This window comes from Neofelis nebulosa, chromosome 10 (genome assembly GCF_028018385.1).
Source record: "Neofelis nebulosa isolate mNeoNeb1 chromosome 10, mNeoNeb1.pri, whole genome shotgun sequence".
NCBI classification, from domain to species: Eukaryota; Metazoa; Chordata; class Mammalia; order Carnivora; family Felidae; genus Neofelis; species Neofelis nebulosa.
This window is the reverse complement of record NC_080791.1, coordinates 65,992,612-67,009,052: the sequence shown is the minus strand read 5'-3', so window position 1 is coordinate 67,009,052 and position 1,016,441 is coordinate 65,992,612. Positions and strand designations below refer to the sequence as shown.

Genomic DNA, 1,016,441 nt, shown 5'->3' with positions numbered 1-1,016,441 from the left:
GCTGGAGATGGGCAGTGGGCAGAAAAGTACCCTTACAGTTAATAGCTGTTTCCTTCTTTCTGAAATGGGTTTCTAAAAAGGAGGGAGACGACCCTGAGCAATTTGCAAATTAGTGTGAATTAGAGCTGGGACCTAGACCCACAGCATATGCACTTGGGGCCAGAAATGACGCTGTTGTGACAGGAAGCAGAGGGAGAGGGGAGAGCTGAGGAGTAGGACTGCATTGAGTCTTGGGGTGGCTAGAGACCTTGGGCTCAAAGCCCCTCAGTCATTCCTGTCTGCATAGTGCAGGAGGGTCAGTGAGTGAGTATTTGAACCTTGGGCCAGCAGCATATGAGCACAGAACACTCTCTCTTTCAGTAGGCAGGAGGGTGACACTCCCCGGGACATGCCCATGTGCTCATAGGCACATGGTCTCTGTAGTTAACTTGAAGTTTAGCAATTAGCAGTCCCCTTCCCCATCTAAGAATGGCCTGTTGTCTCTGCCTTTCCTCTAGGACTCTGCACAAGATTATTCTAGGCTATTTCTCCAGTTTACCACTAGCTCATTCCCATGTCTGTGTGTCTTTCATACTCTCCAAAATTCCACCATCAGCCATTACACCATTCTTGCGAGACTGTGCAGCTGGACTTGTACAATGGAAGTCACAGCCTCAGACAGCCTTGCTCATTCAACCCATTGTCTGAACTCCCCAAATCATCTGCCTTCAACTCCCTTCATATTTTACGTTATAACTTGAAATTCAGATGTCAAATTCTAGCATGACTATGGCCCTCTAGAATTGGGAGGGGGGAGAAGGTGGTGGGCAGAGTAGAGCTCACAGATGAGGCTGTGATTTCCATCTCCCAGATATGCAACCCCATTGCAGAGCACACACATACACACACACACACGTTCCCCTTAGGTCATACTCATTCCCAAGATCCCTCCTGGCTGAAGCTTCTAGCATTCCTCCAACCCAGGTTGTCCTCTTCCTGATCCCTGTTAGTTCAGAACTGCCTGCCCAACCATTCAGTGAGTGATAGGGTTAAAGACTGAGCCAGGAGCAAGAGTATATAGCTGTCCTATCCCTCAGTATCTGCTTCCCAGTTGAGTATTAGACTCCCGACTGTACCATCAACACCCAATCCATCCTCAGCTCAGTGGGTTCTACCAGGGACATCTGGAGAAATGGGAACAGCTTAAATTGTATCAGAGGGAAGCATAGGGATTTTTCCAGTTCCTGAATTCCTGTTATTTGAATGAGCCTAACTCTGATCTCACTAAGGATAATAACACCTCTGGCTGAGGGAGGATGACTCTGCATAAGAATTTGATTTGGAAAATCAATATTTTAAAAATTGTGATGGCTGCACAACATTGTGAACATAACTAATGCCACTGAATTGTACATGTAAAATGTGCATGTAAAATTGTACACGTTAAAATGGCAAGTATTATGTTCTATATGTTTTACTACAATAAAAAAAATTGTTGAAAGAACAAAAAATATCAAAAATTGAATTTTTAAAAACCTGTTACTTCACAGCTCCACTGTTTCTTTGCATCATTAAGTGCGAACAGGGAAAATGGCTCTTTATCAGCTATCCAAGTATCCATAAACCTTCAGGAAAAGTGGTTTAAAAGATGGTCTGAGGGACCAAAGAAAGAAGAGTCATGTTCCATGCTGAAAGGACCCAGGAAAAAAAAGGAAGGGCAGTTCCCAGAAAAAAAAAGAGGAAAGAGTACCCAAAGGTTACTCATGACACAGAAGTTCCTCCCAGGAATCTTCAGAAATCTTGGAGAGAAGGCTGGATAAGCCCCAAACAGCTCAAGGAGGACAGAAGTTCCCATCGCTCACGATTTTTCTAAATACTGAGCCTTTGAGAAAGAGAAGTAAACCACTTGCATGTCACTAGTATCTATTATCTGTCAACTGTTCCCAAAAGGTAAGCCCCAGTCACTGGTCCATCTGCATATTTCATGTCTACATCACATTCCAGATAATCCCCATTTAAGCCAATCAATTCCCATGACCTATGGCAAAGCTCAAATCCTTTCTAAATAAACATAGCCAAAGCTTGTGGCTTACCAATAATTTAGTATTCTCAAATTAATTGGAATTAGGTTCAGCTGAGGGTAAGGGTAACAGATTCCTAAACTAACAATGAGATAAATAAAAGTTTCTTTCTTTCACTAAATAGCTCAGAGTTGGGAATTATGGACACTTCACGAATCCTTGGACTTCTTCCAGCCACCACCCTACCATCCCTCAAGTGTGGCCCTCATCCTTGTGGGAATTAACCATCCCCCTTCCTTTGCTAAGAGCCTATAGCTATATCTTCAGCCGTTACATACATGTCTCATGGAGCAATAAATGAGGAAGGATCATATGGTAATTCTATTTTTAGTTTTTGATCAACCTTCATACTGTTTTCCATAGTGGTGCATCATTTTGCATTCCCACAACAGTGCGCAAGGGTTTTAACTTCTCCACATCCCCACCAACCCTTGTTGTCTTTTGTTTTCTTGAGACTAGCCATCCTGACATGTGTAAGTTGATATTGTGATTTTGATTTGTATTTCCCTGATGATTAGTGATGTTGAACATCTTCATACACCTGTTGATCTTTGACAACAATGCTACAATTAACTTGATTACAAGAGACCTAAACATTCTCTTCTTTGGAGAAATGTCTATTCAAGTCTTTAGCCCTTTTTAAAATCAGGTTATTAGGGTTTTGTGGGGTTTTGGGTTTTTTTTTTTTTTTTTTTTTTTTTGCTATTGAGTTGTATTGCCATATGATCCAACAATCTCACTTCTGCATATTTATCCAAAATAATTGAAATCAGGATCTCAAGAGATATTGGCACTCCCATGTTTATTGCAGCAGTATTCATAATAGCCAACATGTGGGTAAAACCTAAATGCCCATTGATGAATGAATGGATAAAGAAGATGTGAAATATATATAGCATGGAATGTTATTCAGCCTTTAAAATGAAGGAAATTCTGCAATATGTGGCAAAATGAATGAATCTTAGGGAATTATGCTAAGTAAAATAAGCCAGTCACAGAAGGACAAATGCTTCATAATTCCACTTATAAGAGTTATCTAAAATAGTCAAACGCATAGAAGCAAAGAATATAATGGTGGTTGCCAGGGGCTGGGGGAGGAGGAAATGGGAAGTTGCTAATCAACATGTATAAAATTTCAGTTATGCATGATAGAAGAACTCTAGAGATCTTGCTGTTCAACATGATGCCTATAGATAACAATACTGTGGTGTAGACTTAAAAATCTGTTAAGACAGTAGATCTCATGTTGAATGTTCTGAATGGAAGGAAGGAAGAAGGAAGGAAGGAAGGAAGGAAGGAAGGAAGGAAGGAAGGAAGGAAGGAAGGAAGGAAGGAAAGAAGGAAATGGAAGGAATGAAAACTAAAAGTCAGAGGGTATGTAGCAAATATCTTTTAATGAAGCCACCATACCACACTTCCACTTATCCCCCATTGACCACACTGAGCAACCCTGTAGCATCACTGACCAATGACATTGGTATTTCTTTTCTCATATATGACTCTGCCAAGGCATAGCCTTCCTTTCCAAATACAACTGCCATTGATTTTCATGCTTAACTTGATTATAACAGGCTTAAAGCCTCACATCAAAGAAAGCAGAGAAAAATATCAACACAGCGCAGTTAGATATCCTCACCACCTCAGAACTTCTCCAGATCAATCTCCGTGCACCATGACATTTGCATAGTTGTAGGAGTCACTCCAAGATCCAAGACCTCTGAGTTAAGTGAGATCCTTTTGGCAATTTGGGGGGAATCAAAGGAGTTATTTTTCTCTCATGCTATGAGGGCAGGATTCTACCTGATTAAAGTCTTCACTACCCTTCCTTATCAAGAATTGATGTCAGCAGTTACCATGCTGGTGTTTCATGCTCCCACTCCATTAGTGTGGTGTCAGAAGAATGTCTTTACACAGAGAAATGCAGGAAATATAAGCCCAAGGTTACCAGAATTATGTTATGCTTCACTTCCTCTTCCTTGGGAAGCCAGTGTTAACATGGCGTGCTTTAAAAGTTCTTCAGGCAGTCACCTATGAAATACCTGTTGAGCATCTGGCAGGTGTCAGGCACTGGGTTTTAGAGAAACAATGGTGATCAGAACACAGCCCTTGCCTTCATGGAGGTTATCGCTAAGAAGCAAGACAGGACATTGATCAAATGACCACATGAAAGCACGACTTACATGCTTATACTATCTGTGAAGGAACAGTACAAGAGTTATATCAGAGCATAACAAGAAAACCTGACCTTCTTCCAGGTATGAGGAAGGAGAAGTTTCCAGACATTGGAAACAGCATGTGCAAAGGCCCTAGAGAATTTAGGGGAACAATACCTAAGCCATTTCCCCTCCACTTTATTTCTGTCCTGTATTCATGATTGCACATTCTAAATTTACACAGTAAAAACTCAATTTCCAATGTCCATAAATTCCTTAGTTTACTAAGGGAAGTACCACATGACCTGGGTAAATAAAACCAGATTTAGTGTTCTAGGGTGATGTTTTGTTTAATCAACTTTCCTAACCCCTGTCACTTTTCCAGTATTTATTAAATTTATAACAAACCTGTTATAAAATTCCTCATGCTCACCCTCCCCAACTCTTTGTGTTTTCTGAATAATTCCAGTACTGCCTCTCTCAAACATTCCTTCCATGTGAGTATATCCTGAAAGTCAGTGGAGAAGAATGTCCTCCCTATGCTGTTTTGTAAGCATATTCATTTCTTCCACCAAATTTGTAGAGGGGCTCACTGGTGTTAGACCCTGTGCAGGCACTCCAACCAGGTACGCACCCTACTCCTTCCTCATGGGCTCAAAACTTAATACTCATCCTCCCTGAGTCTGCCCTCCTGATTCTGCTCCACAAAGCAAGTGGAATTAGATCTGGGTGATTCATGGTCCTGGGCTATGGTCTTTATTTACCCTTTCTGCCTCCTAGTAGAGCCACCCCACCCTGCATGGAATCAGATCTATCTAATCTCTATCCATCCCAACATTTCAGGCCTAAATGCATGGCCAGATTCCATTCCCACCAGGGACCTCTGAAGTAGGACAATGAAATCACAGTCTCTGTCCTTACCTGTTGTGCCTTCCTCACACACCTCCCTTCAGGGGTCCACCATTTAAACCTCATCCTCGTCCTCTATCTCCAGAGCTGGTTGCTGAGAGCCAGGGTCCCAGGGGGCTTCCCCAGAGCCATCAACAGAATAACACTGTGTTGGTAATGTCCTAGCAGCAAACGGATGGTATATTCATATCGAGATAATTGATATAACAGATAATTTAAAGAAGGGCAATTTATGAAGATATGAGGTGTATGTAGATATGAGGATTTGTACAACATTCAAGGACTCATAACATCAAGGTGTTATCTTCCCGGGCCTGAAAGGGCAAGTTGAAAGAGCAGCAGCACTATTTACATGGCAGGCTTCCAATAAAGCCAGACTCTTGGTGATCTTAATTGTCTCATTACAAGGTCAACTTCTTTAGTCCTGCCAGTCCTCTTCCTCACAGCCTTATCTATGTATGCAGACCCCTCACTAAGCCCCTATGTAGGGGTTACTCTTCAGCATAGGGTTTCCTGTCTCTAACCTGGCCTGAAGGCCTTCCTATGAACCTGATGGCTGCAGACACCTGGCTGAGCCCACCTGCCCCTGTAGGCTCCGCTCTGAAATCACGGATCTGGAAACAGTGCTGAGTTACCACTTTGGCCCTCTGACCTCTCTTGCATTTTTGTTAGCTGGTGACTGGTACTTGATCAGGCTAACACTGAAGTCATGGCCAGTTCTTATGGCAACTCTTTAGACCCTCCTTTTCCAGACAAACATAGTTTGGTTCAGCTGCCCGGTTCAGTTACTTAGGCAACTGTGCCCAATCCGTTTCCAGGGTTTTCCACCATTGGGAGGAGGGAGGGAAGATCTTTCCACCATCCCTTCCCTGTCCTCTGTGGGCCACTGTTGCAGAGAACACAAAGGAAGATGGCTTGATACTCCCACAGAAATTTCAGTGAACTTGCCATGCTTTTACCCCCTTTCCATTATAGCCCATCCCTCTGAGGTGGGGCCAGGATGATGTGAGCCACATTCATAGGCTGGACCCTTTCCCATGGGTTCCTACATCCTTCTGCCAACAGACTGCTGCCTGCCCCCCTCCCTACAACTGCTCCAGACATACCCAGATGCATCTGAATCTGGCAGTCCTGGTTCTCAGGACACCAGGCTGTCCCACCAGAACCATGGCTCTGTTACAGTTTGGTTAAGTGACAGGTTTGTCCAAGCAGTGACTCCGCAGATTTTCTGATATCCTCCTTTCTGTTCAGCTGTCAGTGCTGAAGTCATGCAGCCCGATTTGTTCAATGTTTTCTGTCTGGTGCTTGGGATTTCAGGAATTTGCGTGTCCTTCTTATACCCCTTAGGACTGATCATTGAGTTTTTAAAGAGAAAAAAAATGTGAATGTACAATAATGTTTACCAAGATCATATATGAATATAGTAAATATTCATGATAGAAAATTAAGTCATAAAAGGAGGGTGCAGAGCAGGATTTCAACTATGTGAAAAATAAAACAAATGAAATAAAAGAAGCAAAAATGTGGACATATAAAGAAAGTAGTAAGAAGACTTTTTTAAAATACAACTCTAGGTCCTGGGGGGAAAATCTTCTCCACTCAGAGTCCCTACTCTGACCATCCATCAGGCTGCACACAGCCACCTCTCTGCCACAGACCTCTGGATGTGCTCTGATCAGTAGAAAAGACACTATGACCAGGAATTTTGTTTTATCCAAAGTAAGGAAAAGCTGTATGTAGAAGTTGGAGAGTTTGGGGTGCTCTGGAATAAAAGGTATGTGAAGAAGAGAGAATGTGAACCAGGAGAGAAGAGTCTAAACAGAGAAGAGAACCCCAAATCTTGGCAACAGGGCAACGCCAGACTGCAAAGACAATGAAAAATTCCCTATGGGAGGGAGGGGAAGGCATATTACATTTAATGTTGTTTCTGATTGTCTTCTGTGCTGTAATACCCCTTCACAATCTCCCCACATCTTCAGTGAAAATGTTTTATAACAATAATCTCATAATATTGATATTTGGGAGTATAAAAGAATAGAGATCATAGCAAACTGTCATGCAAACCAACACAGGAACTGATATAAGACAAGTCCTCCTGTATCAGACAAGATAGGCTAGGCTGTAGCAAACATATATAAAACAAACAAATAAACAAACCATGTAGAAAACCCAGTAGCTAAACACATCAAAGCTAGGCTTCTTGCTTATATCACAAGCCAGTGCAGGCCAGGTAGCTCTCCTGCATGGCTTTCCTCCAAACAATGACTCAGAGATTCAGGCAGGTTCAATCCTACATTTCCACCATTAGGAGTCTCTCACTACTTGATGTGTGGGAGAAGGGAGGTGGTGTGGCCAGAAACACTACTAAAGCAGTACCTAGAAGAAAAAATATACCTTTACATTTTTATATTAAAAAATAAGAAAGGTTGAAAACCAATGATCTAAGATTCCAACTCAAAAGCTAGAAAAAGAACAGCAAATTAAACCCCCACAAAAAGGAGAACAGAGACAAAAAGATAGGAGCAGAAATCATTTTTTTTAAATACACACAACAGTAAATCAACAGTCAAAATCTTAATCTTTAACAGATTAATATAATTAATAACCCCCTAGCAAAAAAAAAAAATCTAGAGGGGGGGAAAAAGAGGCAAAGAGAGAATACAGATACCAAAATCAAATATTTAAAATGGGATATCATGGGGCATCTGTGTGGCTCAGTTGGTTAAGCATCCAACTTTGGATCAGGTCATGATCTCACTGTTTCGTGGGTTCAAGCCCCGCATCAGGCTCTCTACTGTCAGCACAGAGCCTGCTTCAGATCCTCTGCCCCTACTCTGTCCCCCCCCCCCACTCACACTCCTTTGCTCACTCTCTCTCTCAAAAATAAATAAACATTAAAAACATTTAAAAAATTAGCAGTAAAATGGGATATCACTATGGATCTTATATACATTAATAGGATAATGAGAGGATATAATAAACAACTTACGTAAACAAATTGGCACTCTATGTGCCCACATTTATGCCAATAAATTGGAAGATTAAAGTGAAATATACAGGTTCCCTAGAATACAATTTACCAAAAGAAGTAATTTTAAAATACTAAAACCAATATCAAAGAAAATGAATCTGAAATTAAAACTCTTCCCACAGAGAAAACTACAGCCCAAAATAGCTTCACAAAAATTTAAAGTACAAATAATGCTGATCTAAATAAGTGCATCCAGAGAATAGAGGAAGAGAAACAACCAAACTCATTTTTATAAAGCTTGCAAAACTTGATACCTTGATATTGGAAAGACATTAAGAAGAGAAAATTACTGACCAACACTGCAAGCTGGGAAATTTAGAGGAGTCCATGGTGGGGCGCCTGGGTGACTCAGTCAGCTAAGCATCCGACTTCGGCTCAGGTCATGATCTCATGGTTTGTGAGTCTGAGCCCCAAGTTGGGCTCTGTGCTGACAGCTTGGAGCCTGGAGCCTGCTTCAGATTCTGTCTCTCTCTCTCTCTCTCTCTCTCTCTCTCTCTCTCTCTCTGCCCTTCTCCTGCTCCCACTCTATGCCCCCTCTCTCTCAAAAAAATAAATAAACATTAAAAATTTTTTTTAGAGGAGTCCCTGGTGAGCCCATATGGTGAGCAGTAACGATCTCCGCCAAAGTATACTCTTCTGGTCATTAAACACTTGTTTGTTCCCTCTTCCCACAAGAAAACGCCTTCAACTGATCCTCAAGGAAGACAATACAAAGTCCAATCTACCATTGCATTGGTGAAATCCCTGAAATCCCAACCACCGGACAGAAAACATTTAACAAATCGGGCTGCATGACTTCGGCACTGACAGCTGAACAGAAAGGAGGATATTCAGAAAATCTGCGGAGTCACTGCTTGGACAAACCTGTCACTTAACCAAACTGTAACAGAGCCATGGTTCTGGTGGGACAGCCTGGTGTCCTGAGAACCAGGACTGCCAGATTCAGATGCATCTGGGTATGTCTGGAGCAGTTGTAGGGAGGGGGGGCAGGCAGCAGTCTGTTGGCAGAAGGATGTAGGAACTTATGCGAAAGGGTCCAGCCTGTGAATGTGGTTCAATCTATCATTGTATTGCATAGTCCTCTCCATCAAGAACAGATAAAACTTCTCTTAGACTTGAAGACCTGTGAACTAAACAAGCAAGTTGTCCATCTCATGCCCATGCCAACCTACAAATGTGCAAAGTGGATCAGGCAAAAGATAACTTCAGTAAACAAATAAGCACACCCCTTCAGAAAGGCAAGACTGAGAGACCCCCCATAGTCACCATTCCACAGATACACTGGTATTACAATGTTGAAATACCAATGCTTCGACATCAGGGTTGCCTAGCCTGGAGCAGCGACTCTCTCACCATTATTATCCTTTGTGATCCTCTGCATCATCCTCTGGAGGGCTTCTTTCTGGACCCTTATTCTCCTTGGCTACATATAAAGAGGGAGCTGGGGAGACTGCTCTTCCTAGGGGCAATGCAACTTCCTGCCAGAGGTTGTTTTATGGCTTAACTAACGAACTTAGGCTTTTTACACAAGCTTGTGGTTTCTTTGACAATACGGTTTCCTCAAAACATTGGTAAACTCTAATCTATTGGCACCCAGACTGTTTCATTTGCCAGTATTCCTATTCAGTGTTCTTTTGTAAGACAGTCTTCGAATTTTCTTGTAAGATACAGTCTTACAATTGCTTTTGTAAGACATAATCTTCTGCCTCCTTGCCCCCATGCTGTCTCTTTCAATGTGATAGTGGTTTCCTTGAAGCTGACTGGAACAAAGGAACACACATTTAATCAGATATTTTCCATGATTCACTATAATCAACTGAAACATCTTGAGTGTTTGTCACGCAGTGTTTTAAATTTTCATCTCTTACTGTTTAGGAGCTAAAAGCAGTCAGCTTTTCTAAGTCTGCTGGCCTCAGTATTCCAGGGTTTTGTCTATACCATTTAATTTCTACTGACAAAACAACCAAATATATTCTTTTTTAAATTTTATTCTTTTAATCTATTTTCAAGTTAGTTAACATATAGTGCACTCTTGGCTTCAGTAGAACCCAGTGATTCATCTCTTACATATGATACGCAGTGCTCATCCCTCCTTAATGCCCATCATCCATTTAACCTACCCTCCCCCCAAGCACCCCCTTCCAAAAACCCTCAGTTTGTTCTCTGTATTTAAGAGTCTTTTATGGTTTGTCTCCCTCTCTGTTTTTATCTTATTTTTCCTCCTCTTCCCCTATGTTCATCTGTTGGGTTTCTCAAACTCCACATACAAGTGAAATCATATGGTGTCTGTCTTTCTCTGATTGGCTCATTTCAGCTAGCATAATACCCTCCAGTTCATCCACGTTGTTGCAAATGGCAAGATTTCATTCTTTTTCATCACCAAGTAGTATTCCATTGTATGTATATACCACATCTTCCTAATCCATTCATCAGTTGATGGATATTTGAGCTCTCTGTATAATTTGGCTATTGTTTATAGCACTGCTATAAACATTGGGGTTCATGTGCCCCTTTGAATCAGCATTTTTTGGATACTTTGGATAAATTCCTAGTAGTGCAATTGCTGGGTTGTAGGGTAGCTCTATTTTTAATTTTTTGAAGAACCTCCACCATACTGTTTTCCAGAGTGGCTGCACCAGTTTGCATTCCTACCAACAGTGCAAAAGGGGTCCCCTTTCTCCACATCCTCGCCAACATCTGTTGTTTGCTGAGTTGTTAATATTAGCCATTCTGACAGGTGTAAGGTGGTATCTCATTGTCGTTTTGATATGTATTTCCCTGATGATGAGTGATGTTGAGCATCTTTTCATGTGTTTGTTTGTTTGTCATCTGGATGTCTTCTTTGGAAAAGTGTCTATTCATGTCTTCTTCCCATTTCTTCACTGGATTATTTGGTTTTTGGGTGTTGAGTTTGGTAAGTTCTCTATAGCTTTTGGATACTAACCCTTTATCCGATGTCATTTGCAAATATCTTCTCCCATTCCATCAGTTGCCTTTTAGTTTTGTTAATTGTTTCCTTTGCTGTACAGAAGCTTTTTATCTTTATGAGGTCCCAGTAGTTCATTTTTGTTTTTATTTCCCTTGCCTCCACTTGACGTGGAGACACGTCAAGTAAGAAGTTGCTGCAGCTGAGGTCAAAGAGGTTGCTGCCTGTTTTCTCCTCTAGGATTTTGATGGTTTCCTGTCCCACACTTAGGTCTTTCATCCATTTTGAATTCATTTTTGTGTATGGTATAAGAAAGTGGTCCAGTTTATTTCGGCTGCATGTTGCTGTCCAGTTCTCCCAGCACCATTTGCTAAAGAGACTGTCTTTTTTCCATTGAATACTCCTTCCTGCTTTGTCAAAGCTTATTTGGCCATACACTTGTGGTTCCATTTCTGGGTTCTCTATTCTATTACATTGATCTATGTGTCTGCTTTTGTGCCAATACCATACTGTCTTGATGATTACAGTTTTGTAATACAGGTTAAAGTCCAGAATTGTGATGCCTCCAGCTTTGATTTTCTTTTTCAACATTACTTTGGCTATTCAGGGTCTTTTGTGGTTCCATGCAAATTTTAGGATTGTTTGTTCTAGTTCTGTGAAGAATGCTGGTGTTATTTTGATAAGGATTTCATTGAATGTGTAGACTGTTTTGGGTAGTATTGACACTTTAACAATATTTCTTCTTCCAATCCATGAGAATGGAATGTTGTTTTTCCATTTCTTTGTGTCTTCGATTTCTTTCACAAGCTTTCTATAGTTTTCAGTGTACAGATCTTTTACCTCTTTGGGTAGGTTATTCCTAGGTATTTTATGGGTTTTGGTGCAATTGTAAATGAATAGATTACTTGATATCTCTTTCTGTTGCTTCATTATTGGTGTATAGAAATGCAACCAATTTCTGTACATTGATTTTATATCCTGTGATTTTGCTGAATTCATGTATGAGTTCTAGAAGGTTTTTGGTGGAGTCTTTCAGGTTTTCCATGTAGAGTATCATGTCATCTGAGAAAAGTAAGAGTTTGTCTTCTTTGCCAATTTGGATGTCTTTTATTTCATTTTGTCCATTTCATTTTGTTTATTTCATTTTGCTGAAGCTAGGACTTCCAATACTATGGCGAACAACAGTGGTGAGAGTGAATATCTCTTTTGTGTTCCTGATCTTAAGGGAAAAGTTCTCAGTTTTTCCCCATTGAGAATGATATTAGCTGTGGGCCTTTCATATATGGCTTTTATGATGCTAAGGTATGTTTCTTCTATCCCGACTTCTTTGAGGGTTTTTATTAAGAAAGGATGTTGTATTATGTCAAATGTTTTTTCTGCATCAATTGACAGGAACATATGGTTCTTTTCCTTCTATTAATGTGGTGTACCACATTGATTGATTTGCAAATATTGACCAGCTCTGCAGCCCAGGAATGAATCCCACTTGATCATGGTGAATAATTTTTTAATGACTGTTGAATTCGATTTGCTAGTATCTTGAGAATTTTTGCATCATGTTCATCAGGAATATTGGCCTGTAATTCTCCTTTTTCGTGGGATCTTTGTCTGGTTTTGGAATCAAGGTAATTCTGCCTTAATATAATTGATTTGGAATCTTTCCTTCCATTTCTCTTTTTGGAACAGTTTGAGAAGAATAGGTATTAACTCTGCTTTAAATGTCTGGTAGACATTCCATTTCTTTGCTCGTTATGGGTCTGTTCAAATTTTCTATTTTTTCCCGTTTGAGTTTTGGTAGTGTGTGAGTGTCTAGGAATTTGTCCATTTCTTCCAGATTGTCCAGTTTGTTGGCATATGATATTTTCATAGTATTCTCTAATAATTGTTTGTATTTCTGTGGTGTTGGTTGTGATCTCTCCTCTTTCATTTGTGATTTTATCTATTTGGGTCCTCTCTCTTTTCTCTTTGAGAAGTCTGGCTAGAGGGTTATCAATTTTGTAAACCAGCTCTTAGATTCACTGATTTGTTCTACTGTTGTTGTTGTGGGTTTTTTTCTTTTTTTGGATTCTATATTGTTTATTTCTGCTCTAATCTTTATTATTTCTATTCTTCTGTTGGCTTTTCTTCACTGCTGCCTTTCTATTTCCTTTAAGTGTGAGGTTAGGTTGTATATTTGGGACCTTTCTTGCTTCTTAAGATAGGCCTGAATTGCAATGTATTTTCCTGTTAGTACTGCCTTTCCTGCATCCCAAAGGGTTTGGACTATCATGGTTTCATTTTCATTTGCTTCCATATATTTTTTAATATCTTCTTTAATTTCCTGATTAACCCATTCATTCTTTAGTAGGATGTTCTTTAGCCTCCATGTATTTGGGAGCTTTCCAAATTTTTTCTTGTATTTGATTTCAAGTTTCATAGTGTTGTGATTCTGAAAATATGCATGGTATGATCTCAATCCTTTTATATTTGTTATTCTAAAAGAAAAAAAAAGGAGAGAGTGGTGAGACACAGAGAAGAGAAGAACAAATAGGAAAAACTGGCAGACAGATAGACAAACAGACTAACAGACAAAAACAACAGTGCCTGAGACCCGTGGCTGTGCTGGTTTGGAGGAGAGGCCATCTGGTTCATTCACTGTCAATCTCACTCCTGTAGATAAGCAGTTGCCAGGGGCACAGGGCAGGGTTTGTTGTAAGCGGGTCCCGCCTCCACTAGGGACCACGGTTCTGTTCCCTGAAACCCCACCTTGTTCGTGTTGGAGGGGGAAAATCGCAACACCTCAATCTCTCCTCCCCCAACCAGTGTCTCAAACCACTGTTAGGCAGCCCTCACAGAGTAGCACGGCAGGCTGGCTTGGACTGCTCCACAGTCTCTGGCGCCTCCTAGGCACTGGGCTGAGATTCAAAACCCAATATCTTAAAGGATCCCACACCCTGGGGACCTGGTTCTGGAAAAGGGACACTCCGCCCAGGTGATAAAAGGCCTTGAGCTGGCACCTGCAGGGTCTTTTGTCCTTGGGGTGGGGCAATACACCTTCTTCCTACAGTACTCAAGGGAGGAGAGTGTTCTCTCCCAGTGCATCCCTGAGATTGCTACATCCACCCTAAGGCTGGCTCCCCTACCCACCAGGTGCTGTGTACCCAGAAGCAGCTCTGGTCAGAGAAAGTCACGCACTTTTGAAAACCTGGAGTTTCAGCACCTAAGGCTGTTTGCAAGATAGAAACTGGCACTCTCCATATTTCTCATTCCCCAGTCCATTGTCAGGAGAGGTTTTCCTCTTGTGCTAACTCAATACCGCAATCTCACAGCCCCTCTTTCTCTCCCTTTTGTCTCTCCACAGAAGGGGTTCCTTCCCTCTATGCCTACACCTTTTTATCTCCCCCAACTGGCATACACACACCTTGATCCTACCAAGCTGTCTCCCTCCACCCGTGGAGATCCTTGTGCCACTCCGCACATTGATTTCCTGAGTGTTCCAAGTGATCTGACCTCAATATAGCTGTGTTTGAGAGACACGAGAAATCCCAGGCCCCCTATTTCTCTGCCATCTTAACTCCCCCTAGCCTCCTATCATATTTTTTGGAAGCATTTGTGAAGTATTGAGGTTAACTCTTCTTTAAACATTTGGTAGAATTTAACATTGAAGCCACCTGTTCTGTTTTTCTTTGAGGAAAGTTTTTATTACTAATCCAATCTATTTGTTTGAGGTCTGTTATAGTTTTCTATTTCTTCTTGAGTCAGTTCCCATGTTTTATGTCTTTCTAGAAATCTGTTCATTTCATCTAGGCTATTTAATTTTTTGGCATATCAGTGTTCATAGCATTCCCTTATATTCCTTTTTATTTTGGTAAGATCAGTAGTTATGTCTTCTCTTTTATTCCTGACTTTAGTAATTTGAGTCTTCTCTTTTTTTTTTCTTGGTCATTCCAGGTAAAGGTTTGTCAATGTAATTGATCTTTAAAAACAACAACAGCAACAACAACAACAACAAATACAGAGAACAAGCTGAGGGCTGCTGAAGGGGAAGTGGGTAGGGGATGGATTAAGTGGATGGTGGGCATTAAGGAGGGCACCTTTTTTTAAAAAAATATAATTTATTGTCAAGTTGGCTAATGTACAGTGTATACAGTGTGCTCTTGGTTTTGGGGGTAGATTCCCATGATTCATCACTTACATATAACAAACACCCAGTGCTGATAGGAGGGCGCTTTTTGGTATGAGCACTGGGTGTGATATGCCAAGTGATGAATCACTGGGTTCTACTCCCGAAACAAGGCTACACTGCATGTTAACTAACTTGAATTTAAGTGAAAAAATAAAAATAAAAATAAGAAAAAAACCTTCTAGTTCTGTTGATTTTCTCTATTGTTTTTCTGTTTGTATTTTATTTATTTCTGACCCAATCTTTATTATTTCCTTCCTTCTGCTTGCTTTGGGTTTAGCTTGTTCTTCTTTTTCTAGTTCCTAAAGATGAAAGTTTAGGTTATTGATTTGACATCTTTTTTTCTCTTTCAATACAGGTGTTTACAGCTATAAATTTCCCTTGCACTGCTTTATTATATCCCATAAGCTTTAGTATATTATGTTTTCATTTTGATTCACCTCAAAGTATTTTCTTTTTTTTAAATTTATTTATTTATTATTTTTTAAAATTTTTTAATATATGAAATTTACTGTCAAATTGGTTTCCATACAACACCCAGTGCTCATCCCAAAAGGTGCCCTCCTCAATACCCATCACCCACCCTGCCCTCCCTCCCACCCCCCATCAACCCTCAGTTTGTTCTCAGTTTTTAACACTCTCTTATGCTTTGGCTCTCTCCCACTCTAACCTCTTTTTTTTTTTTTCCCTTCCCCTCCCCCATGGGTTTCTGTTACGTTTCTCAGGATCCACATAAGAGTGAAACCATATGGTATCTGTCTTTCTCTGTATGGCTTATTTCACTTAGCATCACACTCTCCAGTTCCATCCACGTTGCTACAAAAGGCCATATTTCATTTTTTCTCATTGCCACGTAGTATTCCATTGTGTATATGAACCACAATTTCTTTATCCATTCATCAGTTGATGGACATTTAGGCTCTTTCCATAATTTGGCTATTGTTGAGAGTGCTGCTATAAACATTGGGGTACACGTGCCCCTATGCATCAGTACTCCTGTATCCCTTGGATAAATTCCTAGCAGTGCTATTGCTGGGTCATAGGGTAGGTCTATTTTTAATTTTCTGAGGAACCTCCACACTGCTTTCCAGAGCGGCTGCACCAATTTGCATTCCCACCAACAGTGCAAGAGGGTTCCTGTTTCTCCACATCCTCGCCAGCATCTATAGTCTCCTGATTTGTTCATTTTGGCCACTCTGACTGGCGTGAGGTGGTATCTGAGTGTGGTTTTGATTTGTATTTCCCTGATGAGGAGCGACGTTGAACATCTTTTCATGTGCCTGTTGGCCATCCGGATGTCTTCTTTAGAGAAGTGTCTATTCATGTTTTCTGCCCATTTCTTCACTGGGTTATTTGTTTTTCGGGTGTGGAGTTTGATGAGCTCTTTATAGATTTTGGATACTAGCCCTTTGTCCGATGTGTCATTTGCAAATATCTTTTCCCATTCCGTTGGTTGCCTTTTAGTTTTGTTGGTTGTTTCCTTTGCTGTGCAGAAGCTTTTTATCTTCATAAGGTCCCAGTAATTCACTTTTGCTTTTAATTCCCTTGCCTTTGGGGATGTGCCGAGTAAGAGATTGCTACGGCTGAGGTCAGAGAGGTCTTTTCCTGCTTTCTCCTCTAAGGTTTTGATGGTTTCCTGTCTCACATTCAGGTCCTTTATCCATTTTGAGTTTATTTTTGTGAATGGTGTGAGAAAGTGGTCTAGTTTCAACCTTCTGCATGTTGCTGTCCAGTTCTCCCAGCATCATTTGTTAAAGAGACTGTCTTGTATGGAAACCAATTTGACAGTAAATTTCATATATTAAAAAATAAAAAATAAATAAATAAATAAATAAATAAATAAATAAAATACAAAAAAAAAAAGAGACTGTCTTTTTTCCATTGGATGTTCTTTCCTGCTTTGTCAAAAATGAGTTGGCCGTACGTTTGTGGGTCTAGTTCTGGGGTTTCTATTCGATTCCATTGGTCTATGTGTCTGTTTTTATGCCAATACCATGCTGTCTTGATGATTACAGCTTTGTAGTAGAGGCTAAAGTCTGGGATTGTGATGCCTCCTGCTTTGGTCTTCTTCTTCAAAATTACTTTGGCTATTCGGGTCCTTTTGTGGTTCCATATGAATTTTAGGATTGCTTGTTCTAGTTTCGAGAAGAATGCTGGTGCAATTTTGATTGGGATTGCATTGAATGTGTAGATAGCTTTGGGTAGTATTGACATTTTGACAATATTTATTCTTCCAATCCATGAGCAGGGAATGTCTTTCCATTTCTTTATATCTTCTTCAATTACCTTCATAAGCTTTCTATAGTTTTCAGCATAAAGATCTTTTACATCTTTGGTTAGATTTATTCCTAGGTATTTTATGCTTCTTGGTGCAATTGTGAATGGGATCAGTTTCTTTATTTGTCTTTCTGTTGCTTCATTGTTAGTGTATAAGAATGCAACTGATTTCTGTACATTGATTTTGTATCCTGCAACTTTGCTGAATTCATGTATCAGTTCTAGCAGACTTTTGGTGGAGTCTATCAGATTTTCCATGTATAATATCATGTCATCTGCAAAAAGCGAAAGCTTGACTTCATCTTTGCCAATTGTGATGCCTTTGATTTCCTTTTGTTGTCTGATTGCTGATGCTAGAACTTCCAGCACTATATTAAACAACAGCAGTGAGAGTGGGCATCCCTGTCGTGTTCCTGATCTCAGGGGAAAAGCTCTCAGTTTTTCCCCGTTGAGGATGATGTTAGCTGTGGGCTTTTCATAAATGGCTTTTATGATCTTTAAGTATGTTCCTTCTATCCCGACTTTCTCAAGGGTTTTTACTAAGAAAGGGTGCTGGATTTTGTCAAAGGCCTTTTCTGCATCGATTGACAGGATCATATGGTTCTTCTCTTTTTTTTTGTTAATGTGATGTATCACGTTGATCGATTTGCGAATGTTGAACCAGCCCTGCATGCCAGGAATGAATCCCACTTGATCATGGTGAATAATTCTTTTTATATGCTGTTGAATTCGATTTGCTAGTATCTTATTGAGAATTTTTGCATCCATATTCATCAGAGATATTGGCCTGTAGTTCTCTTTTTTTACTGGGTCTCTGTCTGGTTTAGGAATCAAAGTAATACTGGCTTCATAGAATGAGTCTGGAAGTTTTCCTTCCCTTTCTATTTCTTGGAATAGCTTGAGAAGGATAGGTATTATCTCTGCTTTAAACATCTGGTAGAACTCCCCTGGGAAGCCATCTGGTCCTGGACTCTTATTTGTTGGGAGATTTTTGATAACCGATTCAATTTCTTCGCTGGCTATGGGTCTGTTCAAGCTTTCTATTTCCTCCTGATTGAGTTTTGGAAGAGTGTGGGTGTTTAGGAATTTGTCCATTTTTTCCAGGTTGTCCAATTTGTTGGCATATAATTTTCCATAGTATTCCCTGATAATTGTTTGTATCTCTGAGGGATTGGTTGTAATAATTCCATTTTCGTTCATGATTTTATCTATTTGGGTCCTCTCCCTTTTCTTTTTGAGAAGCCTGGCTAGAGGTTTGTCAATTTGGTTTATTTTTTCAAAAAACCAACTCTTGGTTTCGTTGATCTGCTCTACAGTTTTTTTAGATTCTATATTGTTTATTTCTGCTCTGATCTTTATTATTTCTCTTCTTCTGCTGGGTTTAGGCTGCCTTTGCTGTTCTGCTTCTATTTCCTTTAGGTGTGCTGTTAGATTTTGTATTTGGGATTTTTCTTGTTTCTTGAGATAGGCCTGGATTGCAATGTATTTTCCTCTCAGGACTGCCTTCGCTGCGTCCCAAAGCGTTTGGATTGTTGTATTTTCATTTTCGTTTGTTTCCATATATTTTTTAATTTCTTCTCTAATTGCCTGGTTGACCCACTCATTCGTTAGTAGGGTGTTCTTTAACCTCCATGCTTTTGGAGGTTTTCCAGACTTTTTCCTGTGGTTGATTTCAAGCTTCATAGCATTGTGGTCTGAAAGTATGCATGGTATAATTTCAATTCTTGTAAACTTATGAAGGGCTGTTTTGTGACCCAGTATATGATCTATCTTGGAGAATGTTCCATGTGGACACGAGAAGAAAGTATATTCTGTTGCTTTGGGATGCAGAGTTCTAAATATATCTGTCAAGTCCATCTGATCCAATGTATCATTCAGGGCCCTTGTTTCTTTATTGACCGTGTGTCTAGATGATCTATCCATTTCTGTAAGTGGAGTGTTAAAGTCCCCTGAAATTACCACATTCTTATCAATAAGGTTGCTTATGTTTATGAGTAACTGTTTTATATATCTGGGGGCTCCGGTATTTGGCGCATAGACATTTATAATTGTTAGCTCTTCCTGATGGATAGACCCTGTAATTATTATATAATGCCCTTCTTCATCTCTTGTTACAGCCTTTAATTTAAAGTCTAGTTTGTCTGATATAAGTATGGCTACTCCAGCTTTCTTTTGGCTTCCAGTAGCATGATAAATAGTTCTCCATCCCCTCACTCTCAATCTAAAGGTGTCCTCAGATCTAAAATGAGTCTCTTGTAGACAGCAAATAGATGGGTCTTGTTTTTTTATCCATTCTGATACCCTATGTCTTTTGGTTGGCGCATTTAATCCATTTACATTCAGTGTTATTATAGAAAGATACGGGTTTAGAGTCATTGTGATGTCTGTATGTTTTATGCTTGTAGTGATGTCTCTGGTACTTTGTCTCACAGGATCCCCCTTAGGATCTCTTGTAGGGCTGGTTTCGTGGTGACAAATTCCTTCAGTTTTTGTTTGTTTGGGAAGACCTTTATCTCTCCTTCTATTCTAAATGACAGACTTGCTGGATAAAGGATTCTCGGCTGCATATTTTTTCTGTTTAGCACACTGAAGATATCGTGCCAAGCCTTTCTGGCCTGCCAAGTTTCAAAGGAGAGATCAGTCACGAGTCTTATAGGTCTCCCTTTATATGTGAGGGCACGTTTATCCCTTGCTGCTTTCAGAATTTTCTCTTTATCCTTGTATTTTGCCAGTTTCACTATGCTATGTCGTGCAGAAGATTGATTCAAGTTACGTCTGAAGGGAGTTCTCTGTGCCTCTTGGATTTCAATGCCTTTTTCCTTCCCCAGTTCAGGGAAGTTCTCAGCTATAATTTCTTCAAGTACCCCTTCAGCACCTTTCCCTCTCTCTTCCTCCTCTGGGATACCAATTATGTGTATATTATTTCTTTTTAGTGTATCACTTAGTTCTCTAATTTTCCCCTCATACTCCTGGATTTTTTTATCTCTCTTTCAGCTTCCTCTTTCTCCATAACTTTATCTTCTAGTTCACCTATTCTCTCCTCTGCCTCTTCAATCCGAGCCGTCGTGGTTTCCATTTTGTTTTGCATTTCGTTTAAAGCGTTTTTCAGCTCCTCGTGACTGTTCCTTAGTCCCTTGATCTCTGTGGCAAGAGATTCTCTGCTGTCCTGTATACTGTTTTCAAGCCCAGCGATTAATTTTATGACTATTATTCTAAATTCACTTTCTGTTATATTATTTAAATCCTTTTTGATCAGTTCATTAGCTGTTGTTATTTCCTGGAGATTCTTCTGAGGAGAATTCTTCTGTTTGGTCATTTTGGATAGTCCCTGGAGTGGTGAGGACCTGCAGGGCACTTCCCCCGTGCTGTGGTGTATAACTGGAGTTGGTGGGTGGGGCCGCAGTCCGACCTGATGTCTGCCCCCAGCCCACCGCTGGGGCCACAGTCAGACTGGTGTGTGCCTTCTCTTCCCCTCTCCTAGGGGCGGGATTCACTGTGGGGTGGCGTGGCCCGTCTGGGCTACCTGCACCCTGCCAGGCTTGTGGTGCTGGGGATCTGGCGTATTAGCTGGGGTGGGTAGGCAAGGTGCAGGGGGGCAGGAGGGGCAGGCTTAGCTTGCTTCTCCTTAGGTGATCCACTTCAGGAGGGGCCCTGTGGCAGTGGGAGGGAGTCAGATCCGCTGCCGGAGGTTTGGCTCCGCAGAAGCACAGAGTTGGGTGTTTGCGCGGAGCGAGCAAGTTCCCTGGCAGGAACTGGTTCCCTTTGGGATTTGAGCTGGGGGATGGGCGGGGGAGATGGCGCTGGCAAGCGCCTTTGTTCCCCGCCAAGCTGAGCTCTGCTGTCCGGGGGCTCAGCAGCTCTCCCTCCCTTTGTCCTCCAGCCTTCCCGCTTTCTGAGCAGAGCTGTTAACTTATGACCTCCCAGACGCTAAGTCGCGCTTGCTGTCGGAACACAGTCCGTCCGGCCCCTCCACTTTTGCCAGCCAGACTCGGGGGCTCTGCTTGGCCGGCGAGCCGCCCCTCCGCCCCGGCTCCCTCCCGCCAGTCCGTGGAGCGCGCACCGCCTCGCCGCCCTTCCTACCCTCTTCCGTGGGCCTCTCGTCTGCGCTTGGCTCTGGAGACTCCGTTCTGCTAATCCTCTGGCAGTTTTCTGGGTTCTTTAGGCAGGTGTAGGTGGAATCTAAGTGATCAGCAGGACGCGCGGTGAGCCCAGCGTCCTCCTACGCCGCCATCTTCCGGAACTCAGTATTTTCTAATTTCCCTTGTGAATTCTTCTTTGGCCCATTCAGAAGAAATATGTTTCATTTCCACATGTTTGTGAATTTCCTTCTGTTACTTATTTCTAATCTCATTCTATTGTGGTCACAGAACTACATTATTTTAAACCTTTTAAATTTTGAAACTTGTTTTGGGTTTGACATATGGTCCATTATAGAGAATGTTCCATGAACACTTGAAAAGAAAATATATTCTGTTGTTGAGTGGAAGGTTTTATTGCTGTCTATCAGGTCTAGTTTGTTTATATTGTTGTTTAAGTCTCTATATTCTTCTTGATCTTGTAAGTCCACCTAGTTCTTCTATCCATTATTGAAAGTGGGGTATTGAAGTCTTCAACTCTTATTGTAGAACTGTCTCTTTATCTCTCAATTCTGTTAGTTTTTGTTTTGTATATTTTGGGGCTCTGTTTTTAGATGCACATATGTTTAAAATTTTTACATCTGCTTGATGGATTGATTCTTTTGTAATTAAAAAAAGACTTAAGCTATTCTTCTTTGTCTCTAGTAACAATTTTTGTCTTAAAGGTTTTTGTTTTTTTCTGGTATTAGTATAGTCATTCCAATTTTTTTTTCTTAGCTACTATATGCATGGTATATATTTTTCCATCCTTTTGCTTTCAACCTATTTCTGTCTTTAAATCTAATATACATGTCTCATAGATGGTATATAGTGTATCATGGGCGTTTATTTGTTTGCTTGCTTGCTTGCTTTTTACCCATTCTGTCAGTCTCTGGCCAATTTTATTCTGAGCTCATCTTTTTCTTGTGACACCTTGTCAGTTGCAACCAATAGTAGCCAATGTGCACTACTAATGTTCTGTTATTCCACTTCTCCTCCTACAGATGTCATATAAGTAAACATCAGTTCTGCCCACAAAGTTAGATCAATTGATAAAGTCTCAGCACCACAGAACATGCATTGAGACATTTCCAGTCTCCAACATTAGTTTTCCTCTCAGCATGCCACCAGACCATTAAGCTGTTAGAGCAGTGCCCTACTTCAAGATAGCAATTTGCATATTTGTACAGATCTTCCTCAACTTATAATGGGGCTATGTACCAATAAACCCATTATAGGTTGAAAACATCAACAGTCAAAAATGCTTGCACTACACCTAACCTACTGAACATCATAGCTTAGCCTATCCTACCTTCAGTGTGCTCAGAACACTTACATTAGCATACAGTTGGACAAAATCATCTAATGCAAAGCCTATTTTATAATTAAGTATTGCATATCTCATATAGTTTATTCAGCACTATACTGAAAGTGAAAAACAGAATGGTTGTATAGGTGCAGAATGGTTATAAGTGTATCAGTTGTTTACCCTCCTGATTTCATGGCTGACTGGGAGCTACAGTTCATTGCCACTGCCCAGCATCACAAGAGAGTACTATACAATGTATTGCTACACTGGGAAAAGATCAAAATTCAAAGCGTGGTATCACTTTTGCACCATCATAAAGTCAAAAAATTGTAAGTCGAACCATTGTAAGACAGGAATCCCTGGTATAATATTTATATCAGTCAAGAGTATGAAAATGATATAGTATGATAATAAATAAACTCAAAAATCTAACTGGTCTAACCTAGCAAGGCTTATTTCTCACTCATGTTACCATCCAATGCAGGTCAGGTAACTGTCCACATGGCTGTCTCTAAGCAGCAGCATACCACTTACGTGTAGCTATTTTGCCATCTCTGAGTTCTTCACTTTCTGAAAGCATAGACAGGAGAGACAGAGAGTGGCTGATAGCGCACGGGGGTTATTGCCAGGCTCTAAAATAGCACATATCACTTTGGCTCACACCTAATGGGCCAGATATACTCACATTTAACTGCATGTGACTCAACTGCAACAGAGATGAAAATCTTCAGAAACACATTAATATTTGATGATCACTAGTAGTCTCCACCATACCCCTATTCCCTAAATATATCAGAATTTCACCTTTGAAAGAGGAGAAGGGTGGTCAGGGTCCACTAGTTTATAAATACAAGCCATCCAGAACTGGAAGAGGTATCATGGTTAAGTGGTATGGGCTCCAGAGTCAGGCTGTCTGTGTTCAAATCTTAAGTCTACTATTTAATAATTATGTCAACTAAGACACCAAATTAACCTCTATAGGCTTTAGTTTGCTTGTCTGTAAAGTGGGGATTAAATCGTACCTACCTTTTAGATGCGTTGTCAAGGTGAAATGAGCCAATCTCTGTAAAACAGAGAAAATACCTTGCACATAGTAAGTATGTAATAGATGTTACCTATTATTAGTTAAAAAGCTGGAAAATAGTGAGACAGGAAATAAAACCATACAGTGAATGTTATTGCTGTAAATATTTTCCTCTGCGTGCCTGATTGGAAATGTGTTTGTCTGGGGGCTCCAAGCAGTGACAGGAAAGTAAGTGGCCAGACAGATGAGGCGCTAATGGGCTTATTTATATGAGATGAACAGGCGTCTGATAATGGCATTAGCTCTTACAAGTGCAGTGGTCCAACCTTAAGAATGCTCCCTGAGAACTTAAAGAGGAGAGGCTTAATTGGAGTGCAGTTTAAATCTCATCACAACCCTACACAAAGAACAAAGTCGCCGGCACAGTGGCAAGAAGCTTGGACTTGACTTTGACTGCTTCTGATATTCCAAACAATATGGCTCTGCCAAGCTCAGGATGAAGGATCAAGAGGAGCCCAGCAAGTGTGAATCTATCAGCTTTCACTCTGAGGGGGCTGAGCAGGCTCTTGTTCCTGCTACAGTTAAGAGATGAATTTGCAAGGAGCCCAGAGAAATAAAGTACTCATCTGAGCTGAGTGTGGTCAATCCAGTTTTTGAATTCAGGGTCTTTATCTGAGAGGTGATAGGGCACAGTGGCTAAAAGCACAGATTCTGGAGTCAAACTGTGTTCAAACCCCAACTCTGACCCTGAATTAACTGTGTGAATCTAAGCTAGTCATTAACTCCTCCAAACCTACCAGTTTTTATCCATTAGCTGGGATTTATATTACTGTGTTTGTTGTCCTCTATTTGCCCTTCCATATCCACTTTTCCTCTCTCCGTGCACACCCTGATTTATGTCCCAGGATACTGGCCTATAAGAATGGAATCAAGGGACTCCATTGCTCTCTGGCATCTGGTTGTGTCCAAGAATTTAGCACATGGGACGAGAGTGAAATCTTGGTATTTATTTCCCTAGATCCCACTCTGCTGGGTTGCTGCAGGTTGGTTGTGACCCTCTCCCAAAGACCACAGCTACTTTTCATTATAGCTTTTTTCCACAGGTTCCTAAAACCACTACCCTCCTTTTTCCTTTTCAGGCCTGGCATAGTAACGGTTCCCCATTATCACTAGCTCCAACATACTCTAACATCCCTTGTTTCTTTCCCTAAACTCTTCCCACTTAATCCCCTCATTAAGTGCTCTTCAATTACCCACTTTTGAGTGCCAGGACCTTGACTAATACAACTACATGCTTACAGTAGATACACCTTTGGGTGGCTAACTGGTTCACAGTGACTCCTTTTCTCTGAGAACCATCCTTATATAAAGGTGGCCATCCCTGTACTACATGTCCCTTCAACCTGATTGGTTCAAGGATAGATACCTGACCCAAGGTAGGCCAATCAGATTCTCCCTCATAGAAATGTGATATTTGGAACAAAGAGAAGCCAGTAGGACTGCACCAGGTTTATCTCCAAATCCACCTTGTAAACAGTCTACAAAAGCAGGCAAGAGTGGCTTCCTATATTTCCAAGTTTTGATTATTCAACCCTTCCTCCTGTTCCATGAGATACCCTATTATCCTTTCAATACATTTCTTCTTCTTTAACTAGCCAGAGTTGGTTTCTGCTGCTTACATTCCAAAGAATGTCAATGAATACAGTACCTCATAGAATTTTATGAGATAATATATACAGGGTAGTTAGCACAATGTTTGATGTGCTATGGTAAGCTCCCAATAATTTGTAGCATTTATTGTTTATAACAGTGGAACTAATAAGAGAATGAGAAGACAAGCCACAAACTGGGAGAAAATATTCACAAAGACACATCTGAAAAGAACTGTTATCCAAATTATACAAAGAACTCTTAAAATTCAACAATAAGAAAATTAACCCAATTAAAGGATTAAAAGTCCAATACAACAGGAGACTTAACTCCAAAATGGAAGGGTCCATATGGGGTCATATTATGTACTCCCACTGCAGTAAAGTTAGAGGGGAACTCTTCATGGGCTCCTATATATAAAATAAAATCTATACTCCCTTCACAGGAAACCAAAGGGCCTTCTCATTCCTGTGAACCTGTAGAAGACCTCAAACTTCTTATGATGGTTGTACATTTTTCATTCTCCTTTCCCCAATTTATACTAACAATTCCTCCTTACAGTGGGCCATTCAAGAGGATCACCACAGACATTTTAATTACAAAGCAGAAAACCCATCTATTCCTGCTGTCTGTTCCCATTCCCATCTGAGGATGCTTCAAGCCTGATATCTAAAAATCTTCTCACTGGCAGCACTGGCAGACACTGGGTTTGTAATTTGCTCTAACCATTAACCTGTATTTTTCTTGTGTCTATAAAAGTACCTCTTATTAATTACCTAATTGCTTACTAAGCAGAACAGAGTCTATATGATGGCTAAACACCACCTGTTACACAGTTATGGCCTCAATAACTCTCAAAATAAGATTATATTATTAAATACTAAAATAACTCAAATGCATAAAGCAGTTCTACAAAATAGAATGGCATTAAATGTTTTAACTGTTGCACAAGGTGGAACTTGTGCTCTCAAAAACAGTGCTGTGTGTGCATTCCAGATTACCACAAAAATATTTTTGGATTTCTAGCTGACATGAATATTCAAATTGGCACTTTTAAACAATCCCTCTCTTTCCTTTAATGATTGGTTAAACATCTAGACTGGAGGATTTCAATCACCTATTAAGGGTCTCTCTGTTGGACTTCTCATAGTTCTAGCCATGCTAATCCTAATATGTTGCCTTTTTCAATGTCTCTCTGCTTGGTGCTGAGACTCCATCACCATGGCAGATGATCCTTACCCACAGAGGTACCACCTTACCATCCATATTGGATTCAGCTGCTTCTGCCTTTTGTAATTCCCCTGTATGTTCCCTGACTGACCAATGTTGACCATTAGGTAGGTACATCACACCCCTACTCAGCGGGAAGAAGCTACAGAGATGAGATCTTCCACCTTCAACAACCTTAAAGATTTAAGGGTCAACATTGTTCAGGGGGGATATGATGAGGGACCTTATGACAAGCTGATGGTCAAGCACAAGCTAGCACACTGCACCTCCCCCCCCCCCCAGGTGGGATATGTGTGGTATTCCTCAGGCACTCCTAGCTGTTCACAGACAAAGGAAAGGGAAAGAAAACCAAAGGTTAAACTGATAGAGTCTTCATCAGTTTACAAATATTTCATCAATAGCCTAATCTCCAGAAACTCCCTACTGTCTTAATGATAATGTTTTGCTAAAGAGGAAAACATCCTTAGCTTCACAATAGCTAGGTCTCCAGTAATCAGTGAGTCTTCTTTAGCATATGGAAATCCCTTTAAGAAATTTGACTTTATCTCCCCCAACTCTACTGTATATAACCACTCTTCACAACCCCAGTGCAGCTCTTTCTGCCTATGGGTCCTGTCCCATTGTTTAATAAAATCACCTTTTTGCACCTAAATGAATAAATAAATAAATAGTAAAAGACAATAACAAATACCTCACCAAATACAGATGGCAAAAAGCATATAAAAAATGTTCAACATCACATTTCATTAGGGAATTATAAATTAAAACAATGAGATACCACTACACATCTATTAGAATGGCCAAAACCCAAACACTGACAACAGTAAATGCTGACAACGATGTGGAGCAACTGGAACTCTCATTCATTGCTGGTGAGAATGCAAAATGGTACCGCCACTTTGGAAGACAGTTTGCAGTTTTTTACAAAATTAAACATGCTTGTATTATACAATCCAGTAGTTGTGGGTATTTTCCCACATGAGTTGAAAACATATGTCTACACAAAAACCTACACAAAAACCTGAACATTTATAGCAGCTTTGTTCATAATTGCCAAAACTAGAAAGCAACGAAGGTCTCCTTCAGAAGGTGGACATAGAAATAAACTGTGGCAAACCCAGAGAATGGAATATTATTCAACTCTAAAAAGAAATGAGCTATTGAGCCGTAAAAAGCCATGAAGGAAAAAAATGCATATTTTTTCAAATGCATATTATTAAATGAAGATGCCAGTCTAAAAAAGCTATATATATACTATATGATTCCAACTACCTGACATTCTGGAAAAGACAAAAATGTGGAGACAAAAAGATTAGTGGTTGCCAAGGGGTGGGAAGAGGGAGGTATGGACAGTCAGAACATAGAGGAATTTTAGGGCAGTGAAGCTACTCTGCATGATATTATAATGCTGAATACATGTCATTTATACATTTGTCAAAACCCATAGAAAGAACAACATCAAGAGTGAACCCTAAACTATGGACTTTGGGTGATGAGGATGTGTCAGTGTAGGTTCATCAATTGTAACAAATGAACCACTCTGCTGGTGGTGGGGTGGGGGGGGGGTTGATAGGGGAAGAAATGGGGGTGGGGGGAGGAGGTATAAGAATTCTCTATGGTTTCCACTCATTTTGCTGTGAACCTAAAACTTCTCTAAAAAATGAAGTTTACTAATTTTTTTTAAGCGGAAAAAAGGTGGAGCTAATAATTCCCTCACATATTTTGTGAAAATTAATGAATCCATGTGGTCTCTACTAAACTCTGATGAGCTCCCATAGGACTCAGTTCTGGAGAGTTAATCTAGGCAAATCTCAATTAGTTCTAATGTCCTACAAGAGAGATAATATTAACAATGCCACAAGATGTCCACTGACTGATGAATGGATAAAGAAGATGTGGTGTGTGTGTGTACACACACACACACACACACACACACACACCAGAATACTACTCGGCAATCAAAAAGAATGAAATGTTGCCATTTGCAACAACGTGAATGCAGCTAGAGTGTATTATGCTAAGCAAAATAAGGCAGGCAGAGATAGACAAGTATCAAATTATTTCACTCATCTGTGGAATTTAAGAAACACAACAGATGAACATAGGGGAAGAGAAGGAAAAATAAAAACAGAGAGGAAAGCAAACTCTAAGAGACTCTTAAATACAGAGAACAAACTGAGGGTTGCTAGGGGGTAGGTGGATGGGGGGATGGGCTACATGGGTGATGGGCATTAAGGAGAGCACTTGTTGGGATGAGCACTGGGTGCTATATGTAAGTGATGAATCACAGGGTTGCACTCCTAAAACCAATACTACACTGTATGTTAACTAACTTGAATTTTAAAAAATAAATACAAAAAAAAAAAAACAATGCCACAGACTGACACAGTCCAGCAGTGGACATGTTATTTGGTCTGTTTGAGTTTCCTCATTTGTAAACTGTTCTCTCCCTCTCCCAAAGGAGTCTTGTGAGATGGTCAATCAATCAAGTCCTGGGGAGGCAAATGATTAAGTGGGCCAAAGAGAACACTCCAGCTCCTACACACAGGGAAAATGAGACACCTAAACAACGACCAATTAGAGTTTTTCTGTGAAATTAGTTGAATTACTAGGAGTTGTCTCTCTTCTTTTAAGATCACAAACTTAAGGATAATTAAATCCTGAAGTCTCTGAGATTGTTTCAACATATGGGAACAGTGTGCTAGAAAAGAACTCCAACATAGAAGGAAGCCATCCCAAAAGATAGAGGAAAATAGAGAAATGGATTCCTGGCAAATGTGGGGGTTCCTTGATCTGGCTATGCCTGAAGCTAAAACCTGGAGTTTTCCTTTATGAAAGCCAATACATTCTCTTTTTGCCTATGCTGATTAGAGATGGATACCTGTTATTTGCAGCTGAGACAGTCCTATCATTATATAAACCTTTCTTCTAAAAATGTTAGATACTTTCAGAATTATTTCCTTTGTCTTAAAAAATTAAAAATATGGGGTGCCTGGGTGGCTCAGTCAGTTGAGCGTCTGACTTCGGCTCAGGTCATGATTTCATGGTTCATGAGTTTGAGCTCTACATCGGGCTCTTTGCTATTGGCACAGAGCCCACTCAAATCCCAATCTCCTTCTCTCTCTGCCCCTCCCCTGCTTGCACTCTATCTCTCTCAAAATAAATAAATAAACTTTAAATAAATAAATAAATAAATAATAAAAACACAATTATTTCCTTTGTCTTAATAAAAGCCCTGGGAAATAATGGGTACAGAAATTTTTCTTTTCATTTTTCTGGGGGGAAAAAACTAATATGTTAAGAAATATTTTCAAATTTACATAGCAAATATTTACAAATCTACATGGTTCCAAGTGTAGAATACCAGTCCCACTAGGGCCACATTATGACCTTTCATGAGTTCCAGACACTTTTGTCTTCATGACAACTTCTTCCATAAAATGATATTTGAAATTGCATTTTATGAATGCACTGGTATAACACAATCCAGACTGGCTTCATTTTTATATATTATTTTTATTTTTTTGTTCTTTTTTTTTAAGATTTTATTTTTAAGTAATCTCTACACCAATGTGGGGCTCAAACTCACAACCCTGAGAGCAAGAGTCCCATGCTCCACCAACTGAGCCAGCCAGGCACGCTTTTTTTGTTCTTTTTAAAAGAAACCAAAACATTTGGCCCTAATGAGCCAAATGGGTAAGACGACCCTAAGCCTTGTTTGCAAAAGAAAATAGAAAGAAGTATGAGATAATATATGTGAATATACTAGGTACTCTGTTGACCATAAGTCACTGAACAAATGTAAGAACTATTAATTATAAAAGGGTGCTCTCAGGAGGGTAATGCAAATGTGTAGCCCACATATATGATCATGAAATGGTTAAACACCAAAACCCCAAGTGGCTACAAATAGGAGAGGCTTAATGGTAAGAGACCGAAGGATGGGGAATCAATGGCTTTTGACAGTAAGGAGCCTTTTGCAAGTCACTGGGCTCTGTCACTGGGCCCTGTGTTCATGGCATGAACCAGCATGAGGCACTGCCGAGGAGAAGCAACCTTGGGCACAGAGGAAAGCTGACATACACTCAGTTGAGTCTAGTCCTGCTCTTCAACTGGACAAGGCTGGCAGAACTCATGAAGAGACATGTGGGCCAGGGAGTAGTTTTGGGACAAGGCTGAAAGAGAGTTTTTACCCAGGTGGCCATAGGCAGGGTGGACCCAAAAGCATAGATCAAATGTCAAGTGCAAAAAGGTAAAGTGAGGTCAAAGACAAAGAAATGACAGGTCAGGAACAGGAGGGATCAGGAACACTATGTGGTGGGGCGCCTGGGTGGCTCAGTTGGTTAACCACCCGACTTCAGCTCAAGTCAAGCTCCGTGTAGGGCTCTGTGCTGACAGCTTGGAGCCTGGAGCCTGCTTTGGATTCTGTGTCTCCTTCTTTCTCTGCCCCTCCCCAATTTACAATCTGTCTCTCTCTCTCTCTCAAAATAAATAAACATTAAAAAAATTAAAAAAAAAAAAAAGAACACACTGTGTGGAGCTGTCAGAAGAGGATCACACAAAAAGCCATGAACTAGAAGGCATGTTTTAGGGGCCTGTTATAATGTGCTGACCCCATGGCCCAAAGGCAGTCCCTGGTATCTGTAAGATTTTGTGCAGAGTCAGACATACTGGATGAAATTAAACCCTCTCAAAAACGTAGTCACTGAAGATTTATTCCTTTACTGTAAACTTTGAACAACTCTTGTTGGAGAGACTGGGAATTCTCCACTGTTGATATTAAGACCCCACTTTAAGGAAGTAAATCGGTTCAATGTAGAAATGTAGTATTCAGACAGCTTGAGGTACAGAAGAGGATTAAGAAATAAAACCAGGCTAGGGGCACCTGAGTGGCTAAGTCTTTTAAGCGTCTGACTCTTGATCCCAGCTCAGGTCATGATCTCATGGTTCATGAGTTTGAGCCCCCAAGTCAGGCTCTGCACTGTCAGCATGGTGCCTGCTTGGCTCTCTCCCTCTCTCTCTGCCCCTCTCCTGCTCTCTCTCTCTCTCTCAAAAATAAATAAACTGGAAGGAAGGAAGGAAGGAAGGAAGGAAGGAAGGAAGGAAGGAAGGAAGGAAGAAAGAAGAAAGAAAGAAAGAAAGCCAGACTAAGATAAGACAACAAATGAAGAGGATGCCAACCAAAGCAGGACACAGATGATGTCCTCTGCCACACCTGGCTGGAGTTGTCACAGTCCCCTAGCAAAAAGTGAATTGCATCAAGAAACGAACAACATTTTATCTTCATTTGTGGTTACTTGTATAAGTGCATTTGCTTCAGTCTGCTTGTATAGTTTTCATCCCCCACTGTGAGCTCAGCCATTCTAGACTAGACTTTGAGTTCTCATTGCCTTTATAGAGTTCTGAGAGCAAGATGTCTCTTATGGTAATAGGAGACACCTGTCTTTATGGAAAGACACCTTGGACAAGTAGGTTCCAACAGTCACTGCTTAGATCCTAGTGCCCAAATTGAGAAGATGAGGTAACCACTCTCCCCCTCACCTCCTTTGAAACTACAGAACAAGCCAGAACATTAAAGAACAAGGCCTCAACAGGCCTAGTACTATGCGGGTGTGCCACATATTACATAAGCACATGGATTAATTAAGAAGCAAGGTCTGAACTGGGTCAGACATGAAGGGGCCCAAGAAACAACAAGTACTCAGATAACTGAGAACATGACACAAGAACTTGCCAGGCAGCTGTGCTGTTAAGTCAATAAGAACGTGTTGCTGGGAGATGCCCAGTCTCTGCAATATGACTGAGACTTTTGTCATGCTGCCTCTTGCTGCTTTTTGCTGCATTGCTGAAGGAATGACCTTCACAGCACAGGCCTTCGGGCACGGTGAGAGGGGAGGTGGAAGTCCTCACACGGGGCGGAGATTGGGAAGCCATGATGGGCAGTGCCCTCCGAGGTAGCCAAGGCTCCTTCAGTTCACCTTCACGGACAGCCTGGCCTGGGTTGAGAGCAGCGGGGGAGGATGTCAAGGTTTCAAAAACGTGGCCCACTCCAGCCTTCCCTGGTTCTGTAAAAATTCTGTAGGAGCGCTGGGTCCCTTCTAGAGCTTCAATAACTCATAAAGTCAATGCGCTCAGGTGCCCGGCTTCTCTCTTTGCCTCCTTCAAACAAGTAAAATTTTATCTCTCCCTCTCTCCCTCGCTCTCTCGCTCTCTCTTTTTTAAATAAGTGTGTTTCTATTTTTATTTTTGTTTTTCTTCAAACCAAAAACTTCAATAACCACTAGAAACACAAAGAAGAGGAAATTGTGATATAGTCACTTCCTAGACTACAGCTCAAACTCCTGGAAAGAGTCTGTGTCTTAACATCTGCCCTGAGCTGCAGACCACAGATCTCAGTTTTAAATTGGAGGCAGGGACGCCTGGTGGCTCACTTGGTTAAGCGCCCAACTCGTGCTCTCTGCTCAGGTCATGATCTCACAGGTCCTGAGTTCCAGCTCCGTAACAGGCTCTGTGCTGATGGCAGGGATCCTGCTCGGGATTCTGTCTCTCCTTCTCTCTGCCCCTCCCCCACTTGTGCAAGTGCACGTGTGTGGGTGTGTGCGCTCTCTCTCTCTCTCTCAAAATAAATAAACTTTAAAAATAAAAACAAAATAAATAAATTGGAAGCAGAATGGGCTTCTTTTAACCATTCTGTTTAAAAAGAGCTACATCCATACAGAGAAAGACAGATACCATATGGTTTCACTCTTATGTGGATCCTGAGAAGCTTAACAGAAACCCATGGGGGAGGGGAAGGAGGAAAAAAAAAAAGAGGTTAGAGTGGGAGAGAGCCAAAGCATAAGAGACTGTTAAAAACTGAGAACAAACTGAGGGTTGATGGGGGGTGGGAGGGAGGGCAGGGTGGGTGATGGGTATTGAGGAGGGCACCTTTTGGGATGAGCACTGGGTGTTGTATGGAAACCAATTTGACAGTAAATTCCATATATTAAAAAAAAAATAAAGAAACTAAAAAAAATAAAAAATAAAAAAAATAAAAAGAGCTACAGAGGAGCATCCTGCATGCAACACTCCGGGACTCTTCTACAGAAAAGAGAGCTAGGAATCCGTACCAGGTGCAAACAACACATCTTCTGCTACCTCTGACAGACTCAGAGCCTTCCAGTCATTCTCAACACCACTCCTCGCCATTGCACTTGATGGAGCTGACTGACCACGTGGAAAATTACCCCAAAAAAATCTGTGAAAGAAACTTGCAAGGAAAGTTACAGAACATCACAGTGGAAAACTCCTGTTTAGCAGGGCAGAGGACCAGAGCAAAATCTTTGCAGAGCCATGCCACTGAGCTTCCCCCACCTCCATCTTCACCTTTACTCTTCCATCTTGGCTCACTGACCCTTTATAATTGCTGGCATCATGTAATACACTGGCCTACAATGAGGAAGGGAAACAAAATTTCAAGAGACACAGTTAGAGGTACCTGTTCTGCCTACCTCCCTGTCTCTTGGAACTGTCCCTGCTCCTAGTCCCTTCAGTCTAGCTGGTCATTCATTCATTTATTGCATAGATATTTATTGACCACTTACTATATCCCAAGAGTGTGGTAAGTGGAGATACAAAAAATGAGCAAAACAGACAGGCCCAACCTTACAGAGTTAACTTTTTAGTAGGGAGAGTTAGGTGATATGCAAGTAAATAAATAAATGAAGAACATAATTTGGGGTAAAAATGCTTGCTATGAATTTTTAAAACACAAAATGATGTGATGTTCTAGAGAGTGATTTGGAGAAGGGCTGCCTACTCTAGATAAAATAGACTAGGAAAACCTCTCTGAAGAGTTAAATATGAGCTTACACATGAGTCAGGAAGAGTTTTGGCCACAGTGAAAATTGTGGACAAAAGAAAGAACAGGTGTAAAGGTCCTGGGGTAGAAATGGGAGAGCAACAGAAAAGCCAATGTGGCTGAAGCCTGTATAAGAAAGGAGGGTGGTAAAGAGAGTTTGCAGAAGAACAGAGGCTTTGGTAAGAAGACTGAGTTTTACTTTATTTTTTTAATTTATTTTTTTAATTTACATCCAAGTTAGTTAGCATATAGTGCAACAATGATTTCAGGAGTAGATTCCTTAATGCTCCTTACCCATTTAGCTCATTCCCCCTCCACAACCCCTCCAGTAACCTTATGTTTGCTCTCCATATTTAAGAGTCTGTAATGTTTTGTCCCCTTCCCTGTTTTTATATTATTTTTGCTTCCCTTCCCTTATGTTCATCTTTTCTGTGTCTTAAAGTCCTCATATGCGTGAAGTCATATGATATTTGTCTTTCTCTAACTAATTTCGCTTAGCATAATACCCTCTAGTTCTATCCACGTAGTTGCAAATGGCAAAATTTCGTTCTTTTTGATTGCTGAGTAATACTCCATTGTGTGTGTGTGTGTGTGTGTGTGTGTGTGTGTGTGTGTATCACATCTTCTTTATCCATTCATCCATCAGTGGACATTTGGGCTCTTTCCATACTTTGGCTATTGTTGGGGTGCATGTGTCCCTTCAAAACAGCATACCTGTATCCCTTGGATAAATACCTAGTAGTAAAATTGCTGGGTCATAGGGTAGTTCTATTTTTAATTTTTTGAGGAACATCCATACTATTTTCCAAAGTGGCTACACCAGCTTGCATTCCCACCAACAATGCAAAAGAGATCCTCTCTCTCTGCATCCTTGCCAACATCTGTTGTTGCCTGAGTTGTTAACGTTAGCCATTCTGATAGGTGTAAAGTGGTATCTCATTGTGGTTTTGATTTGTATTTCCCTGATGATGAGTGATGTTGAGCATTTTTCATGTGTTGGTTGACCATCTGGATGTGTTCTTTGGAGAAGTATCTATTCATGTCTTTTGCCCATTTCATCACTGGATTATTTGTTTTTTGGGTGTTGAGTTTGATAAGTTCTTTATAGATTTTGGATACTAACCCTTTATCTGATATGTTGTTTGCAAATATCTTCTCCCATTCCGTCAGTTGTCTTTTAGTTTTGCTGATTGTTTCCTTCACCGTGCAGAAGTTTTTTATCTTGAGGTCCCAATAGTTCATTTTTGCTTTTGTTTCCCTTGCCTCTGGAGATGTGTAGAGTAAGAAGTTGCTGTGGCCAAGATCAAAGAGATTTTTGCCTGCTTTCTCCTCAAGAATTTTGATGGCTTCCTGTCTTACCTTTAGGTCTTTCGTCCATTTTGAGTTTATTTTTGTGTACGGCGTAAGAAAGTGGTCCAGGTTCATTCTTCTGCATGTTGCTGTCCAGTTTTCCCAGCACCACTTGCTGAAGAGACTCTCTTTATCCCATTGGATATTCTTTCCTGCTTCATCTAAGACTATTTGTGAGTCCATTTCTGGGTTCTCTATTATGTTCCATTGATCTGAGTGTCTGTTTTTGTGCCAGTACCATACTGTATTGATGATTACAGCTTTGTAATATAGCTTGAAGTCTGGGATTGTGATGCCTCCTGCTTTGGTTTTCTTTTTCAAGATTGCTTTTGCTACTTGGGGTCTTTTCTGGTTCCATACAAATTTTAAGATTATTTGTTCTAGCTCTATGAAGAATGTTGGTGTTATTTTGATAGGGATTGCATTAAATATGTATCTTGCTTTGGGTAATATCGGCATTATAACAATATTTGTTCTTCCTATCCAGGAGCATGGAATCTTTTTCCATTTTTTTGTGTCTTCTTCAATTTCTTTCATAAGCTTTCTATATTTTTCAGTGTATAGATTTTTCACCTCTTTGGTTAGATTTATTCCTAGGTATTTTATGGGGTTTTGTGCAACTGTAAATGGGATTGATTCTTTGATTTCTCTTTCTGTTGCTTCATTGTTGGTGTATAGGAATGCAACCAATTTCTGTGCATTGATTTTATATCCTGCAACTTTGCTGAATTCATGAATCAATTCTAGAAGTTTTTTGGTAGAATCTTTTGGGTTTTCCATATAGAGTATCATGTCATCTGCGAAGAGTGAGAATTTGACTTCCTCCTGGACAATCTGGATGCCTTTTATTTCTTCGTGCTGTCTGATTGCAGAAGCTAAGACTTCCAATACTATGTTGAATAACAGTGGTGAGAGTGGACATCCCTGTCTTGTTCCTGACCTTAGGGGGAAAGCTCTCAGTTTTTCCCCATTGAGGATGATATTAGCATTGGGTGTTTCATACATGGCTTTTATGATCTCAAGGTATGATCCTTATGTCCCTACTTTCTTAGGGGTTTTTATCAAGAAAGGATGCTGTATTTTGTCAAATGCTTTCTCTATATCTATTGAGAGGATCATATGGTTCTTGTCCTTTCTTTTATTGATGTGATGAATCACATTGATTATTTTGCGGATATTGAACCAGCCCTGCGTCCCAGGTATAAATCCCACTTGGTTGTGGTGAATAATTTTTTTAATGTATTATTGGATCCGGTTGGCCAATATATTGTTGAGGATTTTTGCATCCATGTCCATCAGGGAAATTGGTCTATAGTTCTCCTTTTTAGTGTGGTCTCTGTCTGGTTTTGGAATCAAGGTAATGCTGGCTTCATAGAAAGAGTTTGGAAGTTTTCCTTCCATTTCTATTTTTTGGAACAGTTTCAAGAGAATAGGTGTTAACTCTTACTTAAATGTTGGGTAGAATTCCCCTGGAAAGCGATTTGGCCCTGGAATCTTGCTTTTTAGGAGATTTTTTATTACTAATTTGATTTTTTACTGGTTATGGGCCTGTTCAAATTTTCTATTTCTTCCTGTTTCAGTTTTGGTAGTGTATATGTTTCTAGGAATTTGTCCATTTCTTCCAGATTGCCCATTTTATTGGTCATAATATTGGTCAAATATTGCTTATAATATTCTCTTATTATTGCTTTTATTTCTGCTGTGTTGGTTGTGATCTTTCCTCTTTCATTCCTGATTTTATTTATTTGGGTCCTTTCCTTTTTCTTTCTGATCAAACTGGCTTGTGGTTTATCAATTTTGTTAATTCTTTCAAAGAACCAGCTTCTGGTTTCATTGATCTGTTCTACTGGTTTTTTGGGGGAGGGTTTCAATAGCATTAATTTCTGCTCTAATCTTTATTATTTCCTGTCTTCTGCTAGTTTGGGGTTTTATTTGTTATTCTTTAAGGTGTAAGCTCTTTAAGGTGTAAGGTTAGGTTGTGTATCTGAGATCTTTTTTCCTTCTTTAGGAAGGCCTGGATTGCTATATACTTTCCTCTTATGACCGCCTTTCCTGCATCCCAGAGATTTGGGGTTGTGGTGTTATCATTTTCATTGGCTTCCATGAACTTTTTAATTTCCTCTTTAACTTCTTGGTTAGCCCATTCATTCTTGTGTAGGATGTTCTTTAGTCTCCAAGTATTTGTTACCTTTCCGCATTTTTTCTTGTGGTTGATTTTGAGTTTTATAGCATTGTGGTCTGAAAATATGCACAGTGTAATCTCAATCTTTTTGTACTTGTTGAGGGCTGATTTGTGTCCCAGTATATGGCCTATTCTGGAGAATGTTCCATTTGCACTGGAGAAGAATGTATATTCTGCTGCTTTAGGATGAAATGTTCTGAATATATCTGCTAAGTCCATCTGGTCCAGTGTGTCATTCAAAGCCATTGCTTTCTTGTTGATTTTTTGATTAGATGATCTATCCATTGTTGTAAGTGGGGTGTTGAAGTCCCCTACTGTTATGGTATTACTATCAATGAGTTTCTTTATGTTTGTGATTAATTGATTTATATATTTGGGTGCTTTCACATTTGGCGCATAAATGTTTACAATTGTTAGGTCTTCTTGGTGGATAGACCCCGTAATTATGATATAATGCCTTTCTGCATCTCTTGATACAGTCTTTATTTTAAAGTCTAGATTTTCTGATATAAGTATGGCTACTCTGGCTTTCTTTTGTTGACCATTAGCATGATAGATGGTTCTCCACCCGCTTACTTTCAATCTGAAGCTGTCTTTAGGTCTAAAGTGGATCTCTTGTAAACAGCATATAGATGGATCTTATTTTCTTATCCATTCTGTTACCTAATGTCTTTTGACTGGAGCATTGAGTCCATTGACCTTTAGAGTGAGTACTGAAAGATATGAATTTATTGCCATTATGTTTCTTGTAGAGTTGGAGTTTCCAGTAGTGTTCTCTGGTCCTTTCTAGTCTTTGTTGCTTTTGGTCTTTATTTATTTGTTTATTTTTCCCATCTTTTCTCCCCTCAGTGAGTTCCCCTTAAAATTTCTTGCAGCGCTGGTTTAGTGGTCACTAACTCCTTTAATTTTTGTTTGTCTGGGAAACTTTTTATCTCTCCTTCTATTTTGAATGACCGCCTGCTGGATAAAGAATTCTTGGCTACATATTTTTCTGATTCAGCACATTGAGTATATCCTGCCACTCTTTTCTGGCCTGCCAAGTTTCTGTGGATAGGTCTGTCTTCTCTTGTAGGTTAAGGGTTTTTTTTTCCCTTGCTGCTTTCATGATTCTCTCCTTGCCTGAATATTTTGTGAATTTGACTATGATATGCCTTGTTGATGGTCAGGTTTTGTTGAATCTAATGGGAGTCCTCTGTGCTTCCTGAATTTTGATGTCTGTGTCTTTCCCCAGGTTAGGAAAATTTTCCACTATGATTTGCTCACATAACCCTGTAGCCCTATTTCTCTCTCTTCTTCTTCTGGGACCCCTATGATTCTGATGTTGTTCCTTTTTAATGAGTCACTGATTTCTCTAATTCTTAAATCATGCTCTTTGCCTTAATCTCCCTCTTTTTTTCTGCTTCATTATTCTCCATAAGTTTGTCCTCTATATCACTGATTCTCTGTTCTGCCTCATCCATCCTTGCCGCCATGGCCTCCATTTGAGATTGCAGCTCAGCTATAACATTTTTTCATTTCATCCTGGCTAGCTTTTACATCTTTTATCTCTGCAGAAAGGATTCTAATCTATTTTTGACTCCAGCTAGTATTCTTATTATCATGATTCTAAATTCTGGTTCAGACATCTTGCTTGTATCTGTGTTGCTTAAGTCCCTGGCTGTTGTTTCTTCCTGCTCTTTCTTTTGGGGTGTATTCCTTTGTTTTGTCATTTTGAAGGGAGAAAAGGAATTAATGAGGTAAAAAAATAAAATTAAAAAATATTAAAATCAAAAAATTAAAAACAAACACACACACACAAAAATGAATAAATGATGCTAGATCCTAGGTGTGTTTTTGTCTGGGTGTTGAATGGGGCTTGATAGATTAGAGAAAAAAAGGGAAAGAAAAAATAAGGAAATTGTTTGAAAATTTGAAAAAATGAATACACCAAAGTAGACTAAAATGAAATAATGGAAGTAAAATAGAATTTGAAAAAATTTACACAAAAGTAAAAAATACTGTAGAAAAAATTAAAGAAAAATGTTTTTAATAAAAATTGAAAACAAAAATGATTTTTTTCTCTTTCTGTATTCAAGAAAAAGAAATTAAAAATAGAAAAAAGAAAAAAAGAGAGAGAGAAAATTGAATAGATGGGCCAGTGAACAGACTGTAATATGACTGAAATTACTTCGTTTTCCCCTAGAAGTCAAACTATGAAGTACTTTATAGTCCATAAACTAAGTAGGCTGTGAGACTTGTGTTCCTGAAGAGCAAGGTTGGCCCAGGTGGGCGGGGCTCAGTGTAACGGCTCCATTCTCCACTAGATGGCACTGCTTAGCTTACTGGGGTGGATTGTTGTGGTGCTTGTAGGTGCATATGCACATGCACAGGAGTGGTGAAAATGGCGTCAGCCAGCTACTCAGTGTCTAGTATCTGGACTCTGTTTTCCCCAATCAGCAATTGTGCACCTGTCCTTTGTCTTCGGCTTCTGTCCACTCCCCACTTTTACACAGCCCATGACCAAGTCCCATGCAGCACCTCCCTCCTGAGTTTCATCTCAGATGTGGCTGTTTTCCCCAGCCCCTTACTTCTGAGGGACTGTGGCTTTGACCTGTTCTGCCCCTCTGCAGGAGGGTCTCGCTGAGCAATGGCCAGGTGCCAGCCATACCTAGTAACATTTGTGGGACCGTGCTACTGCTGATGCCCAGAGACTGTGGCCAGGTGCCAGCCCACCCTAGAAAAAGTTTGCGAGATAGTGTAGCAGCAGGGTTTCAGGGATTTTGGAAAATCACAACACAATCTGGCACCAGGCTTCACCTCCAGCACCCTTGTTCCAGCATCAGTGAATATGGTTGTTCTCTTGGGTCCACTGGGGTCTTTGCCTTTGGGGAGCCCTCACAGCTTCTACCACATGTCCTCCCAGCAGGGGAACTGCCTCTCTCCATGTGACCTGAAGACCCTGGACTTCACACTGCTCCTGGAGATTTGCCCTTCCCACCAGAGCACTGTCAGGTATCAAGCTGCAGAGTTTCAGACTCTATGCTCCCGTTTATAGTCTTAATGGAATTTAAACCCTCTCCTTTCTCCTTTCTCCCTTTTTAGTTCAGTCCCTGCAGCTGTTTCCACTTTTCCACTTTCTCTCCAGCTGCTTTTTGGGGAGGTGCTCTTCCCATATTCGCCACCCACCCCTCCCCCCCTGCCCCGACTCCATCCTCTCTGCACACAAAAGCGCTCCCTGCCCTCCGCGGCTTCTCTCTCCCCCAGTTCACCTCTCCATGCCATGTACCTACTGAATTCTATGGTTCAGGTTGTGCAGATTGCCGTGTTAACCCTCATATCAGTTTTCTAGGTGTGCAGGATGGTTTAGTGTTGGTCTGGCTGTATCTCATGGATGTGAGACACACAAAAAATTTCCATGAAGTTCCGCCATCTTGGCTCCTAAAAGCGATTGAGTTTTAACTTTAAAGGCAACAGGAAATCACTGGAGAATTTTAAAAAAGGGAATGGCATAACCCAATATACATTTTTAATACAAATACTCATATTTTATTTGCTAATCTACACATATTTCTAAATTAAGAAGATGCTCACAAGAAAGGTTAGGGTTACTCACTCTAATCCATTAGTAAGTCTGGGTTTGACTGAACTTTTAAATTACTTTTGATAATTCGTGCATCCTGGCTCTTAGACTTCACTGAGATAAAAGAACCTATTTTCTTTTTTTATTTAGAACGATGGTAGACTTAGCCCCAGTCTAGAGTTTCTCCCAGTGAGACAAACATTTTAGAGGATTCCTTAATTCTCATAAGGAAAATACATGCTAACCATATCCTCCTGTCACCAAACTTTAAATAATCATAGTGTTGAGCAATATTTGTGATTAGGTCAGGGGTCAATAAAGATCTAGATAGTAAATATTTCAGACTTTGAGGCTATATGCTCTCTGTCAACCTCTTAACTCTGCCATTGTAGTGTGAAAGCAGCCATAAGCAATACATAAACAATTGCTTATAGTTGTATTTTGATACAACTTTATTTATAAACACTGAAATTTGAATTTAATATGATTTTCATGTGACAAGAAATATTCTTCTTCTTTTATTTTTTTTTTCCAAAATGTAAACACCATTCTTGGCTTATGGTTAATATAACAACAGGTAGCAGGCCAGATTTAGCCAGGGGGCTGTGGTTTCCTGACTTCTGTTTTAAGTGAATTGGTAGATGCCTGGTGAATTGGTAGGTTGGTAAATGCCTGCTAGACATTTTTAATGGGATTATTTTGGTTATAGTGTGGAAAGTGGATCATGGGATATGTGGAGTAATGGTGAAGCAGGGAAGTCAATCAGGAGGTGACTGGCATAGTCTAAGCAAGACCTGATGGTAGCCTGATATGGTAAATGGGAACAGAGAAGGACAGAATAGAGAGAAGCATGATTTTGGGTTTGGTCTTGAACAACTGCATATATAGGCATGTCATTTATTTTGATGTCAAAAACTAGGAAGGAAGAAGTTCAGGGGAAAATCAAGAGTTCTGGTTTATCTGTGTTAAGTTTGAGATGTTTTTCAGGTATCCAAATGGAGATACCCAGTAAGTGGGAATTCAGGGAAAATATCAAGGCTGGATATGTGGGGGTCATAGGCATTTAGGAGGTAGTTAAAGCCCCAGCACTAATTCAGATCAACTGTGGTGTATAGATAGAGAAGATAAGAGGCCCAAGAAAGGAGCCCACAGGAATTTCCACGATTAGCAAAAGAGGGTGAAGAAAGGAGCCTACAGGAACTTCCAGAATTAGCCAACAGATGAAATGGACAAATCAGAAGAATGGGTTACCATAAAGGTCAAAGAAGCAAGTTGCTGAAGAAGGCCATGATCGAGTATGAAAAGAGACAGTATTGTGAGGAGTGATATAACTTTAGATTTGGTGACATGAAAATAATGTATGTCCTTGACAAGAAGAGCTTCAAAGAACTGATGGAGAGGAAATTAGAATGGTGACTGGGACTTCCAATTAAGCATGGAGGTTTAAGCACAGGTGTACCTCCATTCCCTCCCAGCACTCATTAAAGTCAAGGTGATGAAATACAAAAGAATGAGACCACAAGAACAATGAGAATGACATAAAGGTGACAGAGGTCAAGAGAAGTTAATAAATGCTTGGAAGAGGTGAGAAGCTGGATAATGGTAACTAACTTAGCAAAGCAGAGAACGCTGGAAACAAAGATCCTGCAAAAGGAAGGAAGGTGCCAATAAGAGGCAAGCTGGTTCCAATCACTGAAGTCCAGAAAGGCTCGTGGCTTTGAGCCAAGGTAAGAAATGGGGTTGAAAACAGGAGGATAGATAGAAAGTATTTATAAGGAAGTGTTGACTCCTCCAGAGCTCCTCTCTATTCTTGCACTGCCAGGGAACTATCCTGGTGGGAAATAAATGGAAATAGTCTCTGCAGAAATTAATCCAGAGAGACTTCAAAATAAGACATACCTGGGCGCCTGGGTGGCTCAGTCAGTTAAGTGTTCAGCTCTCAATTTCAGCTCAGTTCATGATCTCATGGTTTCATGAGTTGGAGCCCCACTTTGGGCTCTGTGCTGGCAGTGCAGAATCTGCTTGGGATTCTCTCTCTCTCCCTCTCTCTCCCTCTCTCTTCGTGCCCTTCCCCCACTCGTGCTCTCACTCATTTTCTCTCTCTTTCTCTCTGTCTCTCAAAATACATCAATAAACTTAAAAAAAAAAAAAGAATAAGAGATACCTAGCACAGGGGATGTAGGGGTGAGGCACTATACTGAAAGCAGGGAAAGTAAGTAAAATTTACATACTAAGTGGTGAGACTCCTATCACCCTCCCCAGCTCACCAGCCAGCCGAGCTCATAGCTCTCTCTCTCTCTCTCTCTCTGTAGCCAGCTAAGCAGCTGTGGGCTACACCCACTCCAGGCTGGTAGTCAGGTTGGCTGTGTGCAAGCAGAAGAAGCTGGTCAAGATGAGAGAAGAAATCAGCAGAGATGAAAGATGTCCCTGGGAAATGCAGACAGTTTTGAGTTTCAGCCTCAGGCCGGGACCAGGCAGTTCTTACTATCCCAGGCTGTGAGATCCCCCAGTGTATCCTCCCAACAAACACCTTTACTGGAACAACTTGAGTAGCTCTGTCCTCCACCTTGTAGCCAGATGATCCCCAACCAGGGCAAGAGGCAACCTATGAAAGGCTGATCTTCCCCACCCTGTGCAAGCCCCATTTGCAGTCTTCCTATAATAGTCTAACTATTATGCAGAGATGGCCCACTAAGCTCCAGGTGCCCTTCACTCAGGGACTTATGGCCAGGAACCGCCCAACGCAGGTCTAGAGATTCTGGGAGGGCAAGCAGTGTTTCCACTTCATAAAAGGCCAAGTTCGTAAACAATATTTGTGTAATCACCACATTTTACAGACAACGAAGGTAAAGCACGGGGGAGTTAAACAATTTGCCTGAAGTCCTAGAGTTTAATTATTGAAAGAAGTGCTTGGGGACAAAACGTAGTCTCCTGACCTTCAGGCCCTGACTCTTTGTACTGCCCCACTTCTTTCCCTCTCATCATGCTCAAAGACTACTTTGACAGGTGGATTTTCCTTACTTCCATGACACTCCTAAAACCAAATCCCTAAAACATGAAACTTCAGGTTCACCGTTGTGTAGTAGACAACATGCTGCATGCGGAGTCCAGTGATGTGGGTTCTAGTCTCACCCCTGCCTCTTATTCTGTGCTATCACTTAGGCAGGTCTCTGAACATATTTCTTCATGTGTAAAATGTGGAGAGAGTGGCAGTCCTAGGAGCAGAGGAAAGAATGCAAATCCGAAGGGCCTGAGAGGATAGCCTGAATATGCCTCTGACACTCGAGATTTCTGTCAGGGTTCCCAATTCACTTAAACATTGATGCGAATTTTGGATTCTGTTTCTATACGTCTTTTTTTAAACATAAATATGGGTGGGAGTGGTGTTCCCCATAAATAATTCACATCAAATTGATGTTTCAGGAAGATAGTCCATATCTTCATGGCATAGCATTACTTATTCCAATTTGAAAAGTCCAGGATAAGAATGCTAAGAGAATCGTCAGCTCTTAAAATTCTTTAAAATGTTGTGAACTTCAACAAGTGCAATCTCCATTCTGCCACCGTGGGAGCCAACATCCCCAAACCATCCATTCCTAGAACAGAAGTCAAGCCTTGATGCTATTAAGCTCCTTCAACACCGGAGCTGTGGCCAGGAAGCTGTACTGCCTTCTTAGAAGCTGTGAGACCAGAGCAGACACAGGTGTTAAATGGAAGCTGGCCCCATATTCCTTCAGACTGATCTGTACCCAAGCGACGACCACAATCTAATATTGGTGACAGCCATTACCATGACTGTCATACCCAGGAGCCTTGTTTTGAGCTTCTCATACTTCAAGGCTTTGTCCAGGGTGTGCAGCTGGGGTGGAAGAGCTGTAGAGGTGGGGGAAGGGAATGCAGAGTCCCCCTGGACTGCAATGCCCAGGGCATGACAGACAGCCAACAATCTCCTTTCCTGGAGGCTCCAGCAGAAGTCATAGTATTTAACATTTTCAGACTCCCCAACAATGCTGACCCTACCCCACATGGTGGGCCCCTTGGGAATTCTTAAACAGAGGTATGCATATGTCCGTGTGTGCGCGCATGCGCGCGCGCGTCTGTTGGGAGGGAGTTCAGCCTGGGTTACTTTCCCAAACACTGGTGTCAAAGCTTCCTGACTGCCCAAAGGGATGGACCAGAACTCTCTCTCACCTCCATGCCCTTACAAATGCTGTTTCCTTTACTCGAAATTACCATCTTCCTGCCTCCCCATGCTGCATCTGCAAAAGTGCTGTTTGCTCTGGGGTAGTGTCCTCAAGAGCCTCACCTCCAGGCAGAATTGGACACTCCCTCCCAAGCCCCTCCCTGTTGAAGCATAAGTCACCTAACAAGTCATCTGCTTTCTTGCCCATCCCCTCCACTCTCTCTAGACTGAGCTTTCTATATGTGCCTGACACAGTTCTGATTCTAGAAGATCTCCCCTGCATGGCCCTTGTGAAGGAAGGAACACACATGTCAAAGAGGGAAGCAGCAGCAATGACTCAGGCCAGAGACACGGAAGGCCAAGCTGTATGGTTCCACCACCAATTTTCCAAGGCCTCACAGGTGCTTCCCTCAAGCCACAGAATACTAGGCCTTAGAGAAACCCCCTTCTTGCCACCCAAAATTGCCTTTTCCCACTGCAGTTATCCTCTGGAGCCCCAGCAGGAAACCCCTGGGAGCTGAACTGTCTTCTCTCTTCTCAGGCCCCAGGGGAGGGAGAGCCTGGGTTTCTGGGCCTCTGTAATTAGGCCCCAGGGATGCTGAAGGAGCTCGCACATTCCTGCTGGCTAAGCATGTTGTCCTAGGAGAGGCAGCTAGCTTCTCTCCCTGACAGGGCAGGTCTCTGGCAGAAAGCCCAGGGCCAAAGCTGGGGCACAGATCTCATTCCCCCTTCACTCTGCTTCCTGCTCTTTCTGTCCCTATCCTATGTCAGTGTTTCTGCCAAAGTCCCTTTCTGTAACCCTAACTGTCCTTGTCTCTGCCTCCATCCTTCTCTTCCCCGGGCTGTTACAGGGCTCGCTCCTTGATCCCCATGCCTCCCCACCCCTGAATGTCCTGTTAGTAAGCACCACAGAGTGTTCTAGAGTACAGTGACCTGCAGGCATCCTCAGTGGCCAAGGGCCCTTGAGGATGTAGCAGCAGGGGCTGGCTAGAACTCCCAGTTTCCAGCCAGGCTGCACGTCCCACTAGTGAACTGTTAACTTGATTCCAGCCAACAGACATTATCAAGGCCCACTCAGGGCCCAGCCCTGTTCTAGGTCCTGGAGGGACACACATAGCCCAGCCCAGCCCCTGAGGAGAGACAGGCCTAAGAAACCCCAGTTACAATCTGTTGACTAGACAGAGAAGACACCTAATGAGTGGGAAGGGCATAGGAAGCAAGGGAAGGGAGCAAGGAAGAAATCAGGGTTGACACCCCATCCCAGGATCAGGACTCTGAAGGCTGGTTGCCAACAGGGGGGCAAATGAAGGGAGCCAGGGAGATTATGCAGGTTCACTATTCCCATGCGAAAATGCCATTTTCCTGGCTCAGTTTGCAAATGGTAGGCCCAGGAGAGTCCCCCAAGTCCCAGGGAGGAGGGGGGAGGGCAAAAAGCTATGCAACAGTTCCATCCTGAAGCACCAATTCCTGATTTCAGCCAACCCCCCGGGAGCAAAACCAAAAGACTATGCATTGTGACAAGGAGGAGGAAAAAGAGAACAGGGAAAGGATTCAGGGTTGCAGAGGGTGAGAGATGGGCAGGAAGCAAAAGGCAGAGTTGGCTGTGGGTTTCTGTGAACGCAGTCTCAGCTACAGGTATGCAGGTGCTAAGCATCACACAGGCCCAGAAAGAGGCTTGCTCAGCCCTGCCCATGGGGGATGCTGCTTACCTGGCCAGCCTGCTCTGTGTACCATGGGAATGGCTGCAATGGACTTCCGATCCGGAGTCAAATTAGCTCCCTACAATGGCATCCAAAGGGGCTCCCACCCTGGACTTTCCTCAGGCAGTCACTTCACACACACCTTTTTATAGACCTCAAAAACATAGAATTTGGTTATTCATAACCTCTGGCTCTTATTACCACATTTTTTAAATCAACGTGTGACCTTCATTCATTATTTTATTTGATGTCATGCTGAATGATGGCTGAAACCTTATTTTAAAGTCAAATTCAAGTGACGGAAAGTCAAATAATACATTTGTATATTATGGATGAGGGTTGTACTCAGAAAGTTAAAATATATTAGCTCCTTCAGGGACTGGGGGTACTTCTGGTTGCATGTAAAACAAACAGAAACTAAGAACATCTCAGTAAAGCTAAAGGTCATGGCTTCTTTAATTATGTGGGAACTCAGAAACCCACAGGGCATCCCTTTCCAGAAGTCGTGCATCCTCAGGATCCCTCATACTAAACATCCATCTCTAGAACAGCAGCCAAGCTATGCCCAGCCAGCCAAATCCAGCCCTGTTTTGTAAGGCCTGTGAGCTAAGAGTGGTTTTTACATTTTAAGTTGTTAGGAAAAAAGCAATAACAAAAGAACTATATTTTCTGACACTTACAAATTACATGAGTTCAAATTCCAGCATCTATGAATAAAATTGTATCAGAATACAACCACATTCATTCATTTGTGTTTTCCATGGCCCTTGTCACACTACAGTGCAGAGTTAAGTAGTTGCAATAGAGAGAGACAACCTGAAAGCCTAAAATGTTTCTTCTCTGGCCCTTTACAGAAAGATGTGCCAATACTCCTGCAGACCGAAGTCCAGGAAAGAAATTTACGACCCCTGTGTCTGAATGTTCTCACTTCTCTCCCCCTCTCCTCCCTCCCCTCCTCATTTCCCCTCTCCCTCTCCCTCTCCTTCCTCCTACAACTGGGTGGGCCCAGAGAAGTGGATGCTATCCATTTCCTTTATGTAAGATCTTCCGCCTTTCTTACTCCAGCCTCATGAGTAAGCTCTGGGGACAGGCATAGGAACCTTCCCAAGGCCAGAGCTTTCTTGTGGGTATGCCTCCAATGGGCCACACCTATGCAGCAATGTGGGCTGGTCACTCCTGTGGAAGAACCTCACCTACATCTCCTTGGAAGGTGGCCCTCTCAAGCGGGCCCCCTCAGGCAGCAAGGACAATAATCTTCCCCCAGCAGCCAGCTGTGCTGCTTCCCATTGTGGACAAAGGCGTGTGTGTCCTGTGTGCCCAGGGAGCGCAGAGCACGGGCCACGAGGGGTTAAGCAGGGCAAGGAGAGCAGGAGGGGGCTCCTGGTGGACACAGCATCAGATGGCAGACCTGAATGGCTCCCTTCGTGCACATGTACAGAACCATTTAATCTATTGTCCAAATCAGTACATTTTCTTCTTTTCAGATCAACTTTAATAGAGTAAAATGTACCCATTTTAAATGTATGGTACTATGAGTGACTGATCTACCAGTGTAGCTACTGCTACAACCAAGACAGAAAGCCTTGCCATTACCCCCCAAAGTTACTATGTACCCTTTTGTAGTCACCCCCCACCCTTACTCCCACTTCTGTCCCAGACAACTACTCATCTGCTTTCCATAACTACAAATTAGTTGTGTCTGTTCTAGAATTTCAAATAAATGAAATCAATCACACAGCATGTACTCTTTGGGTCTGGCTTCTTTCACTCAGGATAATGTTTTTCAGATTCATCCATGTTATATGTCAACACCAAACTGATGTCCTTTTTTTTTCTTCTTTTTTTTTTTTTGAGTGAAAGATGCTATGAATAGTCATGTCAGGTCATAAGTGGGTGTAAGTCAGAACCTTCAGGACAAATCAGGACAATGGTCGCTCTATGCATGTGGGCAGTTTGTATCTTTTGGAGAAGCTGGGCTTTTTTAGTCAAGTTAAGCTGACTGCAGGGCGACTGTTCTAAAAATCCATGTGTATTCCGCAGATTAAAGCTTCATCATTATTTCAGTATAGTCAAATCAAAAAGGTCTAATGGATGTTAAATCCAGTGCCTTATCACAAGAGACTTCAGCACTGCTGGTGTCGATGGAAAAAAAGACAAAGCTTATATTCTTTGCATATATGATCTCCAACTACTATAAATGTTTGAGTGGTCATAAAGTTTTCTTTTTTAATTTTCATCACCAACTTGTACAAACAAAATTTCTTGTCAATGATGATTATCAAGAATTTGAAGAAATCATTAAAAATCTTGACCAAAAGTTTATTGTTGCCATTTCAGCATGAAATTGGATATAAAAACGTACATTAATGAAATCAAGTTCATGTTTAACAATAAAATGTTTGAAATGATATTATTTAGACTTTTATACAAATTTAATATTAATATTTTCCTTTACTTTGTATCTTAGTATAATTATACAACATGAAGAAATGTTATAACTTCACTAAGCCCCACATACGTGTCCCCAAGTCCCCTTCAGTTTACCCCAGTATGCCATACACATACTCTTATTTTCTATGTGTGCTGTGACAGGGAAAGATTTGGCAGCACAACCAACCCCTGACTAGGGGAGAAGCAGTGGCCTGGGCCGGAAGCCTGTTGTTTTGCTGAAGAAGTCTCTCCTGCCCTCTAGTGATGATCTTTGTGGCTGGGTCTCCACAGGAAAACAGTGATGTAAGGGGTTATTAAATATATCAGTTTTACATTTGCAAAAATATCTTCCCTATTATGTAGGCGTTATGCCTGCTCTGGGTCCTGGCAGGTGAAAGCCTTCGTGGGCGTTCCCCTGTTGCTCCATGGGGCCTGGAGAGGTCAAGACTGTGGCTCATATGCCATGATTCCGCCACTCCCTTCTGCCTTCATCTTCTCCACTACCATAGCATGGGGAAAATCTCTACCATCCCTGGCCAGAAGACCCCACTTACCATCACCTAAAACCACCCGCATCTGAACCCCTTCTCCAACCCCCAGATGCAAAGACCACAGGAAAAGAGAGGGATGAAAGCACCTGTTCTGTCCAGCCATCGCACATCAACGAGCAAGCTCCAGGCCTCAGGTATCCAGGGGATTCGCAGCCCGCCCCACCCTGCCTGGCACATTGAGGGAAAAGGGGCCAGTTCCACTATAAACACTTCCTGTACACCCACCCGATCACCTAGGTGGAGACCTAGCCTTTTATCAACTAGCAGCAGCGGGTACCAAGAGACCACCAAGAGAAAACACAAAATCATCATCCGTCAACTGATAAAGTACCAGTTTTAAAATATCAATGTATAGTTACATAAAAGTTATATGAAATTAGAACATATAAAAGTTGAGGCTAACTTATGCGGGCAGCAAAAACTTTGGTGGGTTTTTTTTTTTTGCATGTTTTTATTTTATTTTTGAGAGAAAGAGAGAGCATCCATGCAGGGGAGGGGCAGAGAGAGAAGGAGACAGAGGATCTGAAGCGGCTCTGTGCTGACAGCAAAAAGCCCGGATGTGGGGCTCGCACTCACGAACTGGGAACTCACAAATCCCGAAATCATGCTCAACAGACTGAGCCACCCAGGCGCTCCTAGCAGAAACTTTGTTGAGGACAATGGAGTTCATCCGAAATGAGAACTACCATTTACTCCTGAGGTAATTTCAGTTATGTTCTGAGTACAAATCCAGCAAAGTACAAATTCTATATAACACATATTGGTATTCAGTTCTATCCCATCTTCATCTTTGGAGCTATCTCTAGCCTCTCATCCATTTAGAGACCTCTGAAGGCCAGAGGCCCTGACTCCTTGTCTGGACCCCATTTTACCAGGCTGAGACCCAGGAGTCCGTTTTGGGAAGAATTGTCAGAAGGTTGTCATGATGGCGAAGTGATAATTTCATGACTGCTGTGAAGGGTATCAGAAGGACATAGGATTTCTCTCCCAGCCTTTGCTTCTAAGTGGGACCTTGAGAAGCACACACCTCCTACCCGAGTGCACCTGCCATGAGATTAAGTCCAAGTTTAGGTGTCTAATAATTCCCTTTGCCCTAGACTTTGTGACAGGACTTACCTTGGGCTGCAGAAGTTGATGGTAATCAACCCAACCTCTTCCTAGTCACAGAGACAGTTGGCACAAGGCAGGTACAGTGGTGTCCAGGTGGGCAGGCTCTGGGCATGCCTCACTTGAAGCCATAAAGCAGCTCTCCGGAGCCCCCCAGGCAGCCAGTATCTGATCAGCCAGGGCCCCACTAGACCTTGCACAGGATGGCAGTGATCAGCAGATGGGTCCCACTGAGTCACCTTGGGACTGAATTCTGATGATCTCTTGAGGAATCTTCCCATCACATTGTTCTTTCTGAACACAAATTTTATCACAGGCTCTATATTGGATAGGACTTTTTTGCCAATGATTAAACACACACACACACACACACACACACACACACACACCTTTCTGAAGTCTCAGGGATGGCTAACTTCAGGCAAAGCATTTTATGGGGCTCAAATGATGACATTTTCCAGTCTACCTCTGCCTCTACTCTGTTCTCCTCCTTGCTGACTTCAATCTCAGATTTCACATCTAAGGGAGAATGACTACAAGCAACTTCAGGCCTTCATCTTCCTGGGTAAAAGGCCGGTGAGAAAAGAAGCGTCTTCCCCAAAATTCCTGCTCCATTCCTGGAATTCACTCTGCTAGACAGCTCTTGAGCCATGCACCAATCCCTGAACTGAGTTCTGTAGTCGAATGATTGAACAGAGCACATGCTCAGTATGTCCAGACTGTGTCCCCCTCCCCCTAAAGTCTGGCTCCCAAGGCAGCAGCAAACTCAAGTCCTCATTCCTGAGTCAAGACAACCTGCCCATGACCACTTCCATGGGTCAAAACCTCATTTCTACAGAATTCTTTGTCCTCCTATCTTTCCTTCTCTTCCCCGGGCTATCCACTGAGAGGCCTACCCCACTGAGCCTCTCCAGGTCAGCTGGTTCTCATAACCTACTTCTCTGTGCCCCCTCCACCACCCCCAAGTTTAGGCCTGAACTTAGGGACTGGGAGTTCCAAAACACTTGGGTCTTTTAGCAGCAGGCATCCAGAATTCCCAGGAAATTTGGGGGAAAACAGAGCTTCTCCATACTCAGGTGCCCTGAGTATGCCCCTGCCAGCCTGCCTGGCACAGAAGACCAGCCACAGCTCCAGGTGTGGTACGTGAAGGACTGGGAAGTCAGAACAAAGTAAGACCAGTTCAGGAAGCATCAAGCTCCCTCCTGGATGGCTCAGACTGTGAAGGGTTTCAAACGCCATGCTGAGGAGCTGAGACTTTATCCAACAGTCCTAGCAGATGGAGAATAGTCAAAAGGCTTATTGAATGGATAAATGGATAGATGGACAAACAAGTAACCTGGACCCAGAGATGTAAAGTGACTTGCCCTACATCACACAGCAAACAAGTAGGAGTAGCAAGACCAAACTCCAGGCCTCCCTTTGCCTGTCCTAGGGCCCACACTGCCTCCACCCCAACCGGACTTTTGGGGAACCTGAAGATTATCAGCCATTAGTTTTATTTCTGGACTTGGGATCCTGAGCTTTGAGAGAAAGCAGGTGTCTAGGGATTAGAAACCTAAACACAGTTGGTGAGAACCAGCAACCAGGAAGCTTCAGGAAGATGCAAGCTGGCACCTGATGCTGAGGCTAGAGAATCTGAGTGAGTGAATTCTCTGGGAGTGAAGTAGAGGAAGGATGGAGAACTGGCCCAAAGCCCAGCTGCATTTTGTTCTGGGTGAGTCCAGCCAGACTCTGAGAATAGTGCATGCTGAGGAAACCCAGACTTCACCACCCCTTATGGAGGTGCAACTTCTGAGGAAGCTTCAGGAGACATGGGGGCAGGCACTTCTCCTGCTGAGCCTGGCCTTTTGCACCAGGCACAGAGCTCTGCCCAAGCTGTTGTTCACAGAGGCCAGGGACAGGGATTGAAGATGGAGGGGAAGAGCCTTCTGCCCCTGGTTTACCAGACCCTGAAACTAAGGCAAGATAAATCAGGATTTCAAAGGTGAAAAAAGGTCCAGAATTTCCATATGTGCAAGAACTTTGCATCTGGCTCACCATGGTATTCCCCAGTGCCTGGAATAGAGCCTGGAACATATAATAGATGCTCAATAAATATTTGGTGAATAAATCATGGACTCAGTAAGGTTTGGGGGAAGCAAATTTGCACTCTGCTTATGTCCACAATCCCCTCTCTACTGTGCCCCCACCAGGTAATAAAAATTCCGGCAGGAATCAAGTCTACAGCATTTACAGTGGTTAAGTGAGAACTTACCCTCCTCAGAGTGGTAGCCCACCCCAAGTAGAACACATCACCTTAGCTCTGCCAAACATGTTTGATGAATACAAAAGGTACTAGACTGGAAATCAGGAAATTTAAGTCCCAGGGACAGCACAGACTCTATCAGTGACAGATGTGAAAAACCACTTTCAGAACATTTTCACATTCAATCACCCTATTATTATCCCCATTTTATAGATGTGACCGCACAGCCAAAAAGTGGCAGCGCAAGGCCGCGGGCGTTCTTCTCAGCCCGTGTACTGGCTTCGCGACCACAGGCAGCTTTGTTTGCCTTCTGGGGTCTGTTTCCCATCTGCGGTGCTGCGGTCTCTAAACACAGTCCCGGACCTCCTGGGGTGGAGGCGCCCCCTGCTGTCCCTTGAGCCACGGTGCCCAGTGCCGCAGTGCCCGCTCCGCTCTCCACCGCCTCCTCCCGAGCTCCGCGCGCCGCCTGGAGGAGCCTCTGTGCCCTCGCTACGGGCCGGTCCAGCTTGAACGTGCCACAGTGCTGGGTGTCGGGGACTGCTCGGGCCCTGGCAAGGCTGAGGCCACCATCTGGTCTGGATGTTTCTGTCAACTTCCCCTAGAACGGAGAGTGGAAGAGCCAGACCAGGAAGGCAGGAAGGAAAGAAAAGGGAGAGCAGACGGCAAGGAAGAGACACCCAACCCTCACATGTCCCCTCCCCTCAGCCTCAGTCGGTCAGGGAGCCCTAGGCCTTGACAGGGCCCCTTTGAATATCGACTGTCACAAAGCCCCATTTCTGGGCATAGTTACTTAGCTTCCACAATGGGCTATGTGGGACCAGCTGTGCAGGCTCAGGAGCCCCACAGATGAGCAAGACCCAAGCCTGTCCCCCAAGAACTCACAATCTCATGGATTGAAGGCATGAGGAATAGGAGGAGTAGACAGACAGGGTCACCTTCCATCCAGCCTGAAACGTGCCCTGAAGAGGCAAGTCCATTCGACTGGAGGCATAGAGGAGATGATGTCTCCACTTGAGAGTTTAGGGAAGAAGGGGAGCCTGGCGTTGCCACTGCCAGGATATGCCAGAGGCAGGGCTGTTTTAACCCCAGGAAAGAACACATACAAGGTATGGGGACACAGTTACCATGAGGAAACCTGCCATCTCCTTTAGCTCTGAGGTCCCCCTTTAAGATCACAGCCTCGGGGCGCCTGGGTGGCGCAGTCGGTTAAGCGGCCGACTTCAGCCAGGTCACGATCTCGCGTCTGTGAGTTCGAGCCCCGCGTCGAGCTCTGTGCTGACAGCTCGGAGCCTGGAGCCTGTTTCCAATTCTGTGTCTCCCTCTCTCTCTGCCCCTCCCCCGTTCATGCTCTGTGTCTCTCTGTCCCAAAAATAAATAAAAAACATTGAAAAAAAAATTTTAAAAAAAAAAAAAAAAAAAAAAAGATCACAGCCTCCAGCCCTACATCTTACTTCCCTGTCTCTACCTAGCTTCCTCTCGAGTCTCCGGATTGCCTTCTCACAGTTCTCCAGGTGCAGGTCATCCATACATACTCTGGCCTCCTGACTTCTGGTCCCCTCTTCCCTAATCCCCAGACCCTTTGCCAGTGAGGAGTGAGGACCACAGGAGGGTCATTTACAAAGGTTTGGCCCCACTACAGAGTCATGATCTCCATCTACCAGGGAACCTTCCTGAAGACCCTCATTCAACCCAGGGGTCTCTCCACTTTTCTAGCCAATAAGTTGCCCTTCTCTTCTCCCCTCAAAACCCCAAAGCAACCTTTGCCAGCCTCAGTATTTTCAGAATAGCCTCTCCATCTACTCTACTGACCCAGTCGTCATTCCGCTGACACTCCCTCAATTTCTCTTCCTCCAAATCTGTACCTCTCTCATCTCCCATTCTTTCCTCCTGACTCCCCCTCTCCAGTCTTACCTATGTCCTGTCCACACTTCACCCAGCTTTCTGATATAGATGGACAGATGATAGATAGATAGATAGACTCATATGGACATGTGTGTGTGTGTGTGTGTGTGTGTGTGTGTATCCTATTGGTTCTATTTTCTCTCTAGAACCTATTCTATTCTATTTCCCTAATAGAACCCTTCTTTCCAGTTCATCCACAGAGACATAGCCCAGGCTTCTTTCTGGGGGAATTCAAATAAGTTTGAGATCATTGTGGAAGTCCTGACAATGCCGTGGCCCTCTTCTCAGGAATCAAGGATCCAACTTGAGCATCACCCGGCTGGACTGTCCTGTTCTTGCAATCCTTCCAGGAATAGATTGGCTCATGACCCAACACTGAGGAGGTCCCTTGTACTGATGAGACAAGATTATGAGAAAATGGGTTTAATTTAAAGAAAATGTTGATAAGCGTAACAAACATTCACTCTGCAGATTACATATCAATGTTAAAGAGTCACCAAAACCTCTATTCTCATCAGATTTAGTCACTCATTCACTCACTCAACAAATATTTATTAAATCTCTACACATTCCAGACACTATTTTAGGCTTTGGGAATGCAGTAGTGAGAAAAAAAAAAAAAAAAAAAAAAATTCAAGCAATAGAAACAGACAAGAAACAGATATAATATTTTATAGAATGGTAAAGAACTAAGAAGCTAAGAAGAAAAATTAAGCATGGCAAGGGGATGGATAGTGGAGAAGCAAAGAAGTGAGGTGTCTTATTTATGTAGAATGCCTGGAGAAAGTCTTTTTGTTAGGGTAGCATTTGAACAGATGGCTGAAGGAAGTGAGAGAGTGAGCCACTCAGGTCTTTGAGAGAAGAGGTTTCAAGCAGAGGGAGCAGCAAATGAGAAGACCTTGAAGCCTGATGTGCCAGCATGTTTGAACAGTAAGAAGGCCAGTATGGCTGCAGTAAAGTGAACAATAGAGAGTATAGGAGAAGTAGTGAGAGACCAAATCAGAAGCCTTTTACTATTTTACTGTGAGAAAGATGAAGAAGCCTGGACTCTGTCCAGGGTTGATGTATCGGCTCCATAAAACTCATAAGAGGTGGAGAATAAAGGAAAGGGGGTGGGTGGTTTTACCATCCAGAACTTCTGTGCCAGCATCTCCTGGACACCTTTGTGACTGAATTCTCAACAGCCATTGCTTTACCTCCGGTTACATTGTCTTACCTCAGAGATGGGACAGGGTTTAACCACAGGGAAAATCACCTGCCAATTGGAGAAGTGTAGTGAGGGAGAAGGACCACCAGGTGGCCGCACTTTGACTACCATCTTTACAAGTTTATGTTTATGCTTTCAACATTGCTTCCACTAACTTTCTTCATTATCATCTTAGCTTTTGTGTCAACATTCCACCTTGAAGACTGTCTCCTAGCAAATGTGCTCATGGATACAGCTGCTCCCCTTCTCCTTACCCACTAGAGTGTTCATCCCCACCCTGCACTTCCTCCTTGATTACTGAGTATCACAGACTTGTGGCTTGAAGAAGTACCTTCCAGGGTCAGGGAACACAGAAACTTCTCTGTTCCTTCCTCACTTTCTGTTCCCACCATCAGTATTCTACAGCTGTGGCCAACCCTATCACCCCCTACACGCTACTTCATTCCATTATGAAGTGGAGAGTCAGAAAATAAAGATATGAGAAGGGACAAGAAACAGAGAGAAGGGGAGAAATAAATCAAAGAAATTAGGAGCAAGAGCATCAGGGTAGAGTTAAGGCACTTCACTCCTGAAGAGGTAGCTCAGGAACCTCTGCATGTGGGGAGTAGGGAAAGGACTTTGCTTTCCCAAATGTGCTCTCTATTCTTTTTTAAACTTATTTATTTTGAGAGAAAGAGTGAGCGTGAGTGGGTAAGGAGAAGGGAAAGGAATAGACAGAATCCTAAGCAGGCTCTGCACTGTCAGCATGGAGCCCAACATGGGGCTCGATCTCACAAACCATGAGAACATGACCTGAGCTGAAATCAGGAGTTGGAAGCTTAACCGACTGAGCCATCCAGGTGCCCCACAAATGTGTCCTCTAAAGTTAAGAATGATGGCATCAGGCACCTCTACTGGAGAGTCTCTGAGGTCCAGGCATAGTCTTCTAACCCAGAGGGCTCAGCCATAGGGATAGACCAGAGCCCCAGGCAATAAACATTCCTCCTGGAAGCCAGAGTAGAACACCATGTCCTTCTGTCTCACAGAAATGACATTCTCTCCTCCCTTTCCAATTCTTTCCTTTCTGACTTCAATATCAGACATGTCCGAGGCCCCCCTTCCCCACCCCCCATCCACGTTGTGTGAATCTATGCATGGGTTTCTCAGGGGTGAAGAATTGCAGTGACTCAGCCTGACCACCTGCATCCATTTCCCAGCTCTTTTGCCTGTGGTGCATCCTCGGGATGTCCTCCACACCACAAAGCAAGATGTGCAATCTCTGCCTTTGCTGAATCCAAATTCAAGAGAATGTTTCCATGATTTGTTATGTTTTGAGAGGGCTTACATAAAAAGTAGTTGTTTCCAGGGCAAAGCAAAAAATAGTCAATGGAATTTAGAACAATCCTAGGAAAGCCTGGTCCCAGTGGAGAAGAGAAAATTCTCCTGCCACAATTGAATCCTTATTCTTGCATAGTCCTGGCCCTGCAGGAACCCAAGATCTCTCACTTCTATTAGAAGGGTGTTTTGGGACCCCCACCCCTGACCTCTTTCCTCAAGACAGCATGAAAGATATTAGCTCTGATGCAAAGCTCCCAGGGAAACAGATGATGTCTTGTCTATTTTCTGTGTGCTGACATGTCCGATCTATTTAACTCCTGCCCAAACCTCTTCTCTGAGTGAAGTCTCATTTATCCAACTACCTACTTGACCCACTTGGATGTCTAATGGAGATCTTAACATGCCCAAGTCTGAACTCTGGATTTCCTCCCCCAAACTCTGAAGCTTCTCTCCTTGCTGTCTCCATCTCTCCCAGTTAATGGCACCACTATTCACCCAGTTTCTGAAACCAGATACATGGGAGCCATATGTGGAGTCTCCCTCACCTAACACATATGATCTTCTTGTTCTACATCTGAAATGTGTCTTCCATGCCATGACATCGGATCAAGCAACCATCACCTCTCAGCTCAAAGACTGCAGTTGTTTGTACTTAGTCTCTTGCATCCATGTGGCTGGCCCCTTTGCAATCATTTTCCACATAGCAGTTAGAATAATTTATATTAAAATTTTATATTTTAATGTATATAATTTATATTTTATATTCATATTTTGTAATTATATATATATATAATTTTATATAAAAATATAAACCAGATCACACCAATCCTTGTTTAAGCCATTCCCTTTCCACCTTGCTCATCGTGGCCAAAAAGTTGTGCATGAATATGTCTCCTGCCTGCCTCCCTGATCTCATTTCATGCCACTTTCTCATTTGCTGCACTACTTAAGCCACACTGCCTTTCCATTCCTGAAACACATTTTCTTTCCCACCTCAGGGCCCTAACATTTTTTATTTCCTGCTGCCTGTGCATTTTTATCCCTCTACTGTATCCTTCAGATCTCAGCTTAAAGGTCACTTCCTCAGAAAGCCTGTCCCCAACATCCTTTCTAAATAGGTCTTCCCTCTAGTTCCTTGGTATTCTCTTTGGCTGTCCCATTTATTTCCTATATAACATTTCACCAATTAGCAGTTAATTATATGTTTACGTGCTTATCATCAGTCTCCCCCACTTTTGTCTATCATCCCCACAATAATGAGCCCAGGCCTAAAGGAAGACACACCAGCGTCTCAAGCTGAGAAGTGGTGGGGAGACAGAGGTGGACACGAAGATTCTTGAGAGAAGAAACCATGGATTGTTTATTGCTGTGTTCTCATTGCCTAGCACAGAATCTGGCAGAAGCACTTATTGAACGACTGGATGAATGGATTGTTGGGCGGGTAGGTAGGTAGGTGAATGAGGGAATTTCAGCCTTGGGCAAAAGCTATAGAAACCATGTTTAAGGAAGGGGAGGTGATTAGACAGAACAGACTCTGCACCTACAGGAAACTTAAATAGACCCAAGTTCAAAGATGTAAACAATGTCATTTCAGTACATGGATTAAGAAAAAGGCTAGGAAAGTACACACAACCTTGCATGTACTCAGGTGATACCTGCATGAATCAAGGCAAAAAGAATTAAAATCAAAAGAATAAAGAATATAGTCTGCTTTTCTCCTTCACCTTGGGCAGAGCTGCTTGTATTAAGGTTAATCCTATTGGTTGTAGGATGATCCATGATACTCTGGGACATTTACATGACAGTCTTGATTCTTGGTGCACTAGGAGATCTGTCTCTTAGGGGAAGACCTGTTGTCCATTGACTCCCAACAACCACTGCAACCAACAGAAGAGACACAAATGGAAAGGAGAGAAGACTCCAGTGCAGGATCCAGAGGGAGAGGAAGCATACCAAGTGTCACTAGAATGGGCACACAGGAGAAGTATGCAGGGCCGGTGGGAGGAACAAGAGAAAAGAGAGAGAACCTCCTCATTAACACTGAGCTAGGGATTCCAACCCAGCTGCAAAATGGGCAGGTGTAAAGTTCAGAGGGCATTTCTGCTTTGCATTATTATTAAAGAAAGCCTGTCCAGTAGGCAGAAATGTCAGAGATGGGAGGCAATGTAGAACCAGGTACAGCTGCATCATGGTGTGCAGAGTTCCATTCATCAGTGGTTGGAGGAATGGACAGCAAGTTCAAAGTTTGTAACTGGGTATAGAGCCCCAGACATTTTTGGCTCAGGAAAGTATAACCAAGTGAACTAGGAAGAAGGGATCAAGGTGGGAGCCCAGTCTATGGATATACCAACACAGTAAGGCTGGAAGAGCCCAACCAGGGGCCAAGCCTGGTGTTTTCCGGACCAAGTCTACTGATAGGAAAATGATTTCAAGCTCCAGAGAATGAGGACTGAGGCAATCATCAATATTGGCTTAGGCTCTGGGATGAACTCAGGCCTGGAAATGGTAATATCAATCGTTGCAACCATGATGTAGTAGAGAGACCGAAGCAGGAACAGCAAAGTGTATGCAAAACTGACAGCATCCTTAAGAACCTTAGCATTGCTTCCCATACCAAGAGGTAGAATGAAAGAAAGATGTCATTGCCAGGAAGTTTGAAGGATGACCAGGAGACACCAAATTTCCTTCCCCTTGGAGTCCTTTAGGAGGAGCTAGCTTTCTGGCTTGACATGAGGACTCTCCTCTGAAGCCTCAGGAAAAGGCTTCTCCACCAAAGGCCATTTTGTAACTCTCTGATTCTCTAGTTTGAGCCAGGACTCAGGAGGAAGAGGCATCTCATTCTTGCCTTGCCCTGGCCTTTCCTACATTCTGTCTTAAGAAGTAGTCTCCAGGTAAAGAAGATAAGAGTAAGGAACCATCCTTCCCCCAGGATCCTCATACCCCTGTGTGAGGTCACCCTATCAGGAACCTATGACACACACCTTCTGGGTCACAACAAGCCACACCACTGGTATTTGGCTCCCAGCTCCCTCCAAAGTCCGCCAACAAAATTCTCTCTAATCAACACTGTTCACTCTGCTGTTGTTCCCGAGGGGAAACTGCATAGGGAGAGTGTATTTCACAATTGCTGGCTTCACGTCAGGACCAAAGGAACAGTGTGTAGTGGAAAGAGCACTGGGCTGGGAGTTAGGAGCTCTGGGTCCAGCCCTGTTTCTGAAACTAACAGGCAAGCTTTGATTTCCCTGCCCTGTCTCCCTCACAGAGGTAGAGTTGGGGTCAAAGGGGAAACTATTTGTGATTTGCATCTTACTGTAAATACTTTGACATGAAAAAGAGCCTTGGGCATGGGATCTCAGGGTAGACTCCCCTTAGCAACATTTACAAATGTAACTCTGATCCCTAGCCATAGCTGATTTTACCAAGAATGAGCCTGTCACCACCAGGGTCAATTAAAACTTTTTCCCAAGGAATTTGAAACTGGGGAAGGAAGAGAGATCAAGAGAGCAAGAGGCTCATGGGAACTCAGAAACTATGGGGAAATCGTGTTTTCTTGCCATACAGTCTGGAGAGCAGAGAAACCCAGTCTACAATGAAAGAGGAGAATGAAACAAATATGCAAGATGGCAGACATGAGGTAAAAGGAGGGCCCGTGGACATTTTGTTGTGGGTTCCAGGTGTCTCTGAAACCTGGCTGTATCTTTTCTTAAACTGGCTTTTAAAAATGGGTTCCTCTCTGATCCCAAGCCTCCTGACAGCTTCAAAGAGGTGAGTGCTGATGGAGGCTGTTATCAGATCTGCTCATCAGTCAGCTTGTTTGGTCAGGGCTCTCCACCACTGGTCTGTGCTCCAGCAGACTAGAGACAGGCTCGGGTTCACATCTGCATCTCACCCCCACTGCACCACCCAGCCCATTTCATTGGCCACAGTAGGTGCTCGGTCAACTTTTGTCGGGTTGAGACAGATAGAATCCAAAAACACCCATTCCTGCACGAGGCGTGTTCCTCAGGACTGGTCCAGGCAGCTCTCCCTCCCTGTACAAGGTTGTCTTTGGTGCCGGCCTCATGGCCAGCCCACAATGAATCCATGACCTGCCCAAGCCCTTCCGGCCCTGCAATCTGTGACCCTGCGTGAGCCCAGGACTCAACCCCTGATGTATCCAGCCCACAACTTCCCAAGTTTTATTTTCATTAACCCAACTGGAAAATTGGACTTCATTCAGGATTGTGCTGAAAACCAGATGCTGGAGCTGGGCTCTGGTTTCCTAGATAAACACATTGCAATAATATGCATCTACCCGTGAAATGCTCTCTGTGGCGGCACGTGGCAGCTCTCCAGAAGAAAGAAAAACAGTGTCAAAGCTACATTTGAAGCTTCTCACTCCCCTTCATGGCCTAGCCAAGTTTTTTGCTGGCCCCATTGCAGGCCAGCTCCCTCTCTGCTGGCTCCCCTCGCCCTCTCCCCATCTCTGGCCAGGATCTTAGCTTCTAGAAAGAATTTCAAGCCTTCCCCAATTCCCCCATCTGGAAGGATGCCCTTCCTCTGAGCTCCCACCATGTCTCTCATGTCAACCCCAGTCCTAGTAATAAAAAGATAGTGCTATGATTGTTTGGCTTGCCTGGTTCCTCCAGAATAGCTTGGAAGTTCCTTGAGGTGAGGAATGGAGCCTTGTTCTCTCTGCCCAAGAGCTGGCAAAGATAGTTGTTAATGTCGCTGAATGGATGTGGAGGCGGTGTAGGTTTCTGGAATGCTGTTGGGGTCTGCTTCTCTTAGCCTGGTGTTTTCAGTCATCCAATGTTCATTGAGCTTTTTACTTTGAAGAAGACTCTGTGCTTAGCGCAGAGTAGGAGGGATTGTGGCACACCCCTGCCTTCAAGGAGCCCACCAGATGGTAAGGAGACGAACCCAGGAGATATAGTAACAGCATGAGGTTTTCTTTCCCCATCATCCGCTTCTTACCTACACATAACCCCACCATCTTCTGTAGGGAAGTTTTGTGTCTAGGTAGTCATAGTAAAGTGACAGAAACTGTTAGCATAAAAACCCCAGGCTATGGAAGACAATCAATATTAGAAAGAAGATTACTTGTCTTATGGATGCTGCTATCTGATGATTTTGAAAGACATTAAAACCTGAAGATCCCAGGGTATGATTCCAAAAGTTCTAGAATGGAGGGTAGACCCTGGGAGGAGGCTAAGAAGTAGAATATCTAAGGCTATTTCTGTATGGACCCATGAATTATTTGAAGAAAAAATTAATAAATCTTTTGCTATGTCCTCTGGACTTTACAGGTGTACATGAACCCCTGACAGTAAGAAGTATGTCTGATGGTAGATTGTAACCACCTCATATCTACCCATGTGTTATAGGAATAGTCCAAAAGTTACGAGATACTTTCAATCTGAAATAACTGGGAATGTACAAGGGCCTTTGGGAGGAAGGGAGGACTTTTTAGGGGAGCCATGCCCTCGTTTAGGAATATGTGTAGTCTGACATTTGGGTTCAAGCCCCCCCGTTGTCCTCTTTGCTGATACTCTTGGCCTTCTGGAACTCAACTTCTCAAGGTGGGCTGTAAACATCCTATCACATTGCGATTTGGGGAAGGCCGTGTGGGAGGATGAGCACATGAATTCGAAGAGCTGCCAGAGGAATCGCAATTACAACCCCAGCTGTTGTTGTTGTCAGGGACACTTCCCTTTGACCAACTCACATAACTGCAGTTCCGCTCCAGACTACATGGTGCTTCTGTGTTCTGAGGACAGTCAGATCCCAGAGAAGCATTCAGCCGCTGCCCCCTCTCCTGACCCTCAGGTACAGATGGGTATGACAGCAGGGTGACCAGGACAGAGGTCAGATCTTCCAAGAGAATAGGGAAGGCAGGGCAGATTTCCCAGTAACCTCACAGACTGAAATAAAAGCAAGAAAATACCAAAACAGGCTTGATTTAGACAATAAAATGTAATCCACATAAAGTCAAATTAGGTCCTTCACATTTTTCTATTGGAAGAGAATTAAATCCTTAAATTAAAAAGGCTGAAGTTACGTTTAGGAAATCAATAATTATGGTGGCAGTTGTGAAGGCCACTTTTATTTATAAATGACAGGCAACGACACCATTTTTAGTGTATGTCAGACTTTTGTGTGACTGCTTTCTTAGGAACCACAGAATTTCTTTTTGTTCTAAACAAATAACAATTCCTGTAGAGGACCTCAGTTCATGAGGCGCTGAGACTCCTGGAAGCAGGGAGCTGGGTGACCCACTCTGAAGGAGGGGATCAGTAGTGCATCAGAGCATCCACTAAGCCACTTAAATTTTAACATCTTTGAGTTGTGTGTGTAGATCCTTTATTTTTTAATATATTTTTTAAAGTTTATTTATTTATTTTGAGAGAGAGAGAGAGAGAGAGAGAGAGAGCATACACAAGCAGGGGAGGGGTAGAGAGAGAAGGAGCAAGAGAAAATCCCAAGCAGGCTCTGCTGTCAGAACAGAGCCCAGTGTGGGGTTTGAACCCACGAACTGTGGGATCATGACCTGAGCCAGAATCAAGAGTCAGACACTCAACAGACTGAGCCACCCAGGTACACCAAGAAATACTTTCTTTTTTTAAAGTAGGCTCCGTGCCCAGCGTGGAGCCCAACATGGGACTTGAACCCATAACCCCGAGATCAAGACCTACGCTTAGACCAGGAGTTGGATGCTTAACCAACTGAGCCATCCAGGTGCCCCAATCCTTTATTTTATATGTGAATTTTCTAATAACAACTTAGCCTTTTTAATAGACTTATTGTTGCCATATATACCTTGTGAATCTTAATATTTTGTTATATATATTTGTTACATATTTACTGCAAATCTTTCCTCTCACCCTATTTTTTTTCTTATCGCTTCCTCAGTCTATGCTTTACTGTTTGTCTGTCTGGCACCTGTTGGTTTTTCTCTAAAGGAGACAGACTGTAAGACAAACTCAGAGACTAGAGGGGGGAAATCCAAAGAAAAAGAATCAGAGACTCGGACAGGGAGAGCGAGGGGCTTAGAAGTGGCTAGGGACTGGGAAGAGTAGAAAGACAAGACCTAGAGAGAGGGAGACAGAATTTCAGAGAGCTTCTTTTGTGTTTGTAACTCATTGATGATGCTTTAGTTTGCACAAAAGTATTGGGTAGTCAAATCTGCCTCTTCCAGACTTCTAGATTTTTGTCTTACTTAAAATGCCCTTTCCCCTACAAGATTAAAAAATACTCTCATATATTTTATTCTAAAATGTTTTTAGTTTGTTCTTTACTATTATATCCATTTGAGCTTTATTTTTGTATATGTGTGGAATAAGAATCTGGCTTAATTCTTTTCCAAATGGATATCGAATAATGCCATTTTATAATGCATGCTTATTCCCTTCTCTTTACCCTCTCATGTGAAATACCATATTCATCATATACTAAACTCCCACATAGAGATGACTCTGTTTCTGGACTCTATTCTGTTCCACTGAATTGTATATTCCTGTGCCCAAACCACAATGTTTTGTTGGTGGTGGTGGTGGTCTTTTTTCATAGACTTTTTTTTAACATTTTTTTATTGAGACAGAGAGACAGAGTATGAGTGGGGGAGGAGCAGAGAGAGGGAAACACAGAATCTGAAGCAAGCTTCAGACTCTGAGCTGTCAGCATCAAGCCCAGTGCAGGGCTTGAACCCACAAACCATGAGGTCATGATCTGAGCTGAAGTTGGATGCTTAACTGACTGAGCCACCTAGGCACCTCCAAACCACAATGTTTTAATCGCTGTAGCTTTATAGTATATTTTGATATTTGATAGAGCAAATTTTTCACCACTGTTCTTTTTCAAAATGTTCTTGGCTAGGTTTATGTCCTTTCTCTTCCAGATGAACTCAAGAATCAGCGGTCAAGTTCCATAAAAAGTTCAAAACACATCAAATAATGTGTTTCTAAGTGTTCCTCTCTATCTGATTACTGATGTGTTTCTCCTCAACCCCACCTCCACCTCCTGGAAGCAGTTCATATGGTCATCAGCAAGACACAAAATTTTAATTAAATTGTTAAAACTCCTACATTCTAAATAAAAGTAGAAACTTGTAAAAATCAATTATCCTAGACTATTCCTGGGGTCAGAAGTAGGAAGACCAGAATCCACTTTATTAGATTTAACAAACTTATTTTAAAAATAGAAAGAATGAGGGGCGCCTGGGTGGCTCAGTCGGTTAGGTGTCCAACTTTGGGTCAGGTCATGATCTCATAATTGGTAGGTTCAAGCCCCACCATAGGGCTCTCTGCTGTAAGTGCAGAGACCACTTCAGATCTTCTGCCCCCCACCCCCATCCCTCCCCTGCTTATGCACCCATGTGTTCTCTCTCTCTCTCTCTCAAAAATAAACATTTTTTAAAAATAAAAATAATGAAACAATCCTAAAGGGTATTGGTCAGTACAGTCAAAAAGTGTGAACATGAAAGGAAGCAGAGACAGTATCTACAATATGAGGATGGACAAAAGATGTAACATATGCTACCTGTGCCTCCAATTCTACCCCCTCAGCCCTATTAATTTTGGTGCCCACCAGACTTATTTTAACTGGCATACCTGTGTCTCTTGACTTGAAGACTTTTTCTGGCTGCTAGAGTTAATTCTGTCTACATATGCAGTGGGATGGATATGTTGGCAAATTAACTATTCAACCCAACCCTGTGGTCAGGATCGTCACTCAACCAATGACTTATGAAAGTTGGTGGGTAAAGAGCCCAGATCTCTTACCCTAGGGTAAGTTAATACTGAGGTGCATATTGTATGCTGTCTCTCTGCATCCCCAGTGAAGGTTAAATTCCAGTTTCCCATCATTGTAACTTGTTTGGTAACACACCTGTATTGACTTCCTTCTCTTCTCTGTTTCATCTCCCTATTCTGCTACCAGAATTGTTTCTTGGAACCACCTCCCAAATAAACTACTAGCACTCAAATCCTCTTTCAGGGTCTGCTTTTGGAGGCACCCACAGGAGAGTCAGCTCCATAACCTATCCAGCTTCAGTGGCAGGTCTTCCTCCATCCTGGACAGGAGAGGATCAGATCTGTTGCCATCAAACCCCACCATCATAAATCAGCTTCCCCTTATCCTGACTCCAAGCTCACCAAGCAACCTTCTGATTATAACCTGGCTGATGGTTTTTCTACAGAAAAAGAGGGACTACTGACTAGAAGCAAATGTTCAGTCCCCAAGGAGTTCTATATTCTCATTGCCAATGAACACCTGGCAAATAGTTTACAAAGTGAGCTGTTGCAAGCTTAGACAGTGAAACCTTATTTTGAGTGTAATAGAGCCACTCTCAGTATTGACAAAATGGCATTTTCAAGCCTGTAGGCTGGGAACCAGACTCTGGGCCAAGGTGACTTTCCCAGGTAAATGCAGCTTTATGAGGAGCCTAATGAAAGCCAACCAGCCTCTCCTGCCATCACCTAACCTGGCCACATACTTTCCTACAGGCTTCAGTGGCAATGTTCTACTTCTACTAAGTGAAGCAATAGATGAAATCAAACTTTTTCAAAGCTTACTGTTCACTCTTAGCAGAGAAATCTCCGTACATCATCAACTTTTTCCCCCAGGGTGTTCGTAATTCTAAGACCTCCATTTCCAGTTAGACTTCTCTCTTCTACATGAGTCATTCTAGATTTCTGATTATGGGCATGATAATCATAATTCTGGGTTTTCTGAGACAGCCCAGGTTTCAAATATTTAAGCACTAGCCTTAAGATATTTAAAAATCCTTGAAATTCTAAGGTTTCAGTGTCTAACTAACCTCTCCCATATTGCATTAACACTGGGAACTAGCCCAAAACAATTTTTGTAAGATGATGTGTTCTTGGTGTTGATTTGGATCTGAAAGTCCTGTTACAAAAGATTCCTAAGCGATGACACACAAACACATGCCTGAGCTGTTTCTAGCTCAATCACTCAGACTGTTATATTTAGCCAAAGGAATCCTTTATTCAGGACAACTTGATATTCCTTTTTATACATTGTCTTGTGTATTTTAAATAATAAAACCACTTGATTGAAGTCCCCTTACAACGAAGTAAATTTTCTTAAGAAAGAAAGGAGAAAAATAACAAGAAAAAGACAAGTCAGTATTCAGAAAACACCAGTGGCCCAGTGGCCCCATTGAGATGAGATTCTGGTGGTTGTTGTGGAGCTGTCCACCAGGGAGGTGCTGACAACATCCTAGTATTGGACAGGGGCTGGCTGCCCTCCTCAAGAGTTGTGAAAAAAAAAACCCTCCACACCCCTACCACCATCCCATCCCCAAAGAAATATAAAGGACTATGAGAAGGTAGGTAAACAGGCCAATGTCTTCTGGTTGGAGTAGGGAAGACAATAATCAGTTGCCAGAGTCTTCTGAATCTTCTCCACATGAATCCACACATACCTGCCTAAGACACCTTTCCTTTGATTGTAAACATTCGGTGCAGTAGCTGCTATGGATGTCTCCAGGGGATCTTTCAGTCTCTACAGATACTAACTATGGTAGACTTAATACAAAAACAGGACTAGCTGCTACAGGGGGGCTACACCCTAAAATTCCCCTTCTTTCTCCATTGTCCACTCCAAGAATAAGGACCTGAAGCCCTACCACTTCTCCTTACTTGTATAGCTTGGAGAAAAGGATTGATTGTCATTGAAGAGACAATTAATTGTCTTGTATGTATGTGTGTGACAGGCTGGCTGACTCTGAACAAGTCACTCTTCTTCTCTAGGCTTGGTTTCATCATGTGTAAGAGGAAGAAATGCCAGGGAATCAGAGCCCTTCTCCTGTCTCCCTGTCCTTGGCCATCTTCCCTCAGTTATATGTCTCCCTACCAGGCTATTCACAGCCTTTTTGCAAAAGGTTTCTGCCACTCAGGTTCTCCAGCACTAAGGACCCTGATGTTAACTCTGGGAATAAGAGCCTGGGGTGTGACCACTGTGGGTACTGTCTGAAACAATATTGTGGGTAAAGCCTGACACCCTTTGTTTTGGAGTATAAATTGGGGGTGGGAGGGAGTGGCAAGAGCAAGGAAACTCCAAATGTTGGGGAAAGCTTAAATCATTGTCTTCTTCTGTTTTTTTAAAGATAAGACTTTATTTTTATAAAAATGATACATATTATAAAGAATTTGCACAATGCTGAAGAGCACAAAAAGATATTTAAAAATCTTTAAAATCCCACCACTTCAAAATAGTCATGCCCAGCACAAGTGAACATCATTGCAGATGGTTCTCTCTTTGTATATACAGAGAGGATAGGTAGTCAGGTAACTAATAAGGGAGAGTGGATGAAAGGATGGGTGGATGGACAGATGGATTGATGGATGAATATAAAGAAATAGTTGATTAAAAAGGGATCACACTTCATATACTATTTAATAAAAGGAGGGACACCTGACTGGCTCAGCCAGTAGAGCACATGACTCTTGATCTCAGGTCATGAGTTAGAATCACATGTTGGATGTAGTGATTACTTAAAAAATAAAAATTAGGGGCACCTGGGTGGCTCAGTCGGTTGAGCGGTCGACTTCGTCTCAGGTCATGATCTCGCGGTCCGTGAGTTCAAGCCCTGCGTTGGGCTCTGTGCTGACAGCTCAGAGCCTGGAGCCTGTTTCGGATTCTGTGTCTCCCTCTCTCTGACCCTCCCCCGTTCATGCTCTGTCTCTCTCTGTTTCAAAAATAAATAAACATTAACAAAAAATTAAAAATAAAAATTAATGAGGTGCCTGGGTGGCTCAGTCGGTTAAGTGTCCAACTCTCGGTTTTGGCTCAGGCCATGATCTCGAGGTTCGTGATCGAGGTTCCTGGGATACAGCCCCACATAGGGCTCTGTGCTGACAGTGTGGAGTCTGCTTGGGATTTTCTCGCTCCCTCTCTCTCTGCTCCTCTCTCTTTCTCTCTTTCTCAAAATAAATAAGTAAACACTTTTAAAAAGGTATAAAATTTAGTTTTCCTTGAATGTAACAAAAGACAATGAACCAAAGAAAAGCTAATGGATTTCCTTGATTTCCTTTATTCTCCACAAGAGATGTTATTTCTGAAAGATACCTCTAAGGCTAAGAAAATATATTATAAAAAAATATTAAGAGACTGGAATCACTATGGTTTTTTTAAAACATTCTTCAACTTAAGTATCTATCAATTGACTGGCTGCTATGAAAGATAAGGAAATTAACACCCTTACACTTCCTCCCATTTCCCCTCCCCCACTTCCCGAATATTATGAGTAATATTTTTTTTCTATTTTTGTCTCTTAACATGAGTCATTGTCAGTGCATATAATCAGTATTAACTAGTGCATGTAAAGGAGAAATGTGATGACCTGGACATCTATTACAGACACCAAAGAATAACAAAAAAAGAGAAAAACTTAAAATTTTGTTTGGCTACAGAAACATAATAATTTCAACCATTTGTGTGAACCACTAATCTTGTATGCCTAATTACTATACATCACAAGAGTAATTTTATGTGATTATCTTCAAATGTCAGGTTTTTAAAATAATAATAATATTAAGTCAATGAACAAAGCAGATTATCTCTAAGGCTTTTGCAGCACTGTGACTTTTTCCCAGAGCTCAGAGGACACTTGTCCTGTCTCTAAGCAGAGTCAGACTTGACAGTAACAATAATTTCTAACATTGCTCAGCACTTACCACCAGGCAGGGCATAAGTACTTTATATATATTGGTTCATTTAATCCCCCAATATATCAGTGAGAGACATGCTATCTCCTTTATTTAAAAAGTGAGGAAACTGAGGCAGAGTGGTTCAGTAATGCTCAGGATTCCACAACTAGTGAGCAGGGAGCCTAGATTCAAATGATTTTTTTTTAGTAAACAGTGGAGCTGGAATTTGAGCATTACACATTTCCCCAAATGGTAGCTCACTGGCTGTGTGGCCTTCGGCTAATCACTCCTCCTCTCTGGGCCAGAATGCCTTCTATAAACTAAAGACTAATAAGGATTTCCCTGCCTGTTACCCAAGGATTCACTGGGGATCAAGTGAACAGTGCCTGGAAAAGAGCTTTATTAAGCAGCAATACCGCCTTCTTCTCCTCCTGAACTCAGTATGGCATGCAGCCGGTGGCCTTGGTCAGGACTCAGGCAGGAATCAGCCTCTGCTGATGAGAAAAACATTACCACGAGGCCACAAAAACAAAACAGTCCTCCTGCCAGAGGGCAGTTAGATGGGATAGGCAGGGAGTTCCGATGGCCATGAACGCTTTACTAAGTTCATGCTCATGATGAATTTGAGCAAGACACTACTTGTTCTTTGGGTTCATTGTCAGACTACTATTTGACAGAAGTCATTGCATGGAGAGAATGACAAGAGTGCCACTGGTTACTGTCTCTACTCCCTCAGGCCAGCTCTTTTCTCTCGGGCTATGGAGTAGACATTCTTGACCTGGCCAAGCTATCAATCTGCCTCTCCAGCTGTGATGCCTGAAAGGTGAGGGTCAGAGAAAGGCCCTTTCAAAACATCAGGTAGCATGAAGTAGGAGGCCACCAGGCCAGCATTCTGAGCCATGGAACTCCTAGGACAGGAAAGCTGACTTCTGGCCCAGACTCAAAACTGTGATATTGGGCAAGTCCCTTTTCCCCTCAGGGGTTTTGTTTTCTCATCTTTAATGTAAGGCTTCCTGGATGTACTCCCAAGGCTCTTCTAACTCTGCCCTTGTACTGGCTATTTTGGGGAGAGGTGCAGTACGGATATGACTGTGATTTATCTGGGAGATTTCCAGAGAGAGGAATCAAGCAAGAATCTAGAGACCACAAACTAAGATAAAGTGCAGTTAAAAACTCTGGCTTTCAGTGTAAAGTTATAAAACCACAGCATTTGGTTTGTAGGGCAAAGAGGAAAAGAGAGTACAGCCAAGAGGAGCATCTGGGGACAGGGGTTTTTAACCAATGGTCACTGTGATCTTCTATTTTATATTATATGCAAGGCACAAGAGACACAGAGGGAAAGAGAAGCTCCAGAAGCTCCTAAGATGAATAAGATATGGTGTCTGCCCTCATAGGAATTGTAATCTAGGGTAAGAAACAGCTATAGACTGAGCCAAGAGAGGAAGGAAGGGGGTTTGGAGCCACACTTAAATCCTGTGCTAGGTATGGCATGGTCAAAGGCAGAGGTCCTCCCTGGTCAGAGGAGGTGGGGAGGGTAGCAAAGCTGGCTAGGTACAAGGGATACTCTTGAAAACCATCCCAGAGTCTTGGCAAAGAGGAGAGAACTCCGAAGCTCTGGGAATCAGATGTCACTGACATCAGTGTCAGTGAGGTGTCTCAGTTTCACACCTCAGTGAAGCCCTGTTTCTCTAAAGGAGGGCCGTTTCTTAAGGAGCCAAAAAGGAGCCACACTTCCCCTCCCAACTGCCCACCTCTGGCATCAAGGCCTCATAACCTCTCAGAAGAAGCCAAGATTCCCAAACCTGTTCCCAGACTTGTCACTTACCTCATTTCCCACAGGGGTTCTCTCTGAGAGCCAGATCAGGGTCCCACCTCTCAGGGAACCTGCAGGATTAGGAAAGAGGCTGGATTTTCCCACTAGATTATCAGGAACAAGGCTGTTTCTGTCTTGTTGGCTTTCCATGCTCTGCTGTGGGTCTAACATGTAGCCCAGACAGATAGGAATGGAGAACAACTCATCTGGGACTTGCCCCCAGTCCTGGAATGTTGACTACAGTGCTGTGGGTCCATTCATGCAGGCCCCCCTCTGGGGCAAACCTGAAAGGGCTCTGTGATCCAGGACTTTGTAAAGGTTACAAAAGGATCATTTGAAAGACCTGTACCCATCCTATGTTATCAACCATGTATTGCTGTTTATTTTATACATTTAAAATACATGTATACATATTACACATATATATTAGACAACTTACATTTACATAATGTAATACATATTACACTATATCTAATGTGTGTGTGTATGTGTGTGTGCGTGTATGTGTACGTGTGTGTGTGTGTTTATACTGAAGTACAGTAGTCACCCCCATTGGAGGTTCAAGATTAACTATAGATCCCTCCTCACCAGTACTGGATCCAGGTGGAATTTCTGTCCTGGTCTTCTTGCCATGACCTGACAAAATGTTACCTCTCACTCACCTGTCCACTTGCTGATCCACATCCCACACAGACTCACACTAAACCTCACTAGATTAGACACTTCCTTCTATCAGATTCCACTTACTGATTATGATTCCCATATTTCTTTTTTTATTTTCTTTTTTAGTTGTGGTAAAAAAAAAACCCACATAACATAAAATTTACCATCTTAACCATTTTCAGGGTAATTTCATTGGTATAAAGCATATTTCACATTGCTGTTCCCATATCTCCTTTTGTCATTACCTGGAATTCAGTCTTGAAGTGACAGGCCTCACTCATTGTAACTGCATTGCTTCCAGGGATTGACACCTATTTGTAGAGACTGCAGTGTGTGTAGAGCTGAAATGTAGGAAGCACATACTTCACCTTAAATGCACTCTGCCAACAGCTGTTATAAGTTATCTGCACATTTTGCTGATTCCATGGACAAAAGCAGGCCAGTCCCTGCAGCCTTAGGCCAGGCTGTGGCATGAGCTTTCTTCCAGAGAACCCAGTCTCACAAAGGGACCAGATCTACAGCTGGAATTGAGTCTTCCAGTCAGATAGGGGGACAAGAGGACTCTGTCTTTAAGAATGGAAGGTGCCGGGGTGCCTGGGTGGCTCAGTCGGTTAAGCGTCCAACTTTGGCTCAGGTCACGACCTCTCGGTATGTGAGCTCGAGCCCCGCGTCGGGCTCTGTGCTGACAGCTCAGAGCCTGGAGCCTGTTTCAGATTCTGTGTCTCCCTCTCTCTCTGACCCTCCCCCGTTCATGCTCTGTCTCTCTCTGTCTCAAAAATAAATAAACGTTAAAAATTTTTTTTTTTTTAAAAAGAATGGAAGGTGCCTGCCTATGCGGTCCCTGCTTTGATTTTTGGAGAAAGCACCTGGAGGAAGCAAGTTATGTAATGTGAGTTTCTTATTCTGTAAAATGGGAATAACATCCATTTTATAGATTATTTCAGTGCTTCAAAATTATGATGTACATGAACTATTTACTGTGAAATTAGACATAACAAGTGCTTAATAAGAGGAAGAACAGTATTTGTTATTATTATTGAACCCCAAATTCCCTCAAGCCCTAGAAGGCTAAAAGCCTAAGTGAAGATGCTTTAACAGCAATAGCTCTTTTTTTTTTAATTCAAGTTAGTTAACATACTATATATTATTGGTTTCGGGAGTAAAACCTAATGATTTATCACTTATATATAACACCCAGTATTCATCCCAACAAGTGCCCTCCTTAATGCCCATCATCCATTTAGCACATCCCCACCAGCAACGCTCAGTTTGTTCTCTGTATTTAAGAGTCTCTTAGGGTTTGCCTCCCTCTCTGCCTTTTATTTTCCCTCCCTTCCCCTAGGTTCATCTGTTGTGTTTCTTAAATTCCACATATGAGTGAAACCACATGATATTTGTCTTTCCCTGCTTGACTTATTTTACTTATTTCATAATACACTCTAGTTCTATCCACTTTGCTGCAAATGGCAAGATTTCATTCTTTTTGATCTCCAAGTAGTATTCCAGTGTGTGTGTGTGTGTGTGTGTGTGTGTGTATACCACATCTTTATCCATTCATCAGTTGATGGACATTTGGGCTCTTTCCATATTTTGGCTATTGTTGATAATGCTGCTATAGAAATTGAGGTGCATGTGCCCCTTCAAATCAGCATTTTTGTGTCCTTTGGATAAATACCTAGTAGTGCAATTATTGGGTCGTAGGGTAGTTTTATTTTTAATTTTTTGAGGAACCTCCATACTGCTTTCCAGAGTGCCTGCACCAGTTTGCATTCCCACCAACAGTGCAAGAGAGTTCCTCTTTCTCCACATCCTGCCAATATCCATTGTTTCTTGAGTTATTCATTTTAGCCATTCTGACTGGTGTGAGGTGGTATCTCATTGTGGTTTTGATTTGTATTTCCCTGATGGTGAGTGATGTTGAGCATCTTTCCATGTGTCTGTTAGCCATCTGGATGTCTTCTTTTAACAGCAATAGTTCTTATTTCACCAGTTCACTGCTCCCCCTGGATAACTTAGGCCCTCACACTTATGGAATGTGCCCCAGGGGGTATCTTTGCTCACCTATCTCTGACACCCCTTATTCCACAGGGCTCTAGTTTCTTATGCTACTCCTCACACCCAGCACCACGACTGGTGTATTGGGCTCCTTACAGTGTCACACCAGCTCTCTACATGGTAAGCAAAGGTGTTCTAAAGGAATGTGGCTGGTACGCCAATTTTACATCTTACATTCTTTGTAAAATGGCTTCAATGTTTATGTAGAACTCCCTGTTAATCACAAGACAGGCCTGAGTGAGTCTCTTAGGACTGGGTCTAGGTGATAAACACCAAATTGTGTTCATATTTCCTGCCCCCTCCTCCCCTGGGTTGAGTGCTGTCCTGAGAGCACTCATGCACAAGAGCCAAATCTGTCCCAGAGCAAGGGACACAACCAGGCCAAGCACAGATCTATCATCATTATCATACTGTGCTTTGATATCCAAAACACAACGTCCCTAGCACCTGCCCTGTATTAGTTATTTATTGTTGCATAATGAGTTATTCCAAACTTACTAGTTTAAAACAATAAACTCTTATTATGGAATCAGGAATTTGGGAGAGGCTTAGCAAGGTGGTCCTAGCTCAGGGTCTTTTGTGAGATTGCAGTCAAGGTGTCAGCCAGGGCTATAGTCATTGAGGCTTGATCAGGACTAGAGCATCAAGCTTACTCACAGGGCTATCAGCAGGAGGCTTTTGTTCCTTGTCACATGGATGTCTCCAGAGATTTCATGACAGGCCTTCCATGGAGTGAATTACCAAAAGAGAAAGTAACCAAGACCGATACCACAATTGTTTATAACCCAATCTTGGAAGTGACATACTGCTATTTCTGCCACATTCTATTGATCATACAGATCTGCACTGGTAGCAGGTGGAAGAAGACTACTCAAGGGTATGAATACCAGGAGATGGGTATCACCAGGACCATTCTGGAAGCTGGTTACCACACACCCTCTGCCTGCTCCTGCTCCAGCTCTACAATCTTGCCTGAGGATAGCCTCTCTTTCTTCATGGTCAAAGAGGGTAGTTTAGGGACCCCAAACATGAGCTAAGCAGTGACAAGGTAGCACTGGGATCCAGGGATATATTTGCAAAGAATAGGAACTAGAAAAAGAGAGAGCAGGATGGAGGAGGACAGAAGTAAATCAAGGAGTACAGAGTCTTGAGGGAAAAAAAGGAAAGGAGGTCTTCCAATATTGTGGGACAGGACAACTGGGAATAGACAGGACAACTGGATCTTCAATGAGGTAAGATTGATAGAAATAAGTGGTTTAAAACAACAGAGGTTTATTTCCCCCTTTGCTATCTGTCCATGACTGGAGGCTGTGCTCCACATCTCCTTACTTGGGAACTCAGGCCAATAGATCAGCCATCTTCTTGAACATTGCCTAAACCACTGGCAAAAAGAGAGCTCTGAAGGGTCTTGTATTGGCAAGGAGATGCTCTGAACCAGAAGTGATGCATGTCCCTTCTATTTGCAGCCCATTGGCCATAAATGGTCACTTCAGCTCCAGCCAGCTACAATGATGCCTGGAAGTACAACCTCACCATGTGCTTAGAATAGAGAAGAACTGGAAATAGTTGGTAAATGGCACTCATTCTTCAGGGTCTAAGGGCAGAGCAAACTTTTCAAAGAGAAAGGCAGGGAAGGCCTGAGAGTAGATCCTAGGGCCTAACCTGGAATATGGTAAAATGAGTCTTTTCCAAAGCTGTGTTCCAACAGACTCTCTGCCAGTTACTCCATCACCCCTGGGCTCAGCTCATCCTTTGCTGCCTCACACAGCAATCCAGAGGGGCAAGTGTCTCTTGAGTCCTCTGTGTTAGGCCCAGGTAATTCCCTGGCCTTCCCTTTACACTGCACTCAGCCCTTTGATCCAGGGGGAAGATGCCTACACACCAGGTTACACACCCACCAAATTTCATGCTCCAAAGCATGGTCACACCCCTGGGATCTCTGGAGACAGCACCCCATGCGCTTCCTAGAGATGAGTATACCTAGCCCTAGCCTCACTACCTAACAATGGCTTCTGGCAGACAGATCTAGAACAAGCTCCCATCAGACCTGAGAGGTCCCTGGAGAAGTGAGATCCTTTCCTGCCTAGGCCTCACTTCTCTGCCTTTTGACTAGAAACTCAAGTTCTCACCCACACTAGCCAGCCCTGCCCACCCAACACAGGCAAAAGTCCCACCTCTCCAGCAGGCCTTTCACAAAGGGACCTGGGGGTGGCCATAGCTTACTACCCTGACAGACTCCATATGACTTCCTCATGCTTGTTTGTTTGTTTTTACATTCTCACTTCCAAAAACATCTTAGGTTAGAGCTGATTTAGTCATTGGCCAGGCTTAAGGACTCCATTCATTCACTGACAGATTAGGAAACATCCATGGCACTCTACTCCAGCCTCTTACCCTCTCCCTTAAGCCATTCCTAATCAGCATATCAGAATAGAGGTTCCTGTTTGGCTTAGTCGGTAGAGCATGTGAGCATGTGACCCTTGATCTCCAGGTCATGAGTTTAAGCCCCACATTGGGTGTAGAGATTTTAAATAGGTAAACTTTTTTTAAAAAATTGAAAAGAAAAAAGAATAAAGAAGCAGCTTAAGTAACATATACAGAATATTTACTAGGTTAAGCATTAGGCCAAATGCTTCGTATACATTATTATCTCACAATAACCTAACAAGTATATCTGTTATTTTCCCATTTTAAAGATGAGGAACGCTGGCTCAGAGAAGTCACATTACTTGCCCAAGATCACACAGGTAGTAAGTGACATACCCAGGATTCAAACCAAATCTGCCAGACAATAGATGCAATACTCTTAACCACTAGGTGAGGTTAAATAGTGACAAACAACATACTTACAAAAGTGCCTCCCCATGGCTTTGGCCTTGGATGGCATCAGGGGCGATTGGCAAGAAAAGTATCAGTCTGAGCCAGACAATTCACTGCATAGCTCAGGTCTCACCATCTGTTGTCATTCACAGCTGACAGCTGAACAGAAAGGCTGGACATACAAATTGTCTCAGGTGACAGGAAAGGACAGGGAAACAGCATAGAGAACAAGGGGGTGTAGAGATGTAAGTCATAGACACCTCCTGAGCCACATCTGTCTCTAGGGACAGTGAACACTGAACCTGTGGAAGTGAGTCCCTTTCTCCACGCCTCTGGCTGCAGGAAAACATGACAAAGGCAGACATGGTGGCCAGAGGGCAGGCGAGGGCAGCAGAGAGCTGGCAGCAGGAGCTCAGGAGAGAGCTTTGAGTGCAGCTGGGAGAGACCTCCTGGAGGAAGTGGGAGGGGCCCATGGAGAACCACCATCTGCCAAGGAAATCCCCTCCTCTAGGTTCACACAGAGGGCAGCTCAGGTTGAAACTCAGATGTTAGGGGAGCGCACTGGGAAGTCAGCCTGAAGGAGAAGGGGAAGCAGAAAGATGCCAGAGACAACAGCAATGAGAGTCAAGAAAGAGGGCCCAGAACATGCTAGAGGTCGCCAGAGTCCTAGAGTAGCTCTAAATGTGAGACAACCCTGTTCTCACCAGCCAGGAGAGCAGAGAGGAATTTAGACAAAACAGCAAAGAAGAAAGGCTGCCTGGTTCATTTTGTGAGGTCATCATAACCCTAATAACAAAACCTGTCAAAAACAGCATATACCCAAAAAGAAACAACGGTGCCTCACTTTTATTTTCTTTTAAGTTTTTTTTTGTTTATGTAATTGGAGAGAGAGAGAGAGAGAGAGAGAGAGACCATGTGCAAGCAAGCAGGGGAAGAGAAGAAGAGAGAGGGAGAGAGAGAACCCCAAGCAGGCTATCCCTGTCAGCACAGAGCCCAACTCAGGGCTCAAACTCGCAAACTGAGAGATCATGACCTGAGCCGAAACCAAGAGTCTGACACTTAACTGACTGAGCCACCCAGGAGCCCCTTTATTGTTATTATGTAAGAAAATGGAAACAACTATGTATCAATAGGAAATTGTTCAATAAATTGTGGTATCTCCTCAATGGCATATTATGCACTTGTAAAAAATGGTGAGGAAGATTTTTATGTACTGAGTGGAATGAATTCCAAGGTATGATGTTAAGTGAAAATGCAAGTACATAAGACTACACATAGTTTACAGCCAAGTGTGTGTATATATTTTTTTAACAGGAAAAATTATACTTATGTATTTACCAATCTATGTGTAAAATATCTATGAATAAATGCACAACAAACTGGCAACATTTATTGTATCTGTACACCCTTTTCTGTGATTTGAGTTTTAAGCCAAGTAAATATATTATTTGTTTATAAATACGTTTAATCTTAAGAAAGAAGAGTTGAGGGGGGAGGGGGCAGTGTGGAGACAAAATAAAAAAAAAGGAAGAGCTGGAAAAAATGTTTGCAAGAAGAGTTTTGAAGGTTCTTTGTTTTGCTAGAGAGAATATATACTTATTTTTTTAATCTCTATTTACTTTGAGAGAGACAGAGACATAGCAGGAGCGGGGGGGGGGGGGGGGGGGTGCAGAAAGAGAGGGAGACACAGAATCAGAAGCAGGTTCCAGGCTCCGAACTGCCAGCACAGAGCCCCAGGCAAGGCTTGAACTCACTACCCATGAGGTCATGACCTGAGCCCAAGTCAGAGGCTTAACCTACTGAGCCACCCAGGCGCCCTAGAAAATATATTTAAACTACTATTGTTTAACATCACAAAACTATGGTAATGGCAAAAGTGCTGACAAACATGCAAATTAGTAACTTAAGACATGATAAAGGAAACATCAGAAATTAATGGGGAGCATTTCTGCCCTCTTCCCCCACCCCACCGAATGCCGCTCCAGCAGCAAGGCACTGGTTCAGAGCTCCTGGCTCCTGCTAAGCTAGCGCCGCTGTTGTCTCTCCAGCCTCTGTCACAATCATCTACTTGGACCTCATCAGCCATGATGAGATGTTCTCCAACATCTACAAGATCCAGGAGATCACTGACGGGCAGTGCCTTGGGGTGTAGGACAGAGAGTAACTTTGATGAATCACTCATTGGTGGAAATGCCTCCACCAAAGGCCCCCAGGGCGAAGGTACTCAAAGCACAGTAATAATTGGTTTCGGTATCAACCATGAATATTATCACTTGCAGGAATTGGCTTCACAAAAGAAGCCTGCAAGAAGTACATCAAATAATCTTTGTCTAAAATGAGTCAGGTAGTTTTCCTCCTCTTTTTAAAATGATCTTATAAAAATTATTAGTATTATTTCATTCTAAATATATGATAGGATTCACTCAATTAAGCATTAAGTTGTTTATAAGATTCTTATTTTTTTTTAATCTATAGGATCTATAATGATACCTCCTCTTTCATTCCTAATGCTGTCAATTTGTATCTGTCTCATTAATCTGGTTAGAAGTTTATCAATTTCACTGATCTTTTCAAATAACAAGCTTTCAATTTTATTTACTATTATTTTTCTGTGCTCTATTTCATTAGTTTCTGCAATGAATAATTCTCAGTTATTTCCTTCTATTTGTTTTGTGAGCAATTTGCTCTTTTTCTAGTTTTTTTTTTTATGATGGAAGCTTAGATCATTGATTTTTAAACCTTTATCCTCTAATATCAACATTTAAAGCTAAAGTGTGTTTGAAAGCACTGCTTCAGTTACATATACCAATTTTAATTTGTTTTGTTTTCATTATCATTCAATTCAAAATATCTTATATTTTATATATATCTTACATTTATATATAAATATTTTATATTTCCTTTCTTTGACCTGTGGATTATTTAGAAGAGTGTCATTTAATTTCCAAATATTTGTGGATTTCCAGCTACCTTTTTGTTATTGATTTTTAATTTAATTCATTTTTAGAGAATGTACTGTCTGTGATTTCAGGTCTTTTAAATTTATTGAGGCTCATTTTATGACCCATGATGTGTTCTAACTTTGGAATTATATATATGATATACAATTCCACATGCACTTGCAAAGAATGTGTGTCTGTCATTATGGGATATTAATGTTTTATAAATGTCCAGTAAGACAAATATGTAGATAGTATTCAAGTTTTATCTTTTTTGTTTGTTTGTTTACTTATTTATTTTGACAAAGAGAGAGAGAGAGAGTGGGGTTAGGGCAGAGAGAGAGGGAGAGAGACAGAATCCCATGCAGACTCCACGCTAGCAATGCAGAACCTGACGTGGGGCTCGGACCCTCAAACCATGAGCTCATGACCTGAACCAAGACCAAGACTCAGAAGCTTAACCCACTGAGCCACCCAGGTGTCCCTCGAGTTTTCTTTATTCTTAGTAATTATCTATTATATGAACTACTGGGAATGGAGCGTTGATATCTCCAACTGTAATTACGTATTTGCCCATTTCTCCTTTCATTTTGTCAGTTTTTATGTCATATATTTTGAAGCTCTCTTATTGGGTATATACATATTTAGAGTTACATGTTCTTGATAAAATGACAATTTCATCACTAGGAAATGTCCCTTGTTATCCATAGTAATAGTTCTTGGCCTGAAGGCTACTTTGATATTTATATAGCCACTCCAGTTTTCTTATGATAAGTGTTTGCAAGGTATATCTTCTTCTATTTTTGACTGGAGTATCTGAACCATCAGTGATTAATTCTATGTGGATGGATTTAAGTTTATCATCTTGTTATTTGTTCTCTACTTGTCCCATTTGTTCTTTTTTTGTCCCCTTTTTTGTTTCTTTTCCTGACATTTTTTTGATTACTTGATAGCTTTTTCAGTATTCCATTTTATCTCTACTTACTTAGAGTTTCTAAGCTACACTTATTTGGGGGGGTTATTTGGTTTTTGCCTTTTTATTTCTCTGGTTTTAAGTGGTTGCTTAACATTTTATGTATATATATTTATCCTATCATGGTCTACCTTTAAATAATATACTGCTTCATGGATAACATCTGTCTTACAATAATAGTATGCTTCTATTTCCCCATCCCATCACTTGTGTAATTGTGGTGACATATTTTATTTCTACATACGTTATAAGCACCATGAAACATGATTATCATTTTTAAGCGGTGAATTATCTTTTAATAAAATGTTAAAATGAGGTAAAATTATTTTATAAATATTCATATATTTGCCATTTTCTCTGCTTTCTTTTGTGTAGTGAAGCATCCAACTCTTGATATTGGCTCAGGTCATGAGTTGTGAGATCAAGCCCCATCAGGTTCTGTGCTGGGTGTGGAACCTGCTTGAGATTATCTCTCTCCCTCTTCCTCTGCCCCTCCCCCACACGTGTGTACTCTCGCTGGCTCAAAAAAAAAAGTTTATTTTTTAAAATAGCTTTCTTTCTGAGTCTTCCTGATTCTTTTTGCCTTTCCCACTTTTAGCTGTTCTCTTTTTAGTTTTTGTGGGTTTTTTTTTTTTACTCTACCTTATCAATTTTTATTTCTCTGCTTGAAATTTTCCAAAGTGCAGGGCCCTGTCTTTAAGTGGCACACAGGTTACTCAGTTTCAAGCATTCATGTTCAAATAGGCTAAAGTGCCCTGTCCCATTAGGCCTTACCCTAAAGCCCTTTGTTCCCATCATTCTTTGGAGTAGGAAAATTCCTTTCAGTTTTAGCAGCTGCTCTCAAAATGACCTTTTGTGCCTTGTATCATGTCTGATGTTCTCTCATAATTGTTCGAGTCCATCAGATGCCCTGTTGCTTCCCTCTGCTCTCTCTTACACAGACGCCCAAACACATTGTTGGTGGTGGTGCTTGTATTCTGTCACGTAGTTTTGTTGTAAATGTTGTCCTTAGGTCTTTAATTTTGTTAGCTAGTTGCTCTGTCTGTTTTCATATGATAATTCAAGATTCAAATCTATGCTGCCCCACTCCTGCCATCTTCCTAGAATTCCAACATGAATCATTCTTTAAATCAGAGGAAAGGTGGGAAACATTAGATATTCTGAAGTATCTTTTACATTCCTTTTGGAATTTAACCACACCAATAGGAACTTGGACAAAATAAATTGATTGACACAGGAAGTACACTATGTAGCATTTTGTATACTTCTTTTTTATAAAGTTATTTATTATGTTTCATACATAATCTTCACAGTGATCTTTTTAATGGTTTCAGAATATTCCATTGAGTAGAGGTACCAAAATTTACTCAGCCTGTCCTTTATCATTGGTCATGTGAATTGTTTCCATTTTTCTGCTGTCTCAGATGATGTTGTCATAAATACCTTTGTGCACTTAGTTTTCTGTTTTTGTTGAATTATTTCCTTATGATGGAATCCCAAGAGTAGGATTACTGGGTCAAGGGTAGGAACATCTCCCTGGGTCTGGCAATCTATAATCTGAAAATGTGTTTTGAGAATTATTTTTCTTATAATAGGGGAAAGGTTAAGACTCAGTTGTTGATAGTAAGGATCACATGAGGGAAATAGGAATATTTACTAAGGATCATTGCTATTTTAGCTTTTCTCCCAGCTATCAGTCTTTCCTGTTCATTTTTCTCAACTTCTATTTTTCATTCATTTAACCAACATACGTTGATGGCCTACCATGTGTCAGACACTGTGATTTCCCTCCCCCACACGAGGGTGAACCCCACAAGTATGTGTGGTGTTCTGCTCAAGGACTGATCCAATACATATGATACAAAAGGGCCCAATCTAAATGTGCATGCCCTAGATTCTCTGTGAGCATAAAGAATGCTTTGGGCTGTCCTCATTTGACCCCTCCAGACATATCTGAGACTGTTCAAAGGACCCTAGAATATTGGGCCTGGAGAGATCTGCTATCAGCAATCCACAGGCAGGCTTAGCCCTATTCTAGGGTGGACTTGAATAGAAAAGGGAGGACCTAAGCAATCTCAATGCACTGGTATAGCTGCCCAGAAATAATCTTATTTTTGTCACCCCAAAACTGGTAAGCTAGAAATAACACCCATGGTCTCCTAATTTCAACCTGTCAGCTATGTTGATTCTTCCATATACCTAACTTTCAACCTCAGTCCCCCTGTCTTTCCATGGCTTCCTGAAAACTAAGCGCTGCCCTGAGCCCAAGTCCTCTTGCCTTGGGTTCTTGTTATGGTTACAAGTCCTTGTCTGCCCTGTCCAGCACCCTCCTACAATGGGACCAGACCTTTTCTACAATTCTCAGTCACTGGCTGAGTTTATGTGTTCAATGGCCTGCATATTGAAAACCAAGATTCTGTCTCTGCTTCATGCTCTACAGCTGCACCCTAACACTGAATGGAGCCCTGCAATCACAAGCCTTGCCCCAACCTGACTAGAATTCACCACATCTTTATAGCCCCTGCCAGGACCATTTAACTCCTGGGGCCCATCCCATCTAGTCCATGTTGCTGAGGAGCTTGCATAACTCGTGTTCAAGCTTGCTGAGTTAATAATCATCTTTCCAACCACAATGTTTTACAGGTGAGGAATCAAGTGCCGGAGAGTAAAAGTGACTTTGCAAACCGAAATAGCAAGTTTGTGTCAGATGTAGCCCTAAAGCTCAAAGTTTCTCATTCCTAAAAGGAAACCAGTGGGTGGAATACCAGAGAAGAAATTCAGGAGTAGATTCGAAAACAGGAGTCCAATTATAAGTCCTGAGTCCCCCTGGAGTGGGGAAAAAGAGAAGGCCCCAGGATTTGAGAATAAGATAGGTTCCAGTTTTCAAGACAGGAGCATAAAGTCAGGAGGTATGAGCAGCAAAGTTACATTATGTGGAGAACGAGACCATCAGGTTGGATCTATTAAATGCCTCTTGCATCTCCAGAATGTCCCAGGGACCTGGAACACGGCTGGGCCTATGCATGCAGGCTAGGGGGTCACATATATAGGTCAAGGGAAAAGAAAGAGTAGAAAACTGAGGAAGGACATAGAGGCCAGAAACCAGGTTGGGCCTGACACATGTAGATGCTCAGGTAGCTCACATGTCAGCTGGGACCTCTCTGCATCATGAGGGTAAGGCAACATTTGCTCCAAATGCACATCACCATGCCCTATGGAAATTCTAAGCTTTCTCTAAGATTTTTGTTTCTGTTTTTGTTTTTTTGTTTGTTTGTTTTTTTAATTTACATCCAAATTCGTTAGCATATAGTGCAACAATGATTTCAGGAATAGATTCCTTAATGCCCCTTAACCACTTAGCCCCTCCCCACTCCCACAACCCCTCCAGTAATCCTCAGTTTGTTCTTCATATTTATGAGTCTCTTCTGTTTTGTCCCTCTCCCTGTTTTTTTTTATTATTTTTGTTTCCCTTCCCTTATGTTCATCTGTTTTGTCTCTTAAAGTCCTCACATGAGTGAAGTCATATGATTTTTGTCTTTCTCTGACTAATTTCACTTAGCACATCACCCTCCAGTTCCATCCACGTAGTTGCAAATGGCAAGATTTCATTCTTTTCGATTGCCAAGTGATACTCCATATATATATATATATATATATATATATATATACACACACACACACACACACACACACCACATATTCTTTATCCATTCATCCATCGATGGACATTTGGGCTCTTTCCATACTTTGGCTATTGTTGATAGTGTTGCTATAAACATGGGGGTGCATGTGTCCCTTCGAAACAGCACACTTCTATCCTGTGGATAAATGCCTAGTAGTACAATTGCTGGGTTGTAGGGTAGTTCTATTTTTAGTTTTTTGAGGGATAGGATTTTTGTAAATGCACATGACACAGATATTCTTACATCCTGGTCTCTCAGAGGTAATGTTCTTTGAAGACAATCTTTGTTCAGCTCCATATCAATTCAACCACAAAATTTAGCCTTTTCATGGAAAAAGATTTTTAAACACACCATGTATGAGATTACTAAACTTTGCTGAAAATGTTGGGGGTGTCACAGGGAAGGAGTCCCAGCACTCACTATACAACAGACAGCCTAGAAATCCTCATAATACATTCTTGCTATTGCCAGTCTTTGTTAGCCAGCCCCTTATGATGGTTTCCTCTATTGGCCCAACACTACACTTTACTGTACCCATCCTCACCTACTCTTCTGGTTCCTCTGTTTTCCTTCTCCCTTCTCTATCTTCTGTTCTTTCCTCTCCCCTACCATGTCTCCAAAGTCAGAAACAAATTCCTTTCCTCATCTCAACACAGAAAGCCTGGAGCAGGAGGTGAGGTGGGGGCACATTCTTATACCCCTACTGCTTCTTTACCAAACTCTTTTTTCAAACAAACATACTTCCCTCCTATAGAGGAATTCTAGTACCAGATATTAAAGTAATTCAAAACGTTTTCCACCTGAATAGCCATGTGTAAACAAAAGTATGCAGAATTATTCTGATGCATAGTTCATGCCAGACCAAGCACTATAATTGTCCTATTCAAAATGGACTGAAAAGACGGTTTAGAACATCCTGTCTGATTCAGAAGGGTGCCCTTGGCCATGAAGGCTCAGTTGAATCTGAAAAATCCTGGGAAAACTGAGTTTATCTATGCCTCTTGAAGGTATTTTATAAACTGCTGCTACAGAAAAGATGTTCAATTTAGTTGCAAAAATTGTGCAGTGGATGTTTCATATGGTCAAACCAGGTGACCAGGTGATCAATGAAGCTTCAACATATGTGACTTGTTCTAGTTACTACCTAGGAGGTATAAAACAACAACCAATTTATTATTCTCAAGGATTATATGGGTCAGGAATTCAGAAACAGCATAGTAAGCACAGTTTGTATCTGTCCCACAATGTCTGGAACCTCAGCTGAGAAGTCTGAAAGACTGAGGGTTACTCAATGGCTGAGTACTGGAAATATCTTAAGTCCCTTCCACTCATGTATTTAATGCTGGAACATCTACATGTGGTCTCCCCACCACCTGGGCTTTCTCATAGTATGGTGGTTAGGTTCTGTGGTAAGAGGCCTCTAAGATGTCCCTGATCCCTACCTCTTGGTATTCACAGTCTTATGTAATCTTATCCCCTTGAGTAACTAGGTTTTAACCAATAAAACATGGTAACATTGAGTGGATATTTCTTCTTTTTTTTAGTTTATTTATCTATTTTGAGAGAGAGAGAGAGAGAATCAGTGGGGAAGGGGCAGAGAGAGGGGGGTGAGATAAGGATCCAGAAGCAGGCTCTGGGCTGACATCAGAGAGTCCAATGAGGGACTCGAACTCATGAACCGTGAGATCATGACCTGAGCTGAAGTCAGACACTTAACTGACTGAGCCACCCAGGTGCCCCTGAGGGGATATTTCTTTCATGATTAGCTTATGAATATTGTGACTTCCGTCTTATTAACAGACTTTCTCTCTTTTGCTGGCTTTGACGAAGCAAGCTGCTGTGTTGGAGAGACCTCCATGACAAGAAATTGAAGGTTACCCTGGCCAACAGCCAAGAAGGAAGAGATCCCAGCTCTGGTCAAAACCTTGATTGTAGCCTATGAGAGATCCTGCAGCAGAGGAGCAAACCAAGCCATGGTCAAATTCCTAACTCAGAGAAACTGAGATAGCATATGTGTGTTGTTGTATATTGGTAAGTTTTGGGGTGATTTGTTATATAGCAATAGGTATCTACTATAGGTTCCAAAAGCATGCATTCCATAAGAACCATGCAGAAAATGTGTCATTTTTTATGACCTACGTTCTGTTACATAGCATTACTTACCCCAAACTCACAAACCTGCCCAGACTCAGGGAGATGGAGCATAGATCCCATCTCTCCAAAGAAGGTATGTCAAAGTATCATCATAGAACAACATGTGGGAGGACAGATGGTGGTGTGGCCATCTTTGGAAAATACAGTCTGCCACATGGCTTTTTGGCCTTGTGCCATAGCATAGCCTGATCTGATCATGTGTAAATTTTAAGAAAGATTTATATTGTTTTGCTATTTTGAAATTAAGGTTTTTTTAATGCTCCTCCTGAAATGTCTCTTCTGCTTTTAAGAAATGCTCAAATAATATCTCAGTATGTCACAAGATAAATAGGAATTGGCCTTCCTACAACCAGGGAGACTTCAGAACCATAATTTCCAAGAATGTGACTGACTATCTGAAGCACAAGATTCCTCCACTTAAGAATGACTCCTCATGAATTACGACATTGCCCCGGCTACATGTTCTGAAACATTCCAGCATTGCCCACACTCCATGCAGGTTGAACAGAAACAGAACAATGAGCGAGGAGGATGTGGTGGGAAGAACAGATGGACACTCAAGCCAGGCTGGGCTCCAGTGATGATTCCAGCATGCCTTAGACTCTTAGAATTTCTGAGAGAGAAGACATCTCAGAGACTGATCAATTCAACTTATACTAGCAATGACAGTAGCTACATTTAGTAAAACCCAGCTACAGCAGCAAGCCCTTTACAGATGAATGAAGTAGACGTCAGTATCCTGATGTAACTCAATACTACGTCAGACCGCCAGTTTGTAAACTCAGGTTTCTACTTTAATGCCCCAATTATTTTAGCTTGAGTCTTCAAAAAAATCTAGGTTTTTACCAAGTTCCCCTGGGGCATACCTACACAGCCCACCTGTTTCTTATGTACTTTTTTTTTTTTTAATATTTATTTATTTGGGGGAAAGCACAAGTGGCAGAGGGGCAGAGAGCGGAGGACAGACGATCTGAAGCAGGGTCTGCGCTGACAGGCTGACAGCAGCAAGCCAGATGTGGGGCTTGACCTCACAAACCGCAAGATCATGACCTGAGTAGAAGTCGGATGCTCAACAGACTGAGTCACCCAGATGCTCCATTTCTTCTGTACTTTCTACCTTAGCCAGGTGCCTGGTTCTAGATGCAGGACTTGTAGGTCTGAAATCTGCTTCCCTTAGGGCATGACATTCCTAAGGCTACTGCTCAGCCCCAGCATGAACTGTGCAGACCCTTTCCCCATTTTCCCATTGTGATACCACAGATTGGGAGAGATGAGAAAAGGATTACAACAGAGAGAAACTTAAAACCCAGTATTACTGTTCCAATTTCCCAGGCCCTGGGTTTGACTTTTACACTCCCTTCTGCTGCTGCCGTGGGGCAAGGGCCAGCCTGCCTCCCACAGTGGGAATACTCTTGATTTCCCAAATAGGTCCAGATAAAGGAGGTTGTTATTTCCCCACACTTCAATCTAAGGCCCATCTCCTTTGTCCTTATTTCCTGCTTTAGGATTGATCTTTTTCCAAGACACCAGACAACTGAAGGGTCCATTTCAGAGAAGACTCCAACTCTGAAACAATATCAGAGCGAGCATTCTGGCCATAGAACACCATGCATATGATACTGCACCCCAGCCAAGCCTGAGCCCCATAAAGCCCAGCTAAGATCCCTTTCACATTCTCTCTTCTGACATGAGTTTATGACCAGGTAATAGTCTTCCAGGCATCTTCACTGTCTCAGGTCTGTGACTGACTAGTTGAAAAATGGCTCATCCATTTTCTAAAAGCAATAATAAATAGACAGGTGGCAGTCTAAATCCATACTTAGGAAATAAACACTGCTCAAAAAGAAACCATGTGGAGAGATTAAGGCTGCCTAATATAATGACATTTAAAAATTTTTTATTTTATTTTATTTATTTGAGAGAGAGTGGGCACGAGACAGGGAGAGGGGCAGAAGGAGAGAGAGAGAGAGAGAGAGAGAGAGAGAGAGAGAGAGAGAGAGAGAGAAATACCAAGCAGGCTCCATGCTCAGCATGAAGCCCAATGCAGGGCTCGATCAGTGACCCTGGGATTATGACCTGAGCCGAAATGAAGAGTCATATGCTCAGTAGACTGAGCTACACAGGGGTCCCAATAATGACAAAATTTTATACAATTTTGACAGCCATTTTAGTTTCTTGGAGCCACAGAATATCAAATCCACCCATTTCAGAGTAAGAATCTTGATCCACATTTGCGAAAGACCCATAGGAAGCTTTTTCCTAGATAGTTCGTTTTAGAGGCATGACCCTCCTTGTGAATTGTAAATGACAGTTCTTTTGCACTCCCTACGTATCAAGAAATCAAAAAATCTTCAGGTTCGATCTCAGCTAAGTTCACCTTCTTGTGCCCACTTTATGGGCAGAGGAAACTGAGGTTCCATGAAATCCAATAATTTGTCTGAATTGCACAATTAGAAAGTGGGAAAGCTGAAATTTGGAACACTAACAGCACCAAGTACTCTGGTTCTTGCCACTATAGCAGGCCACACTTGGTCTCAAAGGAAATGTTACGTATCACAAAAACATGCTGTGTGAAGACCAGCCAAGCGTGCAACAAATTGGTCCCATTCAGTTTGGGATTACAAGCAGTACAAACAATAGAGCAGCCTTCAAAATGAACTTCCGTTTCCAGGATGAAAAGGAAACATGGGGACACAAGCTCTTAGGAGACACCTGCAGTGAGCAAGGACCCATGCCAAAGAAAGGGCATAAAGAAGAGCCTGAAAATAGAGGACTCCAAGGAGGACACTATATCCAACTTTTCATCCCACAAATTTTTGTCAAATGTGTCCTTTGTGCCTGGCTTTATATAAGCTAAGCAACAGGCATAGAACAAGGAAAAGTCAGAGTTCCTGCCCATTTTTAGGCATCCTGATCTGGCAGAAAAGGCAAGCAAGTAAATACTGAGCTTGTATTCCTCTGATTCAAATGAAAGCTTCATCCCGATTAAAATATCCATGGCAACCCTGAGAGCATTTGCACCCAAGGACAGCTGGGGTCTGAAATTGTCATTTTCTTTCCCTACCTGGAGTAGAATCCCTGGGCCAGCCCTGGCTGGGCACCCAGCAGGATCCTTCCAGACCTCTGGAGCAGCTCATCACCCTCGTAATCATTTTACCCTGGAGTGTTTTGGCCTTTTGAGGTACAATGTGTGACTACGACTATTGTCAACAGGCAATGACACAAAGCAACTGTCATTTTTGGCAAAGGCCAGCTGAGCAAAAGCTTAACTCAGAAGCCTGTTATGGTTTTTGTGAAAACAGATTACATCAGTGCTTACCCAGGGGTCTCCCAGCCAGGCTAACGAGTGTTTTCTTTCGTGAGTGTGTGTGTGTCAGCCGTGCTCCTGCCTCGTGGGCATGCAGGAACTCCACATAGAGTGAAATGGCACAAAATCTCCATATCTCAGAGCTTTGTCATGTTGTCCAGCAGAGCCCTTGGAAAACCTGCTTGGCAGGGAAGCAGACATTCTGAGAAGTCTCTGCATGCCAAGTCCTGTGCTGCGTTCAGGGAGATAGATGCAGGAGGTTAGCCAAGGTCATGGGCTCCCAGGGAAAGAAACATCCACTGAGTGACTGACTGCCATGAGCCAGATGCTGGGCCAGAGATTTCACTTACTTTACTCATTGAATGGGAACCTGTGTGCCCTCAGCCCCATGTCATTACCCCACCTTGAGGCCACCACTTGGCAAATCCACTCACTACAGCAATGGTGAGTAGTACAGATTTTACCCCAGATTCCAATGGGGACAGAAAAGGAACATTTACATTGCGGACCACTAATAAATCCGAGTCTGACACTTCCGTCATCTTCTCCCTCCTCTCCCTCCTCCATCTCTCTGACTCTCCTGAGGCAGAGTTCCTCTCCCCTTTCTCTCCTTCTCTCTCCCTCTCCATACACAGCTTCTTAATCCCCTCCACACCTTTCCCTGTCACTTGCCTAACCCCACACAAAAAGCCTAATAGACAGACACAAAAGACAAGAATGTCCTAATATTCCTCAAACAGGACCCTTGTGGGTCTCACTTTGTCTCATTCATTCATTTAACAAACAGTTACCAAGTGCCCAGCACTGTTTTCACTGCTAACAGTGAACATAATAGACAAAAATGTTTGCCTTCATGTAGCTTCCATAATCCTATCAGGACCCATTTTTACATCTAAGAAAACTGAGGTTCAAGGTCAAATGATCCCACAGAGTCAGACACATGGAGTCCAAGGCCAAAATTTAGGCCATAAAAAGTAACTAGCAAGATCTATGCAGCATTTCAAAGGTCCAGCCAGCACCCTAAGGTTTGTAGTGAGATTGGGTGCCTAGAACTTGGAGAACTAGCTGTGGAAGTCGTGCCTCAAAATGAGCCCTTGGAAACAAGTGGGTCTGGGTTCAAGCACCAGCTCAGCTATTTACTGACACTAGTTACTTAACTCTTTAAGTCTCCTTTTTCTCGTTTGTAAAATGGGGATAAAATTTGAACTTACCTTATAGACTGTGATATAAATATAAAGATATGTAGATAGACATATAGATATATAGGAATATAGGTAAGAGATATACACACTCATGAAACCCTCACAACAACCCTATGTTGTGCTAGATAACATATATATTTGGTGTCTAGCACATAATAATCCCTATAAATATCAATTATTATTTACTTATTCATTTTTTTGCTATTATTATTAGGCAGAAAAATTGGACTACTTGGTAGTAGAAACTCATAACTTATCAGCCTAGTATCCCTCTTTTTCTTCTGGGAACAGACTTTCTCACAATCAGCTCCTCACCCATTATCAACCTCCTAACCAACCAACTCTATCCATGACATCTTCATGGAAGCCACCGTGTTAGTACAATATGACCCTCGTCTCCCAAAGATTGAACCCAACTGCACTAATCAGAATTTTTCTCCCAGGAAGTTTGCATCTGAAACAGGAAAGAGATATCAATCTCCAGGTAGCTAAAGCTGCTAATGCTAGCGGCCATGTTTTCAGCCACATGAACTGAGGAGCAGAGAAGACCAGTCTACAATAAGAACAAAGAATGAAATTGATGTGCAGAGAGAAGCAGAAATGGGATATGGAAAGCTAAGCCATCATTTGAGTGCCTGGTTCTACTTCATTCATCAGGGCCAACTGCAGTTTTGTCTTTGACTTCCAGGAGGAAACTCTATAAGTAAATTCCTTGTTTTTCCCCACACTGCTCTGATTTGGGATTTTATTCCTTGCAATTATTAAGAGTCCTAACTACATACAGGTCTAATCCAGCAAACTTGGCCTTGATACATGGGGTACACAGGCCTCTAAGGGCTCCTCTCTAAGGACATCCCTTAATAGTCAGGATTAATTATTCCCAGTCAGTTTAATAACCCTCTTCTTTTCCTGTTGATTTATTGGCATGAGGAGGTCAGCATGTGGTAGTCTTTACTTCCAGATTAATGGTACCATTGAGGTGTTCCATGGCAGAAACAGTCTTCCCTTGTGAAATAAGACTTCTAGACTACCAGAGCCTAAAATAGTAGAGATGGGAAACAAAAATTTTGCTAGTGGACAACTAAAAGGAACTGTAAGAGGAACCACTCCCATCTCCACCCCTTGATGCCTAGATCCATTAAAAACTATTAGCAAAATAGCAACATATATTGGTCACTGATTTAAAGCACATATTATATCCTGGAAGACTTTGCCCCAGATCTACAAAGTGTTTCCACCCAGCTGGTACCATAACTAAGTCTAAAAGGTTTTTACTATTACTAAAGGTCATACCACCACTTTCTCAGGTGAGTTGCTTCAAGGTGATGGGCAACATTACAAGACCAGCAAATTTCATGAGTATGAGCCCATTACCACACTTCAGTTTCAGTGCATTCCCTGATCAGAAGCAATGTTCTGTGAAATACCATGTGAATAAAACATTCTGTAAGTCTCAGGATGGTGGTTCTGGTAGAAACATGGTGAATAGGGAAGGTAAATTTGTATTCAGAATAAGTGTTTATTTCTTTGAGAAAAAGTTCTGTCCCTTCCATGATGGACATGATCCTTTGTAATCAACCTTCCACCAGGTGGCTTTCTAGTGCTCCCAGAGAATGGTGCCATATTGAATGCTCAGTGTTGGTCTCTGCTGTTGGCAGGCTGCACATTCAGCAGTGATGATTGGAAGTACATGTTGCTAAGCCCATTAATAAATAACCTCCATGGAGCATTTCATTTGGTTTCCACTGGACTAAGATAGGGCTGGCTGAGAAAAGAGATTAAAAGATGTCCACAGACAGGTCACCTCATCCATCTGTGTATTTATACCCTCTTCTGATGAGATTTCTGTTTGGTGAGCGTTCACATGGGACACAATATCTTAACACTCTGATCATATTAGAGATTTCTACTCACAGACCTTCTTATCCCAATTTTTCAGCCATGACCCTTCTCAGTCTTGACTACCCAGCAAAACTATTAGCCACTACCTACGTGTCAAAACAGATCCAGACTCTGCCAACTGGGAGGATTTTTCTCCTCTCTTACCCTTCAAAGCCACCCATGTTGGCAGGCCTGCAGTTCTATAACCATCTACTTTGGGGTAGCACCAGCATACTATACAGACCCATCTTTAAGCCAGGCCTGAAATTTTTCCTCCTCAGCCAACTTGTTATAGGGAACTCCCCAGGAGAACACAGATTCAGGTTAAGAGGGAAAAGGCAATGTGGTGGGAGCATGGACTGTGGGAACATGTGCCATTTACTTCTGTAACTTATTTGCACCTTCTGGACTTGCTTGAGCCTGATCTCATATATACCACTTCCATTTAATGATGAAACAACATATTTCATTCCAGCAAATGACCAATTTTATGGCTTGGAGGATTAGACAACATCCAGTTCATGATGGGCAACTTATGTTGCATAGTAACTTGGTGACTCATGGTCAATCATTCAGTTTCTACTAAGGCCCAACCTTAGGAGAAAACCTTAGTAAACCTTCTACTAAAGTTTCTACAACTTAGAAACTGTTTCTTCAAAGAGTACTTGTCTACAGAGGAGAGTAAAGCTTTGCCTCCAAATCCTAAGTGTCTGGGCTGTGATTCACCTACAGGAGCCTGCTAAAGTTGCCACACAGAGTCCCTATCTGCCAGAGGCACTTCAAGTATCATTGAATATGCTTCATTATACAGACCAAGTGGTAGAGCTCTTTGTATGGCATCCTGGACCAGATGCAGAGCCTTCTCTTATTTGGTGCTCATTCAAAACTGGCAGTCTCTTAGGTTTCTCAACAAGTTAGTGAGAGTTACATGCCCAAATGAGTTGTATGTTGCCTCAAAAACCTAAAGAAGCCCAATCAGTATGGTATCTCTCGCTCAGTGGTGGGAAGGGCCAGATGCAACAACTTTTTCTTCACTTTGGAAGAGATCTCTCACTAGGCCCCAGACCACTGGGCCTCTAGAAATTTTACAAAGGTGGCAAGCCCCTGAATTCTTGTAGAATCTATTTCCCAACTTCTGTATGCATCTATCTTTCTAATGTATCTAGCATAGCTGTTGCTTCCTGCTTATCAGGAAGCATGATATCATCAGCATGATATCATCAATCTACTAAACCAGGGTGATTCAAAATGGAAGGGCAATTAAGGTCCCTTGGAACAAGATAATGTCATAGGCCTGAAGAGTTGATACACACCTGAGGTAGGATAGTGAAGGTATATTGCTGCCCCTACCAATTGAAAGCAATCTGCTTCTGGCAGTTTTACTAACAAATACGGTGGGAGTGGGGGAAGATTCAGATCAACAGCTGCATGCCAGGTGTGTTGAACTGTTCCAACAATAAAATTACATCTGTAACCACCACCTGATTTGATTTACAATAATTCATGCTTCAAGATGAATCTATCACAAGGTAGGTATTATTTTACAATTTACAGATGAAAAGGCAAACCACAAAAAAAGTTCACACACTATGAAGGGTAAGACTCTGGATTTGAATCCAGCATCCATTATGCTTTATCATTGTCCTACCACAGCCTTTATACCATGATTTTTCCCATTTGGACCTTTGATCTAAGTCATGTAAAGATTTATCAAACCCTCCAGAAACAAGAGAATGAGTTATCAGAAAAGATATACTGTTCCCAGAAGATACAAAGGAAGTGTCTAATAAATATTGATTATATAAACCTTGTCCTTATCAAGCTTTATTTGTATCTCCCTGTAGTAGGTAATACAGATAAATAAATGGGAGCTTACAACATAGTGTGAATAAGTGCAATGATAAGAACGGGTCTTGTAAGAACACATAGGAAGTACCTTAACCCAAGTATGGGAGTCAAGGAAATTTTTCTCAGAGGAAGTGATACTTGAACTGAGATGTATAGGATCAGTAGGAGTTAGGCAGACGAAGTAGGGCAGGGCAAAGGGTGGGGGCAAGGAATAGAAACTAGTACAGGAAACAGCAAGTGCCAAAGCCTTGAAATGACAAACAGCACAGTGGATTCATTCAGCAAGTCTGGACCGCAGAGTGTGAGGAAGGTAAGGACAAGAGATGAGGCTGGAAGACTACACATGGGCCAGATCACGAATGAACTTAAGGAGTTTGTATTTTACCTTGAAGATAATAGAGTCATTGAAGAGATTTAAGCAGGGGATACCATGACAGTTACGCACTTTAGAAATATTACTAAAGCTACAGAGTGAAGGCTGGAAAATGGAAAGCTACTGCAGTAGTTGAGATTAAAGACAATGGCCCAAACTCGGGTTGTGACAAAGGGAATGCCAGAAGTGGATAGGCTGGAGACACAACTGATCGGCTGTTTGACAGATGTGAAAGGCCACTGGATATGGAGCGTTATGTCAAAAAAAATTTCAACTGAGTTTCAGCTGTGGTAACCATACAGCATATGGTGATAACTAGAGCTGAGGAAGAATGTAGAGTTAGAAGAGGAAGACAGGATATTAATGGTGAAATCCTGACAAGGAATTCAATAGAAAATGGGGGGGGGGGGTGGGAGAATAAGAAATCCACGTCCACTGAAAGTCTGTGTCAACTCTTCTGTGTCTCATAGTTAAATAATTAATCGTAGACAACAAGTTGTATGCAACTTTTAGAACATCTGAAGGAGAAGATTAGACTGTATCAATGAAAGACTTTTTTCTGCTATTTCAGAATGCAAAAGGCCGACTGGGAGAGGTAGTTTAGATGCTGAAAGATTGACATTTCTCAGTAGTCTAGTAGTCAATGAAGATAGGAAATGTGAAATCAGCAGCATTGTCTTGACTTTTCCAGGCTATGTGGAGATGTCACTCCTCATGCCCCACTTGAACAGGCTCTGGAAGGATTTTTGTGATAGAAAACTAACATATATTTGTATATGAACCTTCATGGACTGGAGAGGAAATTTTGAAAGAGTGGCACAGCACTCTGAGAATTGTGATTCTTCTGGAGGGTAGCAGAGATGGAGCAGATTGGAGATGGGTGACGTTATAGGCTTCTATTATTTAAATACAGTTTTGACACATGTAACAATAGTGTCGACCCTGGGAATAACAACAATGACAAAACAAAAACAAAAAGCTGTGATTTCCACCTTCAATAGCCAAGCAATCTTGAAAAAGAAAAGCAAACCTAGAGGTATCACAACTCCAGATTGCAAGTTATATTACAAAGTGGTGGTAATTAAAACAGTATGGTAGTGGCATAAAAATAGACAGATCAATGGAATAGAACACAAAACCTAGATATAAACCCACAATTATATCGTCAGTTAATCTTCAACAAAGGAGGAATGATTATACAATGGGAAAAAGACAGACTCTTCAACAAATGGTTTTGGGGAAAACTATACAACTACATGCATAAAGAATGAAATTGGACCAGGACATCTGGGTGGCTCAGTTGGTTAAGTGTCTGACGTCAGCTCAGGTCATGATCTCCACGGCTCACATGTTCAAGCCCTGCATCAGGCTCTGTGTTGACAGCTCAGAGCCTGCAGCCTGCTTTGGATTCTGTATCTGCCTTTCCCCTGCTCTCTCTCTCTCTCTCTCTCTCAAAAATAAACATTAAAAAAAAATTTTTTAAAGAATGAAATTGGACCACTTTCTAACACACAAAAATAAACTCAAAATGGATTAAAAACCTAAATGTAAGACCTAAAACCATAAAAATCCTTGAAGAGAGCACAGGCAGTAATTTCTCTGACATTTCTAGATACGTCTCCTGAGGCAAGGGAAATAAAAGCAAAAATAAACTATTAGGACTTCATCAAAATAAAAAGTCTCTCACAGTGAAAGAAACAACAAAACTAAAAGGCAACCTGTAGAATCGGAGAAGATATTTACAAATGTTATATCTGGTAAAGGGTTAGTACCCAAAATATATAAAGAATTTATACAGCTTAACACCAAAAAAGTCCCAAATAGTCCAATTAAGAAATGGACAGAACTGGGGCGCCTGGGTGGCTCAGTCGGTTGGGCGTCCAACTTCAGCTCAGGTCATGATCTCGCGGTCCGTGAGTTGGAGCCCCGCATCAGGCTCTGGGCTGATGGTTCAGAGCCTGGAGCCTGCTTCCAACTCTGTGTCTCCCTCTCTCTCTGCCCCTCCCCTGTTCATGCTCTGTCTCTCTCTGTCTCAAAAATAAACGTTAAAAAAATTAAAAAAAAAAAAAAGAAATGGACAGAAGACATGAATAGACATATTTCCAAAGAAGACATACAAATGGCCAACATACACATGAAAAAATGCTCAACATCACTTATCAGGGAAATACAAATCAAAATCACAATGGGCTATCACCTCACACCTATCAGAATGACTAATGTGTTATCAAGGATGTGAGAAAAAAGGAACCTTCATGGACTGTTGATGGGAATGCAAACTGGTGCAACCACTGTGAAAAACAGTACGGAGTTTCCTCAAAAAGTTAAGAATAGAACTATTCTGGGGCACCTGGGTGGCTCCGTTGGTTAAGCGTCCGACTTCGGGTCAGGTCACGATCTCGTGGTCCGTTAGTTCGAGCCCCGCGTCGGGCTCTGTGCTGACTACTCGGAGCCTGAAGCCTGTTTGAGATTCTGTGTCTCCCTCTCTCTCTTACCCTCCCCCGTTCATGCTCTGTCTCTCTCTGTCTCAAAAATAAATAAACGTTAAAAAAAATTAAAAAAAAAAATAGAACTATTCTACTATTCAGTATTTGCACTACTGGGTATTTACCCAAAAAATACAAAAACACTAATTCAAAAGGATACATGTACCCCTTTGTTTATTGCACCATTAACAATAGCCAAACTATGGAAGCAGCCCAAGTGTCCATTAATAGATGAATGGATAAAGAAGATGTGATATATAGATACAGATATAGATATAGATGATATAGATATAGATATAGATATAGATATAGATATAGATATATAGATGTATGAAGAATGCTATTCAGCCCTTAAAAGGAATGAAATCTTGCCATTTACATGGACATGGATGGAGCTAGAGAGTATAATGCTGAGTAAAATAAGTCAGTCAGAGAAAGACAAATACCATATGATTTCACTCATGTGGAATTTAAGAAACAAAACAAATGAGCAAAGGAAAAAGAGAGAGAGAGAAACCAAGAAACAGACTCTTAATTATAGAGAACAAACTGATGGTCACCAGAGGAGAGCTTGTGGGGGGATGGGTGAAAGAGGTGATTAAAGAGTACACTTATCATGATGAAATTAATTAAACAATTAATTTTTAACAAACAGTGATTTTAACCATTGGTTTTCAAATTTAGCTACACATTGGAATCACCCAGGGAGTTTAAAAAATTACTGAAACAGGGGCACCTGGGTGGCTCAGTCGGCTGAGTGTCTGACTTCGGTTCAGGTCATGATCTCATGGTTCATGAATTTGAGCTCTGCATCAGGCTCTGTGCTGACAGCTCAGAGCCTGAGGCCTGATTTGGATTCTGGGTCTCCCTCTCTTTCTGCCCCTCCTCTGCTCATGCTCTGTTTGTCTCTGTCTCTCAAAAAATGAATAAAAATGTTTAAAAAATAGAATAAAAAAAGAAATGAAAATCTACCTTAGGGACTTCTGGGAACTTCGCATTAACCCAAACTGTATTTCAAGGCCATCTCAGGTTGTAATGAGGTCTTGGAATTTGTGTGCATTGCTTTCAAGATTCTATGGTAGAAGACAAGGGAGAAGGTAGTTAAGATTGTTATTGGGTGAGCCAACCTACAATGTCTACAAAACATGAATGTACTACTTTCGTATTTTTTAATGTAAATATAGTAGTATAAAGACTGTAAGGAAATAACATACCTGGGAGAAATTTCATCATAACCTGACCTGTCTACCACACTATTTTACACTCATAGAAGTCCATCCAAACCCCAAACCTCTCTGCTGCTTTTTCTGAGGCTATGTTAATTAGTTAATACAGCAACCTTTTCAAACCCAAAGTTCTATTCCAGTAGAAAAGAAGCAATCATTAGGCTAAGCCTGGTGAGTGGAATGACCACAAAATTCTCCCCAAAGTCCTGGCCTTCTTTTGCTTGATAGTCTCCAAAATAAAGTTAATTTCTCTGCTGACCTGATGTTCACATTAAACTGTTTGTTGCCAAGGGTTTGAATTACTGCAAATATGTCCCTTGGGTTTATCCCAGTTGAATTAATAATCAGAGCCCCCACCACGATCTCTTGTTTGGCAGTTACTCTCATTCCAACCTCCCTCCTGAATTTAAAACTCATGATTTCCAACTGCCTGCTGGATAAGAACATCTCAATGTCCCACGAGCAAATCAACCTTGGTATGTCACCATGATCTCATGATGTTCCCCCCAAACTGCTGCATTCCCCATCTCAGTGATTAGTCAAGTCCAGTGATCAAGTTGTTCAAACTACAGATCTCAGAACTATGCTCATATCTTCTCTTTTCTTTATCTCTTATTTCCATACATGCTTTCCAATCTTTCTCTTCTCTAATTCACACCCAACTCACCTTCTATCTGGATTATAAACCAAATGTCATTCAAATCATTCCAATGTCCTGAGGGTAGCAAATATTGTGACTTCAAGAAATGGAAACAGGGGCGCCTGGGTGGCGCAGTCGGTTAAGCGTCCGACTTCAGCCAGGTCACGATCTCGCGGTCTGGTCCGTGAGTTCGAGCCCCGCGTCAGGCTCTGGGCTGATGGCTCGGAGCCTGGAGCCTGTTTCCGATTCTGTGTCTCCCTCTCTCTCTGCCCCTCCCCCGTTCATGCTCTGTCTCTCTCTGTCCCAAAAATAAAAATTAAAAAAAACGTTGAAAAAAAAAAAAAAGAAATGGAAACAAAAGCCAGTAGGGTTGAAGAATAAACGCAAGGAGAGTGTCAGATGAGGTCAGAAAGGCAGGCTGGGTCCGAATCCTGTATAAGTTATATTCAAGAGTAAGACATGCTAATATATATAATTGTGATGGAAAGCCGTTGTAGGGCTTGCTAATGAAAGTGTACCAACTCAATACACTCTGTCATTCGCTCTTCACACTGGCCTCAAACCACTTTGGTAAAACGTACATCAAATTACACTGAAAACCCATTGTAACCATAATCCCAGTCTGATCATGAGAAAAACATCAGGCAAATTCCAATAGGGGGCATCCTACAGTTTTCTTGACCGTACTCCTCAAAACTGTTGAGGTTATTAAGAAGAGGAAAATCTGAGAAATTGTCGTAGCCTAGAGAAGCCTAAGGAAACGTTGATTGAATGTAATGTGAGATCCTGGAACAGAAGACGGGCACTAAGCAAAAACTAAAGAAATTTGATAAACTAGGAACTTTAATTAATAATAAGGTATCAGTATGGGATGCCTGGGTGGCTCAGTTCGTTGAGCATCCGACTTCAGCTCAGGTCATGATCTCATGGCTCAAGAGTTCGAGTCCTGTGTCAAGCTCTGTGCTGACAGCTCAGAGTCTGGAGCCTGCTCCAGATTCTGTGTCTCCCTCTCTTTCTGCCCCTCCCCTGCTCACACTCTGTCTCTCTCAAAAAAAAAATAAACATAAGAAATTTTTTTTTAATTTTTTAAAAATAATAATAATGTATCAGTATAGATTAGTTCATTGTAATAAATATATCATGCTAGGGAGCCTGGCTGGCTCAGTAATTAGAGCATGCAATTTTTGATCTCAGGGTTTTGAGTTCTAGTTTCAGGCTGGGTTATAGACTACTTAAAAAAATAAATTAGGGGCGCCTGGGTGGCTCAGTCTATTACGTGTCTGATTCTTGATTTCAGCTGAGGTCATGATCACACGGTTCGTGAGATCAAGCGCCATGTCAGGCTCTGCACTCACAGCACAGAGCCTGCTTAGAATTCTCTCTCCCTCTCTCTCTGTCTCTCTTCTGCTGGCGCCTTCTCTCTCCCTCTCTCTCAAAATAAATAAATAAACATTTAAAAAATGTTTAAAAATATTTTTAAAAAATATGCATACACACATATTATGCTAAGTGTAAGATGTTAATAATAAGGGAAACTATGTGGATCTATGCAGGAACTCTCTGTAGTATCTGCTCAGTTTTTCTGTGCACCTAAAATGTTCTAAGAAATAAAGTATGTTAATTTAAAAGGAAAAAACTCTATAGTAATTCCTTAGTTCCTAAAGGACAAAGGCTAAATCCAGAAGCACAACACGTGCTTAGGGCATTTTTCCAAGCCAATTTTTCGTATTCCTTCGCACACACACCCAAATTACACCATAGCTACAATGAACATTTAACTTTTCCACTGACATCCCAGGCCCTTCTGTGCCTCTGAGTCTTTGCACATGCTGTTCACTCTGCCTGGAATGCCATACTCTGCCGATCTCAGCTTAGCTAACTCTTCAGTGATTCGACTCAAGTGTTTCCCCTAATTCTTCCAATTCATTTGTCCTGTGACATTCCATAGCTCTTGAAACATGACACATTCTCTGCCACAACAAACTCTAGAAGAACAAGCTGTCCAGATCAACCATCTCTCCTTTACCATCATGGTCTAAGCAGCTCCCCAGGCCATCTCCACCGTTTACATTTTCCAAGGCGGACCAAAGCACAGTATGAACCCTCCCATGCCCACAACCGCAGGAGATCCATATCAAGCTCTCAGGGTGGTCCTGTTGACTTCCTTTCCTTCCATGCGAAGTGACTGGAGAAGCATTCAGTTCTGTTACACAGATTAGGTGGAAATCAAACTGCATAACTTTTCCAAAGAAATCCTCTTTACAAACATCCTCTCTTTTCCATGCATTTTATACCTTTGACGTAGGTGAGCAACCCAATGAATTCTGTTATCAGTTTCAGGTATTCTTCTTCAGATATTCTTCTTTGAATATCTATAGGTTGATTTGTCTTGGGACTTGCTTTGCTCTTCTGACCTCTAGCATATAGTGCTGGATATGCCTACAGGCTTCAACATTCCTTCCCACATCCTTCTTTCTGCCTTCCCATGCTCAGAGGCTAGAAAGTTAAAACAACAGTTCCCCTGCAGCCAGGATACTAAGTTCAATTAAGAGTCCTCCAATGAGACTAAGAAGACATAAATAGGATGGAGAGCATCACCCCACTGCCATTTTGTCTTGGCAATCAAGGTCATGAGCACCTGAGTATAGAAAGCTAGAGGGGCAGCTGATCTCAGCTTTTCAGTGGCTGCTTGCCACTTTCCTGGGTATTAAGAGGCAGCTGTGATGCTCATGGCAGAGTTGACAGAAGAGGCATCAGCTCTGTGATCCCAGCTCACAGCCACAGCCGTCCATTCTTGAACACATTAGTTCTGATGGTAGTCCCTAACTCTAGCTACACCAGCTCTTCCAATGATTTGGAAAGCACCTAACTCCCTACGCTAAATCCTTGCATGCTTAAAATATCTAGACTAGTGTCTGTATCTATATTAGTCTGCTCAGGCTACTGTAACAAAATACCACAAATGGGTGGCTTAAAAACAGAAACATTTGCTCACAATTCTGGATGCTGGAAGTCCAAAATCAAGGTGTTGGCAGGGTTAGTGTCTCCTGAAACCTCTCTCCTTGGCCTGCAGGTGGCCAATATCTTGCTGCCCCTTCACATGCTCACCCCTGTCTGCATATACACCCGTGATGTCTCTCTTTGTCCCCTAATTTCCTCTTATTATAAGGAAACCAGTCAGATTTTATTGGGGCTCACCCTATCATCCTCATTTTAACTTAACTGTCTCTTCAAAGACCCTCTCTCCAAACAGTCTCATTCTGAGGTAGTGACTGTGTCTAGAGTTTTGATATGTGAATTTGGGGGGATACACAATTTAGTCTATAACGCTATCCTTCCCTGAAACCTGACTAATATAGATAGATAGATAGATAGATAGATATAGATATAGGTATCTCAATGTGTCTGTCTATACTTCCAATTTAACATCCTTTAACAAACAAATGAACAAATAAACATGGCAGGGCTTCACAGTAAAAGTTCATCATTAAGTCACTTTCTTCTCTTTGTAAATATTACTAAATTTCCTTTCCAACCTCTCTACCTTCTGGCCATTTTTTATTCTGCAGTTCTTAAAGAAGGCAGAAGAGACCTTCTTTATTAGCTACCTGTTGCTACTTACCAATATTACCACAAATTTAACTGCTTAATACAATACATACTTATTATCTCATAGTTTCTATGGTTCAAAAAACCAGACATGACTTAACTGGACCCTCTGCTCAGGGCTTCAAAAAGCTGCAATTAAGCATCAGTCAGGGCTCTGTTCTCATCTGAGGCTAGCCTAGAGAACAATCTACTCCAAACTCACTCAGAATTCAGTTGGCAGAATTCAGTTCCTTGTGGCTGTAGGATTCCAGGCTTCAGTTTCACGCTGCCTGTCAGCCAGTGGCCACCTTAGCTCTTAAAGGCTGTTCACAGGTTCTTGGCACACGGAGTGTGGCCAACATGGCCATTTGCTTCCTCAAAGCCAAGAGAGCAGTTAGCAAGATGGTACGAGAACCATATGCAACATAATCAATAGTCACGTACATTCCACGATTTTTGCTGTATTCTCTTGGTTAGAAAGAAGTCACAGGCTACACCCATGCTCAGAAAAAGGGGATTACACAAAGGTGGGAATGCCAGAAGCAAAGTTCATAGAGGTCACCTTAAGAGCCTGCCACAATTCATTTCTGCTTTCTTCCCTCTGTTAGGGTCTCTGTGATTAGGGACCGGAGCCTATCCAACAACCACAAATATAGGGAAGGGGCATGGGGCCCTCAATCAGAGCAAGTACCTCTTTTAGCATACACTCCTGCACAGGAGCTGTCTGAAGGCAGAGAGCCCATCTGTCTTGGCTGTCCTAGGTCTAAGAGTGGCAGAAGAATTCAGGCTGTGATGAGACCCTGAGCTGCCTGAACGTCTCCTGGTTGCTATTCCAATCTCAAAGGAACCCCCACACAGACAGTTACAGTTCTTTGCATTTCAACAAGGCCCCAGAGGACCCAGCATGCTCCTCTGAAGCAGCCCTTAATACCTTAATACATAGGACCTCGTTCCTCTGAAGGGCCAGGGCCTTGCCCATTTTTCTTTTTAAGTCTTCACAGTTCTGACCCAAGGTCAGGCATATGGTAGGTGCTCAATATACTTTAGGAAGAATGGATTAACTCCACAATTTAAAAACAAATGACTGTGAAATCGGAACCTAAAGAACTTGGAGAATTTGTTAAACTACTAAGAAAATGGAGTGAGAGCCATATAACAGAGTTCTATTACTCAGCTATAGAAAGGTGGCCAGAATAGATTAATGAAAATGAAGTTTCATGTGATTATGTTTTTTAAAGAAAAAAAATAATATGTATTAATAATGATAATAACTGGCACAATGATTATTGTCCATGATAGTCTACATTTTATTTTTCTATCGTGTGTGACATTTTTCTATTTTGATTTAAGACAATTAAAAGGATTATATAGGACCCTAGGAAGCCAAATGTCTCCTCAATTAATCATGCCTCTTTTCTCTGTTTTTTTTCCCCCTGTTTTTATATGGTTATTATGCTGATAATTCAGGGAATTCCATTTAATTCAACAAACATTTGTGGAGGGCCTACCACGCGTAAGGTATTAGACATTAGACAGAGTGTCTCACGATCCAGTGATGGATAAGAGCGGGAAGGTGAGTGGTGTAACAGTGTTGTGACATGACTTTGCAGCTGCTTGAATAGCCATATACACAGCAGGTTGATAAATAACTGGTTGTCCACCAGCAGGAAGTTTCCCATGCAAAGTCACAGTTACTCTTCATATACCCTGCCCTCGTCAACATTTTTATCTATGACTTCAGTGAAGAAGATAAGCACAAAATTCAGAGTAATAGCTAAGAGCTAAAAGGAGCATGATGCAAAATAATCTGAACAGCGTGAAGTTCAACAAGAATCATTGCTAAGTTTTGTATTTAGTTTCAAAACACCAACAGCACAAATTCATGGGGATTCTTGTCTTGGCGGTAATTCATGTAAAAAAAAAAAAAACTGGGTTTTTTATTGACCACGGATTCATTATGAGGCATTAATGGAATGTGGCTGATAAAAACAGAGGCCAGGGCAATTCTTGACCACAGTCATAAATCTAGTGTGCAGATAAGAGGCTGACAGGTCAATCCTGTTCTAGTCAGATCACACTGGAGTCTATTTTCACTTGTAGGCACTCATTTCACTGTTGGAACAAGGCATCCTTAACCCATTTTTGTGAAGAAGTATTTTCTCACATTCTTGTTCCATCCTGGGTTCTCACACCCCCCAAAAGCAGTGTGCTAAAATGGGATAATGAGGTCTACTCTTGTGACGTAGCAAGGTTACAAAGCACTGATGTCACATGAACCAGGTTTCTTACACAGATTTCAGTCATGCCAGCTTTGTGTTGACTTATTCGTTTATTGCAGCCTCCTCTCCGTAGGGACTCAGGCCTAAATCTGGGGATGATGAAATGACCAGAAATCTGACTTACAACCACAATGTGTGCTCCAAATGACTCCTCCCTCCTACTATAGTCACAACACAACCTTTGTCCTTGAACCAGCTGCCCTGCCTAGATTCTTATTCTTCCTGTAAAGACCCTAAGGCACGAACCTTGCCAAACTCCTATGAGTCTAAATCCACCATTTAGTTTGAAAACTGAGATCCCTGCTACTCTCTATAAATGTCTCCCCTCCCTTACCAGCAATCCCTCCCAACTCTGGCTTCCCATGTTCTCCAGGCCTGAGAATTGGGAGTGTGCAAAAGTGTAAGGAGGTAAGTAGGAAAAGGAGGAGAGAAAGAAGTAAAAAGATTAACCCTGACCCCAAAGATGGGTCTTTTTTGCTATTGCTCCAACAAATCATGGTTCTTTCTTTTCTTTTCTCTTTGTCCCAAAACCCTCTTCAGTGCACATACCTGCCCAGGGGCTGAGGGAATCCCAGGCTTACAGAACTTACTCCCTCCAAAAGAGTTGATCCTATAACTAGAACCAGTCCAGCAGGGCCACCTCCCAGTCCAGGCAAGATGCCAAGGATCTGCTGAGCCAGAACTTCTTCTTCCTTATCCTCAACAAAGGCCTGAGAAACTATGGTCTGTCCAACTAATGCCCTTGGGCTAAAGGTGTGCGTATCACATCTATAAGTCAGACTTTGTGTTCAACACTGTGAATGCTTTATCTCATTTAATATCTGTGGTAAAAAAAAAAAAAAAAACTATGCTGTGATGTCTTGGTTAACATATCTTCCAACTGCAAGAACAGAAAGCTCTACTCAAAATGGCATCAAGTGATGGGGATTATTGGTTTACACACTAGAAACAAGAGAAGTGGAACAGGCTTCAGGGTGGGTTGATTTAGGAGTTCAGCAACTTCTTCCAGTAGTCCTGTTTAGCATGTCTCCACTCCAGGAGCTTCTTGGTGGCTCAGTTGGTTAAATGTCTGACTCTTGGTTGGCTCAAGTCATGATTTCACAGTTCCTGGGTTCCAGCCCCACATCAGGCTCTGTGCTGACAGTGTAGAGCCTGCTTGGGATTCTCTCTCTTTACCCCTCCCCTGCTCTCTCTCTCTCTCTCTCAAAATAAATAAATAAATTTAAAACAACAATAACAAAAATATCTTTCCACTCTACCAGCCGCAATAAGAGCTTCCATTTAGGGCTGGCCCCTGTTGCAGTCTCAGAGTGGCTTTCTGTTGCTACTGGAACCACATATATCCCCCATTCTTATCTAGCAGGAGACAGGGAACGTTATTTCTTTTTCTCCTGGAAGTAACCAGTAAACTTTGGCAAGCTCATTGCCTGAATTAGGCCACACTCACCATTACAGCTGCAAAATGAAAGTGTACTAGGCCTGAGACTTCAATAATGGAGTAGTCTGTTGGGCAGAGATGTGAATACCCTAACAAAAGTCATGGTAGTTACCAAGAGAAGCAGAACAGATACTGGAGAAGTAACCCCAAGGCTCTCATAGGTACACACTACATCAGTTTTGCTAAGAAGAAACTGAACCTCAGAGAACCTATGGAACTTTGTAAGTAAGGGAGCCAAGATTCTCACCCATCCCTGTCTGGCCCAACACCAGGATACCTTGAGGGATGAAACTAATGAAAAACTGGAATAGTCATCCTTCACCTTCAGCCTTAAGCATATAGGTGGGAAAGGGGAGCAGGGGCTTCATGAGACTGTAAGGACCTCAGCCACTGTGTTGGCATCCAGGAGTCACTGAATCAACCTACCCCACAAATATGAGGCAGCTTTGAATGTGGGGACATCAGCTGGTACTATGCCTATCTTATCAAACGTCTATAAACTGAAGACAGATTGCAAATCTATTGCCCATGATGAAAAGTTCTAGAGCACTGCCTTCCAAGTCCATTCTGGGTTAAATCCATTTAACCTGGTTAAACGAGGCTGTGGTCTAGCCTGGAAACCCTGCCACAATGCATAACATTGCTCCTCCTGCAAATATCTTCCAAGTTCCAAAGGACAGATTTGCAAATAGACTTCTGGAGCACAGCCCCAACCACTGCTGGGAACTGCCTTTCTTTGACTTGTTTATTCGGGAAAGCTGTTCTGGACTTTCACCCAGCAGCTGCCTGGCAGGAGGTGACCTGGATTTGGCCAACAGAGGGTGGGGCCAGCAGGAGGGTAAAGCTGATAGCTACTGCTCAGTGCTAACTGGACACCAACCTGTACCCTGGGAAGGGAGAAGGGCAGAGCATTCATAGGCCATAGTACAGCTGGTCTCTGACAGGGACTTTATGTAAGGAGTGCAAGTCTCCCCTTCCAACCCCACTTCCACTTGGTGGAAGAAGGAAAGACAAGGTCGCATGCACTCATGTGGCTTGAAAGCCTTTTACAAGTTTTGAGGGTCAGTGAGCATAAATTTTCCTTTAAGCAGCTGATGTTTCTCCTTCCTGTTGAAGTCTCTCACAAGGCAGCATCAGGTTTGAGGATCGTGGCCTGCAGCGGCTGCACTAACCTTAAAGAGTTCTGTGGTCTCTTTTGAGTGATTTTTCTGTTCCTGGTCCTGGCAAACTTATCCATTTTCTGACAATATTTAGAGTCTGATGTAAGTGTGAACTAGATAATGACCTTTAAAGTCATAGCATGTTGTTCTCTTTAAAGCTTTACTTTCTTCCTCAGAGCATCTGCAAAGTCCTCTGACCCCTCTGCATGGTCTCTTGGTGATTTCCCCAAGTTTCTGTCCACTTGTTGGGGTGGGGACTAGTGGATGATGGGCAGAACCTTCATGTGTCTTGGGCCATGAGGAGTTTCTGAGCCAGTTGAAACCATTCCTTATGCTTCAGAAGCTCTTGCAGCCCATTCTGAGATGCATAATACTGACTGGCTCATCTCAGGCCTATCTTTGTCTCTGGATATTTTTGGATCTTTCCCCAAAACACATACAAGAGCATACAACGAGCTGCCCCATGAGTAGTTACTAGAACTTGGCTAACATTTCAAGCTTGACATGACTAAAGCAATACCATATCTGCAGCTTAACTTTAGGTGACTCACCAGAAGAACTATTTTAAACAAAATGTGTAGAGACTGAGATTACATTTGTTCTAGGAAAAACAGACTGAAGGGACAAAGAGCTAATATAGTGTTTTGAAATGCTCTTTTTAAGTTCATAGAAGCCCTGCTGTATTTTCTTGACAGCATGCTAGTCACCAAACACAACAGGAGGGGCAAAGATGGTATCTAAAACACTCAAACTGGGGCACCTGGGTGGCTCAGTCAGTTGGTTGGGTGTCTGACTTCAGTTCAGGTCATGATCTCACAGCTGGTGAGTTCGAGCCCCGTGTCAGGCTCTGTGCTGACAGCTTGGAGCCTGGAGCCTGCTTCGAATTCTGTGTGTGTGTCTTTCTCTCTGCCCTCCTCCACTCTTGCTCTGTCTCTCTCTGTCTCAAAAATAAATAAACATTAAAAAAAATTATAAAACACTCAAACCACCACATCCTGACACCATCCAGCAGGAGTGTATGTTCATCAGAGAACAGGTTTGCTGAAATAGCAATGGTCTTGTTCATCTGGTCACGAGGGAGCCTCATAAACACCCTTGCAAAATAACATCTGTCAGGATAAGGGTCCAGTAGCCTCATGAAGGAAAGAGTTCACCAGGCATCTGTCCTACCTTATGGTTGTCTTCAGTTCTCCTGGCAATTACTATACCCTCTTCCCCACTCCAAAGTGTAGAACCAGACTAGGGTTTCTGGCCCTGACACTTGGGCTGGACCAGGTTTCTAGGGGAAGCAAGGGTTCAATAGGTACACAGGACAAAAGGCTCCTATGCTACTCAAATCAAGCACACAGGTAAGCACCAAACTCATTATTCTCCTGAGAAGTTGATTCCTTCCTGAAAAAACATCTGTGCCCTGAACACTATCAAGATAATCTCCAGGGGCACTACTGGCTCAGTTGGTTAAGCATCCCATTCTTGATTTTGGCTCAGGTCATGATCTCAGGGTTCCTGAGATCAAGCCCTGCATCAGGCTCTGTGCTGGTAGTGAGGAGCCTGCTTGGGATACTCTCTCTCCCTCTCTCTCTCTGCCCCTTCCCACATGTGTGTGTGCTCTCTCTCAAAATAAATAAAATAAACATTTTTTTAAAAAGATAATCTCCAGAAGACAAATACTGTATACTACCATATGATCTTACGCATATGTGAATCCTAAAAAAAGAAAAAGAAAAAATTGAACTCGTAGAAACAGAGAGTAGAATGGTAGTAGCCAGGGGCTGTGGGGAGGCTGAGAAAATGATAGGTGTTAGTCAAAGGGTATAAACTTCCAGTTATAAGATGAATAACTCTGGAGATTGAATGTACAGCCATGAGGACTATAGTCACCAATACTGTGTTATATACTTGAAACTTGCCCAAACAGTAAACCTGAAGAACACTCACCACACACGCAGACCCGAGAGGTAACTAGGTGAGGTGATGGATGTGTTCATTAACTTAACTGTGGTTATCATGTCACAATATAACACATGTTCAATCATCACACTGTATACTTTAAATATATATAATTTTATTTGTCAATTATGCCTCAATAAATAAATAAAGCTGGGGGGAAGGAAGAAAAAAAAAGAACACCTAAAAAAGAGAGAATCTCCAGGAGGGGAGGAGAAGTTGAAATCACTACTTTGACCTGGTCCTCTGGAGTTTTCCTTTCTGCTTTGGGTCTCCACTTCACGTTCCATTACCATCAGTACATGAGCCCCCTCAGGGAGATTCTACTATCTCTTTAGTAGTACGCAAGTCCCTTCCCTGAACTCTGATTTATACAGCTGAGACAGACCAGAACTTTTCCAAAGGCTTTACCAGATTCTAAGAGAGAACAACAGGGACGTAAACAAGAAAATATGTGAAGCATAAACACTCAGGCTTGTGCAAAACATTAATAGTGGTAATGCTTTAGGAAATGAGACACGGAAGGAGGAATTTTGTACATTCTAACCTTCTTGTTTGATTTTTTCCACAAGAATTTTATTTAATTTGTGAGTACTACACATACATTTTGAAGCTTATATGGTATTAGTTTGGGTCCTACCATAGCATCCTAGTTGCTATGGGTAGTTGCTCTACCCACTGACTTTTCACCTTATTAACTCTGAGACTCTTTCTTCTGTTCCTTTCTACCCCCACCCATTCCTTCTCAACAGGACTCACAGACCTACTGGAAAGAACAATGGATGATAAGTTTGATCATTTATTCAATGAACGTGCTACCACATGCCAACTATCATTCCAGACACTGAGCAATAGGCAATCACATACTTTCCATGCCTATTAGTAACACTCAGATGTCTTTTCTCTTTGATAGGCGAAAGATCAAGCGTCATTTCCTTCCATCTACGAAGTCCCGGATCTTACTTTTTTTTTTTTTTAAGAGGAAGAATAGGCACTTAGAATTATACAAAAACACACTTAATAGATTCATTAATCTCTGCCAATAAAAAGCTCTTGGTCAAACGAATTCTTAGAAGACAATGGAAAGGAACTCATTTACATACAAATGGATCTTCCTGGAGAATGCAGAGGAAAATCCCACTTTCTGATTTGGAGCAGCAACAACTACTAATATAGTCAAGACATCTCTGTGCTCTGGGTGCCTCTACTAAGATGACTAAGGACCCTTATCAGGCCCATCTAAGCATATGACTACTAACTCTTCCCATGCTCTTCACTGTGCTTTTCCCTCTGTTGATCTAACCTGAGCTCAAGAAGTCTCACCTGGAAGTGAATCAAATCGGGCTACCTTCATTTTCGTAGGGGGCCCTCTTCCTTAACCTGCTTCTGTTTCCTCAAGAAAACATTTGGAGACATTACAAAGGAACATCATCCCAAGGTTTACAGCCACCTCTGCTGAGGAAACTACTTCCCAACAGGTATTTCTGAGGAATACTACTCACTGGCACACCCCTGGGAGAACAGCCTGTGCTTGAGGAATTTGCCTTCAGTCTTGACTTCTAGGACTTCATGAGCCTGTGAAGAAAGGACTTCCAAACCTAAATGTCATTGGCCAAGAGCCCTGTATGAACTCCCTTGGAAGGTTGTCTGGGGTCAGTCAGGGAATCTGCCCTTCCCTCCTGCCCCCTACCTAGCTTATACCAAAGGATAGGCAGACAGGAATTAATGGCCAAAAAGAAGGAAGCCATGTGTGTGGCCCAACAATCCATCCTAGGAAGTGACAGACCAGATGGTATCCAACTACATAAACATATATTCTGAAATCCCCCAAATTCTTCAAGGCTTTTTGCTAAAATAAACCAATGCATAACCATGCTAGAATCATTTCAAGAATTTATTTCTAAGGAAGCAGCAGGTGGCAGCAAAGTTTCACATTTTTTACCCTTTGGGCTGGAATGAAAACAAAGTGTCATGGAATAGTCTCCTCATCTCTGAGTCAGCCAGCTGGCCCAGAAACTGGCACACTGCCATCTTGTAATGTGGAGAATATAGAGTCTTCTCGAGTGGACTCTGTGCATTTCGACAAAAAAACCCAAAAAAAGTCCCCCGCCCCCCACCCTCAAGCCAGATGCCTGCTTGGTTCTGTAGGTCAGATAGGATAGTGACGGACACAGAGTGGCCAGATCACAGAGGCAGAAGCTGTGGCTGTGAGTCTCATGTTCTCTTGCCCAATGTCAAGGAGTTGCTCACAGTTGGTGGGGAGGCCGCAGAGAAACCCAAGTATGATTAAGTGGAAATAGCCCTAAGAATTGTCTATTCACCTCACAGCATTTTCACCATCTCTTACAATATAAAACATGGGGTGAAACGTGTGGGTAGAGAAAGATAGGAGATTCAAGGAGTTTTCAAATCTGGTCTCTGGTGCACCTAGAGATTTAAGGACCTTACCACCTCACAGCCACTGTAGCTCTGGGCTCAGGAGCAGGCAGTGCCAAGATCACTGTCTGGTTTGGCCTCAAATGTCTTCCTTGCCTCAGTTTTGTGCTTGGCTCCTAACTTCAAATTGTGGCTGGAAAGTTTCCATTGCCACAGCACAGCACTAGAGTTTGGAACCCAAATTTTTGCTGAACTGTTTTGCAGAGTAAATCCAGCTTTGTCTTTAAGAAGTAACAGGCCAGTTTATTTCATCCCCCAATGGTGCTTTGTGCTCTCTCAGCCCCACTTTAGATTGAGCTGCTTAAATTCCATCCAGGGGGAAACTTTTTTATCATTTAAAGGAGAGATGGAGGAGGGTGGAGATGTGGCTGAAGGATTTTGTGGAGTCACTATTTTTAAAGTTACAAAACTTGTTACAGAAAAAAAAAGACAAAATTCAAGACCTTGTTCCAAGATCCTAAACAGACTTTTTTTAAAAAAATTATTTTGTTTATTTTGAGGGGGGGGGGGGGCAGTGGGAGAGGCAGAGAGAGAATCCCAAGCAGGCTCCACGCTGTCAGCACAGAACCCAATGCAGGGCTTGAACACACGAACTGTGAGATCATGATCTGAACCAAAATCAAGAGTCGGACACTCAGCCGACTGAGCAACCCAGGCGCCCCTCCTAGACAGATTTTACAAACAGATATATTTATGGGTTTTCTTTTTGGAAGTGCAATTGACAGAAAAGTGAGTAGCTTTGGCTTTTTGTAAGTTACATAATTACATCTGCAGCATTAGCAGCTCCTGGTGATCAAAGAGAACATTCCTGAAAGGTGTAGTAGAGGTAGGACAAGTTCATTTATTTACATAACATGGGGCTTCAGCCCCAAGCACGTAATTTTCTTCTTTCCTGCAGAAAATGTTATCTTGTTCTGAGGATTTAAGGACATACTTCACAGCTCTCTGCACTGAAAGGGTCCTTCAAAATTATCTACCAAGGAAAACATTCTATAATTCCTTTGAATGTAATAAACAATATCTTTTGGGGCAACTTGCAGCAAATGTTCCAGAATTCCTATCAACATTTAATTCCCTCTCTGCATGTATGTTCTACACTCCCCAAATATGATGTTAAATCATTTAATGCAGAGAATTGACAGCACCAGGAAAATATTTGGATAACTGTCTGGAGTTGCCATTATTGGCTTTAATTATGACCTACTGGCTCTTGGGTCCTGCAGCAGCCAGAAAATGAGATCTGTATGCCAAAATATTCATTAGAATTCCCTTTTCAGTCATTGTTCAGAAAGAAAAGTTTCCTTCTGGCTCCCATCTTCATGCTTTTAAGTAAAGTCATTAATATGCCAGATTTTTTAAAGGATTGGTCAGAAAACAAGATTATGTGCATACCTTGTATTTTGCATTAAAAAACATCTTGAAAAGGTCAAACATCCCTTTGCTCTCATTCTATTACCCTGAAGAAAGAATTGTTTTTGCAGCCTTGAAGTTAGCTGGTACTCTCCACCCAGGCCTCCTCCTCCAAGCTCTCTTGAAAAGACATAATCCTATAAGCTTTGTAACCGGATGCACTAGTGAAGCAAAGCTTGACCCTCCAGAGCAACTGATCAGAGAAGATAGTTTAATTCCTTCTGCTCTTCACTGCTCCTTTCTCACTGAGTATAAGATCTTAGAATGTTGTGTAAGGGAGGAAACTGAGATGTCATTGATTTCATCTCCTCATTTTAAAGATGATTATTAATCCAAGGTGAAGTGGTACAACCATTGTTTCAGCTTTGGGTTGTAGCATGGGGAAAGAGCAGGTGTTTTTTTTTTTTTTTTTTTTTTTTTTAATCAGAGCATCCTTGGTTGTTACTATTAAAAACAGCTGCCATTTAATGAGCATTTACTACACTGCCAGGCACGGAGTTGAAGCTGTCATATACGTTGTCCTCACAACAAGCCTATAAGGTAAGTAAATATTATTATCCCCACTTTATAGCTAATGAAATGGAGACTCAGGTTAAGGGATTTGCCCAAAATTACAGGGCTAGGTGGAGGAAGAATCCATGTACAAACTCAAGGCTGCCTGACTTCAAAGCCTATGTCCTTTATTCTTCCCCCATGCTGCCTGCTGAATGAAACAAGGCCAGAGTACAAATCAGTTTGGGCTCTCACATCACTTTAATTTTTCAAATAATGGGGTGAGGAAAGAGTCCTCCACAGTGATAAAGTAGAGAAGAATGCCTATAGTCAGGCGGTCCCCAGTTACCAGAATTTGCAAAGATATCAACAAGAACCATATAGATGCAACTATTTCCCATTATCTACTTGTCATGTTTAACAGAACAGTTTACTCTGAAAGCTTTGAAAGACTTCCCAGCTTTTAATAAAAGTTGGATGATTCAGTGTTGACAATTTTTCTCTCATTTAATAGAAAATTGGTGGGGGAAATTCAGAATGAATGCTTATTTTGGGAAAAAAAATTATTTGGAGGATTGTTTTTTATGCTCCAGGTCATACAGAGCTGGGAGAGCAGATGTGGTATGAATTACGGAAGTTTATCTGATGATTGTCTACAGTGGCACAGATGATGGAGTTATTGCCTGGAAACGCTTGAGTTTTCCACTGAAACATGGGCTGGGAAAGAAACTTTGATGTTTTAGGAAAACTAATAAAGTTAAGATAAAGTTGGAAAGTCATGTGTTAGACTAAGGAACATGAGATGGAGACATTCAGGGGAAACGTCCACATTTGTTAACCTAGGTGCCAGTGAAAACTTCATGTAAGCTGAAACTTTACTTTCTCCCAATGAGACAAATCATTTACCTGGATTAGTTATAAGTAACCTGCCTCTTCCCTGCTCCCACAGCTCCTTCTCTCTGAAAATGAAGTCATTTAAAACCCTCTGTAGGTAGGTACATGCCTGCTCAGGAAGTCTTAAAGGAGCATCACTTCCATGTTGGGATTGTTTCAGTGTCCAATTTGCTCATTCACTGCTACCCTCCTAATCCAAGTCAACATCATGTCTCATCTGGACCACTGCGACAGCAGTATATCCAGTGCCTGGAACAGGGCCCACAACAGAGTAGGAGCTTAAAAAAAGATTGCTGATTGATTGATTGATTGATTGAATGACATCCTGCTTGCCTTTAATCAGTGACCCAGTGCTGGTTCCTTGACCCTTGTTGTATGCCTATCTCCAGGACTAAAGCCCTGCCCTGTTCTCGCTGATCCCTCTGACAATAGTTAGAGCTGCCGTAACAAAAATGCCATAAATTGGGTGGCTTAAACAATTGACATTTTCTCTCGCAGTCCTGGAGGCTATAAGTCCAAGATCAAGGTGTAAACTAGTTTGGTTTCTTCTGAGGCCTTCCTCTTGGCTTGCAGATGGCTGCCTTCTCACTGTGCCCTCACATGGTCATCCTTCAGTCTACTTGTTGTCTGTGTCCTAATCTCCTTTTTGTATAAGGACACCAGTCATACTCGATTAAGGCCCACACACAAGACCTCATTTTTCTTTAATTATCTCTTTAAAGGCCTTATCTCCAAATTACAGTCACATCCTAAGGTTCTGAAGGGTAAGACTACAACATATGCATTTGGGGAGGGGAAACACAATCCAGCCTATGACAAGCTGTCACAAGCATTGTCCTCTCTCTGTCTTCTATAGTTGGACATCCCTGAGGCCTGCCTATCTTCTGTTCTTATAATGCCTATTGCTGTGTTCTCTGCCATTCATGATGCCTTGTTACTTCCTACTGTTTCTCCTTGATGCCAGTTCCTTATAGCAAAACCATCTGTTGTCTGTTACCTCGTCCTGGGCTGGCCTTCTTCCCGTCACCTGCAGCTGGTGTTCTTGCCAAACACCTGTGCCTGCTGGCTGCAGTTAACCCTTCTATTTCTGGCTGTGTTACTGGATACAACCCTAAATCTAAAACTAACAACTAAAAAACTAAATAAGCAAACTAACTATTGGTATCAGTCTGTTATAATCACTGGGGTACATTTTTGAAATAGCTTAAGAGCGATAATGTCTGGGCTGAATAAAGTTAAGTGGTCTCACAAAGATAAAATTTTACTCAAAATCACACAATGGCATTATGCCCCACAGAGAACCTAGTTCAACTGGTTTGGGATGGGGCCTGATGAAGTTTCGGGGTGATGGTGGGGTTTGGAGCCAATGGCCAAGAAAGAATTATTGAAGTCATCTTTGGTGCAAAAAGGTGATTTTATTAAAGCACGGGGGGATGGGACCCATGGCAAGAAAGAGCTGCACTGGGGTTGTGAAGAGTGACTGGTTACATACTAAGGAGTTAGGGGAGGTAAAGTCAAGAAGATGTTTCTTTTTTTTTTTTTTTTTTTTTTTTTTTTTCAACGTTTTTTATTTATTTTTGGGACAGAGAGAGACAGAGCATGAATGGGGGAGGGGCAGAGAGAGAGGGAGACACAGAATCGGAAACAGGCTCCAGGCTCCGAGCCATCAGCCCAGAGCCTGACGCGGGGCTCGAACTCACGGACCGCGAGATCGTGACCTGGCTGAAATCGGACGCTTAACCGACTGCGCCACCCAGGCGCCCCAAGAAGATGTTTCTTAAAGGAATTTCCATATGCTAAAGAGAATTTACAGATTACTGGAGGCCTAGCTATTGTTAAACTAAGGTTGCTTTTCCCTCTAGCAGAGCATTAACATTAAGACAGTAGGGATGGGGCACCTGGGTGGCTCAGTTGGTTAAGCATCAGACTTTGGCTCAGGTCACGATATCACAGTTTGTGGGTTTGAACCCTGCATAGGACTCTGTGCTGACAGCACAGAGCTGGAGACTGCTTCGGATTCTGTCTCTCCCTCTCTCTCTGCCCACCCCCCTGCTCATGCTTTGTCTCTCTCACTCTCAAAAATAAATAATAAACAAACAAACAGAAAAGACAGTAGAGAGTTCCTGGACTTTAGGCTATCGATAAGATTGCCCTTTTTTTTTTGTAATCGTATCAGTTTAACCATTTGTTTTCCGTCCTTTCCTTTGTTCTTGGGCAGCCAGGAGCCCCTGAGAATATTATACATATCCTACCTTGGTGGTGGGGGTGGGCAAGGTGGGGGGTTGCTAGCTTGTGCTTGGCCCTCAGCTTGCCTTCTAGTCCCTCATCAGGGCTTGGGGCCAGTATTTTTTTTTTTTAACCTCTTCCAAGTGATTTTATTTTATTTTATTTCAATTTATTTTTAAATATTTTATTTTTAAGTAATTTCTACACCCAAAATGGGGTTCAAACTCACAACCCTGAGACCAAGAGTCACCAACTCTCCACCAACTGAGCCAGCCAGGCACCCCTCCTCCAGGTGATTTTAACGGGCAGAAGAGGTTAAAGATCACTGCTTTAACTGGAGAAACAAACCCATCCAATTCAGACAAAAACTAGAGCACAAGAGTGAAAGTAAGCTGGGAGATCCTGTCCCACGTGTGACTTGAGAATATAATGCACTGAGTCTTTCAGTGTCCGGTCCCACCCAAATACAGAGGTGGGTGACTCACCCTATATCTCCAGCACCCATTTGGTGTAAAGTGCCCACCCTTTGGTCTAAGAAGTTGGGGGTGACTTCATAATGTCTTCTACCACACAGAGCAACCAAGATGGGGCTCAACAATGACCATGGGCACAGGCAAGCATCACTTCTGCTGGGCCACCTGAGTGTGGCTGATGATGAAAGATACTTCTCCCCCCATACCCCCACCTGCACCTGCCCTGCAGTGGTAAAAAAAAAAAAACAAAAGAAAAAACAAAAAACAAAACACAAAAAAAACCAACCAACCAAACAAAAACACAGCTAATGAGGCTCTTCAGCGCAGCAACAGTGGGACTCACTCAAAAGGCGGATGAGCTCCAGGCATTGATCAGCCTCCACAGGCTTCCTGTGGCTGACTGGCGGCAGTCTCTGGAGGGTGCTGTCCTCTTCATGGTGGGGCTTTTCCCCAGGCCTCCCTCCAGCCTCCTAGGTACCAGCCCTCCCCCAGGCCAGAGGATGCTTGGGTGAAAGGGCTTAGTCTGGCACTCTCTCTAGACTGTTTCCAATATGTCCTTAGGGCAAAACCCAATCCCTCAGGCTTCTGGGCCTTCCTTTTGATTCTCAAGGGCTTTTTCTTCTCTCAACAAAACCTGGTTCTCTGCAAATTAAAGGCTTTGGCTTTCAAAACTATTGTTCATGATGTGGGCTTCAAGAGGCTATTTTAAAAGTCAGAAAACTGAACATTGACTGTTTTATTCTGACTGTTTCTTTCTCTTTGCATTCCGGTTGTACCAATCCTAATTCTCTTCCAGGCAATGCCTCTGATTTACTAGGGAAAAGGTCAAGTGGAAAAAGTGTGGCAAAGAAAAGCACAAAGATTAACAGTTCAAGATACTCTGTCTCTGTAAGAAATACTACAACATTGACCACTCCAGGGCCCCACCCGACCCTGACAAGTGAGCAGGCCAGGATGTTCTGGCTGAGTTTACACAAGCACGGGGAAATGGAGAATCAAGATTTATCTTGATAATAAAAGTTCTTTTTTTTTTTTAATTTTTAAATGTGTATTTATTTTTGAGAGAGAGACAGAGCGTGAGTGGGGGAGGGGAAGAGAGAGGGAGACGAAGAATCTGAAGCAGGCTCCAGGCTCTGAGATGTCAGCACAGAGACCAACCCAGGGCTTGAACTCACAAGCCATGAGATCATCTGAGCCAAAGTCAGATGCTTAACCGACTGAACCACCCAGGCACCCCTTAATAATAAAAGTTCTAAAAAAAAATAATAATAATAATAATAATAAAAGTTCTAAATGTGAATTATGAAAACATGGTTTTCTTCAACAAGTCGATGGCATGAAAACAAAAGGGAGAGGGGTTGCTCAAGATTAAAAGAAACTTTAGAGATACAACATTCTTATTTGGAGTCTGTTTTGAAATAACCACTGTCAAAAGACATTTTTGAGGCAATAAGGCAAATTTGATTATGGAATGGGTATGAGATGATACCACAAAATTACTGTTAATGTTAAGTGCGACAATAGCATTTGGTTATGTAAGAAAGATTTTTTTCTTAAACAGATGTATATAGAAGTGTGTGTGTGGGTGAAATGATATAGTGTCTGGACAGTAGACAGGAGAGTAAAGAAGGAAGGATGGAAGGAAGGAAAAGAAAACCAGGTTCTTTGGCAAGAAACAAAAAACAAAACAAAATTGGGATAGATGAATTAAGCATGGCAAATTCTTGATAAGTGTTAGTTTATATGTTTATTTTATTTTAAAGAGATAGAAAAAGAGAGAGAGAGTGTGTGCAAGCTGGAGAGAGTGGCAGAGGGAGACAGAAAGAATCTTAAGCAGGTTTCATGCTCAGTGCAAAGCCTGATGCACAGCTTGATCCCACAAACCTGGGATCACGACCCAAGTCAAAATCAAGAATCAGACGTTCAACCGACGAGCACTTAGGAGCCCCAATTTTTATTTTATTTTTAAGTAAACTCTACACCCAGTGTGGGGTTTGAACTCACCACCCCAAGATCAAGAGTTGTATGCTCCACTAACCCAACCATCCAGGTGCCCCTGATAAGTATTAGATTTTGACAATAGGCATATGGAAGTTCATGTTATTATCTCTATTTTTTGTGTATGCTTGAAAAATTGCATAATAATTTTTTTAATTGTAAAACTAATACAGGGAGAGATGGACTGAGCAATAGAAGAGAATAAAAGGACCAGAAGCAAATTCAAGTATTTAGTGTTTAAGAATTTAGGGAGTGGGGGGATTGGTTAAATAGGTGATGGGGATTAAGAAGTGCACTTGTGATGAGCACAGGATGATGTGTGGAATTGTCAAACCATTATATTATACACCTGAAACTAATAGAACACTGTGTTAACTAACTGGAATTAAAATGAAAACTACAAAAAAAAATTTATTATATTACTGATTTGCAGGCAGATGAACTCTCTTCAAATAAAATCTGACATAGAGCCCCAACATATAAAACAAAAAAAGAATAGGACTGCTCCATCTGAAGCTGCAGTAGGAATCTGGCTCTTTTGCTTCCTCTTTGTCTCCCCAGGAATCTACAGAAATAACTCAGGAAAATCCTGTGGCTCTATAGAACACAGCTTGAAAACCTCTGTAGTATATGATAAAGGAAACCTCTCAAATCCTGCAGAAAATGCGTACTACTTAGTATATGTACTAGGCAACTGGCCAACGATTTGGGAGAAAAGAAATCGAGTTAAATCCCTACCTCACATCATACACCAAAATAAATTCCAGTTGCATAAAAATATTAAAAATACAAAATGAAATTACAAAAGTGTTAGAAGAGAGGCATATGGGTGGCTCAGTCGGTTGGGCACCCTACTCTTGATTTCGGTTCAGGTCCATGATCCCGGCGTCACGGGCGGGATCAAGCCCTGTGTTAAGGTCTACACTCAGCATGGAGCCTGCTTAAGATTCTTTCTCTCTCCCTCTGCCCCTTTCCCTGATTTGCGCCACATGCTCTATCTAAAATAAAATAGGTGTGACTGGGTGGTTCTGTCAGTTAAGTGACCAGCTTCAGCTCAGGTCATGATCCTGTAGTCCCTGGGTTCGAGCCCCACATCGGGCTCTGTACTGACAGCTTAGAGCCTGGACCCTGCTTTAGATTCTGTGTCTCCCTCTCTCTCTGCCGCTCCCCCGTTCACACTCTGTCTCTCTCAAAAATAAATAAACATTTAAAAAATTTTTTTAATTAAATTAAAATAATTAAAAATAAAAGAAAGCTCATGATCTCTCTAAAAAAATAAAAATAAATACATTTTTAAAAAGTGTTAAAAGAAAAATAGGCAAATATTCTAAAATACACAGAAAGACCCTAAGGAAACCAAGAAAGACAGAAATTATAGGGGTGTCTTGGTATCTCAGTCACTTAAGCATCTGACTTCTGTTTAGGTCATGATTTCATGGATTTGACCCCCATGTTGGGCTATGTGCTGACAGCTCAGAGCCTGGAGCCTGCTTGAGATTCTTTGTCTCCCTCTCTCTCTGCCCCTTCCCCACTTGTGCTCTCTCTCTCTCAAAAGTAAATAAACATTTTTTAAAAGACAGAAATTATAGGGGCGCCTGGGTGGCTCAGTCGGTTGAGCGCCGACTTCGGCTCAGGTCACGATCTCGCGGTCCGTGAGTTCGAGCCCCGCATCGGGCCCCTGTGCTGACAGCTCAGAGCCCGGAGCCTGTTTCGGATTCTGTGTCTCCCTCTCTCTGACCCTCCCCCATTCATGCTCTGTCTCTCTCTGTGTCAAAAATAAATAAACGTTAAAAAAAAAAATTTAAAAAAAAAAATAATAATAAAAGACAGAAATTATAAAAGGAAAGATTGGTAACTTTGATTACATAAATATCTGTAAGTTTTGTATGGCAAAAAAAAGCACACTCCACAAAAAGGAAAAAAAGGAATGTGCGAACATGATGGACTTTAATATTCTTAATCATTAGGTAGTATTTCAAGTCAACAGGAAAAAACAAACACTCCAACAGAATAAAAGGATCAAGAATATATATATATATATATATATATATATATATATATATATATATACAGGGGTGCCTGGATGGCTCAGTCGGTCGAGCGTCCGACTTCAGCTCAGGTCATGGTCTCGCAGTTCGTGAGTTCTAGTCCCGTGTCAAGCTCTGTGCTAACAGCTCAGAGCCTGGAGCCTGCTTCGGATTCTACGTCTCCCTCTCTCTATCTCTCTCTCCCCCTCCCCTGCTCATGCTCTGTCTCTCTCTGTCTCTCAAAAATAAATAAATGTTAAAAAAAATTTTTTTAAGTATATATACATATATATATGGAGAAAGAGAGAGGGAATATAAATCATCATAAAGATATGTTAAAGAGGGTTCCTATGAAGGAAATGGAAAGGGGTATGGATATTAAAGGAGAAAAAATTAAATAATTAAAATAAAACAAGAGAGAAGCCCAGAATAGACTGGTAATGACAGTTTGCTAAAAATTGAGGAATATGTTTAATTCAGCTTCCTGCACTTGAGTTCAATTTGTATATAAATGTATATGTATTATATATATAAATGTCCAAAAGGGTATATACTAAGATATTAATAGTAGCTATCTCTAGGAGTGGTATGAAAGGTGAATCTTTTTTCTTCACTGAATAAATATCGTATAATAAGGAAAAGGCATTTTTTTTTTTTATGTTTCAAAAACTCATCTTAATACTCAGAAGTACTTTCCTGCTATTGGATAAATGCACAATAATCTACTAAATTCAGCCACCTGTGTGATCACAGTCATTTTATTGTTTTTCCAGAATGTTCCAAAATAGCTCTGGAATAAGATCAGTGGGACCACCAGATAGCTATCTAGCCTCACCCTTCGTCCCATGCAAATGGAGATCAAGCCTCCAACCCAGCTTTGGCAGAAACCTCCATAGGACCCAGGATAACAAGGCCTTCTCCTTGGCTGAGGAAAGGAGGGGCAGCCTTCAACTTACAGCAGTCAGCTTACAACAGTCTCTGAAAAGCTGCCTTGGGCAACAATTGCCAAAGACAAAAGGTTCCACCTCAAGAGTGGAAACTCTATTTGTAGCTTTGTAGACACAGGTGTTCTTACAGGCGACTAAAGACCTACAGAGTGGGACTGTGTTTGGCCAGGAATAGCTCAGAAGGCCTTCCCCTCAGAAGCCAGCTCTTGAGGCCTTCAGGGTATGTTCTAACTATATTTGGCAATGAAAACCAAAGAGGTCAGTGGCTTAGCTCAGGGGGGGAAAGCTATTCCTGATTTATATCCCCTGCTTCAAACTAGGACCAAGAATTTTAAAACTCACTTCATTTATTTATTTTGCACTCACTGAGCATACCACTAAAGACGTTTTCCCTTCCAGTCCTACCAGCCTCACGTAAATCTTCCAGAACCACAGGTGTAAATCACCTACCCAAGCCATCTTCATATTAGAGGACATTTGGGGACACCTGGCCCGAAAATCCAAATGTTAAAATTATCCCACTTACTCTCCATGTATTTGTAGCATTAAAATAGACTATAGCACTTGGGTGCAAATTCAGACTCTAGCACTTACTACTCACTGTGTGACCGTGGCTAAATTCCTTTGTGTCTCTGAGGTTTAATTCTCTTATCTACAAGTAGAGATAATAACATCTATTTTAGAAAGCTGCTCTAAGAATTAAATGAGATAGGGGTGCCTGGGTAGCTCAGTCGGTTAAGCATCCAACTTTGGCTCAGGTCACAATCTCATGGTTTGTGAGTTTGAGCTCTGCATCGGGCTGTCTGCAGTCAGCAAAGAGCCCACTTTGGATCCTCTGTACCCCTCTTTCTCTGTCCCTTCACTGCTCGTGCTCTCTCTCTCTCTCTAAAATAAATAAACCTTTAAAAAAATCTTTAAAAAAAAGACTTAAATGAGATCAGGTGTACAAAGTGGCTAGGAGAATATATGATACAAAGCGGGTGCTAAGAAAAGAATCCGTTTCTATCCTCCCCCATAACTCCCTTCCACTCCTGTTCAGCCAAGGTGTTTGGCTTCTCAAGAAATTGCCCAGTATCCTTCGTCTGATTACAAGTGGATGGTACCATTCCCACAGCCAGCAACAGTAGCTAAAGATAAAAGTTGTGACTACTCAGCTGAGGACATGTCGAATCAGCTCACAAATGACTCATCACTGTTGATAAATGATGTGTTCTTGGCATTAGGAGGCCTTATCCTGACAAGCTTCAACACCTTATGAAAAAAATCCAGAAGGTAGGTTGAATGGCTCACAGAGAAGGTCCCAGGGGTTGATGGTGACCTTCAGTCAATTCTGAACTTGCACCACACTGGTCATAGGAGGGTCTTCTGTCTGTTCAGACACATCTCCAGTCACAAAGTTTTCAGTAGGGAAGGACTCCAGCCGAGCAGCTGCCTTGTTCGTCTCTGAGCTGAACCATCTCCTTCATTGCCTTGGATTCCCTTAAGGGAGTCATAAGACTCCTTGGGCTAAAGGCTAGATGCTCATTCCCTGCTCAGAACAGCCCTAAGCTAGTGTCCAACCTGCCTTTGGCAGCTTTGTCTCCTGCCTGAAGTCCTGCCAGGGTGAGGTTTGGCTGGAGGGTTCTGTGGCTGTAGGACAAACCTTGGTTCAAGGAAAAGGGTATTTAATCCTGAGCCACTGTCTGTGAGGCCGAAGTGTTTGCTATTCTCTGCAGCTTCTATAGCCCCTTCAGACCACCCAGAACCACTCACTGACACAGAAATTCCATGGCTGGAATTTTTAGTCACTCCTTCATTCATACATGCCCTGTACCTTTTACAATGACTGGCACAGAGTTCTCTCTGAATTTTTATTAAAAGAACCTTGATGACAAGGATGGTCAGTTGCTGCATTTGTAACCTTCTCAATTTTGACGAACCTCACAAAATTAAGATAAAATAGGACAATGAACTGTATGAATACTGACACTATTAATATGGACCCCAGACCTAGGACTGATCTCTTTTGCTACTGTATATACAGGTTTTTTTCTGAAAGTAACTATCCCTGGCCCCCAGGGTAGCAGGTGTGGGGGATGGGCTAAATGGGTGATGGGCATTAAGGCAGGCACTTGCTGTGATGAGCACTGGGTGTTATATGTAAGTGATGAAACACTAAATTCTACTCCTGAAACCAACATTACACTGTATGTTAACTAACTGGAATTTAAATAAAAAATTGAAACAACAAACCAAAAAAAGAAAAAAAAAAAACAGGAAGAAGAAGAAAAAGGCAAAAAAAAAAAAAAAAAAAAAAAAAAAGAAGAAGAAAAAAAGAAAAGGGTGCAAAAGGTCCAGGAAAAGGCAGGCTGCTGGAAACACTTCCATTCTCCAAACTCAGATTTTTCTCCACCAGTAAGGTTTCTGAGATCACCTACAAACATCAACATTTCAGCCATGCTTTGAAGTGGAAAGGCTAGGGACACTTGCTAAAAAGGACAAGCAGTTGATCTCCATCCTGGGTTCCCAGCACGTCGGATGAGACAAATGGGGCAGGGAACTCAAAATCAGGGGTGCTTCCTCTTATCCTCCCCTTCTGTCCTGTTCCCAGGTCCTCTGACCTTCTAGTCACTCACTAAGGCTTAGTGTCCACCTTCTATCACCGGAACGCGGGTCAACCTTCTAAGATGATAAAGCTAGGCGGAGGAAGGAAGGAGGGAGCAAAAGGCAGCCTGGAGAGAAGTGGAGAAAAAAAATGAAAAAACTTGGGGAGGAGGAAGGAAGAGGAGAGCGGCAAGAGAAGGCGGAACAATGAAGGTCTCAGGCCGTCAGAGGCGCACGATTCCGGCGGCACGTCCGTCCCGCCCGCCTCCGGCCAGCAGCTGCACGCTGCGCAGCGTGTGGGCGCTGAGTCACGGTCCCAGAACAGGGAGCCGCCGTGCAGGTCTGGGGGGGGGGGGGGGGCCGGCCCTGGTTGGCATCTGCAAACTGTTTTTTTCTTTCCTCTCTCATTAGGGCTGTGTGCTGACTCCCACGTAGGAGGACTTATTAAACCGCACGTACCGCCTGACGGCCCTCGGGTCGTACCCCGGCTGCCGGCTGGGGGCGCCACAGCCTCGCTGATGAGCCCGCCGGCTGGCTGGGGCACCAGGCCGGCAGAAGATTGGAGTTACTGGCGTGGCTGCCGGATTCCCGGAGCAGTGCGAACATTTTGCTGGAGTAGCTTCTAACTTTTACACCGCGGCAGCCCGGGACAACTCCTCACTTAGAAGACCTCGGAGACCACCCTAACTCTCCGAGGTGCGTTTTCTTTTTCGCACGGGGTTCCGCGAGAAACTCCATAAAATCTGGGACTCTGTTACGCAACGCAGAGTCGAGTCTCCCCTCTGCGCTAGGGCTCATCCTACCCAACCCGGCCCGGCCGCCACGCGAGGCTGCGACTTGAGGAGCCTTCGCGAAGCCCGGACCCGCTCGCAGGACAGGCGCTCTGCGCGCAGCACAAGAAGAGCAGCGCACGGGACAGCTCCGCCCGCGCGCGGACACGGCCGGCTCGCGCTGGAGCAGCCGTGCCACCTTCCCACTCTAGGCGGCTCCCGGACGCGCCAGGACCAGGGGAAACGTCTCTCCCAAGACTCGTCAGCCGAGAATTAATCAGCATCGAGATAGTTTATTGATTTGCTATTTCGCATATCACCCATTTTATGTAATAGATATACAGAGACACGGTGCTTCCTTCTTCCACAAGAGGTAATCAGTCTTGCACGCACACGCTCTCACACATTCCACGCAGCAATGTTCCATCTCGCTCAGACATTCACGTATTAAAATAAGTGGGGAGGGGGGCAATGCAATTGCTTTAAAATGCCCTTAATACAATATATAACGTACAAAAATATCTCTATATTTGAAGTTACAAAAAAAATCTTGACAGCAACGAACTTAAATATTGATAGTTACCTCTATATATATAACACGCATTGCACTTTTCCTCGCTAGGTTTTGGAAAGTTCAAGTAATAGTGAGGCTTGCGCCCCGGTGGGGTGACAGTCCCCCGTGAGAAATCAGTTTGTGGGTAGGCACGGCAGGGACTCAGACCCCTGCCCCTGGCCTGGGTGGAGCGGGGGGGGGGGGGGGGTCTCAAGCATCTGTATCTCAATTTTTCTCCTCTCCGTAAGTCTGGCAGACACTCCCTCGCATTCTTCTGCCCCCACGGGGCACCTGGGCCCGATTGGGAGGAAGGGAACGGTGCCTCCGAGGAGAAGGGGCTCTTGCAGAGCCAGGGCTCGCCGCTGGACGGTGCCTACCGGACTCCTGGTCTCTGCAGGGCTGTCTCAGCCCGGTCTCCGTCGGCTGAGGAGCTCGGTTCTGGGAAACCCTCAGCCCCCAGGGGAAGCCAGCGGGATGCATACGCGCGCCTGTTCGCTGCTGCCACAGGCGCCTAAATCTTAAGGAGGGTGTCGAGCACCTGATGCACCCGGGAGGAGGCCGGAACCGCGCGTGCCTGTGGCTCCAGGGACAGAGTCCAGTTGGGGCCAGTCTCGGGCAGGGAGCGCCGGCGCCGGCGGCCGTAGCCCTGGGGGCTAATCTTGCTCCTGGGGGCGACGCCGTCCTTGTCCTTGTCCGTGAACTGGTAGATTTGGTGCGCCAGTTTCTGCACCGTGCACGTTCCGAAGCGGCAGCCGAAGCTCCGCAGGCCCTGGAAGTTGTTCATGCTCTGGCGGTAGCGCTTGACTCGGACGCGGGCGGCGTCCGCACTGCTGGGGAAGGGAAGGAAGGTAACATGAGACCCCCATCAAGCAGGGCTTTGGCCTCAGCCACCAGGAATCCGAGCCATTCAAGGACCAGAGGGAACGGGAAACTGCTACCGCGGTCTGAACTGCCAGACAGCCCTGAAGATCCCCAGGGCCAGGGTAGTGGAGGAGAGTTCCCCCTTGCCCACCCCGCTTCGGCGCAGGGCATAGTTACCTGGCCTGGGGGTTGTGAGTGGCGACCTTCACGTCCTGGGGCCGAATGAGAGTCTGGGTTGGCCCGGCCTTCACGTAAGTGAGCCCTGTGGGGTAGCTGCTGGACACCCGAAGTTCCCTCTTGCCACGACTTAGAGCCCACTTATTCCATCTAGAAAACACAAATAGACTCGATTCGCGTGCGTCCAGGCGAGGTCCCGGTCCAGACGGGCTCCCGTTCACTTCTAACCCCTCGGGACCGACAGCCAGTTTCCCTTGTCTCCCAGGTACAAGGACTGAGGAGGGAGCTGCTTGCGACTCACTTCTTTCGGAACTCTGACGCCACGTCGAGCCGAGCAGTGTCCGCGCCCAAGAAGGCCAGGGAGCCCAGGTACATGAGGGCGACGGGAACCAGCTTCATGCCGGCGGCGATGTGCAAACCCTGGAAGGAGAGAGGGGCCGAGCGTGAGCACTCCGCCTGTAGCACGGCCCGGGCGGGGCACGGAGGACGTGTGGGGGCCCCCCGCTCGGGCAGGCTCAGCCCGCGCTCTGCCTGGCTCAGACGCTTATCTCGCCCGGGCGCAGAGAGGCGCCAGCTGCATTTGCACCCGCCGGGCGGGTGACGGGCCCCTCAGAGGAGGCCTTTACCCAGCGCCAGGCTCCCAGAGGTTCCCTGCCCAACTTCTCGTTATTTGGCTGGCGGAGTAGAAGGGAGTGGGTCTCTGCAGTTCCAGCTGTGTGCACGGCTGGACCCAGGATATAGGACGCAACCCGCGAAGGACCTTCCAAAATGGGTTGTACCCCTCACCCAGCACTCCCAGTTTCCAGCAGTCTAAAGTCCCTCCCCCCACTACCCGCCCTCCCACCCCCCCACCCCCGCTAACCCGCCCCGCCTGTGGCGCCTACCTGCTGAGGGGGTGATCTGCCAAGGTCTGGGAGATGAAAGTCTGAGACGTTGCTCTGGCACTGGCAAAACCCCACCGTCCAAGCCGCGGTGAGAAACCAGAGGTGGCAAGGCTCGAGCTGTTCCGGCTAGTGTCACCAAGAAACCACTGAGTGTCCGGCTCCGGTGCCTCAGCTTTATAAGAGCAGAGGGGGCGGGGCTTGGGCTGCCCTCGCGCCCTCCCATTCTTCCCTCGGGCGCGCGCGGGCCTCTGCATTCGGGCGCGCGCATTGCAGCCCGAGGATGTGGGATTGCGGTGAGGGTCCCTCATGCCCAGAGGGCTCAGAGATGAGCTCCAGAGATTGGTTCAGGAACTACCACAAGCCTAAATCTTCAGAACATAAACCAGGGAGAAGTAGGGCCGGTACAACCTCTTGGGGTCCTTACTCAGGACCTATGCAACCCAGACTGTGAGGCCTACTGGCACGGAACTGCAGCAGTCAGCGGGAGGTACCACGCGTATGGCCCGAACCCCGGACCTCGGGAGCGGTGGCCTCGAGTGGACCGCGCCCCCTGCCGGCTCGGCGCCTGACCTGACCGCGACCCCAGACTCCTGCAGAGCCGCAGGGGCAGGACACAGAGCAGAGACTGGAGGAGTGGGGCTCGCCAGCACCCCCCGAGAGGATGAGACTCCAAGGTTCTGGGATGGGCTAGAAAGATTTCGCAATAAGGGCAAGGCACGGGAAGGCTGATTTGAGAATTGGGATTTGGAGGAGGGGAATTATCTGAAGCTTCAGAATTTAGTTGCCTATTTGGAAATATGGGAATAACTAAAATTAGGACGGACGACACCGTTTCGTTTCCTTCCCCTTGTAATCCAATTATTCCTTACAAGGGTACAACCTGAGGGTTTGTCTGGCTACCTTCGGAGACTTCATTCACCCATTGTAAACGTGTGGATTTACAGCCTGGAAGCACACTAATGCTTCACCTATGTTAATCGCTTTAGAGTTTACAAAACAGTCACATCCTGATCTTTGATCCAGACACCCACCCTTGAGTTAAGCGAGTTAACATTACTGTTCTCATTTCCCAAGGAGAAAATTGAAGTTCAGAGAGAGGAGGTATTTGACCAAAGTCACACCGAAGGTAGGGAGCAATAAAGTCCTAACTCGGCCAGGGAAGCAAACACCGCAGACTGGGGCGCGGCATGGATATTTCTAGGCTGGGGTCATCATGCCGTCAGGGGGGAGAGGAGAATCCTAGCCCCCGCCCAAGGATTTATGCCTGTTCATGATGAGTCACCCCCAAGCACGTTTGTCACCCGTTTGTGTTCTTCCCTCACCTCTTCTTGACTTCATTTTCTTCTTTTCTGAGGGCCAAACTGGAAGGGAACTCAGCCCCGTGGGGCTCCCTTGTTCTTGGATTCCGGCTTCTGGTGTCCTATCACCACCCACTGCCCCACTCGCAAGTCCTGAAGCCGGGTGCCTAGACCAAGAGGCTGTGGTCCCGGGACCATTGGGACTCTGCCGACCAGCTTCCAGTCCCCACCCCGTGGCTGTGTAAACGTGGGCAAATTAAGTTTCTCCATCTATGACATGTCTTCTGCAGATTTCTTCGCTTCCTACCTGCTCTGCCAAATTGGTCCTGAGACCCAATGCAAAGAAGACTGGGTGCTAGGTGGCAGGGAATGGCCTGGTCTGGACCACATACTGCTGGTTCAGCGGCCTTTTCATTCTCAGGACTGAACCATGGACATTTTACCCCGGGAAGGAATGGCTGTCGCCGATGTTATTTATTCTGAGGACTCTTCCCCCAAGGGAATCACCTGAATGGACCGGAGTTCCAGCTGAGGGTTGGGGGGCAGATTCCTGACTCTGGCTGTGGCACTGACTCTCGCAAGGGCTGGGGTCAGAGGGGTGCAGCGCAGCATAATGGCTGGGTTCCAGCCGCCTGGAGGGCTGCAGGGCTGTCACTGCAGCAGGCGGCTCTTCCGTTGGTACCTCAGACAGTGGATATTACTGCGCGCCTGCTGTTTCCAGGAGCCTCCCCCAGCCAAACTATTCTGCTTCTCTCCCACTTCCCATCTCTTCTTCAGGCTCTCCGCACCAACCTTGTCCAAGACAGGCTGGCTGTCAGTTTTGTCTGAGGATGCGAGTTACTTGTAGCCAGCTTCCAGTTGGGTCCGCGCCAAGACAGGTTTTACTTTCATTTCCCTGGCGCGCGAGTCTCGACTTCTGTAAAGGTCAAGGACAGCTGGGCGCCGGCCCACAGCCAGGGTAGGTCCCGTGGTCTGGACTCGTTCCTTCCAGTTCCCACCAGCCCTGGGCGGTCGGTCTGCAGAGGACTCTGTGCTGTCCCTCGTTGCCTCCTCTCTGTGTCTTTTTGGAGAGCCTATGATTCCGTGGGAGTGGGTGGAGAGTGGGGGGGGGGGGGGATTGGCTTTAGTTTCTCTGCAGGATCGCGAAGCGTGCTCTAGATGCAAACTTCGCTTTGAGCTACGGGCTGCTTCAACAAGCAAAGCAAACCCTGGAGGGGAGACTGGGCTCCGCTCCGCCTGGCTCCAGTGGCTACACCAGCGACTTAGCAGCGATACCAGGAATTCCCACCTGAGAGAGCCTTGGCACAATTCTTATCAGCCCAGGTGACCCTTGGCGCTCTAGCGCTTAGAGATCTGACGCTTGAAAACCCCCGCCAATCATTTCCCCCCCATTTTTTTAAGTACTGAATTGGCAGCTCGGGATCTTGCTAGAACACCGTATCTTCGAAAGTGTGTGCGTGTCTGCGCGCGCGCGCGTTTGCGTAAGCGAGCGACAAGAGCCCGAGCGTTCCGTTGGGGGGTCATAGGGTATACGTTGTAAAAATATATAAAATTATACAAAATTTGCCAAATGTTGGCATCTTTTTCTCCTATGCTACTTTGGTTCGCTTAATCATCTCTGAAGAAACACACACACACACACACACACGCACACACACGAATGTGTTTTCAGTTACACGGTGGGATCTAGAAGAAAACCTCACAGGAGTTCTGCTTCTGGTAATTTGTTAACGTGAAGTTTCAAACAAGCTGCAGTGATTGGATTCATATTGAGTAGAAGGAAGGAAGGGAAGGAAGAAACATCTTTAAAATCTCACTGTCAAGAAAAGAGAAAGACAAAAAAAGAAAGAAATTCTAGTAAATGATGGCCCACTTTTTTTGTGCCCAAGAATTCTTAAAGGGTCAGATTGTAAATAAACCCCAAAGCAGGGTAATAAATGTATGCATCCTGAAATCATACGTAAAGACACACAAATATGCTGAATGTTTGTTATACTGGTGTCTCAATTGGTGTCTTCTTTACATTCCAACTGAATTATTTTTAGGCCCTCAATCCAAGCCTTATTGTTAGTGATGTTTGGAGTTTAAAAAAACTGTGGTGGTTTCTCAGCTAATATATGGACACATTCCCTAAAGCCAGTTTGACCACACTCAGCTCATGCAGAAAAACAATGAGAAGCAATATATTATATTAATGATAGTAAGAAGAATAAAACTGAGGAGCTCAGTGCATTGCATAATTATCTCAGATGCCTCTTTTTTTCAAACAGGAAAGTTCATAATGCATGTATTATTCATGTTTCAAAACCATGCTGCTAAGCTAAGGGCTTGTTTACAAAGCCCACTTGAAAACAAGGTTTAAGAAACTTCCTGGAAGTTTCTAAACACAAAGTGGTTTAGAGAAAGGACACAATCAGTTTTACAGATTTGATCACTCACAGGGAAAAGTAAAGCAGGATTCAAAACTTGGCACTTCTTTGGAATCTCTGACCTGTCCGAGGAGCTAATAAAATATAGATCCTTTCCAGAAAAATGCACATGTAAATAAACCAATTTAAGTATAAAATAGGCATACAATTTGCTGCCTCATTTTTGTGCAGAAACAATCAGTCCTGGGGCACCTGGTTGGCTTAGTTGGTAGAGCATACAACTCTTGATCTCAGAGTGGGGAGTTTGAGCCCCATATTGGGTTGTAGAGTTTACTAAACCAATTGTATATATATAAATCAGTCCTTGGGGCACCTGGGTGGCTTAGCCGGTTAGGTGTCCAACTCTTGATTTCAGCTCAGGTCATGGTCCCATTGTTAGACTGAGCCCTGCGTTGGGCTCTGTGCTGGCAGTGAGGAGCCTCCTTGAGATTCTGTTTTTCCCCCTCTCTCTGCCCCTCTCCCTTGCTCATGTGGGTGTTCTCTCTCTCTCTCTCAAAATAAATAAACAAACTTTAAAAATATAGTAAAAAATCAGTCCTTTATGTGACAAGCCTCCTTGAAGCTTAAAGAATATAAGTTGCTATAGACAGATGAAAGAGAATACAGAAAAGATCGTAAACATATAGAAGCTTGTTATACTAACAGCTATAACATAATAAGATGAAATGACTTCAAGAGAAATTTATTACTGATGACCCGATGATTGGTATTAATAAATGGATTATAAAAGAGATGATTAGACCATTTGGGTGTCATCTGTAGCCAAAAGTGTTAACAGGAGCAACCATTATGCTGCCTGCCTCCAGGTGGGGATCCTATGCTATCAGATTAGAACCACTTTAATGAAGCAATTCTTATGCATGGGGCTATGTGATTTGAAAGTGCATTTATTCCTTTAACAACTATTTACTGAACACATATTACATGCATAGCTCTGTGCTGAATGTTGGGCATACAGTAATGATTAATGCAAACATCTTGTCCTCAATGAGCTTACAGGATGGTGGGTAGCCAGATGTAAATACATCTTCAAAAGAATAAATACATGATTATAAACTATGGTAAGTGTTCTGAAGGAAATGCAAAACTAGGGGGATCATGTTCCAAATGGAGGAAACAGCATATACAAAGCCTTAGAGGTGAGAAAGCACTTGGTATATTAGAGAGAGGCTGGTATGGTTGAAACATGTTGAGTGAGGAAGAAGAGTGGCATGAAATAAGATCAAAGAGGTCATCAGGATTAGAGTAAGTAGGACCCTTTGGGACATGATGAAGATTTTGTACTTTATTCATGATGATGTGGGAATCTATCGACAGGTGTAAAGTTGAGAGAGACATGATCTGATATACATTTATTTAAAAGATCATTTTGGCTATTTAATGTGGCCTGGATGAAGGAAGAGCAAGAAGGGAAACAGTGGCAGTGATGGTACTCTGGAGAGACTGGTGAGGGCGTAGTCCACCCATAATCTCTATTAATTTACCCCTACACAGACATACACACACATGCACACATTCCACTCTAAGCTTCACCAATAGGGCCGGCTTTGTGGACATGCACCATGTTCTGTCACACAGGGTCCCACAGTTGGTTTAATGCTCTGTCACTGTTTTGAGATTCTTAATAATTTTTTAACAGAGGATCCTACGTTTTCATTTTATATTGGGCTCTACAAATGATGTAGCCAGTCCTACTCATCAAAAAAACATGCAAGCTAAGTAAAAGCAGCTTGCAAATTCTCACAGCACCTACTTACACTATAGCTGCTAATGTCAGGGGTACTTAATATGTGTCAGGATTCAACTATTCATATAATCAACATGTGTGAAAGCAACTACTGGACAATTTCCATCAGCCATCAGTGAAGCCTCCTTCCTGTACCCCAAACATACACCCAAGGCAGAAACAGTGTGTTTGCTATACAATTTAATTTGAAGATAAGGTTCATTGCCTGCTTACCATCCTTAAGTTTTTTATCTACATGGAAGATCTAGAACCACCAATGAAGCAGGGACATCAGTTAGGAAGTCATAGCAATAGTTAAGGTGGAAGGTGGTAGTGGCTCAGATAGTGGGGTGACAATGGGGGTCAAGAGGAGTATACATATTTGGGAAGTGGGATCAATAGGACTGAGTGATGAATGCGGGGCTGAGAGAGGGGCATGTGTCGAAGGTAACAATCATTAAGATTTTTACCTAGGCATCTGAAAGGATGGGGATATGGCAATGGATCAGGCAATTTTCTAAATCGTGTCCTTTGCTACTGTAAAGACCATTTTAAAAAGTCCCAGCCCTGCTTGTGGACATTTGGTTAAGTCTAACTCTCATATTGCCTCTCTGAACTGTAGCGGCTAACCACAGGAAGCACTTGAAATGACTGTACAGATCAACCACTCACTCCGCAACAGCCAACTGTAGGAGCAGAGGGCTGATAATTCTTGCTCACTAGTAACTGGCTGCATTTTTGTCTTCTAAAACATAGATGAAAGGCATATGCTATGTTGCATATTCTTCTTCCCCTCCTGCTCCTGCCTGCCTTCAGTAAAACAAATCTGGGTTTTACTCCCTCACTCTTTGGTGAAAGGTGATGGTGGTTATCTCAAGGGGATGGTCTGGCCTTCAGCCAACCTCAGTAATCAGGTGCCTTGTTAGGGCTTATCAGTTTCAGCAGATTGGCAGTTGTTGGCTGAGAAGCAAAGCACAGCTCCAGTGTATGCTAAATATGTTCACATGTGTATATAAACACATGGTGCCTTTATACATATACCTGGGATATGTCAAAATCCCTATGCTACAAAACACCCATTTGCAAATGGAATGGCAGCCCCCTATGACTCAGCAGATGGAATATGCCTAACAGCACACAATGTTTAATTCTAGGCTGTGAAAACAACTAAGCTTCAATTAAAAAAAAAAAAAAGTAAGTTAAAATTATTCATTTATTTAAACAAATTTTTTAATGTTTATTTATTTTTGAGAGAGACAGTCTGAGCAGGGGAGGGGCAGAGAGAGAGAGAGGGAGACAGAATCTGAAGCAGGCTCCAGGCTCTCAGCTGGCAGCAAAGAGCCCTACGTGAGGCTTGAACTCCCAAACTGTGAGATCATGATCTGAGCCAAAGTCAGCCACTTAACCAACTGAATCACCCAGGAGCCCCTAAAAAGTTAAAATAATTTAAACCCACACTTGTTAATAAAATAAAGCTCAACATATTTAAAAAGTAAAATGGGACTCCTATGTCATGCTATATACACAAATTAATACAAAATGGCCTAAATACAAGAGCTAAAACTATGAAACTCTTAGAAGAAAACAGGAGCAAATTTTTATGACCTTGGATTTGGCAATGGATTTTTAGATATGACACCAAAAGCCCAAAAAACAAAAGAAAAAATAGATACATTATATTTTATATAGTATATACATACAATGGAATACTATTCAGCCATAACAAAATGAAGTACTGATACATGCTATGGAATGGATGAAGCTTGAAAACATTATACTAAATGAAAGAACCCACAAAAGATCACATATTGTATGATTCCATTTACATCAAATATCCATAATAGGTAAATCCATAGAGAGCAAGCAAATGGTGGTTACCAGAGGCTGGGGGAGGAGAAATGGGAGTGGCTGCTTACTGAGTATGATAGAAATTATTTTGGAACTAGATAGAAGTGGTAGTTATACAACATTGTGAATCTACTGAATACCACTGAATTGTACTTTGAAAGGGTTAATTTTATGTTATATGAATTTCACATTATTATTTAAAGTTTTATTTAAGTAATCTTTATACCCAACATGGGGCTGGAACTCAACACTGTAAGATCAAGAGTTGTATGCTTTTCTGAGCCAGCCAGGCACCCCTTTGCCTTAATTTAAAGACACATAAAATGGGGAAGGAACATGACAGTTGCCTTAAAAATCTGAAAGTCTAACTAAAAGATAGATTTTTATTTCTGGGTAGTTCCAGAGAGAATAGGGGAAGTTACAGAACAACTGTAACATAATGAGTAAGACCTTTCTAATAGGGCTTTTAAACAGTGGAATGCGCGGCCTCCCAAGGAAGTAAGGTTACTTCTTACTGAAAGTGATCAAGTTGGATGATGAGCTCTTCAGGGAAGTTATAGAGAGGATTCTTACATGAGGTGTGACTGAGGCTTTTTTGGTTTAATTATTTTCAAGTTCAATCTGTTATCTTCTTTCCACCCCTGTAACTAGACTGATTAAGTTTGACCACAAGCAATTTGCATACAAATTCCTAGAGTTAAGGTATTCCTTCCTGGGAATTTTAGTTTTAGTGTAGCCCAACCCTCTCAATTTTTGGATGAAGAAAGTATGGCACAGAAAGAGGAAATGATCGATTATACTTTCAGAAATGGAAACTCCAACTCTCTGGACTCTGAGTTCAGAGTTCAAGCTATAGCAACTTCCTGTTGGTAGTTGAGGGGAAATTGTACATTCACTCTTTAAATATATTTGTTAAGCACCAACTGTATACCAGACAGATGTAAATGGTATGGGTCAAGTCCTCAATTAGTAAAGAGTAGCGATAAGCAACCACGAAGATGATCACATTTGCAAACCATGGAGATTCCCAAAACTTCAGCCTACCCCCTGTAACTTATCCGACTACTAAAACTTCCTCAGATACTAACAAATGACAACACAAACTCATCTGGGTGTTTCACCAGCCAAATTTGAAATGATCAATACTAGCAGCCAAAAAGAAAGCGACCTAGAGAATCTCTAGTGAGACCCACTAATTCTTTGTATTGCGTGCTTGAGTGGGTTATGTTGGAAGCCACCACCTGCTCCTGCTACAAGAGCCCTGGGACCGCGGCAAGGGCAGAAAACCTAGGCGGGAGGGGCTCCCTTGGGAGAGACAAAGCCTCCTCCCTCACACTCTATTGGACCCGGCCAGTTCAGGAGGATCCAGGGGATGCCGCGTTCTTTGGTGGAATCCAGCCACCCCCACCGGGCACTCCGGGGGAAGCCCAGGCCAACCGCCCCCAGCCCACCCAGCACTGAAGCACGAGGCGCCTCAAGATTGCGCAAAAGCCTCTCCCTCCCCCGCCTGCTCGGTGGCATGTTCCTAAAATTCCCATCTGCACAACATAAACAGGAAACGTGCAGCAAAAGCCCTGGCAGTGCAAATTCCGTGCTGCAGTCGAGGGCGGGAAAATCTCGTCTTTGGTAGGGGAGTAGTGGGGGGAGGGGAAGAGCCAAACTTTTCAGGAGACCCCTCAACGATCCTTGTCTCTTCTTCCCAGATCCAGAAAGAAAGAATAGAGAAGGCGGAAGGAAAGGACTCCCCGCTTAGGAAAAAAAGGGGAGGGGGCGGGGGGCGGGTGGGCCACGAAAGGGCAACCAGGCTTCCAAGTGAACCACCAGGAGCGGCTGCGGTGGCGGGAATACGTCCAGCAGCCCACTCTACTAAGCCAGCAGTCCGAGCGACCCGGGGAGCTGCGGGGTGGGCTCACCCTTGGCCACGGGTCCTGGAGTCTGCGCGGGTGGGGGCGGGGGAGGAGCAGGCGCTCGGCTTAGCGCAGGCGCACAGCGCGCCTTGGTTGTCAAACATGGCTGAAGTGCCGCCGCTGCCGCTACTGCTGCTGCAGGGAAAATGCTGAGCCCTCCTGGGCCCGGTGGGCGGCGGCGGCAAGGGCGGCGACGGGCACCTGCTTCCCGGGCGCTGCGGCGGCGGCCATGGCCCGGCTGGCCGACTACTTCATCGTAGTAGGCTACGACCACGAGAAGCCAGGTAAGGGTGTGGGGCGGGCGCCGCCCCCGGGCCTCCCCGCCCCCGTCCCCCCCCCCACTCCCCGGCTGCTGTCCAGTGGGCTCTGCGGGGCTGGGCGTCGCAGCAGGGAGGCGGGGAGGGCCGGGCCGGCCGCGGCGGAGCGGGAGGTCGGTGTCCGGCCTTCGTGGCTGGGCTGAGCCTCACGGTGGGCGTGAGGGACCGGCACGAGGGGAGGGGGAGGGGAGAAGAAGGGGAAGAGGCCGCGTCCGCGGGGGCCCAGGGAGGCCCAGCTGGGCCAGCTGGGGGCGAGTCCGGGTGTTGCGACCCTCGCTTCGGAGGAGGCCGGGTACCAGGGGCAGCGCCCTGGTGCCCGCGGGATTGGGCCAGGATCTCAGGGCTAGGAGGGCAGGAGCCAACTGTGTTAAGTTCCTCGGGGATAAACTTCTGCCCTGCATCCTGAGTGAGTAACGAGTGACGCAGGGGGCTGTCCTCTCCAAAAGGAAATGCTGAGAGAGTCCAGTGCTACCTCACCCCTTCCTTGTCGGAGGCCTGTCTAGTCACCGCCCCAGTGAACCCATGGTACTGGGGAACGGGGTCCTTGCAGTTTTAAACGTTTCTAGGAAATGCTCCCTGTTCTTTCAGGACAAGATATGGTAGTCATTTCAGAGTGTCTGAGGACTATCTTTTAAGTAAGGACAGTCATCCAACCGCTGAAGGTCTTAATGTGTGACTAAAAAACCTTTTTTTGGATTAAAAAGGTTTTTTTGAGTATAATTGACACACAGTGTTTAATGCATGTTCTAATCTTCTAATTCATCGCAAAATTTTCTTCATAAGGAACAGTTTGGCAAATGCATTGTATTTTAATTTCATCATTGGACTTCTGCAACTTAAGAAAATTCAGGGTTCATGCACGTTTATTTTTGTATTTGCATTTCTTTGTATTCTGTAGCTAAGCATAATGTAATAAATTGAACTAGAAAGCACATGTATTTCAGGTTAATTCCAGTTGCACATTTGCAAGGAATTTCATACAGCAGCTGGTAGTCCCTACATCTTTCAGAGGAGATGCTGAGATTGTGTTTTGCTGATGGTTACAGTCATCTGTAGCGTCAGAATGTCATTGTGCTACCCATTCTCTGTCAACTCCTCCTTTCACTATTACTCTTCTAATTTCCTTCAGTGGGAAATTTTTATTTAAAAACATTTTTTTTTTTTTTTTTTAATGTTTACTCGTATTTGAGAGAGAGAAAGAGCGTGAGCAGGGGCGGGGCAAAGAGAGAGGGAGACACAGAATCCAAAGCAGGCTCCAGGCTCTGAGCTTTCAACACAGACCCCAATGCAGGGTTCAGACTCACAAGCCTCAAGAGCATGACCTGAGCAGAAGTTGTCGCTTAACCGACTGAGCCACCCAGGTGCCCCAGTGGGAAACTTACATTTTTTAATCTGTCACTACTCATGACCTAATGGAGGTCAATTGTTAAGAGAAGGGGTTGGGCTGTATTTAAAGTATCTTCTGGCTCCAACATTTTCTTATTTCCTAGTAATTTTGCATTCTGCAGTCTCTTACCAACAATATGGAGAATCACAGTTTATTTATTTTTTTTAATATTTATTTTTGAGAGAGAGCACGCAAGTCGGTAGGGACAAAGAGAGGGGGACAGAGGATCCGAAGCAAGCTCCACACTAACAGCAGAGAGTCCGATGTGGGACTCAAAGTTACAAACCCTGAGATCATGACCTGAGCCAAAGTGGGTGGCTTCTCGGCTGAGCCACCCAGGTGCCCCAAAATCACAGTTTATTTTTAACATTATTTCATTTTTAGCAACATTGTTTTTTCTCACTTAAGAAAATTGAAACAATCACAAACTTGCAGAAACTTGCAAATAAGGTAGGAAGAACTTTTTTCCCTGAACCATTTGAGAGGAAGCTGCTGACCTGATGCCTTGTCATTCCAGAATGCTTTAGTGTGCATGTTTTTACAAAAAAGGATATTCTCCTTTAATCACAATACAATTATCAAAATCAGGAAATTTATGTTGATATAGTACTCCATCTAGTTTTAAGCATTGTTGATAGTGCTATTAATCTTTCTACTGGCAAAAGGATCCCATTCAGAATTATTTGTTGCTTTTATTAGTCATGTCTCTTTATTCTTCAGTCTGGAACAATTCCTTCATCTTCTCTTGCTTTTCATAACCTTGACACTTAGGAAGATTACAGGGCAGTTATTTTGTAGAATGCCCCTCAGTTTGGGGTTATCTGTTCTCCAGTGATTAGATACATACAGATTATGTACTTTGTGTAGAAATATCACAAAAAGTGATGCTCATTGCAGCCTATCAGGTGGTACACAATTTCAGTTTATCCCATTATTGATGATTTTCACTTTGATTACTTGATATAAGCAATCCCTGCCAGGCTTCTTCGATATAAAGTTAATATGTAATTGTTAATAAATCATTTTGTGAGGAGTACTTTGAAGCTCTGTAAATATCTTGTTCCTCATCAAGCTTTTCTTTTTAAATGTTTATTTATTTTTGAGAGACAGAGAGAGAGAGCTGGGGAGGGGCAGAGAGAGGGGGAGATACAGAATCCAAAGCAGGCTGCAGGCTCTGAGCTGTTAGCACAGAGCCCCACATGGGGCTTAAACTGCAAGATCATGACCTGAGCTGAAGTCAGATGTCAGACTCTTAAACTGACTGAGCCACCCAGGAACCCCTGTATGATTTTTTTTTTTTTTTTTTTTTTTTTTTTTTTTAGTGGATTATATTCTGTTACTATTTATTTTGATGTTTAGATTGTTTCTTATTTGGCCAATGAGAGCCCATTCAGTCTGGCTTCTGTGTCTTTATGACATATCCCCCTCATTCTTTGAGCATGTGTTTACTTTTTGGCATGAGAAAGTTTATCCTATACTATATCTGCCTTAGTCCTGCAATTGGCCATTTCTCTAGGGTCCCTGAATCCTTTTAGTGGAGAATGATTTTTTTTTTTTAAGTTTGTTTGTTTTTGAGGGAGAGAGAGAGTGGGGGAGGGGCAGAGAGAGAGAGAGGAAAAGAAAGAATCCCAAGCAAGCTCCACACTGTCAGTGCAGAGCTGGATGCCAGGCTTGATCTTATGACTATGAGACCATGACCTGGAGCCTAAGAGTCAGACACTCAACCGACTGAGCAACCCAGGCGCCCTAAGAATGATGTTTTGAATTGTTTTCAATGTTTATTTATTTTTGAGAGAGAGAGAGAGAGAAAGAAACAGACAGACAGACAAAGCATGAGTTGGGAAGGGTCAGAGAGAGAGGGAGACACAGAATCTGAAGCAGGCTCCAGGCTCCAGGCTCTGAGCTGTCAGTGCAGAGCCTGACGTGGGGCTTGAACTCACAAACTGTGAGATCATGACCTGAGCTGAAGTTGGATGCTTAACTGACTGAGCCACCCAGGGGCCCCTGAGAATGACATTTTGAAGCTAAGATCTCAGTGCTAGTATTTTTATTGCTGTTCGGTTGTTAGTGCTCTCAGACCCTCTTAATGGATGAAGTTGGGGAATACATAGATGTATGTACGCAAACACATTTACATATATTTTTATTTATCTGTATATAGTGAAAATGATGAGTTTACACTAATACCTCCAATTTCAGTATGACACTCCAGGGTCCATTCTAGTTTTTTTTTTTTTTTTTTTTTTTCATATTTGTAATACTCTTCTTTGATAGTGAGAAATCTGGTTTCCATTATCCTTAATATATTTATTCAATCCTCCTGTATTTGACCAATCTTTCATATTTTCTACCTCCTCCTCCTCTCCTGGATGCCTTTCTTTCTCTGCTGATCCTTCCTTCTATCCCTCTCACTCCACTACCCTTCTCAGGATCTAACAGCCTATACCAGGATATTCTGATAAAGGGACACTTTCCTCAACCTACTCTGACTCCCCATATCAGCTTCCCCATTGTTTGTGGATATATTTCTCACTCCACTTAGGCTCTGATACCCCACACTGGGCTACTTTCATGTGAATACATCCTCTTCACTCTGTTCACCCTAGTGCCCCATGCCAGGTTGCCCTTCTGCATTGACACCCTTCTTCCAATACTTGAGCTGAGAACATTTTTGAACGACCCTTCCCACATGGACTCCTTCCTTGGTTCACTTGGGCTCTGACAACCCGCACCCCACCCAGGGCTGTCATGACTACTCACCATCCCACAGCAGAGAAAAGGAAGATTATTTTTTATTTTTTGTTTTTTTTTTAAGTAAACTCTCCGCCACATGTGGGGCTGGAACTCACAACCTCGAGGTCAAGAGTCTCATGCTTTATAGGCTGAACCAGCCAGGCACCCTAGGGAAGATTATTTTTTTAATTAACAGAATCCAGAAGCTTTTATAAACTATAGAATTTGGATAGTAAAATGTATGACTTTATTATAATTTCTTTACTTGGGATAATTTTTCTTTAGTCATGTTTATCAAAGTGTAATTTACATATAATAAAATCACTTTTTTAACTGAACAGTTTAAAGAGTTTTGACAGGTGTATACATAAATGTAGCCACTACCACAATCACAGTACAGATATCGAACATTTCTGTCCCTACAGAAAATTCTCTCTGCCCCTGTGCTGTCAGTTCCCTCCCTAGCCTCTGGCAATCATTGGGTTTGTTTTCTGTCCTTTTTTGTCTTTTCTTAGAATAACATCTAAATGGAATTATATAGTGTTTAAAAAAATTTTTTTTAAGGTTTATTTTTGAGAGAGAGAGAGAGCGCTATCATGAGTGGGGAAGGGGCAGAGAGAGAGGGAGACACAGAATCTGAAGCAGGCTCCAGGCTCTGAGCCCACTGTGGGGCTTGAACTTGTTGAACCCTGAGATCATGACCTGAGGCGAAGTTGGTGTTTAACTTACTGAGCCACCCAGGAGCCCCTGGAATTATATAGTGTTTTTAATGTCTGACTTTTTTTCACTTAAAAAAAACATGTTTGAGATTTATCCATTTTGTATGTATTGTCAGTTGCTCCTTTTTATTGCTGAATATGATAGAATTTATTCATTCACCATTTGGCGGACATTTGAGTTTCCAGTTTTTGGCTATTATGAACAAAGTTATTCTGAATGTTTGCATACATTTCTTTTGGATATGGTTTCATTTCTTTTGGATAAATACATGGGAGAAGAATTGCTGGGTCATATAGTAAGTGTCTGTTTAACTTTGTGTGAAACTGCCAAACTATTTTCCAAATTGGCTGTGCCATTTTGCATTCTTTCCAGAAATATATAGAAGTTCCAGCTGATCTTTTATTTTATTTATTTTTACTTTCTAAAATTGAAACTTTTTTTAGCGATTCTAGTGGATATGTAATCATATTTCATTGTGGTTTCAATTTGCATTTTCCTGGTGACTAATGATGTTAATCACCTTTTCATGTGCTTACTGTATTTGAATATTTTTTTGTAAAGTTTCAGATCAAATTTTTGTTCTTTTCTATTGAATTGTTTGGCTTATTTTAAAGGTTTTTTGTCTGTTTGTTTTTCACTTTCCAATACAAGTCCTTATCAGGTGTTTTGTAAATAGTTTCTTTCAATCTGTGGTTTGCCTTTTCATTTTTTTACAGTGTCTTTTGAAGAGCAGATGTTTTAGTTTGGGATCACTTTGAAGACATTTGAACACTCTTATGTCTTGAGTGGTATCCTTTGAATAGTCCTTTTTATGTGAAGCCCTCTGTTGAAACTTATTGGAAGAAAATCCACTAAATCTGTGTACTTGTTTGAATTGTAAGTGAAAAACAAACCTAGTTCATTCTGTAAATCTTTATTATGAAGTTTTCTTTGGGAATTACTATGATTTTATTACCTGTCTCTAAAAGCTAATCAGATTATGATAATATGGTACTGAAATATTGTATACTTAATACCACAGTTTTCCTGCATTTAATCCGTGCCCTCTATATATGTTCCTAAAGTTACTTTTCATTTAGTAACACTTTTTTTTAGTAATACTTCTTAGTTAAATTTTTTCATATATCTGCATTAAAATTGGGTTGGAAGACAACCTTGTCTTTTGAAAAATTGCTTTTACAAACTGTTAAAAATAATTAATGCAATTTGAATTGTATCCAAAACAATGGTAGCAGACACATAGTAGATGTTTGGTAATGATGTACTGAATGAACACACAATTGCTGAAAATATGGAAAATACAAAAAGCTATAAAGAAAGAGTGTGGTTATAAAAGAGTAACAGGAAGGGAGTGCTTGGGTGGTGCAGTTGGGTAAGTATCTGATTCTTGATTTTGGCTCAGGGCATGATCTCACAGTTGTGACATTCCAGGCCTGCATCAGGTTCCGAGTTGAGCATGGAGTCTGCTTAAGATTCTATCTCTCTGGCCCCCTGCCCCTCTCTCTCCCCACCCACATGCTCTCTCTCAAAATAATAAAAAATAAATGAATTTTTAAAAGGGTAACAGGAGGAATTTTTATGTTGGTAGAACTATTTTGTTTCTTGGGGTTTTTTTCTTTCCTTTTTTTTTTTTTTTAATTTAAATTATAGTTAGCATACAGTGCAATATTAGTTTTAGGAGTAGAATTCCATGGTTTTTATCACTTATATATAGTACCCAATGCTCATCACAAGTGCCCTCCTTAGTACCCATCATTCATCTAGCCCATCTCCTACCCACCTCCCTCTGTCAACCTATGGTTTGTTCTCTATCATTGAGAGTCTCTTATGGTTTGTTTCCCTTTCTTTTCCCTACCCCATATGTTCATCTGTTTTGTTTCTTATATTCCACATATGAGTGAAGTCATACAGTATTTGTCTTTCTCTGAATGACTTCTATCACTTAACATAATACATTCTAGCTCCATCCACGTCATTGTAAGTGGCAAGATTTCATTCTTCTTGGTTGCTGAGTAATGTTCCATTATATATATGTATATGTATATATATGTACATATACATCACATCTTTATCCATTCATCAATTGATGGACATTTGGGCTCTCTCCATAGTTTGGCTATTGTCCATGCAATAGAACTATTTTGTATCTTGACTAGGTGGTGGATACATGAACCTACATATATGATAAATCATATGGAAGTGAAACACACACACACACCAATGTGAATAAATATAGTAAAACTGGAGACTCTGAATAAGAAATTGGATTGTATTAGTGTCAGTTTGCTGGTGTTGATATTGTTCTATGATTTTATAGGGTGTTACCATTGGGAGAAACTGGGTAAGGAGAAATGGGGTTTCTGTGTTATTTATTATTACAACTATCTCAAAATTAAAAAAAAAATAATTCAAAAAAGTTATAAAATAAAGCTATTTTATTTAATAAAATAAAGTTATAAAATAAAGTAGATACAAATATACTCATAGTATTCTTACTTTTTCCTTAATGTTGATGACATAAGGAAAGATTATTCTATAAAATTCCAGGAAAACATCTTCAGTAGATGTTGTTATTATATCTTATGGGTATATCAATTTGACTTCATCATTTCACTTTATTATTGGATATTTAATATGTTTCCAGTTTTGTGCTCTTATAATATACTGTCATGCTAAGGAGAATATAACTTGAAAACCACTGATTTTTATGACAGATTGATTTTGATAATTTGAAATTAAGACTTTATTTTCCTGACTTTGCATATGACTCTGGCACAATATTTAGGAAATTAGGAAATACCATGTTTCTAACAGGTGAGCTTATTTAACCAAGACTGTTTATTTTTCTTATTGTTTCTTCTACTTTACTGAAATTTGTCCAAGAAAAATTGATAATGACCACATGGGTTAAATCCCTTAATGACTTTTTTTGTTGTTTACTTTTCTTTTTAAGTTAATTTTTTTTTTTTTTTTTTAAGTAGGCTTCATACCCAACATGGAACTTGAACTCATGACCCTGAGATTAAGAGTTGCTTGCTATACTGACTGAACCAGCTGGGCACTCCTCTTTTTGTTTGCTTTTGCTGTCCATTAATACATTTAGAATTTAACCGATTTATCTAGATATATTTAACCTGGAGTCAAGTATCATAATTATTTGAGGTTCTTGTATTCTTTCATATCAACTCACCTAAGTATATTAGCAAAAGATTTGAAATACTTCTTAGGTGTTTCATCAGTTTTATTTAGGCAGTATAAGTGAGATAAGCTAAGAGGTAAACTTATGCACAATACCTGTCCATATAGGTTGAGACACTTTAAAAACTGATTATTGGTTATTATGGAACTATTGTAATTCATAGTCAGCCTGGGTTCCTTCCCCCATTCCCCATTCTTTCTTTCATCCTTTCTTTCTTTTCTTTCACAAGCTGGGGAGAGGGGAAAGAGAGAATTCCATGCTCAGTGCAGGGCCTGATCCCATGACCCTGGGATCATGACCTGAGCCAAAATCAAGAGACAAGTTATGTAAGATGAATAAGCATTGCCATGGGGATAAGAGGGTAAAGGAGATTATAGCCAGGGAGAGAAAAATGTAAATATGTGACTGTCTTGTTCCAGGAGTGGAGAAAAGTATAGTGTAGATGGGAATTGACGTGAGCTTTGCTGGAGTGGGTTCAGATAAAATTATGAAAAGTTCTGTATAGGCTATGGAATTTAGCCTTGACTCTGTAGACAGTGGGGTCTGTTGAAAAATGGGGGTCTTGAAAAACAAGAAACAATATAGAAATAGGACTCAAATGGCAATGGACTAGAGGAAGAAAGACCAGTGTGAGAAAACTCAGGAACTTTTACAGGGAATGGAAAGGAAGGTATGGAGTCCAGAGAAATTTGAAAGCTCAAATTAGCGAAATTTAGTAGTGAAATGGATGTGAGGGGTAAAGGAGAAAGAGTAGTTGAGGGTAACAAAGTCTCTAGCTAGTTAATTGGGCAGGTAATGATGCTATGAATGCAAATAGGGAATTCAGGAGAAGAAATAAATTTGGATGCAGGAAAGAAATACTGAGCTTAGTTTTGGATATGTTAAATTAAAGGTGCTTGGGGCGCCTGGGTGGCGCAGTCGGTTAAGCGTCCGACTTCAGCCAGGTCACGATCTCGCGGTCCGTGAGTTCGAGCCCCGCGTCAGGCTCTGGGCTGATGGCTCAGAGCCTGGAGCCTGTTTCCGCTTCTGTGCCTCCCTCTCTCTCTGCCCCTCCCCCGTTCATGCTCTGTCTCTCTCTGTCCCAAAAATAAATAAAAAACGTTGAAAAAAAAAATTTAGAGGTGCTTGCCTATAATCAAGGTAGAGATGTCATTTAGGTGTTGTTAGATATATGGATCAGGATGTAAGAAGATAAGTGAAAATTTGGCAATTACCAATAACCAACTGATTGTCAGATATAACAACAAAAAAAATGAGGTTGTTGAGGAAATGTGTATAGGGTGAAAAAATAAGTAGCCTAAGAAATGAACCCAGAGAAAATTCAATATTTAAGAAGTAGATGGAGCAGTAATAATTAGGAGTGGTCAGAGGTATTGCAAGAGAACCAAGATTGTGTGATATCATGGAAACCTTGGGTGTAGAGAATTTTGAGGAGGAGGAAATGATGAATAAATATCAAAAGCTCTGAAGATGTAATGTATAATGAGGACTATCAGTAGTGTCTTAGTCCATTTGAGCTGCTGTTACAACTGTAACACTCATTGCTGTCTCATTGACTGAGTGGCTTAAACAACAAACATTTATTTCTCACAGTTCTGGAGGCTGTGAATTCCAAAATCAAAGCCCAAGCTGATTCAGGGTCTTGTGAGGCCTGGCTTCCTGGTTCATGGCTAGTGGTCTTCTCATCATGTCTTTGCATGGTGGAAGGGACAAGAGAAGTCTCTGGAGCTTCTTTTATAAGGGCACTCATCTCATTCATGAGGACAGAGCCCTCATGGCCTAGTCACCTCCAAATATCATCACTTTGGCTCCACCTTCAAATGCTATCACATTGGGAGTTAGGTCTCAACATATGAGTTTTGGGGTGACACAAATAGTCTTACTATAGGCTCATGGACTTGATAATAAGGACAAATAGGCTCATGGATTTGGTAATATGGATAGTGACTTTAGAACATTACAGTAGAGTTGTGGGGGGCCAAAGCCAGTTTGATAAATGCACGTCCTAAGTCGTGTGCTGTATAAGCCTCACCGAATCCAATTTATTTTCTCTTTAGAGCTCATGATGGTGTGAACTTCCCATAGCTGTGGGAAGTGAAAGAGGAGTCAGAAGTGATGTAAAATTCCAAACATGAAACTCTGGGATACTTGTGATGTCATGACTTAAATAGGTGGTTGAAAATATTTTTCTGTTAAAATTTGTCTTTGTGGGGCGCCTGGGTGGCGCAGTCGGTTAAGCGTCCGACTTCAGCCAGGTCACGATCTCGCGGTCCGTGAGTTCGAGCCCCGCGTCAGGCTCTGGGCTGATGGCTCGGAGCCTGGAGCCTGCTTCCAATTCTGTGTCTCCCTCTCTCTCTGCCCCTCCCCCGTTCATGCTCTGTCTCTCTCTGTCCCAAAAATAAATAAAAAACGTTGAAAAAAAAAAATAAAATTTGTCTTTGTGGACTTGGAAGATGGTGGGTTTTACTTCATAGCCATCCAAATCGAGACTTCAGAAAAGGGGACAAGTAGAGGCTGGACACAGAGACTTGACAGTCATTAGGATAGAGCTATGGCCATGTAGATAAGGACTTAAACCCTAGAAAGAACCTGGGTCCTAATGATTTATAGTGAGATTGTCATAACTGCCCTCTGAATTTTTATTTTTTACATGAAAGATTATAACCTCATATGGTTAAACCATTATAAATTAGAGTTTTCTGTGTAGGAAATCAAGAGTCATGAAAAGTGAGTCATAGAAAGTGAGGGAATATTTCTCAGTGTCAGGTATGGCAGAACGATCAGTGACACGTGGAGTTAATCAAGATCTTTCCATTTCATAAAATGTTAGAGTTATAAGTTAACTGTACAGATTGTTTAATTCAGTCCACTTTGTGGATATGAAACCAATGCACTGGGGTGCTTGGGTGGCTCAGTCTGTTAAGCATCCAACTCTTGATCTCAGTTCAGGTCTAGATATTGGGGTTGTAAGTTTAAGCCCCGTGTTGGGTTCCATGTTGGGTTTCATGCTGGATGTGGAGTCTACTTTCTTCTTTTCAGAAAGAAACTGATGCACCTGGTTGCACCACCCACCCACCTCCTCTTGTGAATGGTTACACCACTGTTGGGTGGCAAATACTGGGCTAGAAGTTACCTAAGCCTGTACTCCTGTATACCATGCTCTGATTTGAGAATTTATTCAAGGATAGTCTTACCCCAGAATTGTTACAGCTGGAATCTTGTGTTGTAAACCAAATTGCAAAACTTAAAGCAGGAGAAAGGATAGTAAGTTGAAACAGGAGATTAAGACCATTTGTTTGAGTCATCTGATTTTGAGAGGTAAGAATATCTGGTTGGAGGGCTGCCTGGATGGTTCAGTCAGAGGAGCATATTAATATCTCTTGATATTGGTGTTGTGAGTTTGAGCCCCACATTGGGTGTAGAGATTACTTAAAAAAAAAAAAAAAGAGTATCTGGTTGGAAAACTTTGAACACTTTATCTTAAGGATAAAGGCTTTATTATTGTTACTGTTTTGCAGGATGTCATTTTTTTTATCTGAGTTGTCTGGTTGATTAGTGCTTAGTTAGATATGTTTGAATTAAATTGCAGAAATAGGTCCAATGAGAGTTTAAAAAAATGTATAGGACAGATTTGAACGTAAATGAAGGCAGAACAATGAGTAGAAATGGATGGAGTTAGAGCAATTGATGCTGGAGAGGGTGGGTGGATAAGTATGGGAAGAAAGTTCCTTAGGACTTGGGGTCTCAAACACATTCTGTGTACAGAATACAAGTGTATCAGTGGGCTCTGACTCCTCCCTTCTAAAGAGTGTGTATTTTGGAAAATAAAATTGCCATTTGATTAGTCTTGGAGATATTTTATAATGGTGTACATAAAAACATGTCACTGATCACCTGTGGGGATTTTGTGGGAGGTGACAAGTACCATAGGCATTTGATAGAACCAGAAATATACAGGTAAACTTAGCATTAGTGGATAGGGAAATACAGTTTTGGGTATTGGGAAAAGATAGTGGTAAAGTGTGTTGAGAAAGGTTTCAGGGTAAGCTTTTAAATTTTAGATACAACTATCAAAATAATGAATTCCTAAGAAACCTAACCTCTCAAAATAATTTTTTGAGCAACAATTTTATTTTCCAGTTGTAGGTTAATTTATGTTATATATTATGTGCCTGACATGATGATCATCTTCATTAAAAACTGTTATAAAAATGAAGACACTGACTAAGTTACTGTGTTGGTAGTAGACTAGTGTTTATTTATTTTAAATATTTATTTATTTTGAGAGAAAGAGAGTGGGAACTGGGGAGGGCAGAGAGACAAGGAGAGAGAGAATCCCAAGTAGGCTCCTTGCTGTCAGCGCAGAGCCCAGTGTGGAGCTCGATGCCATGAACTGTGAGATCATGACCTGAACTGAAATCAAGAATCGGATGCTTAACTGACTGAACCACCCAGGCGCCCCTAGTATTTCTTAATTTTAAAACATTGGTATTGTCAAAACTGAGATCATTAGGTATTACAAGATTTAATGCCCAGTTACTTAATTATTGCTGAACTTGAGTAATGACTTGGGTTATGAAATTATTTACAAAGTAAAGGCTGTTCATTTAAAATTCTCATTTCTGTAATCTACCTTTTAAAGGAAAAGATAACTTATAGTTTCATAATTATTTAACTTTTTCTTATACTTATGTCTTCATTTTAGAATTTTTCATTAGAGCTTTTACTTATTTTTATTTTTTAGTTATATCTGTGTTTCATTGTTTACTGAAAAAATGAATGAAAGTTTTGCCTATGGAAATATTTCATACAACTGCTGCTTAAGTTTAAATGAATTTGAGACAGGCTAGGTTTAAAACAAAATTTATGTACAGTTTTACAGATATCGATTATTCTAGAGTATAGGAACAAAAAGAAAAAAAAAAGCTTGTATTTTAAGGGGACCTTCACATTATTATAGGAAAATACCAGAGAAATAATCTTTACTTTTCAAGATGTTTTAACAATACTACAGTGTATTGTATGATAGCTACAGTTTAGCTCTCTAGCACTTATGAGCTCTCCAGCACTGCCATAACACATCTTGCAAATTTGGTGGCTTATAAAAACACTTATTTTCTCACAGTTCTGGAGACTGTAAGTCTGAAATCAAGGTGTTGGGAGGGCACTGCTCCCTCTGAATACTCTAAGGAAGGATCCTTCCTTCTTTTAGTTTCTGGTGGCTCTAGGCTTCCTTGGTTTGTGACAGCAATCACTGATCTCTGCCTCATTTTTACATGGCTTTCTTTTGTGTCTCTGTGTCCAAATCTCCTCCTTTCTCTTATGAAGACAATAATCATTGGATTTAGGGGACACCCTAAATCTAGGATGATTTCATCTTGAGATCCTTAGCTAATTACGTCAACAAAGACCCTATTTCCAAATAAGGTCACATTCTGGAGTTCTGGTGGAATTTTGGGGGTGACACTATTCAACTTACTATAAACATAGTGGCTCATGAAGTTTTTATAATGCTTGCTGTTTGTACGTATTAGGAAATTTATCTGGACAGGATAGTACAAAATACAAGACTTAATTAAAAAATAATTTTGTAATAATTTTGTAATAGGTTGTACTTTCAAAAGGCAAATATATTTAAAAAAAACCATTCTCATAACATTACAAGTTAAAACAACACTCAGTGTAAATATTTGGGTGAATAATATACTATGGAAAAGTCAGAATTCCTTGGAATACACACACACACACACACACACACACACACACACACACACAGTTTTGCACATAGTTTTTAAAAAGGTTTAGATCTATGTGTGTTCTTTTTTAAAAGTTTTTTAAAAGTTTATTTATTTATTTTGAGAGAGACAGCGTGAGTGGGGGAGGGGGAGAGAGAGAGAATCCCAAGCAGGCTCCACACTGCCAGTGCAAATCCCAATGCAGGGCTTGAAATGATAAAGCTGTGAGATCATGACCTGAGCTGAAACCAAGAGTCAGATGCTTCACTGACTGAGCCACCCAGGTGCTCCTAGATCTATGTATGTTCTTTGTTGTAAATTTTACTTGTGCTGGGGTGTCTGGCGGGCTCAGTTGGTAGAGCATGTGACTCTTGATCTCAGGGTACTTAGTTCAAGCCTCACGGTGGGCATGGAGGCTACTTTAATTTTTTTTTTTTTTTTTTTTTTTTTTTTTTTTTACTTGTGCCACCGGTTCTCTCCGTATTGTTGTGTTGGGAAAGCCAATCGATATTTTCTTTAGATGTGTCACACAGCTTACATTTATTTAGGCATTTTCTTTATAGGAGAGACTATCAGATTGGATCTTCAGTTCATTTAAAAATACTGAGCATTTTCATGTATATTATCTCACGGACTCTTGATAGAAATACAGTGAGTTACCCTGTGGGGTCTATCAAAGTTAAATAATTTGCTCACTTTCATACTGATTTTAAATTGAATTAAGTGGGATTAAATGGTACTCAGATGATTTTCTAACTTTAAATCAAAACTTTTCTTAATAAATACATTGTAGGGACTGGGGAGTGGAGAAGATTGAGGGAGAAGAATAGGGAGGGTTTTTTAGGTTAGGGGACAGTAGTAGTAGCAGATGTACTGAAGTGATAAACAATGAGTAGATTCTCAATTTGGCTGAAATATTAGGACTGGAAGAGAACTGATAAGTTATAATATTGGGACTTGAACAGAGAACTTGTAAGTAATAAATGAAGATTATATTAGAGTAGTAGGACTTTTTCCCCCCAACTGTTTTCATAGGCCAGTTACTTTTCATTGCATTTTTTTCTCGTTCTTCTGCACTTTATCTCTTGAGTTGAAATTCTTGATACTTTGGAAAACAATATTTAAAAACCTGTTACATAAGAATGTTCAAAAGTATTTCTATAGGAGAACTTGCTTTCATAAGAAGCAGAGTAATTGCCTTTGATTTTAAACTGGTGGTCTGCTCTCCTTTCTTTACAATCTGTGCATCTTGTTTTACTCCTCTTGACTTTTCCTACTTGGGAGATCTAGTTTCTGACTGATCTTTTTCTGCTTGGCTCTTAAATTCTTTTTTTGTCCAGATGATTAGAAATTCTGCTCATCTATTTTTCTACCCAGTTTTGACTTATACTGTCATGGTTCTAGTATATCAGCACCTTGCTGCTTTCACTTACCTGTCTATTGCTAAAATTGTTTTATATTTTATTTATTGTAGTAATACATTCTCGTTATAAACATTTCAAACATTGCAGAGGTTGCTGAATCTTGGCTGTAGTACCCATCTCATCAGATCTTGTCACAGTTAGATTCTAGGTACTTTTACAGAAATTTTCTAGTTCTTTTTTATTTACTATTATTTTTTAATTGAAGTATAGTTAAAATACAGTGTTATGTCAGTTTCAGTTGTACAATATAATGATTCAACAATTCTCTACATTAGTGCTCATCACGATAAGTATACTCTTAATCCTTTTTGTCTAGTTCACCAGTCTGGCCCCCTCACCTCCCCTCTGGCAACCACCACTTTGTTAACCTGCATTTAAGAGTCCATTCTTTGTCTCTTTTTTTCCTTTGTTCATTTGTTTTATTTCTGAAATTATATATATGAGTGAAATCATATGGTATTCATCTTTCTCTGAGTAACTTGCTTAGCATTATACTCTCTAATTCCATCTATATTTTTGTAAATGACAGATCTTATTCTTTTTTATGGCTAAGTAATATTCCATTATATATATATATATATATATATATATATATATATATATATACACACACACACACACACACACACATATATATATATATACATTTTTTTTTTTTAATAGAATCCCAGTCTTCCAATGTTGGCAATGGAAGGAAAGCCACCACATGGGACAGGTTGACTTGACCTCAGAGCTCCCCACCTCTTCTGTTTCTCTAGTGTTTTTATAGAATGCTGCTTTTTTCTTAACATTCTGGCCTAAATAACTCTCTCCCTGCCCAGTCATTTCCCTTTTATTTGTTGAGATACAGCTGAAATAAGACTTTTTTTTTTTTTTAAGATTTTTTTTTTTTTTTTTGAGGAGGTGTGACTGGCTGGCTCAGTTGGTAAAATGTGCCACTCTAGTGGCACTCTTATGGCCACTCTGGTGGCACACTGTACCGAGTGAGCCAACCAGACAACCCTGAAATAAGACTTTTCTAAAGGCTGAAAACAAAACAAGGATAATGAAGCTAGAGAGTAACTTTCAAGTCAGTCATCTGGTTTGCAAGGTATAGTTTAGGCCTGTTTGATCTGTGGTCTCTGAAAGAGATACTGTCCTAGCTAGCTTATGGCCTCCTGTCATATGATGGAGGTCATTTTTCCTGTCAACATGTTTCCTTAAGTCTAGGCCTTCGATGGGGGTCAAACAGTCCATTCCTGTTAGATCTATCTAAGGTACACTTTCCTGGTTCTAGTTTCCTGTCCAGGGATCTGTCTCTTCTGGATGATTATACCAAGACTGTGTTTCAGGAGATATTTCATTCCTTAACCATGGTCCTTAAACTATGGGATAAGCTGGACTGCTATATTAGAATTCAGATAGGAAAAGAAGAATGTACCACATACAGAAATGTGGGAAGAGGACATCTTTTTGTACCTGTTTTCCACCCATGGTCTCAGCATTGACAAAACTTTGATGTTACCTGGAAACACGGTCATAATATTCATGTACAAATCAAAGTGCAGCTAAACAAGCGTCACATTCTCAGTTACTTTTAAAAGAAAAATAAATTCTGTAGAACTATGTGTTCATATTTGTTTTTAATTAATGCTTTGTAATCTTTCCTGTTTGATTTTAATCTGAACAAATAATGATACCATTTTCATTACTCAGTAAGCATGAATGTTAGTTGAAGCAGTTTTTAAAAAACAATAGTTTGAGTCTCCAAACATCTAAATCCTGGGCTGATTTAATTTGTACATTCAAATTGAAATAGTGTTTTCTGAAAGCTGTCCTACCACTTTTGTTTTTGACCAAAAAAATTTTTTTTTGTACATTTACCTACCACTGGATTTGACTTAGATCCTATAGAGAGTGCTATCTACCTTTTTGATTTATTTTCAGCCCTTCAAGGCATCATTGTAGATTAACGCGAAGGCCCTCAGGAAAATGACATATTCCTGGGAATTGACCACATAGTCCTCATCCTGGTCCAGGTCCTCCATCACCTTTGCAGTGTTGGCATCCTACAGCTTTGGGCCAGTGGTGAGCTCTTTCTGGATTGGCTCCTTTGGCTCCTTCTTGGTCAGGGTGTTCTTGTCACCTTCCCTCCCTGAGTACTTATGGAAGATGGCCACGAGGAGACCAAAGCCCTGATCAGGTGACATGCCATGGCTGGGCGCTGGGCTCAGAACAGGTGGTTAGGAGAGCATTGAGGGACTGTTGAGGGACCTCTTACCACTTTTTTTTTACTCTTTTGTAGAATGAGTCTAGTTTTTCTACTAATGATTAAACAATAACTAGTTACCAAAGCATCCGATTAAAATATCAAACTAAAACAGCATAACTGGTGTTTTATGCACATGTTATGGCTCACTAGAGATTATGTATTTTTAATGGACAATTTTGGAGAAATGGTATGGTGAAATCACCATTTTGCCAAGATGCCATCCTACTGGGTGTGAAGTGATGTACTGCTGACATTTTAACATGTTTTTCTGGAAGTTTTTGTGTGCATTTATAGGTATCATTTTATTTTCCAGTGTGATTTCTTTTGTTTTTTTTTAATGTTTGTTTATTTATTTTGAGAAAGAGAGAGAGGGAGAGGTAGAATTCCAAGCAGGCTCCATGCTGTCATCATAGAGCCTGACATAGGGCTCGATGTCATGAACTGTGAGATCATGACCTGAGCTGAAATCAAGAGTTGGATGTTTAACCAACTGAGCCACCCAGGTACTCCATCTTTTTTTCCTTTAATTGAAGTATAATTGACATACAGTATCTTACTAGTTTCAGATATAGTGATTTGATATTTTTATACATTATGAAATGATCCCCACTGTAAGTCTAGATATAGACACTGCTCACTCTCTCTGTCAAAATAAATGAACAAACATTACAGTATTATTGACTATGTTCCCTATGGTATATGTTATCATTTTTATTTTACTTGTTACAAAAGAAGTTTGTAGCATCTATTTTCTTATGCAATCCGTATTTTTATTTTTTATTTTTATTTTTATTTTTAATTTTTTTTTTCAATGTTTTTTATTTATTTTTGGGACAGAGAGAGACAGAGCATGAACGGGGGAGGGGCAGAGAGAGAGGGAGACACAGAATCGGAAACAGGCTCCAGGCTCTGAGCCATCAGCCCAGAGCCTGACGCGGGGCTCGAACTCACGGACCGCGAGATCGTGACCTGGCTGAAGTCGGACGCTTAACCGACTGCGCCACCCAGGCGCCCTGCAATCCGTATTTTTAAAACTTAACTGCTTATTACTGGCAGCTTTCCATATTCTAGTTTGTCTGATATAAGTATGGCTACTCCAGCTTTCTTTTGGCTTCCAGTAGCATGATAAATAGTTCTCCATCCCCTCACTCTCAATCTAAAGGTGTCCTCAGATCTCAAATGAGTCTCTTGTAGACAGCAAATAGATGGGTCTTGTTTTTTTATCCATTCTGATACCCTATGTCTTTTAGTTGGCGCATTTAATCCATTTACATTCAGTGTTATTATAGAAAGATACGGGTTTAGAGTCATTGTGATGTCTGTATGTTTTATGCTTGTAGTGATGTCTCTGGTACTTTGTCTCACAGGATCCCCCTTAGGATCTCTTGTAGGGCTGGTTTCGTGGTGACAAATTCCTTCAGTTTTTGTTTGTTTGGGAAGACCTTTATCTCTCCTTCTATTCTAAATGACAGACTTGCTGGATAAAGGATTCTCGGCTGCATATTTTTTCTGTTTAGCGCACTGAAGATATCGTGCCAAGCCTTTCTGGCCTGCCAAGTTTCAAAGGAGAGATCAGTCACGAGTCTTATAGGTCTCCCTTTATATGTGAGGGCACGTTTATCCCTTGCTGCTTTCAGAATTTTCTCTTTATCCTTGTATTTTGCCAGTTTCACTATGATATGTCGTGCAGAAGATCGATTCAAGTTACGTCTGAAGGGAGTTCTCTGTGCCTCTTGGATTTCAATGCCTTTTTCCTTCCCCAGTTCAGGGAAGTTCTCAGCTATAATTTCTTCAAGTACCCCTTCAGCACCTTTCCCTCTCTCTTCCTCCTCTGGGATACCAATTATGCGTATATTATTTCTTTTTAGTGTATCACTTAGTTCTCTAATTTTCCCCTCATACTCCTGGATTTTTTTATCTCTCTTTCTTTCAGCTTCCTCTTTCTCCATAACTTTATCTTCTAGTTCACCTATTCTCTCCTCTGCCTCTTCAATCCGAGCCGTCGTGGTTTCCATTTTGTTTTGCATTTCGTTTAAAGCGTTTTTCAGCTCCTCGTGACTGTTCCTCAGTCCCTTGATCTCTGTAGCAAGAGATTCTCTGCTGTCCTGTATACTGTTTTCAAGCCCAGCGATTAATTTTATGACTATTATTCTAAATTCACTTTCTGTTATATTATTTAAGTCCTTTTTGATCAGCTCATTGGCTGTTGTTATTTCCTGGAGATTCTTCTGAGGGGAATTCTTCCGTTTGGTCATTTTGGATAGTCCCTGGAGCAGTGAGGACCTGCAGGGCACTTCCCCCGTTCCATATTCTAAATATATATTATATGATAGCACTAATTTTTATTAGCTAAAAATTCTGTTTATTATTTTAACATATAATTTATTGTCCATACAGTCATTTTACCAATTAATCTCTTATGATTAGACATTTTGGTTATTTGTAAATTTTTGCTGTTAAAAATAGTTGCCTGTGAAGAATCCTCCTAGCTAAATCTTTGCATTCATCTTTAATTTCTTGGGATAAAAAAGAGGCCAGTAAAGTTTAGTAGTTAAAAGCAAGGGATTGAGCCAGATGATCTGAGTTTGATTCCTGGTTGATTCCTCTTAGTAGTTCTGGCCTTAGACAAGCTATGTAATTTTTCTGCGTGTGAGTTTCTGTATCTATAAAATGGTATAATAATAAATAGTATCACCTCATAGAGTTGTTTTGAAGATTAAATGAGTCAGGTGCCTGGGTGGCTCAGTCAGCTAAGCATCTGACTTCGGCTCAGGTCATGATCTAACAGTTCATGAGTTTGAGCCCCATGTCGGTCTCTGTGCTGACAGCTCAGAGCCTGGAGTCTGCTTCAGATTCTGTCTGTGTCTCCCTCTCTCTCTGCCCTTCCCCTGCTCATGCTCTGTCTCTCTCAAAAATAAATAAAAATTAAAAAAAAAGATTTTATGAGTTAATTTCTACAAATTATTTAAACAGTGTCTGGCACACAGTGTTAAGTTTTAATTTCTAACAGTAGAATTGCTAGGTCAAAGGATAGGTATATTTATGTTTATACTTATAAGTATATTTATGTGTTAATTTTCTCCTCAGCATCCTTTCCTGTGGGAAGCTGTTGTCTGTTTCCTGTAGTCCCAGAGAAAATGCTAGTCCTAGTTACTCCCACCCCCTATCTTAAACTGGGCTAAATAGAGCCATCTCTGGGTCTTTTCTTCTGGAAGAAACAAGGAAATCTCTTTCTACAAGGATAACTAAGGTTGGAGACCGTGACCAAGTTGGGGGTGCCAATGTGTTTTTTCCCTCCTGTGTTTAGAGAGTCTGGCTGAATATTGAACAGAGTCAAAGATAGCCAAAACATGAGGGAGAGAGTGCGAACTTTGAAAACATCATTTAAACTTCTGGTTCCAGCCATTCTTGAAAGCCAAAAGAACATTAAAAAAATAGTTTTGAGGTGTATTGTTCAATTCTCTTCCAGAAGGATTGTGTTAATTTTTACTCTCATTTCCTTCAGGTGGATTTTAATTAGAAAAAAATCACTTAATAAGATTCATTGCTTAAGCAACAACAGAGGAAACTGCAAAGTCTCATGAAGGTGAGAAAGCTAAGGAACTGGAGCAGGGATATGAGACCTTATACCTAATTCAAATTATGTCTCTGCAGTGTTACAAGTTGTTACTTGTCTTTGGCCTTTATCATGTCCTAAACATATTTAAAACCAGTGATCTGAGTTCTGAAAATTACAAGGTCTTCCCTTGAGGGCAATATCCTATGAACAGAAAAATCTTTAAAACTGGAAAAAAGTCCTTTCAGCAGAGATACTTCTATTATTTTAGCAGACTACTATCTAATGGATGGTGAATAATTATTTACTTAGTATTTATCAAGTAGACAGAGTTGTAGAACTTTCTTTTTTGGTGATTTCCCTAATAGACTGAGTTTGGAGAAAGAATTTTTATCTTCCTTGGAAAGGCTCATTTTCCATTGGTGAGACCCTTCTGTAGATAACTTCTTTTCCCTTGAGCCTTTGTTTGTAGCTCTTTTATATATTTTATTAATTTATAAGGTCAGTACCATGATTTGAAGAAAACAACTTGTTTGGGAACTTGACATCTCAAGGTATTTTCTCCTTTAAGCAAATATTCTGTCATTATATTTTATGTAAAATATAAGACATGAAAACTTGAAATTGAAGATTTTTTTTATGTTTTGAGAGACTGAGTGTGCACATTCTTACAGCAGGGGTATGTACCCAACAAGTGGCTCAATCTCACCATGAGATCATGACCTGAGTTGAAATCAGGAGTGGGATGTTTAACAGACTGAATCACCCAGGCGCCTCAAAGATTCTTGTTTAAAGAAAATGACTAGTTTTGGGACAAGTTTTTAAGTGAAAAATATCTGTTTATAGTTAAGGACATCTGCTTGTAGGTAAAAATACGTGCTTTGTTTTTTCCAGATTAAGCTAAGTCTAGTTACATTTAGAGAAAGAAATCAAGTATCAGAACAAGCTTGGAAAATAATAGTATGAAAATTAATTTGCAATGGAAAGTGGCAGTTGGGACTGGAGTGAATTTTACAAATGCTTTATATAATTGTCCCACGCGGTTGTATGGAATTTGAAAAGAATGTTACTTGTTTTTCTTTTGAGACAGATGTTTTACCAAATAATTTTAGCCTGAGTAAACCAAGATCCACACAGGATTAGATTAATAATATCATTTAAAAAAAAAAAATTTTTTTAACGTTTATTTATTTTTGAGACAGAGAGAGACAGAGCATGAACGGGGGAGGGGCAGAGAGAGAGGGAGATACAGAATCGGAAGCAGGCTCCAGGCTCTGAGCCATCAGCCCAGAGCCCGACGCGGGGCTCGAACTCACGGACCGCGAGATCGTGACCTGAGCCGAAGTCGGACACTTAACTGACTGCGCCACCCAGGCGCCCCAATATCATTTTTTTTAAAGGAGGAAAGAAATGAGAGGGAACAACAATAAAGATTGATTTAGGATGGTGAAAAACTGAAGGTTTTTGAAAATACAAGTTAACTACATTACCCTTCTACCTCCCCCAAATTTTCTTTTACTGCTATTGTTAAGATTGTGTGTTTGAAGAATGTGATTGTAGAAGAATGAAGGATATTTGAAAACACTATAGCATTTGATAAAGTCACCACAATATGTTTCAGGAGATTATAGGATAATATTCTCTGGCCTTTTTAAATTTTTTGAAAGATGGGATGCGCAGTTTCTATTAATATGACTGCCACTTATCAAATACCATATGTCAAACTTTATCTGGTTTTGTTAATTTCTCTTAACTATATAAGGTAGATGAAGTTACCGAGATTTGGAGACATTAAGTAATTTGCTCAGGGTTACATAGCTGGAACTTGAGGCATCAGTATCTGAATCCTGGTGTGTGTGTTTGTTTGAGTTCAAGGCTCTTGTTCATACACAGTGAACAAATCCTCTGTTGAAATTGGGGTATCCCCAGGTAAATACATTATTTAGTTATTTGTTTATTTGAAAAGTCTTTATTGGCTATTATGTGCCAGGCATCACACTGCAACAAAAAACAAGCCAGATACTGAAGGTTCCCTTTTACAGGTTCTATTAATAGGAGTAGAGAATTTAGGAAAAAGCTAGACTCTTCTTTAGAAAAAGATTAGCAGCCTTTCATAAGTGAAGTGCCAAATGGATTTAAGCCATTCAGTCAAGTGTCAATAATTGAGTGATTGGTTGGTATTCGGGGAGGGGGATATTGACTTTGTTCTTAAGGAATTTATAATTTTGTTAAGCTTGATCAGTCTCATTAGCAAAGAAATGGAAAATTCTTCCTTTAAAAGACTTATATCCTTATCAGTATGAAAACTAAATTTGTAATCATTGGGTAGTTTTGGACAGCCACAAGGCATCAAGAGGATACTAGCAAGGGTATATAGATGGGGACTAGGAGGTGGAACTGCCTACAGAAAAAAAAATCCACCTAAATGTCTTCTAGGACTTGGAAATTCAGTATTGTCAAATGAACATACCTGGCTCTTCCAAACTTTTTCACCTTGGTCATTCACCCAAGTCAGAAACTTGCTACACTTTTTCTTTTCTCCCTCATTTTCACTTGAAAGTGTTTAATTTTTCTTCTTAAATTTTTCTTATATTCTTTCTGTCTGTTCCTATAGTCAATGCCTTTCTTTTCCTGGAAGGGAAAATGGAAGGGTCTTTTTCCATTAGTATAAAGAGCACTCTGTTTGGACATAGGTTTGGCTGCCTATAGTAGAGACCTAACATAAATGTCTTCAACAATATAGAAATTTATTTCTCTTTCACATAAAGGTCTGGGTCTAGACAGTTTTGGGTTTGTATAGGCTGCTTTCAGCTTTATTTATTTATTTTTTTTACTTTTTATGCTGATTATTTTGCTGACTTGTCTATCTCTCTATGAGCTCTTTTAAGATAGGAATTGTATCCTACTCATTTTTTAAAAATTCCTAGTCCCTAGTAAAGTACCTGGCACCTAAAAGATCCCTAGTAAATATGTGTGAAATGAATTTTGAATGAACAATTTACTTATGTGGGATGGCAACCTAAATGCTATCCTTTTCTGCTCCCTCCATGTCTTTAAATAGGTACTTTACCTAAAAAGAGAATTTTTAGTATAAATAGATCAGGTCTTTATACAACCGCTAAATCATTTATGCTCAGCTTTTTTTTCTGATAGGCTAAGTTTAATTTTTCTGAAGTACTTTGATTATTAGAGTTAGAGATAAGGGAGACTGAGTCACTGTACAAATTATCGATGGGGGGAGGGGTAAATTATGGCTGCTGGCCATCCCTTCCTCATTATAAGGACTACTCTGGAGCCACGAAGAGAGGAGTGTGGCAACAGAACTGTTTTGGAATCTGTTGACTGTTATGATCTTCAAGCTGTCTGCTATTTACAAACGTCCCTTAGTAGGCTTTACCTAAGATGGAAGCACAGTTATATAAGCACCTTGAATTATCTTGTAGTTATTATTTTTTATATTAATTTCATAAATTAATATAAAGACTTATTTGGGCATCTTTTCTCACATAGTGCTTGAGTTATATTTTTATTTATTTTTTAATGTTTATTTGTGTTAGAGAGAGGGAGATAGAGTGTGAGTGCGGGAGGGGCAGAGGGAGAGGAAGACACGGAATCTGAAGCAGGCTCCAGACTCTGAGCTGTCTGCACAGAGCCTGATGTAGGGCTCAAGCTTACAAACCACGAGATCATGACCTGAGCCGAAGTCTGACGCTTAACCGACTGAGCCACCCAGGTGCCTCAGAGTTATATTATTTTTTAATGTTAACTACGTTTTTGCTTTTTAGGGATAACAGAGTGTTCAAGTATTCCCTTACATATCCTATAAGAATTTTTGAATATGTTGAATGTGTTCCAGATACTTTAATTTCAGCCAGGATAAGTTTTCCATTTGATATGGCATATTCCTCTTTTTTACGTAGTAAAGGTAGTTTAACAAAATGAAAGAGAAAAATAGTATCAACTCAATAGGTGCAGAAAAACAGATTTGACAAAACTCAACATCCATTTATGATAAAAACTCTCAACAAAGTGTGTATAGAGAAGTGTACCTCAACATACTAAAGCCCACATATGACAAACTCAGAGCTAACATCATACTCAGTGGTGACAAACTGAAGGCTTGGGGTGCCTGACTGGCTCAGTTGGTAAAGCATGTGACTGTTGATCTTGGGTTGGGAGTGTAAGCCCCATTTTGGGAACAGAGCTTATATTTTGAAAGGGACCCTGAGGGGAGCTTGGCTGTCTCAGTCAGTAGAACATGCAACTCTTGATCTTGAGATTGCAAGTTTGAGCCCCACATTGGGTGTAGAGATTACTTAAAAATAAAATCTTAAAAAACAAACAAACCCTGAAAGCTTTTTCTCTAAGATCAGGAACAAGACGGGAATGCCAGTTTTATTCAGCACATTATTGGAAGTCCTAGCCATAGCAATAAAGCAAGAAAAAGAAATAAAAGGCATTGACATTAGAAAGTAAGAAGTAAACCTGTCAGTATTTGCAGATGACATGATATCCATTTATAAAAAATCCTAAACTCTCCACCAAAAAAAGTGTTAGAACTAATAAACGAATTCAGTAAAGTTGCAAGATACAAAATCAGTATACAGAAGTCTATTGCTTTTCTCTATACTAATAACAAACTATCAAAAAGAAATAAGAAAGCAATCCCATTTACAATTGCATCAAAAAGAATAAAATACCTAGGAGTAAATTTAACCAAGGAGGTAAAACATCTGTATACTGAAAACTATGACACTGATGAAAGAAAATGGAAAAGACACAAATAAATGGAAAGACATTTTGTGCCCATGGTTTGGAAGAGTTAGTATTGTTAAAACTGTCCATACTATCCAAAGCAATCTATAGATTCAATGCAATCTTTATCAAAATTTCCTTGGCATTTTTCACAGAACTAGAACAAATAATTCTAAAATTTGTTCAGAACCATAAAAGATCCCAAATAGCCAAAGCTGTCTTGAGAAGGAAGAACAAAGCTGGAGGTATCACACTTCTTGATTTCAAACTCTACTACAAAGCTATAGTAATCAAACAGTATGATATTGGCTTTACAATAATGTCACACAGGGGCGCCTGGGTGGCTCAGTCGGTTAAGTGTCCAACTTTGGCTCAGGTTATGATCTTGTGGTTCATGAGTTCAAACCCTGCATTGGGCTCTGTGCTGACAGCTCAGAGCGTGGAGCCTACTTCAGATTCTGTGTCTCCCTCTGTGTCTGCACCCCCACCTTCAAAAATAAATAAAAATTGAAAAAATTTTTAAAAATAGACACAGATCAGTGGAACAGAATTGAGAACCCAGAAATAAGCCCACACATACATGGACAATTAATTATGACAAGGGAGAGATGCTTGGGTACCTCAGTCAGTTGAGCATCTGACTCCTGATCTTGGCTCAGGTTGTGATCTCATGGTTTGTGAGTTTGAGCCCCATGTGACGTTCCGCTTTGGGCTCTGCACTGACAGTGTGGGATTCTCTCTCTCGCCCTCTTTCTCTCTCCCCTTCCCCTGCTCTCGCACATGCACTCTCAAAATAAACAAACTTAAAAAAAATTTATGACAAGGGAGCCAAAAACATACAATGGAAGGAGGACAGTTTCTTCAATAAAATGTGTTGGAAAACTAGTCAACTGAATGCAAAAGAATGAAACTAAACCATTATCTTACACCATACATAAAAATTAACTCAGAATGGATTAAAGACTTGAATGTAAGACCTGAAATCATAAAATTCCTTGAAGAAAACATAGGCGGCAGTCTCGACATAAGTTTTAGTGATATGTTGTGGATCTGATGCCAAAGGCAAGGGTAAGGAAAGCAAAAATAAACAAATGGTACTACATCAAACCAAAAAGCTTCTGTGTATTAAAGGAAACCATCAAAATGAGAGGACATCCCAATGAATGGGAGAAGTTATTTGCAAATCATATATCTGCAAAGAGCTTAGTATCCAAAATATGTAAAGAACTCCTACAACTCCCTGGTTGGCTCAGTCAGTGGAGCATATGACTCTTGATCTCAGGGTCATAAATTTGAGCTCCACATTGGGTGCAGAGATTGCTTTAAAAAAAAAAAAAAAAGAACTCATACAACTCAACAATAAAAAACAAATCTGATTAGAGAAGGTCAGTGGAAGAATGCCTGGGTGGCTCAGTTGGTTAAGTGTCCGACTCTTGATCTTGGCTCAGGTCTTGGTCTTGGAGTCATGGGTTCAGGCCTCGTGTTGGGCTCTGTGCTGGGCATGAAGCCTATTTAAAAAAAAAAAAAATGGGGGCAGAGGATCTGAATTGATGTGTTTCCAAAGAAGACATATAGATAGCCAGTAGGCACATGAAAAGATGTTTAATGTCACTAATTACTAGGGAAATGCAAATCAAAGCCACAATGAGATATCACCTCTCACCTGTTAGAATGGCTATTGTGAAAAAGTTAAGAGATAAGTGATAGAGAGGATATGGAAAAAGAGAGCCTGTGTACACTGTTGGGAAACAGTGTGGAAGTTCCTCAAAAAGTTAATTATAAATACATCAGGGGCACCTGGGTGGCTTAGTTGGTTGAGCATCCAACTCTTGATTTTGGTTCAGGTCATGATCCTGGGGTCATGGTATCGAGCCCTGTGTCATGCTCTGTGCTAAGCATGAAGCCTGCTTGAGATTCTCTCTCTTTCTTCCTCTGCCCTCTCCCTCACTCATGTGCTTTATCTCTAAAAAAATAATAAAAAATAAAATTTATAAAAATAACCAACTTGTTTGAGTACTAGCTTCATATCTTTTGGGGATAAAAATGTGGAATCATTAAAATTACTATAAAATATGAATGATATATGTGCTTATTACCTTTTGTCCATACCTAAATGTTGATTTCTTATGGTGGTATTTTTTGTTTAAAGGAGGATTACAGAAGAGTCTTATATGTTTTATTATTGGCCTTTAACAGATGTAGACAGAAGGTATCTATAAAGTGATAGGAGATTTTAAGATCCTAAATGTTTATTGTGTATAATTTTTGCAGCAGGAAAGTAGTAACCCTTCTTTAGGATTAATTAAATGTTGTATTGAACAATGAGAAGATGTTGATCAATTTTAAAGAATGTCATCGCTTTTTATGTGATTTTTCTGACTTACATGGTCATAAAATTAGTTTACACATAACTTCCCAGGGAAACCTTTGTCCTAAGATAAAGATCTGAGACCTCTGGTGTCAGAGGTCTTCACAGAATATTTTGAGAAAGCATCAACAGTTCATTTTGCACTGGTGAATTCAGTAGCCAAGAACTCAGAAGAAAACAACAAAACCAAGGGCAACTTGGTTAAAAGTTATCATGGTTTTTACTTTAGTTTTCAGTATGTGTGTGTGTTGTGTATGCTGATAAATGTATGTATTTATATTTTAGTTGAGTGACAGGTTAGCTGTCTTTTGGAAATTATGTCTCATAAAAGAATTTATACTTACATAGAAAGTATGATCAACATCACTACTGTCTTTTCTGTTCTATCAAGAGGCAGCTCCCAAGAGGCTTACACTCTGTTTTATAAATACAAGGCAGTATGTGAAAAGATAACTAACATAAAATTGCCAGGTGAGTGCTACAGCAGGAAGACTGAGGGTTCAGAAGGCTGAGGGTGACAAGAAAGGGTAGTGGAAATAATTGATTTTAAATTGAACATTGAGGGTGGGGCGCCTGGCTGGCTCAGGTGTTGGAACATGCAACTCGATCTTGGGGTGGTATGTTTGAGCCCCACGTTAGGTGTAGAGATTACTTAAATAAAGAAACTTAATTTTAAGTAATCTCTGCACCCAATGTGGGGCTTGAACTCATGACCCCCTGAGATCAAGAGTCTCATGCTCTTCTGACTGAGCCAGCCAGGGGCCCCCAAAATAAAATCTTAAATAAAAACTTGAAACTTGAGGGATTAGATATATATTTTTTCTCTACATATGATTATGAAAAATTTCAAAGCTGTGAAGTTGAAGGAAGTTTACAGTGAACACTGCATGCATACTATCTATTTTGTACAATTTACATTTTACTATATTTTATTACATATTAATCCATCTGTTTAATTCCTCTGTCATCCATTTATTCATCTGCTTTTGGATGCATTTCAAAGTAAATTGTTGATATCATTATGCTTAATTATTAAACTTAGCATGCATATTATCAACATTCTAAAATGAAATATTCTTTTTTTTTTTCTTTTGATGTAAAATTTACATATAATGAGATACACAAATCTTAAGTTTACGTTTCTGGGAATTTTATGCACTGCATAACCCAGCCTCTTATCAAGATATAGTAGGGGCACAGTCAGTAAGCGTCTGACTTCAGCTCAGGTCATGATCTCATGGTTCAAGGGTTTGAGCCCTGTGTTGGGCTCTGCACTGACAGGTTGGAGCCTGGAGCCTTGTTCAGATTCTGTGTCTCCCTCTCTCTCTGCCTCTCCCCAACTCACGTTCCCTTTCTCTCTCTCTCTCAAAAATAAATAAACATTAAGAAAAAGATACAGTATAGTACCATTACCTCAAAATGTTCCTTTATGCCTGTTCCCAGTCCATTCTTGCCCCTAACCTCCTAGAGGTAATCACTGTCACTGTTCTTTTTTTTCACCATAGATTAATTTTTCCATTCTAGAACTTGATGTAAATGGAATCATACAGCATGTATACTCTTTTATGTAAGTCTTCTTTCACTCAGCATGGTTTTTAAAATTTATTTTTATTTTTAAAGTTTATTTTTGAAAGAAAGAGAGAGAGCGTGAGACCATAAGCGGGGGAGGGGCATAGAGAGAGGGAGACACAGAATCCGAAGCAGGCTCCAGGCTCTGAGCTGTCCGCACAGAGCCCAGTGCAGGGCTTTGACTCTTGGACTGTGAGATCATGATCTGAGCCAGTCAGAGGCTTAACTGACTGAGCCACCCAGGCGCCCCTCACTCAGCATGTTTTTGAGATGCATCCACATTGTTATATCTATCAAAAGTTTCTTCCTTTTTTTTTTTTTTAAGTTTATTTATTTTTGAGAAAGAGCACATGCTTGTGAGCACGCAAGCAGGGGAGGGGCAGAGAAAGAAGCAGGTGCCCCTCTTCTGTTTTTTTTTTTTTTTTTTAATTTTTTTTTTTTTAACGTTTATTTATTTTTGAGACAGAGAGACAGAGCATGAACGGGGGAGGGGCAGAGAGAGAGGGAGACACAGAACTGGAAGCAGGCTCCAGGCTCTGAGCCATCAGCCCAGAGCCTGACGCGGGGCTCGAACTCACGGTCAGTGAGATCGTGACCTGAGCTGAAGTCGGACGCTCAACCGACTGAGCCACCCAGGTGCCCCCCCCCCTTTTTTTTTTTTTAATTTTTTTTCAACGTTTTTTATTTATTTTTGGGACAGAGAGAGACAGAGCATGAACGGGGGAGGGGCAGAGAGAGAGGGAGACACAGAATCTGAAACAGGCTTCAGGCTCCGAGCCATCAGCCCAGAGCCTGACACGGGGCTTGAACTCACGGACCGCGAGATCGTGACCTGGCTGAAGTAGGACGCTTAACCGACTGCGCCCCCCAGGCGCCCCCCCCTCCTTTTTTTTTTTTTAATGTTTATTTATTTTTGAGACAGACAGAGCATGAACGGGGGAGGGGCAGAGAGAGAAGGTGTTTTTTTTTTTAACTGTTAGTAATACATAGCAGTATATCCCTTCTTTTGATGGATACCTGGACTATTTAGTTTTTGGCCATAATGAATAAAACTGCTATGAATACTCTTATGAGTCTTTTTGTGAAAATATATGTTCATTTCTCTTGGGTAAATATTTAGCAGTTGAATTTTTGGGTCATAGGTGGGCATGTGTTTCATTTTATAAGAAAGTGCCCCAACCTGGTTGGCTCAGTTGATTAAGCGTCTGACTCTTGATTTTGGCTCAGGTTATGATCTCACATTTCATGAGATTGAGCCCCATGCAGGGCTCTGCACTGACTATGCAAAGCCTGCTTGGGATTTTCTCTCTCCCTCTCTTTCTGCCCCTCCCCTGCTTGCTCTCTCGCTCTCTCTCTCAAAAAATAAAAAATAAACTAAACTAAAAAATAAAATAAAATTTTGATATAATTTTTAAGGTTGATCTAACCAATTTCCTTGCTATCAAACAGAACCCAACTATCCAAATCAGAGGAGAATGATAAATACTTATTAAAATAACTATGAGTTATTCCTAGAAAGTATATAACTAGTTTAATATATGAAGTTTATCTAATATGATCCAGGCATTAGTATGGTTAAAAACACAGTAAATGGTAATGAGATCACTTGTCTTTGGATTTGGCATTTTTTGTTATTAAAAGTCCTGAATAGGAGCTACTGTGTATTTGTTCTCTTTGTGTTTCTTGTTATTTTAGTAAGTCTGCAAATTGATTCCAGATATGATAACCTTAGAATAAAAGAAATAATTTATTATTTTATAAAATGGGTTTCTTTTGTTGTCAACTTTAAAAGTTGTTATGTTTTGGAATATTTTTTAAAATGTTGATCCTTTAGATAAGGCATATCTCATATTGATGTAACATTTTTACCCTGTTATAGAAAAATCATTTCATTAAGATCAAAGGTATTTTCAGAGTATTTGGTATTATATGCAAATTGTACGAAGGGTGAGAGATTCCCTAGAGTTAAGGCATTTTGTGGCTACAGTGGTCTAGTAAATTTAAAAAAACACTGTTTACCAGATTTTTACATCCAGTAATAAGATTTATTTCTTCCTTCTTAGTTATGGTCTAAGGACAAGATTTTTATGTTGAGTGAAAGAAAAGAAGTGCATGCAGATTAATAGTATTAGCTAACATTTATTTAGCGCTTGCTATATACACAAAACACGTTACAAACATCTCATTTAATCCTCATAGCCTTACTCTATTTCCATTTTACAGATGGGAATTGGAGGCTGTAGGTAACCAGTCTAGAGTTATGCATCTTAGAGTAGAGGACCTGGGATTCAATCCCAAGCATTCTTTCTATAGTCCATCCTCTTTTAACACCTGAACTGTACAGTTTCATTTCAGTAAAATAAATTAAAATTTCCTCATTTGAATTTAAATAAGATTGGTTGCAAGGAAAAGAGTTACTCAAGCTAGTTTAGTCAAAAGAGAGGTTATTATAAAGGGTACAGAAACGATCTAGAAATCCAAAGGCTTAGTTCATAAGAGCTAGCAATAACTCTCAAATGCAGGCATGTAGCTTGTCTGTTGCTCATTTCTACAGGACTTCTCTGTTCAACTCCCCTTTTTTTTCCCTGTTGGTCAGTTCCTTTGCTCCCTAAGGTTTCCTGTTCCTTTTCTAATTTCCTCTACCTGTCCTATTGCCCCTCTATGACTCTGCCGGCCTGTCTGCTTTGTTTATCCCATTTCTTGGGATAAATCATATTGGCCTTTCTCACCTTTTTGAGGCAGACCACATAAGTGAATGGGCTGTCCTCTGGGTACCTATTCTATCCAGTCATTTCTGAATAGAGGTAAAGTCACATGATCCCAAACCTGGTCATTGACCCTCAACATGGCCATGACATTTTCACTGAGAAGTGGAGTATGAGTCAGCAGGTATCTTAAGATTTACTGATTAGACCTAGTTTAGGTGATTTATCAAAGAAAAGGATGGTCATGTGAAATTTTTTACTCGATGAAAATTTTCTTTTTTCATTTCAGTTTTATTAAATATTTATTTTTGTAATAGAGAGAGAGAGAGAGAGAGAGAGAGAGAGAGAGAGAGAAAGAAAAAACGTGAGTGAGGGAGGGGCAGAGAGACAGGGAGACACAGAATCCGAAGCAGGCTCCAGGCTCTGAGCTGTCAGCACAGAGTCTGATGTGGGGGCTTGAACCAACAGACTACGAGGTCAAAACCTGAGCTGAAGTCGGATGCCCGATCAACTGAGCCACCCAGGTGTCCCTAAATAAATATTTTCTAAGGTGCATTCCACAAAACAGTTCTAGGCAATGGCCTATGAAGAGTGGTAACTTTGGCTAAATATATATGGAAAATTCTGCTTAATGTATTTACTTCTTGGAGATTCACAGTGTGGATTAGCATATTAAAAATTCTTAGAATACCTGCAATATGGAAATTTGATGATGTCTTTTTAATATAACATTTCCCACACATATTTGGTCACAGAACTGTTAATGTATGATAGTTACCTCACTGAGCAGTGCTTTGGGAAGCTCTGCATTAGAGTAACGTAAGAGTTTTTGTTTATTTTGTTTTGTGTGTGTGTGTGTGTGTGTGTGTGTGTGTGTGTGTTTAGGGATTAGTGTTATAGAATACTATTGGTAATTCTACTTGGCAGTCATTGACAGTAGAGGATGGTTGCTAAAAACATGGGCTTTGGCTTACATAGACAGGATTTTAATTTCAGCACTATCATTATATGTGATTTTGTATAAGAACTTAATCTTTATGGGCCTCAGTTTGTTAATCTGTGGTATTTCCTGTTGGGTGCTTAGTGCAGTGTCTGACATGGTAAATACTTTATAAGTTGTGACATGTAAAACTACCTGTGTTTCTACTAGAAAATGTTTGGGTGCACCAGTTAGGGAATCATTCTTCTATAGTAGGAAATTATCTTATATCCGAATAGTTTTATCTAGCATAATTCATGTGTTAGACTTCATTTTAGATAAATATGGAATATATGTGGGTTCAAAAGAGAATCTCAATTCAGAGAAAAGATATTGTTGGGAGAGAGGCTATTAAATCTTCCACACCTGGGAGTAGAAAATATTGGGGTGGGTTAAGGGGGGAGGGTTACTGTTTAATATCAGCTCTATAGAAGTGTGAAGGTGTAGGGGGTGACAGTATGGTAGGAGATCATGGCCTACATATATACCACTGATACCAATCTGTTGTCCAATTAATTGTGGCAAAATGGAGGGGACTCATGACACAAAGTTTCATGGCTTCACACAAAGATCATGGCTTATAAACTAGCCTGATCCAAGAGCTGTACAGTAGTTCTTTCTTACAAAGTGGTGAATTAACTCAATGTAATCCTCTTCCTTACAGAATTTGACTATGAGGTAGCAAAGAAAGCAGTAAGCAGAAGCTTAGGACATTAGAAACACTGTAGTAGAGAAAGTAGTTATAGTGGAGAGTAAAACATAACCACTGTCATAGTAGAGGCAGAATCAGAATGACAACGTTTAGAGTTCTTATTGGATACTAGTCTTACTTTATGCTGACTAGTGTTTCAGTTTTCAGTGAAGCCTAATTGTGGAGACTTTTCTTGTGCTTCCGTACTACGTCACATATTCTTGCACTAAACTTGCATTTGTGAAGTAACTTAAGTGAACTTGCATATAGTTTTGGCAATTGGAAAGAGCCCATCTTGCTTACTACTACCAGCTACATCCTTTAAAGCACAATAATTCACTTAGTTGATGTAAATGGGATTAATTGATTAGCTGGGTGGGAGTAACAGGGACTTTGCCTGTGGCATTACTGACCAGGGAAGGTAATAGAGGTTGTGCTTCCCTTTTTTGACATAGTTGCCCCAGTATTAGAGTGAAGAAACCTGGGTTAATGGCTCTGCCACCTATTAGCTGTGTATGATCTTTTTTTTTTTTTAATGTTTATTTATTTTTGAGAGAGAGTGAGTGAGAGCACACAAGCTGGAGAGGGGCAGAGAGAGAGGGAGACTGAGGATCTGAAGCAGGCTCCATGCTGTCAGCACCTGATGTGGCCCATCACAGCCTGATGTGGGGCTTGAGCTCACAAACCGCAAGATCATGACCTGAGCCGAAATTGGATGCTTAACTGACTAAGCCATCCAGGGGCCCCTAACTATGTATGATCTTACATAACACTCTTAATTTCATGGGCCAGAGTTTTCTTTCTACAATTTGAATTAGTCAAATTGTTTTTCCCCCCAGAAAAGAAGCTTTTTAGCAAAAAGCATTGTTCACAGCATTTAGAAATGGTTAGAGATAGCAATAGATATGAAAAATGAGAGGAAATAGTATCAATCTGAACATTAAAATATTGGTGCAGCTTAACTAGTAAAGTCTAATAGTATTCAACATTATTCTACTCTTTTATTTGTGAAAAAGGAATGATGGGGGGGTAATATATCTTCATAAGTGCGACATTAACTTGTCTACTTTTGTTACAGTGTGTTTGTTTTTGCTTTTTATTATATTTCAAATATTTATAACCATTTCCTCTAAGAATTTGACAAACAGATTTGCTTTTAATGAAGTGCTTTCCTAAGCTTTTTATCCAGAATCAACCTGATAAGTGGGGCAAAAGACCAAATGCTTTTTTTTTGTTTGAGAATCTTGATTTTAAAGTTTGCCAAACTAAATTATACTATGATTCACCATTAGTAATATTAGGTCAGGAGTCTTTCTTACCTCTTATGAGAAAAAGTGCCCTTTAGCAAAAACAATTGAAGACTACCCCCAAAGTAGTCATTGTACTCTTAATATTGATAGATTAATATTTAAGTATTGGTAGATGCTGTAATTTAGAGATTCTTTGTTATAATTTTCTGTTTCTCCATAGAATTGGGAACATAGCCAGGAACAAAAAGAAGCTTTGTAAAAAGAAGTATATATTTTTTGACAGTTTGCCTTCTTTATGCTTCTATGTATAATTTATAGAATCAGAAAACATTTGTTGCAAAGGTGTATAATCCAGTCTCTTATGGCAGGCCTCTATTCCTAAACATAGAGGTGTAGTCTGGATTTGTGTTAAGAAATGGGAAATTCTAGGGGTGCCTGGGTGGCTCAGTAAGTTAAGCGTCCCAGTCTTTTGTGTGGTGTTCAATTTTGCCTCCCATAGAACTTTTGGGATCTTATATATATATTCCTATTTTTTGAAGCTTCACTTCTTTAAATTGTTTTAATGATCATTTATTTTTGAAAGAGCATGAGTGAGGGAGAGAGGTAGAGAGAAAGGGAGACACAGAATCCGAAGTAGGGTCCAGACTCTGAGCTGTTAGCACAGAGTCCAACACGGGGCTCGAACTCATAAGCCATGAGATCATGACCTGAGCTGAGGTTGGACGCTTAACTGACTGAGCCACCCACATGCCCAAAAACTTCATGTCTTGTAGTGGGTCTTTTTGTATTCATTATTATAGATGTTCAGTAGCTCTTCCAAATTGGTAACTTGTGAATTTAAGTCCTTCCATTCTCCACTGTTTCTGTTCTCTTTTTGGAGTCCCAATTTTCATCTCTTTGGTTTTTGTTTTCTTTTTTGCTGTTCTGTTTCTTCCCTTTTTCTTCCATCTCCTTTTCATTTATACTGTCATTAAAAATATTTCAACAGCTTTTTTTGTTGCTGAATACTCCTTTTCATAACATTTTCTTCTTGGTTTTTTTTAATGGTTGCAATATCTTCTCATGTCTCTAAAGGTATTACTGACTTTATTTATTTATTTATTTAAATGTTTATTTTATTTTCGAGAGAGAGAGAGAGCATGAGCAGGGTAGGGGCAGAGAGAGAGGGAGACAGAGACTCTATCAGTGCAGAGCCTGATGTGGGGGCTCCATGCCATGATCTGTGATAGCATGATCTGAACTGAAATCAAGAGTCAGATTCTTAACTGACTGAGCCGCCCAGGCACCCCAAGATAGTACTGATTTGAAAAAATGTTTTTGTTTTCTTGAATATGTCTTTTTCTTCTAAGCCTCTATGCCCTCCCTCCCCCTCCCCTTGCTTTGATCTTCCATGTTAGAGGCTTTCCTTAGCTTTCTCCTAATCTTGTACTCATTGTGAGGTTTTGGACTATTGGCTTCACTGTTGGGTGATCATGCTGGGATTGGGTTTGATAACCTCCCCAGTTTTTTTTTTTAATTTTTAAAAAATATTTTATTTATTTTTGATAGAGAGAGACAGAGCACAAGTTGGGGAGGGGCAGAGGGAGAAGGAGACACAGAATCCAAAGCAGCCTCCAGGCTCCGAGCTGTCAGCACAGAGCCTGACGCGGGGCTCGAACTCACAAATTGCGAGCAAGATCATGACCTGAACCGAAGTTGGATGTTCAACGGACTGAGCTACCCAGCGCCCTGTGTTTTTTTTTTTTTTTTTTTTAAACCTTTTATTTGTCAGATTTTCCAGAGTAGGATCTTTCCATTTCCTGCCTGGGAAGTATAGATTTGGTTGCCAGAATTTGGTGAGCCAGGTAGGGGAATATTTGAGATTGCAGAATTCACTATGTAAACTTTTATAAAATAAATATTCCCATAGGTGAGTTTCTGTCTTTTAAATCTTTTCCTGATGGTAAATCTCCACTCTTCTGCTGGGATGGAATAAGGACAGTCACCCATGTACATAGAGACTATTTGGGGATCTACCAGTTTCTTAACTATGCTTTTAAATAGTTCTACTCACATTTCACTTCTAGAAGTATTTGGTACTGCCAACTACAGAGCTTGTTGGGGGTTTTGAAGTATAAATCAGGTAGCTTCTTGTCATCCCTTGTGATGGCATAAGATTTAATGTTCTGAGGTGAGCTAATTCAGCTAAATTTATCTGGCTGCTTTTTAACTTTTATTTATTTTTTAGTAGGCTCCATCCCCAAGATGCTTGAACTCAGGCCCCTGAGATTGAGAGTTGCATGCTCTACAGATAAGCCAGCCAGGTGCCCCCTGCTTTTCAACTTTTCAGCTTGCATTTTATCCTCTCTTGTTTTTTCCTTTTCTTTGTGGTTGCATTGCTAATTATTGTTTCTTTGCTAGCATCTCTCCTTTATTTTAAAACCTCTGAAACACCAGAAAAAAACTTCTAGTAATTTTATTTGCTTATTGACTAATACCCAGTCAGGTTTCTGCAAAATCATTTTAAATTTTCAGAATTTCCTGGATGTTAATTATTTTGCAAGATTTTGTTTGTGTTTTTACAATGAGATGTCAACTCTTAAAAAAGTGTTTTCAGATTAAGATAACATTTCTGACAAAAAGAATACAACTGAAAAATATGTACATGTGTCTGCTTTATTGGCTAGGGCTTATTCTGTTTTTCTTCCTTTTCCATTATAGTCATAAAAAATGATATGCTGTGAATCTTTCCTCTGTAAGCTCTCAGCTCTACTTGTTGGCTAAGACAGATATTAAACCAGAAGAGAAGGGGGTTCTGGTAAAAATAGTAAGAGAAAATGTAGCAATAATCATAAATGTGAGACTTTTTTTTTTCATGTGGCAAATATTTATTGAATACCTATTATGTGCCAGTAATGCATAAAATGAATGTGGTCCCTGCTCTTACGGAGTTGATAGTCAGTTGGAGAGACATTAAAAAAAAGTCTTAAATGACTGTTATCCACAATGTCAAACTATGTTAATGTTTACAAATACTCCAAAACAGTGTGCATCTCAATTTTAATGTGCATATGAATCTACTGGAGATTTGTTACAAATGTAGATTGTGATTCAGTAAGTCTGAGTTGAGGCCTGAGATACTGCATTTCTTTCTTAAAAAAATATCCTTTTTAAGGTTTGAGTTACATGTGATAAAATTCACACATTTTAGGTATATATGTTAACAACTTTTGACATATCTATCTCTATCTCTATCTCTATCTCTATCTCTGTCTCTGTCTCTGTCTCTGTCTCTATCTATCCTATTGTTACAACCACCCTAAAGACAGCAGTTTTAACAAGTTCCAGGTAATGCAAATACTGCTGGTTTGAGGGACCACACTTTTGAGTGTCAAGGTTATAATCATCAATTCAGACTTTAATCACTGAAACTGAGATAGCTCAATATCAACAAGAAGTTTTGGGTTGATTTTTATTTTAAAACTGGTCATGACTATATATACATTTTTAAATTGTTTTGAATTGAAAACGAAGTGTCATGAATTAAAAAGATACCAAAAACTGACCTGTTCTTGCCTCCTGGCTACAGTTTCCCTTTGGACAACCATTTCTTGCATATCCCTCCTTAGATATTCTGTACATATAGAAGTAATTATATATTTAAATTCTCCACTTACCTCCTCCTTTTTTTTTTTTTTAAATTTTTTTTTTTTTCAACGTTTTTTATTTATTTTTGGGACAGAGAGAGACATAGCATGAACGGGGGAGGGGCAGAGAGAGAGGGAGACACAGAACCGGAAACAGGCTCCAGGCTCCGAGCCATCAGCCCAGAGCCTGACGCGGGGCTCGAACTCACAGACCGCGAGATCGTGACCTGGCTGAAGTCGGACGCTTAACCGACTGCGCCACCCAGGCGCCCCTACCTCCTCCTTTTTTACACACATGGCTGCTGTTCTAAAGACCTGTTTCTCTGATGCTTTCATTTCATTTCATTTCATTTCATTTCATTTCATTTGGGGGTGGGTGGGTGGAGAAAGAGTGAAAGAGAGGATTCCAAACAGGCTCTGTACTGTTAGCATGGAGCCCGATGCGGTGCTCTATCTCACTACTGTGAGATCATGACATGAGCCCAAATCAAAAGTTGGATGCTTAACTGTCTGAGCCACCAAAGTGCCCCTGATGCTTTTTATTTTTAAAATTAGATTTTATCTTTTATTTGTAATTTAAAAAAAAAATGAAGTGAAATTTATATAGCATAAAATGCATAGATCATCAGCATGCAATTTGAGCTTTAACAAATGAATACACTCTTGTAATGTAAATCCCAATCAAGACCTGATGCTTAACTTGGACAGGCTTGTGTCATGCTTATTTTGATGTTTCTAATTCTGTGATCATGATAGGATTTAATAAAGCATTAATGAACCACTGCTTTATTGGATATAGGACTCATAGATGCTTTGAGATATCAACTACTTTAAAAGAAACTTTATTTTTTAGAGACGTTTTAGGTTCATAGCAAAATTAAAGGGAAAGTACAGAGTTCCCATACACCCTCTACTCCCACATGCATAGCCTCCCCCACTATCAACATCTTGCACCAGAGCAGGACATTTGTTACAGTTGATGAACCTAAATTCACACATCATAATCACTCAAAGTCCATACAAAATATAGAATAGTTTCACTGTCCTAAAAATCCTCTGTGTTCTATGTATTCATCTCTCCCTTTTTTCCTAACCCCTGGCAAACAATGATCTTTTTACGGTCTCCATAGTTCTACCTTTTCCAGAATGTCATATAGTTGATATCATGCCATATGTGGCCTTTTTCAAATCGGTGTCTTTCACTTAGTAATATGTATTTAGGGTCCCTGTATGTCTCCATGGCTTGATAGCTCATTTCTTTTTAACTATGAATAATATTTCATTGTCTGCATGTTTATTAATCAAGTCACCTACAAGGACATCTTGGTTGCTTCCAAATTTTGGCAATTATGAATCAAGCCACTCTAAACATCCATGTGCAGGTTTTTGTGTGGACATACGTTTTCAACTCCTTTGAGTAAATTCCATGGAGCACAATTGCTGGATTGTATAGGAAGATTGTGTTTAGTTTTGTGAGAAACTACCGAAGTGTCTTCCAAAGTGGCTGTACCATTTTGCATTCCCTCCATCAATGAGTGAGAGTTCTTGTTTCATATTCTTAGCTACATTTGATGTTGTCAGTGTTTTGGATTTGGGCCATTCTAATAGATGTATAGTAGTATCTTATTGCTTTAATTTGCACTTTTCTAATGAAATATGGTGTTGAACATGCTTATTGCTGCATCTGCATATCATCTTTGGTGAGGTATCTCTTCAAGTCTTTTGCCCATTTAAAAATTATTGGGTTGTCCATTTTCTTATTGTTGAGTTTTAAGAGTTCTTTGTGTATCTATCTATATCTATATATATGTATACACACACACACACACACACACACACACACATATATATATATATTTAAGTTTATTTATTTTGGAGGGGGAGAGCACAAGCAGGGGAGGGGCAGGAAGAGAGGGAGAGAGAGGATCCCAAGCAGGCTCCACGCTGTCAGCTCAGAGCCTGATGCTGGGGCTCGATTCCATGAACTGAGCTCGATTCCAGAGCCTGAGGATAGGGCTCCCATCTTCCATGTGAGATCATGACCTGAGCTGAAACCAAGAATTGGACACTTAGCCAACTCAGCCATCCAGGCTGCCTTTGCATATTTTGGGTAACAGTCATTTATCAGATATATTGCTTATGGATATTTATTTCCCAGTCTGTGGCTTGTCTTCTCATTCTCTTGAATTAACTCACTTTTTAGAAGGGGATTCTGAAAAAGATTGAAGGGTAACGAAAGTTCTGATACAGAGAATGGTTTATAATTTTGTGATTAAAATTTTTTTTAATGTTTATTTTTTGAGAGAGAGAGAGAGAGAGAGACAGAGCACGAGCAGGGGAAGGGCAGAGAGAGTGAGGGAGACCCAGAATCCAAAGCAGGCTCCAGGCTCTGAGCTGTCAGCACAGAGCCTGACACAGTGCTCCAACCCACAAACTGTGAGATCATGTCCTGAGCCAAAATCAGATGCTTAGCCAACTGAGCCACCCAGGCAGCCCTATAATTTTATGATTTAAGATAGATCTCTAGGGACACCTGGCTGATTCAGTTGGTTTAGCATCTGACTCAATTTCCCCGTAGGTCATGATCCCAGGTCTTGGGATTGAGCCCCGTGTTGGGCTCCACACTGGGCTTGGAGCCTGCTTGGAATTCTCTCTTTCTCCTTTTGTTCCTCTCCTCCGTTCTCTCTCTCTCTCTCGCTCTCTCTCTCTCTCTCTCTCTCTAAAACAAAACCAAAAACAAAAACAAAAGAGTCTTCAGATAAAAAATTTGGAAGTACTACTTACACATTCAGAATCACTTAAGATTTTTATTAATTTTGTGAAATACATATCAGTTGCATTAACCTGTATATTATTTTAAAAAGAAAAACACTTTAGTTACTCTCCATTGTCAACTTTTTTTTTTTTTTTTAAGATTTTAATCTCTATATTCAACATGGGGCTCAAACTCACAACCTTAAGATCAAGAGTAGCATGCTTTATTGGCTGAGCCAGCCAGGCATCCCCCACTCTGTTGTCTACTTAATAAAATTCTTTCATTATCTTTCTTGAACACATTTCCAATTTTTATTGTTATTGTTTTCCTTTATAGATGATATATAATACATCAGCCAAACTGAACCATTCTGTATTTCCCACAGGGCCTTTCTTCTGTCTTTCTCCTCTCTATTCAAAAATCTTCTATCCTTTAATTCAAGTACTGCCTTTTCATGATACCTTAAGGAAGACTTTGAATCTAACCTAAGAGTATGGTACAAAATATGCAAAACTTAGTATCTAATGATGTTTGTTGTAGCATTATTTATAGTAGCCAAGTAGTGGAGACCACCATGATGTTTAGCAACAGTGGAACAATTATAATGAAAAATGATGTATAGTAGGGCCATATAGAAACATAGAGAGATGATTATGGTATAGTTGGGGGTAAAAAGCCAAATACCAAAATCATGCATGCAAAGTAATTACAGTTCTGAAACAAAAAACAAATGAAAATAGATGAAATGAGGAAGTACACCAAAATAAGTTTTATTAGAGTGGAAGAATGACATGTGCATTTTTTTCTCATTTTATAAATTTTATGTAATACATGTAAAATTAAATAATAATAAATTTTTATGGTAAATATTTGTGCATTTTATTTTACTGTTTAAACGTTTGGTCAAAGCACTGTTAGGAAAACCCCAAAATGAAGCACATAAAGTGTTGAATATTGGGTAACTGCATTGTAAGGGTTTGCAGTGTTTTATAGTTAGCTATAAAAGTTATATCTTTTAGTGATCAGGAGAGCTAGGAGACATCTGAATGTGATGTTTGGATATGGCAGAATTGGTGAAATTTTAATCTTCTAGTTTCTGGCTCTTTGAAGAAAAAAACATTCTTAAAAAATCATGGGGTATTGCCTGTGAGAAGAAAAGAAGGTAAAATAAGATGAAAGTGCATCTTTTTTTTTTCCTTTTTCTTTTTTTAAGTAGGCTCCATGTCCAATGTGGGGCCCAAAGTCACGACCCTGAGATCAAGAGTTGCAGGCTACCAAATGAGCCAGTCAGGTGCCCCAAGATGCGAGGGCTGATGAATGAAGATATTGAAAGGACATAGGAAAGGGAAGGGCAGCCATATAAATAGAGGTGACTATAAAAGAGAGACACCAGAGTGTAAAAATAGTGTGGAGAAGGCCAAAGCTTGGAATGAAGCTTGTGACAAATGCTTAAGTCCATAAAAAGCTTTTAAAATTATTTTAATAGCAATAACAACAAAGAAAGAATAGTCCTGCTGTTTGGACTGTAGTGTTATGTTAGTAAATTGTCAGAGAAAGCAGAGCATTTCTGTTCCCATTTGGCTTTGATCTTTTATTTAAAGGAGAATTATCTCTATTTTTATTTTTATTTGAATATAGTTGACATACAATGTTACATTAGTTTCAGATGTACAATGTAGTGATTCAACACGTTTATAGTTATGCTGTGCCCACCACAAGTGTAGCTACCATCTGTCACCATACAATGCTATTACAGTCCAAGTGAGTATATTCCCTAAACCGTACCTTTTATTTTCATGACCTGTTAATTCCATTACTGGAAGCCTCTACCTCTTTCTCCTCTTCACTCATTTTGCCCATAACCCCACCTGCTTTTCCTCTGGCAATCATCGGTTTGAAGGAGAATTATTTTTATTTTATTTTTTTGTAATTTTTAAAATGTATTTATTTTGAGAGCGGGAGTGAGAGCAGAGAGGGGCAGAGAGAGAGGGAGAGAGAGAGAATTCCAAGCAGACTCTGTACTGTCAGCACAAAGCCCAATTCAGGGCTTGAACCTACAAACCACAAGATCATGACCTGAGCTGAAATCAAGAGTCAGACGCTTAACTGACTGAGCCACCCTGGCACCCTGAAGGAGAATTATTTTTATAATAAAGAGGATAAAAGGGCTATTGTTCTTTTATAGTTACTTATCAAATATATTTATTATGTAAGATTTCCATGTTTATTGTAAATTTATTAAAAAAATTTTTGGGGGATACCATTAGTTTATTATAAAAGAGAGACATGAGAATTATTTACATGATGAAAGATTTCACAACTTCACTGGAATGGTCAGCTTCACTTCATGCCATTTCAATAATGATTTATTTCAGTCTACATACCTTCCAAGAATGTCACCATCTGTAAATAAGAAATAATCCTTGTCATCTAGAACTACTTTGGTGCCTCCGTATTCTGGGAGAAGAACTTTATCTCCAGCTTTCACACTGACTGGTTGATCTCTCCACCCTTTCCTTTAGAGCCTGATCCAACAGCTACTACTGTTGCTTGCAAAACTTTTCCTTGAGATTTTTCTGGAAGCATAATGCCTCCTTTGGTTACAGTTTCAGCTGCACTCCTTTCAACTAAAACTCTGTCAAAGAGGGGAAGAAACTTCCTAAACGCTTGTCCTGCCATGACTCTGGCCGCTGTAGTTCCTACTCTGCTCTGGAGTTGCCGCGGCTGCAGTGAGACCCGCAGTCCGACCCCCGGGCCACGTGAACGTGGGAAAAGCTCCATGTTTATTGTAAATTTAAAAGACAGACTTGTATGGGAAGAAACACACCACCCATATTTATGCCACTCAGGTATAACTATTACTGATATTTTCTTGTGCACCCTCCCAGAATTCTTTTGAGCATAATGTATATATGTATGCAGCATATTTTTTATAAAAAAGGGATGAAACTGCTATTCAGTAGTTTCTTCTTTTTCTCAGAAGTTAATTTCCTCAGAATATGTTCTAAAGTTTTCCATGTTGGTAAATGGAGACTGCACCATCTTTTAAAAAGCATTTATTAAATTACAGCATGTATGCACGAGAGTATGCAAACTGCACAGCTCAGTAAATAATCTTCAAAATAAATATACTCATATAAACACTACTCAATTTAAGAATTAGACCATTATTAGTACCCTAGAAGCCCTAATTATGCTCTTTTCCAATCATTAACCCTTCCTCCTCTCCAGAGATACACTGTTCTGATTTCTAATTCCATAGATTACTCTAGCCTGTGTTTGTACTTCATATGAATATGAATATAGTAAATATGAATATGGTAAATATTCTTTTGTTTCTTCTGTCACTCAGCATTATATTTTGAGGTTCATCTATGTTGTATGCAGTTGTGGTTTTTTATTGTTGTGTAGTATTCCAGTTTATGAACAAACCACAATGCATTTATCCATTCTACTATTGATAGACTTTGAGTTATTTGTAGTTTATTCTGTTTACCACTATACATACATAGTGCACATAGTTTTGTGCCTGGCAGATAACAGGCATTCAATAAGTGTTTATTGAATTTAAGAATGAAATGTCTCACATTTCTTTATGATTACTACTGAATGTTCTCCAAGTTATAAAATGTTAGTAATATACTTTTATCTTCTTCCTGCTAGTGCAAAGACCTTGGAATACTTTAACACCATTTATCCCTCCTGACTTGTATGCTGCTACTATAGTGTAGTTTTGTTTAAAATTTAAATCCTGTAGGGGTGCCTGGGTGGCTCAGTCGGTTGAGTATCTGACTCTTGATTTTGGCTCAGGTCACAGTCCCAGGGTTGTGGGATTGAGCCCTGCATCAGGCTCTGCTCTGAGCTTGGGGAATGCTTTAGATTCTTTCTCTCTCTCCCTCTACCCCCTTCCCTCCCCACTCCAAAATAAAATAAAATTTTAAAAGATTAAAAAAAGATTTAAGCCATATAGAACAGTCAGTATTCATTTAGGTTTACTTACAATTTATTCTTTCTGTTACTCCTTTTTTTCCCCCCTTCCTGCTTCTCCAAAGACTTCATCTGGCATAAATTTTCTTCTGCTTGAAGCAAACTTTATTTGTAATAGTGCCAAAGTAGGAGCAAGCCAGATGTCTTTAATCAGATGAATGTATAAACAAATTGAGGTATATCCATGTATACAGTCGAATACTACTCAGCAATAAAAAGGAACAAACTATTTTTATTATTTTTATTAAAAATTTTTTTCAAAACTTTACTTTCGGGGGGGGGGAGAGAACGAGTGGGGGAGGAGCAGAGAGAGAGAGAGAGAGAGAGAGAGAGAGAGAATCCCAAACAGGCTCTGCAATGTCAGCACAGAGCCCAGTGTGGGGCTTGATCTCATGAAACATGAGATCATGACTTAGTGATGAGCCGAAGTTAAAAGTCAGACACTTAACCAACTGAGCCACCCAGGTGCCCCACAAACATTTTATTTTATTTTATTTTATTTTATTTTATTTTATTTTATTTTATTTTATTTTATCTTATTTTATTTTATTTTTTAACTTCTATTTGTTTTTAATGTTTATTATTATTTTTTTTTAATTTTTTTTTTAACATTTATTTATTTTTGAGATAGAGAGCATGAACGGGGGAGGGTCAGAGAGAGAGAGGATGACACAGAATCCGAAACAGGCTCCAGACTCTGAGCTGTCAGCACAGAGCCCGACGCGGGGCTTGAACTCACAAACCGCGAGATCATGACCTGAGCCGAAGTCGGACGCTTAACCGACTGAGCCACCCAGGTGCCCCTTAATGTTTATTATTGAGAGAGAGAGAGAGAGAATGCATGCATGCATGAGTAGGGGAGGGGGAGAAAGAGAGGGAGACTGAGGATCTGAAGTGGGCTCTGTGCTGACAGTAGAGAGCCCGAAGCAGCGCTCAAACCCAAGAACCATGAGATCATGACCTGAGCTGAAGTTGGATGCTTAACCGACTGAGCCTCTTAGTTGCCCCCAAAAGGAACAAACTATTGTTATACACAATCACATAAAAGAGTCTCAAAATAATTATACTGAGTTTTCTTTGTGGGAATTTTTTTTTTTAATGTTTTTATTTATTTTTGAGACAGAGACAGAGCATGAGCAGCGGAGGGGCAGAGAGAGCGGGAGACACAGAATCTGAAGCAGGCTCCAGGCTCCTAGCGGTCCGCACAGAGCCCGACACGGGGCTCGAACTCACGGAGTGTGAGATCATGACCTGAACTGAAGTTGGATGCTTAACCAACTGAGCCACCCAGGCGCCCCTCTTTGTGGGAATTCTAAGAATGCTCTGTTCTTGTTTGAAAGTGTTTATTTCACATTATGCTTGAAAGATATTTTTTCAGGGAATAGAATTCTATTAGTTATTATCATTCAGCAGTTTGAGGATGTGTTTCTGTTGTGTTTTGGTTTCTATTATTTTTATTGAAGGTAGCAGACAGTCTGATTTTTTTTCCATGAAGGTAATCTGTTTCCTTCCTCTAGTTGCTTTAAGCATTTTTTCCCTTTGTTTTTGTCTTTGAACGTAGTATGATTTTCTTTGTACTTATTTGCTTGAATTTCATTGGGCTTCTTGTATCTCTATCATGATGATTAAAATCATTTTTTAAGAATTTTAAGCCATTATCACTTTGCGTGTTCTTCTGTCCCATTTTCTTCCTCCTTTTGGAATTTTTGATTTTCCCACTATACCCTCCTCTGTCTCTTGCACCCTTCCTTTTGTTTTTGTTATATTTTATCCTTTTGTCTCTTTGTGTTTTATTCTGCATATTTTCTTTTGATCTATATTCTGAGCTGCTGTTAATCCCACCCATGGAATTCTTAATTTTGGTTAATTGTATGCTCCAATATTAGATTATTTATTTGGTTCTTTGATGATTTTGTCACTTATGCCTTTTATTTCCTTGAACACATTTAGCATGTTTTTTTTCAGGTTTATTGAGATACAATTGATGTAAAATAAACTGCACATCTTTAAAATGTGCAGTGTGATGAGTTTTGATATGTATGATCATCACCACAATCAACATAATCATTACTCCTGTAAGTTTCTTCATGTGTCTTTATAATTCTTGCCTCCTATTGCTTTCACCCCTGCTATTCCCTGTCCCTAAGTAACCACTGATCTGCTTTCTGTTGCTACAAATTACTTGTATTTTTGGAAATGTACAGTATGTACTTTTTGGGGAACTTCTTTCACTTTGAATAATTATTTTGAGATTCATCCATGTGGCTGTGTGTATTAAATAGTTTCTTTTTATTGCTGAGTAGTATCCTGTTGTATGTATATATCTAAGTTTGTTGATCCATTTATCTATTGAAGGACATTTCGGTTGTTTCTGGTTTTTGGCTATTACAATAAATAAAGGTGCTAAGGAACATTCTTATATAGGTCTATGCATGGACATAAGGCATGGATATTTTTTAGTCTGTTTCTGATAACTGTATTTTCTGGATCCCTGTCAGGGAATCTATTGTTGCTTTAAAAAAAGATCTTTCTGGATCTTTCTCAGATCTTTCTGAGCCTGGGTGGCTCAATTGGTTAAGCATCTGACTTCGGCTTAGGTCATAATCTCATGGTTTGTGAGTCTGAGCCCCACATCGGTCTCTGTTTTGACAGTTCAGAGACTAGAGTCTGCTTCGGATTCTGTCTCCTTGTCTCTTTGCCCTTTCCCCGCTCCCTGCTCGCACTGTCTCTCTCTCTCTCTCAAAAATAAAAAATAAACATCAAAAAAACAACTAAAACTCTTTCCTTTTATGCCTAGTCATATTTGATTTATATTGGATGTTATGAATAGAAGAGTTATAGAGATAACTTGAGGTTTAAGTGTAAACATTTATGGTTGCTTCTAGCAGGCGACTAGAGACACTAGTGATTCTGTATCACCTTAATTCAGTTTTAAGTACTGAGATGATTACAGGATGATACAAGAGAAACTGCATAAGTCTGCCAGTTGATTTTTCAGCAGAAACTTTTCAGGCCAGAAGGGAGTGGCATGATATATTCAGAGTGCTGAAAGGGAAAAAACCTACAAGCAAGAACACTCTGCTCAGCAAGATTATCCTTCAGAATAGAAGGAGAGATAAAGAATTTCCCAAACAAAAGTTAAAGAAATTTATCATCACTAAATCAGCCTTTCAGGAAATGTTAAAGGGAATTCTTTAAGTGTAAAGAAAAGGCCATAAGAAGGAAGAAAATTACAAAAGGAAAAAATGTCACAGGTAAAAGCAATTGTATTAAAGGTAGTAAATTAATTACTTATAAAGCCAGTATGGTGGTTAAAACACAAAAGTAGTAAAATCAGTTATGTCCACAAAAATTACCCAAGGGATACACAAAATAAAAAGATGTAAAATATGACATCATCTACATAAAACATTGGAGAAGAGAGTAATAATTTAGTGCTTTTAGGATGTGTTCAAATGTAAGTGACAGTCAACTAAATAGAGACCACTGTGCACTTAAGATGTTATATACTAATCAAGTGGTAACCAAAATCAAAAACTTGTAATGCATACACAAAAAATAAAGAGAATGGAAGGGCGCTTGGCTGGCTTAGTTAGTGGAGCATGACTCTTGATCTCAGGGTTGTGAGTTTGGAGTCACAAGTTCAAGCCCTACTTTGGGGAGAGTTTAATTAAAAAAAAAAAGAGAGAGAGAGAGAGAGAATGGAATCCAAGCATAACACTAGAGAAAGCCATAAAACCACAAGGTGAGAGAGCAAGAGAAGAAGAAAGGAATACGGAAGAACTACAAAAACAACCAAAGAACAACTAATAAAATGGTAGTAAGTACATACCTATAAATAATTACTTTAAATGTAAATGGATTAGTGTTACACTCAAAAGACATAGGGTGACAAAATGGATAAAAAAACAAGACCCATCTAGATGTTGCCTACAAGAGACTAATTTCAGACTGAAAGACACATACAGAATGAAAGTAAAGGGATGGAAAAACATATACCATGCAAATGGAAGTGGGGGGGAAAAAAGGCCAGGGTAACAGTGCTTATCAGACAAAATAGGCTTCCTTCCTTCCTGCCTTCCTGCCTTCCTTCCTTCCTTCCTTTTAAATGTTTGTTTTTGAGAGGGGAGAGCTTGAGTGGGAGAGGTGCAGAGAGAGGGACAGAGGATCTGAAGCAGACTCCATGCTGACAGCAGATAGCCTGATGCAGAGCTTGAACTCATGAACTGTCAGATGCTGAACCCACTGAACCCCTTTATTTATTTGGTTTTAATTTAAATCCCAGTTAGTTAATGTATAGTGTAGTAATTGTTTCAGGAATGGAATTTAGTGATTTATCACTTACATAAAACACCCAGTGCTCATCCCAACTTAATTCCTGTCACTCACTTAGCCCATCCCCCCCCCAACTCCCCTCCAGCAACTTTCAGTTTGTTCTGATTTAAGAGCCTCTTATGGTTTGCCTCCCTCTCTGTTTTTATTTTATTTTTCCTTCCCTCCCTCTATGCTCATCTGTTTTGTTTCTTAAATTCCACATATGAGTGAAACCATATTATTTGTGTTTCTTTCACTGACTTACTTTGTTTAGTATAATACACTCTAGTTTCATCTACATTGTTGCAAATGGCAAGATTTCATTTTTTGATTGCCAGGTAATATTCAGTGTGTGTGTGTGTGTGTGTGTGTGTGTGTGTGTATACACACCCCACATCTTCTTTATCCATTCATCAGTCAGTGGACATTTGGGCTCTTTCCATACTTTGGCTGTTGTCAATAGTGCTGCTATAAACATTGGGGTGCACGTTCCCCTTCGAATCAGCATTTTTGTATCATTTGGATAAATACCTAAAAGTGTAATTGCTGGGTCGTAGGGCCATGCTGCTTTTAATTTTTTGAGGAACCTTCATATTTTCCAGAGTGGCTGCACCAGTTTGCATTCCTACCAACAGTGCAAAAGTGTTCCCTTTTCTCTGTATCCTCACCAACATCTGTTGTTTCCTGAGTTGTTAATTTTAGTCATTCTGACAGGTGTGAGGTGATATCTCATTGTGGTTTTGATTTATATTTCCCTGATGATGGGTAGTCAGACAAAATAGACTTTAAAACAAAGACTGTAGCAAGAGACAAAGACACTACATAATGATAAAAGGACCAATCAAACAAGAGGATATAGTAATTGTAAATATCTATGCACTCAACATAGGAGCACCTGAATTCATAAAGCAGTATTAAATAGGCATAAGGGAAGAAATTGACAGTAATGCAGTGATAGAGGGGAGCTTAACAGCTCACTTACATCAATGGATAGATCATCCAGACAGAAAATTAATGAAAACAGTGGCTTTGAATGACACATTTGACCAATAGACCTAACATATCTATATATACAGAACATTCTATGTCCAAACAGCAAAATCCACATTCTTTTCAAGTGCATGTGCAACATTCTTCAGGATAGATCACATGTTAGGCCACAAAACAAATCTCAGTAAATTTAAGAAGATTGAAATTATGTCAGGCATCTTTTTGACAACAATAGCATGAAATTAGAAATCAATTAAAAGAAAATCGTAAAAAAAACATGTATAGGTCAAATAATATGCTGCTAAACAGCAAATGGGTCAACAAAGAAGTCAAAGAGGAAATTAAAAATACATGGAGACAAATGAAAATGAAAACAAATGGTTCAAAATCTTTGGGATGCAGCAAAAGCAGTTCTAAAATGTGTTTATAGTGATATAGGCCTACCTCAAGAAAAAGAAAAAATCTCTAACAACCTAAAGGAGCTAGAAAAAAGAACAAACAGAGCTCAAAAATAGTAGAGGGAAGGAAATAATAAAGATTAGAGTGGAAATAAATAAATAGATAGATAGATAGATAAATAAAAAGAAAAGCTCAATGACACCAATCTTGTCTTTGAGACAAGTTGGTAAACCTTTGGTCAGACTCATGAAGAAAAAAAGATAAATAAAATCAGAATTGAAGGTGGAGAAATGACAATTGACACCACAGAAATACAAAGAATTATGAGAGTATTATGAAAAGTTATGTGTCAACAAATTGGACAACCTAGAATAAATGGATAAATTCCTAGCATACAATTGTCTAAAACGGAATCAGGAAGAGGGAGAAAATCTGAACAGATTGATTACTAGTAATGAAATTGAATCAGTAATAAAAGAACTTCCAACAGAGGAAAGTCCAGGATCAGATTGCTTTACAGGCAAACTCTACCAAACATTTAAAGATGACTTAATACCTGTTCTCCTCAACGTGTTCCAAAAAATAGAAGAGAAAGGAAAACTTCCCAATTCATTCTATGAGGCCAGCATTACCCTAATAGCAAAACTGGTCAAAGACACTACAAAAAAAGGCCAATATTTCTGATGAACACAGATGCAAAAATGCTCAAAAAATTATTAACAAACCAAATTCATGGATACATTTAAAAATTCATTCATGATCAAGTGGAATTTATTCCAGAGGTACAATGGGTGGTTCAGTATTCACGAATTAATCCAATATTTCACATTAACAAGAGGAAAAACCATACGCTTATTTCAATAGATGCAGAAAAAGCATTTGACAAAATACAGTATTTGTTCATGATAACAGCTTACAACAAAGTGGGTTTTAGAGGGAACATATCTCAAGGGTGAAAAACTGAAAGCTTCTAGTCTAAGATCAGGGACAAGACAAGGATGACCTCTCACCACTTTTATTCAGCCTAGTACTGGAAGTCGTGACTGCAGCAATTAGACAAGAAAAAGAAAGAAAACACATCCAGACTGGTAAGGAAGAAGTAAAACTCATTATTTGCAGATGACATGATACTTAATGTAGAAAACCCTAAAGACTTCATGAAAAAACTATTAGAACTGATAAATGAATTAAGTAAAGTTGTGGATACAAGATTAATACAAGATATTTGTTGCATCTCTATACACTAATAAATAATGAAAGAGAAATTAAAACACTCCCACTTACAGTTGCACCATAAATAGTAAAATACATAGGAATATATTTAATTAAGGAGGTGAAAGACCTATACTCTGAAACCTGTAAGACATTGATGAACAAAATTGAAGATAACACAAAGTAATAGAAAGATATACCATCTTCTTGGGTTCAGATAATATTCTTAAAATACTTATACTACCCAAAGCAACCTACAGATTCAGTGCAATCCCTATCAAAATGCCAATAGCATTTTTCACATAATGAGAACAAATAATACTAAAATTTGCATGGAACTATGAAAGACATCAAATATACAAAACAGTCTTGAGAATGAAGAACAAAACTGGAGGTATCATTCCAGATTTCAAGTTATACTACAAAGCTATAGTAATTAAAACAGTATGGTACTGGTGCAAAAATAGAAACATAGATCATTGGAACAGGATAGAGAGCTCAGAAGTAAACCCATACATGTATGGTAAATTAATCTATGATAAATGAGGTAGGACTATACAATGGGGAAAAGATAGTCTCTTCAATAAATGGCATTGGGAAAACTGGACAGCTACACGCAAAAGAATCAAACTGGACCACTTTCTTACACCTTACATAAAAATAAACTCAAAATGGATTAAAGACCTAAATGTGAGACCTGAAACTATAAAACTCCAAAAAGAAAACATAAGCAATATTCTTTTGGACATTGGCCTTAGCAACATATTTATGGATCTGTCTCCTCAGGCAAGACAAACAAAAGTGACAATATGCTATTGGATTACACCAAAATAAAAAGCTTTTGTATAGCAAAGGAAACTATCAACAAAACAAAAAGGCAAGGTAGTGAATGGAGGGAGATATTTGCAAATAATATATCCAATAAAGTTTAGTATCAAAAAAATACACAAAAATTTATACAACTCAACACCAAAAAAACAAAAAATCCAATTAAAAAATGGGCAGAGGACCTCAATAGACATTTTTTTAAAAAGAAGACATACAGATGATCAACAGACACATGAAAAGATGCTCAATATCATTAATCATCAGGGAAATGCAAATCAAAACCACAATGAAATATCACCTCATACCAGTCAGAATGGCTGGTATCAAAAGGACAAGAAATAACAGATGTTGAAGATATGGAGAAAAGGGAATCGTTGTGCACTGTTGGTGGGTGCTAACATTTGAGAAAAAGTATGGAGGTCTTTCAAAAAGTTAGAAATACCACACAACAAGGATGTCCACTGTCACCACTGTTAATTCATCATAGCACTGGAAGTCCTAGCCTCAGCAGTCAGACAACACAAAGAAATAAAAAGCATCCACATTGGCCAGGAGGAAGTCAAACTTTCACTCTTCACAGATGACATGATACTCTGTGTGGAAACCCCAAAAGATTCTACCAGAAAACTGCTAGAACTGATCCATGAATTCAGCAAAGTTGCAGTATAAAATCAATGCACAGAAATTGGTTGCATTTTTATACACCAATAATGAAGCAGCAAAAAGAGAAATCAAGGAGTTGATCCTATTGACAATTGCATCAAAACCAATAAAATACCTAGGAATAAACCTAACCAAAGAGGTGTAAAATCTGTACACTGAAAACTATAGAAAGTTTATGAAAGAAATTGAAGATACAAAAAAATAGAAATATAATCCATGCTCATGGATTGGAAGAACAAATATCGTTAAAATGTTGATACTACCCAAAGCAATCATACATATTCAATGCAATTCCAATCAAAATAACAACAGCATTCTTCACAGAGGTAGAACAAACAATCCTAAAATTTGTATGGAACCACAAAAGACCTCAAATAGTCAAAGCAATCCTGAAAAAGAAAACCAAAGCTGGAGGCATCAAAAGTCCAGACTTCAAAATGTGTTATAAAGCTATAATCATCAAGACAGTATGGTATTGGCACAAAAACAGACACTCAGATCAGTGGAACAGAATAGAGAACCCCGAAATGGACCCACAAACATATGGCCAACTAGTCTTTGACAAAGCAGGAAAGAATATCCAATGGAATATAGACAGTCTCTTCAGCAAATGGTGTTAGGAAAACTGGACAGCAACATGCAGAAGAATGAACCTGGGCCAGTTTCTTACACCATACACAAAAATAAACTCAAAATGGATGAAATATTTAAGCATAAGACAGGAAGCCATCAAAATCGTCAAGGAGAAAGCAGGCAAAAACCTCTTTGACCTTGGTCGCAGCAACTTCCTACTCAACATGTCTCTGGAGTCAAGGGAAACAAAAGCAAAAATGAACTCTTGGGACCTCATCAAGATAAAAAACTTCTGCATGGTGAAGGAAACAATCAGCAAAACTAAAAAGCAACCGATGGAATGGGAGAAGATCATAATCCAGTGAAGAAATGGGCAAAAGACATGAATAGGCACTTTTCTAAAGAAGACATCCAGATAGCCAACAGACACATGAAAAAATTCTCAACATCACTCATCATCAGGGAAATACAAGTCAAAACCACAATGAGATGGCACCTCACAGCAGTCAAATGGCTAAAATTAACAACTCAGGTAATGACAGATGTTGGCGAGGATGTGGAGAAAGAGGAACCCTCTTGCACTGTTGGTGGGAATGCAAACTGGTACAGCCACTCTGGAAAACAGTATGGAGGTTCCTCAAAAACTTAAAAATGGAACTACTCTACAACCCAGCAATTGTACTACTAGGTATTTATCCAGGGGAAACAGGTGTGCTGTTTTGAAGGGGCACATGCACCCCAATGTTTATAGCAATGCTGTCAACAATAGCCAAAGTACAGAAAGATCCCAAATGTCCATCGATGGATGAATGGATAAAGAAGATGTGATATATATAGAATGGAGTATTACTTGACAATGAAAAATAATGAAACCATACCATTTACAACAATGTGGATGGAACTAGAGTATATAATGCTAAGTGAAATTAGTCTGTCAGAGAAAGACAAATATGATATGACTTAACTCATGTGGAATTTAAGATACAAAACAGGTGAACATAAGGGAGGGGAAGCAAAAATAATATAAAAACAGGGAGGAGGTCAAAACACAAGAGGCTCTTAAATACAGAGAACAAACTAAGGGTTGCTGGAGGGATTGTGGGTGGGGAGATGGGCTAAATGGGTAAGGGGCATTAAGGAAGATACTTGTGGGATGAGTGCTGGGTGTTAATATGTAGGATGAATCACTGGATTTTACTCCTGAAATCATTACTGCACTATGTGCTAACTAACTTGGATGTAAATTAAAAAAAATAATAATAATAAAAAAATAGAAATACCATAGAGGGGTGCCTAGCTGGCCCAGTAGGTGGAGAGTGTGACTCTTGATCTTGGGGTTTTGATTTCGAGCTCTGCATTGGGTATAGAGGTTACTTTAAAATAAAATCTTAAAAAATATACCATATGGGGGCGTCTGGGTGGCTTAGTTAAGCATCCAACTTCAAGTCAGGTCATGATCTCACAGTTTGTGGGTTTGAACCCTGTGGTGAGCTCTGTGCTGACAGCTTAGAGCCTGGAGCCTGCTTTGGATTCTGTGTCTCCCTCTCTCTCTCCCCGCCCCCCATGCTCTGTCTGTCTGTCTGTCTCTCTCTCAAAAATAAATAAACATTAAAAAAATTTTTTTTTAAATAACAGATCTTCTTGGGGGGGGCCTGGGTGACTCAGTCCATTGAGCATCTGACTCTTGATTTTGGGTCAGGCCATGATCTCACCATTTCTGAGTTTGAGCCCCACATTGGGCTCTGCACTAACAGTGCAGATCCTGCTTAGAATTCTCTCTCTCCTTTCTCTCTGCGCCTCCCCTCCTCGAGAAAGTCAAGATAGAAGGAACATACTTAAATATGCCAACAAACATATGCCAACAAAGAGGACAACCTGGAAGAAGTGGACAAATTCCTAAGCACCCACACACTTCCAAAACTCAATCAGGAGGAAATAGAAAGCTTGAACAGACCCATAACCAGCGAAGAAATTGAATCGGTTATCAAAAATCTCCCAACAAATAAGAGTCCAGGACCAGATGGCTTCCCAGGGGAGTTCTACCAGACGTTTAAAGCAGAGATAATACCTATCCTTCTTAGGCTGTTCCAAAAAATAGAAAGGGAAGGAAAACTTCCAGACTCATTCTATGAAGCCAGCATTACTTTGATTCCCAAACCAGACAGAGACCCAGCGAAAAAACAGAACGACAGGCCAATATCCCTGATGAATATGGATGCAGAAATTCTCAGTAAGATACTAGCAAATCAAATTCAACAGCATATAAAAAGAATTATTCACCATGATCAAGTGGGATTCATTCCTGGGCTGCAGGGCTGGTTCAACATTTGCAAATCAGTCGATGTGATACATCACATTAATGAAAGAAAAGAACCATATGATCCTGCCAATTGATGCAGAAAAAGCATTTGACAAAATTCAGCATTCTTTCTTAATAAAAACCCTCGAGAAAGTTGGGATAGAAGGAACATACTTAAACATCATAAAGGCCATTTATGAGAAGCCCACAGCTAATATCATCCTCAATGGGGAAAAATTGAGAGCTTTCTCCCTGAGATCAGGAAGACGACAGGGATGTCCACTCTCACCGCTGTTGTTTAACATAGTGTTGGAAGTACTGGCACCAGCAATCAAACAACAAAAGGAAATCAAAGGCATCACAATTGGCAAAGATGAAGTCAAGCTTTCACTTTTTCCAGATGACATGATATTATACATGGAAAATCTGATAGATTCCACCAAAAGTCTGCTAGAACTGATACATGAATTCAGCAAAGTTGCAGGATACAAAATTAATGTACAGAAATCAGTTGCATTCTAATACACTAATAATGAAGCAACAGAAAGACAAATAAAGAAACTGATCCCATTCACAATTGCACCAAGAAGCATAAAATACCTAGGAATAAACGTAACCAAAGATGTAAAAGATCTGTATGCTGATTACTATAGAAAGCTTATGAAGGAAATTGAAGAAGATATAAAGAAATGGAAAAACATTCCGTGCTCATGGATTGTAAGAATGAATATTGTTAAAATATCAATACTACCCAAAGCAATCTACACGTTCAATGCATTCCCAATGAAAATTGCACCAGCATTCTTCTTGAAGCTAGAACAAGCAATCCTAAAATTTGTATGGAACCACAAAAGACCCTGAATAGCCAAAGTAATTTTGAAGAAGAAGACCAAAGCCAGAGGCATCACAATCCCAGACTTTAGCCTCTACTTCAAAGTTGTAATCATCAAGACAGCATGGTATTGGCACAAAAACAGACACATAGACCAATGGAATAGAATAGAAACCCCAGAATTAGATCCACAAAAGTGTGGCCAACTAATCTTTGACAAAGTAGGAAAGAATATCCAATGGAAAAAAGTGTCTTTAACAAATGGTACTGGGAGGACTGGACAGCAACATGCAGAAGAATGAAACTAGACCACTTTCTTACATCATTCACAAATATAAACTCAAAGTGGATAAAGGACCTGAATGTGAGACAGGAAACCATCAAAACCCTATAGGAGAAAGCAGGAAAAAACCACTCTGACCTCAGCCGCAGCAATTTCTTACTCAACACATCCCCAAAGGCACGGGAATTAAAAGCAAAAATGAATTATTGGGACCTCATGAAGATAAAAAGTTTCTGCACTGCCAAGGAAACAATCAACAAAACTAAAAGGCAACCAACGGAATGGGAAAAGATATTTGCAAATGACATACCAGACAAAGGGCTAGTATCCAAAATCTATAAAGAACTCACCAAACTCCACATCCGAAAAACAAATAATCCAGTGAAGAAATGGGCAGAAAACACGAATAGACACTTCTCTAAAGAAGACATCCAGATGGCCAACAGGCACATGAAAAGATGCTGAACGTCACTCCTCATCAGGGAAATACAAATCAAAACCACACTCAGATACCACCTCACATTAATTAGAGTGGCCAAAATGAACAAATCAGGAGACTATAGCTGCTGGTGAGGATGTGAAGAAACGGAACCCTCTTGCACTGTTGGTGGGAATGCAAACTGGTGCAGCCGCTCTGGAAAACAGTGTGGAGATTCCTCAAAAAATTAAAAATAGATCTACCCTACGACCCAGCAATAGCACTGCTAGGAATTTACCCAAGGGATACAGGAGTGCTGATACATAGGGGCACTTGTACCCCAAAGTTTATAGCAGCACTTTCAACAATAGCCAAAGTATGGAAAGAGCCTAAATGTCCATCAACTGACGAATGGATAAAGAAATTGTGGTTTATATACACAATGGAATACTACTTGGCAATGAGAAAGAATGAAATATGGCCTTTTGTAGCAATGTGGATGGAACTGGAGAGTGTTATGCTAAGTGAAATAAGTTATACAGAGAAAGACAGATGCCATATGTTTTCATTCCTATGTGGATCCTGAGAAACTTAACAGAAGACCATGGTGGGGAAGGGAAGGGGAAGGGGGAAAAAAAAAGGTTAGAGAGAGAGGGAGCCAAAACATAAGAGACTTTTAAAAACTGAGAACAAACTGAGGGTTGATGGGGGGGATGGGAGGGAAGGGAGGTGGGTGAGTGGTATTGAGGAGGGCACCTGTTGGGATGAGCACTGGGTGTTGTATGGAAACCAATTTGACAATAAATTTCATATTTAAAAAAAACAGACAAAATTAAAAGTTGTAATTTTGTTAATAGTTTGGTTTATGTACTGCTTAAAAATGCGTGTGAGCTGTACACACAAAATATGTTTTGTTTCTTAAATATTGGCTCATACTATCATGCTGTTTTGTAAGTTTTACCCCCATTTACTATGTTCTGGATATCTTTCTGTACTAATAAATAAAGGTATATGTTATTTTGAATAGTTATATACTGTTACTTGAAAAAATGGATTGTGCTTATTATGACTGGACTGTGATATGTGACTGTATTATAATTCACTTAACCCATTACCCATTTCAGATATCCAAACGATACAGAAGTCATTTAAATTTTTTTCAGTATTACCCAGCAGTGTTGTAGTAAATAGGCTTATGTATCTCACCTGACTACTTATTTCTGTTGAATAAAATTTTTGGAATGAAAATCTTGTTTTAAAAACATGCACATTTAAAAAATTTCTGAAACATATTACTAATTGACCTCTAAATTTGATCAATTTACTCTTCTACCAGTAAGGTATATGAGTACTGTTTTTTGTTTTTGTTTTAAATCCCATTATCAGCTCTTGGTATTATCAGTTTAACTTTTGCCTATCTGATAGATAATAAATGGCATCATATTTTAATTTACTACAACTGCTACAAATGTTTGAGACTAGAATGATGCAATGTTCCTGGGTACTAGTAAAAATAGTTTCCCTTGGGATAGTTTGAAGAAAACTGCACAGAATGTTATTTTAAGAACTTCCATGCCAGAATGGATGAATTGAAGATTGCTGTTAATAGAATTAAAGAAATGAAAGCAAACAAAAAGAAAAGCAAAAAACAGCTCCCTCTCACTTTTTAAAAAAACTGATGTCATCATTATCATCTTGTTCTCCTGTAGAGATAATAAAGGAAATAAATATAGAACAATTATTAGGAAATAAACTTCTATTTTTAATAGCACAAATACAGCCTCCACAACTAGTTTTTAGAGACAGAGAGTACTCTTTGTCTAGGATTTAGATGTTTACTATTTTTTAAAGAACATTCTTATACCACTTAGACAACTGCTTTCTTGATAGGAAATTGAGTTTTCAAAATGCTGTGTCTGTTTAAAAGATCCTTTTCATGTTTCTGGTAGAATTTAATGTTCCATTCAAGTCTTTTTAATGAAAGTAGGAATGTTTTTATTTCTGTTAATTGAAATAGTTAAATATTTTCGATAATATTCTCAAGTTGTATTTTAAGACATACTTCTGATGTGGGTCAGATTAGAAGATTGCCAGTGATTTGTTTTTGTTTTTGTTTTTTATTTATATAACTTAAGTAATTCTGAGTAACACAGATTCTCAGGGACAGTAAAAGAAATATTTTATGTTCTCTTTATTTTTAATAAAATTTTTGCATGAACATTTATTTGTCAAGTCAGTCTCCTCACACCTTCCTACTCCCGGTATGGTAAACTGAGATGTCAAATAAACCATTAAAAAAGAAACAGTATTTGAGGTGTGTGACTATTTAAGACTATTTTTGGCTTTTACTTAATAAGATTAATAAAAATTATTAAGCACTCTCAGTATTTTTGTTGCATTGGCTACTGGGCATCCTGGTAAATCGTGCAGACATAGTCTTTATTTTCATAGATTTATAGTCTTATAGGGGTCTCAGAGAATAAAAAAGCAAAAGAAAACAAAAACACCATACTTAGAATTCATGACAGGTGTTATAAAGGGGAAAATAGTGGAACATGAGAGAATAATGAGGAGACCAACTTTTGACAAGATGGTCAGGATAAGCACTCTGAAGCAGTGACATAGAAACAAACATGTAAAGGATTAGAAGGAGTCAGCCGTGAGAATAGCTAGGTGTCTTAGTTCAGGCCACTTTAATAAAGTTCCACAGGCTGGATGGCTTATAAACAACAGAAATTTATGTCTCACTGTTTTGGGGGCAGTAAGTCTGAGATTAGGAAGTCAGCATTGTTGGGTTCTGGTGTGAGGCCTTCTTCTAAGTTGCAGATTGCCATCTTCTTGTTGTATCCTTACATGGTGCAAACAGGGCAAGAGAGCTTTCTGGCAACTTCTTTATAAGGACATTAATCCCATTTGTGAGTACTCTACCTTCATGACCTTCTGAAAACCCTGGCTCCTATCTATCCCTACCTCCAATGCTATCACATTGTGGGTTAGGATTTCAACGTATGAATTTGTGGGGGAATCATTCAGTCCACTGTACTAGGGGATGGACAGGGTAGGAGAATTAAGGCAGTTTGAGGAAACAGTCTATAAAAAGAACTTTAGGTATAAAACATCTTGGCATGTTCAAGGAATTGAAAAGAGGGACTCTATAGTTGAAATATAATGGGTGAAGTTGAGACTAGACTGGGTTTTATGAGGTTGTGGAAGTAGGGGCCTGATCACACACATCTTGTAAGCTTAGTAAGTAATTTATTTTTTATTCATAGTGCAAGGGATTTTTATTCAAAGTGCAATGAGTAGGCAGTTAGCAACAGTGACATGATCCAATTTTTTAAAATGTTTATTCATTTATTTTGAGAGAGAGCATGTGCACGTGCGTTAGTGGGGGAGGGACAGGGAGAGAGTGGGAGAGAGAATCCCAAGCAGCCTCTGCACTGTCAGCGCAGAGCCCGATGTGGAGCTGGGTCCCATGAACTGTGAGATCATGACCTGAGCATAAACCAAGAGTCAGACTGTTAACCCACTGGGCCACCCAGGCACCCTGAGATGATCCAATTTTTGTCTGTTGTGTGAATAATGTATGGGGAGAGGGGAAATAGTAATCTAGGTAAGAAATGATGATGTCTTGAGTAGAGGCAATAAAGATTGGATGGATTCAAGATATATTTAGGAGACAGAGATGACAGGACATATTGAGGAACTGAACATGGGACAGAGAGGAAACATAATTGATGTCCATATTTCTAACTTGTTAGGTTTTACAGTCAGTAAGTAAAGCAGTGTGTGCCTACCATGTTACTTTTTATTTGTATTCTTGGTTTCATAAAATGAATAAGACTTTCAAATACACAATTTAGGAGAGGTGTTTTAGTCCATTTGGTTTCCTATAACAAAAATACCATAGACTGGGAAGCTTATAAATGGCAGTCATTTGTTTCTTATCATTATGAAGGCTAGAAAGTTCAAAATCAAGGTGCTGGCAGATTCAATGTCTGATGAGGACTTGTTTCCTTGTTTATAGACAGCCATCTTCTTGCTGTGTGCTCACAAGTCAGAAGGGCCAAAGGAGCTCTCTGTGGTCTCTTTTATAAGGGCAGTAACTGTTCATGAGTACTCCATCCCCATGACCTAATCACCTCTCAAAGGTTCACCTCCTAATACCAATCACATTGGGGGTTAGGATTTGAACCTATAAATTTTGTGAAGTACGAACATTCAGTCTGTAGGAAAATGTATAGAGACTTATGGCTGGAATGTAGAGAACTGATAAAACATCCATGAAAATATGGCATAAATTAATAAAAATGCTTTATTCTAAAGTTTATTTTGAGAGAGCACATGCACACACGCAAGTTGGGGAGGGTCAGAGAGCGAGGGGGACAGAAGATCCGAAGTGGGCTCCACACTGACAGTAGAGCCCAGTGTGGGGTTCGAACTCACGAACCCATGAAATCATGACCTGAGCCAAAGTCAGATGCTTAACTGACAGAGCCATCCAGGCACCCTCAAAATGATCTACTTACAAGGTTAATGAAACACATTTGTTGCTTAAAAGACATTGTTTATCCTAGGTACTTATTAAGTATTTGTTGAATTAATGAATATATTTCCAGACATTCCCAATGCTCTTTATTCTTTCTGAAAATCTGAGTTTCCCTTTAGTATCATTTTTCGTCAGCCCAAAGAAATTCTTTTAGCATTTTGTGTGCAGGTCTGCTGGCCCTAAGGCTTTGTTCCTTTTGTTTTTGTTGTTACCCTTCCCCCCCCCCCCGAATCTTTTTTTTTTTTTTCCTTTCTGTCCAGATTCCATAATTTTATTGGTCTATTTTCAAGGGCACTGAATTTTTTTACTCATTCATCTTCATTTGCTGTTAAGCCCATCCATTGAATTTTAAATTTTAGATATTTTATTTTTCAGGCTAAGATTTCTATTTGGTTATTTTTAAAGTTTCCATTGCTCTATTAAGGTTTCTTTTTATTTGTTATGTTTTTATATTTTTCTGTATCATTGAGCAGAGTCCTAATACTTGCTTGAAACTCTTTATCTACTAATTTTAACATATGAGCAATATGTACTTAGTCCTCCTTTCTGGATTTTTTTTTGTCTGTTAAAGAATTTTGGATTGCATCCTGGACATTGTGAATATGAAGTTGTGGGGTCTCTGAATTCTGTTATATTCCTTCAAAAAGTATTGATACATGTGTTTAGCAGGCAATTAATTAACCTGATTGGACTCAAATTCTAAGCTCTGTCTCTTGGGTGGTAGTCTTAATTCAGTTCTTTTATCCTTAGTTAGGCTTCTTACAGTTTACTCCTTGCATATGTGCTTCAGAAGTGAGCCAGAAAATTGTAGAGTTTGTACCTGGATTTTATGTTTTTCCTTCTCTAGCTGTCTTCTTTCTGAGATTCCTCTTTTCAACATCTGTGGTCTCCCTGAACTCTGTGTTCTAGTTCTTGAAGACAATGAGGTTGTGAGGTTTTTATATGAAGTTTTAGGTACCCCCTGTGGTGCTAACTGGACCTGCCCTTAGGAAAAAGCTCTAAATGAGAAATTCACCCAATACTACTCTCTTCCAGCTGTTGACTTGCCTCCAGTATTTGCCTTCTTTTGGTCACTCTTCAGTGTCTTTAGGTAGTTGACTTTTGTATTTTGTTTACAATTTATGGTTATTTGTGTGAGGATTGATCTGGTAGGTGCTTACCTAGCTGTACCAGAAGCTGAACTTTGCCTTGTTCCTTTTTGTATTGGGAAAGTCCTTTCAGTATTAAGTTCCCTACTGTAGATATCAGGTTTTGGACATATCATGTGCTAATTAATTAGTTAAGTCATTGCCATTTTGAATATTGTTTTTATAAATTTCCTGATTCAAAGAGAAAAGTCACACTTCCTGATCTTAAAATGGAAATCTTAAAATTCTAATGGAGAAGATAATCAGGTAAACAGAAAATAAGTGAAAGGAGACATGATAGAGGCATAAACAGGATACTAGGAAGAGCACAGAGAAAGGGAACCCTAACATGATCCGGTAGTGAGGAGAGGAGACACAGAAGACTTTTTAGAGGATAGGATTTCTGTGTTGTATCTATAAGAAATCAGGGTGTTCTAGTTGAAAAATGGAATAAGTGACTTCCTAGGAAGAAGAAAGAGCATAGGTAAATATGTGGGGGCCTAAAATGAATAACTTTTAGAAGAATTGCAGGTGGTTTTGGTATGGCCTCAGTTATGGAGTAATATAAGGATGTGGGAAAATACAAAGCCAGTGAGATTGGGCTGGAGCCAGATCTTGAAGGGCCTTGAATGTCATGCCAAGGACTTTGGACTTTATAGGTAGTGGGAGGCCATTGACATGTTTTAAATGTGGATGTGACATCATCAAATTTACATGTTTTATAATGATTATTTTGGCATTTGTGCACAGAAGGGGGAAAATTGGGGGTATGGATACAACTTAAGGCAAGAAATTATGAAAGCTAAGAGAGTGGTAGTAAAGAGGAGGGAATGAATTCAAGTGAGAACTTAGGAGAAGAAACAGTGGGTTTTGGTAACAGATGTGTTGTGTGTGTTGTGTTAAAGGATAAGGAGAAGTCTGGAATGATTACCAGTTATCTTTACTCTTAGAGAATATTATAAAATACGGTAACATCTCTCTTGGCTCAGTTTTTTCCCCTTATAAATATTATCAGGAAGCAGTGATATATGTTGGCCTCTGGTAGAGGCATCACTGTTTCTGACTTGTAGCAGTGAGCATTTTGTTGTTTTACAGTGATGTTACCTTCAGAGTTATAAATAGAAGAAACCATATAAACTTGTCAGTAGTTGTTTCATTTGCTTGTTATTTTAAGTATATAATCACGAATTTTACTAATTTTTTCTCATATGTATTAATAACTTATTGTTAGTTGTTTTTTTAATTAAAAGGTTTTTAAAATATTTATTTTGAGAGAGAAAGTGCTGAGCAGGGTAAAGGCAGAGAGAGAGAGAGTGAGAAAGAGAGAGAGTGAGAAAGAGAGAATCCCAAGCAGGCTCCGTGCTGTCAGCACAGACCCTGATGTGGGGCTCGATCTTACGAACTTTGAGATCATGACTTGAGCTGATATCAAGAGTCTGACGCTCAACCGACTGAGCCATGCAGTGCCCCTTGTTTTTTTTTTTTGTAAAGAAAACATTTAGGAAATAGAAGAATATAAAGCGAAAAGTCTCTTTTACCATGCCCACTCTCATTCCTGTTTTCTTAAACTGAAATGTCTTTTAGTTTAGTTTTGTTTTTGTTTTGTTGGTGGACACATAATGGAGGAATGAATATATTGAATAAATTTAGATAGCATCGATTGGTTCTCCAATATGGAAAATGGGCAATTTAGTAAACTTAATAACTAACTTCTTCCTTTACTTCCTGATATGTTTGCTATGTTAATATTCTTAATCTAATTTATTTACATAATGTTATTAAACTTCAGTTTTTTGAATTATCAAAAGTATAGTGTCTGCTGATTACTTACTATGGAAGAATCTAAGAAATTAGAGTAAGTTGTACCTATCTTTAACTCCTGAACTATCTGTTGTGACTTTTAGACTACTCATTTAGACATTAGTTTGCTTACAAATTTAAATGTTAGCTTTTTCCTAAGATAAATTTTATTTCTTATCTCTTAGCTTTCTACTTTTTAATCCTTTAAAAAGTTCTTATTTTGGGGTGCCTGGGTGGTTCAGTCAGTTAAGTGGCCAACTTTGGCTCAGGTCATGATCTCATGGTTCATGGGTTCAAGTCCTGCTGTCGGGCTCTGTGCTGACAGCTCAGAGCTTGGAGCCTGCTTTGGATTCTGTGTCTCCCTCTCTCTCTGCTCCTCCCGCACTTGCTTTCTGTTTCTGTCTCTCAAAAATAAATAAACATTAAAAAAATTTTTTTAGGTTCTTATTTTGAGCCTATTTTTCCACATTCCTTAAGTTGTATAACTCTAATCAGACACTATGTAATAAGGATTAGAACAATCTATAATGGGAAGATTTCTCAGTTCCATTAGAAGAAATAGGAGGGGAGGATGGGAGAATCATGATTATGGTCTTCATACAGCTTTTTATATATTAAGGAAGGAATAGACTTATTCTTTGTAATTAGAGGTGACATCAACTGGTGAGAATACTTGGAGAAGATTTTGACTCATTGTAATGAAAAACAAAGTTTTAAGATAATTTGGATATTTTCAACAATAGAATGAAATCTCTCAACCCCTTTTAACATCTTTTTTCCCTTTTCTAGTTAGAATTCCATAGCTATTTATTGTAACTTTTGTTCTTATCTACCCTCAGTTGCCTTATTCTCCTTTTTGTCTCAATCGAATACTCCCAGCATTGAATGAACCTAACAATTCTTTGGTTCTCTTATGTTTTAAAACAGCCAAATACTGCTGGAGACTACACCAACTGTTGGACTTTTCTCCCTTAAAAATTTGGAATAAGATATTATGGAAGTACAGAAAAGGAACACTTAGTCTTGGGACACAAGTGTCAGGAAACATTTCTAAAGAGATGACACTTGAAGTTAATCTTGTAAAATATGTAAGAACTAGGGGCACCTGGGTGGCTCAGTTGGTTGAGTGTCCAACTTCGGCGCAGGTCATGATCTCGCAGTTTGTGAGTTCAAGTCCTGCATTGGGCTCTGTGCTGACAGCTCAGAGCCTGGAGCCTGCTTTGGATTCTGTGTCTCCCTCTCTCTGCCCCTCCCCTGCTCATGCTCTGTCTCTCCCTGTCTCTCAAAGATGAATAAATGTTAAAAAAAAAAAAAAAAAAGAATTAACTTGATGATGTGAGAAAAGGAGATAGAATTGAAGAGGCATTTCTGGCAGAAGGGATAATATATTCAAAGGCAGATAGATGAATTTGAATGGACCTACTCATTTGGGGTGCTATACATAGGTTGTTGAAACTAGAGTGCTCGTAAGGAAGGGTATGGATGAGAGTTAAGTGAGATTCAGATCATTAGGAATTTGATCGTTATCCTGACTGTGATGAGAAGTCAGTTAACTGGACAAATTCTGGCAGGATTGAGGAAAATAATTTGGAATGAAGTCAGGGAGAACAGCTAAGAAGTTATTACAGTAGTCCATGCAAGAAACAAGGAGGACCCAAAACAAAACCATTGTAGTAGGCATGGGAGAATATTGAATTTCAAAATCCTAAGAGGTACATGGTTTTGTTACTGATGCAGTTAACAATGATGCCTTCTTTTTTATTGCAGGCCAGATGATACATAAAGAGATTCCTACAAGACGGTATTTACCTTAGTTTGGAATCTACTTTTCAGTAAGGCAGGTGCAGGGAACTGCATTATTAATAGGTCAAAACTCAGTATGTCTCTTGGAAAATATATTTTTAAAATGATAGTGAGAAATGTGACTTTCAGAGTGAGAGTATTTAATAGTCTTCCTGACCAGTATAGTCTTTGTCTATTGGCTACTTTGTTTCTAGACATGATTTAAGTTCTACCCTTCAGATACACTTTGATTTGGAACTGAACCAAGCTGAGATAGAGGTAGGAGTGGGTTTGAATTTTGTTGGCATGGATTGTGAGATAGAATGGTTCCGAGCTAACAGTTTGTGTAGTAGCTTTATAATTAAGTGGGTGGCTTTCTATTTCTGCAGCAGCTTCCTTGTTTGCCAGCTTCCTCCAGTGATGGTGACAGCTTTCCTGATTGTGGCTGAGGTAGAATAGTTCTGTAGGCTAGGAGTTGTTTCTGGGAGCTCATTCACTCTAGATAGAACCTGCCTTTCCATTTTTCCAGTGATTTTGTTCTCCATATGATTCATGTATTAAATCCCTTTTTGCTTAAACTACTTAGAATGGGATTCTGATCCTTGACCAATACAGTAATTGGTACCAAAAATGTTACAGGCAACAGATCCTCAAGAAATATGGGGTGACGGGGGAGGATCATTTGTAATTACTCCTTGGTGCGTAGTGGTAAAAATTACTTGTTTTCACCAGCAGTCACCTGAATGAAGGCAGAGCTTTGGTGGACTGAGTGGTGATGTATTCTAGGAGACAAAGAAATATAAAGATTTTGGGAGGATTGGCTATTTTTAACTCCTCTACAGACTTTAAAGCAGTGGTTCTCAACCTATGGTGATTTTGCCCTCCAGGGACTATTTAGCAATGTGTGGAGACATTTTGGATTATTACAACTGGGGGAGGAGGGTGCTGTTGGTATTTAGTGGGTGGAGACTAGGGATGCTGCTGTCCAGGACTTCCTCCTCTCCACCAAAGCAACAAAGTTATCTGGCCCACACTGTCAATAGTGCTGAGCTCAAGAAACTCTGATTTAAGGCAAATGGCATGGGTGGCAGAGTTTTAAAGTCTTGGCTGAAGTTATGGTTAGAGAACAAAAGAGTTTTGTGATTGGCTTAAAAGAACCTTTTACATCTTATGACTCCAGGGCTGTCAGAGCCAAAATCAGGTGGAGGGTCTGATCCAACAGGCTGTTGAACTTACAGTATAGGTAGAATCCACAGCTTAATCAGGCTTCTTAGGTGTAAATTGGGGGCATTGTTTGGGATAGAGTGAGATTCCAAGAATTGGAATGGTGACACTTTGAGTATTTGGATTGACTTCAGGTTTTTTGTTTTGTTTTGTTTAGGTATTCTTAATCTGTAATATTTACTGAGCCTCCCTTGCCAGCAGAAGCAACCTCTCTTTCCTTGACTATACCTTGTAGAGCCAAGGCTGTTCTCATTCCTATCCCAACCATCTCACAGTCTCTGGACCTATTGCTAGAGTCAGATCCCAGAAAGTCCAAGGGGCCAATTTCAAACTTAAAGACAAATTTTATGCATCAAAAGAATTGCCAATATTTTACTCATTTATATTAGCAAAAACCTAGGAAATAGATGTAAATTTGGATTTTGAGGGTGCTAGACGAGGAAAGGAGGAATGTAATTTTAGTTTGAGTTGAATTTATTAATGTAGGTTCACTTAATGAGAGATTTCAGATTTGGTGATTGCTCAGGCAGCGAGGACTGATTCTAATTGCTTGTTTGGCTGACTAAAACCTTGATTCAGTAGCAACCTACACTGAATAGAGTTGAGATGCCAGAGTTGGGGAATCAGGAATGTGGGGTGAATTTATTATGTTTAGCTGGCTTCCTTAATCTCTAATTTTGTCCCCCAAGGTGGATATTGTCTACTATCTTTAAGAAATTAAAGTGATGAAGGGAATGTCACATCCTTAGAAAGTGCTATAGTGGCTATTTTGTCTAGCCTTGGTATGAACATGAGAGATGCTGTTATAAGATGGGCCCTCTGAATTCAGTGGGATCCTGGAATGGCAGAGGCAAGTGACAACTTAACCATCATAGGCAAGGTGGGCATGGTTATCATTGTAGACAAATTGATCAAGGAGTCCCTAAGACTGCCATGTAGAGGTGGCTCACTGAAGTACCTTCCATTGAGGCAGAACTTTTCTTTTTTTGGGGTGGGGGGAGTGATATCACAAGTAGGTATAGTTAATTTTCTTCATAGCTTTCCCTAAAAAAAGAGACTTTTGGCCATTTATAACTGTGGACCAGGAAGGGGAGAATACTCAAACCTTTCAGGGGTTATTGGAACCTGAGCTAAAGCTAATTCCTAGTGATTCAGGATACCACCCTGTCTCACCAGGCAGAGTGGGAGCTTTATGGAAATCAGAAATGGAATGAAGCTTTGGTGTGAAACTATTTCATAGTAGGCCTGGTGAGTCTTATGAATTCATCCTGTGGTTATATCTTGTTTCTTAGTACATATCTGGAATAAATGTGTTTGACAGCTGGGAGGATTCCCAAATTGGCTTCCATGTCTACGGGTTAAGAGCCTACCCATTGTAGGAAGAGCCAACTTTAACCCCCTGGAGCTCTCTCTTTCTACCAAGATAATAAGCCAAAAGCAGTCTCACATCCCGAATTACAGAGATTGTGCCACATTAAAGACTTGAAAGATTCAGGAGTGGAAAGGTTCAGGCTGCATTTAATACTTGTTTTGCCTGTGTGGAAGACAGATCCTGGAGAATGATGGTGTGTGATCATAACCTGCTTCCACCACTCTAGTGGTATTTGGTTCTCCATATGTGATCTGTTTATTAGAAACAGACCCTGACACCTGGTGATTAAGTATTGCTCTGTCAAAGGCCTTTCATCATATACATGCGCACACACAGTCTTTTTCTCTCTCATAACAGAAAATATTAGAAATAGCCAACAATGTAGTACAGTGTCACCATATTACCTCCATGGTTACATCAGCTTTTTAGCTCTGTGCCATAGTTTAATGTATAGGGATTTTGTTCATCTCACAATCTCAGAGTATGTTCCACTGGTACTATACAGTGATAATATCATGCTATTTGACAATACTCTGTGATAGAAAACCAGCAGACACCCTAGATCCTTTGTAAAGGACCCAGATGATGGGTATATGAAATACATAGAAATTTTTAGGATCTGACACCTTCATGAAGTTTCTGAGATTATAGTGTTTTGGGATATGTTGAGATGTCCCTTCTGAAAAAGAAGAAAAGCTACTACATCTTATATTCCCTGATACCAAAAGGATTGCAGTAACTGGTGGGTCTCTTTGGATTTGGAGTCAGAATGTACTACATATAAGTATACTGTTATAACCCCTTTATTGAGTAATTTGTAAAGCTGTCGTTTGGTTTCTATATGGAGCTTGTTGTAAGCTCTGAAAGGAGAATCACAGTAAGGGCCCTTTGATTTTGGAGCTAAGCTACATCTCCTTTGGCAAGCAAATATTCTACTTTGGAAAAAAACTTGCTGTTATTTCTGACAGGGAACGAATATCCAAATACTGGTTATCAGTGACATGAACTACATATATGCAGGGCATGTCTAGCAAGCAGCATTCCATCATCAAAAGAAGTGGTATATCTAGGATTGGGCAAGATGCGGGTACTGAAAGCACATGTATGTCACACAAGCAAAAGGCTCTTTATGTACTGCAACCTCTCATAACCCTACACCCATGGTTTCATCCCTGGGGAGTTCCCCATATGCCTGGTTGACAGATGGTTCTGTATAATGTGTTGGCACTTTGTCTGACTGACTCATGGGCAGACTGGTAGAAACTACCAGTTGCTTCCTATTTTTTTCTCTTTCTTCAGAAACAAAACTGTGTTTTTTCATTTTCATTTTTATTTTTTTTTAGCAGTATAATTACTTAACTAAGTATAATAACTAAGACTCCCTTTTGGTTGGGCATGACTATGCGGCTAGGGTTTAGCCAGTGATAATATAAGTGATATTATTCTTCTAGGAATTCTCCTTAATCTGTGCCTTTCTTTCTTCTCAATTTCTACTTGAAGCATGGATGTGTTACTTGGAGCTCTAACAGACATACTAAACTATGGCAGTGAAGGGCAAACCCTGTAGACGGTAGAGTGGTGAACCAAAAGAAGCTGGATTCCTGAGATCATAGATCTGTCAGTCCTGGATTCCTACTTCTAGAGTTGGTTTTTTTTTTTTTTTTTTAATGTTTATTTATTTATTTTGAGGGAGAGAGTGCGAGCAGAGGAGGGGCAGAGAGAGAGGGAGAGAGAGAATCTGAAGCAGGCTCTGAGCTGTCAGCACAGAGCCCAATGCAGGGCTTGATCTCACAACCACAAGATCGTGACCTGAGCTGAAATCAAGTGTCGGATGCTTAACTGACTGAGCCACCCAGGTGCCCCTTTTAGAGTTCTTTTATATGAAATGAAGGAGGCCTCTATCTTATTTAAATCGCTGATATTGTATTTTTTCTGTCATGTGCTAGTGAACCTAATTGTAACTGAGACACTGAATGCCTTGATGGATAAGGTGCCGCTCTTTGAGACAGGGAATGGAGGAGAAGATACAGGTTTTACAGAAAAGATAGAAAATCCCATTTGGGTCTTGATTAATTTGCTCTGCCTGTAGAAGTGCTCAGTAAGGAGTATAGATGGATGACACTGGGAGCTTGAGAAAGGTGCTCTTTTATTGTAGGAGAAGGCAGTGTTTGTTTTCAGGAGAGTCTCAAGCAAAACAACCTGCAGTAAAGTATATTGTATCCAGTCTTAGAATTTGGTTTTTGTTTTGCAGGATGGGAAGTCTGATTTTTAAGAAGAGTTGAGCAGAAAATATAAGGCTTGAATTATCTATGCTGTAGTTCTGCTCAAAGGTGAGCTTTGAGTTGGAAGTTAAGAGATGCAAAAGAATATGGATTTGTGAAGGGGAGACCATTGTAGGTGAGGGACATGTTTAATATATTTGGGAAGAAGATATCTGGTATCTGTATTTGTTGAAAGGCCTGGTTGATTTTTAAGGCACAGGTGGCTAGAGATAATTTAAAACATGGAGATTTTTCTGCCTTCTCTTTTGTTGACTTAGGGTCAGGGAAGCCATTGATAGGGACATGTTGAAAGAGTTGTAATCAGAAAGGTGTATCCTGCTTGGTTGCATTGTGCAACAAATAGGAATATCTATTTTGAGAATGATGAACACGGTGACCTTTGCTGTTGCTCGATCAGTAACTTTTCTCCCTAGTTTAAAAATGTTCTATTTAAAAATTCTTATACTAAAACTAAGTACCTGTCATATAGTAATCTTGTTTTCAATAGGAGGGAAATTTAAAAAGCACAAAGTGATACAGCAAGTCATAGTAGAGAAGAATTTTGTTAAATTTGCTATTCTCTTTTCATTCTAGAAGGGTTAATATGTTTTAGATTCTGCTAACTAATATGTGTTGTTAAGCTGTTTCTAAGAAATTTGGAATTCTCATGTGGGAGTATTTTTTTCTGCTGTACTATGAACAGAGGCTAAATATTCTGTATATAATGGTAATACATTTCTAAAATACTTTGAAAGGCACAGATATACAATTATACTGCAGAATTTTTTTTAAAAGTTGCTTCTTTTTCTCTTCCCCCTATTTCCCTCTATAGAAGAAAGAAGTTCTTTCTTCTTCTACCTCTCTTTCATTTGCCAGGTTGCTATTTTTTCAGTATTACGAAATAAGCATGTCTTTGTAATCTTGAGTTTGGTTTAAGATAACTTTAACCAGTGCAGAACGGTCTTTTATTCTATATCATACAAAATAACAATAGGCAGTAGCCTGGAGTTCTTTGCCAGAAGACAAATTATTGAGGTTTAGTTTAAATTCATATAGTTGAAATGAGTATAGTTTTCCTAGGAAGGTAATCTATCTGGAAGAGACTTTTTTGTCTACAAGCATGGTTTTATGCCCTCTAGTGGTAACATGTGTGTATTTCACATTTTCTGATATTTGTTCATCATGTATAGAATTTTAGAGCCAGAAGAGACCTAAGATCATTTTTTGGTGGTAGACCAAGGTTCAGAGAAATTAGAGAGTTTGCTTAAGGTTGCTAGGTAGAGATAAAGCTAAGACAGGCCTGAGATCTCTTGATAATCTTTTTTTTTTTTTTTTTTTTAACAAAACTTACTGGTGTAATCTGTGAGGACTTTCTAAGATTATTTATTGTGGGAAGATATTTATATTTTGGGTTTTTTCCTGTTTATTCATATTACTGTTGATATCTTTAATGTACTAGTGTTTTGAGATAAGAGTGTTTTGGACTTAAAAGAGTGACTGACACAGAAAGGAAATGGAAAACATATTTACCTTTGAGAAGACACAGTAGTTGAAGGATTACTTGTGGGACATGGTTGAACTTATATTTATCTTGTTACATTTAGTACAGAAAATATTAATGATTGTGTCTCTGGGCTAACCCTGGGATAGGCTAGTTCTTTCAGTAGGGAACAGGAGAGAGCCAGTGCCCTAGAACTGCATAGATTTACTAGGGTCATATACTAGGCTCAACATCTATGTTCTGTGTTGAAAGAAGAATTGGTTCTGGCAGTTCCCATTCATCCACCCTGTCAGGCAAGCAGTAAGCTTCAAGGACAGAGAAATTTTAAGTGATCTGAACGTTTGTTAGAAGAAGGCTACAGAGTGGATGATAGTGCCCTGAGAAGAGGTTTGGAGCCAGTTGATATCAGGACACCAGCCATTGATTGAGAAGCATTTGAGTATTAGATTTAGGATGACTGGGATTCACATTTGTGGTCTGCCACTCATTTATACAGTGTGACTTTGGAAATACTACCTGAAATGTAAGTTTATTTCGTTATGTGTAAAGTGGAGATTAGTATTTTGATTTCATAGGTAGTTAGGATTAAACGCCTCATGTATAGTAACTGCACTTAAATGTTAGTTGGATCTGGATCTGAGGGTGACTGACCTGAGCAAAAACAAAACCACTGTTCTAGGGAGACTGGGATTTTGAACAACTATTTCCACATAAGAAAGAACTTCCTAATAATGTGGGAAGTAGTGATTTTGTTTTCACTTAGAGATGTTTAGAGGATTAACAACTATTCGGGATTATTATAGAAAGTATTCAAACATTGAATTGTTATAATTTAATTTAATCATATGATTTATGAAACTCATAAGGAAAATGACAGTTTACTAGGGGCACATGGGTGGCTCAGTCGGTTAAGGGTCCAACTTCGGCTCAGGTCACAATCTCATGGTTCATGGGTTCGAGCCCTGCATGGGGCTCTGTGCTGACAGCTCAGAGCCTGGAGCCTACTTCAGATTCTGTGTCTCCCTCTCTCTCTGCCCCTCCCCTGCTCTGTCTCTCAAAAATGAATAAAATGTTAAAAAAATTAAAAAAAAAGAAAATGACAGTTTACTGCATGTACTTATATTTTTACTCTATTATTCTTTCAGCCTGATGCCTCAGTATTGCTTCTTTTAGCCCTTCCTTTCTCTTTGAATAACTTCCTTTAGCTGGTATTTAAGGTTAAGTCTGCTAGTGCCAAACTGTTTTAGTTTTTTTTTATGTGAAAACATCAGGATTTTCCCTTCATTCCTGAAGGATAGTTTTGCTGGAAATTGAATTCATAGTTGACAGTTTTTTCTTTCAGCTCTTGAAAAGTATTATGCCACTTCCTTCTGACCTCCATGATTTCTGGTGAAAAATTTGCTGTCATTCTTTTATTGTTATTGGTGTTATTCTAGTGGCAATGTAGTCTTTCTCTCCTGGCTTCTTTTAAGAACTTTTTCTTTTTAGTTTCCAGAAATTTAATTATGAGGTGTCTTGGTGCAAATTTCTTTTGAGTTTATCCTGTTTGAGGTTCACTCATCTCCTTGAATTTTTTGTTGGCTTTGCCAGATTTGGGCATGTTTCAGCCATTATTATCTCTGAATACACTTTCAGTTCCACCCTCTCTTCTCTTTCCAACACTCCAGTGTTGTGAACACTAAATATTTTGTTATGGTCCCATGGGTCCTCTGAGACTCTGTTCTTTATGTTTTAGTTTATTTTCTCTAGTTCAGATTGGGTAAAGTCTACTGATTTATCCTAAATTTCAATAATTCTAACCTGTACAATATCTAGTGTACTATTGACCCCATCCCCATCCATTGAGATTTTTATTTTGGTTATTTAGGGTTTTTTTTTTTTTGAAGATTATTTATTTATTTTGGTGGGGTATTTTATTTTTTGGTTTTAGAATTTCCTTTTGATTTATGACTTCTCTTTCTTTGCTGATATTTTCTAATTTTTCATATTCCAAGAGAATTTGTGATTGATTGTTGATGAATTTTTTGACAGTGCTTTAAAATAGATATTAGATATTCTAGTGTCTGATTCATGTCTGTGTTGACATCAGTTGATTGTCTTTTGTCATTCAGGTTTTGATTTTCCTGGTTCCTTATATGATGGGTGATTTTTTAAAATTATATCCTGGACATTTTGGCCATTTAATTAGTCATTCTATTTGGATTTAGCACATGGAACATAGTCTAATTTTGTGAGTTGTTATTCTAGTGGCAGTTTAATTTTCAGAGCTTTTGCAGTGTTATTTTGGGCTTTTTGGTTTATGTGGTTCTCCATACTGGTTCATACTGGTGCTGCCTGCCATGGCAAAAGTGTTTCACAGGCTAGGATGTTTGATGTTTCTTGGTTGGGGAGATTAATCTCCCCACAGGGCCTAAAATGTTGAGTTGATTTTTTTTTCTTCTTTCAGTATCTTAAAGATGTGATTCTACTGTCTTCTGACTTGCATTGTTTATAAGAAGTCTGCTGTCATTCTTATTTTTGTTACTCTGTATAGAATGTGTCTTTTTTATTTGGTTTTTAAGATTTTTGCTTTATATCTTTTTAAAGTAATTTAACTTTAAAGTAATTTGACATGCCTTGGGATAATTTTATTTATTATTATTATTATTATTATTATTGTATTTGGAGTTTGTTGAGCTTTGATCACTGGATTTATAGTTTTCATCAAATTTAGAAAAATAAAATTTCATCAAATTAGGCTGTTATTACCTCAGATCTTTTTCATTTCCTTTCCCCTTTGGGGACTCCTGTTACATGCATATTAGGCCAATGAAAGTTATTCCACAGCTCATTGATGCTCTGTTCATATTTTTTTTTCAGTCTGTCTCTGTGTTTCATTTTGGAGAGTTTCTATTGCTGTAACTTGTTCACTGATCTATTTTTTCTGTAGTGTCTAATTTATTAATTTTATCCAGGGTATTCTTCATATCTATTCCTAAAAATATGCATCATAGTCATAATAACTTTGAATGTCCTTTTCTACTAATTTCATCTGTGTTGATTTGAAGTTTGTTTTGGTTGATTTTTCTTTTCATTATGGCTCGTATTTTTCTGCTTCTTTTCATGCCTGGTGGTCTTTGGCTAGATGTTAGACATTGTGAATTTTACTCTGTTGAGTGGTGAATATTTTTATGTTCTTGTACATAATCTTGAATTTTTCTGAGATGTAATTAAATTACTTGGAAATGGCTGATCGTTTTAAGTCTTGTTTTTCATTTAAAAAAAAATTTTTTTTTTAACATTTATTTATTTTTGAGACAGAGAGAGACAGAGCATGAACGGGGGAGGGGCAGAGAGAGAGGGAGACACAGAATTGGAAGCAGGCTCCAGGCTCTGAGCCATCAGCCCAGAGCCCGACGCAGGGCTCAAACTCACGGACCGACTCCCCCCCCCCCCCCCCCCCCCCCAACCCTTGGCTGTTGAGAACACACATTGTTCCTGCCTTTTGTGAGCTCTGGAGAATCACTGTCTCTGTTCCTTTTATGTGGGTTGTTCCCTGGCCTCAGGTGGTACTAATCAAGTATTTAGGGGAAGACTCAGGGAGGTCCTCTGTGGATCTCTGGACTTCTCTCTTCCTAGTAGTCTCTCTTCTCCTTGGTACTGTGCCCTGTGAACTCCAACCTTCTTGTCTTTTCTTGGCTTTCAACTCTCTATTGCTTCAGCTCAGGGAGACCACTGGACTCTGCTTGGATTCCTCCTTCCTGCAGTCTGGAAATGCTCACTAAGGAATAAGGTATAGCAATTGTCGGGTCCACTTAATTTGTTTACTTTCTCTCAGGGTTCAGTGTCCTTTACTGCCTGATGTCAGTGTCTAAAAACCATTGTTTCACATATTTTTGTCTGGTTTTTAGTTGTTGCAGGTTGGTGGGTTAATTCAGTCTTTGTTATTCACATTTTGGATGATGTGGAAATCCCTAAATCAGTGATTTAGACAATTTTATTATGTAGCCAGTGGGAGAATCATTTAATGATTTTGATCAAGAGGGTTAGCATGATGACCTTTGACTTTGCAGAGCCTATTTCCATACTGCCAGATGCATGAACATGTTGGAGTGAAGAGAAACAGGAATCAGGGAGGTGATGAGGCTGCTGCTGTCATCCAGATGAAAGATGGTGAGAGTGTGAACTCCTTGGGTGATTGTGAGTGATGCTGGTGAGAGGGCACATTTGGTAGGTATTTGGAGATACAGACTTGAGAAGACTTTCTTTTAAAAATAGTGCTTTGCACCCATATAGTTTGTACAGTATTTCAGACTGCCTGTAGTTCTTTATTCATTGCTATTAGAGAAGACATTTTATTCAGTAAGAAGATGCAATCTCAAGAGCTTTACAAAATGCAAATCATATGTTTAGTTTTTTCTATCTTTGATTTTTATTTTTTTAAAATTTACACCCAAGTTAGTTGGCATATAGTGCAATAATGATTTCAGGAATAGAATCCAGTGATTCATCTCCTACATATAACACCCAATGCTCATCCCAACAAGTGTCCTCCCTAATGCCCCTTGCCCATTTAGCCCACCGCCACTCACAACCCCTCCAGCAGTCCTCAGTTTGTTCTCTATATTTAAGAATCTCTTATGTTTTGTCCCCCCTCCCTGTTTTTATTTATTTAAAAAAAATTTTTTTAATGTTTATTTCTGAGACAGAGAGAGACAGCATGAGTGGGGGAGGGGCAGAGAGAGGGAGACACAGAATGCGAAGCAGGCTCCAGGCTCTGAGCTGTCAGCACAGCGCCCGATGCGGGGCTCGAACTCACAAACTGTGAGATCATGACCTGAGCCAAAGTTGGTCGCTCAACTGACTGAGCCACCCGGGCGCCCTGCCCTCCCTGTTTTTATATTATTTTTGCTTCCCTTCCCTCATGTTCATTTGTTTTGTATCTTAAATTCCACATATGAGTGAAATCATATGATATTTGTCTTTCTCTGACTAACTCTTCTATTTTTCTTAATCTTGACATTTATTCTCTAAATCATTGAATTTATACATTATCAATGAATTTTGAGTTTAATGGAGACTGAGGTTGTGTGGCTATTGTTGATTTATTATTTTTAGTGGTATACTTTGTTCTCTATGTATTCTGTTCAGTTTTAAATGCATTCTTTTTCACTTCTGTAAAAGCCCCAGGGCTCTTGGCTAAGTTTAACTCTGGAAAAAAAATAGTTTGTGTGTTCTAAATAAACCTATTGAATAATAGGAGATTATTCTGGAAAAATCAGAAAATCACATTACATTCCTACCTAAATTTTTGAATAACCACAAAAGGCTTGTTTCAGTTGAAATAAACAGACTTCTTTGATTAAATACTAAATGGATCAAATATGAAAGCTTTTTGTGGAATGATTTCCTGCATGCTTTCATTTCAGTTAATGAACAGTATTCCTTTTCCTTATCCTTTGAAAATTGGTCTTTACTGACACAACTAGATCTACTTATTTTGATGAGTTTCAATTTTCTAGTTGATTATTTTAGCATTATAACACAAGTCTTCTGGTGAATAAGTAAATAATATTTAACAATTTTCATTTGCTAAAAAGCGTATTTTGTAATTCAGGGATGGGAAGTTTGAGACCTACAAGTTGAATATGACCCTCATATTAATTTTACCTATTAACAGGTAAATTAAGTTTCTGTTGGTTAGCTTCTACCCTATTAAAGATGAGTAAGTCAATTATATATACTTGGAAGGTCAGAATTTCTGATTTTCTGGCATTGTGCTTTTGCTTTTGTCATTTACCCTGAGATGATATTCTCAGTGAAGGAGAGAATAGGTGGTGGCACAATGCTGAAGTTCCAGGCAGATTGTTTTGGGATAGAATGCATTACAACTGTTACCAATGTCAGTAATGTGTATATAGCATGTTTTGACTGAGATGTTTTCCAAGTAGAAATTTTGACTCCAGTTGGTAGATTAAAACCTACTCCATAGGTAGATTAATCAGACCTATGCCAATATTAATGAAGTTTTTTGGAAAATATTTTCTGAAGAAACTTCTTGAACAATTTTTTAGTATAACACAAATAATTTCCATTTTTCAATTTTTGGTGTTTTTTTTACTGAGATTGTTTTTATTGAGAATTTGTTAATACCCATTAAATTAAGTTAAGATAGTCACATTTTATGATATGTATATATATGATTTGATAGTTATATTTTATGATATGACATAATATATCCTAACTAAAATACAAAAACAAAAAAAGTGATATACAGTGGGTAATAGAGGTAGGATGTAGAAAGTGAATGTGCTGTGCTGACTAAAGAAATTTCACAGAGATGAAGCTTGAGTCTGAAATACCTTTGTACAGATACGTGCTAGTATCAAACATTGTTTTAAAAAAATATTTATGTATTTTGGGGCACCTGGATGGCTCAGTTGGTTAAGTATCTGACTTTTGATTTTGGCTCAGGTCATGATCTTGTGGTTTGTGAGTCTGAGCCCCACATCGGGCTCTGCACTGATGGTGCAGAACCTGCTTGGGATTCTCTTTCCCTCTCTTTCTCACCCTCCCCCCTCTCCCACAAATAAATAAATAAGCTTAAAAATTTAAAAAAAAGATTTACATGTTTTATTCAAAAGTAACTTCAATAAATCAAGAGTCCTGCGGTCACCAGAAGACCAATACGAAGCTTCACTGTTAGTGGTCCAGTTATCAAGAGCAGCCATTCTCTACAATGTATCAGTTAGATAAGCCCAATCTCAAATATTATATTCAGCTTGGAGTACTACTCAGACAAACTGGCACATACTCATTTTGTTATAATCATCATGGTTATCATCATCATCAACAACATTTACATATAGCGTTTACCATCTGCCAAACACTTGTTGACATACATTACATATTTATTAATTTCTTTTTTTTTTTTTTTCACAAGAACTCTAAGACATAGGTAATAGTATCACTTTTTAATGATGGGGAAAAAATGAAGCACGGAGAGGTAATGTGATTTTCCCAGGGCCGCATAGCAAGTAAATATAGGATGCAGGTAGTGTAGATCCTGAGTCCGTGTTCTTTTCTTTTTTTTTTTTTTTTTAAAGTTTTTTTATTTTGAGAGAGAGAGAGAGAGAGAGAGAGAGAGAGAGAATATGAGCATGTGTGAGACAGGGAGGGGCAGAGGGAGAGGGAGATAGAGAATCTTAAGCAGGCTCCATGCCCAGCATGGAACCCAACGTGGGGTTTGATCGCATGACCCTGGGATCATGACCTGAGCTGAAATCAAGAGTTAGATGCTTAACTGACTAAGCCATCCAGGTGCCCCCTGAATCCATGTTCTTAACCATGTAAAATAATATCAAATTGGGATCCATGGGATAAATTGGAAATATTTAGAGTTGATAAGATTGGGCCAATGGAGAGAGGCATAGAGAAGGAGGCAGAGGACAAGATTTTTGTTAGCTCTATTCAAAGATTTGAAAGACTGTCAAGTAGAAATGGGACTGAATTTATCCTGTATCCCAAGAATGTTGACTGTGACCAACAGGTAGCTATTCTAGCAAAACAGATTTTTTCTCAAGTTTTCTTTCATGTCAGCAAATCAAATACCTGTTAATATAATGAAGTATTTATTACCAAATGTTTCAGTTTTCTAGGGGTGCTATAACAAAGTATTACAAATTAGAGGTACCTTAAAACAACAGAAATTTATTCTTTTACTGTTCTTGAGAGGAGAAGACTGAAATGAAGGTGTAGGCAAGGTTGGTGGTTGCCTGCAATCCTTGGCATTCTTTGACTAACACCTGCAACTCTTTAGTCTCTGCTTGTGTCTTCACATGGTGTTTTCCCTGTGTGTTTATCTATGTCTCCGTTTATTATTACCGGGACACTTGTCATTGGATTAGGGCCTACCCTAATCCAGTATGACCTCATCTTAACTAATTATATCGTCTAAGACTGTATTTCCAAATAAGGTTTCATCCTCAGGTTTCAGGTAGACATGAATCTTTGGGATACAGTATTTAACCTAGTAAACCTAAAAACTCAATACATTTCCTGTCTTCTGGGGGTTTAGAAAGAGTTTTATTTTATTTTATTTATTTATTTTTTTTGGCATTTCAAAATATTATTTATTTATTTATTTATTTATTTATTTATTTATTTTAATATGTGAAATTTATTGTCAAATTGGTTTCCATACAACACCCAGTGCTCATCCCAAAAGATGCCCTCTTTAATGCCCATCACCTACCCTCCCTTCTCTCCCAGCCCCCATCAACCCTCAGTTTGTTCTCAGTTTTTAAGAGTCTCTTATGCTTTGGCTCTCTCCCACTCTAACCTCTTTTTTTTTTTTTTCCTTCCCCTCCCACATGGGTTTCTGTTAGGTTTCTCAGGATCCACATAAGAGTGAAAACATATGGTATCTGTCTTTCTCTGTATGGCTTATTTCACTTAGCATCACACTCTCCAGTTCCATCCACATTGCTACAAAGGACCATATTTCATTCTTAGAAAGAGTTTTAAATTATTCAAATTCATCTAAAGATATATATTTTGTGTTGAAAAACCAAAAGTTACATATAGAGAGAACCAGAAGAGAGAGAAAAATAACTATTCTTAGATTTAAACAGACACAATTATCTTCTCAGTTTTAATTCACGTATTATATTTAGTGTCATTTTTGAAATAAAAGAATGTGATAGATTGATTATGATAATATAAATAGCATAATTAAATATTTTATATCTCAGTTTCTCAGAAAGATCTTCTGCTATGATAATCATCCAAAGATAAGATAGGCTGCCTTGAGATATTGCATATTTGTGTCACAATACCTATACAAACACAGACTAGAAGGGCAAATAGAGAAATATAGTGGAAATATAGAGAAAACTATTACAGGAGAAATGTATACACTATAGAAGAGTTATGCTAGGACTCTTTCATCCTTCCATAGATTATTATAGATTCCATTGAGTATAAGCAAAAAAATTTTTTTTAATTGTCAACTTAGCTAACATACAGTGTAGTCTTGGCTTCAGGAGTAGATTCTGGTGATTCATCACTTACATACAACATCCAGTGCTCATCCCAACAAGTGCCCTCCTCAGTGCTCATTACCCATTTTCCCCATTCCCTAAACTTCCACCACCATCACTGCTCAACTTGTTCTCTATATTTAAGAATCTCTTATGATTTACCTCCCTCTCTGATTGTATCTTATTTTTCCTTCCCTTCTCCTATGGTCTTCCATTAAGTTTCTCAAATTCCACATATGAGTGGAATCATATGATATCTGTCTTTCTCTGACTGACTTATTTCACTTAGTGTAATACCCTCCAATTCCATCATCCACGTTGCTGGAAATGGCAAGATTTCATTCTTTTTCATTGCAGAGTAGTATTCCATTGTGTGTGTGTGTGTGTGTGTGTGTGTGTGTGTGTGTGTGTGTACATATATATGTACATGTCTGCCTTTGGAGACAGGTCAAGAAGAAGTTGCTGTGGCTGAGGTTGAAGAGGTTGCTGCCTGTTTCTCCTTTAGGATTTTGATGGTTTCCTGTCTCACATTTAGGTCTTTTATCCCTTTTGAATTTATTTTTATGTATGGTATAAGACAGTGGTCCAGTTTCATTCTTCTGCATGTTGCTGTCCAGTTCTCCCAGCACCATTTGCTAAAGAGACCCTTTTTTTCCGTTGGATACTCTTTCTTGCTTTGTTGAAGATTATTTGGCAATATTTTTGTGGGTCCATTTTTGGGTTCTCTATTCGATTCCATTGGTCTATGTGTCTGTTTTTGTGCCAATACCATACTGTCTTGGTGATTACAGCCTTGTAATACAGGCTAAAGTCTGGGATGGTATGCCTCCAGCTTTGGTTTTCTTTTTCAAGATAACTTTGGCTATTTGGAGTCTTTTGTGGTTCCATACAAATTTTAGGATTGTCCTAGCCCTATGAAGAATGTTGGTGCTAGTTTGATTGGGATTTCATTGAATGTGTAGACTGCTTTGGGTGTATTGACATTTTAACAATATTTGTTCTTCCAATCCATGAATATGGGATGTGTTTCCATTTCTTTGTGTCTTCTTCAAATTTCTTTCATAAGCTTTCTATAGTTTTCAGTGTCTAGATTTTTCACCTCTTTGGTTGGATTTATTCCTAGGTATTTTATGGTTCTTGGTACAGTTGTAAATGGGATCGATTCCTTGATATCTCTTTCTGTTGTTTCATTATTGGTGTATAGGAACACAACCAATTTCTGTACATTGATTTTATATCCTGCGACTTTGCTGAATTCATGTGTCAATTCTAGCAGGTTTTTGGTGGAGTCTGTCAGGTTTTCCGTGTAGAGTATCATGTCATCTGCAAAGAGTGAGGGTTTGACTTCTTTGCCAGTTTGGGTGTCTTTTATTTCATTTTGTTGTCTGATTGCTGAGGCCAGGGCTTCCAACACTATGCCAAACAACAGTGGTGAGAGGGGACGTCTCTGTTGTGTTCCTGATCTCAGGTGGAAAGCTCTCAGTTTTTCCCCATTAAGGATGATATTAACTGTGGTCCTTTCATGGGTGGCTTTTATGATGTTAAGGTATGTTCCTTCTATGCAGACTTTCTTGAGGGTTTTTATTAAGAAATATACTGTATTTTGTCAAATGCTTTTTCTGCATCTATTGACAGGAGCATATAGTTCTTCTCCTTTCTTCAATTAATGCAGTGTATCACATTGATTGATTGTGAATATTCAACCAGCTCGGTAGCCCAGGAATGATCATGGTGAATAATTCTTTTAATATACTGTTGAATTCGATTTGCTAGTATCTTGTTGAGAATTTTTGCATCCATGTTCATCAGGGATATTGGCCTGTAATTCTTTTTAGTGGGGCTTTTGTCTGGTTTGGGAATCAAGGTAATGCTGGCTTCATAGAATGATTCTGGAAGCTTTTCTTCTGTTTCTACTTTTTGGAACAGCTTGAGAAGAATAGGTATTAACTTTGCTTTAAATGTCTGGTAGAATTCCCCTAGGAAGCCATCTAGCCCAGGACTCCTATTTGTTGGGAGATTTTTGATAACTGATTCAGTTTCTTCTCTGGTTATGGATCTGTTCAAATTTTCTGTTTCTTCTCTTTCAAATTTTGGTAGTGTGTGATGTCTCTAGGAATTTGTCCATTTCTTCTAGGTTGTCCATTTTGTTGGCATATAATTTTTCATAGTATTCTCTAATAATTGTTTGTATTTCCATGGTATTGGTTGTGATCTCTTCTTTTTTCATTTGTGATTTTATCAATTGGGTCCTCTCTCTTTCCTTTTTGAGAAGTCTGGCTAGGGGTTTATCAATTTGTTTATTCTTTCAAAAAACCAGCTCTTACATTCATTGATCTGTTCTACTGTTTGTTTGTTTGTTTGTTTTGGATTCTATATTGTTTAATTCTGCTGTAATCTTTATTTTTTCTCTTCTTCTACTGGCTTTGGGCTTTCTTTGCTACTGCCTTTATAATTCTTTTAGGTGTGAGGTTAAGTTGTGTATTTGGGACCTTTCTTGCTTCTTGTGATAGGCCTGAATTGCAATGTATTTTCCTCTTAGGACTGCTTTTGCTGTATCCCAAAGGATTTGGACTGTCGTGGTTTCATTTTCATTTGCTTCCGTATATTTTTTAAATTTTTTTAAATTTCCTGGTTGACCCATTCATTCTTTAGCAGGATGTTCTTTAACCTCCATGTATTTGGGGGCTTTCCAAATGTTTTCTTGTGTTTGATTTCAAGTTTAATAGCGTTGTGATCTGAAAATATGCATGGTATGATCTCAATCCTTTTATATTTGTTGAGGGCTGTTTTGTGACCCAGTATATAATCTGTTTTGGAGAATGTTCCATCTGTACTCCAGAAGAATGTATATTTTGCTTTAGGATGAAAAGTTCTGAATATAGCTGTTAGGTCCATCTGGTCCAAAGTGTTATTCAGAACTGTTGTTTCCTTGTTGATTTTCTGACTGTGCTGGTGAGGAGGAGAGGCCATCTGGTTCACTCAGTGTCAGTCCTCCTCTAATAGATAAGCAGTTGCCAGGCACAGTGGAGTGGGGTTTGGTGTAAGTGGGTCCCACCTTCACTGGGGGCCGCTGTCCTGTTCTCTGAAGCCCTACCATGTTGGTGATGGGCAGAAAAAAGGCCACACCCCAATATCTCCTCCCCTGACCAGTGTCTCAAACCATGGTGTTCAAGCAGCCCTCACAGAGTAGCGGGTATGGTAGGCTTGTCCTGCCCCATAGTCTCCCGTGCCTCCAGGCACTTGGCTGGGATTCAAACCCCAATGCCTTAAAGTATCCTGCTCCAGGCGACCCAGTTCAGGGGTAGCTCCACTCTGCCCAGCTGACAACGGGCCTCTGGCTGGCACCTGCAAGGTCTTTTGTCCTTGAGGTGGGGGGCAATAAGCTCTCTTCCCATAGTACTCAGGGAAGGGACTGTTGTCTCTCAGTGTGCCCTGAGATGCCTACCATCTCCCTCCCCCCAAGTAGGCACACATGGCAGTGGCTCCATTCTGGAGAAAGTCACGCACTTTTGAAATCTCTGAGCTTTAGCTCTAAGGCTGTTTGCAAAATAGCAACTGGCACTCTCTGTATTTCTCGTTCCCCAGTTTGTGGTCCAGAGATGTTTTCCTCTTGTGCTAACTCAATAGTGCAATTTCACAGCTCCTCTGTCTTTCTCTCCCTTTTGTCTCTCCCTTCCAAAGGGAAGGTTCCCTCCCTTCCCTGCCTTGCAGTTTTATCTGCCCCACTTCACATACACACACCTTGATCCTGCCAAGCTGTCTCCATCTATCTGTGGAGATTTTTCTGTCACTCTGCAGACTAATTTCCTGGGTGTTCTAAGTCCCCAACTCAATATAGCGATGTTTGAGGGATGAGGGAAATCCCAGTCTCCCTGCTTCTCCACCATCTTAACTCCTCCCTCTAGGCAGAATTTAAAGAAGATATAGTTCTCCCGATTGTCTTAACTCTGATAACAGAAGGATATAAACACCATGGCGATAAAAATAAAATTTTCATCACTCTAAAAAGGTCTCTAGTATGCTTTTCATTCAAATCAACCCTTGATACCCATTCCTAGCCCTGCGCAAGCACTGATCTCCTTTCTATCACTATAGATTAGTCTTCTGCAATTTCATAGGAATGGAATCCTGTGATATATAGTTATTTGTGTTTGCTTATTTTTTAATTTTTCATGGTTATTTATTTATTTTGAGAGCGAGTGTGCAAGCAGGGAGGGACAGAGAGTGACAGGGACAGAGAATCCTAAGCAGGCTCTGCTCTGTCAGCACAGAGCCCAGTGTGGGGCTCCAACTCATGAATTGTGAGTTCATGACCTGAGCTGAAATGAAGAGTCAGATGCTTAACTGACTGAGCCACCCAGGTACTTCTGTGTTTGCTTCTTTTGCTCAGAATAATAGAGATTTGTCCATGCTCTTGCATATATCAGCAATTTTTTTCCCATTTAGTGCTGAATAATATTCCATTGTGTGGATATACTATAGTTTATTATTCATTTACCTGTTAATGACCCTAAATATTCATGGTTTTTGATGCTATGGCATATGGTATTTTTATTTTAATTTTTATTCCTAGCATATAGAAATATAATCAATATTTTATACTACTACTTTTTGACATCTTGCTAAACTCATTTATTCTAGTGCCTTTTTAAAAAATTTCTGAGGATTCTTTATGAGTTGTTTACAAATAAAGATAGTATTCTACTTTCATTGCACTACTTAGAACTTCAGTACAATATTGAATAGCAGCCATGGAAATGGACATCCTTTTTTTGAATTTTAGTAGGTAAACATCGAGGCTTTAATCATTAAGTATGATGTTAGCCATAGGCTTTTTATAAATATTATTTATCATAGAAGAAGTTGTATTTGTGCTTCACTGAGTTTTTTTTTAATCATGAATGCATATTATATCTTATCCAGTCCTTTTCTGCATTTATTGAGACAGTTATAAAGCTTTCCTTTTATTGTCTGTTAATATGATTTGTTTATTTATTTTAATGATAGTACCACATTTTCTTGATTTCTATAGCTTTTTTATGTCTTTGAGCCAGGAAGTATAAGTCCTCTTCTGCTCAATTTGATTCCACTCCCTGCAGCTTCTTCAGTGTGGGGCCTAGATTACTCCAGCAATTTTAGTCTTTGTTGCAGAAGTATTGTCCTTGCTCTTCCATCTTCAGCTGCTCTTTTCAAATTGGCCATTCAGCTTGTGAGCTATGTTGGGTTTCTCTTGTTTTCGTGTCTGCTGTTCTTAAACCGTTATTGTTGCTTCCTTCTGACTTCTGCACAGATGCTGATACTTTGCAGACTTTGCGGATGTTAGTAGTTTTCCTCCAAATGCACTATTTTTGGAGACACCTTTTCACCTAGTTTTGTTATAAATGTTGTCCATGAGATTGGGTTGTGCTATCTTTTTTTTTTTTTTTAATTGTGATTAAAAACATAACATAAAATTTACCATCCAAAATATTTTTAAGTGTATGGTACGGTAGTGTTAACTACTATATGTATACTATAGCACATTATTTTGCAGCATATCCCTAGAACTTTTTCATCTTGCCAAACTGAATCTCTTTACCAACTGAACAACAACTCTCCTTATCACGCCTGCCCCCAGCCCCTGGCCACTACCTTTTACTTTCTGTTTCTAAGAGCTTGACTACTATACATACGGCATTATAAATGGTATCATGCAGTATTTGTGGTTTTGTAACTGACTTATATTACTTAGACTAATGTCCTCAAAGCTCATCCATGTTGTAGCATATGACAAGATTTCCTTCTTTTTTAAGGCTGAATAATATTCCATTGCATGTATATACCACATTTTCTGTATCCATTCATCTATTAATGGTTATTTTGGTTGCTTCCACCTCTTGGCAATTGTGAATAATGCTGCAGTGAACATGGATGTGCAAATATCTCTTTGAGATCCTGTATTCAATTCTTTTGAATGCATACCTGGGTGTAGGATTTCTGAATCATATGGTAGTTCTATTTTGTTTGTTTGTTTGTTTGTTTTTGTGGAACTTCCATAAGGGCTGTACAATTTTGCGTTCTAGCCAACAATGCCCAAGGGTTCCATTTTCTCTGCATCCTCACTAACGCTTTTTATGTTCTGGAATTTTGATAGTGGCCGTCCTAATTTGTGTGAAGTGATATCTCATTGTGGTTTGGTTTTGCATTTTTCCAATGATTAGTGATGTTGAGCATCTTTTTGTATGGTGTTGGCCATTTGTATCTCTTTTTTGCAGAAATGTCTTTTTTTTATTGGGTTATTTGGTTTTTGTTATTGTTGTTAAGCTGTAAGAATTCTTTATCTATTTCAGACATTAACCCTTTAACGTGTGCAGATATTTTCTCCCATTCTGCAGGATGCATTTCCTTGTGTTGATTGCTTCCCTTGTTGCACAGGAGTTTTTAGTTTTGACGACTGTTTTTGCTTTTGTTGTCTGTGCTTTTGATGTCATATCTGAGATATCATTGCCAAATTCAATGTCATGAAGCTTTTCCTCTATGCTTTCTTCTTAGGAGTTTTATAGTTTCAGGTCGTAAAGTAGGTCTTTAATCCATTTTGAGTTAAGTTTTGTATATAGCATAAAATAAGGGTCCATCTTCATTCTATCACAGGTGGATATTTCAGTTTTCCCAGTAGCATTTGCTGAAGAGCCTATTCTTTCCACCTTAGCAGCTTTGTTAAAGATCTTTAAAAAAAATTTTTTTTTAACGTTTATCTTTATTTTTGAGACAGAGACAGAGCATGAGCGGGGAAGAGGCAGAGAGAGAGGGAGACACAGACTCTGAAGCAGGCTACAGGCTCTGAGCTGTCAGCACAGAGCCTGACGTGGGTGTCGAACTCATCAACAGCGAGATCATGGCCTGAGTTGAAGTTGGACGCCCAACCGACTGAGCCAGCCAGGCGCCCCAGAGATCATTTGATTTATACATGAGGGCTCTCTATTCTGTTTCATTGGTCTTTATATCTGTTTTCATGCCAGTTCAGTTGTACTATTTTTATGCTGCCTGTTATAATTAATTAATCATTGAGGAATAATTGATATATAACATTATATTAGTTTTAGATGTACAACATAATGATTCAATATTTATATTCATTTTTTTTTGAAGAGAATCTTTTTTTTAAGTTTATTTATTTATTTTGAGAGAGACAGAGACAGTGTGAGTTGGGGAGGGACAGAGAGGGAGGGAAACAGAGAATCCCAATGCACACTTACAGTGCAGAGCCTGACGCAGAGCTCAAACTCCCGAAACTGTGAGATTATGACGTGAGCCAAAACCAAGAGTCAGATGCTTAATCGACTGAGCCACCCAGATGCCCCAGTATTTACATTCATTGTGACATGATCACCACAATAAGTCTATTTCTTGTGAGAATTTTTAAGATTAACTGTCTAAGCAACTTTCAAATATTTAATATAGTATTATTAACTGTAGTCACCATGCTGTACATTACATCTTCATGACTTATTTATTTTATAACTGGAAGTTTGTATTTTTTGACCCCCTTTACCCATTCCTCCCTTTCACCCCCCAGCCTCTGGCAAATAATCCAATCTGTGTATCTATGAGCTTGGTTTATTTTTTAAAATTCTAAACATAATTAAGGTCACATGGTACTTGTTTTTCTCTGACTTATTTTACTTATAATACCCTCAAGGTCTATCCATCTTATTGCAAATGGCAAGATTTCTTTATTTTTATGGCTGAGTAATATTCCATCACACACACACACACACACACACACACACACACACGCGCACACACACACCATTTTCTTTATCCATTTATCTGCTGGTGGACACTCAGGTTGTTTCCATATCTTGTCCATTGTAAATAATGTTGCAGTGAACTTGGGGGTGCATATATCTTTTTGAGTTAGTGTTTTTGTTTTTCAGATAAATGCCCTGAAATGGGATTGCTGGGTCATAGGGTAGTTCTATTTTTAATTTTTTGAGGAAACTCCATACTGTTTTCTATAGTGGCTGCACCAGTTTACATTTCCACCAACAGTACACAACATTTCTCTTTTCTCTGTATCCTTGCCGTTTCTTGTTATTTTTGTCTTTTTGATGATAGCCATTCTGACAAGTGTGATATGATTCTTGTTATAGTTTTGATTTGCATTTTCCTGATGATTAGTGATGTTGAGCACCTTTTCATGTACCTGTTGGCCATCTGTATGTCTTTGCAAAAATGTCTGTTCCAATCCTCTGCCCATTTTTAAATCAGATTGTTTTATTTTCTTTTGAGTTGCATGATTTTTTATATATTTTAGATATTAACCCCTCACCAAACATATGATTTGGAAATATTTTCTCCCTTTTTCATTTTCTTGATGGTTTCCTTTGCTGTGCAGAAGCTTTTTAGCTTGATGTAGTCCCAGTTGTTTATTTTTGTTGCCTTTGATTTTGGTGTCAAATCTAAAACAAGTCATTACCAAGACTGATGTCAAGGAGCTTTCTGTCTGTATTTTTCTTCCAGGAGTTTAATGTTTTTTAGGTAATATGTTTAAAGCTTCAATCCATTTTGAGTGGATTTTTACGTATAGTGTAAGATGTGGCCCAGTTTCGTTGTTTTTGCATGTAGCTGTCCAATTTTCCCAGCATGATTTATTGAAGAGAGTGTCCTTTTCCCTTGGTATATTCTTGGCTCCTTTGTTGGAAATTAATTGACCATGTATGCATAGGTTTATTTTGGGGTTCTTTATTCTGTTCTGTTTCATTGATCTATATGTCTGTTTTTATGCCAATACCATTTTGTTTTGATTACTATAGCTTTGTAATATAGTTTGAAATCAGGGAGTGTGATGCCTCCAGCTTTGTTCTTTATAATGATTACTTTGCCTATTTGAGGTCTTTTGTGGTTTCATACAAATTTTAGGATTGTTTGTTCTATTTCTGTGGAAAATGCCATTGGAATTTTGATAGGGATTGCATTGAATCTGTGGATTACTTTGGGTAGTATGCACATTACAACAGTATTAATTCTTCCAATTAGTATGGACTGTATTTCTATTTATTTGTGTCTTCTTTAACTTCTTTCATCAATGTCTTGTACTTTTCAGTATACAGGTCTTTTATCCCCCTGATTAAATTTATCCTTAGATGTTTTATTCTTTTTGATGTAATTATAAATGGCATTATTTCCCTCATTTCTCTTTCCAGTGTTTTTTTTTAATTAGCGTATAGAAATGCAGTTTATTTTTATGTATTATTTTTGCATCCTGTAACTTTACTGAATTTGATTAGTTCTTTATTTTGAGAGAAAGAGAGAGCGAGCATGTGTACAGGAGTGAGTGGGGAAGGGGCAGAGGGAAAGGGAGAGAATCTTAAGCAGGCTTCATGCCCAGCACTGATCCTGGCGCAGGGATCAATCTTACGACAGTGAGTTCATGACCTGAGCCAAAAATCAAGAGTTGGAAGCATAACCTACTGAGCCATTCAAGTGTCCCTGAATTTGTTGATTAGTTCTAACATTTTTTGGTGGACTCTTTAGAATTTTCTATATATAACATCATGTCATTTGCAAATAGTAAGTTTTACTTCTTCTTTACCAATTTTGATGCTTGCTCTTTTTTTTTTTTTTTTTTTTTGCCTAATTTCTCTGGCTAGGACTTCCAATACTATGTTGAGTGAAAGTGGCAAGAGTGGGCATCTTTGTCTTGTTTGTGATCTTGGAAGAAAGCTTTCAGCTTTTCACTGTTGAGTATGCTGTTAGCTGTGGGATTGTCATATATGGCCTTTATTATGTTGAGGTACATTCCCTCTATACCCACGTTGTTGATTTTTATCAACATTTTTATCATAAATGGTTGTTGAAAGGACCTTATTCAATGTGTACTATAAAGTTTGTACCCTTTTACCAATATCTCCCTATTTTCCCCTACCCCCCAGTATAATGCTAAGTGAAAAAGCCAGACAGAGAAAGACAAATACCCTTCATTATTAGTAGATATAAAGAAACTTTTGTCTTTGAATGTAAATAATAATAAATTTACTTTGCAATGTATTAGCCAGTCAGAGAGTCCATACTTAAATTACCATAGTTTTTCATGAATATCTTTGCAGTATTAAGTGGACTAATTATAAAGTTTGCTAGGTGTATAAATCATCAAAAAAAAAAAGTTATTGTGAGAAGTCTTTATGCATGCATCCTGCACTTTTAGACAATTTTGAATTGCTTTTTAAGCCATGAAGGAATGTCCATTTTTAAGATTGTTCTTTTGGATACTCCCTTACTTATTTTTTAAATTTGGATTCTTGAAAGCTTGTATTTCTCATCTTTGGACTTAAGCTGCTAGTATATCAAAAAAGAAGTAAGAAATATCTCTGTTCCAAAATTTGGAATTTTTCAGGTTGGAACTTTTTAGTCTGTCTCTGATTTCATTAGACTCATGACCTGATTTCTAAACAATACCATTTTCTTTCCTAATCTTTACTCAAATGTCATTATACTGTGCCTATGTCTGCCCTTTTATTTGCATTTCAGAAACCTCAAGTCCTAAATATTCTCACAGCAAGTTTTATCCTTTTCTCCTTAGCACCTAACACAAGGCCTGGCATAGTGTTATTGTTGAATAAATGAATTTCTGTAATAGTCTACTTGCCAGCTTTTCTGGATTTGGCCTCTCACCATTCTGTGTGGTTTTCCAGACCAGAAAAATTGGTAGCTTGTCCACAGGTATTATCACTACTTTCTGTGCAAATTACTCTGTTGTTTTTTTTTTTTAAATAGGTGTCATTCTTAGAAGATTCTTCCTTTATGTTGACTCAAAGATAAGTCCTTTGAATTATATCTTTGGCTCTATTCTATTCTATTCTATTCTATTCTATTTTCTTTCATGTAATAGCTCTTCAGATATTTGGAGCACAATATTCTCATATGTGCACCTACTTTTCTTTTTAAGTTTTCTTACTAACTCCTTTAATGTAATTGTTTCTAGACCTTTTACCAGTTTGAAAGAAGTTGATCTATCGTGGTGTTTCTTACAGTGTATTCTAGTTTGGATTCTTTGTGACAAGTAATGCAGGTGTATTCTAGCCTAAGAGGGAAGGAGATTGTAAAAATACCTCAGAAGTTTGGTGACAGTCATTACAGTGCTGCCATAATTTACTACAGGTAGAACTTAGCTGTACAGCCTTTCTCTGTGGCATCTCTGCTTCTTTCTACATTTGTGTATACTCAATTTGTTTCTTCTACTGGCAAGTCTGACTAGAGTTTCTGTTTTTCTGTAACTTTAGTCTTTTTTTAATTTATTTAAAAATTTTTAAAATTTTTCTCTTGAGAAAGAGAGAGAGAGAAAGAGACACAGAGTATGAGTGGGGGGAGGGGCAGAGAAAGAGAGGGAGACACAGAATCCAAAGCAGGCTGCAGGCTTTGGAGCTCAAACTCACAAGCTGTGAGATCATGATTTGAGCCGAAGTCGGATGCTTAAGTGACTAAGCCATCCAGGGGCCCCTGTAACTTTAGTTTTACACATGACCCCTGTGGTTTCCTGACCTTTCTCTAGATCATAGTAAGTCTTGGTACTTTTTTTTTTTGACTGCTTTAGTCTCTCATTTTTTTCTATTCAAAATTCCCTAGCAGAAGAATTTGATTTGTCTGGTATACTTTTTATGGCCAGGTTATTCTGGTCATAAGTTGCTTGCCAGTTTATAGATGCCCTTGCCCACTTACTAGTCCTATTCATTTATTCAACAAGTATTTTATTAATTCTCTAACAGATACCAGGAATTATCCTAAGTACTTAGGATACATCGGTAAACAGAGCAAGCCAAAAACCATTGTTTTCATTTTAGAGAGATGATACAGACAAGTAACAGTAGGTAAAAACAAATAAAGAATTTAGTAATTTTCTGGCTGGTGAGAGGAGTGGCAGGATTGTATGCTCTTGAATGTGACTGCTGCCCTTCCTTGAACAGTGAGTGATTCCATTTTTTATAGAAAAGGATGTGAGCAGATGGATATCATAAAACAAGTGTAGTGTAGATAATCTCTGATCAGTTTTGATAAACATATCATAGGAAATGATTTAGTGAATTATATATTAGAGTAGCATCTCTCAAAGTTCAAAGCCTGTATTAAACCAAACAATATATACTTTGTACATCTATAAGCACACACAGAAGGCACTCAACTAATTTTTGTCAATTGTTACAACGAATATCAAACATCCTGTTTTGTCTAGAGCAGTGTATTACATTTTTCCACTTAACTGATCCCTACTGAAACAATAGTTTGGCAGATTTGGTTCTTCCTTATAGCTACTGGCAATGTCACACCTAGAGTATTCTAGTTAGCAATCCCAGAGAATACTGGTGGGCCCCTCTGGAGTCATGGCCAAAGCTAGGAGAGTCGCTTTGTTAGGGGGGTGATGGATGGTTGGATTATCCTGGGTCATTTGCAAATCCTGTGGCTGAGCTGGGTAGCCTGAAAGCTCTACCAGGACAAGTGGGTTACCAAATATAAGGAGGAGAAAAGTATTCCTGACCACACCAGTATTTCCTCACACTTCCTAAATTTGTTTTGGGCAGTTTGTGTAGCATATATACTTTTTTCAAAGAAACACATTTCCAAATGTGCTGGTGCCCCCCTTTTAATATAGTAACTACATTTATCATCATCATCATCATCATAATTCTTCTTCTTCTTCTTCTTCTTCTTCTTCTTCTTCTTCTTCTTCTTCTTCTTCTTCTTCTTCTTCTTCTTCTTCTTCTTCTTCTTCTTCTTAGAGAGAGAGCAAGAGAGAGAGAGGTTATGCATGTGAGCAGGGGAAGGGCAGAGGGAGAGAGAATCCTAAGCAGGCTCCACACCTAGCGTGAACCTGATGTGGGGCTCGATCTCACGACTGTGGGGTCATGACCTGAGCTGAAATAAAGAATTGGACACTTACCTGGCTGAGCCATCCAGGTGCCCCTAGTCATCATAATTCTTAATTTTATGATAGAGTAGGAGAGTAGGGACTGGGAAGAAAACATGAAGGCACTAATTAATAACTTCCCCCTCCTTTGCCAGTTTAGCAGTGGACAATGCAGTGGACAGTCACAATTTTGTCTGCCATTTAATACGTGGTGCAAATAAGAGCTGCTTCCACAACGACTCTGATTGATACGGCATACTTCACTTCTGGACATAAGGATCAATCCACAGTGGACATCTACTCTAGAACAGTCTTCCCTCACTATGGCTTATTCCTCAGTGTAAAATGCCATCTTCTCAGCATTCTTAAATATAATTAGTATTGCCTAAAAGAATAAGTGTCAGATAAAATACATAAATTAGAAAAGGAGTCTAAATATTCAGACTAAATGCTTAAAAATCAAGAAGCAAGATTCAGAAAATGTTTATTTACTTTTGGTATAGTACTTTCATAAGTTCCTCAAAAGCTGGTCGTTGCAGCAATTTATATATGTGATATTTGGAGACCAAATTATCGTAGCTCTTTCCACATTTTATTTATAGTGAAATCTTATTTTACCATTTTCTTTTAAAATTTTTAAAAATGTTTATTCATTTTTGAGAGAGAGAGCGTGTGCATGCCCATGCACGGGGGAGGGGCAGAGAGAAAGAAAGAGTGAGAGAGAGAGAGAGATAGAGGGACACACAGAATCCGAAGCAGGCTCCAAGCTCTGAGCTGTCAGCACAGAGCCCAGTCCACAAACCTTGAGATCATGACCTGAGCCGAAGTCAGATGCTTAACCGACTGAGCCACCCAGGGGCCCCTATTTTACCATTTTTATTGTCATTTTCTAACCTAATTTCCAGTTCAAATAACATTACCATATAACTGAAAGTCATTGCACTCACAAGTCGTATTTCTGTGTGCATTTAGAAATGTTATATCAGTATTTCAAACTGAGCTTTCATGTTATATCATGCATATAATTTTAAAATCAGTAAATAGGGGCCCCTGGGTGGCTCAGTTGGTTGCGCATCTGACTTGGGATCAGGTCACGATCCTTCGGCCTGTGAGTTTGAGCCCCCGCATCGGACTCTGTGCTGACAGCTCAGAGCCTGGAGCCTGCTTCCCATTCTGTGTCTCCCTCTCTCTCTCTCTGCCCCTCCCCCACTCACTCTCTGTCTCTTTCCCTCAAAAATAAACATTAAAAAAAAAATAAAATCAGTAAATAATGTTGCTTTTGGAGAACTTTTGAAAGTTATGCTGCTGCCAAAGAAGAACTTTTTATCTGTTTATTTTTTATTAAAAATTTTTTTTAATGTTTATTTTTGAGAGACAGAGAGATGAAGCATGAGTGGGGGAGGGGCAGAGAGAGAGGGAGACACAGAATCCGAAGCAGGCTCCGGGCTTTAAGCTGTCAGCACAGAGCCTGATGCGGGGCTTGAATTCATAAGCCATGAGATCATGACCTGAGCTGAAGTTGGATGCTTAACTGACTGAGCCACCCAGGTATCCCCAAAGAAGAACTTTTAATCTCTCAAATTGGCAGTAATTAAAACAAATTTTTAAAATAACAATTGTTGCTAAGAATGTAGTGAAAATGCCAGTCTTATTCCTAAAGAATTTACAGAATGGAGGCACCTGAGAGGCTTAGTTGGTTGGGCATCCAACTCTTGATTTCGGCTCAGGTCGTGATCCCAGGGTTGTGGGACTGAGCCCTGTGTTGGGCTCTGTGCTGAGTGTAGAGCCTGCTTAAGATTCTCTCTCTCTCTGCCTGTGCCCCTTTCCCCTATTTGTGCTCTCTCACTCTCTCTTAAATAAAAAAAATAAAATTAAGTTAAAAAAAAGAATTTACTGAGTGTAAAAAGACTGTTGAATATCTTTCTGGTGGGCCCTATGACTTTGTGTTAGTTTGAAAATTTTTCATTCTCTTTGACCCAGTAGTTGTATATCTAAGAATTTTTCTGGGGAAAAGGGAGATGAAGGTAAAGTTTTATATAGAAAACTGCTTTTTATAGCATTATTTATAATAACAGGGAAGTAGCAAATATGTTTAACATCAAAGGCTCATTGTAAAATATCAAGTAATAAATGAATAGATAAAGCTAGGTTTTAGTAAGATCCCAATTCTGTAGAAAAATATACACGTGTCTAAAATAATCTGAGATAAAATAGTCTAAAATATTAACAGTAATTGTTTCCACCTGTGGGATTATGGGTACTTTCTCTATATTTTTATGTACTTAAAAATTTTTCTGCAGTTACCATTTTTTATTTCTATAATTAGTAAAAATTAGAATGATAAAATATTTCTTGAGCCTAATGTACATTAGCTATCACTCTCAGAACTGAATAAACAGTGTATGGACACCTTGTTAAATATGATTAGATATATAACATGCATTTATTTCTCTTTGAAAAGACAGGGAGATATGAGCTTAAAACAGTTGTCAATATTGACAAATTTATTAAAATAAACATTTAGCTCAGTATGAACTGAGTGCCAGGCATTCAATGTACTCTATGCTTGGGGATACAAAGATGGTGCTGAAAGAAAGAAAAAGCTTGCTCTCCTTTCTTCTAGAAAGTTTTCCATAGTGGTCTCTGCTACAGTGAGTTAGGTTCCCTTCTGCCCTCGTACTTACCACACTATACTCATTATCAGTTTATTTGCCTGTTTCTCCTATTAATTATGAGTGTCTTGAGGATAGGGACCATGTCTTTTTCATATGTGTATCTCCAGGACTTAACAATTTGGTGAATTAGGTCTGCTTGCGATGTCAGAAGTGGTCATGTTTGAGGTGGATTTTGAAAAAATGAGTGCTTGTGATAAACCACTTTTAATTTAATTTACCTTTCATGAAATCCTTCATTCCCCTATAATGATGGATATATGAGGAGTTACTGTACTGCAGCAGTTGTTTATTTAATTGAGAATGTTTTCATTTTGCCTTTTTCAAATGTGACCTCATTTTTAGAACACAGTACTAAGCTGTTCAGTTAAATGAATTTAACTTTTATTTATCTCTTAAAGATAAAAAATTTGGCCATGGAGCTATTGAACTCTCTGGGTGAGGGCCAAGGGGAAACTTGAGTTCACTGGGAGAGGGTGAGAGATGATAGTAGATAATTGTTTTAAAAAATAACAAATTGAATCAGGTATTAAAGGCTCCCTTAAGTTAGGTGTATAAATAATCAGAATGTTGCTTTTACTTCAAAGTGAACTGGGACCACATGTAAAATATGCAAGCACCTGAAGATCTTTAAAAAGTAGAGCAAAAAGCAACTTAGATCTAATGTGTACTTTCTATCCCTAAGTTACTCACAGATTATATCTCTAGTGTTGAATTATAAGTTGATCCATTATTTAGAATCATAGGATAATTGTGTAACCACAATGATCTTATAGGCGGGTGGTTTTCAACATAATTTTGCCTCCTCCCCCCAAGACATTTGGCAATGTCTCGAGATGTTTTTGGTTGTAATGACTTGGTGGTGATGGTGGTGATAGTGATTTGAGACTAAGGATGCTGGTAAACTAAATATCCTACAGTACACAGGACAGGCCTTCCCTGCCCCCAACACACAACAAAGGATTATCCGGCCCAAAATGTCAATAGTGGTGATGTTGAGAAACCCTGCTTAGACATTTGTAAGTTCTCAGCCCGCTCAAAAAATCTATATTTTACCTGTAATAGTGTTTATATTTATATATCCCATAACTGAAACTTAGTGCTAACAGTACCATTTCATTTGTTACTTAAGATTACTTGGTCTCCCTAGAGGAGTTTTTTTGTGTTTTTGTTTTTGTTTTTGTTTTAGAGATACTATTAAGATTGCTTTCCTTACTGGGAACAGGGATAGTTCTCCCATAGTATAGTAGAGGCTCTACTAGATTCCAATATCTCTGTTTATTTTTCTTAGCTTTTCATATATGTCACTCTTTTGAGAATCTATAGGATAGGGATTGCTTGTTATTTCAGTATTATGTTTAGAAGGTAAATACTTTTATACCCTGTAAAACTTGAGAACATTTAATATATCGATTTATTCAACAAGTATTCATTTAGAAATAAGGATTAATATAATGAGTATTAAGATTTTTTTGGTACCATATAGCTAATTCACTTTGATTTTATTAATAGGGTCAGGAGCAGGTCTGGGGAAAATAATCCAAAGATTTCCGCAGAAGGACTGGGATGATACTCCTTTTCCACAGGGAATTGAATTGGTAAGTTGGTGTTGCTTTATTGTACTTTTATGATACTTTTCTTTTTATGTTACATTTATGGTATATTTATGTTATAGTTACTGTTAAATAATTTGGTGATTTAACTGTAACATATTACTAGAAATAATCCCCTTGCCCTCAAGTCCAGTAACTTTTGAATATATTGATTCTGAAATACCTGTTTTGCTCTTCTTTTCCCATGTAAGCTTCTCTCTAATATTAAAGATGAAATTAATGATCTTTATGTACATGGAAGCTGAGAAATTACTCTGCTTCTTTAGTCAAAATTTTAGCCTAGTAGCTTCAGTGATAGTGTGGCACTAAACAAATACTTATTATATTTTTGTCTGAAAAATTTCAGGTTATTGTTTTGGTGAAAACTAAACAAAAACAGAACTCCCCACACCCCCACACCCCAAAGATTGGTTTAATGATCACCAGTCATGTTTAGTTTGCTCTTGAAATCACAAATCTGAATTCTTTTTAGCTACACAGTCTGCAGATTGCTTTATAGTAGTGCAATTCAACATCTTTATTTTTGTCAGCTATTTTATAGGGATTTAATAATTGAGCATAATTTTGATGGCCAGGACATTCTATCTGATGATGTATCTATGGTGGTAAATGAGGGACTAGAAAGATGACCACTAAAGTATTTGGCAATATGGCTATAAAGTTTTGTTGTCAGACATAGTGGAGTGTGGGTGTATGTGCAGGTGTGTGTATGTATATATCTATATTGTGTGATTGAATACATATACATACACACATATGAGAAGTGTTCTTTTTTTAAAAATGTTTTATTTATTTATTTTTATTTATTTTTGAGAGAGAGAGAGAGAGAACATGAGCAGGGGAGGAGCAGAAAGCAAGGGAGACACAGCATGTGAAGCAGGCTCCGGGCACTGAACTGTTAGCACAGAGCCCGACACAGGGCTCGAACCCACGTGTCATCAGATCATGTCGTGAGCCAAAGTTGGATGCTTAACTGACTGAGCCACCCAGGTGCCCCAAGAAGTATTCTTTAAAGTAGTTCTTGTTGAGAGAACATTTGGTATGATTTGATAGTGAAGAGTGAAGGCTCTGGAGGAGACTACCTAGGTTGAAATCCCCAGGTGTATGGTGTGACTTTAGACGAGTTACTTCATTTCTTTGAGCAGCAGCATCTTCATCTATAAAATGAGGATAATGCAATACTAATCTCCTAGGGTGTTGTAAAGATAAAATGGGAAAAATATACAAAATGCTGAGAACAATGGCTTCCATAAAGTAAGTGGAAGTAGCTTACTTAGTAAATGAAGTAGCTTATTGATATTGACGGTGATGATTGTTGTTGTCGTCATTGTTAATGTTTGTTTGCCATCTTACAGCATCTCCTCTTCCTCCCCCAACTCCCTCAGCAGAATTGTTCATTTTCTTACTATCATGGGTCAGAAATATCCATTAGGAATAAAACTGATGTTGAAAATTGTGCATTTTCTCATTCTAGCTAATGGCTGTCCATTTCTGTTTATAGAGGATAAAAGATACATTGCTGAGTGTTTAATTTTGATTTTTACAGCTATACAAAGAGGGCTGCAGGTTCTGTAGACACACAGAAAGGGCAAGTCTTGAAGTTTTGTATTGAAAAAATGGGTAAAGAATGTGAGGATCTAAGGAAAAGTAACTTTTTGGGGAGGCCCTTGTATTCCTTTCTCTTCTCCTCCACATGCCTACAAATACTTGTAACTGGCCTTATGGTGTGAATAACCAGGTATTTGCACTATTAAAACCTTTAAGCTCTGCTTCAGCATTCCTTTTAGTGGTGACTGAAACTGGAAAATTTTAGTGCTAGGGACCATCGAGAACTCTTTTGGGAGTTCTTACCATTCCTCACATCAAAGTGTGGACGGATATAAACTATATCAGTTATGTCAGTTTGACAGTGTGAACAGTAAACCACCATCATAAGTTTCAAGAACAACAGACATTATTGGAGCTATTACCTATGACTGGGACGGGATTGTTTTTGTGTTCTGAAAGCCAGGGAAATGGATACTGTGATGTTTCTGATGTTTTTCCAGTAGTGAGGGAGAGACACATACTGAGTTCATTACCTAGTAAATGGTATTTTCCCTTTGTGTGACAGACACTCCCATGTTCAAGTGCTACCAGTGTATCTCTAATAATAAGTAGAATCATGCGCTGCTGACTGGTGAAGTAGAGGTGCTAAGAGTTAGATCTTTTCCTTACCTAACAGTTTCCCAGATGACGTCTTGGCTGATTCTTAGCAAAGCATTTCAAGATTTTTTTTTTGATGGGTTAATAGTTAAAGAATATTTGATCTGTTGAATTACACTGGAAATTTTTTTTCCTTTTTAATTTTTTCATCATTGATAGCAATTCCAATACTCTAATGTCTATTGTGCTTTGTCAGGTACAAAATAAATTTGTTTACCTAACATCTATTAAAGCCCATTTTAAAAACAGAATTGTTAACTTAAATTTTTCTTGTCCTTTTATTATTTATTGCTTTTTGCTATGCTTGATGTATTAGAGACATTCTGCATCTAAATAGCAATAACTTCAATAACTGTGAAATACTGTGTAATCTAATGTAACTCCTGTAGCATCAAGACCACATATAGGCCTGATAAAATTTTTTCCAATTGAAAATGATCTGGCTCAGTCCCTAAGTGGTTAGTTGATTTCAGGGTGATAGTGACCCTTTTCCAAAAATGTTAGCCCTTCCAAAGTAATGGAACAACTTTTAGCATGTAACATTAATGTTAATATCTACAGTTGTATAGGATTGATAGACTATGATTAACTCACATAAATTGGATGATTGATGGTAGTATATCTAATTTAAATATAAGTAAACTGAGGATTAGGAAGTTTAAACAGTTTCCCTAGGCTCTAACAGCTAAAATGCAGCAGAGCTAGGCTTTAAGTCCATTACCACATGAAATACTGACTCAGTCTCGGCCAAAATCTGAGAATATTCTGAGAGTGACGCTTTAGACTGTGGTTAGCATTTGTATTTTAGTGTAAATGCAGGATCTGAAAACAGGGTTCTATAATTTTGAAGAACTGAGGTTCAGAAATGTTAAAAGAATGCTGTGTTGGATAGAAACCAACTTTACATATTTATTTTGCTGGAGGACAAGTCTGGGTTCAGAGCACAACATTATACTGAAATTATTTTCTATTGCTACCTCTCCTCTCCAGACAGCATATATTTGTTGTATATAAATCTAAATGACAAATTATTGTGTTTACCTGAAGACTAAACTTTTTGACTGTGGGAAAGGATTTTAGATATCCATTCACTAATAAGTCAAAACCTAAATTTAATTTAGAGGATGCTGAATTTGTTCTTTCTGTTTTTATGTAAAGAATTTGCCCTTTCCCCCCCCTTTTCTTCTATTGAGAAATGCTGGACTCTAATTTGAATGGATTTTAAAAATAAAAATATGAAAATAAGCTAAACCAAACATAATGACTGCTTTTCCAATTCTGGGATATTTTTATCTTTTTCTTGTGCTTTTTAGGCATACATGGAAACCACAGACAGTCATATAAATAAAATTTCAGTTAATTTTAGTGACAGTATTTCAAAGAAAATTTAAGAATTGTTTTGCAGAGGCATTCTATGGCCAACGATCTATTTCTGATTATGGGAACAAATGTTTTTATTGGCTAGGGTTTGGACATCAGCAAAATAGTATTGTTTTGGCACTACATCTTTTTAAAGATGCCCTGTCTCAGAAGTGAATCCTTTTGTACTATTATTCACAAAATTTGTCATATTCTTTACTAGGGAATGCCTGCACCAAGGCATTTGTAGAGCTATCTAATTAAAAAAAATTTTTTTTAATGTTTATTTATTTTTGAGAGTGAGACAGAGAGACAAAGCCCGAGCTGGGAAGAGGCAGAGAGAGAGGGAGGCACAGAATCTGAAGTAGGCTCCAGGCTCCGAGCTGTCAGCACAGAGCCTGACATGGGGCTCAAACCCATGAACTGTGAGATCATGACCCAAGCCGAAGTTGGATGCTTAACCAACTGAGCCACCCAGGTACCTGAGCTATCTAATTTTTTTAGAAGAATAAAGTACTGTGATAGAAAAATGTGGCTTGAGTAAAAGAGTAATAGATATTTAGTTAGAATTTTAAGTTTCATATTGGTAAAAACAAATTAGTTCAGTTATTAAAATATAGACTAGTGATTTCACTACCTTCAATATGAATCTAGTTTTCTGTAATTGTAAGTATAGATTGGAGAGAAGAGGATTGTTGTGTATGCAACAATCTGCAGTTTTAACATAGGAGAATTAACCTTAGTATAGGATGCTATTTGTGGTCAGAGAAGTAGATATAAGTACTATGTAATGCTTTAATTCTTTAAGCTGTTTAGAATGCACTGAACACAACATACAGGATAGTAGTTGTCCATTTGACCTAGATATAAATACTGTGTAGTCAGGGAACTGAGTGTAGAAAGGATAGAAGAGAGTATTCTCCCTCCTTTGTAGAGGAGTATGCATGAAAGGAGAATGAGAAAGGTAGTGTACATGTTGGATGATGGAATCAGGGCTCACAAATATTTTATTTTATTTTATTTAGTCCTTTTTAAGTAATCTCTGCACCCAACATGGGGTTTGAACTGATGACCCTGAGATCAAGAGTCGCATGCTCCACCGACTGAGCTAGACAGGTACTCCAGGGCTCATGAAGATTTTAAAGCGCTGGAATTATAGGCTATTAGCTAAGAAGATGAAATCTGGGACAATAGGAAAAAAATGTAGGTTTCTGCATGTAAGTATAAAAAGCCAGCTGTATAATTATTTAGAATAAAGAAGAGCAGGATGATTTTCCAGCCAGAGAGATTTGAGAAATACACAAAGACAGCTTAAAAAAAAAAAAAAAAAAAAAAATATATATATATATATATATATATATATATATATATATATATATATAATTGTAAACGATACTTATGAAATATACTATGGGTAGTGTCCCAAGCCACTGTGCTGACATAGAGCGCTTGGTGATGAATTCAGTTGAAAGGTGGTATCCAGAATATGTGGAAGGATTTTTGATTTTGTGTAGAGTTGATGCTGAAAACATAAAAATACTGCTGTGAAGTATAAAGACATGGCTTTTTAAAAAGTTTTATTTATTTTGAGAGATAGTGTGGGTTCGGCTTTTGGCTTTGTCTAGCAAAGCTGAGGACAGCAGAAAGGATTACTCAAGACTTCATGCAAGTCAAGAGAGGTGAGAAGGAGGCTAAGGGAAGTCTCCCAAGCTGCTCTCAAACTTCGGTATTTATTAAGTATACATTCAGGGAAACATTGCACAATACATCAGTGGGCTACATGCCAGTAAGAACATATAGTAAGTGTGCAGAAAAGGCATTGCCAAGACTACAAAAGAGCAGTGCAGAAAGCAGGGTGGAGAACAAGATAAGATATTCCATAGATAACATAACATGGTCTAAGGGATTCATGAGCACAGGCAGGACCCAACCTGTGTATACACATTAACTAGATACTGCCTCGCTGTTTTCAGCAAAGCCAGAAAGCAGAGTTCTGCTTTCAATGCGTTCCATATAACCTTCTAACCCAGGACATAGCTATTTGATTTCCCACAAGAGAGAGCAAGTGCAAGTTGGGGAGGGGCAGAGAGGGAGAGAGAGAATCCCAAGTGGGCTCTGCGCAGCCAGCGCATCTGCTGATGCGGGGCTCGTCCCACCAATTGCAATATCATGACCCAGGCTGAAATCAAGAGGCACATGCTTAACCAACTGAGCCAGCCAGGCACCTCTGAAGATATATATGGCTTTTAAAACATGCTAAGGACTACAAACAGGACTTTTAAAGTTAGTTCATGACAAAGCAAGTAGATATAAATGGAAGTTAAGCTGGTTAAGTGGTGGTTTGAACTCACATTTTGTTTCCTATTCCCAGACAGTTGTCTCTTTGAAGTAATAAAACCATATTTCAGGTTGGAACATGATGTAGTGTAGAGCATGCATCTGCTGTTAGATTCTCTCAACATCTCTGAAACAGAGGATATTCAGTCTTAATGTTATTCTCACATTCCTCCATGCTCACTTAAGTGGTTTGTTATCCCATAATAGTACTAGACTTTCATTTACTTATAATTCTCTTTATTTTACTAATGTATTGGTAATCTCAGTTATGGTAAAGAATCTTTCACTGACCCAGTCTGTATGGTCTGCTATTAGAGTACTACTCTCAGAACCACCATAGGACAAAGTTTTCTTGCCATGCTCAGGTTCTCCCATACTTGATGCTTTGAGGCCATAGAGAACTTCCTGAGGAAGATGTGGATCTACACAGGCCTAACCTACTACAAATTCACATTGTTTGCAAATAGCCTGGACCTCATTACTACAAGGAATACTGCTACTCATCTGTCATGTATTGTTGTATCACCCTGTGGGTTACTCTACTCTTCTTAACTTCCAGTTCCTTTTTCTACTCTTCTGTTTCCATTGATCTCAAGTATGGTTAGTACTAACAAAAAAAAACTTTACTTCATCTCTTTTGGCTTTTATCCTGTTTCTTCTTCATCATAAAATGTTTGAAATGATTCTCCTTCATTTGCTGTCTCCATTTTTCTAAGAGACGTGTGGTGCAGTGGAAATAATATAGTATCAAGAATTTTAAAACCTTGAGCAAAGTGAATTTACCCTTTCTGATAATAATATTTTTCCTACAGGGATGTTATCAGGTGGTTGTCTATTAATACTTCAATAAACTATAATATGACATATTATGATTATTATAATATTATGATTTCTTACCATCCACTCTCAACTCATATACCAGTCTTACCCACATCTCAAGGATTTATTCTGAAGTATAGTGTATGTCTTCTCCATTCTGAAATCACAATTGAAGTTTTTAACATTTTCTTAATTCACGAATATATTTCTTAATTCATGAATATATTCCTTAATCCATACTAGTTGTTATGATAGATAAACCTTGAGATTTTAGTGGATAGCATGGTAGAATTTTTTTCTCTTCTTACTTGCATAAAGTCTAATTAATGGCAGTGGACTAGATGGGAGTGTGGGATATCTTCAGAGTGTGGTTCTCAGGGTCATCTTGGGTATCACCATTCAGTTGACAGAGTAGTAAGAGAAAGCATGGAAGATAGTAAGGCTGGATTTTATGGGATAGGCCTGGGAGGCAGTATATATCACTTCATTCTACTTAACGGAAGTCAGTTATATGGCCCCAGTTAACTATAATGGGAGTTTGGCAAATAAAGCCTAGATGTATGCCAAGGGGAAAAGTGAAACAGATTTAGTGAACAACTAGCTTTTCTCTGCCATAGCATTCTTGCTGAATTCGAACATCTTTTCCCTTATCTGAATTCTCTGTGACCATTTTATTTTGGACATCACTAATTCAGTGTTTGTGGTATAATAAAAAGTAAATATTTAGTCTTTGTCTCAGTTCCTGGCACAGAGCTCCTGAAATCCTTGGAATTTATTGCCTTTGTATGCTAATGAGATAGCTGATTGGTTTAGTGGACCCTAGATTGCTTCAGGAAGGGGCTGGTCTATGAGAGGAACCAACCTTGTAATTAGAGGGTTGGAAATTTCAGCCCCACTGGGGAGAGGAGAGAGGCTGGAGACTGAGTTCAATAACCAACAGCCAATGATTTAATTAATCAGTCACGCCTACCTAATGAAAGTTACTATAAAAACACCTAAACCAAAGGGTTCAGAGATCTTCTGAATTGGTGAACACATTGATGTGGTGGGAAGGTAGTGTGTTTAGAGAAGGTATGGAGGCTTTGTTGGTCCCCCTTCTCCATACTTTGCCTTGTATTCTTCTTCTGTTTGGTTGTTCCTGAGTTGTATCCTTTATAATAAACTGGTAAACATAAGTAAAATGATTTTCCTGAGTTCTGTTTTTCTAGCAAATTCTCGAACCTCAGGCGGGTGGTAGTGTAAGCCCCTGCATTCAGAAGTGTGGTTAAGATTAGACACCAGTTTACAACTAGTGTCTGAAGTGAGGACAGTCTTCTGAAGCTGAGCCCTGAGCCCTTGACTGACCTGTGGGGTCTGTACTAACTCTGGGTAGTGTCAGAATTGAATTGAATTGTTGGACACCTAGTTGGTGTTGGAAAGATAAAAACATACCTTTGGTGTCAGAGAAAATGCAACATAGTCTTCGTCGTGCTAGTTTGATGAACAAACCCGTAGGTTTGAGATAAATATACCTCACATTTACATATATATAATATCATGTATATATATCTCATGTATATATATTTATATATCACATTTTCTTTATTCATCCGTTGATCATTGATGGATACTTAGGCTGCTTCCATATTTTGGCTACTGTAAATAATAATGCAGTGAACACAGGGGTACATATAACTTTTTGAATTGGTGTTTTTGTTTTCTTTGGATACAACCCAGAAGTAGAATTTCTAGATTATATGATAGTTCTAGTTTTAATATTTTGAGGAACCTCCATACTGTTTTCCACAAATGCTACACCAGTTTACATTCCCACCACAGTGCACAAGGGTTCCCATTTCTCCACACCCTCCCCAAGGTTGTTTTTTTTTTTTTTTGTCTTTTTCATAATAGCTAATCTGATAGGTGTGGGGTGATATTTCATTGTGGTTTTGCATTTCCCTGATGATCAGTGATGTTGACCATCTTTTCATGGGTCTGTTGCCAATCTGTATATCTCCTTTGAAAAAATGTTCAAGTACTCTGTCATTTTTTGGTATTAAGTTGTGTAAGTTCTTTAAGTATTTTGGATATTAACTTCTAATCAGATATATGATTTGCAAATATTCTCCCATTCAGTAGGTTCCCTCTTAGTTTTGTTGATGGTTTTCTTCACTGTGCAAAGCTTTTTAGTTTGATGTAATCCTATTTGTTTATTTCAGCAATGTTGCTCTTACCTGAGAAGACAGGTCCCTCCAAAACATTGCTAGGACTGATGTCAAAGAGTTTACCACCTATGTTTTCTTCAAGGAGTTTTATGGTTTCAGATCCTACGTTCAAATCTAATTCATTTTGTACATAGTACAAGTACATAGTATATGAAAGTGGTCATATTGTACATAGTATAAGTAAAGAAAGTGGTCCAGTTTCATTCTTGTGCTGTCCAGTTTTCCCAACTTCATTTGTTGAAGAGACTGTCTTTTCTCCATTGTGTATTTTTGCCTCCTTTGTCATAGATTAATTGACCATATAAGCATGGGTTTATTTATTTCTGGGCTCTCTATTCTGTTCCATTGGTCTATGAGTCTCTTTTCTTGCTAGTACCATACTGCTTTGATTACTGTTTCCCCTTCCTTCCTTCCTTCCTTCCTTCCTTCCTTCCTTCCTTCCTTCCTTCCTTCCTTCCTTCCTTCCTTCCTTCTGTGTTTTATTTTCTCTGGGAAGTGGTGGTATTACTATTCTGTCAGTCTTCTGTACTTGAATCCTAGTCATACCTCACGCCAAACAAAAATATTAACCTGAAATGGATTATAGACTAAATATAAGCTGAAACTGTAAAAGTTTTTTTGTTTGTTTTTATTTGTTTTTTACTTTGAAAGAGAGAGAGGGCAAGCTGGGGAGGGGCAGAGAGAGAGAAACCCAAACAGGCTCCACACTGCCAGTGTGGGGCCTGATGCAGGGCTTGAACTCACGAACTGTGAGATCATGACCTGAGATCATGACCAGATCTAGAGTTGGATGCTTAACCTACTGAGCCACCCAGGCACCCTGAAACTATAAAGGTTTTAAAAAGAAAATTTAAGAGAACATCTTTGCAACTTTTAGTTTAAGGAAAGACTTTAGATAGAACACCAAAAGCATGACTGGAGTACCTGAAAACCTTTGAAAAAGAATGTATCAGTATGCAAAAAAGGTAGATCTTCAAATAGCAAGAATTCCAATTTTGTTTCATAAATTTTATTTGGAACTACAGAACCTGGTTGCTACTTGAGCCTTCTATTTTTTCTATTTACCTGTAGTGAAGAGGAGGACCCTGAAAGAAATAAGGGGACATGCAGCAATTCACCTAGAAACTCAGAGTTTTCCCAGGTGTTATCTATGCTTCTAAGCCAGGTTTTCTTCTTCAAGTCAGAATTTTGGGTATATTCAAATATGTGGGGTGACTTTGACAATAGAAGTTTTATTATAAAAATAGAAGTTTTAATTGCTATGGATGGTAACCAAATTTAGATATAAAACTTCAGATATACAAACATTATTATATGTGAAAGATTTTATGGTATGGAAGAAAGAGTACAGAACTCTGGGGATTTATTTGTGTTAGTATTATATACCTATATACATGTGTATATATATATATATATATGTGACATGTATATGTATATGTATATATACATATACATGTATATATATATGTGACATATATATGTATATATATACATATATATATATATGTATATATATACATACATACATACATATATGTGACAATAGCTATTTAGAGAGAGCATCCATTTCCTAGGTCATATAATCTATTTTCAAAGGTATTTAAGGAATGGTAATTTGGTATTATCCATCTCCCCAACCCTCAGCTCTGGGTCTAATTAAGTTCTTCTATGATCCAGACATCTTACTTATCATATAAAATATGTTCAGATATTTTTTGCTTGAGTTTCTCTTGTGCTTTGAGTATTCCTGTGGAACTTTCGGTTATGGATATTACTGTGCATGGTCATCTCTTTATAATTATAGTTACAAATGTGCCACTTTTAAAAAGTGAAGTATTTGGTGGCCTCTAGTGGTACTCATGTGTCTATAAAAAATCACTAATACCACCAATATACAAAATTTTAGGGAGAAAGAATTAATAAGGTGACAAAACACATATAAGTAGATTTATCTAGGAAAAGTTTTTGATCTTTGAGAACTAAAATCGTATTAATCACTTATAAATCTATCAGTGATGTGACTGTCTCTACTAATTTATAGCAAATTTTATCATTACTAGACTTGCTTTACTTTTCACATATGCCTTGAAATTATATACATGTATCTTATTTGGAAGTATTTCTATGTAGCTTGTACTTTGGTCAGCAATAACGTACTATTTAGATTGTACTGAGATGTGTCCATGAAGGGGGATGGTAAGAATGATTCTGACATCTTCTTAAATAATAGGATCATTATTTCATAAATTAATCATAAAGATGATCAATCCTTAAAGTCTATTTCTTTAAATAGCAAATTCTGGCTGACTTAAAAATATTTCAAGTTCAGCCCAGAATTATCCAGATATCCAGAATCTGAAATATATGTAGGAATTTAGATCATTTCAGAATTTGGGAAAATTTATATAAATTCAAGATTTGGAAAGGTATAGAGAAAACTGACAGTTTTAGGTAGGTTAGCTTTTTTAAGTGCTGAAATTAATCTGTATTCATGCTAAAAATAAGATGATGAAATCCAGAGATTTAATAACTTGCCCAAGGTCATAAAGCTCCTAACTGTTGGTTGAGATAATACTAAAATCCTGGTTCTTTGACTCTCTACTAAAACTTTTTGAAAACTGAAATAAAATATTCTTTGCGTTGGTTGGAAGAAACTGATTTTTTTGTTTTTGTTTTTGTTTTGTTTTTTTAATGAAGAAGTTAACAGGATAAGCCTTATTCTAATTAGGAAGGATTACCTGGCATTAGAAAGACATGAAAAGTGTTTTAACATTGAAATCAGAATAGTCTAATGTTACAACAAATCTGTGTTAAGGAGTTAGCAGTTTTTATTTCCTCTAAAGATAGACTCGTATTTTTAAGAAATGCCTATAGTACATGTGAATTTGGAAATAACTTTGATTATGTGAAATCTAATGAAAAAGTTGGATTCCACTACTGGGCGCATAACTGACTGAAAGATTTCATTAGTGTATAGTAATATTTTCAGTACTTTCCTCAAATTCAGTGGTATGTACTTTGGAAAGAGAAACAAACGGATATAAAACTTGTATGAGATGTGCTATCAATTTGTGAATTGTAATTTCTTAATGAATGAATTTTTTAATGTTTTTATTTATTTTTGAGACAGAGAGAGACAGAGCATGAGCAGGGGAGGGTCAGAGAGAGAGGGAGACACAGAATCCGAAGCAGGCTTCAGGCTCTGAGCTGGCAGCACAGAGCCCGACGCGGGGCTTGAACTCATAGACTGTGAGATCATGACCTGAGCTGATGTCAGACGCCTAACCGACTGAGCCACCGAGGCACCCCTGAATTAATTGTAATTTCTATTGTTTGAGGCACACTGGGCTCTTTCCTGGGCAGAGACAGCTTTTCCTGAGACTTCTCAGTACTGATACATAAGATAAAGTAGAGTCCTAGATTCTGGTTTTAAATGTTTTACTTCCTTACAGGCCAGAGGAGTAGAGGATGAGACATGTTCTGAATTGAAAAGAGGCACAGGAAGGTCCCTGTTCATAAGTAATATTTTGCACTCATTCCATCAACCAGAGATTCTTTTAGGCTAAATATGGCCTCTTTAAAATTTCTGGAAGATGCTTTTTAATTTTACATTGTATATTTGCTTATATTAATATCGTTCTGCCAAGGTAGAATGTGTAATTTTATTTCACAGAACAACTTGTTGCCTAATGGTGACAGTGACTACTTTAAATAGAATGATGTGATGCTGCTAGTCCTAAAAGTGAAGAACCATTTTCTAAACATGAAAAAAGAATAAAAGGTGGAGTTCAGAAACTAATACCTTAAATATAGGTTCTAGGTGATTTTTTCCTCAAGTTTTTACTTACATTCTCGTTGTTAGCGTACAGTGTAACATTAGTTTCAAGTGTAGAATCAAGTGATGTATCACTTAAATCTAACACCCAGTGTTCCTCACAACAAATGCCTGCCATAGTACCTGTCACCCATTTAACCCATCCCCCTGGCCACCTCCCCTCCAGCAACCCTCAGTTTGTTCTCTATAGTTAAGAGTCTGGGTTTTGATTTGCCTTTCCACCTCCCATGTTCATTTGTTTTGTTTCTTAAATTCCACATGAGTGAAATCATGTGGTATTTGTTTTTCTCTGACTTATTTTGCTTAGCATAATACTCTTTAGCTCCATCCACATAAGTGTAAATGGCAAGATTTCATTCTTTTTGATGGCTGAGTAATATTCCATTGTCTATATATACCACATCTTCCTTAGCCATTCATCAATCAGTGGACATTTGGGCTCTTTCCATAATTTGGATATTGTTGATAGTGCTGCTATAAACATTGGGATGCATGTATCCAATGTACTGATCCCTTTGAATCAGTATTTTTGTATCCTTTGGGTAAATACCTAGTATTACAATTGCTGGATTGTAAAGTAGTTCTATTTTTAACTTTTTGAGGAACCTCCATACTATTTTCCAGAGCGACTGTACTAGTTTGCATTCCCACCAACAGTGTAAGAGTGTTCCCCTTTATCCACATCCTGGCCAACACCTGTTGTTTCCTATATTTGTTTGTTTGTTTGTTTGTTTTTTAAGATTTTATTTTTAAGTAATCTCCACACCCAGCATGAGGCTCGAACTTACAACTCCGAGATCAAGAGTCATGTGTTCCACTGACTGAGCCAGCTCGGCAACCCAATCTGTATTGTCAATTTTAATCATTCTGACAGGTTCAAGGTTGATATCTCATTGTATTTTTGATTTGTATTTCCTTGATGATGAGTAATGTTGAGCATCTTTTCATGTGTCTGTTGGCCATCTGTATGTCTTCTTTGGAAAAATGTCTATTCATGTCTTCTGCCCATTTTTTAACTGTATTATTTTTGGGGGGAGGTGTTGAGTTTTAGAAGTTCTTTATAGACTTTGGATACTAACCCTTTCTTTATCAGATATGTCATTTGCAAACATCTTTTCCCATTCTGAAGGTTGCCTTTTAGTTTTGTTGATTGTTTCCTTTGCTGTGCAGAAGCTTTTTATCTTGATAAAGTCCCAATAATTTATTTTTGCTTTTGGTTCCCTTGCCTCGGGAGACGTGACTAGTAAGAAGTTGCTCTAGATAAGGTTAGAGAGGTTGCTGCCTTTATTCTCCTCTAGAATTTTGATGGTTTCCTGTTTCACACTTAGGTCTTTCATCCATTTTGAATTTATTCTTGTGTATGGTATAAGAAGGTGTTCCAATTTTATTCTTCTGCATGTTGCTGTCCAATTTTCCCAGTACCATTTGTTGAAAAGTCTTTTTTCTATTGGATACTCTTCCTGGCTTGTCGAAGATTAGTGACCTTGTAGTTGTGGGTCCATTTCTGGGATTTCTATTCTGTTCCATTGGTTTATGTGTCCATTGTGCCAGTACCATACTGTCTTGATGACTGCAGCTTTGTAGTAAAGCTTGAAGTTCAGAATCATGATGCCTCCAGCTTTGCTTTTCTTTTTCAGGATTGCTTTGGCTATTCAGGGTCTTCTGTGGCTCAGTCCAAATTTTAGGAATGTTTGTTAATAGTTCTGTGAATAATGCTGGTGTTATTTTGATAGGGATTGCATTAAGTTTGTAGATTATTTGGGGTAGTATAGACATTTTAACAATGTTTGCTCTTCCAATCCATAAGCATAGAATGTTTTTCCATTTCTTTTTGTCATCTTCACTATCCTTCATAAGTTTTCTATAGTTTTCAGAATATAAATCTTTTACCTCTTTAGTTAAGTTTATTCCTAGGTATCTTATGGTTTTGGTGCAATTGTAAGTGGGATAGATTCCTTGTTTCTCTTTCTGCTGCTTCATTATTGGTGTATAGAAATGCAACAGACTTCTGTACATTAATTCTGTAACTTCACTGAATTTGTGTATCAGTTCTAGTAACACTGGTGATTTTTTTAAAAAAAAGATCATTAAAGAGCAGTCTTATGAATTCTTAGGAAAAATATTTTTGAGTAGTTTGCACATTTCTCTAGAATTCTGCTTTAAAATGTATAGATATTTTGAAAATGTGGTTACAATTGGATTCCATTTCACTCATTTATTTATTGAGCACTTACTAGGTGTCACGCCTTGAGATGAGTGTTGAAAATACAGCAGTGAACCAGATAAAATCCTTGTCTTTTTATAAATTAAGTCTCTAGTGGGGAGAAACTGGCATTAACCATAATGAATAGGTAAATCATAAAATATGTGAGAGGTGATAAGCACTATTAAAAAATAAAAAGGCAGTGACAGGAAGAGTGATAGCTCCTTAGTTTGTAAATAATCAAGGCAACCTGTTGCTGAAATAGTCTAGCAAAAGCAAATAAGCCAGGTTAAATGCTTTTAGAATTTAGATATTACCAAGGAAATTTTAACTGTATACTTTTAACCTTACCAAATTATTAAAGAAAATATCTTTAATATGAAATAGTGATGGACTTTAGTTTGTTGGCTTTAAGTAGCCAAGAATTATTCAGACATGTGAGTTGTACATGATCATGATTATAATTTTCTGTGATCAAATAGGTTATACACTTAATGTGCAACCTATTTGTTTTGTTTTTAAATTATTTTTTTCAAGTTTATTCATTTATTATTTCTAAGAGAGAGAGAGCACAAGTGGGGTAGGGATAGAGAGAGAGAGAGACAGACAGACAGACAGACAGACAGAATCCGAAGCAGGCTTCAGGCTCTGAGCTGCCAGCACAGAGCCCGACATGGGGCTCGAACTCACGAACTGTGAGATCATGACCTGAGCTGAAGTGGGACGCCTAACCAACTGAGCCACCCAGGTGCCCCAATGTACAACCTATTTGTATATGATACAAAATTTTCTAAAATATTTGTATTTACTACAAGTGCAACGAAAAGGGTAAAGAGATAATCACACATTTACAATTTATTATTAAAGCAAGGTAAGTACAAATATAAAAATTCTGTTTTTCTGAATTAACTGAGCAGTTGTTTAACTGATATGGGACTTTTCATTTTGGGACTTGTAAGGAAGAAAAATGATTCTATGTACTTTTGATACCATACCAGGAAATTTACCGCTACTTATTATTTGTTAATATACATAATACAGCACATAAGTATTTATTCTTTTAATACAATTCATAGACTTGGTCATTTTTTTAGATTAATATAATTATCTAGTGTATATAATATATATTTGTGTGTGTGTGTATGTGTGTATATATATATAGATAGATAGATGGTTAATTTGTCCTTTGATACCACTAATGTTTAGTGATTCCCTTTCCCTTCTTTCTTTTTTTCCTGCTTGGTAAACATTTGCAGAAAGAGACTGACTGGTAGGTTATGAGGCTGCCTCTGGTTATTGGTAGACATTTCTCTACAAGTTCTTCCTATTAGAGTGTGACCTCATTTAAAATCTGGGATAATGATGAAAATATTATGGAATCCTTAAAGTTTTCCTCATCAAATTCCAGTTTTTGTTTTCCTCATCAAATTCCAATTCCAAACTCCATTTTGATGGTTAAATCAGTTTGTATATAGAACTCTTGCCAGGTGGTCATAAGGCTTTAGCTTATATTGAATACTTCCGGTGATTTATTTGTAAGTAATTTCTTAGTGCCTGTTTTGTGCTGAATAATTTGTTAGGTGCTGGGAATACAATAGTAAATAAGACAGATGTGGCCTGTGCCTTCATGTTCAGACTAGTAGCATTTTTATAGTGATGGTGAACTTCCTCTTGTATATATATTCAGCTTAATCATCTTATACGTATCTTCTTAAAGGGTCTTGTTCTTTTCCATAAATTTATAGCATTAACCTGACCTATTCAGGTTAATATTCCAGTTTTTGTCACTGGACTTGGAAATACTGTGTTTTTTCTTTCTCAAAAGTCTGTTCATTAAATTTGTGTTAAATACATATTCACATTTCTTTTTTGAAAATTGGAGGTTCTAAAATGTTTGGATGTGTTATAAAATTACAAATACGGTAGGACTCAGGACACCTGGCTGGCTCAGTTGGTGGAACATGTGACTCTTGATCTTGGGGTTATAGGTTCAAGCTGCAAGTTGGGTGTAGAGATTATTTAAAGACAAACAAGAAAAGAACAAATACTATAGGATTTTTATTCTAATAAATTGGATCTTCTTACACTCATAAGGGCAGAATGTTGAATCTTATCATCCTATTCATTACATTATACTGTGAGTGAGACTTAAGACACATAATCTAGTTGACATGACTAAAATGGGAATCTTCTTCCATGTAATCCTGAATGTTATATTGTGTCAGTGTAAGCTTAGGATCTTAAGTTGCCTTCTGCTTTTCAAAAAAAAAAAAAAAAATTCCAATTCTGGTATATCTTTGGACAATATTTTTTACTAGCTTTGCAATAGATCATATTGAGATTTCAGAATGGAAATGGAGTGGTATTTAATTGACAGGGTTTAGTTGGATGACCAATTGAATATGGAATGCACTAAGTGCCAAAACTCATCTCACAGATTCAAATTTGGGTGATTGGGAGAACAGAAGTACCTTGACAAGATAGTGCAAAAGAAGAAATAATTTCAGGTCTGTCCAGTTTGACTGCAAATGAATTTAGGTATTGTAACACCTAGAGACAATGTGATAGAGTGATTAAGAGCATGGACTCTAGAATTTGACTGCTTGAGTTTTAATTCTGGCTTCACATAGTAATTCTGTGACCTTAAGCAAATTACTTAAAGACTGTGCCTTTTTCCCATCATTCTAATTGGAATAAAAATAGTATTTACCTCATAGGATCATTATGAGGTTCAAATGAATTAATATACATAAAGTGCTTAGAACAGTGTGTGGTTCATAGTAATCATTATGTGTTAAGCTGTTACTACTGTTGTCATTATTAGGGTATGTTTTCCAAAATAATACTGTGATTTTGGGATAAAAGTTAGTGATATAAAAAGGATTTATTTCTCTTGGAGCAATCCCAGGAGACTTAATTCTCCTTCCTTTCCTTTTCTCTCACATTTGTAGAACCAAGGTATAGAAAATTGTGCAGTTTTAATTATTAAATCATGTTAGTCTTATTATGTACTTTAGGGAAGTGGGAGTTGGAAAAAGTGTTTGAAAATGTTTTGTCACTGTAATTACAATTCCTTTTGATTCTCTTAAAAGGCCATATTGAAGATGTTTATTTCCTGCTTTTTCACTTTCATCTGGACACTATGTATTAGCTCAGTTAAATCCAAAGCTTGGATATCAGATTTCATTTTTTCTGCTAGACCCTACTCCGTGACATTAGCTTTGTCCTTCAATGAACTTATCTGCTTTTTTAGACTATCCTGCACTGTTTTTGCTAACCTGTTTTCATACACTTCCTAGTATTTTCAGGGAACCTACAGGAAGCAATTCGCTCTCTCAGAGGAACTTAAACTAGCCTAAAGACTTATCTGGAAAAGCTGTTTTTCAGAAATTACAGATGAAAGGGACAGTCTAAGGAAAGTTATCAGATTGGAGGAAGACTGGCAAGTAAACAGGACTGTCCCTGGTTATTCTTGGATCTGTGGAATTCATATAGTTTGGATTTCCTTCTCTCTGATTTCCCTCTACCCATCACCTTAAAATTTTTTTTTTTAACGTTTATTTATTTTTGAGACAGAGAGAGACAGAGCATGAACAGGGGAGGGTCAGAGAGAGAGAGAGAGAGAGACAGAATCTGAAACAGGCTCCAGGCTCTGAGCAGTCAGCACAGAGCCCAACGCTGGGCTCGAACTCACGGACCGTGAGATCGTGACCTGAGCCGAAATCGGATGCTTAACTGACTGAGCCACCCAGGCGCCCCTACCCATCACCTTTAAATAAGCTATGCCTACCCATTTCTGATAAATGTTTAATGAGCCTGTCTGTTTAATTGCATGCCAGATAAATGTGTACAAATATGGAATGTGCCTAGCAATTTGATACTGATAATTCATGTATCAAAACTTGTGACTGATTTATTTATTTAATTCTTAAAGAGTTTATTTAAGGACATTTAAAAAATAATATTGTTCTTAGCTGCATTCTAGTATCCTTGACCAGAAGAGAAAGCAATGCCATTTTAGTTAATGCTCTGTCTAGTTGCAAGGAAGAAATTTGCTCAGATAGCTTAAACCCTAAGTTCTTATTTCAGGCAACTATGCTTTGAGTGTTCAGCATTTGGGTGTGTCTTTTCACTCTTGGCTGTATGTGTCTTTGTGAATTATATTCTTCCACTGCTCCCAAGGACAGAAGTTTAATTTAGTTCCATTAGTTATCATCAGCATTTATTAGACTTAGATTCAATCTCAAATAACAGAAAACCCAAACAGTAGTGGCTTAAATGAGGTGGAGATGTATTTTTCTACCCTATAAAATAAAATAAGTTTAGAGGAAGATGGTTTGGTGCTAGTATAGCAATTTTGTGATTTTATTAAAGACCCAGGCTTTCATTTTTTATTTCTCCCTTTATGGGATGTTACCCTTATCTTCATGTTCTTACTCTAGGCAGAAAGAAGGGAAAAGGGGGAAAAGGATTAAAAATGTGGCTGAGTCTTCCTCCTCCTAAGAGGAGCTTTCCCAGAAGTGTGCTCAGTGATTTCTACTTACATCTCCTTGGCCAGAACTAGTATGTAACCATACCTAACTACAAGAGAGGCAGAAAATTTTAGTGGGTTCACTTATTTGTTTGTTTGTTTGTTTTTAAGCTGAGCATATTGCCATTCCCAATAAAATTTCCTAATAGGGGAGAAAGAAAAAATAGATATTGAGTGGGCAGCTAGTCATCTCTGCCGTATCCTCCAATATAGAGTCCTTATAGGGCATCCTTCAGCAGACACCCTAGACTAATTATTTGTGGCCAGGAAATTAAAATTGGTTTCTCTTGAAGTTCTTGGCTTTGCAAGTCATAAAGAACTGCTTTGGGTTTTGTTTTTTTGTTTTTTAAGTAAATTCTCTCCCCAACGTGGGGCTCAAACTCAGGACCCCAACATCAAGAGTTGTATGCTCTACAATTGAGCCAGCCAGGTGCCCTGGCTTTAGTTTGTTTTTTAAAGAAGGGGTGATATAACTGGCAAGCACTATGAGGCTTCATTAGGAATAGAGTTATTTAGTTTGTTGAAAGAATGCATAACTCTAGATATATCCATGTATGTGGCAGTCAGAAAAAAAGATTTCAAACTGTTGTTTTAAAGTAACCTGATCTCATTTCTAATTAAGAATCTTTGATCTTTCCAAATATGCTGATGTCTTTCATTATATGTTCTATTAGAAATATATTTCTTAATTTCAAGGCCAGTTCACTAGTGTTTATTTTTAGTAGCTTTGCATATTTAGCCATTATTTGCTCTCTCCTCTCCCCACCTCAAAGTATTTTAAGAGAAGCCCATTGTTTTTGCTCATCCTTATGTCCCCACTGCCAAGTATATATGAGGTGGTAAATAAATATTTGGTGAATAAATAACTGACTGAAGGAACAAGAATGGTGGCATTCTGTTTCACACTTTGAATACTCCCAGACTGGGAATCTGGTATTTTAGGAATTCACCTTTTCAACTTTTATACTGCTCTAGAGAGGCAACATAATAGACTAGAAGTAGTATGACTTTGGAGTAATTAGCACAACAAACTTTTTGATCCACTACTTGTGTGTCAGGTACTGTTTTAAATACTGGAGTAGGAAAACAAATAAGTGTGTTCCCTTATCTCTAGGAAAGAGGGAGACAAGCTTATAAATAGTTTAATTATTGAACTACTGTGATATATGCTGTATGTATACACTAGGTTCTAAAGATAGATCCTAGTGGGTTAACCTAGGTTGGAACAGTGAGTTTGAAGAGAGCAGGATTTGATCCAAGAAAACTTTGCAGAGAAGATGGTAGCTATGTTGGCAAGAATTAGCCAGAGGAAGGTGAATGGGGATTGTGTTCTGGATAGAGAATAGCTGCTTGTGCAGGGGAACAGATATGAGAGGATACAAGGCACGTAGGGAGTGGCAGGAGGTATAGGAACCAACTAATAGAGAACTTAGATTTTATCCAGAATAACACTAAAGATGTTTTCAAAATGGCTTTTTTTTCTCTCTAATAAAAAGGGAAGTATATTCTTATCTTTTAGAAGATCTCAGAAATACAGGAAGGTATACAAAGAATATGATTACTTGTATTCTCTTCAACTAGAGATATAACTACTCTTAAAATTTTGGTATATATACTGCCATAATTCCTCAGTGTCTCTCCCTTCTGTCTTCCCTCCTTTTCCCTTTTCCTTCTTTTCTGTTTCTTCTTTTCTCTTTTCCCCTTCTCTGGCCAGATCTTATTGGCCCATATGGCAAGTAAGTGAAGGACTCACTGAAAAAATAGGTTAAGGTATAGAAAGAGGCACAGTTTTGTCTTGGAGTCATTTTCTGAAATAAATGTTATAAATGAGGCATAGATTTGGGGATGGAGAGTTTGAATTTGGTTATTAGGTATGTTTTTACAAAAATTTCATACACACCTATAGCACTTAGTATGTGTCCAGTTCTGTTTTAAGAACTTTCAAACATTACATATTTAAATCTCATGACAACCTTACAAAGTAAGTATTACTATTTCCATTTTATAGATGAGGAAGTTGAGGCATACAGAGGTCACACAATTTGTTCAAGGTTTACATTAGCTGTAACTGTAAATTTAAATTATGGTGGTCTGGCTCCGGCATTCATGCTTTTTCCACTGTACTTTCAGGTTGAGGCTGAAATGTGTATGAAACAGTCAAGTAAGTATATTCAGCAGACATGTGGTTATGCATTTGAAGTCCAGGGATGGGTCAGGACTGGGGATATAATTTGGGGAATGTCACATAGGAGGATATTAAAGTCATGAGAGTTAATTTTTCCAATGTCTTCAGTCATGTATTCTGTGATGGTAGTGAGTGTGCCTTGTTTTCTGGTTGCTTTTCTCTGGGCATCTCTATTTTGGCCCTATTCCTTTTAAAATTGTGCCTTACATAACTAGATGTTGAGGTTGTAATGCAGAGCTATGACTGTGTTTCCCCCTTTTGGGATACATGCTACTTCTATTAATGCTTTGGTTGCATTATTGCCTTTTTTTTCCTTTTCCTTATACCAACTATTCTACCTTGCCCCAACATGCATATTGACTTTGTGATCACAATCCCACACCTTCTGCTCCCCTTGGGTTTTATTTACAGAAAAGCTTACCAAGATAACCTTCCCCATAATATACTTAAACAACTGATTTTTTTTTAAACCAAAATGAGAACCTTATATGGTACCTAAATTTCATAATTCTATTCTACCCAGCCATTTTACTTTTCCTTGTCATTAGGGAAGGAGTCAAAGAGCAAAGGAAATTTCTAGAAAAAGCAAAAATACGTATAATCTTTCCCCAGTGTTCCTACTTCTGAATGTTCTTGGACGGTGGATGTGTATCACAGAATTAACTTATGTATATCTAAGAGTGCCATGTATTAAAAAGGGAAAGTCAAAACAGAGGATGTGAGGTCATTTAAATCAGTTTTGCTTATAAGCAGCAGTTAATTAGATCAGACAAAAAAATTTGGGGGGGCTTTAAAAAAGTTGTTTATATTTAGAATAGGAGTGTAGGAGTTTGCTTATGTATGGTTGGTGGTTTGCAGTTACCTCAAGAACCTGCATTTATATGTTAATAAAATTTAGATAGGCTATATCTAAAAATATTTAGATGAATATAAGGAAATACTGTTGTTTTGCAAGAAGGAATTTTTTTAATGTTAAAAAAGCCTACTTTCCAATCACCAAAAGGTTTGGGTTTTTTTTTTTTTTTTAAGCTTTGATGATTTGAAAGGTCAACTCAATATAGAAATAGATATTATCTAGCCAACTCTGGTATTCAGTTACTTTCCGTAAAGTAAATGATCTGATAGCATGACAAGTTGGGTCTTATTAAAGATATAAACAGTTTAAAGTGCTTGGCAATTTTCCCTATTTGTAACTGTTGCTGTAATGTGAAAACACTGGCAGGACTAGAAAAATAAAATTATGAAGACATTTAAAAAGTTACTCTATTTTAAGATAAGATGGAGTTGAAAATTGTCAGAAATACAAAGGGTATTTGACCTTTTAAAATCTCTATCACAATTCTAATGAAGTAGAAATAAAATGAAATTTTAACAAAAGGACATACAGAATTTCTAGATTATAGAGATACATATAATTTTTGGCTTTGCCCCAAAGTTTCATTTTATATCTTCCTTTGAAAAATTCAAATGTATGGGGACAATATATCTTTTAGCATGATATTGCAGCTTATGTTGAACCAAGAACACTTTATACACTGTCAAACTCTGTAAGTTTATTTCAACTTTGTTTAATGTATCTGTCATCAGAACATGGCAATGGTGTTACAAAACTTCATGATTCTAGAAATGACTTTTACATTTTCGAACAGTTGAATATTCCATTTTGAGAGAAAATAAATTGTGGATTAAGTGTGACCAATGTATAAAACAATTCTCTTAGTGATAGTGAAACAATTACTGAGTTATAACTATTAGCAAAAATAAAGTTGACTGGCATTTATTTTCCATGTGACCAACATTGTAGCTATCTGTAAGTCTGGAGGGGCACCTGGGTGGTTTAGTCGGTTGAGCATCTGACTTCATCTCAGGTCATGATCTCCCAGTTTGTGAGTTTGAGCCCCGCGTCCGGCTCTGTGCTGACAGCTCAGAGCCTGGAGCCTGCTTCAGATTCTGTGTCTACCTCTCTCTCTGCCCGCCCCCCCCTCAAAAATAAACGTTAAAAAAAATTTTTTTAAAGTAAGTCTGGATAAAGTTTAACACCAAATGTAGCTCTATAGAGAAAGAACATTCAGTTATTCACAGAGCTTTCTATAATAAAATAGAATTTAGAATTTTGTGATTTTGTTGGAGTCAGAACCTGGATAACTTCCATTCTTTTTGACTTAAATCAGCTTCTGGGTTTATTACTAAATGTTATAATAGGCTACATTGTAGACATATGGGTGAATTAGAAATAGATTGTTCAGTTTGGGACTGAAACCAAGCCTTGAATTATTTTAACTGTTGATTAGATTAAGGTTATCTGCTATTTCTAGGGCTTTTAGACTAGCTGCCTGCTAAAAGGAAACATAAATTCACTTTGGAGGAAGGTAACACCATGCAGAGTCTCAAATTATTTCAACCTTTTTGTTTAACATACGATATCGAGCATTAAGTTGAAAGTAATCAGACATTCAAGGGGACAAGACAGTGTGACAAAAAACTAAGATACAATAGACAACAGAGACAGACTTACATACAAGGGATTCAAATAATGCTGTCAGTCAAAACTGTGCTTAATGTTTAAAGAAAATAAAAGATTTAGCATTTTGTCAGAGTGTTTGAAACTAATAAAAGAACTAAATCAAATTCAAGAACTGAAAAAATACAATAGCTGAAATAAGCAATGAGAAGATTGACTTAATACCAAGCTAAGCATTGCTGAAGAGAGAATTAATAAACTGGAAGATAGGTCAGCAACTGTCTTTCAAACTATTGCATGGTCAGGAAAAAAAGATGAAAAGTACAGAAATGAGTAGATAAAATGAACCAATGTATAAAATATCTTAAGGAATCTCCAAACACTAGCACAACTAATAACTGAATTCTGGGAAGTTATAAAATATAAGATCAATATACAAAAATTGTTTTTGTGTTTATTAGCACTGGACTATTGGAATTCAAATTCATATGGAAATGTGAAGGAATAGAATAGGAAAACAACTTTGACAAGTATGAGCAAAGTTGGAAGACAAACTAATTGACTTGAAGGCATGTTATTAAGCTACTGTGATCAAAATGGTTTTTAAAAAATGCTTATTTATTTTGAGGGAGGGCAAGCGGGGAGGGGCAGAGAGAGGAGAGAGAGAATACTAAGCAGGCTCTGTGCTGACAATGTGGGGCTCAGTCTCATGAACCATGAGATCATGACCTGAGCTGAAATCAAGAGTTGCCAAAATAGTTTAATATTGGAGTCATGATAGATACTGGAACAATATTAATTCCATCAGTAGAACAAAAGAGAGAATCCAAACATAGATATGCATACACATATACACACATACATATACACAACTGATTTTTTAGCAGAATTAAATAATTCAGTGGAAAAAAGGATAATCTTTTCAACAAATGATGCTGAAACAATTACATAACTGTATTAACAAATTAACTTCTTTTCACATCTCCAGAACTCCAAATGCATCATTTACATAAAATGTAAAACTAAAACTTTTATTTTGCTGATCAGTCTGTTAATTTTATTAATTTTATTGGTCTTTTCAATGAGTTTGTTCTTCTGCTTTGATTTCTTATTGGTGGAAGCTGAAGTCAGTGACTTGAGACTTTTATTCTCTTCTAATAAAAGATGTTTAGTACTATAAATGAATCCCCAAGTATTGCCTTCACTGCATCCCACAAACTTTAATAAATTATGTTTCATTTTTATTTAGTTCAAATTATTTTTTAACTTCCTTTTTAAATTATTGTTTGACCCATGGGTTATTTAGAATGTGTTTCTTACTATTTTGGGACTTAGTTGATAATCTCTCTTTTATTGGTTTTTAATTTAATTCCATTGTGGTCAGAGAATGTGGTTTGTGTGACTCAAATAATTTTCAATTTAGTGAATGCCTTTTTCATGGCCCAGAATATGGTCTGTCTTGGCTTCTACTATTTATGTTTGAGGTTCTTAAATCTTTATTCTCGGTAATTGCAAAAATTTCCCATCCAGTCTTACTTCTATTATCATTGCTTACATTTCACTGTTGTTAGAGTTATCATTTTTTTTTAAATGGGAAGCTTTTTTTTTTTTAAATGTTTGTTTATTTTTGAGAGAGAGAGATAGAGCATGAGTGGGGGAGGGGCAGAGAGAGGGAGACACAAGCTGAAGCAGGCTCCAGGCTCTGAGCTTTTAGCACAGAGCCTGATGTAACATTTGAACTCACAAACCATGAGATCACCACCTGAGGTGAAGTCAGACACATAACCGACTGAGCCACCTAGGCGCCCCTAGAGTTATAATTCTTAAACACCAATCTGTTTGTTTTTCCAAAAGCTCTGGTGATATCCCATTATCTACAGAATGAAATTTGTTCTCTTTATTGGGGGGAGACAAGGTCTTTCATTATCAGACCACAAGTTATTCTAAGAAAGCCTTATCTAGTACTGTCACCCTTTTCTGCCCCTTTTCAAACATTCTGTATTCCAATTCATGTTAAACCAATTTTCTTTTCCAATAATGCTTTATGGAGGGCATTTCCTACATCTATACGTTTAATCAAGCTATTCCTTTCCCCTGTAATTCCCTTACTCTTCCCTTCTTAATTTATATTTAACGTTCATGCTAATTCTGCTCACCTATGGTATTTTCTCTGCTTTTTTCAGCCAGAATCTACTATGTCTTTGGTTCATTGTTTATGTATATCTTAATGGGTGCCATATTTATGTATTTACTCAGTGTTTCTTCGGATCTCAATAGTGAGGAAATTAAGACAGTATTTAAAGGTTTTAAAAAAATTAATAAAATAATATCCTTAATTCTGCACATCTATAAAATGATATGTTCCTATGGTTTAGTAAAGGTGATATGTAGTAGTTAATGTTGATGATTAGTTGGAAAATAAAATTATGAATGATGTAGATATCATACCCATAGTGACAGAAATAGGTGGATCTAAATATGAAGAGGAGGAGGAGTTGAGGTTACCTCCAAAGTTAGAAATTCCTTCTGTGGTAGCCAAAGCTGTTTCAATCTATAATTTCATATTATTTTCAAAACTTAGTTTAAGTTATCATAAAGCAATAGAATGAACATCCTTCAAATAATATTTCTTCTAAACAACCTAAAAATTTCTCCTTGCAATAAAATGATGTACATTTATGTTTCAAGTTAAAATAAAAATGCAGAGGTATTTATCATTTATTATGATTCCTTTCTTTCACTAATTTGTTTGATGAGCTAATTACCTGCTGTATACTTTATGATCTATAAAGAATTGTGTGAATGGGAGTTGTTCTTATAGCCAAGAAAATAAGCTCTGTGCAGTAATAACATTTGAATAGGCTTTACTCTTTTCAAAGCTCTTTCAGGTGTGCTGTTTCTTGGGAGGAAAGGAATCCTAGTGAAAGGAATCAGTGGGTATATAGAATCTTGTCGTCTTTCTTTCTAGTCAGTGGAAGGATGCAGAGGAGACAGCTAGGTGAGCAAAGGTGTGCCAGGGGTTTTCTTGTCACCATTACAGTACCTCTTTAGAACTGGATTATTTGGACTAGATTGTAGACATTTTAGGAGGTATTAAGTATGTGGTGTGTATGCACAGCTGAATATAGACATTTTCAAATATTATTGAATCTTTTGAAGGTGAGATCAAGTGTAATTTGATGATAATGTATAAATGTGTTCTCCTCCAAGGAAGATAGATGCATGTCAACCTTTAACATAGAAAGTTGGGAGGAACACTTTAGTTATCTAGGAGTCTTACAAGAAATGCTGACTAGTATTTCTATAATGATTTCACTCCAATTCCAGAAGGTATAAGTCATATGTGATTATGAATTTAATACATTAGGTAATTACTCCAGTTCTGTCTTTATCCTTATTTGGTTATTTAACTTCCCAGTCATGCCTGTTCTTGTTTTTACTTAGTAGTTGACCTTTTTACACAAACTTGGGGGCGGGGGAGAAACATCAATAACGAAATCCCTCCATTTCATACCTGCAATATTTATAAATGTTTTTTTGAAGTGTTTGTTAAGTCTGATCTGTTTTACTCAGGTGCAAAATGTGGGACATTTGTGTTAAAGTAGAATTAAAAGAGATGATCAGTTATTTTTAAGGTGAAGCATTTGCAGTTACACTGCTTAGAAAACAGGTTTTTTATTTTTATTTTTTTTAAATTTTTTTTTCAACGTTTTTTATTTATTTTTGGGACAGAGAGAGACAGAGCATGAACGGGGGAGGTGCAGAGAGAGGGAGACACAGAATCGGAAACAGGCTCCAGGCTCCGAGCCATCAGCCCAGAGCCTGACGCGGGGCTCGAACTCACAGACCGCGAGATCGTGACCTGGCTGAAGTCGGACGCTTAACCGACTGCGCCACCCAGGCGCCCCGAAAACAGGTTTTTTAGTCTGGATAGTTTCATTCAATAAAATATATTTACTATTTAAATTTTTTTCATGTTTATTTATTTTTGAGAGAGAGACAGAGTGTGAGCAGGGGAGGAGCAGAGAGAGGGATACACAGAATCGGAAGCAGGCTCCAGGCTCTGAGCTGAGCTGTCAGCACAGAGCCCGACAGTGGGCTCAAACTCACGGAGTGTGAGATCATGACCTGAGATGGAGTCAGATGCTTAAACTGACGGAGCCACCCCAATATATTTACTATTTAAACGAAACAAATCACTGTAGCTAAAACTTAAATTTATTTTTTGAAACATTTTAAGCCATGTCAGTCAATTTAAAATAAATGTAAATGTTAAGTTATTAAATTTACATTAAAATATCCCCTCTTCCATCACTAATGTTCTTCTCGAGAAGTAACTAATTTTTGTCTGTCGATCTTAATATTATATGCTGATATTTCTTTAGAGCATGAGAATAGTGTTGTGCCCTGCACTGTCTGAATTCTGTTTCATGGACTCCATGAACATAATAAAATGGTGCTTAATTTAGACAACTATGTTTTGGGATAGTTTATCATACAGCAAGAGTAACTGAAAGATAAGTGGAACTTGAATATGCTAAAGAAAAAGGCACTTGTAGTAATGCCATTGCTGGGTCATAGGGTAGATCTGTTTTTAATTTTTTGAGGAACCTCCATACTGTTTTCCAGAGTGGCTGTACCAGTTTGCATTCCCACCAACAGTGCAAGAGGGTTCCTGTTTCTCCACATCCTCTCCAGCATCTATAGTCCCCTGATTTGTTCATTTTAGCCACTCTGACTGGCGTGAGGTGGTATCTCAGTCTGGTTTTGATTTGTATTTCCCTGATGAAGGGTGACCTTGAGCATCTTTTCATGTGCCTGTTGGCCATCAAGGCATTTGTACTGTGTTTGCAAAAGTCTTGAGATAGGATGTTAAATTGTCTGAAGCTTAGTATTTATTTTGGATTTGGAGGGATGTTCATAACAGAAGAGAAAGCTGCAAAGATAGTAGGAGCCAATTGTTTGTGGCTTTTAACACTTCATTAATGGGTTTAAACTTTTTTGTATGTGCAATGGGAACATAAAGATTTTTTGAGTATAGAAGATCATAGAAAATGACCATGGAACTTTCTTTCTTACGTTGTTCCAAAATCTTGGAATGTGTCTTGAGTTCATTTATGCTTATATGTTTACTCAGCAAACATTTGTCACACTTCTACTTTTGGCCAGGATCATAGTTTCGATTTTTTTAATATTAAGGCTTATTTATTTGTTTTTATGAAATTATATAGAGTCAGAACAAGGATCTAGTAAGAAAGCTAGCCATAATGTTTTTTATATCTATAAGTAGGGCACTAAAAATTTTCATGGCTATGTGTATACAATAAATAGTTACAGTGATAATTCAGGACATGATTATGGTAGAAAGGACTTGAAGGTTAAATCAAGATCAGAAAATATTTAGTGGGGATACACATTTCTATGGATTTGTTAAAACTCACTTGTTGATATCTAGGAAAAAGCCTGCTGGAATTTGATGGGGATTGCACTGAATCTGTAGATCAATTTAGGAAGAATTGATATATATATTTTTTAATTTAATGTTTGTTTATTTTTGAGAGAGAGAGACAGATAGAGACAGAGACAGAGCATGAGCAGGAGAGGGGCAGAGAGAAAGGGAGACACAGAATTGAAGCAGGCTCCAGGCTCTGAGCTGTCAGCACAGAGTCTGATGTGGGGCTCGAACTCATGAACCACGAGATCATGACCTCAGCTGAAGTCAGATGCTTAACCGACTGAGCCACCCAAGCGCCCCTTAGGGAGAATTGATATCTTAACAATATTGATCAACCAATCTATGAACCCATAATTTCTCTCCATTTATTTAGCTGTTCTGTAGTTTCCTTCATCAGTGATTTGTAGTTATCCTGCAACCTTGCTAAAGTCATCTATGAGTTTATGTTCAGTTTTTGAGTACTTTTATTTTTGATTATATTTATTTAGAAAATATTCTTAAACTTTCACATCATAATAACACATTTGCAGTTGTGCTATCTCAGTCAATATGGCCTTAAAATTTTTTTTATCAAAATATTTTGTGCACAAACTAAGAAAATGTTTTGCTTCTTCTTTGTTTTTATCTATCTTATATTTGTTTATTACTTATCATTTTCTGTAAGTTTGGATTCCAAAAGATTTTGTCAGTATCTTTTATTGCAGATTGTTTCACATGGGATTCCATCATGAGGGTCAGCAAATTTCCAACTGTTATGCCTTTCTTTGATCTCTTTTTACAGGCAAAAATTCATATACAGTTGACCCTTTAACTGGGTGCCCACATATTTCCTTTCCTATGTAGTCAAAAATCTGTGTATGACTTGGTTCCCCAAAAACTTAACTACTAATAGCCTGCTGTTGACTGGAAGCCTTGCCAATAACATAAACAGCCGATTAACACATATTTTCTATGTTATATGTATTAGAAACTATATTCTTACAATAAAGTAAGCTAGAGAAAAAATGTTATTAAGAAACTCACAAGGAAGAGAAAATACACTTAAAGTGCTGTACTGTGTTTCTCAAATACAAAAATCCACATATAAGCAGACTTGTGCAGTTCAAACCCTTGTTGTTCAAGGGTCAGCTGTTAATTTCTTCGTTTTCTCAATACTTAAGCACAGTCCGTGGCTCTCTGTTTAATAAATAGCTATTGATTCCTTTGAGAAGAGAGAAATTGCTTGTAGATAACACAAAACCATTTTCTCAAGGCTTATTACCACCAAGGAAATAATAGCAAAGGAGCAAGAAATAGTTGTACATGGGAAACACAACTCTGAGCTTGTGGTCAGCTTGTTTGGATATTATCTGCATTGGTCCAGGTGGAGGGAAATTCCTGTGTTGATAGCTGAATTAAACTAGATAAGAAAACAATAAAAAATAAACCTATTAATATAAAATAATTAGAAAATATAGTTTGAAAGAAAACACAGCTATTTCCCCTATCTGTTTAAAACTGATGAAAGGTTTACAACTCTGTAAATTTACTACCTCTTATTTTGTTGAGCATTTTTTCCTATAAATTGTGTTTAAAACAGACAAAATATATTATTTCTCATTTTCAATCCAAACAACAGTAGGGTTGTTTTTTTTTTTTTTTTTTTAATTTGAAGCTCAGTAACTATACTTTCATCTAATCCCACAGTCCTCAAAGTCTTTAACCAATGATATACCACTATAGATTCTTTATCTGGCTCTCTGTTTTTGGTATTAGAACATGTTGTAAGATGGGTTGGGATTCAGATAGCTTGATATTTTTGTGGTGATCCTTTCCCAAATGTAACTTTTCCTTTTAATTTTCAGGAGGTTTGAATCAATTTTTTGAATGGAAGAGGGGTTGTGGTTAATGATACAAGTATCTGTGTAAACTCTTTGGACTTTATAAAATATTAGTTCTCTCATTAATTTATTCAGGAATTATTTGATTGCCAAATTTGTGTGCAGTATTGCTTCTTCCATATTCTGATAGATGCTTTAATCAAATAGTAAATTAGAGGGGCACCTGGGTGGCTTAACCAGTTGAGCATCTGACTTTTGGTTTCGGCTCAGGTGATGACTTCACAGTTTGTGGGTTCGAACCCCGCATTGGCCTATGCACTGTGCACTGACAGCATTGAGCTTGCTTGGAATTCTCCCTCTCTTCTCTCTCTCTCTCTCTCTCTCTTTTTGCCTCTCCCCTGATGCGTGCCCACTCTCTCAAAAATTTGTTAAATTTTTTTTAATGTTTATTTATTTTAAGAAAGAGAGAGATACATAGTGGGGAGGGTCAGAGAGAGAGAGAGAGACACAATTTGAAGCAGGCTTCAGGCTCTAAGCTGTCAGCACACAGCCTGACCGGGGGCTTGAACTCAGGAACTGCGAGATTATGACCCAAGCCAAAGTTGGATGCTTAACCTACTGAGCCACCTAGGCGCCCCCATAAGTAAATAAACATTAAAAAAATTTTTTTTAAAGTAAATTAGAAAGTCCATTACAGGTATATTCTCAAAAGTTTAAATAATCCTTTGGTGGGCTTATTAAAACTGTGCTCCAGTATGACAATGAAAAGATGTGCTATATTCTTTTTTCATTTCCAAGTTTTAGATAAAATTTCTTAGCACTGCATACTGTGGTAGACGTTGTAAACCAAATTAAAAGACAAAAATGTTGGTATCCTTAACCAATGAGCACCTAGAAATGAATAATAAAACCCAACAACAGAAAAATAGAATACAGGGGCGCCTGGGTGGCGCAGTCGGTTAAGCGTCCGACTTCAGCCAGGTCACGATCTCGCGGTCCGTGAGTTCGAGCCCCGCGTCAGGCTCTGGGCCGATGGCTCGGAGCCTGGAGCCTGTTTCCGATTCTGTGTCTCCCTCTCTCTCTGCCCCTCCCCCGTTCATGCTCTGTCTCTCTCTGTCCCAAAAATAAATAAAAAATGTTGAAAAAAAAAAAAATTTTAGAAAAATAGAATACAAACTGTCTTTGCTGAAAAAGAAATTTACTTTGCCAGCAACCATGAGAAGCTACCTCTAATCTCAGTCATTTTTTTATTTTATTTTTTTAATTTTTTTTATTTTTAATTTTTTTAATTTTTTTTTTCAATATATGAAATTTATTGTCAAATTGGTTCCCATACAACACCCAGTGCTCATCCCAAAAGGTGCCCTCCTCAATACCCATCACCCACCCTCCCCTCCCTCCCACCCCCCATCAACCCTCAGTTTGTTCTCAGTTTTTAAGAGTCTCTTATGCTTTGGCTCTCTCCCACTCTAACCTCTTTTTTTTTTTCCTTCCCCTCCCCCATGGGTTTCTGTTAAGTTTCTCAGGATCCACGTAAGAGTGAAAACATATGGTATCTAGCTTTCTCTCTATGACTTATTTCACTTAGCATCACACTCTCCAGTTCCATCCACATTGCTACAAAGGGCCATATTTCGTTCTTTCTCATTGCCATGTAGTACTCCATTGTATGTATAAACCACAATTTCTTTATCCATTCGTCAGTTGATGGACATTTAGGCTCTTTCCATAATTTGGCTATTGATGAGAGTGCTGCTATAAACATTGGGGTACAAGTGCCCCTATGCATCAGTACTCCTGTATCCCTTGGGTAAATTCCTAGGAGTGCTATTGCTAGGTCATAGGGTAGGTCTATTTCTAATTTTTTGAGGAACCTCCACACTGTTTTCCAGAGTGGCTGCACCAATTTGCATTCCCACCAACAGTGCAAGAGGGTTCCCGTTTCTCCACATCCTCTCCAGCATCTATAGTCTCCTGATTTGTTCATTTTGGCCACTCTGACTCTCAGTCATAATTTTAAAAGGCAAATTAAAATAACAGTGAATGAAGAGTTTGGCAGTCAGATTGGCCAAATTATAAAAGGTCTGTAAGTTGGTAACTGTGTAGGCATATTACACATTAATGATCAGGTTTTAATTTGTTCCAACAAGCATGTTCTTTGTATTTCTTAAAAGAGCACAATACAGAAAACCTTCTCAGTAGGTGTGTGGTTAGGTATATAGACCAAGTTTCAGATTTATGGAAAAGAATTAGGTAGATTTGTCTGGAAAGCTGTTCATGATACCATTAAGTGAGAAAAAGGAGATGTGGATAGATAACAAATTTTTATTTGAAAAACTGTCACATGTATATCTTTATAGCTACGTCTGAAGAAATGTAGGAATATTTGTTTATTCTAGTGGCATAAAATATTTTACTTGTTTTTCAAGTAGGAGTAGGTGATTTTGATTGTATTTTTTAAAGAATGTTCTTCATATAAGTACACAAATTGAAATAATCACATTCTTCGGGAGATACCCTGTTGTGGCATTTTATAAAACTACCCAGTTAATAGGGAAAGCCTTCAGTTTTTCCTATTGATATTAAAGAGGGAGAAAGCAGAACAAGTATTAGTAATATGTAATACTCCAAAGTGTCTGTCATAAATGAACTACTAAGAGTGGGGGAATGAATATTTTTATTCAAATAAATTACAAGTATTTGTGAGCTGGGCCTCATGTCTTCTTCTCTTTTCGTGTGTGTGTGTGTGTGTGTGTGTGTGTGTGTGTGTGTGTTTTGGTTGGTGTCTATGGTACCCATGACAATAACCTGTCAAGCCCTTTGAAAACTCCTGTGACACATCTCTGACTCCCCAGAGTGACCAGCACAGGTTGCATACGTGGTAGACACACAAGAACAGATGGATCGAAAACAATCCTCTTGCAGACTTTAAAAAAATAAGAAAATCTCAAAAGTCAAACCAGGAAAAAACCCATCATGTCTTACTTCTTATTCCTATTTCTTTTCCTCAGTACTCTTCCTCCCTGCCTTTCTCTTTCAGAGGTAACCATTCTTGGATTCCATTTTATAGTATTTTGTGACACTCTAATCCCAATGAATTCTTTGCTTTCAGTAGGGAAACTGACGGGGAGGGGAGGGTTTCCTCCAGTTGAGTCAGGTTTTTGGAATGGTGAGACTAGGGAGGGAGGGATAAAGCCAAAGTCATGAGCTACTTACGTGGTGACTCATGAAGGAATCAAGGTTTGAGGAGCTGCTGGCAAAGGAGAAGAAAGGTGTAGACAAGGTGTGTGTGTGTGTGTGTGTGTGTGTGTGTGTGTGTGTGTGCATGTGCGTGCGTGCACGTGCACCACAGCTGCAAAGGTATATACCTTACCGGCTATGCACCCAAGGTTACATATTAATGTAATTTAATATGTGACACATAAGGCTACTCAGTTCTCGTAATATGCTGCTCTAAGAGATACTTGCAAGTAGAATGCAGTATGTAGGTGGAAGGGTCAACCTATATGAATGTCCTTGTTCAGATTTCCATGTCTCCATCTTCACTTCCAATGTAAATGTACTTGTTACTGTTTGGAAAATAATATAATTAAATTTGCTAAAATTATGTGTAAACTGATAGTATCCAATAACTCTGTGAGAGTTATGAGGAAAACCAAGTGCCTTCTAACAAAGATTTTTGATCTAATTTCACTCCTTAACTGTTTGGTTGTTTGGCCTATTTTTAGGATCTTGTTTGTATTCTGAATGATTGAGGGTGTTGAACAAATGAGATGTTGGAAAATTCTTATGATTCAGCTTTGAAGCAGATTTTCAGGACCTGCTTTAAGTTCTTGCTGTACACTCTAAAATACATAAGAAATATACAGTTTATTCTACAGTGTTCAAGTAAATGCATGGTGTGTACCAGCGTAAATTCTTATATCGATGTTGGTTGGTTTTGTTTCTAAAAAACATCAGGGTTTTTTGACTGGCTCAGTCAGTAGAGCATGTGACTCTTGATCTCGGGGTCATGAGTTCAAGCCCCACATTGGACATAGAGAATACTTAAAAAAAAGTACTATTGGGGCACCTGGCTGGCTCAGTCAGTGGAGCATGTGACTCTTCATCTTGGAGAGATGTGGGTGATCAACTACTGGATAGTCATCTTTAAAACTGGCTTGTGAGAATACCAGCCCTGAGTATCTCTGCTTTGAAGTTGTGGCTTAAAGCTCCTTTTTACCATGTGAAAAAAATCTTTCCCTATCTAAATAATGTTAAGACTTTATATGTAAATGTCTCGGGGAGAAATTAGGAACATTCCCAAATTCATATTAAATTCTTTCTTAGCAACAGAATTGGATTGAAAGACAGAATATTCTGTTGGAAAAGGAGAGATGGGAGAGGTTCAAGGAAGGAAGCAGGCTAGATGGGATGAATGAAGCAAACCAGTCTTACTTGAAAGTTTTGTCTATTATCTAAGTGTATTTTAACCATTACCTCTCTGTGCATATTTTCTCTTCTGAATGTCAATTCCATTTCTTTAGAGAATAATCTCCAGTTATTGAATGTTGGTGATGTGGAAATGTTGGGATTTGGAGCAAATGGTCAAGAAAGAATTCTTGAGATGTCTTCAGTGCAAAAGGGTGGTTTTATTAAAGCTTGGGGACAGGACTCAAGGGCTGAAAGAGCTGCATTGGGTTGTGAGGGTTGGCCGAATTTATACTTTCAAGTAGAGATGGGGTTAGGGATAGCCTAAGTCTCTAAGGAATTTTGGAGGCAAGGTTTCCAGGACCTTGAGGGGGCTAGCTATTGTTCGGAAAACGTCATTTATTACTGTTTAATGAAATCTTAGTTATGAGATCCTTCAGATGTATATCAGTGGGCCATATACTCAGAGAATGATTGCTAACATGTATCTTGGGAGGTAGAGATAATGGAAGTTTCCAAAGAAATTTGTACGTATTAAAAGAAACTGACAGTGTCCTAGAGGTCGGGGTAATGTTAAGCTAAGATTGCCTTCACCCTTAGCAAATTATTAACATCAAGGCAGTTGAGTTCCTAGAGGAAGATCACTCTGCCTATCTCAAGGACTTGTCAGTGGACTCCAAGTTCTAAGGAAATTTAAGTTGTCTCTTTTGCCTTTGTTTTTCACATCAGTTGGCAATCATCACTAATAGGCAAATGCAAATTGAAACCACAGTGAGACAATGTCACACTGACTAGGGTGAGTACTGTTAAAAAAAAACCTGTAAAATAACAAGTGATAGCAAGATGTAGAGAATTTGGAACCCTTGTGCACTGTTGATGGGAATGTAAAATGGTGCAGCTGCTGTATAGTGGTTCCTGAAAAAATTAAAAATAGAAATATCATATGACCGAGCAGATCCCCTTCTGGATATGTATTCAGAAGAATTGAAAGCAGAGTCTCAAAGAGATATTTGTACATCTGTGTTCAAAGCAGCATTATTCATAATAGCTAAAATGTGGAAGCAACCCAAGTGTTCATTCCCTGATGAATGGATAAAGAAAATGTGGCACATGTATACAATGGAATATTGGCCTTAAGAGAGAAGGAAATCCTGTCCCATGATATAACATGGATGAACCTTGAGGTTCACATACATGAAATCTTTGAAGTAGTCAAACTTTTAGAAACAAAAAGTAGATTGGTGTTTGCCAAGAGCTGTAGGGGAGGGTAATGGTGAGAAGTTGTTCAGTGGGTATAGAGTTTCATCCATGCAGGATAATACAGTTCTAGAGAACTGTTGCACATCAATGTGAATGTAGTTAACATTATTGAACTGTACATTTAAAAATAATTACAATAGTAAACTTTATGTGTTTTTACCATGGTCAAAAATAAAAAACTATTGATACTGAGGCCTAACTGCTGAGATACTCCAGTGTATATGGTTTACAATGCGTGCCTGGCACAGAAAAGTTTTAGAAGCCTCCTGGATGATTCCACCGCTTAGTCAGGTTTAGAACCACTGAAATAAGGATAAAAACATAAGGGATTGTAAGACAAACTACTAGGTAGTTAATATCTACTAGGTAGATAATATCATATGTTATAAAAAATTTTATTCTAGGACATTAAATATTCTTTGGTTCACATACTATAAATTCTGATTTACTAAGCAATCATTTATTAATTCAGCCGTTGGAGTTGAAATCAGAGAACCCTTTTAATAGTATATTGAAGAGATTTGTGAAAACAAATGAATCAAATTGTCTTATGAATGGTTTTCACCAATGTCTATAAGATACTAGCACATCACTTGGTTAACAATTTTTAAATCTACTTTTATCTTTGCAATGGCATACATACAGTTAAATATTTATTTAACCTAAACTTTTGCTTTATTTGAAGGATTAAGTGCAGTTTAACTAGAATTGTGGTTATTATTTATACCTCCCAACATTGTTTTTCCTGTACATATATACAAATTTTCATTTTCTGGGTTTTGAAAAAGTTAATTTTGTCTTCAGTTTGTTACTGATACTTGTTAGTATGTACACATGAATCATAAATGGTAGATGTATTTGATGCAAAAGGCAAAGAGGAACAGAGAATACTGAGACCATCTTTTTTTCTATAGGGTTTCAGAAAACGGGAGACTCAGACAACGATGGCAGATTTATTTAGTAAAATATAATAATAATACAACTAACATTTTAATTTTCTAAGTCTAGAATTTCTGCCTTAAGTAAATGAGAATACTTAAAAATAAAATTATTTCTTTGAAAACATTTTCCAGTCCTGAGCATTGCAAAATATCTACTGGCAGGATATTAACTTGGAACAGCAGACTGTTCTTTTTTTAGTAGCCTTTTTCCTGCAGATGTGACTTTAACAGAGGAAGATGTGTTGTTTTTGTTTTCTGTTTTTTTTGGGGGGAGGGGTTTGTGGTGCTCTAGCAGGTAATCAGAAGTAGAAGTGAAGGCAGTAGTCATTTGTTAAATGAACTCTAGTCAATTTAGGTATACTGTGTGTACAACTGTTTAAAGATTGGTGATTTCTAGTGTTCTTATAAAATTGTTTTTTGAAACTCCTTGGGGTAAATTTTAGAAATAAATTTTAACTAATTTTATACTATGATCTCTGATTTTGGAGGTGGGGGAAGGGCAGATATGCTTAGTTTCTGTTCTAAAATGGGAGGTGAAAAATTGGTGACAACATTTCTTATATTCGATTATCACATGACATTAGAAAAATCGGATGTATGGTGCAATCAGATACTTATTACAGAATTTAAAAAATATTTTGTTAATACTTTCCCCTTACCCATTTTAGAATATATATACTTTCTGGTCACATTTTAAATTTTATACTTAGGCATAATTTTCTTTAGGCTAAATTAGGTAATATTTCTTTGAAATATTTTATAAAGATTAATATCCTACTGAACAGGAATTTGACCTAGACTTACCTACATATGTGTATATGCTTCCAATTCTGATCCTGACACTTGACTTTTTGCATTTTTCCTTTGTTGTACTTCAGTCCCTGTCGTAATCTGGAATGCAAAAAGAACTTCCGGGAAGGACATAGTATTACTTAAAAAATGTACAAATAGGAATAGAGTCATTAGTCAGTGACTAAGGATAGCTGAATTCTATTTTGCTGATGTTTAAAGTGTCTAATGTCCTGTCTTTCAGTGAGACCAACATTTGGTATTCAATATCAGGGATTGTGGGTGAGGTAAAAGGAAAGGTGAATTCTAATAATGAATCAAGGCAGGAACTGAAGGAGGCTTTGTTTGTTTCTTTAACTTGTTTTGTAATAAGATCAGTTGTTTCAGTGCATAACCAAGTTTTAGTGACATGAGGAATTGCACGTTGCTTGTGAGATGTAGAATGACATAGGAACTGCCAAAATTCTTTTCATTTATCATGAATTCCAGAAACAGAACTTTTGACCAGAAGTATCACATTCCTTTTTTTTTTTCAACTAAACATTTTTCATTCTTTAGGGAATAAAGCATTCCAGCTTTACTCGAAATCCCAAATGGAATCATATTGCATGATTGTAATCAGAAAAAAAAATTTTGTAAATAGCACCCAAGAGAGACTCTCAAAGCTGCTTTACCAACTTTAAGTACAACTTTGTGTCTCTAAACAGTCTATACCTAATCTTTTCTCTTTTCTCTCCTCCCAATAATCACACCTAATTTGTATTGGAACTTTAATGAAAGTTCACAAACTTTCAGTCTAATTGGGAAAGAGAATGTCAGTGGGTTAACATGGAAGAAGGTGAAGTATACTACGGGCTTTGCTTGTGATTTTATTTTATTTTTTAATATTAAGCTGAAAAGCCAAATAGGACCTGGCTTTAATACATACCTTTTGTTTTGCTACTTACTTCATGTATGTCAATACTGTGTTGAAGAGAAAAATCACTAAACTGGGTTTTTGACAAGGTTGAACTATTTAACTCTGTTCTGGGCACTTTACTTAATTTCTCTGAGATTTAGTTTCCTATCTCTTAATTTCCTTCGTGTCTTCCTTCCTGCCTTCCTCCCTTCCTTCCTTCTTTTTCCTTTTCTTTCTTGATTCAACAACTCTGTATGTTATGAGCCCTCCTTTTCTTTCTAATAGAATTTCTCTCCTCTAATGGAAAAGAGAAAGGCTGGATGATGTTTTCTATATTCCCAAGCCTCTTAAGATCTAAGTTGGGAAAAAGGAACAGTTAAGAAACAAATAAATAGATAAGTGCCATTGGTAACTTATAATGTCTCTAGCTACAACAGGAGCTCAGATTTAAGTAGATTAAAACTTGAAATGTGATGAAAGGGTGAGTAAGTGTTTTATCCGCTAGGAAGAAAAGGATGGGGGGAGGGTGTTAGTGAACGGATCAAGGCAGAGTTTGAAGAAAGGTGGAGACATCCTATAAGAGACTGACCCCCCCTGATGCAAAGACTCAGGTAGGTAGAGGTGGGGGAAAAATGAAAATGAAAATTTCATAGATTTATGAAGCCAAATAATGGATGAAGGCTGCATAGAAATGTGTATTTGAATTAGAAGAGGCACTAAGAAGCCATTGCAGAATCTTGAACAGGAAAGTAACATGATAAAAAGCAGTGTTTTAAAAAATTACTCTATCAGCAGTGCTTCATTGGAATGTTTAGAAGAGAATAGCACAGTTTTCCCTGATGCATAAATTCTGTCCTGGCATTGGAATTTGGCCATCAATTCTTAAACAGTTAACATTTTTCTACTGTATTTAATTATTTTACCTGGTATGTGAAAATCAACTTTATATGTATTTTTACTTTCTGTTTCAGAGCAGCATCTCAGTATTATCTTAAAAAACAAACAAACAAACAAACTTAACAGAAGGGCACCGGGCTGGCTCAGTTGGTAGATAATGAGACTCTTGATCTCAGGGTCGTGAGTTTGAGCCCATGTTAGGTATAGCAATTACTACAAACAACAGTAATAACAATAAGAAAAAAAAAAACCTTAATGGACAAAAAAACCTTAATTCAAATTTGAATTAAAATTCAATGACATTTGGTGCTATAAATCTAAATACCTCAACCAAAGTGATGTTCAGATGAGCAGATAGATATTTTATGTGCACAGTTGTGTCATAACTGGATTTTCTTCATGATCACCAGCAGGTTTCTTTTGACATTTGGAAAATTGGAAGATCCATCCTGACTGTAAAAACATTTAAATGTGAAAGATATATCTTAGAATTGAGACTATATGATGTTTTCATAATATGTCTCTAGGAGATTTGGAGGCTCAATTAGTATTATATACTAATAATTGAAGCAATAAAATAGGGAGTATTGTAGGGTTTAATTATCCAGAATTAGCAGGAGACAAAAAGAATAGTTACCGATAATAGAAAATCAGATATGTGTACTATGAATGAATAGTAAGTTAGAATTTAGTATACTTCTATGTGTATATATGAACGGCTTTGGACCTCAGATTTTAATTTCTAAAGTGGGGGGTGGGGGTTGGTAAATCCTGTCCTATCTTGTGGGGTTGGTTGTGAGGAACAAACTGAAAGACACTGTGTTTTAAATTTGCTTAAAGAATTATATAAACTCTTAACATGCTGCCCAAATGTATTTATTATCATTATTACCACTATTATTTCTAAAAATACACAGCAGTATATTACAGTTCTTTATTAAAAAGGTGATTTTATAAAAAGATTAGAACTTGCGGTACTTGGGATAGGAATATTCATTTCTGGTATGATTTGAATGTATTAGTATTTCAGAAAAAAAGAATCTAAAAGAATGTTATATTTATTTGCCCACTGAAGCCAGGAATTTCTGTAACAGTGGTGAAGTCATCTATATCATAATTAAAAGAATAATATAAAACACACACAAAGATATATATATGTAAATAGTTTATACAAACTCAAGTGTGCAGATGAACTTCTTTCCCATCTCTCTAGTCAGGGACCAGTGAAATTCCTTGGGGCCTGGTAAAACAAATGAACAAAATGTGCCTGTCCTTTAGGTGTCTTTTTATATATATAGCTCAGGGCAAAAGCGTTCCACAGAATAAAGCAACCTCTGCTGAAGGTTGTAGACATTGTTTCTATAGGAGGAAACAAACTTCCATGTAGAGAACAAGTAGACATAACAAACAAGAGAGTAAATACAACAAGAACTGGTAGGTAATAGAAAAACCTCAAAAAGACTATAAAACAAGTTTGTTTAAAATGATTAGAGGTTTGGGGCGCCTGGGTGGCTCAGTCGGTTAAGCGTCCGACTTCGGCTCAGGTCACGATCTCACGGTCCGTGAGTTCGAGCCCCGCATCGGGCTGTGGGCTGATGGCTCAGAGCCTGGAGCCTGCTTCCGATTCTCTGTCTCCTTCTCTCTCTGCCCCTCCCCCATTCATGCTCAGTCTCTCTCTGTCTCAAAAATAAACATTAAAAAAAATATTAATAAAAAATAAAATGATTAGAGGTTAAAAGAGGAATAGGAACCATAATGGAAAACTTGTGCATTATGAAAGAGGAACAGGAAGGTTTGAAACAGAACAAATAATGCTTAGAAATGAAAAAAAAAACAAAACAGCAGTGCTTGATTAAATACTTATTATTTACCAAGCATGTTCTAAGTACTTTACATGCATTATTTTACTTAATTTTTTCAACAATCCTTTGGGAAATTGCTATTTTTATTCGTATTTAAAATTTGAAGAAACTGAGCTCAGGGAAGTTAAAAGTCACATAGCTTGTAAATGTGGGTGCCAGAATTTGAACTGGTTGAATTCCCTTGACAACATTGATGAAGAAAGAATAGAAGTAGACACTAATAATGTTAGTAATATAAAGGGTACATGTTGAGATTTAAAAATTATAATAGCAATTTTTAGCAGGTTTATTCTAAAAATATGAAAAATTTTAATAAAATGTATAATTTCTAGTTTTCTAGAAAAATGTAAATTACCAAAGTTGACTAAAGCAAATAGAAAACCTAAAAAGAAATCTAGCCATTAAAAATTGATTCCATTTTTTAAAAGTGCACATAAGAGAAACACCAGTCTCAGTTATTTCATTTGTGAATTTTACCAGAATTTGTATTAGTAGGCTACCTGTGTCTTATATGAGATGTTCCAGAAATGAAAAGTTGAATAATTTTCCTGAGTAGCACTCATCACATCTCTAACATGTCTCACTGGCCCACTAGAAAGTAACCTTTATGAGGGCAAGGATCATGCCTTGCTTGTGTGTCTACTGCATCTTTAGCATTCAGTAAACTACCTGTCATTTGGTAGGTCTCAGTAAATGCATGACTGAAAAGTAATATATTAAATATTGTTTTAACAATATTTATAAATCTTTAACATAATTCCTATAGAAAAGTTGTATATGAAACAAGTTTATGTTTTTATATTTTATGATTTATTCTTTATAAAATTTATCTTATGAGGTTTTAACAAAAATACATAAGAGTTTTAAAGTATATCATTTTAGATGCATTAAATAACTTAATGGGGGGAATCTTTTCATGATGTATGCATATATCAAATCATCATCTTGTATACTTCAGTATCTTACAATTTTATTAGTCAAATATATCTCAATAAAGCTGGTGAAAATGCCAGCCAAAAATTTTAAAAAAGCATATCGTTAAAATGTGTTTATTATTAGAGAATGATGTTTGTGAGATATAACAATTCTTCAATACTTTAAAAAATGATTTAATGAAAGAAATCCCCTTTTTTGTTCTCCATCATAAGTATAAAATTTTATTTTTGATATATTTTTCCCTATTTGTCCTTCATCCTGTTTTCAGCATACTTAGTAAGGTTTTGTCTTAACAGGAATATTTTCATATATTCTTTTCTTTCATGCATTTTATTATTTAAAGAGGTATGTCAGATTTAAATGATTTGATTTCCCTCCTCTTACCTCTTCTTTTTATTCCTTTTGCTTGTATATTCTACTTCTTGCACCCTATTTTCTCCAAAGATATGTTTGCCAAATGACTTATTAAAGATGAATAAATCTTTAAAAATTTTCTTAAATATTTATTTATTTTTGAGAGAGACAGAGCGTGAGAAGGGGAGGGGCAGAGAGAGAGGGAGACACAGAACCTGAAGCAGGCTCCAGGCTCTGAGCTGTCAGCACAGAGCCCGACGTGGGGCTTGAATTCACAAACTGTGAGATCATGACCTGAGCTGAAGTCGGATGCTCAACTGACTGAGCCACCCAGGCACCCCAATAAATCTTATTAAAGATTTATCTGATGATAAATACCAGATTTACTCTCAGGTTTTTTGCTTTTCTTTCATGAGTTTAAATAAAGGAAAAGCCAGATATACTTTAGAAATCAAGGATTCAATCTTGCCATGTATGGAATGTGACATTTTTGTTCATGGCTAGTGTCATTCTTTTGTTCTTTGAAATCAGAGATTTTTCATCTTTCTGCGATTCAGAGTAACTTTTGATGTCATTTAAATTCAAATGTGAGAATTAAATAAAACTTATAACTGGTTTCTTAAGCGAATAGGAGTTTTTGCGCTTGATAGATTTTTTTTTTTTTTAATTTTTTTTTTCAACGTTTTTTATTTATTTTTGGGACAGAGAGAGACAGAGCATGAACGGGGGAGGGGCAGAGAGAGAGGGAGACACAGAATCGGAAACAGGCTCCAGGCTCCGAGCCATCAGCCCAGAGCCTGACGCGGGGCTCGAACTCACGGACCGCGAGATCGTGACCTGGCTGAAGTCGGACGCTTAACCGACTGCGCCACCCAGGCGCCCCTAGATTTTTTTTAATAGTGAAAAGAAAACATCTGTAACAGCACTTAAGTTAAATTTTTGTTCTTAATTTATTTGTATTTAAAATGTAACCACAGTTAGTTACTTCCAAGGGGAAATCTTAGTGAAGTTAAGAGTTACTGGCACTACACCAAAATTGCACGTTAAATAAATATGTGTGGGTGGTTCGTTTCTGGTACTTTATAGTTTTAGAAAAGAAATACTTTCTCAGATTTGAGTTATTGCACAGTTTTACTGAAGCCCATATCATATATTTTTGTTGTTGTTAAATAGATTTAAAATATTTATTTTCTTTTTATATTCTCCAAAATTCACTGAAAAGTGGTTTATTCTGAAAAAGGTCTGTGATTAAGTATTTATTTTTTTGTTTTGTTTTGAATTAATTTTTTAATTTGAGTATAGTTGGCATACAATGTTACATTAGTTTCAGGTACACAACATAGTAAATCAGTTTTTCTGTACCTTACCACAGCGTGTATTCTTGTCTGTTACTTCACATTTGTTTCTAACACATATAGGAAATCATCTCCACCCTTTAGATTAAAAACTAATTATTAAGTAATGTTTCCTACTTGGAAAAGTATCTTCTTTTATCTTAGAATTTAAGTTCTTGGGATAACCATAAAGTGTTTCCGTGAAATCTTCTGAAATTGTATTATAGTATATTAAAATGAGTTATGAAGTTTAATTCATTTTATGCCAGGATAACATAACTTTAAAACTTTCTTATTAGATCATTGAAAACATAAGGTGATGGGGGCATCTGGGTAGCTCAGTTGGTTAAGTGTCTGACTTTAGCTCAGGTCATGATCTCGAGTTCGTGAGTTCGGGCCCACATCAGGGTCCGTGCTGACAGTGCAGAGCCTGCTTGGGATTTTCTCTCTCTGTCTCTCTCTCTCTCTCCCCCTCCTTTCCCCACTCTCTCTTTCTCTTTCTCTCAAAATAAACAAAAAAAAAAAAACCATAAAGTGGACAGTAATTAAGTTGGTTTCATGTGCTTGTGTATGTATTTATACTTATAAAATGTGGATTTCACATGGTTAGCTGCTATTTAGTATTAAGCTGCTATTTAGTGTATTGCTTAATTTGTATTTATATTTATATTTCATATAAAGTAAGTGTTAAAGTTACACCCACTCACAACTATCATAACAAATTATTATGTGTACACATATTTTCCTGGATGGAATTAAACATTTCAACAAGATCATTAATTTTCCCAATTAGACTTTTTTTGTTGTTGTTAAGTACTTAATTAGAAGCTGTTAAGTTTTTAAAGGATCTCTAGTGGAGGTCAAAGGAAATGTATGTGTTAGAGGATCCATTTTTGTTTCTAGTTAGTTGAGATCTTAATATGATGGAGGTTGGTTTTTGTGATATTAGATTTTTTGATTTTTGGACTTGTGTCCATTGGTATTATAAAATGGTTTAAAACTTTGAGACCATGTAATTAGATTGTGTGTATTACTAATTTTATTAGTAATTAAATAATTAGTAATTAGATTGGTATATTACTAATTTTATTAAATTTTGCTGTGTTTCATTTTTTTGTGTGTAGAAATTTATCTCAGATGTTGAAGTCATGACATTTTCGTTAAAGCCAAAGGTATATTTTTTCTCTGTAACTTCCATGTAATGTCAAAACAAGAGTCGCAAAGAACAGTTTATATATTGTAATTAGTATGGCTTCTAAACACAGAAAAATTGGTGGATTGTAAGTGTTAAATTGATTCTGAATTACTAGTTAATACCCCTTGATTAGTATTAACTGTCCCTGTACTTTGGTAATTTATTAATAATGAAAGACTGCTTTAGAGTAGTGGAAAACTCAAGAGTTACAGAATTTTCTTTTTGCTGTCTCTACGTTCATGTATTTTTGTAGCCTCAGAAAAGGCAGTGAGAAATGTTTTATTTTTCCTCAAACATATAAAATACATCTGGAAGAATAAATTCACATCTGGTTCATGGATTTCCTCCATGGAGATGATCCAAATTCAGTGTCAAGATTAGAGTTTGTACTCATGGGTTTGCAGAATCTTGTACGGAATTTGAAATATTTTGTTTGGAAGTATTTGGGGAAACAATTGATTCAGATGTTTGTGTTAAGTTCTAATTTTAGATATATTTCTCCCTTATTAAAAGTACAAATGTTTTGTGATTCGTAATATCAAGGCACTTGTAAACACTTTACATTTAACAAGATTATTTTGTAGGACCATTCTCAAACATTGTTTCATGAAAGAGAGATCAATTAATTTGTTAAAATTATCAGGTCATGATCACTGGTGACCCTAACTGTTATTAGAAACGTACTTCTTGTACATAGCATAGTGTAGCCTCAATTATACTGTCACACTTCATTGACTCTATTTAAAATAGAAGTAGCAACAACCATTTTTAAATTACTCTAAATGTCTGCCTAAATGCAATCTATACGTTTGAAATATAATGGTGTATGTACTCAGTTCTTCCTTCAGTCTTCCCTCAATGGCTAACGAATGTATTTGTGTCTGAATGGAGTCCCTGGAGTAGCATAAAGTAGAAGCATTTGTGGGCTCAATCCAAGAAGCATGTGAACTAAAAATAATATTGTCAAACATTTATGAATTATTTGTCTTATGCATTGAGGCTGCCAAACCAGGCTGCTAGTCATGTGAATTGAACTTGATAACACTAGAACAAATGGATGTTACTCATTAAAGAGGATGTTTGATTTTTTCAAGGATTCTTTTTCACCCTTTAACATGTGATATATTTTCCATATAATAACATAATAAAATGTAGATAAATCTATACCTGTTTGCTTTTCTATATGTTTTTTAACTTCGGACTTTCTGTGGAATAGAAAAATGTGTTTTGCATATGTGTCTAATTTAGTGATTTCTAAACAATATGGGAAGAATTTTTGTGTTTCAGCACATTTTCCAGTGCATCATCAAATTGTAGGTATTATTAGAGTCTTGTAAGGAGCCGGTCCTTGAGAGCTTCTACTTTCCTCTTTTACTTCTATTTTCAATTTTTCTCCCACTTTAGTCATTGGCACATAAAATTTTGTTCTTGGCAAATGAGAATTAAGATGGAAACATTAATTTTTTATCATATTTATACAATTTTTACTGTTAGAAAATCTGTTTGCTGTATTGGTACATACAGTCACCTTAAAAAGTGATCTAATACCATTTCCTTTTGCAACCTTCTGTTCTGTAGTCCCTATTTTTTGTTTTGTGGGTCTATGAATATTATCTTACAGTTACCACAGAGAACTCTGAATGAATACTTCTTTGGTACATTGGCTCTTTTTCTATGTGTATGCATGTACGTGTGTGTGTGTGTATACATATCTATGTATGAGTGTGTATATCTATGTGTGCGTATATATATGTGTGTGTGTATATATGTGTGTGTGTGTGTACTTGTATATCTGTGTGTGTGTGTGTACACACACACACACACACACACACACACATACTTTAAAAGTATTTTAAAAGTTATTTCTTGAGGGTCTATATAGCAGGCAGTGTTCAGGGCACTAATTTTAAGCTGTCTGATTTACCTTTCTTCCCTTTCAGAAAGTGGAACTCCTTCTTAGCCTCTGTCATTCGTAATTTACAGCTCAGTTTATTCTATTCTTTCTCAATTCCATATCCTTTCTAATAATCTTCTCTTTATTTTACTTTGAATTTTATGGTTTTATTTTGTACCATTGATGGTTGTATTTTGAACTCAGACATCAGAAATAATGGTGTTATTGTAAAGGATGTACTTTAATAACTTTTAACATCTGCATACATCCGTGAAGCCATTACCACAGTCAAGATTATGAACATATCTATCACCTTTAAAAGCTTTTTCATGCCCCTTGTTAATTATTCCTTCTCATCTCCAGACAACCACTAATTTGCTTTCTGTCACTGTACATTTGTAGTGGTTGAATGGTGGCTTCCCACCACCACTTGGAACTTGTGAATATGACCTTATTTGGAAGATGTAATTAAGGGTCTGGAGATGACCTCATCCTGGTTTAGGGTGGGCCCCAAATCCAATGACAAATGTCCTTGTAAGAGAAAGAAGACAGGGAGGAGAAGGTGATTAATGGAAGTTGAAATTGTAGTGATGCACAGGCCAAGGACTGTCAAGTGTTGCTGGCAGCCACCAAAAGCTAGGGAAGAGACATAAAATAGATTCTTCCTCAGAAGCTACTGAAGGAACCAACCCTACCAACACCTTGATTTTGGACTTCTGGCCTTCAGAACCCAGACAGAATAAATTTCTGTTGTCTTAAGCCACCAAGTTTATGATAATTTGTTTTTAATTCCTAGAATTTTATAGAGAGTTTATGGCATGTAGTCTTTCTTATCTGGATTCTTCGACTCTGTATATTTATTTTGAGATCCATCTTTGTTATTGCATGTATTAAAATTTAACTTTTTATTGCTGAGTAATATTCCAATGTATATATCACAGTTTGTTTATCTTTCACTTGTTGATGAACATTTGGTTATTTCCAGTTTCTTGCTATTATAAATACAGTTGCTATGAACAGTTGTGTCAAGTCTTTGTGTGGACATATGATTTCATTTTTCTTGGATAAATTCCTAGAAGTTGAATGATTGAGTATATTTAACTTTTTAAATAAACTGCCAAGGTTTTTTTGAAAGCATTGTACATTCCTTCAAGTAGCATATAAAGGTTCCAGTTCCCCTATATGTTGGCCAACTCTTGGTAGAGTCAGTCTTTTTAATTTTAGCTATTGGACTATTATACGGTGGCATTTCATTATGGTTTTAATTTTCATTTCCCTAATGAAGTGTAATATTGAGCAATTTTTCATGTGGTCATTTTCCATCTGCTTATGTTATTTGTGAAGCTATGTGGTCAAATCTTCATCCCATTAAAAAAGATTTTTTTCTTATTGAACTTAAAGATTAAAAAAAGCCATCTGGATAAAAATTCCTTTAAGCAGGTATATGATTTATAAATATTTTTCCTCCTCTGTGACATGTCTTTTAATTCCTTTATAAGTATCTTTTCAAAGAGCATAAATTTTTAATTTTTTTTTTCAACTTTTTAAATTTATTTTTGGGACAGAGACAGAGCATGAACGGGGGAGGGGCAGAGAGAGAGGGAGACACAGAATCGGAAACAGGCTCCAAGCCATCAGCCCAGAGCCTGACGCGGGGCTCGAACTCACGGACCGCGAGATCGTGACCTGGCTGAAGTCGGACGCTTAACTGACTGCGCCACCCAGGCGCCCCAAAGAGCATAAATTTTTAAATCTAATTTATCAATTTTTATTAACTATTTTTTTGCATGTTGTATCTCAGAGATTGTTGTCTAATCAATGTAAAAAAAATGTTTTCTTATTTTTTTAATTTCAACAGGTTTACTGAGGTGTTGTTTATGTAGAATAAACTATACATATTAAAAAAAAACATTTGAAAACCACCATGAAATCACCACAGCGAAGATAACAAATGTATTCATCATCCATGATAATTTCCTATTGCTCATTTGTAATCTCTCTGTCGAATTTTTCCCTATCCATCCCCTTCTGCCAGGCATTCACTTTGCTTTCTGTCACTGTGGATTAGATTGCAATTACTAGAGTTTTATATAAATTAGAATTCTATTATGTACTCTCTTCTGTCTGGCTTATTTCAGTTGGCACAATTATTTTGAAGTTCATCTGTGTTTTATCATGTATCAGTAATCCATTCCCCCTTTTTTTCCTTCTGAATAACATTCCATTGTATAGATATACTACTATATGTTTAGTTAGTTACCTGTTGGTGGATCTTTGGGTTATTTCCAGTTTTGGGCTATTACAAATAAAGCTGCTATGGACATTTATGATATGTATTCTTTGGACATATGCTTTCTTTACTCTTGAATAAAAATTCAGTAATGGAATGGCTGGATTGGATGGTAGGTGTATGTTTAATTTTCTAAACAAATGTCTAAGCCTTTTTTCCTAAGTGGTTATATCATTTTACATTTTCACCATCAGTGTATGTGAAATTTAGTTCCTTTGCATTCTCATCAATAGTTAGCATGGTCCATCTTTTTAATTTTAGCCATCCTAACAGATAAGTAGTGGGATAAAATGATTTTAATTGCATTTGTTTAATGACTAATGATGTTGAACATATTTTCATGTTGTTATTTGCCGTCTGGATGTCTTCTTTGGTGAAGTGTATATTCACAAATTTTGAAATATTGTAATTGAGTTGTTTTCCTGTTTTTGAATTTAAGTGGTCTTTTATATAATGAATACAAATCCTTTATCATATGATTTGCAAAAAAAATTTAATGCTGTGTATTTTCATTTTCCTAATGATAGGCATTCTATTTTTGAAGAGTAGAGTTTTTAAGTTTTAATAATGTCCATTTCATGAAACCTTTTTCTTTTATGGATTCTTTTTTGTTTTATCTAAGAATCATTGCCTAATCCAAAGTAGTGACCAAGATTTTTCTCTTATTTCTTCCAAGAATTTTTTATAGTTAGATTTTTTTAAATGAAGTCTGTGACCCATTTTTAGTTGATTTTTGCATTTAGTGAAAGGTACAGAGCGAAGTTCACTTTTTTGCCTATGGAAATCCAGTTGTTCCAGACTGTTGAAAAGACTATTTTTTTTGCTCCAGTGAATTTGCCTTTGCACTTCTGTTAGAAAAATCAATTGTCTATATATTTGTGGATCTGTGTCTGCACTCTCTATTCTGTTCCATGATCTATTTCTCTGTCTTGATGTCAGTAGTACCCTATTTTGAATATTGTTTTTTATAATGGATCTTGAAATCTGGACTTTGCCCCCCCCCCCCCATTTTTTTTCAGAGTCGTTTTGGCTATTCTAAGTCCTTTGCATTTCCACATAAATTTTCTTTTTTTTTTTTTTTTTTTAAATTACAACTTTTTCAACGTTTTATTTATTTTTGGGACAGAGAGAGACAGAGCATGAACGGGGGAAGGGCAGAGAGAGAGGGAGACACAGAATCGGAAACAGGCTCCAGGCTCCGAGCCATCAGCCCAGAGCCCGACGCGGGGCTCGAACTCACGGACCGCGAGATCGTGAACTGGCTGAAGTCGGACGCTTAACCGACTGCGCCACCCAGGCGCCCCTCCACATAAATTTTCTAATCTGCTTTTCAGTTTTTAAAAATAAAACCTGCTGGAATTATTTTTTATTTTATTTTTTTAATTGAAGTATAATTAAAATACAATGTTACATAAGTTTTAGGTGTATAATATAATGATTCAACAGTTCTATACATTCTGTACATTACTGATCACTATAGCTATACTCTTTTTTTTTAATGTTTTAATGTTTACTTATTTTTGAGAGAGAGAGAAAGAAACAAAGTATGAACAGGGGAGGGGCAGAGAGAGAGGGAGACACAGAATCTGAAGCAGGCTCCAGCACAGAGCCTGACATGGGGCCATGAGATCATGACGTTAGCCCAAGTGTGAAGCTTAACTACTGAGCCTCCCAGGTGCCCCTTTATAGGTATACCCTTACTCCCTTTATTTCGCTCATCTCCTCACCTACCTCCTCGGGCAGTCAACGGTTTGTTTTTTGTATTTAAGAGTCTGGTTTTTGTTGTAGTTTGTCTTTTTACTTTGTTCACTTGTATTGTTTCTTAAATTTCACATAGGAGTGAAATCATATGGTATTTTTAATTTAATTTTTTTATTTTTTAAATTTTATATCCAAATTAGTTAGCATATAGTGCAACAATGATTTCAGGAGTAGATTCCTTAATGCCTCTTACCCATTTAGCCCATCCCCCCTCCCACACCCCCTCCAATAACCCTCAGTTTGTTTTCCATACTTATGAGTCTCTTCTGTTTTGTCCCTCTCCCCGTTTTTATATTATTTTTGTTTTTCTTCCCTTATGTTCATCTCTTTTGTCTCTTAAAGTTCTCATATGAGTGAAGTCATATGATTTTTGTCTTTCTCTGACTAATTTCACTTAGCATAACACCCTCCAATTCCATCCACGTAGTTGCAAATGGCAAGATTTCATTCTTTTTGATTGCTGAGTAATACTCCATTATATATTGTGAGTGATACTCCATTGTGCATTGCTGAGTAATACTCCATGTGTCCATTGTGTGACACATCTTTATCCATTCATCCAACGATGGACATTTGGGCTCTTTCCATACTTTGGCTATTGTTGAAAGTGCTGCTATAAACATGGGGGTGCATGTGTCCCTTCGAAACAGCACACCTGTATCCTGTGGATAAATGCCTAGTAGTGCAGTTGGTGCGTTGTAGGGTAGTTTTATTTTCAGTTTTTTGAGGAACCTCCATACTGTTTTCCAGAGTGGCTGCACCAGCTTGCATTGCCACCAACAATGCAAAAGAGATCCTCTTTCTCCGCATCCTCGCCAACATCTGTTGTTGCCTGAGTTGTTAATGTTAGCCATTCTGACAGGTGTAAGGTGGTATCTCATTGTGGTTTTGATTTGTATTTCCCTGATGATGAGTGATGTTGAGCATTGTTTCATGTGTTGGTTGGCCATCTGGGTGTCTTCCTTGGAGAAGCTCTTCCAACCTTTTTTTTTTTTTTTTTTTTTTTTATTTTTTTTAACGTTTTATTTATTTTTGAGACAGGGAGAGACAGAGCATGAACAGGGGAGGGTCAGAGAGAGGGAGACACAGAATCTGAAACAGGCTCCAGGCTCTGAGCTGTCAGCACAGAGCCCGACACGGGGCTCGAACTCACGGACCGCGAGATCATGACCTGAGCCGAAGTCGGCCGCTTAACCAACTGAGCCACCCAGGTGCCCCTCTTCCAACCTTTTAAAGGTCACTTTCTGTTAGGTTAATTTGGTAGATTTCATCATATTTTGTTTTTTATCCTTCTTTTTTCATGTTTTCATCATATTTTCAAGCTAGACTGCTTTTCCTCAAAGCTAGGCCCATGTATCAGGCACTTTTTTTTTTTTTTTTTTGTAAATAAGGTTTTTTCGAAACTCATGCCCATTTGTTATTGTATAGTCTATGGCTGCTTTTAGTATACAAAGGAAAAGTTGTGATAGAGATTATATGGCCCACAAATCTAAAGTATTTGTCATCTGTTCCTTTAAAGAAAAAATGTGCTGACCTGTGACCTAGATGATCATGTAGTCCACTAGTAAAGATCATTTTCTTTCTAACCTGGCATCTTTTATTTCCTTTTCTTGCCTGATTGCACTGGTTAGATCTTCTAGTATAATAATGAATAGAAGTGGTGACAACAGATGTCCTGTCTTGTTGCTGATTTTAAGGTGACAATATTGAATCTTTCATAATTATGTATGATATTAGTTATAGAATATGCTCCTGAAAACTGGATGTATATGTTGTTTTCCAGTCACCCATTCTTGATTTTTTGTATTACTGGGTGATGACTGGTTAGTAGAGGTTGGGTCATGTGCCTTCCCGTGGCTGCAGTGGAGACTGAGAGAAAGTATTTGGCATTTTCAGCTTGTGTTAGTGGTCTGGCCTCATAAGTTGGTTATTCCCTTAAATATAAGAAGGAAGTTCAGATTTTTTGCAGGCTAAAAGAATATCAAATGCCTACTGCTTCCATCATTCAGAAGGTATTTATCATGTAGTGATACCATGTTCGTGTTGTACAAAGACTAGCACAACCCATTTTCTTCAATAAGATTGTAGCAGTATGATGATTCTTCATGAAGGAACTGAAAGTTGGAGATATAAATTCCTTGTATAAAATGTTTCTTTCTGTCATCATGTTTTAGTGGCTCGTTATCAAGATGCCAAAAGTTGCTGAGTTCTAGTAAAGGGGCTACTTATTCCCTAAGTTTGTTTTGAAATTTTCCAAATTTGTGGCTTTAATTATGCCATTTTTTTCACTTCTCTCTCCTAAGACCATCTTTCATAGGCCAATCTCAAATTCTCCACCCATATCAATCCTGGGACACAGTGTTTTCTTTGTTCTTTTGAATGCCAACAGCATTTACTTATTTCCAATCATCCACAAAATCCTCCAGTAAATAGAGGCAGAGGAAATACTTATCATGAGGCCAGCATTATCCTGATCTTAAAACTAGGCCAAGATGTTACAGGAAAAGAAAACAACAGCCAATATCTATAGAAAAGATAGATAATAAATATCCTTAACAAAATATTAGCAATTTGAATCTAGTAATACATAAAATGGATCATGTACTATGACTAAATGGGCTTTATCCCAGGAATGCAATGATTGTTTAACACTCAACAAAAGAAAAACTGGTCAGAGATGACTTCTGAAATGGTGGCATGAGATGTTCCACAGATCCTCTTCCTAGCAAAACTAGTGTAATTGGTAACAGTTAAAACAAATAAATAAAATTCAGCCAGCCATTTAAAGTCTCTGGAAATGGTTCTAAGGACATATGGCAAATGAAGACACATTTAAGAAAATCTACTAGTTGGGATGAACATGGGTGTTATATGGAAACCAATGTGACAGTAAATTTCATATTAAAAAAATTAAATTAAATTAAAAAGGTGAATAGAAAATGAAAAAAAAAAAAAAAAAAGAAAATCTACTAAATCTTAGTTAAGAAACTTGCAAGTCCGTGACATTTGAGTCATGACCTGCCCTTTTCAGTTTCCCAACAGCCTTGCCCCAGAGGGTTCAGACAAGCATATGGGGCTCCTTCCCCCAGTATACCCCCTTAGCTCCCAGTCTAGGACAATGTTTTTTTCCCCAGATGGGGCAAGCTACTAGCATTTCTTGTCCCCTTTCCTTTGTACATCCATGTTGGAGAAGCTCTATTCCAGGCAAGACCAAGTAAGAGGGCTAGGAGTCTCTTCCTCTACCCAGACCCTCTGCTTCCTCCCCCCAACAGGAGGAAGGAAGCACTTTTCCAGGGACAGTTGGCTGAGAATTCTAGGTCTTCAGTCGCCCTTAGCTGAGCTCATTAGTTGAAGGGAGGTTTCCCACTGGGAGCGGCAAGATGAGAGGACTAGGAGTGACTGTACCTAACCAGCACCCTACTCAAAGCAAGGGTGTCACCCTGAGAGAGGCTGGATTCTGTTTAGACCTCTAGCTCTAGAGTAGTGATACAAAGTTTTGCTTGAGGGTGGGGAGGAGGCAGGCCATAAGAGCAGAGAGCTCTGAAGCTCTCCTCAAAGGAACTGCCTTATTGAAACCAAGTGTGGGAGAGTTCAGACCTAAAGGTATGCTTACAGACTGTGATAGGCAGTTAAGAGAAGGCTGATGGTTCCTTGAGCACAACAAGATAAGTTTTAGACCAGCTAGAAGTTTACCAGATAAAACCAGGGAAAGAGACAGTTAAGACTAGCCCTCTTGGGCTTGGAACAAAACTCAAAATATTGGCTTGAAAGACCACCCTCTACAAAGAGGACTGGATTTAACTGAATAAGACTGTAGAGCAATTTATGCCCAGCAGCACTGTTGAAAACCACAGTGCAATGAGCTGGCAGTTAGGGGAAGCTAACAGTTGGGTGTGATACCAACAGAAGCAGACAACACAGAAATGGGGGGAAAAAGACAAGGAAAGAGCCCTGTCCAAACTACTGTCATCTCAGAGTATCTTTGTGCATGCCCCAGGCTGTGCCCTCTAAGGAATATCATCAGAGGCTTCACACTGTGAGGGAGACAGACTTCACTAAAATGGTCCAGCTAAGTCATTAAAGAAATTTAAAAAAGCAAACTACAATAATCCACAGATGGATGAGAGAGCACTATCCAGAGTTAATAAAGATATTATCTAAAATGTACAGTTTTTTTTTTTTAATTTTTTTTTCAACGTTTTTTATTTATTTTTGGGACAGAGAGAGACAGAGCATGAACGGGGGAGGGGCAGAGAGAGAGGGAGACACAGAATCGGAAACAGGCTCCAGGCTCTGAGCCATCAGCCCAGAGCCTGACACGGGGCTCGAACTCACGGACTGCGAGATCGTGACCTGGCTGAAGTCGGACGCTTAACCGACTGCGCCACCCAGGCGCCCCTAAAATGTACAGTTTTAAACCAAAAATTATGGGACAGGCAAATAAGCAGGAAAGTGTGACCTGTACACAGGGAGGAAAAAAGCAGGCAATGGAAACTGCCTGTGTAGGTGTTTAGATGACAGACTTAAGTGACAAATATGTCAAAGCAACTATTATAAATAAGTTCAAAGGACAAAGGGAAATCATGCTTTAAGAAGTAAATGAAGATAACCATGTCTCATCAAATAGAAATTATCTGTAAAGAAACATATTTGGAAAATAAAATAATTGCTGAGAGAAGTTTTAATTTAAAGGTCTTAAAAAAATGAAGATGAGCTTTTTTCTTCCAAGTTTTAATTTAAATTCTAGTTAGTTAATAACATACAGTATAGTATTGATTTCAGGAGTAGAATTTAACGATTCATCACTTACATATAATACCCAGTGCTCATTATAACAAGTGCCCTCCTTCATACCCATTACCCATTTAGCCCATCCCCCACCTACTGCCTTCTGTCAACCCTCAGTTCTCTATTAAGAGTCTTCTATGATTTACTTCTGTGTCTCTCTTTTTTTCTTTTTCCCTTCCTATATGTTTATGTTTTTTTGTTTCCTAAATTCCACATATGAGTGAAATCATACGATATTTGTCTTTCTGTGACTTATTTTGCTTAGCATAATACACTGTAGTTCCTTCTATGTCATTGCAAATGGCAAGATTTCATTCTTTTTAATGGCTGAGTAATATTCCATTGTATATATATCCCACATCTTCTGTATCCATTCATCAGTCATTGGACACTTGAGCTCTTTCCATAGTTTGGCTATTGTTAATAATACTGCTATAAACATTGGAGTACATGTACCCCTTCAAATCAGTATTTTTGTATCCTTTGGATAAACCCAGTAGTGTAATTGCTGGGTTGTAGGATAGTTCTATTTTTAACTTTTTGAGGAACCTCTGTACTGTTTTCTAGAGTAGCTGCACCAGTTTGCATTCCCACTGACAGTACAAGAGGGCTCCATTTCTCCACATCCTCACCAACATCTGTTGCTTCCAGCATTGTTGATTTTAGCCATTCTGGCAGGTATGAAGTGGGCTATATATCATGTTTATGCATTTGGTATTTTTAAGGTGAGCATTCTCCCCAAATTGATTTGAATATTCAACCCAGTCTTACTTAAATATTTAAATGATAGCAGGTGGTGTGTGTGTGTTTGTGTGTGTGTGTGCGTGTGCGCATGTGTGTTTTGTAAAGGACCTTACAAGCTAAAGGCTAATTCTAAAATTCATTTGGAAATGCAGTGGATACTAGATTAGCCAATCCATTTGTGAAGAAGAAGAAGAAGAAGAAGAAGAAGAAGAAGAAGAAGAAGAAGAAGAAGAAGAAAGAAGAAAGAAAGAAGAAGAAGAAAGAAGAAAGAAGAAGAAGAAGAAGAAGTTGTAGAACCTACCCAACTTAACTGTAATAAAAAGGTACATTAATCAACAAATGTGATATCAGCACGAAGATTGACATCAATAGAACCAGAAAAGAGAATCAGAAAGTATATCTCCAAAGAGTCCACTGACTTTTGATAAAGCTACTTAGGCAATTCTTTGGGGGGAAAAGATAATCTTTTTGACAAATTGTGCTGGAACAGCCAGAAATTCATAGGACAAAAAGGAATCACAACCAGTATCTCATATGTAAAAATTAAGTTGAAAAGGATCATTTGAGCTAAAGATATAAAACTTCTAGAGGATGGCATGGGATAAATTCTTTGAGATTATGGTTTAGGCAAAGATGTCTTAGAGTACAAGAAGCAGAAACCATAAGAGAAAAAGTTGATAAATAATACTTCATTACAGTTAAACACTTCTGCTCCTCAAGATGCTAATAATATGAAACCACAAGGCACAGTTTAGCAGAAGATATTTGCAAATACATACATGATTAAGGAACTTTTATCCAGAATATAAAGAATTCTTACAACTCAGAAATACCAATCTAACTAGAAAATGGGCAATGACTTGTACCAACACTTCAGGAAATAAGGTGTACGAATGATCAGTGTGTTCAAAGTACTTGGTCATTAGAGATTTACATATTAAGACTATAGTGAGATATCTTTCCACATACAATAGAATGTCTAAAATTGAAAATACACGTAAGTACAAATGTCCCTGGACATGTGGAGTAGCTGAAACTCTCATACATTCTTATTGGTAGTGTAAAATGGTACAATCACTTTGAATAATTGTCAGTATTTTAAGCGTGTATTTTTGTCAACAGGTTATGGGTAAAAAAAAATGGTACATTTATACAACAGAGTTAATACATTTTAGAATAATGATGAATCTCAAAAATCTTATACTCAGTGGAAGAACACAAAGCTACAAGCCAAAGACTGTATGATTCTGTCTACACGAAATTCTTTAAAAGGCAAAGTTGTGGAGACAGAAATCATATCAGTGGTTTCTAGGGCTATGGGCAAGAGAGACATTCAACTGCAAAGAGTACAAAGAAACATCTTACATGACTCTTTACTTAGCAATATTCATATAACTATATACTTGAAATTATTATGTTTTAATGCATGTACATTATACCTAAATAACGCTATTTTTAAAAGAGAAGTGTAATTGATACCCAAAACAACATGAGTGAATCTCAAGGTCATTATTCAGAATGATAGTAATGAGATGTAAAGGACTATATTCTGTATGGTTTTATATGAAATTCTCAATAAAATGGAAACTATAGTGACACTAAGTAGATTAGTGGTTGTCAGGGGCCAGGGATGGGTAGAAGAACTGACTGCAACAAGGCAGGAGGGAATTTTTTGAAGTGATTGGCATGTCTGATATTAATTGAGGAGATTGCTTCATGGGTATATAAAAATTTCAGAACTCATCAGTATATATGTATACTTCAAATGAGTACATTTTGTTTATGGAATTATATTTCATTAAAACCAACTTTTAAAAAACTTGGGATTCAGTGAAAGCTGTGCTTAGAGGAAAATTTGAGTAAAAATTTTACCTTTAAATAATTATGTAATAAGCTGAAAGACTTAAAATTAAGGATTCAGGTTTTTTACCTGAAAACATAAAATGACAATCAAATTAAATCAAAGGTGTATATATAGAAGGAAGTAATTAATAAAGATAAGAATAGAAGTCAATAAAATAGAAAATTGACAAAGGTAAGAAAAAATAACCACAAAAAATTGAAGTTGTTTCCAAGACTAATAGAACACACACATACACAAAAATTGTTGGTATTAGGAATGAAAGAGCGTATATCACCATATATTTTGATATTCAGGAGAAAACAAAGGAATGTTATGAACAACTTTCTGCCCATAAATTTGACAAGTTACATGTAATAAACAAATTTTAAAAATACAGCTTACAAAAATATAAACTGAAAGAGAAATCTGATTAGTCCAGTATCTATTATAGACATTGAATTCATTATCAAAACCCTTCCCACAGGGAAATCTTCACATCCAGATGATGTCAGTGATGAATTCTTTCATACACATAGAAGAAGTAATACTAATTTTACACAAACTGTTTCAGAAAATGGGGGAGGAGGATGAGGTAAAAATTCCCAAGTTACTCTTTTAGGTTAGCATAACTCTCACACCTAAACTAGATGAGGATCAGGGCACCTGGATGGCTCAGTCAGTTAAGCGTCCAATTCTTGATTTCAGCTCAGGTCACGATCTCACAGTTCATGAGTTCATGCGCTGCATTGCTGTGTCAGCTCGAAGCTGTTTGGGATTCTGTCTCCCTCTCTCCGCACCTACCCCACTCATGCTCGCATGCTCTCTTTCTCTTTCTCTCTCTCAAAATAAATCATAAAAAAAAAAAAAAACTAGATGAGGATGATAAAAGAAAACTAGGCGTGCCTGGCTGGGTCAGTTGGAGGGACATGTGACTCTTGATCTCAGGGTTGTGAGCCTGAGCCACATGTTGGGTATAGTGATTACTTAAAAAAAAAAATTAAAATTAAAATTAAAAAAAAACATGGGCCACTATGTTATGAATGCAGATATACAAATCCTTACCCAAATAGTTGTACATGAAATCTGTAGCAATATATGAAAAGTTTAATACATCATGATTCATCATAATCAAGTGGAGATTTAGCTATGAATGCAAGATTCAAATGCACGATTGGTTTAAATTTTATTGTGTTTTATATAAACACAATAAAAGACAAAGCAACTACATACATGGTTGTTTCAATAAAGGCAGGAAAAGAATTGAAATAATTGAACACCCATTTATAATAAAAAATTTTTATTATAAAAAAAAATTGGGTAAACTTTCCCCAATCTGATAAAAATGGTCTTGAAAAAACCTAGAGCTAACATTCCACTTAATGGAATAATACTGAAACAATTTTCCCCTAAGACTGGGAACGTAACAAATATACCCACTCTCACCACTTACGTTCAGCATTGCTGTGTTGTTCAATAAGGTGAGGCAGATAAAGACACAATGGTTAGAAAGGGAGAAGTAAACCATCTTTATTTGCAAATGATGTGTTTATGTAGAAACTTGTAAGTAATCTACAAAACAACTACTAGAACTAGTACAATTAGTAAGGTCTCAGTATACATGACTAGTATTATAAATTTTCTTTCTGTAGTCTGGTGGCCTTACGTGGAGATGGCATTAAGTAAATCTCAAATTTAATAGTTTGAAAACACACGAAATGCTTTTTGGATTAATTTAAGAAAAAAACACACAAGACCTCTAATTGGAAACTCCAAAACATTGTTGCAATAAACTAAAGAAGATAAAATAAAGGAATAGGTAAGTCATATTCATGGATTGGATTCATAGAATTGTCACTGTTTTTCCTATAATAATCTATTGTTTGAATATGATCCTAAACATAATGCCTACAGAATTTTTTGGTAATAGTTATCAAAATGATCCTATAATTTATATAGAAATTCAAAGGACTTAGAACAACCGAAAAGTCTCGAAGGAGAAAAACGATGACACACTTACATTCTGCAATTTCAGGATTTATTATAAAGCTGTAGTACTCAAGACAGCGTTGCATTAGCATAAAATTTGCAAATACTGTAGGTTAGTGGAACAGAGTAAAACTCCAGAAAAAAAGCCCACACTTGAAAGATCAGTTGATTTTGAGGTGACAAAGCAATGCAGATAGGGAAAGGAATATCTTTTTTAACAAATGAGGCTAGATTGCCAGAAACAATAATTAATTTTAGATGGATTCTAGATTTAAATTTGAAAGTTAGAATTATAAAGGTTTTTGTAAGATGTTTAGAAGAATATCTTCACCACCTTGGAGTAGGCAAATAAGTAGGATAGAGCAAGCAATACTTACAAAAGAGCAAACTGATAAATTAGACTTCTTTAAAGTTAAATGATTTTCCTCATCAACAGCCACTGTTAAGAAAATAAAAAGGCAAATGACAGATTAGGCCAAAATTATTTACAATATATTTACAAAATGTATATCTGACAAAGGATGTGTACCTGAAATGTCAAAACAATGGTCTACATCTCTTTTATAAAAAGAATGTCACTTCTGAGTTTAGGTTTTAAAAAGACTGCAGCTTCCATCTTGGGTGTGCTTTTTCATTCTACCTCTCTTTTACATAACTGGGTCTGGGGGAAGCCAACTGCCATATCATGAGGACCATCAGACAACCTATGGGGAGGCCCTTCTGGGAAGAAACCGAGGCCTGTCATAAGCTATGTGAGTGAACTTGGAAGCAGATCAACCTGGCTGATGTAGATTCACTACAGGGTTGGGAGAGACTGAGCCAGAGCTACCCAGCTGCTAAGCCCTTGGATTTCGGACCCAAAGAAACTGTGATATAATAAATGTTTGTTGTTTGAAGCTGGACTTTGGGGTCAAAAGTTACACAAATAATGCATCCGGCAAAAATGAAGCAAATGGAATAGTTGTACCTGCTAATGGGAACAACCCATAAACCACTTTAAAAACCAGCAGGGACTACTAAGGGTAAACGTATGCATACTCTATGACCCAACAATTTTACTCCTTCATATATACGCAACTGAAATGTGTGCACTTTACATCAAAAGACATATACTATAAAAATATTTTGCCAGCAGTTATAGATGCTGAGATGAGTTTAGTCTTTTATTTTACGAAAATAGAACCAATAACACTTGCCTGCTGTAGTTGATGTCACATTTGAGAGAAACAGGACTCTTTGGTGACTCCTAGGTTTTTGGACCTGGGTACATGGTTGAAGGGAAAAATCAATCATTTTGTTTGGGCCACACTGAAATTGCCTAGTAGACTTGCAAGTGCAGATGTTAAATAGATAATTGAATTTATGAGTGTGGTAGTAGATATATGTATTTCAGAATCTTCACTGTATATATAAGTATAATCTTCAAGTCTTGGAGCTAGATGATTTCATCTTGGGAGTATTCCTACAGATGATTAGAGGGCTTTGAACTTATCCAGTTCTAGTGAACTTTAACATTTAGAGTTTTGGTAGAAAAGGCCGAGATGGAACTGACAGATATGCAGAAGCCCAGGTAGTGTGGTATTAAGCAAAACTGGAGAAGTGGTAAATCCTGTTAAATATTGCTGAGAGAGAAATTAAAGATGGGAGAGTCAGATATATTGGACTTTGCATGCTGTTCATATTTGGGCAAGTTACATTCTGTAATTCTTAATTTCTTTACCAGAAAAATTTGTAAGGATTTCTTTTTTTTTTAAGTTTTTATTTATTTAAGTAATCTTTGCACACCATGTGGTGCTTGAACTTACAACCTTGAGGCCAAGAGTTGCATGTGCTTCTGACTGAGCTAGCCAGGTGCCCCGTGAGGATTTCTTTTTCACTAATTTCTTCTTTCATGGGTTTAGGAGATTTTTTAGTTTCTTTATTTTGATTTGTGGTCTCAGCCTTAATGAACAGGCACTTGTCTGGAAAGTAATACCATTTCACAGCCTGATGTTTAATCATTTAATGTAGAACGAAATTGGATTAGAATAGTGGTTCCTAGAGGGAGCTAGAGGGACCTAGGGTCCTAGAGGGTGACTGAATGCTGTAAATGTGTTGGTTTATTTCTTTTTTCTTTATTCTATAGTCTTCTTTTATTTAGATGTCCCATTTTGCCCCAGTTTCTATTGCTGCTGCCTATAATATAGTCCAGAAAAAAATAGTCATAAATTCTGCATTTTGGAAAGCAAGTTGCTTTGCACTTTATAAATTAATTTTTTCTCTGAAGCATTGATCCACATTGACAGGTGATGAAGTAGTTTAGCATGACTGTCAGCAATGCACAACTGAGCTGCCTTTCAACTCTAGTGCAAAGGCAATACTTTGAAAGGACTTATGTCCCAGACCACCCACAGTTCCATTATTTGTATTTGGATAATGACTTTCCCTTACGTATCATAAAGCTTGTGAGAAATACTATTTTATTATTATTTTGAAATGCCTTGTGGAGAAGAGGGCAAGTAATTTAGGTATAAATAACTAATTGCTGATGACATTTCCAAGATTACCCTCTTGATAAAGGATATAATTAAGACATTTTGCTAATTCCATTGCTGTTTTTTTTTAATGTTTATATTTTATTTATTTTGAGAGAGCATGTGCAAGCACTTAAACATGGGGGTGGGGCAGAGGGAGAGGAAGAGAGAGAATCCCAAGCAGGCTCCACATTGCAGCACGGAGACCCATCTGGGGCTAGATCCCACCAACCATGAGATCATGACCTGAGCTGAAATCAAGAGCCGGGTGCTTAACCAAATGAGCCACCCAGGTGCCACTCCATTGTTCTCTTAACAGAACCTTGACTTATAAGGTTATTCAAAATAAATAGTTGAAAATATGTATTTCCAGGGGAAAATATTTATTATATACTAAATCTTACATATTAAAAGGCAAAATTTTACTCACTTGGTATTTTTTATTACTATGTAAGTAATTTTGGTTTTAAACCTTTGGTTACAGACTTATCTTACACAGTGATAAATTAGCTGGCATATTTAGAAGATACAATTTTCTGGTTTTTAAAACCTATGGCGTCTATTTAGCCAAATTCTTAAAAATAGAGACAGATTGGTCTATGAAAGTCCCCCTTGTTGTTCAATCAGTATGACATAGTTTATATGTAACTATTAGATGGTAGGGCATTCTGTGGCTCCTGGTTCAGTTTACTTTTGAAATAGTTCACTATTAATGTAGTTTGGACTTCCAGGTTTTGGTCTGGCATTTAAAGAACTTGGAAGTCACCAATCCATCCTAACAGGTAAAAAGCTGAACACATTGAAAAATCAACGACTCTTATTTGGTCCGTAGTTCTTCACAGGGCAAACTGCTGCCCCCCAAATTGCAGAGACTGAAAGGTCCATCCAGTACAGAAAGTCACAACTTACCAGAGCAGCAACTTCCACAGGAATGGTGTCAGGGAGGGAAATGTGAGCTGTTCATTGGTGAATTGCCAGAGGCTCAATACAGGTAATTCCGAGAGATAAAAAGTCTAGCAGGACATCCTTCACATTTTTGTGAGTTTTACCTCTTGCATCTCTACTAAGTTCTCACAATGAATATTAGAGAAAAATCCTCTGTGGTTCTCACAAGGGAAAAGAAAAAGGAACCATTTTGGAATATGCCAGGGCATTCTGTTCTTAACAAGGTCTGCTCTCAGGAGAATCTGTTTAAGAACCTAAATGACTGGGGTTTTATCAGAGCCTAACTGACCTGAGGGAAGGATATTACCCAACCCCAATTGACACTAGCTTTTCACATGGAAGAGGGAAATACCCAACTGTGCAGCCCACTCTAGCCGTCTTGTGCCACAGGGGGTGGGGAGCTGAGAAATACTTGTGAAGTTCACAGTCTGGGGCATGGGCTTAGTAGACTGAGACCTATTCATAGGGCTATACAATGCTTCTCCTCCCTTCCTCCCACCTCACCAACACATTACTAAAGCCTGTCTACAGCAGTTCTTTTTATCTAGTACACTGTGACTGCCTATAACAAAAAATTACAAGACATACTAAAGTGCGAAAAAACACAGAAGAGATGAAACAAACAACAGAATCAGATTCACATATTATAGGGTTGTTGGAATTATCAGACCTGGAATTTAAAACCATATTCTAGGGGCTCTAATAGGTAAAGTAGCATGTAAGAACAGATGGGCAATGTAAACAGAGAGAAATTTTAAGAAAGAATAAAAAAGTGCTACAGATAAAAAGTGCTAACAAAAATGAAGAATGCCTTTGATGAGCTTATTAGCAGACTGGACAAGGCTCAGGAAATCTCTTGAGCTTGAGAATATCTCAGTAGAAAACTCTAAAACTGAAAAGCAAAGAGAAAAAAAAATACTGGAAAACAAAAACAGAACAGAATATCCAAGGACTGTGAGGCAACTACAAAAGGTATAATGTACATGTAAGAAATGCCAGAAGAAGAAATAGAGAAAGGAACAAAAGAAATATTTGAAACAACAGTGACAGAGAATATCTCTAAATTAATGTCAGACACCACAGATCCAGGAAGCTCAGAGAACACAAAAGCAGAATAAATGACAAAAACTCTACCTAGGCATATCATTTTCAAACTGCAAAAACTTAAAAAAAAAAAAAAAACCCTGAAAGAAACCAGAGGGGAAAAAAGCCTTACCTGTAGAGGAGCAAAGATAAGAATTAACGTCTGACTTCTCCTCAGAAACCGTGCAAGCAAGAAGAGAGCTCAATGAAATATTCAAAGTATTAAGAGAAAAAAGCCCACAAGTATAGAATCCTGTGAAATTATCCTTCAAAAGTGAAGTAGAAACAGCCTTTCTTAGGCAAAGAAAAATTGAGGGAATTTGTTGCCAGTAGACCTGCCTTGCAAGAAACATTAGAAGAAGTTCTTTAGAGAGAAGGAAAATTATAAAGGTCAGAAACTCAAATCTACATAAAGAAAAGAAGAGCATTGGGGGAGGAATAAGTGAAAGCAAAATAAAAACGTTTATTTTTCTTATTCTTTTTTTTTTTAAGTTTATTTTGAGAGAGAGAGAGAGAGAGAGTGCGTGCACGAGCAGGGAAGGGGCAGAGAGAGGGAGAAAGAGAATTCCAAGCAGGCTCCATGCCATCAGTGCAGAGCCGGATATGGGGCTAGATCCTACCAACCATGAGATCATGACCTGAGCCGAAATCGAGTCAGATGTTTAACCGATTGAACCACTCAGCTGCTCCTATTTTTCTTTTTCTCAGTTGATCTAACTAATAGCCGTTTATTCAGAGTAATAATAGCAACACTGTATTTAACTATGTATGCTGTGTGTGTGTGCTTATATGTGCTTATGCAGAATCTGAATGCCAGCAATAATACAAGTGATGGAAGGAAGAATTAGGATTATTTTGTAGTCGTAAAATACTTGCAGTACCTGTGATGCAATAGAGTGTTGTTTGAAAGTAGACTGGATTAAGGGTGCCTGTCTGGCTCAGTCAGTAGTGCATGCACCTATTGATCTTGGGGTTGTGAGTTTAAGCCCCACATTGGGTGTGGAGATTACATTAAAAAAGTAAAATCTTAAAAACAAAACAAAAAAAGAAAATAGACTGGATTAGTTGTAAGTGCATATTGCAAACTCTAGGGGAACCACTAAAATTTTTATTTTTTTTATTTTGAGAGAGAGAGAGAGAGAGAGAGAGAGAGAGAGAGAGAGAGAGAGAGGTGTGCACAAGCAGGAGAGGGGTAGAGAGAGAGGGAGAGAAAGAGAATCCCAAGCAGGCTCTGCGCTTGGGAATCAAGCGAAAATTGCGAAATCAAGATTTGGATGGATGCTTAACTGACTGAGCCACCCAGAAGCCCCTAAAATTTTTTTTTAAGTATAACTGGTAATTTCTTACTAGATATGTCTTCTGAGGCAAGGGAAACAAAGCAAAAGTAAACTATTGGTACTACATCAAAATAAAAAAATCTTTGCACAGTGAAGGAAACAATCAACAAAACTAGAAGGCAACTACAGAATGGGAGAAGATATTTGCAAATGACATATCAGATAAAGGGTTAGTATCTAAAATATATAACTTCCATAACTCAACACCTAAAAACAAATAATCCAATTAAAAAATGGACAGAAAACATAAATAGACATTTTTCCAAAGAAGACATCCAGATGGCCAACAGACACATGAAAAGATGCTCAACATCACTCATAATCAGGGAAATGCAAATCAAAAGTACAATGAGCTATCACCTCATACCAGTCAGAATAGCTAAAATTAACAACACAAAAAAACAAGTATTGGCAAGGATGGAGAGAAAAGGGAACCCTCTTGCACTGATGTTGATAAAGCCAACTGGTGCAGCCACTATGGAAAACAGTATGGGGGTTTCTCGAAAAGTTAAAAATAGAACAACCCTACAATTCAGCAATTGTACTACTAGGTATTTATCCAAAGGATACAAAAATAATCTGATATTTGTATGAGCATTATCAACACTAGCCAGCTATGCAAAGAGGCCAAATGTCCATCAACAGATTAATGGATAAAGATGTATATATATAATGGATTATTATCAGCCATAAAAAAGAATGAAATTTTCCCATTTACACTGATGTCGATGGAGCTAGAGAGTATTATGCTAAGCGAAATAAGTCAGAGAAAGACAAATACCATATGATTTCACTCGTGTAATTTAAGAAACAAAACGAACATAGTGGGGAGAAAAGAGAGAAAACCAAGAAACAGACTCTCAACTATAGAGAACAAACTGATGGTTACCAGAGGGGAGGTAGATGGGGGAGATGGGTTAAATAGGTGATGAGTATTAAGGAGGGCATTTGTTGTGATGAGCACTGGGTGTTGTATGTAAGTGTTGAATCACTAAATTCTACACCTGAAACTAATATTACACTACATGTTAACTGGAATTTAAATAAAAACTTGGAAAGAATTTTAAAAAGTGTAACTAATAGGCTAAGAAAGAGAAAATAGAATAACATGCTCAGTTTAAAACCACTAAAAGCAGAAAAAAAGAGTGGAAGATAAAAATAGAAACAAAGAAAAAGGGCAACAAATAGAAAACTGTAACATATGGTAGATAGTAATCCAACTATACCAATAATTAAACAGCAGCGGTCTAAATGCACCAATTAGAAGACACATACTGTCAGAGTGGATCAAAAAGCAATACCCAATGATACGTTGTCTACAAGAAGCTCACTTTAAATATAAAGATATAGAGATTAAAAACAAATTGATGGAGAAAGATATACTATGCTAATACTAATCAAGAGAAAGTAGAAATAGTTGTATTAATTTCAGGCAGGTAAAACTTCAGAGTAAGGAAAGTCATCCAGGGTAAGAAGGGGCATTATGTAGTGATAAAGGTGTCAGTTTTCCAAGAAGGCATAGTGACCCCTAATGTGTATGCATCTAAAGACATAGTGTTAAAATATGTGAGGCAAAAATGGATAGATCTATAAGGAGAAATAGATGAATCCACTATTATGGTTGGAGACTTCAACATCCCTGTATCAGAAATGTTCATTCAGATCCAGTAGGCAGAAAACTAATAAGGACATAGGTTAGTTAACACTGTTAGTCAACTCAGTGTAATGGACATCTATACACTACTTCATCTAGCAACAGCAGAATGCATGTTCTTTTCAAGATATGCTCACCAAGATAGACCACATTCTAGGCCTCATAGCATACCTTAACAAACTTAGAAGTATGGAGATCACACAGTCTGTTCTCAGGCCACAATGGAATTAAGCTAGAAATCAATAATAGTTTGAAAATCCCAATGTACTTGGGAGATTCAACAGCAGTTCTAAATAACACATGATTTAAAAAGAAATCTCAAGAAAATTTTAAAATATTTTGAACTATTTAAAGTAACTTAAGAAATGACAAGTTGACATGATAACATTTTCTTTTTTTTTCAGACATGTACTTCTTACCATAGCACATACTGTTTTCCCTCTCTCTGAGATTTTACCTGGCTCTGTTCAAAATATCACAAGTTAGCATTTATTGACTACTCACAAGTATTTGGGGTGATTTTTTGTTTAGAAAAAAATACTGAAAAATTGTTTTTCAAATGATTAAACAGTTCTAATTTGTTAAGAGAATAGAAGTTATACATCCATTATTTATTGGTCTTAAAAATAACACTAGAAGAATATAGCATGTTAATTATATGTAGTACGACTACATATGTGAAAGTTAGATTCTAAAGTTAGTATAAAAGACAAAAATCTTGTGTTGCCAAAATGATCTTTTAAAATTTGATAAATATGTACAGTTCAGAGGTAATATAAAACTAAGTCTTGCATCTAAAGCACCTGGTTCTTTCCGTGTGGGAAGAAATTGATTTTTTTCCAGCTGAGCACTGGATGAAGTCCTTAGTGTATTTTTGGTTTGTGTTGATTGACAGTTATGAACTGTGGCTTAATTACTTGAATCATACACAATACAAATTTTTTTTTCCCTAAAAGGCCTTCCTGAATTGAATTCAGCTATGTGGAAAACAGGTTTTGTTTCTCATTTTATGCATATTCTAGGGTATAATATCACTGAGTGGAATATTAGGTAGAATTTTCCACACTGCATTCATGCTATATTTTCTCTTTCTCTCTCTGTATCTCTGTCTGTCTCTGTTTCTTTTACACACACACACACACACACACACACACACACGTTGGCTAAGCTCATTTCGTTTAGCTTTTTTTTTTTTAAACTCCTTTAATTCTTGAATTTAAATGCATGTGTATGTGCCATCCACTTATTCTAATCTTAAATTGTTACTTGCTTCTAACTCATACCCTCTTTCATACCTGTTGCAGAAATTATGACTTTGGTACAAATAGAAAGCTAAATTGACAGAATTAATTTTCTAGTCCTAGTACATTAGAGAAAGCAGATCTGTGATAAATAATAGAGTTAGCACTGCTGATGAGTTATAATATACCTCTTTCTTATGTTTGTGTGAGAAAGTTAGGTTCTGTTTTAGGGTAGGCCACACTTTTTCACTTATAGTGTACTTCAGCTAATCACAACTGTACATAGTTTACAAAAATGGCAACTTAGGCCCTGTACTCATGAATATCTACTTTTTAGAATAAGACATTTTGGGGCGCCTGGGTGGCTCAGTCGGTTAAGCGGCCGACTTCGGCTCAGGTCATGATCTCGCGGTCCATGAGTTCGAGCCCCGCGTCGGGCTCTGTGCTGACAGCTCAGAGCCTGGAGCCTGTTTCAGATTCTGTGTGTCTCCCTCTCTCTCTGCCCCTCCCCTGTTCATGCTCTGTCTCTCTCTGTCTCAAAAATAAATAAACGTTAGGGGCGCCTGGGTGGCGCAGTCGGTTGAGCGTCCGACTTCAGCCAGGTCACGATCTCGCGGTCCGTGAGTTCGAGCCCCGCGTCAGGCTCTGGGCTGATGGCTCGGAGCCTGGAGCCTGTTTCCGACTCTGTGTCTCCCTCTCTCTCTGCCCCTCCCCCGTTCATGCTCTTTCTCTCTCTCTGTCCCAAAAATAAAAAAAAAAAAAAGAAAAGAAAAAAAAAAATAAATAAACGTTAAAAAAAAAAATTTTAGAATAAGACATTTTAAAACTAAATATAGCAATGAAAATTATCTCTTTTCTAGGAGTAAATAAAATCACTTAGTATACATTATCTCTGAGGGAAAAAGTAGGATATTGGCTATAATTTTGTTATAAAAAATTATGGGTAGTTATAGGCTCCTAGACTCTTATGGTTCTCTTGAGACTTATTATTTTAATTTTTTTGTTTCTTGAAATTACTAACTTTGTTGCTTTACTTTCCTTAGATATTTTCTTCAGATCATGTTTGTTGTAATTTTTCCACTATAGTTGAGTGTGTATTTGGTAGTCTTAAAGTTTTTTATTTTAAATTTCTTTCAAATAGTTAAGGGTGATTACATTTTACAGTACACATAAATTGAATTAAACTTTTTAAAGAGAAGTTTATTTATTTTGAGAGAGGAGAGAGAAAGAGAGAGAGGGAGGGAGGGAGAGAGAGAGGGAGGGCATGTGCATGCATTCATATGAGGAGGGGAGGATCAGAGAGAGAGGGAGAGAAAATCCCAAGCAGACTCTGCGCTGTCAGTGCAGAGCTTGACACGGGTCTTGATCCCACAAACTATGAGATCATCACCTGAGCTGAAATCATGAGTCGGATGCTTAACCAACTGAGCCACCCAGGTACCCCTAAATTGAATTAAACTTTTACTTTAGCGTTTCAAATTAGGCTAATACCCTCTGGACTTCTTCCAAGAGAAACATGGAAGCAAAACCCAAAAACTCCCTAGAAATCTATTGGGAATTGAAACTTCAACAAAATTGACATTTTTCTTGTTTTTTAGATCATTTCATGCTTCATTAAATGTATCTCCTTCTGCAACAAACCACAAAAATATGCACTGGTTCACCTATAAAGTATAGAATTATCCTGAAATGAAAGCAACTGTTGAATGTTTTACGTTTCCATAGTGCTAATACTTTCTGGAGGGAGAAATTGTGAGATAAAGGCCCTCTACCTTCCGCATCCCCAAGGTTATCTGTGTTGCAAACATAAAATAATAATTTTTTGCTTTTTTTGTATACTGGGCATTATTCCTATGTGCTTAACTTATTTGGAAACATTCATTTCAGTTCAAGTCTTTATGGAGCATTATCTCTATGTATAGATTATGCTAAGCAATATGGATATTTTCTGTTGACATATAACTGTTGGGGTGACAATCATGCTTATAAGAAATTGAGTACAGAATATGACATGTAGTATAGTAAATGATACAGAGAAGCTAAAATAATTAGGGAAGACTTCATCTATCCACAGGAGGGTAGTAACCAAGTAGAGAACTGGCACTTCTTGAAAGCCCTGGACAGGGGCGCCTGGGTGGCTTGGTCGGTTAAGCGTCCGACTTCGGCTCAGGTCACGATCTCGCGGTCCGTGAGCTCGAGCCCCGCGTCGGGCTCTGTGCTGACAGCACAGAGCCTGGAGCCTGTTTCGGATTCTGTGTCTCCCTCTCTCTCTGCCCCTCCCCTGTTCATGCTCTGTCTCTCTCTGTCTCAAAAATAAATAAACGTTAAAAAAAAAAAAAAAAAAAAGAAAGCCCTGGACATGTTTATAGATAAGTGTTATGTCTGATCTGGAAATTTCTTCCTTTCTTAGCTCCTTAAGGATCTATTGTTTGTGCCACTCATTTGGCACCACGTGCATGTTACTTTTCATTGTGTTTAGCTTTTAACACTTACCTGTCTAGTTCCACACTAGATTATATTCACTTCCTGGAAAGTAAAGATAGTGCTATACTTCATTATACTTAATTGTAGCATATCTTGCATATAGTAGGTACTCAGTGATATTTCATAGTTATATCATCTCTAGAAGGGATGTTGATGAATTTCCAGTACTTATTTCTCAGATACAACATTCTTGCATTTTCCTGCGGGAGAACAGCAATACCATAAAAGTTAGGTTTCTTCATAGAAGCTCCTTTTTCATAGCTTCCAGAGCTGGAAATTCAAGAAGGGGGGAGAAAAAAAGCAGGTGAATGATTTAGCATATCTGCCTAATATTTGAGACTTAGGAAACAGGAAGTTGTCTGTGGGTTATAATTATATCAAGTTCTGATAGTTTGTTTATTTTTGTGTGTGTGTGTGTGTGTGTTTATTCTTCATAGAAATTTGTATCTATTAGGTGGACGTGGTCCCTTCTACTTGAATCAGTGTTTGAATGAGACCTGTCACTTCTTCTTTCACCAATTTATATATCTAATTGTGGCAAAATATATATAACATAAAACTTATAATTTTATCCATTTTTAAGTATACTGTTCAGTGGCATTTAAATATATTCACACTGCTGTGCAGTCACTGTTACCATCCATTTCTACAACTTTGTCATCATCTCTTACAGAAACTCTGTACTCATTAAATAATAACTCCTCATTCCTCTGCTTCCCCCAGCCCTTGGTAACCACTATCCTACTTTTTGTCTCTATGAATTTTATTTTTCTAGATATTGCATGTAAGTGAAATCATATAATATTTGTCCTTTGTATCTGGCTTATTTCACTTAACATAGTGTCTTCAAACTTCATCCATGTTATAGCATGTATCAGATTTTCATTCTTTTTGAAGGCTAAGCAATATTCCATTATATGTATATACTACATTTTATTTATCTGTTCATGCATTGATAGACATTTTGGTTGGCTTTATTTTTAGATTGTGAATAATACTGCCATGAACATTGGTGTACTAAGTTTTTATTTGAGTGTTCATGTATTTCACATTTCTCCCTACCTCTTTTCTAGTTAATACAATTCTTTTGAGATGATGTCTTTAAATAACTCAAAATGCCATTAGTTGGATCTTGATCTGGCCTGTGGACCTGGATCTCTTTAAAAGGTGACTTTATTCTATTAAAATGTATTGATTCTTTAAAATTTAACTAAGAAAACAGTCTTATTTCTCTTACTTCCAGGTTTTTTGAGTGTCTGACTGCCCTCTGTATACATAATACTTGCTTGCAAGACATAAAGTACTCTGGGCACCCATGGAGACAATAGAATTAATTTAATTAAAGTAAATCAGAAATACGTTTATAGAGGACGTGAGATTGAACTAAGGCTTGAAAGATTTGTAGTACCTTGATGAACAGTTGGAGGATGAGACCAGGCATTTAAAGAAGGAACGTTTTGAAAGATACAGAATCAGGGAAGTCCCAGATATGTTTGGAAGCAGTGAGAGTTTTATTAGCACATGGGTTGTTTAGAAATAAAGAAGGAATAAGGAGCAATGAAGGAATGAGGAATAAGAAAGTCTGAGTATTGAACAACAGAATTTGGTTTCTTTTATTCAGAAATAAATCTAGGATCTAGGGACCTAGAGATCCCTTTGGGATCTAGGATGAGTAGTTAGGTCTGTGAGATAAAGAGTGACTAAAGACTAGCAGATACTATGAAGTGGCTTTTATAGTTTTGGGGAAAGTAATAGATTGTGAGAAGATGAGAATGTGGGGGCTGGGAAGAGGAAAAGGTCAGAATTTGATATTTTAGCAGTGGAATAATTACATTTTATAATGAGTCTTAGCATTAGACCTTGCCAGTTGAGTAATTGAGAAAGAGAAGGGGCAGAAAGTGATTTGAGCATATTAATTCATTAATTGAATAAGCATTTAATTTACTCTGTCTCAGGTAGTGTTCTAGGCTCTGATGATTAATAGATTAGTAAATTACAATTTTACTTTTAAGGGCCTTAATCTTATAAGTAGATGTTTTTTTCCTGTAAATTTTCTGTAGCTTAATTTCTTAAAAGATTTGTGGGTAAAATTTTCAGATGAACAGGAAATAGACCAGTTAGTTCATTATTTTTCAAGAGAAGCTATTATAATGATTTTGATGGAGTGTGGATTAAAATTTAACTGGGGGAAAGACATTAAAAATTGGTTAAGTTGGTGTGCCTGGGTAGCTCAGTTGGTTAAGTGTTTGACTCTTGATTTCGGCTTAGGTCATGATCTCATGGTTTGTGAGATTGAGCCCTGCATTGAGCTCTGTGCTGACAGTGTGGAACCTCCTTGGGATTCTCTCTCTTCCTCTCTCTATGCCATTCTACTACTCATGCTTTCTCTCTCTCTCAAAATAAATAAACATTCAAAAAAATACAAAAATTTGTTAGGTACTTAACATATACAAAATCATGGGGCCATTTAATTTCACTGTTTATTTTATTATAAATATTTTTTAATGTTTATTTTTGAGAGAGAGAGAGACAACATGAGTGGGGGAGGGGCAAAGAGAGAGGTGGACACAGAATCTGAAGCAGGCTTTAGGCTCTGAGCTGTCAAGCACAGAACCCGACACGGGGTTCAAGCTCACAACCTATGAGATCAGGACCTGAGTCGAAGTCAGACACTTAACTGACTGAGCCACCCAGGCACCTCTTTACTTTCACTCTTTAAGAAAATCAAATATTTCAAGTTCTCAGAGTTCTGGAATTATTTATTTACATATGTTTTTTCAATGAAGTATAATAAATCATACATATTTAAGATACAGTTTGAGTGATATATGTGTACTCCCACAAAATCTTTAACACAATCAAGAAAATGAATGTATATGTATCATTTACCAAGTTACCTTTCTCTTTCCCTCTTTTACATTCCTAGACCTTCTGTCACTATAGATCATTTTGCATTTTCCAGAATATTTAATATAAATAGAATCATGCAACATTTTTGATTTAGCTTCTTTCACTCAACATTATTGAGATTCATATTCGTTGTTGCATATATCAATAAATTATGTCTTTTTATTGCTGAGTAATAGTATTTCATTGTATGTGTGTACCACAGTTTTATCCATTCGCCTGTTAATGAACATTTGGTTGTTTCCAGTTGTTGGCTGTTATGAATAAAGCTGTGAAAGAGAATTCATGTAAAGTCTTTATGTTTACACATGATTTCATTTCTCTTGGGTAAATTCCTAAAAGCTAAATGACTGGATCATATGTTAGGTATATGTTTACGTTTTTAAGAAAACTGCTAAACTGTTTTCCAAACACATTTTATCAATTTGCATTCTTACAAGCAGTGCATAAGACTTCCTAGTTCTTCTTGGTAGATTTCAATCTTTTTAATTTTAGCCATTCTATAAGTGTGTATTGGTATTTATTGTGGTTATTTGTCATCTGAAATTTGTTCTTTGGTAAAATGTCTATTCAAATGTTTACCTATTTTTAAAATTGAGTTGTTTCCTTATTGAATTATAAGAGAAGTTTTTTATATGCTCTCTATACGTGTATATGTTTTGCAAATATTTTCCCAATCTGTAGTTTATGTTTTCATTTTTAGGACAATGTCTTTTGAAGTGCAGAAGTTTTTTGTTTTGGTGAAATCTGCTTTATAAATTTTCTCTCTTTTTTTGGCATCATATCTAAGCTTTGCCTAACCTGAGATCGACGAAGATTTTCTTTTATGTTTTCTTCTAGTAGTTATTGTATTGTATTGTATTGTATTGTATTGTATTGTATTGTATTGTATTGTATTTTAGAGAGAGAGCATGAGCTGGGAAGAGGGGCAGAGGGAGGGAAAAGATCTTAAGCAGTCTCTATGCTCAGTGCAGAGCCTGATAGAGGACTTAATCCCATGATGCTGGGATCATGACCTGAGCTGAAATCAAGAGTCTGATGCTAAACCCACTGAGCCACCCAGGCACCCCTCTTCTAGTAGTTTTATATAGTATCCTTTCCATTTAGTTCTACAACTCATTTTAAGTTAATTTTTATATTTTGTACAAGTTATGGTTCAAAGATTATTTTTGTGGGCAGGGATGTCTAATTGTTCCAGTGCCATTTTGGAGAAAATATTCTTTTTTCTGTAGAATTGCCTTTGTAAAAATCAAGTTTTTATATATGTATGCACCTATTTTTGGACATTGTCCATTCTGTTCCATTGATATTTATCATCCTTTCTTAATTACTGTAGCTTCCTTTATATTAGGTCATGAAACCTAGTACTATGAGGTTTTTAGCCTTTTTCTTCTTTTCAGAATTATTTTGACTATTCTACTTTCTTTGCATTTCCACATAAACTTTAGAGTCAGGTTGTAGATTTGTATAAAAAACAATCCTACACTTGATCTTAGCCAAAAGGCCGAGAAACAATTGTATAAAAAACAATCCTACTACAATTGACTGGGCTTGTGTTCAATTTATATATCAGTTTGGAGAGAAGTAACATATTAACTAAATTAAATTTCCCGATCTGTTAGCATGGTAGCTCTTTATTTTTTTTTATTTTATTAAAAAAAATTTTTTTTTAATCTTTATTTTTGAGAGAGAGAGAGAGAGAAACAGAGCATGAACAGGGGAGGAACAGAGAGAGAAGGAGACACAGAATCCGAAGCAGGCTCCAGGCTCTGAGCTGCCAGTGCAGAGCCCAATGCGGGGCCCAAACCCATGAACTGTGAGATCATGACCTGAGCTGAAGTCGGACGCTTAACTGACTGAGCCACCCAGGCGCCCCGTTGTTTTTTTTTTTTTTTTTAATTTTAATTCCAATGTAGTTGTATTAATTTCAGATGTACAATATAGTGATGGAACAATTCCAATGTGTTACTCTGTGCTCATCAGGATAAGTATACTTTTAGGGGCATATGGGTGGCTCAGTTGGTTTAGCATCTGACTTTGTCTCAGGTCATGATCTCATGGTTTGTGGATTCAAGCCCTGCATCTGGCTCTCTGCTGTCAGCACAGAACTCACTTCAGATCCTCTGTCCCCCTCTCTTTCTGCCCCTCCCCCTCTCATGCACATGCTCTCTCTCTCTCTCTTTTAAAAATCAAGATTAAAAAAAAAAGATAAGTGTACTTTTAATCCCTTTCAACTGTTTTACTCATGCCCCCCCCCCCAACCTCCCCTCTGGTAACCATCTGTTTTCTATAGTAAGTGTTTGTTTTCTTGTTTGTTTCTTTTTTTCCCCTTTGTTCATTTGTTTTGTTTCTTAAATCATACAAGTTGTGTGAAGTCATGTGGTATTTTTCTTTCTCTGACTAGCTTATTTCTTTCTCTGACTGGTTTAGTATTATACTCTCTAGATCCATCCATGTTGTTGCAAATGGCAAGATTTCATTTTGGGGGGCTGGATAATACTCTGTTGTGTACATATGTGTGTGTGTATGTGTACATAGATATATATGTGTGTGTGTGTGTGTGTGTGTGTGTACACGTCCTCTTTGTCTTATTCATTCATTATTGAAAAACACTTGGGCTGCTTCCATAATTTGGCTCTGGTAAATAATGCTGCAGTAAACATAGGAGTACATATATCTCTTGGAATTAGAGTTTGTCGAGAGATTTTTTTATTTCTTTCATTATTGTTTTGTAGTTTTTTACATATAGATCCTGTATATATTTTGTTGAATTTATTTCTAAGTAGTTCATGTTTTCTGATGCACTTGTAAATGGTACTTAAAAATATCGCTCTTGTGTTTTATTCCCTTGCTAAACTCACTAGTTCTAGTAGCTTTTGTAGATTATTTTAGACTTGTTCATAAATAGTTATGTCACAAGCAGAGAAGAAAATTTTGTTTTTTCCCTTCTAATCTGTGTGCCTCTCTCCTTATCTTGTTGCACTTGTTGCACATCCACTACAGTGTTAAGTAGTAGTGGTGATGACAAGTATCCTTATCTGCTCCATATATGAGGGCAAAAACCAGTGTTTCACCATTATATATGATATTAGCTTTAAGTTTGGGCCTGATAACCTTTTTCAGGCTGGGCAATTTTCTTCTATTCCTAGTTTGCTGCAAGTTTTAAATCATAAATGGATGTCACAATTTGTCAAGTGCTTTTTCTTCTATCAAGTCGATCATATGGAGATTTTTTTCAGTCTCTTGATACGGTGAATTGCACCGATCAATTTGCAAATATTGAATTAGCCTTAAATTACCAGGATCAACTTCACTTAGATGTATTCTTTTTGCATATCACTGGATACAATTTGCTAACATTTTGGGGGGATTTTTCATTTGTATTCACGAGGGATATTCGTCCAAGGGATATTTGTAGTTTTCCTGTTATGACTTTGTCTGGTTTTGGTCTCAGTGTAGCACTTGTCTCAAAAAGTAGGTTTGGAAATCTTTCTTTTCTATTTTCAAGAAATTTTTATGGAGAATTAATATTGTATCTTATTGAAATGTTTAACTGGATTGCCAGTGAACCAATAAGGCCCAGGCCATTTTTGGTTGTTGGAAGATTAGAAGTTCAGAGACATAGGACTATTCAAGAAACCTATTTCTTTTGTGTCTTTTTAAGATTTTACCTTTTTCATGTGAGTTGTTGAGTTTATGAGCATGAAGTTTTTTTGAAGTACTCCTTTATTATAATATTAATGTTGGATCTGTGGTAATTTTTTTTTAATTCCTGTTATAATTTGTGTCTTTTTTTCTTTGGTCAGTTTGGCTAGAGTTTTATAAATTTTTTTGAGCTTTTCAGAGAACCAGCTTTCGGTTTCATGGATTTTTCTCCATTGTCTTTCTATATCCTGTTTTAAAAAAATCCCTCTGATCTTTATTATTTGTCTTCTTCTGCTTATGATCTATACTCTTGGATATTTGAGGGCAATTCTCTGCAAATCTCTGGAGTTTTATCTCAGAACATTTCTCTCTTCTGTGATACTCTGCTCTGCAAACTCTAGCTTCTTAGTCTTTCTGGATATCTGCCGTGTCTTTTCAGTTTAGACACTACAGCCTGGAAGCTCAGTGTGGGTAACTGGGGCAATCATAGGGGTCCCCTCATCTCTCATAGATCATTGTACTTTATTAACTGATGTCTAGTGTTTTGAAAACTGTTAAGTCATATATTTTGTCCAGTTTTTTTTTTAAATTGGTTTTGGCAGGAGATTAAGTCTAGTTCCCTGTTACTGCATCTTGGCCCATCATTTACTTTTCAATTTTTATCTTATCTAAATGGGAAAGTCTTGAAGAGAAGACAGCTTTTGTACCCTACATAGTATGTAGTACAGGACCTTGTACTCCATAAGTGCTTTTGCAAATTTGACTTATTGCTTGAGTTTACTTGAACTGGATGGAAGAGGGAGATAAAGCAGAAGAGTAAAGGCACCATCTGACTGCATTTTCCCTGCTTGTCAAGTGAACTCACTCTGGAGCCCTGATAGTAGAATTTCTATATTCCACTCCCATCTGTTAACTCTAGTGCTTATAGTTGGGTTACTAGAACTACCCCTAAAACCTCGTCAGACATCATCTGATCCAACTGGCCCCCTTAACCTTAGTTTTCACAAGAATTGTAATTTGATAGACTAGTAGGATGTTGAGAAGGGGAGAAATCTATAGGAAAATCATAGACTAAAAAATAATCTCAAGGAGTCTTTTCTGGATGCTGACTCCAGATATTCAGTTTCACTATTAATCTGAAGATTGATTTTTCTCATGTTCTCAATTTTTCAGCAGTTATTGTTTCTTCAACCATTCTTTCAGTCCCTTTGCAGCCTCTCAATCCACCTTATATGTCTTTTAACCCTAGTTTCAGGGGCATCTGGGTGGCTCAGTTGGTTAAACGTCCAACTCTTGATCTCAGCTCAAGTCATGATCTGATGGTTTGGGGTTTTAAGCATCACATCGGGCTCTATGCTGACAGTGTGGAGCCTGCTTGGGATTCTCTCTCTCTCTCTCTCTCTCTCTCTCTCTCTCTCTCTGCCTCTCTGCCTCTACCCCACTTGCTTAAATAAATAAACTTAAAAAATTTTAGCTGTAGTTTCAATTAAAATTTTTTTCTGACTCTGCTGAGTTCTCAGTGAATGCATCAGGACTATCTTCTAATTCAAGACGTCTGCCTTCAGTCTATCTAGAGAAAAGTCTGTTTCATCTATTGATTTTTTATATCAATGACAGAATTTTTTATTTTCACATTTTCTTTTTTCTAATGTTTATTTTTATTTTTGAGGGAGAGAGAGAAAGTGAGAGAGAGAGATTGAGGATCAGAAGCAAGATCATGACCTAAGCTAAAGTTGGACACTTAACCAACTGAGCCATCCAGGCATCCATATTTTTACGTTTTCTAATTGGGTTCTTTTCATACCTACATTTTCCCCCTTTATTTTGTTTTCATTATTTCTTGTTCATTTTAACCTGAAGTTTTGCCCTCATGTATCCCTGTGAAAATTCTGTATGAATTTACTTTTAATGTTTTAAATATTTATTTCCTTAAAATTATTTTCATATTGAATAAATTCATGTAGTGATTATTGATTTTTCTGACTGTAATTTTTAGCATTAGATTTCTCCATATGATTCTGAATATTGGTGTGCTGGCTCATTTTGGGTGGGAGTTATTTTTCTGCTGTTGTTTTTCTCTCCCCTTCTTTCCAGTGTGCTCATACCTGTTTCTAGGTATTCAGTTAATTTTCAGTTAAACCCTCCTTGTCCTCAATCTAGAACTAAGTCTTATTCCAGAATTTCATTTATTTTGTTATAAGTTATATTGGAGATAAGATAGAAACATTTGGTACTTTGCTTCAGTTTCTGGTAACATGTTAATAGATTATGCCAGCACCCTCTCCCTTAGACATTTTCCTAAAAGGCCTATGGCTTCGGTTAAGTGTCCAACTTCGGCTCAGATATGATCTTACGGTACGTGGGTTCGAGCCCTGTGTTGGGCTCTGTGCTGACAGCTCAGAGCCTGGAGCCTGCTTTGGATTCTGTGTCTCCCTTTGTCTCTGCCCTTCCCTATTCGTACTCTGTCTCTCTCTCAAAAATAAATAAACATTGACAAAAAATTTTTTTAATGAAGTAAAATAAAAGCCCTCACTGGAGGTTGGTGTGTGTGTGTGTGTGTGTGTGTGTGTGTGTTTCCTAGCCTTCTTTCTTGAACTAGCTCGATTCTGGAGGGCAAGGGCTGGTATGGTACTGAACACTGCCACTCCTTTTTAAGGTCTGTAATCAAAGGCCTGAGCTTTTAGCCAGCTTTACTTTTTATTAACCATTTCTGTTTTATTACTGGCTGCTAGAATTTTTTTAAAATTATTTTTTAATGTTTATTTACTTTTGAGAGAGAGAGAGAGAGAGGCAGAGGGAGAGGGAGACACAGAATCCAAAGCAGGCTCCTCCAGGCTCTGAGCTGTCAGTACAGAGCCCAAGGTGGGGCTCAAACTCACAAACCGCGAGATCATGACCTGAGCCAAAGTTGGAAGCTTAACTGACTTAACCACCCAGGCACCCCAGGCTGCTAGAAAATTTTTTAAGTTTATGTATTTATTTTGAGAAAGAGAGAGCATACGTGGGAGGGGTGGCGAGAGAGGGAGAGAGAGAAAATCCCAAGGAGTCTGCACTGTCAGCATGGAGCCTGACACAAGGCTCGAACTCATGAACCATGAAATCATGATCTGACCCAAAATCAAGAGTCAAACGCTCAACCTACTGAGCCACCCAGGCGCCCTGGCTGCTAGAAATTTTTATCTTGTTTTTGAACCTATGTGTTTTGTGTTATCTTTTCATATATTTTATGTATCCTGGCCATGTTTTTGGTGTGCAATTAGTGATCAAAGTTTACCATTATGCTATTCTGATTTGAAGTCACATTTCCCGGTTAGGAGATTTCAGAATAAATATACCTGGCTTAACTCTTCTAGATTCTCAGTGAATAAGAAAAGACAAGAAAAACTCAGGATTATAAATCAAATGTTATTCTTCTTTTGGTCCTCTGCAATAGATAATACAGAAGTGGTTTCTTTATAGAGCATTGGTTACTTGTATTACTTAGTTTCATTCTAAATTCTGTGAGTTACTTCTCCACGAATTTCTGCTGCCCAAGTCTTCTAAACACTGTCATACAAAGAGACATCGTTAGCTTAGAAGCTTGAGATCCTGGAACTTATCTGGATTAATTTGGGAACATTATTTAACCTTTCCATATTTGCTTCTTCCCTTATGAAACAAGTATAATTAATATCTGCTTCCCCTATCTCATGGGATAGTTGTGAACATTATAAAAGATGATAGAGTTCAATTCAACAAGGTTTTACTTAGCACCTGTTTGGAGAAAGACATATAGTTAGGTTCTAAGGAAATTGAATAAAACACAGTCCTGTGGCTATTTATAATACAGTGGGACATACAGCTTGTTTTATAACCAGTTATAATACAGCATAGTCTGTGATAAATGCTTAAATACAGATATTAAACAACAATTTAAGAGGACCTAAAGAAAGATGCAACTTAGGCTTCAGGAAGTGAGCAAAAACTTTACTGAGGACTGATCTTTGATTTAAAGCCATCGGGCTTTAAAAATGCCAAGGTGCTATGTAAACATGACAGTGCTATTATTTTATATGCCAAATATTTTTCCATGAGCTAATCTGATTGGAGACCACTAAGCCATTTCTTCTTTATCTTTTTTGTTCGTTACGTAGGTTTGCCCTTGCTATTAAATCTTCATTCTTATTTGTCATGACGGTTGGGATGAGGCATACTCTTGTGGTATTACAGCCTATCTTTCTCTCTTCTGTGAATACTGATTTAGATGATGCTTTTTCAAAAGAACAATTTTCTCTTTATAGGTTTTATTTTTTTGATAATGTAATAATTGAAAAGAAAATTTTCCCTCCAGGCTGCTTTTTCAGAGATTGTTACCTCTGAAGTTCCAAGGAAACACTATTTGCTATTATCCAGATACATTTAGACTCAGCTTTTGCAGTAGAACATTTTGTTCTATTTGCTATAATTTTTTAAGGGACAAAGATAAACAGCTTAAATAGATAACCATCTCTGGTTGCTGCTTCTAACAATAATATTTAGCAGCTAGTGAATATTCTGTAAGTGCCTTTCTCAGAAAGGCTGCATTAAGTAAACAAGCAGTAAATATTGTTGGTGACTGATAGATGATAGAATTCAAAGCTAGCCAACCACTCATATCAGGCTAAAACATTGTTTTTCTGTTTTGGTAAATAGTACTCATCTTGTTTAGACAGGTCTTATCAAAAACAGTGTTAGCATTTCATACCAAACATATTTTTATAAAGCTCATGAGAACTAAAACTAACAAATTTTGAATTGCTTCAGTCATATTTCATTAGCTTCTTTAGATGTATGTTTTGGTTTATTTCCAAATCACAAGTTATACTGTATCCTGTGTTTTGAAGAATGATAGCTCTTGTGCAGTGTTCCAGTCAGTCACCATTTACAGTAAAGTTTGGTTTGTTTTTGTCATGGAAATCTCAGCCATGGATTGAATTGATACTTGGGAACATACTTTTATTTGGTCCTTGGCTGCCAAAAGATTTCATTACAGGTGTTTTGTGAGGTTTATGTAACTAATATTTGGTGGCTTCTGTATTAGATACCGCTGTAATTTGAAGTGTCATTCCTTTGAAAAGCTTTTAAGAGATGTAACTATTTCTAGCCCTCTTGACTCAGTCCTCTTGACTAAGGAGACAGTTATTATATACATATTTTGGTTTAGGTGTTGTCTTGAATTACTTTATGTTTAAGTAGCAGTGCATCATCAGAATCACCAGAAACACTAGCAAGTAAACTCCCACATGGATTTTATCTTTTTTATTATATTTTCATTGCTTGGCACAAAGTTGTTGTTCAGTAAACTAGTTGAATTAATTACCATCCTCTTCAGAGTCACCATCACTCCTCCTATTGCTTATAGTAATTACTGATATATAGGACCTGAATCCTATCCCCCAACAATGGTTTTTTCTTCCCTCTTTTATCCTACTTTTTAGGTCTCAGGTAAAAGGTTTACTCTCTTCCAGTCATCAGTGACCTTCCCCTTTTACAATGATAGCAATAGCAGTAATAATGAAAATGATATTTATTGCTAGTATGTCTGAGTACCAGCTTGTGACAGGCCAGTGGTTCTATAATAGGGTTTATTAATCATTTTCTATCTCCAGGTACTATGCTGAATAATCCACATGCATTATATCACTTAATCTTATCAGCAAAATAATAAGTTATTTTATGCTCAAGAAAAACTGAGGTTCAGAGAAATTCACCAAAACCATAACCTAAATTAGGGCCAGACTCAGGATTCATTTCCTTTCTATCTGGTGCCAAAGGCCATGAGATTATCAAGTTCAGCTTTCTTTATGAATCTATTTTTCACTATGTCTGATAAATTGCCATCTAGCTTCTGGTTTAATACGTCTAGTAAGTGTTTCTTATTCTCTAGGAGATAATTAATTTCATTGTTTGACAGCTGTAATTATTAAAGTGTTTTTCATAATATTAAAGAAATATGATGTTTGTAATTTAAACTTATTATGTCAGTAAACTTTTCTAGAGACATCTAAGATAGAATGAGTCTATTCTTACTAACATTGGCTATATTTAGCAAATTGTATTTAAAACATGTAGAAGGGTGCCTGACTGGCGCATTTAGAAAAGCATGTGACTCTTGATCTTGGAGTGGTAAATTCAAGCCCCACATTGGGTATAGAGATTACCTAAATAAATAGAAATTTAAATATATATGTATGTATGTGTGTGTGTGTGTGTGTGTGTGTGTGTGTATGTATAAATATAGGTAAGCAGGAAATCTCTTTTAGTGTGTGTATGTGATAAAAGATTCTAGAGAGCTTTTAGACATATTTAAAACTTTCTGTGTCCTTCATCTAGTTTATACTTACATCCATATCTAAGAAACAGAGATAGGTAATGGAATTCAGAGCAAATGTTTTTTAATTAGCCTAAATGAAATCATTAAAACACTAATTAAAAGTAGGTAAAACGGATTGTAATGTAAGGAATGTATAGCTGTCATAACTTTTAAGTGATAGTAAAATGCAGAAAGAAGTGTTGCAAAATAAGTCACATGAGAGTTTGACAAAATTTGAAGAACGTTTTCTTTCTAATTTTTGTTTTTCTATTTGTCTTCCTTAGTTAGTCTAACCAGTTTGTTTCTACTGTTTTTAGTCCCTCTCTAGTTTGTCAGTTACACAGGTAGCTGTGTTTTTGTTAGCCCTTCATTTCTTACACATGGGCCTTTCTAAGAAGACTAGCAATCTAGACATCATTTCAACATCCATGTTTTTTATATTTACTATGTGTCATATAGAGTGCTAATAAGCATTGGGCAAGGCATAGTTTAAGGCGGGGTTTTGTCCTCAGTTTTTTTTTTCATTCAAAACAGAAAAAATTAAAACATCAAAATAGAGAATAGTGAACTGTTCATTCATTCAGCTACAACCACCATTACCACTAGGCCATTCTTTTTTCAGCTATAAGCCTTATCCACTCACCAGCCTCACACTTTTCCAGCTAGATTATTTTGAAAAAACCACAGATAATTATATTAATTGGACCATATGAAATTGTATATATCCATCCAATTTCAACCTACAAAATGATTGCATATGGTTCAACTTAGTTATCATTTCATTCATAAATATTTCAGTGAGTATTTCTAAAAAATAAGACCTCTTTTTGTTTATTAACACAACTTCAGTATCATTCTCATACCCAAAAAAAATAACAATAAATCCTTAATATCACCAAATATCCGGGGCGCCTGGGTGGCTCAGTTGGTTAAGCGTCTGACTTCGGCTCAGGTCATGATCTCGCGGTCCGTGAGTTCAAGCCCCATGGCAGGCTCTGTGCTGATGGCTCAGAGCCTGAAGCCTGTTTCAGATTCTGTGTCTCCCTCTCTCTCTGACCCTCCCCTGTTCATGCTGTCTCTCCCTGTCTCAAAAATAAATAAACATTAAAAAAAATTAAAAAAAATATCACCAAATATCCAACAATCTTCATATTTCTTCATTTGTTTACGTATGGGTATTGCTCTTTCATTGTCTTTTGGTTTGCTTGAATTTGCATCCAGACAGGGTCCACATGTTGCTTTTAATTGTTGGTTTCTTCTTCCTTGCAAGTCATTTGTTAAAGACAGTGCTGTCTCTTAATTTCAACTTAGTAAGGAATTTAATAATTTTAATTAAAAATTAAAATAATTAAAAATTAAAATAATCTTAATGATCTTGTTTCAGTTTCATTAGGAATATAGGAAACCTATAAATATAACTCAGTGTATGTAAAAGCCTACTTTTTTTTTATGTAACTTTTATTGGGCAGTACTGAGCATGGTAGACACTGTTCAAACCCACTTTCATATTCACAACAGCCCTATGACAATGGGACTATTGTTGACCTCACTTTACAATACCTGCAATTGCTCAGACCCCAAACCTAAATCTCATTTTAGGTTCTCATCTTTCCCTCACATAAAACATTCATCCTATTAACTGCACCTTTAAAATAATTCATTAATTTTTCACCATCCCCAACACCATGAGCACAATCCTAGCTGCCATCATCTTTCTCTTAAATAATTACAGTAGCCTGGAAAAGGTAATATTTATGTTCATGGTGGAAAATTCAAAAAGGATAAAAAGTGAAATGTCTTTTCTACTCTGACCCTCCAGAGACAGTTTCTTGGGTTTTATTTCAGAGATAATTCTATTAATGTCCAGCTATACATGTTTACCCATTGGAGCAAATGCTTTCAGCACCCTGCCCATTTTTCCTCAGCACCTTGCAATTCTTTGTACATTGTCTCAACATCTGATTGCCAGCACCTATGATTTTTAGCTTGAGGGCTTTGTCCCTTGGAGCCGGCTCTGCCCCTGAACATGGGCAGGCTAGAAGTTATGGGATATTCGTGCCTGCTACTTCAGGAGTATCCTTCAACTGATGACTTACAGAAATTGAGAGAAAAGCCTCTGGCTCCCTTACCCTTTGAGTGAGCTAACTCTGATGCATGCACTGCACTGACTGTCTCTCAGAATTCCTAGGCATGGCTGAGCTCCACTTGCCCACAGCTGTAGCCTTCTCATTAATGTACACCATGGCTGCCTTCTCTCCCCTACTCCTCTACCACAGTTTCTTAGGATTATCTCCCAAATAAACTACTTGCACTGAAATTCTTATTCAGGGTCTGCTTTTAGAGAAACTATAACATAAATTATGAAACGCTCAACAACCGCCTTTTTTTAATTCTAAGTAATCAGAGACCTCCAGAAAAAAAAAAAATCCTATTTACTTGGCCCTAAACACTCCAATTTGGCCAAGTTTATTTTTTTACTTCTCATAGGAAGCTTCTGGGATTAGTAGAATTTTGTCTGTTATTCTTTGAAAAAATTTTATTGTTTAAGTTATTGTACGATTAAATTGACCTTTTTGTTTGTTTAGTGTAGAGCTTTATATATTTTAACACATGTTTAGATCCGAGTAACCACCACCACCATCAGGATACAGGGCAGTTTTATCACTCCAACAAACTTCCTCATGCTGTCCCTTTGTTGTCACACTCCTACCACTTATAACCCTTGACAACCACTGTTATGTTTTCCATTATTATGGCTTTATCTTTTTGAGAATGACTTATAAATGGAATCATACGGTTTATAACCTTTGGGTCCTCAGTTCTTTCAATTAGCATAAAATATTTGAGACTCATCTAAGTTGTTGCCTTATCAGCAGCTTGTTCCTTTTTATTACTTAGTATTACATTATATGGATATACTGTATTTTGTTTATTCACCTGTAGAAGGGCAGGTTTGGGGCTGTTTCTGGTTTGGGGCTGTTATGAACAATGTGCTATGAACATTCATGTACAGGTTTTTGTGTGGACACGTTTCCATTTCGCTTGCGTATATACTGGTAGTGGAATTCCTGGGTCATATGGTAGCTCTATGTTTCATCTTGTACTGAACTGCCAGACTGTTTTTCAAAAGATAACTGCATCATTTTACATTCCCACCAGCAAATGTATGAGGGTTCCAATTTCTCCATATCCAGATCAACAGTTTTATCAGTCTTTTTGATTATACCCATCCCTAATGGGTATGAAGTGTTATCTTGTGTATTTTATTTGCATTTCCCTAATGACTAATGATGTTGCGCATCTCCTCATGTGTTCTGGCCATTCTTTGAAGAAATATCTACTAAAATGTTTGCCCATTGCCTAATGAGATTGTTTTTTACTTTTGTGTTTTCAGAGTTCTTTATATATTCTTGAGACTTGGCTTTTTGTTTTTTTTAAACTGAATTTTCTTAGATTCAAAGTTTTAAAGTTTGATGTAGTCTGATTTACTAATTTTTTAAATGGATTTTGCTTTTGGAACTCTTCATCTAACCCTAGGTCATAAAGATTTTCTCTTACATTTTCTTCTATAAGTTTCATGGTTTTGTGTTTCATATTTAGATCTATGATCCGTTTGGAGTTAATCTTTGTGTAAGATAAAGAGTTTAGTTTGAGGTTAATTTTTCTTTTTGCATGCATACAGATGACCTCTTGTTCCAACATCACTTGTTGAAAAAAGTCTAGTCTTAGTTGAATTGCTTTTGCACCTTAGGCCATATTTGTATGAGTCTAATTTTGGACTGTCTATTCTGTTTCATTGCCTTCACTAGTATTTTTATTTATATTTCTTAGCCGGTATGATACTGTCTTTATTATAGTAGCATTACAGTAAGTCATAAAATTTAGTAGTGTGATTCCTTCAACTTAATTTTCTTTTGTAAAAATTCTTTTAGCTATTCTGGTACTTTTGTCCTACCATATAATGTTTAAGAATGAATTTACCTATATCTCAAAAAAAGAAAAAAAAAGCCTTGCATGGATTTTGATATTGCATTAAATCTATACATCATTTTAGTGAAAATTGACATCTTTAATATGTTGAATCTTCTGACACTGTGTGTCCCTCTATGTATTTAAGTACTCTTTGGTTTTTTTCATCCTTGCTATGATTTGTTAGATTTATACCTAACTATTTCCATTTTGTAGGAGCTATTATAAGTGAAACTTAACTTTTTTTATTTCATATTATGTGTTTCTAGTATATAGAAATTTAAGTGATTTTTGTTTGTTGACCTTGTAACCTGAAATTTTATTCATATTAGTTCTATAAGTGTTTTTTTGTAGATTCCCTGGGATTTTCTACATAGACGTTCTTGCATCTGCAAATTGGTACAGTTTTACTCCTTCTTTTCTAGTTTATATATATTTTTAAAAATTTTTTTAAACATTTATTTATTTTTGAGAGAGCATGAGCGGAGGAGGGGCAGAGAGAGAGGGAGACACAGAACCCAAAGCAGGCTCCAGGCTCTGAGCTGTCAGCACAGAGCCCAATGTAAGGCTCGAACCCACGAACTGTGAGATCATGACCTGAACCAAAGTCGGATGCTTAACTGACTGAGCCACGCAGGCACCTCTCTAGTCTATATATCTTTTCTTGTCAGAACAGTGAATGTAGATATCATTGTGTTGTTCCTATTCATAGGTGGAAAGTATTCCATCTTTCACCATTTACTATGATAGGTACAGGTTAATTACACATACCCTTTATCAGGTTAAAGAAGTACGCTTCTATTACTAGGTTGCTGAGAATTTTCATCCTGATGGGTGTTGAAATTTTGATAAATACTTTTTCTGTTCTATTGATGTTATGTTGTGATTTTTCTTATATGATAGATAATATTGATTTTTTTTGAATATTGAATCAGCCTTAAGTTGCCTAGATAAACTACACTTGTTTACGTTTATTATTCTTACACTTGTTTGCATTTATTATTCTTTTTAATATACTGCAGGATTCCATTTGCTAATATTTTGTTGAGCTTTTTTGTGTGTACTTTATTTTGAAGCCAGTTTTTTAGTATAGTCAGCTTAATATACACTATGCAATTTTATTTTATGAAAGATTTCACCTTGGGCAATTTTTCCCTGTTCAGACCTGCTAATAAGTAAGTCATTTTTCCTTGGAGGCAGGTGATATCTGCTTTTTCCTTTTGTTTTGTTAAACTTTTCCCTTAAAAATAATATGTCTGGCACCTTGCATTTCTTTTTGTTCTTTAGATGAGGTTGTGTTAGAGGCAGGCCCTTGAATTCTGTTTTCTTTAAGTAGAAAACTGGTAATTCTCAAGTTTATCTTCTTCCTTGGACTGTTATGAATCACTTGAAAGGACAAGAATGCAAATGAATATTTCACACATGGTGTAATTTCTGAAGTTTAAATTTCATGTAATATCAACCACATTACGTGTAAGCCTTTTGAAGGAGTCCGTTGAAATCAAGATTCCACCGGGTCTTTGTTTTTGAGATCATGATGATGGAATTATAAGTGGAAAAGCCCCAAATGAGAGCATTACTTCCATTTGTTATCCAGGAAATTAGTAAAATTCCAATGTTTATAAACAATGTTTATAAACTGTAAAGGAAGAGGAATTGAAACAGAACTCACCTTATTTCCTCTATTTAAACACTAGATTTTGAATTTTTTTCTTTTCTTTTTTTTTAATGTTTTTTTTTTTTTAATTTATTTTTGAGATAGAGACAAAGCATGAGCAGGGGAGGGGCAGAGAGAGAGGGAGACACAGAATCCGAAGCAGGTTCCAGGCCCTGAGCTGTCAGCACAGAGCCTGACATGGGGCTCGAACTCACAAACTGCAAGACCATGACCTGAGCCAAAGTCGGACGCTTAACTGACTGAGCCACCCAGGCACCTCGAGTTTGAATTTTTTCTAAAAAAAACCCAAGGAATTCTTACTTGTTAATTTTCTTTTTCAGTGAAAGGTGTATCTATTACTGTTTTCATGGGGCATTATACCTGAGTGTTTCTGACTCTTAAAGGCAGTGAGTTACCAGAAGTAAGCAGATTTGTTGAGCCTAAAAGGTTTTGAGATATCAATTTTCAGTACTGACAAGAATATTATTTCCCATAAAATATATATGAAACAAAAAATATATATGAATGATCTTTTCTTAGAAGTATTGATAAAATTTCAACTTTAGTAACTATAGTCTTAATCAGTCCTACTTTAGAGGTTAGATAAATGCTTATGTTAAAAAGCAAAAGTAAATATTTGTATGTGGTGAAATATTAGCAGTGAATCTGGGTAAGGATGGATGGGTTTGACTGCACTATTTGAATTAAACCTGAATATTTATATATACACATACATGTGTATATAAATGGTGCAACAATATTAGGAAGGAAGCATATAAACTATAGTAGTCTCTCCAGCAACGTGCTCCCCCTCCAACCCCCCTGCCCTTCAATGGGATTCTGTCCTGCAATTTCAGTTACCTGTGGTCCTTTGTAGTCTGGAAGCAGATGATCCTCCTTCTGACAGATCATTAGTCAATAGAAGCCTAATTCTACATCACAGTGCCTTCATCATTCACCTCACTTCATTTTATCACATAGGCATTTTATCATATCACATCATCACAAGAAGAGTGACTACAGTATAATAAGATGTTTTGAGAGACACTACATTCATATAACACTTATTACAGTATATTGTTATAATTGTTTTACTGTTAATTATTGTTAATCTCTTACTGTGCCTAATTTATAAATTACACTTTATCATAGGCATGTACTATAGGAAAAAACATAGTATACCTAGGGTTTGGTAATATCTGTGGTTTCAGGCATCGCCTGAGTCTTGGAAAATGTGCCCTGTGGATAAGGGGATACTTCTGTATTAATAATGAGTAACGGCTGGAGGTGAAGGGTAGACTGTCCATCTCACTGGGTAGGCAGCAAGAATTTGAACTTTTTTTCTCCAAACATTTGTATTATTTGGATTTTTAACAGCAAAAACAAATTCATTAAGTATTTATTTTAAAAATTTAAAAGTAAGGGTGCCTGGGTGGCTCAGTCGGTTAAGCGTCCGACTTTGGCTCAGGTCATGATCTCATGGTTCATGGGTTTGAGCCCTGTGTCAGGCTCTGTGCTGACGTGTCAGAGCCTGAAGCCTGCTTCAGATTCTGTGTCTCCCTCTCTCTTTGCCCCTCCCACATGCGTGCTCTGTCTCTCTCTCAAAAATAAACATTTTAAAAAAAAGATCATATCATTTTTCTTTTTTAGTTTGTTTTATTTTCTTATGTAAAGGTGTTAAAATGATGAAATACATCAGTTGCTTTTCAAATGTAAACAAATCTCGTATTCCTGGGATAAATTCCTCTTGGTCATGATATATTATTAGCCTTTTACTACACTGTTGAATTCAGTTTGCTAAAAAACATTTTAAAAAGAATTTTTGAGGGGCGCCCGGGTGGCTCAGTTGGTTGAACGTCCAACTTCAGCTCAGGTCATGATCTCCTCATTCAGGAATTTGAGATCCGCATCAGGCTCTGTGCTGATGGCTCAGAGCCTGGAGCCTGCTTCAGAACCTGTGTCTCCTCTCTCTCTGTCCCTCCCCCACTCATTCTCTGTTTCGCTCTCTCAAAAATAAACATGAAAAAAAATTTAAGAAAGAATTTTTGCAACTGTGTTTATGTGTTCAATATCCTTGCCAGGTTTTGGTATTGGTAATACTAGCTTCACAGAATGAAGTTGGGAAGTATTCAGTCCTTTTTAATTTTTGGAAGATTTTGTGTAGAATTCTTATTATTGATTCCTTAAATGTTTAGTAGAATTCAGCAGTAAAATCATTTTGGACTGTAGTTTTCTTCAGGGAAAGATTTTTACCTATAATTTTAATTTCTTTGTTAAATTATAGAGCTGTTTATTTGTTTCTTCATGAGTGAGCTCAGGTAGTTTGTGTTATTTGGAGGACTTGTCTATTTCATGTCATGGTCAAGTTTATTTGCAAAAAGTTATTCATAATATTTCCTTATAATCCTTTTGATATCTATAATCTCCAGTGACATTATCTCTCTCATTCCCGATATTGGCAATTTGTGCCTTCTCTTTTTTCATGATAAATCTGACTAGAAGTTTATCAAGTTTTTTGATCATTATCTTTTTCTATTATGTTTATTGTCTATTTCATTGATTTTTGTTTTGATCCCTATTATTTCCTTTTTTCTGTTTACTTTGAATTCAGTTTTCTCTTTTTTATCTAGTTAAGTAGATGCTAAGGTCATTGAGACCTCTTTTATTTTCCATTTTAAGTGTTTACTGCTAGAACTTTCCCCTTAAGTCCTGCTTTAGTAGCATCCTACAAATTCTGAAAGGTTGTCTTTTCATTCTCATTTAGTTCCAAATACCTTCTGATTTCCCTTTTGATTCTTCTTCAACCCATGAGTTGTTTAGAAATGTGTCATTTAGTTTCCATGTATTGTAGATTTTCCAGAGGTCTGTTTTTGATTTCTAATTTAATTCCTGTGTGCTATGAGAAGATACTTTTTATGATTTGAATCCTTTTAAATTTATTGCAACTTCTTTTATGGCCCAGGATATGCTCTATTTTGGCAAATGTTCCAAGTATGCTTGAAAAGAATGTGTATTCTGCTGCTGTTGTATGGAGTGTTCTATAAACATCAGTTAGGTCAAGTTGGCTGATGGTATTATTCAATTCTCCTACATTATTAATATTTTTTTGTCAATTATTGAGAGGGATATTTTGAAATCTTTGACTAGAGGAAATTTATCTTATTTATTTGCTTGTTTACTTAGTTTTTGCAGTTCTGCTAGATTTGTTTCATGTATTTTGAAGATTTTTATCAGGGGTACGAACATTTAGGAATTTATGTCCCTATGTAAAAGGCCTTTTTTGTTTGTGTTAATATTCTTTGCAATCTACATTGACATTAATGTAGCTACTCCAGCTTTCTTTTGGTTAATGTTGACGTAAAATATGTTTTCTCAATCCTTTTTCTTTTAACTTCTTTGGAACATTGTAATTAAAGTGTTTTTTTATAGGTAGCTTGCAGTTGAGTATTGCTTTTTTATCCACACTTGATATCTCTGCCATTTAATGTAATTATTAAATATTTTGTCTTGAGTATATTATTACTTGTTTTCTATTTCATTGATCTTCCATCTTTATTTTCAGCTTTGTTTTAGTTTGATTATTTTTCTTGGTCATTGCATTTTATTTATTTTGTTGGATTATTAGTTTTAACTCTTTGTTTTGTCATTTTTGGGGGCTTATATATCTTTAGCTTATGGTGTGTTTAACTTAACACACTCTACCTTCAAGTGTCACTATGCCACTTTTCCTGTAATGTGTGAACCATACTGTATTACTGTACTCTTCCATTTTCCTCTCCTGACTTGAGCAATTGTTGACATCCATGTTACTTTTTTTAAAAAAAATATTTCATTTATTTATTTACTTTTTAAAAGTTTATTTATTTTAAGAGAGAGAGTGTGTGCGAGCAGAGGAGGTGCAGAGAGAGAGAGAGAGAGAGAGAGAGAGAGAGAGAGAAAAAGAGACTCCCAAGCAGGCTCCATGTTGTCAGTGCAGAGCCTGACACGGCACTCACAAAGCTGCAAGATCATGACCCAAGCTGAAATCAAGAGTTGGACAACCACCCAACTGAACCACCCAAGCACCCCTCCTTTTTAAAACAATGTTTGTTTATTTATTTATTTTGAGAGAGAGAGAGAGAGAGAGAGAGAGAGAGCGAGCACACAGGAGAGTGAGCAAGGAGGGGAAGGGCAGAGAAAGAGGGAGAGAGAGAATCCCAAGCAGGCTGTCTGCAGTCAGCTTAGAGCCCTACATGGAGCTCGATCACATGAACCACAAGATCATGACCTGAGCCCAAATCAAGAGTTGTATGTATAACTGGCTGAGCTATCCAGTGCTCACCACCCGCCCCCCCATTTTACTTTTATGTATGCTTTAAACTCCATGCTGCAGTGTTATTTTGTTATATAGTCAATTATCTTTAAAAGACATTTAAATAATACAAAAAATCTTTTGTATTTACCCATATACTTACTACTTCTGGTGTTGTTCATTGTTTTGTACAGATCCATATTTTCATCTGGTATTATTTTTGGCCATTATTTCTTCAGATGATTTTTTTCTGTTCCCCCTTTTCACTTCCTTGATTCTTATTACTCATATGGTAGGCTGCTTCAGGTTGTCCTAGAGCTCACTGTTGCTCATTTCATTTTGGAGGGTTCTTCTCTCTCTCTGTATTTCTTTTCTTTACCTTTTTCTTTCTCTTTTTTCTTAGTAATCTCCATACCCAACATGGGGCTTGAACTCATGACCCTGAGATCATAAGTTGCATGCTCTTACAACTGAGACAGCCAGGCACCCCCTCTATTTCATTTTAGAAAATTTTTATTGGTATGAATTCAAGTTTACTAATCTTTTTTCTGTAACATTTAATATGTTGTAAATCCCATCCAGTGTATTTTTTATCTCATACATTGTAGTTTTCCTTTTAGATGTTTGACTTGAGTGTTTTAGATTTTCCATGCCTCCATTTAATTTTTTCAACATATGAGAATCAGTTATAACAACTCTCTCTGTGTCTTTTCTGCTCATTCTAATATCTCTGTCAGTTCCAGATCAGTATTGTTTGATTATTCTCATTAGGGTTTGTGTTTCCCTATCTCTTTGGTTACCTGTTAATGGTTTTTTTTCTTAAGTTTATTTATTTATTTTGAGAGAGAGAGAGAGAGAGAGAGAGAGAGAGAGAGAGAGAGAGAGAGCAACCAGGGGAGGGGCAGAGAGAGAGAAAGAAACCCAAGTAGGCTGTGTACTGTCAGCACAGAGCCTGATGCAAGGCTTGAACTCACCAACAGTGAGATCATGACCTAAGCCGAAAATAAGAGTAAGACACTTAACCAACTGAGCCCCCCAGGTGCCTCTTACCTGTTAATGTTTAGTAGGATGCCTGACATCATGAATTTTATCTTGTTGGGTGGTAGATATTTTGTATTCCTATAAATCTTTTTGAGGTTCTGAGATGCAGTTACTTGTAAACAGTTTGATCTTTTTGGGTCTTGCTTTTATGATTTGTTATGTGGGTTCTGAGCAGATCGAGTTTAGGACTAATTACATCCACTGCTGAGGCAAGACCTTTCTGTGTACTGTATCCAAGCTTTGGAGAAGTATGAATTTTTCCAGTCTGGATAATGGGAGTGGGTATTTCTCCCAGCCATGCCTAAGCAATGGGCACTGTTTTTTCTAAACTTTGCAGATGGCTCTTCTGCCAGCCTCAGGTGGTTTCTTCACACACATGCACTGATCACTACCTTGCTGAATTCTTGAGAGGAACCCTCTGCAGATCTCCCACATTGTTTCTCTGTGTAGCTCCATCCTCTCTGGTTTTCTTCGAGGAGTTTCTGCTCTGCCTCCTCATATGCAGAGTCCTCTCAACTCTGCATTCATTTCCTCCTCCCTACACCATAGCCTATAAACTCTCTCAAGGCAGAGAACAGGGCCAGTAGTGGAGCTCACATTGTTTCCTCCTTTCAGGGATCTTTGTCCTTCATTGCCTTATATCTAGTATCTTGCAAACCATTATTTCATACATTTTGTGCAGCTTTTTATGGTATTTTTAGGGTAAATCTTGGCACAGAGTGAAAGTCATCTCTCTGTATCAATTTTATATTGAATTACCTTACTGTATTCTCTTATTGTTATAGTAGTTTTTTTAGTTGATCCTCTTCAATTTTCCAGGTTATACAATCATGTCATTGGGAGATAATTTTTCCTTCCAATTTTTTTATCTTTAATTTCTGTCTTCGGTGTGAGTGTTTCAGCTAATGTGTCCAGTAAATGATATCAATGATAATGGAACTCAGTAAATAATTTATTTAAAAAATTTTTTTTAACATTTATTTATTTTTGAGAGAAAGAAACAGAGTGGGAGTGGGAGAGAGGCAGAGAGAGAGGGAGACACAGAATTGGAAGCAGGCTTCAGGCTCTGAGCTGTCAGCACAGAGCCCGATGTTGGGCTCGAACTCATGAGCAGTGAGATCATGACCTGACCTGAAGTTGGATGCTTAATTGACTGAACCACCCAGGCGACCCTCAATATATAATTTATTTAAGAATGGGTGTTATGGGGGTTCTTGGGTAGCTCAGTCGTTAGGCATCAACTCTTGCTTTCGGCTCAGGTCATGGTATGAAGGTTCCTGAGATCGAGCCCCATGTCAGGCTCCATGCTAACAGTGCTGGGCTGCTTGGGATTCTTTCCTCCTCCCTCTCTCTCTGCCCATCCTCCACCCATGTGCTTATGCACTCCCTCTCTCTCTCTTTCAAAATAAATAAACTTTTTTAAAATTAATTAATTTTTTAATTTTTTATGTTTATTTTTTTATTTTTGAGAGAGAGAGAGACAGAGCCTGAGCAGGGGAGGAGCAGAGAGGGAGACACAGAATCCGAAGCAGGCTTCATGTTCTGAGTTATCAGCACAGAGCCCGACATGGGGCTCACCAACCATGAGGTCATGACCTGAGCTGAAGTCAGGCGCTAAACTGACTGAGCCACCTAGGTGCCGCAAAATAAATAAACTTAAAAAGAATGGATGTTATATTGAATTATGTCTTAGTTTTTATTTGTTTATGTTTTTTAATGACAGCTCAGAGCCTGATATAGGGCTTGATCTCATGAACCATGAGATCATGACCTGAGCTGAAATCAAGAGTCTGACACTTAACTGAATGAACTGTCCAGGTGCCCCTGTCCTACTTTTTAAATTATGCGGTTGATTTTATTACTTTTCTGATTATATCTATTGATGTGATTAATTATATTAATAGATTCTGTTACTATTTTGATTTTTAACCTATTGTAGAATACATAAACCTGTTTTTTTTTTAAATCTTTCTCATTGTTTTTCCTTTAGGATCTTTTATCTTTCATTTACTTAAATTTTGTAATCATGTGCTAAAGTTGATGGATTTTAAGAAACATTGACTAATTATGCTAGGCATATGGAAATGTAATTCTCTCCTAAGGTTCTGGGCCTTTTTGTGGGGGGGAGGGCTGTAATGGCTTTTTGGTTTGGGTTTTTTTTTTTTTTTTTTAATGTTTATTTATTTTGAGAGAGAGAGGGAGAGGAAGAATCCCAAGCAGGGTCCATGCTGTCAGCACAGAGTCCAATGAGGGGCTTGATCCCACTAACCAACAGGACACCATGACCTGAGCTGAAAGCTTAACTGACTGAGCCACCCAGGCTCCCCTTGGGTTTTTTTGTAAATTTTTCCTTTGGATGTAATCTTTTTTATTTTCCTATTACCTAAAAATTAGAACTTCTCCAGTGATCTAATTTCCTTTTCTTTCCTTTTCCATTTGTTTGTCCCTTTTGGATACCTACTGGGACAATGTTCTAGTTTCTTTATTTTAAAATTTTATTATATTCCTCTAGCTTTGTAAATGTTCTCTGATATATAAATTCCTATTCTTAATATTTTTATCTCTTCTTCATTCTCCTCTGTTTGAAATTTTCTGCATCTCTTTGCACTGTCTTTATGGCCACTGAGTTCCCTTTGTTTGTTTTTGTCTTCCGTATTTGGTGACATTCATACATACCTGATACCTCCCATTCGTTATCTTTTCCAGGAAATTGTAAACCAGTTTACTAGCTTCCAAATTCTTGTCAACATTTTAAACGTGTTGTCTCCTTTCACCTTACTTTGCTGTTTTTTTTTTTTAATTACAATTTTAGAGGATTTTCAGGGAGTGTTAGAAGTAAACACATTTATTTAATCTGCCATGCTTAACCAGAAGTCATTAATAACATTTCTTTTGTGCTCTTCATCTTGGAATTGTTTTAAATTGGTAAATCATACAGTTGTAGTTTTTCAAAACTTGAAAGTTAGAAGCTATTCCAAGTGTTCATTTTCTCTTTGGTGTTTGCTTCTTGAAATTTTTGTATATAAAGACTTATGTGTAGGTATTTTTATGAGACTGACATGACAAAATATTTAAAACTTGAGAGGTTAGGTTAGCTCATCGTGTGGCTTCGACAACACATTAAGACTATAAATAGGATCTTTTTTCTAATTACTTATTGCTGGTATCAAAGAAAACTATTGATTTTTATGTGTTCTTATATCTCCCTATGTAACTAAACTCTTGTTAATTCCAACAATGTGTAGTCAATTTTCTTGGATTCTCCAAGAAGACAATCATATTTTTTTACACATAGTAAGAAATTTTATTATACTTGTGAGGACAGTGTAATGTTGTGTAGTAGTAATAAAATATCTGAATGTAAATTTCTACTAAAAACTATTTAAGTGACCTATTTTAAATTAAGCTTCATTTAAAGCAAAGCAAATTGTTTTGGATTGTCTTTTTTTTAATTAATTATTTTTTAAATTTACATCCAAGTTAGTTACATATGGTACAATAGTGATTTTAGGAGTAGATTACTTAATGTCCCTTACCCATTTACCCCATCCCCCCTCCCATAACCCCTCCAGCAACCCTCAGTTTGTTCTCTTGTATTTAAGAGTCTCTTATGTTTTGTTCCCCTCCCTGTTTTTATATTATTTTTGCTTCCCTTCCCTTATGTTCATCTGTTTTGTCTCTTGTATGTTGTAAAATTTGTATGAGCATGATCTGTGTGAAATGATGAGGGTCAGGTGTTTATAGTCAAAACATATAGTCAAAAACAAGCTGTTGCAAATACAGTCATATATGTATGAAAATATTATTTGTCAACTTACATAGTGTTTTCATTGATAGTATCACCCTAAATAGATGTGTTTCCTTAGTGACTTGAAAAAGGAGGGCAAAATATAGGCCAGTTGGTTATGACAGTCAATTCTAAACAGTTTAGATTTTGCACCTGTGATAGCATTTTTTTTTTTCTGTTTGCCAATAAAGACACTGGGGAGAGAAAAATCCTGATTTTATCCTGTTTGTTCAATGCTTATCATTTTGCTTACTGTCTTTTAGTGACTGTTCTGTTTCCAGCTGTCTAAACATTTTCTCACATGCCTGTCAGAAATGTGACTTGAGCTCAGGTTCAAGATTTTTGTGTCCACTCCCTCATTGCTTATTACTTCCTCAGCATACTTTTAGTAAGATTTGAAGTAGGTGAACCAGCTAGTATTATTATATTTTAATTCAAATCCTATGAGGAATACTTCTCATTAAATAACAGGATCATCTCTTATACCCCAAATTCTGTTATTGCTTAATCTTATGATACAGTGGAATTTGGAAAGTAGACATTTTTTTTTTTTAAGTTTATTCATTTTTGAGAGACAGAGAGAGACAGTGCAAACAGGAGTGGGGCAGAGAGGGAGGGAGACACAGAATCCAAAGCAGGCTGCAGGCTCTGAGCTGTCAGCACAGAGCCCAACACGGGGCTGGAACTCACGAACCGTGAGATCATGACCTGAGCAGAAGTAGTTTAACTAACTGAGCCACCCAGGTGCCCCAGAAAGTAGACATTTTAACTGGAGGTTAAATTTCCTTTGAATTTAAAATCCTTTGAAAATTGAAACCTCCAAAAACCTTTAACATTCTTGAAATTTTAAATCCTTTGAAAAAACATTTCTATAAACTCAGTTGTGTGAGCTCTTGCTTATTTTCTGAATATTTGTATATTCATTTTGTTCAAGAATACAGCATCAAAATTTCCTATCAAGTATTATTCTACTCATATTTTTAAATGCATAACATAAAATAATTCCTTTATTGCTGTAATTATATATGTGAAATAGGAGATCTCAGATATAACCAGTGTCTATCTTGACAGCATCTTTGTGCAAAATTTAGTAAAAAATATCTGACCAGGCCTGCCATGACTTACCATTACTATCTTAATTGTGGTCACATTAAGTTAGTTTTGAAGAAGTACTTATTGAATCTGAAAACTGATCCTTGGAATTTCCCAGAAGTTTTATCATTAATACCTTTTTTTCTTATCAGAATTTAACAGAATGCCCTTTATAATGTAAACAATGAGGCCATTTAAGCAACTAAGGAGGTCTTATTACCCAAGCTTTCGTATGCTCCTTCTGGATGTTTTATATTTATTACTTCTGTTAGAAGAAGAAATTTTCTTACAGATTTTATGTTTTAAAGGGACACCAGTTAAGTTTTTAAATTAAAGTTTACACAGAAAACTGTGTCTCAGTGAGCTATAAATTTTAGATTTGGATGAAGGTCTTGGGAAATGTTAAGGGTAACTTTTCTCCAAAGAACCTTCTATAATATTTCACCTTCGAGAGATCAGATTAATCAAAATAGTACTATGGACATTTTGGGTTATTCTATAGTATTTTCATTATATTCTGTGTTTATATAAAGTACTTGAGAAAAGTGGGTATGTTAAGAGTTGCTTCTAGTTTTAAGCAGCAAATATTTGTTCATTTAAGTAATAGACCTGCTTGCTTATGAAAGTTATTTGTGAACTGTGCTCTATGACTGGTACCTTTGAATTGAAAAGTCAGTATATTTGATAGAGTTAGAAATAACATAAAGAGATTATGCTTAATCCTCACTGGAAACCTATAATTTCATTTAAGTTTTGTGAAAATATGTAGTCATTCTGTAGTGAATAGCTTTTAATGTCATTTACCAAGCCTAATGAGCAGCTAATGATAATGAATTACAGACCTCTAAGATAATGGTTCTATTTGTTATTAATTCACAGAACATATTCACTTTGTGTCAGAAGAGTTGTTTGTTGAGCAAGTGGAATTGATAATTCAGGCAGTATCCTGATATTATTTTATCACCCAGGGTCAGACATTTCTTTCTTGACTGTGAAACTCACTTTAGAAAATGATGTACCTAGGGGCACCTGGGTGGCTCAGCTGATTAAGTGTCCAACTTGGGCTCAGGTCATGATCTCACAGATCATGGGTTCAAGCCCCACATCGGGCTGTCTGCAGTCAGTGCAGAGCCTGCTTTGGATCCTCTGCCTCCCTCTCTCTCTGCCCCTCCCAGCTTGCTCTCTCTCTCTCTCTCAAAAATGAACATTAAAAAAAAAAAAAGAGAACATGATGTACCTAATTCTGAAAAGAAGTTTGATGAGAAAGAAGATTTTGAAAGACACCTCTGAGTTTTGTTGTAACCTGAGAAAACTACCTAGTTCCACCAAGGAGTATACTTTTCTGCTATCCAAATAGCTTCAGCCAAGGTTAGTTACATGTTAATACCCATTTCACTATAATAGGAGGTTTCACACTTTTGGGCCTCACACTTTATACTCTTATAGATTATTGAGTATCCCCAAAGAGTTTTATTTATGTAGTTTTTATCTATTCATTTATGTATTAGAAATTATAACTAGAGGAGCACCGGGGTGGCACAGTTGATTAAGCATCCAACTCTTTGTCTCAGCTTAGGTCATGGTCTCACCATTGTGAGATCTCAAGCCCAGCATCAGGTTCTGTGCTAACATTTTGGAGCCTGCTTGGGATTCTCTCTCTCTGCTCCTCCCCAGGTGTCTCTCTCTCTCTCTCTCTCTCTCTCTCTCTCTCTCTCTCTCTCTCTTTCAAAATAAAGAAACATTAGTTTCTGGGCACCTGGGTGTCTCAGTTGGTTAAGCGTCCAACCTTGGCTCAGGTCATGATTTCACAGTTCATGAGTTCAAGCCCCACATCAGGCTCTGACAGCTCAGAGCCTGGAACCTGCTTCAGATTCTGTGTCTCCCTCTGTCTCTGCCCCTCCCCTGATCATGCTCTGTCTCTCTCTGTCTCAGTAATAAATAACACTTAAAAAATTAAAAAAAACATTTTTTTCTCCCTCTCTAAAATAAAAAATAAAATAATTCAAAACAATAAAATAAAATATACAAAGAAATCTTAAAAAGTCAACAATAAGAAAATGAACAACTCAAAAAATAGGCAAAAGATCTGAACAGATACCTCACTAAAGATACACAGGAAAAAAAAAACATATGAAAAGAAATTCAACGTCCTGTGTCACTAAAGAATTACAAATTAAAAAACAATGAGATATTACTACCAATCTATCATAATGGTTAAAATCCAAAATACTAATAATGCCAAATGCTAACAAGGATGTAGAGCAACAGAACTCTCATTCATTGCTGGTAGGAATGCCAAATGGACAACCACTCTGGAAGATGGTATGATACTTTCTTACAAAACTAAGCATATTCTTAGCATAAAATCCAGCAATTGTGCTCCTTGGTATTTACCCAAAGGAGTTAAAAGTATATGTTCACACAAAAACTTACACATGAATGTTTATTGCAGCTTTATTCATAACTGCCAAAATTTGAAAGCAACCAAGATGTCCTTCAGTAGGTGAATGGATAAATAAACTGTGGGATATCCAAGACAATAGAATATTCTTTAGTGCTAAAAAGAAATGAACTATTAAACCTTGAAAAGGCATGTAGGAACCTTAAATGTGTATTACTAAGTGAAAGACCACTTTCCAAAAGGGCTACAATATGGTATGATTCCAACTACATGGCATTCCGATAAATGCAAAACTATGGAGGCAGCAAAAAAGATTAATGTTTACCTGAAACTGAAGGCATTGTAGACATGAATAGGCAGAATACAGAGGATTTTAAGGACACTGAGCCTGTATAATACTGCATGAAAATGTATGTATAATTCTATAATACTATATAATACTATATACATATGATACTGTATAATACTATATTGGTGGATACATGCTATTATACTTTTGTCAAAACCTACAGAATGTATAACACCAAGAGTGAATGCTAATGTACATTGTGGACTTTGGGTGATAATGATGTGTCAATCAATAAAGGTTCATCAATTTAACAAATGCACCACGGTGGTTGGGGATATTGATAGTGTGAGAGGCTGGTTTTGGGAACAGGGAATATATAGGAATTCTTAGTACCTTCTGCTCAATTTTGCTGTGAATCTAAAACTGCTTTAAAAATTAAAGTCCATTTTCAAAAATCTGAAAAAGTATATACGTTGATTAGCAGTATTATTCAAGAGATGGAACAAAAACAGAAATGAGCTCACCAATATACCAGCTTTCTGTGCCAGATTACCTTCTGTTATTCTGCTTAATAAGTGTAATCTTGAGCAATTTATTTAACCTCTCAGTGCCTCAGTTTCCTCATCTGTAAAAGGTAGACTATTAGTACCTACCTGCTAGTTTTCTTGAGAAGTCTACATGAGTTAACACATGCAATGTGCTCAGAATAGCCCTTGCCATATAATTCAGTGAAGTAAACATTACTTCTTGTGAATTTAACCCACTTGGATCTAACCTGTTTCTGTCATCATATCTACAACAGTTTCTTTCTCCTCTGTATCAATTTCTTCCAAAACCTGCCCCTCCTTTTTTTTTTTTTTTTTTTTAATGTTTAGGTATTTTTCTGACAGAGAGGAGAGAGAGAGAGAGAGAGACAGAGTGTGAGCAGGGAGGGGCAGAAAAAGGGGGAGACACAGAATTGAAGCAGGCTCCAGGCTCCAAGCTCCAAGCTCCAAGCTGTCAGCAGAGCCTGATGTGGGGCTCGAACTCAGACTGCAAGATCATGACCTGAGCTGAAGTCAGAGTCTCAACCGAATGAGCCACCCAGGCTCCCCCCACCCCTTTTTTTAATGTTGCCTCTCCTTACATTGCCCCATTGCCTCCCTGACTGAGTCTAAAGAGACATCAAAAAAAGAGATCTGGATAGTTTCTTACATTTGGACAGAGACAGTCATCGTGTTCAGAGCTTCTCTACCAAAGGAAAAATTCTACCAGACTCATTTCCATAAGCAGATGTCATAGGAATAGCATGACAGACTTAAAAACACACTAATAAGCAAATAAGTGAAAACATTTTCTTTACATTTTTATTTCAAAATAGTAATTAATCCAACAAATATTTACTGAGTACTTGATAGCATTTATTCTATGAAGACTTCTCTTTAACTTCCCAGGATATCCAGAACCCTCCAGACCCAAGAATCGTGAAGTTCCTCTACTGTGTTCCAAAGCCATTTTATACATTTTAAAAATAATAATTAATAAATTAATTATCTCTTCTTATCTATTTCCCTAGAACTTATCATCTACTCTACCAATTTGGTACAGAAAAGTTGGCTTGTAATTTTCTTTATGTGTATATTTCTCTTCATCAATCCATCTATCCAAATTCCATGACCATATGTCTTAAGCTTTCTTGTGGCCATCAAAAGGATATCATATTCCAGAACAGCAGCCCTCAAAGTGTGTTACACAGAATCATAGAGTTCCAGAGGTCAAAACTGTTTTCATAATAATAATACTAATAATTAGTGGTTTCTTTCACTTTGTTGACATTTACATTGATGGTGCAAAAGTAATGGTGGGTAAAACTGCTGGCACCTTAATAGAAATGAATGCAGCAAGCCCCAAACTATACTTGTAGTCATTGTATTCTTCATAGCTGCACATTTGCAGTTTTTTCTAAAAAAAAAAAAAAGCGAGTTTCAGTTTAAAATGCCCTTGATGAACAATAAATATTTTAATTATTTATTATTATTATTTTTTTAATATATGAAATTTATTGTCAAATTGGTTTCCATACAACACCCAGTGCTCATCCCAAAAGGTGCCCTCCTCAATACCCATCACCCACCCTCCCCTCCCTCCCACCCCCCATCAACCCTCAGTTTGTTCTCAGTTTTTAAGAGTCTCTTATGCTTTGGCTCTCTCCCACTCTAACCTCTCTTTCTTTTTCTTTTTTTTTCCTTCCCCTCCCCCATGGGTTTCTATTAAGTTTCTCAGGATCCACATACGAGTGAAACATATGGTATCTGTCTTTCTCTGTATGACTTATTTCCCTTAGCATAACACTCTCCAGTTCCATCCACGTTGCTACAAAGGGCCATATTTCATTCTTTCTCATTGCCATGTAGTACTCCATTGTGTATATAAACCACAATTTTTTTATCCATTCATCAGTTGAGGGACATTTAGGCTCTTTCCATAATTTGGCTATTGTTGAGAGTGCTGCTATAAACATTGGGGTACAAGTGCCCCTATGTATCAGCACTCCTGAATCCCTTGGGTAAATTCCTAGCAGTGCTATTGCTGGGTCATAGGGTAGGTCTATTTTCAACTTTTTGAGGAACCTGCACACTGTTTTCCAGAGCGGCTGCACCAGTTTGCATTCCCACCAATAGTGCAAGAGGGTTCCCGTTTCTCCACATCCTCTCCAGCATCTATCGTCTCCTGATTTGTTCATTTTAGCCACTCTGACCGGCGTGAGGTGATATCTGAGTGTGGTTTTGATTTGTATTTCCCTGAAGAGGAACAACGTTGAGCATCTTTTTGTGTGCCTATTGGCCATCTGGATGTCTTCTTTAGAGAAGTGTCTATTCATGTTTTCTGCCCATTTCTTCATTGGATTATTTGTTTTTCGGGTGTGGAGTTTGGTGAGCTCTTTATAGATTTTGGATACTAGCCCTTTGTTGGATATGTCATTTGCAAATATCGTTTCCCATTCCGTTGGTTGCCTTTTAGTTTTGTTGATTGTTTCCTTTGCTGTGCAGAAGCTTTTTATCTTCATGAGGTCCCAATAGTTCATTTTTGCTTTTAATTCCCTTGCCTTTGGGGATGTGTCAAGGAAGAAATTGCTGCGGCTGAGGTCAGAGAGGTTTTTTTTCCTGCTTTCTCCTCTAGGGTTTTGATGGTTTCCTGTCTCACATTCAGGTCCTTTATACATTTTGAGTTTGTTTTTGTGAATGGTGTGAGAAAGTGGTCTAGTTTCAACCTTCTGCATGTTGCTGTCCAGTTCTCCCAGCACCATTTGTTAAAGAGACTGTCTTTTTTCCATTGGATATTCTTTCCTGCTTTGTCAAAGATTAGTTGGCCATATTTTTGTGGGTCTAGTTCTGGGGTTTCTGTTCTATTCCATTGGTCTGTTTGTCTGTTTTTGTGCCAATACCATGCTGTCTTGATGATGACAGCTTTGTAGTAGAGGCTAAAGTGTGGGATTGTGATGCCTCCGGCTTTGGTCTTCTTCTTCAAAATTACTTTGGCTATTCGGGGCCTTTTGTGGTTCCATATGAATTTTAGGACTGCCTGTTCTAGCTTCGAGAAGAATGCTGGTGCAATTTTGATTGGGATTGCATTGAATATGTAGGTAGCTTTGGGTAGTATTGACATTTTGACAATATTTATTCTTCCAACCCATGAGTATGGAATCTTTTTCCATTTCTTTATATCTTCTTCAATTTCCTTCATAAGCTTTCTATAGTTTTCAGCAGACAGATCTTTTACATCTTTGGTTACGTTTATTCCTAGGTATTTTATGCTTCTTGGTGCAGTTGTGAATGGGATCAGTTTCTTTATTTGCCTTTCTGTTGCTTCATTATTGGTGTATAAAAATGCAACTGATTTCTGTACATTAATTTTGTATCCTGCAATTTTGCTGAATTCATGTATTAGTTCTAGCAGACTTTTGGTGGAGTCTATCGGATTTTCCATGTATAATATCATGTCATCTGGAAAAAGTGAAAGCTTGACTTCATCTGTGCCAATTTTGATGCCTTTGATTGCCTTTTGTTGTCTGATTGCTGATGCTAGAACTTCCAACACTATGCTAAACAACAGCGGTGAGAGTGGACATCCCTGTTGTCTTCCTGATCTCAGGGAAAAAGGTCTCAGTTTTTCCCCATTGAGGATGATGTTAGCTGTGGGCTTTTCATAAATGGCTTTTATGATGTTTAAGTATATTCCTTTTATCCCGACTTTCTCGAGGGTTTTTATTAAGAAAGGATGCTGAATTTTGTCAAATGCTTTTTCTGCATCGATTGACAGGATCATATGATTCTTATCTTTTCTTTTATTAATGTGATGTATCACATTGATTGATTTGCGAATGTTGAACCAGCCCTGCATCCCAGGAATGAATCCCACTTGATCATGGTGAATAATTCTTTTTATATGCTGTTGAATTCGATTTGCTAGTATCTTATTGAGAATTTCTGCATCCATCTTCATCAGGGATATTGGCCTGTAGTTCTCTTTTTATACTGGGTCTCTGTCTGGTTTAGGAATCAAAGTAATGCTGGCTTCATAGAATGAGTCTGGAAGTTTTCCTTCCCTTTCTATTTTTTGGAACAGCTTGAGAAGGATAGGTATTATTTCTGCTTTAAATGTCTGGTAGAATTCCCCTGCAAGCCATCTGGCCCTGGACTCTTATTTGTTGGGAGATTTTTGATAACTGATTCAATTTCTTCGCTGGTTATGGGTCTGTTTAAGTTTTCTGTTTCTTCCTGTTTGAGTTTTGGAAGTGTGTGGGTGTTTAGGAATTTGTCCATTTCTTCCGGGTTGTCCGGTTTGTTGGCATATAATGTTTCATAGTATTCCCTGATAATTGCTTGTATTTCTGAGGGATTGGTTGTAATAATTCCATTTTCATTCATGATTTTGTCTGTTTGGGTCATCTCCCTTTTCTTTTTGAGAAGCCTGGCTAGAGGTTTATCAATTTTGTTTATTTTTTTCAAAAAACCAACTCTTGGTTTCAGTGATCTGCTCTACACTTTTTTTAGATTCTATATTGTTTATTTCTGCTTTGATCTTTATTATTTCTCATCTTCTGCTGGGTTTGGCCTGTCTTTGCTGTTCTGCTTCTGTTTCCTTTAGGTGTGCTGTTAGATTTTGTATTTGGGATTTTTCTTGTTTCTTGAGATAGGCCTGGATTGCAGTGTATTTTCCTCTCAGGACTGCCTTCGCTGCGTCCCAAAGCGTTTGGATTGTTGTATTTTCATTTTCGTTTGTTTCCATATATTTTTAAATTTCTTCTCTAATTGCCTGGTTGACCCATTCATTCTTTAGTAGGGTGTTCTTTAACCTCCTTGCTTTTGGAGGTTTTCCAGACTTTTTCCTGTGGTTGATTTCAAGCTTCATAGCATTGTGGTCTGAAAGTATGCATGGTGTGATCTCAATTCTTGTATACTTATGAAGGGCTATTTTGTGACCCAGTATGTGATCTGTCTTGAAGAATGTTCCATGTGCACTCGAGAAGAAAGTATATTCTGTTGCTTTGGGATGCAGAGTTCTAAATATATCTGTCAAGTCCATCTGATCCAATGTATCATTCAGGGCCCTTGTTTCTTTATTGACCGTGTGTCTAGATGATCTATCCATTGTTGTAAGTGGAGTATTAAAGTCCCCTGCTTTACCACATTCTTATCAATAAGGTTGCTTATGTTTGTGAGTAATTGTTTTATATATTTGGGGGCTCCTGTATTTGGTGCATAGACATTTTTATAATTGTTAGCTCTTCCTGATGGATAGACCCTGTGATTATTATATAATGCCCTTCTTCATCTCTTGTTACAGCCTTTAATTTAAAGTCTAGTTTGTCTGATATAAGTATGGCTACTCCAGCTCTCTTTTGACTTCCAGTAGCATGATAGATAGTTCTCCATTCCCTCACTTTCAATCTGAAGGTGTCCTCAGGTCTAAAATGAGTCTCTTGTAGACAGCAAATAGATGGGTCTTGTTTTTTTATCCATTCTGATACCCTATGTCTTTTGGTTGGCGCATTTAGTCCATTTACATTCAGTGTTATTATAGAAAGATATGGGTTTAGAGTTATTGTGATGTCTGTAGGTTTCATGCTTGTAGCGATGTCTCTGGGACTTTGTCTCACAGGATCCCCCTTAGGATCTCTTTTAGGGCTGGTTTAGTGGTGACGAATTCCTTCAGTTTTTGTTTGTTTGGGATGACCTTTATCTCTCCTTCTATTCTAAATGACAGACTTGCTGGATAAAGGATTCTCGGCTGCATATTTTTTTCTGTTCATCACATTGAAGATCTCCTGTCATTCCTTTCTGGCCTGCCAAGTTTCAGTAGAGAGATCCATCACGAGGGTTATCAGTCTCCCTTTATATGTTAGAGCATGTTTATCCCTAGCTGCTTTCAGAATTTTCTCTTTATCCTTTTATTTTGCCAGTTTCGCTATGATGTGTCGTGCACAAGATTGATTCAAGTTATGTCTGAGGGGAGTTCTCTGTGCCTCTTGGATTTCAATGCCTTTTTCCTTCCCCAGATCAGGGAAGTTCTCAGCTATGATTTCTTTTCGTACACCTTCAACCCCTTTCCCTCTTTCTTCCTCCCCTGGAATTCCAATTATGCGTATATTATTGCACTTCATCACATCACTTAGTTCTCTAATTCTCCCCTCATACTCCTGGATTTTTTTATCTCTTTTTCTCAGCTTCTTCTTTTTCCATAATTTTATCTTCTAATTCACCTATTCTCTCCTCTGCATCTTCAATCCGAGCGGTGGTCGCCTCCATTTTATTTTGTAGCTCATTTATAGCATTTTTTAGCTCCTCCTGGCTGTTTTTTAGTCCCTTGATCTCTGTAGTAATAGATTCTCTGCTGTCCTCTATACTTTTTTCAAGCCCAGCGATTAATTTTATGACTATTATTTTAAATTCATTTTCTGTTATATTGCTTAAATCATTTTTGATTAGTTGGTTAGCTGTTGCTACTTCCTGGAGTTTCTTTTGAGGAGAATTCTTCCGTTTCGTCATTTTGGATAGTCCCTGGAGTGGCGTGGAACTGCATGGCTCTTCCCCTGTGCTGTATAGAGTAACATGCGTTGGTGGGCGGAGCCACAGTCAGACCTGATGTCTGCCCCCAGCCCACCACTGGGGCCACAGTCATACTGGTGTGTACCTTCTCTTCCCCTCTCCCAGGGGCAGGACTCACTGTGGAGTGGTGTGGCCCCTGTCCGGGCTACTTGCACACTGCCAGGCTTGTGGTGCTGCTTTGATGGGAACCTGCGTATTAGCCGGGGTGGGTCAGCAAGGTGCACAGGGGTGGGAGGGGCAGACTCAGGTCGCTTTGCCTTTGGTGGCCTGCTTCGGGAGGGGCCCTGTGGCACCAGGCGGGAGGTCAGAGGGATGGATCCACAGAAGCACAGCATTGGGTGTTTGCCGTGCAAGCACGTTCCATGAGGGGAAGTGGTTCCCTTTGGGATTTTGGCTGCGGGATGGGTGAGGGAGATGACGCTGGCCAGTGCCTTTGTTCCCTGCCAAGCTGAGCTCTGTCCTCCGGGTCTCAACCCCTCTCCCTCCCATTGTCTTCTAGCCCTCCCACTCTCCGAGCAGAGCTGTTGACTTATAACATTCCAGATGTTAAGTCCCTCTGGCTGTCAGAACACACTCCACAGGCTGCTCCACTTTTGCAAACCAGACTCGGGGGCTCTGCCTTGCCGGGTGGGCTGCCCCTTCACTGCCCCAGCTCCCTCCCGCCAGTCCGTGTAGCACGCACGGCCTCTCTCCCCTTCCTGCCCTCTTCCATGGGCTTCTTGTCTACTCTTGGCTCCAGAGAATCCATTCTGCTAATCTTCTGGTGGTTTTCTAGGTTATTTAGGCAGATATGAGTGGAATCTAAGTGATCAGCAGGACACGGTGAGACCAGCGTCGTCCTACACTGCCATCTTCCCCCAGACCTTTCTTTATTATCTTTTAATGTCCATGGGATCTGTAGTACTGTTGCCTCTTTAATTTCCGATGTTAGTAATTTGTAACTTTTTTTTTCTTAGTTAGCTGGCTAGAGGGTTGTTGATTTTAATGATTTTTTTTTCAAAAAACCAGCTATGTTTTGTTGATTTTCTCTATTGAATTTTGTTTTCAATTTAATTGATTTCTACTCTAATCTATTATTTCTTTTCACCTGCTTACTTTGAATTTAATTTGCTCTTCTTTTTATAGTTTCCTAAGATAGAAGCTTAGATTATTGATTTTAGATCTTTCTTCTTTTGTAATATATACATACAATGCTATAAATTTTCCTCTAAGCACTGCTTTTGCTGAATCTCGAAAAATGTTGATAAGATGTATTTTCATTTTCATTGATTTAAAAATATTTTTTAATTTCTTTTGAGATTTTGTCTTTGACCCGTGTGTTATTTAGAAGTGTGTTGTTTAATCTTCAAATTTTGGGGGAATTTTTCAGCTATCTTTCTGTTACGAGTTCAGTTCTGTTGTGGTCTAAGAGCATACATTGTATGATTTCTATTCTTTTAAATACATGTAAATATATAGCCTATAATGTGGCTTATCTTGATGAATAAGATATCTTTTTCATTGAATTGAATTGAAAACTCTTAGATTGATGAAGGAATTTTGAAATAATTCTGTTTCCTACCAGCAATAGATACTTAGCTCTTTATCTTCAACTCATTTCATGATTTGTTCTGAAGTGGGAAAGTTTTTCATTTATGTGATTTGTTCCTACATATGCTAATCTATGTCTCAGAATGAGGGGCATCTGTGGAAAATCTAGGCTGTCCTCATAAAATGCATATGTACATTAGATAAAGTGTTCTACGTTATAAATCTACTTTTAAAAATATAGTGGCTGAGATAACATATCACATTAGCTGGAAACTTTTTTACAATGGGGTGATATGTAACATTTCAGAAAGATTTATAAATAATAAATTTTCATTATGCTTTTAAAATGTGACAATTTTTTTCTATTCCCTTTAGTTTTGTCAACCTGGTGGGTGGCAGCTGTCCAGAGAGAGGAAGCAGCCAACATTTTTTGTGGTGGTCCTGACAGATATTGACTCAGATCGACATTACTGCTCATGCCTAACCTTCTATGAGGCAGAAATCAATCTACAGGTACAACCACTCTTCTAGGCAAACTACAAAGGAACAACATTTAAGAATATTTTTTTTAATGCCATATTTGTTTTTGTTAAACTGTGAGTTTAAGTTCTTTGGGCTACTTTAAAAAGACTGAGGTACTAAACTGTTGGAGAAGAGAGAAAGAAAGTATACTTTGTTTTCTTTTATTTTTTTAATCATTTTTTTAAATGTTTATTTTTGAAAGACAGAGACACAGAGTGTGAGCATGGGAGGGGCAAAGAGAGGGAGACACAGGATCTGAAGCAGGCTCTAGGCTCTGAGCTGTCAGCACAGAGCCCTATGCAGGGCTTGAACTCACGAACTGTGAGATATGACCTGAGCTGATGTCAGATGCTTAACTGACTGAGCCACCCAGGCTCCCCTTAATTGTTTTCTTTTAAAATATTGATCAGAATCTGAATATTTCTAATAATAGCATATTCATTAATTGGTATATTAAGAAGATTTATATCCCCTCATGTAGAAGGTGTGATTTTTTTCTCTCCTTTTCCTGAGCAATCTTTCACAGAATGTAAAGCATTTAATCATAATGTTCATAAATCACCTATCACAATGCTTGATATTATTTTTTAAACACCCAAGTAAATGTCAACTCATTATTGTTAATGGCGGGAGTATCAACATGACTGAAATTCATAGGCTAGACCATTGAAACAAGAAATACTAGGTTTCTCAAAGAGTATTTGTTGGGGTTCTTAGTTTCAGACAACTGGATCTACTTTCTCTATGCATAAAAGGATTTATGACAATGAATTGCAGAGGTTATGTAATTTCATGGGTGAGGAATAAACAGGGAACCAACTTTGGATACTAGGAATTGCCTGGTTTGAGTCTATTTTAGTAGATACTTTTTCTCCCATTGACCACTTGTCACTTACAATGTTGGGTACTAGACAATATAACCTTTATATGTTACCCTAAAAATCTAATGTCATGTACAACTTGTTTCACGATCTTACACCGGTGACTTCTGCTTTAATTCTCATATGTGTTGTTTCCTTGTGGACGTCAAGTTGCATACAGATCCCACCCCCCTGCAAAGGAATCAGAAAAACTCTTTGTTGTTGTTATGTGTTTGTTTATTTTGATTTCAAAGCTCTATAGTACAAGAAGGAAACTATAAAAGGGTTCAGAGGATATTGACTGAGCCAGTGAGCATTATCTGCAGTACTTTCTGCTACATGCAGGTGAATGAGTATCACTGCCATGGAAAAGGACTGGCTTTTCTAAAATGGCCTCACAAAAGAGCATTTGTCGTTTGGGTTACTTTAATTAAACCCTAATATCTGACTTTTCTAGATGCAGAAATCTGATTTTGCAGTACAAGAGGAGATAAATCACCTTTCCTGACACAGAGTCACATTATCCACATTCATTAGACTGATGTATTAAAACCAGCTTGCAAGTTTATTAAGTTACAGTGATAAATTAAAAGATTACATAGAACAAAATATGCACCACATATTATCAATACATTCTTTCTTTGTTGTCAGATCATTGTGGGAAGCCATATCAAAATCTGAAGCATTTTGGCGTGGAATCAAACTAAGGAATACTTTATGCTAAATATTTAAAAAAAATTTTTTTTAATGTTTATTTATTTTTGAGAGAGAGACAGAGTGTGAGCAGGGAAGGAGCAGAAAAAGAGGGAGACACAGAATCTGAAGCAGGCTCCAGACTCTGAGCTGTCAGCACAGAGCCCGATGCGGGGCTCGAACTCACAAACCATGAGATCATATCCTGAGCTGAAGTAGGACGCTTATCGACTGAGCCACCTGGGCACCCCATGTCAAATATTTAATGCTTGCTAGACTAACATAACCCATTGTTTCTATTTGAAATTAGCCCATTGTTTCTATGTTGTCAATGGGGACAGAAATCTTAGAAGTTGATGACAATAGCCATTTCTGTTTTGGATAGTGTTTGAGTGGATGTTGCCGACAGATAACTAATCAAATTCCCATTTTTGATCATTTCAGTTTAAAAGTATTCTCCAGCCAAGAGCCTACCTATGTCTTTTAGGTGACCTTTCATTTTTATGTTTATCTTCGGAATTTAAGTTGGTTCTGAAAATGCAGTAGCAGTATTTTCTTTTATTTCCGTATTCTTGACAGTACCTCTTTACAACTCCCTAGAATTGTCCAATGAAACTGATTATTTAAGTCTTCCTCCTTGCTCCTTCATTACGAACCCTTCTTGCCCCAAAATAACTGACAGAAAAGTAATACATTAAGACAGTGTAGGGGGGTCCTGCACTGTCTATGGTGACATAGCAAGGTCCTGAAATCAGTTCCTCCCGCAGACACACCAAATCTACAGCTACATGGAGTGATTCCCTCTGAAAGAAATCTAGAAATGAGTTTAGCAACTCACATTTTACAAACAAGAAAATACCCACACTGAAATAAGTAGGAAAATCTGAGACAAACTCTCACCATAAACCCTACCCCTGGCATAGCAACATGAGATTGGGAAGGAATTTACAACTACTAGCATTTTCCTGAGTCATAAAGGATTTGGACCCAATATCTAGCCTCAACTTTAAAGACTTGCACTGAGGGATGGACACCCAAAACACCTAACTTTGAAAAATAATGGGTCTTATGTCCCTGAGACCCATCAACTATAGCAAACAAAGAAAGAGTTCTTAACAGGTTCATAAGAATTCACTGTGTCTGTGCCCCTACAACTCATCATGGAAAGAACAGGGAGAAATGCCCACCTCTTGGTCTTTCCTTGAAAGAGTCCTGTTTGCATACTTTAAAAGCTGCCTTAGGGTCAGGTCTCTAATTTAGCATATTTCTGGGGGCCGTACTGGAGACAAGGAAGCTAGCAGGTACCATCTCTGTGTTGTCTCTCTGGCCCACTTTACTTTACCAGTTTCTCTCTGGAAAGAACTTATGCACATATCTGGCACTTCAGATTTGCAGTTGTTGCCCAAGGAATGCACCCTTTTAATCTCCTGGCTCTGGTGGTCAGCAGAGCTTAAAGCTGTCAACTCCTACAGGACTGTAGCAAAGAAAGAAAGTTCTTAACTGGCCATCTCCACCCAGGAGTCAGTGAGAAGGAGCAGAGAGAAACACCCATCTCCAAGTCTTTCAGTGAAAGAGGTATATTTGCATACATTAAGGTTGCTTCCTGAGAGTCTGGCCTTCAGTCAGTCTGAATCTAGTTGCTGAGATCCTTCTCTTTGGGACAATGAAAGGTCTTGGCACACCCTCAACTACAGGAAGCACTAAGAATAAGGTAGGCTGTTTGTGGACAATTACAAAGATTTGAGAGACAGCCAAGAACTACGGCAAGATTAAATGATAAGATTCATCCTCCTACAAGAGGCCACTTCTTCAAGACTAGGAGAGGTGGCTGTTTAATTGAATACCTAGAAACTAACAAAGAGAGTCAAGAAAGTGGAGAGACAGAAGAATATGTTCCAAACTAAAGAACAAGATAAAACTCAGAAAAAGGAGAAATGGAGATAAGAGACTTATCTGATCAAGAGTTCAAAATAATGATCATAAAAGATGCTCACTTAGCTCAGGAGAAGAATGAATGAACAAGGGTAGAATTTTAAACAAAACTTAAGAAAGAACCAATAAAAGTCAGAGCTGAAGCATATAATAACTGCATTGAAATGTACCATAATGGGATTTAACAGCAGACTAGATGAAGGAGAAAAAGGGATCAGTGAACTTGAGGCCAGGGCAGTGGAAATCACCCAATCAAAAAAGCAAAAATGAAAAAAGAATGAAAAAGAGTAAACATAGCTTTAAGGATTTAAATTTTTTTTTTTTTAATGTTTTTTATTTATTTTTGGGACAGAGAGAGACAGAGCATGAACGGGGGAGGGGCAGAGAGAGAGGGAGACACAGAATCGGAAACAGGCTCCAGGCTCCGAGCCATCAGCCCAGAGCCTGACGCGGGGCTCGAACTCACGGACCGCGAGATCGTGACCTGGCTGAAGTCGGACGCTTAACCGACTGCGCCACCCAGGCGCCCCAACTTTAAGGATTTAAATGACACATTAAGTAGGCCGATGTTCGTGATTTAGGTATTCCAGAAGGAGAAGAGAGAGAGAAAGAGGAAGAAAACTTATTTGAAGAAGTAATGGCTAAAACCTTTCCTAACATAGGGAAGGAAACAGACACACAGATCCTTAAAGCCCATAGAGTTCTAATAAAGATGAACTCAAAGAGACTAGCACCAAGATACATTATAATTGAAGTGTCAAGAGGTGAGGACAAGAGAAAAGCAACTTGTTCATAAAAGGGAACCCCCATACTTATGAGCAGATTTCTCAGCAGAAACTTTGTGGGATACTAGGGAGTGTCAAGATACAGTCAATCTAACATATTCCACCTGACAAAAATGTCCTTCAGAATTGAAAGAGAAATAAACAGTTTTCCATACAAGCAAAAGCTAAAGGAGTTCATCACCACTAGACTGGCTTTATAAGAAATGTTAAAAAGAGTTATTTAAGCCTAAATGAAAGGGTACTAATTAGTAACAGGAAAACATATTAAAGTATAAATCTTACTTGTAAAAAATATCTAATGTTGTAAAAGATGGTGGGTTAATCACTTATAAAGCTTAGTATGAAGGGACCAAAAGACAAAAGTAGTAAAAATAACTGTAACTACAAAAATTTGTTAATGAATACACACGATCAAAAAGATATAAATTATGACATCAAAAACCTAGATTAGGTGAGGGAGATGTAAAATGTAGAGCATAGAATATATTCTAATGTAAACTGTTATCAACTTAAAATAGACTGTTATAAATTGTTTTATGTAAACCTCATGGTAACCACAAGCAAAAACCTATAGTAGATACACTAAAAATGAAGATAAAGGAATCTAAGCATACCACTACAGAAAACATCAAATCACAAAGGAAGAGAGTAAGAGAGGAAGATATTATAAAATATCCATAAAATAAGGAACAAAATGGCATTAGTAAATATAAACTGATCACTAATTTTTTTTTAATTTTTTTTTTTAACGTTTTTATTTATTTTTGAGACAGAGAAAGACAGAGCATGAACGGGGGAGGGTCAGAGAGAGGGAGACACAGAATCTGAAACAGGCTCCAGGCTCTGAGCTGTCAGCACAGAGCCCGACGCGGGGCTCGAACTCACAGACCGTGAGATCATGACCCAAGCCGAAGTCGGACTCTTAACCGACTGAGCCACCCAGGCGCCCCTAAACTGATCACTAATTACTTTAAATGTAGACAGATTAAATTCTCCAATCCAGAGACTTAGAGTGGCTAAAAGGATTTAAAAAATAAGACCCAACTAAATGCCACCCACCAGAGACTTTAGCTTTAAGGATAGACACAGACTGAAAGTGAAGGGGTAGAAGAAAATATCTCCTGCAAATGGAAACCAAAGGAAAGCTACAGTAGCTATACTTGTCAGACAAAATAGACTTTAATCTAAAAACTCTCATAATAGACAAAGAAGGTCATTATATAATGATAAAGTAGTCAACTCATCAAGAGGATATAACAATTGTAAATATTTATATACCCAACATCAGAGCAGCTAAGTAAATATAATATTTGCTTATGTTCTTTACGGATCTACCTTTTTTGCCCTCCAGTATAGGATGCAGTTCACAATCACATACAGCTTTTAATTATCATTTCTCTTTGTTTCTTTTTATCTGGAATAGTTGATCACCCTTTCTTTGCCTTATGACATTGACATTTTTGAATAGTGCAGGTCCCATGGCCTCTTTTAATTGGCTGTCCATTATTGTGTGTTTTTTCTGATGTCTCTCATCTTTAGATTCAGGTTATACATCAGCAGTTGGATTACTGCCAACAATTGAAATACTGTGTGTTCCTTATATTGGTTTCCATTGGTGTCCATGTTAATTTTGGTAACTTGGTCAGGTGATTGTCAGATATTTCCATTGTCTAGTTGTTGTCTTTTGTCTTGCAACTAAAATGCCATCTGTGGGAAGATACTTTGAGACTATGCAAATATTCTATTACTCATTAATCATGCCCACCCCTAGATTTAGCATTAGTGATAATTCTTGCCTGTTCCAATTTTTATTTTGATGGCTGCAAAATGATTATTTCTTACCCCACACACCCTCTACCTTTACCAGTTGGTAGTTGGCATTTTGCACTGAACAAGAGCTTTTTTGTCTTGCCTATCTGAGCTAGAGACTCACTTACTCCACTTTCTTTTTCCTTCAATACTATTTAATTAATGGTTTTCATTGTCTTATTGCACAAATTGTCATAGATTTGTACCCTTCAGGTTGGTTCCTGTATTCTTTTGATAAGGCCCCAGCATTTTTTAAGGCATTTTTTTTTAACTTTTTATCATAACAAGCTGATCCAGGCTCATCATATTCTTCCCTGCCCTTGACCTTGAAATCAGCCATTTTCCCAAGGATCCCTGGCTAATTTGAGTAGAGAATAACATTAAAAATCAAGATGTAGGTTCTTATGTATTTGGAATCAGTGTTTAAAAAGTTTTTTTTCTTTTTAAGTTCAGATATTTTTTCATTTTCCATTTTAAGTGAACGAAATATTATAATTTATTTAGTTTTATAATCAACTTACAGAAGGTTAGATTCTGCTTCTTACGAGTTTTCCCAAGATTCTGAAAATGAAAATAAGTTGTAAGAGTACTGGCTCCTATAGAATTACACTTAGGTAGTTAGGTATTAGCCAGAATTGTATGACAGCTTTTCTGTGCTCACCAAAGAAAGTTAATGTTTTTTGGAATTGGTCTAAAAAAACGGCACGGACAATGAGGTAGGATTTTTAAAAATAATATTAAAACTCAGATGATGTTACTTTTAGGTCATCATTAATGTTTTTCCCATTTTTTGTGTGAAGTTAACTATGTTCTTTTTTAAAAATGTGTTTTTCTTCTGTTACTGGATCATATCATCAGTTCAAAAATAGATCTTTTTAATTCTCATTTGGTCTGAATTACTTCAGACCAAATATACTATGACACATTATTTGGAAACCTGAAGAGGAGGAACTTAGGGACACATCATCCAAAGTATAATTGTGCAACTTTAAAAATGTTGGCTCTTATCTTTCCAAGATACAGTAATACTATCAGTAATCACAAGCAAAACCTTTTCATTAAACTTTTGAAAATGGGTTCCCAAAATTATTTGACTAAATATAATTGTAGATTTTTTTCAGGGATTAGTAAAATACAACAGATGTAAGGTTGCTTTATATTACTTCTCTAAAAAATGATAGACCTGTCTAAATTTTTTATTTAGTTGTATCATTTTAAAGTATTTTTAGTGTGTTGAAAAATGTGTTTATGAACCAATAATAATGATGCAGTTTACAGTAAAGACATTTGGTATGTCAGCAAATAAATTGTCATCAAAGAAAGGGAGGGGGAATGATTGAGGGTACACTGGAGAAGTAAGATGAGGAATAAAGAAGGAGTACATAGAAGGAATAGGATTTGTTTCTTCATCTCAATTGGCTTAACAATCTAGTGTGAGGCAAAACCAAAATTTAAATATAAAGATACTCCAAAGTACCTATGTTAAGCACTGATTCAATGATAGACTTAATAATTAAAGACAGGGCAGTGGAAATAAGTCTTACCGAGTTTCAAGGATTCAGTGGCCTTTCAGAAAACAAGAGCTAAGGAAAGCTTAGAGTAAAGGAAATGGAGCAGTCCAGGCAAAAAGCTTGGATATGAAAATGGATAGGAAAAAAGATTATAGTGTTTATGATACATTGAAGGGCTTATCATGTTCCAGGAACTATGCTAAAAGTTTTATAGCACTTTTATTCCATTTTATTTAATTCACATGTAGTTTATATTATTCTTACAAGAACAGCACTTGGTAAGTTTTAACGTTCCAATTTTATGGATGAGGCTAAAAGACTTACCCAGGGACATTAAAGTACTAAGTCAAAAAGCTTGAATCTGTCTGTCTCCAAAGACCAAATACCAATATCAAATACTAAAGCATCTATTACAAGGCTGCAAAAATTATATCAGTGTGTTATTGGTTCAAGAAGAATTGTCAAGAATAAGACCAGAACTGGTCTTATTATTTATTATCAATATATGACTATGGAAACATTCATTACAAATGAATGGAGTTTGTACATTTTAACAAGTGTTATTTAAATAGTTATTGAACTTTGTGAGAAAAAAATAAATTGAAATGCTCGTAGTAAAATACAATTCCAAATGATTGAGTAATTTATTTGGAAAAATGAAGTAATAAAAATGGATTTCTAAACTGATCTCTTGTTGGCAAAACTTGGAGCAGTGGGGGAAATCACATAAAACGTTCAATAGATTTATCTGAAGAATAGACTAGTCATTTTTTTCTTTTTTTCTCTTTTCCCTTTCCTGGTTATCAAGCTACTAAATTGTGCTTATTGTAGAAAATTTAGAACTTATTGGGAGAAAAGTAAGACAACAGAAAAAAAATTATAGTTTGATATATTTTGTTTCAATATTAAGGGTTTTTTAAAACTAAAACTCTATGTAGATCTAATTAATGTCTACACATTAATTGACCATATGGATGTAGTATACTTGATCCATCTCCTAATAGGCATTTAGTTCCCCTTTTGTCAATATCATGAATAACACTGTGATGAATATCTCTTTGGAATAATCTTGATTCCGCCAAGGAGGGTTTTGTCCGTGATTATCTATCTCACTGAATTAGAAATTACAAATAGAGAAAAGTGAGAAGTGGGTTTGCTAGTAATACAGTCAACATTATATTTGATAGTATTCTAGAGACTAATCCTCAGACCTCATTCAACAAAGAGAGTCTAGTGAAAAGTAGCGTAAGTAACAATTCAGACAATGATCAAAATTGAGGGACATACATCCTGAGTTTCTAATGTTTGTTTGATAATTTGCAGCATATGCAATTATCCACATAGGATTCTTGATATAATAGGAATGGTGGAGATTATGCCTTTTGTGAAAGGGTCCTATCTCCATCCTCTCCCCCTTTTAAAATGAGAACTGCTTAATGGACAGAATGCTGAATCTTAACAGTCTCCTTGACATCCATCACAGATACATTCTGTAGGGAAAACATTTCACTTAATTAGGTATGATTGATTGGTATTATATGCTTAAAATAGTATGAGACATTAAAACAACAGGAGAAGCTTTTGAGAACAGGCTCCTAAAGTCCTTCAACATTAAATCCCTTTTCTTAAATTTTGACAGTTTTACACTAGGAAAGGCTGCAGCAAGAACTGTTATTGCTATTTCAGTTTAACATAAGGATTATTACATGCAAATATACTTAATGGAAAATAGTGTGAACGTCTTTCCAGATTTACAGTTTAACTTTTTGTATGTCATCTGTTCTAAACAGTTTCTTTAAACTAGCACCTATTTCTTTTAAAAGTTGTGTATGAGTACAAGACATTGGAAAGAGAAAACTAGCCCAAGAATTATAAGACTTGACTTATTAATTCTCATTATACCTTTAATGAGCTGTATGATCCTGGCAAGTAATTTCATGTCTCTGGGCATGAGATTGCTTGTTTGTAAAATAAAGTAGATACCTTCTAGTACTATAGTGTTTTTATTATTCTATCATATTAATAACTACATCTGATTTTATTTTATTTTTATATTAAATTTTTTTAAATGTTTATTTATTTTTGAGAGACAGAGTGCAAGTGGGGGAGAGGCAGAAAGAGAGGGAGACACAGAATCTGAAGCAGGCTTCAGGCTATGAGCTGTCAGCACAGAGCCTGATGCAGGGCTTGAACCGATGAACTGTGAGATCATGACCTGAGCCGAAGTCAGATGCTTAACTGACTAAGCCACCCAAGCGCTCCAGGCACATCTGATTTTAAAGATACATTTTAATTTTTCTCATAGTAGATACAAAGTTTCTACCCAAATTATCCACAGGATACTATTCTTAGTCATCTGAATAAGGCATACTTTTTAGACCACTATGTTGAATATAACCATATGTCCTATATCTTTATGGAATGTTTCAGTATGCCATGTTACATGATCATTAAGGTTTCAACATGTGTTCTTTGAGAAAATAAAGCTGAAATCTTGAGTCTTTGTGCTCAGCATATAAACTTCTAAATTAGGGATTCCAGGGAAGTACATTTTATTTAACCTATGAGATTGTAAGCTTAATTTCTATGATCATATAACTCACCAAATAATATTAATATAATTTTTCATTTAAAAATGATATTTTATCATTTCTAATCTTTTTCGTCCATTTTCACATAGTGGGAAAGGACTTTGAAAGGAACCCTTGACTTTGGTGGTTCACAAAATAATTTTCTTGAGTTTATGAGAACGTAATTTTGAGTTGGTTAACCTATTAGAAAGGAAACAAACAAGAAGCTTATCTGTAGTTTCCCCACTTCATACAGAAGTTTGTACTCATTATTTCATTTTCTTCAGAGATAAGGTTTACCGTAATAGTATTTCTCATAATGTTGATGTTTTAAGTCAGTCCTAGATGTTCTTAGTCATTTTATAAGATACACCAGAGAATTCTTGAGTACTCTCTAACAGTTGATTTGAGTTAATTATGTCTTGGGGATAAAAGATGAACATATTTCAGTGCCAGCGACCATATTCTTCAGTTTATGATGATTAATTTATTAACTGTGATTTATTCACTGTATATTAACTGGAGGGTAAAAGGTGTTTTAAAGAAGATATGCAATAAGAATTACTGAAATAAAAGATGCCAAAAAGTAAAACTTCAATAAATTATCATTCTCATGTTTCTTATATTAAAAAGTATATTATAAATTATGTTACCAACTAATAGTGTGAACATAGGAAATGAATTTTAGTTAAGTATGCCTAGCTTAAAAATTTAGTGGTTAGCTCATATTTTTAAAGGTTATATAAGAACTAAAATTAGGAAAATGAAATAGGCAGGATAGATAAATACTACAATTCAAGCTGGTATGTACATAGTATACTGCCTTTTTTTTTTTTTAACATTTATTTATTATTGAGAGAGAGAAAGCATGAGCATGGGAGGGGCAGACACAGAATCTGAAGCAAGCTCCAGGCTCTGAGCTGTCAGCACAGAGCCCGACACGGAGCTTGAACTCACAAACTGAGAGATCATGACCTGAGCCGAAGTCAGACGCTTAATCGACTGAGCTGCCCAGGCACCCCAGTATACTGCCTTTTTCTAAGGCGTTTTCTTTGGATGCTTTGACTTGTCTCTTTGTTGGATTTCTTCTTTTCCCTTTCCCTTTCCCTCTGACTGTCCTATTTATTAAGTTCCAGCTCACTATTGTGGACCTCACTGATTTCCCTTCTCAGAGTTTCTCAACACTGTAAATATGAACTTCAAAATGTTACAGTATTGTTTTGCACTTATTACTGTTATTTCACCTGTGTTGGTTTTAGCACTTAAGCTAGATTATAAATTTCCTGACACAAAGAACTGCACCTTATCCTTCTGTGACACATGCTATGTGTCCAGCCACTTAGTAAGTGTTTAATAAATAAACACATACAGATACATTACTATTTACTTTTTAAAACTTTAAACTTTTTGTTATAAAGATAATGCAAGAGTAAACATTTTAGCAAATTATTTTTCTCTGGATATGCACATATGTTTATATGGTATGTGAAAACCGTAATCCCACGACCCAGAGACAAATGCTAAGACAAATGCTAGTCTTTTGGTATATAACCTTCCAGGCCTTTTCTCCTCCATATCAAAATATAAACGTATTTAACACAAAATACGCACACACACACACACACAAACACACTGTATACTACTTTTTTAAAGTTTATTTATTTTGAGAGAGAGAGGGTGAGAGTGAGCAGGGGAGAGAAAGAGAGAGAGGGAGGGAGGGAGGGAGGGAGGGAGAGAGAGAGAGAGAGAGAGAGAGAGAGAGAGAGAGAGAGAGAATGAGTGAGAGAATCCCAAGTAGGCTCTGCACTGTCATTGCAGAACCAGTTGTTGGTCTTGATCTAATGAACTGTAAGATCATGACCAGTGCCGAAATCAAGAGTTGGATGCTTAACTGACTGAGCCACCTAGGTGCTCCTCCTTTTATCCTTTTTTAAACAGAATATTGAAAGAAATACTGTAGGAAGAGTTTTAGTGTGAAATACTATTGTTGAAAATGAGCTTTGCACATTTTGGATATTGGATACAAGTCTTTTCAAGGTAGAAGAGACAGGAATCAAGCATCAAGAGTGCACAAAGATGAGGCTGACATATTCAACCTGAGTGAAAAGATGAACTTCCTAAATATTTTGCATATGGAGTCATCCCATAAAATCAGTAATCTAATAATTTTTAGCATTTTTGTCTCAGGATACATTTAAAAAGCAATAGTGCTTTTGGGGAAGATTGATATGGTAAGTACTAATTTATCCCATGTTATTGAAACACAGAGACTGTGACCTACATAGAATGTAAATTACATAGAAGCTGGGAATCCCACTGGCACATGTAGTCCATGGTAAAAATAAGTAGGAAAAAAATCTATAAGTGGGCAAGTTGTAGCATGTGCTTATGGTGTGTATAAGAGATAAGGTGACCCTGCAAGTCATTGTGAGACAATTCAGTAAACTTAGTGTTTAAGATAAATTTGTATCTTTAATGGCATCTACTAGAATTAGGAATAATCTTAGGTTAGAAAAAGGCTTGCAAGTACTGTTCAGTGAGATAAAATATGTGAAAATGTTTTCTACTATAAAATATAAAATTTCAAAGCATTATTATAACATCTGTTACATTCATAGCCTATGTTTTAAATTTCCTGCTTATTTTTAGGTTTCTCACATCTTTTCAGCATGTGAAATACGTAATTGTTACACAAAAGATATTCTAGCTGCCGTAATGAATAAACAGTATTCCCTTAAATGATAAATTATTTATAGAAAAATTTTACCAAAACCACCACATTACTGTCTCTTGGAACAAACCTTATTTTAACCAGCAGTGTTGGGGTTTAAATTTTTTTAGTACTACATTTTTAGTACTACATTTTGCTTTGAAAAGAGGAGTATGAATTTTGTCTAAACTTGTGACATTATATTCTCTTTTTTTTTGTAGAAACATTGTTTATTAATTATAATGAAGTATTTTAATAAGAATTTTGATATTTAATTCATAATTTGACTTAATAAAACAATTAAGCAATAAATATTAAAAATAATTCCAGTCTTCCAACAGAGATTTGGAGAATTCAGTATTTTAAAAGGATGATGAAAGCTAAATTTAAGGAACACACACACACACACACACACACACACACACACACAACAGTCTTTGAAATTAAGCATGAAAACCTGGTGTATTATTATAGTATAAAATCACTAAGAGGGGGGGCGCCTGGGTGGCGCAGTCGGTTAAGCGTCCGACTTCAGCCAGGTCACGATCTCGCGGTCCGTGAGTTCAAGCCCCGCATCAGGCTCTGGGCTGATGGCTCGGAGCCTGGAGCCTGTTTCCGATTCTGTCTCCCTCTCTCTCTGCCCCTCCCCCATTCATGCTCTGTCTCTCTCTGTCCCAAAAATAAATAAAAAATGTTGAAAAAAAAATTAAAAAAAAAAATCACTAAGAGGGATAGTATATCAGTGTATTATAGTAAACTCAAAGTTATGATCATAAGTAGTAGAGTTTCATCATATTTTATTTCCTTGGGATTCATCTTTTATTAAAAAATATTATAAGGAGTAAAGTTTGTGTATAATTTCACTTTTGGGTTTTGGGTTTTTGTTGTTTTTATTCTAAAGTATATCTTAATGATGACATAAGATATACTAGATATATATTCTCAGGTAAATATTGCCAGGTAATCTATAAGCAAAAAGTATAACCAAACTAAAATTAGAATTTGGTGCTTATTTACTTCAACCAGAAATCAGAAAGTCTTAATATATTGCAAAATCTCTGATTAAAAAGATAAAATTATTATGTAATATGGATGCTAATTGCCCTTAGTATTTTGCATTACTTTTTTTTTGACATTTTTTTTATTTTATTTTTCAATATATGAAGTTTATTGTCAAATTGATTTCCATACAACACCCAGTGCTCATCCCAAAAGGTGCCCTCCTCAATACCCTGCATTACTTTTTGAGTTGAGATCTAATTACCATGCCATAAAATCCATCCTTTTAAAGTGTGCAATTTAGTCTTTTTAGTATATTAAAAAAAAAATTTTTTTAACCATAGTACTGCATTTTGTTTTGAAAAGTGGAGTATGAATTTTTTCTAAACTTGTGACATTGTATGCTTATAGGAGAGCTGTTAGAATTAAGAATAACAACATCTTATGATTTATAATACAGTTATGAAGTAAAAGCCAACCTCTGTAATAAAAAGTGATATAAATAAAAATGGAATTGTTTTTACTTAATACAGATTTACACTATACTGGCGCTTTTTTTCTTTTTTGTTAATAACTATTCCATTTAGTGAATGTTTAAAGAATAGCTTTAAGAAAAGACCAATGCATTCTATTTTGTGTTATGGTCAAAGTAGGTTAATGGTTATTTATTTGAAATGGTTATCTACTTAGTCAAGCTGACTTCTAATGGTACTCTAGGGCATTTATCACAATCTCATAAAATGGATAGCTTTATCTTTTTGAGGAATTTTAGTCGTTCTTTTGTCATTTCAAATTTGTTAGTAATCCATGAAGAATATGATTCATTATGTGTGGAAATATTTGGTAAATTCATATTCATCACATTTTTATTATTTCTAAGGATTTTAGAAACCAGCCAACCTTTTAGCTTTTGCTTTATAACAGATGAAAATCTTTCAAGAGCATAGGGACCTTATGACACATATAAAAAGTAAACAGATAGTTCCCTTTGGATACGTGCATTCCATAGACATCTAATACTTGATTATATTTCACTGTACTAGAAAATATACGAGCTCCAGCGGAGATAGAAAATATAGTTTTTGGCCTCTATAAGTGAGGGGGGCAGGGGAGAGACTTTCCTTGGTGAACTAGCCAGAAAGTTATTCCAAGAAAATTCATTCCTGCATGTATGCAGTGAACAAAAATTAATAAAGTATCAACCATGTGCCCAGCTCTTGTTTTAGGAACTGGAAAATTATTAGTGAACAAGACAGAAATCCTGGGCTTCATTAAGCATATTTTAGTGGAGGAGACAGACAAACAAAAAACAAGATAAGCGTGGGGCCCCTGAGTGGCTCAGTCGGTTAAGCATCCAACTTTGGCTCAGGTCATGATCTCACAGTTTGTGAGTTCAAGCCCCACTTCGGGCTCAGAGCCTGGAGCCTACTTAGGATTCTGTGTCTCCCTCTCTCTCTGCCCGTTCCCCACTCGCACTCGCACTCTCTCTCAAAAATAAACATTAAAAAAATTAAAAAAAAAAAACAAGATAAGTGAAATAGGTTAATATGTTGGATGGTAACAAGTGCCAAGGAGAAAAATAAAGCAAGGAAAGGAAATAGAGAATGTTAGTGAATTGGGATTTTAATTAGGGTGCCAACAAAGGCTTAACAGATGAGAAGTCACTTGAACGAAGACCTAATGGAGATGAGGGAATTCATCATTAGAGTATCTGTGGGAAGAGTATTTCAGGAAAAGGAATAACAGACAGTGCTTAAGAGCCTTAGTTGGGAGCATGCCCAGCATGTTTGAAGAGCAACAAGGAAGCAAACTGGGGCTAAGGAGGAATAGGAGAGACTGAAGGAGATTGTTAAAATAATCCAGACAAGCAATGATGGTGGCTCATAATACTGTGGTAGGAGTGGAGGTGGTGAGCATTCAGGATTTGCTGACAGTTTGGATATGGGGCATGAAGGGAGAGGAATCCAGAGTTTTGATCTGCCAAATGGACAGGTAGGATTTCCATTAACTGAGACTCAATACTGTAGGAGGAATGGAGTTTGAGGAGAAAGATTGGAGCTATGGTTTGGACATGTTTAAGATACCTGTTAGTCATCTAAGTGGACAGGTCAAGCAGGCAATTGGATTTGGCATTTTGGGGAGAGGTTGGTGGGAGAAATGAGTTGGAGGATGTGTGATATATTGGTGAACTGTGCTGAGAATTAAAAGAAAAATAAGTAAAGGAAAGGCTTCAGGAAGGAAGACAGATTTTTGAGCTGCAAATTTGATTAATGGGAAAGAAAGAACAATCTAGTTAGGGAAAATGTCCTGGCATCTTAGAATATCATCTAGAAATCAATCTGAATGCTTTACTACCTTGTCTTTTTTTTAATTTTATTTATAAGTTTTATAGTGCATCATATAGTATAATGGAACAGTAGGTGCACAGGAAATACTTGTTGACACTTAATGGGAACAAAAGTTTTCAAAGTTTATTTCATTAACCAGTATTTTTAGTCATTGTAATGTAGGGTATTTTTTTTATTATAGATGTTTTTATTGTGCTAAAATGTACATGACATAGATTTGCCATTTTAACCATTATTAAGTGTACATTTCCATGGCAGTAAGTACATTCTGAAAATTAGTTTTGTGTAGAAAGATTATTTTCTCTTCTCAAAAAAATCAACATTGTTGCTTATGAGCAGAAGGAATTTAGAGCTGATTGGGTTTCACTTCTAAGAGCACTGAGCATTCTGTAAGCCTTAGAATCCTAAATGAGCATCACTTTTGTTTGAAAGATTGGTACAAGTAGAAAAACAAGAATGAAAATTAGTGCCTTCTAAAATAGATCTTTTCTTAAAAACTGAGTCTCCATTTAAGTGAGTATCATTTTTAGTTGTTTGGGTCACTATCTAAAATAATGTTAATGTGTCTTCTTTACCTTTGATTCCCGATCTCACATAAAAACCAAATGCTCACATAAAGTTGTGGTATATATCTGGAGCATAAGGAGCTTTTCAAAATTGAAATAAGCATGGCTTTCTTTATAATTTCTTTGTCTACTTACTTGCTTCTTAGATTCCTGTCAAAGTATGTATCTTTATTTTTAGTTTGAGTTTTGTAAATTATATTATAAATTATATTTTATAAATAATTTTAGATTTTGTAAATTACATGAAAATGTGTGATATGTCTATCTTTTGTGAATTATAAATCTAGAAATTCTGTCTGTTCATTTCAGTGCATCTTTTTCTAGGGAACAAAGAAGGAAGAGATTGAAGGTGAAGTGGAAGGGTCTGGTTTAATTCAGCCCGCAGAAGTATTTGCTCCCAAAAGCCTGGTGTTGGTATCCAGATTAGATTATCCAGAAATTTTTAGGGTAAAGAACTCATAGTTGTCATTATTGATTTATATTATTGTGTGAATCTGCTTTGAGTGAATCATGGTAACAAGATTTTGTATTTAAAATATCTTTGAATTGATTTAGAGGTTCGTCAATAAAATAAATGTAGTGTCAATAGAAAAAAATGTATTCATGTTGGATGAAATACATACCTAGATTAATGTAACTATTTAAACTTATAAGGATGTAGTGTTTGTTTTTAAATAGATCCCATGGCTACTGACTTCAAAATTTATGAATCTAAAAGAAATCATTTGATTGCCTGTAGCAAATTTAAAATGTATTAGCAGTATAACAACTTTGTGTTTTTATTTACCTTCTTTTGAGGAGACCAGGCTCAGTAAATAGATTGAATATCTAAATCTCAAATAGTTTTGGTCTCCAACATAGCTTTAAAATATTGTTTACTTCCAGATATTGTCTCTTTGACACACTCAGAATTTTTAAATGCAAAAAAATTTTTTTATACATTTAAGCTTTGAAAGAAGAGGGCTTACTTTTCTTATTTCAGTTGCTACCTTTAGTAATAGTAATGTTGATTATTGTCCGAAATCACAGATGTCTTTGGAAAATATAAAAAATATACCTTAAAATTTCTGCGGCGTCTGGGTGGCTCAGTTAAATGTCCGACTTTGGCTCAGGTATGATTTCACGGTTCGTGAGTTCGAGCCCCACGCCGGGTACTGTGCTGATAGCTCAGGGCCTCAAGCCTGCTTTGGATTCTGTGTGTGTCTCTCTCTGTTTCTCCCCTACTCGCACGGTCTCTCTCAGAAATAAATAAAGGTTTTTAAAAATTTTTAAATATACCTTAAAATTTCTGAAGGACTTGGGAAATTAATACATAATTTCTGGAAAACTTTTCCATATTCTTGAGATTATATATATTCTAGAAGAATTAACTTAGTGTCAAGATTCCAATGACAATGGATAACTTCTAACAAATACTAATTTTTCTTTTTTTTTTTTTAATGTTTATTTTTGGGAAAGAGAGAGACAAATACAGAGTACAAGTAGGGGAGGGACAGAGAGAGAGTCACAGATTCTGAAGCAGGCTCCAGGCTCTGAGCTGTCAGCACAGAGTTCGATGCGGGGCTCAAACTCATGGACCACAATAATGACCTGAGCTGAAGTTGGACGCTTAACCGACCAAACCACCCAGGCATCCCTACTAATTTTTCTTAGTCACAAATTTTAATAAACTGAAAGATTCATAAAGATTGCATTTTATCTTCCATTTTACCACCTACCTTCTTCTGAGTTTACAGTGTTAATTATATCTTGTCTCTATTTTGCTAACCTCTGATAATTTACAAAATTTTTTTCTGTAGAACAAACATTCTGAATTTATAAGAATCACAAAGCAATAACATTTTGAAATTTTTATCTTGAAGTTTGACTTTTTGCAAAGTAGGCTGAGACCACAACAGTTTTAAGCCCTACAAATTTGCTAGAGTGTTTATCTCAGCACAAACACCTGTTTTACAAATTATGGTTCTGCTTTTTATAAACTCATCGCAAAAGCTCATTTAGAGCTTCTGGTCAAGGAGGAAAATTTAATAAACTTAATAACATTTGCTGCTTAAAACTTATTCCATGGTCACTGTGGAATATACTTTACTGGCTTCAAAAAGAAATTTCCTTAAGAGCAGATGTCACAGCAATTTATTTTTTAATGCTTATTTTTTCCATGAAAAAGTAATCTCTTCTTTCATCTTCTCTTTGTAGGCTTGCCTAGGTTTGATCTACACTGTATATGTGGATAGTTTGAATGTCTCCTTGGAAAGTCTCATTGCAAACCTGTGTGCGTGCCTTGTCCCAGCAGCTGGAGGGTCTCAGGTAAATAGAATAAAAAGGGAGATGAAGAGGGCCTGTTCCTCTTCTCCTCTGCTCCAGTTAATTTAATTTTTGAAGAAAAGAAAAAAATGGAATTCCTTAAATATTTTCATTTTAAAGAAGATCTTAGTTAAGCATTGTCCCTATGGTCTGCCTTCTAGAGACCCAAGATTCCATTCTCTTCTTAGGTCATAAGGTTAGTTTTAACACAGGGCTCACCTTTCACATAGCATAATTAGAAGTCATATTTTGTGTAACTTGAACTCTAGTTTACATTTTCTTGGAAATATTCGTTTTTAAGCTGAACATTTAAAATGTCTCCTTTCTACCTTTATTACTCCTCTATACAGCTATGGCTCATTTCATTAACTTATATCAAAATGTTTTTTAGTGATAAAAATTAGAAAAACTCTAAACTACCTTTAGAAATATTAATGTTGATGACCATCCAAAATCACAGATCTTTTCCAGAAAGTATAAGCTATCCCTTAAAATTTCCCAAAGTTTTTGTCATATTTGAGCCTCATATGAGGACATTAAATTCTTTTACCGACATAAAACTTTCTCAGAGTAGTCATCTTGTTTGTCTTAAGATTTTAATTTTCATCTCTGCAGTCGAAAAATAAGAACCTGAGCTTTTATGTCTCAATGTTTCCAGGGCACCGTAGTTAAAAAAAAAAAAAAAAAAAAGACTTCCTTCACTTATTTTGCTTATTCTTGTGTAATGTTGTGGAAGGGGACAGCCCTCTAAAAATTACATTGTTTATCCTCCTCAGTCTGACAGAGATGATACTTGCTATGAAACTGATATTTTTTTTCCTTGCCCTTTGTCTTTTTTCTAATACGAAATTTATTATCAAATTTGTTTCCATACAACACCCAGTGCTCATCCCAACAGGTGCCCTCCTCGATGCTCATCACCCACTTTCCTCTCTCTCCCACCCCCCCCATCAACCCTCAGTTCTTTCTCTTTTAACTCTTTTGTCTTACCTGGTGTCCTGTTACTCTTAAGTTTTTATCCTCTTGTCTTCCTCCTATTCCCTCCTCCCTCATTCTTCTTCCCTTACTACAAAGGCAGAATACAAGATGTAAGTTTGGTTACAAATGAACCTAAACTTTAAAGCTGTGGAATTATTTTATGGAACTTTCTCACGGATTTATTTTGACTTTATTATGTTAATTTATTTTTTAACTTAAAAAACTTTTTATTGTGGCTGCTAGAAGTTTTAAAATATTATGTATGTGGTTCATGTTACATATTTTTTGTTTTCCAAGTTTTATTGACATATAATTGGCATAAAAATGTTGACTTTAATATTTTCTTATTTTTTAGTTAAGTATGATTGTCACTAATTTTTGTTTCTCCATTGTTATTAAATTTTCAGCTTTCTTTTTTTTTTTTTTAAATTTTTTTTTCAACGTTTTTTATTTATTTTTGGGACAGAGAGAGACAGAGCATGAACGGGGGAGGGGCAGAGAGAGAGGGAGACACAGAATCAGAAACAGGCTCCAGGCTCCGAGCCATCGGCCCAGAGCCTGACGCGGGGCTCGAACTCACGGACCGCGAGATCGTGACCTGGCTGAAGTCGGACGCTTAACCGACTGCGCCACCCAGGCGCCCCTTAAATTTTCAGCTTTCTAATTATTGAATTTTCTCATACCATATTCATTTGGGCACAATGTAATTTGAATATTTTTGGTTTCATCATTACTCTTGCATCTATTAATTGGATCTTATAGGCTCATCATTACTCTAAATTTGGACTTCAAAAAAAAGTTGGTTTTTTTACATTTTTTATTTATTTATTTTATTAAAATTTTTTTTTAATGTTTATTCATTTTTGAGAGACAGAGAGAGACAGAGCACAAGTGGGGGAGGGGCAGAGTGTCAGCACAGAGCCCGATGCGGGGCTCGAACTCAGGAACTGTGAGATCATGACCTGAGCCGAAGTCAGGCACTCAACCAACTGAGCCACCCAGGTGTCCCATATTTTTTATTTTTGAGAGAGATAGAGAGAGACAGAGCACAAGTGGGGGAGGGGCAGAGAGAGAGTGAGACACAGAATCCGAAGCAGGCTCCAGGCCCCGAGCTGTCAGCACAGAGCCCGATGCGTGGCCTGAACCCATGGACCCATGAGATCATGACCTGAGCCAAAGTTAGATGCTTAACCGACTGAGCCACCCAGGCACCCCCCCAAAAAGTTTTTTTTTTTATTTTATTTTGAGAGAGAGATAGAGAGCAAGTGGAGAAGGGACAGAGAGAGAGGGAGATAGAATCCCAAGCAGGCTCTGCACTGCTAGCACAGAGCCCCATATAGGCCTCAAACTCACAAACCTCGAGATCATGACCTGAGCCGAGGTTGAGAGTCAGATGCTTAACAAAACTGAGCCACCCAGGCTTCCCCCCAAAAAACATTTTTTTAAACAAATTTGAACTTTCAAAGGATTTTTTTTTTTGTTTTAAGAAAATGAGAGAAATCATTTATGTTTGTGTATGTGTGTTTTTCACCCATTCTGCAGAAGCTGTTCTCCTTGGGTGCGGGAGACAGACAGCTGATCCAGACTCCTTTGCATGACAGTCTTCCTGTCACAGGCACTAGTGTGGCTCTCCTGTTCCAGCAGTTGGGTATGTCTTTTCTCCCATTGTCAGTGTCCTCTTGTAGAAGCCTATGAAAAAAAGATTTATCTGAAACTCATGTCACCTGACATAAATCAAGAGAATAAAAAGCTAATGATTAAATACCTGATGTATAAAATATATAATTATATGGGTCCTAATCTTAAATGGTATTCATTCTTTACTTTCTTTTTTTTTTTTTTAAGTTTTAACCCTGGCCTCTTTTGCTCTGGAGTCAATTCGACTTTTAGAAAATAGGCAGATTTTCTTTATGCTTTCAAAAATGAATAGATAGTATAGTTTGCTTTTCCTTAGATGAATTAGTTTCGTAGAATCCTTGTCAGATGGAACTAAAAGTCCCATTATTCTAATCTATCACCTGGATCAGGACTTTATCTTCAATTTTCTAGCAATGGCAAGGCTGAAGAATTGTGGGGAGGACATCAGAAAAAGTACCCTCTATCCATTGGATACCTTTTACTTCATTTAGGGAGTAGTATAAAAATTTTTTTCAAAATTTTTTTCTTTTTTTTTTTTAATGTTCATTATTTATTTTTGAGAGAGAGAGAGAGACAGACGGACAGACAGACAGAGCATGAGCAGGGGAGGGGCAGAAAGAGAGGGAGTCACAGAATCCGAAGCAGGCTCCAGGCTCCAAGCTGTCAGCATAGAGCCTGATGGGGGCTTGAACTCATGAACCGCAAGATCATGACCTGAGCAGAAGTCAGACATTTAACCAGCTGAGCCACTCAGATGTCCTAATTTTTTTTTTCCAAAAATTCATTTAAATTCTAGTTAGTTGACATATAGTGTAGTATTGTTTTCAAGAGTAGAATTTAGTGATTCATCACTTACATACAACACCCAGTGCTCAACACAAGTGCCTACCTTAATGCCTATCACTCATCTAGCCCATCCCCCACCCCCCTCCCTCCATCAACCCTCAGTTTGTTCTCTATCATTAAGTCTCTTAATGATAGAGTCTCTTATGATTTGGGATGCCTGGGTGGCTCAGTTGATTGGGCGTCCAACTCAGGTCATGATCTCAGCTCGTGAGTTTGAGCCCTGCGTTTGGCTCTGTGTGGACAGCTTGGAGCCTGGAGCCTGCTTCAGATTCTTTCTCCCTCTCTCTCTGCCCCTTACCTGCTTATGCTCTGTCTCTTTCTCAAAAATAAATAAACATTAAATTTTTTTTTTTAAATAGAGTCTCTTATGGTTTGTTTCCCTCTCTTTTTCCCCCCTTTCCATATATTCGTTTCTTAAATTGCACACATGAGAGAAATCTCATGGCATTTGTCTTTCTCTGACTTATTTTGCTTAGCATAATACTCTCTAGCTCTAGCCATGTCATTGCAAAAGGCAAGATTTCATTCCTTTAGATGACTGAGTAGTAGTCCATTGTGTATATATATCACCTCTTCTTTATCCATTCATTAGTCATTGGACACTTGGGCTCTTTCCATAGTTTGGATATTATTAATAATGCTGCTATAAACATTGGGATACATGTACCCCTTCATATCTGTATATTTGTGTCCTTTGGGTAAATACCTAGTAATGCAATTGCTGGATTGTAGGGTAGTTCTATTTTTCACTTTTGAGGAATCTGCATACTCTTTTCCAGAGTGGCTGCACCAGTTTGCATTCCCACCAACAGTGCAAGAGGGTTCCCCTTTCTCTGCATTCTTGCTAACACTATATTGTTAATTTTAGCCATTCTGACAGGTGTGAGATGGTATCTCATTGTGATTTTGATTTGTATTTCCCTGATGATGAGTGATGTTGAGTATCTTTTCATATGTCTGTTAGTCATCTGGATGTCTTCTTTGGAAAAATGTGCCTTCATGTCTTCTGCCCATTTTTTAAGTGCATTATTTGGGGTTTTTTTGGATGTTGAGTTTGATAAGTTCCTTATAGATTTTGGATACTAACACTTTATCAGATATGCCATTTGCAAGTATCTTATCCTGTTCCATAGGCTGCATTTTGGTTTTGTTGATTGGTTCCCTCCCTGTGCAGAAGCTTTTTGTCTTGATGAAGTCCCAATAGTTCATTTTTGCTTTTGTTTCCCTTACCTCCGGCAACATATCTAGCAACAAGTTGCTCTGGACCAGGCCAAAGAGGTTGTTACCTGTTTTCTTCTCTAGGATTTTGATAGTTTCCTGTCTCACATTTAGGTCTTTGATCCATTTTGAATTTATTTTTGTGTATGGTGTAAGAAAGTGGTCCAGTTTCATTTTTCTCTTGCTGTCCAGTTTTCCCAGCATGATTTGTTGAAGAGACTGTCTTTTTCCTACTGGATATTCTTTTTTTATTATTATTCTCAAGTTAGTTAACATACAGTTCAGTCTTGTTTTCAGGAGTAGAACCCAGTGATTCATCTCTTACACATGACACCCAGTGCTCATCCCAAAAAGTGCCCCCTTTAGTGTCTGTCACCCATTTAACCCCCGCCCCCACCATCAACCCTCAGTTTGTTCTCCGTATTTAAGAGTCTCTTCTTTCCTGCTTCATTGAAGATTAGTTGACCATATAGTTGTAGATAGAAATAGTATAACTTTTTTTTTTTTTTTTTTTAATTTTTTTTCAACGTTTTTTATTTATTTTTGGGAGAGAGAGACAGAGCATGAACGGGGGAGGGGCAGAGAGAGAGGGAGACACAGAATCGGAAACAGGCTCCAGGCTCCGAGCCATCAGCCCAGAGCCTGACGCGGGGCTCGAACTCACAGACCGCGAGATCGTGACCTGGCTGAAGTCGGACGCTTAACCGACTGCGCCACCCAGGCGCCCCAGAAATAGTATAACTTTAAAGTGAGTATGCTTCTGATCACGGCTGCCTGAGATTCCTGTTTACCTCTTACTTGTCCTTTATATGTGCCTACATATGAGTGTCCCATTCTCCTTGATTCAGTCTTTGTCAGGGTTCTTCATCTGTCTTTGGGTCTTTTTTTAGTTACACTGGAACCTTCCCTTCCTTAGGGCTCATATTCTGCATCCCCATGGAATTATTCCTTATACAAAACTCCTGCCCTCTTGTTTCCTTTCTATATCATGCTGAATTTTGCTGCTTGCTCAGCTCTATAATTTATCCCTTCTTTTTCATTAATGGTCCCATCCTTATTCTTCTGTTGTGACTTCAATTGTCAAATTTAGAAAGCCTCAGAAGAAATTAATGTAAATATATGCGGAGTTTTATAGTATCCTAATAAAGATGAATGGTGATACCAATCCCCAAGTAGTAGTTTTTCCCCCTTTACATCTATTTCCTTTCAGAAGTTCAAACACTAAAAAATCACCTATCCCTTTTTCTCTCCCCTCTGAAAGATTCTACTCAGTCATTTCGGTGAAGTCCTAATTTAATTAAACTTTTTTTTTTTTTAAGTGTATGAAATAGATAATCTCTCACTGGTGGCACTTACTTCTCTAAAGAATATCTTATTTATTAAATCCTCCTGCCATATACTTTTAGAAAATATTTTAGGAGCTTCATGGACTACCTGCAGCCTGTCCATGGTCCCTCCTAACCATTGACTTAGTTGATTTTAGCCAAACACTATTCCTGTGACTTTTTTACTTTTAGAAGAGGCTGTATACCTCTAACGGGTCAATCAAAGCAAAGATTTACCATGAAAAGGAATAGAAAAATAATGACACAAATATAATAATATCACATTCCCAAATGCTGCCTTTTATCTTAATGAGTGCCTTACAAGCCTCGCACGTTTTTGAGTTTTTACAATGATTTGATGAGGGGAGGAGAGGGATGTTACTGACATTCAGTGCCCATGACCAGGGATATTAAACATCCCTCATGCATGATGTATGTGCACCAGAAGAGTTTTTACTTCAAAAACACTGGTAGCACTCCCACTGAGAAAAACTACAATAAAGTATAAATTTATAAAACCTGTATCTCTCTTCAGGTAACGGTGGTCTGTGTAACTTAGACTAACCCTCTTAGCAATAACTACTAGAAAAACTATGTAAATATAAGCATCATCTTCTTGAAAGTATCAGAAGCAGTAAAGGTGACTAAACCATGGTCCAAGAAAAGAAGGAAACCTAGAGAAGTGAGCCAGACATTTGGGACCAGTTTTTCCCAGAGCATCAGTTGATTTTGGAAGAAGTAACTGAAAAGCTGTCCACACACTATCGATATCCCGTAGGGATGGGGGAAATTGAGTTCAGGTTTACCAAGGGACATTTCTTTAAAAGCTGTCATCCTTTGAGTTGAGACTACAAAGGACCACAGCTGAGGAATGAGTCAAGGTCTACATAAGGTCCCTTGAGGAACTGAAGTGGAACTTGAGATCATTTTAGTTCCTTAAAATAGATTCTAGTGATCCTTGATGCTACTGTAGTATATAGCTATATAGTACCAATAAAAGAAAATCCTCTCTGGAACAAGATAACTGCATTCTAGGCCTTAAGTATACCTGTAAAATTTTATATATAAATATTCCCAACACTCAACCAAAACTAGCCAGAAACACAGAGGACTAATCCTATATGAAAGAAATACAGAAGAAACCATAGACAGGGGCACCTAGAAAATAGTTACCAGATTCACATATTAAAATAACTATGCTTAAATATTGAAGGAGATAAACAGTCCAGAGTGAGAATTTGGGGAGTGGCATCAGCAAGGTGTTAGAACAAGAAGTCCTAGTCCTTCTTCCACAGAAACATTGCTTTAACAATGATGTACCGTTCAAAATGCAATCCAGCTAAGAATTTGCAGTGAGCACACAGCTGAGTACAGACAGACACGTTAAAATGGGTAAGGAGAGCAACTTCACTTTTTCTTGTCAGCCTCTCCCCCAAGCTTGCACAGCTCAGCACAGGGAGAGGACGCCCCAGCTTGCAGCTCCTTGGGGGAGAGGGAAGGAGAAGAGTAGAGTATGTATTCAATTTTCCAGCTTTTTGGAGGGCTGCCTGAGGGTGAGACTGGTTCCTGTCTCACCTCTTTTGGAGCACTGACAGGATTGGCATAGTTTCGATGCCACTGAGAACAAAGAAGAGTAAAGGGTAGCTTTCTGTACCATCATTGCTTGTCACAGGTGGAGAAGATGCACAACTTGGGGTATATCCCATGGGAAGGAGGAAGAGGAAAAACAGCAGTCTAACTTTTCAGAGAGCTGCCTGAATATTGACAAAGTTGTAGAGGAACTTTAATTCACTGCTGATGAGAATGTGAATTGGAGCACAGTTTGATTTACTAAAAAGTTAAATAAACCAAATAATCTAGCCATTCTACTCTTAAACCTTCTACTCCATTTACCTAAGGAAAATGGTAACATTGTCCATAAAATATTTGTACATGAATGTTCATTTCCATATTTTTATGGATATTTTAAAAACTAGGAACAAGCTCAGTCTGGATCAGTGGCAGTGGTTAATGGTGATGATAATACATAAATAATCTGGTATATCCATACAATGCAGTACTACTAAGCTATATAATGAATTATTGAGACATGGTATAGCATAGATTAATCTGAAAATAATTATGCTGAATTTAAAAAGTCATACAAAAAAGAATTTATACTGTATGATTTGGTTTCTATAAAGTTCTAGAAAATGCAGTCTCTGTGGTAATAGAATAGTTGCTTTGGGGGTGAGAAAAGAAGGATTACAAAGAGATATAAGGAAACTTTTTTTTTAATGTTTATTTATTTTTGAGAGAGAGATAGAGACAGAGCGCAAGCAGGGGAGGAGCAGAGAGAGAGGGAAACACAGAATCTGAAGCACGCTCCAGGCTCTGAGCTGTCAGCACAGAGCCTGACGTGGGGCTTGAACTCACAAACCATGAGATCGTGACCTGAGCCGAAGTTGGATGCTTAACCAACAGAGCCACCAAGGTACCCCAAGTATGAGGAAACTTTGGAATGTTGTGTTCATTATCTTGATTGTGGTGATGGTTTTACAGGTATGCATATATATGTCAAAGTATATCAAATTCTACAAGTGAATTAAAAATATATATTCATACAAGAGCTTATACATGAATTTTCATAGCAGCATTATTCATAATAGCCAAAAAAATGGAAACAACCCAAAGGTCCATCAACTCATAAATGGATAAACAAATTTTGGTATATTTATATAAATGGATTATTATTGAGCCATACTAAGGAATGAATTTTTGATATGTGCTACAAATGGACAAATCTTGAAAACATTATGTGAAGTGAAAGAAGCAAGACTCAGAAGGTCTTATATTGTATGATCCCATTTATATGAAATGTGTACAACAGGCAAATCCATAGAGACAGGAAGTAGATTAAAGGTTGCCAAGAACTAGTGGGGGAGGGGACAGTGGAGTGACTGATAAGGAGAATGGGGTTTCTCTTCAGGTCATGAAATTGAGTTAGAGACTGGTGATGGTTTTACAACCTAAGCCTATACTAAAAACTACTGAATTGTATTCTTTATAAGGGCAAGTTTATGGTATATGAATTATATCTCAATAAAGAAAAAACTTGTCAGAAGAATTCAGAAGCCATCTTGAAGAGGCTTGCAACTGATCTGATGGTATAATTTGAGCTTCATAAATGATGGTAATTGCAATTGATTGAAACCCAGCAAATATTTTTAAATCCATGAATTCATAATAATATTAAATGAAAAATTATTACCTTAGAACATAATGGAACCAATTTGTTATCTTGAAAACTTATCAGTAAAGGAAAAGAGGGGCGCCTGGGTGGCTCAGTCGGTTAAGCATCCAACTTCGGCTCAGGTCATGATCTCACGGCTTGTGAGTTCGAGCCCTGTGTCTGGCTCTGCGCTGACAGCTCAGATCCTGGAGCCTCTTCGGATTCTGTGTCTTTCTCTCTCTCTCTGCCCCTCCCCCGCTCACGCTCTGTCTCTCAAAAATAAACATTAAAAAAAATAGTTTTTTAAATAAAGGAAAAGAATCTAGCATTTATTCTGCCTTGTTTATATGACTATATAATACAGGACAACCCATTAGTAGATGAGGAGAATTGTGTCTTTTTAAAAGTATTCTATCAAGGTGCACCTGGGGGCTCAGTCGGTTAAGCATCCTGCTCTTGGTTTCGGCTCACATCATGATCTCATGGTTTGTGAGTTTGAACCCTGCATCGGGCTCTGTGCTGACAGTGCAGAGCCTGCTTGGGATTCTCTCTCTCTCTGCCCCTCCCCTGCTCTCTCTCTGTCTCTCTCTCTCTCTTTCAAAATTATAAGTAAACTTAAAAAAATAAAAATAATAAATAAAAGTATTCTATCAATAAATGAAAAAGTTATAGTAACAGAACATCATCATTTTACAGTCTTTAGTAAATGAAGATCTAATAATCAACAAGTGTTATTATAAGAAGGAAAAAAGCAGGTATTATATATCTAGCCTTGCCACACACACTACCTGTAGTTTGGTCAGAGGGATTAATCTGAGTCTGATTTCAGGAAATACAGAAGACAGGGGAACACATTGAAATGCACCAAAAGATGGCAGTTGTCAAAATCTAGGCTCTCAGAAGATGTGGTGTGTGTATATATATGTATGTATGTATATAATGTGTGTGTGTGTGTGTGTGTGTATACACACACACACACACACACACACACACACACACACATATAATGGAATATTATTCAGCCATAAAAAAGAATGGAATCTTACCATTTATAATAACATGGATGGAGCTACAGAGTGTAATGCTAAGCAAAATAAGTCAGATAAAGACAAATACCATACTATTTCCCTTATATGTGAAATTTAAGAAATGAAACAAATGAGCACAAGAAAAAAAGAGAGTAACCAAGAAACAGACTCTTAACTATAGAGCACAAACTAATGGTTACCAGAGGGGTGGTAGGTGGGGGGATGGGTGAAATAGGTGAAGGGAATTAAGAGTACACTTATCATAATGAGCACTGAGTAATATATAGTATTGTTGAATCACTGTATTGTACAACTGAAACTGATATAACACTGTATGTTAACTATACTGGAATTAAAGTAAACTTTTAAAAAGTCTGGGTTCACAGAAAATCATTAGTCAAATGTCCCAGGTTCTTTTTTTATTGTTTATTTTTAATGTTTATTTATTTTTGAGAGAGACAGACAGAGCACAAGCAGGGGAGGAGCAGAGAGAGAGGAAGACACAGAATCCAAAGCAGGCTCCAGGCGCCATGCTGTCAGCACAGAGCCCAACACAGGGATTGAACTTACAGACTGTGAGATCATGACCTGAGCCGAAGTCAGACGCTTAACTGACCAAGCCACCCATGTGCCCCTGTCCCAGGTTCTTTAACAAATAAATTTTAATGAAAGGAAAGGAATGGAGGAATAACTTCAAGATTAAAAGAGATTTATAACATACCCTATTTTTAATAGAGTGAGATTGAACTATAGTGTCTAGGAATGCACATTTTGGCAATGAAACTATAGAAAAAAAGGAAAATGGTTGATAGAATAAAGTCAAGATAATGGTTACTTATGGCAGTAGAGAGAGAATTCTGATTGGAGGCACAGGGAAGGGGCCTTTAGGGTTGCTGGCAAAGTTCTCTTTCTCAGCCTAGGTAGTGTTCATTAATTCTTTAGGATAATTCACTAAGCCACCCATTTTACTTGTATGGTTTTCTATATTTGTGTTTAATCTTTCAATAAAAATATTTTTTAAAAACTTATAAAACTAACTCTTTACATGTATATATTTTATTTAAAAATATATAGTACTTCAACACATTAGAGATTTTATTCTCAGATAACAAAGTCTAGAGGTAGGCAGTACAGAGCTGATGTGTTGACTCACGGTTGTCTTCAGGGATGGTATGGAAATTCTACTCCATAGTTTTTCCTTACTGATTAATAAGGGGTTTTTCCCTTACAAGACTGTGAGCTTTAAGAACTTCTTATTCTCTGTGTCCTCTGTATTTGGCATAGTACCTTAGACTCAAAAAACATTAATATTTGTTGAATACATGAATGAATACATTAGCCATGAAGAAAACGGCAATCATTATTTTATTAGATGATGTTCTATGTATGGATGAAGTGTGTCGGAATGTATGACTATTAGTCATTTGAAGATCAGATTTCATTATTTTACTCTCTAGTATTTTCAGCTGAATTATCTTTTGCTTACATATTCAAAATTTAATTTTTCAGGGAAAAAATAAGGAAAAGATAAGAAAGGGAAGGAGAGAGAAGGATGCTTCTAAGCGCTGTGTGCAGAGTTGTAGTTTCCAGAGCATGCGGCACTGATAATTCTGTCTAAAGGCATGTTCTTATCACCAGTCATTTTGGTTGGACTGTTGTTGAAGGCCATTATCAGAGTTCACTACCTGGTTTGGGGGTGAGATGGTGGTGGTGGATTTTATAAAGCATAGACAGGAAGCAGATAAGACTGTAAGATTCTTTTGTAGCCTTGACCAGTTTTCCTGTGGAAGGTCTAAATGTAATGATAGCATTTCCTTGGTTCTTCTCTCCACGGATTGTTATGATAATGAATTTGTTTTTCACAGTTTGAAAGGTCTCTGCCATTGCCTGAAATAATTATGTGGACTTCTACCATCACCCACCTCATTCCCCATAATTTCCTGTTAATCACCTTCGTCTCTTACTTCCTGTATTATTTATTTGTTCCTTGTAGCCTATCTGAACTATTTTTGTTTACCTGAAGATTTGTGGAAAACTGTAGATGTTTTGTGTTTTTAATGTTAGTAAGATTATATTCACAGGACTGGTTTTTATAGCCCATCTGATTTTTTGTTTGTTTGTTTAATCCATAGCTGTTTAACTCACATGTCCCTCTTTAACCCAAATAATTTTGTGAAATTTTCATGACATGTTTTGCCATATCTGTTTAGTTATAATTTGGATTTTAACTGCAAATACGCTAATTTTAGAATACTTATTCCCCAGTTTTTACAGTATCCTATTTTAAAGTATACTTAAAAATGTATACTACATTTTTTAAGTTGCGTACTAAAATGAACTTGGACCCTCATCTATCGTCAATTTCCATAGTTAAACTACAATAGTCTTATATCATCCATGCTTATACTTCTATCACAGCTTTACCAATGTATTATTGACGCATAGCTTATGTAAGTTCAAGGTTTACAATGTGATGACTTGATGCAGATATATATTGTGAAATGATTACTACAGTAAGATTAGCTAATACCTCTGTCCCTTCACATAATTCTAAATTTTTATGTGTGTGCTGATAATATTTAAGATCTACTGTCTTAAGAACTTTCAAGTATATAATACAGTATTATTATTATAATCATCACGCTGTACATTAGGTCCCCTGAATTTATTCATCTTATACTTAGAATTTGCGCCCTTTGACCAGTGTCTCCCCATTTCTCACACCCGTTAGCCCCTGGCAACCACCATTCTACTCTCTATTTCTATGAATTCAGCTTTTTTTGATTCCACATGTAAGTGAGAACATAGAGTGTCTTTCTCTTTCTAATTTGTTTAACTTAATATAATGCCTTAAAGGTCTATCTATGTTGCTACAAAAGCCAGGATTTCTTTCTTTTTTATGGATGAAAAATATTCCATTGTATTACAATTATTTTCTTTATTCATTCATCTATCGAAGGACACTTAGGTTGTTTCCATGTCTTGGCTATTGTGAATAATGTCATGAACATAGGAGAGTAGATAACTCTTCAAGATAGGGATTTCATTTCTTTTGGATATATAATCAGAGGTGGAATTGCTGGATCATATGGTAGTTCTATTTTTAATTTTCTGAAGTACTTCCACATTGTTTTCCAAAATGGCTGCGCCAATCTACATTTCCACCAAGAGTGCACAATGGATACCATTTCTCCATAACCTTGCCAATACTTGTTATCTCTTATCTTTTAGATAAACATTCTAACAAATGTAAGATGATAACTTACTATGGCTTTGATTTGCATTTCCCTGATGGTTAGTGATGTTAAGCATCTTTTCATATACTCTACATGGCATTTGTATGTTTTTGGAAAAATGTCTATTCAAGTCCTTTGTCCAATTTTTAATCAGGTAGGTCTTTTTTCTTGGCTATGAAGTTGTATGTGTTCCTTATATATTTTAGATATTAATCCCTTATCAGATAGATGGTTTGCATATATTTTCTCCTCTTTTGTAGGTTGCCTTTTCATTTTGCTGACTTATTTCTTTTGCTAGGCAGAAACTTTTTAGTTTGATATTGTCCCACTTGTTTATTTTTTCTTTTGGTGTCACATTCAAAAAAATCATTGCAAAACCAATGTCAAGGAGCTTTCCCCTATGTTTTCCTCTAGTAGTTTTATAGTTTGGGTTCTTATGTTTACATATTTAATCCATTTTGAGTTTGTTTTTTTTTTAAGTGATGTGACTTAGGGGTCCAATTTCATTCTTTTGCATGTGAGTATCCAGTTTTCCTAGCACTGTTTATTGAAGAGATTATCTTTTCCTCATTGAATATTCCTGGCTCCTTTATGAAATATTTGTTGACCTTATGAGTTTATTTCTGTGATCTCAATTATCTTCCCTTGATTTGTGTGTTTTTTATGCTAGTACCACACTATTTTTATTACTATAGCTTTGTAATATAGATTTAAATCAAGAATTATGATGCTTCTAGCTTTGTTTTTTGTCAGGATTGCTTTGACTGTTTGGGATCTTTTATGGTTCCATATAAATTTTAGGATTTTTTTCTGTTTCTGTGAAAAATTTCATTAGAATTTTGATAGAGATAGCATTGAATCCATAGATGGTTTTGGGTAGTAACATTTTAACAATATTAATTCTTCTGATTCATGAACACAGGATATCGTTCCATTTATTTGTGTCTTCTTTAGTTCCTTTCATCAGTCTTGTGGGTTTTAACATATAGATCTTTCATGTCTTGGTTAAATTTATCCCTAAGTTTGAAATTATTTTTGAATGGTGTTGTAAGTGGGATTGTTTTCTTTATTTCTTTTTTATTTTTATTTTTTTAAATTTTTTTTAACATTTATTTATTTTTGAGACAGAGAGAGACAGAGCATGAACGGGGGAGGGTCAGAGAGAGAGGGAGACACAGAATCTGAAACAGGCTCCAGGCTCTGAGCGGTCAGCACAGAGCCCGACGCGGGGCTCGAACTCACAGACCGCGAGATCATGACCTGAGCCGAAGTCAGACGCTTAACCGACTGAGCCACCCAGGCGCCCCCTTTATTTCTTTTTTAGATAGTTTCTTGTTAGTATATAGAAATGCAGCTGATTTTTGATTACTGTTGACTTTGTATCTGCGTCTTTACTGAATTAGTTTATTAGTTCTAATAGCTTTGTGGTAGGGTCTTTAGGATTCTCTCTATATAAGATCATATCATCTGCCAAAAGATACAGTTTTACTTCTTTTCTTATATGGGTGCCTTTTATTTCTTCTTGCCTAATTGCTCTGACGAGGGTTTCTAGTACTCTGTTGAATAGAGTGGTGAGAATGGGTACCTTTTTCTTATTCCCGATCTTACTAGGAAAGTTTTCAACCTTTTACCATCGAGTAAGATGTTAGCTGTGGGATTGTCATATGTGGTGTTTATTATGTTGAGGTACATTCCATCTATACCCAATTTGTTGAGAATTTTTATCATGAAATAATATTGAATTTTGTCAAATGCTTTTTTCTGCTTCTATTGAGATGATCATAGGATTTTTATTTATTTTTATTTTTTAAATTTTCATTTATTTTAGAAAGAGAGAGAGACAGAGCATGAGTGGGGGAGAGGGAGAGAGAGAGGGAGACACAGAATCCAAAGCAAGCTCCAGGCTCTGAGCTGTCAGCACAGAGCCCAATGTGGGGCCCAAACCCATGAACCATGAGATCATGACCTGAACCGAAATTGGACGCCCAACTGACCAAGCCACCCAGCTGCCCCAGTCATGATTTTTAAATCTTTCATTCTATTAATGTGGTGTATCACATTGATTTGTGTATGTTGAACCATCCTTACATGCAGGATTAAATCCCACTTGATGATTGTGTGTGGTCCTTTTAGTGTGATGCTGAATTCGGTTTGCAGATGTTTTATTGAGAGTTTTTGCATCCATTCATCAGGGATATTGGCCTGTAGTTTTCTTTTCAAATAGTGTCCTTATCTGACTTTGTTATCAGGATAATGCTAGCCTTGTAAAATTAGTTTGGGAGTGTTCCTTCCTCTTTAATTTTTTAGAAATTTGAGAGGAATTAGTATTCTTATTTAAATGTTTGGTAGAATTTACTAGTGAAACCATGTAGTCCTAGACTTTTCTTTGTTGGGAAGTTTTGATTACTGTTTCCATCTCCTTACATATTATTGGTCTGTTTGAAATTTCTATTTCCTCCTGAGTCAGCCTTGGTATAAGCTTTTTTATATGCATAGTTTCTTTTTGCTTACCCAAATTAACCTCAGCCAGTTTTTCATTAACTATTATTAGGTCAGTTTTTTTATGTTGATTGTCTCTAATACTAAATATCGACATTATTAAAAAATTATTAAAGTAGCCAGAGTTTTTTCTTCAGTTTATCTTATAAACATTATTTTTACTTTGTATATACACATCCTTAAAATTTTGATTATAGCTGTAACTTTTGGTTCAGAAAGTTACTTCTATTTTTAAATTTTTTTTTTAACATTTATTTATTTTTGAGACAGAGAGAGACAGAGCATGAGCAGGGGAGGGTCAGAGAGAGAGGGAGACGCAGAATGTGAAACGGGCTCCAGGCTCCGAGCTGTCAGCACAGAGCCCGACGCGGGGCTCGAACTCACGGACCGTGAGATCATGACCTGAGCCAAAGTCAGACGCTTAACCGACTGAGCCACTCAGGCGCCCCTATTTTTAAATATTTTAATGGGAAAATTTTGGTATTCTCTTTTGTCTTCCCCTGGAAAATCTTCTGTCTATAATGCTATATGATTATTCCTGAAGTGACATTAACTTTTACAAGAATATCAAAAATAATTTATGTTCCTGAAATAGAAAGATGAAATCCCAGAGGAAATAATGAAAGTTTAGGTTGTACAAAATATTATTTTTACATTAATACCTTTAAGAATATGTTGAGGGGCACCTGGGTGGCTCAGTCAGTTAAGCATCCAACTTCAGCTCAGGTCATGATCTCGTGGTTAGTGAGTTCAAGCCCTGCATTGAGCTCTGTGCAGACAGCTCAGAGCCTGGAGCCTGTTCAGATCCTGTGTCTCCCTCTTTCTCTGCCCCTCCCCTGCCTGTACTCTGTTTCTCTCAAAAGTAAATAAACATTTTAAGAATTTTAAATAAAAAGAATATGTTGATTGGTTAATTTACAAACCATATATTTTATGCATCAACTGTGGAATGATATTTGTCTTTTTACCTTAAGTGATTGAAATCTAGTACCTTGGATTATGTTTCTGTTTTCACTCATTTTTTTCAGTTTATTCATGTAACATTATTACTTGTTTTTTGTCTTCTTAATTATAATGGGAAGAAGTTAAGTAGTCATTTTCTTTCTCAATATATGTAGTTAAAAAGAATAGTTGGAAATTTGAACACACAAGAGTTTAGACCATTACTGTGAATGGCATATTGTGCTCTATATATGGAAAAGGAGGAAATAGGAAATTTAATGTTTTATTAGATCTATGACTAATCATTTTTTGACAGTTTGAATATCAACTCCTTTCCATGGGGATTTGAAACAAATTAAATCTTCTCACTGATCTGTTCTGGAGCAGTTTTTTGAAGGAACTACTTACCATGTGTACTCTATTCCAGAGGCCTTAGGATCTCTTGGGAAAACCATTCAAATTTCATTTTTTGTAATAAATAGCACAAAGAATAAAGTCCCTATAATGCTTACCTGCAGGAGTATTTGTTTTTAATTTTTTTAATGTTTATTTACTTTTGAGAGAGGGAGACAAAGTGCGAGCAGGGGAGGGACAGAGAGAGAGGGAGAAAGAGAATCTGAAGCAGGTTACAGGCTCTGAGCTGTCAGCACAGAGCCCATCAGGGGGCTTGAACTCACAAACTGCGAGATCATGACCAGAACTGAAGTTAGATGCTTAACTGACTGAGCCACCCAGGTGCCCCAGGAGTATTTTTTTTTTTAATTAAATATTTACAAAGTCAGTAACATATGCCAGGTTCTGTGCTAGTCACAAGTGATATAAAGATGAAAAAAGTCATAGCCCTTACCTAGATATACTTTTAACCTAATGGAGAAACATACATATTTTAAAAACTGTATTACAGTATAATTAATGCAATAATAGGAATACCAAGAACTAAGAGAGATACCTTACTAGCTAGACAAGAGGATGAAGGACATTCCAGGTAGAAGGAAGAACATAAGCAATGGTATAGAGCCATAAAATGTCTTCATGAAATAGTAAGAGGTTTGATGAAGTTTGAGTATAGAGTTGTAGGAAATAGACTCTAATCAGGAAATTGATTGCTTTTCTTTTGAAAGTTAAAGATTAAATTTATGCTAGTTTTGTAAAGGAAGCCATTTTTAGATTACCAAAGACTGATAGTCAGTGATCAATGGAGTGCTTGTTGACTAGTGTACTACCCTTGCTGGAATTACACATAAATAAAGCATGTGGTGGCTACATGATATAATTTGAGGACAGTTCAGAAGAATCCTCGTTCAAAACTGTCTTCTCCATTTTCCTTTTATGGTGTTTAAATGCTATATTAAATAGTAATCTCTATCTTTGTATTTAGTTACCCTTTAATGAGTGTAAATGTTTTGAGGCAAGATAGCCACTAAGAGTTATCCTTCATTGTCATGAAGTTCTCTTGTCTAAAATTTCATTTTACTCTTTTAGCACTCAGAGATTTAATATTCTTTGGCTACTCAGCATTTAAGTATGCAACTTACAAATGATGGCAGGATAAATTACCCTCTCTTTTGTGCTCTGTAGCACTTTGTACATATCTATATTCTGTTACTTTTAATTATTTACTTACCATCTTCACTGAACTGTGAACCCCTGTTTCAGCCTGCCTCAAATTTCTTTATCCATCCCTAGAGTTTGCAATTTCTTATATATCTCAGCAGCTTGATAAAGGCTTAATAGTGGAGGAAAGAAGGAAAAAGGAGAAGAAAGGAAGAAGTTTTAATTAAAAGTTATTTCTGCCAAGGCAATTCCTTCCTGCTTGATCCTTGCTTTATTTAGTTATGCAATTACTCAATATATTATCCTTCCCCTTTGTTTGTTATTCTATTCCCAAGACACCTTTTGCTTCCTGCTTCTTAAATTTAGACATTAAAAAGATTTTAAAACTTGGTCTATCAGAACAGGCACAGACTGGGAATCTGGGCCATTTGGGATTGGAGTAATCTGACGTGATTACCCCAGTCTCAGAATCAATTATAGGGTTATAAAGAAAAGAAATGTGCTGTACCTTTTTTACAGTTTTGGTTGAAATGGTCATTTATGGATTGTTACTTGGGATATTCACAGTTTTAGAATTGAATTATTTGTGGTCATATGTATTTATTAATTCACTTCTTATATTTAAAGATTACCACATTGCTAAACTCTATTTATAAGCCTGTAAAGTATATTTAATTCATGTCACACTTAAGGGAGTAATCCTATGTTCATAACCACTAAAAATATACCCATGTCCCATGTATGGTTGCCCAATTCGGTTACATTTTTAAACCATTTTTTACATAGAAGATTTTCATTTCTAACATATTTGGAAATAATGTACTATTTGTAATGTATTAAACATTGCCTCTCAGTGATAGTTATAAACTAACATGTATAAACCTATATAAAACTTTAGTTAATTTGTGAAGGTAGCAGTTTTGTTTTTCTTTACTGCTATATTCCCAGTGCCTGGAACATGGTAGATTCTTGACAAATATTGATCAAATAAATGAGAAATATCCTTTTCCTTGACTTTTATTAAGTCAGGATCATTATTATATTGTCTTCTCCATTGTGGATTTATGTAAAAGAACTGTAATAAATTGTTTAAGGTGTCCTGAAATATATTCTGCCTTAAACCACAGCCTTCAGTTCCTCAATATGCCATTTGAAAGCTGAGACATAGTGTTCTACCTACGCAACATATTATTATTCAGAGAAGGGGACAATTTCTGGAGAAAATTTTTTGGTGTTTTCTTCAAAACAGGAAACAAATAGATTTGTTAATGTTTGATGCTATGAATTCTAGAACTTCAACCCCTAAAGAAAAGTTAAGAACAGGAAGTAATTTTTCAGAATGTTTTACTATTTGAATAATCAACAGGATGTATGTGAACCATTGTACTGAAGTCAGTAGTAATTATCACTAGAATATTTGTTTGTCTTCTCTACTGTTATTGTGCAGCTTTAGATGGACATTAACTACTAAAGACGAGGAATCAATTCAAGACTATGTAGCAAACTGGTTATGACTTGTAGTTCAAAGAAATTTGAATTTCTAAATAATTACACAGCTATAAACACAGCAACAAACATTGCTAGTTAGGATTAAAAACAATTTCTTAAAATATTTGAGATTGTTAATTATCTGAATTTAAGAAAGCATGTGATATTCAAGAATACAAAAAAAAAAATTTAATGTTTTCTTGAGAGAGAGAGAATGAGAAAGCGCATGAGCTGGGGAGGGCAGAGAGAGTAATTAATCCGAAGCGGGCTCCATGCTGAGAGGAGCAAGCCCGATGCATGGCTCAAACCCACCAACTGGGAGATCATGACCTAGGTCATAGTTGGCCGCTTGACCAGCTGAGATGCCCCAAGAATACAAAATTTAAGTAATACTTCAGTTAGGGATGGGTAAATCATTTGTACATATACACAATATTATTTTCTGGATAATGGAAAACTTCCCCTTTAAGTACTAGAATATTGTCCCTAACTCATTTCTAATGTAAATCCTAATATATATCTTGTGTTAGTAAGTATAGTGTAATATTTCCTCCTTGGTATCATAAACTGGTTGTTTTTACTGATATAAGTGGTTAAAGTCCCTTAAAAACTGAATACCTGCTTTCTCCACAATTTATCTAGTACTAAATGATGCTGACTATGAATTTTATTTTCTGGTGGATGATCAGAACGGATTCTTTTTGTGGGAGATGGGGGGAACATTGCAGAGAGTTCAGATAGGAGTGGAGAGGCAAAAGTTCTTCCCCAGAGTCTTCAGGAAAGAAAGCCGGATTCCTTCTCATGGTATTCAGATTCTTTTTGAACATGCCCTTGACAGAACTACTTATAGGTCTTACTGCCTTTTCCTCCTCAGCCCTGTTTATTTGCACATGGTTTTCTGTCAGCTTTGAAAGCCTTGTTTCTCCTGTCTCCCTAACTAACTTCTGCTTATTCTTCAAAATCCAGCTCAAGGATCGGTTCCTTTGGTGGGTCCAGTATAAATCACAGAGATCTGCGAAAGATGAAAGAGGGAAATAAAAGAGCCAGTGTTAGAGTGGTACATTCTGACATCACATAAATGAGAAACGCTTGTCTGGCTTTTGTCAGCTTTAAAGATGGAAGGGGGCCATGAGCCAAGGAATGTGGGCATTTGCTAGAAACTGAAAAACCCCAAAATAGGACTTCTGAACATTAAGACCTGCTGAACTTCATAGTAATATGTTTGTGTTTTTAAGCAAATGCATACTTTAATCATAATTCTAAATTACTTATTTTCACATTTATATAAATGTTTCCATAAACCAAGAAAAACTGAGCTAATAAGTATTATACATTTAATGGTTAATATGCTTCAAAGAGTTTTTCTTAAAAAGTGAACAGGAGTTGGTTGAAATTGTTCCCACAGATATAAAGTATCTGTTAGTATTTTTATTCATAACAAATTCATATCTAAGCTTTCTGAAAAGCTGTATTACCTAATACCATAAGAAGGATGACTAAGTACTTGACAGCCCCCCTCTTAAGCACTGGCTTAACATAAAGAAATTATTTTAAGAAACAGCCTCCCCTGCACTATCCTCACCCCTGTTTTATTTACAGTACAGAGACTAATATTTTTGCAAAGCATTCATTTAATCATGAAATGTAGACAGATGCAATGGTATCAAGGAAAAGAGCGTTTAGTACCTTTTCACTTTATTAAAGGTTTTGACAATGAGAGCCTTATAAAATGTCATGAAATTCAGTTTGCTATACAATAAACATCTGTTAAGTAGGAGACATATCCCATATTATAAAACCATTTTAATGATTAAAATAATTCTGAATTCTTACTATAAAAATATTTGGCTAAAATATGAAACATCTTTGTAATAAAACTGACAATGTGCTTAAGTAAGATTTCAGAAATGTCTCCTGGAAAAAATGAGAATGTTTCCTTTTGCCAGATAAACTCTGAAAAGTTTAGGTGCCATAAACAAGACAAAACTAGTAAGGAATATCCTGTTACTAGAAAAGAACAGCATGTAATGTGGACTTCCTCCATGTCAAAGTGACAACCACTTAATGACAGTGACTAATTATACATAAAAAAAATAGAATATAAAAGATAATATGTGTTGTTCTAAGCCATTAAGTTGTGGTAATTTGTTACAGCAACCATTGAAAACTGATACGACCACAGAGTTTTTTTAACAAAAATTTTTGTTTGTATTTATGTGTGTTTGTATGTATGTTTATTTTTGAGAGAGAGGAGAGCATGAGCAGGGAAGGTGTAGAGAGAGGGAGACACAGAATCCAAAGCAGGCTCTAGGCTCTGAGATGTCAGCACAGAGCCCATTGCCGGGCTTGAACTCACAAACTGTGAGATCATGACCTGAGCCAAAGTTGGACACGTGACCAACTGAGCCACCCAGGCACTCCGATTTTTTGTTTTTAAATATTTTGACTCAGAACAGTTGCAGTAAACTGGTGCAGAAAAGCCTCATGTATACATCATTCATATTTCCCCCAAATAATATTTTATGTAATTATAGTACATTATAACAACCAGGAAATTGATTTGGGCACCATACTATTAATTCAGGGAAGGAGTGACACTTCTCTGAGTAGACTTTTTATATAGGTTCCACTTTTTTTTTTTTTTTAATTTTTTTTTTCAACGTTTTTTATTTTATTTTTGGGACAGAGAGAGACAGAGCATGAACGGGGGAGGGTCAGAGAGAGAGGGAGACACAGAATCGGAAACAGGCTCCAGGCTCCAGGCTCCGAGCCATCAGCCCAGAGCCTGACGCGGGGCTCGAACCCACGGACCGCGAGATCGTGACCTGGCTGAAGTCGGATGCTTAACCGACTGCGCCACCCAGGCGCCCCTATAGGTTCCACTTTTGGAAGTATATGTAGGTCTTACATATTCAGAACATAATACTACATCAGTCATGATGGAAGAAACAAAAAAATATATATTAAAATTGAAAGCGTATGGAAACAAACTCCACTGTCTTTCAAATGAAGAACCTAGCCACACTGAAAAAAACTAATTAAAGTAACTTGCATACGCAGTATTTGATTAACTTCAGTTTTGGACAGGTTTGAGGAGAGAATTACATACAAATCATGAGCTCCTTTTTAGTTGGTGTGGTGTTTTGAGTTAGAATGGCTGAGGAAATTTTGCAACTACTTTATATGTAATATAAGATTTAGCAAATGGATAAATATGTGTATGTTATTACTCTCCAGGGTTCTCACTGGTGGAAGGCACACACAAATATGTGTTGGAGTCAGTGGGGAGACCCTGTAGAAATGGATTGGAATTAAAAGTAATGGTGTGGACCCAGGATTTCTCGTGTATATGTGTCTGTCTATATGCATGTATATATGTTTATATATTTGTGCATATATATGTGTGTACATGGATATATTTCTTATGTTTGTCTACTGAAGTGACTCAGGAACAAAAACTCCCAGTAAAAATGATCTAACATTACCCTAATACTCAGAATCTTGGTCCTTCTTTTTTTTCAATGTTCCTGTTTAAATTCCAGTTAGTTAACATACAGTGTAATATTAATTTCAGATGTACAGTATAGTGATTCAACTCTTCTATACAATACCCGGTGCTCATCACAAGTACACTCCTTAATCCCCATCACATATTTCATCCAGCTCTCTACCCACTTGCCCTCTGGTAACCACCAGTTTGTTCTCTGTAGTTAAGAGTGTTTCTTGGTTTGCTTCCCTCTATCTTTTTTTCCCTTTGTGCATTTGTTCGTAAATTCTACATATGAATGAAATTATATCTTTCTGTCCTTCTCTGACTTATTTCACTTAGCATAATACTCTCTAGCTCCATCCATGTTGTTGCAAACAGCAAGATTTCATTCTTTTTTATGACTGAGTAATATTCCTGTGTGTGTGTGTGTGTGTGTGTGTGTGTGTGTGTGTGTGTGTGTGTGTGATATGCACACCACATCTTCTTTATCCATTTATCAGTGTATATTTGGGCTTTCCCCATAATTGGGCTATTATAGATAATGCTACTATCAACATCAGGGTGCATATATCCCTTGAATTAGTATTTTTGTATCCTTTGGGTAAATACCTAGTAATATAATTGCTGATAGTTCTATTTTTAACTTTTTAAGGAACCTCCATACTGTTTTTCCAGAGTTACTGCACCGGTTTGCACCCTAGTGCAAGAGGGTTCCCTTTTCTCCACATCCTTGCCAACACCTGTTGTTTCTTATGTTAATTTTAGCCATTCTGACTGGTGTGGAGTGATACCTCATTGTAGTTTTGATTTGTGTTTTCCTGATGATGAGTGATGTTGAGCATCTTTTCATGTGTCTGTTGGCCATCTGGATGTCTTCTTTCAAAAAAATATCTGTGTGTCTTCTTTTTTTTTAACTTTATTTTCTAAAATTTACATCCAAATTAGTTAGCATATAGTGAAACAATGATTTCAGGAGTAGATTCCTTAATGACCTTTACCCATTGAGCCTATCCCCCCCTAAAACCCCTCCAGTAACCCTCAGTTTGTTCTCCATATTTATGAGTCTCTTCTGTTTTGTCCCCCTTACTGTTTTTATGTTATTTTTGTTTCCCTTCCCTTATGTTCATCTGTTTTGTCTCTTAAAGTCCTCATATGACTGGGGCGCCTGGGTGGCTCAGTTGGTTGGGCGTCCGACTTCAGCTCAGGTCACGATCTCGCGGTCCGTGAGTTCGAGCTCTGCATCAGGCTCTGGGCTGATGGCTCAGAGCCTGGAGCCTGCTTCCGATTCTGTGTCTCCCTCTGTCTCTGCCCCTCCCCCGTTCATGCTCTGTCTCTCTCTGTCTAAAAAATAAATAAAACGTTAAAAAAAAAATTTAAAAAAAAAAAGTCCTCATATGACTGAAGTCATATGATTTTTGTCTTTCTCTGACTGACTAATTTCACTTATCTATGCATGTCTTCTGCCCATGTTTTAGGTGAATTATTAATTTTTGAGTGTTGAGTTTTGTAAGTTCTTTATATATTTTAGATACTAACCTTTTATCAAATATATCATTTCCAAATATCATCCCCCATTCTGCAGGTTGCCTATTACTTTTGTTGCTTGTTTACATTGCTGTGCTGAAGCTTTTTATTTTGATGAAGTCCCTATAGTTTATTTTTGCTTTTTTGTTTCCATTGCTTCAGGAGATATATCTAGTAAGAAGTTGCTCCAGCTGGATGTCAAAGAGTTTACTGCCCCTGTTCTCCTCTAGGATTTTTATGGTTTCAAGTCTCACATTTAGGTCTCTAATCCATTTTGAATTTACTTTTGTGTATGGTGTAATTAAGTGGTCCAATCTCATTCTGTTGCATACTATGGTTCAGTTTTCCCAACACCATTTTTTGAAGAGACTGGCTTTCTCTTGGATAGTTGGATATTCTTTACTGCTTTGTCGAAGATTACTTGATCATACAGTTCTGACTTCACTTCTGGGTTTTCTGTTCTGTTCAATTGATCTATGTGTCTATTTTTTGTGCCAGTACCATACTCTTTTGATTACTACAGCTTTGTGATATAACCTGAAGTCGGGAATTGTGATCCCTCCAGCTTTGCTTTTCTTCTTCAAGGTTGCTTTGGCTATTTGAGGTCTTTTGTCGTTCCATACATATTTTAGGACTGCTCTGTGGAAAATGGTGTGAAAAATTCCCATTTTGATAGGGATTGCATTAAATGTATAAATTCCTTTGGGCAGTATAAACATTTTGACAATATTTGATCTTCCAACCCATGAGCAGCATGGTATGTTTTTCCATTTCTTTGTGTCACCTGCAGTTTCTTTCATCAGTGTTTTATAGTTTTCAGAATACAGCTCTTTCAATGCTCTGGTTAAGTTTATTCCTAGCTATCCTATTGGTTTTGGTGCAATTGTAAATGAGATTGATTCCTTAATTTCTCTGCTGCTTTACTGGTGTATAGAAATGCAACAGATTTCTGTATGCTGATTTTGTATCCTGGGACTTTACTGAATTTGTGTTTCAGTTCTAGCAGATTTTTTTTTAATGTTTATTTACTTTTGAGAGAAAGAGAGAGACAGAGGTGTGAGCCAGGGAAGGACAGAGAGAGGGAGACACAGAATCTGAAGCTGGCTCCAGGCTCTGAGCTGTCAGCACAGCTGACATCTCTTCATCTCTTGTTACAGCCTTTAATTTAAAGTCTAGTTTTTCTGATTTAAGTATGGCTACTCCAGCTTTCTTTTGACCTACAATAGCATGATAGATAGTTCTCCATCCCCTCACTTTGAATCTGAAGGTGTCCTCAGGTCTCAAATGAGTCTCTGGTAGACAGCAAATAGATGGGTCTTGTTTTTTTATCCATTTTGATACCCTATGTCTTTTGGTTGGTGTATTTAGTCCATTTACATTCAGTGTTATTTTGAAAGATATGGGTAGAGTCATTGTGATATCTGTAGGTTTCATGCTTGTAGTGGTGTCTCTGGTATTTTGTGGTCTTTGCAACATTTCACTCAGAGTCCCCCATTAGGATGTCTTGTAGGGCTGGTTTAGTGGTGATGAATTCCTTCAGTTTTTGTTTGGGAAAACCTTTATCTCTCCTTCTATTCTGAATGACAGACTTGCTGGGTAAAGGATTTTTGGCTGCATATTTTTTTTCTGTTCATCACATTGAAGATTTCCTGCCATTCCTTTCTGGCCTGCCAAGTTTCAATAGATAGGTCTGCTACTACCCTTATGTGTCTACCTTTGTGTGTTAAGACCGTTTATCCCTACCTGCTTTCAGAATTCTCTCTTTATCCTTGTATTTTGCCAGTTTGACTATGATAAATCGTGCAGAAGATCAATTCAAGTTACGTCTGAAGGGAGTTCTCTCTGCCTCTTGGATTTCAATGCCTGTTTCCTTCCCCAGATTGGGGAATTTCTCAGCTATGATTTGTTCAAGTATGCCTTCAGCCCCTTTCTCTCTTCCTCTGAATTCCTATGATATGGATATTGTTCTGTTTGATTGCATCACTTAGTTCCCTAATCCTCCCCTTGTACTCATGGATTTTTTAATCTTTTTCTCAGCTTCCTCTTTTTCCATAATTTTATCTTCTAATTCACCTATTCTCCCCTCTGCCTCTTCAGTCCACGCTGTGTCTGCCTCCATTTTATTTTGCACCTCATTTATAGAATTTTTTAATTCATCATGACTATTTCTTAGTCCCTTGATTTCTGTAGCAATAGATTCTCTGCTGTCCTCTATGCTTTTTTCAAGCCCAGCAATTAATTTTATGACTATTATTCTAAATTCTTGTTCAGTTATATTGCTTAAATCGGTTTTGATCAATTCGTTAGTTGTCACTACTTCCTGGAATTTCTTTTGAGGAAAATTCTTCCGTTTCATCATTTTCGCAAGTTTTCTGTCCCTTATGCGTTTTAAAAGCTTGTGTGCTCTGCACCTGTGAGCACTGTTATATTCAAGGAGGGTCATACACTGTCTAGAGCCTGGCCCTCAGGAGGTGTTTTTTGGGGATTGTTACTTGCTCTGTGTTGTGACTTTGGTTATTTTATTACCTTACTCACAATAATATTTTGTACCCTCCACCAGGTGTGCTTTGATTTGTTCCTTGGAGTAGCCCTGTAAAGGAAAACAGACAAACAGGAGACAAAAACATGCAAACACACAAACAAATAACACAAACAAACAAATAAACAAAAACAAAAACCTAAAGACTAAAAACAAAAAAACCCAAATTATTTCCTTGTTTATGTTTTGTTTAGATGATCTATCCATTGATGTAAGTGGGTATTAAAGTCCCCTACTATTATTGTATTATTATCAGTATTCAGAATAGAAGGAGCAATAAAAAGTTTCCCAAACAAAAACTAACAGTTTGTAACCACTAAACCAGCCCTGCAAAAAAATATGAAAGAGGACTCTTTAAGGGCAAAGTAGAGACCACAAGTGAGGTAAGGAATGATTAGCAAAAATCTCCAGAAAGAATGACAAAATCAGTAAAATAATAATTTAAAAAAGGCTGTGTGTGTGTGTGTGTGTGTGTGTGTATTGCTTTGAATGTAAATGGATTAAATGCTCCAGCCAAAAGACATAGGGTGACAGAATGGGTAAAACAATAAGATTTATCTATATGCTACCTACAAGCGACTCTTTGTAGACCTAAAGACACTTGCAGATTGAAAGTGAGGGGGTGTAGAATCATTTATCACACAAATGGATGTCAAGAAAAAAAAAGCCAGAGTAGCAATACTTATAGCAAACAAAATACTTTAAAACAAAAACTTTTCATAAAAGACAAAGAAGGGTATTATATAATCATAAAGGGGACAATCCAACAAGAAGATATAACAATTGTAAATATTAATGCATCCAGCATGGGGGCACCCAAATATATAACACAATTAATAGCAAACATGAAGGAACTAATTCAGGATCTTGGTCTTTAATACCATACCTCACAAAACAGTGCCAGGACTTCTTAGAGAAATTGCTGACCTTAGGGCAGGGACAAGGTAGTTATAATATGAGCCTGGATTGTTTTGTTAAGCCAGAAAGTAAGAAAAAACTAGGGAAAAAAACGTGGGTTCATGTCACAGGGCACAAGAACTAGGTTAAAGTCATGCCCACTGTCTAAATCTAGGACTTGTTTAGCACAAAAAATAGTTAAGTTAGTAATGACTTTATAGAATATTGGGATTAAAAATAGGAATTCATGAGTTCATACTGATAGGGGGTACACAAATAAGCATGTTAGGGAGGGATAAATGAGGAGTCTACTAATTGCAGAATGTTGAGTGCTAACTGGTGGATGTGGAAGAAGTGCTGGATTTGGAAAATCATTTTATAATCATCATAGCAAAGTCTGATTTTTGCAGTAATTATCAGTAGATGTGAAATCTAGGCAGAAATTTGGGGCATCTGGGTGGCTCAGTTGGATAAGTGTCCCATTTCGGCTCAGGTCGTGATCTCCCAGTTCATGAGTTTCAGCCCTGCATTGGCTTCTCTGCTGTCAGCACAGAGCCCACTTCAGATCCTCTGTCTCCCTCCCTTTCTGCCCCTCCCCTGCTGTGTCTCTCAATCTAAAAACTAAATAAACATTTTAAAAAATAATAAAAAATAAATCCAGGCAGAAATTTTGGTGAGGAGCAAGATACTTGCATGGCCTAAAGTGTCAGACCACAGATTGCTTGTTAGTTGCAAGGAAAAATGTGAAATATCCATTAGAAAAATTGGACACCATTAAGTAAAAATTTAGGTAAGCAAAACTGACATCACCAAGGACCACATGTCTGCTTATAGCAGTATAAAGAGATGAGCAAATCTCTTCCCCAAAGAACCAGTATGAAACTAGACAATAATTATTGAATACAACTATTTCAGAGCTCTAAAACTTGACTAGAAGCAAACAAATTTAGAAGCAGTTATTCATGCTTGTATTTTGGGTAAGAACAGTAAAAATCTGCAGCATTCTTAGCTGAAGTTGCTACCATCTCCCTCACATTTCAGCTCTGTCAGTAAGAATGATAGTTTCTTCCAGGGCAGAGCTGGCCATATAACCAGGAGCTTTGCTGCCAAATAGGACAGAAAGCTTAAATCCACATCATTGTCAGTAACAGTAGTATTGAACCCAGTAGGAAATGAAAGGCAAAAAAAACCCCTCTAATTCTGCTTGTCTAAGTTACAATCCTATTTGGGACTAGTGGCACACCTGCCAGAAATTTAACAGAGAAATCCTGAAAATAAGTCATAGAAGGCCTACCTGGAGACTCTGGACCAAGAAGGCAACAGAGGAGGCTTCTAAATTCATTCCTTTCACAGATACATCAAATGCACAGCTACACACAGAGCAATTCTCTCTGAGAGAAATCCAGAAACCGGTTGAGTAACTCCTATACATTGGGCCCTTGACAAATACACACATTGAAATGGGTGGGAAAGATTAAGATACATTTTTGCCATAAACAGCACTCCTTGCAGAATGCTATGTATCAGAGAGAGAAATCTCAACTCCCAACTACAACTTGAAGAGTGAGGAGTTTGGATCACACATCTCGTACCCCAACTTTTAAGGCTCCTGCCCAAGGGATGGGTCTTCCAAATTCCTAACTCTGTAAGTCAGCAGAGCTTTTGTTCATGAGTCTCACAGGACTATAGTAAACACACAGGCAGTTTTTAATGGAGTTCTGGGCACTCACAGCGACTATCCCTCCAGAACTCATTGCAGAGGGAGCTGGCAAAAATGCCCATCTCCCACTGTTTCTCCCAGCTACTTTACCGGTACCTGTCTGAAGTTTCAGCTTCTAATTAGCACATTTTCAGGTGCCCGCTGCTGTCTTTACCAGAGCCCAAAACAAAAAGACTCACTTCAGCATTGACTGAAGATGAAAGTATCTAAAAATATATTCCATGCAAATAGAAATAAAAGTAAAGCATGGGTAGCTATACTGATATATTAGACATAATAGACTTTAAGCCAAAAACTGTAATAAGAGATAAAGAGGTCATTGTATAATGACAAAGTGGTCAACTCATCAAGTGGATATAACAATTATGTTTATGTATGCAACATTGGAGTATCTGAATATATAAAGCAAATGTTAGCAGATTTGAAGGGAAAAATAGACAACAAAACAATAATAGTAAAGGACTTCAGTACTCCACATTCAACAATGGGTTTATAAGCAAACAAAATCAATTAAGAAAAATAAGACCGAGATGACACGTTAGACCAGATGGACCTCATAGGTGTATACAGAACCTTTCATCCAACAACAGAGCACACATTCTTCTCAATTGCACATGGATCATTCTCCAGGATAGATCATGTGTTTGGTCACAAAACAAGTCTTAATAAATTTAAGAAGATCAAAATCATGTAAAGCATACTTTCCAACCAACCATAATGGTATAAAACTTAGAAATTAATAAGAAAATTTGAAAATTCAAAGATATATGGAGATTAAACAATGTGCTCCTTAACAACCAATGGGTCAATGAAGAAGTCAAAAAGGAAATCAAAAACATCATAAGACAAATGAAAGTGGAAATACAACATACTAAAATTTATGGGATGCAGCAAAAACATATCTAAGATGTAAGTTTATAGCAATAAATACCTACATTAAGAAAAAGGAAATATCTCAAATATATGCAGGCTAACTTTACATTCCAAAGAACTAGAAAAAGAACAAACTAAGCCTAAAGTTAGAAAGAAATAACAAAGATCAGAGCAGAATTAAATGAAATAGAGTTAAAAAGGCAATAAAAAAGGCAAATGATACTAAGATCTGGTTTGTTTGATTTTTTTTGAAAAGAAAAACAAAATGACAAATGTTTAACAAGACTAATAAAAAAAGAGAGAAGCTGCAAATAAAATCAGGTATGAAAGAAAAGACATTACAGTTAATACCACAGAAATGCTAAGGACCATAAGAGAGTACTATGAATAATTACATGCCAACAGTTAGATAACCTGGAAGAACACATAAATTCCTAGAAACATACAACCTACCAAGACTGAATCATAAAGAAATAGAAAATCTGAACAAATAATTACTAGTAAGAAGAGTGAAGCTGTAATCAAAAACATCCCAGAAAGAAAACTTCAGGACCACCTGGCTTCACTACTGAATTCTACCAAACATTTAAAGAAAAATAAATACCTATTCATTTCAAATTCTTCCAAAAAAAGTAGAAGCAGAGGAAACATTTCAAGCCCATTTTATGAGGCCACAATCACCCTGATATCAAAGCCAGATGTAGACATGGAAGGAAGGAAGGAAGGAAGGAAGGAAGGAAGGAAGGAAGGAAGGAAGGGAGGGAGGGGAAGAAAAGGAAAGAGAGAAGGAAAGAGAAAAAAAGAAAGAAAGAAAGAAAGAAAGAAAGAAAGAAAGAAAGAAAGAAAGAAAGAAAGAAAGAAAGAAAGAAAGAAAGAAAGAAAGAAAAAGAAAGAAAGAGGAAGAAAGAAAAAGGGAGAGGAGGAGAGAAAGGAAAAGAGAAAGAAGGAAGGAAAGAAGGAAGCAAAGAATGACAGAGGGAAGGAAGTAAAGAGAAAAAGAGAAATGAAGGAAGGAAGGAAACTACAAGCCAAATCTCAATGAATATAGAGGCAAAAATGCTCAACAAATATTAGTAAATCAAATTTAACAACATGTTAAGAGGATCATATACTGTGGTCAAAGGGGACTTATTCCTGGAATGCAGTAATGTTTCAACATAAGCAAATCAATAAATTGTTCTCTTTAAAATGGTTATTTTATAGTGTGAATTCTACCTCAGTAAAAAAAAAATATATATACTTGTTAATATTGTGATAATGTTCCATATTGAATGAGACTAAAGAAACGCAACAACTAATTGGAATATCTGATTCCAGATCAAATTATGAGTGTAGAGAAAACAGTTCTAAAGAACATTATTGGGGGCAAAGCAGTATTGAGAAAGAACAAAACTGGAGGTATCACACTTTCTGATTTCAAACTATACTACAAAGCTATAGCAATCAAAATAGTATGGTATTGACACAGAAACATGTAGGTCAATGTAATAGACTCGAGTCCAGAAATAAACCCATGCTTATATGGTCAGTTAATCTACAAAAAAGGAGGCAAGAATATACAATGGGGAAAAGACAGTCTTTTCAATAAATTATATTGGTAAAACTGGACAACTGCATGCCAAAAAAATGAAACTGAACCACTTTCTTATACCACATACAAAGATAAAGCTCAAATAGTTTAAAGACTTAAACGTAAAACTAGAAACCATAAAATTCCTAGAAGAAAAATTAGGCAGTAAGTTCTTTGAAATTGGTCTTAGCTGTATTTTTGGATTTGTTTCCTCCAGCAAGGGCAACATATTTTTTGGCAACATTTTTTCACATTTATATACTTCCTATGTAATTTTTCTCCGTCTGAGACTTGTCCTCATTTTTTATTATTTTTTGACAGAAATTTTCAATTTAAAATTATTGAATTTATCAATCTTTTAATTTATGACGTGTATTTTACACTTTCCCTATCTGAATTTATAAAGATATTCTCTGATATCTTCTAATGAAAGTTTGAACATCTTTTTATAGTGACTCCTGTCACCATTCAGAGAGCTTGTCAGTTCAGTGAAACATTTTTGAGTGCCTGCTATATAGTCAGTTCTTGGCAGGAGGGGTATAGCAATGTATAAGGCCCAGTATTATCTTTGAGGGACTCGCATTTTAATGAAGGAGCAAAAAGAGCGTGAACAGGGGCGCCTGGGTGGCTCAGTGGGTTAAGCGTCCAACGTCAGCTCAGGTTATGATCTCATGGTTTGTGAGCTTGAGCCCTCACAGAGCCTGCTTCAGATCCTCTATCTCCCTTTCTCTATGCCCCTCCCCTGTGTACTCTCTCTCTCTCTCTTTCTCTCAAGAATAAATAAACATAAAAAAAAGAACATGAATATAAGAAGCAGAGATATCAAACTGAAAGAAGTGTTCTGAGAGCTAGGTTAGTTTATTGATCACACGAGGGTGGGAGGCAGCAGCTGGGTTGGAAATCTGGAAGTAAGACCATAAAGACAATTTGGCATGGAGCTCAGACCTAGTCTGGTACGTCAGGTGTCTTCAAACAGTTTTAGCATCGGAATCCTAACTTGAAAGGAAATTAATGGTAACAACTATAATAATTACAATAATAATTGCAACAATAATCATAATTTCAGCTAATATATCTATATATATTATTTACCATGGTGCCATGCTGAGAACTCTATGTATTATCTCATTTCTTCTTCATAGCAACCCTATAAGATAGGTTTTGAAATTATCCTCATTTTACCAACTGAGGTTCACAGAGATTAATATATAAAACTGAAGCAAAGCTTCTCTTAATAAATTGCTTCTGTGTAACAGAGTATACTTGAAAATCACTACCCAAAAGGATGGGAAGATACCAAAGAGATTGAGGCATGAAAGTGACATAATCAGATTTGTATTTTATGTCCATCATGCTGGAGAATAGATCTGAAATGAATAAGGACTGGATTAGAGAAACTAGTTATGAAACTTTTACATTAGTCAAAATGAGATATAATTAAAAATGGAACTATAAGTTCAGGTGTATCATATGGGATAAGCTGGGAGTGATAAAAGAGGATAATGGGCAGTTAATAATGGGCTAAGAAGATATATGCATGCCTCATGTGAAGGGACAAGCTGTAGTAAAAGGAGATAGAGGAAGTATTTTACCTTAGAAAACTAATGGCAACTCTTGATTTAGTGGGTCCATGTAATTAAGGTTCAACTGATAATTTAAGGATGATTTGTTAATAAAAAAGAAAATAAGAAATGATGTAGCTTTTTAACTTCAATTTGGTATGTTTGAGGCTGTATTTTCTAGCATTGTCACTAGAAAAAATAGGGCTTATAAATTCTGGGGACTTATAAGGGGATAAAAGAAGGTCCATTTCTATTAATCATTTAGAAATGGTAAAAAAGGTAGAACAAATAAAAAGTATTGAATAAGATATTATATGTATATATAGAAATAATTGCAATAAATATAAGTCAATTAAATGATCTCTTTAAAAGACAAAAGTTGTCAGAATGGATTTTTTTTTAATGCCAACTATATTTACAAGAAGTAGAGAAAGGTTGAAATGAAAAGATGGAAAAAGACATACCAGGAAAATTTCAACAACAAAGCTGGTGTGGTTATATTAACATCAGACAAATTGACTTTAAAGGGGAAAAAAGTTATTTAACAGTGCCAGAATCTAAAACAGGGATTTAAGTACAGTCCTTGGAGATGAAGTTGAAAAGAAGGTAATAGTGTATTTCCAAACAACTGATATGTTCACTGAGTGTTACACTGATTTGAAGAATAAAGACAAAATGAAAGTTTGGGAAAACAAATACCCATAGATTGTATGGAGTTTATAGTTTAACCAAATAGTTTTCTTTACAGCTTTAAAAAATATTGGCTTTTTCATTCCATGTCATTCTTAGTCTGTTTGTTGGCATCACATATAAAATTAAATGCATTTGGTAAGCATTTGCTCTTGTGTTTTCAGGAATTCAAAATGTCCTCAGCCTCTTCTGTGCAGTTCTCACAGAAAATAAGGTTCTCTTCCATTCTGCAAGTTTCCAGAGACTTAGTGATGCTTGCAGAGCCCTGGAATCTTTAATGTTTCCTCTTAAATATAGGTGAGGTTTTCTACTTGGTACTTTAATTTATTCCTGAATTCTGCATTACTTATTGATGATTAGTTGAAATGTCATAGCACAATCAATAGTTTTGAACCACAAGGGCATATTTTACAAAGTTACACTGTATACATGATTCTGATGGAAATCTAACCTAGAATTTGGAAAATTTCCAAGTTGTTCATTACTGAGTGTTGATTAATTTAGTGGGAAAAATAACTTGCATAGTATTGTCAGCAACATTTAATTCTCTCTAAATACAATTGGTGATAAAAGTCTTAAGTTAGTTCTGGTTATTTGATATTAAAGACTTATTAATTTTTAGGAGTTATAATGGTATTATGTATATTTAAAAAGATACCTTACCTTTTTTTAGATATCTACTAAAGTATTTATGTATAAATGATATGATATCTGGGAGTTGCTTCAAATAATACAGTAGGGGAGAGAATGAAAATGGGTAGAAACATACATGTAACCATGCATTGGTAATTGTCAAATCTGGATTGGATACATGGGGTTTCATTGTCCTTTTTTCGTCTTTATTTTCTGGGGGACATGTTAAAACTTTCCATAGTAAAAAGTAAAAACCAAAACAATCTAAACAGTGATGCCTGATAGTGTTATGAATAAAATATTTTATTCTAATATACTGTTTATCAATTTGATACTCATAACACTTAGGATCTTAAGTCATACAAACTAGAAAAAAATTTAGACTGCCTCCATATTTTATTTAAAAAATATTTCTTTCTTTCTTTTTTTTTTTACTATGTGCCTTTCTTAACCTCTAGATAAGAGAGCATTCTATGCCTTAATTTTTGCACTTTGCCATTCTGATTGAATTCAAACATCAAGTACAAAAAATGGAATTTGAATGATTGTTTTGTTTAGACAAATCATCATCATTATTGAGGGGGAGAGCCCATAAGGGAGTCACTGTTACCTCCTGATGTCAGATTTTTATGTAAGGAAAAATGTTTTCAAGCAAGATGAATAAACCTAAAAAGACTGCTTACCTCAGAGGGATAAGGGATAAGGAAGCTGTCCTGGGTTCTGTTTACTTTATATCTTGTTATACCTGATCATCTCTTTTACATGAAAATTTTTTTAAATCTTTCTTTTTAAAAATTTAATGTTAATAACCATGAGAATATTAATGATAATGTAGGTAATCTAAAACTCATACTGCATAAAGATAAAAGAAAATACGTTCATATTACAGAAAAACAAATATATCTCACATATTCTTTTATTATTTCCAGTTATCCTTATATTCCCATTCTCCCGGCTCAGCTACTAGAAGTTCTAAGTTCCCCAACACCTTTCATTATTGGAGTACATTCTATCTTTAAAACTGATATCCATGAACTTGTAAGTATTCATCTTTAAATTGCCAGTTAATGAGACTAAAAGCTTATCATATTTATTTGAATCCTATAACATTTCACCTGATTACTATTTTCAGATCTCTTACATTCCCAATAGAAAAGATTGGCTGGAAGAAAAAGCATCACTGAAAAATATAAATATTAATTTTTTTTCATAGCAAGTATGGAAGATCTACAAAATGAATTTATTCATATTTAAAATGCCCCATTTTTGGCATACTAATTTTATCTTCTGTATTCTTCATCCTATATATGAGAAAGGGAGATAAAATAATCCATTAATTAGTATTTTACTTATACTTTGTCATGAGTGCTTTAATATATTCATATTTTGAAATGAGGTCTGGGTTAATGCTGAATGGCTAGTAGCTAAAAAGCAAAAAGTATTTGCAAAAGAGTGAAGGCTTTTAGTGGAATACAAGTTGTGTATGAGCTCCACCAAATTATTCTATTCTTAATGCCATATGAAAAGAAATAGCAAAGAAGAAAAGGAATACTGTATATTGAAGCCAGTGCTGGAATATTGTGTTTACTTCTCTGTACTGAACTTATTTAAGAGGGATTATAAGAAAATAATGTGCTTCGGAGAGGAACATCCAGGATTGTCAGAGTATAGAAACCATATCCTATGAGACCCTTAAATTTTCTCAGGTAATATCCTGGTCCTGTTTGATAGCTAAATATAAATATTTAAATGGCTGTTGTAGGAAGGTTCACTTTTTGTAGCTCTAAAAGGCTGAAGTAGAATCAATGGGTATAGTGGATATAAAAAGAAATTTCTCCTTAGTATAAAAGTTTTCAACTATGAGAGCTGACCAATGATGAAAAATGGGGTGCCTTACGTGAGGAATGTATGCTCAAGCACAGTAAGTGGAGTGCAAAGAACAAATTCCATGACACTTCAGGGAGTTTAAGAAAAATGTCTTTACTGAAAGGTTGGGCTATATGATATCTATGATCCACAGCTTCTTAAGATTTTGTAATCCTACTTTTGTTTTAGTTTTAAATGCCAACAAAGATGCAAACTCTGTTGGTACTTACATATAGTTACAATTGTAGTCAAAGTATAAGTGTCATTAAAACTGACAAAGTACTATTCAACACTGTAATTATAAACGGGATCCTCATTCATATATTAATTACTTTTCCTTTCTTTATATGTTGGTATCTAGTTCCTATTTTGCTGTGATATCAGCATATGAAAATATGTGTAAATCAATAAACATAATCAGTAAAACCTACTTAGTACTAACTAGAAGCATACTGATCTGGTTGAAGGTCATTTTTTCCCACTAAATATAAACAGTTTCTAGAGGTAGGACAAGCCAAGTATTTCCAAAAATAAATTTATTAACTTTTAATGTATAAATTAAGATGAATTTTAAGCCTCTTGTCAGCATAAGAACTTCAACAGTATTGGCTGGTTTCTCTATTACATTTTTATGTAAGTTATTTTAAAATAGACTGTTGTAAATGTAAAAATCAGTTTCTTTCTGAAGCACCCAAATGGTACCATTTTGGTGTATACCAATTGTTTTGTTTGTTAACTCTTGTAATGAGTACTGTATTATTTAGGATATGGCTAAACTACTATACCAAAGCATCCAAAATACAGTGGTTAAAACAAAATGGAATTTTACTTAACACTTATGCAGCAGTCCCTAGTGGTATTCCATTATGCCAGACCAGCTTATTCCATGAACTCATTCACATTCTAAGCTTCTTTCCCTCTTGTTTGTACACCAGAAATCCCCTCAGCATTGTCATAATCTGAATATTCAAGGTTGGGTTGTTAACCAGTTCATAGTTTCAGCCATAGGAAGGAAAAGAAGAGCATAGGAGAGCCTTACACCCCCTCTTTTGAATGCCTGAAGTGTACACGTCACTTCTCACATTCCATCATCAGAAACTTAGTCACATGCCACACCTAATTTCAAAGGAACCTAAGAAATACATGGTAGCTGGGAAGTCATGAACCCAACATTCTGTTCCTATGGACAACGAAGAGTCTCTTCTACACCTGGTTCTTCTTATTTTGAGTTAATGAAGGCCAAATTAATTTCCTTAACAACAAATACATTTTATTAATTATTAACTTTTATCTCCTTTAGCTAGATGTAATCATAGCAGATTTGGATGGAGGCACTATTAAAATTCCTGAATGTATTCATCTCTCTTCCCTCCCGGAACCACTTCTACATCAGACTCAAGCAGCTCTTTCTTTGGTATGACATTTTTAACAGTAATTTTCTTTTGATGTAAATGTAAACTCAGATCATTGGAATTAGATATCATTAGCAGTGTAATTACTTTAAAAAGAGTTGTGTGTTCTTAAAACATGAATATATCCTCAGAATATTTAGAATAGAATTCTTTACTGGATATTTTCTGAAGAATATACTTTAAATCCTGACTATTTGTTTTACATTCACTGTTTCACTCGGCATATTTATTTAGTAGTTAGTATATACTGAATACTGTGTTAGGTATTGGAAACACACCAACACACCTGTGAAAATAAGACCAGACTCTGCCTCAGAATCCCTGATTTCCCTGATGCCCCTAATTGGAAGATAGCACTTCTTCTTTTTCCTTCAGCCTCCTTATTGACATCCCATTCCTTTGGTAGATGTGCTACTTGCAAAACAATGTGATATTGTCCTGCCAATATTTTCAAGTTACTACAGAAAAATGTAACTTATTGATAGATTAAATATCCAGCATTCTTTGGAATCAAGTTTTAATAAGTCTTGTAGCTTTGGTGTTTCTCACCGACACATTTATGTTTTTGTAATTATTTTACTTTAGTTGATTTTGTTTTCAACTTTTTTAAAGTAAACTCCATGCTGCACAGGGGGCCTGAACCAATGATCCTGAGCTCAAGAGTCATGTGCTCTATGGACTAAACTAGCCAGGCACCCCTTAGTTGATTTTTAAAAGCATGGCATTTTATTTTACCAACAAAATTTTAGGTGCCAATTTATTCATCATCAGAAAATTGTAACTTAGAAATTCTTCATTACTTTCAAGCCATTACTAGAACTAAGGCCTTCATATTCTTGAATAATATTCCAATCTGAGCTGTTTAAAATAAAATTTCCCTTAAATAGGAACTCAGAAGTCTAGGATTACCAGGAAGTATTTTATTCTTAGAATATTTTCAAATTTGTATTACTCCTTATATTGTTAAGTGGTATGTGTGAGATGTGAACATTTAGAGAAGACTGACATTTCCTAGTGTAATCTAGAATACAAGATGTGATAGAGTAATAAGAGTACTCATGCAGGACTCCGGAGACTTAGAGTCCAGTCTGCATCTTACCACTTGATACTATTGAGCAAATCACGTTCCATCTCTAGGCCTGTTTCCTGGTCTGTCTCTGCAGGAGAATGTTGTATGCACAGGATGCCTAAATGACTGTTTACCAAAGTCAAGGATGGATATGATTTGGGATCATATGTGGCAACCTTTGTTATTTTAATAGTTATGTATTTATGATAATGTGTATTAAAAATAGCATATAAAACCTATGTTTTCATAGATGATATCATCCAATAAAATACTAGATTTCAATAGGTGAGTTGATTTAAAGACAATTGAAAGAAAAGTACTAAGTACATTGGTGGTATATGGATAGAGCAGATGATGAGAAGGTAGTATTTGAGTGATTGAAAAGAAGTTTAATGTTTCTAGAAATCATAATTAAGTTTCTAAATCTTATATATGATTACTTAATAATAATAATAGTTTTTCAGGGATGAAGTACCAAAATGAACAAATATTAACATTTTAGTTCTTAAGTCAATGGCTCCTGATAGAAATTCTGCTGCACACTGATATACCTTAACCTGCAACACCTGTGCCACCAAATTTGATCAGTGATTACCAAACTTGTTTTTGGTAAAACTGTGTATACCTGTTTTTGTGGTTGTCAAGCACAGTGGTGGATTGGGTGGTACACTGTAGTACCATAAATAAGACATGAGAACACAGTGTACTGTCAAGCTAGAACCAAAAAAATCACATTTGATTAACTGAGTGGGAGCTTTGACACACAAGAATATGAGCTTCATTTGGTTAGTAAATAACTGTGATCAAAGGGCAACACAGTTGAACTGAGTAATGACCATGGATGATTTTCTTTTTTTTTTTTTTTTTTTTTTAAATTTAACGTTTATTTATTTTTGAGACAGAGAGAGACAGAGTATGAACAGGGGAGGGGCAGAGAGAGAGGGAGACACAGAATCTGAAATGGGGTCCAGGCTCTGAGCTGTCAGCACAGAGCCCGACGCGGGGCTCGAACTCACGGACCGTGAGATCATGACCTGAGCCGAAGTCAGACGCTTAACCGACTGAGCCACCCAGGTGCCCCCATGGATGATTTTCTAGACATGAATTATACTGTATTATTATCCTGCAGTAATGATTGGGTTATTGGTTATAAATATTGTCAATATTTCAGCGTCATTTTTAAGTATTTTTATGGGTCTTGCCATCAATTATAAGTATACTACCAAAACCTGAGTATTTGGAAATGATTCTGTAAAGACAAAAATTTGCTGCCTACTAATGCAATTTCATCTTTTTCTCTGTGTTAAGTCCTTCATAGATCTTTCTTACCTACCTGCTCCCCCAACCTGTTTTTCTTTGAAGCCTAACTCAAATATTACCCTTTTTTTAGCTTTCTCTAGGTTGAATTAATTGTACTTTATGTTTCGTATATTTTTCTACATATATTTGTAGTACTTGCACATTGCATTATATTTTTACCCCCTCTCAGCTGTGAGGTTCATCAGCTATTCACTTTCCCCTCAGTATTTCAGTTAATTAATTAAAGTACATTAATAAACCTAAAAACAGATGCTTGCTTAACATTTTCAACTATATAGACAAATCACTCTGCCCTAGTCTGTTCCCTTCCCAGAGGTAACTAATATTTTATAGTTTAGTATATATTCTTTCAGAACTTTACATTTTCATTTTGTATATTTAATCAGTGTGTGTGTGTATACAGTTTAAGGTTTGTTTTCTTTTCAAATAAATGAGACCCTACTTGTGTGTGTGTTTTTAGAATATGTTTCTTCATCAAATATTTTATCTTAGAGATCTTTCCACAATAGTACATGCAGAGCTGCCTCAGCTAATTGCATTGTGTTTCATAGAGGGAAATATATTGTAATTCATGTACTGATGCTTTTTCATCTTAATGCTCCAAGTAGGTTAATTAATAACTTTTACTGGTATTAAGATTTTGTATATAATCAAATTTCTTTGCTTTAGATTCTACACCCAGATTTGGAAGTAGCAGATCATGCTTTTCCCCCTCCACGAACAGCTTTATCCCATTCAAAAATGCTGGTAAGAAATTTAATATTTAAATTTGATCCTTTTAAACAGAGCTGTACTTTTATTTGTATGGCTGTTAAAGAAGCTGAATATAGTGAGAGTCAGATGGACAGCCTTGTAAAAAGTGTACTGAATTAGAACTGTCACTGACTGATCTTGTGACCTGCTCTCTGAGGAGCCACAGGGTGGCACATTGACCTGGAAGGAGTAGAGTTGAGACTGTTGCCCTGAGGAGGCAAGAGTAAGTGTGGGATAAAAAATCAGAACATAGGTTATGACTTGGAAAACTATGCCAAGTATCAAATCCAAATGGTCAGGCAAAGATAAAAGGGGGAAGCTTATAAAAAATGGATACACATATTGTTGACAATGAGAGAATCAAGTTCGAAGAGTGAGTGGATGAACATAGTTTCGATTAGAAGCCATGGAAGAGTTAGTATATAATACAGTCTCCTTTTAAATTTTGCCCATTGCATTTCTTAGAGTTGAGCTTTATGGCCAAGAAGAAGCCTTATAGAACTGGACACCTTTGATAAGTTACTTAAGCATTCTTTAGCATTTCCTCATCCATTAAATAAAGGGTTGACCAAATCTGTAAATTTCATTATAGTTCTAAAACTATGATTTTATTAAAACCTGAATTATCAAAACATATTTTTAAGTCATACCTTATTAATATAGGAATAGATTTTTATAAATTGGATAGACTTTGGAAGAATTTCATAAGCTTTTAAAATACAGTCTTTTGAGATTATTTTCTTTTATATTTGTGACTGTAATTCTTTTGATGGATGTAAAAATCAAATGACTTGGGAAATATGTCCTTCTCTAACATGGTGAAAGGGTTAGACTTTGTGACTTTTTTCCAAGAGGAAAATTGGATACACTAGGAGGCAAGCTTTGTTTGGTTCACTTGTAAAAAGAACTATTTAATAGCCTACTCTGTTCAACAATGGAATGGGCTAGGTGCCCACCACTCAGGGCTGCCACAAATAAGACTTATGTGTAGGAAGCACAGACAGATTTATTAAATAACCTCTCAGATTCTTTTCAACTTTTTGTCTTTGTCATATTGCATTTTTTTAAAGAAATTTCAGTTACCTAACTTGTTTCTTCTTATATTTTCAGGATAAAGAAGTACGTGCAGTTTTTCTTAGATTATTTGCACAACTTTTCCAAGGATATAGATCATGCCTACAGCTTATAAGAATTCATGCAGAACCGGTAATACATTTTCACAAGGTAAGATGATACAGTACCAAAATGCTGTATCTGTCTGAAATGTAGCCTCTCATTTAATGAAACAACTTGGTTGTCTTTTTCTAGCCTTGTATTTTGACCTTAGTTTGTTAAACAAAGGTCATTCTTCACTCTCTGCTTTGTGTGATTTTATGGTAATTTTTAATAACGCTATGGAACTGACATGTTTGTCTTTAGAGTTTGTTAATTTTAAATTGGTTTTTCTTTTAAAATTGAGTGTTAATTTTTTGTTTCTCCTCCTGCTTTATAGACAGACCCATTTTTATTTTTTCCAATACATGTAGTATTTCTAGTATCAAAAGCCCTTTTTGAGAGAATGTATCTTATAACACATTTATACATAAAGATACTTATTCAGGTGTTGATCTTTCTATTTTTGTTTTGACAATTCATCTATTACTAAGTGATAAGATAGTCATTTCAATTTTTCTTTCTTTACAGACAGCTTTCTTGGGGCAGCGTGGTTTGGTTGAGAATGATTTCCTCACTAAAGTGCTCAATGGAATGGCATTTGCAGGTTTTGTTTCAGAAAGAGGTCCACCCTATAGATCCTGTGATCTCTTTGATGAGGTATAGTTCTTATCAAATGAATGCATATTTACAGACAAAATTGGACCAGTAGTTAAAAGTGGACAAGTGTTTTAATCAGAATCCTAAATATATTATAAATTAAATACCAAATAATCCAAATGTTATTTATTATTATGCTTATTAAATCTTGGTATTTATAATGTGGACTGGAGAATTAGAAAAATATAGGATGTTACAGAAGCACATAAACATCTTGAACACCTGAATGTAAATAGTTCATTAAAGTATTTTTGAAAAAGTAACAGTGGTTATATAAATAGAACTCTTATTTTATAAGTTTGTGTATTTATTTTGAGAGAGAAAGAAAAAACACAAGCGGGGGAAGGGCAGATGGCTTGAGCCTGGGTCAAGAGTCAGATGCTTAAATGACTGAGCCACCCCGGCACCCCAAAAACTTATTTTTAAAGGCAATAATACAGTGATTCCTTTATCAGTTTCATAGAGATAAAAGTCTAAGTTTAATATATAGATATGTGATTTCAAACTACAGTTACATTTAGTCTATTAGTGTCATAGAACTATAGCTTGGCTTAATGGCATTCTTATTAATCAATAATCAACATTTGTCTGTCTCCTGTAGGAGATCTTAAATGTATGGAAGACAGATTTTGTCTCTGTCTTCAAGGAATTGGCCTTATAAAGGGAAAATTAAGACAAATGTGACTCAAAATAAGGATGCTATTTTGTGTTAGTTTGATTTATTTTAGTACATTTTCCATTTATCATTTAGCTACATTTATATTAGCTCATTCTGGTGGATAGAACAATGAATATTATTCCCATTTCATTTTCTAAAAGAACACTGTGTTGGAACCAATAAATCTAGAGGTTCCTTGAAGTCTATAAAAGGAAAACACTCCTGGCACCCAAGATAGTGGAGAATAGTAATAGTGATTATATTTTGCCACAGGTCATTTTATTGTGTATAGAGAAGATAGGACTCAAGTTGTTAAAGATTCTCAGTTCAGAGAGCGATCTTTTATTTTCTGTAAAGATAGTTAAGTAATCACAGATAAGAGTGAAAGAAGAGGCACATGTTATAGTTCTGAGTATGGAGACCTTCACCAAATACTTCAGTTAATAACACAAAGCATATGAAGACTTAGGAGAGATTGCCCTGTGGTGAGCAATTCTTTCTAATCAGTTACTAATCACTGATTCCCTAATACCAACATTTAATATGATGGATCATTGACTATCTAATACTAATGTATATCAGCTGTTAGATCCTGAATTAAGTAATCTATACATAATGTTTTATGGAGTTATATTAGATGCTCTCTAAGATCCTTTCTAGTCCCCATATTTTATTAATTTCTGAAGCATTTTGAATAGTTACATCAGTTTATATATTCCCTTTTTTTTTTCTATCTAATTCTCTTAGTAACTCCTTCTGGCAGCATTATCACAGCTAGTAAGTCAGATTGATTACTTGCAGAAAACTTGCTTGCCACCGCCTCTCACTGTTTTTGTAAATCCTTCCCTTGCCTAGAGTATCCTCCCTCTACTTTTCAATCTAATCATGACCTCCCATTTCTCATACTCTGCTCTTATCTCACCACCTCCTCCAAACTTTCCTAGAATAAGTGACTTTGAGAGCCACTTAGTCTGCATTAAGCTTTATTTTAGGTCTCTAACTTTATATGGCAACTTACCTTTTTATTATACACCTTTATATACATTGGAAATAATGGTAAGGCAAGGACTGATTCCTACTGAATCTCCCCTGAGTGGTCATCCAGTTCTGTGTTCTGCCTACAGTTACAATTTTTAGTGTCTAATTGATGTTGTTACTTGAAAGCCAGTTGTTCTTATGTATATTTCAGTCAAAGGCCTAGAAGGAATGAGATACCAGATCTAAGTAATTTCTCCTTACCCCTGTTTTGTTGTTGTTTGTTTGTTTGTTTGTTTGTTTGTTTGTTTGTTTTAGAGAGAGCTGTGTAAGCAGGGGAAAGAGGCAGGGGGAGAGAGAAAAAGAGAGAGAGAGAATGAGAGAGAGAGACTCTAAACAGGCTCCATGCTCAGCATGAAGCCCAACGTGGGACTTGAGCCCACAATCCTGGGATCATGACCAGAGCAGAAATCAAGAGTCGGACACTCAACTGACTGAGCCACCCAAGCATCCCCCTCCTTCCACCCTTCTTGGGCCATTTCATTTGCTTGAATGTGCTTTTAAAGGAAAATAGCGTTTGCTCCTAGGAAAGGGATCCTTGTTTTCATTGAACCCAGGGTAGCCTACCATACCCAAGACTTAATGAGTCTTTGAGAGACGGCCTGCATTGTGTGTTGTCTGGTCCCCACACTCCAATCAAATAGGCCTGTTAGAAGGAGAGGAATGTTTGCCTTTGACAATCTTTCTGAATCCCGGCCTAGAACAGAGTTTTATATGTTGTCTGTTCCAGTGAATCTGTTAGTTTCTAGAAGGAAAAATCTTATACCCTTTTTAAAAAAATCATTCATCTATTTATCATTCTTCCCATTTTTTTCCTTTTTGTACTCTTTTCTCCACTCGCAAGTAGATATATTCACACAGTTCTCTTGGGGCGCCTGGGTGGCTCAGTCGGTTGAGCTTCTGACTTCGGCTCAGGTCATGATCTCATGGTCTGTGAGTTCGAGGCCCGCATTGGGCTCTGTGCTGACAGCTTAGAGCCTGGAGCCTGCTTCAGATTCTGTGTCTCCCTCTCTCTCTGACCCTCCCCCATCCATGCTGTGTCTCCCTCTGTCTCAAAAATAAAATAAACATTAAAAAAATTTTTTTTAAAACACAGTTCTCCCAGTAAATTAGTTTCATGGGGAAATGGATTAGAGTTATATATTGTAAGAACTAGAAGGAGTCCACAGATCATTTTGTTTTTTCATCTGATTTTAGAGATGAAGAGACTGAAGCTCAGGGAGTTTTAGTGACTTGTTCCAAATCACTGTCAGCCGAGCTAGAACTAAAGTCTGAGTGACCTGACTTGAACATTTGGTTCATGTTTTGTAAGCTAGGGAAATGTTGGAGACTTCCTGACTGTCTGAAATTCTCTGAGAGCATTTTATGAATGAGGCCTGGAGAATGAGTGGGTCTCTCTCAGTTTTTTCCCCAAGAAGAAATAAGGCCCTGAATAATCAGGGAGAGACCACCAGACCATCCAAGGACTCAATCAACTCTGTAACTTTAGAATAGAGGTGAAATGCTGTAAAATGTAAAATATTTTGTTTTAATAGTAGCGTATGTTTTAGATGCTTTTTGGTTTGCAAATTGTATGAAATTATCATACTGTTTTCTAATTTAGCATTTTTGGAGTTGATGTTTTGCCATTTGATTCTTTTTCCAAGTTGGTAGCTTTTGAAGTAGAGCGAATTAAGGTTGAAGAAAATAACCCAGTGAAGATAATAAAGCATGTCAGAGAACTTGCCGAGCAACTGTTCAAAAATGTAAGTAAGTATATTTATTTAGACAGTCATTAATTTTAAAAGTATGTAATTCTTTTGTTTAAAGAAACTACATCTTTCTAGTAATAATCTTTTTGCTCTGACTTAAAACCTTTAGGATTATAAGATATGTGCATCAAAACAGACCTCATTTTTCAAAGTGATTTTCCTGTTAATCAACTATATTATGCAAACACCTTAGTCACAGTTTCCCAATTTGTTATGTGCCCTCATTGGATTTTCATTTAGGTCCCTGTCTTCTTAAGAGCATATTGTGCATTTTTAAGACATAAAGATTAAACTCACTGGAGACCAGAACTAGAATTGACCAATGTGCTCTGCTTAGTGTGGTCCAGTGATTGTCATCTGGATCAGGAAAATTGAGTAGTATTGTTTTGAGCAGACAGGGAGTGAAAAGCTGAAAGGAAGAAACCAAATTGTCAAGTGAGCACAGAAACTCAAGGGTGGAAACATTCCCTGTGTATAGAAGAAATGCAATAAATTCTAAAGAGTGGGATGTGATAAAGTGTGAAGTAATCGCCTGGATACCAAAACAAAAGAGATCCTAAGATGACAGTGTCATTACATGCATGCAGAAAAATGGATTTTGGCTAATGATTGCTAGTCATTCTTCCTACCTGTGAAGCCTTGCAGAGTTGAATCCTTTTACTAAGAAAAGGAAAGTAAACGGGAAGTATGGTCTTCCAGGGGAGAGTTGAGGGAAGATAATATTTTTCAGGAAATACAGTGAAGAAGGATTTGTGATCGGTATCCTAGTATTGTTTAACTTAATTACTTGAATAGATGGGTGTTTTTGGACAGTGGGTCATTAGTCAGTGCTTTGTCACACCCATTTGAAATCTGAGACCCAATTGGATAAAAACAAGAATGCTAAATTGTGTTTCTTTGTTTCATATTATTCAATTATTTATGAATTTTGTTTCTGAAGTTATTTTAAAATTTATCCCTTTGACTAATACCCTAAACTCCACATATAACTGTGTCCAGTATACTAAATCTATTTCTTGGTTAGTATGCTAAAATTAAAAAAAAAAAAGAATTCTGTCAGAAGAAAAATGTGTGTTCTGTGCTGGTGTTCACCATTTATGATGGCTGTGTAGAACTAATATAGAGCATAACCACATGAGAAATTTCTATTGATTGACTGTAATAATAATAATAAATATTGAATGCTTAACACAATGTACCAGACATGGGATTAAGCACTTTACATACATCATCTCTAATCTTCATAACAACAATATTAAGATAGGTGTCATTATCCCCATTTTACTGAGGATCATTGGCTCAGGATCATATGGCTATTAAGTGATTGAATCCAGATTTTAAATTCAGAAACTTTCAATTATCCAATCCCTAAGCCTATTTTCTTTCCCTCCATTAGACTGGCTTATCTCCAACTTGAAAAATAGTAATATTTTCAATGACTGACTTTATACTTTGTCATTTTAAAGCACTTTAACATACTTTCTCATTTGATCTTGGAAATGACCCTGTGAGATAAATAGGGCAGTTGTTGATATGTGGGAAACCAAAGGTAGAAAGTCTTTTTTCTTGGCTACTAGGAGTGATTTATTGATGGATTTCAAAAAATAGCAAAACATCAAATGGAAATCAGTGTTTGAGATTTTGGAACTGATCCCTTGAATAATTGAATGTTTATTTCTTAGATCTTTACAAGACTATTCCAGAACTGCAGAATTTTGTAGCCTGTAAGTGACCAGAGCTGGGGTTCTGACACAGGTTTGTCTCTATTACATGACTGAGTACACAGTGTGTATGTAAGGGAGTGTGCCAAGTCACTTTGATGCAAAAACAAAGTAATTTCCCTTCTTGCCATCCTAGAACTTAAATTTTATGATACATAGCTTGTACTCAGCTGACACAAGACTGAAAACTGCAATAAAATAAGTAATAATTATACATTCTTTTTTTTCTCTTAAAATAGACACTTTATTATATCCACAGGCAATAAAATCCCAGAGCTACTATTAGGTAAATCCAGACCCTGCTAAATATTTAATGTTACCAAGCTTCTGCGATGTCCAGCATGGTTTTGAGGCTGGTGACCTCAGTGTCTATCTTCCTGCCTGTCTTGGTGACAGCTCTATCTTGCTGGGCATGCAGTGTCACCATCTCTGTCCTCATTTCCAGCAGCTTCCTTTCATTTCAGCGAACACATTTCTTTCACTCTGCTCTTTTCTGGAACGAAGCCTAATTTGGTTATCTGTTCAGACTTTGATCACTTCATCCGTTACTTGGTTGTTTTAACCAATGTAGTTCAAGGTTTATTTTCTCTATTTCTGCTCTGAGGGCTGAAAACTCACTGTTCTCCAAAATAATCATATCTTTTTTCACATTAGAAGTCTGGGACATTATTTTGCTGAACAGTGATCTGCTGCATCTTGGTGACCATATCCTTGTAGACAATATCCATGTTGGCATCCATGTTCTTGACCAATGCAGAGATGGTGATTTCTGCTTGCTGGGTGATGAAACCATTTTTTTTTTTTTTTTTTTTTGAGTAAACACACTGAGGCATGGGTGTCCAGTAGAGCGTCTTATTCCCGCAAGAGAGGAAATCTGTCCTTTTGTGCTCCAAATCTTTCCCAGTGCTCCAGCTGCAGGCTCCTGCCCACTGCCGCCCTGGGGGTAAGGCCCCAGCACCAGTACTCCCCATCCTGGAGCACTCCCAGTCTGCGAGGGACCAGTGCAGGGTGGGCACAAGCAGCTAATTTTTATACATTATTAAAGGTAAATGGAAAACACAGACAACGGCTGATGTGGTTTGGGTGGTGGGGTGCAGAGCCAAGGGCCAAGAAGGAATTCTTGAAACATCTTTGGTGCAAAAAGGTGTTTTTATAAAAGCACGGGAACAATAGGACCCATGGACAGAAAGAGCTGCACTGAGGTTGTGACAGGTGACTGATTATATACTTTTAGGTTGGGAGGGGGTTAGGGATAGCACAAGCCTCCAAGGAATTTTGAAAACAAGGTTTCCAGGACCCTGTTGGGGGCTAGCTATTGTTAAGAAAATGTCATTTATTACTGTTTAGTAAAAACTCAGTCATGAGATCTTTCAGATGTGTATCAGTAGGCCTTATGCTTCGAGTATGATTGCCAATATACATCTTGGTGGATAGAGATAAAGGAAGCTTCCAAAGGAATTTCTATATGTTTGAGGTAGACTCACAGGATCCTGAGGGGTCAGGGTAAGATTGCCTTTTGCCCTTAGCAAAGTGTCAGCATGGAGGCAGCTGAGTTCCTAGAGGAAGGTCACTCTGCCTGTTTCAAGAACTTGTCAATGGGCTGTTAGTACTAAGGAAATTTAATTGTTTTCTTTTTGCTTTTGTTCCCCCACATCAACACCTATCCTTTAAAAACAGTACTTTTAAAGTGATCATCATGAGGGACTTGTATGACTAGGTCAGAGATGGAAATCACCCTTCAAATGTACTCTGCATTTCTTGAGCCCTTATTGAGCTTTTCTCCCCCAATCTAATCCTATTCCATTTAATTGATCCATTCCATTCTTTCAGTATGTATTTATTAAGTGTCTGCTAGCACCAGGCATTTTCTAGGTACATGATTCCCATAGTATCCTTTGAAAGAGGATATATCTACGTGATGAGTGAGAATTTCAGAATATCCCCGTGGATGGTCCTCAGACTTTCTGAGATTCTGTCTAGTTGTAAGATTCTAAACTCCACATGGTCCCAACATTCCTGAAGTAAATATGTTACAAAGTTAAAAGGCAGAGTATGATGGTAAAGTTACTTTCTTGGGTCATGCAGGAAGTTGAGGGGAGGGAGGAAGGATGGTCTCAATGCAAGGAAAATAATCCAGATGGTTCTATTTTTAACTAGTCAGTTGTTTTTTTTTTTTTATCACATTCTAAATTCCCTTTTGGTCAGCAAGAACCAACCATATAATTTGACTGTTTCCTTATTATTGGGTTAGAATTGAGACCTGGTGATTCCACTTAGATGTTTGTAAATACTTTGTTGCAGTGAAGTCTGGTATGTGTGCCTACTCTCTCTGCTTCATTTCCCTTTGAAGTACCTCAAAAACGAACCTCAATTTCTGTTTCTTCTCACTACTCCCTTGTATTGCTTTTTGGTGTGTGAGAATATGAGGAGACATGAGTAGGATGGATTGTAACAGTGTTTGGGTGCTCTTTTAACTTTCTGGAGCTTCTTAATTAAGGAAATAATTTGGTGACTTAGGTAGAGGACAGGAATGGGAAGGAGACATGAAGGAGAAGGAAGGGAATAACTCCATTAGAGACAAATTGTGTAAGCATTGGCAAGGTTTATACCATGAAGATTATTGGCCATTCACTATACAGCTTTTCTTTCCATTCCCAATTGATAATACTGGATCTGGGTCTGCTCACTTTGGCTTTCAGAATCTTCCATGTCTATATGACAGCACATTTATCTACTTACTGGCCCTATCTCTGTGATTCTCATATATACTAACAAAGGACCACTGACTGTACACAAAATGAGAATATTAAGATAGGCCAAGACAAGAAATTTAGAAAACCTCCATTCCAAGGCACCAAGGAATCAGTTGGATATGTATTTTACTGTTTTACATAGTGCAGTTTTTCTAATTTGTTTTGCATCTGCAATGGTATATAAATATTTGCTAGACTGTATAATTTGTTTGATAGTTTTCTTAAAAGTTAAAGGAAAAATGAGAAGACTTGGACCTTCTTATAGAATAATATGAGATTTCTATTTGTGCCTCATGGATGTTTCATTGCCTAGCATTGCAGTGAATAAGTTTTAAAATCCTAATGGGAGAACAAAGTCCAAATACAGGAATATCCATTATAAATCACATAAAGTCTATACCCTTTACATTTCAACATAAAGTTAATTTCACTACCATGCAAATTTAATCTACACTGATGTTATTATCTCTTTGCCAACTGTGAATAAAAGGATTTTGTTGTTGTTATAGGAAGGATGTAAAATACTGTGATCATCTTTAGTCTTAAAAAGTCAAAACATAAACAGCTTACTTAGATTATTGTGATGAAATGAGATCCCCAAAGCATAAAAATCAGACTTCTCCCTTATCTTATCTGATCTATTTGTTCATTTTTAAGTCACGTTTACTGTGAGATAATTTACATGTAGTAATATGTACCTTTTTTAAAATGTACTCTAGGGGCCCCTGGGTGGCTCAGTCGGTTAAGCATCCAACTTCGGCTCAGGCCATGATCTCACAGTCCGTGAGTTCAAGCTCTGCATTGGGCTCTGTGCTGACAGCTCAGAGCCTGGAGCCTGCTTCAGATTCTGTGTCTCCCTCTCTCTCTGCCCCTCCCCTGCTCATGCTCTGTCTCAAAAATAAATATTAAAAAAAAAACATCAAAATGTACTGTAGATATTAACAAATGAATGAAGCTGTATAATCCATCACCACTACAATAAGAACACAGAACATTTTTGACAACCCCCCTAAATTCCTTTCCTTGTTATAATCACTTCCTTGTACCACCTCAAACTCTTAATAACTGATCTGTTTTCTGTCTCTTTAGTTTTTGCCTTTTCTGTAATGTCAGTATGTAGCTTTTTGAATTTGGTTTCTTTCACTTAGCATACTGCATTTCAGATTCCTTTATGCTGCATAGATCAGTTGTTTATTCCTTTTCATTGTTGAGTAGTATTCCATTGCATGGATACCTCACACTTTTGTTTATCTATTAACCAACTGAAGGGCAATTGTGGCAATTATGAACAAAACCAGTAGAACATTTGCACAGGTTTTGTGTGAACATAAATTTTCACTTCTCTTGGGTAAATATTTAGAAGTAGGATGCTGGGATATATGGTAACAAAATGTAAACTTTATAATAAACTGCCAGACTATTTTCCCAAAAGTCTATACCATTTTGCATTCCCACCAGATATATATGAGTTACATTTGTTCTGCATCTTTACCAACATTTGTATCCTCAGGTTTGTTTGTTTGTTTGTTTGGTCTTATTTTGTTTTTAGCCATTCTCATAGGTTTGTGGTGGTATCTTATAGTTTTAATTTGCATGTCAGCAGGTGAGCGAAAGTATGGGTCTCTTACCTAGTTGATGCGTCCTCTCTTGGCACTTGTGAAAAGAGTACTTGTCTTAGAATATGAAACTTCCATCTAGAATTATGAATTAGAGCAGTGGTTCTCAGCAGGGGTAACCCCTCCCTTCCAGAAATTTGGCAACATCTGGAGGCATTTCTGTTTGTCACAGCTGAGGAGGGTGTCCTAGTGGCATCTGGTAGGCAGATGCTAGGGATGCTTCTAAACATCTTACAATTTACAAATTTACAAGACACCCACTACTTCCCCATCCAAACAAAGAAATATCTAGCTCAAAATGTTAAAATTGCCATGGTACAGAAACCCTGGATTAGGGGAATCAGCATATTAGGTATTAAAGTCATACACCAAACTTATTTGTGTTAAGGATGCAGCTTTAATTCATCTGGGTGATCATTGAAAGTCCTGTAAGGATGGAAAGTTGAGAATGTTTCCTTTCATCATTATTGTATGCACAACTAGGCAACCCTAAAAAGTCCAGTTATATTTTGTCAGTGTTTAATGACTTAGTCCAGTGATAGTATTGATTTCAGCTGTGTTCGGAAGGTTTTGTGTAACTTGCTCTCCCACGTGGCTCTATAATAATTGGTGCACATTAAATAATTATTAAATACCTAAATTAATATGGGAAACTTGGTAGCCACCAACAAGGTCACATCAATTTGTCATTCACTGCTGAGACCAACGTGTAGGAAGAAATTGTTTTCCCCAATGTTGCCTACTTTGTATTTCCAGTAGGGTTTGGGCTTTTTGTTTTATTTTGCTTGCTTTGCTTTTATTCGAAGTGCATTCTCAGCCTTGTTTTCCATAAGCCCTAGGCATATTCTCATTTTGCTTGCCAAAAAAAAAAAAAAAGAAAAATCCATGTTTCCAGACCAGATGGTATGTGTGTCATTTTTTCAAGTCTGAGAAAATCATTGTACCTCCCATTACTATCATACATTCTCAAAGCAGGATTACAGAGCCCATTTCTTGAAAACCATTATCTAATTTTAAAATTCCCTCTAAACAATAGTACATTTTGCTGGCTTTTGTGAGCAGTTCATCTTGGCTGCCTTGAACAAAATTTTTACCATGTTCACCATAGTGTTTAGTGGCCTGAATTCTTGGTTATTAATTTATATTTGCATTTCTCTGCAATCAAAGATGAAAATTTGGCAGCTTCTTTCTTCTATTGAAAATAATGAATTTCCTTGTTTCCACAAGGATATTCAACAACAAAATTAGGCTGCGGTTTTTAATGAGCTCAGTAATCTTCAAGGGAACAGTCCAAATGCAGCTGAAGTTCCAAGTAAGAGCAGATGTTTCTAAGAATATGCAGAGTTCAGTGAGCCTTAAATTTCCTCTCATTTCTTCTGTCTTCTTGAAAGCCATTATGTGACCAAATTGGGTGTAAAGTACCAAATGTATTTCTTTATATTTACCACAGTGCCCGTTAGAGGGCAGCAGTATACAGACACAACATCCAGAAAAAACAAGCACTTTGATTCACAGGCATGAGCCTTTTTTGCATCTTCTGAACACAATTGAATATGTTATAATTTTGTAACTTTATCCCATAATACGAATTTTATGTATAATGTCTATACAACTGCAGGATAGCCTCATCTTTGAACTTTGTTTTAAAATGACTAAAAATGCTTTTTAATCTTAATTCTATAGATTTGGTTTATAATATTTCATATTGCTTATGAGAAGAATAACACTACTGATGACTAATAGCAATATCTTTTCTTTAATAAGTTATTTCTGTTTTAACTCTTATTGACTATGATTTTTGTTGTTGTTGTTAAAATGTAAGTAGCTGGTGATATGATGGGATTCGTGGAAGAAAGACATGGTTTGAGTTTTAGAGGTATGGTGTCATGCTATAGAATATGCAGTGAATAAATATTTTTTACATGAATGTACTCTAAATTTTTAGAAAACAGCTTTCATATTTTCTGGGAAAATGTGTATGTGTGTGTACACGTGAGTGCATACAGGCACTAAAAGTTTTCCTATAACAACTCCTTTTGTCCTCTCAAGAACCTTATGAAGTAGGTACTGTACTATTATCTAGATTACAGGTGAGGAAACTAAAACACAAGTGGTGAGTGAATTGACACCGTACCAGGTCACACTACCAATAAGTGGCTAAGCTGGAATTTAACCCAGAAGGTCTGACATCAGAGACCAGGCACTAAAAATACTTTGTTGTACTACCTGTCTCATTGAATTGTCCAACCATTCCCTGTGAATCGTAGTGTCACCTGTCTCTATCACGTTTTTACACATAGTCCTGTTTCTGGGCCTTTATTCCATTAGCCTTTTTAACCCTTCACTAATACCAGTTGCCATACTAGATTTATTATTATAGGTTTAGGTAAGTTTTGAGATCTTGGAACTTTGACTTCTCCACTTAATCTTCTTCAGAATTGCCTTGACTATTTTTGTATCTTTATTCTTCCATATAAGGTTTAGGATGAACTTATACATTGCAGGATTTTAAGTAGAAATAATATGTGTATCTTTATTTTTCTAAATGACCTTAAGTCATTTTTGGAACAAGATAAAAGAATATATAGTAAGAGAGAGATAAAATATAGTTAGGAAAGATAACTAAGAAGATGTATTTTTTAATTCTATTTTTTCCATGTTTTAAAATTTGTTACAATGAATATTATTTACATCATGGAAAATATATTTTAAGTTTTATTTTATTATAAAGAAAATAAGTATAAATAGAAACAGAAGTAATGAAGACTGTACTTAAATGATTCTGATTCTGACCTCAAAATCCATATGAATTACCTTTCCAGCCTGAAAAAAAAAATCTGCCAGTGAGTTTTAGAAAATTGATATTTGTAACTTCGAGAAGATATCTTAGACATTGTGACTAAAGAACAGAAGCATTTAGTCATTGTGACTAAAGAAAAACAAGCATACTACTTTTGAAAAGGACAGTTGCAGAAACTATAGACCAGTGATGTTGGTGTTAATCCAAGCATAATTTTAGAACAATTTTTTCAGCATATAGTTTAGAAAGTGGTGATCATGAAGACTTGGCATAGGAATTTATTTATATATTTTCCCCTGCCTTTGCTAACAATGCAAAGGGAAAACACAAAGTGCATATAAGGGTTACTTTGGCAAGAACAAATTTTATAACTAATTTCACCTTCTCAGGAACCTTGTAAGATGTCCCTCAGGCAAAGTTATTTTCCCAGTGTCACACATGAGTCGAACAAAAACTAGAACTCGGGCTTTTTTACACTTAAAAGAGTATTAATTATTATTGTGTTTCTGAGATATGCTACCTATGTCATCTGCCATGGCTGAACCTTTTCTTTATCTGGGTCTGGACCATATAACCATAAAGAATTGTGGGGAGTAGCTCTAGTAGATGATGACTGATATCCATTTTAACTGTCTGGAGAAAGTATAGAGTAGTATTGAGCTTAATCTACAACACAAATAACAGGTTCAAGAAGAAAAGGGAATTTTCTGGTTGCAAAGGATAATAAATGCTAGAATTGGTCTAAGAATGGCAGTAAAACATCTTTCCCTAGAGAACGTTATTAAAAGATGAATTCCATTCTACCTGTGGTGTTTGAAATATAATCCTCCTTAACTGGGTGGCTAGATAAAAATTTATGCCAGCCCTAAGGATCTATGAAAATATTAGCTGATGTATTTACTTCAATTATTGCAATCCTAGTATGTGTTCAACATTGTGTCCCACTTATTATGAAATAGTGGGAAGTAGTTTAGGGTGCCCGCTATGTGCCAGGCAGTTTCTAGATGCAACAGGTATACAGCAGAGGGCAAAGAATATTTTTCTGATTGGCTGAAATGTTGGCCCTCATGGAGCTTCATTTTAGTAAGAGAAGGGTAGACAATAAGCAAGTTAAATAAAATTTATAATATGTGAGAAGATGGTAAGTGCTAAAGAGGAAAATATAATAAGAGGGATAAGGAGTGTATTCGTATAACTTTAGATAAGGTAGCATTTGAGCAAAGAAATACCTGCAAGAAAGGTAGCATTTGAGCAAAGAAATGCAGGAAGGAATAAAGGATGCTGTTGAAATTGTAGGGGGATAGGCAGAAGTAACAGTTAACTGCAAAGGCCTTGAGGCTGGAACAAGAAGGCCTGGGTAGCTAGAGCAGAATGAAGGAAAACAGTAGCAGGACACAGTCCTATAGGAAAGCCAGATCTTGTGGGGCCTTGTAAATTATTTTAGGAACTTTGGATTTTACTCTGAATAAGATAAAGAGCTACTTGAATGAACAGAGTATTGAGGTGATAGTTTGACATACTTTTAACTAGATCACTCTGTCTGCAGTATTAAGAATAGAGGGAGGGAGGGAATGAGGATGGAAGCAGAGAGACCAGTCAGGAGACTGTTGTTCTGTGGTAATATAGAGATGTTGCCTTGAACCATAGGGTTGTTGAAAAATGGTCAGATTACGAACATATTTGAAAGGCAAATTCCAAAAAAGTTTGCAGAGAAATGGATGATTGAGTGTTGGAGAAAGGGATTACAGATAGCTAAGCATTTCACCTGAGAGGAAAAATAAATATGCCATTTACTGAAGTGGAGAAGACTATAGAAAGCAGATTTGGAGGAGGGGAAGAGTAATTGTGCCATTTGGACGTCTATTTAAGAAGTTATTTTTTTTTTAATTTTTTAAGTTTATTCACTCAGAGAGAGAGGGAGAGAGCACAAGTAGGGGAAGGGCAGAGAGAGAGGGAGAGAGAATCCCAAGCAGGCTCTGCACTGTCATTGCAAAGCCCCATGTGGGGCTTGAACTCACGAACCATGAGATCATGACCTGAGCCGAAGGCAGATAGATGCTTAACCGACTGAGCCACCCAGGTGACTCAAGAAGTTATTTTAAATCCAAATGGAAATACTCTGCGCAGGCAGTTGAATATATGTATATGGCGTTCAGGAGAAAGCTCAGTTGGAGGAAAGAATTTATGGATCATTGGTGTTTTTATGGTTGAAATATTGAGAATGGAAGTTGTCCCCAAGGAAATAAGTGTAGATAGAAAAGAGGCCCGAAGTCTGAGCCCTGGTGTTTTTACATAGTTAAGAGATTAGGCAGATAAAAAAATAGACAAAGATGTAGCAAGAAGACCTAGAAACCACATGGAGAAAGTATTCATAGAAAAGGAGTTTGAGTGATCAGCTATATTATCAGATGCTGCTGATAGATCCCCTAAGAAGATTCTGGTACTCTTTTATGGCATGTATCTGAATGTATATATAATCACTCATCTGTCTGATTTCAGTTTTTGTCCCTTTGAGCTCCCACTCTCTGCCTGGCAATCTGCCATTGGTATTTCAACTTCTGACTAATTTTACCTGTTTGATATTGCAGGAGAATCCTAACCCTCATATGGCATTCCAGAAAGTTCCACGCCCAACAGAAGGATCCCACTTGCGAGTTCATATTCTGCCTTTCCCAAAAATTAATGAAACTCGGGTACAGGAATTAATACAGGAAAATCTTGCTAAGAACCAGAATGCGCCTCCTGCTTCACGAGTGGAAAAGAAATGTGTTGTGCCAGCAGGTCCACCTGTTGGTATGTATCTGTCTCTTTGTTTGTTTTAAAAGTAAACCTTTGGGCGCCTGGGTGGCTCAGTCGGTTGGGCGTCCGACTTCGGCTCAGGTCACGATCTCGAGGTCTGTGAGTTTGAGCCCAGCGTCGGGCTCTGGGCTGATGGCTCGGAGCCTGGAGCCTGCTTCCGATTCTGTGTCTCCCTCTCTCTCTGCCCCTCCCCCGTTCATGCTCTGTCTCTCTCTGTCTCAAAAATAAATAAAACATTAAAAAATTTTAAAAAAAATAAATAAAAGTAAACCTTTTATCAAGATAGAAGAGACAAAAATGAAAGTGATGAATTTTTGTAAAATTTTGTAAAAATTTTGACAAATTTTTACAAAGTAAACAAACTTGTATAACCAGAATTAGAGCATTGTTAACACCCAGAAACACTGTTCCATTCACTGTCTCTCACAAACAGTAACCATTAATGTAACTGCTATACTATAGAATCTTCTCTTTTTAGGGGCGCCTGGGTGGCGCAGTCGGTTAAAGCAGCCGACTTCAGCCAGGTCACGATCTCGCGGTCCGTGAGTTCGAGCCCCGCGTCAGGCTCTGGGCTGATGGCTCGGAGCCTGGAGCCTGCTTCCGATTCTGTGTCTCCCTCTCTCTCTGCCCCTCCCCCATTCATGCTCTGTCTCTCTCTGTCCCAAAAATAAATAAAAAAATGTTGAAAAAAAAGAATCTTCTCTTTTTAAAAAACAGCTATATTGAGTTATATTTCACACACCATAAAACTCAATAAGTGCACCATTCAGTGGTTTTTAGCATATCCACAGAGTTGTGCAACCATTTTCACTACATAATATCAGATTGTTTTCATTATGCCAAATAGAAATACCCATACCCATTAGTAGTCACTCCCCATTTTCCACCAAAACCACTCCTCTCTACCGTTAGGCAATAATCTTTCTGTCTTTATAGATTTACCTATTCTGGACATTTTATATAAATGGAATTATACAGTATATGATCTTTTGTAACTGACTTCATTTAGCATAATATTTTCAAGGTTCATCCATGTAGCATGTAACAATACTTCATTGCTTTTTATACCTGAATAATATTCCATCGTATGGAGATATACATATATGTATACATGTATGTGTGTGTATATGTGTATGTATATGTATATGTATATGTATATGTAAGTATATATATTTACGTTTTGTTGTCCACTCACCAACAGGTGGGTGGTTGGGTTGTTTCTACTTTTGCCTACTTTTGACTACTTTTTGACTACTGTTTTCAGAATGCTGCTGTGAGCATTCATGTGTAAGTTTTTGCATGGATATATGTTTTCAGTTCTTTCAGGTATATCACTAGGTGTGGAATTTCTGGGTCATATGGTAAGTCTATGTTTAATAGTTTTAGAAACTGCCAGACTGTTTTCCAAAACAGCTGCACCATTTTACATTCCCATTAGCAATGTATGGGGCATTCTGATTTCTTTATATACACTGATGTTATAGAGCATCTTTTCATCTACTTATTTACCATTCTTTATATCTTCTTTGGAGAAATGTGTATTTAGATCCTTTGTCCATTTTTAAATGGGCTACTGGTCTCTTTATTATTGATTCATAAGAGTTCTGTATATATTTCGTATACAAGTCCCTTATCAGATACGTAATTTGCAAATATTTTTTCCCATTCTGTGGGTTGTCTTTCTTTACTGATTTTTATCTCTTCTTCTTCAGCTGTTGAGGGAAATGTGTTATAGTCTCCTGTGATAATAGTAGAATTTACCTATTTCTCATTTTAATTCTATCCATATTTTCCTTCATATATTTTGGAGATGATTTGTTGGATCCACATATATTTGATATATCATAGCAACCTGGTGATTGATCCCTTTATCATTATGAAATGTTCCTCTTTGTGTCTAGTAATACTTCTTTCCTTAAAGTATACTTTGATATTTATATAGCTATGCCAGCTTTCCTTTGCTTAGTGTTTGTATGGTTTATCTTTTTTTATCCTTTTATTTTCAAATTTTCTAGGGCTTTATGTTTAATATATGCCTCTGGTAGGGGCACCTGGGTGGCTCAGTCAGTTGAGTGTCTGACTTCAGCTCGGGTCACTTCAGCTTGTGGGTTTGAGCTCCACGTTGGGTTCTGTGCTGGCAGCTCAGAGCCTGGAGCCTGCTTCGGATTTTGTGTCTCCCTCTCTCTCTCTGCCCCTCCCCTGCTCACCCTCTCTCTCTCTCTCTCAAAACAAATAAACATAAAAAAAATGTATACCTCGGGGCGCCTGGGTGGCTCAGTCGGTTGGGCATCCGACTTCGGCTCAGGTCGTGGTCTTGTGGTCCGTGGGTTCGAGCCCCGCGTCGGGCTCTGTGCTGACTGCTCAGAGCCTGGAGCCTGTTTCAGATTCTGTGTCTCCCTCTCTCTCTCTGACCCTCCCCCATTCATGATCTGTCTCTCTCTGTCTCAAAAAAAATAAAAAATAAAAAATGTTAAAAAAAAAAATTAAAAAAAAATACTGATAAAAAAAAATGTATACCTCTTGTAAACAGCATGTGGTGGGGTTTTTTTTTTTAGCCAGTCTATCTTAGTATATTACTTATATTACTTAATATACTATTTATCTTTATGTAAATATAATTACTGATATAGTAATGGCCTTAATGTAGTTTATTGGTTGTTTTTTTTCTGTTTAATCTTCCTGTTTTATGTTTCCCCTGCTTTCTTGCTTTCTTTTGGATTAATAAACCATTTTTCTTATTCCATAATTTATCTCTGTTAACTTTTTATTTATACATTTGCTTACTGATCTTTTAGAGGTTTACCTACAGACCATGGCACACATCTACTTTTGTCAGTTCAGCTTTCACCAGAAACTTTTGGTCAGCCTAGCCATATGCCAGATTCAAGCCTGGATTCTCAGTAGTCTTCTATCTGTACCCAAAATTGGTAGATCGCCTAGGGAAAATTTGGATGTGTGTGTTAACTCACCTCTCCAACTTTTTTCTCCTTCTCTGGAATTTTAGGTCCTCTAGTCCTCGTGCTTCTGTAGCAATCTGATACATTTAAATAGATCGTTTTGCATTTTATCTGACTTTTATAATTGTTCCTGTAGGAATTTTAGTTTGCTACAGACTGTTCTATCATACCTGGAAGTAAGTGTGGTTTTATTATCAATGAATAACCGTATAGTCATTGTATATTTGCATAGTAAGCTTAATAATTACACATTGTTAACATTAATGTTATATTACATATGTAGTAATAATAATGCTACTTTTATTATTTATTTATTTAGTAATGTTAATTTGCCATTATTTTCCTAAGAATACCTTTTACTCAAGTGTTGATTGAACTTTCACATAGAGAAGAAGAGGGAGAAGGTAGACACATTAGGGTGAATAATTATCTTTTGAAGGGATTAGTCAGGTTATTTTAATAATCATAAGCTAGTTGAGTTCTTTCTTTAATGTTTATTTGTTTTTGAGAGAGAGGGAAAGAAAAAGCACAAGTGGGGTAGGGACAGAGAGAGAGGGAGACAGAGGATTGGAAGTGGGCTCCGAGCTGAGAGCGGAAAGCCTGATGCAGGGCTCTAACTCACACACTGTGAGACCATGACCTGAGCCAAAGTCAGACACTTTACTGACTGAGCCACCCAGGCACACCAAGTTCTTTCTTTAAATACCCACATGAAGTTTGATAAAGTTTAATTTGCTTTAATTGTAGCCTTAACTGTCTCAATATTATCCTCATTTGATCTCTTTACTTTCTTCATTTTTAATCCACATCAAATTCATTCTTTAGATGCATGTGGAGTATATCACTGTAATCAGTGAGAGAGGTACACATGACTCAGTATTTGGCCCTGCATGTAAAATCTGAATGAACGAACAAATGAATGAATGCAGGGGCCTCTGTCCAACTTTCTGGTCCATTTGGGTTGATAAGAGTCGGGATTTCCCTTGTACTAAAATTAAACAGTATGAAAGTTTCATTTTACATGATACTCACTTCATGAGTGTAAAATTGCTGTCACCTTAGGAGGCATTCACATTGTGAGAGGTTAATTAGTTTCGAGCTATTCCTCAGGGGAGCCAGAACTAGCATTGGTAAGCCAAAGCCTTAGAAAGGAAGCCCTGGGAATCAAGTGCCCACAAACCAGAGTTGTCATCAGACGTTAGAAAGCTAGTATTAGAACGCCACAACTGGGGGTTTGGCCAGTCTGAAGTATCAGTAACTCCAAGTGAAGAGCTTTCTTCTCTGAGTGAACTAACTCATAGTCTCAAAGGAAGACAATAATTCCCACATGGTAACAGACTTATTATCAGAAAATGTGGGATGTTTTAATGGCTTGTCCTAAAGAAAATTTAAAGTGTTGCTGAAGAGATTTTAGAATTAAAAGTTTATAAACACAGCTTAAAGATGTTGCTCAATAAAGTATGTGGTATTATTTGGAGACTCTAAGAAGTTTCCTACTTAACAATTTCTATTTCAGTCTATTCCACTGACCTACATGTGTGGGAAGCACCAGAGCACACAACTAAGAACGAGCATTTCATAGAAGAGTCATGTGTAATAATCTATTTAACCATCATGGTCATGAAGAATATCAGTGTCATATGATTAAAAATGAATTGAAAAAAAAAATAGTAAAATTTGAGTTTTATTGTCTATTATATGGTGCCAATTGATTTCCTGATTCTGATAATACACTCTAGTTAGGCAAGATGTCACCAATGGGAAAAGCTGAGTGAGGAGTGCATGAATCTTCTCCGTACTATTTTGTAACTTTTGGTGAGCTTAAAATTATTGCAAAAAAAAAGTTTAAAAAATGATTTGAAAGATAAAAGATTTTGTATTGATGAAATGAAAGGGATGCTAATAAGTAAGATATGATAGTCTTTCTTCTTAAGTATGCGGGGAAGTAAAGGGATTATGCCTTTAGATTCCGAGAGCAACCATAAAATATAAGGGCTCTTAAACAAAAAGCCGTATCAGACCTATAAATGTAGAGAACAAACTGATGGTTGCCAGGGAAGTGGGGAGAGTTGGGAAAAATAGGTGAATGGGAACAGGAGATACAGGCTTCCAGTTTTGGAATGAATAAGTCACAGGAATAAGAGGCACAGCATAAGGAATGCAGTCTTTGGTATTGTAATAGCAGTATAATGGGACAGATGGTAGCTACACTTGGAAACAAAGCATTATGTATAAACTTGTCAAATCACTAAATTGTACACCGGAAACTACACTCAAATAAATAAAAAGAAAAAAATATATAAGGGGTCTTTCTTTTTGGCTTAAGAATGATTGATACTACATCATTTGTACCAATGATACAGTACTTTGTGAAATTAACACTCTTAACTAATACTACTTTGGTTTATATCCTTCTAATATTCTTTTCATAAGGTAAATTTATTTTAGGTAATTTTAGCCTATGTATTAGACTAGATTTTTTAAAAATATAATTTATTGTCAAAATGGTTAACATACAGTGTGTAAAGTGTGCTCTTGGTTTTTGGGGTAGATTCCCATGGTTCATCGCTTATATACAACACCCAGTGCTCATCCCAACAAATGCCCTCCTCAATGTCCATAACCCTTTTCCCCTCTCCCCAACCCCCCAATCCACCCTTAGTTTGTTCTCTGTATTTAAGAGTCTCTTATGGTTTGCCTCCCTCCCTCTCTGTAATTATTTTTCTCCCTTCCCTTCCCCCATGGTCTTCTGTTAAGTTTCTCAAGTTCCACATGAGTGAAAACATGGTATCTGCCCTTCTCTGACTGACTTATTTCACTCAGCATAATACCTTCCAGTTCCATCCACATTGCTGCAAATGGCATGATTTCATTCTTTCTCATTGCCAAGTGGTATTCCATTGTATATATAAACCACATCTTCTTTATCCATTCATCAGTTGATGGACATTTAGGCTCTTTCCATAATTTGGCTATTGTTGATAGTGCTGCTATAAACATTGGAGTACAGGTACCCCTATGCCTCAGCACTCCTGTATCCCTCGGATAAATTCCTAGTAGTGCTATTGCTGGGTCATAGGGTAGTTCTATTTTTAACGTTTTGAGGAACCTCCGCACTGTTTTCCAGAGTGGCTACACCAGTTTGTGTTCCCACCAACATTACAAGAGAGCTCCCGTTTCTCCACATCCTCGCCAGAATCTGTAGTTTCCTGAGTTGTTCATTTTAGCCACTCTGACTGGCGTGAGGTAGTATCTCAGTGTGGTTTTGATTTGTATTTCCCTGATGATGAGTGACATTGAGCATCTTTTCATGTGTCTGTTGGCCATCTGGATGTCTTCTTTGGAAAAGTGTCTATTCATATCTTCTGCCCTTTTCTTCACTGGATTATTTGTTTTTTAGGTGTTGAGTTTGGTAAGTTCTTTATACACTTTGGATACTAACCCTTTATCCAATATGTTATTTGCAAATATCTTTTCCCATTCTATCAGTTGTCTTTTGGTTTTGTCAATTGTTCCCTTTGCAGTGCAGAAGATTTTTATCTTGATGAGGTCCCAGTAGTTCATTTTTGCTTTTAATTTCCTTGCATTTGGAGATGTGTCAAGCAAGAAATTGCTGCAGCTGAGATCAAAGAGGTTGTTGTTCCCTGCTTTCTCCTCTGGGGTTTTGATGGTTTCCAGTGTATTAGACTAGAATTATTCAATCTTACGGTAAAGGTGACTGGTACGTAGTTCATAGGAGTAAAAAGTTACTCCCAAGTTCATATAGTAATTCTTGGGCCATAATCATTTCTCTTTTTGTATGGTGTCTTTTCAATTCCCCTCTACTCAGAATTGTAGAATCTAATTTTTTTGTCATATGTGGTTTTCCTTTGGTAATATCTTAGAAATATCAGCTTCTTTTTTTGTTAGTAGTCCTCTCATATATAAATGTTAGCTACTTTTTTCATGATACTGTGCCCCAAACTTTATCAGTTTGTTTACAATTCAAGTTAAAAATTGGGGCATTTGGTGTGGGTTCAGTTGCTGCGTCAGGCTCTGTGCACTGTGCACAGGCATGGAGCCTGCCTAGGATTCTCTTTCTCCCTCCCTCTCTGCCCCTCCCCCATTGGCACGCTCTCAAAATAAATAAAGAAACTTAAAAAAAAATAGATATTTACTTTTGCTTATACAATTGTACTGTGCAGTATCAATTAATTTGCATAATAGTTCAGTTTATCTTTGGAAGCTATCCTGTGATATTATCCTCTATAAGCCTTTGACTAGCCTGACACTTCAAAACCTAAATATGTAATCAGAGTAATAAAATGGAATACCTCCAGTGCCATGCAACCAGGGAAAAGAATAAATTCTAAATGTTGGTCATGTAAATAGTTATAGTCATATAAAGTGTAAATACTAATATTCCTCTTGCTTTTGTAGTTGCCAAAGAGGTTTAATTTGTTTGTGTTGTCTTTATATTCCTCTATTAGTCTCCATAATGGATAAGGTGACAACAGTTTTCAACAGTGCACAGAGATTGGAAGTTGTTAGAAATTGCATCTCTTTCATATTTGAAAATAAAACGTTGGAGACTGAAAAGGTAATAAAATTCCATCTTTCCCAAGTAAGCATTCATCATTTCCCTTTCAGATTTACATGTGTAGAGCTTGCCAAATAACCTCTCCTCTAATTCCATCTCTTGTCTTTATTGAGTGTCCTTTGATCGTTTTGATCATTTTAAGTGAATCAAGTCTAAGAGTTAAAATCTTAGCCAAGCCTAGTTATGTGGCTACCAGAGAAATACTAATAGTCATTTTTTTCCTCAAACTTTTAAACATTGTTCACTAAATCCTATTTTACTTAGAAATTTAACATTTTAAGTATAATTTTATTTATTGCAAAGAATCTAGTCAGAATAAGTAATGAATTATAGAAACAGTGGTATTCAATTTAAATGGGTCTTATTAAAGCACATTTTCTTGAAGCTCATGGGTCGCTCAGTCAGTTAAGCATCTGACTTCAGCTCAGGTCATGATATTATGGTTTGTGAGCTCAAGCCCTATGTCATGTTCCATGCTGACAGCTCAGAACCTGGAGCCTGCTTCAGATTCTGTGTCTCCCTGGCTCTCTGCCTCTGTCTCTCTCTCTCTCTCTCTCTCTCTCTCTTTCAAAAATAAACTTAAAAAAATCATAGTGTTTACAGTGTTCCCAGTATAATAATGTTATTGGAATAAACATAAGAGACACTATTGAAAACAGTGTTTTAAAAAAACACATTTTCTTGACTTTTTAAATAAAACATGCTGAATGTAACGTAATCTTTTCTTAGTGACTCATTATAGCTCTGAGCATCTATTACAGGAGGCTAAAGCATGAAAAGAGTAATATTTTTACCCTTATAGTAAATGACCCCAAGCCTTTCTAGGTTTTGACTTTTTTTGGTTTCCATTTTCTCTTATGCTTGAAGTATCACAGACTTCCTTTTGCTTCTCTTGCTTTAGGTTTCCATCCTATTTCTTGTGCCTGCCTATAGTAATACTGTGCCCTCTTTCTCTCAGACTTCTTCCCTTCCTTCTTAGTTGCTCCTTTGTTCTGTATTTTTTAGGTTTTCAAAGTTAAATAAGCTTATTACTATTTTATATAAAATACATTGGGGCGCCTGGGTGGCGCAGTCGGTTAAGCGTCCGACTTCAGCCAGGTCACGATCTCGCGGTCCATGAGTTCGAGCCCCGCGTCAGGCTCTGGGCTGATGGCTCGGAGCCTGGAGCCTGTTTCCGATTCTGTGTCTCCCTCTCTCTCTGCCCCTCCCCCGTTCATGCTCTGCCTCTCTCTGTCCCCAAAAAAAAAAAAAAAAAAAAAAAAAAAAAAAAAAAAATATTAAAATACATTAACTAGGCTCTCAATGGTAAACTGGAAGAGACATTCTTCTGGGTGATGAAATGAAAGAGTTTTAATACATAAATCTGGACATTTCTATTTGTTGATCTGAGTCCTTTATTATATTGAAATGAGGAAGGGAGATTTAGAATTTTCTAGTCATAAATTAAAACTGACTTGTGATTAAAGAACTGATTAAATAACCAGTTTAAAGGTATAAAATCACCTGTGTTTATTTTCATTTAAATTTTTCCTTCTATTCTTGCCATGAAGATGTGGCCAGTTATTAAAAGAGGTGTCTAAGTGTCATGAGTATTTTGGTAACCAAAGTTTTGTTGAATTGTTGTTTTTTTTTTTTTTAGGTGAAGTTAATGTTTTTTTGTTTTTGTTTTTTAACTTATCACATGAATCAGTTCTATTTCTTTTTCATGCTGGCTTACAAATAAAATTAACTGTTAACCCGTATATTTATGTATAGTTGTTCTTAATAACAAATCAACTCTTCTAGAAGCTAGAAGTTTAATTCTAATAACTTTGTTAAATGGTTTATAGATACGGTGCACTTGAATTTTTAGTGTGATTGAAAGTACTTTTTTGCATTGATTCCTTTTGTTCACTTCTGCCTCTCTTGTCCTCAGACCCTTCCAGCTGCATTGAGAGCCCTTAAAGGAAAGGCAGCAAGACAGTGTCTCACTGATGAGCTGGGTTTGCATGTCCAGCAAAACAGGGCTATATTAGACCACCAACAGTTTGACTACATAATAAGGATGATGAACTGTACTCTACAGGTAATTTTTAGTTCTTTTAGATTATTCCTAATATTTAAGACTACTTTTTATTTTCCCAGGAGATTCTGTAATTACTGATATGTCCAGTTCTTGAGCCTTCCACAGTGAATAAGATGAAGAACCAATATCCATACCATTTTGGACAGAAACGCTTATTACTTAGCATAAACATTTTTATTTTCTCTTGAAAAATACTAGGTTATATTACTTGTTCTCTAAGGAAGCTTTCTGAAAATGAAAAGTCATCTTTAAAACATTCATTTTTATATTACTTAATGTCAGATTACTTAATAATTACTACTTAATTATTCATGCCATTGTCAGGTTTTGGTTGTGCTATTAAGGTAGAGGGTAATGAATGATGGATAATCCAAATTATAAATGAATTACTCAATAAAGTATTTGCTAAACACTACGCATATAAAGCCAAAACATACTTCCATTTGTTTTCAAAAAATATATATATTATATTACAGAAATAAACTTCCCACAAAATAGTGATACCAATTTAAGAGAAGCAAATAATCTGCTTACCCCATCCTGTCTCACTTGTTAGATAATTTATTACATTGGCATTATATTCTTTACAGGTGATACAAAAATTATTTCTCAAACTTTCTTTTTTCAAACTTTTTGAACAAGGAGAAAAATGTTATTAAATATTAAAAATTCAAAGACTATCTGTGGGAGTCTAGAGAAACTAAACAAAATGCATATTAAATTCTGTTACACTGGAAGATGAGAATTGCCAGATATAATTAATAATAAAATTTATGGATGAAAGAAGGCCTAATTAAATGGAAGATATACCATGTCCATGGATTAGAAGATAAAGATAGCAGTTCTCCCCAAAATAATCAATAGAGGCAATGCAATTTCTATCAGAATCCAAACTAGAAGAGCAAAAACCTAAGAATTACCAACACATCCCTGGGGCACCTGGGTGGCTTAGTCAGTTGAGCATTCTCTTGATTTTGGCTCAGGTCATAATCCCAGAGTCAAGGGATCAAGCCCTGTGTGGGGCTTCCTGCTGAGCATGGAGTCTGCTCTGTATTTTTCTCTCTCTCTCCTCTCTCTCTCTCTCTTTCTCTTTCTCTTCCTCTCCCTCTCCTCCCTCTCTCTCTCTCTCTCTCTCTCTTTCTCTCTCTTTCTCTCTCTTTCTCTCCCTCTGCCCCTCTCTCCTGCTTGTGTGCTTTCTCTCTCTAAAAAGTAAATAAATAAACTACAGTTACCAACACATTCCTAAAAACAACAGCAACTTGGGAATTGGTCCTGTCAGATCAAAAATTAGTTTAAAAGAAGACATACCAAAATAAATAAATAATTAAAATAAGACAAATGTACAGAAGGCACCTGAAAATGTGTTCAGCATCACTAATCATCAGGGAAATAGGAATCAAAATCACCATGAGATATCACCTCACATTTGTTAGAATGGCTATTATCAAAAAAGGTAAAAGATAACAAGTGTTGAGAGGATGTGGAGAAAAGGGAACCCTTGTGTCCTGTTGGTAAGAATGTAAATTGATACAGCTACTATTAAAAACATAAAATTAAAACTAAAACATATGATCCAACAGTCCCATTTCTGAGTATATCCAAAGGAAAACAGGATATTGAAGAAGTGTCTGTACCCACATGTTCAATGAAGCGTTTTTAACAATAGCCAAGATATGAAAACAATCTAAGTGTCTATCAACAGATGAATAGAAAAAGATGTGTTATATATAAGCAATGGAATTATTCACCCATGAGAAAAAAGGAAATCCTGCCATTTGTGATAACATGGATAGACATTGAAGGCATCATGATAAGTGACATAAGCCAGACAGACAAAAACAAATACTGCATGTTATCTCTGATAGGTAGAATCTTTAAAAAAAAAAAAAAAAAAAGTCTAACTCTTAGAAACAAAGAGTAGAAAAGTGGTTGCCAGGGCCTGAGGGGTAGGGAAAATAGAAGTTGGTAAGAGGTGCAAACTTTTAGCTATTATAAGGCCAAGGCCTCAGGATCTAATGTAAAATGTGGTGACTGTAATTGATAAAACTGTATTATATACTCAAAATTTGCTGAGAAAGTGGAACTTAAATATTTGCGCCAAACAAAAACAATAAAACAGGTAAATATGGGAGTCCTTTAATGATGTATGTATATATCAAGTCATCATGATGTACACTTTAAATATTTTATGATTTTATTTATCAATTATACTTCAATAAAACTTAAAATAATGTTTGACTAGTTTAAGATTGTAGTAATTAAGACACTATATAGTAGTTAGATTGACCCCTAGAACAGAATGCTCATAACAGATGATAACAGATAATAAACAGAAGTACACATATATGGAAATGTGACTTATGACAAAACTGGTATTTCAAGGGAGCCATTGTGGCTCAGTGGGTTAAGCATCTGACTCTTGATTTCGGCTCAAGTCATGATCTCAGGGTTGTGAGATTGAGCCCCATGTCAGGCTCTGCACTTGGCTTGGAGCCTGCTTAAGATTCTCTCTCCCTCTCCCACTGCTCCACCCCTGCTCACAAATACACTTTTACTCTCTCAAAAAAAAAAAAAAGGGGGGGGCATTTCAGATCAGTGACAAAATGATGAAAAATTCAATAATAGTGCCGGGACAATTAGGTGAAAATGTACACAACTTCACTAATGTATGTGTACCACACTATGCAGTAAAAACACTTTCACGTGGATTAAAGACTTAAATATGAAAAGCCAGGCTATCTAATTTTCCGAACAATCCTTAAAAGAGATATCCTTATGACTCTGGGGTAGGGACAGATTTGTTAAACCAGTTACAAATCATCCTGATCTTAAAATAAAAGATTGATGAATTTGACTACATTCAACTTAAGAACTTTTCTTCATCAAAAAATACCATAGAGTGAATGCATACCTCAGGGTGAGAGATGTTTGCAAAGAATATAACTGCCAACAGATTAGTGCTCAGATTATAAAAACTTCTACAAGTGGGGCACCTTGGTGGCTCAGTTGGTTGAGCATCCAACTTGATTTTGGCTCACGTCATGATCCCAGGGTCATGGGATCAAGCTCCATGTTGGGCTCCATGCGGAGCATGGAGCCTGCTTAAGATTCTCTCCCTCTCTCTGCCCCTCTCCCCTGCTCATGCTCACTCTCTCTCTAAAATAAAATAAATAAAATAAAAACTCCTACAAATCAATAAGAAAAAGACAAATTTTTAATGGACAAGAGACTTAAAAAAAGTATCTCAGAAAAAAGGAAACCCACTTGGTCAGTAGGTGTATAGAAAGATTATCTAGAAATAAAGGACATATGTCAATAATTGGAGAGTGTCAATTTAAACCATAATGCTATAGCCTTTTACATTCACGATTTTGGAATAATTAAAAAATCATATCAAATATTGGTGAAATTATGGAACAAACGGAAGTTTTAAACTTTGCTGGTTAGAATGTAAAATAGTATATAACTCCTTTAGAAAATTTAGTAAGATATAAGATACTAAGAAATAAGATAATTTTTCATTTATGTATAAAGCTGAATATGAACATATTCTCTGACCCAGTGATTCCACTCTCAGATGAGCTCTTACCCATATACACCAAGAGGCATGCACAAAAATGTTCGTAGAAGCATTGTTTGAAATAGCAGAAAACAAAGGAACTAATATGCCAACCAGCAGTAGAATGAATAAATAAATTATGGGGTTTTAAAAAAAATTTTTTTTAACATTTATTTTTGAGAGACAGAGACAGAATGCAAACAGGGGTGGGGCAGGGAGGGAGGAAGACACAGAATCCAAAGCAGGCCCCAGGCTCTAAGCTGTTAGCACAGAGCCTGACACAGGACTTGAACCCATGAGCTGTGAGATCATGAGCTGAGCCAAAGTCGGACACTTAACTGATGCTTGCCAGGCGCCCCTTTTTATGTTAGAATATTTTTTAGTAGAGAAAATGAATGGTAGCTACAAGGAACAATGTGGACGAATCTTAAGATAATTTTGCACAAAAATAAAAAGGCAATTCAATTACAATATGATTCCATTAGTATAAAAGTCAAAGCATGTAATGTATTATTTAGAAATATGCAATTTAGGGATACAATATGTATATGGTAAAACTATAAAGAAAAGCAAGGCTATATATATATATATATATAATTAAAATTATTTTTTATATATTTATTTTATATATTTAATATATATATTAAAATATATATATATTAAATCATTACATTGTATGCTACAATTTTATTTGTCCATTATACCTCGATAAAACTGGGAAAAAAGGAAATCAAGGGAATAATAAACAAAATATTGAAGAAAGTTACCTCAAAGGTTAGAGAGGAAGGGCAGATGAACATAGAGATCTTTGATGGTAAAGGTAATATTCTATTTCTTAAACCAGTTGTATGAGTGTTCATTGTGTCATTATTCTTTATAACCTTATAACTTATACACATTAATATCTTAGGGTACTGCTATTGGGCTTTTCTACAGGGCATATTTTTCTCTTCAAATCCATTTCAAAGGGTATCTTTCTCAGAAATTCTAATTTAAGGGGTGCCTGCGTGGCTCAGTCAGGTAAGCATCCAACTTGAGCTCAAGTCATGATCTCACAGCTCGTGAGTTCGAGCCCTGCGTTGGGCTCTGTGCTGACAGCTCAGATCCTGGAGCCTGCTTTGAATTCTGTGTCTCCCTCTCTCTATGTCCCTCCCCCGCTCATGTTCGTTCTCTCTCTCTCTCTCTCTCTCTCCTTCAAAAATAAAAATTTAAAAAGAGAAATTCTAATTTAAAATTTACCATCAAAATGTAATCTTATAACAAGCACTTTGTAACTTATTTAAGCAAATTGATGAGATCAGAGAGAATTTATCTTTACTGGAATACATTCTTACTTTAAAGTATAATAGACTAGCTATAATGGTTTATAATGGCAACAATTAAAAGCAACCTAGGGGTGCCTGGGTGACTCAGTCAGTTAAGCATCCGACTTCAGCTCAGGTCATGATCTCATGGTTCATGAGTTCGAGCCCCACATCAGGCTCTGTGTTAATAGCTCAGAGGCTGGAGCCTGCTTCAGATTCTGTGTCTCCTTTTCTCTGCCCCTCCCCTGCTCAAGCTCTGCCTCTCTCTGTCTCAAAAGTAAATAAACATTTTTTAAAAAAGCAACTTAAATGTTTACCATTCAGATATTGATTAATTATGTACAACTATTTAGAATAGTGATCAGCTACTAAATAAAAAGAGGTAGATCTATAACATGTGCTCATATGGAAAACCTTCCATTATATATATGTTGGTAGGTGGGAAATTACATAAAGTTAATATAATTCTATTTTTGACCTAAAAGTATACACACACACACACACACACACACACACACACACACATATATATATATATATAAAGATATTTGTAGTAAGTCCTAAACAACAGTTATTTCTGGTTTATGGATTAGACACACACAGAGACAGGCACAGTTAAATTATGTAAAACATGGCAAGCATGTATTTTATAATTTTAAAAAAGATTCTCATTTTGGTAGGAAGGAAATCATTGAACACCTTTATGAAAAGAATAAAACACAATAAAGTTGACCTAAAAAAGGCCATATCTTTTGTTACTTTGCTGCAGTTACTTTGATACTATCATTGTAGAGAACAAAGGAATTTGATTAATAGGTGAAGGTCTCTAGAAGCCCTAAAGTTAGGTAATCTTTTGATACCCTATGATTGCTGATAAAAGTACAAAAACTATTTTATAGAGCTTTTTCCCCATTTCTGTGCTGCTTATTAACTGAGGAACTAAGTTTTAAGGCTTTCTTCAACTTAATTTTAGCATATACCAATTAGGCATTTATAGAATAGCCAGGTACCCTCAGGCTATGAATATTTCCCTTTTTCATTTGAATAATCACATTTCTGGAGAGAAAAAGACATGGGCAATTTTTTTTCCTGCTTTCAAATACACCGGGACTATGGCACTTACTATTTTATAATTCAGTATTTCATGAATACATAAAAATAGATCCTGTCCTTATTCCAGCACACGCTGTTGTTTAACATTATATAGAGGCTCTTCTCAGATATAAATGAGCTCACATGTGACAGTCTTATTTTAATGGGTTATTTATTACTAACTTGGGATTTATTAGTATTTATATTCTTGTTACAACAATGTTACTTGTGGGGATTTAACATGACATTCTGAACATTTTTGACAAAAGCGTAGAATTTCAAGGCAGAGGGGCCAGACATCTGTGTCGGTATTTTAAGAAAGAATCCTTAACTAAATGAACTAATTTTTAGCTAGCAGTGCAAAAACTTTAAATTTTTGCTTTTCGTGATTTTGAAGTTATTCTGTCTTTCCCCTTCCTCAAGGGAAAATTAAGTGGAACATGAGTACTGCAGGGGATTATTTTATTTATTAGGTTCTTTCAATGCCAAGGAAATTTTTTAAAGGAAAAGTTCATAAAGGTTATAGATTATTTCTATTTATCATCTCATTTCAAATAACTAATTGTATTTTGGGTTTTTTTTAATAACTAAGATTACTATAAATCTCTCCAAAACTGTCATGACCTTAACTCTTCATTTTAGCAGATACATGATTAAAACTTTATATGTGTCAAGATCATAGCTAAAATTTTTTAACAATAAGTTATAATTTAAAAGCCCAGTGAGGGGAGTACCTAGGTGGCTCAGTTGGTTGAGCGTCCAACTTCAGCTTAGGTCATGATCTCACAGTTCATGAGTTCAAGCCCCACGTCAGGCTCTGTGCTGATGGCTCAGAACCTGGAGCCTGCTTCGGATTCTGTGTCTCCCTCTCTCACTGCCCCTCCCTCGCTCATATTCTGTCTCTCTCTCTCAAAAATAAATAAGCATTGGGGAGCCTGGGTGGCGCAGTCGGTTAAGCGTCCGACTTCAGCCAGGTCACGATCTCGCGGTCCGTGAGTTCGAGCCCCGCGTCGGGCTCTGGGCTGATGGCTCGGAGCCTGGAGCCTGTTTCCGATTCTGTGTCTCCCTCTCTCTCTGCCCCTCCCCCGTTCATGCTCTGTCTCTCTCTGTCCCAAAAATAAAAAAAAATAAAAAAAAAAAAGTTGAAAAAAAAAAAAATAAATAAGCATTAAAAAAAAATTTTTTTTAAGTAAAAGCCCAGTGAGGTCCTCCATTTTCAGTATCAAACAACTGCATGCTACGAGGAGCCCTCCCACTAATATAGTAGAAATAGATCTTAGAAAATTGTAAAAAAAAAAAAATTTTAAATACCCATGTGATTTTGGTACATTGTTTTTTCTAAGAAGAAAAGGAAAATTTCAATAGGCCCTTCTTCTGTTTTCAAAAAAAGGACAAATAGGGAAAACTAAATTTGTGAGCACAATTAAGCATTGGCCTCCATAAGGAGGGTTGTTTGAACCTGAGAGTTTTGCATTAGGCTAGGACACTAAAAGAGGAATAATCCCTATTCAGTAACATGCCCCCACCCTCACCTCCGGAAGAATCCATTGTAAATCCTTTCTGGAATAATGCAGCCCCAATTTAGGCAATCAGGATATCCATAGGTTAAATTCAATAAAATATGAACTCACCATTTAAAAATGACCAAATACCAGGGAAATGAGCCAGTATGAATTAGTGTCAACAAAACAACCAACAGCAGATTTATATGCTCGGTGTTTTGAATTATCCAGTTCGAATATATAAGTAAAATATTTAAAGAAAAGACTGAGTACAAATAAGCCAATAATTAGAGAAACAAAAATGGCCAGGTGAATTTATATAATTACCAAAAGTAAAAATTCAGAGGATGTGGAATATTCAATATTGTTAAGATGTCTGTTCTCAGCAAATCCATCTACAGGTTGAATGCCATCCCAATAAAAATTGCAACACTTTTCTCTAGAGAATCACAGTGGACTCTAAAATTTATATGGAAATGCAGAGAACTTAGAATGGCCAAAGCAATCTTGAAAAAGAGCAGCATTGGATGACTTATACTACCTGATCTCAAGACATATTATCAACGCACCATAATCAAGACAGTATGGTACTGACCTAAGCATCAACAAATAGATCAGTGGAAAAGAGTACCCAGAAACAGACTTACATTTATGGGATTTTTAATGAAAACACCAAAGTGATCCAATAGGGGGAAGAAATTTTTTCCCACAAATAGTACTGGAATAACTGCATATTCATATGGAAAAAAACTGAATCTTAACTTCTACCTCACATCAAACACAAGGATAACTTTGAGGTAGAGCATAGACCCAAACATCAACTAAGAAACCATAAAGCTTTTAGGGGGAAAACATGGAACAGTTTCCTAACTTGGGAGTGGGCAACAGTTTCTTATCACAGAAAATGATAACCAAAAAGGAAAAAAAATTATCATTATACTTTATTAAAATTAAAACTTATGCTCATCAAAACACACCATTGTGAAAATGAATAGGAAAAATTGGGAAAAAATATTCCCAAAATATATATGTGGTAAAGAACTGGTATCATGTTTATATAAAGAACTCCTACAACTTAAGAAGAAGCCAAACCAACCAATTTTTAAAAATGAGCAATTTGAACAGATACTTTACAAAATGATATGTGTGTGAATGGTCAATAACCACATGAAGGTCTCAATATCTTTAGTCATTAGAGAAATGCAAATTAAAACCACTATGAGATAGTACTATATAACCCACCTATATGCTAAAATTAGAAAGACTAATGATGCCAAATGTTGACAATGTTGTAAAATAACGAGAATTATACTTTATTGTTGAGAATGTAAACTAGTCTAATCAATTCAGAAAAAAAGTCCAAGAGATTCTTATGAAACTAAACATGTACCTATCCTATGACCCAACAATTTCATAATAATTAATGTCTGCTGTTTACTTTGAAAAGCACTAAAACTAATATGGATTAATGGATAGTTAGATGGATAAATAATAAAGCAAGCCTAGTAAAATGTTCATGATACAATCTGGGGGGAAATATGTAGGTATTCAGTATAAAATTATTTCAACTTTGATATTTTTTGGTATAGAAGAGTAAAGAAATAAGTACATATGCACAAAAACTCAATGGATAGGTCAAACATCAGACTAGACACAGTGAAAGAGAGAATTATAATGAACTGGAATACACATGTGAAGCAATTGCACATAGTAGAGCAGAGAGAAATAGGAAATGGAAAAAGTGCAGAAGAAAATACAGGCAGGAGATAGTAAGGTCGTCTCATACAATACTGTTCAAAGTGGTAGTCTGTGACAAGATAAGAAACTTGTGCCAAAATGCGAATCAGTGATCTTCATTGACAAAGTCTTACTATGAAAAAAGTAAGCTACTAAACATTGGGCTTAGTGTGACTTTATCGGGCAGTGGTCAGTATCCCCTTAAGTAACCAAGAATCCTGCCTTATTAAAGAGGAGAGGCTTCAAAGTCTAAGTCTCAGATTTTGTTAACGCTGAGAATTCCAGACACCAAGAAAATGTTTTCATAAAATTTCTTTGGTTGCTGAGTAGATTCTTATATTGGGTTTCTTTGACTGAGGACTCAGAATAATAATAGGAAACCACATACAGGTTTTAAAGTATGAGAAACTTTCACATCAGATTGATTTAATCTAGATTTTTTTTTAAGGTAGTTGACATCTATATTGGTTTGGAGGCAGGGGAGAGGGGGTGGGGCGGGTGCTCAGGAGCTCGTGGAGAAGTGTGCCCGTGTCCTCTTCACCATCACAGGCTTCTGGCTGTGCAGGATGGCACTGGCTCTGCGAATGGCATCCATGCGGAGATCTGGGCAGTACTTGTTCTTGTGGATCATGTGCCTGATGCTGCTTAGGATGGCCAGAGCATTCTTGTTGATGGTAATCCGTACACAGGAGGTGGCGGGTTTTCACTGGCCTGATCTCCACTTTATGACCACCACTATACCTTTGCCTTTGGCCACCAACTCCGTGCCCACACTCTTGTAGCGAATCAGTCAATTTTAGCAGAAGGAGTTGTAAGCCTTCAGGTTACTGGGCTCTGTGCTGTATGTCTGCTTGTTCCTTTTGATCAGGAAGCTGGAGCAGTTCCCCACCACCATCCATTGTAGGTGGCAGACATGGCAGCAGCTCCTCTCATTACTGCAGCCAGAGGAGGAAAGGGCTATCTAGAAATTTTTAAGGACACTCATATACTGCTCCTATGTATGAATATCAAATTTGGACATTTTGTTAAGTGCTGTAGTCTGAATGTGTTCTCCCAGATTCCTATGGTGGAAACTTAACCTCTGAGGTGATAGTGTTAGGGGATAGGGTTTTGGGGAGGTGGTTAATCTCATGAGTGAGATTAATACCCTTATTAAAAAAGAGCCAACAGGGCTCCCTTAGCCCTTTTCACCAAATAAGGATATAGGAAGTCTACAACCCCAAAGAAAGCCCTCAGCTGATCGTGCTGGCACCCTGATCTTGGACTTCCAACCTCCTGAACTGGGAGAACTGAATTTCTGTTGTTTATAACCTCTTAGTCTGTGGTATTTTGTTGCAACACCCAGAACAGACTAACATATGAAGAATTTATTAATCAGTAGAATCCCTCTTCCTTAATCAGGGTGTATTTTTTACTTTTTCCTCTCCTCTTCCATTTACTGATTTCTACTCTATAGTAGTCTCTGTACTAGATACTGAGGTACACTTCATATGGAGGTGATTAAGATAAAGTCCTGGTTCTTAAGGAGTTCACAATCTAGAAGGAAAACCTCACAGGTAAATATATAATACAATGGGATATGCGCTGATGAAAAAGTGAAAAAGTACTATGAACACTATTATGAGATTACTGGATTTTGAGTGGGAAGAACGTGGTCACAGAAGGCATTTTTCAGACAAGGATTGAAAGGGAGAATATTCCAGATAGAGGAAGTTGCTAGTAGAAAAAAAAAGTATAGAAGGACCTATGTTTTTGAAAATTGAAAAATATTTCTATGCTGCCAAATGTAGGGTAGAAAGATGGTAGATGAGAAAAGTAGATAGGGTAACATTTGGTTAAAGTGAACTGATTGAATACGTACATTTAGCCTCAGCTACTACCCAAAACCCCAGTAAAACAAAAGTAAAGGATTTTTTTTTTAATGCAGAAACCCACAGGCAATACAGGAGAGGAGACAAGAACAACAGCACTTTGGAAATTGGAAAATTGATGGGTTAATGACTTTATTTAGCAGACTCAAGACAGCCTTTTCCTAACTGACAGTTGTAAAAGCCTTGAAGCAGCCAAATTTGCAGAACTGCAAAAGGCTCGGGGATTGGGGACATCTAGTAATCTCTGGACACAGGAAGCTAAGGTGGGACTGAAACATTAAAAAGAGAATTGATTGAAAGTCTTCTTAAGGAGTGCCTGGGTGGCTCAGTTGGTAGAGCATCCTACTCTTGTGATTTTGGCTCAGGTCATTATCTCACAGTCATAGGTTAGAGCCCTGTGGCAGGCCCTGAACTGAGCATGGAGCTTGCCTGGGATTCTCTCTCTCCCTCTCACTGCCCCTCCCCTCCTTGTGCACACACACTCTCTCAAAATAAATAAACATTTCAAAAGAAACTCCTTAAGTTACAGTTGGATTGCCACAATCCCTATCAAAATAACACCAGCATTCTTCACAGAGCTAGAACAAACAATCCCAAAATTTGTATGGAACCAGAAAAGACCTCAAATAGCCAAAGCAATCCTGAAAAAGAAGACCAAAGCTGTAGGCATCATAATTCCAGACCTTCAAGCTGCATTACAAAGCTGTCATCATCAAGACAGTATGGTACTGGCACAAAAACAGACACATAGATCAATGGAACAGAATAGAGAACCCAGAAATGGACCCACAAACGTATGGCCAACTAATCTTTGACAAAGCAGGAAAGAATATCCAATGGAAAAAAAGACAGTCTCTTCAGCAAATGGTATTGAGAAAACTGGACAGTGACATGCAGAAGAATGAACCTGGACCACTTTCTTACACCATACACAAAAATAAACTCAAAATGGATGAAAGACCTAAACATAAGACAGGAAGCCATCAGTGGCATCTGGGTGGCTCTGTTGGTTGAGCATCGGACTTCAGCTCTGGTCATGATCTCACAGTTTGTGACCCGCGTTGGGCTCTGTGCTGACAGCTGAGAGCCTGGAGCCTGCTTCAGATTCTGTGTCTCCCTCTCTCTCTGCTCCTCCCCTGCTCACACTCTCTCTTTCAAAAATAAATAAAGATTAAATTTTTTTTTTTAAAAAAAGAGAGGAAGCCATCAAAATCCTAAAGGAGAAAACAGGCAACAACCTCTTTGACCTCAGCCGCAGCAACTTCTTACTTGACATGTCTCTGGAGGCAAGGGAAACAAAAGCAAAAATTAACTATTGGGACCTCATCAAGGTAAAAAAAAAAAAACCTTCTCTACAGCAAAGGAAGCAATCAGCAAAACTGAAAGGCAACTGATGGAATAAGAGAAGATATTTGCAAATGACATATCAGATAAAGGATTAGTATCCAAAATCTATAAAGAACTTACCAAACTCAACACCCAAAAAACAATCCAGTAAAGAAATGGGCAAAAGACATAAATAGACACTTTTCCAAAGAAGACATCCAGATGGCTAGCAGACACATGAAAACATGCTCAATATCACTCATCATCAGAGAAATACAAATCAAAACCACAATGAGCTACCACCTCATACCTGTCAGAATGGCTAAAATTAACAACTCAGGCAACAACAGATCTTGGCAAGGATGCGGAGAGAGAGGAATCATTTTGCACTGCTGGTGGGAATGCAAACTGGTCCAGCCACTCTGGAAAACTGTATGGAGGTTCCTCAAAAAATTGAAAATAGAACTACCCTATAACTCAGCAATTACACTCGTAGGTATTTATCCAAAAGATACAGGAGTACTGATTCAGAGGGACCCATGTACCCCAATGTTTATAGCAGCACCATCAACAAGAGCCAAAGTATGGAAAGAGCCCAAATGTCCATCGACAGAAGAATGGATAAAGAAGATGTGGTATAGGGGCGCCTGGGTGGCTCAGTCGGTTAAGTGTCTTACTTCAGCTCAGGTCATGATCTCACGGTTTGTGAGTTCAAGCCCCACATCGGGCTCTGTGCTGACAGCTCAAAGCCTGGAGCCTGCTAGGGATTCTGTGTCTCCCTCTCTCTCTGCCCCTACCTCCCTTGTGCTCTGTCTCTGTCTCTCTCTCTCTCAATAATAAATAAACATTAAAGAAATTTTTTTTAAAAAGATGTGGTGTATATATATTTGATGGAGTATTAGTTGGCAATTAAAAAGAATGAAATCTCGGGGCACCTGGGTGGCGCAGTCAGTTAAGCGTCCGACTTCAGCCAGGTCACAATCTCACGGTCCGTGAGTTTGAGCCCCACGTCAGGCTCTGGGCTGATGTCTCGGAGCCTGGAGCCTGTTTCCGATTCTGTGTCTCCCTCTCTCTCTGCCCCTCCCCCGTTCATGCTCTGTCTCTCTCTGTCCCAAAAAAAAAAAAAAAAAAAAAAAAAAAACGTTGGAAAAAAAAATAATAATTTAAAATAAATAAATAAATAAATAAATAAATAAATAAATAAATAAATAGATTAAAAAAGAATGAAATCTTGCCATTTGCAACAATGTAGATGGAACCAGAGTGTATTATGCTAAGTGAAATAAGTCAGTCAGAGAAAGACAAATACCATATGATTTCACTCATCTGTGGAATTTAAGATACAAAACAGATGAACATAAGGGAAGGGAAGCAAAAATAATATAAAAATGGAGAGGGAGACAAACCATAACAAACTTAAAGACACAGAACAAATGGTTGCTGGAGGGGTGTTGATTTGGGGGGATGGGTTAAATGGGCAAGGGGCATTAAGGAGGACACTCGTTGGGATGAGCACTGGGTGTTATAAGTAAGTGATGAGTCACTGAATTCTATTCCTGAAATCATTATTAAACCGTATGTTAAGTAACTTGGATTAAAAAAAAAGAAGATACAGTTGGATTCCCCTCCCAGATAATGTTTCAGTTCTGTGTAAACAGCCAGCTGCCTCTCCTTTACCCTGGTAGAAGATTACGGGTTTGTTTGTTTGTTTGTTTGTGTATTTGTTTTTAAGAGAAAGGACATCACTAGCCTGGGAGACATAGGTCTAGCTGAGGGAAATTCTGTTTTGCTGCAAACAAGGGAGTTAAGTGAATGACAGATATTGAGAATACCAGTTTAGCTCCCAGAACTCTGGCAATCTGCCCTCAAGTCAGGAAATTGGAAAACAGTTCTTTGAGAAATGTGACCAGCCAGAGAGAAAAAGATTTTACTAAAGATGCTAAGATTAGAAGTTTCTCAACCAAAGAGCTTAACCGGGTCATGCTATAATGAAGCTTTCGGTCAACAAGCTTCAACATGTACACATTCTTTTTATTTTGTCATTCTTTACTTTGTGTGCAGCATGACCTAAGCAAGAGGGACCATTAAACAAAGTCAGTTCCTACTCCCCACCATTGTTTCCCAACTCTGCTTTCACTGCCCGCTCCTCCTTGTGAGAGAACCATCTAGTCAGCATTCCTAATTGCCCTGTCCTTTTCCTTCTTGGGGATGGGTATCACTGATGGCCTCAGACAACCTCAGCTTTCTTTTGGCTCTGAAACTGAGTTAGCCACAGTCACTACCACTCTCTGGAAATAGGCCCAAAGAAATTAAACAGTTTTCCCAAATCACAGAGCTCATAAATTGAGGAGGTGAGTTCTGAATCTAAATTTTGTTTTTTGTTTTTTATTTTTATTCATGCTGTGCCTTTAACTTACTGATGCTGTGTTCTTCAAAACACATTAAGTGGCAATAGGTGCTCTACAGCTAAATTTAAGTTTAGATCAGAAGCCTGTATTCTGGAAACTTGTGGATCTTTATTTTCATTTTTTTAAGTAACAACTACTATTGAAAAACTTCAACCTCAACTGAATAAAAACAGACCTTGTTTATGTTGTTCATTATTGTACAGCCAATATCCAGAACATCACCTGGTGCATAGAAAGTATTCATATGTGTTTGAATATGTAAATGATTATATAATTGTGTTTTTCCAAGTACAATTTTTTAATAAAGATAATTACAAAAGATGGAAAAATCAGCTCAGAAAGTGCAATTACTTCTTTAATCAGTTTTTTTGACATAACTTACATCAGTTTTAAATACTATCACATAAAGTATGGTGAAGAAAAGAAATTTTGCTTCACAATTAGAAACAATAAAACTTGCCAAGAGAAACAAAAGCCATTTTGAAAATAAATACAGTCCATGCCAAAGTAGCATAAAATGAAGCCAGAAGTCTTCAAAAGGAATAAATTTTTCTTCCCAATATTTTCTCACACTTTTATGGTTTCTGAGATTGGTGAAAGTTCAAGAGTTGAGATTCAAGGGTTGCTGAGCTATTCTGATTTAGCACCTTTGGTATCTGTTCTTTTCACTATTGTCCTTGGATTGAAATAAGATTCCATTTTTCCAAGTTACTAAGGAAGTAACTTGGTTGTTAACAATTTTGAGTTTCAGATTTAGGAGACAATTCATTGAGAATTTATTCTTTTTTTTTTTTTAAGTTTATTTTATCTATTTTGAGAGAGAAGCAGTGAGCATGAGCAGGACAGAGAGAGAGGGAGAGAGACAATCCCAAGCAGGCTCCACACTGTCAGCCTGATATGGGGCTCCATCTCACAAACCATGAGATCATGACCTGAGCTGAAATCGGGAGTCAGATGCTTAACTGACTGAGCCACTCATGCACCCAAGAAGTTAATTATTCTAACAGTTGTAAGGTTTAGGCCAAATCTTTGGCTACCACTACTCAACCAAGATCATTAATGAGAACTTACTGATAAATATAGTGGAAACTTTTCAGTTCTTACTTCACACTTGGTAGCATTTCATGATGCTCTTGGTAGCATTTCATGATGCTCTTTACAAAACCTTCCTTCCTTATCTTTGATGACAATATTTCCCCTGGCTTTCTACTTCTTTTGAATTTTTCAGTCATTTTGATACGGCTTTTCTTCCTTCAACCTTGCAGCAAATGATGATGTTTATTTGCATCTTTAGGTTCATTTCTAGGTTTTCTGCTAGTCTGAGATTCTCAGAGCCAATCTTACTCCTCCCTGTTACCATCTTTTACTTACGCCATCCAAATTTGTATCTCAAGTCCAAATCTGCCTCTTCAGTTTCAAAGCTGAATATCCTGCTAGTTCCTGTCCATCTGTGCTTGAATGTCCCAAAGCTATTTATAGATGTTGTGTTCCAAACTGGAATAATAATCTTTTATCCCCATTTTGAGACCCCAAAAACTCTTCTGTTGAGTTTCCTACCTCAACAAATGACACCAATAAACCAAAAACGTGGAATTAGTCTTTCTCTTAGCCTTATCTTCCTATCTGATCAGCCACTGAGTCCTAGAAATTTACTTCCTAAATCTCTCTCAACTCCATTCACTTTTCTCTCTCCTTAAATTCCAATATTCTGACTTAAGTCACCAACATTTCTTACCTCTGTTACTGCACTGACCTAACTGGTCTCCCTCCCTCCATTCTGACCCACCCCCCTACCATATCTATTTCCTTGCTTTACCAATGTGATATTTCTATAATACAAGTTGGATCTTATCACTTCCTAACTTAAAATCCTTCCCCTTTGCCTTCAGAGTAAAGTCTAATCATATCTTGGCCCCTGCCTGCCTCTGTAGCTATATCTTTCACTGCTGTCAGTCTTGTGGCCTTTGCACATCTTATTGCCTTAGTTCAGAACACTGTTTCTTTCTAATCACTACTCCCTCATTCATCCCTTTCACCTAATAAACTCCTGCTCATCCTTTAATCTCAGTGTAGATGTCGCTTCCTACTGGAAGCCTTCCTCAACCCATTAATTATGGATTGGTAGCTACTTTTGTGTGCTTCCACTATATGTCATACTGACCACATCCTGTCCAACATGACCCTGCAATAGTGCTTATTACAAATAATGAAACTACCTGTTTTGACTTATCTGTATTTTCTGTTATGTCTGACATGAAGTAGTTTCTCAATAAAAATCTGATAAATGACTAAATGAATAATTAAATGTAATGTAAGTAGCTACTTACGTCAGCTAGTGTGAGTTTGAGTTTTATACAGTTTCCATCCCTACACAGGTTTGTAGCTTTTACCCTTTTTTGGTTATACAGTAGGTTTCCCCTTACCTGCAGTTTCACTTTCCCATTTCAGTTACCAGTGGTCAGCCATCATTAGAAAGAGATGATCCTCCTTTTGACTATTCGTAGATAAGTCAGTAGGTTAACAGTAGCCTAACGCTGTGTCACAATACCTGTGTCATTCACCCCAATTTGCCTCCTCACATAGGCATTTTATTATCTTATATCATCACAAGAAGAAGAATAAGTACAATACAATATTTTGAGAAAGGGAGAGACCACATTAACATAATTTTTATTACAGTATATTGTTATAGTTATTTTAAATTATTAGTTATTGTTGTTAATCTCTAACAGTGCCTAACTTATAAATTAAACTATTCATCAATATGTATGTATAAGGAAAAAAACATAGCATATATAGGGTTCGGTATTATCTACAGTTTCAGGCATTCATTGGGGGCCTTGGAACATATTCCCTGTGGATAAGAGGGGGACCACTGGTAATCTAATCCCCAAACGAAACCAGCCTCTGTTCAATTTTATGTCTCATGTACAGGAATATCTTGGTAAGGGAATATAGATGGATAGTTCAATACTTCATGACCTCTGCTTGAAAGTAAAACTTAAAGTTCACATACAGGTGGTCAGTACTGTTCCAGTAGACAGTACTGTGACTGACATATTTATAGCTCACATGTTCATACCTGGTACATTAGAATCAGGATGAAATTTAAAATTTGTATTTTTTAAAGTTCCACAGGTAAATTTGATGGGTAGCTAGAGTTGAAAAATTAATGTCCTATTATTTAGTTTAGTCATTTCTAAAACTTTTTTTAAAGTTGTTTAAATGTACATTTCTGGGTTCCATCATCAGAGATTCTGATCTGGTAAGTCTGAAAAGGGGTAGAGGTATCATTTAAAACTTAACAGTGAAATAGATTGCTTTATAGATATATATTCCCCATTGCTAGAGTATTTCACCAAATACTCTTTAGTCATTTTCAGGAAAGTTGACAGAAGGATTCCTACATTGTCAGAAGGGTTGGACTAGATTCCCCCAAGGTTCCTCTGACCACTGAATTCCATGATCTTAGGATCCTTTGCTTGCTTGCTTGCTTTCTAACTATATTTATTTATTTTGAGAGAGAGAGAGAGAGATCCTGGAAGGGGCATAAAGAGAGAGAGAGAGAGAGAGAGAGAGAGAGAGAGAGAGAGAATCCCAAGCAGGCTTCACACCATCAGGTGGAGCCTGATGAGGGGTTCAAACCCATGAACCATTAGAACGTGATCTGAGCCAAAATCAAGAGTTGGTCACTTAACCAACTGTGCCACCCAGACACCCCTAGTTTATTTATTTTTATCACCATTATGCTCCTAGATTAAAGGAGAAAAATTATGATTAATCAGTGCAGAAAAGACATTTGGTAAATCCAATGTGTGTTTGTTTAAAAGTTCTTAGGAAACCATTATACACAATGGAGTACTACGTGGCAATGAGAAAGAATGAAATATGGCCTTTTGTAGCAATGTGGATGGAACTGGAGAGTGTTATGCTAAGTGAAACAAGACATACAGAGAAAGACAGATAACCATATGTTTTCACTCTTATGTGGATCCTGAGAAACTTAACAGAAGTCCATGGGGGAGGGGGAGAAAAAAAAAGGTTAGAGAGGGAGGGAGTCAAAGCATAAGAGACTCTTAAAAACTGAGAACAAACTGAGGGTTGATGGGGGGGGGGTGATGGGTATTGAGGAGGGCACCTTTTGGGATGAGCACTGGGTGTTGTGTGGAAACCAATTTGACAATAAATTTCATATTTAAAAAAAAAAAAAAGAGAAAAGCTTTCATACTTGGCAAAACTACATGACAAAGACCTACAACAAACCGGATACTTAATGAAGAAACTTCATATGTGTTCCTCTAAGATTGGAGCAAGGTAAAGACACTGTCAACAATGTTGTCAAATCATTATGTTGTATACCTTACACTAAGACAATGTTATATGTCACTTACATCTCAATTAAAAAATATAAGCAGGGGAGGACAGAAAATGAGATCATAGAGTTAGAAAAGAAAGAGAAAGCTGTCATTTTCAGATGATAAATAGCATTTCTTTTGACCAGTAAAAACCAACTAAAAAGTTAAAAATGTTTTAAATACTCCCTCCATTTCCCCTTCCTTCCTCCAGTGTCCACCATTAGGCAGTCTCATACAAGGCAGTAATGGCAGCTAGGCAGAAGCTGAGTCCCATACTTACAAACATGGGATCTCAGTGAAATGGTGTTGGTGGCCCAGTGGATTCAGAATACTGTTCACATTTAGAAGACTGAGCAATAAGTAACTATATTGAAGATAATGGTAGCCAGGTTTTTCACTGGTAGAGAAGGTGCAAATAAAAGGAGAAAGCTAGAATGAATGTTATGGTTTTGAATAAACTAGAGCTAATAATAAGAACTCATGATTTTCAACATACATTTGATACTGAAATAAATATAAGTGGAAATGTATGTATATGTCTGTGTATATATGTGGGGCAGGGGGGAATGGGAGTGGTTCATAGCTTTGTTCATTGAGAGGGCCTGGCATAGAGACACTCCAGTAACAGTGAGTACACCTAATATACAGATCTTGGTTTCTAAATACCAATCTCCACTGAAAGAAAGAAATGACTCCTTGAAGAAATGGCTAGGGCCAGGAATAGGGCAAAGAAAATATAAGAAAGGCTTTGGAGTTATCTTCACATTCCGCAAGATACAGAAATACTCGAAGAATGAATGAACTCTAATTGGATTTTTGTTTGATTGTGGTAAAATATACATAATATAAAATTTACCATTTTGAGCATTCTTAAATGTACAGGTCAATGGCCTTAAATATATTCACATTGTTATGCAGACATTTCCACCATTCATCTGAAGAACTTTTTCCATCTCTCAGACTAAGACTATACCAATTAAATATTAACTCTCATTTCTCCTCTCCAGCTCCAGGCAACCTCCATTCTATTTTTTGTCATGATGAATTTGACTACTCTAAGTGGAATCATGCTGTATTTGTCCTTCTGAGATGGGCTTATTTCATTTAGTATAATGTTCTCAGTGTTTTATCTGCTGTTGTATCAGCAGAATTTTCTTCCTCTTTAAGGCTTAATAATATTCTATTGTATGTATACACCATGTTTTGCTTATCCATTCATCCATCAGTGAACACCTTAAAAGGTTGTTTCTACCTTTTAGTGTTATTAATAATCCTGCAGTGAACAAAGGTATACAAATATGTCTCCAAGTCTCTGCTTTCAGTTCTTTTGAGTGTGTACCCAGAAGTGGAATTGGTGGGTCATGTGGTAATTCTATTTTTAATTTGGGGAGAACTGCCATACTGTTTTCAACAGCAACTGTACCATTTTACATTCCCACCAGCAATACAAAAGGGTTCCAGTCTCTCCACATCCTCTCCAGTACTTGTTATTTTTTATCCTTTTGGCAATAGCCATCCTAAGGGTGTGAGATGGTACCTCACTGTGGTTTTGATTTCCATTTACCTAATGATGGTGGTGGTGTTGAGCATCTTTTCATGTGTTTATTGGCCATGTGTATATCTTTTTTGAGGAGATGTCTCTGTAAGTCCTTCAGCCATTTTTAAATCAGTCTAGTTGGAATTTTTGAGGAACTTGACAATACTCTAAAATTTATTTGGAAGAACACGAAGGGCAAAGAAGAGGGAAATTCCCTATCAGATACCAATACAAACTTTGAAATCATGGTAATAAAACTAGTGGCATCAAGTAGACTAATAAACCAGTAAAATAGAGTGCATAGAGACATACTAGTCTTAATGGGAACTTAATAGGTGTCACAAATCAGTGGAGAAAGGAGAACTTATTTAGTAAATGCTGTTGGGAGGAGTGGATCACTGTATGAGGAGATATAAAGCATTCCTAGAGAGCAACAATTACAAAGATGTTCTTCAGATGTTTACATCTCTGTGTAATGAAAGAACTCAAAAGTTAGTAGAAAAAATGAAGATGAATATCTTTGTGAACTAAAGAGCAGGGAAGAAATTCTTAAAATGTAAAACATGAATGCAATGATATAAAGTAAACATAAATATAAACAATACAAAACCAGATTGATTTCTTAAGTTATTAAAACTTTTTAATCCATAAAGGACAACATGAGTGAAGTTAATATACAGATGTTAATTAACAGGCCAGAAATCATATTTGTTTCACCATCTAAAATCCACAAGGAAATAATATTTGGAATATAAAAAAGACTTCTTTATATCATTGAGTTAAACAGCACCCCCAATGAAAATTGAAAAAAGATATGAACAAGCTCTTTATAAAAGAACTGGAAACAAAGCTATAATGTTATGTAAATTAAAATAATAACTCTTTATATTCTTAAGACTTAGAAAAATTAGAAGAATAATGCAAAGTGTTGGTAAGGATGTGGCAATACAGGAATCTTCATGCACAGCTGGTGAAGAACACAGGTAGGTAGAGTTATTTTGGAGAGCAATCAGGTGGTACTTAGTTAAAGGGAGACTATGTATATACCCTCCAACCCAGCAATAGTCCTTGATAGATGATTGATGGAGAGGGAGAAGAACGAAGAGGGATATTAAAGGAATTATTAGTAATCCTATGTGATAAAGTACAATGTTTAGATTTGTCCTTTCCTAATACATGAATTAAAATATAGGTTTTATTATATATCTGTAATTAATTGATGATTATAGATTATTTAGTCCATATATTTACCTGTTTTTGAAAAGGGGAAGAGTAAGGACAAATTGGAGCTCCTATATATCCCTCACTGCCTTTAAACCTTCAACGTTGATGATGCACTTGACTTGCAGAAAAAGTTAATTCCCTTTACTACAGAGCTGCACATACACTAGCTCAAAATACAAAGAAGCTGAAAGGAAATCCAGCAAGAGCTGTAGGAGCTGCAGACCTGAATGACAAAATAAGTCAGGAGATTAGTGACACAACACTGACCTCTGAACATAAACATGGGTGCTGTTCCACTTCCTCCTTCCAAGTCTCTGGCAACTCTTAGCTCAGAACCACCTGGAGAAGGGAATTCTGGTGAACTTAGTTCCAGCTTATTTAAATTGACATAGTACTGTCATTACCGTCTTCTTCCTAGTCAGTACCCTAATTTAACATGAGACTCTTTGAGGCTGTGAACTCAAATTCAGTTGTTGTAATTCAGTCACCTACAGGATTAGACTTCATTATGAGTTTTAGACATCTCAACCCTGCAGCTACAGGATCTTATTTATTTTTTAGAGCAATCATAGAAACTAGCCCCTTGTCTGAACCTTGTGATAGAAATTCAATGCCCTGAGCTTATTACGATCTTTCTCCAAATTCTCTAGTTCATTTGGAAACAATGGACTAGCTTCATTGTTCCCCTTATTTGAACTAAAATATGTATGGCAACAATTAGTTGGTTATCTATAGGCACTCGATTATAGTTGTTTATTAGTGATAATTTAATTGTTTTCCAGTGAGTGCCATGAACTACCAGTTTTTCATTAACTACTGGCAAAAGACTAATAATGCTTTTCGGTTTTAGTAACTATTTTTATTAATACTTTTGTTTTAGAACAGTTTTAGTTTCACAGCAAAATTGAGGGGAAAGTATAGAGACTTCTCATATATCCCCTGCCTCACACATGCATAGCCTCCCCCATTATCAGCATTCCTCACCTGAGTGGTACATTTGTTACAATTAATGAACATACATTGACACCTCATAATCACCTGGAGCCCGTAGTTTACATTATGTTTCACTCCTGGTGTTGTCCATTCATTGGGTTTAGACAAATGTATAATGAGATGTATCCATCACTTTGGTATTATATGGAGTATTTTTACTACGCTGAAAATCCTCTGTGTTCTGCTTATTAATCCCCCCTTCCAATTATTAACGCTTTTGAATATCATCAGATTAAAAACCCAATTCCAGATTTCCATCCTTAAGTTTCTTTTCTTCTGAAACAGCTATTGGTACCGGTCCCAAAAATCCTTAAGTAGCACCCTTCATTTTCTGTAAGTTTGTTGTGTCATACTCATCTCCATTACATCTCTCTAAATGTGTAGAAAAGACCAACAATAATTTCCAAATATTCTGGGCAATAACATAATTGCTTTTACAAATAAAATTTAAATTACTGTCTTACCTAGTTATATCAGATTTCATTGAATGTCTACTGTAATATCTAAGGGATATTTAATGGAAATTTAACAGACTGCTGACAGTCACAGATTTGACATTCTGTGTATTGACCATTTAAGAACAATTCATGATAAATAGTAATTTGTATTTTTACTAGGCAGAAATTTGAGCTGTGCATGTAATGCTATTATGTGCTAGTCAAACACTTAGCTAGTATGTAAACCTTGCTAATCATGATCCATTCTGCATCTCAACTTGACCTTGTTTTCAAGTGGTCATTGTGTGACTCATGAAATTCTATTTGTAAAATATATAGCATTTATGACATATGTGTTGCTTTAAGAATGGTAATAAAATAGGGGTGCCTGGGTGGCTCAGTGGGTTAAGCGTCTGACTCTTGGTTTCAGCTCAGGTCATGATCTTAGTTTATGAGTTCGAGCCCCACATCAGGCTTTGCACTGACAGTGAAGAGCCTGCTTGGGATTCTCTCTCTCCTCTCTCTGCCCCTCTTCTGCTCCTGCTCTCTCTGTCTCTCTCTCTCAAAATAAATAAACTTAGAAAAAAGAATAGTAATAAAATAAATACACATGTACCCAACACCCAGTTCAAGAAATACGACATTAACACTGAAGTCCTTGGGACTTCATGTGTGTACTCTTAAAATATAATTCAGTTTTGTTTTTCCTGTTTGACCTTCATATAATTGGAATCATCCTTTTATATTAGATGCTTTGTCTTTTATATTAGATGTTTTGTTCATTTGTCTGGTAATCTTTGGTTGTCTGCTTGTTTGGGAACCCTCAATGTCAAAGTCTTTAATTCGTTGTTTTTTGGGGGGTGGGGGTTGTTTGTTTTTTCTTTTTGGAGGTGAGGGCAAGGAGCTGTTCAGATTTCCCAAAAAATAATCTAGTCACCTACCTGGAATGTAAATACCTGGCTGTCAGAGTTCTAGCCCAGTAGAGTAAGAGGGCTAGGTATCTTTAACATTCATTTTGTAATATTTTACTTAATTTTGCTCATTTTTAGTATGGTACACCAACTTTCAATGGACTCTGGTGTCCTTCAATTCAGGGCTCCTCTGTTGTACTTTCCCCAAGCATCTGAGCAGAAACAAATGAAATAAAGACAAAAGACAAAAAAAAAAAAAAAAAAAAAAAAAACATGAACCAATAGAACAGAACAATGAAACCAGGAGCTGGTTCTTTAAAAAGAGCAACAAAATTGATAAACTTTTGGTCAAACTCATCAAAAAAAGAAGACTCAAATAAATAAAATCAGAAATGAATGAGGAGAAATAACAACCAATACCACAGAAATACGAAATATTCTAAAAGAATATTATAAAAAATTATATGCCAACAAATTGGACAACCTAGACAAAATGGATAAATTCCTAGAAACTTAACAACCTTCAAAAACTGAACCAGGAAGAAATAGAAAATTTGAACAGACCAATAACCAGCAAAGAAATTGAGTCAGTAATAATAATAAAAACTCCCAATGAGCAAAGTCCATGACCAGACAGCTTCACAAGTGAATTCTACCAAACATTTAAAGAAGAGTGAATATCTATTCTTCTCAAACTATTCCAAAAAATAGAAAAGGAAGAAAAACTTCCACATTCATTCTATGAGGCCAGCATTACCCTGAAAACAAAACCAGATAAAGACACTACAAAAAAAGAGAACTACAGGCTAATACCCCTGATAAACACAGATGTGAAAATCCTCAACAAAATATTAGCAAATCAACCCAACAATGTATTTTTAAAAAATCATTCACCATAATCAAGTGGGATTTATTCCTGGGTTGCAAGAGTGATTCAGTATTCACTAGTTAATCAAAATGCTACATCACATAAATAACAGAAAAGATAAGAACCATATTATCATTTCAGTAGATGCAGAAAAAGCATTTAACAGAGTACATCATCCATTCATGATAAAAACCCTCAACAAAGTAGGTTTAGAGGGAGCATACCTCAACATAATAAAGACCATATCTGGAAATCCCATAGCTAACATGCTCAATGTGAAAAACAACTTTTCCTCTATAGTCAGGAATATTTGTCTCTACAGTCAGGATATTTGTCCTCTCTCACCACTTTTATTCAACATAGTACTGGAAATTTTAGCGACAGCAGTCAGACAAGGAAAAGGAGTAAAAGGCATCCAAATTGGCAAGGAAGAAGTAAAAGTTTCACTATTGGCAGATGACATGATATCTATATAGAAAACCTGAAAGACTTCACCAAAAAATTACTAGAAACGTATAAACTAATTCAGTAAAGTCTCAGGATACAAAATCGATGTACATAAATCCATTGCATTTATATACACTAATAATGAGGCAGTGGAAAGAGAAATTAAGAAAGCAATCCCATTTACAATTGTACCATACCAAAGATAATAAAATGCCTCGGAATACCTAACCAAACAGATGAAAGAGCTGTCTTCTGAAAACTGTAAGACACTGATGAAAGAAATTGAAGACAATACAAAGAATTCGAAAGATATCTCATGTTTATAGTTTGGAAGAACAAATATTGTTAAAATGTCTATACTACCCAGGACACCTGGGTGGCTCAGTCGGTTAAGTGCCCTACTCTTAATTTCTTCTCCAGTCATGATTTCATGGCTCCTGAGACTGATCCCCACATTGAGCTCTCTGCTGACAGTGCAAAGCCTGTTTGTGATTCTCTCTCTCCCTTTCTCTCTCTGCCCCTCCCCTGCTCACACTCTCTCTCAAAATAAACAAACTTCAAAAAAAATATATATATATATATATATTATACATACACACTAGCCAAAGCAATCTACACATTTACTGCAATCCCTGTCAAAATATAAACAGCATTTTTCACAGGACTAACAAAAACAAACTTAAAATTTGTATAGAAGCACAAAAGACTTTGAATAACCAAAGTAATCTTCAAAAAGAAAAACAAAGCTGGAAGTATCATAATTCCAGGCTTCAAGTTATACTATAAAACTGTAGTAATCAAAACAATATGGTACCAGCACAAGAGCAGACACATAGATCAATGGAACAGAATATAAAGCCCAGAAATAAACCCACAATTATATGGTCATTTAATCTATGAAAAAGGGGGCAAGAATGTGCAATGGGAAAAAGACATTATCTCCAACAAATGGTATTGGGAAAACTGGACAGCTACATGCAAAAGAATGAAACTGGACCACTTTATTATACCATACACAAAATTAAAAATGGATTAAGGACCTAAATGTGAGACCTAAAACCATAAAAATCCTAGAAGAGAGCACAGGCAGTAATTTCTCTGACATCAGATGTAACAACATTTTTCTGGATATATCTCCTGAGGCAAGGGAAACAAAAGCAAAAATAAACTACTGGGAGTACACCAAAATGAAAAGCTTCTGCACAGCAAAGGAAACAATCCACAAAACTAAAAGACAACCTACTGAATGGGGGAAGATATTTGCAAATGACATCTGAAAAAGGACTAGTATCCAAAATATGTAAAGAACTTACACAACTCAACACCAAAAACCAAATCAATTAAAAAATGGGCAGAAGACATGAATGGACATTTCTCCAGAGAAGACATACAGATGGCCAACAGACACGTGAAACAGTGCTCAACATCATTCATCATCAGGGGAAATGCAAATCAAAACTACTATAAGATATCACCTCACACCTGTCAGAATGGCTAAAATAAAATACAGAGGAAACAAGTGTTGATATAGTGGAAAAGGAACCTTCATGCATTATTGGTTGGAATTCAAACTGCTACAAGCACTGTAGAAAATAGCAGGGAAGTTCCTCAAAAAATTAAAAATAGAACTATATGATCCAGTAATCACACTACTGGTTATTTGCCCAAACAATATGAAAACCCTAATTCAGAAGGTTATATGCACCCTATGTTTATCACATCATTATTTACAATAGTCAAGTTATGGAAGCAGCCTATGTGTCAATCAATAGTGACTGGATAAAGAAGAGGTAGTATATATATAATAGAATATTATTCAGCCATAAAAAGGAGTGAAATCTTGCCATTTGCAACAACATGGTTGGAGGTAGAGGGTATAATGCTAAGCAAATAAGCCAGTCAGGGAAAGACAAATACCATATGATTTCATTCATACATGGAATGAAAGGAAACAACAAAGGGGAAAAAAAGAAATCAAAAAGCAGACTCTAACTATAGAGAACAAACAGTTGGGTTATCAGAGGAGAGGTGGGTAGGGGGATAGATTAAATAGGTGGAGATTAAGGGTGCACTTATCTTGATGAGCACTGAGCAATACATAGAATTGTTGAATCACTCTATTGTATGCCTGCAACTAATTTAACACTGTATGTTAACTATACTGGAATTTGAATGTATGTAAATAAATAAATAAATAAATAAATAAATATTAATACCTGTTCTTCTCAAACTATTCTAAAAAAAATAGAAGAGGAAGGAAAGCTTCCAAATTCATTCTGCAAGCCCAGCATTATCCTGATATGAAAACCAAACAAAGATACTGCAAAACAAAAACAGAAGTTTTCCAAGAGCCAGTTTTGGGTTTCATTGATTTCTCTATTGCTTTTGTTTTCTATAATGAATTCTGATCTGATATTTAATACTTCCTTTCTTCTACTGATTTTATGTTTAATTGACTTCAGTTTTTTTAAGGTTGAAGCTGAGGTGATTGATTCAATACCTTTCTTTTCTAATGTAGGCATCTGATGCTATAAATTTCCCACTAAGTACTATCTTAGCAGCAGCCAGCAGTTTCAATATATTTTCATTTTCATTCAATTTAAAATACTTTCTCTGGGCTCCTGTCTGGCTCAGTTGGTAGAGCATGTGACTCTTGGTCTTGGGGTTGTGAGTTCGAACCTCTACACATTGGGTGTAGAGATTACTTAAAAAAGAAAAAGAAAAAATCATAGTAAAAATTTTTTAAAAATAGTTTCTTTTTCCCTTTTGATTTCTTTTGAACTCTTGGATTATTTAGAATTGTGTTATGTAGTTACCCTATCTTTGTGGATTTTTCAGAAGTTTTTATGTTAATGCTTTCTCGTTTAATTTCATGATCAAAGGACGTTCATTCTATTATTTGAATCCTTTTAAAATTATTGAGACATGTATTATGGTCTAGTATATTGTCTATATTGGTAAATATTCCTTGTACACTTGAAAAGAATATATATTCTAATATAACAATCTCAGTAGATATAGCACTGTGAAATTTTAAGTTGGGCTATCCTTTTCTTCCCCCCTATGTAAGATCTTTGCAGTAGTAGTTTGCTTTTTTAAAAAATGGGAAAACTTTCCTGATGCTCAAGGCTACACTCTAATTCTGAAAGTTCACCAATGTCAAAGAGGTTTACAGGTTCCTAATAGCTACAAGAGAATCAAACAGAATTTGCCTAAAAATATTTTTCTACTTATTCAGCACAGAAATGATGAAGCTTCACTGTGAACAGAGGGGAAAAAAAGAATATTAAATACTTTTTTATAAGTACAACATAAGCCAGAGATAGCAGGATTATAGTTTGCCTCACAGATAATCAGTTCAGTAACAAGGTCAAAGGGAAAAGATCACGTCTCATTCTTTGAATCTGCTTGACTTTCACACCCTTTGAGTTTCAGACTGATCTCTTGACTGTTTTATCTATGACTGATTTTATGAAAAACGGTTCCAAACCCTCTGTTCTTTAGCCTTTAGACACTGACATTTTTTAGTTTCTCTAGAAGGAGTTGAGTGCACTGGCTTAATATTCCCTCTCATAAGTTTTCATAGTTCAAAAATTGCAATCAAAACCTAAGAGTGGAGCAGTTGTGGGAAGAAAATGGAGGGAAAAATCAGTTTCCATAACTTTGGGTCTATAAGACCCAGATATTAAAGGTATTATATATAGTCTAATGCAGCATTAAGATGGCACTTAGAACTAGATACCAAGTACATGAAATGTAGCGAGTCCAAATTGAGATGAGCTATACATGTGAAATACACACAGATTTTGAAAAAGGAGTGTAAAATGCCTCATTCATGGTTTCTATAGTGATTATAAGTTGAAATGATTGTACTTTAGAAATATCAGATTAGATAAAATATATTATTTCATTTAGTTTTACCTGTTCCTTTTTACTTTTTAAAATAAGACTACTAAACAATTTTAAATTGCATAGTTCACATTGTATTTCTGTCAGACATTGCTGTAGAATCTCACACTCAGCCCTTAGCCCAAGACATTGGTCCTGTTTCACTCTACTCACATTCATTTTCCTTTGACCTTGGCAATAGAAGACTGGTTTGTTTGTTTTTTTAATTTTTTTTTTTACATTTATTTATTTATGAGAGACAGAGAGAGACAGAGCATAAGCAAGGGAGAGGCAGAGAGAGAGGGAGACACAGAATCAGAAGCAGGCTTCAGGCTCCGAGCTGCCAGCACAGAGCCCGACGTGGGGCTCGAACCCACCAACCGTGAGATCATGACCTGAGCCAAAGTTGGATGCCCAACTCACTGAGCCACCCAGGCACCCCAGAAAACTGGTTTTAAAAAAGAATAATTGAGGGGTGCCTGGGTGCCTCAGTCAGTTGGGCATCCAAATTTCGCTCAGGTCATCACCTGAGTTTGTGAGTTCAAGCCCCACATCGGGCTCTGTGCTGACAGCTCAGAGCCTGGAGCCTGCTTCAGAATCTGTGTCTCCCTCTCTCTCTGCCCCACCCCCTGATCATGCTGTGTCTCTCTCTCTCTCTCCTTCAAAAATAAACATTAGGGGCGCCTGGGTGGTTCACTCGGTTAAGTGTCCGACTTCAGCTCGGGTCATGATCTCACAGTTTGTGAGTTCGAGCCCCACATTGGGCTCTGTGCTGACAGCTCAGAGCCTGGAGCCTGCTTCTGATTCTGTGTCTCCCACTCTCTCTGCCCCTCCCCCACTCATGCTCTGTCTCTCTCACTCTCAAAAATGAATTAAGTGTTAAAAAAAATTAAATATAAAAAAAATAAACATTAAAAAAAATTTTAAAGAATAATTGAGAACAAAAGTCTTCCAGAGATTTCTCAGTGATGTTTTTAAATAATGGTACTAGCACAAAACTCATCCCAAGCTACCAGACTTTCTGGTATGTAACTCTGTATCTGCCTCATACTTCACACTTTAGTAAAATCCACATGGCTTGGATCTTACTGCAATATTTGGCTGAACTTGAGGCAGGCATTTGGGGCCAGGAGTTAGAGATGCAGTCTTGAAAGGGTAAGAAAAATCATTTAGGTACAGACACTTGGCCAGTAAGTAAGGTGGTATATTCTAAAAGGTCACTGCTAAATTCCACCTTCTGCAGTTCACAGCATGACCTCCTTGTGCCAGGAGCCAGACCAAAAAATGGTAAAGATTTACAGCCTATTTTGTAGTCAGGAAGATGTATCCCTTTTTATACTAATTTTTCATTCTTCAAAGTTACTTAGCTTTTGACAGGTTCAAAATTTCACAACCATAGTAAACAGTTGTCATTATAATCCTGTGCATTAAGAATTAGATTTGGACTGAAATATTCTAGCCATGTTTTCAGAGAGTCTCATTTCCCCTTAAAATCTATCTCACAGTTGCAAAACTTCTTCCACTTGATTTAAATTTCCCAGGCTCTCCATTGTGGAATGCAACTCTGGCCTTATCTGTGTTGTTGTTGTTGTTGTTGCTGCTGCTGTTATTTTCAACTAGGGTATGTTTCAGAGCAAGTTTTGCAGTTTGAGGAATGACGTTTCTGTCAGTAATGCATCAGAAAGATGTTCAGCCAAGGTTTGACCACTGCCATGGCCTCATGAGGCATTTCTTGTTAGAGATGAAGTAATGTAATTTTAAGGATACTCTTTCCTAATGTGGTCTGTCATGAGCACGTTTTGAGCCTAACATTGTGTTCTGTAAACTTCTGGAATCGACCCTTGTAGCCAAAGAATTTGCAGAGGATATTTGTCTAGGTAGCCACAAAAAGAAGCATTCCTTTTCCTGGTGAATATTTTAATAATTGAACCAGTTTAAATCATAAATGGCAAAAAATGAAATAAAAATAAAAGTCATTAGAAATCATTAAGTCCAAACTCTTTTCTAGGTGAAGAAACTAATGTCCACAGTGGTAATATGATTCACTTAAGATCCCGGAAAAGATTGTGACATACTATAGATAAAGATATGGTTTTTTTTCCAGTATATTACCCATGATATTTAAACAATAAAATAGTATTTGATCTATAACCATAATAACATGTATTCAAATTTACTTAAGGACATTTTTTAATTCATTTAAATAAACATAAACTAGCTCAATTTGAAAACTTCTCTTGAGGCAAAACATGACGCTTTTGATAAAATCCAATCAGTGGACCTCATTTTCAATGCAGAAAAAAAAAAATATATATATATATATTATATATATATATATATATATTATATATATATATTGGTTGTCATGTTTAACTTTATATTTAAAACACTGCCACTAATGCCATGTGCAAACTAACAGCCATTAACTAATGCCATAGAGGAGCAAAAAATTAGAGAGAGATGTAAAAGAAGAGAAATGAATCCAAAGAGTCTGTTCATCATCCAGTTCAGCTTAAAGGCCCTTCTCTGATGGCTATGGCAGAATCACTCCCTTTTGTATGCTCCCATAACACCTTTTTCTACTTCTAGTATGGCATGTTAAATGCACTGATTTGCATTAGCTTGCGCTGGGCCTGCCTGTTAGTTCCATTAGTTTGTAAGCCTCTTGAAGAAAGGCTAACTCTAATGATAGGTCCCATATGTAAGTTTTCATTTTGTAGGCCATATTTATTGGTTGAAAAAAACGAAGACATAAGTATAAACTAAGTAAGATAAACTTTTTGGGTTTTTTTTGAAACACTTAGATTTTAGTCTAAAGAATTTTGTGCCAGTTACTTTAAGCAAATGTAGAGCAATTTGAATAACACAGTATATTTCACACAGTCACATGAGTCTAAAATCGAGTCAGATATAGCCCAATTTTCCTAGAGTGATTCAAGGTCATATCAGAAAGGACATTATTGGTACACTATAGGCCAGTGATTCTCAAGGTTTTGCATGCATTAGAATAACTGGAGTGCTTGTTAAAACACAGATTGCTGGTCCCCACACCTAGATTTCTTATTCAGTAGATCTGGAGTAGAGGCTGAAAATTTTCATATTTAACAGGTTTTAGGATCATACTGGTGCTGCTGTTCCAGGGACAACATTTTGTGAACTATTGTAGGCAAATAGATTAAAAAAAGAAGAGAGGCAAACTGAAGCAGAGAAAGAGGGAAGTCAGAACAATGTACACATCAAGGCAGAAGATTAAGGATAAGAGAAGTTGTGAAACCCCAACCCAACAAAAAAGCATTAGGAAGACATGGTCTCTCTCCATTTCCTACTTCCTGACTAGGATACTACTGTCCTGACAACTGAACATTCTTAAATAAAAGTGCTGAGCACCACAACCAGATTTATTCTTTACCAGCCAATCAGTTTTGTTTCATAAAATTGGCCTCTTTCTGCAACTTGTCTTTTAAAACCAGTACTTTGAGGGACTACTTTTCCACACAGCACTAAAATCTTAAGGAAGAAAAGATAAAATCATAAAGAACTTTTAGATGTCTCTTTTCACATGTAAAAGAAATATAAACTTTATTACTCAAGGAGAGGAGAATATAATTCTTCATTCTGATTACAAAATCCCTTTAGGTTTATGTTGTGAAAGATAGATTAGGGCTTTTTTGTTTGTTTTTATTTTTTATTGAGATATAATTGATACAATGTTATATTAGTTTCAGATGTATAACATAACAATTCAATATTTGTATATATTGCAAAATAATCACCACGAGAAGTCTAATTAACATCCATCACCATACCTTGTTACAAATTCTTTTTAAGGTAAAACATCTAACATCTATTCTTTTGGAAACTTTCAACTTTAACTGTAATCACCATGCTATATATATAATTAGATCCCATGACTTACTTACTTATTTATTTTAATGTTTTTTATTTTTGAGAAAGAAAGACAGAGAGAGATAGCATCAGCAGGGGAGAAGCAGAGAGACAGGGAGACACAGAACTTTAAGCAGGCTCCAGGCTCTGAGCCATCAGCACATGACTTATTTTATAACAAGAAATCTGTATCTTTTGACCCCTTTCATCCATACTGAACTCTCCCATACCCAACTCTGGCAGCCACCAGTCTGTTCTCTGTATCTGAGTTTGTTTTTTGTTTTTGTTTAATTCTGCATATAAGTGAGATCATACAGCATTTATCTTTCTCTAACTTATTTCACTTAACATAATACTAGAAGTTCCATTCATGTTGTTACAAATGGCAAGACTTTCTTCTTTTTTGTGGCTGAATAATATTCCATTGTGTATTTACACCACATTTTCTTTATCCATTCATCCATTGATGGATACTTAGGTTGCTTTCCTATTTTAGCTATTGTAAATAATAATGCAATGGAAATGGGATGCATAGATCTTTTCAAGTTAGTGTTTTCATTTCCTTTGAGTAAGTACCCAGAAGTGAATTGCTGCATCATAGGGTACTTCTATTTTTAATGTTTTGGGGAATCTCCATACTGTTTTCAATAGTGGCTATGCCAATTTACATTCCTAACTAAGGATTCCCTTTTCTCCATATCCTCACCAACACGTGATATTTCTTGTCTTTTTGGTAACAGGCATTCTAACAGGTGTGAGATGATATGTCATTGTGGTTTGGATTTGCATTTCTCTGATGATTAGTGATGTTGAGCATGTTTTCAAGTAGCTCTTGGCCGTCTGTCTGTTACTGGCAAAAATGTCTATTCCAGTCCTCTGATTGGAATTTTTTAATTAGATTTTTTTGTGGGTTTTTTTGTTTTTGTTTTTTGTTTTTTTTTTGCTATTGAGTTGTATGAGTTCTTTTTATGTTTTGGATATTAACCCCTGACTGGATATATGATCTGTAAATACCTTCTCCCATTCAGTGGGTAGCCTTTCATTTTGTTGATAGTTTTCTTCCTTCCCTGTACAAAAGCTTTTTAATTTGATGTAGTCTCATTTGTTTACTTTGCTTCTGTCGCCTTTGCCTTTTTGTTTTGGTTTGGTTATTTTTTAATGTTTTTATTTAAATTCCAGTTAGCTGACATACAGTATAATATTAGTTTCAGGTGTACAATATAGTGATTTCAACACTTCCATACATTACTCAATGCTCATCACAGCATGTGCATTCCTTAATCCCCATCACCTATTTTTTTAATATATATTTTTTATTTTTTTAGAGAGAGAGAGAGAGAGAGAGAGAGAATCCCAAGTAGGCTCTGCACTGTCAGCACAGAGCCTGGTGTGGGTCTCAAACCCATGAACCGTGAGATCATGACTTGAGCCAAAATCAAGAGTAAGACACTTAACCAACTGAGTTAGCCAGGTGCCTCTCCCCATCACCTATTTAACCCATCCCCGCCACCCAGCTCCCTTCTGGTGACCATCAGTTCTCTATAATTAAGAGTGTGTTTCTTGGTTTGCCTCCCTCTCTTTTTTCCCCCCCTTGCTCCTTTGTTTTGTTTCTTAAATTCCATATATGAGTATTTGTCTTTATCTGACTTATTTCGGTTAACATGATACTCTCTTCTTCCATCTATGTCATTGCAAATAGCAAGATTTCATTTTTGATGGTTGAGTAATATTCCATTGTGTACATAAACCACATTTTCTTTATTTATTCATCAGTTGATGGACACAGTTGCCCTTATCTTTGGATTCAGGCCCTAAAAGTTATCACTTAGACCAATGTCAAAGAATATACCACCTATGTTTTCTCCTAGGCATTTTATGGTTTCAGGTCTTACATTTAAGTCTTTTACCCATTTTGAGTTGATCTTGGTATATGATGTAAGGTAGTGGTCCAGTTTCATTCTCCTGCATGAGGATGTCCAGTTTTCCCAGCATCATTTATTGAAGAAACTACCCTTTCCCCATTGTATATTCTTGGCTCCTTTGTCATAAATTAATTGACCATGTATGTGTAGCTTTATTTCTGGGCTTTCTAATCTGTTCCACTGATCTATGTTTCTGTTTTTATGCCAATACCATAGTGTTTTGATTAGTATAGTGTTGTAATATACTTTGAAATCAGGAAGTATAATGAGTCAACATTATTCTTCTTTATCAAGATTACTTTGGCTATTTGGGGTCTCTTTTGGTTCCATACAAATTTTAAGATTGTTCTGTTTCTATTAAAAGCATCAATGGAATTTTGATAGGGATTGCATTGAATCTAGATTATTTTGGGATAATATGGACATATTAACAATACTAATTCTTTCAATCAGTGAGCACAGAATATCTTTCCATTTATTTGTGTCTTCAATTTTTTCATCGATATCTTATAGTTTGTGATGTACAGGTCTTTAACCTCCTTCATTAAGTTTATTTTTAGGTATTCTTTTTCATGCACTTGTAAATGGCATTGTTTTATTTTTTTCCTAGTAGTTTGTTATCAGTGTATAGAAACACAACAAATTTTTGTATATCGATCTTATATCCTTCAATTTTACTGAATTTGTTAATTAGTTTTAACAGTTTTTGGCGGAGTCTTTAGGATTTGCCAAAATGTAATATGTCATCTACAAATAGTCACAGTTTTGCTCCTTCCTCTCTGATTCTGATGTCTTTTACTTCTTTTTCTTGCCTAATTGCTCTGGCTAGGACTTGCAGTACTATGTTAAATAAGCATGGCAAGAGTAGGCATCCTTGTCTTGTTCCCGATCTTAGGGGAAAAGCTTTCAGCTTTTCACCTTTGAGTTTGATGTTAACTGTGGTATTGTCATACGTGGACATTATTATATCGAGGTATGTTCTCTACCCACTTTGTTGAGGGTTTTTATCATGAAACGAATGTTAAATTTTGTCAGATGTATTTTTGCATCAATTGGGATGATAATATGATTTTTATCATTTATTTTGTTACTGTGGAGTATCATACTGATTTGCAAATGTTGAACCATCCTTGCATTTCTGGAATAAATCCAACTTGATCATGGTGTATGATTGTTTTAATGTATTGTCAAATACAGTTTGCTTATACTTTGTTGAGGACTTTTCATCTGTGTTTATCAGGGATAGTAGCCTGTAATTTTCTTTTATTGTTCTGTCCTTGTCCAGTTTTGGTATCAGGATAATGCTGGCCTTATAAAATGACTTTAGAAATGTTCCTATCCCTTCTATTTTTTTTGGAAGATTTTGAGAAAGATTAGTATTAATTTTTCTTTAAATGTTTGGTGGAATTCATCAGTGAAACCATCTTGTCTTGAACTTTTGTTTGTTGGGAGATTTTGATTACTCATTCAGTTTCTTAGTAGTCTGTTCAGATTTTCTATTTGTCGTCATTCATTCTTGGTAGAGATTATGTTTCTAGGAACTTATCCATTTCTTCTAGGTTGTAAATGACAGACTAGGTTTTATACACTATTTACTAAGGCATATATGTGCTAATTAACCGTATGTTTTCTTAAGCTGGTTCTTATAGTGTTCATAGTATGTCTTATAAACACTCAAAACGGATATCTTCTCTCTCTATAGGAGCTGGGCCTGGCTCTTGCCTTTCCGTCCTATACCCTCAACCCCTTACTCCTATCCAAAGCTTAGTCACCTAACTTAGAATAAACTCTTTTTCCTTCCCAATTCTTTTTTTTTTTTTTTTTTTTTTTGAGAGAGAGCTCAAGTTGAGGAGGGGCAGAGAGAGGGGACAGAGGATCCAAAGCAGGCTCTGCACTGACAGCAGCAAGCCCGAGCTCAATGTGAGATTTGAACTCATGAATCGTGAGATTGTGACCTAAGCTGAAATCAGACACTCAACTGACTGAGCCACCCAGGTGCCCCCTTTCCTTCCCAATTCTGCCTGTCTTTTCATGGAAAAAAAATTCCTGATCTCCCTTATCAACAAGGATTCCTCTCTTTTTTCTAGTAACTTTGCTCCTTCTTTTCTCATGTCCAATACCTTTGCAGTCCCTACAGGCCTTTTGCCTTTTCTGGAGCAGTTACAATGTAGCAAAAAACCTTCTATTTTGTGTTTCTGTGTTGCTGGGTTTTTTTTTCCCCGGAGCGCAAGGTGTTTATTGTGGGGAAGAGTGGGGGTAGGGGAGGGCCTATGAAAGATGAAGGGGAAGGAAAAAGGACTGGGCTGAGAGAGCCACAGACTACGTGGCAGATCTCCCAAAGTCATGGACGTCTGGGGCAAAGAACGTTCATTAGAGGCTGTCAGCTAACTGCACTCCTTGCGGGTGAACAGTGAGTTCTTTCTTGAGGGAAGAAACCTGGAGCTCAGTGACATACAGAGGACAGTAAGAAGCATGCCCTCTTGCCCTCTAGGTGCTTAGAGCGAAAGACAAACACTCATGAAACTCATTCCAGGAGCCCAGCTTCCGGAGGGCCTTTTAACTTTGGGGCGTTACACAGCTTGTGCGTAGCATGGCTCGGCACAGGACAGAGGGCTGGGGGCCATTCGGGTTCAGCAGAGATTAAAGGACAAGGGAAGAAGTGGGGGGTGGGGAGAGATGCATGGTTAGGTTGTGTTTCTGTGTTATTTAGGAAAATGATACCCAGAAAGAAAAGAGTTTGATTTTTTAAAAGAATTCCAGCCAATAGTGTAATTTTTTAAACCTAAGATAGCAGTAAGAATTAAGTATTTTGATGATTGTTAGTTTCAAAGTTAATTCTTACATCCTTTCAAAAATACCATGTCCGTGTGTGTGTGTGTGTGTGTGTGTGTGTTCATTCCAGAAGTTTTGTGGAAAAAACATACGTAGTTCACTAAAATGTTAATTAAAATTGGAAAGAGAATTTGATAGGTTGTCATGCCAATCATTTGACAAACTTTAGTGTTCCAAAATAAAAAATTAAACATAGTTCCTACCTGAGATTTAAGGCCCAAGGTATGTGTCACTAATATTTACACAATGTTGAGCCTAAAGAGCTATACATGATTGCTACACTCACCTAATACACCTGCCTACTTACTGAATTTTATTTCCTATTTCGTCAGTGACTACAGGACTATATAAGACACTAATTAGTTTTTTAAAAGAAATGAAAGCGAAGTTGTTTCGAATCTTGCTAGAAAATCATGTAGCTAGCAAATGTGAAGGAAGAGGTATTAAAATATTCAAACAATGATGGCCTAGAGGAAATTCCAGAAATTGTAAGCTCTAGAATGTCCTGATTTTGAGTCCTAGTCATTTGCCTCCACACATTTACTTCCACTCCCCTCCTAAAATACAACTAAAAATGATAGTAGAGGGATTTTTTTAAAGATTAACAAAAATCCACACGAACAAATAAAACAAATGTTAGTGAAAGAAGGAAGGAAGGAAGGAAGGAAGGAAGGAAGGAAGGAAGGAAAGAAGGAAGGAAGGGGAAAGAGAAAGAAAGAAAGAAAGAAAGAAAGAAAGAAAGAAAGAAAGAAAGAAAGAAAGAAAGAAAGAGAAAGAGAGAGAGAGAGAAAGAAAGAAAGAAAGAAAGAAAGAAAGAAAGAAAGAAAGAAAGAAAGAAAGAAAGAAAGAAAAAGAAAGAAAGAAAAGAAAGAAAGAAAAGAGAAAAGGAAAGAAAGATGAGCAACAAAATTTTGGAAGACAAAGCAAATGGACAGTGGTTAAGTGACTTAATAAGCATGAGAAAGCTGAAATTAGGAACATGAGGAAAAAGCAGAAAAGCATTCTGGTTTATACAGAACTCCCCCCAAAACTCAGAAATTGGTAGGAGTAAAGAAATTATGGCCATGGTGGAATTCCAAATAAAGGTAGTAAGTATGAAGATGAGGCGACAGATGACAAACGTGATGAGGACAGAATTAACAGTATTTGATGAAGCTTCAAGAGGGCAATGATTATATAACTGTTTAATTGACAACCCCTCAGCACAATGCACCTAGTTCAACTAAAGATATTTGTTGGATGGATAGATGAAAGGAAGTTCGCATTGGAAGCATCAACTTGATATCTGATTGAATGTCAGAGTATGACATGATAGATTTCTGGTTAGGTGACTAAATAGATGGTGGTCCTTTTTACCAAGTCAGTATAGAATGATATCAGGCCTGAAGGTGAGGGTGAGGGGTAGAGATGATTCAATTTAAGATACATTGAGTTTGAGGTATTTGCATGACATCAAATTGAAGGTGTCTTGTCAGCTAGAGATGAGGAGGGTTATCTAGGCTGAAAATATAAATTTCGGTGGCACCTTACACCACAGAAGTGGCTATGCCAGCCTAAGGAAAGTAGGTACTATACAAGAGGAGATACAAGGATGAAAAAAGAGTTGAGGGGGTACCTAGGTGGCTCAGTCAATTAAGCGTCCAACTCTGGATTTTGGCTCAGGTCATGATCTCATCATTCGTAAGTTCAAGCCCCTTATCGAGCCACATGCTGACAGTGCAGAGCCTGCTTGATATTCTCCCTCTCCCCCCCCCCACCCCTCCCTGACACGCACTCACTGTCTCTCAAAATAAATAAATTAATTAAAAAAAAATAAAAAGCGGGGTGCCTGGGTGACTCAGTCAGTTAAGTGTCTGACTTCAGGTCATGATCTCACAGCTGACAGCGCAGAGCCTGGAGCCTGCTTCAGATTCTGTGTCTCCCTCTCTGTCTCTGCCCCTTCCCTGCTTGTGCTCGCGCTCGCTCTCTCTCTCTCTCCCTCTCTCTCTCTCTCTCTCTTTAAAAAAAATAAATAAACATTTAAAATAAATAGTTTAAAAATAAAAAGAAAAAAGAATTGAGAAATACATTTAGAGGGTTGGAAGAATAATAAAAATCTATAAATGATATTGAGACAAAAGTATGATGGGTGTCAGAGGACAGAAGTTGTAAAAGGAAAAGTAGAATCATGGAGGCCAAGCAAGGAAATTAGTTTAAGAATAAAGTGACTTTTTAAAAAAAAAATTTAAATGGTATGAATAAACATATAATTTGTGATTAAGAAAAATATGAAGTATGGACACCAAATGTTACATTGGTTGTTTAAAGGTTGTGGGATTTGTCACAAGATGTTTTTCTTTCTTTTCACTTACCTATATTTTCTGTCTCTTATAATGAAATGGAAGTTTGTGTGTTTTTGTTTTTTCTTAAGGAAAGCAGTTTCACAAAAAGAAGAAGCATGTGTTTAGTCTTAGCAAATGGTATGGAGGTTAAATTAAATGTCTAAATGTAATCCATTTGGTTAGCAAGTAAGAGATTAGCAGTACAAGTGGGGGTGGGGCCTTCAGAAAGCCAAAGCCAATGTAAAGGGGGATGATCTTCTGGCAAGGGTCTAGTTTTATTTGTTATTAAGACAAAAGTGCAGAATTTGTACATTGTTTTCTTAAGCTTCCCAGGGCTGCTTTCATGTTACTATCCTAACCTTCTGTAACACTTCACATTTTACTGAGTGTCTTTCTTATCAGTGCTTTAGGAAAAAAAAAAATTAATCACAGAGTTGATCATTCCTTGCCAAGTTATCTTTAAGAATGGTTAGATGTAGTTAATAGAGTCTCACTTTCATGTATTTCATTCAATGTATGGAATCTGCTTTTGACGTTCAAAAAGATTTTCATAAATAGTGCTGATGAGTAATTATAGTCTTACACATTCCAGAATATTTTTCTTGAAACCAAAAGCTAGGTAAGGTTTTTCTAATCTTATGTTATTATTATTTTTACAATGTAGATCATGTAGAAAATTATCGCTAGTTATTAATGATAATTGGTTGCATAAGTATTTTGTCTTTTGCTAATATTATAAAGGCAGCATAATGGTAACTTTAAAATACTAAAAAGAACTGTTGATTTTTCTTTATAACCTCACTTACATACATGAAGCCTTTTCTAATGTGGAAGGCTTTTCTTAGGTTGTATTTATTTATTAGCCGTTCTAAATGTGGCAGATTTATAATTTCTTTTTTCCTCACAGGAACTTACTTAAAATATGCTCTTTTGGGGGAGAGGTGGGGCAAAGGAAAACAAACAAAAAATACAGTCTAAAAGGTACCTTGAAACTATGTAAACTGTATAAATTATTAATGTTATCTCTTCATGATTAAATCCACTAGCTTTGCCTTGCTTTGAAGATAGAGGAAGCATTTTATCAATTAGAATTTCTTTTTGAAGCACTCTTTTGCCTTGGCTTCCATGATTAAATATTTCCTACATGTCCTCCTCCTTCTGTGGCCATTCCTTTTCCATCTTGGAAAGCTTATCCTTCTCCACGTGGCTTTTAATTTGTAAAGCCTCTTATTCCCTTTTTTGTCTCATTCTCTATCCTCTTCAAGGATGATCTCTTCTACAGCCACAACTTAACTCGCAAATTTGTTTCTCTTTTGTCTCATTCTCTATGCTCTTCAAGGATGATCTCTTCTACACCCACAATTTAACTCGCAAATTTGTTTCTCTACTCCAGACCTTTTCTCTGAGCTCTACACCCAAATATCCAGCTGACTACCTGATATCTCATTTTCATGTCTCAAGGACACTTCAACTTCAGTTACAAACTGAACTTATGATATCCATTTTCTCTACCCTTCAACCCTCAAACCTTATCCCTTTTTTATTATTCCCAGTGTTGGCACACGTACCACCACTGATCCAATTACACAAGCCAAAACCTGCATTATCCTTCACACCTTCTCCCTCATCCCCAACATCAAGTTATATTGATAACTCAATCTGCTTCTCTCTCCCAAGACGATGACTCTTTTCTTGTCTGCTGGTCCCTGGGCATTAGGAGTCAAAGTACCTTGGTGACAGCTCCAATTTATAGATTAATGAGATTCTTGTTTTATCCCCTGGTAGAACTGTTCCTCCTTTGGGGACTGGAAGCTCCAACCTTGCAGAGCTCAGAGTTACATCAATGGAAGTAAAAATTCTCCAAGTGGGTCACTATGTGTGATGAGAAGCAGGCAGGGCTTTTGATTCCTGGATCTCCTACAGAGCCTTTTATTGCTCTAGAAGACACCGCTTAAATCTACTGTCACCTGGTATGAACTAGAGCAGTAGTCCCAGATGTGGAATATGCTGCGTCCATAACCCAAAGAGGCCTACTAGAAATTGTGCTTCCTTCCTCATGGTGGGAGATATAAGATGCAACAAATTGTCCTTTACTTTCAGTGAATGTCCCAGCATGCCAGAACCTTCATAGTGCTTATCTCCCATCCTCTGGGTACATATGCCTTACCAAGGTTTCCAGTATGGTAGCCACTTCTTGTTCATCCAGCCTGATTAGCATGATGTCATTAACATAGTGGATCAAATATAATGTTCTATGTGACATTTGAATGGTCCACATTTCTTCACAACTGAATTTGTATGGAAGGGGTTTTAGTTAACACAACCCTGTTTACCATTGTCCATTTCATATAAGTTCAGACTGTTTCAGATTGTCCTCTCTGATAGGGATAGAAAAGAACATGTTTACCAAATCAGATGTTGCATGCAACATACCTGAGGCCATGATAATCTACTGTAGCAAAGGCAACACATCTTTGTTACATAACTACATCTGGTTTCTGCAGACACCAGACTGGAGAATTAAATAGAGATAAGACAGAGACCATTACTCCTGAATCCTTTAGCTCATAAGAAGGGAACTAATTTTCATTATCAACACCAATAAATCCATTTAAAATAGGGACTAAAATTTCATACAAATAGTGGGGACAAGGGTTTGTTTGGTACATTGTATTTTCTAAAAAGTCATAAAATTTTATTTAAAAAATATAGGTTACAATTTTCATCATGTGCTGATTGTTGTAGAACTAAAGTATAAATCTGACTTTTGTTTGGGTGAGGGAAAAGTGTTTAAAATATTTTTTCTAGCAAAGTCACGTGGTGGTTTACTTTGTGTTTGGCTTTTATAGCACTTTCCTAAGGACGATTTTTGTAAAAATTTTTAAAGCCTTCATTATTTTTCCCCAGGGACACCCTTAATCCTTTGACATCAAATTGTTTTCTTTTAAAGTATATATAAAATCATCCTAACTTATTATCTTTTTTTTTACTTGATCTGACTTTGTTGGATTTTCCTTTGTTATTATGATTTTTGATTTAAGCACTTCTTTGGCATCACTATGGTAGGTTTTGTAACATCCTATCTTGTATTGGCACATGTTTACCCTGATGTGATTTAATTGGATAAGTAGAGATAGATGCCAGCATTAACCAAGAAGGTATGTTTCAGTAGAGACTAATTTGATGATGGTAATGATGGTGGTGGTGGTGATGTATTCTTTTTGTCTTGATCAAAAGAATATGTTTGGTAGAGTCATTGTGATGTTGGATATACCTATAATTCATTCATTTTCACTTTCATGTAGTATTCCTTTGTATATTATACCACATTTTATTCATTTTTCCAAATACCTTTTTTTCCTTATATTTGGCACTCACCAGGCTCTTTACAGATGAAGAATAACTTCATTATTTATTTTACTTTCTCCTAACTACTTTCTCTGTTTTCTATTTATAGCACCCTGTTAGGCATATTTTAGAAACTTTGACATGATTCCCTATATTTCTTAATTGTTTTAAATTCCTGAAGATAGAAATGCAATAAAAGGATACCATGACAAAAAATTATCTTCCATCCCTTCTTTTGTATCTTAATTTTAGCAAGCATATTTTCAATTTTCAGTTGCTTTTTTATAGATGTAATATAGTTTCAAACTCTGAGGATATTATTTATAATTACTAGAAAATTTCTTAGTCTGAATTATATGTTTCCACAGATGCCATTTTTAGATTCCATTTCATACTTTTTTGCCTTTGAGAGGCAAGAGAACGTAAAGGTTTAAAGCACAAATCCTAAGTGAGACTACCTGGGTTTGAATTCTGGTTCTGCCATTTGTAGCCCTGTAACCTCTTGAGAGGCTCAGTTCCTTCATCAACAAAATGGATAAAATTATAGTATCTACCTTCTAGAGATGTGAAAATTAAGTGAAATAATTTGTATAAATTCAGATTTAAAGCATGTCTGGTACTTTGTAAGCACTCAGTAAACGTTAGCTATTATTACTATATGCCAGGTGCAGTGTTCTAGTTTCCAGGCATATAAAATTAAAGCAGACATGGGCCATTCACTCAAAAACTTATAACAAAGATTGATATTATTTGTCAAGCCTAGCATTCATGTTCCATCCCAGTGGGAGTCATGGTACATATTAAATAACCATAGTGGTTCAAAATTATGATATATTCTTTGTTGTTATGTAAATTAATTTAGCATTAAAATATAACCTGAAACTATAATGGGAGTTCTTGTACTTATTTTGTGCTTAGCACTGGACTTGGAAAGAGTAAGAACATATAGGGGTAGGTATATGGAAGTTCCAAGGGGCAAGAGTGTAAATGACAAAGCAAGGCATGGATGGTATTCCTAGGGATATTACATGCTGTAAGAATTACAATGATGTGGAATAAGTGGTAAATAAAGCAGACTGCCTATAGCTGCAGCTTGTGGTAGGAGGGCCATTTGGTTAGTTGGGTTTGGAAATGGATCCACACCATGGAGGGCTTAACAAGCCTGGCTCATGAGTTTGGTCATTATCCCGTAATGGTCAGAGATTTTTGAACAGGAGAGTAATATGATATAAAAAGGTATTTTGTCTGTGGTAGTTTAATTTTTGTCCCTATGTGGAAGATATAAATAAGTGTTCTCAGTGTTTTGGACAATTCAGAAAACTTCTGAGTTCTATCTAATCTCAACTCTAAAAAAAAGTCAATTCTGTAAGACATTATGCGTCTCAATCTCATTTTTTCCTTTAATATTTAAATATTTTATTTTTTTTTTCAACTTTTTTTTTTTTTTTTAATTTTTGGGACAGAGAGAGACAGAGCATGAACGGGGGAGGGGCAGAGAGAGAGGGAGACACAGAATCGGAAACAGGCTCCAGGCTCCGAGCTGTCAGCACAGAGCCCGACGCGGGGCTCGAACTCACGGACCGCGAGATCGTGACCTGGCTGAAGTCGGCCGCTTAACCGACTGCGCCACCCAGGCGCCCCTAAATATTTTATTTTTGAGAAATTCCCAAGTTTTGTGAAATAGGAATGCTGGGCCATGACAGTTCAAAGGTACACAGATTAAAAGTATGAAATAGTTGAAGGTAATGGGAAATTAAGATTGCAGGGCTCACTCTTCAGTTGTAGCAGGAAAATTAAAGGTAAACTACATAGCAAACTTCAGAATAAAACATATATAAGTATTCAAGTCCTTGCAAGTTTATAAATTGCCTGTTAGGTCTGCAACTACATTGCTATTATGTGGCCAAAGCACATGGGACTTCAGGATGTGTATTTATGGACTGATTGCCCAACAGATAACTGCACTATTCCGGAATGCTATTGCTAGCTATGTCAATAGTTTTAGACTTATTGTTTTAAAATTTTTCCATTTTTCAGCCTAATTAACTTAGAATGTCTCTAACGTGATTTGCAAAGAATTTTATATTTATATTTTGCAATCAGCATTTGACTGGCGCTCAGGTTTGAGACATGCACTACAATGTGTAAACATTTTGTACGATAATAAAGAGTTCCTAAATGTTTTATGATTGCCTGTTCCCTGCTAATTGGTCATGGATTGAAAATCCCTATTGTTTAATTTTTTTTAATTTGTGGGAAATTTTTATAAATGAGTGTGTGGGGCTTCATATCACAGCTGTTGTCATTTAAAGTTTGGACAGCATCATTACAAATGAAGCCCTGCTGTGAAATCAAAGTCAAAAGGCATCTTGGCATCCCAACCATTTCCTTAGGAGAAGATTACAGCTCAAGTCTGTTGAATTTTATTGCTTTGGGCCCCATGACAGTCTTCAGAAACATGCAAGGCATTTCTGTTAAAGAAACTCAGATGTGCTAGGACACAGGGGATGACATTCTTGTGCATAGCAGTGTCTTAAGCAAGGGGGTAAGGAATAAGGAAGAAAAAGATGATTCACACTTTTTGTTGTGTTCTGGGATTATTTTATAAAGTCCATGGAAGTGATAGAGAACATAGTGTGAGTGATACCATATAGGAAAAAGGTGTGATATTTTCCTACATGGCCTGACTGTATATTTTTTTTCAGCTTTATTGAGGTATAGTTGACAAAATTGTAATATATTTAAAACGTACAACACAACAGTTTATATGGTACACGGTGTGAAAGGATTGCCACAATTTAGTTAATTAACATATCTATCACTTCACATATTCATATATTTACCTTTTTGGGGGGCAAGAATACTTAAGTTGTGTTTTCTCAGCAAATTTCATTTATACAACTATACTCACTATCAACTATACTCACCATGTTTTACATTAGATTCTCAGATCTTATCATCTTACAGTTTAAAGTTTCTACCCTTTTAGTAACCTTTGTCCATTTCCCCCACATCCCAGCCCCCAACAAACAACCCATTCTACTCTGTTACTGAGTTCAACTTTTTTTTTAAGTTCCATCTATAGGTAGTGTCATGCAGTATTTGTCTTTCTTTGTCCGGCTTATTTCACTTACCATAACACCCTCTACATTCATCCACATTGTTGCAAATGGCAGGATTTCCTTCTTTTTTAAGGCTTAGTAATATTCCATTGTATATGTATACCCCATTTTCTTTATCTAGTCATCCATTGATGGACACTTAGGTTGTTTGCATACCATGGGTATTGTGAGTAATGCTGCAGTGAACATGGGAATACAGATAATCTTTTCAAGGTAAGGATTTCATTTCTTTCAAATATATACCCAGAAGTGGGATTGCTGAATCATATGGTACTTATATTTTTAATTTCTTGAGGAACCTCCTTACTGTTTTCCATAGTAGCTGTCCTAATTTATATTCCCACCAATATATTCCACATACTCACCAGCACCCATAATTACTTGTCTTTTTTTTAGCATTATTTTTTAAATGTTTGTTTATTTAGAGAAAGAGTGTGTGAGTGGTGAAGGGGCAGAAAGAGAGGGAAAGAGAGATTCCCAAGCAGACTCCATGCTCACTGCAGAGCCCAACGTGGGACCCATCCCACAGCCATGAGGTCATGACCTGAGCCTAAATCAAGAGTTGGACATTTTAACTGACTGAGCCATCTAGGTGTCCAACTTGTCTTTTTGATAATAGCCATTCTAACAGGGATAAAGTGATATTTAATTGTGGTTTTGATATGCATTTCCCTGATGATTAACCATGTTGAATACCTTTTTATGTGCCCATTGGCCATTTGGATGTCTTCTTTAGAAATATGTCTATTCTGTTCCTTTGCAAATTTTTAATTGGGTTGCGGGGCTTTTTTAGTGTTTTTTGGGGTTTTTTGTTTGTTTGTTTTGCTATTGAGTTGTATGAGTTCCTTGTTTTCTCCCTAGCACTTTTATAGTTTCAGGGCTTATGTTCAAGTCTTTAATCCATTTTGAGTTGATTTTTGTGTATAATATAAGGTAGGGGTCCGGTTTCATTCTTCTGCCTGTAGATATTTAGTTTTCCCAACCTGACTATATCTTAAAATAAAAACCTAAATGTGCCTCCAAGGTAATGACTGCCTTCAAAATCATCTCTCAGTTGATTATATGATATTTTTGAAATGAGTTCTGATTGATTGGTATTCCTCATTCTTCCCCTCTTCCCTCCTTCCCTTACTCCTTCCTTATCTCTCTCTCCCTCTCCTCCTTACTCCTCTCTTCTCTTCCTTTTCTTCCTCTCTCCTTTCTAGCACATACTCTTTTCTACTAGTATACCTGAGAGATGTTACTTAAATAGCTCTATTAGTCACTCTTTTTATATCTAAACTTCATGTTCCAGAATTTAAAACCAAAGATCACTTGATCTAAGTTAAGATCTATCCAACCAGTAACCTAACTCCAGCAATCATTTCCAAAGACACATCATGTGTGAATATGGTTGTCCCTCATATTTTAAGGATGTGTTCCATTCAACCATGGATTCATCTCATCCCTATAAAATGTGTTATTTGTCATCTGTTTTCCCTTTTGGAGCAGTTTCCTGAGTTCATTGACTATGAAGTGCCTTCCATATTGTAGATAATATTTGTTGAATGAATGCAAATTGTTATCCCAAGGAATATCCTGCTAACAACTCTAAACACTCATTCTGGAAATCTAAGACTTAGCAAGATAATTTGTTTCTACTGATCTTTCTGCTTTGTGAGTGTCTGAAAAAGATATAAATCATTCATCAGCTTTCCATAGACATTGATATGGCTTCTTATTCACTGCTATAACAATACTGCTATAGAGCTAATAGTTTAGTAAGGAGACAGAAAAGTAAATAGATAATTACAGTATAGTATGCTATGCTAAGTATATCCTAACCTCAGTGATAATAAAAAGTGTGTGTGTGTGTGTGTGTGTGTGTGTGTGTGTGTGTGTGTAATATTTGCTATGTGCCAGGTACAATGTTAAGTATTTTACTTATATTACTGGTTTTTAACTTAAATACATTGTGGTCTGACAACCATATCTATATGTTATTAATCTTTTGAAATTTACTGAGAGTTCTTTTATGGCCAAGTATAAAGTCAAGTTTTCTAAACCCATCTGAACAGGGTTAGAGTATAAACAGATCAAGTAGTGTTCTATAGTGTTCTATCCATTAGCTCTAACTTTTTAAAAATCTTCCATATTGATTTTTCTACCTGCTTGAGGTATTAAATACTGAAGTGGTATATTAAAATCTTTCAATGCAATTGTGAATTTATCTGTATTTTTTATATGTCTGTCAGTTTTTGCTTTAATGTTTTCAGTTGAAGGCTAAGTTAATTAAGTTTAAACACATTTAAAAGTGTTATATATTTGTGATAAATTGAGCTATTTTATATAATGCTTCTTTTTATTTCTTGTAGTGCATTTTTCCTTAAGATTATTTTATATGATTGTTAATATAGGTATTTCACCTTCTGTTGGTATTTGCTTGGTAAATCCTTTCCCATTCTTTTAACCTTTGTGTATTCTTGAGTTACAGATATATCCTTTTTAAACAAAAAATATATGGAATCTAATTTTTTATTCAGTGATAATCTTTGCCTTTTAGCCAGAATATTTGGTTCATTTCTGCTCTTATACTTTTATTTATTTATACCATCTTATTTTCTCATTGTTTCTCCTTGGGGGGGTTCTTTTCCTCTTTCTTGCTTTCTTTTGAGTTATAAATTTTTGTTTGTTTTCCTCTCCATTTTTTTCTCCATTAGATTGGAAGTGGTAACCCATTCTATATTCCTTGGCAATAATATTTTTTCTTTTCAAATTTTTATTTAAATTCCAGTTAGTTCACATATATTAATTCCTCACTTATATATAACACCCAGTATCCATCATAACAAGAGCCCTCCTAATACCCATCAACCATCTAACCCATCCCCCACCCACCTCCCTACATCAACCCTCAGTTTTTTGTCTGTCTATAAGAGTCTCTTATGGTTTGTTTCCCTCTCTCTTTTTTTCTTTTCTTCCCTTTCCTGTATATTCATCTGTTTTGTTTCTTAAATTCCACAAATGAGTGCAAACATATGGCATTATGGTAACATATCGTTTGTGAGTTCGAGCCCCACATCAGGCTTGCTACTGTCAGCAGAGCCTGCTTCTGATCCTCTGTCCTTCTCTCTCTGCCCCTCCCCAGCTTGTTCTCTCTCTGTCTCTCAAAATAAATAAACTTATAAAAAATAAAAAAGAAGAGTTAATACTTATTCTTCTCAAACTATTCCAAAAAATAGAAGAGGAAGGAAAACTTCTACATTCATTCTATGAGACCAGCATTACTAAAACCAGACAAAGACTTCACTAAAAAAGAGAACTACAGGCCAATATCCCTGATGAATATGGATGCAGAAATTCTCAGTAAAATACTAGCAAACCGAATCTAACAATACATTAAAAAAATAATTCACCACAATCAAGTGGGATTTATTCCTGGGCTGCAAGGGTGAGTCAATATTTGCATATAAATGTGATAATAATATTAATCATAGAAAGGATAAGAACCATTTGATCATTTCAATAGATGAAAAAAACATTTGACAAATTATAACATCCATTCATGATAAAAACTCAAAAAAGTAGGTTTAGAGGGAACATACCTCAACATAATGAAGGGCATATATGAAAAATCCACAGTTAATGTCATCCTCAATGGGGAAAAACTGGGAGCTTTTCCGGTATGGTCAGGAACAAGACAGGGATGTCCACTCTCATCACTTTTATTTAACATAGTACTAGAAGTCCAAGCCATAGCAGTCAGACAACAAAAAGAAATAAAAGGCATCCAAACTGGCAAGGAAGAAGTAAAAAACTTTCACTATTTGCAGACAACATGATACTCTATATAAAATATCTGAAAATTTCCACCAAAAAACTGCTAGAACTGATACACAAATTCAATAAAGTCCCAGGATGCAAAATCAACATAGAAATCTGTTGCATTTCTATACACCAGTAATGAAGCAGCAGAAAAAGAAATCAAGGAATCAATCCCATTTGCAATTGTACCAAAAACAATAAGATACCTGAGAAGAAATCTAACCAAAGAGGTAAGACCTGTACTCTGAAAAGTATTAAACACTGATGAAAGAAGTTGAACATGACACGAAGAAATTGAAAAACATTGCATGTTCATGGATTGGAAGAACAAAGATTGTTAAAATGTCTATACCACTTGGGGTGCTTGGGTGGCTCAGTCAGTTGGGCACCTGACTTGGGCTCAGGTCATGGTCTCACGGTCCGTGAGTTCAAGCCCCACTTCGGACTCTGTGCTGACAGCTCAGAGCCTGGAGCCTGTTTTGGATTCTGTGTCTCCCTCTCTCTCTGACCCTGCCCCATTCATGCTCTGTCTCAAAAATAAATAAACGTTAAAAAAAAAAAAAAGTCTATACTACTTAAAGCAATCTACACATTTAATGCAACCCCTATCAAAATACCAACAGCATTTTTCACAAAGCTAGAACAAATAATCCTAAAATTTGTATGGAACCACAAAGCAACCTTAAAGAAGAAGAGCAAAGCTGGAGGCATCAGAATTCTGGACTTCAAGCTATAGTACAAAGTTGTAGTGATTAAAACAATATGGTACTGGAACAAAAATAGACACATAGATAAATAGAACAGAACAGAAAACCCGGAAGTTGACCCACAACTATACAGTCAATTAACATTTGACAAAACGTGAAAGAACATCCAATGGAAAAAAAAGTCTCTTCAACAGATAATGTTGGGAAAACTGTTCAGTTGGGAAAACGAAACAATAACATGCAAAAGAACGAAATTAGACCACTTTCTCACATCATACACAAAAATATATTCAAAACAGATTAAAAACCTAAACGTCAGATTTGAAACCAAAAACTCCTAGAGAAGAAGAGAGGCAGTAACCTCTTTGACATCAAGTGTAGCAACTTCTCACTAGATATGTCTCGAGGCAAGGGAAACAAAAAGCAAAAATAAACTATTGGGACTTCATCAAAATAAAATGCTTCTGCACAGCAAAGGAAACAGTCAACAAAACTAAAAGGCAGCTACAGAATGAGAGAAGATATTTGCAAATGACATATCGGATCAAGGGTTAGTATCCAAAATATACCAAAGTCTTATAAAAATCAACACCCAGAAAATGAATAACCCAGCTAAAAAATGGTCAGAAGACATGAACGGACATTTCTCCAAAAGACATACAGATGACCAACAAACATGTGAAAAGATGCTCAATATCACTCATCATCAGGGAAATGTAAATCAAAACTACGATGAGATATCACCTCACATCTATCACAATAGCTAAAATCAAAACCACAAGAAACAACAGGTGCTGGCAAGAATGTGGAGAAAGGGGAGCCCCCTTGCACTGTTGGTGTGAATGCAAACTGGTGCCTCCACTCTGGAAAACAGTATGGAGTTTCCTCAAAAAGTTAAAAATATGACTTACACTAGGATCCAGCAATTGCACTAATAGCTATTTACCCCAAAAATACAAAAATACTAATTCAAAGAGATACATTCACCCTGATGTTTATACCATTATCTACAATAGCCAAACTATGGAAAGATCCCAGAGGTCTAATCTACTGATGAATGGATAAAGAGAAAGTGATGTGTATATATGTACATATATACATTGGAATATTAGCCATCAGAAAGAATGAAGTCTTGCCATTTGCAAGGATATGAATGGAACTAAAGAGTATTCTGCTAAGTGAAATAAGGCAGAGAAAGATACCATATCATATCACTTATATGTGGAATTAAGAAACAAAACAAAGAGAAAAAAAAAGAGGAAGGCAAACCAAGAAACAGACTCTTAGAAAAACAGAAACTACAGAGAACAAACTAATGGTCACCAGAGGGGAGGTGGGGGGGGGGGGGGGGATGGGTGAAATAGGTGATGGGGATTAAGGACTGCACTTGTGATGAGCACTGGGTGTTGTATATAAGTCATGAATCACTAAATTCTACACCTGAAACTAATATTATGCTGTGTATTAACTAAATGGAATTTAAATAAAAACTTAAAAATTTTTTCCCAAATTTTTTTTGTCTTGTTTCTAAAATAATGTGCTTCGGATACAGGAGTACTGATGCATAGGGGCACTTGTACCCCAATGTTTATAGCAGCACTCTCAACAATAGCCAAATTGTGGAAAGAGCCTAAATGTCCATCAACTGATGAATAGATAAAGAAATTGTGGTTTATATACACAATGGAGTACTACGTGCCAATGAGAAAGAATGAAATACAGCCCTTTGTAGCAACGTGGATGGAACTGGAGAGTGTGATGCTAAGTGAAATAAGCCATACAGAGAAAGACAGATACCATATGTTTTCACTTTTATGTGGATCCTGAGAAACTTAACAGAAACCCATGGGGGAGCAGAAGGAAAAAAAAAAAGAGGTTAGAGTGGGAGAGAGCCAAAGCATAAGAGACTCTTAAAAACTGAGAACAAACTGAGGGTTGATGGGGGGGCGGGAGGGAGGGAAGGGTAGGTGATGGGCATTGAAGAAGGCATCTTTTGGGATGAGCACTGGGTGTTGTATGGAAACCAATTTGACAATAAATTTCATATATTAAAAATAAAATAAAATAAAATAAAATAAAATAAAATAAAATAAAATAAAATAAAATAATGTGCTTCAAGGACAGTTTTGTTTTGTTTTGTTTTTTCAAATTTACCTAAGTAAGACTTAGTGACAATTTGGAACAAAAGTAAAAACCCCTTAAGACAGCAAACAATGTGTCCTAGATTTTTGTTTCCATATATTTGTGATTTCTGGTAAATGTCCTAATAATGCTCATTTCTCTTTGTTTTGTTTAAGGATTGTTCAAGTTTAGAAGAATATAACATTGCTGCAGCATTACTCCCTTTGACCAGTGCTTTCTACAGGGTAAGTTTCATTGGTCTATACATAAGCTCATTATGATTCACATAAATGTATGTAGTTTGATTTATCATAAAACTACATGAATCTTGTCCCCCGGTATGTCTAACATATATCTGTAGCAATATTTATTATAACATTTATTGCATACAGTTGACCCTTGAACAACACAGATTTGAACTACACGGGTCCACTTATTTGTGGATTCTTTCCAGTACAGTACTGCAAATGTATTTTCTCATCCTTATGATTTTCTAAATAGTATTTTCTCTAGTTTACCGTAAGCATACAGTATATAATACATATAACATACAAAATATGTGTTAATCAACTTTGTGTTGTAATGCTTCCAGTCAACACTAGGCTATTAGTAGCTAAGTTTTGGGGGAGTAACAGTTATGTGTGGATTTTTGACTGCACAGGGGTCAATGCCCCAACCCCCACATTGCTCAAGGACCAACTGTACTATGTGTAGAAAATTTAATATATAATAATAAATCATCTCCTAAGATAGATCCCGCCATTCCAGCCCTGCTTTATTTTTCTTTATAGCTGAATTTGTACCTGAAATACCTGAAATTATATTATGCATTCGTTTGTTTACATATGAGTATTTTCCCCTACTGCAGAAAGTAAATTCCATGAGGCTAGGATATTGTCTTATAAATATTTATTGATAAGGCCAGGTTTGTTTTTTTTTTTAATTTCAGTCAGTCCACAGTCTCTGAGTTAAAGGTCTTAACCTTTAAAGGTTCTCCATAATCAGGAACTCTTTCTCTGCTGCTGTGTCACTACATATCCCTCTTTCTTCTGACTTATTGTCCCTTCTTCTTTTAAAACAAAAAGTGGAATTTATGATGTTCACACTTCTGAGAACTGGCAGGTCATACTGAACATGCTCAGGAAACAAAGACAAATCTCAAAAATACCAAACAAATGAATTTTAGGTTTAGAAACTAATGGCTGGAGCTTAAGCATCATCTTTTGGTCTTCCCTCCCCAGCTTAACCCTACCTCCAGGCCCATTCCAGTTTTCCTTCAATGAATACATACCAGCCTTCTCTGAACTCCCTCACCCTTCATCTCATTCCGCTGCTAGCATGGAGAACACTGTTACAAAAATAGGCCAGGCTGTCCTGGATCCTAAGCTACCTAGGAAAGGTGTGTCTATATCTCAGAGCAGCCAGAAAACTCAGTCCTCTGTCTAACTAGCCATCATATAGGGCCTCACATGGCATTTGTTAAAGAAAATGGCATTTTTAGGGGCATCTGGCTGGTTCAGTTGGTTGAGCTTCTGACTTCAGCTCAGATCATGATCTTGCACTTTGTGAGTTCAAGCCCTGCATCAGGTTCTGTGCTGACAGCTCAGAGCCTGGAGCCTCCTTTGGATTCTGTGTCTCCTTCTCTCTCTGCGTCCCACCCCGCCCCCCACTCCCACATTTGCTCACTCTCTCTCTCAGAAAAACAAACATTAAAAAAAATTTTTAGGGGCGCCTGGGTGGCGCAGTCGGTTAAGCGTCCGACTTCAGCCAGGTCACGATCTCGCGGTCCGTGAGTTCGAGCCCCGCATCGGGCTCTGGGCTGATGGCTCGGAGCCTGGAGCCTGTTTCCGATTCTGTGTCTCCCTCTCTCTCTGCCCCTCTCCCGCCCGTTCATGCTCTGTCTCTCTCTGTCCCAAAAATAAATAAAAAACATTAAAAATAAATTAAAAAAAAAAAAAATTTTAAAGAAAATGGCACTTTAAATCTTTCCTACCTTCAACATTTAAGATATTTTTAAACTTAAATATTAGAGAAAATAAGAATTGACAAATGAAACTCAATTCCTCAAATGACCCATTGCTTATGTTTTTTTAAGCAGAATTATTTAACCATTTTGCAGTATTAGGGTTTGATCATGATAGCAGAAGCACCAAGAATGATATAATTAAGGAATTTGTAAGGGACCAACCCTTATATTGTTATAGAAACAAAGGGAAAGTTTGTGGAAGACTTTGAATTAGGCTTTGGCCATAGGCCTGAAGTTTCTGTAGGTCACAACACAGGGAAAAACAAGGACAAATTGGAATCTGTGTATACCTCTCACTTCTTCAAACCTCAGCGATACAGATGACCTGCAAAAGAAACAGCACTGTTGGCCATAGAGCTACACATGCACCTGGCCCCAGGCTAGGAGAAGCTGAAGGAGATGTGGCAGGAAACGGAGGAACTGTGAGCTCAGTGCCTTCCCCATATCAACATGAGTCAGCAGATCAGGGACAAAGTATATGAGCTGTAGCAGGATATAGCATCCTATATTGCCTTCAGAGTATAATGACTGCTGCTTCATTTTTGTCCAAATGTTAGAGAAATTTCTCTTGTGGCCAATCCTAACCCTGGAACAGAAAGACATTTCTGAGAAATGTCTTAGCTTAGCTTATTTTACACAGTGCAAAACCATCACACTGGTTTTAGTTTTGTGAGAGTTTTTAATTAGCTAATAAGTTGGGCTAAATGTCATACTATTTATCAAGTTTGTGTTATCAAACTTAGTAATTCAAATTTATGTTTTAGGGGTGGGTTTATGGGTTTAATTCTTTGTTGTTGGCTTGGTTTGATTTGCTTTAGTTTGGGCATGGATTAGGAGCCAGTGACCACACCAATAATATGAGCAGGAAAAGTTTAACAAGTTATTAAGTAGTAACAGGGGATTAACTGCCAAGAAGTAAAGAGAATTTTAAACAACACAGGAATATCAGATATAGGGAGCAGCTACTATCTCTTGGGCTCAGGCAGAGTACCCAAAAAAAGAGAAAACTTGGAAGAGGGCTCCTCCCCAACAAGACTTGTGATTCAGACCTTGTTGGAGAGGTGTTGATTTGGCCACTGGATAGCATAGAAATTCACTGAGGTGCCACAGACCAGAGCTGGTAAGCAGGAAACTACCTGCTGGGGTTCTGGCAAGACTTTCTGGGAATCCCGCTCACTACAGTGCCAGTGAAACTTGACAGGAAGTGAAGCCGCCATCTGGAGTACCACTGAAACATCACCCACGGTAAGCGCTTCAGGGTGTCCCACACACCATAGCAGGTACATGCCATAGGAACTAAAGGACAAAGCACACCAGAACCAGGAAAAGAAACTACTTTCTACTGCAGTATCCCTTCAGCACCCTGTGCTGACAAAACTTAATTTTGTGCTAGATGGTAAAGGAGAAATGTTTACAAGTCCAGCGCCAATGCCCCACAACAGGGCAAAGAAAGGTAGATTTGGAGGAAAGAGATAATGCATTGATAACTGACACAGAGGGTGGATCATACCAGTTCTTAGATACTTTATAAATTTTGACTTATGGGAAATTATTTCTGGTGCATAATTCAGGAAAATTCTATAGATATAAATTGCATTATCCTGGCCACAGATTGCAAATGAGCCATGCTCAAACTGTTCAACCAATATAAACTCCTGAGCCTTGTTCATCATGCTTCAGAGAATGGACTCAGCTGTTTGTCTTACTTAAACTTACTTTGAAAATATTTTTAATGATATTTATTAGTCTTTTTTTTTCAATGCAACAGAAGTTTATTGAACATGTCAATATACAAAGTTACTATGCCAGGCAACAACATGGGCAGCCACATGAGTGAACCATTGACATGCCACCAGGAGTTTATATTAGTCTTTCTAATACAATAAATAATAAGCAAGAAATCAAACTGGTCCACAGTTCCATCAACTGGATGGACATTTCCTTAAATAAAATATATAGCTGTGGTTAGAAAATTCAGATACTATAGAAACATATAAAATGCAAAACAAAAGCTGCCTTTCCCACCTCTACCCCATATCCTCTAACAGTTGACTTCTTGGTTAAAAAAAGTCATGCATTATTGCCAGCAGATAGAATACAGATAAAATTACCTCTTTGAAGCTAATCAAACTATTCAGTGTTTTCTCACCTTGCCTTTTTCACTTAGTAACATATCTTGGAGATCTTTCCATGTACTTAATTATAATTAGGTATATAACACTACTACCTAATTATTTTGGGATGACTACATATATTTTTTCTTCTTAATGAAAAGATTGTGTTTGTGTGTGTGTGTATTTACCTTAAGCATAAGAGCAGAATATTTCATTGACTCAGATGAAATGTGATGTTTATCTTTTAGAGCTTTACTTTGTGTAAAAATATCCCATGATGTTTTACTTGTAACATTATCTTAGATCCTTGGGAATTTTTTATGCTACAATCACCACAAATTTAGGGGTTTTTTCCCCCTTACAGTTCTCTCACTTTTCTCTACCTTTAATGAGTTGTATGTAACTCATGCTTCTTTAACTTATGAAGCCTTTCTTCAAGGTGGTACTTTAACAGCTAGGTTTAAATTGTTAAGGATCACTTTAATGGTGAAAAATAATGTAATCATTTACATTTGTACTATGTTTAGCATTTATGTGATGCTTTCATTCTCAGTTCAGCAGACAGTAGGTGTGGCAAGCCCTGTGCTTGCATTTATTGCAGAATTGCAGGTGAATAGCACATGGTCCTCACCCTGAAGAAGCATATTGTCTAAAGGCCTTTCATATTCATTAATCAGCTATGAACACAGGAACATTTCACAGTTACTGAATAACATTGGGCTATACTTGGTTTACTTATTTGGTCCTTTTTATTAAAAAAATCATGATTGTTAAAGTAAGAACCAGAAGCAGGGGTTCCTGTCTAAATGTCATTTTTTTTTTTTTTTGGAATAAAAAGAATTAAAGAGTAAGCTAAAACCCAACAGAGCAGAAGTAGAACTAAAATAGGATACCCTTGTATCACTCTTTCCCAATTGATAGTGAGCAATAGTGAAAGCCTTTTATCATGAGCCACTGTGTAATGCCCTCTCCTCCATGATCCATGTATCTTAGAGTTACCCTATTGTAGTTCTTAATCACCCAGGTAAACTAGAGACTGCCCTAGAATCTATCAAACCATGACAGATCCCTTCTTTTTACTTCTTTGAGGTGTATCGGTTGGTTACTGATGCTCAAAATGACTCCCAGAAGAACTGACGCTTTCTTCCTTCCCTGGTAGTCATTGTAGTTTGTGTTTACCCTGGGGAGGAATAGAAATACCCTGTTTATCTTAAATTCAAGCCCCCTGAAGTGATGCCTTATCAAATTCCAGAGATCTCCCATATACAGATGGCACTTTGAGTATGATTTATTGATCAAGATAGGTCTTACTTTATAAGAGCATTATTCGGTCTCTCATTCCCAATAGAAGTAGATTTATGCCCTCTTTAAAATTCTTATTTCATTCAACATGTAAAGAATATCTTCCCTAGCAACCAGCCACATGGAAGGTTCATATTTACTAACAGGTTTGTTGAGGTATAATTTATATACCGTAAAATTCACTCATTTTAAGTGTATATTTTAACAATTTTTAGTATATTTACAGATTTGTACAACTATCACACCATATAATTTTAGAATATTTCCATCATTTCAAAAGAAACCTCCTGCCCATTTGCAGCCACTTCTCATTCCCAGGCAGCCACTAACATACCTTCTGTTCTATAAATTTGTCTTTTTTGGACATTTCATATAAACGTAATCATATATGTTCCTTTATGTCTGGCTTCTCTTACTGAGTATAACGTATTTGAAGTTTGCCCATGTTGTTAGAAGATTTCTTTAGGACTGTTAATTATTAATTAAGAATTCTCCATACCCAGAGTACTTAGGTCACCTTCTGTATCGTTTCAAATTGTATCTAATTCAAAATGTAAGGTATGATTAAATTAATTCTCTTTTAATAAATACATCAGAAAAAAAATGTGAGATGTAAAACATAATTTTACAGCTGTTTAGGTTTTTTGTTGCTAGATTGTAACTTTTCCTTATATATTCTAAATGAACATCCACTTAACTTATCTGATTGTATATAAATTTGAGATCTAGGTATTATTTCTACTTCAAAATATAAAAGCTGAAGGCAGGGAGGTAAATTCAGGGTGATGTGATAGGAAAACCTTTTGAGCACTACCTAAAAAAAGTTACTTGTGTAAACCTAGCTTACCTAATCAGTCAGAGAAACTGTGAACGTTGAAGCACAGAGAAGCACAGAATTGCCGGAGCCATCTCCTGAGTGATGATGTTTCTGCCACCAAACTAGAAGTATTTCTTCTCCCAACCTCTGCCCCCAAAATGAGTTAACTAAAATCTGAGTCATTCATGTCAAAACCTGATATTTCATTTTTTTTAAGTTTCTTTACTCTGAGAGAGAGCAAGAGAAAGAGAGAGAGCACTCATGATGGGAGGGGAGAGGCAGAGAGAGAGAGGGAGAGAGAATCCCAAGCAGGCTCTGCAATGGTCAGCATAGAGCCTGACATGGGGCTCTATCTCAGGAACCATGACCTAAGCCGAAATCAAGAGTTAGGATGCACTGAACCACCCAGGCATCCAAAACCTAATATTTCTTCTTTTTCTTTTTTTAAATATAATTTATTGTCAAGTTTGCTAACATACAGTGTATATAGTGTGCTCTTGGCTTTGGGAGTAGATTCCCGTGATTCATCGCTTACATACAATGCCCAGTGCTCATCCCAGCAAGTGCCCTCAATGCCCATGACCCATTTCCCCCTTTCCCCTCCCCCAATAAACCCTCAGTTTGTTCTTTGTGTAAGAGTTTCTTATGGTTTTCTCCCTCTCTGTTTGAAACTATTTTTTCCTCTTCCCTTTCCCCATGGTCTTCTGTTAAGTTTCTCGAATTCTACATATGAATGAAAACATATGATATCTGTCTTTCTGACTTATTTCATTTAGCATAATACCTGATATTTCTTGTGTAAGCCTATGCATTGAATAGAACATGGCAAAGAACATAAATCCAGAGGAAGGTGACAGCAATAATAATAACAGCTAATTCTGACTACCTAGTATAAGATGCTACATTTGACATGCAGTACCTAATCCAGATCAATGAATACTATTCCCATTTCAAGATGAAGGAATCTATACCACTTAGCTTGTAAGTAGAGGAGCCAGGACTCAAACTCAGTTCTATCTGACTCCAGAGTTCATATTCTTTAACTACAATAAGATTCCCCAAGTGAGTTCCAATTTATAAAGCATAATTCTAGGAACTTTTCATCTTTTTGCTTAGAGGTACTGAATTGACATCACTCCTGTCCCCTCATTTCTCCAATCAGGGTCATCCATATATCTGGCAAGGATACTTCATTAAGCTTGGGCTTAGAGGGGGCAAAGTCAGGAAATGTTGATTAATTGTATGCTATGGTTAGTAAACAACTGTCATGTGTCATTATATGTAAATCTCTAATTTCCACATATTTCTAATAGAAAACATACTAAGTACTCAAAATCATACCAGAATCACTTCTGTACTTCTCTGATGATTTAGAAGTTACTTGAATAACTAATCATTAATAGGGACCCTACTTATCCCACTATAGATATGACAGCTTATACATCATTCTAACTGATGGAATCCAGATGAACCCACATTCATGGTATTAAGATTATTGCTAGAAAAAATCTTATAATAGTATAAAAAATAGATATTTCATCAGTCCTTTTTTTCCCCTCTGTTGGTGAATACTTGACAAGAGAGGTTCTTAAATATCTACAAAATAGGAAAAGAATTTTTTTTTTCTTAAACTTCATGGTCTGGATACATTGAATTTCCTACAACAGGTCTCAAAGGATTACATTTTTGGCAAAAAAATGGGAGAGGGGGTGACAAAGGGTCTTTTTTCATCTTTTTTTTTTTTTTTTTTTTTTGCTGTAAAATAAAATACTTAGCTTAAAAATAAATTAGCAGAGAGAGTGAAGACAGGCATCAACACTGGGCTGAATCCAGATTTGGCCTGGAAAAGATATGAATGTGCTTATTACAGCAGATGCCTCCAGCACAGCAGAATTTTAGAATGGCCAGAGCGATAGTGTCTTGCTTTTATTTCCTCCCTTCATATTCTTATTCTTTCAGACAATTTAGCATTCCTTCCTCCTCCCCTCTCAGTACATCCTCTTCTTGCTTCTCCCACTGTTTCTTTCCAGTTTTAGATGGCTGCTCCTTTTTTCCTAGTCCTGGAAAACCCCTACTTCTGAGAAACTGTGAATTATTATAATACTTTGGAATTACTATTCTTTATTAATATTAGTTTGTCTTCACTGTTTTTTTTTTTTAATTTTTTTTTCAACGTTTTTTATTTATTTTTGGGACAGAGAGAGACAGAGCATGAACGGGGGAGGGGCAGAGAGAGAGGGAGACACAGAATCGGAAACAGGCTCCAGGCTCCGAGCCATCAGCCCAGAGCCTGACGCGGGGCTCGAACTCACGGACCGCGAGATCGTGACCTGGTTGAAGTCGGACGCTTAACCGACTGTGCCACCCAGGCGCCCCCTGTCTTCACTGTTTAAACTAGTGATATAAGACAACTGTGGGGTTTGGAGATTTGAAGAAACATTGTTACTTATAAATGTAAAGTTACATTAACCACCTGGTAGAAAATTGTATTTCACCTGCTTCCTTTGTGTAAAACCCTGTACTAGGCATTGTATGAGTTGTGGTGATGCATAAGACATGGTTTCTGCTGTCTAGTACTTGATTATCATATAGGGTAGGCAGGCATGAAAATCGCTAGTAGTAAGCAAATAGGAAACAAAGTGAAATGTTCTACTAAAGAATGCCAACAATGAAGGTACTCTCCCTGAACATAATGACGCTGTGATTCATCATAATTGTTTCCCCTTTTGCCCTTTCTCTCTGGGTTCAGGCCTTGATAAGTGTAAGTTTTGTTCTCTTCCTCATATGGGGGCGGCTTCTTGATCAGGTTTTCTAATCAACTTTCCATGATTTCCTGGGCTTATTCCTCATTTTCTCCTCTTTTCCTTCTTTTCAGAAGCCTCTTTCTGTTATTGACTCTGCCAGTCTTAGAGCATCCTTCAACATTAGTGTACATGAAAGCCACACTAATCAAGACTCTTTTATTAATATTATAGAGAAACTTATTCACAAAGGATAATTTAGTACAAATAATTAAACTTCAACCTCAACAACTGTTATGTCTTCTTGTTGGATTGTCCCCTTTATTATGATATAGTGCCCTTCTTTGTCTCTTGTTACAGTCTTTGTTTTAAAGTCTAGTTTGTCCAATATAAGTATTGCTACTCTGGCTTTCATTTGACATCCCTTGGCATGATAAATGTTTCTCCATCCCCTCCCTTTCAATCTGCAGATGTCTTTAGGTTTAAGATTAGTCTCTTGTAGGCAGCATATAGATGGATCTTGTTTTTTTATCCATTCTGTCACCCTTTGTCTTTTGATTGGATCATTTAGTCCATTTATATGCAAAATAATTATTGATAGTTATGTATTGCCATTTTATATATTGTTTTGTGATTGTTTCTGAAGATTTCTCTGATCCTTTCTTGTCTTTCTCTTTCATGATTTGCTGATTTTCTTTAGTGATATATTTTGATTTCTTTCTCTTTATTCTTTGAATATTTATTAGCGGTTTTTGATTTGTGGTCACCATTACGTTTGTGTATAACTTCTTTTGCATAACAGTCTATATTAAGTTGATGGCCATTTAAGGTTGAACCCACTGTTTACTCCTGTCTTCCCCACATTTTAGGTATACAGAATCATATTTTACATCCTTTTATTTTGTAAGTTCTTTGAATTTTTTATAGAAATACTTATTTTAACTGCTGTTGTGATTCCTACTTTTGTACTGTCACTTTTGGTCTTTCCCACTCACAGAATCCCTTTTAGTATTTCTTTAGAGCTAGTTTAGTGGTCATGAACAACTTTAATTATAGTTTGTCTGTGAATCTCTTTATTTCTCCTTGTATTTTGAATGTTAGCCTTGCTGGATAGAGTATTCTTGGCTGCAGATCTTTCCCACCCAGCACTTTGAATATATCATGCCAGACCCCTCTGGCTTGCCAGGTTTCTGCTGAAAAATATGCTGATAGCCTTATGGGTTTTCCCTTTTAAGTAACTGTTTTCTTTTTTGTTGCTGATTTTAAGATTTTTTTTCCTTCTCATTATATTTTGCCAGTTTAATTACAATATGTCTTGGTGTGGATCTGCTTTTGTTAGGGGTTCTCTGTGCCTTCTGGATCTGGATATCAGTTTCCTTCCCCAGATTAAAGAAGTTTTAAGCCATTATTTCTTCAAATAAATTTTCTGCCCTCTTTTCTCTCTTCTTCTTCTGGGACTCCTATAATACAAATGTTATTATAATTGATGGAGTCACTGAGTTCCCTAAGTCTATTCTTGTTTCTATAATTTTTCTTTCTTTCTTTTGTTCAGCTTCATTGCTTTCCAGTAGTTTGTCTTCTAGGTCACTGATTTGTTCCCCTGCTTTTTCCTGCTGTTCATTCCATCAGTGGAATTTCATTTCTGTCATTTCATTTATTGAGCCCTTTATCTCTGCTGTGTTATTCCTTATCTCTATCTTAATGGTCTCACTGGCATCTTTCACACTTCTCTGAAGTCCAGTGAGTATCCTTATGATCATTGATTTAAATTCTCCATCAGGCACGTTACTTATATCTGTTTCACTTAGATCTCTGGCCATGGCCTTATCTTATTCTTTCATTGGGGATAAATTCCTCTGTTTTCTCATTTTGTCTAAGTCTCTGCCTGCTTCTGTGTGTTAGAAAAACCAGTTATGTCTCATGCTCCTGAAAGTAAAGGCCTTATGAAGAAGCGGTCATGTAGTGCCCAGGGCCTGATGCTTCAGGGAGTATCTCTGGTGTGTGTTATGTGTGCTCTGCTCTTGTGTTCTGGGCACTCTATCCTTCAGGCCAGTCATCTGCAGAGGCTCTCCTTGCATATTGTGGACAGTGTTTGATCCCTGGCCTGAATGTGGCAAGTTTTAATAAGGTGTGCTCCAGTCTACTTGTGAAATGAGACCTGACACCAATTTCTCCAGAACTGAGTCCCAGCAGAACTCCCTCGTTAGGAGACGTGGTGTGGGCTGGGGTTTGTGCTGGTCTTCTGATGAAAGTGCCTGCCACACTGGGACTAAGGTAAGCATGACTGAGAAGGGCAGTCCCACCGGATCACAGACAGTCCCAACCAGGATCTTAGTGTATAAGTGAGTTAGGCAGCCACTATGTGCACTGTACTAGTTCCCATAGGTGGCCCATGCTTATGCTGAGGGGCAGGAATGAAAAATTTGTGCTGGCTGTCTCCTTTGTTGCCATAGTGGTCTCTCTGTGAGTGCTGGATGGAACACACTCCATGAAGAGCAAATAATCTCCCCACTGTGTGCCCTTCACTCTTCAAATTACTACTTCCGCACCATCTGTCCTGAGGTTCTTTGCCTGCTTTCTCTCCAAAAGCATCCCTGATGCCGCCAGACTTTCCCAGAGCCCAGCCTGCTGACACTAAAAACTTCAGGTGTTAAACCTCTCTGGTTGCAAGAACTCATGAAATTCAGCCCCTCTCACCTTCCAAGCCAGTGGCCATAGGGAAATGTTCTCCTTGTATGTTTCTCTCTCTCTCTGTCTCTCTCACCCTTCTCCATGACCACAGCTTTCTCCCTCCCCTCTGTAGCAGCCAGGATCCATTTCTCCCCTAAACCATGTCCCCACACTTACTACCTTCTTTGATATGGCTTCTTCTCTATCTTACGTTGTGGAGTTTGTGCTACCAGTCTTCATGTCAATTTTTGGGGTACTTAGGATAATTTGATAGTTATCTAGTTGTATCTATAAGATGAGGCAAGTTTAAGATCCTCCTATTCTGACATCATCTTCCCCTAAGATCTAGGAGGAATTACTTTGCGTCTGACCACCTCGTTGGATTCCATTAATCTGCTTGAGCAGCTGACAGAACTCTGAAACATGTTACTTACTAGATCACCAGTTTACTATGAAAGGATATAACTTAGGAACGGCCAGATGGAAAAGATGGAAAGGGCCAGGTATGGGGAAAGGGTGCATAGCTCCCATGCTCTCTCCAGGTGCACCTCTCTCCCCAAATCTCCATGTGTACACCAACCCAGAAGAAGCTCTCCAAACCCCCAATATTCCATGTTTTAGATATGATTATGCTACTTTTAAATTCTTCCTTAAGACATCGTCTGACTTCCTCTTATCTAAAATCTGGGCTTATCTAAAACTCAGTTATCTGAGTTTTAGAAAACAGAGTGTAAGCTCATGAAATAATTTTTCCCTCATGGATTTTCTTTTTTCTTTTTTTTAATGTTTATATGTGAGAGAGAGACAGACAGACAGACAGACAGACGGAGCATGAGTGGGAGAGGGGCATAGAGAGAGGGAGACACAGAATCCAAAGCAGGCTCCAGGCTCTGAGCTGTCAGCAGAGAGCCCCACAGAACTTGAACTCACAGACTGTGAGATCCTCACCTGAGCTGAAGAAGGATGCTCAACCAACTGAGCTACCCAGGCTCAGTTCCTCATGGATTTTTTAATACTTGAAGTTCTGATTTGTATACAGAATTCACTATGAAATAAAAAATATATACCCACAAAGATATTATCAGAGTAAAAAAATAAGCCATACTAAAAGCCACTTTAACTTCTTAAACCTTGGGAAAATATTTTTATTATTTTAATAATATATTAACATTATATGATATATGTAATATATATGATATAATATTTAATAATATATTATGAACATGTGCTGAGCTGTTCTTTGTAGGGAATGGTGGGATGATAGATGGTACCCAGCTACCATAAATACCACAAGGACTGAGAGCTGATTTCAGGAGAAGAATTGAGTTAGCTCTGAGCCATCTGTTGTTTTATGCTAGATTCCCTTCATGACTAGTTCAGGTTATAAAATAAAATTTTGCTTTTAGTGGAAAGCCAACTGCTCTTCGTGAGACCAAATTTTTACCCACTTTTCTAGAATTACTTACATTAATCAGCCCAAATTGTGTGTGACTTGCAATTCAAATAATGTATATTTTATGGAAAAAAACTTAATTATCCTCACTTTAAGGTAGAGAACACTTAAATTTTTGTCTGATAATATCTCATTTAAATAGCTAATGAATGGAATAATTTCGTGGAAAGAGGAAGCCCTGAGCCTCCTCCAGGGAACCTAATGAACAGCTTACCCACTGCCACCAGTCAGCTGCAGCTGTCCTGAAAAAACACTGCCTGGAAGGAAAAAAGACCTAGCATCTCAGTGGGACCCACAAGTTACAGAGGAGAGATCCTACATTCTTTCCCTCTGTTTGCATAAACTGACTATTCTTGGAGGCATGAGATTGTTAGGTCTGATGTTTGGCTTGTTACCTCCCCTTCCACTTCTGGTCCTGGAGTAGTGGGAGGTGGCAATAAACACAGCATGGGTATTTTACTGAAGACATTTAATGAATCACAGCTGTATGAGTACAACCCCTATCCATTTTCTTAAAGGAGTAGGTGGCAAGAGTTCTTGTAACATTTTTATGTAGTTGGCTGTGGTCATGATATACATTTAGAGACAAACCAGTGGGAAAGGCGAACCTCTTTCCCACTAAGCACACTGCAGTTTGTAACTCATTTTCAATAGATCACTTCAGCAGTTGTTTATTGAGTACCTGCTATGCATGAGATGCTGCAAGGGTGGTGATGAGGAGGATTATAGGAAAGTAAAAATGTGTTTAGTATTTCCTGTGTGCCATGCATTGTGGCTAAGTACGTTATGTTAATTGTGTCATAATCTTCATAATAACCCCCATAGTCTAACTATTATTGTCTCAATTTCATATCTGAGGAAACTGGGTCTAGATAAATTTAAAAACCTTGCAATGGTCATACAACTAATAAATAGGAAAAGGTGGAATTCTAAGGACTTTTCAGTCTGGCAATATAGCATACCAGATATTCTGAACCACCCCTCCCCCCACACCAGCAGCAGCAGCAGCAACAGCAGCAATAGAACACTAAAAATCTAGGATAAATAACGAATATCTCATTAAGTGCATAACTAAGCACAAGAAAGTAAGAGAAATATTACAGAGTGAAAGATGGAAAAGAAGCAGGAATTTGACGTGATCTGCTGCCATGGCTTAAGCTGCAACTAACTTGAAGACATTTAGCAATACCTGGAACCTAGAGCCTTCAGTATTGGGTGGAGAGACTGAAATTTGTAGACATATTTATAATTTAAGGAAACAGTTTCTAAGCCATGGTCATCTCTTCCCTGAATTATTATCCTCTTACTGATTTCCCTGCTTTCACCTTTGCCCCTTACATTCCATTGTCAACATGGCTGGCAGAGTTACCCTTTTAAAATGTAAGTCAAATCAGGTCATTCTTCTGCTCAAAACCCTCCAGTGGCCTCTTATCCTACTCAGAACTACTTCCCCAAATTAACTTCATGATTTTGTCCCTCAGTTTTCTCCTGTCTATGCCTAAATATCACTTTCAGTAAGACCTGTCCTGATAGCCCTATTTAAAATTCTACCCATCCCTCTCCAGCACTGCTACTCTCCTTTCCCTGTGTGTGTGCATCACATATGTTTATTACATTTATTTTCTGTGTCTTGCCACTTGAATGTAGACTCCAGCAAAGCAAAAAGCTTCATTTGTTCACTGGTATATCCTCATCTCCTAGATTGTATCTGGTACATAATTCGTCCTTAATAATGGCTGAAGGAAATTAATAAAATGTGAAAACAAATATGGTACAAAAGATCAACAAAGGCCAAAGTTGTTTTTTGAAGATTAAAACTAGACTTCATACTCCATTTTGGCTAACTCCAGAGTCTATCACTTTAACCACTACAGAGTACACAGCTTCCAAAATACAGTTCCCTTCCAACTTCACAAATTTTGCCATCTAGTAATTGGACATCAGAGTCACACTGACAGGACTTTAATGGCTCCTGGACATGTTACTTTACTTCTCTGTGCCCCAATGTCATTAATTACAAATAAGGATGATAATAGTATCTACCTTGCTGGATTATTATGAGCATTAAATGCAATAGCACGTGTAAAATGCTTACTGCACTTGAAGGTAAACCTTCAATAAATGTTAATGACTGCTACTGATTTTTTTTGTTATTGTACCTTTTGCTCCTCTTTCTCCTCTTCCCTTCCTCTTGTCAAGTTAACTCAGTTCTCCCAGGAAGTGTTACGAATGTGATGAAAGCCAATCAAAAATGCTATAGGTGGGGTACCTGGATGGCTCAGTCAGTTAAGTGTCTGACAGTGTTAGTTAAGTGTCAGGTCATGATCTCACAGTTAGTGAGTTTGAGCCCCGCATTGGGTTCGCTGCTGTCAGCACAAAGCCTGCCTTGGATCTTCTGTCTCCATCTCTTTCTGCTTCTCCCTGTCCTGTGCGGTCTCATGCATGCACTCTCTATCTCTCTCTTTCAAAAATAAATAAACATTTTTAAAAAGTCCTATGTGGGGCACCTGGGTGGCTCAGTTGGTTGAGCATCTGACTGCAGCTCAGGTCATGATCTCACGGTTCATGAGTTCAAGCTCCGCGTCAGGCTCTATGCTGACAGGTCAGAGCCTGGAGCCTGCGTCAGATTCTGTCTCCTCTCTCTGCCCCTCCCCCATGCTTACTCTGTCTCTCCCTCTCTCTCTTTCAAAAATAAATAAAACATTAAAAAAAAGTCCTACAGGTGTACACACTAATTGTCTAATACAAGAATCAACCCTCAAACCAACTGTGCAATTAATTCTTATTGGCTCTGTGTTGAGTTTTGATGGCTAGAACAGATCAGGAATGTGGGGAAGGGATGGGGTTGAAGAATGAAGGATGTGGTTTATGTATTGCTCTTAGATCAAGAGAACTTTGGGACAACCGTCCAAGGGCTCCATAACAACAGCCTTCTCTCCATACACACACACACACATACCCCACTCTACCTATCAGCCTATACACTCCCTATTAAAAGGTCATATGCTGATTACTTGAATGGAAAACAAACAAGATATTTGACTAATTCCCCAATGGTATCATATCACGTATTTAGAAGCATGTTTAGTGTTTAGTGTTTAGAAACAGTCTGTCACTAAACATTTGACACTTGAGTAGAAGGATTCTAAAAGTTCTATTCAAGCCTGCTATCTATTCTTCCTATCCTCTTTTATAAGATTGCAAATTCAAATGCTTAAAGAAACCAGGCGAGTAGTATAAATGATTGAAGGGAAAATTGTACAGAACTGGAGAATGCTTGTTTCATGTATTTAGTTCCAGTCATTTCTTGTCAGGCAAAAATGAGGGCATAGTGTTACCAGGTCCCACACTTTTCAAAGAAGACATTTGCTTTAAAATTTTTTTTCCACAGGGCGCCTGGGTGGCTCAGTTGGTTAAGCATCCGACTTTGGCTCAGGTCTGATCTCACCATTTGTGAGTTCAAGCCCTGCATTGGGCTCTGTGCTAATAGCTCAGAGCCTGGAGCCTGCTTCAGATTCTGCGTCTCCCTCTCTCTCTCTCTCTCTCTCTCTCTCTCTCTGACCCTCTCCCACTCACATTCTGTCTGTCTCTCTCTCTCTCAAAAATAAATAAGTAATAAAAAAATTTTTTAATTGTTTTCCTAATTATTAATAATAAAATTCAAAACAAAGAAATTCAAACTGCCAGTCTGTAGCCGCTGCTATAAAACTGTGTTGAGCTGTGCAGGAAACAATGAGAATTGCAGAGTTTTAACCTGAAAGATAGGTCTAGCTAAAGATATGAATTTGAGAGTCTTGTAAAGAGAGAGGAGTACCAAGCCCAGTTGGGAGGAGAAAGAAAAGAAAATAATAAAGGTCAGAAACTTGGAAAAAATCTGAGGAATGAGAAAAGGAAGAAAAGCCAAAGAATGAGACAGCTTAAGAGACTCACATGTAGGAGATTAGGAGAAAATACTAAATCCCTACTTTTGGAATAGAAGTTAAAAGAAAGTTGCTAATTTGAGCAGTCTTTTAGTAGGTTATGTAGTGCCATTAACTAATGGCACTTATAAATGATTAAACTAATCATTTATTTCACAGGAAAGCAATGAGAAAGGAAATATAATTATGACTAAAGCTAGGCTCTAATTTATTCCACAGTAGCATGGAATTTGATGTATTCTGTTGGCTCCTCCAAGTACATATTCTTTAGAGAAAATATACTGAAAATGCACTGAAGGGAGGCAGCATCCATCTGCTGAAAAGTCAGACAGGGCTGCAGAGTTGGGTCCTCTGTAAGTATGTTTCTGATTCTTCCTCAGACTTAGTGTACTTAATATCCTGGATCCTGTGGCAGGATTCCAGGGCAGTCAAATAATTCCTGACATACTAATTTAAAAATAAAATTTTACAACAGAATAACTTAATCAAAACATGAAAATTTGTTTGAATATTTTCAACTTCTAGAGAAAATGGACTTCTCTCAAAAGTGTACCTCTTCTGAGGCACCTGGGTGGCTCAGTCGGTTAAGTGTCTACTTCAGCTCAGGTCATAATCTTGAGGTCTGTGAGTTTGAGCCCCACGTCGGGCTCTGTGCTGACAGCTCAGAGCCTGGAGCCTGCTTCAGATTCTGTGTCTCCCTCTCTCTCTTTCCCCCGCCTCCGCTCATGGTCTGTCTCTGTCTTCCAAAAATAAATAAATGTAAAAAAAACCAAAATTTTAAAAAGTATATCTCTTCTTACTTTGCTGTCATCATGTATAGAATACAGTATAAACTGTCCCCCAAATTGAGAAAGGAACTAGCCAGCCTTAATGTCCACTCTGATTTTGCTTAGAACCAGTAAGATCTCTGCTATTCCCACCCATTGTCCCACGTATTATAAAACTTGGGGGAGAGGGTGGAGGGGAGATGATTATGAATTATACAGGCCTAGACTAGACAGGATTTTATTTATAGGCAACATGAGGGTTGGAAGAAAATATTAGACTATAGATTTTTAAATTATTTAGAGAATATTTCAAATTTTTTAAATAATGCAATTAAAAGTACATGAGCCACTTGGGAACATTGACATGATGTGTAGTAATGGGAAAATGTTATACTGTTTGAATATCTAGGTCCCAAAAAGCTTTGGCTTTTATATTTACTGCCTTAAAGTATTTCCATGAAAAGTTGAGAATGTGTTTATATGATTGAATACATAATGTATTTGTTAGGTTTTCTTTTAATATTACTGAGAACAACTGGAGAAAAGTAGCTATTCCTAATTTGGCTCAGAACATACATGTGACCGTCTTAGGTGAGAAGTCAGAAACTGGGCACATAGTATAGTGCCTCCGACAGGGCTTAAGCAGATAGAGACCCTCCTGGGCCAGGATTCTTGTGCAACCCACAGCTCTGTGACAATTGCTTGTCCTCATTTCAGTTGTGCCCCAAGAAAAGTAAAATCTGCAACATGATGTAAGAAACAAGTGTGTTACCAAAACTATAGGAGGAAAATGCAGGGTTAGAGAGTCAGCTTCCTACACAGAAGAACACTGGAAAGGTTAATGTCATATAGACAAAATCCTAACTCCAACCCACTTCCTTTGTGTGTCTCTTATATACATTGAATTTACAAATAAAATTTCATTTGAAGAAAAGCTTAAACTCCACTTTCAAAAAAGGTCATAAACCCACTCCCATCTTTAAATGGTCCAGAACATGTCACCAAAAACTTTGTTGAATTGAATTGAATTGAATTGAATTGAATTGAATTGAATTGATTATCCAATGTTCAGTACAAGAACCCAAGTCCTCTGATTCCAGATTAACTCATTGCTCTATATGAGCTTTAATCCTTTGACCTGGATCCGTGATTGCACATTACTCATCCTTGCTGTGCATTATTCACCTGGAGTGGTTTTATTTATTTTATTTTATTTTATTTTATTTTATTTTATTTATTTATTTATTTATTTATATTTTTTTAATATATGAGATTATTGTCAAATTGGTTTCCATACAACACCCAGTGCTCATCCCAAAAGATGCCCTCTTCAATGCCCATCACCTACCCTACACTCCCTCCCACCCCCCATCAACCCTCAGTTTGTTCTGTTTTTAAGAGTCTCATGCTTTGGCTGTCTCCCACTCTAACCTCTTTTTTTTTTTTTTCCCTTCCCCTCCCCCATGGGTTTCTGTTAAGTTTCTCAGGATCCACATAAGAGTGAAAACATATGGTATCTGTCTTTCTCTGTATGGTTTATTTCACTTAGCATCACACTCTCCAGTTCCATCCACGTTGCTACAAAGGGCCATATTTCATTCTTTCTCATTGCCATGTAGTACTCCATTGTGTATATAAACCACAATTTCTTTATCCATTCATCAGTTGATGGACATTTAGGCTCTTTCCACAATTTGGCTATTGTTGAGAGTGCTGCTATAAACATTGGGGTACAAGTGCCCCTATGCATCAGTACTCCTGTATCCCTTGGGTAAATTCCTAGCAGTGCTACTGCTGGGTCATAGGGTAGGTCTATTTTTAATTTTTTGAGGAACCTCCACACTGTTTTCCAGAGTGGCTGCACCAATTTGCATTCCCACCAACAGTGTAAGACACCTGGAGTGATTTTAAAGACAACTGATACAAAACTCCCATCAAAAACCAATTAAAACCAAGATCTTTGGGACCGAGGCCTGGACATCAGTGTCTTAAAAGTTGCGCAGTTGGAATCTTTAAGGGTCCTAAACCCAGAGAGTCTGCCATTACCTTTGTGAAAATGCTGAAGATATCTCATATAGCTTAATAACATACTTTACCAGTAGACATTATTATAAAGATAGTACTCTCTAGACTTTGTGAGGAAGGGGAATGGTGCTTTTAGGGACCAAAAAATAACTTTGTGCCTTTCTTCAGGTCTTTAAATTTAAAATTCTGCAAGATAGATTAATGAAAAATGAAGGCTACCTGTTTGAATTCATTGCGCCTATTGATTTAAATCAAAAAGTATATATTCAAATCTTTATGTTCAGAACCCTTTGGTAAGCTAAGTGAGGAGCCTTACCATAGAAGATGTAGCTTCTATCTTTGAGGAACTTGTGATTTATTATAATTGATTTGGGGAAAAAGAACTTACAAAATGCAATAATAATAATAATAATAATAATAATAATAATACCTAGCATTGATTGAACACTTCCTGGGTACCAGACACTGTATGAAGCAACTTATATGTACCATGCCATTTAATCCTCACAATCATAACCTCGAGAAGTATGGGATTAAAAACCCTTTTATCTTTATTTAACAGATGAGGAAAATAAAGCACAAAAAATTAAGTAATTTACCCAAAGTTATGTAAACACAAGTAGTCTGAGTCCAGATCCCATTCTCCTTAACCATCAGTCAACCTATAAAGTAGTAAGAGATAATGAAATTTTTTTTATGTTTATTTATTTTTGAGAGAGAGAGAGAGTAGGGGAGGGGCAGAAAGAGAGGGAGGCACAGAATCTGAAGCAGGCTCCAGGCTCTGAGCTGTCAGAGCCTGACACGAGGCTTGAACTCATGAACTGTGAGATCATGATCTGAACTGAAGTCAGAGGTTTAACCAACTGAGCCACTGAATTACACAGGTGCCCCTGAAATGGTTGTTTTTAAGCCACTAACTTTTGTGCTGTTGTTTTTACACAGCAATAGATAAGAGAAATTCTGGTTCATAGCAAGTGCTATGTAACTATTAGCTAATATCAATGTTATTATTTTTTTTAAGTTTATTTATTTAGGGAGAGAGAGAGCATGCATGAGCCAGGAAGGGTCAGAGAGGGAATGAGAATCTCAAGCACTGTCAGTGCAGAGCCCTGCACAAGACATGATCTCACCAACCATGAGGTCATGACCTGAGCCGAAACCCAAGAGTCAAACATTTAACCAACTTGAGCCACAGAGGTACCCCCTTGATGTTATTATTGTGTAGATCTTTGATGCCAAGCTTTGACATCCAGATATGATCAGTGAACGGCTGTTATACGTGCTTGGGTGAGGGGAACAACATTAATTAAACAATATTTTATTAACTTTGCAGTAGAATATGGCTTAAAAGAAATATTAGTGCAAGAGAAGTTTTTTTCAATATTAATTTATTATCAAATTGGCTAACACACATTGTGTAAAGTGTGCTCTTGGTTTGGGGGGTAGATTCCTGTGGTTCATCGCTTACATACAACACTCAGTGCTCATCCCAACTAGTGCCCTCCTCAATGCCCATCACCCATTGTCCCCTCTCCCTCATCCCCTCATCAACCTTCAGTTTGTTCTCTGTATTTAAGAGTCTCTTATGGCTTGCCTCCATCTCTCTCTGTAACTATATTTTTACCCTTCCCTTCCCCCATGGTCTTCTGTTAAGAGAAGATATTTTTAAGAACTGTTTTGGAAGTTTCACAAAAATAAAACACAATACATTGACATGCCAATCAGTGGTCTCATCATGCTAAATTACTTTATATTGCAAATACCTGCTGAAGTATGCAATTGTATACTTTCTGTGATTCAGGATATTAGGTCGCCATTAATAACTCTTGGTCTTCCTTGTGGTTAAGTCAAAATTTTACTGGCTTCATCCCAATACCTGTGAAATTTGATAGCAGATTTTCTCTGGAATAACAATGAAAGCACTAATTTGTAATTCTCAAAGTTTAACAAAGAACGAAGAGGTTTGTTTTTGCTCAGACAAGCCCTAGAATGCTGTTTCCATAGGCTCTCTGTCTGCTGTTTGCATTTTTGCTATCTCTCTCAAGTTAAGAAGCCATTTGTATTAGACCAGAATTTTTATCTATTTACTAAATAACTGATTTCACAATTGCATGTTTGATGGCTTGACTCATTATGTTATAAAGATCTGTGGTTTTATAAGGAAATCAGTAGAAAAACAACACATTTTGCTTTACTGTTTTTCTTACAAAATAAATTCATTTATTTAATTGGGGTTGGGGGGGATTGCAGGGACTATACTTGGCCAACACTAAAATCTGTTATCATCTCCATCCAAGAAAGTTAACTGAAGCTGACTTGACTTCTGGGAAGTGCATTGTAGCTGACATCTGGGTGTGCCCCATACCAAAGTGTTATCATGAGAGATTGATTGGTCCATCAGGAATGGAATTTGAATCCCCTCAAAGGACTGAATAAAACAAAATTATCTGGACTATATTACCTTTTTTGGAGTTAATAAACTTTACTTTTTTACAATATAACTCTCTCTGTTAGTGGGATGCTGTGTCACAATTGTCAGTTACTTATTCTTCCTACCGTAACTATATACTATTCCAGTAACTTCATCCCAATGTTTTAAACCTTGTACATGACAGTACATTTTAGAATTACCATCATAGCCACCCCCCCCCCCCCCCGCCGAGCAGCGTGCTAAACACATCTTTGATGCTCTGAAAAATGTTCATAGTTATAGCATAATATATCCTTAGGTACCTATGCTGTGCAAAGCCTTCTATCCAAATGCAAATCTAATTTTTTTTTAATCATTGCTTACTTCTTTTATCTGTCACCCTGCTTTTCTTTTGGGTCTTGAGAAAAATGAGATTCTAATCCAAAAATGCTTTAAGAATGCTTACTGTGCTATAAAAGGCAAAGAAGCACTAGTATCTTTATATTTATGATTGACATGTATATAATCTTAAAACACCATTGACTCCAGATCTTTTTATTTTTCATGGTGAACACTTGCCAAAGGTAGGAAAAAGATTAAGGCATACATCTCATAGAATGAATGTAAATAATTGCAAATATTTCCTATTCCTTCTCCTACTTAAATTTGAAAATCAAAGTTCTTGTAATCTAGTCATTGATAAAAATGTTGAAAAGGGCAGAACTTCATAGCAGGCTACTTGACACTTCCTTTTAGGATAGTGTCACTGTATTTAGTCATTAGATGTGGAAGATGTAACGGGTAAGATAATTTGGAATCAAATGCCTAGAATTGTTGTCTAGGAGCCAAAATATAACATGTGCTCTGGAGTCAAAATATAACATGAAGACAGAGTTTAGAGATAAAGAGGAATGATAGTTTTATTATTTTGCCAGGCAGAGGAAGTTGCAGCAGGCTAATGCCTTCAAAACTGTAGACTTGCTCTGGGTAAAAGACTTGAGGGGGTTTGTAGGAAAATACAGGATCTGGGAGGTTTGGATAGGAATCAGGTTCGTGCTGCCAACCCTGTTTGTTATGTCTTCAAGGTGGTCCCATGACTAGAGCCATCTGAATCTCGTTATTAAGTATGCATTGAAATCAGTGAGAAGTCAATATGGAAATGGAGTTCATGGAGCGAAGAATTCTAGAGAAAAACAGGTGAAAGGGAGGGAGAGGTTTCAAGAATGAGGAAGAGAAAATTTTGTTCAGTTTGGTTAGGGCAAGACTTGCTAAAGCATTAATGTGTCCATTTTAATTTCCATCCATCTTTACATTTCTATAGCAGTTTCAGAATGTCATATTAAGGAGTTTAGACTAATATTATTTTCTAGTCACAAAGAAGTATACAATAGCATACTCTTGAATAAGGCAGTGATGTGATTGTGTTTCAGAAACTTACAATGGTGTGGAAGAGGTTCAGGAGGATTTAGAGGTTGGAGGAACAGAGGCCACATAGTAGGCTAGTATGACAGACAAATGTTGATTACAGTACTTAGGGAGAGATCCACGTGGAAAGTTATCTATAGCATGTTTCGCTTAAGCAGGGGTTACAAACTAATTGCCTACAGAGGCCAACAAATAATGCAAATAGTTCAACAGGTCAAAGGAAGAACAAGTCTAATGAGGGCAGCCCCCACTGTGCCCCATCAGTTGTCACCTGGCAGGAATGCAGGAACATTGTTACCACATCTTTCAGTTTTTCAAGAGAAGCTGGAAGTTTATCCTTTAAATAGAATCTCTTCATTTGTAAATGTTGGCTTAATTTAAAAAAAAATTCTAGATGGCTAAAAAAAAAAAGCAAACAAAAACATCTACAGCCAGAAGCAGCTAGTAGTAGGATGCCAGCTTTTACAGCCTGTAGCTTTTAGTTTCTTCTGGCTGTGACTCTTGTTGTGTAGTATGGTAAGGAAAAGACCTAAGGATAGGAATTAGAAATTTTCTGGTGAAGTACAGTCTGATAACATAACTGAGAAAAGAATGGCAAATGCAAAACTCATGACTCTCTTTGTGGGTAGCAAAAGCCAAGATTTTATTAACAACTTGTCCCTAAAGAGCACTTTATAAATAGATTGCTCTGTTTAGGTTAATTTTGCTTAGGTAGCATTGTTTCCTTCCTATTAGTCAGCATTGTTAGCATTTTTGAGAAATCATGGATTTGATGGAGACTTGTGGAGGAGCTGCTGAATTACAGAAGTTATTACAGCAAAATAAATTATGTGGTGCTATAAATACTTGACTCAGTGACTCAGCAAATTCCCTTTATGTCCAAAAGGAAACATGTTGTACCTAACTCATGAGGTCTGTTTTTAATTTCTTCAGCTTCGCAGTTGTTCCTGTTTGTCACTGATAGATTTTTACATGATGTGAGACACATAAAGATAAAGACATACCACTTTCTGAGGGAGACTTAAGTATTGGGGAAATGAAAGCAGTGGTGGGGGGGACCTTTAGTCATTGGAGTGCTTTTGTATTGATGGCAGGGGATTACCAGGAAGAAGTCAGAGAACCATCTGGGATGGCTGTGAGAAACTAGATAGTTTTATTATACTCTTGGTAACGTTTCCAACTAATAAAATTAGAATAAAAATTTTAATGTTAGAAGCAAAACCCTAGAAAATATGTAATTAACTTCTTTAGAATTCAGCAATCGTTCTATTTAACTCTAACACTCACATTTAAAATACTTTAACCAGACATTAGAGTTGATGCCAAGATGTGCCAGAGATGGTTTCTGCCTTCAAAGACTATTAGGAGAGAGACTATATGTACACAAAATTTGTAAATTATTTATGTTTAATTAAATAATTGTTCGATACTTTGTTTATAAAACCTAGTAAATTGTTGGTCTTTTAGTAAATATTTATTATCCTCTGTTAATGAGCAGGCAAAAATAGCACTATGTAGGAACTGATTTCATACATTTTCTTATAAAACAGTAGAGAATTATTTCTAAAACTCTTTGCATCTTGATTATTTTTTGTAATAAAAATACTAACACTCCTTATTGCTATTAAATAAAGCATAGTGGCAACTAAAATCTGTCAAAAACTCTTCCATCCTATATAATTCTGAAAGGTTCTAACCTTTCATTTCAGCATATTCTTGAACAAAAATAGCTAAATGTAAAAATAGAATGAAATAATTATTAAAGAAGTATAAACAAAATTCCATATAAGACAGTAGCTTAGTCTGCTTGGACTGCCATAACAAAATACTATAGACCGTGGTTGAAACACAGACATTTATTTTCTCATGGTTCTGGAGGCTAGATATCCAAGATCAAGGTTCCGGCCAATTCAGTTTCTAATTAAGGACTTTCTTTCTGGCTTGCAGCTGCCTTCGTGCTATGTCTTTACATGATGTTTCCTCAGTGCATGGATACAGTGAAAAAGAACAGGAGGGAGGGAAAGGGGAAGAGAGAGCACTTTCTGGTATCTGTTCTTAGACTGACTCTAATCCTATCATGTCAGGACACCCACCCCCACTTAGGGCCCCGTTTAATTTTAATTACTTCTTTCAAATACACCGTGCGGGAAGCTAGGGCTGCAACATACGAATTTTAGGGGGACACAAACAGTCCATTCATAACAGATAAGAAATAGAGAGGAAGCAACCAGGAAGGCATTTTTGAAAAGGTAGCATTTGAATAGGTCCTTGGAGAATGGGTAGGCTTTTAACCATTAGCGATTGGAAGGAGAGATTCCAAGTGGAAGAAATAGTTTAACCAGTATCATGGCAATGAGGAAGCAAAGAGTATATTAAGCACACAGGAGTCAGCTCTTTCACTTGCAGGATGACATCTACACAAGTGAATAGTACTCAGGAAGTAAAGAGGATGTGGCCAAATTATTTTGTACCTTATAAAACATCATTTTCTGGTTTCAGCACAGCTCTAACTAGTTGTGTGACTTTGGCTATTCCCCTCTACTTATGTGTGTCTCAGCATGCCATTTGTCAATGGAAAAATTATCTCTGGGGTTTCTTTTAATTTAATAAATCTGTACTTCAGAACAAGTAAGCGTTGTTTTTTTTTTTTAAGGTAATCATTGAGACTTTATTATAGGCTGTGAGATCTAACTTCGAAATGTTATAGCTGCCTTATGACATTAATATGCAAACATGCTAGGATACACAGAGGTGTGTTAAATTATTTCATCATTGAGCAATGGAACACACAGAGTGGAAATTTCAAATTTTGCTTAATACAAAGACAAATGAAATTTTGGTGTGAAATAAAGGATTAGATTTTCTCATTTGAGGGAGGTGTTCTGTGATCTTATGAAATTACTGAGCCTCAATTGTGTACAATTAAGATAAAATCCTCTGGATTTTAAGTAAGCGGTTTAACAAGTATTGTGTGTTTGCGTGTGCCCATATGCTTTCATATTTGTGCTCTTACACCAGCAGATGTGCACACTTCTGCAAGTGTTTTGATGAGAGGCAGAAAAATCTGCAGCCACTTACCAATGTTGAATTGGACTCCTCCCACCTCTGCATGAATTGGGAACCTTTTTCTGCATATTCCAGGGAGAGAATATGGACCTCCCAGGGAGAGTTGACCAGGCAAATTAAGCAAATACTTGGTTTCTCCAACCTTGTTCCATGCCCTTTTTCAATTTCATTGGCTCTTTTATTTTCCCCTGCCTTGGACTTCTGATTCTTTCATGACTGCCTTTTCTGCCTTCTTTCAATTCATTTGTAGGCACCTGGGTAAGGAAGCCATAGACTCATAGGGTTATTTCCTTTTGAGTAGGAACTAGACCTTAAGCTATAGGAATGAAACATGAACAGTAAAATTCTATACAATAAATGGACATAGAGCCTGGGGATAGGGATAGGGAGATGATTTTGTGGTGTTCCTTAAAGCCTTAGGAATGGAAAATGATCCCTTGGGGCTTAAAGAACATCTTCAGTCCTAGAACAGTTTAATCTAACTTTACAACTATTTATTCTTAACCCTGGACCTGTCTTGGTTATTTTTAGCCAAATAATTACTACTATCTACTTATTTTCTAGAATTCTAAGTTAGTTGTTAGCAAACTTGGATAACTTTGACCCAATCTGTATGATTCAGTAGATAATTCTTCTTTCTGTGAAACAGCTCCTAGGTCAACAGCTTGTTCCTCATTGCAGAGGCTTAGTTTTAATGAGTCTTTACAACCTAAATAAGAAGCAGGAGAACTAAAGTTGAAGAAGAATTGTTTTCCTCAACAACAGCATATTTCTTTTCAAGAAATACATTTTCTTTCCCCACTATATATAGTCAGCTTATAATACTAAGTTTTGCTTCTCAAAAATAGGTTGGTCTACCTTTTTCACATACACATCCAAGTCAAGAAGGTGTTATCTTCATAATGAACTTAAGCTAGAGCTTAGGTGACTCACCTGAGAATATTCTATCAGTCAGAAACTATTCAAGGTCCAACCCCGGTATTTACTGCTCTGTGGCCTCCACTTTGCGGAGGCACCACCTTAATGAATCACACTGGCTGTCTGTCACTCATTCTCTCACGACCACAGTTTCAAAATAAAACCTTGGAAAATGGAGGCACTGAAGTAACAGTTGCAGTTACTTCACCCACTGTTGACTGTTCTATGGATGCAACCTACAATTTGAGTCTTTATTTGGTCGTTGACAAAGGCCTTAAATTTTTGAGTCAAAACTTCAGTAAAATTAAGAAATTTAGGCCCTAAGATGTTGATTCTGTTGTTTATAGGAAATGCTTTCAAGACTTACTTTGCTTTTCATAGTTCTAACAAAATAATTTAATGTGTGTGTGTTTTTGGGGGGTGGGGTTTTTTGGGTGGTTTTTTGTTTGAGGTTTTTGTTTTGTTTTTTTCTTTTTTTTTTTTCTCTCTGGAAAAGTTGAGTAGATGGAAACTATGAAAGGAAAAGATGTACTACAAAATTGTAAGTCAATAGTTCTGTGGTTTCTGCTTTCATCTAGTAAAAAGAAGAAAATAGTATAAGGAAGAAGTTCATTTTTCTTAGATTATTGGTAGTAAAATTCAAGTTAAAAATCAGAGTTTGCTAATTGTGTTTTTCCTCTAGATTCTCTTTCTCATCAGAATAATCTCTCAAATAAAGATAATATCTAAATTTAATCAGAAGTTTTAACTGTTAAGTTTAATCATGCAAGGAAAGAAATGTGCACTTTCAGGGGATTCACCTTTGTAGTTTTATCCTGATACAGTAGTGACCTGTTACATGTATGTTAGAGCTGGATGGCCATAGTCAGCTTTCTAGGTGCCTAGCCTGCCTTGCTGCCTCTGCAGGCCACTAAAACTGCTTACTGTTTTACCCAAGCAGGTGCTTAATTTTTCCAGCATATCCATGACTTCCCACATAGGCTTTTAGCTATTGTACTGTTACCTTGTACAACTATGCTACTGCCTGCACTATGTCTTTGAACCCCTGGCTGCTGCTTTTTATTAAATAGATGTTAAGTGTCAGGTTGCTCTGCTAAGTGTTTTACATATTGAATCTTGCCACCCCCATGGGGCAGAGCTACCCTTAAATGAAGTTAGCACAGTATACCATAATCTTAGCTTTGCTTCCGTAATGTATCTTCTGAATTATCAGACAGTGGTAAATGACTACAGCTACCATTCATAACTAAGCTTATTTTTTTTTCTTTTTTACTGTGATAAAACATACATAACATAAAATTTACCATCCTGACCATTTTTAAGTGTACAGTCCAGTGGTATTAAAGACATCCACATTGATGTGCAACCACTGTCACCATACATCCCCATAACTCTTCTCAAGTCGTAAAACTGAATTTCTGTACCTATTAAACAATAATTCCCCATTCTTCTTCCCCCAGCCCCTGGCAACTACCATTATACTTTTTGTCTTTACGATTTTGACTACTCTAAGTACCTCATGTCAGTGGAATCATACAGTATTTGTCTTTCTGTAACTGGCTTATTTCACTAATCATACTGTCCTTAAGGTTTATACATGTTACAGCATATTGCAGAATTTCCTTCCATTTTAAGGCTGAGTAATATTCCATTAGTATGTGTATATCACATTTTGCTTATCCATGTATCCAGTCGATGGACACTTGTGTTTCTTCCACAGTTTAGCTATTGTGAATAATGCCGCTATGAACATGGGTATACAAATATCTTTTTGAGACTCTGCTTTCAATTCTTTTGAAGTAGAAGTGTTAGATCGTATGGTAATTCTTTTTCTAAGTTTTTGAGAAACCACAATATTGTTTTCCACAGTAGCTATACCATTTTACATTCCCACCAGCGATACACAAGACTTCCTCTTCTTCATTTCCTCACCAGCACTTGTTATTTTCTGGTGTTTTTTTCTAGTTTTATTGAGAAATAATTGACATATTTCACTGTATCAGTTTAAGATATATAACATGATTTTTTATTTATGCATTTTTAAAATTTTTGTAATGGAAGGATGGTTGAATAAATGTTACATTAGTGTCAGATGTACACACAGTGATTCAGCATGTCTGCACATTATGCTGTGCACACCACAAGCGTAGCCACCATCTGTCAGCATATAACACTATTACAATACCATTGACTATATTCCTTATGCTGTGTCTATTATCCCCATGACTTTCATTCCATAACTAGAATTCTCTATCTCCCATTCCCCTTCACCCATTTTACCCATCCCTCCCACCCTATTTTCTGGCTTTTTTTTTTTAATAGTACCTATCCTAATGGGTGTGAGGTGGTATTTCATTGTAGTTTTGATTTGCATTTGCCTTATGATTAGTGATGTTCAGCATCTTTTCATATGCTTATTGGCCATTTGTTTATCTTCTGTGAAGAAATGTCCACTCAAGTCCTTTGTCCATTTTTGAATCAGGGTGGGGTTTGTTATTTTTAGTCTTAGAAGTTCTCTGTATATTCTGAATATTAATCAGAATGTGATTTATAATATTTATCAGAATATGGTTATCATGTATATGATTTGCAAATACTTTCTCCCATTCTGTGGGTTGCCTTTTTACTCTGCAAGTAGTGTGTTTGGGTGCACAAAATCTTTATTATTTCTTTTTTTCTTTTTAAGTGTACTTACTTAGAGAGAGAGAGAGAGCACAAGGAGGGGAGAGGCAGAGAGAGAGCACAAGCAGGGGAGAGGCAGAGAGAGAGGGAGAGAGAGAGAGAATCTCAAGCAAGCTCTACATTGTCAGCGTGGAGCCCAACACAGGGCTCAAACACATGAACCATGAGATCATGACCTGAGCCAAAACCAGGAGTCAGACACTTAACTGACGGAACCACCAGGCGCCCCTTTGGATGCCAAAAATTTTTAATTTTCATGAAGTACTATTTGTCTGTTTTTCCTTTTGTTGTTATGCCTTTAGTGTCCTATCCAAGAAATCATTGCCAAATACTATGTCCTAATATTTTTATACTGTACTAATCCCCCACTTTAGACCTTAGTGGCACACTATAAAAATTGCTTTATAGTGATTGCTTCAGATCACTGAAAATACACCCCAAGTCCTAGAAAGGTAGTTTTCCCTTAATCTCTGATAAAGTGGAATCCAAGAAGTATGAGCTATTTTCAGAGTGGCTACCCTATTATTTTTATCTAGGAACAATATTCATTTTCATCAATGGATAAATAAAGGTTACTTTAGAACATGTGCTATTTGGAGGCGCCTGGGTGGCTCAGTCGGTTAAGCAGCTGACTTTGGCTCAGGTCATGATCTCACGGTCCGTGAGTTCGAGCCCTGCGTCGGGCTCTGTGCTGACAGCTCAGAGCCTGGAGCCTGTTTCAGATTCTGTGTCTCCCTCTCTCTGACCCTCTGCCGTTCATGCTCTGTCTCTCTCTGTCTCAAAAATAAATAAACATTAAAAAAATTAAAAAAAAAAAAAGAGCATGTGCTATTTGGAGTAAATATATAGCCTCTTTGTATTTGTCACTTCATCTCTGGAATCTGCCAAGCCAAAAGGGCCTGGGCATTGGAACCATTAATTCATGCCTCTTCCACCCTCACTCATTACACCATTGCCTTGTTTTGAATTTGCAACTGTCCCACTTGCTGGTTATAATGTATTATCCTTTTAATATATGCTAGATTTGATTTGCTAAAATTGTGTTTAGAATTTTTGCATCTATATTCATGCAGCGTATTGATATAATTTTGTAATGTCTTCTGGTTTTTTTTTAATCAGAGATAACACACTCATAGAATGAGTTGAAAGGTATACAGTCTTCTTTAATTATTTGGAAGAGTTTGTGTTGAATTGGTGCAAGTTCCTTCTTAAATGTTTGAGAGAGTTTTTACTGGAGCCATTTGTGTTGGGGGCTTTCTTTGTGAGAAAACTTTTTACTACAATTTCAATGTCTCTAATAGATAGGAGCCTATTCAAGTTATGTTTCCTCTTGAGTGAGGTTTGGTAGTTTATTTCTTAAGGAGTTTGTCCATTTCATCTAAGTAGTCAATATTGTTGACATAAAGTTGTTCATATTTCTTTATGATTTGTTTTAAATATCTGTAGAATCTTTAGTAATGTTACTTGTGACATTGGTAATTTTGTCTTTATTTCTAATCAGTCTGGCTAAAGGTTTATTAATTTTATGAATCTCAAAGAACCAGCTTTTGGTTTTATTGGTATTTTTTACTTTTCTATTTTCTGTTTCACTGATGATTGCTGTAACCTTAATTCCCTTCTTTTGCTTGCTTTGATTTTAATTTGCTTTTTTTTTTCTTCTAATTTTTCTAAGTATAAGCTGAGGCCATTGATTTGAGACAATTCTTCTTTTCTCTCACAGGCATTTAGTGCCGTAAATCTTCCCCAAAGAAATGGTTAGTGCCATCCCACAAATTCTGATATGTTTCACTTTCATTTAGTGCAAAGTATTTCCTAATTTCCCCTTTTATTTCTTCTTTGATCCATGAATTATTTAGTTTCTATATTTGGAGATTTTTCTAGCTAACTTTCTATTATTGATTTCTTTTTTTTTTTATTTATTTAAATTCAAGTTAGTTAACATACAGTGTAGTATTGGTTTTGGGAGTAGAATCCAGTGATTCATCACGTACATATGACACCCAGTGCTCATCCCAACAGGTGCCCTCCTTAATGCCCATCACCCAGTTAGCCCATCTCCCTATTCACCTCCCCTCTAGCAACACCCAGTTTGTTCTCTGTATTTAAGAGTTTCTTATGATTTGCCTCCCTCTGATTTTATCTTATTTTTCCTTCCCTTCCCCTATGTTCATCTATTATGTTTCTTAAATTCCACATATGAGTGAAATCATATGATATTTGTCTTTCTCTGCCTGGTTTATTTCGTTTAGCATAGTACACTTCTAATTTAATTCCATTTTGGTCAGAGAATATATTTTGTGTGATTTGAATCCCTTTTAAAAATACATATGTATATTTTAATTTTTTAATTTTATTTAAATCCAAGTTAGTTAACATGTACTGTAATAATTATTTCAGGAGTAGAATTTAGTGATTCATCACTTGCATATAGTACCCAGTGCTCATCCCAACAAGTGCCCTCCTTAAGATTTATTTTATCACCCACAATGCAGGTTTTCTTAGTAAATGTTTTGTATGCATTTGAAAAGCATGGATATTTTGCTATTGTGCTATTAAAAAATCAAATCAGATTAAGTTAGTTGATAGTATATCCTTCCTGATTATTTTTTTCTTACATTTCTAGTATTTAGAGAGATTAAAATCTCCAACTATAGTTGTGTATTTATTTCTCCTTGCCTTTCTATCAGATTTCATTCATGTATTCTAAAGCTTTCTTACTTAATACATAAGTACTTTGGGTTTTATGTCTTCTTGATTAATTCTTTACCATTAGAAAATTATCTTTATTTGCACTAATATTCTTTACTTTGAAATCTAAATCTTCTATTAACATAGCCACTCCAGTTTTCTTTTGAATAGTGTCAGCATACTATATCATTTTTGTCTTTTTTTTAAGTAAACTTGTATTTTAGAGTATTTGCACATTTACCAAAAGTTGCAAAGGTAACAGGTAGTTTCCACACATCCTCACCCAGCTCTTCTTGTCAGCAACCTTTTTCTAATGTTTTATTAAGATGTAATTCACATGCCATATACAATTCATCCATTTAAACTATACAATTCAGTGGTTTTTAGATACTTTCTTCTATCACAATCAATTAAAATTTTTTTTTTATTTGAGTATAGTTGACACACAGTGTTATTAGTTTCAGGTGTACACCACAATCAATTTTAAAGCATTTTCATTACCACAAAAAGAAACACCATAGCCATTAGTTGTCACTATTCATTCCACCATTCCCTGAGCCTTGTGCTATCACTAATCTACTTTCTGCCTCTGTGGATTTGCCTGTTCTGGACATTTCATTTGTATGAATGAAATTTTACAACATGTGATCTTTCATGACCAGCTTCTTTCACTTAGCATAATGTTATCAAGTTTCCTCCATGGTATATAGCATGTATCAGTATCTCATATGTTTTATTGCCACATAATATTACATTGCAAGTCTGTACCATATTTATTCATCAACTGATGAATATTTGAGTTGTTTCCATTTTTTAATTAAGATATCATTCATGTACCATAAAATTCACTTTTTTAAAGTGTGAAGGGGGCTTTTCCTTCTCTAAGTAGTGTGGCGTTTCAGCTTATCGGTTCTTCAGAATTTGCTACTGCTTATAAATCCACTTCATGACTTCTAAAATTTTATTAATCTCCCTGATCTCTTGTCTTTTTTCTCATTCTCTTTGCTCTTGTATGTTTTGCCATTTTTTTCTTTTGTGGTCATTTCAGTGGGGTTTGAGGAACAAAAGACTATTCAGTCTGCCACACTTACTATTTTTTTTAATTTTTGAGAGAGAGACAGAGACAGAGAGACAGGGCATGAGTCCAGGGGTGAGCGACAGGGAAGAGAGGGAGACACAGAATACAAAGCAGGTTCCAGGTGCCGAGCTGTCACAACAGAGGCCAACGTCGGGCTCAAACCCATGAACCGTGAGATCATGACCTGAGCTGAAGTCGGACATTTAACTGACTGAGCCACCCAGGCGCCCCTAATCTGCCATATTTAATAAAAAGAGCCCTTAAAATTATTTTTGAAGAAGGAAAATAAATTGTCAAAATTCTACTACTTTTACTTCATTTTCATTTTGCCTTTTTCCTCCCACTCTTTGTATACTTATGGATACAATCATAGCATATTTGGCTGATTTTCTTAAATGTAGCATAAGTACTTCTTTCATATAAGCATCACCATATAACTACTTTAATGGCAGAATAATATTCTTTGGTGTTAATAATGTTCTGTCATTTACCTAACCTTCCTTCTCCATTGTTAGGCATTAAAACTGCTAACTTTGGAGGGGGTATAGCTATTAAAGATAATGCCATAATAAACATTTTTGTTGAGCTTTTAGGGCATTTGCAAGTACACATAGTGAGATCTGTGACTCACCAAATTCCTCAATTTCCTGTGCTGGGACCCACAGATGCTTTTCTTCTTCCATTCCTTTTGTAGTCACACCTCAGAAAAAACACCTTGATGTGTATCTACTCACTTCTTTGCTGACTATGTTCTCCCAATCAGGCCCTTAATCTTCCTGATTTACGGTGCTGTTATAAACAACATTATGAGGTGCATCAGTCTTCACATGTGGAGTTCTTATCTCTCTATATAGATTATAAGCTCTTTGTAGACAGAGGTCCCATAGTGCTTGGTATTGAGTTAATAAAAAGCACGAGTTTACAGTAAACACTTATGGATAGATTATTTTGCTTTGTTCCTAAACAGGTTTAAGAATAGTTAAATATGTTTTAAAATCCATGAGTTCAGGGGTGTCTGGATGGCTCAGTCGGTTAAGTGTCTGACTCTTGATTTTAGCTCAGGTCATGATGTCACAGTACATTGGTTCAAACCCGACATCAGGCTCCGTGCTGACAGTGTGGAACCTGCGTGAGATTCTCTCTCTCCGTCTCTCTCTCTCTGTCCTTCCCATGTTCTCTCTCTCTCTCTCAAAATAAATAAACTTTAAAAATCCATGAGTTCAGAAAAATATGAATAAAAAAAGAAAAACTGGTCAACTGTGATGGATGCTAGAAAATAATGCATTGTTTTTAAAACTGATAAATGAAGGGATAAAATCTTGTATTTATCCGGTACAAATTACATGTTCAGGTCACCAAACAGTTGATGAATAGGAAGTTTCTCTTTACAGAAATACTCTAATAAATGAGGAAATGATGCTAGAATGAGAATATCACTATTTGATTATTCCTAATGAGTAATGAATCTAAGCATTGACCATAAACAACCTTTAACATCACAAAAAAGAGACAACCATATATAGTAATACAATCCATGAAGTATTCTTGCCAAACAATCAAGCCTGAATCCCATCAAGCCTCTAGATCCAACTGCCACTTTTCGGGAAATACAGAGGACAAAAGAGTATGTCATATGACACCACTGGGATGTAGTCAACAACCACCAGACTAATGGAAACTATTGGATAAATGATCCAGTTTCTTCAACAAATAGATTGCAAGTGAGAGGGAAAATAAGAGAGAGAGGGGCACCTGGGTGGCTCATCAGTAAACCATCCAACTTTTGATTTCACCTCAAGTGAGGATCTCACAGTCATGGGATCGAGCCCTGCATCAGGCTCTGCACTGAGCATGGAGCCTGCTTAATATTTTCTTCTCTCCCCCTCAGTCCCTCTCCCGTGGGAGAGTCCCTCTCTCTCTCTCAAAAAAAAAAACAAAAAAAAAAAAAACAGAAAAGAGAGAGAAAGAGATAGGTGGTAAAGGAACCTATAGATTAAAACTTAACTCAGAGATATAACTAATAGTAATATATGGACCATATTTGGGCCCTTCCTGAATCAAACTAATTGTGGGGAAAAAAAAAAAAAAAGAAAAACTTTTAACATTTATAAGGTAGTAAAAAATTCAAAACCTGACTAGCTATTTGATGTTAAAGAATTATTTTTTTAGTAATGTATTTGTAAAAGACTTGCATGAAATAATTTCTCACTGGAAGAATAGCCAATGTATCAATAACCCCAAAATTTATTTGTACAGAAAACAGTGGGAATTAATTATCATATTTCTTAGGCCCCTCTCAAGTATTTCCAGGCACTATTAAATGGTACTGAAACCAATAATCAAAGTTGGCAGTTGACATGTGTGATAATGTTTATACACTATTATTTAACATAGCAAAAAGTTGAAAACAATACAAATGTCCATTAACAGGAGCAAGGAAATGCTACATATTCGTGTAATGGAATTCCATACCGTAGTTGAATTGTGCAGTAATTACGAAAACAGATTCTGGGTTTGAAACTGTTAAGAAACTGTCTAGGTTTGAATCCAACTCTAGTTCCACCACTTCCTGGCAGTTTTCTTTTGGGTAAGATACTTGACTCTCTGTGCCTCAGTTCTTTCACCTCTAAAACAGGGGTAAAAATCTCAGTGAATCATAAGGTTGCATAAAGACTAAGTAAGTTGATAAGTGTACATAGTGAAAGATCAGTGTAGATTAGTTTTAATAATTATTATTATATACTATTATTACCTGAATAAGTCTAGCATCATAATATGTGAAAAAACAAACTGCAGAAGAAAACATAATATGGTAATATTTATATAAAGTTTAAAAACCTGTGTGTGCCTGGGTGGCTCAGTTGGTTAAGCATCTGACTTTGGCTCAGGTCATGATCTCACAGCTTGTGAGTTTGAGCCCCACTTTGGGCTCTGTGCTGACAGACAGCTTAGAGCCTGGAGCCTACTACAGATTCAGTGTTTCTCTCTCTCTCTCTCTCTGCCCCTCCCCCACTTGTGCTCGCTCTTACTCTCTCAAAAATAAATAAACTTTAAAATAAAAATAGAAATAAAGTTTTAAAACCTGTAAAAAAAAAAAGGGGGGGGGAGGTAGGAGATTTGGATCCTATCTTGTATTTTTAAGAATACCAAACCCAGGCAAAGTACTTGACACAAGCTTGTATTTTGTTCCTACAAATGTCAAAGTCAAAATTGATTTGACATCTGATCTCTTAATATTTTCTCTTAGTATTTACTAAGCAACCTAATACAGAGAATGTTTAGAAGGATAAGTGGTTAGGGGCACCTGGGTAGCCCCTTGATTTTGACTCAGGTCATGATCTCGCGATTCGTGGGTTGAGCTCTACACTGGGCTCTGCACTGATACCACAGAGCCTGCTTGGTATTCTCTCTCTGCTCCTCCCCCATTTGTGTGTACATGCTCACACGCACACTCTCTCTCTTTCAAAATAGATAAATAAGGACACCTGGGCTCAATCAGTTAAGCGTCCAACTTCAGCTCAGGTCATGATCTCATGGCTCGTGAGTTCGAGCCCCACATATCAGCTCGGAGCCTGGAGCCTGCTTGGGATTCTCTCTCTCTGCCCCTCCCCAGCTTGTGTGTGCGTGCTCACACGCATACTCCCTGTCTTTCAAAATAAATGAATAGGGACGCCTGGGTGACTCAGTCGGTTAAGCGTCTGACTTCGGCTCAGGTCATGATCTCACAGCTCGTGAGTTCAAGCCCCACATGTCAGCTCGGAGCCTGGAGCCTGCTTCAGATTCTGTCTCCCTCTCTTTTTTTCCCCTTCCCCACTTGTACTCACTCTCTCTCTCAAAAATAAACATTAAAAAGTAAGTAAGTAAGTAAGTAAGTAAGTAAATAAATAAATAAATAAACTAAAAAAAAGGAAAGATAAACGGTTAAGGACTTCAACCCTGTTGTTCCAACTACTGAAATTGGCACATCAGATGAATATACTGGTGAATGAATGTACTTCTTGTGCAGAAATTGTGTGCCTGAATCTTCTAAGTAATCTGGGAGAGGTTTAGACCATTATGGAATTGAGGTTACTTGCACTAGTCAATCTTAGAGTATAAGGTAGCAGAACAGAAAAAATTATAGTAGATTCTCACAATCACCCTTTTTTTAACTATTTGGATTTACCATTCTGTAAATTGCAATGACTAATGCACACAGTATCCTATATACTATAAGCCACTCTGTTTCTGCCCCTTCTGAGTTATATGTTTACAAAGAGTTTGTTGTGTTTCTTCTCAATTATGTAGTTTAATTAAATATAGCATAAGTCAATGAAATAGAAATTGTATACTTTGAGAAGCATCAATAAGGGGTAAAATGAAACCTACAATATAATCCTTGTCAGGCCAGTGTAAAATCATAAAAGTACTGGTTGGCACCATCCCCAAACTGTGCAATGAAGTATACTTGTATTCCAGCATCAGAGGTAGATTCGAAATACCCAGCAACTTAAACAATAAATATTTGTATTCTGCATTATTCTTTAAGACCATTACATATTTGTGGAATCAATCCTACCAGCTAGCTTTTTTCCTGAAATCTGGTTTCCCTCTACGCCCCCTAACTGGGTCCTTGGGCCTGGAGAACAAGCATGTCTAGCCAGATAGACCTTAGACCGACCCCTCATACTGACATCTTAACCTTCCCCTTGACCAACTCGTCTCTGAAATGATTTGTGTCCATTTATTTAGATTTGAATCTGGCCTGCTGGTTGGTAAGCCTGGTAATTTTATTCTCCACACCCTATCCCATGCTGAATTTCCTTTGAATGATTTGTGGAAAACGAATGGCATTGTTTATTTAATCTAGTACCTTCAGGGCTATTGTTTTTTTCTAGATAAGGAAGGAAGTCAACATATTCTTAAACATCTCATAAAATTGCATGGCAAAATATCACTTTTTTTTTTAGGACAGAACCATAAAAAAATATTAGGAAATATAAAATAAATATTGTTGCCAAAATTGAAGGGAAAGAGAGCTGTCATTTGACAACAGCATTCCCTACCATGACCACCACCACCACCATTGCACTCTCAGTGTGGATTGGGTCTCATGTTTGTACAAAACAAAAGGTCATGAAGTTGGTATATGGGCCAATTTGAGAAACTATCATAGGAAAGTTTTCTCTTCAAAGAAGTTATTAGCGGGAGATAGTTTCATAGGTGCTTATTTTCTTTGTTTACAAATACTACTGTTACAGAAACAGTGAATTGGAGACTCTAAACAATCTCATTGTATCCTTCTCCAGATAATTATAATATAGTTTTGTGGAATATCTCAATTTTTATATCTTACAGAAATGATACTGAACAGCAGAAAACCTTATTTCTCATCCCTTCTACTCATCTTGCTGTATGACCTCGGGGAAATCCATTTTTTTTTTGGTAGGGTCTCACAAATACACAGTGAAGACATGCAGCATTCACCTTACCACCCAAGACCAGCTAGACTACAAAGCTCCATTTTTGCAGTTCCTATCTAAAGCCCTGATAGAATGTAAGCAGAATAAGGTGCTACTGCCCTCTGCTGGTCCTAAGAACACACCTGCCCATCAGTGTGTGGGCTCTCCCATCCTAACAGTGAGAGGGACACAGTGGCCCTTGCCTGTGGTTAGAAAGACATTGCAGGAAACCACAAGGAAGGAGGAAGGTTTCATATTTGGAAAAATAATAATAGTTGAAGTATTGGGGAATTAATGATTTATTATGCATATATCAGATGCCATAGCCATGTGTGACTGCCTTGCCACCAAAAAGTATCCTATAATCACTTCCCCCCCACTACAGTGTCTCACCTGGGAAACAGTTGTGGGTGCTGATACTTGGAGCCACTGTCACTCTATCTTGGAATATATGCAGGCCACTTTTTTTTTGGAAGATTTAGGAGAGTTTTTGCATATTCATTTTTAGTTTATCAATAAATAGGAAGATAATAATTCATATGTGCCAAGGAAAGTGAATATGCAGCATCAGTAAGAAAAATGCTGAAAAGGAAAGGCAGGGCTTCATTATGCTCTCAGATCCCTAAGGAACTCTGTCAAGTTGTAATAAGAGATCTAAAGTTAATAATAGCTTTTTTGGTGTGTTGATGATCCTAAAAGTACTTTATGTGAGAAACTGATAAGGATTTGCTAAGAGCTCTGTTTTTCTGAGCTCATCTATATTAATTTCGGAACTCTAAAATTTAAAAATTTTAAGAGCTGCTGTTTATTATCTTGCATTTGTAAGAAATGGTGCTGCTTCTGACTATACTGACAGGAAAGGGAACTGAGAATTATGCTTTTATCTTGTTTGAATTTCATGCCTTTAAAATCTCTTTCTTTTTTTTTTTTAATGTTTATTTATTTTTGAGAGAGAGGCAGAGCGTGAGTGGGGGAGGGGCAGAGAGAGAGGGAGACACAGAATCCGAAGCAGGCTCCAGGTTCTGAGCTGTCAGCACAGAGCCTGACAAGGGGCTTGAACTCACAAACCATGAGATCATGACCTGAGCTGAAGTCAGACCCTTAACTGACTGAGCCACCCAGGCACCCCTAAAATCCCTTTCAAAATAGGTCTGTGCACTGCTACTGAGATCATTATTAGTCCTTAGAGTGCTGCAGAGCAAAAAAAAAAAAAAAGTGCAACCTACATCCCAAGTATCTACAAGCAGAGTATAGGAGGAACGTGGGATTCACATTGTCTGTGACTTCTGCTTACGTACTCACAGAACCACACACATTTTGCCCATGATTCCCCAATGGTAGATGGTAACTGTGTTTTAAAGGAGTATATAGGCATTATGAAGATCAACAGTGATCCTCATGCAGCTTCCCTTTGGAGAACTCTTGATTTTTGTTTTACAGCCAATCTCAACTTATAGTCACCTGATTGGGAGTTATAGTCAATCATCTCAGCAGCAGTACATAGTCCTAGCTTGAAAGGGACTTACACATGTGATACAGAAATACATAGACTCTCATAGGCAAAATCACAGCCATCCCGCTTCCAACTAAATAGGTACTACATTTCGTGGTATGCATGGTGCCTATTCCAGTTCTAGGTTTAGTCTGCTCTAGACCAAGAAGGAAATTAGCATGTATTAGAATATCATTTTTACCAGGTATCTTATTCATCTGTTATACATCCCTAAGAAATGAACCAACTTTTGCTACATAACTCTTATATATATAACCTTAATAGTAATCTTCAGTGTCCAACATTCCAAAAGAAGAGAAGTAATCTTATTAAATTGCTTTAAAAACCTTATCAGAAACCTTAGTCCTACTCATTGAAAACAGATGAACTCAATTCCAAAAAATAAAATGAACAAAAATTGTCTTTTGAGAACATTACCTGCTGTTTGCTGAGAAATTATCGATTAAAAAATTTTTGAAATATCTTTAACCTTTAGAGATGAAAGCCAGTAGCTATGGAAAGATTATTTAAATCATTAACTGGAACTGACAATATGAATCACATGTGAAAGTAAAAATACAATGTTAATTAAAATCATACCAGATCCTTCAAGGCAGAATATTACTTTGGGAAACAAAACCCTGAAGTGCAGGAAAAAAACAGCAGTGCTAATTAGTACTTAACTTCTTTTATGATGTTTTTTGCAAGACAGTTTGGTACACAAAAAAGAGCAGGGGCTTTGGAACCAAACAAACTTTGGGCTTGAAAATCGTTTTTACTACTTATGTAATTTGTTATTTGGCTTTAGGCAATCACTTAAACCTCCCTGAACTTCTGTTTCCTCTTCCTTAAATTGGCAATAATACGGTGCATCTTATATTTAGTATTAAGTGAGATATGTAAATATTTATGAAGTGCCTCAAGTGCCTGCAGAGTTAGTTTTCCTTCCTTCTATTGTAAATCACAGAGTAAGGTTTACTCTTACTTTGAAGCCCAGCAGGAAGTCCTGGAAAGGAAGGTTTGGTTTGAGATTACCTTCCCTTGACCAGTCTTGGTTACCAGAAAATGCCATTGAAGTGCAGGACATTCTGCTAGGGAGTATGTGAGGCAGGCAGCAGTCTTGGTGGGGAGGTAATGGGCTAGAGTGACCAGTAGGGAGGGTGTAATTCTTTTTGAGTCCCAAATGCATGACACGCCCTCATTCTGTGTGTAAGGCCACACTGCAGGTTCACTCACATTTTAATTAGTGCCTCCCCCCAGCAAAATGTACTCTGAAACCAAGTAGAAAAAAATTTAAATTATCTGAAGCTTTATGTTTAGGTTACGATGGATTTCATTTACATATCCTAATTGTAATAAGAGCTACCAACTCCAAAGTGCCAGGTACTTTTCATACATTCTCTAATTCATATAATAACTTCGATTTCTAGCTGATGCTAAAATGTCTGTGAAGTGACTGAGACCCTAAAGGATTTCATAGGAAGCCCAAAGTTGCCAGCTATAAAATTAATATGTTTAAAAAAAGAAAGGAGAAAAATGAATAGGTTGCTGATTGCTAAGCTTGTACTGCCATAAGGTATTGTTTAGGTAAACCCTTTGATAACATCTATGATCAACCATGACCCCTGTAATTTTCTGAACCTTCATGACTTGGTCAGCCCTGTGATGATATGTATTGTGTGTTCTCACAGAAACTGGCCCCTGGAGTCAGCCAGTTTGCTTACACCTGTGTGCAGGACCACCCCATTTGGACGAATCAGCAATTTTGGGAGACAACCTTCTACAGTGCAGTGCAGGAACAGGTTCGCTCTCTGTATCTCTCAGCCAAGGAAGACAATCATGCCCCATATCTGAAGCAAAAGGTAAGAGAAGAAAGGTGCTGGTGTGGGACTGGGATCTGGCTTCAAGGAAAGCTTATTCAGATATTCCCAGGGCAAAAAGAAACCCAAGCACTTTCTACCAGTGCATTTAAGTTTCATTTTAGGGAACCCTGTCGTGACCGTCTTTACTGTGTTGATTTCTGATATTACATTTTTCCATAATAACTTCTTAATATAGTTCTTTAGCATTAGAATTGTTTTATTATATTTTAATAAATAAGAATCCTTTTGAAACAATTATAGGAAGTTGAACAGAAAAAAGAAAATGAAAATACCTGGGCAGATGTCTTTGTGCAATTAACTTTTTGAAGAAATGTCAAATTAAAGTTAAATGACTCTAAAATAAATGTAAAATTCAATAGTTCTTCTCAAAAGTATGTCAGCAATAAGTCTAGTTCTCCTTTTAGGAATATTCTATATGTTTCTACATATTTTATCAGCATCAATTATACTTCAGAAAAATATCAGAATATTTTAAAAAAAGAAAATTGTTTTTAATTTGAAAAAGGAGTTTAAATTTTCTGAAATTTTAAAGTGTCATTCACTAAGTGTCTGGTCTTAGGCAATCACTTTACTTCTCTGTGCCTTATTTCCACATTGGTAAAATGAGTAGATAGAATTTTTGTAAGACTTTGATGTATAATACAAGTAAAGGGCACTCAAAAGTGCCTGACACATAGTAAATAATAAATGTTAGAAATTACCAACCTTATTAATTGAACTTAAACCAGGATTAAAGGCAGATTGTCAATGTTGATTCACTTTAAGAGTAATTTTTTAATTTTTTTTTTATTAAGAGTAATTTTTAATTCTACATGCTGGGCTAATACATTACTGATGATCCTTCCCATCACCCTCCATTTTACTTCATTTTTTTAAATTTCAGTGTAATTAACATACATTGTTATATTATTTTCAGGTGTATAATATAGTGATTCAGTAATTCTATATATTCATTACTCAGTGTTCATCACATTAAGTGTACTCTTAATCTCCTTCACCTATTTCACCCATTCCCCCACTCACCTTTCCTCTGGGACCACCACATTGTTCTCTATAGTTAAAGCCTATTTTTTTTGTCTCTTTTTTTCTTTGTTCATTTGTTTTGTTTCTTAAATTACACATATAAGTGAAATCATATGGTGTTTGTCTTTCTCTGACTGACTCATTTCACTTAGCATTTATACCCTCTAGATACATCCATGCTGTTGCAAATGGCAAGATTTCATTCTTTTTTATGGTTGAATAATATATATATATATGTATACATATACGTACATATACGTATGTATGTATGTGTGCGTGTGTATACACACGCACACACACACACACCATATCTTTATTCATCTGTCAGTGGACACTTGGGTTGCTTCCTAATTTGGCATTATAAATAATGCCAACATATCAATGCATGTATCTTTTCAAATTAGTGTTTTCCTATTCTTTAGGTGAATACCCAGTAGTGGAATTACTGGATCATTACCACCTGTATACCTGTGTCCTAATAATATTTGACTCCCACATTTACAAGGAAATTATCTCTATTTTAAATTTTTTGAAGAACCTTCATTCTGTTTTCCACAGTGGCTGCACTAGTTTCCATTCCCACCAATAGTGCACAAGGGTTGCTTTTTCCCTGCATCCTCGCCAACACTTGTTGTTTCTTACATCACCCCATATTTTAAATTGACCTTGTATTATGTGAGATAAATGAATTTAGATACCTAACAGGAATTATGTAGTAGTATTCAAGTATTTCTATATCTCATGTAATTTTAAACATCATTTGTCTATTCTTGAGTATGATAAGAACAGAATCATTAATAAAAAATAGCTGACATCTCATATTCCAAACTATTATTCTACACTGCTAGTGTGAATTGTTTACTTAATTTAATGTAAAACTCAGATTTTTCTTTCAAAACACCAAATGTACTTGGGTAAGGGGTAACTATAGCAGATGCAAATTAGTTTGAGGTCACGGTCCAGAAATATTTGGGCTGGCATGGTGCTTTTGATAGTTTTTAAAAGCAGATGTAGTGTAACATTGGTATATCTCAAAAGTATTTGTAGAGCAAACACATGTCACTACTTCTCTGTCCTCTTTTCTAAAGAAGTCTCTCTATGATACACAGATTATATACAAGTGAGACTAGGGACACCTGAGTGGCTCAGTCATTTAAGCATCCGACTTCGGCTCCAGTCACGGTTTCACGGTTTGTGGGTTTGAGCCCCACATCAGGCTCTGTGCTGTTAGCTTGGAGCCTGGAGCCTGCTTTGGATTCTGTCTCTCTCTCTCTCTCTCTCTCTCTCTCCCCCTCCCCTGCTCACTCTCTGTCTTTCAAAAATAAATAAATGTTAAAAAAAATTTTTTTAAAAACAAGTGAGACTAGATATACTAGCTCTACTTAACTTTTCAGCCTACTAGGAAACTCCTCTTTAAAATCCCATTGTCAGACATACCAAAAAGAAAAAAGAAAGAGGATTTTAAGAAGATGGTGGGAGAGAACCATAGACTCACATTGTCCCACAAACACAACTAGATAACTATCAAATCATCTAAAAACCTCAGAAATCAATCTGAAAATGGCAAAACAAACTCCACAACTAAAGATAGAGAAGAAGGCACATTGAAGAAGGTAGGAAGTGCAAGATGTGGCTTGGAAGAGAAACAGATCATGGCCAGTGAGGTAGAGGGAGCTACAGTTGCACAGAAGAGTAAGAGACAAACTTGCGTACCAGGCGTGCATGGGGAAAACAAATCCCCATAGAACTGGCTTAGAAAGTGAGAGGGACCAAATTTCTTGAATTCTTGCAACCAGAAGAGCTTTAAAACATGAAGTTTTAAGGCCAGTGGACTTGGCTCAGTGAGAGCCCAGAGGACACTGGGGCTGCTCTTGGAGAAAAAGCAGGCCAAACAGCCCAAGGACATACTGCATAGAAACAGTAATCTGAAGAAAACCTGGGACACACAGTGGGGAGGTTAGTTGTTCATCTTTGAGTATGTCACAGAGGCAGCATTCACAGAGACCCCTCCAGGAACAAAGGAGCTGGCAGGTGCCATTTCCCTTCCCTGGCCCTCAGCATAAACACAGAGCCACCTGTGGGAACCAGTGCAGCTACCCAATTTTCTTACTCCAAGCCCCACCCCCTGTACTCAGTGGAACCGCCTTCTTAGCCCCAACCTGGTAGGTCTCCTCCCCTAGAGGACCAGCTCAAACCCCTGCCATTACCATCCCCATCTGTAAGTTTTGTGAGGACTCGGTTGCGGTGGCAGCAGCAAGAGGCGTCATTTCACAAGCAGACCAGAGCATGCCTAGTTACAATGCACTGCAGCCAGGACACAACAGCAGACCACACACAGCACACACTGGAGGTATCTGGAAGCACCAGAGCTGGGAAAATAGGGGACACTACATTGCAGGATACTACAGAACTTCATAAAGCCATTATCCTAAAAAAACAGGAGACAACTAACTTTTCTAACACCCAGAAACAGGCACAGAGACTTAGACAAAATGAAAAGACAGAGGAATTTGTCCCAAATGAAAAACCAGGACAAGGCCACAGCTGGAGATCTAAGTGACACAGATTTAAGTAACATACCTAGTGGAGAATTTAAAGCAATGATCATAAGGATACTCACTAGATTTGAGAAAAGAGTGGAGGACATCAGTGAGACGATTAACACAGAGATAGGGAATAATATAGCAAAGATAAAAGTCTCAGTAAAGGAAATGAGAAATATGCTTGATGGAATGAACAGCAGGATGGAGGAAACAAAGGAATGAATTAATGACCTAGAAGACAGAGTAATGGAAAGTAATCAAGAACAACAAAAGAGAGAAAAAGAATCATGAAAATTAGAATAGAATAAGGAACTCAGTGACTCCATCAAACATGATAAAATCCATATTATAGGAGTCCCAAAAGAAGAAGAGAGAGAAAAGGGTGACAGAGTTTACCTGAAGAAATGATACCTGAAAACTTCCTAATCTGGGGAAGGAAACATCCAGATCCAGGAGGAATAGAGAACCCTGAAAAAAAATTAACAGAAGCATATCCACACCAAGACATCTTGTAATTAAAATGGAAAATATAGATACAAAGCAAAAATATTAAAAGACACAAGACAAAAGAGGACAGTTACATACAAAGGAAACTTCATAAAGCCATCACCAGGTTTTTTTTTAGCAGAAACTTCCCAAGCCAGAAAGGAGTGGCATAACATATTCAAAGTGCTGAGTGGGAAAAATTTGCATCCACAAATACTCTATCCAGCAAAGCTAACATTCAAAGTAGGAGGAGAAATAAAGAGATTGATAGACAAACAGTAATTAAAGGAGTTCATCACTACTAAACCAGCCCTGCAAGAAATACTAAATTCCTCTCCATGAGAGGAAAAGAAAGACCAAAAGTGATAGTAGGAAAGTAGGAATCACAAAAGCAGTTAAAATGAATATTTCTATAAAAAACCACTCAAGGAAATCACAAAATAAAAGGATGTAAAATGTGACACCATATACCTAAAACATGGGGAGGCCAGGAGTAAAGAATGAGTTCAACCTTAAATGACCATCAACTTAATATAGACTGTTGTATGAAGAAGAGGTTACATGCAAAGCTAATGGTAACCACAAATCAAAACCGCTAATAAATATTCAAAGAATACAGAGAAACAAATCCAAATATATCAGTAAAGAAAACCAGCAAACCACAAAAGAGAGAAAGACAAGAAAGGATCAGAATCTTCAGAAACAACCAAACAAGTAAGTAATAAAATGACAGTAAACACATATCTATCAATAATTACTTTGATTGTAAATAGACTAAATGCTATGCATTTTTCACAGAACCAGAATAAACAATCCTATAATTTAAATGGAACCACAAAACACCCCAAATAGCCAAAGCAATCTTGAAAAAGAAAAGCAAAGCTGGAGGCATCACAGTTCCAGACTTCAAGTCATATTATAAAGCCATAGTAATCAAAACAGTATGGCCCTGGCACAAAAATAGATACATAGGTCAATAGAACAGATCAAAAACCCACAAAGAAACCAACAGTTATATGGTCAATTAATCTTCAACAGAAGAAAAAAGAATATCCAATAGGAAAAAATAGTCTCTTCAACAAATGGTCCTGAGAAAACTGGACAGCAACGCAAAAGAGTGAAACTGGACCGCTATCTTTCACCATACACAAAAGTAAACTCAAAATTGAGTAAAACCCTAAATGTGAGACCTGAAACTATAAAAATCCTAGAAGAAAGCACAGGCAGTAATTTCTCAGACATCAGCCATAGCAATTTTTTTCTAGAAAGGTTCCCGGAGGCAAGGGAAACAAAAGCAAAAATAAACTATCAGGACTACATCAAAATAAAAAGCTTTTGCACAGTGAAGAAAACAGTCAACAAAACTAAGAAGCAATCTACAGAATGACAGAAGATATTTTCAAAAGACAAGTCTATAAAGGGTTACTATCCAAAACATATAATGAACTTCTAAACCTCAATACCCCAAAAGCAAATTATTAGTAAATGGGCAGAAGATATGAACAGACATTTCTCCAAAGAAGACATGCAAATGTCAAAAGACACATGAAAAGATGTTCATCATCACTTACCATCAGGGAAATATAAATCAAAACTGCAATGAGATATCACCTCATACCTGCCAAAATGGCTAAAATCAAAAACATAAGAAACAGCAAGTGTTGGCAAGGATGTGGGGAAACACTCGTGCGCTGTTGGTTAGAATGCACACTGGTGCCAAACAGTATGGAAGTTCCTCAAAAAATTAAAAATAGAACTACCCTACGATCCAGCAATCACAATGTCACAATACTGGGTACTTACCCAAAGAATACAGAAACACTAATTCAAAGGGATACATGCACCCTGATGTTTATAGCGGGTTATCAACAATAGCCAAATTATGAAAGCAGCCCAAGTGTCCATTGATTGAAGAATAGGTAAAGGAGATGTGGTTTATGTATACAGTGAAATATTATTCAGTCATAGAGGAATAAAATCTTACCATTTGCAACTACATGGATAAAGCTAAAGAATGTAATGCTAGGGGTGACTCAGTCAAGTGTCCAACTTTGGCTCAGGTCACGATCTCATGGTTTGTGGGTTCGAGCCCCACATCGGGCTCTGTGCTGACAGCTCAAAGCCTGGGGCCTGCTTCAGATTCTGTGTTTCCCTCTGTCTCTCTGCCCCTCACCTGCTTGTGCTCCCTCTCGCTCTTTCTTGCTCTCTCTCTCAAAAATAAATAAACATTAAAAAAGAGTGTAATGCTAAAAAAAAAAAAATAAGTCAGCCAGTTAAAGACAAATACCATAAGATTTCACTCATATGTGGAATTTAAGAAACAAATGATCATGGGAAAAGAAGAGAGAAACTGAGAAACAGACTCTTTATGAAGAACAACCTGGTGGTTACCAGAGGGGAGGTGTGTGGGGGAATGGGTGAAATAGGTGATGGGGTTAAAGAGCGTACTTATCATGATGAGTACTGAGTGCTTGTTTTATTATGTACTTGTTGAATCACCACATTGTACACCTGAAACTACTATAACACTGTATGTTAATCAAACTGAAATTAAAATTAAAAACTTAATAAAAAATAAAATGTCTCATTACCACCTGTATACCTGTGTCCTAATAATATTTGACTCCCACATTTACAAGGAAATTAGCTCTATTTTTTGTGATTTTGGTCATTCTGTCTCCTCCCAAACAACAGAAGAGAAGAAACACATCAGAGTACAGTAAAACCTTGGTTTGAGAGCATAATTCATTCTGGAAGCATGCTTATACTCCAAAGCACTTGTATATCAAAGCAAATTTCCCCCAAAGAAATAATGGAAAAACAGATGATTTGTTCTACAACCCAAAAATATTCATATAAAAGTTATTATAATACTGTAATATAATATAAAATAATAAAATACAAAATATAAAGAAAAATAAATTAACCTGCACTTACCTTTGAAAACCTTTGTGGCTGGTGTGAGGGAGATAAGAAGGGAAGGGTTATTGTGCGGGATGACTTTCACTATCACTAACAGAATCACTGCTATCTATTGGCTCCATGGGATTTTTTCTTTTCATGCAACTTTAACAAGGAATCTATCCAATGACCTAGAATGAAGCAAAGCATTCCTAAGCTTGTATGGAAAAGCAAAGGACTGTCCATAGGTGCTTTGAAGTGACAAAAAGTACGCTAGTGCTAGTTGTAGGCACTTTCAACATTCTGAAAAATCACTGATTTCTTCCAAGCATCTGAGCTTGGGACCTGAGACCAAGCATCTGAGCTTGGGAGACGATCACCCACAATCCCGTAGCAAGAGAGAGAGAGAAGAACCATTGGCTCAGTTGTGATCATGTGCCATTCAGCATCATGTACTACTCATATTGCAAGACATTGCTTTTATCAAGTTAAAATTTATTAGAAATCTTTGCTTGCCTTGTGGAACACTTGCAGAACAAGTTACGGGCAATCCAAGGTTTTACTGTATTAGTAAGTGCTGCTGGAGTGCATTCATTCATTTATAGGTATTTTGCATTAGCAATTTGTTATAATTAGCAGCTTGGAAGAGGTGGAGCCATAAAGATAAATAAATGCAATGAAATGTTAGCAGTGCAAAATGTATCCATCCATGCTTTGCTGCTGCTTCCCTGAATTCATCACATGGTTCCACTCAAGATTGGCTGGAACTGGAAGAAAAAGGCTAGAATTTGTTTTGTTGTTACATTTTGTTTATATGTTTTATTTTTTTGGAGACATAGATATTTATTTAATAGATGGATTATTGAAACATGTTCAATGCTTTCTGAGCTTGTGTGATGTCACAGATTTGCATTGTTTTTTTAGGATAAGCTTCCAGATGACCAGTATCAGGAAAAGACAGCAATGGACCTGGCAGCTGAGCAGCTACGACTTTGGCCTTCTCTGAGCAAATCAACTCAGCAGGAGCTGGTGCAACGTGAGGAAAGCACTGTCTTCAGTCAGGCCATTCATTTTGCAAACCTCATGGTGAACCTGCTGGTTCCATTGGATACAAGTAAGAATAAGCTCCTAAAAACATCAGCACCAGGCGACTGGGAGAGTGGAAGCAACAGCATTGTCACAAACAGGTACCAAAATGTGCACACACGAGACCTTTCTATTCTTGTCTTAGCAGACAATATAAACCATTTTGAGCAAATACTGCTGTACATATTTCAAAAATTTAAGCATTTTCCTTACCTTCAGACTTGCTCAACTCTTTTTTTTTCAACCCTTCTATATTAAAAGATCTTCACTTCATCTAATTCTTCTTTTTTTTTTTTTTAATTTGAGAGAGAGAGCAGGGGAAAGGGGGTGGGAATGAGAGAGAGAGAGAGAGAGAGAGAGAGAGAGAGAGAAAGAGAGAGAGAATCTTAAGCAGGTTCCACATGGAGTGCATAGCCCCACGTGGGGCTAGATTCTATGACCTAAGCTGAAATCAAGAGTCAGACGTTCAACCAAGCCACCCAGACACCCCTTATCTGACTGTTCTTAACCATCTCCCACATTCTCTTCTCTTTTGTGACCTGGTATTTCAAATGTCTCACCCACTACAGATCAAGCCCTTCAGTTACTTTCTGCCATAGCAATTTACAGAAAGCAGCCCGGAAAATTACTAATCAACTTCTTGCCAAAGTGATTATTTGTTTCTCGGCCCTCCTTTTTTCAGTGTATGCATTGCATTTGTTTATAATCGTGTCCTCAACCATGCCTTGCTCCCAGCCTTGCTACAATGACTTCCAGTATCACGGAGAATAAATCCATGGGCTACAAGGCCTAACCGGATTTGGCCCCTGACAACTTCTCTGACTTTATTTCCTATCACTCTTCTGCCAATAAAACTGTCTCCCTGCTAATGCTAATCCTCAGACACTCTAAGCATAATACTGCCTCAGGATCTTTGTACTTGTTCCTACAGTCTGAAATACTCTCCCTGAAATAGTCACAACAATCACTCCCTCACTTCATTTAATTCTCTGGTCATATGTCATCTACTTAGAGAGGCCTTCCTGACTTCCTTATCTTAGTAGCATATCCATCACTCTTTCTCCTACCTTGCATTTTTTTCTTTCATGACACTTTCTACAACCTGATTTATTTTCATATATTTGCTTATTGTATGATTCATTCATTGCTGTACCCCCAGCTCTTTGCATATAGTAGACACTCACTAAATATTTGGTTGAACATGTGATTAAATGAATGAATAAATGAACTGCATACCGAACAGTAGTGAAACTCTAACCTTTTAGGTCTTCAGTGATGCTCTAACATCCTAGTAGTTCTTCTCTCATAAATCCTTCTCAGACTCTTTCAGGCAGCTTCTCTTCTCTTTCCATTTTCAATCCCTCTTCCAGGCTCTTCATACTCTCTTAGAAACTCATCCACAAGCCCACATCTGTGACCCCAATTTCTCAATCCCCCTATCCCAGATACTTAATTTTTGTCAAGAATACTTGAGAGCTTCTGGTCTTCCAGGCTAGTCTACTTTTTGTTGTTTTGAAGTCAGTCTTTTGCACCATGCAGTCAGCTGCACAGATCTCTTATTTCTTCCCGCAGAGAGCTATTTTATGTGAACAATGTAACCTGGGCCTTCATCACTTCAAACTATAGATAACCATGCTCCTTGAAAGTCTGCCTAGTGAGTGGCTAAGGCACTCAGGTTCTTTAATGTTTTGGTATGATGTGAGGCCATATTCCCTGTTTAGCTTTTCTTTAAAGCTGATTCAGCTAATGTGGTTGAATTTGGAGGAAAGAGAACTGAGTAGGTTAGAACAGGCAAATGAGTCTTTCCCATGGTTAGCAGTCTAAAAGAAGGCATGGAGGCAGGAGTAACTATTGAATAGTGGGAACCGAATAAGCAGCCAGGACAGGGATGGAGCTTTTACATCTACTCCATTTCAAATTTATTCCCTTCTGTTGCATGATTTTATCACCTGCAGAAGATCGATGGCTTCACAGTGACTAAAAGGGTTGTGGTTCACTCAAAGAGATAAATATTGTCAAGAGAATGGTTCATAGGTCAGTTTGGTTCTTCCGTTTGGAAAAATATGCTATATTCTGGGAAAAATTCCTTTACTTTGTCCACCAGAGAACATGTCCCCTAGTTATCAGAGGCCAAAGATAGCCATATTACTTTGTCTGGCTCCATGTAGTAATTAAGAGAGAACAGGGTTTTTGTTTTGTTTTGTTTTTCTGTTTTTTTGTTGTTGTTTTTATGGGTTTTCTTTTAGAAGGTTCAAGTATCAGAAGGTTCAACAAATGAAAGAGTCTATTTTTGTTTTAGTTTCTGTGGTTCCTGAGTTCCCTTTTAGGAGAATGACAGAAGGTATTTGTTATAAAAACAAATCTGGGTCCAAAAGACAATGCCTGACAGTAGCTTTCGAATGCAGGCAAGTAGAATATCATAATGAAAGCAAATTTAAATTGCTATGGAAATTGACTGTGATAGATTAGTCATTTGTTACATTTGAGTACTGACCATGATTTCTTTCCTTGACTTTCTCAGTATTGCAGGAAGTGTAGCTGAGAGCTATGATACAGAAAGTGGGTTTGAAGATTCAGAGAATAATGACATCGCCAATTCTGTTGTGCGATTCATTACCCGATTTATTGACAAGGTTTGCACAGAAAGTGGAGTTACTCAGGATCACATCAAGAGCCTTCATTGCATGATACCAGGTAATCAATTTGCAGATTAAATTAGAGAACCAGAATATTGGAGATAATTGAGTGAGAATTGTTTTTAGGGGTTTACTTTTTTTTAGCATAATACCTACAATATTTGTCTTCAATGTAGTTTAGCAATAATATTTATTTATGTTCTAATTAAATTTTTTAACATTTCTAAATTGTGGTAAAATATGTGTAGCATAAAATATGGCACTTTAAACTATTTTAAGTATAAAATTCAGTGATATTAATTACTTTCACAGTGTTGTGCAATCATCATCACTGTTACCAAAACTTTTTAACCACCCAAATCATATCACACTCTGTGCCCATTAGTCAGTAACTCCCTATTCTCCATCCCCATAGCCCCTTGTAACCTCTATATCTCTGTGAATTTGCCTTTTCTAAATATTGCATATAAGTTAAACCATATAATATTAGTCCTTTTTTGTCTGACTTCTTTCCCTTAGCATAATATTTTCAAGGTTCATGCATGTTGTAGCAGGTATCACAATGTCATTCCTTTTTATGGCTGAGTAATACTCCACCATGTGGATATACCACATTTTGTTTATCCATTCATCTGTTGACGGACATTTGGGTTTTTTTGCCTTCTGGCTACTATGAATATTCACATACAAGTATCTGTTTGAGTCCTTATTTTTTATCTTTTCGGTATATACCTAGGAGTGGAATTGCTGCATCATATGGTAAATCTGTGTTTAACTTTTTGAGGAACCACCAAACTGTGATTAGTTTTTAATTGTAAAATATTCAGGATTTGTATTCTGCTTATTTTGTGCTCTTTCATTTTGAATACTCTGACTTATTCTAGGAATTGTAGCTATGCACATTGAGACCCTAGAAGCAGTACATCGAGAGAGTAGAAGACTCCCACCGATACAGAAGGTAATTATTTTAGACTACATGTTTTCAGGGTATAACATCTCTTCTTAAAAACAGCAACAATAGGCTGGTGTGCCCCAGAAAATACTTTCCCCTAACCTTTTACAAGATTAACTCCAGTTTTATCATGTAGATCCTCATAAAACAGATACTGAAGTAGAATAGGAGATTCAGCAAAGAAGCAATAATAGCCTCTTGTTGAGTCAGTTTTTATAGGCAGGGCATAAATTATGAACATTTGAACTTCTAAGCCCAAGCCAAGATTTTATGCCCTGCCTACTTCCAGAAAAAAGGACTTAAGGGAGTTACCATAAAAATATCAGGTTCCTGAATCTGTATACATTACAAGCATACGTCACAAGCATCTGGGAAGTCTATTAAAAATTGAGAGCCCAGAATCCCACCTCAGCCTCCTAAACTGGAGTTCCCTGAGACTTGGCCTGGGAATATATACTTTAATAAGCCTCCCAGATGATTATTTTGCAGCTAGTCTGGCACCAGTCTGTAAACCAGTCAGGACCCTCTTACCTATATAACAGAACTATTAAAAATAAATTCAAAGGAAAAGTCAGAAGCCGGATGGACAAGAAAGGTAATTCTATCAGAAATCTGAGACACAGTGATCATTATAACTTTGGCTTTACATTTAGCTCAGTTTCCTAGAGCCAACAAAAAGAATAGTACTGATTTATATAGTTTTTATTGCTTAGTAAAAAATAAGCATATTAGATCTTCAGGAGAGATGAATTTTTTTTCTAGCACTGGTATCTTCAGAGGAGTGTATCATGTGATTGTGTATTTCCCAAGATGTGTAAATGTTCATTATTTGGCCATTTATTGTGTTAATCTTCAGTAAAGGTCTAGAAGGGCAGTTCCTTTTTAAGATGCATCTATTTTTCTAAGTATTTGTTTTTTAAATTTACGGAAGTAACAATGTTCTTTGTATAAAATTGAAGCATTAGAGAAATACACATTCTACAAAGTGAAAGTCCTTCATGGTTTTTCCAACTCCACCTCACCTCCGCCCTTAACCATGATAGTACCACCTTTAACAGTTTGGTTCATTTTCTCACAACTTTTTCTTTTTCCAGAAAAGGGAATTAAAATATACATACTGGTTTGCAACTTGCTTTAATTTAATAATGTATCCTTGATATCTTTCCATGCCAGTATGTATAGATCTATGTTATTTTTTTTAATGCTTGCAAAACTTTCCATATATAGATATTTTAAACATTTTAGTGATTTCCAATTATTTTAGTGTTAATTAGCAAAAAATCTTTTCACATTTGGATGCAAAAACATCAATTCTGCCTCTTCCCAAATCTATTTTCTCTTTTTGGCTACCTAAGCAGTCTGTCTCAGGTTTTTTAGATCTGTGACTGAAAAGATAACTTTGGTCTAAGTGTTGGAAATCCCCCAAGATTTGTGTTTAAAATACCTTCTCTGTTGTTAGCCCAAGATTCTTAGACCTGCTCTACTGCCAGGAGAAGAAATCGTCTGTGAAGGTCTTCGAGTCCTGCTAGACCCTGACGGAAGAGAAGAAGCCACTGGAGGCCTTCTTGGAGGCCCTCAGCTACTGCCAGCAGAAGGAGCCTTATTCCTCACCACATACAGAATTCTGTTCAGAGGGACTCCCCATGATCAGCTGGGTATGACTCATATTAATGCCATCAGAACATGGATATACATGTGCTACTTGAGTTTTGATTCCATTTGTGTGCAGTAATTTGCAGATCATTTCAGATTCAAAGTAAGCCTTTTGTCACCAAGTATTTTTAGAATACTTTTGTCTGTCAAAGCTAATGATAATTTGGATTATAGAGTCTAATTTAAAGAACCAAGGGTATCTTCTAAACAGTACATCAATGGTTCAGTGACTGAAACAATCATAATTTCATGGGGAAGCATATTGTGTCTTAAGGAGAGTCATAGTATGTAGCTGCTCACAATGTCTCCTGCTGATTTGTGCCACTTTTCTGAGTCCTACAGTTAACTGTGTCTTCCAGACACATGATCCCTTTTGTGGAAGGATATGGTAAGCATCACAGGGATGTATAACAAACGAACGAACTACATTTCCCTCTTGGCAAACAACTTCTGTCACTAAACTCCCTCAACCTCTACTTCTCTTTTCCACTACTGTGTGCAGTCTTTCTTATTAGAAAGGAATAGCATGCCCTATCAAGTCAGAATTATCTTTTTTAAATCACTGTAATCTCTATGTAAACTACTGTGGTTGATGGGAAAGCATGTAAGATTTGGGGTAAAACTGTTGGTCTCCAAATAAGAAGCTCAGATTTAGATTGCTGTTGACCAATCTTGATATCTTAAGTCTTAAGTTATAAAGTTACAAAAGTCCCCTTTTATAAAAGTAGGGAACTGGGCTTGATTGGTGATAGTTCGGTGGTTCTCCCTCCACCTTGACCACATATTTGAATTATCTGGGAAGTTCTAAAAAAAAACTATCAAATTGTGCCCAACCCTTACACAGTTGAATTAATACCCAAAATAGGATTTTAGGAATGGGGAGACCCAGGCATCTGTGCATTTTTAAACCCCGGAAGTGATTATGATGCATAGTAAGGATTGAGAACCAGGGATAAATGGTCACTTACAGTTCCTTCTTCATCTGAAATTATTCATTCAGTAACATTTAATGAATATGTACTATATGTGCTGTGCATTTTGTTAGTGGAATTTGGATGTATAAAATGCGGTTTCTTTGAAATCTCACAATTGTGTAATTCCTTGCTTAGATAGAATCACGATGGTTTATTATCTTGTTCATAAAAGAGTATTTATCATATAATAAGCAAAAAACTCATAAAATCCAGTAAACAAAATGGACCCTTAGGTATAGTTATATTCATTTTGAAAAAGCGAAAATGAGCAACTTTTTTCAGCCCTCTCCTGTCATATTACTATACATAAATTATATTTGTATTTGAAAGCAAATGTAATTTTAAAAGACACTAAATATCCAGTACTTATGTATTTTTTTGTACTACAAGTTGTGAGCTCAATGGTCACAAACATACATTTGGAACATATAAATATGAGATACTTGGTCACTTAAGTTATTCTAATTTATTTCTTTTAAAGAAAGAAAATATGAAAACATATTTAGTGTGAAAGTTTGTATTGTTCTCTTGTTTTTTCCTGTCAATTTTTGGGTTAATGTTGTAATTTAGGGAAATTATTTTTATCAGAGAAACCTTCTTATTTGCCTCTTTTGTTTCTCTTTTAGACTTCTAATTTAAAATGTCTCCTTTAATGACACACAGAAATCTGATAATTTTAAATATGTTATATAAGCATAGGTAAACAACCTATTTATTAAACAACTTACATATTAAACAACTACATTCTAGAACTTAAATTCTTTTTCTTTACACACTTATAGAGTTTATTATGAATAATCTTACATTTTAGGAAAAGCTCCAAAGTTATCAGAAATGAAATTATCCCTTAATGGAAATACATCACTTTGTGATCCTACTGACCTAGAATTTTTTTTTTTTTTTAATAATTTATTGTCAAGTTAGCTAACATACAGAGTAGTCTTCGCTTCAGGAGTAGATTCCCATGATTCATCACTAACATACCACACCCAATGCTATCACAACAAATGCCCTCCTCAATGCCCATCACCCATTTTCCCTGTCCCCCTAACCCCCATTAACCCTCAGTTCTCTGTATTTGAGAGTCTTGTTATGGTTTGCCTCCCTCTCTGTTTGTAGTTTACCTTTCCTTCCTTTCCCCTATGGTCTTCTGTTAAGTTTCTCAGATTCCACGTATGAGTGAAAACATGGTATCTGTCTTTCTCTGACTGACTTACTTCACTCGTAATACTCTCCAGTTCCATCCACGTTGTTACAAATGGCAAGATTTCATTCTTTTTCATTTATGCTAAATATTATTCCATTGTATGTATATACCACATCTTATTTATCCATTCATCAGTCAATGGACATTTGGGCTCTTTTTTTTTTTTTTTTTTTTAATTTTTTTTAACGTTTATTTATTTTTGAGACAGAGCATGAACGGGGGAGGGTCAGAGAGAGGGAGACACAGAATCTGAAACAGGCTCCAGGCTCTGAGCTGTCAGCACAGAGCCCGACGCGGGGCTTGAACTCACGGACCGCGAGATCATGACCTGAGCCGAAGTCGGCCGCTTAACCGACTGAGCCACCCAGGCGCCCCTGGGCTCTTTCCATACTTTGTCTATTGTTGATAGCACTGCTATAAACATTGGAGTGATGTGCCCCTTAGAATCAGCACTCCTGTATCCTTTGGGTAAATTCTTAGTATTGCTATTGCTGGGTTGCAGAGTAATTCTATTTTTAATTTTCTGAGGAACCTCCACACTGTTTTCCAGAGCAGCTGTGCCAGTTTGCATTCCCACCAACAGTGCAAGAAGGTTCCCATTTCTCCACATCTTCACCAATATCTGTTGTTTCCTGGGTTATTAATTTTAGCCATTCTAATCATGTGAAGTAGTATCTCGATGTGGTTTTGATTTGTATTTCCTGATGATGACCAATGTTGAGCATCTTTTCATCTGTCTGTTGGCCATCTGGATGCCTTCTTTGGAAAAGTGTCTATTCATGTCTTCTGCCCATTTGTTCACTGGATTATTTGTTTTTGGGTGTTGAGTTTGGTAAGTTATTTATAGATTTTTGATACTAACCCTTTATCAGATATGTCATTTGCAAATATCTTCTCCCATTCTGTTGGCTGCCTTTTAGTTTTGTTGATTCTTTCCTTTGCTGTGCAGAAGCTTTTTATCTTGATGAAGTCCCAATAGTTAATTTTTGCTTTTGTTTCCCTTGCCTCAAGTAAGAAGTTGCTGCAGCCAAGGTGAAAGAGGTTGTTCCCTGTTTTCTCCTCTAGGATTTTGATGGTTTCCTGTCTTACATTTAGGTCTTTCATCAATTTTGAATTTATTTTTGTGTATAGTGTAAGAAAGTGGTCCAGTTTCATTCTTCTGCATGTTGCTGTCCAGTTCTCCCAGCACCATTTGCTAAAGAGACTGTCTTTTTTCCATGGGATACTCTTTCCTGCTTTGTCGAAGATTAGTTGGCCATACATTTGTGGGTCCACTTCTGGGTTCTCTTTTCTATTCCATTGGTCTATGTATCTGTTTGGTTTTTTTTTTAATTTTTTTTTAACGTTTATTTATTTTTGAGACAGAGAGAGAGCATGAACGGGGGAGGGTCAGAGAGAGGGAGACACAGAATCTGAAACAGGCTCCAGGCTCTGAGCTGTCAGCACAGAGCCCGACGTGGGGCTCGAACTCACAGACCGTGAGATCATGACCTGAGCCGAAGTCGGACGCTTAACCGACTGAGCCACCCAGGCGCCCCTATGTATCTGTTTTTGTACCAATACCATACTGTCTTGATGATTACAGCTTTGTAGTACAGGCTAAAGTCCAGGATTGTGAGCCTCCAGCTTTGGTTTTCCTTTTCGGGATTGCTTTGGCTATTCAGGGTCTTTTCTGGTTCCATGCCAATTTTAGAGTTGTTTGTTCTAGCTCTGTGAAGAATGTTGGTGTTACTTTGATTGGGATTGCATTGAATGTGTAGATTGCTTTGAGTAGTATTGACATTTTCACAATATTTGTTCTTCCAGTCCATGAGGATGTAATGTTTTTCCGTTTCCTTGTATCCTTTTCAATTTCTTTCCTAAGATTTCTATAGTTCTGAGCATACAGATCTTTTACCTCTTTGGTAAGGCTTATTCCTAGGTATTTTATGGTTCTTGGTGCAATTGTAAATGGGACCAATTCCTTGATATCTCTTTCTGTTGCTTCATTATTGGTGTATAAAAATGCGACCAATTTCTGTACACTGATTTTATATCCTGTGACTTTGCTGAATTCATGTATCAGTTCTGGCAGGGTTTTGGTGGAGTCTTTCAGGTTTTCCATGTAGAGCATCCTGTCATCTGCAAAGAGTGAGAGGTTGACTTCTTCTTTGCCAGTTTGGATGTATTTTATTTCATTTTGTTGTCTGATTGCTGAGGCTAGGGCTTCCAACACTATGTTAAACAACAGTGGTGAGAATGAACATCCCTGTCATGTTCCTGATCTCAGGTAGAAAGCTCTCAGTTTTTCCCATTGAGAATGATATTAGCCTTTCTTTCTTCTTTTTTTTTTTTTTTTAATTTTTTTTTTTTCAACGTTTTTTATTTATTTTTGGGACAGAGAGAGACAGAGCATGAACGGGGGAGGGTCAGAGAGAGAGGGAGACACAGAATCGGAAACAGGCTCCAGGCTCCGAGCCATCGGCCCAGAGCCTGACGCGGGGCTCGAACTCGTGGACCGCAAGATCGTGACCTGGCTGAAGTCGGACGCTTAACCGACTGCGCCACCCAGGCGCCCCTGGCCTTTCTTTATTCTTGAGATAGGCCTGGATGGCAATGTATTTTCCTGTTAGGACTGCCTTTGCTGTATCCCAAAGGATTTGGACTGTTGTGTTTTCATTTTCATTTGCTTCCATATATTTTTTAATATATTCTTTACTTTCCTGGTTAATATCCTATTCATTATTTAGTGGGATATTCTTTAACCTCCATGTATTTGGGGGCTTTGTAAATTTTTTCTTGTGGTTGGTTTAAAATTTCATTGCATTGTGGTCTGAAAACATGCATGGTTTGATTTCAATCCTTTTATATTTGTTGAGGGCTGTTTTGTAACCCAGTATGTGATCTATTTTGGAGAATGTTCCATGTGCACTTGAGAAGAATGTGTATTCTGCTGCTTTTAGATGAAAAGTTCTGAATATCTCTGTTAAGTTCACCTGGTCCAATGTGTCATTCAGAGCCATTGTTTCCTTATTGCTTTTTGCCTAGATGATATGTCCATTGTTGTGAATGGAGTATTAAAGTCCCCTACAATCACAGTATTTTTATCTGTACATTTATTTATGTTTGTGATTAATTGATTTATATATTTGGGTGCTTTCATGTTGGGGGAATAAACATTTATAATTTTTAGCTCTTCTTGATGGATAGGCCCCCAATTATGATATAATACCCTTCTTCATCTCTGATTACAGTCTTTGTTTTAAAGTCTAGTTTGTCTGATATAAGTATGGCTACTTCGGCTCTCTTTTGACATCCAGTAGCATGATAGATGGTTCTCCATCCTTCACTTTCAGTCTGAAGGTGTCTAAAATGAGTCTCTTCTAGGCAGCATATAGATGGATTTTGTTTTTTTATACATTCTGATACCCTTTGTCTTTTGATTGGGGCATTTAGTCCATTTACATTCAGAGTGATTATTGAAAGATACAGATTTAGTGTCATTGTGTTATCTGTAGATTTCATGCTTGTGGTGATGTCTCTGGTCCTTTGTAGTCTTTACTGCTTTCTACTCACAGAGTCCCCCTTAGGATCTCCTGCAGGACTGGTTTAGTGGTCATGAACTTTAGTTTTTGTCTGGGAAAGCCTTTATCTCTCCTTCTATTCTGAATGACAGTGTTGCTAGATAAAGGATTCTTGGCTGAATATTTTTCCTATTCAGCACATTGAATATTTCCTGCCACTCCTTTCTGGCCTGCCAAGTTTCAATGGACAGGTCTGCTACTACCCTTATGTATCTACCCTTTTGGTTAAGGCCCGTTTGTCCCTAGCTGCTTTCAGAATTCTCTCTTTATCTTTGTATTTTGCCAGTTTCACTATATGTTGTGGTGTTTACCTGTTTTTGTTGATTTCGAAGGGACTTGGATGTCTGTTTCCTTCCCAAGATTAGGGAAGTTCTCAGCTATAATTTGTTCAAATAAACCTTCTGCCTCTTTCTCTCTTCTTCTTCTGGAACTCCTATGGTACAGATATTATTTTGTTTCGTTGAATCACTTAGGTCTCTAATTCTCCCCTCGAGATCTAGTAATTTCCTTTCCCTCTTTTTCTCAGCTTCATCATTTTCCATAATTTTATCTTCTATTTCACCTATTCTCTCCTCTGTTTCTTCCATCCTTGCTGTCACTGCATCTCGTTTATTTTGCATCTCATTTACAGCATCGTGACTATTTCTTAGGTCCTTGATCTCTGTAGCAATAGATTCTCTGCTGTCTTCCATGCTTTTTTCAAGCCCAGCCACTAGTCTTATGACTATTATTCTAAATTATTGTTCAGATATATTGTTTATATCTGTTTTGAGCAATTCTCTGGCTGTCATTTCTTCCTGGAATTTCTTTTGAGGAGAATTCTTCCATTTTGTCATTTTGGCTGAGTTTCTGTCTTTTATGTGTTTTAAAAGCTTGTTATATGTCCTGTACCTGTGAGTACTACTGTATTAGATAGGGTTCATACACTATGCAGGGCCTGGCACTTTAGGAAGTGTTTATGGAGTGTGTTGCATGCACTCTGTTGCACTTTGGCTGCTCTATCCCACTGCTCATAGTGGTGGATTGTTTGGACCTTCCACCAGATTTGCTTTGATTTGTTTGTTGAAGTAACTCTGGAGAAAAGGGGTGGGGGGAGCCCTTATCCCACACAAAGAAAGAAGTAAAAGGGGCAAAAAAAGAAAAAAATATATCAGGCAGAGAATCAAAGAAACTACAAGGCTTAATCCAGAGAGAGAGGAAAATAAAGAAGAAGGAGATACAGAAAAGGTGTAAAAAGAATAGAGTAAAAATGCCTTATTAAACAAACAACCAGAACAGAGAAATAAAGAAAAAGGATATATTTATATATAATAGGAATTGACCAAAAATCAAATCAGAAACTATGAGACTGATTTCCACAAGAAAGAGAAAAGGAAAAGAAAAGAGAGAGAGAGAGAGAGGAGGAGGAGGATAAAAAGAAAAAGAAAGGAAAAATGAAAAGAAGGAAAGAAAAGTGGAGGGGGTGGGAGAAGAGTAACATACAAGACCACAGGACTGTTGTCTGTTGGCACCTGGGACTGGTGGCTGGTCTGGAGGAGAGGCAGTCTGGTTCACTCAGTGACAGTTCCACTTCAGTAGATAAGCAGTTACCTAGCACTGAGGAGCCAGGTTTGGTGTAAGTGGATCCCGCCTCCACTGGGGGCTGCTATTCTGTTCCCTGAAACCCCACCATGTTAGTGATGGGCAAAAAAATGGCAATACTCCAGTCTCTCCTCCCCAGACAGGGTGTCTCAAGCCATGCTATTCAGGCAGCCCTCACAGAATAGTGTGGGCAGTCAGCTTGCCCTGCTTCACGGTCTCTCACGCCTCCTAGGCACTCAGCTGGGATTCAAAACCTGATGTCTCACAGGATCCCACCCCAGGTGAACCTGGTTCTGGAGTAGTGCCAGTCCACCCAGCCAACAAAGGACCTCTGGCTGGTGCCCGCAGGGTCTTTTATCCTTGGGGGGAGCAATAAACCCTCTTCCCACAGTACTCAAGGGAAGGGACTCTTATCTCCCAGTGCACCCCTGAGATCCCTACTGTGCTCTGGGGCTGGCTCCCTCCCACCAGGCACATGCACACAGGAGCAGCTCAGGTCTGGAGAAAGTTGCACACCCCTGAAAACTCTGATCTTTGACTTGTAAGCCTGTTTGCAAAGTAGAAACTGGCTCTCTCTCCATATTTTTTGTTCCCCAATCTGGCCCAGAGAGGTTTTTCTCTTATCCAAATACAATCCCACACTTCCACTCTTTCTCTTTCTCTTCCTTTTGTCCCTCCACAGAAGGACATCCGCCTCTCCGTGCCTACGCCACCCATTTTATCTCTCCCAATTTGCATACACGCACCTCTGTCCCGCCAAGCTGTCTCTTTCCACCTGTGGAGATTTTTCTGTCACTCTGCAGCATGTATTCCTGGGTGTTCCAAGTGTTCCAACCTCAATACAGCTGTGTTTGAGGGACAAGGGAAATTCCAGTCCTCCTACTTCTCTGCCATCTTAACTCCTCCCTAGAACTTAAATTCTGTATACATCCTAATTTTGTTTAGCCTCTGGATATGAGCTTAACATTAAAGAATAATCAGAATTTTCCAGGTTAAGAGTTGACAGATCCAGGGAATGAGAAATTCTGATGATGAATCAGGGAAATACAAATTAAAACCACAATGAGATACCACCTCACACCAGTCAGAATGGCTAAAATTAACAACTCAGGCAGCAACAGATGTTGGCAAGGATGTGGAGGAAGAGGATCTCTTGCACAGCTGGTGGGAATGCAAACTGGTGCGGCCCCTCTGGAAAACAGTATGGAGGTTTCAAAAGATTAAAAATAGAACTACCTTATGACCCAGCAATTGCGCTACTAGGTATTTATACAAGAGATACAGGTATGCTGTTTCGAAGGGGCACATGCACCCCAATGTTTATCGTAGTGCTATCGACAATAGCCAAAGCATGGAAAGAGCCCAAATGTCCATTGACAGATGAATGGATAAAGAAGATGTGGTGTACACACACACACACACACACACACACACACACACAAAATTGAGTATTACTTGGCAACACCAAAAAGAATGAAGTCTTGCCATTTGCAACTACGTGGATGGAACTAGAGGGTATTATGCTAAGTGAAATTAGTCAGAGAGAGACAAATATCATATGACTTCACTCATGTGTGGAATTTAAGATATAAAACAGATGGACATAAGGGAAGGGAAGCAAAAATAATATAAAAACAAGGAAGGGGACAAAACATAAGAGACTTTTAAATACAGAGAACAAACTAAGGGTTGCTGGAGAGACTGTGGGTAGGGGGTAGGCTAAATGGGTAAGGGACATTAAGGAAGACACTTATTTGGATAAACAATGGATGTTATACATAGGGGATGAATCACTGGAATCTACTCCTGAAATCATTATTGAATTATATGCTAACAAACTTGGATGTAAATTAAAAAATAAGTAAATAAAAAAAATTCTGATGATGATAAGTGGATGTATGTATGAACTCAGATAAACCCAGTTCACTTCTCACCTCCTCTGGCTTACTAGACAAGGTGCTTTGCCCATCGCTGCTCCTGTTCTGTTACTTGTACCACTGCCTGACATCCCCTCCTCTTTCCCTCTGCCAGTCCAAACCTATACTCTCTTCAAAGCTCACCTTCCCTCTCACTTCTTCCAGGAATCATTTTCTAGTCATCTAGCATTCAGAAATCTTCTCCCTTTCTGAAATACTTAAAGCCTTGTATCCTCAAATCTGGGAGCTAATTACATGTTGTTGTATTCTGCATGTGAATCTCCTCTCCCATGGGGAACTTTGGACTCTCCAAGAGAGACTTCGTGTGTCCTACTTATTTTCTAGACTCACATCTTTGCAACCTTGGGTAGTTGATAAATAATTATTTATATTTTCCTTTCCTTGCTTTAATATTTAAATTCCTAAAACTCTTCAGCCTAAGCTTAGTCCTGTATCTTCTGAAGGTACAAATACATGGTAAAACACTTTTTACCACATATGGAAACACATCTTAAAAACCTTTTCTTTTTTGCTTTATACTTACATTAAACATCATGGATGTCTTTAAGATTAAGAATCTTGAAAATTGCCTTAAACTGGGTGATCTTGTGTAGTACACGGCAGGTTGGGGAAATAGAAAGAATGAAGACAGACAGACTGTGACAGTTACTTCACTCCAGGAAAGAATCATGTTTCAAGAGTGAATTGCCATGCAATAAAATTAATGAATATGATTCTAGAATCATTGCATTTTGTCTCACTGCATTCCTAGGTATTGTCCTTTCCAAATACATTTCTTTAGCAGAGGCTGATAAAATGAGGAGCAGAGACTCTGTAAATAAGCTGTAAAGTGCTATTGCTGAGCCTGTGTCTTCCTTTCCTGTAGTTGGGGAGCAGACAGTTGTGCGGAGTTTTCCCATTGCCTCCATCACCAAGGAGAAGAAGATTACGATGCAGAACCAGCTCCAGCAGAACATGCAAGAGGGACTACAAATTACATCAGCATCCTTTCAGGTATTAAGAAAGGGAACCATTCTTCTGTTCAAAAGTTCTCTGGCACCTGGGTGACTCAGTCAGTTAAACATCTGGCTTCAGCTCAGGTCATGGTCTCATGGCTCGTGAGTTTGAGCCCTATATTCAGCCCTATATTTGTGCTGATAGATCAGAGCCTGGAGCCTACTTCAGATTCTGTGTCTCCCTGTCTGTCTGCCCCTCCCCAACTCACACTCGCTCACGCTATCTCCCTCTCTGTCTCTCCCAAAAATAAATAAATGTTAAAAATATAAAATAAAGATAAAAGTTTTGTACAAATGATGTGGCCACTTTCTGTGATCATGGAGTCCAAAGTTAGAAGATAAGGAGGATTAGAGGGTCTGAGAGGGTAATCTTCAACTGAGTAAACCCATGAATCATCTTGTACTTAATCCCTCACTTCCTGAATCCTTTGGCCAACTGAGTACCAAAAGATTATCTGTCAATATTTAGATCTCAGAAATTCTGACACACACAATTGACTATTGTTCTCTGCAAACTCATACCTTTGTGTTTGATAAAAGCTTTAGATAGAAAGCAATTCTCTTGGCATCTCTTTCAGAAGGAAGTGCCCTGTGGCCCTTCTGTGGAAGAGATAAAACTCTAAGAATTACACTCAGGGGTAAAGTACTATTGGTACTAACTAAATAACCTCTAATTAAGCAGAGAATTTTCTAGGGGTTTTTGAACATATCATAACTTACGGAATTATTGATCCAAAACAGACACTGGGGGCACCTGGGTGGCTCAGTCGGCTAACTGTCCAACTCTTGATTTCGGCTCAAATTATGATCTCACAGTTTATGAGACCCAGCCCCACGTCAGGATCTGCACTGCTTGGGATTCTCTCTTTTCCTCTCTCTCTGCCCTTCCCCTGCTCACTTGCTCACTCTCTCTCTCTCTCTCTCAAAATAAGAATAAGAATAAATTTTTAAACTCTGACACTGGAAGAGTGATCTTTTCTTAGTTTTTCCTTTTTACAATTCTGAGTCTGTGATATTTTGCTCTTCCTATTTTTATGCCTTGTCTCTGACTTGTCAGATTTTTAAGTGCTCCAATTCTTGCATCATTCCCTCTAGCCAGGAAGCCACCCCTTGAACCTCCATGTGCTTATTGTGTGAAATGTGAGGCTGCTGACCTCTAAACTCCAGACCTTCTCCCATCACCTGGGGAGAGAAGCCTCCCAGGGATTTCTTCACTATTCCAACTGCCAAAGGACTTTAAACTAGAATATTGCTTGACTATACTGGTTAGGATTCTAATCAAACAGACTTTTTTCTTACTAGACTTATGGTATCTTGGGGTAAGAGGAGACTTCCTGTGGCCAAATTCCCTGTCTAGAACCAACAGTTGAGGAAAAAAAGAAGGACATGTTACCTGCTTCATCCACTATAAGTTAATTTCCCTATCCCATCATAGAAAAGATGGTCTTAAAGAAACCCAACTTTAAGATACATGATTTTCCTTACCAACAAACCATCTATGACAAGTAAACCTTTCTGAGCTATTTTTAAAAAATAAAACATTATATTCCATGATATCCAAGGTCCCCTCAACCTCTGGACTTCTGCCATTTAGTATTATTTTCTTTTATTTCAGTAACTTGAGGAGAAGTTATCTGGAAATCCTTAATGCCTGTAATGTATTTTATCTCTTTTGTCTCTAGTTGATTAAAGTAGCGTTTGATGAAGAAGTGAGTCCAGAAGTAGTAGAGATCTTTAAGAAACAGCTGATGAAGTTCCGTTATCCTCAGTCCATTTTCACCACCTTTGCTTTTGCTGCTGGACAAACTACCCCACAAATAATTTTACCCAAACAGAAGGAAAAGAACACCTCCTTCCGGTAAGAAGACAGTCAAGTTTCTTCATTTCAGCATTTTCATAGCTGACTGTCAGGGGAAGTGACCTATCCTGTGGGTCAGTGTATGCATAATTGCTCGTTTTGTTTGCCATTCTGTCAAGCCCATTGGACCAAGCTCAGAAAGTTATAGAACAGCAGCACTGATGTATGTAACAAGTTTCAGAAACTAAAAGCTACAAGAAGTTTTGACCAATATGTCCATTGCTTATGATATATTTTTAGAGAGTGAAATTCTGTTTTCCCTTTTCCCCATATTAATCACTTTCTAACTGCCTTTGAGCAATCCCTTCAGTTTTCTTTGATATCCAGGTCTACTAGACAGTTTTTCTTTGACCTAGAGATGGGACCTTTATTTTTTCTTTTTTTATAACTTTTTCTTTTGATACAATTTCAAATTTACAGAAAAGTTACAACATAATACAAAGAATTCCTGTATACCATTTACCAAGATTCACCAATTGTTTGTTTTGTTCCATTTTCTGTATCATTCTCTCTCATATATATTGTTTTCTAAACCACTTGAGTTATACATATAATACCTTTTTAGCCTTAAATATATCAATATATATTTTCTAAGAACAGACCACAGTATATAACCAGGAAACTTAGTTGGTATAAAACTTTCATCTAACCCAGAGTCCTTATTCAAATTTTGCTGATGATCCTTTATAGCTACATTTTTTTTTCTGCCTAGTACAGAATCAGGCATTGCATTTATTTGTCATATTTCTTTAAAGGAACCCTTATTTTCTGATGAAATTTTTAGTAATTTATGTTGAAACTTTTACATTTCAGTTATTACAGAATAACAATTGCATAAAAATTATCTTCAATTAGTGATAAAATATAGGAGCCAAAAGTTGAGTTCATTCACCATTAATCACCTAGAATTTGGGCATCTGCCAGTACAAATTACATATTAGGGAGGAGCATGAAGACTTTGGAGAAAAGCCCTTCCCTTTGCCTGAAAGTAAGATAAGCTAGAGATTATAGAAGAGTTGAGGTCCCAGAGAGTGTGTCATTACCAAATGGCATAGCTGACTACCTGTGCCACTGTTACCTGCTAAGTGAAGGAGACCATGCAGATCCAGAAATGATACATTGAAACATGAACAGCTTCCTAGGTATTTACAGTGGTGAGGCCAGCAACTTGTCTTAGCACTGTGGAATCACAGAGGAGCCTGTGATATCTATTATCCCAGCCCTCTATGGAAGAAACAAAAGTTTGTGTGGCATTTTATGTTTAGAACCTATGGACTAGGAGAGGAAATATATGCGCGTGCACACACACACACACACACACACACACACGTATACCCACATACAAAATCAGCCTTACTGTATCAAGCTTATGCTATTCACCTGCAACAGAGACATAGCAATTTTAAAATTTAAAACATCTTAGAATTGTCTTGAGTATGTAAGCATTTACAGGGTCAGAAGGCAGGACACTATGCATACACACTTAAACATGGTGCTAACTATAATTATCATATGATCTCAAAGAAAAGCCTATGAGTTAGTAGAAAGAGTTTGAATCAGTAGAGAAGGGGGCAGACTGGCTTCCATGCAGGAGGACTGCTACCGGCATAGTTTGTAGGAGCTTGTGGGAGCAGTGGCATGGATAACCAGAGTGCATTGAGGGGCATGTTTGACCAAAAAGCCAAACTGAGTTTAGATTTGGGAAAGTAGCTTATGTCCCACTCTAGGTTCTTGCACTTGTTGCCTACAGCCCTCCTGATGACAACAGTGTTTTATAGGAAATTAGTCTGCTGCCATATAAAAAATGATTTAAGAAGAACAGACTTGCTGAAGGTCTGGACAATACTAGTAGCTGTGGGAATGGAGAAGAAATAAGTTGAGCTGTGTAGGTATCAAAAAGTGTAAATGGTGTCTTCCTATTAAATTGATGTTGTCTTTGGTTTTATGACTTACAGTATCTTCTCAAAAACAATTGTGAAAGGTGCCAAAAGGGCAGGAAAAATGACAATTGGGCGGCAGTATTTATTGAAGAGGAGGACAGGGACAATTGTGGAAGAGAGAGTGAATCGTCCTGGATGGAATGAAGAAGATGACGTATCAGGTATGTGAGAAGTCCTTTTTCCTTCATGACTCAGTTTTATTCTTTCTTCTTATATGAGTAAGAATAAGAGACTCATGTCGTTTCCCTTAAACCTTGACTCACAAGAACCTAGATCTCATAAGAAGATTGGAGGCATTTACTAGCTTCTCAGAATTGGAAAAAAATATTTTATTTTCCCAATATTCCATTGTTCAGCTAAGATTCTGTTAAATTATGTTTCTCTGTTACTAAATCCGCAGAGGTGGTTGGCCATTGTTACATGGGTCTCATCAAAGGGAGAAAGAAAGAAACCCCAGTGCATAGAGAATTTAGGTATAAAGTAATCCCCAGTACCTTGTCATTATGCAATAAGAATAAGGAAACAAGGACATCGGGTATTCAAAATTAAAGATTTGTGTTTGGAATGAGAACATTGTGGATACTCTTAATCAAAATGAGGGACCAAAGATGAAGGGATCCTTAGATGGTAAGAAAAAAAATGCCTACTACATATTCAAAAGAACAGAATCTGAGAAGCTAAGATTCTTCTCGGTTGGGAAAATAGAGGCAGAAAAACAGTCACAAAATGTTTGTTTTCTATTTCTTAACCCACTACAGAGTATGCTTATGGAATTAACACTAGGGATAATCTGATCTAGTAGGAGGCAGGATGCCTTTGCACCCTTTTTCTTTTCAAGATCTTAGAATCAATCACCAGTAACTATACCACTACTAATAATAATAATAGCAAAGAACCTTTTGAAGAAAGAAACCTCATGTTTTAAGAGATCACTGGCTAAAGGTCTCCATTTCAGTATGGGTAGCTACATACTCTGAGAGCAATGAACAGACCCACTATGTATTACTGAAACAACCATTTTTTGGAATTCTGGCCTCTTTACAGTCACATGGAAAGCCATAAAAAATTATCCATCACTACTGACTCTTCTAATTTGAAGTTTTAATGATTACACAAAAGAAAAACTATTATTCTATGATAATAATGCCACCAAAACACCAAATTATATAATGTTCTGTGCTTCTCTGAAAATAAGAGGCCAACACAAAGCTGATACCTGATGATATGTTTGCATTGTGAAGTTTACGAACTAAAATACAAAGTCTTATATTTGTAGGGATAAGCTGTTAGGGTTTTTTTTCTTTTTAAATGGAAGAGAGCCTTATTATTTCCCTTGAGGTTACATATCTTTGAGTACATATCCAAAAATTCTGAAACTTTAATTTGGCTTCTCTCACTGTAGAAATAAATAAAAAAGTAAATTAGGACAGTTCTTAACATGGACTTTTTTTTTCAGTTAGAACATAATGGTACCAATTAGGAATGTTGGGTTTTTTTTAAATCCTCCCTAAAATGCTTGATTATTGGGTAAATCCTTCCACATCTAAAATCTTAAGAGATTCTGTAACCTGTGATTGCAACATTGTGAGGGAGTTTCCATGTGTACCACATCCTCTGACAAAATACTTTCCACAAAAAAAGTATAGTGTCTTGATACCCCTCTAAGAAAGGTCTTTTCCCACCAGTGAATTTCTGCTTAATCTAGAAATTTCTAATAAAAGTTTATGTTCTGAAAAGTTAACTGAAATGTGGATGATGAAGTTTGTGTAGAGATTATATTAAAGATAAATTTTACTGATGAGTTAGCTTCTGACAGAGTTTGAGTTTTTATTTTATAGAGTCCTAAATAGAAATCACTATACTTTGGCATTAGTAAACAAGCTAGATTGAAACAGAAAAATACGGCTAATGAATTCAAAATTATATTGTTTTTAGAAACTTTGAGTTAATTTCCCTGGCATTTTTTTTAAAGTTTATTCATTTATTTATTTAAGTCAATTCTACACCTGGGGCACCTGCATGGCTCAGTCAGTTGAGCATCCGACTTTGGCTCAGGTCATAATCTTGCAGTTTGTGAATCCAAGCCCCACATCGGGCTCTCTGCTGTCAGTGCAGAGCCTGCTTCAGATCCTTTGTCTCACTCTCTCTCTGCCCCTCCACTGCTCATGCTCACCATCTCTCTCTAAACTAAATAAAACATTTAAAAAAAAAAGAACCATGGGAATCTATCCCTGAAACCAAGAACACGCTGTACACACTGTATGTTAGCCGATTTGACAATAAATTATTGTCATAATTAAAATTGTTTTAATTAAAAGTTTTTTAATTAAAAACAAAAAGAAAGAAAGAAGGCTCTGCACCCAACACAGGGCTTAAGCTCACAACCCCAACACCGAGAGTTGCATGCCCTTCCAACTGGGCCAGCTAGGCGGCCCTTCCCTGGCATTTTGAGTTAATTTCCCTCACATTTTGAGCTTCTGATATTTTATTTCTTGATTATCCATTACTGTTTTAATTTATGTTTGGACATAATGATTCTTCAAAGAATTAATATGATTTAAACTGTGACATACATAGTGCCTGTAGCCCTAACATAAAACTCTCTTGGTTTAAGAATCCTCTTCAGAGGGAAGCTTTTAATCCTCTACTTTGAGCTATATCATTTTTTCAAAATCTGTTTCTGCATTCACAGTTTCAGATGATAGTGAACTCCCCACAAATACCACTCTGAAGGCCTCAGAGAAGTCTACAATGGAACAGTTAGTGGAAAAAGCTTGTTTCAGAGACTATCAACGTTTAGGTTTGGGAACCATAAGTGGCAGCTCTTCTCGCTCAAAACCAGAGTATTTTCGAATCACTGCCTCCAACAGGATGTATTCACTCTGCCGGAGGTAAGTCTGTTAGTGGCCTCTAAAAAGACACCTTTCCTTTCTTCCATTTGAGTCTTGAATGGGCTATTTGTCTCCATAGCCCAGAGGGAGAAAAATGCCAGAAAACTAGGAGCAAGCTCTCCAGGGAAATGTGTGTTTAAGGGGTACTTTTTATGCAGCATGAGTAAGCATCTCCTTGGCATTCTCAGAAGTATAATTATATTACTGAACAGTGCCTAGATTAGATCAAAGAGTGAAAGGTAAAAGTTTTTGTCTCCTATATGATTTTTTCTTGTCTTTCTCTTCCCATTTGCATCTTTTCTAACATCTATGTCTGAAGATAAGTTGAAATAAAAATAGAATTTGCCCAGGCAGATAGGAGAGATGAAGGTCTGCTGTAGGCTAGGGGTCCACAAACTTTTTCTTTAAAGGGCCAGATACTATATATTTTCAGTTTTGCAGGCCATATGGTCTCATTGCAGCTACTCAACTCTGCCAAAAAGCAACCATAGATGGTAAGTAAATGAATGGGCAGGGGGTGTTTTGGCCCACGGGCTGTAATTTGTTGACCCAAGTGTAGGCAGGGTTTTCTTGTGCTGTCTAATTAGAATATTTCCAAGGGAAAGTACTTAAAGAATGTAAATGAACATGTTTTCTTGTTTCTATTCTTGTCATCTCTCACTGTTTCCTATATCAGTAAGGCCCTATTTCATGCTTTATATTTTTTAAAACTACATTCTGCCATGTACAAGTTTAATCATTTTCATCTCTGGGTAAGCTGTTTCCTTTGCATTCGTAAATTCTTGCTTTGATTAAACAGAATAATGCTGTGAAAGCACTTTGTACATATTTTAGAAAGTTGTCTTAATGTTACTATTAGTTTCAACCCCACTGTTCTTAAAGAACTATAGATATCTCATTTTAAATGACAGTTTAAATTTATAAATACTTGGCCAACAGATGAAAAGGTACTCAACATCCCTCATCATCAGAGAAATGCAAATCAAAACCACAATGCAAACTGGTGCAGCCACTCTGGAAGACAGTATAGAGGTTTCTCAAAAAGTTAAAAATAGAACTACCATATGATCTAGTAATCGCACTATTGGATACTTAACCAAAGAATATGAAAACACTAATTCAAAAGGATATATGCACCCCTATGTTTATAACAGCACTATTTACAATAACCAAATTATGAAAGCAGCCCAACTGACGAATGGATCAAGAAGTACACACATACACACACACACATATGCACACAATGGAATATTAGCCACAAAATGGAATATCAGCCACAAAAAGGAATGAAATCTTGCCATTTGCAGCATAGATCTAGACAGTATAACATGTATGGATATAGAGAGTGTAATGCTAAGTAAAATAAGTCAGTCAGAGAAAGACAAATACCATATGATTTCACTTATGTGTAGAATATGTATTTTACTTATATGTAGAATTTAATAAACAAAACAAATGAACATAGGGAAAATAGAGAGAGAGACAAACTAACAGACTCTTAACTATAAAGGGCAGATGGTTACCAGAGAGAAGGTGGGTGGGGGGAACGGGTGAAATAGGTAAAAGAGATCAAGAGTACATTTACCTCGATGAGCACTGTGTGGTGTATACAATTGTTGAATCACTATATTGTAACCTGAAACTAATTGAACATTATTTCAACTGTACTGGAATTAAAATTAAGAAAAAAGAAAAAGACCAAAGACATGCAGGATTGAGTGAGAGGTTTAATGTGATTGGTGCTTCTGTTGGAGATAATAGAGGAAATGCCAATATTAAAGAACTAACTGCAGGGAATTTTTCAGAATTGCTGAGAGAAACCAGTCCTCAGGTCCAGGAAGCCAAAATGAATCCAAAGCAAATAAGTCCTCATCTAGAGGTATTGAACTGAACCCGCAGAACATCTAAGAAGAGGACACCAAGCAGTCAGAGAAAAGAGAAAGTTCACCAAAACAGGAATAGCAATGATGAATGACATTTCAGTATCAACAAAGTAAGAAGGCAATGGAATCAAATCTTCAGTAAGCTAAAGAAAATAATCATCAACCTAGGTTGTACACACAACAAAAGTATTTTTCAAAAATAAGGCAATTAAAAGTATTTTCAGAAAAACAAAAACATATATAGTAAAAAATACCATTATGAAACTTGAGAAACAAGTGGGAAATACAGTTTGAGATTTGGGCCAAATAAAAATTTTTCATTAAGTACTGAAAGATTGTGATTCTGTTGAGTATGCAATAATTTTCCTGGATACTCTATCCTTCTAATTAAATTCTTTTTGTAGATAGTGTAAGTCGTGGTATCAAGGTGTAATGTCCTGCTGTTTGGGAAGCATGCGATCAAAATCCTGCCTGCAAGTGAGAAAACAGACCTCATTGCTCATTTTGATCTGTCAGAAACAAAATAAAATAACAGACCACTTATTAGAGCCCTTGTAATAAGATGTTTATAGTGATATAAAATAATATATATCCCTCAAATAGTATATTAGGAAGAAAGGAATGGAATAATAAAAAATAATCCAAAAGAAGGCAGAAAGGAGAAAAAAGGGAACACAGAACAGATGGAACAAATAGAAAGCAAATGGTAAGATGGTAAATTTAAATTCAAATATATCAGCAATTACATTACTTATCAATTGACTAAATGTTCCAATTAAAAGAAAAATATTACCAGAATTTTGTTAAAGCTTTATGCTGCTTTAAAGGGAGATACCTAATATATAAGAATTCAGAAAAGTCGAAAGTAAGAGTACAGAACGAATACACTGTGCAAAACTGCCTTTTACAAAATCACACATGACAATTCATTATGACCAAGTGGAGTTTATTGTAAGAATACAAAACTGGCTTGAAAATTGAAAAACAATCAGTATAATTCACCATCTTAAAAGAATTAAAAAGAAAAAATATGTTGCATTCCAGGAGGGGAATCAAAGCAGAAATGGCTACTGTGAGCCTGGTCCAAAGCATGCAGTGATGGAAGGTCCTGGAGACAGTACGTGGTGGGACAGCCAGACAGAAGATTCCTCTAGGCCAGAGAGGCAAGGGAAACTGTAGGGGCGTGTGATCCTCAAGCCCACCCCTCCCTCCTCCTGTGGAAATTCGTGCACAAAGCTTGAATATTTGCCTCTGGGGGATCTCAAACTCAAGTGCAGAACTTGCAGAACAAGTGAACTGTGAAAATGGGGCAAAAACATTTCCAAATTGATAATTTTTTTTATTCCAAGAAAAAAAAGAAAAAAGAAAAATATAAATTCACTATATACAGAAAAGCACTTTATTATTTTTTTTTTTTTTAAATTTTTTTCCAACGGTTTTTATTTATTTTTGGGACAGAGAGAGACAGAGCATGAACGGGGGAGGAGCAGAGAGAGAGGGAGACACAGAATCGGAAACAGGCTCCAGGCTCCGAGCCATCAGCCCAGAGCCCGACGCGGGGCTCGAACTCACGGACCGTGAGATCGTGACCTGGCTGAAGTCGGACGCTTAACCGACTGCGCCACCCAGGCGCCCCAGCACTTTATAAAATATAATGTACATTTATGATTTTTAAAAGAAGAATTTTTATCAATTTAGAAATATAAGGGAAGCTCCTTATCTAGTGTCTAAAAAATCCTACAGCAAAAATTACTTTTTGAAAGTAATTGTAATTGAAAACTTTTACTCTGAGATCAGGACAAGGTAAGGATGCCCACTATCACGACTTCTACTCAGTGTCATACTAGAGGTCCTAAAAGGTGCCAAAAGACTAGAAAAAGAAACAATAAAAGGCATAAAGATTGAAAAGAAGGAAAACTATCATTACTCACAGATGACTTGCTTGTATACTTAGAAAATCTGAAGGAATCTACAAATAAACCTTTAAAATTAATACATGAATTTAGTTAGGTCCCTGGTACAAAATTATTATACAAGAATTAGTATATACATAGCAAAGGTAAATAATAAAAAAATGTAACTTTAAATGATGTTATTTTGGTACTGACACTACTTAGAGTAGCTCTAAAAAGCATTACTTAGGAATAACTCTTAATGAAAGATATACAAGACCTCTATGTGGAACAGTCAGAACAATATTGAGGACCATTAAGGATATAAATAAATAGATATTTCATGTCCTTGGGTTTGAATACTCAGTACTTTGAAACTGTAATTTTTCAGGGCACTGGGGTGGCTCAGTCAGCAAAGCATCCAACTTGGGCTCAGGTCATGATCTCACAGTTCGTGAGTTTGAGGCCCATATTGGGCTCCCTGCTGGCAGCATGGAGCCTACTTTGGTTCCTGTTTCCCTCTCTTTCTGCCTGTCCCCAACTCATGCTTTCTCCCTGTTTCAAAAAATAAATAAAAACATTAAAAAAAAAACCCTTTAAAACTATAATTTTTCCAGAAATTGGTCCATAGATTCAGTGCAGTCCCAATCAAAATTCCAGCAAAATGTTTATGGAAATTAAAAAGATGATTCCTTTAATATATAAAGAGTATATAAACTTTAATATATAAAGTTATATAAAACTTCAGAAGGTCAGGAATAGTCAAGATAGTCTTATAGAATAATACTGTAGGATACCTAGACTTTTCATAAAGCTACAGTAATTAAAATAGTATGGGATTGACACAAGGATAGTCAAACAGACCATTGGGGCAAAATAGGGAATATAAAACAGCTCAACATATATGGACACTTGATTTAAGGTAAAGATAGCACTTAACAGCAGTCAATAAAAGATGTTTTTTCAATATGCTGGATATCCATATGAAAAAAAATTAATCTTGACTCCTGCCTTATATCATACACAAAAATCAATTCCCACTGGTCTATGGGTCTACATGTAAAAGGTGAAAATAATAAAGCTTCTAGAAGATAGAAGAATATCTTCATAACCTTGAAGTAGGAAAAGATTGCTTAGGACAGGAAAAGCACTATCCATAAAATAAAAGACTGATAAATTAAGACCTTCTATAGATATCAGAAAAACATCAGGAAACATTAAAAGAGTAAAAAGGCAATAAAAAATGGCAGGGGACTTAAACAGGAACTTCACAAAAGAAGACATCCTGGTGGCCAATAAATATCTGAAAAGATGTTCAACCTATTAGTCTTTAGACAAATATAAATTAAAGTCCTGATGAGACTACTTTATACCTGCAAAAATGGCTAAAACTTAAAAGATTAACAATACAAAGTACTAGTAAAAATGTCAAGCAAGTGGAACTCTCATTTATTGCTTGTGGGACTGTAAATTGGTTAAACAACTTTGGAAAGCTGTCTCGCAGTATCTGCTAAACATCTATGGACCATATGCATAACCTGTTATTTGCCCAGAATTTCCAATAGAAATGTATATGTGCTCCCAAAAGACATCTACAGGAATGCTCATGGCAACATTTTTCTCACATAGTCAAAAACAATAAACTACTCAAAATCAACAATAGAAGAAGAGATAGTGTAATCACATAGTGGGATACTATACACAATGAAAATAAACTACAGCTATATGCAGTAGCATGGATGGATCTCACAAACATAATGTTGACTAAAAGAACCCAGATACAAAAGAATAAATTTTATTTGTTCCTTTTATCTAAAATTCAGAAACAGAGAAAACTCATCCAGTTTTTTAGCAGTCAAGGAGAGTGGTAAATTTTGAGGAGGAGAGAGAAATAGTGATTGGAAAGAGATACAGGGGATCTTCTTGGATTCTGGTAATGGTCAATTTATTGACCCAGGTAGTAATGATATGGATTTTTTTGTGTTAATTCATTTGTGTTTCAAGCTCCATATTTGAAATACATGTCTTGGGGCACCTGAGTGGCTCAGTCAGTTAAGCATCCAACTCTTGATTTTGGCTCAGGTCATGATGTCATGGTCTCATGAGTTTGAGCCCCACATGGACTCTGTACTGACAGTGTGGCGTCTGCTTGAGATTCTCCCTCTGTCTCTGCCCCTCCCCCACTTGCCTCTCCCTGTCTCTCTCAAAATAAACTTTAAAAATAAATAAATAATTTTTGTAATTTAAAAAAAATAAAAGAAAATAAATGTCTTACCCCTCAACAAGTATGTTTCTGAGTCTTAGAAAATATCACAGTAATAACCTCCTCTTGGGAGGTTATTAATATGAAATCTCTTTAGTGTAATATTTCTAAATAAACTAAAGGAAATGACTCTGAAACCTGCCTATCTTCTTGTGCTTCCTATTCTAAAAAACAAAGTACTTTGTTTTGTATTTTCCCAGTGTCATATCCTGTAACTTTATGAGCTAATCTTTTCTTAAAAATTATCAACATGTAGTGTCAATAAAATATTTAAACTTATTTTGACCTTTGAACATACTGTTCTCATAACCAAAAATCATTTGGTTTTGATTTTTAGTTCTTTCACCATCTCAGGCAGACTAATGTTAGTGTGCTCTATTCTCAGCTGTTACTGCAGCAGACTAATGAGTTGACAATTTGACTTGTCATCCTCATAAAGTTGCTATTAATCCACTAATCTTACAATCTATATTTCAAGTTGACAAAAAGTAGTGTGTAAGACAAAGGAAATAATTAGTTTAACAGAGGCCTTTTTAGTAATTCTATATAGCATTTTTTTTTTTAATTTTCTTTAAGTTTATGTATTGTGAGAGGGAGAGAGAGAGCAGAGAAGGAGCAGAGAGAGGAGGAGACAGAAAATCCAAAGCAGGCTCTGTGCTGTCAGTGCAGAGCCTGACTCAGGCCTTGATCTCACCAACCATGAGATAATGACCTGAGCAGAAATCAAGAGTCAGATGCTTAACTGACTGAGCCACCCAGGCGCCCAACACAAGATTTTTATTTTTATTTTTTAATTTATTTTGTTTTTGAGAGAGAGAACACATGAACAGGGTATGGGTAGAGAGAAAAGGAGACAAAGGATCCGAAGCAGGCTTTGTGCTGAGAGCAGAGAGCCGGACGCAGGGCTCCAACTCATGAACCGTGACATCACGACCTGAGCCAAAGTCAACACTTACCCGACTGAGCCAACCAGGAGCCCCAGAATTCTTATTTTCTAGGCTTAGGTTATTCCACCTGCAGTATCATTGAAGGGGGCTTATTTCAAAAAAGACTACGGATTAGTGGATAAATTAGCTATTTTCACTATCTAGGGCTTTTTTTCTCAAACCCTGAAGAACTGAGTTAAAACTAAGTTCCATGTTTAAAGTACATGTCTTGGGGCACCTGAGTGGCTCAGTCAGTTAAGCATCCAACTCTTGATTTTGGCTCAGGTCACGATGTCATGGTCTCGTGAGTTTGAGCCCCACATGGACTCTGTACTGACAGTGTGGAGTCTGCTTGAGATTCTCCCTCTGTCTCTGCCCCTCCCCCACTTGCACTCTCCCTGTCTCTCTCAAAATAAATAAACTTTAAAAACAGTAGGGGCACCTGGGTGGCTCAATTGGTTAAGTGTCGACTTCGGCGCAGGTCATGATCTCGCAGAGCCCCACATCGGGCTCTGTGCTGACAGCTCAGAGCCTGGAGCCTGCTTCAGATTCTGTGTCCCCCTCCCTCTCTGCCCCGCCCCTGCTTGTGCTGTGTCTCTCTCTGTCTTTCAAAAATGAATAAACATTAAATAAATAAATAAATAAATAAATAAATAAATAAATAAATAATTTTTAAAAAATAAATAAAAGAAAATAAATGTCTTACCCCTCAACCAGTATGTTTCTGAGTCTTAGAAAATTACTGTGCTACTATGATACTCATGTTCTTATATTCTCTCTCTCCCTCTCTCCCCATTTCTTTCCCTTTCTCTCTCCCATTCCCACTCTCTCACCCCATTCATTCTTTTTCTCCTTTCCATGTCCCTGAAGCTATCCTGGCCTTTTGGTTGTACCTCAAGCTGTACAAGACAGTAGTTTACCAAGAGTCGCCCGCTGCTATCGACACAATCGCCTGCCTGTTGTATGTTGGAAGAATTCAAAAAGCAGTACCCTGCTTCTCCGATCTGGAGGATTCCATGGGAAGGGAGTGGTTGGTCTTTTCAAATCTCAGAACTCCCCTCAGGCAGGTAAGCATCTCTGTACAGCACAGTTGTGATCCTTTCACTTTAGAGAATTCCTAAAAATAAAGGAAGTGATATCTGGGAGTGTCAATTGTGCCCTTATATCAGGCCTTCTCTCGCACACAGACTTCTCCACGGTGCAATATGAAACATTTACTATTTGACAATGTGGGTTTCCACCTTGAATTTGGCATCTTGCTAAATATGTCTGTCTATATTTGTATTTTAATATAAATTATCATAATAGCCTTTTGTTCTAGGCTATTTTTATTTCAGCAAACCAAACTATCCACAGATGGAAACTAGAGTATACTAATCTTTCTCTTTCCTTCTGGGGAGTATCCAAATATATTTAACAGCTTCAGAGGCAAGTAGGGATTCTCTGGCCCATGTAATATGAGATATTTTATCTCATTCCTAGAAGTAACATGCACACACACAAACAAGTCCACAAACCAATGACCAAAATGCTGCCTTAAAAGAAACTCTCAAGAAAAGAATATTTTAGGAAGCTAGACAAAGGCCAACTTAAGAAAGCAGATAGTACTACTGTCTCTTTTTCTGAGGATATTTTTAAGTACTATGTCTGAGGTCTTGAAGTCAGTCAGAAGCTATATTCTGCAGACCTTTCCCATAATTTCTAGCTTATAGTAAATGTTCAGTAAAATTAAACAATAGACCACCAACATATCAGATCCAATTTAGGGATGGCTGTGTTCTTAACTCTTTGGAAATGAGGTAAGTCAAGTTCTGTGGTTCAGCGGGTAGAACCATGTACTTTTGATATCTCTTCTTTATTCTCATCCATTTCCTCCTGAAAGTTAAAAGTTGGCTAGCGTATCTTTGATCATTCAGCTGAGGGCAGCACACACACAACATCATCATCATCATCATCATCATTATCCTGCCTGTCTTGGAGTCTCAACACTAGTATAATTAAAGGCAATTTGTTTTTAACTATTTCGACACTGAGGAATCCTCCCAAGCCACATAGTGGATATAACAGAACACAGCATATGTAAGTTACATAAAGTGAGGGAATCATTTTGGGAGCATTGATGGATATATCACTGATCATTGATGACTATGTTAATTTTTCATTGGAAAAAGTTGCAACTATTTTATTCACTGGTTTCTGATTTTTTAATCTAATATAAATTTGCTGTATTTCATATTTTTGAGCTCACACATATGCTCACATTTTAATGTCTTTGAAATTGGGATACATCTTAAAATTGATGTGATCAGAGAGTTGTCATAGTTTAAATGGAAGAGTTGTTTTTGTTTTTAAGTTTATTTATTTTTGAGAGACAGAGAGCACAAGCAGGGGAGGGGTAGAGAGAGAGAGAGAGAGAGAGGGAGACACAGAATCTAAAGCAGACTCCAGGCTCTCTAGTTGTCAGCCCAATGCAGGGCTCAAACTCATGAACTATGAGATCATGACCTGAGCTGAAGTCAGACACTTCACCAACAGAGCCACCCAGGCACCCTTAAATGGAAGAGTTTTTAATTCTTAGTACATAAAATAATGGTGCATCTTATAATTTATGACATCTTAGAGTTCATAAAATATAATAATGGCACCTTAAAGTTTATAAAATATAATTATGCTAATTTTTTGTTCAGGATGTAAAAAAAAGTTGTTTATATCTGTTGTCTTTCTAATGAGTCCCCCATGATGCCTCTTTAAAGTGCCTGGGCCAGTTTTAGTGATTGTTTGTTCCACACAAACCAGCTCAGACTCCCTCCAACCCAGAATTGTTCTCACATTTGTTTCCCTCCGTGCATACACAGAGGCATTCCCTCTCTGCCCTTCTCTTAGAAGGACTAGGGAATCTGGCAGTGGCTCTTGCTACCTTCTCCCCATCTTCCTTCACTCTTCCTGCAACAGACTACTACAAGTTCATGTGCCCTGTTAGGCCTTTGTGGCAGAATTAGAAGAAAACTACTGGTATGGGTGCCATTCTGGGATACTTAGGGAACCCATTCCATCCTCTGCTCTCAAACAGTGGTATGGACAGGATAACTACACCAATTCTTGGAAGGACAGCCCTGTGCTGGTTTTCCAGACCTAGGCTCTTTCTGGGAGGATGGCAGAGCCATCTCTGATGATGATGCAAGCAAGAAGTAGGTGTGGTGAAACCAGTATCATAGGAGGATAGCCATTTAATAGTTTACAGCTGTAAATGGGACTGGTTTCTATATTTGGGTGTGGTAATTTGAAGATACACAGAAAGAATAAGATAGGTAGGTAGGTAGGTAGGTAGATGTCTTAACATAGAGACAGTTTGTTTTATTCACTATCTTTTTCTTTTATAGCTCCTACCTCCTCTTTAGAATCTTCCAGTAGCATAGAACAAGAAAAATACTTGCAAGCCTTACTGAATGCAGTTTCTGTCCAACAGAAACTCAGTGGCAATAACACCCTTACTGTCAGACCAGCACTTGCTCTGTCTCCAGGTAAGATTTGATAATACTTTTCTTCTTGACAACTATGAAAGCTTCATTCCTTGGGTTAGTCTCTTCAGTTATTTATACTGTTCCTTCAGTATGACCCCTTGAAGTTTTACCCTATGGGACTATAACTTTAGCTCCTTTTACCTAAAAATCAACATACCACTGTTAATGTCTAGTAACAGTAACCAAATGTGGAGATTCAATTATTTTCTTTTTAAAAGAATAATAGGAGTGGGGAACATAAATAAAGTCATCTCTTTTTTCTTAGAATCTATTTTACGTAGACTTTAAAGTATTATTACAAACTGAAATGTATAAGTTGAACACCTGATTATTAAATGCTTATGTAGTAAATCATCATGTATAAGTTTGAAATTCCTGAAATTTCTGCAACCTTTTATGATTTGTAGTACAGTTTGTTTTCATTAGATGTGGATGAAGCCATTAAGACTTGTACTAATATTCTGTTTCAGTTATCATGTGATGGAACCCCAAAGGGTTCATGTAGAGGTAACCCTAATGTGTTAGACACAGGAGCATGTGACTTGAAAAGTTGGTCTCCTTGGCTTAATCAGCTATTTGAATTAGCTCAACATAAGCAGAAAGTGGCTTTTCTTGTAAAGTAACACCATGCATGCCTTGCTTCATTTATCATTAAATTCTCTGATTGCACTTGCCAAACCTAACTCTCTATAATCTTGCAAATGTGTGTATCTCTGAGGAAATAGTAACAGTGCCTTGTTATCTCTATTAAAGCTTTGGGTACTTAAAAAGTACAATGTTTGGCAGCAATTAGACATGCTACACATGAAGATAACTTTTTGTCATTTGAGTAATGTTAACCTGAACGACATGGTTTTTGTTCTTCTTTTTGGCTGACTTTCAGGGACTGAAAGGAGGACTTCAAGAATGTCCACTGTGCTTAAGCAGGTAGTGCCAGGACATTTGGATGTAAACCCATCCAATAGCTTTGCTCGAGGAGGTTAGTAAGATTGATTTTATAACTGAGCACTGATACAACCTTAAAATCAGAAAACTTTACTCTAGATAGTGATACTCTAAATCAACTAATTATGGTTCAAATTGTTCTTAATTACCCTTTTCGAAATAAATGGTCTAATTTGTTACTGGTGTTGTGGCAGATGAGTTTAGCTGCATGGGACAAAATGTATAATAATTGCTGAAATCTTAGCTATTGATGATTTTGGAAGCAGTGGGAGGTGAGGGGAGCGTGTCTAAGTGGTCAGCCCCATGAATACTCCACAATGCTTCAGGTTTGCAGGGTAGAAAGGCTGATCACCGAAGCATAAGCAGCTAGAGAGAAGTAATCCCAGACTCCAAGAGTTGTGCTTCCCCAATGCCTGTAATTTTTATTCCTGTTCTCTGAAATGCTAGTTTAGGGAACAGAAGAGAATGATATCCAGGTTACTCTTTTTTTCCCTCTGGGCTTTTTAGCTTTTGGCATAAGGAAATAGAGAAAGGCCTGTATTTGCTCTTCTAGCCCCAAAGGAGGTCCACTTTGGCATCTGGAGATTATGTGAGGTTCTTTTACTTTTCAGAGGTAATTACAGAGCAAGTATCTTGATTGTAAAACTTCCTATTTTACAATGGATTTATATAATCTTGGGTTTTTTTCTCTCACGTCTATGCAATGCTGAATCACCTTGAAAATTTACCAAGTGAATGATCCAAGTTCTGCTTGAACATCATCAGTAATGGGAAACTCATTTCTTCCTAAAAGTAGTCCCTTGCATTTGTAAGCAACTCTATATTTGTTAGAAAATTCTTTCTCATATTGATCTAAAAATCTGCCCCTATGTAACTTTGCGTAATCTGCCCTCTACAGTCAGAAAATTCTAAATCTTAATCTCCCACATGCCAGCCCTTCGGATTTAAAAACTGATCTGATCTTTTCTCTCTGAGAGCTTCCATTAACTCCAAATATCCCTAATTGGAACAGTTGCATTCCACTCACCATCTTTGTCACTCAGTGAACTCTCCACGGATTTGAACTCATGCAGCCTAAGATTACATCAGATATGAGGATGGCCCCATCATTAGGTTGACCCACACTGTGATTAATATCACTTGAAATCTCTTCCCATGTGCTATTGTTCTTAACAATATACAGTACTAGCCTTGAGGGTTGGTTTTTGAACCTAAATGTACTATGTACTATACCTACAAAATTCCATCTTGTTTTACATGGACTATTGTTTTAGACTTTGGATCCTAATTCTGTCTGCCTCTGTATTAGACATTTTCCCAAGCCTCTTCTCATGCATCAGTTTGATCTCTGCTGTCATGTAATTTGTTGTTTAAAAATATTAAACAACCAGAGCTAAGGGCAAAAGTCTTCATCAAACTAATATAGAAGCTTCCCTGAAGAAAGAGATTGATCTGTTAATATATACCAGTTCAACCTCACCTGACCCATATTTCTAAATCTCTGCCAATCTCTTTAATTTGGTATTTTCCAGTCTTTCCAAGTATTAATTATATCACAAAAGATTATATGGTTAGTTTACCATGACTCATTATAAGAATTAGTGCTTTTTCCTAAGTAATCACAAATTATCCACTAGCATCCATTCTAGAATTTAGTTCAGAATCAACATACAGGAAGGCTTTATTTTACAAAATTCACTTTTTTCCCTTTTGAAAAACCAGATTACTATGCACATCTCCTAGCAGTCATATTGGTTCTTTAGATACTTTTTTCCCACCTCATTAGAATGTTCTATAATTACAGGATTTCCTAATCGCTTTCAGCCTTTTTCACTCATCTTGTGAATTAGTGAAATAAAGGTCACTGTATTAGTTTTCTAGGGCTACCTTAACAAAGTGCCACAAACTGGTTGTCTTCAACGACATTTGTCTCATCATTTTCTGGAAGCTAGAAGTTCAAAATCAAGATGTTGTCAGGGTTGGTTCCTTCTAAGGACAATGAGGCAGAATCTGTCCCATGCCTCCCCTCTAGTTTTTGGTAGCTCACTAGCCATCTGTGGCTTTCCTTAGTTTGTAGAAGCATCACCCAGGTATCAGGCTTCATCTTTTCATGATGTTCCCCCTCTGTGTCTGTCTCCAAATTTTCCCTTCATATAAGGACACTGATCATATAGAATTAGGGTTCCATAGCCCTCCAGTATGACTTCATCTTAATGAATTACATCTGCAATAACCCTATTTCTAAATGAGGCAACATTCTGAAGTGCTGGGCGTTAAGACTTCAACATATGAATTGGGGTGGAGGCACACAGTCATATATAGCTTTATAGCTTTGTAACCCATTATAGTCCTATATAGCTTTCTTTGGAATTTTTTAAATACCATTATTTTAAAGTTTAAGATATAGGCCTCGTTCTTCTCATTTCTTTCTTGGTGAATTTGAACTAAAAGATAGTACAGTGACTTTCTCCTAAGATTCCTGCCTCGTATTTCTGTTGCCCAGAGCTCCTATCCAAATTTGGCCCAATATTGCAGTTCCCCTTATTGCTTTGTTTAGCATCTGCAAGTTTATATGGTCAGCAAGGCATGTCAACAGTTTTTCCATGCTCTGCTCTTGAGTTTTGCCTTTGTCAACTTCATCAAGGACACATTATTTATTCCTCCATTTGGCCAGATGACTTGTAATATAAATTTCAGATGCAAAATGGTCTCATCTTCTATGTTAGCACCTAAGGCTCATGGACATTCACCAATGTGTTTCACCTACATTATCTTCTCTTTTTTAATACTGGCCTCAGACTCAGCCTTTTTTATACAAGGGGATCCCCACTTGTGGTTACATTCTAATCATGAGTTTATTCTTTGCTATTCTCAAAAGTACCTAAAAAGCTGTATTTACCTCTTAGGGTCAAAATCTCCCATTTAATTTCTGATCCATTCTGGGCATAATGAGGTCATAATTATTATTTCTGACACCCTTCCCAAATATTTTCTTCTGAAAATTATTGTGAACTTACTGTGTTTCCTCATGATAGTTTTTTGCTCCTAACCAGATACTCATCATTCTGGTATCTTAAACTAGGATCCAGAAACATATATCTTACTCTTTTATTCCATCTCCTAATTCCTCAATGCCAAAGCCTCCCAGATCTTCCAAGGTCCCAGTGGTTAACTGGAAGATAAGATACTGCTGTTTCCTGGTGTCTTCAACTTCTCTGATCCCTAGAGCTGCTTCCTTTGTCTCTTCCAACAGGGTCATTCCTCCTCACATTGAATACCAAGAATGGACTGGGCAAGCAATTTGGGAAGTCTTAGAAGTTTCCCTGTTAACATGACCATGACAGGCAGACACACACTCACATAGGCCAGGGCCAGACTAGGTGTGGATGTTTCCACACCCTGCAAATAGTTCATTTCCTCTTTCCTACCCTCAAGGAGCGTCTCTTCATTTTTCCAGATAGTGAGGCACCACTTCTCCAGAAATTCCTCATCCTTCCTGTATGGAAAGATCCTCCTAGTTCTAAATTTTCCTCCTAACCTTCTCCTTTTTCTCTTCTATGTATCTTTACTACCTTTTCATTCCTTTCATCATGATAGAGTCTTAGGTACTGGTTTTTTCCTTAGGTTATTTTCACTCTGTGCCTTTCTCACTCTGCTGATAAGCCAGAGTTCAGACTGACTTCCACCTTCTCCTTTACCCTTTTCTCAGTCAGGGTGACCACTTTGCATTCTGTGTGCATGTTGATGAGTTCCTAAGTCAGGGGAAGCAACCTTTTTTACACAAGAACCAGTGAAGGAAAAGTGAGGATGTGAATAGAACACATTGCTTTTCATTTAGAATTAAAATCATTTTTGAGGCCCATGGGGAAAAATACATATACTTACAACTTGGATAAATTATTTTGTTGACTACAAAAATGTCATGAGGAAATCAATACTACTACCTCTTAAAAACAAAAGTATAGCAGCTCAGTATATTTGATAAGTAGCCACATGGAGGCAGCCTTTTAATTTTCCATCCTTTACATTTCTGTGGCCCTTCAGTTTCTCTACATGTAATATTTTATCCTTGTAATAATCTCTAGGATATGTGTTTTAAGAGGCTCTGAGAAATGAAGTGACTTGGCCAAGATCACATAGCAAATAACAGCATAACTGGTACTGGGATTGGTTCAGTCCATTTCAATACAGCATTCACTGAATATAGCTTGTACCTCATACACATGGATAAATTCAGTACCCATCCCCACATCCCACCGAAGCATCTTTCCTCCCCTCCTTGGCCTGAACAGAGTAGAAGGAACAATACCAGTGCTCAGGAAACACTCGTGCTTTGAACACCAGTGCATTCCCATCAGTGGGGTGAACTGCACCACTTCTTCCCTGAAGCAATCCCCTCAGCCAGCCCCTGCTGGACAGCCCCAGAGCCACTTGGTTCCTTACATGACAAAACACTTACATTCAAATTCAAACTATAGCACTACCACTTAATGTGTGGTATTAAGCAATTTAGGAAACCTCTTAATGCTCAGGGTCCTCATCTGTAAAGTGCAGATAATAAATAGTATTAGCTTTAGAGTATGAGGAATAAGTGAAATATCTGTAAAGCACTTAGCTTTTGTAACTGGTTCATAATAGGAACTCAGTAAACGTTAGTTCCATGATTATTGTTGTTGTTATTAGTTATACTTGCCTAATACTCTACTGAAGTAGGAGAAAAGTGTACATTTGCATTTAAATTGCCTTAAGCCAGGTTGCTCTACATAGGCCTAGGGCAAGAAGATAGAAGGTAAATATGCTCTAGGTCTAGGCCAATAACTAACAAACTTTTTTGATCATGATCATAGTTAAAAATACATTTTATATTATATTACAGTATATAAGTATTATATCAGGTAATACTGTCACGGGGCAAAATGTATATATACTAAAACAAAAGTTTCATGAAACAGTATCTATACCACATGCAGTGCACATAGTATTTTCAAATTCTAATCTCACTTTTTTGAAAATACCAACTTGATCTAGTAAAGTGATTACTAAAACCATTAAGGGGGACCCTACAGCTTGGGAAAAAACCTGACTCCAAGCCAGTAGTACATGGTCAGAACAAGTATTTGACACCTAGGAAACACTCAAGAAGCTAAGTAGACCTTACCACCAAAGCACTAGCGTAATGTCCCATTGGATTACAGTTCTCAAAGCCCTCTGCTGGCCCCATGTCCATACAGCCCATTTTCTTATTGCTGATTTTCTGCTATGTGATAAATACTTGGCAGTTTTTCATTAATGAGCCTCTATAATAATAATTATATTATTAATCAGAGCAAATAATCAGGGCAGATAATCAGAGTTGAAGATATACTAGCAGGACCACAACAGCTCATAATGTATCAATTTTCAAAAAGAAAATAATCAACAAATGTGTTTAATACCTATAAATTAGGCTTTCAGCATGGATACAAGAATAAATATGATTAGGGCCCTACCCTTTGGATCGCAAAATCTAGTAGAATAAAATGTGCTAATAATCACAATGCAATGTGATCACAGTTCAAGTAGAGCTCTCTACAAGTCTGGGGACAGTGAAGAATGCACTTCCTAGGAATTCACATTGTTCCTGGATCTTAAGGGATAAGGAATTTGTCAGGTAAAGAAATGTGAAAAGTAGTTCCAGGTAGAGAGACTAACATGCAAAAGTGGTATATGTTCAGGGAACAGTATCTCAGAATCAGGAACCAACCACTAAAACTTCACTATAAGTATTTAGTGTCCCATATTCCAATCGGGAAGCTCAAAACCTTAGCAGAAAGGAGAGCAGGTGGGCAGCACACAGGAAGCCTTGTGCTTTTACCATGTTGTCCCATGGTCTTTGTTCTGTCTTGCAATAGAATTCCCTGTGTGCAGTCAGCCAGCACCTTCACAACCCTTAACTTTCTGAATTCCTTTGGCCACTAAAGCCATTATTGCCCTTCATTTTCTGCTTCCAGAGAAGTGAGACAGAAATGAAATAATGCTGCTAATGATTTTTCTATTATCAAATTATGTCATATGCAGCTTTGCAATATATAGCTTAATAATACTGTTGTTAAAGTTTTCAATCCTGAATAAATACAGAGTCATTTTCCTTAATTGACTTGAGCAGTTCCTTTGCTCAGGAAATAATGTCATTAACTGTAACCCACTGTTCATCGCTTTTGTTACTACCAGGCTAAGTTTGCCTTACTCACAAAGCACTTTTTTTCTGTCGGGAAAAAACAATATTACTCAAATTACAAAAGTGTTATCTCTAATACTGCCTATCATTTTGGTGCAAGTAGGGATTTTAGGAGGAGTCGTGACTTCAGTCATCACAAGCTGTATTTTTTAGTGGCATTGGGTATTGTCACAGGATCATGAATTTTTGTTTCTCATAACTGTATTAAAAATAAATGTAATTTCAAAATGACAAGAAAAAAAGAAGATAGTGTGGCAATGCTTGATGCTTTACTGCAAAAATATGCCCTTAGTTATTCCAAATGGTTACTAGAGCTTCATTCCTGATGTGATAACCTTGCTCAAAGAACAGACGTGTTGTACAACACATAGCATTTGCCAATAAATCAGCCTCCTTAAATACTAGGGCCAATGCATTCCTAACATTTACCCCCTTCTAAATTCCTTAATTTTATTATATAAATTTGTTTCTTGCCAAATGACAATCTTCAAAAGCGTGTTCCATTTGGTATAATTTGTTAGTGGCGCTCTGCTGTGCTGTCCATTTCATTGTGCTTATAATACTAATAATCAGGTGCTGAAATTTCATTTAACAGGCGCTCAGTTCATCTATTTTGTGTGACTGTGCAGCTTTTTATTTGTTAATTGCAGTTTCTACTTTTATTATATTTACATTTTCCCCCTATGTTAACTCAAGTTCAAAAATTAAATAACCTATTCTTCTCTTACTCAATTTGCTCTGATGTTTGCTGCTATCTACATTTCATTCCTCCTTCTGTCTTTAATCTTACTTACCAGTGCATGGGTACAGAGATAAATGTTTTATTCAGTCAAACCCCAAATCTTCAACTAAGGGAAGAATCCATAATCAAGGTACTGTATTATCTGTCCTAATGTGTCACTCCTTTGAACCATCTTCATCTGGAAGCATATTTGTTACAAGTAACCTTTTTCACATTTGTTTGTCAAATTATGTCCTTTATTTTTATCCACATTCTGAATTTGCTCTGTGATTCCATTTATAAACACTTGCCATAATATCTAAGACAAGCTTATAAGTTATATAGAAAGATTCATTCATGTTAAGCAAAAATCTGAAAAACAAATCCATTAAACAAAACCTTCTCTTGGGAACTGGTCTCCTGCCCCTATAAATGCTTATAAAGAAAGAAGCAGATGAGACAGGCATTATTATGGTGACTTTCAGTCCCCTAGAAACATGACTTGATTTGGCAAATATTAAAGCTTCTCAAAGAGTCTAAGTCTAGAGAAGGAACCCCACTATAGACAAGCAGTGATAGTGTCCTATACCCCAATGACCCTATCACCAGCATGAGCGCCATAGTCTATGAGCATTTATAAGGGGCTCTGTTATTTTGAAGGTACTACAGTGCTGGTCAAGTTTGAGGCTTAATATTTGCCTTTGTGTTTGAATATTGAATATTTAGTAGAAATGCAATTTTTCTAATTAATATAATGAAGGTCCATTTATAACATGAGATTCTTCTAGTAAATTAGCTTTGGCCTTTCCCTTAGAAGACATCTGCTTTTGACTGTAAATTTTAAATAAAGCCTCCTACATATCAGTGAAGTGCACATTACTAAATTTATAACTTCTATTTTTCACGGATACTGGGACAAAAAGACTAGAATCTATCTTTACTAATTTAAAATTATGTCATTTGGGCATGACACACAAATATTCTAGATCCAGCCTCAGATTTTAGTAGGTATAGTAAAGTTCTAATTTATTACTTAATCTAGATTCCTTGTTGCATTGACTGACTAAAGCAGAAGAGTGTTCCTTACTTCTTTCATGAAACCCTGAGAAACTGAGTCACTCCATGTTTTCACATTGTTTCCTTCTGCCCGCATTTTTTGTTTCCCAGTGTCCGTGCACTCTTTCTATTTGTGATCTCAGCATTTACTTATAAATACTGACTTTACATCAAAATACAAAAAATGGGATTGACTTGGGTGACTTGTTAGCTCCCTCCAACCCTAAGATTGTGTGATTTGGAAATGCTGTATTGAATAATGCTTATATTTGCAAAAGTAAACAACAAATGACCAATATGATCCATGATTACTTAGGTGAATTAACTTGCTATTACCTCTAAAATTGTCCCTACAGAGCATACATCTTTTTCCCTATTCAGTGGCATTCCCACATCAGGTTATCTCACTCCATTATTTTGGCTTTTGTGAAGGTGTTTGGGCAAGTCTTCGCTCTAGCACTCGCCTCATCAGCTCTCCAACATCTTTCATTGATGTTGGCGCCCGGCTGGCAGGCAGGGACCACTCGGCCTCCTTTAGCAACAGCACCTACCTGCAAAACCAGCTCTTGAAACGCCAAACGGCCCTTTATATATTTGGTGAAAAGTCGCAACTAAGGGTAAGATTTCTTTTTCTCACTTAGAAACTTTATGGATACACAAAGGCAGTCTATAAAACTTACCTCAAACAGCTTTCCTAGAAATTTCATTTTACAGCATAGATTCTTTTTTTTTTTAATTTTTTTAGCGTTTATTTATTTTTGAGACAGAGAGAGACAGAGCGTGAACAGGGGAGGGGCAGAGAGAGAGGGAGACAAAGAATCTGAATCAGGCTCCAGGCTCTGAGCGGTCAGCACAGAGCCCGACGCGGGGCTCGAACTCACGGACCGCGAGATCATGACCTGAGCTGAAGTCGGCCGCTTAACTGACCAAGCCACCCAGGCGCCCCTACAGCATAGATTCTTAATCTGGAGTTAATAATCAATCTCAAAAAAAATTTTAGCTCATACATATGTATGTATATCTGCATATACTTATATCGAGATACATATGCATATCTGCATATTTATTAGCCACGAAAATATACTTACACATAATCATGAAAAAATCAGCATAAACATCAGGAATCTTAGGAAGTGTACATACAAAAAAGAAATAAGGCTTATTCGGGCTGTGTTTTTCCATTGTCTTGTTCAGCTTCCATAGAAATCTGTGCCCCTGACAAAATAGATCCCTATTGATAAAGAAAGCTACAGGAAGGTAGAAAAGTGAACAAAAGAAAGCTGTGGCCCTGCATATGGAGACAAGGGAAGGCCAAGATTGTTTTCTAAGTTAATTTTTTTTTAACTTTGCAAGGTTAGACACACATGTCCTAAGACATATCAGAAATTTCAAAATATTAGAAGCCCTAATCAACTTTATTCTTACTTTGGTTTTTTAAATGTTTATTTATTTTGAGAGAGAGAGAGAGAGAGAGCAGGGGAGGGGCAGAGAGAGAGAGAGAGAGAGAATCCCAAGCAGGCTCTGCACTGTCAGCCTAGAGTCCAACCTCACGAACCGTGAAATAATGACCTGAGCCAAAATGAAGACTCAGACACTTAACTGACTGAGCCGCCTAGGTGCCCCTTTTCTTACTTTTTTTTTTAAATTTTTTTTTTTTTAACGTTTATTTATTTTTGAGACAGAGAGAGACAGAGCATGAACGGGGGAGGGGCAGAGAGAGAGGGAGACACAGAATCCGAAGCAGGCTCCAGGCTCTGAGCCATCAGCCCAGAGCCCGACGCGGGGCTCGAACTCCCGGATCGTGAGATCGTGACCTGAGCTGAAGTCGGACGCTCAACCGACTGAGCCACCCAGGTGCCCCTATCTTACTTTTACGTGATTGTGCTACAGAGCTTCACTATGCTCAGGTCCTATAAATTGTAAAGATAGTCTCTACCTCTAAAAGCAGCACTTCCTTGGGTTTGTTTTTGCAATTCACACATTACAAAATAGATTTCATTACTACTGATAGGTTTGTGGGAAATAAAAGTATTTGTTAATTCAGAAATCCCCTCAAAGTTTAGCCCAGTGCTTCAGTCAGCACTGGGCAATAGAGACAGACCTTCAGTTGAACTGTGGAGCAGAGGCTGTGAGCAGGATCCCACATGCTCGGTTTTCAAGATGCCAATGACTGCGTCATCTCTTCTATGGCAAGCTGGCTTTGCTAGCTCCCCTCCCACTGCCAGGACTGCTGCAATCACTTAGTCACAACCTTTAGGGGAGAGGGCATGAAACTGCTGGGTATAGTGCTCAATTGTTAGGTATGCACATGTGTCTTCTGATACAGCAGATAACTTTATATCCAGAAAATAGTTGGAACACTTTTCAACAGTAATCCAGGGTTGCCTGTACAGCCTCTTTGGCACCAGTGTCTTTCCCAGAGCACAGACTTCCCACACTTCAGCACAGCACTTATTCATGACCTGAATCACTTTCCAAGGTTTGTCTCCTCAGTTCTCGCCTCTGCCATTGCCTTTGCACATCAGTCCTCAGTTTAGCTGGATGATCATGTATATATGAGTAAGAAAGACTGAGTCCTTGGGACTCATGCTCCTTTTTCTCCCTTCCTCCCTTCCCTCCCCCTACACGCCACCCATCTTCCTCCTTCCTTCTTTCTTTTTCTTTCTTTCTGCCTTCATGCCTTTATTTACTATCTTTCTCTCTTTCTTTCTTGCTATCATTCTATTTGTCTCTCTTCTTTTCTCTCTTTCTTTTATCAGTAAAGTATTATATTTTAAAAACAATTCCACAGGGGCACATGGGTGGCTTAGTTGGTTAAGCATCATGATCTTATAGTTTGTGAGTTCGAGCCCCACTTCAGGCTCTCTGCTGTCAGCATGGAGCCTGATTCAGATCCTCTATTTCCCTCTCTGTCCCTCCTCCACTCGCTCACTCTCTCTCTCTCTCTCTCAAAATAAATAAACTTTAATATATATATGCATACATACATATATACATAATTCCACCATCCTGGCACAGTAGTAATTAGGATTTTTGTATATTCCATTCAAGTTTTTCTTTTTATTTATTGAATTGTATCTATAGAGTGTAGTCCTTACCTGTCTGACATGTGCCACATTCTGGATAGCCTAGTGCCGTCTAGTTGCAACCTGATACTTTCTTCTCCCCACAAAGGAGACATATAGAAACGCAAGGAAGTAGAGAGTGGCTTATTCTAAATAAACTTGAATTGCCCTTATTTACCTTTTTCAGTTTATATACTTTAATACCTTATACTTAGTAACAAGTTCGTTATGACCTAATGTGTGTCAACACTATGGTTGATAGTTTCTGGTTTATAAGATAAGCATACCTACCTCATGTATAGTTGAGAAATTGAAAGGAACCTGGTTCTCCTGGAAAGTAAACTATCTATTATAAGTTTTTAAAAAAACTAATAGAAAAGCACTCTCTCTCTCTAAGATAAATAAACATTAAAAAATAAGAAAAATAATACAATAGAGTTATTTGGGCAGAATGTGAAGAAAGTGCAAAGAGTCTGAGAAAACTAACTCATTTTTTGGCATGAGAAGGTTGAGAGTTTTTAAATCCTCAGAACTAAGCAACAAGATTACCAAAACAAAATAGATCAAAGGGCCATCAATTTAGCATTTATAAATTACAAATGCAACCACACATGAAATAAATTCCATATGGATTAAAGATATAAATGATAAAAGTATTCAAATAAATATATATTGATACATGTGTCATATTGTGTGAAAAAAAATATTGTCCCAAAGCTAAAAGTCAGAAAGCCTTTCAGATTTTACTACATATAAAATTTTGTATATTCACTTTAAAAGAGTACTACAATGTTAATAGTGTTAGGGCAGTGAGATGATGATTTTTATTGCCTTCTCAATGTTTATCTCTACTTTTTTTCACTTTTACAATGACTATGTTTTACTTACATAATAAGAAACAAATATGTGTATGTCCACAAACTTCAATTTGTAGAGTTCTGAAACCAACAGTATATTACCTTTTCATTACAGTGTATATCTTGGAAGACTTAGTTTTGGATTAATCATGCTGTCCACGTGTCATTGGTTCCTCTTTAGACTCCAGGTTCATGGCCTTATAATTGGCTTATATTTGGTGTTATAAGTTCCAGCAGGTTCCAGCCTACCAGTAGTCTCTCCAAATTCTCAGAATGACAGCAAGCCAAGTCAAACCACAAGACCTTACTGAATGGCTCTTTCCAGTAACACTGACACATTAGCCACAGGATTGACTTTCTTGACCTCTGCAACCTCTATAGCAACTTGGCCTCAACTAACTGTACATCATCAAGTATTGACATTAAAAACAGTGCTCTTTTACCTATAGCACTTCATATGCCTAATTCTATGCATCTTCACCCACAGAACTTCAAGTTAGAATTTGCTTTAAATTGTGAGTTTGTTCCTGTTGAATTTCATGACATCCGACAAGTAAAAGCCAGTTTTAAAAAATTGATGAGGGCTTGTGTTCCAAGCACCATCCCTACTGACTCAGAAGTGACCTTCCTGAAAGCCCTGGGAGATTCTGAGTGGTTCCCGCAGGTAATGTCTAGAGCAGTGTGTCTTATAACTCAAGGAAAGAGGTTCAAGTGGATATACAGAATTGATATTTGAGAAAAAAGTATTGTGTTTCCCTATTACCTGACATTCTCTCCTTATTGTACACACTCCATAAAGGTTTTTCAGTTCCAGGAAACATGTGATATAGAAGATGAGAGGATAGAATTCTTCATCCCTGGGTTTTCAATCTCTTCTAGTTGAAAATTTAATCTTCGCAGGATGCTAAGGAGGAGATCTTTATTGTTAGATGGAAACTTTTTGATATGCAGCAAATTTAATCAACAAATATTTATAGGACTTCTGCTCTTTTGTCAGCAGAGTAAGGATCCAGGGACACAATTTGATTTCTAGATGATTCCAAGAGCCTTTCCCTCTTACTTTCTCACCTTCCATGTGTCTCTGCCTTTTCCTTGTCTGTAGATTTTAGATTCACCCTCAAACCATCCACCAGAGTCATATTGGATGCCCCAAAGCCTACCTAAAGTTTAGGAAAAAAACACATATCCCTTGTTCAGCTAAGTCAAACTTGGGATGTTTTTAATTAAACTCTTATTGAGAAATTAAGGAGAAATAGGTATCCCAGCACACATAACCCACATTTCTTCCAAACCACATAAGAAAGGTATTTATGACATGCATGTTTTAGACACTGACGCAGACATTTGGCCAAAGCATCTCTGCAATATACCCTTCAGCCTTGTTTTTAAACCATTGATGCTATATCCATTATTCCTTTGCCCCCTGTAGGAGTTCCCAGCCCCTCTGATCTCTGTTCCCATCTGCCTCCAAGCCTCCTGCCTCTCTTAGGGAGGAAAAAGAGTTGTTTTCCATAAGCCAAGAAATGATGGGAGTACCCAGGGCAGTGACTATTCTCAAGATACTTAAACTATTAAAAAAAAAAAAAAGCCATATATACAATTAGCTATAAATCTAGATACTTTGAGTACTCATGGAAGGAGCTGATCAAAACTCCCTTCTGTCCCTAAGCTATGAGCACCAGCCCCAAACTTCCCACCACTCAACCTATCTGTGCTTCTGGTACATTCTTTGTTCTGCTTCTTACTCCAAAGTAGATTCATACCAGAAGTTCGTGACTAAAAACAGTGGAAAATACTGCCCCACTTGGGATATTGGCATTTTAAAAGTTAACTTAGAGCAAATGCTAAGCCCAAGAGAATTCAGGCTATGTTACAGGAACAGTGAGGAGCTTCCCATTGCTGGAGAGGACATGTGCCTTGTTCCTGGGTTTAAAATAGCCTAGCTCTGTTTAAAATATGGGGGAGTTAATTTTGTTTTATGTTAGTTGAAAGTTGGATTCATCTACAAATTACATCAAGTGATACTTAAAATATAGTTTTAAACTACAATATACATTTGGTTTTGAATCTCTATGCTCTATTCACAGCATAATTGTTCATTAGGGACTTTGAGTCAGTTGGCTTGGCTTAAAAAGCTGAGCACAAATCTGAGTCTTCTTCCCACTTAATACACAATACAAACAAGAGTGTCTTTCTTAAAATACAAAATTCGTTTATCATAAAATTCAACCCTGTGAAGTGTACAGTTCAGTGCTTTTTAGTATATTCAGAGTTGTGCAACCATCCTATCTAATTACAGAAAAATTAAGAGTATCTGAAATAGAACTGACTACATCATAGAAAAACAAATTTTACATCCAGTAACTGTTTTGGTAGGGCCACTTATAGAATCTCTCTTTTCCACTCTATGGAATTATATAACTCTTCTACTTTGAGGAGATCATGTAAGGTCAGTTTATTTCATGATATATCATTTGAACACATTATTTTTAAATGTGTCTGCTTTTAAATTATGTCATTGTTTCATCTTGATTTTGACAAAGAACTTAAAGCATTTAAAACTTACATGGTTCTTTTGTCCAAATACTTTATCCCTAACTTGTTTTTGTTATCTAAGGTTGATAATGAGTCTGTGTGTTCTTGGTGCTCAGAAAGTGCCTGGTCTAATTGTGGCCTCCTTTCTTATCTCTTAGCTTCACAGGATAATGCAGCTGGCTGTGGTTATATCAGAAGTACTTGAGAATGGTTCCTCAGTTTTGGTCTGTTTGGAGGAAGGCTGGGACATCACTGCACAAGTAAACTCTTAAAACATATTTTCAGATACTTAGTTTTATATTTGTATTCAAATTCAGTTGTTTTAAGTTCTGCAGATGAATCTTTTGTATAATGACTAATGTAATTATGGACAGAGAAAGTCCTGTGTTAAAAACACCTAGTATCCATGAGAAAGCTCTGAGTCCTGAGCTTCCCAGCACAACATAGCCTGGAGCTCCAGCTCAGGGCATCAGGCTCCCACATGAGAGATACACCATGTGAGCATACAAATGGAGCACTTGATCAGAGGGTAGGACATGGACCATCCTTCCTGGGTTTTATCAGCCCTTTCCCTGGCTTTCAATAAGCCCCTCCTTTACCCACTCCACATGAAAAGGAAAAGTATAAATATAAACTACAGTAAGACATTAATCTATACCTGTCAAAAGGTAGATGTAGGTTTGAACTGATACTCTGGCCTTATTAATTAACCTAGGAGAGGGCTGCAGTCAGCAGACTGGCCAGCTAAAGATTAAAATCATAATTTCTGAAAGAAAACATGTAGCCAAAATGAATCTGAGTTTTAGTTTTTGCTGGAAAGTTTGCAGAATTAATTTGATTGGCTGTTGTGGAGCAGTTAGTGAACAAATTTGCTGTTGAGGTGACTTTGCTTGTCTTACTAACAAAATTTTTTCAGGACTGAAAGTAATGAAGTATCCATCCTGCTTGTGCCCTAGGTGACATCCTTGGTTCAGTTACTCAGTGATCCCTTTTATAGGACACTTGAAGGCTTCCGGATGTTGGTCGAAAAAGAGTGGCTCTCTTTTGGTCATAAATTTAGTCAGCGGAGCAGCTTGACTCTCAACTGTCAGGGTAGTGGTTTTACTCCCATATTCCTGCAGTTCTTAGACTGTGTACACCAGGTAAGTAGAGCAAGCTTAAATTGACTTGATATGAAGGAAAGAAAAGAACTAGCATTTATCGAGCCATTGCAGTGCTGTGCCAGGTATCCTCATGTCATGACTCTGATGGACCTGCTGAAATCTTAGCAGTGGATTGCTGGTAATAGAAAAGAAGAGAACTAGTTGGTTTCTGAAATTAGGATAACTGAGTTGGCTATTAGGCTGGCCCCCATGTGAAGTGGCCAGCACTCTAAATTATCATCTCCCAAGAAGAGGAACAAACTTGGGTTTGTTGTCCAGAAAGGTTTGACCTATGGTAGAACAGCAAAAATCTCTAGGTAATGGCAGAGCCTGAAATGCAACAAATGGTCTTCCCAGTTTGAGAGGACTTTAGCTTGTGCCTAGGAATATAGAAGGTAGAGCCAGCCCCTAGAGAAAGAATCCGGGCCCAATCAGGCAAGCCTATGAGGTTGAGAACCCTGGCTCGGTTCTACTCAGTGACCTACTCAAGGCTAATCAAAGGACCAGACAGAAACACAGGTATATAATCCAGTCCAACCCAGCAGGAGCAGGGGAATGGGGGAGGTGTGAATGCTTTAGGCTCCCTCCTGCCTTCATCTCATGCACATAAGATATAAACTCCCTAATGGGGCCTTAATCAGGATTGGGCTTGAGAATTGCCTGGCACTGGCTTTGCTAAATTGGCCTAGGAAAAGCAGGACTGACATTTCCAGCTTTGTTTCATCTGCACCACAAAATGAATGGGTTCTGGCATATCAAACATATGTGTCAGAACAGTGAGCTTCCTTGGAATGATTGGCCTCAGGTACCTATTGGAAGGAAAGGTGGAAATGTTTTTAGGAACCAAAACTGGAACTAAGTCTTCTTTTTTTTTTTTTTTTTTAGTTTGTATTCATTTATTATTTTTTCTTAATTTGAAATTTATTGTGAAATTGGTTTCCATACAACACCTAGTGCTCATCCCAACAGGTGCCCTCCTCAATGCCCATCACCCACCCTCCCCTTCCTCCCACCCCCACCCCATCAACTGTCAGTTTATTCTCAGTTTTTAAGAGGCCAAGCTGGTATATGGGTTTTGTTTTGGTTTGGTTTTTTAGTCTATTAATAATTTGATCAGCTCTTTTAATTCACTACATAATTTTTCATTTATTTAAAATGTATAGTTCAATAGTTTTTAGTATATTCACGGATTTGTGTAATTGCCACAATCAATTCTAGAACATTTTATCACTCCAAAAAAAACTCCATACCCATTAGCTGCAACTTTCCATCCCCCTGATCCTACCCCCCACATACACACTCTGGTGGTTGTTTTTGATTGCTCTAATCGGCTTCTTAAAGAAAAGATCTATTGAATAATTTCAATTAATTCTGTCCAAGCAGCATCTGGAGAAGCTGGTGACCAGGTTGAGCTTACATTTTAAATCTTTGCAGCAAATGATATATTTGTTTACTATTTTAATATTAGTCTTTTTATTTCATACTCCTTTTGGCAGATAGATGAGGAAGACATTTGGAGCCCCATTGTCTCTGAAACAGAAAGCTTAACTGAGACCAAGGGAGGGAGCAAGCATCTTTTTTCTCACATCTAGATAGGTGAAAGCATATGAGTTCTTCATGACAGTACTTCTTATTATCTTGCTCATTGCCTTCTTATATCACTTAGCAAATGCACTAGGGTGTATACCTTCAGCTTATGCGGTGATGTATGTCAGTTATTTCTCAGTATAACTGACAGAGGTATGGGGAGGCAGGTAAGAGCAACTACACATTATATGATTTAATTTATAGAAAATTCTACAAAAGGCAAAACTGCAGTGACGGAAAACAGATCAATGGTTTCTTGGGACCAGTGGTCAAGAACGATGGAAGGGCATAAGCAAACTTTTTAGGATGAGGGAACTATTCTGTCTTAATTGTGGTGGTGACTACACAGATGTGTACAGTGACCAAAATCAATCAATCAGCCTATATGCTGAAAATATGGAAATTTTGTTATATGTAAATTATACTTCAATGAACCTAAGAAACAAAATTTTAATTAGGAAGTCCAACATCTCAGTTAACTGGAGTTCCAGAAAAAGAAAACAGCAGCTATGTGGTTTCTCCAGAGAAAAATTTGTCTGTCTGGTACCCAGAGAATACTTATAAGCCTGACTGCCTGATTCTTAGAAATAGGCAAGAAATGGGTCCAGGGAGATCCCTTTTGAGTGTGCAGATTTTTTCTTTTTCCATGTTATTTTCAACTTCAAGCCTTGTCACCAACCCAGTTGTGCCTGCTGTTCCCAAGCCCAGAGCTCATCAAGTTTGGTTTTTCCAGAGGACAAACCTCTAATCTCTTGCTTTCAAGGAGACAATCACATTACTGCCTGGGGTAGGAAAGGACCCTGGAGATCTCACCACCTCCTCTATAAACTTAAATCTAGTCCTCATTTTGGGCTCTCATCTCACCCCTATATATGTTACTCAGCACTTGGGGGCCTCTGAGCCCTGGGCCTTTCTGGATTTACAGGGCAAGCTGTTGCCTTCTCAAATCATTGTCATCCTACAGGCATCCCAGTGTAGCTTCTCATCTTCTGTCATTTACTGCTGTCCTTCCTTCTGTTTTCATCATTCACAAATGTGCTGAATTTTCTTGACCTGCTACTGTCTCCCCTCTCATTCTCCCTACCTCCTTTTAGTTTTTTACCTTTTAAAACTTCCTTTCCTTTAATTAAGGGAGAGTTGCAGGGGGCTGAGTTTGTATGGCTGTATTTGCTTAAGTTAAATGCACTATTACATATGTTAAATATCCATGTTCAACTTGCAGAACTCTGCATACCTAAGCATTAGAGTCAGCTAAAGAATCCACTCACAATCAGTAAGAAATGAGAGGTTCTCATGGAAGACATACTGTCCTTGAAAATGAAAACATTATTGTATCCCAAGTATAGTAATAATTACTTGAAATGTAATGCTTATATTTTATTGTTGGTGGTGTGTAGGAGTGTGAATAGTCTAGAATGTTTGAAAGTAACCTGTATTTTGTGAGTACCTCTTAAGTGATGTAAACAAAGTAACTTAACATAAACTAAAATGAAGTAGGAATTATATTCCCGTTGTCTTCAGAATACATTATAATAGATGCTAAAACTATGTAATGTTAAGTTATATAAAACAACTTGAGGTGTATTTCTAGCAACTTTTCATTTTAAATAACGAGTCAAAATTCAAATGTTCTATATAAATTGAACTTTGATGAAAGTTCACTTATTTGTAGGTGAATGCTTCACAAACTGTAGAAAATAATATTGTTCAGGGTCTAAAGACCCCTTTAGTAGTCATTCAAATCTGGTTGTATTGGGGCGCCTGGGTGGCGCAGTCGGTTAAGCGTCCGACTTCAGCCAGGTCACGATCTCGCGGTCCGTGAGTTCGAGCCCCGCGTCAGGCTCTGGGCTGATGGCTCGGAGCCTGGAGCCTGTTTCCGATTCTGTGTCTCTCTCTCTCTCTGCCCCTCCCCCGTTCATGCTCTGTCTCTCTCTGTCCCAAAAATAAATAAAAAACGTTGAAAAAAAAATTAAAAAAAAAAATCTGGTTGTATCACGTTAAGATGTTTTTAATTAAAATATGAATTTTTAAAAATTTTCCTGAACTCTCATTTGCCTTAGTACCCTCACACATAATATCCTGAGTGCAGGCAAGTCATGGCAAAGCGAGCATATGACCTTAATTGCAGTATTTAAAGGATGCTTGACTATGATAGGTATCAGCTTTGGTGAAGCAAATTACTTTGTGCTGAAAAGGGATTGTTTATTCATTCAAAAACAGAAGACTAAGAAGACTATAGTTAACAAATAGTGCTCTGACTCTTGCTGACTTAATTATAAGGTAGTGTTTCATCATCTCCTACATACTAGTTTTAGGCATTAGAAAACGCCTTCTTTGAATACCTTTCAAGTGAACACTAGTGCTTTACATGACTCTGGCTTTTGCCAGACAATTCGAATTACTGCTGTCCTCAGTCTCTCGGGGACACAAAACAGAGCCAGGCCCAACAACATTTAAAAGAAAAAAAAAGTGCAAAATTGCGCAGCAGCAAGCGAAACTCCCAGGTGGAATGTGTTCACTGCTTATTAACCATTTCTAACATGCCGAATGCCAAAAGGCAGTCTATGGAAATTTGCCTAGACTTGTCCATTAGTACTAATAGAGTTACAAAGAAAACAGATGAAGTACTGATCTTAAATTAGAACTGCCTCATCATATAAAAAGCCATTGTTTATGCCAGTATATCCAGGTGTCAGATGAATTAAAATGCTAGATCACTGTTTCATAATAGCAACATCTGGCAAATTTTTTGTTGCTTCTAAAAGAAATTGGCTTAGTTCAAATGATATCATTACAGGATGCTTCCTTTTCTTAAAATAGTTGAACCAAATTCAAAAAGAAATACATCCAAAATATAAAAATGAAATTTTTACCTAAAATTTATTTTTAAAATACAATACCAGAGGAACAAACCTGTATGATATAAACGAAAACATGGAGTATAGGAAAGCATCTTCTCTACTTCAACATTAGAGTAAATCTTTGAGAACTTAGAACTTATTGTTTGAGGACCTGTTGTTTGAGAAAAACAAATACTAGTTACACCTTTGCTTTTGAAGTTTATTCAAATCGTAAATTGACTCACTCTGGTCTGGCTGTAAGAGATGGTTGTCTTCACAGTTACCATATGCCAGCACTATGCCAAGTCCTGTTCCAAAGAGAAAAACTATTTGCCTTTTGAAGATATGAACTTTCCTTGTGAGCACATGTGTAAGGAGCTAGGCTGCCCCCAAACAGTTTCATGACTATAAAATTTATCCATTAATATTGACAAAATGACTGCAGTTAGTGGATTAATGGCATATTCAAAGTTTCTGGTGTCTGCCTGCTCCTCATTCATCTGAAAACTGGCAGAAACTGACACAATCCAAGCTGTTTTATAACAAGCCAATTTTGTATTAAAGTTGTTAATATTTTGAGCCCATAAACTGAGTTTATGTATCAGTCTTACTAATTTTTGATCTTTAACAAATTTTTCAACCTCTCTGTGCTTTGGTTTCTAGATAGATACATGGATAGGCATAGCTATCAGATGGATTACAAATCATTTTTTTTTAATGTTTATTTTTGAGAGAGAGAGACAGAGAGAGACAGAGCATAAGTGGGGGAGGGGCAGAGAGAGAGGGAGACAAAGAATCTGAAGCAGGCTCCAGTCTCTGAATTGTCAACACAGAGCCCAATGCAGGACTTGAACCCACAAACTGTGAGATCATGACCTGAGCCGGTCAGACGTTTAACTGACTGAGACACCCAGGCACCCCAGAAGGATTATAAATCTTACGTAAAATCATTTGTACAGTAGAAACTGCACAGTTAATGTTTGTTAAATCTTAATCTTGAAATAACAAAAACTAACATTAGTTGCTGGTTTTTCTAGGGTGTATCTACCATACCCACAGTTTTTCCAATGTTGACACCATCCTATATAGGGTCTCTTGTAGCTTAACATTTCTAAATCTTGAAAGTAAAATCCAGTGTTGACCTACTATATTTTATTCCCAAAATGTTGATCTTTCCTGGGATTTGAGTCATAGCTTATTTTATGGGCCTTTAAATTTTATAAAGTACTTAATGGCACATGGGCAAAATATAAGACCCTATAAATTCATGTTTCTCCAAATTCCATTTCATATTCTCTTCTTATAAATAAGTGAAATTGGCAAGTTTCACTCCGTAATGGAAAACAAAACTAAAATACCTCACATAGCTTTGTCTTTTAAATCTGTATATTTTTGTCTTTCATCAAGATAAATACAAAATTATTTTGGACAACAGAATCCAGATGATGCCTGACAAAGGCCTAAACTCTACTCATCAGCATATTTGGGGAAATGCTCATATAGAATTAATTTATAGACTGAGATGCCTATCATTTCCAATTCTGCATATTATAATAAGGCTAAATTCATTTGAAGCAGATTTGCCTTTAGGCTCCAAAAATCTTGTGGCCAACAGGAAAGAATAAAATACTGAATCCAAATGCTGTTCTTTGAAAAGATCAATAGAATTGATAAACTTCTAGCGAGACTGATCAAAGAAAGACACAAAATATCAATATTAGAAATGAGAGGGGCACCTGGGTGGCTCAGTTGGTTGAGCGTCCAACTTTGGCTCAGGTCATGATCCCACAGTCCATGAGTTCAAGCCCTGTGTTGGGCTCTGTGCTGACAGCTCAGAGCCTGGAGCCTGCTTTGGATTCTGTGTACCCTGCCCCTGCTCCTCCCCCCACTCATGCTCTCACTCTCTAAAAAATAAATAAATGTTAAAAAAAAATTTTTAAAAGAAATGAGAAAGATGACATCACTACAGAGTCTACAGATATGAAAAGCACGGTAAAGGAATATTATGAACATTTTTACACCAATAAAATAAACAGTTTAGATTAAATGGGCAGATTCCTTGAAAGACACAAACTCCCACACTCACTCAAGGAGGAATACATAATTTGAATAAGTCTATGTCTGTTAAGAAAATTGAAATTGTAGTTAAAAATCTTTCCACACTGCAAACTTCAGACCCAGGTGGATTCCCTGGTCAATTCTACCAAGTATTTAAGGAAGAAATAATAGAAATTCTACAAAAACTCTTCCAGAAAATTGAAACAAAGGTAATACTTCTCAACTCAGTCTATGAAACCAGCATTACCCTGGCCTGACAAAGCCAACAAAAGAAAACTATAGACCAGTATCTGTGATGATCACACATTTGATGATCACACATGCAAATTTTCTAAACAAATTTTAGCACATCTAATCCAACAAAATATTTAAACATAATAGGGGCAACTGGGTGGCTCAGTTGGTTAAGTGTCCGACTTTGGCTTAGGTCACAATCTCACTGCAAGTTTCCAGCCTCACATCAGGCTCTGTGCTGACAGCTTGGAGCCTGGAGCCTGCTTCAGATTCTGTCTCCATCTCTCTGACCCTCCCCTGCTCGTTCTCTGTCTCTGTCTCTCTTTCTCAAATATAAAAAAATAAAACATAAAAAAAAATTTTAATAAATAAAAGATAATATACCATGGCCAGGTGGCACTTACCCCAGGAATGCACAGTTGGTTTCACATTTGAAATCAATCGCTATAATTCACCATATTAAGAAACTAAAAAAGAAAAACCATATGGTCAAAACCAATAGACTCAAACAACCATTTGACAGAACATAACCCATTTCTGTAAAAATGTTCAGGAAACTAGGAATAGAAGAGAACTTTCTCAAACTATAAATAGTATTTTTTTGAAACCTACAGCTAACATCATATTTACTAGTGAAAGACTAAATGTTTTTCCCCTAAGATCAGTAATAAGATGTGGATGTCTGCTTTACCACTTCTATTCAACATTGTACTAAATAAAGATCCTAGCCATGCAATAAGGCAAGAAAATAATAATAATAATAATAATAATAATAATAAAGACATCCACATTAGAAAAGTGAAATTATCTTTTTTCACAAACAACAGTTGTCTATGGAATCTACAAAAAAAAAAAAAGAAAAAGCTAGTAGAATAAGTGAATCTGGCAAGGCTACAGAACACATGATCAATATACAAAACTCACTACTATTTCCACAGACTAACAATGAATCATTGGAAAATTGAAATGTAAAAATTATTACCTTTACAATAGTATCAAAGAACGTAAAAGAAATCTAACAAAATAAGTTAAAGACCTAGACACTGAAAACTACAAAACCTTACTGAGAGAAATTAAAGGCCTAACCAAAGCAAGAGATACCTCTTGCTCAGAAGACTCAATATTGTTGAAATGTCAATCTCCACAAATTGATCTAAAGATTCAGTGCAATCACAATCAAACTCCCAGAAGGCTATTTTGTAGAAATTGGCAAGCTCATTCTAAAATCCATATGGAAATGCAAAGAATCTAGAATAGCCAAAACAAATTTGAAAAAGAACAAAATTGGAAGACTTGCACTATGTGATTTTATTATAAAGCTACTGTAGTCAAGACTGTGTGATAATTGATGTAAAGATAGATAGGTCAATGGAAAGGAAGAGAGTCCAGAAATAGTCCCACACATATATGATATGCAGACAACTGATTTTCAATGAAGGTGCAAAGCAATCGGTAGAGAAAGGATAGTTTTTTCAGCCAACACTGCCAGACAATTGGAGTCCCATATGCAAAAAAAGAAAAAAATTTAACTTTGATCCAAACCTAGTAACAGTATAAAAATTAATTCAAAAGGGGTCATAGACCTAAATGTAAGACCTAATATTATACAATTTCTAAAAGAAAATATAGGAAGAATTTTTGTGACCTTGGGTTAGGCAAGGTATCTTAACATTCAACACCAAAAGCATGATTTATAAAAGAACAAATTGAAAGGTTAGACCTAGTTAAAATTTAAAATTTTGTTCTTCAAAAATTACTGTTAATAAAATGAAAAGACAAATCAGAGAGAGAGAAAATATTTGCACATTATGTACCTGCTTAGAGGACTTATGTCCAGAATAATTCAAAAATTCTTCAAACTCAGTAATAAGAAAACAACCAACCTATTTTTTTGTAGGCAAAATATTTTTAATGACTTTACCAAGAGGTACAGATGGCAGATAAACACATGAGAATATACCTGACATCATTTGTCATTAGGAAATGCAAATTAAAATCACAGCGAAATACCACTACATACCTATTTTAATGGATAAAAAATTTTAAACTGACTACCTCAAGCGTAGATGAAGATGTGAAGGAACCAGAACTCTCTAACACTGCTGGAGGGAATACAGAATTGTACCACCATTTGGGAAAATAGTTTGGACATTTTTTAAAAAGTTAAACATACCTGTACCTACCATGTGATTCGGCATTCCATCCCTAGGCAGTTATGCAAGAGAATGAGAGTTTTTGCCCATACAAAGGCTTATACATAACTATTCATAGCAGCTTTATAGATAACAACCAGAAATCCAGAAGCAACTTAATGCCCATCCACAGCTATGAATGAACAAATGGTGGTATATCCATACAATGGAATACTATCTAACTATAGAAAGAAATTAACTACTGATAACCCAACATGTCTGCATCTCAAAGAATTATGCTTAGTGAAAGAAGACAGACAAAAAAAGAGTTCATACTTATGATTCCATTTATATAAAGCTCTAGTAAATGTAAATTAATCTATAGTGACAAAAAGCAAATCAATGTTTGCTTGAAGAAAGTGTCCAGGAAGAGGCAAAGGGAGCCCAAGGCAGCTTTTAGGAGTTACGAATGATATATTCATTATCTTAATTGTGCTGATGATTTCAGGGTGTATAGATACGTCAAAACTTATCAAATTGTACACTTTAAATATGTGCAGCTTATTGTACATCAATTATACCTCATTAAAGCTGTTAAAAAAAGTCTCCTGGCTAACAAACCTCTAATCTCTCACTTATTCCCCATATCTTAAGTCCTTAGATGAGATCTCTTTGACCTAACCCTATTTCTTCTACTAAAACAATACTTAACAGAGAGAAGGAAGCACATGGATTGTGCTTTTTGGAGACTACTGTAGAATTTTACAGTGGAAGAGTCTAGATGTCACATTGACAAGGAGGGGAAAAAAAGCCAGTGAACTGGGCAAACTGAGTCTCTGGAAGATAGGACTAAATAGAGAAAGTATAATTTTTCTTTTTTACTGGAAATCTAAGCACCAGATTTTGCCATGTGAATATAATCAAGTCTTCATTTCTCATTATGGTAAAAAGACATTTTAGAAGAGAGAATTGAGAGCCCAGAAATAAACCCACACATATATGGACAATTAATTTACAACAAAGCAGCCAAGAACATAAAGTGGAGAGAGGACAGTTTTCAACAAATGGAAAAACTGGACAACTACATGCAAAAGAATGACACGAGACCACTGTCTTACACCATACACAAAAATTAACTCAAAATGGATTAAAGACTTGAATGTAAGGACTGAAACTATAAAATTCCTAGAAGAAAACATGGGCAGTATGCTCCTTGACATCAGTCTTAGCGATGTATTTATGGATCTGACTCCAAAGGCAAGGGAAGCAAAAGCAAAAATAAACACATGGGACTACACTGAACCAAAAAGCTTCCACACAATGAAGCAAACCATCAAAATGAAACGACAGACTACTGAATGGGAGATGATATTTGCAAATTATATATCTGATAAGGGGTTAATACCCACAATATATAAAGAACTCCTATAACTCAATGATTAAAAAACAAAACAAAACAAAACAAAACATGGACAGAGGATCTAAATAGACATTTTTCCTGTGTTTCTTAATGTCAGATTCCAGATGTGGTTATCTAAGTATTAATCAATCCAGCATTCAGGTCAATCTGAATCTTTTTTCCCATTGAAGAAATCCTCACATGCTTATTTCTTAAACTGTTGCTAAAGAGGAAAAGAAAAAGAGAAAGAAAAAAAGTTGTTCTACCTCTTCTTTTCTACTTCCAGTAAACCTGATAATTAACCTCAGTTTGGGGGCAGATTGTTTTTCAACCCCAAGCAGTTAGCAACTGCAGGTGCCCTTGTGGCACATACAGGCACAAGCATAGTGCCCCAAGCACCATCACGATGATGCTATCTAAGCACCAATTCCAGTTCAAGCAGGGTGAGTGCCAGGGTCCTTGAGAAGTGTCTAACCTTTCTAACATAATTGTAGGGTCTGGGATTTGTGGTGAGGCCAGTCACTCAGTACAGTGGGCTGTGAAAGTATTTTTCCACTTGTAGAGTTTTGCTTCTAGTCCTAGCATATGATCTCCCTGAAATGCCTGTAAGTTCAACGTAAGGTCATATTCATTATCATTTCCATCCTACTTTACCTCATAAGTGGGTCTTCAAAATTACATACTTAAGCATATTAAGTATCAGAATAATCAAGGAAAGATACATATATGAGGCAAGTGGTTTCTATGGAAAATAGTTATTGAGAGAAATGTTTTGTTATTTGGCGCTTTGTTTAATAAAAAGATTTTTTAAAGTTTTTAGAATCTATTATGGACTGGGTCTGTAGAAATAGCCCTGAACTCTTCTTCCCCTGTGAGTAACAAAGTGTATTCCAATGTCTGTTGGGGCAAAGTTGTTCTTGGAGCTCACTCTCCCTGAGCACATTGAATATTTCTCCTCCCTGAGACTCAAATGGAGGGGAACCAAGTTCTATCTCGGGCTTGTCCCCTGCTTCTGTCCTACCATCCACAACCTGAGTCACCCCCTCTCTGTCATGTGCACAATGGCTATTGGGGTGGTGCTATCGGTTCTGAACCAGAAGCTCAGACTAAAGAGCTTGCAGTTCTAAAACCTTAGAATAGGGCACATTACCTAGCTATTCAGAGCCATGTTCCATGGAAAGCTCTCCTGTCTTATGGAGACCTGATGCAACAGGAGGTGGCTCAGATAAGGGAAGCAACTCCACAGTATATAATAAGCCCATTGTATGAGAGTCACACTCCCTTTTAAAACATTTTCTTAAAATCCATTTTACTTCATATTATGAGGTAAATTTTTTGTTCATTTAAAAAACCAATAAGAAAATGTCAAGGGGAAAAAACACCTTTAATCACAGAAAACTAGGTTTCTAACCAAATGATAAACTTTAATAAATCAGTGATATCCAGATCGTGACTTTAAATTTTCACTGATCTGGGGTAGCTACCTGGGTAGCTCAGCCAGTTAAGCGTCTGACTTTGGCTTGGGTCACGATCTCACAGTTTGTGGGCTCAAGCCCCGCCTTGGGCCCTGTGCTGACAGCTCAGAGCCTAGAGCCTGCTTCGGATTCTGTCTCCCTTTCTCTCTGCCCCTCCCCCTTTGCTCTCGCACGTGTGCGCGCGCGCGCTCTCTCTCTCAAAAATAAATAAACATAAAAATTTTTTAAAAAACAGATTCTCGGGGGCGCCTGGGTGGCGCAGTCGGTTAAGCGTCCGACTTCAGCCAGGTCACAATCTCGCGGTCCGTGAGTTCGAGCCCCGCGTCAGGCTCTGGGCTGATGGCTCGGAGCCTGGAGCCTGTTTCCGATTCTGTGTCTCCCTCTCTCTCTGCCCCTCCCCCGTTCATGCTCTGTCTCTCTCTCTGTCCCAAAAATAAATAAAAAAAAAAAAAAAAAAAAAAAAAAAAAAAAAACAGATTCTCAGGGGCGCCTGGGTGGCTCAGTAGGTTAAGCATCCGACTTCAGCTCAGGTCATGATCTCACACTCCATGAGTTCAAGCCCCGCGTCGGGCTCTGTGCTGACAGCTCAGAGCTTGGAGCCTGCTTCGGATTCTGTGTCTACCTCTCTCTCTGCCGCTCCCCTGCTCATGCTCTGTCTCTCTGTGTCTCAAAAATAAATAAAAACATTAAAAAAAATAGATTCTCACTGATCTTTTAGTCTGTAATATCAACATACATGCCTGCTCACTTTGGCTGACCAAGTGTGGGTCTACATTGCCAAATTAAACATGGAGAGAAAAGCTGGCTTCTAGACAGCCTGCCTAAAGTGTTCATTTGAAACAGCTTTTAAGCAAGTATAATTATGATTGGAACTTCTCTCAACCAAACAAAATTCTCTAACGGGCCCTGAGAGATTGAGTCATAGAGAGGTGAAACTGCTAGGTTGATTGGAGTATCACGAGGTCATCAGCCTACCTTCTGCCACCATAAGATGGCTCCACAGAGTCTGCATGCAGCTTGTCTAAAGTACACTGTAGCTCAGTGACCATTCCAAGTTCTGCCTTGCTCCCTCCCTCCCATATCATGCTTTCATCCTTAGTCCTATGTCCAAGGACCTCACAGTCTAATTTCATGATGACCAATCAGGTTAAATGGCGTAAGCCCTTCCTCCTTCCCTTGGCACTTGAACGTATCTTTCTTCTACTCATCTGTCCATCCTCATTTCCAAAGCTGTTCCCTATATCTGGGCCTGTAGTCTCATTCGTTCTTGCTTTCCTGGAGCCTTACTCTCTTAGTTTCCAGCTCTTTTGCCACAACTTGTTCTCTCTCTACTGGCTTCTCTTGCATTGTCCTCAGACAGGCACGTCGTATTTCTTTTGTCCAGAAAAGATCTCTTGCTGTCCCCTAAACCACCACCTCCTCTCTCATTCCTTTCACTGCCAAATTGCTTGTTTTATTACCCACTATTACACCACAAACACTTGAAGGGAAAATTATGACTTGTGATAATTTATGTCTATCAATTATTAGCACAGTATAAAGCAGTGAATAAGGCACAGACTATTGGAGTCTAACAAGCCGGATTCAAATTTGGTCTCACTGGTTACTGTCTAATGACCTTGGGAAGTTACTTAATCTTACTCATCCTCAGCGTTTGTTTCTTTTTTTTTTTTTTTTTTAATTTTTTTAACGTTTATTTATTTTTGAGACAGAGAGAGACAGAGCATGAACGGGGGAGGGTCAGATAGAGGGAGACACAGAATCTGAAACAGGCTCCAGGCTCTGAGCTGTCAGCACAGAGCCCGACACAGGGCTGGAACTCACGGACCGCGAGATCATGACCTGAGCCAAAGTCGGCCGCTTAACCGACTGAGCCACCCAGGCACCCCACAGCGTCTTTGTTTCTAAATGGGGGAAGAGGTGGTGGGAATGATAATGCTTATCTTCAGAGGATAAGATAGAATAGATATTTTTCCAAAGAAGACATGCAAGTGGCCAATAGGCATATGAAAAGGTGGTCAGCATCACTAATAATCAGGAAAATGCAAATCCAAACCACAATGAGATATCACCTCACACCTATTAAGATGTAGAGAAAAGGGAGCCCTTGTGCGTAGTTGGTGGGAATGTAGATTGGTACAACCACTGTGAAAAAGTGGTTCCTCAAAAAACTAAAAATAGAATGACCTTATGATCTGGCAGTCCCACTTCTGGGTATTTATCCAAGGGAGTGAAATCAGTATCTCAAAGAGATAGCTCTAATCCTGTATTCACTGAAGCATTATTCACTAAATAGCCAACATATGGAAATAGCCTAAGTGTCCATCTACAGATGAATGGATAAAGAAAATGTTATATATATAAACAATGGAATATTATTCAGCCATGAGAAAAAAATAAAAAAGGAAATCTTGCCATTTGCAACAACGTGGCTGGACCTTGAGGACATTATGCTAAGTGAAATAAGTCAGAGAAAAATTAATTCAGTATAATCTCATTTATATGTGGAATCTAAAAAAGCCAAACTCATAGAAACAGTAGAATGGTGGTTGCCAGAGGCTGGGGTTTGGGGAAAATGGGGAAATACCAGTTAAAGGGTACAAACTTCCAGTTATAAGAGAAATAAGTTCTGGAAATCCAATGTACAGCATGATGACTATAGTTAACAATGCTGTATTATATACTTGAAAGTTACGAAGAGACTAGATCTTAAATGTTCTCACCAAGGAAGAAGGTAATTTTGTGAGGTGATAAAGGTATAACTAATCGTATTGTGGTAATCATTTCATAATAAATATGTGTATCAAATCATCACATTTTATACCTTAAATTTAAACATTATGGGGCGCTTGGGTGGCTCAGTCGGTTAGGCGTCCAACTTCAGCTCAGGTCATGATCTTACGGTTTATGAGTTCGAGCCCCGCGTCAGGCTCAGAGCCTGGAGCCTGCCTTGGATTCTGTGTCTCCCCTCTCTCTGCCTCTCCCATGCTTATGCTCTGTCTCTCTCTGTCTCTCAATAATGAATAAATGTTAAAAAAAATTTTTTTAATTTACACATTATATGTCAATCATATCTCAATAAAACCAGATAAGAATGATGCCTATCATATAGTGTTGTTATGGAGAGTAAATGAAATTATGATTCTGAAAACCCCTTGCATGGTGTCTGGCACATAGTAGTTGCTCAGAAAGGCTGGTTCCCTTCCCACCTCCACTTACGGTAGGGATTCAGTTGATTGAGTGACCACATGGTCTCCTGCATATATCAGGACATCATTCAGTGGCATGGCATCCAGTTTTTGTTAAGTTTGGGTCTTACTCTTTTCTTTGCCTTGTGTGTTTCAGGTTCACAGCCAGTATCCAACTGAGTTTGAATTCAATCTCTATTACTTGAAGTTCTTGGCTTTCCACTATGTGTCTAATCGCTTTAAAACATTTCTCCTGGATTCAGACTATGAAAGATTAGAGCATGGTATGTATTTGCATGCCCTTGTTTCATCTTTTTTGATAGTTTTTGTGTGTTTTTAAAAAAAAAATTTAATGTTTATTTTTGAAGGAGAGAGAGAGAGAGAGAATGAGCGGGGGAGAGGTAGAGAGAGAGGGAGACACAGAATCTGAAGCAGGCTCCAGCTCTGAGCTGTCAGCACAGAGCCTGACATGGGGCTTGAACTCATAAGCCATGCAATCATGACCTGAGCCGAAGTCAGAAGCTTAACCAACGGAGCCACCCAGATGCCCCACTTTTTTGTGTTTTTAATTGAAAACTCCGATAACATAACTACCCCCAAGTGTGGCAAGGCCATTTTAGGATTTATAAAAGTAGAATAGGTAGGAACGAGTGCCCAGATTCTGAGATTATGTGCTGTACTAGCTCTTAGGGATTGCAAGTGGTCTTCCCTGTAGCACCTTTGAAAGGTGAAATCTGCTTACTATTTTAATATCTCAAAGTGGTATCACCGTTTGAAGAGAAACATTTGACCTAGTTTTTCCATGCCAGGTACACTCTGGTAGGAAAGGTGCCTGCCCTTGGAAGCACTTTGCATAGCAGTAAAGGCTCTGGAGGAAATAGAACAGGATTAAATTCTAGTATTCCCAGTACCAACTGAGTACTTTGGACATGTTAGGTGCCTCTCTGAGTTTCTTCAGTTTCCTCATCTTTAAAATGAGTACAATAATAGCACCTACGCCTTTGGGTCATGATGATCACATTAGGAAATATTTGTAAACTTCTTAGCACAGTTTATAGTGTATAATAATAACTCATTAAATTTTAGACATCTCCATCAATATTATAATTTTTAAGAGCAGTAATACTTGTAAAGAGTAGATTTTAAAAGTCAGGCAGCCCCTGTGAAAACATTCCCACAGGGATTTTACATTCTGTTGTTATAGGGAGAAGAGAAGGGAGGATGTACAGGATCTTGTTAAGAAGACAACAAAGAAAAAAATCAGCTATTTTCAGTATATGTACCTGGATATTCATAAAGAAGACTCTAATAGTAGCTGAAAATATTGACTGATGTTCTCAGTTTACAGTTTACAGTATGTCTTGGGACATACTGCTTTCCAGTGCATGCTGTTAAAATTGTCTAGTGTGATATTTTATACTGTTGGGAAGGGAGACAGCACTGGTTCTTATTTATACTTCTAGACCTTTGTTGACTCAGAATTGTCGTTCCACACGTCATAATCAGAAACTTTATAATTTCTTAAGCACCCATGTTTTGGGAAGATATGAAGGAAAGCTGGTTACAAGAGACATTGGAGTCACTTGGAGAACTTTTAAAATATCTGCTTGGACTCATCCTCAGAGATTCTGATTTAATTGGTCTGAGGCAAGACCTAAGCATTGGGTGTTTTTAAAGCCCTTGATTTTTCCAATGTGTGGCCAGGGTTGAAAACTACCACACTGGACTCTGCAGTTAAAAGGTAGACTAGAAACACTAATTAGTCTTGGGGGCCTCTTACAGGATTTTGTGCAGAGTTGGGCTTGAGACCATCTTTTCTGATAAACTGATGTTGCTTCTTGACTTTTGACTGAGTCATTTCATTCAAAGCAAGACAGCACTGCTAAGGAAGCACCCTTCCTGGCCTTTTAAAGAAATAACCTCCTGGGGCTACTGGGTGGCTCAGTCAGTTGAGCTTCTGAATCTTGATCTCAGGGTCATGAGTTTAAGCCCAGCATTAGGCTCTGCACTGGGTGTGAAGCCTACTTAAAAAAAAAAAAAGAAGAAGGAGAGGGAGGGGGAGGGGGGAGGGGGAGGGGGGAGGGGGAGGAGGAGGAGGAGGAGAAGAAGGAGAAGAAGAAGAAGAAGGAGTTCCTGGGTGGCTCAGTCTGTTAAACATCTGACTCTTGATTTTGGCTTGGGTTATGATCTCACAGTTTGTGAGATCGAGCCCTGCATTGGGTGTTGCATTGACAGCACGGAGCCTGCTTGGGATTCTTCTCTCTCTCTCTCTCTCCCTCTCTATCTGCCCCTCCCTTGCTCACACAGTCTCTCTCTCAAAATAAATAATAAAACTTTTGTTTTTAAAGCTTATTTAAAAAAAAAAGTGAGCTCATGTGAGTGACACATTGACTGTTTGATGGGTGCAAAGATAGGATCAGAAACTCCCTGAAGCACCTCCCCCACCCACTACATTTGGCTTTTGTTAAGTCACCCAAGGATACAGACCACACCCTTCTATCATCCAAAGTCTTCATGACCATGATTTGCAGTATATAAATTACTAAATAAGAAAACACTTTAAATGGCTTCATAATGAACAGCCAACGACTGAAAAAAGAAACATAAAATTATGTTTTTAACTGAACTTCATCACATAACTCTAAGTCCTTCCCATTTCTCCTGAAAAATATGTAGAATGACTCCTGGAATGGAGCTCTGTGAATCTAGATATAGATGTAGGATATAGATTAGAAGAGAGTCGCTATGTGCTGCTAAATACTTGGGAAAACCTTACCAGATGTTTTCCTTCCATTTGGGTTTGTTTCCATATAGCTGTGAAGTTCATTCCTATCCTTAGCTTTGCGGTCACCACCTAAGGTTTCTGCACATACATTGCTGTTCTGAGAGCTGTAAGATATATTTTGCTTTTCATCTGGTACATGCATCATAGTTTTAGGCAAACTGTTGATTTATTTGACTTTTGTTGATTTTTTTTTTTGGGGGGGGGGATTGATTTACAGGAACGTTGTTTGACGATAAAGGAGACAAGCATGCCAAAAAAGGAATTTGTATTTGGGAGTGTATTGATAGAATGCACAAGAGGAGTCCCATTTTCTTTAATTATTTATATTCACCAATGGAAATAGAGGTACAGTAAGAAAGCATTTATGTTTCACTTTCTGAGTATCTAGTGTTAAAGTTTTCCTTACTTTTAAGTATATATAAGCTGTTTAAGCTTTTCATAAACATTGGATTAGGAAGCTATTTAAAATACCAGAAGCTATTTAAAAATTTGATATACACTATGGGTTTGGGTTATGATGGAATAGAGACTGTTCATCATATTCTTGACCACAAAAATTAGGAGCTGGCCCCCAAAATCTAGGAGGGATAACTTCAAGAAAGTCAAAGTGAGGCAACTTTCTCCAGGAAGAAAGACCAAACAAAACTTGAAACCTCAACTGGTTATCTAAGCTGAAAAAATCTAAAATACTTTAGAAAAGATTTTCCTAAGTCCATTTATACCAAAGCTGTGGAAGAACCCTTATGGAACGCTGGATGTTTGAAGCCCAGGTCAAAAGAATGACGTCTCAGGGGCAACCATGCTCTGTGATGCACATCTATGTGAAGTAAGCTCTGAGATGGAACAGACTGGTTTGATGACAAGTGAGAAGTATCACCTTACTCAGGGGCAGGAATGCCCCTGCCCTGGGTCCCATGCATTAGGACCCCATTCTAGCCTTTCTCCAACTATCCCCTCCTCATAAAATGAAGACCACAAGAAACAAGGGTATATGCTTAGATACCCTTTCTTCATCTAAACCATGTACCCAAAATTTCTTGCCTAAATCCAAGTTGCTCACAAAGCTACTTCTTCCGGTCTGTCTCCCAAGCACCGCGGTGCATGTTCCCTTCAGCCTCAAGGGTGCCTAAGAAGTAGCTGTTTGGCAGGTAGTAGACCAAGTTTAGTTTTGTGGACTAGGGTGTATATATATATGTATATATATATATATATACATTCATAAAAGACCTCAGAATATAGGACAGAGCCAAGGTGAGAGGAGCAGGGGATTAGGCCAAGGACTGGGAGCTGGGACCAGCTTTCCCAGTGCCACCTTGGGCCTTGGTATAGAATTCCAAGGAGTCCAAGAATTCTCAGTTTGAGCCTGGTCTTCCAGATCATTAGGAAGTTATATTTACCAAGGTAGAAAGAGAGATATATTTTATTTAATAGTTTATCTTGATGTATAATATCTAAATATTTACATATATGGTATTTGAATCTCCATTCATGCTCTTGCCCTGGACCCTGCAAATGTTAAGGGCTGACCTGCCAGTAAGCTGGGGTACTTTGAGGTCAAGATGAAACTATATTTCAGAATTTTCTTTGAACAGGCCCTGAAGCCCAGTGTAAATGTCTCCAGCCTCAAGAAGTGGGATTATTACACAGAGGAGACCCTTTCCACAGGCCCTTCATATGACTGGATGATGCTAACCCCCAAGCACTTCCCCTCCTCCGAGGACTCTGAAGTGGCTGGAGGAGCTGGCCCCCAGAGCCGGAGGAGAACAGTGTGGCCCTGCTATGATGATATCAGCTGTGCTCAGCCCGATGCTCTCACCAGCCTTTTCAGTGTAAGTCAGGCCTGTGTAGACATGCACAGAGGGCAACAGGGGCCCTGGTAGTACCCGAGGCCTCAGAAACCAGGCTAAATTAAAAGTGGTTCGCATACTTCCGGACATGGCTGTCCTCACTCTGAGCCAGTGTGATACGTAGCATTCCAGGAGAATGAGGAAAACCAAATTTGCTCCCCAACAACAGTAGGGGACCAGGCTCAACTACTGGAAAAGGGTCTCAAAAAAGTAAGTTTTCTGGCATTATGAGGAAGCAATCAAGCAAATGGAGCAATTTGCAGCTTCCCAGCTGTTTTAGCTGCCCAACAGCCTGAGTCAGGCCTGGGTTATGGCTTTTGTGGGTGCTCTACTTCCTCTGGTCAGAAGTGTGGGTAGTTGATGGCCTGATGGGAATACTGCCAGCGTCTCTACAGGGAATATTCTGAACTGAAACAATCCCAGCAGTAGCCACCCTGCTGAGAGCAGCAGCCCTGAGGAAAGGGTTTGAGCCCTGATATGGGCCAAGCAGTTCCTGAAGAGTCTTCGCGCAGTCTTGTGACTGGGAGGAGTGTGCTGCAGTGAAGGCGTCACAGAGGCAGCTGCTCTGATCCCCAGCTTCCTTGTCCCAAGGAAATTCCATTCTTTGTGCATTTCTTGGTTCATTCTTTCCACATCTGGTTTTAAATCAGCAGAGTTAGGGGTTCCTCTGTCAAGGACAGACTCCTACCTCAGCTACTAGGGTTTGGATGCCAGCCCAGTGCTTGGCCTTTTGCAGTGGCCATCAAATTCCCTCTGGGCTAGCCAAAGGTGAAGGTGTTTGGGATACATATTTTATGTCTTTATTTAAGCTATTCTGTACAAAAAGGCCTGATTACAGATCCTAATAAATCATCTTTGCCATAGTGCATCATACCAGCTAGAGTTCACACCACTGCTCCTGGCTTGGGAGACCTCTGAGGCCATTGACTTCAGCTGCCCTTTGACCATGATGTCCACTGGGGCCCAGTACAGAGGAGATGTGGCTCTGGGACACGTCCTGATTTCTATGAAATACTTACTATCAGAAAACTCCTTTTTATTACTTTGCAGGAAATTGAAAGATTGGAGCATAAATTGAACCAAACCTCTGAGAAGTGGCAGCAGCTGTGGGAAAGAGTAACTGTGGACCTTAAAGAAGAGCCCAGAACAGACCGTGTGAGTTGGTAAAATCCTTTGAGGAGCTACTTCTGAGCTTTTTGAGGGTGCTAGGTCAGGTAGGGCCCGCTGCCACAGGTAACCCAGGTGAGTTTATGGCCAAAGAGAAGGGTAGAAAGGGAGGGGTCATGCCCTGGAGGTCCAGGGCAGAAAGTTCCAAATGACTGAATAGTTCCTGAGTGTCTCACTTCACCGCAGTGACATAATACTTGTGTTTCAGGGCCCCGCATCCACGGAAAATTACTGGGTTCTTTTCTATCTGTGCCTCTGTGGTTTCAGCTGATTTTCTACCACGAGTGGGGAGGGGAACACCCGGACCGTATTTGCTTCAGAGAAATAACCAGAGAAAAGAAAATATTTTTAAAAGACAAATTATGCTACTTTCTGTTGCTCACACCCCCTTTTCTGTTTCTGAATTGAGAAACATTTATCATAAAAATATTTTAAAAATAGAGGCACCTGGGTTGCTCAGTTAGTTAAGTGTCTCACTCTTGGTTTCAGCTCAGGTCATGATCTTACAGTTCTCGAGTTCGAGCCCAGGGTCGGGCTCTGTGCTGACAGTGCGGAGCCTACTTGGGATTCTCTCTCTCTCCCTCTCGGTCTGGCCCTCCCCTGCTTGTACTCTCTCTCTCAAAATAAATAAATCAACATTAAAATTTTTTAATATTTTAAAAACACTGTTTTCTGTTTTTCACACCCCCCCTCTCTGTTCAGATTTAAACTTTTATCAGGCATGTAATATGTGCAAAAGACTGTGCTGAGCACCCTGTACACTTTAGCCTCCCACTTACCCCACAGTGAGGGAGTGGTGTCCCTTCTGATGTGTGAGGGGACAGGCACCATCAAATCCACATCACACTAGCTCCAGATGCAACAGAAGGACAGATGTGAATGTTCAAAAGAGCATTTCAGAAAGAAGGAGAGGTCAGCAGGGTCCGATGTCACAGCGGGGCAGGGAGAATCGGGTGTAGAAGAAAGCCTCTGGCATGGTAAGAAGGGATCCTCTGGGCACTAGCTGTTGCCTTCCAATGGCAGTTCTGGAGGTGCTATCAGGCCACAGGTGGGTGCTGTCTTACTGCTTTAATTCTCAGAAAAATAAAATACTTTCTTGATATTTTTTCTGATTATGAAAGTGAGATATACTTATTCTTTTAAATAAGACAATACACAAATAGTTATAAACAGAGGACAAAAATCACCCACAATTTAAAACCTAGAAATAAACCACTAAGCTTATTGTATCATTCAAAACATACATATAAAAGGGATTTGCCATACATACTATTTATTTATTTATTTATTTATTTATTTATTTATTTATTTATTTTATTTATTTTGAGAGAGAGAGAGAGAGAGAGAGAGAGCAAACAGGGGAAGGGCAGGGAGAGAGGGGAGAGAGAATCCCAAGCAGGCCCTTCACTGTCAGCACAGAGCCTGACTCGGGGCTGGATCCCACAAACTGTGAGATCATGACCTGAGCTGAAACCAGGAATCAGACACTTAACCTACTGAGCCACCCAGGTCCCCCCTATACATACTATTTTTTTTTTTAATTTTTTTTAACGTTTTATTTATTTTTGGGACAGGGAGAGACAGAGCATGAACAGGGGGGGTCAGAGAGAGGGAGACACAGAATCTGAAATAGGCTCCAGGCTCTGAGCTGTCAGCACAGAGCCCGACGTGGGGCTCGAACTCACGGACCGCGAGATCATGACCTGAGCCGAGGTCGGCCGCTTAACCGACTGAGCCACCCAGGCGCCCCTATACATACTATTTTAAAACCTGCTTTCTTTTTTACTTACTATGAGGCATACATGGCCTCCCATTGGTCACTGTATATAAACCAGCATGGTAGTTTCAGTGGCTTCTAGAATTCCATTGATGGAAATATCATTTTTTTAGCCAGTCCCCTAATGATAGACATGTAGGTTGTTTCTGAATTTTTACTTTTATAAACAACTGCAGGATAAACCTCTTTGTACATATACCTTGTGTATTTTGCTCCAGTTTTCTCTTTGACATAAATTTTCAGAAATGAAATTATTGGATTAGTTGCTCAATAAAATCTTTGTAAAACTTTCCTAGCTCTTTTTTTTTTTTTTCACTTAAAATGCAAATGTATTACCTTCTATTTTGGGGGGTGGAGGGATGTGTTTTTTCCTGAAGTATAGTTCTTTTTCAGCCCCAGAGACACCCTTCAGGCTCCCCAGGAATTGTGTCTACCAACCTACCTTCCTATCAGAAGAGGTCTCTGCTGCACCTGCCAGACAGCAGCACGGGGGAGGAGCAGAGTGCCAGCATCTCCCCATCCAATGGAGTGGACCGGAGAGCGGCCACGCTGTACAGCCAGTACACAACCAAGAATGATGAGAACAGGTGGGCGCGCTGAGCCCTGCCTGCGGCTGCACCACAGGCCCTTCAATCAGCCAGGCCTGTGCGGTACTGCCTCCTATAAACTTAAATGGGTTTGCCACGTAAATGGGTTTGCCTCAATTCTTTCTTTGTTCCTATTTTAAATGTGTCAAAGGGGTCTTTAAAGAGGAAAAATCAAAATTACAACTAAAATAATGCCAAGAGGTTATAGCTATTTGTGGTTGAGTCCTGATTATCGTTATCTCATGTCAGATCTCTTGAGGGAACATATGTTAGTCAGCACTTTTGTAGTGGCACACGTCAGAAGGCCAGCTCGTGCTAGCTAGCTCAAGCAAAAAGGAATTTACTCACGTAGACTGGGAGGGCCAAGGATGTGCCAGTTTCTCACATAGTATCTTCAAGCTTCTGTTCATTTGCTGGCTCTGCTTTCCTCTGTGGGTTGCATCATTCCCAACATGGCACAAAAGATGGCTACCATGAGCTCCAAACCTCACAAATTTGGTAATTCCAGCAGAAAGAGGCAGTCTTTCCCCCATAAGTCTAGTAGAAAAATTCTGGAGAGAATTCTGATTGCCTTTTTGGGGGACTATCTGAGAGAAAGAGAGACTTGACAGACAAAAACAACAGACATCCTCTTCACAGTACTTTTTAAATGAAAACCAAAGTTAACTGACCTGTCATCATTTCTTCTAGGTCCTTCGAAGGAACACTTTACAAAAGAGGGGCTCTGCTGAAAGGTTGGAAGCCCCGTTGGTTCGTGTTGGATGTAACAAAACATCAGGTAATACTGTCAAAGCCTACAGAAATCACTTTTCTCTAAGCTAGGCTCAGTCCCTGGCTGTTGTACAACTCTAAACAGACAGACACATCCCTCATGTTCAGACAAGGCCTCACATATGCTCCCTTTGGGCTTCTTCAAGGACCCAGCATGTCCCTGAGTTAGGGCAGTAGCCTTTTGAGGGAAGTTCCAAAGTAGCTCTGCCTGATGTATACAGGCAGAGGCAGTGACACTGGGGCCCAGAGCATTAAGAGCACTAGAACTCGGCTTTTCATGCTCAGATATCTTCTGCTGCCTGCTCTTAAAATCCAGGCCAGGAGAGGACCTGAGCTTTTCAGTGGGTTGCATTCCACATGCATATATAGAGCCTGTGCTTGGGAGCAGTCCTCAGAATACAGATTACCTTCATTTTTGCAGCATAAAGCATCCATTCAAAACTGAGGGCATTAATTTATTTGACAAACATTTATTGCTCATCATGTACTGGTTACTAAAGACAGCATCATTTTCCCTCAAAATGAGAGCAACAGTGGAGAGAGGGGGCCCTGAAATAGGCAGAAGGAGCTATACCCACTCAAAGAGGGAATTCTCACTGAGCAAGTACTAGCCTGGACCTCACTGACCATGTTGGGAAGTCCTTTGTCCATTGCTGGGTTCTTAGCTATTGCTACAGCAACCCCTGCAATTCTTAGTATCATGATCTTTGCTCCAGTAATCTCAGGGGTGAGGGATCCCTACCCAAACCTCCAGCCTCTCCACACCCTTCCATGGTGAGATTCTCATGGCCTCCAAATATTCTGACTGTGGGCCTCACCCTACCTTGGAACTGACTGCTCAGCCTGAGGCAGAGGGGTACACATCTTGATTCTCAGTGCATTCATCTCTAAAATGGACTCTGCTGAGAAAGATACAAACTGGTACCCCTATACAGTGCTCTGGTCATACGTGCACCTAGGAAACTCTTTCCAGATACAGATTTGAAATGGGGATCACATTTCCCTCTGCTCAGGGAATTTCATAAAAGTTACACAGTCTCTGTGGAAGAATATAGAGAATTTATTTACAAATATGCAATGGAAGCCCTTGGTTGGGGGGGGTGGGTTGTACTTTAAAATAACAATGTGTCTGAAATCATAGAGCCTACACTGTGGAGAAAAGTTCCATTAAACCACTAAATATAACATAGGACAATGTCATAATTTTTCTGTAATTTACAGTTACACCAAATTATACTTGCATTCTTACCGATCTTTTGGATTTAACACGAAAGGTATATAGTTTTTCCATTTAGACCTACTTATACCATGCCTGACTGGAGAGACAGAAAAGTCTGAGGCCAGAACCACAGTGACAGAGGCATCAGACCCTTTCCTACTGTGTAAGTTAGAGAGTGAAATCCAGACTCATTTAGTTAGAGAGTGATATCCAGTCCTGGCACATGATAACCACTCAGTCAAATGTTGAGCTATTTATTGTTTTTCAAAAATCAATTTAAATGTTTGTTTGTTTATTTATTTATTTATTTATTTTGAGAGAAAGATTGAGAGAGTGTGTGTGTGTGAGTGCAAGCAGGGAAGACAGACAGAGAGAGAGAGAGACAATCTCAAGCAGGCTCCATACAGTCAGTACAGAGCCCGATGTGTGGCTTGACCCCATGAACCCATGAGATCATGACCTGAGCTGAAATCAAGAGTCAGACATGTAACTGAGTGAGCCACCCAGGTGGTGCCCCTCAAAAATCACTTTAGATTTACATGTGGTTTGGCAACTTGTATTTTTTATATGGTATATCTTGAACATATTTTCCAACCAGTTCATATAGATCTTCCTTATAATTTTTGAAAAGCTATATAAAGTAGTCTGTATCATTGATATAATTAACCAACCATCATTTAATTAACCAACACCCCAATGAAAGACAGATACATCTTTTCAGCTTTTACCTGATCAAAACAGTGCTGAAGGAAACCTCTTTATGTGTATCTCTGCATGCTTGTGGGATTGTTTCTGTAGGATACATTTCTAGAGGTGAGAAGGTATATCAATAGGCATAAACATTTTAAATTTTAGATGATATTGCCAAATTGTCCAAAAAGTTTCTAACAAATTATATTTCCACTAGCAATGTTTGAGAATACCTTAGTGCCTTGCCCTCACTGTGAATATTTCTTAATCTAAGTGAAAAGTGAAATCTTACTGATTACATCCCTTTTCTTTCATCAGTGAAGTTGCCCATCTTTTTAAATATTTATAGGTCTTTTGCATTTCCTCTGTGACTTACCTATTGAGATTTTTTTGACCATTTTTCTACTAAATTGTTTATCTTTTTCTTATCAATTTCTAGGAATCCTGCATATTTTTCTAAACAACCTCTTTTATATGTTACATATATTTTTTACAATTGTTAGCTGACATTTAGTTTTAGTTTTTAACATGTAATACTTTTATTCATTCGAATTTCAGAAAAATATGTCTTTTTCCTCCTTTCTGTCAGCCACCTAGTCCTCCTTCCGAAAAGCAACAGTGTTTTTATTTTCTTGCTTATTATTTCAGACACAGTTTAGCAAGGTACAGAGGCAAGTATTCAAATACATTTTGAAAAGTCATACCATTTTCCTTTTCTGTGTCTCTTATTTCCCATCTGTATCCTTTTGGTTCCAGCTGCGATACTATGACTCAGGTGAGGACACAAGCTGTAAAGGCCACATTGATCTGGCTGAAGTAGAAATGGTCATCCCCGCTGGCCCTAGCATGGGAGCCCCAAAGCACACGAGTGACAAGGCTTTCTTTGATGTAAGTTGATCTCACTACATCTCACTAGAAAACCTGGCTCTGTCTGTACATGATTCCTTACAATCCATCCACCTCCAAGAATTATGGGGCCTCAGAGCAATTGGTGGTGACAGATGATAACCCCTTGGCTATGGAAATTGCTCCAGAACTTGAACTTAGCACTCGATCCCCAAACCTGACATCTCCAAGCTGTCCATCTCCAAGCTGTCCATCTCCAAGCTGTGGTGCGCTGCTTTGCACAAAGGACTCCTTTACTGGGTGTCCAGACATGGAAGCAGATGAATTCCTTGATAAAAACATTGTTAGTTATTTTATTCACCACCTATTCAAGAACAGACACTACTTCCCTTTGGATCCAGTGGTCTTCATGTTTGACCATCCATAAAAATTGTCCTTAGTCATATATGATGACTGTTGGTCCTAACATCTTCAACAGCCCTTAGGTGAGCCTCAGGGAGTTTGATGGGCCACATGATAGGGTTCTCATCCAGTTCCCATAGCCAAGCAGGGTTTCATAAAGAGCACAGCCACACTCAAGGGCTCTGCTCTGGCTATGAGGCCATTTACCTGATTCCAGGCTTCCAGTATGTCCCCAACTTAAGCCTTTAGAGAAGGGGATGGAAAGAGGACAAGAAAGACAACTTCTTGGTGGGGGTGAAACTCCGGCTTCCCTGAGGAGCCCAGGGAGCTGCACTGCACTGCTCCCGGTGCAGTGCATGGGAGAGGCCAGAGGCTCCTGACCCTCCTCCTTAGGAGTAAGGCTCTCCTAGTATGTCTCCTTTTTCTGCCAGTGTCGTTCTATTAACATCTACTGTGACTCTGGGGACCAAAGAAACAAAGTGACTATAATGGCAGTGACAGTATGGTAGTGGAGGGAAGAGAAAACATAGAGATTTTGAAGCAGTACGGAGAGGGAAGTTCACTGAGATTGATTCACACACTTGCCCAAAGCCATAAAACAGGCCTGCCCTTCATCTCTGCTTCTGTTCATTTGGTTTTGTAGCTCAAGACCAGCAAACGTGTGTATAACTTCTGTGCCCAGGATGGACAGAGTGCCCAGCAGTGGATGGACAGGATCCAGAGCTGTATCTCTGACGCCTGATGCCCATGGTCAACCCAAGCAAAAAAGAGGGAGGAAAGCCTCGTGCTGTCAGATAGAATAAAGTGCATGAATCCTTGAGGAGCTGACAGCTTCCTCTTTGGTTCTGAGGAGTCATCCCAGGCCTGAGGTTCTTCTGCCCAGTCTTACCCAGTGCCCTCTTTGAACAATTGCTATGTCTGCTTAGCCTGAATGAATATGTCACAGAGGTCTGGTCAAGAACCCCAGGCACTCCCTGTATCTTGCACTAGGTTGTTCTAACAGGGTCTTAGTGGTTAGGGATCAGAAGAATGCTTCCTGAGCCAACTGTCACCCATCCCCTAGATAAATGGTTTCTATTTACTTGAGTCCTTCTTGATGAAACTAGATCCTTTTTGTTCCCCAAGGTCATAATTTCCTTGGAGAGCTTTCTGACAAGCAAAAATCAAAACCCCGCCAACACTATCTCATGTTCTGCACAGAACAGATTTCCCAGCAGAATAGCTCCTACTCCTACTGCCTGACCTTAGAGATGCTCAGCTATCTGGTGCTGCCAAAAGGTGCTTCCATAACCCCTGCTCGGCCATGGGGGATCACAGCAAGAACATGAGTGCTCAGTGGCAGACGGGGAACACGCAGGATTCTCCTGAAGGAGAAAGACGGTCCAGGGAATGATGCAACAATGACAAGGCCAATGCAGGAAAATACTACTTTCAAACACTGAATTTTTCTAGGCCACAGGTGCCCTGAGGATCCAGGACTTTGTGTTCCTGTGTATTCTTCTGTTCCCTGACAGCTCCTTACACAGAATAACATGCAAAAAGCTGAATGCACTAACTCACAAAATAAACACTTGCACTGAACTCCTAATGAAGTGAAGGTGTTGGAAAGACAGAAGCAAGCTGTCTACAAGCACATTACACCTGTGCCAGGGGCTGTGTCTGTGGCACAATCAGATACCCAAACAGCACTTGTGCATGTGAACAGTAAGAACTGTTTGTAGATTTTCTCTACTTTTGATAACCTTGTGTTTGTTCAGCTAAAGATCCGAGGAATGCTGTTTGTTCCCTGTGAGGAGCAGCAGCATCTCTGCTACAGGCATTGAAGCCCAACTGGAGTCAGAGGTAGCTAGATCGCTGTTTTGAAATGTTAATATGTTAAATACCAAACTAATATTTCAAAAATATGTACATACGATTTCTATATCCTTGTTTTTCAGATAGCCTACTTATAATTTAATATAAAAGTAACTGATTCATGCATAAGATTTCAGTAATGAAAATAGTTCCCTTTTTAAAAAATAAAAAAAAACCACTTTGTCTTTGTAGATGAAAAATAAATCAGATTTTCAAATTTAAAATTACCTACACTCTAGGAAATAGACCTGTGTTAATATATAAGAAATTGGGGATAATAAGAATGAAGGATTTTTCTACCATTTTCATTTTATAAATTGCCACCTGTGAAAATGATTTTTGCACATTATTTGTATTTTTTCTTTGTATATGAAATAATTTTTTGTACTTTGTAAAATACGGAGCCCATTGTACCTTCAGCGATTTGAGACTGTATACAGTGCTTCTTTTATAACTGGATTCTTTTAACTTTCATAAAGGTTACATGCCTTACATGCACTAACCACCCCGAATTAAATTTATTTCTTAAGAAAGAGCATCCCTCATTTACTGTGAAATAAAACTCATCGTGTAGTGCGTAGCACTAAGCAGGCAACATTCAGGATTTATATATGAGACTAAAAGCTCAAGAGTAAAACAGCCCATGTGGTGCCCTGGTTCTATTAATGCCATCACTGCCCTTTGCATAGAAGGTTACCAGAGACATTGGACAAACTGGCATGAGCTTCTGGGTTCTGGACGTGCTGCTGCAGAGTTTAGGTAAGAGACCTGAAGCCACTGTTTGTGCTCTAGTGAGCTGTGTGAAATTGGTGAGGTCCTTTACATCATCTGGGTCACAGTTTTACCACCTATGGTATGTGACAATTTGTGAGAATTTTAAGCAGGATGAAGTGAACTCTGGTTGGGTGGCTGTTTTTTCTGCTTCAGGAAATTGTTAAATATCACATGGGGATCAGTGCTTTCAGTTCTGGACAACACTTCTTCTACCTAAACCCTTGGAGTTTACCTTGGGGACCTTAGCTACATCTCAACATGTAGCCAACAGAATGCACATTCTCATCTCGGGGCTGAACCTCTAAGTCTCTTGATATCCAGGAGCCCTCTATGAGCCAGGCAAAAAGGGCCCATTGAGCCTTCAGATCTTCTCAGTCTAGAGGCCTCATGTGATCCAGGCAAGGGTTGGTCCCAGGCCTCTCTTCTTAATGGCTGGTCCTGGGACCTGCCATTCTGCCCCTGCTGTGTCCCTGAGTTTCAGTCACAGGGGAAACAACTGAGATTAGGGGTTGAGCACAAGAATATCCAGATGCCCTTCATGCCTCAGATCTTAGCTGTGAAGGGGAGAAAAGCACTGGACTCCAAGGAAGAAGGACTAGGGCCTGGCACTGTGTCAGAGGCTTGACCGCCACCAGCCCCCCACGTTGGCACCTGTGACAGAGCCTGTCCGTGGCTGGGCTCTTGAAAGATGCAGATCTCAAAAGGAGCACATTCATACAGGTCTCACTCCCCAAACCCTTTGGCCCGAGTTCTTTATTCTCACTTCCCAGTGGCTCTCCTCCAGAGCTAGAGCTTATACTGTGAATGGTATGGCAGGTTTGCTTCTCAACAGAAATGGACATCTCTAGATATTTCATTGGAAGTTCTTTTAAGAGTTGTTAAGTAACCCCATCATCCTATAAAGAATTTCTGAACAGTCTCAAGCTGATAGCCGGGAAATGCCTTCAGCAGCAGCAACAGAAGCTATGAATTAAGCAAAGAATAAGACAGTATTGCTGAAGAGATAGAGCTTAGAGCAGCACTGTAAAATAGGTACATATTGGGAGCCATATAATGTATGTTTCTTAATATTATTTCATTTTTGAGAGAGGAGGGGCAGAGAAAGGGGGAGACAGAGGATCTGAAGCAGGCTCTGCACCAACAGCACAGAGCATCACTCAGGGCTCAAACCCTTGAGCGAAGGGATCCTGACCTGAGCTGAAGTTGGATGTTTAACCAGCCAAGCCACCCAGGCACCCCTATAATGTATCTTTTTTAAAGTAAAAAGAAATAGATGGAATTAATTTTAATAACATTTCATCTTATTTTCAAGATATTTTATTTAACCCAGTGTATCAAAAATATTTCAACATGTAATCAGTACAAAAAATTATCAACGCTCTGTCTTCATGCAGTTTACCCATTGGGCTTGGCCTCACTCAGGCTCAGTCCCAGAAGTAGTATTTCCATCTTATAGATGCTGTCAGGCCATCCGTTTTTATGACCTGATGTATCCAACAGAACCCAAGTCATCATGGGCAGTTTCAGATGTCCCTCTTGGTGTAACTTGGTCGAATGTTCTGTCTCTACCAGAGCCTAGTAACATGCCATAAACTGCTTCTCAAAATGTGCGTAATCCACAGTCACTGATAACGTGGCCCTGCTGTGGCATCCCAGAGGCCTATTTTGGGATTCTCCCACTGGGCTTGCCATAAGCTCCATGCTATTACATCTTTCCTCTTCCCACTGCTGACATTTCCAACACCTCCAGCTTCCAGGCTACCATGCCCGGACCTTTTTCAGAGCATTTTCCTGTCATGGGACCCCACTCCCCATAGCTGGCAGCTTTACACGTCACCCAGAATAATATGTTGCCTCTAACCCAAAGATGGTTGCCAGGCACTGTGCTCTCTTCACCATGTCAAGAGATACAATATGCAACAATTTATCTTATTCTTTACTTTTGCTTCCTTTTACTGACCACTGAACCACTTAAAAAGTTCACTAAAGTGGCAGGTCCTTAGGTCTTCATAGGTTTTATATGCTGTACTTGGAAGTGCATGTGACTTAACCATGGCCTCCAGCTTAGGGACACCTCTTACTCATCCTGCCTAATCAGCACCGGGTCAGGATCGGTGTGACATTCTGTGGGATGTCCACATGGTCCTGACCTCTTAGGATTAAGACAGAGGGAAAGGCAGTTTACACAACCCTGAGGCAAAACTGTAAATGAATATTGTTGCCCATCCCATGTGAATAGGAACTGTTTCTGATCTTTTCTAATTGGAATGGAAAAGAACACATTGACCAAGTGACTGCAAACCACATACCTATGGCTTTATTAATCTGCTCTAGCTATCATTCCATGTCTGACACACAGCAGGGCTCCTACTTGGTTATACCTGAGGCAATCTGTCTAGTCTTGCTCCAAGATCCAGCCGATTCATGCAGAGGTCAGATGGGCAAATTAAATGGAGAAATGGTAAGGGACCACGACCCCTTCATCCTTTAAATTGTTAATGGTGGCATTAACTTCTGTCACATCCCCTGGTATAAGGTGAGTTTTTTTATTTTCTATCTTGGGCAAGGCAAAGGAGCAGGGAAATGGCAATTTCAGAAATTTGTACTTGGCCTTCTCTACTGAGATTTCTCCCACCCAGTAAGCCAGTGACCTGAGGTGGGGATCCCTTCAGGCCAGAGCATGTAAGTTCTAACTAAGCAGTCGGGTACAAGGGCCTTCTGGGCAGCTTCGTGGACCCAGCAAGCCAGACCTTAGCCACAACTCCACTTTCTACCTGACCGCCACAGGCCTCCTTCTAAAAAAGGGCCCACGATGACACTTTGAGTCTCCAGATGTTAATGTCAACTAAACCTCTGTGTCTGCTAGTCCCCTTTCTTTTGTGAACAGTCACCCAAATACATTTCCCACCTTTGGGGAAAAACTCCAGGAACCATCACTATACATACTTGTTGCTGTTTTGCGGAGTCCTTCTTACTAGACACTGGCCTCCTCTTCAGTCAGTGGGTCCCATATCTGCAAATTGGTTCAGGTCTGGGGACTGAGCAAGAGACCAAGAATTTCCCTTGCGCCTGCCTCCTGCACCTCCATTCCTGTCTGCTTTTTAAATTGCAGGTATTGGGGCGCCTGGGTGGCTCAGTCAGTTGAGCGGCTGACTTCGGCTCGGGTCATTATCTCGCGGTCCGTGAGTTCAAGCCCCGCGTCGGGCTCTGTGCTGACAGCTCAGAGCCTGGAGCCTGTTTCAGATTCTGTGTCTCCCTCTCTCTGACCTTCCCCCATTCATGCTCTGTCTCTCTCTGTCTCAAAAATAAATAAACGTTAAAAAAAATTTTTTTTTAAATATTTAAATTGCAGGTATTAAGCAGAGCCTTATTGGCTGCCTGGTTTGCCCCTAGGGACACCATGCTCTGTTAGCTTTCTCCGCAACTTTCTATGGGTTGAGCCCCCTTTCCTGCCCCTCTGTCATTACTGGCCTTACACAATGTATCCATTCCAGCACACCCACTTTTGCCAGCTTCTTTAATTTCTTCTTTACCATCTGCCAGGAAAACTCGGGTATTTCCATTTCACTGAGTGTTGGCCACTGCTTTTTCCAGGCTTCTAAGAGCCACCCCAGCAGAATCTTCCCCATCCTCTAGTGGCCCATCTAGGGTATTAAATCTGTGTCTCAATAGAGTCCCCCCAAATCCCTGAATGCTTGCTTTTCCAGTCTCACACCCAGCCCCCTTAAGCATTCCCAAAATGCAATCCCAGGAGCATTCCCCTGGCTCCTGCCAGTGTCCGTGATAGTTACCATTCTTTCATGTAGTGTCTCTTTCCTCCATTATCAGGCCCAGTGTGTCCCCAGCTGGATTAGTCTGGAATTCAACCCTAATTACTGTCCTAGGCTACCAGGAGAGGAAGTGGGGGCAGCACCTGAGAGGGTACCTGTTGCCCAGCAAGGGTGAGGCCTCTGTGGCATCTTTCAGCACAGCAGAGATGGGAGCTCTTAGGAGGAGGGATGGCCGTCTCTGCAAGCATCAAGGGTCAGGAAGGCTGCAACACCAACATCTTCAGGGGCATCCATCCTGATGTCTTTAGCTCATGTTTCAGGGTTCCAGTTTTTCCCCACCAGGGCCTGACCTTCACATAACTACCTTGGCTGAGCAATCAGACTTATCTGTGCAACTCTTATCTCCAGCCTGCCTCTCAGCTATATCTGTTCTCCACTGCCAGAGATAAGGGCTTCTTTGTAAGCTACCGTGGAGGCCTGCCGGCTCTCACACCTCCCTGTTAACTGCTTGTCAGTGGCCCATAGTCCCTCTTCATCCCTCTGCAGAACATCAGCATGAGTTCACAGTAACCAGCCAACTTTTTGAGGGCATTGTTCCCAACCCCCTTATTTTTCGAATGCCTGGATTATCACACCTACCTCAACATTCTTCTCCTCCAGGAAACTGGAAAATTCCCAGTGAAATATTCCCAGTGAAATATTTGAGCTGCTACCTTGCTTTAGGGACTATCTGGGGCCCCCATCAACCAGGACAGCATCCTCCTCCCCATCCGCTGTGACAGTCCCAGATCCCCATCTTGCCACTGTTTTCCTCAGACCGCTTATGTTAGTTCTGGTCCTTCCACTAAGACAGGACTCTGCATGCAAAAGACTGACAGGGGGAACAGGTATGAGGGTTAGGGGAGCAGGACACTGGTCAGGGAGCGGGGTGGGGTGGGGGCGGTGAGAGGGACATCAATGATGTAGGTTTGAGCCCTGTGAACAAGAGACAAGAGGATGGAAGGTGGGGTGGAAGAGTCTTGGGCTGCAGTTCAGATCTAAAAATAGCAAGGCCAGTGGGGAGCCCTGTGTGCCAAAACTGCCCACCAGGGAAATCTTGTATCTCCCTAGAAGAAACCCACCTTAGTCACTGGCTGACAGCAGCCTGTGGGCCTCAGCATAAAAACTGTGACGGCTATGGGAGCACAGTTGCGGGGGCTAGTCTGAAATCTGAGAGTTGCATTTTCATGGCCACCACCCAAGGTCTAGGTACTTCTCTTTTGGATCTCTAGACCCAAAGGAACAAAGGTGTCAGCATTTTCTACCTGAGGGCAGTATATACTGAAGCTTCTGGCTCTGTCACATACTAGCTTTTTTTGGCCTAACTTCTCTGAGCCTTATTTTCCTCACCTATAAAATGGGGATGAAAGCTGTGTACCTGGATAAAAGTACCCAGGACAAATGGATTCTCAACATAGCATTGATTGAATCAGATTTACTCAAATATGTAATAAACACCTAGTACAGCCTGGGCATGGGCACTCTTTCAGTCTCAAGAAGTCTCTGGATGAGTAAGATACAGCACAGGCCCAAAGAGCTCACAACCAAAAGAGACCATCTGTGGTGTGCAGAATAAAGACCCCCATGCCCAAAGACGTGTGCATCCAAATCCCCAGGATTTGTGAACATGCTACATGACATGGCAAAGGACAATTAAGGTTGCAGATGAAATTAAGGCTGCTCATCAGCTGACCTCAAGGTCATCTTGGATGGGTCCAGTGTCATCACAAGGGTGCTTATAAGTTGAAGGAAGGGGGGCGCCTGGGTGGCTCAGTCGGTTGAGTGTCCGACTTCGGCTCAGGTCATGATCTCGCAGTCTGTGAGTTCCAGCTCCACGTCAGGCTCTGTGCTGACAGCTCAGAGCCTGGAGCCCGTTTCAGATTCTGTGTCTCCCTCTTTCTCTGACCCTCCCCCGTTCATGCTCTGTCTCTCTCTGTCTCAAAAATAAATAAACGTTAAAAAAAAAAATTATAAGTTGAAGGAAGAGGCAGAAGTGAGTGGCAGAGAGATGCAACATGAGAAACACGGCCAATCATTGCAGGCTTTGAAGATGGAAGGGGCCATGGGCCAAGGAATGTGGGCAGCCTTTGGAGGAAGCTGGAGGAGGCAAGGAAACATTCTCCCCCGAAGCCTCCAGAAGGAATGCAGGCCTGCTGACACCTTGAGACCCATTTGGACTTCAGACCTTCAGAACTGTAATATATCTGTTCATTTGTTTTGTTACAGAAATTAACCCATTTATTATAGGCTAGCTATGTTTCAAATGGTAGAGCTTCTACTGGCCTGCCAACTCCTTCAGTCTTCTGATGGCTGACTTTACTGTAACAGGAGAAGTGGTGTTGTAGGGCCGGGCACCACTGGCTACCATTTTCATGCAGGAACCACAAGGCCAGATCCCCACAGCTCACCTCTTCATCTTGGTTTTGCCACAGAAGGAGCAAGTGTCCTTGGTATGCTGACTTATTTCTTATTTACTTCACCATTTTCCTGAGGGAGGCACCATAACAGGTCCCATATTTACCAATGATTCCAACCTTCTTGGTGCATTTAACCATGTTGCCACAAACTAGATCCGAGCCCAGAGAGCAATAAATCTGTTGTTTTAAGCCACTAAATCTGTAGTAATGTGTTAGAACAGCAACAGGAAACTAATAGGGCATGACACAAATGCCCCACAGTGATGTGTGCAGTGACAGAAGTGTGTGCAGGGCACAGGAGCCCAGGACAGGGACACTGGATGCGGGATGGCCCAAGGAGAGGCAAGAGGGAGGCAGAGGGCTGAAGTGCCATGGGAGACGTGGGCTTCAGGGGCTGTGCTTGCAGGGGGTTACTGCAAGACCCTGGGGGGCTGGGGGCACTCACACACATATATGCAAACACATCCTGACACACAGACAACAGACAAGGGCATGCATGTTCACCATGTACACTTGCACATGTACCCACCCTTGTGTCACAGGCACTTTATGTGCACACTGACACAAGCCCACCTGTCACCTAGAGTCCACCAGTGTTTGGCATCCTCTCTCAACATCCACATTTCCTGGGGGCAGCTGAGTTTAGCAGGTGGGGCTGGGGGTCCCTGCTGTGACCCTATCACTTGAGACGTCACCAGTGGGAGGCAGCTGGGAGTTATTTCTCTGCTGGGGCTTCAGTATGTGAGGTGCCACGGCAAGCCTGACCATGCACATGTTCCCCTCAAACCTCCTACTGTAGGATGGAGCCTACTATGAATGAGCTAGTCACCCCAAATCAGACTGTCCATCTTCCTGTGCATTTGTCTGCCCATGATTCATTCAGTCAACATGCTTTTATTAGTAGTTGCTATGTGCTGGTGCCCGTTCTGGTTACTTTGGACCCCAAGTAAAATAAGCCATTATCCATACCTGCAAGGTATGATATCTAGCATAATCAGAGCTGTGACCTGGTGGGACAGCTAGGGTCCTGCAGAAACCTAGCTAGGAAACCTGCAGGGTCCTAGCTAGGGTCCTGCTAGTCCAGCCCTGGGTGGGCATCCAGAGAAGACTTTCCAGCATGAAAAACTGATGTGACTGCAGTCATTTCAAAATAGAGTCAGGGAGGCCACTACGGAGAAACGGCCTTACCTGCCCTTGTTTGAACTGGGCAAAACAGCAGTTGTTTTAAGCAATTGTCCACAGAGTCAACAGGACAGCAGGCATCCTGGCCAAAAACTGTTGGTTGTGGACTTTCTGAAGACAGAGCAGTTAACTAAAGCGTACCAGGAATAGTTCTGTGTGTTAACAGAAGACTCAGTGCACACAGCAGTGCAGCCTGTTTGTACCAAGTCATGGAATTACCAGCCTTCCTCCTTCCCATAAAACCCCTTGCTTTCACCTAAAGGCAAGACGCTTCGCTGGTTACTGCCAGAATCTGTGCTCCCCAAACTGCAATTCTCTGATCCCAAATACACACTCGTTTGCCTCTTGTCGTGACTATTTTCAGGTTGACACCTGAATAAATGACATTTATGCTAAGTCTTAGGCCAGGAAGGAGGTAGCTGGGCGAAGAAGTCTCCATGGTTTGGAGAGGTCAGATGACCTGCCCCGGTCAGACGATAGCGTCTGATGGAGATGGGTTCAGACCCAGGCTTGAGCGACTATGTCCTGGTCTCACCCTCCCCAGCCATCTTACTTCAACCAGGCCCATCTTGGGGCCAGAGAATGGACAGTACAGGGGACCTGAAACCTCTACCTCCCACCCAGCCAGGCCGGGCCACTTAGAAGGTCATTTAAGGCCAAGAGCACACTTCTATGACCTCACCCTCCTGGGGACTGGACCAGGACATAAAGTTTCCTCTGCTGGTGGAATGAGCTAAGGCCTCCAAGGAGAGGACAGAGGGGCCCACAGCCGACTCAGCACCCTTACACCCTCTCCGCACAAGCTGTCCACCCCACAGACCACCTGAGAAGCATATATCTCTATCCGAAAGCAAGGGTTCCTGCCAAGAGGAGCACAGGCCTGGCCCAGCTTGCCCCCCACTGTCACACAGCTCAGCAAAGCAGGGCCTTCCAGGAAATGCAGGCCTGGCCAGAAGAAACAGAGTTCAGGGCTTAGAACAGGGATGCTCATGTGATCCTGATGAGAGCTGGTCCTGTCTGAGCCTATTTCCTCATCTGAAAGTGAGGTTGGGCTCGTTTCTCTTAAAGCTTCAGCAGCTGTGATGCTCTTTTTTGTGTCTGCTCTACAGTCTCTGGCCCCATTCCAGCCTAAGGGTTGCACACCAGATGCCTGGTCCCTGCAGAGAGTCCCCGACTCTGGCCTCAGAGATCCACCTCCTCACTCCCCACAGGTCCCCCGAGGTTCGAGGTTCAGTGCAGCCCCAGCCAGAGGAATGTGAGCCATTCCCGGCATCTCCTCCCCTGTGGCCAGCCCAGAGAGGGGCTGGGGCCTCTGGGCCATTCTGACAGGAAATTAGCTGGGCCTGGCCTTCCCCACTACCAGCTGCTCTGCTGACCCTGACCCCATGTTTTCTGAAACCTGATACTGCAAATTTCAGAGCCTCTTCTCCATTCCCTAGGAGGCCTGGCTGAGCTCTGTGTCTAACCTCCAGCCTGCATGCGGGTTAGCCTTCCTGCCCTGGAAACTGCAGCCCTGCTATGACCCTAAGGAGGCCCTACTCTCTCTAGGAGAGTAGCATCCTCATGTCTGAGGCTCAAGGCAGAACCCATTGTGCAGAGTGGCTACAACATGGCTTGGAGGGAGGCAAGTGAGAGGGGATGTGGAAAGACCACTTAAGTGGCTGTTGTGGTCCAGGAAACAGTGACAGTGGTTTGGACTAGGAAGGGACAGCAAACATGTAAAGAACTGTACAGAGTCCTAAGTTATCGAGGACGTAGGATGAAACAGGTGGTGGTCTGGCCATGGAGGCTGCAGGGAGAGGTGTCTGAGGCCCCCTGGGTTCCTAAGTTGCACAAGGGGATGCCTGGTGGTGCCTCTTGGGGGGCGGGGGGAGGGGGCAGTGATTACCAGGGGCTGAGCAGGGCTGTGGGAGAAGAGAATTGACCCCAAGTTTGGCCTTGCACCATGGAGGCTGAGATGACTTTCAGATGTCCTAGTGAGCATCTGTATACAGAGAGGAATAAGCTGGAGATGAACCCTAGGGAGGCAGAAAAATAGATGGTAACCCAAGCAGAGACACGGTGCCACCAGTGAGAGTTCAGAGAAGAGGAGAGAGCCAGCCCGCGCCCAAGGACAGGAATGCTGGCTGGCCGGTGACGGGTGGACCTGGAGGGAGCGGCAAGGAGCAGCCTGTGATGTAGGAAGAAACCAAGAATGCTGTGCCTGCAAGGACCGCAGAAGGGCGGTTCAAGAGTCCGCTGCTGGAAGCTGCTGGACGACTACGAAGAGGAAGACTGAAGTGTCCCTGGGTCACAGGCGACCTAAGGGCGCGCGTTCTAGGGGAGTGAGGTGCCCAGAAGGCAGGCTGCAGTGGGCAGGGAGGCCATGAGAGGTGAGCAGCAGAGAGGAAAGAGGAGGAATTGCCCTGTGCACGGGCGGGAGCTGGGGCAGCGGATGGAGGGCTGTGGAGTCAAAGACAGGCTCTGGCTTGTTCGCTTTTAGGGCGAGGGAGATGCGAGCGTGTTTAAATGCAGCCGAGGAGGGCCTTGTCACCGAGCGGGCTCATAATAGCCGCGGAAGCAGGGATGACCACCAGAAAGGTGGCTTGGAGCCAGCGCGGGGCTTGTGAGGCCCACTGCGCCCCAAGGCTGAGCTAGAACGCCATGCGAGCGCGGTATCGGGCGCGCCGTTGTCCTCCCTGCCCCACGCTCCACGCTCCACGCTCCACGCCGCTGGCCGGAGGGGCAAGGACGCGCCGCTTACGCGCGCGCGCGCGCACACACACACACACACACACACACGCACGCACGCGTACGACGGGAGGCTTGGGTAGCGCGGCGTGAAACTCTGCCCCAAAGCGGTCGTCTGTATTGGAGATGACGGTCTTAGACAGTCACGCACTCTGTCCTCGTCGGAGAGCACGAATGTGAAGTATTCCTGAGAAGTCAGGTAGCATCCAGCGCCAGCTTCCATTCTGAATGACGGCAAGCTACTCTTGTACTACGTTTTCCACTCACAGGTTTTCCGTGAAGCCTGCCGTTCGCCTCCGCCTGGAAGGCGCCGGAGCCAGAGCCGCTGCGGCCCCGCGGCCCCGCGCTAAGCCCCGCTCCGCGAGACACACGCCGGCGCCTGGGCTGCAGGGCGGAGCCTGATGGCCACGTCGCCGCAGTGGTCCTCCGTGTGCGCGGCGCGTCTGAGCGGGCACCTCACCCGAGGCGGGCGCGGGAACACCGGTCGTGAGCGGGGAAGAGGGGTCGCCCGCCTCGCCTTTCCCGAGCTCTCAGCAGCTCCTGCCAGTCCCCCTCTGGCTTCATTTTCTCACCCCGTGTCTCGTGCTTTCCCTCCAGCCTGTCGGCCACTCCGCCCAGGGCGCCCGTGCTGCCTGCCTGTTGTCTGGAGCCGACAGCACTGGCCGGCCGCCCCGGACCCGGTCTCTTCCCTGCCCCCTCCCTGGATGGCTGGGACACAGTCCCGTATGGTCGTCGCAAGTCCGGCCTAAAACTCTTGCCGAGCCCCAGCTGTGCCTGCTGACGCCTCCACGAGCACCCGAGTGTGGGGCAGGTGCACCTCCTCTCCCTGCACTCCCTGCCGGCCCAGAAAGAAACTTTGCTTCTGTTCCTCAGAAAGAGAAACCCCGTCCTTACGCTTGCCCTGGCCACGGGCTGAGTTGTCTTTGACGGAATGTTCCCTACTCAGCCACAGCTGACCCTGCCTTCAAAGTACACCCTAAACCGGACCTCTTGTCACCTTCGCTACTGCCGGCCTGGCCCGTCTCCCACCTGGGTTTGTGCAGGAGCCTCCTAAGGGGTCTCCCTGCTTTACAGCGCCCAGGGGGCGCCCTTATAAATGTAAGCTCATGGCATCGTCTGGCCAGCATCCTCCAGTGCTGCTGCCTCTTCCTTGGACCGTAAGTCTCCACGTTCTTACAACGGCTTACAAAACCCGGGGTGATCCCTCGCTCTGCTGCCCTTCGATCTCATCTCCTGCCGTGGGCCGCTTGCTCACCTTCATCAGCCACCCACCACAGTTGTCCTGCACTCTTCCTAGGACACTCCTCCCCTGGACTTGGCAGAACTCACCCCTCACTTGCCTCCATTCTCCCCCAGAGATGCTCCTTGCACATCCCATGCCTGACAGCACCCAGCCCTGGCCTTGCACCCTGCACCCCTCTCCTGCTCTGCTGTGTCAGCAGCATCACCCCCTGGCACACAGCTGCCTCCCTGGCTTCCTGAAGGCAGTAACTTCCTGTTTGCAGTCTGCCTGTCAGCACATAGAAGCATGGTGGAGGCACAGACACGCACGTAAATAAGCACTTGGTAAAAACTTGTGGGAGGAAGGAGCCAGAGTAGCTGAGAGAATGGCCACTGGTCCCGGAGGAGGAAGCCCAAGCCTAGCGGGAAGACAGACTGAGAGATCCACCAAAGATGGAGAGAAGAGCCACCCTTCCTGACCTGCCAGTTCCAATATGCATGGGGCCTGAATGTCGGTGAGGTCTACAAGGTTGCCTGTTTTATCCTTAACTGCCTCCCACCTCTTTTCTGATGATACGGGTTTCTCTTCCTTGCAACCAAAATAGCCTTGGCTCAAGCACTGCCCTTCCACCTACTTTCCACATCTCCACCCTACAGCTAGCCTCCCAACCATCTAGACATCTAATCATCTGTCTGCAAGTCAAACAGCCCACTGGGCCCTTCATGCCCAAGAGTGCCTACCTGCCCAGAGTCCACCCATCCACCCAATAGATAGAACCAACAACTGTCCCTCCACACATCAGCCCCTCAGAACACACATGGTAGCATGGGACCAGACTGTGAAGGGTCTCGAACACCAGGCTAAGGCAATCTGACTCTGTCGATAAATAGTGGGGAACTATGGAAGAATTTTGAGCGGAAAAGTTACGTGATCAAATCTGCATTTTAGGAATATAACACTGGCAGCTGTGAACAAGATGGATTAGAGGGGGGAATCTAAAGGCAGGAAGATCAGTTGTGGTAAGATTACAATATTGCAGATGATGAAACAGGGCAGAAGCAGAGTGGCTAGGGAAAGGAAGCTTTGAGGAGCAGCCGTGGGCGCAGCCTGCCCAGATGGGGAACCATCTAATAGGCCTTGGCTTGGCAACCCCCAGGTGAGCCCAGGCACTGTGCTTGCCCCAGCTGTCACTCAGCTGGGGCCTTGCCTCCTGCATGTTTGGCCCCGGAAGTTCAGGACAGGCAGTTCCTAGGGGCCTAGCCCAGGAGCAGTTCTTTCTGGGACCATTTACAGAGTACTCTATCCTATAGCTCAAGCCCCTGAGCAAGTGATATTTCCAGAGTATGCTGTCACCCACCAACTCCAGTGTCAGAGCTCACCCCTGGCTGCAGAAAGCTGGGGCCTCTTCTCTGTTAATTTTCTCCAACTCCTCAGAGGCTGGGCTTTAGGCCCAGTGAAGTCACAGTTTGGGAGGCAGCCCTGGCTCCCTGCCACCCACAGAGGCTATATTTGGAGCAAGACAACTCCCTACAGACATAGACTAGGGACCCACCCTACAGCACTGCCCCAACCAATTTTACCAAGTAGCCAAACAGTGTGGGTGTCACTTGCATTTTTACTTGTTTGCTTATTCATTCATTCGTTCACTCATTTATTCATTCCACCTGTGGTTACTGATCCCCTAATATGGTGTGACAGGCACAATGGATGTATGGTGGGCATGTACATGTGTGTGAGTATATATGGGTATCGTGTTGAAATGGGAATGGCAGAACATACTTTCAGTACCCTTCCTCAGGGTTCAACAGTGTCAGTGACTCAGGATCAGGTGTAAGTGGCATCTGTGGGCACCTGCGTGCATGTGCATGCAGGCACGTGCTCTGAGAGGCAGCTATGACTCAGCTGCACATGGCGTCTGTATGTACCTGTGCAGATAGGGCTGTGCATGGAGGCACGAGCTCTTGCCCCCAGGAGTGGGGGAAGTGGTTGAGACTGACTCAGCTGCATATGGTGACTGGATGCCCACAGCCCGGCTGTGACTTTACACCTTGCTCACTTGCCAAGCCAAACAGCCAGTGTTGGGTGCAAATATTCTGCACAGAGTGTGCAGGGATGAAGTCCCAAGTCAGGAGCCTCTGGTAAGCAATCTGGGTCCAGCTGCATCTGTCCCTCCACTGGTGTAGGGCCCCCATCTTAACCTCTCTGGCCTGGCCTCCTGGAGGCTCAGAGACTATGCTGCACGTGGACTCCTCCATCACCCTCGCCCACCAGTCCCAGGTTTATGCACATTGAAACCAGGCCCACAGGTACAGAGCTGCCAGCCATCCCGTCCATGTTTCTACCACACCTAAAACCCCTCCTGTTTCAGCCATGATTGCATCTTTCTCCATCTGCACCCAGTCGCAACCTTAGCAAGCACAACCCCGGAAGCATTCCCAGGCTCTGGGGCTCCAGACCCACTGCCTCAGCTATGGCCCTGCCTGGTCCCTCCCTGTCTTCTTCCTCTGTGCTCCTTGCCCTGTCTATCCCTGGCCGTCTCTCTCCTTATCTGGCCAACGGTCTATCTTTGTCTCTTTCCGAGGCCGACTGTCTGCAGCGGAGGCTTCACAGGAGTGGAGGTGCTGACAGAGTGGGGGTGTGGGGCTGCCTCTCGGTGTCCCTTCTTGAGCCTTATCAGGAAAACTGAAGTTACTGCTCAGGGCTCAGACTGGAATTTCGCCCTGGATGACCTTGCTCCGTGTGCTGGGGCCTCCCCGGGGACAGCCAGGGTCAGACCAGTCAGGAAACAGGCCCCTGCTTGTTGGCTGCTCCCCCTCCCTCCTAACCCACTCTCATCCCAGCCGTGGCCCCCTGCCAAGCCTGTCCACAGAGGACACAGAGGGGAGAGGGCTGCCCCTTCCTAGGCTCTTACAGGAACAGGCCCCAGGCTGTGTGTGTGCCTGCGGCAGTGAGGAGGGGTGAATCATGACCAAAATGCCTCAAGCTACCAGTAGGGCACTCCTTAGACCCCCAAAAGGAAACCTCTGGGCCTGAGGAAGAAGGGGGCTCCCCCACCTTCTCCCCTCAATGGGCTTCCAGGCAGTCTGCCCTGTAGGCAGGTGGTACATGCCCAATGGCTAGGAGAAGCTCTGGAGTCAGGACCCCTGGTTTTTGTTCCCCATCCCTCTGCGCCTGCCATCTCCTTGGGCAACTGCCTAACGTCTGAGTCTTGTTTTCCCCATCTGTAAAGTAGGAAAAAAGCCCACTTTCTGGGCTTTGGAAGACATAATGAGATCGCCCACGGTTGGCTCCGCTATGCTTAGCTTCCATGGGTTTCCTCAATTCTTGGAGGGACTCGGCTGTGACCGCTGGCACTCCCTGCCACCCTGCTGAGACCGACGGAGGCGCGAGTGGGACACCTGGCGGGCGGGGTGGCCGGGAGCGCGACCGTGGCACACGCCTGCCACCTGGTGGCCCCCAGCGGAGTCGCCCAGGCCAGCGCCAAGGTCCCGGCTCAGCCTCAGTTGCGAGTGCCTGGGCAGGGGCTCATTTCCACAAAGGCGTGAACAGCTCGCTGCCCCTGGGTCTGGGCCAATTCACGACCTGCCATGGAAGCGGTGGATGGTGGGGGGGGGGGGGGCGGGGGGCGGGTGTGTCCCTCCTTCAAGCCAAAACCTAGGCCTGGAGGATTGCACCACAACCCTGATCGATTGTCTCTGGAGGGTGGGATCGTAGCGAGGTATTTTATTCTCTCTGCATACCTGCTTTGTCTCCATTTTCCACATTGGGTATTACTTTGTGAAATACTGCAACCGTTATTTAAAAAAAAAATCACACAAAGAGGGAGAGAGGGTCCTAATTGGCCTGTCCATCAGAGAATTCTGGAAGTTTTGACTTTCTAGTATCTTTATTTTCATGAAGTCTCCCATGGTTCACTGGGAGAAATGGACACTAGGACTTGAGGCCCTGGGATTGACGATCCATCCTTCACATATGCTAGCATTAACTCTCTTAAGTGTATCCTCAGCCCCAGGACAGGGTTGGGGTAAATGCTCTAAAGAGAGCAGAAATTCTGTAGAAAAGAGTTGTTTGCAGGTCAGTCACTGTTGTCTCCTCTGAGCCCAGGGGACTACTACATCCAGGACATATTTGAGGACAAGGATGTCTTCCCAAAAGTAGTCATTAAAAAGCCAGCCTTTACTAAGGAGCTACTAGGTGCCATGTGCTGGCAATACAGCCATGAGGGGGGTGTCCTGCCCTGAAGGGGCTTTGGGCTTATCTCTGAGAAAGAGCAGGAGTGCAGTGGGAAGCCTCACCCCACAGGCATTGAGACAGAATCAGCAAAAACATCAGAAGTAGTGTAAGGGGTAGCTCCTGGGTGAGGCCCTGGGAGGAGTGTGGAGAACAGCTCTGGCTTCCACAAGATCCCAGAGGGGAAAGCAGAGGCTGGGGGTCCTGGGAGGTGGCAGTCCCAGGCCCTTTAGATCCACTTCCAAGCCTAGCTGCAGCCCTCCAGAGGGCTGGTACATCTGGGAAGTGGGGGGTCTTCACGGACAGGAGCCCTTGCCTAGGACCTCAGCCATTCAAACATCTGCCAAGCACCTGCCTTTGCAGGACACTTCAGAAGTGACACCTGACCATGGAAAATGCAGAGCACTCAAGATGTCCCCAGACTCTCCAGTAGCTTGCATGATCACCTACCTCAGTCACCTGCAGAATTTTCTCAGAACTTGCCAGTTCTCCAGCAAAATCCCCATTATGTGTCCTGGCCCAGCCAAGATGGAAAGCCCCTCATCACATGACTTTGGAAACTGCACTAGGATGAATAATGGCAGGCGGGGCGGCGGGGAGTGGGGGTCAGAAGAATAGTACATCTCTGTGATATGAAGAAATCTGAGCAGGTCCTTATTCTCTCACCAGTTAAGGACAGATGAATATCATGTGCCTCCAGATATGACACCCTCAGAAGGACATATTACCTGTGTGGGACTCCCTCTGAGAATACAGAATCTAACTCAAAAGTGACACAGTAAGGTAGAACCATGAGTAGAACCCAGGTCTGTTGTCACTCTGAAATCCAGCCTCTTTCCAGTACTTTTGGAGGCCAAGCACTGACTACTTGTAATCTCAGACCGAGGGCAGCCACTCTAGAAAGAACTCATCCACCCTGTCCCTTTAGCCGTCTTACAGCTAACTGCTTTGGGGAGTACGGGGCCTTGGGACTCAGGGATGAAAGCTTCCGCTTCTACACACTTTTTTGGATTCCCTGTGTGTTCCTGGCAAACAAATATTTCAGACACAAATGGGAACAGAGAGCCCAGTTTGGCAGCACTGGACAGTGGTGCTGCTTCCCCCTCTTCTCAAACAGGAGGAGAGGGCTGGGCCTGGCTTATGAGGGTAGCAAAGCTACAGATGAGTGTGGAGGTGACAGCAGTCCCAGCACCCTCAAAACTAGCCTGTGGGTTCACAGTGCATCTTCCCAGGGAGCTGGCCCAGGATGGCCCATCAAGAGAGCAGAGCACCTGAGATCAGAGTGGGGAAAAACACGCGAAGTGTGGTCCAGGGAGGCCTGCTCTCAGAGACCTAGTGTGGGTGGCCGTTCCAAGCAGTGTTGGCCAAGGGGAAGAGGCAGGGTGACATGGGACAGGAAATGAGGGGTTCAGATGGGAAGGAAGGGTCAGCTGCTAGCCTCAGGGACTGCTAGACAAGCTTGCCTCTCCCTACTCTTCACACCTTGCTGGCTCTCAGCCGGGTTCTGTGGACTGCTCTTGAGGAGGTGGACATAAACAGGGAGGGAGGCCTGCATTCCTGTGGGCAGATGATCCTAAGAAACAGTGTGCAGCATCTGAGTGGTGGGGATGGAAGAGGAATCTGAGGCTAGCCCTGGTTGGAACTCAGCGTCCACCACAGCTTAGCCTCTGCACAGGGCCAAAGACTCAGCGACCTCAGGCCAACAGCTGACCATAGGACAAGAGTGGTCAGGGCCCTCCCTCCATAGAAAGGTGAAGCCCAGACATGCAGTTTGGCCAGGCGATGGATGACAGAAGCACATTGAGAAAAACATGTTTGCTGTACAAATGTAAAGAGGAGGCAGGGGGTGTAAAGAACTGCATCCTAGAAGAGAGGCATTCCAGTGTGGATTTGACTCCTTCCAGGTCCTTCTCTGCAAAGTGAGGGGTTTAGACCCACTGACCTCTGGGGACCAGCCAATTCTAGCGTTCTAGAGGCACTACAGTTACTATCTGTACAAGTTGATACATTTAACTTATATAACAGCTTCCCATTTCCAGCATCCCTTATGATGGTCTTTTGCAATCAACAACCGCCCCTACCTAGATCACTATAATTCTGGCTTGGAAATCCACAGATTACCTTTGCCAGTTCTGGAAATTAATATAATTACACAGACCGTTCTCTGGTTTCTTTGTTCAACATGATGTCTGTGAGATTCATTCATGTTGTTGCATCTCTCAGTGATGTGTTCTAATTAAAATGTAATATCCTTTGTATCACAGTTCATCAATCTACTCCCTGCTTATGAGCATTTGGGTTGTTTCTCGTTTGGGGCCATCCTAAGCAAAGCTGCTGTGAACGAACCTCCTTGTAGGGTCTTGGTGGACAACGTGCCTCTTTTCTCCTGGGGGTGGAACTGCTGTGCACACATTGTCTTTAGCTTAATAGATCTCACCAAACAGCTTCCCAAAGTTGAGACGTGACTTTTAACGGGTCTCAAAATGACTATACAAATAAGGAAATACAAGAGAAGAAAAAAGAAACCTATTCCTTAAACTATTCCCAAGACTGACCCTTTCAATAAATTTTGAGCACCTACTATGAACTGGTGAAAGCTGGGCAGTGCCTCTTCCTCACGTCCACGTGGCCTCATGTTAACCTGATCCTCGCTCCATGAGGCAGCTGTGCTTTGCTGACACTCCTCTGAAGGTACAAGAGGCTCTGCCAAGTGGAACAGGCACCAGTACAAGGTGTGACACCAGCTGGGCAGTAGATCTGAATGCTCATTTCTTAGCAGCCGCTGAATGGTTCTGATGGACCCTCCCTCTTGTGAAAAGAAAATCAAGGTTGTGACAATCTTCCTATTTCACACTTCAGCAACCAGCCTCACAAAGACTTTAAAACACATTCAAAGCAATTCCCTTTAGATCTGTGTTTAAAAATGCAAATTTGTAGTTTCTGAAGCACAGCGCCCCCACACAGGCTGTGCCAAAGCTCCTGCCCTCCGCTCTCCACCAGTTCACAGAGCAAACGGCCTCTTTCCCTCCCATTTCTACCAAAGAGGTCAACTCCTGAGACTCCGTAAGGGGAAACCCTGACCCCTACTATTGTGTTCTGGACAACAGAATTTGCCTTTCCTGAGCAGGTTTTCTCAACCTTGACACTACAGACATCTCTGTCCAGATGACTCTTGGTTACAGGGAACTGTCCCATGAATTGTAGGATGTTCGGCAGCATCTCTGGCCTCTACCCACTAGATGCCAATAGCACTCCCAGTTTTAACAACCAAAAATGTGATCAGATATTGCCAAATGTCCCCTGGTGGGCAAAATCATCCCCTGTTGAGAACCACTACAGTACAGAAAGATGTTTAAAAACACCAGCCAGTGTGCTGTCTCCCTCTAGAAGGGAAAGAGTATGGGCCGCCTTAGTCCACCCTAGGTATTTTAATCTTGGCAACCATGTGAGACCAAAACAAAAAACCACACTGTTTACTCTGGTAAAACTGAAACAAAAACTAAAAGGCATAAAAAGAAAATTCGGGAAAGCAGAGTTAACAGGATTCAGAGGTAACAGCAACAATGAGGGAGAAATCATCATCGTAAATTCCCGTCTGTGAATGCACACATCTGCCATGGTTTCCCACACGAGTGACTCAAGCACCAAACACAAAGCCATAGCTAACGTCATCACAGCACTGGTTCGGGGGTCCAAGCTCCAAACTGTGTTTGCAGGAAGCATCCCTAAACTCAAGTCCATCTCGTTATATGAAAATACACAAATGTACCCTACTGTCCTATTAAATCAGACAGTTTAAAATGCATGCTGTTCTGGTGTTTTTATTTTCTTACTCAGTCCATTTTACTAGAAAAAAAACAAACATACAAAACATTTTTAATATATCTTAGAAAATTAGCAAAAAAAATTAAAGTTCAGCATATTACATTGTACAACATTTAGGTAAGAATGTTTGAAAATTATAAATATTTGTTCCCTCTCAACATAGGACATCATAAAAATACATTCTTAAAACTTTTTTCATGTATAATTCCTATAAATGATCATATCCATATTTATCAAGGAAAAGGCCTAATCATGACAAACATCCATATACTCCTGAAGTTTTCTGTACAGTAACTACAAAAGAAAAAGCAAGGGGTCTGGCAGCACGTTGACCCTTAAAACCTTTTTAAACATTAGGAAGAATTCAGTTAGTATCAAATTATCATTCCAAATGGGATTTACTGAGTTCATCTCTGTGCTGATTCCTAAGTATCGATCTTAGCCAAAGCCTGTTTAATAAGGTGTTTGCCTCCTTGAGATTAGTGCCACTAAAGCCAGGAAGTAACTCAGCAGCACTGCATTCAGCAGAAACTTCTGCACAACTGCATCCATGGACTGTGCCCTCTTAGCGGAGGCAAGATCCACACGTGGCCAGGGACCGCTCTGTGGGAGCAGCTGGTCAAAAGTATCCATGGCAACCAGCATGCCAAGGCAAGCAGACTGGCCACGCACCCAAAGAAGGAAACATGCTGCCACAGGAAAGGAATGACCCCAGTCACTCAGGTTCTGATTATCCAGTAATCCTGACCCCACACCCCCATGCACCTCAACATCGGCAGCTGATGGCGGCCACGGCGCGGTTTGCATGCTGCCTCAATCCCACAAGGACCTGAGAGAGCTAAAGGGAATTTTCAGAAGCTAAAGTTTTCAAAGAGTAAATAAAAAGCTTGATAGTGTCGACTTTTTTTTTTATTTTTTCAGGTAAGCCCTTATTTTCAGGAAGATAAATAAGAAGGCTTCCTTAGTATATTGGCCTGATAGAAGGCACTGAAGAAAGAATGGTTAGAAGCAGCAAAGCCAGTTCCTTTGTCTTTAGCATCAAGCTTTCCGGCTACACCCAGAATCTGCACAATGGACGGGACTCCTGCCAGCTCGTCACTCGGGTCACTTGGTCACTCCGTGTTCTTCTTTCCTTTCCAGTTCTTCTCTCTCTCTTCCAGTTCTGCCTGGGTGAAAGCTGCGGGGCCCCAGTTAGTGATCAGGTGAGGGTTTTTTGAACCTAAGGAACAAACACACATTAAATATTCTTCACATTCTTCAATGAACATTACCATTTTTCCAGATAAAATAGTAACTTTCTACTTGATTTCTTCTCTGAGAAATATCCATAAATGTCACACCAGCCAAAACAACTAGAAGATGTATGCAAGGGAATCAACTGAGCCTTCTTATCTAGTACAGAGCAAGTTATTCAAGAGAAATGGGCCCTAAACAGTGTGATTTCTGTATATTTGGGCTCAAGAAGATTTTTAGCACAATTTAAGCACACAAATAAAACAAGAATAAATTGGATAAATATCTTACTACTTCAAAGAGCGTGTTACCTGGCTCTATCAATCGAATTAATCCTTCATGCTGGGCCACTTTGTCCTTCCAGCTCTTGGTCTTACTAGTTGCCATCTCCAGCTTCTTCTTAACTCCCTGAAACAAAAGTAGATGTTAAACTATGCAAACACACAGGCAGTTTAAGACCAAATAAAAATGCTTGGCACTTGCTCTATTCTTGTGGATTATCCCATTAAATCCAGCCACTTGAAGAGGCAAGAACTATTAATCACCCCCATTTCACAGATGTGGAAACCAGGATGCAGAGAGCTTGGGTAACCTGCCCAAGGTCACCCAAAGGACCTAATGACACAGCTACACATGAATGTGTAAGATCCTTGTGTACGCATTACAGCTCACCACCCTCGGCCCCAAATCCAGCCTCCTCTGTCCTGCACATGACACCAGGGTGACTCTCCTCACCAGCTGGCACGACTTCACCTTTGTCAGTAAAGGGCACTGAAGGGTCACTGGAAGAAGGGGCTCTGCTCCCAGGTCCCACTGTGCTCTTCTCAGCAGCTCCTGTGACATGTGGGGCATCCACAGTGCTCACGCCAGTGGATTTTAGTGTCATTGCCCTGTGGGCTGCTTTCCCCAGTCCCCAGAGGTCAGCTTCCCAGTCACGGCATTTCTGCTGTCTGTGGGGCCAAGGCCATGCCCTCTCCAAGGTCTAGATCACAGCAATGCGCAGAAGGGGCGAAGAGCAGATGTGTTCCCTTCCTGGGTGCTCTGCCTCAGTCTCAGAGGCAGGGGCTGCGTCATGTACGTGCCATTCCTGTATTCACAGAGTCTTCTTTACTGCTTCGTAGGTAATCCCCTGTTATAGTTAATAATTGTTTATATTAAACTTTCCCTGTTCAAATTACTGTGTGCCTCTTGACTGGACTTTACCTGATACACCTCACCACCTGTAAAAACTACTTCTTACAGCTAAGCAAATACTGTTATTTCTAAATGTTTTTTTAAGTTTTGGTTTTAATTCCAGTTAGTTAACGATGTTACGTTAGTTTCAGGTGCTTAAATGTTTGTTTTTAAAATTTTAAATGGGCGTTTGCAGGGATCAGTTGGATTACCTCATACTGCTCAAGCGCTTGTTTCCGCTCTAGCTCAAGTTGCTCCAGCTGTTCCATGGCTTCCTGAAGGGCCCGCTCTTTCAGGACGCGCTGATTCTCCAGCTCCTGTTTCTCCGCTTCAGTTGTCTGAATGGCCTGCTGCTGCTCCAGGTGCCACTTTTCCAGTTCAGCCCTCTTGGAAGACTCTTCCTCCAGCAACCTGCAAGGTGGGGAGCTCAGGACCAAACCTGCCCAGGCTTCCATGCCCGACCCAGCGGATGACAGAGCCACCGAGAGCAGCAGACAAGACCTGATGTCATCTAATCCACCCCCCTCATTTTGCAAGTTGGAAACTAGGGGCCACAGAGGCCCTTATTCACAGCGCTGGCAAGGTGCCCCATGTGTCCTGCCCTGCTCCTCTCTGTTTCACCCCTTTTTGAAAAAATAAAATAAAATAAAATGACATTTATGAAAGGTTTAATGTGCCACAACTGGGCCAAGAGCTAAGTGTATTTTCCCAATCAATCCTCACAGTAAACTTGAGTGCTATCAACATTCACACTTCAAAGATGAAGAAAGTGAGACACAAAAGTTAAATGACCTGTACCACATCATTTGACTGGCAGGTGGTAGGGCCAAGTTTTGAAATTTGCCTGGTTGCTACAACATTAAAATATTTCTCATCTGGGGGTGCCTGGGGGGCTCAGTCGGTTGAGCATCTGACTTCGGCTCAGGTCATGATCTCACGGTACGTGGGTTCGAGCCCCGCGTCGGGCTCTGTGCTGACCACTTGCTCAGAGCCCAGAGGCTGCTTCAGATTCTGTGTCTGCTTCTCTCTGCCCCTTCCCTGCTCGCACTCTGTCTCACTCTGTCTCTTCAAAAATAAATAAATGAAAAAAAAATTAAAATTAAAAACATTTCTCATCTAGTACAAACATATTACCAAGGAAAAAGGTAACAAACTAATGATAATGAAAATGAGGGGGAAAGGAACCAACAAAAGGCAGAATAAAACAGATACCACTTACTGAACAATTACTACATGTCAGATACCTGACTTCATTATTGCTAACCCCCCATCAATTCTGCAAGGTATTTATCATCCCTCCAGATGAAGCAATAAAAATTCAGGATGTTTAAAAGTATGTCGCACAGGTAGTGGTGAATTTTTTTTTTAATTTTTTTTTAACATTTATTTATTGTTGAGAGACAGAGAGACAGAGCATGAGCAGGGGAGAGGCAGAGAGAGAGGAGACACAGAATCTGAAGCAGGCTCCAGGCTCCCAGCTGACAGCACAGAGCCCGATGCAGGGCTCAAACCCACGAACCATGAGAGCATGACCTGAGCCGAAGTCAGATGCTTAACCAAATGAACCACCCAGGCACCCCGGTAGTAGTGAATTTTAACCAAGGTTTGTGTGACTCTAAAATGTTATCTTGAATAACAGGCTACCTATCTAAGAATATCCAGCTACACAGGCATTTAAATAAAACTAACATACAGCCCAAACCTATACCCAAAGTATAGACAATGTACTTAGATGCCAGCCCAGGACAGGACACATCTCTAGTGGCTTGACCATCAGTATGCTCTTCTAAAACCAATGAGTGAAGCCATAAAGTAACAGAATAGACACCCCTTATATCACCACTCCCAACTCCTCCACCCCCGGCCCCCACCACTGAAGAATTCCCTCTACAACATCCTGCAATGTGGTTATCCTACTGTGCTCAAATACTCTGTGGGATGGGCCACTCACTGCTTCAGGAATCAGGCGAGTTCACAATGGGTTCACAAACGGGCACCCTCAATCCTTCGAAAGTTCCACCTCAACTAGGAAGAGGTTTCCCACCCACTATCCCTAGTTCTACACAGGACCATCCACTCCCTCCTTAGATGTCTCCTGGAGCGTGATACCCACAGCTGAACACAACACTGCAAATGTGGTCTGGCCAGTGTTTTTTCACTCACTCAGTGTGTGTATATTGTGCACCTTTGTGTGCTTTTCTAGACACTGGGGATACAACAGTGAACAAGACTGGAAAGGCCTGTTTCTTCATCCTAGGGGTGAGAGTATAAAGGGGGAATGGACATTTGCAGGTGTTCAGGCTGCCCAGTCGGAATCCCCTCCATGTGTCCAAGGAATCTGCCACAGGAGGCATCTTGATGGGAAGCAGGGCCCACCTCCCACTACATAAGCCACAGGCCCAACCCCTGCCCTCCTGCCCTGTGGCAGCCAGGGCACAGTGGAAGCCCGAGATGGGCTTGACTAAGCAGATGCCCTTCCTGCAGCTCCGACCCTGAAGCAACTGATGCAAAGCAGAGATAGTGAAGAATTTATCTTGCCGGTGGCAGCAACAGCCAGGGCTGCATGACAGCAGAAGCAATGGTGACTCCCAACACACAGTGCCAATGCTGACATCAGCGGCATCCTGGGTGGACTCTCCCCTTGGCCTGGTTTGGGCTGTGGTTTGGGCTGCTCAGCTTCCCTTGGTCCATGCCTGTGTTCAGGCCTGGCTACCTGCCTTTCTTTGGAATTGGTGAACTATTCAAGAACCTTTAAATTAACTATTTTATTGCTCTAGGAAATCCCAGTTCATTTCTGTGGTTTCCAAATAAGACCCCTGAACAAAGACTAACTACTCTGTCCCTCCGTTTCCTCATTTATAAAAAAGGGATAGAAACTACATCCACCATCAAAGGTTTGTGGATGCATCAATTGTGATAGTGCATGTAAGGTACCTAGAACTGTGCCGACCACATCTAGGTGCTGGATAAATACCAGCTTGTGTTATAGTAGGACTGATACCTCATTTGCTCCGAATACTTCGTATTCACTAACACTACCTGAGAGTGTATGGGGTTTCTGGCAATCGTATCCCAGGAAAGTAATACCATGAATCTTCTCAAAGTCTCCTGGATCCAAGACTCCTGTTGTTACTTTAAAGCTATCTCCTGGGGCACCTGGGTGGCTCAGTTGGTTAAGCATCCGACTTCGGCTCAGGTCATTATCTCCCAGTTCATGAGTTCGAGCCCCGTGTCGGGCTCTGTGCTGACAGCTCAGAGCCTGGAGCCTGCTTTGGATTCTGTGTCTCCCTCTCTCTCTGCCCCTCCCCTGCTCATGCTCTGTCTCACTCTCAAAAATAAAATAAACATTAAAAAATTTTTTTTGAACTATCCTTAGTCTAAAACCATCAGTCTAGCCTGTCAATAGATCTTTTTGAATGCTTATTTTGACATTCTATACATTATACATCTTCCTCATCTGCAAAGGAAATAAAGGAACAGAAACCAACACACTGAGTAACTACCAAATACCAGACATTACACTAAATACTGTGCATGCAGTGCCTCCTCTAATCTTCATAACAACCCTGCAAGGTAGGCAACTATCCATAACTCTATAGATAAGGAACTGAAGGCTCAAAGTGGTGAAGTGACTTTTCAAAAATTACAGCTAGAAAGTACCAGAACTAAGAATCAAACTCAGATCTCACTCCACAGCTTGGTCCCTAATTGCTTTCAAATATATGAAAAAGTAGTATCACATAGAAGAGTGGCCTCTATTAGTAGAACTTGGATCCATTCATTCACAAAATATCCCTTGGTCCCTCACTATGTGCCAGGCACTGCTTTAGTTGCTGGGAATACAGACATAACTTAACAGATCTAAAAATGTAGTGGGTAAAAGTTATAATGGGGCAGATTATGGCTAAGCCTCAAGAACTTTCCAATAATTGAGTTCTCCAAATATTAAACAGTTTTCTTCCAAGGTCCCATTTAGAAGACTCTAGACAACCTTCAATATTACACATCAAAATAACAACAACAACTACAATTCAATTAAAAAATATATATACAGGGTGGCCTGGATGGCTCAGTCTAGTTAAGCGTCTAACTCTTGATCTCAGCTTAGGTCATGTTCTCAGTTTGTGGGATAGAGCCCCACATCGGGCTCTGCACAGACAGCACAGAGCCTGCTTGGGATTCTCTCTCTTCCTCTCTCTCTCTGCCTGTCTCTCAAAATAAATAATAAACTTAAAAAAAAAAAAATCATATGCCCTAGATGGCTTAAGTCAAAGTTCTTGTATTTAAACAATTTACTACAAAAAATATCTCTGAGGAAACTTCAAACACTGACAGAGAAACGACTAACTTCTAGAAGAACAATGAGATACCAAATATTCTGAGAATGACTTGCTATTGCTTAAAGAAAGGTCAGGAAAGTTAACTAAAAAGCCCTCTACAAACGCCCTCAACCTAAGATTATGATTCAGTTCAGCAGTGCTAGACATAAATGTATTCACTCAGCTCCATGATGCTTTCCTTTGATTTTCAACCCAGGAAGGCCTACCCAGAGGAGTGGGAGCAAGAAGAAAAGCCCCCTCTGACAATCTGACAAAATGTCCCACTGAATCAGGTCCAGCTTCTGTGACTTCAGGAAAGAGGCAAATCCACCTCACCTAAAAATGACCAAATTTTATTCATCTCAAGTTCCAAAAACTAAGATGAAAAACAAATTCAGAATTCAGTAAATTTAGTAAAATTCACAAAATGGTCTTTGCACACCAAGTTCTCTAATTTCAACTTACTGGAGCAGAGATGCATGTATTGGTTATATTTGTATTCCAAAGGTTGAAACCATTTTGCAATTTACTTAAATCAGGTTATACAAAATAATTAGCCCAAGCTTTTTAAATAACAATACTCACGCCTGGCTCCTATCCAAAGATAATTTGATTCAACAAATCCAGGACACTGATTAAAAACTACTATACTAGCTTCAATGACCCAAAATTGTCTCTCACTCAAAACATCACTCATTCTACAAACTCAAAATAATACTTTACTAAATTTCTAGAACAGGGGCGCCTGGATGGCTCAGTTGGTTAAGCATCTGACTCTTGATTTCTGCTCAGGTAGTGACCTCACGGTTCATGAGTTCGAGCCCCGCATTGGATTCTGCACTGACAGTACAGAGCTTTCTCTCCCTCTCTCTCCACCCCTCCCTCACTCGCTTTCTCGCTTTCTCTCTCTCTCTCTCAAAATAAACAACAAAAAAGACTTGAGGAGTCTGGGTGGCTCAGTGGGTTGAGCATCCAACTTCAGCTCAGGTCATGATCTCACAGTTTGTGGGTTTGAGACCCACTCAGAATTGAGATGAATTCTCAGACACCATGCTAATGTTGTGGGGGTTGGGAGTGGGGGGGACCCTCCATCCCATCACATTAAAATTAAGAACCATAAGAGACATCCCCTGACAAGACATCTTAAAGAAAGCAAATGGAGAAACAAGTTAGAAACTGGAAGAGGGTAGCTCAAATTTTCCCTTTGGGGTCTTTATTCTACTTTGTCCTCCCTGCTGCCATGAAGACCACAAATTGAGAGTTCTCACCTGCGATCATGACTATCATAGATAATAAACCTGACTTTTAAAGCTCTGAGGAAAAGAAGAGTCTAGCTTTCAAGAACTTCTAAAACTGAGGTGCCTGGCTGGTTCAGTCAGTAGAGTGTGGGATTCTTGATCTCAGGGTCATGAGTTCAAGCTCTGTATTGGGCACAGAGCTTACCAAAATAAGAAACTTCTAAAACTAAGATTTCAAGTAATAATTATTTAAGGAATGTCACCAATCCTGAATGACCAGATGGAAACTGCTTAATTCCTCATTATCCCTCGAAAGTAGCTGTAACTCTGGCCTGAAACAGGCCTCCACACAGTGGCCCTCTCTGGTCTGGAACATGTTGAGGAAGGTTCTCACCAGAGCTGCTCCTGGGTCCATGGACATTCTCATTCTAGACATGGACATTCTCACCAAACAGATCCACCAGACTGCTCTAAAATAGATAGAAGGCCTGTCGATAGCCCCAGAAGCAAGGGCCTCCCAGTGCCATAGATGGAGAATAAACAACTCAACCCGCCCAGCCTCCAAGGTCTCTCCAATCTAGCAGAGACACTCCTCCCTCTTCACCAGAATGTTAGTCATTCCTAGAAATCCCTAGAAAAGTACAAAAAGGCACAGTATACAAACTGATCTGGCACCTGGCCTGAAGCTTCCGCACAGTCTCTTCATCTTGCCGGGCCTGTCTCTCATCCTCGAGAGCCTCCTGCAGCTTTAGGTACATGTCTTCCAGCTCCTGTACTCGCTGCAAATACTGTTCCAGTTCAGAGGACTTCTGAGCAACCTGTTCTTCCATCTGTTGTCTGATCTGATGATATAAAAGGGTCATGTTTAAACTCAGGTTAACTTCACCCTCAGGGAAACTCTCCCACTCCTAACACCACAGCCTACCTTGCAGCTCAGCATGGTGGGCAGGGCCTTGTCCTTCGCTCCTGGAACTGAAGATGGAGGAAGGAGGGCACCACACCCAGTACCAACATTAAGACCCAAGTCCAGGACACAAAGACACCCCAAGTCCAGGATGCAAAGTACACCCCAGATGCTGTGTTCCTGCCCTCTCTGAGTTTCTATCCCTTCCACTCTACACATTAAGATTCAAGAGTCAAGAAAAAAATCATTCCCCTGTATAATTTCTCCTTAAATTCCTTTTTGTTATAAAGCCACAACCTCTTTACCCACAATCTTCTCTAAAAGGAATGAACCTCTGTCCAGTCAGAAGAGCCCAAGGGTTACAATAAAGGGGAAAGGAAAAGACAGACCTGCAGAGTCCTTGGTGCTTCCCTGGCTGCCTTGAGGCCCCTCCACTCCTGCCCTAGGGCACCTCCAGTCCTGGGGGGCCTCATGCAGCTATGTTAGTGCCCTAACAACTCAATGGTTTCTCCCTTCTGTATTAAAGTTTTGAATCTCTGCCTTAAAAATTGAAAGACAAGGACATCCAAATGTAATAGCACACACATTAGTGTATGTGTCTGCGGTTTATAAAATATTCACACTTGCTCACATCATCCTAAGAGTCATGAAAGATCACATGACAATGCCTCCAATTTAAAGAAGAGAAAACTAATGCTCAGAAGAAGGAACAGAGAGGAAAGAAACCCAGATGTTCTGGCTGTGAACACGGCAACTCCTTCGCATCACATCTGCCCCGCTTGTGTACTTTCTCTCATAAAACAAACACGTCTGTTTCAACTCTAAGCAACAAAAAGTTACTTAAAAAAACATCATGAGCAGCTACTTAATGGGCACTGGACTCAGTACCCTCCCACAAATTACAACTCTGTGTAAGAAGACCTGGGTTCTAATTAACTATCTAACCACCTAGGGCAACCTGACTCTTGGATGTCTTGGGGGATGGGAACCTCTAAGATGAATCAGAGCTGCCAAGAACAGCAGACCAGAATTCCTATATTCTCATGATTTCAGAACCCCCCCCCCCCACTTTGCTCATTACAGAAGAGAAAGGTCATGAAACCCATGCTTACTTTTCCCCCTAGCTATTTATTTTCCAAGCCAGGCCTTTCTGAGAAGGAAAATAGGATGCTGTTAATAAATATATCAGGATGGCAAGGACTGTCCCAGGCAAACCAAGAGATACAGTCACCCTAATCACAGTAGTTATCACCCTATTCCATGAATTTCTATTCTGGGGTCCTAAAAGCAAGATTTATGTCTTTTACCTTTATATCCTGCCATGATGCCTAGCACATAGAAGGTGCTCAATAAAACCATAATGAACAAACACAGAACTTCCCCCAATAGCCCACTGCACGTCTATATAGCATAGTCCGCTGACAAGATGGCCTCACTCCAGTCTCCCAGGCCTTGACCCCTCCCCCTTCACCCAGAAAGAACCATTGTGAGCTAATGCAGCAGTGTTCCCAGGTTCCCAGCTGTAGCACTCACAAGCTTCTCTCGCTCCAGCTCTGTGCTGAACCTCGCCTGTAGTTCCACTTGAGTCTGAAGGCGTTTCTTTTCTTCTTCTGCTGCACGAGACGCTGCTTCTTCCAGTTTCTATCCAATCAAAACCCACCCACAGAAAAGCAGTAAGTAGGGGCGTCTGGGTGGCTCAGTCAGTTGAGCGTCCAGCTTCGGCTCAGGTCATGATCTCACGGTTCGTGAGTTCAAGCCCCGTGTCAGGCTCTGCGCTGACAGCTCAGAGCCTAGAGCCTGTTTCAGATTCTGTCTCCCTCTCGCTCTGCCCTGACCCTGCTTGTGCTCTGTCTCTCTGTCTCTAAAATAAATAAACATTTAAAAAAAAAAAAAAATTAAAAAAAAAAAAGAAAAGCAGTAAGTATTAGAGTGGAGGTGTATTAGGAAAGAGAAATGGCCACACCTAAGTACATGGGAAAAGCAAAACATTCTTAATGTTCAATCAAGCTAGAATAAAAACCTTTAGATCCACTGGAATTCCATTCCAACAATTTTCCCAGTGAACATACAGAATGAATTAGGTAAATGAATGACTTGTTAAGTCTGAACAACACTTTGCAAAGAAAATTTTGTATAGTCATGGAGTTAAATTCACTTGCAAATGCATTCGTGAGGTTCAACATCTATTTCTTCAGCTCCTTCTATAGTTTTGTCATCTCACACGTTACTCCTTTAAAACTTTTTACCAGAGCTTGACTTCCAGAGGGTGGCAGTGAGGAGCTCCATGGACCCATTTCCCAGCAAAACACCCATAACTGGTGAAAATAATTTCAAAAAACCCCCGAAAACAACCATTTAAAGTCTCCAGAAATTAAACCAATTGCATATAGCAAATGGAGAAGATTTATCCAAAAAAATGAGGCAAGCCTAGAAGACCAAAGGGTACCACCTCTACCTGGTGATGGGCTCAGAAAGCAGGGGTATCACACCCAGAAAAGCAGACCACTAGTTTCTGCCACCAGCTCCAGAGCATTGGCACAGAGGTTTGCCTAGGCAGAGATCTGGAGCTCTCCCCAAAAGAAATGACATTATTTAAAACAGATGTGTGGAAGTTCAAACTTAAAGATGCTCTTGAAAACAATGGAGATTTTAAGGAATTAAGAGGAGGCTCATAGCTCCAAAAGACCAACAAACTATAAACCACACACCAGGTGGAAGTTTAACAGAGAGAACCAGTTACAGAAAGTAAAGAGCCCTCATGTAATAGGAGTAAGTCTCAAAGACTACATATGGGCTTGAATTTAAATAATATCAGACTGTGGAGCAAGTTAGGCCCCAAGCCCTTGTTGAAAACAATAGAGCTCTAACAGCTAGATAGGATAGCAACAGAGGCATACAGCTTAACAGAGAGATTAGAGAAAGAAACACACAAAGAGAACCTTAACATCATGGTCACCTCAGGGTATCTCGTACATGCCCAAGGCTGTGCCTCTGATGAAGAAGACCGTCAGAGGCTTCACAGTGTGAAGAAACAGACCTCATTGAAACAGCCTAGCCAAGTCAGGAGACAAATGAATAAGCAACAACAGGCCCCAGGGAGAGGGGAGAAATCTATATCCAGAGTTGCTACAATATATTGTCTAAAATGTCCAGTTTTCCAAATGGAAAGATATTCCATGCTCATGGGTTGGAAGAAGAAATATTGTTTAAAATGTCCATACCACCCAAAACAATCTACAAATTTAATGTAATCCCTATCAAAATTCCAACAGCATTTTTCACAATACTACAAGAATAATGCTAAAATTTGTATGGAATCACAAAAGAAGTGGTTTGAAAAAGAAGAACAAAACTGGAGGTATCACAATCCCAGATTTCAGGATATACCACACAAAGCTGTAGTAATCAAAACAGTATGGTATTGGCATTAAAAACAGACACATAGATCAACAAAACAGAACAGGAAACCCAGAAATAAATCCACAATTATATGGTCAATTAATCTAAAACAAAGGAGGCAAGAATATGCAATGGGAAAAAGTCTCTTCAACAAATGGTGTTGGGAAAACTGGACAGCAATATGCCAAAGAATGAAACTGGACCACTTTCTTACAGGAAACACAATAATAAACACACAATAGATTAAAGACCTAAATGTGAGACCTGAGACCATAAAAATCGTGGAAGAGAAAGCACAGACAGTAATTTCTCTGACACTGGTCATAGCAACATTTTTCTAGATACGTCTCCTGAAGCAAGGGAAACAAAAGCAAAAATAAACTATTGGGACTACATCAAAATAGAAAGCTTCGGCACAGCACAGGAAACAATCCACAAAACTAAAAGAGAGCCTATTGAATGGGAGAAGATAGTTGCAAATGATATATCTGATAAGTGGCTCATATCCAAAATATATAAAGAACTGACACAACATCCAAAAAAAAAAAAAAAAAAAAAGCAAATAATTAATTAAAAATGGGCAGAAGACATGAACAGACATTTCTCCAATGAAAACATACAGATGGCTAACAGACACATGAAAAGATGCTCGACATCACTCATCATCGGGGAAATGAAATCAAAACCAAAATGAGACATCACCTCACACCTGTCAGAATGGTTAAAATAAAAATCACAAGAAACAAGTATTGGCAAGGATGTGGAGGAAAAGGAACGCTTGTGCACTGTTGGTGGGAATGCAAACTGGTGCAGCCACTTTGGAAAAGAGTATGCAGCTTCCTCAGAAACTAAGCACAGAATTACCATGTGATCCAGTAATCACACTACTGGGTATTTACCCAAAGAATACAAAAACACTAAGTCAGAAATATATATGCACATCTCTGTTTATTGCAGCATTATTTACAATAGCAAGATATGGAAACAACCCAAATGCCCATCAACAGATGAATAGATAAAGAAGTGGTATGTGTGTATGTACACATACACACACAATGGAATAGTACTCAGCCATGAAAAAGAATGAAATCTTGCCATTTGCAATGTGGATGGATCTAGAGGATCTAGTACAATGGTGGGTAAAATAGAGAAAGACTAATAACATGATTTCAGTTATATGTAAAAATTTAAGAAACAAAACAATGGAAATAAGAGAGAAAAAAAGACTCTTAAATATAGAGAACAAACTGATGGTTACCAGAGAGGAGGTGGGTGGGGGAATGGGTGAAATAGGTGGAAGGGATTAAGAGTACACTCATTGTGATGAGCACTGAGTAATGTGTGGAATTGTTGTTGAATCACTAAACACTTGAAACTAATATGACACTATATGTTAATTATACTGGAACTTAAAAAATAAATTTTTAAAAATAAATATTAAAAATAATAATAAAATAAAATGTCCAGGGAAAAAAGCAGGCAATAGACTGCCTCTGAAGGGGCCCTGGTGGTGGATTTAGCAAATATTTTATAAAAGTTTTATGTTCAAAGAACTCAAGGAAACCAAGCTTAAGGAAGTAATAGAAGGTATAACAATACCCTATCAAATAGAGATTATCAATAAAAAGATATAAAAATAACCAACTGGAAATTCTGGAGTTGAAAAGCATGATAACTAAAATGAAAACTTCACTAGATGTTTTCACCTTACATATTTGGGCTGCAAGAAGAATCAAAGATCAATAGATAGAAATGCAATTTGAAGAACAGAGAGAAAAAGGAATGAAGAAAAATGAACAGAGCCTCAGAGAAATGTGGGACACTATTAAGTGTACCAACATTCACATAATGAGAGTTTTCAAAGAAGAGGGAAGAGAGAAAGGAACAGGAAAAAATGTTTAAAGAAATAATGGCTGAAAACTTTCCCAATTTGATGGAAAACATTAACTGACACATCCAAGAATTCAACAGATTCTAGGATAAACACAAAGAGATATACACCACACCCATCATAATAAACCTGTAGAAAGACAAAGTAAAAAAGAAAATCCTGAAAGCAACAGGAAAAAAATGATTCATCACACACAAGAAAACATCAATAAAATTGACAGATGACTTCTCGTCAAAAACACGTAACTAGTTCTGGGCAAAGTACTGTAAACAGAAGTGACACTTCTGAGCTGGAGTAGTTAACTGCCAAACCCTTGAACACTTTTTCCTCTGTTACAGTGATTAGTAAGATTTGAAATAGTAGCTGTTGCATCAGCCTGGATTTCATAATTGTAAGTGTATATACTCTGCTCCAGCAATCCCATCTCTGAGAATTTATTCTAAACACATACAGTAAAACCTTGGATTGTGAGTAACTTGTTCTGCAGTGTTCCGCAACACAAGCAAACATTTCTAATAAATTTATTGACAAATGAGCAATGTCTTGCAATACAAGTAGTACGTGATGCCGAACATCACATGATCATAAATGAGTCAATGGTTCTTGAAATTCACTTTGAGAAACAAGTGTTCTGTATTACAAGCATGTTTCTGGATCAAATTATGCTCACAAACCAAGGTTTTACTGAATTATTAGAACGTGTATAAAATGATACAGGTACAAAATAATTCCCTGTAGCATTGCCTATTTAATCAAAAGAGTAAAAATAACCCAAATGTTCATCAACAGGGGACTGGCATTGTTTTCTTCTCTTTCTGATAGTCCATTATTAATGTGTATAGACGTTACAGAATTTTGCATATTTTTTATTCTACAACTTTACTGAATTTATTAGTTCTAACAGTTTTTTGATGGAGTTAATAGTTTTTTCTATATATAATATCATGTCATCTGCAAATAGTGACAATTTTACTTCTTACTTTCCAATTTGCAGATCTTTTCTTCTTTTTCTTGTCTAATTGCTCTGGCTAGGCCTTCAAATACTATGCTGAATAAAAGTGGTGAGAGTAGGTGTCCTTCTCTTATTCCTGAGCTTAGAGGAAAAGCTTATGAGGTTAGGTATGGGCTTTGTATGCATTTATTATTTGAGATACATTCTCCCCACACCTGCTTTGTTGAGAGTCTTTAACATAAGTCAATGTTGAATTTGTCAAATGCTTTTCTGCAAATATTGAGATGATCATATGATTTTTATCTTTCATTTTTATAATGTAGTGTATCATACTTATTAGCAAACAAGATTAAAAAATGTGAAATGAGACATAAAAAAATAAAATACTGGGGAGGGAAAAATAAAAATGTTGAGCTTGAGAATGGGATCAAACTTAAGTTATCAACTTAAAACAGTGTTACAAATATAAGTTGTTATATGTAAGCTTCATGGTAATCACAAGGCTAAAACCTATTTTAAATATGCAAAAGATAAAGAGAAGGGATATAAACATAGCACTAAAAGAAGTCATCAAACCATAAAAGAGGAGAGCAAGAGAAAAAAGGAACAGAGAAGAACTACAATAACAGCCAGAGAACAATTAACAAAATGGCAGCAAGTACCTATCAATAATTAATGTAAATACACTAAACTCTCCAATCAAAAGACAGAGTGACTGAATAGGGTTTAAAAAAAATTTTTTTTAATGTTTGTTTATTTTTGAGAGAGGGACAGAGTGTGAGCAGGGGAGGGGCAGAGAGAGAGACACACACAGAATCCGAATACAAAGCAGGCTCCAAGCTCTGAGCTGTCAGCACAGAGCCTGACATAGGGCTTGAACTCATGAACCACAACAACATGAGTTCAGACACTTAACAGACTGTTAACAGTCAGACACTTAACAGACTGAGCCACCCAGGAGTCCCCAAAAGTATTAAAAAATTCTTTGTGAGTCTATTCAGAGGATATCAGCACAAAGTGTGGCATTTCCATGGACTGCAAAGGGAGAACCCCAAAAGAAATGAGGGGGCTTATACTGTGAGCATCTCCCATACTCCAGGGCATAGGTGCTACATAGGAGGACACAAAAGGGTCTCTGATCTTGTTGTTAGCAGGTGTTCACTGATGGAAGGCAGACAGGCTCAAGTGCCCATACACTGGGGACCCACTACCACCCCAGAACCATGATATAACTGAGCAACAAGGTTTCCCAATGAACATCAATTATTCTTGTTGTTTTCTGGTCAATGAAATGTCTTGCTGACCTGAGATCCTTATACTTCCAAGGCTGGAAAAACCAGATTATCTCACTTAGTAACCTAGACACACTTCCTAAGAAAACAATTTACAAAAAAATCTCTCTAAAATTGCATGAACCTGGTCTTGGTAGAACCAAAGCTTGTAAGTAAGGAAGCTGTGGCTCCTGCAATGAAACAGAGCGCCCTCCCTCAGCCCATTCCCACCTTCCTCACGGTCTCCAGCTCCTGCTGCTTATTTTCGTTGGCAGTCTGGAGCTCCTTCATCTGTCGCTCCAGCTCCTCCTGTTCAGCCAGCAGCTTCTTCCGGAGTTCTTTCCGACGTTGGCGGGCTTCTTTATGTGGTGGGGGGCTGCCCAACTTCAACAGATGGATAGTAGAGTGAATGGCTATAAAAAGTGTAAGATAAAAAACGGAATATACTGTTTATTCTTTGTAAGCCTAACATAAACATGGCACATTGGGAAGAAAACCAGAGACCCAGTGTAGATTCTGATTCTGCCACTGAGAAATGGTGTGACCTTGAGCAAGCCACATAACCTTCTACAGAATCAGTTTCCTCATCTCTAAAATTAAAGAGATGATTTCTAGAGTCCCTTCCAGCTCTAAAATTCCATAACTGTACATCTGTGCTTAAATAGATACTTGATTCGGGAATATGACACACATTTGAAGAACTTCAAATACTTTCAATTAATTCCCTTCTCTCTATTTCCTCAAAAGGCCAAATAAGAACAAGACATAGTTAGGGTTGAGATTATTAGTTCCTGATATCTGACTTGCTACCTGCTGGGTTTAGTCTGCCCCTTATCTATGCCTTATGAAACCATCTCCTTATACACTCCCTTCCTGAGATGGTAATAATAGCTACCAGTTATTTAATAGTTGCTATATGTATACCTTTTATATGCATTATCTAATTTTTACATATTTTCCTGATTGTTTGAATTATTTAAATTTAATTTTTTGAACAGCTAATACTCTCACATTGTTCAAATTCAAAAGCATAAAAAGATCTACAGGAAAAGTCTCCCTCCTATTCTTATCCCCAAGTACTGGGTTCCCCTCTCCACTACCAACTAATGTTAACAATTTCTTCTGCATCTTTCCAGAGATATTTTAAGCATATGCAAATAAGGAGGTATATACACCTTCCACCTTCCTTTGACATAATACACCCTTCTGAGCTTTGGTTTTTTTTCACTTAATTTATCTTGGAGAGATTTCCATTATCAGTACATCAAACATTAAACATAATGTACCTAACTCCACTGTGTTACTGTACCATAATTTATTCAACCATTTCACAATTAATGGATACTTAGGCTGTTTGCAATCTATCACAAACATTTCTGCAATGATGTGTCTTTTTTAAAATGTGCAAGTATAGGGGCACGTGGGTGGCTCAGTCGGTTAAGCATCCAACTTTAGCTCAGGTCATAATCTCACAGTTTGTGAGTTTGAGCCCCACGTCGGGCTCTGTGCTGAGAGCTCAGAGGCTGGAGCCTGCTTCAGATTCTGTGTCTCCCTCTCTCTCTCTCTGCCCCTCCTCCGCTAGCACTCTCTCTCTCTCTCAAAAATAAGTAAGTATTCTAAAAACATTTTTAATGTGCAAGTATATCTTCATTATCTAATTATTAGCCCTCACAAAAACCTTAAGAGGTAGGTACTATTATCCCTATTCTACAGAAGAGGAAAAACAGCTACAAAATTCCTAACTCAACTCAAGTGACCCAGGAAAGAGGACTTAAACCTAGGTGCACTTGCCTCAAACTCTTAAACCACATCGAAATGACCACAACTTTCAGCATAACAGTATTTTACTTATGTCCAAGAATACCATATTCGGAATCCCTTTTCATGATTAAAAAAAAAAAAAATCTCATTGGAAGGGCTGGGGGGCTCAGTCAGTTAAGCATCCAACTCTTGGTTTCAGCTCAGGTCATAATCTCACAGTTTGTGAGTTAGAGCCCCACGTCCGGCTCTACACTGACAGCGTGGAGCCTGCTTGGGATTCTCCCTCTCCCTCCCTCTCTCTCTCTCTGTCCATCTCCCACTTGTGCTCTCTCTCTCTGAAAATAAATAAATAAGCTTTTAAAAAAGTTATTAAATCAAAAGTTTGTGTTCTTGAGATAATTATTTGAAACTAGTGATTTCTTGTGAAAATAACAAATCTTGAAAATTATTGGAAATATTCAAAAGCAACTGTATTATTCCTGTTTTCTGTATTATTAAAAATTCATGATGATCACTTTAAAATTCTTCATAGTCCTTAAAATGGGAAATTCCATTATCTTTAAATAATAAAAGTAAAAAAAAGAAACCCTAAAATGTATAGTTTATAATTTTCCCACAAGTTCATTATACAAATGAAATTGATGAAAAATTTGGGACTTCCTTTCACTTTATTTTTCTTTCAGTTACTATGCTGCATGTAGAAATAACTACAATGAGGGAACAATGCCTCATGAAATTAAAATGAGATTTAAAAATACAAAGTCAGAGCTCTCAAGTTATATCATGACAAATAATAAAAATTGCCTTACCCTGAATCCACTCCTGTTTCTTCTTCTTATCTGAGGCACTGATTTCAAAGGTTTTATCAAAACATTTTATGAGAAAAAGGCATTTCTTCCCATCTTTGTCAGGCAAGGACTAACAAGGAAAGCAAAATTAGTTATTTTTAATTTTATTTCTAAGCATTGAAATTAAGTTCAATCTTAACTATTTACACAAATCTTGCTGAAATTCAACATCAATAAAAAAAGTCCATAAGAGCATATTTCTAATTTACAAAATACTGTCCTCTAGGCAACATTACCTATGGTAATAAATAACCCTGATTAGCATACTTCATCTGGACTAGGAGAACCACCAACACCTGATAGGGACACTATGCTTTGGCTTTCCTAAGCACAATGACTCTTGTACGTGAGCACATCCTTTATAGGAACCCTGGAAGGTATACCCACGTATTGACTCCAATGGGCTATGAGACTTCTAAGCCAGGGTGATTCCCACATCTGCCTAATGCAGATCCACTCTCTTTGACCTGGGATGTTAGTGCTAGCAAGCTGGTAGCTCCTCTCCTATATCCTTATAAGTAGACTGGTATGGCCTATGATAATCTCGTGAGTATCCATGTGTAGTTGAATCTAAGAAGACCGCTTAGTGGGCAGTGCAAACCCAGAGGCATTAATATATCTATACTATTTCATCCATCAAAATACACTGTCATTTATGAGTGAGATGTTAGGTATTTTAAATGTTCTTCAAGAAATACAAATATGGTGATAATTTAGATATAAATTAAAAACTCAAAATTACTGTTCTTGAAGACTTCACTTCTTTACCGAATTAATATCTGGGAATAAAGTGTACTGAAAGTCACCCAAAATACTCAAAGGTAATGCTCCCATTTTCATTAGTTTTATTTACTATACTCAAAATGGCCCAGATGTCATGGTATATTCATGATTTCAAACACTGTCTTACTGAATAATTTTGTGCTTTCTTTTTTATGACTCCATTTTATTCAATAAATGATTCCTTAAATGTACAAACAAATCTGATTTAATCCCTATACTTTTTCCATGAGATAGAAGATAAATTCACATTATAAAAAACTTTTGTCAGGTATCTCTGGTTTTTGGTTCAGAAACTATGGCAACTGTATGCCTATGTTATTTTAGAAATGTAAATTTTAAGATTCTTTCAAGACTCTGAAGTCTAGAAGGAATATAAAACACTTGGGCAGCAGGGGGCAGCAACAGAAAGAAGTAACAGTAGACTGACCTCCACACAGCAGTTTTCATCCAAGAGAATGTCTCCTTTCTTATCTTTCAGATCTTCACCCACATAATAAGAAATTATGTTGGGTTTTAGTACAAACCAGCGTTCAGTCCAGTTTTTCCGTCTATGGCCTTTTTTCATCATGTAACCCTATGAAAGATTAAATTTTATATAAATACCTGTTCTTTTTCTTATAAGAGCTGATATCTCTTCCTGAATACATGAATATCAGTGGTTCTTGACCTCTGGAGATCATGAACCCACTGAGGATCTATGAAGGCCAGGGGCACTATACCCAGTCAAATTCATGCTAATACACGCACACAAAAGTTTACACAGAATTCTGGGCATGCAGAGACAACCCCTCTAACTCCACCCCATGCTACATACAGAGAGTAGCCTTAGGACTCCTGGTGCTAAAAACATTGTGATTTTTTAAAATTCCTTATCTTTTAGGGATACCTATTGAAATATTTATAGATAAAATGAAATTATCTGGGATTTGTTTCAAGATACAGGAGAGGCAAAAGTAGGAGGGTAGGATTAACTATGTGTTGGTAGTTACTGGGGCTGGGTGAATGGTATATGAGGGTTCATTATACTATTCTGTCCATTCTGATTAACACACACACACACACACACACACACACACACAAAACCCTAACAGTGATTCTCAGCAAACTAAAACCTCAATCAATGAAAATATTAAAGTTGGCCAAATATATCTTTCAACCAATCACCTTCTGGCACCAACCTACCCTTCCTACCTGACCTCTCACTATTCTGGAGGATGAACTCCTCCAGATGAGCAGAAAGAAAAAGAACTGGACCAAGTAGTTAGGATTCTGGCTTCTACACTTGCACTTCTATACTTTCTTCCCACAAATCAGTCACAAAGGTATATAACTCATATTTTTACTTCAGCAAAATTATAATTATAGGCCAAAGCCCTTCAGGGTTGTCTGAGAATAGATGAATTTTAAATAGTAAATGTACAAGTGCTGATACCCTATAGCAGACTATTCATTATCATTATATAATATTAGCTTGACTGTATCATTTGGTTATTATACCAATTTCTAATCATATTACTTGTTCAGCTTCCTCATCCTTGGACATTTAAGCAAAAGCTATCTCATATTGAAATTCATCTGTAGTCCAATTATCCTGCCATCCTGGTGGGCCTAGATGTCCTCTTTGGACACAGACCATGTCTCACATCTCTTTGTAGCACCAAAAACCTATACAAATGAAACCTCAATTAATGTTTCTTGATGGGTTCAATTAGGAAAAAAGAGCAAAGACACAACTTCACCTACTGAGCAAATAAAGGACCAAAGTAAGGAAATCCCAAATTGGAATTATTATTCAGTATAATAATGTAAAAAATATGAAAGAGCCGCTAAAAAAAAAACCATGTAAATTCTATTTAACAACCATTAAGCATTCCATATTTATATCAGATGCTATGTAGGTCATAATCTAACAAGATAAATGCAACTTTGCTATATAAAGGTATTTACTCCAAAAATAAGGGTATTTTTCTAATTTTATAAAAATATATAGGGGTGTCAGGGTGGTTCAGTTGGCTAAGCGTCTGACTTCAGCTCGGGTCACGATCCCACAGTTTGTGAGTTCGAGCCCTGCATCAGGCTCTCTGCTGTCAGTACAGAGCCCACTTCAGATCCTCTGTCCCCCTCTCTCTCTGCCCCTACCCAGCTGGTTCTCTCTCTCTCTCTCAAAATAAAGAAATAAACTTAAAAAAATAATTAAAAAATTAAAATATGTAATCATATGCATACATTCATGTATAGAATCTAGTAGTAAATCCAATCAACAAGAAAGGAATAAAGAATAAAATAAAATTTACAGGAATCCCACAATCCAGGAGTAATCACTTTTAACATTTTGGTGAGCATCCTTCCAGATAGCCCTACACATATATATCACATTACATGAAAGGGATTACAATATACTTCCTGTTCAACAACCTGTTTTTTTTGTTCTCTGAACAACATGCCGTGAGGATCTCTCAGATCAACAAGTATGGATCTACACGTGACATGAAAGTACTTTAAAGACAGTTTGGAAATGTGGTCATTTAAACAATTCTTTCGGGCGCCTGGGTGGCGCAGTCGGTTAAGCGTCCAACTTCAGCCAGGTCACGATCTCACGGTCCGTGAGTTCGAGCCCCGCGTCAGGCTCTGGGCTGATGGCTCGGAGCCTGGAGCCTGTTTCCGATTCTGTGTCTCCCTCTCTCTCTGCCCCTCCCCCGTTCATGCTCTGTCTCTCTCTGTCCCCAAAAAAAAAAAAAATTCTTTAAACAATTCTTTCAAAATAGCAACTTCCCAATGCTTAAGTATACTTCAAAATTGTATCAGTAATTTTTTTTTAAGCCTAATACAAGACTGGGAAAATAAGAAACTTTATTCTTGTTCTAAATCAGTATAAAGGTATAAATGACTTATACTCAAATGAAAATGTCTTATTTCAAACATGTCAAAGTCTAAAGGTAAGGAGAAACACAGTGTTCCAGGACTCTTACCTGTTTCAACACATCTAATATAAGCTCATTAAAGACTTCATTAATTGCCATGGACACCGTCTGCCGATCCATGCCTTTGCTAAACTGTCCATTTCCAATAAGTTCAATCAGTTCCCACACAGAAAGACCATCTTTACTGTCATCAAAGTTGATTTTATAATGTTCAAATTGTTCCTGTTGCCAACCTCCTCCCATAGCTTCTGTAAGTTTCTTAAGCAGGTATTCAATCTATAAAAAGAAAAATTTTTAATTATTAATTCCTAGTAAAAAAAATAATAACTTTTAAACTTAGGTATGTATCTATGTTATTTACACTGATAAGGTCAACTTAGGAAATGTTCCTAAAATTTTTAGTTTCAAAATTGTATCTTTAAAAAATCATGATATTATCAGAGGAAAGGTATAGATAAAATGCCACTAGTCCTGTATTAACCTTATAGAATAAGGACCAAAAACTGAGGGGCACCTGGGTGGCTTAGTTGGTTAAGCATCCAACTTTGGCTCAAGTCATGATCTCACAGTTCATGAATTTGAACCCCCAAGTCAAGCTCTGTGCTGACAGCTCAGAGCCTGGAGCCTACTTCAGATTCTGTGTCTCCCTCTCTCTCTGCCCCTCCCCTACTCGTGCTCTGTCTCTCTTGCTCTCTCAAAAATAAAATAAACATTACAAAAAATTTTTTTGAAGGAATCAAAAACTTACAACCCTCTAATAGTATAGTATATTTGTATACTATAGCAGAACTAAAGCAAACTGTACACATACACTTAATTGATGTGGTTTGACTACTCTCTGTTGGATAAATAACTTAAATATATCAGAATATCGATCTTACTGAATTAATATGCAAGTACTAATTAAATAAGCATCTCAAATTAGTATTTACAACTTAGTCCCCAATTTATAAATTTCCCACGTAAGCCAATTATTTGAAATTTATGATGCTTCCTCCCATTATAACATTGACAATGTTGGAAACAATGGCCAAATTCCCACCCTGGGCTGAAAAAGCTTATTAAATCCTGAAAAACATACCTTTGTGTAGAACAGTAGAAAATATTGCTATTCAAATAACAGCAGGTAAACAAAACAGGCAATAATACTCACTGAATGAGAAACTGCTATCTTCTGGAAAGCCTGGGTTTCCTACAATGCTATCAAATTCAACACATCCAAAAATGAATGCGGCACCTCTACCTTCCAAATGGCTTTCCCTTCTATTATTGATTTCAGTTGGGAACAACACCATTCACCCATGTCAATCCTTGTTCCCTATTCCTTTATTCCAAATCAGTGATAAAATCCTACTGTTTCACTTCCCCAGATCAGTGCTTTTCAAACTGTAGGTTATAACCCAATATAAAATCAACTTATTACATAGTCACCAGCATCTTCTTTAATTGAATGAAAGTATTTGAGTTTACTCACAATAAAGACAAATGTTTTGTGGTTAGTTTGGTGTTGTGGGTATGCCTATGTGTGCTGGTCATGAAGTAATATCTTCCTATGGGTTATAGTCAAGAGAGAATGAAAAACTTTTTCCCAGACAATTCTCAAACCCATCCCCTCCTACTCCATCTACCTTGTTCAGGCCTCCCAGTTGGTATCCTTGCCCCCAGCATTGCTCCCTTGTATCTATATTCTGCCAGAGAAATTTTTTCAAAACATAACCTGAGCCTATCACCTCTCTCTATATTTTTTTTAATGTTTATTTATTTATTTTTGAGAAAGAGAGATAGAGAGTGAGCAGGGGAGGAGCAGAGAGAGAGAGAGACAGAGAGAGAGAGAGAGACAGAATCCCAAGCAGGCTCCGTGCTGTCAGCAAGAACCCAATGCAGGGCTCAAACTCATGAACCGTGAGATCACGACATGAGCTGAAACCAAGCGCTGGATGCTTAACCAACTGAGCCACCCAGGCACCCCTCACCTCCCTCTTTAAATCCTGTCCTGGTTCTCAAAGATAAAGGCCAAGTTCTCCTGTGTCCCTTGGTGACCACCATTCCTCCCTCCCATTTACTATCTCTAACATGTCCACTATGCCCACTGCAGATTTTACACACTTCACTAATACCACAGATCAGGGGTCTCGAGCTTCTTCTGTAAAGGGTTAGGTAGTAAATATTTGAGGCTTTGTGCATCTCTATTATAAGTTACTCTTTGTCTGGGTTTGTTTGTTTTTTACAATGCTTTAAAAATGTAAAAACTCTTCTTAGCACATGGGCTAAACAAAAACAGGCTACGGGCTACATTCAGCAGTGAGCCATAGCCATAATTTGCCAATACCTGTCATAGATTATAAATTTACCCATTTAACATACTTTTTTATGCTTCTATGCCTTTCCCCACCCTGTCCTCTCTGTCTTGAATATCTCTCCTCATTTCTGCATCAAGCTAAATGGTATTCGTTCAAATTCTGTATTGTCTAGGATATTCCCATTCAAAGTGAGGTGTGAACAGCAGCATCAGCATCACCTAGGTTGTTAGAAATGAAGAACCTTGGACCCCACCAAAGACCCAAAAATCAAAATCTGCATTTTAACAAGAACCCAGGTACTTCCATATGCACATTAAAGTTTGAGAAAGCACTACTCTAGTAAAACTGCTCTGACCAACCCTAATCCAGGTTAGGTGTTTTTTTTTTTTTTTTTTTTTTTTTTTTTTCCTCCCCCAAAATTATTTTGAGAGAGAGAGACAGAGGATGAGCACAAGCAGGGGAGGGGAAAAGAGAGAGGAAAAGAGAGAATCCCAGGTAGGCTCCATCCTGTCCGTGCAGAACCCAATATGGGGCTTGAACCCACAAACAGTGAGATCATGACCTGAGCTGAAATGAAGAGTCAGATGCTTACCCAACCTAGCCACCCAGGCGCCCCCAGGTCAGTTGTTCTTCTATGTCACTCCACTTAGCATATTGTACTGAAATTATCTCTTAATCATTTGGATTCCCACCATTTTCTGAATTCCTTATAGACGGGACCATGTCCCACCTATCTTTGAATATCCAGAACTCAGCAGCATACCTAGAATGTGGTAAAGCTCAATTACTGTTTACTAAACTGAAATAAACTAAGCTAAGCCTCAATTTTCTCATCTATGAAACGGGCATAATAACACTTATCATATAGAACTACTATGGGGATAAAATGAGACAAATACTGATTATTTTGCACAGTGTCTGACATGGTAGGTAGTCCATCAATGTTATTTCCTTTTGTACTGAGTGGTGCATTATTCAAACATTTAAAATGACATTTAATTTTTTTATTATTTTTTTAAATTTAAATCCAAGTTAGTTAACATGTAGTGTAATAATAATTTCAGGAATAGAATTCAGTGATTCATCACTTACATTTAACACCCAGTGCTCATCCCAACAAGCATCCTCCTTAATGCCCCTCACCCATTTAGCTCTCCCCCCACCAGCCAACACCCCACCAGCAACCCTCAATTTGTTCTCTGTATTCAAGAGTCTCTTATGGTTTGTCTCCCCCTCTGTTTTTATGTTATTTTTGCTTCCCTTCCCTTATGTTCATCTGTTTTGTATCTTAAATTCCACATATGAATTAAATCATATGGTATTTGTCTTTCTCTGACTTACACATTCTAGTTCCATCCACATTGTTGCAAATGGCAAGATTCCATTCTTTTTGATCACCAAGTAATCATCCATTGTGTATATATACCACGTCTTCTTTATCCATTCATCAGTCGATGGATATTTGGGCTCTTTCCATACTTTGGCTATTGTTGATAGTGCTGCTATAAACATTGGGGTACATGTGCCCCTTCAAATCAGCACTCCTGTGTCGTTTGGTTAAATACCTAGTAGTGCAATTGCTGGATTGTAGGGTAGTTCTATTTTTAATTTTTTGAGCAATCTCCAAATTGTTTTCCAGAGCGGCTGCACCAGTTTGCATTCCCACCAGCACTGCAAAAGGGTTCCTCTTTCTCCGCATCCTTGCCAACATCTGTCATTGCCTGAGTTGCTAATTTTAGCCATTCTGACAGGTGTGAGGTGGAATCTCACTGTGGTTTTGATTTGTATTTCCCTGATGATACGTGATGTTGAGCATTTTTTCATGTGTCTGTTAGCCATCCGGATGTCGACTTTAGATAAGTGTCTATTCATGTCTTCTGCCCATTTCTTCACTGGATTATTGGTTTTTTGGGTGTTGAGTTCGATAAGTTCTTTATAAATTTTGGATACTAACCCTTTCTCCAATGTCATTTGTAAATATCTTCTCCCATTCTGTCAGTTGCCTTTTAGTTTTGCTGATTGTTTCCTTTGCTATGCAGAAGCTTTTTACCTTAATGAAGTCCCAATAGTTAATTTTTGCTTTTGTTTCTCTTGCCTTTGGAGACATGTCAAGTAAGAAGTTGCTGCAGCCAAAGTCAAAGAAGTTGTGCCTGTTTTCTCCTCTAGGATTTTGATGGCTTCCTGTGTTATGTTTAGGTCTTTCATACATTTTGAGTTTATTTTTGTGTATGGTGTAAGAAAGCAGTCATGTTCATTCTTCTGCATGTTGCTGTCCAGTTTTCCCAGCACCATGTGTTGATGAGACTGTCTTTTTCCCTTTGGATATTCTTTCCTGCTTTGTCAAAGATTAGTTGGCCATATGTTTGTGGGTCCATTTCTGGGTTCTCTGTTCTATTCCTTTGATCTATGTGTTTGTTCTTGTGCCAGTACTATACTGTCTTGATGATTACAGTTTTGTCATACAGCTTGAAGTATAGAACTATGATGCCTCCAGCTTTGGTTTTCTTTTTCAAGATTGCTTTGGCTATTTGGGGTCTTTGCTGGTTCTATACAAATTTTAGGATTGTTTGTTCTACCTCTGTGAAGAATGCTGATGTTATTTTGACAGGGATTGCTAAAATTACATTTGAGACAGGCACCTGGGTGGCTCAGTCAGTTAAGCATCCAACTCTTGGCTTTGGCTCGAGTCATAATCCCAGGGTCTTGGGATTAAGCCCCACATCGGGCTCTGACTGAGCATGGAGACTGCTTAAGATTCATTCATTCATTCATTCATTCTCTCCCCCCCTCCCGACCCTCTCTCAGGATTCCTGGGTGGCTCAGCCAGTTAAGTGTCCAACTTCAGTTCAGGTAATGATATCATGGTTTGTGAATTCGACTCCTGAAATCAGGCTCTATGCTGTCAACACCAAACCTGCTTTGAATCCTCTGTCCCCCTCTGTTTGCCCCTCCCAACCCCTCTAAAAAAAAAAAAAAAAAAAACATTAAAAAAAAAAGATCCTCTCTCTAATAAAAATAATACCAAAAAAATAAAAATGTAAAAATAAATAAAAGAATGCTCAATTAAATTTACCTATAATTTCCACTGCATAAAGACTCTGTAAATATTTTGACAAATACTAGAGGAAAACACAGAAATAGTAAGTCTAACTTGTTACAGATAAGATTGTGAGTTAATTTTTTTTTTCTCTTTTGCACTTCTACTAATTTGGCTATAAAGCTGTTTGTGAAATAACATATTTTAGCAGAAAAAGAATGCCAACAATAGCAAAAACATGCTTGCAAAGAAATGTACATCCACAAAATATCACAAAGTCAAAAAATATCAAGAGTTCTAGTAATTAAATTTGATGAGACACTATAAAGTCTTCTAATATGGAAATTATCTAATCTCCTAAATCAAGTATATAGTAAGTAGTCAACAAATATTTACTTGTTGGAGAAAAACACACTTAGGTCTTTCCTTTCCCTTGTTGGAGATATAACATCTACTGTTAAGTTTATCAGATATTATTATTTTCTTGGTTTTTAAATAGAAGTAACAAGGATCAGGGGTGCCTGGGTGGCTCAGTCAGTTAAGGGTTTGACTTTACCTCAGGTCATGATCTCACGGTTTGTGAGTTCAAATCCCACGTCAGGCTCTGTGCTGACAGCTTGGCGCCTGGAGCCTGCTTCGGATTCTGTGTCTCCCTCTCTCTCTGCCCCTCCCCCGCTCGCATTCTGTCTCTCTCTCAAGAATAAACAAACATTAAAAAGATTAAAAAAAAAAAAAAAAAAAAAGAAGAAGAAGAAGTAACAAGGATCAGGGCACCTGACTGGCTCAGCTGGTAGAGCATGTGACTCCTTATACCAGGGTTGTGAGTTCAAGCCCCATGCTGGGCATAGAGCTTACTTTAAAAAACAAAAACATAGGATGCCTGCATGTCTCCACTGGATGAATGTGTCTCAGTTGGTTGAACATCAGATGCTTAACTTTGGCTCAGGTCATGATCTCACAGATTGTGAGATTGAGCCCCGAGGAGGGCTCAGCACTGATAGCACAGAGCCTGCTTGGGATTCTCTCTCCCCTTTCTCTCTCTCTCTCTCTGTTCCTCCCCTGCTCTTGTGCATGCTCTCACGTGCTTGCTCACTCTCTCTCTCAAAATAAATAAATAAACTTTAAATAAAAATGAAAAAAAAAAAAAAACAATTTCATTTGGGCCTAGCTGGCTCAGTAATTACAGCATGTGACTTTTAATCTTGAAGTTGTAAATTCAAGCCCCAACTTGGTTATAGAGATTACTTAAAAATAAAATCTTTAAAGAAAAAAAGAAAAAGACGTAGTAACAGGGATAGTCAGTGGAGGAGAGAGAAAGAAAATGGTAAAGATGAGAGAGAAAGAAGAAAAAAGGACAGAATGTACCAAAAAAGAAAAGGAAAAAAGATTAAAGACAAGAAGAGACTAAAGAGAGACAAGAGAGAAAAAGAAAGTTAAAAAGGACATTAAGATGAATAATTGCCCAAAGTAAAATAACTTAGAGGCATTAACATGTACAGAAGTTCAATCTCCCTAATGCAGTAAAAAGAAGGGCCCATGCTGTCTGATCACAAGGTGGGATAAAGGCAGTACAAGCATAAGTAGAAGTGTTAGTAGTAAGGCCAACAGAAGCATATGCATATGGTCACGTGGATAGGCATGACAAAATGGTGCACTGGACTGACGATTCATACTATAAATCGGGAAACAGCCTTAGCTTTTCTTCATCTACTGTGAATATACATCCACTGTGAATATACCCAAGTCCCTCCCATTCCAAGCTTCAGTTTCTCTTGTATATCCAATGGTCTTTAATAATGTTAGTAACTGAGAGTACCTGTTAGTAGCAAACTCAGCTCTAGAGGCAGCTTCCTTGGTTCATCCTAAACCTTTATGAAGGTGCGCACTCCCAAACCCTCCTGAGTTTGTCATCCGCACCCAGCAACTGCTCAGCATTCCCAGTGATTGTCCCAAATAATCTAGACTTATTTCCTGCTGACTTTCAACACAATCATATACTTATCATTACCAAATAATTTAAGGATCTCTTAATTCATTATATTGGGCCAGGAAGAGACAAACATTCCCACTCTCAACTATTCAATTACACTAAATAATAAATCACGTGCTGCCATGTTAGTCTCGAGTGGCCTGCATCAATTCTAAAAGCTCATTCAGTTTCAGGAAGCAGCTTACTTCCTCCTTCCAAGCAAGTTTCACCAAAAATAACAAAAGAATAAACTTTCAAGCTGCATGTGATTTTCAAGGCCTCTGGCTCCAAAAATCATGTTGTTAAAAGTTCTTTCCCTGTCATTAAAAAAGGGCCTTTACTGGTTTGTTTAACAACAATTTAGGTTTTATTTCATTCACTAAGGATCTCTTAAAACTATTTCAGTTTTGATATTTAATTGCATCAAAGCAATTCTTCCAAATAAGTCCACAACAGACACATCCTGTTTTGTTCTTGGCTCTGTGGAAAATGAATGCTAATGAAAAAAACTATACAGACACACATTTCCAGGAATATCGTTTGACAAAAATTAAGGAACCATCTTAAATGGGAACATACTATTTCTTGAATTATGCATGGTGTAAGTCACTTAAACATTTATTTAATATTTTTGACACTAGTTTCTGGGTCATGGGAAACTGAATCAAAATCAAACATTTATACCACTTATGTTACTCATATAACTACCACTGTTACTTATATCTTATATAGCATTAATCAAAACTAGAGAATAAAATCTCAGTTAAAAACATTCTGGACTCAAACAAAATACAAATAATCATTATGGTAGATGGATGACTGGAAACATAAAAATTACCTTAAACTTATAAAACCTAAAAACTGTTGGTAAAATTACAAATTAAACTCATATATGCACTCATGACAAATTAAGACATTACACTTCAAAATTTATTTTTAAAATTTATCTATCTTTACATTAAATTTTACTAAAACCTCTAAGTCTAAAACTAGTTCAAAATATGGGGCTTTTTTAATGTTATTAAAGTATTTAGGAAGGAAACAAAATGTAACAGAGAATGACCACTTTAAGAAATATTATGACTCTAGTATTTTTCATAAAATAGTGTGATCTTGAGTTTACAGTGCTTCATCCAAGGACAGGAGATGTGCTAACAGCTTAATAAATACATAGCCATATTTTAACAGGAGGCTGGTTCAGCAGCCAGATAAAGCAATTCCACATAAATCTGTCCTGATGATTCTTTCTCCACATAAGTACTTCTGGCCACAGGGAAAGGATCTATAAAACTAACTCTAATTCTAAGTCTAAGCAGAAGAAATGCTGAGAGAGTTAAAGATGTCAAAACAGAGTAATAAGTCCAAACAATAACATGACAAGGTATGCTGCCTGGCTATTCTAAACAGAGGCTATTCCCTTCTGGAATGAGATTAATTTGTTTAGAAACACAACCAAAGGCATTCCTAACAGCCCACAGAGCCTTGGCGGGGCTCTAGAGTACAGAAGTGGATACAGTCATGGTACACCTCAAGGCTCATGTGGGTCCCAGTTCTTCAGGCCACCTGGAGCAGTTTCTTAGGCAGAGCAATCAGGAAGCTAGTGCTAACCGGCTCCCTTCATAGCCCATGGCTCAACAATGATTTAAAGCCAATGACAAGTCCTCCATATCAAGCAAGTGCCCCCTTGAGGAATAAGGTAAGTTTCCTTAGTTACTAAGGAAATTTCTAACGCTGAAATCAGGACAAGATCAATTTCAAGTCTACCATGAATATTTTAGTGATGGTAAGAGCCCAAACATCACAGGTAAGAGACCCACTCCACCTCCAATTCCAAAGAAAACACAAATAAACTTAGAACACTAAGCGTAACCACAAAATGTTTTAAAAGACAACACTGGAGAGGGGCGCCTGGGTGGCTCAGTTGGTTAGGCGACCGACTTCGGCTCAGGTCATGATCTCGCAATTTGTGGGTTCGAGCCCCGTGTCGGGCTCTGTGCTGACGGCTCAGAGCCTAGAGCCTGCTGCAGGTTCTGTGTCTCCCCCTCTCTCTGCCTCTCCCTTGCTCACGCTCTGTCTCTCTCTCTCTCTCAATAATAAATAAATGTTAAAAAAAAATTTAAAAAAATAAATAAACAAAAAAAACAAAAAACAAACAAACAAAAAAAGACAACACTGGAGATTTTATTAGCATAATTCTTCCAAGCAACAGCTAGGTTTTTAAAATACCACCAGAGGGTACCTGGGTGGCCCAGTTGGTTAAGCATCCAACTTCGGCTCAGGTCACGATTTCACAGTTCATGAGTTCGAGGCCCGTGTAGGGCTTTGTGATGACAGCTCAGAGACTGAAGCCTGCTTCAGATGCTGTGTCTCCCTCTCTCGGTCCCTCCCCCACTCACATTCTGTCTCTTTCTCTCTCAAAAATAAACATCAAAAACATTTTTTAGGGGCTTCTGGGTGGCTCAGTCTGCTAAGCGTCTGACGATCTCACAGTTCGTGGGTTCGAGCCCCGCATCGGGCTTGTGCTGACAGCTCAGAGCCTGGAGCCTGCTTCAGATTCTGTCTCCCTCTCTCTGCCCCTCCCCTGCTCACGCTCTGTCTCTCTCTGTCTCTCAAAGATAAAAAATAAATGTTAAAAAAATTTATTTTTATTTTTTTTTAGGGTGCCTGGGCGCCTGGGTCAGTTGAGCATCCAACTTCAGTTCAGGTCATGACCTCAGTTTGTGAGTTCAGGTCCCGCGTTGGGCTCTGCTGAAAGCTCAGAACCTAGAGACTTCTTCAGATTCTGTGTCCCCCTCTCTCTCTGCCCCTCTCCTATTCATGATCTGTCTCTCTCTGTCTCTCAAAAATAAACATTAAAAAAATTTTTTTTTTTACTTTTAAATACCATCAATACATCTTTTTCAACACCTATCAATATTCCACTCCTTCTATATGTCTCTGTATTAAGCTAGACAATTTTCATGGACAAGACTCCATAACACATTTTATTCTTCATATTCCCCCCCCCCCTTTTTTTTAACGTTTATTTATTTTTGAGACAGAGAAAGAAAGAGCATGAACGGGGGAGGGACAGAGAGAGAAGGGAGACACAGAATCGGAAGTAGGCTCCAGGCTCTGAGCCATCAGCCCAGAGCCTGACGCGGGGCTCGAACTCACGGGCCACAAGATTGTGACCTGAGCTGAAGTCGGACGCTTAACCGACTGAGCCACCCAGGCGCCCCACTTCATATCCCCTTTAACATTGACGCACTATCATATCATTATTGTTACTAAGCACTAAAAAACTGTTCCCACCATTACATAAAACTGTGTTCTACTTGATTTCCAATGACCACCTAATTGGTAAATCCAAGGGCAACTTCTCACGTATCACCCTCTAATTTTTCTGTAGCATCCAATGCTAGTAACTACTTTTCTGCTTCTTAGAACTTTTTCTTTCTATGGCACTCATGACTCAATACTCTCCCAGTTCTCCTCCTACCTTATAGACTATTCAATTCAGCTTCCTGTACCAAAAATACTTCCTCTTCCTGTTACAGAAACAGTCCCAAGGTTCCATCCTAAGCCCTCACTTCTCCCACAGTGGTTTCTTCCTCCTTGATCTAACCTACTCCCATAGCTTCCCCATCTCTGTCTCCAGCCCTAACTTCTCACAAACTCTAGAAGTATAATTCCAGTTGAATACAGGACAGCTCCACAAGTATGGCCCACTTAAAATACCAATGTACCCAACCCATCATCAGACACCATATCTCCAACTTATTCATCATCCTGTCATTCACACATAGACACTATTTAGTGAGCACTCATCATGGGGCCAGACATTATGTTAAATGCTTCACATATATCAACTATTTTAGTCCTCACAAGAGTCCAATGAATGAAGTAGCTGTCCCCATTTTACAGATGGGGAAACCCAAACAAAGAGATGAATTAATCTCTTCAAAGTCACATAGTTAAAATGTGGTACAGTCAGGATTTAAAGCAGGCAGTCTGATTTCAAAGATCATGCTTTAAACAACTATACTCTATTACCTCCCAATTGCCCAGGCCTGAAACCTGCCTATAGACCTACACCAGGCACTATGAACTTTTAGTCCTGTCACCTCTAGGTCCTTCCCATCTGATCTTCTTTTCCATTCTCACTAACATCACTATACTTCGGTCCCCATATGCCACTTACCTTCTCTCAACTTCCCATCTCACATCTCTCCATATTTCATCTATTTATTTGACACTCTCTTGCTTAAAAATCATCAGTGGCTCAGGGTGCCTGGGTGACTCTGTCAGTTAAACATCTAACTCATGATTTAGGTTCAGGTCATGATCTCACCACGGTTGTAGGATCAAGCTCCATATCAGGCTCTGTGCTGACTATAGAACCCACTTGGGGTTCTCTCTCTCCCTCTCTCTCTGCCCTTGCCCCACTCTCTCTCTCTCTCAAAATAAATAAATAAATATTTTAAAAAATCATCAGTGGCTCACAGCTCCCCATTGCCTACAGGATAAAGTCAAAACTCCTTCTAGCCTCATCTACCACCATTCTTCTTCCTTCTAGCATATTCCAGTTAGGGCATGTGTCATTCTTTTTGACTGCCTAGCATCGAACCCCCTTCTTACATCTTGGCAATTCCCTACCTCCAAATACAGACAATAAAAATGCAAATGGACCCTTTCCAGGACTCCTTTGCAACTATCTCATGGTACCTGACATAGGCCATACCAATTACATGTGTTATCCTCTGACTATGAACTGAAAAGTGGGCACAGAGAATTCTCTCTGGTAGCAAAAAAAGTTGCAAGAAGATCAGAGTTCCCGGGCTGCACCAAATGTGCAGGGCCAGAGGTTTTCCATGGCACAAGTACAATACCCACCCCCTGGTGGCAGCAGCATTTTCCTTGTGGTTCCTCACTGGAGTGACCAGGATAGTTCCAGAATGATAGCATTCAAACCTGGTCTCAGCCATCATGACAATTCTGTGAGCTACCCAATATCCTTTTTAAAAATTCCTTTTTGGGGGCGCCTGGGTGGCTCAGTCAGTTAAGCAACTGACTTCGGCTCAGGTCGTGATCTCACGGTTTGTGAGTCCAAGCCCCGCACTGGGCTCTGTGCTTGACAGCTCAGAGCCTGGAGCATGCTTTGGATTCTGTGTCTCCCTCTCTCTGCCCCTGCCCCACTCACACTCTGTCTCTCTCTCTCTCTCAAAAATAAACATTTAAAAAATTTAAAAAAAAAAAAAGAATATGCCCTTTGCTTTTATAATTTTGTTCACTCATATAATTTTGCCCACTGTTTCTTCCACCCAGAATTCTTCTCCATTAATCAAAATTCTTCCCATCTTTTAAGGCCCAGCACAAGTGCTAATTTCCCCATAAACTTAAGAGCTAATACTAAATGAGCACTTTCAGGGCCAGGCATTCTCCTCATCTGATCTTCACAAGAAGAGTAAGAGGTAGATACTAGCATTAGTCTTATTTTATAGTTGAGGAAACTGAAGCAAAAACAAATGAAGTATATTGCCCAAAGTCACAGAGCTAGTGAACAGTGATAGAGCTAGAAGTCAAATCCAGGAAATCTGACTCCAGACCCCTGCCCTTAACCAGGGAACAGCAAAAGCCAGTCCACAAGTCAACTCTAGCCCAGCAGCCAAATCTGGCTCATGGCATGTTTGTATATATCCATGATCTAAGAACATTTCCTGCATTTTTAAGTAGTTGGGAGGAAAAAAAAAAAATTTCATGATCCATGAACATCATACAAAATTCACATTTCAAAGTCCAGCAATATTTGAAGTACAGCAACAAACATAGTGTCTGTGGCTGCTTTCACGCCATAACAGCAGATTTAAGCAGCTGCAACAGAGACAGGATGGCCTAAAGGGCCACAAAGCCTCAAATATTTATTGTTTGGCCCTTTATGGAAAAAATTTAAGACCTTACTTTTAACTACTACATTGCCTGTTAAAAAGCTTTCCTTGATCCCTTACTTCCCCCAAGCTAGAATAAATCTATCCCTTCTCTGTATTTGTATGCCCTTTGCATCTCTCTTGTAACAGGTAGTCTATTTTGGTTTAAATTACATTTGACTTATTTTTTTCCTTGAGCAGACTACAAACTCCTTGAAGGCAGGAAGTAATCTTTTGCACTTTGCATTACTCTTGGTGCCTTTCCTATTGTTGGCAGTCAATAAATGCTTGCTGGCTTTAAATAAAATTTTGTAGTGTGCACTTTTAAACAGATTTTCCTAACATGAATATGAATCACAGAAATCACAGACTAGACTCTGTATTGGCAGGATGGGTAACAATAGGCCTCAATCACTGCTGATAGCTATCTAAATTGGTACAACCTTTCCAAAGGGTAATTCTACCTGTTCATCAAATACCTTGAAAGTGTGTTTTGGGGGTGCCTGGGTGGTTCAGTTGGGTAAGCATCCAACTTTGGCTCAGGTCATGATCGCGCAGTTCGTGAGTTCGAGTCTCACGCCAGGCTCTGTGCTGACAGCTCAGAGCCTAGAGCCTGCTTCGGATTCTGTGTCTCCCTCTCTCAAAAATAGAAATTAAAAAAAAATTTTTTTAAGTGTGTTTTTTAGGACTCAGAGTTCCACTGTTGGAAATCTGTCCTAAGGAAATAAACAGACTTACATGCAAAAATGCAATAATAGTGGTCATAGGAGTTAACACATTTACTGAGTACATATTACATACCAGATATTGAGCTAAGTCCTTTAAATGCAGAACCTCTACTTAGCCCTATTTTATTTTTTAAAGATTTTTAATTTTTGTTTTGTTTTGTTTTTGAGAGAAAGCAGGGGATGGGCAGAGAGAGAGAGGGAAAGAATACCAAGCAGGCTCTGTGCCGTCAGCACAGAACCCCATGCAGGGCTCAATCTCATGAATTGTGAGATCATGACCTGAGACGAAATCAAGAGTCAGATGCTTAACCAAACCAAGCCACCCAGGTGCCCCAGCGCTATTTTATAGATAGGAAATTAAATCTCAAGAGGTTAAATAATTTGTCAAAAGTTAAGGAATGACAGGTTGTTGTTTTTGTTTTTTTTTTAGGGGAGAACTATAGCTAATTGTAATTCTTCATTAGTCTTTTTATATTTATTACTGTAATAAGCATGTATTACATATATAATTTTTTAAGGCAGTAAGATAGCACAGAAACCTTACTCCTGTATTTTTTTTTTACCTTTGGAAGCTAGGGAAAATAAGTCAGAACAGAACAAGCAAAATATTCTTTTTCATTTACTTTGGAAAGAACAATAAAAAGTCACCATCCTGGACTTTGAAACAAGAACAGTATTTCCTCACATAAAAACAGCCTTGAGAACAACATTGTGGATCATATGTGTTTCCCAGATAACATCACTCAGCCAATTTTGCCCTGCTTTCCTAAAATGCCATACTAGTTTTGCCAATATGTAAGGAAACAAAAAATTATGTTGTGACTTGCACTGAATAAAAATTCTTTGGATATGAGGATGGATTCATCCATAACTATAGCAATTTGGAGAGGAAAAGTCCCACCCTATCTACAAATCTCCAGGGGTTATTACATGACCCCAAATCACTAAGTCTTGGACTTTCTTGAATTCAAGCTGTTTTGCCTCTGGTCCAAAAACACTAGTCCAAGATCTCCCTCTGTATCTACACAATTTGAATTAAAACAATACTTCCAAGCTAGATCTATTAAATGCTATGATGGCCATGTAAGAACTTCCCAGAGCCACACCTTACCTCTTCTGGCACAATAATTAATGGATACTTGTCCTCAGATAAAAAGTTGAAAATAACCCATACTTTAAATGCATCTTCTTCTGTAATGAGCAAGGGGCTCTTGGTGAGGTTTTTTTTGACACAGAGGGTCCAACACATCCTATTGAACTCAATCTTGTCAAAGTTGTCTTGGACCTAAAAAAGAATGAGTTAAAATTTCAATGAAAAATATCCAATGAAGGAGGAAAAATTCCAAAATAAGCAGAATATAAGCCAAGTAAAACAGATACAGGCTTCCATTCTAATCGATCCAATTAACTAATAATCCAATTAATGAATAGACATTTTCTATTTTTTTTTTAACGTTTATTTATTTTTGAGACAGGGAGAGACACAGCATGAACAGGGGAGGGTCAGAGAGAGGGAGACACAGAATCTGAAACAGGCTCCGGGCTCTGAGCTGTCAGCACAGAGCCCAACGCAGGGCTAGAACTCATGGACTGAGTGATCATGACCTGAGCCGAAGTCGGCCGCTTAACCGACTGAGCCACCCAGGCGCCCCGACATTTTCTAATTTCATTTGCTTGTGTACCACACTTTCAAAGGCCCAATTAAGAACGTTATAGTTAGCCTGACACTAAAGCAGTATCTATCTGCCCATATCACTCACTTGGCACATAAAATACTAGCTTGTTGAATAGTTATTTTTTCACATGTACACACTATCTTCTAAATAAAACTACCAACCCTGGTACAGAGGAGTGGAGAGTGTCAATTACTCAGTATGAGCCACATACTGATATCTCATCTTTACCCATATAGTCAAAGAAGATTTTTTTTTTTTTTTGGAAAAAACTTAAACTGAAATTCTAAAAAGACAGCCTGCCCTTCAGTCATTCAATCATGCAATCAACATTCCCTCAGGATCTACTATAAGCCAAGTACTATGTTACAAATTAAGGATATAAAGATGAAGAAGAACTTGGTCTCTGCTCACAAAACATTCACAGTTTATTAGGGAAAACAGATATGCAAATAGACAAATTCTAATATAACACCATGTGTAATTCAATAGTTTTTCACTCATTCAAAAGATAAAATTTAGATAGTAATTACGATCTGCCAGAGACAATGCAAAGATACTTAATGTAGTAGTAGCCCATGTCTCCAAGGAATGCCAAGACAATTACAATACAGTGTGATAAGTACTATAATAGAAATAAGCAGAGGGTTCAGAGGGAACTCTGTGGGTTAGAGGAGCTAACCCATCTTAAGAACTAGGGGAAGATTTGCAGAAAAAGTAACATGACAACAGAGTGCAATTCAAAGGATCATTAAAAGTCAGTGTATAGTCACTATGGAAAACCGTATGCAGGATCCTCAAAAAATTAAAAATAGGACTGCCATACAATCCAGCAATCCCACTTCTGGAAATATAATAATATATATATTATAATATACATAATAATAATCCAACGGTAACAAAAACACTAACTCAGGTAAATATCTGTACTCCCATGTTCACAGCAACATTATTTTCAATAGCCCAGACATGGGCTATTTTCCAGATATGGAATTTTTCAATATTTCATGTTTTCCAGATATGGAATTTATCAATATTTTCCAGACATGGAAACAACCTAAGTATCCATTGATAGATGAATGGATAAAGAAATTGTAATACACACACACACACACACACACACACACACACACACACACATATATATAATGGAATATTATTTAGCCATAAAAAATAAGGAAATCCTACAATTTGCAACAACACGGATGGAACTTGAGGGCACTACGCTAAGTGAAATAAGTCAGAGAAAGACAAATATTGTATGATCTCACTTGTATGTGGAATCTAAAAAAAAAAAAACAACAACTCATAGAAAAAGAGATCAGACTTGTGGTTACAGAAGCAGGTGGTGGGGGGAGGGAGAACTGGAATAAGGTGGTCTAAAGATACAAACTTCCAGTTATAAAATAAACAAGTACAAGGGAGGTAATATACAACATAATGACTATAGCTAACACTGCTGTATGACATAGAAAAGTTGTTAAGGATATAATACATCCTAAGAGTTCTCACCATAAGGAGAAAATGTTTCCCCTTTATTTTTTTCTTCCTTCTTTTCTTTTTATTGTATGTGTATGAAATGATGGATGTTAGCTGAACCTATTATGGTAATTATTTCACAATATATGTAAATCAAACCATCCTGTGAGGCTTAAAGTTATTCTGTGATGCAAGTTAATTATTTCTCAATAAAATTGGGGGAAAACAAAATGCAAACAGTTCAAGAATGGGGTAAGGAGAGTTCTAGGTAGAACAATGTGAGAAAGCCCAGAGGTGGAGACAACCATGGTCAGTTCAGAAGTATTGTAGAAGTTTAATGTGAATGGAGCACTTGGTGCTAAAGAGTGGTATGATTCAAGGCTATTTCGTAAGTGCAAATAACAGAAAACACCCTGGGTTCCTTTAAACAGAAAAAGAATTCATCGAAAAAACAATGGGTAACCTCAAAGATCCAACACAAGGGATGGAAAATCTAGGCTCTGAAACTAAGTCATTACCGATGTAGGCTAGTCAGTCCAAACCACAGCTGAAACTATGCATGGTAAGAGTATAGTACAGACACCGCTGCCAATGTAAGAAGAGGCCATCACTGCTGCCACTGACCCAGTCTTTGATCCTCTGTGTCACTCACGAGTGTCTGAACTTTTCAATATCTGAGATGTGAGACAGGTCCTTCCCCCACCAAGGCACTGTGCAATTTCCCAAACATAAGAGTTCAGATACTGGGCAGACAAAAAATAAGTGACCACTGCATGGGGCATAGCTAAAGATGAGGCGAGAGAGAGAGGTGAAGGCCAGATCATAAAGAGCCTTATAATCCATATTAAGGAGTTAGGATTTATCTGTACTGAAAGAGTGGATAGGAGCACCATATACAGCCTGCATTTTAAAAGCCATATTCTGGGACAATAAGATGTACTAAAGAAGGCAGAGTGGCTGGCAGGACAATATGTGCAAAGCATTTCTGTTTGGAGAGATAGAAACAAAGCGTTATGTGTACCAGAAGGAAGAAGTCACTAGCTGACTACACGGAGAAATTTCTCTTGATCCCTAACTAGGACATGTGGTTGGCACACCAGTTCCCCAGGAGTAGGACGATATCCTTTGTGCTCTGCCTGCAGTACCCTGTCTCAGTCTGACACCATTTCTCACACCACAATCATACACAATTGATCCCTTGAAGGGAAAGCAGTAGTTGCTGCTGCAGCATCTTTTTTTTTTCCTTTTTCTTTTTTAACACCATTTATGAGGACTTAGCATATGCTTGGCATTTTATATGCAGTTGCTTACCTAAACTTGCTATTAGCCTTGTAAGGCTAAATATTGCCCCTATTTTACAGATCAGGAAATAGAGGTTCAGAAATATTGAGTACTTTTACCAAGTTCACATGGCTTATAAATATCAGGAAACAGAAGTTCAGAAAAATTGAATACCAAGTTCATGTAGCTGGTAAATATCAAAACTAGCATTTAAATCAAGGTTCAAATGCTGTCTCTTTCCACTATGCTAAACTGCTTATAGAACTCAATAGATGGAGGACATCTATATAATGTAAGACACCTCTATAGGACTAGTTTCACAGGCCACCACCATCAACTCTATCCACCTGCACCCCTAAAAAACACTAAGGGGAAATGACATGTACACAAAAGCATATAGGCTTACCTGAGGAACAAGAAGTGATTCTATGTGGATTATGTGACGAATTATAGGATTCCTGAGGGGGAGTGCCTAGATTTATGGCTAGAAAAGCAAACATAGACCAAATCACAAACAGCTTCATAATTTTAAGAAATAGTCCATAAGAAACTCCCAATTGAAGGGTTTTAGAGCAGAGAATGAGTAGGTCATCTACTGCTCAGATTAGTACTTTACAGAAAAGATGGTATTTGAAGCGGATCTTGAAGTATATTGAAGAGTATGAGGATAAGTAACACAAAAGACAGGAGAAGAAATGGCATGAGCAAAGGTATGGCAGAAACATCACACCAACCAAGTCTGGGGAACAGATACAGGATGAAGGAGACAAAAGCAAGACAGAAGGAAAGATAAAGTTTTCAATTATGAGCATCTTCAACCTGAAGGTCTAGTAAGACATTCAGATGGAGGTGTCCAAAGACAAAGAAGTGGAACTGTAGCGAATGAGGAGAGGCAGACTTGTCAGTCAACTGCCTGCTGATGATGACTGAAGCCATGATGGTCAAATGAGATCACTGACAGAAAACATAAATCAAGAAAAGAGATGGGATCAAAAAACAGAACATCAGGGGATACAGACATTACAAAACTAGAGGAGGAAGAGGAATTATGATGACCGAAAGAACAAAGTGGCAGGAGAACCACAAAGATAAGAAAATTGAGTTAGGAAACAGTTAAGGAAGTTTGATCAACAGTGCCATGCTACAGAGATTAAAAAGGAGTTAAGAACAGACCACTGGTTTTCCAATTTAGGGGTTACTAGTTACCTTCAAGAGAGTCAAGAAGTTTGGGTAAAAATCAGATTGCAATGGCATTAGAAACCAAACAAATTTTCTGGGGCACCTGGGTGGCTCAGTCGGTTAAGCGGCCGACTTCGGCTCAGGTCATGATCTCGCGGTCCATGAGTTCGAGCCCCGCGTCGGGCTCTGTGCTGATGGCTCAGAGCCTGGAGCCTGCTTCCGATTCTGTGTCTCCCTCTCTCTCTGACCCTCCCCCGTTCATGCTCTGTCTCTCTCTGTCTCAAAAATAAATAAATGTTAAAAAAAATTAAAAAAAAAAAAAAAAAAAGAAACCAAACAAATTTTCCATAAATTTTCCCAGGAAATAAGTAGTGGCTTTTTTTTTTTAAACCAAATTCACTGTATATTACTTAATTTTAATAAGTTGTCTGTTGGCTTATTCCTTCTCTAAAATATAATGGCACTATTCTTTAGTTTAGTCATGCTCAATGGTAAAAGCATACTAAATGATGGCATTTACATCTTTTTAAAAAAATACAAAATGAGATCATGTATGAAAAGCTCACAGCTAACATCATACTCAACAGTGAGAAACAGTTTTTCCTCTAAGATCAGAACAAGGCAAGGATGCCCACTCTCACCACTTCTATTCAACACAATACTGGAAGTCTTAGCCAGAGCAATTAAACAAAAAAAGGAAAAAAGAAATATAAAGCATCCAAATTAGAACCGAAAAGTAAAATTATCTGCCAGTAATGTGCTCTTTCTTTTATGTAGAAAACTCTAAAGATTCCACAAAGAAAACCTTTTAGAACTAATAAATTTGGCAAAGTTGCAGAACACTCAGAAATCAGTTGGCAAAGTTGCAGGATACTCAAAAATCAGTTGTGTTTCAATACACTAACAATAAACAATCTAAAAAAGAAAATTTTAAAGTCCCATTTAGTAGAGCATCAAAAAGAATTAAATACTTAGGAATAAACTTAACCAAGAAGGCAAAAGACTTGTACATTGCAAACTACAAAATGTTACTGAAAAAAATTAAAAATGATATAAATAAATGGAAAGACCTCCAGTGTTGATGGGCTGGAAGACTTTATATTGTTAAAACGTCCATACTACCCAAAGCAATGTACAGATTCGGTTCAATCCCCATCAAAATCCCTGTGGCATTTTTTTTTTTTTTTTTTTTGCAGGAACAGAAAACATCATCCTGAAATTCATATGGAATCTCAAAGGACCATGAATAGCCAAAATAATCTTAAGAAGAACAAAACTGGAGGCTTTATACTTCCTAATTTCAAAACATATTACAAAGCTACAGTAATCGAAACAGTATGTATGGTACTTAGCATAAAGAGAGACATATAGACCAACAAAACAGAGAGCCCAGAAATAAACCCTTATATATGTGGTCAAATGATCTTTAACAAGGATGCCAAGACTACACATTGAGGAAAAGATAGTCTCTTCAACAAATGGTGCTAGGAAAACTGAATATCCATACGCAGAAGAAAATGGACCCTTACCTTACACCATATATAAAAATTAATGCAAAAGGGAGTAAAAATCTAAATGTAAGACCTAAAACTATAAAACTAGAAGAAAACTAGGGGAAGAGCTTCATGACATTGGAATACACAATGTTCTCTTAGATAGGACATTAAAAGCCACAGGCAACAAAGCAAAAATAGAGAATCAACTACATCAAACTTAAAAACTTCTGCATACAATGACAACAATCAACAGAGTTGTACGATGGTGAACCAGTCCTTGCTACCCCAGAAGTTACACTCTAAGAGGCATATCAGGTATCAAAAAATAGAGCAACAAAACAACCATCTATATGATGAAAATGTGCTAAATGCTACAATGGGAAAACACATTACAGAGCAGCAGGTTAGCTCTGGGAAGGGCAGGGTGCAACCTGGAGAACCCTCCCTGAGGAAGTGACGATCAAGCTGAGACCTAAAAGATGAACAGGAGTTAGATGCATGTTCTGGGTAGAGGAAGCCTTACAGCAAAGGAGGCAACATGTCTGAAGGCTCTGTGGCAGGAACGGTCTTGGTAATATGAGGAACAGAGAGAAGGCCAACATAACTGCAGAGAAGGGGACAATAAGGGGAGAGGAAGAAAAGGAGGGCAGAGAGGTTGGCAGAGGCCAAATCAAACATGGCCCTGTACACCATGATAAGGATGTTGCACTTTACCTAAAAACAACAGCAAACTATTGAAGGGTATAGGTTCAATATCAAGTGCTTGCTAAATTAAAATAGATCTATAAATTGAGAGCATCACAAGGTCTGTTCTACCTACAAAAGATCTAGGAATCTATGATTCCATACTCTACCCCATCTAAGATTGCAAACTGTGCTCCAAAATCCCAGTTTATATCATACATAATAAATTGCCTCACACCTTTTGGAAAACTAATAATGGCTGCCAATGGTTTCAGGGTGTCCAAATGGAAGATAATATCTTAGAAAGAAATATGTAGAGTTGTTCTTATTTTCTTTTTTTTTTTTTTAATTTTTTTAACGTTTATTTATTTTTGAGACAGAGAGAGACAGAGCATGAACAGGGGAGGGTCAGAGAGAGGGAGACACAGAATCTGAAACAGGCTTCAGGCTCTGAGCTGTCAGCACAGAGCCCGACGCAGGGCTCGAACTCACGGACCGCGAGATCATGACCTGAGCCGAAGTCAGCCGCCCAACCGACTGAGCCACCCAGGCGCCCCTTTATTTTCAACATATATATTTCTTTTCACTAAAATCCATACAAGATAGCAATACTATTTATAGATCTTAATTCTGACTCAAAGTTCTGAAAGTATTTACAAAACTAAAATCACGTGTTCTCTAAACTAGAATTTTCATCCAAACCAGCTAAAGACTAAAGTTCCTATGGCACAGAGTCAGTTCTCAGAAGATAGGGAAATTGGCCAGTTTGATGCTTTAGACATTGGTTGGAGAATATGTTTTCTCAGAAAGCATTCATACTCTTCAATCAATAATTCTACTTCAAATAATCTACCCCAAAAAGGGAATCAGAGTCAGATAAAGATTTACATAGGATAGCACTATTATTTATAAAAGTGGAAAAAAAATAAAAATAAAATATAAGCCCACCAAAAAGGGAATCGTTATAAAGTCATGGTACAAAACGATTATACAGTCACTTAGTAGCTGGGTAACCTTAGACAAGCAACTTAACCCAAAGCCCAGTCCTTCTTTAAAATGGTATTAATGATGGTACTTAACCCATGGAGTTAATATAAAGAATTAATTAGAACATTTGTTTAAAATATTTAGCATAGTTTCTGATACATAGTAAACTCTAAATAAATGTTACCACTTTATCTTTATATTCATGTTTTCAAAAAATTTAATGGCATGGAAAAGGCAATATTTATGTCTTCAATATGATCTAAATTTGAAAAACAATATATACAAAGACAGCTAAAAAAAACAGACTTAAAGCAAACAGATCAAAATGATAGTGACTGCCTTTAGATGGTAAGGTTATGGATGATATGTTTTCTTAATAAATTCCTCTTTTTTCTTAATTTCTAACAATAACCTGTGTTTCCTTTACAATTAAAGAAACTGCTTTTATTATAATATTTCACGTTAATCATCAGGAAGATTCAAATCAAAACACAGTAAGATACCATACTTCATACTTACTAGGATGGCTAAAATCAAAATGATAGGAAATAACAAGCACTGTGAAGATATGAAGAAATTGGAACCCTCATACATTGCTGGTAGGAAAGTAAAATGTGCGTCTGCTTTGGAAAACAGTTTTACAGTTCCCCAAAACGTTAAACATAGAGTTGCCGGAGGGCCTGGCTGGCTCAGTTGGTGGAGCATGCAACTCTTGATCTCAGGGTTATGAGTTCAAGCCCCACAAGGGGCATCAAGCTTACTTAAAATAAATAAATAAAATAAACATAGAGTTGCCATATGACCCAAGAATTCCATTCCTAGGTAGTATACTCATGGGTTAAATACCATCATCATCCAATTTAAAGAGAATTGAAAATGTATATCCACACAAACACCTGAACATGAACACTCCCAGCAAATTTACAATAACCAAAAAGTGGAAACAACACAAAGATCCATAACCGAATAAATGTGCAAACAAAAGGTAGTATAATTATAATGAAATATTCAGCCATCAAAAGGAATGAAATGCCATCACATGCTACAATGTAGATGAATTTGAAGACATTATGCTAAATGAAAGGCAGACACTAAAGGCCTCATATTATAGGAGTCCAGAATAGGCAAATCCATAGAGACAGAAAGTAGATTAGTGGTTTCCTAAGAGTGTGGGGAAGGAGAGAGTGAGTGCTAGTGGGTACAGTTTTCTTGAAGGAAGGTGGGGGAAATATTGTAAAATTGGCTGTGATGATGGCTGCACAAAAAATGTGACTATACCAAGAACCACTGAATTGCACACTTTAAATACTTAAATTGCATGGCATGCGAATACTCAATAAGACTGGTTATTTGAAAAAAAATTATTTAAATTATATCACTCTTAGACTTGTATTGCTGGCCACAGTACTCAAGGGCATAAAGTCATCCATAGTTTTTATCATTTAACCTCTTTATTAACTCAGAAGTTTTTAGTGCTGTATAACTTCACTAATATGATGAAAATGTAGAGTCCAACTTGGCCATTGTGCCAAAATAATCCTATAAACTTTCAAGCAACAATGAAAGAAGAAATAACATGGCTAAAGGACAGTTAAGAAGAATTGCCCAAAAACATAGTCTTGGGTTTTTAAGAGCAATATGACTTCCTATTAAATGATAGTTGTTAGGCACACATTTGAAGACATTTTGATTGCTGAAGGTATATTCATTCAAGTAACAGAAAACTGAAACCTCATTTTATGGAAGAACTGTAATTGACATGAACAGCAAGCATCTGATGTCAGCCTAGGAAAACAATGCAGAGGCTACTAACCTCTAGAGAAGGGACATTGTATTGAACTGAAAGGTTTCTTTTTTTCTTTTATATGTACGTATGTTTCCCAAAAGCCAAAGGCCAAAAAAGAAAATGATTATGGTAGAAAAGCAGCAGATTCCCCAATAAGGACTTGGTATCTTCCCAAGGATTACTGGTTTAAATCATAATAGCCCAGATCAACCTTTAATATGCGGAATCAGGGAAAAGAATTGACAATGATTGAACCCAAAAGCCTAACAGGCTATTAAATCTCATGCAAGAATTAGGTTGCCACATAAATATGTTAAAGCAGACTAGCTTTTGATGTAGTCTATTGGGGATCAGTAGTAAAAAGGTAACAATATACTGCTTTCTTCAATTATTCACTGTCAGATAATCCAGGTATAATGTCTCTTTGCAAAAAGAAAGAGGAGAAAGTTCACAAAAACACTCTTCCTAGATGTTTATAGAATTCCATTCTTTACTAAAGAAGGAATTTAACAAACAAGCAAAAAAATTAAAAAGCCAACACTCAGGGAAGGCAAAATATCTGATACGAGAACATAAGCATATTAATCATTTGATGTCTCAGAAAAGCTGAAAATCAATTCTATCAATGTGAAGAACAGGAATGATAATCTCTGAAGAAGTAAATACAGAAATCAAATGGAAAAATTACTTTTTAGAAAGTGAATTTCAACATAATTTATCTCTTGGTCCCAACCCCTTCAGAATAATTCTAGGCAAAGGCAGAAAACCTCTAAAACAACCTGGGGGAAAACTGAGAAGAATGAACACTAAAGAACACCAGATACTAATCAATCACAAGAAAAGAATCATCTTAAAAACACTTAAGGGGGCGCCTGGCTGCCTGAGTCGGTAGAACATGCAACTCTTAATCTCAGAGATGTGAGTTCAAGTCCCATGTTGGGTGTAGAGATTACTTAAAAAATAAAATAAAATTGGGGTGCCTGGGTGGCTCAGTTAAGAGAAATTAAATGGCTCAGGTCTAAAATCTATCTAACCCCTGGGGCTCCTGGGTGGCTCAGTCAGTTAAGCATCTGACTCTTGATTGCTGTCAGGTCATGATCTCACAGTTCATGTGTTCGAGCCCCCCACTGGGATCTGCGAGAATGGTGCGGAGCCTGCTGGGGATTCTGTCTCTCCATCTCTCTGTTCCTCCCCCACTTTTGCTAAGACTCTCTTTCTCTCAAAATAAATAAATAAACTTTAAAAAAAATCTATCTAACCCTTATCAGTTAGGCAACATTATGCTCTGTTTCCTCCTGAGCTAATTGGAAAGAAGTCCAATTATGCATTGCAGGATTAACATGAGGATCAAATGAGATAGTATACATGTGTGTGTCATACACATATGTATATGACACAGACATATATATCACATCTTGCAAATGTTTGATCATTACTTTATATCTTCTTTGCATAACTGATGACCATCTCTACGTTTTATGTTAACATTCTCCAGTTATTATTGGCATTTTTTCAACAAACTTTCAAAACAAGGCAATAATCTTTGCTCAATTTAAACCCACACCATGGAAACCCTGGCTGCTTTACTTGGACTGAAGGTCTGCCAAAATTCCACTCCAGGTGGCTAAGCAATAATAAACAAGAACTTACTGTTTCATCACATCCTCACTCATTTTGTGAATAAGTTTTTCTCCAAATTTAGTGGCTAATTTTGAACTTTTAAAATACTGCTATATTTTCTCCCCCAGTTAAAAAACTTTAAAAAACCTAAATATGGGTGCCTGGGTGGCTCAGTTGGTTAAGCATCTGACTCTTAATTTCAGCTCAGGTCATGATCTCATGGTCCTGAGATCAAGATTAGAATTCTCACTCTCCCTCCCCATCTGCCCCTCCCCCGCTCCTGCTAGCTCAAAAATAAGTCAATAAAATACCTAAATACCAAAACAAGAAACATTTTAAAACTTAAAATTCAAGATATTTAAAGAAAGTTACACCAACGAGAAAAAAAATGCAGTATTAAGAGTACAGCATTTCAAGATATGAAACCATGTTTCTCTATCCATTCACCCACCCCTCACAAATTCTAGCACTGAAAAGGCAATTTTCAGATTTCTGAGAATGTCCCAATGTTCTATTTATTTTTATTTTATTTTTTCATTTTAGAGAGCACGCACAAGCAGAGATCATGACCTGAGCCGAAATCAAGAGTTGGACACTCAACTGACTTAGCCACCCAGGCACCACTGTTCTATATTTTAATAACGGACATAATTTTTAAGATTAAACACATGCACACAGCAGGTCATCAAACATTTGCAGAATTTAAGACATATTTACTGGGGCACCTGGGTGGCTCACTCAGCTGAGCATCCAACTTGATTGAGTTCAGGTCATGATCTCCATCTTGCAGTTTGTGAATTTGAGCCCCACATCAGGCTTGCTGCTGTCAGCCTGTCAGCACAAAGCCTGCTTCTGATTCTCTGTCCTCCTCTCTCCCCCTCTCCTGCTTGCACTCTCTCAAAAATAAACATTTTTTAAAAAGACATATTTACTTATAATACAACTACAGACCATAAATGAGCCACCTGATCAATGAATAGAACAGCAGCCAGGAAAAAACTCCAGAAAATAGTACAGCATCATACTATGAAGTTTTAATCAGTTTCTGTACAATTTGATTAAAAGATTTTTTATTGAGATATAATTCACATACCATAAAATTTGTACTTTAAGGTATGCAATTTGGTAGTTTTTAATATATTCACAAAGGTTTGCAACCATCATCACTACTTAACTCTGGAACATTTTCATCATCCCAAAAAGAAACCCCAAGCCCATTAATAGTTACTCTCCATTCCCACCTCCCATCAGCATCTGTCAACCACTAATCTACATTGTATCTCCATGTGTTTGCCTGTTTTGGACACATGATATAAATGGAATCACATAATTTGTAGCTTTTGTGAGTTTGATTAAATCTTATATTTCATTATGATGTGGTTTCTCTCTTTTTTTTCCTAATTACTAGGCATGATCAAAGCAATGTTACCATCTTTTCAGGAGAAATACTTTAAAAACGTAACACAGATACACATAAAACAAACACACAAAGAGCAGAAAATTGTATTGTGAGGCTGATATGGAATAACAGATACAGGTACAATGAACACTACATAAATGAACACACTGTAATCTTGACAACCTTTGCTATAAAATTTCTGAAAAACATGTAATTTTAAAAAGAATCCTCACCAACATTTTAGCATTTTCCAAACTACTAATTTAACTTATTACCATAAATTTTAATTACTGCACTTTACTATTATGAAAAAACACTAAACTATAAAAAATGTATACAGCAATAACAATCCAAAGAAGTCACAGAAACAAATATGCAAATAGTTGTGATATTTAGGTGATGGGAAAATACAGTTTTTAAATGTTTTTAAGTTTGTTGTTTGTTTAAGTAATCTCTATACCCAATGTGGGGCTCTAACCCCTGACCCCAAGATCAAGAGTCACATATTCCTCTCAGTCAGCCAGGCACCCCTAAACATACTTTATTTTTAGTTTAAACGTATTATCACTGTCACTTTTTGAAAGACATTTTTAAGGGCACCTGGGTGGCTCAGTCAGCTAAGCATTCGACTTTGGGTCAGATCATGATTTAACAGTTCATGAGATCAAGCCCCATGTCAGGCTCTGTGCTTACAGCTCAGAGCCTGGAGCCTGCTTCAGATTCTGTGTCTCTCTCTGCCCCTCTTCCACTCATGCTGTCTCTCACTCTCGCTCTCTCTCTGTCTCAAAAATAAATAAACATTTAAAAACGGGCATTTTTAAAATACATCCAAAACTTTTCAGGCTTGATGTTATAAATAGGCAAAAGCAGGAATTTCTCAACTGTTCATGTGAATATATGACTACTTCCATATCTAAACTAAATATATACAATATGGAAAGATGACACTAATATACTGTTCAATTATAAAAAATAATTTGAAGAACTATATGTATAGCATCTTAGCCATATGGAAACAAAACACTATCACTTATATAGGTGTGTTTGCATGTATATATTTAAAAGATATTCACCAAACTGTTAACAGTGGTTACTCCTGGAGAATGAGTCTAAAAAGAGTAAAGGGACATTCACTTTTTATTTCACATATTTTTGTATTAACTGCCTATTTAATAATAAGAATATGCTACCTTTCATAATTTTTTAATCACTAATATTTTAATTACTTGAAGGTGCCAACAGTTTAGAGTATTTTCTTCTAAAAAGAAATCAAAGTACATTAATTCACCACCTTATGCCAATTTTCTTTTTTGAGAGAGAGAGTAAAGAGGGGCAGAGGGAGAGGGAGAGAGTGAGAATCTTAAGCAGGCTCCATGCCCACTCATCACAAGTCCGACATGGGTCTCGATCTCACAATCAGGTCTCGATCTCATGATTGGGTCTAAATCTCACAACTGTGGCATCATAACCCGAGCCAATATCAAGAGTCAGACATTTAATTGACTGAGCCACCCAGGCACCCCTTTTTGTGTCAGTTTTTAATTACCCAAACCAAGGGAAAAATTGAACATGGCAGCAAATGCCAATAGGTTATATTTGGCTTCCAAATATATAATAGGTTTTTGTAGATCTTCACTCATAATATACCCCACAAGAAGCACCTGAGTGGCACCCTGAAAAGTCTATGATGAAAACTTGGCTGTACAATAGCTATTTAGTAAAGATAATTAACATCACCTTTAGTATTCACAGTTTACCCTAACATACCCATTCTTTAACAATCATTGCCAATACATGTGGAACCAGAAGTTAACAGCACTCTGAGAGAAGACAGTTACACAGACTAATAGAAAATACAGGTAGCTCTTAATTTCAAAAAAATGAACCAAGCTGGAAAACATCAAACCAAGTTTTAGAAGAGAGGGGAAGAAGAAGAAATAGGAAGCAATATCTCACATTCTTTCTTTCCTTTCTGATTTATCTCATGATGGCTCAAACCTGAACTCTTCAGTGAACTCACCAAAAAGGGGTTCTAGGACCCACTTGAAATGTGCAAATCAAACAGGAAGAATCAAACAGGAAGACATTAGAAGCATACCTTTTCCAAAATGAACTTGTTTAAATACGGCATGTAGCCCTGATTGGAGACGGGCCCCTCATCGTCATCCCTGAAGTGCTCTTCAAGGGCAACAGGGTCATGTGGAACCTTCAGCACCGTGCACAGGTTATGAGAAAGGACCTATGGGGGAAAGAAAGTAGTTTAAAGGCATCCACTACCCAGCACATGGCAGCTTCACTGAACACAATGGCTCAGTGTGTGTTGGTCCTGCCCTAGGGAGAGAAAAATGGAGAATAAGCCAGCAAGTATCGGGTGAGTACTTCTTGGCTGCCAGCTCCTCACTTGTCTGTTACCTCATTCCCTCCCCAGTGTTGATTCACTTCAAACAAGTCTCTGTTACATACCGACAATGAGCCGGCTCCAAGCAAGATCTGTGACTATACATGGGAATAAAAGGCACGGCATAGGGAATACAGTCAATGATATTGTAATAGCACTGTATGGCGACAGATGGTGGCTACACTTGTGGTGAGCATAGCTTAACATACAAAGAAGCTGAATCACTATTTTGTACACCTGAAACTAATGTACATCGTGTTTCAACTCTAGTCAAATTAAAACAAAAATTTTTATCTGTGACTATAATATTCCTTATAGTTTTTTATTAATTGGCCCACATTAGAAAGAAAAAGGAGGTTAAGAGCAAGAGGATGTTTTCAAAATTAAACTTCTCCCCAAGTAGAGCAGTGTCAGAACCGTAAGAGAAAGAACGTGGTGCTGGGCAGCTGCAGCACAGGGTTCTGGACAAAGTAACTGACCTGAGCCACTCACATTTCTCTGGGCTTCAGTGTTCTCACTTGTTCAACACAAAGGGCCAAGTTAATACACAAATGTACCAAATATTAATTAGCAATCTCTAAGTGTTCAAATGTCTCTAAAATTCTACGATACTAGGCTGTTTTCAGCATAAATATAAAAGAACATGAATATAAAAAGCGAAAAGAAATCAAGGGCCTGGTTTAGAAAGAAGAGAAAAATCAATTGCAAAATATCTCAGAAGTCACCAAAATGGTTGAAATCTTTTGCAGAAAATTTGCATTCCATATATAAAGCATTACTGGTCTTGGCATAACCTAAGTGCATACTTTAACAATCAGGTAGTTGAATTAGCAGTTTGGGCTATCTCAGTACTAACCTCATTTCATATTAAATGAAAATTTCAAAATAAAACTTAAATCCCTCCCATTTCATTTGTGCACTCTAAACAAATCAAAATACATAGCTAAGGCTATACTTCCTTCAACAGAGAATCTTATCAGATGTTAAATCAGATGTTAAAAGATTCCATATTTTCTCAGCTCTACGCATTTAATCACTTGAAGAACCACATTCATCTCATTGAAGACTTTCAATGCCATTAAGCAAGTCACTTTTTTCTACATACACATATTTCAGTTAGGATTTTTTAAGATGAAAAAAATTTAACCTATAAAAAGAATATTTGCATATCTTCTCTCTATATTTGTTTTGTTTCTCAAAGCTTCATTTATGTGGAGATCCTTTTCTACATGCTCTGCTGGTTTTAAGGAAGTAAGTAAAGTAAAGGAAGTAAATTCACAAATGGTTATAAATGAAGTAATGAAGACTTTTATCAGCCCCTACAAAGCAGGCTGTGTTTCTCAAGCAAAACCTCTATTTGCCAATAGTAGAGCACATGAAAAGAACACGGTAGAGCTTTTGCTGAAGAATCTTGCACCACAGTCAGCAAAGACCCAAATAGATATTTCCTTTCACTATTTACCTAGTAAAACCTAGGGAGTAATTATCTCCTCCCAAAGAGGTTCTGTGAGGATCAACTTCAAGAATATAAAGTGTTTATACATTTTTTTAAAAACACTTTTCTTTATTTTTGAGCAACAGAGTGGGAGCAGGGGAAGGACAGGGAGAGAGACACACACACACAAACAGATCCGAAGCAGGCTCCAGGCTCTAAGCGGTCAGCACACAGCCTGATGCAGGGCTCGAACCCACGAAGAGTGAGATCATGACCTGAGCCAAAGTTGAGGCTTAACCGACTGAGCCACCCAGGTGCCAAGAATCTAAAGTGTTTAAAAACTGTAATGTACTATAGAAGTAAGAGTTTAGAGAAATAAGCAATTTTCTCAGATAAGGCTCAAAGGTCATTCAAATTTGAAATCATGTAGGACTTTAATCAAAGTAAAAATTCCCAACCACTGGTTAAATTCTGGTGTGTTCATAAAACAATAACAATAAGGAAGCTCCCTGTGGATCCAAAAAGATCCAAAATAAAGTGAAAAAAGCAATATGCTTAAGACTATGTATAGTGTGCCATCTTATATGTAAAAGAAAGAAAAAATGAGAAACTCTAAGAGGATATGTAAGAAACTAATAACAGTAGGGGGAAGACTAGCTTGATGGTACACCAGGGGTAGAAGACTTTTCACTGTACCTCTCTTTTTCTTAAGTTTGAAAAAAATTTTACCTATTCAAAAGTGTTCTATTTAAAAATTACACAGGTATTTTTAAAAAGTGGCTGACCTAAGGTCATACAGCTAAATCTATCCTTGAAGTCTATATTTTTTCTTCTACATTAACCTACCTATTCTCTAGAGGTTAGGTATAAAAGGAAGACATATTCCACAGCAATGTACCATGATTAACAGATGAGTGAGAAGTAAGGGCAATAAATGAGTTCAGAAAGGAAAAACAATGTGTGCTAAGGTGACTTCACAGAGGACATGAAATGTAACCTAGGCCTTAAAACAAGGAGAGCTTTTTGGATAGGAAAGGGCAATTGGAGGCTTTCAGATAGGGAAATAACTTGAGAAAAGTAGATGATTAATGTAAACGCTTCAGGGTACAAAAAGAAGACACCAATCTCTCCCACACCTCCCTTGCTCTACCTTTGGGTTTCACAGATCTTCCAATTAAAGTCCTGGCAGGGTCTTTGGATGCCATACTGTCATCTTTTTCATCTGACAGATGATGAGTACTGGCTCAAAGAGATATAAATGTATTAATTTTTTTTTAAATAGGGTTATTTAGCAGAACTGAGACTAGAACTCAGGTTTTGTAATACCTGGTCCAACACTCTCTAGTAATAAGGAACATCATGGTTTTAGTTCTCTAAAATCAACAATGTTCTTTGTATGTGTAGGTGCTTGGTTCAAATCAGTGATCCCACTAAAGATTTAGATTTGAACTCTAGACTTCAGCCTTGGACAATTAAACAGCACTTTCGTGAAACAGAGGGATAGTGGAATTCAATGACAATTTTCTTAACCGCCTTTATCTTTATTTAAACAAATAGTGAGAGAGAGGGGGGTGGGAGGGAGGGGAGGGTGGGTGATGGGTATTGAGGAGGGCACCTTTTGGGATGAGCACTGGGTGTTGTATGGAAACCAATTTGACAATAAACTTCATATATTGAAAAAAAAAAACAACAACAACAACAAATAGTGAGAGAGACAGGACTCAATAGTAACAAGGACCCTGGAGGAGACCTGAGCACCAGCCCTGCTCGTGCAGTGTGTTCCTGTTCAGTGGTTTGCCACTTGCTGTTTTATAATGGTTTAATGTTTTGCTGTTTATTCGCTCAGTCAGTATCCTTACTGCAGAATAAGGTGTTAATCTTGCTTCTAACAAAAAAAATTTTTAAGTCCAATCCTTAACTGTCAACCCAAACTCATTTTATGAATTTAGCAAAAAGAGCTATAATTTGATCAGAAATTCAGCTTTTTTCAATATGGCCTAGAATAGAGAAGTCTTCAAACAAAATAACAAACTGGATAATAGCTCAATGAAAAGGTTTTGTTACTAAAAGAGAAACAAACCATTGTGTGCTATCTTTAAACTTAAAAAAAAATTTTATGAGCAATTTTTTAAAAGCCTAGACAGTATCTCAAGTTTTTTTTAAACAAAAAATAAAATGTATAAAGAAACTAGAATCTTGAAGGCCAGAGTATAAACTATTAACAAGAAGTAAACACTCCATAAGCTTGTCCAGTAGGTTATTATGCTTTTCAGAGTAGACTTATATCATCCATCGGTTGGTTTTAGTCTTGCCCCTGAGAAAGTAGGTATTACTACTATTTCACAGATGAAGAGGCTGAGTCAGAAATTACGAGATGTGCCCAAATCACAGAGTTTTATGTGCAGTGAAACTGGGACTAGAACCTAAGTCTCCTGCTCTGATGCCCTTTTCTCATTTGCCACTTTCCTTCTCTTTCTGGAAACACAGAGAGCCCTATGACTGTGTAGCTGTACATGCACGTTGTAGCTAATTTGCAGTGATGGACTGACTGCTCCTCCCCCAGCCCTACCTAGTCAGCTCTCCAGGACCCAACAAGATGGCTCCACTACTTTGTGGAGCCGAGTTAAATCCACTGGTGAAGAATATATGTCAGAACACTGAGACCATTCTCTCTCAAGGGGCCCCCATCTCCTAGTATCTACCTTTGGGGGAATGAGTTCCAAGAGGGAGTAGCCCCCTCTGCAGATGAGGAAGCTGGAAAGCAGATCAGAACAAAAGCAATCGGGAGGAAACAAGGCTGCAAGTTCTCAGTTTGTATAAGGACTGCCCCTGAATCACTCTAATCAGAGTGTTTGCAAGTTTCTCAAAAAAGTTGAATTTATCCAACTTCAAATGCCAGCTCCTCCAAAGGCCATTCTTTTAGCGCCCACATGATTGCTAAGCAACTTTGTTCTCATTCCCCTGATTTGAAGAATAAACTATTGTCACTACAATAAAAGATCCACGTCCATGCCAAAAACCCATCTCTCCCATTCTTTCAGAGCCATCTACTATTGCCTCTGCAGGGCCTTTGCTGACAAGAGATGACTAATTAACTGCATGAGCCCTGTTCGTTGGTCTGTTCCTGTTCAGTGGTTTGCCATTTACCCTTTTTATGTGCTTTGCTCCAACTATCATGAAAACGAAATCAAGGATGATGAACAACTAAATGGTGTTTTAACACACAAGTGCATAATGTTTACCCTCCTCCCTCCCAAAGATGTAGAGATTATAAAGGTTCTCTGAAATGTGCCCCACACACACACACAAGTCACAGTTTCCCTTTACAGGATGTGCGTAATGGACAAACTTCAACACTGAAGAAAAGGGGGGTGGGGATCTCCATTCCAACAAGCTTATCTGAACTAACACAATCATAGAATTATAACTCATAGTAAGCAATCTTTTTTTAAAACATGAAAATTCCTGTCTGATTTATAAAATTTCATGCTAATGGCGAATTACCAGAAAACTCTTCCTAACAATGAACCAGAATGACCAATTTCCTACCGGTGTTATGCCCTGCCTTAAGAGCATTGTCTTAATAGAGGTCCTGCCCCTTACCACATAGAGTCATTTTCCCTTTCCTGACAATATCCTTTCATCCTGCTTATCACTGTTTTAAGTCTTGCTTGCTTTCTCTTAAATTATCTTCATTGTATTCAGTCTCAGAAATCTCAAAGTCAATGTTGACTCAGTCCCTAAATGCAATTACCATCCTAGACACTTTTACCAAATTAATTTTAAAGTAAGGCTTCCATCACATTATCCTCTCATCTAAAATTCATCAAAAGCCTACAGAAGCAAGACCCAAATAAGTTCTCAGCCCTGTATTTAAGTCACTAGACAAGTCAGGCCCTCTTTATCTTTCTAGCTTTTTTTTCCTGCTGCTATGCACCAACTGTACAAATCCCACCAAACAAGTTTACTCACTGTATCCCACCCAAACTCTGCACAACCCCCCCTTCCCTCAAGGCCTCTGCTCCAACCACCCCTAGGCCTCCATTTCTACCTAAAATAAATGCCATCCTTTTCAGAAGCCTCCACCACCCAAAATCAAGATAGGCTTTCCTCACTTTGCATCTCCCAATCACTTTGTAGCTCTTATCTTATACTACCACACATGATTTTGCTCTCCCATAAGATGGTAAATTTCTGAAAGAAAGGCCCATGTTTTACCTATCCTTGCATTCCCACGGCACCTAACATGCTATTCAAAAGGCAGAAGGCTTTTGGGGCGCCTGGGTGGCGCAGTCGGTTAAGTGTCCGACTTCAGCCAGGTCACAATCTCGCAGTCCGTGAGTTCGAGCCCCGCGTCAGGCTCTGGGCTGATGGCTCGGAGCCTGGAGCCTGTTTCCGGTTCTGTGTCTCCCTCTCTCTCTGCCCCTCCCCCGTTCATGCTCTGTCTCTCTCTGTCCCAAAAATAAATAATAAATTTAAAAAAAAAAAAAGGCAGAAGGCTTTCAATAAATTAAAATCAATTTCAATAAATGCTGAACAAATTCTTTCTAAAAATTCTTTCAACAGTAAAACCATATTATTTTAACAATGACAACAATCTTAGGGAATGTCCTACTCCTATCTCCTTATTTCACAGATAAGAACACTGGGGCCTGAGGCTTAGCCTAAGTCAAACACTGATTAGTAACAAAACAAGGATGAGAACCCCAGTCTATCCGCGTGTCCCACAATAACAGCATGCTAGAACATTCCCTTCTGTCTAGTTACTGGGTCATTCTCCGCAAACTCTAAGAAACCTTTACTGGCCCTCCTGTCCACTGAACTCCTATTCAGCATTTGAATGAATGACTTCATATGCTAGCAGTATCTCAAATACCTAACTGCAGCTCAGTGATGGAGGGAACCTTTCATAACACTTATATCCACATCCTTCACAGAGACTACTAGTAAGAGCATAGCACTTATGAACAGACTATGGCAGCACATCTAACTCAAAACCACCTGTTGTGATGTTGTCCATAGACTATATGCCACTAAACTACCTACAGTAAATGCTACAGGATTGCATTCTAAATGAACCATCTTTAATAAGTTATTTCAGATACTTCATTAACTTATTCCTATTCAGATATCAAACTGACAATATCAGTAAATTTGACCACATAAAAAGTGTTTTAATTTTCCTTTAAAAAGAGACACCATAGGGGTGCCTGGGTGGCTCAGTTGGTTAAGCAGCCAACTCTTGATATTAGTTCATGTCATGATCTCACCGTTCATGAGATCAAACCCTGCATCAGGTTCCGCCCTGCTTGGGATTCTCTCTGTCTCTCTCTGCCCCTCCTCTGCTCTCTCTCTCTCTCTCTCTCAAAATAAATAAAAATAAATAAACATTAAAAAAAGAGACACCATAAAGACACCATAAAAAGGCAGATAGCTCCAAAATTCAAATTACTCATAGAAATTAAGTAAAAGATGAAAGCCTATTTAAAAATGGACATGGGGCGCCTGGGTGGCTCAGTTGGTTAAGCGTCCGACTTCAGCTCAGGTCATGATCTTGCGGTCTGTGAGTTCGAGCCCTCTGTCGGGCTCTGGGCTAATGGCTCTGAGCCTGGAGCCTGCTTTCGATTCTGTGTCTCCCTCTCTCTCTGCCCCTCCCCCGTTCATGCTCTCTGTCTCTGTCTCAAAAATAAATAAACATTAAAAAAAAATTAAAAATGGACAATGGACATGTATGGAAAATTCACAAAAAAAACTAATGACTAATAAAAATAGGAAAAGAGGCTTATCCTTACTAGTAATCAAAACAATGCAAATTAAAAGAGCTATTACTTATTGCCTGAGTAACAATACCTGGTATTTAAACAGATATATAAGGGAGTAAGGATTGCCACCACTCAACACTGGAGAAGGAATAGAGAAGGTTTTCTCCATCACTACTGACATTTTGGACCCCATAATTCTTTATTCAGGGAGCAGGGGGAGGTGTGTCCTAGGCATTATGGGATGTTTAGCATCATCCCTGGCTGAGAGCATCCAAACATCTGAAATATCTATGAACAGGAAAGTGGTTAAAGAAAACATGATTCATCAAAACAGTGAAATAGTTCACAGCCGTTATTAAGAATGGTTGTCTGTATCTATGTGCAGTGATAATGGAAAGATGACCCTGGGGTGCCCAGGGTGGCTCAGTCAGTTAAATGTCAGACTCTTGATTTTGGCTCAAGCCATGATCTCACATTTTTGTGAGATTGAGCCCTGCCCCACATCAGGATTCACGCTGACAGCAGTCTGCTTGGGATTCCCTCTCCCTCTCTATGTGCCCCTCCCTCTCCCTCCCTCCCTCCCTCTCTCTCAATAAATAAACTTGAAAGAAAGAAAGAAAGAAAGAAAGAAAGAAAGAAAGAAAGAAAGAAAGAAAAGAAAAGATGACCCTAACACTTGTTCAAGAAAAGTGATTACAAAAGCATATGAAATATAGTCCCATATATATGAAAGGATATATATGTATGTGTATATGCATGTGTGTATGCGTACAAAGCAAGGAAGGGGAGGAAAAAGGAGGGATACAGATGTTAGAAAGACATTCACTGAAAAGTTAATTGCATCTGCCTTTGGTCATGGAATTTTCAGTATTTTACCTTTACCTCTATACTTCAATATGTTGTCTGAATATTCTATGTATTATCTTTATAATCAGAAAAAGTGAAATTTGTAGGTTGTGGAAAATTTTTAAATGAAATATGTCTAGGGGTTACAGCTAGAGAATACCAATAAAATTACAAAATATGAAAAGAGAGATCATTATAGGACTATAGAGTTGATAAAATTAACTCCGTTCAGTCACCCAAAAGAACTATCCTTTGCTATGTCTCTTGAAGAAGCCACTTAATGGGCAACAAAGGCTCCCAATGTAGGATAGCTTCCTTAGATTTCAGCCTCCCACCTGACTACAACATAAACAAATGTCTTTAAGAAGATCAATCACAAAAAAAAAAAAAAAAAATTTAAAAAAAGGGGCGCCTGGGTGGCGCAGTCGGTTAAGCGTCCGACTTCAGCCAGGTCACGATCTCGCGGTCCGTGAGTCCGAGCCCCGCGTCGGGCTCTGGGCTGATGGCTCGGAGCCTGGAGCCTGTTTCCGATTCTGTGTCTCCCTCTCTCTCTGCCCCTCCCCCGTTCATGCTCTGTCTCTCTCTGTCCCAAAAACTAAATAAAAAACGTTGAAAAAAAAAAAAAAAAAAAAAAAAAAAAAGAAGATCAATCACTTGGGGTGCCTGGGTGGCTCAGTCGGTTAAGCATCCGACTTCGCCTCAGGTCATGATCTCACAGCTTGTGAGTTCAAGCCCCACACCAGGCTCTGTACTGACAGCTCGGAGCGTGGAGCCTGCTTCAGATTCTGTGTTTCCCCCTCTCTCTGCCCCTCCCCTGCTCATGCTCTGTCTCTCTCCGTCTCAAAAATAAATAAAAACATTTAACAAAATTAAAAAAAAAAAGAAGATCAATCACTTAAAATGGGACACCTGGGTGGCTCAGTCAATTAAGTATCAGACTCTTCATTTCAGCTCAGGTCATGATCTCACAGTCATGGGATTGAGCCCCGCATTGGGCTCAGTCTACTTGGGACTCCCTCTCTCTCTCTCTCTCTCTCTGCCCCTCCCCTGCTTGTGCTTGCTCTCTCTCTCTCAACATAAATAAACTACAGAAGGAAAAAAAAATTGTTTTTGAAGATTTAACTCCAATAAGTGTCTGTCTCTGTCCCACCACTGTAAGTTCCATAAAGGGAAGGTCTATATTTTATCCATCTATGCAATACCAAAACCTAATAAAGTACCTGATGAGAGAGTACCTGCTGTTCAACAAATGTTTGCTAAATGAGCCCCGTTTAAGAATTTTCTTTTCTCTCTCTCTCTTTTTTTGTTTTTGTTTTGTTTTGTTTTTGGTGTTTGTTTTTGTTTTGTTTTGTTTTGTTTTTTTGGTTTAGTTTGCTTCTCCATCTTTACCTAGTTCTGGGTCTTTGAATTTATTTCACTATATTACAACTATATTCCACAAGAGAGAATTTTTGTTTTATTGGAATCTCTAATTCAGATCACTTTTAGAGTAAAAAACAATGCCCCCATTAGTTATTAACACCACCAGAACTAGCAGGCATAATTCATCTGACTGAGGTCTAGTAAAGCAATCCAGTTCCTCAAAATATGAGTAGAGATTTTTGAGGAAATGACTCAATAAGAATAAGTGTTAAGAGAGAACTCTATAACAGAAGAGAGAAAAATTAGTACAATAGTTCAATATAGTACAATCTTCTCCAAAAGAAAATCTCAAGCCACAATGTACACCCAAGGTAATGTTAAAGATCACAAATCTGAGGTTTAACTTTGCTGTCCTCTCTCCTAACCACTCTGTCTTTATGGTCTCCATAATATGGCTTCCATCCCTATCAATCTCATGAAATTTCTTTTTCAAAAGGATTCTGTGGCAGACAGAGATGTACTACTCAGATCCCTCAAGAAAGGAACTGCTACCCAGCTACAAGGACTGTGGTTAGCTAAGAGCCTCCAGCTGTTAGTATTTTCAGGGTCCCCCTCAGCCAATGGACTGAGCAAGATGGTGACATCATTTGCTCCCAGTTTTGTCAAGTCCCTATCTCTGTTTGACAGTTTCTTTTCCCAATCTTGCTTCCTCTTTTTTTTTCCATTGGTGTTTCTCCCCAATAACCCTTTTGCACTCCCAACTCTGTCTCAGCATCTGCTTCCTGGAGAACCCAACATGGGACAGATACCTTCTGAACAAATCACTCTCCCAAGTCTCTGGCACTTGGCAATCTGGATCATCCCCCTTCTCTTAGACTTATTTTGGTTCTTCTCCTTCCTCCACAAAGGTGCCTACCTCCCTCACCCCTCATTCTCCCAATGTGGACATTTCCCAAAGCTCAATTTTCAGTCCTGCGTTCTTCTTTCTCCTTATTCCCTTCTTCAAAAGTGCTTTTATTTGGACAACGCTAAGTCATCTCTATTCTAATAATTCTCAGGTCTCCTTCCAGTTTTGCCCTGTCAACTGAACTCTGATTTATATCTCTAACTAATACTAGATCTGCTTCACATCCAAAAAATCCAAAGGAGGACTCATCATCCTTCTCCCCAAAACAGGTTTCCCACCCTGATTCTGACTTCGGCACTACCATTCCTTTAACAACAAAATTATGGAATCTCCTCTTCTTGTACCTCTTTTACTTACAGTTTACCCTGCTGCTAAATCTAATTCAGCACCCCCAGTGCCAGCTCCTCTCTCCACTGAGTGAGGTGCTCTATCAGTTTAGGGCTAACCAGAGCATGTAACGCTGGGGAAACAGGGGCTCCTTGCCCCCAGCAGCAGGTCCCATTCTCCCTTCTGAGACCCCAACAAAGAGCTGCTGCATAGCAAACACTCAACAGGATATGACTGTGGTAAACACATCAAACTAACATAGTTAAATTAGAAGGCTAACCTTCAAAGATCTCATCTGGTACTTCACATTTTACAAATGAGAAAACAAGCCCAGCAAGAAGTGACTTCCCATGGCCACACAAGTATCAGAGCACAGACAGATTTCCTGACTCCCCAACTAGTGCTCTCTTTGAACTTTTTCCTGCATTTCCAAGGGATTACTTTCCAAATCTTTCATCACAGATATTCTTATGGACCAGTTTGACACATCCCTTAAGGTCAGTGACAAATGTCTCTCTTCCTCTAGAAGCATTCTCTGGCCTAACTCCTCCAATCCTCGCTGTAAGCAAGGTAGGTTCCCCTCTTCTATGCTTCCAGCACTTTTTTTTTTAGGTGAAAGTTTAAACAGAGTAGGAAAATTGGCACTTGTCATTACACAAAAATTATAGAATTGATCTTAAAAATCACTATCTTGCAGCCACCAATGAAATAATTGATTATATGCCGGTGTCATGAATAGATTCCACAAGCATTAGGGGAAATGTGTACTTTCTTTATCTCACTATATTTGAATTACCAGTTTACTGGTCTGTATCATTCATAAGACTAAAAGTTCTATAAAGGTAAGAAGCGTATCTGTTTTGATTCCTACCGCCACCATCCCAGTCTGGCATTCATCAACTTACTCATCAACTGTTACAGAGCTCCCAATTGGTTTCCCCATCTTCAGCCTCTCACCTCTAATTACCACACTCATATCATCAGAATAACCTCAAAACTCTACCACTTTTATATCTACCCAAAAGTTTTAGTAACTTCTCTGCTTTACAGGATCAGGTCTGAACTACTGATCCTAATATAGTCAGCCAACAAATGTATGTTAACCATCTATTCTGTCCAAGAATAAAAATATCTAAAATGTAGCCCAACATCCATATGGCAAGGCAGATAATGTTCCACCCTCCCAGAGCTGCTTATGCAATGAAGTAGAATACCTTCAATACTGTCCATCTAACCAGAACAACTTTTATCCTAACTAGTATCACTTCTTCTGGCTAGTACACCATGTTCACATACACTACTCTCCTGATCCAAAATCAAATATAGTTGATTACCAAACAAAGCTAATTATTCCTGAAGAAGCAAAAGGTATAGAAGGCACAGAAGAATCCTAAGATGAAAAAATTAGTTTTTCCAAAATTGTAGCAATGTCTCCCTAATCACAAGATCTCATTATATATGAAATTCAACTATATGCAGATTTACTCCTAAATACGTTTCCACAATTAATTCTGAGAACTGAAGTTTCAAGTAGACGCAGAGTTTAAATTAAAAAAAAAAAAAAGGAACCTGAAGGTACAATTAGATGAAGGAAATAAAGCAGAAAGCAGAGCAGAAAAATAGATTTATGAAATGAATCCCTGGGGAAGGTAAAGGAAGCTGAGACAAAGGGCTACCTCAGACTTATGTTATAGGAAAGGAACCGGGATACACATAAGAGAGACTGTGTAGGCAAGTTGGAATATCTCGAGTCCCAATTGCTAATTATCCACTGAGGGGATACTATAATAAAAACCCTCCTGTTGAGAGGGAATGAGAACATAGCTACTCTGTGATGGCACAGAGTAAGTGAGAAAAGGTCATTCAAAGCCTCTTCTGTCTCTAGCTTCCAGGTACTATGTACCTCAAGATTATAGTGAGACCCCAAAGGAAATACAAAATGGTGATCAAGAAGGTTAAGAACTCTGAGTCATAAGATTAGAAATGCACACTGGCGCTTCAGATGGAGGGCCATACGCATACACACAGTGCCTCACAGTTTGTGTATTATCTTTAATAAAGTATAAGTTTACATGTTATTTCAAAAAAAAAAAAAACCCCAAATTTCCAAGTTATCCCACTGACAAGTTATTAGCAAATAAGAAATGAAGAAAGGAAATCACCCAGAATCCATTATTACCATTTTAAGATTTCTAAATGTCTCTTACATGCTCTTTATTTGGAGAGCTGTCTTTACTGCTTTGTTTTGGTAAATATAAAAAATATTTACAAAAAAAAAAAATATTTACAAAGACTTTTATAGGCTCACTCCTGATTCCAATCCCCTAACCCCATTTTTTGTAATCAGATTTTTAGTTCCTCAACAGAAATAACTTCTACCACAGTGATTAATAGAAACATAACACTAAAGATTAGGGAGAAAATATACATGCCAAGTTCACAAGAATTAACCATATTTTTACATTGTGTTTCACACAATAAAAGCCCTTTACTGCAACTTGCTTCCTTTATACAGTTGTCCTACTTATGCACAGGAGATATTCCAAGACTCCCAGTTGATGCCTGACACCATGGATAATACTGAACCCTAGATACGTGTTTTTTCTGATACACACATACTGCTTCCAGATCACAGATGACTGCAGGTAACTGAAACCATAAAATTCGAAACTGCAGATAAGTGGGGACTACTGTATTTTCTTTTTTTTTTTTTTTGTAATTTTTTTTTTTTAATGTTTATTTTTATTTTTGAGACAGAGAGAGACAGAGCATGAACGGGGGAGGGTCAGAGAGAGGGAGACACAGAGTCGGAAACAGGCTCCAGGCTCCGAGCTGTCAGCACAGAGCACGACGCGGGGCTCGAACTCACGGACCGCGAGATCATGACCTGAGCCGAAGTCGGCCGCCCGACTGAGCCACCCAGGCGCCCCGACTACTGTATTTTCAACTGACACATTGGCCAGGCTCAATTACTTTTGTAACTAATAAAGTTAAACATTTTTGAGGCTAAATGCCTACGTTGGAACAGAACATGTGACATTATTCATAAGATACATAAACCAACCGGAAAGCAAAGAATGAAAGATATTTTGTTGAGGGGTGCCTGGTTGCTCAGGCAGTTGAGTGTTCAATGTTGGCTCAGGTCATGACCTCATGGTTTGTGGGTTTGAGCCCCACATCGGGCTTGCTGCTGTCCATGCAGAGCCTGCTTTGGATCCTCTGTCCCCCCTCTCTCTCTGCCCCTCCCCCACTTGCATGCTCATTTAAAAATAAACATTTTTGGGGCGCCTGGGTGGCGCAGTCGGTTAAGCGTCCCACTTCAGCCAGGTCACGATCTCGCAGTCCGTGAGTTTGAGCCCCGCGTCAGGCTCTGGGCTGATGGCTCAGAGCCTGGAGCCTGTTTCCGATTCTGTGTCTCCCTCTCTCTCTCTGCCCCTCCCCCGTTCATGCTCTGTCTCTCTCTGTCCCAAAAATAAATAAAAAACGTTGAAAAAAAAAATTTAAAAAAATAAATAAATAAAATAAACATTTTTTAAAAATTATTTTTAAAAAGATATTTAGTTGGGGCGCCTGGGTGGCTCGGTCAGTTGAGCAGCTGACTTCAGCTCAGGTCATGATCTCGTAGTTCGTGGATTCAAGCCCTGTGCTGACAGCTCAGAGCCTGGAGCCTGCTTCAGATTCTGTGTCTCCCTCTCTCTCTGCCCACCCCCCCCCACTCATGCCCTGTCTCCCTTGCTCTCAAAAATAATAAATAAACATAAAAAAATTTTAAAAATACATTTAGTTGAAAATCTATCATTGAGAAACGAATAAAGATTAAAACTACCCATGTTGTTGGGGCGCCTGGGTGGCTCAGTCAGTCAAGCATCCAACTTCAGCTCAGGTCATGATCTCACAGCTCATGAGTTCAAGCCCCACGTCCAGCTCTGTGCTGACAGCTCAGAGAGCCTGGAACCTGCTTCAGATTCTGTGTCTCCCTCTCTCTCTGACCCTCCCCCACTCACACTTGGTATCTCTCTCTCTCAAAAATAAATAAACTTTAAAAAATTTTTTCTTCAAACTACCCATGTTATTTCCCCAAAATTTTTTTCCACTTAGATCCTCTTTTACTTCAAAAGGGCACAATTTAAAACAAAACACTCTTTCTAAAAACAGGATAAAAGTGCACAGCCAATAAGCTTATTTCAAGACATTTCCAGGAATGACATGTAATTCACACTGCAACCATAATTGCAAAGTAAAGTTATAATAAAGGTTGCAGAAAATATCACTACACTTTGCTATATTTAAAAGAACAACACTGGGGCGCCTGGGTGGCTCAGTTAGTTAAGCGTCCAACTTCAGCTCAGGTCATGATCTCACAGTTCGTAAGTTCAAGCTCCGCGTCGGGCTCTGTGCTAACAGCTAGGAGCCTGGAGCTTGCTTCAGATTCTGTGACACTCTCTCTGCCCCTCCCGGCTCACGCTGTATCTCTGTCTCTCAAAAAATAAATAAACATTAAAAAAAAAAAAAAGAACATTTACTATAACAATAAGAGTATTAATTTTAAGGTACATTTTGATCTCTGGAAGGAACATAACAAACTAGTAATAATGGTTACCTCCAGGGCAGGAAAATAGTGTGGGCCAGGGGTGGGAAAAAACTTAATTTTCACTTTTGTAAATGCCCTTTGAACTTTATGAATTGTATACCATATGTATATGTGAACTATTCCAAAGTTTCTCTTTAAGGTGCAAGTGTTTAAATAACAGGCTTCATCATCTTACCTTCTTGGAATTACATGTATTTTTTTTTATTTTTATGTTCTTTTAATCCCAGTAAAATTAATATACAGTGTTACATTAGTTTTAGGTGTACAATATAGTGATACAATTCTGTACATTACTCAGTGCTCATCCCAATACATGTACTCTTAATCCCCCTCACTTATTTCATCCATCCCCTCCCACCTACCTCCCCTCTGGTAACCACCAGTTTGTTCTCTAGTTGTAAGAGTCTGTTTTGTTTTTTTTCTTTGTTCATTTGTTGTTTCTTAAATTCCACATATGAGTGAAATCATATGGTATGTCATTCTCTGACTGACTTAGTTCACTTAGCATTATGCGCTCTAGACCCACCATGTTGTTGCAAATGCATATAGATATATATTTATCTATAGATAGATATATACATGCACATCTTTATCCTTCATCTATCAAAGGACATGGGTTGCCTTCATATCTTGGCTCTTATAAATAATGCTGCAATAAACAGAGGGGTGAATATATATTTTGAATTAGTATTTCATACTTCATAAATACCCAGTTGTGGAATTACTGGATCACATGATAATTCTATTTTTAATTTTGTGAGGAACCTCCATACCATTTTCTTTTTTTTTATTTTATTTTTTTATTTTTTTTTAATGTTTTTATTTATTTTTGAGACAGAGAGAGACAGAGCATGAATGGGAGAGGGGCAGAGAGAGAGGGAGACACAGAATTGGAAGCAGGCTCCAGGCTCTGAGACATCAGCCCAGAGTCCAACGCGGGGCTCGAACTCACGGACCGCGAGATCGTGACCTGAGCTGAAGTCGGACGCTTAACCGACTGAGCCACCCAGGCACCCCATCCATACCATTTTCAAGAGCGGCTGTACCAGTTTGCATTCCCACCAACAGTACACAAGGGTTCCTTTCTCTCCACATCCTCGCCAACACTTGCTGTTTCTTGTAGGTTTTTTTGTTAAGACTTTTTTTTTTAAGCTTATTTATTTATTTTGAGGAGAGAGAGTGCACACTAGCACAAGCAGGAGAAGAATAGAGAGAGAGGGAGAGAAAGAATCCCAAAAAGGCTCCATGCTGTCAGTGCAGAGCCCAGCGCAGGACTCAAACTCACGAACCGTGAGATCATGACCTGAGCCGAAATAAAGAGCTGAACACTTAACCGGCCAAGCCACCCAGGTGCCCCTTAGAGATTTTATTTTTAAGTAATCTCTACACCCAACTTAGGGCTCGAACCTACAACCCCAAGATCAAGAATTGTATGCTCCACTGACTGAGACAGCCAGGCACCCTTTGTGTTTTTAATTTCAGCCATTCTGACAGGTGTGAGGTGGTATCTCATTGTGGTTTTGATTTGCATTTCCCTGATGATGAGTGATGTTGAGCATCTTTTCATTTGGCTGCTAGTCATCTGTATGTCTTCTTTAGAGAAATGTCTGTTCATGTCTTCTGCCCACTTTTTAGTTGACTTATTTTGGGTTTTGGGTGTTGAGCTGTATAAGTTCTTTATATATTTTGGATACTGACCCTTTATCGGATATGTCATTTGCAAGTATCTTCTCCCATTTAGCAGGCTGCCTTTTATTTTTGTTGTTTCCTTCACTATGCAAACACCTTTTACTTTGATGTAGTCCCAATTATTTATTTTTGTGTTTGTTTCCCTTGCCTTAGGAAACATACCTTAAAAAACGTTGCTATGGCCGGGGCGCCTGGGTGGCTCAGTCGGTTGAGTGTCCAACTTCAGCTCAGGTCATGATCTCACGGTCTGTGGGTTCGAGCCCTGCGTTGAGCTCTGTGCTAACCGCTCAGAACCTGGAGCCTGCTTCTGATTCTGTGTCTCCCTCTCTCTCTGCCCCTCCCCCACTCATGCTCTGTCTCTCTCTGTCTCAGAAATAAATAAACATTAAAATTTTTTTTAAAAAATGTTGCTACAGCCAATGTCAGAGAAATTACTGCCTGGGCTCTCTTCTAGGATTATTATGGTTTCAGGTCAGAATTGCATGTATGTCTAAGTAACACTGGAAATTTATTATCTTACAGCAAGACCACTGAAATTCTAAATAATCTGAAGATCATTTTAAAACATAAATAAGTAGAGAAGAAAATAATTACTGCCTCTACTTCAAATAATATGCCCTATACCTATTTCCATTGACTTCTGCAAATTTACATCATAACCTAAACGTAACAATGTCTGCTTCAGATGGCATATGCATAACATACAGAATCCACATACAAATGTCCCTCATTAAAAATATATATATTACAGGCACCTGGCTGGCTCAGTCAGTGGAGTGTGTGACTCTTGATCTCTCGGTCATAAATCCAAGCCCTACATTAGGTGTAGAAATTAATTAAAAATAAAATTTTAAATACACACACACACACACACACACACACACACACACACACAAAACAAGAGCATAAACACCAAAACTAAACCAAGGACAAAACAGGTGGAAAGAAAATTGTACCATTCAACTCAATATTGACTTAGCTATCTATATGTACCTAGTAGTACCTGCCTACAGATATAAAGGAAAATTTCCACTAATCTCAGTAGTTTTCTTTTTTTATTTTTTTAAGTTTATTTTTATTAATTTTGAGAGAGAGAGAGAGAGGACGCACGCACCAGCAGGGAAGGGGCAGAGAGAGAAGGAGACAGAATTCCAAGCAGGCCCTGGGCTGTCAGTATGCAGAGCCCAATGCAGGACTCAAATTCACAAACTATGAGATCGTGACCTGAGCCAAAGTCAAGAGTTGGACACTCAACTGACTGAGCCACCCAGGCACCCCAATCTCTCAATAGCTTTTAACCTCACATCAGTTATGGTGTATACTAAAATTGCATTCAAAACAAAAAATAGTCTTATAGTTTGTTCTAAGGAAAGACTATTCATAAATACAAGTTTAAAAGCAAGTGAGAATGTGCTTCTGAAGATTTTTTTCCCCACCGTTAGCCTATTGATATCTACTTCAGCAGCCAACAAGTAGATCAGTACACAATTAGGAAAAGCTTAATTTAAAATAATAATTCAGGGGGCACCTGGGTGGCTCAGTTGGTTGAGCGTCCAACTTCGGCTCAGGTCATGATCTCATGACGGTTCATGAGTTCCAGCCCCGCATTGGGCTCTGTGCTGACAGCTGAGGGCCTGGAGCCTGCTTCAGATTCTGTGTCTCCCTCTCTCTCTGCTCCTCCCCTGCTCACACTCTGTCTCTCTCTCAAAAATAATTCAGGGGCACCTGGGTGGCTCAGTCTGTTAAGCATCTGGCTCTTGATTTCAGCTCGGATCATGATTTCATGGTTCATGAGTTCAAGCCCTGCATCAGGCTCTGCACTAACAGTGCGGAGCTTGCTTTGGGATTCTCTGTCTCCCTCTCTCTCTCGCTCACCCCGCTTGCTCACTCTCTCAAAAATAAATAAACATTTTAAAAAATAAAATAATTCAGTTTAATGTCCTCCTGTATCCAGCCTGAAAAATAGAGTAACACCAAATCAATACGACAACTTAAAAAATGAGTTGCCTTCTAACAATCCAATTGCAAATTAAACTAATATAGCTGATGAATTCTATGGGGGTACTCAGGCCGAGTGTTGGTGGGGTAAAGACTTGTACAGCTGCAACTCAGGTGGGGAGCCAGAAAGGCCACAAGTGGAGCCCAAGAGAAAAAGGTCTCCTGCAGAGGGTGTACAGATTCTAAGGAAAAAGCCCAAGGAGGGCACAAGGAATGCAGAAGAAGGAGAAAGAATCAAGGTTAACAAAAGTGAGGCAGAAGTGGTCCCCCCTTTTTTTGGAGGGTCCAGGGAACAGGGGGTTGGGGAGTACATTAATGAAAATCAATAAGATACTGACCTATGCAGACCTCATACCTGGTTGTCTCAACAAGGAAGCACCAGTGTGACTAAACAACCCTAACATCTTGCCTCTATAGTAGCTTATGCAAGTCACAGATGGTTGTCAAATTCTGTGTTCCATATTTTTTATCTTATTGATAAATTTAATGAAAGTCTATGTTTGCAACAACAAAATAATAATTATATAATTATAATATATATTGTTAATTTATTCTTTGGATTTCAAGTTTCAAAATTTCTTGAAGTAGTGGGGCGCCTGGGTGGCTCAGACGGTTAAGCGTCTGACTTCGGCTCAGGTCATGATCTTGCGGTCTATGAGTTCAACCCCTGCGTTGGGCTCTACGCTGACAGCTCAGAGCCTGGAGCCTGCTTTGGATTCTGTGTCTCCCTCTCTCTCTCTGCCCCTCCCCGGCTCATGTGCTGTCTCTCTCTCAAAAACAGAAAATGAACATTAAAAAAAATTTTTTTTTTAATTCTTGAGGTAGTAATTTTGGTTTTACTTAAAAATATGGTATTAATTAATAAAAATTAAGTATAAAACATAAGATTTTTGTACTAAACTTGGGACCCTAAATGAAAATATTTAGTAGCTATAGCAGTGACTCAAACACACATTTATCTAAACGATTACCGTACTGCAAAGTAATCTCCTTAAAAGTAAAAACTAAGGGCACTGGGTGGCTCAGTCAGTTAAGCGTAGGTCATGATCTCACAGTTCATGAGTTCGAGGCCTGCTTCAGGTGAGCTCAAGCCCTGCACTGGGTGAACACTAGCCCCACTTCGGGTGAGCCCTGCCTCTCTCTCTCTCTCTCTCTCTCTCTCTCTCTGCCCTCACTCACTTGCACCCTCTCTCTCAAAATAAATAAATAAAGCAAAAATAAATTTATTCCCAAGATGATGCCAATATTCCAAACTTTTCACAACTTCTCTTTAGAGAAAAAATATGTAGTTCATAAGCTATGGCAGGAAAGAATCAATCTCATTACTTTATAATCTCCAAAATACATGTATAATAATAATAACTTTCAAAGATAATAGACCATGTATTCCTTGAAATATCTTCTCCTTCAGCTCCAGTGTTGCCCCAAAGTGGTTCCTACTCTCATTTCTGGTCCCTTGGCTTCTATTCTTCCTCTCACCACCTACTCTAGCCATTGCCCAAGACCGTCAGTTAATCTCTCCTCTCCTTTTCCCAAGCTTCAACTACCAGATCCTATACAGACAGCCCCACCCTTGCCAAGAACATCACCTCCAACAAGGACCTCAAAAATAAAACAAAATAAACAAAACCCTACATGTTCAAAGTTAACTTTCGTTTCTTTTCTAGCAGTTCCTTTTCATAACTTTCCTGTTTCTATTAAAAACCACTACTATCCATTGGTCATCCACAGCTGAAATGTGAAACATTTCTGACTGTGTCCTTTTCATTTCTCTTCATACCCAGTCATGAGCCCAGGCAAGTAGACAGCAAAATTCCTTCACCCACCATCCCCTACTTGTCTATCCTTACCACCTCCAGTCTCTGTTACCTCTCATCTGGGCTACTGCAACAGTTTCCTAATTCTAGTATGCCCAGTCCACTCCAACCCAGTACACATGCTACAGCCCAAGTGACTTCCTAAAGTGTACTGATGATCATGGCCCATCACCTTTCAGAAAACTTGCAGGCTGTATGGCACCTACCTAACTAGCCTGGTACTCAAAGTCTTCGATGCATATTAACTGCAATCTATTTCTATAGCTTTATCACCAGCAATAACTCTCTCTTATATATACGTACACACACACTTATATTCTACACTGCAATCAAAATAAATTAGACAGGAACAAACGCCTGGGTGGTTCAGCCAGTTAAACATCCCACTCGATTTCAGCTCAGGTCATGATTTCACGATTGTGAGATGGAGCCCCGCATCAGGCTTTGTACAGACAGCATGCAGCCTGTTTGGCATTTCTCTCTCTCCCCTGCTCTCCGCCCCTCCCCACTCATGGATGGGCTCATGCGTGCTCTCTCTCTCTCTCTAAATAAATAAACTTTAATTAATTAATTAGTTGTAGAGGTCCCCATAAATGCCTGATTAATTCCTGTCAGCTGCAATACTTCACAGGGATGCCTTGGGGCTAAGAGCAGTCAACAAATATTCATTGAATGAATGAATGCATGAATGAATAGAATGAACATGAATGAACAGAATCCTGCATTTCTATATAATCACATCCCACCTGTCTTCCCTAGGAGTTCATTTCAAAGGAGCTTTTTTCATAAAATAATCCCACCAGTAAGAAGTAATCACCTCCTCCTCTAAAATTTCATGGCCCCTTATCTTCTAATCCACTCAACATCCTCTATCCAATAATACTTATTTCTTATCTCTACCACCACACTTCACATTGCTTAAGGATAAGGTAACTGAGTAATATAATCAAGAAAGAAAGGAAGAAAGAAAAAGAAAAAGAAAGGGAGAGAGAAAGGGAATACCAACCTTCTCTAATGGTTGATTATTTTCTTAATTTACCTACAAAAATTTAAACTCTTTGAAGGCAAAGATTTGTATTTGGCTTTCCCCCCTGCCACCTTTACTATCATCCTTAGCACTGGGCACAGTATCTAACACATGAATTATCCATTGCATAGTGAATATCCATTCACTGTGTCAAATATTGTGAAGGTAATTCAAAAAGACAAATGTCAAAAATATTTTAAAATGCCCATACAATTTCACAAAGTGATAAATTTTAACACTTGTTTTGGATATATAATTTTCAGTCTGTATTTAATAAAACCAATTATATGATATTTCTTCCAAGGAAATATTAACTCTTAAGAGCCTAAAAATTCTAATCTTGTTAGGAAATTAACATGGTACCTTACACAAAGTAAACACACAAAAGGGTATTGTATGAATGAATGTATTGTATTGAACGAATGAATGAATAAATTAAGGCAAAAACTCTACTCCTAGCCAATAAATCAGCGAACATCAAACTTCAAAGTCAAAACAAAAAGGAAAGACCTAAATAGAATTTTTTTTAATATTTTCTATTCCAGAAACACTGGCAAGATGGACAGAACTAAATCAATTCCAAAGTCTCTCAATTAAGTACACAAGGGACAAACAAAATACAATTACATAGTTGCATTATCAACATCTTATGGGTGAAAGGTATGTACTGGGATTTAATGCTTCTTGCCAAGCCTTTCAGTCAAGAATCCTCTTTTTCTATAAGCAGCCATAAGGACAAGTTTGAATGGAGTGCAACAAAAGTAACAGAAAACATCTCATTTATGTCATCAATTAAAAGAGGAAAAATGAGGGCACCTGGATGGCTCAGTCAGAGAAGCATGTGACTCTCGGTCTCAGGATCATGAGTTCAAGCCCCATGTTGGGTGTAGAGATTACTTAAATAAATAAAACTTTAGGTGTGCCTAGGTGGCTTGGTCAGCTAAGCATCTGATTCGGCTCAGGTCATGGTCTCATGGTTCAAGAGTTCGAGCCCCACACTGGGCTCTACGCTGTCAGCTCAGAGCTCACTTCGGATCCTTGTCTTCCTTTCTCTGCCCCACCCCTGCTCATACACTCATGCACCCTCACTCTCTCAAAAATTTAAAAAAAAAAAAAAAAAAAAAAATTAAAAATAAATAAATAGGGCGCCTGGATAGTTCAGTCGATTAAGCATCCGACTCTTGGTTTTGGCTCAGGTCACTATCTCATGGTTCATGGGTTCAAGCCCCAGGTGAGGCTCTGCACAGTCAGCACAGTCAGCCTGCTTGGGATCCTCTCTCTCCTCTCTCTGCCTCTCCCCTGCACATGCTTGCTCTCACTCTCTCACTCTCTCTCTCTCTCTCTCTCTCTCTCAAAATAAATAAATAAACATTAAAAAATACATAAAATTAAATTAAAATTAAATTAAATAATTTATTGGTGGTTCAAAGCAAAAAATTTTAATATTGTTAATATTTTCAATGTGTGTAAGTTAATAAATATGACAACTGCAACATAAAACAGGGAGAGTAAAGGGACCTAGATAGTGATATTTAGTTTCCACATTCCTCTTAAAGTTGTAAAATATTAATTTTAAGGAGACTGAAAAGTCAGGTATATATTATAATCTCTAGAGTAATCATTTTAAAAACTACAGAAAGAAATATAGTCAAAAATTCAGTATTATTAAAATGAGATATTAAAATATATTCAAGTGGGGTGCCTGAGTGGCTCAGTCAGTTAAGCGTCCGACTTCGGCTCAGGTCATGATCTCTCAGTCCGTGGGTTCGAGCCCCGCATCGGACTCTGCTGAGAGCTCAGAGCCTGGAAACTGTTTCAGATTCTGTGTCTCCCTCTTTCTCTGACCCTCCCCTGTTCATGCTCTCTCTCTCTCTGTCTCAAAAATAAATAAATGTTAAAAAAAAAAATTAAAAAATATATATATATTCAAGTAATCTAAAAGAAAGAAGGAAAGAAGAAACAGTGAAACAAAAAATTGGAAAACAGAAACCAAATAATAAAATAATAAAAATAAAATTTAGGTTAGCCCTAAATCTAACCATATCAATAATTACATTAAATGTAAATGGTCTAAACACAATTAAAAGATAGAGACTGTCAGTATGGATTAAAACACAAGACCCAACTACATGCTATCTAGAAGAAATCTACTTTAAATATAGTGGTATAGGTAAATTAAAAGTAAAAACAATAGGGGCACCTGGGTGGCCCAGTAGGTTAAGATTCTGACTCCTGGTTTCGGCTCAGGTCATGATCTCACACCTTGTGAGACTGAGCCCAGCATTGGGCTCTGCACTAACAGCATGGAGCCTGCTTGGGATTCCCCCCCTCCCTCCCTTCTCTCTCCCCCTCTCTCTCTCTTTCTCTCTCTGCTCCTCCCCTGCTCGTGCCCCCCCCAAATAAATGAACTTAAAAAAAAAAAAAGCAAAATACAGTTCTATACATAATCACCAAAAAGCGGAAATAACACAAATGTTCAAGGGTGAATAGATTAACTTGGGTACAACAATACAATGGATTACTTACTAAAAAAGACTATTAATACACACAATAACATGGATGAATCTCTAAGGCATTACCCTGAGTAAAAGAAGCCAGTATCAAAAGGTTACATACTGAATGACTCCATTTACATGACACTGTGGAAAAGACAAAACTTAAGCAATTAAGAATACACCTCTCACCAACTGGGGGTGAAAGGGCAACATGAAGCTTTCTGAGATGACAGATCTGATGGAAAACTGATTTTGGTAGTAGTTATAAAATTTTATCCATGTGTTAAAACTCATAGAACTGTACACCGAGAAAGTCAACTTCATTGAATGTTAATTTAATTTAAAAGTAAAATAAAGATTAGGAAGAATGATCTCTGTGAACCCTTCCAGACTATGATTTTATGAATGAGGAGAGGAAAGGAAGATGGGGAAGGGGGAGGGAAAGGAAATGAGAAATCCTACTGGCCTAAAAACCACACTCATAAGAACCTCCTGATTACTGCACAAAATAAACAAAGTAAACCCAATCTTCATAAATTCATTCCCAGAAGAGGCTAAGAAAACCAGACATTCAGATCCAAAATGTGCATATTAGAAAATGCCTGTGAATGGGTCTTCTTGTCTGTTTCTATATTTTATACTTCCAAGAAGCTGCCAATTTCTCCTGGCTAAGTGCCACTTTCCCTGCTTGGGGTTACTCAACTTACAAGCATTCCTTTATTTATACCTTACCCTCTCAATGATGGGGTCTTTGGCAGTCCCAATAAAGATCTGCCAGAAAGATCAGTGCTCCTCACCCGGAACTGAGGTCCCTGCGGGGCACAGCACACGCGTGACTGACCTGAGGACGCTAGGCAAGGAGGTCTTCCTCACTAGTCAGAAACCGTCCCCCCCACCAAAGCTCCCAAAGTTGAAGCCGATGGAGACCGGGCTCTGGGAACTTCTCCCTCCCCCCGAACAGCCAGACTGCCTGGGGTGCAGCTGGCCGTTTCAAGGGCTACCCTGGTGTGGAGCGTGCGCTCACAGAAGGCTCAGCCCAGTGACCTTGGGTAAGTCCCTCCTCTTCCAGAGTGCAGCAGTAATCTGGGTATGTTGTCTAAGGGAGTTTACCACAGCCCTGTCCGAGTCGGAGATTTTCTGGATCGCCCCCCCGCCGACAAGAGCCCGGCTCGCCCAGACCCCATCGCTGCCTCACCCCACTCATCCCCCCACCGTCACGAAGAGCCTTGAGGAGACTAACAACCGGCCCGAGGGCACGGCCTGAAGGCAAGAGGAAAGCAGAACAGCAAAATCCTGGTCTCTGGCCCCTCTGCCCAGAGCAGGCCGTCGGGCCGTATTCCTGCCCTCCCCTCCTTGGGGTCACCACTAGCCGGGGCAGTGAAGCGGCACCGGGTCGGGGCCGGGTGGGGGACCGAAGCGAAAGGGGGGGTGGCGCCCACCTTGAGCTGGGACTTGGAGACCTTGCCGCTGTGGTCCAGGTCCAGCGCGGTGAAGGCATGCCAGATGGCCTTGAGCAGCTCGTCCTTCAAGCCTCCCATGGCCGCGGTGTGTCTATCCTGACTGCCAGCCTCCCTCGCCGACCCTGGGGCGAGTCTGACGCCCCTCTACCGCCACCGCCGCCGCCGCCGCCGCCGCCGCCCGCCCTGCAGTCACCTGACCGTGGCAGGCCCCGCCCCCACCAGGACCCGCCCACTCGCTGCTGGCCCGCAGCCTCGCGCACTAGGGTGGGAGCGTTAGGGTGGACCGGACCTCCCACTCCTGCGGGTGGGAATACAGGCCTTCTTGCAGGCTTAGACGCAGAGCACTACCCCGCATGCCTCTCGAGTTCCCCAGACCGTCTCGGGCCACCTTCGGGGCTCGCGTGCCCCTAAACAAGACCCGCATTCCGAGTTAAAATATGAGAATCGGCGAGAGCAGCCTCCCAGCTCCAGTCCGCGCTGCTCAGTGAAAAAAGGGAGCCCTGGCCCAACCAGTCCCGCGGACGCGCCACTGTCTAAGGAGAACTAACAAGAGCCGGAAAAGTCCCCGAGCTGGGGCTCCAATGCTAGCGCAGTTCCTAGCCAGAGAGGATGTAGAGGGGGAGGGGAGGCAGGGAAGGGCGTCTGAGGGAAGGCTTGTATTCATTTTTCAAACGTTTCCTGATGCCTACTATGTAGTGGGCTCTGGGGACCCAGAGACGAGGTTTAAGGTTGGTTTAGAAGCCGCGCAGTCAGGCAACCTTTTCTTTCTAATCCTCAGTTGTTCGGGGTCAGTTTACAACTTAGAAAGAGTTTGACCCTGGTTATTCTGCTGTTCCTGGTGTTTCTGTGCTGGCACAATAGGAGTTATGAGAGAATCCCAGCAAATCACTCCACCCATTTTACTAGTCAGAATGGGTGGACCATTTAAAAGTACACATCCAAGCCTATAAGAGCGTCCTCCTCATTGTAGATGTTCAATTAATATCTGTTAACAATGATCACCTGAGCTCTGTGGGCTTCAAATTCTCCACATAAAAATGAGCATGTTGTACCAGATATTCGGGGGGGGGGGGGGGGGGGGGCGGGGGAGTCTTCTAAGGGTCACATCCTAGGATAATAAGGATTGCTGGCTGACTCCAGTCTGATTAAGTCACCAGGCACAGTGCCTTGCCTCTCCAATCCAAGACTGAATCTGGACGCTATGAAGAGAACAAGTGCCAAGTTTTCAAAGAGATAATTCTCAGATCAAGTTTGGCTTTGTTTTCCTCTTTTATGTTCCCATATACGTACCTTATAAAAAAGGAAAAGTTCATATAAAGGAGGGGGATTTGGAAAAAGCAGAAAAGGAAGAAATTGCTCAATGAGCTTGAGACCAAAGGAAACTTGGCGGGGCAGAGGAAAGGGTAGCCTAGGTGAAGGGAAGGAGCAGAAGTAAAGGGGCTGCTGGTCCTTCACTGTGAGGGCTCTTGAGGCCCTACCCAACTTCATCACCATTTGTCAGGATTTTTCTTGCTGTGTCAGTATTGTTTCTATCATTTATCTTCCCCAATTCCAATCCAAACCTGCCAGTCAGCAAAAACACATGATTCAACCTTTAATTTCTGAATGCCAACTCAGCTTTCCCTGGGTAGTGACAAAATAAATAAATAAACTCTCCTAATTCTCAGGGTTCAGCTTAACCACTAGATGGTTCTCTCAGTATCTGTTAGCACCAAATAAATATTTCAAAGCATTTTTTAATGATCACATGACTAGGACATTCTGAACTTCCACATTCCCATTTCTTCCACAATCTCAATTCTCATAATCCAAACAAATTTTAAAAGCAGAATGATGTCATGAAAAGAACTGTGCTTTGGAATCTAACATTATATTAGTTATCTATGGCTGTGTAACCAATTAACCCTAAATTTAGCTCAAAACAATAATAAGCGTTATCTCAAAAAATAAAGAAACATTGTATCATATTCTTTCAATGACAGGGATGGGACACATAATTTGTCTCTTTAATTCATAGTTGTTCGGATGAAGAGGAGCTCTAATTAAAGACCCTCATACACCTGGACCCGACTTTGATGTGGTCCTAGACTTCAAGCCAATTCCATGAAAGGGACATGAATTATAGTGTCTGGAATGAGGTGAGGACTATGGTGGATAATGTCCAAGATGGCAGCAATTAACTGTGTCCCTCTCTATGGATCCATACTGCTCTAAATATCAAAAGGCAAATCTAATTCCTCTCCCCTCAGATATGAGCTGGACTAAGTGGCTTGTTTGGCCAACAAAATGTGACAGAAGTAGCAGCCTGGGATTTGTAAACCAGGTCATAAACAGCCTTTCGACCTTAACCTGGATTTCTTGGAATTCTTACTCTCGGAATGCTCCCTTTTGGAACCTTGCTGCCATGCTGTGAGAAGCTAAGGACACATGGAAAACCACAAAGAGAGAGAACAATGCTGGCCAGATCCCAGCTGTTTCAATCATACCAGCCTAGACACCAGATATATGAATGAAGGAGCCATCTTAGACATTCTAGTCCAGCAGACACTACATGGAAAAGAACCCAAACCTGAGACATATGACCCCAGTCAAGCTGTCCCTGACATCTCCAGCCGTTTTCTAGCCAATGCAGCTTAGGTCCCAGACATTGGGAAGCAAAAACAAACCATTCCTTCTGTAGCCTGCCCAAACTTCCGGCCACTGAATCATGAACATAATGAAATGGTAGTTATTTCATGCCACTAAGTTTTGAGTGGTTTGTTATGTAGCATTAGATAACTGAACAACGGTGAAAAGATATGTTCCCAAGATAATATTTCCTTCCCCTGCCCACCAAAGAAGATTCTGCCTTGGCCTGCTCATTCCTCCCCTCCCCTGCCTTCCAAGAGAGTCCTACCTTCCCAGGCTAGTTCTTGAGTTGTTTCTTGTCATGGAGAATTAGGAAGAAAGGAAGAGAGAAAGACCACAATGCAGACATTTGGTGGGGGAAGGGACAGTTGTTGATAAGAAAGAAAAAGCAGCTCTAGTGTGTGAAGGTAGTGGGTGAGAAAAAGGGGATTCTAACAGGTCTCATGGAGGACTACATAGTTCCATAGTGTTTGAAAGGTATAGATAAGGGATTTGAAACCCATTCAAATAGTTTTGACTAGATAGACTTTGTTCTCTCATTTAAGACTAGCTTAGTTATGGCTAATACTCGTGGCTTTCTAAGTGTTACAAACAAATAGCATGCCCTCCCCTTGGACTGCATTCCAGACCATCCTGTGTTTTTCTGCTAAGTGCTACGAAGGGGAAGTATGGGTTGATATGAGGGTGTACACAGGTGAATATGCTGCTCTGTCGGGAACAGGGAGGGCTGCAAATGAGGAATGACAGTGAGGCTGAGTCCTGAAGGATGAGTTGTAGCTAACTGGGCAAAAGCGAGAGAAGAAACTTCCACCAGACAAATAACAGCCTAGACAAAGCACGGTTCAGTCAAGAAACCCAAGTGAAAGAAGGTGTGGAAAACAAAGGCGAGAGGAGAGATGTAAGAAGAAATTGGAGAGGCTGGGATCTGAGGCCAAATAAGCCAGGAGCGCCAGGCCTGTCAGTTAGGTCTGTAGAGCTCTTATCTTCCCCAGGGGCCTGAAATACCCTGAAATCAGTGGCACAATCTGGCAGCAAGAAGCAGAAATGCTGAACAACTGTGCCTGAAGTTGCAGATGTGGGAGTGGTGTCCAGCCTCTGGCCACTCAGCTGCTGATAGCATCTTCATTACTGCCATTACCCCACAGCTTTCCTGAGGATGCGGGGAAACTTCTGGTTCCATGGGAAATTTCATAAACCAGTCCCAGAATTTCAGTAGCACCTCAGGGAGTCAGGCCTGCCCCACACCCTCAGACCCAGGTGAAATTGCAGTCCCCTCACCTGGTAAAAACAATAGCCCTCTCTGCCTCATGAGGGTGTTATTGTGAGGAACAAATAAGATACCATCTGTGAAAGCAGACATAATCACTAAAGCCTATCCAAATGGGAGGGGCAATAGTGATGAACAAGAAGGAAGAGAATAATAATAGAGCTCTGATGCCAAGAAGGACAAAAGCCTCTTGAGGCTTTAGGGCTGGGCGGTTTGCTCAAGACGCAAAAACAGCAAAATGTGACCTTTTAATGATAACTGTGTGACAGGGCTAATTCTGAAAGCCTTCCCAGACAACATTAGCTGGAGTTTTAGCAGAGCCCAGTAGTCCATGGAATATCCTGATTTAATGATCTCCCACTGAGAAAAAGGCCAGATCTACTGACTCACAGAATGCATGAAAATCAATGTCAATTTTACCCACTGAGGATAGGGATGAGGGTAGGCTTCTCTAAGGTGAAGACTGAGTCTTGAAAATTAGTTGGGGCACCTGGGTGGCTCAGTCAGTTAAGCATCCGACTCTCGGTTTCGGCTCAGGTCATGATCTCATGATTCATGGGATCAAGACCCACATTGGGTTCTGTGCTGACAGTGCAGAGCCTGCTCAGGATTCTCTCCCTCCCCCTCTCTCTCTTCCTCCCCTGCTCACATGCACGTGTGCATGTTCTCTCTCTCTCTCTCTCTCTCTCTCTCAAAATAAATATTTTTTTCAAATATAAAAAAAGTACAAAAATTAGTAAAAGTTTACAAACAGCTGTAGAGGAGAAGGAAGGGTATTCTAGAAAGAGGTAGCTGAATGTGCAGAAATATAAAATCCTCCTCCCCAAAAAAAGAAAAAAAGCACACGGGAGATGAAGGGATGAGGGAGAAAGAGGAATGTAGAATGGTATTTTGGCTTGGGGCGCCTGGGTGGCTCAGTCAGTTAAGCGTCCAACTCTTGATTTCTTTCGTCTCAGGTCATGATCTCACAGTTCATGAGATCTGGCCCCACGGGATTTTCTCTCTCCTTCTCTTTCTGCCCCTCCCCTGTTCTTGCACATGTGATTTCTATCTCTCAAAATAAATAACTAAACTTTTAAAAAAAAAATGGTATTTTGACTACATGATATTGTGATTCACAATAAGAAATATATACAGTTGACCCTTAAACAATGTAAAGATTAGGGGCACCAACCACCTCACAGCTGAAAATCTGCATATAACTTTTGATTTCCTCAAAACTTAACGCTAACAGCCTACTGTTGACTGGATAACATAAGCAGTCAACCTACATTGTGTATATGTATTAGATACTGTTTTCTTACAATAAAGTAAGCTAGAGAAAAGAAAATGTTATTAATAAAATCATAAGTACTCACTATGGCCTGTGCTGTTTAAAGGTAAGCTGCATTTGGCCTTTATCCAATATCTGGCACAGAACTCCTAAAACCCATGAATATCCTAAGTGATAAGAGTGATTAAATTGTCTTTTGTTGTCATTAATGAACAACTTTTGGAAAACACCTAAGGATGAGGGCTGGTTTCCATTGGAGCCATCCATATTATTAGAAGGTTGCAACTTTCAGTCCCACTCCTTGACTGAGGAGGGGAGAGGGGTTGGAGGTATAACCAATCACCAATGACCAGTCATTTAATCATTCATGTGTATGTAGTGAAACCTCCATAAAAGCCCCAAAAAACAAGGTTTAGAGAGCTTCTGGGTTTGTAAACCAGAACACACCCATGTGCCAGGCCCCAAACTCCACAGAAACAGAAGCTTCAGTGTGCAAGACCTCACCCTATGTATCTCTTCATCTGGCTATTCATTGACATTCTTTAAAATCTTTTGTAATGGGGCGCCTGGGTGGCTCAGTCGGTTAAACATCCGACTTTGGCTCAGGTCACGATCTCGCAGTCCCTGAGTTAGAGCCCCGCGTCAGGCTCTGGGCTGATGGCTCAGAGCCTAGAGCCTGCTTCCGATTCTGTGTCTCCCTCTCTCTCTGCCCCTCCCCCGTTCATGCTCTGTCTCTCTCTGTCTTAAAAATAAATAAAACGAGGGGCGCCTGGGTGGCTCAGTAGGTTAAGCGTCCGACTTCGGCTCAGGTCACGATCTCGCGGTCCCTGAGTTCGAGCCCCGCGTCGGGCTCTGGGCTGACAGCTCAGAGCCTGGAGCCTGTTTCCGATTCTGTGTCTCCCCTCTCTCTGCCCCTCCCCCGTTCATGCTCTGTCTCTCTCTGTCTCAAAAATAAAATAAACGTTAAATAAATAAATAAATAAAACGTTAAAAAAATTTTTTTTCAATCTTTTGTAATATACTAGTAATCTAGTAAGTAAACTGGTTTCTTGAGTTCTGTGAGCCACTCTAGCAAATCAATTTGACCCAAGGAGGAGGGGTATAGGAACCTCTGATTTCTAACTAGTCTGTCAGAAACACTGGTGATAACCCATGCTTGCACTGGTGATTGGCATCTGATTTGTGGGACTTAGCCCTTAGCCTATGTCATCTGATTCTATCTCCAGGTATATCATGTCAGAATTGATACCGGCTGGTGTTGGAGAATTGCTTGGTGTAGGGAAAAAAACCCATGCATCAGAACTGGTGTCAGAATCATAGGCTAAGACACCTTGGTCTTTGCAGTCAGAAGGATGACCAAGACACGGGTTTTGTTTAGGTAGCACTGAATCCAAGAGCCAGGCAGAGCCTGGCTGAAATCTACTAGATTTCACTACTGGTAAAGACTAGACAGAGAGGAGGAGAATTTGGTGCAAACGCAGTGGTGCAGACTACTAGGTATTTATCCAAAGGATACAGGTGTGCTGTTTCAAAGGGACATATGCACCCCAAAGTTTATAGCAGCACTATCAACAATAGCCAAAGTATGGAAAGAGCCCAAATGTCCATCAATGGATGAATGGGTAAAGAAGATGTGGTATATATATACAATGGAGTCTTACTCAGCAATCAAAAAGAATGAAATCTTGCCATTTGCAACTATGTGGATGGAACTGGAGGGTATTATGCTAAGTGAAATTAGTCAGAGAAAGACAAATATCATATGACTTCACTCATATGAGGACTTTAAGAGACAAAACAGATGAACCTAAGGGAAGGGAAACAAAAATGATATAAAAACAGGGAGGGGGACAAAACATAAGAGACTCATAAATATGGAGAACAAACAGAGGGTTACTGGAGGGGTTGTGGGAGGGGGGATGGGCTAAATGGGTAAAGGGCACTGAGGAATCTACTCCTGAAATCACTGTTGCACTGTATGCTAACTAATTTGGATGGAAATTTAAAAAAATAAAATTAAAAAAAATAAAGGAGTGGTGCAGAAATCAGGGAGAGCAGCCAAACCAAAACTCCAAACCCAAGGGTGGGAGGCAGAGCCTGAAGAAGTGCTTGATTTGTACATGGTTCCAGTGCTCAAAGACAAGAGTGTGACCTGAGGGCTTATGGGTAATGTCCAGCCTAGGTGTGACATACAAGTAGATGAGTGGGCAAGAACAGCTAGAGAAAGCAGAAGATGAGATAAGGATCTAGGGCCCAGGGAACACCAAATTTTAAGGAGTGGTTTGAAGAGGAGTTAATGAAAAGGCCTAAGAAAGTTCAGCCAGAGAGGTCCAAAGCCTCCCTAGCCTCTACAACCTCTCTCAGCTCCACTCTCCCTTCATAGTGCTCCTTGTTCTTGAGTTAATTCTTGATCCTTCCCTTCCACCCTCTCCATCAAAACTCCTCTTCTTCTGAGTATAGGAAAGCAATCTAAATTAAAGCAATCCACATTTGGGTTCCAATGACCATTTATTCTTTACCTTCAGCCAGTCCTTGAGTGTTAACCTCTAAATGTAAATTAATCTCCAACAGGTAAACTTTCAGCCTACTTGGAAATGGCAAAGAAAACTTTGGCTGAGGCCATGCTGGCTATTTACTTCAGCTTGAGGGAGAGAAGCAGAGGAGAGAGTTGAAAGCAGCTATGAAGCCCCTCTGAAGTCTTAATTTAGTGACACTCATATGGTCATGCCCCATTCATAATGGGGAGCATCCATGTTTCGAATCTGGTGGAAACCTCTAACTGACAGGCAGGCATACCTAGAAATTCTGGGAACTCAGACAAGCCAAACACTGGTGCCCTAGGTGTGGTTCAGTTTCAGATTGAATATCCTTCTTGCTTCTTCCCTTTTATTGCCTCTCAGCAAGGACAAAACAACTTAGGCCCTCAGACACCACACAGGAAACTGATGGAGAGAGTAGTAGAGAAGAGGATATCTCTCTCTGCCCATCTTCTCCCTCTGGGAATACCATCGAACATCTTTTCTTCTGATATAGCCATTATGAAAAACAGTTGGGAGTTTCCTCAAAAAATTAAAAATAGAATGAAATCTCATGATCCATAAATCTCACTCTGGGTATATATCCAAAGGAAATGAAATCAGTATCTTGGAGAGATATCTGCATATCCATGTTCACTACAGCATTGGTGACAGCAGCCACAATACAGAAACAACCTAAAAGTCCATTGACAGGTGAATGGATAAAGGAAATGTAATACATATATAATGAATTATTCAGCCTTTGCAAAGAAGGAAATCTTGACATTTGTGACGATATGGGTGAACCTGGAAGACATTTTATGAAGTAAAATAAGCCAGACACAGAAAGATAAATACTGCATGATCTCACTTATATGTGAATTTAATATAGTCAAACTCATAAAAGCAGAGAGTAGAATGGTGGTTAGGGAGAGAGAAAGGTGGAAAGGGGGAGAGAAAAATAGGGAGATGCTGGTCAAGGGGTACAAAGTTTTACAAGATGAAAGAATTCTGGAGATCAAATGTATAGCATTGTGAATATAGTTTACAATACTGTATTGTACACTTGAAATTTGATAAAAGAATAGATCTTAAATGCTCTCAACACACACACACACACACACACACACACACACACACACACAAAGGTGGCAAGGTGAGATGATATATATGTTAATTAGCTTTGATTGTGGCAATTATTTTTTTTTAACATTTTTTATTTATTTTTGGGACAGAGAGAGACAGAGCATGAACGGGGCAGGGGCAGAGAGAGAGGGAGACACAGAATCAGAAACAGGCTCCAGGCTCTGAGCCATCAGCCCAGAGCCTGACGCGGGGCTCGAACTCACGGACCTCGAGATCGTGACCTGGCTGAAGTCGGACGCTTAACCGACTGCGCCACCCAGGCGCCCCTGTGGCAATTATTTTTAAGTGCATTTTTATTTATTTAAGTAATCTCTACCTTCAATGTGGGGCTTGAACCCTTGACCCCAAGATCAAGAGTTGCATACTCTTCTGACTGAGCCAGCCAGGCACCCCGACAATAAATCATAGACATTATATATATACAAATTTTATTTGTCAATTATACCTCAATAAAGATATGGAGAAAACCAGCAATATCCAAAAGAACAAAGAAAACAGGGGCGCCTGGGTGGCTCAGTCAGTTGAGCGTCCGACTTCAGCTCAGGTCACGATCTTGCGGTCCGTGAGTTCGAGCCCCGCGTCAGGCTCTGGGCTGATGGCCCAGAGCTTGGAGCCTGCTTCCGATTCTGTGTCTCCCTCCCTCTCTGCCCCTCCCCTGTTCATGCTCTGTCTCTCTCTGTCTCAAAAATAAGTAAATGTTAAAAAAAAAAAATTAAAAAAAAAAGAACAAAGAAAACAAACAAATCATCTTTTCTTCCATTCTTCACTCCTTTCCTTTCTTCCTCCATGCCTGCGTTCCTTTCTCTCTTTCTTTCTTCCTTCCACAAATAAGCATTGAGCATCTTCTCTGTATCAGGTATTGTGCCAGGCACTGGGAATCCAACAGTGAGCATGCATATAGCCTCTGCCCTCATAGACTCACAGTTGGGAGGAAGTTCTGTCCCTTTGGCTGGTGACTTGAAGGGCCCTATGTGGGTGCCACTGCCACTTAGTTACCATTCCAGAACTGCTCTGTAGGCACTCCTGCTCCTTCCCATAGTCCCAATCTTTCCCCATGTCTCCATCATCTAACTTTCAACATATTAGTAGAGTCATCCAAAAGTTTTACCTCCCAGGAAGGAAAGGATTGATTTTGCAGAGTCAACTTTCTTTCTTTATGACATTTAATTAATACGCCATCTTGTAACACATTATCAGACACCTTTTTTTTTTTTTTTGAGAGAGAGAGAGAGAGAGAGAGTGAGAGCGACAGTGAGTGAGAGCACAAGCAGGGGAGAGGCAGAGAGAAAGAATCCCAAACAGTCTCCATGCTCACAACCGTGAGATCATGACCTGAGCCAAAATCAAGAATTGGACGTTTAACCAACTGAGCTACCCAGACACCCAAAGACTCTTTTTTTTTTTAACCTGGTAATTATATGACCATGAGGTTAATCATTTTTTTTCCTGTTCTTAGTACAATCCCTGCTTTTTACATAAATTTTGGCTTACAGTCCGCTGCATACACTCCTCCCTCATTACACACAGAGAAATACATATTTATACTTTATATCCAAAATATACACAACAGAAGAAACAAAATGGCCAAAAATATTAACATCTACTTTCAAAATTAATACAAATTTTGATGCATTTTATTGTATGTATCCTTTTGTATTATAGTTACTTTTTAAATAGTTCTTTTAAACTTTTCACTTTGACTCACGAACTTTTACAAATGTATCATTAACTAATTATTCTTTTTGATGCTCAAAAGAATCACAACATGGCCAGTGGGAACCCTCTTATATTGGCTTTATTACCCAATCAGCATGATTTCAAAAAATTTTGGAAGCATCCTTTTCTTGGATGTTACAAGCCCCTCTTGATTTTCCCCTGCTCCAAGACATGGAATTGACAATGCTTCAAAAAACCTTGGTTTCTTCTTAGGAGCAGAACACAATCCAAAATCTGGATATTGGGTGTGTAAATCAATTTGGTAGTGAGTAAAGTTGTTTCCAGGTGACAGACCCAAAGATTTTTCTTTTTAAATCCATCAGTTTGCATTAAAACTTTCCATTTTTGGGGCACCGGGGTGGCTCAGTTGGTTAAGCATCTGACTTCGGTTCAGGTCACAATCTCACAGGTTATGAGTTCTAGCCCCGCATTGGGCTCTCTGCTGTCAGTGCAAAACCTACTTTGGAAACTCTGTCACCCTCTCTCTCTGCTCCTTCCCCGCTGTCTCTCTGTCTCTGACTCTGTCTCTGTCTCTCTCTCTCTCTCTCTCTCTGTCTCTCTCAAAGATAAAACATTTAAAAAATAAAATAAAATAAAACTTTCCATTTTTATCCAGCTGGAAATTACTTTTGTTCTAACATAAAAATATACTTCCTTAATTTACCATATACTTCCTTTTTTAACCTCTAGCCAAATCTATAATTATAACCTCTTCTTCTTTATAATTTTTATTTGAATCACCTATCACTATTTAGAAGTCTCTTGATTAGTGCAAATTTGTTTGCATTCTTTTTTTGGTCCAGAGTAAATTTAGTAAGAAAGGTTTTCCAGTTAACTGTTATTATCTATACCCTGGTTACTTATAAATGACCTATGTTCTGCTTCAGTTCTAATCCTTTTTGGAGGCACCTGGATGGCTCAGGCAGTTGAGCATCTGACTCTTGATTTCAGCTCAAGTCATAATTCCAGGGGTTTGGGATTGAGCCCTGCCTCAGGCTCTGTGCTGAGCATGGAGCCTAAGATTCTCTGTCTCTCCCTCTGCCCGTCTCCCCTGCTTGTGCTCCCTCTCTCTCTTTCTCTCTCTAAAAATAATAATGATAACAATAACAAATAACCTTTTTTGCAAGAATCTTGATATAAATATAAACTAAATGAATAGTTTAGTATTGTAATCAAGTAAAACTTGATAACAAAGCAACTGACACATATTTCATGATTTGTTATTGTGCTAATAAGATAATCCAGCATGTATGGAAAAGTTTATATAAATGATGATAATTACACATGAAGATGGTATGTTAAGGGTCAGATGGTAGAAGAGATGGAGAAAAATTAGAAATACGGGAAGGAGCAAGTTACTCTGAGGGCCCACTGAAGAATTCTGGAATGGTAACTCAGCAATACCAACATAGTGCCCTTCAAGTCATCCGCAGAAGGGCCAGGGCCTCCTCCCAACTAGAAGTCCAGGAGGGAAAGGCCTACCTGCATGCTCATTGTTAGGTCCCCTGTGCCTGGCACAGTATCTGATACAGAGAAAATATTCAACACATACTTGTGGAAGGAGGGAAAGAAGGAAGGGACGGGGAGGGGCATCTGGGTGGCTCAGTCAGTTAAGCGTCCACCTTTGGCTCATGTCACCATCTCATGGTTCGTGAGTTTGAGCCTGGCGTCAGGCTCTGTGCTAATAGCTCAGAGCCTTGAGCCTACCTCTTATTCTATGTCTCCCTCTCCCTCTGCCCCTCCTCCACTTGTACTCTGTCTCTCTCTCAAAAATCAATATGAAAAAAATGAAAATAAATTTTAAAAAAAGAAGGAAGACATGGAGAAAGGAAGGAAGGGAGGGAGTGACTAATATATATGGCATGTTTATATTTCCAATCATTCCAAACAATTGGGTCAATACATAACAAAAAGCAATACAACCAATTATGTAATACTAAGTAAAACTTTAAAAATACATAATTTCAGGGGCGCCTGGGTGGCGCAGTCGGTTAAGCGTCCGACTTCAGCCAGGTCACGATCACGCGGTCCGTGAGTTCGAGCCCCGCGTCAGGCTCTGGGCTGATGGCTCGGAGCCTGGAGCCTGTTTCCGATTCTGTGTCTCCCTCTCTCTCTGCCCCTCCCCCGTTCATGCTCTGTCTCTCTCTGTCCCAAAAAAATAAATAAAAACCGTTGAAAAAAAAATTTAAAAAAAAAAAATACATAATTTCAGGAAATTCTCTGTGAAAGGTGTAGGCATGACAAGTAACACTGATAGAGCAAGTAAAGTTTTTAATTTTTAACTTTTAATTTTATTTTATTTTAGAGAGAGAGAGACAGAATGGAGAAGAGGGTCAGAGGGGGGGAAACAGAGAGATAGAGAGAGAATCTTAACCAGGCTTCGTGCTCAGCATGAAGCCCAACGCTGGGCTCTGTCTCACAAGCAGGAGATCATGATCTGAGCCAAAATCACGAGTCAGATACTTAACTGACTGAGTCACCCAGGTGTCCCAAAGGTTAATGATTTAAAGGAGTCAAGCTTCTACATAGTGTTCCATTTGTATGAAATGTCCAGAATAGGCCAAATCATACAGACAGAAAGTTGATTGGTGGTTGAGTAGAGCTTGGAAGAGGGGGAAATGGAGAATAACTGCTGATGGATTTCTTATGGGAGTGATGAAAACGTTCTAACATTGATTGTGGTAATGGTGGCACAGCTCTGAAGATATTGAAAACCATTGAATTGTACACTTTAAATGGTGAATTGTATGGTGTGTGAATTTTATCTCAATAAAGCTGTTATGAAGGTGGGAGCAGCCTGATGTTTGCCAGTTCAGATTTAGAAGGTGCCACTAGCCCCCTGCTATGGTCAAGAATCAACTATAAATAACTCCAACCTATTAAAATAGCCAAACACAAATAACCTATAACCTTGGCCAGTATGAGGTGGTATTATTTTACTTTGGGATCTAGTGGTATTATTTTAATTTGGGATCTAGTAAAATCTGTAACCCTAGAAAAGTATCAAAATAAATATTACTTATAAATATAGAAATAATGAAAAAATAAAACTATGGTTTTAAAATTTTCAAATTCGATTTAAATGTAGCTCTAGCCTTTGTGATTATTTGACTTTTGTGTTTCTGTTGGTCCTTTGGTGTGTTAGGATGTTTGAAATGTTCAGAGAGGTGATCATATTGGATTTATGAATGTAATTTGAGTTGTTTAAGGGAATTTAATTACGTTTTTGCAGTGATCATGAAGATAAACTCCCCAGCACTCATTCACTCTGGGATAATTAGTAAAAGCCAAATGGCAGTCCCATTCTCCTTGCCAGCCATTGGTCTAGGAATAGGCATGTGGCACAGCTTTGATCAATGAGTTGTAAGTCAAAGTTCACCTAGGAATTTCTGGGAGAGGTTTCCACAGTTTTGTGCCCTGCCCCCCACATCTCCCTAAGAGGAAATAAAAGAGTCTCACCTCGGGGCGCCTGGGTGGCGCAGTCGGTTAAGCGTCCGACTTCAGCCAGGTCACGATCTCGCGGTCCGTGAGTTCGAGCCCCGCGTCGGGCTCTGGGCTGATGGCTCGGAGCCTGGAGCCTGTTTCCGATTCTGTGTCTCCCTCTCTCTCTCTGCCCCTCCCCCGTTCATGCTCTGTCTCTCTCTGTCCCAAAAATAAATAAAAAACGTTGTAAAAAAAAAAAATTTTTTTTAAAAATAATAAAAAAAAAAAAAAAAAAAAAAAAGAGTCTCACCTCCTTCTCTGAATTGTTGTGTCTAGATATGATAATGTCATGGCAGCAGCCACATTGTGACAAGCCTGAGGGTGCTGCCAATACACGGAGAAGGGCAGAACCCAAGAGAGCCACAACAAAGTGGAGCTGGAGCCCAGCTGTACCACATCCACAGCCCACCCCACCTCAGAGCTTCACGTTGTAGGAGATAATACATTTCCTTGTTATTTAAGCCACTTTGAGCTAGGGTTTTCTGTTATTGTCACCCCACATAAATACAAGTTGCAACCCAGAGATAGTGCTACGAGGAATTTATCCAAAGGATACAGGAGTGCTGATTCATAGGGGCACATGTACCCCAATGTTTATAGCAGCACTTTCTTTTTTTCTTTTTTTTAAATTTTTTTTCAATGTTTATTTATTTTTGAGAGACAGAGAGAGATAGAGCACGAGTGGGGGAGGGGCAGAGAGAGAGGGAGACACAGAATCTGAAGCTGGCTACAGGCTCTGAGCTGTCAGCACAGGACCCAATGCAGGCTCAAACCCACAAACTGTGAGATCATGACCTGAGCTGAAGTCAGATGCTTAACCGACTGAGCCACCCAGGCAACCCGCAGCACTTTTAACAATAGCCAAATTATGGAAAGAGCCCAAATGTCCATCAACTGATGAATGGATAAAGAAGATGTGGTTTATATATACAATGGAATACTACTTGGCAATGAGAAAGAATGAAATCCTGCCATTTGCAACAACATGGGGATGGAACTGGAGGGTATTAGGCTGAGTGAAATAAGTCAGTCAGAGGAAGACAGATATCATATGTTTTCACTGGTATGTGGAACCTGAGAAACTTAGCAGAGGACCATGGGGGGGAGGGAAGGGGAAAAATAGTTTCAAACAGAGAGGAAGGCAAACCATAAGAGACTCTTGAATGTGGAAAATAAACTGAGGATTGATGGGGGGCGGGGAAGGGGGAAATGGGTGATAAGCATTGAGGAGGGCACTTGTTGGGATGAGCACTGGCTGTTGTATATAAATGATGAATCATGGGAATCTACCCCCCAAACCAAGAGCACACTATATACACTATATGTTAGCTAACTTGACAATAAATTAAAAAAAAAAAATCAATGACTTAAATAAAACACCTGAAAGCATAAAACTCCTAGACGTAAACAAGAAAGAAAGTTCCTTGATAAATAAATAAATAAATAAATAAATAAATAAATGTTATAATCAGGATTTAAATGTAAAAACATAATTTAAGAAATTTTTATTTTCGGGGCGCCTGGGTGGCGCAGTCGGTTAAGCGTCCGACTTCAGCCAGGTCACGATCTCGCAGTCTGTGAGTTCGAGCCCCGCGTCAGGCTCTGGGCTGATGGCTCGGAGCCTGGAGCCTGTTTCCGATTCTGTGTCTCCCTCTCTCTCTGCCCCTCCCCCGTTCATGCTCTGTCTCTCTCTGTCCCAAAAATAAATTTAAAAAAAAAACGTTGAAAAAAAAAAAAATTAAAAAAAAAAAAAAGAAATTTTTATTTTCTATGTTTTATTAAGCTTGTAAATTTGATAAATTGTGCATCTGTCATCTTGATACTGGAAGTTGCAGTGTTCCTCTGCACACACAGAAGCCCCTGGACTTTAAAGAACCTAGAAATAGTGCCAAGAGATAAATTTCAAATATGGATTCATCCCCTGGGGGCACCTGGGTGGCTCAGTTGGTTAAGCGTCTTACTCTTGATTTCGGCTCAGGTCATGGTCTCACAGTTGTGGAATCGAGCCCTCTGTGGAGCTCCATGCTGAGCACAGAACCTACTTGGGATTCTCTCTCTCCCTCTCTCTCTGCTCCTCCCCTGCTTGTGCTTTTTCTCTCCCAAAATAAGTAAAATAAACATTTTTAAAAAATTTTTTAAGAGAGGGATTCATCCCCTTGATCCTCATATGAAGACCTGCTGGTAACATGACACATGTATTCAACTGTAGCATTAAGTATAAACTCAGAAAAGGCGGGGCACCTGGGTGGCGCAGTCGGTTAAGCGTCCCACTTCAGCCAGGTCACGATCTCACGGCCCGTGAGTTCGAGCCCCGCGTCAGGCCCTGGGCTGATGGCTCGGAGCCTGGAGCCTGTTTCCGATTCTGTGTCTCCCTCTCTCTCTGCCCCTCCCCCGTTCATGCTCTGTCTCTCTCTGTCCCAAAAATAAATAAAAAGCGTTGAAAAAAAAAAAAAATTTAAACTCAGAAAAGGCATAATCAGCAGGAGTCACAGATACTGACTTCTTCTGGTATCATTTCTGGTGGAGGAAGAGAGGTTATAGGAAACCCAAAGGAACAAAACACTAGTAGCCATGCTCTCCATCAATGACCAAAGAGGATTTCACAGGCCAAGAGTCCCCAACCAAATGCCTTTAGGGTTCAGGCAATTTCCGTGACTGAAAGTGGAAGTGAGGCAGAAGGGAATGGTGGTCCCATCTGCAGGGAGCACCTCCCCACTCAGACTGATGATGCTAATATGAGAAAAACCTACAGCTTCAGTGTTGCCAGATCTTCCCTTTTCCAAGAAAAGCCAGAAACCTGGATCATGTGAATTTTTAGACCAGGGCAACCAATTCAAGTTCAAAAACTAAAACAAGACATTGTGTGGCCAAACAGAACACATCTATAGGCTATCCATGGGCTGCCAGTTTGCAAACTCACCCCATACGTTTGCAGCATGTCCATAGAGTAGACAAGTGAAAAAGTTGAGACATCTGCCCTGTGTTGCCAGGGAGAGCAAACATTTCCCTCCCACAGGTGCTTTTTAGACATTTACATTCAGGGCCGCATAGCTGGAAAGATGTGATTCCTACCAACAGCCCAGCAAGAAGGATTACCTGCAAAACACAAGGCACCTATGGAGTGATCTGTTTACTTGGGGCTGTTTAAATGTTGTCCTCTGCTTAAATTTTGAAGACCGACAGGACACACAATTTGCATTTCAATCCTTGCCAGAGCCAAGTTGGGTAACAGGGATTAGCCACCAATGTGATCAGTCCTGCTGAACTCCTTTGCTGTGTTCCTAGACTTTCTAAACTAGGAGCAACCATTCACTTGCAAATGAAAAACAGAGAGACTGAGACTGCTAGCCCCAGTGAGATAGGAGTCTTAGGAGAGCCGGAGTCTCATCACAGGGCTCTGGAGATTCCCAGCATCACCCGGCACAGTCGGTGGTCTGCAGGGATCACACAACAAATATTCTCTGGTTTCTTGAAGATTAGAATAAACCCAAGGCCTGTGAATGCCTCTGACTCACAGAAAAGTGTGCTCATTTTCATGGGTCTATTTGTGTATTATTTTAAAATACGTGTGATATGACACATTATAGCAGGAGGAACTTAGGTTAGATATTAAGAACAATTTCCTGACTAACAGGTTCTGAAACATTAGAGCAGGTTACGAATGAGGAAGTAGAAGCTCCATCTCTGCTGGACATTTCCGCTAGGGTAAACGCCTAATTCTGTTGGTCAGATGTTATCACTGAAGTCAGTGGTGTTTGTGTGATATGTCTTCTCTAGTCTGCTCTTCACTCTTTTTTTTGGTAAAGATTTTATTTTTAAGTAATGTCTATACCCAACTTGGGGTTCAAACTCACAACCCTGAGATCAAGACTCACATGTTCTACTGACTGAGGCACGCCCGGCTCTTAACTCTTTTTTTTTTTTTTTTTTTTTTTTAATGTTTACTTATTTTTGAGAGAGAGAGCCAGCAGGGGAGGGGCAGAGAGAGAGGGAGACACAGACTCTGAAGCAGGCTCCAGGCTCTGAGCTATCAGCAGAAAGCCCAATGCAGGGCTCAAACCCATCAACCATGAGATCATGACCTGAGCTGAAGTCAGATGCTTAACCGACTGAGCCACCCAGGCGCCCCCCTGCTCTTCACTCTTAATAAGAGCTGCCATTTATAAAGGGTCAACATGCTCACTGTTGTAAGTCCCTTATCTTCCTAAGTCCTCAAGGAAATCCAGTAAGATAAATCATCCCCATTTTACAGATAAGGAAGCTGAACCGCGAGAGATGAAATAACTTGCTGAAGTTCACCCTGGCAGGGCTAGAATTAGAACCTAATTCTGTGGCATGACTTCCAAGCCCAGGCCCTTTCTGTAAGGCCATGTTGCTGCAGGTCCTTTGGCAGAGCACCTATGACTACCTGAGGGGAAAAGAGACCAAAGGCAGGTTCAGGCAAAGAAAATATTATCCAAAACAGTTATGAGAGCACTGCTGAGGTCCAAAGAAGAAGCCAGTGTCAAGAATAAAGATAAGATGCCAACCAAGGAGGAGACAGAGACACAAAGGGGAAGCAAGGTCAGATCCTGGAAGTCAAGGGATATCCTTCTAGAAATGAGTTTGCACTGACTTGGACAGTCCAGGAAGTGAATTAGTGAACAGGGAGTTCCTTTTAAGCAACACCCAGCTTGTGTTGCCAAGCCTGTCAAGCACCAGGCTGGGTGCTGCTGACCCGCCCAGCTCAAATTTTCCTTTAGTGACTCCTGACTTGCTAACAATGCCCTTAGACAATTCCCATTCCCACCGTCCCACCCACCAGCAATTGTCTTTGATGTACAGGAGCTGAAACACTGTTTCCAACAATGACTCTGCAAGGTAGTCAGGTGTTTATGTTCAGGTTCAGAATACCTGTAACGGTGAAACTTCCCTTCTTTAAAACATTGTCCCTTTTGTTTCTGCCCTGCTAGGGCCCCAGGTTCCCTGAATAGCATCATTGCTACAACATAAGAGAGGGCAGGCTGAAAATTAGTGGGCCCCTACAACCCCGATATATGACACGTTAAGCCACACTGCCTTTCCTACTTAACACTTGTGGCTGAAAAGAGTTTCTCCATCGTAGAATCAGCCAAAGAGCAGCTGCAAGAAAACTCTGGAGAGTTTTCAAGAGATAATCTGGGTCCCTTTTTTGTTCTATTGAAGTATAATGAACATACAGTGTTACATTAGTTTCAGATGTACAACATAGTGATTTGACAATTCTGTACATTCCTCAGTGCTCATCACCAGTGTGGCTACCATCTGTCACCATACAATGTTATTACAATCTTCTTGACTGTGTTTCCCATGCTGTACTTTTCATCTCCGTGACTTATTTATTTTATAACTGGAAGTTTGTACCTCTTTTTTTTTTTTTAATGTTTATTTATTTTTGAGAAAGAGAGAGACAGAGCACGAGTCGTGGAAGGGGCAGAGAGAGAGGGAGACACAGAATTCGAAGCAGGCTGCAGGCTCTGAGCTGTCAGCCCAGAGCCCGAGGCAGGGCTGGAACTCACAAACTGGGAGACCATTACCTGAGCTGAAGTCAGATGCTCAACTGACTGAGCCACCCAGGCGCCCCTGGAAGTTTGTACCTCTTAAGAGCTTGTTTTCCCAAACTCCAGTTGGCCTTAGCAGCTCCAGACTCTGTGCTCAAATAGGAAATCTAAGGAAATGAGCTTAACCACAGAGACACAGGAGAACAGACTCACTGGGCTGAGCTTCCAGCTGTTCGACCAGAACTCATAGCCACTTCCTTTCATCAAACTCAAAACTTCCTGGAAACTCAGGCCTCCGGGATCAGGAGGCAGGCCCAAACCTACCTTTTGGTCGGTGCCTTTGGGAAGTTTCTTCATTCAGTCTGTGCTTTCCTGAAGCACATTCCTCTGTAATAAGGTCAGGGAGAGAAAAATAAAGAAGAAAACAAACAAACAAACAAACAAACTTTTCTTTTTTCTGACTGGTCTTAGCTTGGCCAGGTCAATAAATCAATGCAAGGACACATCTGCCTGAAATTATTTCTCTCACCCCACTCTCCACTCACTATGGAGAAAACCAGAGCTGTCTTATCTATGACTCCAGTGGAAGGCTAAAGCTCTCCAAAGACTTCTCAGAGTTTGACCTATGGATTAACAGAATTCTGGGGAATGCTTTGGATTTAGGTTCATTCAGTTATCACACAATCATTTATTGGGTAGCACCTATTTTCTAGGTGCTGAGTTAGGAGAGGTGAGTACTCCAGAGATGACTACAGCACAGACCCTGCTCTCTAGCTGCTCAGAGTGTGGGGGGAGACAAAGCACGACTTAGATGAGTGTAGATAGAAGGGAGAAAATGCTAAGTGCCTCAAGAGAGCGAGAACCACATAATAATCATTATTTATATTTGAATGGGACTTTCTGAAGTCCGTTTCCTTCTATCAACTCATTTGTTCCTCAGCACACCCGTGGAGGACATCTACAGTGATTCTTCTTCAGCATCCTCTCACTGTCCTGATAAATGTAACCCGACTTCTCACTGGAGAATCTCCATCTACCCACTGTCATCCCGTGTGCTGCTGCCAGGACAACCCCCAGTATCTGAGGTAGGACAAATCTCCTGGGTCACAGCCAATCTGAGCATCCAATTCTCCTGGCTGTAGTGACCACCTCAGAGACAGGAACATGACCTAAGGAAAGCAACGAGAATTTAGTTGGAACTTCTGCAAAAGAAGTTCTCAGGCTTGTCCCCTGCAGTTGAAGAAAAAGACTCTGGATTCTGGGACTACTGCCAGCTGTTTTGTCGCTCTTTGAACTTGAGCCTGAAGGAGGCAGTAAAAGGCAGAGCTGACAGAACAAGAATGTAAATGTCCTGATGATATCATTTGAGCTTTGAATTCACCCATGCCTGAAGCCATCTCTGTCCCTAGACCTATGTAAACCAATAAGTGCACTTTTGTTAGAAGCAATTTGGTTTGGGTTTTCTGTCACTCCAAACAAAGAGTCATAAAAAAGGTTCTAACTCGGGGCGCCTGGGTGGCGCAGTCGGTTAAGCGTCCGACTTCAGCCAGGTCACGATCTCGCCGTCCGTGAGTTCGAGCCCCGCGTCGGGCTCTGGGCCGATGGCTCGGAGCCTGGAGCCTGTTTCCGATTCTGTGTCTCCCTCTCTCTCTGCCCCTCCCCCGTTCATGCTCTGTCTCTCTCTGTCCCAAAAATAAATAAAAAACATTAAAAAAAAAAAAAAATTAAAAAAAAAAAAAAAAAAAAGGTTCTAACTCTGTGAGATAAATATTTCCATCTCCATGTTATAAAAGAAAAGTCGAAGGTCACATATGTAAAAAAGGGACAGCTAAGAAGTAGCAGAGCCTTGTCTGGAGCCCACAAGTCCTGATATCAATTTGCAGGACTTTGAAAGACAGGGTGGGGGCACCTGGGTGGCTCGATCTGTTAAACATCTGACTTCAGTTCAGGTCATGATCTCGCAGTCAGTGAGTTCCAGCCCCACATCAGGCTCTGTGCTAACAGCTCAGAGCCTAGAACCTGCTTCAGATCCTCTGTCACCCTCTCTCTCTGCTCCCTAACTTGCTCATGTTCTCTTTCTCAAAAATAAATAAAAAAGAAAGAAAGAAAGAAAGAAAGAAAGAAAGAAAGAAAGAAAGAAAGAAAGAAAGGTTAGATTTCACCAGAGCTGATGGCAAAGGTACTATGGGTAAAAGGAGCCTTACATGCAAGATTGTGGATATGAGAAACTCAGGGGTAGCTGGACAATAGCAAGTACTTCGATTTCTCAAATGCATGGGCTGTATAAGAAAAGATAACAGAACATATATTTATGAATAGAATGTTTGGGGAACTTGTAATTTATTCTGAAGCTCAATAATTTCCAAATGACCAGAGAGAGAGAGAGAATGAGTGGGGAAGGGGCAGAGAGAAAGGGAAACACAGAATCTGAAGCAAGCTCCAGGCTCCGAACTTTCAGCACAGAGCCTGACATGGAGCTCCAACTCATGAACTTGGAGATCATGACCTGAGCTGAAGTTGTACGCTTAACTGATTGAGCCACCCAGTCACCCCTCCAAATTCCACTGTATTAAAGATTGACTTCAAGTGACCAGAACTCAATTTTGGCTAGCTTAGTTGTACAAGATCTTGAGGATGAGGCTTATTGGCCCAGGAAAGAAGACTCAGAAGAACCCAGTGAGGAGAAAGTATCAAACTCTTTGCTTTGAGTTCCAAAATGGTAGCTTGAAACCAGGACAAGATCTCTCTGAGACTGAAAGCAAGAAAGGGAAATTCTCAGGAAGCAGAAATCAGAGTCAAATCTAGCATGGTGAGCAGAATGTGAAGCTGGAACAGAATAGGCCTTACAGATTAAGGATGAGATTTTAACATTGGTGTGGCAACAGAAGATGGGGCCTTGTGCCCTGGCAAGTCCTAGACTTGTAACAAAGGTCCTACATGCTCTCCATAGGAAGATAGAAAAAACCTGTTTACCAGCCAGGAGAAGGAGCAAGAAAACTTGCCATTGGCCTGGGTCACAGGGAGAAAAACAATCATCTGTGATAAATTGGAACCCCAGGGCTGTTTCTGCACTAGCATGGGACCTGAACTCACAGGTATATCAGGTCCTGTGCATTATCCATCAGGTGCAGGTCACAAGATGTTGAGCAATATACAAACAAATTCATACCTAGATAGCATAATAAAATTGGAGAACATCAATTACAAGAAACAAAAATCTATCATCTATGAAAAAAGACAAGAGTACCTACAAAAGACTAGGAAACTGAATGTAGTAAGCTACTTATCAGCGACAGTTATTGCCAGAAGACAAAGAGGGATCTTAAAACTGCTAATCTATTGAGCTACAAAGGACAAGAATGAGAATCAGAAGAGTGCCAGGTAATCAAGCAGAGTGATGTTTTAAGAACCAGGCAGTAAGGCAGCATTATTTACCATAACCAAGACATGGAAACAACCTAAGTGTCCATCAGTGAATAAATAGATAAAGAAAATGTGATTCACAGACACACATGCATATATATACAATGGAATATTATTCAGCCACATAAAAGGAAATCTGTCATTTGTGACAACATGGATAGACCTTAAGGACATTGTGCTAAGTGAAATAAGGCAGAGAAAGACAAATACTGTGTAATTTCACTTATATGTGGAGTCTAAAAGATAAATAAATAAAAAACTCATAGATACAGAGAACAGAGTGGCTACCAAAGGTGAGGGTTAGAGGAGTGGGCAAAGCAGGTGAAAGTAGTCAAAAGGTACAAACTTCCAGGAGCATCTGGGTGGCTCAGCTGGTTGAGCATCTGACTTCAGCTAAAGTCATGACCTCACAGTCCATGAGTTAGAGCCCTGTGTTGGGCTCAGTGCTGACAGCCCAGAATCTGGAGCCTGCTTTGGATTCTGTGTCTCCCTCTTTGTCTGCCCCTCCCTGGCTTGTGCTCTGTTTCTCTCTGTCTCTCAAAAATAAATGAATGTTTAAAAAAAATTTTTTTAGAAAGGTACAAACTTCCAGTTAGAAGATAAATAAGCCATGCCGATACAACATAGAGCATGATAACTAATTAACAATACTGCACCATATATTTGAAAGTTGCTAACATAATAGATTTTATAGGTTCTAATTACAAGGAAAATATTGTAAATATGTGTGGAAATGGATGTTAACCAAAACTATTGTGGTAATCATTTGCAATATATACATATGTCAAATCATTATGTTGCACACCTAAAACTTACATGATGTTATACATCAATTATATCACTATTAAAAAAAAAAGGCAGTAACTTATGTCAAAATCAGCCAAATAGTCAGGAACATTAGGACAGAGAAATGTCCATTAGGGTTGGCAACATAGAGATCATGAGTGAATCTGACTTAATGGTTTCAATAGAGGGGTAGAGGACAGAAAGCAGGTGTGAGGAGGTTGACGTCAATACAAGGAAGTATATTTATATCTCCAAAACCCCTTTGCTTCAAACCCCTTTGCTTCACATAGCAATGACATTTAAAATGTAAAAAAATTTTTAAAAATTAAAAATAAAAATTATTTTTTAAAAAGACATAGCTAACTCTTACATATCTCCATGAACCAAAAATGGAATAGAAACACAGTACAACGAGTGGGGTGAAGTCTCAGGCTTAGGGATTCTAGGTCTAGAAATTGGACAGTGGCAGCTGGGCAAGAGTTCAGCTTCTGTGGGGATAAAGTGCTCCCCTCAGTGTAGGAGACTGATGCTCACAGCTTGAGACCAGAGGCTGATGTAGGCTCCACAGCTTATTTAAAAAAAAAAAAAAAAAAAAAAAAAGCTGAAGAAAATAGCTGTCAATGTGGGTGCTGACTTTATTTGAGCCCAAGGAGGTAAGAAACAAAGAGAAATTGTCAAGTCGTCTTGTCTACTGGCTCCATAACTAGATCTGCCATATCCCTAATATCCAGGGGTGGAAAATCATGATTAGGGGCCCTGGCTCTGGACTGATGACCAGACAGTCAGATGGAGGCATCCTGGGAAGGGAGGAGAGAAAGCAAGAGAAACAGAAAAATCAAACAAAAACAAATACTTTCTCACTCAAAAGCTTACAAATCGTAGTTCCAAAACATATGAAATAACTAATCGTGAGGAAGCTAGACTTTGAAATTAACAATCCAATCACACATTTTCTCAAATTTTCTCTGGAAATTTGGAAAAGAGTATAAAAAGACTTTAAAATAGTATGTTGAAAATGTTCAGAGATGAATGTACACCATTTCAAAAAGGAAAGTGTGAAGCAAAAATAAGCAGAAATGAAACAAATATAAATGATAACCAATTAGAAATCCTTGAAATGAAAAATACCCTAGGAGTGCCTGGCTGTCTCAGTCAGTGGAGCGTGTGACTCTTGATCTTGGGGTCGTGAGTTAGAGCCCCACGCTGGGGGTAGAGATTACTTAAAAAATAAAATAAGAAAAGAAGAGAAAAATACCCTAATTGAAATCTAAGAGGCCATAAATGGAAGAAATTGTAGAGTCATCTACTCTCAAAGAGTATATTAGAAAATTGGAAGAGAGAACTGAGGGACTCACTCAGAATGTAGCTTGAGATAAACAAAAAGAAACAACAGTTAAAAATATGAAGGGAGTGCCTGGGTGCCTCAGTCAGTTAAGAGTCTGACTCTTGATTTTGACTCAGGTCATATCTCATGGTTCACAGGATCAGGCCCTGAGTTGGGCTCTGTGCTGACAGCACGGAGCCTTCTTGGGATTCTCTCTATCCCTCTCTCTGTGTCCCCCCACCCCGCAAAATAAATAAATAAACCTTTTTTTTTTTTTCTTTAATGGAGTATAGGGGCACCTGGATTAAGCATCTGACTCTCGATTTCTGCTCAGGTCATGATCTCAGGGTCATAAGACCGAGCTTCTGCATCAGGCTCTGCACTGGGTGTGTAGCCTGCTTGAGATTGTCTCTCTCCTTCTACCTGTCTCTCTCTCTCTCTCTCTCTCTCTCAAAATACGGAGAATAGATTAAATATGGTTTAAAGGTTTAAATATGTATATAATAGGAATTCCAGAGAAAGAGAATTGAGAGGAATGACAGAAAAAAAACCAATATTTGAAGAGAAAATTACTGAGTTTTTTTTTTCCAGAATTGAAGAAAAAGCCCTAGGAATGAAAGAAATTTACACTCAGCCAAATTATTATTCACACGTGTTGAGGGAGGGGGAATCTCATCATATAAAAACTAAGAAATGTTGGGGCGCCTGGGTGGCTCAGTCGGTTGAGCATCCGACTTCGGCTCAGGTCATGATCTTGTGGTCTGTGAGTTTGAGCCCTGCGTCGGGCTCTGTGCTGACAGCTAGGAGGCTGGAGCCTGCTTCAGATTCTGTGTCTCCCTCTCTCTCTGCCCCTCCCCTGCTCATGCTCTGTCTCTCTCTTTGTCAAAAATACATAAAACATTTTAAAAAATTAAAAAAATAAAACAAGAAATGTTTGCTACTCACAGGGCCTTTACTAGATGAACTACTAGATTTTTATTCTAACACATACATCTGTTCATATGTTAGCATCTCCAAAATCATAATGTGTATTACAATCAACCAGCAACTTTTATTCTTAGTTTTGTTTTCTCTTTAAAATGTCTACATTTTTATTTGCTTAGTTTTCAATGTACTTATCCTAATGTGCCATTGGACATTCGATCAGCTGTGCAAATCTCCTCTCCAAGGTATTTATTCCCCTTAGGGAATTTATTCCCCTCCTCTATCTGTTCTATCTACTTGAAGAAGTCTCCCCTGGAGGCTTCTGACTTGCTCCAGAACGTACCGGCTGTTCTCAAAGCCTGTGTCATCATCGTCACCTTAGATTTTCCACTCAACATCATTTTTGAGGTTTCCTTCTCTTCTCTCTTGTGATGAAGACCAGTTCTTCTGGTTCCCATTATTCCTCCCTCTTGGTTTATCTCCTTGTTTTGGTGTAGCTAATTCTCCTGTTATGTCCCAACAGTGCACTGGAAATAACATTTTTTGAGACTTTGCACATCTGAAAATATTTTTTTCCTACCCTCACTTGACAGCTTGGTAGGGTTAGAAATCTAAGTTGGAAATTATTTTTTCCTCAGCATTTTGAAGGCATTTTCCCATTGCCTCATAGTTTTCCATGAGAAAACTGACAATTCAGAGGCATCCTGAGCCATGAGCCTTTGTGGAAAACTGTTCTTTCTGTCTAAAAAGGTTTTGGAGGGGCGCCTGGGTGGCGCAGTCGGTTAAGCGTCCGACTTCAGCCAGGTCACGATCTCGCGGTCCGTGAGTTCGAGCCCCGCGTCAGGCTCTGGGCTGATGGCTCGGAGCCTGGAGCCTGTTTCCGATTCTGTCTCTCCCTCTCTCTCTGCCCCTCCCCCGTTCATGCTCTGTCTCTCTCTGTCCCAAAAATAAATAAAAAATGTTGAAAAAAAAATTTAAAAAAAAAAAATAAAAATAAAAATAAAAAAATAAAAAGGTTTTGGAAACATCTCCTTGCCCACACTGTTCTAGAATTTCTCCATGGAGTACCAATTTTTATTCATTGATTTCTGGCACCTGGGGATTTCCCTTTCTTGCTCCCAAGCTGCCTTGCTGATATCGTCCTGTCTCGGGGCTTTAAATACCATCTATAATGACAACTAGCAAGTTCTATATCCACACCAGACCTCTCCAAACCTGCATAGTTAGCTACTCCTTGACATCTTCCTGGGTATGTCCAATAGAAACCTCAAACTTATCATTTCAAATCTGAACTCCTAATATTCCCCCTAAACCTGCCTCTCCCTCAGCCTTCGCTTCTCAATAAATGTCATTTTTCCACGTGCTGAATCTGAAAACCTCAGAGTTACCCTCAACTCTCTGTTGTGGCACACCTGCATTCAGTGCTATCCGCAAATCCTCTCAATCCTACCTTCAAAACATACCCAGAAACCAGTGAATTCTCACCATCTCCATTGCCAACACCTGGTCCAAACCAGCATTGCATTTTGCCTCAATTATTAGTTTTCAATTCAGTGGTATTAGACTGTCACTGTGGTTGCCCCCAGTAAATTACAGCTGCTGTATTCATGTTCTTAAGGGGCCCCTCCCCTCAAATCTGGGCTGGCCCTGAACCCTGCATTAAATAAGAGAATGTGGGGGCGCCTGGGTGGCTCAGTCTGATAAGCGTCCCACTCTTGATTTTGGCTCAGATCATGACCTGAGCTGAAGTCAGATGAGCCACCTGGCCACCTGGGCACCCCCAGACTTTTACATTTTTAACAGACTGTTAAAAAACAAAAAATGAGAGGAAGAATACACGACAGAGACCATGTGTGACCTGCAATGCCTAAAATATTTACTATCTGGCATGTTACAGAAAATGTTTGCCAACCTCTGCCCAGCACAGTCTGGCCCCTTGATGACTCTGGGTTCATCTCCTCCCCTTGTTCGCCCATCCCTGGCACTCACCTAGCTCCAGGCAGACTGGCCACCTGGTCATTCCTTGCAGTTTCTTGCAGTTACTCCAAACAGCAAGGCATGCCCTTGTCCTGAGGTCTTTGCTCTGTCTGGAATGTTCTTCCCCCAGTTAGCTGTCCAACTCCTCTTCCCTCAGGTCTTTATTTGAGTGCACCTTCTCAGTGAGGCCTTATCTGACCACCTTATTGAAAATTACTATCCCCCTGAATCCCTAACTCTCTCTGCTTTATTTTTCTCTATATCAGGTCACTGTTGAATATGTATCTTTTACTTTTTGTTGCATTGCTTATTTTCTATATTCTCCCACTAAAATGTAAATGTGTAGACAGGAATCTTTGCTTTCTTCACTGACGTATTCTCAGTGACTAGAGCTGTTCCTGGTGCATTGTGGGTACTCCATGTGTATTTCTTGCATGTCCTTATGAGTCATAAAAACAATCACATCCCTCTGTTTTCTGCATAGCACTTGTCACCAGCTGCAAATGCCATATGTCGTGGTCTGTCCATGAACTCCATGAAAAGTGGGAAATGCAAAGCAGTGCTCAACAAATATCAAGTGTCCAATGTAGTATTTATTCCATAAATAAATACACATCCCACACTTTTTTTTACAACTTTTTTTTTAAAGTTTATTTATTTTGAGAGAGAGAGAACCCCAAAGCAGGCTCCAGGGGAGGGGCAGAAAGGGAAGGAGAAAGAATCCCAAGCAGGCTTCTGCGCTGCCAGCATGGAGCCCGACGCAGGGCTTAATCCCAGGAACTGTGAGATTGTGACCTGAGCCAAAATGAAGAGTCTGACACTTAACTGACAAAGCTACCCAGGAACCCCATCCCACACATCTTTTAATAGAGTGAATGGTAGGGGCGCCTGGGTGGCGCAGTCGGTTGAGCGTCCGACTTCAGCCAGGTCACGATCTCGCGGTCCGTGAGTTCGAGCCCCGCGTCAGGCTCTGGGCTGATGGCTCGGAGCCTGGAGCCTGTTTCCGATTCTGTGTCTCCCTCTCTCTCTGCCCCTCCCCCGTTCATGCTCTGTCTCTCTCTGTCCCAAAAATAAATAAAAAACGTTTTAAAAAAATAAAAATAAAAATAAAAATAAAAGAGTGAATGGGAGGGGTGCCTGGGTGGCTCAGTCGGTTAAGAGTCTCACTTCGGCTCAGGTCATGACCTCGAGATCCGTGCGTTCGAGCCCCGTGTCGGGCTCTGTGCTGACAGCTCAGAGCCTGGAGCCTGTTTCAGATTCTGTGTCTCCCTCTCTCTCTGACCCTCCCCCATTCATGCTCTGTCTCTCTCTGTCTCAAAAATAAATAAACGTTAAAAAAAAAATTTAAAAAAAAGAGTGAATGGGAAGTAAGGAGGTAGAAACATAGTAAGTTAACAACTTTTTTTTTTTACTTTTTTTAAAATTCATTTATTTATTTTGAGAGACAGAGCATGTGGGGGAGAGACAGGGGCAGGTGCAGAGAGAGAGACAGAGAGAGAACCCCAAAGCAGGCTCCACACTGTCAGTACAGAGTCCTATGTAGGGCTCAACCTCACAAACCGTGAGACCATGACCTGAGCCAAAATCAAAAGTCTGTCGCTCAACCAACTGAGCCATCCAGGCATCCGAAGTCAACAACTTTTTCAAGAATTTTGCTGTAAATGGAAGAGGAGAAATGGAATGGTGACTGGAAAAGGATATAGGGTCAAGGGAGGGTTACAAATGGGGATAAAAGGAATAATCCAGATTGACACATACATTATTAGCATAGGAAAACGAAGAGGATTAGGGAAACAGTTCTTGAAGAGGTAAGCAACAGGATGCAGAGCCTAGGAGGAAAGGTTGGCTCATAATGGGCAGAGATCTTTCCTTCCCTTGAACTGACGTGTGGGGGGTGAAATTAAGGGGTGGGTGGGAGATTGGAGATTTGAGAAGAGAAGGCAGAAGAGTGTGGAGACACAGACCTTCCTAGGGAAATGTGAAGGGACAGCCAGGCAGTCATCGAGGGCTCATCTGGGGTCAATAATAATGAATTTCAACAAAAGCAGTCACCCCATTTGTAATTTTTCTTAAGCTGCATCCAGCTACTTGGTTGCAGGTACAGAGAAGACAGAGTTAGGTTCAGTCAGGGTGACTGCAAGCAAAGCAGTGATTCTCAGTGCATGGTCCCCAGACCAGCAGTGTCAGAATCATTAAAAGCTGGTAAGAAATGCATATTCCCAGACCTCACCCCAGACCTCCTGATTCAGAAACTCTGCAATAGGGCTCAGCAATCTGTGCTTTTAGAAGCCCTTCAGATGATTCTAATGCTACGCCCAGTCAAGGCTGATCAGCACTGCAATAAAAGGAAAGAAGAATGAGAGAGCTAAGGATTCTTATAAGGGAATAATTATAATGGCAGGCTATAGAGTCTAAATTGTAAAAGAAAATCAGCCATGAGGGGGCTGATCAATAATGATAAAGTGGTGACATCAATGTCTTAAAATATAATAAGATAAATAATTATAATATGGCGGATTTATGTTCTATTGCTGCCATAGCAAATTACCACAAATTAAGTGGCTCAAAACAACAGCCATGGTGGGACACCTGGGTGGCTCAGTTGGTTAAACATTTGACTCTTGATTTTGGCTCAGGTCATGATCTCACAGTTCATGGGTTTAAGCCCCGTATCAGGTTCTGTGCTGAGAGCTCAGAGCCTGGAACCTGCTTCAGATTCTGTGTCTCCCTCTCTCTCTACCCCTCCCCTGCTAGTGCTCTGTCTCTCTCTCTCAAAAATAAATAAAAATAAACATTTTTTAAAAATCATCTCTTTAAACAGGAAACCTATAGTAAGACTTTATGTCTTCCCCTGCTCTATACATATTTCTGTTAGGTTTGGAGCACCACATTGGAAATGGAATAACTTGGCACATGTTGAAGTGTTCCAATTTAGATATATGTAGAATGGGTCCAAGGAATAATCACAAACTTTATTACTTCTTTCCGTTCCAGACTGCTGTTAAAGAATGGGCTGCTTCAGAGGCAGAATCCTGTGAGAGCAAAGCAAAGAGAAGTTTGGTAGGAAATACTAAGAGTGGAAGCATCTTCTATCATCAGGGTACAAACTCAGGGCAAGGCTCTCTTGCCTTACCTAGCCAGTCAATTTAGATCTAGAATTCAGGTGACATGTGTTTGATGGAAACACATGTTTATTGAAATCGAAAAAATAAAGCCTGGGGACACTTGGGTGACTCAATCAGGTAAGCATCCAACTTCAGCTCAGGTCATGGTCTCACAGTTCATGGGTTCCAGCCCCACATCGAGCTCTGTGCTGGAAGCTCAGAGCCCAGAGCCTGCTTTGGATTCTGGGTATCCTTCTGTCTCTGCACCTCCCCAACTTGTACTCTGTCTCTCTCTCTCTCTCTCTCTCAAAAATAAATAAACATTGGGGTGCCTGGGTGGCTCATTCGGTTGAGCGTTGGACTCTTGATTTTGGCTCAAGTCATGATCCCAGGGTTATGAGATCAAGCCCCGAGTTGGGCTCTTTGCTGCGTGTGGAGCCTGCTTGGAATTCTCCCCCTCTCTCCCTCTCTCCCTCTGCCCCTCTGCCCTGCTTGCACAAACTCTCTCTTTCTCAAAAAAAAAAAAAAAAGATACAGTTTATTTTTTATTTTTTTAATGTTTATTTCTGAGAGACAAAGAGACAGAGCGCCAACAAGGGGAGGGACAGAGAGAGAAGGAGACACAGAATCCAAAGCAGGCTCCAGGCTCTGAGCTGTCAGCACTGAGCCTGACATGGGGCTCAAACTCCTGAATTGGGAGATCATGACCTGAGCCAAAGTTGGATGCTTAACCGACCCAGGGGCCCCAGAGCATTTTATTTTTTTTAATTATATTGGCAGGGCACCTGGGTGGGTCAGTGGGTTAAGTGGCCGACTTCAGGTCATGATCTCGTGGGTTATGAGATCGAGCCCCACGTCGGGCTCTGTACTAACAAAGCCTGCTTGGAATTCTCTCTCTCCCTCTCTCTCTCTGCCTCTTCCCCACTGTGCTCTCTCTCTCTCTCTGTATCAAAATAAAAATAAACTTAAAACAAGTTATATTGGCAAGGCATATTAAAATTAATATTTTTATGTTCCAAATTCTGAGTATATTGGGTTAAATAAGATGCCTCTATGAAAGAAAAAGATACAAGTAACATTAATTTGTTAAGTCTTAGTAAAGCCTTTCTTGGTATGTTTCCCAGAAATTGAAAAGTGAATGAGTTTAACTGGGTAACAAATCCTTTTGAAAGTCAGGTGGTTTCCAATTCCTTAGCTTTCAACAAAACTGAAAATTGAGTTATCAGCTGATAGGTTATTAAAATTAATTTTTGATAATAGGTTGCCATGTGATTTTTGGCACATAACTCAGAAGGGGCACAAATAATCGAGAAAGACTGCAATAATAAAACCCTTTCCATTCTCATTTACTTATTATTTTATTTATTTTGAGAGAGAGAGACAGGGCAAGCAGGGGAGGGGCAGGGAGAGAGGGAGACAAAGAATCTGAAGCAGGCTCCAGGCTCTGAGCTCTCAGTACAGAGCCTGATGTGGGGCTTGAACTCACTAACCGCAAGATCATGACCTGAACTGAAGTAGGATGCTCTCAACCAACTGAGCCACCCAGGGACCACTCATTTACTTATTTATGTAAACAAGGTAATATTTAACCACCAATACATGGACTAATAAAAACACAGGCCCAAGAGAGACATTTTCACTAAAATTTTGTTTTCTTGTTAATAATTATTTATAATTTATAATATATTGCTTTGATCAATTGTGTACTAATAATAATTGTAATGCTATTCAGTCCAAAAGAAATTTAGCACCTGTAACCTAATGATCATAGGAAATTTTTTTAATTTCAAATCTTATATATTTTGTTATTACAAACAAGAATAATAAGGTAATCAGTAAAAGACTTTCAAGGATAAGAATATGTTACATCAAGATAAAATATTGTGGGGAGAAGGGCAATGGATTTTACAAACTCAAGAAAAAAATGGCACAAGATAAAATTCCAACTTTAAAGAAGAACTTGTTTGTCTGTTTTTTTTAAAAATGGATAATGGTAGGGGTGACTGGGCGGCTCAGTCGGTTGAGCATCCGACTTTGGCCCAGGTCATGATCCCACCCTTCGTGGGTTTGAGCCATGTGTCGGGCTCTGTGCTGACAGCTCAGAGCCTGGATCCTGCTTCAGATTCTGTGTCTCACTCTCTCTGCCCCCCCCCCCCACACTCTGTCTGTCTTCCAAAATAAACATTAAAAAAATTATTTAAAAAAAATGGATAATGGAAAAAAATTTTTTAAAAATGGATAATGGTAGGCACTGAGCTGCCATGGTATTTAGATTCTTTTTTTTTTTTTTTTAAGTAGGCTCCATGCTCAACATAGGGCTCCAACTCAGGACCCTGAGATCAAGAGTCACATGCTCTACCAACTGAGCCAACCAGGCACCCCTACGATGGTATTTAGTTTCTATTAGATACATTTTTTATTAAAAAAATTTTTTTATATATTTATTTATTTTTGAGAGACAGAGCATGAGCAGGGGAGGGGCAGAGAGAGAGAAGGAGACACAGAATCAGAAGCAGGCTCCAGGCTCTGAGCTCTCAGCACAGAGCCCAACATGGGGCTTGAACCCATGAACTGTGAGATCATGACCTGAGCCGAAATTGGACACTTAACCGACTGAGCCACCCAGGCGCTCCTCTGTTAGATACATTTTTTAAAGGTTTTATACCAATTTTATTTTATTTAAAAAAATTTTTTTAATGTTTATTTTTGAAAGAGTCACAGAATGCAAGTGGGGGAGGGGCAGAGAGAGAGGTAGACACAGAATCTGAAGCAGACTCCAGGGTCTGAGCTGTCAGCACAGAGCCTGATGCAGGGCTCAAACTCAAGAGCCGTGAGATCATGACCTGAGTCAAAGTAGGATGTCCAACAAACTGAGACACCCAGGCATGCCTGTAATAGCAATTTTAAATGTCAGTATATGAAATAAGCCAGAAATTATTATATCCTTTGAAATTATTCAAGCTTATAATACAAATTCTAAAACTGATTTTGGAGAACACAGAAACTCGAAAGTTCAAAGACTGCTGGCTGAAGACAATAGCAGGAAATATCTGGCCTATAGGTGCATCAATGTATCTTTGCTGAATTTAATTAGCAGCAAAGGTAAGACTAGAGGCAGGAGACCAATAGGAAATTGTTACCATAGTCCATTCACTCTGAATATTAATTGATGGCCTGACTGGCCAGTCTGTGCTGGGAGCTGTACTATGCTCCTGACATCAAATAATAACCATGGCCTTGTCTTCAGGAGTTCACAGGCCTGGAGAAAGAGAATGAGGGCTAAACATGGCAGGAATATGGAGGGTGGAGTTTAGCAGACAGGTGTCAGCAATACTGACACCGGCTTATCTGCCATGTTTGGGTTTTTACCCATATTTTCCTTTTTCTTAAGTTTATTTATTTTTGAAAGAGAGAGAGATTGCATGCAAGCAGTGCAGAGAGAGAGAGAGAGAGAGAACCACAGCAGCTTCCCAGCTGTGTGCATGAGCACAGAGCCTGATGTGGGGCTCTTAGATCGTGACCTGAGCTGAAATCAAGAGTCCAACTGAGCCACCCAGGTGCCCCAACCACCAATTTTTTAAAAACAAAAATAAGTCCTGCTCATTTTAAGAATTCAAATAACACCAAATATAAAAAGTGAAAGGTCATCTTTGTCCCACACCATCCTTCTTCTGCAACCACAGTTACATAACGGGATGATTTTTATGATACCACACCCCAAGTGGAAAAGGATGTGGAGTAAGTTATGCACACAGGCACATGCTCAGTGTAGGTTAAGGATGAAACTGCTATACCCTTTGTGTGTCCAGTTGCTTCTGGATTCCGGGGCCCAGTGAGCTTTGTGCATAACCCCTGCAGGCAGATTTTCTTCCTGGGGCAGTGCTAACCCTAGTTCCAACTCATCTCACCCCTTTCTGAAACTTGCATGTTTGAAAACCCTGCTGGTTAACCCAGTTGAATCTCTAAATGGTCTAATTAGTAGGTCTTCCCAGCACCCCCTCCAGGGGCCAGCACGTCCTGTCTCAGAACTTGACAGACCTCAGTTCACAGGAGGTGAGGGAGGGAAGGGAAGGATGAGTAGGCTCTCAGTCTACACAGCTGCACTACAGAGCTGTTTGGGAAGCTTTGAAGCTTGGAGCCCACATCTGCTGCCCTCCTGGGCAGGAAGAGAGCAAGCTGTATTGGCCAGGGGAGCACCAGCCATTCACTTCACTCTTTTTTCACTTTTCTCACTTCTGAGATGTTTGGCAGTTCATACAACAAAGGCAGATGATAAAGTGTGCCTATAGAGTGGGAAAACGTGCAGCCATTAAAAACACAGATTGTGGAAGCGCCTGGGTGGCTCAGTCGGTTAAGCAGCCAGCTTTGGCTCAGGTCATGATCTCCCAGTTCATGAGTTCGAATCCCAATGTCGGCCATTTGCTGACAGCTCAGAACCTGGAGCCTGCTTCAGATTCTGTGTCTCCCTCTATCTCTGCCCCTCCCCACCTCGCACTCTGTCTTTCTCAAAAATAACAACAACAGGGGCGCCTGGGTGGCGCAGTCGGTTAGGCGTCTGACTTCAGCCAGGTCACGATCTCGCGGTCCGTGAGTTCGAGCCCCGCGTCAGGCTCTGGGCTGATGGCTCGGAGCCTGGAGCCTGTTTCCGATTCTGTGTCTCCCTCTCTCTCTGCCCCTCCCCCGTTCATGCTCTGTCTCTCTCTGTCCCAAAAATAAATTAAAAACGTTGAAAAAAAAATTAAAAACAACAACAACAACAACAACAAATTAAAAAAAATAAAAAACGCCGATTATGAAGGCAGTAAAATGTTTATGGTATGCTAAGGAAAAGTAGTAAATCGTAAGAACAGTTCTTAATATACAATTACTGTAATTACTATACTGCTACAATCACATAATCCTATGTGTACACATAAGAGAGCTGATATTAAAAACAAAATTAGTTATTGTTGTTAGGCCTATTAGTGGGATTATGAGTGGTTTTGCAGGTTTTTTTCTTCACACACACACAGACACACACACACACACACACACACACAATTTGCATTCTTTTTTTCCTTAAAAGGAACACGTTTTAACTTCCTGGGCACATCGGCTGAGGAAAATCCCAGCCCAGTGAAGTCAGCACCTAAGTTCCCCCAGAGACTCCGATGCCTGAAGGGAGAGGTCCTGGGCTAAGCATGTGCAGAGGGCTGCCCCAGAGGCCGAAACCAAGTGTAAATGAGACATGTGGTATTTGCATGACTAACCCAGGGAAAAAACCCACCAGAGAGTTATTTCTGTTTAAGCACAGAAAAATGCAGAAGTAAATCTCCTTGAACCTAACTTGACTTTAAAAGGAAACCAAACTTGCCCCTGAAGTTTTTGCTAGGTGGGGGGTGGGAAGACCTTTTGTAAGGAGGGAGAGTCAAGTTCAGGCTCCAGCGACCTTCACCAGAGAACCAAACTCTTTCAAGGGGGGGGTCTAGATTCCTAAGTTAGTGCAAACGGTTCTGAGTTCATAAACCCACTGAGCCTTCACTTTAGACCAGCCCTGCTTAACCAAGCTAAGTTTGTGAACTTTGGTAATCATAAAAGCTACAGAACTTCTTCCAGAAAAGTGTACATCAGCCCAAAAATTTGAAACAATTTCAGGGTTTTCATTGATCCCACTCTCCCAAATCCTAAACAATCCTACTTATCGCCCAGATTAAGAACTCCTACTGGGCCCGAGTAAATACAATGTCTCACAAGTATCTAACATGAGCGCTATTTTTCAAGCCTGTTAATAGGACTGTAATGAATAAATACAAATTCATTTAAAAGAAATACTGGATTCAGAGAGTTGTTGTTGTTGTTATGTTTTCCAGAGAGACAGTAAGTGGGTAAGTCCTGGAGCATGTTGAAAGTGTTCTCCTATCCCAGGTGTCCCTCATCCTGCAGAAAGACTGTCTCTTGCTAGCGGGTCCCCCGCCCCAGGACCCAGGCATTGGAGGGCGTGGGACTCCGGATCTCAACCTTGGAGGATCTGCTAAAGCAGACCCTGGCTTTTCGGGATTTTTTTGTTTTTGTCCCACCGAAATGCTGCAGCTGCTGGTTGGTTCACATGTGTTTAAGTTTTATTCTCCAATTATGACCGGGTTTTCCGGACGTGGACTGTCAGCCCGAATCCAAAGAGTTACGGGCGTGGGCCTGAGCTCGAGGTGCAGCCACTGAGGTCGCTGCGGGCGAGCACCCCGGGGTGAGCCGCCAGGGGCCCTGGCGTGGGCGGCATGTCCTGCCCGCGAGCTCCCTCCCCTGGGCGCACCTGGGCGCCGGGCCCTGACCCGGGGAGTTCACCGGCTTCTTGCCGGAGGGGCGCGCAATGCGGGGCAGCAATGGCGCTGGGAGCTCTGGCTCCAGACTCGCCGTGACCTTGCGCTGGACCGCGCGGGGCCCGAGGCTATGCACTCCCTGAACATCCTCGATCTCCGCGGCTGGCGGATTAATGGGAAGAGGCAGGAAAAGGGTGCATAGCGCAGCCCATTCCCCATTGCTGCCAGCTCCAGGACCATCACCCCTCCCGGCTCTGCACTCATTTCCGGAGACGTTCAAAGACCCTGTTCAGTGATTTCGACACTGGCAACCAAACAGGGCTGGTTCTAGGCGCCTGGGGCTGGCTCAGTACGGGGCTCATCTGACAACAGTATCTGGCACACAGTTAAGTGTGTGCATCTGTTGAATAAATCAATTATTTTATTTTTCACGTGTGAACCGTGTCTGCTTCAACAGCACTTCCAACAGCGAGCCCCCTGTTAGGAGTGGGTATAGTCAGTGATGTGCGAAGAAGGGTGAGGAAACAGCTGGGGACGTGGAGGGAAATGTGCGGGCCCAGAGAGCAGCTTCTCAGCGCTCCCGAAAGTCAGCTTCCACAACCTGTCCGGGGGTTGCGCCTCGGTGCGGCAGATTTCCGCGCGGAAGGTCAGAACAGCAGGCCGCCTGTCCTGGGGTCAGGGGGGTGGGAAGATGCACAGAAGAGAGGCCCAGGGGTGACACTCCTCACTCGACAGCAGGGTACAGGTCCGGCTCTACTGGGTACTAAAGACGTGGGATCGGAGAAGCTCAAGGCCAGGAGTCCTGGACAGAAGGAAGCCCCAAATCTTCCCGCGGGGTGCAGAGCGACACTTCCACTTGGCTGGAAAGGCAGATACCACAGTGGTGAGCGCCCTTGCTGCCCCGTCTCCGGCTTCCCTGGTCCTGGAGGACAACGTCCGCCTCCAGGGGGCGAAATGTTCCTTCCTTTCTTCCGCGCAGGGGTTGAGATCTAAGTTAGAAGCTGAGCTCAACGGAAAAGAATGAGACTGAGCCAACAAAACGTGTATATACATAATCCTGATGGGACAAAGAATAAAGCAGTACCACCAAACACGGCAGTAAGGAAGGATTACTTAGTAAGGAATGAAAATTGGAGGGGGGGAGGACCTAAGCTCCACATTATGCATCAAAATAAACTCCAAGAGGATTAAAATGCGAAATATTTTAAAGAACATAGAAAACACTACATTAAGTGGGATAAAACAGTTAAGTTTGTGGCTAAACGTCAGCGTTCTCGAGGCTTTGTAACAATAGAAGAAACTTCAAAAGAAGACTAACGTTTACAAACTTAAAACTGGATTTTAAAAAGACAAAAGCTTGAGAAAAAAAATGTTTGCGCCAAATAATAATCAGAAAATGCCAAAAATGTATAAAAGCTTGTTTGAATGTAGAAACAATTAACAATAAATAGACAAAGAAGGTAAATAATGCAATTCACAAGGAGAAATAGAATTAGTACCCAAGAACATGGGAAAATATTTGTGGTTCTTGACAATCAAAAATTGTACATTTAAGGGGTCCCTGGGTGGCTCAGTCGGTTAAGCACCCGACTTCCGCTCAGGTCATGATCCCCCAGTTCATGGGTTCAAGCCAGCCCCACGTTGGGCTCTGTGCTGACAGCTCAGAGCCTGGAGCCTAGTTCAGGTTCTGTTTCACCCTCTCTCTCTGTGCCTCCCCCACTCACACACTCTCTCTCTCTCTCTCTGTCTCTCTGTCTCTCTCTCTCAAAAATAAATAAACATTAATTTTTTTTTAATTTTAAGTTTAAATTTTAAACTTAAAACAACCTTGACATAGTACCTTACATTTACTAAAGTAGCAAAGATGTTTAAGACTATAATGCATAATATTAGCAAAGTGGTAAAATTAAACAAAGTCATGATAGCTTCATACAGTTCTTTTGAACAGCAATATGATGATCTTCATTCATCCAGCAAATAGCTATTGAGGAGTAATGGAGAACAGACAAGAAACATACACTGCATGAGGTGGTGATCACTTTAAGAAGAAAAACTGCTAGTGATGGGACGTGCTGTTTGAATCTGGTGAGGGTAGACTTCTCCGATAAGATAGCATTTGAACAGAGATGTGAACAAAGCAAAAGAACAAATCTCGTTCATATTTGTGGGAAGAGTGCTCCAGGTTAGAGGGAACAGAAAGTACAAAGCCCCTGAGGCAAGAGCATATGACTGGTAGAACACCATTTGATTCCTTTTCAATCATGCAGAAATACTTGAAATATTTTAAAAATTGGTTTACTTTATATGCATATTACGGCAATGATGAATTCATTACACTGAAATGATATATATAGTAACCAACAAAACCTTAGCCTCCATGGAAGCTGACATTACAAAAAGATTGCCTCACCCCCATCCTCTTCCATAAGATACTACTCCTTCATTTTCAGTACACTCAGCACTTTTCTAAATGAAGTATCCAAAGATATGAGTATTGCCACAGTTCATGGAAAAGCTCTTCAAAGTAAAAACAAAACAAGTGTTGGGTTTTTTTTTAATGGGTTTATCCTCTGCCCTGAATTCCATACTCAAACATCTGTCTGTCCACTTGACCTCTCCAAATGGATGCCACACTGAAATGTCCAAAACTGACCACCTGTTCTCCATCCCCCCATCACACATACTTCCCCCACACACACCACAAAGAAGACTCTAACAGTCTTCAAGTCTTCATCTCAGTTAATAGTAAGTTAATTCATTCATTTGCTCAGACCAAAAACATGGAGTCATCCTTGACTCTTCTTTCCTTTAAAATCAAGTCAGGCCATGTCAGTCCTCTATTTAGACCTGTTCTTGTCTCCATCAGATGTAAAAGCTGAAGTGCTCACCATGCCCTAAAGGCCCAGTCACCTTTCTGACCTTTTCACCTTATACTCACTAGCCTTTCCATCACTCCCATCTGTCAGACCAGCCTCCTTGCTGCTCCTCAAACACACCAGGCGCATGCCTACCTCAAGCCCTATGGACTTGTTCCCTCTACCAGGAATGCTTTTCCCCTCCAGACTCTTGTGTGATCAGTGCCTCACTTCCTTCAGATCTTTACTCAGAAGTCAAAGCAACTTTCTCAGTGAGGCAAACATACAAAAAACACCCTGCTTTGGATCTTCCAGTTTATCAGAATCTAAAAATCTATCTATCTATCTATATCTATATCTATATCTATATATCTATATCTATCTATATCTATATCTATATCTATATCTATATCTATATCTATATCTGTTTTTTCACTGACATATCCCCAGTGCCCAGAACAGTGCCTGCCACATGACAGGTGCTTGATAAATATTCACTGAATAAATGAGAGGGGGAAGGGAAAGAAGATAACAGTGTGGTAAAGATAAGAGACAAGGAGAAACATTAACAGAAAAGTAACTTAGGGATACTGCTTAAGAATACAGGTTGATAGTGCAAAAGATTCCGCAAAATATAAATGAATGCCTGGGTCACCAAGATAAAAGCTATGAGCTATATATTCTCTGACAAAGATCGGCTCCCTCCCTGGCTCCTAGTTTATTTACATCCAGCTCCATCGTCAGAATCACAGTCTTCTGAGGGGTAAGAACACCCAGAATCTACACCATGCCCTGCCCCACAGACACACATTGGCCCTGAAAGGTCATGTGGCAGAGCTGATGGGACAAAGGGATGCCCAAGATTTGTAACAGAAAATTCAACTCAAATTAGTTTAAATCCTAAAAGGCCTTTATTGTCTCAGAAGCAATGAGTACTTGACTAATGGTTTGATCCAGAAATTCCCAACATCTTCAGGAGCTTGGACTCTCTTGAGACTCCCTCAGTTCTGCCCTCTGCTGCGTGGTGGTCTTGTTTTACTCTATTTTTCCTCTGGGTACAGAAATGGCTGCAGTTCTTTCAGGTGTTACATCCTTGTACCACACCATCCATACAGATTACTGGGCTTCAATCTATTTGGGCCAATGTCTGTCATGTGCCCATCCCAAAGCAACTGCTGTGGCCAGAGAAAAGCCAACAGGCAGAGGAGGGCAGAGCTGGCGTAGGTCCTTCCCTGCACCAGTCAACTGGGCGAGGAGAATGAGGTCTCTCTAACTGGTTAAGGACATACTGTTGGGGCTGGAGGTGAAGTCAATCCTACCTAAAAAGCATGGCTCTTCTATAGAGGGGAGAAGGTGGCATGGATGAGGGACCTGCCACAAGATCCACAACAAAGGCATATCCATTCAGGGCTGGAGGTGCTGGATACCACTGTCTATTTCTATTCTTACTGGGGTCTAATTACCCATCCCTTCACCAGGGCCAAGCCCTGCAAAGGCTCCCAAATAACGTCACTAAATTTCTTTTGGGAACCTGGTACAAATCCCTAAATAGCACAATATGGAGGTCATTTCAATCATGGTCTCCTTTGGTTCCTGGTCAATCAGCTGCACTGTGCCCCTTCCCTCCCTGTCATCCCAGGCTAACTCTCCAAATGCAAGTGAGTTCAGTAACCTAGCTTCTCTTGCACTCTTGGGCTGATGCCGCTCCCTGCCCTGCCTGCCACTACCCCCAGCCTCCTGAGCCTATCACCTGGAACCTTTGTTCACCTACAGAAAGGAGCTCCTTCTACTTTCTGCCTTAACTGAAATCTGGCTGAAGATATGGCTTCCCTTCCTGACCTCTTGAGACATCCCAACTCATTCCAATAGCCCACTTTCCATGGTACAAGGAGGACAGTGATCAGCATCCTTCCACCCCTCACTGCCTCTCCTGGATCACCACTCTTCTTTGAGACTGCCATCTCTTCCTTGGCATCGCCATCTACCTACCTCCAGATATTCACCGAGGACTTGAGCCCCTGGCTCTCAGAGTTCTCGGGGGAAATGCCACCATCTTAGATGACTTAGTGTCTCTGAGGATAACACATTCTACATCTTAATTTTAAAGTCTCTGACTCCCTTGTCTTCAACGACCTTTGCCCTTCTTTCCACTTGGGGCACTTATCCCCTTGGCCACACTCTGAGCCTTGTCATCATTTAGAAGTGCTACGCTCTCTGCCAAAATCCCATTCTCCAAACATAGTTGCTCTTGCAGCTCTTCTTTCCTTACTTCACTGCATCATTTGTCTCCTTTCCTTCCAACTTCTTGTCATCACACAACACTGAGCAATAGTGGGGAAAATTTCATCCACCTCTGGACTGGGGCCAGGGTCTCCAGTTTCAGCCCACTCACATTTGGATTCTCTCTTTACTATATCCCTGAAGCTGCTCTTTCCAATGTCACCAGAAACTTCATATTGTTAAGATAAAGGGACACTTCAAGCCTTGTCATATTAGTCTTCTTCTCTACGTTGACCAGTTCCTCCTCATTCTTGAAATTCTCCTCTCCTGCACTACTGAGACACCAGTCACTCCTCATTTTCTTTTATCTTCTTAGAGGCTCTTTCTCCATCTTCCTCACTAATTCCTTTTCCTCCATCAATCCCATAAATATCGCTGTTCCAGGGTGTTGCCCTGGGTTTACTTCTCTCATTTTACAAATCTTTGTCAGCTTATCTCACAAAGGTTTCAATAACCACTCACTCAAATACCAATGATGCCCAAGTCTACACCTTTGGCCTTGCTCCATAGCTGATTGTCCTTTGGATATTGCTACCAGTGTGCCCCTGAAAGAACCTTAAACTCCACATGTCCAAAATTGAACTTTCTATTCTGTAACCTCAATTCCCCATTCTCTTCACTAAAACATCAGACCCTGTGTGAAATAGCAGAGTCTACATTAAGACCAGGTGCTGCCTCTCTCCTGGACAGAAAAGGAAACTTGAACCATATTCATTATTATGAATTTAAGATGCATTAAAATGTCCCAAACATTCTTTTTAGTCAGGAGGTCGGTAAATATAAAACATGCATAATCCTGAGTTGCTCAACTGTGAATTCTTCTCCCACAAATGATTTCAGGAGGAAATGTTCTGCCGTGGCCAGCTACCCATCTTGGGTCGGCAGTTGACCCAAGTCATGAACTGTGGAAGAGGACCTAGGTGAGCAGGTCCAGTGCAATTGTTTGCATGTTCACAAATGAGTTTTGCTTTATAGCAAATATTAAGCTTTCTATGAGAAGAGACTGGGTCACACATAAAGCTAAAAATAGATGGGCACTCCAGGAAGGTGCCTAGGTTTCTGGGTTTCATAGCCTCTCCTGAACTGTGGATTCTCAGAGTAAGGGACCAGCTTTTACATAAGTGAAGTTTCCTAGAAAGGTGGATGCCAGCTCTGGTAATGGAGCTCCCAAAAATGGCTGGAGGGCAAAACAATCCCTATTGACACGGTTCCTCTGACAGATGCAGTGTAATCTGAGGTCTGAGGATGAACAAAGTTTTGGACAACATTAATTTAACCTATTTAATTTGTCATCTGTGTGAGAACTCTTGGTGCATGATGCAAGAAACTAAAATCTAACCAACTGCTTTAAGAAAGAAAGGACAGGATCATTGAGTGTTTCAAGCATCAACTAAACTAGAGGAATGGGAGTTTGACCTTGGTCAGATACAACTGGAACTGAAGATTCAACATCTGGTTCTCTTCACACCCTAGGTTCAACTTTCCTCACTACAGATTGGATTCCTTGGTGTGACTGACTGCCAATAGCTCCCAGGCCTCTCTCACATCCCACCTGTCTCCAGCAGACAGGGACTAGACTATTCTCTCTTTGCTCTGAGGAAGGATTCTACCTGGCAGAGCCTGCTTGGGATTCTTTCTCCCTCTCTCTCTGCCCCTCCCCTGCTTGCTCTCTCTCTCAAATAAATAAATAAACTTAAAAAAGAGAGAGATAATAGCATCTTTGACAGAGCAGTATTGTGTGGCAGACAGGCAAACAAGCTGTACATTATAATTATTGCCCAAATCACCTGGCTGCATACGCCCCTTTAGCTCTTAATGGAACCATGTGATGTAATCCTGTTCAGTAGAGGTCAAGTTCTATCAGTAGAATTCTTTCTGGAACTGCTGTGGTGTTACTTTGCACAAAGTAGTTATTAGAAAGTTGATGTTCTCACCATAAGGAACCAGGAAAATGAAGCAGGTCAGGAGGAAATGCTGGGAGTCTGCTGCTGCTGTCATATGTCAGTCTTGACACACCAGGAACCTCACAAAGGGATTAATCCAGGGACCCTAGGATCTTTGGCATACATTTTCCAATCACATAACACCTAGAATATTTATGGCTGCCAGTTTAGAGAAAAACGTTGCACCAGTTAAACACTTAATTGCAACCAATACCTCAAACTCACCTCAAAATAACTTACTATTTTGTAAAATTGCAAACTCACTTCAGAATACCTTGGAACCGAACCAGGATTGGCTTCAGGGATTGATACACTGTCAGATCATACTGTCCTCCTTTCTCAGTTCTATTTCCATGTTGATTCACTCTCTTCTCCTATAGATAGGCCTTTTCTAAGCAGTGGAAAGCTTGACCAACATAGCAATTGGAGCATCTGCAAGGTTCCAGGGAAAACTGCATTTGGCCCAGCCCAGATCATATAAATGCCCCTGTATTCAAGGGAGAGGTCTTCATTACCAGAAATGTACAGGGATGATCACTGGATGAATCTTTGCCAGGTAGGTGACTTTTCAATTTGTGTTGACTGCCTATTATCAGATATTTTAAGTTTATTTTTTTTTCTGATTATAAAATAAAGGCTCAGTGTTTAAAATCCGTAAAGTTCTGGGGCACCTGGGTGGCTCAGATGGTTAAGCTTCCGGTTTCAGTTCAGATCATGATCTCGCAGTTTGTGAGTTCAAGCCCCGCGTCAGGTTCTGTCCTGACATCTCTGAGCCAGGAGCCTGCTTCTGATTCTGTGTTTCTCTCTCTCTCTCTGCCTCCCCACCACTCACACTGTCTGTCTCTCTCTCTCTCTCAAAAATAAATATTAAAAAAAAATTTTTAATACAAAAGTTCAGAAAGGAAAAAGGGGTGGGAAATATCCCATAATTCCACCACTTAAATGACAGCCAATGTTAGCCTTCTGTTCTTTGGTTTAATGCTTTAAAAAATATCGCTTATATATAATTTTGCTTCCTGATTTTTCACTTTAACATGCATTTCCCCAAATCATAAAAATTCCTTGAAACATTGCTTTAAAGAGCCATATCCTATACTCTGAAAACTTTTTAACCACCTCACTCAGAAGGAAAGAAGGCAGCGGAGTGAGTCAGCATTCCTCCCATACATGAGCTCTGTCCTCAGGCACTTCAGTTCATAGGATTCAGTTCTTTCAGAAAAGGAGCCATCATACTGGAATTCCCCTCCCCCATTTCCTGCATTCCTCTAAACACTTTCAAACTTGTCTCATCCACATCCATCTGCTCTAGGCTTAAAGGATTTCCTATGAACTTGGTTAGTGGTTCAAACACTTTATTTACTTTCTTTTTCTTTAATGTTTATTTTGAGAAAGAGAGTGTGCGTGTGCGAGAGTGGGGGAGGGACAGAGATAGAGAATCCCATGCAGGCTCTGAGCTGTCAGCCCACGGCCTGACACAAAGGCTCCATCTCAGGAACTGTGAGATTATGACATGAGCTGAAATCAAGTCAGACACTTAACCAACTGAGCCACCAGGTGCCCCTAGACAAACACTTTTTTATTTTTTTTAATGTTTATTTATTTTTGAGAGAGAGAGAGAGAGGGAGACAGAATCCAAAGCAGGCTCTGCACTGTCAGCACAGAGCTCGACCCAGAGCTCAAATTCACAGATCATGAGATTGTGACCTGAGACAGTCAGATGCTTAACTGACTGGGCCACCTAGGCGCCCCTTAATTTTTTTCTTTATGATGCTTTATATTTTCTTAATGTTTATTTATTTTGAGGGAAAGAGTGTGAGCAGGGGAGGGCAGAGAGAGGGAGAGAGAATCCCAAGCAGGCTCTGAGCTGTTAGCACAGAGCCCAATGTGGGGCTTGATCCCACGAACCATGAAATCATGACCTGAGCTGAAATCAAGAGTCAGAGGCTCAACCAACTGAGCCACCCAGGTGCCCCCCAAGGCAAACACTTTAAATTTGAATGCTGAGACTTTGTAGCAATATCATCTGGGAAATTCCTTTTACCTATCTAAATCTCATATGCAAAATGGGGATTTTGTCATAGTTTTTATGAGGATTAAGTTATATGTTTGTAAAACACTTAGCACATAATAGATGATCAACAAGTGGTAGTGAAAACAGCAAAACCCAGTTCTCCTCTAACTATAGTCCTCTCCTCCCTTGCCCTTCTCTCTCAAGCCATGTTCCTTGAAAATGATTTATACTTGTTGTCTCTATTTGCTCATCTCCCATTTATATCCCAATTCACTGTAATCTGGCTTTTGTTTACCCCTCTAGTGAAACTGCTCACCAAAGATCTCCACTCTAGATGCCTTCAGGGAGCTTTGAGTCACTTCTTAATCTTTTCTGTATATAGTCACACTTAATTTCTCCTTCAAACTTCTCTTTTAGTTTCCATGACACCAGACTTCCCAATTTTCCCAATATTCAGACTGCCCCTTCTTTTCTCTTTGTTGCCTGCATTCTTTCTTTTAAATAGTATTTATCAACTTCCACATGTCTTGAAAAAGCAGGCTTCTTTGCTATAACATCTGAGTCAGAATTCCGTATTTTCTACTTACCAAACTGAGTTCCTAAGTTATTTAACTTACCTCAGCCTCTTCATCTGCAAAAAGGTGACCCCTCTCTGGATAATCATCCTAATGGAGGCATTGTACACTGAATTTCCCATTGGCACAATGGATTGGTAGGCATAAATTGGAATTCCAGACCTGGAAACCCGTTTCATAAGAATGTCAAAACTCAAAACAAATATAATGCTCTTCAAAATATTTATTAACCATATAAAACTAAACAATATGAACTATGATATAAATGTTCCTTGAGGTATTTTTCTTCATAGGCTGGACTGGCCGAGGATTCTTAGACTCTTAGTTTAATGAAGTTTGGACAGAACATGTCATCTTTTCCTGGTAAATCTTCCTAGAGCATACATAGATATTTTTCCTTACTCCACAGACCTTTGAACTGCATTGAAAATTAGGGTCATCTGCCACAAAGAAAAAAAAAGTTCAATGATGTTCAGATGAATGCTTCTCAAAGTTTTTAAAAGCTTAATGTTGGGAAAGGGTAAGTTTCAATGATGTCTTACTCCTCCAGTTTTACAAAAATCTACCTTGCTGAGCTTCTGAGAGATTTCTAACAATACAACCAGGTTTGCAGGAGAAACTTCTAGATCCACTCACTCTGCAATGTCAAATCAGTTCATTGATGCTTTTTACGGTTCTACAAATGCCTTCAAAATACTGAATGAGGCAGGTTCCTCCAAATTCCTAGTTTCAGGCTTCACTTAGGATTTTCACAATATCCAAAACACTTTCAAAATTCTTTTTTGATCCATCCTCCTTGTCGACCGCTTTCATTGGCCTTTAAAAATTTCACAAATAAATATACCTTAAGGATGCAATGACTTATTTGATCTGTTGGCTAAAGTCAGGGAGATGCTTTGTGGAGATGAACTGGGAAGGAAAACTACTCTAATGTCAGGATGCTGCTTCTGCTTTAAGAATTAGAAGACAGCTTAAAGCATTAAGCTGTTAGCAATATTTTAAATGCCATTATTTCTTGACCTCTGGAACAGAGTGAAAATGAAAACCAAAGCTTCAGAATTGGCCCTTCAAGACATTAGCTCACTAATTAAAGGGGACTGCCTTGGATTCGTGACAAGTTAACGTAAGGCAACAATTCCATTTGCACTCAACTGCAATGTAGGATTCCTCCTACCCAACTGCATAGTCAATATTTAAAATGCTTCTTCCTTACTAAAGTAAGCTTTCCAAAAGTTTTATCTGTTACATATGTCTCAAAAAATAACAGGCATTTAACTTTGCATTCCAGTTTTTTCTGGAAAATTCTTCAATGCTTCAATAGTAGCAGTTGTAGCTTCCTCCTGGTGTTATGCTAACAAGTTCTCATTCTGTTATAAAAACAAACAAAACCTGTTCAGTGTGCAGTGTTCCCAGCTAATGAAAACCCTATTCCCATGTGTCCATCCACATGTCCATCCCATGTGTCCTAGTTCAGGCCCTCTTTACTCTTACCCTGAGTCAGAACAATAGCTGTGAAACCAGTCTACATGTAATCCCCTGCATCTACTCACTGCTCTACCACCAGCATCTTCCCAAACTATGTAATTGTCCTTTGAGCTACCACTCTAACTGTAGAATCCCTCCAACATAGCACTTACTACATTTTATTGTCATTTTATGTTTACCTGGGTCTCCCCTATTTTATCCTGAGTACCGAGGGGCAAAGACTATTTTTTACTGGTCTTTGGGCTACTAATTAGCACATAGAAGGCACTCAATTTAAGTATCCTGTGGTGAATGAATATAAGCCCAACTCTCCTCAGCTTTCAAATGGTTTAAGAATTCCTTCTTAGAAAACCAATTTTTTCCTACTTAATCTAATATTTTTAAACAATATGTGAAAATTTTACTGCAAATATCAACTTGATGAAAAACACCTGATTTTTTTTCTTTGAAGCTAGTGCACTTGAAAAATGCACCTTGACTTTGAGTGATCCCAATATACACCAATTATACTTTTTATAGCTTTGTCATCAGTGACTACTGAAATGTGTTACCTACTCCAGTCTTTGCAGCTTTTTAGGCTGTCACCCACACTGTTCAGCTTTCTTCTCTACTGTTCCTGCCTACACTAATTCCTTTCACACCTCTAAAATGTGCTTTTTAGCATGCCATAGGCTTAAAAGCTGAATAAAGTTATTAGAAATGTTTATAGTGGGAGAAATAGACCCTAATCAAACAAATCGTTTACCCATGATCAGAAAGCACAAGGATCTTGTAACATCTTTTTTTGTGTGTGTGACCTTACTCTGGTTCTAATCTACATCAGAAAAAGATGTCACGTAGAATTAGCACTGTTTATCACTTGAATCTGCACTCTTAATTCTTAAAAAATCCAGCCTAGTTCAACTGAGTTACAACCTCATTTTAAAGCTCTCTTCTGTGACTCAGCTCAAATTAGAAAATTATGAGTCATTACATCCACTTAATAATCTAAAGCTATTTTAACCTACATTATATTACATTTCTAGCAGATCAAATGTATAATATACAATGTGATGAACAAATATTAAATATGACAAATGAAAAACATTTATGATTGATGGACAAATTTTTCTTCAATCACAAAATGTAACTGATGTAGACTAAAGCTCATCATTAAACAATAAATGTTTCATATTCTATCAAAAATGTGTCCTCTGCTTTTAGTACTTTATATACATTATACTCTAAATGTTAAAATGTGATAGTAGACATAAAATAGTAGAAAACAGGCATCACAAGATTTAGACAATTATGGTAAGCTCAGAGTGACTTTTAATATGCCAATCAATGTTAGTAAAACACAAGTCAAGCAGACATGTGCAAACATGTTTCAAACCAAAATTAATAGGCAAACATACGACAGACAAATTCTATATTGTTTTTGCTTCTGCAATGTCTGGTTAGCCAGTATTATTAGTCAAATGGCTAATCATTGATAAAATATATTTTGTGAAAAGCTTGGAATAGTCAGAAGTCATTCTGGCATTACAAACAGCTATGTACACTATCGCCAAGATTAGTTTATATACACAAATATTGAAGAGAAACCGGGGAAAACATTTAAAAACAGACTAACAATACAATCAAGTACAAAACTTGGGTGGAGGGAGAGAACATTTTTAAAAAGGGTCAGGGAAGGGCATTATCAGGAAAAATTACAAAACCAGTAATAATTATACTACATTAATACAGCAATCCAAAAGGGAAGAAAAAGGTGCATTACTCCAATGCACTAGCTTCAAAGTTCAAAGGAAAAAAAGGCAAATAGCTGCTTGTCATCAAGAGCAGCTACATATTTCACATAATTGTTTTCCAAAAAAGCCTATTAACAACAATGATTGTTTAATGCTACAATTTTACAGCAAGGACAAAACTAAAATAGCAGCAAATTCACAAGGCAATACTTCCACAGAATTATCATTCCATGGTTCATGCAGTGCCTACAAAGTGCTCCCAGTTGGATATACAAGTATAATTCACAATTAAAAAAAAAAAAGAAATATAAGATTGACACACAGGTACACTGAAGGCTGAGTAGTACTGAGTCTCTTAGCATTTCCCTTTTCAAAGGGAGAATATGTTTGTAATAAAGCCCTTGAGTCCTTTTTACAGGTCACTACAGGGAAAGTCACCTTTTATTACAATGCAACAGCAAACCATAAGCAGCACACCACCACAGTGGTTAACCCTGGAAAGGCTGGTGTAACATCCAACAGTGACTGACATCCTACAGAAGACAGACTAATAAGACTAGACGAAAGCCTGATATAGCACTGGTCAAAATACAGCTTTCAACTGTAATTCACAAGTAAAAGTCCTAAAGGTATTTCAGTAAAACTACTGACACCGATTGAGAAAGTAATTTGCAAACTGGATTCTAGCAGTGATTTCAACCTAGCTTCCTCTTGTCACAGTTTTTTGGGGGAGGTGGGAAATGAGTAGTTCAGTATATGGTAAGGCTGACAGAGCGGTTCATTTTCTTTCCAATAAGTCGAGATGTTCTATTACTCTGGGTGGTGGACCTAGTGGTCATCCGATCAGTGAAGAGTGCTCTTTCCTCAGCTGCAGCTTTTGCCATCTGGGCTTTCTTGAGTTCTCTAAGAACATAAAAATAGGAAACAAGACTTTTCACCTATTGTTTTAATCCCAGGAAGGGATCATAGGAGGCCAAACATATAACTATATTGTCAGTTGGGAGATCTTAGCATGTCATCATTATTCTAAAGATATAACTGAGGAAAAAACTACAATATTAACTTTGCTTTTGCTCAAACAACTTAAATTTATGATTTTATTTTGTGCTCTCAAAATTAAAATATCATATACACTTGAACACAAGTAATAAAGATGCTAATAAAGAGGACACTAAATCTTACATAATTTCAAACAACACTACTAATTTATATTGTGAAACTATCTCTATATAATAGAGATAAAAGGAAAATTCTACTTCCTATTTGTATGAACTATGATGGCTATCAAACTAGTGGCAAATAAACCTTTTAATATTTCAAGACAGTTTTATTAGATTAAAATCAGCAATAAAGCAAATGAATTAGAATTAACATTCCAATCATTTTAGTGAAAATATCAAAGGTCATTCAGATCAAATATGAGACTCATTTACTAACCTAATTGACATGAATTTAATCCTTTCATAAAAATAAACAAAAAATGAAGGAAAATGTTAATTTATGGTGAGGATTTAGGGGGGAAAAAACCTGTACAGGCTCACTTAGCTTTTGCCAAAGGGATTGGGGATTATTACCACTTGCAAATACTTGCTAGTCTTAAAAATTTTTTTAAGTCTAGGGGTGCCTGGGTGGCTCAGTTAAGCATCTGACTTCAGCTCAGGTCATGATCTCACAGTTCGTGAGTTTGAGCCCCATGTCGTCCTCAGAGCCTGGAGCCTGCTTCGGATTCGGTCTCCCTCTCTCTCTGCCTCTCCCCCACTCACACTCTGTCTCTCTCTCTCAAAAAATAAAATAAAATAAAATAATTAAAATTTAAAACATTTCTTAAGTCCATAATTTCAAAGTTGAGGAACAATACAAATTAATAGATCACAAACACTAATTTAAGGCAGAAATCCCCAAATTTTAACTGTATAGCATACCAGACCACCAGAGCCTTCACTGACAAAAAGCCTAAGTCATCTCATTAAAATTTGAAAATGAAAGTTAAAACATTCCAAAAACCCTCACTTACTTCTGCAAAAGAGAATTTTTGAATTTTTCAGCATTCAATTCTATTCGTAATTGTTCTGCACTTTTTCTAGAAGCAGATAGCAATACTGAATGTTTTACCAGTGCCATTGCTGAAGGTCTTTTCTCTGGGTCTGGATGAATCATAACCTTAAAAAGATAAGTAAAATTAAGGTAAAGACAGGCAATTTAATAAAACATTAAACCATTTCAATAAAAAGTGCTTTATATACAAAAAAAAATGCTCACTTTTAGCAACTCTGTAAACTCTTGGGAAAGCACTTGTGGAATCCGAGGTAATCTACCCTGTCTGATTTCATGCCATTGATCTCCATTTCTAGGAAGAGGTTCAGCACCAGCAGCACACACCACTGTGAGGGCAAGGGCAAAAATATCCGCTTTGGGTAGATGGGTATAGTTCTGTAAGATTTAAAAAAAAAAAAATTTTTTTAAGGGAATATAAAAACACCCAAAATAAGGTAAAATTACAGTGATGGCTTAAGTGAGAAATAGAACTAAATTGAAATATCCAATGCCACATTTAACTTTTAAGACCTATTCAGAGAAAAAGCTAAATTTGAGGAGTTTTTTTAAAATTACAAAGTAATACATACTTTGGGAGGGGAGTGGTAAATACATTTCTAAAAGTAAATGCCTTCTCTTTTTCAGTGGTTTGATTCAACTCTTAGAAACTCCTATCCTTCTGGGGGCATTCATATGAAAACACAAAACACGTATATATGGACAGGTTACAAATATACATACACGTATAAAAAGAACAATGGGATCGTACAATTTATTTGTTCTACATGTTCCACTTGCATTCAAAACTCTTACCACGAAATATTTTGTCACTTTTTTTTTTTTTTGGTCACACTCTTTTTGAAACAGTACTATTAACTATATGTCATTACTTATTTTTGTTCCCTTACTGCTAAACACTTACTTACATTGTTCTCAAATGGGAATTCTGGATCAAAGGGTACAGGATTTTAAAACATTGATAGATACAAACTCTTTGATCTCCAAAAAGGTTATGGCATTTTATAGTTCCAATAGTAATGTATGAGAAATTGTCTTTTACCACAACTCCACCATTGTTGAATACTGTAAATCTCTGCCTCTACTGAATTTTGCTAAATTAAATACCCCAACTAATGGTTTAGGCTTTTTTTTTTTTTTTGACCATTTTACCTATTATTAGCTTAAAAATTTAATGTCTGCATTGTTATAAAGCAAACAGGATTATTAAAGAAAAAAAACTACCTCCTGCAAAACTTCATTAGCAAGAAAACGGCTATCACCCTCTTCAACTTGTGGACTAGAGATCCTTGTTACATGACCAAGATCACCTATAAGTATTAAAAAAAAATAGAGTCAAGAGTTAAACAACCTCTTACTTTATTTTAAGGTAATAATCTGGTCATCTTTTTTTCTTACCTATTTTAAACATTACTTTGTTTGATGCCCAGTCATCTTCATCTCCTTCTTCAGAGGCAGCATTTGGGATTGAGGTTCGAGATATGAAAATATTGCCTGTCAAACAATTAATTATGTAAGCTGCACTAACAATTAATACTATAACCAAAGCTCAAAAAACAAGGCCGTGCAACCGAATCATCACAAAAGCTTTCAAATACAGATTCTCATATGTTCTACCCCAAAAGCCAATGAGAGTAAGAATCTCAGGGGATAGGAACTGGGGTTGTATTTTCTAGGAACATATTTTCTTGCCTAGTACTGATCTTTGAACACTTGGAAACTACTGCATTAGACCCTTGTCATCTACACATTGATCTTCGGCTTTAACTACTTAGAAACAATACAAAAAGTAATAATGTAGTAATTTGTGATGCTACAAATTATAAATTTTAACCTAATGCTACAGGCTGGTGCAAAACATACAAATAATGGAACTTGAGTCTGGCTAACCATACAGCATCTACATCCCAATGTAGCTCTGTGGTTCATTTCTGCTGTACACATACTTTTTTTCTTTAAATTCTAGTAAGTTTATGATTGACATAAGTTTCAGTGACAGTTTTCACTTTAACAGTTCTACCAATGTAATACTGAGTTCATAAATGTTATATTTACTGAAGTCATCTTTCCAACTTCACTTTATTTATAGGACAACTTACTTTACGATGGTATTTGTGAATTTGAAATTTTAAAATTCACATGCCTTAATATTTTCAACTTTTGGTACTTATAAGGGTCCACTGTGTTCGTCTGACACTTAATACAAGGTGTGAGTGATTTAAATCTTACTAATTCATATTTACTGCCTTCAGTCCAAATATTATATTTTCCCTTTTGAAAATAAAAATCTGAGTTGTTTACACATAGGTAAGAAATTCTTCATGTAACTTACAGAATTAAAGTAGGTTGTGTAAAATGATTTAATTTCTCATAAATCACACATTTCCACAGACAAAAAAACAAAAACCAAAAACTTCATTAAAGTCAACTTAAAAACACCTAGCTATGGGGTGCCTGGGTGGCTCAGTTGGTGAAGCATCAGACTTTAGCTCAGGTCATGGGCTCATGAGTTCTGTGCTGACAGCTTGGAGCCTTCCTTGGATTCCGTGTCTCCCTCTCTCTCTGCCTCTCTCCCACTTGTGCTCTGTCTCTCAAAAATAAATAAACACTGGGGGTGCCTGGGTGGCTCAGTCGGCTAAGTGTCCGACTTTGGCTTGGGACACGATCTCACAGTCTGTGAGTTCAAGCCCTGCATTGGGCTCTGTGCTAACAGCTCAGAGCCTAGAGCCTGCTTTGGATTCTGTGTCTCTCTCTCTCTCTGCCCCTCCCCTGCTCTGTCTCTCTCTCTCAAAAATAAAAACATTAAAAAAACTTTAAATAAACAAACATTAAAAAAAAAAAACACACACACACACAAACACACCCCTAGCCTAAAATTCATACTTGAATTCATCAACCTTTTAGCTTTAACTTCCACTTTGTAGGAAATACAGAGGAAAGAGGAATAAGCTAAATGATGCAAGGGAGGGGCACCTGGGTGGCTCATCAGTTAAGCGTCTGGCTTTTGGTTTTGGCTCAGGTCATGATCTCATGGTTTTGGGAGTTCAAACCCTGCACTGGCTCTGTGCTGACAGTGTGGAGTCTTCGTGGGATATTCTCTCTCTCTCTCTGCCCCTCCTCCACTCATGCTGTCGCTCTCTCTCAAAAATAAATAAGCTTTAAAAAATTATAAAAAATTACGGCGCCTGGGTGGCTCAGCTGGTTGGGCATCTGACTTCAGCACAGGTCATGATTTCAGTTTGTGGGTTCGGGCCCTGCATCTGGCTCTGTGCTGACAGGTCAGAGCCTGGAGTCGGCTTCTGATTCTGTGTCTCCCTCTCTCTCTGCCCTCCCCCATCCACACGCTCTCTCTCTCAAAAATAAACATAAAAAAAAAAAAAAAAAAAAAGGATAGAAGCAGATGCAAAACATAGTCCTGAAATGGATACTAGTATGGACAAATCAGCCATCAAGAACCTGGGACACCTGGGGAAAATTTAAGCATGATCTGGGTATTAAAGGAGATGAAAATTTACTGAAACAAAAAGGTAGAGGTGACATATGACAAGTTTTAAAACAGTATGTACATTATGAGGTTATTTTAACAAAATGAGAGGGATTTGCACTAAAATGCCATTGTAGCATGCACTTGCATCTTTTTAATATAAGATAATCATACTGCATGTGCCATTTGTTTTCTGCATAATACAGTAACACTTTCATGGTATATAGGCTAGAAATACCACGTTTGTATAGCACTTAAGTTTCCAAAAACATGTTCACATACCTCATTTGATTCTAACAACCCCATTACCAGTACCAGCATTATTTTAGGATTATGGTTCATAGCCTAGCAGAAGAGAAGGTCTTTAATTTTTTTTTTTTTAATGTTTATTTATTTTTGACAGAGAGAGACAGAGTATGAGCAGTAGAGGGGCAGAGAGAGAGGAAGACACAGAATCCGAAACAGGCTCCAGGCTCTGAGCTGTCAGCACAGAGGCCAACACAGGGCTCGAACTCACAGACCGCGAGATCATGACCTGAGCCAAAGTCGGACGTTCAACTGACTGAGCCACCCAGGCACCCTAGAAGAGCAGGGCTTTAAACAACAGATTCTCAGTCTCCCCATCAGAGTACTACCTAGTTCATGACTATACAGTTCCCATAAGACGTGGCAAATTTTTCCAACTTTTAATAAAAATTAGTTTATTGTCTCAAATATTTTGGGATAACAAGGGAAAAGGTGTCTGGAAATCATAAAACAATACTTACATGTGGCTCAAAGTTCTTTTAAAACTAACAATGACAAAACACAGTAAGATGTATGTATATATATACATACATACATATAAAGTTTATTTATTTTGAGTGAGAGAGAGAGAGCGCGAGCTGGGAGAGACACAGAGGGGGAGAGAATCACAAGCAAGCTCTATGATGACAGCGCAGAGTCTGACTGTGGGGCTCAAACTGACAAACCATGAGATCATGACCTGAGCCAGAATCAAGAGTCAGATACTTAACCAATTGAGCCACTCAGGTGCCCCATGGACGTGTATGTTTTCATGTTGTTTTAATGAAATCATTTATTCTCTATAACACTAAAGAACACAGGTCAGAGAATTTGTAATACTTACTAGGCTTTATATCCATGTGAACCAAAGACATTGAATGAATATACCTCAAGCCCCGGCCAACTTGCAAAAGGAGATCCTTCAACTCTGCTTCTGTAAAGTAACTCATGCTTCTATAGTTTTCACTTATGGCATCAGCTAAACTTCCACCTAACGAACATGGAAAAAATTAGCAATTTCTTCTTTCTGAAATATTTTTCTCCATCTTTACTGAATGTTCACAAACTCAACAAAGAAAGTGACATTTTATAGGACCTATTCCCTCCTCCTTGTTTGTGATATCAAAATCTTACTCTTTCAATAGGTAATATACTCACATAGGTACAAAATATAAAGTCTCTGTGTCATCCAGATACCCCAGCATCATACCTGGTTCTTTTTCCCAGAATAAACCAATGTTATTTGTTTCTTATATATCTTTTTCAATTCCTTTTTACACAAATGGTAACATTTTCATGATCTTGAAGATCATTCTTTACTAATACACAAAGACTACCTTGTTCTCTCCTAAGTCTCTATAGAATTCCACTGTATAACTGAATGGTAAGGAACTAACCAATCTCCTGAGGAACATTTTAAAATAATTTCCTTTGCTACTATATACTACGGTCTAAGAAATAACTTTGTACATTGGTCATACAACATACATTTAATATATCTCATAGAAAAAAAAACTACTGGCTTTTAGAGTATGTATAATCATAAAACAATACTAGTATGTGGCTCAAGTGTGTGTGTGTGTGTGTGTGTGTGTGTGTGTGTGTGTGTGTGAGATACTAATCTTATATACAGGATAAATTTTTATAGCTAAGAGGGTTTTGGAAGACAAATCTGGGGCAATTTTACTTACACACACACAATCCCCCATAGAGAAGTCTGTACTAATGTATACTCCCATCATTAATATATGAGAATACTTGTTTTCTCAGACCCTTGACAGTAGTCTATAAATTTTATAGGTAAAAACCAGTGTCTTAGTATAGTTTTAACTTGCTTTTATAGAATCAAACCAACCAGCTAATTTGTTTATACTTTTAAAAAACTTTGTAAGTTTATACAAGTTTTATTAAAAACATTGTAAGTTTATAACTTATCTTAAAGGAAAAGAGGAGTTATACAAAGCAAAACAAAACAAAAACCAAAACAAACCACATCTGTTTAAAGCTTAGTTAGGAATAATAAAATCAGAGCCAGGGTAATAAAATCAGGGAGGTATACTGATACATGTTGTTAGTCAGGAAAGGCTAAATAGCAAAATGTCCAATGTGTTTTAAAAATAAAAATAAATCACACACCTCGATATTTTAGGCTTAAGTATATTCTCCATACTTGTACAAATTTTGAACTTCAGGAAAAAGAGGGCTTAGAAGAGAGGTCAATAAGCTTGTCAGACAAGTGGGCTTGAAGTCCTAGACCAAGTTTAATAAGATAGAATACAGCTGCTTTTTAGTGGGTCCAGCACCTATAGCTAGGCCAGTTCCTTCTATCTCATTGCTGAAAGAAACAGAGAGGTGAGAGAAGAGCAAGACACTCAACTGATATTTCAGGTTCTCTTCCCCTATCCATCAATATTTTTCCACACTAGTTTACCATGGGTAAAAATTTCAGTCTCTCACCAAACCAAGACAAAAGACTTAAAATGCAAATGAGTGTTTGAGATAACAAAGAAACTTAGTCATGGTAAAGGATATCAATTAATCACCATGTACAAATGAAATAACAGAATCATTTCCCTGTGAAACTATGGAAAAGGATTTGAAGATCAGGTCTATTGTTAGGACATTCAAAGTTTTATGTGGAGAGAAGAATGGTGGCAAAAGGACACAAAAAAAGAGTTCACAAATGTATCTAGATCGCCTTTATTTGCTTTCATTTACATAGAATGAACTATACTGAGGCAATCCTGTTTCACACAGGTCTATTTATTTTTTAAAGATCTGTATATTCTTTGTTTTATACTGTTCCAAAATAATAAACTGCTTCAGAAGATTATTTTATAATTTAACTTTATACCAGGACAAGGTTTTGTTTTTGTTAGGACAAAGTCTTCATAATGAGAGGTTAGCAAGACAATTCACCTCTCCCTATCCCCCCAGGACCAAGAGTTTTCTCAAAATTATTTGAATTACACCACCACATATTTATTTGGTAGATTGTTACAAATTTGTGATCCCGGACTGCTACGGAAATCCTTGTTAAGAGGACCAGCCACATCAAAGTGAGAGAGAGCAAGAAACTAGAAGATGGCATCTAGCAAACACGGAGTAGAGAAGACATGGTCAGGGGCGCCTGGGTGGCGCAGTCGGTTAAGCATCCGACATCAGCCAGGTCACGATCTCGCGGTCCGTGAGTTCGAGCCCCGCGTCAGGCTCTGGGCTGATGGCTCAGAGCCTGGAGCCTGTTTCCGATTCTGTGTCTCCCTCTCTCTCTGCCCCTCCCCCGTTCATGCTCTGTCTCTCTCTGTCCCAAAAATAAATAAAAAACGTTAAAAAAAAAAAAAATTAAGAAGACATGGTCAGACGGCCCTATATTAAGTACAGTAACTGAAAAATGAAGGTTAAAAACGGGAAGAGTCCACAAGGCCATGAGAGACAGCTACACACATATTTTGATATGAATAGAAACATTTCAAGAGATGTGTGAAACAAATTAGCAGCAATGCTGTATACTGAGCACTTAATTCTTTCAAGTGTAGAGAATAAAATGACAGTTCAGTAAGAAATTAGGCATGAGAAAAGGCTCTTTTACTTCTGTTTTGTTCAATGCTTTTAAATACTGAAAATCTGAATCCACTACCTACACCACTTATTTATTCACAAGCTATGAGATGGCTGGTCTTATTTAAGGAAAAAATAATGAAAGTCAACAAAAATAAGTAACACAAACATAAATCATTGTTATCACCTCTCAACTATTCACTAAATTCTAAATTCTGTACTATTCAAATATACAGAAATGGAAATCCAGTGTATATAATGATTTACCTATTTAATAACAGGTATTTACAAGAACCAGAATTGAGACCAGGGTTTTGACTAAGGTTTAATGAAAAAAGGGGGGAACCAAGTTGGTCCTTAAAAGACTTGCTGAAATCGAAAGCTCTCCAGAAGTCCAAAACTGAACTTCTATAGATGCTTGTTTTGTTGGTTTGGAGGGGAAATGAGGGAGAGAGGCGAAGCTAGAGAACTAAAAGAGTGTAACATAATAAAAAAAGTCTGAGTGGATTCTAGTGGTACACTAGGCTGGATAAACGGGAATGGGGGCAAGATTATAGAATACTTTGGACAAATGGCTGAAGTTAGAACAATGGAGAGTCACTGTCACTGGTTTAAACCAGTATCAGTTTTAATAGCACATAAAATGAAATGGAAAAGGAAGACTAGATGCATTGAACCTGCGTTATTAACTACTATATCCCACATACACTATGCTACACGCTATGGATGCTAAAATACATATGGCAAGTCCACTGTCCTCTCCAAATCAGTGTGACTAACATGCACACAACATGCACAATTCTACTACTGAGGTAAAAGGGACGTTTACAATTTTTACTTAACATCAAGGTAGGCAATGAACTTGAAATTCATGTTAGGCTCCTTGATCTTTGCATTTTAAGAAATAAAAGGGGGGAGCGCCTGGGTGGCTCAGTTGGTTGGGTGGCCAACTTCAGCTCAGGTCATGATCTCACGGTTTGTGGGTTCAAGCCCCGCATTGGGCTCTGTACTGACAGCTCAGAGCCTAGAGCCTGCTTCGGATTCTCTCTCTCTCTCTCTCTCTCTCTCTCTCTCTCTCTCTCTCTCTCTCCCCTGCTTGCACTCTCTCTCTCTCTCTGTCAAAAATAAACGTTAAAAAAATTTTTTAATAAAATTTAATTTAAAAAAATTTATAAAAAAAGAAATAAAAGAAACACAGAATTAAAGTAGGATTTCAGATAAAAATAAGTATTTCCTCGGTGTTCATTTTTCTGAGCTCACAAGTTTCAAACAGAACAATGTATTACTCACCATTACAATACTCATTCTGTATAAGCATATGATCATCTTCTGCCCATGCAGAGAAATATCGAACTACATGAGAATGTTGTCCAAGCACTGCATGGGCATATACTTCCCTCAAAGCGTTCTGCCTAGGAGAAATTTGAGATTGATAGAATGGTACATCATTTTTATTCAAGCCTAAACTGAATTAATTTATCTGAAACTTCATAAAAGAAACTTGACTTGTTATCTATCATTATGCTGAAGAAATAACTTCCTTGAGAGGGAGGGTGTTAAGACTCTGTACCAGATTTTTCTAAAGGCTTCCATTAAAGAAAAATGCTAGTTACAAAGAAGGAACCTTGCTGGCCCTAGGACTCGGGAAAAACAAAACTCCATTTTACTGTGAATTCATGGATGCTCCCAGAAAAAAGAAATTTAAGTTAGCCTTCAAAATCAGACTACTCATATTATTTTACCAAGTTCAGTAAGAATTAATGGCACAAAATGAAAAGGATCTGATTAAATTATTATGGCTTCTCAAAAGTGAGAGAATTAATTTCACTACTTGGTTATGTAAAACCTTAACATTTGCAACACTATAGGGAATAAGAGTAAAAGACAAAAATTTTAATACGTACTCATCGACGGAGCCAGCCAATGGCTTTTTTGATCGCTTAATGGCATAAACGCATCCATCCAGCCTCTTCACACACTTAAACACAGAACCAAATTCTCCAGAGCCAATTTTCTCTAGCTCATGAAATTCTGTTGTATACCGTGACTTCATATTGCTTTCAGTAATTGTGATTCTCTGCAATAAGGGGTATATTCACAAAGACACGAAAATGATTTTTTGCTATAATAGCCCTATGTGTGAAATTTAAAAATCATTACGTTTTATGTTTGAATGCGTATTTAACATGTATATATGGTTACTTGTTAAGTAAGAAGTCAAAAATGAAATTTCAGAAACAATAAAAAAAATAAAAAGCTATTTACTTTAGCAGGTCTTGTTTCATCTTCAAACTCATAATCACTGGCTTCCATATCTTCACCACAAGAACTGGAAAACATTATGTATGTTTCTATCAGATCTGACAGACACATCAACTAGAGATCCAAAACTTTATCTGATAGATGTACAGTGAAAATGCATTTTAATGAATAAAAACAGACAAGAAAGCACTTAATTTTGTAATCATAAGATATACCTCAGCTGATTAAAATGCTGTCCCTACTGAAAAAAAATGCAGATTAACTACAAGCCAATACCACTGCACATATCAAAATTTAAGTCTTTCTAAATAATAAATAACTCTCTCTGCCTGCTTCATTTTGACACCAGATTTCCTACAAGCCATCTAGGCTTTTTATTCCTTCCTTTCTTACACCACTTCTTCTCCACAGCTGATTACTTCCCACCTGCCTCTCCTGGGAAGCAAGTGCTAGTAACAAAAATTTCAGAGTATAAATTTCCATGTCATTCAGATGAAATTAAATTTTGATAAGTACCACAAATCAACCTTGGATGGTTAGGGAACCAAACTAAATAACTTACTCATTCCAATGTGTTCGCTTTCTTCTACGACACTGTCCTGAGGAATGAAGTAACACAGAATCTGGGGTAAAAGGATTAATATTCACTTGAGGAGTCTGTCGCATGTCAAATTCCCTTTTTCCTGATTTTTCTGTATCCATGAACAAAGAACCACCTCGGAGTTTAACAGAGCTGGAATCAATTCCTCGAGCTTTGGAGAGCAAACTCTAGGGCAGGAAAAGTAAAATTTTAGTATCTAAATTCTATAGACCGCTTTCTCAACCCAACCTTCAACAAGCCTTTCTCATGGCTGATAGTGTAGGTCAAAGCAACACACAATCCACCGCATCTCAAGCAAAATAAACAGTGCTTAACTTGAACAGTGAAAGGTGGATACCAATCACCTTTTCTGAAAAAGACAGCCACATAAAATAGGTCTCTAACACTAAAAAGAATAGAAATGCAGACTAAAATTAAGTTTATTCTAGAGTCTAAAAGTTAAACTCTTTCAATCCATCTAAAAATACAAAGCAGTCAGGGAGCCCCATAAAAGCTCCCTCCCGCCCCCCCCCCCATCCAAATAGGGCTTTCAAAACCAACTTCGCTGGACTCCTCCCCACGCTTCCAAAGGGATCTTGCCTTGGGCATGTCCTTAATACACAAGAACACTCAAAAAACCAAAAACCAAAAAAACCCACACTTCTTCCCAAGGTCTATGATTAACCGCACTGAACCCGACTCACTTACAAGGTCCATTTTCCACATTACTCTTATAAACATGATACTTGTCTTCATTTCAGGTAGGGTTCATTTCAAAATCTGTTACTTCTCAAGTTCCACAAGTGGCAATCTGCATACTCACTTGCCACTCAAAAACAGGTGCTGAACACCTCCTTCATTGTGATACGTTATCAGCAGTTTGAAAGCACAAGGGTCCAAACAACACCACCACTGCTGGCTTTAACAGTTGGGTTGTCCCCAATCATTAGTCAGGCTGACCACACATAGGCACTGCAAACCCAAGGGTGTAAACAAACGCTTACCCGATAAATATGCACGGATAGATTCTTAAAAGCTACCTTGAATTAAGGAATCTTTACGACTGGAAATGCTTGGAAGGCCAGCCTTTCCTCCCAAGTCGAAGCGCAGTCACCCAGCATACCTCCAACTTAACCCCTTAAGGCCACATGACACGAAACGGTAAGCGCATGAAAAAATTTTTTAGCCGAACTCCTGTGTGTGCCGCCAAAATTACAGGGCACCTCACTGCGTTTAAAAGGCACCATATGGCTGCCGCCCTCGGGAGTGTCAGGTGGCCGCGCCAGCACCACTCCAACATCTTTCCAAACCACGTTATATCAGTGCCACACTCCGGGCTGACACGCTCGGCACGGCCCCGACTCGACCGGCGTGAAATCGTCAGCCACCTGGACGGCGCCGATCTTGAAAGATGAAGAAGTTCCAGAAGAGGCCCATTGTTCAGTTACATAATCTTAACGGACAACTTCTGGGCAGGGCCAAAAAGAGGGGCTGCCAACTTTTTGTTGCGGCTCAGGGGAGCGAGTGGGGGTGCGGCCGGGCGGTTATGTAACCGAATACGGGGAGCGCCGCGCTCGGCTCCTGGCGCCGCGGCCTTTTTAAAAGGCTGGGCGGGCTCGGGGCGCCCGGGCCCCGCGTCCTCTCACCTTGGGCGTGTGCGGCGTGTCGAAGAGCCGCAGCTTGCGGAAGGTCTTGTGCGGCGGGGTGCCGGGGTGGTCCGGCGGCGGCGAGCAGGGGCCCTCGCTAGCCCGGCGCGCCCCGCAACCGCGCGGGGACGCGTCCCCCGAGCCGCCGCAGCGCACCGGCGAGAACGAGCTGCCCAGGAAGTAGGCGGCTGCCGGCGACTTGACCGGCGATGAGGAGCCGAAGCCCTCCTCCTCCCATGAGTCGCCCTCGGCTCCGCCGCCCGCCGCGTCCGCGCCCGGACAGGCGCCTCGCAGCAACATGTCCTCCTCCAGCTCCCCGGGGCTGCCGGGGGCCGGGCCGGGCGAGCGGCGGCGCTCGGGCCCGGGCTCTGTGGGGCTCCGCGCGGGCGGCAGTGGAGAGTCAGGCTCTTGAAAGGCCGAGTCCTCCCCCGTGCTGTGGCCGCTGCCCTCCTCCTCTTCCTCCTCCTCCTCCTCCTCACAGTCGCTACAGGGCGAGAAGATCAGCTTCTGCCGCAAAGTGCAAGAAGCCCCGGGACGGCGGGGCGGTGGCGGCTGCTGCCGGCTTAGGAAGCTCATCTCGCCCTGGGGCCGGGGCCGAGGACCGGAGAGCCGAAGCCCGCGGAGTCGAGGACTCGGGACGGCCTAGGGGGCGGGTCCGCCACGTGCGACTGGGCGCGCCTGGTCGCCGCGGTGGCGGACTTGCGCGGCGGCGGGCTGCGGCTCCGGAGCGCTCGGGACTGCGGGCGGCGGTGGCGGGGGTCGGCAGCGGCGGCGCGGACTGTCCAGCGGAGGCGGGGCGGCCCGGGCGCCGAGGCTGGTGTCCCCGCAGGTCCAGCCGCAGGTTCGGGCTCCGCGGCTTCCCGCGACCGTTAACCACGTGAGTGCCCAGCCCACCAATCCCCGCCCAGCCCGGGGTTTGAAAAAAAAGGAGGGCGCGACGTAGCCCGCGGGGGAGGGATCAGCTACGCGATTTTGGCGCGAACCCGCTGGCTCCGCCCGCCCTCGGCGGCCCGGCCTGGGCGGGCGGGGCGCCACGGGCCTATGAGGGAGTCCGACCTCCGGGAACCCAGCCGGGCACCGCCCGGTCGGGGCCGGACGGGGCAGCCGAGGCGGCCCTCTGGGAGGAGCGAAGGGTGCTAGGCTCGACTAGGCCCAGCCGAACGCCACCCTGGAGGCGGCTTGCTCGTGGTACCTCAGCGCTCTCGGGTCTGAGGTGGGGGCCAGGGAACACTTCTGGGTTCCTCCGGGTCGGGGCGAGCAGGAAACCACCGTGGCTCTCCTGCCAGTCCCGTGTCCTTTCGGTGCGAGCCGTTGGGGGCGTTGTAGGCGTGGCTGTAGGCAGTCACGTTCCCCGGTAGAGGTTTGAGCCGGAAATGGTGACTCGGGCCTCTGGAGCTTTGCGAACTGAGCGCGTTGCTTAGGCCGGACCCAGAAATCAGCAGGAAGGCCCACAGACGAGAGTCGGAGGCGGGGGAACGGCTGTGGGGAAGGCCTGTGGAGCCTCAGTTTCCCCCCAGGGTGGCTGTTAGGGTCGGGTGTGTCCCCAGCGAGGTGAGTTTCCCCAAGCTGTGGCAGTCCACCCGAGACTTGTCCAGAGTAAATACCAGCGGCACCAACAGTCGGCCCCAGCACGAAACCAAGTGCTCACCACGCGGCCACGGTGTTTATATTTGTTTGCCAGCACGTGGGCAAGTGTTGGCAAAACGGATTGGCCCACCTCACAGCAAACTTAAATGCACCTTGAGAAGAAATCACTCTAGTGCCCGGTCAAACTGTGATCTCATCTGCTCTTTAGAGTCGCACAGGAAAGTTTCTGGAATTTTTCAGATGTAAATAACCCCGTGATGAATATTCTGACTCCTCGCGTGGTTTTTTTTCTGTGGTGTTTGAGGTTTTTTGTTGTTTTTTTTTAAAGATAGATTCATAGAAGTGAGAATTACTAGGTCAAAGGATATAAGCTGCCAGACTGACCTCCAAAAGAAAACAATTTACTTTCTCACTAGCAGTGGATTAGTGTACGCTGCTCATGAATTCTGGACATAAGTGGATATTTAATGTTTGTTTATGTAATTTTTTTAAATGTGTTGTTTGTTTTTTGAGAGAGAGAGAGAGCAGGGGAGGGGGAGAGAAGGGGGAGAAGGGGGAGACAGGATCTGAAGTGGGCTTTGTGCTGACGGCAGAGAGCCTGACTCTGGACTGGAGCTCACAAACTTAATATCATGACCTGAGCGAAGTCCATGGTTTAACTGACTCAGCCATCCAAGCCCCCTAATTTTGTTGCTTTGACTCATATGGTTGGACAGTTTTCATGTGCCAGTGGCCACTTATGTTTATTTCTATTGTCTGTTTTCTTATTGTAGCACTTTATGAATATTAACACTTGACCATATATGTTGTTCTAACACTTTTCAAAGACTGAACTCAAGCTGAATTTTTAATAATGGAAACACATTTTAGTACTTACCACATGGACCAAGAGCACAGTGTATACATTGTATGTTAGCCAATTTGACAATAAATTGTATTTTAAAAAAATACCACATGGGAAATTCCCTGATATCACATACTTGAAGATGCAGTGAGGGGAAAACAGCTGTCTTCTCCAGACATTTGCTTTTGTGTCTTTTTTGTAGGTTAATCCAAATTTAGTGTTAAGCTCTTGAAAGACTGGAACTCTACCCTTTTGTTATGTTTCAAGGGGAGGCATTCTCTGATCCCTGGTGGCCAAACCCAAGGAATGATTTTTAGCACTCTTCCTACAATACCTCCTCTTCTTCACTCCTGATGGCAATATAAGCCTTTGATGTGGATAGTTGACCATATTGAATTGCTTTTCTTAATTTCATGTAAGTGTAAATAAAAATAACTTTAGGGGCACCTGGGTGGCTCAGTTGGTTGAACGTCTGACTTTGGCTCAGGTCATGATCTCACAGTTCATGAGTTCAAGCCCCACAGCGGGTTCTCTACTGTCAGCACAGAGCCTGCTTCAGATCTTCTGTTCCCCTCTCTCTGCACCTCCCATGCTTGTACTTTCTCAAAAATAAAACATTTTAAAAAATTAAAAAAGTAACTTCAGAAAACTACTCTTTATTGATCATTAGCATGAGTTGTATGTAAAACTAGTGTGTTTCCTAAGAACTTTAAGGGGCGCCTGGGTGGCTCGGTCGGTTAAGCGTCCGACTTCGGCTCAGGTCATGATCTCTCGGTCCATGAGTTCGAGCCCCACGTCAGGCTCTGTGCTGACCGCTCAGAGCCCGGAGTCTGTTTCAGATTCTGTGTCTCCCTCTCTCTCTGACCCTCCCCCATTCATGCTCTGTCTCTCTCTGTCTCAAAAATAAATAAATATTTTAAAAAAACTTTAAAAAAAAACAAACAAACTTTAAAGCCCAGTAGATAACTTCTCCCCAACTAGAATGTTGCTTCTAAGCCCGTTCTATGTAGGAATTCTGTATCCTCTGAGGCTATCCATGCAAGCTCACTTCCCCTCCCCCCTCACTCTTTCACAACACCCTGTTATTTCCTTAACAGGCTTATATCTATCTCAAAGTGTGTTGGTTGTTTATTTATTACTATCCCCTTCTAGAAAATGAGTTCCCTGAATATAGGAACCTTTTCTATTTTGTTTATTTCAGTATTCTAACATGGCTTACATGCTCAATATCTTCTGAGTGATAATAGAGCCCTTATTTAAATATTTGTTGATTGGCTTACTTTTCTATCCCAGTATAAATTCAAATGGTACAGAAGTACCCCAGCTACCTCTTCTTGGAGGTAAATACTCTTTTAACATTTTTTTTTCGACTCTTAACCATGCCACCTGTCTGCTTCCTTAAACTGGGAGGTCCTTGAAGTAGATTAGAGCAAAAGGGCCTGGCTTCCAAACGGGGAGGGAAGAGTTCTTGGTCCACAGAGCCAGTACTTTGAATTCTTGGCACCAAGTTCTGCCCACAGAATGGGAGAGGTAAATTTCCATAGAATGACTGAAGGAAAGAAAGAATTTCTTTAAAAGTTGGAAACAAGATTCAGTGGGAGAACCATTTCTTCTATAAAGCCTTTTCTTAAGTTTCTCCACTTCTAGGTAAAAGAGACACTCCGGGAACCAGGTTTTCTAACCACACTTGGCATGGACTCTGTAACAGTCTTTGTTTACTGATCTGGCTTCCCTTCCACCCAGGGCTGAGATCAAGTTTTATTTGTCTTTAGAGCACCAGCGACCAGCAATGTGCCTTGGCCCCTGAGAAGGTACTTAATAAATGTTTCTGGAATAATTGAAAAAAAGCTGGTGTTCTTTAAAACAAAAGTGCCAAAATGAGTATGAAACCAAGGCCCTACCTCCGCTAGCTGAGAACATGGCACAATGTTATGGTTTAACTGCAACAATGCCCTAACTGAAATTCTAAATGATTGTCCTGATTTTTTAAATTTCATGCTTCTCTGAGTACAGCACTCACTGTACTGGAGGGATGGAGTTATGCCCACCTGCCTGGGGCATATCTAATTCAAATTTCCTGTTCTTTCACCACCCAATGTTCCTAACTGTAATGTTGCTAGGCAACCTTTGCAGAATCCACAAGTTTGTGGTAATGTTGTAATAACTGAGTAAAAATCTTGCCTCTAGGTGTTGGGAGAACAAACAACCTGTTTATCCCCTTTAGACAGATGACTTAGCAAGTATAAGGCTTTAATGCCACTATTGTCAGCCCATTCACCTCCCTTAGCACCAAGATAAGCAAGATTCCTGCCTTGAAGATTTATAATTGAGATTCTAAATCACCCTCTCAAATACTTTTTTTTTTTTAAGTTTATTTATTTATTTTGAGAGAGAAAGCTCAAATCCTGGAGGGCAGAGAGAGAGCCAAGAAGGCTCTGCACTGTCAGCACAGTTTGGGGCTCGAATCCACCACCCATGAGATCATGACCTGAGCCGAAGTCGGATGCTTAACCTACTGAGCCACCCAGCTGCTCCTCAAATTCTTTTAATATATGCAAGTACATAAATATATGTTCATATTCTTATTAACATAAGTCTTGCACTTTGAATGAAATATCTTTTAGTTCTTAGAGACTAATTTTTCACAGTCTGCAGACGTGTTTCATGAGAATAGCTAGGCTTTACCCAAAGCTGAATCTTTTCTAGTTTATGCTTTTGATTCTGGGGAAATAATAACTCTCTCTAAATAGGAGAGCCTATTCTGATAAATTTCTAATTTTTTTGAAAAAGAAGCCATGTTGGTCAAATGTGTTTTTCACTTAACAAATACTAGCAGGGGCAGTGGAGGGGGGGGGTGTTGCGAGGGGTGCCTGGGTGGCTCAGTCAGTTAAGTATCTGACACTTGATTTCAGCTCAGGTTGCAATCTCTAGGTTTGTGAGTTTGAGCCCTGCACTGGGGGCTCTGGGATTCTCCCTCCCTTTCTCTCTGCCCCTTCCCCCCTCCCCCTACATCTATCTCTCAAAGTAAATAAATAAAATTTTAAAAATACATATTAGGGACGTGTCTGGCTGACTCATTTGGTAGAGCATGTGACTCTTGATCTTGGGGTCATGAGTTTGAGCCCCACATTGGGTGTGGAGTCAACTAAAAAAAAAGAAAAAAGAGTCAACCAGGCGCTCCCCAGACCAAATCTTTAAAAAACAAAACAAGAACAAATACTATGCTAGTAAAGTCCAACTGTCTTTTCTTCATCTTCCTTGTTATCTTTGCTTTTTCCCTTCCACTGCTTCTCTCAGCAAACTTCACCTTACTTCCACCCAGCTCTAACTGCCTGTTGGCCCTGGCAGTCCAGATCTCAGGCTAGAATGTGGTACTCCTATCCCTGCTCCTATTTGACTTCTCAGGTCTAGGTTAGCTTTCTGTACTCTTGTCACTTGCCTTCCTACCCTCTGATGGATAACATTGTTTGAACGTTTTACCACGTGTTCATTAGCTCACCCTGAGAATACAGTATAATCTAATTTAATTTCTCTTTAGTTCAATGGGTTAAGTGTGAGACTAGTGCTGTCCCTTACAAAGAATGTTCATACAAAGAGTGTTCAATAAATGTTATGTGTTGCTTTTAATTATAGCAATGTTGTTTGAGACTAATCCATACTTGTTAATGGCTTTATAAATGGTCAGTAAATGGAACATGTAACTCCTGATGTCCCCAAAATAAGTTTGCTTAATATGGATAGACAGTTGAGATTGTATACAAATCAAGTCAGGACAGATATAGTACAGTTGATCCTTGAAGAACATGGAGGCTAGGGGTGCTGACCCCTTGCAGTCAAAAATCAGTATATAACTTTTGACTCCTCCAAAACGTAACTAATAGCCTACTGTTGACCACAAGCCTTACTGATAACATAAACAGTTGATTAACACATATTTTGTATGCTATATGTATTATATATTACATTCTTACAATAAGTAAGCTAGAGTAAAGAAAATGTTAAGAAAATTGTAAGGGAAGGGGCGCCTAGGTGGCTCAGTTGGTTAAGTATCCAACACTTGATTTTGGCTCAGGTCATGCTCTCACAGTTTGTGGGTTTGAGCCCCACCTCAGGCTATGTGCTGAAGTGCAGAGCCTGCTTGGGATTCTTTCTCCCTCTCTCTCTGCCCCTCCTGTGCTCTCTTCCTCTCTCAAAATAAATAAGTAAATAAACTTAAAAAAAAAAAAAGAAGATTGTAAGGGAGAATACATTTTCAGTACTATATTGTATCAATAGAAAAAATCCATATATTAGTAGACCTGCAGAGTTCAAATCCATGTGGTTCAAGGGTCAACTGTATTGATATAATAAGAACTTGAGAAGTATGGCTCAGGAACAGTAGCCAGTTGAAAGCTTATATTTTAATGAAATAAACATTATTTCTTGTCCTGCCTAATTAATCCTTAATGACTACTAACATACTATTTCTGTTTATGCTTTTAACATTTATATAAGGTAGATCAAGTGCAAATTTCATTATATCCTTTAGGTGTGGATTATATTAATTATATCGGCTGCATACAAAAAGTTTGAGGACCTAAGATTTTCATTCAGTTTTTGCTTAGGGTCTTCAGCTGTGAGAGACCACGCTGGGGCACTCAAAAGCTGTATCTGCATGTATACAATACCTTGCCTATAACCAGCCTTCTTAGTGAAAGCAGCCCTCAGGCCTACTCCCAGTTATTTTAGCCCTTACACAGGCTTTGTAATCTTGAAAGAATTGATAGTCCACTGCAATCAGTCAGGCCTGTGGCAATGATACTAACTTCAAGACTTTTCCCCAGAGAAAATACTGACCACTGACAGTATCATCCCTAGATAAGAAAGGAGTTCTCAGTTAACATATTTAAAACTATAGTTCTGTAAAGCAGTTAGCCAAAACATCATGCTTCCTCTTTGATATTTTTAAAACTCCTTTCTACTGGGATGGAACTGAGTAGCAGCATTTTCTCCAATAATGCTTTGATTTTCCTTTACAGAGGCACAAAGCACTGCTTTTCTCTATGCTCTTAGTGAGTTTCAATAACTGAAAAGGTCACTTCACAGAAATGTTATAAAAAGGAGAAATCATGAGTGCCCAACAGAATGCTGGTGCTCAATACACATTTGAGCAATTGATTAATTGCCTCTTGGGTTAGTGACATACTCAGGAAATGACCTGGATGACCACAAGGACTGCCAGTTGTTTGCTGACCACACTGTGATTATTTAAACCAGCTTTCTTCTTATTACTGCATCACAAAAGATGTGATGACTCTTCTTCAGTGAGTCAAGGGGTTCTGTCTCATTAGGAGAGGGAAAGGAGGAGATAAGGCAGACATCCCATGCTGCTCTTTTGTGTAGCAACAGAAGTGTTTGGGTATTGCTGTTTTGATGACTCAGTAGTGAGTCACTTTTAAAGTTCTGTAAAAGGCCATGTTCAGCTCAGACAGGATTAAGATGAGCTCATTGGGTAAAGAGTACCCAGTAGTGTGTGATACCATCAGGTGATTGGTGGTGTAAATATGAATGTGGAAAAATCATACCAGCAAAGATGAACTAGTTCCTGAATGCAGAAATCAACTGTACTTGGCAGTCATCTTTTCAATGCCTACTGTGTTCAAGCACCATCCATGGTTCAAGCACCCACTCCCCATTACCTTTATAAAGGTCAGAATATGATAAATGTCTTCAGTGCTACAAAGATCTGGGGTACTTGAAGGAGCTGGGAAAGGGATACTGCCAGCTATATGGTAGGCACTGAGCCAGATGCTTTACATATTTATCTTATGTACTCTCTTTAAAAAATATTTATTTTTGAGAAAGTGTGAGCAGGGGAAGGGCAGAGAGAGGGGGAGACAGGATCCAAAGCTGGCTCTGTGCTGACAGCAGAGAGCCTGATGCAGAGTTCAAACTCACAGACTGCAAGATCTGTGAGTCACCCACAGTCACCCACCCAAGATCTCAGCCAAAGTTGGGTGCTTAACCAACTGAGTCACCCAGGTGCCTCTAACTTATTTAATCTTTAAAGGAACCCTTTGAGAGAGGTGTTTTTACTCACATTTTATAGAACAAAATGAAACCCAGATAGGTTCAATGTCTGCACATACAGCCATAGGGCTAATATTCCTGAGACTGTATTACTACTGGCTTAAAGATTAGCTCTTTCTACCCCAGCAAGAATGGGGTAAGGTGAGAGTGATAACTAATTGGAAGACTTGTTGAAGCAAGGTTGCTGGACCCAGCTGATGGGCCAGACAGTTATGTAGTGTGATGCTAGAGTCTGGACAGCAGGGCACATTATCTTGTCTGGTGGGAATGAGGGAAGTGGGATCCAAAGAGAGTTAGACTTGTGCCTTTACTTTTTTGTTTTAACATAGAAAACCCACATGTATTTTAAATTCTAAAATCAAGAAGAAATATTACAAAAATTGATACTGTTGTATGTTGTAGAGGATATGGGGAAATGCATTCTTGTCTACTATGGGGGTGGGTGTAAATTGGTACCATTTTTAAAAGATTAGTTTGATGTTTTCTGTTATAATTTAAGTATTTATACTCTTTGACCTAGCAGTTCTACTGAAATGTTTATATAGATCTGCAAAAAATATGTAAAAGAATATTTATCACTGTATCCGTTCATTCAGTGAATACTTAGGGAGAGTCCTCTATGGGCTTGGCACTCCTCTGGGCACTGTGTGAAACAAAACAGTGAAACAAAACAAAGTCCTCTCAGAAAACTTTTGAGGCCTCTGGTGGAGACAGACAAGGCATATAAATAAACAAATGTACAAAAAAATATCAAGTAGTGTTAAGTGCTGTTAAAAGGGGAGAGGGTAAGGGATTATGAAGTGGTAGAGGGTTGGAGGGAAGTGCTATTTTAAGTAGTGTCATCTGGGAAGACCTTTCTGAGGAAGCAACATTTGAGCAGGAACCTGAATGAAGTGAAGGAATCAGCCAAATGGAGATCTGGAGGAAGTGTATTCTAAGCATTGTTTATAATAACAAAAATTGGAGGCCATCCAAATGTCTGTTAAATACTAAGTAATCACAGTCTGAAAAATAATAAGAGAGCTATATGTACAGAATGAAAAGATATTTAAGATATAATGAAAAAAATGTCGCAAAAACTGCATAATAATTCCATTTTTAAGAAAGTAGCCTAAGCAAATATGTTTATCAGAGGGAAGACATCTAGAGAAACACACAAAATGCCAAAAAACCTGTTACGAGGGGTGCCTGGATGGCTCAGTCAGTTAAGCTTCCGACTTCAGCTCAGGTCATGATCTCATGGCTCGCCTCATGAGTTCAAGCCCTGTATTGGGCTGTGTGCTGACAGTGGGGAGCCTGCTTGGGATTCTTTCTCTCTCTTTCTCTGTCCCACCCCCTGCCCCCAAGCTTGCATGTGATCTTTCTCTCTGAAAATAAATAAACTTAAAAAAAAAAGGTGATTTAGAAGCTACTAGAAGGTGTGTGTGTGTGTGTGTGTGTGTGTGTGTGTGTGTGTAATGCATCTTCCCAGGCTGATGCCAGCAGAGGTATACTGGGGGGTATGGCAACCTAGGACCTCGGGCCTTGGGCCTGAGGGAACCAGTGGGATTAGATGGTGCTGGAGTCACACCACTGGAGGGGGAACACTGCACAACCACACTCCACACTGTCTTTGGAATGCCATCCCATTTCTGTGACCTCCCTCTTGTCCCCAAGGAGTCACAGGGTCACAACCTATGCAGGACAACCATCAGACCAGACAGCAAGCATCCTTATTAGCTCCTTAGCAACCTTCTTCCAGAAAACTCATAAAACAATAAGCACAGTGAGGTCAGAGCACCTGTCCATCTCAGTCATCATTACCTTGGGAGGGAGACACGTAGGGTTGTCTCTGCAAAAGTTGGGGGAATATAGAGTGAGCAAAACAAAGAGCCTGCTTAGCCCTGTTTTACAGACACTGAGATGGATCTGGAGAAGGAAGGGGATGGATGATGATAATTTGCTGAGGGACACCTGGGTGGCTCAGTGGGTTAAGTGTCTGACTTCAGCTCAGGTCATGATCTCACGGCTCGATCCCCACATCAGGCTCTGTGCTGACAGCTCAGAGCCTGGAGCCAGCTTCAGATTCTGTGTCTCCCTCTCTGTCTTCCCCTCCCCTGCTCTCTCTCTCTCTCTCTCTCTCTCTCTCTCTCTCTCTCTCTGTCAAAAATAAATAAACATTAAAAAAAATTTTTAGGGGCGCCTGGGTGGCTCAGTCGGTTGGGCATCCGACTTTGGCTCAGGTCATGTTCTCACAGTTCTTTGTTCGAGCCCCGCGTCGGGCTCTGTGCTGACAGCTCAGACCCTGGAGCCTGTTTCAGATTCTGTGTCTCCCTCTCTCTGGCCCTCCCCCTCTCACGCTCTGTCTCACTCTCTCTCTCAAGGACAAATAAACATTAAACAAAAAAATTTAAAAAAAAATTTTTTTTAAAACCTGTTACGAGTGATTGCATGGATTGAATGAGAGAACAAATCAAAGTGCCTAGGTGCCAACTGAAGAGAGAGTCAGGAGGAAAGCCTCTGAAACAGGATAGGGTGGACAGAATTATGACACAAGTCCTGAAGTCCCATACCTTTGCTTTTTCTTTTTTTTTTTAATTTTAATTTTAATTTTTATTTTTTTTTAACGTTTTTTATTTATTTTTGGGACAGAGAGAGACAGACAGAGCATGAACGGGGGAGGGGCAGAGAGAGGGAGACACAGAATCGGAAGCAGGCTCCAGGCTCTGAGCTGTCAGCACAGAGCCTGACGCGGGGCTCGAACTCACGGACCGCGAGATCGTGACCTGGCTGAAGTCGGACGCTTAACCGACTGCGCCACCCAGGCGCCCCACCTTTGCTTTTTCTGATGTACTTGGAGCTCTCCTCTCAGGTCCCTGATATCTGAACCCTCCTTTTTCCTTGCTTCCCCACATCCCTATCCCCCTCCTCTAGTTTTGCTTTTGAGAAAGGAGCCTGCGATTCTGTTTTCTTAGCCTGGTACTCCATCTGGACTGGTTTTCCTGCCCCTTCCAGACAAGCAACTTTATGCTCTGGCTGCAGTCTGATGAGGTGCTGATAAGGAAGAGGGCTTCCAGAACCCCTCTGATTTATTATAGGCTCACTTCTAAGTGCAGAATAAAAAGGCTTCATCCTTGGTTACCAGCTTCAGAATATTAACTGAGCCAGGGGCTCAGGTCGGGGGATAGGATTGCTCACACACACTCCCACCAGTGTTGACCGAACCACCTGCCTTACCATCAAGGTTTTTGAAGCAGCTAAGCTGTAAGTGTTTGATGCCCACCCCTACTCCCATCCACCACTACCAAACTGCTGACTTCGGGGCCCTGTGTATCTGTATGCTTGTCAATCAGTTGTTAGAAACAACACAAGAGCACAGAGAAATGCCCAGTAAAAAATAAATACTCAAGAAGTCAGGGTGCCTGCGTGGCTCAGTTAAATGTCCAACTTCAGCTCAGGTCATGATCTCAGCTCAGGTCATGAACTCATGATCAGTTCCTGGGTTCGAGTCCTAATTCAGGCTCCGCACTGGCAGTATGAAGTCTGCTCGGGATTCTCTTTCTCTGTCTCTGCCCCTTGCTCTCACGTGCACTCTCACGTGCATGTGTTCTGTGGTCTTACGTAGTTTCTGATATTTTTTCAGTTAATTATCTTGGATTTCTAGGTAGATAATCATGTAATTTATAATAATTTTCTTCCAGTATTTAGACTTATTTTTTATTGTCCAATTGCATTAACTAGCACTTTCAGAACAATATTAAATAATAAGAGAGGTGTTCAATGGCCAGTTAGCTCGGCTGGTTAGAGCATGGTGCTAGTAATAGGAGAGGTGGTGAGCAGCCTTGTCTTGCTCCTGACTCTGATGCGAATATTAAGAGTAATACCGGAGTAGGTTAGGTGTCAGGCTGGCTCAGTAGATAGAGCTTGCAACTCTTGATCTTAGGATGTGAGTTCAAGTCCCATGCTAAGTGTAGAGCTTACTCAAAAATAAATAAATAAATAAACATGGGGTGCCTGGGTGACTCAGTCAGTTGAGCATCAGATTCTTGATTTTGGCTCCAGTTTTGGAATAGAGCCCTGTGTCAGGCTCTGCACCAAGTGTGGAGTCTGCTTGAGATTCTTTCTCTTTCTGTCTCTCTCTCTGCCCTTCTCCCCCACTTTCGTGCTCTGAAAATAATTAAAATTAAAATTTAAAAAAGTAAAGACAAGAGTAATACTGGTTGACGAATGTATATGTGTGTGTGAGTGCACACGCACAGGATTTACACCTGTGTTATGTTAAAAAGGTCTTTTCCTTTTATCAGAATATTTATGAGGAATGAATATTAAATGATATCATATTTTTAATGTTTCTCTTATTTATTCTTTTTCCTCTTTTGATTTATCTATATGGCGAATTGGATTAATGGATTTCCTTATGCCACTCTATCCTTCCTGACATAAATGTGCTTAGTCAAGTTGTTTTCAAATCCTGCAAAATAATGTTAGTATATTTCATTTAGACATTTTGCATCTGTAGTTTTAAATCGGACTGGTCCATGAAGATTGCTGTACAATCTTGATAAGATTTTGGCTTCGTGAAACACTGGGATGTTTTACTTCTTTCTCTGTGCTTTAGGATAGCTTTAATAGTAAGAAAATGATTGATTTCCTGAAAATATGAAAGAAGTTGCTCATAAACATATCTAAGTTCTGCTTTTTTTTTTTCTTCTTTCTTTCTTTCTTTTTTGGTATATAGCTTTTGACCACTTTTGTCCAAGATTATTTATCTGTTTAGATTTTCTACTTACTTTGAGTCTCTATTGGCCATTATATTTCCTTCAGTATTGTCCATTTCATTCAGATTTTAAATAGTATTAGCATAGGATTGGGCAAATGTTGATTGAATCCCCTCCTTTGTATTTCTCATCATTTCTTCTGTACCCATCTGTAAACCCTTTCTCATTCCTAATTTGTATATTTATATTTATGTTTTGCCTTTCTTTTTTATTATGTTAGCTAGTGGCTTATCAGTTTTGTTTGCTTCCTCCCATCCCAAAGAATAGATCTTAGATTTATTCATCAATTATGTTGTTTTCCTGATTTTGAAATAATTCATTTTGCTTTGTTTTTGAAAACTTTTTTAACGTTTATTCATTTTTGAGAGGGAGAGAAAGAGAGACAGAGTGTGAGCAGGGGAGGGGCAGAGAGAGAGGGAGACAACAGAATCTGAAGCAGGTTCCAGGCTCTCAGCTGTCAGCACAGAGCCCAATGCGGGGCTCAAATCCACGAACCATGAGATCATCACCTGAGCTGAAGTCAGACGCTTAGCCGACTGAGCCACCCAGGAGGCAACCACCGTGGGATCTTTTTAAGTGCAGGGCCCTGTGTACACACTCATGAAGCTGGCCCTGCCAGCATGCCTCTGGGCTCTGTTCCTATCCCTAACTCACCTCCCCACCGAAGGTACCCACCCGCCTGACTTCAGATAGCAAGAATAGCTCTGCCTGTAGTCTTCTGTGTCTAACTCCTATTGCCTAGTATTATGTTTGTGAGGATCATCCGTACTTTCACATGTAGTTGAAGTTTATACATTCTCATTGGTGTATGGTTACAACTATGTAATTCAGTTTTGTAATTCAGTTTTGGTTTCTCACTGACTGAAGAATTGTTTAAGGCAACTTGAAAACTTTTCTACTCTGAGCACACTAGGCCATGGACCAACTTCCTAGTTTCAGGCTCTTTTCCTCTGAATGAGTGGGTCCTTCCTTACTCATAGAATGTATAGTATGAATAAGAAACAGTGAGCTTTATTCCCTCCTCATGTTCTTCTGATACACAGTGAGAAAGAAAGAAGTTAGCTGAATTCATTTTAACATTTACTGGCGTCATGATCTTTTACAACACTGGAGAGGATTTGGAATGGTGAAGGTGTGTTAGGAGAGCATTTCAAACCTTATGTGGTATTGATCCTCTCTCTCTTTTAAAGAGTAGCCATTCTCCTTTTCGTTCAAGGCTGCCATGAATTTGGAGAGTGAGATGTAGGAGATCCTGAACATTTTGCCAGTGAGCTGCTTGCTTTCACTCTTCTCTTCAACAAAATGAGTAGTTTTTCCCCCCCCTTTTTTAATTTTTTAATTTTTTATTTTTATTAAAAAAAAATTTTTTTTTAACGTTTATTTATTTTTGAGACAGAGAGAGACAGAGCATGAACGGGGGGAGGGTCAGAGAGAAGGAGACGCAGAATCCGAAACAGGCTCCAGGCTCCGAGCTGTCAGCACAGAGCCCGACGCGGGGTTTGAACTCATGGACCACGAGATCATGACCTGAGCCGAAGTCAGCCGCTTAACTGACTGAGCCACCCAGGCACCCCTCCCCCCCTTTTTTTAAAGATTATTTATTTTTAAGTAATTTTTACACCCAGCATGAGGTTCGAACTCACAACCCCAAGATCAAGAGTCATAAGCTCTTCCAGCTGAGCCAGCCAGGTGTCCCCAAAATGGGTAGTCTTTTTATTTTTCTTTCTTTAAAAAAGTTTTTATTAATTAAACATTAATTTTTAATGTTTATTTTTGAGAGAGAGAGACAGAGTATAAATGGGGGAGGGTCAGAGAAAGAGGGAGACACAGAATACCAAGCAGGCTCCAGGCTCTGAGCTGTCAGCACAGAACCCAACACGGGCTCGAACCCATGAACTGCGAGACATGACCTGAGCCGAAGTCGGATGCTTAACCAACTGAGCCACCCAGGTGCCCCCAAAATGGGTAGTCTTAGAACAATAGATAGGTGGGAGGCAACGGGCAAGCATCTACTCACTCCCAACAGAAGATGGCTGGTCGTGATAAACAGCGGCTAAGTTACAATGGCTACAGAACGCCCCAAGAGAAGTGCACAGTTCAAGGCAGATGGCCTCCCCATATTTACTAACACTCTGTCCTGGACAGGCACCCTTCATTTAGCGGATTGTCACCAGGGCGGATCAGAGAGTGTGTGTGTCTTGTTCTACTCCTAACCCAGGGTAAACATACATACCTTCAGTGGAAGATGGCAGCAGATATACAAAGATGGAAGCAGGAGGATACATACCTGCAAGAGAACAAGTGGTAGCAGTGTTAATCACATGGTTCAGAAAATGAGAATGTCATCAGATGGTCTGTGGCTGTAGTTCTGCATCTATCCTCAGTTCTACTCACTACTCTCTTGCCTCAGACATAAGGCTGTCCATAGCTAGTGCTCCAGAATGGGAAATATCACACTGAACTACACGGTGCAAATAAAACTTCTATTGTATGATCCTGTTCTTCCAAAATTAGAGCATTTTTTTGTTTTTCTCTGGCCTTTTTTTCCTCCTTGGTTTTAAAATTTTTTTTTAATGTTTTTTATTTATTTTTGGGACAGAGAGAGACAGAGCATGAACGGGCGGGAGAGGGGCAGAGAGAGAGGGAGACACAGAATCGGAAACAGGCTCCAGGCTCCGAGCCATCAGCCCAGAGCCTGACGCGGGGCTCGAACTCACGGACCGCGAGATCGTGACCTGGCTGAAGTCGGACGCTTAACCGACTGCGCCACCCAGGCGCCCCTCCTCCTTGGTTTTAAAATTAGAGTTATGGTGCTCCTGGGTGGTTCAGTTGGTTGTGTCCAACTCTTGATTTTGGCTCAGATTATGATCTCATGGGTTTGTGGGTTCGAGCCCCACACTGGGCTCTGCACTGATGCAGAGCCTGCTTCAAATTCTGTCTCTACTCCTCCCCCACTTGTACATGCTCTCTCTCTCAAAATAAACAAACTTAAAAAAAAATCCGGGGCGCCTGGGTGGCTCAGTTGGTCGAGTGTGTGACTTCGGCTCAGGTCATGATCTCACAGTTCATGAGTTTAAGCACCACTCTGGCTTGTCTGCTGTTGGCACAGAGCCTCTTCCTGTGTCTCCCTCTCTCATCATTCCCCTGCGCTCTCTCTGTCTCTCAAAAATAAATAAAGCATTTTTTTAAAATTAAGAGTTATGTACCTTTCTGTTACTGTTAATATACAGTCTCATTTATATTTTATTTTCAAAATCAGTAGTTTTCCAGTCAAAAAATAGAGAACAGGGTAGATAGATCCTGTTCTCTTCATCTCTGACAGGGAAGAGAGAAGAGCAGATATATGACATGATCAAAATAGAGCACTAGTGGAGGACAGAGGAAGGTCTTTTGTGCCTTTTCCACTGTGCTGGCTCCTACCAGGGCATCAGCACTCCCAGACCGTCAAGGGAGAAAGTACATCTGCAGGAGGAAGTCACTACCTGACCATCCTCAGAGTCCCCCAGCTGGGAGGGTGGCCTCCCTCTTGCTGGGAAGGACTCTCGTGCCTCAACTTGCAAAGAGAGGAAGACCATCAAGCCAGAGCACCTATGTGCTTTAGAACTCTAAACTCAGTGACCAGAAACAACAGGAGTCCGAGGAAATCTCTGTAGAAGGTACAAATGCCAGTGGGCCATTTGATAGTGTTGCACTTGTGAGAGCTGCCAGTGTGGGTGGGGGCCTTTCCATGTCTTTTTATGAACTAATCCTGAGTAGAAGATCCTGGTTGCTGTTTCCTCACAGCCTGGACATCTGTGGTATGACTTCTCTGTTGACTCCCTTGCTCCTGAAGGAGCTCCAACGCCAATGCCAATGAATAGATGAGAATGAATGGGACATGGAGAACCAGAACAGGGATGGAGTTTCACCTCTAGTGGGCACTTCTCTTAGAAACCCTCCTGGTCCCTGGGCTGGGTTTGGCTGGACCAGTGGCTTTGAACTCTCAAGGCTAAAATACCCTGTGTAATTAGTTTCCTGTTGCTGCTGTAACAAATTGCCACAAACTTCTGGTTTAAAATCACACACACACACACACACACACACACACACACACACACACTCACAAAGACACAAATTTATTCTATCATGTTTCTGGAGGTCAGAAGTCAGAAATTAGCTGCCAGGGTTAAAGTCACGGTACATCAGGGCTAGTTCCTTTTGGAAGTTCTGAGGGAAAAAATCCATTTTCCTTGCCTTTTTCAGCTTCTAGTAGCCACCTGTATTCCATGGCTTATGGCCTCTTTCTCCATCTTTGAGTCACATCACTCCAATCTCTGCTTCTGTCACCACAGGACTTTCTCCTCTGTCTCTTCCCATATTCCTCTTATAAGGACCACATCGGGTTCACTCAGATAATCCAAGACTGCCTCCCCATCTCAAGATCCTTAATCACATATGCAAAGTCCCTTTAGCCATAAACAATAACACTCACAGATTCTGGGGATTAGGACATGAGGGGGCATTATTTAGCCTACCAAATCTTACGACCAGTCCACCCCAGGAACTCCCAGAGCACCCCACTCAGAAGCCTCCCGCTCGGTGCTGAGGCTTGGAGGAGCCTGATACAAGACTCTCCCATAATTTATCTAAGTGGTCCTCCATTAAGCTGTTTTGAAACTTTTGCTATTATGAGCAATGTTGCTTCAAGTATTCTTGACATCACTTGACATCACTTCTCCACACGTGAATATATCCTTAGGGTACATTATTAGGAGTAGAATTGTTGGGTCAAAGGACATGTGCACTTTAAACCTATTTCCCTATATCCTTACCAATAATAAATCAACTTTTTAATATATGGGGTACCTTAATGTCTCAGTCGGTTAAGTGTATGACTTAGCTCAGGTCATGATTTCGCCGTTCGTGAGTTTGAGCCTCTTGTCAGGCTCTGTGCTGATAGTTCAGAGCCTGGAGCCTGCTTTGGGTTCTGTGTCTCCCTCTTTCTCTGCTCCTCCCCAACTCATGCTCTGTCTCTGTCTCTGTCTCTCTCTCTCTCAAAAATAAACATTAAAAAAATGAAAAAAAATTTATTTGGTCAATATGATTATAAAGCCAAAAGTGGCTGTCAGATTGGGCAAGGAGATAAAACTCGTCTCCCAGGTCTGATGTGGGCATGTCCTTCTCAGTACCATCCCAGCGACCTGAGGGAGGCAGTCAGGGTCCTTCTCTTCCCATCACTCACCCTGTTTTCTCCCAGCATGAAATAATTTCCTCCCAGGTAGAGAAAAGAGCACCTCGCCCTCTACCTCCAGCCCAGGCACAGCTGGTTGAGTCAGAAGGAGGTGGTGAAGCAAGTAGTGTATAGTTGTGGATTGCTCCCTGGACCTACATAGCACCTCCTGCTGGAGACTGACTTCAAGGCTTATTCATTAACTAGTTGCTTTCTTTTTGACTCTGAAATATCCACAATAGCAAAGCCAGCTTCACAATAGCGAAGATCATTTTTGCATTAAAAAAAAAAAAATGGTCCACTTTTCTACTGTTCCTGATTTTCTGTTGAAAAGAACATTAAGCAATTTCTGGATGTTAGGAAAGCCCTAAGACAGCTGAGAGGCTGCTTGCTTGATCAGTTTATCTGGGTAAAAGATCTGGTGAATGTTAAGAGCTGCTCTCAGGACGCTTATCGCTTAAAGCCTGCCACTGGCTTGGAGCAAAACTTTCCTATTTAAAAAGATAAGACAACCTCCTTGCCACAGCAGAGATTTTACCCCTGCTTTCTCCATAGAATTGTCTGGCTGCCACGGGGACTGAGTCTGTAACCCAGGTTAGAGCTGTTTTTCACAACGCTTTGTTAGGCAGGGTTGTATCTAATGAAGCAAAATGAAACCCCTGCTTGGGGACTGGAGGGTTCTCTGTGCCTCTCAAGCCAGGTGAGTGTAGAGCTGGAGGGAGCAGCTACAGGTCACCCACTGCTCTGCAAGGCCTCCAGGAGTTATGGGGGAGCCGAAGTTCCAGGTTATACTAACGGAGCCCATACTCTAAAAGGAGAAACAGATAATATATTTCCAAAACACAAGTCATACCTCTTGTGTGACAGTGAAAAGAGAAGGGTTGATGGAAGAGCTTTCCCCAGTAGGGCAGGCTACATAATCTGTGGGACTCAGTGCAAAAAGAAAATGTGAGCCTCTTGGTCAAAAAATAGGAAAAAAGTTCTGTTAAAGGTATGTATAAAGCCAGACACAAAAAGACAAATAGTGATGCCACTTATATGACATACTGAGAATAGTCAAATTCATAGAAAGTGAAAGTAGAAGGGTGGTTGCTGGGGGCTGGGGGTGGGGGGAAGGTGGGAGTTCTTGTTTCAGTTTGGGAAGATGAGAAAGTTCTGGTGATGGATGGTGGGGATGTTTGCACAATGATGTGGATGTGCGTAATAACACTGAACTGCACACTCAAAAATGGTTGAAATGGTAAATTTTATGTTATATGTATTTTACAACCACCGCCCCCCTGAAGGAATGCATGAGCTTTTTCCTTATTTTGAGGTCTCTCTCTCTTGACTTGTGATGGTGTTTTTTATTTGCTATCTAGCATCATTCTAGGTAAAGAAAAATTAATCTTAAATTTTTAGCATGAATTTTACCTTTCATGTTTATATTATGCAATGCCAGGGTTTGGTTTTGTTTTGTTTTGCTTTATTTTGTTTGTTTTTGAGAGGGAGAGAGGGGGGGGGCAGGGGCAGAGAGAGAGGAAGATAGTCTGTGCTGACAGCGGAGAGCCCCATGTGGGGCTCGAACTCACGAACCATGAGATCATGACCTGAGCCAAAGTCAGACCCTTAACGGCTGAACCACCCAGATGCCCCTGTAATGCCAGTTTTAAATAAAAATATCATAGTGTTGAACTTGTATTTGAAATACATCAAAAATGTATTTGATTTCAAATACAAGTTCAACACTATGATATTTTTATTTAAAACTGGCATTTTTTTTTTTTTTTTTTTTTTCCTGTGTCAGACAGCCTTTATTACAAACGTTACAAATGATGATGTGGAGGGTGTCCTGTCAGTGCAATCACTAGTTAACAGGATGGTCGTCCTTTGGGGTCACAGGCGTGTTGCTAACCTCCACTTTTCTTCCTGATTTGCTTTGCTTTCCGGGGTTTGAGGATGGTGTAGTTTGCATACGCTGTATACTGATCTGACAGGAAGGGGACATAGAATGCCCGCAGCAACTTTGAAGATCTAGAAGCATCAAGGAATGGTCTGTAGGCCAAGCTGATCCATTCTTCTCTATTCGATGAGTATTTTGGCTCCCGGGGTGTTTCTCTCATCGTGTCCAAATCCACTAAATAATGGCATTTACTGATGTCAATGTATCTGGATGGCTCCTCCAGGTTCTGGTCATTCATGTCAGTAGGAACAATCCGGGTGGCCAGTGGTCCCTCGGCAAAAGGTTTTGGTAACTGGCCCCTGAACTCTGATGGAATGAACTGAAGCTGCCAATTATCAGGCAGAAGGAAGCTACTGGGAAATCGATACCACTCCTTCCCTACACAGACATTCACAGGCCTGCCTTCTGGGACAGTGTGGATGGTTGGGTCCGTGGCAATTCGGTAAAATTACATGATTCAAATTTTGTGGCTCCTCCTAGAGGGCACCTCAAGCTGGCTAGAAGGATCAAACACCAGCCAGGCTCAGGAAAGGTGGAAGGAGGAAGTGAGGACCCCCAGGCGCAGAGCCTATAGAAAGAGTCCTCTGGGTCATGGGACTTCACAGGTGCCTGAGGTGGTGCCGGTCTGGGCCTGACAGCTATCAGGTCTCCCTTCCCACAGGCCTACTCCTCCAGCCCATGAGAAACAGGCTACTCCCAGGGATCTTCAAAATTCAGAACTGGGACACACTCAGTACAGGATGTGCACGAGGCCTCATCCCTGTCAGGACTTGGCTAACGTCAGCTGCCCACCTCAGCTCTGTGCTGCTGCCTGCCTGGAGTGAGGATGGCCGCCACCACGCCTGACTCCACAGGGGCATGTGCCTGACACTGACCTGTTGAAAGCAGAGGGCAATTGCAAGTTGAGGGAGAGACCAGGTCAGGTAAGGGAGTGACAGAGAACCCATCCACAGAGGCTGCAGGTGAGACTGTGTCCCATTGCTCCATGAGACTTCACCTGCAGAACACACATTCAGGGGCACCTGTGTGGCTCAGTCGGTTAGGTTAGGCAACTGACTTCAGCTCGGGTTATGGTCTCGAGGTTTGTGAGTTCAAGCCCCATAATGGGCTCACTGCTGTCAGCCCAGAGCCCTCTTTCGTTCCGTTCCTCTGTCTCCCTCTCTGCCCCTCCCCTGCTTGCATTCTCTCTCTCTCTCTCTCTCTCAAAAATAAATAAACCTAAAAAAGAAAGAACGCACAAAGATAAAACTATTAAGAATTCCAAGATTGCAGGGGCGCCTGGATGGCTCAGTCGATTAAGCGTCTGACTTTGGCTCGGGTCATGATCTCATGGTGTGTGGGTTCAAGCCCCATGTCAGGCTTTGTGCTAACAGCTCAGAGCCTGGAGCCTGCTTCAGATTCTGTGTCTCCCTCTCTCTCTGCCCCTCCCCCATTCACGCTCTGTCTCTCTGTCTCAAAAATAAGTAAACGGTAAAAACAAAATTAAAAAAAAAAAAAAGAATTCCAAGACTGCAACCACAGTGCATTAAATCCCAAGTGCAGAGTCTGGTCAACTGTACTGGTCACAAGTCCATGAGGCAGCCTTGTTCCTTAGTCAAAAGAGAAGAGGGTATTTGGCTGGAGTATTCTTCATAAGATCTCTGAGGAAACCTAAGTATAGAGAGTGCTTAAGTGGAAGGGGCTGAGGCAGCCTTTTTGCACTTCCCACATGCTCCCTTTCCTTCCTTGGCAACAGACTCCAGCTGTGCCCCTTTCCTTTTTGCCCTCTGCTTTCTTACTGTTGGGATCTACTGATAGTTGACTGGTCTATAGTCTTTTATATATATATCTTTTTATATTTATTTATTTTTGAGAGAGAGAGCGTGACTGGGGGAAGAGCAGAGAGAGAAGGAGACACAGAATCCGAAGCAGGCTCCAGGTTCCGAGCTGTCAGCACAGAGCCTGATGTGGGGCCCGAACTCATGAACTGTGAGATCATGACCTGAGCCGAAGTTGGATGCGTAACCAACTGAGCCACGCACGTACCCCAACTGGTCTACAGTCTTATGTGAGCTAGGAAACACTGGAACACAAATTCCTCGGAGTCCAGTCCATTTTAGTGCTGAATGCATGGTTTCCCGATATTACTTACCTAGTCCTGGAGCTGCCGTGCAGGAAAGGCAGCATGGGATATCACCCAAATGACCACCCCGAGGTGGAGGGGCACAGAGAGCTGTCCGGCCTTTGGGGCAGCTGCCACCTTTGGAGAGTTGAGGAAGCCAAGTTCTTCTCTTACTCTATTTCCTAAATTCTTAATGACTGCAGACTGTAGGCAATGTTCTTTTTCTCTGTAGTGGCCTCAAGTTGTATCTGGGAGAGTGAGGGGTTTTCTTGGACTCAGTTTTGCCTTGAGCAACTGCCTGGATCCCATTGCAGTTACGCTCCAACAGGCTCCATTTGTAAAGTACTTGTGTTTCATCAAGGGTCTTTGGGGACTTTCCAACTTTGGAGGGCTCCTTTATGCATCCTACACTCTGAAGAAACCCTGCACCAGCTTAACTAGCAACTGTCTGCACATCAGCTGGAGTCTTCCCTTGGGGGAAATGTGCCACCACCCATCCCCAGGAAGGCAGGTAGGGGACAAACCAGCAGCGTCCCTCTGCCCTTTTCTCTGGTGCCGGTAGGAAGGCATTTTCTTTGGAGCTGAGGGATAAACAGGCCTGCCAGCAGAGTCCAGCTCAGCCCTGTCCAGTCTAGCTGGCAAAGGAGCTGGGGTGAGGGAGAAAGCCTGGAATCTGAGCACAGGCAGTAAGGGGCCCGGGGAGGCTGATAGCGTGGGCTTGGTCCTGGGAAGCACAGCAGGCCTAGCTGGGCCCGGCAGAGGAGCCCCGTCAGCAGCCAGGACTGGGGCTGGGAGGCCAGAGCACCACCCTTTGACTTTGCAGATCCTCTTCTTCCTCTGCCTCCCCATACCAGCCCCTTTCTGAGCCTTAGCAGGCCTTAGCTGTGAGTTCTTTGTGTGCTTTAAGGTCTCAGGCAAGAGAGAAGACCGGATCTGTGTGTGACTAAGACCCTTTCTAATGTTAAATATCTGTGAAGAGCTTTGAAGGGAAAGCAACCAGTCGCCTGCCCAACCCTGAAGGGTTTCCCATTTCAGATAAGTAAGTCATGACCCTTTTTTAGCAAGACTTCAAAGAACCTCATCAAAGATAACATTTGTATTAAATACAACAGTACATTTTTTCCCTTTTTACCATAAAGCTTGAAATGAAACATGAGAGCGGCATTTCAGCTCTCTGGCAAACAAAGCACAGTGAACACGGTGAAGGAGTGATTACTGCAGGGTAAGCCTCCCCCTCCTTTCTTTTTTGGAACTTGGTGGACCCTAAGCTAAATTTCTGACATTAGACATGGTTTTTCGAGTGCTCTGGTCATTGGGCAATCAGAAAATACCAGAGCTCATCTTGATAATCTTTGCCGCAAGCATCATCTGAGAAGGCAGTTGTGGTGTGGTGAAAGCACACTGGACATGGGGGTCAGACTGTCTGGGTTCTCTGGGGTAACTGGGTGGCTCAGTTGGTTGAACATCCGACTCTTGCTTTCGGCTCAGGTCGTGATCTCCCAGTGTCATGAGTTCGAGCCCTGCATTGGGCTCCATGCTGACAGTGGGGAGCCTGCTTGGGATTCTTTGTCCCTCTCTGCTCCTCCCCCACTCATGCGTGTGGGCACTCTTTCTCTCTCAAAATAAGCAAAAAAAAAAAAAAAAAAAAAAAAAAAAAAAAGCCTGGGTTCTCAAGTCTTTGCCTTGCCTCTTCACAGTCAGAGGGCCTGGGTGGAGACACAACTTCTTTGGACCCTCTGTTTCTCCTTGTATAAATGGGGATAATGGGGATAATAAATCCCGTATATCTCACAAAATTGTTAGAAGAGCATAACAATGTATGAAAAAATACTTATTCTGTGCTTGATAAACAATATACTCTCAATATATGTGTGTTGGGTTATAACTGATGGCATTTGTGCTCTTTTCTACCACACTCTCTCCCACACCCATACCACGTTAATAAAACAAATATGAAGGTAACATTTTAAAAATTGCTGTATTCAAAATTAATAATAAACTTTAGGGTAAATAAGCTTTAAAACAAAAGTACATAAGCAAAAATAAATAATTTACACGGACCCACTAACCTAATTTTCAGAGGAAAGCCATGTCCAATTACAGTACTACTATCCCGGGCTCCAGCCTATGGTCAAACTTTGATAGTTCATTATTTTTAAAAAACAGTAACAAAAAAAACTGAACGCTAAGTAAAATCTTTAACAAAACCAAAGCACTGGATTTAACTTTTTAATTTTAAATAACCAAACTTTCTCATTTTATACATAATCCAATGTAATGGATCCAATTCAATATAATTAGCATTTCAGCTTGAAGAGTTGGTATTTTAACAGGGATGGAAAACTATAATGAATAGTTTTCAAACCGTGAGGTACAAAAAAAAAAACCAGACACGTATACAGTAGAACAAAAACTGCAGACACTCTATTAACTTGGGGAAATATTTGAAGGCTTTACATCCTTTATTATCCATGATGGCTTCTGGAATTGATTGTTTGAAGTATAGAACCTTTAACATTTTAGATACAGCCTTTATTTTATTTGTCACAGTAAGTTAAAAATCCATCATAAGACTCCATAAGACTTTGCTGATCTTGCATGTGGACTCTAGGAGTTTGTGAACTGATAAAAGAGTAACATGAAAATTTACTGTATTGCCCTAATTTCATACATCCTTGTACACAATGAATCAGTTTGGGAATCTATTCCAAGGGTTATATACACAAAAGTGTCAAGAATAAAATGTTCTCCACTCTTGCATAAAAACGTGTACAGTATTTCAGGAATGGAAAAATTCTAATTTTCCTGGGCCCGGGTTCCTGGGTGTCTGCTGCCCGAAGATGAAAGGCTCCTCCTGCTGCGATGCTCCACTGTTCTGAGGATTAATCATCCAACCCTGGTGTTTCTCCTTGTTGGATCCTAGATGCTATTCTGATGGCTTCTTCCAGAGATGGCTGTTCTCCAAGCTGAAACAGGAACAGACACAAAGCCACAGTCAAGATAATACCGAAGAAACAGTATATGCCCGAAGTAAAATCTCTGTAATTCTGACACCTGGACTCGTTAAGATACGACTGCTGATCCAATCATTAAGAGCACACAAAAAATTCTTGCAGGAGAATAATGTAGTTTCTTACTTTAGGATTTTGCAGTTTTGTTTTGTTTAAGTAGGCTCCGTGCCCAACCTGCAGCTTGAACCTCATGACCCTGAGACTGAGAATTGCATGCTTTACCTACTGAGTCAGCCAGGTGCTCCATCTTTCTTTAGGATTTTCTTTTAAGCTTATGTTATTTAAGCTTATATCTTTTAAGCTTATATATTTATTTTGAGAGAGAGAGAGAGAGAGAGAGAGAGACAGCAAGGGAGGGGCAGAGAAGAGGGGAGAGAGAGAGTCCCAAACAAGCTCCGTACCATCGGCCCAGAGTCCCGATGTGGGCTCGAACTCACAAACTGTGAGACCATGACCTGAGCCGAAATCAAGAGTCAGATGCTTAACCAACTGAGCCACCAGGCACCTCTTCCTTTAGGACTCTGATAAACCTTCACTCATGCAATGGACAAAAGATGCTCATCTTTTCCAATGGAGGTATTCAGAGAGCTTCCTGAGTCTTTAGCTTCTATACCATAAACTAAATTAAAAACAATGGTTGGCATTTTCCTGAGTGTGTTCTCTTTTCCAAGTAAATACATGAAAAACAACTCTTCCCAAGGAAAGGTAATCTGTATTCTAGACTGTCTGCCTGAATCCAGTGACTTCCCCAAGAATAGTTTCTTCTGTCTTCTGATGTTCCCCCAACATAAAATAGGGCTGTGCAGTGATTCTCAGAGGACTAATTTGGGTCTACGTTTACACTAGGTTCATTTCCAAGTGCTTTACAGAATCCTGCCTAATTAGACTTATTTTGAAAGTAAAGATAGCTGGCTGGGTACATACTGGGATGTATACCAGAAGCTTTGTTTTTCTTACTATAAATCCCCCTAAAAAATATAAAGATAATAGCGAACAAAGTGCCAGTCTCTTTGAAACCACCTCAAACACAGCAATTTCCTTCTAGTGGCTAAGTGACACAGATTAGTCTGTCCCCAGCCTCCCCTAAAGGTTCTGAATAAAGCACAATGTGCAAGGTTGAGAGCTAGGAAGTAGCTCTCCTTCCTGTTGACTAAGGACACCTGCTACAGAACTCACCTGAACTGCAATCTGGGTGCCATTGGATGTTGCCACTAAGGTCAGAGGTCTGGTTTCTGTGGTTACTAAATGATGGCTGTGCTGTTGATGCCCCATTTCTGATGAGGCAGTATGGAATGCTGCCAAGTCCTGAGCCACAATTGCGACCTTAAACAAAAAATACACAAAATAAAGCTATGATTAAATACATTAAACTCCATTTAATGCAAGGGACTGTCTTGAAATTTGAAAGGAAAAACTCCCTTCTGACCACAGACTTGTAGAAGCCTAAAGTTGGAAGAGAACTTCTATATTATCTTAGACTCTTTTTTGTTTGAAGAAGTTGAGGCTCAAAAAGAAGGCATTTATCTAAGCTTATGTGAACCAATGACATAACAGGGTAGAGGACACTTGGCAGGTAGGTCTGCTACACCAGGCTTCATTAACCAGGACAGACGTGACCATGCTTAGGATCTCCTACCCTAAGTGGCTGCTTGGTATGTTACACATGTAGAGTAATTCATATCTCAAATGTCTATTTATTCCTGAGTTGGGATCAGTGAAACATAATATATACTATTTTCTCTTGTTTACCTGATGCATTTTTTTTAATTAAAAAAAACTTTTTAAAAATTTTATATAGAGAGAGAATGAGCAGGAGAGAGGGGTAGAGGGAGAGAGAGAATCTTAAACAGGCTCCATGCTCAGCACAGAGCCTAAGGTGGGGGTCAATCCCACAACCCTGGGATCGTGACCTGAGATGAAATCAGGAGTCAGACGCTTAACCAACTCAGCCACCCAGGCACCCCTACCTGTTAGGACTTAAAATTAGATTTCCATTTAACTAGGAAAACTGAAAAGACTAGGGACTGACTGGAAGGGATGACAAGGGAACTTTCTGGGGGTGATGAAAATGTTGGGGATGGTGTTATATGTGTGTGTATGTGTAACAACTCACTGAATTGTAAATTTAAAATTTGTACATTTCACTGTAAATTTTACCTCAATTAAGAAAACATAGATCGTGAGTCGATCTGAAAAACATGTTCAACTTCGTTAATGATCAAATGAAAATAAAAACAGAATTCAACTTCTGCTTGTAAATTACACAAGTATGTTAAAAATCTTCAATGCTAGCAAGAAGAGTACAGTGAACCAAGAAAGCTTTTAGATCCATGGTGCAATTGTTAAAACTTTTTGGAAGAAAAATTGGCAGTATGTAGCAAACAGCTTAAAATACTTTATATCATTAATCCAGTAATTCCATGCTAGAGTTTGTTCCTATGAAGATAATCAAAGGCTTATACAACAATTTATGTTTGTGGAATGAGTTAATGAGTTCCATTTGATAGATTATTTTACAAATGATAAGAATCCTTTTACAAGAACATTTAATTGGTATGAGAAAGTGCTCAGAATGTAGTGTTAGATGGATGACAAGCATACAAAATTATAATCCTAATTCTGTATACACACACACACACACACACACACACACACGAAGTAAGTAGTCCTAAATGTTGAGACTAGTTATTTTACAACAAAAGATTATAGCTGATTTTTAGTTTGCATCTCTATTTTTAATTCTTCTGGAAATATATCTGCAAGTGGTATTAGTGGATCATATGTAGTTCTATGTCAACTTTTTTTTTTTTTTTTATGTTGGCTCTAAGACCAATGTGGGGCTTGAACTCATGACCCCAAGATCAAGAGTTGCATACTGTACCAACTGAGCCAGCCAGATGCTCACTATGTTCAACTCTTTGAGGAACTGCTATACTGTTTTCCACAGTACTGGCACCGTTTTACATTCCTATGAGCAATCCACAAGATGTCTCTGCATCTTCGTCAACACTTGGTACTGTTTTCTGGATAACAGCCTAAACTAATGGGGGTGAAGTGGTATCTCACTGTGGTTTTGATTTGTGTTTCCCTTATATAACTAATGATGTTGAGCATCTTTTCATATGCTAATTGGCCATCTGTAAAACTCCTTGGAGAAATGTCTATTCAAGTCCTTTGCTCATGTTTAAATTGGATTGCTTGCTTTTTTGTTGCTGAGTTATAGGAAGTCTTTATTCTAAGTATTAATCCTTATCAGATACATAATTTGCAAATACTTTCTCTCATTATATAGAATGTCTTTTCACTCTCCTGGTAGTAGCCTTTAATGCACAAAGTTTTTAATTTTTAACAAGTTTAATTTATCTATTCTTCTTTCATTGCCTCTGCTGTGATACATAAGAAATAACTGTCATACATAAGAAATAATTTCCCAATCCAATATCATGAAGATTTTCATCTATGTTTTCTTCCAAAAAGTTAATCTTTATATATGATATAAGGTAAGGGTCCAACATCATTCCTTCTCACGTGGATATTTTTTTTACCAGCACCATTTGTTTAAAAGACCATCCTTTCCCACTAGTCAAATTTTAATTGTTGAGATTTAATGGACTATATATTTGATGGTTTACTTCTAGACTCTTTATTCTATTACATTAAGAATATATATTACTTTTATAATCTGAAATTAACAAAAAAAATTAACAAAAAATAGATACTGTCTGTACCTGCGAACTAGGTTTTCAAGGCACCTGGAAAACTGAGGCTAAGAAATCCAATGACCTTAATTAAAAAAAAAAAAAAAAAAAAAAAAAGGCAGGGAAAGACCACCTGCTTTCTTCCTGTGCATGTAAAGAAATAGGTAATTTAAGGGTTACAGATAATTCAAAGGAGGTGTCTGGACACCCCAAGTGGATAGTCATCAGCTGCCCAATGGCCTACAGTTGCAGCAGAAGGAGATGTGGCAGCAGCTGGTCCTCAAGGGAAACCCCCGCTCCTGTTGTGATATCCCTGCTTGCTGAAAGCTGCCTGCCTTCATTCCAGCCCTCAAAACTGCCTCTCCTAAAATTTTCCTAGTCCCCAGGCTACAGATAAGCTACAAAAGAATGCTTGGTTTAGGGCCACTATTCTTACAGACCTGCAACTATAACTGGTACAAGGTGTATTTACCCAGGCTGTGTCATACACCCAATCCAGGAATCCTAGAGCCATGGAAATGACTGGGACCATTCCGTAAGACAGCCTGAAAGCTAGTGGCTGGGTTTCGAGTTAGTTTCTGTTTTTGCATCGGGTATAATTAGCAAACAATAAAAAAGCATGAATCTTTAGGTGTTCTGTTGAGTTTTGACAGTTAGATACATCTGTGGAACCACCACCTAAAACAAAATAGAGAACAGTTCCTTCATATTCCATTCCATCAATTTCCTTCCCCCAGTCAAGCAGCATTTTCTGATTTCTATCACCATGGATTTGTTTGGTCTGTTCTTGGATTTCATGTAAGTGAAATCGTATAATATGTATTCTAGTGGAATTGCTGGGTCGTGGAGTGTAAGAAACCACCAAACAGTTCTCCAAAGTGGTTGTATCATTTTACACTCCCACTAGCATGTACAAATATTTTAGCTGCTTCATATCTTTACCAAGTGTTGGTCAAGTCTTTTTTATTTTAGTCATTTTGAGCACTTTTTTGTGTCATTGGCCGTTCTTGAGTCTTCTTTTATGAGAGGTCTGTTCAAGTGAGTGGTCAAATGATCTGCTCATTAAAATTTTTTTTATTTAGGGTGCCTGGGTGGCTCAGTCATTAAGCATCTGACTTTAGCTTAGGTCATGATCTCACAGCTCAGGAGCCCATGCCCCGCTTCGGGTGAGCCCCACTTCACTCTCTCTCACACTCTCTCTCTCCCTCTCTGCACCTCCTGGGATTCTCTCTCTGCCCCTTGCTCACTTGTGCACCCACCCGCCTCAAAACATACATTTTTAATTAATTTTGCTCATTTTTTATGGCCTATTATTCATCTTTGTATTGTTGATTTGTAGAAGTTTGTTACCTATTCTCAATTCCACTGTTAGATATACATAGCGTGAATGTTTTTCTCAGTTTGAGGCTTATCTTCTTCTTAAGAGGCTTATCTTACCTTTTTCCCAGTTTGAGGCTTTTCTTAATGGTGTCTTTTGGTGAGCAGAGTTAATTTTGACGAAGTTCAATTTATGTTTTTTTCTTTCCTTGGTAGTGCATTTTTAGGAAATCTTTAGCCAAGTTTGCAAAAGTATTCACTTCTCTTCTAGAATCTTTATGATTCTGAGTTTTGTATTTCAAGGTATAGAAGACTTTCTTTCAACCTTGTTCTTTTTTCTTGTTTTGTTTATCATAGGTCCTTTCCATTTTCATGTATATTTTAAAGTGAGATTATTTAATATCTTCAAAAAAGCCTCTGGAATTTTGATTGTGATGGTATTGAATTTATAAATGAATGAGAGCTACTAATTTTGACAGACTCTTTCATTGAACATGGTAAGGTACCTGCAGTGAATCTCAACATTGCTGTCAGCACAGTACAAGAAGATGTAAAATGTATTAATATCATGGATTTTAAGGGAAATGAAAAACTAAAACTACAGAGAGATACATGAGATTGGCAAAAATCCAAAAGTTTGGTACCTCTGTATTGACTATACAGAAGGGAAGAGGCGCTCTCGAATGCTGCTGGTGGTACTGTGGACTGTACAACACTAGAAGGGAAGCTTGGCACTACTTACCCCAATTACAAATGCATGTATCTTTTCACCCAGCAACTCCTCTCTAGGATTTACCTGGCAGACATACTCACCCATATGCAAAATCACATGAGCACACAAAGTTACATGTTTGAAACAGCACAAGACTTCGATTAGGGTGTTCATAGAGTAAAATATGAGACAGCTTTAAAAAAGAATGAGGAAGCTCTCTACATAATGAAATAGAAACATTTTCTAGATGTATCATTAAGTTAAAAAAAAAAAACCCAAGGTGAAGAACAGTATAGTTTACTACCATAAGAAAAACAAAAGTGGAGAAGAGGACTGTTTCTATTTATTTGTATATGCCTAATGAATGGCTGGAAGACTACACAAGAAACTAATAACAGTGGATTATCTCTATGGAGGCAAGAACGAGGTTGATGGAGGCAGGGGTAGGAGGGAGACTTTTCACTGCATACCTGTATATACTTTTTGATTTTTGAACTATGTGACTATATTATTCAAAATATTAAATAAACTTTGCCGATGAATTTTTCCTAAGTATCTGGTGAACACTTTATGAACCATTAATGAACCCTTAATATATACCTAGGCTTTATATTAAGTACTATGTACGTATTATCTCATTCAATCCTTATATCAACCTCATGGTGTAGATGCTACAATCACTCCTGTTTTACAGAGCAGGAAAACCTCAGACTCAGAAGGTCATGTGGCTAATAAGCCGTAAAACTGGAATTCAATCCAAAGTGTGTGAGATTAACACCACACCACCCTGTATATCTATGAAATAGTTTTGATAATGATATATGTATTGATTAATATAAAAAAATAGCAATCACCTGCTGCCCTTCTGTGCCCTCAGCAGTAACCATAGCAACAGAGTGCGTTCCTGCCGAGGAGATGACTGCGTCGTGAGCTGGGACCGTGATAGGTGTGCCATCCTGCGTTACCATCGTGATGGTATTGCCAATGGCTTGCATGTCAGCTTGAGATATGTTGACCTGTAACACAATGCATTTTACATATCAGTCTGTTTCTTGTTCTATTTGGCAATTTTTAGTAAGGACTAGGCCTAGTCCTTAAATAAGTCTACTCTGTGGAGCAAATAAGAATTCTATAATGGAATAAACTCTTTAGAAAGAGATCGTCAGAAAAACTTTTTATTTTTTAAAGATTTTATTTTTAAGTCATCTTTATGTCCAACATGGGGTTCCAACTAATAACCCCAAGATCAAGAGATCAGGGGTTGCATGTCCTACTGACTGAGCCAGTAGGTATCCCCAAACTGATTCTTTCTTTCTTTATTTAAAGTAGACTTCACGCCCAGTTCAGAGCCTAACACAGGGCTTGAACTCATGGCCCTGAGATCAAGACCTAGCTGAGATCAAGAGTTGGATGCCTGGGGCACCTGGATGGCTCAGTTGGTTAAGCATCTGACTCTTGATTTTGGCTCAGGTCGTGATCTCATGGTTTCGTGGATTCGAACCCCGTGTGGGGCTCTTTGTGCTAATTGCATGGAGCCTGCTTGGGATTCTCTGTCTCCTTCTCTTTCTGCTCTTCCCGTGCTCATGCTATCTCTCTCAAAATAAATAAATAAACTTAAAAAAAAAAAAAGAGTTGGACGCTTAACCGATTGAGTCACCCAGGCGCCCCAAGCTATTTCTTAAATGCACTTCCTCCTCTCCATCTCTACTGCCAATTTACACCCTTACTTTTTCCTTGTCTGACTTTCCACAATAACACAACTTCTTTTTAGGTATCCAGTCTAACCTTTTCTTAAGCCATCCTCTACCTTGACACCTTTTTAAAAGAACAAATTTCATTATGCTCCCTGTTCAAATCCCCAGGGCCCCCCATCACTAGAGTTTAGACTTTTTACATGGTATTCATGACCTTTTGCAATCTGGCCTTTAACAGCATCTGTAGACTCATCTTCCACTACTTCTAAACCAGCATCTGGCATTCCAGCCACAACTAATCATTTGCAGTCCCAGAGTGTCATATTCTCTTCTATTTTCCTGGCTTTTCCCTTCCCTTCACTCTGCCTGCCAAACGCATGAAAACTCCTCAAGATCCAACTAAATGGGGGGCACCCGGGTGGCTCAGTCAGTTAAGCATCCAACTACAGCTCAGGTCATGATCTCGCTGTCCGTGAGTTCAAGCCCTGCATTGGGCTCTGTGCTCACAGCTTAGAGCCTGGAGCCTGCTTCAGATTCTGTGACTCCCTCTCTCTCTGCCCCTCCCCCACTCGTGCTCGGTCTCTCTCTGTCTCGAAAAAATGAATAAATGTTAAAAAAAAAAAAAAAAGATCCAACTAAATGGCCATTCTCTAAAAGGGTCTCCAAGATTCCTTCAGGAATAATCATTTACTCCTTCCTCCAGGCTGCCACTGCACTTTACACATTCCTCAATTACATACCCATCATAAGAGGTTATTGTTCATTTAGAAATATCTCTCTCCTCGACTATGATACCCCCCCCTTCCTATATTCCCCACATTCAGCCTACCAAAGTATCTGGCATTGGGTAGACATTCCATAAATGTTTGCTATTTAACTGACTAAAGGAATGGAAGAGAAATCTAATCCCTGAAGGAAATGGGAAGGTTACATCTGGAGAAAATACATCGGGATAAGGAAAATAGCTGCTCTGGAACACATGAAGGGGGATGAGGCTCACTTTATGTGGTCAGAGAGGAACCAGGAGTGGCTGACATAGCAGGAGGTTCCAGTCTGATAAACATTAGAATTACCCAACAATGGAACAGGCTGCTTCTTTTGAAACTGCCTTATCTGTTTGGGGGCTCCTGGAGAGAGGAATTCTCTTGGGAGGGAGGGAGGGAGGGAGGTTACATCACATTACTTCCAGAGGGCCTCTGTCTGTGATGATCTAATTCAAGAAAAAGTCTTAGGATTGATGCTAAATTAAAACCGGGTTAGTAAATATGTTTAATCTTGCACAGCAATCAGTGGACAAAGAATACTGTGAGGGTGAGGAATTAGTGCCATCAAAAGTGAGGGGGAAGGGAATGAATGGGATGGTACAAGCACTTTTAATTTTCCAATCCTGAATATGTGCTGCTTCCTAGTTAGCATCAGCATGGTAACAGTTATCAACACAAAGGGCAGATTCATCATGGGAGGTAAGCTCTGAGAGAGACAAGTAAGGAGAGAGTTCTCCATGGAAAAGACAGTTATACGAGGATAAAGAACCCCATATGCTCATTTCTACCAGGTACTAAGACAACCTTAGTTGGAGCCTAAAAATAAAATCAAGTCTGGATTATTTTAGGCTAGTGGCATCTAGAAACGTTCAGAGAATAACCATTATACTGCTTTTCCTGGGGAAATCAAGATACCTTTCTATGAATTCTGGGAGATAAGTTAAGTGAACTTCCATGACTCCAGGGAGGGAGACAGACACACTTTGGAAATTTTATAAGTTTTGCCCATCACTGACTTCCCAGGATCTTTTAATGATCAACCCCTCAGCCAAGGCTCTGTTGGTTTCTCAATCTCACCTCCTGGATCTAATCAGCTACTAAATCCTATCCTTTCTCTGAATTATATTTTCACACAGATCCTTTACTTTTCAAGCCCTCCATTTCACTGTGGTTCTGACCTCTACCACCTCACCTTTGAGCTATGCCAATAACACCATGGGAATGCTGGACTCACAACCATGCTGTCTCTCCTAATGTTCCTGTATGTAGCCTCTTTCAGCAGACTACTAGAAAGCCTTCGGGAGATCTAGCACTGCTTGCAAGCTGATATTCAAGGCTTTCCTCGATTAAGGCCCAACCTGCCTTTCATGCCCATGTTCAGAGAAACAATATTTAACTTGTTTGGCTTTTGGTGGATACTTACATGCTGAGTCCCATCCTGGGATATGAGTGTAACTTGTTGACTCAACCCAGACTGGGTTACTGTGGCTACTTGTGTAGACACAACATCATCCCCTTCTACACCTGTAACATATGTGATCTGGGACCCTTTAAGAACATCTTCATTTTGACCTATTTAAAACAAATGAATCATTTATTTGACCAACCAAGCAAGCTGTTTAGAAAACGGAGGATATTTTCTTTCTTTCTTTCTTTTTTTTTTTTTATCACTTTGAATATTTACTTTTTCCCCAAGTTTTTACTTTAATTCCAGTTAACACACAGTGTTGTATTTGTTTCAGGTGTACAATACAGTGACTCAACAATTCCATACATCATCTGGTGCTCATCATGACAAATGCACTCCTTAATCTCTATCACCTATGTAATCCCCCATCCACCTGTCCTCTGGTAACCATCAGTTTGGTCTCCAGAGTTAAGATCCTGTTTCTTGATTTGTCTTTCTCTTTGCTTGTTTTGTTTCTTAAATTTCACATATGAGTAAAATCGTATGGTATTTCTCTTTCTCTGACTTATTTCACTTAGCATAATACTCTCTAGCTCCATCCATGTCATTGCACATGGCAAGATTTCATTCTTTTTTATGGCTGAATAATATTTCAGTGTGCTGGTATAACACTCTGAATTAGTGTTTTTGTATTCTTTAGGTAAATAGCCAGTAGTGTCATTGCTGGATTAAAAATAGCTCTATTTTTAACTTTTTGAGGAACCTCCATATTGTTTTCAGAGTGGCTGCACCAGTTTGCATTCCCACCAACAGTGCACAAGGATTCCTTTTCCTCCATATCTTCACCAACACCTGTTGTTTCTTGTGTTGTTGATTTTAGCCATTCTGACAGGTGTGAGGTGATAATCACATCATAGTTTTGATTTGCATTTCAAAAACAGAGAATACTGTAAATATGACAGAGACATTTATACAAATTAAAGTGTATACATGTTATAGTCCAAATCATATGGCTTCTAGCACCTCCTTTTAATTCCTCTACCTTTACTTTTGTAAAGCCAAGCCAAATCAAAGCAGACCAAACCAAACCTTTCCACATCAAATTTAAATATTCTAATTTTGGGAGACCACTCTTATTCTTAATTGGAGTAATTATGTGATACTGTGCATGTGTGCTGGGGGGCAGGGGGAGTACTGAACAGGAAGACTGCCTGGCAAATACCCTTCCAACATGGCAAGTATGCTAAGGTCTTGCAGTCACTTAAGAAGCTTTTAAATATGATAACACAATCTTCATAAACATTAGCCGCAAAACCAGAACGGTGTGTAAACAGAACCTACTAATACTAAATTACTTACTCTTTAACACAAGTGATTGACCACAAGTCATCAGTACACAATGACCACATTGTGTAAAGACAATGTAATGGCACATTATCTGGGGAGAGGTTAATCATTTAATAAGGGACAGAACAGGAGCACCCATCCACTTCCTTAGGTCATGAAGAACCAGCAAGTAGACAGCAATTTCAACAGTCCATTAGTGCTATACTTGGCAACCAGGAAGTCTGCTGATCTATTTTTTCATCACTTTTCACCTCCCAGGAAGCCAGAAGGAGGGTAAATATGTTTTTTTCTTCCTTCAAAGAAGGACTTATGCTAATTTAACACTACTTTTCAAAAGTTAGTGGCTGATGCATGCACTCCTATGGCTATGGTCATCATGGTAAAATCTCCAGTCATTATTTCATGTCTTTTTGTTCTGTTTCACAGCTATTTATATACCATTATTCCAATGGGCTACCATACCTAGAGAATTGTATGAGAGAAAAGGAGTACAAATCCATCCCTATTCTTGGAAAAATAATCTTTGTTTATTATTTTTGAAATAAAATCTGTATCATTATATTACAGACTACTTTCTAAAATACAAGAAATTCAGACAATCTGAAAAATCAGCACTAAAGGAAAAGACTGAAGAAGCTTTAGAAAGGAAGAATTTCAAAAACTAAGCTTGTCCAGCCTATTTAAAAAAAAAAAAAAAGCCTACTTTCTAACTGCAAGGATTCAGCAGTTGTTGGGTTTTCTAACCATGCCCACTTACAGTGTTTTGGCTAGAAAGTACTATAGCATTCAGGACTGAAGGAATTGTTATTTTCTCACCATCACATGACAGATATCTGAAAAAACAAATTAGAACTACAGGGAATCATTTCAGCAGGGAGTGAATGATCTGTTCTTTCCCTTACTCTCCAACACTTCGATATAAGAAGGAGAAAATATGATTTCTTTTAATTTTTAAGTCTACTTTGTTTAGGAGGTACTCAGTGAAATAGTAGGATGGCCCAGGCTTTGTTTTATTGGGTGTGTGTGTTGTTTTAAGAAAACCTACTCACTTAGTTTACCTATTTACCTATGCTAAGTTACTTACGTGATATCATAGAATGTGATCCTCTAAAATATTTTTTCCCCAAGAGTTTATTCTTATGAAATGAATGTACTGAATAGCACATGAATCAACTAAAAGTTATTTGGGAGTGCTCTGCCATTCTCATGCTTAAGATCAACATCCTTAGGGCACCTGAACAGCCTAGCTGCCCCTACCTTGCTCTCCAGCCTCATTTCATACTGCCTTCCCAGGCAGAAGTGCCACACTGGCCAGGCTTCTTTTAGTCTCTCCAATTTACTTTGCTCTCCCCAACCTCAGGGCTTTTTGTATTTGCCATTCCTTCTATTCAGAATGTTCTCTTACCTTTGCTCCTTATTTCCCCTCCCTGCAAAATCCCTGCGTCTCCACCTAATTAACCCCTATCCACTCTCTAGATCTCTCGTAGTAGCTGTTACTTTAACCTATGTAAGAAGTGTGTCTAGCTAACCTGTACTGAATTTAAAAATACCAGAAGGCTCACACTGCTTTTGCAGGGGATGTATTGCAACTATTTGCATTCACATCCAATTATATGTAGGGGTCACTTTATTAAGCAGCAAAATAACTCACATCACTCAACTTCAACTCAAACCAAAGCCTAGACTGCTCTAGACAACAGGGGGGCAGTGGGTAACACGTGCCCTGCTCTGCCTCCAGGTGTGCCAGGGTCCTCTGCTCCCGCAGCTCAGGCCACTGTCACTTGAAACACATGTGATCTCAAAGTTGGAAGGTTCCAGGGCTTCTTTAGGGATAATTACAGCTTTTCTCGCCAAACGGAAGCCACATTCAAGAGGCAAAAAACCCTTCATCACGTATGTAAGCATGACCGAGGTCTGGCACCACAGCCTGGCCATTTCTCAGAAGAAAAATAGCAATTCAAGCTGGGTATCCTAAATCCATTTTATTCCCATCTTTCTGTTTCTTTAACAAGAGGAGAACTAAACAGGGGTAAAAAGAAAAAGAACCTCCCAGGCTAGATTAACTTCCCTTCTTATACATCCCACAGCACCAAGTACCACTTTTTGCTACCACTTATTACAGTTGTAAATTATATATTTGTGTGATTATTTGAATGAAACTTTATGATCTGAGAAAATGCTATGCATCATAAATTATGGTAGCTGTTGATTCCCAGAGAGAGAGATTTATTGGAAAGAACACTTACCTGGGGGAGGCTCAAAGAAGGCTTCCTGCTCCTCCTCGATGGGCTCAGTGTCATTGTGGGCCGTCCGTTTGTGCATGGCCAGTGTGGAGATCTGCTTGTAGGTCTTCCCACAGTGATTACAGTTGTATGGTTTGGAATGAGTGTGAACAACATGATGTTTGTACAAACTGGAATATTCTGTAAACCTTTTGTCACATCCAGGGACTGTACAAACATATGGCTTTTCACCTAAGAACATACACACATACACACAAAAATCAACTCTTACATATATGAAGGCATAATCAATCCATTCCTCCCATGGGGAAAAAAAGCCTCTAATGGCAAAAATAGATGTCTATCAAATCTCTCTTTTTTTTTTACAATTTATTTTTGATAGAGAGAGACAGAGCACAAGTGGGGTAGGGGCAGAGAGAGAGGGAGACACAGAATCCGAAGCAGGCTCCAGGCTCTGAGCTGCCAGCACAGAGCCTGACGCGGGGCTCAAACTCACAAACCACGAGATCATGAATCTGAGCCAAAGTCGGACGCAACTGACTGAGTCACCCAGGCGCCCCCCCCCCCTTTTAAGTTTTATTATCTATTTATTTTGGGAGAGTCCAAGTGGAGAGTCCAAGTGGAGGAGAGAGAGAGAGAGAGAGAGAGAGAGAGAGAACCCAAGCAGGCTCTGCACCAGCAGCATGGAGCCATACCTTGGGATCGAATCCATGAACTGTGAGATCATGACTGGAGTCTAAACCAAGAGTCAGACACTTAACCAAATGAGCACCCAGGTGCCCCAATGAACTGTCCAATCTCTTTCTATACTGTTACGAGGCAGAACACAAAAAAAGACTATGATTTTGTCTTTGTTCAAAAGGCTGTCTACATTCTAAGTCTTATCTCATGCCCGAATACCACTCTTCCCTTCATTTCAAGGGATGAGAAAAGTAAGGATAGAGATGTTGCCCAGGGTAACTCTAAGCTTTGATAAAACTAATTTATTGTTACCTATAACTAGACAAGTCAGTAACATTAATGCTGTATTAAAAATGACAATAATAAATGCAATGATTACTATAACAAATGCAGCTTTCCCTAAGGGTTTTATAAGGATAATAAAAAAGGTCTAGAAAGTCTACTAGACATAGTCTGAACACTTCAGTAAATCTAAAAGGACATATTCATATAATTTCTAAAATGTGCATACACATGTGTGCATACAAGTGCATGTCTTACTTTATTCTCATTTTATACCTTCCTTGGATAACTGCATTTTCTTGTATGGTTCTAAACACAGTAAAACCACCCACAAATAGTAAAAAAATCTCACACTAATATAATCTGTAACATAAATCTTGAATATAAAGTAATGGGAAATTGCTTCCTGTCCTCTTCCCAGTCTATAGTCTCAAACTAGGGCAAGGTTAAGTTCTTATCTTGGTAGATGATCATGGGAGACATGTGTTGAGGGCAAGCCCAGGCACGGAAAGGGCAGGCAATTCCAACAGAAAACCAGTCCCATTGATATTTAGGCTGGAGCAGAAACCGCCACTAGGTGGCACCAAACCACAGTCAAGATGTAAATGATTTGAATTGCACTTTGGAGCTCCCTACTGGTTATCTGCATAGCCTCAACTGGGTCATCTAACCAACCTTGCAAGAGTGGATTGAATTTTACATGGCTGAATCTTTGTACTCCACTTACTGCATAATGTGGGCATTTACTATTATCATCTACCTGATGATCACTAGTCAATCTTTTCTACCTCTTGGGTCAGACCAATATTTCTAACTGCCTACTGCACCTCTCTACTTCAACAATTCTCAATCATGTACACATATGAAAGACCTGGGTTTTTAAAAATATAAACTGATGCCTGGGCCTCATCCCAGTAAAATTATGTCAGAACTGTGCAGATAGAATATGGAGAATTCTATTTTTAGAAAGCGAATTCAACAGGCAGCCACATTTAAGAACACTGCTCGGGGAGCCAGTCAGTTAAGCATTAGACTTTGGCACAGTTCATGAGTTCAAGCCCCACACTGGGCTCTCTGCTGTCAGTATGGAGCCTGTTTCAGATTCTCTGTCCCCCTCACTCTCTGCCCTTCCTCTGCTCTTGTATGCATGCTCTCTCTCTCTCTCTCTCTCTCAAAAATAAACATTAAAAAAAAATTAATTAAAAATAAAAGCACTGCTCTTCTTAAATGTCCCAAAGATCAGTATAGCTAAACTTAATGTGAGCATCCCTCTTATTGGAATCTAATTTGCCCATTAAACAGGTGAACAGCAAACTTTCAGGTAATGAGTCTATATTCCATTTGCTTTAAATGGGTAAAATAATGTTTTCTCAGCCCATCTAAAAATCCCAGCCAATTTCCCCAAATGTCATAAAAAGGCCCTTAAGCACCTGTGTTATAATCTACTAGGAATGTTTACATAATATTAAGATAATATAGATAAAATACCAATTATCTAGGGGTGCCTGGGTGGCTCAGTTGGTTAAGTGATTTGATTTTGGCTCAGGTCATGATCTCACGGTTTGTGGGTTCGGGCCCTTTGTCAGGCTCTTTGCTGACAGTGCGTAGCTTGTTTGGGATTCTCTCTGTCTCTCCCTCACTCGTGCTCTCTCTCTCTCAAAAATAAAAAAATAAACTTAAAAAAAACCCAATTATCTAATTATTTAACAGTCAATGAACTCAGTAGTGGGTATATGTCTGTGTGTAACACACAATGATACAGTAAGTATCAGACAGGAATTCTGTTTTCCTTCTATACCACAAACATGTAAAAATCAAATCTCTTAAAGACATAAAAGGAATACAAATTATAGTAGCAAAATATCATTTTTCTTCTAATCTATGATTTTCTTTTCCAGGCCTCTGAGTTTTCACAGTCTTTTCCGTTTTCTTAGAGAACACTTTAATAATGTAGGAAACATGGTGATGGACTCAGTCTAAAAGTCAATTTCCCCTGGGAAAGCCTTCCTCGAATACTTCTCCATTCCCACAGAGACGGCTGCTCCCCCTCTCTACTCCCATAACATCTTGTCCACGCAATGGGAGAAACTGCACTCTGTAGCAATTAACTATCTGCCATCTCTCCCCAGTTCTACTGCTCTGGACTATGTCTTATCTGTCTCTGTACCTCTGATGCCTGGCAGGGGAACACACAACAGATGCTCAGTCTGCTGACTAAATGAATGTATACATGCTAATGTGAAGTTTTTTTAAGTTGCTTAATCCCTCCCCACCATGCCAAGTGGTAGGAAGGAGAGAAGGAAGGAATTACTTGGAAATGGGTTTATGGAAGAAAGATGGAAGGCAAAGAAATCAAAAACTGTTACCTGTGTGTATCCTCACATGATTTTTATAATTGGTTGCACTGGCAAATGCCCTCCCACATCCTGGTTCTGTGCAATAATAAGGTCTTTCTCCTGTGTGTGTCCTAATATGCACTTTTCTGATATTTGATGTTGTAAAAGACCGACCGCAGCCTTCAAAGGGACATTTAAAGGGCCTTTCTCCTGAAAATACAAAAAGGAATAAATTAAATAGTGCAAAAATACATAGAAAATTGAAATGTCTTATCCTTCAATTCTGCCTAGGATCATACTCATAGAGTCCTTCTGCACTTCCCTTTCAGGTTTTTTCCCCCTATGAATAGCATCTTCTACTCCCAGCTTAAATTTATATAGGAGAATCTGAATATTATTCAAAACGTATCATTGCACAACTTTCCAAGAAGGAATCATCCAGATGGGCATATTAAAAATGAGCTGAGAAAAGCAGAGAAAGAAATATCATAAAGAAATACAAAAGAAAAACAGAGTTAGGGGTGCCTGGGTGGCTCAGTTGGTTAAGTGTCCGACTCGGCTCAGGTCATGATCTCACGGTTTGTGGGTTCGAGCCCTGTCTCGGGCTCTGTGCTGACAGCTCAGAGCCTGGATCCTCCTTCAGATTCTGTGTCTCCCTCTCTCTTTTCCCCTCCCCCCATTCATGCTCTGTTTCTCTCCGTGTCAAAAACAAATAAACATAAAAAAAATTTAAAGAAAAAAAAAGTTAGGAATAAGAATTATGTTAGAAAAACACCAGAATCCCCAAAAGCTTATCTCCTATTTTATTTATTATGTAATACTTCAAAGAAAAATGTATGTTTTTTAAAAATCCAGTGTCTAGCACATAATATGCATCACATATACTTGCTGAATATATTACTATTACTATTCTCATAAACTAAGCTTATGAAAAAGTCTATCCTGCCAATTATATTTCTTTTCTTCATACCTGCTTTATACAACCTCAGAACCCAAAGGGCCTCTAAACTGTCAAGCATGAAATAATAGCCTTTGCTTTTGATGCTTTTTTAGAATGAGTTCGAATTAAGCAACAACTCTTGTGATATATAAAAATCTCTGTGTATAGATAGATAAATAGATATAGATATTTACCCGCACATATAAAAGTGTGTTATTTTTCTTTTGGTCAAGTAAAATTAAGATTTTCCTGCTGGTAAAAAAAACACTCCAAAAGATTTCTGCCCTCAAATATGAAATCATTTAAAAAGGAGCAGGAATCTCTGATCCTTTCTTTAGAGAAAGTTTTCTTTCAATATGTTAACTTAAAGTAAGTACTTTGTCTTGGGTAAGTCCCTTCTCCTGTCTGGATCTAGACAACCTTAACCTTTTCCCGGCTCTGCCGTGTTGGGATGATAAGGAATCAAGAGTTCTAACAATTCCCATGGTGATATATACACTACTACACTACTCCTCTGACTCTATAGGACCTTGCTTTATTTTTGCACTGAAGTCACTTGTTTGTAAAAGTCATCCCTAAAGCCCCCTTACACAACCCAACTTTTTACCAATGAAAATACTTACGATTTAAAAACTGATACACAAATATGTAGTTTGCTAAATGCACACTATCAAAGGAATCACAATTTCAATGTTTTGACCAAATATTAATAGAACTAGATTATGGTTTTATATAACTTTTACATAACAAGTTGGCATTATACGGTAAATCCAAATAGAATTTGCAGGAATTTGGAAAAACATGCTTCTGATACAATGGATAAAAATAAGTACATGAATGAAATAGAAGCAGAGACCTACAGCTTTGTTTGTAAACACTGTATAGTCATGTATTTTTTTTTAAGTTTATTTATTCATTTTGAGAGAGAGAGAGCACAAGCAAGCCTGTGAGCAGGGAAAGAGCAGAGAGAGAGAGAGAGAGAGAGAGAGAGAGAGAAGAGAGAATATGAATCCCAAGCAGGCTCCACACTGTCAGCACAGAGCCTGATGTGGGGTTCGAACTCACAAACTGTGAGATCATGACTTGAGCTGAAATCAAGAGTTGGATGCTTAACTGACTGAGCCATCCGGGTGCCCCCTGAACATTAAAAAGCAAAGCCTATCTGGGATCAAATTTGAGCTAAAAGTTAAACTTTAATGAATGGACAAATCCTCCATGGAAATTTGCTAAACTATTTCAGAATACTTAGTAGCACCTGGGGACAAAGTTATCACACTATGTTTAAACCATATGTAGTAAAATTTCAAACTAAATTATTAAGCTATATATAATATGCTTAATCAATAGCTTGTAACAGCACCTCTTATCAACAGTTTCTGGAATCTTTCCAGCTCTCATCCAAAGCAAATAATTACCTTTATAATTGGTTTTCCAATTCTACAAATAATCAAGTACAAGAAAGGGAGGGAAGGGGAAATATAAACAAAGTACCCTTTAGGAAAAGGAGAGAAGGAAGTTTAAAGGGAACGAGATATGATCACAAGGAAGTAACAAGCCTTTCTTTCTGTGGGGCTGTTAGGAGTTCATTTTCTTAAGCAATAGCTTAATATAGGAGAAACAACGCTGAATTGAGAAGGAACTGGGTGCCTTAGGTTCTGGTCTCAGTTGGGCTAGTACACAGACATGCAATCCTAGGTAAATAAGCCTGCTGCTCAGATAATACCTGCAAATTGAATGGGTTGGTTGTCTATGACCATTGTTCACCTTTTTTTGGGATATGGACCCCTTTGAGATTCTAAAAAAAAATATGAGCCCTCTTCCTGGAAAGAATTTCTGGAGTTTAAGAGAAGTCCTTGAAGCTAACTCTGAAATGTCCAGAGACTCCTTCCCCAAGTCCCCTCCCTGCAGATTAATTCCTGACCTGAAAAAAAAAAAAAAAAAAAAAAAAAAGTCCTGGCCTACATACAGTTATTTGTTTATACCAGTACCTGTATGAGTTCTTATATGTTTCTGTAGATCTCCTGAAGTTTTGAAAGACTTAGTACAATTATCTTCTGAACACCGATATGGCTTTTCTCCTGTATGAGTTCTGACATGACTTTTTAATCCATAACCTTTAAGAAAAACGTAAAGAAATTTAATTATATGAGACCCCTCTAAGCATGCCCACTGAGATTAAACTATTGAAAAATATAGTAAACACCAAGGATATAATACTAGGCAAACACAACAGAACAACCATTAACAACGTGTAAGAGTGTAACAGCTAAGGACTGTCCTGCTGGAAATGCAATACTTTCATCTCTGTCTAGAAGAGGTTCTATATGTTTCTTTTTTTAAACGGCTCCAATCTTATTAGACGTTCACAACTCATACCCCAAAAGCTTGAAATGGAATCAAGACATTAAATGAGGACTAAGGTAGAAGTCAGGAAGCCAGGCCCCAACCCCTGCTAAGTCCTAGTTGCCCATGGTTCCCTCAGGTCTATCCTAACGTTAAAGTCTGTGTCAGCTTCTAATGCTCAGCTTTTACTTTTTTGCTAAAAGAAAGCTGAGTGTGGAGTGAAACACCAAATGCAGTAGGCAGAAATAGGCCTGAGGAGAAAAGTGAGAACAGAGAGAGAGAATAGAACAAGCAGGAGAAGAGGAAGTTAAGGGAGAGACTGAAAAACTGGTCACTGTGCATCCACAGATTCAGACAAAGGCAAGGGATCAGTTCCTACAGCTGGCCTGTCTCTGTTTGCCCCCTAAGAAAGACCAGGAAACAAAGAAAATTCATGTTTTTACCTGTTGCAAATGCTTTCCCACAGCCTAGGTGCTCACACTGATAAGGCCGGTCTCCTGTGTGTGACCTCTCATGGACCTGTCATGAAAATACAGGCATGATTCTACTTCCTTTAGGTAATTCCTCAGGTAGATGGTCTCAACATAGACCTGGTTTTTTTTTTCCCTCTGTTGAATTACAGCTGACCTTTGAACATGCAGGGGTTAGGGATGCTGACCACCCCCCACCGCTGACCTCCTGTGCAGTGAAAAACCAGCATAGAACTCCTGACCCCCCCCAAAAAAACTTAACTACCAACAGCCTACTATTGAGCAGAAGCTGATAACAGAAAGTCGATTAACACATTATTTCATATGTTATATTCTTACAATATAGTAAACTACAGAAAACGTTAAGATAATAAAAGAAAATACATTTACAGTGCTGTACTGTATTTATTAAAAAAATTCACATATAAGTGGATATGCACAGTTCAAAACTGTGTTGTTCAAGGGTGAACTGTATTTTGTTGTTTGTATGGGTTTTTTTGGAAAAACAAAAGACAACCTTTCTCAAAAACTGTAGCCCAACAGTTCTCAATATGCTAAATGCTATATGTTATGAAGGATGCATTGTAATTTTTTTTTAATGTTTATTTTTGAGAGAGAGAGAGAGAGAGAGAGAGCAAGCAAACGAGCATGAGCCGGGGAGGAGCAGAGACAGAGGGAGACACAGAATCCAAAGCAGGCTCCAGGCTCTGAGCTGTCAGCACAAAGTCCAACGTGGGACCCGAACCCACGAACCATGAGATCATGACCTGAGCTGAAGTCGGACACGTAACCGACTGAGCCACTCAGGCACCCCAAGAAGTACTCATTTTAAATAAGGAACAGGAGCATTAGAGGTCTGAGTTTTCCTACAGTGGTCAAAGGTGTCTGTATGGAACATATACATAGTGAGAGCTAGGATCAGAGCATAGACAGAGGCCACGCAATGTAAGGTTAAGAGTGTGGCGGCTGCTGCTACAGGGGCCTTGCCAGGAGGCAAGGCTTCACCATGAGGTGTTTGCCTTCTCTAAGCCTCAAAGTCCTTTCTGTAAAGCCGAGACATAACTATATCTAGTGTAGAGGGCTGCTGTGACGAATGATCATGACAATGGCCAACATCTACTGAATCTTTACCATGCACCAGGTCATTCTTTTCAGTACTGGTACATATACAGTATCTACTTATTTATTTCTCACAAGCACTGTGTGAGGAAGGTACTTTTACCATAAGGAAAAAGGTACTAAGATGCTAAGTAACATGTCATGGTGACACAGCAATAAGTAATGGAGATGGGCTCTAGGGCTGCGACTCCAAATATGCTAAATGTTTTTAGCCTTGCTAAAAGCAAGACTTCTGCTTCCTGACACACTAAGTTATTCAATAAATGTTAGCTATGGAGTTGTGGTATGTTGTGTTTAGCTGCAAGCAAAATACCTGGCCTATATATTTGAAACATGAAACACATTAACACCAACTTCTGCTAGATTTCAGCAAATCACTGTTAACAGAATGATTACACATACATCTCTCATAAAATTATATAAATTTCCCATTTGACAAAAATATATTCAAATATATAGAGTATCTACCATGTGCCTGGTGGTATTTTGGACATTAGGGAGACAGAGATGAAGAACACATAATCCAAGCGCTCAGAGTTGAGAGTTTCTGAAATCTGCGTATGGCTTCACGTGATCTGTGTAAGAGCATGAGTGTGTGTCTATATCTTGGTAAGTGAGGGAAAACAATGGCATTTGAATACTACAACTATATCATGTTGGCATTTAATGTCCTAGGTACTGTCATAACTAAATACAGCATTTCCTTTATATATACCTTAAGATGATGAGCCGTTGTATATAATTTCCCACATCCATCATATTCACATCGAAATGCCTTCTCTCCACTCTGCTGAGACTTAGCAGTTACTCTTGTTGCATGTCCTTGTAAGACAATCTAGATGAAACAAAAAGTACGACTGAAATTATTTACACGGAAATAAAATAGATGAAATTATTATTTTCAGAATAAAAAAGATAAAACTGCAATGTGCGTTTCCAGATTCAGATCATCATTTTACAAAGATTCTATCATGTTGAGCCAGCTAGGTTAATTCTGTTCTGTGACTGAAGTCAGCGGCTGTGGAAGAAATCAAAAGGAGATCCACAAGGGGGCATAGCTAGAGCTCACAGATCTATTCCCATTCTAGAAAAATCAACTCAAGTAGCATCTCCATTGTATGCAGGTATTCCATGATGTGCTCAAGGGATCTATCTATCTATCTAGATAGATAGATATATTATATATTATTTAGGACATGTGCCCTAAAAACAATGTAAAGAGCACTTTCAATTTCAAAAGCATTTCAAAGCAATGAAAAAGAGAGGCTTATGACATTGGGGTCCCCTGCGGGAGACATTACAATCCATATGATCCTACTCCATAACCTTTATTCAGTAGAAGATCATTTTTCTGGGACTCAACACCACGAGACTTCAAACAATTGTACTGATTTTAGAAGCTTTTTAAAGACAGCCACCTATTTTAGAAATTAAGATACCATAAAAATGGAAGACTGACTTTCTACTCTGCAGGCCCTGGGGTGACAGAGCTGTAGGTTAGGGCGAGCTGTCTCGAAGTGAAAACGAGGGGTGGAGGTGAGCAGTCCAGACAGAAGGGAGAGTATGACCAAAAGTATGGAAGGGTGCCTGGAGGAAGCGGAAACTTACTATGAGACTGTCATGTCTATATGACAGAATGAATAACAGGAAAAAGGGAAGATTAGGACCACATTTGGGAAGAGCTTTAGATGCCATTCTGAAGAGTAAACCTCGATAATGAAAGCAAAGGCAGGCATTAAGAGTTTTCTTTAATGGGAATGCAAGCTGGTGCAGCCATTCTAGAAAACAGTATGGAGGTTCCTCAAAAAACTAAAAATAGAACTACCATACAACCCAGCAATTGCACTACTAGGCATTTATCCAAGGGATACAGGTGTGCTGTTTCGAAGGGACACATGCACCCCCATGTTTATAGCAGAACTATCAACAATAGCCAAAGTATGGAAAGAGCCCAAATGTCCATCGATGGATGAATGGATAAAGAAGATGTGGTATATATATACAATGGAGTACTCCTTGGCAATCAAAAAGAATGAAACCTTGCCATTTGCAACTACGTGCATGGAACTGGAGGGTATTATGCTAAGTGAAATTAGGCAGTCAGAGAAAGACAAAATCATATGACTTCCCTCATATGAGGACTTTAAGAGACAAAACAGATGAACATAAGGGAAGGGAAACAAAAATAATATAAAAACAGGGAGGGGAAAAACAGAAGAGACTCATAAATATGGAGAACAAACTGAGGGTTACAGGAGGGGTTGTGGGAGGGGGGATGGGTTAAATGGGTAAGGGGCATTAAGGAATCTACTCCTGAAATCATTGTTGCACTATATGCTAACTAATTTGGATATAAATTTAAAAAAATAAAAAATAAAACAAGTTAAAAAAAAATGAAAAACAAAAAGTTTTCTTTAAGTTTACTTATTTAAGTACTCTCACACCCAGTGCAGGGCCTGAACCCACAACCCATGACCCAGAGATCAGGAGCGACGCATTTCTCTGACTGAGCCAGCCAGTTGCCCCAGGCATTAACATTTTTAAAGTAAAGGATTGACCAAGATCAGCTCTGTGTTTTAGAAAGAGAACTCTGGTAATGGTGTGAAACAGTGAAAGACAAAAGAGGCAAGGAGAGTAAAAGAAGCTTGTATGATCATGAATATGGAAGGAAAAAGTGATGAAAACCAGCCTAGGACAATGACCATGGAATTCAAAGCAATAGATGATTCTGCAGCTATTTTAACGGTGAAGACGGACAGAATCCAAATTTCAAAAGCTAAATTAATAGGCTAATGCTATACAGGTATTTCAGGGCTCTATCGGTTATTTCAGTAAAGGATGTATATAGTCTTTGTGAAAAAAAAAAACAAACCTGATATATTACCATGAGGGAAATGTCTCAAAGGCAACAGAGAAGCTAACACCAGTGAAATACTAACCATCTTCTAAAACCATCTACAGAAAATGACTTTATTACTATCTTGCTTAATGTACGTTCTGAGAATTAAGAGATAACCTTAGCTCTGCCATAAATTCACTGCGTGACCTGGAGCAAGTCATGTATGGCTTATTTGCCTGTCTGTATAGAGAACACATTGTACTAAATCAGTGATTTTTTTTTTCTTTTTTAAACATTTTAAAAATTCCTTTACCAGATGAAATCTTACACAGCAGTCTACTGTGCAAAACAGATAAAGACATTCCTGCTTCTGCTGGCCCAGGCAGGCATGGGTAGCTCTGCTAGTCCCTGAGGGACCTCAAAGAAACCCTAGGATCCCACCCCCGCAAAAATCAGAGCTTGAAAACTGCTGTACAAGAAGACAGTGCTAAGTCCCTTCTAGCTTTAGCATCTTAGAGTTCTGAGAAGGTGCAAATCCCACTGGTAAATAAAGGGCTGGATCTGAGACTGAATTCCAAAGTGACTTCGATAATACAAGAGGTTAACTACCATTTATTGAGGAGGTGCTTTATGTGATGCGCTGTGGTGGGTGTTTTGCATGAGCTGTCTTACTGGTCCTCCAAGACTATCCAATGAATTAAATATTTCCTGTGATTTACAAATAAGAAAAATGAGGCTCAGGGTAGTTAAGTAATGTAACTTGCCCAAGGTCCAAGGCTGGGAAATAGGACTTGAAGCAGATTAGCTCTAGAGTTCACTCTACTAATCCCCCAGTGTTCAGGATGCAGTAACCCAGCGGTAACGAACTGGCAGAGCTCTGTAGTCAAACCTGGCAGGTTTGAGAATAACTGGTCATTTTACTGCCTAGTTCAGGACTTAAAATTCCATTTATTATAAAGTCCTGATGCACACAGCAGACAGAACTTTTGTTATTTGATGTGGGTAAATTTCTCTCTTAGGATGTAAATAATTTATACTCTTGAGGAAGGATAAAATGAAAGCAACTTGAAGAATTTTTTAAAGTATGTTCTCTTTCAAGAAAGGAATTAATCAAAAAAGTATGGCAACAGAGGGATCTTTAGGGAACCATGAGACACCTCAGAATTGCCAGGAAGATTTAAAACACAAACAAAAAACCTCCAGAGATTTCTACCAATGATTACTATTGGGTAGTGGTCCCTTCACTTTTTATTTTTACCTCTACACCATTTGGATTTTTTTTTTCAAGTGTACATACAATTTGACTCGTTTTTTTAATGTAATATTTTTTTTACTTGAGTATAGTTGACACACAATGTTACATTAGTTTTAGGTGTACATCACAGTGACTGAACATCTCTATATGTTATGCCATGCTTACCACAGCGTAGCTACCATCTGTCACCATGTAACACTATGATAATACTACTGACTATATTCCCCGTGCTATGCCTTTTATTTCCTCAATGTATTCATTTCCATAACTAGAAGCCTGTATCTCCCCTCTCTTCCACCCATTTTGCCCATCCCTCCACACACCTTTCTCCTCTGGCAACCATCTGTTTGTTCTCTGCATTTATAAGTCTGATTCTCCTTTTGGTTTGTTAATTTATTTGTTTTGTTTTTTAGATTCCACATATAAGTGAAACCATATGGTATTTGTCTTTCTCTGACTTATTCCACTTGGCATAATCCCCTCTAGGTCCATCCATGTGGTCACAAGTGGCAACAAATCATTATTTTATGGCTGCAAAATATTCCATTTTATGTATCTCACAATTTCCTTATTCATCTATCAATGGACACTTGGGCTGCTTCCATATCTTGGCTACTGTAAATAATGCTGTAATAAGCACAGGGGTGCATATATGTTTTCAAATTAGTGTTTTCAAGTCCTCTGACCATTTTTTTTTTTTAACATTTATTTATTTTTGAGAGAGAGAGAGAGAGAGAGAGAGAGCATGAACAGGGGAGGGTCAGAGGAAGAGGGAGACATAGAATCTGAAACAGGCTCCAGGCTCTGAGCTGTCAGCACAGAGCCTGACGCGGGGCTCGAACCCACAGACCGCGAGATCATGACCTGAGCCGAAGTCGGACGCTTAACCGACTGAGCCACCCAGGCGCCTCCCTCTGACCATTTTTAATCAGATTATTTGTTTTTCTGGTGTTGAGTTGTGTAAGTTTTTTATATATTTTGGATATTAACCCTTGATTGGATATATCATTTGCATATTCTTCTCCCATTCAGTAAGTTGCTTTTTTGTTTTATTGATGGCTTCCTTTGCTGTGCACAAGCTTTTCAATTTAATGTAGTCCCAACAGTTTATTTTTGATTTTGTTTCCCTGGCCTTAGGAGACACGTCTACAAAAAATGTTGCTGTGGCCAAAGTCAAGGAAATCACTGCCTATGTTCTCTTCTAGGAATTTTATGGTTTTAGGCCTCACATTTAAGTCTTTAATCCACTTTGAGTTTACTTTTGTGTATGGTAACAGACAAGCAAAGAAATAAAAGGCATCCATATTAGAAAGAAGTTAAACTTTCACTTTTTGCAGATGACATGATACCATACACAGAAAACCCTAAAGATTCTACAATAAACTATTAGAATAAGTGAATTCAGTAAAGTAGCAGGATACAAAATGAATATGCAGATTGGTTGTGTTTCTATATACATTAATAACAAAGAAGCACAAAGAGAAATTAAGAAAACAGGTACATTTAGAATTGCACCAAAAAGAATAAAATACTGGAATAAACCTAACCAAGGAGGTAAAAGACCGATACTCTGAAAACTATAGAATGCTGATGAAATAAACTGAAGACAATACACAAATGGATTTTCTCAAAGCAAACATGATTACCTTTTTTTAAAAAACCAAGTATACAGCAGCTATCTATATAGTAAGTTCATTGGTCATTTTGGGGTTTTTCTTTGTATTTTTCTGAATAAAAAAAAAAAAAACCTCTAAAAATATTATTAAAAAAAAAAATTCCTGGGTTCTATCTCAGACCTACTGATCAAATCTCTGGAAACTGATCTCAGCCATGAGTTATTATTTTATTATTAAAAAATTTTTTTGGGGGCACCTGGGTGGCTCAGTTGGTTAAGCGGCCGACTTCGGCTCAGGTCATGATCTCGCGGTCTGTGAGTTCGAGCCCCACGTCGGGCTCTGTGCTGACAGCTCAGAGCCTGGAGCCTGTGTCAGATTCTGTGTCTCCCTCTCTCTGACCCTACCCCCATTCATGCTCTGTCTCTCTCTGTCTCAAAAATAAATAAACGTAAAAAAAATTTAAGAAAAAAAAATTTTTTTTAATGTTTATTTATTTTTGAGAGAGACAGAGACAGAGCGTGAGTTCAGGAGGGGCAGAGAGAGAGGGAGACACAGAATCCGAAGCAGGCTCCAGGCTCTGAGCCGTTAGCACAGAGCCTAATGTGGGGCTTGAACCCACGGACCACGAGACCATGACCTGAGCTGAAGCTGGACGCTCAACGGACTGAGCCACCCAGGCGCCCCAGTAATGAGTTATTTTTTAAAAGTTCTGTAGCTCAATCTCATTTTTGTCCCTGATTAATAACTACTGATTAAATACCTTTCTTTTAGAGATGAAGAGGCTCAGAAAAGCAAGGTTCATTTCCTCAAGATCACATAGTTAGATAAAAGCATAGAAAATACATATGAAATATGATCCACATTCAAACTGCCTATATCCACAGGCAGGTTTGGGGGTAATTCTCCAGCCTACTTTCTGGGAGAATCTGCCACCCCACCCATAGACCCTGATAACCAGAAAAGATGGTGTATGTAAGGCTGGCCAGTGGTCTATGCCCTATGTGGCCTAGCTTATAAAGTCAAGCTAATTTTGATAAGTCAAACCCACAAATTTTCCCTCCCTGGAACATGACCTAGGAAATAAAGGAAAATCTTGAGTTGGCTTTGGGTGGGAAGCCTGAGACAACAAGGCTGTGATGAGCTACATGTAAACTCAATGATACAAAAAGGAAGCCTGTCTGCAGAGAAAAGAAGGGAGCAGAGATGCCACGGAGGAGGCGAGGAGGAAGAGAAAGGAGTGGGATTAACCTCCGGTCCTGACTTCTTTGCAATTCTGGTTCCTGTGAAGCCCCACAGTTGTTCAGCAGTTCCTGTTCTCTGCTTCTTACAAGCTCTGCTGTATCCTCATAATATATCTCTTTTTTCCTAAACTGGCTTGACTGGCTTTCTGTGTTTTCCAACTATTAGAGCTCTGATTAAAAGTACCAAGCCAAAGAACTTTGATCTCCAATATAAATAAAATTAGTTCCAAATGAAGTCAAAACTAATGGCACTCATGAAAAAAGTCTTAGTATTCTAATACATAAAGCATCAACAATGCTATATAACGCTGACAAATTATGTTCTCATATATTAGCTAGAATCTTAATCAAATGAAAATCTTATTTGGTTTTCGTAATCTCATAAGATGGGTAAGGCAAGATTATTGTTATTTTCATTTAGCAGATAAGAAATCTCAGATCCAAAAAAACCCCAAAAACCTCAGATCTAGAGAAGTCATGTAATTTGCTCAGTCACACACCTACTACATGGCAAAATAGAAACTCTACTTGGATTTTTTATTATACATGTGTGCTACTTGAACCCCATCAGCCTTACAGTTCTCACAAATGAACACATTGGCATTCTTAAGTAGAGTACTTTGGATCAAGGTTTTCAAATTGGGCACCACTGATATTTTGAACAGGGTAATTCTTTCTGGGGGGGCTGTCTTTATGTCTTGCAGGACATATACCCACTAGATGCCAGTAATACTCCCCCAATTGTGGGGGGCGCCTGGGTGGCTTGGTCGGTTAAGCATCCGACTTCGGCTCAGGTCATGATCTCATGGTCCATGAGTTCGAGCCCTGCGTCGGGCTCTGTGCTGACAGCTCAGAGCCTGGAGCCTGTTTCAGATTCTGTGTCTCCCTCTCTCTCTGCTCCTCCCCTGTTTATGCTCTGTCTCTCTCTGTCTCAAAAATAAATAAACGTTAAAAAAAAAATTAAAAAAAAAAAATACTCCCCCAATTGTGACAACCCAAATTGTCTCCAGACATTGCCAAATGTCTCCTGGTGGGGGCGGCAAAACTACCTCCATATGAGCACAGCTGCTTTACATACTCTAGGTCTTTTTTTTTTTTTTAAAGTTTATTTATGTTGAGAGAGAGCCTGATCAGGAAAGGGGCAGAGACAGAGAATCTCGAGTGAGCTCTCTGCTGACAGCCCCAACCTGGGGCTCAATCCCGTGAACCATGAGATCATGACCTGAGCTGAAATCAAGAGTCAGATGTATAACTGACTGAGCCACCCAGCACCTCAAACTCTAGGTCCTTCTTGTCTTATGACAAGAAATTTGGTTTCATGTAAGAGATCAGCTCAGCAGCACAACTAGTATGTTTATATTACAGATGGAAGAAAAAGTTCTCAACTATAAGCATCAAAATGAAAAAAGTCTAGAGCTTTGAAACAAGACTATTTACAAAAAATCTGCTTTAGCTACAGACTTTTTATTGTTCATTATTTATTTTAAAGTTCAGCCAGGCACAGAGTTACAGTTCTTAAGCATTCTAGCACAAGTAGGAGTACCAAGAGATAAGCCAAGAAGTTACAGGTGCTGTTTATTTGCAGGGGTTCTTTTGGGATATTTTGACCCTTTAATACTATGTACTGGGCTCTCAACCTCAAATATGATACTAAACTGTATCAAAGGAGGGAGGTTTGGGGCACTTGGGTGGCTCAGTCCGTTGAGTGTCTGACTTCAGCTCAAGTCATGATCTCAAGGTTCATGAGTTCAAGCCCCACACTGGACTCACTGCTGTCAGCATGGAGCCCACTTCAGATCCTCTACCCCCCTTTCTCTGCCTCTCCTCTTGCTTGTGCACACTCTCTCAAAAATAAATAAACGTTAAAAAAAATAAAGGATGAAGGATTCGTGAATTTCTGGTCCAGCACTAAAATGATGAAAAGAAATTATGAATCACAAGTGCAAACCACATATATAATTAAAAATGTTCTTGGGGCATCTGGGTGGCCCAGCCAGTTGAGCTTCTGGCTTTGGCTCGGGTCATGATCTCATAGTTTGTGGGTTCAAGCCCCACGTCAGGCTCTGTACTGCCAGCTCGGGACCTAGAGCCTGCTTTGGATTCTGTGTCTCCCACTCTCTCTGCCCCTTCCCCACTACGCTCTGTCTCTCTTTCTCAAAATTAAACACTTTTTTTTTTTTAATTTTTTTTTCTAGCAGCCACATTTAAAAAACAAAAAGAGGGGCACCTGGGTGGCTCAGCCGGCTAAGTGTCTGACCCCTGATTTTGGCTCAGGTCACGACCTCACAATACATGAGTTTGAGCCCCGCATCAGGCTCTGTGCTGGCAGTGCAGAGCCTGCATGGGATACTTTCTTTCTCTCCCTCTCTGCACCTCCCTTGCTCACTCTCTCTTGCTCTCTCAAAATAAATAAACAAACATTTTTTAAAAAGTAACAAGAAACAGGGGAAATTAATTTTAGCAATTCTTTTATTTAACCCAGTATGTCTAAAATATTATCATTTCAACGTGTAATCAATATGAGAAATTATTGAGATATTTTATATTCTTTTTTTCATAATAAGTTTTCAAGTGCTGTATATGTATTTTACACTCACAGCACATCTTAATTCTAAGTGGCCATATTTCAAGTGCTCAACAGCCACATGTGGTTACCATATTGGACAGCCTACATCTAGTCTGTAAAGGAGGGGTACAAAGAGCAAAGGAGAAAAGGCTACAGTTGCAAAAAATCCTAGTCAACTTCCTTCTGTTTCTTTGTCTATTACCACCAACACCAAACGGTTGTATGTCTGCGGTAACAGGGCTTTTTATGACATTTTGCTTTAGCAATACTGAATTCCTAGTTATGTTTTTGGATCCAGAAATTAATTACTGCTGGCAACAGATAGACTTTAATGATAATAGTATATTATAATGTTACACAACCCAGTGGTAAATTCACTCATTTTTTACAAGACCCATTCTGTATTAGTTTACCACAAGTGTAGCTCTGTCTCTCCTTAAAAATGTTCCATTATTTAAAAACTTAATTGTTAGTCACTAATAGGAGATAGACTCTAAGGCACTGACCTACATCTCTTGAATGTATTTACACTACACTTGCATTTTAGTAGAGTATGTCTTAGGTGGATTTGACATCCTGCAGTTCAAAAAATAGTTCTCATTTTATGAATTCAAACACTTGAAAACTTTGCCAAGAATCACACAGTTGCAAAGCTGATGGGCTTGGTGAATTGCAAACTGTATTTATACTACTGCCGCTTCATGATACCATCTCAGAGAATAAACAGAAATACTAGCTATTCAGCAATGTTTAGAAGCATGAAATTTCTACCAGTGATGTCAGTTATTTTACCATTTACTATTATTATAAATGTAAAATCTTGATAACCCCTAAAAGTATCACTCCATGTTATTAAGTGTGATGCTAATGCTCAAGTTAAAATCGTGGCCCTGAAGCAATAATTTTAGAATAGGAGTTAAGTATGATAAAACTCTCAAAGAATGCAAACAACTACCATAGGGGAGGAATCAGCAAAATATTAGAGATAACTGCTGATATTTTCTCAAGGAGCAGCATTAAAGCAAGAATGTGCTACACTAATTATATACAAGCTCCAAGACACCCACCCAAACATGTCCCCCACAAACACAAAATTCAAAACAGAAGCTTTAATTAATCTAAGTTTTGGATTTTTGACTTGTAGATGTCCCAGGAAGCATCTGTGACTGCTTTGTACTTCCTACAAAAACCTTTCCACAAAACTTTTAGAGACACTGCTGCTCTGGGCTGTTGTCTGGATAAGAGATGACCAATGACTGGACCCAGGGTGAGCATCTAAAGCAAAGTCAGCCAACCCGTGGCCCAGGAAGCAGTCTGGTACAAAAACCATAAACAGTTTTACTCAGTAGGAACAATGATGACTAGCTAGGCTGGACCTTCTCTTCAGAAGTTGAAAAATAGGGTATGCAGGGAATCAGATGGGAGTGGAAGAAACAAAAAGACACAAAGAAGAAAGTAGTGAGGGTGAGTGAGTCCCCAAAAAGGTGGAGCCCTAGAAAAAGAATCCACAAACAACCATGGGTGGGGGCAGTCAGAAGACCATCTGGTCTCCAAAACTGCCTTGGATTCCAGAGCATAAACTTCATTTGGATTTCTGTGATATTTCTATTTCTTTAGTGCCACTCTGCAACCACACATAATGAATCCTGAAACCTGGGGTGGTTCAAGAAAGCTACTGCCTAATACATACACTCTTTCTCCGGAAAGATTTTCCTAGAGAGGCAATGATTTAGCTATTGCTTTCATCCACAGAAGGGCCTGGAAATGCTAAGGGAAAGAGATTCTTATATAAAAAAGTAGCTTTCCACACCTGCATTTTCTTCTCTTGCTCATTCTCTCCAATTATTCCAGTACCTGCTACACTTTCACTTCCATCAATGGACACCTGTAGGAATAAAATAAAGCTTAACAAAGTTTTACATTTTGGTATTTCTTTAGGTTGGGTGACAAGTACACAGGGATTCATTATCATTTATTTTTGTGTATGCTTGAAATTTTCTACTATAAAAAGTGGGGGGGAAACCCTTTTAGTCATATAAAAGATATATGTTCAATATAGGGAAAAAAACCCAGCCCTTCTGATGTAAAATGTAATTGAGACTTTCCTTCATGTTTTCCAATCTCTAATTTCTGTTTCTTAATTCATAAGCTGTTCCATCTATACCTTATTTTTTCTTTCGCGGCACTCATCCTTGAATATACATCTTTTTGTGAGTTATCTCTCACCATTTCTTTTCTAGAAATTCTTATTTCATTCCTTTTATCTTTATTCAAATAGTTCTTTCTACACTTCACTTCTTTTAAGATAAATGCTGATCTTCTCCTAGAGGCTTATCTGATTTTGACTTTGAATTGCTAGTTTCTTATTTGATAAAGTATGCTTTTTAATTTTATTTTCATGAAAAATAAAGAAGCCATATCTGGGATGTTCTTGACATTGTAAAATGCTGTACCTTTGCTGCATACTGTTCCAAAGCACTGATGGTGTCGGGGTCAATGGTGGCATCCCCGGTGTGCAGACCTGCTACTGTGCCGTCAGCCTGAATTGCCAAGATGGTATCAGACTGCGGGACTTGCACTGCGTGGTGGATGTATGCTGTGGTGCCGTCTTCCAGCTGAACTGCCTGTAATGCGCTCTGGTCATAACTATCTGGGGGAGTGGAAGAGAATGGCATTAAATTAAAGGAAGTCTGACAGAGTTATATGTTTAAAGGAAGAAGGGAATGAACTTTCACTGAGTAGTTCTATGAGCACCGGTCCACGTGCCTAACATGTGTGACTTCGTTTAATCCTCACAACAGTTCTGTGAGAGGTGGGTATATTCACCACTCTCATTCCATAAAAGGGAAACTGGAGGTTTGGGGAAGTAAAGCCACTTTTCTTAGGAACCAGAAAATTTCAAAAACTAACAATTAACAGTCAAAATCAGTATGTAGAGGAACCAGGATTTAAACTCATGTCAGTATGACTCCAAGATCCATGAGCTTTTTTTCCTTCTAAATAGCCACACCAAGATATATACAGCATTGTGAAATAATGAATCTAGACAATTACAATGAACCTGTGATTAAGTCCCACTGCTAAAGAAAAAAATTCAGGGTTTACTTGTTCTCAACTTTAATTAAACAAATTTACTTATAAGTTTAAGTATCCTAATTTTTAAAAAATTTCTCCCTTTGGTTTCACAACTACAGTCTTTCTAAAACATGTTATATCATTCTATAAAATATTTTATAAGGTAATAACAGCTAACATTTATTGAGCATTTACTATGTGACAAATATTGTTCTATGTGCTTTACAAATGCTTGCACACATTTTGTCCTCACAACTACCCTATGATGTGGATACTTATAATAATACTCATTCTACAGATGATGAAATTAAAGCACAGGGAGGTTAAATAATCTGAACAAGGTCACATAGCTAAAAGACGGCTGACCCAGATTTGAACCCGGATAGTCTGGTTGCAGAGCCGTGTTCATTACTCCTATGCATTCCACCTCAAAACCCTGGTCCTCCCTACACGAAATTAATATAAAGCATGAACACTTCTGTCCTATTTGCTTCAAATAAAGTTTAAGATTTTATTTAGATTTATTTATTTATTTATTTATTTATTTATTTATTTATTTATTTTTAGAGAAAGAGCATGCAAGCATGGGAGAGGGCAGAGAGGGAGAAAGAGAACCTTAAGGAGGCTCCATGCTCAGCACAGAGCCCAACGAGGGCTCAATCCCATGACGCTGGGATCATGACCTCCTGCACCAAAATCAAGAGTTGGAATGCTCAACCGACTGAGCCACCCAGGTGCACACAAATGGTGCTCTTTAGTTTTAAAGACCAACACGACAGGCAAAGGACTTTGCTTTAAAAAAAAAAAAAAAAAAAAAAAAATTTAAGAGGAAAAAAATAACTTTCAAATGCTTAATTTCATATTCGAAAAGCAGCCTCTATTTAAAGTTTTCTATTCCAACCTGTTACTTGACAGTTCAAATTGCTAGAAAGTTTTTCCTTGGACTGTGCCAAAATCTGCCATATTTCAGAGAACAAACACAAATCTTCTTTTACATGAAAGCACTTCAGCATGTAAAGGCAGGTCTTATTTTTCCCACACTCCCATTTCTCTCTTCCTATTTCCAAAGTTATTTTACCTTTGGAGGTGTGGTGAATAAATGCTGTAGTTCCATCTTCTAGCTGCACTGCTTGACCATCCTCTAAACGCAAACTGTCCCCTGCTCAAGAACAATGCTTACATTTAGATCTCATGTCTTCTAAGTACATTCTGATAACTCAGCAGCAAGAGTCAATAAACCATTAAACACATTATAAAGACCTATACGTGCTTTATGAGTCCTTGAACGTTTAGTATTTTCAGTAAAGCTGCTCTAAGTAAGTGCTTAGTAAAAAGATATTAGAACACTTGTTTTGGAAAATATACTAGAGAATTAGGAGAGTTGAAAGAAGGGAAAAAAAGAAGAAAATGAGAGACATGTAGGAATTAGTTCAAGTGACAGAAAGATTCACTTAGGACTGTTGTCCATTTATCTCTGGAGCGTAGTCCAGTAACTTCTTTCGTATCATTTTTTTTTTTAACGTTTATTTATTTCTGAGAGAGACAGAGACAGAATATGAGTGGGTTAGGGGCAGACAGAGAAGGAGACACAGAATCCAAACCAGGCTCCAGGCTCTGAGCTGTCAGCACAGAGCCCGACGTGGGGCTCGAACCCACAAGCTGTGAGATCATGACCTGAGCTGAAGTTGGCCGCTCAACCGACTGAGCCACCCAGGGGTCCCAGTCTTTCATATCATTTTTGAGAGAATGTCTCAATGAAGTCAAAATGGTCTTTAGATCCTCTCTTTGACACACGCGGATCTCCCCTTTCAAAAGGAAGACTAGAGACCTGAACCAAGTTTAGGCAGTAAGAGGCAGCTGGAGGTAACAAATCATGAAGCATGAGAATCAAGACGGTAAGTAAGTATCAAATACTTACTACTTTTAGGTATGGGTACATGTTGAACATAGGCAGCAGAACCATCCTCCAACTGAATGACCTGGCCATCTATGAGTTTTCCATCTGGAACAAAAGATTTAAGCCAATAAATTAGCACAAGCGAAAACTTTAAACTTTATACAATTTCAAAATGATATCAACTATAAAAACATACACTACTTAAGATCATGTTCATCTTGATTCTTCCCTCAATGTTCTGAAGCAATTCAAAAACACATCCAGTGATCCTATAGAAAGCAGAAAATCCTCCCTCAGCCATTCTTCCTCCCCTCCAACTTTCAGTTAAATAAGTTCAAGAGGAAGAGTGGCTCATCACAGCAAGCTACGTGAGCTGAATCTCTATTTACCTTTTGGAGCCACTTAGGAACAGTGACCCTGACTACAGAGAAGCTGAACCTGGGAATACTGGCAGATATGTCAGTGTATGTGAGGCCAGTTGTCATTCTCATTCCTGGGTGCTGTAAGTCCCTTGACTATGTATGCATGTGCTCAGTAGGTATCCATAAAAACAAGGAGTTTGAGAATTGGGCTATTTCTTGGAGCGAAGGAGACACTGATTTACAGTTGATGTTAAATAAACAAAACCAAACGTCTATACTTCTATGCATGTTTTGTAAAAACATTAAATAAATAATAACCTCAAGTAAAAAAGCAAGAAAGGTCTTACTAGAAATAGGTTGGGGACACTCCCCCACTCTCCCTTTAATTTTCACACCCCAGAGTGTATTCCAAAAATCTCAAAGGGAGTCCCCAAATTATCAAAACAAATTTAAGTTAACCTGAAACTATTTAAAAATTACCATATGCAATGGTAATATGCAACGAGGCATCTTCAGGATGGACTGGGAAGGGGGGTAAGCTGCCAGGTGTTCGAACTCTGAGGTTATGAATTGCTGGTATTAACCCATGGGCTGTATATGAGGCACATACCTTTAGAATTGTGTTGTATATAAGCGGTAGAACCATCTGCAAGTGTTACTGCTTGCAAGCTTACACCTTCCATATTTTCTAAATTGTCACCATCTATTATAAAAAAATAGTTATTTTCTTTAGATAACTATCACATGTATGTGCTGTTTAAGTTAAAAAATTTTTAATGAAAATTAGGCATAAGGCAGATTGCTTAAGACTCAAATGGGATTTATTCTAGCATTTATAAAAAAGATTTCCCTGCCCTATTGCACCCAGTATCCACAGCAAGAGAAGAAAGGCTTAGTTTTGGTCACGTTTGCTAAACAAGGAAGAGGGAAGTAAACACAGTGTTGTGAGTTTTCATTCTCCCTTAAGATAAATGATATTTCCAAACCCACGTGATCCCTTCACACAAAACTGCTCACCTGCCACCGTTACTGCCTCTGTCAAGCACAGGGTAACATGTTGAGCCTCCATTCCTCCTCCAGGAAACTCTGTCATTCCCTGAGAATCTCGATTTATTTGGGCTAACAACATTTTCTACCTTGAAGAAAAATATAGGCACTTGAGAACAAAGAACAATGCATATGAAATAAAAGCTACAAAGAATATTTATCAACCACAAAAATTTGCTACAGAAGTAAACAGAATTCAAAATTGGCTGAAATTTCACTTAATTTTAGTATATGTGCTGCCGAAACGAGCACAATGAAATTTCACTTAATATGCAGGGTTAAGAGTATTAACCCAAAGTCCAGAGCACGCCTTTCATATTCATCAGTAAACTACTGAGCACACTGACAAGTCTTGCCTATCAGTTTTGTAACATATCTAAAGTTTCCATAATCAGAGTTCTTTGGGTTTAACATAGTTGAAGATCCCCACTTATTCCCACAGTCCTGTTGAGTCAGTCGTCAGAAATCTATCCTGAATCTGGCCACTTCTCAGTTTGCCATTACTTCCCTGATTCCAGCCACTACCACCTCTTGCCCACGTTACTGCAACAGCATCCTAACTGGTCTTCCTGCCTCCATTGTGACCTCTCCAGTCTCCTCTCAACACAACAGTCAGAGTGCCCTTTTCTGGTCAAAACCTTCTGGTAACTTAGAGTAAAACCAAAAGTCCTTATGCTGCCCTATGAGGCCAATAATCTTGTCCCTCATTTCCTACTACTCTCTACCTCATTCATTGCATTTCAGCCACATTGGTGCCCTTGCTTTGCCCCATAGTGGGTGTTGTGTTGTCTCAGGGCCTTTACATTTGATGGTCCTTCTGCCTGAAACATACTTCTCCGTATCTTCATTGGTATTCCCTGATCTTCTTCAAGTCTTTGCTTAAGTCACCCCAATGGGAGCTTCCTTGTTCACCTCATCTCAAACTGCACCTCCCACCTCCAAACCATGATACACCCTAACCCTCTTCCCTCTTTCATATTTCTGCATAGCACTATAACATATTACATGTATTTACTTATTTTGTTTGTTTCTTATCTATCCTCCCCACCCCACCCACCCACCTACAATACACCAGGATTTTTATCTGCTTGCTCACTGCTGACTCACAGGTCTAAAAAGTACTTGACACACAGTAGACACACAATTGGTGCTGAATAAATGGATGAATGATAGCTCTTTTACCAATTACCACCACAACCCCCTTCCTCCATTCTCTCACTTCCTGGTCCCATCATCTCTGTGTGCCTTGGGTTGTCTCAAATAGGAGCTGGGATAACTTAGCTGCATTGAGCCAAGGAACTGGACCAGAGGATCTCTCGAGGACTTTCCAAGTCTAAAGATTTTATTTCAGTGTCAATATTTAAAAGAAAAATGTGCAGATTGTAATAATTTGCAATTATATTTATGTTTATGACTACTTAAAGCATTTTTGTTTTAGAAACACTATGAACTGGGGCAGCTGGGTGGCTCAGTCAGTTAAGTGTCCAACTCTTTTGGCTCAGGTCATGATCTCACAGTTCATGAGGTTGAGCCCTGCATTTGGCTCTGTGCTGACAGTACAGAACCTGCTTAAAATTCTCTCTCCTTCTCTCTTTGCCCCTCCCCCAGCTTGCACTCTAAATCTCTCTCTCTCAAAATAAACCAAAACAAAAAAAAAAAACCCTATAAACTGTATCCTTTTATTAAAAATAATTTTGTTTAATGTTTATTTATTTTTGAGAGAGAGACAGAGCATGAGTGGGGGAGGGACAGAGAGAGAGGGAGACACAGAATCTGAAGCAGGCTCCAGGCTCTGAGTTGTCAGCACACAGCCTGATATGGAGCTCGAACTCACAAACCACGAGATTGTGACCTGAGCCAAAGTCAGACGCTAAACTGACTGAGCCACCCAGATGCCCCAACTGTATCTTCTTTGAATTAGAGCCGGGAACTGTGGTTTAGGCTCATAGAAAAGCATCACAGCTATGGTGAAAGTCAATCAAAGGCTGACTTTTTAGGGAGTCCTGAAAGAGTCCTATCTATAACTGTTCATAGAGCAGGCTGAAACTTCAACACTTCCTTGCTACCTCTAAGAACTATCAGAGAAGCCTCAAAGTGTACGTTGGTATACTGCTGTTAAGACCCCTGATGAGGGGGCACCTGGGTGATGAGTTGGTTAAGCTTCCAACTCCTGATTTCGGCTCAGGTCACAATCCCAGGATCGTGGGATTGAGCCCCGTGTCAGGTTATGTGCTGACAGCGAGAAGCCTGCTTGGAATTCTTTCTCTCCCTTGTTCTCTGCCCCTCCCCTGCTTGTGCGTGCTTTCTGTCTCAAAAATAAATAGATATTAAAAAAAAAAAAAAGACCCCTGATGAGAATAGGACTGGGACAGATAAATTTTTTTTTTTTTTTCAACGTTTTTTATTTATTTTTGGGACAGAGAGAGACAGAGCATGAACGGGGGAGGGGCAGAGAGAGAGGGAGACACAGAATCGGAAACAGGCTCCAGGCTCCGAGCCATCAGCCCAGAGCCTGACACGGGGCTCGAACTCACGGACCGCGAGATCGTGACCTGGCTGAAGTCGGACGCTTAACCGACTGCGCCACCCAGGCGCCCCCAGATAAATTTTTAAAAAAACTTCTGTCACTATATAACAGAAACAAATTTAGATAAGGAAATGGAAAGAAAAACACCTATAAAGATGTAGTAAGCATTGTGATTTTTACAGTATTCACCTAGGAAATGAATTTTTAAAAGGCAGATTACAAAAAAAAAAAATAAATAAAAAAATAAAAAAAATAAAAGGCAGATTACAAGGTACTTTGGGTCGTGATGTTAAGAAATGTCTAAAGTTGTCATTTTCACTCAATTATATATAATCTCCAAATAACTACCATATGTAACATCAAAAGGTAACTGACAATATCTGTAATAAAAAAAAGTTATTTCTTGTCTGAAAGCTGGTCAACTGTTAAATTTCTTTTTTTTTTTTTTAAATGTTTACTTATTTTTGAGACAGAGAGAGACAGAGCATGAGCAGGGAAGGGGCAGAGAGAGAGGGAGACACAGAATGTGAAGCAGGCTCCAGGCTCCGAGCTGTCAGCACAGAGCCCGATGCGGGGCTCAAACTCAAGAACTGTGAGATCATGACCCGAGCCGAAGTCAGACACTTAACCGACTGAGCCACCCAGGCGCCTCAACTGTTAAATTTCTTTAGGAAGATTTCAACACCTACAGTTTCATTCCTAATGGAAAAAAAAGAAAAAAACGACATTAATAGAAAGATGAATAGACAACTATTCCCTGGACATGAACTGCTGGCAAATACATGAAGTAGTGATGGGAAAAAACATTCAGGGGAGTTCAAATGGCACTACAATTACCAGAGATAATAAGTGATGGCAGGTCCCTCTTATTTTTAAAGTTCTCAGAAAGACTCTGGGATACAAAGCCCTTTGTTAGAAAAAGATCACATGGGGGAAAAATGATAGTGAAGAAAAGAAGTAAACAAGCCAGAGATCAAACACCCCATAGTTGCTCACATATCCATCATCATGTCTTGATCATTTCTGTCATTGACATTTTCAGGTTGTGTGGAAATGAACATGTAAGACAGACACGATACCTTTAGAAAGGGCCACCTTATGAAAGGTAGTCAATTTCATGTGCTTTAGTCATGAATCATGGGCCAAAATCAGACACAGAGGAGGCTGTCCTGAAGCACTACAGGAATCTCCATGAAGACAGTGTGTAATATATAAACTTTCTGCCTTTCTGGAAGATGATGATGATGCATGTCAGCCTAAGAAAAACAAACATACTATAGAAATGTAGCAAATGTTATATACAGAATATATAAAGAAATTTTAGGGGCAGCTGGGTGGCTCAAGCAGTTAACGGTCTGACTTCAGCCCAGGTCATGATCCCAAGGTTCGTGGGTTTGAGCCCCACATCAGGTTCTGTGCTGACACCGCAGAACCTGCTTGGGATTCTCTCTCTCTGCCCCTCCCCTGCTCTCTCTCTCTCAAAATAAAGTTAAAATAAAATAAAATCTTAAAAAATAAAATAAAATGTGAAGCCCTTATATATTTCAAGGTTAGCTTAATTTGTTAGAGACCATTATTACCACAAATTATTATGAAGACATAAATCTAATGGTCCAGGTATAAAAGCAAGAACTCTAACTGAAAGTAATCTTATCACAATAAAAAATGATACAAAAAGAAATCTAGATTAACAAATCTTAGATGTTTCTTTGCATGGAGCCACACAAACCAGGCCTTCAGAAATTGTCAAACTCAGGCCCTAACTTCAGGTCAATTTCACCTAACCATAACAGAGAAGCTAGGTCTATTACCTGCTCTCAATTCCAAAATTTCCTACTATAAAAAGTGCTCTGCGGGCCACTTGGGTGGCCCAGTTGGTTAAACATCTGACTCTTGATTTCACCTCAGATGGTGATCTCATGGTTCGTGGGACAGAGCCTCTCATGGGGCTCTGAGCTGACAGCTAGGAGCCTGCTTGGGATTCCCTCTCTCTCTCTCTCTCTCTCTGTCCCTCCTCTATTCACACTATCTCTCTTTCTCTCAAAATAAATAAACTTTAAAAAAAGGAAGTGCTATTTCATTTAACGCTGGTCATTTATGCTACATTGTAGGACATCTCCTAACCTGGAATGAGGAAGTTCCTTAGTATACAGCAACATGAAAATAGTGGGCTATCCTGTACATTTGATGTTTACAGAATTAGTTATACTGCTTTGGTTAGCATTTGTAGAAAACTGTCTTTCAAGTCTCTTCAGTTTTATTTAAATATACACAGGGACTAAGTACGTTCCACTGATGAAATGTAATTCAGTTAAATACAGGGCAGTTAGAATGTGCTGGCAAATGAGGTCGAGTTTTCACAGGCTCCATAGGAGGGTAAAATATAGTGATAGAATTTATACTACCAATTTTATTTTTTTTAATTTTTTTCAATATATGAAGTTTATTGTCAAACTGGTTTCCATACAACACCCAATGCTCATCCCAAAAGGTGCCCTCCTCAATACCCATCACCCACCCTCTCCTCCCTCCTTATACTACCAATTTTAACTGGGAAGAATATTCTAGTGGATGGGTGAAATGCTGAAACTTGAAGGCTTTGCCAAAGTCCAGGACCATTCAGAAACTGAGTGTTTGATACTGACTGGCAGGTAGCTGAGATAAGGTCTACCAGGCCTAAAGCTAAAAATACTTATGAGAAAGAGGTGAGAGCAGAGATAAGAATTTAGAAATGAACAGCTAGGTCTAATCATCAGGAATGCCAATTTTGGTGATGGTTTGATCTTAACTGAACCATTGATATAAAAAAGAGCTTTAAAAAATATGTCTCTTAAACCTCAATAGAGTAGCACCGACAACATGGGTTGGTAAGGGCACACCTGCAGGCAGCAGGTTGCTAAGCATGCCCCGGTTTGCTTTTACTGAGACTAGGGAGTTTGAGGAATAGAAGCAGCAGGAGAAAGATTCTGGCATATTCAGAAGCCACTTCTGGCACTGCTCCATTAAAAAAAGGCATAAGAAAGTCATTTGAAAACTACTATGCTAAATTGCACTTTACTTCTCTAAGATAAACATTGTATATGTTAATATTTTATTATTCAAATTGCTATTTTTACATGGGTAAGGGAAGCAAAGCATAATTGTTAGACAATTATGAAAATTACAAAGGGCATTCCTGACACACAACTCCTAAACAAAATAGATCCTCTGTCCAAAGGCGTTGAATAGGACACTAAATGTGGATAGTTTAAACACACACCTCTAGACAGAAATAACTAGAAATAACTATTTCTGTAGGCATCACATTTACAAAGCACTTTTCAGATCTAATAACTTATTGATAGTTAAATGGAACAGTCCTGGGGCGCCTGGCTGGTTCAGTCGGGGGAGCATACGACTCTTGATCTCAGGGTTGTAGGTTTGAGCTCCACACTGGGTGTAGAGATTAATAAAATCTTAAAAAAAATAAAAATAAAAATAAAAATAAATGAAACAGTCCTTCAGCGCCATAAGAGTTCTTGAGCTCTTCCAACCTTCTCTGAACTTCCAAAGTTGTCCAGCAAACTGTTTGTTTCTTCATGGTAACTATTTAAAATACGTTTTAAGGGGGCGCCTGGGTGGCTCAGTCGGTTAAGCGTCTGACTTCGGCTCAGGTCACGATCTCACGGTATGTGAGTTTGAGCCCCGCGTCGGGCTCTGTGCTGACTGCTCAGAGCCTGGAGCCTGTTTCAGATTCTGTGTCTCCCTCTCTCTCTGACCCTCCCCCGTTCGTGCTCTGTCTCTGTCTCAAAAATAAACGTTAAAAAAAAAAAATTTAAAAAAAAAAAATAAAATACGTTTTAAGGTTTAAAAAAATGTTTTAAGTTTTTATATATTTTTGAGAGAGAAAGAGAGGGAGGGCAGAGGTGCAGAGAGTGAGGGAGACACAGAATCCGAAGCAGGCTCCAGGCTCTGAGCTGTCATCCCCGACATGGGGCTCACACTCACAAACCACAAGATCATGACCTGAGCTGAAGTCAAATACTTAGCAGACTAGGCCACCCATGTGCCCCAAAGATTTTTTTTTTTTTTTTTTCCCAAAGATTTTTTAAGTCATCTCTATACTCAAGATGGGGCTCGAACTCACAACCCTGAGATCAAGAGTCACATGTTCTACTGACTGAGCCAACCAGGTCCCTCTAAAATATTTTCCATTTGCCTCAAACCTCTCTATCCCTCACTCCCTTTCCTGTTATCCCCCATTCCTTATCCCTGACACCTCATTTTCAACAAATTAATCAGTCCCCAACTTCACAGAAAATATAGACATCATCATAGAGGAATTCTTTGCCAACAAATCTATCACTTGACTGCATTTCCACATGCTTCCTCCTTCTCTCCTGCCAGATTACCTTCCTACAAGGTAAAACTAATCCCTCCAACCTACATTTCATTTGTCTTTCCTCCTTAGGGATCACAGGGACCTCTTCTGAAAACAATCCCTCTCTCTTCTAATTCCTTCCCATCAAGAACTTAAAAAGCACAAAAATAAAATCAAATAAACAATCTCACATCTGACTTAGCTACCAGTCTCTTTCCTTTTTATCTAGACTAGATTACTTTAGCTAGATTTCCTTAATAGTCGTTACTAAGAATACCTCCTGATTTCTCATTATCATCTATCTGGTTTCTGTCCCTAACTCTAAGGAAATTGCCCTGGCTGTCATGAATCTCCAATTTAACATAAAGTTCACTGGCCATTTCCTAGGCTTTCACCCAATGAAAATGTATGTGTATCTTGCAGAAAAACTTGTACAAGAATTGTCTGTGGCAGTTTTATTCATAACAGTTCCAAACTGAAAAGAACCTAAGTGTCCATCAACTAAAGAATGGATAAAGAAGTTGTGATAAATTTATACAGTGGAATATTACTTAGCAATAAAGAGGAACAAATTACTATACATACAATAACAGTGATAAATCTCAAAAGTATTGTGTTGAGGGAAAAAAGCCAGATACAATACATATTGTATTATTCTATTAATATAATATCCAAGAACAGACAAAATTAATCTACAGTGATAGAAACCAAACTGTGGTTGGAAGATTGGGGGATTTTCTTTTGAGTGATGACCATCTGGGCGAATACAACTGCTAAAACTCATCAAATGCATACTGAAGATTATACCTCAGATTTTTAAGAAGTTTAAAAAAGGACCTAATATGACAACAGTTAAACATTTAAAAAATGTAATGGCTATTTTTCAGTTGTATCATACTTGATTCAATACCACTGACCTTTATCTCCTTGGAACATTCTCTTGCTTTGGCTTCTGTGGCATCCACATGCTTCTGGTTTTCTCCAACTTCCTAAGCTAACCCTTTCCAGATTCTCCTATGGGGTCCTAAATATGTAGGATCCTCAAGTTTCTGTCTCAGTTTGTTTTTTCATTTTATGCACTTTTCCTCTTGAACAATCGCATCCATTCGCATGGCTTCAAAGATCTCTGAAACTTGCAAGCTCTCTAAAATCTATCTAGTCCTTTCTCTTAAAGAGCTGTTGATCTATCTATATGTCTCATTGCTTACTGGCCTCAATGACCTCCGTGGTCCATAGTCACCTCCATCCCAACAGGTTTTCTCATGAAATTTTCCTGTTGCATTTCTACCTCTAACAAATGCAGTCACCAACCCAGTAGCTGAAATCTCCCTTATTCTCCAGCCAATCACTAAGAACTATCACTCTATTTCCTAAATACCTGTCAAATTCATTCACTTCTATTAGGCTGTCTTAATTGAGGCTACCATTACCCACTTGGATTATTACATCAGCCTCCTAAAGTCCACTCCTACCTTCCTTCAGTGTAATCTCCATAGCAGTCCAAGTGCTTTTAAATCCAATCATAGCAGTTCTCTGTCTCAAAACCTTTAGTACTCTCCCATTGCCACAGAGTGCAAACATCACAATCTAGACTCTAGTAACTTCTCCAGCAGGTTGGACAGCCATTCCAACTGGCCCGAGACTGAGGAGTTTCCCCGAATATGGGACTTTCCGCTTTAAGTGGGGGACTTGGTTTTAAAACTGGAATAGTCTTGAGCAAATCAAGACAAGTTGGTCATTCTATCCTCTGGTCTTGTTCTAGCCATAACCTCCTCACATTCTACATCCCACCAATATATTTTTAAAAATTTTTTAATGTTTACTTATTTTTGAAAGACAGAGCACGAGAGAGAGACAGAATCCAAAGCAGGCTCCAGGCTCTGAGTTTTCAGCACAGAGCCCGATGCAGGGCTCGAACCCACAAACCTTGAGATCATTATCTGAGCCGAAGTTGGCCACTTAACCAGACTGAGGCATCCAGGCACCCTTATGTCTCACCAATATTGACGAAAATTCTAGTATTTAATGATACTAATATTATTTAATAATAGATTAATAAGTATTAATAATACTAATATATTAAATATCAAATGATAAAGATAATAACCCTTCCATAAAACTTACTATATGCCAGACATTACTAATTCATTTAATTCTTCTAGCAATCCTATGAATAAAGAACCATTTTACCCCAGTTTTGCAGATGAAGAAAATGAAACTCAAGAAAAGTTAAATGGTATCCTTAGAGGTGCCTGGGTGGCTCAGTTGGTTAAGCATCTGACCCCTGAGCCAAAGCTCAGGTCATGATCTCATAGTTCATGAATCCAAGCCCTGCATCCGGCTCCAATTCTCTCTTCTCTCCTCTGCTCTCTCTGCCCCTCCGCTGCTCACTCTCTCTCAAAAATAAATAAACTTAAAAAAATAAAAATAAACAGTATCCTTAACTTCACAACAGAAGTAGCAAAGTCAATCTTCTAACCATTTGGCCCAGCAACTCTTACATGAGCTACTGGATTATTTGACACTCTCAGAAAAGCCCAAGGCTTTATATGTACTTTTTAAATATATAAACATATATTTATTCACCAAGTCTTGATAGAAGGCCAAGCAAGGCCTTTTTCTCTGAAAATTGCGTGTATGGATTTCTCTGTTCAGCATCAACTTTTTTACAAAAATCACTAGCATGATGAATTCCAATTTGGGTTACTTTTTTAATTAAATAAATTTTTTTTAATGTTTATTTCTTATTTTGAGAGAAAGAGCAAGTGCAAATGGGGTAGGGGCAGAGAGGGAGAGAGAGAATCTCAAGCAGGCTCCATGCTGTCAGCACAGAGCCCGATGTGGGGCTCCATCCCATGAACTGTGAAATCACCAGTTGGAGGCTAAACCACCCTGGCGCCCCTCCCCCATGATCTTTTATAGTTGTACTACTTATAGAACTAAACTCCAGTTCCTTAGTCTGACATTCAGGCTACTCTCCAGTCTGGGTTCTATCCATTTTTCAAATTTCATCTCCTATTATTCTCCTATAGGTCTTTACCTTTACCATGATCAACTACTAAAAATATATATACATTTGTTGGATAAATACCCAGGACTGATATTTTGAGTAGTATATGTATACATGTACATGTGTGTGTGTGTATGCACATGTATACGTGTATACGTGTGTGTGTGCACACAACCCTTTAGAGACACAGAGAAGTAAAAAAGAAGTTCTTGTCTTTAAGAAACTCATTCCATGGTGGGAGACAAGTGAAAACAGGTAATTAAACACAATGTTAGGGGAGGGACCACAATAATTAGAACTTGGTACCACTTACCAATATTTTATTTTTTATTTTTTAAGTTTATTTAAGTAATCTCTATACCCAATGTGGTGTTCAACTCATGACCTCGAGATCAAAAGTCATGAGCTCCTGACTGAGCCAGCCAGGCATCCCTACTTATCAATATTTTAAATGCAATTTTCAACAAAGTAATTCTTCTTGGGACTTATTAGATAGACACTCTCTTAAGTGTGCAAAGTTCATTGTAGTATTATTTATAATAGCAAAAATTAGTCAACAATCTAAAAGTGCACCCAAAGGACAAATTAAATAAACTATAGGACATTCATAAATGAAACATGCAGACATGAAAAAGAATGGGATATGAAATGATAAGAAATATGTCCAAGATATATTGTAAGTGGGGGGGGGGGGAAGCAAATTGCAGAAGAAGTATTTATGTATGGTATGACTGCGTTCAGGTTTTTAAGAATGTATGTAGGGGCGCCTGGCTGGCTCAGTCAGTTGAGCGTCTGGCTTCAGCTCAGGTCATGATCTCACAGATTGTGAGTTCGAGCCCTGTGTCGGGCTCTGTGCTGACAGCTCGGAGCCTGGAGCCTGCTTCGGATTCTGTGTCTCCCTCTCTCTCTGCCCCTCCTCTGCTCACGCTCTCCCTCTCTCTCAAAAATGAATAAATGTTAAAAAAAATTTTTTTAAATGTATATAAACATCTGCATATGCTTGTATATACATTTGAAAATTCAAGTGGTTACCTCCCAGAAATGGGATTAGGAGATGTGGTGGAGTGGGTAAGGGACTTTTAATTTTTACTGTACACATTCTATAAGTTAAAAAAAATATTTACCATGTATGACTCTCATGGCTTTAAAAAATAAAACTACTTTTAAAAAAGTTATTATAAACAGAGGCGTTAACAGAGTAAGGAGCACCTAACTTTTCCTCAGGGATGCAAAGATGATGACATGGAAATTTGGGCATAAAAAGATAAGTAAACATTTCCTAGGAATAGGAAGAGTAGAAAGAGCAGTCTAGGCACAGGGAAGAGCTTTTAATTGTCACCAGCTCTTCCATGGTGCCTCTGTCCCCAACTAGCCAGATCTCAGTCATCATTTGAATCCTATAGTATTTGCTGTTATTTGGCTTGGAGCCCAGGTCACTATGGATACTAGTCACATTTTTATTATCATAGATTCCAACTGTATATGGCTTAATAATTTGCTGGTATTCTAACATCTGACTCCTTGCTCAGCTCCTAGGCAATTAACCTGCTGCTGAATTCCCATTTTCTCTTTTGAAAAAATGGGAGAATACCCGTCTGATAAGACTGTTGTCAGAAGTAAAATAATGTTAAAAAAAAAAGTGAAACAATGTATATAAAGCCCTTAGCACTTCAGATGTACTCAAAATATGCCAGTTTGTGTGTGTGTGTGTGTGTTTTTAACGTTTTATTATTTATTTTTTTTTTTTTAATTTTTTTTTTTTTTAACGTTTATTTATTTTTGAGACAGGGAGAGACAGAGCATGAACTGGGGAGGGTCAGAGAGAGGGAGACACAGAATCTGAAACAGGCTCCAGGCTCTGAGCTGTCAGCAAGAGCCCGACGCGGGGCTGGAACTCACGGACCGCGAGATCATGACCTGAGCCGAAGTCGGCCGCTTAACCGACTGAGCCACCCAGGCGCCCCTTTAACGTTTTATTTTTGAGAGAGACAGAGCACAAGCAGGGGCGGGGCAGAGGAGACACAGAATCCGAAGCAGTCTCCAGGTTCTGACTGTCGACACAGAGCCTGATGCAGGACTTCAACTCACAAGCCACAAGGTCATGACCTGAGCTGAAGCTGGATGCTTAACCAACTGAGCCACCCAGGCACCCCAAAACATGCCAGTTTTCTTTCTACAGGTGAGGAAAGTGAGGTCTATGAACCTCGTTTGTGACTGTAAGGCTTGTTTCGTTATCTACTGCTCCTCTCTCCTCTTACAGTCTTTTTTTTTTTTTTTTTTTTTTGAGAGAGACAGAGACAGTGAGCAAGGAAGTGGCAGAAAGAGAGTGAGAAAGAGAATCCGAAGCAGGCTCTGCACTGTCAGCTCGGAGGGGCTCAAACTCACAAACCCTGAGATCATGACCAGAGCCGAAACCAAGAATTGGATGCTTAAACCGACTGAGCCGCAGAGTCACCCCTCCTTTAAAGTTTTTAAAGTCCAAAACTTTAATCTCCACATCCAGTCTGCCCAATTAGACTACAAGCCTTCTAAGGTAGGTACTGTGTCCTATGGGTCTTTAAAATCTTGACACCTAAGATTATATGTTCAGGGCACCTGGGTGGCTCAGTCTGTTAAGAATTGAACTCAATCTTAGGTCAGGTCTTGATCTCAGGGTGGTGAGTTCAGGATCCGCACTGGGTTCTGGGCTGAGCATGAAGCCTACTTAAAAAAAAAGTTATATATTCAATACATATCTAATGAGTTTAACATAATTCATGTTGCACAGTGCTTTACAAACGTCCTCCATTGTATACATCCAGCCATGCTGACCTTCCTGCTTTAGCACATACTGTGTCACCTATCTAAAATATCCATTCTACCACCATCCCCTTATTCTTTACCACAGAACTCTAGCTCCTTCAATAGTACTTAACAGAATTTCTAAGTGAACTCTAAGTTCCATCATGGCTGGGCCTCCATCTATGTTGTTCACCTCTGAACTCTCAGTGCCTATAAGAATGCCTGGCGCATAGTATATACTTACTAAATATTTGTTGACCAAATGAATACAATTTGTATAAGGACATGGCTAGTTAACTGAGACAGGACCAAAGACTACATCGTCTTTTATTCCAATGCTCTTTTCATGGTGCCACACTTTTTATCATATGCTACTGTATTGGGTGTGTATATAGCATATGTAAACTGCAATTAATTTTAATAATTCCAACTTCTTGTGACCAATACACCCACACTATAAGATCTCTATTTTTCAATACATGGCCAAAGGCATCCATCGTTAAAGTTGTGCAAAAATCGGGACACCTGGGTGGCTCAGTCGGTTGAGTGTCTGACTTCGGCTCAGGTCATGATCTCACAGTTCATGAGTTGGGAGTCCTCCATCAGGCTCTGTGCTGACAGCTCAGAGCCTAGAGTCTGCTTCAGATTCTGTGTCTCCCTCTCTCTCTGCCTCTCACCCATTCACACTCTCTCTCTTAAAAATAAACATTAAACAATTTTTAAAAAATAAAGATGTGCATAAATAACACAATAATATCCCTGCTATGCCAGGTTATGTACAGCACTCAAAATATTTTATCATTCTAGAGCTACAGACACCTTATTTTTTCCCCCAGACATCTTATATTTTAAAATGTAAAGAAGTTAAAGAGGTAGGTACTTGGTATGTTACTGAATAACTCAGCTGAGAGACTAGGCTTGAGCCAATCATTGATTCAAGTCCTAGCTTTGTTGTGTAATAATTGGACAAGTTACTCCAAACTTCAGTTGACTCACCTGCAAAACAGGGAGAACTCTAGTATTTGCCTTAGGTTCATAATGAATAGTTTTATGTATATATGTAAGCCACTCAACAAACCATTTAACTCAGTGCCTAGCTGAAATTAAGTGCTAAGTAAAGTGGAATTTTAGGTACACACCCACACAAAAGTAGTTTGGAGTTAAATGCCTGTGTCTACACATTAATGGACAAGTTATTCCCACAGGCTGCAGAGTTCCCACTGCAGCATAGTTTTAAATTGGGATTAGATTTATGGAAAACTGTGGATAAAAGTGTTTTATTGTTTTCTGGGTTTTTTTTTTTTATGAGGGAGAGGGAGCTTTCTCAGTCTAAATCCATCTTAAAAGCAAAATCATTTTGGTAGTACAATAAAGTTTAAAACACTATCCTAGGGGCACCTGGGTGGCTCAGTTGGTTCAGCGTCTGACTCTTGATTTCAGCTCAGGTCATGATCTCACATTTCTGAGATCCAATTCCGTGTTGGGCTCTGTGCTTGCAGTGCAGAGCCTGCTTCGGATTCTCTCTCTCACTGTCTCTCTGCCCCTACCCTGCTTGCACTCTCTCTCTCTCAAAGTAAATAAATTTTTAAAAATAATAAAATAAAATAAATGCAAATTAAGCATAGGAAGGAGCAAGGACAGAACACAACCCAAGTCTTTAAGAAATCATTATGTCCTGAAACCAAGCCAGGAGCAAAAAGACTCAGAACTAAGTAAAACCTCAGATTTAAAAAAAAAAAAAAAAAAAAAACTTGGGGCACCTGGGTGGCTCAGTCAGTCAAGCATCTGACTCTTGATTTCGGCTCAGGTCGTGATCTCATGGTGAGTTTGAGCACCACATCAGGCTCTATGCTGACAGTGCAGAGCCTGCTAGGAATTCTCTCTCTCAACCTCTCTCTCTGCCCTTCCTCCACTCTTGTTTGCTCTCTCAAAACAAATAAAAACTTTAAAAAACAAAAATAAACATAAAAAAACCTATATAAAAATTTCAAAATTAAGTAATGAAGAAGACCTCAGGCCTCAGAAAGTTCTCCTTACATGATCATAAACTGCATACGTTTTATAAATATAAGCTAAAGTAATACTGGAGGCATAATTCTGCAATCCAGCTAGGTCATCTTTCCATGAAGAATGTGATGAATGTTCACTTCACAACAATATCCCAACTTATAGCAAAGGGCTATGGACAGTTTGCAAACCATCTATTTGATAAAGACTTTTATGTAAAGAAGTCTTACAACTCAATAATAAACAATCCAATTGAAAAATGGACAAAAGATCCAAATAGACATTTTTCCAAAGAAAATACACAATGGCCAATCAACACATGAAAAAATGCTTAACACCATTAGCCACTGGGAAATGCAAGTCAATAAGAGATACCACTTCATACCCAGGCTACCATCAGAAAGACTGAGAATAGCAAGGGTTGGCAAGATATGGAATAATGGGAACACTCAAACACTGCTGAGAGGAATATAAAATGGTGCAGACAATTTGGAAGAGTTTGACAGTTCCTCAAAAGGTTGAGCAGAGTTACCATACAACCAAGAAATTCTACTCCTTGGTACTTATACCAGAGAATAGAAAACACATGTTCACGCAAACACTTGTACACAAATGTTCACAGCAGCATTATGCATCACAAAAAGTGAAAACCCAAATGTCCACCAACAGATGAATGGATGAATAAAACTTACGTCCATGCAATGAAATAATAATTGGCAATAAAGAGAAATGAAGTACTGACACAAGTTAAAACATTAATGAACTTTGCAAACATTATGCTGTGAAAAAAAAGTCAAAACAGCCCACATACTATGTGATTCCATTTATATAAAATGTTCAGAGTAAGCAAATCTGTAGATTAGTGGTTGGGGAAGGTTTATGGGTAAATGAGGAGTAACTTAACCGGTACAGTTTCATTTTGAAGTGATGAACGTGTTTTAAAATGGATTGTGGTGATGGTAGCACAACTGTGAATTTATTAAACCTACCTAATTACATACTTCAAATGGGTGAAGTGTAAGATATGTAAGTTATATCAATAAAGATATTATTTAAAAAAAATAAAAGGGGGCTATAGAAAAAACAGCCGACCAAGTATTTGTAGATGGCCAAATAATTAATTTCCTAAGTAGTCAAAATACGCCTGGAGAAATTAGTTATGCATCGTATTTAGTGATCTGATCATCTATTCTTACTAGACACTTTAACAATGAACTTAAACTAGGCACTAAGAGCAAGTATTAAATACTGCAGATTTCTGTTAACTGCAGATTTTTCTTAGTTCAGCAAACACGTATCACCCAAAGGACAACTTTGAACCTACAATTTTTCACCACATCCCCACTTCATTATTATACCAGCTGATTAGACACTTCTAAAAGCAACGGCTGAAGTTGATTTTAAACAAATATAATGGGGTTAGCAATGGTATTCTTTCCTATTTTTTGCTTAACTTCGTTAATGCGGTTAAAACACTTAAAATGTTCAAAATAGCAAAAGCGGAGGGAATAAAAATTGGTTCCCGTTCCACGGTAACATAGTACAAAGCAACTGAAAGATTCGTTAACTCTGGCCAAAACCGAGAAAAAAGGGCAAGGAAAACTGACAATTTCCAATATTCCATGTTAGGCCTCAGTAATCTAAAAGTGGAAGAAAAAAAAAAAAAAAGTGAGAAAACAAGAAATCTGTGCACGATCTGGGCGGGACGAAATTCTGGGTGCGATCCGCAGGCAGGATCCCGAGAGGGCCCTTGGCCAGTCCTGCCGCCGGCGCCAGGCTGGGCTGGGGCCTGGAGCTGACCGTGCCTCGGCGTCCCAGCCGGAGGAGCTTCGCCTAGGCGGCGTCTGGGGACTCGCCCCGCGCGGAGGTCAAGCCGAGAAGCGCCTCCAGGCTCCCGAGGGCTCCACCCTCCCCTCCTTCACTCCCTCCCCCTCGGCGGTCCCCTGAGGGGAACAGGCGGGGCGCACCGCGCAGACACTAGGTTGGGGGGGGGGGGGGAGGTTGCGTTCTCAGCGAGAAAAGCTCCGCCGCCCTAGAGTGGCGGCCGCGGGTTATTAATAAACTCCGCTTCTGCCCAGGCGCCGCTACCGAGGCCGGCCGTAGGATCGGCAGGGCCTGCGGCGAAGGCTGAGCAGCCGGAGTCAGAGCCCGGGCCCGAGCGGGCCCGCGCCGCCGCGCTGAGGGCGGCGGCCGGGCGGAGAATAATGCACACTGGGTAAAAACACATTTATATACGAACCTCCGAGAAAATTTTCCAACAATTCCTTCGTCCGACCACCATGCACCAGGACAGGAAACAGCCGCCCGGCCCCCAGGCCCCGTAACCCGCATAGCCAGTCTGAGGCCCGCCCCCAGCCTCCATTGGGCTGGCATTACGTCGCTCACAAGACGCTTCCTGCTTGCCATTGGCTCAAATTAAGGCGACGCGAAAGGAGACCGCCTTATTCACGCCTCCTTTTCTTGACGTCAGTTTCGTCTGGCCTTGCAGCTAGCGCCTGAGTGGCTTGTGCAAAGTGCGGAATCAAAGTTCCTGTGTCTGACTGGTTGGCAGAACCGCTCATCCCAGACCGACACCGCCTCGTTGACAAGTGATTTATGCCGATTCTGGGGCCTCAGCGGGAGGCGCCATTTTGTAGCGAGGGAGGGAGGATGGTCCTTGTGACTAGCCGGGAGGGAGAAGGGGTGACAGGCGCCATTTTCCCCACAGGGGCTAGGAGGTGGCCTTGGCTCTCCCGGTGGGCTTGCTGGAGTGCGTTCTGGAGACTGGTTGGGCTTTGCCTAGCGACTGCCGAGTGTCGCCCCGTTGGGAGGGAGGTTGTGGGGAGGGCTAGTACAGAAATAAGCCGCCTGACCGCTCCCTGGGGGCTCTCGGTGCCAGTTGAGGCCTTTGGTTTCGGGCGACGGCTTTGTTTTCCAAGAGCTGCTGTGTGCCGGTCCCTGGCTGCTAGGCCTGCCTGCGCTTCTCAAGTCGCCGGGGCATCATCATTCGGTGGGAGAGTGGGCCTCCTGCCCTTGCCGAAACTGCGAGGGAGCTCGGCAACGAACGGGGCGGTAGTCCTAGACTCTGCTGGGAGACCCTTCGGATGCTTTTGCGCTTTCATGTTGTTTACGTTAAAAATCTTAAGTCTGTATTGGTGTCGCTACCCTCGTTTTTTACTTTCCCTTTTGTATGTGTTGCTAATTAAAGGAAAGTTGAAAGGGTGGGAAAAACATTGACTTGGGCTCCCCCAAACCGTTAAGAATGGATACAAATTAGTTGTGAAGTTTAGGTCATAGTTTTTTGTAGCTCTCAACCCAGACTTTTTCTAAACTATTGGAAATACTAGTGTTTTCAGGAGTATTCAGTGTTTATTTGCTTTGACAAAGCTGTGTAAAGATGAGATGGTGTGAAGACTCAAGATGTGTTAAACCGAGCATTATAGGTGTAGAATGAGGGGGTTACTAAGAGAATAAGGTGGCTGATGGATTTAACACTTTTGTGACCTGCTTAGAAAAACTGGAGAGAGCTGTATGGTGTTTCATTTAGTGTCTTGGATTTCAAATGGTGATTATGGCTAAAGGATTAAAGCAAAAGGATGTTAGAGTGTTAGAGGTAGCTAGCCTGTGGAGTCTAGTTTGAGACATTAACGTTACATTCTTTTTGGCGGGGTGTGGAGGCCGACTCACCGGCCCGCCGGGTTACCTAACCAAGGCACAGTTGCATAATCGGTGCCCAAACTCCATTAGAAGGTAAATAGGACTTTGAATTTATTTTGAATACGTATTGCTTAGGAATTTAAAGTAGTTACTATTTTTTACGCCCTTGTAAAGATGAAAAATGTGACACAAAACTAGATTAGGTTACTTGAAGCTGGAGGAATAGGCTTACAAAACAAATTTGTGCCCAATGGATACATTCCCTTTGTCACAGAGATGGAGAGTCTGGATGAAAAACAAGATGTTTTAATTAATCTTTCAGTACCTTCCGGATGTTATACTTGTATAAACAGAAGTGTCATTAAAAGAATCTGTACTTTTATGCAGTTTAGCCAGTTATACTACTGAGTCCCTTGCCTTCAGTCTACTCATTAAAACACAGTATAATACAGAATCTCAAAAATAATTTAAAAATCACCCTGTAGTTAGTTGTAGATTGCAATTACAGGATATCTTTATATCCCCAGAACCTTCTGAGTGGTTGAAAAATTGGTGGTGGTGGATAGGGTGCTATAATTCTAACCTGATTGAGAGAAAAAAACCTTAATTCTGATTTTGTCACAGGTAATGATACTTTGTGTTAATAGTATTTACCAGTGACTATAGAACAGAGTTGAAGTACACGTGGTATTCAACGCCATTCATAATGTTCAGATTTTCCCCAATCACCTGTCTTCTATCTTACTACATCTCAAATTAATGGCTTAAAAACATTTCACTTCCACTCAGTGCTATTTCAAGCTCTTAGATAAAGCTGGACCATTTCCCCAATTTCCTAAATAGGCTTGACGTTTCCAGCCTCCTTTAAAAACTTCCCATCATGTTTTTTAAAACATTCCTTTCAGTACTCAAAACTTTCTGGAGAACTGGTTGATTTTCTCATATCAAGCCCCATGTTGGACTGCACCCTGGGTGTGAAGCATGCTTAAAAAAAGAAAGAAAACAGGCGCCTGGGGGCTCAAGTCAGTCAAGAGTCGACTTCGGCCCAGGTCATGGCCTTGCGGTTCCTGGGATCGAGCCCCAGGTCAGACCCTATGCAGACAGCTCGGAGCCTAGAGCCTGCTTGGGTTCTTTGTCTCCCTCTGTCTATGCCCCTCCCCTCCTCTGGCTCTGTGTCTTTCTCAAAAATAAACATTTTTTTTTAAAAATTAAAAAGAACAAAGAAATGATTTCTGGGAGAAATTGTTATAGCTCACTTTACTAAATTCTGTAATAAATTTGAATTTTTTTATCATGAATTTGTAGATTTTATTTTCAACGCTAACAAATTTAAAACCAAACTAGTTTCTTGCTCTCCTCTGGGAGTTGTGGCTGTAGATGTGTCCTAGTCTCAGAATTTGTTAACTCATTGGTAAGGTAAAACCACTTATTTCACAGTGTAATTAGGAGGATATATGTAGAAGTATAGATATGATACAACTGGTAATGTTTTGTTAGTGGCTAATTGCACAATTTCCCTTATTTTAAGCTCATCTCTAATGCCAATATGAATGCATTTTTTTTTCTTTTTACCAACTCTATTGTTGGATCAATTTGTCAACCTTTTTTGAAAAGATCACCCAATTAATGAGCTTCAGGGTTTACCAATTGTTAATGTGTGTTGTTTACTTTAGTGACAAACTAAAGGGAAAATAACACCCTCAGTTTACAAAATATAAATCTTCTGAAGCCCCTTAAGATTCCAAGTGTCCTTCTGAAACTATCTCCATGACATTCTATCATTTTGGCTTCTAATTATATTTACCTAAATCTGAAGTACAACATTACAGAAAAAAAGAAAACCAATTAATATACATAGTAGATAGTGAGCAGTCGAAGAATGCAACCAGTGGTTTTAACATGATTTTATTTTTCTGGGAAAACATTCTCTTGAGACAAGGTGGGATTTTTTTTAAGTGAAGTTCATGTCTCCAAATAAGCAGTATGATTGATACACCATTTTACAGAAAAACACTAAGTGCTGTAACTTTGAGAAAAAAAGTTTGGCTCAGTCTTAAATTCTTAATACTATATATTACATCAGAAGATAAAACAGAGCTACACCATTTATGGAAAACTACAGGTAGTAGGGCTGCTGTTAGGGTGATGAGATTTAAAATATGAACGGGGCACTTGGCTGGCTCAGTTGGTGGAATGTGTGACTCCTGATCTTGGAATCCTGGATTTGAGCTCTACCTTAGGCCTACAGTTACTTAACAAAAATTAAAAAATAAAGAATGAACTAGTAACAAAGTATGAGAGTACAATCCCTAAGATTGACTCCAATCTCTAGACTATTTACAACTGAATAACCGTGAGTAAAACTGTTTTTACTTTAGGAACATTTCATGCTTTTTAGAGAACTTTACCCAAATTTGACTTAAGAAAACTGAAAATTGAGGGGTGCCTGGGTGGCTAAGTCAGTTAAGCATCAGATTCGATTTCAGTTCAGGTCTGGATCGCACAGTTGGTGAATCCAGTCCCGCACTGACAACATGGAGCCAGCTTGGGATTCTCTCTCCCTGCTCCCGCCACCCCCACACCTCTGCCCTGATCACTCTAAAAGTAAATAAACTTAAAAAAATAATATATTTTGAAAAAAAAAAAATGGAAATAGGGGTATTCATATAAAACTCACCATTTTGAACTATACTTGAGTAGTTTTTAGCATATTCACAAGACATGCAACCTAAAATATTTTCATCAGGGTACCTGGCTGGCTCGGTTGGACTCTTGATCTCAGGGTCGTGAGTGTGAGCCCCACATGGGTATAGAGTTACTTAAATAAATAAAACCTAAAGAAAAAATAAAACATTGTCATCTTCACCAGAAGAAAACCTTCATCATCCATTAGCAGTCTTCATTACCTTTCCCACTCCCACAACCACTAATTTGTCTCTGGATTTGACAATTCTAGACATTTCATATAAATGGAACATTTTGACTTGACTTCTTTCACTGTTTCAAGGCTCATCCACATTGTAGCATGTTAACAGTACTTACTTTTTACTGTTAATATCCAACTGGTTGTGACTACATTTTGTTTATCCATCAATTAATGGTTATTTGGGTTTTCACCTTTTGGCTATAATGCTATGAACAATCATGTCCATGTTTTTGTGCAAACGTGTTTCATTTCTTGTGGGTATGTACATCTAGGAGCATTTCTGTGTTCCACTATTTTCAGTCTTCTGAGGAACTGCCAAACTTTTCTACAACAGGTAAGCATTCTCAGCAATTTGAGTGTGCCAGTTTCTCTACATCCTCTTCAAACTTGTAATTGTTCCTTCTCGATGATAGACATGCTAATCGGTGTGAAATATCTCCTTGTGATTTCCCTAGTGGCCAGTGACATTCAGCATCTTTTCCTGATACAGGTCATTTCTTTGAAGAATTTTTTTTTTTTTTTTAAATAAGCTCTGTGCCTAACATGGGGCTTGAACTCCTGAGCCCAAGATCAAGAATCGCATCTTCTACCAACTGAGTCAGCCAGGCAACCCAGGATTCCCATTTTTTCAATTGGGGTTTTTTTGTTGTTGAGTTGTAAAGATCCTCTGGGTTGTCTTTTCACTTTGAAGCAGTTTAAAATTTTGATGAAGTTCATTCAAGTCACCTACTTTAACCTTTTGTTGCTTGTGCTTTGGTGTTAGATCCAAGAAACCGTTGCCTAATTCAAAGTCACAAAGATTAATGCATTTTTTCCTAAGAGTTTCAAAGTTTGAGTGAGGTCTTATATGTAAATCTTTTAACCACATTTATGTACGGTGTGAGGGTACATACCCAGCTGTCTCAGAATCACTTGAAAAGATTATTTTCATATTGAATGGTCTTGGCACCCTTGTCAAAAATCAGTTGACCATAAACTTAGTTTTATTTCTGTATTCTCAACTTTATTCCATCAGTCAGCATAAAATGTCTATTCTTACACCAGTACCACTGTCATGGTTGAGTCCCTTGCATTTCCATACAATTTTACAATTATTTTGTCAATTCCTGTAAAAAAAAAAAAGTAGCTGGGATTTTTTAGGGATTACACAGAATCTGTAGATCTTGGGAGTGTTGCCATCATGATACTTTCAACTCATGAATATGGGAGGTCTTTCCACTTAGGTCTTTTTCCAACAGCGTTTATAGACTTTATGTTCAGCTTTGCTAAATTTTTGATGCTATTATAAATGCAATTTTATTTTCATTGCTATTGTATAGGAATATAAGGGGTTTTTTTGAATATTAATCTTGTGTCTTGCAACTGTGATTAAGCCCTTAGCTCTTTTCTGTATGTGGATTCCTATAAGTTTTCTATAAGATCATGTCATCTGCAAAGTTTCATTTCTTCCATTCCAATCTGAAAGGCTTTTATTTCTTCTTCTTGCCGAATTGCCCTGGCTACACAATCTCAGGTAAAATGTTGAACAGAATTGGCAACAGGTTACTTGCTTGTCTGGTTCTCGATTGTAGTTTTTATCCTTTCATCATTAGGTCCTTTAATTAGCTTTTTAAAAAAGGTTTTTGAGGGGCACCTAGGTGGCTCAGTAGCTTAAGCATCTGACTTCGGCCCAGTCATGATCTCATGGTTCATGAATGCAAGCCCCACATTGGGCTCTGTGCTGACCGCTCAGAGACTGAAGCCTGCTTTGGATTCTGTGTCTCCCTCTCTCTGCTCCTCCCCTGCTTGCACCCTCTCTCTAAAAAAAAAAAAAAATAATAAATAAAGAAAAATAAAATAAAGAAAAAAAAGTTTTGGTAATGCCTTTTCAGGTTGAGGAGTTCCCTTGTATTTCTAGCTTTAGTTCATTAAACGATTTTTTAAATCTTTTATTTTTTAATGTTTATTTATTTTTGAGAGAGCAAGCATAAGTAGGGGAAGGACAGAGAGAGAGGCACAGAATCTGAAGCAGGCTCCAGGCTCTGAACTGTCAACTCAAACTCAGAGCCCAATGCAGGGCTTGAACAACCATGAAACATGAGATTATGACCTGAGCAGAAGTTGGATACTTAACCAATTGAGCCACCCAGGTGCCCCAAAAAACTCTTAAAGAGCACCTGGATAGTGGCTCACTTGATTGTCTGATTCTTGATTTTGACTCAGGTCATGATCTTACAATTAAGAGACTGAGCCCCATGTTGGACTCTGCACTGTGGTGGAGACTACTTAAGATTCTCTCTCCCGGGGCGCCTGGGTGGCGCAGTCGGTTAAGCGTCCGACTTCAGCCAGGTCACGATCTCGCGGTCCGTGAGTTCAAGCCCCGCGTCAGGCTCTGGGCCGATGGCTCGGAGCCTGTTTCCGATTCTGTGTCTCCCTCTCTCTCTGCCCCTCCCCCGTTCATGCTCTGTCTCTCTCTGTCCCAAAAATAAAAAAAAAAATGTTGAAAAAAAAAAAAAGATTCTCTCTCCCTCTCCCTCTGCCCTGCTTGTGTGCGCACATGCTCTCTCCCTCTCCCTCTGCCCTGCTTGCGTGCGCACATGCACTCCCTCTCAAAAAGAAAAAAAAAATCTTTTAAGACTCAGATAGGAAGCATTTAAATATAGGATTCAAATATTGAGTGTAACTGACAAATTTCAATCTATACACAAAAGCAAAATCTAGACGTATATATGATCACCTATGCTTTAAAAAAACCGAGACAGGGAGGATTACTTCACAAAGAAGTTACTTAAAAGATACTTTCCCCTTACATACTGATAAAATCCCGGATTTCTAGCTGGGTATCTAGTTTCCCTTTGTAAGAACCACATGCACCAAAGTGCAATTCCAAGAGTGGCCAACCTCATCAAGGGTAAAATCTAGATTTAGGCATGCTAATAAAGATTCACAGATAATCTTCACCAGAACTTAAAAGTATACAGAACAAAACTGACATTTTTATAATGGATAGGTTTTAATGTAATTTTACGTCATTCATTTTACAAACATTTATGGAATGCCTACTATGCTTAAGGCATTGTGTTAGATCTTCCCAAAGATGTGGTTTAGTCCTATTAATACAGTTCTTAATGACCTTTTCTTCATGCTTGCTTCAGGGCCTACATCTGGGGCTGAATAAAGGCATATAGTCATAGGGTTGTGGTTTGGCCACCCCTGCTCTACACTCTGGTCTTTTCCAGAGGTGAGCACAGCAATCACTATCTTGATAAAGTGTGTAGCTTAGTAATCACCATTTATACCTGGAGAGAAACAGATTAACTTTTTTAAACAATGATAAATGAATACATTTTAAAAAAATAGATGGTTTAAGTTTACCCAAAAGTGAAGTTTCTATGCTTTCGTTGAAAGCCGTTAAACAAAACAAAAATTGAAACCTAAACCAAATCATAATTAACTTCTAGAAATTAAAAAGTTTAAGTTATAGGTTAGCGAACCTGTGGAAAAGGCTGTATGTTGAATAAATAGTATCTACATGCAACCAATTACAAGTCTGTAAATACTCTTGAAGTTATCCAAAGTTCTACAACCTTGTCCAGAAGCACTGACAAATACCAAGGTGCATAATCTGTAAAAAAAAAAAAAACAAACCACCTATAATTTGATGTTAAATTTAAGGAAATACTGTGAATAACTGAGATATATATATTTGATACATTAGAAACTAACACTGGAGTACTAGTTAATATTCACGTAATTTAATTTTAAGGTCTTTACTTTCAATTAAAATCTGTAAATGGAGATTAGATTGTATGACAGAGGAGACAATAAAAATTCTCAAAGACATAACAATACGTTTTCTTGGAATAAAAGCTCAGCAAATGAGAATTTTCATACTGTGCATGGGAATAACTAAAACCTTTATTAGATATGGTTTTCCAATAACAATGTGAAAATTGGAATTATCAATTCAAAGAGCATTGAAGTCTGAAATTTAAAAAAGTAGACTAGATATTAAGGGATAAAAGGTAAAGGAAGACGAAAATGTTTAATACTATTCAATATATCCCCTCTGTACACAATGTTGCATATATACAACTACTCCATTTTAATTTTATTGATTTTTATATAATAGTGAAATCCCCTTAAGCAACCTAGGGTATACAGATGGTGTCCAACTTGGGGGAAAATAGTAGAAACACACTTGATTAACAGTTTTCACCCACACATTTTAGACAGACAATTTTTTTTCTTTTTTTGCCAAGATTTTCATAGTAAATTCATAAATATAGGAAATACTTTCACTCCTTCAGTGTTAAAATAGAAAACCACACAGTGCCAACAGTAGTGGCTTAATTATTGGCATACAAGAAAAGCACAACACCAATGGGTTTTCTTCATTACGCATTTTAAATATCAATATGTGCATTTGTTTCATTTTTACAATTATAAATCTCCTAGTCTGTTATAGACAACAGCATTTAATAGTTTTGAATCCATTGAGATGTTGCTTTCAATTTGAAATATTGTGTGTATACATGTATATAAAAAAATAACCCAATGTATGACTCATCTGACAGATGTTCAAGATCAATAAAGGCTTATTTTTGAACATGCAGTTAGGAGAGAGGGAAGCAAGCCAACCTCTCCATTGTCTTTGTTGCTGGCTTGTTTTTGCAGTGGTATCAATAGTGGTTTTTGGAGGGAACCGTGTGCCTTCAGCCTATCTATCTAAGATCAGATACCACAATCAACAAGAGGGGTAGGAGAGATAAGGAGAGGGGGATATGGGCAGGTATTAAATGTTAAATTTTAGAAGTGTGCATTTTGCACTGTTTCCAGATACAGGATAAAAACAGGCCAATAAGGAAAAAGTTTTATAATTAGGAAAAAACTGCCATCAAATCAAGACATAATAGCCGAATTAAGTTCTTTTAATAGATTGCATATATAGATGTTTAACCATACTCTTTTATCAACTCTTTAAGAGTAGAACTTTATATCCAATTTACATGCTTCAAATATCACCTTTCTTATTTGATACAGTAAGGTCTTGTATCCAAGTATCCACTTGTACACTGAGAGCTTTAAGAAAAAACAGGACACAGAGGGAGTTGCCATTTTTTAGCAGCAATGAAATATCACTAACCCCTTTTAACATACCGAATTCAAGTCACTATCAGAGGTGAGTGCACCACAAAGTCACCAGGTACAAAATTGCTAGTTCATTTTTAAATTAATAACTTGAAATTACCCCTGCCCCCCACCCCATTACATCCCTTCTTTTTATAAACAGCAAACATTTTGCTATTTTATACATAGGCTAGCAGGCTTGTTTCAATATGAAAGTGCTAATTCATTTACAGATTTGTTTTAATCAGTTATGTAGTGCTACAATAAATGTTCAATAATCTACATAGGAACAATCTTTGATGAATGAAAATGATGAAGATTGAATAAGGCTATCGATTACCTTATCTTATTTACATATAAAGAATAGATACCCAATGGTGAGGAAGAGACAGAAATCGGACAAATACTCATAGGTATAAAAATTACATCTACCTTTGAGCTTATACTGTAAATGAGACATTTTAAATAGTCCTGTAGCCCATGCCTATTTTTTCCTCAGAAAAAGAAAAGCTGCCTTCATGACATCCCCTCGTTTCAGATTTCCACAGTGTCACTTGAACTTTCAGTCAGAATCTTACTTTCTTCAAAAAATAAAGAAAATACAGCCCCCAAATTACCTCCCTCCCCCTCCCCCCTGCTGAAATCCCTCTGGTTTCTTTTTCAGTGCCAAGTTGCATGATCAGGTCCCACCTCCTGGGTTTTTTTGTCCATCTATTGATCAATTAGTTTAGAGTAGATAACATGAACCAGTTCTGGAACCGCTACTAGGAGGAACACAAGCTCTTCACTACAATCACACAGCAGGAAACAAAGTGATAATTCAATTCATCCCTGGTGCCGGGCCTCCAAAATTGAAAGAACTTGGCACAACTGGAGCACTGAATTTGTATCCTCCATGCTTCTCAATCATTTTGGATTCTAAAAAAACAAGTATGTGGAAGTTTAATAGAGTATTTGATCTTCTTACTACTTTGAAGAAGAGAAGAAATTGACAGACATTAACAAAAGCTTATTAACCCACTAGTATTAGCTAGGAAGTTCCAAAGTTGTCCTCTTCCCCCTTCTCTCACATAGAAATAAAAGAGGGGCACATTATATGGAGAAGATAAACTCTACTGTTGTATGCTATAGACATTAGCCAACTTTCACTTTCTGATGTTAAAAAAAATTTTTTAATAAACCTTTTTGAGTCAAATACTAAATCAGGATTTAGTCTTCAAAGGGAGTAACAGCCAATGAATCTAGTGTTGGCAAATCCAAATATAAAATACCTTAATAAGAAGCTATGCTTTCTCTATAAGGAGGATACTTCTTTTTATATTAAACTAGTTTGACTAATGGTATTAAAACCTACAGAAAATTGTTAGGCTATATATTATCTAAAATGTCCTTTTCTAAAATGCATACTGAAATGTTTAAAGATGCTAAGATGTGATGATGTCTGGGATTTCCTTTAATATATTTCTAAGAAAATGCATAGTTGTCATAACCTAAAAACTTGTTTACACTTTTAATAGAACTTTCTACTATCAAGCCATCACCGTAAGCTTAAGCAACTTTATCAAAGCTATTGTATACTGAAAGTAGTCTCCGATTACACTTAAAATCAGTGCACTATGGGTAAAAACAATTCATTTCTTTATTCCTTCACATTTCCTTCCTTCAGAATTCCTATCACCTGCAACAATTGTAGCTTTTATATAATTTTAAATCATTTAATATAAAGATTTTAAAGCTCAATCAAGTCATTAATTGCATTAAAGAGGGGTTGTGGTCAATTGACATACCATGGGCTGCTCTTCTTTGATCAGCCAGAGTTGCTATATCCTGTAACTGTTTTCTTTGCTCTTCATTAAGACCATGAGTCAAAGCCTGATACCACACAGGATTACGATTTTGTATAGCTATTAAAAAGAAAACAAGGGGAAAAAGGGATATTATGAGAGACCTGGTAGTTCCTTTCTATTCTGTTCCTTCTACTTCACCTCCAATACCGACATTCTGATCTACTTTATATTTTCCCAATAATAAGTGAAGTTACTTTATTTGTGATAGGAAGGAAAAATTCTGGTTTGGCTTATGCCTCAAAAAAATCTAATCATTCTCATAATTTATATCTCTAAGCAAATAAAGAATCAGAACTGAAACCAGGTCTTATATAATTAAGTAATAGAGTAGGGAAACTTTACAAGTACCTCAACCATTTAAAAGATTCAGAGTTAGGGGTGCCTGGGGGCTCAGTCGGCTGAGTGTCTGACTTCAGCTCAGGTCATGATCTGACAGTTTGTGGGTTTGAGCACTACATTGGGCTCTGTGCTATCAGCTCAGAGCTTGGAGCCTGCTTCAGATTCTGTGTCTGCTTCTCTCTCTGCTCTTCCCCTACTCATGCTCTGTCTCTCTCAAAAATAAATGAACATTAAAAAATAATAATAATAAAATAAAAGATTCAGAGTTAAAAGCAACTTGAAAATGATCAACTTGAAAAGCTATTGTGTTTCTGTAACCTTGTATCAAAAATGCTTTGTCATGGGATTGGAAGAGTAATGACTTGGTTATCAGAAAATTTATTCTACATCAAAGTTCTCATATAGAACTGACAGTCAACATAGTCGTTAACTGTGGAGAAAAGGGTGTTTCAAATATAGTGCCAATTTGAATTTCTTAAGCTGGATGGAACACTGATGTTATATTTTGTTGAAGTCCAAGTAAAAGATGGTAAAGCCACATACAATGTGCTACAGGAAAAAAGAAAAGGGATTCTAAGACCACTAATGTTAAAAATGGTCAAATTCTCCAAAGTTCATTATGGTTTTGGCCAGGAAAAAAAAGATACACAAATACACAAACACACAACAAACAGATGTAAGAGTGGATACCTCTGGAAAATGCTGAAAGGCTAGGAATCAGAAGTGGGAAAGAGGAACTGTCATTGTATAAACTTTGAACTACACCATTTTCTTATAATGTGCATGTTTCAGCGTGACAATCTAAATAAAAGTAAAATAATAAAATGAGGCAATACTCTGAAACTCTATGGTAACAGTAGAAGTGACTTTGTATACTTTAGCTACCAATCCCTAAATCATATTCTAGTTTGGGTTTGATATACCTAAATCCCTTCTTTAAGTGACAGACACAAACAAGAACAGATGGATTCAGGAAAATGGATCATATAGACCTAGCTGAGTTACATATAACAAGTTGACTTACTTTGAAATATAGCTTTAAATATCTGATACTCATCAACAGGGTTATCTTCATCATCAATGATTGTGGAATAGCCTTCCAGAGCAGTCTCCTCAGCATCATCCTCTTCCCAGTCTTCATCATCTCCATCTTCCCCTGCTTGCTTAGCCAAAATCTCCAAATATTCTTGCCCATCTTCATCAATATCATCTTCATCACTCCCCAGTTCCTCTACCACAGAGTCATAAATAGGTGCGTTTGTTAACAGTATTCTGTTACTCAACAAAGTGACAGTGACCACAGTCAATAAATTACAAATCACAATTGAATAAATTCAAGTTTCGGGAAGTAGCGTTTAAATACTCAGCAACAGGGGCACTTGGTTAGGTGTCCAACTCTTGATTTTGGCTCATGATCTCATGGTTTGTGAGACCAAGCCCTGTGTCAGGCTCTGTGCTGACAGTGCAGAACCTGCTTGAGATTCTCTCTCTCTGCCCTTTCCCTGCTCACATGCACGCTCTCTCAAAATAATGAAACAAATTATATATATATGTATATATATAAAATCAGCAATAGAATAAAAAATTTCTTTTAAATTTTATTTATTTATTTTTAATGTTTATTTATTTTTGAGACAGAGCATGAATGGGAGAGGGACAGAGAGAGAGGGAGACACAGAATCCAAAGCAGGCTCCAGGCTCTGAGCTGTCAGCACAGAGCCCGACGTGGGGCTCAAACTCATGGACCGTGAGATCATGACCTGAGCCGAAGTCGGACGCTTAACCGACTGAGCCACCCAGGCGCCCCTAGAATAAAAAATTTCTCATAGAAATCCCAAGAAACCCAACCACAATTCTTAATACTAGAGGTCTGAAAAAGGATTACATAATATGAGATTCAGCACTTATTGTTCTCTGGAACTTATGGTATATACCAAACCAAATACCAATAAAAAAATTACAGTTTATGTTATATCCACAGAGTAGCTTTTGGGAGTTTGTTTTTGTTTTTTTTTTTTAAACCATTACCCAACTTTCTATCAATTTATACTCTTATAGTCTAGTGTTCTAAGGATGAAATGTATTAGCCAACATCTAATTGACTTAATTTTATAGCGTAGGTATACTTAGGTGTTAGCGCTAACAGACGATAGATGTTTGCCACACTAAAAACCATAAATGCCTAGAACTGCTTTACATGTTGGAGATCTATCCAAAGTTCCTGCCTTCATACACCTTACTCTATTTGGAAGATAAGGCAGTCTTTCTATGAATGAATGAACATGAAAGCATTAGGCTATGATCCATATTTCTTTAGGAGACGGGCTAAAAAACAAGTCCAATGATATTTCGAAGTTGGTAAGTCTGGCTTCCTCCACCACAAATTCCTTACCGGTTTCATCATCATCTTCAGCTTCATCATCATCATCACTGTCATTTTCGTGTTCTGCATGGCAAGCATATGCTCTTTTTAATCCATTAAATAAAAGGATAAAAGCTGGCAAAATCTGTCCAGAAACCTGATTTAAAACTTGTGGTATTTGTTCCATATCAATAAGAGCACACAGGCCCAGAACACACATCTTTCTGTCGTGAAGCCTAAAAAATAAATAAAATATTTTCTTTTTTTTTAATAAGCAGAGTTTCTCACCAAGTTAAATAAACAAAGATCCAATGTATGTCACTTACCCCAAGAAACAATCAACATCATTAAGCCACTGTGTAATAAAATGATTTGTAACTGGTTCAACATTATTAGGGAAACGAAGATTTTCTAAGGTGTTCAGAAGGAGATGTGGATTATAATACAAAGCTGCAATGGCAACTTGCAGGCACATTGTCCGAAGTTCACTTGTCTTCACCTCTCTTGTCAGTCTCTCTAAAGCTGCTTCCACAAATAAGGGAATGCACTATAAAGAGCAAAATATTCCAAAACTGTTAATAGTAATCTAACCATCCTACCCATATTAACTTGTTGCCCCAACCAACTTCTTTTTATCCCCATTGGATGACCCAATAGTTTGTATTGTTGAGGGATTCACTGAGAAATCTAACTTTAGAGAAGACAAATCTTCACTGAGCCTCACCACAATAGCCAGGTGGATTCACAATATTCTTACTAATAACCTTATTATAGTAATCACTCCACAATATATATGTATCAATTCATCATATTACACACCTTAAACTTATATGACATTATATTTGAATTATATCAATAGAGCTGGAAAAAAAACTCCTACTGAAACTGACCATGGAAATTTAACAACTAAATCTTTCTTACTGCGAAGTAATAATGTGGCAAACAATACTCCCACAGCATACTATAAAAAAAAAATCTCACTCTGCATGATAACAAGTAGCCATAAAACTTGTCATATTTTCAGACATACTAAACATATGATCATTATATATTAACTTTAAGCCAACAATTAAAAAAATGTTATCTATAGTGTCATAATAAATAACATACAAAATATACAAAAAATACCCCAAAAGAAAAAAACTGGAGGGAAAGACTCTCTCTCTGAAGCCTCAAATAGGAAACATTAATCATTGCCTCACTGACCTGGTCAATGCCACGCCCTTTGCACTGTAGAATGATGACCTCTAACAATTTTGCTGCATGACACTCTGCATCTTCTCCTGCAACTCCTGTAAGAACCTGATCAATACAGAATATAAAACTGCAATGAATCATCATGAAACCTTTAAATCAAGGAATTTCTCTGTCCCCTGTCTAGTCTCTGGAGTTTTTCTTAAGATATTCTAATTCATATATATGATTGCAATATTTATTACACAGACTATAATCTAAAACAACAGTGAGGATTTGGGAATTACTGGTTGGTCTTATTTCAGCACTCTTACCTCCTGGTCTAATCAAATCACTTCCCCTATAGTGTCATTCTGGATTATTGCATGTTGAAAACTACTATCTTCTCATACAACCCTGGTAGCTAAAGCACCATACCTTTCTTAAGGATATCTGGCTCTTATGTAAAGTGAAAATAAAAACAGAAAGAAAGAGATAATAAATTTTAAGAAGCTAACATTGCTAGGAAAGCCTCTCACAAAATAAAAAATAGTGTCATTGAAGTGAGAGAGAAGAAAAGGCAGCCTGTTGATGGCAAATGCTGTGCCCAGACAAGAAATTTTTGGACTTGTGCTAGTTAGCGTTAGAGGACTCGAAGTGTTAAGGGTAACTTCTGGAAAAGGCAAATAAATGGTATGGATATCAATATTCCCAGAGTAGTAACATACACTGTGTAACTGGCAATAAATAATAATATACCAGATAATGATTTTGTGATGAAATGTTCAAAAAGAAAAGGATCAACGAGACAAGCCCATCTAAAAAATGCCATAGAACAAAATCATTTTTTTAAATGCTTGGTATTAAACACCCTGCTGCCTCTCAACACTGATAGAACTGCAAATGCTACTCAATTATATTGACTGATACTGAAGGACCCCAATTCAAAGATTTTATTCCCTACCTTCTGTTTAAGAAAAACATTATATAAAGCTAACTAACTAACTGGGGTGCCTGGGTGGCTCAGTCCATTAAATGTCCAACTTCTGATTTTGGCTCAGGCCGTGATCTCACTGTTTGTGGGTTCAAGCCCTGAATCGGGTTCTATGCTTGGGATTCTCTCTCTCTCTGCTCCTCCCCAACTCATGCTCTCTCTCTCTCAAAAATTAATAAACATAAAAAAAAAGTTACATTCACCATACACTTACTTGTGATTTTCCAAGAAATGGCACAGTACTATTTGACTTTCATTTTAAATAAATCCTTGACTTTTGCTTTGGATTCTGTGTCTCCCTCTCTCTCTGCCCTTCCCCTGCCCACACTGTCTCTCTCTCTCTCTCTCTCTCTCTCTCTCACTCAAAAATAAACAAACATTATAAAAAAAAAATCCTTGGCTTTTACAATCTTGCTATTTACTAAATAACTTCCGTATAGTCTCCATAAACCTGTAACCTCCAAGAATTTTCTTTATAATAAACACTTCTAACTATTCCTGATCGTTTCAAGTATCTCTCAAATCAGTTGATTCTTTCCTTCTTTTGAATCAAAGCCTAGCAAAGAACTAGGCTAAGGTAAGTAAGTTCCAGGCACTCTAAAATTCAAAAAAATTTGTAACTCCAATTAAATGTCAGGGCAGACAGAAGACAAACACTTGGGGCGCCTGGGTGGCGCAGTCGGTTAAGCGTCCGACTTCAGCCAGGTCACGATCTCGCGGTCCGTGAGTTCGAGCCCCGCGTCAGGCTCTGGGCTGATGGCTCGGAGCCTGGAGCCTGTTTCCGATTCTGTGTCTCCCTCTCTCTCTGCCCCTCCCCCGTTCATGCTCTGTCTCTCTCTGTCCCAAAAATAAATTAAAAAAAAAAAAAAAAACGTTGAAAAGAAAAAAAAAAAAAAAAAAAAAAAAAAGAAGACAAACACTTGTCAAAGCCATTACTGTGGCATCTAGAACCCAGTCTTTTTTAATTTATAGCTTTTAAAGCCCTTATTCTGTCAGACTCATATATTTGCCATAATGTATCATGTACCTTCATTCTTCACAATTTCATACTTTTTGTAGTACCAGCCTGATGAAATATATCCTTACATTTACTAAAAATGACCTACCTTTTTACACATACTATATATCATTTCAAGATACTTGGTATCCGACAGAAGTGTGTCTGTATCAACTGTTACGTAATTATGAAGCAGAGGCATCATATCTGTATTAATAAAAAGCATAAAAACATTAAAAATGAATTAAACCAAAAAATTAATAAAATTTAAATATCTTTACTAATATAAATGCTTTGTTTCTGAAAAAATCTCCTTAGAAAAAGAAATCAAATATGAGACTGTCTGGTCCCTTATAGTTGGTCTGTATTATACAAAGATGATTATTATACAAAAAAGACTAATAGGGGGCAGGAAGGTGAGAATATGTGTTAAAGAAAACAAACCTAAAAGGATAACTAAATCAAATATAAAATGGGTATCAATGTTATTGTCCTTGAGCATTAACTGCTATTGATAACATCTAAACAATGGAGCACTTATAATATTCAAAAGCATATGTTTAAGTTATATACTAAAAATGAATCAAATTGGGGGAAATCCTCAGTATTTCTACTGAGTTACTGACTTGACTTACCTGTAAAGTAATCAAACCCATCTTGCTGAAAAACCTCAAACACCAAAGGTAGTAGCTGCCACATTTGTGGAGATACTTGTTGACAAGTCAAACTATGTGCTAAAGAGAAGATCTCCTCATAGAATTCTAAAAGAGAGTATGGAGTCATTAGGACAACGCTTGCTGATGTAAAAAAGCAAATTTTAAACACAGAGGTATATACCTAAGACATGTTGTTGTAAAACAGTTCCAATGACCTGTAAGCAGATGCCCTCAAGCTGCTGGGTTATCTGAAAGAGGAGAAAACAAATTGTATGTAACTGTCCCACACCACTGAATAAATTATTAAATAACAGAAATGTAATTCACTGCTTACTGAAATATATAGTATTTTAAGAAATCATTTTAAATCTTTGCTTTGAAGTGACTCATAAAATTGTGGGTCAATAAGGAATTTATTTTTTTTTTTTTTTAATTTTTTTTTTTTTCCAACGTTTTTAATTTATTTTTGGGACAGAGAGAGACAGAGCATGAACGGGGGAGGAGCAGAGAGAGAGGGAGACACAGAATCGGAAACAGGCTCCAGGCTCCGAGCCATCAGCCCAGAGCCCGACGCGGGGCTCGAACTCACGGACCGCGAGATCGTGACCTGGCTGAAGTCGGACGCTTAACCGACTGCGCCACCCAGGCGCCCCAAGGAATTTAAATTTAATGAAATACCATTATGATGAAACAAACAAAAGCAATAATGTGTAGTTTACCTAAAAAGGAAAACATAATATCCTAGGAAAATGTAAATAATTATGAAAATAAAGGAGCCACATCATTTTGCAAATAGATTACAGACCTTTTTGTGTTTATATATAGATTATCGCAGTCCAGACATCACTGTCAGTGGCTTACAGCAAAATTATTTGAAAGAAGGCATTATTTCTACCACTCCAATGCTTAAGTCACCTCTATTTATGTAATTACAGTAGATATAGTGAACCATGCCCCAAGCCATTTAAGAAAGACTGAAAATACAAATTGCTCTTTAATTGTCATTATGGTCCTCAATCAGATCCCAAATCCCTGGAAGGCATTAGAATGTTTAAAAAGTGGGGAGACGAGACAATAAAATTTACTAATTGGGTATAGAACCAGGACATCCATTTCAAATACATATACTTAGAACATTTTCAACTCTTCAAATATATAGTGAAAACTGATTTGTTAACCATAAGGCAGCTACAGAATTCCTCATGGCTTCTACCTATTTCCAATTATAATATAGAATATAAATAGCTTACAAAAAATTTCATATTGCAAAAGGCAATTCACAGATAACCTGAAAACATGATTTATGCATATAAATATCTGCACTGGAATTCTAAACACTAAATTCAGGACACTGGTTATTTCTAAGGGAAAGAAGTAGGGAAATAAGATTGGGAAGTGGTACCCCAAGGGCCTCAATTACATCTATCTGAAACTGCTTTTCTTATTAGAAATAAGGTTTAAAGGATATCCTACGAAATTTTAAAATCTAATATACTTAGGTGGTGGTTAAAGGGTATTATTGGTTTTGTTTCTCTTTCTTTATCCTTTATGTTTTAAATTATTTCATTTTTATTTTTTTTTTAATGGTTATTTAATTTGAGGGGCATGCCTGGGTGGCTCAGATAGTTAAATATTCGACTCTTGATTTCAGTTCAGGTCATGATCTCACAGTTCATGGGTTTGATGCCCACACTGGGCTCTGCACTGACAGTGCGGAGCCTTTTTGGGATCTTCTCTCTACCTCCCCCACTTGCTCTCTCAAAAATAAATAAATAAACTTTAAAAATATATGAAGTTTATTTGAGAGAGTACGCATGTCAGCTGGGCAGGGACAAAGAGTCAAGAGTCAGGAGCTGGGACGCTTAACTGACTGAGCCACTCAGGTGCCCCAAATTATTTCATTAGAAAAAAATTCATGATTACAATTCTCTTTCTAAAAGACAACTATAAAAGAAGAAAACTAGAAAGATGATGGTAATGGTAGCACAACAATGTGTGCTTAAAACCACTGAACTATATACTTAAAAATGGCTAAGATGGTAAATTTTATGTTATGTGTAGTATATCATAATTAAGAAACAAAAGCAGTAGTACAGTTGAAGAATGGCTCTAAATTCCCTAAAACCTGAATCAAAACCTTGTAACACTGGATCATTTTCTTACCTCTTTATGATCTTCAACTACACTAAGAAGTGTGTCAATGGTATTCAGGATTCCCATTGCAGTAACTGCTTTGTCATCACTTCCTTCTTCATCTGGCCCAGTCTGAATTACCTGATTAAATGTCATTGCCTAGGTTCAAAAGAAAATAACTTAGGCTTACCATTAAAGCAGTATAAACACATTTTGGTCTAAAACTTCATTTTTAAAATGTTCTCACTGGGACAGAAAAACCAATCAATATCACCAAACTGGTTAATAATAATTAAGAGCCTGGCTCTACAATCAAACAATATGGCTCTGCGATTTAGTAGGTGACCTTAAAGTTACTTGACCCATTAGTCCTAACATCTCATTTGAGAAATTTATGATAGAGAACTGTGAGGATTAAAAGAGGCAAGGCATAGAAAGTGCTTAATATTATGAGTATTTTTATTAATTTTACTGGCTAACATTCAACAATGCCCAGATATAGGTATATTAATCAAGGTTTTTTGTTATAAAATTCAATCATTTTCAAAGAAACTTCCGAGAAGTAAAGGGTGGAGTCATAGCTAATAATGCACAGGGTGCCTAGGGGACACAGTCTGTTGAATGTCTGACTTTTCTTTTTATTAATGTTTATTTACTTTTGAAATAGAGAGAGAGAGAGAGCACGCGCGCACCATGCACATGTGCATGGGAGGGGCAGAGAGAGAGGGAGACAGAATCCCAAGCAGGCTCCATGTTGTCAGCACAGAGCCTGACCCAGGGCTTGAACCCACGAACCATGAGATTATGACCTGAGCTGAAATCAAGAGTTGGACACCTAATCAACTGAGCCACCCAGGCACCCCGAGTGTCTGACTCTTTATTTCTTTTCGGCTGAGGTCATGAGTCCAGGATAGTGGGATTGAGTCCATGCTCAACGTGTAGCCTGCTTGGCATTGTCTCTCTCCCTCTGCCCCTCTCCCCCACTCACACTCTCAATCTCCAAAATATTTTTAAAAGGGGGGAGGGGTGTGCCTGGGTAGTTCAGTTAGTTGAGTGTCCAACTCTTGGTTTTGGCTCAGGTCATGATCTCACAGCTCTGTGGGTTCAAGCTCCATGGTATTCAAGTACTGCACTGCCAGTGCAGAGCCTGCTGGAGATTCTCTCTCTCCCTCTCTCTAACTCATGCTATCTCTCTCTCAAAATACATACACTTGAAAAAAAAAAAAAAAAAAGAAAGGGGGCGCCTGGGTGGCTCAGTCGGTTAAGAGTCCGACTTCAGCTCAGGTCACGATCTCACGGTCCGTGAGTTCGAGCCCCACGTCGGGCTCTGGGCTGATGGCTCAGAGCCTGGAGCCTGCTTCCGATTCTGTGTCTCCCTCTCTCTCTGCCCCACCCCCGTTCAAGCTCTCTCTCTGTCTCAAAAATAAATAAACGTTAAAAAAAAAAAAAAAAAAAGAAAAGAAAAACACCCCCCCCCCCCCCCCCCCGCCCCAGTGTGTTTTGGAGGTGTACACTTGAAGGGTGAATCCCAGATCCACCGTTCTAGCTTTGGCAAGTTACTTAACCTTTTCATAGTTCACACTTTCTCAGTTAGGAATATTCCTGGGGCGCCTGGGTGGATCAGTTGGTTAAGAACAGATTCTTGATCTCAGCTCAGGTCATGATCTCATGGTTCATGGGTTCGAGCCCCACGTCGGGTTCTGCACTGACACCGCAGAGCCTGCTTGGGATTCTCTCTCCTTCTCTCTCTGTCCCTACCCTGCTTGCAGTCTCTTTCTCTCTCACAATAAACTTAAAAAAAAAAAAAAGGAATATTCTTCACATAGGACTGTGAAAGTACTAAATGAGCCTAAATATACGTCAGAGGCTTAGAACACTACCTGATACACAGTACACTCTGAAAATATTTGTTGTAAGTAATGAATAAGTGATTGGCTCAAAAAAACATACCAAATGCTGTGTCATTTCTACTGCAATAGGAGTAACTTCTTCACTATACTCGCAGATCATTTTCTGAATTACGTTGGTAAGATCATCATTTTCTGTTTCTCTTATAATATGAAGAAGAGCCTGCATTACAGGTCTGATGAATGGCGTGATGTATTCTTTAGCTGTGAGAGAAAAAAATGGAAACAAAACTCCTTAAAACCTTATATATATCAAAGAATAAACATAGGCACCTTCACAAGGTATCAAGTTCCTAAGATGCCTTGTACAATTATGTATAAAAACACTATATTATTTTTGAGATAAAATCCTTTACCCTTTTCTTGATTGCTGATCAACACTTGAAGTGCAATGGCAGCTTCCACTTTCACAGGCATTTCCCTATCATCTATCAGACATCTTCGAGTCAGCTCTAAGGCCGTTTGCAGATTCTGGTCACTTTTGAACTTCACTTCACAAAAGTAGTGAAGGACCCAGCAAGCCTTTTTAAAAAAATGCAATGAGTTACTATAGATATCCTATATTAAATTGCCACAAGCTACAGTACCTCTATTCCCAAAGTTTTGTGTGTGGGAATCTGGAGGCTGGCCAGTGGTAGAGATGTCCAAAGAGACAACACTAGACCAGTACTATGATCCCAACTTACTCTTTGGCTGCATGATGTTTGTGTGGATAGCAAGATCTGAATGCAAAACACAGGCAGACACTGCTATCAGACACAGATGAAAACTATGCACACATTATATCAGCCATTTAAATACTTACATGAAACAGGAGTCTAACATGAAATATGGCTTTTAAGGTGAGCATTAAAAAGTTTCCACATAAAAGTCCACATAAGCAGTTATTCATTACAAGACAAAAATGTATAAATTAATACAGCTTTAACACATACCCTCGCTCTCATATAGCCTAGTTCACTGCTGAAGAGAGGGAATACGTGATTCTGCAACATGTATTCCATCTGATCTTTGTAGATCTTTTTCTGTCAATATAAACAACAATTATTTTTGAAAGAATTCCAGATGTAATCATCTTAAATACCAAATAAATACACTAATGTTAAAAATCACTACTGATGTCAAACCATACATTTATTCTGATTCTTTGTACCTCAGTATCAATATCTAATTTTCTCATTCTCAAACGTAACCATCAAAAAACACAGAATACCTTTTCTTTCATCCTTTTACCTCATTTGCTTAGAAAACAATTACACCAGATCTTAACAGTAATTATGTTTGAAGGATGGAAGTGTGGTTAATTTTATTCCTTACCTTATAATAACTATCACAATGAAAAAAACCTCTCTGGAAAAGTTCTAAAGGAATATAACATACACTGAGAAAAGACCTTGTTTTCAAGGTAATCTGGATATCTAAAAAGGCTCTCATTAGTCTTAAAGTAGGGTCTTTTCTAAGTGGTAACAAGCTTTTAAGAGTTCCTGGAATTGCATATTACATCACATTAAAAACTAATAAACACTTCAAGAACTGAAGACTAAGACATGGGAACTAAATGCAATGTGGGATCCTGGACTGGTCATGGACCAGAAAAAAGGACATTAGAGGGAATTCTTGCAAAACATGAAAGGGGTCTGTAAGATTAGTGAATAGTATCCCAGCAACATTAATTTCCTGGTTGTGAGAATTGTGGATGGCTATCTAAGATGGTAGGTAACATTAGGGGAAGAGTAATGAGAACTATTTTTGCAATTTTTCTTTGAGTCTAAAATTACCTAAAAATAAAAAGACAGAAAAATCTGAACTTGCCAAGATCACTCACTCAAGATTCCCAGCCTTCCATACAACAAATAACCATTGTCTTTAATTTATAAACTAACAGAAGGATGGATAGACAGATATAGAAAAGCTGAAAAATACACAAAATATACCTACAAATGGTGACATGGAACAAGGTTCCTGGGAGTTGGATGATTCTGTGACTAAATATTTACTTGAAATTTGTTATCATTTATTAGCTTTTAAGCAAAAACAAATTTCAAATTTATGAAGCCAGACACAATGTGTACAATTAAGCTGAGGTTCTTAAACATAAATCTAACCCAGGGTCATTATTTACTAGAAAATTTATGTCACAAAAAGCATGATGTTCCTAAGTTGCAAATGGATACATTCATGTTTATAAATTTCCTTAAAAGATAAGTTTTTCAAAGAGAAAACCCCACTATTTTACAATTACCTTGCAATATGAAAGTAACTCCTACAAAAAGAAGTATCTTCAGCATAAGCAGCAAAAGAAAATATTAACTGGACATAATTTCAAAATCATATTAAAACTTGTACTTCAAAGGGCATCAAGTAAAATGATAACCCACAAAATGGCAGAAATACCTGCAAATCATTATAAAAACCATCTAGTATTTAGAATATACAAAGAACTCTTAATAATTCAACAATGAAAAGACAATCCAGTTAAAAGTAGGTAAGGAATTTGAAAATATCTCCAAAGAAGATAAACAATAGCCAATAAGTACATCAAAAATGATTCTCAATGTTGTTAGTCATCAGGGAAATGGAAATCAAAACCACAATGAAATATCATTTGACACCAACTAGGATGGCTATAATAAAAAGGATTGCTAAGAATCAGTGAGGACATAGAAACTGGAACCCTCATACATGGCTGATAAAAATATAAAATGATACACCACTTCAGAAAACAGTCTGGCACTTTCTCAAAATATGACAGCAATTTGAATCCTAGGTATGTATTACCCAAGAGAGGTAAAAATATTACATGCACACAAAAACGTGTATATAAATGATCACAGCTTCAAATGGAAACAATACAAATGTCCATCCATCGATGAATGGATAAATACAATGTGGTATATCAATACAATAGAACATTATTTGGCAACAAAAAGGAATGAAGTACTGACACGGGCCACAATATGAACTTTGAAAATATTGTGCTAACTGAAAAAGCCCTACTCCTAATGGAGCACATTCCCTTTACATGAAATGTCCAAAATAGGTAAACCTGTACAGAAGACAAAAAGTAGATTAGGGGTAGCCTAGGGCTGAAAGCTCTGGAAAAAAATGGAATGTGACTGCTAACACTTTTGGGGATGATGGTTATACAACTCTGTGAATAAAACCCACTGAATTATACACTCTAATGGGTGAGCATTATGGTATGTGAATTGTATCTCAATAAAACTATTAATAAATCACTTGCACACAAAAAGAAATACCTTGAGAAGTATTTCAGCTAAAGATCCAATCATATGCAGGGCTCCATCTTTTTTTCGAGGATCAGCATTCGGTTCTGTAAGAATCTGATAGCAAAATCCCATTGTCTTTTGCAGTACCTAGATTAAAAAAGAAAAGTAATACTTAAGTGATTTCCAAACAATCCTTAACAAAAACAAAAAGACAAAAGGACTTACATGGCTAACATTAAAAGCTGAGCATACACCTGAACAAATTTTAAATATTAAAGCAAAAGTTACCTAAACAACCTACCTCTTTCCTCTTGCTACAAGCTGTGAACAAAAGTGTTTGGGCAGCGGTAGTAGGAGAAATGAAGTCTTCAAACACATCTAAAGAATAAATTTAAAATTAATACGAAACCCAGTAATTTCAATTTCTTCAACAAACATTTTCACAAAATTTACAAATGATGCTCTGTAAAAAACAGACCTTAAAAGTTGTCAGATGGGTATTCTGATAAGTTTATTCTAAATGCTAACTTTTAAGTCCCTTGAAGTTTGCTACAACAGTACCTTTGCAGAAATAAGCACTGCCTTTCAAATCGCTCTCATTTTGTATCTCCTTTATCTCCAAGATGAGGGTGGCGAACTATGGCCCTGGACCAAATCCAGGCCATCACCTGTCTTTCTACTGCCCATAAGAAAAGAATTGTTTTTCATATTCTTAAATGGTTGAAAATCAATAAAAATAAGATTTTGTGATATAAGTAAATAAAAAAGTTGTCTAAATCTACATGCAAGGTATGAAAATGAACCCAGATTCCTACATAATTTTGCAACAGCTTAATTTCATGTCTTTTCTGTACAAATTAAAATGTTAATCCATCAATTTCTCCTAGTGATTATTTTCTTTAATACAAAACACTACAAATGTGAGAATTTCCACAATATGGTCACAAAAGAATAATCTGCAAATACAAAAGATTTTGGTAGGAAGAACTAATACTCAACATGAGCCAAATTACAAATCCTTAGTTCCATGCAGAGACTCCATGTGATACAGTTTCCAATATGCATCTTCTCAATTCCCACACATATGATGACTGACATGAGATCCGAAAGTATAGTTCAGACACTTAGTATTAAGGTGTAATCTTGAATTTGCAACAATTCTGGCATATGCCAGAAACACATCCACAAACTGTAACTCAGTAACACTACTATATTTGTGTCTGTTAAAAATGCAGATCATCGGGGTGCCTGGGTGGCTCAAGTGGTTAGTCGTCTGACCTTGCTTCAGGTCATGATCTCAGTTCTCACAGTTTGTGAATTTGAGCCCGGCGTCAGGCTCTGTGCTGACAGCGCAGAGCCTGGAGCCTGCTTTGGATTCTGTCTCCCTCTCTCTCTGTCCCTTCCCTGCTCATGCTGTCTCTTTCCTCTCTCTCAAAAATAAACAAACATGAAAAAAAAGGGGGGTGGGGGCGCTTGGGTGGCTCAGTCAGTTGGGTGGCCAACTTCGGCTCAGGTCATGATCTCATGGTTCATGGGTTCAAGCCCTGCGTCGGGCTCTGTGCTGACAGCTCGGAGCCTGGAGCCTGTTTCAGAATCTGTGACTTCCCCTCTCTCTCTGTCCCCTTCCCAGCTCATGCTCTGTCTCTCATAAAATAAATAAAGGTAGAAAGGTAGAAAGGTAGAAAGGTAGAAAGAAAGAAAGAAAGAAAGAAAGAAAGAAAGAAAGAAAGAAAAGAAAAGAAAAGAAAAGAAAAGAAAAGAAAAGAAAAGAAAAGAAAAGAAAAGAAAAGAAAAGAAAAGAAAAGAAAAGAAAAGAAAAGAAAAGAAAAGAAAAGAAAAGAAAAGAAAAGAAAAGAAAAGAAAAGAAAAGAAAAGAAAAGAAAAGAAAAGAAAGACAGACAATCATGCCATAACTAATGAATAGACCCCAAAAGAAAAGAAAAGAAAAGAAAAGAAAAGAAAAGAAAAGAAAAGAAAAGAAAGACAGACAATCATGCCATAACTAATGAATAGACCCCAAAAAGTGGGGGTCTATAAAGATTTTTCAGTACCATACCAAAGATGAGGCCTTAAAACTCCCCTAGGTTTATTATACAAACTTAGTTACTGACATTTTATTTCTAAGAAAGTGAAAATTTACCAAACTTCATGCGTATATATTCATAAGGATCTTCTTGCCAAAGTTCCTCATCAGCATCTGTATAGCACATCAAGGGAAAAATAACATCTTGGATAATGCCCTGCGATTTAAAAGTTAAGAAAAGTAACCTTAAGTCAGTCTTCAAATTTAAACCTGGAATTTTAAGTGCTAAAGCAAAACCAACCCTATAATATGTATTTTAAGCTTAATATCAAACTTTAGTAATGATTCTCAGATCAACTATTACCCTTTGTGAAACAAGTAATTATAAAATAAGACTTATGTGTATATAGGTAGCAATTAATATTCTGAGAAAAATACAATATGAAATTTTAGTCCATCAAATCCTATCGTTGTAATAAAGCAAATACATTACTCATAGAAATAGTATATAAGCTAATTATCCCCAAAACTAATCTGGTGAAGCAGTCCTTTGCTTACTCCAAATTATATAATTAAAATGTTATAATCTTAAGCCAACCAAAAGAATTTAAAGGCAAGTTAAAAAAAAAAAAAAAAATTTAAAGGCAAGCTTTAAAATAATAGTTTTAAATTAAAATTTTAAAAAATTCTGAATATTAAAAAAGTACCTTTTAAAAGTTTATGTCAAGGTATGGTCTCATTCCTACTATACTCTCAAAACAATTAAAAGAACTAGACTAACATAAGTCAACAAAATATGCATTTTTCAACATTTATGATAATTGTTATTTCCATTATATTTTCCAGAAAAACATTTCAGATAGAAAATTATTACTTGTATATGAGGCTTCAGATTCTTCCAGGTGAGGGCATGTGAAACTCCTTGATTAATATAATTTAATGTCTGCTGTAAAACTCGAGGAGCCATATATTGCTTCTCCTTGTACTGATATAATACCTTTAATAAAACCTTTGAAAAAAAGTTTTGAGCAAAAACCAAAAGTTAAATAGAAATTTTAACCACTTCTAAGCCAGCCAAAACACCTGACACACATATCTTAATACCCAAATCATCATTATAAAATAACCATATTTTAAAACGAATTTTTAAAATTATATATTAGAGAACCATATTTAATCCCAAGGTATTCCTATAAACAAACTGAAATAGTACTATTTCAAAGGGCTAGTTTCTAATTAAGTATAGTAAGAGAAAATCATAGGTTACTTACTGAACATATCACAATCTTTTGTGACAGCCCAATATTATTAGTTACCTCCCTGAAAAACCTTGCCCAAACCATGTCTGCCATGAGTTCTAATTCTAATTGATATTGTCAAGATTTGGCCCACAGACCTCTCACAGGTCTATGAGGTCAAAACTATTTTCATAACAATGCTAAGACTTTATTTGCCCTTTTTACTGTGTGACATCTACATCGATGGTACAAAAGCAATGGTGGCAAAACTTCTGGTGCCTAACATGAATACAGCAGTGGCAGGCACCAAAGTGTACAAGCAGCTGTCATACTCTTTATGGCCATATTAAACGCAGAACAACCTCTCCTTAAGAACACTCTTAATGAATCAGAAATATAAATATTATTAAATGAGGAGTATATGTGTAGCACTTTTGCTACATACCAAAGTACAGGGGTTGGAAGAAAACATGAAATAAGTAATAGCTTTTCCCATCAAACACCACCATATACTTGAAAGAAAACCTGACAAATTGTGGTTATTTAGACTTGTGTATCTTTCCTCAAAAATGAACAAAAAGTGCCTTTTCCCTTCAAGGAAAATAACCAAAAATACATTCCTGGTGCTAAAATCTAAGCTTTAAACAAAAATTAGAATTCTCAAAATCTTACACCTAAACACTTAGATCTACTTAGTCAGCTTTCCAATATTTAAAGATATTTCTAATAACATCAGTGGTGACATTAGTTAATGTGATTTTTTATTTTTCTTTAATGTTTATTTATTTATTTTGAGAGAAACCGTGTCAGTGGGGGATGGGCAGAATGAGGAGGAGAGAGAGCCCAAGCAGGCTCTGAGCTGTCAGTGCAGAGCCGGACAAGGGGCTCAATCTCAGGAACCGTGAGATCGTGACCTGAGCGAAAATCAAGAGTCAGACGCCTAAGCAACTGGGCCATCCAGGAGTCCTTGTAATTGCTTTTTAATATGAATAATGCAATGTATTAACATTTGGAAAATATTCATTAACTCAATTTTCCAAATGACCGTATGTTACAAAATCATGTATGGATAAAAGATCCATTTAGAGTGCAATATAGGGGTGGGAGAGAGAGGAGGGTGGGTGATGGGTATTGAAGAGGGCATCTTTTGGGATGAGCACTGGGTGTTGTATGGAAACCAATTTGACAATTTCATATATTAAAAAATAAAGTGCAATATAGATCAACAGGTGTTAATGTAACAGAATATAAAATATTTGTTCTTACAAACTCTATACTGCAATTAACCTTTAAGAAACTACCACTTGGGACACCTGGCTGGCTCAGTCTATAGAACATGTAACTCTTGATCTTGGACTCGTGAGTTCAAGCCCCAGGTTGGGTGTAGAGTTTACTTAAAAAGAGAGAGAGAGAAACTACCACTATCAAATTTTGATGTGGTTATCAAAGAATTTCCACAACTATGTGAAAGTCTATTAAAACATTCTTTCCAGGGTGCCTGGGTGGCTCAGTTGGTTAAACGTCTGACTCTGACTTCAGCTCAGGTCGTGATCTCACGGTTTTTAAGTTCAAGCCCTGCACTGACAGTGCTGAGCCTGTTTAGGATTCATTCTCTCTCTCTCTCCCCTGCTCATACTCTCTCTCAAAAATAAATACATAAACTTTAAAAAAAAAAAAAAAAAAAAAGCCTTTCCTTTTCCAACTTATCTCTGAGTCCATGCACAGTTATTTATGTCCACCAAAACAAAAGACTGATTACATAGGTAGATGAGTATATAGCTGTCTTTTCTTAAGCCAGACATTAAAAATATTAGTAAAAATGTTTAACAATGCCATTTCTTTTTGCTAAAAACTTTTCATTTGGGGAACAGTTATTAAAAAAAAAAACATGTATTGTGTGTTAATATATAAGAAGTTTATTATTTTTAAATGAATTAACTCTTAAATTTTAATTTCTAATATGATAAATACCACTAGGTATAACTCACATAAATAGACGTTTGTTGAGGTTCTCAAAAAGTTAAAGAGAATAATAAACACCTAAGACCAAAAATGACAACTGCTACAGAGTTCATGCAGCTTTGGATACCAATGAACTATGAAAAGCAAGACAGAAATTAACCTAATAATGCCATGTTTCAACTTAGAAAAATTCTTAGACTTACCTGCTGGACACCAACTGCAAATGCCTTCAGAAATACTTCAGCAAATTCATTATACTCCTTGGAAACATTGCCAGGGCTTCCATATCTAAAAAAACATTATTAAAACACCCACTGTTTCTTTCTTTCTTTCTTTCTTTTTTTTGAATGTTTGAGAGGGAGGGAGAGAGAGCATGTGCGCATGCAGGGGTAGGCGGAAAAAGGGAGAGAGAATCCCAAGCAGGTTCCCTGCTGTCAGCATGGAGCCCAAAGCAGGGCTTGATCCCACCAACTGTGAGCGGTGAGATAGAGATCCCATCACTGTGAGCAGGGCTTGATCCCACCAACTGAGCTGAAATCAAGAATCAGATGCTAAACTGACTGAGCCACCCAGGTGCCCCCACACTGTTTCTCTATATTGCTTTATATATCAACACTTATAAAACCAAATGCTTGAAAAAATAAACTTAAATCATCATATACTGAGAGAAACTTACCTTTCAAAAAGCCTTGCTAAGATATGTAAAGCCCACTTCTTACATTTCCACCATGGTAACTCAGGTCTATCATCTTCTTCAACTTGAAGTGTTTCCTTTAAAGAGATATTTATTTAAAAATAAATAAATAACGAGATAGTTTTTTTTTTTAAATGAGTCTTTTTTTTTTTTTTCTGGTTTATTTATTTATTTTGAGAGAATGAGAGAGCAGCAGAGAGAGAAATGGAGAAAGGGAGAATCGCAAGCAGGTTGCATGATGTCAGAACGGGCCTGGGGTGGGGCTCTAACTCACAAACCATAATATCATGACTTGAACTGAAATCAAGAGTCGGACGCTTAACTGACTGAGCCACCCATGTGCCCCTCAATTTTCAGTTTTCTTAAGTCAAATTTGGGTAAAGTTCTCTAAAAGGTAACATGAAATGTTTCTATAGTAAGAACAGTGTTACTCATGGTTATTCAGTTGTAAATAGTCTAGAGATTGGAGGTAGTCTTAGAGACTGTATTTACTCAAGAAAAATGAAAATTTGTGATTATACGATTTCTGTAAGAACATTCATAGCAGCTTCATTTGTACTACTAAAATCCTGAAACCACCAGATGTCCATCAACTTGTGAATGAATACATAATTGTAGTATATCCACAAAACAAAATATTACTTGGTAATAAAAAAGAACAAACTACTACAATACAACATGAATATATAAGAAACAAACTATTACCACACAACATGAATACATACCATAAATACATTATGCAAAAGAAGGTAAATACAAATAATTACTTTTATTAAGTTCTAGAACAGGCAAAACTAATCTATGGTGCCATAAATAAGAATGGTAATGGTAGGAATGACTAAAGCTAACTACCAGCAAATATTTTAGGCAATTACATGGATACATATAACTGCTAACTCACTGGGATATTTATTTATAGTATGTGCATATTTATAAATTATACCCAAAAAGTACAGAGTATATAAATGAAAATTTTAAAATTATATTTTGTGGGGCTCCTGGGTGGCTCAGTGGGTTGAGCAACTGACTCTTGGATTTCAGCTTAGGTCTTGATCCCAGGTTGTGGGATCAAGCGCCATGTCGGACTCCACGCTCAGTGTGGAGCCTGCTTAAGATTCATTCTCTTTCTCTCTCCCCCTCTCATGCTTTCTAAAATCAAAACGAAAAATTAAATAAAAAAATAAAAATTATAGGGGTGCCTGGGTGGCTCAAGGGGTTAAGCATCTAACTCATTTAGGCTCAGATTATGATCTCATGGTTTGTGAGACTGAGCCCTACTTCAGGCTCTGCACTGATAGCGTGAAGCCTGCTTGGGATTCTCTCTCTCTCCCTCAATCTCTCTGCCCATGCTCTCTCAAAATAAACAAAATTATATGTTGTACCTATTAAATGTGTACAGTTTCCTGCAGAGTGGGAGAAATGTCCTATTTATTTCTTCTACACGGTTTTTTTTTTCTTTAAGATAAAAATTTAAGCGATAAACCACAGAACACGAGGTTGGTCTCACTTATGCCACTAATAAAATTATTTTAGATAAATTACATAACCCTTCTAGGTCTCTACTTAAAATAAATCCAGAGGGGCGCCTGGGTGGCTCAGTCGGTTAAGCGTGCTACTTCGGCTCAGGTCACGATCTCACAGTTGAGTTTGAGCCCCGCATCAGGCTCAGTGCTGACAGCTCAGAGCCTAGAGTCTGCTTCGGATTCTGTGTCTCCCTCTCTCTCTGCCCCTCTTCCATTCACGCGTGCGCGCTCTCTCTCTCTCTCAAAAATAAACATTAAAAAAATTTTTTTAAAATAAATTCAGAGGGAGTTTTTGAGGATTAAATAAGGTATGTAAGAACACTTAAAACATTTTATGTATTTGGGACCTATGAATTCCCCTACCTCTCTAGAGAACTAGATTATAAAGAAATATAGCTGTTATTTTTAAAATTGTGATTAAATTAAAAACACAGCTGGACAATTCTTTCTGTACTAAAAATCACTGAATCGTATACTTTGAAAAGGTGAATTTTACGGCATGTGGGCTTTATAAAGTTGTTATTTAAAAAAACAAGTAATGTAACTAACTACAAAGTTTTACTAATTTGCCAAATTCTTCCCCTGGTTCATAAGTGTCTGATAAATTAGTAGGTTAAAATCTAACAATGAGTGTCTTTTAAAATTATACATAGTTAACATATAACATTGTATTAACTTAACATGTGTAACACAATGATTTGATATATGCATATATTGTGAAATGACTACCATGGTAAATTTAAGAAGGTAGTCAAAAAATATAAACTGTCAATTATAAGATAAAGAAGTCCTAGATATGTAATGTTCAGCATACTGACTATAGTTAACAATACTGTACTGTATACTTGAAGGTTGCTAAGAGAGTAGATCTTTAAAATTCTTATAAGAAAAGAATTTTGTAACTATGTGAGGTGATGAAGAGCGTGCAACTCTTGATCTTAAAGTCGTGAGTCTGACCCCCACCTCTGGGTGTAGAATTTAGTTAAATAAAATAAAACCTAAATAAGATTTTTAATATTAATAAATAAAAACTGAAAAGAAACAGAAGAATAAAGATAAAGAGATATATATACGTACCTAAATAATAATATATGAAATAACCCTTTATAATTTTTTACTTAGTATATGCACATATGTAAACAAAGTGGTCTCTCCATCTAGAATAATTTGTATTATGAATTATATAAACTCTTAAAAAATTTACAGGAAAGATCAGTTAAAATTTTCAAAAGATACTTAAGTATTTTAGTAATGTTAAGAACACAAGGAGACTTACTTACATTAGGTACATCTCTGTTCACTACAGTCTTTAAAATTTCTATCCATTCTGTCAGGTTCTGTTGGTTTATCAGTTCCAGTGGTAGTGTATACTGAATGAAAATCAAGAATCAATTATTTAAAAATCCTTACAAAAGAAAGTCTCACTTCCTTTAATTCTTCACAAAACCTACAAAAAGTATTTCATTTAATCCATAATTCCTGTTTTTAGTACCCAACCAAATTTCTCATTTGGCTGATCTGGTCAGTTATCTACAATGGAGAGTTGTGGCAATGACAGTAGGCATCCTTGTCATCCAAATTACTGGGAGTATGTTTTATTTTCACCACAGGAGTGACATTATGGACTTCTAGTGAATGTCTTTTATCAAGTGAAGAAAATCTCTATTCCAGGACTCTTAAGAGTTGTTTTAAGTAGGAATGCTTATTAAGTTTGATCAAATGCTTTATCTGATATTCTTAAACATGATTACAGGTCTTTTTTTTTTTTTCATGTAATATGAGTTAATCACAAAAACTGATCTGTTGATCCACTCTGTTCCTTGGATAAATCCTCTTAATGGGCTCATAAAATCAATATCCTATTTAGAATTTTAGGATATCTATCTATTTTCACAAGTGAGACAGGGCTATATTTTGATACCAGGGTATGCTGGTGTCAAAAAAAATTAGTTGGGGAGGTAACTATTTTGTCCTATGCCCTAGAACAATTTATAAAAATAACAATCTAAAAAAGTTATAATCTTACCAACTAGAAAACAAACGAAAACAGTATAGATAGTATATATCCGAATCACTTCAAGTGCCCTTTGCTTAAGACTGGGAGATAAGAGATTGTCTAAATCTATTAAATCTACAGATTTAGCAAAGAAATGCAAAATCCAACCAAACAATAGAGTCGGTTACAATCTTTGGGGAAGTACAGTTCTATTTAAATTATATTTTAAAAGTTAAGCAAGGGCATGGATTGAACCAAAGGTCCTAGTAGATGAGATGAATCCTTCTTTGGCTACATGGCACAAAAAGAACCAGACTTTTAATACTGATCAAAAATGGTTTCATATAAATAATTACATCCCACTGAGAATATACATACAATCACTTTCTTAGTGGATATCTTTTATCGCAGACTTAGAATATGTAAAAATGATGAAGCCCATTATTGTGTGCCAGTCAAGTAAATCAAAAGTACTAGCATTTTTGTGTTAAGCTTAGGAATAGGTTTTGTAATTACTTGGACAATCTAGGTACATTTGGCATATCAGGTTCATGCTAGATATAAACTGTAATTTCAGTAATTGATTTTCAAACTTTGTGAATGCTTAAGGTGAAAGGCATAAAAAATTTTTACTGATTTTGTAAATAGTGTTAGATGGTTTAAGGGAGCTTAAGATTGACCAGTTATAATTTAAGATCTATTGGAGTTGTTTGTGTATTTAGGGAAGTGTGCTTGGTAAGACTTTTAATGTACTTACAATTTTGGTGATTTATATTTGACTAGCAAAAGATCTACTTGATCCAGATTTTCACATGAAATTAAGACATGGAAATTCTTTATCTTTTAATGTAGCAAAGACAGACTTATTACATATAAAAATGGTTTTATAAAAATTACCTGAACAAGAGCATAGAAGATCTTGAAAATTTGTTTCTGGATAAGGACAGACTGATCAGACTGATCAGAAAGAAGCTGGATAAAACGGTCCTTTAGAACTGGCAGAAAATGCTGCATTGCTGCTACCAGTGGACTCCGTTCCTCTGGTTTCTTGTACCTTTGGGTAGGAATACAAACTAATTCTGTAAGAATTTATTTAACAATTTTATTTATATGTATGAGTTACAAAATTAAACTGCTTGTTTGTTCACATAAATATATAAACAAATACTTCCTAAGCAACTTTAGATTCCTAGAAAGAAAAAGAAAAACCAACTACGGAACCAAATCACAAGCAAAAGCAACTTAAGAAAACCCTGAAATAATAATAAAATATTTAAAATTTTCTGAACATTCATTATGAAGCCGATAATCTTCAAAGCTCCATTAGCATCCTTACTTCCATGGTTTGAGGAAACTGGGGCACAAAGAAGTATCCTTCCCTGTAGACTCATCGAGGTATAAACCTCATCAGTCAAGATCAAAGGTCTGTCCTCTTAACCATGTCACTATGCAATCTCTATTTGTGAATACTGATACAAATGAGGAGCTACAATGACTTGACTTTTAAATATTAGCAGCTGACATAAAATCAATTGTATATTACCATCCTTGTTATTTACATACCAAGACCATTAAGGCAGAAATGGCATCTATAAAGCAGAAAATATTCTACTTCTAAAAGTACTATAAACAGGAAGGTCTTTTGTAACCTATCTGGCAACAAAACCTGACCTCAACAGGCTATTTATGACCTTCACTTATCCCATCTAGAGTGGATATTCACACATTTCATAGCAGATATAATAATGTGTTTGAAAAAAACAAGAATGTGTTTGACTACTGAGTGATGGTTCAATTTCAAAAGGAGTGTTTAACATGTATTATGTGAACCTTGCTACCTTTCTAAAATCCAAAAAATCTTGAATTTGGAATCACATTTGTTCAAGGATGTGGGTAAAGAATTGCTGACCTAAGTGAGAAATTTCCGCATAGAGATTTCTCGGCATTTTAACAGTATTATTTAAAAAGGTCTGTTGGTGGGGTGCCTGGGTGGCTCAGTCGGTTAAGCATCTGACTTCGGCTCAGGTCATGATCTCACGGTCTGTGAGTTCGAGCCCCACGTCGGGCTCTGTGCTGACAGCTCAGAGCCTGGAGCCTGTTTCAGATTCTGTGTCTCCCTCTCTCTCTGCCCCTCCCCTGTTCACGCTCTGTCTCTCTCTGTCTCAAAAATAAATAAACGTTAAAAAAAAAAAAAAAATTAAAAAAAATAAAAAGGTCTGTTGGTTTTTTAAAAAATTAAACTATACTTCAACTTAAAAAAATTGTCAAATATGCTTCAATGAAAAAAATTTTAAATAACTTAATGGATTAGAAATATAGGAAAGACACCCCAGCTTCATTAAGGAATAGGAAGAAAAGCTCTGCAAAATACAGACTAGTTATTAAGTCATTATTCTAAAAGACACAATTTATCTTTTCAGATTAATCTAACCCACTTTAAATTGGTGTTCCCTACCAGACTCCAGTTTTATCTACTGGTAGCCTTCCTGAAGGAAGAAAATGTATTTAAGAATTGAATATTTGAGCACATTTTTAAAAGGTAAAGGTAAAAAAGCCAGATTCTTTTTCCCTACTGGATGAAATTAGAACCAAAGTAAATTGCTCACAATAAAAAAACACCAAGACAAATGTTCTCACTAATAACAGAGACTATTAAACAATAAACTGACATTATTTTAAGTACTATTTTAATGTGCTAAGAAATTACATGTAGCATACATTTTAAAACATTATCTGCACAGTTGAGTCAAAAAAACCACAAGTTTATGAAAGGAAGCCATTTGCACTCTCCAATCTGATTATATAAACTACAGTAATTATAGAAAATATTTCCTTTAAAAAAAAATTTCCTTTTAACAATAAAGGTAGAACTATATTAGGTGCTTCTCTCCACTTATCCAACCCAGATGATCACTCACATTAAAAGGGTTTGACTACCCATTTCATATTACACATTCTTCTTTCCTACCTCCCTCTCTATATCAAGGAGAGGACTAGAAGTTAGATGGTATTAGTTGCTAATCTAAACTAACTGGTATGTGAAAATAATTATGATAGGAAACAAATCACTACCCCGTAAGACCTGAAAAGTTCCTGAAAGCATGAAAATATGACACTAATAAAAGCGGACTACCACAAGGCTACAATGTGACAATCTGGTGAGCCAGGCTCACTAGAAATCCTAAGTACTAGCCCATCACTTTTCTCTTAAAAAACAAACAAAAAAAATCTTCAATGGTATATCAGCATCTAAAAGAATCACATCCAAATTCTCCATCATGGCATTCAAAACTCTCTTTAACATGGTCCCAATTACCAGACCAAAATTATCCCCCACCTCTCAACAGAAATTATCCATACCATTTAGTGGTCTCCTCACTACCCACTAAAGACAGTATCTCATTTCCACCTCTGTACCTTTCTTTGTTCATACTACTCCGTATGGTGTGACATGCTTTCCTCTTCAAATGCTCCTTCTGTGCTCCTTCAACTGACAAGCATTTCCTGAGGATCTATGCTCCTGAAGACCACCACAACTTCCAATTTCTCCATGAATTTTCTTACAACTGCTTCAGTCCACACAGATCCCTTGTGAACACCTTGTGCTCCACAATCAACACTGGCGGAAAATGAACTGGAATTCCAATACTGTAGCAGCCTCCTATGTCTCCCATTAAAAAAAAATCCCTGTCACACTCTCTCCTGCTAAGATTATAGGACAGGAGAGACTTGAACCTCCTCAATGACAATAGCAGATTATTGTTATTCTCTCTCATTTTAATCACTCACTTACCAGAACTACAACAACTGGCACTCTGACAGAGGTTGGAGCAACAGCTGGAACATTCCTTAGCAGGAAGATGGGTAGCTGGTGGGAACACAAGAAAACACCAGTACCAATGCTGTAAATGGTATATTTCTCTCCTGCTCAGAAGAAAAGCAGCAGTTCATCAGCTACTTTGAGCTGGGACCCAAAAAGGGTATTTATATTGGAGGCTAACTACAAGCCCCAGAATTAGAGGGCTCACAATGGCATCTGTGTAGCTGTTAGGACTGGAAATAAAGCCACCATCATGGTGTTAAGTGTTCCTCATGCCTTCCTCATAATTTTCTAGTATCAAAACTTTTAAGTGCCTACAAATTTCATTACTTTCACTATACACTTAGAGATAATCCCTTCAACATTTGGCTTACCACCTTTAGTGCTATGCCTCAACTTCCAAGGTTATGTATTTTTTCTCATCCCTAAATCCAAATCTAAAATGATCCCTTAACCTAAAATGTGTCTTACTGATACTACTTACTTATATGAACTATAATTTGTTCAAATATGCAAACACTGAAACAGGATCCCTCAAAATACAATGATTAAAAATGATCATATGAAATTTCAACATATCTTTCTTAAAGGATCTTATCAAGACCCCAAATTAAGATAAAAAATTCACAGAAAGCCAGAAGTTAAATAAAGAGCTCTAATGCTCAAAGTACTCTGCTACCCTTCACATTTTAAAAAAGCTCATGTTTAGTTTAGGCCTTTAATCAGCACAAATTGATGAGCCCATATTGAGGAATTAAAGATAACTCAGTTTTTGAATAGGGAAACATAGCAAGAAAAAAGGGCACAAGGAGTTTCTTAGTGAATCAACAGAAGCAATTGTAGAATTAAAATAAGAATGCTATTTCAAAAAGAAAATACTGAATTAAAATCAACATATAATTCACTAATATTTATATACCAAATGTAATTTTAGATGTTCAAACAGACTACCTTAAAATTTCCATGCTTTTCCTACTTCTCAAATCTCTGAAGGAATTGAGAGACACTTACTCATAATTTTTCACAAGCTGATAAAGGCAAAGAAGAATTCCTAGCCAACAAGCACTGTTATCAGACTGAAGATAAAAGCCAATTTTGTCCACAATGGCAGTCCAGCGGCTTGGATAATCGTGTTTGATGATATGGTGAATGCATGTAGTAAGCTGTACCCTGAAAGTCAAAAATAAACAATAAAGAGGAAGAAATGCTACCTAGATAAAATTCTGCTCCAAGAAAATTGCTGTTTAGACAAAAGTAAGCCACTGAGCAAAATCTACCTGTTCCTACTGATTTAAAAGAAACTCAACAAATGTTACAAGGTGATTTGGGGGCCCCTGGGTGGTTCAGTCGGTTAAGCGTCTGACTTCAGTCCAGATCATGATCTTGTGGTTTGTGGGTTTAAGCTCCACATCAGGCTCTGTACTAATAGCTCAGAGCCTGAAGCCTGCTTTGGATTCTGTGGCTCCCCCCTCTCTGCCCCCTCCCTTGTTTTCTCCCCCGCCTCTGTCTCAAAAATAAAAAAAAATTTTTTAGTTAAAAAAAATTTTTTTTATGTCTATTTACCTTTGACACAGAGAGAGACAGAGTGCAAGCAGGGAAGGGGTAGAGACAGAGGGAGACACAGAATCCAAAGCAGGCTCCAGGCTCCGAGCTGTCAGTACAGAGCCAGACGCGGGGCTCAAACTCACGAGCTGCAAGATCATGACCTGAGCCAAAAGCCGGCTGCCCAACCAACCAAGCCACCCAGGAGCCCCCTCAAAAAAAATTTTTTAATACAGGTGATTTTATTTTTTTATTTTTCACCCCTATCATCAACTGACGAGTTTCATTTAGAACATAGTTATTCTCATTAAAAATTCTGCAGAATCATATAAAAATAAGAGTTTTTAAATATCAAGACTATAAAATATGGGGCACCTGGGTTGCTCAGTCAGTTAAGCATTCGACTCTTGGTTTCAGCTTGGGTCATGATCTGGCGGTTTCGTGAGTTTGAGCTCCACATTGGGCTCTATGCTGGCAGCATGGAGCCGGCTTGGTATTTTTCTCTCCCCATCTCTCTGCCCCTCCCTCACTTACATGTCTCTGTCTCTCTCAAAATAAACTTAAAAAATTAAAAAAAAAACCCAACAACCAAGACTATAAAATATAACATATATGACAGCATTCTAAAGTTTTCTTTTACCTGTGTCCACCTGATCACACTATGTTTCACAAGTTTTACAGGAAGTTTAAAACCTTTAGGTTTTATAAGTGTAAAAATCACAGTAAGAAAATTAAATAAAAAGAAATTTGCCTGTAACAGCATTTAAGTTTACTGCTATAAAAATGACAGGTTTTTAGGGGCGCCTGGGTGGCTCAGTCAGTTAAGCACCTGACTCTTGATTTCAGCTTAGGTCATGATCTTATAGTTATGTGAGATCAAGCCCGAAGCAGGGGCTTGAGATTCTCTATCTCCCCCTCTGCCCCTCTTCCCTGCTTGTGCGCTCTCTCTCTCTCTCTCTCTCTCTAAAATTAAAAATTAAAAAAATTTTTAAAAAGACAGGTTTTTATGTTCTGGAAAGACCCCCTCCCAAACTCCACAAATTATATACCTGCAACAATGGGTAAGTTTTAAAAATATACATATACCTGATGAGCTCAGGAGAGTGGATAATAGCTTCTACAATATTTTCTCGAATACAATGTCGATCTTCTTCTGGAATAGTATACGGAGATATATCTCCTGGTGCTGTTTCCCGATCAGGCCAATACTGTGTTATCATATTTTTCAAATAGATAACACCTAAAATGTAGATAAATTTGACAACAGTATTTACTGTGAAAGCATTGTGAATACCCCTATAAGTGTCCACACCTCAATTTATTTCTTTTGGACCAACCACTATCAGTAAAGCTATCCTTTTTTAAAAACAAAATACTGCCTTCTATTATTTTAAAAGTTGATAATCGGGGCGCCTGGGTGGCGCAGTCGGTTAAGCGTCCGACTTCAGCCAGGTCACGATCTCGCGGTCCGTGAGTTTGAGCCCCGCGTCAGGCTCTGGGCTGATGGCTCGGAGCCTGGAGCCTGTTTCCGATTCTGTGTCTCCCTCTCTCTGCACCTCCCCTGTTCATGCTCTGTCTCTCTCTGTCCCAAAAATAAATAAAAAACATTGAAAAAAAAAAATTTAAAAAAAAAAAAAAATAAATAAAATAAAAGTTGATAATCAAAATACAAGTTTAATTCTTAGCTACTGTTATGATCCATAAAGTTATTATTAAGCATATAGCCTTAGAGAACTCTGCAAATAAACACACTGTACAAACAAAACTGCTAAAGACTTTTTACATCACATTTATTCCTAATATTTATCCTGTTTTCTGTCGGAAAGCTATTTAATTTCACCTTATCAATTTTCCAAACGAAGCCTCTAAAGATAAAACCACATACACAAACCAATATAGCTTCTACAATTAGTAACACTACTATAGACTGAATGTTTGTGGCCCCCCTCAAGTTTATGTCAAAATCCTAACCCCCTAAATGACAGCATTAAGGGTGAGGCCTTTTGTAGGTATGTGACAGCATTAGGGGTGAGGCCTTTTGTAGGTGATTAATGCCTTTAAAAGAGAAACCCTAGAGGTTCTTCCCCTTCCACCATGTGAGGTTCTAAGAACCAGAAAGTGGGTTCTCATCAGACACCAAATCTGCTGGCTTCTTGATCTTAAGACTATTCAGCTTCTAGAATTGTGAGGAATAAACTTCTGTCATGCAGTCTATGGTATTCTGTTACAGCAGCCCAAACTGACCAAGACATACAAAGGCTGTTATTTTTATCATAGAAAAATTATAGTATAAAAATCTCTAGTCTACAAATTTAAGCATTTCATTAATATGCAATTGTACTACTTCAAATTCATTTTATTTTATGGGAGAATTTGCTATGTTCAAAAATTACAGATTACCTATTTTGCGTTACCGATCACACTGCTATCTTGAACATTGCTAGTTAACATGAACTAGATTGCTAACAGTGCTTTTAATCCAGTCCTCCCCTTCCCATGAGAGAACCTTCAATCACAAATGCATAAGATGTACAGGAAAGGGAAATTATTCAAAATTAATCAATTACTAAATTCTAAAAAATACCAGCTCTTCTCTGATTAGTAATTAACACTTACCTGGAGTTTTACACCTATTTGAATAAGGATAACTAATACATCTATGATTTTTACATTCTACTTTATCTTGGGAATTAAAATAATATCCCACCTTAAAAGTATTGCAAAAGAGATTAAGACTACACATTAAAATACCCTTAGTATTGCAAAAGAGATTAAGACTACACATTAAAATACCCTTCAACAAAAGTTTTAAGACAAACTACATCTACAATAAAGAACACTGACTCAGGGAGCCTGGGTGATTCAGTCAGTTATGCATCTGACTCTGGATTTTGGTTGTGATCTCAAGATCATGAGACTGAGCCCCAGTTAGGGCTCCATGCTGAGTGTGGAGCCTGCTTGGGATCCTCTCTCCCTCTCTCTCAGCCTCTCCCCCACTCAAAAACATAATAATAATAAATAATTTAAAAAAAAAACATGGACTCAGTATATGTAACATATTTAAGATTACTACTATTTCCAGAATTTTTATTCTTCCAAAACAGAACAAAGATTAAAATTAAGACTTGATACACTCCTATGTCCTCTGCATAGAGCCTCTGAGTATTTATTTCTATCATCTAGCAGCTGCTATCACCATATGCCCTATACTAAAGAGTAGCATTCAATTTTTTTTTTTAAGTTTATTTATTTTGAGAGAGAAGGAGAACGTGCACATGGAGAAGGGGCAGAGAGAGAGAGAGAATTCCAAGCAGGCTCTGTACAGTCAGTGTGTAGCCCAACATGGGACTCGAACTCAAGGACCATGACATCATGACCTGAGCCAAAATCAAGAGTCGGATGCTTAAGTGACTGAACCACCCAGGTGCCCCAGGATCATTCAATTATTATAAGAATGCAACTTTTAAAGTAGTTATTGTATTTTAAAATTTTTACTAATTCCACAGTTTGGCTGCTTCTGGTTTTGTACATACTAAACAACTTTCTAGCACAATTTAATTTTGTTAATGCACATAATCATGTCTCAAAATATTAAGGTCCCTAAATGCCACTTACAACATCTTAAGTAAAAATTTCATATTTTAAAGTCAAAGATTCTTATTTAAAAGAATAACCAAATGGAAAAATGCCAACTTCACTGGTAAAAAAGGACAGTTAAAATAAAGATTTATATCTGACCAGGGTCCAGTGAAATCACTATATTTTATAAACATAAAAAATATTCTATTATTGTGCTACTTGTATACCAATATTGTAAAAAATAATAAACTTATAGGCATTCATTTATTTTTTAATTACTTTTGGTGTATCAGGCAGTATTTTAGGTACTGGGAATACAATTGTTAATGAAACAAATCTAAGATTAAATGCTAACAATTGAGAAATGGTTCACTGCCTATGGCACATTATGGTAAATTATGTAGCCACTGAAATATAAGTTTTAAAACTAACACTATGTGAAGAAAAGGGAAATGATTACTATACATTAAATGAAGCAAAAAAAAATTTAACGAAATTGATGTAGGGAAAGAGAGCAGCAAGAAATAATACCAGAATATAACTGGTTTTCCTAGAATGGTGCAATTATTAGTACTTTATATTTCCTATAACAAAATTAATACATCTGCAAATAAATTTAGTAACAGGACCCTAAAGATGGGAATTCCATTATTTTGCATACTAACAGCTAATATCAGAAGTAGTGTACCACATTTTCACACACTATTTGGTACTGAGAGAATTGCTCAATATCTTGTTGAAACTGGAACTAAGAAATACAGTAGTCCCCCCCACTTCTGCAGTTTCACTTTCTGTGGTTTCAGTTATCCGCGGTCACCCACAGTCAGGAAGCAGATGAGATGATCTTTTCTGACGTATTACCAGAAGGCCAACAGTAGCCTAGCATCATGTCAAAATGCCTACATCATCTACCACACCACATCTCATTGCACAGGCACTTTATCTTCTCACACCATCACAAGGGTAAGTACAGGAAAAGAAGGTATTTTGAGAGAGACCACATTCACATACCTCTTATTACAGTATATTGTTATAATTGCTCTAATTTTTATTAGTTACTGTAACTAATCTCTTACTCGCCTAATGTACAAATTAAACTTTATCAATAAGCATGTATGTATAAAAATAAATGTAGTATATATAGCATTTGGTACTATACACAGTTTTAGGCAATTACTGAGAGTCTTAAAATGTATCCAGCATGGATAAGTGAGGGCTACTGTAGTATTTTTTTTAAATGATTTAAACAATAAAGGCAAAAATTAAAGGAACAACTGATAAACAAAGAGGTTTGTATCTTAGAAGCATCCACTGGGCAAATAAACAGGGAATAAACAATCTTTTAATAAACCTTATCAATTTCTCTTTTTAGCTTCTCTTTTAATTCAAGGAAATATCACATTTTTTTCTGCCACCAAATATCGAGGCACTAGCTGTTTGTAGTAAACACAAGAGGGCAAACCAAGTTTCAGGGAAGAAAATCAATGAAGGGCCATCCCAACATACCTCTGCTATTCAACTATGAACCTTTTAAATAAATGACTTACATAAACCCAAGAAAATAATTTAGTAACTTGCCTGCCTGTCTCACAGGTAAATCCAGTTGTTCCGACATAGTAATCTGAAGCAGTGTTGAAACAAAATTCAGAGACTTGTGTGCCTACAAACAAAAAAACAGGTTTTAAATTTCTGCAAATAAATATTCTCAGTACTTTATTCCACTGTTTGGCACAAAAGGTTACCCACCTGGAAGTTGGTCCCAGCCTTATTTCCCATCACTCGCCAACTATGAACTAAAAGAAAAATTTAATAACCTAACTCCTAAAATATTTTGGATGTTTGTATTTGCCTTCCCGTTTATCCCAACTAGCATTCTTAACCTACACTGGCACCAACAGCTCAAAAACCATATCCTCGGTAATGTCTATTTCCCCAATTCAGTAATAATTTCTCAGTAGAGATGTTCTACTAAGTGGCTACACACAAACGAAGTCAGTAAAAATTAACAGCCTGGAAAGTGGTTTACAAGGGGCTAATAATGTTTTATTTCTGAATATGGCTATTTTACATAGTGTGTTCAGTTTGTGAAAATTAATCAACTGTACCTTTATGACTATTCTGTATGCATGTTACATTTAAATACAAAGTTAAAAATCAATAGCTTTGAACATATGATAAAAGTAGTATACAAACTATAGGATTATTTAATACACTTATATGAGATTCCAGTGCAACATACACAGAAAATAATGAAATATATCCAAAATGCTACTATAGTTGTATCTTGGGTGGTAGGATTATAAAGAAGCTATTCTTCACACATTTTCTATTTTCCAGTTTATACTATGGACCCTGGTCACTTTCATTAACAGTACTAAAAAGTTAAAGACTCCTAAAGTTGTCATATTTGTTTCTGGTTTTCTAAAAAAGAACTGGGGGAACCTGGACGGCTCAGTCGTTTAAGTGTCCGATTCTTGATTGCAGCTCAGGTCATGATCCTAGTGTCGTGGGATCTGGCTCCATGCCTTGCATGGAGCCTGCTTAAGATTTTCTCTTTCCCTCTGCCCTTCACCCACGCACCCACTCTCCCTTTCTCTCTCTCTTTCTCTAAAAAAAGCCAAAACAACAAAAAAGGCAAGACTACCTTTACCTGAACATTAACAGCAGCATTATTTATAATGCCCTCAAGTGGAAACAACCCATGTCTACCAACTGATGAATAGACAAGCAAAATGTGGCTTATCCATACATAATGATTAAATATTTGGTAGTAAAAAAAAATGAAGTACTGATACATGCTACAACATATGTGAACCTTAAAAATATATTGTGTGAAAGATGCCAATACTCCAGGACTGGGAGTTGGCAGGGGGCAGAGAGGGAGATGGAGAGTGACTGCTAACAGGCACAGAGTTTCTTTTTGGGGTGATGAACATGTTCTAAAGTTTGTGGTGATGGTTGCATAATTCTGAATATACTAAAAACAACTGAATTGGATACTTTAAGTGGTTGAATTCAAGTTATAAAAAAAACTGAACTATGAAAATAAGTGCTTATTTTATTACTCTTTAAGTTACTTTGCCTTCAGAAACACAAGCACATATCTCAAAAGTGCAAGTGAGGAAAAAAAGTGTTCCTTTCAGACAACTGAGCTAGACCACGTGGTAAGAAAAAAAAGGATGTTTCTGACAGCAGAAACAGCACAAGCAAACTCAACCTGGGACATTTATATTTATATACCTGCCCCGCACAAATTTCCATCCAGCTGAAATCCCTAATGCCTTGTATCCTCCCAAAGAAGGTAACAAATAGACATAAAGTAATACTAAATATCAGACATGACATTCTCAAGAAAATCCAGAGCAAAAGTAGATTAGCAATTACCTAGACCTGGGATACAAGATTAAACTGGAAGGAGGGAGTTTACTGAGAAAACAAAAATATTCCAAAACTAGATTGTGGTGACAGTTGTACAACTTGCTAAATCTACTAAAAATAAAAATCACTGAGTTTCACCTAAAACAGTTGTATTTTATGGCATGTAAATTATACCTCAATAAAGTTTAAAAATGAAGGAAAAAAAGACCATGGATTGGTACAACTGTAAAACAGAGATCAAATAAAGATACATTTTAACTGTTCAAACAGGAAAACCTCCTTTTAATCACTAGCCTCATTCTTCATCACAAAAACCTTTTAAAATCTGAGTAATTGGGGTACATGGGTGGTTCAATTGGTTAAGCATTTGACTTCAGCTCAGATCACAATCTCACAGTTTGTTGAGTTTGAGCCCCAAATTGCGCACTGAGCTGATATTGAGCCAGCCTGGAATTCTCCCTCCCCCCTCTTGGGTATGCGTGTGCGCGCGCTCTCTCGCTCTCTCTCTCTCTCTCTCTCAAAATAAACTTAAAAAAAAATAATAAAATCTGAGTAATTATGTTATCACTCTCAACAGTTTGGCAAACATTGATATGGGCCTCAAGATGCTACAATAAATCTTTTAGAGTATGAGTTAGAGATGCTGACACTAATTATAGGCCCTTCTTCAAGCTTCTCGTTTCCAGCAATCAGAGAACCAGAAGAACTGAAGCAACAAATGGGTCATCATACATCATTAGGTAGAGCTACAACGGCTAATACTAAAGTTTAAAAGCTGCTAACCACAACACAAAATTACCTTTCAAGACAACTTCTTACCTTCTCATTGTCATCAACCCAGACAATTCAACATTCACCCTTAAACCCATTTCATCAAAATTTTTCAAAAGCCACAACCTGAATTCCATTTCCTTTAACTCCACTCCACCTATTGGTACTTACGATGTGTCAGACACTACAGAGATAAAAGATCGCTACAAGGTAGGTTGGGGTATTAATTCTATTTCGAAGTAAAATTTTGAGTTAGGTCCAAAAGGACTTACCATATAGATGAGATTGGGGTGGGATTTTTAAAAAGAAAAGAAGTATGGGTTATATTCAAGAGATTATTAGGAGAATGAAAGACAATAATGAAAGACGAAAATGAATAAATTGTGACATCAAGATCTAGTTAAGTGTGAACTTTTTTTGAAATTTTTATACAACCAGATAAGGAAGATAATAAGGTCTTGAAGCAGTATCAAGGATTTAATTCTAGGATAAATGAATATAAAACATCACAGGTGGAAAGCTATTATTATAACAGGTAATAATAGGCCTGAAAAACTTCTACTCTAGGGGCAGCTTCCCCCACCTCCCTAAGTAAGTCTAACTTTACAAAAGGAAAAAATGATTACACATACCCACATAAACAAATTTCGCCAGACCCTTTAACCTACAATCTTATCCCCACCCCCTTACTAGCTTTCTACTCACTAACTCTGTATTCAGAAAATTGTTTTCTGTAAGGTTACCAATATTTTAAAAGCTTTTTCCATCAAAAAAGTCTACATTTTGCTTTAACCTCCCTCATTTAAAAATAACAACCCTTTCTTTTTCTAATAGCTTTTTACTTAATACATAAGTAATTCGTGTTGACTCGTAGAAAAACTAATCATTGAAGTAAAAAGGAAACGAAATTACCCACAACCAACCTTCTTACTTAAAACTCCTTTTCTTGGCTTCCTCCTTTTATATACAATTCTCCAGTCTCCTTTTTTCTGTTTCTCAAAGTTCCAAAAATAGGAATGGCCAAAAGTGAAGCCCTCCAGTCCACCCTACACCTCCAGATGACACTCCCTCCCTCTCAATTCACCAAGAAAAGTCTCCTTTCCATTGTTGCTTTCTCTCCTAACCTTCAATTCCACATTCCCTATTGCCTGCTACACATTTTCCCTCTGATATTTACCAGCTCCTCAAACCCAACTTAAAATTTAAGCCATGTTTTCTCCAATATCAGTTTCCCCTCTAGACCTACATTTTCCAATGTAATTACCTAATGTCAATATCTTTTAAAGCTAACTCTTTAAGAGGTAACTTTTTATTATTTCTCTCCAGTGGAATGCAATCTGAAAGACCTTCAATTAGCTACTGTACTTAACACTATTTATAAGGAAAAAGATGGGCATAAGGGCACTGTGACATCAGAATACATAAATGAATACAGCCAGATAATTTCAAGAGCAAAGGGATTTCTAACTTTTCTGTTTTACTAGAGAATTTGACAAATATCCCGATTTTATCTACCTGAAATATTAGGCATAGTGAGGTTACATCATCATAGTGATAGAATCAGGACCAGCCTGAGGCTCTTCACTAAGTCTTCCAGCCTTTCATTAAATAGCGGTACTACATAAATGCTTTCCCACTAAGGAGTTTTAAAAAACTTAATTATAAAGGACTTAGTAACCAAAAGAAAAAAAAACCCACTTTAAATCAAATATCATTAATGTGCCACTGATAGAAGCAAACATTAAGTAAAATAATATATGCATCTACTCTATCTGAAAAAGAAATTTTTCTTATAAACATTAATATGGCAATATCTTTCTTTCAGATCTTTAACATGCTGTGTCACTGAATAACTTCCTATCTAACAGCCAAAGTATCCAGACTTTCCCTCTCCCAAATTCAGAAGAGTATCTACTTAGAGATATTCCTAATTAAGGAATTTTACCTGCTCAGAGTACAGACAATTCTGTCTTCCAAAAACACATATTTTATTCTCATAAGTACTTTGCTGAATTTCTAGACATGCCAAATTGTCCTATAAACATGCCATCATTTTGCACTTTTCCAGATCTAAGATTTTCATTAATTGAACATTTCAAAAGTCCTTTAATTAAACAATCAAATTCACCATTTATAAATAAAAATTTATCACTTACACTAGTAATTGTAATCATCTGTGAAAACCCTAGAAGTGACTCAGGTAGTTTATGTATTTAAAAGATAAACACAAAATATCAAGAAACATATCAAAGCTAAGTCCACTTACTTTTTCACATAACGAATGTGAGAAACAGCATGTCTATCACATGACCATCTTATAGCACATTAAGCTTAGGAACTGAAGGTTTAAAATGCTCCTAGGTAAGCTTTCTAATTCTACTTATGGCAGTTTTTCTTGCTGCAAGTGTAAGAGGGGAAGGGATACTGATACTTAGATTCTATCTGCCTTAACTAAAGTCAGATTTAAAAGTATCTTTATCCAAAACTTACACATAGCTCTACTGTAAGTCCAACCACATGTGTTATGAGGGCCGTGTTGACTATGAAACGCCAGAAAGGTAGGAATCAAGAATCTTTCCATCTACTTAACTCAGTACCTACCACAAAGACATTTGCTATTAAATACACCAGACTGGAAGCTGTCATCCTAAATAAACGTTTCAAAAAAATTTTCCTGACATTACATTTAAAACTTAAGTTCAAATGTAAACTTCATGAGAGTGAGGACTTTGTCTTATGTATGGTATCAGACCTCCAGCATTAAAGATAGGATTTGCCACATGATAGTCACTCAAATTTTTTTTAAGTTTATTTATTTTGAGAGAAAGCATGAGGGGGAGGCCAGAGAGCAGGAGAAAGAGAATCCCAAACAGGCTCAGCACTGGCAACACAGAGCCCCAATGTGGGGCTGGAACTCATAACCTGAGCCAAAGTCTAACACAACCAACTGAGCCACCCAGGTGCCCCTCAAATATTTTTACAGTTTATTTATTTTGACAGAGAGAGAGAGAGAGAGAGAGAGAGCACGCGCGCAAGTGACGGACAGACAGCAGGAGAGGTGTAGAGAGAGAGATTCCTGAGCAGGCTCCACCCTGTCAGTGCAGAGCCCAAGGAAGGCTGGATCCCACAACCATGCGATCATGACCTGATCTGAAACGAAAAATCGGATGCTTAACCGACTAAGCCACTCAGGTGGCCCTCTTCCAAATATTTTAAAAATAACAGAAGCAATTATTTGTTGAACGTCTATGCTCAGCTAATACTCTGAAGATTTAAAAAAAAAAATCTTCATCTACAGATTTTATTCTCATTGGAGATTAAGTTCAAAGTCAATGCACTTTTAGAGTAGAAAAGACAGCAACCATCTAGTTCAAATAAAATTAAAATAGTTAAAATTTAAGAATATATACAACTAGGTATTAAAAAGGTGAGTTTTGAGTTTACAAAGTACCACAGAAGGTCAGAGTAGGAAAAGATGGCATTTAAGATGGTATTGATGAGATTTGTGAACAGGAAAACTTTCATTTTTAGGTTATAAGAGCTTAATAGGAGGAATGAGTAGCATGAGCAAAGGTTTGTATGGAAAGGTTTCCACTGAACAACACTGGCAGCTAAAGCAGGAAGAACTGCAGAGACTGTTGTCTATTATAATAATCTGCCAAAAACCTTCACAGATGTCTTAACTTTATCTTATAAAGGAAGAAACAAGTTTTTCTGAGTGAGAGCAAGAGTAGGAAGTAGGAGTCTCTGGAAACATAACAATTAATGTTGAATGAACAAATACCAAATGTCACATATTTTAATTTCCTAAAATTTTTTAGAACTGTACTTCTAGATCTATAGAAGTCAATTAATCTCAAAGTATATAATTTACATGTCAAATGAGTTTCCTGTACACAAATCTACTTTAAAGATTAAAAGACATTTCTGGCTATTATTCAAGTTCTTATTTCTCCATGCATACAACAAAATATTTACTGAGAGCCCACTGAGTGTCAGGCACTGTGCTTATAATTGTGCCAATTTTCATGATACAATAATGCTATCTACTAACAATCTCAGTGTCCAAATAAGTACTTGTATTCTTTCTCCATTTTCCACTAAAATATGAAACTACTATAGTTAGACTGAGACAAGAAATAAAATGTATAGTGTGGTAGAGTGGTTAATCAATTGGCACTGATGCAGTGGTTCAAATAACCTGGAGAGAACTTAGCAGGTTCCAAGCACTTTGCTGAATTTTTTACATGCATCAACTCACATGACACAGTGATATACACACTATTACTACTTTTATTTTGTACATAAGGAAAATGATGCTTAGAAGTTAAATAACTTTCCTAAGATCCTCCAATTAGTGCAGAATGCTTCATCGTTTAAAAAAAAAAAAAAATCAAATAACTAAGGAGGTTTTCAATTATATTTCCAAGAATGCTTGTACTTTTTAATGGTTTCCTCCAGTCTTTGAGGCAAAGTTTGTTACATGAAGAAATTTCAAATTGAGACATGATAATGTAGTCCAAAATTATAACAGCAATAAAAAAAAAAAAAAAAAAGGATCAAAATTCATGCCATGCTACAGTGTAAATCAGTGGTGAATACTAAAATGTGTCTTGAAAATATCTGCCAAAAAACAGTCTCCTTACTGTGGTCTCCAGCAGTCTCATGGAAATTTCTTAATTTTATCTATATGAAATATAAAAAACATATAAATACTCTAAAAATTCTCTAATGAGAGATGGTATAACAGCTAAAGTCTTACTGTTTGTTATCTGTCATAATAAAGTCAGTAAAGCCTAACACTAACAAATCAAAGAATTGCAGTGACAAAAGACAAAAATTCCTCACCTCATTAAACTTGAAAATTATACTGACGAGAATAAGTAAAATATGTATGACAAACCAGTGTTACAGAGAAAAATAAACTAAGGGAGGTATAGTGTGTCTGGGGTGTCATAGCCAGGGGAACTCCTTAGTGATATGGAGACAGCTGAACAATGATAGAGGGAAGTAAGGAAACAAGCATAAGAGATAACTGAGTAAAAGAGGTTCCACACAGATGAAACAGTTAAATGTAATCACTGCGAGGCAAGAGCACTTTGTTTTTGTTTTATCTGCACTATTAATACTTTGATAACATTTAGAATTTTTACAGTTCGTGATTACTTCGCTTAGCTGAAAAGATTCACTCAAATGTCAATCTTTTTCTTTTAACGAAAATGAACCAAAATATAACTTGCTGAAAAAAACAAAAACCAGTATGGAATGATTGCTTCATCCTGTCTTATCCAAAATCAAGAAAAGCCTGATGGAAATAAAATGTTACTTCCTCATTCTTGCTACAGTCAAGCTTCTTCAAGACTTATCTGGAATCTATTTCCTAAATTAAGGTTCTGCCACAAAAAAAGTCAAAGCAAGAAAGTATTAAAATGGGAACACTTCATTAAAGTGGAATGAAGACTAGAGATGAGAATATTCTAATTAAAAGAAAAGTTACCTTAGGAAACTTACTAAAATTGAGGTGTGATAATTGAAAGAAATTTGCAAAATGTGAACAGCTAACAATTACAGAAATACAGGCTAGACACCAAATTTTCTTTCACAGAAAAGCAGTGTTCACTACTCCAAAGTATTCCAAAACTCTAACAGAAGCTTAACAGTTAAGTAAAAAATGCTATGAATACTATTTTGATTATTCATCTTCCAAAAATCAGATTGTGAAATATTTATCCTAGGTCTCAATTACAAAATGTCATCATATATAACCAGACATTTAATAACTGCTTGAAGAATGAATGAATTTCAAATTTTTCTATTAGGGAATCAACTTTTTTTTTCAAATAGTAATTTTTAAAATTAATAATTACACACAGCATGTTTTGGCAGGATAATAAAGTCATAGTAGAAATCACTGTGACTGAACTTTTAGAGTGCCTAAACTTACACATGTATTAATACTTCATAAACAAAATGTTAATCTTAACCTGTGTCTATCACAAAAATAAATCAAAAAGTGATCCATAACTACCTCCATAGTTTCATAATGGTTCAATATGGGAATTTGTTTCAGTGCATTATTTTATATCCAAAAGAAATCTAAGCTCCTCCCAAGGTGACTTTGAGCCTAAAAATTTGAGCACTGGGGCATGACTGGTTCAGTGGGTGAAGTACGGGACTCTTGATCTCAGGGTTGTGGGTTGAAGGACCACCTTGAGTGGAGAGAATACTTAAAAACATCTTTAAAAAAAAAACAAAAACTTGAGCATCACTCTTGGTATGATCTAATGATGGTCTCATTTATATACATAAGAGTTAGCTTTTTTAGGGGTGCCTGGGTGGCTCAGTCAGTTAAGCAACCAACTATTGATTTCCGCTCAGGTCATGATCTCACCATATGTGTGGCTCCCTCTGTGCTGGCTCCCTCTTTCTCTGCCCTTCCCCTGCTCACATGCTCTCTCTCTCTCTCTCTCTCTCAAAATACATAAACATTAAAAAAAAAAAAAGATTTAACTTTTTTATTTTGAAATAATTTTACACTTAATTTGTCTAAACTCTGTGGGTGGTCTTCTTAAAACACAAGTTCCTTGAGGGCAGAGGTCTCTGACATAGCATTGTACACTGATGCTGTCCTGTTAGGAATGCTCCTGTGGCTTCTGCAAAGTCAATAGTAAGTAATGTTTTTAAATGAGTTACTTACCAGTTAAGAGAAGCATAAAATAACTGAATTTCTACTTTAAAAAGGGACTTCTTTTTCCGTTTAAAAATAAATGTACACTGAACTTCACTAAAGCTTGCACTCAGTAGTATACCAAAAGACAATTATTAACTGGCATAGGAATTACAGGGGTCCTTTTAAGAAGCCTTTAAAATACTCACTAAAATATAAAAACTTGCATTGATTTAGAAATAATGAAACTTAAGGTAGTACAATAGTATGCCCACATATTAAAGCTGTTTTCCAAAGGGTGGTCCCTCGAAAATACGGAGGAAAAAAGGAACCAGTCATGAGCGAGTTGATATGGAGCTTGGCACATTTCAAGGCACTCGGCCTTACATTGTCTCACTTGACCGTCACAGCAACCCTGTGGCCTGATGTTATGAATGGGAGATACTCAGCATTAAAAGCTTAAGCGACTTGCCCAAGGTCAGTCAAGAAAATTAGTGGTTCAGCTCTACCTAGAAGGGTGCACTTCACCTGACTTTCTACTACATTGTCCTGCCTCCCCGACTGAGGCATTATTAGAGTAAAAGAGCAGTGAATCAGACTGGTATCCAGCACTACCCTCGCCCTGCCAAAGAGGCGGGGGCTTGCCTCTGAAAGCTTTCCCTAACAGCTCAGTCGCAGAGCAGAGAAGAAAGTTGTGCCGATCACCGATCAGCCCACTTAAGTGACAGGATGACAGGCGCAGCCCCCAAAGGACCAGCTTCTGCATTCCCAGGAGCCCCTCCAAACCCGACGCCAGAGAGACTGCTCCCGGAAACGTCTGAAAAACCTTTCAGCGAGTTTCGCCCCCTCCTGGGCGCGAGGAACGAGCTGGGTATGAGCCAGAGGGCGGCCGGCCACCCGAGCCAGCCATGTGTCCAGCCCGTCACGCCCGCCTCGCCTCAGCCGGCTCCTCATGCCTTGACCGCAGCCAGAGGCCCAGCTCAGGATCCGACGCAAAGGCTGCCTTAGCCGCCGCCACCACCGCAGCAGTCTGAGGCGCCCCGGCGCGGCACTCGCAGTTAGGTTCCCGCCCCACCCCTCCAGTTGGGCCCCTCAGCGACGCCGTCCGCGCTTCTGGCCAGGCCCGGAGGGCTCGGCCTGCCACAGTCCACCGCCCGCCCGGCGTCCTTACTTCATTGAGCTGGCGCTCCGCGGCCTCACGCAGGGCTGGGTCCATGGTGCCCCGCAGGGCCTCGATAATGGTGTTGGGGTCCATCGCAGCGCGGACTCGGTCAAACCCGGAGCTCGGGTGCTACTGGGCCAGGAATAGCGCCGCTCACTGCGCACATGGACCTGCCGCGCTCCGCAGCGGCAACCGGCGCGAAAGGAAAGAGAAGCGCCAAGGCCCCGGATAGAACCTCTTCGCCTCGGCGTGGAGGCGGGAGATGCTCCAGCCACTTCCTGTCGGCGCGCCCGCGGGGCACCTTGGGAGACGTAGTCCGCGTGAGCTTTCCACATCCCACGTGGCCCTGAACTGTTGCTCCTACAGGCAACTCTTGCTTTTCAAAAAGGGAAAATGTTCAAACTCCACAGTAAAAAAAATTAAAACAAACCCAAGGATTTCCCATAATAATATACCTCTGGTGATTGTGAGGTGAATCTAACGCAATGTATGATGCAATCCATTGCTAGTAGCTTTGTGATTGAAGGTAATCTTTTGAAAAGCAGTTTGAGATGTGTTTCTAGATGCCATAAAAGTATTCATAATCTTTGCCCCAACTATTCCCATTAATGAGACTTTATCTTAAGGAAATAACACAAAAGATTAAATCTGATTTATGTGTAAAAGATATTATAACATTACATATTTATGATTACCAAATATTAAAAATATGGTTTTTATTGAGTATCCAAATTTTGGTAGGAACTTTCTATAAATCAACTGTAAATGCAGAATAAGAGCATAATCCCTATTGGAACACTACCTTCTTTAAAACAGTTAAAGCAACAGTTTCAGAAAAGTTAAATAACATGCCCAAGGTCACTTAGGTAGTAAGAAGTTCACCCAGGATTTCAAACCTAGGATGTTTCTGTTTTAAAAGATTTCATTCTCTTTACTGAATCGCTCTGCCTTTCAAGAGAAATGTCGAGTGATATAGGAATTGTTAAGCAAATTAAAAGAATTCAGTCAGTTAAATATTTCACAGGCATTAAAAATTACAAATATCATATACTTTGGGGCGCCTGGGTGGCTCAGTTGGTTAAGCGGTCCACTTTGGCTTACAGTTGGTGGATTCCTGCATCAGGGTCTGTGCTGACAGCTCAGAGTCTGGAGCCTGCTTGGGGTTCTGTGTCTCCAACTCTCTCTCTGTCCCTCTCCTGCTCACAGTCTGTCTCTCTCTTTCTCAAAAATAAATAAACGTTGAAAACAAAAATTAAAAAAATATATGTATGTATATATATATATATATATATATATACATACATATATACATAATATACCTTGTAACAACACAGAAACAGTTATGTGAGGATATGGCTTTGTAACATGGACAAACACTTGGGAAATAAAGCTGGCAAATGAAGTTACTTTATTTTCTAGGATGGTGATATTTTGAGTAATTTCCTTTCATAACTGTCTCGATTATAATAAAGTTATGTAAACATATATCCTTAAAATGAATCATAAACTTTAAATGCAACTTGTTAAAAAATCACTTATTGTTTTCAGTTTGCAAAAGAGGAGAAAAGGGGGCACAAAAGTCTTTCCCTGGAATAGTGGACTTTGCAATATTAATATCCCTTATATGCCAACCACTGTGCCTGGAAGTGTTGTTTACATAATTATCCCTAATTTACAAATGAAGAATCAAGGCTCACATAAGCTACTTAAATTGTGAAAGTTCATAAAATTTCCATAATATAACCTGTTGTTAGCTCCATCAGTGTACTGATACAACCTGTTTGAGAATTTCTTCTCCCTGGGGCATCTGGATGGCTCAGTTGGAAGAGCATGTGACTCTTGATCTTGGGGTCGTGTGTTCAAGCCCCACATTGGGTCTACATCTTAACATTACTTAAAAATAAGAATAAACCGAAAAAGAAAAAAAGAAAAGGTTTCCTCTCCCTACCCATCCCTCGATAGTGAGGGCCTTGAAGATAAGGATTATATTTTATTCACTTTTGTATCTTTACCTCCTACCATGAAGCTTGAATGTCTATTAAGAGTTCGATAAATGTTTTAGTTAATAAATGAAAAAGAATAAATGAACTAGTAATGACTTGTGGTGGCTCAGCCAGAATCTAAACCTCAATTTTCATGATTCCAAAGCCAGTCTTTTTTGCACTACTACATATCTATTTTAGATTCCAGAATGACTTATCCATCATGAAATTGTGACAACTACAGCATAGCACAATGCATGTAAAAGACCTGACACATAAAAAGTGATCCAAAAATATCAATTATTTTCCCCGAAACTGAAAGGGAGAAGTGGTGATGAAAAATATGGTTTCTAAGCTATAGTACTGGGAATTGGGAGCCAGCAAGGTTTGCAGATCCAAAGCTGGAATGGGGCCTGTGTCTCGTTCCAATTCACAGTGTATGTGCTGCCCAAGTGAGCACTAGGCAGTGTCTCATGCTTCAGAGAGAATAGAGCTCATAGGGTACTAGATACCATCTGGGGAACCAGAGTTCCTTTATTCACACAAGGAGCTTTGTTCCAGGACACTTCAGAAGCTTAGCTGGCAGTGTGATTAGCACACCCAACTTATTGTAGGTTTGTTTGTTTGTTTGTTTGTTTGTTTGTTTGTTTTTGTCCAGCTGTTGACACAAAGAATGTGACTCAATAAGACTGGAAATTTAGATGTGAGGTCCTCCAGGGCAGGGACCATGTCTATCTCTCCATGACAAATGCAGAAGTGAGCATGTGCTCAATAAATAAATGTGTGAAGATTAAAGAAAAAGTGCTATGTTAGGCCAGTATAAGCATAAATAGATAACCTTACCTCACTGCTCAATCCCAATTCCCAGAGCCACTATAGCGAATATAGATATATGTGACTTCTTGGGCAAGATTAGTCTAAGGAAATCAGAAAAGTAGAAAATGCAAAGTTCTGAGCTGGTTTTGAACTGGAATGGAATTGGACAAAAATAGAGGTAAGGAACAATATAAGAGGTGATTTGGTTATCTGAGCTTATAAACGATGGTTCTGTTGTCCACACAGAAAAACAAAACAAAACAACCCATGTCTTCCTGCAGGTATGAAAGAAAAAGAGTGTTCAGGAAATGACCATTCAGCTGTAACATAAGGAAATAAAAGAATGAATTTTCCCTGTACAAGCCTCCATTAGAGGCTTTCATGGATGAACACTTGCGATAAGGTTTTTGTTTTTTTTGTTTGTTTGTTTGTTTGTTTGTTTGTTTTTAACGTTTATTTATTTTTGAGACAGAGAGAGACAGCATGAACAGGGGAGGGGCAGAGAGAGAGGGAGACACAGAATCAGAAGCAGGCTCCAGGCTCTGAGCCATCAGCCCAGAGCCCGACGCGGGGCTCGAACTCAGACCGTGAGGTCGTGACCTGAGCTGAAGTCGGACGCTTAACCGATTGAGCCACCCAGGCGCCCCTGTGATAAGGTTTTGATGATAAATACCGAGCACCCAAAGTTATCTTAAGGCCTAGACTGATCTGTCTGAGGTGACTGGATTTTGTCAAGACATCCCATAATTACTGAAACTCCACATCCTATACATCCTATGTTAGCCCCATTTCAGATATCAAAAATATTTTAGACAAAATTTTTCATGAAATTTTGTTTTTTCACTAATAGTAATCATTATACTTATAACTGAGTGGAATTCATTTTTACACCTTGGTAAGATTTTTGTTCTAAACAATTCAAAATGTAGGGGTTTAGGGTGGTTGGCTGGCTCAGTGGTCGAGCATGTAACTCTTGATCTTGGAGTTGTGAGTTCAAGCCCCGTATTGGGGGTGGAGTTCACTTTTTTTTTTTTTAATTTTTTTTTCAACATTTATTTATTTTTGGGACAGAGAGAGACAGAGCATGAACGGGGGAGGGGCAGAGAGAGAGAGGGAGACACAGAATCGGAAACAGGCTCCAGGCTCTGAGCCATCAGCCCAGAGCCTGACGCGGGGCTCGAACTCACGGACCGCGAGATCGTGACCTGGCTGAAGTCGGACGCCCAACCGACTGCGCCACCCAGGCGCCCCTGGAGTTCACTTTAAAAATAAGTAAGTAAAATAAGCTTTTCTGTGACTTATCCTTTCCCAGGTGTCTTCTCACTCCTGGGACCACAATGGGAAAAAAAATGTAGGGGGCTAAAAAAAGACCTAGAAGCTAAAAAAAGAGTGATTATGTTCTGGAAGGCACTGTGCTGCCTTGGGTAAAACGTTTATCTCACTGGTCCTCATTTTTTGTTTCCACCTGGGAAATGAATAAATAATCTTGCCTGGGCTCCCAAAATTATTCTGAGAATCAAATGAGTCTGGGAAGTACCTTGTAATTATAAAGCTCAGAACAAAAGTAAATTGTTATTGGCATTAAGGAAAGGGCTGAGGAGAAAGTCAAGTAAGAGGGTAAGGAAGGAGAGTTAAAGAAAGCAAAGAAATGAGGACTTTCTGCAGAGCATCCTTCACAGCAGCTATAATGCTGAATGTTCAGCAACGTGGTATGTTTGTGTCTAAAGGTTAGTATGTGCGAGACAAGGTAAAGACCATGTTGTGCTGAAATTGTCACATGAAGACCATTTCTTTATTGTATTTCTTTTAAGTACACTGACCTACACGAAATTGAAGTTTGTGCCCTAAACCATAAAAAAATTTTTAAAGATCAACTTCATCAAGGTATAATTTACATAAAATTCAATGAGTTTTCATACAGTTATACACTTATTTCACAGTACCACAGTCTACATATAGATTATCTCCATCAGTGCTTCCCAGTTAATCCTTAAATGTTCAGCTCTGTGCCATATACACCCACTGATGTGCTTTCTATCACTATCAATTAGATTTGCCTTTCCTACAATTTTATATACATGGAATCATTCAGTAAGTAGTTTTTGTGTCTGGCTTTTTTCACCCACTATAGTGTTTCTAAGATTATTTACATAATGTTGAGGTTATCAGTAGTTCCCTCCATGTTGCTAAGTGGCAGTCTGTTGCCTGCATATACAACAATTATCCATATATCTATTGGTGGACATTTGGGTCATTTATAGTTTTTTGCTGGTGTGAATTAAGCTGATACGTACATTTGTGTACAAGTCTGAGTGTGGGTATGCGTTTTCATTCTTCTGGTAAATAGGAAAGAGTGGAATGGCTGATTTGTTTTAAAGATTTTTTTTTTTTAAGTAATCTCTATACCCAACGTAGGGCTCGAACTTACAACCCTGAGATCAAGAGTCACACGCTTTACCAACTGACAGCTAGGCATCCCTGGAATGGATGATTTGTATTCTAAGTGTATATGTAACTTTATAAGAAACTGCCAAATCATTTCTCAAATTGGTTGTACAATTTTACATTTCCACAAGCAATTTATGAACATTCCATTGTTCCATATCTCTACCAACAGTTTGAATTCTCAGTCTTTTTTTTATATATATATATATTTTTTTAGTGTTTATTTATTTATTTTGAGAGAGGGAACACAAGTGGGGGAGGGGCAGTGAGAGAGAGGGAGAGAAAGAATCCCAAGCAGGCTCCGCACTGTCAGCACAGAGCCCGATGTGGGGCTCGAGCCCATGAACTGTGAGATCATGACCTGAGCCAAAATCAAGAGTTGGATGGCTTAACCAACTGAGCCACCCAGGCACCCCTGAATTCTCAGTCTTTTTAAGTGTATATAGTAGAGTGAATGTGTAGTGGTTATGTCATTTTGTATGTCACAATGCACTATATGCATTTCTCTGGTGACTAATAACATTGAGTATCTCTTCATGTGCTATTAACCATTTGCATCATCTTTTGAAGTGTCTGTTTTGCCCATTTTTTAAATTGGGTTGTTGTCTTACTGCTATTGAGTTCTAAGATACTCTGGGTACAATTTCGTCAGATTTCTATATTGTGAATATTTTCTTTTAGTCTGTGTCTTTTCATTTTTTTAACTTATCTTTCAAAAAGCAGTTTCCTGTTTTGATAAAGTCCAATTTATATATTGGTTCTTCTATAATTATGCCTTTTGTATTCTATATAAGAAATCTTTCCCACCTCAAGATTGTTAAGATTTTCTCCTATGTTTTCTTCTAGAAATCTTGCAGTTTTAGCATTAATGTTTTGAACTGTGGTTCAGTTTGAGGTGTCTGTGTGTGTCTGTGTGTGCAGTGTAAAGTAAGGGTTGAAGTTATTTGTTTCTGCACGTGGATATCCAGTTAGTTAGTATAGCTTAATTTGTTAAAAAGTTTGTACTTGACCACTGAATTACCTTGGCCCTTTTTTGAAAATCAATTGACCAAATATGTGTAGATCTATGTTTGAATTCTCTGCTCTGTTCCATCGATCTATTTATCTATCTTTATGCCCGTATCACAATGTCTTAATTAATGTAGCTTTCTAAAAGTCTTAAAGTCAAGCAGTGTAAATCTTCTAACTTTGTTACTCTTTTTCAACTTTTTTTTTTTTTTTTTTTTTTTTTTGGGACAGAGAGAGACAGAGCATGAACGGGGGAGGGGCAGAGAGAGAGGGAGACACAGAATCGGAAACAGGCTCCAGGCTCCGAGCCATCGGCCCAGAGCCTGACGCGGGGCTCGAACTCACGGACCGCGAGATCGTGACCTGGCTGAAGTCGGACGCTTAACCGACTGCGCCACCCAGGCGCCCCTACTCTTTTTCAGAATCGGTTAGACTATTCTGGGTTATTTGCATTTCAAAATACATTTGGAAAATTCAGCTTGCTAATTTTCAATTTTAAAAAGCCTGTTGAGATTTTGATAGATACTGCATTTAATCTCCACATCAGGGGTGCCTGGCTGGCTCAGTCAGTGGTGCACGTGACTCTTGATCTTGGGACTGTGGGTTAGAGCCCCATGTTAAGTGTGTAGATTATTTTTAAAAAATATTAAAACAGGGGCGCCTGGGTGGCTCAGTTGGTTGAGTGTCCGACTTCAGCTCAGGTCACGATCTCACGGTCCGTGAGTTCGAGCCCCGCGTCGGGCTCTGGGCTGATGGCCCAGAGCCTGGAGCCTGCTTCCAATTCTGTGTCTCCCTCTCTCTCTGCTCCTCCCCCGTTCATGCTCTGTCTCTCTCTGTCTCAAAAATAAGTAAACGTTAAAAAAAAATTAAAAAAAAAAATCTTAAAACAAAGTATACAGGGGTGTCTGGTTGGCTCGGTCAGTGGAGCATGCAACTCTCAATCCCAAGGTCGTGAGTTCATGCCCCACGTTGGGCATAGACCTACTTAAAAAAAAAAAAAAACACTACACATCAACTTGGGTAAAATTAACATCTTAACAATATTGAATGTTTTGATCCTTGAACACAGTATATATCTCCACTTATTTGAATATTTAAAAATTTTTTCTCAGCTTATTTTTAGTTTTCAGTACACAGATTTCACACATATTTTCTTAACTGTATCCCTAAATATTTCATGTTATAGTCAATGATATTTTAAAATATCTTTCCAACTGTTTTTGCTTATATCTAGAAATACAATTGATTTTCATATTTGACATTGTATCCTATAGCCCTGCTAAGCTGACTTATTGATTTTAATAGTTTCTTTTCTAAATTCCTTAGAATTGTGCATATAATAAGGTATCCTACATATAAAAATGGTTTTAGGGGCACCTGGGTGGCTCAGTCGGTTAAGTGTCCAACTTCAGCTCAGGTCATGATCTCAGGGTTCGTGAGTTCAAGCCCCCCGTCAGGCTCTGTGCTGACAGCTTGGAGCCTGGAGCCTGCTTCAGATTCTGTGTCTCCCTCTCTCTCTGCCCCTCCCCTGCTCATGCTCTGTCTCTCTCTGTCTCAAAAATAAATAAAACATTTTAAAAAATTTAAAAAAATAAAAATAAAAATGGTTTTACTTTCTTCCCATTCTTTAGCCATAAAGTTTCCACAGATTCTGTCACATTGAAAAGATTCCCTTTAATTTCCAGTTTTCTTAGAGTCTTTAATATGAACAGGATGTTGAATTCTGTCAAATATTTTTCTAGAGCTATTGATACCATCATATGGATTTTCTTTATTCTTTTAATGTGGTGAATTATACTGATTGATTTTCACATGCTACATTCCTGGGTTAAACCTCACTTGGTCATAATGTGTTAACATTGGAAAAAACTTTATATATTGCTGGATTCCATTAGCTACTTTTTTTGAAGACGTTTGCATCTATCTGCATGAGGGATATTAGTCAGTAGATTTTTTGTTTTTTTGTTTTTTTGGGGTTTTTTTCCTAAATGTTTTTACCTAGTTTTAGCATCAGGAGTATGTACTCCTTCCTCTTTTGTTTTCTGAAAGAATATGTGTAGAACTGACATTATTTTTTCCTTAAATATTTGGTAGAAATCAGCAGTGATACTATCTGAGCCCTGGAGTTTGCTTTTTGGAAAGATTTTAAATTATGTAATGTAAGTTTTAATAGATATAAGACTATTTAGATTTTGGGGAAAACACACTAAATGTTTATTCTGTTGTTATTATTTTTTTAGTTATTTCTTTAACACTCTTTTTTTGATGAACTTCTAAAAATTGAAGTATGAACTATTGGGGCCTCATCAATATAAAAAGCTTCTGCACAGCAAAGGAAATAATCAACAAAACTAAAAGGTAACCAACAGAATTGGAGAAGGTATTTGCAAATGACATATCAGATAAGGGGTTAGCATCCAAAATCTATGAAGAACTTATCAAACTCCACACCTAGAAAACAAATAATCCAGTGAAGAAATGAGCAAAAGACATGAACAGACACTTTTCCAAAGAAGACATTCAGTTGGCAAACAGACATGAAAAGATGCTCAACATCACTCATCATCAGGGAAATAAAAATCAAAACCACAATGAGATAGAGTCTCACACCTGTCAGAATGGCTAAAATCAACAACTCAGGAAACAACAGATGTTGGTGAGGATGCGGAGAAAGAGAAACCCTTTTGCACTGCTGGTGGGAATGCAAACTGAATCTGTTAGAGGAATTCTTAGGATGAGTAATTTATAGATAATTTTCATTTATTTTCAGTTAACTCTCTGGTTATTTTTCTTGTTGGCAGAGATTGTAAGAGATTAAGTCACATCTTATAGAGTACAGACACTGGAAAACAGTATGGAGGTTCCTCAAAATCTTAGAAATAGAACTATCCTACAACCCAGCAACTACACTACTAGGTACTTACCCAAAGGATACAAAAATGCTGATTTGAAGGGGCACCTGCGCCCCAATGTTTATAACAGCACTATGGACAACAGTCAAATTGTGGAAAGAGCCCAAATGTTCATCGACTGATGAATGGATAAAGATGTGGTATATACATACAATGGAATATTACTCAGCAATCAAAAAAAGAAATCTTGCCATTTGCAACAATGTGGATGGAACTAGAGTGTATTATGCTAAGTGAAATAAGTCAGAGAAAGATAAATATCATGATTTCACTCATGTGGAATCTAAGAAACAAAACAGGTGAACATAGGGGAAGGAAAGGGAAAGTAAGATGAAAAGAGAGGGAGGCAAACCATAAGAGATGCTTAAATATATAGAAGAAACTGAGGGTTGCTGGAGGAGTGTTGAGTGGGGGGATGGGCTAAATGGGTGATGGGTATTAAGGAGGGCATTTGTTGGGATGAACACTGGGTATTACATGTAAGTGATGAATCACTAAATTCTACTCCTGAAATCATTATTACACTACATGTTAACTAACTTTGCTTAAAATAAAATTTTTAAAATTAAAATAAATAAATAATAATAAATAAAAAAATAAAAATTGAAGCATGGGGCGCCTGGGTGGCTTGGCTGGTTAAGCATCAGACTTCAGTTCAGGTCACGATCTCACGGGTCATGAGTTCAAGCCCCGCATTGGGCTCTCTGCTGTCAGTGCAGAGCCTGCTTCAGTTCCTCTGTCTTCCTCTCACTCTGCCCCTCCTGCAACACACACTCTCTCTCTCTCTCAAAAATAAATAAGCATTTAAAAAATTAAAATTATCAAAATTGAAGTATAATTTACATATAATATTGTGTTAATTTTAGTTGTACAACATAGTGATTTAATAATTATATACATTCCTAAATGCTCACCATGATAAAGTGTAGTTACCATCTGTCACCCTACAGGGTTATTACAGTATTATTGACTATATTCCCCATGACTTCTTTATTTTATAAATGGAAGTTTGTATCTCTTTTTTAAAAATTTTTTTAATGTTTAGTTATTTTTTTGAGAGAGAGACAGAGTGTGAGAGTGGGGGAGAGGCAGAGTGAGGGAGCCAGAGTCCAAAGCAGCTCCAGGCTCCAGTTGTCAGGACAGAGCCAGATGTATGGCTCAAACTCATGAACCGTGAGTTCATGACCTGAGCCAAATTCGGATGCTTAACTGACTGAGTCAACCAGGTGCCCCTGGAAGTTTGTATCTCTTAATCCTCTTCACCTATTTAACTCATTTGCCCACCTCCACCCCTTTAGTAACCACTAGCTTGTTCTCAGTATTTATGAGACTGTTTCTGTTACATTTGTCTGTTTGCTTTGTTTTTAGATTCCACATATAAGTGAAATCACATGGTATTATTCTTTCTCTTTCTGACTTATTTTACTTAACCTAATAGCCCTTTCTCAATCTGTGTTATCACAAATGGCAAGATTTCATTTTTTTAATGGCTGAGTAATATTCCATTATTTATATTGACAGAGAGAGGAGGAGATCTAAAATTTCCTAGCTTTGGAGTCCCTGGGTGGCTCAGTCAGTTGAGCATCCTTCAGCTCAGGTCATGATCTTGTGGTCTGTGAGTTTGAGCCCTGCGTCAGTCAGGCTCTGCACTGACAGCATGGAACCTACTCGGAATTCTTTGTCTCCCTCTCTCTCTACCCCTCCCCACCCATGATCTGTCTCTCTCTCTCTTTCTCTTTCTCTCTCTCTCTCTCTGTCTCTCTCAAAAAAAATAAATGTTAAAATTTTTTTTAATTTCTTAGCTTTGACATCACTTAATGCTTCTATGTTTTATTCTGTAAAATAGGAACAATAGTAGTTCTATCATTAGATTATTGTAAGATCATGTATACCAAACAAGCCATGCACAGGTACAGGAAACTCAACAAGTGATCATTTGAACAGACACCTCACCAAAGAAGATAAACAGATGGGAAATAAGTACATGAAAAGATGCTCATTAAAGATGTCATTAAAGAATTGCAAATTAAAACAATGAGATACCAGGGCACGTGGGTGGCTCAGTCTGTTAAGCATCCAATTCTTGATCTCAGCTCAGGTCATGATTTCATGTTTTGTGAGATCGAGCCCTGTGTCAGGCTCTGTGCTGACAGCATGGAACCTGTTTGGGATTCTCTCTCCCTCTCTCTGCCCCTCCCCAGTTTGCGCACACACTCTCTCTCTCTCTCTCTCTCTCTGAAAATAAAATAAATAAACTTAAAAAAGAAAAAAACAATGAGATATACTACTATACACCTATCAGAATGGCTAAAATAAAAAACACTGACAACATCAAGTGCTGGTGAGAATGTAAAGCAACAGAAACTATCTTTCATTGCTAGTGGGAATGCAAAATAGTACAGGCACATTGGAAGACAGTTTGGCAGTTTCCTACAAAACTAAACATATTCCTACCACACAATCCAGCAACTGCCTTCCTTAGTATTTACCCAAATAAGCTGAAAACATATTACCATACAAAAATCTGTAAATGAATGTTTACTGTAGATTTATTCATAATTGCCAAGCTTGGAAGCAACTAAGATATTGTTCAATAGGTAAATGGATAAATAAACCATGTACATCCATGCAATGGTATATTACTCAGCAATGAAAAGTAATAAGCTATTAAACCACAAAAAGAGGAACTTTAAGTGTATGCTGCTAAGTGAAAGAGGCCAACATGAAAAGACTATACACTGTATGATCCTAACTATGTGACATTCTGGAAAAGGCAAAACCATGGGATAAATGAAAAGATTAATGGTTGGCAGAGGCTCAAGGGGTGGAAAGAGAGAAGAACAGATGGATTACAAGGGATTTTTTAGGTAGTAAAACTATTCCACATGAAACTGTAATAGTGGGTCCATGTTCTTATATATTTGTCAAAACCCATCGAATGTACAACACAAAGAGTGAATCCTAATGTAGACCATAGACTTTAGTTAATAATATGTCAATACATGCTCATTAATTATAACAGATGTACCACACTAATGAGAGATACTAATGAAAGGAGAAACTACGTAGGGAGCAGTGAAGGGACAAATGGAACCCTTTGTACTTTCTGTTCACTGTTTCTATAAACCTAAAACTACCCTGAGAAAAATAAAGTCAATTCAAAAGTAAACAGTGGTAAAATGATAAAATTATGTAAGTAGAGAACAAATTGGTGGTTATCAAGGGTTAGAGATGGTAATGGAGAAGGGGGATAAGAAGTTGTGTGACTGTAAAGGGGGTAGCACAATGGAGATGTGGTGATTAAATAGTTCTATATCTTTATTGCAGTGGTAGTTACACAAATCTATGCATGTGATAATATAACACAGAACTACACACATACATTACACCAATGTCAATTTCCTGGTTTTACTATTGTGCTACTTAAGATGTAATGGCAGGGCGCCTGGGTGTCTCAGTCAGTTAAGCATCCAACTTCACATCAGATCTCATGTTTCATGGGTTGGAGCCACAAATCGGGCTCTGTGCTGACAGCTCAGAGCCTGGAGCCTACTTCTGATTCTGTCTCCCTCTTTCTCTGCCCCTCCCTCACTCATGCTCCGTCTCTTTCTCTCTCTCTCTCAAAAATAAATAAAAATTAAAAAAAAAGATGTAATGGGGAAACTGGGCGAAGAGTACACAGGATTTCTCTGTACTCTTTTTTTTTAAAATAACAATATTATATTAGTTGCAGGTGTACAATATAGTGATTCAACAGTTCTACACATTACTCAGTGCACATCATGGTAAGTGTACTCTTAATCCACTTCACCTATTTCATCCATTCCCCCACCCACTTCCCCTCTGGTAACCACCAGTTTGTTCCCTAAATTTAAGAGTCTGTTTTTTTGTTTTTCTCTTTTCTTCTTGGTTCATTTGTTTTGTTTCTTAAATTCCACATATCAGTGAAATTTTATGGTATTTCTCTTTCTTTGATTTATTTTTCTTAGCATCATACCTTCTAGATCCATCCATGTAGTTGCAAATGGCAAGATTTCAACTCTTCTTCATGGCTGAGTACTATTCCATTGAATTATATAGATACATATACAGATGATGTAGATATGGATATAGATATCCATCTTCTTTATCTATCTTCTTTAACCAATCATCTATATGGACATTTGGGTTGCTTCCGTATCTTGGCTATTGTAAATAATGCTGCAATAAACACAGAGGTTTATTGCACAGAGGTGCATATATTTTTTAGAATTAGTGATTTCATATTCTTTGAGTAAATACTCAGTAGTAGAATTACTGGATCATATGATAATTCTATTTTTTTAAGTTTATTTTTATTTATTTTGAACGAGACAGAGGGAGCGTGCATGTGCACACACACATGGCAGCAGGGGAGGGACAGAGAGAGAGAGAGAAAGAAAGAAAGAGAGAAAATCGTAACCATGTTACATGCTGTTAGCGTGGAGTCCAACTCGGGGCTATCTCACAGACTGTGAGATCATGACCTGGGCCAAAATCAAGAATTGGATGTTTAACCAACTGAGCCACCCAGATGCCCTGGTAATTCTATCTTTAATTTTTTGAAGAATCTCAATATTATTTTCCACAGTTTCTCTGGACTATCTTTGCAATCTCTTGCGAATCTGTAATTGCACAATAAAAAAAAGTTTTTAAAAAATTTTTTAAAACGTTTATTCATTTTTTGATAGAGACAGAGCGGGAGTGGGGGAGGGGCAGAGAGAGAGGGAGACACAGAATCCCAAGCAAGCTCCAGGCTTTGAACTGACAGCATAGAGCCCGACACAAGGCTCCAACTCATGGACCGGGAGATCATGACCTGAGCTGAAGTAGGACGCCCAACTGACTGAGCCACCCAGGCGCCCCTAATAAAAAAAGTTTTTAAAAATAGATAGCATAACCAAGAGAAATCTAAGTAGATATAAATGTTAAATGCCACTTAGTATCCTAAGTGGGGTCCTAGAAGGAAAAATGGACTCTAGGAAAAAATAAGACATCTGAATAAAATATGGACTTTAGTTAGTAATAATACACCAGTAGTGGTTCATTAATTGTAACAAATGTACTATACTAATATAAATGTTAATAATAGGGGAAACTGGGTCTGGGGTATAGGGGAGCTTTCTATACTATCTTTGCAATGATTCTGCAAATCTAAAGTTCTTCTAAAATAAAATTGTTATTTAAAAATAACAAATAAATAGTGGCAAGCTAATAAGATACATAAATCTAAATCTAAGTAGGACTTATATCCAGAGTAATAAAGAATTCCTACAAATCAGTTTTTTTAAAAAAAGACAAACAACTCAATTTAAAAATGCACAAAAAATTAAATAGACATCTCAATAAAGAGAAAAACAAAATTGACAAGAAACGTAAAAAGATGTTCAACGTTATTAGTCATCTAAGAAATGCAAATTACAACCATTAGGTAGCATTACTCACCAAAGAACCTCTAAAATTTAAGGACTGACAATTCAAAGGGTTGATTAAGATGTGGAACAACTAGAACTCTCATGCTTTTCAGGTGGAGTATAATTTGGTACAATCACTGGAAAAATGTTTGCCAGTGACTACTAAAACTAAGCATACAAGGGTATGCCTGGCTGGTTCAGTCAGTACAGCATGTGACTCTTGATCTTGGGGTTGTGAGTTTGAATGCCATGTTGGGTATAAAAGATTACTTAAAAATAAAACCTTTAAATAAATAAATAAAATTAAGCGTACATATGACCCTGGATATACATCATAAAGAAATTAATGTTTGTGTCCATCAAAAGACCAGCATGAGAATACTGATGGCAGTTTTCTTTGTAATTGCTCAAAACTGGAAATGATCCAAATATCCATTAATAGAATGGATAAATAAATTAATACAATAGAATGCTACACTGCAATGAAAAAGGACAAACTATTGATATACACACAACATGGATGAATCTCCGTGACAATGTTGAATGAAAAAAGTCACACAAAAGACAGTACATATTGTATGATTCCACTTATATTAAATTCAAAGACCTGCAAAACTAATCAATGGTTGTAGAAGTCAGAATAGAAGCTACCCCTGGAGGAGATACTAACAGAGAGAGGGCACAAGAAAACTTCTGGAATGTTTTCTATTTGTGTAGATAGTGGTTATAACTGTTATATACACACATGCAAAAATTACCTAACTCTTCATTCTTAAGTGAATCTCAATTTGTATACTCCATTATGTATGTTATATCTCAATAAAATTTTTTAAAAGAAACAATCAATAGCATTTGCCTATGTCAACCATAACCAATTAGAAAAGATAACAGAAAATAAGATATGATTCACTATAACACCATATTGATTTCTTTAAAACCATAGTAATTAAAAACATGCATCAACATCACTGGCTCAGAAACAGATCAATAGGAAAATGGGACAGAACCAAAGCTATAGACTGGATCCTTATATAAATGAGGATTTCATAAATGACAAAGTTGACACCCCAAAGTAATAGGGAGGTACAGGTTGTAGAGTGGGTAGTTTTGGAAAAATTGGTTCTTTATAAGGAAAGAAATAAAACTGGCTCCCTCACACTATGTACATAAGTGGATCCCAGATAGATCAAAGACATCATTTTGAAAAGCACAATTCTAACTAATAGAAAAAGTGTGACAGATTTTTTTTTTACTTAGAAAAAGGGAAAGGTTTTTGAAACCCAAAACCAAAAATGTGTCTACATGAAAGTAAGGACTTCTGTCTAATAAAAGATGACATAGACAAGGTCAATAGACAGATGCCAGGCTCTGTAAAGATATTTACCACATCTAAAACCCACAGAGGACTATTACTATGGGTTGTCACATACGTGTGGAGTTTTTGAAAATCAGTAGAAATAAAACCCGAAAGAAAAATAAGAAAATGTTATTAAAAGGCAATTCATGGAAGGGGAGGCTTGAGTTACAAAATGGGACATACAGAAATGATCAAGGTCACTAGTAATTAGTGAGTCATAAAACAATGAAATACCATTTTTATTCTGTTAGAATAAAGATAAAGTTGTATGATACCACGTATTTACAAGTATATGAGAAAATTGGCACTCTTGTGCACTGCTCATGAGAATATAAACTGGTTCAACTATTTTGGAAAATAATCTGTTAGTGCTTCGCAAAATCAAATAGTGCTTACATACTATAAGGCTGTACTCCCAGTCCTAAGGTTTATATTTCAGAACTTAGTCTTCATGGCTTTTTGTTGTTATAGGGGGAAGTAGGAGGCAACCCAGATATCTATCACTAGAGCACCGGAAAAGATAAAAGTAATAAATTCACACCATGGAACGCCATGCTGCAAGTAAAAGCAACAGTATCTATGTTCCTATCTATAGTCGTAGGAACAGATCTTTGAAAACACACTGTTGTGTTGGAAAGGAAGCAACTCAATGAAATTTATAGCATAACGACATTGATGTAAATTACAAACCCATACACATGCCAATTCTGATCACAACGGAATAACTATAGGAATATCCCTCTCACTGTGAACAACTATAAAACTGTACCAAGTATGTGAGGTATTGATTTTTCGGCAAAGATAAAGAAAAAGAGAGTGTAGGACCGTGATCCCTGAGAATAAGGAAACTTACAAAGTGAGTCCCATGATTGTCCATTTACCTGTCTAAGAATAATTCTTACCTATAGTTCACAGAACTAAGTTCTGATAGAACACAGGGATCCTGCCAACCTGAAAAGGCAGAGATCAGAGTTCAAGACAGGTGAAATTATTAGAATCTTTGGGATGAAATTTCATGGAGGAGAGAGCTTTATTGAGATGATCCCTGGAAGTCTGTGTAGTGGTCTCCCGTGAGAACATGGTTGCTGGTTGTACTGCACACACACACAGTGAGACCATTGAAGTCTTGCCAGAGAGAAGCTCCTAGGAGCTTAAGAATGGAACAGAGATGCTAGAGATCAGGCAGTCTGGGTGTCCTTGGAGTTTTAGCCCTGAGAAAATGGAGAAATCTTGTCAACACCCCTGGACTTCAGCTGAAACACTAGAAAGGAAGTGCCTTAGGTGTAAAGACCATGTCTTAAAGAAAAATCTACACTGGATTCACCTTAACAAAATCTAGAAACAAGCCCTTAAAAATGTCTAATGTGCTTTTAGGAAATACACATGGAAAAATTAGTAGTAAAGGGGTATCATGTCTGCAACTCAATCTCAACCTTTTTGAAAAATATGTGGAAAGAGAATGATAAAGCAAATGAGGTAAAATGTTAACATCTGCAGAATCAGGGTAAAGGATATACGGGAATTATTGGAGTCTTTCTGTAAAGTCTGAAATTCTTTCGGGGCGCCTGGGTGGCGCAGTCGGTTGGGCGTCCGACTTCAGCCAGGTCACGATCTCGCGGTCCGTGAGTTCGAGCCCCGCGTCAGGCTCTGGGCCGATGGCTCGGAGCCTGGAGCCTGTTTCCGATTCTGTGTCTCCCTCTCTCTCTGCCCCTCCCCCGTTCATGCTCTGTCTCTCTCTGTCCCAAAAATAAATAAAAAACGTTGAAAAAAAAAAAATTTAAAAAAAAAAAAAAAAAGTCTGAAATTCTTTCAATGTAAAGAGTTACAAAAGTAAAACATAATGAAAAAATATATCACATTGTCACTTAAAAAAATTTTTTTTAAATAACAGAAATTTATTCTCTCACAGTTCTGGAGGCGAGAAGTCCAAGATCAAGATATTAGCAGGGCAGTGTGCCTGGCCGGCTTGGTCAGGAGGAGCATGCAACTCTTTATCCCTGGTTGGGTGTAGAGATTACTTAAAGAAAAAAAAGTCAACAGGGCTAGTTTTTCCCAAGGCTTCTCTCCTTGGCTTGGAGATGGTTGCCTTCTCACCATGTCCCCACATAGTGTTTCCTCTGCATATCTGCTTCCCTGGCATCTCTTTTTGTATGTCCTAATCTCCTTTTCTTATAAGAACACCCACCAGTCAGATTGGATGAGGGCCCACCCTAATGACTTCATTTCAATTTTGCCTCTTTTAAGGCCCAATCTCCAAATATAGGCACATTCTGAGGTACTGATAGAGCTTCAACATGAACTCGGTGGGGGGACGCAACATAACATCTCTAATCATCTTATTTTTTCTAAATCCTCTTTGTTTTTTAAAATTTTATTTATTTATTTTTATTTTTTATTTTTTTAAGTAGGCTCCATGTTGCGCATGGAGCCCATGTTTTTTGAAACTTTTTTCAAAATAAAAATCAACTATGATTATGGATTTCTTTTTTTTTTTTTTTTTTTGGTGGGGGGGGGGTAGGGAAGAGTGCAAGTCGGGGAGGGGTGGGGTAGAGAAAGGGGAGAGATGATCCGAAGCAGGATCTGCACTGACAGGCTGACAGCAGCAAGGCTGATGTGGAGCTCAAACTCTCGAACTCAGAGATCATGACCTGAGCTGAAGTCAGATGCTCAACCAACTGAGCCACCCAGCTGCCCTGATTGTGGATTTCTAAATTTGTCCTTATAATTCTGTCAATAAGTTTTTTACATTACATATTTGGGGCTATATTATTTCCTGGTGAACTGAAACTCTTTAAGTTTTATTTATTTAAGTAATCACTACACCCCACGTAGGACTTGAACTCACAATCCTGAGATCAAGAGTTGCATGGGTGGCTCAGTGAGTTAAGCATCAGATTTTGGCTCAGGGCAAGATCTCTCGGTTTGTGAGTTCAAGCCCCACATCAGGGTCTCTGCTGTCAGCACAGATCCCGCTTAGGATCCTCTGTCCCCCTCTGTCTTTTCCCCTCCCCCACTTGCGCCCTCTCTCTGTCTCTCTCAAAATAAATAAGTAAACTTAGAAAAAAAAGTTGCATGCTCTTCCAACTGAGCCAGCCAGGCACCCTGAACTGAAACTTTTATTATTATGAAATAATTCTCTTTATCTCAGTAACTTTTCTCATTAAAGTATATTTTACTTGACATTTAAAAATTTATCCTCACACAAAATAATATTATATATTCTACAAGGATTATAAATATTGGGGTGCCTGGGTGACTTAATTGGTTGAATGTCCAACTTTGGCTCAGGTCATGATCTCGCGGTTCATGAGTTCGAGCTCTGTGTCAGGCTCTGTGCTGACAGCTCAGAGCCTGGAGCCTGCTTCAGATTCTATGTCTCCCTCTCTCTCTGACCCTCCCTCACTCACACTCGGTCTCTCCCTCTCTCTCAAAAATAAATAATAAATATTTTTAAGGATTATAATTATTTAGGGATGCATATCAAACATATTAAAGTGCTTGCCTGTGGAAGGGAATGAGATGCTAACGTGAGAGATGAAAGGAGGAAAAGTAGAAGAGTCTCACATGGGCTGATGATGATATGCACTAAGAACTGAGATTATATATAATTAAGTCAACTTTTCACATCTGAGACCCAAAAATTAAAGAAAGCGAGGTAGGGAAGGTAGAAGGAAAAAATATTAAGCCTAGAAAGATGGAAGAACAAACTATAGCTCAAAATTGCTAATTTTTTTTAAGTTTATTTATTTATTTTGAGAGACAGAGGACATGTGCAAGCAGGGGAGAGGCAGAGAGAGAGAGGGAGAGAGAGAATCCCAAGTAGGCTCCATGCTGTCAATGTAGAGCCTGATGCAGGGCTCCATCCCATGACTGTGAGATCACTACCTGAGCCAGAATCAAGAGTCAGATGCTTAACCAAATGAACCACTCAACGCCCCCCCAAGATTATTAATTTTTAAGGTGTTCAGGAGGACTTTTCAGATGACTGTATGTCATGGTTTCTGAACTTAGAGGATGAGAAAGAGATGCTTCTGCAAATGGAGTTAAGAAAAAGAATGTTTCAGGACATAGAGTAATGAGAGCACAGAACACGTTGGAGAGGAAAGGGGAGGACAATAATGAGAGTTGAGTTCAGAAAGGTCAGTTAGTGCGAAAACGTTAAAGTATTATATCAAACTTTGTGCTATAGATAAAAATACTTGTTAAGACACTACTGTGGAGGTGCCTGGGTGGCTCAATCGGTTGAGCAAATGACTCTTGATCTCAGCTCAGATCTTGATCTCAGGGTTCAGGTCCCTCATTGGTCTCCATGCTGGGTGTGGAGCCTACTTAAAAAAAAAAAAAAAAAAGACAGTACTGTGGAGTGGTTTAAAAGCTCAGACTTAAATAAAAAAGACTTGGAATTTAATTTGAACTGTCCCATATGGCAGGGATATGATGGGGGGCAAGTTATTTAATCTCAAGGAGACTCAGTTTCTCATCATGAACATTTAAATAATAATGATATTTATCTCAGTGAGTTGTGAAAAATGAGTAAATGCACATGAAGCTCATGAAGCTTTAAATACTGCACCTGGCATATAGTAAATGACATGATAGTTATTATTATTGCTATTATTTTGTCATCACCATCATTGTCATCATCATGATTATTATTTAAACCAGAGAATTACTTATATTTTAGAAAGGGCCTTCTGGTAGTACTATGAGAGCTGACTTGGAAGGAGTGAGACCAAGAGCAGGTTAACCAGATAAAAGTGAGCTGCAGTCGATCGTAAGGATCTAAGTGTTGCCAGAGAGCAATATTTCAGGAAGTAAAGTTCATGGGTATTTTATACACCTCTTATGCACCACTTCAAATCCTTATAGCTACCGCTGTACTGACCAATTCTGTGCAGTTTTCATCTATCTTCACATCAGGGTGCAACTTGACAACACTTCATTTCAAGCCTGCAATTTACCTCTCACTTTCTGCCCTAGGACTTCTCTATTTCCCATCTTGGGATCCTCGGGGCACCTGCTTGGGTATTTGTACATGTGTAAAACTCAAGTGCCCAGGCGGGTTTAAGCCTTGTGGGGCAACTCTTACCCAATGAAAACAGGAATGGGCAAATGTTTCCTCTCTCTTCCCTAAGGTGGACGGTCCTGAGATACATTTCAAATAATTCCTCGGATGTCCTCATGGGATCTAGCACCCAGTTATCCAGAACAGTGGCTAACTCCATAGCCCATCTTTGTCTTGACTTTTACATCTTTTCTTGTTATATTTTCATATATTTACCTATTGTTATATATTTATATATATAAAGGTTGTCTTTTACTTCTGCCCTCTAGAATCACGCTATAAAATAAACACATAAGCCTTTGTCTCAGGGTCTGCTATCCTGGCAACCCAGGCTAAGAGCGTTGCTATATAAAATAGTCTTAAAAAGCAGACCCTAAGGGGTTTCCTGGGTGGCTCAGTGGGTTCACTGTCTGATTTCGGCTCTGGTCATAACCTCATGTTCAAGAGATAGAGTCCTGAGCTGGGCTCTGCACTAACAGCATGGAGCCTGCTTGGGATTCTCTCTCTGCCCTTTCCCTGCTCGTGTGTGCACACACACACACTCTCTCTCTCAAAATAAACTTAAAAAAAAAAAGAGAGAGAAAGAGACAGACAGCAGACCCTCAGGAAAGAATTGTATCACCTAATGAGGACTTCATTGTTATTGATAACAAGTTTAGTTAGAGGGCTTAGATGACCTCTGACCTGCCCAGGAATCACATTTACTAAGAATCTCACCTGTGGTTGATTGGGATGTGGTGCTGGTGAAAGGGAAGTATTGGTTATGTGGCACTTGAAGAGCATAGGACAATGATAGCTATGAGATTATGGTTGGAGTTCACTTTTATTAGCACTGGAAAAGTGGAATTAAAAAGGAAAAGGACAGGGACACCTGGGTGGCTCAGTTGGTTAAGTGTCCAGCTTTGGCTCAGGTCATGATCTCATGGTTCGTGAGTTTTAGCCATGCATCAGGCTTTGCGCTAACAGCATTCTGGAGCCTGGAGCCCACTTCGGATTCTCCCTCTCTCTCTCTCTCTGTCCTTCCCTCCTCATACTCTGTCTCTCTCTCTCTCTCAAAAACAAATAAACATTTAAAAAATCAAAATAAAAAAAGGGAAAAGGACAGACTCCTCTAAGCCAACCAACCACTCTATGCTATGAAAGTGAAGGCTTCTATGACAGCATTTCAGGAGACCCTCAATGCCTGTAAAAAGCTGTAGCCTGTGCTGAAAACCAGGCCTGTATTATGATCATCAGAGTACTATTGCTTCAAAGCCTCAACAGATCTATTACATCAAAGTCAGTCCCTGATAGAAAGTGGAACTCTGAGATCTAGGATAAAGATAATTAGATGGGTAAGCATGAGAATTTTGAGCCCCTGGATTCTCTTAAATCCTCCAAGCTAGTAGAAGCAGGAAGGAAGAAGCCTAGCTAGGAGAGGTCCCTCCCTTCACCTGAGGATCCTGCTAAGATCTAAGCTGAGGCAGATGTCTCATAAGATGACCCCTTCCTTCTTAAGATCTAAGTCTGTCCCCCTTCACTGCTCCAGGCTCATACTAAACTAGAGTTTAGTTTTTTATAGTTCAGAAGCTAAAAATGGTTTTTACATTTTTAAAGAGATTATACAAAAGAATATGCAACAGAAATTGTATGTTGTCTACAAAGTGTAAAATATTTACTACCTGACCCCTTAAGTAGTTGTTTGAGAAACAGTTTCCAATGTGTAACTGGGACCCAGTAGAGCCCAACTGCTTTTCCATGGGACATGAGTGACAATGCAATCAGAGTTCCCAATCACATGCTGCATGTTACAAGATCTGCTATGTCATAAGGTCAAGCATTCTGGGGCATCTGGTTAGTTCACTTGGTAGAGCCTGCGATTCTTGACCTCAGGGTTGTGAGTTTGAGCCCCACGTTGGATGTGAACAAATCAGGAGACTATAGATGCTGGAGAGGATGTGGAGAAATGGGAACCCTCTTGCACTGTTGGTGGGAATGCAAATTGGTGCAGCCACTCTGGAAAACAGTGTGGAGGTTCCTCAAAAAATTAAAAATAGATCTACCCTATGACCCAGCAATAGCACTGCTAGGAATTTACCCAAGGGATACAGGAGTGCTGATGCATAGGGGCACTTGTACCCCAATGTTTATAGCAGCACTTTCAACAATAGCCAAATTATGGAAAGAGCCTAAATGTCGATCAACTGATGAATGGATAAAGAAATTATGGTTTATATACACAACAGATTACTACCTGGCAATGAGAAAGAATGAAATATGGCCTTTTGTAACAACGTGGATGGAACTGGAGACTGTTATGCTAAGTGAAATAAGTCATACAGAGAAAGACAGATACCATACGTTTTCACTTTTATGTGGATCCTGAGAAACTTAACAGAAGACCATGGGGGAGGGGAAGGAAAAAAAAAGGTAGAGAGGGAGGGAGGCAAACCATAAGAGACTCTTAAAAACTAAGAATAAACTGAGGGTTGATGGGGGTGGGAGGGAAGGGAGGGTGGGTGATGGGCATTGAGGAGGGCACCTGTTGGGATGAGCACTGGGTGTTGTATGGAAACCAATTTAACAATAAATTTCATATTAAAAAAATAAAATATTTATTTTTATTTTTTTAATTTTTATTTAATTTTTTTTTTAATTTGCATCCAAGTTAGTTAGCATATAGTACAACAATAATTTCAGGAGTAGATTCCTTAATGCCCCTTACCCATTTTGCCCATCCCCCTCCCACAACTCCTCTAGTAACCCTTGTTTGTTTTCCATATTAAAGAGTCTCTTATGTTTTGTCCCCCTCCCTGTTTTTTATTTTTTTTGCTTCCCTTCCCTTATGTTCATCTGTTTTGTACCTTAAAGTCCTCATATGAGTGAAATCATATGATATTTATCTTTCTCTGACTAATTTTGCTTAACATAATACCCTCTAGTTCCATCCATGTAGTTGCAAATGGCAAGACTTCATTCTTTTTGATTGCTGAGTAATACTCCATTGTGTGTGTGTGTGTGTGTGTATCCCACACCTTCTTTTTCCATTCATCCACTGATGGACATCTTTCCACACTTTGGCTATTGTTGATAGTGCTGCTATAAACATGGGGGTGCATGTGCCCCTTTGAAACCGCATACCTGTATCCCTTGGATAAATACCTAGTAGTGCAATTGCTGGGTCGTAGGATAATTCTATAAAATAAAATATTAAAAAAAATAAGCTCAAGTATTCCATTGTACAATAGAAATGCTAGATTTGGGATTGGGTCTAAGCAGGATGAGAAGGCATGAGTAAATTATAATTAACAAGTGACCTAAATTCCTGTGTCACTTACCTCTGTAGTACTATAAAGCCTCTCTTTCAATTCACTTCAATGATGGGGGCAGGAAACTTAGGCCTGGTTCACAGAAAGATCAGCTACTATGTTGGTCCTAATAAAAAATGGACTATGCTAAACCACAACTCTACTCAGGTGCAGGCCTAAAGAACCCCTTGGTGGTGAAGGAAAAGTCTCCGAGCAGGTAGAGTTGAGAACAGTATACTTGTTCATCACTTTATATGGAGGGATAAGTGGCCTGAGATATGGATATATATGGATTCTAGTGGTGAATGTTTTATCTGGTTAATAAGGGTCCTGGAAGAAGAAAAATTGGGCGATGGGACAAAGAGAACTGGGGAAAGGTAAATGGGTGGAATTAAAGAAATAGGCACAAAGTGTGTAGATCTTTGTGCCTCATTATGATGCCCACCAGAGACTAAACATTACAAAAATGCGCTCAGAAACCAGGTAGGCAGGATGTCTTGTCCTATGGATGCCAGCCAGACTCTCCTTGGCCATGCCAGTGCTTAAACAACAGGCCTCTTAAGGGAGTGGCCAAAATACCAGGGATAGAGACTATACAGCAGAAGAGACTAATGCGGAGCACTCAATATCACTCCATCCCTTGAGGAAACCAGCCAGACACTTGGTAGCAGATTGAATCCATAAGATCCCTTCCACCCTGGAGGGGCAGCAATTAGTTCTTACTGAGATTGACAACTAGTCCAGAAATGGAGTACTGATATGAACATAAAACTGATGCTGCCGAGGGCACTTGAATGGCTCAGTCAGTTAAGTGTCTGACTCTTGATCTCAGGTTTGTGAGTTCAAGCCCCATATTGGACTCTGCACTGGGTGTGAAGCCAACTTTAAAAAAGAAAACAAAACAAAACAAAACAAAACAACCTGATGCTGCCTACTGTGTAGTGAGTAATAAATTCCTTTGCCTCTGGCCTAGGAGTCTCAGATCTTCTGTCAGCATCCCTATAACTGTGGCTTGTAAATAGAGCTCTTGACATATACCTATACAACCTGTCTGTGTGGCTGGGCCTCACCTCATGCCTGAACCCAGGCCTCTCACTTCCTACCCTAGGGCTTCTGTAATGCCATCTTACAGTATGCCCACAGAAACATGCTTGGCTCTTATGCATGTGCAACCTGGAAGCACAGGGAAGTTAACAGTCTGTGAGGCAATCCTTGACCAATGAGGAAGGAGAGTTGATTCTTCTCTTTTTTCTCTTGGTCAGATGGTCCTGAGATGCATTTCATAAATCTCACAGTCCCACAGGCCAGTCTTTCACAGTAGGAGACAACCAAAAGCCTTTCTTTGTATTGGCTCTTTCCCCTTCCTAGTTTTAGTCCTCACTCCTGCTCTCTGGAATTATACTTCCAAATAAATTACCGGCATTATGTCTCAGGTTCTACTTTGGGGGAAACTCAGACTATCACAATGGAACTTCAGATGTAGTAGCAAGACAACTTAAAGGTTTGTGTTTTTTTTTTTAAGTTTATTTATTTTGAGAGAGAGAGAGTGTGTGTGTGTGTGCGAGCTGGAGAGGGGCAGAGTGAGAGAGAGAGAGAGAGAGAGAGAGAGAGAGAGAGAGAGAGAATCCCAAGCAGGCTCCCCACTGTCAGCACCAATCCCGACTCAGGGCTCAAACCCACAAACTGTGAGATCATGACCTGAGCTGAAGTCGAGTCTGACACTTAACCAACTGAGCCACCCAGGAACCCCAAGACAACTTAAAGTTTTTAAGCCTGAGTGACTTAGAGGGTGCTCAGCATTGCAGTAGGAAGAACATGTTTGTTACTGAAAACATTAATTTGAAATATTGGGTATATCTTTTTGATGCCCAGGGCACAGGATGTGATGCTTACCGGGTATCAAGTAAAAGATAGATCTTCCTTTCAGCTGACATATATTAAAAATCCGCTATGTGCAAACCAGTTTTGGTTCAATGCCATGTTCTTGAGGATAGTTGACACCATGAAACAGGGAGAAGATAAGCAATATATCAGTAGAAGGAGCGGTAAATAATGAAGCATCTACTCTGCGCATGTTTAGCTCTGCTGCGAAGGAAACATATAATAGTCTTTGTATTTACTTCAAGGTGCTCATAATCTAATAGAGATGATGTTCTTATATAATACAAAGTTGGGCGTGATGTTTAAAAAAAAGATTTACTTATTTACTTATTTAAGTAATCTCTACACCCAGCATGGGGCTCAAACTCACAACCCCAAGATCAAGAGTTGCATGCTCCTCTGAGCCAGCCAGATGCCCCGGGAGTGAAAAATATTCTTAAAAGCGGCAGAAATGGGGGCTCTGAGGAGAGAGGGGGTCTTTACTTGCAGCTGAGATATTAGGGATGGGTGGCTGGAGGAGGTGGCATCTGAGCTGGACTCTGGATACAGAGCGCTGAAAGCTGCAATAACAAGACTGAGGGCAGAACAATGCAAGCAGAGGAGACGACAAAGACACAGAAATAGGAGAGCATACTTTATGACAATGTGGTAGTTAGGATCTTTGATTGCAAAGATCACATTACTTTAAGTGATAAAGATTTCTTCCAACACTATGTGGGAAAATAAAGAAGACAGGAATGTCACTCATGCAGGACTGAGGCCTCACGAAAGATTGAATTCCATCTGGAAACTAGAGGTTATACCAGATCCAAGGCAGCTCAAGGGATCAGGTATTTTATCTGGATTCCTGTCTATGGTCTGTCACTATATGGGGATTTTCTCACTGTATCTACTACCATTTAACTTCTCATTTTGTTTCTACATACTCAAGACAGTCTATTCTTTATTCTGCTGTGTCCTAACTTCTAGTTACACCTGTTTCTCTGTATGCCTTTCATCTTCTGACCCTGCTATTAACCACTTTACTGTCTGGGTCTCAAATTCAATCTTTGCAAGAGAAAATTTTATTGATCTAGTTAATTATTATCAGTCGTATTGAGCAACTCCCTTGGGCAATTGGACAGGCTATGAACAGAATGGTCAATTAGATGTGTCAAAGGTGACAGGGTCCTGTGGTATAGAACAAGGTGACCTCACAGCTGTGGGAGTAGAAGTCACCACTCAAAAACTAGGCATATTAAGTAAAGCAGCTTGGCCTGATCTTAGATATAACAAAGAGGAATAAACCTGGGACAAGATAATGATGGCCATAAGTGCCAGGATAAGTCACTTAGATTTATTTGACTAGGCCATTAGTTCCCAACCCTCTCAGATCCCTTTTTGTAATGCTCTCTCTACTATTCCTAAATGGGGTACATACATACTATAGTCTAACTACACATACACACATTTTTAAGAAAATCAACAATGTTCTGTTTTACAGCCCCCTCCAAAGAAACAAAAACAAAACAAAAAGGAAAGTTATTTATAATAAAATAATATGTACTTCAAAATGTAATTGCTCGTGCATGGCTATACCAGAAGTCATAAAGCAGTAGTCAGATGCTTACAACTATACATAGCAAAACTATAAATGTTACAGTTGCAATTTGAACTGATATAAGCTGGTTGTGTTGGTGACTCAGATGCCATCAACAACACTGCAATCAGCAATGCAGCTTTTTAAAACAGTATCATCAACCCCTAGCACAGGGTCCAGTTAAATTTGTGTTTTTTGAGATGATAAAAAATCTGAAAGCAGAAGATACACATTAAAGATTTTAAAAAGACAAGTGTCTGATTCAGAACAAACTTCAGGAAAATTTAAGACTCCTAAAAGACTATAAGCTCCAAGCTCTGGGCTGTTTTCATCTTTGGTTCAACTCCTACTCCTACCCCAGTGCATATAAGTAGTACTCATTCAATATGTGATTTTGAATTGAATTGATTTGAATCAAATAATTTCTCCAGCAAAGTACCCACAGGGCCCTTTGGCATCACATTATCTTAGGGCAGAGCTCCAGAAAGACCGTATTAGTGGAAGTGACTCCCTCACCACAGCTATTTCCCATGCGCAGGACCCTGGAGTCTGAAGCAGAATTTCTAGGTCCAGGTTTATTGAAAACAAAACAAAACAAAACAAAACAAAAAACTATATTCTATTAGGTCATCTTAAGATTCACTAGCAACAAACCCAAGGACCCACAATAACAGAAGTCTTTAACAAAAATCCATTTTATGTAGCTGGCACATGTGTTCCAAATTTTGGTTGATTATTTAAAAAAAAAATCTTCAGGGGCGCCTGGGTGGCTCAGTCGGTTAAGCATCCGACTTTGGCTCAGGTCATGATCTTGCGGTTCGTGAGTTCAAGCCCCGCGTCGGGCTCTGTGCTGACAGCTCAGGGCCTGGAGCCTGTTTCAGATTCTGTGTCTCCCTCTCTCGCTCTGACCCTCCCCCGTTCATGTTCTGTCTCTCTCTGTCTCAAAAATAAATAAAAACATTAAAAAAAAATTAAAAAAAAATCTTCAGTACATAGCATAGTGTCTGGCTCATAATAGCCACTTAACAAATATGTGTTGAATAGATGAATAACAACAGTTGAAAAAGTGCCTAAGAAGGAGAAATGAAAAAGGCAAATTCTAGTGTGTATCACACCAGAACCAGATCTAGGACTCAGATTAGTTTTGAAGAACTGTTCAGCTTACTGACTCAGGCCACACATTCAAAACAAAACAAGAAATAAGTAGTATATTTGCATACTTACAATGTAGTACTGGAGAGTTTAAGATGAAAAGTAGCAGCTTCTTGATCTCCTTCTCCCCGCCCCCCGCCTTCACTCCCACTGTCTCCAATAGGTCCCAGTTTCTAAATATAAACTTTGTTCCAAAGACCTTGTGATATTATCTCTTTTCAATTTTATCCATTATCTCTAACAACGAAATCACTGAGTTGATAGAAAAGGTTTACACATTTGAGTGATTTTTAAATCGGGGAGGGGGAGAGTTTGTGAGAAAATACTTCTATTATTTCAGCCTTGGTAGCCATGGTAGATGTGCCTGTCACTGCTCAATACACAGCTATTGTTATCTTTAATAGCAGACAATATTTATAACACTTCTGAACTACTATGTGCAGGCATCATTCTTAGCACTGTACAAATGTTATCTCATCTAGGTCTCACAACAGTATATGATGTGTTATTATTATCCCCATTTTTCAAATGAGAAAATGGAGACTGAGATAGGTGAAATAATTTGTTCCAAGTCACACAGAAGACTGTTAACAGTGGCACTTCAACATAAAGGGCTTGATGAAAATCTGAAAATGTCTCAGACACAACTCTGAATTCCACTTCTGTCACACTCCTGCAAAGGTCTAGCCTTTTCAAATGTATACCTTAAAGCCTTAAAGAAAGGCTGTGATTATCCAAGTGGGATAAAATATTAAAAGAATATTTGGGGAAATTATGGCAGCTCTTAAAAAGAAAATAAGCTTTCCTATAGTGCAATGGTCCACAGCCACTTTTCCACATTAGATTCCACCATTTTGCCCAGTGAGGTTTCCTGATGGAGGACAAACATGGACAATCGGAAACAAGAAAAGAGCAATTCCAGTCAATAATCTACAAGCACACCACAGGAGGATTACTTAGTAGTTTATGCATAATGCAGTTATTTAAAATAATGATCCCGAAGATCTGTGAGACATGGGCAAATGTTTATATAACATTACCTTAAGACAGTAAAATAGAAGATGATACCTCTGATGCAGCTATATAAAAAACTTATTGTGAACAAAAATGTAAGGGGAGAAGCAAAAGTAATTGTGGTTTCTAGTTTCAGGGACTATGTAATTGGGTACGATTCCCTCCCCCCCCTCCCGGGATTTTTATAGTATCTTTTTTGACTAAAAAAAGAAAACTTGAATAAAAACAGCAAAATATAAAAAAATGGGCTTCTGGCCTCAGTAGCGTAGTAGTGGGGAGAAACTGGAGAAAGATCTATGAATCAAGTTTATCAGGGACCTCTAGAAAGTCCCTGTGCAATGTTCCCATCCTGGGAGAACTTTATTTTCTGTAAACCTTTATTGCCAGGTTTATCCTCTCTTGGGATTCCGGATTTTTCGCTTTTGCATTAAAAAATAATTGTGTGTGTGTGTGTGTGTGTGTGTGTGTGTGTGTGTGTGTGTGTTGTTTTAATTATTATTTATTCCATTTTGGAACTGAGGCAGACAAATTATTTTTGGTCCCGGGCAAGTCCTTTTGATCTTCAAAATCTGCCCCATCTTAGACCCAAAGCTTGTCTCCTTTCACAAGGTCAGTAGCTTCCACCGAAACGTGCGTACAGGATCCGCTGCTTGGGGCCATCTCAAGACTTCAAATTTCAGTCTCGGCTTCCAGCGTGTGGGCGCGATCGCCGAAGCCCTGCGCCCAACCGCGTCTCCGCGGGGCCGTGCGGATTGCTGGCCGGGATCCGAGCGCAGCCCCGGCGCCCTGGAGCTGCGGCGCGCGGCCCCCGCGGGCGTGCCCGCTCTGACTCAGCTCTTCCGGCCTCCGCCAGCCGCCGTCCGCTTCCCTGCGTGTGCCGACGCCGGGCGTCACGGCTCACCAGTGCGGGAGTCGCCGGCCGCCGGGCCCTGTCTTCGCGCGCTGCGTTTCTGCCCTGCGGTGACTCAGCCGCTTCCGCCCCGGGCCGCGCGCTGAGCCGCCGCCGCCGCCGCCGCCGCCGCCGCCGCCGCCGCCGCCGCCCCCGCCCCCGCCCCCGCGACGCGCCTTCTTCCGCCCTTAGGTGCGGGCCTTCAAGGTCCTGACCGCTCGTTTAAGCGTCCCTGTGCGGTGCTTGGGCCCTGCAAGGTCCTTCTCCGTAAGTAGAGGAGTTGAGGCCTCAGCTCAGGAATATTCCTCAGCCCGCAGTGCAGAGAGTGGGTAATCTTGACCCGGGCAATTGAGGTCTAGGTCTTCAGAGCCTGACGACCTATATTGGAAGTTCAGCACTGCCACTTGCATGGCGTGTGACCCCCAGAGAGTCACTTCATCTAGCCAAGTCTCACTTCGCACGTGGGCGAAATGGGGGTGAGTCCATACCCACCTTAGCGGTGTTGGCACTTCTAGCAAATCTGGGGAACTCAGCGAATCCCAGTTTTTGTTATTTTTCTTTTGAAATACCTTGTAGATGTAGTTCTTCCTCTCCATGCCACCGCAGCCATCTTGCATTTCTTACATCTCAGTGCTGGGTCACTGCAGGGACTTCCTAACTGGTTTTGCCACATTCCCATCCAACTCACACAATGACCTGGTACATTGTTACACAGCACACTATAGTCTTCAAGACCCGCTTAAGAAAATGTAACACTTTTCCTATTGTCCTTTCCTTAGTATTTAAAGCATAAAGCCTGGCTCATTCACAACCCCCATGCCTCCCATAAATATTTTATGCTTAGTCTTCATCCTACATTGTGGTACATAGATTCTTGTCCTGCAGAAGCTGGGGGCAGGGAAGATAAACACATAAGCACATACTTATAATACTGGGTAATAAGTGCTCCCATCTAAGTATGAGCAGGACAGGGAGCAACTACAGAGGGGAAAGAGGAAAGGTTTCACTGAGGAAGGGGGTAGGAGTGGGGTTGGCTTGACAGATGAGCAGTGTACCAGCACTCTGATAGTGTATCCAGCAGTACCTTGGTTGGTACACAGCCTGGAGGTTGTATTGTGCTCTGGACTGTTACTGTTGTGGAATGCTTGCAACACTGAGCCCCTTTTCTTGATTTTTTTCAGGTCTAGAAGTACTATAGGAAATAAAATTTGGGTTGAGAAATGAACATCGCAGGGGCACCTGCGTGGCTCAGTACATTAAGCATTGGACTCTTGATTTTGGTTCAGGTCATAATCCCAGGGTCATGGGATCAAGCCTGACATGGGGGCTCTGCACTGAGCATGGGGCCTGCTTGGGATTCTGTCTGTCTGTCTGTCTCTCTCTCCCCCTCCCTCCCTGCCCTTTTCCCCTCTCTCTATATATAAAAAAATTTAGAATGCTATGGTGTGTGTTGGGTGTCTGGGTGGCTCTGTTGGTTAAGCATTAAATTAGGCTCAGGTCATGATCTCACAGTTCGTGAGTCCAAACCCCTGCGTGGGGTTTGTGCTGACAGTGCAGAGCCTGTTTGGGATTCTCTCTCTCCCTCTCTCTCTGCCCTTCCTCTGCGCCCTCTCTCTCTCTCTCTCTTAAAATAAATAAATAAAAACCTAAACAAAAAGAATGCTATGGTGTGTATCTCTGGGAATTAGGATTATAGAATTAAGGTTGTGTCAGTTGGGTTCTTTACGAAGCAAATGCTGAGCTGGAGTTAGTGAAAAAGTTTGTTGGGGAGCTACACCAATGAAAAGAAAGGGGAGGAAGTAGAATTGGGCAGATGTGATATAAAATCTTTCCCAGCCCAGCAGGGAAATTTGGAGCAAAGACTGCCAACTGGAGGTGTCCTATGATGGGCAGAAATAAACAGGCCTTTGTACCACCACCTTCCACAGTCATTGGTTGGGGCCACTCTGAGAACAGACTGACCTTGGCTGGATAGCTGAGGATGACCAAAAAGTTAACAGCTGAATTTTGTCACTGCCTGCAGCTGGACATTACCTTTTCTTTTTTTAAGTTTATTTATTTATTTTGAGAGAGAGAGAGAGAGTGCACACACAAGCAGGGGAGGAGCAGAGAAAAGGAGAGACAGAATTCCAAGCAGGCTCCATGCTATTGCCATCAACACAGAGCCTAATGTGGGTCTCGACCCCATGAACCATGAGATTGTGACCTGAGCTGAGATCAAGAGTTAGACACTTAACCTACTGAGCTACCAGGTGCTCCAGTAAGTCCTTTCTTGAGGGGAAATCTGACCAGTGCATCTCTCTAACTGCAATGAAGGGTGATTTTTTTTTTTAAACCTATTTTTAGACATTTTTCTGTGATCTCCTAATTTTGGCCCCAAATATGCCATGTTTTTATAATGCAAATTTGAAAATTGTAAATAGACTCCAAATAAATAAATATTCAAAAGGGATCTCCTTAGGTAAAATACATGTGTTTTTTTAAAGCATTGATGATTTTTTTTTTTTTTTTTTTGGTCAGAGGTCATTACTATCCCTTTCTGGTTTGCAGGCTATGTTCCAAGTAGGTAAGGTTGCCAGAGCTGAGTTCTAGTATCTCATCTGCGTGATAAGAAAATCTTATCTCACCAAAATTGTGAAAATATTATTATTCCTCTTGATTGATTAGTTCTTTCATTTATTCAACAAATATTTGTTAAGTCTCTACCTGTTAAACTACTATACTAGGCACTTTGCTCAATGTAAAAATTAATGAGATGTTGATGATGCACTTACAAAGCTTATAGTTTAGTAGATGAAATAAGTCATGCCCTTAATATGTTAAAAATGTACATACCCTTGGAGTTGCAGTTCTGCAAGATGAAGAGTTCTGGAGATCAGTTGCACAACCATGTGAAGGCACTTAACACTACTGAACTTTATACTTAAAAATGGTTAAGATGGTAAGTTTTATGTCAAATATATTTAAAATTATTTTTAAAATATTTTATTTTATTTTTATTTTTTTATTTTTATTTTTTTATTATTGTTTTTTTATTTTTATTTTTGAGAGAGAGAGAGAAGGAGAGAGCAAGCGGGGGAGGGGGAGAGAGAGGGGGATAGAGGATCCAAAGCAGGCTCTGCACTGACAGCAGTGAGCCCGATGTGAGGCTCAAACTCACGAATCGTGAGATCAGATGACCTGAAGCAAAGTTGGACGCTCAACTGACTGAGCCACCCAAGTGCCCCCTAAAAAAAAATTTAAATGTACATACCCTATGACTTAGTAATAATACTTCGAGGTATGTATTCCAAAGAAACTCTCACCCATGTGTACAAAGAAACAAGTATGAGGATGTTCTCTGCTCCATTGTTTATAAAAGCAGAAAGGTGGAAGCAGCCTAAATTTTTATCAGAGTAATGGGTAGTAGTGCCTGGATGACTCAGTCAGTTAAATGTCCAACTCTAAGTTTCAGCTCAGGTCATGATCTCATGGTTCAGATAGTTCGTGAGTTTGGGCCCTTCATTGGGCTCTTTGCTGACAGTTCGGAGCCTTCTTGGGATTCTCTCTTTCTCCCTCTCTCTGCCCCTCCTCCACTTGCACTATCTCAGTCTCTCTCAAAATAAATAAACTTAAAAAAACAAAGAGTAATAGGTAAATAAATGTATATTCATAAATCAACCTGAAATAGTCTCAAAAAAACTTTGGGTGATAAAAACAAGATGCAAAATGACACATTCATCATGATACCATTAATGTAAATTTGAGGACACAACATCATAATCCATTGGTGATGGATACATATATGCATGCAGATAAAATTATAGAGACTAGAATGGAAGGATTCACACAAAACTCATGTTAGCAATTGCCACTGGACATTGAGGGGAGAAATGGGACTAAGTGGGAGAGTGTGTGGTTAAAAGAAACAATTTTATCTGTAATATTTCACTTCTATTAGAAATATGGAAGCAAATATGAAGCTTAATAACTGGTGATTATAGGGGCACCTTGGTGGCTCAATCGGTTGAGGGTCTGACTCTTGATTGCAGCTCAGGTCATGATCTTGCAGTTGATGGGTTCAAGCACCGAGACAGGCTTCACGCTAGAGGTGCGGAGCCTGCTTGGAGTTCTCTCTCTCCCTCTCTCTCTATCCCTCCACCACTCATGCACATGCGCAAGTGTTAGTTCAGTAGTATTAAATGCATTCACATTGTTGTGCAACAAATCTCCAGCATTTTTCATCCTGCAAAACTGAAACTCTAAGGGTATGTACATTTTTAACATGTTAAATAAATAAACGGATAATAAATATGTTTAAAAAATTGGCAATTCTCGGTGGTGAGGTTATAACAACTTTTATTACACTGTCTTGTACTTGTAAAATGTATTACCAAATTTTAAATTTAAAAAAAATGTTTATTTTTGAGAGAAAGTGCAGGGGAGGGGCATAGAGGGGAGGGACAGAGAGAGGAGGGGACAGAGAATCTGAAGCAGGCTCTGTGCTGACAGCAGAGAACCCAACACAGGGCTCAAGCTACAAGCTGTGAAGTCATGACCTGAGCCAAAGTCGATGCTTAACTGGCTGAGCCACCCAGGTGCCCCAAATTAAAAAATTTTTATTTAAAAAAAATAAACGACTACAAGTTTTTTTGTTTGTTTTAAAGTAAATGATGCATACATAAACAGAGATACAGGTAAAGTTCTGTGGGAGCTCAAAAAAGACATTATCAGGGGCGCCTGGGTGGCGCAGTCGGTTGAGCGTCCGACTTCAGCCAGGTCACGATCTCGCGGTCCGTGAGTTCGAGCCCCGCGTCAGGCTCTGGGCTGATGGCTCGGAGCCTGGAGCCTGTTTCCGATTCTGTGTCTCCCTCTCTCTCTGTCCCTCCCCCGTTCATGCTCTGTCTCTCTCTGTCCCAAAAATAAATAAAAAACATTAAAAAAAAAAAAAAAAGACATTATCAAAGGCAGAACAGGAGAAAGAGGAGATCAGAACATGTGAACTGAGCCTTCAAGGATGGAGAAGTTGGAAATAGATGAGTAGGGGACCGTGGAGTGGTATTCCAGCCAGGAGGAGTGGCACAAAAGAGGCATGGAGACAGGAAAGCAAGGGACTCTTGAGTAGTCAGATTGGCTAGACCAGAAGATACCTGGAAACATGTAGCAGGAAGTGAGGTCTAAAAGGTGGTTTCAGCCTCATCCAAAAGGACCCTTCTATGGGAAACCAAAGAATTTCAGTCTATTCTGTAGGGAGTGGCTTGTGACTTATCATTAAGGGTTTTGAAGTTGGCATGACAGGATCAGAGCAGGAAGATTAATCTGATAGTGAAATATAAAATAGTTAGAAATAGAGAAGGACCAGGGGCGCCTGGGTAGCTCAGTCGGTTGAGTGTCCGACTTCGGCTCAGGTCATGATCTCACAGCTTGTGAGTTGGAGCCCCGCATCGGGCTCTGTGCTGACAGCTTGGAGCCTGGAGCCTGCTTCGGATTCTGTGTCTTCCTCTCTCTCTGCCCCTAACCCACTTGTATTCTGTCTCTGTCTCTCTCAAAAATAAATAAACATTAAAAAAAAAAGAAAAGAAAAGAAATAGAGAAGAACCAGAGGCAGAAAGAACAGCTAGGAGGAAATGATTGTACGAATCCAAGGGAGAGATGAATGCAAGCCGTCTCTTCTCCTTCCCCCTTTTTTTCACGGCTTTACTGATCCTGGTGCCCTTTTGACCACACACAATATTCTCTGAAAAAGCATGTCTGCCTCTGGGCGGATGTTTCCCAACCATTTTTCATGTCCCCACATGCAGTTGAGAGTTATAACATGCTCTCCTTAGTTACAGCGGTTCATTGAGGCAGGGTTTCTAGGGACAGCTGGTAGAAATGTGCAGTTTGGAAGAGGATTCAAGTGATTTGCTGATCAATCAGAACTTTCATCCTGTATAAACGCTGTCCAAAAATGTTCAAAGGTTCCCATCGCCTGGGTCTATTGAAAGATTCTAAGTCCCTGAGGACAAGATAGAAGCTGCACCCCTCAGCACACCCCACCCCTGAATTGGCAGCAGTTAACTCCTCCAGCTTTAGCTTCCTGTTCTATGTGGATTCTATACTTCAGCCATGTTGCTATGCCTTGTAATCCTGCAGATAGAGCCATTTTCTCACTCCTGCCTCTTAAAAAAACCATTTTTTTAAAGTTTATTTATTTTGAGAGTTAGTGAGCAAGAGAGGGGCAGAGAGAGAGGGAGAGAGAGAATCCAAAGCAGACTCTGAGCTGTCAGCACAGAGCCTGATGTGGGGCTCAAATCCATGAACTGTGAGACCATGACCTGAGCCAAAATCAAGAGTCAGATGCTTAACTGACTCATCCATCCAGGTTCCCCCGCCTTTTGTTTTGTTTCGTTTTTAACTGGAATGCTCTTTCTCCCAATCTCTGCTTACCAAAACTTTTGTTCTTTCAAGGGCCCAGATTCAACTTCTTCCATGAAGCCTTTTTTTGATCACCCCAGAAAGGAATTATCTCCTTCCTTTGAGTTATGGAGGCTTCTGCCAATCACAAGACAGCTTACACTGCCTCTCTGTCTTTAACATTGTGTTTCTTTCTTTAGTTAAAATTTGAATCTCTGGTGGTAGTGATCAAGTTTTTTTGCTTTTTTTTTCCTCTAATTTTTTTGTTTTTTTTAAGTGGGTTCCACACCCAATTTGGGCCTTGAACTCATGAGCCTGAGCTCAAGAGATGATCTATGGACTGAGCCAGCCAGGTGCCCCTTGTTTTTATTTTTTAAATCCCTTAGCCCAAAGTCCTTGCAGCTCAAGATGTTATGTGTTTTTTTTTTTAATTTTTTTTTTAGGTTTTATTTATTTATTTATTTTGAGAGAGAGAGCATAAGTGGAGGAGGCACAGAGGTAGAGGGAGAGAAAGAATCCCAAGTAGGCTCCACACCAGCAGCACAGAGCCTAGTGTAGGGCTCACACCCATGAACCGTAAGATCATGACCTGAGCTAAAACCAAGAGTGGTCACTTAACTGACTGAGCTACCCAGGCACCCCAAGATGTTTTGTAATTAAAATAAGCACCATTTATTGAAAACCTTTTAGTGCCAGGCACCATATACATTATATCTGTTTCTCATAATAACCCTAGGATGTAGGTAATATTATTCCCATTTTACAAAAGGAGAAACAGAGGCTCAGAGATATTAATTAACATGCCCCATATAGGCAGCTAGAAAATAGAAGATTTAAGATTGAACAGGGATCTGATAGGCTCTGAACCTTGTGTTGTTTTCATTGTATTATGCTGCTATTCTTATGTAATAGTTGAATGAATGAAAGAATACATTTTTGGGGCACCAGGGTGACTCAGTTGGTTAAGTGTCTGACCCTTGATTTCAGCTCAGGTAATGATCTCATGGTTATGAGATTGAACCCTGCATCAGACCCTGTGCTGACAGCATGGAGCCTGCTTGAGATTCTCTCTCTCCTTCTCTCTATGCCCCTCCCCCACTCTTTCTCTCTCACTCTCTCAAAAGAAATAAATAAACATTTAAAAAAAGAAGGGGGACCTGGGTGGCTCAGTCGGTTGAGCATCCGACTTCAGCTCAGGTCATGATCTCATAGTTTGTGGGTTCAAGCCCTGAATCAGGCTCTGTGCTGACAGCTTGCTCAGAGCCTGCAGCCTGCTTCAGAGTCTGTGTCTCCTTCTCTCTCTCTGCCCCTCCTCCACTCATGCTCTGTCTCTCTCTGTCTCTCAAAAATAAATAAATGCTAAAAATAAATAAATAAAAATAAATAAAATTTTTTTTTAATTTAAAAAAGAATACATTTTTGAGCATTTTTTTTCAACTTGCTTTTCTTCACTATATTTTCAGCCTAAAGGTTTAATCAGCTGGTCAAACAGAAGGAAATACCAGTCAGTCTTGTCAGCTGTATTAATTTAATTTAATTTAATTTAATTTAATTTAATTTAATTTTATTTTATTTTATTTTATTTTATTTTAAGTAGGCTCCACACCCAGTGTGGGACTTGAACTTGCAACACTGAGATCAAGAGTTGCACACTATCCTGACTGAGCCAGACAGCCCCAACTGTATTAATTTTAAAGTAATAGAAATCCAAGTCCTACTGACTTACACACTAAAAGTAAATATGTTGTCTGATAAACCAAGGAGTCCATTGATGGATTGCTGGCTTTAGAATTGGATCAATGTTGTAACCAATTTGCTTCTCTCTTTCAGGTTTGCTTTCCTTTGAGTTGACTTCATTCTCAGGCAGGCTTTCCCTATGTGGGAAAAAAGATGGCCACCAGCAGCTCCAGGTTACATTCTACCAATTTAGTAACCCTAACAGAAAGCATCTGTATCATTCTCAGGTAAGACTGTCATTGGTCCAGCTTGGGTCACGTGGACATTTCTGAAACACTCATTGTGTCTGAGGTGTGTTGTGTTGCTCTGGTTGGCCAGGACTAATGCTGGAGTTTGGGTCAGCCCAACCAGAATTTTATGGATTGAGAATGGGGATGGAAAAGTCATGATATCAGACCAGAAGGGATGATGGGCAGGTAAAATGGATGTCCATCACACACACATCCATTGAACTAGTGGGACTCAACAGTCTCTGATACAGGTTGCCTATGCCTGAATAGACACTATGGGTGATTCTCTGATCTATCCTCAAAGGGCTCACTACACAGGGCTGTGCTTTTCCTAGTTTGGTCTCAAGGGTTGCACTGTTCTGCAGACCAGTTATATAACAAAGCATTCTGTTCAAGGGAAATGGCTCATGCCTGGCTTGAGTTCTGTGGTGGCCTGGGCCAGCTGAGTGAAAGAGACAGGTATCTAATACCACAAGGGGACACAGTGTCAGCTGCAGAAGCACTGAGCAGGCCAAATTTGCCATTGGGAGGGCATACTGACAGATAGCAAGCTGTAACATAGGCCAGCAGTTGGTATCTGAAGCCGAACAGAAAATGATGTGTTGTCTTAATGAGAAGAATTCTGAGATAGTAGATACTCAGGATTTCAGACAAATAGATAAGTCTGGTCAGCTGGTAGTAGGACCCCAGTCACTGGACTAAAGTTCGGGGACATTCCAGTCCCAAGGAGTGGGTAATTGAAAGGAACAGTCAGGCATGCCCCAGTTGCAGGGTTATCAGGATTGGATGTAAGGCACTAGGACTGGGTCTGGAGTCCAAGGCAGGGCTGAGTCTTAATGAAACTGAAGGTCATCTATCTGATAGAACTTGGGTATAAGTTCAGACTAGCAACCCTAGCTAGAGTGAGGGACTAAAGTGCCATAAATTCCTCCTTCTGTGTGGGATCTAATGACCAGATCAAGCCTGAGCCTACAGGTGCTATTGATGGCCTCAGCTAAGGGGAAGGAGGGAGACAGAAGGTCTAACAAATTACAAAATATAAAAGGCATGTGTTCTCTCATTGGAATGCATAACTTAGTAAAAAATTAAATTGAAAAATTTCAGCTGGAATGTATTAAGAAACAAAGAACTGGGAAAGAAATAGATGCACTTCTAATTGGATGTTAAACGAGATATCCCTATTTCCTTAGTTCAGAGCTTAGAATAATAGGTTACAAGTGCCCCCGTGTTGCAAGGAGATGTGTCAGATCACTTAAGCGTGACTTGCTCAGGGGGTAGCCCCCTAATTGGTTCTAAAACCTGTAGACTGTCACCCACTTTTGTCCTGAGAAAAGAAAATTAAGGAGAAGAGGGTTTTTTTTAAGTTTATTTATTTATTTTGAGAATGAGAGTGTGCAGGCAGGAGAGGGGCAGAGAGAGAGGGAGGGAGAGAGAGAGAATCCTAAGCAGGCTCAGAGCTGTCAACGCAGAGCCTGAGGTGGGGCTTTAACTCACAAACCGTGAGATCATGACCTGAGACAAAACCAAGAGTTGGACGCTTAAATGACTGAGCCACTCTTGCACCCTAGGAGAAGAGGCTTAAAAAGCAAGGATTTCTTTGAAGACAACTTTCAGAGTGCTGTGTTTGTCTCACTTTCTAGTCAAGGGAAGGGAAAGAGTGGGGATCTGCCAGGAAAGGAGACTGACTGACATCTCATGGCCATGTGTGCTGAGTGGAAGAAATGCCCCCGAGGTAGCTGGGAGGTAGAGCAGAGTGTATGGAGATAGAGTTTTTGGGACAATCTGACCTGAGTGTCCAGAGTTGTGAGGTAGAGGGACTGATGTTTTATCTCAGTCCTGAGGGCTGGCTAGGTCAGAGGCTGGAGGACCAAAGACTGTAAGTTAAAGGGATTGGAAGGGAGAGTTGACAGAGTGAGTTTGAAAGGCAGTAGTAAGAAAGAATAAATTAAGAAAGAATAAAATTGTTCTTTCCTTTGTATAAAAGGGAAGACTGAGTTTTCTTTTTAGCTGTGCCACAAATTAGCTGGGTGAGTGTGGAAAACCCCTTGATCTTTCTGGGTCTCAGCTTTCTTTTCTATAAAAAGAAAAATTGGATTAGAGTGTCTTTTTTTTTAATTAAAAAAAATTTTTTTTAATTTTTAGAGAGAGAAAGTGAGTGGGGAGAGGGGCAGAGGGAGAGAGAATCTCAAGCAGGCTCCATGCTCAGCATGGAGCCTGATGCAGGGCTCGATCCCATGACCCTGGGATCATGACCTGAACCAAAATCAAGAGTAGGACACTCAACCCAGTAAGCACCCCTGGACTGGACTGTCCTCGAGTTACCTTCCATGACTTTCTAATTCCATGGGTGTATTCAGCTGAACTCTATGGTGACTCCTGGACTAGAGCAGATTATTATAGTATATATACATTCTATTACACTAGATGCTAGAAATTCGGGTCTCAAGGGTACAGCATTATCCCCTTCCCTACCCCCCTTTTCTCTTAACAAGTATTTAAAAGATGAACTAACTTAAAAACTTCATAGGAAAAAGTCACCCATAATACCACCAACCTGACATATAACTAATTATATTTTGGTACTTTCCTTTCCAGATCTTGACCACTTACACATGTATTTTCTCTGGGTGCAATCACTACCACACACTTTTTGTGTTCTTATAGCACACCAGTTCAATAATAAACTGTGCATGACCAAGAGGAAAAAGCTTAGAGTGCTTCCAATTATTGCACAATAAGAGTAGGCAAGGAACAAGCTGGCCTTTGATAATACAGTCTTTTGGGGCACAGGACTACTCTGCTGTAGCCTCTCTTTCTTCTTAAGTCCCCTTCCCCCCATCCCCACCCTCACTTCCTGATCCTTTAGCAACAACAGGAACTCAAGAGGCCCAGTAGGGCTAAGCCACAGCAGCCTGTGATCTACATGACATTCATTCTGAGGTTGTTTCTGGGTTAGAAATACCAGATGATCCATTTAGCAGACATCACGACAGCCACCAGAGAGTTATGTCAAGCCCCGAAAACCACAGAGAAAACTACTATCAAGGGGGATAGAGAAATGTACTGGTGATTCTACTGTTGTTAAGGTAGGAATGAGGAGATGTTTGCAGATGATCAGTAGGGTGATGACACTCCACCCACTTCAGTGCCAACACTTCTGCCTCCATCCCTATGACTTCAGTCTTAATCACAGGAGCACAACTGAGTCCAGCGCCATCAAAGTCAAGTTTTTGGAGCAGCCTTTGTACTTCCTCACCTACACAGAGAAGGAGATGGCTCAGTTTAAACCTTGAGATGCTGTGTCTTATAACAGTCTGGTATTATGGAAACTTAAAGAACAGAGCTAGAGGTAAAGGGCAATGGGGCTACAGAAGCAGGTAGGTAGGACTGGTTCATGGAGTCCCTGGGGCTTGCAGGGGCGGAGGAGTCTCAGACAATTTGAAGCAGGGATGTGACATGCTCAGATTTGTGTTTTAAAAAGATCACTCTGGTAAAAGTGTGGGTAATTACTTGAAAATGGCAAGACTGGAGGCAGAGACCTGAGGTTATCATAATTCCGTTAAGACATTAAAATTTGTAGAAAAAACATAGGATTTCATCATTAGAAGAGAAAAAGGACAAAATGTGCAAGATGCTAGAGAGAATACCATCCCCTTGGAGAGTTCCACAGCTGAAATATCTTCTATGTGGGTTGCCTTCTTATTTGGCATTGAACATGCTAAAGAAATATGAGTTCATATTATATTCTGATTACAAAAACAATTGATACTCATTGTAAACATTTCAAACATTTCAGAAATATTTCATTTAGGAAGTAAAAGTCCTGCACAATCCACCCCTTACCCCTCACCCCGAGGTAACAGCTGTTGCTAGTAAAATACCTTTCTCACAGTGGGAAATCCTGCTCTTACCAAAGGACTTGAAATGCCTTACAACCAGATCTCAAAAGGCAATGCAATGCTCAGATTCCCCAAAGAGTAAATGATGAAAGAGTATTCAGAGAAGGAAAGCTATACAGAAATAACTGGGTGAAAAAGATTAAATGCTAAAGGAGGTAATTCCCAATTATATCTCCTGCTCAAGGGTTCACTTGCCTGAAGCCATCTAGGGTACTTGGCTAAGTGGGTGGCTAGTGTTCACTTCAGTGGAATAAATAAGCTGTAAAAGTTTACCTTCATTCTTGTTAACTGTTGATATGTTGCAATTTACTTTTGGAAAGAAAAAGTGTATTCCTGAGGCTAAAAAGGGTTTTCTATTCCTAGCAGGTGTGTTGACCTGGTAGATAACAATAGAAAATAATTAAGATCACAAGAATCTACCCCCAAAACCAAGAGTGCACTGTATATGCTATATGTTAGCCAACCTGACAATAAATTTTATTTTTTAAAAAAGGAAAATAATTCAGGATCTTTGTGCCCATGTGTACTTGTCAGATTGGGATATTAACACCTCCTGACTCCCTAGACAGGTAATGAAGCAATTGGGTGATTTCTTCTTGGTCACTTGCTTTTGAAATGACAGGGGAAAAATCTAGATTTGAGGCCTTTTTAAGAAAGGAATTGTCCATTCTAGACAATTCTTGGATAATTTCTTTAGAAAGAAAGCCTTTCTTGGAACCCATCCTGAGGTTTAACAATTTTTACCATCAGGAATCCTGAACTTTTTCAGGGCACCTGGCTGCCTCAGTTAGTTGAACCTCCAACTCTTGATTTTGGTTCAGGACATGATCCGAGGGTCATGGGATCGAGCCCTCAGTTGGGCTCTGTGCTGAGCATAGAGCCTTAAGATTCTCTCTGTCTTTCCCTCTGTCCCCTTTCCCTAACTCATGTGTGCTCTCTCTCTCTAAAATAAATAAATAAGTAAAAATAAATAAATAAAGTAATTAATTAATTAAATAAATAAAATAAAAATAGAAAGAAAGAAAGAAAGAAAGAAAGAAAGAAAGAAAGAAAGAAAGAAAAGAAAAGAAAAATTCTGAACTCTTTCCATTGCTATAACAGAAACTTAATTCAGACAATCTTCTGTGAAAAAAGGAAGGTTACTGTTTCATTCCTCTAACACTTGACAAAGGTAGAGTTGGTTTCAGGTATACAAACTTCTTTGGGAATTATAATTAGATTCGAGAAATTCTACTTCAGTAACTGCATGATGCTTGAGTGGAGGAGGCACATTCTTAGAAGTTGTGGAATGGTCATGTTTGGCCATATGCATGGTCAAAACATTGAGAGCTAGTCTTTGATGGCAGAGGATGCCAAAACAGCTGTGCAGAAAGAAATAGAAAGATGGTAAGGGGATGATGCTTTGCTGAAATACCTTTTCTTTGCACTAGTTTGATGTGAATTTCTCTTACTTGCAACCCAAAGAATCATGACTGCTATGGATTGAATATTTGTGTCCCCTCAAATTTCATATGTTGAAGACTTTAATCCCCAATATGATGGTATTTGGAGGGGGGAGGCCTTTGAGAGATGATTAGATTTAAATGAGGTGATTGGGTGGAGCCCCCATGATGGGTTAATGCCCTTCTAAGCATTGGAAGAGATACTAGAACTCTCTTTCTCTGCCAGATGAAGAAGGAAACAAGAAGGCAGCTGTCTGCAAGTCAGGAAGAAAATCCTCACCAGGAGCCAAATCAGCGGGCACCTTGGTCTTGGACTTCCCAGCTTCCAAAACCGTGAGAAATAAACATCCGTTGTTTAAGCCACCTAGTCTAGGTATTTTGTTATGGTAACCTGAGCTGACTAGGACAATGACTAAGAAAACTACTAGAGAAAATTAGTAATAGCCTTTGTTGTATACTCTCTAAAAGATGTAGAGAAAACATCTATGCTTTGAGAGGGAAACCTCTCAAAGGTCATCAATTTCTAGTTGCCAAACCCAATGATTCTCATTCAATTTCCATTCTTCTTTGCCATGTTGACTGTCCTTGCCTTCTTTTTGTTTTTTTAAGTTTGTTTATTTATTTATTTTGAGATAGAGGGAGCACAAGCAGGGGAGGGGCAGAGAGAGGGAGAGAGAGAATCCCAAGCGAGCTCCACGCCATCAGTGCTGAGCCCAACTCAGGGCTCAATTTCACTGACCAAAAGATCATGACCTGAGCCAAAATCAAGAGTCAGTTGCTTAACTGAGTCACCCAGGTGCCCCATCTGTCCTTGCCTTCTTGAATCTCTTCTACTTTGGCCTCTGTGACTGCCCCCATCCATGGATTCTCCTTTTACTTTTCTGACAGCTCTCTCTCTGTATCCTTCAGTCTTTTCTTTTCTCCACTTGCCCTATACAGGAGATCTCTGAGATTTGTTCTTGGACATCCTATCCTCTTGCTCTACCCACTTCACTGAATAATTTTATTTACCCCCACAATTTTCTGTCTCACTCATAGGCTGTTCCTACGTATCATTTCCTCATTTATTATTCATAGCCTTAAAGTTTGCTGAGCTTTAGGTCCTGATTTTTACTGTCCTGGTGAATACCTCCACCTGCATAAGATGCAAAGACTATAAATATGTCCCAAACTGAACTTCTCCTTACCCTAATCTAGTCTCAAAACACTTTTTTAGTTACCAGTACCTCTAATACTGGCAATCCACACTCTCTTCCAGGCTCTAGCTCAGTTTTATAGGCTTCCTTCACCAACACCGCTTCTCCTCTACCCCATTCCATTCTCACTTTCTTGTCTAAATCCTGCCTTGTCCAATATTCATTTTCCTCCTTTTGCTTTGTTGACTACTGCTTCCCAAGAACATGTCATACATTTTTATGCTTCCATGAGTTGCTTATGGTTTCCTTCTCCTTGGAACGCTGTTTCCCCACTGTTACCTATCTAAATCCTACTCATCTTTCAAAATCCAACTCAAATGCTAATTCTTCTATGGAGCCCCCTGACACACCTTGTCAAAACCAAGCATTCACCTCTTTGGGCTCCCACAGAACCACCAGAACAAGTACTATAATCCTTTTGGAGTTATTGTGAGTTATGTATTTTCTTTTCTCTCCTGGTAGAGTATGATTTTTCTTGAGGGAAGGAAGCATCATAACAGTGCACTGCACAATTCAGATGCTCAATAACATTTGTCAAATTGAATCAGAGAAGAAAATAACTGAAAAAAATGAAGATATCTTTAATAAGAGGCAATGTTGCTTAAGAAAGACATTAATACTTTGGAGGACTATTCTCTTATATAAAGTCTTTGCTGTTAAAAAAATTGAGTGACGGGGCACCTGGCTGTGTCAATCGGTAGAGCATGTGACTCTTGATCTTACGGTCGTGAGTTTAAGTCCCATATTGGTTGTAGAGCTTCCTTAACAAATAACAGTAGAGTGAGAGACAGGCAGTAGCACACAGGGCAGATGCCTTCTTAACTCTTCTTAGCAGGTGATTTTCATTTGGCCTTTACCCTGCAACCCAAGTGGGCCTTCCCTTTAAAATGTTTTGTTTGAATAAGCTGAAATTTCTTAAAATTCATATCTTGAGAGATTTTATTGTTTAAGCAGAAGAGAAAACTCTCAACTCACACATTATCACATTATATGGTTTTGATATGTGGTGGGCTCCACATATATTAGTAATTGGCTTATGACGAAATCTAAACCTATCAGGACAGAAGAAGCAGTAGAACATATTAAGTGAAAACTTGGCTCTGGAGCAGGACTGCCAGAGCCTGAATTAGGCAAATTAACTTCTCTGTGCCTCAGTTCCCTCTTGCGTCCAGTGGAGATTGTAATGGACCTACTTCACAAGGTTATTATAAAGATTAGACAGGTTGATGTATGCAAAGTTCTTGAACAGGCTAGGCACATGGTAAGCATTCAGTAATTATTCTGTGTTATTATTATTTTCAATTACCACTTTCAACTGGGATGGCAAATCCCTGTCTCCTGTACCTTAATGACACCCCTGGAAGATTCTATGACTTGACTACTACAATTCAGTTCAATCTGGTTTCAAACATCAGTCTCATGATTGGTTCCAAGTTCTCTGCCTCACCCAATACAAGCTAGACTTACTGGCAGGAGGACACTGTTTGACTTTTTCAATCATCCTCCTGTTGTAGTGACCTAGAGGGTGCCTGGAGGGTGGGTGGCGTTGGATCATGTTCTGGGGCACTGGGTCGCCTTCCCAGTTCTTGGGACTGGGTCAGGAAGAGAGATGAGACAGTCAGAGCTCTCCTTATATAGCTAGCTTCCTCTTGTTAGGAATGCATCCCTGAAACTCACTGCTGTGGTTCTGTTTTGTTCTGCTCCTGCTGTGGCCTCTGATGAAATGGTAGCCTCCACTGGATGGGTGCACACTGTTTAGTTTTACCCTAGGTACCTCTTTAGCGTTAGATTACTGAAGCACAGTTGATGCTGGAGAGGAGACTGGAAACGGTGCTTGATTTTGTTGTTTTATTGTTCTGACAAGAGGGACAGCTTACAATTAGAACACTCTTGTTTCCCACGATGCCTGCTGAATAAGCCTCCAGGGAGGATGTATAATAAAGCTCAGTGTGGCTAAAGCAGATCACAGACCAGAAGCCCAGATGCTACTCAAAGGGTTTCTGGATCTCAAGTACCTTTATATTTTTATTTTAAAGCTTTTTTAAATGTTTATTTGACACAGAAAGAGAGAGAGAAAGAAAGAGAGAGAGAGTGAAAGGGGGAGGGGCAGAGAGAGAGGATCCAAAGTCTGATCCTGGGCTCGAATTCATGAACCAGGAGACAATGACCTGAGCTGAAGTTGGATGCTCAACTGACTGAGCCATCCAGTTGCCCCATGGATCAATTACTTTAAAGAGAGTGATAACCCAAAAATATCATTTATTGAATATCTACTAAAGCTAGGTACTTATGCCTAAAGCTAGGTATACATTATCTATTGTATATGATAAGGATTACTAGTTCTATTTTAAAGATGATGAAAGTGAACGTAAGAGGAATGAAATCAATTGCCATTATTTTTGAGGGCCTTGCTCCTTACATAAAAATTTCCACACTGATCCAAAAAGATTTCAGAGAGGAGAGGTGTTTGAGTGGCTCAGTCAGTTAAGCCTCTGACTCTTGATTTCAGCTCAGTTCTTGATCTCACTTGTTCATGAGAGGGTTTGTGAGATGGAGCCCTGAGTTGGGGTCTGCGCTTACTGTGGAGCCTGCTTGGGATTCTCTCTCCCTCTCCCTCTGCCCCTCTCCACTCACAGACTCAGTCTCTCTATCTCTAAAAAAAAAAAAAAAAAAAAAAAAAAAAAAAAAAAAAAAAAAAAAAAGATTTCAGAGAGGCAATATTACCAAAGTCATATTTTGGACATTTAGGATAAAGCTGTGATTGCTAATGTTAATTTTTTTAATGATGCAAATATACATCTTTACTTGGTATTAATTCATCACAAGTATAAAGGCCATAAAATATCTTAATTTTTACCATTCTTATAGTATTTTCCCCCAGTATTTATTTATTTATTTATTTATTTATTTATTTATATTTAAAACTCCAGTATAATAAACATACAGTGTTATATTAGTTTCAGGTGTACAATATAGTGATTCAACAATTCTATACATTACTCAGTCCTCATCACAAAAGGTATGCTCTTAGTCCCCTTCACCTATATTGCACATCCCCCTATATTGCCTATCCCCACCTCTCCTCTGGTAACCATTAGTTTGTTCTCTATAGTTCAGAGTCTGTTTCTTGGCTCGTCTCTCTATCTCTTTTTTTTTCCCCTTTGTGCATTTGTTTTGTTTCTTAAATTCCACATATGAGTAAAACCCTATGGTATTTGTCTTTCTCTGACCAACTCATTTCACTTAACATTACACTCTCTAGCTCCATCTGATGCGGTTTTGGAGTGGTGGTGGAGTCTGGAGCCTATGGCCAAGAAAAAATTCTTGAGACGTCTTTGGAGCAAAAGGTGATTTTATTAAAGCATGGACAGGACCCGTGGGCAGGAAGAGCTACACTGGGATTGTGAAGAGGGACTGGTTATATATATACCTTGGAGTTGGAAGAGGTAAAGGCCAAAGGGAGATTTCCACAAGGACTTTGATATGCTAAAGATGACTCATAAGATACTGGAGACCTAGCTATTGTCAAGCTAAGGTTGTTTTTCCCTCTAGCCAATCATTAACATTAAGATAGTTGGGAGTTTCTGGAGAAATGGTATATTCCTCCTGCCTCAAGTATTAGCCGATGGGCTGCAGGTTATAAAGGAATTTAATTGTATCTACCATTTCCGTCTTGTCTTTGTTCCTCACATCACTATGGAAGGGATGGTGATGATAGGGCTCCAGGAAGCGGAGTCTATGGGTTTCTAGAGACTAGGCTATTGATAAGATTGCCTTTTTTTCTGGTGATTTACAAGGACATTTATAAACTGATGGAGACAAGAATATCACACATACCCCACCTGAGGGAGGAGGGTTTTGCGGGGTGTCAGCTTGATTTATGGTCCCTCATCACATTTACATCATTGAAAATGGCAAGATTTCATTCCTTTTTTATGCTAAGTAATATTCTAATATATATATATATATACATATATATATATATATATATATATATATTACTTCTTTATTCATCTAAAGATGGACATTTGGGATGCTTCCATATCTTGGCTATTGTATAATGCTGCTATAAACAAAAGGGGTACATATGTCTTTTTTTTTTTTTTTAATTTACATCCAAATTAGTTAGCATATAGTGCAACAATGATTTCAGGAGTAGATGCCTTAGTGCCCCTTACCCATTTAGCCCATTCCCCGCCCTTGCACAACCCCTCCAGTAACCCTCAGTTTGTTCTCCATATTTATGTTTTTGTATTCTCTGGGTAACTACCCAGTAAGTGGAATGACTGGATCATATGGTAATTCCATTTAATTTTTTGAGGAACCTTCATATTGTTTTCCACAGTGGCTGCACCAGTTTGCATTCCCACCAATAGTGCACAAGGGTTCTTTTTTCTTCACACTCTCAGCAACACTTGTTGGTTCATATCCATCTTTATAGTCTTTTCACCACAGAGAACTAAAGAAAAGGATGATCTTATTGATACTAGTTCAATTGCCCCCCCCCTTTTTTTTCTTTTCTGGTGGGCACTTTTTCTATCCTTTTCTTTTTTTAATTTTTTTTAACGTTTTTTTTTTTTTTTTAATTAGTTTTTCAACTTTTTTTTAAATTTATTTTTGGGACAGAGAGAGACAGAGCATGAACGGGGGAGGGGCAGAGAGAGAGAGGGAGACACAGAATCGGAAACAGGCTCCAGGCTCCGAGCCATCAGCCCAGAGCCTGACGCGGGGCTCGAACTCACGGACCACGAGATCGTGACCTGGCTGAAGTCGGACGCTTAACCGACTGGGCCACCCAGGCGCCCCTTTTTAACGTTTTTTAATTTATTTTTGAGACAGGCAGAGACAGAGCATGAACAGGGAGGGTCAGAGACACAGAATCTGAAACAGGCTCCAGGCTCTGAGCTGTCAGCACAGAGCCCGACGCAGGGCTCGAACTCACAGACCGCGAGATCATGACCTGAGCGGAAGTCGGCCGCCCAACCGACTGAGCCACCCAGGCACCCCTTTCTATCCTTTTAAAATGTGTCTTCTCAGGGCGCCTGGGTGGCTCAGTTGGTTAAATGTCCGACTTTGGCTCAAATCGTGATGTCATGGTTTGTGGATTTGAGCCCTGCATTAGGCTCTGTGCTAACAGCTCAGGGCCTGCTTGGGATTCTCTCTCCCTCTCTCTCTCTGCCCCTCCCCCCCCACCTCTCTCTCTCTCTCAAAATAAATAAACTTTAAAAAAAGTTTTACTGAAAACTATAGAAAGCTTATGAAAGAAATTGAAGAAGACACAAAAAATGGAAAAACATTCCATGCTCCTGGATAGGAAGAACAAATATTGTTAAAATGTTGATATTGCCCAAAGCAATCTACATATTCAATGCAATCCCTATCAAAATAACACCAGCATTCTTCACAGAGCTAGAACAAACAATCCTAAAGTTTGTATGGAACCAGAAAAATGACCCCAAAGAGCCAAAGCAATCCTGAAAAAGAAAACCAAAGCTGAAGAAGGCATAACAATTCCGGACTTCAAGCTGTATTACAAAGCTGTAATCATCAAGACAGTATGGAACTGACACAAGAACAGACACTCAGATCAATGGAACAGAATAGAGAACCCAGAAATGGACCCCAAAAGGTATGGTCAACTAATCTTTGACAAAGCAGGAAAGAATATCCAATGGAATAAAGACAGTCTCTTCAGCAAGTGGTACTGGGAAAACTGGACAGCGACACGCAGAAAACTGAACCTGGACCACTTTCTTACACCATACACAAAAATAAACTCAAAATGGTTGAAAGACTGAAACGTAAAGACAAGAAGCCATCAAAATCCTCGAGAAGAAAGCAGGCAAAAACCTCTTTGACCTTGGCCACAGCAACTTCTTACTCAACGTGTCTCCAGAGCCAAGGGAAACAAAAGCAAAAATGAACTATTGGGACCTCACCAAAATAAAAAGTTTCTGCGGAGCGAAGGAAACAATCAGCAAAACTAAAAGGCAACTGGCAGATGGGAGAAGATATCTGTAAATGACATATCAGATAAAGGGTTAGTACCCAAAATCTATAAAGAACGTATCAAACTCAATACCCAGAAAACAAATAATCCACTGAAAAAATGGGCAGAAGACATGAATAGACACTTTTCCAAAGAAGACATCCGGATAGCTAACAAACACGTGAAAAAATGCTCAACATCACTTATTATCAGGGAAATACAAATCAAAACCACGATGAGATAGCACTTCACACCTGTCAGAATGGCTAAAATTAACAAGTCAGGCAACAACAGATGTTGGCAAGGATGGGAAAAAAGAGGAACCTTTTTGCACTGCTGGTGGGAATGCAAACTGGTGCAGCCACTCTGATAAACAGTATAGAGTTTCCTCAAAAAATTAAAAATCAAATTACCCCATGACCCAGCAACTGCACCACTAAGTATTTATCCAAAGAATACAGGTGTGCTGTTTTGAAGCACATGCACCCCAATGTTTATAGCAGTGCTATTGACAATAGCCAAAGTATAATGGAATATTACTCGGCGATCAACAAGAATGAAATCTTGCCACTTACAACAACATGAATGGAATTAGAGTGTATTATGCTAAGTGAAATTAGTCAGTCAGAGAAAGACAAATATATGAATTCACTCATGTGGAATTTAAGATACAAAACAGATGAACATAAAGGAAGGGAAGCAAAAATAATATAAAAACAGGGAGGGGGCAAAACATAAGAAATAATATAACATAAACATAGAGAACAAACTGAGGGTTGCTGGAGGGATTGTGGGTGGGGGGATGAGCTAAATGGGCAAGGGGCATTAAGGAGGATGAGCACTGAGTGTTATATGTAGGGAATGAATCACTGGATTCTACTCCTGAAATCATTATTGCACTGTATGCTAACAAACTCAGATGTAAATTTTAAAAAGTTTTACAATGTGTCTTCTCCATACATGTGTAATCTCTTCATCTTAGTTGAGCAAACTTTTTCATTATTAATTTGCATGTTCCATTGAATAACAGTATGTTTTAGGGAGACTCTTGCAAGAGCTAATGAGGAAAACATGTATAATGGTTTCTAAGATTTGCTAATGGTTTTTGATTTCCTCTGATCTCAGATCCAAGTGGTGAAACTAGCAGTCTGTGTTTTATACACTCATACCATGTAAAGAAACTGGGGCCAAGAGCACAGTTAGAAGTTGGCAGTGGACACAATAATCCCAATTCATTTCTTTTTCTTTTTGGCAAGAAGATAATTCACTGAAAATTAAAAATTTTTCTTTTTAAATCTTTAAATAAATCACCCTTCCAAAGCTCTTTCTCTTAGTCACTTGCTTGCCATCTGTGAACCACCACCAATTCAATTATAAATAAATATTTATAAAAATCCTGCTGTGTACCAAGCAGTGCTGGAATACTGTGGTCACCAAGGGAGACAAGGTGCTTGCTTTCATGGTGCTTAGGTCTTACCTAGGGAAACGGACAATAATCAGATCAATAATAAAATTTCAGATGACATGATATGAGGACAACAAGACTAAGTGTCATGAAGCAGAGTGATGAGAAGAGGGTAATAGCAAGTAGGATAGTCAGGAAGGACCGACATTTGACTGAAACCTGAATGACGAGGAGGCAGCTACTCAAAGATTTGGGAAAAGAGCCTCTCCAGCCAAGGAACTAGCAGGCACAAGGGCCTGGGAATTATTTGGCAATTTTAATGTTTTGGATACTGAGAGTATGAGTCCTCTCTTCATTCTCCCCAACCCTCACTGACAGAACCCGACGGCAAGTACAGTGTAAGATTGAAAGATTGTGTTTAACTTCTGGAAGTTAAAAGGCCTGTAGGGAAATATGCAGAAGTCAAGAAGAAAATAAAGGTGAACTGAAGCCCAAATTGTAGTCCAGGCCTACTAAGAAGCTTTCCTATAATGAAGGTAAATTCTACAATTTGATTCCATTTTATTGATTCAATGATGTTATTGACTAGCAAAAAATCCACCCTAAATCACTCTTCTGTGCTCATTGCATCACTTTATTTATAACTAAATGTTTCCTGAAATAAAGTAGAAAACAACTACTTTGCTCTCCGTATTTATGCTCCTCAACAGAGATCCCATAGTAGACTTTCTTATATTTGTGGTAAACTACTTTTAACCGTGCATCAAGGCAATAAAAATAGTTTTCATATGATTATGCCTTTGGAAATCTGGCACAAAATGTGATTTCACTTAGTGAGTGTGGTGTGACAGCTGTAAATTGCCACATTCCAGCTTAATGCTTCAATATTGTATTTTCAGTGTGGCTGAGTTGCTGGTTTTTTCTGGCTTTGATTGCATTTTCCACAGAGAAGCTGGCACTCAGACAAATCCCCTGAGACACCCTCACAAAGAGATGCTGACAGATCTCTGTCTCTCAGAGGTTCTAACTGGGCAGTGTTCCATCCAGACATGCTGGGCATGAGCCTGGGTTATCTGTGTCTGTTGGCCTATGGGAGGGTCTTCTCATTTTGTTTTGCCAACAGCCAAGAGATATAGAGAGCCCCTTGGGATGGGAGTTCTGTCCTGGGGCCAACATGCTCTGGTAGGAAGGCACTGGACCAGTTTAATAGGGCAAAGAGTCTTATTCAAAGAAGCCAGAAGTATTTGAAGAATCAAATTTGTCTACCCAGTATGTGGGTGGGTCATTGACTAAGTGCTTAATAAATAATTGGTAGAGTGTTCAGGCATTCTCCTCAATACTAGTGATGTATAGCTGAATACCTAATTCAAAGAACTCACCCTAACTTGTTTGGGGAAGTAGCCTGTAGTGGCCAACCCTTTTTTGGCTGCCCCTTCCCAACCCTAAGACTGCTTATAACCCATTCAATGAATTTTCAAGTAGTTATTATCAAGTACTTCTTATGGGCCAGGGACTGTGGTCTGCCTAAGATGTGCAGAAATGAGCAAGACAGATTTTCTAGGATTAGTATTGTACACACCAAAATGTTATAATGGTTATCTTAAGGGGGTAGAATTAGATGGAGACATGGTGAAGGACACTTAATTTTTCATTTTGAACTTTACTATTTGAACTTTTTGTGACAAGCTGTTGGCCATGATACTTTTTTGTATCTCGACAAAAATCTTCCCTGGGTGCCTGGATGGCTTAGTTGGTTAAGTGTTGGACTTCGGCTCAGGTCATGATCTCACAGTTCGTGAGTTCAAGCCCCATATTGGGCTTTGTACTGTCAGTGCTTCAGATCCTCTGTTTCCCTCTCTCTCTGTCCCTCCTCCTCCTCTCTCTCTCTCTCTCTCAAAAATAAATAAACATATTTTAAAAAGTCTTCTGAGCAACTGTTTGTGTCACTCTTCTGAGCTTTGAGAACACAGCAATGAATGAAGCAGAAAAAGTGCCCTGCCCTCACAGAACTTCCATTCCAACTGGAAAAGCACCACAAAACAAAACAAAATAGTCCATACAAGTATGCCATATAATGATGATCAATGACATGTCCTATGGAAAAAATAAATACTTTTTAAAAATAAAAGAGTTAATCTGATTTGTTCAGATACTCTTGACTCTTTGGAGACCAGGATTCTTCACTGGCCTGGGCAAATAGCATTGACGGAAGTGGGCCAGAAGGCCAACCCTCAAAGCCTTGAACCATTTGGACTCATTCTGCACTCTTTCCAGCCAGCATAAATGAAAAGGCAGTCTGAGCTGCCTACATTCTTTGGGCATAAGAGTGATGTCAGTCCAGAGAGTCTGACCTGGCTAGTTGCTCTTGATTGGAGCCCAGGCCTTTCCCCACACAGTCTGGGGACAGAACTCACTGCTGTGCCAGTATTTGAAGGTACTGACCCTGCCTACCCCACATTCATTGCCTGCTGCTTCTTTCCAACTTCACCAGCTGGTTTCCAGGGACCTGATCCTGCTGGCTTTTGGCCTGCCCTGTCTGACAGCTGCCTGAACACTGGGACTTAAAAATTAGTTCTAAATGCCTGAGTCCAGCCACTACATTCCAATCTATTTTTAGGACCAATCCTCCTTCTTTGGCTCCCTGAGAAACCACTCTTCTTTTTCTGTTTCTTAAACTACTTCCATTCCCAGCTCAGACTGAGGTCTCCTCACCTGGGAATGCAAAGCTTAGGGTTTCCAGTTCCCGCTCACCAGCCAAGGAGAAGATGCTGTTTTCAGTCAATTTCTCTAGTCTGAGAAGAGGTAAGACTTGATATGATAGTAAGTTAAAGAAAGACAGCCAAAATTGTATGCACATGGACATTACTAACATTTAAAAATTATTTTTATTTTAATCATGAAAGTGACACAAGCGTATTGCAAAAACTTCAGAGAATACAGTAAGAATAATTTATATTTTAATTATTATTTTCTTCTTGATCTGTTCTTGTGCTCAGAAATTTGTTGTTATTGGTTAAATATATTATTCATGCACACAAGATAAAACTCAAGTAGTAAAACATCACTGTTCCCCTGCCATCCGGTTCTTCTCCTGAAGAGAATTGTTCATAATATTCTTTTATAATCCTTTTTATTTCTGTAAAATCTGTAGTGATGTTCTACATTCTTTCCTGATTTTGGTAATGTGGTTTTTCTCACTTTATATTTCAGTCAACCTAGGTAAAGATTTGTCAATTTTGTTGATCTTTTTTAAAGAACCAGCTTTTGGTGTTGTTGATTTTCTTCATGTTGTTTTTCTATTCTCTTGTTTTTGCCTCCACGCCGTTGTTCTCTTTCTACTGCAAACTCAGTTTGCTCTTCTTTTTCTAGTTCCTTAAGGTGTAAAATCAGGTTGTTAATTGACTTTGCCACTCTTTCTAATATACATGTGTATGTATTATTTTTATTTTAATTATCCTACAGTATAATTGAGTTTTTGCAATGCTGTTTTATGAATTTTAGCAAATAAACAGATTTACATAACTAATGTCACAATCAGGATACAGAAGATCTACTTATTTTGTTAGTTACTGAGAAATGAATTGCAAAATCTTCAACTATAATTGTGATTTGTGCATTTATTTCTTTCATAATTGTTACCAGCAGTTGTTGATATGATATATAAAGTTACTTTCTCCTTTTGTAATTAATCATATTTTATGGTGTATTGAAACTATGTAAATATTATATTTTCATCAAAATTTTAATTTATTCATTGATTTTAAATTTTTATTTATTTTTTATTTCATTTTAGAGAGAAAAAGCACATGAGTGGGGGAGAGGAGCACAGGGAGAGAGGGGGTGGGGGGAGAGAAATCTTAAGCAGGCCCCAAGCTCAGAGCAGGGTCAGGCTTAATTCTATGACCCTGGAATTATGACCTGGAATTATGAGCTGAAATCAAGAGTAAGACACTCAACCGATGGAGCCACCTACATGCCCCTGATTTTTTATTAATATAAATTCATAATTTCATATTTTATCCGATGGGCTATAGTCTGTTAAAAATATCATTATTTATTTTGCAGCTCACATTACATGCGATTTCATCACTAGAGCGTCTTCAAGCTTGCTCGAGTCCCTTTGATATGTCCCTGTCATTCTTTGAGCACTTCCTTGTTTCTTGCACAAGATGTTCCAGTCTCACTTGTATTTTTCCATGCCCCAAACTTGCAATCAGCCATTTCTCCAAGAAATGGAGAATGTTATTTAAAACCAAGATCTTGACACTAAGTATATTGATTGTTTTTGGGTGTCATTGCCCCCAAGCTCTTTCATTTTTTATTTTATTTTTTTTTTAAGTAAACTCTATGCCCAGTGTGGGAGTCAAACTCATGACCCTGAGATCAAAAATCACATGCTCTAGGGGTGCCTGGGTGGCTCAGTCGGTTGGGCGTCCGACTTTAGAGGTCATGATCTCACCGTCCGTGGGTTCGAGCCCTGCATCAGGTTCTGTGCTGACAGCTCGGAGCCTGGAACCTGCTTTGGATTCTGTGTCTCCCTCTCTCTCTGCCCCTCCCCTGCTCAAGCTCTGTCTCTGTCTCTCTCAAAAATAAATAAATATTTTTTAAAAATTAAAAAAAAATCACATGCTCTACCATCTGAGTGAGCCACGCACTCCTACCCCCAGGCCCTTTTAGTAGCCACACTTATTTATATTTATATTCATTCCTACATCGATCCATCATCTATTGATCTACCTATCATCTATCCATGTACTGAAAACTATGATTTTGCACCAATACCTCCAATTTCAATACACATCACGGGTTTCATTCCACTTTTCTACCTTTCCATGTTTCTAACTCTAATACTGGTAAGAAAATCCAGGCTTCTATTATTCCTAATACTATTACTTATTTTTTATCGATCTACTAGTCTGTAACCAATCTCTTATTCCTGTACCCCTCTCTCTCCTGTGTAGATGCCCACCTTATCCCACTTGAACTCCAACAGACACCTTGCACCAGGTTGCCCTACATGGAGGCACTTTCACCCAGTTTTGCCTCTGACTTCTTGTGCCATCATTGCCTCCTGTGGGGACACTCTCCTCATCCTCCTTTGGCATTGAAAACCTGGTTTGAGCTGCTCCTTCTGAGGGATACCCTTGTCACCTGGTGAGCAGAGAAGAGTTAATATAGCAGACCTGAGACTGCTCTCCATAGAAGAGCCTGCTTGAAAGGTTGGCCTGTGGCTAGCGTCTGGTAACTTGGATTTCAGGAGGGTTTCAGCATTCCCGTGAGAAGGGTGGCTCACTGTGTCCCAACTGTTTGTATAAATAACATGCTTTATACTGAACAAACTGCTTTCCTTGTGGGTATCTGGGATTCTGGCTAGGCATAGAGTGCCTATATGACCAACTTCCAACAAAAACTTTGGGCCCTGAGTCTCTAATAGGCTTCCCTGGTAGACAACATTTCATACATGTTGTCACAATTTGTTGCTGGAGGAATTAAGCATGTTCTGTATGACTCCACTGGGAGAGAGAACCCTCAGAAGCTTGTATCTAGTGGATACAAGATATCCTCTGGACTTTACCTCATGTACCTTTCCTTTTGCTGATTTTGGTTTGTATCATTTTGCTGTAATAAATCCTAGCCATGAGTATGACTATGTGCTGGGTCCTGGTTAATCATTGAACCTGGGGGTAGTCTTGGGGACCTCTGTCAAACCTGGCTTGGGTTCTGAAAACTTGGAATGGGCTGCCTCTCTGTAAGGACACTCTCTTCACTTGCCTGGGTTTTAAGCTTCTATGCCAAACCAGCCTCCTCATTCTGTCTGGGCTCTGACACCCTATGCCAGCCCACCCCACTTCAGGGACACTGTCCTCACACCATTTGTTTCCAGTGATTTTAGCTATTGTGATTATAGCTGCTACGAATATTTGTGTATAACTCTTTTTGTGGACACTTATTTTCAGTCTTGATGGGTGAATACTTAAGAGTGGCATTGAGGGGTCATAAGGTAGGTGTTTATTTAGTTTTATAAGAAGTTGCCAAACCTTGTTCCAAAGTGGGGCTGTACCATTTAAAACTCCCACCAATAATGTATGATTACCAATTATCTTCTAAAAATTACATGAGGAAAAGTTCTTTTATAGTTACCTGTGTTTTAGCATTTGGGGCACTCTTCATTCCTCTGTAGATCTGCATTTCCTTCTATATAGAAGAAAAATTATATATATATATATATAAATATAAATATATACATACATGTATATAAATATATACATACATATATATTTATATATATATAATTATTTTTGAGAGAGAGAGTGAGCAGGGGAGAGTGGCAGAGGGAGCGAGAGAATCTTAAGCAGGCTTCATGCTCAGCAGGGAGACTGACATAGGGCTTAATCCCACAACCCTGGGATCATGACCTGAGCCAAAATCGAGAGTCAGATGCTCAACTGACTGAGCTAGGTCAGCTAGGTCAGGTGCCCCTCCCACAACATTTCTTATGTTCCAAGTCTGCTGATGACAAATCTTTCATCTTTTGTTAAACTGAAATATCCTTATTTTACCTTTATATTTTAAGATATTTCTGCTGCATTTAAAATTCTCAGTTCACAGTTTTGTTTTCTTTAAGCACTTTAAAGAAGTCATTCCATTTTCTTCTTATTTGCGTTATGTTTTATAAGAAGTCCACATTTGTTTTTATTGCTGTTCCCCTGAATGAAATGTGTCTTTTCCCCCAAGTCCCCTCTGGCTGTTCCAAAGATTTTCTTTTTATCTTTGACTGTCAGTATCAATATGATATACCTAACTATGTTTTTCTTTATGTTTATCCTGCTTGGGGTTCAATGAATTTTTTGATCTTTGGCCTTATTTTTTTTTTTTTCAACAAATCTGTAAAAACATTGGCCATTATTTCTTAAAGTACTTCAGATACTTTAATTCTTTCCTCTCTCTTTCTGAAGTTCTAATTAGTTCTATGTTAGACTCAGCCTTTTTCTTTCTGTGCTACTTTTTGACAGATTCTTTTGCCCTGTCTTCAGGGTCACTGACTGGTCTTTTGTTCAATGTGTCTGGTCTGATGTTAAATTCATCTAGTGAATTTTTAATATCAGATATTGTATTTTTTAATTCCAGAATTTTTATTTGGTTCTGTTTTATGGGTTACATTTCTTAATGACCTCTGCAATCAGACAGCACAAAGAAATAAAAGGCATCCAAATCGGCCAGGAGGAGGTCAAACTTTCACTCTTCGCAGATGACAAGATACTCTATATGGAGAACCCAAAAGATTCCACCAAAAAACTGCTAGAACTGATTCATGAATTCAGCAAAGTTGCAGGATATAAAATCAATGCACAGAAATCGGTTGCATTCCTATACACCAACAATGAAGCAACAGAAAGAGAAATCAAGGAATTGATCCCATTTACAATTGTACCAAAACCCATAAAATACCTAGATATAAATCTAACCAAAGAGGTGACAAATCTATACACTGAAAACTATAGAAAGCTTATGAAAGAAATTGAAGAAGACACACACACACACACACAAAAGGAAAAAGATTACATACTCCTGGATAGGAAGAACAAATATTGTTAAAATGTTGATATTGCCCAAAGCAATCTACACATTCAATGCAATCCCTATCAAAATAACACCAGCATTCTTCACAGAGCTAGAACAAACAATCCTAAAGTTTGTATGGAACCAGAAAAATGACCCCAAAGAGCCAAAGCAATCCTGAAAAAGAAAACCAAAGCTGAAGAAGGCATAACAATTCCGGACTTCAAGCTGTATTACAAAGCTGTAATCATCAAGACAGTATGGAACTGACACAAGAACAGACACTCAGATCAATGGAACAGAATAGAGAACCCAGAAATGGACCCCAAAAGGTATGGTCAACTAATCTTTGACAAAGCAGGAAAGAATATCCAATGGAATAAAGACAGTCTCTCCAGTAAGTGGTACTGGGAAAACTGGACAGCGACACGCAGAAAACTGAACCTGGACCACTTTCTTACACCATATACAAAAATAAACTCAAAATGGTTGAAAGACTGAAACGTAAAGACAAGAAGTCATCAAAATCCTCGAGAAGAAAGCAGGCAAAAACCTCTTTGACCTTGGCCACAGCAACTTCTTACTCAACGTGTCTCCAGAAGCAAAGGAAACAAAAGCAAAAATGAACTATTGGGACCTCACCAAAATAAAAAGTTTCTGCGGAGCGAAGGAAACAATCAGCAAAACTAAAAGGCAACTGGCAGATGGGAGAAGATATCTGTAAATGACATATCAGATAAAGGGTTAGTACCCAAAATCTATAAAGAACGTATCAAACTCAAAACCCAGAAAACAAATAATCCACTGAAAAAATGGGCAGAAGACATGAATAGACACTTTTCCAAAGAAGACATCCGGATGGCTAACAAACACGTGAAAAAATGCTCAACATCACTCAGGAAAATACAAATCAAAATCACAAAGAGAAACCACCTCACACCTGTCAGAATGGCTAATATTAACAAGTCAGGCAACAACAGGTGTTGGTGAGGATGCGGAGGAAGAGGATCTCTTTTGCACTGCTGGTGGGAATGTAAACTGGTGCAGCCACTCTGGAAAACAGTATGGAGATTCCTCAAAAAACTAAAAACAGAAATACCCTACGACCCAGCAATTGCACCACTAGATATTTATCCAAAGGATACAGGTATTCTGTTTTGAAGGGGCACATGCACCATCGACAATAGCCAAAGTATGGAAAGAGTGCAAATTTCCATTGATGGATGAATGGATAAAAAAGATGTGGTATTATATACAATGGAGTATTACTGGGCAAACAAAAAGAGTGAAATCTTGCCATTTGCAACTACATGGATGGAACTAGAGGGTATTACAGTAAGTGAAATTAGCCAGATAAAGACAAATATGAGTTCACTCATATGAGGACTTTAAGGTACAAAACGGACGAACATAAGGGAAAGTAAGCAAAAATAATATAAAAACAGGGAGGGGGACAAAACATAAGAGACTCTTAAATATGGAGAACAAACAGAGGGTTACTAGAGGGGTTGTTGGGGGGGGGGATAGGCTAAATGGGAAAGGGGCATTAAGGAATCTACTCCTGAAATCATTGTTACACTATATGCTAACTAACTTGGATGTAAATTAAAAAATAAATAATTAAAAAAAAATAATTTCTTACCTTGTCTTTCTGCTGCTATTGGGACACTCCTCAATTCTATCACCGAGAAGTCAGAATAAGCTTTGTAAATACTAATCTTAATATGTCCCTTTCCAGTTAAAAGTTCTTCAATGACTTCAGGTATCTTTCAGCATTAAGTTCATACTTCCAGCACTTTGTGACAAGTCCTTTGTCTTCTCTCTCTCATCTCATTTCTTTCCATTCTCCCACTCTTTGCTTGCACTTATTTGTCAGAGATTAGTAGTAGCTTCCAGCTTTTGCAAGTTTCCTTCTGCTTTCTTTTGCTAATTCCTACCCGTCCTTTATTTATATTTAGAGAGAGAACAAGCTTGTGAGCAGGAGAAGAGGGGAAGAAGGAGAGAGAGAATCTTAAGTAGACTCCATGCAGGGGTTTTATCTGGCACCCTGAGGTCATGACTTGAGCTGAAATCAAGAGTTGAACACTCAACTGACTGAGCCGTCTAGGCACCCTTCCTATTCGTCCTTTAAATCAGCTTAATATTCATTCTACCTAGGAGACCTTCACTGCAACCCACTCTAATTTAGCTACCCCTCTTCTGCTAGTGCATTCTATGTACCTCTCAGTCAGTGTTATCACACGGCATTAATGAGGTTGTTCATCTTTTCCTAATTTGTTGGCTATTTTTTTCTTCTGAGAATTGACTATTCATATCCTTTGCTTTTCTGTTGAGTTGTGCTTTTGTTATTAATTTGTAGTAATTATTTAATTTTTAAATTAATCTCTGCACCTAATATGGGACTTGAACTCACGACCCCAAGATTGAGTCATATGCTCCATGGATTGAGCCAGAGAGGCACCCCCCCCAATTTGTAGTAATTCTTTTTTACGTGGCAATATTTTTTCTCAGTCTATTCCTGGGTTTTGGGTTTTTTTTTTTCTTTTGGTGCTTTTGTTATACTTTTAACTTTTTTATGCAATAAATCAAATGCTAAAAAATTGTTGTATCTTACTGAAGATTCTCTATCCTGGGATGCCTGGCTGGCTCAGTGGGTGAAGCATGTGACTTTTCATCTTGGGGTATGAGTTTGACCCCCAAGTTGGGCATAAAGATTACATCACAAAAATAAATAAAAATACAGAAACAAAACAAAAATACTTTATCCTAAAAATATAAATTTACTTTCTTAAGTATATTTTTGTTTTTTATACTTTGAATTTTTGTCTTTTCTTTTTTTTAAAGTTTTTTATTTTGAAAGAGTGCGCTAGTGTGGGCACACAAGTAGGACAGGGCCAGAGAGAAGAAGAGAGAAGCCCAAGCAGGCTCTGCACTGGGGGCTTGATCCCACCAACCATGAGATCATGACTTGAGCTGAAATCAAGAGTCAGTCGCTTAACCCACGTGCCCCACTTTTTTGAATTTTTGAATAAGCATTTTCCACATTATTAACCTCTTCATAAATATAATTTTCTATGGTTGAACATTTATTCAGCGAATTTATTGAATGCCCACTTAGATGCTGGCACTCTGTCAGCTGCTGGGGGATACAATGGTGAACAAAAAGACAAGGCCCTTACATTGTAGAGGTGGCAGACAATGAACAAGTAAACAAATAATCCAAATAATAATTGCTTTTAATGACGATCATGAAGGAAATAAAATGGGGAGCTACCTCCTAGAGTGGTCATTGAAGGTCTTTAAAAAATTTTTTTTTTTAAACGTGTATTTATCTTTGAGAGACAGAATGCGAGTGGGTTAGGGGCAGAGAGAGAGGGAGACACAGAAGCAGAAGCAGGCTCCAGGCTCTGAGCTGTCAGCAGAGTCCCACGCAGAGCTCAAACTCCCGAGCTGTGAGATCATGACCTGAGCCCAAGTCTGACGTTCAACCGACTGAGCCACCCAGGTGCCTCTGAAGGTGTTAATGCAAGTAGGCAGAGGTTGTGTACATAAAAGTTCCCTTCGATAAGCTCCCATAATTTAGTCAACTATTGTTTAGCGTTGGGTTTTTAGGTTGCTTCCACATTTACCATTATACTAATAAATAATGCTGTTAGGAATAACTCCCTGTGTATCCTTACTTCCATGAAATAGTTTCTTAGAAATATAATTACTGGATAGGAAGAGTATTTTATACAGACTGCCAAGTTGCTCTCAAGAGGAAATTCCAATACTCACCAATAAGCTGAACACTGTTCTGAGATTTAAGTGTGGAAAAAGTTAACAGTCAACAACGGCACGTTTGGGCTCAGTGAAAGAAAAAGCTAAATGAGGTGACCTGGGTTTGCTAGTGAGGGGCGACAGGGTGAGGCAATGGGAAAGCTTCTAAACCCTTTTCTGCCATCCTGTGACCTTCACAGGTTATAACTCCTCTCTGATCCTTAACTTTCCTTAAACTCGATAGGTTCGGATCAGGCTTTGTATTTTTCAACATTTTCAGACGAAACATCTAGACCCGACAGAGTGAAGACAGCCGCTTGGAGAATTGGTGAAGTCAGTACGCTGAATCACCATTCGCTGCGAAACGCCAACTAATCACTCGCGGGCACTTCCGGCGGCCGGGACAAAGGGTTTGAAGTTTCAAGGACCGCACTTCCGGATAATTAAAGCTGCGCATTAGATGCCTCTTGTCCTCGAGCTACAACCGATTCCGGGACTGCGACTGCGCATGCTCCATACAGTCGTGAGCAGGGGCGGGGCAGTGAACGGGGTGGGCGAGGGCCCTGACTTGTCTCGCGGTTACTGGGCGAGCGTGAGCGCGCGAGGCACGGGGGTGGCGCGGGGCGGAGCCTACTCTGAGTGGGCGCCGTAGGTTTCAGCAGAGCGTCGCTGTGCTCTCCGGGCTGAGGTCGTCTCAGGTGAGGTGGTCGCCCCGGAAGTGGCTGTGGCTGCGGCTGTGGCCCCGGGTGTAAGGAGCCTGAGGCGGAGGTGTTGTTAAGCGGGGGCGGCATCACTTCTCTTCCTTCACCTTCCCTGCAGCAGCCATGGCGAAAGGCAGAGTCGCCGAAAGATCGCAGACGGGGGCACTCCACACGACCCCTGTGGGGGACAGGGCAGCGGGGACGCGCGGTCTCATGACGCCAGGCAGCGGAGACTACTTGAAGGGTGAGTAGAACCGGAATCAGAGCTGGGGTTGGCCCAGAGGGGGTAGTGTGCCGGAGGGGCTTCGGAGTAGAAAGGACCCCGGTCTGTCCCAGGGATTTTCGAGGGGGCTTGCTTGGCACCCAGGGGCGCGGGAGCAGAGAGGGTTAGGGACCTGGGCTTGCTTGGGCCGCTGCCCACCTCAAGGCCAGACACTTAGGAGGTGGCTCGTAAATGCTGTTGTAGTTGAATTCAATTAAAAGAAGTGATGACACTGGCTTGTTTGAAGCTCAGGGAGGTTGTAAGCTTCATAATATTGAAGCTAGACAGAGCTGGAAGGAACTTCAAGACTCTTGCTTTATTTTCACTGATGAGGAAACTGAGGCCCAGAGTGGATATGGAACTTGCATAAAGTCACAAGATTAGTCAAGTAGTAGTTAAGAGCAAGGATTTAACTATGTCCAGGTGCCACTTCCAAGTGGCCTGCTCAACCACTTATGACTTTGGACTTGTTATCTTTAAAAACTCAGTGTCTAAACTGTACAGTGGGGATGACAAAGGTGATAGTAATAATAGCTTAGCTTGCCGTGTGGATTACGCAAAAATAATGGATGTAAAGCATTTAGTGTAGTGGCTTGTGTGAAGTGGAGACTAAATAAATGTTAATTATTATCATAGCTGAGATCTCCCATTCTCAAGCTTTTTTCCATTACACCATTCTGGCATTTCTCTGAACTTTAAATATTATTTTAAGAAGAAAGCATACCTGGAAGCTAAATACTTTGATTCCATCTTGGCATAGAGATTTTCACTGCTTTTCAAAAGTTAAAATGATTAAATTCTTTAAATACTTTTTAAAAAGCCCATAAACTTGAAGGGATCGTAACAAATGGCCATTGTGGAACACCACCGGTGATGGGTAGGGAGAGGGTCTTTGAAGACTGTCTAGCAACATCATAAGTATAGACAACAATAATGTATTGCACACTTTAGTTTAAAATGTCTTTAGTCTAATTTGACTTTTTAGGCTTTGTATTTGGGTATTTCTCCATCTTATAGACAGTAGAGCCAAATAACTTCAAAACCCCAAAAATGAATTGTTGTTTAAGTATAAATCCACTCTAAATTAAAGGAACATTGTTTTGAAGATGCTGTTATGGAGAGTGACAATAATCCAAGTGTGTCCTGAAGACTTCTTCAGGAAGTCTTTCCAGATAGATCATTTCTAAAGATTGTCATTTGGTTTGCAGTAGCAGTCAATTTTTTTTATTACTGATTTTTGTTGTTTTAACCTAAAGCTATTTGGAAAATAAAACCTTGAAACCTCCAAAATGCTTTTATAATTGTTTATCTTTTATCATTAGAATAACCCATTCAACACAATTATTTTTATGATGCTATCAAACGACTTCTGTGCACTACACATCTATAGAAGGATAGAGGGAGATGTGAAGGCATGCCTTCAGGAAGAAGTAGGGTTTGCATTGTTAGAGAGAAGGTAAGGGATTCTGGGCGGAGGAAACATTAAGCTGGAAAGTTAGTGTGAATCTTTATGTCAGTAAACTTATTAACATTAATTTGTCAGGAATGGAGGATTTCTGTTGGGTATAGTAGGAGATAAGGTTGGCCATGATCAAAGTAATGTTGGTACAGAGGGATTTAAGTGCAAAGTTAGTGTTGTGTTTTTTTTTTTTTAAATGTTTATTTATTTATTTTGAGAGAGAGACAGCAGGGGAGGGGCAGAGAGAGAGGGAGAGAGAGAATCCCAAGCAGGCTCCTCACTGCTAGCGCAGAACCAGATGTAGGGCTCAAACTCACAAATCATGAGGGATCACGACCAGAACTGAAACCAAGAGTGGTTGCTTAACCGACCAAACCACCCAGGTGACCAAACCACCCTGGCGCCTCATTGCAAAGTTAGTTTTTTGATCCATCCTGTTAATTAGTGATTTCCAGTGTTTTCTTTTTCTTCTCTGCCTCTCAGTTTCTGTCTCTGTGTCTCTCTCTTTAATTAGTGTTAGGAATTCTTTCTCTGGGCAAAAGATTTTGTAGATCCCTTACATGATAGGGTTTGGTTGCTTATGGTAATGGTAATGAGCTGGTGATGTGGTGTCATTAGTAACTATTTAGCAACCAATTTTCCAGATTATGAAAAGCAATTTTTGTTAATTGCAGATGGTATCTGGTTTAACATCTCAAAAAATTAAAGGTTTTGGAGAAGAGATAAAAATTTTAATAACTTTTTTTTAATGTTTATTTTTGAGAGAGAGAGATAGAGAGCAAGTGGGGGAGGGGCAGAGAGAGAAGGAGAAGAGCTTGATGTGGGGCTGGCTGAGTGTTGTGAACTGTGAGGTCATGACCTGAGCCAAAATCAAGAGTCGGACGCTTAACTGACTGAGCCACCCAGGCGCCCCAAATTTTAGTTAACTCTTGATTGAGAAATTCATCTATGTAACTTTGACAAATAGTTGTCATTGTGTGTATGCTTGAACTACTTTACATTCTACATGCAGTGTTTGGTATGTTTTAGTGGATTCCTTGCCATGACTCTGATCTCTAGTCTAACATCTGAGCCTTACAGACTGAGGACCACTGTGAAGACTTGACCAAGATAATAACACTGAGAGTCTAATTCTTGCATGATGAGGAAGAGTAAGTAAGAAGCACTTATGAGGCCCTTGATCTAATCTACATGCAAGAGTGCCTGAATGAGGGTATTTTATTTTCTTCTGTGTTATTTGTTCTGGCTGATTTGTTTACTAGCAAGTCATAGAAGTTTCCCACTTCGATTCAAGAGAACTGCTAGGACTGTGTTTTTTAAATATATATAGATCATCATCCTTGTGAGCAGCGAGAGCCCTGTGAGATCAGTTTGATGGGTAATGATGAGTCATTTTAAAAAATGGAAGAGAAAATAGAGTGCTTCACATGTAGTAGGGCATAAGTGTTCTTTGAATTTTATTTTTCGTTTTATAGATTTTTGTGTGTACTAATCATGATATAAAGCCGTTTATTATGATTGCAGCCAAAAATGTTTGAGAAACATTGTCTCAAAGTTGATTTTACTACTTTTAGAAGACAATATTGTTCAACTTTGGATAATACACCCCTCTCAGATGCCTGTTCTAGATCCTGCCTTGTTTATTTGGTTCAGTAAATATTCTTTGAGCATCTGCTGTGAGCAAGGTACTGGCCTAGAGGAAGAAAGAAGCTCTGATTACTGATAACCGGGAGTTAAGACTAAAATTGGCAACTGGATGTCAACCAAGGTGTTAGTATAATTTGTTGAGACAGTCTCAACCAAAATATTATGTATCAGGATTTTTGTGCTTATCAATAGAAAATACAATTGAAACCCTTGCTGAAAGAAGGTTGATTGATATATATAACTAAAAAATTGATAGATTAAGTGGGATTCCCTGGCTTCAGCCTGGAACCAGTGGCCCAATGAGCCCAGTGATCAGGATCAGATTTCTTTCATATCTTTGATGTCAGCTTTACCTTAAGGTTGATTTCTTGTGAAGGTCCAGGTAAGCTAAATACGTCCTTGATAACTTTGATAATGTTTTTCCTAGCATTGCCAATAAAAAATCTAAATATTCACACTGATTAGACAGACTGTCTCAGATCAAATGCTTGTCCCTGAACCTATCACTGTTGTCAGATTGGCTCAACCTGATTCATGTTTGACACCTAAAAAAATGGGAGTAGGAATGAGGCTAACTCAGTTTTCCCAAAGATGGATCTCTGTGATGGGTCACTCATGATTTTTCTCTATTTGTGCTCAACCATCTTCGTGAAGAAGGTGAATTTATATTACTGGTATTGGGTTAGATTAGATATAAGAAAAGGGTAAGGATTCTAATCAATGGTGTTGCTTCAGATGATATATCATGAAATCGAGGTTGGGCATGGAAGGAAGAAAAGTGAGGAGCCCAAGAGAAGGGAGAAAATGGAGGGAATAAGCTCACGAAAGAATAAAGGTGATCAAGGAATAGCATGTTGGAATTTTAAATGTCCAAGGTAGAGCAGTGTCGGGATGTGAGAACTTAGTGTGTCGCTGGAAGTGGGTGGCTAAAGTTAAATAGAAATGAACCTTAAAGACTTTTGAGCCTGGGTGGATCATCTAAATGGATGATGAATCTTTTAGGATTACAAAGAAATTTATTATAAGCTTGATCTCAGTCTTTGGTGAATGGAGGTGGGAAGCATCTGAAAGTGGTTAACTGAGTCTGAAGGTATGTGGATTGAATGGTACCACAATTGCAGGGCATAATCCTTAGAGAATGAGCTTTCGTACAAAATTGGTAGTGCCATTTTGTCTGGTACCTACAAACATGTTTTGTGTGTGTAATAGTCGATTATTTGTATTTTATAGTTATCTTAGCTGTTTACATTTATACTTGATGATACTGCTACCATTTTTTTATTTTTAAAAATTAAAAAAAATTCTAAAGCCCTTGAAATAAAATTTACTTACAAAAATACTGCAGTAGATTCTTGTGACCTTGAACACTTGTTAGAGTTTCTGTAAAGAGATGGGTCTTTTGCTTCTTCATGGTAGAATCAAGTAAGTTTAGAAAACATTGAATGTTGAGAACCTGATGACCTGATGGACCTGATGACCAGTAGAGTCATTCCTAAAATCTTGCAGATTTAGGAAGACTTTGCTTTTCAAAGGTTTTTTTTGTATGTATGTTTGTATGTCTGTATTTAAGAGAGAGTGAGCACGGGAGAGGGAGGGAGAGAGAGAGAGAGAGAGAGAAAGAGAATCTAAAGCAGGCTCCATGATCAGTGTGGAACCTGACTCGGGTCTTGATCCCATGACCCTGGGATCATGACCTGAGGCGAAATTAAGAGTTGGATGCTCAACTGACTAAGCCCCCCTATGCCCCTCAAAAGATTTTGATATGAAAATAGTAATGAAAATAGGGAGCTACTATAGGGCCATTAAGGTTATGACTTTTCAGAATAGATATATGCATATTAGGAGTTAGAGAAAAGGTGATCTTAAGAGGAAGAATTGAAGATACTGGGTGCATAGAGAAGAGACAATTCTTTGAGCAAAATCTGGAAGGAAGTGTGTTGGCATTTAATGCAAAGATAAGGGGAAAGGAGCAAGGGAGGATAATTTGAGGAACAGATCTTAAGGTAGAGATTGGGAAGCTCACTGAAGTGTGGAGGGAGTGTCATTGTTTGAGAATTGATGAAGATAGAATTAAAGGCTTGAAGAGACTTGAAATAGCCCTTTTGGAGTGTGCTGTGAAAGGATTATTTGCTAGTGATAACCTTATTTGAAGATAGAAAAAATTGTGAATTTGTAGGCTAAGAGAACATAATCTTGACTTTCTCTAGTAGTCTAATAGTAATTTTCGCCTGGGAGGAGGTTGGAAAGCAGAATATGGGGATAATTCAGATTGGGAATTAGTATGATGGAAGATGTGAAGGTTAATGAATGTGTAAAGTACTGTTGTGGATAGCTCTAAATGCTAAATGACATGGTACATTATAAAAATGTATGCTATACATGTAGATGTATAATTATTATTAAAACAAGATTTTCAACTTTTATTTGTGTAGAACTCTAAATCAATTACATGCTAGTCTCTGGACTTAATAGAATTACACTCAAGAATAATTGTTGAATCATAATATCTAACAACCCCTAGTTACCAGTTAGTGTGAAAGAAAAGGAGAGCTTCAGGGGCGCCTGGGTGGCTCAGTCGGTTAAGCAGCCTACTTCGGCTCAGGTCATGATCTCGTGGTCCGTGAGTTCATGTCCCGCGTCGGGGTCTGTGCTGACAGCTGAGAGCCTGGAGCCTGTTTCAGATTCTGTGTCTCCCTCTCTCTGACTCTCCCCTGTTCATGCTCTGTCTCTCCCTGTCTCAAAAATAAATAAAACGTTAAAAAAAAATTTTTTTTTTTAAAGAAAGAAGAGCTTCAATATTGAAGGTCATTTATTTTCTGCATTCTCATCAGTTTGTTTTCTGTGTTACTGTTGAACACAATGCTTGACAAAATTTGCCTAATTTTAAAGAGTGCAGAAAATAGGTATCAAGTTAAACATGGAGGTTAATTTTATTCAAATGTCTATGTGTTTCATCATCCAACTGTAAGACAACAAGTAGCAGTCAGAAATGTGTACTCTGGGAGCATTCAGGGTAGTGTTCTGTAGTCCAGTTAAATGTTGCCCGACACCTTTCTTCCCTCTGACTCCTTACTTAGGACTGGCAAATTAATAATGGGAAGAAAATATTATAGTTTAACTTTAAAGCTAGCTTGCTTAATGTCCTACTTAATTTTTTTTTAAAGATTTTATTTTTAAGTAATGTCTATACCCAATGTGGGGCTCACTCACAACCCAAGATCAAGAGTCTCTTGTTCTACCGACTGGGCCAACCAGGCACCCCTAATTGTTAATTTAAGAGAACTGTATAACCTGTTGAAATCTTTTTATATTTAACTACAGTATGGATTAGAAAGCTGTAAATTCTTCTTATCTTTTAGTCTTCAACCAAGTTTCTACCTGCTCTGTGAATCTTGCCTCCATTACTCCAGCCCAGTAATCTTGCTTTCCTATATACTCAAAACCCCTTTGTGCCATTCATTCCTTGGTAATCTAGCTAATGGTGCTATCAGTTTCTTAGAAGCAGAGATTGAGGAAAACATTTTGTACATAATAGATGCTCAGCAGATTGTTCTAAGCAACTCTACATTTGACTGCATACCTTGCAGAGCAGAAGTCCTAAAGGAAAGTACCGAGAAAGAGGTAGGGGTTGGGGGGATATCAGCCATTTATTCTTACAATTCTTGTGTGCACAAATGTCTGCCATATGAAAAACAACAACAAAAAAAAAACAGTGGTTTTGAAGAGTTTAAAAGATGCCAGTAATATTAAATTATTTGTATCAGTCCTTTTTGTACTCTGGACTTGATTCAAGCAGGGAAGTAAGTGAAAAGTGAAGGCTGAGCAAGTTAATTCCAGGTAGATTTAAAAGTAGCATGCCTTTAAGAAGTAGCAGGCCTTTCGAATAATTGTACAGAGTATGTGTGTGTACATACACTTTGCTTTGATGTCAGCCCATAGAAAACTATGCCATAAACCTCAATGTTTATATATTACTTTTATTTCTTTTCCTGTGGATTACCTCTTTATTTAACAAAGTAGGAAAATAAAATTTTAGCCTAGTGAGAAGTTTGTGTTTCAGTAGATTTTCTATTTAAAATCACATTTTTGGGGGCGCCTGAGTGGCTCAGTCAGTTAAGCGTCTGACTCTTGGTTTTGGCTCAGGTCATGATCTCACGGTTCATGAGTTCAAGCCCCTATTCAGGCTCTGTGCTGAGCTCCCTGAGGCTCCCTCTCTCTCTGCCCCTCCTCTGCTCTCTCTGTCTCTCAAAATAAAGAAACTTTAAAAAAATAAATAAAAAATTAAAAAAAATACATTTTTGGTTGAATTGGTTTTATTGCACACTGATTTTTTTTGTCACTTTTGGCTGATTATTCTTTTCTTTTTAGAGTGAGTAAATATGATTTCTTAAATTCTCAAGATAAGCATTGAATTAGATATCATAACCAAGGCAAAGATATGGACAATTAGGCATTTGTTATCATAAGATTCTGCAGAGATCTTTTCATATTATGCCTACCTCAGATGTTTAAGGTCTCTGTTCAATTTTCTGTGCTGCAAAACATACAAATACATTAGTGGATTAATGAACTATAGTGTTCAGTGGCAGGCATCCTGGTTTATTACTCCATTGAAGCCATCTTTTGTAGTATTTTATGATCCCATTGCTTCCTGCAGTAAATTTTAGAAATATGGTATGAGTGGAGTGCCTGGGTGGCTCCATCAGTTAAGCGTCCAACTCTTGATTTCAGCTCAGGTCATGATCTCATTGTTCATGAGTTCAAACCCTACGTGGGGCTCTGTACTAAGTCTGCTTGTGATTCTGTCTGTCCCTCTCTCTGCCCCTCTGCAGCTCATGCTCTCTCTCTCTCAAAATAAATAAACTTAAAAAAAAAAAAAAAGAATATTTAAAAAAAAGTATGATATGAGCAAGTAAATTTCTATTTGTAACTTGGTTTTTTAAGTACAGTCCTTTTTTTTTTTTTAATAGTTGAAGTAAAGTCTTTTTTTTAACTTTAGTGTTCACATACTAGAGCTTGATAAACCTAATATTGTCTTTCAGAAAGTCAGCTTTAATGAACAGATAACAATTTGTATCTGGTATATCAAAGCACCAAACCTAAGCAATTTGTGTTATAGCAGAAATTATGAGTTGATTATACATGGATATTAAAGGGCTTTGGGGATATACTTTATGCCATTCAGTTCCTTAGGAATTTTTTTAATAGTGCAACCTCCTTAGGGCCTCTATTTACTTACCTATAAAATAGGCAAAGTGGGCCATATTGTTTTCTCTTAAGTTTTAATGTACATGCAGATCACCTGGGTATCTTATTAAAACACAGATTCTGATTTAGTAGTTTTGGCATGTTTGCCTGAGAATGTGCATTTTTTAATGTTTATTCTGAGAAACAGAGAGAGTGAGCTAGCAGGGGAGGGGCAGAGAGAGGATCTTAAGCAGGCTCTGCTCTGTCAGCATAGAGTCCAATGCGGGGCTTGATCTCAAGAACCAGGAGATCATGACCTGAGCTGAAACTAAGAGTCGGATGCTTAACTGACTGAGCCACCCAGGCGCCCTCTGAATCTGCATTTCTAACAAGCTCCTGGTGTTAGACTACAATTCATGTAGTTCACACAGTACACCTTGCGTGGAGCTAGGTGGTTTGTATTGCTCCATGTTTAACATAGAATTGGGCAAAATCTTACCAATTCAGTTGTAAAATATATAAAACTACAATAAAATGAGACAAGGTATAAAAATGAAGTTTGTCTTTTAGTTAAGGCTTTTTGGTTGAAAGGAGCAGAAATAAGTTTAAACTAGCACCAATAAAAAAGGAGATTCTTCTAAATATATGAGACAATCTCGGGGGCTCCTGGGTGGCTCAGTTGGTTAAGTGTCCAACTTCAGCTCATGTCATGATATCGCAGTTTGTGAGTTCAAGCCTTGCATTGGCTCTGTGCTGACATCTCAGAGCCTGGAGCCTGCTTTGGATTCTGTGTCTCCCTCTCTCTCTGCCCCTGCCATGCTCACTCTCTCTCAAAAATAAACGTTTAAAACTTTTTTTTTTTTTTAAAAGAGGCAATCTCACTGGCATCCGTGAGCAAGAAATGAAATATAGCTAGGCTTTAAGGGAAGTGGAAAGTTAGAAGTTAACAAGTAGGTTAGCTATAGCTCCCACTTGGGCTCTCTGCGTTTTTGTTTTAACCTCCACTCTTACATTTTCTGGTACATGTCTTTGGCCTGCCTTGTCATTATCTGTGGCCTTTACTGCTTGATCTTTCAGCCTCAAGACATACCACCTCTTGACAACAGTATCTCTTTTAGTTCAAATTTTCAAGAGACAATTTGGTCAGCCAATAATGAGTTTCTACTTGAGTCAGGTGTCCAACCTTGGGCAAGTTAGCCTTCTGTTGTTTGGGAAGGTAGTGTTGGAATCAAAGGGCCAACGAGATTAGCCCCTTTGAGAGGAAGGGGAATATGAGAAAGTTTCCCTGAGGAGGAGGGTGTTACTCAACTGTGCAGTGACACCTATCTAATACATTTATATAAATGTTTGAGAAGAAGAATTTGCCAAATGAACGAAAAGAGTACAGGCATTTGTTTTAGGATACTTCATAAAAAGTATGTATAAAAGTTACACAGGCAGTAGTTAGGGAGGGGCATAGTGGTAGATTCATTCTCAGAGAACTAAAAGTAATTCTTATGGTATACATATATTTTTTAATCCCCTGAGCATTAAAAGTATGTACATGGAATAATGGTAAATGTGCACAATAAAAATTATGCCACCACTTCTGTTTCCACAGAGAGCACTACTAAGGTATCTTGGCCTTGCCTCCCCACTATTGACTACTTCCTGATAAAAACAGCTCATTCTTGCTCATTCTTCTACTTGCTCTTTCCTGGATCTCATTCCATACTTTTATCTTTTTATTTATTTATTTTTATTTTTATTTTTATTTTTATTTTTATTTTTATTTTTATTTTTATTTTTAGAGAGAGAGCATGTGAGCAGGGGATAGGGGCAGAGGGAGAGACAGAGAGAGAATCTTAAACAAGCTCCACACTCAGCAAGGAGCCTGACACTGGGCTCGATCCCATGATGCTGGGATCATGACCTGAGCCAAAATCAAGAGTCAGACGCTCAACTGACTGAGCCACTCGTGTACCCTGTACTTTTATGTTGCATATAATTTTTTAGATAACACGAAGAGTACCTTGTAAGGGAATGTGAACAAATTCTGCCATTCTTGGAGTCCCAGAGAGCCACCCAAAACATTTGAGGCTCAACTATATTCTGAAGCGTTTGGTGTAAAAAGTACTGTATTAATATTCACCAGTTGTATTAGTCAATTTCTGGGTTCTTGTGACAGTTGAAGTAATTGCTGCTTTACCTCATTTTTCCTAAGAGGGAATTCTGTCTATGTTGTCAGCTCCCAATATAAATAAATTTGAAAGTCAGTGACAGTAACTAGAGCAATGCCCTCTTTTGTCCTTTGGCTTATCAGCAAATCAATGCTGCAAATTCTGGTGTTCTGTTTTTTCATGCTTCTGAAATGGATATATCCCCCCGAAGCAATATGCCTGGTTAATAAATGGCAAATACATTAGTAGTTAAATTTTTATGTTAAAACTGAGCAAAAGTATGAACAGTTTATTGGGGAGGAAAGTCGTTAAGGAAATTATTTGCTGACTTGGAATACTGTCTTTTAAAAATATTTATCTTAATTATAGCTTTTTTTTTTTTTTTCCCTTTCAGAAAAAGCCTGTGCAGAAGCTGGGTCAGCAAGAATGTCACTTCTTATATTGGTGTCCATTTTCTTATCTGCAGCTTTTGTTATGTTTTTGGTATATAAAAATTTTCCTCAGCTTAGTGAGTAAGTATACAGAAAGAAACTGAAAAATGCCTAGACATTTATAGATAAAGTAGATTAAAAGTTAAACTAATTTGAAGCAACAGAACTGTCATGGTGAGTGTATATTAGCTATCATGATTTGTAGCAAGTCTCTAGTGACACTTATTTAAATACTCTTTCCCAAATATGCCTCCTGATTTTCTGTGCAGGGTTTTCCTAGCACTGCTCCTGTAATTAAAGCCTCATCTTTCTAATGGCTTTCAAATTAAAAATATATATATAACTATATTAAGAAATAGATTTTTATGTCATGATCCTGTAGGCATGTGCCTGTCCCTTGTACCCCGCTCACTTGCATACATGTATACATACAAAATTAAAGTTTCCTGAAACAGGTGGTGGTCTCTGATATTTTCTAAATTATTCTATTTATTTAATTTTTCATGGTAGTAGTGACCAAGCAAGCTTATTTTAAAATCCATAAAAGACACCTGTGGTTTGAAAACCATTGATGCTCTTCTTCTCTGCTTTCCCTACCTTTCCATCTATGTTTTCTCCCTTCCTTCTTGTGATCAGTTTGTCTGCTTCTATTCATTCATTTCTATCCCCACCACATCTCTCTCTCCTAGCTCTTTTTCTTTTCCCTGTTTTATGGAAATGATATGACCTGAATAGGTAGTTTTCACAGTGAAATGGGCTTTATAAAAAAAATAACTTGTATTATCTTTTTTTTTAATTTTTAAAAATTTTTTTTAATTTTTTTTTCAACGTTTTTTTTTTTTTTTTTTTTTTTTTAATTTTTGGGACAGAGAGAGACAGACAGAGCATGAACGGGGGAGGGGCAGAGAGAGGGAGACACAGAATCGGAAACAGGCTCCAGGCTCCGAGCCATCAGCCCAGAGCCTGACGCGGGGCTCGAACTCACGGACCGCGAGATCGTGACCTGGCTGAAGTCGGACGCTCAACCGACTGCGCCACCCAGGCGCCCCACTTGTATTATCTTAAATACATCCAAAACTCCTTAGCCAAAACCTTGGGGTGAAATGTGTTTCAGTATTTAGAATTTTTCCATTTTTGGACAGGTAACATGGAACAAATTCTGTTATGTAGTACCTCCAACAGGATCTGGGGAAGGATCCCATTATCAAATTCATTAATATTTTTTGCAGAGGAATGGGCATGATAAAAGACTATGATATTTAAGTGTGGGTCAATTTTTGCTGACAAAAATATGAAGAACTTTTGGTTTTCAGAGTTTTGTTGAATTTTAGGGAAGAGATTATGGAACTGAAACATACTTTAAGAAGGCAAAATATCCCAGGGCTGTTTAACCACAGTAATACCAACCTATGTTAATCATAGATTACATAAAAGACTTACTAAAATGTAGTTAGACTTTCAACCAGAGCCAGACTAGTGTGGTAATGGAGAACTGTGAAATATGATTTCAGGGTGTTTGGAAGTTCCCGTTTCCTCTAAATTCCTTTCAATAACAATTCCTCATGCTTGAAATTTTTGTAATTAAACTTATTTTTATTTTCATACTTTGATTTCTTATGTCAGTGTAAATGCTTTTGGGAGGCTAGCATGTTATATTGTTAGGTTACTATTAGTGTTATTGAATTTTAGATCCTTTCTGGTTTTGATCAAGGAGGAGGCAGTTAAGAGCTGACTGAAAGAGAGCAAGAATATATAGATTAAGGTTGTCTTTGCTCCCAATCTGCTCTAAGAATGATAACATCACTTGTGTACAAGTGTGCTGTTATACACCTGTTATGTTCCGCTTATTTGTGTGTGTGTGTGTGTGTGTGTGTGTGTACACACCCCTATGAAGAGTTTTTTGGTTTTTAAATTTATAAATGAGAAATCACAGTTTACCTACTATTTTTATAGAAATTAGGCAGCAGTCTGTCATTGTTCTGCAAGATTGGTTAAATTTTATCATGTAAACAAATGGGCACAATATACATTAAACACAAACGTAATTATTTGAGCCTTTTATAAGTAAGAAATTCAGTTCCAAATAAGGCACCAAATATAAAGTAAGATTAATAGAAAAGGAAAAATGTGTAAGTTTTTATCTGAACTTTGAGTTGAAATATTCCAGAAGATATGTGAACTGTAAATTCATCAAAAATTTTACTTAATTTTAGTTGTAATTAATTATTGATTTTAGCTTCTCATGAGGATTACCCAAAATGATGTTAAATATGTTTTGAATATGCTAACATCAGTAGTTCACTTTTTAACTCAAAATTTATACCAGTGTTGGAGCAAATGCTTTTAATCTAATTTAGTTTGGGTCATTCTGAACTTTCATACATAGATAACATGTCTCAAATTATATTAAATCATTAAAAACAAATAGTTATAGAATTTTGAACTTAAAACTTATGAATTTATGGTTAATATAATACAGATCAAAGCGCCAAATCATTTTGGATAAAACTTCATGTTTTGAACTTGATTTTGATATTAATTATCTTGGCAAATTTCTGCTTTAAAATTTTTCACTTTAATTTTATTTCTTTAGAGAAGAAAGACTGAATATGAAGGTTCCCAGAGATATGGATGATGCCAAGGCTCTAGGAAAAGTTTTATCCAAATATAAGGACACCTTTTATGTACAAGTACTTGTAGCTTATTTTGCTACATATATTTTGTATCCTTTTAACTGAAAAAACTGTTAATCTAGTTTTGTTCAAGAAAGAGGTCTTAAAGGGTCTGTTTAGTTATGCATAACTATTTTTTTCTTTTAAAAGTTATTAATTTCATGTAACAAATAAAATATTGAAAAATTAAATGGAAAAAATTATCCCTTTAAAGTATCTCAACTCAGTTATTATTTTTGAATATTTACTACCAGTTTTTTTGTATTCTGCTTATTTCACTTATCATAAACATTTTCCTCTCCTCTGCATTATTCAAGATAATTATCTATTTAATTTATGATTGTATTAGTTAATTGATTATTTTAATTTAGTTTATTTGTTTTGAATAGTCACCACAGCATAATTTTTAAAAATACTCCCTTAAGTTTGAAGATATAATTTGTAATTAATTTTTTGCTTTTATACATGTTGTGTTATAAATCTTTCTGTTTGTGATTTTTTTCTTCCATTTAATGGTTTCTTTGTAAAAAGATCTTAAGTGGAAAATTAGTCATTTCAAAGGATATAAATTTTTAAAATAACTCGGTATATATTTCTTTATTTTATAGAAATATATGTTATATTAATTAGTCAGGAAAATAGCTTTATTCTTCCTGCGTATTTTCAAACTGCTTATGCTACTGGTGATTAGTCTTCCAGTTACAGGCTTTAACTTCAATCTGATTTTTGTATCTTTTATTTTAATCCAACCTATTTTCAAATCTTCTCATTTAATGAAACACATTATCTCTTGATTCTGTAAAGGTAATCATTCTCCTTTTGAAACCAACATTTATTTTTAAAAGTTAAACTAGTTACTTTATTAATTCTCTCAAACTCTTTATATTCTTGCTTCCTGTTTTATTTCCTGAATTTCTTTTGGCTTATGGGACTTCGCAATTAAAACTTTTTCTTGTAAAATTCATTAGCATTTTCTTTTCTTGGATTTATAGTAGACTAGATATTATGTATTTAACATATATATATGTTTTTCTGTACTTGCCTCCTTATATAAATGTTGTCAGTGTATTCTTAAATACCCTGAAGCAGTTATTCCTAGCATAAACAGTTTGTTATTAAGTATGTTAACAAAAACTTTTGCTGATAATACAAACATTCCTTTATCTACCTGGTGAGAATACATTTTTATTTAGGCACTTTGTCATCTTATTTATTATGAGAAAAATCCAAATTTGGGAAAAATTTAGAGAATAATTATTATGCATCTGTCTTTCAGCAGGTTATTTGGCAGCTATTTGTAAAGTGATTTAATAATACATAAACTGTTTTAAGAAATCCATAATGCTCCCCTTTCCTACTAATTCCATTTTAGAACCTATCTGGGAAAACCATAGTGTTAGTGTTAGACTTAAAGGTTATTTTGCCTCTATACACTTTAACCATAAATTAAAATATTTTCCTCAAGTAAGATAAAAACTTGATTCCTTTTTTTAATTTGGCATTTATAAGGTTTTTGTGAACAAGGCATACAGTTTTTGTTTACTTTGGAAAGTCATCTTTTTTTTTTTTTTTTTTTTTTTAACCCTACTTTGCCTCTCAGCTTTGGGAGGGATAACATGTCTGAGGGATAAAGGAGATACCCACTCATAAGGTCAGTCAACCAGTTAGCATAAATGGATCTTCACAATCTCTGGGGTTATAAATGTTATAGCCTAGTTGTCTTAATATCCATATGCAAATTAGTAGAAAAGGATAAACTGTCCTATAGAAAGTGAATTGAAAGTATAAGAAGGGCTTTATTATTACAAAATACAGGGGCACCTGGGTGGCTCAGTCGGTTAAGCGGCCGACTTCGGCTCGGGTCATGATCTCGCAGTCCGTGAGTTCGAGCTCCGCGTCAGGCTCTGTGTTGACAGCTCAGAGCCTGGAGCCTGTTTCAGATTCTGTGTCTCCCTCTCTCTGACCCTCCCCCATTCATGCTTTGTCTCTCTCTGTCTCAAAAATAAATAAACGTTAAAAAAAATTTTGAAAAAAAATATATATTTGGTTTGAAGTTTTAAATTGTATCAATTTTTAAATTTTTTTTAATGTTTATTTTTGAGAGAGAGAAAGACAGAGAGTATGAGCAGGGGAGGTGCAGAGAGAGAGACAGGGAGACAGAATCCGAAGCAGGCTCCAGGCTCTATGCTGACAGCTCAGAGCCAGACTTGAACTCAAGGACCGCGAGATCATGACCTGAGCCAAAGTCAGACGCTTTACCGACTGAGCCACCCCAGGAGCCCCTAAGTTTTACATTTTAAATATTGGTTAATAGTAAAAATACATATATTGGTTAATATTGTCAATTCAGGAGGTTTTATTGCATATTGTTATTGTTGCCTTGATATGTAAGTGATTGTAATGATTTTACATCTCATTTTAGATTTTTATAACATAACTTAAGTTCATGTTTTATAATTTTCTATTTTCACTTTTGAATCTTAAGCTCTTTATTAAAAAGATACTTTTTAAAATTCAGTGAACAAAAAAGAGAAAAGACTTTATCTTAGGGCATATAACTGATACAGTGTTAATTAATAGAAATATAATTGAACAACATGTAATTTTTAAATTTTCTAGTTGACATTAGAAAAAGTAAAAAAACACTTGAAATCAATTTAATACATTTTACTTGAACCAATATGTCAAAATATTATCATTTTAACACGCAATCAGCATAAAAATTGAGGTATTTTTACATTCTTTTTTCACACTAAGTCTTTGAAATTTGTGTGTTTTGCACTCATAGCACTTGAGTTCAGACTATGTACATTTCAGTGTCTCCATAGTTACATATGGCTAGTGGCCACCGTCTTCAGCAGTGTAGTATTAGTACCTTCACTGGTATTATGTAATGTCAAACTTGAATATAAATGGCTTTTTACATTATAATTATTTTATTCATAATCAGTTTTTTAATTTACTAATTATATTCTAAGTACAAATCTAGTGTTTTGAGCATTCAAAGGTAGAACAACTATTTCCATCTGGGGCACTAGGGAATTACGGGTAGAGATGGTACAGTCTCATTCTGAGCAGATCTAGAGCAGAGCTTACAAGCACAGGGTGTGGTTAACAAGTGGTCACTCATCCAGTTTAGTTGGACTATAGGGTGTGAAAAGGGGAGGATAGAGACACAAGTGTAGGGAGATAGGACAGACACTGCACTCAGACTGTAGAGGACTTTGAGTACCAGGCTGAGGAATTTAGAATATTCAGTGGTATTGGGTAGTCACTGAAGACTTTTGAGCTATGGATGACATTAAATGTGTCACCATCATCTCTTTGTTTATTTCCCTAAGGCTAAAATCTTAGGGTAATTTAAAAATTTCTTTTATTATGGAAAATTTTAAACCTACACTAAAGTAGAGAAAATCATACAGTGGACTCCTGTGTACCCATCATCTAGCTTCAGTAGTTATCCATATTATACCAGTTTTGTTCTTGGTGGTTACCTTTCTTTGGCTTTGTATTTTGGGCTGTTTAGAGAAAAAAGGGAATAGGTAGAGGACTCTGTTTTGGGTTGGGAAAGGAAGATAACATTTACTTTGATTTAGGACATGCAGAATTTTAAATATTCAAATAGAAGTATCTGTACCCAAATGTCAGTAGGGAACTGGCTGCATAAGCCATGGCAAGTCTAAATACTGGAGTGTACTTAAAAATGAGAAATGTCTCGGGGCGCCTGGGTGGCTCAGTCGGTTAAGCGGCCGACTTCGGCTCAGGTCATGATCTCGCAGTCCGTGAGTTCGAGCCCCGCGTTGGGCTCTGTGCTGACAGCTCAGAGCCTGGAGCCTGTTTCAGATTCTGTGTCTCCCTCGCTCTGACCCTCCCTCGTTCATGCTCTGTCTCAAAAATAAATAAACGTTAAAAAAATAAAATAAAATAAAATTTAAAAAAAAATGAGAAATGTCTATGTGGTTAAGGCATTCTTACCTCCAGGATATAATGTTAAATGAAGAGCAAGGTGCAGAATAGTAAGTCAGTATGCAATGTTTTATCTAAGCAGGGGAGGATGATATGAGTACACACATACACAAGGAGATAATTTATCTGTTTTTGAAAAGAAAAATTATTTTTTTTAATGTTTATTCATTTTTGAGAGAGCACAAGCAGGGGAGGGGCAAAAAGAGAATCTGAAGGAAGCTCCAGGCTTAAAGCTGTCAGTGCAGAGCCAGTCGTGGGGCTCAAACTCACAAGCCTGATCATGACCTGAGCTGAAGTTGGATGCCTAACCGACTAAGCCACCCACGTGTCCCAAGAAAGGGTATTTTTAAAAGCCAATACAATGTTTACCTGTGGGGAGAGAGATGATGGATGGAAGTCATTCTCTAGATGTACTTTATTGCGTAGATTTGACTTTAGAACCAAGTAAATATTTTACATAATTATAAAATGAGTTAAATCAGGGTGAAAAAATAAACAGGAAAAAATCATTACTTTTGGCCATGAGACGGGTGGATGAGTAAGTCAGGTTGCAAGGAGACAGGGAGAGAATCTCCTCTGAGGAAGTGAAGGTGAGGCACACTAGCTGGATAGAATACGTTGGTCAAGGAAAGCCTAGGTTTTCTTGAATTCATAGGCATCAGAGTGGGTTTATACAGCAGGATCCTGTGGAAGAGCAAGAAACTGAAGATGAAAGAAGCCAGAAAAAAGAAAGGAGATTGAGATGAAAACATGAATAGAGTAGGAGAATGGGTGAAGATAGAAATTTTAAAAGAAGCATAGATGTTGAAGGAATTCACTCTGACTTGTAAGTAAATCATGTTAGGGGTTTTTAAAGGGGGTAGGGGGATTCCAGACTAAAACTGGGAGCAAACAGGAAGTAGTAAAAAGCATAATTCTTAAAAGTAAGGTTTGTGATCTTTATTCTGTAACCTCTATCCTTTTTTTTAATGAGTAGTGCATTGAGGTAAATGTTTATAAGTTAAATTAGAAACAAGTAATTATACCCTAGATTTCCACAGAAACCATGTTTCTTGAACACATTTAGGAGTAAATGCAGTGCATTAGAGAAGCATATAAGATTACTGAAGACCTTTGTTCTCTCTCTTTCTCTCTCTTTTTTTTTCCCCCTCCCTTTTGTTTCTTTTGCCAAAGTGCCCAGTTCTTTATCTGGAACACATTGGATGTTTGTCTTGGTTTTTCTTTCAGTAACACACTCTTAATAGCATTGTATTTATAATAATGCTAGAAAATGGTCAATTTAGAGTTAAAGGCATCATAACTGATGGTTTTTTAAACTTTTAGATACAATTTTGCTTTCTTAATACTGAGATACAGATACAATCTTATTAACATGATAACTTCTGTATTGATACTTGTTTTCTGAAATGTTTGATTTGTCTTTTAAAAATTCCATTGTATTATGTTTTAATCCTTAACTTAGAAGTTAACAGCTTGCAAACATTTGCTATTCCAGGCTCTATATTTCTCAGTATACTCTCAGGGTTTCTTTATCCCTTTCCGCTAGCCTTATTTCTTGTTTGTTTGGTAAGTATATAAAATGAATTTGGGAGACTAGAAAAAAAGTAGCTTTTGATAGAATGATGAGGGAGAAGGATGGCATCTGGTCCCACTAGTTTGTGTAAACATAAACTCATTAGTTTTAAGAGGTGATTAATGTTTAAGTAATATCTTTTAACTCCCCCCATAAGCAGATGTTATAGTTTGCTTTTTTCTTAGAACAGGGGCATCACAGACTTAAGTCCAGAGCTGGAGGTGGTATTTTCAAGCATAGCAGTTGAAAAAAAATTCGCTTTTAAATTTTATTCTTAGGCTAGCTAGATGCTATTATTAACTATTTGGATGTAATCACTAAGTTTAATCATAAGTGCCAGTTTGTTATAGTTATTCTCATTTTAGTTATAATTTGGTCTGAGAAGGGACTGGATCAGATGGGTTCTTGTTCTGTGCACGAGAGATGTCATGTAGAGTACCCTCCCTTAACCCCCCAAAATATATACTAGTTGAGCTTTGCTTTAAGTGACTATATCCATGTTACTAAGATGGAAAAGTACACAATGCTTATGGCTTTTTGTTATTTCCTAGTGTTCTGGACTCGGTGCCTCATTCTGCTATATGCTCTCCTATTTAGTTGGGAGGCCAGTTGTATACAAATACCTAACAGAGAAAGCAGTAAAATGGTCACAACAGGTAAACATGTATTTTTTTTTAAGTTATTTAGTGTCATTCTGTGCCTAATTGGGAGGTCAGTGTATAGTCCCTACATAAATTAACCCAGACTCAGAGCTTTAATAAAAATGATTTTTGACCAAAGTAAATTATAGTAGTAGTAGGCAAATAATGAATGTTAATCATTTCAAATATGCAGTTTCTGTACTGTAACAGTAATTGTAATTCTTCATTCCTAGTAAGGTCAGTCAGAGCAGAGAAGTCATCATTCTGGTGAAGACATTCATATATTTGGACACCTCACCTGTTTTGTGTTGATACAGTCCAGTGTCAGTGGGTCACTGAAAAACTTTTATCAACCAACTCCTTGAATGTATTTCATCAGTAGAAATGACTGTTCTCTTTAGTCAGGATTTCTACAAAGACATGCAATGACAAATATAGGCACCACTACACGGAAAGGTTTAATATGATGTTGCTAAGAAAATCTTATTTTTAGAAAGAATTGGAAGAAACAACCTGTTAAATCTCAAAGGAATTCCAGAAATCATTCTGCCTTACCCTTTTTTTTTTTTTTTTTTTTTTTTTTTAATTTTTTTTTTTCAACGTTTTTTATTCATTTTTTGGGACAGAGAGAGACAGAGCATGAACGGGGGAGGGGCAGAGAGAGAGGGAGACACAGAATCGGAAACAGGCTCCAGGCTCCGAGCCATCAGCCCAGAGCCTGACGCGGGGCTCGAACTCACGGACCGCGAGATCGTGACCTGGCTGAAGTCGGACGCTTAACCGACTGCGCCACCCAGGCGCCCCTCTGCCTTACCCTTTTGTTTTACAAACTAGGAAATGAGAAATTAAGCATTTTGCTGCAAATCACAATCATTATTTGTAAAGCAAGATCTAGAAGTATAAACTGCTTTTATTTAATTGACTAAATATCTCCCTATACTTGTTCAATCTCACTTATCTAATGAATGAATCACGTAATATATATCATAACACAAAAATAAAGATTAAATTAGAGGCTAGGTTTACTGATGTGCTATACTAGCCTTTTACATTATAGGAAGTTAAAAATTAATCACATGATATGTATCTTATGTATAGTTATAAATTTAATTTTGCTCTTTCAGGTGTAAAGGGTCATTGTTGAGCCATCTAATAGTGCAACATTAAGCTATATGTACAATTAAAAAAAAAAAACCTCATCTCATGTTACTTAACTTTGGTAATGAGATCATTGTCATTTTCAGGTTCCTATGTTGATCATTTCTGCTGGATAGATTCTGAACTATCAGGGAATGAGAATTTGAAATAAGTATATTAAGGAACTTTTTTTCGTTATTGGCCTTATCTTGATCCTAACTGGTTTCTTTCTTATGACAGGTTGAGCGTCATAGAGAACATCTCATTAACTACATTATATTTTTGAGAATAACACCATTTCTGCCGAATTGGTTTATTAATATCACATCCCCTGTGATAAATGTGCCATTGAAAGTTTTTTTTATTGGCACTTTTCTAGGTAAGGCCTCTGGTTCACGCTGTGTTAGAACTCGTGTACATACCTAACAGTGTCCAGCTGGACTAGATTTCATGTTCTTTGCACATATTTCAGCACAAAGCCTGGCATACATAAATAGCTATCCTGAAATGTTTGCTGGATTGTGTTGATTTAAGTGTTCCTTCTTTTAAATTTTTTTTTTAATGTTTATTTATTTTTGAGAGAGAGACAGAGACAGAGCATGAGTGGGGGAGGAGCAGAGAGAGAGAGGGAGACACAGGATCCGAAGCAAGCTCCAGACTCTGAGCTGTCTGCACAGATCCCAGTGTGGGAACTGCGAGATCATGTCCTGAGCCGAAGTCGGACACTTAACTGACTGAGCCAGCCAGCCACCCCTGTGTTACTTCTTTTAAAGAAGACTACTTTATTGGATATTTTTTTAATCCTAATAAAAGTGCCTGTTTTGAATAATTTGTTCCCTTGTCTTCTCATCACATTTTGAAATACTGAACTTTAATTTTCAATAGAGTTGATTCTGTTTTCTTTTTATTGACATTAGTATTATGGGCATTACGAAAAGTATGGGGGAAACAAGGATTCTTGCTTTCAAGGAGCTGGCACTTAATTCTGAAATTAATTAGTGAACATAAAGATGCATTTATGTATTTTGTGAATTCTGATGGTTCTTTAGTAAGAGTATTCTGCTTTTCTTTCAAATTTAATTTGAGTTTAGATACCAACGAAGTGAACAGACCTCTTGTATTAAGTATTGGTTAAAGTTTAAGTTAATACAGATCTTGAAAAGAATAATCAAAATCAGTTTTTTGTTGCTGCTTCTAAAGAATTCATTGAGAAACTTAAAAATCTTAGGGATATTTTGGATTTTGTAAAATAATGTTACAGAATCAGAAGAGAGAATTTTGTCCCCATCTGTTTAATTTTACAGATGGAATACCCGCAGATTTAGTTAACTTCAACTTTGGCTAAAGTGACTTTTCCAATTTGTTCTGGTTTTTAATAAAATGTAGTTGTTCCATCCATGCTGTGGTATAAACTGTTCTTACTCATATTTTGAGTATCTTTCCATATCTGAGTATCTCCTACCACTTCATTTTTATTTTAAGTATATTCTGTCAAGGATGAATGACAGTTTACTCAATCTTATTGTTGAACATTTAGATTGTTTCCAGATTTTTTGTTGTTTATAATGCTTTGATGAACATCCTTGAGCCTAGGTCTTTGCTCAGGTACATTAGTAGTATTTCCTAAAGTGCAAATTGCTGGATCAAAGCACATTCTTTTTTTAAAAGCTGTTAAGAAATGTTCTAAATTATTTTTTAGAAAATTTTCTTGGGGCACCTGGGTGGCTCAGTTGGTTAAGCGGCCAACTTCAGCTCAGGTCATGATCTCCCGGTCTGTGAGTTCGAGCCCCGCGTCGGGCTCTGTGCTGACAGCTCAGAGCCTGGAGCCTGTTTCGGATTCTGTGTCTCCCTCTCTCTGACCCTCCCCTGTTCATGCTCTGTCTCTCTCTGTCTCAAAAATAAAATAAACGTTAAAAAAAAAAATTTTAAAAAAAGAAAATTTTCTTGAATTTTTAAATTTCTTATCTTCCAGAGGTAAGTTGAAAGATTGAATTCTTTATATGGAAATAAACTCGAGGGGCCTTATTTATTTTTAAGTTATTTTTAATGTTTATTTATTTTTGAGAGAGAGATAGAACACAAGCTGGGGAGGAGCAGAGAGAGAGGGAGACACAGAATCAGAAGCAGGCTCCAGGCTCTGAGCTGTCAGCACACAGAGCCTGACACAGGGCTTGAAACCACAGTCTGAGATCATGACGTGAGCCAAAGTCGGATGCTTAACAGACTCAGCCACCCAGGCACCCCGTGGGGCTTTAAATTAAATAACAATGTACTAAAACAGAGATTACTATATTCTTGTAAGAAATTTTATACACACAGAAAATTTTAATTTTTTAAAATTTAAACATGGGTTTATTTGAATCAGTTTAAAATAGTACATTACAAAGTGTTAGAATAATGTCAGTGCTGTTTTGAGTTCTGAATAATTTTGTGAATATAAAATATATTATAAAATCTTATTTTTTAAAAATGGTTATGTTTTTCTTTTTTCTTTTAGGTGTTGCACCTCCCTCTTTTGTAGCGATTAAGGCAGGAACAACACTGTACCAGCTTACAACAGCAGGGGAAGCTGTTTCCTGGAACTCAGTATTTGTTCTAATGATTTTGGCTCTTCTTTCTATTCTGCCAGCCATCTTCCAAAAAAAACTAAAGCAGAAATTTGAGTGAGAAATCATCTGGGTTTCAGTTTTCCTATCATCATCATCATCATCATCATCATCATCATCATCTCAGGATTGGCAGGCTTAGGTGTTAAAATCACCTCTTCAGTAATTGAAATGAGTTTGTAGAATAAAATTTCCTGTCACACAGTTAAAATAATTCATGTAAGAGGTAAGGGAGAGAAGAAAGTAAAAGTGGAAATTGATATATTACGAAAAGTACTGTCAGTAGTTACAATAGACATCTTCTAAATTACTACTCCAACGGTAGCTGTAGATAATCAGTAGCTGTGTAGTGGGAAATTCTTGATCCAACTGATTCAATTTAATAGTTTCATGAACTGGCTATCATATTTATTCTTGACTTGATAATTTAATATTTTCCTCTCTTTTCCCTTACTAATAACTGAAATAGGGAAAGCAAATACAAAATACAAAAGGAAAGATTCTAGGTTTGTAAAAATAGTATTGCAGTTCTTGCTAATGTTAGCCTTCTTCAAGAGCGTAAACTTGAAAACTAAAGCTCAAAAAGGAGATTTACGTTTTCTTCCTTTTTTAACTTTGAGGTAATGGATTTGTTTAGAAGGTATATCAGGTGGACTACTGAATTTGGAAAGGATATCAAGCTGTATCTGTTGTGTAAATTTTATTTTTGTTTATTCCTGTTCTAGATTATCATGGGTTAGTCTGAAATTTAAAATTCTGGCCAGTCTATTTCCATCTTTTTTTCTAGATTTCACAGTATTTCTACTGTGCATATAAAAATGGCAATTACATGATAATTGTATTATATTGGTGTTAATGATTTATATTCAGATAATATTTTGTTACACAGTTCCCCTTTGCTATCTCAAAAGGGGATCAAAAACAAACATTCAAAGTATGCAGTTTTTAGATGATAGATTAATTATATTACTTTATATTTTGAATTTTTTTTTTTTTTTTTCAACGTTTATTTTATTTTTTGGGACAGAGAGAGACAGAGCATGAACGGGGGAGGGACAGAGAGAGAGGGAGACACAGAATCGGAAACAGGCTCCAGGCTCTGAGCCATCAGCCCAGAGCCTGACGCGGGGCTCGAACTCACGGACCGTGAGATCGTGACCTGGCTGAAGTCGGACGCTTAACCGACTGCGCCACCCAGGCGCCCCTATTACTTTATATTTTGAAACGGAAGCAGTGGCAGCGCAACACTTAAGTGGTTAAATATAGTTTATTTGTTTCAATAACTGTAAAATTTACCTCATTTATTTATTGGTCTGGTCATTAAAGTATGTATTATGTAATTATCCTTTTTATGCATGATATAAGAATGCCTTGTTTTGGGGTTTTTTGATAGCTTTTTTGTTTGGGGCTGCTTTTGATTAATGCAGTTACCCAATTTAGTGTGTTTACTTTTTATAACTCCAAGTAAAATTAAATCCTTACATGGTAACTACTCTATTTAAATGGTCCTGGAAAAGCTTAAACAGCTTTCTGCTGCTTGCTTAATGGTAATACCCTTGATTTCCTGATTCTAGGACATAGCTGATATCTAAGGTACTTTGTCAGTTTTACCTTCACCCAAGACTGTCATGTTGAAAAGTACTTTAGCTGTGGGAGAAATCCTTGTATGTTTTTATTGTGAGAGGAATGGTCATCCTCAAAGCCTGTTTCTACTACATAATGTGGACTGATTATTTTTTCTATCACAGTATTAACAAATGGATTTATTGTAAATACAAAGAAAATATATTAATTAATATACTATTCTTACGTCACCTGGCCTTTTGTGTGAAATTATTTGTATTCATTTCTAGCAAGGTTTTTCTTCCTTCCTTATTGGCCAGAGATTGAGTGATAAAGCTTTTGTTATTTTTACAAATGAACTTAAAAACAAGTCTTTTTGGACAAAGTTCACTAAATATTACTGTATAAAATGTAATTGAGTACATTTTTATCAGACTTTAAAAATAAAAGTAAGAGCTTGGACTCAGGAGAAGCCTATTTACTCCAGTGTGTATATATTATGTTTATTCTCAGAGTATTATCCCTATCCTTATCATTGATTCTATCCCTTCGCGGATTATTTTTTTCTGAGTTTCTTAGAAAACTGAGCTGCCACTTGGGTGGGGTATATATTCTTCTCCCAAGAGAATAGCCAGTCTTTTTTAGATTCATCGTAATTGGCTGCACCCTAAATGTAGTCAGTGGTCTATATTCATGTATATGTAGACTTGGTCTGATACCAGATTCAAGCTTCAGCCACATCTTGAAGACAATTACATAATAATAACCACCAGAGAGCAAGTATGTGTACACTGGGAGAGGCAAATAGGCTAACTAGGTAGCTGACCCACTGAGACTGCTAAATAATTAGTTAATGGCCTTTCTCTGGAGTTCTATTTGAATATAATATTTCCAAGATACTTAATAAATGCAAATTAAAATGTAATAAGAATAAGAATAAATTGTACTGAAAAATTTAAATGTAGTACTTGGGATTTATTTCATGGAAGTATTTATGTTAAAACAAACTTGCATTGAATAAAAAGTAACATTCTCCTACATTTCTGATGCACATTTTCACCTCTAAGAACAAAGAAAATTTTGAAGACCTTTTATTTTTATAGTTGGCTTTTGAGAGTCTTAAATCAACTTCAAATTGTAGAGGTGGGGCGCCTGGATGGCTCAGTTGATTAAACATGCATCCGTGTGCTGACAGAGTGGAGCCTGCTTGGAATTCTTTCTCCCTCTATCTTGCCCTTCCCCCACTTATGCTGCTCGCTCTCTCTTTCTCAAAATAAATAAATTAAAATTGTAGAGGTAAGTAAATACAGGTAAACATCTAAGTTTCTAGTTTATATAATGATTTCTTTATAAAAATTCTTTGTTCTTTTGAAAATGGTTAGAATAAATCAAAAGCACTGAAGCTTTCCTCATGTTTAAATGATCATTCACTGCTTGTAGTTTAGATGTTTAGAAAGTGGATCTTAGTACAAAAATATTTTACATATTTTCTTCCTTACCTGGGAAAAACTTGCTAGGCTGGGTGACATTAGGAGGGATTGTTTAAACTCTAGGCCTCATTTTTCTCATCTGGAACAAGTGAGTTCTAAGGTCCAGGTTCCTTACAGCTCAGACATGATAGAATTCTGAAATTAATGAAAAATATTAATAAGCCCCTTTTTAAAATGTTCATTTGTTTTGAGAGAGAGACCGCACGCATGAATGGGGGAGGGACAGAAAGCGAAGGGGAGAGAGAATCCCAAGCAGGCTCTGTCAGTGCAGAGACCGATGCGGCCTCTATCCCCATCGACCCTGGGTTCATGACCTGTGCCCGAATCAAGAGTTGGATGCTTAACCTAATCGGTGGCACCCCAATAAGCCCTTCTAAATAAAAATATTTAAGCATATCTTGCCTTCTATAGCTTGTTTTATAGCTTATAGTGTGCTTTCACGTACATTATCTCATTTAGACAAATTAACCATTTTATTTGTAATGAAATATTTCAGAAAACAAAAGGGCTATTTCCATTTGCTTACTTTGCTAGTAATACAAAGTAGGGTAAGATGGAAATTGTATAGGGGGCTAAAAGGACTCTTCTAATAGAAAAGTTTTCTTGTCCTGGAAATATTTGGTATGAAAAGCAGAAACCATAATATCAAGTCTTATGATGACCAGTATTAGCAGGAACTGTATTTTGAGAGTAGAAGGTGGGGAGACTCCCTGAATTCCTAAATCCAAGGTTCAGTATCATCCAGCATCTGGAGCTGTGCCAAATGGGTACTCTTGTCATGATGACTGAACTGCTAGGTAAAGAGGGCTGGGGAGTAGAATTGACTCAGTATATTAACCATGAGAGTTCTGGAGCACCACCTCAAAATCTGAGGGGAGTTTTAGAAACTACTCAGATCTGGGGCGCCTGGGTGGCTCAGTCGGTTAAGCGGCCGACTTCGGCTCAGGTCACGATCTCGCGGTCCGTGAGTTCGAGCCCCGCGTCGGGCTCTGTGCTGACAGCTCAGAGCCTGGAGCCTGTTTTCAGATTCTGTGTCTCCCTCGCTCTGACCCTTGTTCATGCTCTGTCTCTCTCTGTCTCAAAAATAAATAAAAACGTTAAAAAAAATTTTTTTTTTAATTAAAAAAAAAAGACTACTCAGATCAACATAATAACATGGAAGTCAAGGGAGGGAGGGAATATACTGTTCAAGTTTGTACATTTTAGATGGCAAACTAGTCATATTTTAGCATTGTCTCAACTTTCTAGAGTGAGTCTCTAAGAATCTTCATCATGAAATTATAGTCTGGAAGATGATATTTTGTCCAGCATTAACTGATACTTCTTTGAGAAAACAGGTTCTTTCCTGGAAAACTAACAGGCCCAAGGCAGACATGAGTGTGGGTTCAAAACACCTACTTTACTTTGACCTTTGAGACAGGATTTCCTGGTGACTAGGTCAGCAATTGGGCTTGCTTTTAAATTGTTAGAATACCAGTCAAGGTTTGTGATAGTTAATTTTATGTGTCAACTTGTCTGGCCAAGGGATACCCAAATAGCTGGTTAAACCTTTTTAGGTGTGTCTGTAAGGGTGTTTTCAGAAGAGATTAGCACTTGAATTGGTCAGAGTAAAGCAGATAGCCTTCCCCAAGTCATTGAGGGCCAGAATAGAACAAAATGGTTGAATTCACTCTGTCTGACTGTTGAGACATTGATCATCTGCCCCTGCCATTCCTGTATCTCAGGCCTTCAGACCTGGACTAGAAACTGCCATCGTTGACTCTCAAGCCTTCCAACTATGCCACAGGCCTTCCTGGGTCTCCAGCTTGCAGACAGCAGATGGTGGGCCCTCTCAGCCTCCATAATCACACTAACCAATATCTTCTAACAAATCTCTTTACATATCTGTATATCTATATCTGTATCTATATCTATGTATCTCCTCTTGGTTCTGTTTGTCTGGAGAGCCCTAATTCAAGGTTCTAAGCTACTGTTAACTAGAGACGTGAAGTAGCAATACATATTGCAGAGGAAACTTGGAACTTCTGGCTAGAACATGCCAAAATATTATATAAGTAGAGGCTTTGGAAGTGATGGAGTAGTGATTGATACAAAACATTAGAATTTATCATCAAGAATTATATGTGGTCTTAAAGGTATAAATGCTCATGTCACTGTACTGGTATACATGACTTCTCATATAATGTATTTGGTAACGTGGATAATCATTAGAATTTATACATACAGCTTCTGGCTACACAAAAGTAGAAGGGAAGAAGAATCTATGTAAGGCTTGGGAGATTTTACATCAAGTCATGTGATAAGGGTGCTATGGGGATGCATTGTAGAACATCAATCCTAACTGGACTCAAACCTTACAGGAGTGAGGGGTTAAGTGTAGGAACTAAGACCACCAAAAACCTGAGAAGCAGTCAAATCATCTTTCTTAGGGCTGTAATCTGGGTGGAGGAGAAGCAGGATGAGAGACTGGTCATCAGATAGTAATTCTAACCAGTCTTGTTGGGAAGGGAGGCCTCAGTTCAGACTTGAGCTGGAATTGAGTTCAGAGGCCCACGGGGTAAGGTTCTGGGCAGTGGAAATAACCACATTCCTGTTTGGTCAAAATGCTGCCTGAATGCTACCCTGGACATCAATTTACTTTGGCTATGAATGTGTGGAAAGGCATGGTTATGAACAAAACAAGCCTAGGAGGCCTTAGAATACACGGGGAAGGTTCTGAGAAAACAAAGGGCTGCTTGGGGGTGGGAGAGCAGGGGTTGGGATCAACACTAACCCATTTACTGTTGTGGTGAAGCTGGACATTTGGGGGGCAGGTTGCATTCATGTCCTGGTAGTTTATAAACTGATTATTATTAGGTTTCATTGATTGCAAGCAACAAAACTTGACTCTGGCTTGAGCAAAAGGATTTTTATCAGCATCTCTGGAGGCTGGAACCCAGAAACACTGGAATAACCTCATAGCAGGATGAAAGGCTACTGCTGATGGAATGAATAAATTACTGTCTTAACCATGTTGTCAGTTGCTCTGCATTCACATTCCAGGAGTCACATGCCCACCATTCAGCCAGGGCACCTGATTATAGTTCACCAGACTAATGCAAAAAGAAGTTGGAATGCAGACAGGGAGGAAAAATGGATTCAAGGTAACTAAAAAGCAGCAAATGGGAAATTTGAAAAGAGCTGCAGAGACTGAAACTTATGA

General features: G+C 38.7%; 7 protein-coding genes, 5 long non-coding RNA genes, 1 other non-coding gene and 2 pseudogenes across 26 annotated transcripts; 7 read left to right on the top strand and 8 right to left on the bottom strand.

Moving 5' to 3' along the window:
- The first annotated feature begins 54,381 nt into the window (after positions 1-54,381).
- LOC131487472 (uncharacterized) lies at positions 54,382-56,403 on the top strand. The gene is made up of 2 exons (XR_009249754.1): positions 54,382-55,099; positions 56,085-56,403. It is a non-coding gene; the product is annotated as an uncharacterized LOC131487472 (long non-coding RNA).
- A 71,670-nt stretch (positions 56,404-128,073) lies between these two features.
- Positions 128,074-130,792, bottom strand: ADM (adrenomedullin). Of its 3 annotated transcripts, none has more exons than XM_058688240.1 (4): positions 130,276-130,792; positions 129,693-129,811; positions 129,392-129,541; positions 128,074-129,180 (listed from the first exon to the last, which is right to left on the bottom strand). In XM_058688240.1, exons 2-4 carry the CDS (start codon positions 129,788-129,790, stop codon positions 128,865-128,867), a joined length of 564 nt encoding a protein of 187 aa, XP_058544223.1. In that variant the 5' UTR covers positions 129,791-129,811; positions 130,276-130,792; the 3' UTR covers positions 128,074-128,864. The 3 variants fall into 3 exon arrangements, with proteins under 3 accessions (XP_058544223.1, XP_058544220.1, XP_058544221.1); XM_058688237.1 differs by having other exon boundaries at positions 128,074-129,183; positions 130,276-130,776; XM_058688238.1 differs by lacking the exon at positions 130,276-130,792 and adding an exon at positions 130,018-130,198 and having other exon boundaries at positions 128,074-129,183.
- An 8,745-nt stretch (positions 130,793-139,537) lies between these two features.
- SBF2 (SET binding factor 2) lies at positions 139,538-624,098 on the top strand. 4 transcript variants are annotated; one of them, XM_058688205.1, is made up of 42 exons: positions 139,538-139,767; positions 240,002-240,087; positions 353,359-353,496; positions 370,613-370,735; positions 372,485-372,595; positions 375,113-375,218; positions 407,585-407,717; positions 408,983-409,091; positions 411,220-411,333; positions 414,390-414,467; positions 415,584-415,697; positions 416,157-416,285; positions 419,625-419,723; positions 431,208-431,412; positions 438,845-438,954; positions 440,870-441,019; positions 494,717-494,785; positions 537,267-537,437; positions 545,336-545,598; positions 548,019-548,191; positions 549,018-549,091; positions 550,545-550,740; positions 560,866-560,993; positions 562,678-562,853; positions 564,809-564,954; positions 567,486-567,684; positions 575,519-575,715; positions 578,029-578,169; positions 579,053-579,148; positions 586,129-586,203; positions 587,541-587,725; positions 591,518-591,694; positions 593,724-593,825; positions 594,522-594,707; positions 609,778-609,904; positions 612,623-612,750; positions 613,998-614,234; positions 615,303-615,407; positions 617,590-617,783; positions 618,474-618,561; positions 621,220-621,351; positions 622,355-624,098. In XM_058688205.1, exons 1-42 carry the CDS (start codon positions 139,713-139,715, stop codon positions 622,451-622,453), a joined length of 5,724 nt encoding a protein of 1,907 aa, XP_058544188.1. In that variant the 5' UTR covers positions 139,538-139,712; the 3' UTR covers positions 622,454-624,098. The 4 variants fall into 4 exon arrangements, with proteins under 4 accessions (XP_058544188.1, XP_058544192.1, XP_058544189.1 ...); XM_058688209.1 differs by lacking the exon at positions 594,522-594,707; XM_058688206.1 differs by lacking the exon at positions 586,129-586,203 and having other exon boundaries at positions 139,539-139,767.
- LOC131487462 (uncharacterized) lies at positions 142,506-151,346 on the top strand. Its single transcript, XR_009249749.1, has 3 exons — positions 142,506-148,731; positions 148,961-150,059; positions 150,293-151,346. It is a non-coding gene; the product is annotated as an uncharacterized LOC131487462 (long non-coding RNA).
- LOC131487461 (10 kDa heat shock protein, mitochondrial-like) lies at positions 183,759-184,212 on the bottom strand (annotated as a pseudogene).
- On the top strand, positions 393,807-397,431 carry LOC131487463 (uncharacterized). Its single transcript, XR_009249750.1, has 2 exons — positions 393,807-395,178; positions 395,432-397,431. It is a non-coding gene; the product is annotated as an uncharacterized LOC131487463 (long non-coding RNA).
- A 6,024-nt stretch (positions 624,099-630,122) lies between the features above and the next one.
- Positions 630,123-631,133, bottom strand: LOC131487459 (large ribosomal subunit protein eL43-like; annotated as a pseudogene).
- Positions 631,134-643,375: 12,242 nt separating this feature from the next.
- On the bottom strand, positions 643,376-722,268 carry SWAP70 (switching B cell complex subunit SWAP70). The gene is made up of 12 exons (XM_058688204.1): positions 722,065-722,268; positions 696,070-696,210; positions 681,499-681,672; positions 666,496-666,723; positions 663,954-664,100; positions 662,705-662,813; positions 660,366-660,547; positions 654,155-654,262; positions 652,393-652,559; positions 646,373-646,571; positions 645,299-645,395; positions 643,376-644,973 (listed from the first exon to the last, which is right to left on the bottom strand). Exons 1-12 carry the CDS (start codon positions 722,161-722,163, stop codon positions 644,867-644,869), a joined length of 1,758 nt encoding a protein of 585 aa, XP_058544187.1. The 5' UTR covers positions 722,164-722,268; the 3' UTR covers positions 643,376-644,866.
- Positions 722,269-769,336: 47,068 nt separating this feature from the next.
- Positions 769,337-787,830, bottom strand: WEE1 (WEE1 G2 checkpoint kinase). 3 transcript variants are annotated; one of them, XM_058688201.1, is made up of 12 exons: positions 786,214-787,830; positions 784,550-784,755; positions 783,991-784,054; positions 783,630-783,802; positions 783,016-783,137; positions 779,012-779,158; positions 775,797-775,892; positions 775,623-775,708; positions 774,606-774,776; positions 774,361-774,506; positions 773,161-773,249; positions 769,337-769,568 (listed from the first exon to the last, which is right to left on the bottom strand). In XM_058688201.1, exons 1-12 carry the CDS (start codon positions 786,787-786,789, stop codon positions 769,450-769,452), a joined length of 1,995 nt encoding a protein of 664 aa, XP_058544184.1. In that variant the 5' UTR covers positions 786,790-787,830; the 3' UTR covers positions 769,337-769,449. The 3 variants fall into 3 exon arrangements, with proteins under 3 accessions (XP_058544184.1, XP_058544186.1, XP_058544185.1); XM_058688203.1 differs by lacking the exon at positions 769,337-769,568 and adding an exon at positions 769,575-770,495 and having other exon boundaries at positions 786,214-787,829; XM_058688202.1 differs by lacking the exon at positions 769,337-769,568 and having other exon boundaries at positions 771,908-773,249; positions 786,214-787,826.
- A 22,851-nt stretch (positions 787,831-810,681) lies between these two features.
- On the bottom strand, positions 810,682-866,014 carry ZNF143 (zinc finger protein 143). Of its 6 annotated transcripts, none has more exons than XM_058688198.1 (17): positions 865,910-865,998; positions 852,592-852,768; positions 848,956-849,074; positions 848,549-848,641; positions 847,598-847,681; positions 846,758-846,841; positions 845,058-845,254; positions 844,415-844,489; positions 833,803-833,922; positions 831,942-832,017; positions 831,144-831,269; positions 828,246-828,425; positions 824,920-825,147; positions 821,342-821,490; positions 818,315-818,476; positions 812,910-813,056; positions 810,682-811,688 (listed from the first exon to the last, which is right to left on the bottom strand). In XM_058688198.1, exons 3-17 carry the CDS (start codon positions 849,065-849,067, stop codon positions 811,605-811,607), a joined length of 1,917 nt encoding a protein of 638 aa, XP_058544181.1. In that variant the 5' UTR covers positions 849,068-849,074; positions 852,592-852,768; positions 865,910-865,998; the 3' UTR covers positions 810,682-811,604. The 6 variants fall into 6 exon arrangements, with proteins under 6 accessions (XP_058544181.1, XP_058544182.1, XP_058544178.1 ...); XM_058688199.1 differs by lacking the exon at positions 865,910-865,998 and adding an exon at positions 857,997-858,013 and having other exon boundaries at positions 848,956-849,070; XM_058688195.1 differs by lacking the exon at positions 865,910-865,998 and adding an exon at positions 857,997-858,012.
- Positions 866,015-874,107: 8,093 nt separating this feature from the next.
- On the bottom strand, positions 874,108-921,577 carry IPO7 (importin 7). Its single transcript, XM_058688192.1, has 25 exons — positions 921,344-921,577; positions 910,935-911,016; positions 906,864-907,017; positions 905,247-905,405; positions 901,313-901,469; positions 899,700-899,789; positions 896,879-896,973; positions 896,406-896,490; positions 893,877-894,011; positions 893,120-893,219; positions 891,281-891,357; positions 891,010-891,126; positions 888,685-888,774; positions 888,106-888,271; positions 887,793-887,953; positions 885,873-886,001; positions 883,891-883,957; positions 883,689-883,814; positions 883,163-883,260; positions 881,096-881,191; positions 880,216-880,436; positions 879,920-880,125; positions 878,552-878,758; positions 877,129-877,245; positions 874,108-876,259 (listed from the first exon to the last, which is right to left on the bottom strand). The coding sequence occupies exons 1-25, from the start codon at positions 921,425-921,427 to the stop codon at positions 876,162-876,164; spliced, it is 3,117 nt and encodes a 1,038-aa protein (XP_058544175.1). The 5' UTR covers positions 921,428-921,577; the 3' UTR covers positions 874,108-876,161.
- Positions 888,353-888,536, bottom strand: LOC131488959 (small nucleolar RNA SNORA23). The gene has a single exon (XR_009250335.1). It is a non-coding gene; the product is annotated as a small nucleolar RNA SNORA23 (small nucleolar RNA).
- A 30,704-nt stretch (positions 921,578-952,281) lies between the features above and the next one.
- Positions 952,282-968,948, top strand: LOC131487452 (uncharacterized). Its single transcript, XR_009249748.1, has 3 exons — positions 952,282-952,629; positions 960,359-960,492; positions 966,063-968,948. It is a non-coding gene; the product is annotated as an uncharacterized LOC131487452 (long non-coding RNA).
- Positions 968,949-975,468: 6,520 nt separating this feature from the next.
- LOC131487451 (uncharacterized) lies at positions 975,469-980,076 on the top strand. Its single transcript, XR_009249747.1, has 2 exons — positions 975,469-977,228; positions 979,388-980,076. It is a non-coding gene; the product is annotated as an uncharacterized LOC131487451 (long non-coding RNA).
- Positions 980,077-986,297: 6,221 nt separating this feature from the next.
- On the top strand, positions 986,298-1,010,309 carry TMEM41B (transmembrane protein 41B). 2 transcript variants are annotated; one of them, XM_058688191.1, is made up of 8 exons: positions 986,298-986,443; positions 986,568-986,690; positions 997,555-997,672; positions 1,000,185-1,000,313; positions 1,005,702-1,005,795; positions 1,006,354-1,006,458; positions 1,007,821-1,007,959; positions 1,010,078-1,010,309. In XM_058688191.1, exons 2-8 carry the CDS (start codon positions 986,570-986,572, stop codon positions 1,010,245-1,010,247), a joined length of 876 nt encoding a protein of 291 aa, XP_058544174.1. In that variant the 5' UTR covers positions 986,298-986,443; positions 986,568-986,569; the 3' UTR covers positions 1,010,248-1,010,309. The 2 variants fall into 2 exon arrangements, with proteins under 2 accessions (XP_058544174.1, XP_058544173.1); XM_058688190.1 differs by having other exon boundaries at positions 986,311-986,443; positions 986,565-986,690.
- Positions 1,010,310-1,016,441: the final 6,132 nt, after the last annotated feature.

Coding starts and splice junctions, on each gene's coding strand:
- ADM (XM_058688237.1), bottom strand. CDS start 129,790: ATGAAGCTGGTTCCCGTCGCCCTCATGTACCTGGGCTCCCTGGCCTTC. Junction 129,542..129,692: donor GCGTCAGAGTTCCGAAAGAA/GTGAGTCGCAAG, acceptor TGTGTTTTCTAG/ATGGAATAAGTGGGCTCTAA. Junction 129,184..129,391: donor ACTCACAACCCCCAGGCCAG/GTAACTATGCCC, acceptor TCCCTTCCCCAG/CAGTGCGGACGCCGCCCGCG.
- SBF2 (XM_058688205.1), top strand. CDS start 139,713: ATGGCCCGGCTGGCCGACTACTTCATCGTAGTAGGCTACGACCACGAG. Junction 353,497..370,612: donor AGGCAGAAATCAATCTACAG/GTACAACCACTC, acceptor ATCTTTTTCTAG/GGAACAAAGAAGGAAGAGAT. Junction 593,826..594,521: donor GCTGGGACATCACTGCACAA/GTAAACTCTTAA, acceptor CTTGTGCCCTAG/GTGACATCCTTGGTTCAGTT.
- SWAP70 (XM_058688204.1), bottom strand. CDS start 722,163: ATGGGAGGCTTGAAGGACGAGCTGCTCAAGGCCATCTGGCATGCCTTC. Junction 645,396..646,372: donor AAGCGCTTGAGCAGTATGAG/GTAATCCAACTG, acceptor CTTTTGTTTCAG/GGAGTTAAGAAGAAGCTGGA. Junction 644,974..645,298: donor AATTCGATTGATAGAGCCAG/GTAACACGCTCT, acceptor TTTGTTCCTTAG/GTTCAAAAAACCCTCACCTG.
- WEE1 (XM_058688201.1), bottom strand. CDS start 786,789: ATGAGCTTCCTAAGCCGGCAGCAGCCGCCACCGCCCCGCCGTCCCGGG. Junction 783,138..783,629: donor TTGGCTGGCTCCGTCGATGA/GTACGTATTAAA, acceptor AATTTCTCCTAG/GCAGAACGCTTTGAGGGAAG. Junction 779,159..783,015: donor ACAGAATGAGTATTGTAATG/GTGAGTAATACA, acceptor CATGTTCGTTAG/GTGGAAGTTTAGCTGATGCC.
- ZNF143 (XM_058688193.1), bottom strand. CDS start 865,951: ATGGTGGTCGGACGAAGGAATTGTTGGAAAATTTTCTCGGAG. Junction 848,642..848,955: donor AGAGGCAGTAACGGTGGCAG/GTGAGCAGTTTT, acceptor TTTTTATAATAG/ATGGTGACAATTTAGAAAAT. Junction 831,270..831,941: donor TGGGAAAGCATTTGCAACAG/GTAAAAACATGA, acceptor TTTTTCTTAAAG/GTTATGGATTAAAAAGTCAT.
- IPO7 (XM_058688192.1), bottom strand. CDS start 921,427: ATGGACCCCAACACCATTATCGAGGCCCTGCGGGGCACCATGGACCCA. Junction 886,002..887,792: donor TAGAAATGACACAGCATTTG/GTATGTTTTTTT, acceptor TTTTGAACCTAG/GCAATGACATTTAATCAGGT. Junction 880,126..880,215: donor GATGTTGATTGTTTCTTGGG/GTAAGTGACATA, acceptor TTTATTTTTTAG/GCTTCACGACAGAAAGATGT.
- TMEM41B (XM_058688191.1), top strand. CDS start 986,570: ATGGCGAAAGGCAGAGTCGCCGAAAGATCGCAGACGGGGGCACTCCAC. Junction 997,673..1,000,184: donor AATTTTCCTCAGCTTAGTGA/GTAAGTATACAG, acceptor TTATTTCTTTAG/AGAAGAAAGACTGAATATGA. Junction 1,000,314..1,005,701: donor TATTTTGCTACATATATTTT/GTATCCTTTTAA, acceptor AGAAGTTAACAG/CTTGCAAACATTTGCTATTC.